Here is a 1,153,433-nt window from a genome sequence, read left to right on the forward strand (position 1 = left end):
AGAAATTTTATTTGCAAATGTGTTTGTAAGTGCTTTCTTATTCACTTTTTATCAATAATTATATTTTAATTATTGTTTATAATCTAAAGCATTTGGAGATTAAAACTATGTTAAACTCATAATTAATAGCTATTGTGAATTTAATTTTAGTTCTATTTTAGTCTCACTCTATTATTTTTCCTTTGTCGTCATTAATTCTCTCTGAATTATTTTTCCTGAAATCAATTCATTTCCACAGTTTTCTTTTTCAAAGAATTTTACTTAGTCCAGAAATGGTCTTTAATGCCTCTTGGCACATACTGTCTGTGTACTTCTTAAAGAATATTCTCAAAGAATCCCTTAAGCTTTAATTTTCAGAATTAAAAATTATAACTTGCTGGCTGGTCTAAATTACATACTACCTGAAGAACACAGATGATTTCTTTACACAATAAGAAAATGATTATGAAAGACAAATTGTGAATAGAGAACCTATAACCTACTATTTCAAACATCATGTTTCTAAATGTAAACAATAAGTTGTTTATATATTACTTATGCTTACTTTCCAAAATGATTTTTTAAACATTTTATTTTCTGTCTTTATTGTAACCTCTTTACGAACATAAAATGATTCTTACATATGGCCCATCAGAATTTGGTCCCTGTTGTGTGGAATGGCAGTAACAATGAAGTAACAATGAAGGAGCAAGTTTTTTAACAAGATAGCCATCTTCACTGCAAAACTGCTCTTAGTTGGTCCTTCCCAAAATCATTGTATCCATCAGCTACCAGAGTGAAAATGGTGCAGAAGTAGTTCTGCTTTGAGAAAGAAGAGGGAACAGTCACCTCTGATAGATGTCCTCCACTCCTAGCAGTTCACTGAACGTTTTAACCAGCCGAGGCAGGAGTGGCAGTATATAGATTTGCCGGGTTGTTTCTATATTACAGAGATTGAAATGCTCCACTGCACCGTTTTCAGGGTCCAGTGGATTAGACTCTTTCATCCTGTGATGATGAATTCTCTAGAGACATTTAATATTAACAAGAAATCATTTTAGAGATATTTCTTCTAATAGTTGTTATTTCTATAGCATCTTAAAGCCTTGTCCTTTATTCTTTCTTTCAATCTTGTTCCTGAGGCCAAGACCACACTGTCTGGTTGACCCCAGCTCCTTTCAGTCAGTTCTCTCATTGCAGGGCTCACACTGGAAACCCATATGATGGGGGCTTCAGGCCAGCTTATCCTTCATAACCTTCATTCTGAGCTTGTTTCTCAAAGCTGACTCTGTCCTTTGACCCCCGCCTTCCTGGCTATATTAAGCTGGGTTCCCTGGGCGCAGACCGTAAGGAGAGATTTGTGTGCAAGTAATTTATTAAGGACATGTTCCCAGAAGAAGCCAGTAGAGAGTAGGGGAAGCAGGGAAATGGAAGAGACCAATCAGGCAAAGCCCCAAGGAGGGCAGGGGAACGTTAGGGAAGCCTCTAGGCAAGGGATCTGTCTCATGTACATCAGCCACATCAGCCGTTGGCCAAAGGCTCTCCCAGGTCTTCTGGCTCTCCGTGTGTAGGAGGCAAAGAAACCAGAAGCCCAAGGGCAGCTCAAGACGCAAAAGCACACTGAAAGGGGAGTAGAGAAAACAGCACAGGCTGCACAGAAATGATGAAAGCGACAGATCTGGCAGAACGCTTCACTACACTGTCTTACTGGGCCACTGTCAGTCATTCCGTCCTCTAGATCAAACCATCCCTGAGACCCTCTTACCCCAGGCTCCACTGTTGGAGCAGTGCTCTCCCACCAGGCATATGCCAGCGCAGTGGTTCTCAATTAGGAGCGACTTTTCCCCTGCTCCCATCCACCCTGCCCTGGGACATTGGGCAATGTCTGGAGACATTTTAGATTGTCACAACTTGAGGAGGGGATACTAATTGCATCTGGTGGGTAGAGGCCAGAGCTGATGCCAAACATTTTACAATGCCCAGGGCAGCCCCCCCTAACAAAGAGTTATCCAGTCCAAAATGTCAGTGGTGCCAAGGTTGAGAAACCTTGCATCTAGCATCAGTTTCGGAAGTTAGATCACTGCTTTGTTCTCCAGTGTTTGAAAACCTGGCTTGTGACCTGCCTGGTACCCCGATTCTCTAGAATGATTCTCATGAATCCCCAGACTCCTTCTCAAACTGAGAGTCAGTCCCTGAGCCCCAGCCTCATGTCATGTCCACCTGCCTGCATGTCAGAATATTGCCTGCTTCTAGGTCCCTGTATCTAGGAGCTTTGTCTGACCACACGGGTGAACAAGCAGTTCCTCTAGCTGGAACTTCTTGAAGTCAGTTATCCTCCCTGAATATTAATATCATCTGTGTTTGTTAATCTGTTCTTGGGTATCAAATGCCACCTCCCTGTCTAGACTTCTTCCTATGGCCTCAGTTTCATTTATTCTCCTCTGGCCGATTCTTCCCACTTTTCACCGTACTGCTCTTTCATCAAATGGGCACACACAGTTTCACACTCCCATCCTTCCTGGTTAGCCCAGCCTCACTGTAGTTAATACATCTGTGTCCAGCTGCTTGACTAGACGCCCCAAAATGTATTTTAGAGTTAGAAGATGTGTCCCATAGAGAGCTAGGAGATCGCATTGGTTTAGCTTAATATTTCCTAACTGGGAAAATCAGGAAAGAGGTGTCCATGCAAAGCAGCATCTAGGCTAGGTTTGTCTTGTAAGTCCTCCTCTAAGTCTGAAGAGAGAACAGTTCCCACTTCTAGAGCAACTGTGTGGGAATCTCTATAATAAATGCATTTACTTTTAGACCCACTAATTTTTTTTGCTTAGTTTAATATCAAATTAAAAAAAATCCCTCTTGAAATTTTTAAAGGACTCAGCAGCAATAAATTGGCTGTGTGGTCTAACACACTGCATGATATGCATATCCTGCCCCCAAAACAACAAAATAAATGGAAACAATGAAATTAATTTATGTTTTATGATGTGAATATAAACTGACGAGAGAATTAAATCTCTCAGGTCAGTAATAATAAGTCTAACTTGCAAAAAAACATAAATGTATTTACTATCTCATTTAATTTAACATTTGCAAAAGAATCCTGTGAATTAAGAATTACTGTTTCTATTTTACAGATGAGGAAGCTCAGACTCAAAGAGATTAATTCACTTACTAAAAGTCCTCTAAATAGAAAGTTGTGAGTCAGGATTCCCAGTCAGGGATTTTTTGTTTGTTTTTTGTGGGTTTTTTGCCACACTCCACGGCGTGTGGGATCTTAGTTCCCCAACCAGGGATCGAACCCGCGCCCCCTGCATTAGAAGGGCAGAGTCTTAACCTCTGGACCACCAGGGAAGTCCCTCAACTCAGGTTTTTTGACTATAAAATTTGCGCTCCTACTTCAGCTGTATTTCAGAAATGACATGTTGTCCCATGAAAATCTGGTAAAGCTTGAGGCGTTTCCCCCCTTAATCTATTTCCTGAAGATTTTGTTGATTATTCCTTTCAGATTGATTATTTGTTTAAAAAGAAAAAACTTTAGGTTTGTCATAACACTCAGTACATTTCCCTGTGGAGAATAACATACGTTCCATTTAACTATAAGCTTATTTTCCTGTCTCCCCGCTATACTACAAGTTCTTCAATGGAAAGGCCCTTGTATTATTCATTGCTATACGCCTGGCAACTGGCAAATATATACCTGGCTTCAATAAACATTCATTTTGGTTACGTGGATTCTTTTCCTCTATCAAATAGGAACAAAGATACTGAGAAAGTTATCAAGACAAGAATTCAAGCAAAGGACAACAAAATAAGGGATAGGGTATACACACTAGGCAATCTGATCCCACAGAGAGAACTGGGATAAATTTTGGAAGTGAGGGCCGCCATGTACCTGCCACTCTGCGTCTTTTCCCACATAGCTGTTTCCTTCCCTTAAGAAACATCGATACTCGTTGCATTAGTGAGTGAATGAGTGATTGACTGAACAGATGAATGCTGCTCCTAGGATGAGATTTCTTTCTTCAAATTTTAAGACCTGAACTGTAAAAAATATCTGGTCATTGTGGAAACAACTGTATGTGGCATATGGTGTGTGCCAGACATAAATGTTTCAAATCTTTGAAATAAAACTTGAGTAACAACCAAGATTTCTTCTTGAGATCAGTGAAAACAATGTAGATTCTTGATCGAGGTTTGGTTACTCTGCAGGCAGTCAAAGATGACTTTCAAGACTCTGGTAATATATCTGACATTTGATAAATCTTTTCTTTTATAAATTACTGTGTTACAGGATTAGTGACTTTACATTTTTAAAATCAGTTTTACAAGAATTAAAATCACACCATAGCAGGAATACAAAAACAAACCAGTCCACTCACATTCCCACCATCTGATTAAATTTTTTGGTCTTCATTTTTCTTGTTTCTTTATAGTTCCTGTCTACGTTTATGCCTAATTTTTACACATTGCCTGTCAGAGTGCCAGATAGGTGAACAGAGGAACACTTTGTATACTTTTCTTTTTAAATATTTATTTATTCATTTGCCTGCACTGGGTCTTAGTTGTGGCACACGGAATCTTTGTTGTGGCATGTGAACTCTTAGTTGCGGCATGTGGGCTCTAGTTCCCTGACCAGGGATCGAACCGGGGGCCCCTGCATTGGGAGCATGGAGTCTTAGCCACTGGACCACCAGGGAAGTCCCCACTTTGTGTCCTTTTGATAATAAACATTATCTGTTTGCTGAGAAAGTCACTTGTTCCCTAGACTAGGATCTGAAGTTCATGTTGTTTGGTCCTAGAGTTATTAAATCACTCTAGTTTCAGTTTTGTAGCTTTTTATTCATTTTTCTCACTTGTCTCTTTTCATTTAATTTCAGACTACAAAAAAAGGGAAGAGATGGGGTAATTCAACAGCTCTTGAATCCATAAATACATTTAAGAAGCTCTTTGTCTCAGTCTACCACCTGCACTTTCCCCTGGCAGTTCTAACTCCCTTCTCTTTCCATCTTCTCCCAGTTTTCCCATCTCCAGCCCTCAATACCCCAGAGCATGTTATCTTTTCTGCAGCCAAAAAGACGAGCAACAGGAAAAAAAAAGACAAGATTTTAAAAACAGGAAGTTATTTATTTTTTTGTTCCCTTCCCCCAACCATCCTGTTTCCTGGTTACCTGCTCTTTGCCTGACTCTACCATTAGCCAGACCGACATCTAGAAGCCCCATCTTCAGTCATCAGTATTACATCAGGTACAGCACTGCATTTATTTCTCAGCAACTGATCTTTTCTTTTTTCTAACCTGTTTCCATTTCAACAGTAAGTATACTCTGGTTCTTTTCAAAATACAAAGCAAGATCTTTTTAGAGTCATACAGGATTAGAGCTAGAAAGGACATTAGAGATCATCTAACCCTCTTGTTTTACAGAGGCCGCAGATGACCCAAGCTAGTCAGTGATGATTTAATAAATATAAGATTTCTAGCACTGCACTTGCAGCATGACCGGTACTCAAAAAGTATGCGCTCCATGTCCTCTTAATACAAAACCTAGAATAGTCAGCGAATGTATTTTCCTCACTACTTTTATGCACTGAATAGTATATATTTTCATTGTAAGGCATTTAGGGGCCATTGGCTTTATTTTTTAAAAATTCTTGGTGAGGCCAGATGTCAGTCAAAATGGTAGAGTAGGTAGCCTGAAGGACCTGTCCTTTCATAGAAACACCAAAAAAATGAACAAAAACTGCCAGAATCAACTTTGTCAGAACTCTGGAATGTGGTCAAAGATTTATAGCAACCAAGAGAACACTGAATCAAGAAAAAAGTGTCTAAAGTGTTTTAACTTAGCCTTGCCCCACCCCCTCCCCACAGAGCAGCGGGTCTTCTGGCCGGCAGCTCACGTTCCTGGTGTGGATACCTGGTTCTGGAGGGAAGGAGCGGGGGCCTTGTTCCCAGGGAATTGTGTTTGTCTGCTATCATCTGTCTGCGGGTTCTCTGAAGGACTGACACAACACACTGCCTTTTGTTCGCCTGACTCAGAGCTCTCTCAGGGCAAAAGCGCAGCTAAAGGAAGGTAGTTTTTGAAAACATGGAAAGGCAAATGAACAAACTTAGGAATCTCTCTCTTGAACATATAACTATAGTCTAAATATCTATAATCTATTTATATACACATATATGCAAATATATGTGTATATAAATTATATACATACTATATATACATATATATAACTATGTAAATGCAATTTACATATATATTTAGCCTATATATTCATATATGTATGAATACGTATATTTAGACCATGGACTGCCAGATATCTTTACAGAATGGACGAACAAACCTAATTTGTCACCAGCAGCACACGAGGGTTCCTGTATCTCCACCTTCCCACTAACATTTCACATTAATAGACTATTTACTTTTTGCTAATCTGACGGATAGAAAGTCTTATCTCACTGATTTAATTTGTATTTATGTACTTACTAATGGCTTTGTATATCTTTTCATGTGCATGTCAGACACTTGGGGTTCCTTGTCTGAGAGTCTGCCCGTTTCCATTGGGCTTCCTTGTCAATGTTGACTTGGAGGCATTTCTCATATATTCTACATACCAATACCTCATCGGTATTAGACAATACTAATGCTTTCTCCTAATTTTTTGGATGTTTATGAACTTTGTTCACAATGTCCTTCATCGAAAAGAAATCCTTAATTTTGATAAAGTCAAACGTTTTATCCAGGTCCTAGAGCAAGAGTCTTCATCATTTTTTTCTCATCATTTCTTCATCTTCAGGATTGTGCTTTTTGTAGTCCTGTCCAACCTCCAATTTTCTTCAGGTTGTTTAAGTTGAAGAGTCAGGAGCTTGCATTTTGTGGATTTAATTTTATCAGCCTATGCATGGATTTTGGAGAGAGGAGCATTCTACCAATTAATATGTTTCTGAACAGCCTAAGTTCTGCACAGAGCCCGTTAACAAACCGGTATCTAAAGCACATACCGTGTGGTCATCAGGGTTAGGCCTGAATAATCCTTCCAGATGTTTCCTAATAATATAATTAGATATGCCTATAATTAGAGACTCATTTGCCTCTTTAGTATCTATACCCTTGAATCTTTGACCAGTCGATTCTGTAGGGATGAAATCTGAGTTATTCTCCACTCTCCTTAGCCCTATGATTGACCTAGGTTATATTTTGATTTAATTATGAGTCTTTGGCTTTTTCAGACTATAAGTGGATCCTGGCATCTCCAGGACCCACAAGAAGTTTGGCTAATTGATAAAGGTCTGGAAGCCCTGGAGAATATGCCTCTAAAACTAATCCGAATTATGTAGAAATTTTCTGCTTTTTCATGGTTCAGGAAAGTCCTTTCTTATCTCATTTAAGGCAGATTGAGACCAATGCTTAAAAATAACTTGTCGGGAATCCCTTGGCGGTCCAGTTGTTAGGACTCTGCGCTTCCACTGCTGGGGCCCCAGGTTCCATCTCTGGTCGGGGAACTAAGATCCTACCATGCAGTGGGGCCAAAAAAAAAGACTTCTTGAGAAGGGGCAATTGAAGTCCTTCAACTTTCCTTTCTTGAAGTCCAAGTACCAGAAAAGTAGGGCCAAAGTCGTGAGTAACTATAGGGTAGTGGGGAGACAGCAAAGTGGACCAGGTCTGGCAGGGGGGTGGGGTGGGTAGATACAAGGAAGGTCAGGACGTGGTGGAGAGAGAGAAAAGAAGGAGTCTGAAGGAGCAGATGGATAAGGAGAGGAAAAGGAGGCAGGTATGAGTGTCTTTAAGGTTGGAATAGATGAAGGAGGAATGGGTGAGGAATAACACGGGAAGAGGATAGTTTTCTTATACTGTAATATACTAGTCCTGAGGATTAGATAGGGAGAGGGTGATTTTGCAGCCTAATTTTGTAAAAGATGCCAAGCATGGCCACATTCCTTCAGCTCATTCTCAGCACCATCAGCGCTATGGCTGACAGCTGCTATAATGAAAATTTGGCTGGAGTATCCTTGGAAAATAGCTTGTTTCATGTAATGTCACAGAAACAGCAAAATCTCTCAGCCTGCAAATATCTGATATGTAAGGTTTCAGGCACCTACTTCGTATCCTGAATCCTATTTGTACATCCCAGCAACTATTTTGCCAACTCTCTTTGAAGTCATCACTCAAATGTTACTTCCTCACTGAAGCTCTCACTGAGCATCCAATTTAAAATTGCGCATCTTCCAACTCCCCCATCTTTCTTCCCTGCCTTTATTTTTCCTTCGTAGCATCTAACATACGGTATGGATTTTATTTATGTATTCTGCTCATCGTCTATCTCCCCCAACTGCATAGAGGCCCACAAGCGCAGTGGTGTTTGTTTTCTTCACTGCTGTATCACCAGTACCTGGCACATAACATATGCTCAATAATTATTTATTGAATAAATGAATTCCAAGGTGTTAAACAGACATCTCCCCGTCACAGGGGTTGCTGCATTCCTTTAAATCAGAAAACTAACTTTTATTATTCAGAAGCACCCCTCAATACCCCAAGCCACCCCTGAACTGCTCAGGCTTATAAGGAATTCCCATGGTGGAGGATCTATTCCTTAGTTTGAGTGATGTATGAGTCAGGAGACAAGCAAGAGACAGATGGCACTCTTAAGAGGAGTATTTGAGGATTGCTTAATAAATTGGCTATTTACAGAGGTTTGGGCAGGCTTAAAAGAATCCTTAAAAGGGAAGGTGAAACACCCTGGACTAAAATCCATTAGGAGCTCTTATCCACCCCCAAACCTGTCCCCTGCTTCCCCCTTGAAGAGACAAGGAGAAGGCCAATCATTGGAAGCTGATGACAGTAGTTGTAATTGTAGGAGTTGTGGCCTGTGTATAGACAGCTAACCCGCAGTGAGCCTGCAGGCAGGGAGCTGAGGAATAATGCCTGGCCATGACCCTCTTCCCTCCTTCTGCCCTCCTGCCAGTGCCTCTCAAGCCCAGCAGGAAGCCTGAGAGTATGGAATCTTATTGATGCAGTCTATTAAATTCAATTTCCAAGATTACTGAGAAGGGAGGAAACAGTGGAGAGGGGACTTAGAAGACAAAAAGGAAAATATCCAGTACAAGCGGTAATAATATACTGGTCAGTTATGCAATCTGTAACTCTTTTTTCTAGAAAACTCTTTTCTGCCATTGCCCAAGCCCCAAACTGATAAATTCCTGAGAGCCAACTGTATGTGACCCTGATTATTGTCATCAGGGTGTCTACTACCCATCAGCATCTCTACCTGGAACCCCTACACTTTAGCACACTCAGTACCTCTGTCTACAATCTATGGGATCCACCTGTTCTCAGCAGTAGTTGTAGGTAGCATGATGCCCCCCTTAATTAAGAACGTGTTTTAACCACAATCCACCCATTTACTGACTGCACACGTACCTAATGTACTTTTCCCCTTCAGCCCCTATGTCAGCAGACACTGGTAGCCAGTGACAGAATTAATAGTATTCTTTATTCTTTACTTAGGATAGTAAGGGCCTTTAACATCTGAACCAAACATAACTGAACCAAAGCATCATCTTTCTAACATCAAACTTGACTGCTACAGTATCGTTGGGAAAGCTTATGGAAAGTAGGCATTCCCCAGGACTAAGTAATCAATGTATTTCCCTCACCTACCTGCCGCTGCAGGTTGTCATTGTATCAGATGGTTCCAATTGCTACAGAGGGTGATCTGTCCATCTTCGGTTCTGTCTAGGTTTCTGGTCACAGACTAGGAGTATTCATATTAATAAGTCTCACTCTTGCCTGGATCATTCCAATACAGTTCCTTTGATCGGATCGCAAATTCAAACCCCTGCTCTGCCAAAGCATCAGATTAAAATAGGCAATTCTCCTCAGCTTTGCATCCCTGTCTCTTGTAGTCATTCCCCACAGATCAAAGTATGATAGAAACTTAGTTCACAAATCTCACACAGTAAGTAGGGCCATATTGGTATCCTGGTACCTCCCAACTACATGACCACCCTAGGATGTAACCAACATTCCTAGAATTTCACAGGTGTATGTGGTAAACAGAAAAATGTTCCCCCAAAGATGTCCATAGCCTAACCCCTGCTAACTCCCTCCACAGCAAAAGGAATGTTGTAGATGTGATTGAGTTACTTAAGGATCTTCAGCTGGGAAGAGTAGCCTGGATTATCCAGGTGGTCCCAATATAATCACAAGGGTTTTAAGGGAGACGTAGGAGGGTCAGAGTCACAGAAGGAGATGTGGCAACAGAAGTATAGGTATGTGACTGCAAGGGAGAGAGAAAAATTTGAAGATGTTGTGTTGCTGGCCCTACAGATGGAGAAAGGGACCATAAGCCAAGGAATGTAGATGATTTTAGAAGCTGAAAAAGACAAGGAAACAAATTCTCCCCTAGAATCTCCAGAAGGAATATAGCTCTGCTAAAATCTTGACTTCAGCCCATAAGACCCATTTCTGACTTTGTATTTCCAGAATTTTAAAATCATAAATTTCTCTTATTTTAAGCAATTACATTTGTTGTAATTGTGTTACAGCAGCAATAGGAAATTAATACTGGTGCCACCCTATCACTGGGTGATAAATAATGGAATGAAGTGGTTCCAGGACAGCAAAATGAATAACACGTGAGTACAGGTCTTGTAGTCACTCTTTCGCTCTTTTAACTAAACTTTGTACCAGCACACCTCAAACATATTGCAAGTTCGGTTCTAGACCACCACAGTAAAGCAAACATCGCAAGGTCAGTCATATGAACTTTTTGGTTTCCCAATGCATAAAAAAGTTATGTTTACACTATATGTTATGTTCCCAATGCATACAAAAGTTATGTTTACACTATACTGTAGTCTATTAAGTGTGTGATAGCATTATGTCTAAAAAACAATGTACACATACCTTAATTTAAAAATGCTTTACTAACACAGCATTGCAAAGCACCTATACTCCAATAAAAATTAATTTAAAAAATTAAAAAAAGCTTTATTGCTAAAACATGCTAACCATCATCTGAGCCTTCAACAAGTCATAATATTCTTGCTGGTGGAGGGTCTTGCCTGGATGTTGATGGCTGCTGACCGATCATGGTGGCGGTTTCTGAAGGCTGGGGTGACTGGTAATTTCTTACAATAAGACAACAATGAAGTCGGCCACATCAATTGACTCTTTTTTCACAAATGATTTATCTGTAGCATGCAATGCCGTTTGATAGCATTTTACCCAGAGTAGAACTTCTTTGAAAGTTGGAATCAGTCCTCTCAAAACTTGCCACTGCTTTATCAACCACGTTTACATAATATTCTAAATCCTTTGTTGTCATTTAAACAATTTTCATAGCATCTTCACCAGGAGTAGATTCCATTTCAAGAAACTGCTTTTTTTAACTTATCCATAAGAAGCAACTCCTCCTCTATGAAAGTTTTATCAGAGCTTATAACAATTCAGTCACATCTTCAGTCTCTACTTCTAATTGTATTTTTCTTGCTATTTCTACCACATCTGTAGTTACTTCCTCCACTAAAATCTTGAACCCCTCAAAGTCATCCATGAGGGTTGGAATCAACTTCTTCCAAATTCCTGTTCATGTTGATATTTTTACTCCTTTCCATGAATTGTGAATGTTCTTAATGGCATCTAGAAGGATGAATCCTTTTCAGAAGTTTTTCAATTGACTTTGCCCAGATCCATCAGAGGAATCACTATCTATGGCAGCTATAGCCTTATGAAATGTATTTCTTAAATAATAAGATTTGAACGTTGAAATTGCTCCTTGATCCACAGGCTGCAGAATGGGTGTTGTATTATCAGGCATGGAAACAATGTGAATCTCATTGTACATCTCCATCAGAGCCCCTGGGTGACCAGGTGTGGTCAATGGGCAGTACTATTTGAAAGGAATCTTCTTTTCTGAGTAGTAGTAGGTGTCAACAGTGGGCCTAAAATACTCAGTAACCCATGTTGTAAACAGATGTACTATCATCCAGGCTTTGTTGGGTCACTTACAGAGCACAGGTGGACTAGATTTAGCACAGTTCCTAAAGGCCCTAGGATTTTCAGAATGGTAAATGATCGTTGACTTCAACTCGAAGTCACCAGCTGCTTTAGCCCCTAACAGGAGCGTCAGCCTGTCCTTTGAAGCTTTGAGGCCAGGCCTTGCCTTCTCCTCTTTAACAATGAAAGTCCTAGATTGCATCTTCTTCCAATATAAGGCTGTTTTGTCTACATTGAAAATCCGTTGTTTGGTGTAGCCACCAGCATTCATTATCTTAGCTAAATATTCTGGATAACTCGCTGCAGCTTCTACCTCAGCACTTGTGGCTTCACCTTGCACTTTTATGTTATGGAGATGGCTTCTTTCCTTTAACCTCAAAAACCAACCTCTACTAGCTTCAGACTATTCTCCTGCAGCTTCCTTGCCTCTCTCAGCCTACATAGAATTGAAGAGAGTTAGGATATTGTTCAGGATTAGGCTTAAGGAAATGTTGTGGCCGGTTTGATATTCTGTTCAGACCACTACAACTTTCTCCATATCAGCAATTAGGGTGTTTTGCTTTCTTATCAGTCCTGTGTTCACTGGAGTAACACTTTTAATTTCCTTCAAGACCTTTTCCTTTGCATTCACAACTTGGCTAATTGGCACAAGAAGCCTAGTTTTGACCCATCTCATCTTTTAACATGCTTTCCTCACTAAGCTTAGTCATTTCTAACTTTTGATTTAAAGTGAGAGACGGGCAACTCTTACCTGAACACTTGGAGGCCATCGTAGGGTTATTAATTGGCCCAATTTCAATATTGTTGTGCTTCAGGGAATAGGGAGGCCTGAGGAGAGGGAGAGAGACGGGGGAATGGTTAATTGGTGGAGCAGTCAGAACACACACAACATTTACCGATTAAGCTCACTGTCTTAAATGGGTGCAGTTTCTGGTGCCCCAAAACAATTATAATAGTAACATCAGAAATCACTGATCATAGATCACCGCAACAAATATAATGATAATGAAAAAGTCTGAAATATTTCAAGAATTACCAAAATGTGACACAGAAACATGTAGTGAGCAAATGCTATTGGAAAAATGTCGCCTATAGACTCGCTCAACGCAGCGTTGCCACAAAACCTTGTTTGTAAAAAACAAAACAAAACAAAACAAAACCCAGCAATACCTGCCAAGCACAACAAAACATGGTATGCCTGCCTGTATTTGAAATAATTTTAGCTCTACAGAAAAATTGTAAAGATAATTTCAGAATATGCTCCCATGCCCTCCCATGCAGTGGTGCCGGGGGCCAAGGGCAAGAGGAGAGAATTGTCTAAAAAAGGGCATGGGGAAAGTTTCTGGGGTGAGATGTTACATTATGATTGTGGTGATGGTTATGGAACTGTATACCTTTGTCAAAGGAAATTGAATTGAACGCCTGAAATTTGTTAATTTTATATGTAAATTATATTTCAATAAAATTAATTTTAAAATATTTAAAGGTGGCCAAAAAATACAAGATTTTATGTTTGTATTTAATTTAATTTTGGCCACACTACGTGGTTTGTAAGATCTCAGTTTGCAGACCAGGGATTGAACCTGGGCCCCAGCAGTGAAAGAGCCGAGTCCTAACCACTAGACCATCAGGGAATTCCCTGTATTTACTGAATTAATTCCTGCTAAGTATACTGTTTTCATAATTATGATATTATTTCGTTTTTATGCTCACCTTGTTAAGTAAAAAGAAACTGTATAGTGAACAATAATTTATGAGAAAAATAGAAAATCAAGTGGAGAAATCTCTCAGGAAGTGGAACAAAAAGGACAACATAGTACAAAAGAAGATGCATATTTATCACATGGATGAAACTTGAGGGCATTATGCTAAATGAAAGAAGCCAGTCACAAACAGACAAACACTGTGTGATTCCACTTACGACATATCTAAACTAGTCAAATTTACAGAAAGAGAAGATCCCAATAGTGGTTGCCAGAGGCTGGAGGGAGGGGGAAATGCAGCGTTGTTGTTTAATTGGCATAGGCTTTCAGCTCTGCGAGATGAACAACTTCTGGAGAGCTGTTTTACAACACTGTGAATATATTTAATATTACTTAACTGTATACTTTACAATGGTTAAGGTGGTATGTTTTATCTAATGTTTATTTTTATATAACAGTTAAAAATAATTTTTTTAAATCAAGAAAACAGGAATATCCTTGACTCCAAAAATTCCATTTGTAAAACTTTATCCTACAAAATCCCAGAGGCAAACAAAATCCCAGAGGCTAACAAAATCCCAGAGGCATATATGTAAATGTATATAAATGTTTATATACACATTTGTGCATAAGTATATATAACTCAACAAGGAAACAACCTAAATGTCCATCAAGAGAAGAATGGCTAATTAAATAATGACATAGACAGCAAAATATCAAAATGTGGTGAAAATGAATTAATTACAGTCATACAGACAAACATGGGTAAACCAGACATACAATTTTTTTTTTTTTTTTTTGCGGTACGCGGGCCTGTCACTGTTGTGGCCTCTCCCGTTGCGGAGCATAGGCTCCGGACGCGCAGGCTCAGCAGCCATGGCTCACGGGCCCAGCCGCTCCGCGGCATCTGGGATCTTCCCGGACCGGGGCACAAACCCACGTCCCCTGCATCGGCAGGCAGACTCTCAACCACTGAGCCACCAGGGAAGCCCCAGACATATAATATTGAGTAGAGGGACTTCCCTGGATGTGCAGTGGTTAAGAACCCACGTGCCAATGCAGGGGACACGGGTTCAATCCCTGGTCCGGGAAATCCCACATGCCGTGGAGCAACTAAGCCCGTGCCTGCAACTACTGAAGCTCGTGCGCCTAGAGCCCATGCTCTGCAACAGGAGAAGCCACGGCAAGGAGAAGCCCGCGCACCCCAACGAAGAGAAGCTCCTGCTCGCCGCAACTAAAGCCTGCATGCAGCAACGAAGACCCAACACAGCAAAAAATTAATTAAATAAATAAATTAATTTAAAAAATGTGTAAAAAAAATTGGGTAGATAAAGCAAGACATAGATGTACATATAGAGGAGGATACCATTTTCATAAAACTCAGAAGCCACAAAGCTAAACAATATATGGTATGAGAATATATACACTCAATTCAATTTTGATTCAACAAATGTGTTTTGAGTACCTACTATATTCCAAGCAGAGTTCTAGACACCAAAGATAGAGGCAGCAGTAAACACAAAAGACAAAAAACCTGCCCTCATGGTGCTTACTTTCAAGTGATGGAACAGGCAACAAACAAGATAAGTAAATTAAACATGTAACAAAGTAGAAAGTGAATCTTAAAGGAAGGGGCTAGGAAGTGGTAGGGAGATTAATTAGATAGGGTGGCCAGGGAAGGCCTCTCTGAGAAGATATATTTGAGGAAAGACTTGAATGAAGCGAGGAGTTAGCTGTGCACAGATTTGGGGAGAGAGCCTTCCAGACAGGAGACACAGCAAATACAAAAGCCCCAAGGTCTGAGTGTGTTCAGAGAAGCAAGGTTGAGAGAGAGGGGTGGGACCAACCATGTGATATTGTAGGGTTTTTCTCTGAGATAGAGAGCTATTATGCAAAGATCTGACTTCATGCACCATCTGACTTAGGTTTAAACAGAATTACTCGGGCTGCTGTATTGAAAGTGGACTGGAAGGGGGCATGGATGGAAACAGGGAACCAAGTTAGGGGGCTACATTGGTAATGCAGGTGAGAGATGGTGGCTTGAAATAGAATGTTGCTGTGGTGGTGAATTCTGGATATGTTTTTAAAGGCAGAGCCAGCAGGATTTGCTGACAGATTGGATGGGAGGGGTAAGACTAATAAGAATTCAAGAGTGACTCCAATACTTTTGGCTTCAGGAACTGAGTGATATATATGTGGTAAGACAAATAACAACAAAAAAGGGAGAGATGACAGCAACAAACTTGAGTGCAGTATTTTTCTCTGGAGGTTAGTAGGGGTTAAGACTAGGGAGGATCCCACATACAACTTCAAATATTGATAGTGGTTGAGTTCTGAGATTGGATAAAGGGTTCCATGGTGTTTATTTTCTTCTTCTTCTTTAAACTTACGTAGTCATTATATAAATATTCTTTTATAAGTATCAAACACTACATACTTTTTTCTAAAAATAACAATAAAATCCCAACAGTAGATAAAAGTGAGAATATAAAAACTAATCACATGTAGGACTATTTCCTAAAATAATTAGCAATGTGCACAAGGGTTTATATACAAGGAGATTCCCTCTTCCTCATTAGAAATAAGAGTAATACATTGGGGGAAATAGAGGAATGGTTAAACTATGACACAATAGAATATTATGCAGCCATTAAAACCCATATTTTCAAAGCTATTTACATGGGCACTGCTCCCCTATTTTAAGCAATAAAAATATGTGGTAGGATGATACTTATTGTACTATATATATATATATATATATATATATATATATAAAGAAAAGAGACTGGATATTTGAATGTAGTTATAGAACTACATATAGATCTAGCATACTAGTTTGAATGAATTGTGGCTGTGAGTTACAAAAATACACAAAAAAAGTGACTTTAACAAGATTGAGGTTTACTTTGCCCTCATGTAAACAGAATTCCAGCTTGGGATGGTTGTTCCAGGGTAATCAGAGACACAGGCTCCTTGCATGTGATTGTTCTGTAACCTTCAGCACGGGGCTTCTTGCAGTCTAAGCTGGCTACTCCAGCTCTAATCATTATGTTTGCATTCTAACTACGGGAAAGGAAGAGAAGGAGATGGAAGGGTATGTCCCCGCTTCACAAAAATCTGCTAGAACTTTTCATCATTGCACTTGTAGCCCATTGGCTAGAACTTAATTTGTATGGCCACACCAGGCTGCAAGTTGAGGTCATATGCTGAGCTAAAAGCTTGAGATCTTACTATATAGAAAGAAAAGGAGAACAAATCCTGGGAGACAACTCTTAGTCTCTGTCACATCCAGTGTGATTCCACTTTTCTTAAAGACAGAGACAGCCAGACCAGAAAGTTGTAGAGCAAAATATGAGTGCTGGTTATCACTGGTTGGTAGAATGTTGGACAATTTTTGCTTTCAATCTTGTATTTTTCAAATTTTTAATATATAACATGTACTATTGTTAAATATTAAAAATAAAATACTTAGAATTAAGAAGAAACTGTATAACAAAAACAAGGAAATTGAAGAGTATTCTTCTCTGTACCAAATCTGTTTGTTTTAAGGAATGTTTAGAAAGCACCAATAAAGACTATAGAAAGCACCTTGAGGGCTAGAGGATAATTTCCATGTTGAATAGAAACTCAAAACATATCTTTTGTAAAACAAGTATCAAACAAAGGGATAAAAGGTAAGTTCCTTGGAAACATTCAAGAACCCCAACTTTTTAACACAGTTGAGGTGGGTCTGACTTTTGGGAAGGCCCCTGTTGTGACAGCTGTGAGTGCAGAAAGCCAAGAGATTAGAAAGCAAGGTCATACCCTTGGCTTAGCCGTTCACTGTCAACTGGACATGTCTTCCTAATGTCCACAGTCCCTGAAGAGTGTGGTTCCCTGGGCAGTCCAATATAGCCTTCACCCTGGTCTTTGCAAACTTCTTCAGTAAAAACTCAGGGAATTTAAATGAGAAGCCCAAGGTTGCTGGTGAGGCCTGATGTCTTGGGAGTGTAAATTTTTCCATCCATCCCTGTCTCCAGTTGAAATTATCTGCTGAATATAAAAAGGCAGAAAATTTTGTTATTTGGATGTTTAAGGAGAGGCTAAATCCTTGTGTGAAAACAAAATCAACATTCATGATCAGTAGAAACTTATTCCAATTTGCCAAATTGGAATTGTTTTAACATGACAATACCAATAGTCATTTTTGCTATGTAACAATTATACAGCTTAAAAATTGAAAGAATTCCACAGAACAAATTAAAAGAACTTTTTTTTTTTAAACTAACTTATGGTTACCAGGGGGTAAGGGGAGGAGGGATAAACTGGGATATTTGGATTGACATATACACACTATTATGTATAAAGTAGATAACTAATAAGGACCTACTGTAGAGCACAGGGAAGTCTACTCAATAGTCTATAATGGCCTATATGGGAAAAGGATCTAAAAAAGAGTGGATATACGTATATGTATAACTGATTCACTTTGCTGTACACCTGAAACTAACACAACATTGTAAATCAACTATACTCTAATAAAAAGTTTTTTTAAAAAGCACTTTTTAAAAGTAGGTCTTAGAAACATTTGAGTAACTGCACTGATTTATACAGCTGGTCACTCCTGCCCCCTGCTGGCTAGAATTGGCTACAACCAGACTATCCCAGGTTAACTGTACTCATACAGTAAGTTCTTCCTGTACTTTGGGAAAGCTCTTAATTTCCTTCAAGAGGCATACACAGAGACAGAGGAAGAGAGGGACAGAGTCAGACAGAAAAAGAGAGACAGAAACACAAAGAATAGATAGACACAGAATACCTTGTGTTCCTGCCTTCCCCTCCCTCTTTCTACCTTATTGCACTGCAATAGCCTGCTCAAGTACTGATTTGTTTCATTATATTGTAAAAAGGGAGGGAAAATGCTTTTCTGATTCAAAATATAATCATCAGCCTAAAATAGTGCCTGGTACGCAGAAGGTGCTCAGTAGATATTTGTTGAGAGAATGAGAGGGAGCCAGAGAAAAAGTTGCAGAGGGATTGAGAGAGAGGAGGAAGAGAGACAAGAACTATTCTTTCAAGGACTCCTCCCACCTCTATTTGAGAGACAAATTTATATCAGAAATACTAACATCACAGTACATTGCAGACATAGGAAATAGGAACTCAATTAAGTTGGCACACACAGGCATTGACCTAAGCCTTTTACTATTATTCTTATATTTTCCTTATAATAATCCTATAAAATAAACACTATTATATCCACTTTAGAGATGAGAAGCCTCAGGCAGGAAGAGGTTAAGTTAAATTTCCCGAGGCTACTAAGTGGTGGGGCTGGGATTTCAACCCAGGAAGTTTGACTCCACAGTTCACGCTTTTAACCAGCAGCAAGGTGCCTCTTCAAAGGATGTGAAGAAGAGGGCAGAGCAGAGATAGAGGAAAAATCTATCGTTGGGAGTATTGTACCAATCCTTCCATGTAAGTCATCTGCCTGCTGGAGAATAATTTTATCAGAGATGACATAACTATAGCAGAGAACCAACTTCTCCAATCCAGTGCTTCTTACACTTGATCACTAAAGGAGAACTAATAGCAGAGGTGGATCAGAGTGGTTTAAAGGACCCGAAACAGTCTCAGGGGAGAAATTTCTTGTTAGTTTTCTACTATAGCCTAAAAATTCATTAAATCTTTCAACTTTCAACAACAGATAGTTTATCCAGACAGAAAATCAATAAGGAAATGTTGGACTTAAACTACATTTTAGGTCAGTTGGACCTAACAGACATTTACAGGAAATTCCATTCAACTGCAGCAGAATCTTCTTCTCAAGCACATGTGGAACATTCTTTAGGATAGATCACATGTTAGACCACAAAACAAGTCTTAATAAGTTTAAGAAGATTGAAATCATATCAAGTATGTTTTCTGACCATGATGGTATGAAACTAGAAATTAATTATAAGTGGAAAACTGGGAAAATCACAAATATGTGGAGATTAAACAACAAGCTCCTAAAACCAATGGGTCAAAGAAGAAATCAAAGGGAAAACCAAAAAATATCTTGAGACAGATGAAAATGGAAACAACATACTAAAACTTAAGGAATGTAGCAAAAGCAGTTCTAAGAGGGAAGTTTATAGTGGTAAATGCCTTCATTAAGAAAAATGAAAGCTCTCAAATAAACAGCCTAACTTTATACCTCAAGGAACTAAAAAAAAGAACAAACTAAGCCCAAAGTTAGAAGGAAGGAAATAAGGATCAGAATGGAAATAACTGAAACAGAGACTAAAAAGACAATAGAAAAGATCGGTGAAACTAAGAGCTGGTTCTCTGAAAAGATAAAGAAAATTGACAAACTTTAACTAGATTCACCAAGAAAAAAAGAGAGTACTGAAATAAATAAATCAGAAATGAAAGAGACCTTACAAGTGATAGCACAGAAATACTAAAGATTGTAAGGAACTACTATGAACAATTATATGCCAACAAATTAAAAACCTTGAAGAAATGGATAAATTCCTAGAAACATACATCCTACCAAGCTTGAATCATGAAGAAACAAACAATCTGAACAGACTGATTACTAGTGAGGAGATTGAATTAGTATATAGCATAATGACAGAAGTAAGTCCTTCCTTATCAGTAATAATTTTAAATGTAAATGGATTACTCTCCAATGAAAAGGACAGAGATTGCCAGGATGGTATTATGCCAGATGGATAAATACACATGATCCAACTATATGCTGTCCGTGAGAGATTCACTTGAGATCCAAAGATACAAACAGGTTTCAAGTGAAAGGATGGAGAAAGATATTCCATGCAAATAGTAACCAAAAGAACCACTCCTGTTATGCTAATACCAGACAAAATGGACTTAAATCAAAAAAGGCTACAAGAGACAAGAAAAGACATCATGCATTAATAAAAGTTTAATACAGCAAGAAGTTATAACAATTTTAAATATTTACACATTTTATGAGAGACCATCAAAATATGTGAAGTGTATTGTTCTGTAACAGATCTCTAGGAAATTTTTCATTTTAGAAAACAGAAATTCCATATACACTGAGCAACAACTCATTGATTTTTTAAATAACCTTGCATTTCTGGGATAAACCCTACTTGGTTATGATGTACAATTATTTTTGTAAATTGCTGGAGTCCTATGCTAACTTAGTGTGTGTGTGTGTGTGTGTGTGTGTGTGTGTGTGTGTGTATTTCTGCATTTATGTTTATTGGGTTTGACAGGTTTTAGTATCAAGTGGCCTTATAAAATGAATTGGAGGGTGTTCCCTTTATTTTCTGGAAGAGTTTGTGTAAGATTAGTGTTATTTCTTCCTTAAGTGTGTAATAGATAGAATTCAAAAGTGAAACTTCAAGCCTTTTGTTTGTTTGTTTGTTTTTCTGGTCAGTTAAAAATTTTTTTTTATAGTTAGGTATAATTTATATACAGTAAAAGTAACTTTTTGTGTGTATACAACTATGAATTCTATGAACCTATTAATTAAATTAGTTTTCATTTCTCTCAAGTAAATACTTGGAAATGGGATTGTTGGGTTGTATGGTTAACTTATAAGAAACTGTCAGACTGTTTTCCAAAATGGCTATACCATTTTTTCTGCTCTGTTCAATTTATTCTTTTTTAAAACAATTTTATTGAAGTATAGTTGATTTACAATGTTGTGCTGGTTTCTTCTGTACTGACTAGGTTATACATGTATATTCTTTTTCATATTCTTTTCCATTACGGTTTGTCACAGGATATTGAATACAGTTCCCTGTGCTATACAGTAGGACCTTGTTATTTATCCATCCTATATGTAATAGTTTGCCTCTACTAATCCCAAACTTCCAATCCTTCCCTCCCGCTTGGCAACCACAAGTCTGTTCTCTATGTCTGTGAGTCTGTTTCTGTTTTGTAGGTATGTTCATTTGTGTCATATTTTAGATTCCACATATAAGTGATATCATATGGTGTGTTTCTCTTCCTGACTTACTTTTTAGTATGATAATCTCTAGGTCCATCCATGTTGCTGAAAATGGCATTATTTCATTCTTTTTGATGACTGAGTAATATTCCACTGTATATATGTACCGTATCTTCTTTATCCATTTATCTGTTGATGGACATTTACGTTGATTCCATGTCTTGGCTATGGTAAATAGTGCTGCTATGAACATAGGGGTGCATGGATCTTTTCAAATTATAGTTTTGTCTGGGTATGTGCCCAGGAGTGGGACTGCTGGATCATATAGCAACTCTATTTTTAGTTTTTTGAGGAAACTCCATACTGTTTTCCATAGTGGCTGTACGAATTTCATTCCCACCAGCAGTATAAGAGGGTTCCTTTGTCTCCACTCCCTCTCCAGCATTTGTTATTTGTAGACTTTTTAGTGATGGCCATTCTGACTGGTGTGAGGTGATACCTCATTGTAGTTTTGATTTGCATTTCTCTAATAATTAGCAATGTTGAGCATCTTTTCATGTGCCTATTGGCCATCTGTATATCTTCTTTGGAGAAATGTCTATTTAGGTCTTCTGCCCATTTTTCGATTGGGTTGTTTTTTTGTTGTTGAGTTGTATGAGCTGTTACTATATTTTGGAAATTAAGCCCTTGTTGCTTGCATCGTTTGCCAATATTTTCTCCCATTCTGTAGATTGTCTTTTCATTCTGTTTATGGTTTCCTTTGCTGTGCAAAAGCTTGTAAGTTTGATTAGGTCCCATTTGTTGATTTTTGTTTTTATTTCTATTGCCATGGGAGACTGACCTAAGAAAACATTGGTACAATTTATGTCAGAGAATGTTTTGCCTATGATCTCTTCTAGGAGTTTTATGGTGTCATATATTATGTTTAAGTCTTTAAGCCATTTTGAGTTTATTTTTGTGCATGGTGTAAAGATGTGTTCTAACTTCATTGATTTACATGCAGCTGTCCAACCTTCCCAGCACCACTTGCTGAGGAGACCTTTTCCCATTTTATATTCTTGCCTCTTTTGTCAAAGATTAATTGACCGTAGGCATGTGGGTTTTTTCTGGGCTCTTTATTCTGTTCCATTGATCTGTATGTCTGTTTCTGTGCCAGTACCACATTGTTTTGATTACTGTATAAAACGGCTATACCATTTTGCATTCCCACTAGTAGTGGTGTGTTCCACCTGCTCCACATCCTCACTAACACTTGGTATTTACTTTAGCCGTTCTAATAGGTCTATAGTAGTATCACACTGTGGTTTAATTTGCATTTCTCTAATGATTTATATTGAGCATCTTTTCATCTGTTTATAGGCCATCAATATATCTTCTTTAGTGGAATAGCTATTCAAATCTCTTGCCCTTTTTAAAAAAATTGAGTTGTTTCCTTCCTTACTGTTGAGTTTTGAGAGTTCTTTTTTATATTTTGGGTACAAGTTTTTTTTTTTTACCAGATATATCAGTTGCAAAGATTTTCCTCCCAGTCTGTGGACTGCCTTTTCATTCTTTAACAGTGTCTTCTGCAGAACAGAAGTTTTACAATTTTTGTAAAGTCTAATTTATCAAATTTTTTCATTTCATATTATGCATTAGCTGTCATAACTATGATATCTTTGCCTGACCCATAGTCAAAAAGATTTTCTCTTCATTTTTCCCCAAAGTTTATAGTTTTAGATTTTTACCTTTTGATCTGTGATCCATTTTGAGTTAATTTTAGCATAAGGTATAAGTTATGGGGTGGGGTTTGCTATTTTGCATAGGAATGTTCCATTGTTCCAGCACTGTTTGTTAAAATGACTATCTGTTCTCCATTGAATTGCTATTAAACTTATGTAAAAAATCAATTGATCAATCAATTGATCTATTTCTGGACTCTATTCTGTTCCATTGATCTTTGTGTCCATCTTTTACCAATACTGCACTGTCTGATTATGGGGTTTTTTTTTGTTGTTTTTTTTTTTTTTTTGCTGTACGCGGGTCTCTCACTGTTGTGGCCTCTCCCGTTGCAGAGCACAGGCTCCGGACGCGCAGGCCCAGCGGCCATGGCTCACGGGCCCAGCCGCTCTGTGGCATGTGGGATCTTCCCGGACCAGGGCATGAACCCGTGTCCCCTGCATCGGCAGGCAGACTCTCAACCACTGCGCCACCAGGGAAACCCTTAGTTTTATAGTAAGTTTTACAATCAGGTTGTGTGAGCCCTCCAACTTTGTTCTTTTTCTTTTTTTCTTTTTGGCCTCGTTGGGTCTTTGTTGCTGTGTGTGGGCTTTCTCTAGTTGCGGCGAGCAGTAGCTAGTCTTCATTGCGGTGTAGGGGCTTCTCATTGCAGTGGCTTCCCTTGTTGTAGAGCATGGGCTCTAGGTGCACAGGCTTCAGCAGTTGCAGCACGCAGGCTCAGTAGTTGTGGCACGTAGGTCCTAGAGCATGTGGGCTTCAGTAGTTGCAGCATGTAGGCTCAGCAGTTGTGGTGCATGGATTCTAGGGTGTGCAAGCTTCAGTAGTTGTGGCACGGAGGCTCAGTAGTTGTGGCTCATGGGCTCTAGAGCACAGGCTCCGTAGTTGTGGTGCAAGGGCTTAGCTGCTCTGTGGAATGTGGGATCTTCCTGGACCAGGGATCGAATCCGTGTCCCCTGCATTGGCAGACAGATTCTTAACTACTGTGCCACCAGGGAAGTCCCCTCCAACTTCGTTCTTATTCAAAATTCTTAGGCTATTTCTTTTGATTTTCTATATAAATTTTATAATGATCTTGTCAATTTCTATAAAAAGTTTTGCTGGGATTTTGATTGAGATTGTGTAGATTCTATAGATCTCTTAGGATAAAATTGACAGCTTAACAATATTAACATATCCATAAATATGATATATTCTTTTATTTAATTGGGTCACAGATCATCAGTGTTTTATAGTTTTCACCATACAGTTTCAGCACATTTCTCTGAGATTTACTCTTGAATTTATACTTGATACTTTTACAAATGGTACTTTTAAAAATGATTTCCAATTTTCATTCCTTATATAGAGAAATACAACTGATGTTTTATACTGAATCTTGCAATCTTGTTAAACTATGTATAGTACTAGTTTTTGATATTCTTTGGGATTTTATATGTAAACAATTATGCTCTCTTTGAATACAGTGTTATTTCTTCTTTTCCAATCTATGTGTCTTTTATTTCTTTTTCATGATTTATTACACTGGCTAGACCCTCCAACATGTGGGCACATTGAGAGGAGACATCCTTGATGTCAGGCAGAACACTGAACACTGGTTACCAATGTCAGGGGAGGTCTCCAACAACATGGAGGATAGCAAAGATCATTACTATGAAAATCACCAGGAATAGAAGCCCAAATACTTCCACTCACTTTCACTCCACTATACTTGGTAATGGAGTTGCCAAGGAAAACATAACACAGTCAAACACTAGGTGGAACAACAATTTTACTTACATGGAGAAGAGACAGAGAAAGATCAGCTCCAATTGTGTGCATTGGTTCCCTGTGGCCAGTGGGTCCCACCAGGCAGCCAACACAGGGCAATTAGCCTGCATGCACCCCTCTTGTGCTGTAGCAGAAGGACACCTCTTCCTCCTTCGTGGAGTCTGAAATAAATGAAGGCTGGAGAGTGCCTGAGAGTCATTGACGCATTGAGTATAAATACTTAAGCAGAACAAAGGAATACACATTGAGTCTGAAAAAGAAGATATTCCCATACAAGGTGATAAATCTGGCACTGACTATATGGGTTCCTTATCTCTTGGTAAAGAAGTATTCCAGGCCCAAGCCCTGTTCTTCTGAAACTAGATGGAGGGGGGTCAACAGGCAGTGCACATTAGACTGCCTTTCCCAACATTTGCCTTGTTAGTCCTAGGGGGAAACCGTGGAATCTTTGATCGTTAAGTGTCCCTGCATCGGCAGGCGGACTCCCAACCACTGCGCCACCAGGGAAGCCCTGTGTCTTTATATTTAATGCAAGTTTCTCATAGGCAGCATATATTTAGGACTTGAATTTATCATCTATGAGTTTATCGTTTATGGGTTGAATTGTGTGTCCCCCAGATTCACATGTTGACATCCTAACTAGTACCTCAGAATGTGACCTTATTTGGAAATAAGGTCTTTGTGGATATAATTAGTTAAGATGAGACCACGCTGGTGTAGGGTTAAGCACCTAATCCAGTATGGCTGGTGTCGTTATAAAGTAGGTTGATGGAGAAAGACACACATACAGGGACAATGTCATGTGAATATGGAGGCAGATTGGGGTGATGCAGACAAGCCAAGGAACACCAAAGATTGCCAGCTAACCACTAGGAGCTAGAAGGGGAGCAGATTCTTCCTCACAGCCCTCAGGAGGCTCAACCCTGCTCACACCTTGATCTCAGACTTTTAACCTCCAAAACTGTAAGAAAATTTCTGTTTGAGCCACTCAGGTGGTGGTACTATTTTAACAGCAGCCCCAGAAAACTAAAACACCATCTAATCTAACAATCTCTATCTTTTAATTGGTATGTTTAGATCATTTATATTAATGTAATTATTGATATAGTTGGTTTAAGTCTTCTACTTTGTTTACTGGCTGTCTCCTCTGTATTTTGATCTTCTTTCTTACCTCCATTTCTATTATTTGAATACTTTCATATTCCATTTTAATTTATTGGCTCTTTGGCAATCTTTTGGGTTCTTTGTCTTAATGGTTTCTCTATAGATTAAATTACACATACTCAACCTTTCCCACTATATCCAGGTTAATATTTTACCACCTCAAGTGAAATGTAGAAGCCTTACAACCATGTAGGTTGCTTTACCCTGCCCTCTTTATGTTATAGTTGTCATATATATCTACATATATTGATATTCCTACCAGGCAGTGCTACAGTTTTGAGAGGGGATTTATTTTAATCGACTTTCAAGCTATTAAGTTAGCATGCTACCATTTCATGGATACTGAACACACTAGAATCCTAGGTAAGGTACACTAGACTGTGTACAGTAGACATGCACACTAGACTCTGAAACTTACGGTGACAGCAGAGGCAAGAGTATTTTTATGCTGATTACCTGAGCCACAAGACCCACAAGGCAATGCAGAAGGCCTGATGAAGCCTGCAAAATTAGTGGATTTTTGGGCCACAGGAAAGGAGCTTTAAGGGGTCTACCACTTTTATGGCAATCAGTAAGCAGATCAGCTTTTTATGTGATGGAAGATATTACCTCACCTTTCATACTTTCCAGCTGCAAAAACAATCCTGAGAAATGACCTGGATAAAAGAGTTGTCAGGGTCTTGGCAATCCTTTACACGCTTAGCAACATGTGTCAGAGTTAGAGAGACCCATTGACTATGTCCCAATCATTTTTTGCTTTCATCAGTTATGCATATTTTAAAGAATCTAATAGGAGAAAAATAGACTGTTAAATTTACTCAGATCTTTACCATTTGTGTTGCTTTTCCTTCATTTTTCAACGTCTAAGTTTCTCTTTGGTATTCCTCTTTAGCCTGAATCATTTCCTTTAAGTATTCTTCTCGAATCAATTTGCTGCTGATGAATTCTCATAATTTTCTTTCATCTCAGAATATCTTTATTTATTCTGATGGATATTTTTGCTGGACATAGAATCCTGTGTTGACCACTCTTCTCTTTGAGCACTTTAAAGATGTTCTTCCATTGTCTGGGTTTCATGGCTTCTGATGAGAAATCCAAGAGCATCCCAATCATTGTTGCCCCATATGTAATGTTTCATTTTTCTCTAGTTCTGTTAAGATTTTTAAAAATCTTTTTACAAAAGTCTTCAGTAGTTTCATTAAAATGTGTCTAAGTATTATTTTCTTTATCTTGTTTGGGGTGCATCAAACTTTTTGCCTCTGTAAATGTATGTCTCATTAAATTTGTGATGTTTGGGGCATTATTTCTTCAAATAATTTTTGTGGCCCCAATCTCTTTATCCTCTCTTTCTGAAACTCCAGGGGCAAGTATGTTAGATTTTTAAAATATTATTCCATAGACCCGTGATGCTATGCTCTTTCTTTTCTCTTTCTTTCTTTTAAAAATCTTTCCCTGCTTCTGTCCTTCAGATTCTATAACTTCTGTTTATCACTCTTCAGGTTCATTGAGTGATTATATCTTTAATTTTTGAGAATGTTTTAATTTGAAATAATTATAGAATAAAAAGTTTCAAAGGTAATACAGAAAGGCATTATGCATCTTTCATCCTGTTTACCTCAATGGTTACATCTTATACAATTATAGTACAATATCAAATGACATTGTCAGGAAATGACATTAATATGGTGTGTATATATAGTTTAATATCATTTAATCACATGTATAGATTTGTGTAATGACTACTGCAGTCAAGATACCAAACTATTCCATCACCACAAAAACCTCTCTGGTGCTATTGTTTTATAATTACACCCCTACCTTCACCAACCACTAATCTTTCCATTTCTGTAATTTTTTCATTTTGAGAACCATATATATATATATGGAATTATACAGTATGAGTTTTTGGAATTGGATTTTTTTTTTCACACAGTACAATGCCCTTGAGATTCAGTGAAGTTGTTATATGAAGAGAGAGTTTTTTCCTTTTTACTGCTGAGTGGAATTCCATAGTCTGCATATATCAGTTTAACTATTCACCTACTGAGAGATATTTTGGTTGTTTCAATTTTGGGCTATTACAAATAGAGCTATGAACAATCATGTTCAGGTTTTAATGAAGACTTATGTATTCATTTCTCTAGAATAAATATCAACAGTGATTGCTGGGTTGTATGATAAATGTCTTTAAAGAAAATGCAAAATTATTTACCAGAGTGGCTGTACTATTCTATATTCCCATCAGCAATGTACAAGACTGTTTTTCTGTATCTTCATCAGCATTTGGAATTGTCACCATGCTTTTTTCTCGTGTTATCTTCTTTTAGCTTTATAGTTTTATACTTTGCTTGTAAATCTATGATTCACTTTGAGTTAATTTTTGTATAAGGTGTGAGTTTTAGGTCTAGGCTTATTCTTTTGCTTATGGATATTTAATTACTCCACACCATTGTTGAAAAGAGTGTCCTCTCTCCATCAAAATGCTTTTGCAACTTTGTCAAATATCAGTTGGCCATACTTGTGTGATGATGCTATTTTGGAGCTCTCCCTTCTGTTCCATTGATCTGTGTGTTTATTCCTCTGCCAATACCACCATCTTGATTACTACAGCTGTATGTCTTGAAATCTGTTGGTTGCCTTTGCCTGGTTAATTAGTCACTTTACTCATACTTTATATGCTAATTAACTTTGAATTATATCCTGGAAATTGTGACTGCAATACTGTGTAGACTGTGGGTTCTCTTATCATCTTATGGAGGATGTTAATTTTTTTTAGCCAGTCTATCAACTCAGTTTAGACTCAGACCAAAAGTTCTGTCTTGCCATACAACCATCACCCAGGATTAGTCTGAGATTTGGGCCCTGGTTTAAATCATAATTCAGGTCATAAAGCATTTGCCATACTGTTTTGGGTCCGACCTGCACATGTGCTTTTCAGGGGTTAGTATGAGTCTTGAGCAATGGTCAAAATGTTAAGTGTTATGATGTTTTAGATTTGTCCTGTCCATGCACAACCCAGGGGTGAGCCTGTTACAACAGATTAGGTAATCCCCTTCCCCAAATCAAGAATTCTTGTTACACTTTCTGACCTGCAAGTTTCCCTTTTTGTGGTTCCTTTGGACAGGAAAACAAGGTTCTATTGGAGGCTAGCCATCTACATGATCACACATTTCTACAACTGAGCCTGCCCTTGGGGGCATAGCTATAAAACAGAAACTCAGAAAATTTACTCCTTTATGGATTGCTTTTCCAACTGCTGACTTCCTTCCACAATTTTTTGTTTACTTTTCAGAATGCTCAGGTAGTTGCTTATGAATATTCTCAAGAGATTTTAGTTGTAATTCAAAAAGAGATAAGCTGTAGTGGACTTCAGTGTCCCAATGGAACCAAAATCTTCCTTTTATCCCTCTGGGAAGGTTTTTAGATACAAATTCAGCGTGTTTAAGATGTAGAGCTTTTCAGAGTTTCTATGTCTCCTGTGTCAATTGTGATAAGTGGTATTTTTGTTAAGTTGTTCTCTTTAAGGAAACTGTCCATTTAATTGAATTTATTGTCAGTTGTTCATAATCTTTTATTATCCTTTTAATCTTTGTAAAATCTACAGTCATGTCCTTGCTTTCATTCCTGATATTGATAATTTATTCTATCAGTGTTATGGGCTGAATTGTGTTCCCCTCAAGTTGAAGGCTTACCCCTCAGTACCTCAAAATTGACTGTATTTGGACTGTATTTTGAAGAGGTAATTAAGTTAAAATGAGAGCATTAGAGAGGGCCCTAATCCAATTATGACTGGTGTCCTTATAAGGCTAGAACACACAGAGAGACACCAAGGGTACACTGCATGATGACCATGTGAAGAAAAGGCAAGAAAGTGGCCATCTGCAAGCCAAGGAGAGAGGCCTCAGAGGAAACCAACTCTGCCAGCACCTTGATCTTGTACTTCCAGTCTCCAGGACCATAAGAAAATAAATTTCTGTTGTTTAAGCCACTTACTCTGTGCTATTTTGTTATGGAAGCCCTAGCAAACTAATGCAATCGATCTTGCTAATTTACTGCAGGCATACCACATTTTATTGCACTTTGCAGATATTCCTTTTTTTACAAATTGAAGGTTTGTGATAATCATTCATTGAGCAAGTTTACTGGCACCACTTCTCCAACAGCATTTGCTCACTTCGTGTCTGTGTCAACATTTTGGTAATTCTCACAATATTTCAAACTTTTTACATTATTATTGTATTCGTTATGGTGATCTGTGATCAGTGATCTTTGAATGTTACTATTGCAAAAAGATTAGGACTTGCTGAAGGCTCAGATGATGGTTAACATTTTTTAGCAATATAAGTATTTTTAAATTAAGGTATACACATTGCTTTTTTTTAGACATAATGCTAAATAGCACACTTAATAGACTACAGAATAGTGTAAACATAATTTTTATAAGATGTGTTAGCTTCACCCCACAAATTTTCATGCAGTTTTCTTCTCTGACCCATGTTAATTTTCTAGATATCTTGTATCTGCTGGGGATTGGTTTCAGGACACGCCCCCACATACACAGAAATCAAAATCCATGGATGCTCAAGTCCCTTATTATAAAATGGTATAGTATTTGCATACAGCCTTTGCACATCCTCCTGTATACTTTAAATCATCTCTAGATTACTTATAATACCTAATCCAATGTAAATGCTATATAAATACTTGCTGGTATGCAGCAAATTCAAGTTTTGCTTTTTGGAACTTTCTAGAAATATTTTTCAAATATTTTGGATCCTAGGCTGGCTGAATCCACCAACGTGGAACCCGCAGATACCGAGGGGGCTGACTGTATTTCTAATTTAATTATTTGGTCATGCGAGAGCATATTCTATAGGACATCAATCCTTTGCAATATACTGAAACTTAATTATGGACCAGCATTTTGTCTTAGAGACTATTCCAAGTGCATTTGTTGTGCGTAGTGTTCTATAAGTGTCAATCACCTTATATTAATATGGCCACACTAAATTCCCTATGCTAGGTGTATCATTTTCCATTTTTTACTTATAACTTGTTTGGTCTTTATAAAGTGTCTCTTGGAAAAAGCATATGGTTGGATCTTTCTTTCTCCTGCCTTATTCAGAGTTTAGTCCATTACATTTAATTAATAATATGGTTGGATTGAAATCTACCATCAACCTTTGTTTACCATTTGTTCTTTTGTTCCTTTTCCCTCCTTTTCTACCTTTACTTTTTTGTGTGTGGGGGAGGGGGTGACATGAGTATTATTTATTATTACATTTTATCTGTTTTACTGGCTTTTAGTTATGCCTCTTGTTCTTTTTCTTTTTTTTGTGTGGTTGCTCTAGGGTTTATAGTATACTTTTTTTTTCTTTAAGATTTTTTTGATGTGGACCATTTTTAAAGTTTTTATTGAATTTTTTACAATATTGCTTGTTTTATGTTTTGGTTTTTTGGCCACAAGGCATGTGGCATCTTAGCTCCCTGACCAGAGATTGAACCCACACCCCCTGCGTTGGAAGGAGAAGCCTTAACCACTGGACCACCAGGGAAGTCCCTATAGTATACATTCTTAATATATCATGATCTTTTGCAATCATATTATATTAATTCACATATAAGAACTTTATAACAGTATAATTTCACATAAACCACTCTCCTTTGTCTGATGTCATATATTTTATTCACACGTTACAAATCCCACAGTACATTTTCATTCATTTTGTTTTGAACAACCATTTGATTTTTATCTAAGAAAGAAAAAATTTTCTATTTATCTACATACTCTACTCACCATTTCCATAGGTTTTATTCCTTCCTGTAGATCTGAAATTTCCATCTGGAAATTCTTTGAGCATTTCCATAAACACTTCTGTATTATGGGTTACTGATGGACAAATTATTTTTAATCTGAAAATGTTTAATTTGCCTTCATTTTAGAAGGATATTTTCTTGTGTATTAATTCTAAATTTGACAGGTTTCCCTCCCCCTTCCCCCACCTTAGCACCTCAGAGACGCCATTCCATTTTCTCCTGGCCTTTGTTGTTTCTAATGAAATGTCAGCTGTCACATTATTTGCTAGTAATGTGACTTTTTTCCCCCATGGCTGCTTTTGAGAATTAATTTTTATCTTGGATTTTTATTGACTATTTAAGGGTATGGATGTGGTCTTCTTTTCTTCTTATCCTGCTTGGGGTATGCTGGCTTAAGTTGATATTTTCAGTCAAATTCGGGAAAACTTCAGCCATCTGTTTTCAATTATTTTTTTCTACTTCATTCTTCTCCTGTTTGGTTCTCTCTCACAAGTCTTTGTGTTCCTGTTAATTTAGGGGAAAAAAAATCTCTATGCCTTATTTTGGATAATTTCTAGACTTATTTTTAAGTTGTGTTCTGCATTAATCCCATCCAATTAATAGATTTTTGATTTCAGTTATATTTAGTTTTAATATTTACATTTGGTTATTTCTTATAGTTTTCACATGTATTTCCTGAAATTCCCTATTTCTTACGCATTCCATCTTTTCCTGTGGATTCTTTAATGTATTTATTATAGTCATTTTAAAGTCCTTGTTTACCAGTTCTAACATCTGGGTTATCTTTGGATCTGTTTCCATTTACCATGGGTTTACATTTCCTGTTTCTTTATATTTCTAGGAATTGTGAATGATACATGTTATTTTCTATTTTACGACATATGGAGGCAATGTACGATATCAATGCCTCATCAAGGCAACTGAAATGAACATTTTAATGAATATCCTTGGAATGTATTTCTCATTTTTTTAATGATATACTAATTTTCATTGAATTATTTGGACCCTGACCTTTTTTTCTCCAAGAACTTGGTTTTACTATATTTGAAATTACATGAAGAAAACAACAACAACGTGACAGTTGTGGAAATACATCCACAAAATATTTACTATAGAATAACATCCCTGATCCTTGAAGTTAACAGTCTAGTTACAGGGCGTGTAGTCTATTACAGTTTTCCTATGGGTTTCCTATGGGCAGATTTACAGAGTCCAAGAAAATATACCTTAGGCAAAGACAGAGAAGACAAAAAACAGTAACCTTGATTTTTGGGGTGAATCCCAACATTACATTTTGAAAAACCAAACCAGAACTGCGGAATACGAGCAAACATCAGAGTCTGAACAGATAAGCCATGCCCTTGGAAATCCAATGTAGCTGTGGAAACAGACAACAGTAACAGAAGGATGACTAGGTAAAAATTCAAGTTTACCAGCTAAATACCAGCTAAATGTAAGGGTAGAAACAAATAGGCCTTAAAAACTTGAAGTAAATAGAAGTGTCCCAGAATCTGGAAAGAGTATGTGTGGGTCCAGTGACAGGAGAGGGAGATATAGCTAGCATCTAAGACAAGGAGCTGTCTTCTCTCTGCCCTGGTTTTAGGTTGTCTCACACTTTGAGGGCAGGCTGTTAGGACTCACTGAACTCTGAAGCTAAATTCTGTATTTGCTAATAACTGTAGTATGAAAGTGGTTTCCAGAGTTACACCAATTTCGCTAGCACCAAAGAAAACACCTGGTCTTAGCACCACTCATTGTGAGCCTCACATGTATTAAAATTACACAAATAGGGCTTCCCTGGTGGCGCAGTTGTTGAGAGTCCGCCTGCCGATGCAGGGGACATGGGTTCGTGCCCCGGTTCTGGGAAGATCCCACATGCCGCGGAGCGGCTGGGCCCGTGAGCCATAGCCGCTGAGCCTGCGTGTCCGGAGCCTGTGCTCCGCAACGGCAGAGGCCACAGCAGTGAGAGGCCCGCGGATAGCAAAAAAAAAATAAAAATAAAATTACACAAATACTTCTGTACTATACTACTTATTTCTAGAGTATGTATCAATTAGATGGTTTGCCATCTGTTTCAAAAAGCAGATTTTGAACAAGCTAAGCAATTTAATTTTCCTTCTGGGTCTATCAGTGGGGGTTTAAAAATCTTGTTAATGGATTGTGTACAAGTAATTCCGGTTGGGCTATTTTATTTTTACACAATCACAATTGGTGTCATTATATAGTTCATCTTTTGTGTGCCGTTTTTAAGAAAAGTGGGAAGATCCAGGATGTTCCCAGTCTACCTGGTTGTTTAAAGGGAATTTTGAGGAATCTGTCCAAGAAAATATTTTCTCTAGAGCTTAAACCACCCACGAAAGAAAAAAAACACAGAAAATCTCTCCTTTCCAATCAAACTTGACTATCTTCTCTTTCCTTAACATTTGGCTCCTTTTGTTTTCAAAATTAATTTACCCTGTTGGGAAACTGAGTCTTACCCTTGGCCATCAACAAGACTCTTTTTTTGCCTCAAAAGTGAGGTTTTTTTTCCCCCCCCCATTACTTCTTGTTTAACTTTTATTTCTTATCGGAGTAAAACTGAAAAATGATGTCTTTTTAAAATGGGAATTCAAGTCTGAAAACTATGGACTGTTTCACTTCCCAAATTAGTAATTTGTACACCTATCTTTGTATATTCCAACCAAATATTATATAGTATTTTTACTATTTCAATGTGCTTGAGGGTGATTTAGGGACTTCTATTTTGGGACAGCAGTAACAACTCATCCAGGCTTATTAATACTATACAAATTGTGGGCTCTCATGGGGATGGGGTCTCAAGGCAGTATTTGTTTAAAAATAGTATCACTATACAGGTTGCTTGGAAGCAATCAGTAGGTAAACTCTCGTAAGTATTTAATAACTCTGAGACCCTTCTCAGAAGATGCATGAAGACAAACTTGGTGACTACATTGTTGGTCAATGCAGAGGCATAAAGGATCTAGATCTAACTTTTTTTTTTTTTTTTTTTTTTTTTGCGGTACGCGGGCCTCTCACTGTTGTGGCCTCTCCCATTGCGGAGCACAGGCTCCGGACGCGCAGGCTCAGCGGCCATGGCTCACGGGCCCAGCCGCTCCGCGGCATGTGGGATCTTCCCGGACCGGGGCACAAACCCGTGTCTCCTGCATCGGCAGGCGGACTCTCAACCACTGCGCCACCAGGGAAGCCCTAGACCTAACTTTTGATAGTTGTTAATTCTCCTGGAAAACCTTGGACTCAAGAAAAATGGACAATATTAAGGGAAGGTAGACTTCAGAATGTTGTATATGTGATACTAGATAAGGAGGCTATGAGCCTAGTCACAGAATGGTTACTTTGCCATGGAAACCAGACAAAAACTGGGTTGGAAGACAGATTTCTTTGCAATAAAAATGTCTTTAGAAAATATAAATGAAATGTTGCTATTCTTTACATTTAATCTTGAATATTCTAAATTCCATAAATAATACTGAATTTATTATCCTTAATAATACTGAATTTAGAATGTTACTGTATTTTAAACATATCTATTTTTAATGCACATTCATAAGGTAAATTTACTTTGAAAGCTTTAAAAATACTCAGTAATACATCAGGGATAAAACAAAATCACAGTAATACAGTGATGCTTCAGATATTGAGGCAAATCCTTCATTTAATAATTATCACATTAGGAACACATACTATACCCAACACCATCTTAGCATCTATGAACAAGACTCTTCCATCAGATTAATTCAGTCTAATGGGGGATGAGAGATATGCATAGCCCAAGGTGACAACTGATGTGTCAGGAAGAGCAAGCCAGTGTATGTTGGGATTGGTCCTGAAGAATGTGTGTAGGAGTCTGCCTGGTAGGAGATAAGGCAGACCATTAAACAGAATAGTATGTGGGAAAGGCCAGAGTTGTCAAATTGTATATGTTTGAGGGAAGGTGAGGAGTTCGATAAGGGCTAGTTCTCAATCTTTTCCCTCAAGCACCAGTTGAACAGGCAATCTGGGTGGAATAATTGTTACCCTATTCTTTGTTCTCTTGCTGAAGAAAGCTTATTGGAACTTGAGTGTGAATGATATTGAATAATGATAATTAGTCTCATTTGTAAAGAGAGAACAATCATTCCCACAATTGGGTGTACTTGTTAGTAATAATACCTGCTGCGTTCTTCATAATGATCAGGACACAATTTATACCTCACAATTATTCTAAAAGGTAGGGTAATAGTGCCAGGAGTGGATGGCTTAGGTAGATGGGGAGTTTGGTTTCCTCACAAATATCTATTAATAGCCCTCTACAACAAGTAAACTGTACATTTCAAGAAAAACCATGTGCTTGCTGAGCAAACATGCAGTTTTAAGAGTCTCACACTTCTTTCTACTCGGACTGTTCACCCCAAGCCCTCCTAGATGGAAATTCTGGAGCTGCTCTAGTTTGCAAATTGGGAATCAGAGAGGTAACAAGACTTACAGAAAAGTGGTAGGCCCAGAACTCAGGTGGTTAAAGTTCTAAGCCTATGTTCTGAACCACTCTTTTATTCATGGAGGGTCTGGAGGAGGACTTTAAGCTAAAGAGAGGAATAGAATCTGACTTTTACTAATTCTATCCCAACAATAAAAGTCGTAACCTCTGAAGTTTGGATTTTACTTTACTCAAATGATTTTAGATACTGATAAATAAAATTGGAGGAAAAAGACAACATAATCCATGATTGCTGAAGGCAGAGAAAAGGGTTTTAAGTGTAAAATGTTTAGTTATGCTCATAAATAGCTTTAAAAAAACAAATCTGTTAGTATGGAACTGGATTCTAGTATCCGTGATGAAATTTTAATTTTCAAGCTTACCATCACATTAAGACTTCTGCTCCAAGTCTTTTAGAGGAGCTAGGAGAACATCTTAAAAAAAAAAAATGAAAAAGCAAATATTAATTTGATCCACCCTACTGGTTATTCTTCTGCTAAAAATATATACTTAACAATAACTTTAAAAGCTGAATTTGAGCCTTCAATTGAAGAAGTCTTTCATCAGCAATGATAGAGCACTCTAGTTTTCCATAATAGGAAATATGCCTTATTTTGCAAAACCTCGAAGTTTATACCTCTATATCCATTAACTCTTAATCCTCACAAGAAACTGGTATTTTATGGTTGAGAAAACTAAAATTCAGAAGCCAATGACTTAAGAGCTAGCTGTGGTAAAATGGTTTTAAATACAGGATGTTTCCTACCCTATCTCACTGTCTCCCAACAAACATCTTACCCAAGTATTTGTGATTATTGATGTTTACTGTTTGAATTTGCAATATTACAACTCACACAATAGATACATGGCACAAAATTGAAACTGTTTTATAAATCGAGTTTTATCTTACTAAAGTCACTCAGTATGAGTCCTACAGGAATAAAAAGATGTACTATCAATAATTTCTCCATATTTAGTTTATTTTTTGGTTTTAAGTAAGGGCAATTCTAAAATAATTCATATATGCTTGGAGGTTGCTCTGTCTTAAGTAGTTTTCAGGACACTGATAATTCACTACAGGAGTTAGGGAGCTCAGGGGATGAACAATGATCTGGACGTCTGGAACTTCTTTGGGAAATGACTTAAAAAGTCATGATGTGATTAATTCTGACGAACTCAAGAGAATTTTAAAATTGCCCACTTCATATAATCAAAAGATTGTTTTCAGTATAGAGAAAGTGAAATACTTTCACTACTTATAGGGATAACTCAAGGTCAGAAGAAAAGCAGGCCAGATGAAAGAGTGAAGGCACACATGTAAGGCCAGACTAAGAAGAACACTTTAATACGTGAGTCTAAACTATTCAAAACCTACCATACCTAAGAATCAATGAATAGAGGAGGAATAAGGAGTTACAATGCCTGTTAACCTACAATATTCTTCATAAAGTTTAAAAGAAAAACAAAATAAGTGTTAATGAGAAAACCTGGTTTGAGATATTACAAAGTTTAAGAATCCTGAAAGATTTTAACTAAGAATTAAAAAGCAAGGTAATACTTAAGGTTTAAAACAGCTTGGCAAATGTAAAGAATTTGTCATTACTAAGAAAAATGTAAGAATACACATTATGGGAAAAGACTTGGGATGTTTCCATATTTATTGTTTTACTTGTATGTATGTAGATTTAACTCCTAGCAACGGATTTGAAGGTCACAGCAAATAAAACTATTTTTTTTGTTTCATCAAACTATATAGAACAAACTACAAGTTCCTGATATGAGGGAAAACTTTGAGCAAGATGAGCACCAACTTCAACCACGGTTTTCTACAGTAGAACACAGTTAATTACCAAAACAATTTAAACATTTAAAATATTTGATTTTGTGCATACTGAAAATGTGCAGTCTTATTTTTACAGCATTTCCATTTAAAAGAACGATTTCCAAAGAGATAGCTGTATTTTTAGCTGCTTTGTATAAGATTTAATAGGCATTTCTAGAAAAAAAATGACATCAAAACCCATTTGACTGATTTTTCTCTCTGTCCTTTGAGACTCTAGTCCACAATATTATGTCAACCCTTGATTTTCCCTGAATGGTTTATCCACTTTCTGGATTCTCTTAATAACCCAGAGTCTCTTCCCTTTCACTATCCTGGCAATTTCCAGGCTTCCAAAGATAGAGCTGATTATAATTAGACCATGGTATGATGTAGTGTATGTTTCCCAATGCATATATTTGCCAAAAATAATTTTTGTACTGTCTGTTTTATATTATCCATTTAAAAATTCTTTACCCCATCATTAGTGCAAATAAGGCTTGATCAATATTTGAATTTTTACTATGTACATTTTACATGTATATTTTATCTTCCTGATTCTGATATTTAAAAACCTATTCTATGCTGATTAAAAATTTGAATATACCTAATCCAGTTTTAAATGAAAGTGTTATCTGAGCTATTTTGAAATTCTTTTGCTTTAATATATGGTAAATATGAATTAAACACATGAAAAATTATATAGAATTGAAATGCCCAAGCTAGAATAATGCTTATAAGAAAAATTATACATGTTTCTCATTAAAAAACTCTGATAATGAAACAATAGACTATATAGCTCTACAACTTAATATATGTCAGCAAGAATATAAATACACTCTCCTTCCCCCTTTCTCTAACCTCTGGCACTTAAAAAAAAGTATTTGTGAGTTATCAACATAGTTACCTTTTCAAGAGAAGCTGTTTCAAATAAAAATTTAAAAAATTACTTTATTGTAGAGCAAACAATATGACCAAAGATTTCCACTATTCTTCTTTGGCTTCAGAAATAAAATTTATTTTCCTTTCCTTCTCACTCCTCTGAGATTTTAAAGACTTTTGGTTCCTTCCTCTGTATACAAGAATTCTCCACATTTCTACCTTACAAACTAAACTGGAGAGAATGTGCTCATCTATACTGCACAAGCAAAGATCAGAACCATAGCTACAAGTAGGGAGGATGGGAAGCAGGCAGTAATGAAATGTATTGTCTGTAAAGTACTTAAAGATAATAAAACAGACTAAAAGTTGGCTTACTTTTTGTTATCACCATGTACCAGTGATAGTGTCAGAGACAGTACATTCTTCTCTGGGGTGAAAGGTTCCTACTGGCATGCTCCCCACCCCCACAAACCACGCCCCCTCCCCCCAACTCCCTTTCATAAGCCACTGAAGGAGACTCTACTCATTTTATCTCATAGTCTCCTGGCTTATTTCTCATAAGATGTCCTCACCTCAATGAAATTAGTTGATGAACAAGCACTGTCTTTATACTGTAGCAATGGCTTTGACACTTAACTAATTTTCTTCATACCCAAACCACTGTTTTGTGTGGCTTTATATCTAGCTGCCAGAAAAGCAAGGACAAATATAGGACTAAAAGAATACAGATTACAAGAGAAAGCAGGATATTTAAATAAAACATTAGGCTGCAGCTTTTTCATATAGATTAATTAAAACTAAATCATAGGTGAAGAAAAAAAGTCCTGAAAATCAGGGTTGCATTTGGGGAAATGTAAAGAAGGGCACAGTTGAGTTAGATGAACAAGGAAAAAAATGCCACATTTAAAATTTAATTAAAATTGTAATAAATGTATGCAAGTTGAATGAAGTTAGTTTTAAAAGGGAATGGTTAGTCAATGTTCCAGCTGGTATTTTTCTTATTCAGTACTCAGATATTCACCTGAAGTTACTTTTGGGAGCAAAGTTATTAGACTTCAAGATGACTTTGTATTCAGACTGAAAAAGTCAGTAATGAGTATACCACATAGCTTACAAAGCACCTTGCCATAAAATGCATTATCTTGTTTGAGCTCCAAACAATCCTGTGAGTCAGACACTATAACTAGTGGGAAGTAGCACATGTACCTGAGGATAGAATATTGGCCACCACATAGCAATTGTGTGAACTTGGGAATATTGGCTGCTTTGTACCTTGGTTTCTCCGTATGAGAAATGGGGATGATGAATGTTCCTACCTCGTAGCTATTGTGGAATTATATGAGGTAATACATGTAACACTTTAATATAGTACCTGGTCCATGAAAATTCTCAATAAATGCTCCTATTATTATTATTATTTTACCGGCCAGGAAACAGACCAGGAGAGATTAAATTCAAAGTCATGTGATTACTGAGTAGCAAAGCTAGAAGGAGAATTCTAGACTGGATATATTCCTGCTACCCTGTACTATCTATGAACATCTACTTTTAATTAGAGTATGGATTAGCCTTTGCACTATTTTTACAGTTTTCTTTTTTGCAGCTGAAAATGCCATTTGAGTTTGACAAATTCAATGGTATTATTAACATCATTTTCTTTTCTTTCAGTGGGAATATAAGTTAATCACAGGAAAAAGGAATGGTCCCTATGGACAACTAGGGTAGAGACTACAATCTAGAGCTAGAAAAAATTTTGTCTTTTCTTTAAACCTCAGAAAAATGGAAATAAAGTTTGCTAGTTGGTAGGTAGCAGAAAGACTGCAAACTCTGTGAGCACAGGGATATTTGGTTACTGCTAAATCTCAAGACTCTAGATTAGTAGGTATACAAACAAACATTTGCTCAATGACTAAATATTTAAACTGAAAACGTCAACTTTAAAACATGTCCTTAACAGTAGGATTTACTTAGCTATGACATGCTTTTCTTTCTATTTTTAACGGTATAACTAAAAAGTCTATGGTCACCTACCATAAAATAGAGGATTTTTATTAAAAGATTCAGAGTAAGAAATAAAAGACTAAATAAGGCCTTGAATAGCTTTATTGAAATCTGTATAAATAAACATGCACATTTCAAATGTAAACGCAAGTGAACTCAAGTGCAGACAAAATTTTAACCTCTGTCATGCAGGAGGTTAGTTTACATTAAAAAAAAAAAAAAAAGAAAGAAAAAAAGAAAAGAAAAGAAAAGAAGAGAAAAAAGGAAAAACCCAAAGCAGCTTTAAAAATACCAGGATGAAAAACCAGCTTTAATATCACGGTATAAAGCAAAGCCATGATCAACATACCTCATTTATCCTGGTCAAATGCATTTCTCTTTCACTTTTAAATGCTAACATAAATAAATAATTTACCAAAATGTGCACTCACAGAGTGAACTTTTATTTACAATACACAATTTATAATCTATTGTATTTGATTAGTTCAAGTGAAGAACATTATACTTTTTGCTTTAATAACAGTGGGACACAAAGCGATTTCTCAGGTAGTCGATATGTGAAATGTGCCCCAGCATTTATTTTCTATTAAAGGCAGTATTGTATGCCAACTGACAATACATTCTTTCAACTAGATCAAAGGGAAAAAGCAGCAAATGAAAAATGTTTCAAATGTTCACACATATTTTTGGCATCCTGGATCCTTGAATGTGGTGAACTAAAATAAAATTCAAGGTTTGTATACTTTATATACTGTACAGGTTCTGACTCTGGAACATGCAAATGCCAATTCTCTTGTAACAAGTTACCTTCTGAGAAAAGCTGTAAGGCTATGGTGAATTCCATCAGGAACACACAAAGAAAGTTAACAGACCTACCTGTAAAGCCAATTGTCCATTAGTGATTTAAAGGCCAGTATATGAAAAAAAATTCTCATCTAAGCTTGATGTAATTATTACTATGGATACAGAATACTATTAAGTTTGTCCTTATATTACAATACTTGGGAGAGCTGAAAGTTGCCAAATTACCAAAAAATGGGGTAGAGAAAAACAGACAGCCAAAATTTTAATTTTGGACCAACACCAGATTAAAGATATGCATTTTAAAGCAAGTCAAAAAGAATTTGAATATCTAGGGATAGATCCCAATAGCAGTAAAAAATACTTACATTTAACTGAAAAGTGACTTTCGATGAAGTGTGAAATCTAGAACCTGTTTCCACAGTAGTAATAAGATGAACATAACATTCTGGATTTTTTATGATACTACAAAAGGAAATAACTTTTTCAAGATTATTTCTTGTATCATGATTTGGTTTTATAACAGGCCCACATTGACTACCAGGTAAAGATTTGAAAATTTGGTTTTCCAAGAATACTACTGCAGTATTTATGCCACATGGATACCGCAGCTAAATATCATAGTAGTATATGTGGCAGCTTAATGCACATGAATTAATTATCCAAAAACTAAGTTCAGCCAGTTTTCTTGCAGTATTATTTGAGCAAAATAAATGACCAACATCCACAAATTTAACGTTTGTCATCAATTAACTCACATCCAAAAAATTAAAGAAAACATAATTCATCAAAACAGCAGCAAACTTAAAAGGGATTTATTTGTGATTTCCTATATATATTTAGCTTGTAAATACAAGACTGTAAATGTATTAAGAGACAATTTCTGTTAAAGTTTTCATTGTGTTTCACTTCAAGTACTGCACAAGTTAAAATCTGATAAAGGATTTACATTCAGTTATCTGAAACTCCCCATCTCAGACTTTTGTTTAATGTGGTGGGTAACTTCATCATTTTGATACCACCAGCAGGAAAGTCTCTCTTTTATGGCTTCTAGGACTTTCATTAGTTAGTGTGCATACAGTTTTCGTTTTCTATATCATTGTCATTATCATTGCTATCTTCATCACTTTCTAATGGGATGCCTGTGGCAGCTGAAGCACCTTTAGTTTCTCGGTCAAGAGGAAAAAAGCCAGTTCCACTGAAGGTGTCTTGCCTCTGGTAGAAGAGTACATATGCTGCTTTGGACTGTTAAAACAAACAAAAAAAAGAATGTTAAAATGGTTATGATTCTTAAAGGTAACATTAAATACAGTATGAATTTTTAGCTGGTAACCAATTTTGGTGACAGGACATAAATCAAGAAAACCACACATGGTCAAATGGGGGTTACTAAAACTGAGTAACTATAAGATGACTTCTATATATAAAGGAACAATGGTCACTGGATTTAACATTTTTTATTCTCTTCTAAGTTAGCTGGATAGATAAATAAATCCAACTGTATCACAGATTAACCTAGTTACTCTAAAATGAAATAGAATTCTATGCTTTCTTCCCTCCTGTCTCTAAGAAAAAGGTAAGCTTCTTTCTAATAGTAATAACTTCATTCTGTATTTGCTCTAGATTCTAACTTTTCTTACCATCTTAAGGATATTGCTCCATCAATCATCACTGTGTATCTTTAATGAGTCCTTATCTACTGGACTTTTGGGCATAAAAAATACTTAAGTCTTTTCCCATCATAAATCCCTCTCCATTCTACCTCTTCTTCTAGCTGCCATATACCTCTTCCTCTTCCTCACAGCCAGGCTGGAGACAGAAAATCTAATATTCATCATTCACTCTCACGTACACTCCTCAATTCAATGTGACTGCCGCAACCATTCTAATGAAATGGCTTTCACTAGGCTCAAAAACCTCCTATTAACAAATTAAATGGATGCCTTTTTTAGCTAATCTTTCTGTAGCATTTAATGCTTTATTACTCCTCTTTCCTGCATTAAAGCATTTTTGGCTTCTGTTACACCACTTTTCCTTAGATCTTCCATCTCTACAGTTTCTTCTACTTTTCTGTGGGCTCTTTAAATGCTGACCTTCAAAAAAAATCATGTTCTGTCCACAGCCTACTGCTCTTTCTCAATCTGTATCTTCCCATAGGTGACTCATTCGAAACTATGGTTTTAACTGCTACCTAAGACAGACAATTCAGATTTATAACTGAAGCCAGATCTCACCCTTGAGTTAACTCACCCTAGTTCTATTAGTTCCATTTCCAAATGGAAATTTCCACATAGCTATTATACATGTATCTCAAACTTCACAGCAAATTTTCTTCCTACGTTTACTACCTTAGTGAATGTTGACGAGTCATCTTCATCTTCTCCCTCTCTACATCTTTATATCTAATCTTAATCAAGTTCTATTATTTCTATCCATTAAGTAGCTCACAAATCCATTCTCCCTTTGTCTATATACTTACTACCACTACTTTAAATTTAGAAGCTCTTGTTGCTTAACTTACATGACAGCCTCCTTTCCTCTGGAGACAATAATGACCTTTCTGCTTCTTTACTCAGTGCCCTCCAACCTGTCTTCTAAAGTGTTTGTAAGACATGTTAAGATGCAAATTTAATAATGTTCTTCTATTACTTAACAACCATCCAATACTTCTTACAAACTTTAAGAAAAGGTCTAGGGCTTCCCCAGTGGTGCAGTGGTTGAGAGTCCGCCTGCCGATGCAGGGGACACGGGTTCGTGTCCCGGTCCGGGAAGATCCCACATGCCGCGGAGCGGCTGGGCCCGTGACCCATGGCCGCTGAGCCTGTGCGTCCGGAGCCTGTGCTCCACAACGGGAGAGGCCACAACAGTGAGAGGCCCGCGTACCGCAAAAAAAAAAAAAAAAAAAAAAGGTCTAAACAACGAAAAATGTCATCTTTCTTGATCTGAGTGCTAGGTTTAGCCCCAGCCTAATTTCTGCTCCATATCCCCAACAAGAGTCTTTCCTTTCAGTAACACCAAATTATTTGCTGTTCCCCTAAATGCTATATTCTGTCATGCCTCCTTGCTTTTGTAGGTACTGTTCTTTTTGCCTAGAATACCTTTGCATCTTTTGTCTCATTTACCACTATTTGTATCTGTAACTCAGGTCAAACACCACTTTCTCTATGCAAACTTCCCTGCACTGGCCCTGTCTCCTTAAACCCCAAATCAGTTGAGACAGATGCCTCCAACCTATACAGCCAAGATACTTAATAGTAATTATCATATACAATTGTCAATTCATTTCTCATCACCTTTAGATTGTAAGCCTCTTGAAATCAGAGATAGCTGTCTTTTAACCTTGTTTAGAATAAAGCGCTATATATAGAAGGTACTCAAGTACCTGTTGACTAAATGAAGAATTGTCATTGTTAAAATGTAAGGTAACATCAAATTCACTTACTGTATATAAACAAGATATATTATTTATTTGAAAGCAAGATTAGGGCAGTGTTGTCAAATAGACTTTGAAGGACAATGTAGGCAACTTCAGGATGTTTTGTGTTGGTAGATTAAAAAGGAGAACAGAATTGAAAAGTGAGGGATATGATATGAAATTAGAAGTCTAAATATAAACTGAAAATGTAGTTAACTTAGGCATATACACATTTTAAAAAATATTAAAATATTAAGAGTTCAAAAGTCTTTGTTCTTTGTTACAGCTGTAGGGAGATAAGCAACGGTACATAATTTAATATATAAATATATATAAATTATATACACATATATAGATAAAAATATGAAACATCTACAGAGAAACAATTCAAAATAATTTCGTATCTGTTCATCCAATGACCAATTAAAACTATGCCAGTAATTGGGCTCAGAAATTTATTAATTTATTAAATTGAACAATTTTAGTTGAAGACCTTTAAAGCATTATAAACTAAAAAAGTAAAAAACTAGTCTCTGCCCTCAAGGAATATATAATTTGAATCATGAAATAAAGTAAAGCAGTCAGTGCTCCCCCAACATCACCAGAAAACCTCTGTATAGGAAATATCATCACATAAGCAAATACCTTAATTCTCATACTTTATAATACTGTCATCAATAAGTAAAATATACAGAAAGGCAAAATTTATAGAATAATAAATTCTTATCAAGCAATTCTTAGTTTTCTTCTTAGAACATACCAGTCGTCTGTTCATCAATCCATATCTGATAATAAAAATGTGCTCTGATGGGAAACAAAACAAATGCCAATATTTTGGCTCCAGCTGTGGCTGATAAACTGATGCACGTGTGACTAGATGTTAACTTCCTAATTTTTCTACTATTCAGAAAACATCAAAGTAACAAATACACAGCATTAATTTTTTTAAAATCTGTAATTTGTTTTATATAACTATATCATTTTGAGTTTGAATATGTAATTGTCAGAAAGGATAAGACTTTAAAAATCTGAGGTATGGTAAGGCCCTTAAAGATTTGTTTTTTTTTTCTACTTTAGCATTCTGACTTTAAGCAGTCAACGTCTAGAATGTCCGAGCCTATTTTTCAGGGGAAAATGTAATATTTTCATTAGAACTCTCCAGTTTTCATGTTGAAAACCAGAAAAATTTTCATGTTTCAACTTATGCTTCTGTTAGTGGGCAAATTTAGTAGACAGATTTCCACTTAGAGGACAATTTTACATTTCTTTAAAGCAGAGCAAGTCTCTCACCTATTAGAATTGCTAGAATATAGACTATAGTGTTCCATGGGCCCCTTTTAAAACAGTAGATTCCTTGATTTTCAGGAATAAAAGACACACTTACCACAATCTGGTCTTCAGATGCAGTTGAGACACTACTGTCATCAAAGTAGTACCATTTTCCATCATCTTTATTTTTTGCGAAAGCAGTATCTAATGAAAAAATATAATCGCTTCTGTGACTTAAATGAGCTGTGGTTTCCTGGGAGGGAACCCTCAAAACTTTAAAACCATCTAATATAGGGAATACCTATTAAAATTACATGATAATCATCTATATAAGACCTGTCTATCATGTATTTAACTGATTCCAATGATTAAAGGTTTTTAGAATAATTTCCTACAAACTAGAAGCCTACGATACTTTCATATAAGTTGAAATATGTGACTTTTTTCATCCCAGGGACAAACAGGACAGATTTATTATTTTTTAATTCACAGAATAACAATACTAATGACAATAACTTGTGATTAACATTTATGTAGTGCTTCTGGTGTATCAGGCACAGTGCTATGCACTTTACATGTATTATCTCAAAAGAAGGTACTATGATTACTATTCTTCTGATTTTAGAGATGGGGAAAGGGAGGCATCAAGAGAAGTTTAATTTGTCCAACAGTATAGCGGTTAGGTAGCAGAGTCAGGATTTAAACTCAGGCCTGTTTCTGATTCCAAAGTTTGAATTTTCAACCAAAATTTAAATTTTCTATGACTAATATTTTTCCAACAATATTATCTCATTGATTTGTAGAGGTTTTTACACCAGAATCTTTTCCAGTCTTTAACAAAAGTACAGAGCAAAGGAAAGGTAAAAAACGATCAATTGATCTGCACAAATTTTAAAGATCTACTTTATCTTTAAGTTAAAAAAAAAAATGCCCACTGCTCCCATCCATACTTTGTATAAACTATCCAGTAACTGAGGAAACAAAGTTGCAAAATGTACTCAAAACAATTATTTGCTGTCATAGTTTCTAAAAAGTGACTTTATAGGCTTTGTCTTCTAAATAGTTCTACCCCTCTTAAACAAAATTATTGTTCTTTTGGGTGGAGCCCAATATGGATTATAAATTTGTCAATCTGAAATCAAGACCACCACACTCCCAAATTTAAAGAAACATATTTTCAGACCAATAAGTCTGAAAATAAAAAGATAAGATTTAACAATAATATAGATTTATAAGAGACAAATCTAACAAAAAGGCACACAGAGTTTGCAAACGAAATCATGGTATCAAAAGAAAGCTAAATTAATATTTGTAATTCTGAGAAAAAGACAAAACGAAAAATGAATATCAAATTCTGGTAAAAGGAACAATAGAGAAAGAAGAGCTACCCATTTTAAACATAAATGCAACTAACAATGCAAAAGAATTAATAAAACTGTTAGAAGAAACAGATAAATCAACACTTCAGTAGGAGTCCTGACAAATTCCTCTCAGAAAAAGAATGAACATCAAAAATAACCAGAGATAGTAATGATTTGCATACAACTGATCAGATTAACTGTAACGGAAATATAGAACTCTATGCTTAAATGGGGAATACGTATGCTTTTCAAGTACACAAACATTTAAGGAACAGACCATATATTAAGCCCCATGGAAGCCCTAATAAACTCCTAGGATTAATATAATATAGATAATGCCCCTAAATGCTATGAAATAAAATTAAAATTAAGAAACAAAGGACAGCTTTATAAAACCATATATTTGAAAAAGCATATGATGAGATAATCTTGGGATAATCAGAAAATTATAAAGGAAACTAAAGACATATATAGAATTGAAAGACAATGAATACTACATTTCAATATTTATGGAATAGTGATAAAGGAATATTTAAAGGGAAATCTACAGCTTTATTTATAGCCTTCAATAGAGGAGAACAAAAGGAAAACAAAAAGTTAATAAGCATTCAACACAAGAAGCTGGAAAAAGAGAAACAGAGCAAACCCAAATTAACAAGAAGAAAAATATATCAAAGGGAAGAGAAGAAATCAATGAGATAGAATACATACATGTATAACAATAAGAAAAATGTAATAAAATAGAAAGCTAATTCTTTGACAAGACAGAAAAGAACAAAAAAGGGACAAAAATACAGCACAAGGGCTTCCCTGGTGGCACAGTGGTTGAGAGTCTGCCTGCCGATGCAGGGGACACAGGTTCGTGCCCCGGTCCGGGAAGATCCCACATGCCGTGGAGCGGCTGGGCCCGTGACCCATGGCCCTGAGCCTGTGCGTCCGGAGCCTGTGCTCCGCAACGGGAGAGGCCACAATAGTGAAAGGCCCGTGTAACGCAAAAAAAAAAAAAAAAAAAAAAAAAAAAATACAGCACAAGAGTATTACAAACAACTACTCTCAAATATATTGGAAAACATATATTTTTAGAAAAATGGAGAATGCCAAAATGTACACATTTTGGAAAAAGAAAACTGAATATACTTCAGTAAGCATGACATAAATAGAAAAATTTATGACTGTAAAGCCCAGATAGTTTTACAGGTGAATTCTACTAGACTTTCATGAATAGTTAATTCCTATATTATACTAGCTGCCCCAGGAAATAGAAAAAGTGTAAAGTATCCCAGCCTGTTGCATTAGGCTAGACTGTAATCTTGATTCCAAAGTAAGAACAATATAAAAAAATTGCAGTATCATTTCATTTATGAATTAAATTTTAACAATCCTAAATAAAATCAGCTAACCAAATCCAACTGGGTATACTAAAAAATACTTCAAGACTAGGATTTATCCCAGAATGCAATGCTGGTTCAACAGAAAAACCTATCAGTTGGAGAGCACAGACTGGTATAACCGTCCTGGAGAGCCATCTCACAGTACTTTACTCTATAACCCAGCAATCTTACATCTGGGTATGTAGCTCAATGAAATTCTCACGTAGGAGACCATAATGATGTTTATTGCTCTTGTGGTGGTAGAAAGTTAAAGGTAATTTGGATGTCCACCATGAAGCGAATAGAGAAATAAAATATGGTGGATATATAAATCATGAGTGGTTAGAAGCAATGAATTAAATTGACACAAAGTAATATGGAGAAGTCTTAAGTGTCAAGAGAGAAAAGTAAGATCCACAGCAGAGTAACAATCATGTAAATTAACAATGATGCACGATTCAGGAGAGCTCATACATCAAACAAGTTAGAAACGGAAGGGGAAGGAGAATGGGGAAGGACAGGAGCTCTGAATGGACCAGTGTTTTCCTGTGCTTTGAACTATGGAGTATGATTAACTCAATCCTCTACTCTTGATGTTAAAAAAAAAAAAGGTTCAAAAGCTGATTCATTCATTAATCAATATCTATTGAATGACTACTATATGTAAGACACATCTCACATTTTCCCTTTAAGAAGTAATAAATACCTTAAGGAAAAAAGTCTGGAGTTATCAAACACCATGATTTTAGTGAAACGGTAAACTATCAACTTACAGTGTCCTCCTCCCATCCCTCCATAGTGGTTGGAAACAGCAATCAAATTATAGCGGCAAGGACCTGCATTTGGGTTAATTAGGAATTCCGACATATCCAAATCACTGTTTAAAAAAGAGATCAAGTTAGTTTTATGTTTTTCCCTAAATGTAATGAATTCTACTCTCCTTTGTCAGTGTTGTTTGACTCTCATTTAAGTGTATTCCCATCTATCTATCTCACTAAAGAAATTACTAAGAGCCAAATAACTTTATAAAACAAATTATATAAATACCCTTGAGATTTGAATGTTTTGGCAAAAGTTTTCTTAGGGATTGAGAATTTAAAAATTCTCCAATGATTGTTGTTATTCAGATTAATGTTTTCATGCTAATACATTTCTCTCTTAGTATATGAGGAAATACAGACATCACCATTTACCATTTGGGTTCTTTTATTTTTTAAAGTCATTTTCAGAAATGATTTATTTAAGGAAGAATAAAGGGACAGTGAAAAACAACTTTTTTTAGAAATTTTATCATAATTTAAATATAAGTATATATTTAAATATAACCCCAATATCTATTCTATATTTTTCAGGTTTTGATGACCTCTGTAACCTAAACGGGTAACATTCTCTGCAATACAACCCACTGTTTATATAATCTAGCATGCAAGAAACTGGAATATGACCATTTTATAGCTTATCATTATTTCTGGTTATTCTTCTTGTATTTACATAATTAAAAAGCAATTATGATTCTAAATTTCAAATACAGCTCTAAAAGGTCCTAGCTTATCATTACTTTTGTTTCATCTTGTACTCACATTTTCAAAATGCTGTATTCTTGAAAACTTTGATGGCTCATAATTTTGTTTTGTTAAAGAGAAAATTAGCATTTTTTGTTCTATAATTGCAAAACGTTTTCAATTTTAAATTTATAAACACCAATTAGAATAAGCAATCCAAAGAATGTTTTCAATATTACATCACCTATTTCCTTCTAATCACCTCTGCATGCACACACACCTGCCTTCAGTATTTGTTTACTTACTAACTGTATTAAGTAAATTTGGTGCACAAATATCATGAAATATGAAAGAATACTACCAATTTTTTTTTAGCGAATTGGGAGAGTAGCATGTTCTTGTCACAAGATAGCGTGTGATAAAGTCCTGGACTCCATGAATGAAGATACACTATTCCCTTTTTGTCCTTCTGAATTCTCAATTATGTTTAGTGAAAGCTTAAAAGAAAAACAAAAAAGGCTACCAAGATGCTGTCTCCAGACTTCTTTACACATTTTTACAAATAGGATGTCATACTCTGGATGCTGCAATAAGAATACTGAAGGATGACAATAGGGATGACTTACTACACTACTGCATCATCCTCCTTCTAAGCAATTCCATTATTCTGTTTTCACATTAGTCTTTTTAAAAAAGCATTTAGAAATAATTGAGGATTAATGATGAAATAAGTCCTGGGAAAAAGAAAATCACTAAGATCCCATGAAGTATCTTAGATTTATAAACAGGGCCAGTGAACTCATAAGATAATGTAACATAGAAAGAGTCTTACTCTGTTTTTTTAAAAAATATATTTTCTCTTTGATCTTTGAAAGATCTCTTAAGAAGGAATAAAAATTGTTACCGATCCACACAAATTGTCAGAAGTACCCAAAAATACACTCAAAAACTGAGATTGGACGCTAAAAAAACAAATGAGCAAATATAACAAAACAGAAACAGACTCACAGATACAGAGAACAAACTGGTGGTTGCCAGAGGGAAGAAGGTGGGGGGATGGGTGAAAAAGGTGAAGGAGATTAAGAGGTACAAACTACCAGTTATAAAATAAGTCAAAGAGACTTAGTATATAGCACAGAAAATATAGTCAGTAGTAGTATAATAATTTTGTATGCTGTGTAAGGTATAAAAACATCAAATCACTACGCTGTACACATGAAACCAATATAATATTTAAAGTCAACTATATGTAAAAGTAAATAGACAAAAAAAAAACAACCCCCTAAAATTTGTGTGCAAAGTTACCTAATGTCTAAAAAAAAGCTAGAGGTGCCCAATGTTTATGAAGCACAATCAGAACTTACTTGATAGGAAAATCAACTAAGGTATCCAACTTGTCTCTCATGTATCGACTGTAAGAAAATCGCTTGAGATGTACCACAAGTACTGGAGGCAGGGACCATAAATCTAATTTCTTTGTGGCTTGCTGATGTTCTTTACAATTTGGACAATACCTAAAAATAAAGAGAAATATTTAAAGCTTGTTAGAGATAATGTTAGAGGTAATATTAGGTAATGCCTAATATATAACAGATAGGAACTTCTATTTTTATCATCAATAGATTTTCCAAATAGATTTAACTATTAAAAATGAATATGTAAATAAGTATTCAAAGAAATAATGAGGGCTAGATTATTTACATTACAGTATGCTAAAAAGACATGGATGTATTATAAAACTGTGCTGAGATACAGGCATTAGAAAAATCTCAAAACTTCTGGACTCTAATGGAATTAGTAATACCACAAAACATATTGTGATTTTCCTAAAAAAGCTTCTCCTGAAATAGCTGCACAGCTAAAAGTTCTTGGGAAAATGTAACTAAAATTAATTATTCACAGTAAAATGGCTATTATGGAAAATATAGTAACAAAATTAAAGCTTAACATTATAATAATACTTTTGAAGACATTTTCATCCCTCTTAATACATTAGCAGATAAAGAAATGCTTATTGTTAAAAATATCAAAGGGAATTTAATTATCACTTTTTCAATTTGATGTACCACATACCTCAGTATAAATCCTTAAAAAATAATTAGAAACAATTATTTAATATTGTCTCTTACCAGGGATCTTCAGCACCCAGCTTTTCTTTTGTTGTAAAAAGCTCAATGCAATCTTTTAATTTCACAAAGGGTTTTTTAGGAGGTTTGTATTCCACACTTTCATGTTTTTCAAAATCCTAAAGAGAAGTATTTCTTGAGTTAAGAAAACAAATGAAACAAAACTCATTTTAGTGATACCATATTACTATGAATAGTAATGAAAAACTCCTAAATGTTCTCAAAAAAATCAAAGCATATTTCAGCTGAGATTTACACTACACTTCTAATAATTCCTGTATACACACCTATATGGACAACCAGGAAGTTTAAACAGAAAGCAGTTTCAAAACCAACAAGCCTTTTCTCTTTTAGCACATAACCAATTTTTTACTGCAAAATAAACAGCTGGTAGAAGCAAAAGAGTGTAACAAAACAGTGTGATCAACAGGGAAAGATAAAGAAGGAATGATTGATGACTTACCTCAGCAGCATTTTCATCAAAATATCTTTTTTTCAAATCAGGATCCCAATCCAAAGCAAGAAAAGATCTTTCTAAGGTGGAAAACATATTTTTTCTTTAAGATTTAATGCCTTAATGTTAAAAACGAATATATTTTAATGTTAAGATATATACCAGAATAAACAAATAGCAGTCTCTTCTACTTGCACTAGGTGATCAGGGTAAATAGCTGTTTCCAAGCCATTAAGATACTTTAGAGCTAAAAAAAACTTAAGCATAAGTCCAACCTTCATTTAATAAACACCGACATGTGTTTTAGTATACTTAGAAATGAAGGCTTTTCATTTAAAAATGTAGATACATAAATGTTATTTTTCATGATAGTGTTGAATTTCATGGTTTCACCTAAAAAAAGTAACACGCGCTCAAGTTTAGTGTTTAAGCCATTTTCCACAAATACTTACCATCTAGCCTAAGCTGCCTATCATCAAATCTTATATGCCTGGTATCATCTTTGATGTAGTTGATATCAGTATTGCCTAAGTTGTTGAACTGGAATGTAAACAATCGTTTTTTGTGTCCCATGAGTTGACCTTTGCAAGTTTCCTCAGTACATAATCCATTTTCAGAATCATTATCTCCTCCAACTGAATCTTCAGACTGACTGTTTTCATTCTCAGAGGGAAGTTCTTGATCCTGGCTGGATTCATCATCTGGCTCATCTGTTTCCATTTCACCTAAAATTAGATATTAGAAATCTTTAAATAAACCCAATGTTACATTTGAAACTTATTAATACTAACACTATTTTTCCCAGGCTTGCAAATATTGTTTAGTTCCTTAATCCCCATCCTCTTAATTTTTCTCTGCAGCAATAACCCAAGTGAAAAGTTTTTACAATTTAATAGGGAAGTCTTACTTGGTGAGCCTTCTTCATGTATGCCATTTGGGCCATTCCCATTAATATTTTGGTCCTTACAGCAGTGTAGGGATCCTTCGGTTTCTTCGGAGTCAGTAGATATTTTGACATATCGGCTTAAATAAAATCAGAAATCAAACAAGTTCAGTCCTATAAAGGCAAAAACTTAAAAAAAATTTTTCATTCTTTTAATAAAACAAAATCTCTAAATACAATTAACAGTGGTCATTAGTGGATTCAATGATAAATTCAAACTCAAGATATGATACTGTAATCATTTGTGTTTGGCTGTCTTTATAAAAATAAGTTAATTTGTTACTTCTAGGGTTTTAACATCTTTCTTTTATATGTTAAAAGTTTGTGGCAAATAATTTCTTGACATAAAATTATTTTATAAAGATCCTCATTTAGATGATATATATATATTATTGCTAAGACCACTTATAGTTTATAATGTCATCTTTATGTATGGTTTATGGGACTACAATATTAAAATAGGTATGCAAGAAAGAAAACTAAATATGTTAGCTATAAAGGATAAAAGAAAGGGAGCAAATGGCATTCTTGATTACGTTATAATTCAAATCAAGGTTTTAGGAAAACAAAAAGGTGTTGCCTTGCAAAAGGATCAACCATGAAAGTTTATCCTTTTAAATAAAAATATTTATTAGTATGAGTTCTTGTTATCAGTATGAGCACGGTGTATAAAGAAATGAAGCACATGACATTTGTTATGATTTCAGAATGCAAACATGATAAATTCCTATTTTCTTCCAACTGTAAACTTTTGGTGTAAAACAACTAAAAGAATTTATGCTTCCTGGGTTTAAAATTACCTCAGTAATGTGGTTTACATGATCAAGAAACTGGATTAGACTATAATGTGATTTCTTACGTTGCTACCCATCTAAACAAAACTGAAATAATACAGACAACTAATTATATTCTGATAGTACCTTGCATGTTTACCTTTATTAGCTATTTAGTATTTTATTTTGTTAATGTAGACTTGTTTGGCACTTACCACATTCTCACAAGCAGAAGATTATAGAGTTTATCTTCAGTGTTGTTTCGTGGTACAGCCATAAGAAAAGGCTGACCAAAAAGTGAGGAACCAGTATGGTGGGTGTAACTTGAGTGTCTAAATTTTTCTCTCAGGCAAACAGGAATAATCACATGCTCTGTATCTTCTGTTCTATTGATGTTAATCTCAAACCTACAAGGATAAAATTGACTATAAACTCTGAAAATTTTATGATATTTCTTTTCAATTTTTTCTCAAGTAATATTTGCACAATAGATTTCATACTTACACATAAATATCATCCCGTTCCATAATACTACTAAGGTTTTCATCCATTGCAAATATTCTGTGAAATCTATGATTGTATATATCAGTAACTATCATCTAAAAGGAAATAAATTTCTATTAAGCTGGTTTTACAACAGTGAAAAACTAAATTCCAACTTACATACTTTAAACCCAGAAACATCCTACCTTATCTGCAGGTACTCCTGACAAAGCAGACAACGCTGTACAAAGATCAAGTATGTTTCCAATTTTGGGGACAACCACTTTGTACTAAAAAACAAAAAAAAATAATACATTTATTACTTTGGAAAATATTCACTAGGTGAGATGGACCTTTTGGTTGCTTCCTCACATTCACGGTGGCATCTGGCTCACTGTGTCTTGTCTCCAATCTTGGCATCATCCTGGGTGACAAAGTCCACATGGATGGTTTATCTTATTGTTCCCTGACTCCTCAATTCAAAGACCTACACTTGCTTCAACTGCAGTTCACTTCTTGGACCTTGCCATCTCCTGCACCACTTCTGACATCTTAGACTCTTAACTGTTTAATCACTATTTACTTTTCCTGGAAACTCATTCTTTCCTATTCTTGGCTTGCACTGAGATATCTAGTCGTTCTAATTCTCAATTTTCTCCTAGTTTATCAGCTCCCTACTATGTCCATGTCCTTCCACCCCCATGATTCATCCCTTTAACCACTCATTGCAAAAACTTTAATTACTTTGTTATTCAGTTTTATTCCTGCTATACTTTCTCAGAGTTGTTCAGATTGCTGGAGTAAACTGCTCAACTTCAGAGACTGGTGTACTACAGACTCACAGTGCTCAATCTCAGCTGATCCTTCAACACCAGCCAGAAATTCTTCTGTGTAGCCTTTATTCGCTTATTCTCTTATTTTTCTCAATAACTATTTAAAATCTTCACCATTTCTTAGGCTTTTAATTTTACCACTTCTCCCCTCACTATCAGCAGAATACCTATTTCACTGAGAAAAATATAGGCTACTGGATAGGAAAATCTCCAACTTACTGTTCCCCTTACAAACTTGAGTCTAAAAGGTCCTTTTCTCTGTCTCTTTTGACACAAGGAAAGAGAATCAGGTGTTACTCTTCCCCATTCAAGGCTAACACTGGCATCTATCCTTTTCTGCCTCCTCTAGAACAGGGGTCCCCAACCCCCGGGCCGCAGACCAGTACTGTTCCGCAGCCTGTTAGGAACCAGGCTGCACAGCAGGAGATGAGCGAGCGAAGCTTCCTCTGCCGCTCCCCATCGCTCCCCATCACTCCCCATCGCTCACATTACTGCCTGAGCCATCCCCCACCCCATCCCACCCTTGCCTCCGTTCCGTGGAAAACCTGTCTTCCATGAAACCAGTCCCTGGTGCTAAAAAGGCTGGGGACCGCTGCTCTAGAACATAAGCCCAGCAATTATCCTTTATTTCATTTTATCTTGACTTATAAAAGCACTGAACTGTATACAAGTCTCAAAAAACAAAACAGTCTCTCACTGTTTTCTAATAATTTTCCACTAATTATCTCCCTTTCTCCTCTGCTTTATAAATAACCTTGTAAAGTAATGTCTACACTGACTATCGTAACTTCTTTATCTCTCATTCACTTATTTATCCACTCCTGGCTTTTGCCTTCACCTCTTTATTTAACCTGTTACCAAGGCTGTCAATACTATCATTTAACCAAATCTTTACCAGTCCTTACTTCATTGAACTCTCTGCAGCATTACTGCTGACCACTGCCTCCTTCAAAATTTTCCTCTCCCTCTGACACTACACTTCTTATTCTTTAATGTCCTGGTCACACCTTCTTCTGAGTAAAGAACTATCCTCTAGCATTATCCTTCAGAGTTTTATCCTCAGCCTTCTTGATTCTACATGCTTTCCTTAGACTAGGTGACAATATATCCCAGTTTGCTTTGGCGAGTCCTAGCTTAGCCTGATGTCCTGGTATAATTATTAATATGGCCCTTTTTTTTTAAAACAGTTCTGATTTAGATGATCATTTGGGTGATCTCATCCTTCTAAGACATTCACTACCATCTTCATAGAGCTCACCACCCAATTTATATCTCAAGCACAGACCTCTCTCCTCTAGTCTACATACATAAAGTCAAGGCTTATTGATATCTCTCCTAAATTTTCCTCATGAATCTCAACTTGTCCAATACTAAACACAGATTTAGGTCATGTTAGGCCAACATATCCAATACTAAAATAGGTTTCTTCTTAAACCTTTCTTCCTGTAACTCCCATTAAAACAAATAGTACCATTCTCTCTCAGTTTTCCAATTCAATAAACTTGAATACTCTTAATACATTTTCAACTCCTATATTCAACTGGTTCTTCTATCTGACTGCCATCCTGACACTTAGCTTAAGAGTTCAAGCCCTTGTCCTCTGTCATCTCCTCACTGCAAAAACCTCCTACCTGCTCTTAGTACATCTGATCTAAGCCCGTCCAATCCAATCTCTGCACTAGCCAGAATGTTCTTTCTGAAATACAAATCTGACCACACAATCTCTATATACTTAATACACTTTAATGGCTCCTTTAGTCTTTTAGGATGAAGTCCAAACTTCCTATGAAAGGCATCAACGTTCTTTGTGATCTAGCTTCTGCTTACCATATTATCTGCTTGTAGTTTCCAGAAGTGGGCCACATTCTCTTTTGCCTTCAGCCCTTTGTACGTGTCACTCTCTTGTTCTATATAATACTTTATTCCCAACTTTCATGTGATTAATTTTAAAACCTAATCACCCTTCAGGATTCAGCAAAGGCATCATCACCACTTTGGGTAGGTTATTCCTTCTGTATATCCCTACAGCACCCTGTCAGAGCACTTTTCACACTGTATGAAAAGCTTCTTGAGAACAATGACTAGGAACACCCTTGTACTTCCAGCATCTTGCACAGTATGTGAGTCCAATACATAACACATGTTCAACACAATTACAAATAAACTTCCATGACTCAAATCACCTTCAGTGATGGGAAAACTCATCAAGTGGGCTAACCTAGCTAATTCCCTTTTCCTCTAGAGCTGGTTAGAGCACAGTGTTAATGAGGTGATCATTTTGTATTTGAGTTGTTACTGTCTCCAAGAGGAAAAAAAAAATCGCAATTCCTCTGTGCTGATCACGGCTCTAACCTCCACAAATTTATGTTTCTGGTCACCAAGTGAGAAAAGAGGTAAATTAGTGAAATTCACATTGCTGGAAAAATAATTTATAACCCAAATTACAGAAGACCATTCAACACATACTTTCCAGGTTAATCTGTAATTTGATTTCAATTTGCTTCTACATAATAGATGTTATATTATTGGCATGGGAAAGTACTATCTTTAACAAATGAGTATAGAGAAATAGAGTACATTTATTTTATGTTGCAATAAATTTTTACTCATTTTTTATACTCCTCTCTTATTCCATTATACTCACTGGCATATATTTGTAAAGTTACAAACTAGAGAAGTTAAGGATGTAGTTTAGTATTGCTATACCTTCTCTCCATTGAAAAGAATGTTAAAAATCCTATACTTCTAAACAAGTGAATAAGTGAGTATCTAAAGGATGTGATTTTAGACATGTGAACATATATGCCCCTGGTCAAAAATAAAAGCAGGTATTTATTAACCTTGCTCATGGATAAGGGCAAGTGCCATGTCTCTCTTGTTCTCTAAAATATTCTCAGCACTGCTGGATGAAATACTGACATGAAGATACCAGGTTCAATGAGTTCATGAAGCAAATAGATAAATAGCAAAAGAAATGGGTGAAATTTACATAACTGAGTACATGACTAGTCTCTACCAACTTTAATTATTTTGGATGAAAGTACTATATTTTTATGAATACTTCATATTCTGTGCCCTGTTGACAGTAAACCCAAACACTTCCACTAAATGAATGGCACGATGACAATTTTGTTCAAAGCATACTTTTCATAAAGATTTCATGAACACTGCTATGGACTGAATTCTGTCATCTCAAAATTCCTATGTGAAGCCGTGACAACCAATGTGATGGTATTTGGAGATGGAACCTTTGAGAGATTTAGATAAGATCATGAAGGTGGGGGCCTCATGATGTGATTAGCATCCTTGTAAGAAGAGACACCAGAAAGCTTGTGCTCCCAGTCTCTCTCCCTGCCCTGTGAGGACACAGCAGAGGAGGCGGCCATCTGTAAGTGAGGAAGAGTCTGCACTAGAAACCACCAGGCTGGCTCTCTTGTCTTAGACTTCTAGCCTCCAGAACTGTGGGGAAATAAATTTCTGTTGCTTAAGTCCTTCAGTCTATGGTATTTTGTTATGACAGCCCGAGCAGACTAATACGACTAACAGGCTCTAACAAACTGCACTTCTGGCTGGAACCCTAAACTAAGATCTTTAGTAAAGAATCTTCTAAAGTTGGAACTATGTCTGTTTTGTTTACCAGAGCTTTACAGTCAGTAGGTGCCCATTTGAATGAATAAAATTTTTGAACACTTCTAAGTCATGAGGGTTGGGAATACAAAGATATACAAAGTCCTTTTCTTCAAAGAATTCATGGTCTGGGGACAAAAGTTAAAGTAAACCAAAGGTCATAATAAAATTTGGTAAGTGCTATAATAGAAATTAGGGTAACAGGAGGAAGAAAAGGAACGAAATACTTTTATTAGGGAGGGTCAAGCATCAGAAAACGATTAACTGATTAATAAAGGGAGAAAATATAGTGTTTTGCTCCATAAAATATAAAATAATCCAATTATAACACTAGGCAATGGAATCAGGCAGACAACTGATATTAAGGTCTAGCACAGGGCTCTTGCATAGACTAAGTGTTATTTGATAACCTAAACTGTTAAAAGATTAGAACATTATTGAAACAAGTATTTTTAGCCTAACTAAATTTCCACTTCTTTTCCAGGTTCTTAAGATGCCTAAAAATTACAGGTATTTGAATATACCATTATCGAAACCATTTCCTCTAAGATCAGGAACAAGGCAAGGTTGCCCACTCTCGCCACTATTATTCAACATAGTTTGGAAGTTTTAGCCACAGCAAGCAAACAAAGACAAAGAAATAAAAGGAATCCAAATTGGAAAAGAAGAAGTAAAACTGTCACTATTTGAAGATGACATGAGACTATACATAGAGTCCTAAAGATGCTACCAGAAAACTACTAGAGCTAATCAATGAATTTGGTAAAGTAGCAGGATACAAAATTAATGCACAGAAATCTCTTGCATTCCTATACACTAATAATGAAAAATCTGAAAGAGAAATTAAGGAAACACTCCCATTTATCACTGCAACAAAAAGAATAAAATACCTAGGAATAAACCTGTCTAAGGAGGCAAAAGACCTATATGCAAAAGACTATAAGACACTGATGAAAAGAAATTAAAGATGATACAAACAGATGGAGAGATATACCATGTTCTTGGATGGGAAGAATCAACATGGTGAAAATGACTCTACTATCTAAAGCAATCTACAGATTCAGTGCAATCCCTAACAAACTACCAAGGGCATTTTTCACAAACTAGAACCAAAAATTTCACAATTTGTATGGAAACACAAAAGACCCTGAATAGCCAAAAGCAATCTTGAGAAAGAAAAACGGAGCTGGAGGAATCAGGCTCCCTGACTTCAGACTATATTATTAAGCTACAGTAATCAAGACAGTATGGTTCTGGCACAAAAACAGCAATACAGATCAATGGAACAGGATAGAAAGCCCAGAGATAAACCCACCCACATATGGTCACCTTATCTTTGATAAAGGAGGCAAGAGTATACAATGGAGAAAAGACAGCCTCTTCAATAAGTGGTGCTGGGAAAACTGGACAGCTACATGTAAAAGAATGAAGTTAGAACACTCCCTACTACCATACCCAAAAATAAACTCAAAATGGATTAAAGACCTAAATATAAGCTCAGACACTATCAAACTCTTGGAGGAAAACAGGCAGAACACTCTATGACATAAATCACAGCAAGATCCTTTTGACCCTCCTCCTAGAGAAATGGAAATAAAAACAAAAATAAACAAATGGGACCTAATGAAACTTTAAAGCTTTTGCATAGCAAAGGAAATCATAAACAAGACAAAAAGACAATCCTCAGAACGGGAGAAAATATTTGCAAATGAAGCAACTGACAAAGGATTAATCTCCAAAATATACAAGCAGCTCAGGCAGCTCAATACAAAAAAACAAACAACCCAATCCAAAAATGGACAGAAGATCTAAATAGACATTTCTCCAAAGAAGATATACAGATTGCCAACAAACACATGAAAGGATGCTCAACATCACTAATCATTAGAGAAATGCAAATCAAAACTACAATGAGGTATCACCTCACACTGGTCAGAATGGCCATCATCAAAAAATCTACAAACAATAAATGCCTCAGAGGGTGTGGAGAAAAGGGAACTCTCTTGCACTCTTGGTGGGAATGTAAATTGATATAGCCACTATGGAGGTTCCTTAAAAAACTAAAAATAGAACTACAGTACAACCCAGCAATCCCACTACTGGGCATATACCCTGAGAAAACCATAATTCATAAAGAGTCATGTACCACAATATTCACTGCAGCACTATTTACAATAGCCAGGACATGGAAGCAACCTAAGTGTCCATCGACAGGTGAATGGATAAAGAAGATGTGGTACATATATACAATGGAATATTACTCAGCCATAAAAAGAAATGAAATTGAGTTATTTGTAGTGAGGTGGATGGTCCTAGAGTCTGTCATACAGAGCGAAGTAAGTCAGAAAGAGAAAAACAAATTCTGTATGCTAACACATATATATGGAATCAAAAAAAAAAAAAAAAAGGCAGGGGCAGGACAGGAATAAAGATGCAGATGTACAGAATGGACCTGAGGACACAGGGAGGGCAAAGGGTAAGCTGGGATGAAGTGAGAGAGTAGCACTGACATATATACACTACCAAATGTAAAATAGATAGCTAGTGGGAAGCAGCTGCATCGCACAGGGAGATCAGCTTCGTGCTTTGTGACCACCTAGAGGGGTGGGATAGGCAGGGTGGGAATGAGATGCAAGACGGAGGGGATATGGGGATATATGTATACATATAACTGATTCACTTTGTTATACAGCAGAAACTAACACAACATTGTGAAGCAATTATACTCCAATAAAGATGTTAAAAAAATAAATATACCATTATCTTATCATTATATGAATCAAAATGTATAGCAAGTATTAGTTTCTCTTCCAACAGCCAGTAGGAAAAATATTACAATGAACATTAAAGAAAGTTCAAGTTGGAAAACTGGGAAATTACTATGTTATTAATCTTTGTAAGCTAATATTCATACCAATATTGTAAAATCAAACCACCTCTCATTTTTCTGATAAGAAAAAGTCTTTGAGAATTTTGTTTTTACATGACAAATAATGGTACTTTACACATCCCTCACCCTTTCAAGGTTCTGAAAAGTTGTACTAATTAGTGTATAAAAATCTCTTATGCAAAACAGCTTATTATCGAATTGTACTTGAGGCATAAGGACTCAACACTAATCTTTTATAAAAATAACAAATGCAAAGAAATTAATCACTTCCTACCTGCATAGGTTTCGTAAGTGGATCCATTCTAACTAAATAAACTTCCAAGGTACGTTCCTTTTTCATGGGCAATGGAAGTGTCAAGTAACAAAAAGGATCAAATGTTACTGAAATCTTAGCACATTCAGGACAAACTAAAGTTGATTTAAAAAGGCCATGAAATATATCTACTATGATAGAATCATTTCTTTTTAAATGGTTTTCCCAGGCTTCTTCAGCAACTACCTGTAAGGAAAACAGACATATATTACAAAGAGATACCACATTATTATAACAATGGTGACAATAATATGGTTAAATTTACCTTATCTGGTCTTCCATCAGCATCTTTTAACTGTATATATGGTTTTTTCCTAATTCTATTCAAATCCTCATGTAGTCCATCTAATAGGAAAGCTAATAGTTCTTGACAGTCTTGTTGCTGGTATCCAGAGAACTGAGGTGCAAAACGTCCTACCTGTGTCTGTAAGAGAAGCAAAACTATAAAATCAGTTCTAGGGACAAGATTGATTTAAAAAATATATAGTCAATTTTCATTATTCACAGATTCCATATTTGTGAATTCACCTACTTCCTAAAATTTATGTGTAACACTCAAATCAACTTGTGGCACTTTTGCAGTCATATGCAGATATGATAATTACATATGGATAAATACATGTAAAGAATTACATATCTAAAAATATTTTAATAATGATAACTAATCTGTAAAATAGAAAAGAAATGCTGACCTAAGGAGAGAACATTGAGAAAATATGGTATAGTTTTGTACGAAGGATTGGGAAACACTAAACACTTAAAATTCAGTAACATTTCTGGGTCACTTGAAAAAAGTACAATGCAAAAAAAAAAAAAAAAGTACAATGCTCTCATTTAATTTCTGTGTGTAAAGAGAGGATAAATCTCATAGAGATAAAAAGAATATTCATGTTCATATATAATTTTCCTAGTCTTTGCAGTGCTAAGTATTTTTTTGATGAGACTGAAAAGAAATGCAAAAGAAAAAAGTCAGATATCAAGGACCTATTTACACATAATTGAGAACATCTTGTAAAATGAAACTAATTGGAATCACGGATAAGGGTTGAGAAATGACTTGTCTGAACTAGTTTGTCCTAAGTTTGGAAAGTTAAGGAAGATAAATGCAGGACTTCTTTTGATTTGTCTTTTATTTTTTAAGAACTAGTACATAGTTAATAAAACGTGGCCCAGTCCATGTTCTATATGAACATCATTTAAGTTGTATAAAAAATGGTTGAGGGCTTCCCTGGTGGCGCAGTGGTTGAGAGTCCGCCTGCCGATGCAGGGGACACGGGTTCGTGCCCCGGTTCGGGAAGATCCCACATGCCGCGGAGCGGCTGGGCCCGTGAGCCATGGCCACTGAGCCTGCGCGTCTGGAGCCTGTGCTCCGCAACGAGAGAGGACACAACAGTGAGAGGCCCGCGTGCCACAAAAAAAAAAAAAAAAAAAAACGGTTGAAAACTGCTTATTTTCTTCAAACGCTTAAAATTTCTCATAAATCTCACCCATATAATTAATTAGGAAAACTTCAACAATATAAAGCTAAATTTCAGTTCAATTCTTATTTGAATGACAAACTAAATTACTTGAGATTTTGATTCTAAGAATTAACTACCTCACAAATAAGAAAAAACACAGAAGTTTAAGAATTATATTGAAAATATATTTAATTAATATTTAGTGCTCACTTTGCAGACCAGTTTCATTTCAATAATTTTTCAAACCAATAATGACTCGCAAAATAGAGTTCTTAGAGTTTAATGACATGCCCAAATTTAGTCTTTACATTTGTATAAAATATTTATATAGGTTTCTTAGAGATGTGCTGTATTCTAAAACAATCTGCAAATGCTCACTGCTGTCTGTAGTCATTTTGAACCATACCAGTGTTTCTCAAACTTTATTTCATTATTTCCTTTACCAACCTCCAGAACTCTTTTTCGACAGCTTAAATTAATCATCTCTTATGTGCCCCACCCTGAAAATTTAATACCATATATGCTGTGTATGTATTTATGTGCTGAGTCCCTTTGGAGGGCCACAAACCATTGTAATAGCTATGATTTTTTACCCCTTTCCCAAAGATTTTTGTCCTCTTGCATGTGATATAGGCCTTGTTGAAAATGTATTTACCATACTAACCTTAAAGGCTCTTGGTGTGACGTAGCTAAATTTTCCAGACCACATTTGCTTGATCAATTCAGCATAAGATTTAGCTATTTCACCTCTCATTCCTAAGGGATTGTCAAAATTCAGTTCTTCTTGATACTTATCATTCAGGAAATATTCAGTAAGTGGAGGTGTATTGCTCAAACACTGCAAAGAATAAAATATATTTTCAAGTAAAGGAAACCACACGTTAAACATGTTAAAATGTAGAGAGAAATAAAGTGATAATATACAGCAAAAAATTTACATGATGGCCTCTTGCACTAATAAGTAACTGATCAAATAAGCACTCAAATGATGTACTCAACTATTCATTTCCCAAATTTCAAGTCAATTACTTATAGTAAATGAAAACACTAATATTTGTTGCTGTAAAATCTGCATTAATTTTAACCACAGCAAACTACTGGTTAACTGGGAGAGAAGCTCAGAATTTTCTTTCCTTCTTTTACTTGACTGGTAGAAATTATGGATTGTCTAATCGTCCCAGGCATCTGCAAATTAGCCTGAGTAGGTAAAAACTGAGACAGAGGGCAAGCAAGAAATGAACTTTAAAGAGGTATTTACTGCTTCCATTGTCAGTTCCTTATCATGAAAGTGCAGCCTTCTAAACTTTCCTTTTGGATCAACCATTTTTAGAAGGGAGAGGACAGATCAGCTGAACCTCAGAAAACAAACTTTTATGTGAACTCTGGCTATGTTCTTACTTCTTCTAGCTCTTCTTTAATAACACAACAATCCAACTTTCCTTTATGGCAAGATTAAAATTATGAATAAATTAATTCTCCAGCTCTGTTCCATTTTGAATTAAATAATTTAGGATTTAAAATAAAATAGACGGCGGAGGTAGTTTTTCCACAATATTTTATCTCAAGATGAAATAATTTTTTAAGTTGATAATACCATAAAATGTGACTTCATTTTGAACCGAATATTACTTTATCAAGTAGATGTCTAGAGCCATTAATTAGAACATGTAATGACTGACACAGACATACGGTCATATAGGTTAACTTTTTTTTGGCTGCAGGAAGATATTTGTCTTGGAGTAAAGTGACAAAGTGCCTTAAGTGAAGCTAGTTGCTTGCACATAGAGTAGTAGAAACCTGTTCTTATGATAGTTCAGACTTATATTAATGGAAATAAAAGTTTTTCAAAGCTTGCTTACCACTCATATGGAATAAGTTAAATAGTTTTGGTAACTATGAAAGGTTCAGCCTGCTGAGTTCATGCTGATAACTTGGATGCTGTAAACTATGACTATATGTCATATACTGTTTGGCTAAAACTCCAAAATTAAGCATATTCAATCCTTAAAAATAGATTACGGCGTTATATTTTGTGGTTTCAATTATAAATCAATTTATGTGTACTCATGTAACTATGATATCTATTTTGGAATTTTCTAATAAAAATAATACTGTCCAAACTGGTAGTCTGGCCCCTACCTCAAGGTAAAAGGGAGAACCCTTTATAATATCATGGAACTTGTTATTGTATTATTCTTAGGCAATAAAAATATTATCAACAGTTAAAAAATGTTTGAGGTGGGCTATACAGCCTGTAAAGTTATTTACATGTCTTTTTCAACAGTAAAATATTTTATGTGAACAAGAGGTAAGCTACAGTGTAGGAAGTAATTAGGGAAGGGACTTTTTTTCTACCTTTCCTCTTAATTCCTTTTATATCTCAAACTTTCATAATCTTACAGGCCTTCTGAGTTTCATTTTCTCTTTTCTTTTTGTAATATATGTCATTTTAATTATAAACCCAGCACTGGAGGTAGGGCCAGGCAACCTAGAATACACCATGACTACATAGGGCATAAATGTCATCACTTAGCAGTATCATCTCATTTAGTACAAAAAGGACCAACACTAAATAGTCGATGAGGCAAACTGGAGGTCAGACAGCATTTACAACAATTATTAATTAGTTTTCAAATCCTTATATTTGATCAGCTCAGGGTTATACTAAGAATATAATATTCTACTACTGCGTGTAACAATTATATAAAGAACCTAATGCTTTACCGTTTAAACACTTCAAAAAACCAAGTTGTGCAAACATGAATAATTCTTGAGCTTTGTTTTTACCTAATTATTCATGTTTATCCTTATCTTGCAAAGAGCTTCCAACTATAATTGAAAATCTTTTTAGCTTTCCATAGCATCCAGAGTGATCTTTCTAAAATTTGTCACTAAAATTTATGACTTAATTATGTCACTTCCTTGCTACAAATCCTTTAATAGCAATTTCAGATTAAAATTTCAAATCTTTAGAAGGGTCTGTCTTTTGCCCATCTATTTAGCCTCATCCCTTGTCAATAAAATACCTTTAAAAAAACAAAAAACAAAAAAACTTCCATCCCAGCCTTATTTGATTACTTGTGGTTCTTTGACCTCCATGCATTCTCTCACTTTTTAAGTTCTCATTACTCTACCTATATGAAATATACCTTCTTTGCCTTACTAACTTCTACTAAACCATTCAGGTATCCTGTCTGGGAAGGATTCCCAGGTTCCCTTATAGCGTTTCCTCCTGTATGTTTTCTTACTGCTTAGTGCTTACTTTTATTACAGCATTTATTTTATAATATAGTGTAACTTTAATTTTTAGGTTGTCTGTCTTGCCAAATAGACTGAGACTTCCACGAGAGCAGGAATCATGATATCCTTTAAATTCATGTCTCTAGCACTGAGCACAATGTCCCTTGGCATTTAGCATGTATACAATAAATGCATGCTTGGTTAAAATGTTTTTTGCCTATATTTACTAATGTATTTATCCTCCATTTCTTCTTCTTCTTTTTTTTAACTCTTTTCTTTCAATGTTTGGCACAGAGTACTCAAATTTTGTTGAATGATATATCACAAAGTAAGGCAAAAATATTTTTGCTTGTAATGAATAATTTCAAAAGTTTCTTCAAGCACTTCTACCTGAATACTAAATCCAAAAAGACAGCACCTATTAAAAACTCCCTGGTCCCCTTTTGTTTGACTTTCATTTAATCTACCATCTGCTTTGTAGTGGGCCTCTACTTGGATTTTTAAAAAGTCAATGACACAGAGACCAGTGCTTATTTTCATAGTGACTCATGCCAGTTTGAAGATGATTATAATTCACTGATAACAAACTAAACAACAAAGCACAAATAGTCTTAGTAACTGCCTGTATTTCCTGTCAAGATATCATAACCAATATATTTTGAGATAAACTTTATATTTAAATGTAAACTATTAAATCCTAAATGGTCCCCCAAAGCATCTTATTTGCTGAACATAATGTTTTAAGGAACTCACAACCTTAATTTTTCTAAAAATTTTCTGAAACACAAATACAGAAATTCAATAGCCAGTTTAACTGTTCTACTACATAGATCATAATAGTTTAAAAACTAAACTGATGTTAGACTTTTTTTCCTCATCTTGAAAATACCATAATTTTCTCCTTCACCTTGAATATAATGTTATTATAGGAGTCACTATATTCTTGAAATAATATGAAAACCAGTTAAACATTAAAAGTTCTCTTTTGGTATAAATTTCAAGGAACTATTGTAATAGAGCTCAAACAACTAAAATATTTCCTCCAGGTGACATCAGTATTCAATGCCATCATTCTGGTAGAAGAAAGAAGCCCATTTCTTAAATTTGGTCATAATACAGCTTGATTTTTAATTTATGCAACTCATTATTCAATCTTTTAACATGAGGCTATCTTAGAAACATGAACATCTTTGACAATTACAAGAAAATTGGATACCTGGACTGGCTACCATTAAATACAATGTTTTAAAGAATAAAGATAACTTTCATTAATTAGTTCAATAATAAAAACTATAACCAGAGTTCTGAAGCATTTCTCTCAAAGGTTCTTCTATTATAAAAACATCACTTTCCTATCTGATTGGGACTGTTCCAGAACAATTCCTTTCTTAAGGCATATATATATATATTAGAAGTCCTACATATGTAGACATAGGAAATGTCCTTTTTAACTCATGATATTTTACTCCAGTAATGTAATATGGACTAAAAATCATACAACATATGTTGTGCCTATGTGGATATATCTCTTATTCTCAATGTTTCCTGAACTGCAAAATAAAAAAAAAAAAACCCTCATCCTTAACATACATGGTTTTCTTAGCAAAAACTGAGAATAAACCCCCCCCCACAAAACCTGATAATATATATGAATGTATGATAAAAACAAAAAGGATTATATAAACCATGTTAGTATGTTATTTTTATAGCTACTTATGAGTTTTGTGACATTCTAATAGTCACAGGCTATTTTGAGCTTCACCTGTTAATTCATTTGATTTCAACTGCCTGACACTGACAAATGCCAACACTTTCATAGTTTAAGAACTACCTCTTACAAGTCATCACCAAAAAAATGAGGTCCATATATGAAGTAATGTGACTGATCATAAAACACGTATCTCAAGCCACATTTTGTTTGTATTATAATTGTGTCTAGAGTTGGTCCCAATATCGGGTAGAATTCTGTCAAATACCATGTTAAAAATAAAGCAATAATCAGACTGAAGAAAAAGATTCTGTACTAGTAGTTTCAATTCTTGATGCAAGAGAGAAAAAGTAAAAAAGCTACATTAATCAACAGGCAAATGCACTTGTTAACTAGGCAAATTATTTATTTAAATGTTTTTTATGATCCCTAGGCAAGTTAATAGTGTGCAAAACTGACAAGAGCATTTGAAGATCTAAGGATTAAAAAACTAAATTTCACATTTAGTATATAGTAATATGAAATACTAAAATTTCATATTTAGTGTATGGTAGACTTTTGGCATTCATTAATTTAGCCTTTGTGATACAGCATCTTCACAGCTGGCTAACTGGAAGGTTGAGGATATAAGCTAGCATGAAAAGATGTCGATCCATGAGGAATGATGAGAATGGTGTATTATGTGCAAGCCAATCGTTTTGTGAGCAAATGTATCTGTTCCTCAAAATGGCTTTGTAGTTCTCTACTTGTGCTCACATATGCATTTAAAATGGAAATTGCAAGTAAGAGTATTCTTGAATGTGAATTTGAATAAGGGGTCTTAAGATATATTCCTTAGTTTAACCTATTAAGACTGAGCCTTAGCATGTACTCCTCCCCTTCTTAGAACATTCTTCCCCTGTAAGAAATTCCTATTTATTCTTTAAAACTCATCTTAACATCTCAGCACCTCAAGGAAGAACTAACATTCCTTCTTCTGGACTAATGCTGTACCTTGAACTCACTTAGACTGTCCTTATCTTGAGAGCAGAGTCCATGTCTTATTCACCTTTGTAACTTAGCATCTAGCACAATGCCTGGCACATACCGTAATAAAGGTGTGATAAATGAATAAAAACTTATACAGTAAATCAGTCCTTAGAGACTGAGAACACTGGGAAAACACTTGACTAAGATCTGAATTGCACCCTGTTATATAACTATAACCTGTTTAAAGTTCTACAAATTCAAAAATAAAGTCCAAATAATGCCTAAAGAGGCTTTCCTAATGAAGGAAAAATAACTACTGTGAATACTCCAAAAAATAACTGTCAAGATAAATCCATATAAGTAAAAGATATGTGAAAGAAAAATATTTGGTAATATATTTTCATGAAGACTCTTTTTCCCAAATCAACCTGGAACTAGACACCACAATTCTTAAAAAAATTCTTCTAAATAATCAAGTATCTCATCCAGTGGACATTCTATATGGCTCAATGTATAAAGACCTTTAATCACTGTCACCATGAAGAATTTTTTAAAAAGAATGCATATACCATTGGACTATTTTATAAAGTATTAATTATCTATGAAAAACTCTCTGGTTATAAATTTCTGCCCTTAACCCAACATCCTAAAATTGGAGTATTATGTGAAGTATGATTCTCTCTCATTCCAGGAAAGACTACAATGTTTTGTACATAACTTTTCCTTACATACACATGCAAAAATCCTATTCCTCTTACATTACTTTCAAAAAGTTCTTCCATTAAATATGTTCTGATCAGTAAGACTGATGTTTCTCGAGTTCTTTGAAAGAGTGACTCATGTAAGAGTCTCAATTTTGTATTTCACTATAAACTTCTATATATTTTTAAAAAATTGATGAATTGAAATAAAGTTCTACTATATAACCAAATCTCAAGTCTATAATCAACATATTTTAGGAAATGAATAATTAATAGCCATCCCAATAACTTGTAATGAATCTGGAATTTCCCCAGTACCTGGAAAATAGTCAAAGTAATCCCCTTCAAAAAGAGAAAGTTGTCTTTTGTAATGCTGAATATGAACCACTCCCTTTCTGTTCAGGTGCTCCAGAAGCCCAATTTTCAAGTGATCATGTATGCTCACTATTTTAGTAAACCGGTAACTAGAACAGGAAAGAAAACAAACTTAATTTTTGATTACCTAAAGCCTTTGAGTTGTGTAACTCATTCTGTAACTGATCAAAATGTAACGCCACTCACAACTCTTAAAGTAGCTACACTTTCAAACTGACCAATACTAAAAACCCAATCTAAAATGAGGAAACCATTTTATTTTCTTATGATTTAAAAAATAAAACCTAAAGTAATCCATGGTTAAAGTAATCTTAGAATTCCCCCAAATATCTTATTTTGGATTTTAAGATTAGATGGATAAAGAATTTTCGAATTTGTCATGTCATTTTTCAATTCGTCATGACAAGAGTATAAACGTTCTAAAAAGGTACTGTATAACTCCAAAGCATTTTATTAAAACTGGGATACTGGCTCAAATTCTGTAAAAAAGTAGTGGATAAGACAGAAAACTATGACGTAGACTTTTACAATGAAGAACTACAAATATAAGCCTGGCCCCTCACCACGGAGGTTTGGAAAATGAGATATTTTTAAGACACTTCATGTTTTATTTTTTTTTTCCTAGGAAAGGCAAATCTCATTATATTTGAGATCAATTCTGAAGTTTCTCCATATATTTTAGGAAAACAAATACAACTATAGCTCTATTTTGCTTTACATTTCCATTCTCTCTTCAAGCTTTCTTTAAAGAACAAATTTGTGTAAGTAAAATATAAGTGGATATAACTTTCTTTTTATTTATTTAGTTTTAAAAACTTTATGTTTTCTTCCCTCTCCCACCTAGTTAGTGAAGAGAGAACTGCCATACACTTGACTTAAAATACTGAAATTTTACATAAAGTAGTTCTAAAGGCAGTATTTTTGAATTGGACAAAGATGTTGTAACATTTTCATGTTTATCATTAATCTGGTCACTATGCTTTGCACATGAATAAAATTAAACTTCATTTAAAGTCCCTGCTGTCACCCCTTCTTCAAATTCTATTTAATCTCTCTTCACATGCTACTTGAATTTAATTAAGAATTATTATGAAAGCTTGGGAAGTATGAGAACTAATGGGAAACCTTTTGGCTAGCAAAGAAATGTCAATGCCTATCCCCTCCTCATCTATGGGATTGAGGAAGGAAAATTTTGTCAAAAGGACTACCCTGTTACTTGCAGTGAGTAAGTCCTATAACTAGAGATGTCACGCTTAAAAAAACATGATTATATAAAGACCAGTGATTTTTTCATATTAAAAGCTAAAAGTAGAAACTGGATAGAAGATCCACTTGCAATAGAGAGAAATTTGAAAGTTTCTGGGATAATGATTTGATCAACAATTGATGCTAAGGTAAGCTTAGGTAGTTGTATGATGCTTTAAAACTACTAGATTGTAACAGCAATTGTTTAATTTTTTTTTTTAAGTAACAGGCTATTTATTGAATGATTTTTATGTTTAGATATTCAGTTTATGGGAAGCATGCTTAAGCTAAATGGTTCTAATAACATTAATAAATATTAGCATGTTATATTTATTTTAAAGAACTAAAGCTTATTAGTTCAATTTTAATGTTTAGTAGCTTATTAATTACCTATTAATTACCCTATTAATAATTTAAAACTGGCTCACAATGAAATGAATGCCAATATTTTAAGCAAGCAAGATAGTGAAAGGTTTTAAGAAAAAACAAGTGTTTTAAAGTTTTGTTCAGTCCCCTGAACATAATATTCAGTAAAGAAACATTTTTGAATAAATTAGTATTAAGAATTATGTGATTTGTTCATCTTTTAGTTATCCTGCTAAGGCATAAAGAAAGGGACAGCAGAATTTTTTTAGAAAGCTTAACTGACTTACTACATTCTTTGAAAGAACTACCAAGTCATATACTTCTCTGTATCATTTCATTACACTAGGCCCATAATTGACAAGGCTGAGTTGAAACAGAAATTTAAGGACTATGTGATAACATAACTATGAAGGTTTCTAATTATTTTCATAATAAAAGAGAACTTTAAATTTATTTGATTAATCACTCAACAAATATTAAGAACAGATGACCATTATGTTAAGAGACTAGAAATACAGAAATACTGTTCCAAAATGTTTTCATGCCATTCACTGTGAAATCGTTCAAGAAACAATTTGCAGAGTAGTAGGGTATGTTCTGCCAAGCTGTGATTAACATGGCAGCCCAATTCAAGTACTATCAGACTGGCTACATCGGCAGAACATAAGCTGTAGTGTTTATTAGACTTTATATAAATTGGTAGGTCTTTGCAAGAAGTAAATATATATATTAAAAGCTATAATTCTTTTAAAAATTATTGTGCTCTTTGACATTTAGACAGCTCCAGAAATATCATTAATCTGGTACAGGTCAAGTACTGAATGTTTCAGGTAAATTTTCCTAATGCAGTGCTTCTCAAATCATCTATATGGAAGGACTAGTATCTTTTTAAATTTTCAAACTGTCACAGACTGATACTTCTATAAAGTTTTTTAGAAAATAAAAATGAACCACTAGAAAAATGAAGAAATAACATACAGAAAAGAAAGACCCATTTTAAAATTATTAGATTTAATAGATATGAAACTAACCTAACTGCTATAAAAGTTCTGGATCACTCACTTATGCTTAATTTCTATAGTTATTTTATTGTTGACCAGCACTGTCTCATCCAAACACTGTGAGAAACACTGTTCTAATGTAGTTACTATTATGTGGCATTATACCAAACATTGGGGATATAAAAGAAAACCAACGATAGCCTCTAATTTCATGATTCTTACTGTGTAGTAGGTATTTGTCCAGAAGAGATAGAGGAAAAGGGGTATGTGTGTGTTTGTATGTGTGTGTGCATGCATGCATGTGTGTGTGTGAAAGGCAACTAGGGAAGAGGTAACATTATATATAAAGAGATTTGAAACTTAATGAATTCCAAGAACTTTTAGTTTTGGTTAAAGAGCTAGGTAGGGTCTGGTTTGGATTTCATCTTTTAGGTGATAGGAAATGAGGTTTTTTTAAAAAAATTAATTAATTAATTTTTGTCTGCGTTGGGTCTTCGTTGCTGTGTGGGCTTTCCCCAGTGGGGGTGAGGGGGCTCCAGGCGAGCAGGCTTCAGTAGTTGTGGCACGCAGGCTCTAGAGTGCAGGCTCAGTAGTTGTGGTGCATGGGCTTAGCTGCTCTGTGGCATGTGGGATCTTCCTGGACCAGGGCTCGAACCCGTGTCCCCTGTATTGGCAGGCGGATTCTTAACCACTGTACCACCAAGGAAGTCCTGGAAATGAGTTTTAAGCAAGGAGGTATTTGCTTTTAAAAACTGACTCTGGGAGGAGTGTACTAAATGGATTAGAAGAGGATAAATGATGGAACAAAGAGATGAGTTAGATGAATTTTTCAAAAGTTCACTTAAAAGATGCTCAAGTGTTAAAATACTGTACTGACAGGAAAGGAAAAGATAGATACAAGTGACACTTAAGAGGTAGTAGAATGAATAGAACTTGTGGTAAGTCTCAGGTTTTGACTTGGGTTAATTAATGGTTGCATCTATAAGGGAGTATAATAAATAAAAGCATCGGGTTTCTAGGAAATACGTTTAGTCATACACATGCTGAGTTTGAGTTATCTTTAATATTGTTTAGGCAGAAATGTCCATCTAATAGTTATATTTTGGAGGAAAACTCAGGAGGGAGAAGTATGGTGGAGACAGATCTGGGATTTGTCACTTTTAAGCAGATGTCAACTTCTCAAAGGTAAAGGGGCTACAAAGAGCCTAGGAAACGGAGTCAAGAACGACCTTACCAAAAACAATTTCTGTGGGGTGGTATGATGGTCACAGTGATGATATAACAGCAGTTGATACTTGCACATTGTTTGTTATGTGCCAAGTACTTAAGCATGTTATCTCCATTTAACAGATAAACTAAAAAGTTTCTTATCCAAGGTCACACAACTTACAAGTAACAGAACTAGGATTTGAATCCAAGCAGTCAAGTTGCAAAATCTAAGCTTTAACTACTGTGCTAAGCTGCAGACATGAGGGCTACTGAATGGGACATGAGAAAGTAGGGAGGACAGACCACCCTCTTCAAGGTCAAGGGTACTCCTCACTCCATCTCCCTCCCACCCCATTAAAAAAAAAAAGAGTTGACCATGCATATACGAGGAAAGGAAGACAGTGAAGAGGTGAGGTTAAAGATATAGAACAAAGAAGAGACAATTAATGGAACAAGTCTCAGGGAAGGTAAGAGAGGTCTCAGGAAGATGGTGGCGTAATTATGATGATATAGATACTTTTGGTATGGTATTCAATAAATGTAAGAGGAATCATAAAGTACATTATATCTTGGTATTAAGAATTTCCTTATGAACAGTTAGTAATATTTTGGTCAAGAACTTGTTTTTAATTTCTTTTAAAAACAGTTACTGAAAGCTTTCTCTTGGGCAAGGTACATAAGGCTTAGAAAAGCCCTGGGCAATTACTGAAGAATTACACAAAATACCTTAATCATATACCAAAACTATTTAAAAATATATGTATTCATTCATATATGCATAATAAATATGTACGTGTGTATGTATATTGGCGTGTGTGTGTCAGTCAATGATCGAGTTTATATTCAAAACAAAACCTCTCTAAATAGGACTTCCCTGGTGGCACAGTGGTTAAGAATCTGCCTGCCAATGCAGGGGACATGGGTTCGAGCCCTAATCTGGGGAGATCCACATGCTGTGGAGCAACTAAGCCCGTGCGCCACAACTACTGAGTCCCTGTGCTGCAACTACAGAAGCCTAAGCACCTACAGACCACACTCTGCAACAACAGAAGCCACGGCAATGAGAAGCCCGCACATCGCAACGAAGAGTAGCCCCCACCTTGCCACAACTAGAGAAGGCCTGCACATAGCAATGAAGACCTAAAGCAGCCAAAAATAAATAAATTTATGTATTAAAAAATCTAAATGAAGACATATTTTTAACTATGCATGGGACGATTATAAAGCAAAGAGTGATTTTTCCAGTAAACACTTCAAATTCATATGAACATCATTTTTGACTTAATTACTTTAGGAGACTATATGTTTGTTTCATTGATATTGTCACTGCTCAGAATATTTAGGTTCTTCTCTTTTTAGAGTTGGCAGACGTATGAAAAAGCATTGCTGTCTAGCACCCAGGAGGTGTCAGTATGTGTTTATTGAGTGTATGAACAATGTGGTTTTTACTATGGTAAAATATGATTTTTTAAAAATATTTTTATTGGAGTATAATTGCTTTACAATGGTGTGTTAGTTTTTGCTCTATAACAAAGTGAATCAGCAACACACATATACATATCTCCATATCTCTTCCCTCTTGTCTCCCTCCCTCCCACCCTCCCAATCCCACCCCTGTACGTGAGCACTGAGCTGATCTCCCTGTGCTGTGCGGCTGCTTCCCACTAGCTATCGGTTTTACATTTGGTAGCGTATATAGGACCAACCACCTCACTACAAACAACTCAATTTCGTTTCTTTTTATGGCTGCGAAATATTCCATTGTATACATGTGCCACATCTTCTTTATCCATTCATCTATTGATGGACACTTAGGTTGCTTCCATGTCCTGGTTATAGTAAATAGAGCTGCAATGAAAACTGTGGTACATGACTCTTTATGAATTATGGTTTTCTCAGGGTATATGCCCAGCAATGGGATTGCTGGGTCATACGGTAGTTCTAGTTTTAGTTTTTTAAGAAACCTTCATACTGTTCTCCATAGTGGCTGTATTAATTTACATTCCCAACAGTGCAAGAGGGTTCCCTTTTCTCCACACCCTCTCCAGCACTTATTGTTTGTAGATTCTGTGATGATGGCCATTCTGACTGGTGTGAGGTGATAACTCACTGTAGTTTTGATTTGCATTTCTCTAATGATTAATAATGTTGAGCATCCTTTCATGTGTTTGTTGCCAATCTGTATATCTTCTTTGGAGAAATGTCTATTTAGGTCTTCTGCCCATTTTTGGATTGGGTGGTTTGTTTTTTTGATATTGAGCTGCATGAGATTCATCCTTTGTCAGTTGCTTCATTTGCAAATATTTTCTCCCATTCTGAGGGTTGTCTTTTCGTCTTGTTTATGGTTTCCTTTGCTGTGCAAAAACTTTTAAGTTTCATTAGGTCCTATTTGTTTATTTTTGTTTTTATTTCCATTTCTCTAGGAGGTGGGTCAAAAAGGATCTTGCTGTGATTTATGTCAGAGTGTTCTGCCTATGTTTTCCTCTAAGAGTTTGATAGTGTCTGACCTTACATTTAGGTCTTTAATCCATTTTGAGTTTATTTTTGGGTATGGTGTTAGGGAGTGTTCTAATTTCATTCTTTTACATGTAGCTGTCCCATTTCCCAGCACCACTTATTGAAGAGACTGCCTTTTCTCCACTGTATATTCTTGCCTCCTTCATCAAAAATAAGGTGACCATATGTGCGTGGGTTTATCTCTGGGCTTTCTATCCTGTTCCATTGATCTATATTTCTGTTTTTGTGCCAGAACCATACTGTCTTGATTACTGTAGCTTTGTAGTATAGTCTTATGCCAGGGAGCCTGATTCCTCCAGCTCTGGTTTTCTTTCTCAAAATTGCTTTGGCTATTCGAGGTCTTTTGTGTTTCCATACAAATTGTGAAATTTTTTGTTCTAGTTCTGTGAAAAATGCCCTTGGCAGTTTGATAGGGATTGCACTGAATCTGTGGATTGCTTTGGGTAGTATAGTCATTTTCACAACACTGAGTCTTCCAATCCAAGAACATGGTATATCTCTCCATCTGTTTGTATCATCTTTAATTTCTTTCATCAGTGTCTTATAATTTTCTGCATACAGGTCTTTTGTCTCCTTAGGTAGGTTTATTCCTAGGTATTTTATTCTTTTTGTTGCAGTGGTAAATGGGAGTGTTTCCTTAATTTCACTTTCAGATTTTTCATCACTAGTGTATAGGAATGCAAGAGATTTCTGTGCATTAATTTTGTATCCTGCTACTTTACCAAATTCATTGATTAGCTCTAGTAGTTTTCTGGTAGCATCTTTAGGATTCTCTATGTATAGTATCATGTCATCTGCCAACAGTGACAGCTTTACTTCTTTTCCGATTTGGATTCCTTTTCTTTCTTTTTCTTCTCTGATGGCTGTGGCTAAAACTTCCAAAACAATGTTGATTCATAGTGGTGAGAGTGGGAAACCTTGTCTTCTTCCTGATCTTAGTGGAAATGGTTTCAGTTTTTCACCATTGAGGGCGATGTTGGCTGTGGGTTTGTCATATGTTGAGGTAAGTTCCCTCCATGCCTATTTTCTGGAGGGTTTTTATCATAAATGGGTATTTAATTTTGTCGAAAGCTTTCTGTGCATCTATTGAGATGGTCATATGGTTTTTCTCCTTCAGTTTGTTAATATGGTGTATCACATTGATTGAAGAATCAATTACTGAAGAATCCTTGCATTCCTGGGATAAACCCCATTTGATCATGGTGTATCATCCTTTTAATGTGCTGTTGGATTCTGCTTGCTAGTATTTTGTTGAGGATTTTTGCATCTATGTTCATAGTGATATTGGCCTGTAGTTTTCTTTCTTTGTAACATCTTTGTCTGGTTTTGGTATCAGGGTGATGGTGGCTTCGTAGAATGAGTTTGGGAGTGTTCCTCCCTCTGATGTAGGGATTTTTGTGGTGGAAAAATGTGGTAACAAGCATGAGCTATAATGTTATAGTTGTACCTCTGGTAAGTCACTGCTATTTTTATGACCAGATGAACCAAACATAAGTCATAATGAACAATATACTCAATCAAACGAAATCAAGACCCAACTCAAGTGTCACCTCCTTGGTGAAGCCTGACTTATTTCCCAATGGCTCTCTTTTCTTTGCTTTCAAAACATTTGGCTGATCATGCTTTCTGTCATGTCACATATTACATCTCATTTATTTATATGGCTATCTCATTCACCACAGCACGACATTCAAGAGGATAGGCACAGTCTTGTTCAACTCTGTACCACCAGTGTCTAGAACAACGCTTGGCACGGAGCAGGTCTCAGTGGATGTTTACTGGATTAGCTAAATAAGAAAATTCGTCTAGTTGCTCTTAATTCCTTTGATTTCTCTCTACAGCCCTAGATGAACCCAATCATTTTCATGTATGAACCCATCTATTTTATGCACCATGTAGCTAAACATTAAGATCTCAAACAATGAGATCTCAACATTGCTGAGCAATCTTATTCTTTCATTCTTAGATTATGATCTGGTCTCGTACTTTTAAGATAATGGAAGTCATTACAAAATCTAGAAACTACTTGCATCCATAATCCATTTCTTTTTTTCCTGTTGCAACAGTAGTGTCTTTCCTCCTTTCAAATGTTAGATTCAAATGTTATATTCAAATGTTATATTCAAATGTTATACTGTAAGGCTTAGTCCTGGGATGTCTTTTTCACAGATGGCCTCACTTCACAGATGCAATCATTTCCCTGATTTTAAATACCATCTACAGTCATATTTTTATTTCTAACCTAGGCCTCTGGTCTATATTCCATACTAGAATATCCAACTGCCTATGGTATATCCACTTGGATGTTTCATTGGTATGACAAACTGAACATGACTAAAATTAACTCATAATCTTCTCCTTACCCCAAACCTACTTCTCCTGTGTCTCTCCTCCCACTGTTACCATTATGTTCTCATTATGACGTACAAGCCAAAAACCAGACACACACTTGTGATTTCCTTCACTTTTCATTAATTTGAATGCCTTCTACAATACACGCCAGACACTGTTTGAGGTAATGGGGCTATAGCAGTGACTAAAACAAAACTCCTGTGCTCATGGAGCATGAGTTGGGAGTAGAGGGAGGCAAACAGATAAACAAAAAACTCAAATATATATATACAGCATATATCAGGTGGTCATGGAATGGGAGAGGGCAGTTACCATCGTATACAGTGAGTGGGGAAGGATCTGACTGATTAATAGAGACCTAAAGGAAGTGAGAAAGAAAGGATATAAACATTTGGAGAAAGAACATTCCAAGTATAGGAAATTATAAGTTCAGAGACCCCAAGGCAGGAACATTCGTGCAATATGTGAGGGGGGCCACTGAGGATGGAGCAGAGTGAGCATGGAGGAAAGTGGTAGAAAATAAGACAGAAGCCAGATCATACACGGCCTTATATGCCTTATATTCTCTTTTAAGAACTCTAGCTTCTGTTGAGTGAAATAAGAAGGCATTTAGTGATATGGACAAAGGGTGACAGGTGCCTTAAGTTTAAAAACATCGCTCTGGCTGTTCTTGTGAGGATAGACCATAGGAGTTAAGGGTATAAGCAGAGAAATCAGCTAGAAGATAAATGCAATAAACCAGATGAGATGATAGCAGCCTGGAACCTTCAATGCCTTTTAATACATTACAATCCATATTCCCCCACATGATCTGGCTTTTGCCTATTTCTCTGAACTCATTTTATCCCACCCCCATTTAAATATTATCTCACAGGTTACTCATCTTTGGTTCCTCAAACTTGCCCACCTTAGGGGCTCTGCACATGCTGTTGCTCCATCTGACTTCAACTCTCACCTGCCCAACTAACACCTATTCTTTGGTCATAGCTCAAAGGTTACTTCTGGGGAACATGGTATCCAATATAAATTAGGTGCTCTCCCAGCTCTTGTTATACTCAGAGCACTCTCCATGATTTTTTCTTTTCATGATGCTTAAAATATTCACAATTTATTTAACGTTTATCTCCCCTACTAGACTACGATCCATGGAAATAGTTCTGGTTTTGTTCACCATGGTATAGTTATTGCCTATCAGAATGAAAGGCACTTAGTGGGCCCTTGATGAATATTTGCTGAGTAAATGAATGGATGACTGCACAAGTATATTTATTATTTGAAAAAAATTATCTAGCTTGATCACCTATAATATTCTGCAGATAATGCTCTGAATAACATCAGGTTTTTGAAAAATCAACTTTGTCATCAAAGGAAGAGAAATATCCATCAGTGAAATTCAGAAGAATGAAAGCAATTCCAAAAGGAGTTCTTAAAATATTTCGAACACACCATCAAATGAGTAAGTGTGTAAATAACCTCCCAGGGAAACTGTTTGAATCATGCAAACAGTTATGGGAACACCTTATGGGAACATCTTGTATTAGGGGGGCCATATATTTGGCATAAACATAAAAACATTTTTAATGGTTGCACAACAATGTGAATATACTTAATACCACTGAAGTTAAAAATAGTTAAAATGGTAAATGTTATGTTATGTATATGTGACAATAAAATGAAACATTTTAAAAGCATTTCTTACAAGCTGACTAGTATAATTATGAAAGATACATTATCTCAGGATATCTGAATAACAGCCCAGTTTTAACTCATTTATTAACTTGTCTTAGTGAATGACAAGTCACTTAAACTTTCCTTGCCTCAATTTCCTCATCAGTGAAATAAGGATAACAGATGCCCTAACCCAGGGGTCTCTGTGAAGAGGAAATTAAGAAAGTGACAATGATAGGAAAAACAACCTTTACTATGCAAAGAAGGATACTGTTACTATCAGATACTGCAAGTTCATTACTGGGCTATTAATATTTTAACATGAATTTATGAGAATTAGTAATTTATTTTAAATATTATTATTAATTAAGCAATGGTTTTCAGTAACCAACTCACTGACACTCTCCCAGTATAGTATAGTATAGTTTACAAATTACTGTAAAGAGGTGATTGGTAACACTTAGCAATTGGTTTCCATATATACACTACTAAAAAAAAAATACTGAACTAAGCATCCATTATTGGCAAAGTGAAAACACTAATGAAGTTGATCATTGGTAACATGCATCACCACAAACTATTTTTACTCACAAACTAATATAGAAAGATGATCTTAAGTGTGATATTAGAAGCAAAAAATCTAACAGATGAGGGTCTTTCAGTAATTAAAACAGCATAGCCGCAACTGACCAGAATTTAAATGTATACGTTAGAACAAATAGGCAAAAGACAACAAACAAGGCTTTAAGAGAAATTTAGCATGTCTTTCTCCTTTGAAAGGCTCTATCAGTCCAATCTCTTATATTTTCTAGTGACACTATTCAATAATACCAATTTATAAAATTTAGAACATAACCCTGATATACTTAAGAATATTCCAATCATAATGTGTTGAATGATATGCATAACTTTATTAAAGGAAGAAAATGTATTTTAGAAAAGATTTTGACGTCAAGAAAATGAACTGTGTTTGATTTTTAGGTAACAGAAGTAAATCTGGAACCGCTTTTTCTTTTCTTTTCTTTTGTTAGAGGGGTCAAATTTGTAGTTACCATTATATATTAAAGATTAACATTTCTTATGTTTTCAATTACAGATACTTTGAGTAGTTATTAAAATCAATACAAGATACTTCAGTGTGATTATATTAAAAACTGCTGCCATAAATGTTAGCACTGCAAGTAATTCTACCTAGTGAATATAATGTAAAACAATTCTGTATTAAAATCAGATATAATTATTTACAACTCCTTGAAATAAGCCTTTCCCCTGTAACCTGTACTCTTGTCATTTCCTATTATAGAATTAGGGACTGACAAAACATTAGAAAGTTTTTATTAACAGAAATAGAAGCATTAATCCTAGAGAAATTTGTATATTAATTTGGAAGAATGTGAAGAATAGACAAGTTAAGACTGTTGGTTAAGAAAGGCATATATTTTCATGACTAGAAATCATTTTAGCCAAGTTACACAGGTACAAGACATTCTTTCAGAGATACCGTTTCTACTCCAGTTATGAAAACTAAATACTTACACAACTTTGCTATATATACTCTTTCCACAAATAAGCTGCCTGAGAATTCAGGTTCTCTTTTCCCAGCCCCTTTTCTTTTTCTAAAGGGAAGGGATACTTCTCCCTTTCCCTGCAAACAAGGGAGAAGTAGAAACATTGGTATCTGTGATGGGAAAGTGAATGGTTCTAATACAAGTAAGGCTGTTTCCATTTCTTTACCTTTATCAAATTGGAAAGATCTGATTGAGTTGTCATTTGATAATTAAACATATTTTTGATGCTAGTTTGCCATGTAATTTTTGGCACATGGTATGGAAGAAACTCAAATAATTGAGTTTAATTGCTTGGATAGATAAAAATCTGCCCTAGGAATATTATTTGAACTTTTAATCAGCCACATTCTCAGTTTATCAGAAGTTATTTTCTTTAAAATCCTAAACTGTTTTTTAAAATTCTTATGTCTCAGGGGTTAGGTGTTTCTTTTTGTGATTGAAACTATGTTCATTTATTCAGCTGTAAGTTTGGTTAATTTGAACAAAATTACAAAGCTTCATGTTAAAGTGTGTTTCCAAGAATTTGTTCCAATAAATGCAAAATGAGTCTCAGGTAAGTGTAGAAAAGCATTACACTTAGTCACATTCAAAGCTATGAAGTACTAGAACACAGAAATAATAGCTTTAGTAACGACTTTTTTACTGTTTTACATTATAATGAGAATCTAGTTTCCTAAAAGAATATTATTTCTGTGTAGTATCACTCATTCTCTTTAATTAAGTCTTATAAAAAAACTTTCAATATTCTTCTGAATTTACAGAAAGATTTTTTCCCTAACCCAACAGATCACAGGAAGAAGCCGACCTTAAAAATGCCTGGAATTTCAACTGACTTTGCATTGTGTGACAGGGATAATGAACAGGTCCTTGATTACTATCAGTTTTTTCAGTGAATTCCTAGAGTCTATTTAAGAAGACCTATTACTTCCAAGTAAAGAGTTTGAAAACAACTATCTCATGCCATGCAGCTTTCCAGTGAAAAGGACCATATATCACTCCCCTGCTTCAAATCCATCTGAAGAGTTGCTTCTTTCAGGAGGCCAATCATGAGCCTCCTAGGCCTTGACAATGAAAAAGACAAGGGTTGGAGTGCTCCTGAAATCTACTCAACTAATGCTAATTAAAATTACCTCCAATAATGCAAATTTCAAAAACTAGACATTCTCTCAATGGAATAATACATTTAGGGCCCTAGAAAACTACTTTGTTAACTTATTTGTACCACTGGGACACGGTGGTATATGCCTGTAATCATAACTACTCAGGAGGCTGAGGCCTGAGATAACCTGAACTCAAGAATCTTAAATTTCCTGCAGATTGCTTATTCATGAACAGTTCTATGTTGTTATATCCCTTGCCTATCAGTATGCCTAGGAGAGCTAAATTAACACAGCTCAGAAATGGATAAATACCATTATTGTAATACTACTAAGCCAAAAAAAATTAGAAGTACATTCAAGTCTTTCTTCATTCAGTAGGTCCTGACAAAGTGGAATAAGACTTGTAGGAAAGAAGAACAAAGAAATACAGGAACTATGGATGGTAGAATTTTCCCGAAGTCATTCTGCTTGACTCCTTCAATTTAAAAAGATAAAATAATATCACAATCTAATACCTATTCGTTTACAATGTGCCAGTCACTATCCTAAGCGCTTTATATTCATCAACTCACTTAATCCCCACAAAACTCCTAAGATATGGGTACTATTATTTTCCTTACCTGAGGAGAAAAATGAGTTATAGAAACAACTTATACAGGGCAGCACAGGTGATCAGTATCAATCCAGATAGTGTAACTCCATAGTCTGTGCTTCTAACTTTTATTGCTAATTTTTAATGTGTTGTTTTCTTTTCTCTAGCCAGAATATGGTTTTTAAACTGTTCCTCAGAGCCCTGGGATCCCATGAGAATGCTTCTGGGGCCACTAAGTAGAAGAAAGCAGATGGGACTCCGGGCACTTCACCCAACCAAAGCAACTTCACTACATCTGTTTAAATATTGAGGATACAATTAAACTTTTCAAAGTAATAATTAAAAAAAAATTTTCATGCTAAAAGTAAAACGTGAAAAATCACAATATCAAGACTATACTCTTCATAAGTCAGGATCTATGTCTAAAAGTATCTCACATGTTTGCCATTCAGTAAATATTAACTTGATAAATTGAAACTGTATGGCAGTACTGTGCTCATCAGAAAAACTTAATACTCAGTTGTACCATTAAATCAGAGAAAATCTTGAATATCAATATAATTAAATTGAATAATAACAACGATATTAAATCACACTCAGATTGGTGCTTCTTAAGTTTTTAATCACAAGCTATCAAACAATTTCATCATCTTAAGGCTACTGATGGGTTAAGCATAACCCATTCTCACAAAGAAAAAATAGGTATGTTTTCATATCCATATTGTTAACAATATATCAATAATTACACTGCCTGATGTACTAAAGACCACTCATATTTTTAGAATTATTGAATTAATAAAAGGAATTATATTAAAATACAAATTATCAGATTTTTTTAAATAATATTTTCTGAAGTTCATGAATTATCTTCAGTTTCACAGAAGTCACAGAAGTCACTCGAAAAAACAGCATAACTGAGGAAACAGTATCTAAAAACATTATTTTAAAAAATCTACTCTATTAACTATCTTTTACACTTTTCATCTGTGGACCTAAGAACTTACATGGTGTTCATGAAACAGAATAACATAGGCTACTGCCACCATTTTATATTCCCTCCTATGGTGAATTTTCAACTTGAGAGCTGACATCTAAAGCAATTAAAAATCACAGATGCTTTCAGAAAATAAAACTGAAGTACTAGCTTTTCTAATTCTGGATTTGGATTAAAAGTCAAAAGCAGCAAAAATTGAAACTAATTTTTTCTCTTCTCCAACTTGATTGGAGAGTTTTATTTTAGAAAAAGTACAGTTTCCAACAAGATACAGACATAAAATAATATCCACTGCTTAAAATATTTTGCTAAAATTTTCATGAAAGTTTTTTCTTACTTTATGATATTATCAGAAAATTACAAACTATCACCCTAACAAACCTCACCCTCATGGCTATATCTCAGTTGAAATGAAACATGTAAAGATGAAATATATTAAGAGAGAAGGTCAGCATTAGACATACCTATTGTAATAAAATTGCTTTGAACAGAAGCAAAAACTAATAAATGAAGTTTCTTACACCTTAAACATACACAAAAAAGTTCAACAAATGCCAAATCTAGCTCAACATAGCTGATTAGAAGATTTCATTTTAATACTTGTTTTTGAGAAATTGAGTTAATCATAAGGAGACAACACTAAATAGACTATAACAAAGGCACAGGAAACGAGAATGTAATATTGCCCTAGAAGGAATTTAGTTTGAATGTAAGCTAGAGACTACCATGAATGATTAGCAAGAACACTAACTCTTGTTCTAATAGACTCAAATTTTTTATGCTTATGCTATTAAAACTTTTTGAAAATCCTAGTCTTAATCCTTATGAAAAAGCACCAAGACTGGTTTTCCATACTACAATGTTAAAAAAAAAAACAAAACCCAAAAGACCTCAAGAATATCAAGCCTCCAGAACCAAAGTAATTTTGGTAGTGCAAGGATAAGTAGTTGTATAACAATTAATATGATTGGTGATATGAGAAAGGGTTTTCTGATACTGATGTAACCACCGATTATATAAAACATTTTTCAGAGGTGGTGCTGAAGATGATTTTTCAGTGATTAGGCAGGGTAGTCCAACAGATATACAAACAAAATTACAATATGTCTGCCCTGTTCCTACTCTGAAAGCTCAGCACCCATGCACTTTACTTTGTTATCTAAATAACTGCCAGGATAACAGTATGTTTTGGCTTGCTCTTCTCAGATGAGTTCCCTTTCTCCTCTTCCGGAAAATAAAGACAAAATATTTTAAAATTTAATTGTCTAACTAGTGCTAGGATCCTAGAAAAAAATTTTGGATAAAGTAATTCACATTAAAGTATAAGCAATATTACTCATCAAAGAAAGTTTATAAAGGAATAGTTTATTAACCTATACAGTATCTGCTTCAGCAGATAGGCTATTTCCTGAGTGGCTCAACTCTAAACCAAGACATCAGGAATTAATCAATTATACATCCCAGTGCATGTCTAAGAAAAGTTGCCAACTCCTGGTCAAGAGTTATGACAGTTAAATTTCTAGTTTTTCAAGAATGCTATAAAGACAATGGTTCATTTAGGAAACAACTGGATTAATGACTATGTACAAAGGATTTATTTTGAATTTTGGATGATAAAGAGTCCTATACTTTTCTCAGATAGTCAAGATTTGCAATAGTGTCCTTATCAATCCATATCTGTATTTAATTTATATCTTTGGAGGGTGCCTCCTGGGCACAGGAGATTCAATATTAAAATATAGAGAACAGAATACTGCAGATTTAAAAATAGAAATTCAGAATTGCACACACACACAAAAAAAAAGGAAAGAAAGAAAAAAAAGACTTCCAAAAGAAGGTTAAAATTCAAATATCAAAATAGTATACCATTATTTTGGGCTTTTTGAAATACAGAATTTTATTTGTAAAAGGAGAATAAAATAACCAGCTCTAATTTTATGCACAGTAACAGTGATATTAAAGTATACATGGATCTTGTTACTTCACAATCAATCAAAGACATAAATATTTCACAAGTAAAACTGGAAGAAGGTACAGACAGAGCAGGAAGAAAAGGGAAGCTCTATGGAGAGACAAAGGGAAAAAAAGGGCAGTGATCTGTTATATCCCCAAACTGAAAGAGTCTTAAGGGAAAGTGATCTGTTAAAAATATGTATACAAAAGGTTCATAAAATTTTCTAATTTTTACAAATCTTAATTTCACATTAAGGTAAAAAAAAGATTTAAAATTAATTTTATTTAGAGTTAGAACACTGGTGACCATAAAATAATCATTCTCTGAAACTCCCACCAATGCCTAAAGAAAGCAAGAGACTTCATATAAAGGAGAGATCTTACTAGCTTTATTTTCTTCTCAGAGAGCCTAGGTTTTCTGTTTGGAATTATATTTTTTGTATGAACTTATATTTAATCTTCTACTTTATGATAATCAATCACATGCCACCTAACCGAGAATCATGATAAGATATTCTTAGAATGAATGATTCAAATGTGTATGCTTAAATCTTCCATGAAAACACAAACTCTCCAAACACATATAATACTCATATTCTGACAAGTAAAACCCAACTCTATTCCTCTTGTATTATTGATTACCATAAAACATATGAGTTTCACTTTGTTTGGAAAGACCTACCTGAATAGCTGAGTTCATGAAACACGTATTTCCCAAGTTACTTAGGCCACAGAGGCCGGGCTGTTCATTGTTTCTTCCAGGTTCTGAATAATCATAGTTCTTATAAGCAGTATATGATGGGAGACAATAATTTGAGTTTTTCACACTGGAAGAAAACAAAAAATCTTTTTCATAATTCAGCCAATTATCATCATATAGTTATAACGAACAGAGTACTTTAAACCTATTTGAGATACGTGGTCAGTCATAAAGCACTTAACTCAGGTACTTTTAACATGAACCTAAATCAAAATAACCCCCTTAATTAATATACTCCTCATTCAATCAAGAAAATCACGGCATCATATACCACACCAACCAATACAAACCACATTATGTCTTTCTACCCTTGATTAACTGGAGCAGCTTCACAGCTTGCTCCATTCTTCATTGCTCCATCAAATGTAAAACATTCAGATTTTAAACACCACCCGCAGCAATAAATCATCTCACTGATGTCCCTTTTACATCCTGCTACTGTAATAGAGTGAGAACAGTAGAAGCAGGAAGAGTTGTGCTTTAGTTACAGGTGAGAGCAGAGATTTCCAGGGCCTTTGTGACATCACTGTTCTGATGCATTGAAGATTCTATTTATAGTATTCTACGCTAGACCAGCAAAATCTGGTATTCAAATGCAGAAAACAGCCTGGGGTGATCAGCAATGCAAAAATGAAATGATTCGAAGCGAGTACACACTTCAGTATTATTATTATTATGGAAAGAATCTTCTAGTTTGTCAGATTAATGCAGTTTATTTAACTAGGTAAATACAACCTCAGGGTAATTTGTACTACGAGTATAATAAATATTAATCTTAAAAAAAACCCTACATAATATTCAACCTTAGAGAATCAGGGTAATTTTACAAAGAACTAAGAGAAGTCAATAAGTTAGATCCCTCTTTCTTTTTACATGTAACTAAAAAAAATTTTGTGGAAAAGGATAGATTCTTCCTTAATTTTTAATAGGTTATCTTATAAGATATTTATGATGGATGCTTTGGATATAATTCAAAAGCATACTTTCAATCATAATTTTTTTTATTCACTAGAACAAACCTGAACAAGAATCAAGGTTATTTGCTAAAAGCAAATAATGATGTAAATAAATGAATACAGTGTTACAAATAAACATGGTAAATCAGTTAACTCTGACAGTCTCAATTGGCTATAATTTATCCCTGGTATTATTTTTTTTTAAGTTTTTACTTATAATTTCAAATACTTCCTATTGTAGCTTCTATACTCTCACTTTATAACAGTTAAAATGAACTGTACTACTGCTTGTTCTAACAAAGCCTTTAGTAAACATACACACCCTAACAAACCAACAGGTAAAACACACGAAACCATATCAACCAAAATTTACGCACACAATGCTATCCCACTAATATTTTTGTATTTTTAAGAAAACACCCCCCTTCATCACAAATAAAAGATCAACTCTCAGACTGAAAAACCAAGCTATCGCAAAGTTAAACAAAAAGAGCAGGCTCCAAAGAAGTGCAACCTTGAGCAATTCATAGACTTGTAGCTATTTACTTGTTTTAAACTTAAAGAAAAAAAAAAAGGGTTCAAGCATCTTTTGGATTTTGCAGATCACTAGCCTTATAACTCATATTTTATTTTAGATTAGCAGTAACAAAGTTCAAGGCACCTATCAGCAATTCCATATATAGTCACTCAGTGACTGGATTCTTGAATCTAACTTTGAGGACATGTAACAAGAAACTGAATCCTGGTTTTCCTTTTACCCCTTTAAGAAATGCTTAGGGGGCTTCCCTGGTGGCGCAGTGGTTGAGAGTCTGCCTGCCAATGCAGGGACACGGGTTCGAGCCCTGGTCTGGGAGGATCCCACATGCCGCGGAGCAACTGGGCCCGTGAGCCACAACTACTGAGCCTGGGCGTCTGGAGCCTGTGCTCCGCAACAATAGAGGCCGCGATAGAGAGAGGCCCGCGCGTCGCGATGAAGAGTGGCCCCCGCTTGCCGTAACTAGAGAAAGCCCTCGCACAGAAACGAAGACCCAACACAGCCAAAAATAAATGAATAATAATTAAAAAAAAAAAGTTAAAAAAAAAGAAGTGCTTAAAATCAAGGTCTGCTATATATTACAAAAATGCAAGGCCTACACATTTTCAACATGTTAAAAAAAACCCATATGTATCAGCTGTAAAATTATAATAAAACTTAAGTCAGAGTACAGAGGGAAAGTATGCCCAAATATATGCTCATGCATACACCCACACCCACACCAACACCCATGCAAGTGATCCGAATCCTTAAAGGATATCTATATTTTAGTTTAAGTGACAGGATAAGTATAAACCTTGGCCAAAGAGTAAGATGGCAGTCTACATGCTCAATGATAATAAAGAAAACTAACAAATTAAAAATATTTTAATACTATCTTCATTGGTCACTTATAATCCACATCTTATGTGTTCTTTAAATCAAATAAAGTCTGTCGTGGAAAATATCAAAACCAACGGCTCTTTAAACACTTCGACAAAGTACATGTAAACCTAAACCCAAAAGACAGCCTCTGTATCTTTCATTACTACTGCTGCTATTTTTTCTTCTAAAGGTTGTAAGCTAGTCCTTATCCCATAAGGTTATGTTACTTTGCAAAAACAAATAAATTTGCCAGTAATCTTAATGGGAATTTTAATGCTATGCTAGATTAATTCATATTAAATGAATATACGTTTAAAAATATAACATTTTATAGCAAAATCGAGCCCTTATCTTTCTATAAATATTTGAAACTGACTTTTTAAAATTTAATTTTATGTATTTTTATACAGCACGTTATTAGTTATCTATTTTATACATATTACTGTATATATGTCAATCCCAATCTCCCAATTCATCCCACACTCCTCTCCACTTTCCCCCCTTGTTGTCCATACATTTGTTCTCTACTTCTGTGTCTCTATTTCTGCCTTGCAAACTGGTTCACCTGTACCCTTTTTCTAGATTCCACACATATGCGTTAATATACGATACTTGTTTTTCTCTTTCTGACTTACTTCGCTCTGTATGACAGTCTCTAGGTCCATCCACATCTCTACAAATGACCCAATTTTGTTCCTTTTTATGACTGAGTATGACTTTTTATGACTCCATTGTATAGATGTACCACATCTTCTTTATCCACTCATCTGTCGATGGGCATTTAGGTTGCTTTCATGACCTGGCTGTTGTAAATAGTGCTGCAATGAACATTGGGGTGCACGTGTCTTTTTGAATTATGGTTTTCTCAGGGTATATGGCCAGTAGTGGGATTGCTGGGTCATATGGTAATTCTATTTTTAGTTTTTTAAGGAACCTCCATACTGTTCTCCATAGTGGCTGTATCAATTTACATTCCCAACAGTGCAACAGGGTTCCCTTTTCCCCACACCCTCTCCAGCACTTACTGTTTGTAGATTTTCTGATGATGACCATTCTAACTGGTGTGAGGTGATACCTCATTGTAGTTTTGATTTGCATTTCTCTAATAATTAGTGATGTTGAGCAGCTTTTCATGTGCCTCTTGGCCATGTGAATGCCTTCTTTGGAGAGATGTCTATTTAGGTCTTCTGCCCATTTCTTTGATTGGGTTGTTTGTTTTTTGATATTGAGTTGCATGAACTGTTGTATATTTTGGAGCTTAATCCGTTGTTCTTTGATTTGCTTGCAAATATTTTCTCCCATCCTGAGGGTTGTCTTTTCATCTTGCTTATAGTTCCCTTTGCTGTGCAAAAAGCTTTTAAGTTTCATTAGGTCCCATTTGTTTATTTTTGTTTTTATTTCCATTACTCTAGGAGGTGGCTCAAAAAAGATCTTGCTGTGATTTATGTCAAAGAGTGTTCTTCCTATGTTTTCCTCTAAGAGTTTTATAGTGTCCAGTCTTACATTTAGGTCTTTGATCCATTTTGAGTTTATTTTTGTGTATGGTATTAGGGAGGTTCTAAATTCAATCTTTTACATGTAGCTGTCCAGTTTTCCCAGCACCACTTATTGAAGAGGCTGTCTTTTCTCCATTGTATATTCTTGCCTCCTTTATCAAAGATAAGGTGACCATATGTGCGTGGGTTTATCTCTGGGCTTTCTATCCTGTTCCACTGATCAATATTTCTGTTTCTGTGCCAGTACCATATTGTCTTGATTATTGTAGATTTGTAGTATAGTCTGAAGTCAGGAACTCTGATTCCTCCAGCTCTGTTTTTTTCCCTCAGGACTGCTTTGGCTATTCAAGGTCTTTTGTGTCTCCATACAAATTTTAAGATCTTTTGTTCTAGTTCTGTAAAAAATGCCATTGGTAGTTTGATAGGGATTGCAATGAATCTGTAGATTGCTGTGGGTAGTATAGTGATTTTCACAACACTGAGTCTTCTAAGCCAAGAACATGGTATATCTCTCCATATGTTTGTGTCATCTTTGATTTCTTTCAGCAGTGTCTTATAGTTTTCTGAGTACAGGTCTTTTACCTCCATAGGTAGGTTTATTCCTAGGTATTTTATTCTTTTTGTTGCAATCGTGAATGGGAGTGTTTCCTTCATTTTTCTTTCTGATCTTTCGTTGTTAGTGTATACAAATGCAAGATTTCTGTGCATTAATTCTGTATCCTGCAACTTTACCAAATTCACTGATTAACTCTAGTAGTTTTCTACAGTAGTTTTCTAGTTTTCTGGTGGCATGTTTAGGATTCTCTATGTATAGTATCATGTCATCTGCAAACAGTGACAGTTTTACCTCTTCTTTTCCAATATGGATTCCTTTTATTTCTTTTTATTCTCTGATTGCCATGGCTAGGACTTTCAAAACTATGTTGAATAACAGTGGCGAGAGTGGACATCCTTGTCTTCTTCCTGACCTTAGAGGAAATGCTTTTAGTTTTTCACCATTGAGAATGATGTTTGCTGTGGGTTTGTCATATATAGCCTTTATTTTGTTGAGGCAGGTTCCCTCTATGCCCACTTTCTGGAGAGTTTTTATCATAAATGGGTGTTGAATTTTGTCAAAAGCTTTTTCTGCATCTATTGACATGAACATATGGTTTTTATTCTTCAATTTGTTAATATGGTGTATCACATTGATTTATGTATATTGAAGAATCCTTGCATCCCTGGGATAAATCCCACTTGATCTTGGTGTATGATACTTTTAATGTGTTGTTGGATTGTTTGCTAGTATTTTATTGAGGATTTTTGCATCTATATTCATCAGTAATACTGGTCTGTAATTTTCTTTTTTTGTAGCATCTCTGTCTGGTTTTGGTATCAGGGTGATGGTGGCTGAAACTGACTTTTCAATTAGCATTTATATTTAACATTATAAACACTATAAATAATATATTATTAATATTATTATTATATTATTAATTATATTATATATAATATATATTATATAATATATATATAATATATATAATATATATATTATATAATATATATAATATATATAATTATATATTAATTATAATTAATTATATATTATTAATAATATATTATTAATATTTAATATAATATTAAATATAATTTAATCCTCATAACTGTAATTATGCTCACTTTGCAGTTAATGAAATGATACTTTCAGCAACTAACTTGTCAAAAGCCAGATGGCTAGTCTCTGGCAGTCTCCAAAATCCAGTTCCTTTTCATCGCTTAATCTCTTACAGGGAGTCATTTCCATTTCAAATAAAAGAGCTTTAAATGAATTAACAGAAAAATAGAATGTGCCCCGATGTGGAATGCCAAGAGTTGAGACAATAAATACATTAAAGAGACTTTTTCAGAGGAAGTATTATAGTAAAGCAAATGCAGCAAGACAGAAGAAAAATGCGGAGAGTGGAAAGATTTTGGTACATATTAAAAATGTACTTAAATTATAATTGAGGCAAGAATTAATACTGTACGGATTAACAAGTAAAACTACTACACAGGGTGAATGAACAATATTCTGGCATCTGATTCTTCATAATATTAGTCTTTAATAAAAACTTAAACTTTATTAAACTTCAGTGAAATAATTCCAAGTACACTTTGTTATTACTTTTATAACAAATATTCTTATTTCTGGAAATGAAAACTTTATATCTTAATAATGCATAAGTTTAAGTCTTGAATTTGTAAATAAATGCCATATAAACGTTGTGTCACAACTACTGATTTTAATATGCAGTTTACACTTGGAGTATTATCTCCACATATATGAAGTTTCATAAACGTATTTAGTCTTAAAAGGTCATTACCCATTTTACATACTTTTAAAGAAACTATGCTATTTCCATCTGAAGTCTTAAGCAGCTACTTATTTCCAGAAGTCGAAAAGAAAGTCAAGAAATAAATTTTATGTGAAATAATTGTTATAATTCAAGTTTTTTAAAGTAAAAAGAAACTCTCCATTTTGTAAATGTTTAAATTTTGTTCCTTACCAAGAAAGGTTAAGTTTTACTTTTAAGTAAGGTGGTACCAGTAGCTGTTTGCTATTAAAATTTCCTAATATGAAAGGACTATTTTAGTGTCTAAAATAGACAAATATAAATAGCTAACAATATAACCTAGTCATAGGAGTAGAATCATTAATTAATCATGTTCTAAACTTTTAAGACAACACTCCAATTCCTCTCTTAATATCTTCTGCAGTCAGAGGTTTTGAGATCAAATTGTACTGTCATATTTTTACTGTGAGAGGGAAATAAGACAAAAACAGAAGCACCAGATCACATATACTAATATGGCAACTCTGGTCAAAATACAGCCTATGGTCAATACAGTCTATATACAATGCTAAAAAATCTCTCCAAAGAATAACTAACTATAAATACATGTTATACCTGGAACCAAATTCTTTTATAGTAAATGTGGGAGCCATCTGCAATTAGTAGAAACACATATTTTATCTCATATGAGAAAATGACTTTTGATGAATTACATTAAAAGATACCACGTAAAATACAAACCAGATTACAGGAGGATATTTCCCTTTACTCTTTTGCCTGTGGATATACATTTTTAAATAGAAGAGAACACACTACACTGCAATTTTGGATATCCAGTGTCTTCAATATTTCACCATTATACTACAGTGCACGTATCTTGTTACTACTGAAGTAAGGAATTAGTGTTTTAAATCTTCCTGATATATATAGCAAACTCTTTTCTACGAAAGTTGGACTAATACTCCAACCACTCAAACAGAATCCTTACAATAACAGATACCATCACTTAACTTTTCCCAATGAGACTGAGGTGGGGGAAAGTGGATGGAGTTGTTTATGTTTTTAATTTACATATCTCTAGTTAATAGTGAACTTGAACATTTAAAATGTTTGTTTTAATTCTCTTATTTTCATTGCCCAGCTGCATCATTTAACTACTTTTCAAGTTGTCTTAAAAAATTTCTCACTGATTTTTATGAGCTTGATATACTAAGAATATCTGCCCTTCCTTTGTCATTTGTAGCAAGAATATTTTCCATTTATTTGCTGTTTAATTTTTAATATGCCTGACAATTAAAATTTTAATTTAAAGTTTTAAAGAGAAATAGCAATCCAATTTTTCCAATAGCATTTCCTGGATAATCTGCTCATTCTCCATTAGTCTAGGATACTTTCTGATCACATTACATTCTTTTATATATAAAGGTCTGTTTCTGGGCTCTCTTTTCTATTCCACTGATCTGGAGGTATATTCTTGGGTCAGTACTATGCTGTTTGAATTCTTATATCTTTATAACAGGTTGTGATATTTAGTAGGATTAATCCTTTCTCATTGTTTTTCCTTTCCAAAGTTATTTTGGCTATTATATATTTATAATCCAAATGTATGTTAAAATTAGAATCATTTTGTCAAGCCCTACCTCTCCATATGAATTTTAAGGGAACACTAATTAAACCTATAAATTCAATTAATGGTGCTTTTTAAAAGATTATTTCACGAATAGTTTCAGTCCTTTTGAATTTACCCTTTGGAATAATCAGATGCCATTTATGAACTGGACAAGTAGTGTAAATATTTAACTACATAAATCCTGTAAACCTAATACATAAACTACAATGTATATCTCCAAGAAGTAAAAGGACAATAATCATCTGGATTAAAATTCTTCCCATAATTGAATGGACTAATTACAAATAAGAGTTTTCTTTTTATCCTTTTATATAAAACCATGCCAATTTTCAAGGTAATACATCCATGTCAGACGTTGTAGTGAATCCCAAGTGACTTTGAATCCTTTTTCTTATAGCAATATGGCACACATTTTCATGTAATTTTTGTAAATCCTAAGAATCTGAATACTATTCCTGATGGAGCAAGGGAATTGTTTCTCCAAACTTCTTCAGAAAAAGTAATTGCCTTTTTGATAAACATAAAAATTTGTATGTCTTCCAGTTGAGAATCACTGATAAACACTTTTAAAAAACACTATGTATTGTCTGTGATTACATGTCTAGTTCTAAAATGACATCTGAAATTTATACTGTTCCTAAAAATTTGAATTCTAACAGACTTGTATATATATTTCTATAATTAGTGTTTAGAATATGAAATTCTGAAAGTGCTTTATTTCTTTTAGTAAATTATTGTAGTATATATATTAAATCAAGAAGTTTATACCTCTGCTTGCTTTCTTGTGAAGTTACTCCTTGAAGAACTGACCAGTGATTTAAAAGAAAATCAATTTTAATGCATTAAGACTTTTATCCTAAATTTTAGATACAAGAGATTTTTTGCAACCACAATAGGGCGATCAATTAAACAAAGAGTTTTTAAGATTCAGTGCTTACTTTCTGTTGTTGATGTTGTTATAATTATTTGATAGAGATGAAGGAGAGATCTTTGGTAAAGTTGAAAAATTGGATGCACCTGGGGACCTTTAAAAATATGAAAATGTTAAATTAGATAAAAAATGCTGAATTTTGAAATTAATTATGAAATAAAGAAAAGAACTACAGATGACAATGTATGTAGTAAATGAATGCTGGAAAACAGATTTATGAGCAAAATCACCATATACCCTTTGGTTTTCAATTTCCAATGTATTTGTTCATATAAAAAGTAATAGTATATAAGGGAACTATTTTCAAAGGAAATTTATCAAATTAAATATAAAACTTGATATTATTCTTAAAAATCTACTAATGCAATACACCCAGTTCTGAGTTCAGGTAACCATTATTAATATTTTACAATCAATAATTTCCTTAAATCAATGGAAGTAAAATATTAATTTTTAAAGGAAGCATGTAAAAGAAATCCACTCTGTGTCTCAGTAGGTACTATGGCATTCCAATTATATACAACACAGACACAGATATCATAGATTTTACCAATTTTTAAAACTGTAAGGCAAGAGGGATGAAATAGCAAAGAGAATTCCAAACATAATCCTGAGAAGTAATTTTTGGCCAAGGTTATCCCTGAAAAAACTGAACAGATATAAATCTCACTATCTATTACACACCTCACTAATTCAGAATGTTTTTGGAGAAATCTAAATTACTAATGGCTTTTAATCAACAAATATGCTTTATAGGTATGATTTATAGTAAACAAATCCATTACATAGGAATGATTATTTTAAAGTAGTACTTAAAAGTCTCTAGAAGATTTAATTTCCCTTGTAATTTTGTATACAATTTTAATTTACTAGGCAACATCTAGGTCACGGGCTGTAAGAGGCTAATACTTTCAGTCCAGTATCTCAGTCATCATAAATTCTAAATTAGTGAGGCCCAAAGTGATTACTGTTTAAAAATTATTTTATTTCCTCTACTAAGGTGCTAATGAACAGCAAAATGGTCATTGGGCAGGAAAGTGTAACCTACAAAATTTGCTTTTAGGTAATTTGGATTTTGCTAAATTAAGTGGTGGGTAATAAAATTTCTTACATATAAAATTTTATTTAACTTTTGAAGTTTTATATATTATGAAATATTGGTAAAATTTTTTCCTTCATTTTAAAGGAGAGTTTTTTTGTTATTGTTGATGCAAGTTATATACAGGTAGATTACATTAAGTGGGACTTCTATTTAGCTGCCTTTCTGATGGAAGACCCTTACAAGATTTTATTTAACTGCACCACCCTCAAATCCAAAAATACAAGCAACCAAGTTTTAATATAAAACAATGTCGAAAACAAATTTAAAAGGTAATTTTAATATCCTAATATTTTAAGGTACTAATTTTAAGATATTAATAGAATTAATATTAATATAGAAGTATTCTGGCATTTTCTGCCTTCACATTAAGAATGCTAACTTAGGAAAACAATCTAAAAACACTGAGGCTGACTTATAATCAATGAAGGAGGTTAATTTTTCAAAATGTATCCATCTGACTACTATTTAATTCAATTCACTACAACTTTTCAGGTATACAGATAGAAACTGAAATATTCCCTTGAATTTTACTTATAGTAAAAATTATGAAAATAAAGATTATTTTATTTATAATATTATATTTATTACATATTATATACGGCTGAGGCATATATATATATATCTTTTTCCCTTTTTCTGCCCATCTGTGGCCTTTTTACTATTCATTAGCAACTCTATCCCAGAACAGTATTAGAATTTTCTATGAAATTCATTAAAACACTCAAACATTTATTAAATGATTACATTATGCCTTGCCCTTGTTAAGTACTAGGAGTACAAAGAGAGAGACAGTTCCTGATCTCAAATAGCTCCTACTCTAATAGGGGAAAATGATACAAGCAAAGTAACTATAAAACAGTATAAGTCCTAAAACAAATTTTAAAATTATAACAAAAAGGGCTTCCCTGGTGGTGCAGTGGTTGAGAGTCTGCCTGCCGATGCAGGGGACACGGGTTCGTGCCCGGGTCCTGGAAGATACCACATGCCGCCGAGCGGCTGGCCCGTGAGCCATGGCCGCTAAGCCTGCGCATCCAGAGCCTGTGCTCCGCAACGGGAGAGGCCACAACAGTGAGAGGCCCACGTACCGCACACACACACACACACACACAAAAAATCAAATTTTGTGGGTAGTAACATGAAGTGATTTTAAAACGATGTGCACAGTTGGAGGGGTAGTTGGAAACTGGAAAGTTAGAGTACTCCAGGTGGAAAGAATAGCATGTGAAAATGTGTGGGACTATAGAAAGCATGATGTGTTTAGGGAATTACCAATGAATTGGCTGAAAGAGTAGGGTGTAGTGATAGGCACAGAGGTTAGTAAGGTAAGTATGATAATGAAGAACCTTTTTATGTTCTCTGAAGGAATTTGGATTTTATCCAATTGTGCTGTGGCATGTTGAAAGATTTTAAGAGTATCAACATAATCAGATTTGTATTCTAAAAAGGTAACTTTTGAGGAAGAGAAAGAGACTGAAGATTGGAAGAGCATTTAGGAGACTATAAAAACAACAAAGGTGAGAAGTAATAAAGGCTGGGACTAGGACAGTGGAGTGGGCAAGGGCAACATGTCTTGGAGGTTTAGGAAGCAGTTCTCAAAGTACAGTCCATGGACACTGAGGGGGATACAAGATCCTTTCAGGGTAGCTGTCCATGATCAAAACTATTTTCATAAAAACACAGACGTGTTATTTATTATCTGACCTCCTTCACTATACAAAAACAATGGCAGGTAAAACTGCATAGTGCCAAGGAGGTAGCCGTGAAAAATTGTGGTATCATGGATTCAAAATAAGAGAATTTCTTTAGGAGATAGTTATCAAAAAGAAGTATTAATGGGGAAAAAAAAAAAGAAGTATTAAAGAGAGGTCAAATAAACTAGGTTTAAAAAAAGTTAAATAAGGACTTCGTTAAATTCTGAATATTTGGTAAGGAATGGTAAGCACTGCCTTTTTAAAGAAGTTGGCTATTAGAAGAAAAACTAAGTGGTATTCAGAAGAAGCTGATGGTCTTGTTTTAAAAGATGGGAGAGATCTGTTTATATCTATAGGTTAGCAAGGAAGATGATACTGGAAAAGAAACAAAAGCATGAACTAATGTTAACTGAGTGTCTACTATACATGTGGCAGTATGCTAGGCATTTATATGTATAGGAGAGAGGAGATAACGAAGGAAAAACGAGGTCTAGGAAACATTGAGATAAATACTATTGGTAGAGAGATTGTTCTTAAAGAGCATGGAGATCAGAGAGAGCAGGATGGATGTGGTGATCCACAGCTAAATAAAAGTATGATAACACTTTTTACCTCCTGTTACAGACATTATGGTTAATAGTTAGATCACTTATCTATTGTGATTCCAACTTCTGACCGAGATTACACACAGCCCAACCTAGCTAACATTTGTGGAGTTAGTGCAGGGGTTGACTAGTCAATCTGTGGATTATAACCTGAGTTCTTTAACTCTCTTTCTTTGATATAACTTGGAAATTACACTGTTTATTAGCAACTTCGCACTAGTAGCTTTCTGAAGAGACGAGTGAAGAAAATGCTTAGAATATTATACATAAACTAGATATTAAGCCATTTATCTAGTGTTAAAGTAATTTTGGCTAGTTTGGGCTAAGTGTAATATAAGGCAGTGAATCGTCTCTTAACAAGACAGAAGGTAAAACATGAGTTTAGCTGAAATGATTTCATGAAGAGAGAAAATTAAACTTCATCCCTGACAACTGAATGCAGTATTTTAATTTCCCTATTCCCAATGTTTAAACTAAAAGCCTGCAATTCAAGGCTAAGCTGAACTTCTTACTTGAACAGAAAAATACAGCTTGTTCTTTGTAAGTTACCTACATAGTCAACATACATGGAAATCTAATACCATACTGAGCAATCAAAATATAGAGAAATTAAGTCTGAAGGCTGACATAGCAAAAACAGTTATTTAAAACTTTTTATAGTTATTTTCAAACCTGATATAAAACAACCCGAATTTGTAAATTTTGACATTATAAAACAAAAACTATCTTATTAAGAAAAACAAGACCAACCTTAAACTTTCCCCATTTCTAACAATCATCCTAGGGTAAGTTCTTAGAGAAAAAGAGAAATTTAAATCTCTTGAAAAATTAAGCACTTTTACTCTTGTGAGATACAGATTAGTTCAGTTCAACAAGCATTTGCTATGTGTCTCCTCTGTGTCAGGCAGGGTGTTAAATACTTAAACAAAAGACAATTTAAGGAAATTTATATAGAAAGTGTTTCTCATAACCTGATTTTTGTTCCTCGTTTTGACTGCTCTATATGGTATTTGACAAAACATTCCACTTAAAAAAAATAAAATTACAGTTACTCTTCTTTAGCCATTATCAATCTCAACACCAAAACTGCAATCCATTTTTATTTTTGCTGTTATTACAGATATCTCCAAACATACACAAGTCCTCATGTACCCAATATCAGTCATTCAGCTTCAAAAATTATTAACATTCTACCACTCTTGGTTTATTTATAATCTCCTTGGCCTCCACATTCCTTCATGTTTTTGCTGGACAATTTTAAAGCAAATCCCAGACACTTATAATTTCACCTGTAAACACTACAGTATGCATCCCCAGCAGGTAAGAAATCTTTTTTTGATACTATTGTCCGTCCCAATCTAATAGTCAGTTCATGTTCACATTTTTTCCCCAGTTGTCTCAAAAACTGGGTAGTTTGAATCAGGATCCAAAATAAGTTCATACATATGCAGATTAATTTTAGTAACTTCAAAAGCCCTTACTGCTCCCTACCAGCTAACTTCTCCGGTTTCATCTTACTATGACAATTGTTTATTTTCCATTTGTCCTGACTTTTGTATCTATTCATATAGTTAACTTTGACTTACATGTGTTACTGTAAATTGCTCAAATCTTTTTTAGAACAAACCAGGGGAGAAAGGAAGAAATAAAATAACCAATAATTATTTGTGAGTACCTCTGAATCAAGCATCTATATGAGAACTGAATACTTAAGTTACATTCATTTATGCATGAAATATACTATGTAAATGTCTTAATTTCAATTAAATTTGGATATGGCTTTTAAATATTGAAGCTAACACTAACTAAGAAGCTTGACTGTGACCATGCTATCTTTGGTAAAACTTGGAGACACAGTACTAGGTTATACATTATCTTATCACAACAGAAAGTAGGTAACAGTGTTTACATGAAGGAAAGATTTATTTAATCAATGTGCATTTTCAGCATTTCAAAGGAAAATCTGCATACACACTCAAGATCTTAATGAATATTAAATTGAGGAACCTCAAAGTACAGAGTTACGTGAAGTGTGTGTTTATGTACAAGCACAAGCTTTTCCAAAGATTTGGAGTTTGGACCACCAAAATAAAATAACCAGAAAAAACTAGTTTATCGGTAAATACAGTACACAAGAACTTCATTCTACCATTATGCTGCCTTCATCGTTAGGTGACAAACACCCAGGAAAGGATGTGTATATATAAATAACAAACAGATTTACATACAGTTTCTTTTTCTCTCCAGGAATCCTGCCTTTCCAACCAACTACACCTTAGTTATCTTTCTTCTTTCAGTACGTTACATGATGAATGATCTATACCAGGTGTTCCATTTTCTGACTAGGTATTCATCCCCTCTTTTCCTACTATTTGTCATTCTCATCATGCTGACATCATTTGTCAAATACACCGAATCTCTTCTGTCTCCCCCCAATTTCTGCATCGTTTAGCACTGCTTACCATTCCCTTTCTTCTAGAAGTTCTTTTTTCCTTTGGCCTCTATGACAAAACAGAATCCAAGTTTTCCTTAATCTACACGATTACCTATTTGATCTTTGTTTCATATCATTACTTAGGGATACCCTTTAAGGTTTAGTGTGCAGTTCTTTACATTTTTAATTAGATAATTCACATACACCTTATATTTCTCACTTCTAGGAATATAACTCCATACCTGCAGTTCTCATTACTCTCCAAGCTTTGGCTCCCTATATTTAACTTCATCCTAGGCAGTTCTGTTTGGCTGTTCCATTACCTCAAACTTTATAGAGTCTCAGAAAAAGTCATTCTATGTCTTTTTCTTTAAAAAAATTTTTTTTGGAGTATAGTTGATTTACAATGTCGTGTTCTATGTCTTTTTCTTAATGAGACCAATAATAAGAATAAGATAAAATGAGATGAAGCATGAAAGAAAATTTATAAAGACTCAAAATGTCTTTAAAAATGACAAGAAATTGCAGGTTTTAGAATGTTACCCTAGATTTATGGCTCACAGGCTGCATTTCAAATTGAAGACGTTATTAACTTAAAATATATGAATATGCATGAAGGACAAGAAATGAAAAACTGGCTCTTGAGCCATCCTCTCGACCGCTACATCCAAAATCACTCAATCCCCCATTTCCAGTATTTGAACAAGGTTAAAATTGGTAACAAATTTGTATGCTTTCATAGAAACTTTAAGAATGCACTTTCTGTGAACTATAATAACCTGTTCTTTTAGTACCAAAATAAAACTGTCATAACCAAATCTAATCTTTCAAGTAAGCAGAGACTATCATGCTTATAAATACTTAAAAAGTCTCTGTACAGTTTATTGTTAAAATGAAAACACTTTATCTGACAAGAGTTTCCTAATATGAATTTTCAATCTAATAGGTCTATCCACCATTTCTGAATCCATTTATACAGTTAACTGTGCAATTACTATATATGCAAATTGGGCTTAATAACTCTTTAAAAAATTCTAAAGTATATGCTAAGTTTTTCTACCTGTATTTAAACAGGTACAATAGCATAACAGCTGGTGTAAAAAAAATAAAAACAATACTGCAGAGTCACCTAGATGTTTATTATTTATCCTAACTGAAAAATAGTATGCAATGGTTTTATTTATAAAGTGCTTCCTCTCTCCAAGAAGAGCACTCAGGGACAGAGTGCTGTAAAAATACTAATATGCCACTAGATTAAGTTTACACTTAGTGCTTCAGTCACTAATTTGGAATTCTGTTAATCAGAACACCACAGACGGCAGGGGGACAACATATGAGTTAAGAACTACTGGCTTAGTTTTCTATTTGATTTTTTTTTAGCCTCTCATGCCTTACCTTGTTGATTTTGGATTCTTCTCTGAATATTTTCTAGCCCATGAAAACTGCCTCTTCAGCTAACAATGACGCTTATCTTCCTCCACCAGATTTTTACTCACATGTTTTGTCAATATTTTTGAGCAATTAATGAAAACGTCTGAATTAAATCAACTTCTCATGTTACCCTCACAAGAATTTTTACTTATTTCAGGAAAACAGCAAAATTTGGACCTTTTTATTTCCATAATGTTAGTAATCTCAAAGGCATTCTTTGAGATAGTTATACCTAAATGAAACCATACAAAAAAAAATTAATAGTACAATTAAGTCAATTAATGAAGTTGTACTGCTTCTAACTGAGGAATAAGGTCTTAACATTAAAAAAATTTTCTGGAAAGTAAGGGATAATCTATTGATTAGGTTTCTCCTCTCTTCAGGAACACCCAGGATTCTACAATTATTCTATTTAAAATAATTAAAAAAAAAATACAGGATGTGGGCTTCCCTGGTGGCACAGTGGTTAAGAGTCCTCCTGCCGATGCAGGGGACACGGGTTCGTGCCCCGGTCCGGGAAGATCCCATATGCCGCGGAGCGGCTGCGCCCGTGAGCCATGGCCGCTGAGCCTGTGCGTCCGGAGCCTGTGCTCCGCAACAGGAGAGACCACAACAGTGAGAGGTCCGCGTAACGCAAAAAAAACCAAACACACACACAAAAACAAGATGTAACTAGCCACACATCTCCAACTGAATAATCAGACTATCCACCCAATGCCAACATCTTTGGAAAATAGTCAAATTTAACAGAATAGAAAAAAAGTTAGAGTGGTTTAAGCTTTTCTAAGGTATCATTAGAAAATACCACGTTTTTGAGAGGTTTTAAGAAATGAGATGCTTAAGAACTAGATTAGAAATGCACGTTCTTGGTTTTCCCTGGTGGCGCAGTGGTTGAGAGTCCACCTGCCGATGCAGGGGAGACGGGTTCGTGCCCCGGTCCGGGAAGATCCCACATGCTGTGGAGCGGCTGGGCCCGTGAGCCATGGCCGCTGAGCCTGCGCGTCCGGAGCCTGTGCTCCGCAACGGGAGAGGCCACAACAGTGAGAGGCCCACGTACCGCAAAAAAAAAAAAAGAAATGTACGTTCTGATTAACAGAATAGAAAAATAGAGTGGTTTAAGCTTTTCTAAGGTATCATTAGAAAATATCACGTTTTTGAGAGGTTTTAAGAAATCAGATGCTTAAGAACTAGATTAGAAATGCACGTTCTGAAAAAAACTAAGCATTTTAATATTTTAAAAATACAGCATGAATATAAAGATGAAAAATTCAAATTATAAATTGATATCTAGCAGAAAAATCCAGATGGAAAACTTTTGAAAATTTTTTAGGTAGGTTCTTAGGTTTCTAATATAGATTTTGGATTGTCTTAGGGTATATACATTTTTATAAATAGGACTACATGTTTTGTTTTGTTTTTGCGGTGTTGTGGAGCACAGGCTCCGGACGCGCAGGCTCAGCGGCCATGGCTCACGGGCCCAGCTGCTCCACGGCATGTGGGATCTTCCCGGACCGGGGCACGAACCCGTGTCCCCTGCATCGGCAGGTGGACTCTCAACCACTGTGCCACCTGTGAGCTTAGCATCACCTGTGAGCTTAGTAGCAATGCAAATTCATGAGCCCTACCCAGATCTACTGAAACAGAAATTCAGGGGATGGGGCTGAGGAAACAGTGTTTTAACAAACTGAACAGGTGAGTCTTCGTTCTATCACCATATTATAGCTTTTAATGATTTTTCCTTGGCTTTTGACACTCTAGGTAGGAAATGGTTATGTGCTAAGCAGTATGAGCACTGGACAGACCCCAGGTTAGTGATGTTTATTAGAACTAGCATCTTCATACCATGTTGAGGACGAGGGGTTGTCTCCTGACGGATATGATGACAATTATAAGCATATAAAACAGGCTGTTCTGTATCTTAATAACTTGAAGTTTCTTTCTTGAGGAACTTAAAATTACATGCCTTCTGCTGGAGTTGAATTTGTCTAAGTTACATCTGCTTGTAATGTAACTTCAATGAACACACACAGAATTCTACTTTTCTTTTAAAGTTGCCATTTACCCAAAAAAAGAATTTGCATCCTTACTTCAATTATATACATATAAATAAATGTTAATTCCTCACTTTTTTTATCTATACTATTTTCCTCCACTACAGGTGTTTTCTCAATGTTCTTGAATATTATAATTTTACACAGTATGTTCTAAGTTTACCTAAATGGTACTGAGTGAAATCTCATTTTGTTTTTATTTTTTCTCTCAACTCTATGTTTTAAAGTTTATCCAGTTTCAAAGATCTCACCACTGTTACTTCTATCTGCTGCACTGGCATTCCACAGTATATCACCATCATTTTTCTTATTCACTCTACCAGAGACAGACACTTAGCTAGGCTGTCTTCAAATCCCCACTACCACAAACAACGCAGCTACAAAGATTGTATATTCAGGGACCTGTGTGAAAAATTCCACTGAGTGATGGGTCAGAGGGATTAAGCATTCCTGATTTAATTTAACACTGATATATCGCATGGTAGTAGTTTGTACTCCCACCATCAGTACTAAGACTTCTCCTACAATACTCCAAACACTTTTTATTAGCATCCTTTTAAGTTTTTGTCATTCTGATGGCTATTAGATTGTATCTCATGCTTTAATTTTTCTGATTACTAGTGAGTTTGTGTATCTCCTCAGCTACCTGTCAGCACTTGGGCTTCCCCTTCTTTAAACTATTTATATCTTTTATTTTTTAAAAGCTTGTTTGCTTTGTTTCTGTTAATTCACAGCAGTTCTTTGTACACTGTGGGTATTATTCTCTTGTAGGTTTTAGATTTTCTAAAACCGACATTTGACTTTTAACTTTGTATATGGTTCCTTTAACAGAAATACTTAATTTAATGCAAACATTAATTTTCGCACTACGTTCTGTGATCCCTAAGTCACAGATATTTTCCAAAATATCTTACTAGCTTTAAAGCTTTACATTTCTTATTTGAGTCTTTAGTCCTTCTGGAGTCTTTGTATGTAATGTGTAAGGCAGTGATTCTGCTTTCTTTTCTCCAAATAGTACTCCTAATAAAATCTAAGCACCTATCTGCTTTAAGCAACCTGTTTTTCACTGCTGAGCAGTGCCACTTACCATACATACAGGAGTTTTTCTTAGCTCACTAGTTTATTCCAGTCTATTTGCCTTTCTTTTGCTAGTGTCATAGTGTTTTTATTACCATAGCTTTGCAGTAATCCTTACTATCTAGTAGGTAAACACTTCCCTTCCTCCTCTTTGTCAAAACTGACTTAGCTAATCCTGGATCTTTACTGGAATATGTTAATTTTAGAATGAGTTTCTGAAGTTTCTCACACACACAAACAGAGGGGAAAAAAAGGTCAGGATAGAATTTTGTTTCTGTGTTTTAAAATTTATTTTATTTCCTTTTGGCTGCTATGGGTCTTCGTTGCTGCGTGCAGGCTTTCTGTAGTTGTGGCGAGCGGGGGCTACTCTTCATTGCGGTGCGCAAGCTTCTCACTGCAGTGGCTTCTCTTGTTGCGGAGCACAGGCTCTAGGCATGAGGGCTTCAGTAGTTGTGGCACATGGGCTCAGTAGCTGTGGCTCACGGGCTCTAGAGCGCAGATTCAGTAGTTGTGGTGCACAGGCTTAGCTGCTCCGCGGCATGTGGAATCTTCCTGGATGAGGGCTCGAACCTGTCCCCTGCCTACTGCTATATCAGTAGTTATAGTTGAGTCAGAGACCCTATGGCCCAGAAAGCTAAAAACACTTATCTGGTTCTTCATAAAAAAGAACGCTGACCTATGGGTATGGAAAACACCTATTAATTTTTACAAATTAATCTTGTATTAGATAATCTTGCTGAATTCTCTTAGTTCTAGAAGTCTGCTGATTGGTTTTGGATTTTATGTAGATTGCATCATATGTAAATAGTGAATTTTATTTCTTTGTAAAATTCTAATCTTATTTGGTTTGTGTTCAAAATTTCTCAATTAAATGTTTGCTACAGATTTTGGGTTTATAGGCTTTAACAAGTTAGGAGAATTCCCTTTTATTCTTAGTTTTTTGAGAGTCTTTTCATACACTAGATACTGATTAAAAATTTTTTTTGTATTCTAATGAACTATCACTTGGCAATTTAGTTTATTAGCTAGGTTAGCAATTACTAAATTATTTATTTATTTAAGAATCATTATTTTAAGGTTTCAAAACACAAATTCACAACCTCTTATCAGAAAATCTGAAATTCCAAAGTTTCTGAAAACTTAAAAAATTTTTCATAATTCACTTCAGGGCAATCTAACTTGAACTGAAATGATGCTATTTACACTCCTTCTTTATCTTACTTAGTGTGGATACTTACTGAATATTAATGTGCTTAACTATAAGAGTCCCCCTGGACTCTACAAAAATAGTAAAATAATAGGTGGCACACGTACCATATTACTTCTCAGAGGTTTAGAAAGTCCAAATATTGAAATACAACTAGCCCTAAGTGTTTCTGATAATCCTAAAACCCTTAAAAATATTTCCTCCCATTCGGCATGTTGCCTTTTCACTCTGTTGATTGCTTCCTTTACTGTGTGGAAACTTTTTAGTCTGATGTAGTCCCTTTTGTCTATAATTGCTTTTGTTGCTTGTGCTTTTGGTGTCATATTCATGAAATCACTGCCTAGACCAATGTCATGAAGCTTTTCCCCTAAGATTTCTTCTAGATGTACAGATACAGGTTTTTTTTTTTTAACATCTTTATTGGAGTATAATTGCTTTACAGTGGTGTGTTAGTTTCTGCTTTATAACAGGGTGAATCAGTTATACGTATACATATGTCCACATTATCTCTTTCCTCTTGCATCTCCCTCGCTCCCACCCTCCCTATCCCACCCCCCCCATCCCACCCCTCTAGGTGGTCACAAAGCACCGAGTTGATCTCCCTGTGCTATGCGGCTGCTTCCCACTAGCTATCTGTTTTACATTTGGTAGTGTATATATGTCCATGCTACTCTCTCACTTCGTCCCAGCTTACCCTTCCCCCTCCCCGTATCAGGTCTTATTTTTAAATCTTTAAACCACATATCTGGTAAGGGGTTAATATCCAAATATATAAGAAACTCATTACAATTCAACAGCAAAACCCCCAAATAACCAGATTAAAAAATGGGCCTGAGACTTCTTTGAATAGACACTTCTCTAAAGAAGGCATACAGACAGGTAATATGTATATTAAAAAGATGTTCAACATCAGAAATCATTGGGGAAATGCAAATCAAACCACAATGAGATACCACCTCACACCTGTTAGGATGTCTATTATCAAAAGAACAAAAGATAATAAGTACTAGCAAGAATGTGGGGAAATTGGAACCCTTGCATACTGTCGGTGGAAATGTAAGATGGTGCAGCTGCTATGAAAAACAGTATGGAAATTCCTCAAAAAATTAGAAATAGAACTAGCATATGATTCAGAAATCTCATTTCTGGGTATATATTCAAAGGAAATGAAATCAGTATCTTGAAGAGACATCTGCACTCTCAAGTTCACTGCAGTATAATTTACAATAGCCCAGATAATGAAAACAACCTAAATGTCTATTGACAGATAAACGGATAAAGAAAATATGGTATATACATACAACGGAATTTTATTCAGCCTTAAAAAAGCAAGGAAATCATGTCACATGTGATAACACTGATGAACCTAAGGGACAGTATGCTTGGTAAAGTAAGCCAATCACAGACAAATACTGTATGATTCCACTTATATGAGGCTATGTAAACTAGTCAAACTCATAGAAACAGAGAGTAGAACGGTGGTTCCCAGGGGCTGGGGGAAGGGAGAAGTGAGGAATTACTCTTCAACAGGAATAAAGTTTGTTATACAAGATGAATAAATTCTAGAGATTTGCCGTACAACAATGTGCCTACAGTTAACAATACTGTAAGTGCACACATTTAAAACTTTGTTAACAGGGCAGATATCAGTTATGTTTTCTTACCACAATTAAAAAAAAAGTTAAAAAGGTTTCTAATCACTCATTTACCATCAAAAGCAATTCTTATACTCCTTTATCTCTACTTGTGCTGTTATATTCTAAAACACCTATCTAAATAAATAAAATATTGCTTTCACGATTAGATTTAAAATATGTTGCTTTCACATCAGATTCATTTTCATAAAGAGCATTCTTTTAACAGACACTTTTAAAAATACCACAAAATGCTTGAAAAATATTAAATAAAATGTTTAATAGTGATTTGATTGTATTAGACAATGCACCATTACATTTATAACGTATTTATACTGTACCTTATTCTAAAAGAGATTAGAATTGGAAGGCTTTTAAATTACAGCATATTCATTTAAGTGCAAACTTAAATAACTTCTATACGAGAATAAAATATTAAAATATAAAGAAGTTATATATATTTACAATTGCAATACACAATTAGGTTCTTCTATCATTCTGGATTTTATTATCTGAAATCAAAGCTTCAACATCATGCACTGAGTCATAAAAAGTGGGAGCACTTACTTAGGAGTAGAAGGACCCCTTGGCCATGTTCCGTCTTCATTCTTCTGTTCTATCACTAACACCTGCAAATAAGACACAATAAAAGAGTGTTTTTCCTTAACCCTGAAGTTAAAATAGCTTTAGAAGATTAGCTGTATATGCTAAGAAACTAAAGTAACTCTGCGATGACTTAAAGGACACAGTAGACAAGGTGAAGAGGTATTTGCATTTTGATTCCAAAGCTGGCCAAGGGAGATAAAGAGACCTTAAATATAAGAAGTCAGCAATGACGGTCAGAAAGAAAGAAGGTAAAACACTACAAGGAAAATCATTGGTTCTATGACTTTAAGTATAAAAAACTAGATGCAATATAAGTTCCTTGAGTTTAGGGCACACTTTCTATTTCTTTTCTATTTGTAGCTTGTAAAAGTACTGTGCAAAAAACAGATGCTGAATACATGGTTATAGTTGTTGTTAAACATACTGATGTATGATCTCAGTCAGCTATTATTATGCAAATACTGAGGAACAGTGGCAAAGATAATCCCAAATTACAGAGTATACATAATTACACATAATTTGTTTGGGGCTTTGAAATTTGTCTTTATTTACATTATAAAATTATAAAATCTTTTAACATAGAAACGATAGAGCCATGTGTGTGAGAATCAGACTAAGTTCCCTACTGCAGCATGGTCAGGGTAGACCAAAAACACCTCTAATAAATGAAAAGTACAGGCTAAGGTGAGCTATACTTTATTTTAAAACATCCCAGAATCTTTTTTCATATGTTTCAGTCTAAAAAAGAAGGCTTTCTTCTAGTTTTTACTAGGGGCAAGTCTGTGCAAAGAAGAAAAACTAACCAAAATAATTAAGTTAACAAAAGAAATATGTGATCATCTCAACAAGTTAATATCTAAATTTCCACAGGAAAACTATAATATAGAAAACATGCCTTGAAGTAAATTCAAGGCATTAAAAATTTGTATATATTCTACATATTCAGTTTCATTAACTCTTGTTTCTTAAAATTGCAATTTTGTAACCTGTTCTGTATACTCTTAGTAATATACTTTTAAGTATATGTTTCAGGCAATTTATAAGCTGCCATTTGGATCTTAACCATGTAAAATGTAAGCCTGATTCAGAACACATATACCAATGAAATAGCGATTTAAAAAATTCATGGAATCTTGCTGTTGAAAGAGTATGCTAATTAAAATACTAAAGTTGTCTTTTAAAAGAAAAAGTTATTTCCTACATTCAAAAAACACACATGAGGGACGTCCCTGGTGGTCCAGTGGTTAAGACTCTGCACCCCCAGTGCAGGGGGCACGGGTTCAATCCCTGGTCAGGGAACTAAGATTTCTGCATGCCACATGGTGTGGCCAAAAAAACAAACAAAAAAACACACACACACGAAGTATATGTAACATATAATGAATAAGTGCACTGTATACCTGCCATCCTGATCCCTCCCTGATCATATTTCTCTCCTTACCTACCACAGACAATTAACCATTATGCTCAACTGGCATCATTCTGATATGTATTTACATATTTTTACATATTTATAAAATTGAATTTAGTGAGTAGTTTTTAACTTCTGAAGAAAGGTTTTCCTTTGCTACAACTTATAACTCTACAGACATCTACATAGAAATTATATTATATAAAAAAAGATATATACATACATACAAACTTTGTCTCTAGGAGGACTTAAACCAGTTATAAAACAAAAGATTTTACCTACAGAAAATTTCAAAGTTATGCATTTAATATAATTATTTATGGTTTGTTTTTTAAAGGAAGGTCTTAAAGCTGAAGAATCAAGTAAATATTTAAAGTTCAACTGTAACCTTTAATTCCTAGCAGTATTTGTACTTTAAATTTTTTGTCTTTTTTATCTTCCCGGACCGGGGCACGGACCCATGTCCCCTGCATCGGCAGGCGGACTCTCAACCACTGCGCCACCAGGGAAGCCCCAAATTCTTTTTGTCTTTACAGTCACAGATATTAATGTTGAATGCCACCAGAAGTGTTAAAACTCACTCGTTTATTCAAATGTATCATTTTCTGAATAAAATTTTGCTCATGGTTAAAACTTTAACTCAAAATGAAATTATTTTTTAAAAGATTTTAAGATTTAATTAAATTGAACACACACATACAAGGGAGAGAGATAAAGACCACCCATTTTGGGAGATAAACTCTTCAATAATGTATCTTCGTTTCACTTTCTAATGAGGATACTTTTATTTCAGTAAAAAAACAAAACAAAAAAACCCAAACTTCTTTTAAGTCTAAGATAGTGTTTAGTTCATTTATCATCAGTCAGAAAATAACTGGTACAAAACCTAGAAAATTTAATCCATGTTCTTTGAACCATTCCTATTTCAAAAGATCAAATGTCCCTAAAGATATTTTATAAGAATAATATATTTAATAAGATAGTTAATCTTCTTATTAAAATAATTTATTGTCATCTTCATTCTGATAAATGCATTCCTATCAAGAATAACAAATTAAATTCTCTAAGCCTTGGTTTTCTAATGTACATGATGAGTACAATAATAGCCATTACTCAGAATCAATTACTGAAAAGATTTAAAGAAATAATCCTATATATTTTAAATTGTACTCCTGGAGCTACCTCAAGGCCTGATGGATGGTAACCAAGGAGAGAAGTGTATGTCTATTTGGAAGACAGAAAGAGGAAGTTGGCTGGCTAAGGAGGGGAGTGTTGACTAACCAGTAGAGTTCCAAATGTCTCACACACTCAGCTTCAACTGGGTAACTCTTTTTTTTTTTTTTTTTTTTTGCGGTACGCAGGCCTCTCACTGTTGTGGCCTCTCCCGTTGCGGAGCACAGGCTCCGGACGCACAGGCTTAGCGGCCACGGCTCACGGGCCTAGCCGCTCCGCGGCATGTGGGATCTTCCCGGACTGGGGCACGAACCCCAGGCGGCAGGCGGACTCTCAACCACTGTGCCACCAGGAAAGCCCTGGGTAACTCCTTTTAATTGTAATACATATTATTAGATTTCATAAGATTTCACGTAAGAATATAATGGCTAAAATAAGTCTGAAAATCACTGTTTTACAGCCGAGTACAATACTTGATATATAGTAGGCATTTGCTAAAAAATTAATTTCCTTCTGTTCCTCTGAGTTTAATAACTTACATCATGTATCAGTATCAATTTTAAATAAAACAGAACAAAACAAAACAAAAAACTTCCATATACTAGAGTGGCAGGCTCTGGGTTAGGTACTAAAATAAAAATAAATAGGACACAAAGTCCAACTAAAAACAGGACCTCACAGTCTAGTTGGGGAGCTTAATATATAAATAACTTAATGAATGATACAAGACACATATGTAAATCACTATGGAAGTTAAGGGAGAAATTTCTTCTCCAAAGTAAAACAAATCCTATACCTCAACTAGATACTGAGATAAATACATCAGGAAAGGCTCAAGAAATGATGTGACAAATTTTGAATTGGAATTTGAAGGATGAATAATCTGATCTGGTTAGATTATATGAAAGGATGGGATGCTTAATTTCAATATTTGGATGTTTAAAAGGACTTTTTCTGGATGAATGCAGGGACTGGGGCAACAGGCAGATGGAACAACATATATGAAAGCACAGGAGTATGGAAAAGCATAGCAGGCTTAGGGAACTATAAGTAGTTCAGTTTGGTATTATTAGAGTGTAGATCTAAAGGCAAGGATAATCGAAAGATGCTGGAAGACTAGGCAAAAGGATAAACCATGACTTGCATGCTGCATTAAGGTGCCTGGACTTTATTCTACAATTGTTAAGGAGCCAGGAAAGGTTTATGAAAAGGAAATAATAAGGTTTACATTTTAGGAAGAGTATTCTGACAGAAATACGGAAGACTGAGAACGAACATGCAAAAGACTGGAAGCAGAGGGATTTGTTAAGAGATTATGGAAAGATAAGGGGTGAGAATGGGATACAAAGATTAATTAAAGAGATATTTAGAAGGTGGAAGCAGTAGAACTTGCTGATTGTGTCTAAAAGTCTTCATTTCTCAACACATTCATTTCTTTAGATTCTGTCATAAAGAAAGACCAAATTGGGGGTTGATACCTTCTAGCGGGGGTTGGCAAACTAAGTTCACTTAGCTCACTGACTGCTTTTGTAAATAAAGTTTGTTGGAACATAGCCATATCCATTTTTTACATATTGTTTATGGCTACTTTCTTGCTACTACAATGGCAAAGTTGTAGTCGTGACAGAGACCTTACAGACCACTGATCCAAAAATATTTATTTGATCCTTTACAAAAAGTTTGCTGACCCCTTATTAGCTATTTTTCAATGGAAAATAATTTCTTTTTAAAAAGTAGGTTATTCTCAAGCTCAAGGAGAGAAGCAGAAGTTATAATTAGTGACCAGCAGGGATAGAGAAGAGTTAGAAAGAGGAAACCAGAAACAGTAGAATCCATTATAGATTGTCAGGATAGCCATAAAGTTTGTGACTCCCAAAAACTTCATGTATAATATGCTTAAAATAAACAGTATTGCTAAAAAATACCTGTCCTTGGTATAAACCAGCATCCTGAATGGTGCTGTCTGGTTTATTCAGTGGTTCAAATGTATTACTCATGTATTTGTTCCACAATCTGGTCTCCTTTTCATCTGGAATATTGAAGATTTTTCTTATTTCCTTTTCAATTGTATCTAGATTTAAGGAGGAAAGATACGTAAATATAATATTTAAAAATATACCACAGAGAGTTAAGTGCTCACTAACATAAAAATCCTAAATTTAAATTACTGATATAATAGCAAGAATAGATGAACAAATATGTAGGAAATACATAAAAACAATAAAGAAAAATTTTAAGACCAGGTATACTTTTTAGGAACAAAATGGTAATTATAACTCAGATGATTACTTTGGGAAATTAAGACCTCAAAAGGTAGGAGTTCAATCATATAACACTAAAATATAATTTATGTTATACAGGATGAACTTTAACTTTTTACACATTATAAAATCAATATATTTTCTAATGATATGTTGGAGTTAGAAATTAAAGTATGACTCAGAGATGCCACAGATAAAAAATATTTTAAGTTATAACCAATTTAAGAATAATTTATATTAAGTTGAATACAATTTACAGTTTAAATAGCTAACTAAAATTAAATAGAATATAGGGACACAAAGAAAAGTGCCTTCTTTGAAGAGAGGTCTGAATTGGTCAAAATTTCTTGTTTCCAAGGTAAAGCCATATATTTTCTTTATTTCTAAGCCAATTATCTGAACGGAAGAAGTCTTTCTTTTAAAAAACTGGAGCAGTTTAATCTGCTGTAAAATAAGATATAGGAGTGTCTACATGTTTGAGAATAATTAAGTTTCGGTACCATATTTAGATGAATCTTTTAAAGTACATAAACATTAGAAAGAGATATTAGAAAATATTACTATATCTATCAAATTATGGTCAATAACTTACCTAACTTAGACTCAAGAAAATTACACTTAATATATTTTATGGCATATAAAGAAATATGAAATACTTCTAAATTTTAGAATACTTGATTAATTTTGGAAAAACCATTATTTGTAAAATACTAAACCTAAAAATACATGTTCTCTTAAAAAATATAAAAACCCACATCTATCCTACATAATTAAACTTAGTCCAATAACACTGTTTATGTTCTACTTAGCAGCTAATGTTCTTTAATAGTCTTATAGTCAATGACAGTTTGATTAAGGCATTAAATAAGTAGTAAATACTATAGTGTATTTCAAAACCTAATGCAAACTAGCCAGAACATTTAAAAAATTACATTAAAGAAATATAAATATACTGTAAGTACTGCTTTCTATTTTGGCGGCATTAATTTTTTTTATTGAACTGTAAATGTATACAGAAAAATGCACAAATCGTCAGTATATAATGATAAATTTCCATAGTGGATACACCCGTGTAAGCAGTACCCAGATCAAGAAACAGAAAATAACGTAGGAAGGACGACAGAGGAAGAAGCCAAGGAAGGGAGGTCATTTTAGTCTTTCTATAAAAATGAATACTTCTTTCCTGATTGAAGAAATAAATCTTGCTCATTGCAAAAATTCAGAAAATACAAGTACAAATAAAATGTCCACCTAGAAATAACCACTGTTAACATTTTGATACTTCTTCCAGGCATTTTTTCTATTAATACATACATATTTATATACATAATATCATATATACCAACACATATGGAAATGCCCCCTTTATTGAGTTTTGAAAAGGGTAATGCAAAGACCCTGAGATGGGAATGTATTTGGCATGTTTTAGAAGAGAACGGTGCACCAATGTGGCTAAAGTGGAATGAGCAAGGTGGAAATAAGACCATAAAGGTACACATGTAGGATCATACAGAATTGAGGCAGTTATGAAAGTATTCTATTTTATCTGATTAAGAAGAGAAGTCATTTAGGAGTTTTGAGCAGAGAAGTGGTATGATCCAATTGACACTTCAAATGTTCACTTTTGCTGCTAGTGAAAACAAACTGCAGGATGTCAAGGGTGAGAGACTAGGCTACTACAGAAATCCAAACCAAGGTGGTAACTGTGGAAGCAATGTTAAGTGGTCAGACTGGGAATAGATTCTGAAGGCACTGCTTAGAAGATACATTGCTAAATTATATGCAGGGTGAGAAATAGAAGAGAATCAGAATGATACCAAGGGTTTTGGCCTAAGCAATTAGAAGAGTGCAAGTGATGATTACTCAGATGAGGAAAAATGACAGAGTAGTAGCTTTTAGGGGGAAGGGAGAGAGTTTAGTTTCATATATGTTATCTTTAGATTCTCATCAGACACATGTGAAGATATGGAATGGTTGTAACTGGAATTAAGGGAGAGTCTGGGTAGGAGATATAAGACATCAATATACAGAAAAGTATTTAAAGCCAGGGGACTAGAGGAAGTCATCAAGGAAAAGAAAGAAGATCCAAGGACTGAGCATATCACACTGATGTTCTGAGGTCAGAAATATGAAGAGGATCTTACAAAGGACTCTGAGAAGATGCAGCCAGTGAGAACTTGTACCCTGGCAGCCATGTGAAGAGAAAATATTTCTAGATGGAAAAGTCAGTAAGTATGTTAATTTTTGCTGGCACATTAAGAAATGGAAGACTTCGACCATTGGATGTATCAATGTAGAATTAGAGACCATCACAGAAGCAGAACCAAGGAAGTGGTTGGTCTGATTTAGTGGGTTCAAGGGAGAACGGGAGCAGAGGAAGTGGTAGCCAGAAAGCAGTTTGCTTAAACTGAAATTTGGCAAGTGCAGTTGTAGATAATGACAGCCTAGGGTATATCTATGGGAACTGGTGGTTGAGGCTGGATGCAGATCAAGATCACTGGAGTTGAGAATGTCAAGGTATTGAGAACATGTGCATATTTTTCTGTATATTAATCCGACTCTATTAGGCAGTTAATGAAAAGCATAAAGAGATAAAAATATATTAACACAGATAACAGAAATAAAATTATTGTGACAAACATTTCTAGTAGGAACATTTAATAAGAAAGTTAAGCAGTTCTATTAATAAATTTTATAAACATATTTTTCAAATTTTATAATAAAATTATTTTTCAGTGGTATCTTTAAAGAAAAAATAAGAACAAGTTTTATCTTCCTTATTGACACATGTTCAATACCCAAATATATCAATTTAGGGAGAAAAATATTAAAAAGGCAAAGTATTTTGGCTCTGAACATGGTAAATTATTTAGATCCTACCTATGGCTACTATCATTTTTATTATAAATCAATGTAGGCATTACTAGCTGAAAATGGAACATTTTATTATTTGGTAAAAACAGAAAACAGGTGCTTATATTTCTTAATTCCATTTACAAAATTTGTATACTGTATTTCATGTACATAGCTATTTTGATCCTTTTTAATCAAGATTGAAAAAACACACAGGGAAAAATATACATCTTGTATTTCCTTTCTTATCAAATTCTTTGTTTCAAAACTCACTTCCTAAAGAAACACAAAATCAACCCAATTAACATTTGCACAGATTGTATAAGGCAGCAAATTAAGAAGTGAGACTCTGGTATAAGAGGCTGGCTTAAGGAGTTAAAATACTGGCTCTATCATTTGGTACCAGGGTGAACCTATGTAGGTTACTTAACCCTTCTTAGCCTAGGCTTTATCACCTTTAAGATGAGGGTACAGTAATGTTGAGGTTTAAATAAGAAATTTCCTGTAAAGTGCCTAAAGCATAGTAAGTATTCAATAACTGCTAACTATTATAACCATAACAATGAAGTTTCTAAAATTCCTGGCTTGATTAATTTTTGCAAAACTTTTTGCTTAAAAAGCAAACTTGCTCTAATAGAGATTTTCAAACTTTTAAAACTACAGTAAGGAATTGTGTCCCACTATACACATATATGTTGATATTTTCTATTCTGATATTTTCCATTCCATTCTCTTTACTCCACAAACTGCTTAATGACCACAAAAGTACAGACAACACAGTTTGAAAAAACTGTTCTAGTAAGAAATGTTAGCTATATGAAAAAATTTATTCATATACAATTTTAAGGCATATAGCCAATGTATGTAGCATTTTAAAGTATTAGTAAATTTAAGCTATGCTAATTAACATCTATGTAAATCATAAACTTTTTGAAGCAGAGATTCTTTACAAATCATCTCCTTGATAATTCTTACCTAGTACTTAATGTAAAAACTCCAAAATGCTTGTTTTGAGTTCAGAAATTAAACCTTAGATCTTCATATAATGAGTTTTAAAATATTTTTCAGTGAACTAATGTTCTAAAATAAGTTTCTTATTGTCTCATATAACTTTTATATATATATATATATATATATATATAATTTTCCTATAGAAATGAGGTAAGAAACAAAGAAACTTTAATACCAAAAGTTTAATACCAAACTTTAACTAGAAAATACCAAACTTTAAAATAACTAGAAAACATTACCTACATCAAGCATTTAAGAGGTAGCTTATTTATATTCCAATTGGCTGAACATTTCAGAAGTTAGTCTCTGAATTAATTTTAATAGGTCATCTTTGTTGGACAGACTTACAGATTCTTAAAGATTCTTATTGTGTACATTTTAATATCATGATTAATGTAATTTTATACATTTAAAACTTTCAGTTCTTAGGATATAGAAATGTTTTACTTTCCTGAATATGTTCCAAAAATCTAGAACTGAAAAAGTTAAGTACTTTATCCATAATAATACTTTATACATAATAATGTAATGAAATGACATTTATATGGAGTTCCTAACATTTTAAGCATTCATTTTAGAAAGATGACTGTGTGAGTTTATTGAAATTGCATCTCAACTTACAAATGCTCTAGGTAAATAAAGAGAGGGAAAATAAAAAATCCATACATAATGTCTGGCAAAAACATTAGAATAAACCAAGCATTAGAAATTGAAGAATGGTACTATTTCATGAAAATTATGAGTTAAAAGCATTTTCCTGCAGTGAAATGGCTATGTGGTGAAGGTCAAATGTACTTAAGAAATTCAGAAATATTTTTATTTACTTTTAATAAAGTGTACTTAATGACTGGTTCCAACAAGAAAAGCTATATGGTGCTATAATTCATAAATTTTCTAATCTTTCTAAGTTCTACATTAAGTGTTATGTCCTTCTCCAGTGTCCATTTGCACTTTCCAACAAGATCAATGTTATTGCCATTAATCTTCTGTTCCAAAAACTTTATTTGAAAATAACAACCTTTTATAATTTTTATTTTGAGTTGTGTCTTATCAAAAAGTACTGCAATTCTGTTATTAAATGCATAATCATTTATTTAAAAAACATTTTATTCAATATATTCTTTTTTTAAATTGAAGTATAATTGACATACAACATTGTATTAGTTTTAGGTGTATGACAGAATGGTTCAACATTTGTATACATCACTAAGTGATCACCACAATAAGTGACCATCTGTCACCATACAAAGTTAGAAAAACTTTTTCCTTGTGATGAGAACTTTTAAGATTTACTTTCTTAGCAACTTTCAAATTTGCAATTCAATATTATTGACCATAGTCACCATGCTGTACATTATATCCTTATGACTTACTGGAAGTTTATACCTCTTAATCCCCTTCACCCTATTTCACCCAACCTTCAAGCCCCTCCCATCTGGCAGCCACCAATCTGTTCTCTGAATCTATGAGTTTTATTTTGTTATTCAATACATTCTTGATCTTAAATTAACATGTGGCTTTTAAACAGAATTATAAATTTACATGTATTTAAATATACATTTATATGTGTAGATAGGTAAACATATAAAGATATATAAATACATAGAAGGAGTTAGGCACACTTATATTTGATATATAATTCTGTAACCTACTCATTATTAAAAAAAAAATCAGTGAGTCATATTAATGCTAAGCCCGCTGCTATAAGTAGCTACTTAATTTTGTATTTATAGAGTCCAAAGAATAAACTGTGAGAAAAAAAGAAAATAAATGGTCATTTTTCATGCTAAGAATGGTAAATTATCATTATTATTATTGATATATATATTACATTACCCGACAAAGTTTTACCTAAGCAAGTTTTTATTTAAAGTTCTACTTCAATTTATAGTCATGTTACAAACATGATACGTATTTTCAAATATTAAATTAAAACAATTATTTGATTTTTTTTTAAAAAGTAAAATGGCACAAATATTAAACTCATTTAATAATGTAAAGTAGACCTAGAAATGATAAATAACTCAACTCTAAGCTAAGACATATTGAATGATGCTTGGAAACCTGTAATGTCTAAGGATAAACCCTTAAAATGGTTACCATCTTCGTAGCATATAACTAATAGAATTTTAAATAAATTTCTAATAGCAATGGTTTAACAAAGAAACAGGATCTTGCATTACCTATTGTGTCAGCTTTGCTAAATCTTCGAGTTACAACATTGTTCATGTTTCCATTTTCACAGAGCTTCAATTCTGTGAGATATACTTCTACTTTGCAGTGCTTTACAAACATACCCTGTTCAACCACCTAAAAAACAAAACAAATTGGTTTCAGCTATAGCTTGATATATTTCACTGTTTTGAATAACAATACATTTCTCTAAAGAGGCTTTAGAAAAAACCTACAGATCTCCAGTGAGAAACTAGTAACTATTAAAACCCATCAGTAAAAAATAATAGATATTGGATAGCTGAAAAAGAAAGGAACATTTTTGGAAATTTTAATATTTAACAGAATGTGAATAATCATGACACAAACATTAACAGACAGTTTAGAAAGGCATTCTACTACTCTATGAAGATACTTTGGTATACTATAAATAATGAATACATTTAGTATTTATGATGAGAAAGTGAATGCAAAGTGTAAATACAGCTCTGATTAAAGATACAGACATACTTTCAGCTTTTAGTACTTGATCTCAAGCAGAAAACCTTTAAAAATTGTAAGTTTTATACAATTTCAGTTAGCAACAGCTATAATATCATTCTATACGTTAAAATAAATCTTTTAAAATAATAACTACAAATTACTGTTGCCAAAATATCCAGCTATGCCCTGTAACTGATGTTAGTTTTCCATCCTAAGATGACTTTGTTTGACCTTTAAATACATACTCAGTAATTCTATGCAACAAATGAAAAAAAAAAAAAGCTGCTAAACATGCAAGCAATAAGGCAGAAAAAGAGAAAATATGTATACATTAGGTTCACCTTATTAATAAGTATATTTCCTTTTGATCTTCTAAAGGTTAACTGTAGGATTTCAGCCATGAACACTGTTTCTGAAAATAGTAATCGGCCTGATATGTGATACATTAGACAAATATGGCAAAAGGGAGGCTCCAAATGACTGTTGTACTCACACGCTTTGCATCAGTTCAATAAGGGACTCATAAATTTGTCTTTCACTTGCAGGGAATCGTTTTAGCTCAAAAAGTTCAAATGTAGTTTGTCTAGTATTTAAAATATCCAATCCAATGCTAATTTTTATGATACTTTGTCACACATATTCTCCTAATTATACCTGTTACATTCACATTTCTAAAACAACCAACAGCATGCACTTCCCATGTTAACTTAACCCATTTTACAAACTAATATACAACTGTTTAACCTTGAACTAAATTTGTTTTATACTTTATTTGAAGGATTTTGCTTTATGCTTATTTGAAGTTACAAAGGAAGCAAAGGATATTACATCATTTCTAAGATTACTTGAAGCTGTAAAGCTAGGAATCAAATATTCTTATTAATCAGAAATTTCTGCTCTGGGAGTCAATATGTGAGTAAGAATCCTAAAATAATATATCAAGTTAGTTACTAATCATCGGTAGGTTGCCAAAACTGAGGTACCTACAGGTCTCATTTTATTGGCTGGGGGGCGGGTGGGGGGGGGAATGACTAACAATACAGCAGGTAATGGGATAAAGAAACAGGATAAAATAACAAAAAATAAGAAAATCCCTCATTATGATTTATATTGAGGTATATATTTTCTAAGTAAGCATAGTTTTTTAAAAAATGAGAATCTTCATAAAACTAATAGATATTTTCCTGGAAAGAATCTGGTGATTTAACTGTCAGAAACTCACTGTCAACAATGAAAACAAAACATCAGTTCACTATTTCACTATTGTATGTAAGACAGATAACCAACAAGGACCTAAAACAAGGGCACTCTACTCAATATTCTGTGATAACCTATACAATAAAAGAATCTAAAAAAGAATGGATATATGTATAGGTATAACTGAATCACTTTAATGTACACCCGAAACTAACACAACACTGTAAATCAACTATACTCCAATAAAATTTTTAAAAAATCAAGATTATTTCAAAACCCATTCTTTATTGGGATTCAGAATATTTCTCATTTTTCTTCTTTTCTCCAACAGTATCTTACATTGCTAAAACCCTCATTAACATTACTCAGAATACTACTACTGTATTTATAAGATATTTTACTGTTTCCAAAAGTAGTGTATTAAAAAGCAGTTCTTTTAAGGAAGATATGAGTTTGTTCTCAAACAATTTTTATTTGAAAGAACCAGACTGTATGAATGATTAAAGCTTGAATACAACAGCATCACAGCAGAGAAAAATAATTAGCATATTTATGTATGTGTCATAATCATATGTATATTACTTGTTCATATATAGCAACTCCTTTATATTTGTTTATATAAAGTATCCCACCTTCATTAAAAATGTTTGTGTTGAAAATAATCATTTAAAATGATGGCTATTAAGACTGTAACAGGAAGAAATAGGCTTAGAAAAAACAGGATACAAAGTTTTACCTAGTTATTATAACTATTAAGATATACATTTGAAATAAGACAGGAAGGTGAATATTCAGAAATAACAGTTATGTTTCAGAATTAGAGGTGACAGCTAAAGTGTTTTTTTCCTAAGTGAATATAATGTTGTTGAAATCTGTGCTTGGATTCTATTAATTCATGGCCACAATGAAGGTCAAGTTTTTTTACTAAGTTAGTTAGGGAAATATGTTTATGCTAAATTAAAATAAATATAATTTCCATTTGTTCATTTTGCTGTGAATATTAGAGAGCATTTTGACTAAAGCTATGAAATATACCTGATAAAGCTAACGTAGTCTACTCTTTATATTGGCACATGACTGCTCCCCCCTTGGAAACAGAAAGTAATTTCTAAAGAAATCTAGTACTTTAAAACAATTTGATAACACTGGGCCTAAAAGACACATTTACTATTTCTGAGGAGTTAGCTACATTCACTTTGGCAGCACTTACTGAGCATCTATGCTTAGCGCTAGAAATACACAGGTGAATTAGACCCAGTCCCTGGAATCAGGGTGAGAACACCCAGTGGTAAAGACAGAGAGACTAGTAGAGAAAATATAACACAACTATGAAATCACAGGTGTTAACGTATAACAAACAAATCCTACTTGTGATATTTTATACAAATATTTCAAGATATATTTCTTCAGAAACAAGGACTCAAATATAACCATAAAAACATTATCACACCTAAAATATTAAAACTAATCCCTTAATATCGAATATTCATTACATTTAAATTAATTAAAATCATTTTTAATATAGATCCAAATAAAACCCATACACTGCAAATGACTGATAAGTCTCGTGTCTTTTTCTTTCAAGTGTCTTTTAACTGAAAAGTTCACCATCAATCTTTTTATTCTTGCAATTTTTAGTAAGACTAGTTCATAGGGATTGTGAGATATATTCTAAACAAGATGCAAATAATATCTAGCTGCCCCTCTTTTTATGATGTTGGTAGACATTAATTAACCAGCACCTAGACCAGGAGTGGGCTAACTATGATCCACAGGCTAAATCTCGCTCATCATCTATTTTTGTAAATAACATTTTACTGGAACACAGTTATTCCCATTCATTTATGTGTCACCTACGGCTGTTTTTGCACCCAAAACAGCAGAGATTGAGTAGTTCCACAGTGACCATTTTGGCCCACAAAGCTGAAAATATTTGCTATCTGGCTTTTTACAGAAAAAGTTTGGTGACCCCCTAACCATCAACTCATTAGGTCTTCTTTAATTTTGCTCAGTAATGTTTCATAATTTTCATTGTAGAGAAGTAATTTTGTAAGGTTTATTTCTATGTACTTTGATCTGTTGTAAACATTATTTTAAAATTCAACTTTTTTTGTTGCTGATAAATAACTGGTTTTTCTCTATTTACCTTATATCCAACCACCTTGTGAAACTTAATTATTGATTTTAATGGTTTGTTAGTACAACTTTTGGAATTTTCAACATATAAAATCATGTCTTCTAGAACATTACAATTTTCTTTATTTTCAATCCTTATTCTTTGAGTTATTTTCCCTGCATTACCACACTGGCTAAGACCTCTAATATAGTTATCCTTGTCTTGTCCCTGATCGGAGAGGAAGAGCTTTGAATATTTTACCAATAAGTATGTCTGAAATAGGTTTCTATTTCTAGCTTTTCTTAAAAAAGTCATACATAGATATTGAGTTTTATCAAATGCTTTTTCTGCATCTACTGAGATGGTTTTTCTACTTTACTCAGATAATACAAAAATTATAATAAGTGATTTTCAAAGTAAAACCAAAATTGCATTTGAAAAAATCCAGCCTGGCCATTTTTTAACTCCTTTTTTGCATACTGCTGGGTTTGGCTTGCTAATATTGTATAAATTATTTGGTATTGTGTTACTAAATATTTGGTTGAATATTTACTGGTGATGCCTTCTGGAGCTACAGTTTTCTTTGTGAAAAGATTTTTATTTAATGATTTAATTTCTTTATTCAGACAGGGCAATTGAGATTTTCTATTTATTTCAACACTTGTATTTTTCTAGAAATCTGTCCACTTCACCTAAATTTTTAAATTACATAAAATTATTCAAAATTAATCTTTTAAAAAAGTCTTTAGACTCTGCTATGATGTCCCCTTTTTCATTCCTAATATAGGTGATTTGGGCCTACTTTCCTTTTATTCCTGATCAATCTTGCCAGGACTCATCTTTATTTTACTGATCTAATTCGAACATTCTTTATGATGAGCCAACTTTGTTCATTTAATGTAAAAAATTTTTTTCTATTTTATTAATGTCTACTTCATATTATTCTTTCTTTTTGTGTGTGTGTGTGGTATGCGGGCCTCTCACTGCTGTGGCCTCTCCCGTTGCAGAGCACAGGCTCCGGACGTGCAGGCTCAGCGGCCATGGCTCACGGGCCCAGCCGCTCCATGGCATGCGGGATCCTCCCGGACCAGGTCATGAACCTGTGTCCCCTGCATCGGCAGGCCAACTCTCAACCACTGCGCCGCCAGGGAAGCCCTATTATTTCTTGATTAGGCTTAATTTCCTTTTCTTCTCTTCTTGAGAACAGTCTTTCTTCTTTTTCCAGTATTTACATTTAAGCTATAAAGTTCCTTCTAAGAATGGCTTTAGTCATTCTTTTATGATGCATCATTATTACTCAGTTCAAAATATGTCTAACTTTACTTTTTATATCTTCTTTGACCTAAGGATCACTTAGAAGTATATTGTTCCATTTCTAGGTAGCTGAGAGACCATCTAGTTGTCTTTCTGTTACAGACTTGTAAATTCCCCTGAGGACAGAAAATACACTGAATAATTTCTATCATTAGAAATATATTGGAATTTGCTTGATGGCCCAGCATGTGGTTAATTTTGGTAAAACTTCCAGTTACAAAATTTTTGTATTCTGCATTGACTAAGTGCAACGCATGTCAATTAGGTCATGGTGGTTAATCATGTTGTTCAAATCTGCTTCCAAATTCATTCGTGTGTTGTTGGCAGGCCTCCGTTCCTCTCCAGCTGTTGGCAGAGACTTTTAGTTCCTCATCATGTAAGTCTTTCCATAGGCTGCCTGCATGGCATATGGCTTCACTCAGAGTGACTGATCCAAGAGAGAGCCAGAGAGCACTCCAGTATCTTTTACGAACTCAGAAACAACATACTATCACTTCTGCCATATTTTACTGGTCACACAGACCGACTCTGGTATGATGTAGATTACATAAGAGTGTGAATAACAGGAGGTGGCGATAACTTGGAAGCATCTGTGAGGTTGTCTACCACAGTAAAACCTCTGGTACCCAATAAGTCACAGACCCTCCCACCAACATGCAAAATACACTCCACCCCCCACAAAAGCCCCCACTAGTCTCATCCTATTACAGCATCAACTCAAAGTTCAGAAACTTGTCATTTATATCTGACTAAGGTACAGATGAGGATCCTTGGGCATAGTTCCTTAAGCATCTCGGGTATAGTTCCTCTTGATCTACAGGCCTGTGAAATAAAAGATAAATACTGAAAGTTCCTTAGTTAGGGCTCACTTTTGCCTTGACATGAAAATGACTCTTCATAACATTTGCTTCTGTTTTCTGAGTCATCCTTTTTTTCATGTAAGTTAGCACATGTTTGCAGTTGAGTAAATTCTTAGTCTGATTCCTGCTTGTAGCAGTCTGCAAGGGCAAAGGCCTCTTTAATTTTATACTGTCTCTGCAGTCCAAGATGGCAGTGGGTCTTGAAAACACTGTGCGTCTCCAGTGGATCCCACTGGAGTTCAACCTAGTAGGCAAAAGTCACAACCACAAATGTCCTCTAGCTAAGTCCTTTCTACCTTGGGTTTATACTGAGAAGGCTCAGGGACATTGCCCTAAAGCTTCTTAGAAGCCCTACTGTTCCTAGAAGCCACATATTGAAAGATGGTATAAAGTACACCCTGAAATCCTTTAAAGGGCCCTTTTTTCTGAAGAGTATTGTGAGGCACCACCTTCAACTTTTCTGAGGTCTTAACAAAGAAATTTTACAGTCACAACCTTGGCTTCAACTTTAGAACTGCTTTCTTGAGAGTGCCTTGAGTTTGATCTTTGCTTGGAAATATTTCTTAGTTTTAGTGTTGTTTGTCATCTGGAGAGGCTAATTTTCAAAACTAGCAAGTCTTGGCTCTTTTTTATTTAACAGTCCTTTCTTTAGCTTCTCTTTTCTCGTATCTGACTAAAGGCAGCACAAGAAGAAACCCAGCAGTACTTTCAACATTTTGGCAGATCGTTTAGTTCATAAATATATTTTTTATCTATCAGTTTACTGCAGATTGACACGTTGTTAAACTTTCTGCCACCTTATAACAAAAATCACTGGGTTCCAATAAGATTTTCCTCACTTTCCTTTAAGATCTCACTGGCAGCCTCCTCAAAGTCTAAAATTCTACTACCAATTTATTCAAGGCACGTTAGGCTTTCATTAATACTCTTAAAATTCTTACAGCTTCTATCCACTGCCCAGCTCCAAAGCCACCACCACATCTCAAGTTTTTGTTATGGTTGCATGCAACTTCCAGGAACCAAAATCAGTATCAGCTACCTACTACTGCATAATAAATTACCCCAAGTTGATCAGCTTAACAAAGCAAACATTATCTCACATAGTTTCTGAGGGTCAAGAATCTGGAGCAGCTTAGCTGGACTGTTCCGGCGTGGGGTCTCTCACGAGGTTGTTGTCAAGCTGTGGACTGGGACTTCAATTATCTGGAAGCTCAAATGAGACTGTAGGATTCACTTCCAAGCTCTCTCACATCGTTGTTAGCAGGCCTCCATTCCTCTCTATTGGCCAGAGATCTCAATTCCTTAACATGTGAGCCCCTCCATAGTCTGCCTGAATGTGCAGCTGAATTTCCCAGACTGAGAAATGAGAGAGAGCAAGAGGGCGTGTGCACCCAAGATGTAAGCCAAGGTGTCTTTTATAATCTAATCTTTTCTTTTTTAATAAGGTACAACTGACATATAACATTACATTAGTTTCAGGTGTATAACACAACTATTCAATATTTGTATATATGGTGAAATGATCACCACAGTAAGTCTAGTTAACATCCATCACCCTACATAGTTACACTTTTTTTTCCTGTGATGAGAACTTTTAAGATCTTCTAGAACGCTTAGCAATTTTCAAATATACAATATAATATTTTAACTATAGTCACCATGCTGTACAAATACATCCCCATAACTTACTTTATAACTGTTAAGTTTATCCTTTTGACCTAAAACTTAATCTTGAAAGTGATATACTTTACCATTACTCCTGCTATATGTCACTGGGCACAAAGACCAGTACAATACCAAGATGCTGGTACAAAGTGGATGGGGACTATCCAAGGCTGTGGACATGAGGAGGTGGAGATAATGGGGGTTGTCTTGGGGACAACTATCTTAACGTATATTCTAATATTCTTATACACTTTAATTTTATACATATTTTCACCCTCATAAGGAATTATTACTATTTTAAACAGCACGCCTTAACATCTATTCACAGTATGTGCTTTTGTCAGTCAACATTTTTTCCTGTGTCTCCAAGATTCCATACGGAGTAATTTTTCATTCTGAAGACTGTTTCGTATTTCCTTTAGTGCAAGTCTGCTGGTAACAAATCCTATCAATTTGTTTATCTGAAAACAGCTTTTGTCACCATTATTCTGAAGGATCTTTTCCTTGGTCATAGAATTCAAGGTTAGCAGTTATTTTCTTTCAGCATGTTGAAGATACACTATTATTTTCCTGGCATTCATTTCTCTTGAGAAATCACTTCTTTGTCTTACCCTTACTTTGAAGGTAATATATCTTTTCTTCTGGCTACTATCAGGAATATCTTTGTTTCTCAACAGTTTTACTGTGTATAGTTTTGTTTGCATTTTTTTCAGTTTGGGATTCACAGCATTTCTTTAATGTGTAGCATGATACCTTTCACCATTTTTGGAAAATTCTCAGCTATTACTTCCAGTATTACCTCTACCCCATTTTGTCTTTCCTTTTCTTTGAGGAGTCCACTTGTATGCTAATCTTATTCACTGTATTCCATGTGCCCGTCTGCTTTTTTCTTTATTTTCCATTCTTCAGTGTCTTTAAGCTTTGGTCAATATATTTTCTATTGATGTTGTCATTTAGTTTACACATTCTCTCCTTATTTTTAGCCTAGTATTTCACTCAAATAGTATGTCCTTAATACTTAATATTTTCATATTATTGTTCAGTTTTAAAATTATATTTGATTCTTCTTTTCAACTTTTATTTTTTTGAACATAACAAGCACAGGGTTTTAAGGTTTCTGTCTGATAATTCCATTATCTGGATTCCTCACGTGTCTGTTTCTATTACCTATAGTTTCTCTTGGATTTTGGTCCCATTGTACTTCCTCCTCATTTACCTGTTTTGTTTCTGTTTTAAATTGAATGCCTGACATTTTAGGTGAGACAGTTTAGTGATGATTTTAGGTCCAGGAAGATGGTTAACTTTGTTTCTACATGACAGTAGGAGCACTACCAATTCCAGATTCCTCAATGCAATCAGAGATTAGTAAAATTCAAAGCTGGGGCTTCCCTGGTGGCGCAGTGGTTGACAGTCCGCCTGCCGATGCAGGGGACATGGGTTCATGCCCCGGTCCAGGGAGATCCCACATGCCGAGGAGCGGCTGCGCCCGTGAGCCATGGCCGCTGAGTCTGCGTGTCCGGAGCCTGTGCTCCGCAATGGGTGAGACTGCAACAGAGGAAAGCCCGTGTACTGCAAAAAAAACAAAAAAAAACAAAGCTGGGCTTCAGACTCTAAAAACCAGTCTATTCTTTTAAGTAAGTTCCACTGGCATAAGAGTCTGTTCTTTGAGTTCACTGGCATCAGAAATATATCAAACATGGAAATTCCCAGACTTACTGATTTAATTTTGGAGGAAGACACTTTTTAATAAGTACTCTAGGTAATTTTATACACACTAAAGTTTTTTTCCTTTTTACATCTTTATTGGCATATAATTGCTTTACAATGGTGTGTTAGTTTCTGCTTTATAACAAAGTGAATCAGTTATACATATACATATGTTACTATATCTCTTACCTCTTGCATCTCTCTCGTTCCCACCCTCCCAATCCCACCCCTCTAGGTGGTCACAAAGCACTGAGCTGATCTCCCTGTGCTATGTGGCTGCTTCCCACTAGCTATCTATTTTATGTTTGGTAGTGTATATATGTCCATGCCACTCTCTCACTTTGTCACAGCTTACCCTTCCCCCTCCCCATATCCTCAAGTCCATTCTCTAGTAGGTCTGTGTCTTTATTCCTGTCTTGCCCCTAGGTTCTTCTTGACATTTTTTTTTTTTTAGATTCCATATATATGTGTTAGCATATGGTATTTGTCTTTCTCTTTCTGCCTTACTTCTCTCTGTATGACAGACTCTAGGTCCATCCACCTCATTACAAATAGCTCAATTTCGTTTCTTTTTATGGCTGAGTAATATTCCATTGTATATATGTGCCACATCTTCTTTATCCATTCATCCAATGATGGACACTTAGGTGGCTTCCATCTCCTGGCTATAGTAAATAGAGCTGCAGTGAACATTTTGGTACATGAATCTTTCTGAATTATGGTTTTCTCAGGGTATATTCCCAGTAGTGGGATTGCTGGGTCATGTGGTAGTTCTATTTGTAGTTTTTTAAGGAACCTCCATACTGTTCTCCATAGTGGCTGTACCAATTCACATTCCCACCAGCAGTGCAAGAGTGTTCCCCTTTCTCCACACCCTCTCCAGCATTTATTGTTTCTAGATTTTTTGATGATGGCCATTCTGACTGGTGTGAGATGATATCTCACTGTAGTTTTGATTTGTATTTCTCTAATGATTAATGATGTTGAGCATTCTTTCATGTGTTTGTTGGCAGTCTGTATATCTACTTTGGAGAAATGTCTATTTAGGTCTTCTGCCCATTTTTGGATTGGGTTTTTTTTTGTTACTGAGCTGCATGAGCTGCTTGTAAATTTTGGAGATTAATCCTTGGTCAGCTGCTGCATTTGCAAATATTTTCTCCCATTCTGAGGGTTGCCTTTTGGTCTTGTTTATGGTTTCCTTTGCTGTGCAAAAGCTTTGAAGTTTCATTAGGTCCCATTTATTTTTGTTTTTATTTCCATTTCTCTAGGAGGTGGGTCAGAAAGGATCTTGCTGTGATTTATGTCATAGAGTGTTCTGCCTATGCTTTCCTCTAAGAGTTTGATAGTTTCTGGCCTTACATTTAGGTCTTTAATCCATTTTGAGCTTATTTTTGTGTATGGTGTAGGGAGTGATCTAATCTCATACTTTTACATGTAGGTGTCCAGTTTTCCCAGCACCACTTATTGAAGACGCTGTCCTTTCTCCACTGTACATTCCGGCCTCCTTTATCAAAGATAAGGTGACCATATGTGTGTGGGTTTATCTCTGGGCTTTCTATCCTGTTCCATTCATCTATCTTTCTGTTTTTGTGCCAGTACCATACTGTCTTGATTACTGTAGCTTTGTAGTATAGTCTGAAGTCAGGGAGCCTGAATCCTTCAGCTCCGTTTTTCGTTCTCAAGATTGCTTTGGCTATTAGGAGTCTTTTGTGTTTCCATACAAATTGTGAAATGTTTTGTTCTAGATCTGTGAAAAATGCCAATGGTAGTTTGATAGGGATTGCATTGGATCTGTAGATTGCTTTGGGTAGTAGATTCATTTTCACAATGTTGATTCTTCCAATCCAAGAACATGGTATATCTCTCCATCTATTTGTATCACCTTTAATTTCTTTCAGCAGTGTCTTATACTTTTCTGCATACAGGTCTTTTGTCTCCTTAGGTAGGTTTATTCCTAGATATTTTATTCTTTTTGTTGCAATGGTAAATGGGAGTGCTTTCTTGATTTCACTTTCAGATTTTTCATCATTAGTGTATAGGAATGCAAGAGATTTCTGTGCATTTATTTTGTATCCTGCTACTTTACCAAATTCATTGATTAGTTCTAGTAGTTTTCTGGTAGCATCTTTAGGATTCTCTATGTACAGTATCATGTCATCTGTAAACAGTGACAACTTTACTTCTTCCTTTCCGATTTGGATTCCTTTTATTTCCTTTTCTTCTCTGATTGCTGTGGCCAAAACTTCCAAAACTATGTTGAATAAGAGTGGTGAGAGTGGGCAACTTTGTCTTCTTCCTGATCTTAGTGGAAATGCTTTCAGTTTTTCACCATTGAGGATGATGTTGGCTGTGGGTTTGTCATATATGGCCTTTATTATGTTGAGGAAAGTTCCCTCTATGCCTACTTTCTGCAGGGTTTTTATCACAAATGGGTGTTGAATTTTGTCAAAAGCTTTCTCTGCATCTACTGAGATGACCATATGGTTTTTCTCCTTCAATTTGTTAATATGGTGTATCACATTGATTGATTTGCATATGTTGAAGAAACCTTGCATTCCTGGAATAAACTCCACTTGATCATGGTGTATGATCCTTTTAATGTGCTGTTGGATTCTGTTGGCTAGTATTTTGTTGAGGATTTTTGCATCTATGTTCATCAGTGATATTGGCCTGTAGTTTTCTTTCCTTGTGACATCCTTGTCTGGTTTTGGTATCAGGGTGATGGTGGCCTCATAGAATGAGTTTGGGAGTGTTTCTTCCTCTGCTATATTTTGGAAGAGCTTGAGAATGATAGGTGTTAGCTCTTCTGTGAATGTTTGATAGAATTTGCCTGTGAAGCCATATGGTCCTGAGCTTTTGTTTGTTGGAAGATTTTTAATCACAGTTTCAATTTCAGTGCTTGTGATTGGTCTTTTCATATTATCTATTTCTTCCTGATTTAGTCTTGGCAGGTTGTACATTTCTAAGAATTTGTCCATTTATTCCAGGTTGCCCATTTTATTGGCATAGAGTTGCTTGTAGTAATCTCTCATGGTCTTTCTTATTTCTGCAGTGTCAGTTGTTACTTCTTTTTTACTTCTTATTCTATTGATCTGAGTCTTCTCCCTTTTTTTCTTGATGAGTCTGGCTAATGGTTTATCAATTTTGTTTATCTTCTCATAAGAACCAGCTTTTAGTTTTATTGATCTTTGCTACTGTTTCCTTCATTTCTTTTTCTTTTTATTTCTGATCTTTATCATTTCTTTCCTTCTGCTAACTTTGAGGTTTTTTGTTCTTCTTTCTGTATTTGGTTTAGGTGCAAGATTAGGTTGTTTATTCGAGATGTTTCCTGTTTATTAAGGTAGGATTGTATTGCTATAAACTTCCCTCTTAGAACTGCCTTTGCTGCATCCCATAGGTTTTGGGTCGTCATGTCTGCATTGTCATTTGTTTCTAGGTATTTTTTTATTTCCTCTTTGATTTCTTTAGTGATTACTTCGTTATTAAGTGGTGTGTTGTTTACCTTCCATGTGTTTGTATTTTTTACAAATCTTTTCCTGTAATTGATATCTAGTCTCATAGCGTTGTGGTCAGAAAAGATACTTGATACAATTTCAATTTTCTTAAATTTACCAAGGCTTGATTTGTGACCCAAGATATGATCTATCCTGGAGAATGTTCCATGAGCACTTGAGAAAATGTGTATTCTGTTGTTTTTGATGGAATGTCCTATAAATATCAATTAAGTCCATCTTGTTTAATGTATCATTTAAAGCTTGTGTTTCCTTATTTATTTTCATTTTGGATGATCTGTGCATTGGCGAAAGTGGGGTGTTAAAGTCCCCTACTGTGAATGTGTTACTGTTGATTTCCCCTTTTATGGCTGTTAGTATTTGCCTCATGGTTTGAGGTGCTCCTATGTTGGGTGCATAAATATTTACAATTGTTATATCTTCTTGGATCAATCCCTGGATCATTATGTAGTGTCCTTCTTTGTCTCTTCTAATAGTCTTTGTTTTAAAGTCTATTTTGTCTGATATGAGAATTGCTACTCCAGCTTTCTTTTGGTTTCCATTTGCATGGAATATCTTTTTCCATCCCCTCACTTTCAGTCTGTATGTGTCTCTAGGTCTGAAGTGGGTCTCTTGTAGACAGCATATGTATGGGTCTTGTTTTTGTATCCATTCAGCCACTCTGTGTCTTTTGGTGGGAGCATTTAATCCATTTACATTTAAGGTAATTGTCAATATGTATGTTCCTATTCCCATTTTCTTAACTGTTTTTGGTTTGTTATTGTAGGTCTTTTCCTTCTCTTGTGTTTCTTGCTTAGAGAAGATCTTTTACATTTGTTTTAAAGCTGGGTTGGTGGTGCAGAACTCTCTCAGCTTTTGCTTGTCTGTAAAGGTTTTAATTTCTCCATCAAATCTGAATGACATTCTTGCTGGGTAGAGTAATCTTGGTTGTATGTTTTTCTCCTTCATCACTTTAAATATGGCCTGCCAGTCCCTTCTGGCTTGGAGTTTCTGCTGAAAGATCAGCTGTTAACCTTATGGGGATTCCCTTGTGTGTTATTTGTTGTTTTTCGCTTGCTGCTTTTAATATGTTTTCTTTGTATTTAATTTTTGACAGTTTGATTAATATGTGTCTTGGTGTGTTTCTCCTTGGGTTCATCCTGTATAGGACTCTCTGTGCTTCCTGGACTTGATTAACTATTTCCTTTCCCATATTAGGGAAGTTTTCAACTATAATCTCTTCAAATATTTTCTCAGTCCCTTTCTTTTTCTCTTCTTCTTCTGGAACCCCTATAATTCGAATGTTGGTGCGTTTGATGTTGTCCCAGAGGTCTCTGAGACTGTCCTCAGTTCTTTTCATTCTTTTTTCTTTATTCTGCTCTGCAGTAGTTATTTCCACTATTTTATCTTCCAGGTCACTTATTCGTTCTTCTGCCTCAGTTATTCTGCTACTGATCCCTTCTAGAGTATTTTTAATTTCATTTATTGTGTTGTTCATTGTTGCTTGTTTCATCTTTAGTTCTTCTAGGTCCTTGTTAAACGTTTCTTGCATTTTGTCTATTGTATTTCCAAGATTTTGGATCATCTTTACTATCATTATTCTGAATTCTTTTTCAGGTAGACTGTCTATTTCTTTGTTAGGTCTGGTGTGTTTTTATCTTGCTCCTTCATCTGCTGTGTGATTTCCTGTCTTCTCACTTTGCTTCTCTTACTGTGTTTGGGGTCTCCTTTTAGCAGGCTGCAGGTTCGTAGTTCCCGTTGTTTTTGGTGTCTGTCCCCAGTGGCTAAAGTTGGTTCAGTGGGTTGTGTTGGCTTCCTGGTGGAGGGGACTAGTGCCTGTGTTCTGGTGGATAAGACTGGATCTTGTCTTTCTGGTGGGCAGGTCCACATCTGGTGGTGTGTTTTGGGGTGTCTGTGGCCTTATTATGATTTTAGGCAGCCTCTCTGCTAATGGGTGGGGTTGTGTTCCTGCCTTGCTAATTGTTTGCTATAGGGTGTCCAGCACTGTAGCTTGCTGGTCATTGAGTGAAGCTGGGTGTTGGTGTTGAGATGGAGATCTCTGGGAGATTTTCGCCGTTTGATATTATGTGGAGCTGGGAGGTCTCTTGTGGACCAGTGTCCTGAAGTTGGCTCTCCCACCTCAGAGGCACAGCACTGACTCCTGGCTGCAGCACCAAAAGCCTTTCATCCACACGGGTCAGAATAAAAGGGAGAAAAAGTAGAAAGTAAGAAAGAAAGAAAGAGGATAAAATAAAATAAAGTAAGGTAAAATAATATAAAGTTATTAAAATAAAAAATTATTAAGAAAAAATGTTTTTTAAAAAGTAAAAAAAACAAAACACTGATGGATAGAACCCTAGGACAAATGGTGAAAGCAAAGCTATACAGACAAAATCTCACACAGAAGCATACACATACACACTCACAAAAAGAGGAAAAGCGGAAAAAAAATCATAAATCTTGCTCTCAACGTCCACCTCCTCAATTTGGGATGATTCGTTGTCTGTTCATGCATTCCACAGACGCAGGGTACATCAAGTTGATTGTGGATATTTAACCCTCTGCCCCTGAGGCTGCTGGGAGAGATTTCCCTTTCTCTTCTTTGCTCGCACAGCTCCCGGGGCTCAGCTTTGGATTTGGCCCTGCCTCTGCGTGTAAGTCACCTGAGGGCGTCTGTTCTTCGCTCAGACAGGACGGGGTTAAAGGAGCCGCTGATTCGGGGGCTCCGGCTCACTCAGGCCGGGGGGAGGGAGGGGTATGGAGTGTGGGGCAAGCCTGCGGCGGCAGAGGACAGTGTGACGTTGCACCAGCCTGAGGCGCGCCGTGTATTCTCCCGGGGAAGTTGTGGCAGTGGCGGGCTGCACAGGCTCCCCGGAAGGGAGGTGGGGATAGTGACCTGTGCTCACACATAGGCTTCTTGGTGGCGGCAGCAGCAGCCTTAGCGTCTCATGCCCGTCTCTGGGGTCCGCGCTGTTAGCCGCGGCTTGCGCCCGTCTCTGGAGCTCCTTTAAGCAGCGCTCTTAATCCCCTCTCCTCGCGCACCAGGAAACAAAGAGGGAAGAAACCACACTAAAGTTTGCAAATTATTTTACAAGTTGAGTCAATTCTAACTATCTTATTAAAAATAAATATATAGTCTCCTAACAGACTTCTTAAACTTTTTTTTTCTCCCTGTATGAATTCTTCATGATTCTTTATCTTCTTTAACTTGCTTATCAGACACAGATTTCAAGAAATGCCAGTAAGCCCTCTTTCAAGAAGAAATGCAAATGGAGTCCACAGTTGACCTGTTTACTGTACTATATGATATGCTACACTTATTAAGAAAAAAAAAAGTATGTCATTCAGGTTGAATTAATACAGTTTAACACATTTGAAGATACTCCAGACATATTACAGATTTTCCTTTATCCCAGGAATGAAGGTCTTCTTCTACATAGTTTTACAGCTGAGTAGTTTATCCTTCAAATAGTCAAAACACTCAATTCTCCAGCAATTATAGATAGAAATGATAGGCCATTACATATATATATAAATATATATAATTTATGGCTAGCATTCTTAGAAAATATGAATCTTAACTTTGAAATGGCTATAAGGAAAGACTGAGTGAAGTTAAGGAACAGAATTAAACTACACTAAACTAAATCAAAGGCACATTCACATTCTATTTAGAAAACGAAATTCAATTCTATACCTAAACCATAGATACACAAATATAAACTGTTAATATATTAACTTTGTAGGATCAGTTGCAAATAAATCCAAATATGGTTTGGACTATCAGAGGTTTATACCCTTGTGTTACATAATTCGGGTTTTTAATCGTTTTTATGTAGAAATAAAAAATCAGATAAATAATTCTGCTCCACCCAAATACACTATCAAATACTTGTGTAAGGCTGACAGATCTACTTTAAGCAGTTGGTATTATTCTACTATGGTGATACTGATACTTTCATAAATGAATTTTTAGTTAGTCAAAAAATTTAAAAAGTGGGTCATTTTTAATTTTTCTAGACTGTAAGTGTAAAACTTAAAATAGGGATAAGAAAAATATCTGCATTTTCAAGTTTTAAGAAAATTGTATGCTGTACAATATTTCTTCTACTTTTAGTTTCTTCATTATTTAAAAAAAGTTTTTCTTTTTAATCAGAAAAAAAAGTCAGAGTCAGGCTACTTAAGTACGTAAACTCATGTGGCTTTCTGAAAGACCCTGCACCTCTCTACCTCTGTCCTCATTTCCTCATCTATAAAATGGGGATAATACTTACCTCAGAATTTTTTATGAGGATTAAACTAGTTAATGATGTATATGATGTGCTTATAACAGTGGCTAGCATATAGTAAACCCTCTATGTGTGTTAGTGTACAGTAACATTCTGATGGTCTTTTTCTCCAAGATAATTGAGGAGGCTTCATTAGTCACTGAAATTAACAAGAAAATGTGAACTAAGAAAAATATTTTTATTCAGTTATTCTTAATATGTACCTTCCGTGCTATTGGTTCCTGACCTTCCATCAATGTGTACCAGCTGACAAGTTTATTCCAGCCCTCAGTTGGCAACAGTATGTAATCCAATTCATCAATAAGATGCTCCTTAAGTGACTGGGCATCACCATCTACAAAAGGAAAAATAAACTCAATACATAAAAAGAAACAATACTACATAACTCTAAATACTTTGGTTGTACACATTAAAAATTACTTAAATTCATGGAGACTAACTCAGGTATTTAAATAATGAGTTTTGAAGAAAGCTCTGAAGAGGTTCACATCTAAGTCTACATATTCCAAAATAAACTGTTGCTTTACAAAGTTTCAATGTGTACCAGGCAACCAACAGTGTTAAAAAAAATAATTTTTCTTTTATTGGGCTCTTAAAAAAAATACTAAAGTGTAACTGTTAGCCAAAGGATCTGAATGAAGACTGTTTCCCAAATATTTTAAGTATCAGAGATTCCTCACATGGTAATAGTGATCGTTCTAGCATTAGCTGATGAAGAAAATTCAGAAGCAAATCAATAACCTTTAACAATGATGCCAAAGCACATGGGCTGGGAACCATGACGGAAATTACAAAAGGGCATCTCATTACTCCAGAGGGCCCATGATCTAGATTCCTCCACAGATCTAAAGTAGAGGTAGTTGTTCAGATATGGTTCTAATTCTATGATCCATTTTCAAAATTCCAGTTGAACTAGAAATGTAGTATAGGACAGGCCAGAGATAGATATCTATTTTAGATCAAAAAATATATTCAAGGAAATTGAGTAACTTGCCCCAAATCATTCAGAAAATTGCAGGTACTATGAAAGGTATTATTATGGAAAACCCTTTTATCTCAGTTGATTTTCAGAACAATATTATGAAGTAGATAGCTACATTTTACTTAGTAAATAGATTCAGATATTGATTAACTTGCCCAAGTTCACATATAGAAAACTGTAGAGACTGGACTCAAACATGTATCTGTTTATGCTAATATCCATTTTCTTTCCACTGTAACAGACTACTTTGAAGTAAGTTTAGGAAAAGAAAAAAAGTTTAAAAATTAAGATTTCTATGCTATTCTCCACAATAATTCAAGATTTTGAGTAAATGATTTTATTATGTAACAAAATCCAAATAGTAATTTATATCTAGTGGATAAAATAAAATGATCAATTTTTGGATCATTTTTTTAGGAGGAGAACACCCCTAAACACAGAACCCCTAATTTTTGTTACTTCTGTGCTTATTGATATAAAATTGATATACAACAAACTGTTGCAGATTTAAGGTGTAAAATTTGATAAGTTCTGACATATCACTACAAGTGTGTAACCATCATCACCAAAACGATGAAGAGATCTATCAGTATCCCCCCCACACCAAAGGTTTCCCTGTAGCGCTTTTTTGTAATCTCTTCTTGTCCGTCCAGGTCTACTGTCCTGTCCCCTGAAAACCACTTATCTGTACTTTGCAAGTGTAGACTAATTTGCATTTTCTACAATACTATATAAAAAATAGTATGTACTGCTTTGTTTGGCTTTATTTATGCTGCATCATTATCTTGAAATCCGTCCATGTTTTTATGTATCAATAGTTCATTCCTTTTAATTGCTGAGTAGGATTTCATTATATGGGTATTCTATAATTTGTTTATCCATTCAGCTGTTGATGGGCATTTTGGATTGTTTCTAATTTTCTCTACTACAAATAACAGTGATGTGATCACTCATGTACAAGTTTTCATATGTAGAATGGTTGGTTCCTATGGTAAATGTATGTGTAGCTTTTTAAGAAATTATAAGGCTACTTCATTCCCAAAAACAGCGTATGAAAGTTCTACTTGCTCCACATCCTTGTCAATACTTGGTATGGGCTCATCTTTTAAATTTTAATCATTTTAACACATGTATAGTAGGACCTCATTGTGGTTTTAATCTTCATTTTTCTAATGACAATTGACGTTGAGTATATTTACACGTGCTTTTTTTCCTTTAAATTTTTATTTATTTTTGGCTGTGCGTGGGCTTTCTCTAGTTGTGGCGAGCCGGGGCTACTCTTCATTGTGGTGTGTGGCTTCTCATTGCGGTGGCTTCTCTTGTTGTGGAGCACGGGCTCTAGGTGTGCAGGCTTCAGTAGTTGTGGCACACAGGCTCAGCAGTTGCAGCTTGCGGGCTCTAGAGTGCAAGCTCAGTAGTTGTGGCACACGGGTTTAGTTGCTCCATGGCATGTGGGATCTTCCTGGACCAGGAATCGAACCTGTGTCACCTGCATTGGCAGGCAGATTCTTATCCACTGCGCCACCAGGGAAGTCCCACATGTGCTTTTTGAAAACACTATCTTCTTCGGTGAGGCATCTGTTCAAACCTTTTGTCTACTTTTTCCACTGGGCTTTATGGAATTGCTTATTCTGCATATAAATATTTTATCAGCGAGGTGATTTGCAAATATTTTCTCCCACATTGTGCTTTATTGTTTCATTCTCTGAACAGTGTCATTTGAAGCGTTTGTTAATGATGAAATACAAGCCAACAATTTTTTTCTTTTATCAACTGTGCTTTTTAAATTCATATTTAAGAAAACTTTGCCTAACACAGTGTCACAAAATTTTTCTCCTATTTTTTTTATAGTTTTGGTTTTTACATATAGCTCTACGGTCTGTTTTGAGTTAATTTTGTATATGGTGCCAGGTATAGATCAAAGTTCACCTGTTTCTGGCAAATAGATAATGCTCAAGCAGCATTTGTTTAAAAGACTATCTTCACTCCATTTGTTTAAAAGACTATCTTCTCTCCTTACAACTTTCTGTAAAATCAATTGGCCATATATATGTGTGGATCTACTTCTGGATTCTCTAATCTGTTCAACTGATTCTTACCTCACACCATATACAAATATTAACTTAAAATTGATCAAAGACATAAATATAACAGCCCAAACTATAAAACTCTTAGAAAAAAACATAAGTTTTTTCTGATCTTGGATTAGGTGATGCTTTCTGACACCCAAATCACAAGCAACCAAATGAAAAAAACAGATAAATTGGACTTCATCAAAATTAATTTGCGCTTTAGAGGCACCATCAAGAAAGTAAAAGACAATCCACAGGTTAGGAGACAATTTTTGGAAATCATATGTCTGATAAGGGACTAGTATTCAGAATACATAAACAACTCTTAGAACATAATAAGTAGACAAATAACCCAATTAAAAAATGGGCACAGGATCTGAATAGACATTTCTCCAAAAAAGATATAAGCAGCACAGACAAGATACTTAACATCATTAATCACTAGGGAAATACAAATCAAAATAACAATAGATACCACTTCATATGCATTAGGATGGCTACAATAAACGAACAATGACAAGCGTTGGCATGATGTGGAGAAACTGGTACCCTACTTCTTGCTGGTGGGAATGTAAAATGGTGCAACTATTTTGGAAAAGTCTAGCAATTCTTCAAATAGTTAAACACAGAGTTACTATATGACCTAGTAATCCCATGCTTAGGTATAGATCCATGAGAAATTAAAATATAAATCTACACAAATATTTGTATGTGAATGCTCAGAGCAACATAATTCGTAATAGCCAGAAAGTGAAAACAACCCAAATGTCCATCAATTGATGAATGGATAAATTAAATGTGGCTTATCTCCATACAATGGAAAATTACTCATCCATAAAAAGAAATGAAGTACTGATTCATGCTACATGAAGACACTTTAAAATTCTGTGCTAAGGGAAAGAGGTCAAACGGTAAGGCCACATATTGTATGATTCCATTTAGATGAAATGTCCCTAAAAGGCGAATCCATAGAGACAGAAGTATACTAGTGATTGCCTATGGCTGGGTCTTGAGTGGGGATGGAGAGTGTCTGCTCATGGATACGAAGTTTCTTTCTGGGGTTACGAAAATTTTGTGGAATTAGACGGTGGTGATGGTTGTAAAACTTTGTGAATATACTAAAAAACAGTGAATCACAGAATTTAAAAGGATGAATTCTATGGTATGTAAATTGTGTCTCATTTTTAAATGAGAGAAAAAAACCTACTAGGAATGTGATTTGGAATTGTGTTGAATCTGTAGATTGAGTGGGGGAATTTAACAATATTGAGTTTTCTGATCCACTAACATAATTTCTGTCTTTATTTAGGTTTTATTTATCTCAGCAATGTCTTATAGTTTTTAGTTTACATGTCTTGCACATGTTATCAGATTTATCTGTATTTTATATTTTTGGTGCCACTATAAAATGTACTTTTAAAATTTCAATTCATGTTAGTTCATTTTTAGTGTACAAAAATACAATTGGTTTTTGAATAATGATCTTGTATTCTAAAGGCTAATCTCATTTATTAGTTCTAGAAGTTTTCTTTTTATAGATTCCATTAAATTTTCTACATAGACATAGGTGTATGTGAATAAAGGAAGATTTATTACTTCTTCTGATACAAGCTGTATGCCTTTTAACTCTTCTTCTTGCCTTATTACACTGCCTAGGCCCTCTAGTACAATCTTGGCTTGAAGAGCTGAGAGTAGACATCCTTGCTTTTTCCTGATTTTAGAGGGAGAGGACTCAGTCTTTCACTGTTGAGTATGTCTTCTGTAGGTTTTCCACAGATGTCCATTATGAGGTTGAGGGAGTTTCCTTGTATTTTACTCTTTTGTTTTATATGATATATTATCTTTGTAATATTTATTTCTCTATTTATACTTAATGTTTATTTCTCTATATATCCTCTTTATTGTTGGACTTGATTTACTAAAATATTGTTAATAATTGATTTATCTATGCTCATGAGGGATAATGGTCTAGAATTTTTTCTCTTGAAATGTCTCTGCCAGATTTTGGTATCAAGGTAATGACGGTTTCATAGCATGTATTGGGATGTATTCTCTCCCAATTTTCTAGAAGAGCTTTTGTTATTCAGGGCTATTCAGAGAATCCATTCCTTTGGAATGAGCTTTGGTAGTTTTCATCTTTCAAGAAATTTGTCTTTTTCATCTCATTTGTTGAATTTAATGGCATAAAGTTCATAATATTCTTTTATTCTCCTTTTGCTGTTTGTAGATTTCTGTATTGATGTTACCTCTCTTGTTCCTGATATTGGTAGTTGTGTCTTTTCCCTTTTTCTGGTGATCAAACTAGGTATTTATAAATTTTATTATCTTCACAAAGAACCAGTTTTTGGTTTCATTGATTTTCTCTATTTTTCTATTTTCTCTTTATTTCTGTTCAGAACTTATTAGTAGTTCCTTTCTTCTGCTTGATTTAGGTTTAATTTGTTCTTACTTTTAGTTTGAGTCAGAAACCAAGGTGAAAGATTTCAGACCTTTCTTTTCTTTATAGATGTTAAGGGCTATAAATTACCCCCCCACATACTATTTAGCTACCTTCCACAAATTTTGATATGTTATGTTTTCACTTTCATTTAGGTAAAAATACTTGCTAATTTCCCCTTTGAGTTCTTTTTGACCCATGGCTTATGCAGAAGTATGTTAGTCTCCAAACATCTGAAGATGTTCCAACTGTCTGTTATTAACTTCTTATTTATTCCACTGTAGTAAGAAAACATATTTCATATGATTTAAATCCTTGTAACTTTATTTATTTATTTTAAATTTATTTATTTATTTTTGGCTGCGTTGGGTCTTCGTTGCTGCACGTGGGCTTTCTCTAGTTGCGGTGAGCTGGGGCTACTCTTCGTTGCAGTGCACGGGCTTCTCATTGTGGTGGCTTCTCCTGTTGTGGAGCATGGGCTCTAGGCGCGTGGGCTTCAGTAGTTGTGGCACACAGGCTTCAGTAGTTGTGGCTCACAGGCTCTAGACCACAGGCTCAGTAGTTGTGGTGCATGGGCTTAGTTGCTCCGTGGCATGTGGGATCTTCCTGGACCAGGGCTCAAACCCGTGTCCCCTGCATTGGCAGGCGGATTCCTAACCACTGCACCACCAGGGAAGCCCCCTTCTACATTATTGAGACAGGTTTTATGGCCCAGAATATAGTCTATCTAAATGCTTCATGTGTACACCTAAAAAGAATTTTCATTGTGCTGTTATTCAGTGGAATATTCTATAAATGTCAATTAGGACAGGTACGTTGATTTATTTCATTACTACTTTTCTGTCTACACATTTTCTATCACTTATGGAGAGAAGAATATTGAAATATCCATTATATAATTGTGGATATTTTTCTATTTCTCCTTGCAGTTCTATCAGTTTTTGCTTCATATATTTTCAAGTTATGCCATTAGCTGGGTATATATTTAGGATTATTATGTTTTCTTAACAAATTGTCCTGGCCCATTTATGATCATGAAATGAACTTTTATCCCTGGTAATGTTCTCCATTCTAAAACTTAACGTCTAACATTAATATGGCCATTCCAGCTTTCTTTTGATTAGTGTTAGTATGTGTATTAGTTTTCTATTGCTACATAACAAATAACCATAGTAGTTTAAAACAACACCCATTTATTATCTCACAGTTTTATGGGTCAGAAGTTCAGATGGGCTCAACTGGGTTTTCTACTTAGGGTCTTACAAGGAAGAAATCAAGATGTCACCAGGCTGGTCTCCTATCTGAAGGCTCTGGGGAAGAACCTACTTCCAAGTCCATTCAGACTGTTGGCAGAATTCAGTTCCTCATGGCTACAGTTATGAGGTCCCTGTTTCCTTGCTAGCTGTGGGCCCAATGACTCTCTTTGTTCCTAGAGGATGCCTGTCTTCCTTCTCACGTAGTCCCCTCCATTTTCAAACCAGCAATGAGTCCTTCTCATGCTTTGAATCCTCACTTCTACAGCTACCAGCCAGAGAAAACTCTGCTTTTAAAGGGCATGCACGATTAGATAAAGCTCACTGGGATAATCTCCCTTTTGTCATATAATATAAATAATCACAGGAATGATATCCTATTCTCAGGTTCCACTCACACTCAAAAAGGAGATGATTATGTAAGAGGAGGGTCACTGGAGGTCAGTCTTACAATTTTTCAATCTCTTAATCTATTTGTATCTTTATATTTAAGGTGGGTTTCTAGTAGTATACAGTTGGGTCTTTTTTTTTAATGCAATCTTACAGTCTCTACTTCAAATTGGGATATTTACATTAAATACGACTGTTCATAGAGCTGGGTTTAAATCTACCATCTTACTATTCGTTTTGTATCTGTTTCATCTGTTCTTCGTTCTTTTCTGCTTAAAAAATATTTTTTTAAACATTGCTATTTCTCCTTAGTATGCATTGTATTTTTCTGTTTCTTTGCATTCCAGGTAATATTTGGTTGTATCCAAGAAATTACAAATTTTATCTTGTTGGATGCTGGATATTTTTTGTATTCCTACAAATACTCTTGTGTTCTGTTCTGAGATGCAGTTAAGTTACTTGGAAATAGTTTGATACTTTCAACTTAGAAGGATAAATTTTGCCCTTCTATAGAGGCAAACCCATTCTCTGCAGTCTACCCCGTGATTTATAAGGTTCTCCACTCTGGCTACTGTGAACACATTATTCCTGGACCTTTATGAGTGAAACGGAGGATACTCATCAGTTAGATCCATTAAACTATAACTGTAACCTGCCTTTACTGATCAAGCACACTTTAATTGTTTTTATAAAAACTTGCATGTCCTCCAAGCTTCGCATAACCTAAACAATAAGATAGTTGCCTGAGTTGTTTTTCAGGAACTTGAAATCAGCTGTGTTCAGTTCTAGGTGGAGCTAAGACTGGTTAAGACCACCGACTGTCCAACTGGGCTTGTGTGAGTGTCCGCTTGGTGACCTTTTGACATGAAAGGGCCAAAAACTCCACCCTCAGCACCTGCTAATGCCTCCATTTTCTGAACATGCATCCCACAGAGAAGCAAGTAGCTTAGTTGCACCTGCACAGAACGACTATTACCTCACTCTTTCCTTATCACCAATTACCTTTTCCCACGCTCCCCACACCTCAGACCACCCTGCTTCTTTGTTCCCATAAATACCCTGAGCCTCTTGCCATCAGGGAGGCAGATTTGAGATTTGTTCTCCCGACTCCTCACTTGGTTGCCTTATGAATAAACCCTTTCTCTGCTGCAAACCTTGGTATCTCAGAATTTGGCTTGCTGTGCATCTGGCAAATGAACCTGATTTGGTAACATGAACCTAAACGATTGTTCCTTCTAATGCTTTTTGTGTGTGTGTGTGTGTGTTATGTGGGCCTCTCACTGTTGTGGCCTCTCCCGTTGCGGAGCACAGGCTCTGGACGAGCAGGCTCAGCGGCCATGGCTCACGGGCCCAGCCGCTCCGTGGCATGTGGGATCTTCCCGGACCGGGGCACGAACCCGTGTCCCCTGCATCAGCAGGCAGACTCTCAACCACTGCGCCACCAGGGAAGCCCCCTTCTAATTCTTTTGGATGGTTCTTTCCTTGGCCTTGGGTAGCTTCCTCACATACATGCACTGGTCAACAGTCAGCTCTAGACTTATAAGAGAGCTTCTATAGATCTCTAGGACTCTCTCTCTCCTTGTGTGCTGCTCATTCCTCTCTGGTCCTCTGCCCTGAGAACTCTGGCTGCCTTGGTCTCCGTGGACTCCAAACTCTTTCCTCAACTAAGGGGGGTTGCCAGGCTTTGCGTGAGTTTCTCCTTCTGTGCCGTGTCTTGGAAACTCAGTGCAGTAAGCTGAGGAAATCATAGGGTTCACTTCATTTGTTTCATACCTCCAGGGATCACTGTTCTTTGTTGCCTGATGTCCAATGTTTTGAGAACCACTGTTTCATGTTTTTTGTCAGGGTTTTAGTTCATTCAAGTGGAAGGATAAGTCTAGTCCCTGTTATTCCATCCTGGCCAGAAATGGAAGTTCTGGTACTTATGTTTTATTTTCTTTAAATGTTATGCGAGTTTTAGAAGAGCTGGCAAGTAGTAAAGGTTGTAGAAGATTAATGAAAAAATCCAAGAATGTAACCATATACCACTGATCCCCAACTTAAAGAGAAAAGTCATGTGCCCATTAGCAAAATAATACACAGTACAGCATTTCCCCCAAACAATAAGATAGTGCTTTCTAATTTACATTCTAGGTTTAAACAATAATAAACCCTTACTAATCAGAAATGACAAACAGGATTTGTCATGATACAGAATATAACTAATTATAACAAAATAATCTGAATTCATTAGGTCAAATCTATAATACAGTCGGCCCTCTGTATCCATGGGTCCTGAATCTGCAGATTCAACCAACCCTGGACAGAAAATATTTGAGGGAAAAAAAAATTTCAGAAAGTTCCAAAAAGAAAAACTTGAATTTTCCGTGTACCAGCAACTATTTGCATAGCATTTATATTTTATTAGGTATTACAGATAACCTACAAATAATTTAAACTATATGGGAGGATACACAGATCATATGCAAATATTATGCCATTTTATATAAGGGGCTTGACCATCCATAGATTTTGGTATCTGAAAGGGGTCTTGGAATCAATCCCCGCATGGACACTGGGGGATGACTACACAAAGAAATTTCTAATTTACCAATTTATTTACATTAACATTTTCCATATTACTACAACATACTGAAACGAACACATTTACAACCTGACTGAAAGAAGGAAATAATACCTTTAAGAAGCCCAGAGTTATCAATGGGTCCAGGATATACATTTTGATCTCCCATCTGGTATTTGTCCCAACTGTCAAAGCCAACATATTTTTTCCACTGTTTGAACCAGCGACTATCGACTAGATACCTAAAAAAGAAGAGAAATCGGTAAAGGAAAATACCAGGAACTATAGGAATAGCAGAAAATCTGCCTATTTTTTATATTTTATTTTATATCAAAGTACATGTCTACTTCCAAGGATTACTGAGAATAACTATAATGTCACAGTAGTAGAAGAAAAATATTTCACTTGTATAAAGTATTATTTCTATTGTTCTGTAAAGTATCTGCTAAAGACAACTATTAACATATACAGGGCTTCCCTGGTGGCGCAGTGGTTGGGGGTCCGCCTGCCGATGCAGGGGGCGTGGGTTCGTGTCCCGGTCCGAGAGGATCCCACGTGCCGCGGAGCGGCTGGGACCGTGGGCCATGGCCACTGGGCCTGCGTGTCCAGAGCCTGTGCTCCGCGGCGGGAGAGTCCGCGCCAGTGAGAGGCCCACGTACCGCAAAAAAAACAAAAAACATATACATTAAAAAAAATCCTTAACAGCATTTAAAAAAAAATGAAATAGCTATTCAACAGAATATTTACCAACTGAACAAAAATTCAAATGGTAATTGTAAGAATCAGTCAAAATAAAATTTTAAATGCAACATGGTAAAATATAAATATGGAAAATGGTTCTTTTGTAAAAAGTATGTTAATTTTATATATTTAACTGTATCTTTTATGGGGTAAGGAAAGCAATTATTAAAGATTTCCAAGATTGATTTTAGTAATTATAATCAAAGCTTAAAAGAAACTTTAAAAATAATTAGCTTCTTTACCAACAAAAGTTAATAACAACAATACTGTCTCCAATTGTTTCTCATGCATTAGTAAAATCTGCTGGGGCAAGAAGGACTGGTTTTTAATTGATTTCAAAAGTGTGATACCAAGCACTATAATAAGCATTACTGAAACTATATTCATCTTACTTTCAAATACCTAAATTAGTTTCTCATCAGATGACCAGTGACAGAAAAAATAAAATAATGGTTCTCTAGCAAAGAAAGCATAAAAAATTATAAATCTGAAAAACTTTACGAATTGATTTATATTATACCTACTATGCTTTGCCACTGGTTCATAATTATTTTAAATTTTTTTCCAGAAATACCTTCCCCACACTTAACCAGGTTCAATCACAAACAAAAGCAAAAGTAGAGATTAACAAGATGTTTAAAGCCCACATGTATAACCAAGTTTTTTAGAAGAACATCATTCTAATATTTCTGTGCTTATAGCACTATACATATAGCACTATAGGAATGAAACACTACAGTTATGTTTGAAGCAAAGGCACCAACATAGCAAAACTCCACAATTCTTAAACAATATTCATCAGCAGTTTAATTCCCTAAAAGTGGGTAAGGCAGAATTATCTATACATGAGTATTCCAAACCCACTATCAGGGTTACACAATGGAAAGCCTCCAAATTGTAGATTTTGATATTTATGAGAAAATAAGAGTTGAAAAACTAAGTTTTAAGAAAACTCTGTTTCTAAGATAAATAAAATAGATTAGACTAGCAATGAATTTATATGTTAAATTGATAATAAAGAAAATTATACTTAATTGTATATCACCCACTAAAATTTTTTTAGACTCTTTCTCCCTTGCAATTTAAACAAGATATTCAGACATTCCATTTGCTTTCTTTGCAAATAAATGTCATACTAAGCGATCTTTCCCCTACTCCATTCATCTATTTTTCTATCATTGTGCCAATTTAATTGTCTTAATTACTTTTATATTGATATTATTTAGGGCACGTTCCCCCAGCTTCTTCTTGTTGCAAACTGTCTTAACTATCTTTGGCCATTTGCTATTCCCTATGAATTTTAGAATCAGTTAATCAAGTTCCACAAAAATCCCTATTAAGATTTTGATTAGAATTGTGCTGAACTTATAGATTAACAATAATACTATAATTTAAAATGTCATTTATAAAACTTACATTAAAAACTATTTGTGGAATACTGTCCAAGTTCTATTTATATTTACTTAAAAGATATTTCTAAAAGATGACGTTTTACCTCCCAAAGTATTTAATAAATTCTTTAGTTTTAGTGCAGGGTTGCATTGGGCAGAATTCATCTGCTGCCATAACATTTCTAGTTCAACTTTCTTTTTTAGATCTTGAACTGAGTGCTTTCTGTATAATGAAACCATTATGAGAGGAAACTCTCCCAATTGATGAAAATTCAGCTGTTTTTAACACTACCTTCAATTGAAAATGGTCACCATATTTCTATTACAGGCACCTATAACTTACTTGTAGAATGTTGTCATGAAACATGAGGGAAGTAGAAAAAACAGGAGCGTCTATTACTGAAATAATGTGTAGTTATAGATGCACCCTTGAAATTAGATGAACTGGACAAATAAATGAAAAAAATTATTTCAAGACATTTACACGGATTTGTTGTACTGTAAAAACTCTAATCGTAATCTATTAAGAATCTGCCCAAAACACAAGATTCCTTAATTTTAACTCATAAAAGACTCGAACAAAATCAATAATAGCTCACTAAGTGAATAATAGCTCACTAAGTGAACAAGGACTTGAATTTATTTTACATTCTCAACAGCACTCTTAATCCTTGATATGCTATTAGGGTCCAGATGCACCCAACTTTAGCTTCTGAGTTTCTCTTTTGAATAGTTATAACTATTTGTAAAGATTAATACTTCGTGGCTTTTATTCTTGAAATATCAGTCTTTACAAATAGTTATAACTGATTTTAACATGAAGTCTAAAATGCTTAACATTGCCTAATAGGTCTTGCATGATCTGATCTGCTCCTACTTACCTCTCCAGTCTTAACTGGTACCATTTTTCTTTGTGCTGAGATCTAGTTCCTGGACACACTTTTTTCTGCCTCATGGCTCCTTCTGCCTCAAATATTCTCCTACTGCTCTCAACACCTAGTTAACTCTTATCATCTTTCAGATAGTTTAACCATCACTTTCTCAGGGAATCCTTCCAAAAGCTTCTCCCCATTTCCTCTTAGTTTGGAAAAGGAAAAACAAGATGGCAATCTCAGTCTACTAGATCTCAAGACTCTTTATTAACTAACAGGGATTACTTTTAATAATAACAAAATAACTAACATTTGAGCTTTACTCTTGGGCCAGGCACATACTTCTAAGCACTTTAATATATTGGCTCATTTACTCCTTTAACTACCCAATGAGGTAGGCACTATTATAATTTCATAGGCACACAGAAATTAACTTGCCCAAGGTTACAAAGTTAGTGCCAGACCTGTGATTAAGCAAATGTGTTATTAGCATAGGGAGAAGTGGAAAGACCAATGAAAATAGCACAAAGAAACAAGAACCAGGCTCAAATATATGTGGAACTATGCTGCATGCTAAAATCATTACAAACCAGTGTAGAAAGATCTGGCTATATATACGGGAAAAATTAATTAAGAGCTCTATACCTCACATATGTAGTCAGTTCTATTCAAAAAAGCTTCTTACGAAAGCCTGAATGTGTTCAACATGATTGATATACAAGGGAACAGTAACACAGATTCAGTGCATGCTTAAGCACTACTTCACCCATAAGCAGTGCGAGGACTAGGGTGAGGCAAGTGAGATCCTAGGGACCCTAACAGGGAGTGCTTCCTTAAATTTTACACCCTAGGTGCCTTGCTTGTCTCACCCTCATCCTAACTGAAACAAACACTAGATATATGTGGAAAATTTCCCAGCTACACTGAGCGGCACAGGTATGCACAAAACATACATTTTAAACATCTACTTACATTCACCATGTGTGTTATGAACCACACTCTCCACATCTGGTGTTACAACTCCTTGGCAGATTTCGGATAACCCTCCTACCATTTTACAATCCCACTTCAAGCAAGTCTCATCTTTTTCAAAATAAAAATACCATATTTACTGCAGTATTAATGTATTTATTAACCATTTAAAATGTGTAAAACCATGCTACCATTTTATTATCTTTTTTTAAAAAAAAAAAGGGTCCCTGAAAAACTTTTTAAAGCTCTGTGCCCCAACCCTATTTTTCCCGTATGCCCTGTGGTTTTTATTGCATGATTTTGCATATAGCACAGTGATTCTTAGGTACACATGCTGCATTACAGCAGAAACTTACAAAAGTACATTGTAGTTGGATTAAAAACATAAATGTGAAAGCAAAAATATAATTTTTTAAAAGATACAGAAGAAAATCCTTATTACTTCAGAATACAGGAAGAGTTAAGACAAAAAACAAAAAATCTTAAAGGTAAAAGCTGATAAAATTGCGAGGTTAAAATGATAAGTTTCTGTTCAACAAAGGCACCAAGTAAAGAAAGATACAGATTGGGAGAGATACTTATACTGCCTATAATCAACAAAGGATTAGAACATGAAAAACTCCTTTAAATTAATTTTTTAAAAAGAGAATGCAAAAAAAGGGCAAATCACAGAACATCAGAATGGCCTCTACACATATGAGATGTTCAATCTCATTAGCAGTATGAAAAATACCAATTAACACCATACCACATCATTCTCATGAAATTGGTGAAAACACAAGCACATGCACATGTGTCAATAATATTAAGTGTGGAGAAGATGTGTAGTAACTGCAACTCATAAACTACCAACTGGGGTATAAACTAGAATCCTCATTTTGGAGAATTTGGCAATATTTATTAAAGATGAAGATGTGCATACCATAGAATCATGTATTGCCGTTGCTAAGTTTTACCCTACAGAAACTCTTGCACATATTTACAAGAATACAACTGAAGAATACATAACGCAGCATAATTTGCAAATGGAAAATTGGAAAAAAAACCCAAACCAATATTCATCATTCCTACCAAGAAATACTACCCAAAAACTAAAATGAAAAATACTACATGTACTAACATGGATAAATCTCAAAACTGCAATGTTGAATTAAAAAATACAAGCTGCAAAAGGCTACATGTAATATAACACAAACATATTAAGATAACATAGATATGCACACACAGTACAACTATATAAAAATTTTAAACATGCCACAAATAATATTATTCATAAATCCATGCATATATTAAAAATATAAGCAAAGAGAATAATAAAAATCAATTTCTGGATGGTGGCTCCCTCTGGCAAGGGAGGGAACGGGTTAGGATTAGGGAAACATGTACAGGGAGATTCAACTGTATCTGTAATGTTTTATTTTTTTAAACTAAGAAAGGAGTACACAGGTGTTTTGTTATATTTTTCTTTGTATTCTGAAATATTTACTATGACTAATATGTTTTCCATTTAATATAGAATAATAGTTTATATATATCTTCATATATATACACAAAATGAAATGGAGTCAAATGTACAGACTATGAATAATGCTGCAGTCAACAAAGCTGATAGATTCAGCAAATGAAAATTTCAAGCATAAAAATAGGATAAAAAATAGGTACAGCAAAATGTATAAAATGCATAGCTTTAGTTTTATTTTTTAAAGAAATTTATAATTTTCTATTACCTCATATTTATCTTTTACATTTTATATTACCTCTTCCAAATCCAACAGATGAATTTGCATTAGATTTGAACAAAAAGCTTACATAAACTCTGAAGAATTTTCTTTAGAAAGACATGATTTATTTATTTCCAAATTGATCAAATTATGATTCTGATATATAGTAATGTATTCATTTTCAAGAAATATTTCCTTTTGGTAACTAACGCCTAGTAAGTAAGCCAGAAAAGTAAAAAATGACTGGCTGACATCTCATAAGAAAAGAAAAGCACAAAGTACAGAAAGTAGAGATTATTACCCTTGATATCTGGGAAGATAATATAAGCAAATCAATAAAAAAAAATCCTAAAACGGACAGAAATACTGATTTTGAGCTGATCAAGCTTTAGTATTAAATATTACATTAAACTATAGACTTGCAACCATCTAAAATTCAAGTAAATACTAATGTGCAAACATCTTGATAGCCCAAAGTACAGAGTAGTTATTAATCGCTTTACGATAAACAGACTAAGTTTCTTACACAAAGGAGTCTATACCTTATAGATGAAACTAAAGGTGAAATATTTCTGAATAATATTGAGCCACTTGACTGTTCCCATATAAAAAGCTATGAAGCAAATGTACCAAAATATGCTCAAGATCATTTTACTTTCGACTGAGGCCTCTGGCTGTGGCTTAATCACTGTCATTCCCCTGTTTCAGTGGATTACAAGGGATTTTATGACGATGCCTCATACTAGGTCACAACTGATGATTCTCAAACACTAGTACATCGATATGAAAATATTTTGATCATGTTATTATCTGAGTTCAAAAATTACTAAAGAAAATTTCATGGAGATTAAAGATCTATGGTCTTCAATCAATATCTCAAGTCCTTTAAAGATGACCTACAATCCTCCAGCATGTCTCCATTTAGCCTTCTCTATTTCCAATAATTTGCCAGTTTCATTAAGTCTCTAGCCCATTAGGCTGAATAGGCAGCCTTGCTGCTTACTTTTCAAGGAAGTAAAAGTCCCAACTTTCTTACTGTTTTGTTCCACACCTTTATCATACCTGATTCCCTTATATATCGTGGAGGATATAACCCTCCTTAAATCCAAGGCTAATAATTTTTGTTCCTAGTCTTTGGATCTAATTTCCTTCTGCCTCCTTGGAGACTTACGTCATTAACAGCCCCTATTCTCCTTGTTTCTCCCTCTATCTTTTCTCTCTCTTTTTAACTTAGCATATAAGAGGGGCCAACTCTTTTCCCCACTCCCCCCACATAACCTCCCAACTCACATATTCATTTCCTCTTCTATCTACCCCCATTTTTCTGACTTGTCCCCGCAGCCAAGCTCTCCTCAACCCTCACCTGCTCTTCAACCTAGCACAACAGATCTTCCTACCTCAATGGGCTCTCAAAAAGGTTCTCACTAAGTTACCAATGGCCACCCTAACAAATCCAAAGGATCCATAATTTTATTACTATATCAATGCTTTTAAAAATAATCTGTGATTCTACCTTTCTGGGTGGGAGGAATATATATATATTATATCTAATAATAGTATAATATAATTAATATTGTATTAATATGATAACAGTAAATATATATTACATATAATTATATATATGTAATTTAACAGCATTCTCTTCCTCTGCTTAAATGTTAGTATTCCACAGAGCTGCTCTCAAATTTCTTCTTCTCTCACTGTTAATACTCTCAGTGATATTGTAACTCATACCAATGATTCCAAAATTTGCATCCCGAGGCCAGTCCTCAAGTTCTTTTTCACTCATGAACAAAATAAGTATTTTCAAAGTGGGGGCACCTTTTGGTAAATGTTAGATCTTTGCCTATCAGGAACTTAGCAGAAAAGCACACCCAATAGCAATTTGTTTTCATGATTATTCTTGCTTATAAATTTTCTTACCTCGTGAAATGAGACTTAAGTAGATGTGAATTCTAAATTTACTGTAGAAAAAGTACTAGACCAAAGTTCTCTTCCTGACATTACTTGCTGTGAGGTCTTAGAGAAGTTACTCAATGCTAAACCTTTAGATTGTTCATCTTAGAAATTGAAATACATTCATTCAAAAAATATTTATTGGAGGTCTACTACATATATGCTATTCCGTATGCATTAGTTGTTAGCAAAATAGCCAAGAGCCCTATGTTCATGGAATTCAGAGTCTAGTGAAGGAAAGTGACAGTAAATAATTAAGACGTAGTAAAATACTGTAGTAAGTGCTGTGACGCATAGGGAGCTATAAAAGCATAATAAAGGGGTCCCTATTTAGAATAAAGGAAAGCCTTTTTGAAAAAATAATATTTTAGCATATGGACAGGAGTTATTTCACGAAGAATAAGATAAAAAGCTATCTAGACTGAAGGAAAAGCATGTGCTAGGGCCAGAACAACTTTGGGAGTTAGGTATGCTGGAGGAACTGACTAAATGCAGTTGGAGTTTATGACAAAGGGAGAAGAGATGCTAGGTAAGGTAGGCTGGGGCCAGACTACATAGAGCCTTTAAGGTAACTAAAGATTTTATCCTAAATGCAATGAAAGCCAATGAAAAATATTTAGAAGAGATATGATCTGATTTACATTTCATGATGACCACTGGCAGTATCTCACAGGATTGGTGGGAGGTTCAAATACTCATGAAATGTTTAATAAATCAAAAACTTACATAAAGTTATGGGTACTTCAGTTGTATGGTGCTAAATATTCTAATGGCATCAAGAAAGACAATTTGTACTGTGGTCTGGAGAGAATAATCTTCAATGGCTCCAAAGAAGCAGGGTCAATTTTAGGACCCAAAATAAATCTGAGTCAATTTTAAGACAGTCCTCAAATGCAGAAAAGCTCCTGCATTTTAGTAAGAACTAAAAAAGCCAGGTTGTAGGTTTTTTGTTGTTGTTGGGTTGTTTTGGGGGGATGATAGTGGGGAAAGATAAGAGAGTCTCAAAAGTTGTTTAGTGTTTTTATACACACTAGAAGCAAATTTAAGAAAGATATAAAGGGACCAATAAATGACTTAGAAATAGTCCTAAATACAAAGACATTTAAAAGCAGTACAGGGAAATGCGGAAATCCCAAAAGCTGGATTTAGAAAACCACAGAGCTGGTGAATGTATAGTTGTGTGTTGTTTTTTTTTTTTTTGATTAGTACATGTTTATGCTGACAACTTTCAGATAAGCAGTTCCTTCTTAATTGCCTAATACTGACATAAATATGACGTTTATTTTTTCAAAAAAATCCTACCTTTTTCTCCTCAAAGTAGACATAATACAGTCACTCTTTTACAACTAAGAAGATACATAAAAATTTCAGCCTCATCCAATGTAGTACACTTAATCTGAGAACAACAGGCGTAACTATTGTGCGTAGAATTAACAGCATAAACAATTTTGGATATTCACTCTATAACTAATCCTCTCATTTAATAAAATACTGTTTAAATTACATGAGTTGCAATAGCATAAACCATTTTTAATACTAAAAGAGATATTAATAGTATCTAGTATTTTATTTATTTTTTTGATGTGGACCATTTTTTTTTTTTCGGTACGCGGGCCTCTCACTGTTGTGGCCTCTCCCGTTGAGGAGCACAGGCTCCGGACGCACAGGCTCAGCGGCCATGGCTCACGGGCCCAGCCGCTCCGCAGCATGTGGGATCTTCCCGGACCGGGGCACGAACCCGTGTTCCCTGCATCGGCAGGCGGACTCTCAACCACTGAGCCACCAGGGAAGCCCAGATGTGGACCATTTTTAAAAGTGCTATTGAATTTGTTACAATATTGCTTCTGTTTTATGTTTTGGTTTTTTGGCCACAAGGCATGTGGGATCTTAGCTCCCTGACCAGGGAATGAACCCACATCCCCTGCATTGGAAGGCAAAGTCTTAACCACTGGACCGGCAGGGAAGTCCCGTATGTAGTATTTTAAATCGTTATAAACTAGATATTTCACTGAATTTTTTTAAGTACCACAAACTAAAACTCATCAGTAAAACATAGCCAAAGAAAGCTATGAAGTTCTTTCAAATAAACCATCAAATAAACCAAACAATCATCCCTTTATATCTTAATTTTTAGATCTGAAGCGTTTCCAACCTATTTTCTGCTCTGCACATTAAATTCATCAGTTGGCAAGAACTAATTTTTATGACCTCTTTTTACATCTAAACTAAGAGACAAATAAAGAACTCAGGAAGGAGGCCAAGTAAGATTGTGAAAGTGAAAAGAAAACCCACAGAATCAGAGAAAATTCTGCAAATCATCTATCTGATAAAGAATTTGTATCCAGAATAAAGAACTCTTAAAATTCAATAATAAAGAACCAAATAACCAAATTGGAAAATAGGCAAAGGATCTAGACAGACATTTTCCCAAAGATATACAAAGGGTCAATAAGCATATATGAAAAGATGTGCAACATCATTAGCCACTATGAAAACTGAAATCAAAACCCCAATGAGATACCACTTCATATCCACCAAGATGGCTATAATCAAAAAGACAGGCAACAACAAGCACTTCAAGGATGTGGAGAAACTGGAGCCCTCATACACTGCTGGTGGAAATGGAAAATGGTGCAACTAGTTTGGAAAAGAGTCTATCAGTTCTTAAAAAGCAAACATAGAGACTCGGCATTTCCATTCCTAGGTATACACCCAAGAGAAATGAAAACTTGTGTCTAGACAAAAACTTGCACACAAATGTTCATAGCAGGATTATTTGTAACAGTCAAAAATTGTGAACAACCCAAATGTCCATCAACCGATGAAGGAATAATTCAATGTGGTATATCTATACAATGGAACATTTTTTGGAAATAAAAAGAAATGAAGTACTGATACACACAACAAAACGGATGAACCTAAAAAACATGTTAAGTGAATGAAGCCAGGCACAAAAATCACACATATTATATGATTCTATTTACATGAAATATCCAGAAGGCAAAATTATAGAACAAGAAAGATTTGGTAGCTGCCAAAAACAGGGAGATTTGGGTAGAAAAGGGGGCAGGGGAGACTGCTAATAGGTATGAGGTTTCTTTTTGGGATGATAAAAATATTCCAAAATTGATTGTGATGATGGTTGCACAACTTTGTGGACATACCCAAATCCAGTGAACTGCACACATCAAGTGGGCAAATTGTATGATATGGGAATTATATCACTATAAAGCTCTTGTATTTAAAAAAAAATAAAGAAGAGAGTGAAAGGGCCATAGATCTGGATGGAATTATTACGGATGATTTTACAGAGATTGGTTTTGAAGAAACGGAAAGTCAGGGCTTAGTAAAATATACTGGAAATAATATGAATGATGTGTAAAGTCCTATAAGGTAGGAGCATGTAAAGACTTTGCAGGAAACGGGAAGCACCATCTGTATCAAAGAGCTATATTAGTTAGAAATAAGACTGCTACGACTAGAAGGCTAAACCAGAAAGACCTAGAAAATTCTAGAGGTTCCTCACATGGATAACTAGATCAATATGGTGTTTTACTAATATGACGAAGCTGTCACTTCTTGATTCTAATACTTTCAAGTATTCATCCCTCAAAAAAATGCTTCCATAAATGGCTATGGCTTATCACTCATAGGCAGGCAGTACAGTTTAAAATGCAGGCGTTAGAGTTGACTGCCTAAGTCAGAATCTCTGCTCTACCACTGACTGAGTATATTACCACGTGCACTTAACTCTGTACCTCAGTTTCTGAATCTGTAAAATGACAACACTATCACTTATTTCATACATGCAAAAAGCTCTTAACCTTATAAAAGAGTGGTAATATTTGTAATCATAGCCACAACTACACAGTACATACACTTAGCTACATCTCTCCTGAGAATCAAGTTTCTTCTGCTTGATATCCAAAGTTACGAAAATACATTTTCCATCTATATCAAAGAAAAATTTCTTGATTAAACTGTTAAAATTTGTCAAGCTGTTATATTGCTAAAAAATATAAAGCAACCCAAATTATCAGGTCTCTTTAACCATGATCATTTAACGCTTATCATTCTTTTTTTCTTTCCTCCAGTTTTACTGAGATATAATTGACATACAGCACTATATGAGTTTAAGGTGTACAGCATAATGATTTCACTTATATGCACTATGAAATGATTACCACAATAAGTTTAGTGAACATCCATTATCTCATATAATACAAAATTAAACAGAAAAAAACTTTTTTCCTTATGATGAGAACTCTAAGGATTTACTCTAACAACTTTCATATATAACATACAGCATTGTTAATTATATTACAATGGAATACTACTCAGCCTTAAAGAATGAAATTTTGCCATTTGCAACAACATGAATGGATGTAGAGAGTATTATGCTAAATGAAATAACTCAGACAGGACAAATACGTATGATTTCACATATATGTGGAATCTAAAAAATGAACAAACATAACAAAACAGAAGAGTCACAGATACAGAGAACAAACACGTGGTTGCTGGAGGAAAGGAAGGTGGGAGGAGGAGAGAAATAGGTGAATGAGATTAAGAGGTACAAACTTCAAGCTGCAAAATAAATGAGTCACCGGTATGAAATGTACAGTGCCGGAAATACAGTCAATAATTATGTAATATCTTTGCATGGTGATAGATCATAACTAGACTTATTTTGGTGATCATTTTGAAATGTACAGAAATATCGAATCGCTACGTTCTGCAACAGGAAGTAACATAGTGATACAGGATAATTATACTACAAAAACAACCAACCAAACAAACTCATATAAAAAGAGTATGGTTACCAGAGGCAGGAGTGGGGGGAAGAAGAATTGGATGAAGGCAGTCAAAAGGTACAAACTTAACAGTTAGAAAATACATACATACTAGAGACGTAATGTACAACATGATAAATATAATTATCACCCTACCATTCTTAATCTTTTTGTTTTTTTACTACAGGAACTTGATGCTCTTTTTAATTTTGTCTCTAATGCTCCCAGGTTTTAACTGGCTCTCTATACTAAGTGAAGTCGGTAAGACAAAGAAAGGCAAATATCAGATGATATCACTTACATGTGGAATCTAAAAACACGGATACAAATGAACCTATTTACAAAACAGAAACAGACTCACAGACATAGAAAACAAACTTATGGTTACCAAAGGGGAAAGTGTGTGAGTATGTATGTGTGTTTTTGGGGGTGGGGTGGGGGGGTAAATTAGGAGAGTTTGTGATTAAAATATACAAAACACTATATATAAAACAGATAACCAACAAGGACCTACTGTATAGCACAGGGAACCATATTCAATATCTTGTAATATCTATAATGGAAAAGAATCTAAAAAAGAATGGATATATGTATAGGTATAACTGAATCACTCTGCTGTACACCTGAAACTAACACAACATTGTAAATCAACTATATTTCAATTTAAAAAAATAACAAAAACTGCCTCTCTGAAACTCAGAATAGCCTGGTCTCAGAGCCACATTGGACTTAACTTGTGAGAGCCTTTAACTTCTTTCACAGAGGAAGTCTTTTCTATGGCTACTTCTGCTAAACCATTTTCCTGAACCACAAGGAATTATCACACTAATATGTGGGTCTTCTCAAAACTAAAAGGAGAGTGGAAGGGACCGTATTCTTAATTCTCCTCCTCATGAAGAGGAAAAAGTAGTCATTACCCTCCTTTTCTTTTTGGAGAGCTATAAAGAAGCCATGCAGAATCTTACCGACAGAAGCAGTATTCTAGGCATAACCAAATATAGGTTAATCCTACAGAGGTTTTCTGCCTTATATTAGAATCCGAGCTGCTTCTTTTTGAGGAGCTATTCTTGATTGTTCCCTCAGATACATCATTTTAATCTGTATCCAAAACTGAGGTCACTTACTACCAATCAGTCTTATTCTAGGTTTCTTTAGTAGTGGCTTCTATGTAAACTGGATGATAAAGTTGAAAGGAACTACATTCCCTTTGTTTTAAAGAATAGATGGTGAAAGAATCTGGAAAAAACGACTTCAAAGGAATAAATATAAGATACAGAGTGTGAATTACAGTAGTAACTAAGGAAATGAAAATAAGAGGCACAAACCAGGCTGACATTACGCAGGGAAGGAAAAACTAGTAATCGCTGAAAAATTCTATATGGAGACTAAGAAGAAATAGTTTACTGCCTTATGAAATACTGTTTGAATTACATGTAAGTAGTGACAGCACAAAACATTTTTAATACTAAGGAGATACTGGTAGGATTTAGTATTTTAAATCATTATAAGCCAGGTATTTAAAAAACCAGCTCTGAAATCATCACACACCCGTAAAATGAGGTAAATAAGAGTACTTGCTCTTATTATATGCTGCACATGTATAAAGCATTTAGAATAGTGGCTGGAACAGAGTAAGCACTCAATAAAGGTTCACTAGTGGTGGTATTATCACCTGTGAACCACATGCAAACCAAATGATTCCTCTGAGTTCAGACTTCTCATCTACAAGAAAGGAATATAAATACATACTTTGATCCTTATTTTGAAAATCCAACCAGATAATGCATGCAAACACCTCCACCAGTAGTTCTCAACCTTCCCTTTATCTCCCTGCCAATATATCTGATGGTGTTTCAATTCACTTTTATAATAATTATGCTTTTTTTGTAAAGTGATTCTCAAAGTGAGGAAAAGAAAAATCACTCTAAACTCATGTAATAAAACAAATATATCTAATGACTAACATGGCAAAATTGATTTTATTAGCAGTGATGTTACATGGACTGTCAGTTTTCAGGAAGATGTTAAAGAGGTATCAATATGGTTATGTACCTTCCACTGTCTTAATTCAAATGTGCTTTGACTTTGAAAATTCACAAAAAGTTGGTAAACATAGAACATAAAATATCGAACTTTCACATTTGCATTTTCTGTGTTGGGCTGTTCCTATGGATTCTTAGTTGAAAAAAAGTCTTATGTATTTGTGGTTTATTGTAAACCAAACACTTTTAAAAATATGGGCAAAGTACTAAAACAAAATATCCTACAAGTTCTTCCTATCTGCTTGATATGCTGTTTCTGTAAAACTATATGAAAAGGGGCCATATGGCCTCTAACAAATCACTTATGATTACTGATAAACAATTAAAACCCCAAATCTAAATAATACACGATCCCAGTTTCTTTTGTTTAAATGTACTTTTGCATCAAAGTAATATTTATTCTACATATTCAGTAAATAACCTATTAATCTTTAAACATATTTTAATTTCCAAAAGCAAGATGTTAAGATTTTCTACCATATCTAAACTGAACAGTCACAAGAAACAAGTGTGGGATAAAATGGAAGAATTCTGCTGCTAAATATAAAATAGACTCCATTTAAAGAGAAAAGAAAGTCCATTTTTTAAAAAAGTGGAACACTTTAAAATGCATCTTTAAAACAAAAGGCAGCGTAGAACAGTAATTTTAAAGCCTGAATTAAAGCCCCAGACTGCTTGGGTTCGAATCTCAGATATATCAATGTGTGAACACCTCTTTGAGCCTATCCGGGTGAATTCCTATTCTGGCAAATGTGAGTTAGAGCACATTCACATTCTAGTACCCTAGAATTGTGGTGATGAGTAAATAAGTTAACATATATAAGCACTTCAACAATACCTAGCACAGTGTTTTTAAATGTAATATGATCGGTCATAGCCTGACAATTTTTTTCTTATTATACTTTCATGCAAGCAAGATTAGTAACTGTCACAAAACTATTTTCTAAAAAGAACATCTAGTTAATACCTTGTATGTGCTAATAAAAAAAATGGTATGATTTAGGAAAAAATAAAGCCTGAATGTCACTAAGTAGATAAATGAAAACACTGACTAAAGCTCTGGATCTTCTTGGCCAATTAGGGTACATTAATCTTGGCTTCACTAACCACTTACAAGTGATTTTAAAACTTATGAAAACAATTAAATTAGGAAAAATTGCTTTTCTCGATTTTAAGCAACTAAAATGTGAAAAATACACTTTAATGTCCCTATTTCTGTCCTTATTTTCATCAATTTACCAACACTAAAAAACAGTTTTGCTTTCTGGTTTCATTTCCTGCAAATGATGTAATACATACCCTATTTCAGTGGTAAACACTTTGGTACAACTAAAGTTAACAGTAACAGTAATGTAAAAACTTCTCAACAAGTACACACTAAACAATCTGGAGTTCATATTGATTAATAGTGTCCATTTACATTATTAACTGATTTTTTGACTTAAGATTATTTTCTGTTAGTGTAAATCTAAGTCGCAAAAACATAAGGGACCATATAAAATAAAGCCTCAAAGACTTCTAGGTAAAAGAGTAGGAATGGAAGGAAAGCTCTGAAATTGAAATTAGTGTCTCTCCTATCTAAAAACCTGACTGATGTGATTCCTTGGCAGTTTATTGAGACAAAAACATCATACATATTTTAAATGACTCTAAATGCAAATTAAAGCTACTCTCCAAAGTTACCTTAAACCTACTAGAGTTATTTTATTAGGGTTTATATAAAAATGACATGCAAAATTTAACTTATAAAGTTAGCTTTGAACATACTTGAACATAAAAATTAGTGAAAATGATTGGTAGATGAATAACATTTAATAAAATGGGGAAATAAAGCAGTGATTTTGGTGATTTGTAGTCATCTGTTTATTTACTCATAATAAATCTATTTTAAAAGAAATCTCTAAAGAGAGTATTCCATAACCCACAACATGCTTTTGTACATTTATTCATTTAACTATTATCCCCTTCAATAGGTTCCTCCATCCCTAATATACTTACATGGAATGAACTTTAAACAAATTTTCCTTTTATCTTATCAGGAGAAACTACCATGTATCTGAAAATTAAATTATCTTTCATTCATCCTAAGCTAAACAGTTCTAGTTCCTTTATTCTTCCTCTATAGTTTCTAAATTCTAACAGTCTTGTTCCTGGTTTTCTGAATCTCTCCTTGGAGCTAAACACAGATCAAGAAACAGCATACAAGACCACTGCTTTACTCCATCGAATGCAGATCTGTGTTACTTTTATACCCAACCTTTTTAAGAGGTACAACTCTCTTGCATCAATTTTGACATTACTGTCACTATGAAGTCTAATACCAAACATATCATAAGGTTTGTTTCTCCTCATCTCAGACATGGGTAACTTATTTTCATTTCTAGAAGGTTAGCTTCCAGATAAAAATCATTCACCATTTACAAATAAACAGAAATTCATGTAGAAGCAAATTTTTATCCTTGCCCAGGTGTTAGCATTAATTACCAGCCTACTAAGAGGCAGTCCTTATCTGCAAAGTGCTCACAACCTAATTAATGAACTTTATTCATCTGCACACATTTCACTGTAACATCAAACATTAGTATTAAAATTTCAAGAATAAACTCATGGTAAACCTACCATTTTTTCTCAATAGTCCTTATCAGTCTTTCCAAGATAGTTATATACATATACCAAGACAATGTTCCATTTGCATATGGCCCATTTCAGCTATAAAATAACAAACAGGATTTGCCCAAATACCCATAAATGACTAATCCAACGATTTTTTAAGACCTTAAAAAGAGAGATAACTTTTTAACAAGTTTTAATGAGTTCCAAAAACATGAGCCCAAGTTACAACTAAATTATTAAATATCTTTACTAATTCTGTACTCATGAATACATTATCAAATTTGTACTTTCGAAATTATTCTCCTTAAAACTCTGAATCAAACTTTTGTTAATTCCTTTTTTGACAGGTTTCACCTGCTAATTCCAAGAAAACTGGCTCGCATATAAACCAAACTATATAGTTTCTGCAGTATCCCAGTACCATCTTTTTCCTGCATTTTTTTCTTTAAATAAGAGGGGAAATCAATTGTGAAGATAAAAATTTGCACATTCTGCTGTTACCTAAATATCTGGGCCTCAGTTTCCTTTTCTTTAAAATGGAAGCACTGAAATGACTCATTTATAGACTTCCTGTATTTACTCTTTTAAATAGATCTTTTAAAATGATTTACAGTAACTCTGTCAAAAAATAAAAATGCTAAACTTTAACATTTAGTGCTCACAATACTCATATTGCTCACATCATCCTGTAGTATCAACACCACCAATTATTACTCAGTATATCAAAACCACAACAACATTAAAGAGAACACCCATATAAATAATATCTATATATTAAATTATAGATTTCTATTTTGTGGAAATCCACATTTATCTTTTTATGAGGTGGTAATAGGCAAGGTAAATTAAGAATTTTAAAGTGTTCTTTAACAAACAATAAGAATCAAGGATTCATTTCATCTTTAACAATCCACAGGCCAAGGTAAACGTAAATGTCCTAGGAAATGTCTAATTTCCCCACAGTAATAAACATCTTAGGAACACTGCCATATGAACAATAATTATTAAATATTTTTTGCTGTAATGCAACAAGTATATGTTTACATCCTCAGGGGTTTTTATCACATAAACATAGTATGCAGCCTAACAAAGTAGGAAAAAAGTACCAAGACTTAGATCAAAGTACTTAAATTCAAGTCCCAAGTCTGCCATCTACTAGTTTACTTGAAAATGATTCTAATACCACAGCATTGTATCAGAAATGGCGGTGATAAGAAGGTAACTAAAATTTAATGTTATCTCATAAATAATCTTTTAGAATATTTCATTGACTCAGGATAAACCCCTATAATGAAATTATTCTGTCCATTTCATAGATGAAGGTACTGAGGTGCAATGATTTAAAGTAACTTTTCTCAAAGTCATACTGCAAACTAAGTGGTGAAAAGGTCTAATTTGGGTCTAAATCTTACGTTCCTTCCACTAAGCCATATCGAGTAAATGAAAAAACACTCTAAATTATATACCACTGTATGGTGATGATAAGAAATGAAAATAACTTTTATTATAATAAAGAAGCGCATTATACTTCCTAATAAAACAGAGCACTTTATGTTACATATTCACATACTGAAGTTATTCTGAATACCACTTGATATGGCCCACAAATATTAAAATCTCCAAATACTTCCTTCAGTATTTTAAGTATATCCTTTCGTATTTTATAAGTTTGAACTTTAACAAGTGACTTAAGCCTCAAGTGGACTTATCTACTTTTTGCAGGCCTGCGTTATCCTTCAAACAGGAGGGAAGAGCTGCACTTCTAAGAGAAACGCTACCGGCGTCTATCAAGCCTCCAAGGCACAAGACCACGTGGTACCACTCAGAAGCCTAAGGTTCCGTACTCCCCTCCCTCCTTTTGACAAGGAACTAGGAACTAAGGTTCCTTTCTCTTAAGTGGCGCCCTGACACATGCCACCTGTGTAGTACGAACCGCAAACATCCTGCAGCCGGCCTCCCGGAAGAATATGAGAATCAGAATAGGGAACTTGGAGGCCGACAATGCCGGGAAAAGAAATGACTAAAGAAGTAGAGGGTGAGATCCTGATCAGCTGCGGGACCAGGACCTGTCAAACATTAAGAGACTCACACCAACGAGTGTAACCTATCGTTCGGGAAGGCCTGGGGTGGGAGCGGCACTACCAGAGGAAGAAGGACGAAGAGAACTGCACGAGCCGCCGGCGCCGCCGCCGCTCCCCGCAAGCCTCTTAGCATGCCCCGACGAGCCACGAACCCTGTCCCTCATTTCGGGTCCAATCTTTGCTCCAACCTTTCGGGAGCGGCCAAAATCCTGCTGCCCGAGGCGGCCGCCGCCGGACCTGCCCGCACCTGTCACCACCGAGACACCAGACCGCAGTTCCCGCCCAGTTCTCCACCACCCTCGGGCAACCACAGCCACCTCAACCCCTTTCCCTCACCAGGTGTCCCCTTTCCGGAGCGGGGTTTTGAGCAGCGTCGCGATGTCAGACCGCTGGATGTCCAAATCCGCCGCTCCGCCTTCCGCCATCTTCTTCCACTAGCGGTAGCGGAGGCGGCAGCGACGGACGGCGGCACGCCCCAGAGCATTGTGGGAATGGCGTCCCGCGGCCCCTCCCAGTCGGCAGGTCGAAACCAAAAGAGACGTAAGGTTGGGGGGGTGCGCCTCCGGAGAAGCGTTGGGCCCGGGCGGAGTGAGTGCGCCGCGGTGGTCTGCTGCCCCCCATAGGCTCCCGCCCGTCCAGCAGCTCGCCTCGGCCTCCTCCGGCCCGCGACCGCCTGGTTTTAACTCTTGTCTGTGGGGCCTCGGTCCTCTCGCGCTTCAGTGGTGCCACCACCCCGTCCGTCCTTGACTTCTGCCTTCCCCTCCCTCTTTCCCACAGACGCCTGAAAACCCTTATTTGCGCATTCACTCACGCTTGAGGGTGGGGCGGGGGGCGTGGGGACGCCTAAAATATGGCAGAAAATTTTTAACAGGTCCGTGACTCGAGTCTTTTCGTTGCGAGTCGCGGAACCTAAACTCCGTGAATATTGGGCCAAACAGAGAACAATACGAAACCGAACGCTTAGCCGCAGTGATCTGCCTGGGCTCTTTCTTGCGCTTCTATTCCTGCTGTAGGTGGAGACCTTTTACAGGTTCTTTGTGACGCCTCCCCAGGCACACCCAGATAGCTAAGCTGCAGTGAAAAACATGTTCCAGTTCCTCGGTGAACAGTGTAAAATATGTATCGAATAATGCCAGGTACTAAAGGGGAAAAAACGGGCAAGAAACCCATTCTTCTAGATGTTAGGAAGTAACATTTTCTTAGGCGCACCTTCGCATGGTGTGTGCACCTGAAAGTAGATAATACCAGCTATTATTTGAAGCTAGTTGTGTTATAAATGGGAAAATCGAGTTTCTCAAAAGTTAAATGCCAACGTCACACAGTAAGTGGAGAGGCAATCCAGCTTCCAAAGCCCACTGGCTATCTATACACTATAGTACACTAATTACCACTCCGTATGAAAGCCTAAATTAAAATGTAAACTGAGCTGCACTAGAGTCATAAAACAACCCCCCCCAAAACCTTTGTGCAACTAGCGGCTAGCACAATGCTGCCTAACATATAAGAACCACCCAAATATGTGTTTCATAAATGAATTGTGGCAAAACTGCTTAAGTAATTCCAAGCATGAAGATGTCTGGAGATTTGACTTTAAGATAACACGTGATGTGAAAAGACTAAACGATGGAGAAGAATTCCTGCATGATCTCTCTTGTTTACTCATTTTCAACCTCTACCCTAACTCATTTGGTGAGAATGCAGTAACTGGGTGTAATATGCTACTAAGAAGTGCTAAATCCTTCCAAGGGTAGTGTATATTGGCATTGTAATTTGTGTGTATCAGCATTATTACTGCTTATTTTCTTTGAAATAATACTATTTTGTATTATCGTATCATCCTTGATTTGAAATTCTGGAAACAGCTTCCAATTACTGCTATTTCTTATACATTTGACTCTTGACAAGTTAAAAATTAGAGTTTGTTTAACTATGAATACCATCAAAGGGTTACGTTTCCCTCCTTTCCCACCCAACCTCTGAAAGAGAACTAAGTAGTTTTCCAGAGAAAGGCAGCATGATATGGGAAAAATAGTGGAGTCATATGAACATGAGTTCAAACCTCATCTCAACCTCTAGCTGCAAAGGGTTTAACTTATAGTTTAGTCATTAAATTGGGAATAACAGTACCTATGTTAAAGAATTTTTATAAAGATTAAATGAAACAATATGTTTATTACTGGGACATAGTAGCCAATCAATAAACACTAATGTTGTTCACTATTGACAGGATGAATTGTAATAATGTGTAAATTATATCTCAATAAAGCTGTTGGAAAAAAGTTACGGACTTTGAAGGCAAACATACTCTCCATCATTTTATAAACATAACATAATTGAGAAGTGATGCCTCATGCACACTCTGCTGTCCAATTTCCTTTCAAAGAAAGTGCATTTTTGATATGTTGAAGTCTGTAGCTATGCAAAAAATGAAATAACCTTTTCTTCATTTGCACCATGTTCAAGGCAATGAGTTAATTGGATATAGATGTGTAAGTTCAATGTCAATTTGAATTATATGTCAGATTTATGAGGTCATTTTGTAGACCTAACTAGTTGCCTTCGGAGTCAAGAAAGAAATAATAGTCATAGTATTTTATTTAACAAGCACTTATAAAGCACCAAACCAGGTTCTAAACACTTTGATGGAAGTATTATCTTGATCCTCATAATAACTGCATGAGGCAGGTATTATTATTATTACCGTTCTGTAGATGAGGTATTGAGGCAAGTGGCAGAACCCAAATTTGAAACCAAACAGTCTAGCTCCAGAATCTAGAAGTTTTGAGTAAGCTTTTATTTTTCTACTGACCTTCATGATCTTGATTACAGCAATCAACTTTCTAGTGACTTTAGTTTACTAATTTATGGAAATTCTGCTTATTTTACTTATGCTTATTCTACTCTCAATTATGAAGAGAAATAAGATATTGTTTATAAATACTAAATTGATTAAGGTCCACTACTGAATATTTTCTCTACTGAATAGCTAAGTAGATAATTGATGAGAAATGTTACTTTCCCATGAATCACACAGATAATTGAATATAAGCCAGGGGTTACATCAGCTTGTTTGGAATAAGCATCTTCATTGATGCTTCCCTTAGTTAATTTTATAAAAATGTAGTATTTACTTGGTGATTGCCATTGCCTTCTCAGACTCTGCACCTTTCTTGTCCATTAAAAATTTAACCTAGGGCTTTGAATAGGGAAAGGGGGTATGCTGGGTACTTTAGAAATTAGGCTTGATATGAATAAAGTGCACCTTACGTAAAGGCAGGATTCCTTCATCTTCAAATAATTTCCTCTCTGCTCACCGATGTTTAAATGATCCCTTTCAGAAAGGTTCTTGTATCCTGCAATTAAAAGATAGGACTTCAAATGTCAACAGTCCAGGAGAGAGTAAGTCTTAAAACTAAGGTGTTAAATGAGAGCTGGTTTTCAGCCTGAGATGGATCAGAGAAAGAAGAAAAAGCACTGCATTTTTAAAAAAAAATAGAGCTGAATGCAAGAAAGTACAAAGAATTCCAAGAGGAGCTTTGCATACTTCACAATTTTGTTTGGTGCTGGCTACATGAGCCTAAGGAAAAATCAGCTAGAATCAGCACATCCCCTAAAGGAACAATGATTGATGACCTAGCTGTCTTTATTTCTCAACACTTCCTATCTCAGGTCTTCAGGAACCACTGTTTCATTTTTTCCTTCTTCCTTGTCCTTCCTCTACAGTTATTCCCTCCGATAACGCCCCACTCCCCCCATGCCTGCTCAACTATCTAAACCCTTCATTCTTTTCTCTTTTGTAATTTTATAACTCTCTTTTCGCTTTACTAGCTCTCTGGACAGCTAAAAGGCAGTGGAAAGGCGGGGGAGTAGTGCAAACACCAAAACAGCATGTAGTAATGTGCTTAATCTGTTAATGATATTTTTAAACTTGAGATAGGAATAAAAATTGTAAGTGCCACGATGCAGTTTTTAAAACTTAAAAAAAACAAAACCCACAGAGGCTTCTTATTTCAGATAAGTGTTAGGTGCTGATAAAGAGAAAGAAAAAGTAGTGAAATGAATACAGTGCCTTAGAGAAAAGGCCAGTATACTTGGATTTTGACTCTGGCTCAGTGCCACTAACTAGCTGGGTCACCTTGGCCAAGTTATTTAATCTCTGTGAACATTTGTTTTCTAATTAAAAATAAGGTGATTAGACTCTTCTGGGGCTGAAACTCAAATGCTTGCAAGGGTTCAATATAGCTAATGTAAATGGGCGAAGAAAAACTGTTAAGACAGCAAGGAGTTGCGGGAACTCTAATGAATGATCTGCCCTAACTAAAGTTACTTAAATTAAAAAAATTAGAACAAACAAAATTATACCTTCTACCCTAAAGGATGTAGAAAGTTTAATTTTAACATGGGCATGAAGTCTGCTAATGAATTAATCTGAGCTGCTACTTTTTATTCTCTATTTTGGAAGATACGCAAAATGCTGTGAAAGCTGACACTACTCTGAAGGCTGATGTCAATCTATAGTAGATACTAAATGATCAGAGAACTAAATTGAATTGAATCAATAAACAAGTCGAATAGTCTTATACGTCTAGAATTATAGCAAAAAAATTCTTAAGACATAGTATAGTCTGTGGGTCCTAGATATTTCAAAATGAAATGTACCTGTATGGTGGGAAACTTTTCCAAGAAAAGACTCTGGTTATCCTATCCAATCAAGAGTAATATAGATTAAATCAAGGTTGATAGGAGGGAAATCTGCCTGTTTTATTTTTTCTTTATTTGTTGCTTATATGTATTGACAGGTTAAAGGTTGACTATGTTATTATATTTATATATAGACTTCAAGGTTGCTAAAGAACCACTTCATGAAAAAATAGAAATGCTAAGTAGCTTCTGGGTCCTTTTCCCAAGCTTCATAATAGTAGATGGACTTTAGAAATCTAAATCATTTCAAACATGCTGATCTTTTGTTTTAAAGGACAGGTTAAATTAAACAAAATATTGATCTTAACATTATATACTTGATCATACTTACATAAGTTTTGTGCACGAGTTTAAAAATGTTTTCTTTTATGCCCATGGGTCTTCAAAATCTACACATCCAAAGTGAGGTAGAGACTTGTGTAATGATCCAGTGATTCTTCAACTATATAGAATCCAGAGAGATTAACTTTGTTTCCTTCCAAGAGAGGACTGAATTATTCAGATTTTCTGTTTGAACAATCCTTCTCTTCATTTTGGCTTAGATAGTGAAAGGATTTAAACTGCTTACACAGAGTTTTAGAACAATATAATAGCAGTTCTTAAAGAATACATCTGTGTTCTGGGAGTGATATAAACATTGTATGACGAATTTTTCATGATGTTGTCTTCCAGGTATCTCTAAGCAATAGGGGCACTACAGACCACATGGACAGTTTAGTCAAGTTAGAAGACATCAGCAATGAAGGTAAAACAAGTCTAGTGATTTTATAAAAATATTTACTATCACTTTTTGTTGCTAGCCAGTATGCTTCTGTCTAGGCCCTTTGAACTATGTCAGTTGTGCATTTCTAAAATTATTTGTGGCCCAAGACCACTATGTAATACATTGGATGTGATTTGTTTAGCATGAGGAATTCATGATATGTGCAGGAAATAACAATATACCTCCACACATAACTTGATTTACTTAATGTTTATGGAAATTTAACACAATATAGTGGAAAATTATATATCTTAGAAAGACCTATATTTGAATGCCCCACTCTGCTACTTACTAGTTCTGTGATACTAGAAACTTTAGTTTCCTCATCTGTGAAATGGGAATAATAGACTTCTTTTATAGCATTCAGTCAAAAAGAGAATGAAGTAATGAATGTGAAACTCATAATAGAGCTCAATATATAGTAGCAATTATTACTTATGAAATATCTGTCCCTCTTAGACTGGGGCAGATACTAAATTTGAATGTTTAAACAAATTCATTAAGATCACAAAGCTGTATGCAGTAATATAAACAATTCTGTTAAAATTAGTAGTATCCTATGTCAAAGACACCCAATCATTAAAGTGGCCGAGAAGGATGATACTAAAAGTCCAGCTTTACTCACAGTCTTTTCTGTGAAGGTGTTCTTAAGGGTAAAACAATGTACTTGGAAGCCAATAGTGGAATATGATACAAAAATATTTTCATATGATTATGAATGTCCTCTAATTATAAATATAGATACATAATAGATCAAATACATGTGTTATAGTCATCTTACCTGTGGACTGAGACTGACAGCACAGAAGGCAGAGTAGTGGCTCCCCAAAGATGTCCAAGTCCTAATCCTGGAACCTGTGAATACGTTACCTTATGTGGCAACATGGCAAAAGGGACTTTGTTGATTTGATTAAGGTTGAGGACCCTGAGATGGGGAGATTATCTTGCATTATCCAGTTGGGTCCAATCTAGTCACATGAATCTACCGCTGACCACAGCCAGAAAGTTTCCTGGCTGTGGTCAGAGATAGATATGACAACGGAGGAGCAGCTTTGAAGATGGAATAAAGGAACCATGAGCCAAGGAATGTAGATGGCTTCTAGAAGCTGGAAAAGGCAAGGAAATGAAGTCTCCAGAAAGGAAGGCTGCCTTGATTTTAGCTCAGTGAAATCTGTATTCCACTTCTAACCAATAGAAATGTAAGATAAAACATGTGTGTTGTTTCAAGCCACTAAGTTTGTGGTTACTTGTTACAGTAGCAATAGAAAGCTAATGCAGATAGGTAGTAGAACAGCCTATCTTGAGGAAATTAAGACAAGGCAAAATATTTTCAGATCTAAAATTGACCACTGTATCCACCTACTGTAGCACTACACAGATATGTTATGTCGTGGATAACAAGAAATTGGGCTCAATAAGATATATTCTCTGGACTGCTGGTTCACAAAAGTATGGAAGATATTTTTAGCAATGAACTGTAAAACTGACACAATATAGAAAGTAATAGCTATACTAAAGTCTTCAGTGATTATGAGATACTTTTTAACTTTTTAGGCAATGTTGCCTAATTCTTAACATCAAATTTTAACAAATATTCATCAAGAATGATGACATGGAGTTTGTAAATTATGCTGATTACATTTCCACTGGGTCAGGTATAAGCCATGGATAGATGACTGTAGATACAAACAGCTTCTGGACCAGTTGTAGTAGAATAATTATTGGCATACTATGCAGAGAAATGCTATAAAGACTCACTAATAGAGACTCTGAAACAGTTCAGGGAAGCAAGAGCAGCAGTTAAGCCAACCTCATGTACTACAATCAGAGGAAACTGAGTCAAGATGACTTATGAGGAGTAGAGCTGTAAATACATATGAGCTGGATAATACATATAACTGCTAGCCAAAATAGATTACAAATCCGTACACGTGGTCAAAACTTTGTTTCCTTCCTTCTGCCCTCCTTCTCGCCCTCCTTCCCTTCTTCCCTGTCTTCCTTCTGATCTCCCAAGGTATTTGACACAGGTCTATGTGGACAATGGTTCTTTGATAAGTATATACTTACTGAATGAAATGGCTTTGCAGGCAAGTTAAAACTAAGGATAAAACCCATGTCTACTGACTACTTAAAGTGGTTAATGGAAAACAGAAGTAGATCAAGGTAAGGAGGAAAGTACCCTGTCTTTAATAGGCAAGAGCTGAGTGGTTTTAAGTAATGCCCTTTAGACTCCATATTGCTCTAACCACTTTTGAATATTTCGGGTAAATGGTGCTATACAGCAAGTTTCTTTTAGCCCTTTCAGGGAAAAATGAATTTCAATTTTGTTTCTCTTGAAGTGGAAGTAAAAGAAACTAGGAAATTAAAAGACTGTTCAGAACTGTCAGACTTCCAAAATAGAGGAATTTTTCTCCAAATTCTTCTACTGTTAACATGGTTTGCATTTGTAAGCTTTCTATTTTCATATTGCATAAATTAATTCAGAAAACAAATAATAACAATTTATAAAGATGTGAATACGTTTTTGTCTGAAAGAACTTTAAAACTATGTTAAAGAGAGTAAATACGTTTTTTTAAAATATAGAAAGACTCATCTAAGGGAAATGGTAATTCACTGGGAAGGAAATTTTTACTGACAATGATTTTTTTAAAAATTAAATTAATTAATTTATTTATTTTTGCCTGCATTGGATCTTTGTTGCTGTGCGCAGACTTTCCCTAGTTGCAGTGAGCGGGGGCTACTCTTCGTTGTCGTGTGCAGGCTTCTCACTGCGGTGGCTTCTCTTGTTTTGGAGCACGGGCTCTAGGTGTGCAGGATTCAGTAGTTGTGGTTCGCGGGCTCCAGAGCGCAGGCTCAGTAGTTGTGGCTCATGGGCTTAGTTGCTCCGCGGCATGTGGGATCTTCCCAGACCAGGGCTCGAACCCGTGTCCCCTGAATTGGCAGGCGGATTCTTAACCACTGTGCTACCAGGGAAGTCCCTACTGACAATGATTTTATTACATGTTTGCTATCATGATATGGAAGAACATTTGTGATGAAATCAACTCAGGAATTAGGTGTTTCTTTAAAAGCTATAGAAATAATATTTGCTGATTAAGAATAGACTTGGGTACCTCAAATTAAATTCTAGGGCTTCCCCCTCTAAAAAGGAACTCTTAAATTAGGTAACAAGGAATCTAAGAAGAGAATGCAGTCCTTCATATGAACTTCAGAAAGGGATGATAGAACTCATTTGGAATTTATTCTTCCTTTTCACCACTGAAGGTATATTACTTATCCAACGGACTGTTAACGGCTGGAGGGTTAAAAAGGAAAATGGGTGTTTCTAAACTAACTCAGGCAGCGTTTCTAAAAGTCTGGTCTGTAAATTAGCTGTATCACAAACACTTAAGGTGCATTTTAAAATGTGGATTATTACGCCGAACTCCAGACACAGTGAATCAGAATCTTTAGGGGATAAGGTTTAGAATGCTGCATATTAACAATCTCACAGGTGGTTATTATGCTCTCCAAAGTTTGGGAAGCATTAGTGTAAAGAGATAGGTTAGCTTCTTGAATTAATTTTGCCGAAATTCAGGCAATGACCTTGTGATAAGATTGCAGTTATATTGTAGCTGTAAGGCTGGATTGTCAGTTCTTGATAGAAAAATTTCTATCCCCAGCCCTCTAAGAATATTTAGTTTCAGTAAATTAAATGAACAAACTCTAGTATAACTCTCATATACTGTAACTGGCATCACTTCATCTAAGATTCTTTTCCTTCCTAAAAATTATGGCAATTTCTTTAATAAAAATGCTGGGTTGTATCAGTGGATTGATTTTATATTCAATCATTTCTTCTTTTTGATATCTCTATATTAACCATTTATATTCCATTTGGCTTCATTTTTTTAGTAGATAAATCACATTTTAGTTAAAGCACAATAAACTAAGAATTGTGTATCTAATTGATGATAACTATCTTTAGTAAGCAATGTAAAAGTAATTTATTTTTATGTTAAAAAAGTTGTACTGGGCTTCCCTGGTGGCGCAGTGGTTGAGACTGCGCCTGCCGATGCAGGGGACACTGGTTCGTGCCCTGGTCTGGGAAGATCCCACATGCCATGGAGTGGCTGGGCCCGTGAGCCATGGCCGCTGAGCTTGCGTGTCCGGAGCCTGTGCTCCGCAGCAGGAGAGGCCACAACAGTGAGAGGCCCGCGTACCGCAAAAAAAAAAATTAAAAAAAAATAAAAATAATTTAAAAAAAGAAAAAAAAATCAAAAAATAAAGTCAGGGTTTTAGATTTGTTACCCTGGTCTAATTTAGCCCTAAGTCTATAATAAATATTAGGGAGAAAAGCTCTCATTCACTTTCAGTGCCTCAAATAGTAAAATACAAACTCTTGAATGGAGAATCAAAGATGAACTATTTGAGAATGAGAAGTAAATATTATTTGAACAATATTTACAGTAGTCGTTATACATGAGGGGGGCTCCTGGGAACACTGTAAGCAAGTGCTTGACTCTTGAAATGACAAATAGGGAGGAAACAGTCTGAAAATATCCATTTGTAGAGTTGAAATCAAATGTCCTTAGAACTCAATGGACGTAGCAATCATCTCATTTAATCCTTACCTTTTGGATGAGCAGTTTAATACTTAGAAACATTGCAACTTACCAAGGTCATAAAGCTAGTAAAAGGGTAGGGTCAGGACTAGCATCCAAATAACCTTACTCTTACTTCGTTGCTCTTGCTATAATGTCACATTAATTCAGTAAGTCACTATATTAATGATATTGGGCATTCTTAATGTAACATGATTTGCTACTAAATTGGAAACTGTACTAATAGTGCCAAAGGTCAGAGTACTCCCTATGGCAGAGACTGCTTACTGTCTCTAAATGTATACTCTCCTTTTCTTCCATAGCAATAGAAGTTCCAGCTGAACACATGGCTACACAACCAAACACTCTGGATGTTTTTTTCTTTTTTAAAACCACTTTGAGATATAATTCACATACCGTACATTTGACTCCGTTAAAGTGTGCAATCTAATGTCCTTTAGTACATTCACAGAATTGTGCATCCATCGCCCCAATATTAGAATATCGTCATTACCTTCCCCAAACCCCATATCCCGTAGCTGTCACCCCAATCCCTTCAGCCCTTCAGCCCCAAGCAACCATGAATCTATTTTCTGTCTCTATAGATTTGCCTATTTCGACATTTCATTTAAGTAGAATCATACAATATATGCTCCCTTGTGACTGGCCTCTTTGATTTTGCATAATGTTTTCAAGGTTCATCTATGTAGCATGTATCAGTATGTCATTTCTTTTTATTGAATAATAATAATTCCATTGTATGGATATACCACAATTAATTTAATCCACTCATAGTTGATGGACATTTGATAGGTTTCCATTTTTGGACTACTATGAATAATGTTGCTGTGAACATCACGTACAATTGTTTGTGTGGATATTTCCACTTCTCTTGGGTATGTACCTAGGAGTGGGATTGCTGGGTCAAATGGTCACTCTATGTCTAATCATTTGAAGAACTATCAGACTGTTTTCCAAAGTGGCTGCAGCATTTTACATTGCCACCAGCAGTCTATGAGGGTCCCAATTTCTGCACATCCTCAGCAATCCTTGTTATTATCTGTCTTTTTGACTATAGGCATCCTAGTGTGTGTAAAGTGATATCTCATTGTGGTTTTGATTTGCGCTTTCCTGATGGCTAATGATATTGAGCATCTTTTCGTTTGCTTATTGGCCCTTTGTATATCTTCTTTGGATAAATGTCTACCCACATTCTTTGCCCATTTCATAATTGGATTTTTAAATTACTGAGTTATGTGTTCTGTAAATATTTTAGATCCTAGACCTTTATCAGATAGATGATGTCCAAAAATTTTCTCCCATTGTGTGGGTTATCTTTTCACTTTTTTGTTGGTGTCCTTTGAAGCAAAAGGTTTTAAATTTCATGTCCAATTTTATCTGTTTGTTCTTTTTTTGCTTGTTCTTTTGGTGTTCTAAGACATTGCTTAATCTGAGGTCCTAAAGATTTATACCTATATTTTCTTCTCAGAGTCTTATAGCTTTGGATCTTACATTTAGTCTTTGATCCATTTTGAGTTAATTTTTGTATGTGGTGTGAGGTAAGGGTCCAATTTATTTCTTTTGTATGTGGAAATTCCAGCACTATTAGTTAAAAATACTATTCCTTCCCCCATTTAATTGTCTTGGCACCCTCTTTGAAAATTAACTAATGATAACTAGGAAGACTCTCCATTTTATTCATCTCTGTATTTATCCTTATGGCAGTATCACAATGCATTGATTAATCTAGCTTTGCAATATGCTGTGAAATCGAGAAGTGTGAGCTCACCAACCTTGTTCTTCTCTCTCAGGATTGTTTTGGCTATTCTGAGATTCTTGAAATGCCTTAATAATATTAGAATTAGCTTCTCAATTTTTGTAAAGAAGTCAGCTGGGATTTTGATAAAGATTGCTTGGGATCTGTAGATCAGTTTGGGAAGTAATGTCATCTTAACAATATTGTCTCTCAATTTATGAACATGGTGTCACACCATGGTCTATTAATCTCCCTTGCTAATACCTGTGGTCATGTTCTAGGTTGTGGTCAATAGAATGTGAGCAGAAGTGATATGTGAAACTTCTTATTCATGCTCTTAAAAGGAAGGATCATGTTTATCACTCCCCCGTTTGTGTTCTTCCTTTCTGGTGGCTGAAAATTGGAGATGTTAGTGGGAGTTAGAGTTACCACCTTTTCCATAAATTGGAGTAGATGTCCTGTCTCCTCTTTTTATAAGGGCTTTAATCCCTACATGAGGCCCCACCTTTATGACCTAATCTAACTTTAATCACTTCCTAAAGGTCCTACTTTCAAATACCATCACACTGGGGATTGGAGCTTCAATATGTGAATTTGGGGGCCAGTGGTACACAAAAACATTTCAGTCCATAGTATTCTGCCACTGGCTTTCCCAAATTTATATCCTTCTCACAGGCAAAATACATTCACTCTACCTGAATAACGCCAAAACTCTTGACTCTTTCCAGCATCAATTCTAAAGTCCATCTAAATTACATATGGGTGAGACTCGAGCTATGATTCATCTTGAGGCAAAAATTCCTCTCCAGCTGTGAGTGAACATGTGAAACCAAGCAGTTCTGCACTTCCGAAATTCAATGTGAGACAGGCATAGGATAGACATTTCCATTCTAAATGGGAGAAATGGGAGAGAAGGAATGGATGCTGGGTCCCAAGCAAGTTAAACTCTAGCAAGGCAAATCCCAATGGATTTTTTTTTTAGTGTAAAAATTAATTAAGCGTTTATTTAAGTTTTAGTTTAATTAAGTTTTTTTAAAATTAATTTTTATTGGAGTTCATTGGATCTTAAGGTGAGAGAATAGTCCTGGTTGGATGCTCTGCCCTCCAAATCTCCTGGAGTGGCCAATACCATCCCCATGGCTCAGTGGGAACACGCAGTCTATACCACAGTTCTTCCAGTGGGCCTCATGCCCCCACAGCTCCAGGCAGTCCCACCCCATAGCTTCCCTCCGTGGCTGTCTGGCCTGTTGAAAGTGAGGTGGTGGCCCTGAAGATCTCTGAATCACCCTCAGGGCCATTCTTTTTTTTTTTTTTTTTTTTTTTTTACATCTTTATTGGAGTATAATTGCTTTACAATGGTGTGTTAGTTTCTGCTTTATAACAAAGTGAGTCAGTTATACATATACATATGTCCCCATATCTCTTCCCTCTTGCATCTCCCTCCCTCCCTCCCTCCCTATCCCACCCCTCTAGGTGGTCACAAAGCACTGAGCTGATCTTCCGCTAAGGGCCATTCTTCCCTTATCATGAAGAATGACACATGTTCACAGCCTAATAGCACTATGGTTGAGGTCCTGTAGGGTCTAAGAAGTCTGACACCCTTCCTTCATTTTGTCCCCTCTCCATTACATTCAGTTCAAACCGGCAGTGCTGCTGCTGGGATGGTTGATTAGATCTGTGATTCACACCCATGTTAAACTCCTAATTGAATGGTCAGTCAGCCATACCCTTAACATTCTCTTCTGAACACACTTTATCATTTTTTTTATGGACAGGCTGAGAATTTTCCAAATATTTAAGTTCTAGTTCCTTTTTGCTCAGTAATTCTGTATTCAATTCAAATCTCTTTTCTTATATTTCACTATATGCAGTCAGAAGGAACCAAGCTACTCCTTCACATTTTTTTTGGAAATCTCCTCAGCTGAATACCCAGTTTTATCATTTGCAAGTTCTACCTTCCACAACACACTAGAATGCAAACACAAGTTAGCCAAATTCTCTGCCACTGTATAATGAGGATAGCCTTTCCTCCAGTTTCCAATAATCTGTTCCTCATTTCCATCTGAGACCTCATCAGAATGGCCTTTTACCATCCATACTTCTACCAGCATTCTGTTCATGATTATTTATGTATGCTCTAAGAAGGTGGAGGCTTTCTCTCTAGTTTTCCTCTTTTCTTTCTGAGCTCTCACCAGCATCACCTTTAGCAGTCTCTTCCTGACAGTATGAGGTTTTTCTACCATGCATTTCAAAATTCTTCCATCCTCTACCCATTACCCAATTCCAAAGGTACTTCCACATTTTTAGAAATTTGTTACAGCATCATCCTACTTCTTTTTTTTTTTTTTGCAGTATGCAGGCCTCTCACTGTTGTGGCCTCTCCCATTGCGGAGCACAGGCTCCAGACGCGCAGGCTCAGCGGCCATGTCTCACGGGCCCAGCCGCTCCACAGCATGTGGCATCTTCCCGGACCAGGGCACAAACCCGTGTCCCCTGCATCAGCAGGCGGACTCTCAACCACTGCACCACCAGGGAAGCCCCTCATCCTACTTCTTAATACCAATTTCTTTATTAATTAGGATTCTTCAGAGAAACAGAACCAATAGGATACACACACATATATAAGATATACATATACATATATATAGGATATACATATACATAAATTTATTTATTTCTTTATTGGCTTATGCAGTTATAGAAGTTGAGAAGTCCTATAATCTGTCATCTGGAAGCTGGAGGGCTAGGAATGCCAGTGATATAAATTCCAGTCTGAGTCTGAAGACCCAAGAACCTGCAGAAGGTGCAGATGGTGCAAGTCCCAGTCCAAAGACAGGTGAAGACTGATGATTCAATTCAAGCAGTTAATCAGGGAGAGAGAGCCATCTCATGTTTCCTCCTCTTTTTATAAGGGCACTAATCCAATCATGAGGACCCCACCCTCATAACCTCATGTAATCCTAATTGCCCTCCAAAGGACCTACCTCCAAATTCCATGGTGCTGGGGGTTAGGGCTTCAAAATATGACTTTGGCTTGGGCACCACATTCTGGTCATAGCAAAAGGTTAAATTACAACTAAGATGCAAATGAAGAAACAATTCATAAATTGAATCCTTTTAAAATTTATTTTATTTTTTATTGAAGTATAGTTGATTTATGATATGATATTAGTTTCAGGTGTACAACATATTGATTCACTATTTTTATAGGTTATGCTCCATTAAAGTTATTACAAAATAATGGCTATATGTCCCTATGCTGTACAATATATCCTTATTGCTTATTTATTTTATACATAGTAGTTTGTATCTCTTAATCCCCTACCCCTACATAGTTTTTTTTTCCCTACATAAATTAAATTCTTGACCTGAGAAAATCTCCCTATACTACTTGGCTTTTGCTGTGCAACCAACTACCCATATACTTGGTAGCATGCAGGGAATATAAGCTTTCATTTATTTCTTACACCTATTGTTACTAAGGCTTGACAAATCTAGTTTAGACTCAGCTGACCTTGGCTCTAAGCTGCAAGTTGGGTCCAAGTATGCCCTACATTTCTGTTATCATAAAGATCAGTGTACCTGAGGCATATCCTTCTGATGTGAAAAGCTGGAATGCAAGAGAGAAAGCTCAGTCGTATAAGCACATTGCAAGTCTCTGGTCCTGTCAGGTCCATTAACATTCAATTGGCCAAAGGACATTAAATGGCCAAGCCCAAAATTAAATAGGGGCAAAATATACTCCTCTCCAGAGAAGGAAGGAAAAGAATGACTATTTGTTGAACAATGTTTTAAATCTAATCTACTACAGTCTACTTTTTCAGTCACAAATTTTTATTCACCAACCCTATGTAAAATACACTCACTTCCATTTCAAGACACCCCAAAAGTCTCATTCAGTCATGACATCAGATTTAAAGTTTAGGATCACATGATTTATATAAGTTTTAGAGTATCTCTTTGTGATTCAAAGACCTAGAAACTTAAAGGATACGGTACCTGCTCTCATACATTCAACATATGATGGTGGAACAAGGACAGGATAACTATAATAGACACTTACATTTGAAAAGGAGAAGAATGAGATACAGATAGGAGTCACTGGCTCATATCAATTTTGAAATCTTGCTAGACAAGTATTTCCAAGTACCTCCACCTTCGGGGCCTGGGATGTTCCTTGATGAAGTCCTAGTTCTGTCTCTTGGAACTAGAGTTCTGTCTCTGGTCCTAGTCCCATCTGTGCTTCTTCATGGCTCTTTGCTCTGTCCTCTTGTGGTGAGGAAGGATCTTTATTTTTTTTTATCATCCTCCTTAGCCACTTCTGAAGAGGGCTTTTCTTTGTAGCTAAGATGATGTCATGGTCTGGTCCCTACCTATAGAAATTTGGGGCCCAAAGTTCTTTTTACATTTGAAAAGTCTCAGTTTCTTTTAGCTCAGGCCTGTGTTGCTTTGGCTAGAATAGCTTTCAAAAACAGTCATGGATTTTCTATGTATTGATTCCAGTCAATGCTACATACTAAAATGCTCCACAATTCTCTTTGAGGTATGGTCATCCTACTTTATAGACTTAATTACAGATATTTTGGGTACCGTCAAGGTTTTCTGGGACCATATCCTTTATTTCTTTAGATCCCTTTTATCCAGGTGAAAAGATTTAGTAGATAACATCTGTAGTAGACACTGTCTACTTAAGCTCATCTCTGTGGCTGCATGATTGATACCTAATGGTTAGTTGATGATAAAAGGAAAAAGTTGAGGTTTATTTATGAATGACTTAGCTCAGTATGTGGGTCAAAGCCAAGAAAAGGATCACGTCTGCACTACAGATCCTTTCTTGGGTGGTCTTAAAAGAAAGCAGAGAAATTCTCCCAATAATCAGAACTTTGGGTGGTACACCTGGTCATCGACTTTGCATGGAAAGACAAGTTTGTTCAGGGGCCTGCAAAGAGAACTATTGTTAGACTGAGGGCCAGGAAGCCTGAGGAAAAGTTATATGGATGGACCTAAGGAGATGGGCAAAACTGTCAAGAGTTTTGTATTACATGTGAGCACCAACCATAAAGCATACACCACAGAGGAAGTATTGAACAAATTGACTGAATGATTACCACAGTTGGCGTCAAATAGCCTCTATCCCCAGAGGTGGAACAATGAGCACATGAATGTCATAGCCACAGGGGCAGGGATGGTGGCTATACAAGGGGCCCACAGCACAGTTCCTATTTACCAAGACTGAGCTAGCTGTTACTGCTGCCAAATGTCCAACTTGCTGGGAACAGAGACCAATGCTGAGCCTGTAATATGGAATCATCCCTAGAGGAGAAACAACTGGTGGCAAGTTAAGTACCTTGGACCCTGATTCTGGAAAAGGCAATGACTCATCTTGATTACAATTGATATTACATGCATGAATTTTCGTTTCCTGCCAGCAGTATCTCCACCATCTCCACCATCAAAGGGCTTACAGAGGGTTTGATCTCATGGCATAGGATCTTTTATAATATATCAAACAACGGGCCACCATGCCTAGGAGATGCTCCATTCTAGGGGGCATCTAGTGTGTAATGACTAGTTGATATGGGGTTATAAAGGTGTGACCTCAATGCCTCTGTTTGGAACAACTCACAGGAGCCATTTAGTTTCAGTGGATTGAAGTCTTTTTGTAAATGCATTATAGCCCAATTTCTTTCTCTGCTCAATCTTGCTTGCTTCCTTTCTTCCACAGGTTTTGATCCTGAGAGCACTTCTTGGCAGGCTAATCTCCATGTCAGAGCTGACTTTCATGGCAGTTTGACCTGCAATACCACCTTTATCTTTTCTGAGGTTTTAACAAAGCGTGTTGCAGTTACACCCTTGATTTTGTCTTTACCCTGAGGTCAAGTATTACTGGTAGTAGCCTAGACTTGCTTTTTCTCTGAAGTTGGAATTTGGTGATAAACAGTTTCATTTCTAACCCTGCAAGTTTCAGAATTTCTGGACTGTATATTTTTTTCTCAACTATAATTCAGGCAGGTCTTTTTGAGTTCATCTCTTTATTATGCCTTTTCAAGTACAGCTAGCAGCAACCCACTTTTTAACATTCTGCTTTGAAATCATCTCACCTAACTTCACAAGTTTATTAAGTACATGTTCTGCCTTCCATGTTATTGCAGGTGACAATTTTCCCAAACGTTTTTCCACTACATAACACTGCTGCCATTTTTCCACTCTCCTATGACAAGTACATCATTGCCTGCTGCCCATTCCCAAGACCAGTGCTGCACAACTTAGGTTTTTGTTACAGCAGCACTTTAAATACCAAATTCTGTATCAGTCAAATTTTTCTGCCTTTCAAAACACTCCAAATCCTAGTATCACACAATAATCTACATATATTTCTTATACATTTGTGGGTTGGATGGAGTTTGGCTGATCTTGGCAGGACTCAACTGGTCTCTAAGCTGCAAGTTGGGTCTAAGTCTGCTTCACACATATCTCATCTTCCTCAAGCCAGAAGCTAGCCCTGTTCTCATGCAAAAAGCAAGAGACCAAGAAACAAGCCCAACTATGCAACCCCACATCAGTAGTAGAGAAGTGTATTCCTCCTGTGGGGCAAGTGAAAGGGAGTGATCATTTGCTGAAAAATCTTCTATCTACTCTATTACCAGAATGCAGAGTAGAGAGATAAAGTATGGAAAGCATGAAAGAACAATAATTTAATGGAGAATGGATAAAACACAACATATGTCTAATAGGAGTTCCAGAATAAAAAATAAGCAATATTCAAACAGAAAATGCCTATGATTTTTTTCCAGAATAAAAAACAAAGTCTTCAGATTCAAAAATTAAAATGAACTTGATGCAAGTAAAACTAAACAAAAACAACTCTCTCTTTCTCTATACACACACACACACACACATACACACACACACTCTTTCTCTCTATAAAGATACACAAACTCATACCTATATGTACAGAAATTAAAATGTTTGATAAGAAAAAGAAATCCATACATATACATTCATACCTATAAATACCTAGACCCATTTACATGAGCATAAAAATATGAATCTCAGAGAAAATCTTAAATACTAAGAGAAAAGACAGTTCCCTATTAAAGAAATGCCATTTAGGTAGAAAACTTCTCATCAGCTACAGTGTATGCAAGAAGACATTGGGAAAATATCTTCAAAGTGCTGAGGGGAAAATTACTATCAGCTTAAAATCCTGTATGCAGTTAAATTATTCAAGATGAAGGGAAAGAGATTTTTAGGAAAAGATTGAGTTTACAGCATACTGACCTTCTCACAGCTTCTCACACAATGTACTTCAGGAAGATGAAAATTGAATTTAGAAATGAATGTAAGAAGCCATTATGAATGAGAAAATAAATACACATAACCACTGATTAGACTGATTTTGAAGTAGGGGTGTTTTAAAAAGTAGTTGTGTGGACTTCCCTGGTGGTACAGTGGATAAGAATCCTTCTGCCAATCCAGGGGACACAGGTTTGGTCTCTGGTCCGGGAAGATCCCACATGCCGCGGAGCAACTAAGCCCATGCACCACAACTACTGAGACTGTGCTCTAGAGCCCATGAGACACAATTACTGAGCCCACATGCCACAACTACTGAAGCTGGTGCCCCTAGAGCCTGTGATCTGCAACAAGAGAAGCCACCACAAGGAGAAGCTTGTGCACCACAACGAAGAGTAGTCCCTGCTCGCCGCAACTAGAGAAAGCCCGCGCGCCTCAACGAAGACCCAATGCAGCCAAAAGTAAAATTAAATTAAATATTAAAAAAAAAAGTTGTTGTATGAATGACTTTTTTTTTTTTTTTGCGGTACGTGGGCCTCTCACTGTTGTGGCCTCTCCCGTTGAGGAGCACAGGCTCCAGACATGCAGGCTCAGCGACCATGGCTCACGGGCCCAGCCGCTCCGTGGCATATGGGATCTTCCCAGACCGGGGCATGAACCCGTGTCCCCTGCATTGGTAGGCGGACTCTCAACCATTGCGCCACCAGGGAATCCCTGTATGAATGACTTTTGAGGACATCATGCTGAGTGAAATAAGCCAGTCACAAAAAATAAATACTATAGTATTCCATTTACACAAGGTCCCTGGAGTAGTCAAATTCATGGAGACAGAAAATGTAACGGTGGTTATAAAGGGCTGGGGAAAGAGAGGAATGGGGGGGGGGGGCTGTTGTTTAACGGGTATAAAATTTCAGTTTTGCAAGGTGAAAAGAGTTCTGGAGATTGGGTGCATAGCAATGTGAATATAATTAACACTACTGAACTGTACACTTAAAAATGGTTGTGACAGTAATTTTGTTTTGCATATTTTATAATTAAAAATTAAAACAAAGAAAGTTGAAAGGAAATAATTTTAACAAATACAATAAATGGTCTAAGTGTAGCAGTATCAATTAACTTTAGACCGTTTTAAGAAAGTATGTTAAAAATTTAAGGGTAACTGTTACAAAAAGGAAAAAAAATATAAGACAGTAAATTAAGCCAATCCACTAGAAGGGAAACAGCAATGACAGCAACAACAATAGCAAATAGGGAGAAACTAAAAGAAGCAGCAATGGAAGGCATAGCATATAGAAAGCATAGCATATTTTTGATAGTAGAAATAAGGCCAAATATAATCACAGTAAATATGAGTGATTGGATTTGTTAAAAACCAGAGGTTTTATACCTATTTAAAAAATAAAACAGCCTTAAGCAATTTATGAGGTACCAAAAACATGAAGACATACAGAAATGGTGAACATGAAATGATCGAAAATAATATGCCAGGAGAACACCAAAGAAAGTTGGTTTTGCTGGTAGATCAAAACCTATTCTGAGTTGTCTTACCATCTATTATCAATCAAATTTCTATCAATATAGACTATGAGGCAAAAAAGAAAATAACTTATTAGAAAAAAGTCACTATTTAATGATAAAAATAACAGTTTATAAGGAAAATGTAGCATCTTGAATCTTTTTGTATCTAGAGGCATGACCTCAAAACATATAAAGCAGAAAGTCTAAAGAATTGTAAGTAGGAAAAAAAAAAAGAATTGTAAGTAGAAATTGAGAAACTCTTTTAAAAGATCCCAAATGCTGCAACTAAGACCCAGCACAGTCAAAATAAATATTTTTAAAAAAGCTGATGGATCAAGCAAAAATCAATAAAGATAGAGAATATTAGGACAACATAAGCAATACGCTTGATCTAATAATCATATATAGACTCTTCTGGCCAACATTTAGATTATTTCAAACATGGGTAAAACGTTTACAAAAATCAAGCAGTACAAAGCCATAAAGAAGATTTCAAAAAATATCAAACAATCCATGTCATAAAGAGCTCCTTTTCTGAACAAAATCAGAAATCTGAAGAAAAAGATGGCCCCAAATACTATGTGTTTGAAAACTAAATGGTTCATGGCTAAAATAAATCAAATTGGAAATTATATAACATTTATAAAGGAATAACAGTGAGAATAGTCTGGTGGTAAAACAGAACCAAGAGTGACATGTAAGGTCTAAATGCATAAATAAGAAAAAAATGAAAACTAGTGAGCTAAAATTTCATTTTAAAATATTGAAAAAGTACAACAGAATAAGTCACAGAAATTAACAAAACAGAAAATACAAACAAAAAGAAGGATCAAAAAAAGCCAAAATCTGGTCCTTTGAAAAGACAGGGATATTTTATAAAATGAGAAGAATGATGCCAGTGTGCAATGAATGTTAACTAACAGCTGTAATCATTAAGAGAAGATTGCTACTGAGCCATCATCTTAGTTTTCTGGGTTTATACCATGTAGTTAGTTTTTGCTGGTTCAAGTCCCTGGCATTTAACCACACAATAAAACAAAAAATCAGCCCATAAGTGATAACCTTTACAAATAATCATGAATATATATTGTTGCTTGGTTTAATCGACTGCATAATGTTTTATAAAAATTACTTCATTTACTTGATAAACTGAAAGGGCTATGGGGCTCGATTCCAGCCTAAAGGCACATGATATGCACCTATAAATATATAATTAGGCAGTTCTTAAAACCAAATTTGCTAGTGCTACATTGCAGGTCCAGCATCATAAGTACTAAAGCATTTTCCTGCCAGGCTTCCTTTATCAGCGTTATTACTAAGTGGAGAAGCTTGGCATTCAAATGTAGTCTCTATATGAGAATACGTAATGGAAAATTGATAACCTGGATATATCCTATATAATATCCTCTTACTATGTAAATCTTTCATAACTAAGGGTGTTTTCATTTTCTTAATATCTTGAGTATCTTAATATTTAAAAATCTTAATAACAGCTTAAAATCAATAATTTTGCCTGTAGTTTTCAACACAATTTTATGTAAAACATATTTATTATCTACTTTTCAGGTCAGTGACTCATTTAAAAAGACTTTTAAGTGAGTCTAGCTTTGGGGAAGAAATGTGCTTATTTTTAAATAATAGGTTTTTGATTAGAGTTTTACAAGGTGGTTGGTTATTACAGATTACGTTCACATAAGGTATGTGAATTTCAATCTATGTGAACTTTACTCCAATCAAAGTACTGTGTTTCCTTGGACTAAGAAGACTTTGCTTTTTAATCTTATACATGTAGTAGGCTAGGTGCGTGTGATGTTAAATTTTAAAATTTGTGCAATTAAATTTTAAAATTTGAAATATTTTAAAAATATAGGAAATTACACAAAGTAATAAAACATACAGTAGAAAATGACCATAAAGAATCCTCAATAGTTAACATTTTGTCATAATTGCTTTACCTTTTTATAATATAGTGACTAAAACATTAAGGATAAGTTGGAGTCTTTGTCCCCCCAATCTAGTCCCATTTCCTTCCCCTTTCCCTATAAATTCAATGTGTCTTTTCTTTCTTTCTTGTTTTAAATGTCTCTCTATATTTATTTCTCTGTATCTTAGACTGGAACACAAAGCTTTAATTTTAGTTTGAAGATAGGTGAAAATCACAACTTGGACTTGGTTCAAGGCTTTTATATTGGTGTACCGCAAAAGCAGTTAATAAGCAGTGCTAAGGATATAAATGAGGTAAGGATGCAGGTAGGTGAATTCATCTGCCCACTTCCTGCTTGTTTGTATATCACAAAAAATTTGGTGGCTTCAACAGCTCTAGCAACTTAGCCAGGCTAATCTTTTCTGTATTGTTCCAACTTTAATATATGTGCTGCTGAAGCAAGCGCTCGATGTGTCTTTTCATTCAAATTTTATGCCTTTACACACGTAAAAATATATTCAGATAAAATTTAGAATATTGTTTTATGTTTTAGACTTTACTTAAATGAATTCATCCTGTATAAATTATACTGCAACTGCTTTTTTTTCTGACAGCATTGTTTTTTATAATCCACTAATTATGTATATATGTGTGTGTATATATATATATATAAAATTTGTGGGTTGCTTTTACTTGCTGTATGATATTCTATCATTTAAACATACCATATTTTAGTTATTTTCCTTCCGATAGACATTTCAGTTTTGGTCAATATTTTGCATATGTACCCTCTTATAAATGTGTGAGAGTTTCTCTAGAGTATGTATCTAGAAGTAGGAATGTTGAGTTTTACAGTATGTTCATGTTAACCTCCATGTCCTTTATTTACTTTTTGCCAAAGTATTATACCTAAATAGTTAAAAATTCAGAGTATAGCATAAAAATTGTAGAGTATAGCATAAAAGTATAGCATAAAAAATTGTAGTCCCCTTTTCTACCTTCTCTCATTCTTCTCCCTGGAAGCCACCACTTCCAACTGTTTTAAAAGTTTATTCTGATATTTACCTCCATTTATATACAATATGCACGTAGAGCCATCGCTTGATTATTAATCGTAAACATCTGTTGTCTTCTTGCTTTGGAACATAAAGACTTTAGCTCATTCATAGCTTCTTATTCCTTCCTTCTATTTTTCTATATAATTTTGTATCTCAGTTTTTGCTTATTAAATCTCTAATTGTGTCAGCATCTTTTGACTACATAAATATTGATCACTGTTGGGCCAAGCATTAGACTATACTTTTATTTCCTATCTTTTTTTCTGAAGTTGATAAGTGCTTGATTTTTTATCTTCATTCATTATTTTTCTTTGAAAATTTGAATAAAGTTTTCCCATAGTTCCAAAACTGCCATAAAATATATCTCAATATAATTTTCATCAGGCCTAAACTTCAGGACAACTTATTTGTTCTATTTCCCCCCTGGAAACATCAACATTGGACATATCTGATGTCCTGACAATCTGAATTGGTTGCATTCTCAGCTTTGATGTTCACTGTTATCTTGGAACTTTCTTTCGTCACCATTTTTGGAATTTTGTTTGCTTTCCTTCTATCTTCTTTCTGGAGCCAAAAGGAGGAAAGAGGAGAAGGGTCCTACTGCTCAGTATGAACTCTTTTCACCACCTCTTCATCTATGCCTGGTCATCTTCCAACTGGGACCTCTCTGTATTTCCAGAGAACAAATACTTGTTTCCCTGCAGGGATTGGGGAAGTTGCCTGGCTTCTTTGAGGATGAGAACTTGGGAGTTTCATTACAAGCTGTACAGTCTTACAAGCAATCTGTGTGTTTTCAGCCCCTTCTCTGCATCACTGCCTCCAACTCTTGAGCCATTCTAGGGTTCTGAGGGCTAAGGCAGCTTGCTTATCTTTGCTTCTCCCAGTATAGGCAAAAATGTTGTATTTCTGTTTCTTTTTCTTGTTGTTTGAGATAATTTCCAAATGGGGAATCAGTCAGAAACGTCTTCTGTTCCTTCTACTATGATATATTGCTTCCTCCGAGGACACAGAAGTTAGACTTCCACATTCCCAGTAACTGTTGTGGCAGCAGTTGCTGGAACCAAGTTAGGAACGCCACTGAGAGATTGGGAAATTAGGCTGAAATTAACTGAAAGAGCTAGATAAAGCTTATCTATCAGCCAGGATAAGGACTTAATGTTAGAGAATTAAATTGAGTGTAAAAAAAGAAAGGAAAGGGTAGCCCCTTTTCAAGGTGGCAAAGATACTTCTGAGTCCTCCTTTGGAAAATTCCTTCAAAACAAAGAGAAGAGAAAAATGAAACTCTGACTTTATCTCTGATGAAAATAGGAGACATTTGTATCTCTGAACCATCTTAAGTGCTTACAGGAGAAGTACCGATGTGAGGCAGGTTTGCTGCATGATCTGACCCCAATCTAACCTTACAAGATTATCTTTTATCACTTTCTTACATGTACCTCATGTTTAAACAAAAATGGGTCCTTCAGTTTCCCAGAATATATCTACCTTTCATATCTTCTTGTTATGCAGGACACATGCTATTCTCTCCTCATAAAATAATGGTGCTTAACGTTGGCTTGTGTGTGTGTCAGGAGAGTTGTTGAGAATTAAATAACCTCCTGGTGAGCTAGTATGCAGTTAAGATTAAAAACCACTGGTCTGGAATGTCCTCACCACCCCTTTTCTCTTCTGCCCTCAGGCTTTTCTGTAGCCAAACTCTACTTATTGTTTCTGGTCATCTCAAGGTCCACCTCAAACTCTTCTTGACCCTCCTCACCCTCCATTCCCCTATCCAGATATTAGTTCTTCCTCCAGTGATCCTCTGTAGCTCTTTATTTGTACACTTCTTCTGGCACATATTATATTCTTGAACATGGAGGAATGACACTTGTTATTTGTTTTTGTCATCTCTGGACTGTAAATCTCTGGAACGATTGAGCCTCTTCATTTTTACATCTTTCAAAGCATCTAGCACAGGGGCTTTCATATAAGTGGCTACTCAATAAACATTTGTAACATTGAATAATTCACCTTTGATGAGGTGCATTTTTTTTAACTGAGATTAGAAGTCTGTGAAAATAAGGGCATATTCAGTGACAGGTCAGGATTAATGAGTATTTCTTCCATGTTTGAGTGTATGGTTTAAAGGACTAAAAGTCTGGCTAGCTATAATGTTTCTAACACAGAGATAAGTAATATACACATCTTCAAAGTTCTACCTAAGTTTACAATTTCTAATTTTCTGTCAGAAAACAACTCTGAAAAGAGAGCCACCTTAATTATTGTATATTTCTAGACCCAATAATTAGAGAGCCAATTAAGTAGTATTTGCTGACTAAAAAATTACACAACATAGGAAACAGGAAATTATAGTGCAATATATCAAAGCAACAGTACTTATAAATTCAAATTGCTTGAGTCTGTCAGCCTTTACCTGGTGCGTTTTAGATATTCATTGTTTGAAGGACTTAAATAATACAAGGTGAATTGATGTAAAAGTCTGAAGATGGGGGTCAATGCTAACGATTTGGGGGAGGGGGCAGTAATATACTGATGGTAGCTAAGGCCCAGAGAATAGATGGGATTGCTTCAGAAGAGTATGTCAAGAGAAAGATGTGGACCGAGAATGGCATTCTAAAACTCAGTAACATTTAAGGGATGTCATAGGAAGAAGAATTTATGAAGGTGAATGAGGAGGATAGGTCAGACAGGAAAAGGAAAAGCAGGAGGGAGTCAAATTTCAGAAGCCAAGGGATTAGAGAATTCAAGGACCCAGGAGGACTTCTGGTTTGAAGATGGTGTCATATGTAGTTGGCATTTTCCTTTTCTCTTACTAAAAATCATCTGAAAGCAGCAAGGAGAATGAGAAAATAAAAGAACACAAACCAGGAGACAGCTAAAACCCCAATCCACCAGATAGGTGGAAATGATGATGAAAGCTTTAAAAATTAAGCAAAAATTAAGCACACCATTATCTTAGAATATCTTAGAGCCAGCAAAGTAAACTTCTCAAAGGCAATAAGCATAGCCTAGGGAACAAAATCTAAATATGTTGTTTGGGAATAGGGTGTATGTCGGTTGGATGAGACTGCCTGTAGGATCAGTTGTTAGAAGTGGGATTGCTGGGTCAAAATGCAGGAACCTTGGAATTTTTGTTACATATTGCCAACTTGTCTTCTACAGATTTTAAACTCATTTACACACCAACCAGTAATGTATAAAAATGCCCGCTTCTCTATGCTCTTGTCAAGAGTGTGATATTAAACTTTTGAATCTTTGCCAAAGTTATAGGGGAAAATTGATATTTCAGTGTATCTTTTTATATGTTTCTCTTCCTGTGAGAAAGTTGGAACATCTTTTCATATGACCAAGAACCCATGAAGTGTCTCTAGATTTTTCCACAATTTCCATATTTTTCTCTATAATGCTGATTTGGAGACACTCTTACTATATAAGGGAAATTAATCATTTGTCAATGAATAAATTGCAGGTTATTTCCAGCTTTGCTCTTTTTAAAAAACTTTAGTGGGTTTTCCATGTAATTTTTTTTTTTTTTTCGGTACGTGGGCCTCTCACTGTTGCGGCCTCTCCCGTTGCGGAGCACAGGCTCCGGAGCGCAGGCCAAGCGGCCATGGCTCACGGGCCATGTGGGATCTTCCCGGACCGGGGCACGAACCCGTGTCCCCTGCATCGGCAGGCGGACTCTCAACCACAGCGCCACCAGGGAAGCCCCATGTAATTTTTATAAAAATTAATTGTAGTCAAATTAGTTTTTTCATTTATGGCTTTTCATTTGGAAGCATACTTAGAAAGAATTTCCTTATTTCAAGATCGTAAATTTTTTTTCACATGGTTTCTTCTAGCTCTTTTATAATCTATTACTATTTGAGTCTTTGATCAATCTGGAATTTTTCTTATTTTAAAATGGGAAATATGAATCAAATTTTGTTATTTTCCATAAGGCTACTCCAATAGCCTTTATTAAGTAATCATCTTTCTCTTAATGACTCAAAACATCTACCTTTTTTTTCTTTGTCCACTCTGTGTGGCTTGTGGGGATCTCAGTTCCCTGACCAGGGACTGAACCTGGGCCACGGCAGTGAAAGAGCCGAATCCTAACCACTGGACCACCAGGGGACTCCCCTTCATGACTCAAAACGTTTAAATTCTCATTTTATTTTATCTGTTTCTGGACACTCTAGTCTATTTCTTCTATCTGTTGGTTTATTATTATGCTATACCACACTGCTTTAATTAACTAGTTGGTTACTTTTTTAAATACTCTTTTTCAGAAATGTATTGGCTATTACTTATTTTTTAAACTTAAATTTTTGCTTAAAAATTGTGGTAAAATGTACATAACATAAAAATCACTATTCTGACCATTTTTGAGTGTATAATATAGTGAAGCTAAGCACATTTCCATTGTTGTGCAAACATCAACACCATCCACCCCCAGGAATCTTCCCAAACTGAAACTTTGTACTCATTAAACAATAACTCTCCATTCCTCCCTTCTCTCAGTTGCTGGCAACCATGATTCTACTTTCTGTCTCTATAATTTGACTACTCTAAGTATCACATGTAGGTGGAATCATATAATATGTGACTTTTTGTTTCTGGCTTATTTCACTTAGCATAATGCCCTTAAGATTCAAACATTTTGTAGCATGTGTCAGAATTTCCTTCCTTTTTAAAGGCTGAGTAATATATAATGATACATTATTATTGTCATATATTATCCTTCTGTTCCATTCATCTGTTGACGGACACTTGGGTTGCTTTTACCTTTTGGCTATTGTGAATAATGCTGCATGAGCATGGGTGTACAAATACCTGTCTGAGTCCCCGCTTTCATCTCTGTTGGGTATATACCCAGTAGTGGAATTACTAAATCGTATGTTAACTCTATTTCATCTTTTTGAGGAACAACTATACTGTTTTTTGATGAAAAACTATACTGTTTTTGACAGTGGCTGCATCATCTTGCATTCCCTTTTCACTCTGTTGATAGTGTCCTTTACTCCACAAATTTTACAGTTTTGATGAAGTCCACTTTATCTTTTTGTTTTCTTTTGTCACCTGTGTTTTTGGTGTCATATCCAAGAAATCATTGTCAAATCCAACGTCATGAAGGTTTCCCCCTGTTTTCTTCTAAAGATTCTATAGTTTTAGCTCTTAATCCATTTTGAGTTAGTTTTTGTATGTGGTGTAGGGTGAGAGTCCAACTTTTTGTGTGTGGATATCCAGTTCTTCCAATACCACTTGTTGAAAAGATTGTCTTTTCCTGATTATGGTCTTGGTACCCTTGTCAAAAAGCATTTGATCACATATTATTTGTTTATGTTTTATATATAAAATTTAGAATCAGCTTGCTAATGGAAGAATCCTGTTAGTATTTTTTTAAATTGAGGTATAATTGACATACAACATATTTTAATTTCAGATGTACAACATAATTGTTTGATATTTGTATATATTACAAAATGATCAGCACAATAATTCTAGTCAACATTTGTCAACCATATGTAGTTACAGAATTTTTTTCCTTGTAGTGAGAACTTTTAAGATTAACTCTCTCAGCAACTTTCAAATTGCAATACAATATTATTAACTGTAGTCACCATGTTGTACAGTACATCCCGTGACTTAATTGATTTTATAATTGAAAGTTTGTATCTTTGACTCCCTTCACTCATTTTGCCCACTCCCCATCCCCCACCTCTGTCAGCTCTCTTTTCTGTATAGCTGTCCTGTTAATATTCTTACTGGGATTGCACTGAATTTATACATTAATTTAAGGAGAATTTATATCTTAATAATGTTGAGTCTTTCTAACGAAGAATATGGTATGCTTCTTCATTTGTTTAAGTCTTCTTTTGTGTCCTTTAATATTATTTTAAAAGTCTTTATATAAATGTCACATACTTTTTACTTAATAAAATCTTAGCTGTTTTATCCTTTTTTATTGTTATTATAAGTGAGATTCTTTCTTAATATTTTTAAACCAATCACAGTATGTATATATGAATTCTTCTGTTTTCAGTTCATGGAGAAAATATGAATATATATATTAATTTCATGGTGAAATGCATGGGTCACAATTTTTACTTATCCTTCAGCAATATTTTCTGGAGAATGTTCTTCATAAGCTTTCCGTATTTATTTACTCTGGTAGAATCTTTGTACAGATCTTGTGCTGGTTCTTTATTGATTACTCATTTTGAAGGAGTTAAGTTTTTGCTGGACGAGGTACGTGTGGGTGGCTCATGTTGGGAAGGAGCCAGGGCCGTGTTGAGGCTAGCTGGAATTTCCTTATGATCTAGAATTTGTGTGTGTGTGTGTGTGTGTGTGTGTGTGTGTGCACGCGTGTGTGTGTTTTAAAGCATTTACTTCTCCCCAGTCAATGGAGATAGGCATGTATATCCAATGGAATAGAGGTTTTCACAATGCAATGTCTCTCTTCACCCTTCTGTCACAGACACAGACCACTTCCTAATATGTCTTGCTTGTTTTAACCCTTATTTAGCCCCACTGCATCTTTTTATTGGACTTAAACTCTTTGTTTAACATGGTTTAGGAATCTTTACTCTGGAAGTTTCCAACTTAGGGATTTGTAAGAGTCTTTATATATTTTGGATAATAGCTCTTTGTTGCTTATATGTGTTGAAAATATATTCTTTCCTCTTGCTATACTATTAAAAATATTTTCAGTAATTTCCAAATCTTTTTAAAGATAGCATAGGTAACTTCTGGTTATAATATATAATAGCAATACATGTATATCATAGAAAATTGGAAAATACAGAGAAGTATAATAAAGAAAATAAAAATGACCTATATTTTAACTACTCAGAGATGATTACTTTTTAAAATATTTTGTTTCATTTCTTCCAGGCATCTCTCTTTCTCTTTCTTTTTAAAAAATAGACTTTAGTTTTTAGAGTAGTGTTAGGTTTACAGCAAGATTGAATGGAAGGTACAGAGATTTCCCATGTACTCCCTACCCCTACACATACATAGCTTCCCCCACTATCAACATTCCTTACCAGAGTGGTACATTGTTACAACCTTCATTGACACATCATTATCATCCAAAGTTCATAGTTCAAATTAAGATCCACTCTTGGTTTTGCATATTCTATGGGTTTTGACAAATGTATAATGACATGTATTCACCATTATAGTATCATAGAGACTAGTAGCACTGGCCTAAAAATCCTTTGTGCTGGGGCTTCCCTGGTGGTGCAGTGGTTGAGAGTCCGCCTGCCGATGCAGGAGACACGGGTTCGTGCCCTGGTCCGGGAGGATCCCGCGTGTCACGGAGCAGCTGGGCCCGTGAGCCATGGCCGCTGAACCTGCGCGTCTAGAGCCTGTGCTCCACAGGGGGAGAGGCCACAACGTGAGAGGCCCGCATACCACAAAAAAAAAAAAAAAAAAAATCCTTTGTGCTTTGTCTATTCATCCCTCCCCCCAAGAATCCTTGGCAACCGTGGATCTTTGTACAGTCTATATAGTTTTGCCTTTTCCAGAATATCATATAGTTGGAATCGTATAGTATTTGGCTTTTTCAGATTGGCTTCTTTCACTTAATAATATGCATTTAAGCATTTAATATGCTTCTTCCATGCATTTTCACAGCTTGGTAACTCATTTCCTTTTAGCACTGAATAATATTCCATTATCTGGATGGACAACAGTTTATCCTTTCACCTACAGAAGAATATCTTCATTTCTCCCAAATTTTGGCAGTTATGAATAAAGCTACTATAAACATCTGCAGGTTTTTGTGTGGACATAGGTTTTCAACTCGTTTGAGTAAATATCAAGGAGCATGATTGCTGGATCACATGCTAAGAGAATATTTAGTTTTATAAGAAATGGCCAGACTGTCTTCCAAAGTGGTTGTACCATTTCATATTCCCACCAGCAATGAATGAGAGTTCCTGTTGCTTCACATCCTCATTGGCATTTGGTGGTGTCAGTATTTTGGACCTGTCATTCTACTAAGTGTGTAGCAGTATCTCATTGCTGTTTTAATCAGATATTTTTCAAAATCTTTTGGTTCTTATGTTTAGTTTCTCAACTTGTTAAATTGTATTTTCTTCCTTTTCACTAATTGGCTTAATTTTGTAATTTCTTTTCAAAATAATTATTAGTGTTTTTCTTTATTGTATTTATATTTTTCCTCGTAGTTTATCTGCACTGCTTACTTTCACATGACTTATACTTTGTTTTGTTTTTGTTTTTGTTTTTGTTTTTGTTTCTTGCAGTATGCGGGCCTCTCACTGTTGTGGCCTCTCCCGTTGTGGAGCACAGGCTCCGGACGCACAGGCTCAGCGGCCATGGCTCACAGGCCCAGCCGCTCCGCGGCAGGTGGGATCTTCCCGGACCGGGGCGCGAACCCGTGTCCCCTGCGTCGGCAGGCGGACTTTCAACCACTGCGCCACCAGGGAAGCCCATGACTTATACTTTGTTCTAGTACTTTTTTTTTCGTTCCGGTAGTTTGTTTCTGTCTCTCATTAGGTTCTGCCTTTAGTAAAGGCATTCTCAACAGTTTTTTAAAATGACACTTCAGTAATTTAGCTGTTTAATAATACTCCATAATTTTGTTTTAGATTTTTTCACTTTCTGAAACTTAACAAGTATTTTCTGTTTCCATCTCATATTCTCTTTGATCGCTAGGTTAAAAAAAAATTCCCAAATCCATAGGTTAGCTTGTTGAGTAAACCCTGTGACAGAATGAGATTTTGTGTTGTGTTTTAAAGTTAATATGTTAGAATAATTTAATTTAGCAAGTTATTCAAGGAGGAAGACTCGCTGATACAGTTCTAATTTAATAGAAGAAGGCACAGTTTTATGTACAGGGTAGGTGGGTCATTTATAATAAGAGCAGTAAGGTTATATTTAGTGATTTAATTGTCGCAAGTTTAGTGAACAAATTCAACCCCTTATGACAAATATTGCTTACAACTTTAAGTGAAAAAAATTTTTGTTAGCAAATAAATCTCTTATAAAAAATATATGTCTTTTCAAAGTTTCAAGTCAACAGTCCTAAAAATTTTACAATTAGAACTAACTTCTGAATATTTTAGAACAACTCTGTCCTTGGTATACAGAAATTCAGGTTTATATTGATTTAGACTAAGTGTAGATTTAGTTTATTTTGTGGTTACTGTTTGTAGATATTCTCTAATCCTCTCTTGTATCTACCAATGCTCTGCATTTGCCAAAGCACTTGTGTTAGCAACGTCTTCAAGTTTTCTATTAAATACAAGTAAAATTGTGACCTGAGGTTTCACTTAAATTTTAACTAAACCTAATTTCTTCATTTCACACTTCAAATAACCAAATTAATTTCTTTTAGGTCTATATTTGAACTCCTATAAATCAACCAAGTTTTTGTTTTTAGAGCTGGAGCGTATTTTTATTCACTGATTTACAGAGGTATAATATTAATAAGAGGGACTTTTAAATTGGGTCTTTTCAAAAATATTTTCCATAAAAATGTTTTCTTTTGCTATACTCACCTTGACATATTCATTAATAAAATATTATTTTGTCCTCATCTTTTCTCATGTAGTCCAAATCACAGTTTTCATATACTGACATTTTAATCTCATCATTTCAAATCCCAAATGCCAAAATGTCTAGCTACTTTGCAAGTATGATATTATTGAATGTCCTATGTAAATGTGTAACTGCTTGAAAAAAAAATGTCCTTCAGGATATCTTTGGTAAATAGATGTTATCTAGTCTGATTATTATTGCTTTATTGACTTTGTGACTTATAATGAGGTATCAACAAAATGTAAAAGAGAAGGAAAATAAGTGGCTAGGAATAACATTATATCTAATAATACTTGAAATATCTATTTGGCTTATAGATTTAAGAGTGTACATAAAGATAATACTACTATATTTTAGAAATAGATCAGTGCTTGACATATTATAGGTGCTAAATAAATATTTATTAAGTGAATGAGTAAAATTCAGAATTTTCACAGGAGGTAAAAACAAGTACAGTTTGGGTTAAAATGTTTGGTTTCTTTGCTGAATAGCAAATGGTAGTGTTTTTCTGGGATAATATCCTCCACTTTAGTAACTGGTAAGTGAAAGGCTACACAACTGACTACATAGCTTTTCAAGGAATGGGGAAGATGTGTTTATCAAACATGAGGAGGGGAGTCACTTTTACCTTTCCTTTACCTCCCTCTCTTCCTTTCTCCCACTCTTTTTCTTTATAAATTAGAAATCAATTCAATTCAGATTTATTTAGAAAAATCCGGAAGTAAAGCTTCTTTATTCCCCTTCCTCACTTTCACCTAACTGAGTAGAGTTTTGGTACGTGTATCTTAGGTAAGTTTTCCTGGGGAAAAAGATTCTTAGATGCACATTTGTTTGCCAGAAATTTATTGAAGAATGTCCTTGAGATTGATATCCATGGGGGATCAAAGGAAGTAAGAATGGCAAGAGGGAGGAGTTGAGCTGTGATTCAGTTGTGACAATGGCCTCAGCCATCCCAAGGGGAACTCTGGAACTAGTATGGCCCTTCAGAGGTGTTCTACTTTGAAGGAAGTGCTGAGCTTTTATACCCTTGTATCTGGATTAGACATTGGAGGTAGGTGGAACCCAGGAAAGCGGTTCGATCTTGGCCAGATAGCTCTCTTGACCTGACTTAGGAGAGGTCTGGCAGAACCCACCTATAATGAGCAGTTCTGGCCCAGTGATCACTTGATCTCCCATGGTCAGGCCTCTGTCTCTACCAAGATCCAGTAGCATTCCAGAGACCTTTTATAATTTTTTAAAATGCTGTATAACTCACTACTACAGATGGCATAGTTTGATCAGAACCCTAAGGATGTACATTTGGGAGCTTGTCATAAACTCCACATGATATCTTTTCCCATCTCTGATACCTTGAATACTGAAGGATCTGCCAAATCATATGGTCCAAGCACTCAACCTGGACCTGCTGCAAGTCTCTTTCCCGCTTTGAGTCTCACTCACACTTTCATGGCACCTGTAAAGTGCATCAGAGCAGTATTTACTAATGTGTAATATGTTACTTCCAGAACCAAAAGACAAATACAGGGCATTATGCTTCCTTCTTTGTGCAGGGAGAGACAAGATGCAATAATTTCTTCCTTAGTTTAGAAAGAATGTCATGACTTGTCCCAGAGCACCGGACTCCTACATATTACTTATATGGAATTTTCCTGAATTTTCATATAGTTTAACTCGCACTTTTAAAAAAAATTTATTTATTTTTTAACATCTTTATTGGAGTATAATAACTCCCACTTTGTGGAACGCATATGTTATACCAAGGCCTATTATATGTGTGCAACATTTTTTTTTTTGTATGCAACTTCTTGCTCATCCAGTCTGATTAGCAAGGTATCATCAATAAAGTGAACCAGTGCCATGTCTTGCCAAATAACCAGTTCAGATCTTTATGACTATATTATGTCAGAGGGCAAAAGAATTAATCTAGTTCTGGTTAAGACTGTAAATAAATACACACATTTGCTTCAATTGAATTCAAACGATTTCTCATCTTTCCAGTAGGGATGGGAAATGACATGTTCATCAGATCAATGATAGTATACCATGCACCCAAGGCCATGGTAATCTGTTCTAGCAAAGAGGTCACATCTGGCATAGCAACTGCAATTGGGGTTGCTTTCTAATTGAGATTGCCTTACTTTCCTGTCATTCTCCAAGATACATCTTTCTTTTTTTTTTTTTTTGTTGGTTAATGAAATGGGTATTTGATGAGAACCAGCAACCATGCATCCTGAAGGTCTTTAATGGTGGCACTAGTCTTTGCTACTCCCCTCAACTCCCAACCAGGGATAAAATACTTAAAAAAACTATAATCTTGATGAAGGTGGTTTGAAGCTGCATAGGTCTTATCCCACAGTCCAAGGAACCAATATGGAGGTTCTGCTAATTACCAAATATGTTCATAATAATTATACCCTTAGGAACAGGAGAGGGGACAAATAGGCACTGGAGCGCTCTGTGGACCCACTGTTAGCAGAGGAATTTGACAAGACTGGATTTTTTACTTCACCCCCATATTCTGGTACTCTAACAGGGGGAACATAATGATGTTTCTATGTCAACTCAAACCCTGTGTCTAAAAGCCCTTGAAATGTTTGGGTATTTTCTTTGTTGACTAAATGGTCTTAGGTCAGGTCCCTTTGGGGAAGAATGGTTGAGAAAATTGTTAACCTATTCACTTGCCATGGTGATACAGGTCCTTGGGACTTGCTCTTTCAGTGGGTGAAACTTGCCAGTCTTCATAATTATATAAGTTTATTTAAGGCTCACCACAATCCCTGTAATTAAAATAGCTGATATTATATAGGTGCCCTGTCTCAACAGATAAGTTTCAGGGAATTTAGATCTCACAAACAGTAAGTTGCAAAACCTATGTTTGTACCAATATCTTTTTTGTTTGTGAAAGTGTTCTTTTTCTTAAGCCAAATACCATCCTGGAGAGGCTGTGGCTACAATAAATTTACCCAGAGCAAGATTATATTCAGATAATTCTTTGTATCTGAAAAGCAAAGCTGAAAGGCAAAAGAATAGGTGAAAATGTCAGTACTTCCCTAGGCTGTGGTATGTGTTTGTAAATTTGTCATTCTTGTATCCTATGAAATGAAATGAAAAAATCCTAACCTTTTTCCACTTCAGGATATTCCCACTGTTAGGGCAACTACTGAGAAGTGAAAACTTGAATGACCTAGGTATGGTATAACAGTGATTGTTTTGGTGACTGAATATCAGCATGCTATTAATAAATACTTTATGAAAAAAAGGCATCAATACTTAGAAAGTTTCAGTGTCCTATGCGAATATACAAAGGTATCTTATGCAGAAATGATTTAGCTTTTTAGTAACCTCTCTTAGATGTGTTCCACAACTTCCTTCCTTTTCTAGACATGCCCCCTTTTTGCCTTGAATCAGGAGAGTGAGTCTCAGCATTGCTGAAGGGGTATGAGTGAACATTCTTGTCTTGTTCCTGATCTTAAAGGCTTTTAACTTTTCACCATTGAGTATGATGCTGTCTGTGGGCTTGTCACATATGGTCTTTATTATGTTGAGGTACATTCCATTTATACCTAATTTTTTGAGTTTTTATCATGAAAGAATGCTGACTTTTGTCAAATGCTTTTTCTGCTTCTATTGAGATGATCTTATAATTTTTATCCTGTACTCTGTTAATGCGATGCATCATATTCATTGATATGCTTATGTTGTGCCATCCTTGCATCTCAGGGATAAATCCACCTTGATTATGGTCTATGATCCTTTTAATATGCTGTTGAATTTGGTTTGCTTGTTTTTTTTTTGTTGTTGGGGACTTTTGCATCTATATTTATCAGGGATATTGACCTGTAATTTCTTTTCTTGTAGTGTCTTTTTCCGGCTTTGGTATCAGGGTAATGCTGGCCTCTTATGAATTTAAAGTGTTCCCTCCTCTTCAATTTTTTGGGAAGATTTTGAGAAGAATTGGTATTAATTCTTCTTTAATGTTTGGTAGAATTCACTAGTGAAGCCATCTTTTCTTTGTTCTTAGCTGCCCCCAGGTGTTCTAACTATGGTAGTTGCTTCAGCACACTGAATGAATGAAGTGAGACAGAAGTAAATCTCTTGGGCAGTTCCCTGGAAGGCTGCAGATGCTGGATGGGCATGTCACTCATTCTTTCCCCTGAGGAAGAAATTGCAGGCTGAGTGATCTCAGCCCTGAAGTGGGTGGCTTGAGGGAGGGGCTGACATGAATAAAGTGAAACCACTTTATTTTCTTGATTTTGTGTTCTTTTGGGGTGTTGCAAATCCTTAATTGGATTCTGAAAGCCTTATGAAGGTATTTTGGCCCAAGTATTGTTTTATCGATGTCTCTGTCAGGGGGACAAGAGGTGAGACTTTCTTTCCACCACCTTGTTGATGTCACTCATATGTCTAAGTCAGCCCTTCTTAACCGGGGGCTCCTGGGTGGTTCAGGGGATCACCAGACTCCTTGAAACAGTTCATTAAATTTTAGAAGTATGTTCTTTCATCAGGTTCTTATTCATTCCCCTAAGTGTTAAGAGTCCAAAGGGTGTTCACATTCTGGTAGTGGTATCAATTGGGAACTTGATTCAGCATCTCTTTGTTTAATGTTTTTTTTTCCTGAACTTTTTATTTTGGTACACAGGTCTGGGAACCTAATTTCCATTTTAATCATTGTTTCCATGGGATGGGGACATTCTGAATTTCAAATAACATATAAAGTCTTGAAAGACATCCCATTGTAAGTTGAAGCTACCTAGAGTTGAGGTAAAGAATAACTGATTTTAAAGGATTTCAGAGACTTATAGCATTTTTATTCTCTGGCTTGGATTATAAATTCTAAAAGACCAGACGATGTATATTTAAAAAGCCCTGTACTACACAAAGGAGTACCTAATAGCAACTTTTACTTTTAATAATTATTAAACAAATTGAACTTACATTGTTCAAGTATTCATACTGAAAACTATGCAGATTGTTTATAAACAGATTACAACCAGGGATTTCTCCCCTGAATTCTAAGTATGACTTAGAACTCTTTTATTCTTTCTCTTGTTGGGAAGGGGGAAATATCGCCCTCTACCTCTCTTGAGTTCTTGTGGCTGGACTAATAATAAAATGAACACAAGACAGATTAACAGGAGAAAAAGAAACACATTTTAATTCGTGTGTATGGAGGTCTCATAAAAATGGGACCTAAGAAGTGGACAAAGCAGGAAGCTTTTACACTTTTTAGACAAAGAAACAATACATTTGTAAAGAACAGGACAGGACAAAGAAATGTAGCCTTTGGGTACTTAATTAGTGAAGATTCTAAACCGAGTTTGGGCTTGGGGTAGTAAGTTAAAGAAGTAACAAGGTTTGTTTACACAGGCTTCTTGGTCCTGAATTCCCTTCTCTGGTGATAAGAGTGTCCTTCTACTTCCAGATGCAGGGAGTGCACGTTTCACATGAGAGATTTATTTTCTGCTTGGGGAGACAGAGAGGAGGGTTAAATCGTCCCTCTTGTATCAGCTCTTTCTTAAGTAACTTTAATTCAAAATAATTAATATGCCATTGAGGCACATTTTGGGGCAGTCTTCTCTGGGCTCCAAGAGTTCCCTGCTCCGAAACTTCCCTGGAAGTTTCACATATTAAAAGTTGAGCTGGTATATTTTTCCATCTCATTGAACCAGTCTCTTAGTCTTGACAATAAGCCAGTTCACTTAGACTCATTTGAGTAGGTGGGTTCCAAAAGTTAAACCTATGGTTCAAGCAATCGTGTATTTAACAAGTATGTCAATGGAAACAAAAGAAAAACAGAGATTAATGATTGGAGCAGATTATAAACCAGTTTCTGAGCCCAGAGTCCAGTCAGTCAAAAAGATTTCTAGATATTAGGGTTGAAGCATCTTTTACAGTTTGAAATGTCTCTGATGATGTCATCAATAAACTTTCTGAATGGCTCCTGCAGCAATAGGCATGAAGATTGTGACAATTTCTCCGAAGTTGTCACCTAGCTTCAGTTTGCAGGCCTTCAGGGAAAAGGGCAGTTTTAATTCTCAATGATTTCAAATGAAAAAAGGTTAGGAGAAATTTGGAAATGTTAGTTTGGAGAGTCATAGTCAGATGTTAGAGGAAACTAGAATAATTCGGGATCCAGTTCAGTTTACAGGTAAATAACAAAAACCTCAAAGACAGTAGTTAACAGAACTAGAATCTGGTATCTATAGTATATATTACAATTTCTGCTGAAACATATTTTTTTCTCTCTACAATTACCCCCATTTTTACCAAAGATAGCCAAATTAAGATTAATTTATTTGCAAAATAACTCTAGTTTCAATAAACTTGGCCTAGTTATTCATATAATTACAGCAAGAATAGTGATTGGACCATATAGGCTTTTTTTTTTTTTTTTTTTTTTTTGCGGTAGGCAGGCCTCTCACCGCTGTGGCCTCTCCCGTCGCGGAGCACAGGCTCCAGACGCGCAGGCTCAGCGGCCATGGCTCACGCGCCCAGCCACTTCGCGGCACATGGGATCCTCCTGGACCGGGGCACGAACCCGCATCCCCTGCAATGGCAGGCGGACTCCCAACCACTGCGCCACCAGGGATGCCCCACATAGGCTTTTAAAAATCTGCTTTGTCAGAACTTTAGAAGGAATCTCAGATTGAACTTTTAATAGCCTCTCAAAACTAAGAAGCCAAGCCAAATATCAATATTTGCCATCAGACGTTGTTTGCAACATGTATAGATTTGGGTTAATTTCTCTCTTCTCAAGGTCCCCCAAATGTTTTGAGGATTCTGTACCTGTCAGGAAGTGAAATTTCTTACTCACCTGGAAAGACTGCTGGGAACCCTGTAAACAAAGCACCAGGCTGTTTTTCCAAGGGGCTTTATTGGCTCCATAAAATCAACCTTAGTTCCTTAAAGCTGTCTGGTCATATCTGAGTCTAGGCATGTATCTCTCAAATATGACATTCCAGTCAAAGCTTTGGTAATATAGTCAATGGTTCCAGTTGTGTCCTGTTATAAGGACAACAGATTCTTATTGAACATATGCAAATAACTATATTGTCAAGAAAATAAGAATACTCACTGAGAGTTTCTGAATTCTGGAGGAATCAAATAGAGAAAAACAGATAAATGTTTTGATTTTTGATTTTTTTTAAAAGGTATAATTTACAAAATTGCTCCTCCAATCTGGAGAAGTAAAACATTTAAAAAATCAGTGATGTCGCAAAAAAATCATAAAAAATTATAATCATCTTCCTCAGTTCATTTAGTCCTATGTAATTGATTCTTGTTCTCCTTAATCTTTTGTTAGCAATTTTATGAAGGCATCAGTTTCTCCATTAGGGCTCTGTAAATTCTTACCCAGTTCATTGGTTTTATTTGAAAGACATCAGAAACTTGTATTCTAGAGTACTTGTTAGATTCCTTTCCATGCAGTTCTTTGAAGATAAAACATATTTGCAGGAAACTTTTGTAAAAATATGAGTAAGACAATAACTGTCTGTAAACGATAAAAAACTTAAAAATAGCTATTATTAAAGATCTGATTCATTATAATGGAATTGAGAGGAAATTTAGTTATCTCTGTGACACACATTTTAAGATAATAACTAGAATTATGACTGGTAACATTATACTAGGGCATATCCAAATTTTAGAAATTTCATATATTTTCTAGAACATTTATATTAATAACATTTATTCATACAATATAACCTAAGAAGGCTTATCATCATCTATTTGACAATGCTTCCTATGTAATTTAATAAATATGAAATTTTACAAATAAGCCTAATTAATTTAATATCTCCCTTTTATAAGAAAAGAAAATAAATCTTTTGAGGCATTCTAGGGACCTTTAGAAAACCCCAAAGTTACTTCCAGGTCATTTAAGTCTTCATTTAGAATTTTATTTCTGGAAAATTTATTTTTGGGAAATTTGTCAAAAATATCAAAAGTTTTAAAAACACTTGGTTAAGTAGGATCAGAGGTCACTATGAAGCAATACTTAGTTATACTTTTAATCAAAGTGACAAAGACTTCACAGGCAAATAGAGAAGTTAAATAGTTATAAAAAGCCCTAGCTCTTTTTTTTTTTTTTTTTTTTTGCCGTACGCGGGCCTCTCACTGTTGTGGCCTCTCCCATTGCGGAGCACAGGCTCAGTGGCCATGGCTCACGGGCCCAGCCACTCCGCAGCATGTGGGATCTTCCCAGACCGGGGCACGAACCCGTGTCCCCTGCATCGGCAGGCGGACTCTCAACCACTGTGCCACCAGGGAAGACCCCTAGCTCTTTTAATATTGAAAAAATTCAGTTTCTTTCCTTTTCTTCTAAATAATCAAAGACCTGTTAAAGACAAAATATAGAATTTTTGTTTTTCTAGACAGATTATATTAAAGGTAAAGAAAACCTTCGTCTACAATTTTTTATTAAAACCAGACTAATAATCTAAGAAAACGTCCTTTTCACAGACAGAAAAATCAAATTTTAATTTTGTACCAGCTTACTTTCAATATTAAGATTTATTTATTTAAATTCATTTCAGTCTTAGCCAGTCCTTACCACAGATAAAATTGCTTTAGAAAGATTCCTTTTTTTCCCACACACCTTTTACAATTTTCCATGTCCATTTTATTTATCACTTGTTTTCTTTCCCATTCAGAAATAAGCAGCTTTAGGACAAAATCACTTTCTTTTTCCTTAACAAAAACATCTCCATACCTTATAGCTTTTCTTACCCCAAAACACATCTTACCTCACTTATTGTTTCTGGTAGCTTTAGCCACATGTGTTAATTAGAATTCTTAATCCTTTGAAATCTTAATTTTTTTAGTGAAAATAAAGAAGTAAACAATTGTGAACTGTATTAACATTTTGTGGCTTGGCAAACTTATAAATATATTTTATAATTTCTAGAAACATATGCTATTTCATAGTACAGTCTTTCAATAAAGCATAAGATATATTTACTAATAAACCCAAACTTATTTAGTCTCTGTAATAGAGGTCAAAAGTAGGTAAACTTAGACTTGTTTAGCAATAAATGTTTCATATTTTATCTTATTTGGAAATGATGTAGACATTCAGTGAATCCCCATCATTTAATTTAACTTTGCAAAACTCTAAGGGTATAAATTACCAAAGAGATTTAGGAAACAATTTAAATAGACATATCATAAAATAATTATTGTTAAAAATTTTATCTAAAACTCTTATCTCATTTACGTCTATTTAAGTCATTTGTTTTTAATGGTCATACTTAGATTACTCATGACAATTTTATGAGACACTGAAGCAATTAGTCATTACCTTAAGTTTTTTTGTTGTTGTTGTTGACAAACTGCAACAGAGACTACATGACACCATTTGACTAGTATACCCAGGTAGAACAAAAGTTGTTTATCTGCATTGTATTTAATGTTGATAACTCTGAAGACATACCTGTATTAATTAAGCCAACAAGGTTAAAGTTAGCTTTTATTCACCAAAGATTATTCTAGATCACGTGAACTCGAAAAATATTTGTGTTAGTCTTTATTATACTTTTGAGAATTTTAATAAAAGCACTTGTTTGTTTAGGTCAAAGAAATAGAGCTCTTTTACAAATTAATCTTGTCAAATCATCTGATGGTAGAAAAATACCATATCTACAATGTACACATACAGACATGTAGACAGGCACAACCAGAGATCTCATAGTTTTCATTTTAAAACTTTAGCCATGAATCAGGTACAATACAAAACTCACTATTTTATAAATAACAGTTGGAATAAATGAAGTTCACTTACTCAGATGGCTTAGTTCTTTTATTATTTGTGGAGAATACTTTTATTTTAATTTATTTTTTATTGAAGTATAGTTGAATTACAATGTTGTGTTAATTACTGTTATACAGCAAAGTGACTCAGCTATACATATATATACATTCTTTTTCATATTTGTTTCCATTATGGTTTATCACAGAATGTTTAATATAGTTCCCTGTGCTATACAGTAGAACCTTGTTGTTTATCCATTCTATATATATATACCAGTTTGCATCTGCTAATCCCAAACTCCCACTCCTAGCCTCTCCCACCCCCCACCCCCTTGGAAACCATCAGTCTATTCTCTATGTCTCTGATTTTGTTTCTGTTTCATACGTAGGTTCATTTGTGTCATATTTTAGATTCCACATATAAGTGATATTATGTGGTATTTGTTTTTCTCTTTCTGACTTACTTCCCTTAATATGATAATCTCTAGTTGTATCCATGTTGCTGCAAATGGCATTATTTCATTCTTTTTTATGGCTGAGTAGTATTCCATTGGATATATGTACCACATCTTCTTTATCCATTCATCTGTCAACTATAGGTTGTTTCCATGTCTTGGCTATTGTGAATAGTGCTGCTATGAAGATAGGGGTGCATGTATCTTTTTGAATTATAGTTTTATCTGGATATATGCCCGGGAGTGGGATTGCTGGATCATATGGTAATTCTCTTTTTAGTTTTTCTGAGGCACCTCCATACTGTTTTCCACAGTGGCTGCACCAACTTACATTCCCACCAACAGGGTAGGAGGGTTCCCTTTGTGGAGAATACTTTTAAGATATATATTTGCCCTTGACAAGCAATTATAAGGAGGTTGTGATTTGTTAGAGTTTGAGCAAGAGAATCCTTTTAACAGTTTGTATTTAAAAAGTCCTCTTTCCTTTTGTTTTGTTTTGTTTGTTTCAGGTTCTACCAATTGAGCTAATCTGGCTCAGTCTCAGGCAATGTGGACTGTGTTTACATTTCAAAGATGTGATAAGATTTATGACTTTAAGGGACAGAGAAAGAAAATACAAGCTTTCTCCTAGGAGTTTTGGAATATATTTGTCTATTATAAGCTTAGGGTAGTTATTATTATAAAAAATTTTTTAAAGTATGGGACAGTTTTGCTCCAATATCCTGATCTTTTATAATATCAACAAGCATTTTGAGAGGAATAGGTGAAGTTTTGGGATTGGTAAAGATAAGTGGGCCTTGACTTGTTTCTAGAGTTGCATTTCTGATTTTGTAGAGATTTGTAAGACAAAGACAGTTGTTTCTAATAGCCCTTGAATATTGGCTTCCAGATAATCTATTTCTTTTCTTTTCTTTTTTAAGAAGAGGAATTTATGTTGGATCTTTAAATCTAATTTTTGTTTTTTTCAGAATAAGGGATTCCCGAAGGCTAGCCATTATACTTTTTTTCCCTTTCAATTTGATCCTCCTGAAAGTACTAATATGACAGCTGTATATAATATGCAGCTCAATATCAAAAAAAAACCCCAACCCAACCAAAAAATGGGCAGAAGATCGAAATAGACATTTCTCCAAAGAAGACATACAGGTGGCCAAAAAGCACATGAAAAGATGCTCATAATTATTAGAGAAGTGCTAATCCAAACTACAATGAGGTATCACCTCACACCAGTTAGAATGGACATCGTCAGAAAATGTACAAACAGCAAATGCTGGAAAGGGTGTGGAGAAAAGGCAACCCTCCTACACTGTTTGTGGGAATGTAAACTGGTATAGCCACTATGGAGAACAGTATGGAAGTTCCTTAAAAAACTAAAATGGAGCTACCATATGATCCAGCAATCCCACTCCTGGGCATATATCTGGAGAAAACCATAATTCAAAAACTTACATGCATCCCAGTGTTCACTGCAACACTGTTTACAATAGCCAGGACATTGAAGCAATGTAAATGTCCATCAACAGAGGAATAGATAAAAAAGATGTGGTGCATATATACAATGGTATATTACTCAGCCATAAAAAAGAATGAAATAATGCCATTTGTAGCAACATGGGTGAACCTAGAGATTATCATACTGAGTGAAGTCAGACAGAGAAAGACAAATATCATATGATATCACTTATATGTAGTACCTAAACAAAGATGCAGATGAACTTATTTACAAAACAGAAACAGATTTACAGACTTAGAAAACAAGTTTATGGTTACCAAAGGGGAAAGGGCTGGGGAAGAGGGATAAATTAGGAGCTTGGGATTAACAGGTACACACTACTATATATGAAATAGATAAACAATAAGGTCCTAATGTATAGCATAGGGAACTATATTCAGTATCTTATAATAGAAAAGAATCTGAAAAAAATATATATAACAATCACTTTGCTGTACACCTGAAACTAACATGACATTGTAAATAAACTATACTTCAATTAAAACAAAAGAAAATCAGAGACCGTATCTGGGAGGAAAAGGATCCCCAGGAGTCACTAAGTCCAACCAACTAGCTCTACAAATATTTTCTCCTGCTCATCTAAAATTAGAGAGAGAGAGAAAAGGGACTCTCACCACTTTGCTTCCACCAGACCTTGCAGGCATTCCGTAAGAAATCTTACCTTTTACCACTTTTGTCAGACGTCTCATGTTCTCTCAGCTGCAGAAGTCTCAGGGTGGGAAGTGGGGAGTCCACCTAGCCTCCTGATGGCTTACTTACTGTCCAGGAGGGAAAAATTTGCCCCTCTACCCCTCATGAGTTCTTGTGGTCAGACTAATAATAAAATGGACACAAGACAGGTTAACAGGAGAAAAAGAAACACATTTTAATTTATGTGTTTGGAGGTCTCATAGATATAGGACCTAAGAAGTGGCCAAAGCAGGAAGCTTTTATACTTTTTAGACAAAGAAACAATACATTTGTGAAGAGTGGACAGGACAAAGAAACGTAGCCTTTGGGTGCTTAATCAGTGAAGAATCTAAACAGAGTTTGGGCTTAGGGTAGTAAATTAAAGAAGTAACAAGGTTTGTTTAAGCAGGCTTCTTGGCCCCAAATTCCCTATCTCTGGTGATAAGAGTGTCCTACTTCCAGATGCGGGGAGTGCACCTGTCATTTGAGAGGTTTATTTCCTGCTTTAGGGAGACAGAAAGGAGAGTCAAACTGTCCCTCTTGCATTGGCTCTTAAGTAACTTTAATTCAATATAATCAATATGCCATTGAGGCACATTTGAGGGCAGCCTATCCTGGGCTCTAACACACTCCACTACTTCTCCAACTGTGCTCCTTATCCTAGTGAGGAGGGATTGAGGGATGTGTTGTATACTAGCAGTTGCCTGGTGTAAATCTAGAAGAGAAGACAGATATTTATAGTGGATTCTGGGTATAAATTGATTCAGAGACAGGGGCTAAAATAAAATTTGTGGCCTCAAAACTTCCTAGGTTGCCAGTATAAATTATACTTATACAGTTATTTCACAGCCTTTAATATAATTATTTCCACCAAAGAGAACAAAATATGTTACTTGAGGCTTCCCTTTTATATAATTTCATAGTTGCATTTTTTTTTAGAACTAGAATATAAGGCAAAAACTTCACGTTTCAATCATTTGTTTGGGCTTATTTTCAGGCATCTTCAGGAGCTCTGATATTAAAGTTTTAATCATTTGTACATATTTTTTTTTACCTTGGAATTTACATCTCTTGGACTCAGTTGGTTAAGTGTGTTTTTTATTCTCCTTAAAGTAACACAATAGTTGAGAAACCTAGTGCGTCAGCACAGGTGCAATTTATTTTCTTCTCTTGAGAACTGGATTACAACTTTGATAATTTAGAATGCCAAATGAATAAGGAAGAAAGATTGTTCAAATATTTCATTTTTATTAGAAATTTTTTTGGTGGTAGAGCATATTACAATCTCAATTATTCTAACAGATGTTTTAAAGGAAAGCAGTTCTATCTGCCAAGGAGAAAAGAATCAACGTTTAGAGAATGGTTATTAAGCAGAGAGGAGTAGAGTGACTTTTCCTCCATGTATGTCAGCGAACTTGGATAGGCTCAGCTTTGACACCTTGTCAACTTGCAAAACATCTAATGGTGGCTTGAGCCACAGGGGTTAATTGAATTATGGTCGTTAACAATATTTATTGCTTGACTACTGGCTTCATACAATTTGGTGATTTTTTGCGAAGTTAGTCATTAATAATAAAGTGACTTAATAAAGCACAAAGCTTTGGGAAGTATTTACTTTGCAGTGTAAACTGGAAAAGTTATCCCTATGATTGTCCTTTATAATTGCCCTGTTTACTCACTTGTATTAGCTATGCTTTGTCAGTGGGAGAGAAAGGACTTACAGTAAAGAAGCCAAGAATTTTGAATAGTCCTGATACATTTATAAGAATGCTTTCTATCCCACACATGGAAACTAATTAAAATGTTGAGAGCTACTGGTCTGATCTACAACATTGTATATTTGTGCACTGTGTTGGGGCCAACACCCTAGTAGAGCTAGGATTTCACAGCCGAGGTTGACCCAGAGAGCCCAAGCAGAAAACCTGAATAATTATGAAATAAGACATATTACCATAAACAATTCTTTCCTTTTCTTACTCAGAGTTCTATGGCTATTTTTCTAGTTTTAAAATTTAAACTATATGCCATCTCTAAAATTCACTCCTCTTTGCCATTCATGTAATTGGATTAATGAGCTACTAGCTTCATTTGTAGTGATGTTATCATTTTGCTCTTTTAGACTTTCTTGAAAGGGCAGGTGCTATCTACGTACAATTAAGTGTGTAGTAAATCCACTTAGATGATGATGATGTTCTAACATTAGTCTTCATAGATCTCTTGCTGCATGTTGTTTCCTTGTGTTTGTCATTAAGACTCGAGGGAACTTGATTTCTATGTTTCCCATCGGTTGTCAGGCTAGAGATTTCGTTGAATACCTCCAATATTGGCAAGTCCACTAATTCTTTTTGTAGCTCATTACACTGTCTAATTAACCTGTACATTAAAGTATGTTAAAAATGTGTTAAAAACAATTTACCTTCTCTTATTTTTGACTGCTTCTTTACATATGATTAAATTTTATTATCTCATTTCCTTTTATTCCATTTTTTCTAGGATTTTCGAACAGGCATATCTTCACTTACGCTATTTAAATTCTTCATTTAAAAAATATTGGCTTCTCATTTTCATGTGCTTCTTTCTGTTGTGGGAGTATCTTCTAAATGTACAATCTTTACCATTGAAAGACTTCAGAACCTCTGTCATGATTTATTTTTGCTGTGGTAAAGCAGACAGTATGTACTATCACGCCTGTCTGTAGAAACATCAGCACCTGCCTGCAGTTGCTCTGTTTTGACACTGGATGGCTGAAATACATAGTGAAGTTTCTTGAAACACTTAAACCTTTGCAGGCAATATTTTGATCATGTTGGGTGACAGAAGTCATTTTATATTATACTAAAAATAGGAGAAAATTTTGTACAGAAATCCAAAGAGAGTTTGAATGGAGGAATTTCAGGGTTTGCGCTTGAGCTTTGTGGAAATAATTGAATCAGAACAATATGTAAAGTGAAAAGAACAATGGACTAATAACTAGGAGACAAGTTCTTATTAATGCTCTTGGGTCAGATCTAATTGTAATTCTGGCTGCTCTCACTTTTTAACTGAATTTTTGGGCAATTTACTTAATCTCTGAGCCTTAGTGTATAAGTCATAAAATGAGATAATATCTGTTTTATAGAACTATTATGAGAAGAAAGAAATGTGTTAGTTTCTTTTCTTTCCCATTTCTGAGTAAAAACTTGTAAACCTTATCCTCTACTTAGCTTCAGTGAAAAATAACCTTTGATGCATGGGCAATTTGTTCAGTGGATTTTGCTCTCCTTCCCCCTATTCTTAGCTACATTCTGTGGATGAAAACTATGGATTATTAATATCTAGTTGGCAAGTAATACAGGGAAATGGGACTTTGAGCTAAAGACTAGGAAGACCAGGCTCTTAAGCATGGTACTAAAACTGACTTTCATCTTGGTTTGTACCTTCAGAATGTACCTTGTTGTGTGGAATCTTTGGTTCCCTGATAAAGTGAGAGTCTGTCTGCTTCCACAACCTTGCAATGGGCAAGTGGGGGAGGAAAGAGGGCAAAAAGGGAATGAGACGCCAAAAGCAATCTAGTTAATCCAATAAACCAGGCAGGAAGAATGAGGATTAGAAGAAACATTGATTACCCATGATTACTACAAGCGTGATAAAATCAAGAGAGAAAATCTGGAGCTGGTAGTATTGTCATGAGGCTGTGTATCACACCTCAGGTAGAGACTGAAGTACAACTAGGTCTTGGTAACTTATGAAAATCTTATGAATGAAGACAGCCAATGACTTAAATGAGGTAAAGTTGTTAAAGACCCCGGACTTCCTACCCCAAACCACTGGAAATTTTAATTTCTGATGGAGGAAGGGAGCAGTTTAGTAAGACCACATTCTTTTTTCTTTTTTCTTTTTTTTTTTTGCGGTACGCGGACCTCTCACTGCTGTGGCCTCTCCCGTTGCGGAGCACAGGCTCTGGACGCGCAGGCTCAGCGGCCATGGCTCACGGGCCCAGCCGCTCCGTGGCATGTGGGATCTTCCCGGACCGGGGCACGAACCTGCGTCCCCTGCATTGGCAGGCGGACTCTCAACCACTGCATCACCAGGGAAGCCCAAGACCACATTCTTAATCCTGATGATCCTGCCCTCTAACCTATACTGCTGAGACTGGTATATTCATTACATGGATCATTAATTTCTCAGAGATCTGGAGTGTGTCAGTCTCTGCCTAACCCTAACCCCATGCTAGCTGTTCATAATGATTTTATAGCTACTTACTTGCTTCCTATTTAGTTCTAGAAATCATTAGGTCTCAGCCTACCACGATATTAATAGCTTCTTTCTACTAACAGGTAGTATCTATAAATAGTTTCTTACTACCTTATGCTACAGAACTAACATGCCCCGAAAGCCAATATTCATAGAACCCATGTTAGTCCATAAATAAACAGAATGGGTACAAATTAAGTGCAATCAATAAATAGTTTTATTTTTCTTCCATTGCTTTGATGACTCAGGCCACTACCTTGTGTGATACCCACTTGGTCCATGGAACTAGTATGTCTTTGGCCCATGAAATGGTAGATTTGCCTCTTCACTATCAGATGACCCTCTTTTTTGGACTGCTGTCCTTGGTCACTTCAGCTAGCCTCCTACCTTTAGATTTTTCACACAAGGAGCAGGCACTTTTCTCTAATTTCACATTTTCCCCCAAACTATTGGGAAAAAAATGTTAGATTCTCCTAAGGGCTCTTTTTCACCCTGGTCTCTGCAACTCAGCAAGCATCTGGCCAAGGAGTGAGACCAAGATTACCCAACTCACCTCATCCCTCCCTATGGTCGACGTCAGGTTCACAAGGAATGAGGATGTCTAGACACTAGAGACCTGGGCTCAACACCAGTATCTAAGTTGTCACAGGGAAGGGCTTATACTGGATGCAGCACGAAGCTGATACCAGCTCTCTTTCTTACCTAGCTACTCTGGCAGTGTGGACACATCTTGGGGAAAATGTCTATGTGCTTTTAACTTAAGTTGCTCACCAAGAGATGGGTCTTCTACAGTCTAGGGCTATTTTTCTTTGGTCTTGGACTGAGTATAACATTGTGGAGAAGTGAAACTTTCCCTGTACTCAAGGAATCACTGCAGTTCAGCTGTTGGAGCAAATTGAACTTCAGTTACTATTCTGAAGTGGGGCTTAGTGCGAAAATGTGCATAGAAGCAGCTGAATGTAAGAAATAGAAACAGGCAGGTGGAGCTCTGGAGGTCAGCAGGACAAGATAGACCTTAAGGAGTGCATCTGAGCTCCTGTCTCTGGTGTGTGTGCAGGTGCAGTAATGAAGAAGGCTAATTTTATAAACCATGTCAGCATTCTTCAAGAGTGCCCGTAGCCACTTGGGACTCTAGTGTCTAGATGCATGTAATGCTTGTGATCAGCAAGATGGAGGCCTAAAGTCATTATTGGATAATAAAATAAATGTGACCATACATTGCTCCACAGTCTTGTGAATCGAGATATATTAGTTGCTCATCCATTCATGTCTGTAGCTTTCGTAGATGAAACAAGGATGAACATGACTGTGGACCTTCAAGAGGGATATAGTCTAATGTAGGATAATCTATTTAAAATGGCTCAGTTACAACACAATGTGTTAAGTGTTAAGATAGAGGGATCTCAGGTGTTTGGGAGCACAGAGGAGAAATGGTTAATATAGTGGATTAAGGGAATTATGGATGATTTTTTAGAGAAGGTAACCCTTGTCCTGAGTCTTAATGAATGAGTTGGAGTTAACCAAGTAGAGATTGTTTGCAGATGTGGTGAGGTGGTGCCCAGGGTTTCAATCAAGTCCATTCGGGAAGCCATTATAGTAGGTTTTACTCATCTCAATTCTTTGGAGTATGATAAAAAAATCAGGAAGTAAACAAAGTCTCTAAATAACCAAAATAGATGCTATCAGGTCTGTGTACGAAAGATGACATAATCACGGTCACGTAAAAGTGGCTAGTGATTTCTAGCTTAACAAGTCGAACTTTTATAATACTGTTGATAAATCTGAATTGTAAATTAAAGCCCTGAGATTAATGCAATGGCTAATGTGGAAAGTATGTTAAATGTTGGAACATTTGTGCTTTCTAGTGAAACAGAGAATTACAGAAACATGTTGCATTGTATTGGTGAAAGGTGTTGGATGGACTATTTCTTTTAAATTGATAATGGGAACAGTCCAGGGACTCAATAATCTGAACAAAGAACTTGTTCTTACCCAAGACAGGTGTCCTTTAATCTATAATGGGAATACTCTGCTGTGCACAGGTCAGTCCATAAAACGCTTGGTGGGTTAAGATACTGTGCAAGATGCTAGCTTTGTGGGATAGCTATCATGCTAGATTGCAAAAATGAAAGCAAATTCTTTTTCCCCCATACCAGGTTCTTTAATGTACCAGGTTTTTGTAGCTCTACTGATTAAGAAATGGAGTCTTTCTTCACTCCTTGAATCTGGGCTGGTCTGATGAACTGCTTAGCCAAGGAGACTGTAGCAAACATCATGTGAGCAGAGACTTGGAAAGTGCTTGGGTATTGAGGCTTCCCCTATTGCTACTCTTGGAAGCCTGTGATTGCCACCATGTAAACAGCTAGTGTACCCTGTTAGATGATAAGGGACTAGCAGCTTAGTTACTCTCAAATACTCCAGCTTACAGTCAGTTTATAGTGAGGCACTATAGTGCCAGTTGACCACAGGTACACAAGTAAGCTCAGCTGAGTTCAGAGGAACTGCCCAGCTGACTAGCTGAGCTCAACCCGTAATTGCCAATCCCACAGAAATGTGAACTAAATCAATGCTTGTTCTTTAAACCACTAAGTTTTGGAGTGATTTGTTCCATTTGCCTCACTACTCCATATAGGGCAGTTTTCCTACCTCAGGTACTTTCTCCTATGGCTCTGTGGAGTAATTCTCTTGGTTTATCATCATGGTTTCAGTCTGCTCACTTGACCAATTTGGTTTCCTGATTACTGACCATAATGTATTTATAGAGTATTTATTGTGTATTAGGTACTATGCTAGGTGATGAGGATTCTAAAAGTTAATAACATACACATGCCACCTTAGGTTATGTGAAAGGGATTCTGTGCTTCCTTCTGTTTACCTAATTACATGAAAACAAAAGTGAGTGAGGGAGACATTACTGAAAAAGATATCAGTAGAATGAGGTGGTTAGGACCAAATAAACAAAACAAGAGGAGACAAGGAAGAATGAACGGCACTCCTCTTCACTTACACACTAGGAATCAGAATTTTTTTGTTCATTTGTTTTAATATCCTAGACCCTGGCTGAGTGCTGAGGGGAGCTGGTGCTAATTTTTCTTCTCTCTTTCGCATGAATAACTTCTTTCTATTCTTATTAATGGACCCACATTCTTTAGCTAAGTTTTCTCTATATCCAGGTCCAAAGGATTTTTATTTCCCGGTAATACAGAAGATAGCCTATTTTAGTGGTGGTTCTGGGGAGGGTAGAAAAAAATATCAAAGCCAAAACCAAACCAAAAACTGGTGTTGGATTCAGGTAGAGCCATCTGGCTTGATTCTCAGCTCTTCCACTTAATCACGGTGAAATTGTCTCAATGTTTTTCATGTGTAAAATTTTTTCATGTGTAAAATAGGGTTATATCAGGTACTTTATGGCATGTTGTGAGGACTTGAGATAAGAATTTGAGATAATATAGAAAGCCTCCAGCAAGCTTATAGTGCCCCAAAGTGATGTTTCAGTGAGCTCTCAGAACATGAAGAGCTATGCTCCGGGTTACTGTCAGTGAAGTTCTGCATTCCAAGTAATTATTTTTTACTGTTTATATGGGAGGAGGCAGGCGGTTTAAATAAACAGAAGATAAGAAGTATCATCTCAAGATTTCTATTAAACTAGGGAGGTATTTGCCATTTTGTTTTGGAAGGAAAACAAAATATTTGATTTAAAAGTCTAGGAGGTGCTGGAAATAGGAATACCTTGATCTAAAAATCATTAGAAATTATCTGGATCTGTACAAAAAGTACAAAGGTTATTACAGAATTTAAGTATCATATGACTTTGGATAAGAAATTCTATTATATTTTGTAATTAATTTACACATTTATTCTCTTTACGAACTTTTTTTCTTTACATTTTTGTAAAAACATGATGGGTTTAATTAGGAAAATAAGGATGAAATGTCATATATTTTAACAATAAAAATTTAACAATATGATAAAATGATAGATTTTCCTATAGTCACAGAGAGCTACTTGAATTAGAAGCCAGAAGGGTTATAAAGTATACTTTATATTTCTTATAAGAAAGGAAAGCCAATATTCTAAAGTAATTTTGTAAATGGCTATTCCTCCCAGCACAGAGCCCAGATTTCCAGTCATTCCTGCTTGGATTCCATCCTACTACTTAACATAGCAGACTGAGAATTACTGTAAGATTGGCAATGAAAGAGCGCCAGGTGTTTTAAAATGTCAACTTTGCTCCCTGGGGAAATAAGTTGCTAGGTAATGAAACGGAGCAGGACCCCATGGTCCTTCGCACCCCCCACCATGCCCTCTGCCTGCCTTTTGCCTGTGCAAAAACTTTAGCCAAAGAATAAGTTTAATCAGAGAAGTGAGAAAATGCAGAAACAAAGGAAAACAGTAAAAGGAGTCCAAATAATAATAGTTTTGTCATTAAGTATAGTCAAGGACCTTTGGTTCCTCCCCAAGGGCTATAGATAATATTCTGAGCCACATCCTGTGAGCTGCCTTGCAGATACTGAAACCGCCACCAGGTGGAAGAAGTTAACCACATGCTGACCAGACTGTAGCCATGACATAAGCTGCCACAATTCCAAGAACTGGCCTCAAGAAAATGGGAACAAATTGACCCTGGAACTGAAGATTAATTGTACTTAAAACAATCAAGATAACTTTGGTCAGACCACCACATGACCAATTTCAAGATGACTGTCAGAGCTGACTGTGCTGTTTCTACATGTAGCCCCCTCCCTCTGTCCATAAGAGCTCTTGCCCACTGATTGTCAGTGGTTGGGTCAAGTTGGCCTTTAGACAGGAGTCCGCTCTCCCCCCGTTGTTGCTGACATCCGAAATAAAGCAAACTTTCCTTTCCACCAACGTTGCCTCTTTTTTGGCTTTTGAGTGGTGAGCAGCCAGACCCCACTTTCATTAACAGTAAGAGGAATGAAATAAAAATCTTTGACCATATGACATGAATCTTTTGAAAGAGACCAGGTGAGGGTACCTCACTGCCATGTGCTCGACTGATTCAAATCTACTATAGTACAATTAGCCAAATAATGAAACTACATGACTTAGTTTTGGCTCCTTGTTTGAAATGACTTCAATCAGTCTAAGCTATTTCTTATAAATTCTTTTCTTTCTTTAAGCCTGTACTAAATTAGATTATCAAGTTAAAATATGACTACTTCAAAAATTCAGAGTGAATGGGAATGGGAAGGAGTTTAATAAAAACTTGAATACACTTTTTATAATTTTTAAACATACAGAATTTTTTGTTTTATTATTTTTATTGTTTATTTTTAAAATTTTTGTACAATTTTTAAAGGTTACTCTTCGTTTACAGTTATTACAAAATATTGGCTGTATTCCCAGTGTTATACAATACATCCTTGAGCCTATCTTATACCCAGTAGTTTGTACCTCTCTTTCCCCCAGCCCTGCATTGCTCCTCCACTGCCACTGATAACCATTAGTTTATCCTCTATATCTGAGTCTGCTTCTTTTTTGTTATATTCACTAGTTTGTTGTTTCATATAGAAATATTTTGAATGAAAACTTTCAAATAGTTAGTTCACAAAATCTAAATATTAAAGTTATGGATGGAACCTAGCTTGGACTTGACTGAAGTAACAAAACATTATAACATCTGTGACACTATTGTTACCGAACGAAACTTGGGTCCACTTGCCCTGGTGCCGTAAAGCCAATCCACTGACACCAGGTTTTGGTGAAAGAAAGTGCAATGTTTATTGTAGGCACCAGACAAGGAACGCCAGCAGCTGATGCTCAAAAAACCTGAACTCCTTGTCTGGTTAGTTTAGTTGACAATGATTAGGTTAGTTAAATAAGAGGTATGAATATTGGCTCCAAAGCAAGATCCTTGAGATATCCCTAGATGTAAGGGGCTTGTAAGACTTCCTGGATCAGCATGCTATTTCTTTGCTTTAGATTTTCTTTTCTTTTTCTAAATTCATCATTACTACTTATTCATTTTTGCATAATCCTCTAATCACTAGATTAAGGTATTGTTCATCGCCAGACTTGATCAAAGTGAGTCTAAGAAGATTCTTCACTTGAGTTCGTATGCATACTGCTTAAACCAACACCCAAATTGACCAAACCTGTAAGGACATGACCTTCCAGCGTCTTGCTATTAAATTTCTGTAAATATGGAGAGGTTCCTTTAGCAAGGACTCTGCTTACATAAGCCTGCAGTGCAAATCCTCTCTCTAAATCCATTAGAGGTTGGAATTTGTAAAACTACAAAATTCCCTGGAACCGATATTGTTTTCTTTTTCTTTGTGGAGAGAGAGATCGGAGTCGTAGTCAGTAAAGCTTTCTAACCCGAGCCTCCCTCTAGAGGGAGACATAGTCCAGCTTTTATACCAATTGCCGCCCTCTCATCTTTTACTGCCTCTTTCTTTTTCTGCGAGACCGCAGTTTCCTCTCAGAAGCAGCTGCGGCTGCTAACAGAGGTGGCTGTTGGGAGAGAGACAGAGGGAGGCAACGCCGCCTGGTCCCGCCCTCGCATTTTCCTGCTTAACTCAACCTGGAGTGTTGGCACCTGTTTCCTCCCTGCGTTCTCCTTGTACTATACAGGGAAGTCAGTCACTCCGGACTCTCTGGACGTCCAGGCTGGGTGGAATAAGGGGTCTGGGTGGAACAGGGGGCTCTGCCCTCTACGGTGACTTTCTAAAAGGTACCACTAATGTTTTTTGACAGTGCAGCGCCCTAGGGTGGGCGGCGGAGAGGAGGCTTCGGTTACTAAACCGCTTAATTCTTTTTGTTCTGGTGATCGGATTTGTTTCCCCGGCCTCCTCCCCTGCCCCATCTCCCTCCCCTCCTTTAGCGAGCTGACACAGGCAGCCCCTGCTCGCTTGTGTTCGATGTTGGAACACGCACCTTCTCGGCGGTGACTGTGCCCAGCGTACTGGGGACAAGGGGACAGCGGCGGTTTCCCTTCCTCCCAGCCGACGATGCCCAGAGGGGCAGCAGTTGAGCTGCGTGGGGCTCGGCCCGCAGCACTTCGAGGCGGGATTGAGGGTCTGCAGCTGGTTGGGAGTTGCTGTTAATTGGACTTGGCGCCAAGTCTCCGAGAGGGCATCAGCTGGGACCTATCTGCTAAAAGCGGGAACAGGGGCGCCTGACGGAGGAACTCCAGCGTCTCGCGGGCGGAAGACTGCCGAGCTCAGAGCCTCTCCTCCTTCCTGCCCCGAAGCTCCCCAGCAACTCGCGCACAACGGAGACCCGGGACCTACGAGAGGCAGGAAACTGGAGAAGTACGTGGCGGAGGCTGCTTTTCTGAAGGTGAACTGTTCCGTCCAATTGCCTTTCCCCAGAGAGCAAAAAGGGAGGGAGGGGGAAAAGGAACCGAGTATGCGTGAGTGTGTGTATGTGTGAGAGGCAGAGACGACGTGTGGCAGGAGGAAAAGTCTCTACTCGGCGTTCAAAGCAAACAAATCAGAGATGGAGTAAGAGCGGTAACTGCTGCAAGACCGCCTTGATTCTCGCATTGTGAGGAGCTGAGCGCACCGCGCGCATCCGGCGAGGACCGCTGGCGACCGTGGGCGCTGGCGAGGGCTGCGGGACTTCGGCGTTTCCCCAGTAAACAAATCTTTTGATTACTTTGACTTGTGAAAAACGAGAGGAGGAAAGAAACGAGGCTCCCGCACGCCACCTTCCACCCACTTTAAGGGGATTCCAGTTTGGATGTCTAGAGATTCCTGAACCCTCTTTGCTCTCGGAGGAGGAAACACACGCGCGCGCGCACACACACGCACGCTTGGGGCCACACTCACACGCCCTCCACGAGCACACACCACCAGACTTCGGTTCCCTATGCCCCAGAACGGTGACAGCGGATTGGCATCTTGGAAGCGATGCAAGAGCGATAAGGCTGGCGCGGGCCCGCGGAAGCTGCAGGAGCATCGCTAGGTGTTGCCGCCACCAGGAAGCCGGGCTGCAGGTAGGTGCCAGCCGCGCCTGCCGCCGGCGCTGGGGACTCGGGCGGCAGCTGGAGGACCCGGGGCCCGGAAGCCCTCCCTTCTCCGGGGGTCGGGGGCTGTAGGGAGCTCGCCCGGGGAAGGCGAGAGGTGATAGCGGATGCTGGTTGGGCGTCCAGAGTATGGGCGGGGGTAGAGGAACGCCGAGAGGGGATCTGAGCAAGTGAAAGACGGTTCCGAGAGCCTTGCCCTCCCTCCCTTCTGTGCCCCATTTCTCTTAACACAACGGGCGACCCGGCCGAGGTTGAAGTGGGTTTTAATTCGATCTCTCAACCAAACCAATCTCGGTTCGTAACCATTTTGGACTCCTAAAAAGAAGTTGGGGGTCGCGTTCAAGGGAGGATCAATGGGATGTCAGGTCGCCTTTCTGAAATCTCCACTTTCTGTCCACTTCTGATTAGTTAATTCTCGGGCCTGTCTGTAGAGGGTGGCTATCGATTTCTCCACCTCTAACCATTTTCATAAAGAATCTTCTTGATAAGTTCTGGAGCCTCATCTGTGTAAAGGTTTATTTAGATTTGGTACCGGACGCTTTACTACTGAATGAGATAAAGCTTCAGTAAAGGATACTACAGGAGAGCTTTAGGACAAGGGTCATTTTAGGAACAGCGTTCAGAAAAAGAACAGCTTCGAGAAACTAACGGTTTTTCATTTATTTCCGCATAGATGGCTCTAGAATCTTGCTAATAGTACACGGTTTTTCTGCCCCACTGCTTTCCTGTCCCTTCCCCCTTCTATTCCAAAAGGCCAGGTTCCACCGAGGTGTTTTCTTTAAGCCACTGATCTTCACTTGTCAGTGGGGAACGTGTTATTTCCAGAAACTGCCTTTGTAAAGGAAAGTTTGAGATCCATTGCTCTATTTCTCCTAGAACTGCAGGCTGAGCTATCTAGTCCCCACTTGAAAAGGAGGAACTGTAGGTACTTGCAGAGCCCCGTGGTAGACGTGATGCTTTCTAGTTAGTATTCCACCTCCTGAGCAAGTGTTAAACGATTGCTTGAATTGTGTGGAATCACAGGTGTAGTCACTACAGTGGATAGCTAGCCTGTTTTCACCTGGTGCTGGGTGAGTTTGGCTTGTGGCAATAAGACAGAAAAGAAAATATCTTCTTTTTGTGAGTGTTAAATACCCTCTTGAATTTTGTAAGCATCATTCTTGAAAAAAACAAAACCAAACAAACCTGTATGCAACCTTTGCTCTGAAAAGTACCCGCAAAGCAGTCGGTGTATAAGGGTCTTTTACTCATGACAGGATGAATTTTAATGACCATTGACTGCATGATAATTATCTGGTTCCTGTCTTCCCCAACTAGATTGTTTGAGACATCAACATTCAGACTATTATCAATTAACACTTTAAAACTGCTCTGTTAGGCAATGTAAGTTAAGACAAATGAGTAATTAAGATTTCTGGGTAAAGTCCTAAATGGCAATAACTAGCAAAGGATTCTGAAGACACTTCTAAAGCCTTTAAAAACCAGGGCATTAAGATTATTTGTATTGATTCCAGCCTTCCCATGTTTGCACATGTACTCGCAGACTGGTCAATCTTTTACAGTTTCAAATTTGGCACCTGAGATCCTTAAAAATGATCAGACACATTTAATCTTCCCTTTTTCCTACTTTGTTCTGGATCTCTTCCCGGGTCAGTTAGTTGTTTGCATACTGACCTTTTTAGAGTCCTAATTTTTAAAACCATCTGAGCCATTGAAAGGCCATTACGAACCACACTGGAGCTCATTTTATTTGCATTTTCTTAATTTTCAATGAAAATAATTAGATTGCATTATTTATAGACATAATACTATGAAAGCAGTGTCACACTGCCAACTGCTTAGACACAGTACTTTTAAGAGGCAGAACACAGTTTTAGTGTGTTGCTTTATTCAAATCAGGCATTTTTTGAGACTGAAATCTTGATTCTTGCCTTTAATACAGTTTTGTAATTTAGGATGCTTGAATTTACATATTTATACATAGTGCTATGATATATGTCTCTTACGGAAGAACTAAAAAACCTCGACGTGAAAGCAAACACCTGTAAGGCTACAAGTTGTGCTAAAAAGGAACCTAAGCTTTCTGAGTATGTGTGATTTTGAATCTGAAAACTATTAGCTATTTTAAGTGACAAACCGGAGAGTGAAGATTCACTGAGATCCCATGGATCTATGTCAAAAAAGGTACATATTGCTTGGAGACTGCATTACAGTATTTACTAACCACCGAGTTATAAAAATGTGATGACAACAGCTGTAAAAAGATCTGTTTTTAGACACGGCCACTTTTCCTTTTTAAAAATTTATGAAGTGATGAAATTCAGGGGGTGATAGAAGATTTTATGGAAGTTATTTTTTATAATATCAGAAAGGTTTAGTCATCCTGGATTCGGTATCTTTAGTATTTTAATGATGATCCTTTATAATGTGTTTTTGAATATGTAAATGTTGAAAGTGCATTTTAAGTTTGATTTGTCACTAATTGCAGGTTATGGATTATCCTATACAAGTAGGGTAAGATGTGCCTCTCCAGCATTTTCCAGACTTTTTTTTTTTTTTTTTTATCATGGGCCCTAATAAAAGGTACTGTCAGATTCTAAGTTCAGCTGTGGCAGCAAACTAATGGGCATTTGCCTCTTTAATGCATGTCCCAAACTAGGAATGTTCCCAAGTGTCATCAGTTATTTCTAATATATTTGAGAAGATGAAACAACCAGAAACAGTTCAGTGCCCCTGCTTTTACTTCTCCAGTATTTTATTAGGAATGCCTCATTAAATCGCATTATTCTGCAGCTGTTTTGTTCATTGAAGAGTCAAGTAAAAATAAGGAACTTTACTGTGCAATGCAGTTTTGTTTTCTAGGTGAAAAACCATAAGTTGAAGTAAAATAAGCATCTAACATAGCCCCCTTTGATCTATAACTGATATTTACAAATGCAGTTCATCAACTTGTTATTAGTAGGGCTCCACCAAAACAAAGAGAAGAAACGCATTAACACAGATTGCTGCTAGATATGAAGGCCAAGCCAGCCGAATCAACCTCATGTCTGGTCCACATACCTGCACAGCATTTCACATCCTGTATCTTGCTTATGAATCATTGATTTTAGTGCCGTGTAATATGGTGACTTTGCTATTTTGTTGGAAAATTCTTTGGTTTAGTTTGAATTACTTAGAGCACATGGAACTGTATCACTGGAAGAGGAGGAATAGTCTCACAATGAGTTACTGTAAGTCTTTTTAGAGAACAGTTTTACTTTGGGTTTGGAGTGCAGTCTGAAACAGGGGAGGTGGAAACGTGGGCCTAGCAAACAGAGACCTAGAAATTAGTTTTGGTTTTTAGTTGTCATTGACCACTGATTTACTGGGTAATTTTTAGAAAATCTGATTCTATTCATTTGGCACAGTGATTCAGTGCCCTGTCAGTGAAATATAGCTAACAATTCTTATCTTCTGCTTATTCTTAACAGAAATTTTAAGAGGAATGGTTAGACTTCATTGGAATGTGAAGAAAAGTGGTATTTAAATACTTTTCTCTGCAATATGAATCTAATCTCTCCTTCTATACATATATATGCACATGCATACATACATACATATGCTTTTAATGGGATCCATGTAAAATACTGGTTTAGTATTGAAGGGGGAGGGAATGACTTTTTAAAAAATGTCTACATTTTTAAGGTACCTAGTTTTTCACTATTTTACATGATCTGACCTACACTGCAACTGGGTAACCATGGTTTAACAACATCATTTATAATTGAGTTTTACTCTTTGAGCCACTGTTGCAGGCAGTATTTTTTCTCTTCAGTTTTTCGGAGATATTTTTATTCATTAGGCTACAAATGCAAAAAAAAAAAAAAAAATCAGTTCTGTGTAGGGGTGCTTTGGGATGTGTTTATTGACACTATGACTAGAAATCTCAACACATTTTAAACAGTGAATAGATCTGTATTCTGTCTTTATTAAATATGTGCCTCCACAGTCAAAACAGAAACCGTGTGTTACATTAGAGCATACTATTCTGGTTTCAAATGGTATCTACAAAATTTCCAGAAACATATTGATATTATACTCCAAATTTGTTAAATTTCCTAAATGCACCCACTTCCAATATGTATACCACATCTTTGTTGGACTTCATCCTGTGCTGTAACTAGGCCACCTAGTCACTGGAATCAGTGAAAATCTAGCATATTTAGGCAATTGATTATTATTACCATTGAAAAATATAAGACTTTCAGGTAACTTGGGATTCAGATGAGACATGACTCTATAAGCTATAAGGAGAGTATTCCATTTTATTCACAATTATCCCTATAGGGTATGAAATATAGCTAGGGAATCATAGTTTATATTTTTATGTTAGATAAAGTCCTTTTAGTCACTTCCTTCAGTCTCCTAAATTACTCCATAGTACCTGTAATTATTTTATGATTTCCCCTGAATGGCCAGTTAGCAAAGGTACATCTCCCTTTCCCCTAGCAACAGCACAAACATACTTATCAATTAAATTTATATTTATAATGCTCCTTCTACACGGTAGATTTTGGAAACTCTTTACAGAGGGATTGGATAATGTGATAATGTTGCCTTCTTAGCAATTCTGGTGGTAGGCTAAATTTAGTACTTTGACAAAATGGGGACAATCTGCCAAACAGGTCTTCTTTGCTCTTTTATCCTTGTGCTACGTAAAGCTAACTCTTCACCTAAAGCCCGGGGAGTGCAAAGGTTTGTTTTACTAAATATTTTTATGAGTTTTTTTTTTTTTTTTTTTTTTTGCTGCTATGAACTAGTCACTGTATAATTGCATGCATGTGCATGCAAAGATTCTAAACCTTACAGTTTGCAGTGTTAATTGCCTGTGGCCTCCTGTCACTGCATATAGAGCTTTCTGTTGAGTTTAATAATACAGAACAGATCATGGCAGATTATGCCCCTCTTTATAAGTGAATTCATGAAGGTATCCACAGCAGGCACTATGACAGAAGATTTTTGGAAAAGTGTATATGTGCTTTGGAATGAAAGTTTTCAAGCAGAATGGCCTGGGCTATGAAGATACAAATGGATTATTTCTGGTGCAAAAAAACTGACCACTGAAAATTATTATTTATATGTAAAAACTGTGCCATGGTTTTATTTGGTTCTGGCTGAGTTGTTCTCCCTTTTTTTTTTTTGACATCCTTCTTGGAGATTCCAGTGAGAATTGTACTTAAATATTGGAGGAAGTAAATATGCTTTCTCTCTCCTGCTCTATTATGAAAAAGACCATCCATATAAGAAACGCAAGGTGTGTTATTTGTCCTAGTCTGCATTTTTCTGGCTTCATATTTTTTGTCTTGATGGATTGGAGTAAGCAAAGGCAGACAACTAAAAATGGGTTATGTGGTCATAGGAATCTTAATAACAAAACCTCAACCTATTAATAGAGCACTGAGACTTTGTTAGAATGGGTTCTTCAAGAGAGCAGGCCTTTGACAGCCCTAAAACTTGGGTCTACTCAAATAATAGAGCTTTATGGACCGATGTAGCAAATTTGTGATTGTTCAGATCAGAAGAATTCAGAAGTGGTCAATTCAGATCATTTGAGGAAAACAACATATGTACTTATATTTTTAATTTATATTAGTTTACGACAGTTCCAAATTCATTTAAGGTGGAAAAACCTAGCTATTGTTACCATTTCTTTCTCAGTTTAGTTTTCCTTGTTGTAGGTGTATGATGGATGGCATACTCAAATTTGTTGGTGCTGAAGAGTTCAGGAAATTCCTCCTTAGAATGGCCATCAGACATATCAGTAGCAGTGACGTGGTCCTGCTTTTGTTTGTATTTTCTTCAGAAAGTTGAGTTGAATTGAGCGAAACAGCTCTAACTTTAGCTCTCTTTTATGGTATAAAAGGAGAAAGGAGATAGATGATCCACCTTTAAGTCAGGCAATCCAAAGCCCAAGGGGAGAGTGAAAGGACATTGAAATCTCATACTCCAGAAACCAGAGGCCCCATTTGGGGCAGCTTTAAGTTCGAGGAAAATTCTAACCTAATTTTTTTTTTTCAGGCTTAGTTCTTGAAATGTTGTATCATAGTAGTTTCTTGCTAAGATACATATTTAGCATTATTGCAAACTCCTTTTAGATTGATTGTTGTGTGTTTATAAATACACCAGAACTGGGTCAAAATTTAGACTTTGCTGTTTGAAGATATATTTGCTCATCACATCATTTGTTGAGTGGTTAAAATTCATTGGCTTGCATTTTGTTTAGCAGATAAATTTTGAAAATGACTATTATAAAACCAATGTGGTGTAGTGGTGAGAGCTCTGTAGATGCTTTTCTAACTCTACCAATAAATAAACATGTAACCACAAGAAAATCAATTTATTTCTCTGTGCCTCAGTTTCTCAGCAGTATATTTTCTTCAGTCAAAGTTTCAAGATAATTAAAAATGTAATTTTTTCCTGTATTCTGACCTACTAAACATCGTGGTATGGGAAGTGTAACAGTATTCCAGGACATACCTTTATTCAGAAAGTCAAGGGACATCTAGCACAAAAAGTTCCTGGAGCACCAGTAAAAGTTCCATAAATGCTTTTCAGTAAGCAATTTGTAAAAGTTAAGCTTTATTTGATTGGGATGATGATGTTAATGATGATTATGGTGATGACTAAAGACTATAGATGTAGGGATATAAAATTGAATCAGACTAACTCTTATTCTGTTTATCCATTTTGCCTAGTTTGCATGATGCTGTTTTGTTGCAAAACAAGTTGCGATAGGCCATGAGTCTTAGGCTTGTTGAGGTTACATGTCTCTTCTCTACTGCTGGTTTTCATAGTCACTGAGATAAAATGGTTTGGTTGATTAACCCAAACAGAACTAGTTAGCAAATGAATAATCTTCATATACCTGTTGATAATTAAACACATTCATTCAAAATCTACATATGAACTTTAGAGAATTTATAATCCTTGGGAAAGTTCATTCATTTATTCAATAAATATTTATTGAACACTCTCTAGGTGCTTGGAGTATTTCAGTAAACAAAAAAGACAAAGATACAGAATTCACTGTTTTAGTATAATACTTGAGGTTTTGAAATGAATCTGGAGGAATGGTTCAACAGTGTATTTGTGTTATATCTGCTCTTACTATTAATTCTTATTTATAACAGTGAAGTATAGTTCTGAAAAGAGTTAAAATAGTTAAAATGTCTGAGTTGGAATGAGTTGTGAAGAAAAATATCACAGTGTGTATTTAAGGTGAGGTAATAATGTAGTTCAGTGGATTGATTCCAGCTCACAAGATCAATGATCAAACTAAGGGTGACACAAACAATAGCTCCTTTTCCTGAGTTAGTACCTGAAAGAAAGAAATTCAGATAGGCTGAATGACTTGAGATCATGATGCTTCCTAGAGCCTCTTAAAGGGGTTGCAAATTCAAATGCCTATAGGAGTCAGGCTGGGAATGTGAATGAATGAAGCAGACCAAATGGAAGATGACAAATGGCCACTGACACATAGCCTCAGCTACAGTGTTGGGGAGACTGTAGGGAAGAGTGGAGAGTCTGGTATTCTGAGTGGGATAGCCGAACCTTGGCTCCACTTGTTGCCATGCCGGAATGTGGGTCTGGTGTTGCCATGATTTGTAGAAGAGAACTTAGATGTGCAGATTTTTTAATGTGAAAGTTTCAGATTTATAAATGATGGTATTAAATTCAAAATTGAAATACTGTGTGGGCCAACAGACATATCTGTGGGCCATATGCAGGCTAAGGGCCTGCAACATGACTGTGTCACTGTTGACAGAGGGATGTGTGAAGACAGCTAGCTAGGGAGATATGTGTATGCCTGCCCTTCTGTCCTCTGTAGGCACAATCCTCCAACCCCAGTTGCATCTGGAGCCAGGGTAGTTGACAGTAAAAGGCTCAGCTGGAGATGCTGAATGATAATAATGAGTGGTTCAATCTCACCGCTGTTTTTATTTTTCTTCTGATTGACTCATTGTTGCTGAACTCACCTTGAAGCTGGTGGTACCTTGGAGGGTTTAGGAGATGTGCTGGGAATACAGAAGTTTAAGTTTATGCCAGATAGTTGGAATGGCTCTATAGTTAAGTAAAACCTATCCCTTTAGATCGGTGCTTCTTAAACATTGACACGCACACTAATCATCTGGGGGAATTTTGCTAAAATGCAGGTTCTGCAGTGGGCCTGGAGATTCTGCATGTCTAACAAGCTCCTGGGTGAAGCTAATGCGGCTGGTACTTGAGTCGCAAGGCTTTAGAGAGCTTCTTTACCACTGAGTTTCATTTCACGCACACAGAAAGGTTGGAAGCCTCCAATTCTTACTTCTCAGACAGGTTTCTCCTTGTAGTAAGCAGCATAAACCTGGCCACTGGCTCTAAACACTTTTCTCAAAGGCTCTTTAATCTGAGCACAGAATTCATAAGTGTTCAATTTAGTATTGAAAACATAATAGCTTATCATTTAGGGAGTTTAACTTCTTCATATTTTATTAATAGTATTTTCACTAAACCAGTTTTACCAATGCCAGAAGTGTCGTAGCTCAGATGTGTGACTCTAATCTATTGAGAAAAGACCTGGGTCTCATGTCACGAGCTCAGTTCAAAAAATTTTGTTGCCAGTTTTATCAATGCCCTGGAAATTCTTACATGTTTTCTTATTCTGGTATATTAATTATAAACTGAGATTAGATTTAGACATGTCAGTCTGAGAGAGTGAAGCAATTTGTTTTCTTGCAAGTTGTATGATTAATATAGTTTGTAATAGTAATGCTATTAAATCTTACTCAGTTTCTTTTAAGTGCTTTTAATAGACGTTTCTGTTATATTGAATAGCTTTGCTTATAGCTGAGTAATGATATGAATTGATTTTACTGAGTCCATTAGACTGTAAGCTCTGTGAGGCAGAACCATGTTTAACATGTTTCTATTGATTCCTGGTGCTTCGCACAGTGTCTGGCACATAACAGCACCTAATAAATTTAATGGGAAAATGATCAATAGTTCATATTGATAGAATGTCTTTTTGTTTGTTTCTTCAGTGTGTGAGGAAGTGTTCTATGAAGAACTGTCATTTATTCTAATTGTGTGTTTGTTGTGTGTGTGTGTGTGAGAGAGAGAGCATTTATTTTGACCCGCACTTTCCATCTCTAACCTGAAAGGTATATTAGCATTAAAAAATAAATACATTCTAGGCAAAACAGCAAGGACAAAAACAAAATGAGCATGCTGACCGATATTCCCATTCTTTCTACAATTTATTGTAACCTGGAGGTTTAGAGACTACATATGCTTGTGATTCTACTGTTGTTTGAATTAAATAATATTTGTCAATGTCAGATTTAAGTGTTGTTAATCACATATGGAATATATTTTGATTACTCTTGTCAGTGACTTGACTTATCATTCATTAGGGAATTTAAAGCCATTTATTCTTATCTACATAATTACCATTTTCATAATTTATCATGAACCAGATTTACTTATTTCACCTTCAGGAACACTACTGACTGTGATATCATTGTTCTTGGCTTCAATGATGTTGAAAATTACTGGTGTTATAATTTTAAATGCTATTTAGTACAGATAGTATGTATTCAAGTATTGATTTTATTTTAGTCCTTCGGGGTTAAGCAAAGCTTTTAAATGCTTGCACCATAGATAATTTCACAAAATTAAAATTCTTTGACTGTATTTGAATATGAAGCAAACTCATGTGTATTATAAAACCAAAAAAAGTCAACTCATTATATCATTAAAAACTTAAAGTTGAATTATTACATTGTCTTTATTTTAAAAGATTGCATTAAACTAGTATATTAGCATTCCTATATACTTAAAAAGCTGCTCAAAACCCTTAAATATAATGTCTTCACTCTTTAAAATATAAAGTATATTTTTGGAATTTTTTAATGAGTCAAAGGACAGAGTTTAAATTGAAGGGATATGATTTTTCTCTGTATTGTCCAAAAACACTCATACTTTTATAATTAAGATCTAAGGCTATTGAGCTACGGACACTGTGGAACTTATTGAAAAAGACAGATCTATACTTCTTTCCCAGCCCAATCTCAAATATGAGATTAATGAAAAATTTAGGTACTGTATAGTACTGAAAGATTTTCAAAATCCATAAGTAGAATTAAAATCAAGCTTATTGTATATTGGTGAAACTTTACCTTGGAGCAAAGTTTCTGTTATATTTCTGGGAAGACTGTGTGAGCTATGGTCTTCCTTGACTAGAATCTTTTCCGAGCCGCTGATTACCTCTAGTCTTTAAAATGGGCCTCAGGGTTTGTGGCTAATATTTCATTTTGTATTTTGTGAAATCTGCTTCAAGTTCACTGGGTAGATGGTATGGCAGACCGGAGTGAAAGGAAAGCAAAACGCAGACTGAATAACTGGCAATCAGGGATTATAAAGGTGGCAGGGTTAGCATTTTGTAGGATATGATGGGGAAAAGGTATTAGATAGGAGGTCAGATGGAGTGAAAGGGAAGAAAAAGGGTCAGAAGGGAGGTTCGTTCTAGCTAGAATTTTTTTTTTTTTTTTTTTTTTTTTGCGGTACGCGGGCCTCTCGCCGTTGTGGCCTCTCCCGCCACAGAGCACAGGCTCCGGACGTGCAGGCTCAGCGGCCATGGCTCACGCGCCCAGCCGCTCCGCGGCATGTGGGATCCTCCCGGACCGGGGCACGAATCCGTGTCCCCTGCATCGGCAGGCGGACTCTCAACCACTGCGCCACCAGGGAAGCCCTAGCTAGAATTTTTATACAACAAAAAGAGGAAATAATTGACCTTTGAGAGAAGGAAAAAGACAAAGAGTACATCCATTGTAATCCTTGGGGAACAAAGAGGTAAAGTGGCAACAAGCTAAAGTAAAGTTACAGAGGAGGGAAAGATGTATGGTGCCAAACCAATTTTTCCCTCTTGATCTTGTCAAAACTCTGTCCAGGAATAAGAAACTTCTGTCAGGTTTTTTTTGTTTTTTGTTTTTTTTGTTTTTTTAAACCAACTAAAAGTCAGAAAGAATGGATCCTAGTTCTGACCTCACCTGCATGTAGTCAACCCTGAAAAAAGTTACTGAACATTTTTGTCATCAGTTTTTCTCAGGGGTAAATAAGATGATTGGATTTAATGATTACTTAGATCTCTCTAAGCTCTATAAGTCAGTGATGACCATAGGTCATCCTTCTGTGCTTCTATTCTGTCCCCTGAACATATCTTAGACACTGCCCTGTCTGCTTCCTTCCTAGACTGTGAAATTTTTGATCTAGAAATGTGTTTTATTCTTCAACTTGTACTACCTAAGCCTACTCTAGAACATTCAGGCGGTTACTAAGTGTGTTATTAATTGATCTTTAATTTTGTTATACTGTATTTTTTATCTTCATAATAAACAATGGTGTGTCCTAGAGGCATAAATAATAACATTTGTATGCTGCTGTATTGTTTATAAAACAGTTTAATGCATGTGATTTCATTTGATGTTTAAAATGGCTGTGAGTTAGGGATAAGTGCTATCCTCAATTTCAGGTGAGGAAACTGATAGAGACTGGTAAAAATCATACAACTAGTGAGTGCCAAGAGGTTGGCTTGAATTCAAAGCCTATCTGTTGGGAGAAAATTCTCCCTGGGTCTCTCAAGACACTACGTACCCTTTTGTTCCATAATATCTTTTTAAGGATGTTTAGAAAGTGATCAGTCTTGGATGATAATGTCTTCCTCTGAATCACAGGGCAGATTTGCTTGCTGTCCAGCATAATAAAATAATGTCTCCCTCCAAGGCAAAGGGCATGTCTGCTTGTAGCCCATCATAAAAGATTTCCTAATCTCAAGGTTCCACAAACCAAGGCATGTGCAACATACATATGGGCTGCTTTGTATCACACCTGTGGGACTTGCGGACAAAGGGAACTGACTCGAAAGTGATGTTCATGCTTCTTGCTATGTAACAAGCCCTCTGATGCAGGAGTCTTGTGTCTTTTGCCAGCATCCATAAAATATGGCAGGCTTCCAAGTAGCATGAAAAATCTCAGACCCTTTGTAGTTCTTAACAGTACATCTTTATGTTACATTAAAGAAAGTCTCTTTTTCTTTATGTAGTTTATGTCCACTTTCATAGCCTCTCTAAGAAGAATTGTAACAAAATTCATGACCTATTATACACACTGCCAGGCTTTTAGTTCTGAGGACCCTCTTCAGACCCATCCTCCTCTGATATTTAGAAAGATCCTTTGGTGGCACTATAGAGGGGAGGTTCCATGGCGTCCAGAATAGGAAGCCAGGGAGACCAGCTAGAGAGCTAGTGAGAATTGGCAAGAGTTTGACAAAAAATGTTGGAAGAAGGGAGGAAGAAAAGGCACAATTTAGAGGTAGGAGATGGAACCAATTGATCCTGGAGATGGAATGTGCCGAAGAGGGAAAGGGTCAAGAATAGGTCCTGGCTTGGGCGACTGGTGCTGTTTATACAGTGAGATCCCCAAAGCTACTCTAGTCTATTTAGATGAAGATGGTTGGTTTAATTTTAAGTATTCTGAGTTTGAGGTGCCCTTGGGATACTCGAGAGGAAATCTAAATAAGTAGTGGTAAATTTGGGTTGGGTGTTCAGGACAGAATTACACATAGAGATTTGGGAGTCATCAGTGTACATGTTGCTGTTGAAACCTAACTAGATGAGATCTCCAGGAAGAGTGTTGTATAAACACCAAGGAGAGAGCCCTGGGGAGCAATAACATATATAAAAGAATCTCAGCTCTTTCTAATATCAGAAAGAAGACTCACCTTTCTCTCTGTTGTTCTCTCTTCGGGCTTTTGTTCAGCTTGCTGCAACTTGGCCTCATAAACCATGAGGTCCACCTTTCCTGTAATGATCTGCTGTGTAGAGAAGCTGATGATAGCAGGAAGAGAGAGCAATGGAGGAAAGTGGGGAGGATGCCTGGCATTTCTTATTTGTATTTTCCCCTCTGCTAACCCTGGAGATCATTGTATTAAGGCTGTGCCCCTGCAGAGCTGTCATGGACAAGCACACTGTGAGGGGATAGAGACTTTCCCCTGTGGTCTTTACTCTTTGTGGAGATCTGTAGACATTTGAAAAATTAAAAAGTTGAGCATTCACGATGTTCCAGGCACTGTGCCAAACACTTTACATGAATCCTCTCATCTAGTATACACAGTAATTCCAGAAGAAGGTGCTACTGTTATCCCTATTTTATAAATAAGTGACTTGACCAAGGCTGTATAGCTTTTAAGAATCAGACAAGTCTTGAATCATACACCCTAGCTTCAGAGCTGAGTTTTTAACCATATAGTACTGCATCTCAGTCATACTTGTTAGAATAGTAGACTCATTCTGCTTAACAGACTGCTGGTTAAAGAATTGTCTTGTTTCAAATTATTTCTATCTAGACGACCTAAGTAGGTCCTACCTCTCTAGGTTTAGAATAGTATCATTAAAATTACACTGTAACGTCCATAGCATTCTTTGAATATCTCTCAGATTTCCCATATGTAGCCTTCTATGATTCTCTAATTCCATTTGATAAGAAATTTTATTAAGTAATGAGATAAAGATCTAGCATTCAAGAAAATTTGAAAAATTCATTCACATACTCCTATATTTGTACCTTTGAATTGACAAAAACTCTAACTTCTAAACAAATGTGAGCTAAAGTGTGTCTTTTTCTGGAATTTAAATTCAGGCTGGAACATTCTATTATATTTATCTTAGAAAAATCTCTCTTCGCTCTTTGCTATGTAAGAAAATGTGTTTCTTAAGGGTAGGGTGGGAACAGCCTATGCAGCAGTCCCGGATGTAGAGCTCAGTTGCCTCTGTAGAACAGCAGTATGAGACTAATTAGATGTTAAATGCTTGGTGAGTATTGAACAATGCATTCTTCTAAATTTCTGATTAATGACAAAGCTTCATGAAAACATTAATTGTATTGGAAGACTTCAGATAATCCCTTTTTGAGTAAAACAGAAAATATATCTGTAAATGGAGTTTTTTCCTAATAATATGATAATACAGGCAGCAGACATTCTATGGTCATATGAATAGTAGGTTCCTATTCTTGAAGGTTACGGATGTGTTTAATATGATGACCAAATCAAAGGAGGAGTACTGTATTATGCAATAGCTACATTATATTTTCTTTTGAATCTGTCTTTAAAACTCAGTGTTGGAAAGGGATGGGAACATATTGAATCTTTTTTATTTTTTAAATGAGAGGTATCATGCAAAGTAAGCATATATATGTATATATATATTCACTATATATATATAATGTTTTATATGCTCTTTGTTTACTTCAGTTTCTTAGTCTGAATTATTGATATAATTATTGCTTCTAGAATGGATTAGTAGTCGGTGATAATTTATCTTAATTATCAATAATTTAAGTATCATTATAGATTGCACTCTAAAACTATAAAAAGCCCCAGCTAGAAAGTTTTGTTATACTAAGAGAAAGGCCTCTTGTGAAAGATAAGATTTAAAATCATAACAAACAACAACATACTTTCATTTGAAGAGCCACTTTGTTGAAGATGACAGGACAGTTTTATTTCAAATGACTGGGGATATGGCAAAGTGAAAATGTGGTATAAAAGGAGTTTATTGTAGATACACAATAACTTTAGAAAGGAAGAAAAATGTGAAGTTTAAAGAAATGATATAATCAGAGCAATGAGTAGGCATTTCAAGTATTTTTCTATTTTTATATATTTTCTCATTTTATTACAACATTTACACCTGATTCAACCCCTCCCCCTACCATAATCTTATAGTTTTAAATCAGGAAAAAACCTTGGAGTATATATAGTAGAATCCAAAAGCCTCACTTTATATAAATGAGTTCTCAAGGACCAGAGAAGCAGCTAGATTTGCTGAAGAGCACAGAAATAGTGGCAGACCCAGGTCTGGAACCTCTTTTTTCTGATTTCCCAATGCTATGTTTCCACTACAGATAATCTTTGTCAGCTTTTATAGAATCAAAGTTCTGAAAGGGCATTTCAGAGGGCACCTAATCTGTCTCTCTTACACTGATTTAGAAAGTTATGTGAACATTGATCACATAACCTTGATCCAATTAAGGAAAAAAAATCTAAAGAGAGAAGAATGCTAAAATTTCATTCAGTAATTTATTCTAGAGTTTAATACACTATTTGTCAATATATGTATTCATTTAATCATTGTTTATGTGATTAAACTGCTATGTGTCAGGCACTATGCTATGTGCTGCAGATACTTAGTAAAGCAGAGAGTTTCCTTACTTCTTGGAGTTTATAATCTAGTAGGAGAGATAGCCAATACACAAACATGTTACGTATATATATACATATACACACAAATATATTTGCCATTCAGGGTAAGGCTGTATCTTCAAATATTTAGAAAATAGTGTTGTATCAGTGGAAAGACATATAAGGAGGAAGATTTTGATTCAAAAGAAGAAAAAATTTGTAATATTTAGAGCTGTCTAAAAATTAAGAGATTTAGAAAGTGGTAAATTTCTAACATTGGGGTGTTCATGAAAGTGCAACTGGACAGATTCCAGGAGAGCATTATTTTGGAGGCATTCAAATGGTAGATGGACCTTTTATTAAGTTAGTTTTCTTTGAACTTCTTTATGGGAAAATTCAATTTTTGACCCAGTGGATTTTATTGAGGATTCATTTTATTTGATTTCTCTGACATTTGATTTAGATGACCATTACCTTCTTTTCCAACTCAACTTCCCACCCACCACAGGCTGATTGAACAATATTTGTGGCTCTCTTCCTACTTCTATGATCATTCTTTTTTTTTTTTAACATCTTTATTGGAGTATAATTGCTTTACAATGGTGTGTTATTTTCTGCTGTATAACGAACTGAATCAGCTATGCATATACATATATCCCCATATCTCCTCCCTCTTGTGTCTGCCTCCCACCCTCCCTATCCCACCCCTCTAGGTGATCACAAAGCACCGAGCCGATCTCCCTGTGCTATGCGGCTGCTTCCCACTAGCTATCTATTTTACATTTGGTAGTATATATAAGGTCATTGCAACTCTCTCACTTCGCCCCAGCTTACCCTTCCCCCTCCCCGTGTCCTCAAGTCCATTCTCTACTTTTGCATTTTTATTCCTGTCCTGCGCCTAGGTTCTTCAGAACCAATTTTTTTGTTTTCTTTTTTAGATTCCATATATATGTGTTAGCATATGGTATTTGTTTTTATCTGACTTACTTCACTCGGTATGACAGACCCTAGGTCCATCCACATCACTACAGATAGCTCAATTTTGTTTCTTTTTATGGCTGAGTAATATTCCATTGTATATATGTGTCACATCTTCTTTATCCATTCATCTGTTGATGGACACTTAGGTTGTTTCCAAGTCCTGGCTATTGTAAATAGAGCTGCAATGAACATTGTGGTACATGACTCTTTTTGAATTATGGTTTTCTCAGGGTATATGCCCAGTAGTGGGATTGCTGGGTTGTATGGTAGTTCCATTTTTAGTTTTTTAAGGAACCCCCATACTGTTCTCCATAGTGGCTGTATCAATTGACATTCCCACCAACAGTGTAAGAGGGTTCCCTTTTCTCCACACCCTCTCCAGCATTTATTGTTTGTGGATTTTTTGATGATGGCCATTCTGAGTGGTGTGAGGTGATACCGCATTGTAGTTTTGATTTGCATTTCTCTAATGATTAGTGATGTTGAGCATCCTTTCATGTGTTTATTGGCAATCTGTATATCTTCTTTGGAGGAATGTCTATTTAGGTCTTCTGCCCATTTTTGGATTGGGTTGTTTGTTTTTTAGATATTGAGCTGCATGAGCTGCTTGTAAATTTTGGAGATTAATCCTTTGTCAGTTGCTTCATTTGCAAATATTTTCTCCCATTCTGAGGGTTGTCTTTTCATCTTGTTTATGTTTTCTTTTGCTGTGCAAAAGCTTTTAAGTTTCATTAGGTCCCATTTGTTTATTTTTGTTTTTATTTCCATTTCTCTAGGAGGTGGTCAAAAAGGATCTTGCTGTGATTTATGTCATAGAGTGTTCTGCCTATGTTTTCCTCTAAGAGTTTTATACTGTCTGGACTTACATTTAGGTCTGTAATCCATTTTGAGTTTATTTTTGTGTATGGTTTTAGGGAGTGTTATAATTTCATTCTTTTACATGTAGCTGTCCAGTTTTCTCAGCACCACTTATTGAAGAGGCTATCTTTTCTCCATTGTATATTCTTGTGTCCTTTATCAAAAATAAGGTGACCATATGTGCGTGGGTTTATCTCTTGGCTTTCCATCCTGTTGCATTGACCTATACTTCTGTTTTTGTGCCAGTACCATACTGTCTTGATGACTGTAGCTTTGTAGTACAGTAGGAAGTCTGGGGGCCTGATTTCTCCAGCTCTGTTTTTTTTCCTCAAGACTGCTTTGACTATTTGGGGTCTTTTGTGTCTCCATACAAATTTTAAGATTTTTTGTTCTATTTCTGTAAAACATGCCATTGGTAATTTGATAGGGATTGCAGTGAATGTGTAGTCTGCCTTGGGTAGTATAGCCATTTTCACAATGTTGATTCTTCCAATCCAAGAACATGGTATATCTCTCCATCTGTTTGTATCATCTCTAATTTCTTTCATCAGTGTCTTATAGTTTTCTGCATACAAGTCTTCTGTTGCCTTAGGTAGGTTTATTCCTAGGTATTTTATTCTTTTTGTTGCAGTGGTAAATGGGAGTGTTTCCTTAATTTCTCTTTCAGATTTTTCATCATTAGTGTATAGGAATGCAAGAGATTTCTGTGCATTAATTTTGTATCCTGCAACTTTGCCACATTCACTGATTAGCTCTAGTAGTTTTCTGATAGCATCTTTAGGCTTCTCTATGTATAGCCTCATGTCATCTGCAAACAGTGACAGCTCTACTTCTTTTCCGATTTGGATTCGTTTTCTTTCTTTTTCTTCTCTGATTGCTGTGGCTAAAACTTCCAAAACTATGTTGAATAATAGTGGTGAGAGTGGAAATCCTTGTCTTGTTCCTGATCTTAGATGAAATGCTTTCAGTTTTTCACCATTGAGAATGATGTTTGCTGTGGGTTTGTCATATATGGCCTTTATTATGTTGATGCAAGTTCCATCTATGCCTACTTTCTGGAGGGTTTTTATCATAACTGGGTGTTGAATTTTGTCAAAAGCTTTCTCTGCATCTATTAAGATGATCATATGGTTTTTCTCCTTCAATTTGTTAATATGGTGTGTCGCATTGATCAGTTGGCATATATTGAAGAATCCTTGCATTCCTGGAATAAACTCCACTTGATCAAGGTGTATGATCCTTTTAATGTGCTGTTGGATTCTGTTTGCTAGTATTTTGCTGAGTATTTTTGCATCTATGTTCATCAGTGATATTGACCTGTTGTTTTCTTTCTTTGTGACACCTTTGTCTGGTTTTGGTATCAGGGTGGTGGCCTTGTAGAATGAGTTTGGGAGTGTTCCTTTCTTCTGGCTTACAGAGTTTCTGCTGAAAGATCAGCTGTTAAGCTTATGGGGATTTTCTTGTGTGTTATTTGTTGTTTTTCCCTTGCTGCTTTTAATATTTTTTCTTTGTACTTAATTTTTGACAGTTTGATTAATATGTGTCTTGGCGTGTTTCTCCTTGGATTTATCCTGTATGGGACTCTCTGTGCTTCCTGCACTTGATTAACTATTTCCTTTCCCATATTAGGGAAGTTTTCAACCATAATCTCTTCAAATATTTTCTCAGTCCTTTTCTTTTTCTCTTCTTCTGGGACCCCTATAATTCAAATATTGGTGCATTTAATGTTGTCCCAGAGGTCTCTGAGACTGTCCTCAATTCTTTTCATTCTTTTTTCTTTATTCTGGTCTGTGGTAGTTATTTCCACTATTTTATCTTCCAGGTCACTTATCCATTCTTCTGCCTTAGTTATTGTGCTATTGATTCCTTCTAGAGAAGTTTTAATTTCATTTATTGTGTTGTTCATCATTGTTTGTTTGATCTTTAGTTCTTCTATATCCTTGTTAAACGTTTCTTGTATTTTCTCCATTCTGTTTACAAGATTTTGGATCATCTTTACTCTCATTACTCTGAATTCTTTTCCAGGTAGACTGCCTATTTCCTCTTCATTTGTTTGGTCTGGTGGGTTTTTTCCCTTGCTCCTTCATCTGCTGTGTGTTTCTCTGTCTTCTCATTTTGCTTAACTTACTGTATTTGGGGTCTCCTTTTTGCTGGCTGCAGGTTCATAGTTCCCATTGTTTTTGGTGTCTGCCCCCGGTGGGTAAGGTAGGTTCAGTGGGTTGTGTAGGCTTCCTGGTGGAGGGGACTGGTAGCTGTGTTCTGGTGGATGAGGCTGGATCTTGTCTTTCTGGTGGGCAGAACTGTGTCTGGTGGTGTGTTTTGAGGTGTCTGTGACCTTATTATGATTTTTGGCAGCCTCTCTGCTAATGGGTGGGGTTTGTTCCTGTCTTGCTAGTTGTTTGGCTTAGGGTGTCCAGCTCTGTAGCTTGCTGGTTGTTGAGTGGAGCTGGGTCTTAGTGCTGAGGTGGAGATCTGTGGGAGAGCTTTTGCTGTCTGCTATTTCATGGAGCTGGGAGGTCTCTCATGGACCAATGTCCTGAACTTGGCTCTCCCACCTCAGAGGCACAGGTCCAACACCCAGCCGGAGCACCAAGACCTTGTCAGCCACACGGCTCAGAAGGAAAGGGAGAAAAAAAGGAAGAAAGGAGAAAGAAAGAAAAAATAAAATAAAATATAATAATATAAAGTTATTAAAATAAAAGGTAATTATTAAAGGTAAAAAAATAAAAAGCAATAAAAAAAGAAGAAAAAAGTTAGAAAGAAGAGAGCAACCAAACTAAAAAACAAATCCACCAATGATAAGAAGTGCTAAAAACTATACTAAAAAGAAACACAAAAAATGGACAGACAGAACCCTGTCTGTCCCTAGGACAAATGGTAAAAGCAAAGCTATACAGGCAAATCACACCAAGAAGCGTACACATACACACTCACAAAAAGAGAAAAAGGAAAAAAAAATACATCGTTGTTCCCAGTGTCACGGGCTCAATTTGGAATGGTCCATTGTCTTTTCAGGTATTCTGCAGGTGCAGCGTTCATCAAGTTGATTGTGGAGATTTAATCTGCTGCTCCTGAGGCTGCTGGGAGGAATTTCCCTGTCTCTTTGTTCGCACAGCTCCTGGGGTTCAGCTTTGGATTTGGCCCCACCTCTGCGTGTAGGTTGCCTTAGGGTGTCTGTTCTTACCTCAGACGGGACGGGGTTAAAGAAGCAGCTGATTAGGGGGCTCTGGCTCACTCAGGCCGGGGGAGGGAGGGGTACAGAGTGCGGGGCGAGCCTGCGGTGGCAGAGGCCGGCGTGACATTGCACCGGCCCGAGGCGCGCCGTGCGTTCTCCCGGGGAGGTTGTCTCTGGATCATGGGACCCTGGCAGTGGCGGGCTGCACAGGCTCCCGGGAGGGGAGGTGGGGATAGTGACCTGTGCTTGCACACAGCTTTCTTGGTGGCGGCAGCAGCAGCCTTAGCATCTCATGCCCGTCTCTGGGGTCTGCGCTGATAGCCGTGGCTCGTGCCCATCTCTGGAGCTCGTTTAGGCGGTGCCCTGAATCCTCTCTCCTCGCACACCCCAAAACAATGGTCTCTTGCCTCTTCGGCAGCTCCAGACCTTTTCCCGGACTCCTCCCGGCTAGCTGTGGCGCACTAGCCCCCGGGGGTTCAGGCTGTGTTCACACCGCCAGCCCTCTCCCTGCTATCCGACGGAAGCCCGAGCCTCAGCTCCCAGCCCCGCCCGCCCCAGTGGGTGAGCAGACAAGCCTCTCGGGCTGGTGAGTGCTGGTCGGCACTGATCCTCTGTGCACCCCTGTGGCTGCGCTCTCCTCCGTGGCTCCAAAGCTTCCCCCTGTTACCCCCACCCCCGTCTCCACCTGCGAAGGGGCTTCCTAGTGTGTGGAAACCTTTCCTCCTTCACAGCTCCCTCCCACTGGTGCAGGTCCCATCCCTATCCTTTTGTCTCTGTTTTTCCTTTTTTCTTTTGCCCCACCCAGGTATGTGGGGGGTTTCTTGCCTTTTGGGAAGTCTGAGGTCTTCTGCCAGCGTTCAGTGGATGTTCTGTAGGAGTTGTTCCTCATGTAGATGTATTTCTGATGTGTTTGTGGGGAGGAAGGTGATCTCCACGTCTTACTCTTCCGCCATCCTGAAGGTCGTAGTCCCATGATCATTCTTTAGAACCTCTTTTGCTGGCTCCTCTTCCTCAGTATTTCCTTGAAATATGATGTTCCCTAGTATTCTGTCCTTGGCACATCTATGTATTTACATTTCCGTGGTGATCTTATTTACTCTGATCACTTAACTAGTGCCAATGTGTTCATGATTTCCAAATCTGAGGTTCATAGCAAGAATTTTTCAGTCTGAAAATCCAGTGTATACTAGGCCTCTCCATCTGGATGTCTCCGATTGAACTCATTCTATACTCTCTCAAAACTCTTCTATGTTTTCCTTTGTCACCAAATATTTAAATCTGAGTAAAGACTTAAAGTTGTCTCAGAAAGTGGTGAATTTCCAATAGTGGAGGTTATGGACACTTATCATTCACCAGGTTATCTAGATCAGAAACTCAGACACAGGTTTAGAAAATACTGGTCTGGAACGAAGTCCATTGCGTGTGGTAGGTACTTAATAATAGTCAAATAAATGAATGGATGAAGTTTATGCTTGATACTGAGACCAGTTTCTTCTGCTCCTAAAGGAGATTAAACCATTTGATAAGGACGGTTGTGGAATCACCTTTTTCACTAAGTTCAGAATGTCTTAAAGGGAAATTGAGGAAGAGACCCTTTAAGGTCTTTTCTAGTTAGGAAACCTCACTTTTTCCATGTATGTAGCGAAGACATGAGACTAACATTTATTGGCCACTAAGCTTATTAGGTGACTGAACTCAAATTTGGACCCAGATTATTTGAATTCAAAGGCAAAGCCTTGCTCTAGCCTTTATTTGTTTTCTGTTGATTATTTTCAATTAACCAAGGTCACTGACATTTTAATTTCATCTTTATATATGAAAACACTGTGCATGTTCATCTAGCTTTGAGTGTGAAATTAATATGTATTAAGCACCTACTCTGTGTTTTTTCTGAGTATTATATGCAGTAAAAGAGGGAGAAGTCAGCCCTTGCCTTGAAAGAGCTTTTGACATAGCTGCTCACAGTGTTATGAAGCATGCTGTCTGGGCCATTATGGAGGCTGTGGAAAACCATTTAAACCACTCTGGATCCAAGATTAATTCCTGTAATGCTTCATTTTTCTTGCTGAATTCTTGTAGTTACATGATCTTGGAAATACTTTTTGGTATACTGATGAATATATCACTGAAGTCATGTCAAGAGAGTCTTCTATTTAGATGGAACTATTGGGGCCCTCTTTTAAGCACTCACAACTTTGATTTCCATCCCTTAATGCCTCCACCTTATTTTGATGAAATTATTTGTTTGCCTTAAACACTAGATTATGTGATTCTTGAAGGCAGGGGCTGTCCTTTGCTTATTTCCTGGCATTTTGTTGTCCCTTAATAAATGTTTGCTGGAGAAGGAAGGGAGAGAGGGAGGAAGGAAGGAAAGCATCCTTGTTTTTTATCTCCTAAACTTATAATTTTGTTAAATAAAAATGTTAAATTTGTCTGAAATGTTTTCTTTCTTTTCTTTTTTTTTTTTGGCCATACCATGTGGCATGCAGGATCCTATGTCCCTAACGAGGGATTGAACCCATGCCCCTGCAGTGGAAGCACGGAGTCTTAACCATTGGACAGACAGGGAAACCCTGAAATGTTTTCTTTTTTAAAGAATGGCCTTACTACATGATCTATGCTGTTTTTCTTTTTGATAAAGATTTTATGATGATTTGCTCTGATAGGTTTCCAATAACGTTTAAAAAATATATATATATGAGAGACAATATAGTTATACTCTATCCTCCTAATCCTCCATGAATTTTTAAAAATAATAGGTGTGGATCTGTAGCCAGTTTCTTAATATAATAATAGATTAAATATATTTATTCTTAAAAATAAATTTTATTTATTTTTGGCTGCATTGGGTCTTGGTTGCTGTGCACGGGCTTTCTCTAGTTGGGGCGAGCGGGGGCTACTCTTCATTGTGGTTTGCAGTCTTCTCATTGCGGAGGCTTCTCTTCTTGCAGAGCACGGGCTGTAGGCACGCGGGCTTTAGTAGTTGTGGCACATGGGCTCAGTAGTTGTGGTTCACGGACTCTAGAGTGCAGGCTCAGTAGTTGTGGTGCACGGGCTTAGTTGCTCCGTGGCATGTGGGATTTTCCTGGATCAGGGCTTGAACCCATGTCCCCTGCATTGGCAGGCAGATTCTTAACCACTGTGCCACCAGGGAAGCCCCGAAATGTATTTATTCTTACTTTCTCAGTATTATCAGTATGCAGCACACCAAAAGGGAATAAAAGAGGTCCTTTGAAGCCTCTGGTGAAATTCTTGTTTTGGGGAGTGTCTGTTCCCAATGATTCATTATAAACGGAATGTCATGCAGCAGAAGTTTCTTCTTATCATTCAAACTTTGTTCTAGTCACAGCTGTAGTTTTCTTTCAATACCATCAAAGTTCAGGGACTATATTTCAGAATCTGGAATTGTTCTGTAATGTAAAATTTTAGCAAAGCAGAGCTGAAGAATTGTGTATTAAGGATTTGCTTACTTATGTTCTCTTTTCAAATACTGTATAGCTCATCTGCACAAATCAGTTATCAGTAACAAGGTGATGGTTAATAATAAAGCAATAATAACAGTAATTAATACTAAAATAATCATAACAGCAATAATACAGTGTGTAATCAGAGAGATCATGTGATACCTTAAGTGTGATGGGTCATAGCGAAGTGAATAATATAATGTTGCTAGGATGCAAACTACTTATTGTTTTCAAAATAGAGGTCAATCAAGAATCAATCTATAGCAGCCTGAATATAAAAGTAAGAATAAACATACTTTTAAAAATTGTGGATACAAAATGTTGATGGGTAGGGCTGTAACAATAGGCCAATAGCCAAACTAGTCTGCTATCTGATAAAGCCCATATTGCAGTTGGGGTTTATAGCTCTTGGTGGTCCCTATTGAGTAAATACTACAGAAGTAATAAACAAGTACATTATTCTGGTAGAGCAAATGTGGAAATTGAAGAACATAAAAGCAGAGTTATCTATCTCAGGAACCTGGCTGACTTGATGTACAAGTTGGACAAATTTCAAAACTAGTATTTCTTTCATGTTTTGGCAACATTTCAAGAGAAGGTGCATCTTTGTACTCGCTATATCACTAGGAGATTTCTTTCCTCAAAGAGATTTGTCTAAAGTACTCACCCAGTGTGATGCTGTGACCTATTATCTGATTTACTTGGCTTTAAAAGTACCTTTACTTACTATTATGATGATGATAACACTGTTCTTTGACATATAGTTTCCTTTGTTTGGCATTTAAAAAAAGGGTATCAATTATTTTAGGCTCAAGGGTGCTATTAAGTCTTGCCTTAGGGTCCTTGGGACTGCAATATTCTCTTCTACCTTTCATAAATCACTGGCACAAAAAGACAAACAAGACAGTTATGCTGCTTGTAAAGAACTTGGAAGCTATACAATAAGGGAATTCTCTTAGAATCTTAATTGAATTTTTAGATTTATGCTTATACTGTAAACTCGTTTCTGTTATGCATCTCAGACTCATTTCTATTATTTAGGTGCTATCAGTTATGAATAGAATATATTAACAAAAACACTAATTAAAAAGACCTGTTACTTAGTTTAAAACATCTGTTGTGCTTTTTTTCTAAGTCTAATTTACCACTCTTCTAGTTGGCCTCACTTTTTGTTATAATAGGTACACACTTATAAAACTCTCACTAAATGCATAATTAAGTCATGGAGAACCCTGAAAAGCTAGGTAATGTAGGTAGTCATCAATTTACAAATGGTCATGTGCAGGCATCTGTGTGGTGCATTTGAGAGAATCTCAGTGACCAGATAGATCACAGACTTTGGCATCATACAACTAAGATAAGAGTTATGTTGCTTACTAGGTGTATGATATTGGCCAAATCACCCAGCTTCCACAAAAACCAATTTATGGCTGTTTTTGTTCGTCTATACCTCCATTCATTCCTCTACCCTGGATTAGAATGTCCAAGATAGCTATCATTTCTTCTGAAAATATTTCAGTATTTCTCTAAAAGATAATGAATTAAAAATTTTTTTATATATTTTGAATATTAACCCTTTATCAGATATATGATTTGCAAATATTTTCTCCTGTTCCATGGGTTGCCTTTTTATTTTTTCAAAAAACTAAGCAGAAGCTTTTTAATTTAATGTAGTGCCACTAGTTTATTTTTGCTTTAATTGTCAAACCCAAAGATTCATTGTCGAGACTGAAGTCAGTAAGCTTACCCACTGTGTTTTCTTCTAGAAGTTTTATGGCTTCAGGTCCTATGTTCAGGTCTTTAATTCATTTTGAGTTGATTTTGTGTCTGGTGTAAGATAGTGGTCCAGTTTCATTCTTTTGTATATGGCTGTCCAGTTTTCCCAACACCATTTATTTCCTCACTGCATATTCTTGGCTCTTTTGTCATAAATTAATTGACTGTATATGTATGGATATATTTCTGGGCTTTCTATTCTATTCTATTGATCTATGTGTCTGTTTTTATGCCAATACCAAACTGTTTTGATTACTGTAGCTTTGTAATATAGTTTGAAATCAAGACACATGATGACTCCATCTTTGTTCTTCTTTCTCCAGGTTGCTTTGGTTCTTCGGGTCTTTTGTGGTTCCATACAAATTTTAGCATTGTGTGTTCTATTTCTGTGAAAAACGCCATTGGAATTTTGATAGGGATTGCATTAAATCTGTAGACTTCTTTGGATAGTATGGACATTTAAACAATATTAATTCTTCCGATCCATGAGCATAGAGTGTCTTTCCATTTATTTGTGTCTTCCTTAATGTTTCATCATTGTATTATAGTATGCAAGACGTTCTATACTGTATATAAGACATTATATGCTGTATATAAATGTATATATGTAATATGTGTATATACACATATAAATGTATGTAGTTAAATATATAAATATGTATGCATACATATACATATATGTGTATGTGTATAAATAACTCCTACAATTCAATAGTAAAAAACCGAACAATCCAATTAAATAATGGGTGAAGAACTGGATAGACATTTTTCCAAAGAAGACATACAAGTGGTCAACAGGTACAGGAAAAGGTCCTCAACATCACTAATTATTAGAGAAATGCAGTCAAAACCTCAATGAGATACTACCTCATATTGTCAGATTGGGTATCATTAAAAAGAGAAGAAATAAGTGTTGGTAAGGATGTGGAGAAAAGGGAACCTTTGTACACTATTGGTGGGAATGTAAATTGGTACAGCCACTATGAAAACCATATGGAGGTTTCTCAAAAAAATAAGAATAGAGCTACCATATGATCCAGCAATTCCATTTCTGGATATATATCCAAAAAAACCGAAATCACTATCTCAAAGAGATATCTGCACCCCATGCTCATTGCATCATTATTTGTAATAGCCATGGCAACAACCTAAGGGTCTATTGATGGATAAATGGATAAAGAAAATGTGGTATATTTATACAATGGAATATTCCTTAGCCATAAAAAAAGAATGAAATTTTGCCATTGGTGACAACATGGATGGACCTCAAGGGCATTATGCTAAATGAAATAAGTCAGACAGAGAAAGACAGACGCAGTATGATTTCACTTGTATTTGAAAAAAAACAAAAACAAATGTATAGAAACAGAGAACAGATTGGTGGTTGCCAGAGGGAGGGAGTGGGGGAAATGGGTGAAGGGAGTCAAAAGGTATAAACTTCTAGTTATAAGGTAAGTAAGTTCTGGGAATGTGATGTATAGCATGCTGACTGCATTGTATATTGAAAGCTGCTAAGAGAGTAAATCTTAAGTGCTCTCATCACAAGAAAAAAGAATATGTAACTATGTGAGATGATGGATATTATCTTATTGTGGTGATCATTTCACAATATATACATATATCAAATCACTGTGATATACACATTAACTAATAGTGTTATATGTCCAAAAATTAATCACAATGATATCATCACACCTAAAAATTTAACATTAATTCCTAAATATTACCAAATATCCAGCAGTCAGTGTTGGAATTTCTTGCGATGGGAACTTCTAAGATCAGGATCTTAAAAGAATATAAACAGATATCTTGGATCAGGATATACATAGAGTTTGTTTGAATTGGGATCCAAAGCAATCCATCCATTCATGATTGATGCCTCTCAAATATTTTTAAACCTGCATTCCCTCTCCATCTCTTTTATTCTTCTTCCTTGTAGTTTATCAGTGGAAGAAATCAGGTCATTTGTCCAGTATATTTCCTATAGTCTGGATTTGCCAGTTGAATCCTTGCTATGTTTTTAACCCATTTATTTGTTCCCTATATTTTTGGTAAGTTGGTAATTCAAACTAGAAGCATGGTCATATTCAATTTATATTTTTTGGGCAAGAATACTTCACACATGGTGTTGTACACCTACATAATATCTGGTTGTCGCTCTTTCTTGATGTTAATATCACTGATGCTCAGTGCCTAGATCTATTAATTTATGAAGGGTTACAAAGTAGTGATTTACTAATTTAATTATTCCTTTTAAATTTATTGGCTATACTACTTCTATAAAGAGAAATTTCTCCTCAACTATTTGCTCACACAGAGGTATATGTAGAAAAGGCAGGATAAAAGTGTGATTTTTTTTAATTTACAAATTTTCAAATAATTGTTTTATTTTTAGCATCTTTCAAAGGTGACTTGAGCTTTTTAAAAATTATAATTATGAACTTATATTTAATATGTTTCATTCTATTGCAGATATTATACTTATTAATGCTCAAATTGCCCTATCTTTGGTCAGTAAGAACCTTTTCAAGTTTTCTCATGAGGTTTTTGAACAACCCTATTTTTAGTGTGACAAGATGTCTCAACCTTATCTTATACTTTTCCTTCTCCAAACCTGGAATAAACTATTTTCTCAAGAAGCCCTGCTTCTTTTTGTTAGGAAATGGCACTTAGAACTACGATCTGGGAACTAGGCTTGCCCATTGCTATTGGGTTGAATGTTGTTTCAAAGCCTTTCTGGTGTACAGACTAGGAAATATTAACTTTTATGATGTTTTATTATAAATTCATAATACCTCCAATTAAAGTTTAGGACTATAGAGTTTTCACTTAATTTCTTTGATTTTATGTCTTATCCCATGGTGGAAAGCCTTTTTACCAATGACAACAATATAATTGTTCATTTGTTTCATCAGACAGCATACACACAGCAGTCTCAGGAGGACAATACCAACTCTATCATCAATGAATGAGTACTGAAAACATCTAATGTTAGTTAATAGTTTCTCTCTGTGCTTATGCTACATAGATTCACTGGTTTCATATTGCTTTTAGCTTTCAGAGCTTGCTTTTTAAAATTTAAAAGTAAAATATTTGTATCTAACACACAAGGCATATTCAGAGAAGTCTAGTTTCTATCCCTGTCCCCTTCAACCACTTCCCTCCCTCCCTCTATATAAGTAACTGTTAAAAAATGTTTGGTTCTTATGTATTTTTAAAAATAATTAAATGCATGTGTATATTTATATACTAAACCCTTAGGTAAATGGCAGCATATTGTACTCCACTGATTTTTTTTTTCACTTAGTATTTCTGGAAATCATTCCATTGTAGTATATAAAGATTCCTAAGCCCTTCTTACACTTGCATAGTGTTCATTTGGTGGATGTAATATAGTTTATTTGGTCAGTTCCTAAAGATGGACATTGGGGTTTGTCAAAGAAAATAATAGCTAAAATGATTCAGGTAGAGATTATGAGCTTTAGTTAGTTGATGTTCACTGGGAAGTACCTGAAACCCAAATAATTTCTCGAGTGGTATTGGGCCTGGAATTTCACAGTGTGAGAAGTGAGGAGTACATGTCTTGGTGGTTTGGCCATTTTGCTTCTTCACCTTAACTGTTGGGGAACTTGTGGTTGGGACAGTTGGAGGTTGTTTTGGTTCTTCATGACTCATGTTTGGGATCATGGATGTAAATCTCCTCCTGGCAATTGTCAGAGCAGTTCTTAAGGAGGTATTTTGGAATCCTTGTAGTTTGTTAAGGTCCAGGGGTGAAGGTGAAGGGGAGGTAGCAAACAAAGGGGAAAGGGAAGAAGAGAAGAGGAAAAAAAGAAGGAAGCAAAGGTTGAAAAAGAGAAAATAGAGTCTGTTTAATTCATTTATAAGTTATTTCCATTCCTTTGCTATTATTAAATAGTGCTACAAAAATGGGCTTTTGTGTGTTGCCAGTATTACTTTGGGATAGATTCTTAGAAGTGAAATTGATGGCTTATAGGCTAAAATCACATGTAATTTTGCCAAATTTCCCTCCTTAGGGTTTTACCATTTTCTGTTACCACAGCATTGTATAAAGTGCACATTGTTCTACCAAATTGCCAAAAGAACATGTTGTCAAATTTTTTGATTTGTGTCAATTTGATATTTAAGAAGTGGTGTTTCAGTGTAGCTTCAGTTTGCCTTAGATAATTTTTTTTAAAGAACGAGGGATACATAAAAGAAAAAGAAACAAAATATGAGAAAAATCAAAGAATTGTTATTGTAGGTGTATTTCTTTGCAGAGGGATTTAGCTAATAGCCTTCCCAAAAGAGCATTCATGATACTAGTCCTTGAACATCCTGAGAAGTCAGAATGCAGATAATGTTTGTTAATAATATGGAAGAAAGAGAGAGACTGACTGTAGTAAGCTTAAGTAACCACCAATTAAAGAAAAAACAGCCCAGCTGGCAAAATGTTAAATTCTGGGTTCCCTAAGCGGTAAGTTTTGGACAGACTTCCTTAACATTTTGTTGGAGAAAAATGAAACAGACTTCCTGCTTTTGTTTAGTACTATTACTGAGACTGTATTTTAGCCTGAATTGCCTGTGGAAGACAATGATAATAAAACCTTTCTAGAAGGTAAACTTCTTCATTTGGAAAATGTTAATAGTGAGTGATGTCAATTCTAAAAACGTATTAGGTTGTTTAAATTTAATTTTTGTTCATAAGAAAGAAAAACCATCACATTAATTCTGAGCACTGTACACCTTTTCTCATTGCCTGAGTAATGTCAAAGAGAAACATTAAACGTACAAACTTGGTATGTAACTTTGTATTTTGCTGAGAAATTGAATGAACATAGTGGATAACAGGGCAAGATGGTAGAGAGTTCTGATTGCAAAGCCAAAGCGTTTAGATCCTATCTTGTAGGTGCAGTGAAGTGGTTGGACAGGTTTGATCTGAGGAATAATATGATAGAATGTGACTCAGGAAGATAAATTACCCTCAGGGAGTTTGTAAGATGGTGAGGAGTAAAGGCGGAGCCATCAGTTAATAGGCTCTCAGAGTAGTTCTGGCGTTGCTGGTGAGGAACTAAACTAATGTGATATTAGTGGGAAAGGAAAGGAAGGAAAAAAGAAAAGATATAATAGAATTTGTGATCGATCATGTCCGAAGGGTTAGGAGACTCAATGATGTCTTCATGATTTCAAGACTGGAAGAATTATGGAACTGTTAACAAACTTTGAAAATGGAGATTTTGAGCTTCTTTAAGGGGGAAGATGATAATTTTGATTCCAGACATAGTAATTTTGAGATAATATTGGAACATTTAGGTAGTAACATCCAGTAGGAAACTGGAAATTTGCTGCTAGATTTCAAGAAAGACATGGGGGCTGAAGACGTTTTAGAGTTAGCTGCATAGAGAGAGTCCTTGGGAATACATGTGATCTCTGAAGGAGAAAGAACAGATTCAAGGGTTCAGCTCTAGAGATTCCCATGCTTTGGGTACATGAGGAAGGAGGGAGAAAGTAAACCCAGAAGGAGTAAATAGAGAGATAGGAGTTGGTTTACTGTGGTGTTGGCTCAGGCTAAAGGACAGTGTAGTGATGGTGTGAAAAATAGCAGAGGTTAAAAGAAGGTGAGGACTGAGAAAAATCCCATCACATTCTGAAATTACAAGTTAATCAGGATAGAAACTGAGAAGGCTTGCCACCGGAAGATAGAAATGAAGTTTAGTCTTTCTCTCTAAGGATCTTTTATATGACAAAAGAGCTCATTATAATTGAAAAAATTATTCCCCCCAAGGTATTGGGGAAACAATATTAGACTTGTAAAGGGGCCTGCATTCCAATTTCAGCTCTGCCACTAGCCAGCTTTGTAACCTTGGGCAAATGATTTAATTTTTCTGGGCCTCATCTGTAAAATGAACTGCTCGGTGAGGAGAGGGTAGATGACTACTGCTATTGCTACCACTACTGCCCTACTGAATTGCTAGCTGTTGTTTATTGAGCCCTTTGTGCCAGGCTTTGTACTAATTACTTTATCCCTATTCTTTCATTTATGTGATATTTAATGTACCTTTTATGAAAAATATCATGATTTAATCTGAAATGTATGGGAAGCTCTAACATTTGGAAACTACTCTGAAATAACCAAGATTATGTCTGAATTTTTCCAGTTGATTAATTTTTCCAGTTGATTAATTGCTGGGTGGATTTGTAAAACTATTTTTTTAAATCTTGAGTGAATCTTGTATGAATGAATGTCTAAGACCTGAACCTTAGCTAGATTTAAAACTTAGACATTCCCATGGGAAGTAACACTTGTATTTTTAGGCCTATTTCTTTCACTAAAGACAGACATACTCATTAAGAAACTAAATGAAATATTTCTTTAAAAAGAACTCAGTGTCTCAATAAGGCTGCCTGGCTTTTGTCTGCAAATCACAATGATGTCCGGAGTATAAAAATGTATCTTAAGTTCTCCAGGAACAAGATAGATGTTCTCAATTTCTCAACAACTCTCTCAAACCTAAGTGAAACTTTGGCTGCCCTTCAAAAACCTCAAGTTTACCAAATTGCAGATCAATGAACTCAGCTCTTACTAAAACTTCTAAGGGAGAGTCCTATACAGAAGGATTTGAGGCATAAGCACAGATGTTCTTTGAACCATGCTTGTGAAAAACAAATCAAATACTAGATTTCTTGTTCCACTCTCTTTGATTGCCTGAAATAAGACTATTCATAACAGTTTCATTTTCTCTGTTTTCCAAAAATAAATTAGATCTCCGCTCTGATTATAGAAACATCTGTTGAAGTGAAAATTCTTTTTATGAAGTCACAGGAAAGAGTTAATATGAAACTTTCCCCCACTTCTCCATACCCTTAATCTTTGTGTTTTTAATATACTTATCGAAAGAAATATGACATGTTAATACAAATGGTTATTGCTGACATCCATTTCTTCCTTTGCCTGGCGTTTTGAAGATCCATTGCAATTATGATAGGCCAGTGAGAGATTTATATTACTTGGAAAACAAACAGATGTATTTGCTTTACTTAAATAACAGCCTCTCTTTAAAAGCCTCTGTCTTTGAATGCAGATTTTACAAATGAAAGAGGACGTTCTGTGGGTTCTTACATTTCTGTGACTGCTCATTTGGTTTCAGCAAATCATCTTTAAATAGGTAAGACACTTCCCTGAAAATGAGAAGGAAGGTCAAATAAAAACTGGAACCACTGGCCTTAGCCACTGTGAGTGACAGCATAAGAAAAGTGAGAGCAATGGTTGCTCTGGCCCAGAAGATAAGGAGTTGAAAACAAAGAAATAGTTCTTCTAAACAGCCATGCCATCTTAATAACAACACCCCAAAACTGCTGTTAGCTGTCATGGAGATAAAGCTGATAACTGTGGTCAGATAAGAGACCAGCTCCTAAGAGCAATGAAAAGTTGAGATTTATCTTTTCTTCTAGTGTTTGAAGATTTAGTCTGGAATTAAGGATAATTTTTATAGAATTGTAAAGAGAGTGTAGCATTACCCCAATGTTCACAGCAGCACTATTTACAGTAGCCAAGACACAGAAGCAACCTAAATGTCTGTTGACCTACGAGTGGATAAAGAATATGTGAGATATATATATATATACACAATGGAATATTACTCAACCATAAAAAGGAATGAACTATTGCCATTTGTAGCTACATGGATGGACCTAGAGATTATCATACTAAGTGAAGTAAGTCAGAGAAAGATAAATATCATATGGTACCACTTATATGTAGAATCTAAAAAAATGATACAAATGAACTTATTTACAAAACAGAAATAGACTCACAGACACAGAAAACAAACTTATGGTTACCAAAGAGGAAAGGTGGGGGATGATAATTTGGGAATTTAGGATTAACAGATACACACTACTACGTATGAAATAGATAAACAATAAGGACCTACACCTATTGTATAGCACAGGGAACTACATTCAATATCTTGTAATAACCTATAATGGAAAATAATCTGGAAAAGAATATATATAAATGTATATGTATATATGTGTATGTATATGTGTGTGTATATATATATATCTGATTCACTTTTCTGTACGTGTGAAACATTGTTAATCAACTATACTTCAATAACAAAATAAAAACATTAAAAAAATAAAAAGGGAGTGTAGCACTGAACATACATTTTTGTATTATCATGGAAGATCCTTGCTAAATCATATGTTGCTCCCTTCAGAGACAACCTGGGTTACTTTTTTTAAATTTAATTTAATTTTTACTTTATTTTATTTTATTTTTAACATCTTTATTGGGGTATAATTGCTTTACAGTGATGTGTTAGTTTCTGTTGTATAACAAAGTGAATCAGCTATACATATACACATATCATGATATCTCCTCCCTCTTGTGTCTCTGTCCCATCCTCCTTATACCACTCCTCTAGGTGGTCACAAAGCACTGAGCTGATCTCACTGTGCTATGCAGCTGCTTCCCACTAGCTATCTATTTTACATTTGGTAATGTATATATGTCCATCCCACTCTCTCACTTTGTCCCAGCTTACACTTCCCCTCCCTGTGTCCTCAAGTCCATTCTCTATGTCTGAATCTTTATTCCTGTCTTGCCCCTATGTTCTTCAGAACCATTTTCTTTTCTTTTCTTTTTTAGATTCCATATATATGTGTTAGCATACAGTATTTTTCTCTTTCTGACTTACTTCACTCTGTATGACAGACTCTAGGTCCATCCACCTCACTACAAATAACTCAATTTCATTTCTTTTTATGGCTCAGTAATATTCCATTGTATATATGTGCCACATCTTCTTTATCCATTCATCTGTTGATGGACACTTAGGTTGCTTCCATGTCCTGGCTTTTGTAAATAGAGCTGCAATGAACATTGTGGTACATGATTCTTTTTGAATCATGGTTATCTCAAGATATATGCCCAGTAGTGGGATTGCTGGGTCGTATAGTAGTTCTATTTTTAGTTTTTAAAGGAACCTCCATGCTGTTCTCCATAGTGGCTGTATCAATTTACATTCCCACCAACAGTGCAAGAGGGTTCCCTTTCCTCCACACCCTCTCCAGCATTTATTGTTTGTAGATTTTTTGATGATGGGCATTCTGACTGGTGTGAGGTGCTACCTCATTGTAGTTTTGATTTGCATTTCTCTAATGATTAGTGATGTTGAGCATACTCTCATGTGTTTGTTGGCAATCTGTATATCTTCTTTGGAGAAATGTCTGTTTAGGTCTTCTGCCCATTTTTTGAATTGGGTTGTCTGTTTTTTTTTGATATTGAGCTGTGTGAGCTGCTTGTAAATTTTGGAGATTAATCCTTTGTCAGTTGCTTCATTTGAAAATATGTTCTCCCATTCTGAGGGTTGTCTTTTTGTCTTGTTTATGGTTTCCTTTGCTGTGCAAAAGCTTTTAAGTTTCATTAGGTCCCATTTGTTTTTGTTTTTATTTCCATTTCTCTAGGAGGTGGGTCAAAACGGATCTTGCTGTGATTTATGTCATAGAGTGTTCTGCCTATGTTTTCCTCTAAGAGTTTGATGGTGTCTGGCCTTACATTTAGAGCTTTAATCCATTTTGAGCTTATTTTTGTCTGTGCTGTTAGGGAGTGTTATAATTTCATTCTCTTACATGTAGCTGTCCAGTTTTCCCAGCACCAGTTATTGAAGAGGCTGTCTTTTGTCCATTGTATATTCTTGCCTCCTTTATCAAAGATAAGGTGACCATATGTGCATGAGGTTATCTCTGGGTTTTCTATCCTGTTCCATTGATCTATATTTCTGTTTTTGTGCCTGTACCATACTGTCTTGATGATTGTAGCTCTGTAGTATAGTCTGAAGTTTGAGAGCCTGATTCTTCCAGCTCTCTTTTTCTTTCTTAAGATTGCTTTGACTATTCAGGGTCTTTTGTGTTTCCATACAAATTTTTCTTTCTCAAGATTGCTTTGGCTATTCAGGGTCTCTTCTGTTCCCATACAAATTGTGAAAATTTTGTTATAGTTCTGTGAAAAATGCCCTTGGTAGTTTGATAAGGATTGCATTGAATCTGTAGATTGCTTTGAGTAGTATAGTCATTTTCACAATGTTGATTCTTCCAATCCAAGAACATGGTATATCTCTCTATCTGTTTGTATTGTCTTTAATTTCTTTCATCAGTGTCTTATAGTTTTCTGCATACAGGTCTTTTATCTCCTTAGGTAGGTTTATTCCTACATATTCTATTCTTTTTGTTGCAATGGTAAATGGGAGTGTTTCCTTAATTTCTCTTTCAGATTTTTCATCATAAGTGTATAGGAATGCAAGAGATTTTTTTGCATTAATTTTGTATCCTGCTACTTCACCAAATTCATTGATTAGCTCTAGTAGTTTTCTGGTAGCATCTTTAGGATTCTCTATGTATAGTATCATGTCATCTGCAAACAGTGACAGCTTTACTTCTTCTTTTCTGATTTGGCTTCGTTTTATTTCTTTTTCTTCTCTGATTGCCATTGTAAAACTTCCAAAACTATGTTGAATAATAACGGTGAGATTGGACAACCTTGTCTTTTTCCTGGTCTTAGTGCTAATGGTTTCAGTTTTTCACCATTGAGAATGATGTTCGATGTGGGTTTGTCATATATGGCCTTTATTATGTTGAGGAAAGTTCCCTCTATGCCTACTTTCTGGAGGGTTTTTATCATAACTAGGTGTTGAATTTTGTCAAATGTTTTTTATGCATCTATTGAGATGATCATATGGTTTTTCTCCTTCAATTTGTTAATATGATTTATCACATTGACTGATTTGTGTATTTGAAGAATCTTTGCATTCGTGGGATAAACCCCACTTGATCATGGTGGATGATCCTTTTAATGTTCTGTTAGATTCTGTTTGCTAGTATTTTTTGGAGGATTTTTGCATCTATGTTCATCAGTGATATTGGCCTGTGGTTTTTTTTCTTTGTGACATCTTTGTCTGGTTTTGGTATCAGGGTGGTGGTGGGCTCGTAGAATGAGTTTTGGAGTGTTTCTCCCTCTGCTGTATTTTGGAAGAGTTTGAGGAGGATAGGTGTTAGGTCTTCTCTAAATGTTTGATAGAATTCGCCTGTGAAGCCATCTGTTCCTGGGCTTTCGTTTGTTGGAAGATTTTTAATCACAGTCTCCATTTCAGTGCTTGTGATTGGTCTGTTTATAATTTCTATTCTTGTTCATTCTCTGAAGGTTTTCAAAGAATTTGTCCATTTCTTCGAGGCTGTCCATTTTATTGGCATAGATTTGCTTGTAGTAATCTCTGGTGATCCTTTGTATTTCTGCAGTGCCAGTTGTTAGTTCTCCATTTTCATTTCTAATTTTATTGATTTGAGTATTCTCCCTTTTTTCCTTGATGAGTCTGGCTAATGGTTTATCAATTTTGTTTATCCTCTCAAAGAACCAGCTTTTAGTTTTATTGATCTTTGCTATTGTTTCCTTCATTTCTTTTTCATTTATTTCTGCTCTTTATGATTTCTTTCCTTCTGCTAACTTTGCGGGTTTTTTGTTCTTCTTTCTCTAATTGCCATTGGTGTAAGGTTAGGTTGTTTATTTGAGATGTTTCTTGTTTCTTGAGGTAGGATTGTATTGCTATAAACTTCCCTCTTAGAACTGCTTTTACTGCATCCTATAGGTTTTGGGTTGTTGTGTTTTCATTGTCATTTGTTTCTAGGTGTTTTTTGATTTCCTCTTTGATTTCTTCAGTGATCTCTTGGTTATTTAGTAGTATATTGTTTAGCCTCCTTGTGTTTGTATTTTTTACAGATTTTTTCCTGTAATTTATATCTAGTCTCATAGCATTGTGGTCGGAAAAGTTACTTGGTACTTTGGGTTTGTTATTGTAGGTCTTTTCCTTCTCTTGTGTTTCCTGCCTAGAGAAGTTCCTTTAGCATTTCTTGTAAAGCTGGTTTGGTAGTGCTGAAGTCTCTTAGCTTTTGCTTGTCCGTAAATGTTTTAATTTCTCTGTCGAATCTGAATGAGATCCTTGCTGGTAGAGTAATCTTGGTTGTAGGTTTTTCCCTTTCATCACTTTAAATATGTCCTACCACTCCCTTCTGCCTTGCAGAGTTTCTACTGAAAGATCAACTGTTAACCTTTTGAGGTTTCCCTTGTATATTATTTGTTGCTTTTCCCTTGCTGCTTTTAATAATTTTTCTCTGTGTTTAATTTTTGATAATTTTATTAATGTGTGTCTTGGCGTGTTCCTCCTTGGATTTATCCTGTATGGGACTCTCTGTGCTTCCTGCACTTGATTGACTATTTCCTTTCCCATATTAGGGAAGTTTTCAACTATAATCTCTTCAAATATTTTCTCAGTCCCTTTCTTTTTCTCTTTTTCTTCTGGGACCCCTATTACTAGAATGTTGGTCCATTTAATGTTGTCCCAGAGGTCTCTGAGACTGTCCTTAATTCTTTTCATTCTTTTTTCTGTTCTGTGGTTGTTATTTCCACTATATTCTTCCAGGTCACTTTTCTGTTCTTCTGCCTCAGTTATTCTGCTATTGATTCCTTCTAGGGAATTTTTAATTTCATTTATTGTGTTGTTCATCATTGTTTGTATGCTCTTTAGTTCTAGATGCTTCTTAAACGTTTCTTGTATTTTCTCCATTCTATTTCCAAGATTTTGGATCATCTTTACTATCACTACTCTGAATTCTTTTCCAGGCAGACTGCCTATTTCCTCTTCATTTGTTTGGTCTGGTGGGTTTTTACCTTGCTCCTTCATCTGCTGTGTGTTTCTCTGTCTACTCATTTTGCTTAACTTACTGTGTTTGGGGTCTCCTCTTCTCAGGCTGCAGGTTTGTAGTTCCCGTTGTTTTTGGTGTCTGCCCCCCATGGCTAAAGTTAGTTCAATGGGTTGTGTAGGCTTCCTGGTGGAGGGGACTGGTGCCTGTGTTCTGGTGGATGAGACTGGATCTTGTCTTTCTGGTGGGCAGGACTGTGTCCGGTGGTGTGTTTTGGGGTGTCTGTGACCTTATTATGATTTTAGGCAGCGTCTCTGCTAATGGGTGGGGTTGTGTTCCTGTCTTGCTAGTTGTTTGGCATAGGGTGTCCAGCACTGTAGCTTGCTGGTTGTTGAGTGGAGCTGGGTCTTAGCGTTGAGATGGAGATCTCTGGGAGATTTTCACCGTTTGATATTATGTGGAGCTGGGAGGTCTCTGGTGGACCAGTGTCCTGAACTCAGCTTTCCCACCTCAGATGCACAGCCCTGACACCTGGCCGGCGCACCAAGACCCTGTCAGCCACATGGCTCAGAAGAAAAGGGAGAAGAAAAAGAAAGAAAGAAAAAATAAAATAAAGTTATTAAAATAAAAAAAATTTAAAAATTAAAAAAAAAAGGACAGACAGAACCCTAGGACAAATTGTAAAAGCAAAGCTATGCAGACAAAATCACACAAAGGAGCATACACATACACACTCACAAAAAGAGAAAAAGGAAAAAAAAATTTTTATATATAAAAAAAAGGGAGAGAGCAACCAAATCAATAAAGAAATCTACCAATGATAATAAACTCTAAATATTAAACTAAGATACCAGAAACAAATTTGATGCATAAAGCAAACCCCAAATCTATAATTGCTCCCAAAGTCCACCTCCTCAATTTGGGATGATTTGTTGTCTACTCAGGTATTCCACAGATGCAGGGTACATCAAGTTGATTGTGGAGATTTAATCCGCTGCTCCTGAGGCTGCTGGGAGAGATTTCCCTTTCTCCTTTGTTCGCACAGCTTCCGGGGGGAAAAGCTTTGGATTTGGCCTCGCCTCTGCATGTAGGTCGCCTGAGGGCGTCTGTTCTTCGCTCAGACGGGGCGGGGTTAAAGGAGCCGCTGATTAGGGGGCTCTGGCTCACTCATGCCGGGGGGAGGGAAGGGTACGGATGCGTGGCGAGCCTGCGGCGGCAGAGGCCGGCATGACGTTGCACCAGCCTGAGGCGCTCTTTGTGTTCTCCCGGGGAAGTTGTCCCTGGATCACGGTACCCTGGCTGTGGCGGGCTGCCCAAGCTCCCGGGTGGGGAGGTATGGGTAGTGACCTGTGCTTGCACACAGGCTTCTTGGTGGCGGCAGCAGCAGCCATGGCATCTCATGCCCGTCTCTGGGGTCCACGCTGAAAGCCGTGGCTCGCGCCCGTCTCTGGAGCTCGTTTAGGCAGTGCTCCTAATCCCCTCTCCTGGTGCACCCTCAAACAGTGGTCTCTTGCCTCCTAGTCAGCTCCAGAGTTTTTCCCGGACTCCCTCCCGGCTAGCTGTGGCACTAGCCCCTTCAGGCTGTGTTCATGCCACCAGTTCTCTGCCTAGGATCTGACCTCTGAAGCCTGAGCCTCAGCTCGCAGCCCTGCCCGTCCCAGAGGGTGAGCGGACAAGCCTCTCGGGCTGGTGAGTGCTGGTCGGCACCAGTCCTCTGTGCGGGAATCTCTCCGCTTTGCCCTCTGCACCCCTGTTGCTGTGCTCTCCCCCGCGGCTCCGAAGCTTTCCCCTCTCCGCCACCCGCAGTCTCTGCCCGCGAAGGGGCTTCCTAGTGTGTGGAAACGTTTCCTCTCTCACAGCTGCCTCCCAGAGGTGCAGGTTCCGTCCCTATTCTTTTGTCTCTGTTTTTTCTTTTTTCTTTTGCCCTACCCAGGTACATGTGGGAGTTTCTTGCCTTTTGGGAAGTCTGAGGTCTTCTGCCAGCATTCAGTAGGTGTTCTGCAGGAGTTGTTCCACATGTAGATGTATTTCTGATGTGTTTGTCGGGAGGAAGGTGATCTGCACATCTTACTCCTCCGCCATCTTGAAGGTCTCCGCCTGGGTTACATTTTGATCATCAAGTGGAAACTCTTCCTCCTGGCATGTAGATCTCTGCACTATTGTCCTAACTTACATTACTGGTTCTGTCTTCCAAGGTCCTACATGCATTCAACTTTTCAATGTGATCAAGCTTCTTAGTGTTCTCCATTTTCCTCCTTTGTACTTTGTTCACGCTGCATCTTCTACTTGCGGTGCCATCTTCCTTCATTTCTGTCTTTGAATAAGTCTTCCCTTTCCTTAGATCTTAAAAGATCTAAACCTTAAAAAAAAAAAAAAGCTGGACTTTTTTGTTTTTTGTAGAATGCCACATAGGGACATTCACATAATAGATACCAAATTCTTAGTTGACATCTAAATTCCTTCTAAATGGTAAGATTTTATTACTTTATGACTTCAGAATCCAAAGAGGAACCCCAATCAAATAAACAAGGCAGATTTGCTGGTGACTAGAGAAAGGCTGCAATGCACTGGGCATTTCAGTGTTCATGCTGGATACTGTTGGGGAAATAAAATTAAAAACAACATATCCTTCCAACTTAGGAAACCTCTCTACAAAGGTAGAGAGAATGACAACACTCTTATTACTGAATAAGTATTAAACCAGAATGTCATGTGTATCACAGGTGATCTGTTAAGAGATTATAAAGATGGAAACAGGGCTTCCCTGGTGGCGCAGTGGTTGAGAGTCCCCCTGCCAATGCAGGGGACACGGGTTTGTGCCCCGGTCCGGGAAGATCCCACATGCCATGGAGCAGCTGGGCCCGTGAGCCATGGCCGCTTAGTCAGCACGTCCGGAGCCTGTGCTCTGCAACGGGAGAGGCCACAACAGTAAGAGGCCCGTGTACCGCAAAAAAAAAAAAAAAAAAAAAAAAAAAGGAAACAATCTCAGCCTTTTGTATAGCTAAGCAGATACAAATCATTATGTGTCCTCCACATAAATAGTATAACTAGTCCTCAAGTTAGGAGACTAGACAGTACCACTTGTCAAGCATAGTTTATCATATATTCACCTGGTAATTGAGGTGACCATCTATGTTAGCTAACTAACTTTATCCAGAGGATATACGCTCTTCTCATGACAAGAGGTAGTTCTTGCAATTTGGTACGAATTTCCCACTGAAATTAGGCTCCTGCCCTCCCAACAGACATAGGAAGATGGGGTGCTATCTTCCTAGATAATTACATTTCAGAGAGTTGGTTCCCAGGTCTTTGAGGAAGAGATTCCTGGGTTTTAAAGTCAGCAAGAGATTGACTTACCTTTTAAAGAGATTTACATGTATTTCGAAGAGAGAAAGAACTTAAAATTACAAATCTTCGAAAGTAAATAAGGAAAGGGATAGTGAGTGGGGGTTGGGGAGGATGTGTCTTCTCTTATATTCTTCTTTTTAAAAAAATTCCAAAAATTTCAACTTTCTTTAATATACAGAAGAGCAGTCCTCTCATTCACTGTGCTTTTGTTGTAGATATACATTCAGACATTCTTCACTCTCTGAAGTATTTTTCTTTTCTGGTAGTATTTTATACATCAGATTATTTTTTATTGTGGTAGAATGCACATAATATAAAACTTTCTATCTTAATCTTTTTAAGTGTACAGTTTGGTGGTATTAGGTACCTTCTTATTGCTGTGCAACTGTCACCACCATCCATCTCCAGAATTATTTTCATTCCATAAAACTGAAAACTGTACTCAGTAAATAATAACTCCCAATACCCTCTTGCCCTACCTCTTGGCAACCACTATTCTACTTTTTTTTCCTTCTTCGTTTGAAAAAACCTCTCCCTTTTCCCCTGTGCCTCAGGCTCTGGTAACTGCTATTATACTCTCCGTTACTATGAGTTTGCTTTAAAAGTACACACACACACACGTATTCCACATATATGTGACGTCATGCAATATTTGTCTTTCTGTGTCTGGCTCATTTTATTCAGCACGATGTCCTCAAGTTTCATCCATATTATCAGAAATGGCAGAATCTCCTTCTTTTTAAAGGCTGAATAAAATTCCATTGTTTATGTACACCACATTTTCTTTATTCATCTGTTGCTGAACATTTAGGTTGTTTTCCCATCTTAGCTATTGCGAATGGTGCTTCAGTGACCTTGGGAGTGCAGATATCTCTTTGAGATAGTGATTAAGTCTTATATTTTAAATGTGTATTTGCCCTTGAAATACCACCCTGAGAGCAATAAGACCTAATTTCAGACCCCTCTCACAGGTAAGGATGCAGAGCTGCTCAGGGACATACCTATAGGAGACACACCTGCCTTCACACTCATGCACACTTGCAGCTGATCATACTGAAGTCAGAAACTGGCAGTAAGTGTTTGTAACTTTCTCTTATGACACGTTACTCTCTGTCATATATCAGAGTTATCTATATGCGTGCCTCATCTCCTTTGCATGACTTGGAGCCCCTGGATGGCAGTGAAAAACAATTTCTCATTGTTTTCTAACCCATATTTAGCAACATTTATTCAGTATTTTCTGTGACAGGTACTCTGCTAAGGTAAGGGCACAGAGATGAATATGAAGAGATGATACTTTATTAGGAGACACCAAATAATTGCAACTGGCCAAGGCCTTTAAGAGAAGTGTGAACAGAATGTAAGAGTGAGAAGCTACCTGAAGGATTTTGGGAAGATTTTCTTAGGAGGTGTGATGGTTAATTAATTATATATGTCAATTTGAGTGGGCAGTGGGATGCCCAGATTAAGCATTGTTTCTGGGCGTGTCTGTGAGGGTGTTTCTGGGTGACATTAACATTAGAATCGATGGATTCAGACAAATAGATTGCCCTCCCCAATGTGAGTGGGCATCATCCAGTCTTTGGGGGCTTGACCAGAACAAAAGTGAGAGGAAGGAGGAATTTGCCCCTTTTTTCTGCCTCACTGCTTGAGCTGGAACATCTCATTTCATCTTCCTTTGCCCTTGGACTGGGATTTCCCTTGTTGGTTCCTCTGGTTCTCAGGCCTTAGGACTTGACCTGAATTATACCACTGGCTTTCCTCAGTGTTCAGCTTGTAGACAGAAGATTGTGGGACTTCTTAGCCTCCATGGTTGCGGGAGCTTCCAGTTCCTCATATTACTATGAGGAACTCTCCTTGTATAATCCATTGGTTCTGTTTCTCTGGAGAACCCTGACTAATACAGGAAGTGACATTGAACCTTGGTAGAAATCTCTTTTATCAGCTGGCTACATGCCTGCTCATAGACATATTGACTTTTTCTTGTACTTAATTATCATCTGGGATCATAGAGCTGTTAGGGAAAGAAAAAAGGCCAAGAGAGATATTCCTGGTGGGGGGAAAGGGCAGTTGCATGGCCAGGTTCCCAGGATATTTTCAGAAAGGACTTCAGATATATCCTTAACACCAACCACCTTGCCCTCTTAGCTCTAAAAACATGGGATCTGGTTGGGACCTGGCACACAGAGGATGTCATATTGCTTGAGTTGAATGGGTTGGGTAAAGGTACAGAGGTGAGAGGAGATACTTGAAGATACAGAGTTCCGGGGCAGTGCATCCAAGAATGTAGGAATAGGAATATCATGGGGCAATCTAAGAGCATCAAACATTGTCTTCCTCTACTACTTTACTTTGTTTGCACTGAGCTTAGTTAGAAAGCTGAGACTTGATAGAGAATTCAAGCCTATTATTCAGATTCTGCCATAAAAAATATTTATTGTTGCCTTCTATTAAAACAACCTGGAGTTCTGACACTCAAAGGAACAGGCTGTTCCTTTTAGAATATTTCTTCCTGAGTTGTAATCCCTAAATGGGGAAATGCATCCTACAAGATACTTAAGAATTTTATGATGCTCAGTAATTCACCATAGTCTCCTCAGTTTATGGTGGCAGTTCTGCTCGTAAAGATAGCATGACTATTTTTATTAATGGCCATTACCTCAAATGTTAGTTTCTTCAGGATTATTAAAATCCATTGTTTAGTTTCTGTTTTATTCTCCCCTGAACCCATCTTTTGGCAAGTGATTGACTACAACACTGCATAAGCCAATACTTTAAGGAAACAACTTGAGTGCTAAAAAAATGTCTTTTAGCCACATCTGATGCATGTACAGAAACAGAAGAATTCTTCAGTGCTATGCCAACTTATACCATGGGACAGGAAGAAATTATGGTTCTTCTATAATGAGTTTTTGACAACCTGAACTCTAATAATTTTTTTAGAACTCCGTATTAGATTAAGAATTCAGTTGTCATACCTGTATAATATGTGAAGTTATTACCTTTTAGTTCTAAAGTGGAGTATTTCAGTGAAAGATGAACACTTCCTCTTTCTTGCTTTAACTGAGTTGAGGAAGGAGTCGAATGCTTCCTATCTTCCAGTGCCTTTTCCTTTTCATTTGTACTGGAAGTACATGAACCTTAAGTGTTGGAGATAATTAAGGAGGTTAACATTCTGTTTTGCTTTTAATTACATATATTACCTTTACCATCCTGTCTTGGAAACTAAAGGTGAGAAAAAGAAGAAACGTCCAAAATAAGACCAGGTATAGTTTCACAACTATGTCTTTATAACTGGGTTGGGTAGGGGAGAAATGAATCTGAAGAACAGAGATCTAGGTCTAAGATACAAGACGCAGATTTAAGGGGACTTAGCAATTTGAGAGTCCTTTGTCTAAGGAATTTAGCTTATAGATCTGAGAAGACTTTACTCTGTTCCCATGGAGAGCTGACAGTGCCTGGAAAAATATGTTCTTATATGCTAATAAATTTTGAAGAACTCACCAGGGGAATGTCTGGGTCAGCTCTTCAATTTTCCTTAGGTACTTAAAATCCTTCCCTCAGTAGAAATGTGCCAATAGAATATGTTTTAATGAACTATTATATGAAAATTACATTTATGATTTGAACTACTGCCTACTGTGTACACCTATATGCAGCAACTTAGTCCTTTCCAAATATCTAGAGTGGTTTATAAACTTTTGGTTTATAGAATGCACATCTATCTTTTTTCCCACTCAACAAATATTTATGGAGCACTTACTTTGTGATGAACCCTGTTTTAGGTACTAGAGGTAGAGCTATAAACAAGACAGACAGTGCCCCTGCTTTTGTGGAGTTTATATTCTAGACTAGTGGGGAGGCATAGGATAAACCAAATAAAATATGTCAAGAATTGTAAATGCAATGAAGAAATAAAAGTGAGATGATGGTGAGTGACTCTTTCGGGGTGGGAAAGGCTGGAGGAGGTCAGCTCTTTAGTCAGGATGTTCCCAGAAGGCATCTCTATGGAGGTGACATTTGAATCAGCACTGGGATGATGAGAAGGAAACAGCCATGTGGAAAAATGAGGAGGAGACAGCAAGTGCAAAAACCCCGAGGTAATAAGTGAACTGATGAGACTCAGGGAGGCAGACTTGACTGCAGAGGTATTGCTGCCATGGTTAGGTGTAGGTGTGGGCAAGGTGATTTCTGAGGCCTTCTAAATGTCTACTTCTTAATATCACTTGCCACTTTAACATCATGCACATTCAAACTGCATTTTAATATCTATGCTCTGATAGTCAATAAAAATCAAGTAACTGTGCCAACTGCTTCTTCATAGGGCACTATAATTAGTTGTCACCATGACAGAATATTTTGCTAATTTCTTCTTTCCTGCATTGATTTTTTTATTAAAAAAAATGATCTTTTTCCCAAACCATTTTCTAGGATATGAAAAAATGGACTTCTTGAAAGAAAAAATACATTGTCTATTATATATTTTTGGATACTGAAGTTAAATTATTTAAAATTTTGTGCTTAAAATATTTTATAGTTGTATTTTTATTTTTTGAGGGAGAGGATAGTGTTTCAAGGCATTTTAATTTACAAACTGCATAATTACTATTCAGTTTTATAACATGTAAATGAAGTCAAGGCATATATACTCCATTTTTAGGCAAAAACCTGAGTCATCAAAGATAAATAATGTATTTACATAAAAAATTAAGCAAAACTTAAAAAACTCCTATACTTTGCATTAATGTTATAGACCATAACTGAATCACATATGGTTTTAATTTACATTATTATCTCAGTACATAAGGAAAAGAAATTAATTCCTCCCATTTGCTTCAGGTGTGTGTGTGTGACCTAATATACTATATATTAGTTAATATGCTTATATGTTAGTTAAAATATAGTATATATTTTATCTTAAGGTCATTTTCCAAGATACTGTATGTACATGAAAATAGTATAATATTTATTGCACTTAAAAAGAGTTCAACTTTTGGAATACTGCTCAGCCATAAAAAAGAATGAAATTCTGCCATTTGCAACAACATTGATGGACTTGGAAGGTATTATCCTAATTGAAATAAGTCAGACAGAGGGAGACAAATACTGTATGATATCACTTAGATGTGGAATCAAAAAAGTAAACTAGTGAATATAACAAGAAAGAAACAGACTCACAGATATAGAAAACAAACTTGTGGTTACCAGTGTGGAGAGGGAAGGGACGAGGGGCAAGATAGGGGTAGCGGATTAGGAGACACAAACTACTATGTGTAAAATAAATAGGCTGCAAGGGTATATTGTACAACACAGGGAATATAGCTAATATTTTATAACTATATTTGGAATATAACCTTTAAAAAACGTGAATGACTATGTTGTACACCTGAAACTTAAGTAATATTGTACATGAACTACACCTCAATTAAAAACCAATTTTGTTTAGCTTTATGGTTAACAGAACGTTTTCAAATATGTTATCTCATATAATCCTTAACACCAAGTCTCTAAAGAATATTGAGGCAGACACTGCTAGTTACCTATTCATTCCAATCTCCCTTCTTTACTAGCATAACCTCAATTGTGACTGGACTGGAAATGTGTCCAGCTTAAAAACACCCTACATTTCCTACCCTCCTTCGCTACTGGTGGTATGTGACACAGTTGTAGCCAATGAACTATAAACGGAAGTCTTACTTGGGTCTCAAGAGCTTTTTCTCTTCCAATGAAACTTCTGTCCCCTTCTGTCCCCCTTCCTCCTCTCATAACAGACATAACTGTTAGAGCTAGAGCTATCACAGATTTCTTAGGACCAGAGGGAAAGGCCAAGAGAACTCCAGTAACCATGACCCTGGCATCCTTAAATCACCAAACCAACTCCCACAACTCCATACTCCTGGACTTCCTATGTGAAAACAGCACTCACAGTTGTTCACCTGCAGGCAATCCATTACTAATAAAAATATATTACTAGTTAGAGTTTCAGTGATTTGACTAAGAGCACATAGCACATAAATGGCAGTCCTTGGGACCTGAACATGTCTTTATACTCTGTATCTTACATTCTTTTTCACTATAATACATTGCTTTGTTTGTATCACACAATTGCTTTAGTGTTTTGATTTTATATCCCTGTTATTGTTCTTCTCAGAAATCTTGTCTAATTAGGTTGCAGTATTTTCCAGAGTAGATACTCACGTTCCTCTTCACCTGATAGAATAACGTAATGTGATAGGTCGGGGGTCAGTGTGCCAATCATATACCAGAGGTAGCAGATAAATCCAGTTTTGTTGTAGTCACCACCCTGCTTTGGACAGCCTTCACCAGCCACCTCTCGGAAGAACCACAGCTGGTCCTTCTACCTTCAGATCCCAAATTTCCAATTTAAATTGTAGAAATTAGAAGTTATATTCATTCATTACAAACAAAATTATTGAATGCCAGGCACCAGGCGAGGTGGTGCTACTAGAATTATTAATGTAGTCTTACTATAGAATATGCAGCTAGCGTCCCTCCTCTATTTGTCAGGCTAGACATCAACATATCACAACATTTTGGCTTTTTTTTTTGCCCTAGAGCAAGGGTTCAACACATTCTTGGAGCTTGATTAAAATTAAAACATGAATATTTTCTAGAGAACTGGCTCTATTTTTGTAATATAATTTGACACTTCAGTGGCTTTCAAATCTATGTCTTTAGAGCCACAATTATGCTGGTGATTTGGGCAAAAGCAATTATCCATGCAAGTAGCTGCAGCTGTGTACAAATAGCCTAAAATTATACACTGCCCCCATCACAGCTCTATGTCTCACTTCTATGGGAGAGTGACCCTGAATTTCAGAATAGCATAACACAGATCTTTAAACAGGAGATGAATTACTATGCAGAGGAAGACATTGTCAGAATGTTCATATCTATCCTTCAGATCTGGATTAGACAAGTTTGGGTTCCATGTTTACAGAGAACTTGAGACCTCTTTGTGCTACAGGCAATCAACAAATAAGTAAAATCTCTAAACAGTGAATGTTTGTCACATTTTAGTGCTATCTTTTGGGTCAAGAGTGAATTCCTGAGTTTAAGGGGCGTCAGGGTGCTTCATCGTCTTGGAGGTCTTCTTCTTCCTCAGCTGCTTTATCCTGTGTAAGGAATTGACATAAGTTCACATTTTTCTCAGTAGTTTGCAGCAAATCATATCCACTTTAAGGTTTTTTTTTCTCTCCGTTGTTCACTGTGCATACAAATAAGTAATCTGAGAATGTGAATATAATTAAAAAATGCTCTCTAATGAGCATGGCAGGAAAAACCTTCCAGCCATCATCTTTTTTTTCCCCTCTAGATATAGTTGATTGCAGTGTAAGGTGTTTGTACATTTTCTAAAGCAACATCACTATGCTGTATATTTTACGAATGGCTTGCTGTTACAGAGGAATGTACTAAATCAGAAATGTCTGCTTTATTGAAAATATTTTGCAGTACAGTCTTGCATTGTGTTTCCTATTTGTCCCTAGAACCATAAACATCTAAAGGCTAACATCATTTTTTTTCTGTAGTTCACTGGGTAACTGTATCTGATAACTAAATTAAATGTAAATGAAGAATTTATTTCTCGAGTCTTGTTAGTATTCCTAACTCCATAAATATACTTTTCTAAATAATAGAGTCTATTCTAATGTATGACATAGAAGTCCTACACACCCTTGGGCTCAAGGGTGTGTAGAAATAGAGATTTCTATTCTATGTACTAGATACACAAATCTGGAGGAGAAAGAAATTAGCTTCCTAACACATTTTCTGGCTAGAAAAGTGGAAGAATTACAGTGGAAATCAGAGTAAACTGGCTAAAGGATTTTCTTCTTAATGATAACATATAATTGGGTTATGAAATTGCTGCTAAAATCTTATCATAAGGTATCAGGTCTTTTCTATATGACACTAAATAACTATAGACACATCAGATACTGCAAATGGGCCATATATATTGTCATTCTGGGCAATCTTGTGCATTTAAAATAAAGAAAACCTTCCTTTATATAGAGAAGACATCTTAGACTTTTCTGAAAATAACAAGATCTAGGAACACCATCTTTCTCTGTGGAAACTTTCAATTAAGGACTATCTGCAAGAGAATTGCACTGATGGGTGGTGGACAGTCACCATGGACTGCTTTCCTGTAGTGGCTCATGGGTTGGCATTCTTCTTCATAGAGGTACCATGGGAGGAAGCTGAAACCAACAATATAGGTGCTGATTGGCTGGGTGACCTTGAACTTTGGTTTGCTAAAGTTGTTGAATTTATAAAGGGTAAAAAGAATGCCTTTCCTGACTAAAGGAAAGAAACCAGTCTGCATCTCAAGGGACCTCTTAGAGCCCCTCTGTTTCCAGGAGTCAGATTTTCAGGCACGTTTGAAACTAAATTCGAAACTGCAAAATCATTCCTCCCTTCCCCCTTTGGTGGTAGTGGTGATGATATGAATGTGGGCAAAACTGGGAAATAAAGTGAATAAGCTACATGGTGGTTATAAGATCCCAAATGGATAAAAAGTTGAATTTTAGGCGAAAGTACACATGTATCTATTGTAATCTTTTTTTTTTTTTTTTTAATGACAAGGCCTTAGGCAGTTGAATGTGCCTATTTTAGTCTAGGAATGGGTTACCCATTCCCATCCACTCATAAGTACATATGAGGGATGAAACATTTAGGCAGGTTCCATATTCTTAAGACTACCTCTGACTTGCTACTGTTTTTTGTTGATTTTATTTTGAGGACAAGTGTGTGGTGTGGCAGTTAATACTTTTGAATAGATGAGTGATGTGATCAGAAAAGGCCTGTTAGGAAAATTAATCTGATTGTAGGATGGATTGGAAGAGAGGTTCAGTCTGTGAGATGATTCAGGAGGCTAAGAGAAAACAATATAACTTACCTACCCCTGTAGGCAAATTTAAATCAATGCCTTCTCTTACCAGGTCATGCTAATTCATTTATTTGCCTGTGATACCATATCTGTTTTTGAAAACAGATATGAGATAGGTTACAAATTAAAGTAGATGTATACACAAAGATCATGAAGATAGAAGAACAACAGCCATTTAACCAAGATCTCTTTCAGGGAAAGCATCGTGTTAATCTTTGTGCCCTTGGTGCCTACCACAGTACTTGGCACCTAAGTACTAAATTAATGCTGGCTGAATTAATGAAGAGCCGGGTGGTAATCGATAATTGGGTCAGAAAACACAGCATCCTGAATATAGGTCCTCCCTTCTGACCCCGTGCCCAGATTTAACTTGCAGTTTTTTGGCAGCTAAAGGCAAATCTAAATGACAAATTCTTTGGTATCTTAAAAAAAGGAACATAGAAGATTTTTCTAGCCCCAACTCTAAGGGGAGTTCATGACATGTATCTTTATGTAAGGGACATGGACAAAGTCTTCAGCAGCACCTTCACAAACAAGGAAGAAATGTTGTCGTATTGAGGTTCCTTATATTGACCCCGATAAAGGCCAAGGCATAATATTATAGTTCTGTAAAGGCATTTCTGTGGCCAAGTAAGAGCTGAAGGAAGTTATTTGGTACAGCTGAATACTGAAGAGTGAATTGCCAAAATGATGACTGCTTTTTGGCATAGTCAACACTTTTTTACGATAGTTGATTGGTAAATAAGTTCAGTTGCTCCTTCAGGCAGCTTTTATTCTTATTTGATAAGGCAAGAGAATATTTATTTGGTTCATCTAAAGAAATTCACATAGAAAATGTTTATGCTGGGGTAGCAAAACCATTTTTCCCTCATACAAAACATTAAGCCTCATCTACAAAGCTGATGAAATCTGATTGAAAATGTGTAATTGAGAGAGAGAGAGTGGGAAGAGCCACGACCATGAAGGCTCTTGTGATACCTCTGTGAAACGCTAGGGCTTTGTAGAACCCAGTTTTAAAACATCTTTCTAAAAGCTTTAGAAAGTTGCCTAAAGATCTATGTCTTATCCCTTGTTCTCCATCATTTATAGGATCTGAATTTTAAGTCTCAAGAGCTAATTCCTATCCATGCTGATTCTTAAGAAATTATGATAAAGAACCTGAGGGAATATTACCGGGATTTGTATCCAGAACACATAGTAGGTTGTGAATGTTTTTGTCTTGGAATCAAAAGCAAATGATACATTAACAACCACTGTAAGTCTGTGCTAAGGCATAGCTCAGGGTCAGGCTGAGGGTGTACCCACTCCAGCTGAAGTGTACCAGTGAGGCACGGTCTAGAAAAGAATTCCAAGTCATCCTAAGATTATAATGTCAGGTAAAGGGATCATAGATGATAAAAATTTTGCAAGACTGTCAGGTTGGGATGTCTGAAAAATCCTTGAACACCTCAACAAGAAGAGCCCAGCATATACATTAAGACATATTTGCAGAAACTAACACACCACTGTAAAGCAATTATACTCCAATAAAGATGTTAAAAAAAACAGTTTAATATAAAAAAAGACACATTTGATCTTCTTTTATTGGGGAGGAGTTCATATTGGCATTAGAAGGAATGACTTCTAATTGGTTATATCAGGTAACTAAGAAAAGTCCTTCTTAATGTTACCAGGATCAGTGACATCAAGCCCCCTTGTCTCTACATTGCCCAGTGATCATATTTTAATAAAGGACTCAAACTTTAGCAAGAGGCAGTCACTGTCTAGATCTCTGGCTCTGTATAAACAAGGTTTTAAAACCCCCAAATGAAGATTATCAGGTCAGAGTCTGTATTTGACTTTATCTTGTCACATCCTAGAGATTTTTAGTCCTTACCAGATATATTCCAGAGATCATGGAAAAAGCAGCCCTTTGCCTCCTCAAACCTTGGACCATGTTTGTATATGTAACAGGATGTTCAGTGGCATTTTTTGCCTGGGACATAGAGACTAGATCTCAAAGCTAGGTTAAACCTCTATTCTATATATATATATATTTTTTTTTTTTTGGTTGGGGGGAGCATGCTGTTCGGCATGCGGGATCTTAGTTCCCCAACCAGGGATTGAACCTGTGCCCTCAGCAGTGAAAGCGTGGAGTCCTAACCATTGGACCACCAGGGAGTTCTCTAAACCTCTGTTCTTAAGAGAGCCATCATAATAGAGAGCCCCCACCTCACTCAGGGCTAAAGGGCAGAAGCCTTGCTACCTCCAGTCATTACCCCAGCCTTCTGGTCCCCAATTCCAGTCTATGAGAGATGGGATGAGGGAAGGGGGAGCTTTGCAGGCACACACAGCATAGTCCTGAGGAGTGCGGTGCTGTGATAGTTGGGGCAGGGGATGGGAAGAATAAGCTAAGCAGAAGAAAGGTGCTTCGGCTTCTCAGGGTGAAATGGGGGGACCTGGGAAAACTCCTCTGAGACACTTGAGGTGCCTGCAAGAAGGGGAAACTGTCACTCAAGGATAGAAGTTAGATTTGTCAAGGACTTGGTGTATCCCTGTGCTTATCTCAGCAGGGAAAAGGAGAACTGATGTGAAATAGCAGGGCTGAGAGGAGGCAGGGCGGGGAGGGGGGGAGTAGCCTACCTTCCCAGCATTCCGCATGGCAAGGAAGGACGCGTGAATTTCTCACTGGTCACAGAGGTACCAAGGAGTAGCTGGGCTTAAGCTGTCTTCTCTGGACCCCACAGCATATGAGGGGCAACCCTACAAAAAGGGCTTTAGGGTATACCACTCTGTTGAGAGTGGGCCAGCAAAGAGGTCAGGCTGGAACCACATTTCCTCAGGTCCAGGGACTGTACATGGAGGACACCTTGCAGAGTCAGCTGAAAGATTCACACGTGTGTCTCACATGTGAGGGTTTGGACGTTTTCTGCAGATTGCACATCCGTGGCCAGTGGTACCCAGTAATGCCATTCAAGTAAGAGATGCTTGTCCCTTTCATCTGAAGGGGGAGAGACCCAGTGGAGGAGGGAATGTCCTAGAGGGAGATCGCTGATGTTCACTCTAAGGTAAAGGAGGAAGATAAGTTAAATAATATATTTTCCTCTACTTCCTTCACATGCATCCTACCACAGACTGAGCAATAATGAGTGGGGAGAGCTTTAAATATGATATGAGATTGGAAATCAGATTGAACAAACTATTGAAAACAAAAGGTGATTAAGAGGTTATGGAGCCTTCCCAGGACACTATTAAATGCTCTGCTACACTGGAGAAGAGGGGAGCCACTTAGGAGGCTTTGGAGAGAAAGAAAATAACTTGTTATGTTTATACCCCACCGAGGAGGGGCTTTTAAATAAACTGGTTCATGTAGGTGATGATTTACTAACACTTCCAGGTTGCACATCAAGGCCAGATCCATCTGGCTGAGTCATAACCACCAGATCAATTTCTTATGAGATGAGAATATAGACCTCCTTGACCAGTCCATCTTGAGAGGTCAGTCGCTTAATGAAAAAACTGCCGGCCGTGGGGCGATGCAGTGACATTCTATGGCCTTGGATGTAGGTGTTCTACTAAAGAGTCTGGGATATTGCTTTAAATGATGCCAAATATTAGGAGTATCTCCATTTGGGTTAATTTTAACATATATTTGAAATTAAGAAAAAGAAGCAAATCTAGTTACCTACAGATGTAAATCAGCAAAAGATTATTCTTCTGATTCTTTGTTCTGTATCTAAAAAAGGATAACACAGCATTTATATATTACCACATTGGATCAGCTCTCTTTCTGGGTTCTTTTTCTTAATTTTTTCTACAAATGTCGAGCCATATTTGGCCCCTTCCTTTTTATTGATGGAGGTGAGGGATAGGGTCATTCCTTTGTAGGGTTTTGGCAATTTTACCCTTTTGTTGAGCTCTTCTGAACAGAAGTGATCGGCAGGAATGATATCCAATCATAATTGCATGCCTCCATAGAGGTGCTTCCAGAGGCAGGCCACTTTCTGCTTTTTAGTAGCAATATTAAATAGGAAGCTGGTATAATTTTTTTTAATTTTAAGAGTTTATTTTTTTAAAATTAATTTTTATTGTGTTGTGTTTACAATGTTGTGTTAGTTTCTGCTGTGCAGTGAAGTAAATCAGCTCTATGTATACATATATCCCCTCTTTTTTGGATTTCCTTCCCATTTAGGTCACCACAGAGCACTGAGTAGAGTTCCCTATGCTATACAGTCGGTTCTTATTAGTTGTCTATTTTATACATATTATCAATAGTGTATATATGTCAATCCTAGTCTCCCAATTTATCCTGCCCATACATTTGTTCTCTACGTCTGTGTCTCTATTTCTGCTTTGCAAATAAGATCATTTATACCATTTTTCTAGATTCCACATATATGCATTAATATACGATATTTGTTTTTCTCTTTCTGACTTATTTCACTCTGTATGATGGTCTCTAGGTCCATCCACGTCTCTGCAAATGACCCAGTTTCATTCCTTTTTATGGCTGAGTAATATTCCATCGTATATATGTCCCACATCTTCTTTATCCATTCCTCTGTTGATGGACATTTGGGTTGCTTCCATGTCCAGGCTATTGTAAATAGCCTAAGGGGGCTATTTAACCCTAAGGGGGCTGCAATGAACATTGGGGTGCATGTGTCTTTTTCAATTATGGTTTTCTCTGGGTATATGCCCATAGTATAATTTTGGACAAAGATATTTCTTACAGGTACTTGGCTAACATTTCATTCTTTCTATATTGAACTGTATCTTCTAGAGAAGGACATACACATCTTAAGAACAATAGATAGCAGTCATCATTTTCTAGTTCCATTTGTTTTCCACAGGAAAGAAAAAAAACTATCAATTATATGGTAAACATAAGGGAGCTTTAGAACTTTTTGTTTTTTGGCCATGCCACACAGCATGTGGGATCTTAGTTCCCCGTGCCCCCTGCAGTGGAAGTGTGGAGTCCTAACCACTGGACTGCCAGGGAATTCCCAAGAATTTTAAAGGACAATTTGACTAATGGTCTCCAAGAACTGGGTACCATCAAGAGGAGACTAGGTGAGTAGGACTGTGGGGCAGGCAGAGAAAATTGCTATGAGATTGCCGTTAGATGAGTTTGGGTTGTTGTTCACAACTGCTCAGGGTGAGTACTGCACCGATCCAGGCAGCTCCCTTCATGTGGATCACGTGAATGACACGTGCTGGAGTAGTGCAGTGTGGTGACTCTAGGAATGTTATCATGGGTAGGTTGTACAGATGGAAAAACAAGTTTCTAGTCAGGTAGCCTTTGGGCTGGTCAGATTCTTTGAGAAGTTCAGCTGGTGAAAACATTCCTGTAGATGATTAGTTCTAAGGTCTAAGCTCTGCACACTGATCACTTGGCTTTATAGAAAGTCAGGCGTGCCTTAACAGTACCTGGTTCTTTCCTAAGTAAGTCTGCAAATGCAATTAGAGGCTCTCTTCAGATGACAGTCATGTATGGGAGGTTCTTCTGCCAAAGGGGCTTAGTATTTTCAAGGAGGTAAAGAGGGCTGTTAGTCTTGGAAGGCTACGGAGTTATGTCACCGGTGGATGGGAGGTAACCTAGCATGGTGTAGTCATCTCCTTATTGAAAAAAACTCATTAGGCACAATTTTAAACTTAGCCATTTCTTAAGTTTCTTTAAAGCAAAGGAGTCTGGAAAGGCAGATACAGAGGGACTGTATAGCATAGTGGTCTCTGGCACTGGAATGCCTGGGTTTAAATCTCTGCTAAAGCCTTATTCACAGTGTAGCTTTGAGCATGTTCCTAGACCTCTGTGTGCTTCAGTCTTCTGCACTGGAAAATGAGGACACTAGTATTACTTAAACAGTAGAGTTGTCATCAGGATTAAAGATGTTAATCCACATGGAGTGGTTAAAACCTTGCCTTGAAAATAGTACAATTCAATAACTATTAACCGTATAAAAAATCATCTCAGATATTCTGCCTTGACAAAAGGTGGATCTATTTAATTTGATTTTTTTTGAGAATCCACCTAGATTTAAAGGGGATTCTACTAATTACAGACTGTTAATCCTTCTAGAAAATGTCATAGGGAACTTTGCTGGAAGCATTGCTGAGAAATTTCATTGAAAGGTCTGACTTGCGTAGAACTTTTCTCCTATTTTCTTCTCACCTTCTCTGATCAATATTGGGTGGTCATGCTTGGGAGACACTATGAATTTTTGCTATTGTATGTCTTTAGTCTCAAAATTATTCTGGAAACATAAGAATGCCATGATCTTAAACATGGTACAAGATAGTGAAAAGAATTGAGGTATTTGGAGACTGAGAGACAAAGCTGGAATTCCTGGCCTGCTACTTACCAGTGTGTAACTCCGGATGACAATGATTGATCCACCATTTGCCACAGAATGTTCTAGTCCATTTTCATGCAGTGTTTCTAATTCTCATCACCTTTAGACCTTGTGAATTTCATTTATTCTAGAAATGCTAATTGAGGGCCTAGCGTGAGCCAGGCAGAGGACTAGGGCTGTGGGTACTCTACAGGCTCTAGTAGTTATCATTTTTCCCATTTTATACTTGACAGAACAGGCTTGGATAGGTTAAATAGCTTTGCTAAGATCACAAGCTCATAAAGTGACAAGTTACTTAACCTTTATGAGCCCCTATTTCTTTTATAAAAAGGGGAAAATAATACCTACCAGTAGCTAGCACACAGATGAAAATGCCTCCTTCGCTGAGTGATGAGGATAAAATGTAAAGTCTGGCATTTGTAGGCAATCAATAAGTGGCTGATAATAACAACAGAAAAGATGATAATTTAGTGTGAAGTCCAGTTTCAATGCACTTCCATAGGAAAATTTAGTTTATTATTCTCCTAAATTACCGGGACCAGTGATGAGTGTGGCTCTGTCAGTCTTAATTGACTGAGTTTAATGTTTATTGAGGCTTGCCTAGGAGTCCCCCTTAGGGCTATAGGAAAAGCCTGTGTAGAACTAACTATAGAAAATAAGCACTTGGTTTCCCCTGTTTGGGGTACGGCTCTCCTCTCAATTGCTTTGCTTATATCATCTCATTATTTACCGTTTAAAACATTTAAAAAGCAGGTAATATTATAAAACCAAATCAAAAGATTATTCACTAAAAAATGTAAAACTGTTAAGCTGCAACATACAGCAAAGTTTAAGCCTCGAAATAACAAAGGGCCAAGCAGAGTTCTTTGAATGCTGTGAGTACCAGGTCTGAGGTTAATCCTCAAAGCAGGGAGCAGAGGTAGAAGACTTCAGGTAAAGCTTCTGAAGGTTGAGGCTTAGATGAGAGCCCATCCAACAGCAGCAGGAGCTGGAACTTTCCAGGCTGGTGCCAACAACCTTGAACCACTTCAGACAAAGGCATACCCATTAGCCAAGGTTGAGCCCTCACACCTGTAATGTTCCTGTCAGGCTACAGGGAACACGCAGGCCCCAGAAGCCCGTCATCATTCTGAATTTTCCATCTCCAAAAATGCTTCAGGGCTTTAAACCTACCTTCTGTGTACGGAATGAAGAACTTTGTTTATTGTTAAAGGAATTTCAGGCATCTATGACCATGTTGGTGACCTTGAAGAATTTATGTAGCCTCTCCCCCATTTCCAAAACTGTAAATCAGGGATGATAAAACCTACCTCAGAGCAGAGGGTGGTTGTGAGGACTTGAAGGGGCAGCATGTGTAAAGCACCCAGCACAGTGTTGGGCCAGGAAAGCTGATCATGATAAAATGTGAACAGAGGGTCCTTCCCTGGTATCCACTTCACCAGGGACTCATCTGTCCTCTCTGTAGTCTAGGCTGTTTTCACTCAGCTCACGTGCTGACCTTTTGATCTGATGTGAGCAATGCCTATAGTCTTTGATCGTTCTCTCAAATTTCCCTGCTCCTATAGGAAATAACCCACTTCTGACAGTACCAGTGCACAATCAGCACCTGGGAAGTTGGTGAGAGTATGAACTGGGTACCACCCTGGGCTGGCTGAAACCTTGTGGTTAGGGTGTCTGCCTGAGAAACAAAGTAAACATTTGTGGTAATTTGGACTGAGTTGGAGCAGATGTTGGGGCAGAGCTTGGGGTGCAAGATATTTACTGGGCATCAACACCTGTGAAGGTTTCAGAAAGCAGAATTGGGTGGAGGGAGAAGTCGAACTGTGATGTAGGTCCGACAAAGCCTTGCTCCCCCTGGGAGTGAGCTCTGGAGCAAATATCGTGCCTCAGAATTGTCCTGCATTGGCCCAACTGTTTATCCTACCACCTTGCTTGGACACCAGATTTGGGTGGTACCAGAGGGCTCGTGCTCTGGCGAGACAGTTTTCTGCAGCTGATGGGAAGCTGGAGGAGCTGATAGCTGTTCTTTCTTCTTGGGCGGGAGAAAGTCCTTCTTCGAATGTCTACCAAAACATTCTTGAATGAAGAATGCTGTCATTCTTGTTTCAGGCACTCCCTCACAAAACTGCTTCTAATCTGCAGACATAGGTTTGGGGAGGCTGGGATAATTTCATCCCACAGCAAATAATGGGAAACTGCTAAAATATTTACAGTAAAATCTGCCGAGTTCCCAGGACAAATCTCTTCATAAAACACACTCACCCAAGAGCCCATGTGCTCTGGGGAAATGAAATACACACTGCCACTCTGGTATAGTCTTTTTAAAGACTTTATATTAAAAAAATACAAATAAACCATAATAAATGACAGTGTCTTTTCTCTGTCTTTCCTCCTGCTACTTAAAGGGAAACCAGAATGTCTTAAGTACTCACAATATAGTAAAAAGATGATTGATTGGGGGTTAGGAGACTTTATCTTAGTCCTGGCTCAGTCACTGTGTAAACTGCATTAGTCACTTCTCAAATCTAAACCTCAACTATCTTGTCTGTATAATGGGGAAATTGGGCTGGATCCTTTCCAGCTCTGACGTGTCATGACTTTAGAATAACAAGAAAGCTTCTCTCCAAAGTGTTGCTCCTTAGTCTTTTTATCACATGCTATGGTTTCAAGCAGTGCTTGTTGTTGAGACGTATCATTGGTCGCACAGCCTGCTCACTGGAGAAAATGTTTCTCTGGTGCAGATTCTGGCTAACATATCCTTCCTCTCCCCAGTTATGAATTCCTTGATTTGCTGTTTAATTTTATATTAAATCAATGAGTAAACTATAAAATAGTAGGTGTAAACTTCATATTCTCTCATAAAATTTTTTATTTTGCTTTTCCAGTAGAAACAACTTGTAGTGCTGATTCTCTGGGGTAGAATGTTTCAGTTTATCCTACTTCTTTGTAAATTACAATCCCTAAATAGGGGAAATGAATCCTACAAAACACTTAAAAATTTTATGACACTCAGTAATTCCTTTTACAGGGCTGGATGCATTGGTTGTGACAGTACCAAGTAATTATAATAATGACTATCTTGCTGGCTCTTGCTTTCTTCAGGAGTGTTAAAACACATTGCCTTACTTATTTGTATTTATTCTATATTTTCCCCAAACTCACCTTCTAACAAGTGATTGACAAGACCTCTGCCTAGGTTGGTATTAAAGGTATTAAAGCTTTGGAAGAAGTCCCCCCTTCCATGTTCCCACAATTTAAACACATCTAACAATTTCATAAAATCTTAGGGTTTCTTTTATTTGTCTAGTTACTCCATGGGCAAGGACAGCAATTACTTTTTTCACCCTATTGCTGGTCTTTGGGGGGCATGAAATCTGTTAATTCTGTGGTACTCATTATTGAATTAAGGATTCGGTTGGCAAGCCTGTTTAAAATGGAAAGCTCACACCTCTTCTGAAAAAGGTTGTTTTAAATTAAAATGAACGTTTCTATCTCCACTGTTTTAGATGTCTTAAGTGGTGCACTGAACTGAAAAGAGACGTGAAGCCGACATTTGGTTGTACCAGGGGAAGCCAAAGTTTGGTGAGCGCCGCGTACACACTCAAAGGCTGCATTTAATTGGTGTGCAGTGGAGTGTAGCAAGGCAACCCTCCCATTACAGCAGCCATCATCCATGTAGGTTCTAGAAGACTGCACAATTCAATGCCTTCTGTTGGTCTTTCAACTGGGACTTGAAGTACCAGTGACCATTTGTTTATTCATTCTTTCATCAAATGTTGATTGTGCATCTACTATGTGCCTGGCATTGTTCTGGCAACTGGAGCTATAGGGATAAACAGGCAAGAATTCCTATTCTTGTGAAACTTACATTCTAAAGGGGGCAGAAAACAGAACATAAGCAAACAAGCAATATTAATGGTAAGTCAAATGATAATAAGTGATATAGGGAAAAATAAAGACGGGTAGAGGGATAAGGAATGTTGAGGTAGAAGTTTGTATGCAATTTCAAATAGTGTGGTCAGGAAAGACCTTACAGAGGAGGTGGCCTTTGACACAAGGTGTTAAAAGATGTGTGGGAGTTTGTGATAGGGAACCTGGGGGAAGAACATTCCTGGCAGAGAGAATAAGTAGGTACTGAAATCAAGAGGTACATCAAGGAGGCCATTCTACCTAGATTGGAGTGATCTGCAGGAAGAGATTTCAAAGATCCAAGGTGAGATCAGAGAGGCAAGGGTTGGGCCCGATGGAGTTGGACTTTGTAGGCTTTTGTAAGGCATATGGTTTTTATTCAGAGTATGCTGGGGAGACACTGCAGGCTTTGAGCAGAGGAGTGATGCTATAATCTAATTTATGCTTTAAAAGGACCACTTTGGCTGCTGTGTTGAAAACAGAATGTATGGGGGCAAGAATAGGAGCTGGGAGACTAGTGACAGGAGGCTATTACAATAACCCAGGACTTCCCTGGTGGCACAGTGGTTAGGAATCCGCCTGCCAATGCAGGGGACACGGGTTTGAGCCCTGGTCCGGGAAGATCCCGTATGCCACGGAGCAACTAAGCCCATGCGCCACAACTACCGAGCCTGCGCTCTACAGCCCACAAGCCACAACTACTGAAGCCCATGTGCTGTAGAGCCCATGCTCCGCAACGAGAGAGGCCACGACAATGAGAAGCCCACGCACCGCAATGAAGAGTAGCCCCCGCTCGCGGCAACTAGAGAAAAGCCTGCACGCAGCAACCAAGACCCAGTGCAGCCAAAAATAAATAAATAACTAAATAAATTTATTTAAAAAACCCCCAAACATACAATAACCCATATGGAGTTGCTGATGGCTTATACCAGGGTGTTTGCAGTAGAGGTGGTGAGAAAGGGTTGGGAGACTTTTGACTAGATTAGGTGTGTGCTCCAAGAAAGAGGCCCTGGACTCTGTATTCCAAGCACTGTGGATGACCATGCCATAAACTTAGCTGTGGGGTAATAGAACATAAGAGAGAGCATGTGGGCTTTGGAATTAGAGAAATCTGAGTTAGAATCCAATTTCCATCACATATCAGGAGTGTGACCTTGGGCAGGTTACTAACCTTATGGAACCACTGTCTTTGAATGGGAATGCTGTGGTCTGAATGTTTGTCTTCTCCCAAAATCCATATGTTGAAGTTTAACCTCCAAGATGATGGTGTTAGGAGGTAGAGATGATTAGGTCATGAGGGTAGAGCCCTCATAGGTGGGATTAGTGCCCTTATAAAAGAGGTTCCAGAAAGATCCCTCACCCCTTCCACCACAAGAAGAAGTGCTGGCTGGGAACCAGGAAGAGAGTCCTCACCAGAACACATCCACAGTTAATGTCTTGACGTGACATGTGAAAATTTGACATGTCTCCACTTGAGAGTCTTACAGTTCTGGTGCCTTGATCTTGGACTTCCAACCTCCACAACTGTGAGAAATAAATTTGTTGTGTATAAACTACCCAATCTGTTGTATATTGTTATAGCAGCTTGAACTGACCAAGATAGGGAATAATAACCAACTCCAGGGTTCTTATGAAGATTTAATATCATGGTAGGGTGACAACAACTTGTAGATGGGTTAGCCTACCAAAGTGCTTCATAAGTATTAGTTTTCTTCCATTCTTCATTAGCTTAGGTATTGTCACTTATAATGTAAACTCAGTAGATCATGGTTTATTTGCCCATAAACTATTGATACGTTACTTTGATTCTGGGCAGAATCTATGCAGGGCGTTTCCCAGTACACTTGTCCTTGAGGTGGCAGGGGTGAGAAAAAGAGGTTTTCTGGCCAAATAGCTGCAACTGTATTGAGGACAAATTCCTAATACAATGCTTTTTTCTTTAAGTTTCAGTCTCATGTTAAAGGTGAGGGTCCTCTCCAAAGCAGAGGTTTCTCTTGGGGAACGGGGAATGGTTTCCAAGGATAGACTTAAGGGGCTCAGGGAATCTCCTCAAATTTTATGAAAATTTTGTGCATATGCATATTTTTTTCTGGGAATAAGAAATTGAAGATTATAAGAAAAAGAGGCCCATGAACCCCAAAATGTTACCAACCACTGTTCTATGAAGTTTTACTTAGCCAATGGCTGTGTTCTAAATACCGCCTCCCCATCCCCCATCCCCCCACGTAAGAGAAATTGTTGCCTACTCTTGCTGATTCTCTTAACAAATATTTCACCACAAAACACTTTGTGGTTAGGAGATGTTATCCTGGCTTCTTACATTTCCCAGTCTGTCAATATCTTCTGTCTTTGACTCCCTGAGCACTGCTAATTATAAACTTCTCTGCATATATACTGTATACGAAAAAAGCTTAGGAGATCTTTATACTTTATACTTACTGTTGTGAATTACAAGGATAGCTTATTTTTTCTGTGCAGTGTTCTCCCAGAACCTGGGTGGGGGGAATCATATTCTGAAAGGTTTGTCCTTTGCTATTTGTAATTGTTGAATATTGGAATGATACAGTTTCCTAGAAGGCTAAAACAGATATCTTTGAAAATTATCAGAGTTGACGGAAGAATCACAGAAGAGATGAAAACTGCCACATTCTGATTCTGGATTTGTATCTCTCTAACCCATCTGTATCCATACTTACATTATATGATTCATAATAATTGTGGATCACTGTATTAAATAAAATAACTTTTAAGTTTCTTGGGTCTTCTAAATTGATGAAAGGAAATATACTTTTTCTCCTAATAGAAATCTCTATAATTTAAAAACAAAAACCTGTCCACTTGTAAACTAGGACTCATACACCAGATACTGCTGTGTGTGCAAGCCAATGAATTGACAAAGTTGAAAAACTTCATGCAAAATAAGTGTCGAGGCAGTGATAAGTCAAATAGTGTCTCATCGGCATTCATCACGATGATGCCTCTGGCATGAGAAAGAGTGTTCTCCTGAGACACAGAAAGAACAGAAAAGAGAAAAGTCAATCAGGGTGAAGGAGCCAGGCATTCCTTCTATACATATATGACTTCTCCTGAGATTTACATTGTTTATCAGATAGTTCATATCGCAATAAGTTCTCATTCTTTAGCTACTGACCGGTCAAAAGATATGCTTTTCTAATAGCACTTCATATGATCTTTCACTTGATTGGATAATGCAAGCTTTGTTACTAACTTAATTGAGCTGATGATATCCGTAAGTGGTCTAATTCAGAGGTGGTAAATCAGCCTCTAAATTTGCTTTCTAAACGGAAAGCTTGTTTTCTTACTTAACTTGGTTGTTTCACCATGATATATAAAATCTATTTTCATGACATGTTTTTCTTTCTAATGTTTATTTTCATTTTCAAACAACCCTTTGCTTTATAGCTATGATGAATTTTCCAAATCTTTCTCACCTTGTAGTAGTAACACCCTGCTGGCTCTATAACCTTCTGAAAGAAGAGATTTTTCCTTTTGTTGAGTAGCTGAGTTTCCAAATCATAAATCTGATGGCAATCTTGTGATACCTGTCACTGGATTGCTAAGCAATTTATTTAACTATCCAGTCCTTCACAACTGGCATTTTGCCTGATATGAAGCTAGAGGAGTCAGATTTTGCTAAGAATGTGGCTTTGCTTGGGTCATTTGGGGAAACCCCCCCCCCCAACAACTGGCTCTTTTTTGTAACTGTCTCTTGAGCACAACCTCATATCGAGTACCAGACTTACTGAGAGAGGGAAGGGAACTGTTTTTGTCAAGCACCTACGATGTGACTGAAGCTGTGGCCAAGATATAGTCCTTATTTCCATAGGGCTTACAGGTTACCAGGGAAAAGAGATAATTAAGTAATTGTTATAGTACATGTGATTAGTATTGTGATTTGGCATTACTGCAGTGGGCAGTAGTGGGGGCTTTACTTAGTATTTTGGGCCAGAGAAGGCCTTCTGGAGAAGAATGATGTTAGGATAAGACCCTATAGAACAGTAGAAATTAGACAAGCGATGGGAGATGGGATCAGGAAGTGAGGTAGTAATGCAACACTGGGATGGAAGATGACTTTTGGTAGGTGGTGTGACATGTGCAAAAGCTTGTTTGAGGAATTTAAGTCCAGATAGCTACAGAATATAGAGTTTGAGTGGTATGAGGTGGGCTGGAGAATTAAGGACCATTCATTTCACAGTTACGTATTGACAGTTATGTGCTAGGTGCTGGTGATAGATGAACTAGATAGACATACTTCCTGCCCTCATCAAGTTTACCTTCTAGTGAAAGAGACACTAGATAAATAAGGAAACAAATCAAAACCAAAATTAATGTAGATTGTGATACGTGCAATGGAAAAAATTAATGGAATGTGATAGAAATGTGGGCGTGGCTGCAGGGTTGTCAGGATGACTTGGTAGAGGAAGTGACCCTCCATTGAAACATGAAGAAGCAGGGAAAGTCAACCCTAAGAAGGGGAAGAGAAAGAGCGTTCCAAGAGGAGATAACCTTTGTAAAGGCCATGACTCCGGAAAGAGAGTAGACTGTTTTGCAAGGAGTTCAATGTGGCTAACCATAATAATCTAGGGGTAAAATATTATGAGATGAAAACGGAGAGGTGAGCAGATAGAACTCTGTTCTCAGTTTTACAGATAAGGAATATGGGAGGCTATTTGCCCAGGGTTATCCTAGGTAGTAAATGGCGAAGCTGTGAAGATAGTGCAAGCCTTTATACTCCACGTTTGTTTGTCCAAGGCTATGTTTGTGTGTTTATTCATTCAACTAATTAATATTTGTTGGCAGCTGGGCATCAAGCTATGCTTCAGGAACACAATATTATATCAGATATTCAAAATCCTTGCCTTCATGAGGCTATGTCTTGCTCTTTTCCCTGAGTCATGTTGCATCCTTGGAGGGCAAGGGGAAGACTTCCATCTGCAGGTAATGGAAAAACAAAGATTAATATGGCTTATGAATTAAAGGGGAATTGTTTGCTTATGTAATTGAAATGAGGCTTCTAGGATGATTGAGTCAATCTCCATCTCTATTTTTTTCCTGTCCTTCTCTTAGTTCTTTTCTCTTCTGTGATTCAGTTTTGCCCAGTTCCAGATTTTGTATCCACATACCACACTGTACAAAAAGAAAAAAGATTCCGGAATTTCCACCATAAGTCCTGAGCTTTGTTCTAATTGGGTTGACCTTTATAGAACCAGGATAACATTCATGCAGACTGGCTTAGGCCTGGGCTCCATATTTATTCCTGAAATAATAGCTGTAGTGAGACTATTCCCAGAGATTCTTAATGGGGAGTGATACTAACTGTTGCATGTGTGTGCACAAAAACTTATCAGGAGTGCTGTGTTGTCACAATGAAGGGAGGGGGTTCAAAACTGACATTTAGTGGATGAAGACCAGGGATGCTAAAGGTCCTTCAGTGCATAGGACAGGCCTGCACCACAAAGAATTGTCCCATATTCTGCATACCTTTTGGATGTGCTTCTGGAAAATATATAGGTGAAAAATTTTATATAATCATCTGAATGTAGAGCTTAACTGTGCCACATTTAAACACCAAGCGGAGTTTGGGGGGCAATATTTTAATATATACTGAATTTCCCAGAAACATAGCTATTGGGTATGTTGTGAGAATATTGTAGTTTGTTCAGAAGTTTTCCAAGATTTGTTCATCCATTTGAAAAAATCACATCATGGTTGTTATGATGCCCTGGTTTTTGAGATGTCTGTGCAATACACCTTATCACTTGCGTATGTAGGTGTCTCATTTCATGGTGGCTCCGTGTAAAGGTATAGGCGTTTAACTACGTTATCATGTCTAAATATTTACATATTGAAATATATTTGTTTTATGAATTCCTTTTGTTTCTACTTTGCCTTTTATTTTGAGCATCATACTAATTTTTGAAATTATATTTATTTATGAATTAGAAATAGAAAGAGATATTACAAAATTATTATTACATAAAGAGGCCAGTGGATATGATAGGGTTGAAGTCACTGGTTTAGACCTATCAGAGCCCACCCTGGAGTTGGGGTTGGGGTGAATACATGCACAACCTGGTTAATATGCACTAGGGAGAAGATGGGATGGATATTGGGGAGATACCCACAATGTCCACTGGATCCTCATTTTATTGTTAAAAATTGGCTTTTCTGAAGACAGAAGTGATTAGAGTTTAATATTTTTGTGTGTGTGTTTTATTATTTAATCTCATAAGTGACATACCATCGCTTTTGCCATATTCCATCGATTACACAGACCAACCTTGATACAGTGTGGGACTACACAGGGATGTGAGTACCAGGTATGAATACCAAGAAGTGATAGGCTACAATACCCTCTGACACCTGAAGTGCCGTTCTAAAGTCTAGTATAAAACTAAGGTTTCTTTTTTTAAATTGAAGTATAGCTGATTTACAATGTTGTTAGTTTCAGATGTACAGCAAAATGATTCAGTTATGCGTATGTACATATATATACACACATATATATTCTTTCTCAGATTCTTTTCCATTAGTTTATTATGGTATTAAATATAGTTCCTTGTTCTATACAGTAGGTCCTTGTTGTCTATTTTATATATAGTAGTGTATATCTATTAATCCCAAACTCCTAGTTTATGCCCCTGCCCCTCCCCACCTTTCCCCTTTGTTAACCATAAGTTTGTTTTCTGTGTCTGTGGGTCTATTTCTGTTTTGTGTATAAGTGCATTTGTGTCTTTTTTTTTTTTAGATTCCACATGTAAGTGATATCATATGATATTTGTCTTTCTCTGTCTGGCTTACTTCATTTAGTATGATAATCTCTAGGTCCATCCATGTTGCTGCAAATGGCATTATTTAGTTTTAATCTTAAATGCACACTCAGGGAAAATCCAGATTAAGGTCACTTCTTGTTGTGAATACTATCCCAAAGTGTTTGTTTTAAAAAGCAAGTTCACCTGGGATGAAATGTGACACAAATTTTATTTCATGTTGAAAATTTTGTCAGTGTAGATTTCATTCTTGCTTTTGACAATTCAGTTTTGTGTAGGCATCTCTCATTTGTTGCTTTAACACACCATTTTCCATTTTAATGTTGTGAACTAAATGCACGCTTCCAGCATCTAGAAGGGTTCTCAAACATTAAACCTGACCTGGCCATGAAGTTGTGAAAGAGGAATGACTGAAATACTAATTGCTAGTAAAAGAACCATCATAGAAACAATGGAAGGATAGAAATGGAAGGCAGCAAGCACAAAAATGGAGAATAGTGGCTTGATTTGTTTAACAGGCGAAGCAGTTGAGATAGTAACTCAGATTAGAATTAAACAAACATATCTGGTTCCCTGAAAGCTAGGTTTAAAAAAGATAGAACATTTGAAAATGGCCACTTTAGATAGTGGGTATAGACTTTTTTTCTGCTGCTACAAAATTCACACCTAAGTGAACCTCTCTTATCTGTTCCCTTGAATTAAATGAAAAACCAAAAAGGTGTTTCTATTGCTTTGGTCATAATGTAACTGGTACAGTGCACACACAGCCACTGGGCTCTTCCAGGAGCACAACTGAGAGCCATTTGAATTTTGCAGAGGGATTTGTGGAGAGTTATTAGAGAACATGCCCAAAGCTCTTCACTTCAAGAACTTTCTAAATCTCTATAAAATAATTAATTTATATACCAAACTTCCTCTAACTATGTAGGAGTTAACTACTTGCTGTTGGATAAGCTTGAGTGCATAGAGAAAGTGCAGATGTTACTTCTTTTTTCTTTCTCCCTTGTGGGATGCCAACCAAAGACTCTTTACAATTTCAGGGGTGGTAGGTGACCTCTTAATTATAATTACTTAGCAGGGAACCGGTGCTGACATTTTGCGTTTGTGCCCTACATTTCTAGCTCATCTAGTGAACTGTAGTACTGTATTGCTTCACATGTGACATTCTTTCCACAAAAGCCAATGAGCTCTACGGCATTGTCCCTTTTCATTAGTAAGGTTTTTCTGTTTTAACATGTTATTTTATGTCAGCTGGCTTTTTTGATTTTGCATCAACACTGTAACGGTAGCTACCTTTTTGTTAAGCAATTTGCTGTTGCTTACCCCTTGTCAGGTTTTCAGTTTGTTAACCACTGACACGATTTTCACTTTCTTGTTCAGAAGAAGATTTTTACAGTTTAATAAAATGTTCCCAAACAGACCATTTTCTCTCCCCTCTCTTTTCCCTTTCTTGACACTTGCTTGTAAATAGGTATGTCCCTCTCAAAGAAAACATACTGTGTTTGGAAAATATGAACAACTAAAACATACCTAATGTGAGTCAGTGGATTGCAAGCACCAGCTAGAGAAGACCGCTGTGTGGAGCACGTCATACATCTGTGTGTGGCAATGCTCTCAACCTCTGTGACTGGCTCTAGCGCACTGCCTGCCACTTAGTGAGTGCTCAGGAAGCGCTAAATGAAACAAACTGAGGAATACACCAAATATTTTATTTTCTAAGTTTAAATAATAAGGAACTCTCATTTTCATTCATTTTCCTACCACAGTATATCGTGGCGATTGAGTTGGCCAGTAAAGATGTCATTAATATTAATTAATAATTAATATTAATTTATTTATTCATTTATTCCTTACCCCTTGAATCATATATTTTACTTTTGCCACTTTAATTTTGAGCTAAAATGTAATGCTTTTCCTCCTTCACGTGGGTTTCAGCAATAGCAGGAGAAATTTTGTAGGCTTCCTGATAGCAGTTGAAAAGATAATGAGTTACCTTGTTTCCCGAGAGAAAAAGAACAAGCTAAGGGGGACCTTTATGTATGAGGCTACAACTATGGTCGTAAAGTCCCTCAAGCCCCCAGTTACTTGTGACAACGGAGGCAATTTACCCGAAGAACTACCTTGTCTTCTAATTTATTGTTAAAAATAGCTGAATAAACACTGAAAATTCTTGAGCATACTCAAGGTATTAGAATACCTTGTCTTCTAATTTATTGCTAAAAATAGCTGCTAAAATGTAAGAAGGTTAAGTTCATGAATAGATACTTTGGATTTATGTTTCTCATCTGTCGTAACAAGGAGATGGGATTTCTGGGTTAGTCTAATATGCTGGTTAATGGAGTGTTACCAAAGCATAACATACAGACTTCTTGTTTATCCAGGATGATTGGGAAATGGAATATTATGGTATTTTTGATCTTCAGCAGTTGCCACGCATTATGCCTACTATAACGGTGGCTCTCAACTGAGGGCAATTTTGCCCCCTAGTGGACATTTGGCAGTGCGTGGAGACATTTTTGATAGGGTGATGGGAGGAAGAGGTGCTACTACTGTTGAGTGGGTAAAGCCCAGGGAGGCTGCTAAGCATCCCACAACGCACGGGACAGTCCCCACAACAAAACATTATCTGGCCAAAATGTCTATAGAAACTCTGCTGTGCAGGCTAGCACTTCTTATCAAATTATAATTCAGCAATATTCAGTTAAACTACAAGATGACAGCGAATACTTTTGGTGGTTTAGATGATAATTTAGCATCTTACAGTGCTTCAGTGTCTTTATCAACATCAATTTCCACTGTATTGGTGAAGTGTAGAAGTGTCGTTCTATGAGGATTCCTGGTTGCTAGATGGATAAAGGTGTTATGCTGTGGTACAATTATCTGAAGAGGCTCAATTAATTCTTGCGTCATAACAGTTATTTGAGTTAGAATTGCTGCTTCTTTCTTATAGGGCAGATTATTTACTTTTCACATTACAAGAAAATTGAAATATAACCTGATCTCTGTTAAGGTGTTTTAAATACACTTTAAAAATAATAGGTGACATGGTCTTGGAATAATACTTCTGTCAACACAGCTGTTGTTACAATACCCTATGCTTTTATTTCAAGCCTACTAAGGAAACATAAGAAAGAAGGAAAGTTTTTCTTCTATCATTTGGATAAGGTTTATTTGTGGGCACAATCCAACAAAATGGGAAAGAAAAATACCCACTTCTGGGTAGGAAAAAGAAAGGAATCTATTAGTCAATGAATTAACTATTTATGGAGGACCGTCTCGTTCACAGTCTGGGGCTAGCACAGCAAATCAGGTAGAACTTTTTATGATGTTGTTTATTGAACTATTTGGAAAATAATAAAAGTTTCAAGCATGAGACTAAAATTAATTCTATGTGTCTGTAGTAACTTCTTGTACACATGGATTCAGATGTGATATATGGGATTTACAAGTACAGAGACTTAAATAATAGAAAACACCTATTGTGTGACCCTAGTCTTATCCTCTGAACCACTCTTTGAGTTATGAGACGATTAAGTAGCTTATCATTAGTAAGTGGGTTTATGCAATCAATGATTCCTTTTTTACTAACCAACATTAAACACCTAATATGTGCTATGCTATTCTGCAAAGAAGAGACTTAAACATAAATCAGCAATAGTCCCTGCCCTTCTGTGCAGTTGCTGGAGGAGGTGCTGGGGCCAAGGGAGGAAGAGTGGGACAGGGGAGTATTGAGATTGTGGGGAGGAGCAGCGGGGAGTCATGTGAATTATGTGTTATAAGTGGTAGGAGGATAAACAAAGCATGAAAGGAACAAAATCTGTCACTTATACCTGTTTTGACCTCTTGTGTTTTGTTTTTAACCTGGATTTGTTTTTTAACTCTTTCTGTTAGATACATTTTTTTTAAAGGGAATTTTATTATTATTTTATTTATTTATTTCTTTATTTGCGGTACGCGGGCCTCTCACTGTTGTGGCCTCTCCCGTTGCGGAGCACAGGCTCCGGACGCGCAGGCTCAGCGGCCATGGCTCACGGGTCCAGCCGCTCCGCGGCATGTGGGATCTTCCCAGACCGGGGCACGAAGCCGTGCCCCCTGCATCGGCAGGGGGACTCTCAACCACTGCGCCACCAGCGAAGCCCTATTATTATTTATTTATTTATTTTTTTGGTCGTGTTGGGTCTTCCTTGGTACGCGGGCTTTCTCTAGTTGCTGCGAGTGGGGGCTACTCTTCATTGCGGTGCGTGGGCTTTTCATTGTGGTGTCTTCTCTTGTTGCAGAGCATGGGCTCTAGGTGCACGGGCTTCAGTAGTTGTGGCACGTGGGCTCAGTAGTTTTGGCTCACGGGCTCTAGAGCACAGACTCAGTAGCTGTGGCACACGGGCTCTACAGCGCAGGCTCAGTAGTTGTGGTATGGGCTTCGTTGCTCCGCAGCATGTGGGATCTTCCTGGACCAGGGCTCGAACCCGTGTCGCCTGCATTGGCAGGCAGATTCTTAACCACTGTGCCACCAGGAAGCCCTCTTTCTGTTATAACGAGCCTTGGCAAGGGCAGGGTAAACATAAGCTTAATATATGTTTCACAACCTCTCAGTTTCCTAAGAAATGAATTCTCTGAGTGCAAACTCAGTGCATTGACTTTGTCACACCTAACAATAAGCACGTGGCTCCCAGGGCCACGCTCTAAATAGATTAACATTGAATAAACATTGAAAATTCTTGAGCGCATATATTCTGCAGTTTCTGTTTCAAAGTGTAATCCTAATTCAGCTTTTACATATTTCTGTTTTGTCCTAGAACAGAGTGATAAAATTGACTGGAACAAACTACTGAGATAGAAGGGGAAAAAAAATGTAATTCAGGGAACTTAATCTCAACATGTCCAAAATAGAATGCATTGTTTTCCAACATACTCTTGCTTCCTATTCCCTACCCGTTTTTTCTTGCCTTGATTGTGCCTCCGGTGGATTTCTTTCTTTCCAGTCTTGATACCTTCAAATCTGTTCTCCACATTTGATGTCAGAGTGATGTACAGAAGCCACAAATATGAAGGGAATAATACTAGCAGGTAACATTTAACTGAGTACCTACGATGTACTTGGTATTCTTCTAAGTGCTCAACGTACAGTAAATCTCCATTTTCACAATAATATGATATCAGAACTATTATTACCTTTAATGCACAGACAAGAAAACTAATGCACAAGAAGAAACTTGGGCTAGGTGACATATGTAATATGTAGTAGAGCCAGGTTTTAACCTTGTATTAAGACTTGGGAGCACTGGATCCTGACTCCTGTGTTATACTCTTCTGTTTAAGACATTCATTGTCTCCTCAGAGCCTACCACAATATTCAAAGTTCACTTAACTCTCATTTAATGACTTGAATTCATTTTCAGAAAAACCTATTGTTAACTGAAAAACTCAAAGTAAAAGAAATCCATTAGCTTTTCTTTTTAACATCTTTATTGTAGTATAATTGCTTTACAATGGTGTGTTTAGTTTCTGCTGTATAACAAAGTGAATCAGCTATGCATATACATATATCCCCATATCTCCTCCCTCGTGCATCTCCCTCCCACCCTCCCTATCCCACCCCTCTAGGTGGGCACAAAGCACCGAGCTGATCTACCTGTGCTATGCAGCTTCTCCCCACTAGCTATCTATTTTACATTTGGTAGTGTATATATGTCCATCCCACTCTCTCACGTCGTCCCAGCTTACCCTTCCCCCTCCTCATGTCCTCAAGTCCATTCTCTGCATCTGCGTCTTTATTCCTGTCCTGTCCCTAGGTTCTTCAGAATCTTTTTTTTTTTTTTAAATTTCATATATATGTGCTAGCATACGGTATTTGTTTTTCTCTTTGTGACTTACTTCACTCTGTATGACAGTCTCTAGGTCCATCCACCTCACTACAAACAACTCAATTTCATTTCCTTTTATGGATGAGTAATATTCATTGTATATATGTGCCACATCTTCTTTATACATTCATCTGTCGATGGACACTTAGGATGCTTCCATGTCCTGGCTATTGTAAATAGAGCTGCGATGAACATTGTGGTACATGACTCTTTTAGAATCATGGTTTTCTCAGGATATATGCCTAGTAGTGGGATTGCTGGGTCGTATGGTAGTTCTATTTAAAGTTTTTTAAGGAACCCCCGTACTGTTCTCCATAGTGGCTGTATCAATTGACATTTCCACCAACGGTGCAAGAGGGTTCTCTTATCTCCACACCCTCTCCAGCATTTATTGTTTGTAGATATTTTGATGATGGCCATTCTGACCGGTGTGAGGTGCTACCTCACTGTAGTTTTTATTTGCATTTCTCTAATGATTAGTGATGTTGAGCATCCTTTCATGTGTCTGTTGGCAATCTGTATATCTTCTTTGGAGAAATGTCCATTTAGGTCTTCTGCCCATTTTTGGATTGGGTTGTTTGTTTTTTTGATATTGAGCTGCATGAGCTGCTTGTAAATTTTGGAGATTAATCCTTTGTCAGTTGCTTCATTTGCAAATATTTTCTCCCATTCTGAGGGTTGTCTTTTCATCTTGTTTATGGTTTCCTTTGCTGTGCAAAAGCTTTTAAGTTTCATTAGGTCCCATTTGTTTATTTTTGTTTTTACTTCCATTTCTCTAGGAGATGGGTCAAAAAGAATCTTGCTGTGATTTATGTCATAGAGTGTTCTGCCTATGTTTTCCTCTAAAAATTTATAGTGTCTGGCCTTACACTTAGGTCTTTAATACATTTGGAGTTTATTTTTGGGTATGATGTTAAGGAGTGTTCTAATTTCATTCTTTTACATGTAGCTGTCCAGTTTTCCCAGCACCACTTGTTGAAGGGGCTGTCTTTTCTCTATTGCATATTCTTGTCTCCTTTATCAAAGATAAGGTGACCATATGTGCATGGGTTTATCTCTGGGCTTTGTATCCTGTTGCATTGATCGGTATTTCTGTTTTTGTGCCAGTACCGTACCGTCTTGAGGACTGTAGCTTTGTAGTATAGTGTGAAGTCTGGGAGCCTGATTCCTCCAGCTCCGTTTCTCTTTCTCAAGATTGCTTTGGCTATTTGGGGTCTTTTGTGTTTCCATACAAATTGTGAAGTTTTTTGTTCTAGTTCTGTGAAAAATGCCATTGGTAGTTTGATAGGGATTGCATTGAATCTGTAGATTGCTTTGGGTAGTAGAGTCATTTTCACAATATTGATTCTTCCAATCCAAGAACATGGTATATCTCTCCTTCTGTTTGTATCATCTTTAATTTCTTTCATCAGTGTCTTATAGTTTTCTGCATACAGGTCTTTTGTCTCCTTAAGTAGGTTTATAGCTAGGTATTTTATTCTTTTTGTTGCAGTGGTAAATGGGAGTATTTCCTTAATTTCTCTTTCAGATTTTTCATCATTAGTGTATAGGAATGCAAGAGATTTCTGTGCATTAATTTTGTATCCTGCTACTTCACCAAATTCATTGATTAGCTATAGTAGTTTTCTGCTGGCATGTTTAGGATTCTCTATGTATAGTCTCATGTCATCTGCAAACAGTGACAGCTTTACTTCTTCTTTTCTGATTTGTATTCTTTTTATTTCTTTTTCTTCTCTGATGGCTGTGGCTAAAACTTCCAAAACTATGTTAAATAACAGTGCTGAGAGTGGGCAACCTTCTCTTGTTCCTGATCTTAGAGGAAGCGTTTTCAGTTTTTCACCATTGAGTAGTATGTTGGCTGTGGATTTGTCATATGTGGCCTTTATTATGTTGAGGTATATTCCCTCTATGCCTGCTTTCTGGAGGGTTTTTATCATAACTGGGTGTTGAATTTTGTCAAAATTTTTTTCTGCATCTATTGAGATGATCATATGGTTTTTCTCCTTCAATTTGTTAATATGATTTATTACATTGATTGATTTGTGTATATTGAAGAATCCTTGCCTTTCTGGGATAAACCTCATTTGATCATGGTGTATGATCCTTTTAATGTGCATTGGATTCTGTTTGCTAGTATTTTGTTAAGGGTATTTGCATCTATGTTCATCAGTGATATTGGCCTGTATTTTTCTTTTTTTTGTGACATCTTTGTCTGGTTTTGGTATCACGGTGATGGTGGCCTCGTAGAATGAGTTTGGGAGTGTTCCTCCCTCTCCTACATTTTGGAAGAGTTTGAGAAGGATTGGTGTTAGCTCCTCTCTAAATGTTTGATGGAATTCGCCTGTGAAGCCATCTGGTCCTGAGATTTATTTTGTTGGGAGATTTTAAATCACAGTTTCAATTTCAGTGTTTGCGATTGGTCTGTTTATATTTTCTGTTTCTTCCTGGTTCTTCTTGGAAGGTAGTGCTTTTCTAAATATTTGTCCATTCCTTCCAGGTTGTCCATTTTGTTGGCATAGATTTGCTTGTAGTAATCTCTCATGATCCTTTGTATTTCTGCAATGTCAGTTGTTACTTGTCCTTTTTCATTTCTAATTCTATTGATTTGAATCTTCTCCCTTTTTTTCTTGATGAGTCTGGCTAGTGGTTTATCAATTTTGATTATCTTCTCAAAGAACCAGCTTTTAGTTTTATTGATCTTAGCTATTGTTTTCTTTGTTTCCATTTCATTTATTTGTGCTCTGATCTTTATGATTTGTTTCCTTCTACTAACTTTGGGTATTGTTTGTTTCTCTAGTTTCTCTAGGTGTAACGTTAGGTTGTTTATTTGAGAATTTTCTTGTTTCTTGAGGTAGGATTGTGTTGCTCTAAACTTCCCTCTTAAAACTGCTTTTGCTGCGTCCCATAGGTTTTGGGTCATCGTGTTTTCATTGTCATGTGTTTCTAGGTATTTTTTGATTTCCTCTTTGATTTCTTCAGTGGTCTCTTGGTTATTTAGTAGTGTATTGTTTAGCCTCCATGTGTTTTTATTTTTTACAGATTTTTTCCTGTAATTGATATCTAGTCTCATAGCATTGTGGTTGGAAAAGGTACCTGATATGATTTCAGTTTTCTTAAATTTACCAAGGCTTGATTTGTGACTGAAGATATGATCTATCATGGAGAATACTTCATGACCACTTGAGAAGAAAGTGTATTCTGTTGTTTTTGGATGGAATGTCATATTAATATCAATTAAGTCCATCTTGTTCAATGTATCATTTAAAGCTTGTGTTTCCTTATTTATTTTCATTTTGGGTGATCCGTCCGTTGGTGAAAGTGGCGTGTTAAAATCTCCTACTATCGTTGTGTTACTGTCAATTTCTGCTTTTATGGCTGTTAGCATTTGCCTTATGTATTGAGGTGCTCCTATGTTGGGTGCATAAATATTTACAATTGTTATATCTTCTTCTTGGATTGAGCCCTTGATCATTATGTAGTGTCCTTCTTTGTCTCTTGTGATAGTTTTTATTTTAAAGTCTACTTTGTCTTATATGAGAATTGCTACTCCAGCTTTCTTTTGATTTCCATTTGCATGGAATATCTTTTTCTATCCCCTCACTTTCAATCCGTATGTGTCCCTAGGTCTGAAGCGTGTCTCTTGTAGACAGCATAAATATGGGTCTTTTTTTTTTTTTGTGGTACGCGGACCTCTCACTGTTGTGGCCTCTCTCGTTGCGGAGCACAAACTCCAGATGCGCAGGCTCAGCATCCATGGCTCACAGGCCTAGCCACTCCACGGCATGTGGGATCTTTCCAGACCAGGGCACGAACCCGTGTCCCCTGCCTCGGCAGGCAGACTCTCAACCACTGCGCCACCAGGGAAGCCCCTGGGTCTTGTTTTTGTATCCCTTCAGCCAATCTGTGTCTTTTGGTTGGAGCATTTAATCCATTTAAATTTAAGGTGGTTATCGATATGTATGTTCCTATTACCATTTTCTCAATTGTTTTGAGTTTGTTATTGTAGGTCTTTTCCTTTTCTTGTGTTCCCTGCCTAGAGAAGTTCCTTTAGCATTTGTTGTAAAGCTGGTTTGGTGGTGCTGAATTCTCTTAGGTTTTGCTTGTCTGCAAAGGTTTTGATTTCTCAATCGAATCTGCATGAGATCCTTGCTGGGTAGAGTAATCTTGGTTGTAGGTTTTTCCCTTTCATCACTTTAAATATGTCCTGCCACTCCCTTCTGGCTTGCAGAGTTTCTGCTGAAAGATTAGCTGTTAACCTTATGGGGATTCCCTTGTATGTTATTTGTTGCTTTTCCCTTGATGCTTTTAATATTTTTTCTTTGTATTTAATTTTTGAAAGTTTGATTAATATGTGTCTTGGTGTGTTTCTCCTTGGATTTATCCTGTATGGGACTCTCTGCACTTCCTGGGCTTGATCGACTATTTCCTTTCCCATATTATGGAAGTTTTCCACTATAATCTCTTCAATTATTTCTCAGTCCCTTTCTTTTTGTCTTCGTCTTCCTATAATTTGAATGTTTGTGCATTTAATGTTGTCCCAGAGGTCTCTGAGACTGTCCTCAATTTTTTCTTTTTTCTTTATTCTGCTCTGCGGTAGTCATTTCCACTGTTTTGTCTTCCAGGTTACTTCTCTGTTCTTCTGCCTCAGTTATTCTGCTATTGATTCCTTCTAGAGAATTTTTAATTTCATTTTTTGTATTGTTCATTATTGTTGTTTGCTGTTTAGTTCTTCTAGGACCTTGTTAAACGTTTTTTGTATTTTCTCCATTTTATTCCCAAGATCTTGGATCATCTTTACTATCATTCCTCTGAATTCTTTTTTCAGGTAGACTGCCTATTTCCTCTTCATTTGTTTGGTCTGGTGGGTTTTTACCTTGCTCCATCATTGGCTCTGTGTTTCTCTGTCTTCTCCATTTGCTTAACTTTCTGTGTTTGGGGTCTCCTTTTCACAGGCTGCAGGTTCATAGTTCCCATTGTTTTTGGTGTCTGCCCCCAGTGGGCAAGGTTGGTTCAGTGAGTGTGTTCTGGTGGATGAGGCTGGATCTTGTCTTTCTGGTGGGTAGGACCAGGTCCTCTGGTGTTTTTGAGGTGTCTGTGCACTTATTATGATTTTATGCAGCCTTTCTGCTATGGGTGGGGTTATGTTCCTGTCTTGCTAGTTGTTTGGCCTAGGGTGTCCAGCACTGTAGCTTGCTTGTTGTTGAGTGGAGCTGGGTTTAGTGTTGAGATGGAGATCTTTGGGAGAACTTTTGCCATTTGATATTACGTGGGGCCGGGAGGTCTCTGGTGGACCAATGTCCTGAACTTGGCTCTCCCACCTCAGAGGCTTAGTCCTCACACCTGGCTGGTGCACTAAGACCTTGTCAGCCACACGGCTCAGAAGAAAAGGGAGAAAAAAGAAGAAAGAAAGGAAGAAAAATAAAAAGAAATTATTAAAAATGAAAACGTGATAAAATAAAAAGAAAGAAAGAAGAGAGCAACCAAACCAAAAAATAAATCCACCAGTGATAAGTGCTAAGCACTGTACCAAAAAAAAAAAAAAAAAAAGGACAGACAGAACCCTAGGAGAAATGGTAAAAGCAAAGCTATACTGACAAGATCACACAAAGAAGCATACACATACACACTCACAAATAGAGAAATAGGAAAAAATATATATGTATAATATATATAAATATAAAAGGAAAGGAAGAGAGCAATGAAATCAATGAACAAATCTACCAATGATAATAAGCTCTAAATACTAAACTAATAGAAACATAAAATTTGAAAGAAATAGATGCAGAAAGCAAACCCCAAGTGTACATTTGCTCCCAAAGTCCACCACCTCAATTTGGGGATGATTCATTGTCTGTTCAGGTATTCCACAGATGCAGGGTGCATCAAGTTGATTGTGGAGATTTAATCTGCTGTTCCTGAGGCTTCTGGGAGAAATTTCCCTTTCTCTTCTTTGTTCGCAGAGCTCCTGGGTTTCAGCTTTGGGTTTGGCCCTGCCTCTGTGTGCAGGTTGCCTGAGGGCATCTGTTCCTGCCCAGACAGGATGGGGTTAAAGGAGCAGCAAATTAGGGGACTTTGGCTCACTCAAGCCAGGGGTACTGAATGCAGGGTGAGCCTGCTGAGGCAGAGGCCGGCGTGAAGTTGCACCAGCCTGAGGCGTGCCATGTGTTCTCCCGGGGAAGTCGTCCCTGGATCATGGGACCCTGGCAGTGCGGGCTGCACAGGCTCCTGTGTGGAGAGGTATGGATAGTGACCTGTGCTTGCACACAGGCTTCTTGGTGGCTGCAGCAGCAGCCTTAGTGTCTCATGACTGTCTCTGGTGTCTGTGCTGATAGCCGCAGCTCGCATCCATCTCTGTAGCTCGTTTAGGTGGTACTCTGAATCCCCTTTCCTCGTGCACCCTGAAACAATGGTCTCTTGTCTCTTAGGCAGTTCCAGACTTTTTCCCACACTACCTCCCGGCTAACTGTGGCACTAGCCCTCTTCAGGCTGTGTTCACACAGCCAACCCCAGTCCTCTCCCTGGGATCAGACCTCTGAAGCCCGAGCCTCAGCTCCCAGCCCTCGCCTGCCCCGGCGGGTGAGCAGACAAGCTTCTCGGGCTGGTGAGTGCTGGTCGCCACCGATCCTCTGTGCGGGAATCTCTCCACTTTGCCCTCTACACCCCTGTTGCTGCGCTTTCCTCCACGGCTCCGAAGCTTTCCCCCTCTGCCACCCGCAGTCTCCGCCCGCGAAGGGTCTTCGTAGTGTGTGGAAACCTTTCCCCCTTCACAGCTCCCTCCCCGTGGTGCAGGTCCTGTCCCTATTCTTTTGTCTCCGTTTTTTCTTTTTTCTTTTTCCCTACCCAGGTACGTGGGGAGTTTCTTTCCTTTTGGGAAGTCTGAGGTCTTCTGCCAGTGTTCAGTAGGTGTTCTGTAGGAGGTGTTCCACATGTATTTTTAGTGTATTTGTGGGGAGGAAGGTGATCTCCACGTCTTACTACTCCGCCATGTTGAAGCTATCCCCAAATCCATTAGTTTTAATGAGAAAAATTATAGTGAGTTCAATCCCAACTTAAGATACCCAAACAGCTTTCACAGTTAGAAAAAGATAACAATTCAAACATGAGGACAGTTTTATATAAATAATAAACAACAAGTTGAAAGTTAATAAATCCAATTTCTACATAAAATGAAGGCTTATTATACTTGCTGAAGGAAGAAGACAAGACTTGGGAGAGAGGGTAGTGAACGATAGAGTTGATCATTCTTTGGAGGGTGCAACCTTCTTTCTGACTCATTTCCTGTACCAGTTCTTCAGTGTTTTTGGATTTATAATTATCTTGTACTCAAGCTTCACTTTCTAAAGAGAACACAGGAAAATATGTTGAGCGCCAAATAAAGGCTAAACCCAGGACTACATCTACTACATGAACCCATGATGAAACTACAGCATATATGTACCCATACATACGCTCTCAAAATTTTTTTTATTGGTTTATCCAAATGTGTTACTTGATTTAAATGTATTCCATAAGATACTGACTAAAAACTGGTAAGTCAAGTATATTGGTGTCTCCCTAAAACAGTAACATCAGTATATCACATCTTATAGAGTATTTATTTAGTGGATTTGGGGGAAAATGTTGCTCTATAGAAAAAAAAAAAAAGATTTGCTCAAAAAATGGCACGACTTTTCAAGGGCTATAATGCTGAAAATTTTTTAGCTAAACAGTTATTATGAAATAGTTTATGCTTGGCATGTAAAGCCCCTCAAGGTTCTGCCTTTGTGTGGTTCTCTAGACTCATCTTTGCCCACTTCCTATCTCCGACCTTACTTGTTGGCATTATTGCATCCTTTGTACTTAAGCATCTATACAGTGCTGTTTCATACGTGGCTTCCCTCTGAATGGAATATCTATTTTCCCCTTCTATACACACACAGCAGGTTTGTGGCACAACTGAGAAATTCTGAACTTTGGAAACCTCAGCCTTTTAAAGGGGGCTGCTAGCAAACCTGCTCACACTTTGCCCTGGAAGAACACATTATCTTTATTATTCTGGTCAAAACACAAATCTGTCATCTCCCGTGGAGAGAGAGTCACTATATCTTGGAAGGCTATTTGGTATACAAACATTCCTGAACAGCTAGTCTACAATAAAATAGCTTTTCATGCCTTTGCTCAGAAAGTGCCAAAAAAGGAGAGATCCTTGGAGAATTGTCTTCCAATAGTCGTTGCACTTGGCACATTGTATTAAAATTATTCATTTAAGTTTCTGGTTGTTGAGCTCATTTAGAGCAGAAATTTAATCTTGTCAATCTTTCATTCCTCATATCTAGCATAGTGCTTATCCCAGAATAGAGAATTAATATATATTTATGAAATAAATGAATAAACAAAGGCATTTAAAAATCTGGAGAACATGGGGGCTACACCAAAAGTTATTTCATATAAGATAAACCATTAAACCACACCAAACACAACTGTTTTAAATGCCAGGTGGCTCATTGGTAACCAGCTGGTTTTCCATGATCCAGATTGTGAAACATTTGAAAAAATTTCTTATTGTATAATGATAATACCAAATTCATCAATAATTATGGACCCAGAACTTAAACTCCTTGTAGATAATGCCTCAATATATCTTGGTAAGCAACTCTATGAAGTGGTACCATTATCATTTGCTGTTGGAAACAGAGATTCAGAAAGGTTATGTAACCTGTTCATAGTCACACAGGTGGTCAGTGGTGGAGATGAGATTTGAACACAGGTGATTTGACTTTGGAGGTTGTGTTTTTAGCCACTTAAATGGTACAGCCCCTCACAGGAAAGGAAACAAAAAAGTCAGCATGAGTTGTCTTAGGCAGGTGTCTCAACAGATGCTCTGTCTCCAAAAGCAAACTTGGATAGACAGAACAAAAAACAGATTCTGGTATGCATTTGGTGAACTAAGCAAAAACTTGTTTTAGTAAAGATGTCTTTCTTGCAAAGGAAATTCTTTGAGGATAGTAAGACAAAGGTAGCATCTTTGGGTATTAAGGACCCATGAAGACATTTTTATGGCTAACCTCCTAGGTTAGTTGCTAACTTCCAACTAACTAGGCTAGAGCTGGGCCAGTGTCATGGGCCTGTGACTTATATAGTCACATGGGGCCTTGCATTTAGAAGGGCCGTGCTTTGAAGGGTTTACTTGGTTGGTTTCCTGCTCTGCTATCCCTCTCTTGAAACCCTTAAATCGATACATTTTGCATAAGGAGTCCTGCATTTTCATCTTGTACTGGGCATGTCAAGTTTGTAGCTAGTCGTGGGCTGGAGTCTCAACTCTTTATAGCAGCTAATTATTTGACAGTGGGGAAGGCAGGAGGCCTGGCAACACCAGAAGAGCTACCAGTAAAGGCCTCAGGTTCTGCCAGTATTCATACTGGACTCTGGAGAGAAAAGCTCAGGCCTTGAATTTCTAGGGTCTGGAATATCCAATTCCCTGAGTATTTGATGATTCTGCAAGATCACCCTGGGATTGATTTAAGATATTTATTGCAGAATACCAGGCTGTCTTAAGGGAAAAAAATATTACAGACAATATTATTCTGGAGTTTTAAGCGTCTTAGGTCTATTTTCATTCTTTTTCCTGGTCTGATGGTTTGTTCAGGTCAATTTAACCATTCTCTTTTATAGTAAGCACCAAATCAATTAAATGAGAAATAACATTTCTTTGTAACAGGAATCAATAGGCACCATTTCCATGTTGATATGTAAGTTACATTTCTATTATCTTTAATAAATGTGAATGTATTTTGTGACTTCAGGGTTTTTTGTTTTGTTTCTTGGTGTGTGTGTGTGACTGTGTTGGCTCAATATATTTCACACCATCAGGTTTGCTAGTATATTTCAGTGATGTTATCAAAGCTTCTATCTGTGATACCTCAGTAATTCTACCTAGCTGCTGTTGCTTTTTCTTTACTTCCTCAGGAACCTTGTTTAGAGGCTTTATATGACCTTGGATCATATCCATCTGCATTTGCTTCTGACAAACACACATGTAATCTAGATCTTATTTCTTGGGATTATTTTCTTCTGCACAGGTTTACATCATTATCTCTGCCATCTTTGAGATCCCCTGCTGAATTCCACCATTCTATACCTGAAAATAAGCAGGGGCAAAAACACTGATCCGTGTTGCAATTTCTTAAACAACCACTTGTCTTGATTTATTGTTACTAATTTATCCAAGTCCTAAATCTCTTCTGTTTTCAAATGATTATATTCTGTTGGATATTGAGTGTAGTTTCAGATAAAACAGGAGAAATTCTGTGGGGAATGAGTTCCAAAACCTCCGCTTCTGCAGAGCTGTATGTTTTACTGCTGCAGGCCCAGCAGAGGGAGCCCAAGTTAGTGAACGAAATTTTCTCTGGCACTATTTTGATGACTCAAAACTAGTAACTCATGGTCAAAAAGAGATTTTTTGAGGGGCAGGGGAAGAAGTCAGGATATATGGGGTGTATGTGTATGTGTGATTGAAAGAGAGTAGAAGGAAGAAGTAAAACAGAAGGTGCAAGCCATGTGGATTTTAAAATGTACTTGAAACGTGGGAGATATATGACATCTTCTGAAGAAAAATGACAGAATTGATGGAGAGAAGCATTTGATTTTCAGATCCTGAGAAGGTAGCTTAATGCTAAAGGTATAATACTACTTTCTTTTTCTTACTTTTCAGGTTAGCCATTTCTCCCTTTAAAACTTTTTAGATTGAATCCTTATACATTTCCATTTCTTGTGATTTTTATATTTAGGGTAATTTCCCAGTGAAAGCTTTTTTAAAAAAAATTCCCTTTCTTAGTCTGTTACCTCACTGGCTCACACATTGCGTGTGCATCCGTGTCTGAGTGTAGAAAATGTTGGAGGCTATTTAAGTTTAGGTGAATATTTATTCAATAGATTAATCAATTAGCCCACCAACTATGCAAACAGTAATTATTGAACTTTTAGTACTATGTGAGGTGCAGAATGTGTGTGTATCTGTGTATATGGGGGAGTGGTGTAGTCAGAAGTGAGAATCAAAACCATTTTCTGTGCTCAGTGAACTCACATGTAGTTGAGTAGATAAGTGTGTTTGGTAAAACACAAAACATTATGTGTGTAATCAAATGTTAAGCAGTGGTTCCAAGTGCCCGCAAAGTAAACGGAACATAAAGTAGGTGTTCACAAGACAGACCTGCTGATCCTTGAGGTAGCTGGAAAGGCTTCAAGGAGGATTTGAATGGGCCTGATTAATGAGTGGTTTTGTGCATGGTGAGAGCAGAAGAGAGGAGGGGCGGGGCGTCTTTTTTGGAGAAGCAACATGAGCAACGCTGTGAGATAAGAAGTATGGGTTACGATGGAGATACAGGGCCACTGTGAGTGGCTATGCCGTTTGCGTACTGCATACCCCTAGGGAGTGCTGTTCACGCCAGCCCATGAGATTGGTGCTTCTGGAGGCACCCAGTACCTTAGAATGAGTGCGGAAGTGACTGTGGTTCTGTTGAACAGTGGTTCCTCATTCTCTGTATGTTATATTAATATAGCCATCAATCACTCTATTGAGAGGAGTCTATAAAGAGGCAGTAGAACACAGTGGGTGCAGATGGACTGTATAGTCAGACAGCCTGGATCTGAATCTTGGGCACATCAAACAATAGATGTGTGACCTAGGATAAGTTTCTCAACCTCTCTATGCCTTATTTCCCTCCTCCAAAAAAATGGCAAGATAATAATGGTGTCTATTGCATGTAGTTATAATGGTTCAATGAGACAGAATATCATCTGCTTAAAAGCATGCCTAGAGCCCAGTGAGCCCTCAGCTTTAGCTGTTATTATAAGAGAGCTAACATGTGACTCAAACAGAAAGCAAATATCCTACTTTTTCAGGTATAGAAATGTTCCATTAGGCTTTCTGTTATGAAAATCCATTAGACTTTCTGTTATGAAAAAACAAAGACTACTTTGTTTTTTGCTGGTTAGGAATGATGAAGCGGATTATATCGTTTAAGATTCTGCTGGTTTCACAGGCTGATTTATGGAAATAAGCATGGCCTCCCTTGTTTCAGTAAGAAAAGAAAGATGCTCATTTCAGTAAGATTGGTGCTCACCTGGGAATTCGGTGGTCCTGTCTGTGTTTGCAGTGTCTCCGTATTTTCCAACTGTTTTTAAACCATGGACGGAATATAAGCTCCATAAGGGCAGGAACCGTGTCTACCTCGGTTACTCTTGTATATTCTTGTACCTGGCATTCACTTTTTATTTTGGGCCAATGACTGAATGAAGGCATGATTTTGGAAATTACCCTTGCCTCTTACAAATTTGTGGACAGTCCCATTCCTAGCATAGGTGAAGTAGGCATTACTACAGAATGTCTTGGGGGATGTCTAATTAAATACCTTTCCTGGTGGTGTATCATTGCCGTAAAAGGAAAATCACTTATATTTTAGATCACTTAATAGTTTACACATACTCTTATACTTCCTGTAATTTTCTACAGCACTCATGTGAATTTGCTAATATTCCTTCCATTTAATAATAGATTGAGTAACTGGATCTCAGTAGCGTTAAATGGCTCAATCTCACACATTAATTATTGTGGAATTTAGATTTGATCTGAGGTGTTTTGACTGCAAGTGCAAAGAATTTTCTTTAAAAGTTTTGCAGCACCATACGTTTTTTCTACCTGAATTAAAAGCCTCATGATTATATTCACTCTCCTGGGAAGGATGGGGCCTCTCTAAATTTCTCATATTGGAATACATTATTTGTGAGATTAGGTTGGGATTACCTTGGAAGACACCCAAAACTCTTAGGGGATGTGATACTGGGTAGAGCCTTGAGGTGGGAGGAGTAGTGGGCAGAGTTAGAATCTACCTTGGGTAGTTCATAGAAATCATGATGTGTCCTTTGGAACTGGAAGGTCTGGGTGGGATGCTCCGCTAGAGGTTCTGAATAAAGGCAGTGGCAGTGTGGGAAACAGATAAGACAGGGAAGTAGAGGGGCTAGCGCAGGCATTAAAAATCTTCATAATTTTATGTAGAGCTGGTTCTTCTCTTGGGTCAGGTAGAAACCTAAAGCCAAGAAACTGAGTAGGCTGGAACTGTCTGACAATGTATACTACAGGTCGGGAGAGTTTGGAAAGACCCTGTTCTTCAGTTCTTTTTTGAGTTTGGAGAAAAGCCTTCATCAAGTATACTGGCAACAGTCATCATCTGCTATGCTACTGTTTACATTACGCTGTGAGGCATGCCTGGAAATGGATTTTGCCTACTGTTGGCTGTTTTTATTCTAAATTCCCAACATCATGAAATTACTAAATGGACTCTGTAAAAAGAGATTAAAAAATGCCTATTTAGTGAGACCACTGAAAAGTACAATGCTGTATCCTCTTATGTGTGTGCTTAGTAATTACAAACATGATTGAACCCAATGAACATTTGTGACTACTTCCATTATATTGGATTGGCCAAAAAGTTCCTTCAGTTTTAAAGCAGAAGATACATATTTCATTTTAACTAAGAACTTTTTTCAATTTTATTTATTTTTTATACAGCAGGTTCTTATTAGTTAGCTATTTTATACATATTAGTATATATATGTCAGTCACAATCTCCCTCACCAAGAACTTTATCGAACAAAGTATTCACTGTTTTGTTCCACTACCTTCTGCCATTTTTCAGGCAACTTCATAATTCCATCTTCCCAAAACTTTTAATCTTTCTAAGCAAAGAACTGTTACAGGTGCCTTTTACAGTCTTCCACAGGGAATTGAAATTTTTTCCATTAAGAGAATTTTGTAAAGATCGAAATAAATGGAAATCCGAAGATGCAACGTCTGGTGAATACGGCGGATGAACCAGAACTTCCCAGCCAAGCTGTAACAGTTTTTGCCTGGTCACCAAAGAAACATGCGGTCTTGCATTATCCTGATGGAAGATTATGCGTTTTCTGTTGATTAATTCCAGACACTTTTCGTCATGTGCTGCCTTCAGTTAGTCTAATTGGGAGCAGTACTTGTTGGAATTAAATGTTTGGTTTTCCGGAAAGAGCTCATAATAGAGGACTCCCTTCCAATCCCACCACATGCACAACATCACCTTCTTTAGATGAAGACCGGCCTTTGGTGTGGTTGGTGGTGGTTCATTTCACTTGCCCCACGATCTCTTCCATTCCACATTATTGTACAGTATCCACTTTTCATTGCCCATCACAATTTGTTTTAAAAACGGAATGTTTCATTATGTTTAAGTAGAGAATTCATGTGGAAAGACGGTCAAGAAGGTTTTTTTCGCTTAACTTATGTGGAACCCAAACATCAAAGTGATTAAGATAACCAAGCTGGTGCAAATGACATTCAACACTTGATTTGGATATTTTGAGTCTGTCGGCTATCTCCCACATGGTATAATGTTGACTGTTGTCAGTTAATGTCTTGATTTGATTGCTGTCAACTTCAACTGGTCTACCTGACCGTGGAGCATGTTCAGGGAGAAATCTCCGCGAAACTTCACAAACCAATTTTGGCATGTTCAGTCAGTCACAGCACCTTCTCCATACACTTCACAAATCTTTCTTTTTTTGTGTTTCAGTTTTGTTTTTACCTTTCTTGAAATAATAAAGCATAATATGCCGAAAATGTTGCTTTTTCCTTCCATCTTCAATATTAAAATGGCTACACAGAAATTCACCAATTTTGATGTTTTCTTTTAAATGCACACTGATATGACAGCTGTCACAATACTGTAACAAAATTGTTTCGAATGAAGTTAAAGACAACAAAGTGCTACTAGAACCATCTTATGGAAAAAAATGAACGAATCTTTTGGCTAACCCAATATAACTTATCATAGTTGGTCCCATTTTAAATTTATTTATGTCTCCTTGATTATATTATGGAACAACTTTGTATTCCATACAAAGGACAACAAGTTTGTCCTTTATATTATCTAGTTCAGTGCTTTGCCCATAGTGGATTTTTTTTTTAATTTTATTATATTTTTGGCAGCATTAGGTCTTAGTTGTGGCACGCAGGCTTCTCTCTAGTTGTGGTGTGTGGGTTTTTTCTCTTCTCTAGTTGTGGCGCTCAGACTCCAGGGCGCGTGGGCTCTGTCGTTGTGGCGCACAGGTTCCAGAGTGCATGGGCTCTGTAGTTTGCGGCACTCCGGCTCTCTAGTTGAGGCGTGCGAGCTCAGTAGTTGTGGTGTGTGGGCTTAGCTGCCCCGTGGCATGTGGGATCTTAGTTCCCTGACCAGAGATGGAACCTGAGTCCTCTGCATTGGAAGGCAGATTCTTTACCACTGGACCACCAGGGAAGTCCCTAGATGTTTAACAGATGTTTGTTAAATGGATTGGAAGTTAAACCCTTTCACTTTGATAGAGTAAAATGGTGGAGAAACAGAGAAGCAAGAGCTCCTCTGAGATAGTGGATATTTGGCAATTAATTTACTGTTTGGTCTGCCGTTTCTTTGTGAACCGATTTTTTATATAAGGTAGAGGTTAATTTTATTTTAGAGTAGAATACAAAATAACCAATATACAAAATGACTGTAAAACAAATCCTAGTAGGAATGCAAAAATGGGTATGGAAGTTGATATGTGTGTGGAGCAATGATAATGCTTGCCTCTTCCACACTGCTGTTGCTTTCTGTGTACGTTGTGTATATGTGTGAGTTTGTGTGTTCCAATTAGTTAAAATAGATTTTTAAATATGCCTTGATGAAGGGATTGGGCATGCTTAGTTGTCAGGAAAATCACCTTCATGTTTCTCTCCTTTTTATAATCATTCTTTTTGTATATGATGGAATTAGCAACTTCAATTACTACTGTGTAAGATTTTCTTTCATTTAGGAAGGTATTGTATAAGTAAGTAGTATCAGAATTTGGGGATAGTTGATTTTAGAATCCTGTAATTGCAATTTCCTATAACTAGAGATCAATGCTTGAAGAATAAATAGTTCATTAAATATCAAGAAAATTAGGAAATTTGATCCTTACCTTACAGTATATAAAAAAATCAGCTCTAGATGCATTAAGGATTTAAATGTTAAAAGCAAATATTTAAACAGTAGAAAATATAGGTGAATGTATTTTAAACCTAGAAGTAGGAAAATATTCCTTAAAAAGGCATAAAACATGTCGACTATAAAAGAAAAGATATATTTTACTATATTAAAATAAGAACTTTAGTTCATCAAGAGACCACTTAAAGAAAATGCAAAGTCCTATCACAAACCAGGAGAAGATATTCATGACATACACAATTGACAAAGGATTGGTGTCAAGAGCACAGAAACATCTACAAATCCGTAAGGAAAATAGGAAAAAATCCTTAATAGATATTTCATAGAAGGGAAACTCTTATGATCAGCACACATATGAAAAGATGGTCATTACATCATATCATACCCGTTAGTGATCATGGAAATGCAAATAAAAACAATAGTACAATATCATTTTATGCTCTTCTTTTGGCAAAAAAAATGAAAAGCCTGATAATATCAATTTTTGGAGAGGATAGATCCACTAGATGTTCACTGCTGGTTAGAGTGTAAATTGGTGCAATCGTTTTAGAAAACATTGAACATTTTGGAAGAAATTGCACATTCATATATCCTGTGATCCAGAAATTCGACTACTAAATATTCAGTAAATCTCATTTGCATGGGGAATGGAAAAAATGTACAAGGATGTTCATATCAGTGCTACTTAAAGAATAACCTGGAAACAATCCAAATGCATATCAGTAGGAGCATGGATGAATAAACTGTGATATATTCACAGTAAAATATGACACAGTAGTCAAATAAAGTACAGCATTTACAAATACGAAGGAGTCTTAGCCATGTAATACTAAGTAAAAAAAATCAAATTCTAAAATAATATATATAATATACCATTTTTATAAAGTTAAAATAACTAAAATATCTCTTGAAATACCGATAGCTGTAATAAGTATGTTAAACAAGGACATCAAGGGAATGATGAATATGGAAATTAATGTGGTTATTGCCTCAGGTCTTGAAATCGAAATGGTTGTCATGTGAGGTGACCATGTAGCTGAACGTGGGTTCCAATCAAAATCCTCTTACTTCTTATGGGTGGGGAAATTCATAGTTCCTTATTACATTATTAAAAATGGCTAAATAAATGAAAGTGGGTCATACAGTTACCAATGATGTGAGTATGGTATGAGCCAAGGATTATGATTAATCCAACTTTGTACACCTGTGGTACAAAGAGAAAAAGATGAACTAGTTCCCCAAATATATGACTATTAAGGAAATACAGTATTTAACCATATTTTCAGAGTTGACAGGGGAGACTATATTGTTACTGTTTTTATAGTATTTATCTAAGCATTTTTAGATTATATGTTATATGAAAAACACTTTTTGAGCTTATTCCCAGATTATGAGTCTATCACATAAAAAAACATAAAAGTCATTCTCCATTTCTTGGTGCACATTTTAATTATATTTCATCTGTTTTTTAAAGAAAAAAATTAAGGCAGTATCTGAAACCAATTTTTGCTGCAGAAGTTATTTAAACCTCATAAAGATTAGATAACTGAAACATTTGAAGTGCTAAGCATTTAAATAATCAGCCTAAACATACCTGTTTAAAAGATGTGGGGTCTTGGGCTGAATACCCTCGGTCAGTGTGTGGAATTTCAGATCTAAAACATCTTATTTCCTAAAATACAGTTTGTTATATTTAGAAAACAAAATTGGAAGCATGTTAGAATAGCAAAATTAAATCTGTTGTGAATTACTGTAACTATAATATAATACAAATATAAAGTGGAATATACATGATCCAAAAATGAGAGAACTAATCAATAAAAGGGGTAGGAATTTCAGCTGACAAAAACAAATGGCAGTTTTAAAATTTTGGAAATACTATTTTGTAATGAATCCTAGATATTTATTCACATCTGCATTAGTTTGCTAGGGCTACCATAACAAAATCACAGACAGAGTGGCTTAAACAACAGAAATTCATTTTTTCACCGTTCTGGAGGCTAGAAGTCCAAGATCATAGTGTTGACGGGTTTGGTTTCTTTTGAGGCCTCTCTCCTTGGCTTGCAGATGGCTACCTTCTCGCTGTGTCCTCTCAAGGTCTTTCTTCTGTGCCTACACATCCCTGTTGACTCTTCCTCTTCTTATAAGGACACTAGTCAAATTGGATTAACTCCTCCTCACCTCCCTACCCAGCACTGGCCACATTTTAACTTAATCACCACTTCAAAGAATTTATCTCCAAATATGGTTACTTTCTGAGGTACTAGAGCTTGGAATTTCAACATATGAATTTTGGGGGAACACAACTGAGCCCATAACAAGATCCTGTTCTGTGACTGTGATTCTTGCTGTGAGTGCCTGCTGTTTCCCAGGCCCCCTTCTAGGTGTTGGAGCACAACAGTAAAGCTTATTATCTGGGTCTCACAATGGATGTAAGAAAGCAGCAAGGCCCCCAAATTAGAGGAAAACTCTGACAGTATTAAATTTGCAAATGCCGTTATTCCCAAATCCCTGTCATTTTTACTAAGGACTAGAGGCTCCCTCCCCACTTAATTGTTTGGAAGAATTAATTACTGGCAAATAAAGAAATCCTGGTTGCTACTCACTGCAGAGTCTAGAGCATGTTGTATGGAGTTGAGCACATGAGAGCAGCTTAATTGCAAAAGAACACCCATACTTAGCATCTTTCACATTGTGACAGTTGGTTGTGGGCTCATATTTGGAACCACTGTGTTTTCTCTGCTGACAAGGTCTTGCTTCATGCGTGAGGTGTGTCTCCTCTAAATGTGGTCATGTGGGCTTCTTGCCTCTTGGAGTTAGCTGCTGTAGAAGATGGCTACCTCTCTCTCTTGAAGTACGTCGCAGTCCTTCAGAGGGAAACTTGTGTAAGCCTCACAGCACACATTTGAAGTCAAGGACCCAAGCATACCCTTCACATTTTCCTTCTCTTTTAAAGACTAATTTTGTAACATTGTGTCACATTCCTAAAACTAATACCTTACTGTGCTTGTTAGACAACACAGGGCATTTTTTTTAACATCTTTATTGGAGTATAATTGCTTTACAAAGGTGTGTTAGTTTCTGCTGTATAACAAAGTAAATCAGTTATACATATACATATATCCCCATATCTCCTCCCTCTTGCATCTCCCTCCCACCCTCCCTATCCCACCCCTCTAGGTGGTCACAAAGCACCGAGCTGATCTCCCTGTGCTATGTGGCTTCTTCCCACTAGCTATATATTTTACATTTGGTAGTGTATATATGTCCATCTCACTCTCTCACTTTGTCCCAGCTTACCCTTCCCCCTCCCTGTGTCTTCAGGTCCATTCTCTAATGTCTTTATTCCTGTCCTGCCCCTAGGTTCTTCAGAACCTTTTTTTTTTTTGCTTTTTTTTTTAGATTCCATATATATGTGTTAGCATATGGTATTTGTTTTTTTCTTTCTGACTTACTTCACTCTGTATGACAGACTCTAGGTCCATCCACCTCACTACAAATAACTCAATTTCGTTTCTTTTTATGGCTTAATAATATTCCATTGTATATATGTGCCACATCTTCTTTATACATTCATCTGTCGATGGACACTTAGGATGCTTCCATGTCCTGGCTATTGTAAATAGAGCTGCGATGAACATTGTGGTACATGACTCTTTTAGAATTATGGTTTTCTCAGGGTATATGCCCAGTAATGGGACTACTGGGTCATATGGTAGTTCTATTTTTAGTTTTTTAAGGAACCTCCATACTGTTCTCCATAGTGGCTGTATCAATTGACATTCCCACCAACAGTGCAAGAGGGTTCCCTTTTCTCCACACCCCCTCCAGCATTTATTGTTCATAGATATTTTGATGATGGCCATTCTCACTGGTGTGAGGTGCTACCTCATTGTAGTTTTTATTTGCATTTCTCTAATGATTAGTGATGTTGAGCATCCTTTCATGTGTCTGTTGGCAATCTGTATATCTTCTTTGGAGAAATGTCTATTTAGGTCTTCTGCCCATTTTTGGATTGGGTTGTTTGTTTTTTTGTTATTGAGCTGCTTTTAAATTTTGGAAATGAATCCTTTGTCAGTTGCTTCATTTGCAAATATTTTCTCCCATTCTGAGGGTTGTCTTTCATCTTGTTTATGGTTATGATTTCCTTTGCTGAGCAAAAGCTTTTAAGTCTCAATAGATCCTATTTGTATATTTTTGTTTTTATTTCCATTTCTCTAGGAGGTGGGTCAAAAAGGATCTGCCTATGTTTTCCTTTAAGAGTTTTATAGTGTCTGGCCTTACATTTAGGTCTTCAATCCATTTTGAGTTTATTTTTGTGTATGGTGTTAAGGAGTATTCTAATTTCATTCTTTTACATGTAGCTGTCCCATTTTCCCAGCACCGCTTATTGAAGAGGCTGTCTTTTCTCCACTTGCCTCCTTTATCAAAGATAAGGTGACCATATGTGCGTGGGTTTATCTCTGGCTTTCTATCCTGTTCCATTGATCTATATTTCTATTTTTGTGCCAGTACCATACTGTCTTGAGGACTGTAGCTTTGTAGTATAGTGTGAAGTCTGGGAGCCTGATTCCTCCAGCTCCATTTTTCTTTCTCAAGATTGCTTTGGCTATTCGGGGTCTTTTGTGTTTCCATACAAATTGTGAAGTTTTTTGTTCTAGTTCTGTGAAAAATGCCCTTGGTAGTTTGATAGGGATTGCATTGAATCTGTGGATTGCTTTGGGTAGTATAGTCATTTTCACAATGTTGATTCTTCCCATCCAAGAACATGGTATATCTCTCCATCTGTTTGTATCATCTTTAATTTCTTTCATCAGTGTCTTACAGTTTTCTGCATACAGCTCTTTTGTCTCCTTAGGTAGGTTTATTCCTGTGTATTTTATTCTTTTTGTTGCAATGGTAAATGGGAGTGTTTCCTTAATTTCTCTTTCAGATTTTTCATCATTAGTGTATAGGAATGCAAGAGATTTCTGTGCATTAATTTTGTATCCTACTACTTCACCAAATTCACTGATTAGCTCTAGTAGTTCTCTGGTGGCATCTTGAGGATTCTCTATGTATAGTATCATGTCATCTGCAAACAGTGACTACTTTACTTCTTCTTTTATGATTTGGATTCATTTTATTTCTTTTTCTCTTTAGTTGCTGTGGCTAAAACTTCCAAAACTATGTTGAATAATAGTGGTGAGAGTGGGCAACCTTCTCTTGTTCCTGATCTTATAGGAAATGTTTTCAGTTTTTTACCATTGAGAATAATGTTGTCTGTGGGTTTGTCATATATGGCCTTTATTATGTTGAGGTAGGTTCCCTCTATGCCCACTTTCTGGAGATTTTTTTTTTTTATCATAACTGGGTGTTGAATTTTGTCAAAAGCTTTCTCTGCATCTATTGAGATGGCCATATGGTTTTTCTCCTTCAATTTGTTAATATGGTGTATCACATTGATTGATTTGCTTGATCATGGTGTATGATCCTTTTAATGTGCTGTTGGATTCTGTTTGCAAGTATTTTGTTGAGGATATTTGCATCTATGTTCATCAGGGATATTAGCCTGTGGTTTTCTTTCATTGTGACATCTTTGTCTGGTTTTGGTATCAGGGTGATGGTGGTCTCATAGAATGAGTTTGGGAGTGTTCCTCCCTTTGTTATATTTTGGAAGAATTTGAGAAGGATAGGTGTTGGTGAATTCTATCAGACATTTACAGAAGAGCTAACACAGGACACTTTAAGGCAGGAAATAGATGTTGTCACAGAAATGGAGACAAGTGACTTAGACAATATACAAGTTTTCCTAACACCTAGTAGTCCAGTACAAGCAGTCTGGGGCTGGCAAGGTGGCTCCTCAGTGGAAGGGCACTGAGGGCTGTCTTCTCTACCCAAACTCCCAAGAGAATAGTTTTTAGCATCATGGAAACCTGAGTATAAATCCCATCTCTGGTCAATGCTGTCAGTAGGGCTTGCTTTTAGCTATAAGGGCTTTATTAAAATAGCCCTAGCAGTTCAGCAAAGCATTTAATTGCTTCACTTTGCCAAGAGTAGGCAGAGATGGTGTGGCATCTCTGTGAGTTCATGAAGAATCCCGGCTCTTTCCTCCTGTCTGTTGTGCCTTCTTCATCTTCTCACCTTTTGGTCCTTGAGCTTGTCACTTTGTGTTCGAAAAATGGCCCCAGACATCATAGCTCCACACCAGTGCCCCAGACAGGTAGGGAGGTAAGGGAGTGCCCCTTACCTCCTGCCTCTGGCAACCACCAATCTGTTCTCTGTAGCTGTGAGCTTGGTTTGTTTATTTGTTTGTTTATTAGATTCCACCTGTAAGATAGAGCATTTGGTATGTCTTTCTCTTCCTCTCTCTGACTTATTTCATTTAGCATAATCCCCTTGAGGTCCATGCATGTTGTTACAAATGGCAAGATTTCATACTTTTTTATGGCTGAATAATATTCCATGGTGTGTGTGTGTGTGTGTGTGTGTGTGTGTGTGTGTGTGTGTGTGTGTGTGTGTACATACATACAGTTTCTTTATCCATTCATCCATTAATGGGCATTTAGTTGTTTACATCTCTTGGCAATTGTAAATAATACAGCAGTGAACATGGGAGTACACATATCTTTTCAAATTAGTGTTTTTATTTTCTTTGGATAAATACCTGAAAGTTAAGTTGCTAAATCATATGGTAGTTCTATTTTTAATTTTTTTGAGAAACCTCAATACTGTTTTCCATAGTGGTTGCACAATTTACATTCCCAGCAATAGTGCATGTGGGTTCCATTTTCTCTACATTCTCGCCAACACTTGTTATTTGTTGTCTTTTTGATAACAGTCCATCTGACAGGTGTAAGGTGATATCTCACTGAAGTTTTGATTTGCATTTCCCTGGTGATAAATGATATCGAGTATCTCTTCCTGTACCTGTCAGCCATCTATATGTCTTCTTTGGAAAAACATTTATTCAGGTCTTCTGCCCATTTTTTAATTGGATTTTTTTTTTTTTGGCTGTTGAATTGTGTGAGTTCTTTATACATTTTGGATATTAGCCCCTTATCAGATATATGATTTCCAAATATTTTTCTCCCATTCACTGGGTTGCCTTTTCATTTTGTTGATGGTTTCCTTTGCTGTGCAGAAGCTTTTTAGTTTTATGTAGTCTTACTTGTTTATTTTTGCTTTTGTTACTTTTGCTTTTGGTGTCAGATTAAAAAAAATCATTGCTAAGACCTACATCAATGTGCTTACCACTTACAATTTCTTCTAGAAATTTTATGGTTTCAGGTCTTACATTCAAGTCTTTAATCCACTTTAAGTTAATTTTTGTGAAAGGTGTAAGATAGTGGTCCAGTTTTGTTCTTTTGCATATGGCTGTCCAGTTTTCTCAAATTGAAGAGACTGTCCTTTCCCTATTATATATTCTTGGATCCTTTGTCATTTATTAATTGACCATATGAGTGTGGGTTTATTTCTGCGTTCTTTATGCTCTGGTTTTGCGTAAGTACCATACTGTCTTAATTACTGTAGCTTTGTAATATAGTTTGAAATCATGGAGTATGACGACTCCAGCTTTGTTGTTTTTCTTAAGATTGCTTTGGCTCTTCTGGGTCTTTTATGTTTCCACAAAAATTTTAGGATTGTTTATTCTATTTATGTGAAAAATGCCATTGGAATACCCTCTACATATTGAAGGCCAATCAATTATTTTCATGTTTTCAGACACACAAAAGAACTAATATTGTATTTAAAAATGTGGTTAGATTTTTTTTTTAGATTATGTAATGCACCTTTCCTCCTTCCATACTATTTTAAATATATATATATTTCATCTGGATCCTCCTTTTATTTTATTTATTTGTGGCTTCATTGGGTCTTCATTGCTGCGTGTGGGCTTTCTCTAGTTGTGGTGAGTGGGGGCTACCCTTGGTTGTGGTGAGTGCGCTTCTCATTGTGGTGGCTTCTCTTGTTGCGGACCCTCGGGCTCAGTAGTTGTGGTGTATGGGCTTAGTTGCTCCATGGCATGTGGGATCTTCCCGGACCAGGGCTCCAATCTGTGTGCCCTGCATTGGCTGGCGGATTCTTAATCCCTGCGCCACCAGGGAAGCCCCCTACATATTATTTTCTGTTATTCCCTTGACTCTCCTTCACTTGGGAGACTAGACCACAGAAGGATGCAGAGAATAACAGAGTCAAATGACTTTACTGAAGTTGAGGCATCTAGACGTGATGGGGCTATTGTGGATGAGTATGAAAGTACACCTGGCAGTAATTTCCTTGGGTCAATGGCCAAGGATATAAAAAGAAACTGGGGGTCTGAGTAGGTACCATTGCATGTAAATGGCATCAGATTCACTCCGAAGTCTCTGGGTTGTGGTACAATTATGCTCCCTCCACGGGGTAGAAATCAGACCTAACCTTGGGAAACCAGGACTGTGAGGAGGGCAGGTGAGGGTAGATGTGAAGATGTATCTTTAAATTTACTGAGATGACATTTCCATTCCACAGTTATAGAAACTTCAATATAAAAAAAGTGATATTTCTTGCCCACCTGAGTTTATGGTCTGCAATTTGAACCTGGCACTGTACATTCTATATATTTTGGTTTAGTTACAATGGCCTCTGTTAACAAGGACTGAAAAAGATTGAGCAGCAGCATGGCTTGATGCAAGGCTAGAGAATCATGAACTGTAAAAAGCTTACCTTAGCTCTTGTAATATGCTGTCATAAATTGAAAAAAAAATCAGTACAGTGTGAAACACTGGCCTTCTGCAATAGCATGAAGATGATCTGATATATAAACTTGGAAAATGGGGGCCTAGGAGGGGGGCATATACAATCTTGGTACAAATGGGGAGGTAACTCTTGTTAGTTTTCAGTTTGGTGATATTCTGATCAGGACGAATTTATTAGTTTCTCTTCAAGACTTGAGATTAACATAAAAATGGAAAAGAGCCACATTACGGGGGAGGAATTACCCAGAAGAGGTCACTATTTCAAGAAACTGTTTTAAAAAAAGGTGCTGTGTTAGTTTTAGAAATTAGCCTTGGCTTAAGTGACCAAAATCACATTGCATTTCAAATAATCCATAATTAGGTCAGCCCATGTTCAATTAAATGATACCCTTGAATTAGAAATGTTCCATATAAGAACTCTGACAAAAATTATTAATAAAAATAAAGTCCTTGGAGTAATCTTTGGGGACTCTTAGAGTCATGAATCATACTAAGGAAAACACTCTGTATAATTACAATAGTGTGACAATTGATAACAAATATGCCTGGTAATATAAGTGGTGGTTAAAATCCTGGGCTTTGGATTCAAGTAGATTCTGATTCAAAGGCTGTCTGTACCATTTAGTATCTGTGTCAGCCTGGGTAATATACTTTGCCTTTCTGTAAAATGGGAATACAAGCACAACTCCACAGTATTGCTGTAGGTATTAAATCTGATCATGTATTTAATGTGCCTAACAATGGTAATAATCTATATTATTAAAAGTTTTACTAATTGGAGGCTTTTAGCAACCTGACCCATGATATAAAATGTTCTTTACTGGTTTTACAAAATAAATTTAATTATTGAGACATTATGATTTCTTGGATTTCCTAAACAATCTAATTTTATTGCATGTTAGAAGTCACTGATACACAGGTAAAAGCTTTCATATGGCTTTTCATAAAGTGTGGCAAAACAAAGCCATGAAAAGATAAATGAAAGAATAAATTCTTGAGACAATACTGTTTATGGCTTCTCAAGCAAAATAGAGAAAAGAGAAGATAATTTTAATGGCCTCTGGCAGATACTAACAATAATATTAATGTAATAAATACTACAGTAATTTATGTTCTATTCAGTAGTATTCTTATTTCAGTCATCCGGGAGATTTTAACAAAATGAAACAGCTTTTATATGCTACATGTGGAAAGAAGAGGTTATAGTTATGAACTTGCATTGAAGAAAATAGAAATGCAGAAGAGTTCAGAAGTCCAGTGAATATCCTACTGAAATAACTTTTCTTTCAGGCTTTCTATTTCAGTTTCCTCTGAATGCAAGCCCTACTTAAGGAAATAATTTTAGTTCATTAAGTCAGAATCCTGAAAATGTTGACACCCCTACAATTAAGAAAACATGGCTTTAAAAAATTCCTCAGAATTCACCGCTTTATTTTCATTTTTGAGACAGAATTTTGTTTATTTGGAAAAATAAAGTGCGAGTCAAACTTAGGGCTCTGGCTGCTTTTACTTGATGTTCCCTTTGGTAATCTTCATATTTTTGCCTTTTGCCATTTCAAGAAATGATGTCTATCTTCTTTCTAGTAGCTTTATTAACTCTGATTGGTCTCCTTTCTCAACTTTTTTTTTTTTTTTTGAAAATACCAGAGCTATTTTAAACTTTTGCCTGAACTACAGAGTGGCCTAAATTTTGCTTTGCTTTTAACTTTTTATTAATTACTTTCATTATATGTAATGGATAGAGGGTGAATCTTAACAGTATAAGTATATGAAAGCAAAAATCTATGCATGAAGAGGATTAAGAAATCTTTCTTGTTAGGGATTTTGTCTTGATCTTTGTCAAGGAGCAGTGGAGAGGCTAGTAGTAATGGAAGGGTATCCTTTCTTGGGAGGTTCTTTGCTGGAGTCAAAAGGTAACAGTAATCCATTGGAAACAGAACACTCAGCAGCAGTAAAAGGAAGCTCTTTTGCAAGTCTCTCCACTGTGGCTGCTGCTCCTGACAGTGAAGCTATTGCAACTTTTAATTTGCTGAAAGGCACATGAGGCAGCTGTCTTCACAGTAGGAAGTTAAGGGTGAGTGTTGAAGACACCGTTCTCTTTTCATGTAAATTAAAGGAGAACATGGTAAAGGAAAGTTTACTGTTACTCTACAGTCTCTCAGCAAGCAGGCCAGAGGGTCATCCTTTGTGATTCTCTTACGCTTTCTTTTAATTTGCCGAACACATCAGATCTGAGTGCAGATTTTAGATTTGACAGCATTGAAGCACCCCTTCCCCTTTGCCTCTTCCTCGACCTTCCCAAACACCAAAACCCAGGAAACTTTTTGGATAATGTTTGAATTTAAAACTCTACTTAATGTTTTCATTAAGCCTTTATTCTTTTCTTTATAATATTCCTTCTTATTGAAGCATTTTCCTAGAGGAATTGAAGCACATGAGGCAAGAACTAAGATTGCAGCATTTTTCATTAAATAGGAGCTGTGTTAGCAACTTCCTCAAGGTTGCATGTGGTATACTAATGGCAAGAGCCTCTGGATGATTCCTTTTGATGTTGCCCTCTAAAGGTCTCATCAGAAAGCATTACTCTCGAGAGAGGGGGAAGTTGGTGGAAGAGTAAGGCGGGGAAATCAACTTCCTCCCCACAGATACATCAGAAATACATCTACACGTGGAACAGCTCCTACAGAACACCTACCGAACGCTGGCAGAAGACCTCAGACCTCCCAAAAGAGAGGGGCATTAAGAGCGCTGCGTAAAGGAGCTCCAGAGACGATTGCGAGCCGCGGCTAACAGCGCGGACCCCAGAGACGGGCATGAGACGCTAAGGCTGCTGCTGCCGCCACTAAGAAGCCTGTGTGCGAGCACCGGTCACTCTCCACACCTCCCTTCCGGGGAGTCTGTGCAGCCCGCCACTGCCAGGGTCCCGGGATCCAGGGACAACTTCCCTGGGAGAACACACGGCGCGCCTCAGGCTTGTGCAACGTCACGCCGCCCTCTGCCACTGCAGGCTCGCCCTGCATCTGTACCCCTCCCTCCCACCGGCATGAGTGAGCCAGAGCCCCCGAATCAGTGGCTCCTTTAACCTCGTCCTGTCTGAGTGAAGAACAGATGCCCTCCGGCGACCTACACGCAGAGGCGGGGCCAAATCCAAAGCTGAACCCCGTGAGCTGTGTGAACAAAGAAGAGAAGGGGAAATCTCTCCCAGCAGCATCAGGAGCAGCAGATTAAATCTCCACAATCAACTTGATGTACCCTGCATCTGTGGAATACCTGAATAGACAACGAATCATCCCAAATTGAGGAGGTAGATTTTGAGAGCAAGATTTATTATTTTTTCCCCTTTTCCTCTTTTTGTGAGTGTGTATGTGTATGCTTCTGTGTGAGACTTTGTCTGTATAGCTTTGCTTTCACCATTTGTCCTAGGGTTCTATCCATACTTTTTTTTTTTTTTTACTTAAAAATTATTTTTTCTTAATCTTTTTTATTTTAATAACTTTATTTTATTTTAACTTACTTTATTTTATTCTTTTATCCTTTCTTTCTTTCCTTCCTTCCTTCCTTCCTTCCTTCCTCCTTCCTTCCTTCTTTCCTTCTTTCTTCATTTCTTCCTTCCTTCCTTCCTCCCTCCCTCCCTCCCTCCCTCCATTCCTTTCTTTTTCTTTTTTTCTTTCTTTCTGTCTGTCTGTCTTTCTTTCTTTTCTTCTTTTTCTCCCTTTTATTCTGAGCCGTGTGGATGAAAGGCTTTTGGTGCTGAAGCCAGGAGTCAGTGCTGTGCCTTTGAGGTGGGAGAGCCAACTTCAGGACACTGGTCCACAAGAGACCTCCCAGCTCCACGTAATATCAAATGGTGAAAATCTCCCAGAGATCTCCATCTCAACACCAACACCTGGCTTCACTCAATGACCAGCAAGCTACAGTGCTGGACACCCTATGGCAAACAACTAGCAAGGCAGGAACATAACCGCACCCATTAGCAGAGAGGCTGCCTAAAATCATAATAAGTCCACAGACACCCCATAACACACCACCACATGTGGACCTGCCGACCAGAAAGACAAGATCCAGCCTCATCCACCAGAACACAGGCACTAGTCCCCTCCACCAGGAAGCCTACACAACCCACTGACCCAACCCACCAGAAACACAAGATCCAGCCTCATCCACCAGAACACAGGAACTAGTCCCCTCCACCAGGAAGCCTACATGACCCACTGAACCAAATTTAGCCACTGGGGACAGACACCAAAAACAACGGGAACTACAAACCTGCAGCCTGCAAAAAGGAGACCCCAAACACTGTAGGATAAGCAAAATGAGAAGACAGAAAAACACTCAGCAGATGAAAGAGCAAGATAAAAACCCACCAGACCTAACAAATGAAGAGGAAATAGGCAGTCAACCTGAAAAAGAATTCAGAATAATGATAGTAAAGATGATCCAAAATCTTGGAAATAGAATAGAGAAAATGCAAGAAACATTTAACAAGGACATAGGAGAACTAAAGATGAAACAAGCAATGATGAACAACACAATAAATAAAATTAAAAATACTCTAGAAGGGATCAATAGCAGAATAACTGAGGCAGAAGAACGGATAAGTGACCTGGAAGATAAAATAGTGGAAATAAGTACTGCAGAGCAGAATAAAGAAAAAAGAATGAAAAGAACTGAAGACAGCCTCAGAGACCTATGGGACAACATTAAATGCACCAACGTTCGAATTATCGGGGTTCCAGAAGAAGAAGAGAAAAAGAAAGGGACTGAGAAAATATTTGAAGAGCTGATAGTTGAAAACTTCCCTAATATGGGAAAGGAAATAGTTAATCAAGTACAGGAAGCACAGAGAGTCCCATACAGGATAAATCCAAGAAGAAACACACCAAGACACATATTAATCAAACTATCAAAAATTAAATACAAAGAAAGCATATTAAGAGCAGCAAGGGAAAAACAACAAATAACACACAAGGGAATCCCCATAAGGTTAACAGGTGATCTTTCAGCAGAAACTCTGCAATCCAGAAGGGACTGGCAGGCCATATTTAAAGTGATGAAGGAGAAAAACCTACAACCAAGGTTACTCTATCCAGCAAGGATCTCATTCAGATTTGATGGAGAAATTAAAACCTTTACAGAAAAGCAAATGCTGAGAGAGTTCAGCACCACCAAACCAGCTTTACAACACCTGCTAAAGGATCTTCTCTAGGCAAAAACACAAGAGAAGGAAAAGACCTATAATAACAAACCCCAAACAATTTAGAAAATGGGAATAGGGACATACATATCGATAATTACCTTAAATGTAAATGGATTAAATGCTCCCAGCAAAAGACACAGACTGGCGGTAGGGATACAAAAACAAGACCCATATATATGCTGTCTACAAGAGACCCACTTCAGACCTAGAGACACAAGCAGACTGAAAGTGATGGGATGGAAAAAGATTCCATGCATAATGGAAACCAAAAGAAAGCTGGAGTAGCAATTCTCATATCAGACAAAATAGACTTTAAAATAAAGACTATTAGAAGAGACAAAGAAGGACACTACACAATGATCAAGCGATTGATCCAAGAAGAAGATATAACAATTGTAAATATTTATGCACCCAAAATAGGAGCACCTCAATACGTAAGGCAAATACTAACAGCCATAAAAGGGGAAATCAACAGTAACACATTCATAGTAGGGGACTTTAACACCCCACTTTCACCAATGGACAGATCATCCTAAATGAAAATAACTAAGGAAACACAAGCTTTAAATGATACATTAAACAAGATGGACTTAATTGATATTTACATGACATTCCATCCAAAAACAACAGAATACACATTTTTCTCAAGTGCTCATGGGACATCCTCCAGGATACATCATACCTTGGGTCACAAATCAAGCCTTGGTAAATTTCAGAAAATTGAAATCGTATCAAGTATCTTTTCCGACCACAACGCTATGAGACTAGATATCAATTACAGGAAAAGATCCGTAAAAAATACAAACCCATGGAGGCTAAACAATACACTACTTAATAACGAAGTGATCACTGAAGAAATCAAAGAGGAAATCAAAAAATACCTAGAAACAAATGACAATGGAGACACGACGACCCAAAACCTATGGGATGCAGCAAAAGCAGTTCTAAGAGGGAAGTTTATAGTAATACAATCCTACCTTAACAAACAGGACACATCTCGAATAAACAACCTAACCTGGTACCTAAAGCAATTAGAGAAAGAAGAACAAAAATACCCCAAAATTAGCAGAAGGAAAGAAATCATAAAGATCCGATCAGAAATAAATGAAAACGAAATGAAGGAAACAATAGCAAAGATCAATAAAACTAAAAGCTGGTTCTTTGAGAAGATAAACAAAATTAATAAACCATTAGCCAGACTCATCAAGAAAAAAAGGGAGAAGGCTCAAATCAATAGAATTAGAAATGAAAAAGGAGAAGTAACAACTGACACTGCAGAAATAAAAAAGATCATGAGAGATTACTACAAGCAACTCTATGCCAATAAAATGGACAACGGGGAAGAAATGGACTTCTTAGAAATGCACAACCTGCCAAGACTGAATCAGGAAGAAATAGAAAATATGAACAGATCAGTCACAAGCACTGAAATTGAAACTCTGATTAAAAATCTTCCAACAAAGAGAAGCCCAGGATCTGATGACTTCACAGGCCAATTCTCTGAAACATTTAGAGAAGAGCTAACACCTATCCTTCTCAAACTCTTCCAAAATACAGCAGAGGGAGGCACACTCCCAAACTCATTCTATGAGGCCACCATCACCCTGATACCAAAACCAGACAATGATGTCACAGAGAAAGAAAATTACAGGCCAATATCACTGATGAACATAGATGCAAAAAATGCTCAACAAAATACTAACAAACAATCCAACAGCACATTAAAAGGATCATACAACATGGTCAAGTGGGGTTTATTCCAGGAATGCAAGGATTCTTCAATATACACAAATCAATCAATGTGATACACCATTTTAACAAATTGAAGGAGAAAAACCATATGGTCATCTCAATAGATGCAGAGAAAGCTTTCGACAAAATTCAACACCCATTTATGATAAAAACCCTGCAGAGTGTAGGCATAGAGGGAACTTTCCTCAACATAATAAAGGCCATATATGACAAACCCACAGCCAGCATCGTCCTCAATGGTGAAAAACTGAAAGCATTTCCACTAAGGTCAGGAACAAGACAAGGTTGCCCACTCTCAGCACTCTTATTCAACATAGTTTTGGAAGTTTTAGCCACAGCAATCAGAGAAGAAAAGGAAATAAAAGGAATCCAAATCGGAAAAGAGGAAGTTAAGCTGTCACTGTTTGCAGATGACATGATACTATACATAGAGAATCCTAAAGATGCTACCAGAAAACTACTAGAGCTAATCAATGAATTTGGTAAAGTAGCAGGATACAAAATGAATGCACAGAAATCTCTTGCATTCCTATACACTAATGATGAAAACTCTGAAAGTGAAATCAAGAAAACACTCCCATTTACCATTGTAACAAAAAGACTAAAATATTGAGGAATAAACCTACCTAAGTAGACAAAAGACCAGTATGCAGGAAATTATAAGACACTGATGAAAGAAATTAAAGATGATACAAATAGATGGAGAGATATACCATGTTCTTGGATTGGAAGAATCAACATTGTGAAAATGACTCTACTACCCAAAGCAATCTACAGATTCAATGCAATCCCAATCAAACTACCACTGGCGTTTTTCACAGAACTAGAACAAAAAATTTCACAATATTTATGGGAACACAAAAGACCCTGAATAGCCAAAGCAATCTTGAGAACAAAAAGCGGAGCTGGAGGAATCAAGTTCCCTGACTTCAGACTATACTACAAAGCTACAGTAATCAAGACAGTATGGTACTGGCACAAAACCAGAAATATAGATCAATGGAACACGATAGAAAGCCCAGAGATAAACCCACACACATATGGTCACCTTATCTTTGATAAAGGAGGCAGGACTATACAGTGGAGAAAGGACAGCCTCTTCAATAAGTGGTGCTGGCAAAACTGGACAGGTACATGTAAAAGTATGAGATTAGATCACTCCCTAACACCATACACAAAAATAAGCTCAAAATGGATTAAAGACCTAAATGTCAGGCCAGAAAGTATCAAACTCTTAGAGGAAAACATAGGCAGAACACTCTATGAGATAAGTCACAGCAAGATCCTTTTCACGTCCCTCCTAGAGAAATGGAAATAAAAACAAAAATAAACAAATAGGATCTAATGAGACTTAAAAGCTTTTGCTCAGCAAAGGAAACCATAAAGAAGACCAAAAGACAACCCTCAGAATGGGAGAAAATATTTGCAAATGGAGCAACTGACAAAGGATTAATCTCCAAAATTTACAAGCAGCTCATGCAGCTCAATAACAAAAAAACAAACAACCCAATCCAAAAATGGGCAGAAGACCTAAATAGACATTTCTCCAAAGAAGATATACAGACTGCCAACAAACACATGAAAGAATGCTCAACATCTTTAATCATTAGAGAAATGTAAATCAAACTACAAAGAGATATCATCTCACACCAGTCAGAATAGCCATCATCAAAAAATCTAGAAACAATAGATTTGTTTGGAGAGGGTGTGGAGAAAAGGGAACACTCTTGCACTGCTGGTGTGAATGTGAATTGGTTCAGCCACTATGGAGAACAGTATGGAGGTTCCTTAAAAAACTACAAATAGAACTACCACATGACCCAGCAATCCCACTACTGGGCATATACCCTGAGAAAACCATAATTCTAAAAGAGTCATTTACTAAAATGTTCATTGCAGCTCTGTTTACAATAGCCAGGAGATGGAAACAACCTAAGTGTCCATCATCAGCTGAATGGATTAAGAAGATGTGGCACATATATACAACGGAATATTACTCAGCCATAAAAAGAAATGAAATTGAGCTATTTGTAATGAGGTGTATGGATGTAGAGTCTGTCATACAGAGTGAAGTAAGTCAGAAAGAGAAAGACAAATACCATATGCTAACACATATATATGGAATTTAAGGAAAAAAATGTCATGAAGTACCTAGGGGTAAGACAGGAATAAAGACACAGACCTACTAGAGAATGGACTTTAGGATATGGGGAGGGGGAAGGGTAAGCTGTGACAAAGTGAGAGAGTGTCATGGACATATATACACTACCAAACTTAAAATAGATAGCTAGTTGGAAGCAGCCACATAGCACAGGAGATCAGCTCGATGCTTTGTGACCACCTAGAGGGGTGGGATAGGGAGGGTGGGAGGGAGGGAGACGCAAGAGGGAAGAGATATGGGAACATATGTTTATGGATAACTGATTCACTTTGTTATAAAGCAGAAGCTAACACACCATTGTAAAGCAATTATATTCCAATAAAGACTTAAAAAAAAGAAAAAGAAAGCATTACTCTCTGCATTATCCCCTTCTGATTCCTGGTGGTTTAGTTTTATTTGGGTATTGATTGGTATTGCACATCCCTCTTAATGCTAACATTAGATGATGCTTTATAAGAGCACTTACTGGAAAATAGTTGTGTGTAGGTAGAAAGTTCATTAAATAGTTTGAACTATGTGCCTGGGATGCATTATCAGCCAGATATATGTTCTAACTATAGGACTGATTGGGAATTTTGGTAAATTGACTCATTTAACTTATCTCTGCTGTACGGTTAGTCTTCTGTAGGGTAACCTGCATTATTTAGATGAATGCAAAACTCCCCTTTGTTATCAACATAATACATTTTTAATGGCTAACGATTGTATAGATAATCTCACTTGGGGAGCAAAACGTTTCCCTTTGGTTATCATTATAAATTTACTTCCGAACAAATTAAAAATGAAATCATCATCCGTGTCAGAAATGGGCAAGAAAACAAAGGCCTATTAACGATTCGCTTTTCCCTTGGTGAAATATATTATCAGTAATCATGGTAGTTCATAATGCATGTGGTTTGGCATGATATATTAATTTGTGTGGTTTTATGGTATAGAAACCATTTCACATTTTCTTGTCTTGGGACTTGCAGTAGGCACATATCTTCTTTAACTGAGTTTGGATTATGGTAAGCACACTGAACCTGGTTGGTATAAGGACAAATAAAATTAAGAGGCTTAATTGTCACTGTTGAAAATGAGGGAAGAGCCATCCCCCCCTTTTTTTACTTTAGATACTTGTAACTGTAGGTACTTTCTCCTCCTTGTGAAAAGTATATATATGCTTCTGGAAACTGGATGTGCCTTTCCTCAGCTTTAGGACCCTGGAATATCTTCCTTGAGGACCTGGGTTCCATTCCTTTGAAATATAAACAGTATCAGTTCTTCTTTTTACCTTTAGACCTTTTTAGGAGATGGTCTGACGATTGAGTGTCAGCCTTGGCACTGAGTGTGTCAAGTTCATTGTTCAAGTATGTATTGGCTCTTGTGGACCTTGGGTGAGAATAGGCTGTTGGTTAAGGAACCTAGTCTGTGGAGTGCTCGCTTCTCAAGCTGCTCTTATGTTTGAGGGATCGCTTGGAATCTTGAGGACTTTCCTGGGTCTTTGTTTATTCTGGACTGCTCTTGAAAAACAGTTGTTGTTGAATAATCTGCTACTACCCTAGGCCATTTCTGCATTGTGAGTGTTTGTGCATGCGTATCTGACTGTCTGTGTGAGTGGGTATTGTCTTAGTTTGGGTTCCCATAACAAAATACCACAGATTGGGTAGCTTCAACAACAGATATTTATTTCTCACAGTCCTGGAACCTGGAAGTCTGAGATCAGGTTGTCAGCAGGTCTGGTTCTTGGTAAGGACCCTCCTTCTAGTTCGGTCTTCTGGTGGCCACCGTACATGGCAGAGAGAGAGCAAGCTCTTGTGTTTCTTCTTGTAAGGGCACTAACCCCATTCATGAAGGCTCCACCTTCATGGCCTAATTACTTCCTAAAAGCCCCACCTCCTAATACCATCATTTTTGGGCTAGGTTTTCAACATATGAATTGGGGGCAGGGGAGCGGCACAAATAGTCAGCCCTTAACATGTATGTCCTAAAGTGTAACAATTAAACAATATTCTATAGGAAACTATAGGATGTCTCTTATAGTGATTAAGACCTATTTTTCTGATGTAGCTCTATCATTTACATAACTTTCCAAGCCTCATTTTCCTCAGTTTCTGTGAAGAACAAAATAGTACCTACCTTTAGGCTACTGCATGAGTTGGGCTTTGCCTATTCCCAAGGAGTGCAGTTCATACTGTAGTCTAAGTGACTGGCCCCCCAAAGTTTGAAGAGCACAATGTGTGCAGCCACTCGTGAAAGACCTGTGTCGTTATGAGAATTAATGAGTCCCTGTACATTGAATGCTCAGCACAGCACTTTGGACATGCACAAAATTGACGACCTCCATTGTTATAGGAAGGGTTACACTGTTCTTTTAGGAAGACCGGATAGAATAAGGGGTATGATATAGGCTATAACCAATAATATTTTAGAGTGATGCTAAAAGGTGTGTAAAGGATTGAAAATACAGTCTATTCCATCAATTATTACTAGAGTTTATGTTTAGAAGTCAGCTTGTTTGCTAAAAATCTCAGACCAAACTGCATAATTGTATAATGAGAGCCACATTTCATGTATTTGGAGGTGATTTTCTATCTCCAATCCTGCTTTCTGAAATGTCAGTCCTTTAGGATGTAACTTTTACTAGAAGTAAGAAAATAAACTGTGGAGGCTTCTGAAACACTGGTTCAAAGATGTTACTATAAAGACGTGGAACTGACTTTCTGGGCTCTTCCAGAATTTTATGATTCTTAATAAACCTATAGTTCTTAAACAACGTGATCATCTTGTTTCCCCACCCATAGCAGACTGGAAGAGCAAACTTGAAGGTGTGTGTGTGTACACACACGTGTGTGGAAAGCTACTATTAGGAATACACAATACACAGTGACAGCAAGTAGAATAATCAAAAGCTTGGCCTGGAGGGGTTAAAAACAAACAAACAAAAAAACCCCTCCATGTTGATGATTATACCTGACACATTAAGAAAATATGTTCAATATTTTCTATTTTAAAAGGAAATTCATATCTAAAATTCATTCCCATTTTATGACCACTTTTTAACTAAACATGGTCTAAATGAAAAAAAAATTTGGTAGCTAAAAGAAGGCAGCATGATATGGTGATAGGACTTGGCGTTGTACTGGGCTTACATTCCAGATTCACCTCTTATGCTTAAGTGATGTGGGCAGGTTTCTTAATGCTTGAGCTTCCATTTCCTTATCTATCTTCCATAAAGCAGAGGTGATAACTTCCCACCACGCAGGGGTGCTGTAAGACTGGGATGACATCATATATGTAAAGTGCAGCCAGCAAGGACCTTGTACATCGCTACCTCTCATTCTGTTATTTGCTTCCTTATCTGTTTGGTGAAATTTATGTATCTAAAACACCCCATTGTCAATGAGGTTTCACTGCATTGCTATTCCTTTGACTGAAATTTTATAATTCACATCTCAGACAACTGGTCATTGAACTTGGTAATTATACACTTTGAATGATCTAGATACTGCTGAAAGCCTGCAGGTGTGAGACTGTAGCCAAGTGCTAGGGTGATCTAAGTCTCAAAACTATTTATAGTTTTGTGAGGTTTCTAGAATGTTGTGACTCTCTAGTATGAAGGAGAAAAGATAAATTTTATTTATTACCTGTGTTACTGAAGTTAAGAAGACTGATCACATTCTTGGGTTAAATGCACTTTTAATATAGTTTGGATATTGGTTCTGGGCTGTGTTACAATTCACTTTTTTTGTTTTTTTTTCATTTACTCTTAGGTGCTTCTTGTCATTATTATATATCTTATTGATTTGGAGGATGTTCTAGAGACATACACTATTGATTGGGCAGTGTTTCTATATTTTGTGAGTTACCAGTTTTTGCTCCTTATATCATTATTACCACTAGAATAAAATGAAAAGACTCACAGATCCTTTTTCATGGAATTTTTAGAGTATTTTATGACATGTAATGGATTAAAAATTTTATGGTAGCTGCCTAATTCCTTTAAATTTATCTAAAATATGCCATCTGCTTTGTAACCTCAAGTGATCTTATGGTTTATTAGATTTATTAAGCAAACATTTAATGCGTAAATATAATTTAATAAGCTTTCCACAGGTGCTAATTGGGTTTTAATTTCTGCCACTAGAATTAAATCCAATAAAATTAAATCTCTAAGTCATAGTAATGTCTCTGAATGTTAGCTGGTCACATATGAATTTGTATTTTGGTTCAATTTCAATTTTAATATCTGCAAGTCTCTGTTGGATTCTGCTATCAGATCACTACATTAAAGAGATAATTCTTAAGCTTTGGAAGGTTATTTATAATCCAGAACTAATTCTGTTGCAAGTGACAGAGAACTCCAACTCAGACTAGCTTAACCAAAAGAACTGAACAGCTCAAATTGTTTGGAAGAATACTGGGATAGATCTCAGAATTGGAAGAAGAGATGCAAGAACTAGACCTTAATGAGTGGAACCAGGGACACAGTGATGGCAAAAATCTATCTGCCTAATTTTTTTTACCCATGTTTCTATTTCTTTACACATTTGTTCTATTTTGGATGGATTTTTTCCGTTTGGCAGGGGACATGGCCATTGCAGCCCAAGCTTAGCAACTCCAGTGGAACAAATTTCTTTCTCTTCATATGTCAGTATCAGGGAAGCCTCTGTTTGGCCAGACCTTGGTCATGTGCTCATGGGTGATGGGAAGGCTTGCTAGGCACAGGTACATTAACCTCAGTCACTCACTCTTGAACCCTACTGAAAATCTGATGAGTGTTATAGACCTCTGCAGGAAAATCTCTCTAAGCACAAACGCATCTGAGTGTTTGTGTATTCCTTCAGGGAGCTAGTTCATAGCCTCTCCTTAGAGGTTTATGGGCTTTAAGTTAAGAACCCCTGTGATAAAATGTTAAGGCAGTGTCATTCATCATTGAAATTAAATTTTGGCAAATGTTTTTATACTTCCAAAAGAGTAAATTCGGTTAAAAAAAAGTGTGTGTGTGTATGTAATATATATGTATACAATATCTAATAGAATTTTAGGAGCTATCTTCTTGCGATACAAGGGAATGTAAACACTTTGTTATCTGGCAATCAACTTCACAATCTTAAAACATCCTTAGACTTTAATGATAAAACAGCTTCCAAGAATAGTGAATACAGCTGAGAAGAGTCAGAACTTTCCTTACACTGATTATTTGATTTGCCACATAGAAGAAAAGAGGGATCCCGGTATCTCTAATAAGTTAAGCTTTTCCATAAAAAATCAGAGTGGGGTTATAAGTGACTGGAGGAGAGAAGAAACTCACTGAAAAAAAATGGAGTCCACCTGCACGACTGCAGTGCCTCTGTAATTGGCCTCCTATGTTCCACTCTTGCCTTCTTGGTTCTTTCCCAGGGAACAGACAGAGCAATCATTTAAAATATATTCAAGCAGATAATGTCAAGATTGGCCAGTCCTTGTGCTGAAAGTATTTACCATGATCTGGCATGATCGGGCCTCTCACTGTCGTGGCCTCTCCCGTTGCAGAGCATAGGCTCCGGACGCGCAGGCTCAGCGGCCATGGCTCACGGGCCCAGCCGCTCTGCGGCATGTGGGATCTTCCCGGACCGCGGCACGAACCCGTGCCCCCTGCATCGGCAGGCGGACTCTCAACCACTGTGCCACCAGCGAAGCCCGTGCCAACTGTCTTTGATCTTAGGCCTTTAACCATGTTGCACCTTATTTGAATGTCTTCTGTCCACTGTTTTCCTGGCTCTCTCCTACTTATTCTTTAGGCCTTGGTTTAATTATTACTTCCTCAGAAAAGCCTTCTGGAACCTGAGTCACAGTGAACTCCTTTCTGTTCCTCCCCTTGTTAGTACTGTATTACTGCAAGTTGTAAGAACAGATTTATTTGTTTGTTTAATCTCTTTCTCTATTTTGCGTTGTAAGCGCTATGCGATCAGGTGCCATGTTTGTTTCGTTCAGTTGGTGCCTAACACTGTCCTTGGGACACAATTCTTACTCAATAAATTCTTTTTGAATAATTGCTGAAAAAATGGAAAGAGAATAGTGGAGATTAGAAACAGCTGAAACAGCTGACTACGAAGCTTAGAAATAGCATGGGGGTGTAACAACAGTACACATTCTGATGGCGGAGTCAGAGAGAGAGATATATACAAAGCCCGAGTACACCATTGCAGCGAGGGGCGCGGGGCTGTGTGATTTCAGGCATGTGCCCCATGAGGACATGCACAGACACACGCGCCTTCTGCTCAACAGCCCCTGCGCGAATCGGGGTGACATTTGGGAGACCTGGCAATCAGCACTGCTTAGCAGCCTCGGGAACGGTTTGCACACTGCCTGTGAGTGACAAGCTAAGCCATGTGTGCCTATGTGTCAACACTAGCTCTCCTGGAAGATTTGGCTTCATTTGTAACACTGAGTTGTTATTATTGAAATATTGGAAATCACATTGTACACTTTGGAAGTATTTTCATTAAAAATAATTGAAAGGCAAGATTTGATTGTTTACCTTCTGGGAATACATAGTTATAAAAGTGGAGACTCACTCAGTTGGTATAATCCTGGATACCTAATTTAATAAACCTCTTTTAAATAACCTTTATTCCCCTGCTTTTTCAGCTAATATTTTATATTTCCTTGCCTATAAACAGGATCACATTGTGACAAGCCCCCTCTCCTTTTACATTTCTTAGCTTTTTTTTTTTTAAGAGTTTCTTTTTGATTCAGATAGAGTTGGAGCAGAGCTCCTTCAGCTCTCCCTTGTTTTCTCTATAGTACTTAGGTGATTTTAGTGTTTGTATTAACAGTGATATGTGGATGCTTGACTTTAGAAAGAGCACACCTCAATCTAAGCAATATCTTTGGCATCAAGATAGGAGTCCCCAGGTCCATCTGGGGACTTAGGCTGTGCTTAAAGATATTAAGAGCCCACCAGCAGATAAGATCCCCAAATAAGAGAACCAAAGTCACCCTTCTTTTGATAATGGCTTCCACATCTTCTCATGGATGCTGGTTTCATGGTAGAGGGAAGTGGTAAGGTAAAAAGATATTAAGAGATATGGCAATATAGAGAGACATTTTCCTAATATTGGTCTTTGCAAAAGTTTAATCTCTGAGCCAGATCTGTAATGCCCTTTCTCTTGGAGCTTTGCGTAATTGTCTCCTCATCTTTCAGATTTCAGTTTAAGTATCGCATCCTCAGAGAGGCTTTTTCTGAGGTAGGTCAGTTCACAAAGACTGCTTCATACTTGAGGGCTGGCAAAAATGGATTCTCATCTTTGAGCAAGCTCTTAGTTTTCTTTTGTGTTACTGTGAGTGAGACAATAAGCAGTGCAGGATACACATGTATCTAACAATACAATGGTGAGGATGGATGCAGATTCTTGGAACCTCCTGTATTTTTCAGAGGCTCACCCAAAGTATAGTAGAATGAGGTATGAAGGACCCTTAAGGTAAGAGGAATTTTTACCTTTTAACGCTTTTTAGACTAGTGTGAGAGTTGGACATATCAACTCATGGGGGTCTACCTTATTAAAAAAATGTCACTTCAGCTATGCCACTCAGATATGGATAATGGTTTCATAATTTCTTGCTGTAGCACTTCTACATCTTATTCACTGCTCTGCCATCTGGCCTTACAGGGTTTCAGTGTGTTGGGCCTGTGATTCTCTAGACATTTCCATCATCCCCTTTATGCTCTTAACCACAGTACTGTGTTTATTTCCATCCTAATTCAAACAACACTCATTTATTTACTTGTGTCTTGACTGTCTACCTCTTAACTCCTGCAGGGTGGTGATTACATCCCTTCTCTCAGGTGCAGTCTCAGCACCTAGCACAATTCCTGACACTTTAAGGACCTTGCATTTCCTACCCCTATAGTATCATGCTTATGATGCTCTTGTGGTTGTATGTGTCATGAGATAGGAAAGTTTTGTAAGAGAATGCAAGGCAGACACTTTGACTATATTTATGAAGTCTGGAGCCTGGGATCTGGGGGCAGGTAAGCAGGTATAATGATATTATTACAAACATCTTTAACATTTGGAGGACCAGGTGGTTAAGAAGAACTTGCTGATGGCTGATATTTCTTTGTTATATCTCCTCATTCCTGCAAATTTTATCACCTTTGAAACATACATTTTCCTAACTTGTCATGATAATATAGGCAGTATTCTAAGCAACATAGCATTGTATTTCAGAAAACAGGCTCTGAATTGAATTGCCTTTGTTCCTGTCCTAACTCTACCTCTTTTGAGTTATGTGATTTTTGGTGGTTTCTTAATCTCTCTGATTTCAGTTTCTCCATTTTTAAAATAAAGCTGATAATAGAATGTATTTTATAAGGTTCTTGTAAAGATGAATTTAACATGTTCAATGTGTTTAGAATAGGATCTGGAAGAGAGTAAGCATTCAATATTAGCACATTATAAATAAACAAATATACTAGATAATTTGGGGATAAAATTCAGGTTTTCATTTGTTCTATTTTTCCCTATGTTATGTATCTGTTTGAAATTTTAAGAGGTAACCTAATTTCTTAAATTCTTTCTTAATACAGCTACTTTAGTCAATGACACAGATCTTTTTAATGTTGGGAGACATAACCCTGAGAAGGATGGGGAAGGTTGGCTCTTAGGTATCTAAATTTGTAAACATCCACAGGAAAGAAATTTTAAAACACAAAAGTTTCTGAATGTATAATCAAAGTGATTGATATCTTTCAAAGTATTCACTCCCGGAGGCTGCAGACATTTCAACCCTGCTGTAATTGCTCAATACACGTTAAAATCCCTTCCTTTTTCAGACTCGCCTTCAGAGCAAATCTGACAATCTTTACAAGGACATCTGCCTTTTTATTTTGTAGCTAAATCTTTTAGATTCAAGATAGTATTACTCAGTGTTATTCACCTGATTGATTGGCCCTGACACCAAATAATTTTCGTTCTTTTAAAAAAAAAAAAATCCACCCTCAAAGTATGAACATGTTGCCCTCTGAGGATAATCAAAAGAGTGTGGTTGTGACCTCTGGCGATGCTTTCAAAGGTGGAGTTCCGAAAAGATTCTGAGCCTATGGTACCATCACTGGAAGATCGTGCAGACTTGCAAGGTATCACTTTGAGGAGAACAACACCTAGTCACATGTATTATTTCTAGCAGTTATTACCTTTGTAGCTAAAAATTTAGGCTCCCCAGGGGGTCTGGTTAATTCTTTTAAGAAACATAACAACTTTGAAGTCAAAATTTATTTGAATGTGTGAATTCTATTAGTTTAAAAAAATCTCTAGTAATGCCAATACACGATCTATTCTTGTCATTGCATCTTACCATTAAACATTTATAATTTGAATTACTATTATCTGAGATCTTCATTTCCATCATTAATATCATTTTGATGAACCCACAGCATGAATACAAGAGGGGCTTATGTTAAAATATATATAAATGCATTCAGTCATTTCTTTTCATCTCAACACATTCCCGAAAACGATTCTATAAAGCAGATAATATTTTCCCAAAGGATTGATATTGTTGGAGGTTATGCTCCTAACCAATGACAGAGAATCAAATAAATCAGAGATGTAGCAATAATGCATTTTAAATGCAAAATTATAACAGCCAAGTCCTTTATAATATTCTAAAATAATAAAGTTGTATGCTAAATGCTATGAAATGTCCATAAATATAGTGGACATATTGATTATAAAAAGGATATGAATGGGCTATAAAGTTTTCATATTGCAAACAAAACCTCTATTGAAGTATAAATTTGACTGGAAACTAATGTCTGATCAATGATAAATGGTAAATATTCATTTAATTATAATAGTTTAAAAATTAAATGGGATTTGGAGGGAGACGATTTGCAAGGCCCATGTCTCTGAAATGGTCTAAGGAAATTTAAACATTATGCCTTTTCTGTCTCAATATAGTATTCCCATAACAGGCAGAGATATAAAAAAAAAAATCATACCATTGACCTCAGATCCATCTCCCAAGCTACTTTAGCAGGTTTTCAATACATTTGTTAATGAAATTGATTGATTTATTAATTCATTCAAGAGATGTATATTAGACATCTACCATGTTCCAGGCCCTATTCTAGGCATCAAGTTATTAGAAGTTGGGGAGTTGAGCAGGAAACCTTAAAGGAGGCTGAGAAGGAGTGGAAAGGAAAACCAGTGGGGTTCTGGAAGTGAATTGAAGAAGATATTTGAAGGAAACTGGGCTGATTAGTCCTCATACTACTTGACACAAAAGCTGACCATGGAATTTATGGAGGTGGAAGGTAATTTGTGACCTTGATAGGAGTGGTGTTGGAGGGAGTGAAAGCCCCATTGGAAAGAATGGGAGGCTAGACATTGGAGATGGGAGTTTAAACAACTTTTTAAAAGAGGTTTGCAATAAAGGATTAGAGAGAAATGAGGTGATAAGAGATGAAGGTACAGGGGAATGAGGTCAAGAATTTTTTTTTTTTAATAAAATGGGAGAATTCACAGCATGTTTGTGTGTCTGTGGTAATGATCTATGTGAGGGACAATCTGCTCATGTAAGAGCAAGGAGAGATGAGCTGGATCAGTGTTCCTGAGTAAGTGTGGGGGGATGGGATCTAGTGCACAAACAGAGGGTTGAGCTTAACTAGGAGCACAGATGGTTCCATGCTATCAAGAAAGAAGGTAGAGTGTGTGGGTACAGATGCCAATAGGTGGATATTATTTATCCTTTTAAAAAATTCACTGTTGTTGCCCAGTATCACACCTGATAATGATCAGCTGAAAAGAATGTGTCACTCAACTTGGTACTCTGTTGATCGCCATTAGAATGTTTTACTCTTCATTGGAAACATTTAAAAACACTTAATAACAGCTCTTCAAAAGGTGCTTCAAAATCTCTTTCCTAGAGCAGGTATGAGCCAATTATGGAACAGTCTTGTGATTGAACTTATACTTTGACTTCAGTCCGACAAATCATTGAATGAATATATAGAGACTGGGATCACTTAAGTGTGGCTGTTAATTTAAGTGTGGCTTCGAATGATTGCGCTGGAGATATGAGAAATGAGAAAAGATGGCAAATAGTTATATGAGATACGAATTACCTGGTCAGGCTATCAATTGATTGATCAGTTCTTCATGGGTAGTTTGGTGATCCCATTCTTCTCCACCCCCTACCGATAGGAATGTTGTAAAACACCGGGCATAAAAATGTAAGACTTGTATCTGGAGAAATGTTACATAAGGGGTTTCCATGTGTTTATGTAAGTATATATGTTATGTTAAAGAGGGAAGCACGTGTTTAATATTCTTTTACTGTATGCTAAGCACGTGCCAAGGTCTGTAATGCTATTTAATGTCAAATAGACATTTACTGCCTTGAATTAAATTGAGAAATATAGCTATAAATGCTACAGTTGCTTAGGAAAAGAGAAAGAATCACTGTGGACTGAAATAGTTGCAGGAAAGTCGGATGAGAAATGTAGAATTTGCACTGGGACTTCAAGCCAACTCTTTGCCTTGGCACCTGAGATAAGAAAAGCCTGTGTCTGTACCTAGCAAAATGTTTGGTGCATATTAAGTACTTAAAAATATCTGTTTGATTAGTTTTGCTGCATTATGTGTGTGAATATTCAAATCTTTGGTTCAAATTTCCTAAAAGTGGGGAAACAATGGAGACTAGGCATGAATATCTATATGATGTGGTAAAGAATCCAGATTTGCCAGCGTTATTCAGTCTTAGTTATTAGAAATCAAATTTAGGCCCATGCTGGCTATGCTCTGAAGGATTTATGAGATGTTTTAACAAAAGGGGCAGATTTCTGGAAAGGACTAAAGAACCAAAGAAGAGATAACTTTGGCCGTTTATCTTGATCGAACTGGGAATATTTAACCTGGAAAATGAAGGTTGCAACTGGGATTCTATCTATTCTTTAGAAAAAATAATTGTCATGTTCAAAAAAGAAAAAAAGGAGGTAATTAAACGATTGTAGAAAAGAAACAGAGAACAGATTAGTTTTTCAGTTGACCTTGAGGCTTTAGCACTAGAATTGATAGTGACTCTATTTCAGCCTCCAATTATCCCTCAGTCGCCAAAGGAAAATGTCTTATTCACACAGTCTTGAGGCAAGCTCTTTCTCTTTCTAAATCAACAGATTGTTCAAAGTGATGCCAACTGTTGTGTTTAGAAACCTCACTATTCTTTAAACTGTAAAAGTATGCTTCTATTTTCCAAAGTAGAAACATATTTTCTGTTTTCTTTGATTTTGCAGTATAATTTTGATAACTTTGTGGTAGTTTAAAAATTTTTTATTGGATTATGGACGTATAAATGACTGCCAGGAGATTTTAGTCAGAGTCCAATTTCCTATAGCTCATCACTTATTTGTAGAAAAAGCTTTCAATTCAGTTCACCAATTGAAATTTTTGAATAAATACCCCAAGAGTTTACTGGACTAGAGGTTAGAGATGATTTTGAAATCATGTTAAAATTTTATCCACTAAAAAAGCCAAGATCTGAATGTGAACTGAAACCAAGGGAGACTCTAATGTTTTTTAATTTTTTTTTTTTTTTCTGGGCTGCGTTGGGTCTTCGTTGCTGCGCACAGGCTTTCTCTAGTTACCGCGAGCAGAGGCTACTCTTCATTGCAGTGCAGAGGCTTCTCATTTGCAGTGGCTTCTCTTGCTGTGGAGCACGGCCTCTAGGCGCACGGGCTTCAGTAGCTGTGGCATGTGGGCTCAATAGTTATGCCTTGTGGGCTCTAGAGTGCAGGCTCAGTAGTTGTGGCGCATGGACTTAGTTGCTCCGTGGCATGTGGGATCTTCCCGGACCAGGTATCAAAACCATGTCCCCTGCATTGGCAGACGGATTTTTTAAAAAAATAAATTAATTTTATTTATTTTTGGCTGTGTTGGGTCTTCGGTGCTGTACGTGGGCTTTCTCTAGTTGCAGGAAGCCAGTGCTACTCTTTGTTGCAGTGTGCGGGCTTCTTGTTGCAGTGGCTTCTCTTGCTGCGGAGCACAGGCTCTAGGCGCACGGGCTTCAGTAGTTGTGACACGTAGGCTCAGTAGATGTGGCTTACAGGCTCTAGAGCGAGGCTCAGTAGTTGTGGCGTCCGGGCTTAGTTGCTCTGTGGCATGTGGGGTCTTCCTGGACCAGGGCTCGAACCCGTGTTCCCTGCACTGGCAGGTGAATTCCCAACCACTGTGCCACCAGGGAAGCCCATGGCAGGTGGATTGTTAACCACTGTGCCACCAGGGAAGTCCCGAGACTCTAATGTTAAGTGAAATGAGCAGACACGGCAAGGGCCTGAAGGTAACTATGTGTGGAACATCACATGCAGGCAACCTTGTGAGAAGCGATAATATTTAGGTAGCGCATAAGTCATAAAGGACAACGTCACGATGATATCCCTCTTGATATTGACTACAGGATAGAATGATGAGCGAGGTTTGATTGATCTCTGGAAATATCTGTGATTAAAGAACTCTGTTAAGAAAGTAAAGTAAATGAGGGTGGCAAGATGAATGATATTTGTATAGGCAAAAGCCTCATCAAATATGTTACCCACAGTTGATGATCTTGGAAACCAGAAAAAATAGTGGACTTCACCTAACCTTCAATTCTACTGACTCTTTAGCAATTACTTGTTTTAACTCTGTGGTTTTTAAAAGTTCATTCTGTGAACCATATATTTTTAAAAGATTGGACCAGGTTAACAGGAATATAGAATAGATTCAATTGGCCTAAAAGGATTCTTATTCTCTCCTGGCCACACCCTGACCCCCTACCTTGGGCTCCCCCCATCACCATCGGGATGTTACAGCTGAATTGAGACTCTAGTTCAGTCCTGCTGCTCTTCATATCCTGTTTGTCTCATCCTAAAGCTATCAATTGACAGAATCAGTTACTGAAATTAAAGAATCAGTATTGAGTCCTTGGGCACTGCTAGTGTTCTTTCGTTTAAGATAATACTGGAAATCATAGTATGTAGATGGTTCACAAAACCGAGGCTTAAAATAGGCTAGAAATTATGGGTAGCAGGGGAAGTACCGCAATTCCCTTTGAAACACAACTAATCTTTCTGTTTGCTTCTTTACCCAGATCACATTCACTGACAGTCCCTAGTCAATTATCAATCACTTTAAAGAGTATGTTGGTTCATTTTGTAGTAGGAGGGTTTAATCGTAACTAACTGGCCTTCAAATATCAATAAAGGAGAGTAGTTGTAGTACAAAGCTTTGGTGTTCATTTGGTTAACAGTTGTCTCAGGTTTGGTTTGAAATCCTATTTTGGCCTTGAGGAAATCTGTTGAACTTTAGAATTAAGAAGAACACTTTAGAGTATTTTTTCATTGCTACTGCTTCTCCTTTGGATAAAGGAAAAGAAAAAGCAACACTATATCCTTAGAATTTTTGTTTTGTTTTGTGTGTGTGTGTGTGTGTGTGTGTGTGTGTGTGTGTGTGTGTGTGTGTTTTGTGAGAAGAATAGATAACAGGTCAGCCTGGTTTTTTCCTCAGAATGCAAAATAATAAGTCTGACCCTCACTGAGAGTATTTCAGGAAATGACAACGTCCAGATATTCAAACCTATTTCTTGACTTCCAAATTTTCCATAGGACTAACTCCATCACTTCTAATTGTTTAGATGCAAGGTGTTCTTGTGCCACTAACGTCCTTCTAAGGAAGAATTCTTATGTAGCCTTATTTCCCCACTTCTGATGTGTTTTCTAACTCAATGCCAGTGCCATGTGCTGTGGAGCAAGCAGTCTCTCTTTAGGGCTTTTTCCCCTGAGGCTTCCCCTCCGTCTTTCCTTCTATTCACTTTGTGGTATAAACCCATTGCAGGCTCCAGGTTCCAGGATACAGCTCATTCTACCAGCCTGGCCAGACCAGCGATCCTCTTCCATGATCTTTGTCTCTGCATGAACAGAAGGACTGGGGGCACCATGAGAGCCCCTCCTGTACATGCTCCTCCTCCTGGAAATTGCTCTTTTTTTCATTACTTTCTGGCCAGTTATTTGAGCTATCATTTAGTCGGCTGACTCAGTTGGCCTTATTTTATTTTATTTTTCTACCGAAGTTTTGAGATGCGTACATACCTACTGAATTGAGAAGAAATGAGGAACAGGGGCAGAAAGAACTCATGGATAAAACAAATGGAATTCAGAGTTCTAACTATATTCTTTCTTCTCAATGATACTGTTAACAGACTGTCTTTGAAACATGAAAACCACAAACTTCTAGTTGCTGAAGCTGAAGAGTCATCCTTGATTCTTCTTTCTTTCTTTAGTCCCCATGGCTCGGGCAACTATATGATTTACTGTCCAAACTGGGATAATGTTGAGAATAAAAGAGGTACTAACTCTACAGGGCACTGGGACAACAGAAATCAGCTTTGTCCCAGGCAAACCGGGAATATACAGCTACCCTACCCATAAGTAAATCAGCAAGATTTTTCGGCTTTACCTTCAAAACATACGTTGAATGTATTAATTTATCTCCATCTCCATGCCTGTCATCTATTCTAAGCCATCATCATGTCTACTCTGTACTGTCGTAACAACTCCTAATTGATCTGCTTTGATTCTTGCCCTCTTATGATTCATTTTCTACACAGCAGCCCAAGTGACGTTTCACAGACAAACTAGATCACATAATTCCCTTGCTGCAGAATCTCCCAAGGTTTCACAGTGTCCTTAGAAGAAGATTTGCACAGCTTCCGTGGCCAACAATGCCTTACATGTCTCTTGTAGGTCATCCCGTATCAGTGTTCCTGGACCTCACTATTGCGCCCCCTTTCTAGTCCTGGGAATACAAAGCTCATGCCTGCTTCAGGGACTTTGCATTTGTTCTTCTCTTTGCAGGTAATGCTTGCCCCTCAGGTCTTACCTTTTTGACTCTTATCATTCAGATCTCAGAAAGACGTCACTTCCTCTGAGTACTCTAGCTCATTCTAATGCTGTCTTTACCCTTTCTCCCGTCACTCCATCATATTATGTTTCTTTATACACTTCTCAGTATCTGAAATTATCCTCTTTTTAAAAATTGTGGTAAAATACGCATGGCAGGGCTTCCCTGGTGGCACAGTGGTTGAGAGTCCGCCTGCCGATGCAGGGGACACGGGTTCGTGCCCTGGTCCGGGAGGATCCTGCATGCCGCGGAGCGGCTGGGCCCGTGAGCCATGGCCGCTGGGCCTGCGCGTCCGGAGCCTGTGTTCTGCAGCAGGAGGGGCCGCGGTGGTGAGAGGCCCGCCTACCGCAAAAAACAAAACAAAACCAAAAAAAAACAAATAAAAAAACACATGGCATAACATTTATGATTTTTACATGCAAAATTCAGTGGCTTTTAGGACATTCACACTGTTGTGCAAACATCACCACCGTCCATCTCCACAACTTTTTTTCATATTCCTAAAGTGAAACGCCATACCCGTTTTTAAAATTTTACTGAAGTATAGTTGATTTACAATGTTGTGTTAATTTCTTCTGCACAGCAAAATGACTCAGTTATACATATGTATTTCTTTTTCGTATTCTTTTTCATTATGATCTGTCACAGGGTATTGAATACAGTCTCCTGTGCTATACAGTAGGACCTTGTTGTTTATCCATCCTATATATAATAGTTTGCATCTGCTATTCCCAAATTCCCGTTCCTTCCCTCCCCTCCCCTCCCTCCCCCTTGGCAACCACAACTCTGTTCTCTATATCTGTGTCTGTTTTTGTTTCATAGATATGTTGATCTGTATCGTATTTTAGATTCCACATGTAAGTGATATCATATGATATTTGTCTCATTCTTTCTGACTTTGCTTAGTATGATAATCTCTAGGACCACCCATGTTGCTGCAAATGGCATTATTTCATTCTTTTTGATGTCTGAGTAATATTCCATTGTGTATATATACCCCATCTTCTTTATCCATTCATCTGTTCATGGATATTTGTTTCCATGTCTTGGCTATTGTAACTAGTGCTGCTATGAACATAGAAGTGCATGTATCTTTTTTAATTATAGTTTTGTCTGGGTAAATGCCTAGGAGTGGGAGTGGGAAACTCCATACCCATTAAACCATAACTTCCTATACCTCCCTTGCCCCGGTCCCTGGCACCCACCATTTTATATTGAGTCTCAATGAGTTTGACTACTCGAAGTATCGATACCTCATATAAATGAAATCATACAGTAGTTGTCCTGTTGTGATTGCTTATTTCACTTAGCATATGTTCTCAAGGTTCATCTGTATTGTAGCATATGTCAGAATTTATTTCCTTTTTAAGTCTGAATAATATTCAGACTGTATAAACCACATTTTGTTTATCCATTTGTTCATGGATGGACACTTAGTTTGCCTTCACCTTTTGGCTATTGTGAGTAATGCTGCTCTGCGTACAGATATCTGTTTGAGTCCCTGCTTTCAAATCTTTTGGGTATATACTCAAATGGAATTGCTGGATCATATGATAATTCCATGTTTAAGTTTTTTAGGAACCACCATACAGTTTTCCATAGCGACTGCACTACTTTACATTCCCACCAGCAGTGAACAGGGTTTTAATTTCTCCACATCCTCACCAACACTTATTTTCTGTGTGGGTTTTGTTTGTTTATTGTTTATTTGTTTTTTTTGATATTAGTCATCCTAATGGATATAAAGTGGTATCTTATTGTAGTTTTGACTTACATTTCCCTAATGGTGAGTGATGTTGAGCATCTTTTTCATGTGCTTATTGCCCATTTGTTTATCTTTTTTACAGAAATGCTTATTTAAGTCTTTTGCCATTTTTGGCGGTACACGGGCCTCTCACTGTTGTGGCCTCTCCCGTTGTGGAGCACAGGCTCCGGACGTGCAGGCCCAGCGGCCATGGCTCACGGGCCCAGCCGCTCCGGGGCATGTGGGATCCTCCCGGACCGGGGCACGAACCTGTGTCCCCTGCATCGGCAGGCGGACTCTCAACCATTGCGCCACCAGGGAAGCCCTGCCATTTTTAAATCAGTTTTTATTGTTGAGTTACAAGAGTTCTTTATATATTCTGAATATATTCTTATCAGATAGAGGGTTTGCAAATATTTCTCCCATTCTGTGAGTTGCCTTTTTACTCTGTTGATAGTGTCCTTCAATGTAGAAAAGTTTTTAATTTTGAGGAAGTCCAAATTATCTATTTTTTCTTTTTGCTTGTGCTTTTGATATTATATACAAGAAATAATTGCCAAATCCAGTGTCATGAAGTTTTCCCCTATGTTTTCTTCTAAAACTTGGATAGTTTTACCTCCTACATTTTAAATCTTTGATCCATTTACAATTAATTTTTGTGTATGGTATATAGTACCTGTTCTATTTTTTGATTTCTATCACTCCCATAAAATATAAGCTCAGTGAGATTATAGATCATGCCTGGCTTGCTCTCCATTGTATCCCCAGTCCTTCCATCAGAGCTTGGCACATATTAAAATGTGAAATGAATGAACAAAAGAAGACATTCACATGAAGTTTCTAAGGCAAATAAATGTTTACTTATTAGAATCATAGAATCTTGTGCTAGCGTGAGAGTTTATTTAATTTGTATTGGTCACCTTCCAGGTCAACTTTCTTCTCCTGCTCTTATTTCTTTTGTGGCCATATAGCCTAGAAGTTATACTCTTGGAAGCATGGTTAATCAGACTTAATTTACCTCACTCCGCTAAGACTGGGTTAAAACATAACATAGGCAGTGTAACAAACATTGAAAATTCTTCTTTTGTCCAAAGAAGAAATGGGGGCAATGAGCTTCAGAATAGATTTTCTTTTTGATTCTTTATGTTTCATATAAGATACCTTTTCACTTTAACTTCGGCTAGTTTATTTAACTGGGGTAATCCAGTCCTATTTATGGTTCATAACATATTATGAACCATGACCCACAGTGGAGGAAACGGGCCTGAAAACTTTGGCATTCCTCTCCTTAATAATTGATTGGAGGGTAGAGAAGACTCTTCTTTCTATAATCCCTCCTCTTACCTCAAGAAAATCTGCTTATACTATTTGTGAAAGAATCTGCTGATGGAGATAAGGAGATCTGATAAAAAGACAAATCACAGTTTCCTTGACGATAGAGATTGGAGGGACTGAAGGTTGGATCTAGGGTTGCATAGCCTGGGACAGTGACAAACAGCCTCGTCTCAGTCTGGGGGGAGGTACTCACTCTGCTTGGCTGTGGAATGGGGGATGGGAACTTGCACAGATAGCAAAGAAGCATTTATCTTGAAGAAGCCTGGCAAGGGAGGGGTCTGACAAGACCAGCAACATTTGGATTTTTTAGTTCTTAGTGAAAGCAGCAACTGAGGAATTCCTCATGGATCCTAAAGCTTGAGGTCATGTGTGATGAATGCAGTGGCTTCTAGGCCCCTTAAATGTGTTCTCTTTCTCTTTTTGAGGAAAGAAAGAGACTTGGATGATATTTTAAAAGCTCAAATCACAAATAGACCTGAATTTTGCATACACACTCTGGCTCTTGAGTCATAGGGGAACAACTACTGTACCAGGAAAGCCTTAGTAAATGTTTTAATTGATGCCAACATGTCTTGCTTAGAATTTTCCTCTCTCACCAGTTTTTTTTGAAGTATGAGATTTATTTTTCAATGCTACAGATTATGGTAAAAGAAAACAAAATAAATTCTCTGGGTGGGTTTTAGAGTATTTCTTAAAGCTTCTATCACTCAGATATCTGTCTGCTGTCTCTACTATTTCTTTGTCCAGTCTTTACCTCTAGGCATGAGTCTGAGGCCTACTAATTAGGAAGGAAAAAGTCAACAGAAGTAAATGAACCACTGGAGGAAGAACTTCCTTTGACTATTCTCTTTTCCCCCTTTAGGGGGAGCAGAATTTCTCTTCTCATAAGAATTATTGCAGACTCATGTCCAAACATTGCTCTCAGGTCTTGGCAAACATTTTCAACTGTGCATAGCTAAAGATGCCAGTAGACTTTTCCCACTTCATGTGAATCTGACTTTGCACTTCTTCCATTAGCATCATTTGTATTACATCTCTACCTTTTGTACTGTATTATTATAATTAGAGAAGAGCAAATGGAAAAATGCTAATGACTGTCATAATTGGGTTCATTATTTAAACAAGTATTAGATAAGCTGTTTAAGTATCAAGGCTATAATTGGGAAGTGGTTTTGTGCTCTCAAAAAGCTTTCCTGTAAACTTGGATTTGAAAATTGTGAAAGGAAAAGGAATATAAAAATGTGAGAGGGAATACTAGAAAAATGTACTGTGGTTGCCAGATGATTTTGTCTCCCTTTGCATACCTAGTACAGGTTTCGATGAAAGGTTAGCTTTTTTTTTTTTTTTTTTTTTTGGAAAATGTACTATGTACTCATACTTAAGCCATAAATCTTTTGAATTTGCAGTTCAGTTTAAAAACATGCCGGGAATACTGATGAATCCCTTCTTGAATGTATCTTTTGAAACATACACACACAAGCACACATATACAATAAGAATAAAGCATTATCCAAATAGCAGTCAGCAGTGTGGGAAGAATTCAAATTAGATGATAACATTTTTTTTAAATCACATAAAGGCTAAGGCTACTAACATAATTTAAAAGTTCTAGATTTTTTTTTTTTTTTTTTTTTTTTTTTACCGGTATGTGGGCCTCTCACTGTTGTGTCCTCTCCCGTTGTGGAGCACAGGCTCCGGACACGCAGGCTCAGTGGCCGTGGCTCACGGGCCTAGCCGCTCCGCGGCATCTCGGATCTTCCCTAACCGGGGCACAAACCTGTGTCCCCTGCATCGGCAGGCGGACTCTCAACCACTGCACCACCAGGGAAGCCCTGTTCTAGATATTTTAATGACAGAGATAATCTGTTGAGACTCCAGTATGCTTAAGATACTCCTATACTGGTTTCTTTGCCATCTATCTGGCCATTGTTACATAAAAATAATGTTTAAAACAAATAAGGCATTTTTTCTGTCTTATGCTGAAACTCTTGGAGACAAACCAAAGTTCTAACAGCAGAATAAAATTTTATTTGTAAATGATGATTTGGGTTTGCAGCTGTAAAAATATTGTTCAGATTCAGATTAACTAAAGCTCACTGTTATTAGAGCTAACACCTATCCCTCTCAAACTCTTCCAAAAAACTGCAGAGGGAGGAACACTCCCAAACTTGTTCTATGAGGCCACCATCACCCTGATACCAAAATCAGACAAAGATATCACACAAAAAAATTATAGACTAATATCACTGGTGACCATAGACAAAAAAACCCTCAACAAAATACTAGCAAACAGAATCCAACAACACATTAAAAGGATCATACACCATGATCAAATGGGATTTATCCCAGGGATGCAAGGATTCTTCAATATATGCAAATTAATGTGATACATCATATTAACAAACTAAAGAATAAAAACCATATGATCATCTTAATACATGCAGAAAAAGCTTCTGACAAAATTCAACACCCATTTATGATAAAAAAAAAAATCTCCAGAAAGAGGGTATAGAGGGAACCTACCTCAACATAATAAAGGCCATATACAACAAACCCACAGCAAATATTATTCTCAGTGGTGAAAAACTGAAAGCATTTCCTCTAAGATCAGGAAGAAGACAAGGATGTCCACTCTCACCACTGTTATTCAAAATAGTTTTGGAAGTCCTAGCCACAGCAATCAGAGAAGAAAAAGATATAAAAGGAATACAAATTGGAAAAGAAGAAGTAAAACTGTCACTGTTTGCAGATGACATGATACTATACATAGAGAATCCTAAAGATGCCACCAGAAAACTACTAGACCTAATCAATGAATTTGGTAAAGTTGCAGGATACAGAATTCAAGCAAAGAAATCTCTTGAATTCCTATACGCTAACAACAAAAGATCAGAAAGAGAAATTAAGGAAACAATCCAATTTACCGCTGCAACAAAAAGAATAAAACACCTAGGAATAAACCTACCTAAGGAGGCAAAAGACCTGTATGCAGAAAGCTATAAAACACTGATGAAAGAAATCAAAGATGACACAAACAGGTGGAGAGATATACCATGTTCTTGGAGTGGAAGAATCAATATTGTGAAAATGACCATACTGCCCAAAGCAATCTACAGATTCAAAGCTATCCCTATCAAATTATCAGTGGCATTTTTCACAGAAATAGAACAAAAAATTTTACAACTTGTATGAAAACACAAAAGATGCCGAATAGCCAAAGCAATCTTGAGAAAGAAAAACGGAGCTGAAGGAATCAGGCTCTCTAACTTCAGACTATACTACAAAGTTACAGTAATCAAGACAGTAGGGTACTGGCACAAAAACAGAAATATAGATCAATGGAACAGGTTATTATCTTTGATAAAGGAGGCAAGAATATACAATGGAGAAAAGACAGCCTCTTCAATAAGTGGTGCTGGGAAAACTGGACAACTACATGTAAAAGAATGAAATTAGAATACTCCCTAACACCATACACAAAAATAAACTCCAAATGGATTAAAGACCTAAATGTAAGACTAGACACTATAAAACTCTTACAGGAAAACATGGGAAGAACACTCTTTGACATAAATAATAGCAAGATCTTTTTTGACCCACCTCCTAGAGTAATGGAAATAAAAGCAAAAATATACAAATGGGACCTAATGAAACTTCAGAACTTTTGCACAGCAAGGGAAACCATAAACAAGATGAAAAGACAACCCTCAGAATGGGAGAAAGTATTTGCCATTGAATCAACAGACAAAGGATTAATCTCCAAAATACATAAACAGCTCATGCAGCTCAACATCAAAAAACAAAAACCCAATCAAAAATTGGGCCGAAGACCTAAATAGACATTTCTCCAAAGATGACATGCAGATGGCCATGAGGCACATGAAAAGATGCTCAACATCATTAATTATTAGAGAAATGCAAATCAAAACTACAATGAGGTATCACCTCACACGGGTCAGAATGGCCATCATCAAAAAATCTACAAGCAATAAATGCTTGAGAGGGTGTGGAGAAAAGGGAACCTTCCTGCACTGTTGGTGGGAATGTAAATTGATACAGCCACTATGGAAAACAGTATGGAGGTTCCTTAAAAAACTTAAAATGAAAATCCCATTACTGGGCATATACCCAGAGAAAACCATAATTCAAAAAGACACATGTACCCCAATGTTCATTGCAATACTATTTACAATAGCCAGGTCATAGAAACAACCTAAATGCCCATTCACAGATGAATGGATAAAGAAGATGTAGTACATTTATACAATGGAATATTACTCAGCTATGAAAGGAATGAAATTGGGCCACTTTTAGAGATGTGGATGGACCTAGAGTCTGTCATACAGAGTGAAGTAAGTCGGAAAGAGAAAAAAAAAAACATGTTAATGCATATATATGGAATCTAGGAAAATAGTACAGATGAACTTATTTCCAGGGCAGGAATAGAGATAAAGATGTAGAGAACAGACGTGTGGACACAGGGGAGGAAGGGGAGGGGTGGTATGAATTGAGAGATTACGTTTGACATAAATACACTACCATGTGTAAAATAGATAGCTGGTGGGAACCTGTAGTGTAGCACAGGGAGCCCAGCTCAGTGCTTTGTGATGACCTAGATGGGCAGGATAGGGTGGGGGATGAGAGGGAGGTCCAAGAGGGAGAGGATATATGTATACATATAGCTGATTCACTTCATTGTACAGAAGAAACTAACAGCATTGTAAAGCAATTATACTCCAATAAAAAAAAATTATTGGAAGGAAGTAAACCAAAATGGTAACAGTAAAACAAAACAAAACTCACTGTTATTTAATTTTGGTTTTGTTTTGATGGTGAGGAGAGAGAGAATGTTAAAATACAGATGTATCTCCAAAGATAAAACCTGCATTTGACATGTACCTCAGAGAAATGTTTAATCATACTTTGGGGGGTGTCCAGTAAGCATTTTTCTACGTTCTGTAACTCTTTACAAATGAAAACTCTCTTCTGATAACAGAAAGGTTAGAAGAAAACAGTGGTCTCTACCATTGTGAAAGTTATAGAAATTGTAGCAGTGCATTTTCTACCCAAAGTGATGATTCAGATTAGATCATGTCATAGTTATATCAGATATAACAGGTTCATATCAGATCAGATTGCTGCTTCAGTTTATAATCTCCATTACTTAAAAAAAAAAAAACTTACAAAATAAATTCCCAGTGCCTTGAGTTTAGAAGACACTCAGCAAAATGTCTACTGAGGCAACAGCGTCTACTGGTAAGAGCCTCCATTCTGGAACCAGACTGTGAAAGTTTAAGTTTCAGCTCTACCACTTACTGTGTGTGATTTTGAGCAAGTATCTTTTTTTTTGCTTTAGTTTCCTCATCTGTAAAATGAGGATAATAATAGTGCTCACTCTCAAAGTGTTGTTGCAAGGATTAAATGGAAAAATACAAAACAAAACTGTAGAACATGATGGACCCATAGTTACTGTAATGTATTAACTGTTCAGTGAGTGAGTGACTGAATGACACAAATTATTCTTAGGAGACTGTATTTTTAAATTATAATGGATATTCTTCAGAATTCAATTGAAATGTTCCATTGTTATTGAATGAAACTGGTTATTATTTCGATAACATGATGTAATTACTGTCTTTTCTTGACTTCAGAGCCCACATCAAAAGACTCTGTGAGCTCATGAGCTCAATGAAAATTGGAATCTGCTTTTGGTTCTGTTCCTAACTTGCCTAGGAAAAATTATTTAACATTTTCAGACTCAGGTTTTTTTTTCCATTTGTAAAATGAGAAAAGTAATACATGCTTTGTCTATTTTACATAGACTTATTTAAATTATAAAATTAATGTGACAATAATTGTGAAGGTAACTTGAAATGTTAAAATGATTCAATAATTGCAAAGGTAGTTTAATTCTATAAGTAGAAGTAATACTTAGGGGAAGGTTTTAATGCTAAGAGAAAATAGACCATTTGTGAAAATTTTTTTCATGAATAGTTGTATAGACTATTCTTCATAGACATTAATATAAAGTGAAGTTGAGGCCATTTTTTTCTTTTTGGTCACCTTGTAAATTTTATAAGCATGTTATGTATGAATGTATAGTCTTACAAAGTAAGAATCATTGTTTTATAAATAATGAAATTGAAGGCCAGAGAAATTCAGAGATTTACTAGATCCACATTGAATAATGTATAGATTTTAGAATTTTGTAAAGTTCACATATGTGGAAATCAAAGAAGCCATAACAGTAGCATACATTCTTCTCCCCATGTCTATTGTTCTTTTGCTATTTATCCCTCCTGTCCTTGCCCAGGAGGTAATTCAATATAGCACAAGATTATGTGGTAGGAAAGAACTATTATAAGTAGGAAGGTTAGTGGGGGAGGCAGAGTGTTAAGATGGCCCACAAGATTTCTACCTTCTGCTGTATGTCTTTATATAATTCCCTCTCTTCAAATGTGAGGCTGAATTAGGCATCTGATGAAGCTTTAAAAAGGGGAATGAAAGATCATAAAGAGAAATTAAGAAAACACTCCCATTCACCATTGCAACAAAAAGAATGAAATACCTAGGAATAAACCTACCTAAGGAGACAAAAGACCTGTATGCAGAAAACTATAAGACACTGATGAAAGAAATTAAAAATGACACAAACAGATGGAGAGATATTCCATGTTCTTGGATGGGAAGAATCAACACTGTGAAAATGACTATACTACCCGAAGCAATCTACAGATTCAATGCAATCCCTATCAAACTACCAAGGGCATTTTTCACAGAACTAGAACAAAAAAATTCACAATTTATATGGAAACACAAAGACCCTGAATGGTCAAAGCAATCTTGAGAAAGAAAAACGGAGCTGGAGGAATCATGCTCCCAGACTTCAGACTATACTATAAAGCTACACTAATCAAGACAGTATGGTACTGGAACAAAAACATAAATATAGATCAATGAACAGGATAGAAAGACCAGAGATAAACCCACAGGCATATGGTCACCTTATCTTTGAGAAAAGAGGCAAGAATATACAATGGAGAAAAGACAGCCTCTTCAATAACTGGTGCTGGGAAAACTGGACAGCTACATGTAAAAGAATGAAATTAGAACCCTCCCTAACACCATACACAAAAATAAACTCAAAATGGATTAAAGACCTAAATGTAAGGCCAGACACTATCAAACTCTTAGAGGAAAACATAGGCAGAACACTCTATGACATTAATCACAGCAAGATTCTTTTGACCCACCTGCTAGAAAAATAGAAATAAAAACAAAAATAAGCAAATGGGACCTAATGAAACTTAAAAACTTTTGCACAGCAAAGGAAACCATAAATAAGATGAAAGACAACCCTCAGAATGGGAGAAAATATTTGCAAAGGAAGCAACTGACAAAGGATTAATCTCCAAAATTTACAAGCATGCAGCTCAATACCAAAAAAAATAAATAAATAAAAAACCCAATCCAAAAATGGGCAGAAGATCTAAATACACATTTCTCCAAAGAAGATATACAGATTGCCTTCTCCAAAGAAGATATACAGATTGCCAACAAACACATGAAAGGATGCTCAACATCACTAACCATTAGAGAAATGCAAATCAAAACTACAATGAGGTATCACCTCACACCAGTCAGAATGGCCATCATCAAAAAGTCTACAAACAATAAATGCTGGAGAGGGTGTGGAGAAAAGGGAACCCTCTTGCACTGTTGGTGGGAATGTAAATTGATATAGCCACTATGGAGAACAGTATGGTGGTTCCTTAAAGAACTAAAAATAGAACTACCATACGACCCAGCAATCCCACTACTGGGCATTTACCCTGAGAAAACCATAATTCAAAAAGAGTCATGTACCACAATGTTCATTGCAGCTCTATTTACAACAGCCAGGACATGGAAGCAACCTAAGTGTCCACCGACAGATGAATGGATAAAGAAGATGTGACACATATATACAGTGGAATATTACTCAACCATAAAAAGAAATGAAATTGAGTTATTTGTAGTGAGGTGGATGGACCTAGAGACTGTCATACAGAGTGAAGTAAGTCAGAAAGAGAAAAACAAATACTGTGTGCTAACACATATATATGGAATCTAAAAAAAAAAAAAAAAGATTCTGAAGAACCTAGGGGCAGGACAGGAATAAAGACGCAGATGTAGAGAATGGACTTGAGGACATGGGGAGGGGCAAGGGTAAGCTGGGACGAAATGAGAGAGTGGCATGGACATATACACACTACGAAATGTAAAATAGATAGCTAGTGGGAAGCAGCCGCATAGCACAGGGAGCTCAGCTCACCTAGAGGGGTGGGATAGGGAGGGTGGGAGGGAGATGCAAGAGGGAGGAGATATGGAGATATATGTATATGTATAGCTGATTCATTTTGTTATAAAGCAGAAACTAACAAACCATTGTAAAGCAATTATACTTGAATAAAGATGTTAAAAAAAAAGGGGGGGAGATTTTTCCTTGGTGAGCCTGACCTCATCAGATCAGTCTTTAAAAGTGACCACACTCTTCCTGTAGAATGAGATTCACAGAGAGTGGGCATTTTTGACACAAGGGAAAATCTCTGTTGCTTGCTTTGAAGATGGAGAGGATCACATGGCAAGGAATGAGGCTGGCCTCTGAGATCTGAGAACAACCTCCAGCTGACAGCCCATAAAGAATTGGGGACTACAGTCCTGTGACTGCAAGGAATTGAATTATGCCTCAACTTCATATCTTGTAGGCGGAGCTGCGTTCCAGATGACAATACAGCCTGACCAACACCTTGATTTTAGCCTGTGAGGCTGAGCAGTGTAACCAGTGTCTTTATGCTTGGACTTCTGACCTAGATAATTATGAACTAATATAGTACTGTTTTAACCTGCTAAATTTTGCTGATTTGTGATGCAGAGGAAGAAAATTAATGTGGAGAGATTAAGGATTGGCTTTGCCATTACTGTGCTACTTGATTTGTTTTCTGTGAGCAGCTTCTGAGAAAAATGAATAGTTTGGCCCGGATTAACCAGTATTCCAGATAGAAATACTGATTTTCAATAATGGTTTCAGTAACAACATGCTGTTAAAACTTTATCAAGCGACACTGTTGACTCCAATCCTGTAGACCCATCAGAAACATTGAATAATTTGAAAATAATTGACAAAATACATTTTTAACTTCATTTTAAATTTATGCTCTTTTTTTTTTATGTCAGTTTACTATCTGCCCCTGTGACAGGGATGAAGGTGAATGTTAGGAGATGAGAAATGCAGACATTGAGTTTGCAGATTTGGAAGGAAGTGTGTGTGTGTGTGTGTGTGAGAGAGAGAGAGAGAGAGAGAGACAGACAGACAGACAGACAGACAGACAGAGTTGAGATTAAATAGAGATTCAAATGTTTCTGGGTCTGTGAGACCAGCAATTTTTATAGGCTTCTGTGTGCATGGCTAGCCTGTTTTGGAGGAAAGAAGCTTGCAAAAAGAATGTTAGTGTGTCATTCCTGGAGAGCTGAGTTTGGAGAGAAGGGTAGTTGCAGATGACAACATGACATTGGGAATAATACAGTCTGACTCTGTGGACTACATATGACCTTATAGAGAGAAAGCCTATAGTTGCAACTTAAGGAATTGTTTTCAAGAAAAATTTGTGAAGTATGCACATAAGCTGGGCTGCATGGATCTCTAGGGCCAAAGTAAACAAGAGTGGAGGATTTTAGGTTTCTCCCCTCTTCTTGGGAAGCATGGCATTGCTCTTGTGATATGAAGGCCCTAGATACTCATGGGTGTACCCAGAGTAACGCAGACAAAGCACTGCAGGAGAAGACTGAAACCATTCATTGAGAGAGGGAACACAGGAGGGCTAACAGTTGATTTGGATGTGGGTTAGGGAGTAGAGAGAGTAAATCTGGAGCATGTTGATTTTGAAGTCCTGGGATATAGAAGAAGAGGTTTCAAAATATGGATTGGGAACTTAGCATGGGGTTTGTGTTGAAGATGTGGATTTTGACAGCATATTGGTGCTAGTTGAATTCACGGGTGTGGATGAAATCATCCCCGGGGAGTATATGGGATAACAAGAAAAAGCTCTGGAGACAGACAGGCAATACTGGAAAATACTGATAAGTTGTCAGAATTTGGAAGAGAATTGGAACAAAGTGGTATCCTGGCAGCTAAGGGAGAAAGAGGTTTTATATCTTTATAAAATTTCTTCCGTGCTTTATAATACCTGTTGCATAGCCTTAGGGGGATTTAATGATCCAGTCATTAAAATAAATTTCTTCACAGAAATCAGCCACAGTGCATGCTAATCCTCATTTCTTCACCAACAATATTACTTTCCTTTTACCAGTTGAGAAAGAAGTTACCAAGCATTTCCTCTTTTGTAATTAAACAATCATTACTTGCTAATTTAAGAAGGAATTTTAATTTACTGTTATGTAAAAGACAGCTTATGCAGTGACTTTGAACCAAAATATCAGTGAATATTTCTTTGTCAATTAATGAAAACAGAACACAGAATAAAAGCATCTCATTAAACCGTGTTCTTATGTTTTATAGCTTCTGAAATCACTAGTGTCAAATTAATTGACGTTTCTTTAAACTGTTGGTTTTAAAGAGAGACCTAATCAAGTCAGCCAACAATTCTCTAGGTTAGTAATTAATGAATTTAATAATTTATCTAGTGTTGAATAATTCCTTTTATGGTTGATGGATCCATAAATAATTAGGATGAGAAGAATATGCAATATTTTCATTTATATTAAATATCTCAGAAAGTTAATCACCTAAATCTGGACTAACGTACTGGAGGAATCTAAAATTCATTGAGGCTTCATTTCTATTAGAATTCCACTTCTGAGCTTTCTCCTTTTTAGAGGTTCCAGTTTCAGATTATTTTTTCCCAGAGACTTTGATGTGGCCCTGAGCAGCTATCTGTATCTTCAGGGTCTTCAGAAAAACTATCTTACCTAAGTAATGTCCTCACTAGCCCATGAGGATACTTATGGGGATGAGAAGTTATATTTTTATTCCTTCTGCTTTGTATGTTGTATAACAGTAAAACTGCTGGTTAATGCTGTGGAAAAAAGAATTGGCAGAAGTTGTTGTCGAAAGAGCACAGATTTTGGTTTAGTGCCTCCTCTGCTAGTTGAGGGCTGTGTACTATTGGGCAGGTCACCAACTGCTCTGAATACGTTTGGTTAAGTACAAAGTAAAAGCAACGTAATGCGGATCAAGAGAGAATGTTTTTGGAAATGTTTTGTAAACTATAACATTTAAATTCAAAACTGTGCAATTGAAATGTTATTAGCAGTAATAATCAGAAGACAATAGTTTCATTTATAGCTCGTGTGGGTGATCTTGGCGATTTGGTCTGTACTTACTCTTAAGGAAGTTAATGGATTAATGATCCTGCAAAAGTAAAAACAAAAGCCCCTATTGTTTATTGACTGTAAAATTCACGCATATGTATAGCTGCATGTATGTATATACATATGTGTGTGTGTGATCTATTAATTAGAGTAGCTAAGCCGCTGCAACAAGTAGACATCAAAATAGTGGTTCCATAAACAGTCTTAAGCATTATCATCTGACTGGCAGCTCTGCTGCTAACAGTCAAACAGGAACAGAGCTGAAATGACCATCGTAGCTATGAGAAGGGGGAGAGTGTCTAATCCAGTCGCACTGATTTCCACTCAAGCAAGTGAGGTGACATGTGCATGCATTGCTTCCACCCACACTCCATTGATAAGAGCTTGGACATGTGGCCACATTAGCTGCAAGGGAGCCTGGGGACACATTCAATACAGTGTCTAGCTTGGCATCCATATCCCACCTAGAACTTTATTACTATCCGAAGAACAGCTAGCGTGTCCACCATAATGGGCACTGCTTTTTCCTTATTTCTCTTTTAATGGAATACCTAGTACACTGAATGATTTACATATTAAATAAGATACTATGTAAATAGTACATTTGTGTCTGACATATGGTAAGTACTCAAGTGATAGCTGCTATTATTACACAAATGTTTCATTTAATAACAGTGAACAAGAGAGTCTTCTTGGTACAATGCTTGGTATCTGAAAATATGTCCATCTTACCTCTATGACAAGTTTCCTATAGTCATTAAAAGTTTAGAAATCAGGTAGATAAAAGGACTCTGGTTATATTAGATGTAAATATTGCATATATGAGCTCGCTTAATGCTATCTGTCATGAAAATAATTAATGATCAAAGGATGTGGCTTCAGAAGAAAGAGGGAAATGGAATTTATTTTCAAAGTGTTCTATATCTATGGATTTGTTATGAAAAAAACGTTGACATGTATTATTCTTACTAGAGTCATAGGGAAATCTTCAGGCAGGAATGTTTAGAATATGGTATTTGTAGTATTTTTTTTTTCAGATTCCAATCTCTCTCCCTCTCTCTTTTGCTTACTTCTGGCCACTATTCTGCATTGCTTGTTTTTGTTTTCTGTAATACTATCAATGGAATGTGATACTTCCTGGTATCTAAAGCAGTATCTTGAGTTAGTTTGTTTTAGCCCTTGCCCTGTCCTCTATGCCATTCTGATGGGAGGATTTTAAAGGTCTCTGTGGCTTCAGATAAGGGCAAGAATGTCCAAGAACTATATTTTCAAACTGATTTCTCTTTCAGACTAAACAGTCTCACTGTACAAGAATGACCTGCTCTCGGATAAAAGTTTGTCTTATCAGCTGATCAGGGTATTTGTTCTCTTTTTGGCTTTGCTCCATCATTTTGTCATTCAGTGTCTTAAGCTGTGGAGTGGGTTATTTTTAACGTTGAGGGTGCAAGATATTGTTGCCCAAGGATGTTGGTCCTCATGCCCATTTTACATTTCAGCATACCCATCTTTCTTCAGAGATGCAACTTTTTCTAAGGCAGGATACTTGGAGAATGAGTGTGACAAAATAGTAATATAAAGAGGTTTAGTTTCTCTGCCTATCATGATATTATTAATTTTTATAAACATTAGGGTGGTGAAGTATATTGCTTGATAAAACACCAAGACCTGGTGTGCCTAGACATCTGAAACAGAACAAGGCCACAACAAAACCGTACATCCTCCACCCCTTCAAGTCTTCCCCATTTCAGTACTGGCACTGTCATCTGCGCAGTACTTGTTCAATCCAGATATCTAGGAGTTGGCCTTGTCTCTACCAGCCAGTTTTGATTAACCCTATATTCAAAACATATCTCAAACCTGTCTTTTCTCTTTCTCCTAACATTCTAGTTCAAGTCAGCATGGTGTCTCCTTGGTATCCTTTCTTGGATTGTCGCTTCCCGAAAATTCATCCTCTGTGTGTTGCTCTCCTGCTTAAGAACACTTTAAAGCTCCCCATTCCCACTGAGGAAATCCACTCTCCTTATTCTGGCTTGCGAAGTCCGACATGACCTGCCTACTTCTCTGAGCTTCTTTTGTGATCCTGTTCTCGCCTAGCTCTCTCTGCTTCAGCCACGTGCCAAACTTATTTGCACTTAAATCCTGTGCGCTGAGTGTTCCCTCTGCCTGGAGAGTCCTTCCTCCTTATCTTCGTAAGATTGTTTCCTCCTTGACATTTCAATTTTAGCCTAAATGGTACCTTCTCAGAGAGGGTTTTGCTGTTGCTTTCCTTCACATGGTTACTTTTAGTATCTCCATAGCATTTACCAGCCTCTGACCCCTGTGGCTCTAAGCCCTTTCCTCACTGTATTCACAGAACCTGCCACAGTGCCTGTCCACAATCGATTTAATACATAATTATTGAAAGACTATTTTTTTTGCTTTTTATTTGAGTAGGACTCTGCAGTTTGTATATTAAACAAGGTTTAACTTCACATTAATTATAGGAGGGCACTAATTAGTGGTGGGTTATGTCACTTTATTTCACATATTTGGATTTGATTACTTAGTTTGAAATTTGATATAGCCGAAACCTTCATGTTTTATAACTGAGATGGACGATGAGACTATAAAAACTATACACTGACCCCTGCAAACATAGACATGAAAAACAAGAAAGGGGAAAAAAGAGCACACTGATACCTCATGATGCACTAAAATGATATTAATAATTATTTAACCCTTAGGTGAGGTGCTCAGAGTACAAGGTAACTAAGGGATTTTTCTTTGGGTAGCTGGGATGCTATATCTTTTGAACTAGAAATAATTTCTGAATTGTTATCAGGTCACCCTCAACTCACTGGTTGCTACAGGTGTAGCCCTAACTACTGCAAATGGGTGTAGCCCTAACTACTAGCAGAGGCAGGGCAGTGGAGATATGCCACTTTCTCCATCTGTAAGGGAACCCTTAACATAGATGCCCTAGCCAAAGAGCTACCATCAAAATCCTTTTGGTTTCAATGAAGTCAAGTGAAAGATCAGATTGTTGACTGTATTTGCTTTTATGGTTATTGCTCCTAGCTTATATATTCTGAAGCCTATTTTTCAATATATGTTTGGTGAGTTTTGTAGCATGTTCTCTCTCTTTCTTTCTTGCCCTCCTCTTTTCCCTCCTTCTTCCTCCCTCCCTCCACCCCTGCCCCATGCATACACACACACTTTCTTGTCCTTGTGGAAAGAGTTATGTCCCTTGAGGTTTGCTTAAACAATGTTACCAGTGGTGTCAGTGTTAGAAAGAGATTAAGAAAGTCTCTGCAGTCCATTGCTGTTGTTATACCTCATTCAATACACCTTTTAAAATTCCCCAGTAATGTTCTAAACATAAAGCAGCACAAGCAATAAATATCGTAAAAAGGAAGCTAACTTCTCTATCTCTGGAATTTCCTCTAGTTCCTTGCTGAGAGCTGGTCTCAGATGGCTCATGAAAGAATGAATAAATGGATGGATTAATATTACTCTCAGACTAGCAAGGAAGTGTATAAATGTCTTTGGGAAGTAAGGCTACCTTGCAACATTATAAATAGTAGAAAGAACTCAACACATGTGCATTGGCCATAACAAGCATGATACCTAATCCAAATAAAATTGTTTTTCTTTTAAAACGTGGTAGCAGATCTTTGCACTGTTAACGAAGAGTGCAGTGGCCATGCACATTGAACCTGAAGCAACGTGCATGGTCACTATTGTTTTGTTCTTACCACATGGAAGAAGCAAAATTCAAAGATCCAAGGGTAGCATTTGAGTCCCGATTAGTGATATTTGATTTGCTTTTTTTTCAGGTGTAGGAAAGAAGCACTTGGACTCAGCATACATCTGTAAGGAACCTATTTATACATTTATCTGGCACTTAGGAACTGCTCAACACACATTAGCTAGTGTCATTATATGGTTTAAATATCTGTTGTTCCTATTCTCCTGGAGGTTGTTTGTGCTATTAAAATACAATTTGGGGGCCTCCCGGGAGCGTGGCTTCTGAAGGTGGCTATCTATCCAAGAGGCACTGTGAGCCTGGGAAGCTACAGTTCAGCGTTCTCTTAGTTTTGGTAATGTCCTAGGTGTGTATAGAATAAAGATTAAATGCTGTCCCTGTCCCCTTGGACTCATAAGAAGAGCACCAGATCAGTGATTGCCAGAAAATAAACAACACCCACCTTTAAAGAAATTTGTTTTGATTCTTTCCCTGCCCCTGTGCCGTTAGGGATTTTCTGTTATGGCCAGAGATAAACAAAAAAGGGTAATGGGCTGTTAGGAAGCAATGAGAAAGGACCCAGCCTGGAGGGCAGGAGACCAGTGTGGAACCCAGAAGCCATCTATTGGTGGCTTCCAGAGGTTGCACAAGCTAATCCCATCTGTGGAAACTGTGATTCAAACTCACTCTGCTTCTTTTGTGATTGAGGTTTGCAGGCTGGCTTTGTTCATTTTTAGAGAGTACATGCTTTGTGATAGCCCTACGTCAGAAACTTCTTCTAAGACCAAGAGGAAATCGGTGACCTTCAGGCTCATGGTTTCTGAGTAGCATTGTTCCATTGGTCTGGGCACTGGTGTTGGTAACACTAATGTGTTCCATCAGTAGGAATTCATCGTTTCTACTTTTGAATGATTGCCTATGAGCATCAGTATTTCTGATGGATACAATCACGCAGAGTGCAGGTTCACATTTCCCGGTGATTCCTAACAAGGGCCGAGTAGTACAAAACATCTGAAATTCTCTGTGTAAAGTCAAAGGTAACATTTGGTTTGGTGAAGGAGAAATGCTCTAAATGGAATTTTTTGAATAATATTTGGAGTCTATGAATTTTTCCATTTCCAAATTCTAGCGGAAAGTGAGCTCATCTGATCATTTGACTGGCGTGATATATGAGTCCCTTGCTTAACTATTGTAAGACCTATTCCAAGGAGGCAGGTGGAAGATGAGATAATTGCTCTTAGGATGCCAGCGGGAAAAATAGCTTAGCTTCGATATTTTTCAGCTTTTCAAAACACAGCAGAGGTGAGGTTATAAAAAGAGAATCCCATCTCATCTGTTTCTCCCAAAGCTCCCACAGCTTTGTCAGTGCCACGTTTTCTATGTGACAGATTTGCACAGGTAACTGAGGATGTGCCATTGGAACTGAAGAGAGGCCACAGGTCAGCCCATGTCGGGGTATTTGTCATTTAAAATTCCTTGAAGGTTAACTTCGTAGTTCTAGCTTCCTCCTTTCAATTGTATTTATAAGGACTTTCATCACAATGTTTCCTGCATTAAAAAGTTAGAAAAATATAGAGAGCTCTTCTGAGTTGCTTTAGTGTTTATATTTGCAAAGTGAAGCAGCTAAATAAGCCTTATTATTTCTATTTTTGTAAAAGCCAAGGGAAAAGGAATTATAGTCCAGTGTCTTTAGAATTGAGCTACTGTGGAATTGGGGGATGGAGTTTGTAGAATCGGACACCTGATACTAATAGTCTTCCTTTTTATTCAGAAGAGCCTAAACAAATCGGAAAGCAAAACCAAAAATTATTAAAAAGGAAAGAAAAGGAAAGTAGTAAGGAGGTACACAGTCAAGTTGAAATAAGTCATTTAAATAATGTCATAATAATGCAAATCTAAATGTGAAATCTGATCTTTTATTTGCTTTGTTTGTGATACATGGGTATTTAGAAGACACCTGAATATTCCTTGAAATTTCCTTTTGATATTCTAAGGAGAGTAAAATTTTGTCTGATGCTTTATCATTGAAAAATAAATTAGGCGGTTTCAGGAAAAGAGAAAGGGTTAGTAGGCTTTTATTTATATGGGGAATTCTCCTGTTTTTACTTTCCAGTTACTAATTTGCAGTATCCTTCCTCTGCGAAAAATTACTATTCCTTATCACACAGAAATGACAGGGTTTACCTCAAGTCCTACATGCATTGGCACTCTCTAGATTACACTGACATTAAACATGGGTGTGGCTCTGGAGGCTGTTGGTGTGTTTATAACTGACATGCCAGAAAAAAACTTGTTTTTCTTTTATCATTTTGTGGATGATAAGGCTGAGCACAGGTGTAAATATTTTGAGGTGAAATATCATATGAGCAGAGATCAGAGTTCTAGTTCTACCCCTACTAATCATTAAAACACACACACACACACACACACACACACACACACACACACACACACTGTCAGATGTTTTATCAGTATACATAATACTGTTTGGTTAGTCAAACTGTATGATATTAAATGTTGACCGAACATGATGATCCTTTGTATGATCCAGAGGCAAACTGTATAATAAAGAATAAATAGAAAAAAGTAAGAGTAAATAGAGAAAAGTTCATAATATATTAGGCTCTGGACCTGTACCCAGATACACACATTTCTCAGTCTGAATACTGGTTTTGCAGGTCTGGTTATCATTTGGAGTTCTCAACTGCACATTTTTTCAATATCGTTATGGTATTTTTGTTGGTAAGACTACACAGGAAAACAAGAGCCTCTTACATTATGATCACTGATTGTTTCTTTGGCCTGCAACATGTTGCTGAGTATTTGATTTTTGCAATTAGAAATTCCTATTCCTGCTTACTCCCCCTACAAATATTATTGACATTTTGACTGCTCTATGGTTTTTCCTGGAAGTGAGGTATATCATCTTAATGAGCACTTTCTTAGTAAAATACTTATGTGTGTTGGATGTTCTGATTTCATGCAAAGCTTATACTCATTATGAAAATAACTTGCACAAAATGCTTGCATCATGACTGGTTTGGGGAGCCAAATTCCTTGGAGGAAAAACAAAGCTATATGATTTGCTAATCCTGAAGGAGTGCTTTTAGGCATAGGCATAGCGCTAAAATATAGCAAAACAGCTTTCTAAAGTAATATTGTACATAGCATTCCATTATGTATGCACAAGACCTTATACTATTAGTTAAAATAGTAAAATTAATATTGATGACCCAGAGACATCTGGACAAACAGAAACTGGACTTCAAGTTCAAAAGATAGAGCAAATTCAATAGAAGAATTATGGCCATGATTGTCAGTGATATTTCTGTAGTGATAGTTTTGGAGGTTTTGTGAATTACATGGAAACTATGTGCACTTGAATGTTGCCAACCACAGTTTGTTTCAGGGGAAATGAATGGAAAACTTAATGATTATATTGAACAGAAACATACTTTTACTTGGATAATTATTTTAAGATTTTGCATCATCTCTGTTGAGCCCCTTGAAGGCAGATTTGAAAACCAAAGTCCAACAGATTCGGTGATGTATATTTTTCCTTTTATCCTCCTTTTATTGTTTCTGGCTTGCAAGCTAGCCCTGGGCTCCCTCTTAATGTTGTACCAGCAGTACGTTAATAAGAAAGCATAGGTAAGCTGTTTATTGTCTGACAACTAGTATTTTAGACTAATACATAAATTATTTTTTGTCAGTGTGTATATACGACACGGCAAAATGTGTGACAAAAGCCCACACAATAAAAGTGTCTTTTCCCCCAGTAGTTAAAAAATAATAGTGTTAATAACTCTTAGCTAAAGGTTTTAGTAAATTTTAGAAAGATCATGAACTTTGAACTCAGGTTCAAAAATCCCAATTCCGGGGCTTCCCTGGTGGCGCAGTGGTTGAGAGTCCACCTGCCGATGCAGGGGATGCGTGTTCGTGCCCCGGTCCGGAAAGATCCCACATGCCGCAGAGTAGCTAGGCCCGTGAGCCATGGCCGCTGAGCCTGCGCGTCCGGAGCCTGTGCTGTGCAACGGGAGAGGCCACAACAGTGAGAGGCCCGCGTACCACAAAAAACAAAAACAAAAACAAAAAAAACCCCAACTCTGACGCTTATTAGCTATTTGATCTTAAGCAAATTTTAAAACTTGCTCTTGAGCCTCAATTTGCTCTAAAATGGTCATGCCACATAAACTACACGACTGTTGTTAGGAATGTATTAATGTATATTAAGCACTTAGCACTCACTATCTCAGGAACAAAGAAAGTGAAGAGTAAATGGTAGCCCTAATTATTGTTTTTCTATAGAGCTGCTTTTCTCTTCTTGCCCTTAAACATTAGGATCATCTGGTCTACTTTCTGTGCATGGCCAGCCACCTTTCCTAGGTGTGACAACAGAAACTGTTGGCTTTCTTTGTATTTAGATTCATTTCTGGGACATCCTTAATGATGATTAAGTTTTGTTCTTAAAGGGTTTTGATTACAAGAAATCTACATGTGACATATTTCTATTAATCATAATATTTGATATATCAAAACACTTTATTGCCATTTGGATAATGAAGAATATGCTATGTGAATAGCATTCATTGGGCAAACACACAGAAAAATATGATTAGGTTAAGCATTAAGATGAACACTTCATTGCCTCTGTATCTGCCTTTTGATCAGAGGTGCCTTTTCTAGGGCTGCATACTGAGTGGATTTCATTGCTATAGAAAGATCCCAAGGGTGCTGACTAAAGGTTAACTCAAACTATTTATGGAATACATATTTCTGTTTCCTCAGATAAACTTGAGGAGGTAAGTGAATAAGAATGTTATGGTATGAAATGTAAAATAGATAGCTAGTGGGAGGTAGCCGCATAGCACAGGGAGATCAGCTCTGTGCTTTGTGACCACCTAGAGGAGTGGGATAGGGAGGGTGGGAGGGAGAGACACGCAAGAGGGAAGAGATATGGGGACATATGTATACGTATAACTGATTCATTTTGTTATAAAGCAGAAACTAACACACCATTGTAAAACAATTATACTCCAATAAAGATGTTTAAAAAGAAAAAAGAAGAATGTTATGGTATGATAAGGCTTCTGGATTTATTCATAACACAAAGTAGATACATAAATAGCCCAATTATTATAACTATTGGCTTAGGTTAGCACTAGAAATTACAGGACTATGTCAAGTTAAGATTTGGGGAAAACTTTAGGAATAAGGGATTATAAACAACTTTACCTTCTACAAGCACCTATCACTTATAAGAAGACTAAAAAAAAAAAAAAGAAGACTAAAGTGGCTAAGTAATACTCAAAAAGAAACTTATCTTCTAATGGAATAAGTAAATGTATTCTGAAATCGCAAAAAACACTTTTAAATTTGCCATTTCAGGTTGAATTAATGGAAAATGCTTGCATCGCAAAAAAGATAATTATCCTAAAGTGATAAAGTACCACAAACATAAACCTAGAGAAAGAAAAACAATGAATGTGTTGTCATTATTAAAATTTTTATGGAAACAAATAATATTTCCCTGTTGTGACATGGTTTGGCATTAAAGACTTGGATTATTATTGTTTCATAAAGCATCTTAATGATATATAATAGGAACTTAATAGAACATAGCTTGAAAAGTTATTGTTAGTTCTGCATCACAAAATAAGTACACCCCAATAAAAAATTCTATTCTAATTACTTAGGAAGTTTATCTCCTCTTTTGAAGCTGTCTAAAATCACATTTATATAATAGTAATTTCATTATTGCAATTATTTGAAGCCTCCCATTTTTTGCTGTGCATGACCTAAAGAGGTCATTAACAAAACGCTTTCCTTCTTCCCAACACAGCCTCTGTCTGTAGCCAGCACAACTTTTCTGCATAAGGAGCATCATGGAGCCAAGCCACTAGGTCTGTGTGGAAGCAGAATAATGGGTCCCCAAAGATGTCTGTGTCCTGAGATTCAAAACCTGTCAATATGTTACCTTACATGGCTGTCTTAGTCAGTACAGGATGCTATAACAGAATATCATAGGCTAGAGGGGCTTATAAACAACAGAAATTTATTTCTCACCGTTCTGGAGGCTGGAACAGAGGTTCTAGTGAGGAACTGGTGAGGACCCTATTCTGGGTTGCAGATGGCCGTTTTCTCATTTTATCTATTCTATCGCACATCTCGTGAGGAGATTTTCCTTTGGTGGCTTTGAAGAAGGATGCTGCTGTGTCGTGAGATGTCCTATGGAGAAGACCTCAAGGTAAGAAGCTGAGGGCAGCCTCCAGCCAACAGCCAGCAGAAAAGTGAAACTCCTCAGTCTGGAAGATTGCAAGGAACTGAATGCTGCCAACAACCGTGGGAGCTTGGAAGCGGATCTTTCCCTAACTGAGTCTGCAGCCCTGGCTAGCACCTTGACTGAAGCTCTGTGAGACCCTGAGCAAAGGATCCAGTTAAGCCTTGGCCAGACTCCTGACCCACTGAAACTGTGAGATACTAAATGTGTGTTGTTTTAGGTTACTAAGCTTGTGGTACGACTGTTATGTAACATTAAGTAACTAATCCTCAAAGACTTCAGATATTAGAATGATCAGACACAAATATAATGAGTATGTTTAATACAGTTTGAAGAAGTAAAGGATGGGATGAAAATATGAGCAAGGAACAAGAGACTATGAAACTGATCAAACAGATTTGAAAAGCAAATAGAACTTCTAAATGAAAAATATAAAAACTGATATTAAAAACTCAATGGGCAGCCTAAACAGGAAATGTAGCTGAAAATGGAATTAGTGGCCTGTAAGGAAGAGCTGAAGAAATCATTCACAGTGAACTTACCTTGACACTTGCTGTTTATTCTGACTGTCACATGGCTTGCTCCTTCACTCCTTTTAGGTTTCTGCTCAAATGATACCTTATTTGGAAGGTCTTCCCTAACCATCCATGATAGAAGAGCAACCTGCACTCATTCCTGCATGTCTGATATCTATTACCATGCTTTCTCTTTCTTCAGAGTATTTATTATCCAGTGACATACTGTTTATTATGTATTTGTTTATGGCTGGTGTTCCCATATCCCACCCAATAGACTGTCCTTCATGGTTAGAGCAGCAGGCCTGGGGCCTAAAATAATGCCTCTCCCATAGTAGATGCACAATTATTACTTCTTGAATGAATGAATGAAAGGGGCACAGAGAGAAAAAGAGATGAAAACACATGAAAGGGATGGTGGGAACTGAAACAGCCCTATCAGACATACTACAACTGTGCTTATTTCCCTGCTGTCTGCCTTGCCTCATTAGAATGTTAGGACTCTGAGGGTAGCGTTTGACTGTGTTACTCACTGCTGTATTCCCAGTGCCTAAATCAGTCTGGAACTTAGTACTATATACATATTGCTGAATAAAATAATACATGAAATGTCTAATATCTACCTAATTAGAGTTTTGGGAGGAGAGGAGAGAGAATGAAGGAGAGCTGAATTTTGAAGAGCTAATGGCTGGGAATTTTTCAAAATTGATGAAAGATATTAATTCTTAAGTTTAAGAAATCCCAAAGAATCCCAAGGAAACAAAAGGGTATCTATATCTAGGACCCATAGTAGTGATAGTGCAAGGAACTTATAAGCCGCTGAAAGGACAGATTCCCTGCAAAGGAATGACAAGGTATAGTGGACTTTTCAATGGCAAGAATGGGAGCTAGAGGATAGTGGAATAATATCTTTAATTATTAAAACAATTGTCTATAATTTTATGTTCAGCAAATCAGTCTTTCAAAGTATGGGCAAAACAAAGATATTTTCATAAAATTAAAGAAAGGGATTCACTAAAAGAAATTCTAAGGATATACTTATGAATGATTCTTTAAGGGAGATCTGAATGTAAGAAGGAATGGTGATCAAAGAAAATCAGAAATGTGTGGTTACAGCTAAACTGATACCCACTACATGGATCAGTAACAGCAGTGTCTAATTTGTGTGGTTGAGATAGAATTAAAATATTTGGCAATAGCATATAATTGAGAGTGGAGTATGACAAAATATGACAAGACAAAGTATTCTGAATTCTGTACATTTTTTGAAAGGAGGGAAATAATATTGATTAATTTTAGGCTTTACTTTTTAAAGTATGCATAATAAATTTTTTTAATTTTATTTATTTTATTTATTTAATTTTATTTTCTAAATTTATTTTAATTTTGGCTGCATTGGGTCTCCGTTGCTGCATGCAGGCTTTCTCTAGTTGCGGTGTGCGGAGGCTACTCTTAGTTGTGGAGCACAGGCTCCAGGCACGCAGGCTTCAGTAGTTGTGGCTCGTGGGCTCAGTAGTTGTGGCACACGGACTTAGTTGCTCCACGGCATGTGGGATCTTCCTGGACCAGGCATCAACCCATGTCCCCTGTTTTGCCAGGAAGATTCTTAACCACTGTGCCACCAGGGAAGTCCTGCATAATAAAATTTTAAGGGTAAGACTTAAAAGGGACAGAGTACATAATTTCCAAATTAGTAAAGTAAAAAAATGGATTGAGGAAGAAAATAATTTAGAAAAGGCAAGAAAAGAAGGAAAAGGGCCTAGAAAGTAAGAGAAAAAAAGGAAACACAGTATCAAATAGTAGGAATAAGCTCCAAAATAATCACAATTTAGAAAGAAAACAGTTTTAAGAGATAGCACCAACAAAGTCAGAATTTGTTTCTTTGAAAAGACTAACATAATTAGCAAATATCTAGCAAGATGGATTATGAGAAAAAGAGAAAAAGCAGAAAAAATTGTTAAGAATAAAAATGGGGGGGGGCACAGTTGAGAAATTAACAAGATCAGAAAGGTAATGTGAAAAACTTAAGGGTAGTAAATTTGAAAACTAAGACAAAAATGGAGAAAATTTTTAAAAAATCACTTTCTACCAAAACTCAAAAAGAGATAGAAAACCTGAAAAAAATTCTATAAGCACTGAAGAAATTAAATGAATTAATAAATATCTTCCCACAAATAAAACACCAGGCTTCAGTGGTATTGTAGGTAGTTCTTCCTAACATTCAAGGAAAAAGTAATTACAATATTCCACCGCAAACTTTTCCAGAGAATAGCAATGGCTGTATAGCACAATCTTGACACCAAAATCAGAAAAGGACAGTATGAGAAAAGAAAATTGCAGGACTTTTTCTCTCAGGAATGTAGATAGAAAAGCCCTAAACAGAATAAATACTAGCTAATCTTGTCTTGACAGAGGATTAGAAACCACCCCCTTAATGCTTTTAAGAAAAGACTAACCTTTTTGGGGGGATTGTATCAGAGGCAGGCAGCACCTGTTTAGCCTGCTAGAGAATGCAGGATTCAGTGTCTCTGAGGTAGTTCTTGATTTTCAGTTTCCCTGATTTTTGGCTGCATTGGGTCTCCATTGCTGCATGCAGGCTTTCTCTAGTTGCGGTGTGTGGAGGCTACTCTTAGCTGTGGAGCACAGGCTCCAGGCACGCAGGCTTCAGTAGTTGTGGCTCGTGGGCTCAGTAGTTGTGGCACATGGACTTAGTTGCTCCATGGCATGTTGGATCAGTGTTTATGACTTCAGTGTTTTGGGGAGATCCTGGCTAAGGGGTTTGTTCAGCCTCAGGTATTAAGATCTACATCACAGCAGACAAAAGTGTCCAGTGGTTGCCTTAAATCAGCCCCAGAAAGTTGCAGATTGCTGAGAGGAACACCTCCAGGAGAGTGACAGTGTTGTGAGAGAGGTGAGTTTGGTAGGGGAACTCATAGACCACAAACTCCCAGGTCCCAAAAAGTTCTAGAGCAATTCCTTTCTGCTAATACACTATCAGTGACTGGTTACACCACATACTACTAGTACTACTTATTACTTACTACTTATCATTACTCATTACTATATGCCACACTGATGGTTATATACATTAGGTTAACTTTTCTAAGTTATGTTCAAACATTCTGGTTAGTTACTTTTATAGCATGATATTCTATACACATTTTTAAAATTAGAGGGCATATTGGTTACAATTGCATATTGAAGAAGACAATGGTTTAAACTTCTAGGAAGCTAGCAAGCTAACTAATGTGTGGCTTGCCCTGTGCTACCCAACTTTAGATATCCACCTTCCCAAACAAAAAGAGTTAGAAAAGGTGGATGTAGCAAAGAGAAAAGTTTTATTTCCAGTTTTAAAAAATGTAGTTCATAACATCAGGAATGAAAATTTGAGCTTTAATGTAAAGAATCATTTTTCTATATTTGCTACCACATTAGATATTGCAGAAGTATATTAAATTCTTGGTTTTGTGTGGGCAGTGAACTACAGAGAAAAATTGTAAGCAAGAGTCAAGAGTTTTACATTTTAGTTTTATACTTAAATTTATGCATAATAGTTCTCTGTTGACTTTCAAATGTTTCTGACAGTTACCTATAATAAGAAACAGATTTTAATTACAACCCAGTATGAACACAAATACATAACTGAAAAAGACATTTTATGAGAAGATACTCTTATTACATATGGTATACTTTAATATTTCTATTCTATTTTATTTTATTATTTAAAAAATGCACATTGTGAACCACTAAATTGATTTTGGGACACATTAATAGGTTACAACCTGCAGTTTGAAAACTACTATGTAAAACATAATTAGGTTGATAATATGTCTTTAGATAACTATTGATATCTTCTACTGAATATTATTTAGGTACAGCACTTGAAATCTTCTTTTTTTCCAGTCCTGGTGTTACTGAACTCAGGTTTGGCTGCTTGTCACTCAAGGATCCAATACTGAGAGACAAGTGTTGAGTAAAAGGAAAGAACTTTATTGAGGAAGCTAGCAATCCTGAGGAGAAGGTGGACTCATGTCCCAAAGAACCAACTCCCAAATCCCCAGGTTTTGCTCAGAAATTATATAGGGAAAAGAGGAAGGAACTATGTGCTGATAAGGGGATAAACTTCTATTTTCAGAGATGATTGTCTCAATCAGGCAGTTCCAAGTAGCCGTCAGGTATCACCTACAGTTGGAACATTATCTGAGCCATAAATCTTTGGTTAGCTATTCCTGGAGAATAAGGAACAAGGGTGAAGCCTATAGAACAACTAATCTTCATTCTCGATATACATCAACAGCTTTCTCCATCAGCAGCAAGCTAAGCTAAGTTAATGGTGAACTAGCGTAGAAGTCAGGCATAGTGAGCATACGATCACAAGCCACATCATAACTAAGAAATAGAGTTGGAATAATGCTGAGGAGCTGAGAGTCCCTAGGTACCGTCTCACTGCCTCACTTACAATCCCCACTGTCAGATTTTCCTTCCATTGCTGTGGAAAAGGGGCAAAGGTCCGTCTTTTGTAACTTCTTCAAGCTGAGCCTGGGTGACAAATGATTCTTAGAGTGGAAGGGTATGACATGGTGTAAGAAATACTCTTTGGCTCCCTTACATGCTGGTTGAGATTCCAAAAGAGGCATCTCATTACTAACTTTTTAGTAATTCTTTTGCAAAGAGTCATTATGCCAATTATGACCTCCTTTACTAGAAGATAAAAACCCCACAATAATTAGTAAAAGAGTTAGTCCCAACTTAAGAATTCCTTCAAGCATTGACCTAATTCCAGAGGGAATCCAAGAAAATAGGTTAATAAACCAATCCCACGCCTCTGAAACAGGGGAGTATGGTGGTCTAAGGTCTGTTGGAGCCAGGTGGCCTGTTGTCTAATCTTTTTAATACCAGTCTCAACCTGTGAGGAGGTATTTATGTAAGAGCAGCAAGTGGGGGCTTTGTGCAAAACAGCACAGATAGCTCCGACAATCATCTTGAAGCTGATCGTGCGGTGGTTTGGTCAGCGTCATCTTGATTGTTTTAAGTGCAGTTAATCTTCAACTCCAGGGTCAGTTTGTTTCCATTCTCTTGAGGCCAGTTCCTGGAATTGTGCAAGCCATAGATTCAGTACTGCTCAAGATGCAGGAGCTTAGTTGAATCCATGTTACTGTGAATGGCATTATTTCATTCTTTTTTATGGCTGAGTAGTATTCCATTGTGTATATGTACCACATCTTCTTTATCCAGTCATCTGTTGATGGACATTTAGGTTGTTTCTGTGTCTTGGCTCTTGTGAACAGTGCTGCTAGGAACAGAGGGGTGCATGTAACTTTTTGAATTATAGTTTTGTCTGGGTATATTCCCAGGAGTGGGACTGCTGAATCATACGGATGCAATTAGAGGTTATCATACTAAGTGGAGTAAGTCAGAAAGAGAAAGACAAATACCACATGATATCACTTATATGTGGAATCTAAAATGTGGCACAAATGACCCTATCTACAAAACAGGAACAGACTCATAGACATAGAGAACAGACTTGTCGTTGCTGAGGGGGAAGGAGAGGGATGAACTGGGAGTTTAGGGTTAGTAGATGCAAACTATTACATTTAGAATGGATAAACAACAAGGTCCTAATGTATAGCACAGGGAGCTATATTCAGTATCCTGTGATAAACCACAATGGAAAAGAATATAAAAAAGAATGTATATGTGTGTATAACTGCGTCACTTTTTTGTACAGCAGGGATTGGCACAACATTGTAAATCAAATATACTTCAATAAAAAAATTAAAAAGAGAAAAATGATGCAGCAGCTTATGTCATGGCTGCAGTTTGGTCATCATGCAGTTAGCTTTTTCCCTCTGGTGGTTGTTAGCGTATCTGCAAAGCAACTCAGGAATGTGCCTCAGACACTGTTATCTATATCCTTCAGGGAGGAACTAAAGATTTTGTGACTCTATTGTCCTATCATTAACTGCTTAAACCTGCTCTTTTGTGACTCAGGGGAGGCCTGGGAGTCTACAGCTTTTCTACAAACAGGAGACAAGGGACATGGAGGGGCTTTTGTACCTGGGAGGGGCCCGCAGCATCCTGCTAGGTTTCACTTGTAGTTTGTCCTTCAAATGGTGGCAGCATGGTAATTGTGACCTTCATAACACATAATCAGCTTTGGTAAGTTTAATTCTGCTGCTGAAGGTTGAAATGAATGCCAGTGGTAACTGAATGTGGAAATATCTGTACTTATCAGTGTAATAAGTTGACTAAATGGCATGTGGAAAATCAGATGGAAAGGCTTTTCTCTTTTTTTCCAGCCTTATTTAGATATAATTGACATGCAGCACTGTATAGGTTTAAGGTCTACAGCATAATGATTTGATTTACATACTTCATGAAATGATTTCCACAGTAGTTGAGTGAACATCCATCATCTCATACAGATACAAAAAAAGAGAAAAAAATTTTTTCCCTTGTAATGAGAACTCTTAGAATTTACTCTCTCATCTTTCATATGTAACATACATCAGTGTTGATTATATTAATCATGTTGCACATTACATCCCTAGTATTTATCTTAAAACTGCAAGTTGTATCTTTTGACCACCCTCATCCAATTCCCCCTTGAGAGGCTCTTTCCTACTGCAGACTTTTTTTTTTTTTATCTTTCTGGACTATATGGGTTAAATATTAACTGTTATAGTGATCCAGGAAAACCTGTTTTATGTATGAGAATAACTTTCCCTCTTTAATTATATTTAGAAGATAAAAATACTATTTTAAAAATAATGTTCTGTGTTGAAATCACAATGTTCCCATACTTTAAATTGGGACACTTTTATAATTCTTTAGTTTTGACGTCACCAGTAAATGCAGGTCCAGAAAACAATGCAATTTAAAATGCCATGAGATGTACCCTAGTGTTATATATTTAGAACACAGCTTTACAGATTAGAATGTTGTTTTATGTAAAGTAGCAGCTTTCGCACTTCAAGTATCTGGAAGAGTTTTATAAAACACAGTGTTAAGTGTGAACTGCTCCTTTTTTATTCAAAGTTGATGGGATTCCAGAAGTACCATATATTGCCTTTACTTCAAAGTGCAGTTCACAGTAAAATACACCTTCCCGTTCTTTTTAAATAAGTTTCAGTGGGCTAAAACTTAAAGTGTCTTGTAACTTGTATCCATTTCCTTCAGGCTGAAGACACTGAGGTGAATTCAGATGTTTGCCTAGTCTGAGAATTAGATTTAAGTGTTCTGGAACTTTATTTTTGAAATGTTGCTTTGTTGGCAGCATAATGGGCAAGTGTTTATATTAAATCTAAGGCACTAATGATGAAGAGGGCTGAAAACGCAAAGTATAAACCTTTCAATATCATGCCCACATTTGAGTTTGTCCACATGCAGACGTGCTTTCCATATTTGGGTTAGAGTTGTTAACCATCTAATCTGTTGCTGTATACACTTTGGCTTTTTGTTTTTTTGGTCTGCTTGATGTTGCTGGCTGAAAACATTGCTTGAATATCCTGCCTGCTGTGTACCAGACTGACCTGACAGCCATTACTAGTCACTAGAAGTTCATAGCTATGTCTTTTGTATTGAGTTGTCCTGTATGTGTTTCTCCTGTCCAAACTATGTGACCCCAATTATCCTTTCTATGCAGCTATAGTCTCTTGTTTGTATAGTTTGAGGTCAACTTGTAGTAAATAAAATGACATAGAACTAAGAAAAATGAACATGTTATAATGGCTAACATTTATTCAACATTTTCTATGTATTAAGCTCTGTTTATAGTAGATTATAAGTATTATCTCACATAAATCTCACATCAACTTGACAAAATAGGTTTTAATATTACTTCCATTTTATAGGGGAGCAAATTGAGACCCAGAGAGAGATTAAGTAACTTGTCCAAAGTCACTCAGTTACTAAGCAATAGAGGCAGAATTCGCATTAGTAGAATTTAATTCTACTGTGTGGGGGAGCTTCTCAACTTGCAAAGGAGCGAAAAAGGATAGAGTTCCCCTCAACATTTTTCTAATAAATTGAATTATTGAAACTTATTTTGTTGGCATTGTGAATGCTTTGCTTTATTTTATGTTAAAATTATTTTTTTAGTAAAAATAAATATTTCAGATAGGATCATAGTAAATAGGTTAAGTTACAAAAATTTTAGCCTATTTATTAATTTTATTTCAAAGTTAGTAAATTATCCATTTATTAGAGTCATATAACAGTCTTACATACTCTGCATGTTAGTTTCTCTACACGGGGTCTTTTCATTTTCCATATGTGTAAAGATATTCTTTCAAACTCACAACAAAAAATAAGTAAGAATATTTTGAAACATACACCAGAAGATTAAATATATATATTTAGAGCAGCATCTTATACTGACCAAACAAGTAAAAATCAACTACTCAGAGAATATTAAGCTGAGTCGTAGTGATATACATGAAACTTGGAGGAAGGAATAATTATTGCTTAGGGAAAATGTACTGTTTGCTTTTTACATGTTTTCATGATTTTAATTTGGATGAAAATTAATTAAATTAACTTTGATTTTAGAAATCTTATGGGACCATGAGTAATTGATCCCAGGAGATTAAATTTTGGATTTTTTTGCACTGTTTTAGCTTATTGCTCAATTCAGAAATTTCTGTGTAATAAAAAGAAACACTAAGCTTTCAACCTTTTCTCCCCATAATCTTTCACTTCTTAAATGAGCCAATGTTAGTTTACTTAATTTCTGAAGAAAGTCAGAATGAATGGTAAACTTTCTCAGTAAACTTTCAAATAATACCCAAATAACAAACTTTAAAGAAATTATCAGTTTAAAACCTGTACTGCCTATTTGGCAAACAATAAATATCAGAGCTTGGATACAATCTCCATTTGCAACTAATATCTTCACAAAATCCGCAGGTTCTCTTAAATTCTACTTTTATGTTCTGGGTCAGACCCTGAAGTTCTAGAGCAATTAGAATTTAGGCAGAGCAGCTTTCATCATTTTAATGAGACTGGTGGAACCAACTGCCTATACTGAGCGCCTATGTTCACCTCCAGGTGTTAGGAGGACTGATAGAGGGTGCACAGGTAGAGGAGGACTGTTTAAAATAAAACGTTATGACAAATTCTTAGAAATGCACAACCTTCTGAGACTGAACCACGAAAAAATGGAAAATATGAACAGACCAATCACAGGCACTGAAATTGAAACTGTGATTAAAAATCTTCCAACAAACAAAAGCCCAGGACCAGATGACTTCACAGGCAAATTCTATCAAACATTGAGAGAAGAGCTAACACCTATCCTTCTCAAACTCTTCCAAAATATAGCAGAGGGAGAAACACTCCCAAACTCATTCTACGAGGCTACCATCACCCTGATACCAAAGCCAGACAAAGATGTCACAAAGAAAGAAAACTAGAAACCAATATCGCTGATGAACATAGATGCAAAAATCCTCAACAAAATACTAGCACACAGAATCCAACAGCACATTAAAAGGATCATACACCATGATCAAGTGGGGTTTATCCCACGAATGCAAGAATTCCTCAATATACGCAAATCAAACAATGTGATACACCATATTAACAAACTGAAGAAGAAAAACCATATGATCATTTCAATAGATACAGAGAAAGCTTTCGACAAAATTCAACACCCATTTATGAAAAAAACCCTGCAGAAAGTAGTCATAGAGGGAACTTTCCTCAACATAATAAAGGCCATATATGACAAACCCACAGCCAACATCGTCCTCAATGGTGAAAAACAAGCCATTTCCACTAAGATCAGGAACAAGACAAGGTTGCCCATTCTCACCACTATGATTCAACATAGTTTTGGAAGTTTTAGCCACAGCAGTCAGAGAAGAAAAAGAAATAAAAGGAATCCAAATCAGAAAAGTAGTAAAGCTGTCACTGTTTGCAGATGACATGATACTATACATAGAGAATCCTAAAGATACCACCAGAAAACTGCTAGAGCTAATCAATGAATTTGGTAAAGTAGCAGGATACAAATCAGTGCACAGAAATCTCTTGCATTCCTATACACTAATGATGAAAAATGTGAAAGAGAAATTAAGGAAACACTCCCATTTACCATTGCAACAAAAAGAATAAAATATCGAAGAATAAACCTACCTAAGGAGACAAAAGACCTGTATGCAGAAAATTATAAGACACTGATGAAAGAAATTAAAGATGACACAAACAGATAGAGAGATATACCATGTTCTTGGATGGGAAGAATCAACACTGTGAAAATGACTATATTACCCAAAGCAATCTACAGATTCAGTGCAATCCCTATCAAACTACCACTGGCATTTTTCACAGAACTAGAACAAAAAAGTTCACAATTTGTATGGAAACACAAAAGATCCTGAATAGCCAAAGCAATCTTGAGAAAGAAAAACGGAGCTGGAGGAATCAGGCTCCCTGACTTCACACTATACTACAAAGCTACAGTCATCAAGACAGTATGGTACTGGCACAAAGCAAATATAGATCAATGGAACAGGATAGAAAGCTCAGAGATAAACCCACGCACATATGGTCACCTTATCTTTGATAAAAGAGGCAGGAATATACAATGGAGAAAGGACAGCCTCTTCAATAAGTGATGCTGGGAAAACTGGACAGCTACATGTAAAAGAATGAAATTAGAACACTCCCTAACACCATACACAAAAATAAACTCCAAATAGATTAAAGACCTAAATGTAAGGCCAGAAACTATCAAACTCTTAAAGGAAAACATAGGCAGAACACTCTTTGACATAAATCACAGCAAGATCCTTTTTGACCCACCTCCTAGAGAAATGGAAATAAAAACAAAAATAAACAAATGGGACCTAATGAAACTTAAAAACTTTGCACAGCAAAGGAAACCATAAACAGATGAAAAGACAACCTTCAGAATGGGAGAAAATATTTGCAAATGAAGCAAGTGACCAAGAATTAATCTCCAAAATATACAAACTGCACATGGAGCTCAATATCAAAAAAAAAACAACCCAATCCAAAAATGGGCAGAAGACCTAAATAGACATTTCTCCAAAGAAGATATACAGATTGTCAGCAAACACATGAAAGAATGCTCAACATCGTTAATCATTAGAGAAATGCAAATCAAAACTACAATGTGATATCATCTCACACTGGTCAGAATGGCCATCATCAAAAAATCTACAAACAATAAATGCTGGAGGGGGTGTGGAGAAAAGGGAGCCCTCTTGAACTCTTGGTGGGAATGTAAATTGATACAGCTACTATGGAGAACAGTATGGAGGTTCCTTAAAAAACTAAAGATAGAACTACCATATGACCCAGCAATCCCACTACTGGGCATATACCCTGAGAAAACCATAATTCAAAAAGTGTCATGTACCAAAGTGTTCATTGCAGCTCTATTTACAATAGCCAGGACATGGAAGCATCCTAAGTGTCCATCGACAGATGAATGTATAAAGAAGATGTGGCACATACATACAATGGAATATTACTCAGCCATAAAAAAGCAAAATTGAGTTATTTGTAGTGAGGTGGATGGACCTAGAGTCTGTCATACAGAGTGAAGTAAGTCAGAAAGAGAAAAATACCGTATGCTAACACATATATATATGGAATCAAAGAAAAAATAAAAGGTCATGAAGAACCTAGGGGCAAGATGGGAATAAAGACGCAGAGCTACTAGAGAACAGACTTGAGGGTATGGGTAGGGAGAAGGGTAAGCTGGGACAAAGTGAGAGAGTGGCATGGACATATATACACTACCAAACGTATAATAGATACCTGGTGGGAAGCAGCCGCATAGCTCAGGGAGATTAGCTCGGTGCTTTGTGACCACCTAGAGGAGTGGGATAGGGAGGGTGGGAGGGAGGTAGACACCAGAGGGAAGAGATATGGGGACATATGTATATGTATAACTGATTCACTTTGTTATAAAGCAGAAACTAACACACCATTGTAAAGCAGTTATACTCCAGTAAAGATGTTAAAAAAATAAATTACACAATAGTTTAGTGCATAAAAAAATAAAAAATAAATAAAATGTTATGTAAAGCTATCTAATCACCAGTTGCTTAGAGCACACATGTTAGTACAGTCTTCTCAGAACGAAGAGAAGGTAAAACAAGGAGGTGATAGTGGTAAGTATTAGAGGCACCTATGAAGATGTTTGAATCAGCTCAATTTTTAAAACTGAAATTGTGATTGGCATACTATGGCTCGTAGGCCACTTCCGCCCACTGCCTGTTTTTGTAAATAAAGTTTTATTGCCACTTGGCATGCTCCTTAGTTTATGTATTTTCTATGGATGCTTTCATACTACAAAGGCAGAGTTAGTCCTTACAGCAAAGACCATATGGACTATAAAGCCTAAAATATTTACGATCTGGTGCTTTTTAGAACATATTTGCTGACTCCTGGCGTAAATTTAATACGAAAATTATTTTCAAGTTCTCTTTAAGATATTGCTTGTATACATATAAATTGGTGTAATATCATGCAGCTTGAGTATTGTGATCTTTTAAGAATACCACACTGAATAATTATTAAATTATTTAATACTATGAAGAGATATATCCAGGAACTATCTTTGGAAAAATGCTGTTTTTTTTATAATTTCTGTAATTCAGCTGTTTTAGGAACAGTTTGTTGTGTATTCCTTTGGATGAGATAAACTTTTGTATAGAGATTTAATGCTTAGCAATTGGACATTTTGATCATGTCTTAATGAAATTGTTATATTTGTTATTCCAGTTTGTTAATACGGAATAAACTGTTTGGTTTCTATTTTGCTTATTGCATTCGATATTTTGTTAATGGGAGTTAGTATATATTAATTTTCTCATTTACAGAAGATTTTAGTTGATTATAAATTACAGGATATCAATTGAATATTGCTTTGACTTGGTAGCAATCTATGATGTTAATGTGTGATGTACATAAGTTTCATGTTATATGACAACCATTAATATTATAAAATGCAGTTAGTGGTTGAGAGAGAAGTGTTCTATTTGTATTACTGGTTCTTTCTTTGAAGGGGGCAGAGAATTATTTTTGAAAGGATGCCAGCTTGTGTATATTTTGGTTTTATTTAATTCATTTAAATATTTTTTCTGACCATACAGGATATGGTTTTGAGGGCTAGAGTATACCTTACTGCTGAGTGGCATCCTACATGCAGCTAATACTATAGTATAACTTCACTGATGGCATGTCTGCTTCTCTCACTGTTTCTATATCTTTATGGTCAGGGGAGAGGTATGCACAGTGCCTGGTTCACTGTGGTGACTAAGTAAATGAATTGAATTGAATTGAAGTATCCATGTAACGGGAAATTTATATTTTCAAAATTCTCCCAGAATTCCAAAATATTCTTGCTGTTTCTACTCTTAAAATACATGAGGAAGCAGTTGTTTAGATGTCTGTTTGCCAGCTTGATCTTACAACCCTCCATAAGGAGGGACTTCGCTTGATTCATCTTTTTATTGTCAGCACCTGACACAGAGCAAGGAGCACATACTTGTGAAGCAAGGTTATGAGTAATATGATTGCCATTCCTTATCACAAAAATGGGCATTTGTTTCTGGATCTGGATGAAGTCTTTTTGCATGAAGCAGGCAAGAGGAGGGAGGAATAAGGAGTAACTGTGTGTGCCTCACTGGGTTAAAGGTCTGAATAGTCAAGGATTGCTGAATGGGTGAATGGAAGAGTGGTAGACTCCTAGCTGTCAGGAAGCATGGAACTGAAATATTAGAGCAATACCAAAAGCTGATTTAGCAAAAAAGTCTTTTTTCCTCTGGTATAATTTAGCAACACTAAGGAGGCTGTTAAGCTGTGTTCCCTTGGAAAGAGTGAATTTTCAGACTTGAAAATGTTGGTGTTGTGGAAATCCTGGAGAACTCTTCCAGACTGAGAGATAGTAAGGGATCCAAGTCGGCTTTTTTATAGACCTGATGCAAGGATGCTTAGAGTCATGGTAGGCCGGTAAAGTTTTAACAACCTCTCTCTAGATAGAAGGGACAGAACTCTGATTTGCAGTGTTTTCCAGTTTCTGTGGTATAAATACTCCCACCATGACTGTTAAGCTATTGATGTGACCTCACTGAACATGGAGTTGAGCAGAAGTACACAAAACTCACTCTCGGGAGCCAGCGCTGGCACAGAACAGGTTTGAAATCACTTTAGCTCTTGGTTGTAGGGATTTACTGCCAGGTTACTAGGAATTATGTGGAGATGTTTCATGTTATTAACTGATAGGTATGGATGTGACCATTTGTTTTACATACATGAGTGGATGTGGAATTGTAATGAAATTTTTATTCTTTTTACCTTTGTGACATCTTGGCAAGAAAGGCAAGGGTAACTTTCAAAATTTGTGTCTCTGGAAAACTAGAGGGCATGATCTCAAGCGTTTTCGTTGCCCTTCAGAAGTGGTAATAGTGGAGGTATTTTGTAATTCTCTTTCCAAAAGAATGGGCTATCTCAAAGGTACAAGGAATCTGGGAATTTTTGCTCTTCACCCAAACGAGCCGGCCTTGTGCCATTGTTCTAGTCAAAATTGGTCTGGTTTTATACTTGTGAATCTGCACGTTGTCTAAAGGTGATTCACGCTTAGCTGAATTATTCATTTTTGATATTCAGGTGGCAGCTTGGAAGTTTTCTGAAGCTACTCTCTTACAGGCAACCGCTAACAGTGCTCCCCTGTAGCACCATGTCAGTACTGTTTGTGTGTGAGGTACAGAGGGTTTGTCTTCATTCGAAATTTCTTCGTAAGATTCTGATTTGCTCTTTCTTTATGTTGCTAATAGGTCACTCAGTAAACTTAATAGCATGTTACATAATATATATAAATTGACCTCACCTGGCAACCTGGTTTTCTTATCCTTCTATTTTTCCTATATACGTTGACTTTCTCCTAATGCTATTAAAACATTTAAGGTGATTGAAAACACCCCTTCATAGCCGGTCTTCGTGGAAAAGGGGTTTATAGTCAGCTCTTTTTCAGTCTCCCACTTCTTCCTGAACTCAGTGTTGTTTAGCTTCTTTGCCCATTATTCAACTGAAAATGTTTTAGTTAAGGACACTCTGCTCTCCTCTGTTTGCTTGTTCCCCGTACAACCTCCTCCAAACTCATGCCTGGGTTCAGCTGCATCACTGAGTTACGTGACAGACGCTTCGTGCCTGGGTGAATGGGATTGTCTGCTAGTATCTCTCTGTGACTGTGTGTCTCCCCTCCCGTCCACAGTGCTGCCACAGTGTACCATCTATAATGAAAATCTGATCATATTAGGTGACATCGGGCTGCCCTGGGAGAGCAATAATTTTGTGCCCCTTCTGCAAAATTCTCTTTATTTCTTTATTCAACATTTATTTGGAGGAGTGCTGGTGGGGAGGGTATGATAGGTACAGGAGAGCTTCTGGAGGCTCACTCAGTGAAGGCCCACCTGCCTCCCTAGAAGACACATCACCAGAGCTGCTTGGACATATACCCCAGGAGGAAGTACTCCTCCTCATGAGACTGACTCTTTCATACAGCCTCTCCCTCAGAGAACTTTGTGTCAGTACAATTTTCTCCATCTGGTTACATATCTAGTGATAGTTTCTTGGTAACATGAGCAACTGCATGCTAGTCAGCTTTTTGTTTTTAATTGGAGTATAGTTGCTTTATAATATTGTGTTAGTCTCTGCTATACAGCAGCGTGAATCAGGTGTATGTATACATATAGCCCCTCTTTTTTGGATTTCCTTCTCATTTAGGTCACTGCAGAGCACTGAGTTCCCTGGGCTCTACAGTAGGTTCTCATTAGTTATCTCTTTTATACATAGTAGTGTATATATGTCAATCCCTATCTCCCAATTCATCCCACCCTCCCTTGCCCCCTGGGTATCCATAAATTTGTTCTCTACGTCTTTGTCTCTATTTCTACTTAGTAAATAAGATCGTCTGTACCAATTTTTTCAGATTTCACATGTATGGGTTAATATATGATATTTGTTTTTCTCTTTCTGCTAGTCAGCTTCTTAATGTGGCTCTGCTTACAGATATTTTGTTTACATTATCAAAGCTTTGGTGATACATTCCTCTCCTTTGGTCTATGTTCATTATGTATGTGGTCTCCAGCTGAAATATTTACACGTTGCTAGTGGGTCCTGTCCTCTACTATGAAATAACTCAATTATGATAACAAGGTTTGGGCCTTGGATTACGCAAAATCATTTAGTTCTCCGTTTTATTAATTCTATTATTTGGACAATTTGCATATTGAGTTTACTATGGCTTCTTTATAATAATGAAATGAAGCTAATGGGGGCATAAGCAATAATGAATTTGATATAACAACATTATGATAAAATGTTGAGCAGTAAATAAAGGGGTAACTGCTGACAAATGAAGATTCAGAAATTTGGGAAATGTAACTGGGAAAACATGTATTGATAAGTGAGGATTTAATTTCTGGTATCTCAAGGGTGTTGTTACTGTCTTATATTTGCTTTTCCCAAAACGATTCAATGCAGATATTTGAGAGATAATTTCCCTGATTGGAAGCAATCTCTAGTTATCTTAAGGTGATCACCAAAAAAAAAAAAAAGAATTATTTGAAAAAATATGCTACAGAGATCACTTTATCATAACACATTGTTTTCTTTTAAGTAGGAATGTATGTAGTTGTGTGTTTTTTTTTTCCCCTGTGGTATTTTAAAGGCCTGCATATCAAGGACTTGTGAAGAGTTTCTATTTAGAAACTTTCCAACTGAGAAAGTAGTTGCCCATTTTCCATTTTAACCTCTATTTACACACATCCTAGTATTCCAGGAAATTCAGAACTAGATCATTCTTGAAGGCCAGTAGACTAAAGTGAAGCTAAAAGATTATTATTATTATTTGCGGTATGCGGGCCTCTCACTGTTGTGGCCTCTCCAGTCGCGGAGCACAGGCTCCGCACGCGCAGGCTCCGGACACGCAGGCTCCGGACGCGCAGGCTCAGTGGCCATGGCTCACGGACCCAGCCGCTCCGCGGCATGTGGGATCTTCCCAGATCGGGGCACGAACCTGTGTCCCCTGCATCGGCAGGCGGACTCTCAACCACTGCACCACGAGGGAAGCCCTATTAACTTTTAAAAAATCTCACTGAAGTAGTAAAATGACAGTTGCTTTACACATTTGTGACTATGTGTACTTCAAGGAAAGAAGATAATTTATTAATTACCTGGTTAACTAAGTTTTTACATTTAACAAGTATTTATGAAAAAATGCCAAACTAACACTTTGGATAAATAAGTTTGAAAATCTACATTGAGAATTGAATTAATGAAACTTACCAGTACTCTGTGATCAAATAAACCCAGCATTTAATCTAATTTATTCTTCATTATTTCTTATTGTTTCCTCTGTTGAGCTGAATATTGGTAGTAGTAATAAATTTATATTATATTGGCTTTATCATTTATAAAATAATGTCACCTACACCATCTAATTTAATCATCACAGTGCTCCTGGGACATAAGTTGAGCTTATATATTACGGAAAAATTGTGGTTTAGAGAGGTTATGACTTGTCAAATATCATACAGCTTATCAGTGGAAGATCTAAAATCCAGGCATCCAGACGCCTGACCTTACTTCATTTCTCCCTCCCTCCCTCCATCCTAAACTTATTTCTGTCTTAAAGATCTTGCTATCGCTGAGATGCTGAATTGACATCAGAATTGATTGAAATTTCTTGCCAAGAATATGTTTATCACACATTAATAAATCACATTTGTTGATGCTTCAGTTCCTGATGTAATTATTATAATTACTATTTTACTTTACTAATTTTAAGATGATCTCAGTCTTCTTACATGCATTTTCTATGTGTGTTAGCCTAAGGAATAAAAAGTAAAACTAAAAATTCTTGGGATTTTGCAAATAATATGTTGAAGTATTAACCCTATGTAATGAACAGAGCAGTAATCTGTTAAATAACCATTAGACCAAGACAAATCCCTCAATCCACATGGTTTTAGTTATTCATGTACTGATCCTGGCCAGTGTTTTTTCTGATTAAGTAAGGCGTAGGCAGTTAGAACGAAGGGGCCAAATAACAATTACAGTACCAGTATTTACTCAAATCCTTACAGTATTCTATACTTGTATACATATTTTTAATTTACATAAGTATCTTTTATATTGGATATGTTTGCTCTGTCAAAATAAGTGTATTTTTAGTTTCATTTAAAAATATTTTTATCAATTAGGTAACAGTATACCAAAATTCAGAAGAAACATGTTTAAATGTTAACATCTGTTTTTTTCCTTTAACACTTGCAGTGATTTATAACCCATATTAAATTAGGTTCTGCATATCTTTTTGTGTAGTCAGTTGAGATAGAAGATTGTACAAGTTTTAGCCTTTATAGTACCTTTTTCCTTTAATCTTTGTTTCTGGTCAGTGAGCCGGGAGCTCCCTAATTGGATAGCAGTAAATCATAGGAACTGACATATCTTGACTCATTTTTCTAGCTCTACAACAAACTTTAGAGCAGGTTGAATTTTGGGGTCAAATAGTATCAGAAACACACTTTAATCTTTTGGATCCAGTCTTAGTTTTTAAAAAGCAAATTCTAGAAGTATTGCCTTCGGGATCCATCATTGTAGCCCTGGGCTACTTTGACTTTTGTATCCCTAACTGGGGCCCCTTATTTCTCTAGCTGGTTTTCCTCTTTTCCAGTTTCACCTTTCATCTGGTTTTCCCTCTCTTTGGATCACAGTTCTTTCCCTTAAGTTCTCTGTTGATGCTCAGTTCCCTTGCTCTGGTCTTTCTTACTACAGGCAGTTTGTATTCTTTCCTGTCTTTTGTTGACTCTGCCGACAATAGTGGTTTGGGAAGCCTCCTTACAGTTTGCTATCTGTGTGTTGAGAACAATGGTTTCTCTCATACCATTCTGATAGCCATTGTAATTTGATTGATTTGGGGAAGGGGAAAATGTCATGCTAGATTCTCTCACATGTAGTATTTCTCAACTTTTTATAAACATTACAAATAGCCCCAGGTTAATATCTGGCACCGTGATATAGGTTCGTGTTTTTTAATAGAAGACATGGCCAAAGTTTGTAGAGCGTAAGTTGAAAGCATGACATCTTTACCTGTAAGTAGTTTGTTGTTTTTGAATATTTTAGTTTTGGCTGAAATTTTCAGAATCCGCATTCCTTTGCTTTGAAAGAAAGGGATAAGCATCTTTGTTTTTAAGGCTAACATCTCTCTGGGGAGTACATCATGTGCATTGTATGATGAAATCTAGATTTGTCTCTTATAAGTTATTTCTAGGAGAGCATGAAACTTTTTTTATTACTTGGTCAGATTCCAGCCAAAAGCATATAGTATTTGATGAATAACTAACACAGATAATTAACAGATTAAGAGAATGCGTGAGACCAAGCATGAACAGAGAAGTTGGGAAGGAGGTTATCAGCATAAAATACTTTGGAAATGAACAGGGCAACTAGAGCATGAATGTAATCAATTTAATTTGTGGGAACTATATTTCCTTAGAATTATATTCTTATTTCTTACTCTGTATGACTTCGACTATATCCACATTAAGTAAAGGATATCTGTGTCTCAGCTGTTTGCCAGATGGGCTAGTTAAGTTTCTCCATAAAGGAACCCACTGCTGTGTTGGATGGGTGGTTCAGTCTGTTTTTCCCTCTAAAAGGAATGTCATCTCTAGTGTTCAGGGCCTTAATATCAGGCACAGTGATTTTCAAAGGGCCCAAGGAACACAGATGGAGACCCTTTTATGCCAAACGAGAGGAGAAGCAGAAATCAGCCCAGCTATCCTAGGTCTTGCTCTCTTCTCACATAGTTTGGAAGCTTGAAGGAGATGGATTGCCTGCTTTCCCTTTCCATACCTGGGAGAGATTTTAAGCGCAGCTGTTCAACTAGCATTTGGAGAGTGGTACCTCAAAAGAATGAAAGATGAAAGACTCTAGTTGTCATGGACTTTTCCAAAAGCAGTTGGCCCACAAGATGTTTGGCACAAGGAATAATGTCTGCTACAGACTATTGATATACCAGTGTATAAGAAGCAGACAGTGGAGCCAGATAAAAGGAGGATGGATCTGAACTGAAAATCATCTCCACCTCCATGTTTATTAATGCTTCGTCCGTTGGCTGTGCCATGATGATGCCTGCCGGGTGTAAGCCAGACACAGACTGTTCAGACTTTCTCCACTCATGGGAAATGCGCACGACTGGCCTAGTTTTATCCCCAGAATATGTGGCGCTTTGCTACCTTTTGGTGGCCCCTTTCCCAGGTACAGACTCTGGTATTCTCATGATCCATAACTCTCACCACTTTATCTGTAGATATAAAGCTTTTGTTACTCTAAGTTATATAAACATGATAGCAGCTTTAAAGTGTTAAAATTCCCAGATTATTGCCAGTTGTACTAATATTAAGAATGTAAACTGAAAAGATTTGGTCAACTCAAACAATAGGAAACATATGAGAGGGGAGTTAATTTTTGCAATCTGAGGTTTCCTGGTGCTTAAAAAAACAAACAGAAAACAACCCATAGCTCCTTAATACCCACTGTAGCCACTGCCTGCTCTCCTTCATAAAGGGAACGTAATGTTACTTTAGGATCATAATGTTAGTGGATTCTCAAGTACCTCTGTATCTGAAAATATGCATTTCAAAGATGAAAAAGCTTTGGAAATTGTGTGGAACAGTTATAAGTCTCATGAGTAATTAATAGAAGATTTTTGAATTGAAGAAGATTATATTTGCTTTAGAATGTTAGAACAAGTGCCACTTATTACTTTTTAGTGCTTCCCTTTGTGCTATTTTTTCCAAAGTGATTACCATAATTGTTAATGCAGCAGTCAATCTGATGGTAGCAAACATTTTATTCTTTTTAAACATCTTTATTGGAGTATAATTGCTTTACAGTGTTGTGTTAGTTTCTGCTGTATAACAAAGTGAATCAGCTATATGTATACATATATCCCCATATCCCCTCCCTCTTGCGTCTCCCTCCCACCCTTCCTATCACACCCCTCTAGGTGGTCACAAAGCACTGAGCTGATCTCCCTGTGCTATGTAGTTGCTTCCCACTAGCTATCTATTTTACATTTAGTAGTGTATATATGTCCATGTCACTCTCTCACTTAGTCCCAGCTTCTCCTTCCCTCTCCCCATGTCCTCAAGTCCATTCTATACGACTGAGTCTTTATTCCTGTCCTGCCCCCAGGCTCTTCAGAACTTTTTTTTTTTTAGATTCCATATATATGTATTAGCATATGGTATTTGTTTTTCTCTTTCTGACTTACTTCACTCTGTATGACAGACTCTAGGTCCATCCACCTCACTACAAATAACTCAATTTCATTTCTTTTAATGGCTGAGTAATATTCCATTGTATATATTGCCACATCTTCTTTATCCATTCATCTGTTGATGGACACTTAGGTTGCTTCCATGTCCTGGCTATTGTAAATAGTGCTGCAATGAACATTGTGGTACATGACTCCTTTTGAATTACGGTTTTCTCAGGGTATATGACCAGTAGTTAGATTGCTGGGTTATATGGGAGTTCTATTTTTAGTTTTTAAAGAAACCTCCATACTGTTCTCCATAGTGGCTATATCAATTTACATTCCCACCAAGAGTGCAAGAGGGTTCCCTTTTCTCCACACCCCCTCCAGCATTTATTGTTTGTAGATTTTTTGATGATGGCCATTCGGACCAGTGTGAGATGATACCTCATTGTAGTTTTGATTTGCATTTCTCTAATGGTTAGTGATGTTGAGCATCCTTTCATGTGTTTGTTGGCAATCTGTATATCTTCTTTGGAGAAATGTCTACTTAGATCTCCTGCCCAATTTTGGATTAGGTTGTTCGTTTCTTTGATATTGAGCTGCATGAGCTACTTGTATATTTTGGAGATGAATCCTTTGTCAGTTGCTTCATTTGTAAATATTTTCTCCCATTCTGAGGGTTTTCTTTTCATCTTGTTTATGGTTTCCTTTGCTGTGCAAAAGCTTTTAAGTTTCATTGGCCCCATTTGTTTATTTTTGTTTTTATTTCCATTTCTCTAGGAGGTGGGTCAAAGAGGATCTTGCTGTCATTTATGTCATAGAGTTTTCTGCCTATGTTTTCCTCTAAGGATTTTATAGTGTCTGGCCTTACATTTAGGTCTTGAATCCATTTTGAGTTTATTTTTGTGTATGGTGTTAGGGAGGGTTGTAATTTCATTCTTTTACATGTAGCTGTCCAGTTTTCCCAGCACCATTTATTGAAGATGCTGTCTTTTCTGCATTTTACATTCTTGCCTCCTTTCTCAAAGATAAGGTGACCATATGTGTGTGGGTTTATCTCTGGACTTTCTACCCTGTTCCATTGATCTATATTTATGTTTTTGTGCCAGTACCATACTGTCTTGATTAGTGTAGCTTTATAGTATAGTCTGAACTCCGGAAGCATGATTCCTCCAACTCCGTTTTTCTTTCTCAAGATTGCTTTGGCCATTCAGGGTCTTTGTGTTTCCATATAAATTGTGAAATTTTTTGTTCTACTTCTGTGAAAAATGCCATTGGTAGTTTGATAGGGATTGCATTGAATCTATAGATTGCTTTGGGTAATATAGTCATTTTCACAATGTTGATTCTTCCAATCCATGAACATTTTATATCTCTCCATCTGTTTGTATCATGTTTAATTTCTTTCATCAGTGTCTTATAGTTTTCTGCATACAGGTCTTTTGTCTCCTTAGGTAAGTTATTTATTTATTTATTTACATCTTATTGGAGTATAATTGCTTTGCAATGGTGTGTTAGTTTCTGCTTCATAACAAAGTGAATCAGTTATACATATACATATGTTCCCATCTCTCTTCCCTTAGGTAGGTTTATTCCTAGGTATTTTATTCTTTTTGTTGTAGTGGTAAATGGGAGTGTTTCCTTTATTTCTCTTTTAGATTTTTCATCATTAGTGAATAGCAATGGAAGAGATTTCTGTGCATTAATTTGTATCCTGCTACTTTACCAAAATTGATTAGCTCTAGTTGTTTTCTGGTAGCATCTTTAGGATTCTCTATGAATAATATCATGTCATCTGCAAACAGTGACAGTTTTACTTCTTCTTTTATGATTTGTATTCCTTTTATTTCTTATTCTTCTCTGATTGCTGTGGGTAAAACTTCCAAAACTATGTTGAATCATAGTGGTGAGAGTGGGCAACTTTGTCGTTTTCCTGATCTTAAAGAAAATAGTTTCAGTTTTTCAGCATTGAGAATGATGTTGGCTGTAGGTATGTCATATATGGTGGCCTTTATTATGTTGGGGTAGGTTCCCTCTATGCCTACTCTGGGGAGCTTTTATCAAAAAATGGCATTAAGTTTTGCCAGAACCTTTTTCTGCATCTATATGGTTTTATCCTTCAATTTGTCAATATGGTGAATCACATTGATTGATTTGCATATATTGAAGAATCCTTACCTTCCTGGGATAAATCCCACTTGATTACAGTGTATGATCCTTTTATGTGTTGTTGGATTCTGTTTGCTAGTATCTTGTTGAGAATTTTTGTGTCTATGTTCGTTAGTGACCTTGGCCTGTTATTTTCTTTTTCTGTGACATCAGTGTCTGGTTTTGGTATCAGTGTAATGAATGGTGGCCTCGTAGAATGAGTTTGGGAGTGTTCTTCCCTTTGCTATATTTTGGAAGAGTTTGAGAAGGATAGGTGTTAGCTCTTCTCTAAATATTTGATAGAATTCCCCTGTGAAGCCATCTGGTCCTTGGCTCTTGTTTGTTGGAAGACTTGTAATCACAGTTTCAATTTCATTACTTGTGATTGGTCTGTTTATATTTTCTGTTTCTTCCTGATTCAGTCTCAGAAGGTTGTGCTTTTCTAAGAATTTGTCCATTTCTTCAGGTTGTCCATTTTATTGGCACAGAGTTGCTTGTAGTAATCTCTCATGATCCTTTGTATTTCTGCAGTGTCAGTTGTTCCTTCCTTTTTCATTTCTAATTCTATTGATTTGAGTGGTCTCTCTTTTTTTCTTGATGAGTTTGGCTAATGGTTTAACAATTTTGTTTATCTTCTCAAAGAACCAGCTTTTAGTTTTATTGATCTTTGCTATTGTTTCCTTTATTTCTTTTTCATTTTTTTCTGATCTAATCTTTATGATTTCTTTCCTACTAACTTTAGGGTTTTTTTTTTCTTTCTTTCTCTAATTGCTTTAGGTGTAAGCCTAGGTTGTTTATTTGACATGTTTCTTGTTTCTTGAGGTAGGATTTTATTGCTACAGACCTCCCTCTTAGAACTGCTTTCACTACATCCCATAGGTTTTGGATCGTCGTGTTTTCATTGTCATTTGTTTCTAGGTATTTTTTTTATTTCTTCAATGACCTTTTGATTATTTAGTAGCATATTATTAAGCCTCCCTGTGTTAGTGTTTTTTACCATTTTTTCCCATAATTGATATCTAGTCTCATAGCATGTGGTCAGAAAAGATACTTGATACGATTTCAGTTTTCTTAAATTTACCGAGGCTTGATTTGTGACCCAAGATATGATTTATCCTGGCGAATATTCCATGACCACTTGTGAAGAAAGTGTATTCTGTTGTCTTTGGATGGAAAGTCCTATAAATATCAATTAAGTCCATCTTGTCTAATGTGTCATTTTTAGCTTGTGTTTCCTTATTTATTTTTATTTTGGGTGATCCGTCCGTTGGTGAAAGTGGCGTGTTAAAATCTCCTACTATCATTGTGTTACTGTCAATTTCTGCTTTTATGGCTGTTAGCATTTGCCTTATGTATTGAGGTGCTCCTATGTTGGGTGCATAAATATTTACAATTGTTATATCTTATTGTTCGATTAATCCCTTGATCACTATGTAGTGCCCTTCTTTGTCTCATGTAATAGTCTTTATTTATTTATTTATTATTATTTTTTTTTGTGGTACGTGGGCCTATCACTGTTGTGGCCTCTACTGTTGCGGAGCACAGGCTACGGATGCGCAGGCTCAGCGGCCATGGCTCATGGGCCTAGCCACTCCGCGGCATGTGGGATCTTCCCAGACTGGGGCACGAACCCGTGTCCGCTGCATTGGCAGGCTGACTCTCAACCACTGCGCCACCAGCAAAGCCCCAATAGTCTTTTTTTTAAAGTCTGTTTTGTCAGATATGAGTATTGTACTCCAACTTTCTTTTGATTTCCTTTTGCATGGAATATCTTTTTCCATCCCCTCACTTTCAGTCTGTATGTGTCCCTAGGTATGAAGTGGGTCTCTTTTAGACAGCATAAGTATGTGTCTTGTTTTTGTAACCATTCAGCCAGTCTATGTCTTATGGTTGGAGCATTTAATCCATTTTCATTTCAGGTAATTATCGTTACGTATGTTCCTATTACTGTTTTCTCAATTGTTTTGGGTTTGTTATTGTAAGTCTTTTCCTTCTCTTGTGTTTCCTGCCTAGAGAAGTTCCTTTAGCATTTGTTGTAAAGCTGGATTGGTGGTGCTGAATTCTTTTAACTTTTGCTTGTCTGTAAAGGTTTTGATTTCTCCATCGAATCTCAATGAGATCCTTGCTGGGTAGAGAAATCTTGGTTGTAGGTTTTTCCCTTTCATCACTTTAAATATGTCCTGCCAGTCCCTTCTGGCTTGCAGAGTTTCTACTTAAAGATCAGCTGTTATCCTTTTGAGGATTCTCTTGTATATTATTTGTTGCTTTTCCCTTGCTGCCTTTAATATTATTTCTTTGTATTTAATTTTTGGTAGTTTGATCAATATGTGTCTTGGTATGTTTCTCCTTGGATTTATCCTGTATGGGACTCTCTGTGCTTCCTGGACTTGATTGACTATTTCCTTTCCCATGTTAGGGAAGTTTTCAACTATAATCTCTTCAAATATTTTCTCAGTCCCTTTCTTTTTCTCTTCTTCTTCTGGGACCCCTATATGGTGCATTTAATGTTGTCCCAGAGGTCTCTGAGACTGTTCTCAATTCTTTTCATTCTTTTTTCTTTATTCTGCTCTGCAGTAATTATTTCCACTATTTTATCTTCCATGTTAGTCATCTGTTCTCCTGCCACAGTTATTCTGCTATTGATTCCTTCTGGAGAATTTTTAATTTCACTTATTGTGTTGTTCATTGTTTGTATGCTCTTCAGTTCTTCAAGGTCCTTGTTAAAAGTTTCTTGTATTTTCTCCATTCTATTTCCAAGATTTTGGATCATCTTTACTGTCATTACTCTGAAGTCTTTTTCAGGTAAACTGCTTATTTCCTCTTCATTTGTTTGGCCTGGTGGGTTTTTACCTTGCATCTTCATCTGCTGCATATATCACTGTCTTCTTTTTTTGTTTAAGTTACTGTGTTTGGGCTCTGCTTTCTGCAGGCTATGTTCATAATTCCTGTTGGTTTTGGTGTCTGCCCCCAGTGGGTGAGGTTGGTTCAGTGACTTGTGTAGGCTTCCTCATGGAGGGGACTGGTGCCTGTGTTCTGGTGGGTGAGGCTGGATCTTGTCATTCTGGTAGGCATGGCCACATCCGGTGGTGTGTTTTGGGGTGTCTGTGAACCTAGTATGATTGTAGACAGCCTGTCTGCTAATGGGAGGGGTAGCATTCCTGTCTAATGAGTTGTTTGACATGGGGTGTCCAGCCCTGGTGCTTGCTGGCCATTGGGTGGAGCTTAAGACTCTTAGCTCTGAGTCGGAGATCTCTTGCTGATTGATATTACCTGGGGCCAAGAGGTCTCTGGTGGTCCACTGTTCTGAACTTGGCCCTGCCACCTTAGAGGCTCAGGCCTGATACCAGGCTGGAGCACCAAGACTGTGTCAGGCACACGACTCAGAGGAAAAGGGAGAAAAAAGAAAGAAGAATATAATAATAAATAAAAAAATAAAAGAAATTATTAACATAGAAATATAATGATAATTTAAAAAAATAAAGAGAGCGACCGGTTTCATTTCTAAGTTAGACGCAGTTCGACTCCGACTGGTTTCCAGACAGAGTCTGGAGAAAGAAATGTTCAGATGAAGTCTAAAAGCTCCTGAGACAAAAGCCGTCGAGACTCCAAGAGGGATGGACCCAGCACCTCCTGAGGCTGAAGAGGCAGCGAGCTCAGGGCTCAGCAGGTTAGCACTGACTGAGGGAGGAATTTGCATGAGATTGGAACATGGAAGTATAGCAGAAGCCATTGATCTCAGAAAGTTGATGTACAGATGCCTGGCAGTCTCCAGGTTCCAGATCATCCTCCCCACTACTAGTCTAGTTAAACAACAGTGGCCTCAAGCACTAGCGTACACTTTCAATATAAATGACAGCTTCCAAAGACCTCTCCATGAGCTCTCCTTTTGTGGGTCCACTTCAGCAGCCAAAAGAGTATGGCTGGAGGAATTTTCCTGCAAGCTCCGAGTTGCCCAATCAAGTCAGTGTAGAGGCTGTGATGGTTTGCAAATTTTGAAAGGAAAGAGAAGAAGGAGAAAAAAAAGAAGAATCCTTCTGACTTGCCGGGTGGATGAAAGGCTCTTGGTGCTGCATCCAGGAGTCAGTGCTGTGCCTCTGAGGTGTGAGAGCCAACTTCAGGACACTGGTCCACAAGAGGCCTCCCAGCTCCACATAATATCAACCGGCGAAAATCTCCCAGAGATCTCCATCTCAACACCAACACCCAGCTTCACTCAACGACCAGAGAGCTACAGTGCTGGACACCCTATGCCAAACAACTAGCAAGACAGGAACACAACCCCATCCATTAGCAGAGAGGCTTCCTAAATTCATAGTAAGTCCACAGACACCCCAAAACACACCACCAGACGTGGACCTGCCCACCAGAAAGACAAGATCCAGCCTCATCCACCAAAATACAGGTACTAGTCCCCTCCACTAGGAAGCCTACACAACCCACTGAACCAACTTTAGCCACTGGGGACAGACACCAAAAACAACAGGAACTACGAACCTGCAGCATGCAAATAGGAGACCCCAAACACAGTTAAGATAAGCAAAATGAGAAGACAGAAAAACAATCAGCAGATGAAGGAGCAAGATAAAAACCCACCAGACCTAACAAATGAAGAGGAAATAGGCAGTCTACCTGAAAAAGAATTCAGAATAATGATAGTAAAGATGATCCAAAATCTTGGAAATAGAATACAGAAAATGCAAGAAACATTTAACAAGAACCTAGAAGAACTAAGATGAAACAAGCAACGATGAACAACACAATAAATGAAATGAAAAATACTCTAGATGGGATCAATAGCAGAATAACTGAGGCAGAAGAACAGATAAGTGACCTGGAAGATACAATAGTGGAAATAACTACTGCAGAGCAGAATAAAGTAAAAAGAATGAAAAGAACTGAGGACACTCTCAGAGACCACTGGGGCAACATTAAATGCACCAACATTTGAATTATAGGGGATCCAGAAGAAGAAGAGAAAAAGAAAGGGACTGAGAAAATATTTGAAGAGATTATAGTTCAAAACTTCCCTAATATGAGAAAGGAAGTAGTTAATCAAGTCCAAGAAGCACAGAGAGTCCCATACAGGATAAATCCAAGGAGAAACATGCCAAGACACATATTAATCAAACAGTCAAACATTAAATACAAAGAAAACATATTAAAAGCTGCAAGGGAAAAACAACAAATAACACACAAGGGAATCCCCATAAGGTTAACAGCTGATGTTTCAGCAGAAACTCTGCAATCCAGATGGGACTGGCAGGACATATTTAAAGTGATGAAGGAGGAAAAACTACAACCAAGATTACTCTACCCAGCAAGGATCTCATTCAGATTTGATGGAGAAATTAAAACCTTACAGACAAGCAAGTGCTAAGAGAATTCAGCACCACCAAACCAGCTTCACAACAAATGCTAAAGGAACTTCTCTAGGCAGGAAACACAAGAGAAGGAAAAGACCTACAGTAAAAAACCCAAAACAATTAAGAAAATGGGAATAGAAACATGCATATTGATAATTACCTTAAATGTAAATGGATTAAATGCTCCCATGAAAAGACACAGACTGGCTGAATGGATACAAAAACAAGACCCATATATATGCTGTGTACAAGAGACCCACTTCAGACCTAGAGACACATACAGACTGAAAGTAAGGTGATGGAAAAAGATATTCCATGCAAATGGAAACCAAAAGAAAGCTGGAGTAGCAATTCTCATATCAGACAAAAGAGGCTTTAAAATAAAGACTATTAGAAGAGACAAAGAAGGACACTACATAATGATCCAGGGATCGACCCAAGAAGAAGATATAAGAATTGTAAATATTTATGTATGCAAAATAGGAGCACCTCAATACATAAGGCAAATACAGCCATAAAAGGGGAAATGGACAGTAACACATTCATAGTAGGGGACTTTAACACCCCACTTTCACTAATGCACAGATCATCCAAAATGAAAATAAATAAGAAACAAAAGCTTTAAATGATATATTAAACAAGATGGACTTAATTGATATTTATAGGACATTCCATCCAAAAACAGCAGAATACACATTATTCTCAAGTGCTCATGGAACATTCTCCAGGATAGATCATATCTTGGGTCACAAATCAAGGCTTGGTAAATTTAAGAAAATTGAAATTGTATCAATTATCTTTTCTGACCACAATGCTATAAGACTAGATACCAATTACAGGAAAAGATCTGTAAAAAATACAAACAAATGGAGGCTAAACAATACACTACTTAGTAACGAAGTGATCACTGAAGAAATCAAAGAGGAAATCAGAAATACCTGGAAACAAATGACAGTGGAGACACAACGACCCAAAACCTATGGGATGCAGCAAAAGCAGTTCTAAGAGGGAAGTTTACAGAAATACAATCCTACGTTAAGAAACAGGAAACATCTCGAATAAACAACCTAACCTTTCACCTAAAGCATTTAGAGAAAGAAGAACAATAAAATCCTGAAGTTATCAGAAGGAAAGAAGTCATAAAGGTCAGATAAGAAATAAATGAAAACGAAATGAAGGAAACCATAGCAAAGATCAATAAAACTAAAAGCTGGTTCTTTAAGAAGATAAACAAAATTGATAAACCATTAGCCAGACTCATCAAGAAAAACAGGGAGAAGACTCAAATCAATAGAATTAGAAATGAAAAATGAGAAGTAACAACTGACAATACAGAAATACAAAAGATCATGAGAGATTACTACAAGCAACTCTATGCCAATAAAATGGACAACCTGGAATAAATGGACAAAGTCTTAGAAATGCACAACCTGCCAAGACTGAATCAGGAAGAAATAGAAAATATGAACAGACCAATGACAAGCACTGAAATTGAAATTGTGATTAAAAATCTTCCAACAAACAAAAGCCCAGGACCAGATGGCTTCACAGGCGAATTCTATCAAACATTCACAGAAGAGCTAACAGCTATCCTTCTCAAACTCTTCCAAAATATAGCAGAGGAGGGAATACTCCCAAACTCATTCGACAAGGCCAGCATCACCCTGATACCAAAACCAGACAAGGATGTCACAAAGAAAGAAAACTAAAGGCCAATATCACTGATGAACATAGATGCAAAAATCCTCAACAAAATACTAGCAAACAGAATCACAGCACATTAAAAGGATCATACACCATGCTCAAGTGGGGTTTATTCCAGGAATGCAAGGATCTTCAATATACACCAATCAATCAACATGATACACCATATTAACAAATTGAAGGAGAAAAACCATATGATCATCTCAATAGATGAAGAGAAAGCTTTCAACAAAATTCAACACTGATTTATGATAAAAACCCTGCAGAAAGTAGGCATCGAGGGAACTTTCCTCAACATAATAAAGGCCATATATGGCAAAGCAACAGCCAACATCATCCTCAATGGTGAAAAACTGAAGGCATTTCCACTAAGATCAGGAACAAGACAAGGTTGCCCATTCTCACTACTCTTATTCAACCTAGTTTTGGAAGTTTTAGCCACAGCAATCAGAGAAGAAAAGGAAATAAAAGGAATCCAAATAGGAAAAGAAGTAGTAAAGCTGTCACTGTTTGTAGATGACATGATACTATACATAGAGAATCCTAAAGATGCTACCAGAAAACTACTAGAGCTAATCAATGAATTTGGTAAAGTAGCAGGATACAAAATTAATGCACAGAAATCTCTTGCATTCGTATACACTAATGATGAAAATTCTGAAAGTGAAATCAAGAAAACACTCCCATTTACCATTGCCACAAAAAGAATAAAATATCTAGGAATAAACCTACCCAAGGAGATAAAAGACGTGTATGTAGAAAATTATAAGACACTGATGAAAGAAATTAAAGATGATAGAAATAGATGGAGAGATATACCATGTTCTTGGATGGGAAGAATCAACATTTTGAAAATGACTCTACTACCCAAAGCAATCTGCAGACTCAGTGCAATCCCTATCAAACTACCACTGGCATTTTTCACAGAACTAGAACAAAAAAGTTCACAATTTGTATGGAAACACAAAAGACCCCGAAGAGCCAAAGCAATCTTGAGAATGAAAAACGGAGCTGGAGGAATCAGGCTCCCTGACTTCAGACTATAGTACAAAGGCTACAGTAATCAAGACAGTATGGTACTGGCACAAAAATAGAAATATAGATCAATGGAACAGGATAGAAAGCCCAGAGATAAACCCACGCACATATGGTCACCTTATCTTTGATAAAGGAGGCAGGAATGTACAGTGGAGAAAGGACAGCCTCTTCAATAAGTGGTGCTGGGACAACTGGACAGGTACATGTAAAAGTATGAGATTAGAACACTCCCCAACACCATACACAAAAGTAAGCTCAAAATAGATTAAAGACCTAAGTGTCAGTACAGAAACTATCAAACTCTTAGAGGAAAACATAGGCAGAACACTCTATGACATATATCACAGCAAGATCCTTTTTGACCCACCTCCTAGAGAAATGGAAATAAAAACAAAAATAAACAAATGGGACCAATGAAACTTAAAAGCTTTTGCACAGCAAAGGAAACCATAAAGAAGACGAAAAGACAACCCTCAGAATGGGAGAATATATTTGCAAATGAAGCAACTGACAAAGGATTAATCTCCAAAATTTATAAGCAGCTTATGCAGCTCAATAACCAAAAAAACAAACAACCCAATCCAAAAATGGGCAGAAGACCTAAATAGACATTTCTCCAAAGAAGATATACAGATTGCCAACAAACAGAAGAAAGAATGCTCAACATCATTAATCATTAGAGAAATGCAAATCAAAACTACAATGAGATATCATCTCACACCAGTCAGAATGGCCATCATCAAAAAATCTAGGAGCAATAAATGCTGGAGAGGGTGTGGAGAAAAGGGAACACTCCTGCATTGCTGGTGGGAATGTGAATTGGTACAGCCACTATGGAGAACAGTATGGAGGTTCCTTAAAAAACTACAAATAGAACTACCACATGACCCAGCAATCCCACTACTGGGCATATACCCTGAGAAAACCATAATTCAAAAAGAGTCATGTACCCAAGTGTTCATTGCAGCTCTATTTACAATAGCCAGGCGATGGAAACAACCAAAGTGTCCATCATCGGATGAATGGATAAAGAAGATGTAGCACGTATATACAATGGAATATTACTCAGGCATAAAAAGAAACGAAATTGAGTTATTTGTAGTGAGGTGAATGGCCCAGAGTCTGTCATACAGAGTGAAGTAAGTCAGAAAGAGAAAAACAAATACCGTATGCTAACACATATACATGGAATCTAAGAAAAAAAAATGTCATGAAGAACCTAGGGTAAGACGGGAATAAAGACACAGACCTACTAGGGAATGGACTTGAGGATATGGGGAGGGGGAAGGGTAAGCTGTGACAAAGTGAGAGAGTGGCATAGACATATATAACACTACCAAACGTAAAATAGATAGCTAGTGGGAAGCAGCCGCATAGCACAGTGAGATCAGCTTTGTGCTTTGTGACCACCTGGATGGGTGGGATGGGGAGGGTGGGAGTGAGGGAGATGTGGGATGGAGGAAATATGGGAACAGATGTATATGTATAACTGATTCACTTTGTTATAAAACAGAAACTAAGACACCATTGTAAAGCAATTATACCCCCATAAAGATGTAAAAAAAGAAAAAAAAAAAAAAGCAACAAAACCAGTAAATAAATCCACCAATGAGAACAAGCGCTAAAAACTAAACTAGGATAAACAAAAAATCAGAAGCAATTCATTCGCAGACAGCAAACCCCAAGTCTACAGGTGCTCCCAAATTCCGCTGCCTCAATTTTGGGATGATTCGTTGTCTGTTCAGGTATTCAACAGATGCAGGTACATCAATTTGATTGTGGGGATTTAATCCACTGCTTCTGAGGCTGCTGGGAGAGATTTCCCTTTCTCTTCTTTGTTCGCACAGCTCCTGGGCTTCAGCTTTGGTTTTCGCCCCACCTCTGCGTATAGGTTACCGTCAGGCATCTTTTCCCCTCCCAGACAATAGGGGGTTAAAGCAGCAGCTGATTAGGGGGCTCTGGCTCACTCAGGCCAGAGGGAGGGAGGGGTATGGTTGTCATAGTTGGAATGCAGGGCGAGCCTGTGGTGGCAGAGGCCGATGTGATGTTGCTGCAGCCTGAGGTGCACCGTGTCTTCTCCCAGGGAAGTTGTCCATGGATCATGGGACCCTGGCAGTGGCGGGCTGCAGTCTCCCAGTCGGGCAGCGTCGTGTGTCGATAGTGAGCTGCGCTTGCACACAGGATTCTTAGTGGCAGCGGCAGCAGCCTTAGCATTTCATGCCTGACTCTGGCGTCCGAGCTGATAGCCGCAGCTTGTGCCTGTCTCTGGAGCTCGTTTAGGCGGTGCTCTGCCTTCTGTGGGCAGACGGGAAAGAACCCCGAAACAATGGTCTCTTGCCTCTTAGGCAGTTCCAGACTTTTCCCCGGACTCCCTCCCGGCTAGCTGTGGTGCACTAGCCCCCTTCAGGCTGTGTTCATGCAGCCAACCCCAGTCTTATCCCTGGGATCTGACCTCTGAAGCCCGAACCTCAGCTCCCAGCCCCCACCTGCCCTGGAGGGTGAGCAGACAAGCCTCGGGCTGGTGAGTGCTCGTTGGCACCGATCCTCTGTGCGGGAATCTCTCCACTTTGCCCTCTGAACCCCTGTTGCTGCGCTCTCCTCCGTGGCTCCAGAGCTTCCCCACCACCACCCCCAGGCAAGTCTCCGTCTCTACCAGTGAAGGGGCTTCCTAGTGTGTGGAAATTTTTCCTCCTTCACAGCTGCCTCCCAGAGGTGCAGGTCCTGTCCCTATTCTTTTGTCTGTTTTTTCTTTTGCCCTACCCAGGTACGTGGGGATTTTCTTGCCTTTTGGGAAGTCTGAGGTCTTCTGCCAGCGTTCAGTAGGTGTTCTGTAGGAGTTGTTCCACTTGTAGATTTATTTTTGATGTATTTGTGGGGAGGAAGGTGATCTCCACGTCTTACTCCTCCACCATCTTGAAGGTCCCTCTCACAACAATCAGCAAAGCTTTTATAAATCTTAATAAAATGCCCCAGCATGTGGTTTCAACCAATGTGTAGGTATTTATGGGTTTAATATTGGATGGAATTATCAGATATTATATGTAAGGCAATGTAGGCCTTTCCTTTGAAGAATAGACTTCTTGCAAAGGTACTTAGAACGTGACATATTTCCAAAATTATTTGGGGCAAAACAAAACACCAACAAGTAAAATTTAAAGATTATTGTACTGAATTCTGGAGATTCAATTGCCATATAATTTTCATTAAATGCAAATATTATTTATCCTTCTGAAAAAGAGGCAGGATTTAAGACATACACTGAAATATTAATTAAAATGGCATCTTTTCAATTTTTATTTTAGGAATGAGAGGCATACTACTTATAAATATTTGTTACTTCTTTGTCATTTTGGCTGATATCGCTAGCTCCTTTATTTTTTTGAGGATCTAATTTTGTATTTTATCAACGATTGAGGTTGGTAGAAATTATGAAGTTTTGATGATGAAGACCCTAAAGGAGGGAAGGAAAGACAAGGTGCTGACAATTCTGCATTTAGGTGGATCCAAGAAGTGATCCCTAAAATAGGTTGTGTTCAGGACTGGGCTGATTTCGCACAGTTAACCTTGGCAGGATGGAGTATACTGAAAGGCCACTTCATTGGAATGGAACAGATGAGAAAATGAGATATGTGGTTTAATACAGTTGATGAGATGCAGAGCCCATTATTAAAAAGTATATAATGAACAAAATAAAGGCTCATCATGGAGTTATAAGTGTTTTGATAGGTAAGATAAAGTAATATAATGCAAGTGCTTGGGAGTCCAGGCAGACCTTTAGGCTGGTAGGACCAGAGAAACCATTCCACGAATTGCAAGTTCTCAGCCACTAGACTGGAATTTAGGGCAAGACTGTTCCAGCAGGGAGACTGGCCAGATGAAGCCAAAGTCTCAACTCTGGAGGAATACATGCACTATGCATGTTACTGAAAGAAAGACTTTGGTGCAGAAACTAGAACTAAATACAGCTAGTTAGAATTTGGTTTCAAGCACCTGCATTGGTCTAGCAGTCAAGGAGACTTAGCTGATTCTGTTTGACCCTAAGTTTTGGGCTATGGTTGTTCATAATATTTCTCCATAAGATCAGAATCCTAAACACTGGGGCACAGTTGAGGCTTCAAGTAATTTTGATTGTGGGAAGAAGAGAGCCTGGGGACAGGTAGGATATCCCACGAAGGACTCATTATTATTTATTTATGATCATTATTTAAAATACATTTCTATAAGGTATTAAGACTACATGGATAAATTAAATGCCTCTTGGACAACCCTTATTACTCTGTGAGTCCAAAAAGAATGCTATATCTTTTGCTATATCTTTTGATCCTCTGGATTCTTGGATTTTAAGCAGTATTGAAATCTTCTTTTAGAACTTAAAGATGCATGAAAATTACCTTAAAATGAAGTAGACTAGTCTTTGAAAAAAAACCTTTTAGGTCCTGTGAGAAATCTTTATTAAACCATAAAGCTTTATTTAATCTTCAGTGTGTTAAGAAAACACAATGTTATTAAAATACTTAAATTTTACATTGCAATGTGCCATATGGTTTGTGTCCTAAGCTGACTTCCACCCTTTATCAAGGAGAAGAATAAGTAAGTATACACATAATTCTGATTGTGACCTCCAAATTCTGCTTTGAGATTTCCTAACCACATAGCCAGTTAAAGTTGTTCACCTGACCAGAAGGTCCATTTTACTAATACACATTGATGGGAAATGTATTTTATTTTGGCAGCAATAAACTCTAATTACTTCTAAGTGAGTTTTCTTTAGCTACTCTGTGCATAAAGTTCTCTCAGATAGGAGAAATATCTTTTAACTATTTCTGTGAAGTTAAGAAGATATAGTTTCATAAATCCACTTTCAGTACCTATCTCATTGTAATAATTATTGGGAAAACTGGATAGCCACATGCAAAAGAATGAAACTGGACCACTATCTTACATCATACAAAAAAATTAACTCCAAATGGAATAAGGGCTTAAACTTAACACCTGAAACCATAAAACTCCTAGAAGAAAACAGAGGTGGTAAGCTCCTTGACAATGTCTTGGCAATAATTTTTTGACTCTCAGACCCAAAGTAAAAGCAACAAAAGCAAAAAAAATCAAGCGGACTGTATCAAGGTAAAAAGCCTCTGCACAGCAAAGGAAATCATCAACAAAATAAAAATGCAACCTACTGAATGGGGGAAAATATTTGAAAATCATATATCCGATAAAGGGTTAACATCAAAAATATGTAAATAACTCATACAACTCAACAAAAACCAAATAACCTGATTAAAAAGTGGGCAGAGTATCCTCAAATAACCTAAACTACAATTTAAAGAAATTAGAAAAAGAAGACCAAACAAAGCCCAAAGTCAGCAGAAGGAAGGGAATGATAAAGATCAGAGAGGAAATAAGTACAGTAGAGACCAGAAAAAAAAAAAAAAAAACAATAGGAAAGATCAGTGAAACCAAGAGCAGTTATATTTTTGGGTATTTTTCCAAGGAAAACAAAAACACTAATTGGAAAAGATATTGTACCCCCTTGTTCATTGTAGTAGCCAAGATAAGGAAACAACCTAAATATCCATTGATGGATGAATGGGTAAAGAAATTGTGGTATGTATATGAAATGGGATATTATGTAGCCATGAAAATGAATGAAATCTTGCCATCTGCAACAACTTGGATGGACCTCAAGGGGATTATGCTAAGTGAAATATAAGTCAGAGAGAGGAAGACAAATATTGTATGATGTCTCTTACACATGGACTCTTAAAAAGGCAAATAAAAAAAACTAAGCTGGGCTTCCCTGGTGGCGCAGTGGTTGAGAGTCCACCTGCCGTTGCAGGGGACATGGGTTCGTGCCCCAGTCCAGGAAGATCCTACATGCCGTGGAGCGGCTGGGCCCATGAGCCCAGAGCCTGTGTCCGGAGCCTGTGCTCTGCAACGAGAGAGGCAACAACAGTGAGAGGCCCACGTACCACAAAAAAAACCCAAAAAAAACCCCTCAAAAAACTAAGCTGATAGAGTTAAAGAATAGACTGGTGGTTGCCAGAGGCAGGGGGTGGGAGGTGGGAGAAATGGGCAAAGGGGAGTCAGAAGGAAAAAAAAAATAGTTCCATTTTCAGTACCTGTCTCATTTTAGTAATTATTTCATGGAGTTCAGCAGTCCCCATGGAGGCCTGTTACCATGTAGTGGAAAGAACATGAGTTTTGGAGGCAACAGATATGAGTTTGAATGCCTTTTTTAAAAATCACTTACCAGTTGTCTGATCCTGGACAATTTACCTAAGATTTCTATATTTCTGTTGTGAAAGGTGAATGATATCTCCCTCAGAAGATTATTGTAGATATTAAATAAGGAAATAGTTAACCTAATGCTTGTACATTTTATAATTTCACTTAGTTTTTTTCTCAGCTCTTATTTAAACAATGGAGTCAATGTCTACCTTATCAGATTGTTCTGAGAATCAATGATAAAAACATTTTGAGTAGTAAGGTCCTATGGACATGTAAGGATTTGTTATAGTTCTTCCCTGCTAACAACTGATGTCTCAAAAATGTTTTGAGATTTCCTCATCACACGACCAGTTAAAGCTCTTCACTTGACCAGAAATGTCATGTTAAAGGGAAGACAATTGTTTAGGTAATTTCTGTGAAATTCTTACATGTTCCTCTTTAATCCAAATTCAATTCAGCCTGTTTCCCCTTTGGTCCTATGATATAGCACTTCTCTCCATCCAACCATGGCCTCTTAGCCTCCCTTGCGGGCACTTCCTTCTGTTCCTGTAAATATTGGCGTGTTAGTTTTCTAGGGCTGCTGTGAGAAAGTACCCAAAACTGGGTGTCTTAAAACAACAGAAATCTATTGTCACATAATGCTAGTCACTAGAAGTCTGAAATCAAGGTGTCTTCAGAGCTGTGCTCTCTCTGAGGCTCTATGGGAGAATCCTTCCTTGCCTTCTCTAGCTTCCAGTAATCCTTGGTGTTCCTTGCCTTGCTGAGGCATCGTTACAGTCACATGGCCATCTTCTTCCCGTGTGTCTTTACATCATTTTCCCTTTGTGCAAGTCTGTCTCTCTGTTCAAATTTACCTTTTTTTATAGGAACACCATTCACATTGAATGAGGGCCCATCCTAATTATCTTATTTTACCTTGATCACCTTTGTAAAGACTCTGTTTCCAAATAAAGTCCATTCTGATTTACTGGGGGGTGGGGTTAGGACTGCAACATATCTTTTTTGGGGGGCACAACTCAACCCGTAACAGTTGGTATTCCCAAAGGTTCTGACTGCAGCTACTTTTGGGTCCTCTCTCTGTAAATCATTCCATCTCCTTATGACTTTAATGATAGTTGTGGTGTAATGGAATGAACATGGTCTTTGGAGTCAGACTGTCTTACAGTGGATCCTGGCCAATTTACTTTCTAGTGAGTTTACCAATCTAAACATCATACTTACAGGGGACTGTTGAGTGGCCTTCTCCTATTCAGGGTCCTTCATAGGGAAATGCTTAGAATGATACAATACAGGCCAAATCCCCCAGTGGGTTTGCCTTCAGCATTCTTAGTTTACCAAGTTAACATGAACACCCAGAAACAATGCTGAAGTATAAAAGGAATCAGAAAAAAACCACTTGGAGGAACGTCACTCAAAGTGTGGTCCACAGACCAATAGCATCTGTATCACCTGGCAGACTTCAGGAAATGCCAATATTTGGACCCCACCTCGACCTACTGAATCAGAATCTCTAGGGGTGGGTTCAGGCATTTGTTTTAAGAAGTGCTCCAGGTGGTTCTTATGTATTTTTCAGGCTAGGAAGTATTGAATTCAAGGGGGTACGGATAAGACATGGTGGACGTCAGCTATGGTGATAGTGGTGGGGTTTATAGGTGGACTGCACAAGTGTGTATGCATCTCAGGACTTTCTAAGTAACAGGTGGTGGAGCCACCCCTCCCCTCTAAGTTCCCCTTTCTCGAGTACTTAGCAGCAATCCTAGCCATACTAATGGCGAAGATGGCATTGATACTGAGGCAATGTAACATTAATTTTTATCTGAGTTACTTTAAAAAGCCCTATTCTAAGCTCCATTTGGCAACTGATCTCTCTCGACATTGCTTAATGCCCTGCTCTCAACCATCAAATTTCTGCTTTACAACTGCATGTCTGGAGTAAGATTCCAGTGAAAAGCATTTCTTTCTTATTCTTCTTTTTGAGGAAATATGTTATGCACATCAGCCTCTTATTAGGGGCTCACATCAGCCCCTCTCCAAGGGGATGTGTGCAACATAAATTACAGTGATTTATTAGGAATGAACCAATTAGAGTGCCCTTACTCAGCAATTTTTGCGGAGTGCTCTGTAAGTGGGGGAATATTTGTCACTGTTGGACGGATTCAGAATAAGTAGAGAACTAGCATAAGGTGTATAGAGTTTAACACATCGGATGAATTTGTATATCATTACAATCCATTGCACCCATTGCATTTTGTACCTGCATGTTAGGAATTCTGGTTCTGCATTTCCTCGGCATTTGAGCTACTGATATCTCAAATCAAATGTGGGATCTGGAATATCCGTTGTGGGCCACTTTGTGCAAGGACAGAAGCTGCTATGTTTTTGAAAAGATGCAGGCATCTTCTGAGGCAGATGTTGCAAAAGAGTAACGCAGTCATGAGCAGTCAGGTCAGCGAATGGGTGTATGGGGGATGGCCGGGTGAGGGATTTGGGAGTAATCTAATTTCTTCCTGGGAACTTTATGACTATCATATACAAATGGCTTATTTTAATTGCTCTTAATAATTGAGGCTTAAAATGCATTCATGGTGGAAAAGATGGGTGAGAGGAATATGCATTTCCTTTCTGGGAACCTGATACGTTGTATTTTCTTGTATAGTACCTCTAAGTGATAAAATGAAGATCCTGGCATTTCATTTTTTTCCTCTTTGTGTACATCTAGAAGTTTTTCTTATGTACAAATGAAATAAGAAAACTGATTAAAGTTGATATTCATGTATGTAGATTTGTATTTATTTTTCTAAACTTTATTGAGCATCTGCTATATGACTGGGTATGGGGTACAAATGTGATTATGAGATTTTATCAGTATTTCCTCCAAAGAGATTTGAGTCTAGTAGAGGACACTGTCAAATCACCTGGGGTAAAATAATTTATGTTGTCAATTATATTTATCTCTGACCAATTAATAATTGTTTGACCATCACTAATTATTGCTCTAGTCTATAACGTAGTTACTCTTAAATTTTGGTGCACATCAGAATTTGCTGTGCTGATTCTCTCGAGGATTTTTTTAAAAGCACAGATGGTCTGCTTCTATCTCTGGTTAATCGTATTCCATAAGTCTGTAGTGGGGCCTGGACATATGTATTTGTAAAAGGCAGTGCAGAGAATTCTGATACCAACCAAAGCTCATGAACCCGTGCTGCAAGTGCTTAGAAGCAGACATGATATACATTATTTACTTGTGGCATGAATGGTTTCAGAATCATGGTTTTGCAAAAGTCAGACATTTGCCTGGAACTTTGAGCCAGAATTCCAGTGAGAGCAGTTTAATGACAGCATCAGCCATTGGAGACTTCAACTGGCTTATGGGTCAGAGAGATTCCATTGGCAGTGTTTTTCCATTCCAGTTGTATGCTTAAGGACACTGGTTCCTGCTTCTTGGTTATTGGTTTGAATGAAACTCATCCTAAGCAGATGGGCCATGGTTTGTGAGCACAGATGGAGAAGGAACAGTAAGTTCACTGGCAGAGCCCACACATGGGAAACAGCAAGAGAGAAAAAGACAAAGTCTGAAGGTAGAGGCACTAAACAAGTTAACTTTCACCTGGTCAGTGTTACGAGAGAAAACGTTCTCTTATGGTTCCTAATGAGGGTGTACATAGCAAGTCTTTTAGAAACTCATCCAGATTTATTTATTGCCTCTAAATTACATGATAAGTACCCTCTAAGCACTCACTAATATAAAAATAACTGACAATGCAGCAGAATTGAAGTAAAGAGAAACCTCAGTGTCAAATTATATGTCTGTCCTAAAAGCAGAAGGAACTGAGTTAATAAGGATGGAAATGGTTGACTGACGTTCTGTTCTAACCAATAAAGGTTTCAAGTTAGTACAACCATGAGATTTCTTAAAAAAAAAAAAGCAAAGATTACTGCCTCTGGTGGCACAATGTCTTCATTTTCAGTATTTGATATTTGCTTTGGTTCTGGAATTTGATACTTTTTGTGGTAAAAATATACATATGAGGATATACTCAAAGGAGCATAAAATATAATCATTGCTACATATTCTATATTTTTATAATGTTCATTTACAATTTATTCCCCATACTAATTTTAGCTAAGTCCCACCCCCCAGCATTACTACTAGGCTGTATGGTGAACACAGATGCAAAAAAGGCCCCTGAAGTCTAAATGATCCAGATAAGTGAATGAACAATGAGGAAACATGTAACCAGTGGCCCTGTTTCTACTGCCAACAAGGCAGCTTACCTAATTCAGAACATCTCGGGCTTGGTTGATCAACAGATCCCCCTTCTCTTCTGTAGGCTGGAGAGCTATTAGTTCTCTGGCAGCTGTAGAATTTCGCTTTTAATTAATTTCTTCTTTCCCTACCCAGATTGTTTGAAAAATCACTCATTTGCTAAAAGTATTCAGTATCATGTCATTGCTTTTAGGATAAAGGCCAAACTCATTAACATCACCTACAAGGCCTATGGCAGTGGTTCTTAATTGGGGACGGTTTTGTCCCCAAGGATATATTCGGCAAAATCTGGAGACATTTTTGGTTCTCCTGGGAAGTGGGGCTGGGGCGTAGTGCTACTGGCATCTAGTGTGTAGAGGCCAGAGATACTGTTAAACATCCTACAATGTGCAGGGTAGGTACTCACAATAAAGAATTATTGACCCCAAATGCCAGTAGCACTAAGGTTCAGAAACCTTGCCCTATGGTACCTGACCCCTGCCTATTTCACCAGCCACATCTCTGGCTACCCTCTCATTGCACCCTCTACTCCAAGGCACACTGGTTTCCTTTCAGTTCTCTGAATAACCTCTGTTGCTTTCTATTTTTAAGGCTTTTTTATTTGCAGCTCTCCATACATGGACCCCCGCTTCCTACTTTTTTCATTTGTCTAGTAGGAATTCACTTTGAATCCTTCACAGCTCAGTTAACAGCACTCCTCAAACATATCTTCCGTATCTCCCCCACTAGGTTAGATTGCCTTACGCTCTTAGGGCACCATGTATTCTTGTGCCTTTGACCTTAATAATACTCTAAGTAATGTACTGTGTAATTGGTTGTTCACATCTTACCTCCTTCATTAGAATATAATCTTCAGGAGGGCAGGGCCAATTCAATGTTGTATCCCCAGTGGCTGTCTGGGGATAGGGCTTTATACTTTGTAGTCACTCAATAAATCTCTCTCGAATGAACGAATCATCAAATAAGATATTTATAAAGAATTAGACCTATTGCTATTTTTGACACATTAGCTGGGAATGACCTCTCTCCTCTAAATCTATAGGGCATATTTTAATTTAAACCATACCTGGTATTTAATCACATATTGTTTTGTATAGTAGTTATAGGCAAAGTAGGATATATTGGTCGTGGCTTTTTGGATGTGGTTGTTTTGATACAAGAAGTGCAAAGTCACTCACTTTTTTTAATCACCGTTCCTTGTTCTCCTTATTCTACCCTTCTGACTCCAATTACAGCTGACTCTCATTTTCTACTTTATTTTTGCATTGTTTGATTTTTTAAAAATTAATGAATATTACTTTATATTCAGAAAGATGATTAAAATTTTAAAATTCTATTGGAACTGGACTGGTTTCTAAGATTGTATCATCCAATTCCCCAAACTATAATTTTATAGGAATTTAATAACAATAATATTGGCTATGGGGAAATTTGTGAGAAATTTAATTGAAGATTAACTATGCAATTTAGAGTTGAGAATAAGGGGTCATATTGTGATCCAAACATCCTGCTTGGCTCTCTGTCTAATATATACTCAGTCAAATAGAGTTAACATAATTAGGCGGCCTACATAAAGCAGAGGTGTTCACCCTCTAGATTTTTCAAATAGAAAACTGACTGAATATCCTTATTAAATTGATTAATCTATTTATTATCTGGAACAAATTTGAATGAACATTACAGCTAAAGAGAATAATGAGAAAATTTGAATTATAGACCATTATATATGTATAAACTCGTGGAGAATGAACTGACTCTGGCCTTTCCTGTCGAAGGCAAGTCTAGTAAACATTTGACTTGCGTTCATGTGGTTTGTCTGCCAAGTGATGCCTAACCTTCCTCCTGTCCCTACGCAGGGTGTGGGGTTGGCAAAGGGAGTTGGGTTCAGAGAGAGGTGAAGATGTCTACTGCTTACATTGCTTGGTAATGAAGAAATGTGCGGTGTTTTTAGCTGCCCTTGAGTCAAAATGCATCAAATTCCTGCTCATAATGTCATGTACCTGTTACACACATTTGTGTGTTAACTGGATGTGATGGTCTGTAAAATACAAGTACTTTGACTTGCATGTCTTTGTTCCCAGCCTCTTTCTATCTCAGGCTCTTCAGTTAGTTTTTCTTGAATGAATGTATCAGGTTTAATCATATGAAGTTGTTGATATTCAGCTGTTTTTGGCCTTCAGAAACAACATTTTCATATGATTCAGTTTAATATAAACAAGTGGATGGATGAACTATTTTTTTGGACGCGCAGGCTCAGCGGCCATGGCCCACGGGCCCAGCTGCTCCGCGGCATGCGGGATCCTCCCAGACCGGGGCACGAACCTGTGTCCCCTGCATCGGCAGGCAGACTATCAACCACTGTGCCACCAGGGAAGCCCGGATGGATGAACTTTGAATTTGTTTTTTCCATAGAAAAAATGTTCTGAGTAATAGTGAAACAAATTTGCAATAGTCCTATTTGCTTAGATACATAATAGTTCAAATAGATTTTCATATGATAGCCAGGAAACTAACCATTATTTAAGCCATTGATTCTGTAAGAAAATGCATGTCAACTACAAAACTCAACTTACATATGATCATTTGATACACAATGTATTCATAAACTGGTGACATAAATCGTGACACCTGTAAGAATATTTTTCATATTCTAACAGGATCATTGATAGAAATTCCTTTGCTAATTTTTTGGTTTAGGACTAGTGATTAGGAATGGGTAGAGAATTTAGGTGATAAAGTCAGTGTTGTTGGAGTCTGTCTTGTCTTTTCTGGGTATTTATCTGAAGAATACAAAAACACAAACTTGGAAAGATATCCACCCCTATGTTCACTGCAGCATTTTTCACAATAGACAAGATACAGAAACAACCTAAGTACCCATCGGATAAATGGATAATGAAGATGTGAGATATATATAAATATATATATGTGTGTGTGTGTGTGTATACATGCATACAAATATATATGTGTGTGTGTGTATATATGTATATATATACACATACATCTATCTATCTATCTATATACACAATGCGCCCTTTTCTTGAGTCACTAACTCATTAATAGAAACCTTTGTCACTAGGGAACTGGGTCTTTGAAATCTAAAGAAATGTACAAAAATGTGCAGAATTATAAAAAGCAAGCCTTTTTCCTAGGGGCTGATACATTCTGTATCAGTGATCTGCAATGACTGAGGTCATTTTTAGTCATTATCTATTTCCTGATTTTAGGGTTTGGGGTTTTCTTTGCTCATGGACTTTGAGCTCCCTAGACACACAGGAATATATGAATTTCATGAAACACCTCATGATGAGAGTAGGCATATGGTGGTGTTTCATAAGGAGACACAGGAAGGGTGATATTTCTGCCAAAAGGTGATGTAACCCACCATAATTTCAGCCTTGGAAAAGCAAGGGTAATGGCTTAGCTCACTCCTCTGCACAGAGAGGCTGAACTAACTTTCCAGGTGCCAGTGTGACGTGGCTGTAGAAGTGGGCTGGCCGTCTATGCATGTGTTTTCTTGCAGGGCAGACAGAGCCTTAGTTGGGGAAGAGGAAGAGATAGATGTTTGGATCGTAAATTTTTATTTACTCTTTAAATCCCTTGATGATATAACAACAACAACAACAATGATAAAAACCCATGAAGAATGGGAATCATTGCTGAGGGGGAGGATATTTTTAGGTGAGAATGCTGCTTCCTTTTCTGGTTTTATTTTTTAGATAAATAGAGGAATATGGAACTTACACATACTTTTCTGTTTCTGTTTGTCTGATTAATATTGAGCAGGAAATACTAACAACACTCTTGATGCTCATAAATATAGGTAGCTTTAAGTGGGTTTGTTTTTGTCTTGTTAAAAGAGACCTGGAGATATTTATTTAATGCATCAAGAACTCTTTTTTGAGCTTGCCTGGTGGCGCAGTGGTTGAGAATCCGCCTGCCAATGCAGGGGACACGGGCTCGAGCCCTGGTCTGGGAAGATCCCACATGCCGCGGAGCAACTAGGCCCGTGAGCCGCAGCTACTGAGCCTGCGCGTCTGGAGCCTGTGCTCCGCAACAAGAGAGGCCGCGACAGTGAGAGGCCCGGGCACGGCGATGAAGAGTGGCCCCCGCTCGCCGCTACTAGAGAAAGCCCTCGCACAGAAATGAAGACCCAACACAGCCAAATAAATAAATAAATAAATAAATTTATTATTAAAAAAAAAAGAAATCTTTTTTTTTAACATCTTTATCGGCGTATAATTGCTTTACAAGGTTGTGTAAGAAGTCTTATAGGAGAAAGTTTTGAAGGAAAAACAAAACAAAGCAAAACCCATTATTACTGTGGAACTTAATTAAAAAATCAGATAATGAATGATATGATTGCCAATGCTTATCATGCCAGGGGTTCTTAAGGCTGTAAACACTACATATTGGTGAGACTAGAAATAATACTACAGTTATTATTATTACAAGTACAATTATAAATATAATGCTCTTTATACCCTATAACGCTTTCACATACATGTGTTTTGCAAAACAGTTCTCAGAACTATTGTCATAGGTATTGGCAACGTTTGATTAAATCTTAACGTGCATGTTCTATCAATGTCAGTGTGTATTACTGGATTCCATCAGAGAACTTTTGGGTTGAATGAAATTGAGAAAGGCCATATTGCTGAATGAAGTTCTGTCTGTCCCCTCTGTCAGGTGTGTTTTTCCCTCATCACAGTTATCTCCTGCTTTGTATGTTCAACATTATTCTCTTTGTTATTCTGTTAGCAGCAGGGATGTTTGTAGTTCATCACTCACCACTGATCTCTTGGACTAACACTTGCTTTGCATTTCCAGGTTGGTATTATGCCATCAATAACTGCTTTTTAGTACACTTTCCAGCCAACTTTTCAATGTTATTTACATTATGGACCATATTTCCCCAACCTGATAATAAAAAGCAAGCAGAGCCTAATTAAAATCTTTGCTAATATTAAGAATAATTCACTTTTTGTTTTCTCATAATCTTCCTTATACCATATCAGCTATATTTTTTCTTATCAGATAAACTGGCCTGGAAAATTCATTCCAAAAATATTAGAATGCACTCAAAACTAAATAAGATTGGTAATAAAGCAGGCCATCATAAATATTTGAATTATGCTCCAAATGCTACAAAATATATGTCACCAGAAGTGACACCATTCTGGAACATGGAGATATTTGTGCTTTTGTTGAAAGAGAAATGTATAGCCTAGATGACCATTAAACTTGTGTTCCCCAAGTTCTCAAGATGTATATGCACAGGCAATGTGTATTCTTTATGATTTTCTGTGGATTTGTCTAGCCTCAAGGACCTTTGTGGTAGTCAAGAAGGGCTTGGCTCTTCACACTGGACCCACCCCTTGATCTTCATACTCTATAACCTCTCTCTCTCTCTCTGCAGATCCAGATCCCTTCTCCCTAAAGCAGACATGATCCAGCTCTTGCAGTCCTTGGTCCTAGAGTTTAAGTACATAGTAAAGTTCACTCTATTTCTCATAAGTAAAATGGGAATCATCATAGTACCTACTCCAGAGAGCTGTGCACTGAGACTAAGCCCACACTTCCCCTATGCCTTTCACCTGACCACTGAGGGTGAAGAGGCAGCCCCTGAAACCCATCCCTCCCACCTCCAGCACTCAGCCTCCCCTTCACCATTTGCTTTGAATCGATTGAGACAAATCTTATGTTCTTAATCTTGTGTAAGTCAATCACAATAAGAACTTTCAGTCTTCCAGGTCACACCCCACCGTGTCCCATGCCTCACTATTTCAACCTCTGTCCATTCTCTATCTTGTCCGTTTATAACATGCCTCCCTGACTCCTAAACACCCCTCCTGTGCTTTCTAGAGCCATGAACTGTTATCAGAAAAATCTGTGCTAGTTTCAGAATTTTCTCTGAATATTCCTTTCACTTTCTTTTTCTGACAACTGGCTTTCCCTGAGGTTACTGTTTTCATGGAAGGCCTGGCAAGAGCTGTTTTCCTCCTGTATCTCTGCTTTGTACCCCCAGGCCTGGGGTGGGGTCCATGTCTTCCTTGCTCCTCCTTGCTGTTTTCAGACCGTGCTCCTGCCCTCCTCCTAAACTCCTTTAAAGTACTCTTATTCATTTCTTTGGCTTCCAACCCTTGGGTCTTCTCTCATCATTTCTCAGCAGTTTCCCTCATGGCTGTCTCTCACCTTCTCCCCATCTTAATTCTTGGTCGTTGAAATGTACACTTAAGTGATCCTTCCCATATCCTTGCCTCTGAGTTCCTAGAGGCAAGTTCCTCTGAGTTTCCTTCTCCATGATCTTCTAACCTCAGCCAGCCACTTTCTCACTCATACCCAGGACCTTGTCTTCGCCAGTAATTGCAACCTCTCCTTCGTCTCGGTTTCAGGCATCCTACTTGCCACCATCTTTGGGTTTCTAAGAATTCTGGTGTACCTTTGACCCTATCTGAGCTTCTCCTCCTCAACAGTGGAATGATGAAAATGAATGAGTGGTAGGAATGGTCATTGTGAATTCTTCCTGTAGGATAAATTTTGTGCTTTTATGTTGCTAAAATATACCCCCCGGGTGACACCCTGGGAGAATTGTAGTGATTACTCTTTACTTACATGAGGCGGCCAGATGAGACCTCGATGGGAAGCAAAGGTAGCTCTTTAGGGAAAGCAGTGCCCTGTGTGAATTCTGAGGTCATTTTTTCATACACTGCTCTGATGCTGTTGCTGTGTTCACCCTGATTCTCTAGAAACTTCTCTAGAGTCCTACATGGTGTGTGTGTGTGTGTATGTGTGTGTGTGTGTGTGTGTGTGTGTGTGTGTGTGTGTGTGTGTGTATGGGGGTGGGGTGGGAGATTCCTAGCCTATGAAAGTTCATCTATGTGGCCATGATCACGAGGGCTGGGGTCAACTTTCCTCACCTGGGTTTATTATTCTGGTTATTTGAGAGAGACTTTGTTTTAACTAATGAAGTGATACAGAAGTATAGGGTGATTGCACTTTCTCTTGCCTTAATAGTCCACATTTATTTATTTTTTTTGCAGGGGTGGGTTAAGGGGAAGAACAGTTTGTCTTGTCAGCTGAGGATGTTCTGCTATATTGTTTGATACTTAGCCACCCTCTCATGTGAATTTAAATTCTTCAGGCATGGGACATAGAAACTATAATGCATAGTTTACTGGAGTTGGTAGATATGCAAGCAGAAGACATGCTAATTATTACCTGTATGACCTTAGATGAGTCACAAATCTCTCAGAGATATCATTTTGTTATCTGTAAAATGACCATGATAATACCTCCCTCACAAGTATAATATTAGTGTTAAAAAGGCACCATACAGGTGAACCTGTCTAGCACATCAGACACATGCTAGGTCTTCCATAATTTGATGGTTTTCTTCCTTCCTGTCATCTCAACCAACCACAACAGTGCTGCCACTGGGTGTTTCCCTTATAGATTATATATCCTAACTGAATGGTTTGAGATAGCTGGCCTGTTTTCACTTGGAATAAAAATATAAAAGTTGTTTAAAACCAATTAGTCAAAGTTAAAATGTTACCTAATTTTTAATTTAAAAATTAAATACATTGACATTTTCCATTTTCAATATTTACCACATTATCAGTCTTTAAAAATATCCATCTTTATAAATTTTCTAATGCATATCTGTTAATTACACATTAAATACACGTTTTCACCCATGTTTCAAAAGTGAAAATAATTATGCATTTGTGGCATGTTATTATTATCACAGTACAGATAATAGATGGCAGAGGCCCCTCTTAGATGTGTATTAGATGTGAAGGAAGGGTTGATGGAAGCAAGCAGGAACTGGGAAGTAGTCTGGTCTAGATTGTCCTTTGGGGTGGTTGTACTGACTGTTATGACAGATGTCCCTTTTCCTGCTTAATAAGCAAAGCTAATTTTACTCACATTTGTTCTTGGTTCCTACCTTGCAACAGGTGGCCTGTCAGCCTGTTGTTGACTTTGCAACTGCTGGCTGTCAGAAGCTTTGAGAACCTTCTGTTACGATTAAAGCAATAGTTTAGGGGAAACTTAGGAAAGCTAACTGGGTTTACACAATTTGTTTAAACTTCCTTGTAATCTAAGATGGATTCTAGGTACTCACGTGATGCTTTTCTTTTATGCTGTGTTGACATATTTGGCCATCGAGGCCTCTAGCATTGACCACGTAGTGAGTACTGAGTAGCTGGCAGCTAAGAATTATTTCATAAATGTCTCTGCTTTGAGCCTTAGGTAGAAGACATCTTTTTCCAAGACCTACTGGCTTTCTTACCTTGCAGACAGAGAAGTCAGGTTCAGACGTTAAAGATGGGGGGAGAGAGGGGAGACTCACTGTGGAGCAGTGAATGAACATTGGCCTTCTTTTCCCTCCCTGGTCTAGCTCTTGGTAGACAGACTAGGTCCTCAAGCCCAGCCCAGCCTGCCACAGTGGAAGGCCAGACTAACTCGTAGAAAACAAGTATGAACATTTGCCTTAGCATACATTCCTTGAGAACTTGATATGGTGCTAGATTAGTAGAAAATTTTGGGAATTTTCTCTTACAAAAATGAAAACACAAGGGACATTGTTTTCTTCCATCCATGACATGGCGTCCTGGAATTTGAACTTAACCAGTCAGACAAGAGTCTGACTCTATAGCTCTGATGAGTTAGGAAGTAAACTTCCAGACCGAAAGGTCAAAATCTTTCCACACAGAAAAAGAATGACTGATTTGGATAACGTAGAGACAGGAGATTTTTAGCCCACTATACCTCAGAGCTTCTGAGATCTTCTCTTAGTTCTCCAAATGAGTTTGGTGGTTGAAAAGCATTAGAGCATGATGATTAAGCCCATGAATACTATAGACAGACACCTGGATTAGAATCTCTGCTTTACCATTTTCTACCTTTGACAGATGGGCAAATTAAATTAATTAACCCTTATGTTTTTCAATTTCTTCATCTCTAAAATGGGAGTAACTGCAGAGAGCATTTAGAATACAAAAATAGCCTTCAGACCGGGGCTGGCATATGGCAAGCTGCCACATATGAAGGTCTTTTTTTTTTTTTTTTCCTTAGGCAGGGATATGGGGTAAAATTTACTTTCCATAAGTAGGATCATGTTGATGTACTATGCAAGAAAAAAATCATTAGACTGTTTTGGGATTCTTACATGAAAAGTGTTACACAAATATAAATATTATCAATCATCAACACTAGCAAAAAGAAACTGAATCTTTTCTTTTTTTTTCTTTTTTTTTTTTTTTTTGCGGTACGTGGGCCCCTCACTGTTGTGGCCTTTCCTGTTGCGGAGCACAGGCTCCGGATGCGCAGGCCCAGCGGCCATGGCTCACGGGCCCAGCCGCTCCGCGGCACGTGGGATCCTCCCGGACCGGGGCACGAACCCGCGTCCCCTGCATCGGCAGGTGGACTGTCAACCACTGCGCCACCAGGGAAACCCCTGAATCTTTTCTTGCTTGGCTTATTGCAATGAATTTCATTTTCTTAGAAATTTAAAATTTAGATTACTTCTCTTAAGGATAATATAATTTTCTCTAGTAGCTTTTTTTTTATTCCTACTCTATTGCCCCATGAACAACATACTAGTTTATTAATTTATTTGAGTGTAAACATTATCCTGTTAGTCCGTACCCTGTGCCTAGGGCCATACTGAAAGGCTGCATGTGGCATGTTACTTCTTTGTCTTGCAATCACATAAAATGCAATTCAAAATAATAATTTACAAGTCACTTTCTTGGTCCAGCCTAGAAAATTTTCATTTACATATTTTAAATTAGTCTGCTTTTAGTTCAGTGATTTTGTCTAATTTCATAGTTATAAATATGTGGCAGATGTTGTTTAGCTAAATTTAAAAACTAGGAATAATTATTGTAGAAACAGTGCTTTTATATATGTCATTCTGTGAACCATGGGAGAGCTATTATTCAAAAAGAGAAGAAAACTCCGTGGAAAAAATGTAAGGCTTTGAGCTATTGGTTTTTAAAGGAAAGACCCTAAAATTATTATGAAATTGGATAAGTTAGGACTATAATTTCAAGCTGTGTTCTGATGTATCTCAAGCTGTGTGATATTGCCACATAAGTGATGCCAGTGTGGTCAAGCATTTAAATGCAAATTTATAATTCTAACTGCTCGTCTTTGTTGAAGGCATTTTGTTGAAGCTTGAAATCCCCAAAAGATTTATCGTGATTTTTATTTCTTTCTGAAATAGAAACCTTTGATAAAAATTGAAGATGCAGGGCTTCCCTGGTGGCGCAGTGGTTGAGAGTCCGCCTGCCGACACAGGGGACATGGGTTCGTGCTCTGGTTCGGGAACATCCCACATGCTGCGGAGCGGCTGGGCCCGTGAGCCATGGCCGCTGGGCCTGCACATCCGGAGCCTGTGCTCCGCAACGGGAGAGGCCGCAGCAGTAACGGGAGAGGCTGCAGCAGTGAGAGGCCCACATACCGCAAAAAAAAAAAAAAAGTCTTTATAAAGGCATTGCAACTGGAAAGTAAGAAGCAAGAGACAAAGAGGGAAAGTAGATTTGGGAAGTGTATAGTGTCAGCTCATATAGGGGCCTTCTATGATATAGTAGGGTGATTGATTTTATTTTATATACAGTTGAAGCCCACCAAAAGTTTATAAAAAAATATATGAAGGGCTTCCCTGGTGGTGCAGTGGTTGAGAGTCTGCCTGCCGATGCAGGGGACACGGGTTCGTGCCCTGTTCTGGGAGGATCCCACATGCCGCGGAGCGGCTGGGCCCGTGAGCCATGGCCGCTGAGCCTGCGCGTCCGGAGCCTGTGCTCCGCAACGGGAGAGGCCACAACAGTGAGAGGCCCACATACCGCAAAAAAAAAAAAAAAAAGAAAAAAAAAATTGAAGATGCAGAGAATAGCATTATTCAGTAAATTCAAAACAGACCATCTCCCAGGCTCTGCAGATGAAAACAAAGTTGGACAAAATGACCCCTGTTTGCCAGCTGATGGAGCAATCAGAGCTGTTTGTGAGACAAACGATGGAGTTTGCAGCGCAAAAGGTCAAGTTGAGCTAGAGCTGGAAAGAGAAAAGCAGATCAATAAGCAGATCAACGTGTTCTAGTGACAAGGGATGTTTCCATGCTTTGCCAAGAGACTGGAAATTCACATTAGCAAGAAGAAAGCAAATCTATCATGGGTTTACCCCGGTGAAAACTGTGGGGAGGCCTGGCGGCGGGGTGGGGCCGCTTACATGTTCCTCTCTCTCTCTTCTTGTGTGACTTAGTGCACTGGCTAAATCCATCTATGCAAGGAAACCTTCCTGACACAACTGAGCAATGGAAATCACACATATGGAACACCTAAGCAACCTTCCCATTTTATCAGTGTTTTGTCAGAGGGTTACAGAATGGCAATTGACTAATTTTAATTCATCTTTTTCTTGGTTAGTCTTCTTTTCTTGGCTGCATTGGGTCTTCGTTGCTGTGCACGGGTCTTTGTTGCTGTGTGCGGGTTTTCTCTAGTCGCGGCGAGTGGAGGCTACTTTTAGCTGCAGTGCATAGGCTTCTCATTGCGGTGGCTTCTCTTGTTGCGGAGCACGGGCTCTAGGCACGCGGGCTTCAGTAGTTGTGGCTCACGGACTCTAGAGTGCAGGCTCAGTAGTTGTGGCACACGGGCTTAGTTGCTCCGTGGCATGTGGGATCTTCCCGGACCAGGGCTCAAACCCGTGTCCCCTGAATTGGCAGGCAGATTCTTAACCACTGCCCCACCAGGGAAACCCCGGTTAGTCTTTTTTTATTTAGAAAGAATGATGTACATATCCCTTCTAATTATTATATTATTAGTAGGGTTTTTTTTAATCCCTTGAAATATAAGTTATTAGTGGTCCTTATTGATCGGGTTCCTGCATGTGCTGAAATATATATGGTATAAAAAAATGAAGCAGGGTTGATTGTTTGTCATATTAATATGTATTACTAGGTTAATTGAGAGTCTTGACTACTTATTTATCTTGCCTTTCTCTACAGTACATGTAATAGGTGCTGAATACTTTTTTTTTGGTTTGTTTCCATAGCACTTTAGTTATTTATTTATTTTTATCGGGGTATAGTTGCTTTACAGTACTGTGTTAGTTTCTACTGTACAGCAAAGTGAATTAGCTATATGTATACATATATCCCCTCTTTTTTGGATTTCCTTGCCGTTTAGGTCACCACAGAGCATTAAAGGGTTCCTGTGCTATACAGCAGGTTCTCATTAGTTATCTGTTTTGTACATATTAGTGTATATATGTCAATCCTAATCTCCCAATTTATCCCACCCCCGCCTTCACCCCCTTGGTTTCATGTTTGTTCTCTACCTCTGTGTCTCTATTTCTGCCTTGTAAACAGGTTCATCTGCTCAACACTTTTTTATTAGACTTTTTCTTTAGGTTAAAAAACTCTACTTTGCATTGCAGTTAAGATGGAACAGAGAGTTCCCTGGTGGCCTAGTGGTTAGGATTCTGGGCTTTCACTGCCGTGGGCCGGGTTCAATCCCTGGTGGGGGAACTGAGATCCTGCAAGCCATGCAGCATGGCTAAAAAAAGAAAAGAAAAGAAAAGAAAAAAAAGATGGAACAATCAATTTTTAAAACTCAGAGCTAGAAAATAAAATTTGATTTAGGTTACAATCTTTCTCATAAAACATGTTTTTCATTACAGGCGTACCTCATTTTCTTCTGTATTTCTTTATTGTGCTTCACAGATATTGTGTCTTTTACAAATTTAAGTTTTGTGGCAATCCTTCATTGAGCAAGTCCATTGGTGCCATTTTTCTAAAAGCATTTGCTCACTCTGTGTTACATTTTGATAATTCTCACAATATTTCAAGCTTTTGCATTATCATTATATTTGTGATTAGTGATCTTTAATGTTAGGTTTTTTGGTTTTATTTTAATTTGGCCGCATTGAGTGGCATGCAGGATCTTTGTTCCCTGACCAAGGATCGAATCCACGCTCCGCTCCCCCTGCGGTGGAACCGTGGAGTCTTAACCGCTGGACCACCAGGGAAGTCCGTAACGTTATTAGTTTTGGGCTGCCACAAATCTCACCCATATAAGACAGCAAACTTAACTGATAAATGTGTGTGTCCTGACCAGCTGTTCCCCCATCTCTCTCTCTCTCTCTCCTTGGTCCTCCTTATTCCCTGAGACACAACAGTATTGAAATCAGGCCAATTAATAACTCTACAATGGCCTTTAAATGAAAGGAAGAATCTTAGGTCTTTCACTTTAAATCAAAAGCTAGACATGATTAAGATTAATGAGGAAGGTGTATTGGAAGTCGAGATAGGCTGAAAGCTAGGCCTTTTGTGCCAGTTAGCCAAGTTGTGAATGCAAAGGAAGAATTCTTGAAGAAAATTAAAGCTGCTATTCCAGTGAACACACGAATGAGAAAGAAAGTGAAACAACGTTATTGCTGATACGGAGAAAGTCTGAGTGGTCTGGATAGAATATCCAGCCAACCACAAAATTCCCTTAAGCCAAAACCTAATCCAGAGCAAGGCCCTAACTCTCTTTAATTATATGAAGCTGAGAGAAGTGAAGAAGCTGCAGGAGAGAAGTTTGAAGCTAACAGAGGTTGGTTCACGAGGTTGAAGGAAAGAAGACATCTCCATAACATAAAACGGCAATGTGAAGCAGGAAGTGCTGATGTAGAAGCTGCAGCAAGTTATCCAGAAGATCTAGCTAAGATCGTTAATGAAGGTGGCTACACTAAACAACAGATTTTCAATGCAGATGAAACAGCCTTCTATTGGAAGAAGGTGCCATGTAGGACTTTCAGAGCTAGAGAGGAGAACTCAAGGCCTGGCTTCAAAGAACAGGCTGAATCTCTTGTTATGGGTTAATGCAGCTCGTGACTTGAATTTGAAACCAGTGCTCATTTACCATTCTGAAAATCCTAGGGCCCTTAAGAATTATGCTAAATCTCTGCCTGTGCTCTGTAAATGGAAAAACAAAGCCTGGACGGCAGCACATCTATTTACAACATGGTTTACTGAATATTTTAAGCGCACTGTTGAAACTTACTGCTCAGAAAAAAAGATTCCTTTCAAAATAGTACTGCTCATTGTTAATGCACTTGGTCACCCAAGAGCTCTGATGGAGATGTACAATGAGATTAATATTGTTTTCACGACTACTAACACAACATCCATTTTGCAGTCCATGGATCAAGGGATAGTTTCAACTTTCAAGTCTTATGATTTAAGAAATACATTTCATGAGGTTATAGCTGATAGAGATAGTGATTCCTCTGATGGATCTAGGCAAATTAGAGTTGACCCTGGAATAATACAGTCTGAACTTTGTGGGTCCTCTTGTATGCGGATTGTTTTCACTAGTAAATACTACAGTACTACATGATTCGTGGTTAGTTGAATCTGTAGATGCTGAAGGCCAACTATAAGTTATATGCAGTTTTGAACTGTGTGGAGGGGTGGCATCTCAAAACCTCTCATTGTTCAAGGGTCAACTGAAAATTGAAAACCTTCTGGAAAGGATTCACTATTCTAGATGCCATTAAGAACATTTGTGATTCATGGGAAGAAGTCAAAATATCAACATTAATAGGAGTTTGGAAGAAGCTGATTCCAATTCTCATGGATGACTTTGAGAGACTCAAGACTTCAGTGGAGGAAGTAACTGCAGATGTGGTGGAAATAGCAAGAGAACTAGAATTAGAAGAGGAGCCTGAAGATGTGTCTGAATTGCTGCAATCTCATGATAAAACTTGAGTGGATGAAGAGTTGCTTGTTACAGATGAGCAAAGAAAGTGGTTTCTTGAGATGGAATCTACTCCTGGTGAAGATGCTGTGAAGATTGTTGAAATGACAACAAAGATTTAGAATATTACATTCATTTAGTTGATAAAGCAGCATCAGGGTTTGAGAGGACTGACTCCAATCTTGAAAGAAGTTCTGCAGTGGGTAAAATGCTATCAACCAGCATTGCATGCCACAAAGAACTTTTTGGTGAAAGGAAGACTCAATCAACACAGCAAACTTCATTGCTGTCTCTTTTTTTTTGATTGCCATGGCCAGCCTAACCTTCGGCAACCACCACCCTGATCAGTCAGCAGCCATCAATATCAAAGCAAGACCCTTCCAGCAGCAAAAAACTTACGACTAGCTGAAAGCTCAGATGATGGTTGGCATGTTTTAGCAATAAAGTATTTTTTAATAAAGGTATGTACATTATTTTTTTAGACATAATGCTATTGCACACTTAATGGACTACAAGGTAGTATAAACATAACTTTTATATGTACTGGGAAAACAAAAAATTCATGAGACTCATGATACTTGCTATATTGCAGTGGTCTGGAACTGAACCTGCAATATCTCTGAGTCATGCCTGTATTAAACACCTGTAAAATGCAATGCTTATTATGCTTTACTAAGCGTGATACGAAGCAAGTTAAAGCAGATTTTTTTTTACACTGATATTAGCAAAACAACAGCAATAAAATGGTCTCACTAATTTTTACCTGCTCTGTTCAATATAGATCCATCTTATGTATGAACTCTTTCCTGTAAGTAAAAACAGTCCACAGTAATATTTTTTGGATCTGCGTCTTACTGACAGAAAGCTGTCAAATAATAGATTGTCATTATGTAGAAATCAGAATGATTTCTCAGGTGGGATATGAATTTCTTCTAGCTGCCAAGTAGAAACAGCCTGCAGAGGTTGTGTTCTAGTCAGGCAGTAGGCACCTTGAACGCTATCACAGAATCATTGTGGAAGAAGCTAAGCATGGTGAGAGTCGTATCTGTTTCTAGACAACTATTTATCAAACTCTCCATGACTATTCAATCAACATAACACAGTCAGGTTACTTAGGCTGTGGGTTTTAGAAAGTTGTATTTTCAGTAGTATATACCAAGTCTGTACAGAGAGCTAAGGAGAATGAATACTGAGATCATGGAGCTGTTCTTTGACTTTCCTAGTGTAGTCAAGGATGGTTGTACCAAATTATGGTGTGGTGAGATGGGGAAAGAGGGGTCCACATGATGCAGACCATGTCTCTACATCTGAGACAGGTAAGAAGAGTGGGAACAGAGTCTCTTCAAGCAGTAAAGGGAAGAGGTTGAGCCTGATATTGGAAAACTTTTAATTAAGTCAGACACAAAAAGGCGCTTTAGAACGAATCCACATTTCTGACAGTCTTAACAAATGTCTATTTAACTCTTCTGTAAACCTTCTAATAAGATAACTGAGGTTAGTTACCTTCTGATAATAAAGATGATAATTTGCAGTAAAGAAAAACAATTGAGTGAGAGGTAAATGTTAGCGGGAAGTTTTGGGAAAAGACCTGTGGTTTTCCCTACCTGAGTTTTTTCTCTTTGCCTTTTTAAATCCCATTTGTCAGCAGGTCAAGTTTAGAATATAAAGTGTGGATGTAGTGGTAAAGCTATCCATCTCAGGTGAATTGAAAAAGTACGAAATGCTGTCTTCCCTCTTGGCATTGTTTTCTAGTGAGTCTCGAAGGTATGCTACTACTGTAAGAAGTCTGGAGGGAATTCCAGACACACTTTAGTATGTTTCTAATTACAAAGTCATGGTTTCTACTCATGGTCTAGTCTTGGTTTGTAAATCTTGTACTGTGTGGGCAGTGCTCCAATAAAATGGTAACTTTTTTGTTTGTCATCTGATTTTATCTAATTTTCCAATAAAGTGATTAAGCCTGTAAACCTGTGAAATACACCATAGGATACAGGTATCCTAGATGTGCACATAATTACTAAATTTGGATCTGAACTCGAAAGCAAATTGATTTAATATAAGCAAAATACTTAGAGGTATGAAACATTTTCTGCACCTTTCATAGTATAAATGAAGGCGAATGTGAAGTATCACTGAGGAAGGTCCCCTCCCCTCCCCTATGCCCTTTTCCCTCTGTTTCTAAACTAGTCACGCCAAGTAACAATCCCTTGTTATATTTCATTAGTTTTGTTTTCGGGAAGCAGGCCAGAAATACCATGTATGAAGCATTGATTTCTGTCTTGTCTTCATTCTCATCACCGACGCTTGTTAATTTTCTTTCTGTCTCCCTCTCTCTCTTCTGGAACATGCTGGAACATGTATCCACAAAACTACTTAGAAGGTGGATTCTTTAAGAAAAAGGATTTCAAGGATTAGGTGTATCCAACAGTGTAATCCTGGGTTGATGGAATGAATAGTGACTGGGTTTCAGGTCTGAGATTGGTGGTGTGTTTACTTTTCGCATTCAGCTGTTGGAACCCCTGGGAATGGAAACCGCTTGCAGTTGTATACCCCTGCCTCCCCAGTTTGGTTCCTCATGCATGATCGACACTTAGTACCTGATTGTAGTGGATGAATGAGTGATGACTCAGCGACCTGTCTTGCTTGACACAGGAGTTAAAGTTATGCTACAAGTGTTTAACATATTCAGGTAGGAGTGGAAAAAAAATATGTGGTTTGAACACTAGAAATATTTTCATCCAGAAAAGCGTTAAGTCTCATGTTATCTTATGTCTCCAGCTCAATAAGAATTACTTGCACAGGTCATGTGTGAGGATTGAATGAGTCAATACATCTAAAACACTTAGCAAATGCCTGGTACACAGTAATGCTCGATAAGTACTATGTATCATTGTTGTTGTCATTATTTTATTAAAAGAGAGAACGTGAATAAGAAAGATGGTCGCCTGATAAGCATGCTCTTGGCTCTCCCTAGTCCTTATGTCCCAGTGTTTTTTCTTCCTTTGCCACAAAAAGGTAGTAAGTACACTTAGGTACATTGTGATCGGGATCGTTGTTTTGAAATACAAGACAGATCATATCATAGGCCTTCTTAACACCCTGCAAAGGCATGCCATTGCTTTCAAAATGAAATTTGAAGTCTTTAGCATGACAGGTAAAGATCATGATTTGATCTTAGTTTAATCTAATCTGGTTTCATAAACCTTTCCTTATTCACAGTCCCTTGGCACAATTTGGGCTACGTGTCCCGACTGTGTGCTCCTGTAACATTCCGAGATTAGGTCTGCTTCCTTGTTCATCTCCACAATTAGACATTGTTTTCTTTTGCCATTGTCTAGCATGTGGATCAGCAAATTTTTCTAGTTTTGTAAATGCTTTAGGCTTTATGGGCTGTACTGTCACTGTCGCGACTACTCAGTTCTGCCAGCATAGCACAAAAGCAGCCATGGACCATATGCAAAGGAATGAATGTGACTGTGTTCCAATAAAACTTTATTTATAGACACTAAAATTGGAATTTCATATAATTTTCATGTATCATGAAATGTTATTCTTTTGATTTTTTTCATCCACTTAAAAATGTAAGAATTTTTCTTAGTTTGCAGGCCATACAAAATCAGGCAGCAGGAAAAATTTGGCCTGTGTGATATTTGTTGCTCCCCAGTCTAGCAAAATGCCTGGCGTGGAAATGGTGCTCAGCTAGTACACTTGCGTGTGTGCTGCAACTCACTGACACAAGGAATTGACATCCTCTGAAAACACCATGCCTATTTCTACCTATAGGCCATGTGTCTTGCATCTTTTGTTACTGAAAATGTCCTCTCCAGTTTTTGTTTGTTTGTTTTAATTTTCTGCTTAGTGAGCTATTATTTGTTCTTCAAGATAGAAGATCAGCTCTTCAAAATAGAAGTCAGCTCTTCTCCAGGTAGAAAAGAAGAGAGGGGACTTTGGTGAGGGCACATCCCTCTGTGTTTCTATTGGAGCTTTGTATATATCATGAGTGTAGCACTTTTTATACAGTATTTTAATTATCTTGGTGTGTGTTGCTCTTTTCCGTCGTGTTCTGAAGTTTTACTGTACAATGACAGTATAGAACGTGGCATTGGTAGTCATTTAGTAACAGCGAAATATTTTTATATAAATTCCTAATATCCTATTGAGACTGTTTGACATCAGTTTAATTTACAATGATGAGACTATCTTTCACTATTGAGAGTGAGGTAACCTCGGTGTCTAACAATGAGACGAATACAACTAAAATTGAACAAAAGTGTTAAATAGTATTAAAAATTGAAAATAATTAAATCAGGAATTCAGGAAGTAGCAGCGTTTTGTGTGGTCTAAAATATCCGTTTTCTAATTTAATTTCAGACTTAGTTGAGTTGAAATCTGTAGATGTATTTTAAAAATACTGTCTCTACGCCTTTGCTTGGTTTTGTGTGGATACATGGCAATACTAGAACCATAGGCGTGTATTGCTATTCTTTCCTGGAAAGATGAAGGACACTGGTAGTACTAGAGATTTCGTGGTGAAATATAAAGGATTTTGACTAATGATTATGTTATTTCAGCAAGTCAACTGCTTTCAAAAGTTTACTTTGGGGCTTCCCTGGTGGCGCAGTGGTTGAGAGTCCGCCTGCCGATGCAGGGGACACGCGTTCATGCCCCGGTCCGGGAAGATCCCACATGCCGCAGAGCGGCTGGGCCCGTGAGCCATGGCCGCCCTGCGTGTCCGGAGCCTGTGCTCCGCAACGGGAGAGGCCACAACAGTGAGATGCCCGCGTACTGCAAAAAAAAAGTTTACTTTGTTGGGGTTTGCCTAGAAGAGATAGGAGGTATTTTATAACATATATTAGTTATTGTGTCAGATATTCTGTTATTATAAATTCTCTCAGATACTTTATACATGCTCAATATTTATTTACCGTGGAAATATGCAGTGCCTTATATCATATATCTCCCTGTTTCCCTGAGGAAATTTCCTACATTCTCCCAAACTATAAGATTTCCAATTGAGATCAGTGTTCTGGGTAGATGTCACCATAAATGTCTTAGGAAATCTCACTAGAAATCAAAAGTATATTGCCATGTGAGGTGAATAAGCTTTTCCATTATTGATCATTTATTTTCACTCATTCTAATTACAGAAGATAGTAGTGAGTGTGATAGTTTAGGTTGTCATTATAAACAGAATGTCTGAATGCAGGCTGCTTGCCTTTTATTGAGAGAATTGCATACCAGTGATTGGAAATCAGCATGTGTTCAACTGGTACAGATGTTTATAAAATATATGCCACATTAATATGAAAAAAAAGAGCAACCATGCTTGGGTGAAGTTACCTGATATTTAACTTGTAGAAAGTCATATTTTGTAGAGGAAAAGAAAAAGTCAAATTGCATTTATGGGACAAAACGGTGATGGCAAGTGTAACAGAATATACGGAATAGGGACATTTCACACCAAGCCCCAACCCTTGGTCCATCGGTCATTTGCCTTATTTTTAAGATAGAATATATTTTCTTTTAAATTCACTGGATTAAACATCTTAATGATAGAAATTGTGTCATATATCTTTGTGTACATTGCAGTGTCTGGTACAGTGTCTTCTATATAACGAGAACACATACATTTCCTGAATTAAATTATATTTATAAACACTTCAGCGTGTATAAAAAGTAGTGCTCTCTAAAATGCTCCCCTAGAATAACCTTTCCAAATATGTGCTATTTCTATAAATATATAAAAATTAAATCATGGTATCAGCATTCATTCATTGAGAGCCTATAGTATCTTAGTTATTTTTTTACACATTAACTCATTTAACTTGCAAAACAATGGTATGAGGTTGGTGTTAATCCCTCCCCCCTCAAAAGAAACTGAGGCTCAGCAATTAAATAACATGAGTTTACGTGTAAAATAATAGTAGTATTTACTTTATAGGGTTTGTGAGGGTTACCTGAGGCGGATTATAGACCAGACTTCCTGGTGCATGCTAAGCCTTCAGTAATTTAGCTGTTATTATAAGGACATGCAGCTAAAAAGTTGTTGAGTTGGGATTACATCACTGTCAGTCTCACTCCAGAGCCCATGTTCGTTTCATCATTGCATTCCAATTCCCTGCCTCAAATATAGAGTACAAATCATCATCCTTCCTGTTATGAGCTCCTAAAAGGTAAAGGATGAGAGTTTCTTTTGTATTATCTACTAGTACCCTGTATACTCGATAATAAATGTTGTTGACAGCTTGGCTGGCTTGGCAGTGACAGTGTTTCTGGTTTTGTTTTCCGTATGAATGATTAGTAGGATGCTTGGTTCTGGGAAGGACTCAGAGGAATGTTGTTACAGTAGGCCTTACATGTTATATTTAAAAAAGGTTTTAAATAATATGCCACCTGCATCTTGATTCTAAATGTTTCCCTTATTGCTTGTGTAAAGAAGGGACTGAGAACAGTCACAGAATTCAGGTGTTGATAACATTTTCCAATGAGCTTTGTCAGTACATCTCAGTTTCATTCTGAAGTCATTTCTGGTGGTCGTGTCCTGGGACTTTTCAGAGTTAGGCTTTTTCACTTGAGAGGTAAAAAATTTCTTTGTGTTTTGGAGGACAGAGAATTAAAACAAGAAAACAAAGCAAAACATTGAGTCTCATAGCCCTGGAGAGTTTTCCTCAGAGGGAATTTGAGTAAAAAATGAGCTGTCAAGTGTCCTTGAGGTTCCTTGCTAGTCACATAATGATGCATCATTTGTCAAATGTAGTTGTCTTTCTTTATTTGAGGATCCTGCTGCTGGTGGTGTTTCTCCATCCTTGTGCATGTGGAACTCAAAAACAAACTCAGGACCTGCCCTTCTGTACTTGGAGGTGCTGAATGACTATTGTACTGTCAGGAGGTATAACCAATTTGTGTGACTCAGTTTTTTTTCTGTCGTTTTTTTTTGTTTTTTTGTTTTTTTTACATTTTTATTGGGGCATAATTACTTTACAATGGTGTGTTACTTTCTGCTTCATAACAAAGTGAATCAGCTATACATATACATATATCCCCGTATCTACTCCCTCTTGCATCTCCCTCCCACCCTCCCTATCCCACCACTCTAGGTGGTCACAAAGCACTGAGCTGATCTCCCTGTGCTATGCAGCTGCTTCCCACTAGCTATCTATTTTACATTTGGTAATGTATATATGTCCATGCCACTCTCTCACTTAGTCCCAGCTTCCCCTTCCCCCTCCCCGTGTCCTCAAGTCCATTCTCTACGTCTGCGTCATTATTCCTGTCCTGCCCCTAGGTTCTTCAGAATTTTTTTTGTCTGTTTTAGATTCCATATATATGTGTTAGCATACGGTATTTGTTTTTCTCTTTCTGACTTACTTCACCCTGTATGACAGACTCTAGGTCCATCCACCTCACTACAAATAGCTCAATTTCGTTTCTTTTTATGGCTGAGTCATATTCCATTGTATATATATGCCATATCTTCTTTATCCATTCATCTGTCGATGGGCACTTAGGTTGCTTCCATGTCCTGGCTATTGTAAATAGAGCTGCAATGAACATTGTGGTACGTGACTCTTTTTGAATTATGGTTTTCTCAGGGTATATGCCCAGTAGTGGGATTGCTGGGTTGTATGACAATTCTTTTTTAAGTTTTTTAAGGAAACTCCGTACTGTTCTCCACAGTAGCTGTATCAATTGACATTCCCACCAACAGTGCAAGAGTGTTCCCTTTTCTCCACACTCTCTCCGCCATTTAGTGTTTGTGGATTTTGTGATGATGGCCATTCTGATTGGTGTGAGATGATACCTCATTGTAGTTTTGATTTGCATTTCTTTAATGATTAGTGATGTTGAGCATCCTTTCATGTGTTTGCTGGCAATCTGTATATCTTCTTTGGAGAAATGTGTGTTTAGGTCTTCTGCCCATTTTTGGATTGGGTTATTTGTTTTTTTGTTATTGAGCTGCATGAGCTGCTTGTAAATTTTGGAGATGAATCCTTTGTCAGTTGCTTCATTTGCAAATATTTTCCCCCATTCTGAGGGTTGTCTTTTCGTCTTCTTTATGGTTTCCTTGGCTATGCAAAAGCTTTTAAGTTTCATTAGGTCCCATTTGTTTATTTTTGTTTTCATTGTCATTTGTTTCTAGGTATTTTTTAATTTTTTCTTTGATTTCTTCAGTGATCTCTTGGTTATTTAGTAGTGTATTGTTTAGCCTCCATGTGTTTTTTTTTTAACAGATATTTTCCTGTAATTGATATCTAGTCTATAGCGTTGTGGTCAGAAAAGATACTTGATACGATTTCAATTTTCTTAAATTTACCAAGGCTTAATTTGTGATCCAAGATATTGTCTGTCCTAGAGAATGTTCCATGAGCACTTGAGAAGAAAGTGTATTCTTTTGTTTTTGGATGGAATGTCCTATAAATATCAATTAAGTCCATCTTGTTTAATGTATCATTTAAAGCTTGTGTTTCCTTATTTATTTTCATTTTGGTTGATCTGTCCTTTGGTGAAAGTGGGTTGTTAAAGTCCCCCACTATGTTTGTGTTACTGTTGATTTCCCCTGTTATGGCTGTTAGCATTTGCCTTATGTATTGAGGTGCTCCTATGTTGGGTGCATAAATATTTACAATTGTTTTATCTCCTTCTTGGATGGATTGCTTAATCATTATGTAGTGTCCTTCTTTCTCTCTTGTAATAGTCTTTATTTTAAAGTCTATTTTGTCTGATATGAGAATTGCTAATTCAACTTTCTTTTGATTCCCACTTGCATGGAATATCTTTTTCCATTCCTTCACTTTCAGTTTTATGTGTCCCTAGGTCTGAAGTGAGTCTCTTGTAGACAGCATATATATGGGTCTTGTTTTTGTATCCATTCAGCCAGTCTGTGTCTTTTGATTGGAGCATTTCATCCATTTACAGTTAAGGTAGTTATTGATATGTATGGTTCCTCTTACCATTTTCTTAATTGTTTTTGGTTTGTTATTGTAGGTCTTTTACTTCTCTTGTGTTTCCTGCCTAGAGAAGTTCCTTTAGCATTTGTTGTAAAGCTGGTTTGGTGGTGCTGAATTCTGTTAGGTTTTGCTTGTCTGCAAAGGTTTTGATTTCTCTGTTGAATCTGAATGAGATCTTTGCTGGGTAGAGTAGTCTTGGTTGTAGGTTTTTCCATTTCATCACTTTAAATATTTCATGCCACTCCCTTCTGGCTTGCAGAGTTTCTGCTGAAAGATCATCTGTTAACCTTATGGGGATTCCCTTGTATGTTATTGTTTTTCCCTTGCTGCTTTTAATATTTTTTCATTGTATTTAATTTTTGATAGTTTGATTAATATGTATTGGTGTGTTTCTACTTGAATTTATCCTGTATGGGAATCTCTGCACTTCCTGGACTTGACTGACTATTTCCGTTCCCATATTAGGGAAGTTTTCAACTATAATCTCTTCAAATATTTTCTCAATCCCTTTCTTTTTCTCTTCTTCTTCTGGGACCCCTATAAGTTGAATGTTGGTGCATTTAATGTTGTCCCAGAGGTCTCTGAGACTGTCCTCAATTCTTTTCATTCTTTTTTCTTTATTCTGCTCTGTGGTAGTTATTTCCAGTATTTTATCTTCCAGGTCACATATCCGTTCTTCTGCCTCAGATATTCTGCTATTGATTCCTTCTAGAGAACTGTTAATTTCATTTATTGTGTTGTTCATCATTGTTTGTTTGCTCTTTATTTCTTCTAGTTCCTTGTTAAACTTTTCTTGTATTTTCTCTATTCTATCTCCTAGATTTTGGATCATCTTTACTATCAGTACTCTGAATTCTTTTTCAGGTAGACTGCCTATTTCCTCTTCATTTATTTGGTCTGGTGGGTTTTTACCTTGCTCCTTCATCTGCTGTGTTATTTTCTGTCTTCTCATTTTGTGTAACCTACTGTGTTTGGGGTCTCCTTTTTTCAGGCTGCAGGTTTGTAGTTTCTGTTGTTTTTGGTTTCTGCCCCCAGTGGGTAAGGTTGGGTCAGTGAGTTGTGTAAGCCTCCTGATGGAGGGTACTGGTGCCTGTATTCTGGTGGATGAGGCTGAATTTTATCATTCAGGTGGGCAGGACCACGTCCGGTGTTGTTTTTGGGGTGTCTGTGGCTTTACTATTATTGTAGGCAGGCTCTCTGCTAATGGGTGGGTTTGTCTTCCTCTCTTGCTAGTTGTTTGGCCGAGAGTGTCCAGCACTGTAGTTTGCTGGTTGTTGAGTGGAGCTGGGTCTTAGCGTTGAGATGGAGATCTCTGGGAGAGCTTTCGCTGTTTGGTATTTTATGGAGCTGGCAGGTCTCTGGTGGACCAATATCCTGAACTTGTCTCTCCCACCTCAGAGGCACAGGCTTGACACCCGGCCGGAGCACCAAGACCCCGTCAGCCACATGGCTCAGAAGAAAAGGGAGGAAAAAATAAATAAATAAATAAAATAAAAACTTATTAAAATACAAAATAAAAAAATTATTAAAAATAAAAAAAATTTTATGCAATTAAAAAAGAAAGAAAGAAGAAAGCAATGAAACCAAAAAATAAATTCACCAATGATAACAAGTGCTAAAAAACTATACTAAAAAACCCCCCAAGGGGCTTCCCTGGTGGCGCAGTGGTTGAGAGTCCGCCTGCCGATGCAGGGGACACGGGTTCGTGCTCCGGTCCTGGAAGATCCCATGTGCCGCGGAGCGGCTGGGCCCGTGAGCCATGGCCGCTGAGCCTCCGCGTCCGGAGCCTGTGCTCCGCAACGGGAGAGGCCACAACAGTGAGAGGCCTGCGTACCGCAAAAAACAAACACAAAAAACCCAAAACCAAAAAAACAGACAGACCCCTAGGACAAATGGTAAAAACAAAGGTATACAGACAAAATCACACAAAGGCTACTGCCTCAATTTTGGGGTTATTCATTGTCTATTCAGGTATTCCACAGATGCAGGGTATATCAAGTCGACTGTGGAGATTTAATCTGCTGCTCCTGAGGCTGCTGGGAGAGATTTCCCTTTCTCTTGTTTGTTCCCACAGCTCCTGGGGTTCATTTTTGGATTTGGCCCCGCCTCTGCCTTTAGGTCACCTGAGGGCATCAGTTCTTCGCTCAGACAGGATGGGGTTAAAGGAGCAGGTGCTTTGGGGGCTCTGGGTCACTCAGGCCGGGGGCAGGGAGGGGTACGGATGCACGGCGAGCCTGCGGCGGCAGAGGCCGGCGTGACGTTGCACCAGCCCGAGGGGCTCTGTGCGTTCTCCCGGGGATGTTGTCCCTGGATCACGGGACCCTGGCAGTGGTGGGTTGCAGAATCTCCCGCCAGGGGAGGTGTGGGTAGTGACCTGTGCTCGCACACAGGCTTCTTGGTGGCGGTAGCAGCAGCCTTAGTGTCTCATGCCCATTCTGGGATCCGCACTGATAGCCGCGGCTCGCTCCCATCTCTGGAGTTTGTTTAGGTGGTGCTCTGAATCCCCGCTCCTCGCGCACTCCAAAACAGTGGTCTCTTGCCTCTTTGGCAGCTCCCGGACTCCCGCCCGGCCAGCTGTGGCGCACTAGCCCTCTTCAGGCTGTGTTCTCGCTGGAATCAGACCTCCAAAGCCCGAGCCTCAGCTCCCAGCCCCCGCCTGCCCCAGCGGGTGAGCAGACAAGCTTCTCGGGCTGGTGAGCGCTGGTCGGCACCGATCCTCTGTGCGGGAATCTCTTCGCTTTGCTCTCCGCACCCCTGTTGCTGTGCTCTCCCCCGCGGCTCCGAAGCTTCCACCCTCCGCCACCTGCAGTCTCCGCCCGCGAAGGGGCTTCCTAGTGTGTGGAAACCTTTCTTCCTTCACAGCTCCCTCCCACTGGTGCAGGTCCTGTCCCTATTCTTTTGTCTCTGTTTTTGCTTTTTTTCTTTTGCCCTACCCAGGTACGTGGGGATTTTCTTGCCTTTTGGGAGGTCTGAGGTCTTCTGCCAGCGTTCAGTAGGTGTTCTTCAGGGGTTGTTCCACGTGTAGGTGTATTTCTGATGTATCTGTGGGGAGGAAGGTGATCTCCACTCCTCCACCGTCTTGAAGGTCTCCCCTGTAGTTTTTTTTTTTATTGTGGTAAAATATACGTAACAAAATTTATCATTTTCACTATTTTTTAAGTGTACAGTTCAGTGGCACTAAGTACATTCAAATTTTCATGCAACCATCATCACCGTCTCTACAGGTTTCTTCATCCTCCCAAACTAAAATTCTGTGCCCATGAAACACTAACTCGCCATTCTCCTCTCTCCTCAGCCCTTGGTGACCGCCATTCTGCTTTCTGTCTCTGAATTTGACTGCTTGTTTTAGTTTATAACTCCGTGATTTATTGGTTTAAACTGAGGTCTACATTCTTTGTTTTTCTTTATTATTGGTTATTATCCAATTATTGGAATTGATGTTCCACTGCTACATCTATGCAAGGATGTGAACTTAAGGCAGTAAATATTCTACTTTGCTTCTTTATATAGTAACTTCTTAAATGTTGTTATCACATCCTGAGGGCAAGACCTGTATCTATTCTGTTCACCACTATATTACCAGTGTCTGATACATTGTTGTACATTGTGGAAAAACAGTAAATATATAGAGAATAAACAGATGCTGCTGATCTTCATCATTGGAAAATTTACTTACTTAAGAAATAATTTAGGGCTTCCCTGGTGGCACAGTGGTTGAGAGTCCGCCTGCCGATGCAGGGGACACGGGTTCGTGACCCGGTCCGGGAAGATCCCACATGCCGCGGAGCGGCTGGGCTCGTGAGCCGTGGCCGCTGGGCCTGAGCGTCCGGAGCCTGTGCTCAGCAACGGGAGAGGCCACAGCAGTGAGAGGCCTGCGTACCGAAAAAAAAAAAAAAAAGATGGGATGCTACCAAAAAGATCTATGATGCGCAGACAACTTTAAAATGAAGGAAGTGGAGAAATGATAACTGTTTTCACGTTTGTGACGAGCTGTGCTCTCATGTAATACAGCAAGAGGGCTTGTTTGAAAGACTCAATGAGGTCGTAGGATAAACATTCTTAGAACACAGATTTTGGCTAATAGAGCTCTTCAAAGATAAAATGCATGGCCTTTGCCAGGTTGTTTTTCCTATTACTGGAGCTAGTTAAGCATGGCTTTATGGAGATATTGTATTCAAACACTGGCAGGTTGGTTTCCAAACCTGGTTAGATGTCAGAATCATCAATTTATGTGGAAAAGTCCAGCCCATTGCTTGGTATTTAATAGTTCTGCTTAGTAAGTGCTACTTGAATCTGACTTTGAGTTGCTTTTTGGTATATATAGTGATGGCAGCCAAGATGAGAAGTACCTGAAAACTGAAAATAGCTTTAAATTATTTCCAAGTTGCAAACACAAAATTAATTACTCAGCAGCATTTGTTAATATACTGTCTGATTAGGTCTGCATATTGGTATCTTGTGCCAAATTTGACTCACTAATATTCTAAATGTACACAGTAACCTTGAGGATGTAGCTTCCTAATTATTTGCCTTTTGGTGCCTAAAATAGAATCAAGATTTGTGATGCCAGTTTGGTCTTTCTGTTATAGAACCCAGTGGAGTAACGTGTATTTAAAAAATTTGGTGAATTTGTTTCACAGTTGCTCAGAAAGATATCAGTCAGTAATCAGCTATCAAGTATTTCAGGAGCATCTCCTGTGTCCTAGGCACTATTCATGAAAAGTGGATCTAAGGTTGGTAATTTTCACTTTGCCTGTATCGATGAGACCAATTGGGTAGGCTTTGTGACGTAGAACTTGTTGCTGTTATATCAATTATTGTAAAAGTGTAATGGTGTTTTGCCTCTTGATTATGCTCTGTTTGAAGTAACCTTACATTATGGCTTAACTTACAACTAATTTATCATATGTCCATACTGAATCTCCTGTATTGCCTAACTATAACTGGTCAAGATTTAAAGACGTTAAGTAGTTGAGTGAATAAGATAGGTTATTCAATGGAATGACCTGCCTTCAACACATTCTACTGAAAAGCACTTTCATATTATTTCAATTCATTAAGTAATCCTATACATCTTACAATGCAGTTTGTTACTCACACTGTGGTATTGGGCTAGTAATAAGGTGCTTTTTTATAATCAAGTCCAGCAGAGCTACCATGCTGTGTGATGGTAAATATATAGGTGTATCGCTTGCCTGAAAAATTGGATATTGGAATGTTAGACTTACTATGAATTTAAGTCTCAAATGGTACCCAGTAGCAACAGGAAGTCTTCTTTCCTTTTTCTTGTTATATTTATTAATAAATACTTTCAAAATACGTTAACTGGGAAAATCGTGTTCTACTTAATCCTATTGTAGTTCAAGCCTGTTAACATGCTATGATTAGAGATTTGTAGGTAGGTAGTGGCAGGCATTGATTTCTATTGTGCTGCCCTAACTGTAAATACCACAAATTTATAAGCTGCAAAACTTGAATTTATCTCACTGAATTCCATGTAGTAAAATTCTACCTCATTTATAGTCTGATAACCTAATCCTTCTTACATAGCCTATCCCACTGAATTTACTGATCCTTTGTCCATAAACTGCAAATGCTCAATAATAGGCTAAATTCACATGACAGTATCTGCAGATAATCTAAATGTTCCCCTTGTGAACCTGTATGATTTTAAATATGGGACCATGAATGCCTCTTGGGCAAGGAATTAATTTCCAGCATTTTAGTAAGAAGGGTGTGTAAGAGTGTGTTGAGGCCCTGAACTCTTCTTGTTAACTGGGTGAATTTCAGAGCAATGTTTGTCTGCAGCATGAGTCCACTTACATTATTTTCTGCAAACTATGTTTTCCTCCAGTATTTAGATTTAAGTAATTTTTTTTTCTAACCTTGCAATAATTGGGAAAGGAGGATTTTATTTTTTCTCTTCTATGAGTGCATTTTATTGTGGAGTATTTAACAGTATTATAATATCAAAAACATACTGAGTCTCTATTGTTATTGGTGAGATTAAATTTCAAATACTATGTTTTAGATTGGATTAGTTCCCACTAAATTTCCAAATATTTGTTTCTGTAGTATAATTTTAGGAATAAGACAAAGTCTGAGATGAAATAATTCGGATACAATTTCACTCTTGTAGAGATTTTTCTACTTTCGTGCTTAGACAAAATTTAATAAGAGTGTAAGCAATGGAAGTTTGAAGGTACTAAGAAAAATGGGAGATATTTTTTTTCTGACTATAGGCACCTTTGTGCCTTCACAAAACATCTACAGAAGTTAAAATAACAACACTATTATAAACCAGCAGTTTGTTTAATCGGAAATGCTGAGATATGAGGAAGATGGTATGTGTGCCTTTCATTAGTTTCAATGTGATACATTAACCTACAGGAAAATAAAAGTAATAAAAATAAGAGTTTTATTACAGATGAAATATTCTGTTATTTTTATATTTACCTTAGGAGAAATACAGACATCAACTTTTAATAATGTGACAATCAGATAATTAATAGTTATTGATAATTCTCCAGGCACTAGATGTATATCAGGTGGTATAGTTCTTACTGTCACTGCTAAATCACTTTTATTCAGTGTCTACTGGATATGACTAAAAAATTAGCCCTTAGAAATTCTAGATTTCTACAGATTCTATCTGTAATGTTGTGCATTCATTACAAAATGACTTAAGAACACTTAAAAATTATATACAAATGTATGATTTATTTAGCATTCATGTGCTGAGAGCTCAACCAAGCATTTTACAAATGTGGTCGGTACTAGCTCTGTTTTACAGTTGAAGCAAACTGAGGTTTCTAGAAGAGCTTAGTGGAGTTGCTGAGATGCTAACTCTGGTCTACTTAATGCAAACCCTGGAGCTCATTGGCTATCTTATACTACAGTTCCAAATTAATGTTTTTATATGGATGTTTTGAATGCTGGAAAAATATAGTAAGAAGATATAAAAATTGGTGGAGAACAGTATATTTCTTAACCACATCTAAGTATGATAATGAGGTTACCTCAATGGGCCGCCTTCCTTTATGCTTTTGTGGTAATTGGAAAAGTTGTTTGGGGGCACTTTTCAAAGTACATTGAATTATTTTAACATACAGTACTTTGCACTAAGGCATTCCCATCAGCATTTGAAGAGGCAAACAGAAGGAAGAGTTTATTTTATATGGTAAGATAAATTGCTGTAAAAGGAAAAACCATAGACTAGATGGTAGCAGAACAGAGTTCAGATCTAAGATCTCATTTTTTTTACCTTGTACATGTCATAAAGTTTTCAGAATATTGGTTTCCTCATGTGCAAAACAAGGAATGTAATTCTCTTATTACTTTCTAGGGGTGATAAATGGATGAAATGACAAAATGTATTGCTTGTGATGGCTTAGTCATTTGAAAGATTATAATACATGAATTTTTTATATCTGGAATGGACAAATGAATGTGTATAAATTGCTCCATATCTAATGCTTAGTTTCTGTTTGACTTTTCTTTGAGAGCTTTTCATGGTGGTAATGTTATCTGCCAAATCAGAAGTCACGCCTGCTATGTCAGGACTAAGGGGGTTGGAACTATATATAATCTTCATATTCTCAGCAGATGTTAAGTCCTGACGCATACTAGGCACACAAGAAGTGCTTATTAAATGAATGAATAGTCTCAGGAGCTTGAGCCTTCTCACTTGCTTTTTGATAATCTCTGTAAGATAATCTCTCCTCTGTAAGAAGGATGGGTACTAGGGAACATGATGATTTCATATTGTATCACCTTTTGGTCTTAAGATATTCCCAAAATTCACTTACCAATTTTAAGTAATTTATTACTTTGCAAAATGTTATGAAGATCTGAAATTATGCATTCAATATGATGATCCTACAAATGACTAGATACCGAAGTTCTCATGGCTTTGCCTTTCTTTTTCAAAAAGCTGTTTGTATGTGCTACAGGATTTCCCTTCTTGTCATGTATACTTGGATGGAGATTTTCATTGAGAAGCATAATTAAATAACAAAATTTACTGGTTTAGAAAAGTTGGTCATTTGAGAAGAAGATCCAAGTATGGTTGCAACAACTGTCCTTTCTGTCAGTTTCAGTCGTTTGATTTTTCTCTATTTGACCCCACAATTTTCTCTCAAAGGTCATTTCTCTCATCATGTACAATATGGGCCTAAAATGTTGGCAATAAAATGGATGGTGTCAGGTATTTTTCTAAACACCAAATGACTGCAATCATTTTTCTTCTGTGCAATTCTGGTGCATCTAAATAGATGGAAATACCAGAAAGCCAGATAGGAATATTTGGACATGTTAACAATTCCATCATTTTGTTTATTCCTTAGTGATAACAGATATACTTAAAGTATGTCCATTATAAAGTTGGGTTTTTATAGTAGCAGTATTTTTAGTACAGTATAATATTTCTTTGAGATGAATTCTAGGCATATCATCTTTGGATCAGACCCAAAAGATGTTGTAGAGTGTGATAGTGTGTTAAAATACTTCTATTTTAACAAGTTTTGGCAGTGTCATAATGAAAAAAAACAGTAGGTACTAGCATGTATTCACACATTTAAAATTTATATTTTTTCTCTATTACCACTTTTCCTTTTTCATTCTTGAGAAGCATTATTATCTTATAAACTTAATTTTAAAAAGAATAATAACTATGTGAAATATTTAACATTTAACCACTTAACCATTTCCAGGAGTATGATATTTTTATAGCTATTTTTGGTTGCTGTATTTTATTTGTTTTAAAATGCTTGATCAAAAGAAGACAGTACAGGGCTTCCCTGGTGGCACAGTGGTTGAGAGTCCGCCTGCCGATGCAGGGGACATAGGTTCGTGCCCCGGTCCGGGAAGATCCCACATGCCGCGGAGCAGCTAGGCCCGTGAGCCATGGCTGCTGAGCCTGCATGTCCGGAGCCTGTGCTCCGCAACGGGAGAGGCCACAACAGTGAGAGGCCCGCGTACCACCAAAAAAAAAAAAAAAAAAAGACAGTACAGTCGTCCCCCCTCATCCTTGAGGAATACATTCCAAAACCCCCCAGTGGATACCTGAAACCTCAGATAGTACTGAACCCTATATGTACTATGTTTTTTCTTATACATGCATACTTATAATAAAGTTTAATTTATAACTTAGGCCCAGTAAGAGATTAACAACAATACCTAAAAATATAAAATTAAAACAATATAATTTAATAAAAGTTATGTGAATGTGGTATCTCTCTCTCAAAATATCTTACTGTACTGTACTCAGCCTTCTTCTTGTGATGATGTTAGATGATATAATGCCTGCGTGATGAGATGAAGTGAGGTGAATGATGTAGGCATTGTGACGTAGCGTTAGGCTATTATTGACCTTCGGATAATATGTTAGGAGGATCATCTGCTTCAGGTGATCCTGAATCATCGAACTGTGATGATGTCGATGGTTGGATGTCAGGGGCAGACGACATGAAGGGTTGGGGATCCTGGAATCGAGTGGGATGGCGCCAGAGTGCATCATGCTACTCAGAATGGCATGAAATTTAAAACTTGTGCATTGTTTATTTGCGGAATTTTCCATTTAATATTTTCAAGCCACACTTGACTGCAAGTAACTGAAACAGTAGAAAGTGAAACTGAGGATAACAGGAGACTACTGTAATCCAGAAGAAAAAATATTTTATGTGGTAGTGCACTCAATTATTTAAACATCTGATCAATCTTTTTTCATGGTGCTGTCAAAACTCATTTCATTAACTTGTTTATAATTTATTCCTTTGCAAAAAAGGAATAAGAAAGGACTTATTATAAATAAGTCCTGTTTATGAGGACTTCTGAAAGTACTTTTAGTAATCAGTGTGAAGAGGATGGGGGTGTCTTTATTCAAGGTGATCTTTCTTTATAAAATCATAGCATGGGGCTCTAGAAGTCATTAGTTTACTCCCCCATTTAAAGCAGAAATTATCTCTGTAGTATGCCTGATAAGTCCATTTATTCATTAATTCAACAAATATTAATTGATTACCTACTATGAACAAGGTACTCTTCCACTCATTGTGAAAAAGCAGTGAACCAAATAAGTAAACTCCCTGCCTCACAGAGTTTGCTTCCTAGTGGGAAGATATGGACTAGAAAACAAAATCACTGTAATAACAGGAAGTGATAAATGCTAGGAAGAAAGTGAGGGTGAAGGGATATGATTTTACGTAGAAAGATCAGTGAAGATCCTTTTGATATGGTGCAGAGCCCTAAATGAACTGGGAACAAGCTGTGAGGCTCTATGTATAAAGAACATTAGCATCATAAGGGTCAGCATGTGCAAAGGCCCAGGGGCATGGTGTGCTTAGCAAGGAGTCAGTATGGCTGGAGCAGAGGGAAAATGGTAGGAGAGCTGGCCAGGGGACAGATCACATAGCACATATCGACATCATAGCATGCCTGTCATGCTTCATGGGCAAGATCTGTTTCTCAAAACTCAAAATATTTTGTCCCTTTAGTCCACAAACAACCTTATGAGATAAGAAATATTATCCTAAGTTTATAGTTGACAGTTTAAGTAACTTCCTCATGTCCAGAGCACACACTTGTAATGAACATTTGTGGTGAGCTAGGGATCTCTCTCTCTTTTTTGTCTTGTAAGCAGATATTTAAAAGGTTGATGGGAATTACTGAAGAGCAGTGATAGAAATGGGTGGGGAGAAGATGTGTTAGTCACAGAATTTGGTGACTTCCATTTAAGTGACAGTGTCAGTGCTTGCAATTGCTATTTACAATTGATAAGCAATTGACAATTCACTTGGCAAAATATGGTGAAAAATTGCAGTGGCTCCATCAACCTGAGGAGGATTGCACTTTCTTTTCCTAGCTGTAGGCTCTGTTGACTTCAGCTAGTAGTAAAACAAATATAAATGCTGAAATAAATATAAACTCTATATTCAGTTTCAGTTTCTATGCCTTGTAAATCTATTTTCTTTCCAGCTTTAAGTGCCTATACTATAATATGATGGTTATCTTAAAAATCAATCATTTGTGGCCTCGTATATTTCAGATCTTTAGATGATACCAGATATTAACATAACTCATAGATCTCTTTGGTTTAAAGTATGACAATTTTCTAGAACTAGAACAAAACATTTCACAATTTCTATGGAAACACAAAAGACCCTGAATAGCCAAAGCAATCTTGAGAAAGAAAAATGGAGCTGGAGGAATCAGGCTCCCTGACTTAAGACTATACTACAAAGCTACAGTAATTAAGAGAGTATGATACTGGCACAAAAACAGAAATATAGATCAATGGAACAGGATAGAAAACCCAGAGATAAACCCTTGCACATATAGTCACCTTATCTTTGATAAAGGAGGCAAGAATATACAATGGAGAAAAGACAGCCTCTTCAGTAAGTGGTGCTGGGAAAACTGGACAGTTACATGTAAAAGAATGAAATTAGAGCACTCCCTAACACCATACACAAAAATAAACTCAAAATGGATTCAAGACCTAAATGTAAGGTCAGACACTATAAAACTCTTAGAGGAAAACATAGGCAGAAAACTCTATGACATAAATGACAGCAAGATCCTTTTTGACCCACCTCCTAGAGAAATGGAAATAAAAACAAAAATAAACACATGGGACCTATGAAACTTAAAAACTTTTACACAGCCAAGGAAACCATAAAGAAGACGAAAAGACAAACCTCAGAATGGGAGAAAATATTTGCAAATGAAGCAACTGACAAAGGATTAATCTCCAAAATTTACAAGCAGCTCTTGCAGCTCAATACCAAAAAAACAAACAACCGAATCCAAAAATGGGCAGAAGACCTAAATAGACATTTCTCCAAAGAAGACATACAGATTGCCAGCAAACACATGAAAGGATGCTCAACATCACTAATCATTAGAGAAATGCAAATCAGAACTACAATGAGGTATCACCTCACACCAGTCAGAATGGCCATCATCAAAAAATCTACAAACAATAAAGGCTGGAGAGGGTGTGGAGAAAAGAGAACCCTCTTGCACTGTTGGTGGGAATGTAAATTGATACAGCCACTATGGAGAACAGTATGGAGGTTCCTTAAAAAACTAAAAATAGAACTACCAAACCACCCAGCAATCCCACTACTGGGCATATGCCCTGAGAAAACCATAATTCAAAAAGAGTCATGTACCACAGTGTTCATTGCAGCACTATTTACAATAACCAGGACATGGAAGCAACCTAAGTGTCCATTGACAGATGAATGGATAAAGAAGATGTGGCACATATATGCAGTGAAATATTATTCAGCCATAAAAAAGAATGAAATTGAGTTATTTGTAGTGAGGTGGATGGACCTAGAGTCTGTCATACAGAGTGAAGTAAGCAAAAGAAAAACAAATACAGTATGCTAACACATATATATGGAATCTAAAAAAAAAAAAGATTCTGAAGAACCTAGGGGCAGGATAGGAATAAAGACACAGATGTAGAGAATGGACTTAAGGACATGGGTAAGAGGAAGGGTAACCTGGGACAAAGTGAGAGAGTGGCATGGACATATATACACTACCAAATGTAAAATAGCTAGCTAGTGGGAAGCAGCCATATAGCACAGGGGAGATCAGCTCAGTGCTTTGTGACCACCTTTAGGGGTAGGATAGGGAGGGTGGGAGGGAGGTGCAAGAGGGAGGGGATATATGTATACATATAGCTGATTCACTTTGTTATACAGCAGAAAGTAACACAACACTGTAAAGCAATTATATTCCAATAAAGATGTTAAAAAAAAAAAAGTATGACAATTTTCTTCTTTTTACCAGCAGAGGGCCCACTTCACAACCCTGTTTCCTTTTGTCGGTAAAAAGCACAGATGAGTTAGAAAGGAAAGTTAAAAAAAAAAATGTCTAAAGCAATGAACTTTCAAATTATCTGTATGTAGTTTACAAAACAAAAAGTATCCAATGGAAGGGAATTTAGAATCTAGTCAATACTCTTATTATCAGGACAGATTTTTTACTGTTCCAAGTCATCCAAGATGAAAATTTGTTTTGAGAGAAGAAAAAAATACAATAATAAATCCTTGCTATGAGCATTAATGGTATTAAGAAAGAGAAAACAGGCTTATTTTGTTGAACAGAGCTTGATAATGAAAAGCAAATTTCAATAAATAGATGATTTGGGGGTAGATTATCCAAGGTTTACTTGCTTTGCAGTTGTTTCTTCTCCAGATGTGACTTTCCATTGGCAGGTACACATATCAGAAAGAGCATCAAATTTGAGTCGGGTGCTTACCGTTTGTGCAGCTTAGGGCATCTGACCTGTCTCCACCTCACTTTCCTTATTTGTAAAATGCATGTAGTAAGCCCTGCCTGATTTATTTGTGTGGGTAGCTGGAAAGAAACCAGGAGGTACATAGAGAGAACCTGCATTCTAGTCCAGCTCTGTGACCCTAGACAAGTCATTGAGCATCAGTGGATTTCATTTTCCTGCTTCCAGAATGAACTATTTGGACTAGATTAACTGTGATGTAGGTGGTATGTGGTCCCTGAAAGCACTTCTGTGCTAAAATCTTGCCTTAAAATGGCTAGTAAAATGGAAAGTGCTATAGAAATATAGCTGAATAATTAACATGTATTTCCCCCATATTTTAAATTAAATTATGTTGTATGTGAATTTGCAGGAGCATATCTGTATTCTGAAGCCACAATGGATCTGTCTTTAAGATCTGATAGGAAAGAGAGAAAGAAGCAAGGCTAAAGGCAATATGAGTAAAGGTAGAACCCTTAAAAGGTAGCCAGAATGACTGGTCATCAGGATTTGACACTTCTTCCCAGGCTTCTTCCTTCCCACAGTGAAAGCAACCCTCGAGTTATAAACACACAACTTATGAATTCATTCACTTATTCATTGATTCACTAATTGAGCAGTTATCTTGCTCATTTTCCTTGTCTTAAAGGCATTACACACTGTCACATTTCCCACTGGACTTGGAGATGCTGTTTTTTCTTCCTCTCGACTCATGTCTGAGCAGAGACAAGATGCTTCTTTCTCTTTTACAATACAGCTATTTTTAGCTCAAGTAAGTTTTCTTCTTTTTAACACCTTTTTGCCCTCCCCCCCCCACCTTCTAGCTGTTGGTTAGTAATCTCAGAGACACCTGTTCTCCTTCACCCTTTCCAGCTCTCTTCTTAGTTCATTTAGATGAGCTGAAAAGAACCTGTATGTGGACTAGAAGTTTAAGAGCAGTGCTGGTCATCTACTCCTTACAGCGATAAGGGAAACCAGACTTTGAAGTGAAAAATAGATGTAACAAAGGCTCCATTTCTAGTAACCTTGAAAGGGCCTTGAAGTACCCTTCAGAATTGACATAAAAGTTTCCATCTTTTTTCTCACTTTCTTTAATTAAACATAGCTGCTCTTAAGTGTTGGTATTCATGATAAAAGGATACTTTTTATTAGTTATTTGTTTTGTTTTTTAATAAAAAGCTTTACTGAGGAAAAATTGATATGCAAAACACTGCACATGTTTAATGTATACAATTTGATGAGTTTGGACATACGCATATACCCGTGATACCATCACCACGATCAAGGTAACAGACATATCCATCACCTCCAAAAGTTTCCTTGTGTTTTTCATTAGTTAATTGATATTGAGATGGTTTAACTCACCGTTATCCATTTATAATATATGGCATTTTAGATAAATGTAAATTAAATATGCTTTTATAGACTTATCTGTGGATCTATAATTAGGACATTTGTTACTTATGGCGGAAAATACAGAAATCAACTTTTAGACTTTTATGCGTCAATAGGAACTTTCTAATCTTTCTGAGCCCGCTTCTTATCGAAAGATTGCACATGAGGAATCTGAAAGGTTTTACTGCAATCTGCTTTTTGTTCTTTTGAAATCCAGCAAGTCACACATAGAAACATATTTATGTTTAATTTCTTTAAGCATATTTATTGTGCATCTACTATATACTAGGCATTGCTTTAGGTACTTGGGATGTATAAGTGAACAAGACAGATCGAAACCTTTGTCACTCATGGAGTCTAAATTCTAACAGTTGAGGAGCAAGGGGAAAGCAGTTAACATAATAAATAAACAAATTTTATAGTATAGTAGTTGCTTAAAAGTGCAGTAGTAAAAAGAAAAATAAAGCAGATGTGGAGGGTCGGGAGTGCTAGTCTGGGGTGAGTGGGTTACAATTTTAAACAGGATTTCAAGGTAAGCCTCATTTAGCAGCTGAGATTGGGCAAAACTTGAAGACAAAGGAGAAAATCACGGAGACATACCTAAGATAAGAGCATTCCAGGCAGAGGAGACAGTCAGTGCAAAGACCTTGATGTGTGGCATGTCTCGTGGGTTTGAGGCTCATTGAAGGGATCAGTTACTGGCCTACAGTGAGTGAACAGAAGGGTAGGAGGAGGAGAGGAAGTCAGAGAAAAGGGGCACCGGTCATGGCTGGGCTCATAAGCTAGTGCTTGGACTTTGGATTTTACTCTGAGATGGAAGCCAACTGAGGGTATTGAGTAGAAAAATTACATGATCTGCTTTAAGTTTTTAAAGGATCCTTCTGGCTGCTGTGTTGCAAATAGGTTGTTGGTAGATAAAAATAGAAGCCAGAGGATCTGTTAGAAGACTAATGCGAGATGATGATGGTGAGAGAGGAAAGGATTCAAGAATATATATAAGGAAGTGATTATAATAATTTTACATGGAATTTTAATCTATTTAGGAGGGTGGAGAGAGATCAGAAGGGTGAAGGACAGTGAAAATGAGTAGAATTAATGCTCTGCAAGTTCCTAAGAGGTTTAAGCATTGTCAGAGTGATCTGAGGAACTAGGAGGAATGTACTTAAAGACAGGAAATGATCAGGAGATGGGATGCATGAATTTTAGATTTTGGAGGATTTGTAGGTAATAAGGTGAGGAATGTGACTTGAGATTCAGTGCTTAGGATAGGGTGTAGGGCGTGATTATTGGAGGAAAGAAATTTGGGGAGAGGCCAGGGTGGTGGAAGGCCTATTTATGTATGAACTGAAATAGCCAAAAATTAAGATAGGATTTTAGAGAGTCATAGTAAATTAGGAGCTAAAATAGTCAAACGATAAGAGAAATGACTAGGTATTAGTAGATGATGTCAACATTGTGGACTTGGGGTGATTATATCTGATGAGATTCCAAGCTAGGGAATTTTATGGAGGAGAGAAGGAGACTGTAATGAGAAGAATGTATTGCAATATGAGAATGTAACTGGAGAGGGACGCTGCAGTGAGAAGCAAGGAGGACGCCTAATTCACTTCCAGACCCGATTGTAGGAGAGAAAGCCAACTCTTGAGACGCAAGGGAAGCAGGCTGCTCAGGGAGGAGCCAGGGTTTCTCTTAGTTCCTTTAAGGAGGGTGAAGATGACAAGATCGCTACATTCCCACTAAAAGGAGAAACCAAGAAATGTCTTTTTTGACTGAAGTGTATGCCTCACAGAACACTTCTTCTTTTTTATCCCAAGGAATCAAATCTACCAATATTTACTGAATACCTGTAATATATAGAGTACTATAGGCTATGGTCTATGCAAACACAATGAAGCAGAAGCCACTGCAAGAGTTAATTGCTGTGACCTGCCCTCTTATGTCATTGCCAGTCCCTGAAGATTTTTTCCATTGGCTGGACAAAGGGACACATGATATGGTTCACACAACCGAGACAGGTTGGAGGAATGAGGGTCCTCTGGGCTGGTGTTAAAACCATCTGGCTCTTATTTTTCTGGTAATGCTGTTCTGTTCATGCTACTATGGGATCTCTTGTTTCCAAGTTTTATTTGTATTAAAACCGTTTGACAGCATCATCACTTAAGAGCAGTTAATAGTAGCTTCTCATAGTTTCTTCTGATGTTTAAATAGTTCTTAAACAGTTGTAATCATAGCGTATTTTTGTTTTACTTTTTATGTACAAGTGAATCACTATATATTATGTCACCTAGGGGATAAAAGATGTCAGTTCAATACATTTATTTTCCAGATGAGGGAGCACAGAGAGAAGTTTAGCAACTTAACTGACTTGCAGAGCTGATATTTCAAGGAAGCAATAGAACCTCAAAGAAGGTCGTATGGACCAATGTTCTTGCTCTGATGTTCTTTCCCCTGCCTTTTAGGATTCCTATAGAATATTCATAAATTACAGTGATACCATCAGGCAGGGGGAAGGTAGCAGTGGAGTATAATGCTGATCGTGAAGCTTTTTATTTACAGCAGTATGTTTTATTCCTCGTACTACATGAGTCCCTCTTACGTCCCTCTCCCAAAGGCAGTCAATCACTGTTCAGGTTTCTGTCTTTATAGGTTCATTCTACCTGTTTTTGACCTTATGTAAATTGAATCATGGAGTATGAACCTCTTTGGGTCTGGTTTCTTTTGCTTAACATCATGTTTGTGAGAGTCACCATTATTGATATGAGAGGGAAGGGTTTGTTTTCTTTGCTACCCAGTATTCTATGAGTATGTCATAAGTCACTTATTTTTTCTATCTTGGAAAAACATTTAGATTGTTTCAGTTTGGGGATATTCCATGTAATACTGCTTTGATCATCTTTGACAATTTTTGGGGTGCACATATTTATGTGTATCTGCTAAACATATACCAGTTGTGAAATTGCTGGGTCATACATAGGGTATGTATCGGTTCAGTTTTCGTAAATACTGTCAAATATTTTTCCAAAGTGTTTGTACCAATTCTGACCTCCCTCTTGTCATGTGTGAGAGTTCCATGTGCACCATGTCCTGGCCACAAGCTAATATGGAGTCTAGTTCACAACTACCATGATATCAAGGTACTGACCATCTATTATGTACTGGAAGTTATAGTAAGTGTTGCAGGGAATAAAAAGAAAGTATATGATGTGGTTGTCTTGAGCTTCTCCTAATGTACTTTGAATAGCTAAGATATATGAAGAAACTAAAGAATGACACAGGGAGTATATAATAAAATGCTAAATCATAGGACTAGGCTAAAAGCCACATTTATTATTTTTTATGATTTAATTTTGGTTGCTATATTTGTTTTTTGTTTTTAAATGTGTAAGCAATAGGAAATGGCAGTAATCGTAATGGAAAAATAAATGAGTTGGTTAATCCAAACATTTGATCAGTTTATTTTGTTGTGTCTCTGAAACTCCTTTAATTTTTTGTTTGTTTGTAAGATTTTTCTCTGTAAATATATGACTTTCTGAGAAAGTGCTCCTATGTCAGCAAATGGGGTAAAAAGAACTTATATTAGCCAAGAACTTATATTAGCCAACTTATATCACCTCTTCCCATAGTCTCACAGGTTTGGGAAAGACTTTATCCATCATTTCTGACATATGTCATCCAGGACACCTTTCTACCCTTCTGATGAGAGAAGCTCAGTTATTATTAGCTTTAATTACAAGTTTTTTCTTTAAGTTTATTAAAAACCTTTGTGCCAGGCACTGTGCTAAATGCTAACATACATTACCTCATTTAATCTTCAAAATAATTCTGGGATATAGGTACTAGTATTAGCTTCATTATATAGATAAGGAAGCAGGTCTGGGTGGTTAAGGAACTTGCTTGGGAGTTTCGAATGATTTTCTATGAAACTCTGTTGATTAGCATGAAACTGGGCACAGGCTAATCAGTCAGCCAGCTAAATGATCGACCTACCATCAGTGGATGATTGAGTGGTCTGGTCTTCACTTTTATGAAGCCGTATCCACATAGCTTCTCCATATTTTATCAAGTTATATGATCCTATGGAAGACATTTAAGCTCTCTGTGTCTTAACTTCTATACTCAGCAAATGCAGATACTGATATCTAAGGCTCTTCTAGGTTGGATTTTTATGAGGCTAAATTTAAGTACTATAAAATGAAAGCCTAATCGTATTTATGTGTTGAGGCTACTGCATGAATTGTTTGGGAATGTCTGGGAAGATTTCCTGAGAGAGCGTCTTAAGACCAATTTTGAAGAAGGAGGCATGCTTTGGTTGAATGGTATTTTGAAATTTGTCATTCAGTTAAGTTGGAAGACAAAAACCCCTGGAATTAAATAGAATTGTTTCCTCTCATATTAAGATCCTCTTAATGGCAAGGGTATTTTTAAATGAAATTTTAAATGAAATCTCTAGATAAGAAGTAAGGAAGTCTAGTATTTGAAACTAGGTCTTGTTCACCCCACTGAGTAAAAACCCAGCTTTTCTGGCATGATGCCCTGGTATTATTACAGAAGAGGTTAGCACTTGACTGCTACGACTGGACGAAAATCCTCAGGATATGAGAAGCTGCCTACAATGTGGAAGGTGAATCTCTCACACTTCTGGGTGAGATGTTTGGCAGGATTAGAAAATGTCACTTGCATCTTCCCTGGTGTTGGTGGAATTAGCTATTGAGGAGAGATGAGTATTCCCAGCCCCTCCCTTGTTTTCCTTCAATTACATCCTCCAGATGCTGCTGCTAGATTTTTCCTCCTAAACCAGGCTACCGGCTACACAGCACAATAGGAGATGGTATGTATAGTGGTTAAGAACACAGAGCCAGACTGCCTGGATTTGAATTCTGGCTTCCAGTTGTGAGACTTTAGTCAAAATATTTAACTTTTTAGGTCCTCAGTTTCCTCATCTGTAAAATGGAACAAATTATAACACATGCCTAATACAGTTGGGAGGATTAAATGCTTTTATATATGCAACGTACATAGGACAGTGTTTAGCATATAGTAACTACTAAGTAAGTGTTGGCCATTAATATATAGAGTGTTTGTTAAAGAGTGAAAAAGATACCTACCTGTGTCATAAAAAAGTATTATTTGCATGTTTACATCTAGGTTCAATCTTCATGCGAGTATCATTTTTTAAAAAGGTGTGAGGAGAGGAGATGCAATAAATGAAGAAGCAAATGGTATTTTAAAAATAGTTTTCTGGAAATATTTTAAAAATTATGCTATATTACATTTATGTAAAAAAAATCTGTAGATCTGAAATCTTATCATTTCAGTAAAACCTCAGATTTCCCCTCATACCGATGTTCTGAATGACAGGAATTGGCAATCGTACTTTTAAGGAATATTTCCACTCTCCTTTACCTGTGCTGGTTTATTCCCTAAATTTCTCCATTAAATGTATTCATTAAATTCCTTTTAATTTTCTAATCTTTCTACTAGTGAGCCTAGGATTTTCTTTTCCCTCCTGGCTTGTGTAATTTACATCTGGCTTTTGATTTCCTGTAGATAATGACTGAGGAAGCTGATCTAAGTTCTCTCCTTAACGTAAGTGCTTAAAAATAAGACTTTGTTCTTCTTTGTCAACAGTCTGAACTGTTGTTTATACTTTCTTATTTAAAAATTCATTTAAAAAATTCATTTTCTTTGTTTAATGTGAGTTTAGCTTTTGGTCAAACGTTCATTTGCAAGAAAAACAATACTTGAGCAGGGTTAACATGTTCACTTTTCTTTTAGATGCTTAAGTCATTTGAATGCTTTCTCCCTCCCTGCATCTTTATCTACTGTTCTCTCCCTCCTGGACCACTGTTAAAGCTTTTTCACCGGTCTCTGGGCTTCCACCTCTGCCCTCCTAAAGTGACTTCACCACACAACAGCCAGAAAGATCCTATAGAATTGTAAATTCAGTCACATTTCAAAACTCCCCCATGGCTTCCTCTTATTTCCTCTAACTTCTGTCTCTTGGCCTTCAAGAGCTATGGTGCCTCTTTCCTGCTGTTCTCCTCCGAGCTCCTTCAACTCCAGCTCTCCAGTAAGACCCGTACATACGAATGAGTTCTGTTCTGAGAGTGAATTCATAAGTCCAATTTGTTTGTAAGTCCAACAAATTTAGCCTAGGTACCCAACTAACACAATTGGCTATATAGTGTGGTGCTGTAATGGGTTTATAATACTTTTCACACAAACATTACATTAAAACAAACAAACACAAAAAATAAAACGTTTTTAATCATACAGTGCAGTACCTCGAAAAGTACAGTAGTGCAGTACAACAGCTGGCATACAGAGACTGGCTTCGAGTGAACCGACAAGAAGAGTTACTGACTGGAGGAGGGAGAGGAGGTGGGAGATGGTAGAGCTGAAGGATCGTCAGCAACAGGAGACGGAGGGCAAGCTGCAGTTTCACTCACGCCTGACGTTGATGGTACAGGTTCTGGTTCCTTGCTGGATTCAGTTCTATCTACCCTCTTGAAAAAATGATCTGGTGATGTCTGGGTAGTAGCTCCTTTTTTCTCATCATAGATGACATGGTAGCACTGGATTGTATTCTGAACGGCTGCTGTAACCTTCGTGTACTGTTCTACATTCGGGTCCTGTGCCTCAAAAACTAGCAGTGCCACCTCAAATAAAGAAAATCCCCTTGCCGTTTCCTGCTTCGTGAACCTCTTCGGTTCTTTGAAAGTTTGCAACTTGAAGGTTCCTCCGTAGGGGACTTACTACCTTCTTGCTCTTTCTTGAACAGACCAAGTTCATTCCTAACTGCAGGCCTTTGCCCTTGCTATGCTATTTGCCTGGAACGATTTCCTCCAGGTAGTTTCAGGTTCACTTCTCGCTTCATTCAGATTTCTGCTCAAATACCACTCTTTCAGAAATTCCTTCTCTTGTCACTACGTCTCCCCAGCACTTGTTATCACTTTACTTTTTTTTTTTTAATTTCACCACTTATGACTAGCTGGCGTATTATATATTTACGTATTTATTGTTTGTTTCTTTCCACTAGAATATAACCTCCAGAGAGTGTAGATATATTTTTATTGAGGTATAGTTGATGTGCAATATTGTATAAGCTTCAGGCATATAGCATAGTGATTCACAATTTTTAGTTTGTATTCCATTTATAGTTATTATCAAATATTGGTTATATCCCCTGTGTTGTATTATATATGTATAGCTATTTTATTTTATTCCAATTTATTTTTTTGAGATTCTCATGTTTATTTTATTTTTTTATTATTACATGTTTTTAATTAATTTTTATTGACGTATAGTTACTTTACAATGTTAGTTTCTACTGTACAGCAAATATGAATCAGTTATACATATACATATATCCCCTCTTTTTTGGATTTCCTTCCCATTTAGGTCACCACAGAGCATTGAATTGAGCCTATATATTTTGTATGTAGTAGTTTGTACTTCTTAATCCTCTCCTCCTGAGGTTGTAGATTTTGTTGTGTCCATTGCTGTATTTCCAGGACTTGAAAGAGAACCTGGTTTATAGTGGGCAATCAATATTTGATGAAGGAATGAATGAATTGAAATGAAATTAATTGTTGAGCAAAGTAGCTTGGCAAGTGTGTAGACCTAAGCAGAATTTTTCACTATCTTATCTGATTGACGTGATGCCATGATTTGAATTCAGATTATTTGGTTCCTCTTGCTAAGGTGATAAGAACAGAGAAATAGACTTTGAAGGTTGCTTGAAACTGAGACTCCTCCTTCCCAAAGCAGAACTCAAGACAAGGGCTTTCACACAAGTAGTTGATTTGGGGAAGTGATCTGAGGATGCAGAAGTGGAACACTTGCAAAAGAGGAAGAGGGAGGCAATAATAACCTATCCAAGGTGAATTTTTGAGCTGTTTGCTGCTGTGGGCAACTTTGACTCAATCCCACTGGGCAAACTTTTGAGAAATAGTGGACATTACACCTGATAATTGTGCATCTGAGACACAGAAGAGTGGAGTATTTATGTATAAGCTCCCAGGGTTGTACCAGTGGTTAACTCCCACCTACTCTAGGTTTGCACATATGTTGGAATTGCCAAGCATTTTTGCAATGTCACTGTGGCTGCACTGGAGGCCCCTGGTAGAAAGGTGAGGTGAGGGGTTGTTAGGTTACACTTGCACACAGCTGGTTGCTGAAATACCAGTTGGAGTAAAAAGGGATGGAGGAGGATGGGAGATGGGTAATAAGAGGTTTCTGATATAGTGATCTTCGTTGTTTCCCTCTTATCTTAACCTGGATTAAATTGATTCTTCATATTCTTTAAGGGCAGGTTTGAGGCATTTTTCTTTTTGGTTTCCTTCAATATCTCACATGGTATGTAGTAGGAGTTGGATAAATACTTCTTTACTATTTGACTGCCTTGTTAGCATTATCCCATATTCATTTACTTTTTTTTTTTTTTTTTTTTTTTTTTGCGGTACACGGGGCTCTCACTGTTGTGGCCACTCCTGTTGCGGAGCACAGGCTCCGGCCGCGTAGGCTCAGCGGCCATGGCTCACGGACCCAGCCGCTCCACGGCATGTGGGATCTTCCCGGACGGGGGCACGAACCCGTGTCCCCTGCATCGGCAGGCGGACTCTCAACCACTGCGCCACCAGGGAAGCTCTCATTTACTTTTGATAGTACCCTTAAGTACTATAAAACAAATAAAATGTAGGTTAGTGTACATCTTTTGTCAATGAAATGTAAACAAACAACCCAATCAACCCACGAATTAATTAAATGTTGTCTTTGGTGGGAGAGGGAACAGCATTATAGTGACATGATTTACATGCTATACAGTTCACCCATTTAAAGTGTACAATTTAGTGATTTCTGTGTATTTGAAGAGTTGGGCAACCATTACCACAGTCCATTTTAGAACATATTTATTGTTCCAGAAAGAAACCCCGTACTCTTTAGCAGTCTTTCTTTTCAGCTACCCCAAGCCCTAGGCACTGGCTCATCTTTCTGTTTCTATTGATGTGCCTATTCTGGATATGTTATATAAATGGAATCATGAAATATTAGCAGGTATACTCTTAAATCTTGCACATATTCATTGATTCATTCAATCTGTATTTCCTAAGTACCCACTATGAGCTAGAAACTATGCTAGGCGTGGGGGAACACAATGTGGAAAAAAGCAGACCTGGTCCCAGGCTATATTCTAATAGAGGAGGCAGAAACAACTAAACAACAACAAAAATCTAAACAAATACATAAAACAGTTAGATACGTGCTATGATGAAGACACAGTCCCCAAACAGAGAAAACTGAGGGTGGGAAAGACATTTTGATTGAATTTTGAGGTCATGCGAAAACCCTTTCTAAGCAGGTGACATTTATGCTAAACTTGAAGGAAGCGATCATATGAAGATGGAAGAGGGGTGTTCTGAGAAGAGGGAACGGCATGTGTAAAGGCTGTGACATGGGAAAGAACTTAGCTTATTTGAGAAACTGAAAGTAGACCATTGTGGCTGAAGCACAGTGAGCTAAATGTGACGGGTACAAGATTGACTACTCAAGTCCTATTGAGGCAGGGTAGAAGAGTGGGGGGAGCAGATGATGCAGGGCCTTGGAGATCAATATAAGAGGCTGAATTTTATCCTCTGTGTATAAGAAGCCACTGAGGGTGTTACGCAGGAGAGTGAAGTGAACTGATCTGTGTTTAATAGGATCATTCTTGTTGAATGGCAAATGGAAGAGATACAAGACCGGGGAACCAGTGAGGAGGCAGTTTCAGTGGACTAGGCTAGCAAGGATGATGGCCTGGGAAGGGACAATTTCAATGGAGATGCAGAGAAGTGAATATGTTCAAGATATATTGTAGAGCATAAAAAAGAAGACAGCCCAGGCCCAAGTTTAGAACAAACATTTAGAGTTGAGTTAAGGGAAAAGGAGAAAGAGAGACTGAGAGAAGTCTCCAGGCAAGCAGGAAGAAAGCTGGGAGTTTAAAGAAGTAGAAACCAAGAATGATGGAGTGGGCAACTATGCCAAAGCCTATGTCAAAAAAGATAAGGACAAAGGAGAGTCCATTACATTTGGCAAAATAGAGGTCACTGGCAACTTTGACCAGGATGATATTGGTAGAAATATTGGTAGAAAGATGGGTAGAAATGTGGTTAGAATGGACCAAAATGGGAATGCACATGGAGACTATTAGGGAGAGTAGAAAAGCACCTGGGGGTTAAGTGAGCTGGGTGAGGTGTTTTCTCCTCCCTCCAGCTGGGATGTGTTGAAACATATTTGAATGCTGGTGAGAATTACTCAGGAGAGGGTAAGAGATGGAGAGACAAGTTTCAGGGGAGAGGTCTTGAGAAGACAGTAAGGTAGGGGATTCTGAGTATGGCTGGACGCATTTGTCTTTCATAACAATAGTGACATTTTCCCCATTGTAATCTGAGGGAAGAAGACGAAACAGGCACAAACAGGTTTGTTTGTTTGAGGTTGTGGTGATGACAGGGTTCTGCTTTGGTGGCTTCCTTTTTCTCAGTGGAGATGTCTGGACTCTGAAGAAGGGAGGCATGTCGATCCTAAAGTGAGGGTGGAAAAGGTGCACTGTGCAGGTGAACTTACCTGGGCAAGGGACAAAGGATAGAGTAAATGTATTATGTGCATATGATATCTCATTGAATTACTTAAAATGAGCAAGCTTATTGGCCTGGACTGTTAACAAAGTCATGGGCCAGTTTGTAGAGAGTGGGCTCTAGAGGTGAGGAGTTTTTGGTGTGAGTCAGAGAAGTCTAGAATTCATTCTATAGTAGTAAAGAGCTGGGCAGAGTTTCATAAGACAGCAAGCAATGTTAGGGATGTGGTATTTAAGAAACATGAATTTTTCAACTGCTTTCAGTCTAAATTGGAGGGGAATGAAATGCAAGCACTTGAGGCAAATAAACATCTCCTTAACACACACTTTAGTCTCAGTGTTAGAAAATGATTAAGCATCTATTTCAGTATCTATACCTAACAGTGACCATTTGTGGAGTGTCCTCAATTTACAAATGTGATAACTGAGGGCTAGCAGGATTAGAAAGGAAAATCATGATGTATGAGACTTTGATTAATCTAAGCAAATGGACCTCTACTCTCTGAGCTTTTATGTCCAATGGTAAGAGTTTTTTGTTGGTGGTGGTGGTGGTTTTTTTGTGGTACGCGGGCCTCTCACTGTTGTGGCCTCTCCCGTTGCGGAGCACAGGCTCCGGATGCGCAGGCTCAGCGGCCATGGCTCACGGGCCCGGCCGCTCTGTGGCATGTGGGATCTTCCCGGACCGGGGCATGAACCCGCGTCCCCTGCATCGACAGGCGGACTCTCAACCACTGCACCACCAGGGAAGCCTGATAAGAGTATTTGAATGGCGACAGTGAGGTGTGTATCTTCTGACATCCAGGTACGTTGTATTCTTATACATATTTGTGTATCTTCTGGTCAACCCGTCGTTTAACACCTATTAGGAACATGATGACCAAGATATGAGGCAGAAAGACATTTTAATAAAATAGGTTCCAAAATAAGGCCCTGAATTGTATTTGTTTGGCAGATAAGATTGACACACATACAGATGAGAAAACTATGGAAAACATGTATACTCGAGAGGACTGTGGTACTTCACAAACTTTAACTGCTTTAATCCTGAGAATGGAGACACTGATATGAATTGGAATGATTCACATGGATGAGTGGGATGTTGAAAAAGGAAATTACTAGGAGACGTGTTGATTTGTAGTAGCAATCTGAGATTTAGGGTTGGAGGAGGGCATTCCGGATATGGTAAGAACACCAGGTGAAGGGATAGAAGTGATTGTGGAATATTTAATGAGCAGAGAGACCTAGCGAAAAGATCAGAGACTTTAGTTAAAATCTCAGTGCTGCCACTTTCTAGCTGTGTGATCTGGGACATGAAATATAACCTTCCAGGGATTCAGCTTCCTCATCTGCATCCTAGGGGTAATAACGGTTGCCTTCAGAGTTTTCATGAAGGTTTGACATAGGGTAGGCATTGGGGTTGACACTCAGTGTGTAGGAGCTATTATTTATGGAACAATAGAGAGAAAGTGTCATCATTCAGTCTGTTCTTTCAGTGGGAATATGAATGTGCTAGGCACTGTTCTTGGTTCAGGGGATGCAGCAGTTTATAAAATGCCCACGTTTCCACTCTCATGGAGCTTATAATCTTGTGGAGGAATGTGTGTTGGAAGAAAAGGAAGAGCAGTGTAGGTGAAGCAGAAAAAGGTGGATGGTGGAGCTGGTGAGGAGTGATGGATGAGGTCAGAGAGGAAACAGAGGCCAGATCATATAGGGCCTTAGTGAAGGCACCAGAGAGGGCTGTGGTGGAGATACTGGGTTCGACGGATTGAAATGGGAAACCATTTAGATATTTGAGGGGAGTGGTGATGCACTTATGTTAAACACTTACTCTGGCTGCTGTGCAGGAACAGGCTGTAGGGAGACTAGGGCAAAAGCACAGAGAGAGGCTCTTGGAGAAAGTCCATCTGAGGGCTTCCCTGGTGGCGCAGTGGTTGGGAGTCCGCCTGCTGATGCAGGGGACACGGGTTTGTGCCTCCGTCTGGGAAGATCCCACATGCCGTGGAGTGGCTGGGCCCGTGAGTCATGGCCACTGAGCCTGCGTGTCCGGAGACTGTGCTCCGCAACGGGAGAGGCCACAACAGTGAGAGGCCCGCGTACCGCAAAAAAAAAAAAAGTCCATCTGAAGGACAAAGGGGCCTTTGGACAGTGGTGGAAACTATGAGATCTGATTAGATGTTGAATATATTTTCAACAAGGAGTTGGCAGGATTTGCTGATGGATTGAATGTAGAGTGTGAGAGAAAGAGGCTGATCAAGAAAGACTTCATCTGAATGGAGTCTCCATTTACCGAATTTAGGGAGATGGAGTAGTAGCAGCCATGGGTGGAATGATCAAGAGTTCTGTAGGACATACAAACTTTAAGACTTTTTTAGCTTTCTGGATGGAACCAACGAATAGAATTTGGAAGTTTGTCTGGATTTCAGGAGAGAGGAAGAACCTAAAATATAAATTTGAGAGAAATTTGCACTTAGTTTTTAAAGCCGTATTACGGGATAAGTTGAGCTAGGGGGTTAGTGTAGGAAGACAAGAGGTCTGAGGATTGAGTCCTGAGTTAGATCAATGCTTAGAGGACAGGAAGATAAGAAGGAACCACCAGCAAAGAAGACTGAGAAATAATGTAAGAGAAGAATTGAAAGAGTAGTGTTTTAGAAGCCAAAATGAAGGAAGTGTTTCAAAAGGCAGGAAGTGATCAGTAAAGTCAGTTTTTACTTAATAGATGAGTAAGAGGATCCCTGAGCAATGGCAATTGGGTTTGACGATGTTCAGATTACTGACCTTGACAAGGGCTGTTTTTGGGAAACTAGCAGGGAATAAAACCCAGTTAGAATAGGTTCAAGAGAGAATGCACCAGGAAATTCAGACAGCAAGTATAGATAATTCTTTTAGGAAGTTCTGCTATAAAAGGAAGCAAAGAAATGAAATAAGGAAGATCTACAGAATTTTCTTTCAAGAGGGGAGATATACCATTAATTTATGCTAATGGAAAGGAGCCAATAGTGGGGGCAGTTAATGTAATTGAACTATAGAATTCATGTTAGAAAATGTGAGAAATGTTTGGATAGTGGCTGATGACATAAGGCTTTAAAAACCATTGAACAACTTGAGACCGTACCTGGTAGGCCACCTGAAGTCTTTATAGATACTTGAATAGAGAAGTGACATAAAAACCTATACGTGCCTGTAGTAATATTCACCAAAGTGATTTATAAGCATCGTTATCTCTGATAGCCCCCCCTAAATATACAAGATGGAAAAGTCTCTGCATTAGAAACAGCGCATCGTTAGGGAAACTTAAAATGGGCTGTATAACATGAACTCTAATATGCTAGTCCCTTGAGTCCGCCCAACAAATCCATAGGTGGCTACTATAATTGATCACTTTTCTTAGGCAACAGCTGGAAGTGGTAGAGCCAATAACTGCACCTACACTACCTGGTTCCAGAATACAACATAAAGCAGCATGTTCTGTTGCTTCTCTCCATGGATTGTCTTATAAATTGTAAATTTCATTTGGCCCCTTTTTTAGTTATTTCATGGGTATCTAAGACCATTCACTGTTTTCTTCACTTAGATATCCTGCCTTGCCATTTCTATTGATTCCACAAATGACATTTTGTTCGGTATAGCTCACGTATATTGTACCACACACAGCATTGTGCACGATTCACATGTCATGTACACACAAATTCTGTTTATATACATATACACCCCTTGATGTGGTGGTCATCTGCAGAGTCAAACAGATTAGAATGTTTTTAATAGTAGCCACTTCATAATTGCACAGTGCTTTATTGTTGACTAGGAACTACCACATAAACAATTTTAATACTCATAGCAAGCCAGTGTGTTTGTCAGAATAGATACAAATATTGCCCTTTAAACAAATGAAGAATCAGAGAAACTGACACAGTGCTTAGCTCAGAGTAGACACTTAGTAAATAGTTGAATAAAAGAATAAGTGAACTAGTAAATAGTTGAATAAAAGAATAAACGAACAAATGGTACATAGACATAGAGTTTGGAAGAACAGTGCAGTAATAGAAAGCTGAGACTCCTGACTGCTAATCCAGGGCTTTTCCCATTATACTGCAGTTGTCTTGAATTTTTTTTAATCCTTATTTTTAAATAAAATTCTTTGGCTTCCAAGTACTAGCAGTTAAAATATAATCAAAGCAGTGAGATGGAATTCTTTACATGCTGTGAAATCTAGAGCTGGTTTTCGGTTGGAGAATTGCAGTGATGCTACAGGTAGCAGACATTTCTTTGGGTCAATATTCAATTAATGTCTCAGCAGATTGCTAATAGAGACTGAATTGTAGGGAGGGCTGTTTTGGAGGTGAAACGGATGAAGAAAAGATGATTCTCAATTACTGAAATCATTCAAATATTGAGGGTGATTATTTACACATTTAGGGTACATTAGTTGTTCTGACTTGGGCACACTCCAGCCAGGGTAATCAACGTCCTCTGCATATTCCTCTCTCCATTTATTTTAACAGGCTGTGAGGGCAGTAGGCTTTTGGGCATCCTATTTTGGAGTACTTCTATACATTTGCTTCAGATGATGAGATCTGCCAGATGCCACTCTTGAAATATGTCTATTCTGGGGGTGGGTAAAGAAATGCACGTTCTCACACCCATCTTCTAACACAAGCTATGAGTCGGCTCTAGCTTCTCCCCTCTGAGAAGGTGGGCAGTGACACTTTTTCTGGATGAGGTGGGCAGTTGCAGTGGTAGTGCTGAGGGGTTTGGTAAGCAGTTAGAGAGTGGGGAGCACATTTTTTTTTTAATACTCTTGGTTAGCCAGGAGTGATTTCACGTAGCCAAGAAACTATTGGCATGTGATGGGCATTTGTCCAAGTCATGTACAATTGTCAAAGTTTTCTCTGTAAGGGAACATTAATGGGACAATCCAGCTTTTCAGTATGTCTTCGGCATGAGCCTTTTTGAGGGAAGGAGGGATAACAGTTTTTTTTGTTTTTGGTTTTTTTGGGGGTTTTTTTGGTATGAGGTAGATGTTATTATTATCCTTGTCCTCTACGGATTGCCAGTCATTCTTCCACATCTTGAGGAGAGGATACAGGCAACTCCATTTTAGAGCTCCATGCTGCTACCCAAAAGTAGTGAGCAAAGTACCCTCTTCCAGCTAACTCTTCTTGGTGGGGAGCATCATGTTTCAGTGCTACTTTAAATGTCATCTTAAAGAGGTCTAATCAATACAGCATGCTATCAACAAATATCTGCCTTAAAATTCTTTTCCTTGTCAGAGGCATTTCTATCATGTAAGAAGCATTTGAGGAGCTAAAAAAAAAAATCTTTAATTTTGAGAAAAAATTTGTTCCTATTCACAGACACTGCTGTATCTGTCTTTATATTGTGATGGGACTGTTTCCTGAAACAAGGATAAAAGTTGTATTCCTAAGTGTCAAAATAGGATGTCTACTCTGCTTCTCTGGCATCAATTAAAAATGTAGACTCCCACATCCTGCATCACTTAGCAAAGAGCCCAAGCTTGCAATATACAGCCTCCTGCTGAAACATGTTTGAAACTGCATTTTGTGAAACAGTTCAAGCGACACATTATTCAATGAGAACCGAATAGTCTCTAAACTCTGTCGCTGGGACAAGATTACATCTCCGGAATACCAAAAGGTCTTAGCTAAAACCTTCGTTTTCTAGCAGAATGTATTGGTTGAGTAATCTTTTTGTTTGAATTTTTGTTTTGAGTTTATTTGACTTGTTGAGTGTAATTAAACGTTACATCCTTGGCTTTGGGCAAAGGGCAAGTTCAGAAACAGCTATTTGAAGAATATTTTCTAAGCAAAATTGCAGTGCACACAGCAATTTTTGCCAGTGAACAGAGTTGAATTAATGAATGAATTGGAGACATTTGTACTCTGCTTCTTAAGGTCTCCCACCAGAAGTATCATGTGGAAAACTCCTCCATGAGTTTATTACCAGCAGAGTTTGTCTTTCCATATGGATTCACATACTTCTTTTGATTTCATTACTTCCCAAATGACTTCTGATCCATTTTAATTTTTAACTCAGCTGTTTTATGTATTTTAATATTATAAAAAATTCTCTAGACTCTAAATCTGGGAGCATTTTAGAATACATTTAGTTTATTTCACTCTCTGCTGCTTGAAATGCTTCAAGTCCTATTGGGGAATGAGGTGGCCATATAAGACATATGAAAAAGAAACCAACGACAGAATAGTTTCCCCCAAAGAGCTTCCTCAGGAGAAAGGGATACTTCCATCGAGACTCGTAAAGGAGGGAGCTTAGCTCAGTCTGGAATTCACGCTTGGACTATGGTGGCACCCCAGAAACAATCCCCCAAAGCTTGGGCACTGCCAGGGCAACCCTCCAACATGGTCACACCCCACTGTATCCATCAAAACACCAGTTCATCGACTATGGAAGAATACTAATTGAGAGAAGGATTTCACTGTGGTGATGATTTATAATTTTTTACTTCTTTTATATGATTTAAACCTTAGGGAAATTTATTGATTTTAATTTGCTTCAGCAAACATTTGTTGAGAGCCTTGATTTAAGTTAAACCATTAGATTTCCCCCTGAGCTTTCTGAGCACACTCTGTTTTGGGGCAACGTTTCTGTGTCTATTCGCTTCTTTCTACCAAGGAGAGCTTTCGTGAGATGTTACAGTATTGTTTTATTTGCAGATTTTGATAATGTACTTTAGGTGGAGAAGCAGCCTGAATAACTTGAATGCTTTTAGATTAGCCTATTTGGGGTTTAGACATTATTTTTTATTCTCAGAAGTACAGCTTTCAACAGATCAACTGTCATTTGGGAAGGGTGTAGACTGTCTTGGACTCTCTTTAGTTTGGCAGCTTGCAGGGGGATACTATTTCCTGTCAGTTTCTATCAAAGGCAATCTGTATTTTGAACAAGGCAGAACACAAATTAGCCACGATACTCAGGCTGTGCAGTAATGGCCCCAGATCCAGAGAGAAGTACATGTGTACATTTGCTCAGTGATGAGTTGACCAGGACCCTGTATTCCTTTGTCCTGGACCTTGATGGATTACTGGCTTGAAAAGCAGGCAGAGATCTATAGATACAGCTCTCATTCTAACAGAAACCAGCAGTACTATTGCCCACCAGCCCTTATTGGTTTTTCAATTCAACCACATGTAAAGAGGATGCTTCAAGGATGCGTGTTATGATGTATGAGTTGTGGAGCCTGCTGCACTGAGATTCTTAAAACCCTACTGCAAGCCTGTTCCTTGAATTTTAAAAAGAACAAAAAGGTATTTTTATCCTCCTCACTGATAAAACTGGATGCTTAAAAATGATAGCAAAATTATGATTTTAATGACTTTGTTTATATTTGGAGGAGGGAACTCAGCTACCTAAGATGAGATTCTCAAAGGAAATAATTTGTATGTTCCCCAAGATGTGGATCTACTGGAATAGATCTACTGGATCTATCTACTGGATCTACTGGAATAAATAATTCCCCAAGATGTGGATCTACTGGAGTTCATTTTCTTGACCAAGAGAATTACTTTGTAGCAGATGGTGGCTTTAGTACTGAAGAACGTGAGCCTCTGATCTAGAGGATTTGCTTGTCTTCTCCTCGGTTTGGCTTCTGTCAAGGCCTGTTTATATAATGTCATATTTTTATGTAATTCTTCAAAATGTGAATGATTTTTGTTTTCAAACATAAGAGATTGGTATGCTTTTGACTCTTATACATTTATAAATATATTTCTTGGAATTAAAAATATTTTTTTAAATCTTTCTTGTACATACCTTGATCCTAGACGTCTGAGAGACACAGCCATGAAGAGGAAGAAGGTGAAAATTACCAATACACGTGTGTTGTTTCACCAAAGAGCCTTATTTTTGTAAGGACTGTATTTTATTTCTGCTTGAATGAATACCACATACTGAAGATTGAATTAGATTTGTGATTTCATTGCTATTGACCAACTACACAGGCACACACACTTTTGTTTCATACTATATAATAACACCTTTTATTTTTATTTGATGCAATTAAAAGATATAAAATATCTTATTAATAATTTTCATATTGATTACACGTTGAAATGATATTATTTTGGTTATATTAGCTTAAAATATTAATTACAATTTAAAAAATAAATAAAAGTAGCCCATAAAAACCATACAGAATTTTCATAACAATTCAATGTATTTCATGATGATAGTGCAAGATAAAGCAATTTGTTTTCCTCCCCTGGAGAGTTTAGGATCAGAAGACTGCTGCTTAATACTTCATCCCTGATGATTCCCAGAAGCTGAAGTATATACAGGACAAAATAAACTTCTAGAGAAAATTATTTGCAAAATATTTCTGTGTTCTTTTGTTCACCCATATTTAGGACATATTATACAAGTCAAAATAAGCCCAGTATCCCTCCCCAGTTTTGATGTGTGAGTCCCTAAGCTCTCAGTGCAGGAGCTAGTCTGTTTGATTGGATTTCTCTGGTGTCAGACAGCATTGTCCCAGTAGGAATGAACTGTGGCTTCTAGAGGGTAAATCGTATAATCAGCCCAACTTCACATTCATAGCAACTTTCACCTTCTCCCTCTCTCTCAGTTAGATTCTAAGAGAGTGTTTAAAACTTCCGTTCCTTGTTTAAAACTTCAGTTCCTTTCACTTTCCTCAAGTTTAGTCAAGGAGAGTCTGGCTTAAAATACAAAATAGGATGTTTATCCTTACTCCAGTGCATGTGGACAGAAGCTTTATGTTCTAACTCGCTCACTGGTAGAACACTAGCACAATTCTAATAAGACTTGGTAGATATTGCTTTCATTCTGTTTGAAAATAAACATCATGACTTAACGGGGACAAGTTATATAATCACTGAAACACTTCCAAATCGTCAGTTCTTGTACCCCTTGTTAAACTATACGTGCGGTTATGTATATGTGTAAATGTATGCACATCGATTAAATTACTACTGTAATGATTTATTTACAGCTTAAATGCTATCCCAGGTATGAGAAACATAACTGAAAATGCTCTTTAGAATAACAGCAGTCTGTGAAGAGTCCTCACAGCTACTTCTTCTTTTGTTGCTTCTAAGATGAATGGGTCTCTGGAAAACCATAAAAGCTTTAAAGGTACATGATGGAAAAAGGCAACTAACTTGGCTTTTACAGCCTTTTCTTCTCATATTTGATACTGTCTTCCCTTAGCTGTCGGTAATAATCCAACCTCACCTTTTGTACCTTGTTCAGCATGGCAGAGTGGGAAGGGCTGCCTGAGTCAGAAGACCTGAGTTCTACTGCAAAGCTCATAAGCCTGCTTCCCTTAGGAGAGTGTAAGCTCCATGAGGGCAGGGACTTGGCTGTCTCCTTCATGATGAGATCTTCAGCAGTCTCTCATAATCTAAATTGATTTGTTCCACAAATATGTGAGTACCTTCTTTGGGCCTGACACTGTTCTAGATGCTGGTGATAGCCCAGGGAAAGAAACAGACAAAATCCTTGCTTTCACGGTGTTTACGCTTTAGTGGGGACACGTATGTGATAAGTTCATCGAAAGATGGTATAGCAGAGTGTGAGGCACCGAACCATGAAGGGTGGTTGTGGAGGGCTCTTTGCTAAATAGACACTTGAGCAAAGCCAGGAGTGAGCCATGTGGCTAGATGGGGATAGTTTAGGGCAGAGTAAATAGCAGGAGACCCTGGGATGCTTGATGTGTTTGCAGAATAGCAATAATAATACATGTGAACAAAAAGGAGGAGGCCTGAGATCATAGAGGTGTTAGTATTAGGACTTGAGGCCATTAGCTTTAGCTGTTTAATAGGGACTGTTAAGCTTGTTAGTCAGTCTCTGAGCAGGATACTGCACTGACTTCCCTGATTCTTAAAACGCGGGGGCTTCAGATTGATTTCTAGACTGCTAATTAATAATCCCAGGGACCTAAGGCCCTAGAATTCCACCCCTACCCAGTTTTTACTACTTCGTGATAATAGCAGAAAGTATCCAGGGTGAAAGTCAGTCGCAATCTGAATGGGAGCTTTTGCTTGTTTTTTGCCCCAAGGGTGTCATTTTGGATCTCACTGGGTATAAACGGGAGAATGGATTTATGGGACATGTAGTACTGATATATTGTAAAGAACAAAATAAATAGGGTGTTCTATAGAAAATATACCATATTCCAGCATTATGTAGCTTTTTAGCTTCCCAATTCTCGTCCCAATACATTGCTGAGCCTTTTAAAACTATATTTTATCTCCTACTCGACCCAGATTACGTGTCAGCTGTTGGCCTTGTGCTTTCAGAAAAAAGCCTTTCTTTCTTCTTCCTGTTTTTAAACTAAACTTGAATGGAGTGTGGATCCACAGAGTGGGGAAGAGAATTTAAAAACTTTTAAACATATGAAAAGTACCTAGGACAGAATTTTTTAAAAATACACTTTTTTTTTTCCCTCAGTTGCTGGTGGGAATACAGGCATAGTTCAGAGATACTGGGCTTGGTTCCAGACCACCATGGTAAAGTGATAAGCAATAAAGCAAGTCACACGAAGTTCTGTTTCCCGGTGCATGTAAGAGTTATGTTGATACTATACTGTAGTCTATTAAGTGCGCAATAGCATTACGTCTAAAAGAATAATGTACATACCTTAATTAAAAAATACTTTATTGTTAAAACATGCTAACCATCATCTGAGCCTTCAGCAAGCCGTCATCTTTTTGCTGGTGGAAGGTCTTGCCTCCGTGCTGATGGCGGCTGACTGACCGCTGATGGCTGCTGAAGGGTGGGGTGGCCGTGGCACCTTCTTAACATAAGACAACCATGATGTTTGCCCCATCACTTGACTCTTTCTGTCACTTGAACACTTAGAGGCTGTTGTAGGGTTCCTAACTGGCCTAATTTCAGTATTACTGTGTCTCAGGGAATAGGAAGGCCAGAAGAGAGGGAGAGAGACAGGGACGACTAGTTGGTGGAGCATTCAGAACCCACCCAACAGTTACTGGTTTAGTTCGCTATTTTATATGGGTGTGGTTTGTGGGACCCCAAAACATTTACAATAGCAACATCACAGATCACCAGAACAAGGATAAGAGTGATGAAAACGTTTAAACTATTGCAAGAATTACCAGAATGTGACACAGAGACGTGAAGTGAAAAAATGCTGTTGGAAAAATGACGTCAGTAGACTTTCTTGGTGCGGGGTTGCCACGAACCTTCAGTGTGTTAAAAAAAAAAAACAACACACAATGTCTGCAAAGTGCAATAAAACAAGGGTGTGCCTGGATAGTCATTCTGGAAAGCCATCCGGTAGCAGTTAGTGAAATTAAGTTAGCACGTGCTCTGTGGCTACTCACTCAGGCCTACGTACACCCTATAGAAAATTCTAACAAACGTAAAGGAATATATCTGAGGATTATCTTTCTCTCTCATCTGTTTTGATGGTGTTGGGAGTGGTACTCAAGAGTTAGAGGGGTAGGGGTGGAAAATTTTCCCCTTCTTCCCTTCTCAATTCTTTGGCTGGTCTAATAATTAAATGGACATAAGACATATGGACAGGAGAAAAACAAATTTAATTTCGTATGTACGGGACATCATCCAAGTATAAGACTCAAGTAAGTGACCAAAGCAGGCAACATGTTATACCTTTTAGACAGTTTTAGACAATACACTTGTGAAGAATTGACAAGGCAAAGGGGTTTGGGCTTGGGGTAGTAGATTAGTGAAGAGGTTTGTTTATACAGCCTTCTTGGCCCTAAATTCCGTTTCTGGTGATAAGGATGCCTTTTACCCTTCTGGTACAGGGAGGGTACTTTTTCACATGGGAGATTTGTTTCCTGCTTTCTGGGTGACAAAGGAGGTTCAGAGTACCTTTTTTTATTGGCTCTTCCTTAAGTAACTTCAATTCAAAATAATCAGTATGCCAGAGTGGCGTATTTCGGGGGGGCATATTCTCTTCTTCAGAGGCCTTGAAAAGATCTATAACTAGAACTGAGAAAGTGAAATGTGGAATATGTATGCTGAACAAGTGCACTTCAAAGCAGCAAACTAGATATAGATAGAGCAACATGGGTAGATATTAAAAACTTAGATACTAAGAACATGGTACAAGTTAAGAAAAAAAGAAACAACTTAAAAAAATTGAGATGCATAGCCTACTATTTACTTTTGTAAATGAAACACATGAACTTGCTATTTTCATAAATATATGGGCATATTTCAGGACATGTAGCAAGCAGTTTAGGAAAGGGGGGTTATGGAGCAAGGGAGGATTAAGAATACATTGGAAATTAAACAAAAGAGAGAGGCTTTACAACGATGATAATGTGCTATTTCTTTGCACCTGAGGTTCAAAAGACAAAGGAAAGTCATGCTCTATTATTTGAAAATCAAATAATCTTTTTTGATTCTCTTATATTGTGATCCCAGGGACATATTCCTATGGGAGAAAGAGTATTTGGAAGTAATTCTGAACAATTCATGAGCATGAAATACACTTCAAAGATAACTTATGCAAAAGAAAATAAATTGTTTTCTAAACAAACATTCACAGTAATGCCTCTAGGCAGTGTGGCATTTAAAGTATTCTTTCGTAGAACACAGGCTTGGTAAGGCTTGCCTATGGGATGTGGGGTGGGGAATGAAGATAGAGGGCTGACCGTTGATTTTTCTTTTTATTTATCTCCATGATGATACCTTTGTGAGACTTCTCTTCCAGTCAGGTTCCCCATTTCTGCATCTTTCACTAAGTGGCTTCCTTCTGGGTGCCTTTATTGTAGTGAGGAGCTGCCCGGGGTGGGGACTATGCTGTGTACTTACATTGTGTCAATGGTGCTTTTCTCTTTGAGATTAATTTTTTTTTTTTCACTCTTTCCTCTTATTTTCTCTGCTATTTTCTGAACTTCCTCCTTATGAACTCTCCTTCCTTTTCAAATTCGAATGACATTTTATCCAATTCAGGACATTTTATGTGCAGTACTTCAGTGCCAGAACATACATTACCTCCCTCCTTTCACACTCTGCCTATGCCCTGGCTATATAGATCCACTTGGATTTCAGCATTTTTAAAGTAGAAAGGGTGAACTTATGCAGCCAGTTTTAAGTTCTGAAATGATACTACAGAAAATGAATCACCATTTTACTCAATTTTCTCTGTTTGATTTTGTTCCTTTTTTATTCCAGGTGATATAATCTAAAACCCATGACATTTGAGATATTTTTAGTGGATTAATTTTTAGACCTTCATTAAAGATCTCTTTCCTTTGTTTATCCAGTAAGGCAGTGATTCCTTTTCCCATACACAAATTCCACTTAGTTATTGGTTCCTCAAAGGATAATCACTCTTTATCTAATAATGTGGTAAGTGCCCTGCAGTGGCAGGGTAAGAAAACAATGTGCTGCACAAATTACAAAGTAACTGTGCTGTTTGGGGGAGTTTGACCAGAATTCATCTTGATGGTAATTCATTTGATACCGAAAGGGAATAACATCAAGTTACTTGTGTCATTTAGTTTCACATTATAACTTATTATAGTTTAGCACTGAACAAGTGCAGTATATTCTCCCATGGAAATGATTTTCACACACTTTCTTGGTTACTGGAGAGCTAGACTTTTGGTTTTTCTGATTGGGAGGCAGTTGCAAGGGTTAATTTAGGAAATATTGACCATCTCCATGCGTGCTTAGTTTGAAAAGCAATGCAAATGTAGGCAAGAGTAGGCAGCAGTCAGTAAGCATAGTTACTGCTCACATGAGACTTCAGTTCTACCAGTTTCTTAGAGTATGGTACATGGACTACTGCATCGTAGTCACTGGTGGAGACTTTTAACCTCAGGTGGCCTTGGCCTACAGTGGCTTGAAGCAGGATTTAGGCTCCCAGCCAAAGACTGAGGTCGAGCAGTGGCAGTTAGAGCGCTGAATCCTAGCCACCAGACCACTATGGACCAGTGGCCAGTGACAAGGCCCTGGCCCGTCAGCTGTGTAGAAATGGATTTCCCCATAGAGATGGAAAGTAGTGAAGCAAGTAAAGTGTTTATTAGGAGGAAAAACAGTACAGGACATGTGGATAGACACATGGGCGGGATCAGAGAGAGTCGCACCGTTGTGGTAGTTTGAATCACTTTTATGGGGCATTTCTTCCGGGTTTCCTTTGACCAATCATCTTGCTTTGCCTGGTTCTGAGTCTATATTTGGTATATCTCAGGGTCCTCCCCTGGGTGCTTGTGCATCTCTTAGCCAAGATGGATTCTAGCGAAGAGGCCTATGGGTAGTTGACATCACTTACTATGGGGTGGTGCCCCCTTCCTTTTTGACCTCCAAGGAGCCTTTCTGTGCATGTGTTGTTGGGAAGGTCTCCTTGAGTTTGAGAATGAGGAATATGTGGTCTTTTATCTCTTATCTGGGCAGGGCCCAGCCTCCTCCCTTGATTGTCCTGCTATTTTCATCTTGGAGTATCGGTCCACAGAGAATAACTCCAACTGTTTGCCCTAGAACCCATCTATCTCCTGCTTCACTTTGAGCCTAGGTGGGGGCTCTTGCCCCCCCCCAACTACTGAGGTTCTAGTTCAGTAGTTTAGGTGGAGACCCCAAAATCTGCATTTTTATCCCCACAGAATTAATTCTCCCCAGATGAGTCCAAGGCATCTTCAACTTTGACAGCCACTAAGCACCACACAGGCACCCAGGTCTAATGTGTGTGGGGATGTGTATGACCTGTGGGTTGTTTGTTCTTTATCCCTCCCAGTACTTCTCTCTGACAGAGATGTATGCCAATCCTTCTATCTTTCTCATATAGGAATATTTTTCCTTTCTTTTTAATTTCAAAATACATTTTCATTTTGGAAATTACTGAGTCCCCCAATTAGAGTATTTGTCACAAAATATTGTGACATCAGTAGGTGTGTATCTTGGAATGTGGGGTAGGATGTGTATGATAGATGCAGATAAGGATGCTGAGTTCGACAACTTTATTTTAGAAGCCATTTATAGAGGGTACTAGGCCTTTTGGAGATCATTAAATTCTGCTTTCAAAGTAAGGGTTAATTTAATTTGGCAATTACTCAGATGGGTGGGGTATTTTATGAACATTATCCCTTTTAATCTAATAACCTCCTCTAGAGAGAAGTAATATTATTACATTCATTTTCACATGGGAAAATGTGGTACAGAGAAGCTAAGGAACTTGCCCAAAGTCACACAGATCAATAAAAATTCATTGCTGAACAAAATCTGGGTAATGCTGCTGTGGGGAAGGAAGAATACTTTTTTCTCTACCCTTCTAGGTTCTGGGCCGAGACGTCCCCCACCCGCTGTGATAAATAACAGATTAACAGGAGAAAAACAAACAGAAGATGACATGGTTACCTCTTATATACAAGGGAGATATCCAGGAAAACTAAGAAACTCCCCCAAATGGCCCAAGCCACCACCGTAAACAACCTTCTTCAGTGAAAGACTAAAGAAGATGTTGGGAGAGGGGGAGGTCAGTTATGGGAGGTTACCAGGCAAAGCACAGCAGTCAAGGGTATGGTTGTTATACAGATTTAAATCCATGGCTTCTCCATTGATAAGACTTTCTAGAGATTTAAACATCCTCCTCTTCCAGGTACAGAGAGGGAGACCTGGTTACAAATGGAGATTTCCCTTGTAAATGTTTCTTACAAAAGGGTAACTTCTATTGGTTTTCAAGAGCTTCTCCTATGTGTGCTGTTTCCTAAAAATAATCACCCTAAAATAATCCTTATGCCAAAGAGACATATTTGGGGGACAAATTCTGCTCCCCTTCACTTCTTCTGAGTACCCTCACCATAGACAATGTCATAGGGCTGTTTTTATGATTCTTATAAAATGAATTCTTAATCAAAAAGAAGGCAAATTCTTAATCTCCTGAAATCTACATTATGATCCTTCCTTTCCTCTTTATATCTCCCATTCCCCCCAAAACAATCAAAGGGTGTCTGAGAACTGATGAGAAGAATGAAGACACCACTACATTTGCATTATAGGAGCCTGGCTGAAAGAAAGACTGATGTTCACAAAAGTGGCTGCTTTGCATTGATTTATCTTATGGTGAGAGAGACAAAAGCAAAGAGTGGCCACATGCTCTAGGAAATGACAAAGACCTGTAGAATTAAACAAAGGCAACCAAGAGAAAACTAGGCTTTTAAAAAGAGTTTTACTTCCTTGGTCTACCAAGTAGAAGACGTACAAATACAGTTTTCTTCTTTTTAGAGGCCAGGTACAGGGTTACTGAATGAGTTTCACAAAAGAAGAGGTTTCAGTCGGAAATGGCTTGCTGACAGCAGCACGTTCACTGTCTGGGCATAGCAGTGGAAGACAGGACATTCAGTGCCTCCTTGGTGAACAATGCCAAATAGGAAAATCAAACAATAAGACATTTTTGTTTCATAATTTGCTAGAGCTTTTATAATACTTCTAGTATTTCTAGTGTGAATGCAAAAAGACTAGACCATCTTTTAGGGAAGGAGATAATTAAAATTAAAAATGCTTTTTTAATATTAGCAATTTAGAACCATTTTAAAATTCGTTGATTTTGCTAAGAGGAGAATTGAAATGCTGATCACAACCATTTAATGAAGCTTGGGCAGAAAAGTTTGAGTCTTTCATTTGAACTAAAGTATATGTAGTTTATAAAGCAAATTCATATGAAAAGTTGTAAAATGTTTTGTGCTTAGAAAGAATGGTTTTTAAATTATCTTATTTTTTTTATAATGTTTGAATCATAATAAATGTTGCAGACCAGACTCAAAACTGATTTAGATGATACCTGTGTGTTTCTTTAACGGCTAGGAGGGTCCATTTTAAAATTGTTTTTATGATTTTCATAGTTATGTATGTTGCAAGATAAACTAAAGCATATTAAAAAGTTTAAGAGTCTAATTGAGAGAAATCGATTCCAGTTTGGCAGCACTAAAGTGGAAGTGGTTAGGGACACTACCTACAGGAGCCCGGGGAAAGACTTACAGAGGAAAGGTGTGGAAACAGAGAAAGGAAACTATTTGATTGGCTGTGGTTTAATGCTTAGTTGGCTCCTTGTGATTGGTTGTCCTTAAGCTTAGCTTTTGCAGCTCTGAGGCATTTACAGGCTTAGGTTTTGGTTTGGTTACATAGGCCCCCATGACATTTGAGCCACCTCGGTTTAACGGCCTCCTTGTTTCATTGACAATAACAACTCAGGTTGTTGAGAAAAACATTGCCTTTTGATTGGGTAGTAGTGGCTCAGTGCAGAGGTTGAAAGGTCAGATCATATCATCTTTGACTTTTTCAGCTGTGAAAGATTCTTCCAAGCGGATGAAGAGGGAAAGTGATTATTAAAGGTTTAAGACTACCAATATCTAGAATTGCGCCTACCGCTGCATTAGAAACTGCGGATAATTTAGAAATCTCTTGGCTCATCTGGCTTCAGCCCAGGGATTTGCATTTATAACAACTGCTAAATCCTCCCCAAATGGCTGGCTGTGTGGGGCAGGGCGAAATTTGCTCCCCTTTCCGTTCTTGAGTTCTTTTGGCTGGTCTAATAATTAAATTGACACAAGACAGATTCACATGTGAACAAACAATTTAATTGGTATGTACAGAAGTCTCATAGAAATGAGACACCCAGAGTGACCAAAGCAGGCTGTTTGTATATCATTATTAGACAAAGAAATAGTTATTTGTGGAGATTTAACGAAACAGTGGGGCTGGTACTTGGACTAGCACACTAATGAAGAAGTAACCGTTTGTTTATGCAGGTTTCTTAGCTTTGAATTGTTTAACTCTGGTGATAAAGATGCTTTCTGTCCTCTGGGTATAAGGAGGATACCTTCATATGAGTTTATTCCTGCATTCAGGGGGAAAGCAGAGGGTCAAAAAAAAAATTTTTTTAATAAATTTTTTTCCTACTGGCTGTTTATCAAGTAACTTTAATTCAAAATAATAAATATGCCATTGAGGCATAAGGGGCAGCCTGCCCTGGGCCCCAGCAGCTGTATAGATGTTTGCACATAACTTTGTCTTAAGCATATACTGTTAACTTGTGGTGCATGCCTAGCTGTTACATAGATGAACTGATGATAACTGAGACTTTCTTTCTTCTTCTTTTTTTTTTTAACCAGGCAGTCAGTTTGCAAAAGGTAAAAAAACTTTCTCCCATTTATGTAGCACACGGGTTTTTTTTCCCCAAAGGAAACTGCATTGATTAATAATTTAAATGCTAGTATCCTTGCAAGTCTATACTCACGTGTGCTGTGGAGACTGGATTACATTCTGCTGTGAGCATTGTGCAAAAGATCAGCTGTTCCGGGTGGCGCGGCTGCTGTAACCGTGTGAATTGCACTTTTAATTTGTCTTCCCATCTGACAGCACATCTAATTATACTTTATAAAATCTGTTTTAAATGATACTTAAACCTTCCATTGAAAGATATTTACATAAAAGCGAAGATTAAACAAACATTTAGAAGTTCTATCATCAAATCATCTTAATTCAACCACCCTTTCTGTTCCATTTGAAATGTAATATACATTTTGTTCTTACTGAGCTAATTTTCAACAAAACCAGAGTGGCCAGGAACTACTGATTAGCATGGGAGTCAGAGATGAGAGATGACCTTTACTTGCTTTGAAGTTATTCAGTCACTCAATTTACATATCTGAGTGTTTGGAAACCTTTTTCTACAACTAAAATTCTTTCTCTTTAAGTTTTCTTAGACTTACACATTTGGCAAGAGTAGTGAATAGGACAGGGGCATATTTTAATTATGTAGAGACTGAGAGATTCAATCAGACCTATTTAAATGCAGTGGTTACATTTCTTTTTCTCCTTTTGTCTTGCTTAGTCTTTTTTAGATGCTGTCTTAATATTTAATACTGTTAACGTAATAGCTGTTCTGCTTACTAGAGCATCATTATTTTTACATAATACACATTCTTGTTCTTTTCCTCCTTTTTTTTTTTTGGAGAGTTTTAATAAGAATTATTAAATTTAAAAATAAAGTTCTTGTTCCAGTCATCTAATGATTGTGTATTACAAGTCACATTGATTCTTAAACTTGGCTGTACGTTTGAAGCTTTAAAAAACAACTGGTGACTGGCTCTCATCTCCCAAAGTTTATAATTTAATTAGTCTGGGGTGCAGCTAGGGTCTAGGGATTTTAGAACTTCCCAGATGATCCTGGTGTGCAGCAAAGTCTGAGAGCTGCTGCTCACAAGGGCTAATCAGGTTTCCGTTAAGGAGTTCTGTATTAATGCAGTGATTTCCAACCTGTCTGCACATTGGAATCACCTGGGGAACTTCAAAAAATAATGATGCCTGTGCCTCAAACCCAGAGGTTGTGCTTTAATTGCTCTAGATGGTAGACTTGGATTTGGAATTTTTAAAAATCCCCGTGTGATTCTAGAATGAAGACAAGTTTAGGAAACACTGGGTTAACCTGTAACTAAAAAATAATAATCTAAATGATATTTTCTAAGGAGATCAAACTTATCTACGTTTGCACCATGTATTCATCCTTGGAGGATACTTGATTAAAATGAGATATGAAACATTCTTTCCCCTTGATTGTTAACGTTATGTAAGGGAGAAGGTTAGAGGCACTTGGAACTCATAACATTTTTGTAGTGTACTTTTAATTTGCATTCCTATGTATGCTCCTAAGTAGAAGAAATGAACCCAAATGACTTTTACTAACAGTATCTATAATCTATCTTTGATAGCTGTATTAAAAACATGCATTTATTTTAATGGGTATTATATGTTTGAAAGGGAAAAAACTTCTCTTATACAGTTCACATGAATATTTTTATCTTGGGATGATAATAGAGAAAGTGTTCTGCTTTCTGGTACTAGTATTTGAATGGAGCATTGGGGTAGGTGGGAAAATCATTTCTAAAGCATGAGTTGCTTCATTTGGGTCACTTGATTTTTGTGTAAGATACATTCTCTACTTCCTATCTTGCATTTGAACTATCTGTAATCCAGTTGATCCCGGTTTAATGGTTACCCCCTGACTTTCTCTCAGATATTTCTTGTATGCTTCTTTCTTTTGGTAGCTCATCCCCTGACGCCCAGCTGTTCCTCCAGATGACTTACTGCTGCCAATAATATTTATTCCCAAGTACCAGTTTGTTCTTGGGTATAAGTCATTTGCTCTTTTAGAAAAGCCATTCTACTTGTTCTCTTTCCATTACAGATTCTTCATTCTGTCTTATTTTTTACTGCTTAGTTCTTTCCCCATTTCTAGCTTCCCTGAGTTATCTAGACCTGATACCGTTATACCTTGCCCATCAGTCATGGTTTGGCCAAGAAAACAGAATCCAAGCTGTGAATCCTAACTGCAGAGGTTTTAATACAGGGACTTAGGATCCATAGAACTTTGGGAGGTCTGGGAGAGTAAATTATTACCACGTGGGTGCATCTTCTAACTAAGCCAATTTAAGGTCCTCCCTTCTCAACTTGTCCTTTTCTATAGACAATGCTGATGCCTTAGCCCAGCTGCTTGATTTTTTATTGAACATAACTTCTATTCCTCTATTAATTTATCTTCTCATGAGCTTAATAACAAGACTGAGTATATTCAAGAGTATTATATAATTTACCATTTTCTGATTCCTACCCATCTTTCAAGACCCAGGTAACCATTTTTTTTTTTAAGGAAGTCTCTCATCACCTTTTCTCATATGATTTTTGAATGAATATTCTATATCCATTGTCTTTGATTTCCACTTTGTTTTTTTCTTTTTTCCTAATTTTGTCACTCCTTATTTTGCCCTGCTTTCTATATCCTCCCATTTTCTTTTCATGTCTTTTTTTAAGTTCACTAATGACATGTTTTGCTATATCCAGTGACTTTTTTTCAGTCTTGATTCATGTAGAGCTAATGGGTCACTAGATGTTGTGGGTTACCCTCTCCTTTTTGAAATTCCTAGGGTTAAAAGCAGATGTGCCAGAAGATGTATTCTTTAGCTTGCTAGCTTTTTCTTTGTGTTACCTGTGTAGAGTGAATCACTAAGGACCATTTTTTTCATCTCCTAAAATGCTTTTTGGATTTTTCTTTTCTGTTCGTAATGTAGCCATTCTAGTCTAGGTGTTCATGAAGATTTTTGCAGAAACTTGCTAATTGGGGACTCCTGTTTCTGTAACCACTTCTCAACAACTCCTCTCTCTTGGTCCAGTAGGCACTTCATGCAGGTTTGTTAACTAATTATCTAAAACAAAATGTGCTTCCATTATGTCATTTTCTTGCAGAAGACCTTAGTTTTTGTTATCACCATACTCCTTTGACTGTTGTAAGGTCCTTTAGGCTCTGGGCTTGATCTGCCATTTCATTCTTAACACCATAACTTCCGAAGAAAAACAATTCTTTTGGCTAAATTGGTTTATTTCTTATATTCCATATGTGTCATCCCTCCTTTGTTTATTTAAATCTTGCCCATCCTTTATAGCCCACTTTGTTCTTATCATATTTAACAAATTACAGCTTCTGACATTATATTTTTTCTTTTATGGCCATTATTTTTAAAAAGTCCAATATTTTGGAAACAAAAAAATAGTTAGATATAAATTTTATTAAGAAAATTTGATTCTTCCATCAATTTTTAGTTGCTAACAAGTTTTATCATGAATAATTTAACCATTATCAGTTCTATTCTGATTTGATGAGATCTACCAGTAATCTCCATTATCAAATGGATAATTGATTTATTTTTTATTTATTTTTTATTCTTAGTGCCAAGAAAAAAGGAGGATATACATATACATATATATATATATATATATATATGAACAAAGACACAGGAGTTTGGTGTACAACTGTGTTAAAATAGCAGAGTAAAAATATTCTTCTCTGGGTTGAAATAGTAAAGCCCAAACTTCTGCTTTGAGTCCATGATTCTTAACATGGCTGTCAAGGTCTTGTCAACTGGAAAACAAACAAAAACCAAAATGCACAGTTTAAGAGCTGTGAGTTGAGTCTCTTCAGTGTCTTACTGAGGGACTATAGCCCAGGAGACAGCCTCTTAGATAGCTCTGAAAGAATGTTCCGTAGAGGTGGGGGGGGGGGGCTGGGAGTTCAGTATGTATGTGATTTTGGCAGAGGGTACAAGTGATCACACACACATCTCGGTAGAAGGTTGCTGCTAGTCACAAGAAACAGATCATAGTTAATGCTTTTCTAAGTATGGGAAGATGCAAGAATTTGGGTTCATAGAATTTTTTCCTGAAAATATCTACTCTCTGAAGGACTGTTCTGCCAGTTTTCCCAGAACACAGTACCTCATTCCTAATCTCTTCCCTGAATTCCCTTCTGGGTATGTTGAAGGTCAGTGACTGCAGTGGCTAATGACTTAATTCTTGTGGAACAGGTGGGAGTGACATTCCTCAGTTGGCAGTCTCTAACAGTTTGACTGTATCTTCCTTTCCCATCCTATCTCTGATGACACATCTTTATTTGCCGTTTGCTTTAGCCATATTGGATTTCTTGACATCCTCTGAACATATTGCAATGTAATTTTTTCATGCATCTGCACCTTTGTTCTCACAATTTTCTCTGTATGGAATATTCCTTTGTCTCCTTCTTTGCCTGTGAACTTGTACTCTTTTACAAGGCCAAGTTCAAATGTGTATTGAGTTCTCTGGTCCTTCAAGCTTAGTGAATATCTCCTTCCTTTGTGCCATTATATTATTATTTTTGTACCTTTTAAAAAGTATTTACCACATTATGTCATACATGTTTTCTCTATTAGACTGTGAGGTCATTGGTGATCAGGTATATGTCTTCATTTATTTTTCACTCAGTACCTAGTAGATCTTTCACTTGAGATGCTTATGGATACATGCCTCTTTTGTACTGCTGTCTTACACAATGTGTAAAATAAGATTTGGGCAAGCAGACCAGGTCCTATATTTTTAAAGTAGTCTAATAGCCACAAGCTAGGTAAGCCTTCTCCTCTTTAGTCATTGAATGTCTCCAGATAGTCTATGTTAAATTGTAGGTTTTCATATCCTTTGTATAGTCTCACTGATGGATAATAGACTCTGAAGTTAGGAATAAAAGAAGTTTAAAGTATATTTTTTGAAAGAGATCTTTTTTTAACCTTAAAATTGCTTAGTATATGAATATATCTTTTTCCTTAACAATAAATGTATATTGTTCAGTCATAAAGCACTTATGGATTACCTATGGTAACATTGTTATGCTAGAAACACTAGGGCACACCAACATCATAAAGATGTTTCTTGACTTGAAGAGTTTCTAATTTATTGAGAAAGAAAAGGGAAAAAGAAATATGATTAGCTAAATGTTTCCTATATGGTAATCACTTTTTTGTGTATCTTATGTACATAATTCCTGTTAGCACCTAAAATCACATTATTTTATTGCTGAAGAAATGTGGCTCAAAGTGGTTCATGAACTCGCCCAGGGTAACCTAGATATCATCTCTAGTAGATGTGGGAGTTCATAGGGATATGAATTCTAGGGCAAATTCCTTAACTTCTTTTTCTATCAGTTTTTTAATATAGTTAATTGAAATATTTATCCTCATATGAACTCGACTGAATATCATCGTTTCAGTGATTAACTAAGAAAATACGTGTGAAATGCTTAGCACAGTGACTGGAGCAGAGTAAGCTCTCAAAAACTGGAAGTTATTATAATTATTATGATGATTAACTCATACAACCTCTAAAAAAATAAACAAGCAAAGCAGACATAATCTCCAAACAAACACAAGAAGCTCAAAATGCTGAATGTAGGATTTTAAGCAATGACACTGAGATTGAGGCCCATGTTGTGTGTCTCATATTTTTGTACAGTGGTTTAAAATGAACAAGGAGCTTTAACGTGCATTGTTGAGGCATGTAAAATGTAGGGGGCTGAAGCACAAGCTTATTATACTATAATATGTGTGTAGAGTACTCTAGGAGCTCAAAGAAAGTGATGTTTGGCTTGGAGAATGGAGTGAGTTAGGGAAAGTTAATAATACTGACAGGGTTGTCATAGAAGTGCTGGTAGAGGGGTTATAGAAGATAAACTGGGTAGGTAAAATAGCAAGAGGAAAGGCCCAAAAATCAGAATAAGAAGTTGTATGTGGAAGAAGAAAATTAACACTGCCCAGCAGAAATGAAGGTTTTTAAAAATTTCATTTTCTAAATATCTAGCCATCTGTACAGCTACCTCAAAGAGCAGCTAGTGTTGGAAAGAGATAGGGAACATGTTTTCAGCACGTTTCAGTTGATAATATGTCTGTTAAGTGAGGAATACCCACCGGACCAACAAGAAGACCTTAGTAAACAGTGGTTGCCCACCATGACATTACTGGGCCAGGACCAAGATTGCAGAAATATGGGCCTGCAGACCTGTTTATGGGGTTTGTTGCTTGTGTGGATATCATATGGGGACTATTATCTTCTTCATTGGAGAATGGGTGACACTGGTGAATAGATTGTTTTCTCTTCATTCATATAATACTATACTCCATAAATCCTGACTGTAAGTGCATGTTAGTTTTCTTCTGATATTTTTTCACTCCTCCTGCTACTATTTGTGATTACTTTTCTAGTTCTGAACTGAATGTTTGATATTCCAAAGGGGGACACTTCTATGAACACTATTTTGAATGGTTCAAGGAGTTTGTTAAGCTTTCACTTCAATTTCCAGCACCTTGCATTATTATAGATTGAAAAAACAGTACCAGTCTGCCAGTGTTTCTTGTGTATGTGGGCTGCTGGACATGTTTCATTCAAAATGATAGAACAATGGGGGCATAATATTTGATTTTTGATTCTTTAGAATCAAAAGAGTCTTTAGATTTGATTCTTTTTTTTTAAACAAATGTCCTTTACTTGAGAGCAAATAAACTTCATTTTTAAAAATTTATTTATTTAATTTTATTTATTTATTGCTGCACTGGGTCTTCGTCACTGCACGCAGGCCCTCTCCAGCTGCGGCGAGCAGGGGCCACTCTGTTGTGGTGCGGTGCGCGGGCCTATTGCTGTGGCCTCTCTTGTTGCGGAGCACGGGCTCCAGGCGCACGTGCCTCAGCAGTTGTGGCATGCGGGCTCAGTAGTTGGGGCGCACGGGCTCAGCCGCTCTGCGGTATGCGGGATCCTCCCGGACCAGGGCCCGAACCCACGACCCCTGCATTGGCAGGCGGACTCCCAACCACTGCGCCACCACGGAAGCCCCTCTTTAAAAAAAAAAAAAAAAAAAAAATTATTTATTTAGTTTTAGCTGCGTTGGGTCTTTGTTTCTGCGCGGGCTTTCTCTAGTTCCGGCGAGCGGGGGCTACTCTTTGTTGCGGTGTGCGGGCTTCTCATTCCGGTGGCTTCTCTTGTTGCGGAGCACAGGCTCTAGGCATTCGGGCTTCAGTAGTTATGTGCAGGCTCAGTAGTTGTGGCTCGTGGGCTCTAGAGCACAGGCTCAGTAGTTGTGGCGCACAGGCTTAGTTGCTCCTTGGCATGTGGGATCTTCCCGGACCAGGGATGGAGGCTGTGTCCCCTGCATTGGCAGGCAGATTCTTAACCACTGCGCTACCAGGGAAGTCTCCTAGATTTGATTCTTGAATCAAATCATTTCACTAAATACATAATAGATGGCTATTAGATTCTCTGTAACTTATCCTTTACATTTAAGTTACTGCATTTGAAAACTTTAAACTTCCTCTGGTATAGGACTTCTATGGGGCATGGTTATTCCCAGTTAATATGTTATTTCTTGGGAGCAAGTTAAGTCCTTGAGTTCTTCTTTGTAACCCCATTGAGCCTAGCACAGTCTTTATTTTTAGCAGGAGATTAACTAGTGTATCTTGATTGAATTAATTATTGTCTAGTTACCGAAGAGTACACATGCTGTTCTGAAAACTTAACACAATAGAATATACACATAGAGAAAGATACACTCAAATATCACCTCCTCACTGAAGCCTGACCCACAAGAAATGATTAGGACCCTCTGTGATATAGTCCCTCAGCACTTCTCACATTTAATTTGGAGCAACTTAAAATTTTGTTTGTAATAATAGATGCATTTTTGTACCCAGGACAACTTGGGTAGTATTCTCCCATACATCTACTGCTCATTTGTAAACTTAACACAATAGAACGTACACATAGAAAAAGATAGATATAGAGAAGCGTCTACTTTATTGACTGGCAAAACATAAAGAATTTCATATTTGTTCTTGAAATCTCCCACTTTAGTGTTGTAAATGTGTCCACATAGTTTAAAACAAATGAGAAAGTAGAAAGTTAAAAGTTGTGTTAGCATAGCTGCAAATGAGAGCAAAACGGGCTCTCCTCCAAGCTCCCTTGAGACAGAATTATACCATGTAATGTGCATCTGCTCTCCTTGGATGCTACTGAGCTGAGCTCTTTGCCAATTTAATTCCATACGTATTTATTGAACATTTATTATATTCTCAGGCATAACCTTGATGATGTGGATGATTTAAAAGATGATTAATACTAACTCACACCCCTTAGATTAAAAAAATGACAAAAAAGTGTTGACTAGGATGAGGAGAAATTGGGACACTTATGCACTGTTGGTATGAGTGTAAAATGGTACAGCTGCTATGGAAAACAGTATGGTGGTTTCTCAAAAAGCTGAAAATAGAATTACCATATGATCCAGCAATTACACTTCTTGGCATATATCCAGAAGAACTTGAAAGCAGGGTCTTGAAATTTTGTACACCCATATTCGTAGCAACATTATTCATCATAGCCAAAAGGTGGAAACCCATGGATGAATAGATAAAATGTGGCATATACATATAATGGAATATGATTCAACCTTCAAAAGGAAGGAAATTCTGACATGTGCTACAACACGGATGAACCTGGAGGACCTTATACTAAGTGAAATGAGCCAGTCACAAGAAGACATCTACTGTGATTCCACTTAAATGAGGTACCTAGAACTGTCAAATTTATGGAGACAGAAAGTAGAAAGATAGTTTCCAGTGGTTGGGGGCAGAAGGGAATGGGAAGTTATTGTTTAATGGGTATGGAGTTTCAGTTTCGCAAGATAAAATGTACAACAATGTGAATGTACTTAACACTACTGTACACTTTCAAATGATGAAGGTAAAAATCGTTTTGTATATTTTACAACCTCCCCTACACACACACCCCCACCCCAGTTAAGACACAGCTCCTTCCTTTAAATGCTTTAGTCTCTTAGTGGTGATGAAGTGAATGAGGTTATACTTACTTGAGTGGAAAACTAAAGGATAAGGAGCTAGCTAGATATAGAGAAGAGAAGGAAAAATGGTAGAAGGCTCTGGGAGAGGCACGTAGAGAAACTAGATGCTAGGATGGCTGAAGCTCAGAGGATGTGCTAGGTAGACAGTGATATCAGATGAGCCTGGAGAGGGAGGCAGGGTCCATATTTTTCAGAAATTTCTAGGTCATGTTACAGAATTTAGCCTTTAACCCAAAGGCTGACGTTGGCTGAATGCAACTGAATGTATCCCTGATTAGGTGTTTTAGGTGTTGTGCAATTCCGTGTAGTTCTTAGCTTCCCAGACTTGGGGGCCACTGATCTGCTTGCGACCTCAGTCTCGTCCCCACTTCACAGTGCCATTTATGACTGGCTAAGGAGTAATAAGTAATTCCGTGATGGTGTCCAAGTACTCTTAGAACTAGTCAATCCCTGGTAATTGGACTTCTTACTTGTTGCTCCTGAGATTCAGTCTCCTCCTGGACTCCAGTGTTCATTTTTTTCCCCCAGTTTTATTGAGGCATAAATGACAAATAAAATGGTAAGATATTTAAAGTGTACAATGTGATGTTTTGATATACATTGTGAAAGGATTCCCTCTATTTACCTTTTCTTTTTTTGGTGAGAACATTTCAGTTCCGTTCTTTTAACAGACTTCATTTGTACAATACAGTGTTATCAACTGCAGTCACCATGTTATATGGTGGATCCTCAGGCCTTATTCATCTTCTAACTGAAAGTTTGTGCACATGTAAGTGATACCAGGTAGTAGTTGTCTCTCTCTCTGTCTGACTTAATTCACTTAGCATAATGTCCTCTGGGTTTATCCATTTTTTACCAAATGACAGCATTTCTTTCTCTTTGAAGGCTGAATAATATTCCATTGTATGTTTATATACCACGTTTTCTTTATCTATTGATTCATTAGCAGACACTTGTTATCATACATTGGCTATTGTGAATAATGCTGCTATGAACATGAGAGTACTGATATCTCACTCAGATCTTGATTTCAATTCTTTTGGATATATATGTGGAAGTGGGGTAACTCTCTCATATGGTAGTTCTACTTTAAATTTCTCAATTAAAAGTATTTCTCCCATACTTTTTACCATAGTGGCTGCACCAATTTACATTCCCACCAACAGTGTACAAATGTTTTCTTTTCTCTGCATCCTCATACACATTTGTTCTTTCTTTCTTTTGGATAATAGCCATTCTAATAGGTATGAGGTTATATCTCATTGTGGTTTTGCTTTGCCTTTCCTTGATGGTTAGTGATGTTGAACACCTTTTCATGTACCTGTTGGCCATTTGCTTGTTGTCTTTGGGGAAATGTTTATTCAAGTCCTTCGTCCATTTTCAAATTAGATTATTTGATTTTTTTACTATTGAGTTGTGTGAATTTCTTCTTTATTTTGGATATTAACCCCTTATTGGATATGCGGTTTGCAAATATTTTCTCCCATTCTGTACGTTGCCTTTTTACTTTGTTGATGGTTTCGTTTGCTGTGCAGAAGACTTTTAGTTTGATATAGTCTTGCTTGGACTCTAGTGTTTAAAATCAACTTTTGCCTTGCTCCCTGATTGAGTCTTTGCCTGGTTACCTGCCTAGGACATCACTTTTTTCCTAGGAGAGGGACCATTCTTGCCAGTTACCCTCTCCCGAGTGATTGCTTGTTCGTATGGATTCTTAAGTATGACTTTCCCTCAAATATTCTGTTACTGTGCTCTGCTAACATTGTTAATTAACCTTTGAACCTCTATTCTAACTTCTTGATGGGAACCTAAATATATATAAAGCATTTTATTTTTCTAGAGGTACTATAATCTAGTGGAGAGGGTACAGATAACTTTCTAATTCAAATCAAATTGCACTGAGTGTTGTGAGAGTAGTGTAAATTAATAATTCTTTGGGCATATAAGGAAACCATTCTTATGGGGGAGGATGGGGAGAAATTAGAGAAGGTTTCATATAGGAAGTGCAAATGTCATTTGGGTCCTGAAGGATGAATAGAATTTTGACATTAGGAGAAGAGAAGTGAGTAGAGAAAGAAAAATCTGGCAAAAAGAACAAAATGAGTGGTACCTAGCATTGTTCTGATACATAATTAGGGAGTCAAATATTTGTTTAGTGAATGGATGAGTGAATGAAGAAGAGTGTGGGATGAGGAAGGGGGAGTAATCAGAGATGACTCATTATTGCTAACTTGGTAACGCCAAGACTCAGTGGAGAAGTGGCAGATTGGGGGGAGGGGGATGGTAGAGGAAGAGGGTTATTTAGCATGTGGTAAATTTGAGGTGTCAGGGCATCTCTGAGATGTTAAAGCATTCTGAGAGCTCAGCTTTAGCATAAATGAGCAGCTCATAGAAGGGAGAAAAAAGACAGTGAGGGGGAGTTTTACAAAAATTTAGGTTAAAATGACAGTCTAAATTATGGTATTGGGAATATATAGTAAGGAAGGAATGATAAGATTTTCTAATAAAGGATTTTTATGAGGATGTTATCTGAAGAAAAGAAATCTGAATATAGACTACATATAATGATTAAAAAAATTTTTTTAAAACCAAATAAGCTAGAAGAAAAATCTTAAGACTCAGGTCTCCATCCACTCAGGACTGCATTTTTCAGAATTACAAGCATTTAATTATCTACTTTTCAGCTCCTCAGTGACAAAATAGAACACTGTTTAAGGAAAAGATAACCAGATCAACCTTATATGTATAAAATAAGAACTATTTCAGGGAGATAACTTACTCTACTTGAGTTATGTTTTGAAATAAGCTGTGAACCAGATACTTAAATTACTTTTCAGGAGTTTGGGTTAAAATATGAAGCTAAGCAGGAATTACTGGAAGTTCTATATTAAATGTAAAACACATGATCTTTAACAGTAACCAATGAATGAATGTAGCATTTGGTGGGTTTTAATGTAAATCAGTAAAAGTAGTGAAAGTATTGTTGTAATCAGCAAAGTTCAAATTACTGAATTCTAGTGAAAGAAAAAACCAGTAAGTAGCTAAGCTTTTTGTCATTAGAGGGTTTAAGTATTCTGAAATTAAAATGGAGTTGAATACTGTCTTCTGTTTGTTTGTGGAGAAAACACTGGACCTACTTACTTCAAGTAGATAACAAGATAAAACCAAATAAATTTGGGACATCTTTCTAATCAAAGCATTTTATGCTATAGAAGAGATTGAGACAAACATAGAAGGTGACCAGGACTTTATTTTTAAAACAAACAAAATAACCAGTCACATGGAGAACCTGAAATATACTGAATTACGTGGCTGGAGAAGTAAAAAGAACAGCTCCGTAAGCTTGGTGTCATAGGACCTGCTGTGTATCTCTACACTGCCATTCATTGCTTTTGTGACCTAATAAGTATGAGGTCCTTATCCTCTTTAGAACATAATTTCTTAACCTGTAAGATGAGGGGGAGGAGGGTTTGCCCCACTGACATTAAAGTTATGTAAAAGCACTATGGAATATAAAGTGTTATGTCAAGCTAACAGCTCCCAGAAAGCAAAAGTGAAGGTTTAACTCTAGAGTAAAATTTTGATTAGAAACCATATTATCTCATCAGCCAAGATGATCACGGTTTCATAGCATTAATATTGGACAGAGAATATATATCCAAGTAAAAATTATAGGCCCAAGTTGATAGCAAATACAGAAAGGAGCAAAGAAGAGTTCTGTGTTTTTTGTTTTCATCAGGTTGTACATGCTTATGAGATGTTGTAAATGTTTAGCAAGGCAAGTTTGAGATTGGAAGGTTTTTTTGGTTAAACAGGACTAAGTGGCTCTAATTTTAAAAAAGCGCAAGGATAATTTTTAAAATATCTGGAAATGTAGTATAATTGAATCATACAATTGATAATATAGGTAAACACTGATTTCTGTAATTGGAGGATGCACTACTTCCCGTCTTGTGGGTAACAGCAATGAGCATATGGGAGGGGGAACTAGAAGACCAGATTCCAGTCCTTGTACAATCACTCTCTGAGCTGTTCAGTCTATTTCATCATCTGAGAAATGAGATTAATAATAAAGCATTTCTCACAGGGTAGTTGTGAAGATAAAATGAATCAATATAAATTTAGTGAACCATAAAACTCTATTCAGCAGACATATTTAGCACCAAAAATATGCCCAGCAGTGTGTTAGTTATTGGAGATACAATGATAATTGGATGTAGCTTGTGTCCTCAAAGAATTCACAATATAATGTCTGGGCACCTTATTATGCTGTCTTGTTGCCATTTAGAGATGTGTGCAGAGTGATTTTGCAGCACAGAGGAAGGAGCATTGAACCCAGAGATATTTTCTAGAGAAAGATATTGAAGACAGAATCATAGTATAAAACAACACACAGATTTTAGTTATTAAGATTTACACCCATAAAGTGGTGAATGATAAAGAAATTACCAAGTTATTTAAATACGAAATTTAAAATGTGAAATTAAAAATAAAAATATGAAATTAAAAATTAAATAAAACAAATCCAGCACACAAACCAGCCATGTTATTATTGGATAAAAGGTAATGCACTGAAACTTTTGATAAACTGTAAATTTATGAGATAATTCAAGGCTTTAAAGAAAAAGCAGAAATGCCTACTTCTGACTGAAGAAGAAATACATGGATACCAAGTAATAATACATGAAATTTGTTTACTCAGTCCATATATTTATTAGATATCTCAGGATAGACATTCTGTTCTTCCACCTCTACACAAAGGCATAATGGTTGATGATAATATGATGGACATAATCCTAGGGTCAATTTCAGGGCCCATATTGTTGTTCTACTTTATTCCTACTAATAAATCATATATATGAGATGTATATTTATATTGAATAAAAGCAACTCATAGAATTAATAATAGAATTTGGTAAGTTAGCCAAATATACTTCACATAAACAAAAGTAATCAATTTATTTTCTTCATTCTAATAAGAGATACCTAGAAACACAACTTTTATAATAGTGACAAAATTGTAAAATACTTAGAAGTAAGTTTATCCAGAGGAGTAGCAGACCTGTGCAAAAAAAATAATGACATATAATTAAAACCATAAAGCAAACTTTGAATAAAGGAATAGACATATCATATTCTTAGATGGGAGAGGCATATAATGAAAATGTCAACCTTCCCCAAATTAACATATATATTTAATACAATTTCATCGGGAATCCCAGCAGATTAATTTTTTTAACTGGATAAAATGATTTTACAGTTCATATGGAAGAATAAATGGTTGAGAACAGTCCATAAAAATGTGAAAAAGAAGACTATGGAGGCATTTTTCATATCAGATAAAAGAGCTCGCTATAAGCCCTCTGTAGTCAAATCATTATAAGAATAGATGAATGGATTAGTAAAAAAGAAGAGAATAGTGAAAATGGTAAATATAAGGAATTAATATTCACAAACATGGTGGCTTCAGTTTCTTCTGCAAGAGAATAAAAATGGATCCCCTTCTTATGCCATATACAAAAATAAATTTCACACAGATTAAAATGTAAAAAGTTAAATGTATAAATGACTCCAAAAAAATAGGGGTTAGGGAAACCTCCTTAAGCAAGATGAATAACCTACTCATTATGTACAAAGAAAAAAGAAAAGTTTTATTTAATCACTTGGAAATTGAAAACCTACGTATGGGAAACAAAAAAAAATTGATAAACACACAGTAGACCTGGAAAATATATGTAGTCATGGTGATTAATATTTATATAGTTAAGAAAATTTGCAAGACGAAGGTAAACAGCCCAAGAAAAATGGGAAAATGTTATGAATATATGATTCACAGAAGAGCAAATACAAATGGGCAACAAACATATGAAAGGATGCTCAAATCTAAATGTAGAGAAATGGAAATGAAAGTAAAAATGAGATATAACTTCATTAATATTAGAATAGCAAAATTTGAAAGAGACTAGTAATACAAATTATTGGTAGGGATATAGAAAAAATGTTATTCATATATTGCTGATGGAAATAGCCACTTCAGAGGTCGTTTGAAAAAAATTAGAATTGTAGTGTTGGGAATTTATACCACAGAAATAAAAGCACCTAAAAGCACCTACTTATAAGTAAATATTTATTAAAGCATTTTTGTCCTGTTGAAAATCAGAAAATAAAGTACCCATCAGTAGCATATATATATATTTATATATATGTATGTATATGTATGTATATATATGTATATATGTATGTGTGTATAGTTTGGAATAATATGCAGCCATTAAAAAGAAAATATTAGTGTCATAACTTGGAGAGATTTCCATGAGATATTATTATGTTAAGAAAAGAGAAGTTTAATAGTATGGCTCATTTTTGGTAAAACAATGAAAAGCAAATTGTATATATGTATCTGTACATATATTTGTGTGTACGTGTAAGTCTGTATAGGATTATATGAGAAAATAAGAAAGAATACACACCTAGGTCGGCTGAGGATGAAGGGTGGGATGCTGTTGTAGATGGAGGCTGGAGGAGATGGGTGAAGGATAAGGGGATGTGGGAAGCTGAGTAAAAAGGGAAATGATAAAAAGAAGACTGCCCTTCCCAAAAGTGTGAGCCACATTTATGCATTTATATGTGTGTATGTATGCATAATTAAAAGTGTTAGCAAACTAAAGAAGAAATTATCAAAATGTGCGAGAAATGGTACTCAGGTAACTATGAATTTGCCTACATTTGCAAAAGAAGTCATTTATAAATTTTAATGTTTTATTTTTGTAACGAATTATTTGTGATCCATCTCAAAACTGAAGCCACAGTTAAGACTCACTATTCTGAAGCAGGGGTTTCCCATATTTTTCATCTCATAGCACATGTAGGAAATGATATTTGCTTGGAGCACTGGGGCGTTGGAGGAGGCTGTTTGTAGCTCAGACCAGATGTGCCGAGGGTCTCTGCACTCCTGGAAGCCACGTGCTCTGCTGTCCAGGGGGAGAGATTCTCTTTCAGAGAACCACAGAGTTAAGGTGTCTTTGTGGCTATTCAGAATGCTGTGATTTCTATTTTAATAATCGATTACTTTCTATTTTACTTAACCAGGAATCCCATTGTTACATATGGATTATACTAGCTCATGCTAAGTTTTTAAAAACCGGGTTACAAATCTTTATATCCCATAGCCCAGATTTCTCCCCTGGGTAACATATTCTCAAAACAAGCATTGCATGAATGCTGAAGAAAGAGATGTCTATGGTTCATTCATTCTTAATATTTAATTTTTCAAGAATTAACTTCTGAATTTTATCTTTCCAACTGAACTTAGAATTTTGCCAGGAACACTCTAATATAATAAGGGAATCATGCTTACCAAATGTCTCAGCCAAGATTGCTTTCTACTTTATTTTTTTTAATAAATTTATTTATTTATTTTTGGCTGTGTTGGGGCTTCATTGCTACGCGCAGGTTTTCTCTTGGTGAGGCGAGCAGGGGCTACTCTGCGTCGCAGTACGTGGGCTTCTCATTGCGGTGGCTTCTCTTGTTGCCGAGCGCGGGCTCTAGGCGCTTGGGCTTCAGTAGTTGTGGCACGTGGGCTCAGTAGTTGTGGCTCACGGGCTCTAGAGCACAGGCTCAGTAGTTGTGCACAGGCTCAGTTGCTCCACGGTGCTTTCCACTGTTAATTACAGAAAACCTGACTATACTGGTTTAATATTTCTCACATAACAGGAAGTCTGGAGGAAGCAGCCCAGAGTTGCCTCAAGAGTTACATGTTTTCAACAATATCCTGGGCTCTTTCTTTCTGTTCCACCATCTTTAGCATGTGGCTTTCATCCCCATGGTCACAATTAGGATTCATTGTGTTCAGAAAGAAGTGGGAGAGGGAGGCAGTGCCTAAATTTGAAAAGTAAAAACAGTCCCAAAACTTTCCAGCGGACTTTCCTTTATATGTTGTTGTTCAGAACCCTGTAACATGTCATACCCAGCAACAAGGGAGATTTAAACTTTTAGCTGAATACATGGTAACAAAGACTCTTTGACCAAACTTTAGTTAGGCTCCTCTGAGCCCTCTTCTTGACTAGTCCTCGACTTTGGCCCCCATCCTGTTTTTGGCCTGCCCAGTCCAGTGTTAGCAATAAATCCTGTTAAGTCATTTTAGTGAGAATTCCCCCACCCTTGATATTTGATCACATTCCTCATCTCCCATCTTTGATGTACAAATCCTTGACTTGTCTTTAGCCAGAATCCTATTAGGTTAGTTTAGCAAGAATCCTCTTATCTTTGATGTTTCCTCTCTATAATTTTTTATCCACTGGCCCCCTCAACTCTGTTCTTTGCCTATAAATCCCCAGCTGTCTTTGCTGTATTTGGAATTGAGTCCGATCTCTGTCCCCTATTGCAATATCTCTATTACTATTGTCTTGGATAACCTCTTCCTTGTTATTTGAACAAATGTCAGAATAATTTTTTCTTTAACAATGGCCACTCTGAACAGAAGAAGGATTCTGTTAGCTAAGAAGAGAAGAATGGATATGGAAAAGCAACTAACAGTGCCTGCGATACCAAATGTCTTATTCTAAACACTAGTCATTTATATTTGAGGAGCAAATGTGACATGAAGTGTAAATCCTTGTGAGTTTGGGACTTACATTTAACTTCCATCTCTGTCAGTGATACACCTGGGAATCCAGTAACATAAAGCTTATAAAACTTTCTACCTACATATTTTGCAGGAGTATTGTGCAGTTTAATTAGCTAATGGTTATAAAATGATTTGAAGAAAGTTACTGAAAGTACATAATGCTTTGTTAGATAATGTGCGAGTAATTTCAGAGAATCTGGATAACTGTCAAGTAATTAAAGGCAAATGCACTGTAGATGCTGTTATGTGATTTCCATTAGTGCTCATCAGAGGTTGTCACACCCATTGAGGAAAGCAGATCTCATACCGTTCTGAAATGTTTTTTGAAAAATCCTCACTCCTCTTTTAAAGTGACTTTCACCATCTGCTGGTAAAAGAATTGAGATGACTACCTGTGAACTTAGCAATTAAATATGCTAATACAGTAGCTGGAGAAAATGTCACACCTGTTTTTAAAAAACAACAACAACAGACAAAACAAAATTCCACTACCACCCCCAAACCAAAACCACACCATCTGGTTTTCTGTGAAAACAAAACTTCAGATTCTTAAAAAAAAAAAAAACCCAACTACATTTTCAGGTATCATTATGTATACTGAAAATGTGGTCATTTTATCCCTCTTAATTTCTCAAAAAATTGGCATTTCAAGGCAAAGAGTCAGCAAACCAATATTACTGTGTGTTTTCCTTCCCCCTTTTGGAATTCAAGAAGATGGAGGAAGGGAAGAAACATTATTGTGAAAGAATTGTTTAATTTTACTTTGTCAGTGAAATCTTTAATCCACCTCCAAAAGACACGTATTTGTCTCTATTGAAGACATATTAGTTGTTGAAAATGAGCATGTATAAATCCAATAAAGGGGTACATTGCTAAAGAATTCTTTACTTTATAAAAGAATCTACTGAGACAGAATGCAATAAAATGGAGTCCTTTGATCCTGACAGGGGTTCCTGAAAATCTTTAGCAAATACAGGACAAAAACAATTTTAAAAAAATCTAACTAGCTACCCTTCATAAATTAGTAGGCTACTAGAACCTAGCTTTCTGATCACTGTTATTCATGAGTTAATGTCTGCCACTAAATCTCATGTTCTCAACTTAACAGAGAAATTGTGATTGAGACTAAATTAAAATATTTGTATATATTATTGAGCTATTTAAATTTTAAAATCACTAAAATTATATCATTAACTTTGGGACATTATGAGGGCTTCCTGGCACCAGGAAAACTGATATAAATAAAATCACCATATGTGCTTGCTTGATTCATGGTTCAGTCACCATATCTACTACTCCAATGTCCAGTGTGAGAACCATGCAACGTTGTAAATTAAGCAGTTTGTGAAATCAATGGATTTCCAATTTTGTAGTCCCTTCCAGAAAAACTCAACCCTCCTCTTCACTATATATTAAATTTAAAGTTAATTTGATACACATTTTGATTAAATTTAATCTGTCTAGAAACATCTATTGTATGAAGGTAAATATAGGGTAATATTGTACTTTGTTTTTTTGTCTAAATAATATAGTTAACATGTGTGCACAACCCATCTATGTTAATACTTTCTCCAAATTAAGCAATAAATATCAGCTAGTAAGGTCATAATCCAGATTTTTTTTTCAGATATTTTATTACTCTAATAATATGTGGAATTTAAGACACTATTTTTAGTAAAACCAATATTATTTCCAGGTACTGTAGTCTACTACATCGAGACCCTCAATATAACTTTTACTGGGATGATGATGTGTGTGTATTCAGGGAAGGTTATATTACCCTGGTACTTGTGAGCTTCTTAGCGCTATAAAATAAATGAAGACTTCAAGTTAATAAATGTTTTCTGTGGTTTAATGATTTCATGTAGGTCAACGAACCCTGAAATAGGGCTTGCTACAGAAAAAATATTCAAGTGGAAATATCTGTGTGGTAATGTAATAGCTAGAGATTTTTTTTTTGTCCTAGTTTCTAATACTAAAAGTTGCCTAGCATCGTTTATGTACACGCGTTTCCCTTTTTGCACCAAATTGAAATTACATTTAACACTGTAGTAAGTAGCTAACCCAAGAGAATTAAGCACCATTTGGACAAAGTTTTAGAAAGGATGCTGATTATCTTCTCTGTCCACTTTCCTCACCAAAATCATATTGTCTTTTCAGCTCAATGCACCCCACCTATATATCTCCAAGCAGTAATACCAAAGGTATTTCTCCAAGCAGTATTACCAAAGGTATATATCTCCAAGCAGTATTACCGAAGGTATTTTGTGTATAGAGTTCCCCCACCAAAGGGGAACACATGCTAATAGATGAGCTGAGTCTGAAGGAGAGACCAATGCCCCGAGGCTGCTCTTCAGGGGTAAGGCTGGAGGAACAGGCAGCCATGGTCTCCTTGGTTTAGACACCTCACAGATGCTGGGAGGAACAGCTGGCCATGAGGATGTGCAATGGAATGGTGCATTCAGGCTGCTGTGGCCTTGGACCTTGGCAGACGTAGCTTTGGGGCCCCAGGGTTCTGGGCCAGAAGCCCTTGTGGCTACTCTGGGGCTCTTCTGGCTCCTGGAAGGCTGTAGATTTTCAGCCTACGCATGCGCAGTTCACCCCCACTTCTGGCCTTGGGCACTTCTTCTCTGGCTAAGCCTTCAGATCACAGCCCTTTCACACACCTGGCCTGTCCTCTGGGGCGAGGCCCCTCCGCACTGACTTTGATGTGGGGGTGAGGAGTGTTGAAGGGGGCGCATGGAGAAGGATTGGTGTGTGCATGAAAGGTGGTATGAGCCAGACGCTTTCCAGATGATTCTGTGAAGAGGGGCCTCTGGCCCCACCCACACACCCAGGTGTTTCTCTCTGATGACTCCCCTGCTGGGCCCCTGTAATTTTCCAAGATCCTGTGAGATTGGGCTTCCTTTGGGAAGATTGATCACGGCTGCGATGCTTCCACCTGATTAAGCGGTTTTCTGAGTTGTTTTTGATCCTCTGGGCATCCCAGCCTATCCTCTCCCTGTCCTTTCATCAGGACCCAAAAAGGAAAAAGAAAAAAAAAATTTATAGGGTTAAAGTAGGATACACATAGGAAAAATATTGATTGACCGTGGTCTAACCTATACTATAAATGAGATGCCTCTTGTTTTCTAAGCAATTAACTTGAATTCAGATATATGTATTACAAACTCCAAATGCTACCTAAGTGGTATTCCACTCTCCCTTTCTACCTCACCAAAAAAAAAAGTAAAATAAATGTTCTCTCTAGAATCTTGGGTGGACTTTTCAAAAACACTTATTAGTTCCCATCAGTAGGTCTGCAGTTGCTTTAAATTCATACTTTAACGTCAGCGTCTTTGTTAAACTAATTTCTAAACCTTTACTTCTAAGTAAGTTCAGGTAATGGTAGATCTGAGGAAGTAGGACCTTTTTAATATGCTTTTCAAAAATGCGCATGTAGTGACTTGTCAGTGAAATACCTATTTCTGTGACTGATCTTGTCACACTTTGTCTTCCCTGTGTCTCTGTGACATATGACTTTCTGTGGTATTGAAACCACACAACTCAGACTGGGACTTGAGCCCATTGTCTTTTAATTGAAATCACACACCTTCGCTCAGGACTTAATGAAGCTCAAGCTCTTTATGTCTCATTGCAGAAAGAATCCAATGAGAGACAAAATGATCGGTAAGAAGTGCTCTATTTAGAGAGATACACATTCCATAGACAGAATGCAGTCTGTCTCAAAAGGCTAGAATGGCTCTAGGGTGTGGGGTTGTCTGGGAAAGTGAGAGCTGACCCGTAATATGGGGTGGTTAGTTTTTATGGGCTGGGTGATTTCATAGGCTAATAAGTGGGATGAGTATTCTAATTATGTCAGGGAAGGGGCAGGGATTTCCAGGATTTGGGCCACAGCCCATTTTTTGTCCTCTTATGGTCGGCCTTGGAACTGTCATGGCACCTGTGGGTGTGTCATTTAGCATATGCTAGTGAATTACAATTAGCATATAATGAGGCTCAAGGTCTACTGGAAGTCAAATCTTCTGCCATCTTGGACCTAGTTGGTTCTAACCAGTTTATGTCATATCCTCAATGACTATGTCATTCTTTTAAAGGTTGTGTCCTGCTCCTTTCCCTCCTGTTTCAGTACTACATTTGTCCAACCATGCCCTCATGTTTTGCTGAGGAAGACACTGATGCAGGCTCCCCCAGTATTACAGAAGTCATGAAGCTGTTATATACTGTGTGTTACTAACAAATAACTTACTAGCTGAAGTCACTGCTTATTAATCATACACATGTGTGTGTAGGCTAAAATCCCACAGAAATGTAGCAAATAAATAATGATGGAAGCTGTAAGAAATGTGAATTTCTCAGTGAGTGATGGGCAGTAGTTATCAGTCTCAGGGAAATGCTGAACATAGCTGCATTTCATTTGTTCTTATCCTACAGTGTAACTTCGTTGAAATTACACCTTTTCTGAGTTACTGGTACTCAACTATTTTCCTGACTTGAAAGCCAGTGCTAACTTGTACCTGTTTTCCAATGGATTAGCATCTTCTGCATTTAACTTCTTGTTACAAAGACCTATAATTCAACTGAAATAACCACCTGAAAAATACAGACTAGGTGGCTGGTGGTAATACAAAGTTACAGGACTTTTTTTGTAAAATGCAAACATACAATGCCTTTGCATAGTGCTTTCAGGTGGGGGCAGTGGGTTCTCAGGACACTGGAGTAGCTAAATCTTTATTTAGTGTTTCTCTAATCTCCAGAAGAGCCTTATTGCTTCATGGAGAAATGATAAACATGAACAGGAGATGGGATGAAGAGACACTGTATAGTTTTGCTTTGGGTAAGTGTTTGTGCTTTATTACTGACTACTAAATTAAGTACAAATCTAGCTAGACTTGTCTTGTCTTATACTAGTCTCCTGGTACTCTGTGTTCTAGCTAAACTTCTTCCCCCCAGCCCCTTCAGTATGCTCAATTCTTCCAATACATGTAACTCTTCTTTGCCTTAGTTATACTGTGTCTTTAGCATAGAACTTTCCTCGTACTATTTCCACTTGTCATAATTCTTTTTATCTTTCAAGGTCCATTTAAAATATCACCTCCTGTGTGAATACCTTTCTTATCTCCTTCATCAGATATGTTCTTTATCTCTCATTTGGACTCCTAAAATAATTTGTTTGTATACTTCTCACAGAGGTTTATAGTCTACCTTATCTACTCTTTATTTTTGTTCCTATCTCATTCCTTCCCATGGAATACTGTAAAATAATGAAAACAGAAGCTATTTATTAAATTTATTTAAGTACCCAACCAACAAGAATTTAAGGCCACTTAATTAAGCAGAAATTGTGTATAGATCCATACGTAAAATAGCTCCAGAAGATTCATGTCATATTAAACATTTTCTCAAAATTCACATTTACTTAAGTAGAATTACTTGTGAAAGACATAACCTTGCACCAGTCAGAATAAAATGACATATTTAAAAATTGGTCTTGGTTCTCTGGGCTATTTTAACAGATCGTATTTTTCTATTTTCACAAAATATAAAGGAGGAGAAATGATCTAAAAAAGTTCATCTTGGGTGCAAAACCAAAACCACTTGGCTTTTTTATGGCTACATAAATAATCAAATATATATAGAAACTTCCTTAGGGAGTATGCCTGATTCTGGGACATGTAAATGATTTCTCTTAAACTATCATATATCTCAAAAATTCTCTGTAGCTTTAGATATACAGTTTGTAAGGCAATGAAAAGAATACTAAAGATTAACAAATTGGAAAACTGTTACTGAACCAAACTTGGGTCTGCTTGCTCACGAGCACTAAAGCCAATCTACTGATTGTGGTGAAGGCAAGTGCAGCCTTTATTATAAGGTGCTCTACAAAGAGTCTGGCACAGATATGATCAAAAAGCTCAAACTCCCCATTGGGTTTCAGGAAAGCATTTTTAAAGGCCAGGTGAGGGAGGGAAGTCTCAGGGTATGTGGATCAGCTCGTACACAATTCTCCAGTTGGTTGTTGGTGAGGTAACAGGGCCCTGTCACAGGGGTTAACATCCTCAGTCCTGCGGCTCCAGTAGGCCTGGGGGCCTATATGCTCATGGTCATTAAGTAGTTAAATTTGGTGGAGATTTTGGCATCTGTAAAACAAACTCAGGAAATGTGCATCAGATACTATTATCTAGGTACTTCTAAAGCAGAGGATATGGAGGAGGGGGTCTGTCCCAGGACGGCCCCACAGGGTCTTGTTCCATTACAAAATCCTGGTGTAGATAAGTGAATATGTGAATGAAAAAACGTTGCCTGCCATATCAGTGAACAAAGGATGTTGCAGCCATCAAGCCACTGCAGCTGCCTCCCCTCACCCCCCACAGTGAACCCTGAGGGAACTCAGGATGGGAAAGAACAGGATGCAGGCTCTAGACAACTAAGGTATATATCAAAGGAATGATGTCAGTGAGCCTGACTCTTCCATCTTTCCAAACATAGAAAAGTCTCATTAACTTGAGAGAGCTCATTAACTTGAGATGTCTGCTTTTCTTTAATTAAGGGTAATCTTTTGATGTTCCAACTACCTGGTCTTTGTTGCAAAAAGCCCTGTATATCCTGGCTCCTCCCTGACCTCTTCAGACAAGTCCCTCAGGGCTATTCTGAGAGGCTGCCTCCCAGGCTTGAAATCCTCAGAAAGTCTGACAAATAAAACATAATTTTCAACTTTTAGGTTGCGCTTTTTTTTTTTAATTGACAAATATATGTATGTAGAAATATTCTGTAAACAGCAGAGTGTAAGTATTGTGTTTCTGAAAGCCTTTCTGTTTCCAGTGGGCTTGTCTTTGTCAGTTCTTGGAGTTTTTGGTTTGATCCCAGGAAGATAAGGATTTAGCAACTGGAAATCTAGGGAAGAATAAATTAATTTGAGTCAATTAAAAAAAAAAAGAAACTTGACCAAAAGAACAAGGAATAAAAATATAAAACTTCAGAGAGGGACATGCAAAGCAAACTGAAGGTGGAAAAAATTGATATAAACCTTTAGTATTTTATATATATTTTTTTTTCTTTTTTTTTTTTTTTTTTGCGGTACGCGGGCCTCTCACTGTTGTGGCCTCTCCCGTTGCGGAGCACAGGCTCCGGACGCGCAGGCTCAGCGGCCATGGCTCACGGGCCCAGCCTCTCCGCAGCACGTGGGATCTCCCCGGACCGGGACACGAACCCTTGTCCCCTGCATCGGCAGGCGGACTCTCAACCACTGCGCCACGAGGGAAGCCCGGTATTTAATATTTTTTATAGTCCCTTTTTTTTCCCCCACTGAATGTCTTCTTCATTATTACCTAATAGAGAAAAATGATTATCTAATGAAAGCACTGAAATATAGATTGACAGCTTGGGCAATGTTGCCTTAGAGAGTCTGTGGTGGAAAATGGGCAGCACACATATCTGTCATGGCTCCATCTGTCTGCCTTCCTGTCACTCATCACCTAGATAGTTGGTAGCATTTGCAGAGACTTGAGACTAGTCATGTGTGTACAAAGAAAGAAGCGGGAAAACATGTGGCAGGAGAGATGAGAAACCTTTTCTTTGTCAATCCATTTTCCTCACCACGTAGCCACCAGTAACACCAGGAAGAAGTCAAATTGCTACTCTGGGTTTGGCCTTCTTGGGTTATTACATTACTTAAAATCCTTTGCATTTTTTCTCCAGTGTGTATTAGTTAAGCTATATTTAACTTATTTTTCCTTCTTATGAGGTAAATATTGCAGCTTACAGAAATCTGACTGAAGCCTTAAACGTTAAGACCAACTAATTGCTGTAATAGGTGCAAATAGTGATTAGTTTGGCAGAGGAGTTAACCATGAATTCAAGAATGGAGACCTGGTTCAGGGGGGGCGGGGGAAGCACTTATTTGGGGTTTGTTAGGGCTGTAGCCCAGGAGACACAGATCCAAGGAGTACTTGAATCCTGTGCTGCCAGACCGCAAGATGGAGGGAACTTATAAAGGCAAAAAACCTGCAAGTTTACGTAAACTGTTTGTCAAGAATTAGGATTGGAGCTGGCAAAAAGTAAGCGGTGCTTGCTAAGAAAGAATTGGTTGGGATTTGAAAAGGTTACATAATTGTGAAGATTTGAGGTGGGGAGGGCTTTGAAACTACAGGGTTGCAGCTAGCAGCTGCTAGTAAATATTGTTTTGAAAATGGCTGATAGTATCCTTGAGTTTGATACAGTTCAAAAAATTCAAGTTCTCAGCGATGCAGAAACATGTCTGAAACCATTTCCACAATGGCCACCTGGCTCCAGTTTGGATGCCTGAACCTTCAGGAACCTCACTTCATTTTGATTTTTAAATGATCTTAAATATGTCACCAGAGGTATGCCTCATTGGATAATTCCAGCATTTGAAACTGGGTTGGTGATTATATAGTCAGGATCCTAGGGTTGTGGCTTATTTTGAAGTAGGAGAATTGTTGAAGGACTGTTGAGAGGTAGTGATGGATGACAAAATTGGGACAGCAGTGACATGGCAAGGTGATAATAAGAAAGTGGTCTGGGCATAACTCTGGTTATGTGGCCTGGAGTAAGTAGCTTCAGTTCTCTTGGGTCTCAGCTTTTTCCCTTTGTAACACAAGGGAGGTATAAATGTTTGCTGGGACCCCTTTTATTTCTAACATTCTGTGAGTTAGGGGCCTGAGAGTTCCGACTACAGCAGTAGGATCAATTTATGGAGGCAGACAGTGGAAAATACTTGGCTGTCAGGATCCCTTTATCTTCAGGCTGCACAAGTGGTGGTAATCCCAGCGTGCTGTTTAAGGCAGATTTCCTTATTTCCTTTAGACAGTTTTGCACCACATACAGAGCCTAGCTTTTACTAGACATTACGAATACCAGGGGTTTATTTTAGCTGCTACAGTTGTAGCTTTAGCTAAAGTTTGCTTGACCATCTGAAAAACAGTATTACAATCTCTTTCTTATGTTCAGTGTATTTTTAGAGTCTTAGATTTTCAAAATGTAAAGCCAGGCAGGTAGCACCTGATGTAACGCTATAGTTTGTGACGTGACTTATCTCCCCATTGCTTCTTAGCCTTCCAGGTACCTAAACAACCCAGTAGCAAAATTATAAATCAGGTATTACAACAGACACTTAGCCCAGAGACTCCTCTACTTATTTCTAAGATAAGAAAAGCCAAACTCTAAAAATATATTTCAGTTGGAATATGTTGGCAACAAAATATTTTTTTCTATTGTAAAACCATAAAGTTACTCACAGGGAAACAGTAAAAATTAAGTAGCATTTTGTCAGGACTTTGCTGCCCGTTTTCAAATAGATATGTATTTTAAATAATAGGCATTATTCTGAGAAAAGTGAAATATAATGTGTATATAATATATATACACATTGCATATTTTATTTTTTTATTTAACACGTACTTTTCATATGCCAAGCACTTTTCCAAGCATCAGAAAAGTTAGCTTATTTCATGTTCATTTCAGATGTGGAACCCTGTACCAATGCACTTGTACATGAATTTACCAACTAATTTATTCCATGAAATATTTTTATTTTTAACTTATATTCCCTTTCTAGCTTTCCTGAGTATATCCTAATATATAGTACAGATATACAATATAAATTATAAGTATACATTTTCTGAATAGGTATTTTATTAAGAGGAAAGGAGGCACTATAAATGTCGACACAAATTACATAATACTCTCAAGATTCCCTGTAGCACCAAATTCTATTCAGTGGGTGTCCTCCCCTCATATAAGCCTAAAGGGGTGGGTGTATCATTGTGGATCATCTTTCAAAGGATGCCAGAGGCAGCATTACTGACACTCCTTCCAGAGCTCAGGAATGAAACTGTGGCACAATTTCAGCTGTGTGTATTGGTTTCCTGACTTATTTTGAAATTCATGGTATATACCTGTGTCATGTGGAGAAGGAAAAAAGGATAAACTACATTTCCTTTGTGACACATCTTTACTTTTCTCTTCCTTTCAGTGCCCTTCATCCTGTTTCCCTCTTTAGTTTTGTTTTCTAGACAAAGTTCTCAAGGCTTTCCCCTGTGATTCCGACCTTTTTCCTCCTCTCTCCAATGGTTTGTTTAATTTTCATCTCACAACAGATGGTCAGTGGTCTAGTTGGAGGCACCATATTTATGCACACCTATGCACATTTATTGCAGACGTGCCCATTCACTCTTTGTTTATTTGTAATTTTCAGTCTATAAGGTGTTCTGGGTGGGAATAGTCCATGTTGCTGATATTTTTTCTTTTTAAAATATTAGACTTCTTTTATTTTAACCATTTTGTTTGAAAAACCTTTCTAAAACATATATTTGCCTGTAATAAAAACCCTGCATAATTTAACCTCTTCTTTGGTAAGGTCATTTTTCTAAGCATCAGTCTTCCTCCTGTGCTCCTTGGAGCCCTTGGGGAAAATCCACATGTTTGAGGCTGCTTCCTCCTGCATGTAACCTATTCAGTTTGCTTATTGAGTCGATTCTTCTGACTTCTTCTTGTTTGGTCTCATTTCACCAAGTCTTCTTCTCTAGCAGCGTCCTTATCTTAACCTTTTGCTATCAGCATCTAATTTTCAGTCCTAATCATTTAGGGCTAATCTCTAGGAAAAGCCAGGTGAACAAGTTTACAAAATTGTACAGCCAATAAGAAGTCAGTAGGCTTCAATCCAAGGAAGATCCCACCTTTCCTATAGAGTAAGAGTTAATGGGAGAGAGCTGGCTTAAAGCCTGTGTCTACTCTCCTAGCTATATGGTATGTATCTATTCTTTGTTTTTCAATCCCTCATTGGCTGGCTGCCTACCATGTACTTACTGGTCATTGTAATAGGTTCTGGGTTTATAGCAGAGAAGAAATAGACAGTACTTCTTGGAGCTCCCAACTTAGTAGGAGAAAAACATCTAGAAACAACAAAGTCATTATTCTCAAAACAAAAACAAAAAAAGCATGTATTTGTTAAAGGATTAATGTCCAGAATATATAAAAGCACCCTATAATTCAACAATGAAAAATCAAATAACCTGATTAAAAAATGGGTAGAGGACATGAATAGATATTTTTACAAAGATGATATACAGATGGCTAACAAGCATATGAAAAGATGTATAACATTACTAATCATCAGAGAAATGAAGGTCAAAACCACAGTGAGATATGGTCTCACACTTATTAGCATCATCATTAGGCTACTATCAAAAAAACAGAAAATAGGGCTTCCCTGGTGGTGCAGTGGTTGAGAGTCCACCTGCCGATGCAGGGGACACGGGTTCGTGCCCCAGTCCAGGAAGATCCCACATGCCGCGGAGCAGCTGGGCCCGTGAGCCATGGCCGCTGAGCCTGCGCGTCTGGAGCCTGTGTTCCGCAACGGGAGAGGCCACAGCAGTGAGAGGCCCGCGTACCACATTAAAAAAAAAAAAAAAACAAAACCTAGAAAATAGTAAGTGCTGGTGAGGATGTGGAGAAATTGGAACCACTGTGTACTTTTAGTGGGATTGTAAAACAGTGCAGCTGCTTGGAAAACATTATAGACATTCCTCAAAAAAGGAACTACCATATGATCCAGCAATGTCACTTCTGGGTGTGTATCCAAAATAATTGAATGCAGGGTCTCCAAGAGATAATTGCACATGCATGTTCATAGCAGCACTATTCACAATAACCAAGAGGTAGAAGTAACCCAAATGCCCATTAACAGATGAATGGGTAGACAAAATGTGATATATACACACAATGGGGTATTATTCAGACTTAAAAAGGAAGGAAATCATGTCACATGCTGCAACATGAATGAACCTCAAGGACATTATGGTAAATGAAATAAATCAGTTACGAAAGACAAATACTGTATGATTCATCTTCTATGAGGTATCTAAAGTAGTAAAATTCATAGGAATAGAAAGAATGGTGGGTGTAGTTACCAGGGGCTGGGTGAAGGCAGAAAAGGGCACTTATTATTTAATGGATATAAAGGTGAAAGCGTTCTCAAGATCTGTTTCACAACAATGCGAACTTAACTCTACTGAAGTGTGCACTTAAAAGTGGAGATGCAGGAGAGCCAATGGTGTAGGTCCAGTCTGAGTCTGAAGGCCTGGGAACCATGAGGGCTGATGGCATATATTCCAGTGAAAGCTGGCAGGTTGGAGACCCAAGAAGAGCTAATCTTTCAGTTCAAGTCTGAAGGCAGGAAAAGACCAGTATCCTAGCTCAAGCAGTCAGGCAGAAGGAGGTTCCCTTTGTCTTGTGGGAGGTTCAGACTTTTTATTTTAATCAGGCCTTCAACTGATTGGATGAGGGCAACCCACGTTAGGGAGGGCAATCTGCTTTACTCAGTCCTACTGATTCAAATGTTAGTCTCAATCAAAACACCCTCACAGACACACTCCGAATAATGTTTGAACAAATATCTAGGCACCCTGTGGCCCAGTCAAATTGATGTAAAATTAACCATCACAAGTGCTAAGCAGTAAATGATAGTAAAACACAGAGAGGAGCTACTTAAATAGGAGAATTAGAGGGCTTGGGTGGAGAGATGATGCTTAAGGTGAGATAGAGTGTTAAGCAGGACTCAGCAATGGGGAGAGGCAGTTACTAACCTCTGCCTCTCTCTTCCTGTGGGTGTAATAGAGTGTGGGTTCTAGAGCTAAGATGCTAAGGTGTCACTGCTGTTGTATTTACATAAAAAATATGTATAATTTAACTAAGAGTTACAATGCAAACATCCCAAAACTACCACCCACATCAATAAGTAGATCATTTACAACACTCTTGAAGCTCCCCATGATTCCAGTAAATTCTCTTCCCAAGGGAAAACCAGCATCCTATCACTTGTGAAAATCATTTGCTTGCTTTTTATATCTTTACAAGTTACAGATACATCATGAAACAATATAACTTGTTCTGCCAAGTTTTGTGCTTTATATGAACTGAACCATTCTGAATATATTAGTCTTTAAAGTGAACTTCCATGTCTCTGATTGTCTTATTTGCCTTATTTCCAAGGTCTTCTGGGGTGTCTCACTATTGCCTCCCCATATGCTTCTATGGACAACACTTACTTCTAGTTGATTTCTTTGACTTCCAGATTTGTAAATGTTTGTATTACAAGTCCTTTGCATTAAGATTGTGCTTCCTTCTGATCTTAAATATAAGGGACTGCCTGAATTTTAATCTTGGCTTTGATGCTTATTAACTGTGTAATCTTGTACAAGTATCCTCTGCTCTGTGGAATGGGGATAATAATAGAACCCATTCTATGGAGCTGTGAAGATGGAAAAAGTTAATATATGTAAGGTGTTTACCACTGTGTCTGCCAAGTAAGACTCAATAACGGTTAAAGGTTACTATAACAATGAAGGGTTTTGTGCAGATTAAATTTTTAAAAATGTGCCAACTGACACATAATAGGTACTCAGTCATTCTTGGCATCATCTCTCTATTTTTTCTTTCAGATTATGTGGCTACTTTCCAAATGTTTGTGATTTCTATAAGTCATGTAAAGTATAGTGCACTAATGCTATCACCTCTACACCAAGGAGCCTAGGAGAACCTTGACTTAACAGGGATCAGAAAATTCATCCTCTCAGAACATATATTGCTGGGGCAGATTTTTGAAGCATAGGCAGAAATTGGCTCAGTGAACTGAGGTGGGGCTTTCCATGAACAGAATGGAAAAATTACATGCAAATTTCTAGAAAGGGAGCATCACATGGTCCCTTGTACATTATTGTTTTTCCGTTGCTGTAGAGAAGCTTGTGATGAAACAGGTGTTCAAGTTCTTAATTTTGGCAAGACCTAATTTTGTCCACAACATGAATCCTTTAGACCAGTGCTGTCCAATAAATAATAATGTGAGCCAATACGTAATTAAAATTTTCTAGTAACCACATTAAAAAAGTAAAATAAACAGTTGAAATTAATTTTAATAATATTTTATTTATATACTATGTCTAAAATATTATTTTAACATATCAATATAAAAATTATTAATAATATATTTTGAGGTTTTTTGGTAGTAAGTCTTCAAAATTTGGTTGCAGTTTACAATTACAGCATATCCAGTTTTCATGGAAAATACTTAATCTGTATTTCAGTTTTATAAAATTACAGTTAAAAATAGATTCACGTACACAAGCTGTTCAAAACATACATAAATGTTTTTGAATAACTGAATCATATATGCTTTCAAACTAAAATTTAAGTTTATTACATTTAATTAAAATTAAAAATTTAGTTCTTAATTCACACGAGTCATATTTTAAGGATTCAGTAGTCATGTATGGCTAGTGGCTCCTATCTGGAACAACCTGGCGTTAAACTATATTCACCTTAAATAAATGAATACAGTTTCCCCTAATGTAGCTAAATGATAAACTCATAACTATAGTATTCTAACAGCTTCATGAAGTAGTTTATAGATTTGACCTGTTTTTCTACTTTTCTTCTTCTGAAGTTTCCATCATAGCCACCATTTATTGAGGTGGATCAATTTGTCTATATTGAAGGATCAATTCTCAGTCCTCTTACTTGACCTCAGAGCAGTATGTGATGCAGTGATCTTCTCCTTCTCCTGGACATATTTTCCTGGGACTCATGCCATCCCAGCCTCCTAGTTTTGCTTTAACCTCACTGGCTGGTCCTTCTCAATTTCCTTTGCTGCTTCCTCTTTATTTCACTCTAAATGTTGAAGAGCTTTGAGTCTCAGTCTTGGACCTTTTTCATCATTATTCTTTGATGATCTTGTCCAATCTCATAACCTTAAATATCATCGACATATTGATGACTCCCAAATTTGAATCTTTAGCCCACACTTTCCCCTGAATTCCAAACCCATATATCTACTCTACTGCCTAGTTTGATGTCTAATACACATCTCCAATATATAGTTGACCGTTGAACAACACGGGTGTGACCTGTACAGGTCCACTTATATGCAGATTTTTTTTTCACTAAATACATACTACAGTAGTACACAATCTGAGATTGATCGACTCCATGGATGTAGAACCATAGATACAGAAGACCTATTTTTTTGAGTGGGTAGAGGGTCAGCACTTCTAACCCACATTGTTCAAGGGTCATGTGTAAGTTATCTAAAACTGATTCCTGATTTTCCACCAAACAAGTCCTGCCAGTGTTTCCCATCTTGGTTAATGGTAACTATCCTTCGAGTTCCTCTGGGCAAAACCCTTAGAGTCATCCTTGCCTCCTCTCTTTCTCTTACCTCCTCTAACAAACCCATCAGAAAGTCCTGTTGGCTTTACTTTCAAAAATACATTCAAAATCTAACCTCTTCCTCTTCTCATCACTTTTTTTCTGCTACTATCCTGGTCTAAGCCACCATCATTCTCATCTGGATAATCACAACAACCTCCTAAATGCACTCCCTATATTTCCACTCTTAACCAGTTGGGTCTATTCTCAGCCCAGAATCCATAGCATGATACTTTGTGCAAAGCATCAATGGCTTCCCATATCTGAATGAAAGCCAAAGTCCTGATAATGGCCTCACACTGCCACTTGCCTCTTTGACCTGATCTCCTCCCCTGGCCCCAATTCTGGGCCTTTTGAATTCTGGGCCTTTTGAACTCTGGGCTCATGCAGGAATACGAGCCAGGCTCTTGTCTCAAGGAGTTTGCACTTACTGTTCTCTTGGCCTCATTCCCGCTTCCTCCATTCTGTACAACTCATTTGCTCACCTCTTGGGACATTTACTCAAGTATCCCCCTTTCAGGGAGGCCTTATCAGTAGGCCCATTGCTATCTTAATGTCAGTGTCAATAGCAGTATGGCCTGGAGGGGTAGTTCTGTGGTTTACAGGGGGACAAGCAGATGGGCTGCTGGGCTACTGAATTGAAAGATACCTGTGGCACATGGTAATCTCTGTGATCGTCCTCTCTGGTACAAGCTATCTAGAGAGCTGCATGGAGTCAGTTTTGTGCAAAGAAAAAAACCTTCTACCTCTAGGTGGTTTTCAGCTCCATTAGCCTTCTCAGCTGGGCACCCTTGTGTAGTGCTCAGAATGTACAGTTTCACATTGAGGCCCTGCTGACTGCCCCTCCTACCTCTCACCACATGTCTCCCTATCCCCCGCCACTTTACTTTTTCCATAGCATCTCCTGCCATCCAGGAAATGCGAATGTGGAGCCACTTGTTCAAAAGTATTAACAATTTCAAGGTGACACCAGCACAGCATTAGACCGAACACAGGTCCTTCTGATCTCAGGGCCTTGTGTATTTCCACAGATCATGTGCTCATGAAGCTGGCACTGCTGTCATCTGAGAGACTACATATTTCACTCATGTGTTCAGTTTATTGTTTGTTCTTCTCATACTTAAATATAAACTCAACTGGGGCCTGGGATTTTTCTGTTCTGTTTCTCTGTTATATGTGCATCAGCTAGAAGAGATTCTTTGCTGAATAAACAGATGTGCTAAGCATGAGGTATAGCCTTTAAATATATTGCCTCTAAAGCTAATTTTACAAATGAGAAAGCTGAGGAGGATTGAACACTGTTCAATGTATTGTCATACGTGTGTGAAGCTGGGGGCTGGGAAGCTGTTCCTCTTAGAAAGGAAGAGATACTGAGGCTCAGTGAAATTTAGGAACTTCTCCAAGAGTGAACATTTCAGTGCCAGAGTGTTGCTCTTTTTCTCTGGGTCCTCCTTCAGCAAATAACTTATTTTTGGTTCTTCTGCTACGAGTGGGTGAAGAGAACAGTCCCACCAGGAGAGGCAGCCAACTACTGTGTTTCACAGTTTCTCTCCTTTCACTTGAAAATGCCCTTGATAATAACATTACATACTTTTATGTAGCTCATAAATTATACCATTTGCTCCACAAAAAAGTCTCTGAAATAGACAGAAATTGCACTTTTCCCTACTTTATAAAAGTGAAGTTTGAAATCCAAGTTGGCTAAGATTATGCAACTTAGTGAGGAGTGGGGCTGCCTGAGCCCAGGTTTTTTAAGTCTCGGTTTCTCTCTGGGTTTGTTCAAAAGTTGATCATTTCAAAAATGATTTTTTAAATTTATTGCAGATTTCTTTGATAAATGTTTACAGTTTTTCTATTTCTACGTAATGACTATACTGAAGAATGTCATATTCTTTTTCTTAGAGCTGTGATGTTTGTGAAGCCTGTGTAAATCCCATGATGAAACTATGTATATATCAAGAATTCGTTTCTGATATATTGCATGGAGTTTAAAATTGGTGTGGTGTAGCACAAGTACTTGATAAGGTGTTTATAAATTTATGAATAGCTAGATGAATTATTTCATTGAATCGGGCATTAAATGGCAATTCGGTCTGGTGGTTTTTGATGAATTAGAGCATGATGAAGTTTTCTGGAGGACTATGATATAGACAGTTGCTTATGATGAGTTTCTATCAATTGAGAAACACATTGTATTTCTGGGAAAGGTAGCTTGAGATATTTCTTATCATGTTGGTACTTGGGTTTCTTGGCATTCATTATTGAATAATTATTTCTGGATAATGTTGTCAGAAACCAGACGTTGTAAAATTAAAACACACTCTCATAGAATTAACATTTTTTTCAGGGTAACGAATATTAGTAAAACTTAGCACTTTGCATATGGTGCTTTGCAGTTCTGTTTCTCATCCTGATTCAAGTGATGGTATTATATAGTCAGTAATTAGTTATTTCATATATGTTTTCACAGAAGGCTTAGTTGATGTTTATGAATTCAGCCAAGTGGACTCATTTTTCATAAATCTTACCTGATCTGAGACAAATAAGTGTTCTTCATTTTATAAATATATTTCCCCACAAGTGGAAGTATGTAAACAGAGTCACACATTAAATGTGGTAACAAAGTGGTTATTTAAAGAAATCCTTTCAAGAAGTGGAGAATCTTTGCAAAATCAATATATTTTATTTATTTAGATTTTGGGCTCGGTCCTTCTTTCTTTCCCGAGTTAGCCATTGAATTCACTATGTGCTAAATGTTAGGAGTGACCGTGTAGAAAGTTCTCTGCAGAGAAACTCTCACTCAACTCCAATATTTGAAACACAGCTCCTGAGATACAGAGAAGTATCTCTGTCAAGTGTCACAAACAGAATGAAGAAATGTCTGGAGAAGTTGAGGACTATTTCTCTCTGCTTCAAGACAGGGTTTTCCCAAGCAAATGAGCATCTACTTGGTATATATTTGATGGTCCCAGGGGTTATTTTATATCACATCTGAGTTCAGTTGAGCGTGATAGAGAGGTACAGGAAAGGGCCTCATCATCACCATATAGTAATTCTGTTCCCTTCTGAGGTGCTAAATGTGATTTTAGTTGGTGTTTGGACTCAACATTGATTCCTAATGAGATGGTTGCTTTCCTCCTGTACTTACTTTATGTTATCAGTGGTGGTGAGGTTTAGGCTTTATTCCTCAATTCTGAGTCTCTGAGCCCTTGTGAAGGGGGGTTTTGTGACCTTGTGTCCCTCTCAGCCCACCTGTTGAGGACTTCATTGTCAGACGGAGATTCTGGCCTTCTCTCTCTGATGCTATAATATTAATAGTATAACATAATCCTATTAGTATCATCGTATTACTCCATGGGTTTCTGGTTTAAGGAGTTCTGGGGAACAGTATTTATCTGACTGTCTTGGGCTATGCAGCAGTGGGATTTATGGTAGTGAGTATGTATGGATTAACTTGGGCCCCAAGGATCTCTTTTACTTTTAGGTTTTGAGATATGTTGCATAAGCTAGGAAAAACTATTGAATTTAGAATACATAAAGAAAATGAGGGGACTTCCCTGGTGGTTCAGTAACACTCTGAGCTTCCACTGCAGGGGGCATGGGTTCCATCCCTGGTTGGGAAACTAAGATCCTGCATACCACATGGTGCTGCCAAAAAAGTAAAATGAAAAAGAAAAGAAAATGAAAATGAGCATTGGGAACTTTTCTCAGCTGTGTGACCTTGGAGACGTTAATTAATCTTCCTCAAGTCAAATTAGATGCCAATTTGTCTGGCGGAACCCTGACTCCAGTCAAGGGATGGAATCTTCTCTACCTGACCAGTTTTCTCCTTGCTGTTTGTACAACTCAACAGAGATAATTTTCTGTTAAATAACATCCATGTTGTAGGATATTTATGAGATTTAGAAATACTCTGTGCATATGTTTAGCACAGTGCCTAGCCTATCAAGTGTTCAGTAAAAGGTCATTTTTATTGTTCTTACTATATCTGCTACTATTACAACAGCTGCTACTGTTAAATTATTTTGAACTGTTTTAGGCCAATAAATAGGTGACATATTTTTAAACCCCTGGGTTAAAGTTCTGCACCAGAAACTTTTTTTTTTTTTTTTTTTTTGCGGTACACGGGCCTCTCACTGTTGTGGCCTCTCCCGTTGCGGAGCACAGGCTCTGGACGCGCAGGCTCAGCGGCCATGGCTCACGGGAGCAGCCGCTCCGCGGCATGTGGGATCTTCCTGGATCGGAGCACGAACCCGTGTCCCCTGCATCGGCAGGGGGACCCCCAACCACTGTGCCACCAGGGAAGCCCACCAGAAACTTTATATGTATTATCTTATTTAATCCTCATGACAAACTAATGAGGTAGTTATCACCTACCCGTTATGTAAGTGTAGAAACTATAGCTCAGAGCTCTTAAGAATATTTTTGTTAAAAATCTTAACGAGATTGAACTGGGATTTGAGCTTAGTCCGTTTGATCCCAAATTCTATGTTCCTTCCTTGATACCATGAAGCATCAGAGATAAATTTAGAAATGAAACAAATGTGGGTTAGCATACAAAGATTCCTTCCTGCATCAGCACAAGCACCTCCTTTACCTTGACCTCCACAGGTCTTTTTCACTATGTAGAAGTAGTTCGGGGAACTTGATTTTAAGCTCAGCTAGGCACACCTAATTTCTATCACTTCCATGGCTGCCTTGAACCCTGCTTAGCTTTCATAGTTCCTTAGACCCAGGAAACAGCAGCTTGTAGCCTAGGGAAACCTACATCTAACATTTGACTTGATGGCTCTGTGATGCAGCAAAAAGTGTACCACACAGACTAATTTCCAATGGACTCTTAATAAAATATTAAGGAATCAGCTCTCTGCCGGGGAGAGGAAGGATATGGCAAGGCTGATGGAGCCACTTGGATGCAGAAAATCTAGAGTCTTATAGAAAAAAGTGTTTGAGGGGCTATTCTGGGGCATTAAAAGACTGAGGGTGTGTGTGCTATCTTTCGTCTCCTTGCTGGACCATCATCTGATATTTCACTTTTCACCTCTCTAGCTACTTCATTTTCCAGCCTCGGAAAGCATTATTACCACTCTCACCACCTTACAGTTTCTTTTCAAAACTTGAACACAAGTAGAAAAGGAAATAATATTGCATCACGTATATCTCAGCTCCTTGTCTTTTTCTGTAAAGGACCCCATCACTGATGGAATTGGTCATGTTGGCTGTGCTGCACAGCTTGTGGGATCTGAGTTCCTGACCAGGAATTGCACCCAGGCCCATGGCAGTGAAACTGCTGAGCCCTAACCACTGGACCGCCAGGGAATTTCCCCCAAATGTCTCTTTGGCATGCAGATTACTTTGAGCTGAAAAACAATCAAGGCCCAAAAAGACTCAGGAAGAAACTTCGACCTTCCCCCTAACTGCCTAAAAGAATTTAGATAGAGGACCTGTTCCTGGAATAGAGCTGTCACCAGGGATATCTGCAAAGAGTAAGGGCTAGACGTGTGTGTGTGTGTGTGTGTGTGTGTGTGTGTGTGTGTGTGTGTGTGTGTGTGTGTGTGTGTGTGTGACTCTTAGAGATCAGAGTCCACCCTGTGTCCCATTTTCTCTGCAAGGCCCAGCAAACGTGTTTAACAAACATTTGTTTTTCCATCTCCATGTGAATTGCCTTCCTTCCCTTTGAAGTCCCAAACCCTTCTGTCTTTAGTTGAAGATGGTATTTAAGGTGAGGGTTTTGCCCGTTTTGATGAGTTACTCAGTTTTCCTGGGTCTCTCCCATGTATACATGTTATTAACCTTATGTTTTATTTTCTCCTGTTGATCTCTCATGTCAATTTACTTCTTAGAGCAGCCGGAAGAACCTAGAAGGGTAGAGGAAAATTCCTCCCTCCCTGGCAATGGACTACATTTTTAGTGGCCCTTCAGAGACCCTTTTCCCAAAATAGGAAACTCTACAAACCGTTTTTCTCCCTTAAAAATACCATATGGGTGCTTTTTGTTTATGTACATTAATAATATACATTCTTTTACTACTTTGGATAAGGAAATTAATTTGCTGGTACAAAATTTAATTTGAAATGAGTCAGTGATTTATAATGTTATTTGAAGTAGCTGAGGTGAAAACACTTATGAGGTGAAGCAGGAAATTTATGCTTTGGTATAATATTTGCAAGGAATGAAAACATTGGTGAAGCAGAATTATCTTCAGATACATTTCTGTAGGCAAGCAGGAGCCCTATATACAGAATTTTGATTATAGAAATTTCCTGGTGCAAACCTGATAGAAAAATTGGTTTGCTGTATATTATTTTTTGTGTTCTAGAAGAACACAAAGAAGGTAATTACCCAAAGAAGGTAATTCCTCTGATAAAGTTGCTATATAAGCCCACTGTGCATTTTAAAAGGAAAGCCCCTGTAACATTACAAAATGACAGTGACCAACAGGGACACATACAGCTAGAGTTAAACCGCACCTTCCATACTAGAGATTAAAATATATTTCTCTTTAGTTTTTGAAACTACTGGGAGAGGCAGAGCAGATCCAAGATTTTTATGTGTTGTGCAGAGTTTCACAAAAGACTACAGGTAAGCTGCAACAATAATTACATGGTAGGGATGTAGATTCCTCAGTCGTGGCTTTCATATAATATGCTTATTACAGAAAGGCATTAAAAGGTATCCAATTTCATAGCAGCTGGACAGTGCTAAGTGCTTTCCAGCAGAAGATCAGGCATTGTGCCCTCCTTGTTACATTGATTTGAATTGGAGCACTGCAATACTTGCATCTGAAATTAAAGTGTTTTTATGTATTAGATGAACCAAGGTATCTGATATTTTCAATCTAATATAGGTGTACAGCGTGAGGATTAATTTGGGTGTGCTCGTAGCAGGGATTAATTATGAGTGTTGAAGGGTAACACGTGGAATGCATCAGAGTTTCCAGTAATCCTAAAATTGAAAACAAATGATAATACACTTAATCAAAGAACGCCTTGTGAAAAACTATAGCTATTTGTGATCATGATTAAACGGATGGTGACATGGGCAGCAAGAACATGTTGAACAGCCTAATTTCTTTAGCTATTTTGACGTGTAGTAAAAGGAAATAAATGACCTCTCATCTGCCTAGTCTTGTATTTTGTCAAACCAACTAACTATCACCAGGCTTAAGAAGAAGACAGGTTCTCACTGTATTCATTAAGATGTTGGCCCCAAGTTGCTTCTGCTATGGAATCCTCTTAGGACTTAACATCAAGGCTATCAAAGGAAGTGCTGCTCCCAGGTGGACCATTGTGCCTCATGGCACCTGACAAGTTGGATTACAGACATTGCTATTCAAGGGCATTAGTTACTCCCTACCTCATGCGGAGTGCTGTAAGGAGAAACTGAAAATTCTGAAAATATGTTCCAAGGTCTTGAGGAACTTAACTCCAGTGGGGAAATAAGTTTTTTGGAGATATCCACTGCATGTAATGTCCTAAAGTAAAATAAGGTCCTAAAATAGTGACTATATAAATGGCTTGTTCTACTAGGTGTAAAACAGTACAGTATAGAGCATGAGGGTTAGGATCAGGTGCTTTGTATCCAGCAGCTTGAATCCTGGTTTTGCCCCTGAGTAGGTATGAGGTTTCAGATTTCTTGTCTGCAAAATAGAGCAAATGATAGTGTTTACTCATAGGGTTGCTGTGAAGAGGAATGTGATAATCCATGTAAACTGCTTAGCATGAAGTCTACCACATGCTAAGTGCTCGATGCATGTTTCCTACTCTTGTTGAAGCTGCTTCTTAGCATCCAGGGGTACAGAGGTGTAAGTTTCTGTGTGTTCCTTTATCTGAACTTAGTTTAGCTCTCAAGGCTTCATTTTGACTTGTCTATTTAAGGTTATACAGTCACTTCTGGTTTAAAACTTAAGTCTATTTTTGGTGAATAGTCAGATTCAAGGTTCTGTTCTCCTTTTCTTCCCCTTCTTCCCAAGGCTGATCCTAAGGGGCTTTTGGATAGTTTTGGCACCAAGGACGTATCACACGGTCTGTGTTGCTTTTCATTTGCCATCTGCTGCTGTTATGTTGATATGTCACCTGTTCTCTCTATGTGGAAATTGCATGGTGATTGATCTGGGGAGATCGGTGGACTTCCTGTGATGACTTGACCCCACCTTGGCTCTCGATACTGAATTGCTCATCCAGTTCTATTGGCCCCATAGCCTTTGCAAACTGTGCTTAATGAGATTATGTTTATCATTATGATTATTAGTGTTTCTAACTCTTTCAGAAGAGTATTCCAGAGATTAGGATAACACAAACTGAATACCCGTGCTAAGGGACAGCTTGTGTGACTGTAAATTTCTTTAGGGTCATGATGGCCAATGGGCAGCTGGTCATGAAATCTGTAAAAACAATTACAGTTGACCCTTGAATCACACAGGTTTGAATTGTGCAGGTCCATCCACTAGTACATGGATTTTCTTCAGTAGTAAATATTGCAGTACTGTACCATCTGATCTGTAGTTGGCTGAATCTGTGGACGTGGAACTGTAAACATGGAGGAACCATGTTTATGGAGGGCTGACTATACCTTATATGTAGAGTTTCAAATGAATGGAGGGTCATTGCCTAGAAGGTCAACTGTAGTTTGATTTACCAATTTCTGTAGCTGAAATTTAACCTCAAGTGTTCCGTTTCCAAATCTCATGTTCTTTTCACTGATGCTGTCACCACCTCAATTTTTTTAAAAGGTCTATTTTTCTTATGAAATTTTACTTTATATTTTAAAGGGAGAGCCTACATTCCACCAGCAGGAGGGCTAAGAATGCTCCGTGGCTCTGGACCTCCTTGATTCCACCTAAAAGATTAAGAGAGAACCTTAGAATTTTTTCCATTTTTCCCAAACATTCTCAGCCTCACTATTACATCTTTGCCTTGAGCCTGTTAGGACTACCTTCACATGCCCTTTATTCCTTTAAAGTTATTCTCCACAAGAAACTCCAAACTTCTCCCACGTGCTAATTCCCATTAGGGTTGTTAATTCCCATTAGGGTTGCCCATCTCCTCTTCTGTCTCCTCCTCTTACACTCCCCATCTTCCAGTACTTTTCACATTGGGCCATCATAAACAGAACCTCCATATTCTCAATTTTCTCTGAACAGTTCCTTCACCTTCTTGTACTAATAATAACCTGGCTCTTCAGAGGATCTTGCTTCCCATGCAGGTTTCTCAAGTGGTTGCTTTTTTCCTCCAGAAGCCCTCCTACTATTAAAACTGGAAGTGGGGAAGGTTTCCTAGTTACTCATTGCTACTTTTAGCTCATTCCCCCTTTGTCCTCCCTCAAACACCCCAGTGTTGAAATTCATGTCAACAGACTATATGATCTGCTAGCTCTCAGTGTTCTTATGCACTGATTCTTGAATTATTCTTCTACATTTCTTGATGATTTTACCTTCTGCCACTGTTAATTCATGGAAAGTTTAATATAAATGTGCATAATCCTTCCAACACCTTGGCAGCTCAGTTTCTTGAACTCCCTTTCTCTAATAGTCTTGTCTTGCTTCCTACTTCAGCCATTTAATCCCTGGTCATTCTCTGGCTTTGACACTACCAATAACTATAACCCACACATAATTTCAATTTCAGCTGTGCTGCTCTCTGACTACCATCTATGATCTTTTCATTTAATTCCTTTTACTATCCTGAAATCCTTCTAATATCCTCCATTAATCCTTCAACCTCTCCAGGATCTTCAATCCATTAATCCTACCATCTTTTTACTATCCTCCAGCCTCTTTATTCTCTCAACCTTCTTTACCTAATTTTAATCCCATGGTCAGTCATTATACTCACTGCCTTATGTATATTCTTAACTCCCTTGCCCTTCTTTTGCTTCTTTATACTTCCTTGGAGAAGCACAACCTTCTTTAAATCTAACTTCTCTTTTTCTGCGCTTGTGCAGCTGATTGAGACTAGAGTAAAACAAGTTGACTGGTATCTCTTTAAATCTGTAACCATATACCTAAAGTGGGTCTTGAATGCTTCTTGGCAATCATGCTGCCCTTCACTAGTTTCCTTACTCTTCCACTCTCTGCATGCCTATTTCACCATTTTTCCTCTCTCCTCAAAGCCCAGTACCCCTTCCTCATCCTCACTCTTCCCTGATGACCTTGCCTCCTGATTTATTGAGAAAACTGAAGGATCAGCAGAGAACTTCCACTAGCACATCTACCCACCCATCAGCATCTGCCTTTCTGCCTTCTACCATAGACCAGTGCTCTCAACTCTGTGGGCACACCAAAATCACTTGGGAGTTTTATAAAACTACTGATGCCTCAGCTCCTGAACTAGACCAGTTAAATCAGAGCCTGTTAGTTGGGGTCTGGGCATTGTATTTTTAAAAGACTCCCCAGGGGATGTTTCTATCCTGCCAGCATTGCCGTAGATGATCTATCCCTCTTCCTACCTAAAGCCAATCCCTCCACTTGCTCATTGGAACAATGAACCCCACCTCCCACCTCCCAAGGACATAACTACTGATTCTCCCATCTCTTTCCATCATCATTTATTCACCTCTTAAGTGGATCATTTTCACCAGCATACAAACATTCTGTTATTTCCCCAATTTTTATTTTATGTTATTTTATTTATTTATTTATTTTTGGCTGCGTTGGGTCTTTGTTGCTGCACACGGGCTTTCTCTAGTTGCGGCGAGCGGGGACTACTCTTTGTTTTGGTTCGCGGGCTTCTCATTGTGGTGGTTTCTCTTGTTGCAGAGCATGGGCTCTAGGCATGTGGGCTTCAGTAGTTGTGGCTCATAGGCTCTAGAGCGCAGGCTCAGTAGTTGTGGCACATAGGCTTAGTTGCTCCGCAGCATGTGGAATCTTCCCAGACCAGGGCTTGAACCCGTGTCCCCTGCATTGGCCAATTCCAAACCACTGTGCCACCAGGGAAGTCCTCCCCAATATTTTTTAAAAAGGTATTTTCATCGCACTTCTCCACCAGTTCTATCATTTTACATCCCTTTGCAGAAATTTTGCTCTTCTTCCATTCTCTCTTACAACAAATCTAATCTGGTCTTTGTGTCACCTCTCCTCTAAATCTGCTCCAGTTATGATAACCAAAGACTTCCACATGGCTAAAGCCAATGTTCAGTTCTTAGTCTTCATCTTCCTTGATGGATTGACAGCATTTGACATAGCTGATCACACACTTCTCCTTGATAAACTTCCTTTATTTCACTTACAGGATACCACACTCTTGATTTCTCTCCTGCCTAATTTTCTCTCAGTCTCCTTTACTGGTTTCTTCTTCTTTCCCTAAGTTCTCAATGTTTGTGAGGCCTTGGGCTCAGTCTTTAATCCTCTTCTCTTCTGTATATACTCACCCATAGTCACACCATCCAATTCTGTCTTCAAATAACATCGTTATGCTAAATGGCTCCCAAACTAGCTATATCCAGATCTTTATGCTTAACTCTTCACTTATATATCAAGTTGCTTAATCCAACAGTTCCACATGGAGAGCTGATAGGCTTTTCCGTCTGAAATAGTGGTAGTTCTCTTCTTCCATTGCTAGACCCCAAAACCTTGGAGTCAACCTTGAGTCCTCTTTTTCTAATACTCGCATTCAATCTAATGGTAAGACTTCATACTCTGCCTTCAATCACATTCAATCTATCAGTAAGACTTCTAACTCTACCTTCAAATTATGTCCAGCATCTGGCCACTTCTCACCACCTCCACTGTTATTGCTCTGGCCTCAGTCATCATCATTCTGACCTGGATTAGTATATAACCTCCTTGCTGGCTCCCCTGCTCTCTTCCCTACTCCACAATATATCTCAATCAAGCAGCCAGAGTGATTAACACCTAAGTCAAATCTTGTCATTCCCCTGCTCAAACACTCCTGTAGTTCTCTTTGCCACTCAGAGTAAAAGCCAATTCCTCATAAAGGCCCATAAGTCCCATTATGACTTGATCCACCGCTTTCTTTTGAATGTTGGCTCCTACTACTTTCCTTTTTTCCTGTTCTGCTCCAGCTGCACTGGCCTCTAAACCCACCAGTCACACTCCTGCCTCTTGACCTTTTCACTGGCATTTCCAGAGGGAATTTTTGCCCCAAATATTCGCTTGGCTACTCTATCATTTTCTTTAAGTCTCTATCTTCTCAGTGAAGCCTTCTCTGGCAACTTTCCACTTGTCCATTTTTTTCATAGCATCTTAATATTGCTGTCTAATATTCTATATAGCTTACTTATTATACTATTAGAAAATTATACTATTCTATATAGTATCCTTAATGATTTATTCAATTGTCACTGGAAAAAGTGAATGTTATTTCACAATTCATTGTCTCATTTAGTGTCTAAATTAGTGCTGATTTGTTATATCAGTTATATATTATACCAACACTATAAATATTTTAACTTCAGTGCTTCATGGTGCTTCAAGTACTTCAAAAATTGCCTTCATGGTTATTACTTTATTTTTAGACTTTGCATATGATAATTTCACATTGATAATGAACTAATGAGACGGAGAAATTTTAGCATGAGTCAGCATCAAGAAAGCAAAGTGGAAAATTGAGGATATAATACTGATAAGCTAGGCCAAAAATGTATTTTCTTGAATTAAGCAATTTGAAACAGACTTTATTGTTTTGGATTGAGCAATTAACTACCATCCATTGCCCCATTGCCCAACTTCCTACTCTTACTGCAGATTTAGACTCAATGATCACATGTACTAGATCAAGAAATTGACCATTATACAATTACAATTGGAATACAAAATACAATGATCAGAAGGATTGCCTTGGGGAGGTGATGGTTGATCTGAGTGTTTCACAGATGGAAACTATTTATTCAGAAAGGCAGTTAGAAGAGCTTTCTAGGCAAAACGTACAACATGCCAGAGGGCTTGGTACAAGAGAAATGGCAGTAGGAATCAGAGGGTAGTGTCTGGGAGAGGAAAAGTTGAAAGAGGGAAAGGCTGGCTATGAAAGGTATAGTGAATATCAAAATAACAGGTTTTCTGGTTGATTCCTCTATGCCCTATTTCCAAAGACACCTTCCGAATTTCACTCAGAGCATCAGAAAAAGGAAGCCAAAAGGGAAAGTAGTCTTGATAGTTTAAGTAATTCCTTGAGGGAAAATTGAAATCAATACATTGTAATAATGAAAAGTAAAACTAATAATGGCTACCAATTACTTAATGGGCTACTATATAGGCAGTGTGCTATATACTTTACATTTTCTTATTTAATTCTTTTAATACCTCGCAGACATTAGAACTGTGATTATCATCTCCATTTTACTAAAGAAGAAATATGGTTGGTACTGGCAAACCCAGTTATTAACTCACATCTCTCTGACTCCAGAGCTGTTAACCATGGCAGCAGTATTTCCCAAAGAGCCTGCCCTTGCTAAATATGAAGTCTCCCGGGCCCTGCCCTAGAGATACTGAATTAGAATCTCTAAGGATGGAACCCAACAGTCTGCATTTTAAACAAGCATGGTTTTTATACCTAGTATAATTGAGAACCCCTGAACTACCTAATACTGCCTCTCTAGAACTGCATTTATTCATAAATTTCAGGAAGCTTCTGAACAGTGTTGTCCTTTTGTTTCCAAAACATAGTTACTGACTCTCTTTTGTGGAGCTAGGCTCTGCCTGCTGTTGGCCAAGGTTTTTTTTTTTTTAAACTACGTGACTTCTTGGGCCTTCAGATCCATACCTGATGTAGGAGTTATATGACTTTGATAGACATGTACCCAGTAACAGACAAACATTCTCATCCTGTTTTTTTCAGGCCCCTAGTAGGGCTTGTCCCCTACTAGAAACAAGTGGGCTGACCTATTTTAACAGGCAACAGAAAAGATGCTCTGTGTCCAAATACCTACCAGCTCCTTCCCCTCAGTTTCCCATCTGTTGAGCTTCCTTATGTGTTGCTCTAGAGAGCACAGGTCAATTATAAAGCGGAGCTAAGGAGGGCATAGAGTTTGATCTAATAAAAGGAAAAATGTCTAACCTACAGACAGCTCATCATTGGAATACTATGTCGTATGAGGTAGTGAGCCTCTCACCAGTGGACATAATGAAGCAGAGCCTGGATGCCTTATTGTCAAGAATGACATATGAAGAACTGGATATAACTCTGACTTTATTATTAAAGACAACTAAATGTTTAATTTATGACAGGTGAAAGTTATGAAAAAAATTGTGCATTTTTTTCAAAATGCTGTCTAGACTTGGATTCATAGGGGCAATTTCATGCTTTTTCTCACTATTTCATTATCTCATGAAAGATAAGAGAGAAGTTTCCTCATCAAGAGAAAGTTTCCAAGTCCAATGACTTTTGATCTAAGCTATTAACATAATCCTGCCAGGTTCTCCTGACAGTTACCCCTGTTGATCTTGAACCCTCATCTTCATTTCCCTCTCCTACCTTTGTACATTCAAACGGCAGGACTAGGGGCTGGGATATCCACATGACTCATTCTCCTTGCTGTGTGTAAGTTCTTACTACTCCCAGTTGGGCATTTAGGTTAATTAGACATGAATGACAATGATGTGAGTGAACTTATCATAGTTAATGTAGTTATTAAGAATACATTTCCAGGCAACATCTGTACATAATTTCGATAAGGAAGCATTAAACCTGAAGTATATCCTTTTAAAATTATTTTTCAAGTAAAATTGGAGAGCATCTTAGATTAATTTTGAATTTCACTGTGATTCTATTAATTGGGAATAAGAGATCTTTTTGAACCCGTACTACAGATTCACTGTGACATGTGGCTCAGACGTTCCCACTCAGAAATTTCTTCTAAATAAAAGTGGGATGAAAGCAAAAGCCAGAGGTAGATGAGTTACCAAGCCAAGAGACCAGAGAATAAAAAAACAAAAGCATAGCGTTGCAAGCAAAGGTGAAGAATGGAAAGAGACAATAGAGAGTCTTCAAGTAAATTTTAACATCTTCAAAGATGAATTAACAGTCATGCATTACTTTGGGCTAGTCAGATTACATCTGGAAAGTAAAAATAATAACACTGTAAAAACAACTACCGTTAATTAAACCTTTGCTATTTGTCAGATACCATGCTGAGTATTATACAGACTACGTCACATTCAGTCCTTGCAATCAACCTTTGAGGAATATAATGAAACATTCTGATTGATAGTACACAGAAGTTAACAAACAAACTCAGAGTTATAGCCACTATGGAGAACAGTATGGAGGTTCCTTAAAAAACTGAAAATAGAATTACCATATGACCCACCAATCCCACTACTGGGCATATACCCAGAAAAAAACATAATTCAAAAAGACACATGCACCCCAATGTTCATTACAGCACTATTTACAATAGCCAGGTCACGGAAGCAACCTAAATGACCATGGACAGATGAATGGATAATGAAGATGTGGTACATATATACAATGGAATATTACTCAGCCATAAAAAGGAATGAAATTAGGTCATTTGTAGAGACGTGGATGGATCTAAAGACTGTCATGCAGAGTGAAGTAAGTCAGAAAGAGAAAAACAAATATCGTATATTAATGCATATATGTGGAACCTAGAAAAGTGGTACAGATGAACCAGTTTGCAGGGCAGAAATAGAAACACAGATGTAGAGAACAAACGTACGGACACCAAGGGGGGAAAGTGGCACGGGGGTTGGTGGTGTGATGAATTGGGAGATTGGGATTGACATATATACACTAATATGTATGAAATGGATAACTAATAAGAACCTGCTGTATAAAAAATAAATAAAATAAAATTCAAAAATTCAAGAAAATAAAAACAAGAAACAGACTCAGGGAGGTTAATTAACTTGCCGAAGGTCAAACAGTTGGCAGTTTTTAGATCTGTTCTAACACAGATCTATCAGATCCCAAAGTGTCTTTTTAAAAATACTTTATTATATTTAGTTCTGGATCTCATCTTTCAGTAGGGACATAGAAAAACTGGAGCCTGTTCAGAAGAGAGTAACCTCAGTGACAAAGACTTTCATGCTATTTCATGTGAGGAAGGGCTGAAAGCCCTGGGGATGACTTAGATCAGTCAGGGAAAAAGTGAGAGCTGTCCTCAAATATTTAAAAATGGATGTATGGATGGGGACTCTGACTTGATTTACATGGCTTAGGACCAGGTTCTACTGGGAAAATGAATCTGTCCTAATTGGTGGGAGTGAGTTCCTTTACTTGGGGTGATTTCTAGAATATATAGGATAGCCACTTGGTGAGGATCTTGCAGAGAGGATTGGGGGGGATGTTTGGACTACATATGTTTGTGGTCCCTTCCAAGTCTTAAACTATATTAATCTGGGAAATAGAGTTGTAGAACAAGTTGCCGGTTAGGTCCAGGGTATGACACATCATTTTCTTATACTACATATATAAAATAACTTTTTTGTAGCCTGTCTTTCCACCTGGAAAACAGCTGTTGATAGACTAAAATTCCTGGATGTCTAATTCTTTGTCAATTCTAGATCTCTCGCCTGGCACAACAGCACACACTGAAATGTATGTTGAATGAATCAATGAATGGTAAACGATAATTTTAGAGTGCAATCTTGAGAACATAATCGCAGGTCCTACAGTCTAGCCATGAGAACAGTTTTTAGAAATCTCTTTTGAAGAAAAGTCTCCCATGTCTAATATTTTCTGTTAGGTAGTCTTTGCTTATTGATGGACCAAGAGAGTCTTGAACTGGAATAGCACTAATCATTTTCATGGGGCTTAGAGTGACTCATAGTTTCAAATAACTAGACTTTCTAAATAATAGATTCCAAACTGATGGACGCTCAAGGCAATTGCCCAAACTCCCGCACTTTTGGATGGCTGTGAAAATTTTGGGGAGCAGTGTGATGAACGTGATATTCATATTTTGGGTCTTCCTCTTCTCATGTGAGGCAAACTTTAGACCACTTACAGAAATTTAATACTAGATCCTAAGACATGCCATTTCCCCATGGCAAAATTAAGAAGTAAATGAAGTTTGATTTTAATGCCTTCCAGCTGAACATTTAACACTGTTATCCATTTATGCTGACTGAAATTCTAGCCATGGATCTTCATCCTTAAAATTAAGGTGTCAGGGACAAGTGTGGGGTGAGAGAGTGGGGATTGGGGTAGATTTCCTTGTGTCCCCAAATCTCATCACTCTTTTTACCTGTAGTAAAGACTGGTCTCATTCTTACGTGGCATTATTATAATCGTTTAGAATAGATGTAGGGAACACGTCTCTCCATCACAGAATCCTGGAATGTTGGAGGTGTTAGGGGATGGGGTGACTACCTGACCTAACTCCAGCGGGTTAAGTGTCTGGGTCTTTCTCTCTCAGTCCTGTGCTTGTAATTACTGTACCACACAGTCACTCCAAACGTTCTTATTGAAATAGATTTCTTTTTCTGTCACCTCTATTCTGAATACAAGGAAAACATAGCCCTCAGGACTCAGATGTTGGGCTGTGTTAAAGTGTTATGAAAATACTGCATCTAGCTTCTCCTGTCATCTGACTGTCCTGAAATCTTCTTTCAGGCTGGGCGTAGTTACCTTTGAGGCATATGTTTTCTGACCAGATTGTAGCTTTCTTGAACGAAGGACTTTTGGTTTGTTATTGCTGACCCCATTCATTTGCTTAAGAATTAAATTACTGAGAAAGTGAAGTCACACGACAAATATTAATAAGGAATGTTACAGATACTTGGAAGTCGGGATCGTGATCCCTCTCCACTTGCTCCCTGTGGTCCACATCCTCCTGACTTCTATCCTGTAAAACAGAGAGGGATATGAGCCACAGACTGAGGACAGAAAAGGAGCCAGGCTTTCAAAGTGTCAACAAAAGCTATTGCATTAAAGTTATCTCCAGGGATTAGTGTATATAATAATTAACACATATCCATAAAATCTTTTGAGAAATGTTAGAAGTTTTATATGATAAATGTCAATTGATGATGCTGATTTCTTGGGTTCTATAAGGATGGGCACTTTGTCTAGTAATCAGGACCATCTTAAGCTCAGTTTCCTTTTTTAGCATCTTCTTTGCCCACCTATTTTCTTTCCTGGTTCTTTCTTTCTTAACTTGGCCTTCATTCTAGTGCACTAAAGCCTACATCCCCAAAACTGGGAGAGAAGATTGTTCATGGTTACCTCCATAGAAATTATTGCAGAGTGTTTTTAAAAATTTGAAATTTGATGCTTTGAAGACAGACATCCATCACCTAATTACTAAACACACAACCACTCCTTATTGTACACAGCCAGAACTTTTCCTCTCATCTGTATAACCAGTATAGAGTTCTGTAAGTTTTTAAGTCTGTGAACCCAGGCCTACATGGCCGCTTCCTTACTGAGATAGGATGAGGCTTCCAAGCTCTTATACAAGTTAACTAAGGTTAGAATTGAAACCTCTGATTTGTTATCCAGTCTACTTTACTGTTCCTTGAATCTTCTGTGATTCACTTCTGTTTCATTATGGTCATTCAAAATTTCTTTTTAAAAAGGCAAAAATTTCTTAGCTATACTAAGAGGAAGTAAAAGAAAAGTTTGTGGAGAGGACCTTCAAGATAGTGGAGGAGTAAGACATGGAAATCACCTTCCTCCCCACAAATACATCAAAAATACATCTACATGTGGAACAACTCCTACAGAACACCTGTTGAATGCTGGCAGAAGACCTCAGACTTCCCAAAAGGCAAGAAACTTCCCACGTACCTGGGTAGGGCAAAAGAAAAAAGAAAAAACAGAGACAAAAGAATAAGGACAGGACCTGCCCCTCTGGGAGGGAGCTGTGAAGGAGGAAAAGTTTCCATGCACTAAGAAGCCCCCTTCACTGGTAGAGACGAGAGGTGGGCGGGGAGAAAGCTTTGGAGCCACAGAGGAGAGTGCAGCAACAGGGGTGCAGAGGGCAAAGTGGAGAGTTTCCCGCACAGAGGATCGGTTCTGACCAGCACTCAGCAGTCCGAGAGGCTTGTCTGCTCACCCGCCAGGGCAGGTGGTGGCTGGGAGCTGAGGCTTGGGCTTTGGAGGTCAGAACCCAGGGAAAGGACTGGGGTTGGCTGTGTGAACACAGCCTGAAGGGGGCTAGTGCACCACAGCTAAACCGGAGGGAGTCCAGGAAGAAGTCTGCACCTGCCTAAGAGGCAAGAGACCATTGTTTTGGGGTGCGTGAGGAGAAGGGATTCAGAGCACCACCTAAGGGAGCTCCAGAGATGGGCACGAGCTGCGGCTATCAGCACGGACACCAGAGATGGGCATGAGACGCTAAGGCTGCTGCCGCCGCCACCAAGAAGCCTGTGTGCGAGCACAGCTCACTGTCCACACCTCCCCTCCTGGGAGCCTGTGCAGCCCGCCACTGCCAGTGTCCCGTGATCCAGGGACCACTTCCCCAGGAGAACACAAGGCACGCCTCAGGCTGGTGCAATGTTATGTTGGTCTCTGCCGCCGCAGGCTCACCCCATATTCCATACCCCACCATTCCCCCGGCCTGAGTGCGCCAGAGCCGCCTAATAGCTGCTCCTTTAACCCCCTCCTGTCTGGATGGGGAACAGATGCCCTTAGGCGACCTACATGCAGAGGTGGGGCCAAATCCAAAGCTAAACCACAGGAGCTGTGCGAACAAAGAAGAGAAAGGGAAATCTCTCCATGCAGCCTCAGGAGCAGAGGATTAAATCTCCACAAACAACTTGATGTACCCTGCATCTGTGGAATACCTGAACAGACAACGAAGCATCCTAAAACTGAGGCAGTGGGGCTTCCCTGGTGGCGCAGTGGTTGAGAGTCCACCTACCGATGCAGGGGACATGGGTTCATGCCACGGTCTGGGAAGATCCCATATGCCGCGGAGCGGCTGGGCCCGTGAGCCATGGCTGCTGAGCCTGCGCATCCGGAGCCTGTGCTCTGCAACGGGAGCGGCCACAACAGTGAGAGGCCCACGTACCGCAAAAAAAAAAAAAAAAAAACTGAGGTGGTGGACTTTGGGACCAACTGTAGACTTAGGGTTTGCTTTCTGCATCTAATTTGTTTCTAGTTTTATGTTTATCTTAGTTTAGTATTTAGAGCTTATTATCATTGGTAATTGGTAGATTTGTTTATCTATTTGGTTGCTCTCTTCCTTTATATATATATATTTCTTTTCCTTTTTCTCTTTTGGTGAGTATGTATGTGTATGCTTCTTTGTGTGATTTTCTCTGTATAGGTTTGCTTTTACAATTTGACCTAGGGTTCTCTCTGTCCATTTTTCTTTTTAGCATAGTTTTTAGCACTTTTTATAATTGGTGGATTTGTTTACTGGTTTGGTTGCTCTCTTCTTTTTTTTTTAAATTACTTTTTAATTTTAATAATTTTATTTTTTATGTTGATAACTTTATTTTTTTTTTTCTTTCTTTCATTTTCTTCTTTTCTCCCTTTTATTCAGAGCCATGTGGCTGAAACGGGCTTGGTGCTCCAGCTGGGTGTCAGGCTTGAGCCCCAGAGGTGGGAGAGCTGAGTTCAGGACATTGGTCCACCAGAGACCTCCCAGACCCTCATAATATCAATCGGCAAGAGCACTCCCAGAGATCTCCATCTCAGTGCTAAGATACAGCTCCACTCAATGACCAGTAATCTCCAGTGCTGGACACCCCATGCCAAAAGCTAGCAAGACAGGAACACAACCCGACCCATTAGCAGAGAGGCTGCCTAAAATCATAAGTTCACAAAAACCCCAAAACACACCACTGGGCACGGTCCTTCACACCAGAAAGACAAGATCCAGCCTTATCTACCAGAACACAGGCACCAGTCCCCTCCAGCAGGAAGCCTACACAACCCACTGAACCAACCTCAACCACTGGGGACAGACAACAACAAAAAAAAGGGAACTATGAACCTGCAGCCTGTGAAAAGGAGACCCCAAACACGGTAAGTTAAGCAAAATGAGAAGGCAGAGAAATACACAGCAGATAAAGGAGCAAGGTAAAAACCCACCAGACCAAACAAATGAAGAGAAAATAGGCAGTCTACCTGAGAAAGAATTCAGAGTAATGACAGTAAACATGATCCAAAATCCTGGAAACACAATGGAGAAAATACAAGAAATGTTTAACAAGGACCTAGAAGAACTAAAGAGCAAACAAACAATGATGAACGACATGATGAATGCAATGTAAAATTCTCTATAAGGAATCAATAGCAGAATAACAGAGGCAGAACCGATAACTGCCTTGGAAGATAAAATAGTGGAAATAACTACCACAAGACAGAATAAACAAAAAAGAATGAAAAGAATTGAGGACAGTCTCAGAGACCTCTGGGACAACATTAAACATATCAACATTCAAATTTTAGAGCTGCCAGAAGAAGAAGAGAAAAAGCAAGGGACTGAGAAAATATTTGAAGAGCTGATAGTTGAAAACTTCCCCAATGTGGAAAAGGAAATAGTCAAACAAGTCCAGGAGCATAGAGAGTCTCATACAGGATAAATCCAAGGAGAAACACACCAAAACACATATTAATCAAACTATCAAAAATTAAATACAAAGAAAAAATATTAAAAGCAGCAAGGAAAAACAACAAATAACACACAAGGGAATCCCCATAAGGTTAACAGCTGATCTTTCAGCAGAAACTCTGCAAGCCAGAAGGGAGTGGCAGAACATATTTAAAGTGATGAAAGGGAAGAAGCTACAATGAACATTACTCTACCCAGCAAGGATCTCATTCACATTCGATGGGGAAATTAAAAGCTTTACAGACAAGAAAAAGCTAAGAGAATTCAGCACCACCAAACCAGCTTTACAACAAAGCTAAAGGAAGGTCTCTAGGCAGGAAATACAAGAGAAGGAAAAGACCTACCATAACAAACCCAAAACAGTTAAGAAAATGGTAACAATGGGAACATACATATCGATAATTACCTTAAATGTAAATGGATTAAATGCTGCAACCAAAATACACAGACTGCCTGAATGGATATAAAAACATGACCTTTATATATGCTGTATACAAGAGACCCACTTCAGACCTAGGGACACATACAGACTGAAAGTGAGGGGATGGAAAAAGATATTCCATGCAAATGGAAATCACAAGAAACTGGAGTAGCAATTCTCATATCAGAAAAAATAGACTTTAAAATAAAGACTATTACAGGAGACAAAGAAGGGCAGTACATAATGATCAAGGGATCATTCCAAGAAGAAGATATAACACTTGTAAATACTTATGCACCCAACATAGGAGCACCTCAATACATAAGGCAAATGCTAACAGCCATAAAAGCGGAAATCGACAGGAACACAATCATAGTAGGGGACTTTAACACCCCACTTTCACCAATGGACAGATCATCCAAAATGAAAATAAATAAGGAAACATAAGCTTAAATGATACATTAAACAAGATGGACTTAATTGATAATTATAGGACATTTCATCAAAAAAAAACAGAACACACTTTCTTCTCCAGTGCTCATGGAACATTTTCCAGGTTAGATCATATCTTGGGTCACAAATCAAGCCTTGGTAAATTTCAGAAAATTGAAATCGTATCAAGTATCTTTTCTGACCACAACGCTATAGACTAGATATCAATTACAGGAAAAAATCTGTAAGAAATATAAACACATGGAGGCTAAACAGTGCACTACTGAATAATCAAGAGATCACTGAAGAAATCAAAGAGGAAATCAAAAAATACCTAGAAACAAGTGACAATGAAAACATGACAACCCCAAACCTATGGGATGCAGCAAAAGCAGTTCTAAGAGGGAAGTTTAGAGCAATACAATCCTACCTTGAGAAACAAGAAAAATCTCAAACAACGTAACCTTACACGTAAAGCAGTTAGAGAAAAAACAATAAACCCCAAAGTTAGCAGAAGGAAAGAAATCATAAAGATCAGATCAGAAATAAATGAAAAGAAATGAAGGAAACAATAGCAAAGATCAATAAAACTAAAAGCTGTTTCTTTGAGAAGATAAAATTGATAAACCATTAGCCAGACTCATCAAGAAAAAAAGGGAAAGGACTCAAATCAATAGAATTAGAAATGAAAAGGCAGAAGTAAAAACTGACACTTCAGAAATACAAAGGATCATGAGCGATTACTACAAGCAACTCTATGCCAATAAAGTGGACAACCTGGAAGAAATGGACAAATTCTTAGAAATGCACAACCTTCCAAGACTGAAACAGGAAGAAATAGAAAATATAAACAGACTAATCGCAAGCACTGAAATGAAACTGATTAAAAATCTTCCAACGAAAAAAACCCAGGACTAGATGCCTTCACTGGCAAATTCTATCAAACATTTAGAGAAGAGCTAGCACTTATCCTTCTCAAACTCTTCCAAAATATAGCAGAGGGAGGAACACTTCCAAACTCATTCTACGAGGCCATCATCACCCTGATACCAAAACCAGACAAGGATGTCTCAAAGAATGAAAACTACAGGCCAATATCACTGGTGAACATAGATTCAAAAATCCTCAACAAAATACTTGCAAACAGAATCCAACAGCACGTTAAAGGGATCATACACAATGATCAATTGGGGTTCATCCCAGGAATGCAAGGATTCTTCAATATACGCAAGTCAATCAATGTGATAAACCATATTAACAAACTGAAGGATTAAAACCATATGATATGATCATCTCAATAGATGCAGAAAAAACTTCCTCCAAAATTCAACATCTAATTATGACAAAAACCCTCCAGAAAGAAGGCATAGAGGGAACTTACAGCAACACAATAAAGGCCATGTATGACAAACCCACAGCCAACATTGTTCTCAATGGTGAAAAACTGAAACCATTTCCTCTAAGATCAGGAACAAGGCAAGGTTTTCCAGTCTCACCACTATTATTCAACATTGTTTTGGAAGTTTTAGCCACGGCAATCAGAGAAGAAAAAGAAATAAAAGGAATCCAAATCAGAAAAGAAGAAGTAAAACTGTCACTGTTTGCAGATGACATGATACTATACATAGAGAATCCTAAAGATGCTACCAGAAAACTACTAGAGCTAATCAATGAATTAGGTAAAGTAGCAGGATACAAAATTAATGCACAGAAATCTCTGGCATTCCTATACACTAATGATGAAAAATCTGAAACTGAAGTTAAGGAAACACTCCCATTTACCATTGCAACAAAAGAATAAAATACAACCCAGCAATCCCACTACTGGGCTTATGCCCTGAGAAAACCGTAATTCATACAGAGTCATGTACAACAATGTTCATTGCAGCATTATTTACAATAGCCAGGACATGGAAGCAACCTAAGTGTCCATTGACAGATGAATGGATAAAGAAGATGCGGCACATATATACAATGGAATATTACTCAGCCATAAAATGAAAAGAAATTGAGTTATTTGTAGTGAGGTGGATGTACGTAGAATCTGTCATACAGAGTGAAGTAAGTCAGAAAGAGAAAAACAAATACCGAATGCTAACACATACATATGGAATCTAAAAGAAAAAAGTAAATGGTTCTGAAGAACCTAGCAGCAGGACAGGAATAAAGATGCAGATGTAGAGAATGGACTTGAGGACATGGGGAGGGGGAAGTGTAAGCTGGGACGAAGCAAGAGAGTGGCTTGGACATATATACAGTAATAAATGTAAAATAGATAGCTAGTGGGAAGCAGCCACGTAGCACAGGGAGATCAGCTCAGTGCTTTGTGACCACGTAGGGGATTGGGATAGGGAGGGTGGGAAGGAGTTGCAAGAGGGAAGGGATATGGGTATATATGTATATGTATAACTGATTCACTTTGTTATATTGCAGAAACTAACACACCATTGTAAAGCAATTATACTCCAATAAAGATGTTTAAAAAAAATAAAAGTTTGTTCCCACACTTAGATGCTGGTATGATGGTGGCAACAGTAAGCAGAGTGATTACAGCAAGGAAGGTAAAATCAGGAGAAAATTTAGGGCATATTTTTGGCTTTTTACCCCTCTGGATATTGTTTACAGCTAAAACTTTCGAGATTCTATGTTTTGTTTTATTTTTAATTTGTAATTATTTTATTTATTTATTTAAATATGCAATTTTATAAATTTATTTATTTTTGGCTGCATTGGGTCTCTGCTGCTGTTCATGGGCTTTCTCTAGTTGTGGCAAGCAGGGTCTACTCTTCGTTGTGGTGCTTCGGCTTCTCATTGGAGTGGCTTCTCTTGTTGCAGAGCATGGGCTTTAGGCACACAGGCTTCATTAGTTGTGGCACACGGGCTTAGTAATTGTGGCTTGTGGGCTGTAGAGCGCAGGCTCAGTAGTTGTGGCGCATGGGCTTAGTTGCTCTGTGGCATGTGGGATCTTCCCAGACCAGGGCTCGAACCCGTGTCCCCTGCATTGGCAGGCAGATTCTTAACCACTGTGCCACCAGGGAAGTCCCTATTTATTATTTTTTAAATTTATTTTATTTATTTTTGGCTGCGTTGGGTTTTCATTGCTGCGCGCGTGCTTTCTCAAGTTGCGGTGAGTGGGGGCCACTGTTTGTTGTGGTGCGCAGGCTTCTCGTTGTGGTGGCTTCTCTTGCTGTGGGACACGGCCTCTAGGTACACGGGCTTCAGTAGTTGTGACATGTGGGCTCAGTAGTTGTGGCTCGCTGGCTCTAGAGTGCAGGCTCAGTAGTTGTGGCACACGGGCTTAGTTGTTCCACAGCATATGGGATCTTCCTGGACCAGGGATCGATCCCATGTCTCCTCCATTTGCAGGCGGATTCTTAACCACTGTGCCACCAGAAAAGTCCCCTATGTTTTGTTTTAAAAAGGACTTGGGAAAGACTGAATTTATACTCTAAGATAGGGCTGATCAATAGAAACATGAGATATAGATTACATATCATATATTAAATATTAAATATATATTTTTTACTTTTGTAGTAGTCACATTAAAAAAATTAAAATGGTGAAATTAATTTTCACAGTGTATTTTCTTTAAATCAATATATCCAAAATATCATCATTTCAACATGTGACACGAGGCACAATTCAAGGGTTCTATAACCACATGTGGCTAATGGTGACTGTATTGGACAGCACAGTTCTGGAATGAGAATTACATGCATTCTACTGGTACAAACTTCAGCTTAAATAGCATATTATGGGGATATGAGCATTTTGAATCCCAGCTCTGGCTCTTACTATTTAGATGACCCTATGAAGTTACTTAACCTTTCTGCATCTTAGAATTCTCATGTGTAAAACGGAGAATTAATTAATGCCTAGAGAGTTGTTTTGAGACTTAAGTGAGATAATGTACATAAGATGCTAGGCATACGGGCACTTGATAAGTCAGTAACTATCAGTATCATTAGGTTCCTCTAATGATAGTGTTTGGATAAAATTTTCAAGTTCTTCCTCAACAAGGGCTGGATGAGAACTGTTTGCAAATAGGGATGAGGCGTTACCTTCTGTTTGGCTTTGGTTGGGTTCTTTTTCTTTGAGATTGCCTACTTCCTTTCTGGTGTTCTGTGCTGTTTGTATTTCGGTTGCTTGTTTTCCTCATCGGAAACTTGCTTGTTGTTTCTTGGCTGCTGTTTTGATGTTTCACCTCCTCAAGTTCTTGACGTCTCTCATCCAGAACCCCTGTAATCAATCCTGTTTTTATGCCTAGTTCTATTTGTGACTCACTGTCTAGGCCTGATGCTTGCTTTCCGCTTCCCTAGCACCAACTCTGGTTTTGTTCCTGTCCTGCCCAGAAAACAAACTAGGACAGATAATGCATGCTCGCTGAATGCATGACAGGTGTGGGCTTTCTAAAGATTTGGTGTGATCTTCAGTACCTGTACCTAAGCCTGACAATGAATTCCTTATGGGATTTCATTTGGTACCCCAAGGGAAATTAATTTAAAGTGCTGTATGAGTGGAAGATATCATGATATAACTCAGACATGCAAAGAGTTAAACAGACCTTAGCTTGACTTGAAAATCATGAGTGTAGAAGAAATGGTAGGGTTGTTGATGGCTTAGGCGTTTTGGAGGATTGGGCCAATCTCAGTGCCTCTTTGCTTGAAATGTTGCCCAGGGTCTGGGTGAAGGTGGGAGTATAGAGTAGAGAATTAGGGTAAGGAACTTCCTGCTGCTGAGTGATTCTAAGAGTACTAATTATGGTAAATTACTATGGTGTTTTGGTTTGGTTTTTGTTTTCAAATGCAAAACTCTAAACTCAAAGAAGTTTTCCAATTCAATCTTAAATGAATGGCCCAGAAAATAAAACATAAACATGGCTATTTTCTTTTGAAAATTGTGAGGGCAGAATATGATTCAGTTCAGTCTTTGTGAACATCTGTACATGCTATAACTCCTCAGCCATGCGGGGAACTTGGAGGCAAATTACTTGTCTTATTTTTTCAAGTCCTAAAGACAAAGCAACAATCAAGTATCTGATCTTTGAAATAAATGCCTCCTAAAATAGAGTTGTTCAAATCATTGGTAGTGTTAGGGCTGCTGGTTACCCGCATTGAAGAAACGCAGATGGTTCAGATCTGCACAGGGTGAGTTTATCAGGAGTGATGGCATGGCAAAGGGGGCACTAATTATGACGGGACTGAATGTTTTTTGCTGTGCTGCATGAGATCTTGACCTTTACCTAGTTTTAAGAGCTAGTGCAATTCCTGCCTCTTTCACAGCTTTCCCTTAAATGTATTCTTTTTTCTTTAAATACATTTCAGTCTACAGCATGAATTTGGTAAGAATTCTGCTTAACCCTGGGCTAGCTCTGTAGTTGTCTTGACCAGCCTGCAAAATGTTATTTAAGATTTCTCATGGGTATGTTTTATTTTCCAACTAAATTGGGAACTCCTTGAGGACAGGGGCTATTATTTATACCATTTTAACCCCCAGCCCTGCCCAACGGGTGTTTGTTGATTATGTTTATCTCAGAGTCAACCTCTGGGGAGAGTGTTGTCCACTGAGTTGAGAGACAGGCGGATAGTCACAGCCTTTAATCCCCCTGCCCCCTGCGTCTCCCTTTGGCTGTCCTCAGCTCACTGTACTCTGTGGAAGTCAGGAGGGTGTGACACTTTCCAGCCTTCTCTAGTTAGCCACAGGAGTTATGTTCCTAACACTCAAATTGTAATATCAATGAATAAAAATAGGAGAACATTTCTTTCCATGCTGTGGGTTGTACCCCTAAATTTCATGAATCATCTAATTAGTGTATGCCTTATGTCCTGAGGGACTGAAAGAGAAGAGTGTGGATGGATCCGTTGAATCAGCAGCTCCAAACACACACACACACACACACACACACACACACACACACACACACACACACACACACACACGGATGCTCGTGACTGTTTGGGGGCTTGGTTTGCATTGTATTTTGGCAATTATTTTCACACTTGAATTTTTGACATCTGAGATTTTTCTTATGTATCCTCTTCTTTTTCCATAACCACTTTTAAGAATTTTTTGTTGAATAAATGCACTAGCTTTACACATTTAAATGGCAATATGTATATCATCTGATCCCTTCAGTGGCCGAGAAAAGTTTTCCTTAAGTAGATTCCTCTCAGTGACTATTCCCAACTTTCACCACTGTCTTCAAGACCCTACTCAACTTTTCCACTTTGATTTTCCACAGCTTACTGTGCCTTTTCATTTATGGAAAACTAGAAGCCTTTAGCTGTGACCACTCTCAATTCTTCCTTTCTCCCATTCTATAAATATTTAGTGAGTGGTTTCCCATCTCTTTATTATTCTTTGCTGCATTGGCCACTGCTATTTAATTCCTTCCCACGTGACTCTCTGTTCTCCATTGGCTGCCTAACTCTTGCTCCCTTTTGGCACTTCTCATGCCTCTGTGTCTTTAGTGTAGGCATCTTTTCCTTTGCTTCTCCTTAAATATTGTCAGTTTTCTAGGGATTGACCTTCTACAGCTCTGCTAATGCCAAACTCTTTGCTGTTTGATCATATCATGCCTCTCAGTCCTAACCTCCACCCCACACACATCCATATGCGCTGACTCTCAAATGTGTATTTCTAATCTAGAAGCTCAAAATCTCATGAAAAATGTCCTGCTGCTCAGCTTTACCTGTACGGCGGGTGTGTGCCTTACCCTTGCATCTCCAGGCTCTATTAGGATGCACTAAAATTGCATGATTTTTCTTATACTTTGGTAACTCACCTCCATTTTTACAGACAAGTAAATAGAACCTTGAAAATGTTGTGACTTCAAGGTCAAAATGCTCGGTACAGTTTATAGATCTGTGACTGACTTCTTGTCCTGTGTAGGGCTTTGGATGCCTTTCTCTCCAGATTTCCTGATATGTGAATATCCTTCATTGTGTCCACGGGATTACAAACCGTCATCCCTGGTAACTCTCCGACAGTGAAATGTAGGCTCCTTCACGCTTGCTGAAATTGCACTGTTGGATCACTCTAGGATTAAAAATTACACTTCAGGCCAGGGAATAAACTGACTTTGGGGGAAAGTTAGTATCAGTTTGGCTTATATCTGTAAAGAATGCAACATTCTGATCATACAATGAAATATAGGGATGGGAAAGACCATGAGATACCATCTAGTTCATTCCTTCATTCTCAGATATAGGCAAAACTATGTCTGCGCTGCTCTGTAAAGAGATTTCCCCAAGTTTACATGAAATAAGTTCATGTTCTTTAATGATATTATATTCAGTGGATCATCTTTTAGTGTTTGATTTTGGGAGTGTGGGGTGATGGTTCTTGACAGACAGAAGTTCTGGGACATTCTAGCAGCACGTGTCACTGGGTTTGACACTTTCAGAATTTATATTCTGCGTATTTTCCAGAGCCCCCCTGGAATCCATGTCCTTGTCATAGGATTTGTGACCTATAACCTGCAGACAGTGATACTTGGGACTCTTCCATATTTCCAAGTTAGCATTCAATGTTTAGAATAGTTACGCTTTTTCTTGACAACCCATCAAGGACCAAATTCGTGTCTCTGCAGTTACTCTGAATCAGGTAGTATACTTTCTTTATTAAAAGAGAGATTTAAAGTAGTAAAGATGTATGTTAACAACGTGATTACTGAACTTAGGCTTTTTCCACGTGTACTCAGATGAATTGATAAAGCATTGAAAAAGAGCTTTGTGGCCTCTATGTGAGAGTGTGTCTGTGTGCCTCATAGCAATAGACAGATGTCAAAGGCATTTCTTTCAGGGACTTAATAAAATAAGTGTTTGCCTTTTGGTAATTTTCGAAAAGCTATTATCCTCTGTGTCTGAGAAAGGAATTCTGCATTATGCTTTGCTTTCATAACTGAGGAGGACAAGAGCCTTTTTTTCTAATTAAAATCTCATTTCATACTAATTTGATATGAAGAAATTTTTCTTGGAGACTTCCGCAGTCTTTAATATATGTAACAGTGATCTGTTTGCTGATACTGAGACTCTGGTGATACGAATTCTGTGCGCTTATTTAGCACTCTTCTAGTTTACATATTCATTTATGTACAGTAGCGAACTTGATCCTCAATGTTAATGAAATAATATCAAGACTGTCTTACCTTTTGGGAGGTTAAGCTAATGATTTATTTTCCTTAATTTGGATCATCATTATTATAGCTATTTATAACTCTCAAAATTAGTATCTTGATGTTAAGGTAATAGTAACGTTGGGTTACTGAACTATAGTTTCAAAAGAACTGACAATTTATTGCTCTTTCATTCATGGTACTTCTTATGTCATTTCAAGTAATTAGCACACTTATTAAAAGGCCTGGTACTGGCTTAGGCTTTTGAACAATAATATAATCTCTCACTCTAGGAGAAGATAAGAGACTACATTTTTCAGACAGTCATAAAATAGTCCTCTTACACTGTAGGAATCTCAGGTACTGCTGAATTAGGTACAGTAATTCTCTGTGAAACAGAATAATACTTGTTGGCTATATTCCTAGATTTAACCAATTAATTGTTTTGAAATGGAGAACCAGAAGATGAAAAAAACAAAACTCTTAACTTTCCATTGGGTACTGAATGTACACTTTCTTCTGACTTCTTTTTAGCATCTAATTTTTAATGGCAACCTGCTGAAGATATTACATTAAAAAATACATTGGTTGTTAAATAAAATCAACATGGTAGAGTTTCATACATTTTCATTGACTCAGAGAATTGAGGCCAATGAAACATTTATTTAATAAACCTTTCAGCATACTGAAATTTTGTAAGTACAACTGCTGTTTTAGTCTCATTCATTTTATGCTCAGGCCAATACTTATAGTGTGCTTTTTGCCAATGGAACAGAAATCATTCCATGGTTACTGTAACCTGGTTGAAAATTGTAAAAATAAGAAGTTATTCATTGAAGTGTTTTCTTTTGTGCTATGTATGTCGCCCACTTTATCTTGGTTGATCATCAACGGGGTTAGTATTATTCCCATTTTATCTAGGAGAAAACTAAGGCTCTAAACTAAGTCCCTAAACTACTACAGGGCTTATTTTATAGCCCTAGCACCTAGTACAGCCTCTAGGACAGAATATTTGATGAGGAAAGATATGTAAAATGCTCAAGTACAAACTAGTCAGAGGCCAATTTTAAGCAAATATAAAAACTCTCTTTACTCCACTTTTCTACTCTGCCTCTTAAATACCCAAGTTTCAGGGGGAGTTTGTCCCACCAGGAAAAAAAAAAATAAGGCATTTTTCATCCAAATGTCCAAAGTTTTATATTGAAGATCGTTTACCTTCAACCTGGTACTGTGACTGCAAAGCCGGGGGGGGGGGGGGGGGGGGGCTTTGTGTGTATTATGTCTTTAGAACATCACCATTAATTGCCACAGTGTATCAGTGCAGACCAAATTTGTACTTTTTTCCACCTTATTAGTAATGTAGTTGATATAGAAGGATGCTTTGAGGTTTCTACTTCTAACTTCTATGACATGTCAGTTTATTAGTGTCTCCAAAGCATGGCTTTAAAGTTGCAGAAATCTTTAGTAATTTGTGGTGATGGATATTGAAAAGTACAGCAGGACTTTCCAAAAGCCAGGCATTTGTCTCAAATCACTTAGACTTTTATTGTTCCATTGTCTGAAAGGCAGCTAATTTAATGAATGTAAATTACGATTGACTTTGTAGAGAAGAGCCTTTGCTCTTGAACTTCCTCAGAAGTAAAAATAAATGTGAAATTTTCAACTTCATGAGTGCCATTGCATTTTTGACTCATGTAATGGTTGATGTACAGAGAAACTGTAGAGATTTAAAATCACTGCTTTTTAAAATTTGAGAGCAGCCCACAAATCAAGCAATTTCTCCAAGACTGTTAAATTTGACATTAAAATAAAAAAGAATTCAGGGGCTTTTTTGAGAATGGCTATTGGGTATCAGAAGGAGAGGCTTTACAAAATGTTTGTCTTTCATAAATATTTACTGAGTGCCTACTATGTGCCAGCCACTGTTCTCGACGCAGCATCATGGACCCCAGTGGTGAATAAGGCAGAAAAAGTTCTTCACATGGAACTTAGATGCTGGTGGTAGGAATCAGAAAATATGCAAACAAATGCACAAATACATTATTATTGATAGTGCTGTTCATTGGATGGAAATCAACTGGGTGGTAAGCTATACGTGATAGTCAGGAAACCCTCTAGGAAAAGATTAAATTTGAACAGAAAGCTGAAGAAGGAGGGAATGAGGGGTACTTCCAGGTAGAGGAACAAGGCAGTGTAGAGGACTTGAGGACTTGAGTTTGGCATTTTTAGAAAGGAGGTGAGTGGGAGGGAGAAGGATCAGTGATCAAATGGCAGAGGTAGAAGAGGCCAGTTCACAGATAGCCTATGAGGGCATGGTCAGGAATTGGGATTTTATTCTGAGTAATAACAGTACATTGGTAGTGCAATGGAAAATTTTAAGTGGTAACATTTGCATATAAAAAAGAAATGGTGGCTCTGTAGGTTATTAGGAGAAAAAAATTCTATGGTGAAAGAGTGGAAGCAGAGAAGTCAGATAGGACACCATTGTAGTAGTGAAGGCCAGACTTGGACAAGAATGTGGGTGGAAAAAAGTGGGTGGATTTAACGTATATTTAAGATGTTGAGCATAGGATGTGCTGAAAGTTTGGAAATGGGAGAGAGAGAAAGGGAGGTATCACAGGTGACTTCTGAATATTTCACTTGACCAGATGGTGGTACAATGAATGATAGGAGAGAAGTAGTGGGTGGGAGAGAAGGATGGAAATGCATAACTCCACTTATTAGGTTTGAGATATCTATTAGCCATCTATTTGGAGATGCTGCAGTTTTTTTTTCTTTTCTTCTTTTGGCTGTGCCGTGCGGCTTGCCGGATCTTAGTTCCCCCACCAGGGATTGAACCCGGGCCCTTGGCAGTGAAAGTGCTACGTCCTAACCACTGGACCGCCAGGGAATTCCCTAAATTTTCAATTGAATATGAAAGTATAGCTCAGGTTAAGATGTCAGGGTTGGAGGAAAGTTTTCTGAATGAACAGTGAGGAGATCATCTTAAAGTCATGGGACTGGATGAGGTCATTTGGGGATACCTTGCAGACAAAGAAGAAGACTCCAGCAGAGCCTTGAGGCAGTGTGATAACCATTCAGAGGTCAGCCAGAAGAGCAAATATCAGCCAAGCAACCCTGAGAATGAGAGGCCAGTAAGGTAGTAGGAGAACCAAGAGTGCAAGGGCGTTCGATGCCTCACTCCCAGAAAGGGAAAAGTGTTTCAAAATAAAGGGTAGGCTCAGTTGTGTTTATGCCACAAAGAGATCAATGAGGACAGCGAAGTTAACTCTAGCACAGGAAGTGGTTTCTGTGCTATTTTTTCAACTGAGCATCGAATGTATGCCATCTCCAGCTTTGAGTAGGATAGACATATAGAAAGTAGTCATGGTATTGATATCTTACTTTAAAGGTAGTGACAATTAGTCATTTTTAAAATGTAAAGCTGTTAACTGAGGTGATATATTTTTCCCTGATTCCATAGTTTGGCTAGAATTCTTAGACTGTATTATTTTGTAGATAGCATGGATTTAATAGGTTACCAAGAGGCTAGATTCCTATAGTACCACACCAGAAAAATATAGGATCTGTAATGTTAATGCCCATGGCTAAACCAGTAGGTTGCAATGAAAGAGTTTAAGTGGCAGAGATGTAGATCTGGAAGCCATATCCATAGTCATAGGTGCTGTAAAAGTCATTAAAACTGTGTTTGCTAGAAGTTGTGCTGCTCTCTTAGTTGTGTGCATTGAAGAGGTAAAATTTGATGCCTATGCATAAAAATATTCAAAGAAACAGACCCCATTCTCAGAAATGTATCATGGCAGATCTGTGGGAGGATGTATAGCTGTGTAATTAACATCATTAACTGACATGGTTTAACAATCTAAAATTGTCTTTTGGTGCTGTGGGAGATATAATGTAGCAAAGCTATATGAATCCAAAGTGTTTTATTGGTATGGTACCTTTAATTCAACTTTAAATCCTGTTGTATTTCTTCTAATCTTATCTGAGAAAAATAATTTTTATTGGCCAAGTACATCTGCTTTCTTCAAATGACCTCTTGAAAAATATCATGGCGTTTGCATTATACTTACATTGTTTATATGTCCTTTTCTGCTATACAAATACCACATATTTATTTTGCCACAGTTAGCAAGTGATAATAAAATTTAGAGAATGTTTTTCAACCAAAAAAGTGGAAAATAGAATTTTAAATTATTTTAGAAAGTGAAATTGAACAGTTGAAACTTAAAAAACAAATCAAGTTTGGCAACATTAGAATAATTCTACTTAGAAAATAGACAATGCTATTGGGAAAATATTCTCAGTCCAATGGACATATGTAGGAATATATTTTAGAAAGATCATTGAAAAGTGACCAGTAGCTTCTTAAAAGAAAATCTAACATGCTTCTTATAAAGTAGATCAGAGGGCTTCCCTGGTGGTGCAGTGGTTGAGAGTCCGCCTGCCGATGCAGGGGACACGGGTTAGTGCCCTGGTGTGGGAGGATCCCACATGCTGCGGAGCAGCTGGGCCTGTGAGCCATGGCCACTGAGCCTGTGCATCCGGAGCCTGTGCTCCACAATGGGAGAGGCCACAGCAGTGAGAGGCCCCCGTACCGCAAAAAAAGTAGATCAGAAACTGGTAATCACATCTACAACTTAAAATTCAATACCGGCTGGCTAATTTAATGAAAAAACTTGATGTGATCTTGGTGCCTCAGTGATGGAAACAAAGGAATAATCCTGAATGCTTACTTTAAAACCTATTACCTGTTCAGAAATTAATGAATATCAGTGAAAATCATGACATTAAAAAAAATAAGCATCATATAAAAAGATATCAGCTGGGGTCTTCCCTGGTGGTGCAGTGGTTGGGAATCTGCCTGCCAGTGCAGGGGACACCAGTTTGAGCCCTGGTCCAGGAAGATCCCACATGCCGTGGAGCAGCTAAGCCTGTGTGCCATGACTACCGAACCTGTGCTATAGAGTCCGTGAGCCACATATACTGAGCCTGCATGCCACAACTACTGAAGTCCGCATGCCTAGAGCCTGTGCTCTGCAACAAGAGAAGCCACCGCAGTGAGAAGCCTGTGCACCGCAACGAAGAGTAGCCCCCCCTCACCGCAACTAGAGAAAGCCCGCATGCAGCAGCGGGCCAAAATAAATAAATTTATTAAAAAACAGATATCAGTGAGTGTAATGTTATATGCTAACTATATCTCAATAAAAAATAATTGGTCTTAAGTAACAATCAGGGAAATGCAAGTTAAGACCAAAATGGGTACCATTTTATACCACTAGAATGCAAAAAAATATAGAAGCTTTTCTATATCAAATGTTGGCAAGTGTGTGGAGTAATAGAAACTCAAACAGTGCTGCTAATGGGGATGTAAATTAGGATAGCTACTTTTGAAAACAATTTAGTGTCATCTTGTGAAGTAATCACATGCATTCCCTATGACCAACACTTCTTTACTTATGTATAAATCCTAGAGAAACTTTTAACACATGTGAACCAAGAGACATGTATAAGAATATTTCTAGTTGTATTATGTACAATGGCAAAAATACAGCAACAGAAATCCCTAGGAACAGCCTAAATTTCCATTGACAAGAAATGGATGAGTATATTTTGCTAAAATCACACAAGGGATTATTTAACTGTGAAAGTGAATGAATTACAGTTGGATGCAACAACATAAACACATCTTTGAAACGTAATGCTGAGTGAAAAAAAGCAAGTTTCAGGAGATTACACACAGTTTGATACCATATTTATAAAGCTCAAACCAAGCAAACTGAATTAACACATTGGTTAGGAATACATATATATCTGCTAAAGTTATTTTTTAGAAAGGAAGTTAGTGATTACTTTTGGATGAAGAGAAGCAGGAGGGGAACTGGGAAAATAGATAGCTTTAAGAGCAGTGGTAATTTTTTTGTTCTTAAATTGATGATGGGTTTAGTAGGTGGTGGTTCACGTTTATTCTTCCTGACTCCACATACATTACCTGTTTTTCTATGTGTCAAATAGTATAGAAAAGTAATATCTTATGAAATCAGGTATTATTGGAATCATCTTGACTGACAACAGAGATAAAGTACTACCTAGGGTACCATGTTCTCAGGTAACTATATCCTCCATTTGCTGTTTATATCACAAATAACTTGATGGCAAGCAAAAGAAGAGAACATAGATAATACAGTTATATCTCCCTTTGAAAGCTTAGCTCAGGTACTGGGGTCTTTCAGAAATCAGTGTATATATTTAGCATTTCCAGTGACAATGAGACATGTTGTTCAAAGCCTGCTGAGCCCTCTCTCCTTCTTCCTTCATTCAATTTTCGAAGTACTGGCAAGATAAGAATAAAGAAGATCAAATAAATTATCTGCCAAAAGGCTCACCTGTAAGGTATAGGCAAATAGTGTAGGAGTACTGATTAGAACGAGCAGACTGCAGTGCTGAAAACTGAAACCTCTCTAAGCACAGAGATTGACAAAGCAAGAGATTCCAGTATTTGAAGTGGCTCCATAATATCAGGAACAATGATGTGAATGTGAATCCAAGCACTGTTGAGTGCTGTGTATTTAACTGAAGAGATAATTGTATGCAAGTCTATGGAATCCCTGGGCAGATAAAAAACATGGAGTTTGGTCAACTATTAAATATTTCATAATGTTTTTTACATTCATGAGAGTATAATATAATTAGATCTTGGCTTAGTTTGTGCTTTTGACTGCCATTGTTAGTTTTTTTCATTCCAGAATTTTATTAACTCATAATCCCAGAGTTATTACTTTCCTTGTACATTTCATACCTAGCTTCAGCTAAGTTTAAGGCTGTAATTGCTAAAGAAAGAAATGAAAAAATAGAATAAAGAACTGGCTCCCTGTTGACTCATCTATGAGCATAGATTTTTAGGTACCATCCTCTTGATCCACCAACATTTAGTAGTTGTATTCCTTCCCTCCCTAACCTTTGTATCATCCCCTTCCTTCCTTTCTCCCTCCCTTCTTTCTCACACTCTCCTCTATCTTCTCTCCCTTCAGTTGCTGTTTGGATTTGTAGTCTTATGTCTTATGAAATCCTTATTCACAAGACAATAGTTTTGGCAGGAAGGAGTAACTTCTCAATAAAATTAAACACTTGAGGAATTTGCATAATCTGTTCTCTAATACCTTAGATTAGAACATTAGATTACCAGATTGCCTAGTAATGCCTTCCTTCACTCTTTCATTCACTCATTCATCTAATAAACACATCTATTGAGTACCTAGTATGTGGCAGTGCTGTTGTGGACTTCTGGGATACAACTATGCGGAATAGCATAGGTCCAGACTCTGAGAATTTTCTTTATGAAGAGTTTGCCCCGATTTATAATTTAGAGGGATAGGCTGTCAAATATCTGAACTGTCAATGTTATTTAAAATAAGCATGGGTGTTATTCTAGGGAATATTGACCTTTGTGAACCCCTCTCTGACTCTCTACTCCATTGTATTTGTGTTGACTTTGAAACCCTTGAGTAAATCCCAGGTATCAAGTCTTAAATTGATTGCAGCATTATTTACAGTGACCAAGACGTAGAAACAATCTCAGTGTCTGTCAGTGGATGAACGGATAAAGAAAACGTGGTATATATATAGCGCAGAATATTATTCAGCCATAAAAAGAAGGAAATCCTGCTGTTTGTGACAACATGGATGAACCTTGACGGCATTACGTTAAATGAAATGCCAGACAAAGAAAAACAAATACTGTATGATTTCACTTATATGTGAAATCCAAAGAAGCTAAAATAATAGAAATTGAGAGTAGGTTAGTGGCTGTCAGGGGGTACGGGGCGGGGGAAATGAAGAGATGTTAGTCAAAGAGTACAGACTTCCAGTTACATGATAAATAAGTGTGTATCTAATGTACAGCATGGTGGCTGTAGTTAACAATCCTGTATTATATATTTGAAAGTTTCTAGGAGAGTGTAGCTTAAATGTTCTCATCACACACACAAAACTGGTAATTAGGTGAGAGGATGGAGGTGCTAACTAACCTTGTTGTGGTTAATTGCTTTTCAATATATACTATATCAAATCATCATGTTGTATATCTTAACTGATATATAACATTGTGTAAGTTTATATCTCAATAAAGCTGAGGAAAATCTAGCCACAAGAGCCTGGAGTGTCACTGGGTTAATTTTTGACATCCGTTTTGCTTTTCAAGTGTGTGAATGGGTAGATCAGGGCAGAATGAGTGTGTCCTTTGTGGAGGGTGGAAAGATGTAGGAGGACTGGATTTTTTAAATGGAATCAAAATATTTGTCGTTAACCTGTGGCATTATGGATGGTGGCAAGTCATTGAGAATCTTTTATATGCCTTATTTTTCTCACCTGATAAGAAAACTTATTTTTTTATTGAAGTGTAATTGACTTACAATTTTGTGTTAGGTGTGCAGCAAAGTGATTCAGTTATATATATGTATGTGTGTATATATATATATATATATATATATATATATATATATATACACACATACATATATGTGAGATTATTTTCCATTATAGGTTATTGTAAAATATTGAATATAGTTCCCTCTGTTCTATAGTAAGTCCTTTTTGCTTGTCTATTTTATGTATAGTGATTTGTATCTGTTAATCCCATACCCCTAATTTATCCCTTCTCCCCATCCCCCCAATTCCTTTTCTCTTTGGTAACCATAAATTTGTTTTCTTTGTTTGTGAGTCTGTTTCTGGTTTGTATATAGATTCATTTGTATTATTTTTTAGATTCCACATATAAGTGATATCATTTAATGTTTGTCTCTCTCTGTCTGACGTACTTTACTTAGTATGATATTCTGTAGGTCCATCCATGTTGCTGCAAATGGCAATATTTCACTCTTTTCTGTGGCTGAGTAATACTGCATTATATGTATATACCATATCTTCTTAAGCCAGTTGTCTGTTGATGGGCACTTGAGTTGTTTCCATGTCTTGGCTAATGTAAATAGTGCTGCTATGAACACTGGGGTGCATGTATGTTTTTGAATTAGCATTTTTGTCTTTTCTGGATATATACCCAGAAGTAGGATAGCTGGACGAAACTAGCTCTAGTTTTAGTTTTTTTAAGGAACCTCCATAGTGTTTTCCATAGTGGTAGCACCAATTTACATTCCCACCAACGGTGTAGGAAGGTTCCTTTTTCTCCACACCCTCTCCAGCATTTATTGTTTGTAGACATTTTGATGATAGCCATTCTGAGTGGTTTAAGGTGATACCTCATTGTGGTTTTGATTTGCATTTCTCTAATAATAAACAATGTTGAGCATCTTTTCATGCACCTGTTAGCCACTTGTATGTTTTATTTCCAAAGAAAACATACTGTTTGGGTCTTCTGGCCATCTTTTGATTAGGTTGTTTGTTTTTTTGATATTGAGTTCTGTGAGCTGTTTGTACATTTTGGATATTAACCCCTTGTCAGTCACATCATTTGCAAATATTTCCTTCCACCCTGTAGGTTGTCTTTTTGTTTTGTTGATGGTTTCCTTTGCTGTGAAAAAGCTTTTAAATTTGATTAAGTCCCATTTGTTTATTTTTTGCTTTCATTTCTTTTGCCTTGGGAGACTGATCTAAGAAAATATTGCTACTATTTATGTCCAAGAATCTTTTGCTTGTGCTCTTTTCTAGGAGGTTTATGGTGTCATGTTTTATATTTAGGTCTTTAAACCATTCTGAGTTTATTTTTTTATATGATTTGTGGGAGTGTTCCAATTCCATTGATTTACATGTAGATTTCCAGCTTTATCAACACCACTAGCTGAAGAGACTGTTTTTTCTCCATTGTATATTCTTGCCTCCTTTGTTGTAGATTAATTGACTACGGTGTTTGGGTTTATTTTTGGGCTCTCTATTCTGTTCCTTTCATCTATTGTCTGTTTTGTGCCAATACCATGCTATTTTGATTACTGTAGCTTTGTAGTATTGTCTAAAGTCTGGGAGGGTTAGTCCCTTCTTTGTTCTTTTCCCTCAGGATTGCTTTGTTCTAGTTCTGTGAAAAATGTCATGGGTATTTTGATAGGGATCACATGAAATCTGTAGATTGCTTCAGGTAATATGGCCATTTTAACAATATGAATTCTTCCAATCCAAAAGCATGGGATATCTTTCTATTTCTTTGAATGATCCTCAATTTCCTTTACTGGTGTTTTATAGTTTTCAGTGTATAGGTCTTTCACCTCCTTGGTTAAGTTTATTCCTAGGTATTTTATTTTTTTTGAAGTGAATTAAGATGGGATTGTTTTTTACTTTCTCTTTCTGATATTTCAATGATGGTGTAAAGAAATGCAACAGATTTTTATATGTTAATCATGTGTCCTGCTACCTGATGAATTCGTTTATTAGTTCTAATAGTTTTTGTTTGGAATCTTTAGGGTTCTCTATGTAGAGTATCTTGTCATCTGCAAATAGTGACAATTTAACCTCTTCCCTTCCAATTTGGATGCCTTTTATTTCTTTTTCTTGTCTGATTGCTGTGGCTAGGACTTCCCATACTATGTCAAATAGAAGTGGTGAGAGTGGAAGAAAGTATTTATGATCTCTTTTTACCATCTGACTAAATTTCATAGCATCCTCTCTACATAGTCCTTTTGGCCTGCCATCCATCCACCCGTCCATCATTCATTAACTGTCTGTTGGGTACCAGACACTCTACAAGGTATATAAGGCCTCTGCTTTTATGGAGCTTAGATTTTGTTCCATTTATGTTTCTTGCATTCATATAGAGTATCTAAGATAAATACTGTCGAAACACAGGGAAGGTGAAAATTTTAAATTGTAGCAATCATGAGAAAGAGTCCTGTTTAATCTGGATAGTGTTATCTGTAGATAACAACATGTTAGTTGGTTTAATAATAAGACTTTTTTTCTGTACCCATATTTTATCAGTTCTAAAGGCAGTATCAGTTTTCCTTCAGATGCAGGTTGAATAGGAGACACATTCCTTTAAATATTTGAAAGAATACAAGATTGTTTTAGCTGTGAGCTTTGTGCTAAAAATAACAGGAACCATGCAGACAATCCTTACTCTGCAACTTTAATAAACCAGGGAATTTTTGTTTGCCAGACTATCACTCTTTTGTTAATAAGAACATGATGTACCATGGGGCGAACCGTTGTGTTCATTTACAAGTATTATCAGGACCTCAGGTAACTGACAAATGACTGCATGATACTTAGAGAAATGTTCTAAAGGTGTTATACTGTTTTTAAAATGTCTTTACTATTTCTTTTTGTGTTCCCCAAATACAGCTCTGTCTTCTTTGCTGCTGAGCTGCTTTTATAGCTGTATTAATGAATACCTTATTTTTATTTTAGAGCAGATCTAATGCAAATATCCATATCAAGCAACACACACAAAGGTCAGGAGGTCCAAAGCATGGTTCCCACAGCAACTGACCTTTGTTTCTCTCGAGCTTGGCAGTATTTGCTTTCACTTTCTATTAGTAAAACTTATCTACTTAATGATGTATGGTATGGTGCAATTGTTATGGGAAATGTTATTTAAGAATATCTGATTTCCATTTAGAAAAACTTCAGTTTTGATGTTACAAAAGTTTAGAGGCTATTTTATAATTCCAGTATTCATGAAAAATAAAGGCAACCATGGGAAGGTAAAAGTGAACACTTTTTTCCCCCCTAAACTACTATCTAACTAATTCATTTTGTTATTAAAACATCTTGAAACAAGCAACTAATTTTGAATATATCTACATTTGTTTATATGAGTATATAATAGCTGAGTTATTTTGAACAAACTAAAATGTAGGAAAATATTCGATTATAAATGGACTGTTTTTGTGTACATATTTCTATGGGTTCATTTATAAAATTTGAAACCAGTGGAAACCATGCTCACATTCCCTATCTTCTTTCTTTCAAAATGGAAGAATTGTTTCCACTACTGTAAGTCAACCCGTCTGTCGTGGTTTGGATCTCATTTCCTCTCAAGGGCTTTGATCCTGCGATATTTCCCTCTCAGTGCTGAATTGACCACTTTTCCTTCTCCACTGAATTGTTCCCATCAACATACACAAATCCTCCTGTATTTCCTGATCCTATGTCTCCCCATGCTACTGCCCTGTTTCTATATTCACTGTCTCCACTTCTTCATCTCTTTATCCCACTCCAAAGGGTCTTCTGTTTCTTCCATTTCACTGTTGCTGCTGTTTTCAAGGTCACCAAGGCTTGCTTCCATGATGTCCACTGTCATGGTTACTTGTAGAACTCATTTTATTCAACCCCTGGGCAACAGTCAAAACTTTGGTCTCAGTTGAGTATCACTTTCTTTTTGGGATGCCCTTTTTCTTTTGGTGCCAGTGACAGCACACTCTCCTGACTGGCTCCTCCTTCCGAGGCTCCTTACAAACATTTTATAAACTCTTCTTTGTCTGTTCCACTTCTAAAGTTTGGAGTGCACTAGGTCTTGGTCTTTTCCATTTAAAATCTTACTTTGAATTAGGGTTGCCAGATAAAGCAATTAAAAATACAGGATGGGGGCTTCCCTGGTGGCGCAGTGGTTGAGAGTCCGCCTGCCGATGCAGGGGACATGGGTTCGTGTCCCGGTCCGGGAAGATCCCACATGCCACGAAGTGGCTGGGCCCGTGAGCCATGGCCGCTGAGCCTGCGCATCCGGAGCCTGTGCTCTGCAACGAGAGATGCCACAACAGTGAGAGGCCGGCGTACTGCCAAAAAAAAAAAAACAAAAACATACAGGATACCCAGTTAAATTTGAATTTCATGTAACATTTTTTTGTGTAAGTATGTCCCATGTAATGTATACACACACACATCTGTCTCTATCACATAAACTATGGGGACATACTTTTGTATAAGTATGTTTCATGCAACGTTTGGGACATACTTTTTTATTGAGATATCATTGACATGTAATATTATATAAGTTTAAGGTATACAACATGTTGTTTTGACACATTTATATACTGCAGTATGATTGCCATTGTAGCATTAGCTAACACCTCTATCACATCACATTATTACTGTTTCTTTTTTGTGGTGGGAATAATTAAGATGTAGTCTCATGGCAAATTTGATGTTTATAATACAGTGTTGTCTATAATCATTATACTGTGTATTAGAGCTCCAGGACTTTTTATCTACTAAATTGGCTGTTTTATAATTCCCATACTCATGAAAAATAAAGGCAACCATGGGAAAGAAAAAGTGAAAACTTTTTTCTGCCTAAACAACTATCTTTGTAAGTTTGTACCCTTAAACAACATCTCCCTTATTTGGGGTCATACCCATACCAAAGATTATTCATTATATCTGAAATTCATATTTAGCTACTGTCCTGTATTTCATCTGGCAACCCTACCCTGCGTGAGCTTATTTGGATACTTGATGTTAAACAGCATCCTTTTGCCCCAGAATTTACCTTTCCCTAAGCTACAGGTGTGTGTTCCCAAATTTCTAAGTAACATCTTGCACATCTGTCTTCTCAAACTTAATATATCCAAAAGAGAAGTATTCATTTCCACCTCCCCTCTTTCTTATTAATGACACCAATGTTTTCTTTACTATCCTCTCATCAAATCTTTGGACGAGTCCTGAGGTGTATATACCCAAAATGTATCACAAGCATGTGTACTTTTCTTTATCTCTGCCGATACCTTACTGAGTCAAGTCATCATCATAACACCTATGATGGCCCCAGCTCCCTTGCTGTTCCTTTGATTCTACTACATCTACCCCCTACAACTCTTTATCCATACTAAAACACTTTATAAGCTGACCTTTAAAAAATGTCAATGAGATCATGTCATTTGCCCTATTGTTTCAAAGCTCCCTCCACTTCTACTTTCCAATGGCTTTTCACTGCCCTTTGAATAATCCCAAATTCTTGACCATAGCCAACAAGGCCTCCATGATCTGACTTTTGCCAGTACCACTTTTCTGACTCATACTTACCTACTCCAGACACATGGCCTTCTATTTCACTATCTCTCTCTCTCTCCCCCACCTTTGTTGGTTTTAATTTTTGCCCAGAATATGCTTTCCCCTCTTTTTTTCTCATGGCTAGTTCCTTTGTCTAATATCTTCCTTGCCATCCCATCTAATGTTGCTTTGAAACCTCCACCCCCTCTATCACTGTCTATCACATGGCTCTGTTTTATTTTTTTCACAGCCCTGATCAATACTTAAAACTGTCACTTCAGTTTATTTAGATGTTCATTTACTTTCGCTTTCCTGGAACATAAATTCCATGAGGAGAAGGACATTGTTTCTTTTGTTAATTATTTTATCTACAGCTCACACAATAGAATGTAGTAAGTATTCAATAAATATTTGTTGATATTTGAATTAGTGGTTTTCTAAAATACATTTCAAAAATACAATATACCATGAAAATTCCAGCGTATTACCCTTCCTTGGATTTGAAGATAGGTATAGAATGAAAATATTTCTACTTCTTTTTCCCACTGGCCCTTGTGTTATGATGTTGAGTTGGACACGTTGATGAAAAATCAGCAATCAGTACCAATGAAAACACTGAGAATGATTTCATCTGCTGGTATGCGCTGGCTCTGTCCCTGGGGGGGAAGCTTGACATATTGTAGCCAGTCAGGATCCTGCAATGGATTGTCTTTCAAAGTCAAATTTCAGCCTGTCAAGAGGTGGAGAAAATGATTTGTGACCTGAAGAGATGGTAGATTAATATTTCTGAAGAAGTGTTCACTAAACTTCCTGTAGCTACTTTGTTCCACTATTAAGACTTCCCTCCCTCTGGCATAGGAAATGCTTTGCACAAAACAGCGTCTTTGCTTTGTGTATAGACATTTCCCCTGCCCCAAGATGGGGTTTCCCAGTGAGGTATAACATTCATTAACCCCTTTGGATAATGCAGTTGCTGAAACAGACTTATGTCTTATTCTCACAGCTTCATTTCAGAGTCAGAATGCACTTGGTGTCTGGGGTAGCTGTGATGTATGAAGCAGAAAGAAGATTGATTTTCCACAAGGTACCTTGTACCTGGAGTAATGAAAGTGGCGAATTACTGGCTCACTGAGCAAACATGACAGGAATGTCATAGAGCAGCGAATTTGTATTTATGCAAACACTGTTGTCACACGGCGAAGAATTCCAGAAAGTGACCTTATCTCTCCCTCAAAATCACCACCTTGTTCTGGGAAGGCTATACTCAGCGAAAGCTGTTAGAAAACAAATGCTTCTAATGAATAATGTAATGCTCGTGGTACAGTAAGAAATGAGATAAATTGTGGTACCATTTTAAAATGAGAGTCTTCAACTCACAGGCTATTTCTGGTGTTCATCTTGGATTTTGTGGCAGCGGAACATAAAATATCTCCTTTAATAGAGTAAAAGAAATGGAGTGATTTATCCTAGTCACTGTGGGCCTTTAGAACCTCTCATTTGGTAATGGAAAAAACCATCAGTGGTTGATGGGGAAGCAGATAATTTTTCGATGTTTAGGCAGTCTAATGCATAGAGAACATACACGCTTTTCAGAACATCTGGGGCAGAAAAAAAAAATTTAAGTCTTTAAGTGACAGAAGGAAACGGTGGTAATATTCCATTAAAATGTTTTAAGATCTCCAACATGACGGTTTACACAATTCTCTTTTAAAAGCACTGCTAACGCTTTTAGCTGTAAACTCTAACATTAAAATGATAATTTCATTTTGTTAGTGAGTTTAAAAGTCTGCTGATTTGAGCAAGTAGTCCTGGATTTACAATAGTTATTCCTTGTTTGATGTTCATGTGTTGATCATTCGCCATTTGTTTTTTTGAAACCTTGCTTTGTGCCTGACATTATGTTAAATGTAAGGTACACAGAGATCAAAGGAACCATCCAAGTCCTCAGGCAGCTCATTCCTGGTAACTCAGATTGTAATGTAAAATAAGGCTAGAGAAAATGAGCTTGTTAGGCCTAGTTGTGGGAACTGAGCCCTGAGGAGCAGGGCAGAATACACCATTCTGAGAGGTGTCATTTATCTGCTTTGGCCCCCTCTGGTCCCCCGAACATTGATTGGAATACTCAGTGGGGTCCAGTTAGTCTAGATGCTCATCAACAACAAATGTGATGTCCTTTAACTTGGTACCCAATGGGATAAACAGAATATGTATATATATATATATATATATATATATATATATATATATATATATATTTTATTTTTCTATGTGTCATGTGCCATCCTGTTTCATTTGGGTTAGCTAATTTGATAAGCACACTCCTCCTATTTGGTAGATTCCAACATTAACTCCACTTTGTAGACAAGGAGATGAATAGAGAGTGAGAGGAAATAACTTTCCCAAGGTCACGCAGGCAGTTGGCAGTCAAGGCTGATCTGCTGTAGGTACCTCTGCTCTACAGCCACTGCCACCTCCAGGGGAGTTTGACCTCTACTGGGCAGGGGGAGGATCAGAAGGGCTTTGTTTGAAAATAACTGACTATGCATTTTGGAATAAGAAATATACTCTAAAATTTACTTTGTGATTGACTAAGACATGTTTATGTACAACTACAAATGGTACAGAGTGAAACTCGTGTATTCATTTCTAGGACCCATTCACTAAGAGTTTGGTAATACCCACAATGAAATTTTCTTCCTTTAGGTTCTTTTGATCCTGCTTGGTTTCCAGACTATTCTTGCCTTGTCCCAGTGTGTGTTGGATTATTGCATTCCTTTTTTTTTTTTTTTTTTTTGCCGTGCGCGGGCCTCTCACTGCCGTGGCCTCTCCCGCCGCAGAGCACGGGCTCCAGACGCGCAGGCTCGGCGGCCATGGCTCACGGGCCCAGCCGCTCCACGGCATGTGGGATCCTCCCGGACCGGGGCACGAACCCACGTCCCCTGCATCGGCAGGCGGACTCTCAACCACTGTGCCACCAGGGAAGCCCGGATTATTGCATTGTTGCTTGGGGCCCCTCATTTTTATTCTAAGTCTTTTTATCCACTTGATCTTTTAAAGTGTAGCTTCTCACTGAATTTCTAAGAAAGATTGCATACTTTAAAAGTTTTGCAGAATATGAGTTGTTACATGTACCTATAATGCTCACTTTGCCCGCTTCTCTGTTTGTAGGAGGATGTGGCTATGATGGCTTCCTTATGATCTGAATGGCTTTTCCATGTGGTGTGTTCTTTTGGCTGCAATTAAGATTTGCATTCGATTTTGGTGGGAAGAGTTCTGATTGGGGCCAGAGTAATGATAAACTGCTTGTTTGTCAGGAACATGGATACCTCCTGGCTCTAACCACTTAGGGACATTCTGATTTCATCATTTCCTCTCCCTGATTATTTTGTGGGCTACACTAGTAATAGAAGTTAGCTAACATGGAAGTGGTTTCTAAGTGCTTTATCTGTCTTAACTAATTTAATAATAAAGCGAATTCTATCAGGTAGGAAGCATTGTTTTCTACATTTAACAGAGAAGGGACTTTCACACAGGTAGTAAGCTGTCTAGGCAGACCTAGTGCTCCAAACCTCCCTGCTAAATAGTTACTGATACGTTGGAGGCAAATTTAGCTTGTCCTAGGGAGGGTCAGAGGGGTCTCCTTGGAAGAGTTAATAGCTGATTTCAGTATGGCACTTATTCTTCTATCTGATCTTCTTTGTGACTCTTCTAATTATTTGTAAGATACGGCAGCCCACCCAGATAATACGTATCTGCTTGTTGAGCATTTATTATGAGTGACACCTACCTTAAGCAGTGTAAATGTATTAATACATTTAATCTTCACAACTCTTTGAGAAGGGCATTATTTTCCCTATTTCATAGTTGAAGCAATTGATGTGCTTGTTAATTTTGTCCAAGAGCCCAAAGTTTGTAAATATCAAAAATAGGGTTTGAATCCAGAAAGTCTGGTTCCTGAGTTATATACCCACTAGTCACCATTACCATTACACTGTCAATGTCAGATTGAGTTGTCCTAATTATAGCTGAATAATGCCTAATAGCCTACCAATTCATGAACCACACTATTTATTCTTTGATATCTTAAATGTCTGTAAGAGCTGACAAATAAACCAGTCTTTTTTTTAAATGTATATCTCTTTCAATTAGATTATAAGCCCCCAGAGAACAATACCATCAAGTGGACACAGATGGGGACCATTTGGACTCAGAACTAGACCTTGTCACTGTCAGGGTCTGATGGCAGGATCAGGCTCATCTTGGGTCCTTGAGGGAAAGTCCATCCTGGTAGGTGAAGCATGGTACCTAGGCCATAAAACAAAAGCAGCATAGCCCAGAGAATTCTTGTGGAGAGCAGGAGAGGTATAAGCAGACAATCAATGTCAAGGAAGACTGTTGGGAGGTAGCGAAGACTAGGGCTGAGTTTCAGGACCAGAAAGAACTCCAGGGAGATGGCAAGAGCAAAGAGAAATCCTTTATCGGTGCTGTAGAAAGAAGTCAAGCCTGGGAAAACAGTAGAAGCTCAATTTTCAGAACTGGGGTACCCTGTGAGAGCCAGACTGACAAATGTGAGATGAGTCCCATGGTTTTGGGCCAGATCTACTTAAATTTCTCATTCTAACTGCTAGAGCTGATCCTAAGTACTGGAAGGTGGTCTGAGTCAAAATGAGGGGAGAGATGGATTCCAGCTTCGGAAAAATGCTCTCTCCTTTATCAAAGGGAGGACTTACCCATATCCTCTCTCAAGTAACAACCAATTATTTTTCATAACTAGGGGAGTTATTTCTAGATTTAGGTGCAGTCTATTGGTTGTACTTACTGGGTTCCTTTCTGATTGGTTCTTGAGATGGAGTGAAGACAGTATTCCTAGACAAATTATCTGCCTTACACAGAAACAAAAATTCTGAAAGGAGAGAAGAATAATTTATATCAGTCGTGTTATCCTTTGTCAGTAGGTGGGAATTAAGCCTACTTAGGCATGACATAACATCAATGGTCAAGTCACTAGAGTGGATGGAGAAGAGTGATACCTATAAGCCCAAATAGAAGAGAGTCCAAAATTATTGCTATTTACCACTGGGGACCATTGTGTCACTCTCCAGCATACAATTACCTTCTTAAATACATTTTAATACAGTGGCCAGTTTTTTTCGTTACACCTTAAGGTAGAAAGAGTTAATCCAGAATCAGGTGAACAGCTAAGGTGAACTGAGGTGGAAATAAGTTCCTCAGATAATTCACAAATTGGATTGTATTCCCAAGTAGACTAAAACTTAATTGTATTATCATCTAAGTTTGATGTTTGTACAGTGTGGTGTCAGCAGATGGTGTCAGGGCTTCTGTGAACTGCATATTTTTATACAATTCTCAGAATGAATTGAGCACAGAAGAGGAATAAGAAAGAACCAAAGCTTCCCTGCACCCTGGCATTATGTCATCCTTCTCCCTTGGTGCAAAATGCCAGCTAATATGAAAGCCAGGAACTCTTTCTCTACTCTTCATCTGGTGCATAATATGCCCACTACTATTGCTGTACAGTGATTTGACAGAAGGAACAAGGAATTTGTGATCAGAGGACCTGGATATGGGTCCTAAAGCTGCCACTTATGGGGTGTGTCCCTATCAGGCAAATCACTTCATTTCCTTGAGCCTGTTTCCTTATTTTTTATTTTATTTTATTTTTTTGCCATACACGGGTCTCTCACCGTTGTGGCCTCTCCCATTGCGGAGCAGAGGCTCCAGACGCGCAGGCTCAGCATCCACGGCTCACGGGCCCAGCTGCTCCGTGGCATGTGGGATCTTCCCGGACCGGGGCACGAACCCGTGTCCCCTGCATCGGCAGGCGGACTCTCAACCACTGCGCCACCAGCGAAGCCCTGTTTCCTTATTTTTGTAATGCATTATTCCAGACTTAACTCTTTATTACTCCAGTCCATGGCCTCCAGGGTGAAGTCAAGTGAGACTGCTTGCCATTCCTAATCCTTTCATGTTCCCAGTTCCATGTCTCTCCCCAGATGGAGTTGGCTTTAGCATTTTCTCAGTGCTTGTACGTTTGGTGGTAGGACTTCTGAATCTTTGCTGTTTGCCTAAACTTGTCCAAACATACATAATCCAGAATGAAGACTTAAGTCATAATATTTCCATTTCTTTAATTAAGATGAAGTGAGCATTTCTGGGAAGGTTGAAGTATGTGAAATTTGTATTAAATTAAACTTTAAATATCAAAAAAATGCCTTGATATGGCATGCTTTCTTATCATCTGTGCTTATTAAAATCTTACCTGTACTTTAAGGTTTAGTTCAGTTATTTCCTACTTCAGATACAGGTTTAACACTTATTGAGGATGTTCTTAGTGTCAGAAGCAGTTGAGGGTGCTTTCCATCTGTTACCTAATGCAACTACCAAAATAGTGGAGTAAATGATATTCATATATATCTGTTTATTCTATCCTGCTTTTTTTTAACATCTTTATTGGAGTATAATTGCTTTACAATGGTGTGTTAGTTTCTGCTTTATAACGAAGTGAATCATTTATACATAGACATATGTTCCCATATCTCTTCCCTCTTGCATCTCCCTCCCTCCCACCCTCCCTATCCCACCCCTCTAGGTGGTCACAAAGCACCGAGCTGATCTCCTTGTGCTATGTGGCTGCTTCCCACTAGCTATCTATTTTACGTTCGGTAGTGTATATATGTCCATGCCACTCTCTCACTTTGTCCCAGCTTACCCTTCCCCCTTCCCATATGCTCAAGTCCATTCTCTAGTAGGTCTGTGTCTTTATTCCTGTATAAACCTAGGGGTTTATACCCCTAGGTTTTTCATGACATTTTTTTTTCTTAAATTCCATATATATGTGTTAGCATACGGTATTTGTCTTTCTCTATCTGACTTACCTCACTCTGTATGACAGACTCAAGGTCAATCCACCTCATTACAAATAGCTCAGTTTCGTTTCTTTTTATGGCTGAGTAATATTCCATTGTATATATGTGCCACATCTTCTTTATCCATTCATCTGATGATGGACATTGAGGTTGTTTCCATCTCCTGGCTATTGTAAATAGAGCTGCAGTGAACATTTTGGTACATGACTCTTTTTGAATTATGGTTTTCTCAGGGTATATGCCCAGTAGTGGGATTGCTGGGTCATATGGTAGTTCTATTTGTAGTTTTTTAAGGAACCTCCATACTGTTCTCCATAGTGGCTGTATCAATTTACATTCCCACCAACAGTGCAAGAGGGTGCCCTTCTCTCCACACCCTCTCCAGCATTTATTGTTTGTAGATTTTTTGATGATGGCCATTCTGACCGGTGTGAGATAATATCTCATTGTAGTTTTCATTTGCATTTCTCTAATGATTAATGATGTTGAGCATTCTTTCAAGTGTTTGTTGACAACCTGTATATCTTCTTTGGAGAAATGTCTATTTAGGTCTTCTAACCATTGTTGGATTGCGTCGTTTGTTTTTTTTGTTTGTTTGTTTGTTTTGCGGTACACAGGCCTCTCACTGTTGTGGCCTCTCCCGTTGCGGAGCACAGGCTCAGTGGCCATGGCTCACGGGCCCAGCCGCTCTGTGGCATGTGGGATCTTCCCGGACTGGGGCACGAACCCGTGTCCCCTGCATCGGCAGGTGGACTCTCAACCACTGCGCCACCAGGGAAGCCCGCGTTGTTTGTTCTTTTGATACTGAACTGCATGAACTGCTTGTAAATTTTGGAGATCAATCCTTTGTCAGTTGCTTAATTTGCAAATATTTTCCCCCATTCTGAGGGTTGCCTTTGGGTCTTGTTTATGGATTCCTTTGCAGTGCAAAAGCATTGAAGTTTCATTTGGTCCCATTTGTTTATTTTTGTTTTTATTTCCATTTCTCTAGGAGGTGGATCAAAAAGGATCTTGCTGTGATTTATGTCGTAGAGTGTTCTGCCTATGTTTTCCTTTAAGAGTTTGATAGTGTCTGGCTTTACATTTAGGTCTTTAATCCATTTTGAGGTTATTTTTGGGTATGGTAGTAGGGAGTGTTCTAATTTCATTCTTTTAAATGTAGCTGTCCAGTTTTCCCAACACCACTTATTGAAGAGGCTATCTTTTCTCCACTGTATATTCTTGCCTCTTTTAACAACGATATGGTGACCATATGGGTGTGGGTTTATCTCTGGGCTTTCTATCCTGTTCCATTGATCTACATTTCTGTTTTTGTGCCAGTACCATACTATCTTGATTATTGTAGCTTTGTAGTATAGTCTAAAGACAGGGACACTGATTCCTCCAGCTCCGTTTTTTTTCTCAAGGTTGCTTTGGTATTCGGGGTCTTTTGTGTTTCCATACAAATTGTGAAATATTTTGTTCTAGTTCTGTGAAAAATGCCCTTGGTAATTTGATAGGGATTGCATTAAATCTCTAGATTGCTTTGGGTAATAGCATCATTTTCACAATGTTGATTCTTCCAATCCAAGAACATGGTATATCTCTCCATCTATTTGCATTATCTTTAATTTCTTTCATCAGTGTCTTATAATTTTCTGCATACAGGTCTTTTGTCTCCATAGGTAGTTTAATTCCTAGATATTTTATTCTTTTTGTTGCAATGGTAAATGGGAGTGCTTTCTTAATTTCACTTTCAGATTTTTCATCATGAGTGTATAGGAATGCTAGAGATTTCTGTGTGTTAATTTTGTATCCTGCTACTTTCCCGAAGTCATTGATTAGCTCTAGTGGTTTTCTGGTAGCATCCTTAGGAGTCTCTATAGTATCACGTGAATGCAAACAGTGACTGCTTTACTTCTTCTTTTACGATTTGGATTCCTTTTATTTCTTTTTCTTCTCTGATTGCTGTGGCTAAAGCTTCCAAAACTATGTTGAATAAGAGTGGTGACAGTGGGCAACCTTGTCTTGTTCCTGATCTTAGTGGAAATGCTTTCAGTTTTTCACCATTGAGGATGATGTTTGCTGTGGGTTTGTCGTATATGGCCTTTATTACGTTGAGGAAAGTTCCCTCTATGCCTACTTTCTGGAGGGTTTTTATCATAAATGGGTGTTGAATTTAGTCGAAAGCTTTCTCTGCATCTATTGAGATGACCATATGGTTTTTCTTCTTCAATTTGTTAATATAGTGTGTCACATTGATTGATTTGCGTATATTGAAGAATCCTTGCTTTCCTGGGATAAACCCCACTTGATCATGGTGTATGATCCTTTTAATGTGCTGTTGGATTTTGTTTGATAGTATTTTGTTGAGGATTTTTGCATCTATGTTCATCAGTGATATTGGCCTATAGTTTTCTTTCTTTGTTACATCTTTGTCTGGTTTTGATATCAGGGTCATGGTGGCCTCATAGAATGAGTTTGGGAGTGTTCCTCCGTCTGATATATTTTAGAAGAATTTGAGAAGGATTGGTGTTAGCTCTTCTCTAAACGTTTGATAGAATTCGCCTGTGAAGCTATCTCGTCCTGGGCTTTTGTTTGTTGGAAGATTTTTAAGCACGGTTTAAATTTCTGTGCTTGTGATTGGTCTGTTCATATTTTCTATTTCTTCCTGATTCAGTCTTGGAAGGTTGTACTTTTCCAAGAATATGTCCATTTCTTCCAGGTTGTCCATTTTATTGAGTTGCTTCCAGTAATTTCTCATGATCTTTTGTATTTCTGCAGTGTCAGTTGTTACTTCTCCTTTTTCATTTCTAATTCTATTGATTTGAGTCTTCTCCCCTTTTTTCCTGTTGAGTCTGGCTAATGGTTTATCAGTTTTGTTTATCTTCTCAAAGAACAAGCTTTTAGTTTTATTGATCTTTGCTATTTTTTCCTTCATTTCTTTTTCATCTACTTCTGATCTTTATGATTTGTTTTCTTCTGCTAACTTTGAGGGGTTTTTTGTTCTTTCTCTAATTACTTTAGGTGTAGGGTTAGGTTGTGTATTTGAGATGTTTCTTGTGTCTTAAGGATGGATTGTATTGCTATAAACTTCCCTCTTAGAACTGCTTTTGCTGCATCTGATAGGTTTTGGGTCATTGTGGTATCATTGTCATTTGTTTGTAGGTATTTTTTGTTTTGCTCTTTGATTTCTTCAGTGATCTCTTGGTTATTAAGTAGTGTACTGTTTGGCCTCCATGTGTTTGTATTTTTTACAGATCTTTTCCTGTAATTGATATCTAGTCTCATAGCATTGTGGTCAGAACAGATACTTGATATTATTTCAATTTTCTTCAATTTACCTTGATTTACAAATCAAGGCTTGATTTGTGACCCATGATATTTTCTATCATGGAGAATGTTCCATGAGCACTTGAGAAAAATGTGTATTCTGTTGTTTGTGGATGGAATGTTGTATAAATATCAATTAAGTCCATCTTGTTTAATGTATCATTTAAAGCTTGTGTCTCCTTATTTATTTTCATTTTGGATGATCTGTCCATTGGTGAAAACGGGGTGTTAAAGTCTCCTACTATGATTGTGTTCCTGTCGATTTCCCCTTTTATGGCTGTTAGTATTTGCCTTATGTATTGAGGTGCTCCTATGTTGGGTGCATAAATATTTACAATTGTTTTATCTTCCTCTTGGAACGATTCCTTGATCATTATGTAGTGTCCTTCTTTGTCTCTTCTAATCTTTATTTTAAACTCTATTTTGTCTGATATGAGAATTGCTATTCCAGCTTTGTTTTGATTTCCATTTGCATGGAATATCTTTTTCCATCCTGTCACTTTCAGTCTGTATGTGTCCCTAGGTCTGAAGTGAGTCTCTTGTAGACAGCATATATATGGGTCTTGTTTTTCTATCCATTCAGCCAGTCTATGTCTTTTGGTTGGAGTATTTAATCCATTCACATTTAAGGTAATTATCAATATGTATGTTCCTATTACCATTTTCTTAATTGTTTTGGGTTTGTTATTGTAGGTCTTTTCCTTCTCTTGTCTTTCCTGCCTAGAGAAGTTCCTTTAGCATTTGTTGTAAAGCTGCTTTGGTGGTGCTGAATTCTCTTAGCGCTTGCTTGTCTGTAAAGGTTTTAATTTCCCCATCGAATCTGAATGAGATTCTTGCTGGGTTGAGTAATCTTGGTTGCAGGTTTTTCTCCTTCATCACTTTAAATATGTCCTGCCAGTCCATTCTGGCTTGCAGAGTTTCTGCTGAGAGATCAGCTGTTAACCTTATGGGGATTCCCTTGTGTGTTATTTGTTGTTTTTCCCTTGCTGCTTTTAATATTTTTTCTTTGTAATTAATTTTTGACAGTTTGATTAATATGTGTCTTGGCATGTTTCTCCTTGGATTTATCCTGTATGGGACTCTCTGTGCTTCCTGGACTTGATTAACTATTTCCTTTCCCACATTAGGGAAGTTTTTAACTATAATCACTTCAAATGTTTTCTCAGTCCCTTTCTTTTTCTCTTCTTCTTCTGGGACCCCTATAATTTGAATGTTTGTGCTTCTAATGGTGTCCCAGAGGTCTCTGAGACTGTCCTCAGTTCTTTTCATTCTTTTTTCTTTATTGTGCTCTGCAGTAGTTATTTCCACTATTTTATCTTCCAGTCACTTATCCATTCTTCTCCCTCAGTTATTCTGCTATTGATCCCTTCTAGAGAATTTTATATTTCATTCATCATGTCATCATCATTGTTTGTTTGCTCTTTAGTTCTTCTAGGTCCTTGTTAAATTTTTCTTGTATTTTCTCTGTTCTATTTCCAAGATTTTGGATCATCTTTACTATCATTTTTCTGAATTCTTTTTCAGGTAGACTACCTATTTCCTCTTCACTTGTTTGGTCTGGTGGGTTTTTGCCTTGCTCCTTCATCTGCTGTGTGTTTTTCTGTCTTCTCATTTTGCTTAACTTACTGTGTTTGGGGTCTCCTTTTTGCAGGCTGCAGGTTCATAGTTCCCGTTGTATTTGGTGTCTGTCTCCAGTGGCTAAGGATGGTTTAATGGGTTGTGTAGGCTTAGTGGCGGAGGGGACTAGTGCCTGTGTTCTGGTAGATGAGGCTGGATCTTGTCTTTGTGGTGGGCAGGTCCACGTCTGGTGGTGTGTTTTGGGGTGTCCGTGGCCTTATTATGATTTTAGGCATCCTCCCTACTCATGGGTGGGGTTGTGTTCCTGTCTTGCTAGTTGTTTGGTATAGGGTGTCCAGCACTGTAGCTTGCTGGTCATTGAGTGAAGCTGGGTGTTGGTGTTGAGATGGAGATCTCTTGGAGATTTTCAATGTTTGGTATTACGTGGAGCTGGGAGGCCTCTTGTGGACCACTATCCTGAAGTTGGCTCTCCCACCTCAGAGGCACAGCCCTGACTCCTGGCTGTAGCACCAAGAGCCTTTCATCCACATGGCTCAAAATAAAAAGGAGAAAAAATAGAAAGAAACAGGAGAAAAGATAAAATAAAATAAAGTTATTAAAGTAAAAAATAATTATTAAGAGAAAAAATTTTTTAAAGTAAAACAAAAACAAAACAAAACAAAGTACCAGACAGAAGCCTAGGACAAATGGTAAAAGCAAAGTTGTACAGACAAAATCACACAGAGAAGCATACCCATACACAGTCACAAAAAGAGAAAAAGGGAAAAACAATATATATATATCTTTGCTCTCAAAGTCCACCTCCTCAATTTGAGATGATTCGTTGTCTATTCAGGTATTCCACAGATGCAGGGTACATCGCATTGACTGTGGAGATTTAATCCTCTGCTCCTGAAACTGCCGGGAGAGATTTCCTTCTCTTCTTTGTTCACACAGCTCCCAGAGTTCAGCTTTGGATGTGGACTCGCCTGTGCATGTAGGTCGCCTGAGGGCCTCTGTTCTTCGCTCAGACAGGGCGGGGTTAAAGGAGCCGCTGATTCGGGGGCTCGGGCTCACTCAGGCCGGGGGGAGGGAGTGGTACGGATGCGGGGCGAGCCTGCAGCGGCAGAGTCTGGCATGAAGTTGCACCAGCCTGAGGCGCGCCGTGCGTTCTTCCAGGGAAGTTGTCCCTGGATCCTTGGAACCTGGCAGTGGCGGGGTGCACAGGCTCCCCGGAAGGGGGGGTGTGGATAGTGACCTGTGCTCGCACACAGGCTTCTTGGTGGCTGCAGCCGCAGCCTTAGCGTCTCATGCCTGTCTCTGGGGTCCGCACTTTTAGCCATGGCTCACACCCGTTTCTGGAGCTCCTTTAAGCAGCGCTCTTAATCCTCTCTCCTCGTGCACCAGGAATCAAAGAGGGAAGAAAAAGCCTCTTGCCTCTTCGGCAGGTCTAGACTTTTTCCTGAACTCCCTCCCGGCTAGCCGTGGTGCACTAACACTCTTCAGGCTGTGATCATGCAGCCAACTCCAGTCAACTTCCTGGGATCCGACCGAAGACCAAGCCTCAACTCCCAGCCCCCGCTCGCCCCAGAGGGTGAGCATACAAGCCTCTGTGTCTGGTGGGTGCTGGTCACACCGATCCTCTGTGCGGGAATCTCTCCGCTTTGCCCTCTGCACCCCTGTGGCTGCGCTTTCCTCCGTGGCTCCAAAGCTTCCCCCTCCCCGTCACTCCCACCCCCGTCTCCACCCGCAAAGGGGCTTCCTAGTGTGTGGAAACCTTTCCTCCTTCACGGCTCCCTCCCACTGGTGCAGGTCCTGTCCCTATTCTTTTGTCTCTGTTTATTCTTTTTTCTTTTGCCCTACCGAGGTACGTGGGGACTTTCTTGCCTTTTGGGAGGTCTGAGGTCTTCTGCCAGCATTCAGTAGGTGTTCTGTAGGAGTTGTTCCACGTGTAGATGTATTTCTGATGTATTTGTGGGGAGGAAGGTGATCTCTGCATCTTACTCCTCCGCCATCTTGAAGCTCCTCTCTGTCCTGTTTATTTTTTTAAAAGGGGTTTGAGAAAGCCAGAAAGTTAGTAATGTTTTAGTTTTTATTTTATAGATAGGAAAACTGGGTTGAAATCATTTGCTTTAGTTCATGTAACTGGATTTGGGTGAAGACATGATTAGATTGTAACTAAGAATTTTGGTTACTAGTCTGGTGTTTTGTCAGCATTTCATGAAGGTATTTTGACAGGGGTGTTTGTTGAGGTTTAGAGACACAGACCAATCTTTTATTTAATATTCCATGCATTATTCTCCTACTTACATGATCTTACAAATCTTACGTCTGTTCCTCTATTATGCGTCCTTTTATGGAAGGAAGGAACTCGGGTTTGCTGATTTTGGTATCACTTACAATGCCCACCAGAATGCTTTGCATAAAATAATCACTCAATAATAACTGTTTTGTATATTTCCCCAAGCCACACTTTGAGTAAACAGCTGCATTTGCCTTAAGTTTGCCTGATTGCAAATGTTGTCTCTGATGTTTAATAATTACTACATACCAATGATGTGTGTATAGTAAACAATACTTTGACTGTGATTTCAGGCTAAGTATCTTTCTGAATTTAATTAAGATATGCCATTATATTCCTTTTTTATGGAAATTAATAGAAAACAAACAATCCATTATCAAAAACTTATATAATCCTTTTATTAGCTGAAAGATGAATTATTTTGTTTATTGTATTATTGTCAAAACTTAAATTAAGAATTTACAACTTTAATCAAACTGTAGGCCCCATGTGTGCAGGGATCCTGCCTGTCATTTTTACAGCTATATTATAGCCAGTATTTAGAATAACAGGAGATGTTTAATAATATTTGTTGCATGATTGGTGAGGCTGTGATTTCACTGAATGATGCACCTTTGTCTCTTTAGATAATATGATTTTTAGGGTTAAAACTTGTAAGGGACTTTCATATAGGTTAGCTCATTTGAGGTAGGTTGCTACCTCACAGCAACCCTGTGAGGTAGTTAAGGCAAGTATTATACCTTCGTTTTACTAGAAAATCAACTGAGGCTCAAAGAGATGAAATGACTCCAGAAATCACCTCCCTAAGCAGTAGCAGGTGACCAAGACTTGAATCCAAGTGTTCTTACTCCAAATCGTGTGTTCATTCTGCCTTTTCATGTAGTCAGTAGAGGATTTAAACACAGAATAGAATGTTGGCCAAGGCATTCATGTTAGAGACTTTTTTAAGGTGATTTCTGGCAAGTTTTGTGTAATCAATTGAAGTGAATTTGGTTATGTGAAGATGGCTGCATCAGGGAAATCATATTCCTGAATGTGGTGAAAGAATTAATTTGAAGCACTTCTAGATTGTCCTTTGAGCCTTATACTAGGAGAAAACTAAGTACAAACGTTTTATTCTCCATTTACTTCCTTTGCCTCTATTTTCCAGCTTGTCTGAACCATGAGCTATTTAAGACTTCAGATTTTTACCAAAGTCTTCTGAATATCCTTTTGTACTCTGTAGTTTTTTTTCCTCCCAGCTGAAAAGAACCAGCTGACTTATTTTGGTATTTTTATACCTTCTGCTTTATTGTTTTCCTCCAGTGTTTTCTACCCGACGCCAAAGTGCAGATGCTGTGATTGCTTCTTCTAGCTCAAGACATCTGCTTTTCAGTGGGTCCTTTTCTTTCTTTCATCCTCATTTATAATCTTTATGTGCACTGCTAATGTATCGAGTCAGATCTTGTCCTTGCAAGAACGAATACTCTGTTTTTAGCCTCTGGATTCTCCCATGGAAGGCACACTCAGTTTTATGTTGCATTTATGTTCTAAACATCTTTAAATCTATGGATTTAAAAATACTCCTAGAAGTACAGTTCTTTGATATAAAGGCATGCATTTGAAGGCCGTAAGTCTAGGCACAGTTTTCAGTGGGGTTAAATAAGAAGCACGGGGAAAATAGCCAATTTGTATAAGGTCATTTTGGTCTTTATATGCTCTCTCCCTACTTGTTTTTTCTGATTCAAATCAAACAGAGTTTATATAGCCTATGAATAGAAAGTGCTGTCTGTTCTAAAACCTACCAAGAAAAATGATGGCTTAGATCAGAGGCCACACACTGGCTGCCCACAGGCAGTATTTGGCATGCAGAGTGTTCTTTAAAATTGAATTAATTGAGAACATTTAAAAATTGAGAGATTTCAGATACGATTCTGGATTTCTGGTTCTTAATGCAAAATGGGAGGTATGGCAGAACAAAACTCACATTTCCGTGTACATTTCTTTCTCTCTCCTTTTCTCCCTCCCTCTCCCTCCCTCCCTCCCTCTCTCCATCCCTCTCTCTCTCTCTCTCCCTTCCTTCCTCTTTCCCTCTAGTATTAAAACAATAAATAGTTAAATTTAGTTCCAGACATATATGATTTGCATCTTTTTGAGCATTTTAAAAGAACCATGGTTAAGGTATCTTTTTTTGTTTTGTTTTGTTTTTTTGGTATAAATCCTCCCCCCACCCCAAATTTAGTAGGAATTTTTTTGAAGTACATATTCTATTTGAAAATATGCAAAATAGGACATTACCATCATTGTTTTCATTACCAAACTTTTACTGGAAAGAATTTTGGACCTGGAGCTAGAAGACCTGGTTTTGAGTTCTGGCTCTGCCACTCAGTAACTTTGAAAAACTCACTTAATTTCTGAGCCTGTGTCCTCATCTATGCAAGGGGGATGATTATATCTGCCAGCCTTATGGTCATGCGTATCAAATGTGAACATGGATGTGAAAATTCTTAGTACACCACATGGCACTCTGCAAGGTAAGATACTTTGTGGGGGAAGCAGAGCTATAGCATATGGTTTCTCAAGGAGCTTAGGATATGGTTACAGGCTTACATATAAGATAAATAACAGTTGAAATTATCCTACTGCCTACAAGAGATGGAGGCATTAAATATTATCAGACATAAGGAAAAGTACATGACCTTGCAGTATAACCAAACTCAAAATTAATAGGACATATATAGTATTTCTTCCATTTGTTAATTCATTTAGTCTACAAAAATTTATTCTGCACCTACTCTGTGACAAGAAGAATTGCAAGTGCTGGGGATAAAGTAGTGAAATAGAAAGTCTAGTACCTGCTTTTATGGAATCTGTGTTTTAGTAGGGGGAGAAAGGGATAGTACACAAGTAAACACATAGATCATCATTATAATTTCAAATACTGTTAAGTGCCATGAAGAAAATAAATGTAGGTTATATGATAGGGCTGATGAGCAGAGCTATTCCATTTATGACTCTTGCCATATTACCATTTATTCTTTATTTTTATTGTGATAAAATAAACAAAACATCATAAAATTTACCATTTAACCATTTAAAGTGTACAGTTCAGTGGAATTAAGTACATTCACAGTGTAGTGTAACCATGACCACTATCCATTTCCAGAACTTTTTCATCATCAGAAACAGAAATTCTATACCTATTAAACAAAGCTCCCCATTTCTCCCTGCCCGCAGCTCCTGGTAATCTCTATGCTACTTTCTGTCTTTTATGAATTTGCCTCTTCTAGATACGTCATATAAGTGGAACAATATAATAATTATACTTCTGGGTCTGGCTTATTCCACTTAGCATGTTTTCAGGGTTCATCCATGTTGTAGCATGTATCATAATTTCATTCCTTTCTAAAGCTGCATAATGTTCAACCAAATATATATAGCATGATTTTATCCTTTCAAAATGTTACCTATTTTAACATGATTTTGTAATAAGTCTAATTTGTAAAATACTTTACAAAGTAATTGTACATGGTGGGAAGAGTGTTAACTCAGGGATTATTGGTTAAATTTTTGTAAAACTGTAGTGGTATCTGGCACAGTTGTTTTGTATCGTATTCTATGTAATGTGTCTTGTATTATTATTCCCAACAAAGAAGTAAGAGGATATAAATTGGGAGGAAATAAGGTCAGTAGGTTTTCAACAAATGTGAAATGACAGTGGCTGCAGTTCGGACCAATCCTACCTTCTCCCCTGCTCCCCTCCCCCCCCACCACCAATGTAGGACTTTCCTCTACTCAGGGTGTTTTGGGAGCATTTTTCTAAAATAGATTCAGGTAATAGCCTTCTACCACTACCTTGGGATATAATTTCACAATCTAATAAATCTAATCATTGGGAAAATTTCTCAAGATTGCACACTTAGATGCTTGACTGCTGCTTTGCAGTGTGATTTGCATACTGCTGGAACATACCTGCTGTACAACTGAGGAAACCAAGTTCATCATAAGGAAAATATTAGGGATGGAAAGAAACAACTGGTGGCAAAGAGAAGATAGAACTATTGTATATTATGTGATTTTATTCAGAAAAGGAAGTTCCACATATTGGAAAGGGTAAAAAAGTCAGATTTAAAAAGGAGCTGAAATCATGTTGCAAAAGAAAGAAGACAGAAAGCAATATAATATATAAATATAAACATATATATATATATATATATATTACACAGCTTACTGCAGACTGAGGTTTAAAGCACATAGTGGTTACTGCTTTGATTCTTAATCAGCCGACTTCTCAATTGCTTAAGCTATTAACTGAAAGGTAAGTACAGTACTCTGCTATATTAAAATCTGATGGTGTGCCACTCTTCTCTCAAAAGGAACTCATTAAGATTTATGAAGTTATGCACAAATATTGAACACATACAGGGAGTGTGTACAATGAAGTAATAAAAATGTGTATGTCTCAGAACTGCAGTCCCTTTCATTGTGCGTTGTGACATTGCTGTGCTTGGAGTTTAATGCTGGTACACATGGATGTCCAAACATTTTGCTCAAACTATTACTCTTAGAGCAGAGTGTGGACTCTGGTGAACTGGATTAAATGCCTCTTTTTGGACAGCTTTCCACTGGTTTCTTTTGAGGCTACAGAATGCCATGCCTTCCAACACATAGCTGTCAATGGCTTTTTGAGGTTTGATTGCTTTTACACTTTTTGAAGATAAGGTTGAGATGCGTTAGTGTTGGTGCCTTTGGGAGATGGTTATATGAGGAGAGGCCTTCACAAATACAACTTTAACCTTTTAGTGCACTTACTGCTGAGAAGGTTTTGTGTTGAAGGGAGGGACTGCAGTGGTTTATTGGTAAAGGCGTGTTTCTCTCCTGAATGTATACTGTTAGTAGCCAGTGTGTGATGACGTATGGACCACATTGGATGCCTGAATTCACAGAGAGAAGAATCCCTCATACCTGTAGCTGCAGCCACAGTGAGAATGTGTCCTTCTTGAGCTACCAAAGTTATCCTAACAAAGAACCCTTGAAGGTGAATTTTGTTCATCATTGCACTCACTCTTTTGCTTCTTTGTTAGCATGAAGGAGAAGTTGCTGGGGTGCAGTGAATTTCCTCTGTGGCCTCATTTCCCAAGAGAACAAGCACAACTAGAGCAAAAGGAATAAAAGTACTTGGCTAGTCCTGATGGTAATTGTGTGGACAAATATTTAGAACTGATTTAATGACTCCAAATTATTTCTTTTTTTTTTTTTTACATCTTTATTGGAGTATAATTGCTTTACAATGGTGTGTTAGTTTCTGCTTTATAACAAAGTGAATCAGTTATACATATACATATGTTCCCATATTTCCTCCATCCCGCATCTCCCTCACTCCCACCCTCCACATCCCACCCATCCAGGTGGTCACAAAGCACAGAGCTCATCTCACTGTGCTATGCGGCTGCTTCCCACTAGCTATCTATTTTACATTTAGTAGTATATATATGTCCATGCCACTCTCTCACTTTGTCACAGCTTACCCTTCCCCCTCCCCATATCCTCAAGTCCATTCTCTAGTAGATCTGCGTCTTTATTCCTGTCTTACCCCTAGGTTCCTCATGACATTTTTTTTTCTTAAATTTCATATATATATGTGTTAGCATACGGTATTTGTCTTTCTCTTTCTGACTTACCTCACTCTGTATGACAGACTCTAGATCCATCCACCTCATAACAAATAGCTCAATTTCATTTCTTTCTATGGCTGAGTAATATTCCATTGTATATATGTGCCACATCTTTAACTGTTCATCTGATGATGGACACTTAGGTTATTTCCACCTCCTGGCTATTGTAAATAGAGCTGCAATGAACATTTTGGTATATGAGTGTTTTTGAATTATGGTTTTCTCAGGGTTTATGCCCAGTAGTGGAATTGATGGGTCATATGGTAGTTATATTTGTAGTTTTTTAAGGAACCTCCATACTGTTCTCCATAGTGGCTGTACCAATTCACATTCCCACCAGAAGTGCAAGAGTGTTCCCTTTTCTCCACACCCTCTCCAGCGTTTATGGTTTCTAGATTTTTTGATGATGGCCATTCTGACCGGTGTGAGATGATATCTCATTGTAGTTTTGATTTGCATTTCTCTAATGATTAATGATGTTGAGCATTCTTTCATGTGTTTGTTGGCAGTCTGTATATCTTCTTTGGAGAAATGTCTATTTAAGTCTTCTGCCCATTTTTGGATTCGGTTGTTTGGTTTTTTGGTATTGAGCTGCATGAGCTGCTTGTGAATTTTGGAGATTAATCCTTTGTCAGTTGCTTCATTTGCAAATATTTTCTCCCATTCAGAGGGTTGTGTTTTGGTCTTCTTTATGGCTTCCTTTGCTGTGCAAAAGCTTTGAAGTTTCATTAGGTCCCATTTGTTTATTTTTGTTTTTATTTCCATTTCTCAAGGAGGTGGGTCAAAAAGGATCTTGATGTGATTTATGTCAAAGAGTGTTCTGCCTATGTTTTCCTTTAAGAGTTTGATAGTTTCTGGCCTTCCATTTAGGTCTTTAAACCATTTTGAGCTTATTTTTGTGTATGGTGTTAGGGAGTGATCTAATCTCATACTTTTACATGTACCTGTCCAGTTTTCCCAGCACCACTTATTGAAGAGGCTGTCCTTGCTCCACTGTACATTCCTGACTCCATTATCAAAGATAAGGTGAACATATGTGCGTGGGTTTATCTCTGGGCTTTCTATCCTGTTCCATTGATCTATATTTCTGTTTTTGTGCCAGTACCATACTGTCTTGATTACTTTGGCTTTGTAGTATAGTCTGAAGTCAGGGAACCTGATTCCTCCGGCTCCATTTTTCGTTCTCAAGATTGCTTTGGCTATTCGGAGTCTTTTGTGTTTCCATACAAATTGTGAAATTTTTGGTTCTAGTTCTGTGAAAAATGCCAGTGGTAGTTTGATGGGGATTGCATTGAATCTGTAGATTGCTTTGGGTAGTATAGTCATTTTCACAATGTTGATTCTTCCAATCCAAGAACATGTTATATCTCTCCATCTATTTGTATCATCTTTAATTTCTTTCATCAGTGTCTTATAGTTTTCTGCATACAGGCCTTTTGTTTCCTTAGGTAGGTTTATTCCTAGATATTTTATTCTTTTTGTTGCAATGGTAAATGGGAGTGTTTTCTTGTTTTCACTTTCAGAATTTTCATCATTAGTGTATAGGAATGCAAGAGATTTCTGTGCATTAATTTTGTATACTGCTACTTTACCAAATTCATTAATTAGCTCTAGTAGTTTTCTGGTAGCATCTTTAGGATTCTCTATGTATAGTATCATGTCGTCTTCAAACAGTGACAGCTTTACTTCTTCTTTTCCGATTTGGATTCCTTTTATTTCCTTTTCTTCTCTGATTGCTGTGGCTAAAGCTTCCAAAACTATGTTGAATAAGAGTGGTGAGAGTGGGCAACCTTGTCTTGTTCCTGATCTTAGTGGAAATGCTTTCAGTTTTTAACCATTGAGGACAATGTTGGCTGTGGGTTTGTCCTATATGACCTTTATTATGTTGAGGAAAGTTCCCTCTGTGTCTACTTTCTGCAGGGTTTTTATCATAAATGGGTGTGGAATTTTGTCGAAAGCTTTCTCTGCATCTATTGAGATGACCATATGGTTTTTCTCCTTCAATTTGTTAATATGGTGTATCACATTGATTGATTTGCGTATATTGAAGAATCCTTGTGTTCCAGGAATAAACCCCACTTGATCATGGTTTATGATCCTTTTAATGTGCTGTTGGATTCTGTTTGCTAGTATTTTGTTGAGGATTTTTGCATCTATGTTCATCAGTGATATTGGCCTGTAGTTTTCTTTCTTTGTGACATCCTTGTCTGGTTTTGGTATCAGGGTGATGGTGGCCCCGTAGAATGAGTTGGGGAGTGTTCCTCCCTCTGCTATATTTTGGAAGAGTTTGAGAAGGATAGGTGTTAGCTCTTCTCTAAATGTTTGAAGGAATTCATCTGTGAAGCCATCTGGTCCTGAGCTTTTGTTTGTTGGAAGATTTTTAATCACAATTTCAATTTCAGTAGTTGTGATTGGTCTGTTCATATTTTCTATTTCATCCTGGTTCAGTCTTGGCAGGTTGTACATTTCTAAGAATTTGTCCATTTCTTCCAGGTTGTCCATTTTATTGGCGTAGAGTTGTTTTTAGTAATCTCTCATGATCTTTTGTATTTCTGCAGTGTCAGTTGTTACTTCTCCTTTTCATTGCTATTTCTATTGATTTGAGTCTTCTCCCTTTTTTTCTTGATGAGTCTGGCTAATGGTTTATCTATTTTGTTTACCTTCTCAAAGAACCAGCTTTTAGTTTTATTGATCTTTGCTATCATTTCCTTCATTTCTTTTTCATTTATTTCTGCTCGGATCTTTATGATTTCTTTCCTTTGCTAACTTTGGGGTTTTTTTTGTTCTTCTTTGTCTAATTTTTTTAGGTGCAAGGTTAGGTTGTTTATTCGAGATGTTTCCTGTTTCTTAAGGTAGGACTGTATTGCTATAAACTTCCCTCTTAGAACTGTGTTTGCTGGATCCCATAGGTTTTGGGTCATTGTGTCTCCATTGTCATTTGTTTCTAGGTATTTTTTAAATTTCCTCTTTGATTTCTTCAGTGATCACTTCGTTATTAAGTAGTGTATTGTTTAGCCTCCATGTGTTTGTATTTTTTACAGATCTTTTCCGTAACTGATATCTAGTCTCATAGCATTGTGGTTGGAAAACATACTTGATACAATTTCAATTTTCTGAAATTTACCAAGGCTTGATTTGTGACCCAAGATATAATCTATCCTGGAGAATGTTCCATGAGCACTTGAGAAAAATGTGTATTCTGTTATTTTTGGGTGGAATGTCCTTAAATATCAATTAAGTCCATCTTGTTTAATGTATCATTTAAAGCTTGTGTTTCCTTATTTATTTTCATTTTGGATGATCTGTCCATTGGTGAAAGTGGGGTTTTAAAGTCCCCTACTATGAATGTGTTACTGTCGATTTCCCCTTTTATGGCTGTTAGTATTTGCCTTATGTATTGAGCTGCTCTTATGTTGGGTGAATAAATATTTACAATTGTTATATCTTCTTCTTGGATCGATCCCTTGATCAGTATGTAGTGTCCTTCTTTGTCTCTTCTAATAGTCTTTATTTTAAAGTCTATTTTGTCTGATATGAGAATTGCAACTCCAGCTTTCTTTTGATTTCCATTTGCTTGGAATATCTTTTTCCGTCCCCTCACTTTCAGTCTGTATGTGTCCCTAGGTTTGAAGTGGGTCTCTTGTAGACAGCATATATATGGGTCTTGTTTTTGTATCTATTCGGCCAATCTGTGTCTTTTGGTGGGATCATTCAACCCATTTACATTTCAGGTAATTATCGATATGTATGTTCCTATTACCATTTTCTTAATTGTTTTGGGTTTGTTATTGTAGGTCTTTCCTTCTCTTGTGTTTCTTGCCTAGAGAAGATCCTTTAACATTTGTTGTAAAGCTGGTTTGGTCGTGCTGAACTCTCTCAGCTTTTGCTTGTCTGTAAAGGTTTTAATTTTCCATCAAATCTCTATGAGATCCTTGCTGGGTAGAATAATCTTGGTTGTAGGTTTTTCACCTTCATCACTTTAAATATGTCTTGCCACTCCCTTCTGGCTTGCAGAGTTTCTGCTGAAAGATCAGCTTTATCCCCTTATGGGATTCCCTTGTGTGTTATTTGTTGTTTTTCCCTTGCTGCTTTTAATATGCTTTCTTTGTATTTAATTGTTGACAGTTTGACTAATATGTGTCTTGGTGTATTTCTCCTTGGATTTATCCTGTATGGGACTCTCTGTGCTTCTTGAACTTGATTAACTATTTCCTTTCCCATATTAGGGAAGTTTTGAACTATAATCTCTTCAAATATTTTCTCAGTCCCTTTCTTTTTCTCTTCTTCTTCTGGAACCCGATAACTCAAATGTTGGTGCGTTTAATGTTGTCCCAGAGGTCTCTGAGACTGTCCTCACTTCTTTTCATTCTTTTTTCTTTATTCTGCTCTGCAGTTCTTATTTCCACTATTTTATCTTCCAGGTCATTTATCCATTCTTATTCCTCAGTTATTCTGCTATTGATCCCTTCTAGAGTATTTTTCATTTCATTTATTGTGTTGTTCATCATTGCTTGTTTCATCTTTACTTCCTCTAGGTCCTTTTTAAATGTTTATTGCATTTTCTCTATTCTATTTCCAAGATTTTGGATCATCTTTGCTATTATTATTCTGAATTCTTTTTCAGGTAGACTGCCTATTTCCTCTTTATTTGTTAGGTCTGGTGGGTTTTTATCTTGCTTCTTCATCTGCTGTGTGTTTTTCTGTCTTCTCATTTTGCTTATCTAACTGTGTTTGGGGTCTCCTTTTTGCAGGCTGCATGTTTGTAGTTCCCATTGTTTTTGGTGTCTGTCCCCAGTGGCTAAGGTTGGTTCAGTGGGTTGTGTAGGCTTCCTGGTGGAGGGGACTAGTTCCTGTGTTCTGGTGGATGAGGCTGGATCTTGTCTGTGTGATGGGCAGGTCCACGTCTTGTCGTATGTTTTGGGGTGTCTGTGGACTTATTATCATTTTAGGCAACCTCTCTGCTAATGGGTGGGGTTGTGTTCCTGTCTTGCTAGTTGTTTGGCATAGTGTGTCCAGCACTTAGCTTGCTGGTCGTTGAGTGAAGCTGGGTGTTGGTGTTGAGATGGAGATCTCTGGGAGATTGTCACCGTTTGATATTACATGGAGCTGGGAGGTCTCTTGTGGACCAGTGTCCTGACGTTGGCTCTCCCACCTCAGAGGCACAGCACTGACTCTTGCCTGTAGCACCAAGAGCCTTTCATCCACACGGCTCAGAATAAAAGGGCGGAAAAGTAGAAAGAAAGAAAGAGGATAAAAGAAAATAAAATAAAGTTATTAAAATAAAAAAATAATTATTAAGACAAATTTTTTTTTAAAAGTTAAAAAACGGACGTATAGAACCCTAGGACAAATGGTGAAAGCAAAGCTATACAGACAAAATGTCACACAGAAGCATACACATACACACTCACAAAAAGAGGAAAAGGGGAAAAAATCATAAATCTTCCTCTCAAAGTCCACCTCCTCAATTTGGGATGATTCGTTGTCTATTCAGGTATTCCACAGATGCAGGGTACATCAAGTTGATCATGGAGATTTAATCCGCTGCTCCTGTGGCTGCTGGGAGAGATTTCCCTTTCTCTTCTTTGTTCTCACAGCTCCCGGAACTCAGCTTTGGATTTGGCCCCGCCTCTGCATGTAGGTCGCCGGAGGGCGTCTGTTCTTCACTCAGACAGGACGGGGTTAAAGGAGCCACTGATTCGGGGGTTCTGGCTCACTCAGGCCAAGGGGAGGGAGGGGTACGGAGTGCGAGGCGAGTCTGCAGCGACAGAGGCCGGTGTGACGTTGAACCAGCCTGAGGCGCGCCATGCGTTTTCCCGGGGAAGTTGTCCCTGGATCCCGGGAACCTGGCAGTGGTGGGCTGCACAGACTCCCCGGAAGGGAGGTGTGGAGAGTGACCTGAGCTTGTACTCGGGCTTCTTGGTGGCAGCAGCAGCAGCCTTAGCTTCTCATTCCCGTTTCTGGGGTCCGCACTGTTAGCCGTGGCTCACACCCGTCTCTGGAGCTCCTTTAAGCAGCGCTCTTAATCCCCTTTCCTCGCGCACTGGGAATCAAAGAAGGAAGAAAAAGTCTCTTGCCTCTTCAGCAGGTCCCGACTTTTCCCTGGACTCCCTCCCGACTAGTCGTGGCGCACTAACCCCTTCAGGCTGTGTTCACGCTGCCAGTCCTCTCCCTGTGCTCTGACCGAAGCCCGAACCTCAGTTCCCAGCCCCGCCCGCCCCGGTGGGTGAGCACACAAGCCTCTCGGGCTGGTGAGTGCTGGTCGGCACCGATCCTCTTTGCCGGAATCGCCCCGCTTTGCGCCCCGTAACCCTGTTGCTGCGCTCTCCTCCACGGCTCCGAAGCTCCCCACCTCCACCACCCGCAGTCTCCGCCAGTGAAGGTGCTTCTAGTGTGTGGAAACCTTTCCTTCTTCACGGCTCCCTCCCACTGGTGCAGGTCCCGTCCCTATTCTTTTGTCTCTGTTTATTCTTTTTTCTTTTGCCTTACCGAGGTACGTGGGGAGTTTCTTGCCTTTTGGAGGTCTGAGGTCTTCTGCCAGCATTCAGTAGGTGTCCTGTAGGAGTTGTTCCACATGTAGATGTATTTCTGATGTATCTGTGGGGAGGAAGGTTATCTCCGCGTCTTACTCTTCCACCATCTTAATAAATCTCCTCCAAATTATTTCCTTTAATAATCATAAAAGTTTTACTTAAAAAGGAAAGAAAGTATTTTGTTATGAAACTTGTATGTAGAATTTAGATGTTAAATGCAGAGCTGGTTATGTTTTTGCCATGCATAATCACAACACTAAATGTTAGGTTTGTGATTTGGCCACCTGTAAAAGGGTGCATATGATTGGAAGTTTTCTTTCTTATTCTATTTAGTGATTCTTCACCCAACAGCTGTGAAATGTCGCCATCTTTGTCATTCAGAAGTGGATGCTTTGCGGGTTGTCAAGCACTGTGCCACCAGGGAAGCCCGATCTACAACTACTTTGAAAGGAGTGAAATACCCCAATAGGGAGCTTCCCTGGTGGTGCAGTGGTTGAGAGTCCGCCTGCTGATGCAGAGGACACGGGTTTGTGCCCTGGTCCAGGAAGATCCCACATGCTGCGGAGCTGCTGGGCCCATGAGCCATGGCCGCTGGGCCTGCGCCTCCAGAGCCTGTGCTCTGCAATGGCAGAGGCCACAACAGTGAGAGGCCAGTTTACCGAAAAATAATAATAATCATAAAGCAAAATACCCCAACAGGGCATGTAAGAAATATGTGTTTAGTGTTGTCTTCTTGGTGCCTTGTGGAACAGATATTGAGATCAGTCACCTGTTTTTTCCTTATTGAAAAAGGAAGATAATCACAGAAGAATTTTAAATGATGACTGTATCACAGCTAGCATTTATCGATTGATTACTATGTGTCAGGATCTGTGCTTATAACTTTATATAAATTAGCTCATTAACAATTCCAATAGGTATTGTTATTATCTACATACTATGGAAGGAGAAACTGAGGCTTTGTGAAATTAAATAGCATGTCTCTAGCAGCTAGTACGAAGTGAAGTCTCAGCACCCACCACTTATTGAGGAGACTGTCTTTTCTCCATCGTATATTCTTGTCTCCTTTGTTGTAGATTAATTGGCCATAGGTGCCAGTTCATTTAAACCTATAAACATACATAGTAACATTAATAACTTCAGTTAGCATGCTATGTTCCAGCTATCTCTACAGGCGTTTGAGGAGTATTTGTCCTTGTATCTAATGATCCTAGAATTCTGTACATTTATAAATTTGATGTCCATTCTCTGATATCCCAGTATCAATATTCATTTTGCAGAGCCATCAGAAGACTCTGTTAACCAGTCTTGCTTCCTTTTTTCTAGCCTGTTTCATATTATCTTTAATTCTACAGACTTAGGATAAATTCCTAAAAGTAGATTCATTTTCACCTATGATTATAACACATAAGTTCTTTTATTTGTTGCTCAAATACTTTATTTCCCACTAATTCCTATCCAGGTGGCTATGTTCCAGATATTATTAATAATGTATGATAATCACTGCAAATTGAGTGTCTCCTTTATTCTGGCTTTGTGTTAGATGCTTTATATTCATTGTATTTATTCCTTACAACAGTCCTACCAGTATGTAATAGTATTTATGCATTCCATAGGTGGGCATTGAGGCTCACAGTTGTTAAGTAAACTTGACAAATGCATTTACGTATTATGTGTTGGAGCTAGGATCATATTCGAGTAGGTAGTTCTGACTTGCAAGCCCATGCTCTGAAAGAAGGATCTTTGAATAAATAGTAATACTGCTGATTTATCACATATCTTTCTTTTAAGTTCAAACTGTCACATGATTTCTTGTTAGATATAATGACATTCCTGTTTGAGAAAATAGATGGCATTCCCATTTTATAGATAGAAAAGGAAGGTAAGTGATTCAGTTGTAATAACAGATGCACAGCAATGTGGTTTAGCTTAGCCCTCGTCATTTCAGGTGTCTTTCATAAAGGATTGCTTTACTTTGCCTATAGTGTTTTCGTCTGTTTTGGGTATTAGTGCTCGTAGCCTTAGAATATTGTATGTTTCAGGAAAAATCATTTAAATGATAATACATTTCTATTTCCTATCGTTATGGTCTGTAGGTGGCAAAGGCATTTATGTAAAATCAGCACTTTGGCTGTACATTACTAGGCATAAAGGAAAAGCACTCCTAGGTTTCTATACCCACCTGTATTGTAGGAAAATGAATGGAAGTATAAATTTTGGGTGAAGGAAGGAGGCAATAGTGGTTCTTAAATAAGGCTTATATTTGCTGCCAGGCAATCCTTAGAAACCAGTGGAGCTTTCTTGGCTAAATCTCCAGGGTTGACTTCTTAACTGAATGGAATCTAAAAGGTGCATTCATCATGAAACACTGATGTATCAAAAGAAAAAGAGAAAGAAAATTTTATAACTATGGTTTCCATTTAGAAAGAGTTGAGAACCAGATTTATATTCCAAAGTTTTGCTTTGAAGTTACCTAAAAAGTATGAGCTAATTGGACTAATCATATGACTGGCATACAAAAATGCAACTCTATAAACTTTTGATGATAATTTATAAAATGGGAAATCCAGATTCTATTTATTCAATGGGGAGATTCTAATTCAAATAATGTACATAGTAAGTGTGGTGTGAAATACTATAATGTGATGGTATTGGATATTGGTGTAAAATGAATCCAAATAAATAGCAATAATAAAAATGACTAGAATTGACCACCTCAGCTTCTGGATGATATAACACACACTGTAGGATTATTGGTAGGGTTACATGATTGCCTCTTAAATTTGTTACTATATATTCTTGTATGTACAAAATATATACATACATGAATCTGTTATACTTTAATATGCATCTATATCTATTTAATCTTTATCTATCTACCTACCTATCTATCTAATCTCAATATGGATATCAGTATCTACCTCAAAGATAATTGCTATTTCAGTAAGTAACTTGGATCTCATAGAGTCATAAATGCTAGTCAGCTTGGACATTATTGTTGGATAAAACCAGCAATACAGTGAAATTTGTGGCTCAAGATGTCCTATTTAGTAGGGTTATTATAATAACCTATCAGCAAACAAAGGATAATTTATTTTTGGCAGATACATTTGTCTCTATATAAAATAGGGAAGGACTTGCCAGCAGTATTGAGAGCCATCACTCTAGGCAGCCATTTTCAGACTGTGATCCCAGGATATGGAGCAGAGCAGCACCAGGGCACATGTGAGAAATGCAAAGTCTTGGGTTCCACTCCAGACCTCCTGAGTCAGAAGCCCTGGGACTGGGGTCCAAGCCTTCCAGGTGATCAAATGATGCATGCTCAAGTTTGAAAACCACAGTTTAAAGAAATGAACCTTTCACTGAGGGTTCCTGAACCAAGATGGCGGAGTAGAAGGACGTACTCTCACTCCCTCTTGTGAGAACACCAGAATCACAGCTAACTGCTGGGCAGTCATCGACAGGAAGACACTGGAACTCACCAAAAAAGATACCCCACATCCAAAGACAAAGCAGAAGTCACAATGAGATGGTAGGAAGGGTGCAATCACAGTAAAATCAAATCCCATAACTGCGGTGGGTGACTCACAAACTGGAGAACACATACCACAGAAGTCCAACTACTGGAGTGAAGTTTCTGAGCCCCACATCAGGCTTCTCAACCTGGGGGTACAGCAATGGGAGGAGGACTTCCTAGAGAATCAGACTTTGAAGGTTAGTGGGATTTGATTGCAGGACTTTGACAGGACTGGGGGAAACAGAGGCTCCACTCTTGGAGGGCACACACAAAGTAGTGTGCACATCAGGACACAGGGGAAGGAGCAGTGACACCAGGGGAGACTGAACCAGACCTACCTGCTAGTGTTGGAGGGTCTCCTGTAGAGGTGGGGGATGGCTGTGGCTCACCATGGGGACAAGGACACTGGCAGCAGAAGTTCTGGGAAGTACTCCTTGGCATGAGCCCTCACAGAGTCTGCCATTAGCCCCACCAAAGAGCCCAGGTAGTCTCCAGAGTTGGGTTGCCTCAGGCCAAACCACCAACAGGGAGGGAACCTAGCCCCACCCACCAGCAGTCAAGTGGATTAAAGTTTTACTGAGCTCTGCCCATCAGAGCAAAGCCAGCTCTACCCACCACCAGTCCATCCCATCAGGAAACTTGCACAAGCCTCTTAGCCTCATCCACTAGAAGGCAGACAGCAGAAGCAAGAAGAACTGCAATCCTGCAGCCTGTGGAACAAAAACCACATTCACAGAAAGATAGACAAGATGAAAAGGCAGAGGGCTATGTACCAGATGAAGGAACAAGATAAAACCCCAGAAAAACAACTAAATGAAATGGAGATAGGCAACATTCCAGAAAAGCAATTCAGAATAATGATAGTGAAGATGATCCAGGACCTCAGAAAAAGAATGGAGGCAAAGATTGAGAAGATGCAAGAAATGTTTAACAAAGACCTAGAAGAATTAAAGAACAAACAGAGATGCACAATACAATAACTGAAATGAAAAATACACTAGAAGGAATCAATAGCAGAATAACTGAGGCAGAAGAACGGATAAGTGACCTGGAAGACCGAATGGTGGAATTCACTGCTGCAGAACAGAATAAAGAAAAAAGAATGAAAAGAAATGAAGACAGCCTAAGAGACCTCTGGGACAACATTAAATGCAACAACATTCGTGTTATAGGGGTCCCAGAAGGAGAAGAGAGAGAGAAAGGAACAGAGAAAATATTTGAAGAGATTATAGTAAAAAACTTCCCTAACATGGGAAAGGAAATAGCCACCCAAGTCCAGGAAGTGCAGTGAGTCCCATACAGGATAAACACAAGGAGAAACATGCTGAGACACATAGTAATCAAATTGGCAAAAATTAAAGAAAAATTATTGACAGCAGCAAGTGAAAAATGACAAATAACATACCAGGGAACTCCCATAAGGTTAACAGCTGATTTCTCAGCAGAAACTCTACAAGCCAGAAGGGAGTGGCATCATATACTTAAAGTGATGAAAGGGAAGAATCTACAAACAAGATTACTGTACCCAGCAAGGATCTCATTCAGATACATGGAGAAATCAAAAGCTTTACAGACAAGCAAAAGCTAAGAGAATTCAGCACCACCAAACCAGCTCTACAACAAATGCTAAAGGAACTTCTCTAAGTGGGAAACACAAGAGAAGAAAAGGACCTACAGAAACAAACCCAAAACAATTAAGAAAATGGTAATAAGAACATACATATCGATAATTACCTTAAACGTGAATGGTTAAATGCTCCAACCACATGACACAGGCTTGCTGAATGGATACAAAAACAAGACCCATATATATGCTGTCTATAACAGACCCACTTCAGAGCTAGGGACACATACAGACTGAAAGAGAGGGGATGGAAAAAGACATTCCATTCAAATGGAAATCAAAAGGTAGCTGGAGTAGCAATACTCATATCAGACAAAATAGACTTTAAAATAATGTTACAAGAGACAAGGAAGGACACTACGTAATGATCAAGGGGTCAATCCAAGAAGAAGATATAACAATTATAGATATATATGCACCAACACAGGAGCACCTCAGTACATCAGGCAACTGCTAACAGCTATAAAAGTAGAAATCGACAGTAACACAATAATAGTGGGGGACTTTAACACCTCACTTACACCAATGGACAGATCATCCAAAATGAAAATAAATAAGGAGACACAAGCTTTAGATGACACAATAGACCAGATAGATTTAATTGATATTTTTAGGACCTTCCATCCAAAAACGGCAAATTACACTTTCTTCTCAATTGGGCATGGAGCATTCTCCAGGATAGATCACATCTTGGTTCACCATTCAAGCCTCAGTAAATTTAAGAAAATTGAACTCATATTAAGCATCTTTTCTAACCACAATGCTATGAGACTAGATATCAATTACAGAAAAAATCTGTAAAAAGTACAAACACATGGAGGCTAAACAATACATTGCTAAATAACTAAGAGGTCACTGAAGAAATCAAAGAGGAAATCAAAAAATACCTACAAATGACAAAACACGATGATCCAAAACCTATGGGATGCAGCAAAAGCAGTTCTAAGATGGAAGTTTATAGATATACAAGCCTACCTCAAGAAACAAGAAAAATCTCAAATAAACAATCTAATCTTACACCTAAAGGAGCTAGAGAAAGAAGAACAAAGCCCAAACTTAGCAGAAGGAAAGAAATCATAAAGATCAGAGCAGAAATAAATGAAATAGAAACAAAGAAAGCAATAGCAAAGATCAATAAAACTAAAATCTGGTTCTTTGAGAAGATAAACAAAATTGATAAACCATTAGCCAGACTCATCAAGAAAAAGAGGGAGAGGACTCAAATCAATAAAATTAGAAATGAAAAAGAAGTTACAACAGGCACTGCAGAAATACAAAGCATCCTAAGAGAGAACTACAAGCAACTCTATGCCTATAAAATGGACAACCTAGAAGAAATGGACACATTTTTAGAATGGTATACCTTCCAAGACTGAACCAGGAAGAAATAGAAAATATAAACAGACCAATCACAAGTAATGAAATTGAAACTGTGATTAAAAATCTTCCAACAAACAAAAGTCTAGGACCAGATGGCTTCACAGGTGAATTTTGTCAAACATTTAGAGAAGAGCTAACACCCATCCTTCTCAAACTCTTCCAAAAAAGCAGAAGAAGCAACACTCCCAAACTAATTCTATGAGGCCACCATCACCCTGATACCAAAACCAGACAAAGATACTACAAAAAAAAGAAAACTACAGACCAATATCACTGATGAACATAGATGCAAAAATCCTCAACAAAATACTAGCAAACAGATCCAACAACACATTAAAAGGATCATAAACTATGATCAAGTGGGATTTATCCCAGGGATGCAAGGATTCTTCAATATACGCAGATCAATCTATGTGATACACCATATTAACAAACTGAAGAAGAAAAAACCATATGATCATCTCAATAGATGCAGAAAAAGCTCTCGACAAAATTCAACACCCATTTATCATAAAAACTCTCCAGAAAGTGGACATTGAGGGAACCTATCTCAACATAATAAAGGCCATATGCGACAAACCCACAACAAACATCATTCTCAACGGTGAAAAACTGAAAGCATTTCCTCTAAAATCAGGAACAAGACAAGGATATCCACTCTCACCACTCTTACTCAACATAGTTTTGGAAGTCTTAGCCATGGCAATTAGAGGAGAAAAAGAAATAAAAGGAATACAAATTGGAAAAGAAGAAGTAAAAGTGTCACTGTTTGCAGATGACATGATACTATACATAGAGAATCCTAAAGACACCACCAGAAAACTACTAGAGCTCATCAATGATTTTGGTTAAGTAGCAGGATACAAAATTAATGCACAGAAATCTCTGGCATTCCTATACACTAATGATGAAAAATCTGAAAGAGAAATTAAGGGAACACTCCCATTTACCATTGCAACAAAAAGAATAAAATACCTAGGAATAAACCTACCTAGGGAGAAAGAGACCTGTATGCAGAAAACTATAAGACACTGATGAAAGAAATTAAAGATGACACCCACAGATTGAGAGATATACCATATTCTTGGATTGGAAGAATCAATATTGTGAAAATGACTGCACTACCCAAAGCAATCTACAGAGTCAATACAATCCCTATCAAATTACCAATGACATTTTTTACGGAACTAGAACAAAAAATCTTAAAATTTGTATGGAGACACAAAAGACCCCGAATAGCCAAAGCAGTCTTGAGGGAAAAAAACGGAGCTGGAGGAATCAGAATTCCTGACTTCAGACTATACTACAAAGCTATAGTAATCAAGACAATATGGTACTGGCACAAAAACAGAAATATAGATCAATGGAACAAGATAGAAAGCCCAGAGATAGACCCACGCACCTATGGTCAACTAATCTATGGCAAAGGAGGCAAGGATATACAATGGAGAGGGGACAGTCTTTTCAATAAATGGTGTTGGGAAAACTGGACAGCTACATGGAAAAGAATGAAATTAGAACACTCCCTAACACCATACATAAAAATAAACTGAAAATGGATTAGGGACCTAAATGTAAGACCAGACACTATAAAACTCTTAGAGGAAAACATAGGAAGAACACCCTTTGACATAAATCACAGCAAGATCTTTTTTGATCCACCTGCTAGAGTAATGGAAATAAAACCAAAAATAAACAAATGGTACTTGGTGAAACTTCAAAGCTTTTGCACAGCGAAGGAAACCATAAACAATACAAAAAGACAGCCTTCAGAATGGGAGAAAATATTTGCAAATGAATCAACGGACAATCAATTAATCTCCAAAATATATAAACAGCTCATGCAGCTCAATATTGGAAAAGCAAACAACCCAATCCAAAAATAGGCAGAAGACCTAAATAGGCATTTCTCCAAAGAAGACATACAGATGGCCAAGAAGCACATGAAAAGCTGCTCAACATCACTAATTATTAGAGAAATGCAAATCAAAATGACAATGAGGTATCACCTCACACCAGTTAGAATGGGCATCATCAGAAAATCTACAAACAACCAATGCTGGAGAGGGTGTGGAGAAAAGGGAACCCTCTTGCACTGTTGGTGGGAATGTAAATCGATACAGCCACTATGGAGAACAGTATGGAGGTTCCTTAAAAAACTGAAAGTAGAATTACCATATGATCCAGCAATCCCACTACTGGGCATATACCCAGAGAAAACCATAATTCAAAAAGACACATGCACCCCAATGTTCATTGCAGCACTGTTTACAATAGCCAGGTCATGGAAACAATCTAAATGCCCATCGACAGACGGATGGATAGAGAAGATGTAGTACATATATACAACGGAATATGACTCAGCCATAAAAAGGATCGAAACTGGGTCATTTGTTGAGACATGGATGGATCTAGAGACTGTTATATAGAGTGAAGTAAGTCAGAAAGAGAAAAACACATATCATATATTAAAGCATTCGATAAAAATGGAAATCTAGAAAAATAGTACAGATGAACCAGTTTGCAGGGCAGAAATTGAGACACAGATGTAGAGAACAAACGTATGGACACCAAGGCTGGAAAGCAGCAGGGGGGTGGTGGTGGTGGTGTGATGAATTGGGCGATTGGGTTTGACATGTATACACTGATGTGTATAAAATTGATGACTAATAAGAACCTGCTGTATAAAAAAGTAAATAAAATTCAAAAACTCAAAAATAAAATAAAATAGTGAAATTAAAAGTAATAATAACAATAACTTATGGTAATAATAACAATATTGTAATAATAACATATTTGTAGAGCATAGAAGTTTACAAAAACTTTTAGTCTTCTTAGTCTACCCTGACATTGGTATTTTTGACTTATCTCTTCCTTCTAGCTCTTTCCCATCACCTGTTCAAGTCTGTCTCTTTTGCTACCATTTTATCTTTACTTCCCTTCTCAGCATGTCTCTTGAAAGATTAGTAATTTAGTCTGCTTTCATTTGTTTTCATCTCCCACTCTCCTCACTTCATTTTGTATCACTCCACCAGTATGTACACTGTTCTTTCCATTGGCATTCTTAGCTTCTTAGTGTAGCTGACATTTAGCTGTTTAAAATAGAAGAAGTAATAAAAACTTCTTCATTAAAAAGGATTCATTTGTTCTGATTCTAAAATCAATGCACTCATTCCTTCATCAAACATACATTGATGTTCTGTGATGTAGGTATTGTTCTGTGTGCTGGAGCAGTGACTAATAGAGAGGATCTTAGACTTCCCTGGTGGTCCAGTGGTTAAGATTCCATGCTTCCAATGCAGGGGGCACAGGTTCGATCCCTGGTTGGGGAAGTTCTGCATGGTGTGGCAAAAAAAAAAAAAAAAAGAGAGGATCTTGCTTCAGAGAAATAACATTTTAATGGGAGAAAAAGAAAATAAATGCCTCAAATATATAAATAAGTGAATAAGATAATTTCAGATATAATAAATGAAGAAAATACAGATGGTTCCCAATTTACAATGGTTTAACTTACCATAGTGGGAAAGTTATATACATTCGGTAGAACCTATACTTTGAATTTTGATCTTTAACCAGGCTAGCAGTATATGGTACAATACTTGCTCCTGATACTGGGCAACATGGGCAAACTGCAGCTTCCTTCAGCCACGTGATCCCAAGGGTAAACAACTTCTGCACTTAGAACCATTCTGCACCCATACAACCATTCTGTTTTTCATTTTCAGTACAGTATTCAATGAATTAATGAGATATTCAACACTTCATTATAAAATAGGCTTTACGTTAGATGGTTTTGCCCAACTGTAGGCTAATGTAAGCATTCTGAGCATGTTTAAGGTAGACTAGGCTGAGCTATGATGTTTTGTAGGTTAGGTGTATCAAAGCATTTTCAACTTACAATGGGTTTATCTGGATGTAACTCCATTGTAAGTTGAGGAAGATCTGCACTACAGAATATTGGGAGCAAGAGAGACTGGGGTGGGTGTCTCTGGACTCTGAAGGGCAAGATGCTCAGGAGGTGCTCTCTGTGGAGGTGGTCATGAACTGAAATTGACCGTGCAGAGACTAGAGGGAGAGCCTTCAAGGCAGAGCTAACATTTAATGTGAGGTCTAGAACAAGCTTGGCACAGGGACATTGGTTTGCACCCTTGGAGCTTCCAGGGTGAAATATGAAACCGGCTCCAATATTTGGAGGGCAAGGAGAGACCCAAGAAAGAGAGACCACCGCAGATTGCTAGGTGGCACATTTAACAAGCAAGAGAACTTACAAGCTTGTCTTGGGTGCTAGATGATGAGTAGATCTCCACACCTGCCCAGCAGATCTTAAGAGGTTTTACTGGGGTTCAGTCACGTATTCAGTCCAGATGGTCTCGGCAACACATTACTCTCAAGGCTACATCCTTGGAACAGCTCCCACTATGGGCACGGTGGGCAGAATGTACATTCCAAGGACAGGGGAGGGAGTGAGGAGCCTCAGACTGCCTGGGTACAGCTTGAGGGTCAACTGGTGGTCATGTCCTCTGACAGAGGGACAGAGGGAAGGCCAGTGTGGCTGAAGTGTAGGGAAAGAGGGGAACAGGGCTGTGAAGTGAGGTCAGAGAGGTTGAGGGGGGAGATGCTGAGCTTTCTCTCCAATGAGAAATTTAGATTTTTAATCTCATTTTAATAGGTAGGTAAATTCTGAGGTTTTCATCAAGGAGTGGGGTGCAGTATTATCTGATTTACATTCTTTAAGTCTCATTCTGGTCCCTATCAGGAGAGAAGGAACTTGACTTACCAGTTGGGGCATGCTACCTCAAGGTTAAATTCCTGTACTAGATTTGGCAATTAAAGTTCATGTCATTGTAATTAGTTAATACTAGGTGGGTATGAATGTTAGACCAACGTAGAGAAATGTCCTAAAAAAGACTTTTGTTATGTATTGCCACAGAAGTGCCTTAAGCTCTAGGTGAGGCCAGGTGGTTGGATTCTGGGCCGCAGCTTTTATCTCCTTTGTATATAAGCCTTTCCCACCTTGTTTCCCCTTCCATCTTCTCTTCTCTAGATCAGTTAAACTTACCTTCGTTTTTTACAGGAAAGTGATTTTTCTAGCAGCATAACAGTTTTTCAGCTCTTGCTTATTTATAATTAAGTGCACTTTTAATATCAGTGGGGAGGCAAAGGGTTTTAACACCATTCAAACACCTACATCTCAGTGAATAAAACTGAAACATGTAATACAGAAGAGAAGAGCAGAAGAAAGTCTGGAGATTTAATTGTCAGTCCTCTACTTTGACAACTTTTCACTTCAACATCTTTCACTGTCAAGGTTACCATTTCTGAATTATCCTGTTTCCCTTGTCTTGCCAGCTGCTGCTGCTTGGGGAGCAATTTCAAAGTTTCATCCTCTCTGAATTTATTCTTCAGTTTCCAGTTTCTTCTTCCGTCAGCTTTTGCTGTTATAAAATTCACTTAAATTTTGCTTTTTTTTTTTAAACAGATAAATGTGACAATTCTGAAAGTGCTTTCGGCCCTTGACTGTGGTGGAAGTTTTTAAACTGATACCTGGTGTTCAGCACATTGAATGAGAAGTGAATGCCCCCTCCTTCTGTGCTCTTGTACAAAGTCCAGAAAAAGTGTATCATTCAGCTTTTTTTCTTTTGGGTTTTCTTCTTTGGTGATGCCCCTTTGTCCAAATTCCTTCATTGCCCTATTATACTTCAGTTTGCTCAAACTTGGTTGTTATTTAAAAATCAGTTAGAATAAATCACATTACAGATTGGATTTCTCCCTTCTCTTTTTCTTCTTGTCCACGGTGCCCTTTCTTTTCTTCCTCCCTCCTACCCCTTTCCCACTTTCTTCTTCCTGTGTGTCCCTTCCTAGTTTTATCCTAAAATAGTGACACATACTTGCTTGTTGTTGACAAGTACACAGTATATTTGGGTCTACCACATGCCATGACCAGCGTTCAGCAAATACTCATTTGCTAGTTATTGAGCTGAAACTTGGGCCATGCCCTAGGTATTTCCAAATGTGTGGCACACAGTCCCTATCTTTAGGAATCTTATATGACAGTGAAGGATGGAGATAAGTAAATAGAAAATTATATTACGTGTGGCAAGTGCCTAGTATGTAAAAGTAGGGCACTTAACGAGGTCTTGCCCAAATCCTATAGGAGGAATTCTAACCTGCACCCTGACCAATGAATAGAAGTTAGAATTTTGAAGAGTGGATGGGGTGAGGGGTGGGTGGCTAATATGTTTCAGGTGACAAGGAGGTGTGATTTAGCTGGAAGCCCTGGAAGAAATTTCGTAGAGTTAAAATGCTGACTATGAGTGTATGTGGAGAGAGAGATGGAGAAGAATGGAGTAAAATAAGATTGGAGGTGTAAAGAGAAAGGTTTTTTTGTTTTTTTCCCTGATACCAACACAAGTTTTGTGTAACCCTGCTAAGGATTATGGCCTTCTTCTTTTTTTTTTTTTTTAAATAGAAGGGAATCATGTGAAGGTTATAATCATATGAAGGGTGTCTCATGATCATAGTTACATGTTTGACTACAGCATAGAAAAATGCATTACACTCAGTCAACAGTATTTATCAGGCACTTACTAAGTACTACATATGGCAAATAGAGTCATGGAAAAAGCAGACACAGACCCTGCCTTCAATTCCAGAGGATGGCAATATTGGCAGCAGGAAGTCCAGTTAGGAAGCTGTGTGTTGCCCATGAGAAATTTTGGTGGTCCGAATTGCAGTATTGCAGTAGATATGGAAATAAGTGTAAGATTAACAGATATTCAGGAAATAGTATTGACAGAACATGGTAATTGACTGGACTGGCGTGGGGGTGGTATGAGAGGGAAGACAGGGGTCTTTACAGACTTCCAAATGTTGACCGGCATTCTCCTTCCTTTTTTAGTTTGACAGCCTGGTGACTTTGTGGTGTTTCTGTTTCCATATGTCTAGTTACCAGTTTGACCAGCTGTCAGTTCTGTCATCCCATTTGGTGGGTGGACAATGGTATGGAAAATACAATGGGTCATTGACCTTGTAGCAGAGGCCGTTTGCTATGGGAAACCTATTATCAAGAATTATGCTAAGCAGCTCTTCTTGTCAGATGAATTTTGCTAAACTGTTCATTCTGTTATAGGATATGCAGTCCAATATAGTCACAGGGATTGGATGTAGAAGAGCAGGCAGGATAGCTGCAAAAATGTGAGAAAAGTAGGAGCTCATAACAAAGCTATTAGTAAGAGTGCCCCCTCTGCAAAACAAACACAAAGGCAATAGAATGGAAGATTTTAAATGGGCATTTGGTTTACTGAGAGTGAATAATAAACCAGATTATTTCTTTAAGACACTTCCTGAGGACATAAGTATCCTGTATTACACTGTGAAGAAAGGTTTCTGGAAAATGCTGCACACTCAGATATGCCTCTGGTTAAAAAAAAGAAAACATCTGGTTAAGTTTGTTGAACCCAGAATTTTGCAAATCTATTTGCCCCCTTTGTTTTTCACTAATACCGTATTAACATTCTGTGAAAGTGATGCCTCACAGAACACACAGATTAGGAAAATGCTGGTCTAATCAAGTAGTGACCATAGTAATGGTTAATACTTATTGAGCATTTATTATCTTCTATGCATAGTGTTAAATTTTTTTCATGAACTATCTCATTTAGTTTTCATACAAACAATACTATGAGGTAGATATTGTTGTTATTCTCTCTTTTTTTTTTTTTTTGGTTGCAGAATTTATTTTTTCTAAATTCTTTTTTTTTTAACATCTTTATTGGGGTATAATTGCTTTACAATGTTGTGTTAGTTTCTGCTTTATAACAGGGTTAATCAGTTATACATATACATATATACCCATATCTCCTCCCCCTTGCATCTCCCTCCCACCCTCCCTACCACCCCTCTAGGTGGTCACAAAGCACCAAGCTGATCTCCCTGTGCTATGCAGCTGCTTCCCACTAGCTATCTATTTTACATTTGGTAGTATATATATGTCCATGCCACTCTCTCACTTCATCCAGCTTACCCTTCTCCCTCCCCATGTCCTCAGGTCCATTCTCTGTCTACGTCTTTATTTCTGCCCTGCCCCTAGGTTCTTCAGAAACTTTTTTTTTTTAAGATACCATATATATGTGTTAGCATACGGCATTTGTTTTTCTCTTTCTGACTTACTTCACTCTGTATGACAGACTCTAGGTCCATCCATCTCACTAAAATAACTCAATTTCGTTTCTTTTTATGGCTGAGTAATATTCCATTGTATATATGTGCCACACCTTCTTTATCCATTCATCTGTCGATGGACACTTAGGTTGCTTCCATGTCCTGGCTATTGTAAATAGAGCTGCAATGAACATTGTGGTACATAACGCTTTTTGAATTATGGTTTTCTCAGGGTATATGCCCAGTAGTGGGTGCTGGGTCATATGGAAGTTCTATTTTTAGATTTTTTAGGAACCTCCATACTGTTCTCCATAGTGGCTGTATCAATTTACATTCCACCAACAGGACAGGAGGGTTCCCTTTTCTCCACACCCTCTCCAGCATTTATTGTTTGTAGATTTTTTGTTGACGGCCATTCTGACTGGTGTGAGGTGATACCTCATTGTCATTTTGATTTGCATTTCTCTAATGATTAGTGATGTTGAGCATCCTTTCATGTGTTTGTTGGCAATCTGTATATCTTCTTTGGAGAAATGTCTATTTAGGTCTTCTGCCCATTTTTGGATTGGGTTTTTTGATTTTTTGATATTGAGCTGCATGAACTGCTTGTAAATTTTGGAGATTAATCCCTTGTCAGTTGCTTCATTTGCAAATATTTTCTCCCATTCTGAGGTTGTCTTTTCATCTTGTTTATGTTTTCCTTTGTTGTACAAAAGCTTTGGAGTTTCATTAGGTTTATTTGTTTATTTTTGTTTTTATTTCCCTTTCTCTAGGAGGTGAGTCAAAAAGGATCTTGCTGTGATTTATGTCATAGAGTGTTCTGCCTATGTTTTCCTCTAAGAGTTTTAGAGTGTCTGGCCTTACCTTTAGGTCTTTAATCCATTTTGAGTTTATTTTTGTGTATGGTGTTAGGGAGTGTTCTAATTTCATTCTTTTACATGTAGCTTCTTTTACATGTAGCTTCTTGGATCGATCCCTTGATCATTATGTAGTGTCCTTCTTTGTCTCTTGTAATAGTCTTTAAAGTCTATTTTGTCTGATATGAGAATTGCTACTCTTGCTTTCTTGTGATCTCCATTTGTATGGAATATCTTTTTCCACCCCCTAACTTTCAGTCTGTATGTGTCCCTAGGTCTGAAGTGGGTCTCTTGTAGACAGCATATATATGGGTCTTGTTTCTGTGTCCATCCAGCCAGTCTATGTCTTTTGGTTGGATCATTTAATCCATTTCCATTTAAAGTAATTATCAATATGTATGTTCCTATTACCATTTTCTCAATTGTTGTGGGTTTTATTTTTGTAGGTCTTTTCCTACTCTTATGTTTCCTGCCTAGAGAAGTTCCTTTAGCATTTGTTGTAAAGCTGTTTTGTGGTGCTGAATTCTCTAAGATTTTTCTTGTTTTGTAAAGGTTTTGATTTCCTTGTCGAATCTGAATGAGATCCTTGCTGGGCAGAGTAATCTTGGTTGTAGTTTTTTCCCTTTCATCTCTTTAAATATGTCCTGCCACTCCCTTCTGGCTTGCAGAGTTTCTGCTGAAAGATCAGCTGTTAACCTTATGGGGACTCCCATGTCTGTTATTTGTTGCTTTTCCCTTGCTGCTTTTAATATTTTTTCCTTGTATTTAATTTTTGACTGTTTGATTAATATGTGTCTTGACGTGTTTCTCCTTGGATTTATCATCTATGGGATTCTCTGAGCTTTCTAGACTTGATTATTTCCTTTCCCATATTAGGGAAATTTTCAACTATAATCTCTTCAAATATTTCTCAGTCCCTTTCTTTTTCTCTTCTTCTTCTGGGACCCCTATAATTCGAATGTTGGTGCATTTAATGTTGTCCCAGAGGTCTCTGAGACTGTTGTCAATTCTTCTCATTCTTTTTTCTTTTTTCTGGTCTGAGGTAGTTATTTCCACTATTTTATCTTCCAGGTCACTTATCCATTCTTCTGCCTCTGTTATTCTGCTATTGATTCCTTCTAGAGAATTTTAAATTTCATTCATTGTGTTGTTCATCATTGTTTGTTTGCTCCTTAGTTCTTCTGGGTCCTTGTTAAATGTTTCTTGTATTTTCTATTTCCAAGATTTTATATCATGTTTACTATCATTACTCTGAATTTTTTTTCAGGTAGGCTGCCTATTTCCTCTTCATTTTTTGGTGTGGTGTGTTTTTACTTTGCTCCTTCATCTGCTGTGTGTTTCTATGTCTTGTCATTTTGCCTCACTTACTGTGTTTGGGGTCTCCTTTTCACAGGCTGCAGGTTCATATTTCCTGTTGTTTTTGGTGTCTACCCCCAGTGGGTAATGTTTGTTCAGTGGGTTGTGTAGGGTTCCTGGTGGAGGGGACTAGTGCCTGTGTTCTGGTGGATAAGGCTGGATCTTGTCTTTCTGGTGGGCAGGACCGTGTCCAGTGGTGTGTTTTGTGGTGTCAGTGACATTATTATGATTTTAGGCAGCCTCTCTGCTAATGGGTGGGGTTGTGGTCCTGCCTTGCTAGTTGTTTGGTGTAGGGTGTCCGGCACTCTGGCTGCTGGTTTTGAGTGGAGCTGGGTCTTACCGTTGAGATGGAGATCTCTGGGAGAGCTTTTGCCGTTTAATATTCCATCGAGCCGGGTGGTCTCTGGTGGACTAGTGTCCTGAACTCAGCTCTGCCACCTCAGAATCACATGCCTGACACCCAGCTGGGCTCACCAAGACCCTGTCAACCACACAGCTCAGAAGAAAAAGGAGAAGGAAAGAAAGAAAGAAAGAAAGAGAGAAAGAGAGAGAGAGAGAGAGAGAGAGAGAGAGAGAGAGAGACAGAGGAAGGAAGGAAGGAAGGAAGGAAGGAAGGAAGGAAGGAAGGAAGGAAGGAAGGAAGAAAAGAAAGTTATTAAAATAAAAAATAAAAATTATTAAAAAGTAAAAAAAAAAGAAAGAAAGGAGCAACCAAACCAAAAAACAATCCACCAATGATAAGAAGAGCTTAAAAACTATACTAAAAAAACACAAAAAACAAAAAAACGGATAGACAGAACCGTAGGACAAATGCTAAAAGCAAAGCTCTACAGACAAAATCACACAAAGGCCACCGCCTCAATTTTGGGATGATTCATTGTCTATTCAGGTATTACAGAGATGCAGGGTACATCACGTTGATTGTGGAGATTTATTCTCTTGCTCCTTGTGACTGCTGAGAGAGGTTTCCCTTTCTCTTCTTTGTTCTCACAGATTCTGGGGTTCAGCTTTGGATTGGCCCTTCCTCTGCGTGTAGGTCGCCTTAGGGCATCTGTTCTTCGCTGAGACAGGATGGGGTTAAAGTAGCAGCTGATTAGGGGGCTCTGCCTCACTCAGGCCGGAGGGAGGGAGGGCATGGAATGTGCGGCAAGCCTGCAGCGGCAGAGGCCGGCATGACGTTGCAACAGCCTTAGGCGCCCCGTGTGTTCTCCTGGGGAAGTGGTCCCTGGATCATGGGACCCTGGCAGTGGCGGGCTGCACAGGCTCCCAGGAGAGAGGTGTGGATAGTGACCTGTGCTTGCACACAGGCTTCTTGGTGGCTGCAGCAGCAGCCTTAGCGTTTCATGCCCGTCTCTGGTGTCCCCACTGATAGGCGCAGCTCATGTCCGTCTCTGGAGCTCGTTTAGGCAGTGCTCTGAATCCCCTCCGCTTGGGCACCCCAAAACTATGGTCTCTTGCCTCTTAGGCAGTTCCAGACTTTGTCCCAGAGTCCCTGATTTCTAGCTGTGGCATAGTAGCCCCCTTCAGCCTGTGTTCACGCAGCCAGCCCCAGTCCTCTCTCTGGGATCTGACCTCCGAAGCTGGAGCCTCAGCTCCCAGCCCCCACCCATCCCAGCAGATGAGCAGACAAGCCTGTCAGGCTGGTGAGTGCTGGTCGGCACCGATCCTCTTGCGGGAATCTCTCCGCTTTGCCGTCTGCACCCCTGCACCCCTCCGAAGCTTCCGCCACCGGCAGTCTCCGCCCACGAAGGGGCTTCCTAGTGTGTGGAAACTTTTCCTTCACACCTCCCTCCCAGAGGGGCAGGTCCTGTCCCTATTCTTTTGTCTCTGTTTTTTCTTTTTTCTTTTGCCCTACCCAGGTACGTGGGGAGTTTCTTTCCTTTTGGGAAGTCTGAGGTCTTCTGCCAGCGTTCAGTAGGTGTTCTGTAGGAGTTGTTCCACATATAGATGTATTTCTGATGTATTTGTGGGGAGGAAGGTGATCTCCACATCTTACTCCTCTACCATCTTGAAGGTCTCCCCTTCTCATTTTAAATACAATAAAAATACTCTTAGTTAAGTAATTTATCCAAAGTCATATAGAAAGTAGGCAGGAAGCCAGATTTTAAACCAAGCAATCTAATCTGAAAGATCAAACACCTATTCCTTTGTACATTATCTAGACATGTCACAAGACCAAGGTCCGTGGAGGACTTGCAGCTATTGGGGCCACTGAAATTCTCTCCAGTCATCTCCCTCCACAGGCCTCTCATGCACTCAAGGAACAAAACATCCAAATGACTGAACACTTTCCGGTCTCATTCTTTTTGAGCCCTTATACATGCCAGCCATTGGGCCAGGCTTTTCACATACATATCCCACATTAGAGAAGAAGAAACTGAGGCAGGAGATCCAGAAACTCACATAAGATGACAGAATTAAAAACCAGGAGGGCCTGGACTCAAATCCAAACAATCTGACTTGGGCGTAAGTCTGTGTTCTTAGTCATACTGTGCTGTCTCCTCAACATCTGAATCGGCGCGCACAACTTCCCCAGGCCAAGAAGTGTTCATGTATACCCATATTAAATATAAGTAATATAGCAATTTATTTTTTCATCCACTTATCGGTGTGAATGACTTCTCCTCAAAATTATACAACCATCATTGCCACCACTGAGTCATACTTTTGGGTATAGTATATTTGGGAAGTGAAGGTGTAAGGAAAAAGATAACTTAGAGAACTCGAGGAAGGGGAGTCAATCTAGGTCAGGAAGTGACCTCACAAACTTGCAGTAGAGTGAAGGCAAGAATGTAGGTCAAACAAGATTAGAGTTCAAAATAGGATCCGAACCTGAGAAGGCACAGGGTGATGGATGTATATTTTATCTGCCTCATAAATAAATGCAGATGGATTTTATCTTATATATTTCACTTACCCCTTAGCAATATAGTAGTTAATATAAAGATTTTAGATTTAGACTATTTGAGATTTGACTTTTTACTCTATCATTAAACATGACCTCAGCAAATTTCCAAATTTCATCATCTACAAATGGGGTTAGACATACCAACATCCCCAATTCGTCCTGAAAAACAATTGGAATAATATTGTATTAGGTGCTACAGAAAGTAGTTGCTCAATTTTTATTATGGGTAGCTATTATTTTATTATAACTTTGCTTCGCTTTCCTGAGTTTTGTAGTCTCAACTTGAAAATGTTAACCTGATATTTTTCATTTTGCTTTTCCATTTTTCTTCTACCTCTCATAAAGTACAGCATGGTAGATTCCAGTAATATTAAAACATCTGTGTATCTCTAGTAGTAGTGTTGTACAGTAAGGTGACTTTTTTTTTTTTTTGCGGTACACGGGCCTCTCACTGTTTTGGCCTCTCCCATTGCGGAGCACAGGCTCCGGACGCGCAGACCCAGCGGCCATGGCTCACAGGCCCAGCCGCACCACGGCATACGGGATCTTCCCAGACCGGGGCACGAACCCGTGTCCCCTGCATCGGCAGGTGGACTCTCAACCACTGTGCCACCAGGGAAGCCTGTAAGGTGACTTTTTAAAAACACATTAGGAATAATAGATTTGAAGTGACTTTATTCTATGCAGGGATTCATCACACACATTTTATCTAAACTGTTTACCCTGACCATTTGACCTGGCCTTGAAGAAGGTTTTGTTTTGTTTGTTTTTCTTAAAGTAGAATAAGTCGCTTATATAAAGATTATTCAAACAACTGTGCCTTGGATTTTTTGAATAAGTTGAATCTATATTTATATGGAAAGAAAAATGGTAATGTTTCCCAGTTGATTTAGGCTGTTAAGTGAAATAAGATTGACTGAGGTAGGGCCTCTCTTACCTCTTGCATTGTATCAAGGTACTTTATTTGGAAAACTTTAATATTTTTTCTGTTCATAGTTTATATAGAGTGAATAGCATTTTAATATAAGGAATGCAAATTGAGGTGTTAAGGTGTCATGGGAAGCTTTAAATGTAGCACAGTTATAATGGAAAAGCAATGGTTTCACATACTTAGGATTTTTATTATTATTTTTTTTATTTGCAGGATGAGTAAGAGATACTTACAGAAAGCAACAAAAGGAAAACTGCTAATAATAATATTTATTGTAACCTTGTGGGGGAAAGTTGTGTCCAGTGCAAACCATCATAAAGGTAAGCTGTTCTGTTTTCTTCCTCAGCTCTCTGAGGAAGGGGACTCCCTTTAACACAAACTATTATGTTCTGCTTTTACTGGTCAGTTAATTTTACTAAATGTGGGTCTGCCCATGGCAATTCTCTTTAAGTAAAAATGCAGAAAGAGTTATTCTTAATATGGCTTTGATAGGTAATGAATGATTATTTAAATGTTTCCAGGATTACTGACACTTCTGCAAATAATGTTCAGAGAGTATGGAATCGTGACTTTGTTTTCTTCTTAGCATTTCCATTTTTAAGATAATGATGTTAAAATGTTGAGTTGACACGTAATAAAGATGAGTTTCAAATTGCAGTCATCCTATAATGAAACCATCTTTAATGATATGTGTCTTAATAATACGTATACATGTAAATTTCCTTTCCGTGCTTTTTGTAGGTCATATTTCTTCATGCCAGAGTACATCTTTGGCCACTCTTTTGATTCTACCCCAGTATGATATTAAGAAGGCTCAATTCTGCCATAGAACAGGGTGACGATATTTGTTTTATATGTGTGTGTTAAGCTTGACAGCTCAAAATTATGCCCTTTCTGTTCTCTTTTCTGAGCATAAGACTCAGTATAGTGAATACTTTTTCCAAATGAATTAAAATTCCATTTACTTTTATTTTAGTCTATTTCTGGACTGTCCCTACCATGATCAAGTATTCATAACCTGAAAAGTCAATTTAGATTTTTCTGTGAAATATGATTTTACAATTCTGTTCTCTTTCCTCTGTAAAGTCCGCAGACTAGCAACTTAGTTTCTTGTTTTATTTTTGATTGAAGAGAAAGTTAAGACTGCCTTGAATTTTGTAACACTTAAAATAGTTACACATGTGCATTTAATTAGCATTTAATTACGGAACAAGTACACCAGGGAATGGAAAGATGTGGTGTGAGGGAGGGATGCTTATAAGACAAAATCTTTTCCCCCTGTGTTTAAAACCAAAAAGAGTCATCTTTCAAAATATGAATTTTATAAAGAGGTCCTTCATATTTCACAATCCTGTTTTTGCCCCACTGTGTGTGTGTGTGTGTGTGTGTGTGTGCGTGCATTTCTTCTTTTCTTTAGTACAGCACTTGGATCCACAGATAAAACTTTAAATTCTCTTGAATAAGGGTTACTGGTATAAAATTAAGAAGTTGTTAAGGAAGATGTTATCCACGTGTCTCCAAATTGGCTACAGTGAACCAAACTGAAGGACAAAGCAGCCTTAAATACTTACCTTGTAAAAAGGGGCAAACCACTGGGTCCAGGCCCCATGCCTTGGGCTTAACAGGGGAAGACACATCGTCCATACATGGTCACCCCAGTGCACCTTCCCAGCCTATAAAAGTAGAATTGAGAGCTTTGGGGGAGATTCATAGTAATTGTGGGTGTCATCCCAGCAAAGCAAGGGTTCATGATAAGGATGCTTTCTCATCTCCAAAGCCAAGTGATGGGATCTCTAAGAGAATCATTCATGAGGACTGCTCCGCAGTGAATATTGCATACAATTTTTAAAGCTGTTTTTAAGAATTTTTAAGTTGTGTTATGTTCTATGCTAACTCCAAAACTAAGATCTTTTCTTACTTTTTGCCGAAAAATATATTTCTTGAACATAAGAGATTATACCTTGACTCAGAAAACTCAAAGTGCCAAACTCAAAGTTCTAAAACATTATAGAAGATAAACTTTTGTGTTGTTTTGCTGATCCATTTCCACCCTACCAAGAATATTTTGGAGGAAGAATTTAGGAAAGATTTCTCTGCCTCTCCCTCTTTCCCCTTTTCCTTTCTTTCTTCCCTTTACATTTTCCATGCAAAATGCCCCCTTTGTTTAAACTGTTTTACATTTAATAAGTGTAATGTACATATATGTTTTAGGACCTATTCATAAAATGAACACAAGTGTGCTCACCCCCGAGTTGAGACATGTAACATATCTAATTCTCTTGAACCTGATTGTGTCTGCCACTCTAATTTCATTCCTTTGCCTCCTTACCCAAGATAATCACTATTCTAAATTTTGTGATCATAATTCCCTTACTTTTATTTATAATTTCACCATGTATTTATACCTATCCAAATGGCATGCTGCTTAATTCTGTTGTTATTGAATTTACATAATAGTATTATACTGTGTTTTTCTGTAATTTGCTAATTTGCCCAACAATATATTTGTGACATTCATTATACTTGATGGTAACTATAGTTAATACTAATTTTTTTTTTTTTACCGTTGCCCCATATTTTGTTGTATGAAGTCACCACAATTTATGTATTTATTCTCTTGTACCTGAACAGTTGGTGTTCTATTTTCTTGTCATTATGAACTATGCTTCTATGAATATTCTACCTCTTTCCTGGTGCACATGTGCAAGGGTTTCTCAAGGGCACATTCCAAGGAGCAAAATTCTGGGTCACAGGGCATTGCATATCTTCAGTCTTACCAGATTATGTGAAATGCTTTTTTCCAAAGTGGTAGTACTAAGAAAGTTGTCCAAGTTATTTCTTTTTACTGATGTATAGTAGATTTACAATATTATATTAATTTCAGGTATACAACATAGTAATTCAAAATTTGTATAGATTATATTCCATTTAAAGATTTTATAAAATATTGGCTATATTCCCTGTACTGTACAATATACCATTGTAGCTTATTTTATACATAATAGTTTGTAACTCTTAATCCTCTATCCCTATGCTTCCCCTCCCTCCTTTCCTCTCCCCACTGTTAATCACTAGTTTGTTCTCTATATCTGTGAGACTGTTTCTGTTTTGTTATATTCATTTGTTTATTTTAGTAACATACAGTATTTGTCTTTGTCTGACTTATTTCACTAAGCACAATACCCTCCAGATCCATCCATGTTGTTGCAAATGGCAAATTTTCATTCCTTTTTATGGCTGAGTAGTATTCCTGTGTGTGTGTGTGTGTGTGTGTGTGTGTGTGTACTGCATCTTCTTTATCCATTCATCTTTTGATGGACATTTAGGTTGCTTCCGTAGCTTGGCTATTGTAAATAAGACTCCTTTGAGCACTGAGCGTATGAAAATTTCGAATTAGAGTTTGCGTGTGAATTTTTTTTTAAATTGAAGTATAGTTGATTTACAATGTTGTGTTAGTTTCAAGTGTACAGCACAGTGATTCAGTTATACACATATATGTCTGTGTGTGTGTGTATGTGTATACAGATTCTTTTCTCAGATTCTTTTCCCTTATAGGTTATCACAAATATTGAGTATAATTCCCTGTGCTATACAGTAGGTTGTTGTTGGTTATCTATTTTATATATAGTAGTGTGTATATGTTAATCCCAACCTCCTAATTTATCCCTCTCCCACCTCTTTCCCACTTGGTAACCAAAAGCTTGTTTTCTATGTCTGTGAATCTATTTCTGTTTTGTAAACAAGTTCATTTGTATCTTTTTTTTTTGATTCCACATATAAGCAATATCATATGATATTTGTCTTTTTCTGTCTGACTTACTTCACTTAGTATGATAATCTTTAGGTCCATCTGTGTTGCTGCAAATGGCATTATTTTATTATTTTTTATGGCTGAGTAGTATTCCATTGTATATATGTACCACATCTTCTTTATCCCTTCGTTTGTCGATGGACATTTAGGTTGCTTCTATGTCTTGTCTATTGTAAATAGTGCTGCAATGAACATTGGGGTGCATGTATCTTTTCAAATTATAGTTTTCTCCAGATATATTGGATATATACCCAGGAGTGGAGTTGTTGAATCATATGGTAGATCTATTTTTTTTGTTTTGTTTTTGGAGGCAACTTCATCCTGTTTTCCATAGTGGCTGCACCAATTTACATTCCCACCAGTAGTGTACAAGAGTTGCCTTTTCTTCACATCCTTGCCAGCATTTATTATTTGTGATCCTTTTTATGATAGCCATTTTGACAGGTGTGAGGTGATATCTCATTGTGGTTTTGATTTGCTTATGCCTGATTATTAACGATGTTGAGCACCTTTTCATGTGCCTCTTGGCCATCTGTGTGTCTCCTTTGGAAAATTGCCTATTCAGTTATGCCCATTTTTTAATCAAGTTGTATGTTTTTTTGATTTTGAGTTGTATGAGTTGTTTATGTATATGGTATATTAATCCCTTATCCATCATATCATTTGCAAATATTTTCACCCGTTTAGTAGGTTGTCTTTTGTTTTGTTGATGGCTTCCTTTGCTGTGCAAAAGCTTTTAAGTTTAATTAGGTCCCATTTGTTTATTTTTGCTTTTGTTTCCATTACTTTAAGAGACAGATCCGAAAATATATTGCTATGATTTATGTCAAAGAGTGTTCTGCCTATGTTTTCTTCCAGGAATTTTATGATTCCAGGTCTTACATTTAAGTCTTTAATCCATTTTGAGCTTATTCTTGTATACGGTTTGAGAAAATGTTCTAATTCCATTCTTTAACATGTAGCTGTCCAGTTTTCCCATGGCTTACTGAAGAGATTATTTTTTTTTTCCCCATTGTATATACTTGCCTCCTCTGTCATTGATTAATTGACCATAAGTTCATGGCTTTATTTCTGGGCTCTCTGTTCCATTGATGTATTTCTATTTTCATGCCAATACCATCCTAATTTGATGGCTGTAGCTTTTAAGTCAGGGAGTGTGACACCGCCAGTTCTGTTCTTCTTGCTCAAGTTTGCTTTGTCTATTCAGGGCCTTTTGTGTTTCCCTACAAATTTTAGAATTATTCATTCTAGTTCTGTAAAAAAAAAAAAAAAAAAAAGTGCCCAGCAGCACACTCCCCTCTTGTCATCCAAACGATATGCTCTCAGAATTACCCCTGAGAGGGCTGCCTAGGTCCTTCTGTTGTGGCAGGCTGACTATGTAGGCTGACTGGTGGGCTTTGTTGGCCCCTAGCCCAGCTGATTACCAGACCCTGCCTTGTGTGGATGTTGCTAGCTACTGACTAGTGGGGCCTGGTCATGAGGCAGCTGACTGCAGAACCCCAAGGGGCCCTGGGGCTAATGTTGGCTCACTGGCGGTAGGAGTGAGGGTCCAGAAGACTCTGGAGCTGTTGCTCCACCTACTGGCAGGCAGAGCTGGGTCCTGGAGTCTGGCTGCAGGGCCCAGGGATCCCAGAGCTGGTATCAGATCACTGGTGGGCAGGGGTCTGGTTCCTGACACAGTTGGGTATGTGGTCCATGGTGTCCTGAAGCTTGTGTTGGCCTGCTAGTTGCAGGGCCAGGGCCCAGGGCCCAGATCCCAGGCCCCAGGCTCCACTGGTCCCAGGGTAGGGTCTAGCTTGCCGTAGGTGGACTATGTCTTCAGGCTGAGGGACTGTGATTTTCTTGCATCTGGTGGCTGCCCCCTAGTGGGTTAGGCTGGTCTAGAGGCTGGTGCAGGCTTCCTGGATGGCAGGGCTGGTGTCTGCCTACTGGTGGGTGGAGCTGTGTCTTGGCCCTCTGGTCGGTAAGGCTGTGTCTAGAGGTGGCCGTGGGTTCAGGAAGTCATTAGGCAGCCTGTCTACTGATGGGTGGGGATGTGTCCTCACCCAGTTAGTTGTTTGGCCTGAGGCTCCCTAGCACTGATGCCTACAGGTTGTTGGGTGGGACCAGGTCTTGGCACTATTGAGCCAGAGGGAGGATCCCATGATGCCAGCTGCCCGCAGCAGTGTCCATGTGGTAGAAAGCTCCCTAATATGGCTAACTGACAGTATCTATGTCCCGAGAATGAGCTACAGCCACCCCCCGCCTCTCCAGGTGACTCTCCAAGACCAGCAGTTAGATCTAGCCCAGGCTCCTGTCAAATTACTGCTTTTGCCCTGGGTACCAGTGCATATGGGATTTTGTGTGGGCCTTTAAGGGTAAAGTCTCTGTTTCCCTCAGTCCTGGCACTCCCCAAATTAAGCTCCACTGGCCTTCAAAGCCAAATGCTCTGGGGACTTGTCTTCTCAGTGCAGGACCCCAGGGCTGCAGTTCGCCCACCCAGGGGTATGGGAATTCATTATACTGTGAGCCCACCTTTCCTATCCTACCTGTCCCATTGTGGTTCCTTCTTTAGGTTTTTAGTTGTGAAAAATCTTTTCCTGTAGGTTCTCGTCTTTTTCATAGATTGTTGTTCTGCAGATAGTTGTAATTTTGGTGTGCTCATGATAAGAGATGAGCTCAGGGTCTTTCTATTCCACCATCTTGGCCAATGCACCTATTCTCTCTTTATTTTTTTCCATTTAAATTACAGTGTGTCTTGTTTTGTTCCTCTTTGGGTTGATCCTCTTTGGGACTCTGTGCTTCCTGGACCTGGATTTCTGTTTCTTTTCCCAGGTTAGTGAAGTTTTCAGGTATTATGTCTTCAAATATATTCTCTGTTCCTTTTTCTCTCTCTCCTCCTTCTAGGACCCCTATAATGTGAATGTTAGTATGGTTGGTGTTGTCCAAGAAGTCTCTTAAACATCCTCATTTCTTTTTTTTTTTCTTTTCTGTTCAGCTTCAGTGATTTTCACTACTGTGCCTTCCAGTTCACTGATCCAGCCCTCTGTATCATATAATCTACTGTTGATTCCTTCTAACTTATTTTTTATTTCACTTATTGTATTCTTCATATCTGTTTGATTCTTCTTTATATTTTCTAAATCTTTCTTAAAAACTTCTAACTTCTCATTCTATTCATCCATTCTTCTCCTGAGTTCTTTGATCATCTTTATAATAATTTCCTTGAACTCTTTATCAGATAAATTGCCTATCTCCATTTAGTTCTTCTAGAGTTGTATCTTGTTCCTTTTTTTGGAACATGTTCCTCCATTTGGAACATATTCCTCTGCCACCTCATTTACCACTTTTAATATCTATGTATCTGGTAGTTTAGTTGTTTTTCCCAACCTTGGAGAAGTAGCCTTTTGTAGGAGATGTCCTCTGCGTCCCAACAGCACACTCCTCTCTGATCACCAGAGCTACACGCTCTAGTGGTGCCCCCTATTTAGACTGTGTGGGTCCTTCTGTTGTGGTGGGCTGACTACTGTGGGCAGTCTGGTAGATGTGGCTGGCCCAGGGTCTGGTTGGTTGCCAGGATCTGCCTTGTATGGAGGCTGGCTATGGAAGCCTTTGGGGTTCTGGAGCTAGTGTTGACTCACTGATGGGCAGAGCTGGGTCCTGGGGTCGCAGGCCAGGGTTCCTGGATCTAGTGTTGGCCTGCTGGTAGGTGGGGCTGGTTCCTCACATGGCTGGCTACAGGCTCCATGGTGACCAAAAGCTGATGTTGGCCCACTCGTAAATGGGACTGTATCCCAGGGCAGCTTGTTGAGAAGCCCAAGGTAACTCAAGCTGGTGTTGTCCTGATGGTGGGTGTGGCCAGGGTCTGGGGGTTCCTAGGGCTGGCTATCATCCTGCTGGTGAGTGGGGCCAGAGCCCAGGGTCTCCTGGAGCTACTGCCAGCTCACTGGTGGGCTGAGCTGGGTCCTGGGATCTCTGGCTGCAGGGACCTGGGGGTCCTGGAGCTGCTTTTAGCCTGTTGGTGGGCAGGGACTGTTCCTGACTCAGCTGACTATGTGGTCCAGGGTGTCCCAAAGCTTTTGCTGGCCCACTGGTGGGTGAAATCAAATCCTGGGGCAGCCGGCTGAGGGTCCCAAGGTATTTTAGAGCTTGTGTTTGGCCTGTGGGTGTTCTGCAGGGCTGTTGTGGTTCTGGGGATGGTATCGGCCCACTGGTGGACAAAGCTGTGCCCTGGGGTCTCTGGTTGCAGGGCCCTGGGGGTCCCAGGGCTAATGCCTGCACACTGGTGTTTGATGCAGGGTCCTGGTCAGTCTGGTAGACAGGGCCGTGTCCTGGGGTAGCTGTGGCGTTGTAAGGCAGCCTGCCTGCTGGTGGGTGGGACTGTCACTCTGCCTGGCTAGTTGCTTGGCCTGAGGCATCCGAGTACTGGAGCTGATAGGCTAGTGGGTGGGACTGGGTCCTAGTGCCAATAAGCTAGAAGGTGGATTCCAAAATTGCACTTGCCAGCACCTGTGTCCACATGGTAGAACAAGGTCCCCCCAAATTGGCTGCCACTAGTGTCTATGTCCCCAGTGTGAGCTCCAGTTGCCTCCTGCCTCTCTGAGAGACTCTCCAAGATCAGCAGGTGGATCTGACCCAGGCTTCTTTCAAATTACCACTTCTGCCCTGGGTGACAGAGTGTGTGAGAGTTTGTATCTGCCCTGTAAGAGTGGAGTCTCTATCTCCCACAGTCCACATGGCTTTCATCATGCGTAAGGCTTAGAGCAAGGAAGACCTATTCGCTTATTTCTATTTTTTATTGTGAGATAATTAATAAGAAATCTGTGTCTGATTGAGAGCACTTCGTGTGAGCATTCAAGATAAAAGTAATACAGTTGAAAATTAAAAATCCAACAGCTCTATTCTAAGAGCTTTGTAGATAATAACTCATTTAATCCTTATGACAATCTATAAGGTAGGTACTATTATTCATCCTATTTTATAGATCAGAAACTGTGGCAAAGAAAGGTTAAATAATTTGGCCCAAGTTGCTTAGTTAGTAACCATTGAGAGCAGGATTCAAATCTAGGAAGTCTTGTTCCATGTAACATGATAAATATCTAGCAGTGAATTCTTTTTATTTATACTATTTGGGATTTAGTTGACTTCCTGAATCTGTGGATTGATGTCTTTCATAAACTTTGAAAGAATTTCAGGCATTATGTCTTGAAATATTGCTTCTATACCATTGTTACTGAACTAGAACTCTGGTTAGGTATATGTCAGCTTTCCCTCTCTATTCTCCACATATTTCAACCTCTATTTTATATTTTACACCTTCAAGTCTTTCTGTGCTATATTCTGGAATATTTATTCAGATCTGTTTATTTCTACCACACTATTTCTATGTTCTCTTGGGTCTAATCTGCTCTTTAATGCAGATATTGAGTTTTAATTTCATCTAGTACATGCTACTAAAAATTCTTTTTTTCTTACAAATTGTCTTGGCTTTTGATATATTTTGTTCTTTATTTATTTAGTTTATATTTCTTTTTATACATTTTATATCAAATCTCACATATATATAAAATTCGATGCTTCTGTTTTATGAAATTTTTGTGATTTCTTCCTGTTGACTCTCACTCATAGTACTTTATTTATTTTAGGGTTTTGTGATTTTTAAAAATTTTGTGAGCTAATGTTCACTGGAATCATATTTGCGAGAGTTTTTAAGGCCTATATTTAGAATGCATTCTTCCAGAGATGATTTGCATACACCATGTGTCTTAGGTTTCTCTAAAAGCAGAGCCAAGTCAGGAATTCTTGTTTATGTGATTTATAGAAAGAGTGCTCTCAGGAGACAGAGAGTAAGGACAGCAGGATAGACTTGGAGACAAAAGATGAGCACAAATGGAGTCTCAGCTGGAGAACAGCCTGGTCAGGTCCTTTGGGGAGGATCAGAAACATAAATTGCTCCACAGAGTAGAGCTCCTTGAGGTGAGATAAATAGCCTCTTGTACACTTGTGTCCATTTGTCATTGGCCATTGATCTGTTACCCATGGTAGGGAATAGCCTTCCTGGGGAAGTAGCTTCTCTTTAGCAGAGGGTGGATTTCTGAACAAGGGAGGGGCTGTGAATTGTAATCCCCTACCATTCACAGCAAGTGGAGGAAAGGTGCACTGCTGATAGAAAGGATGTTGGCAGTGAACCAACAGCTACACATCACTGCAGTCAACTGCTCATACCCCTCAGCTCTGCTTGATTCTTACTTTAAATTTACTCTGTTTAGGCAAAGCTTATCAAAGATTCTGCTTGGTTTAATTTCCAAGAAAACCTACGTGAGGAGGAATAGTGGGGCTGCTACTAATGCAGTTGGTACCAAGGCCTTTATTGATACTCATTATCGGCCCACTTCTCTAGCCATTTTAGATTCCTCTCTCCTTCCTGTTCACCTAGAAGGCTTACCTGATGTTTTACAGGTAAAACATGTACCTGCATGTTTTACAGATGCAGACCTCGTACCTGAGGGTTCTGAGCTCTGGATTATCATGTTCTGAATTCTGGGGTTGTTGTACTTATAAATTTATAGTTGTAACTGGGCATTGGGATGCCAAGAAATACCTCAATGGGTCATCTGAGATCCTAACATATTCTCCCCTGCCCTGGTTCATAGCAGCTACCCATAGCAGTGATCACTGGGGTCATTAAACTCATCAGTATTTAAGTCCTTTTTTTCTTGCTCGTCTATGGGGCTGACTATGCAGCAATTGGAGCTATATGTTTAGCAGGACTCTTACCGTTGCCCCTGGTAAAAGCATTCCCTTTCTGGGAATCAGGACTTCTAGATTCATAGAGTCCATTGGTAGTTTTCACAGGAATATTTTAGATTGGATAATTCTGATGGAAAATTTGTTTTACTCAATAATTTTCGAGTACCCACAGTAAGGACTGAGAATATAGCAGTACATACAAGAGGCAAAAATTTTCTTTATGGAGTTTTTGTCCTAGAGGTGGGAAGATAGATACTAAAAAGGAAAAGTAAAACAGTTTTATAGTATAAATGCTATTTATAGGAAAAAATAAAGAAAGAAAGAGGTATAAGAAGTGTTCAAGAGGGACTGTAATTTTAAATAAGGCCTTTGGGTAAGACCTAAATTTTCCAATGGAGCCAGCCATGAAAATATCTGGGGGAAGGATGTTGCAGGCAGAGCAGTAAATAAGTATGAATGCTTTCAAGTAGGAGCATGCCTGGAGACATGAGAAGTAGCAAGGCTGCTGTGTATAGAGCAGAGTATGTAAGAAAGAGAGTGGTAAGAGACTGGGTCATTACAGAACAGGTAAGTATAGGAGATGAAACAACAGAATAAGTAGCTCTTCCAAATACCAGTGCAATAGCACTGTGTTCTCAAGAGCAACCAACTGGAGAATTGTCTTACTCTGTTTCTTGAACATAATGTAGAAACACTGTAGAAATCTAGAGCATTTGTATTTGAAAAATGAGATATGTAAAAATCAGAGAATGTTGTCACCTGCTTAATAAAATCTTCTGAGCTTTGGGAACTAAAAGTCCCTCACACACAGACAAACCTCCACAGAGATTCTGTCCTGAATTCTTACAATTGTCTTCAGCTGGGCATTTTGGGAGCAGGGTGGGTGGGGGGTGGGGGGGTAGTGGTTAACTCAGAGCATCGTGACAGCCAATCAGCAAGTATAAGCAGTATTTCCCACTTGGAAGCAATTACATTAGGTACAGCTTCAGATAGTGGGGATTAGAGAGGAAATATTTCAGTTTAGAACTCCAAGTTCCCAACAGAAAAGCATAGTCATTAATCTTAGAAGGCCAATATGTTTTCTTGCCTTTTCTTCCTTTACCCATCACATCCAAACTAAATCTAAAGAGAATGAGTCATCATTGAATGTTTGGGTTGGAAAAGTATTTAGTGTGAAAGAGATTATAAACAGATGAGAGTTATACGTAACAGAAACAAATTTTTTTAAATGTTCATTTGATTAGCTAATATTGCGTGTTATTCCCATTATTATACTAGGTGTTTACTAATCTGAATTGTAACTTTTGATTGAATGAAAAATTTTCAAAGAAAAACAAATTTAAAATAAAAGTGATTTTCAGCCCAAAGCCTAGATGAGAGAGCAGCCATTTAATTTGTTTTGGTAGCTCTTTGTTTGTTGGTTCATTTGATAGTTTATTCATTTCTCTAACCAACAACCCAGAAAACAAAATATATATATATTTTTTCATTAAAACAAAATTTGTTTTAATTCTAAAACAATAAATACTTACTATTGACATTTTTAAAAATATAGATAAGCAAAGGAGGGAGAAATAAAAATCACTCATAATCCTACCTTCCAAAATAACCACTGTTACCCTTTCAAAAACAGAATACAATTTTGTGACCTCCTTTTCTCACTTTGAAATATTCAAAATACTTATTGAGTATCTGTCAAGTGTTGGGCTTTAGGTCAAGCTCTGGAGGTTAATAAGTGACCCACACAGGCATGATCCATGCCCTATGGAACTTACAGAAAAGTAGGCATGAAAAACATTAATCTGATAATCAGACAAATAAATACTTAGCTATAAATTATTAAAGTGTTTAGAGATAAGATTTCAGGATAAGAGTATGTAAACTGTAAAATGGGTAGAGGGAAATCTGGGAGGTCTTTTCTAGGGAAGAGACATTTGAGCTGAGATCTGAATGGGGAGTGGGAGCTGGGCATCCAGATAGGATCAGTAGCCTGTGCAAAGGTGCTGAGACATGAAGGAATAGAATGCTTTGGAGCAAAAACAAGATCACTGTGTCTGAAGGACAAAAAGCAAGGAGGATGGTAGGCACAATTAGGCAGGGGAGGTGGTGGGGCAGATCCTTTGGGGCCATATTCAGAATGTTGGTTTTCTTATAGTTAAAATTGTTTGAACCAATTTCGCTAGGATATTACTAGGTTCTCTTGGGCTGGTTTGCAGTTGACTATGATGTACACCAAAGTTTAAGAACCCTGATTATAATGCATAGTGTTCCAAGGACCTTGTTTATGAGAACAATTGGATTAATGTCCTAAGAGAAAGAAAAATGGCCATAACATAAACTGACTCTACTTTGGACTTTTAACAATATATTTTATTTTTCATTTTATTGAATTTTCAGAGTAATACATGTTCATTGAGAAACTTTGGTAAGAATAAAATATATCAAAAAAATCAAATTACCCATAATTCTTGCACATAGAAATTATTAGATGCCATGTGGGCATATTTTCATCTGGTTTAATTTATGAATGTATTAAACATATTTGAGAGCATGATGTTCATTCATTTATTTAATTATACATTTATTGATATGGACTAGGTGAGAGACTATGCTGCTCTGAGCTGGTGATTCTGCTTTAAATGATGAGATAAAGTTGCTGTTTTCTCTTTTTATTTTAAGTTATCTCATTTATACAGAATAAAACCCATATGTACACTCAAAATAACAATCATAAGGCAAGTGGCTGTGCAAATACCAACCAGGACAATAAAATATTAGCCCCCCAAACCTCCTTATGCCTCTGCCCTAATTACAACCACTCCTCCCACCGAGGTACCCCTTTCCTGACTTCTTATGCCTAAACAATAGAGTATTATTTTGTCTGGTTTTTAATTTTGTAAAATTGGGATCCTATTTTAGGCATTTTTTTTTTTTTAGTGTGATTTGCTTCTTCCCTCAACATTTTTTCTTGAGATTCGTCCATGTTGTGACATAGGAGTCCATTGTGTGAATAGAATGTGATGCATTTATCTTTTACTGTTGATGGGCATTTGGGTTTTTCCAGTTGTTGGCTGTTATTGCCAATGCTGCTGGGGACATTATTTGTACATGTACTTTGGTTCACAGGTGCAGAATTTCCCCCAGGTATATTTTTAAGAATAAAACTCTATGGGCCGTATGATAAGTACATATTCAACATTACTTTTTTTCCCCCCACTTAGTAGTATAATTAGCAATAAATGATATGTATTTACTTATATATCTAAAACTATCCATAAAAACATATTTTAATTGGGGCATGAAAAAACATTGTAATAATGTGCCCTAAATTACTTAAGAAGACTCTTTGTTGTTAGATTTCTTTGAGACTTTTTTGTTTGTTAATACTAATCTAAAAACATTTGTGTGAGAATTTTTGTTTACATTTAATATTAATTAGCTATCAATTAATTAAATTTATTAATACATTTTGTTCATTTTTAAATTTCTTTACATAGTTAACACAGATGAGAACTTTTGAGGTCAAAGAGAATGGAATTATTAGGTTTGTATCATTCAACGTTCACTCAGGAAAAAGAAAATCACACTAAGGGGCTTAAAATAAGGAACTGGTTACAACAGTGTTGAAAGAGCTGGAGAAGGTAACAGGGAATGGTGATACTACTACCCAGACATTGGTTAACTGCAGAAAGCTATTACTGCCCCTAGAGGTGGGAGAGCAAAAAGAAAAGCAGAATTACCCAGAGCTCCGGACTGTAGTATTTGCTGTTGAAGTTGCTGAAGCACTGCTGCTGCTTTGGGAATCACTTCCACTGCCACTGAGCAGGAAGCCTGGAACCAATTCCCTCATGATATTGCAAGAGCCCAGGAGGCTGAATGCTGCTAGCGCTGCTACACTCTCTACTAATGCTGCTGAAGTCCACAGGCATTCATGTGATCTCCCTTAGCATTTCTGAAGCCAGAAGCAGGGGAAAAAAAAAAAAAAGGTGGCCTCTCTCTTTCTTATGAGTGCCTTCCTCTAAGAAGCAGACTGTAGGACAGAATTCAATATGCAAGAAGTTTATTGGGGGAAACACTTTTGAAATATAAAGAGGGAGGGAGGAGGAGTACATGGGGAGAGGCTTCAAACCAGGAGGAAGGGTTGACACCTGTGAAAGAAGAGAAGGAAGGAAGGAGGCTTGAGTAGGAAGAACCCCAAACTTCAGCACAGTTTTGAAAAAGTCTTGGCCAGGCCAATTTGGGGTCCTGGAGCAAAGGCTGCCCATTGCAAAGACTCCCATAATGGACAAAAAGGCCAGGCTGTTGTGTTCCTGCCATGCTCAGTCACTGACTGGTAGCAGCCCAGACAAAGTGTGCCCTGTGTAACTCCACAGGTGGGGTTACTGGAGGCCATCAGTCAACTGTGTTCTTCGCAGTGGGTTCTTTTGAGGGAGAACTAAGCAGACATCTTTGTAGTTGCTACACTTCCATGGGCAGAATCTAACCAGAAGCCAGCTGGCAAGAAAGTCTGAGGAATTTAGTATTTAAGCTTCGAACCCATTTCAACATACAGAGGAATATAGAAAGATAAATGTTGGAAGAAAATGACAAGTATCTGCCACAGGAACGTTTATACGTGTTGTTAAATTACTTTTGATTCCCTCTCAGAGGTATATAAAACTTCCCTTCTCACCAGTCTGAAAATATTGGCTACAAATAAATATCATTGTTAATTTAGAAGGTCCTGACATAGTCTCTTATTCATATCTTAATTTATATTTTTGAGTTAATGAATGGATAGTTAATTTTTGAATTATTTTCATTTTCCATTATTTGAATTATTCATTGATTCCTTTGCCAATTTAATATTTGTCATTGATATGTTTGAAAACCTTGGATAACTTTTAAAGCTTGGTCACATTCATTGTAAATTTTCATGCTTTTCAAATTTAATGTTGTTTTAAAATCGTGTTTTCAGAACATGAAGTATCCTACACTGTTGTTAGAAAAAATTTGAAAATATATAAAAATATAAAGTAGAAACTTTAAAACACCTGAAATCCTATGCACATGTCACTATTAACTCTCAAATATTATTCATATAATATTAGGAATATACTGTATCCATAGATTTTTCTCCTTTCTTATTATATTTTGAGCATTTCTTCATCTTTCCTGTGAAAATTATTTAAACATACTATATAATTGGATATTAGAGCTGTTTATTTTTCCTCTAGTAAAAATAATGCTGCAGTGAACATTTATATTTGCAATTGCTTTTCCCCATATCTGCTTATTAGGCTAGGTTTGCAGTGATGGAATTACTAGTTCAAATGACTTAAATTTTAACATATTATTATGTTTTGAAAATGGTATTTTTAACTATAAAATAATTTGTGTTCATTTTAGAACATTTGGAAAGTATAAAAGAAGCACTAACAAAATTAAAATGTAATATATTCATATATGAATTCATTTGAATTCATATAATTCAAATAAACATTCATATGTTTATTTGTTAATATTATGCATGTTAAAAGGTATGCATTTTGATATATATTGTCAAGTTGCAAACATTCCTATTCATATTCCCATCAGCAGGGAATTTACACACCTTTGTCAACACTTGGCCAGATGAATTTGGAGTCCTTGAGATTTATCATTCTATTTAATCTTTGTCAATTTCATCCTGTTTTAATTTGCAGTTTTAAATTATTAAAGATGATAAAACTGTTATTTTTTATTGACCATTAATATTTTTATTAATTACCTTTTCATGTATATTATCCATTGTTTTTATTAGGTGACCCTATTTTTCTTTATGTTTTTATGAGAGCTCTTTATAAAGGATTAACACTTTGTGTTGTTACCAGTAGTTTACATTTTGCCTAATCAGCGCGTTAGCATACGGTGTGCATGAGCACAGCTTCAGAACTCCAGACAGTCTGTGTTTTCATCCAGGCTTGTCCTTTTACTAGCTGTAGGTAATTTTTCTTTTTTTTTTTCTTTTTTTTTTGGTTGTGGTAGGGTGATGGTGGGAGTGGAGTATCTGAATCCTTTTAACGTAGTTTCTTTAACCTTAAATTTAAAAAAAGATATTGCCAGTATATATCTAGGTTTTGTCTCTTAATTATTGAGTGACTCTTTTCAAGCTTAAAGTTTTCAAAGAAAACCTTACTTTCATTTTTTATTTAACTAATGCTCTTATCTTTTTGTCCCATTTTATTTTTTTCCTCCTCTGTCAATTTTGGATCTCCTATCGTTTGGCTGTTTGACCTCCCGAATTTGTTTTGTAATAGTTTTCTTTTGTCTCTCTGTTCTTTTGCTCTGTTTGTTTGGAGGAGGGGGGTTGGGAGATTTTGTCACCTTTATTGTAGAAATTTGTGCAAAATTTTATGTCTTTTACAGTTTTAATTTCTGTGTGCTCTCTACTTTTGTTTTCTGAGTGTTCCCCTGCCACCCCCCACCCCATTTATAAGTATTTCTTCTTGCAAAGTCTCTTTTTCTTCCTAGATTTTGTCCCTACTTTATTTTAGTTTCTACTTTTCATGCTAGAAGCTTTCCTCAGATAGCTGATAATCCCAAACTGTCTGTTCTGAAAGCTCTCAGCCTGTTAGTGGGGCTTGTAGAATTTGAGATTCAATGTAAAATGATGTGGCAGGGCTTTTATTGGAGAACTCCAGGTGTTAGTATGTTTACCTTTTCTCTTTTGGATCATCCGGATTCCTTCGAGAGGAATCCTTTAATCTCTTGTCTGAGGTCGTCAAGAATTGAGAGGTGAAAGCAGCTGAGGTGAGGAGGTATGCCCACGTCAACATTCTGTAGTTCATTCAGTACAGTGCCTACAACCTCTGCTGTGTCTTGTGGTCCCCGGTCCAGAGACCACCTCTGTTTCCCCACCCGACCCCGCCACCACAATAAATCTTCAAGCTTTTGCCAGGTTGGCAGGTAAGACGGCTGCCCAGTGACATGGAATGATAGAGAGTAACTAGAGATTTAATTACTTCTCAGACAGCTTTCACCAATGCTTCTAATTATAGCCCTCAACCCCTTGTCCCTTCCAGAGCTACCTGATAAACTCTCAGTCCCTCGCTCTTTTGATGATTCTCTACTGCCAGCCTAGAGATTCTCTTTCTTGAGTCCCATAAGTCAGTTCTAAAATTTTGTTGCTGTTGTCTCCTACTGAAATGCATTTTTTTCAACCCACCATCTTAAATCAGAACACTAATAATGTTTCTAATTTTGCTATTTTCTTTTAATTTTCTTATCCTCTTCCTTCTCTTCTTGGGCTCTCTTTTATTTCCACATGTCTCTTTCCCGGTTTCAAAATTTTCCTCCACATCCTGTTGTTGTAGCTCATTCTTCATCTTTGCTTTGATCAACTTCCGTCTTTCTTGAATTATATGGATGTACAAAGCAGGAGCTCTATAAATTTTATTTTTAGTTCTTGTAGTATATTTTTAAATTATGCTGTCACATTGCTTGTATTAGAATACTATGGTCTTTGTCTTCTCTGAACTGTTGCAATTCCCTCCTCATCCAAAGTTTCCTGACTCCAGTCAGTTCTCCCCACAGCAGGTGAAATGAATTTCTAAAAATAAATATTTGATAGTTTTACTTCTCTACCTAGAACCCTTAAGATAAAGTTAAAAACTTATACATGACAAATCCCTGTGTGATTTGTCTCTTCTTCAGATACTTTTGCTCTTACTCAATGTGATCCAGACACATTCTCTTTTGCAGTTTCTTGAAGGCCCTGTGCCCTTTTATGCCACATTTCCCTCTGTGTGCTTTTCACATTTTTGTTGCTTTATTTGTCTAGCTAACTGCAGGCCATCATTGATGTCTAGTATCTCCCCCATAAAGCTTTTCTTATCCTTCTAGGTTAGTTTCTCTGTGATATGATCACATAGCACCTTGCTTCCTTTACATCTCTCGTCACAATTGTACTGAATGAATTATTCATATAATTATTTGTTTATGCTTACTTTTCCACTTATCTGTAAGCTCTATGAAGATGGATTCAAGTATTCAGACATCACCTATTCAGACATCACCTGTTCCTAACAGTATCTAACATAAATGAAATTATGATATGGTCTCTTCTTTTAAAGATTTCATATTTCAAAACATTGAACAGAATCTATAAAAGGGTTTGAGAAATTAATGGTGGTAGCAGGTATTCTTAGTGTTTTCTTCCTATTTTAATGGTGGTGCGTCTAGTGTTCCAAGATTAATTATTGACTTTTAGAAAACAGTTTAAAAAATTACATTTAAGCAATCTTTTTCTCTATATTTCCTCTATTTTAAGACATTGGATTTTGCTTTCAGTTTAGAATGTACTTGGAGGTATACAATTAGGGAAATTCTGAGCATTTAAAGTTAAAACAAATGAAGTAATCCTACGTATTATTTCTAGTATGCTTTCATATTCATTATTTATTTGGGCTATGAAAGGAATATTCTTTTACCGTAGTTTCTTTTCATGCATTCAATAATTTTTTTTTTTGGTAATAAAACAGACCTGCTAAGAGGAGAGTGAATCTTACTATTTCAGAAGAGAGAGTATAGTTTTCTGGTGTTGGTGGGTTTAATACTCACTGAATGAAGTTATATCATTATTGCATAGCTGTGTGCTTAAAAAAAAAAGAGATGAAAATCATGAAGCATTTGTTCTCTTTTGACTGTGAACAATTCGTTAATTGAAAAATGTTTAGTCATTTCCAGGCATATATACTGGACACTGCGCAGTTATCAACAAGCATTCCATAACATATTTTGGGAAATTTTTTAAATGTATTCCTATGACTGATCCTCATCACCTAGCAACAATTATAGGAAGTCAAAGGAGTCTCGAATTTTCTTAACTTGGCGTAGAACTTGCTAATAGTTGTTTACTGTGTATCTGTTTATGTGCTGTATGTGTATCTGTGATTTATAGACAAAGTAAGATTTTTCCATGATTATTTTCATGGTTCCCATGAAACAATGTTCACCCCCTTGGGGGATGATATTACCCTCGTTGCAAGTACATGACCCAGAGTTAATCAGTTTTCTTTACTATGATACCTTTTTCATCTTGCTATTCTTTATCTCATTAATCATTTTTATAAAAATTCATAATAGCATATCAATATAACAGACCTTAGGGACTTGGAGGAGTTGGTATAACCTACTAGATCAATAATCTACACATTTGTGAGTTCATATGACAAAATATTTGAGGAAAAAAGTTCTTTTCTATATCTTATAATTTGTTTTCTTTGTATTTTTTTCCACAGTGTCATAATAAAAAGTTGATGGCCTGCTGAAGTACTTAAATTTTTTTTCACTCACACCAGGCTTCTAGTCTTGGTCCTGTGAACACCTTTCTTATCAAGTCACCAAACTGTACTGTTCTATAATTTTTATAATAACACAAGTTATCAGGCCACTGGTAAATATGTTTAATATCTTCTCTAGTCTCTACTTTTTCATACTGTGAGTTCCATTTGTGTATCCCTAAGTACTGGATGTCTATATAATAGGAAGTCATTTACTTACTAATTCAAGTCTGGTCATGATATTTGGATGTTAATAAAATAAAATCAACAGGACACAAGACTAGATATTAAATTACCAAACAAAATGACTGCTTAGCTGATCAGTCATGATGAACATGTCTACTTCCCCAAATAAATTATTTATAAGTTCACAATGAGTATGAGAGAAGACTGCATTTATAGGATAAACAGATTGAAAAACTAATTTGAAATGGTGCCTAAGCTACTTATCAGGGTGGTGAAAAAAAGAAAATTTGGAGTCAGGAGAATTTAGGGTTTGAGCTGAATGCCCTGGGGTGAAATATATTACCACTGAAATTTTAGTTTACCTGTAAAATAGAAGTAAAAGGTGCTCATTTTCCTACACTGGATTGGTGAAGAGATAAAAAATGATAATGCATATGGAATTTCTTTTAAATTGCCGTAAGTTATTATAGTTTCTATTACACACAAAATTTTAAATTTTACCGATAATACTTTTATAAATATTGATGGTTTTGAAAGGCATTTCTTGGGAAATAAAATTAAAGTATGAGTCTTAGAGGGAACATTTTCTTGCTTTTTTGAAATATGATATATATAATAATCAGTCCCTTAATTCTTTGCCCATACATGAAATTAATATGCTTTTGAAAATGTATATCTACAAGGGTATTTTGAGAAAGCTGTTACCAGTTAGAGAAAAATCTATCTGCTTTATAATATATTTTCAAGTTATAACTATTATAGTTCACTGGGAGGTTAATGCTGAGAAAATCAATCAATTGATCAATTTTTTTTCCTAATTTGAAACATTGGAGTTATAAAGAGAAGTGAAAATCAACTATAGATAAAAGTGACAGCCCCACTAATAGAGGACTCAGGGAGAAAACATCTATTTAAACATGCTATTTAAACATCTATAAAAAGCATGCTATTTTAATAAGTTATTCAGTTATTTGTGTAGTAGGTACAGCCTATGTGTTATTTCCTAACTCTGCAAATGTCTTATCTCAAAATAGATGTTACTTAAGTAAAATCACCCTTAACATTGTTCTTGTTTCCTAACAAAGATATGCTACTCTAACATTATTATGAAACACTGTAGCAAATACTCCCCGAGAATGCTCATGCCCTGGAGATATTTGGGTCAAAGATAGATAAAGCACTTTTTTTCTTTGCAATTTATATATTCCTAAAATTTATGTTAAATAAAATTTGTAAATGAATTCATTTAAAAAATGAAGAAATTTTACTCTTTTTAGGTCAATCATGTGGACGTAGGAATACATATATCCTAACATATTTCTCTTAAACATTTTACATATTATAGTTTTTTCAAAGTATTTATACATATCAGATATTGAAGATAATTAACTTTCAGAAATAATATCGAATTCTCATTGGTTTTTTTTCTTTCCAAACATTTAGTTCCCTAATAATTTATGTATCATTCATTCATTCAACAAATATGTGTTGCATATTTATTATATGCCAGGTATTACTTAGGTACCAAGAGACTATCAAGATGAATTAGATCATTGTGCTTTTGAGGAACTCATCAACTAAAAGAAAAACACATTTGTGTAATGGAAGTCTGAACACAACAAGTATTTAATAAAATCTTACCTATTCACAGACAGATAAGGACAAAGCATGTGCACATGAGTATAAACAGCAGAAGAAATGGTAAAGTCCACCTTAGTGTTGAAAAAAAAGTAAAATTACTAGACACTGAATAAATATATGTCAGCCTGAGAGGGTCAGTGAAAGTAGGATATGGCCGATATGTAATGGATGAGTGAAAGACTTGTAACGGGAGGCAATGTGTAGGTGGTTGGAAGGTGGCTCAGAGAAAGATGAGAAACGTGTGTGAGAAGTAAGAAGGAAGGGATGACTGCAAGCTATGATAACAACATGACTTATTTGATGAAATACTCTGGGAGATGAACTTGAGTCTTTAGTTTTCCTAGAGTAACAGCTTGGATTTTGAAATTGCAGAACTTTGACCACTGTAACTTAACAGTCATTGAAACTGTATTTGTATGGAGGAAATGAAATATCTCTATCAAATATGACTGTCATTCTCAGAGCTGCCATTGACCAGGTGGTTGTTTTAGGTTACAAATCTCATTTAATCACAAATCAAGTTTTTATTTTAATTGAAATAATATTCAAGTTACATAAACAAAGACAGTAACTCTAATCAAGTCAAACTTGATATCACGGAAACATTTAAAAAGTTATCCTTTACAGATTTCTTACTTGAATTTGTTTTGGGGTTGTGATCTTATTTTATCAGAGTACAGAATTCTCACATAAGTTGTAAACTTTTAAGAAATTGTGTCATTAATGAAAATTCGATATTACCTTGGTAGAAGTACTAGAATGAGGCCCACTCATCTTTCAGAAGTATTTTTGAACTTGAATCTAAGCATTTAGAGAATGCTATTGAAAGTGAAGATGTATATTTGTTTGAATAGAAGAAACATTGAACCCAATTTCTTAAAAACTTGGAAAAAATATGCTATGGGATATCAGATGTCAAGCCACAATAATATTTACACTACGTTAATAAGCATAGGGAAAAAGTCTATCCATCTGGTATATCAGACATGCAATGACAGCACCTATGAAGATACTCCAGGATATTACTATTGACCAGTACTGGAATTGCCACTTTTCAAGACTGACTTTTTTGTTCCTCCACTAAAGTTTCAGTTTTCAAAAAGGGTCTGGACTTCTAATGTGGACTCTAAATATATTTATTTCAAAATGTAAGTTAATATTACTTTTAATATCATCAAGCAAAGTGGAACAAAAGCTTATTTTATACAATGAATTCTGTGGTTAGTTCAACACAAACATTCTACTGTAGTGTTAGTGAAGGAATTATGATCTTATAAAATGGGATTAGGCAACCATTTATCTATTCTATTAATAGGAACATCCTGGACTCTTTCCATACGGTATGTTGGATGTTTTGTATTTTATAGAACCTTATTTTGTGGACTGTTTATATGAATGCTAGTGGCAAAGTGCTTTAGACTTTAGAGTTATCAAATGATTGCTTATGCCTCTGGACACACTGGGGAACTTCAGTAATAAGTTGTATTTCCAAGGGCTGAGATACTCTGTTTGGAAAATGGGTAGTCTTCCCCAGAGGATGCAAACTTATCTCATCCCTTGAGGGGATGTTAAAAAATTGAAGTACAGTTGATTTACAATACTGTGTTAGTTTCAGATGTACAGCAAAGTGATTCAGTTTCATTCATATATATATATATGTGTGTGTGTGTGTGTGTGTGTGTGTGTGTGTGTGTGTGTGTCTGTGTGTATATATATGCTTTTTCAGATTCTATTCCATTATGGGTTATTACAAGATACTGAATATAGTTCCCTATGCTATACAGTAGGTCCTTGTTGTTGAGGGGATTTTTTTTTTTAATGTTTCTAATATGCCTTCTCTCAAAGCCCTGATACCAACTCCTCACAGGGACGATTTCTGTGCTAAAGATCCTATTCTTGTTAATAAATCAAAGGTTGATCGTAGAGCCACAATGTTTCATGATGTGATATTTCAAGGTCTCTATGGCAGTTGTCCTGACCCTATAAGGCAATGAGAAACTTGAGTCTTGGGATATTGGGAGCCAGAATCTGGGGGTGACTAAGCTCTTGGGCATATCTGGAGTCTCCATATGCTTTTTTTTCCCAAAGAGATAGTGTCTCTGAGTAAAGAAGGGAACCTAAGTAAAAAGTATTAAGAATAATATAAATTTAAATATATTTACATTTTAGTAAGTCTCACTGAATGGCTGGTGTCACAATAAAGAAGCTCCTATATTTTTGTCACTGCTACAACTGCTAGCAGTGTAGCAATCGCGTCCTAATCGCGGACACGATTAGGCTGCAGCTGTCTTAGACACCTGAGATTTACAATAATAACTGAACTACTTGCCTTGGAAACTTCTCAGTTTATCATCTGACTTTCTTCTAATTATGAAACTTCTGTTTATTCTCTGCTGTTTTCCCAGGAACCAACAGCTACCACATCAAGGAGACTATTTCATCATTCTTAATTCCTTTTGACTTACACTCATTTCTGTAGCTGGTCCTGAGCTCAACATGATAGTAGCTTTCTTTGAATTTTAGATAGTCTATTTGTATTATATTAAGATATAAATATACACTGTGTATATACTTCTAAGTTTTGTAATACTGCCAGATAAGGTTGCTTTGTGGAGTGTTTTTAAGGCAGGCAACAATATACCATCTAGGGATGAGGAAACAGCCAGTTACCCCTCATAGACAAAGCTGATTTTCTATGAACTAATAATGGATTCTCACATGGCTGATAATTGTTCACGAGTTGTGCTTTTTAGCCAGTTTGTTAGTTCTCTGTAACTGTGTTTTGTGATATTTTGTTGAAGCACAGTGACTTCTTATTTTAGCAGAATAAAATTACTGTTTGTTTACTTTCATTTCAAATTAGATCATAATGGAAATCTTTGGGTGTAATGAGCTTTAAAACCTAGTTTCTGTAAAAATGATTCATTTTAACCTAAATAATAAAGACTTTAGTCTAGGTAATATAATAATATAAATTTCGGTATCTCAAAGGAATAATAACCAGTTGAAAATATGTAGAAAACGCTGCTTTCTTTTCTACTATTGTAACAATAAAGCAAACTTTTCCTTCTATTTTGAGAAACAAATGACTCCATATATGATTCATTTCTGAATACTGCAACATTGAAACACTGCTTGACCAGATTTCAGTCTTGCTGCAAATGCCTTGAAATATTTCTCAGAAAACCACGTAGGTAAGAGTCTTTTTCAAACAGGAGATGCCTGCCACTCCATGTCAGTCTGAAGCTCAAGGCTGAAGTGTTTCTCTACTGGCTGAAATGTAGAAATAATTTAAAGTGGAATTCTTATGAAGTCTCATTTGGCTTTTTTAGGGAAGGAATTATTCAATGAATAATGAGAAAGTACCAGTTTATAAAAAGTCTCATCTTTAAAGCACCCCCTGCCCCAATAATCTACATAAATTAAACACTTTTAGAACCACCTCTTCGAAGCCAAGTATGTATTATTTTTCCAGTATTATTATTAATACTGAACATTTTCTCTTCCCAAGCTAACCAATTAACTCAAAATGTCAGAACTGTAAAATCTTGGAGGTCATATACCATAACCACTAATAAGTGCGTGACTCTCCTCTATGATACTCCTGACCGGTCTTCAGGTTTTTCTATGTATGGCCACAATTTGCTACAAGTTCATAAACTTCATTTTTTGAAATATCAAAGTGTTTGAACTTATTCGAAAGCTTTTTTCTCCTGTCTTTATATATTTATACATTTGTTTACTTGTTTATGTGTGTATGTATGCAACTACTTCCAAAATTAGAAGTCATTAACGTCTGCTGCACAACTGCAGCCAACTGAAAATAGATAACAAGGCATCGCGTGACTATTCCTTCTGTGTAATGATCCTTTAAATATTTTCAGGCACCTGTCTTCTATTAGTCCTCCTTTCTTTAGAATTAATATCCCCCAGCTTCCTCAATTCATCTTCAAAAACGGGCTCTGACCTTTATGATGCTTCAAAGACTTACTTCTCTGTATTATAGGTTACTCTAATTCTGGACTATTCAAAGCAGAATAAAATGAGAAATACAATGTTCTGAGTTTTTTCTGTTGCTTTTTCTACAATTGTTTGGGTCAACCTCACTTTTCTGGATTTTCCTAAATAACAATTTCCCCAATATCTAGAATCCCACTGCTTCATAAACAGGATTCTAGCCCCCTCTAATCCATGGGGGATGTGTTCTAAGACCCCCCCAGTGGATGCCTGAAAACATGGGTAGTACCAAACCCTGTATATACTATGTCTTTTCCTATGCATACATGCCTATGATGAAGTTCAATTTATAACTGAGGTACAGTAAGAGATTAACATTAATAACTAATAATAAAATAGAACAATTATAACAATATACTGTGATGAAAATTATGTGAATCTAGTCTCACTCTAAAAGTATCTTACTATACAAATTTAACGCCTTTTCCATCTTAACTAAGCACTTATTATGTGCTGTGGCTTTAACTTTTGCAGTTTGAGGTGCGACAGCAAAGCTAGCATGAATTTTGTTTTCCTTCTTCACAATTTCACAAGTAGAAGATTCATTCTTGTCTTAGATCTTGACAACCTAGGCACACGATATTTTTTCTTATTAAGTCAAGAACTTTCACCTTTTCATTTAAAGAAAGCACTCTGCAGCTTCTCTTTGGTATCTCTGAATTGCTAGCGTTTTGTGTTTTGGGACCGTTATTAAGTAAAACAACAGTGACTTGAACACAGGCACTATAATCCCCCCACAGCTGATCTGATAACGTCAGTCACTCCTAAGTGACTAACAAGCGGGATACACTGAACAAAGGATGCTTCACATCCAGGCGGATCTGAGCAGGACATTCTGAGATTTCATTATGCTACTCAGAATGGGGTGCAATTTAAAACTTATGAATTGTTCATGTCTGGAATATTCCATTTAATATTTTCAGACCACATCGCCCTTGGGTAACTGAAACCACAGAAACTGAAACCGTGGGTAAGGGGGAACTACTGTATCCCAACTTTGTTTTAAGAACAGAGTGCCGTAGAGTAATTCAGCAAACAAATAATTTATCTGACTCAGGGATCTCAGACTTGTATTTACAGACAGAGAAGACTTTTCTGAAATAAGCTTTCATGATTGCTGTCTTCTTCCTCACGTGCTTTTAGTGAGATAAGTTTCTTCGGAAGTTTGTCCCTGTTCTCCTGCAAGACCTAATGAACATACTCTGATACAAAGGCAGCCCGTCCCTTAGTCTCCCTCTCCATGTGGTGATCAATCTCAACTCTTCTCTGCATGTCTGGTTCCATCTTCCCTCTGTTGACCTGCTCCGCTTCTCTGTGCATGTGGCCACTCATCTCCTCTCCAGCTGAAGCAACATCAGTTGTTGCCACACGCTGAATCTGAGGCTAGTGTATTTCAACATCAAGTGAAAATTCCTCAGAGAGACATCTTATGTAACTGTGGCTTAATTTTAAATCTGACTTGCATAGGGCTTTGCGGAGAAGGAATGTCTTCTTCAGTGTTGAACAGTTCTTCGGTTTGCCCCAATGTTTCAGTCTGTGGCTATTATTTTGTATTTTTGATGAAATTAAAACATCGAATATTTAGGGCTCCTCATGCTTTGAGGTTTTTGAAAAATTGAGTCTCATCATATGTGTTTTAGTTTAATTTATTGAAAGTATTGCACTGAGTCCATTGGGCCTTGACATGAGAATCCTTTAAATGGCCTCATTATAAAAATCTCACAAATCTGAATAAACTCAGGTTCTTAACTTGGCCTCTTATTCTTCATACACATTTATGCTACCCATTGTTTGGAAACTGAAGATGTCAGACATTTCAGAGGATTTGTACCTGACGTTTTCAAGACCAACAGAGTTCAGCTTTTAAAAAAAATCAAGAACACACTGTGATAAAATAGCCTCTGCCTTTAGAATATAGACGCTTAAGTTGCACTTGATATTGACCATTTGACACCCCCCCAAAGTAAAGAGCAAGTTCCCCAATGTGGGAGAAGCTCTTTGATTGAACAAACCAAATGGTATTCTTTTCTCTCCTATCTTTTTTCCCTATGTGCTTTTGTAGGTGGCTGAGGAGATTCATAATCTAGTGTTAAGTGTAATTGTTTTCTATACACCTTGGCATCACGAGCAAAAAACAAAAACAAAACTTACCTATGGAGACTGTGCCGTTAAAACCCCCGGTCCTTTTCTTAAGACTTGAGCTTTATCTGGCAGTGACCAGTCTTTAATTTGAGGGTAATACACTGAAAACATGGCTTGGTTTATCTGGGCTCTATTTGTCCATTTACCTCCCTTGACCCATTTGGATACCCTATGATCAGTTGGTCTTTTAACTTTCTACCTTTCTGCTCTTTGAATTAGCCTCATCCTTAAGAAGTATGCTGGATTGAGAAAGATTTTTCCAAAATACCTTTCTTTGGGGAAGAAAAGAAGTCCTATGTCGACTATTTAAATTTTGAATAAAGGGAGAGAGCTTTTGGGATAATATAATGAAGCTCTTTTGCCAGAGTCTATTCTTGCCATGGTTGTACACTATCCATGGCAGATACAGCGCTAGGGACCACGTTTATACTGGGACTCACCTACTGGTACACGCAGACTGTGGCCTGACCTCTCGCTAGGGCTGACCCTTGCTCCAGCAGGAGACATGGACATGCATAGTACCTTGAGGGTTAGGCACTCCATCAGTCTTTGCTGAATTAAACTGAAGAGGCTTTGTGCCTGTATAAGAACTTTTTTGTAACCGGGATCTTGACTGTCTCATGCTGATGGTTGACCTTGCTTAGCCTTTATTTCTGGCATCTCTATAATTTTTGGCTTCTGACTGCTGGCCTTGACCTTGCTTTCATTCTAAATTTCCTTCATGCTGCCTGTTCCTTGTCTTTTAAGTATTTGTGTATCACCATCCTTGCTTTCCCACTGTCTTGGTAAAACAATCTCAGAAGAGAAACTGAATTAAAAGAAACATTATTGTTTTCCTTTGCTCCTTTACTAGAAAGCTGGTCATGAAAATAGTAAAATTTTTGTTTAACTGGAGATCTTGAATAATTCAAAGAGAAAAAGACCTTTAAGAAAAGAAAAAAGCCTGAAAATTTTCCATAGTATTATAGATACTGAAGACAGCAAGCTGTGGTGGGAGTTACCTTAGAAACAGATAATTCCCGGCAAACTGGTATCAAATTGTTTTGCTCTCTACCTGAGATTTTTCATTTGGCTTATTTGTTCTGTCATCTCTCAACCAGTGTCTTTAGTAAGGCTTCTAGTCCCAGAATCTGCACTGCTTATTGTCTTTTCTCTGGTTGAAGGGTATCTATTGCAGATTAACATGTATATAAAATTAAAGGAAGGTTTGTCAAGGAACAATGGAGGTGGATGTTTCATATATCCAGCCTTATAACCAAAGTAAATTTAAGAAGTTTTAAAATATGCGAGGTTGATTCCTTATGTCAGTCAAACTGACTGGTTGCGAAACATGCCAAATAACATTATCACTGATTTATCACACTCTTGATATAAATATCCAGGCACAGTGAAATACAGAACTCAGGCATTTCAGGCACATGTATAAAAATAGACTTGAAGCATATTAAGTCAGAATTAACCTAAAAATGCCACTGCTTCCCGCTTCACAATACACCAGGTCACAACTCTGTGCTTTGTTAACTCGATTGCTGCTTTCAGTTTGAGTTCCTGCCTCTCTGAGGACAGCAAGGACTTTCCCCTCCAGCATTCTCTCCGCTAGCCTTGACCCTCCTGGGCTCTCTGCTTCAAATGTCCTGAGGACCTGAGCCCCATGGACATTCCATACACTCTTACAGCTCCAGATCTTTGCATTTCAGCCTTCTTCTATGTGCAGTTTTCACCCTATGTCTGCTCCAAACTTGCTTGACTAATTCCTTCTCATTCTTCTGATACTGATTCTGATCCTTCTCTTACCTCCTTAGGCAGCAACTAAGACATCTCTCCCCAAAAAGTGTTCCTTGATCCCCTAGACGGAGTTGGATAGTCACTTCACTGTTCTACAGGATCACATGCTCACTGGTATCTTAGGATTGATAGTGTTGCTGTCTATTCATCTTCACATTTTTCTGGCCTATGGTCCCCCATTAGTAAGTTTCTAGAATGCAGAAGATGGCCTGCTTCAGTGCCTCAGAGGCTTAGGCAAGTTTTAACATCTGGTAGAACAAGGCTGAATGAAATCTCTACTCTGGCTCCTTCATGTCTAATAGATAGTCTTACTATCGCCTTGCTTCATCTAAGGCAGGGTTTCTCAACCTTGACACGACTGATACTCAGGGGTGGATAATTCTTTGTTGTGGAGGGCCTGTCCTATGCACTGCAGGACTTTAGCAGCATCCCTAATCTCAACCTATTAGAGGCAAGCAGCCCCTCACTTCAGTCCTAATAGCCCAAAATATATTCAGACATTGCTGAACGTGTCTGGGGGTGGCAGGGTGGGAGGTGGGGTTTTTCCCAGTTGAGAATCTCTGCTCTTAGGTTATTCATAACAATCTTTACAAATGTTACATTTCTTCAAAATTATTGAAAAATGTACCTTTAAAATTTTTTTAATTTATTTTTTTAACTATTTAAAAAAATTGAAGTATAGTTAATTACGGTGTTGCGTTAGCTTCACATGTACAGCAAAGTGATTCAGTTATACATATATATATATATACGAACAATGTACCTTTTAAATAATGTTTTCTGGGAAATCAAATACTTATCCCTCCCCCTGCTGCCCCAGCCCCTGCTACACTTTTGCAGCACCTGACATATAATAGGTGCTCAAAAATGTTTGCTGAAAATATTTTTTAAATGCCTGGGAGGAACATATTTTTCAGTCAATGAATTGCTTTTTTTGTTTGTTTGTTTCCTTCCCTTTCTGCTTTAGTACGAATGGTGTGAACACTTCTCATAGGCTATATCCCCAATTCTGTATATGGCCCATAAGGCACCCCAAGATTCCAGCTCTTCCTACCTGACTAGTCTCATCTCAGATGATTTTTCTTTCCATCTTAAAGGATTCTTTCAAAGTCTCAGTCTTTCGTCTGCTTTGAGCCTTGGTGTATGTTGTCTCTCTGTCTGCAGTTCACTTCCCCCCATTTAACATGCTTTTGTGACTTAGCTTGCTTTGGATTGAAAGTTACAGAAATTAATATTCAGCAAGCTTTGGAAAAACAGGGATTTATTGGAAGCACACTGCAGCATCTCACATAACTGCATGAAGGGCCTTGGGGACAACTGGCACAAGAAACTTAAATGCTGCCTGGATCCCCATTTGTCTCTGCCCCTCATGTCCATTCCTTTCTGATACAAACTTCATTTTCTTCTACAGTTTCCTTCCTCCTCATGCAGAGAACAGCGACAGCAATGTGCTGGCTTTCCCTCCTGTGTTGACTCTTTTCTGACCGGAGTGGCATTGATTCTCCTCTCTTAGGTTTAGTCCCCAGAATTAGCTCACCTTGGATCAAATGTCCATGCCTACTTTAATCAGCTCGGGCTGTGGGCCAAGCTCGCATAAAACAGTTGTGGTAGCACAGAGTTATTCTGAATTTTGTGAGCCACTCAGCCAACTCCAATGGTGTCTAGTCTACTGGCTAATTATTTCCAGTCCTTCAGTGCTAATCTCTGAGAGCATTTCCTCAAAGAACCCTAATTACGAGCTCTTGTAGCGCTCTGCACTTCTTCATAACACGTATTAAAGTTATAATTCCTTTTTATTGGTATAATTTGTTTGCCATCTCTCTTCCCCACTAGAATGCAAGTTTCAGCAATGCAGCAACCACATCTGTTTTTTCTGTGTTATTTTCAGCCATTAGCACAGAATCTTGCTAGGAGTACGTATCTGATTAGTAGTTATTGACTGTAGGAATGAATTCCTGGACTCAGTCACAAAATTTCTAAACAAACATATCAGAAATAAAAGTGATGGATATTGGGAAGTGTTCAAAGGTTCCAAATTAGTTTCATTTAAGAGAACATTAGTGGATTTCATATAATATTTTCACCCTGTCTAAACCGGAATATGACTCATATTTACATACTACTGCTAAATGGTTATATACCAAAGTGCTTTGCAATTTATGTAACTGTCAGGTAGCACCAATGGGTTAAGGGTTATGATGTGAAGAAAGAACAATGTTCAGTTTTATCCTTGTGAGGAGAGATGTTAAAGAATGGAGAAGAAACCACACAGGGGAATAACAAGGTGTGTCAGATAATCTTTGATTGTTAAAACTCAAAGAAATAGTAATAAAAGAAAAAGAAAATGAAAATAAAGTAAAATGGCTCTGAGATAGAACATTGACTGTAATCCCTATCAAATCTGTTGATTGTTATATCATTTACAAGATAGAGATAAGTTTAGAGATGAAAGTTACGGAATGATGAATTTGACTATATGAAATGAATTAAAACTTTGGTCAGTTAACTAACAGACTTCAAAAAATATTTATGACAGATAACGAGGTAACAGCTGAAATGCCTTAAGAATGTTTTACAAATCATTAAGGGAAAACCCCACAAACACTCTTACAGGGTAGCAGAAAATTCACAAAGGAAGAAATACAAATTCCCAATAAACATATAAACATAAAAATATTTGTTCCATTTTACTATTAATTTGCTAAAAGCATAACAGTGAGATATATATATATATAATTAACAAAGATTCTGAATACTAAGTGGTAGCTAATTTATGGTAAATAGACATGAATTAGTTTTGAGGAATAGAATTAGACTAACTTTCAACAAAGCAGTTTGAAACTATTTTATAAGAGCTTTGCTTTTGTTAAGGAATAGTTTATCTTTTATTCATTGTCATTGAGACCAGGAGTGATTAGTTAGTCCAACAGCTGACTTAAGGAGGACACTGTAAAATTTAAAACTGGCAAAAAGATACATCAGTTCATTCAACTTTTATGGAGGGCTAAGGCCTTTACTTTGAGACTGGTCCTCTGAATAGAGTTTTGCCTTATCTTTCCTGTATAAACAACATTCATAATGTATCATCTCAATTTCCAGGTTGGAATTCAAGAATCTGAGACACTTGCTGAATAATCTGTGTGCAACATCTTTCCAGATCTCATTTTCTCTAATCTTTTACACTTTTTCACTCACACCTAACTCTTCAGAAATACATTTTTAGTTACTCCTCTTTCTTGAATCTTACCAAAGCTTTCACATTCAAATAGCATCCGTTTTTATAATAGTTAATTGAATTATGTAAGTGCAGTAACAAGTACAATGGATATAGACATGTTTGGGGACACGCACAACTGAGTGTTGGTAAGTACACAATTCCACTGGGAAAAGTAGCCATTAACCAAGAGTATGCTACTCTTGGTGTTGGGGAATCCACTAATCAAAGGCTAGGAATGAAGAACATCAAATAATCCAGAGTTGTTTAAATGGAAGTTAGTTAAGGGAACATCTACTGTACTTAGTATTATTTCAGTACTGAAGATGCTTAGTTCAATTGTACAATTACTGTATCTCCGGCTGAACTGTTGGCCTCTTAAGGATGGGTGCTGCAACTTGTCCATAGCTGTATTTCTAGAGCCTAGGATAGGGTCTGGCACCAAATAGGTGTTAACAACCTATCTTTTAGGTTGAATGAAGGAAGGAACAGAATTTTTGTGCTCTTTCATTCAGTAATATTTCCCTCCTATAAATCTATCTTGGGAAAAATTCAGACCTATGTCAGAGATCTATGTTTAAGGATAAAAGTTCTTTTTGACAGTTTAAAAGTAGCTATAGGGTTGCTCATAACATTGTTTGTAATAGAAGTAGAAGATGGAAAGTATCCTAAACATTCAACAGTATGAAAATAATTAATCATAGTAGTGTCTGGTAAAGTATTATAGTCATTAAAAATAATTTGCTTTTTAAATATTAAGTCTCCTTTCCCAAAGAACATGGAAAGTGCACAAAATCTGATATATATAATTTAATTATAGTAAAAACTATGTATAACATTATCCTAATTGTTAAAATATAGTTATTCATATATAGATATATCAAAGCCTGGAAGGAAAAACACATTACTGTTAGTAGTGGCTTAGTTTGGGTTGTAGGTAGTGTTTATTTTCTTCTTGATACCTGTTTGCAGGTTTTATGTATTTTATAGTCAGAAGAGAGTAAAGTTTGGTGTTGAGCTGAAATTTCTCTCAGGCAATGAGAAGAAATGGATTAGCATTTAGTTAGAAGTGTAGAAAATAGTCAAGACAGAGCAGCTGAGACAACAAAAGCAATTATAGAGGCTCATAGTCACAGAGGAAGAAAACTTCAGAAAATGACAGAAAAAAAGAAATACTGTGTTTCAAGAATTAAGTTTGGAGTGACCAGAACCATGGAAGAAATAAATTACATGATTTGATGGAAAAAAAAGTTGCTGTGGCTTCAGTAAGTTGTATAGTATTATTGATTTTATTGCATAGGGAGTGATAATAAAGAGAAATAGCTGTCACTTAAGCCAGAAAAAATAAGAATCCAGTTAAATGATAAAATCTACTATTGGTAGGATTTTAAAGCTGGAAATTTCTTGCAGTTTTTCCCACTTATTTTTACCTGCAGGGTTTGTTCACTGTTTGAAGTTATCTAATTAGGATAGTCCCCCATGAGTTGATGTTTTCCCCAAGAAGAGACTTGGGAAAACATGTACTGACCTCATAGCAAAACAATGTACCAAGCTCCGTACACCAGGTCAGTACACAACTGTATTGAGATACAACCTGAGGGTGTGCTCTATTGCAAATGGAGCTGCAGACTGGCCTGAAGGTGCGTCAGTTCACCAGATTTCCCTCTGCAGAAGCCAAAGTCACTGGGTCAGGCTAAGTTCAACACTGTGAATCACAGGAGTTATTCATAGCAGAAATAAGAGCTGATGTTCAGGTAAGGCATTCAGCAGCAAGTCTCAACATCAGGCAGCCTGATGCTATTGATTTTACTGACTTCCTGCTCATTCTGCCACATTCTTATTTCTCTTGAGTGAGAAGAAGCAGGAGATTTCTATAAGCTGAACACTTGTCTATGCTAGGCCCAGGAGCAAAATGATGAGAGTAAGAAGGAACTATATCTAAGCTATGTTGATTCTCGGTGCTTGTGAGGATTAAGTGAGATAATATGTATGAAAGCATTTAGATCAGTGCCTGGCATATAGAAAAAATAAACATAGTGTAAATGAGAAAGGGAGTAATGAATTTCAGCAAGAAGAGTAAATGATAAAGAGATATTCCCTGGATCTTGAAGTATGAGAAGAATTTTAATGGGTTCATTTGGTACAGTGGTTTTCATCTTTGGTTTAGGGATCAATTTTGGCTCTGTAAGAATCATATGAGAATAGTGAGACTCTCTAGGCGCTACTCCAAATCTTGCAATGGGGCTATTTCATGTGTATTTTAGACCTCCCCTAATTATTCTGATGCACAGCCAGGTTTGAAGTCATTAAAATTTTGGAGCTGTGAAGTAGTAAAATAGTATAATGAAACACAGGGAGTTGTGAAGGTTTGTGGAATGTTTGGAGTGTTGACTCAGCCCAGTTTATCTGGGCAAGAGAGTTCTGGAACATTATAGATGGAGATACATTCAAAAAGGTAGTTTGGGGCTATTATATAAGGTCTTTTGGGTGCTATGCCACAGATATTTGACTTTACTGTCTAGGCAGTAGAGACTCATTGAAGAATGAATAGGGACTAAGAGTGAGGTCCTTGGTCCCAAGAATCAGGAATATAAATTTTACCATTTCTGGACACAACTAACTGCAGAACAATCATCAACAGAAAGACACTGGAACTCACCAAAAAAGATACCCCACATCCAAAGACAAGGGAGAAACCACAGTGAGACGGTAGGAGGGGCGCAATCACAATAAAATCAAATCCCATAACTACTGGGTGGGTCACTCACGAATTTGAGAACAATTATACCACAGAAGTCCATCCACTGGAGTGAAGGTTCTGAGCCCCATTTCAGGATTCCCAACCTGGGGGGTCCAGCAACAGGAGGAGGAATTCCCAGAGTATCAGACATTGAAGGCTAATGGGATTTGATTGCAGAACTTTGACAGAAGACTGGGAGAAACAGAGACTCCACTCTTAGAGGGCACACACAAAGTAGTGTGTGCATCAGGACCCAAGGGGAAGGAGCAGTGACCTCATAGGAGACTGAACCAGACCTACCTGCTAGTGTCGGAGGGTCTCCTGCAGAGGTGGGGGGTGGCTGTGGCTCACCGCAGGGACAAGGACACTGGCAGCAGAAGTTCTGGGAAGTACTCCTTGGCATGAGACATTCTGGAGTCTGCCATTAGACCCACCAAAGAGCCTGTAGTCGCCTTAGTGCTGGGTCGCCTCAGGACAAACAACCAACAGGGAGAAAACTGAGCCCCACCCATCAGCAGACCAGCAGATTAAAGTTTTACTGAGCTCTGCCCACCAGACCAACACCCAGCTCTACCCACCACCAGTGCCTCCCATCAGGAAGCTTGCACAAGCCTCTTAGATAGCCTCATCCACCAGAGGGCAGAGAGCAAAAGCAAGAAGAACTACAGTCCTGCAGCCTGTGGAACGAAACCCACATTCACAGAAAGACAAAATAAAAAGGCAGAGGACTATGTACCAGATGATGGAACAAGATAAAACCCCAGAAAAACAACTAAATGAAATGGAGATAGGCAACCTTCCAGAAAAGCAATTCAGAATAATGATAGTGAAGATGATCCAGGACCTCAGAAAAAGAATGGAGGCAAAGATTGAGAAGATGCAAGAAATGTTTAACAAAGACCTAGAAGAATTAAAGAACAAACAGAGAATTCAGCACCACCAAACCAGTTCTACAACAAATGCTACAGGAACTTCTCTAAGTGGGAAACACAAGAGAAGAAAAGGACCTACAAAAACAAACCCAAAACAATTAAAATGATAATGAGAACATACATATCAATAATTACCTTAAATATAAATGCATTATATGCTCCAACCACAAGACACAGGTTTGCTGAATGGGTACAGAAACAATGGATATGCTGTGTACACAGACCCACTTCGGACCTAGGACACATACAGACTGAAAGTGAGGGGATGGAAAAAGATATTCTATGCAAATGGAAATCAAAAGAAAGCTGGAGTAGCAATACTCATATCAGATAAAATAGACTTTAAAATAAAGAATGTTACAAGAGACAAGGAAGGACACTACATAATGTTCAAGGGATCAATCCAAGAAGAAGGTGTAAGAAATATAAATATATATGCACCCACCATAGGAGCACCTCAATACATAAGGAAAATGCTAACAGCTATAAAGAGGAAATCGACAGTAACACAATAATAGTGGGAGACTTTAACACCTCACTTACACCAATGGACAGATCATCCAGACAGAAAATTAATAAGAAAACACAAGCTTTAAATGACACAATAGACCAGATAGATTTAATTGATATTTATAGGACATTCCGTCCAAAAACAGCAGATTACACTTTCTTCTCAAGTGCACACAGAACATTTTCTAGGATAGATCACATCTTGGTTCACAAATCAAGCCTCAATAAATTTAAGAAAATTGAAATCATATCAAGAATCTTTTCTGACCACAATGCTATGAGACTAGATATCAATTACAGGAAAAAATCTGTAAAAAGTACAAACACATGGAGGCTAAACAATATGTTACTAAATAACCAAGAGATCCCTGAAGAAATCAAAGAGGGAATCAAAAAAAAAATACCTAGAGATAAATGACAAGGAAAATATGATGATCCAAAACCTATGGAATGCAGCAAAAGCAGTTCTAAGAGGGAAGTTTATAGCAATAGAATCCTACCTCAAGAAATAAGAACATCTCAAATAAACAATCTAACCTTACACCTAAAGGAACTGGAGAAAGAAGAACAAACAAAACCCAAAGTTAGCAGAATGAAAGAAATCGTAAAGATCGGAACATAAATAAATGAAATAGAAACAAAGAAATCAGTAGCAAAGATCAAGAAATCAGTAGCAAAGATCAATGAAACTAAAAGCTGGTTATTTGAGAAGGTAAACAAAATTGATAAACCTTTATTTAGCCAGACTCATCAAGAAAAAGAGGGAGAGGACTCAAATCTATAAAATTAGAAATGAAAAAGGAGAAGTTACAATGGACACCGCAGAAATACAAAGCATCCTAAGAGACTACTACAAGCAACTCTATGCCAATAAAATGGACAACCTGGAAGAAATGGACAAATTCTTAGAAAGGTATAACCTTCCAAAACTGAACCAGGAAGAAATAGAAAATATGAACAGACCAATCACAAGTAATGAAATTGAAACTGTGATTTAAAATCTTCCAACAAACAAAAGTCCAGGACCAGATGGCTTCACAGGTGAATTCTATGAAACATTTAGAGAAGAGCTAACACCCATCCTTCTCAAACTCTTCCAAAAAATTGCAGAGGAAGGAACACTCCCAAACTCATTCTACGAGGCCACCATCAACCTGATACCCAAACCAGACTAAGATACTACAAAAAAAATTACCAGCCAATATCACTGATGAATATACATGCAAAAATCCTCAACAAAGTACTAGCAAACAGAATCCAACAACACATTAAAAGGATCATAACCATGATCAAGTAGGATTTATCCTGGGGATGCAAGGATTCTTCATTATACACAAATCAATCAATGTGATACACCATATTAACAAAGTGAAGAATAAAATCCATATGATCATCTCAGCAGATACAGAAAAAGCTTTTGACAAAGTTCAATACCCATTTATGATTAAAACTCTTCAGAATGTGGGCATAGAGAGAAACTACCTCAACATAATAAAGACCATATACAACAAACCCACAGCAATCATCATTCTCAATGGTGAAAAACTGAAACCATTTCCTCTAAGATCAGGAACAAGATGAGAATGTCCACGCTCACCACTATTATTCAACATAGTTTTCGAAGTCCTAGCCATGGCAATCAGAGAAGAAAAAGAAATAAAAGGAATACAAATTGGAAAAGAAGAAGTAAAACTGTTACTGTTTGCAGATGACATGATACTATACATAGAGAATCCTAAATATGCCACCACAAAACTACTAGCGCTGATCAATAAATTTGGTAAAGCTGTAGGTTACAAAATTAATGCACAGAAATCTCTTGCATTCCTATACACTAACAACAAAAGATCAGAAAGAGAAATTAGGGAACAATCCCATTCACCATTGCAACAAAAAGAATAAAATACCTAGGAATAAACCTACCTAAGGTGACAAAAGACCTGCACTCAGAAAACTATAAGACACTAATGGAAGAAATCAGAGATGACACAAACAGCTGGAGAGATATGCCGTGTTTTGTATTGGAAGAACCAATATTGTGAAAATGAGTATACTTCCCAAAGCAATCTACAGATTCAGTGCAATCCCTATCAAATTACCAATGGCATTTTTTACAGAACTAGAACAAAAAATCTTAAAATTTTTATGGAGATACCAAAGACCCCAAATAGCCAAAGCAATCTTGAGGGAAAAAACTGGAGCTGGAGGAATCAGACTTCCTGACTTCAGACAATACTACAAAGCTATAGTAATCAAGCCAATATGGTACTGGCACAAAAACAGAAATATAGATCAATGGAATAGGATGAAAAGCCCAGAGATAAACCCACACACCTTTGGTCAATTCATCTATGACAAAGAAGGCAAGGATATACAATGGAGAAAAGACAGCCTCTTCAGTAAGTGGTGCTGGGAAAACTGGACAGCTACATGTAAAAGAATGAAATTAGAACACTCCCTAACAACATACACAAAAATAAACTCAAAATGGATCAAAGACCTAAATGTAAGACTGGACACTATAAAACTCTTAGAGGAAAACATAGGAAGAACACTCTTTGACATAAATCACAGCAAGATCTTTTTTGACCCACCTCCTAGAGTAATGGAAATAAAAAGAAAAATAAACAAATGGGACCTAATGAAACTTAAAAGCTTTTGCACAGCAACAGAAACTATAAACAAGATGAAAAGACAACCGTCAGAATGAGAGAAATTATTTGCAAACGAATCAACAGACAAAGGATTAATCTCCAAAATATATAAACAGCTCATGCAGCTCAATATTAAAAAAACAAATAACCCAATCAAAAAGTGGGCAGAAGACCTAAATAGACGTTTGTCCAAAGAAGACATACAGATGGCCAAGAGGCACATGAAACATGCTCAACATCACTAATTATTAGAGAAATGCAAATCAAAACTACAATGAGGTGTCAGCTCACACCAGTTAGAATGGGCATCATCAGAAAATCTACAAACAACAAATGTTGGAGAGGGTGTGGATAAAAAGGAACCCCCTCCTACACTGTTGGTGGGAATGTAAATTGATACAGGCACTATGGAGAACAGTATGGAGGTTCCTTGAAAAACTAAAAATAGAATTGCCATATGACCCAGCAATCCCACTACTGGGCATATACCCAGAGAAAACCATAATTCAAAAAGACACATGCACCCCAATGTTCATTGCAGCAGTATCTACAATAGCCAGGTCATGGAAGCAACCTAAATGCCAATCGATAGATGAATGGATAAAGAAGATGTAGTACATATATACAATGGAATATTACTCAGCCATAAAAAGGAGTGAATTTGGGTCATTTGTAGAGACATGGGTGGACCTAGAGATTGTCATACAGAGTGAAGTAAGTCAGAAAGAGAAAAACAAATATCGCTTATTAATGCAAATATGTGCAATCTAGAAAAATGGTACAGATGAACCGGTGCGCAAGGCAGAAATAGAGACACAGATGTAGAGAACATATGTATGGACACCAAGGTGGGAAAGTGGGGGTGGTGGTGTGATGAATTGGGAGATTGGGATTGACATATATACACTAATATGTATAAAATAGATAACTAATAAGAACCTGTTGTATAAAAATAAAATAAAATTCAAAAAAAAATATTGCACTCACTCAAAAAAAAAAATTACCATTTCTGGAGGGGTTTGGAAAGAACCAAGTTGCCTTATCTAACTTAAATTCATGGTTATCAAATTAATTGAGACTTAGTTACAATTAATAATTTCATTGGTAGCTCTTAAACAATAACTGTGCCTTGGTCAGAGTCCCTGAAAATCTGATTTAATTGTTCTGGGATATTGTGGGCATTGATTGCAAGTAAGGTTTCCCCATGTGAATCCAATATGCAGCCCAGATTGAGATCCTCCACCCTCATCAATTCACCTATAAACTGGCAAAACTGTTTCACAATTTCTTTCTCTCTGTGTGCCCTTAATCTTCTTACCTCATGACTTTCAGTTGTTGACTTTGTTCTTTTTTTTTTTTTGAGAAAATAAAAACAATCAGATGAGAACTTTGACATTCTCATACAACCAAACCTGTAAACCCACGTCTTACTCAATCCTCTCCCTTTTCTTCTGTTAGAGAAGATGAACTTTCCGTGCCTCTGTTCATGGCAAATCCTCTACATATACACTAAATAAACCCTGCCTTAACAGTGCAAGGACTTCACTTCTTTAGCTGTTCCTTTTTCTGCCCTGCATCATTTCCTCTCTATTAGATCATTCTTATTAACATAAAAATATACTTGTATCTCATAGCTTAAAAAATTTCTCCTGACCTCACATTTACTTCCTGCTTTATTTATTCACTCCGAATTAGAGCAAAATTCCCTGAAGGAGTTGTCTGAATGTGCTGTCTGTACTTTTTGTCTTTACATTTTCTCTCTTAACCACCTCAGTCAGGCTTTTGTTCTCATCACTCTTCTGAAATTGTTCTTGTCAAGGTCAGCAATGATCTCCATGTTGCCAAGACGCATGGTATATTCCCAGCAGTCACTTTACTTGACATCACAGCAGATACTGACACAGGGCATACTTTCTCTTAAGATATTTCTTCACTTACTTTTCTTGGAGACTCTTTCTGTCCTGGTTCTCTTTTAACTTTATTTGCCATCGTTTTTCAGTCTCCTCAAAGGATCCTTCTCATCTTTCTGGCTCAGTCCTTGGACCTCTTCTTTTCTCTATCTAGACTCCCATGATTTTGAATACTATCTATATATTCATGACTTCTAATTTTTTTTATCTCCCATCCCAACTTTTCCCCTTATTTATGTAGCCACATACCCAACTCCTTAAGTGACATTTCTCCTTTATATCTAATATGCATTTCAAACCTAACTTTTCTTTTTTTTTTTTTTTTTTTTTTTTTGCGGTACGCGGGGCCTCTCACGGTTGTGGCTTCTCCCGTTGCGGAGCACAGGCTCCAGACACGCAGGCTCAGCGGCTATGGCTCACGGGCCCAGCCGCTCCGCGGCATGTGGGATCCTCCCAGACCCGGGCACGAACCCATGTCCCCTGTATCGGCAGGCAGACTCTCAACCACTGTGCCACCAGGGAAGCCCCCCTAACTTTTCTAATATCATATTTTGATTCCTTACCTCCTGCCCCGAATCTACTTTTTCTTAGTCTTCCCCATCTCCATTCTTCTCCTGCTAAGATACAAGCTTGAAATCATCCTTGACACCTCTCTTTCTTTCACTTTCAACATTCAGTCCATCAGCATATCGTATTAATATCTTTTAAATGGATTTATATATGCTTGTTTAACTTTTCACCATCATTCTCTTTTACTCTCAAAGGTATCCTAATTTGGATAATACTCATCCTAGTTACCACCTTAATCTGTTTCACTATCATCTCTCTCCTGGGCTATTCCTATTGACTCTCACTCATCTCCCTGATTTTATTCTTTTTCCCTACAGTCTATTTTCCACAAAATAGCCATATGAACTTTTCAAAATATAAGTCATCAAGTCACTTTTCCGTTCAAACCCTGCAGTACCTTCCATTCTTAGTCAAAGTCGGCTAGATTATACTGTAGAAATACATCCCATTGGTAAACCCCCGGAAAGGCTCTCACTTGTACAGCCTTGTATGTCTCTTTGGGGAAAGGAATGGTGATCTCTGTTCCCCATAGTCCCTCAGGTTCCAGGCTAATAGAGACTCTACATGATTGTAGCTCAACCACGGGGAACACGTAGCCTTATTGGTGGCTCAGGCAGGTAACATGTCCCTCCCACTCATATTTCATTGGCCACATCTAGTCAAAAGGTCTTGCCCAGTTGAGGAGTATATTTTTCTGTGGCCCAAAAGGAAAGGAGAACTAGAGATTCATTAACATATATGATGTTTCCACCTCATCTTACTCAATAAAATCCAAAGCCTCTGTGATAGTCAAAAGATCCCGTCTGCTTCCTGAATAAATCTCTGGCTACATCTTCTATAACTGTCCTGCTTTGTCACTCCCTCCAGCTATTCCTGCCTTCTTGTCATTTTTGAACACTCTGATCGCATACCTCTTCCTGGAATGATGTCTCTATATATGTAGGACTAGATCCCTCATTTTATATAGGTCTCTGATCAAATACATCTTATTAAAAACATCTTCCATTATAACTCTGTATAAAAGAGTACCCCTCTGTTCTTTTCACCCTGTTTTATATTTCTTCATAGCACTGATTTCTACTTGGGATATTATATTATTATATGCTAATTTATTTTCTGTATATCCTTACTAGAATGTGTGCACTGTCAGAGGAAGGATGCTGTCTGTTTGGGGCATAGTAATATATATCCAGTCCCTAGAACAGTGTCTGACACACATTGTAGGTGCTCAGTAAATATTTATTGCATGAATTAATGAATAACTGAATTTATAATTTAAATCCTAGCAGTGGATGAGCTAGTCAAGAGAAGAGAGCAGGGAAGAGGGCTGGAGGAAGGACCTCTGGGAATGCTTTCTTTTGAGAGTTCGCTAGAGGAAATGAATCCACTGAAAGAGATTGAGGTAGTGAGAGAATCAGAATGTGCTCTGTCATGAATGTAAGGGTAAGAGGAATATTTAATTCAAGGTTAGAGAGGATGAAAAATGAGTAGAAAACACTGGATTTAGTTAAATAATAAAGCTATGAAATTTCTAGTTATCTGTTGCTGCAAAATAGATATCAGCTATCCCAAACTTAGTGGCAGATAGATGACCATTTTGTTATGCTCAGGAATTCTGTAAATCAGAAATTTGGACAAGGCATATTAGTGATGGCTTATTTGGGGTCTCAGCTGACAACACTTGATTGGCTTGTAGTGACTTGTAGACTGGAGCTGGAATCTCCTGGAGACTTTGTTCGCATTTCTGGTGCCTTGTCTGGCATAACTTGCCTGTGGGGTTCAGCTGGAACTGTTGACCAGAACACCTGTAGGTGACATCTCCTCTAGCTTGGGCATGTCATAACATGGTGCCAGGGTTGTTTCTAAGAGGAACTGTCTAAGGGAAGCAGATGTAAGTTCCATGGCCTTTTCTGATCTAGCTTGGGAAATCACATGGTATCTTGCTGCTGTTACATGGTGTTGGGCGCGAGCAAGACACGAAGTCCAGCTCAGATGAAAGGAGGAAAATCAGACTCAAGGGGAGGGGAATTAGACTTCAACTCTTGATGGCTACTGGTAATATCACACTGCAAAAGAACATGTGCAAAGGGGGATTTCATTGCAACCATCTTTGAAAATACAATTTGCCAGAGTTGGTAAATTTTGATAAAGCTATTTAATGTACATACATTTCTTTTCAAGAAGTTTGGTGGTAAAGGAAAGAAAAGAGATGGAAACAGATTAGTCTTAAAATGGAATACTTCAAACTCCTTGTTATCAAATTTAAAAAAAAACAAAGAGATTAACAAAAGAGGTGAAGTGACCTGCATAAGGGCATACAATTTGGGGTAAAGACAGTTTCCAGAAAGTAGAACTCATAACTCCTCATGCTTTCTGCTTTCCATTCCTTTACAGTATCCTGAAACTCTTTAGGAGTGGGGCGATCAAGAATCCACTGTGCTCAGCGTAAAAGGAAGGGAACACAGGTGGATTCACGGCCCTCCATCTCTGCTTCAACCAGAACAACTCTGAGTTGATCAGTTTTATATTGGGGTTCCATGTGGAATTTTATTTTGAGAAAGGAGTTTACTACTAAAAATATTGAAAACAATAAAGTAGATGTTCTAAAAGTTCCCTTCCATTTCCAAATTTCTATGTTTCTTTCTTTCTAATTTCCTTCGTGGTCCATAAACTGACAATGACAGCAGTTCCAAGCATGAACGACATAGGCAAGCGGAAGAAGAAAGTGAAAAGCACCAATCATTGAGGATCTTTACATACCAAGCACTGAGTTGAGGTCCTTACACATGTGATCCCATTAAATGCATTCATTACTGCAAAGTAGGTGTTATTATCCATGACTTGTAAGAAACCAATATTCAAAGAAGGAAAATCACTTATCTAGGGTCACCCAGTGGTTCAAAATTAAATTGGTTAGTCTCCAAGACAGTGTTCTAACAAAAATGGAGTTCATAAACTTTTAAAAGCAAAATTTGGAAAAAAAAAAATTGTATTTATTGGAATTGATTGAATAAAATATTTGTTTAGATGTAAATTTTCCTATATTTTTGGTAGAAGTGCACTGAATACATATATGGCCCACTGAAGCCAAGGCCAAAGCTGAATATCACAATCATAGAATTAAGTTCTGAAGTTGATAATAAATCTAAAGTTTTATAAATTTTAAAATTCTTAAATTTTATTATCAAAATATCAAGTACTCAAAGTTTAAATGTTTAACATTATTGTGCAGGCACAGTAACTTCTCTGCACTCTCATCTTTTAGAATGCTTCTGCAGACACTCTATTGCATTATTTGTGATATAAAATAGATGCTTACTGTCCACCAAAGTAGGTGGGGGAGCAAGATATTTTGAGATACTACATTTTTCTCTCAAACCTTCTTCGTCCTCGTACTTTGTGTTCTTTATACTTGGGCTGAAGATGGTTTGAAATAACTATTTTTTAATGTTATCAGTGCTTATAAACTAAATAATTCTGGAAAGATTAGCATTATAATCTTTACTATTCTACCTTACTATTTACATAAATTATTATTATTTACATTTCATAAAAATTTTTGGATCGAGAAGATATATGTTTTTCCTAAAATTACCTAGCTAATTTGTGTATTTTTAAATTTATTAAATATATGTCTGTCCCTATTTAAAGCTTTGGATGTTTTAAATTATTTTTGACATAAAATTAGCAGATTTCAATATTAAATATAAATTATTGCATCATTTTACTCTTAGAAAAAATAAATTTGCATTAGTGACTGAAATAATTGTTTAATATATAAAGCTCATAGGGATGTTTCCTCCAAGTTACATGTTCTCATATTAACAATGGATCCAAACGACTTGCTGTCTTTATTTATGTTGCTATTGTGATTAGAAATTAGGGTTATCTAGCCATTCATTACATGAGCATTGATCATACACAAGTTCAGTGAGGCCAGAAATAACACTGAAGTAGGTGTTTGACTATTTGACCTTCTCAAAGCCATGTCTGAAACCAAGCCTAATAGCAGATTTGGGCTTAATACCAAGGCTGAAGCCAAACTTTAGTCCAGCCCATATTAAATGCCCACTCTTTGTAAAAACATGTGTCCAACAAACAGCTCAAGAACCAAATGTATCCTGAGACTTTTTTAGTTTTAAATAGAATTAATACCCACAAATACCTTACCAATGTGATAAGACATTTGAATAAGCTTAATTTGAAATTGTAATTAGGAAAAGAAACAAGAACATTATTAATTTATTCAAGAATATATTTGTATTCAGAACCAAACTGTCCATGTAGAATCATTAGATGGCTATTCAAATGTTTATATATTATCAGAGCTCAGTAGAATCACTATTAATTCTCTTTAATTAAACTACTGACATTTAATGTTGAGAGCTACAGTTAGTCATGTCCAAGAGATTTGACTGAAATCAATTTGATTAGTTAAACTTATTGAATGCAGCTTAAAAAAATTCCTGAGAACTATATATTTGGTCAATTTATTAAAGGGTAGCAAATAATCAGCTTGAAAGCAGCTCGATCACAAACAAATTGGCCAAGACAATAATTCTTTTAAAAAGTTGATCAAAACAAATCATTTAGAAACTCTTTTCTCAAATATTGGTTATGTTGGTAAAACAATTTTTAAGTTCATGGTTAAACAGTTACTATTACCATACACATTACCATATCCATTTATATAAAGTTAGTTATGTCATAAATTTTATTATTTTGGTTGATTAGCATTATTTTAAAATTGCTAATAGACTGTGCTTTATTATCATGACTAATGAAAGATTAATGTGGCCCATGCACATATGGATTTATGACTATGTATCATGGCAATAATTATTGATTAGGAGAATGGATGTAGAAGACTAAATGAGCACTTTAGTTATATAATTCATTGGCTTTGCAACTCTCAAGATCCTAGTCAAATGGCAAGTAATTAAACTGGTCATACTGAAGATAATTGGCTTTCTTTGAATATTATTTGCTAGGTTATCAGATGATTGAGTGAAAATAAGATTTACTCAATTTACTTCTTCCTCTCTAACATGTAGAATGCTTGTGAAACTGAAATGAATTGATCAAACATTGCTGAAGAGAAACTCAATCTACTAGGTAGATTGAGTATGTGAGTTGTTTCAAATGAGTTCATTGAACTTTCAGATGCCATCATTAAAATGGTAAATGATCCTTAATATACATTGTGGCAAATGAGACGGAGGTCAAAAAGGTGGATGTGGGTACATTTAATAAAACTAATTAATATCCTTCTTAATATCTTTATTTTCAAAAGTGAGAAGTGGGTGAAATGGACCATCTTTTGACGTAGCGAATTTTCTGTTATTGGATGGTATCTAAGTAAGAACTGAAGGACCATCTGTTAAACATGTAGTAGGGACTTATACATTATCTAGTGATTCAAAATTCTCCAAAGAATGTTCCACAGAACAGTATTTATAAAGTATGTTAATGTATATTGTGTTTAAATGTTTCTATATTCCATTGCTAGGGGAAAAAAGTTAAACATGTTCATTTATTTCAGGAATACTCTTATTTTTGATATGCTAATACGCCTTGTGAATCTTAAAAAGAGGAATTAATTTTAAGAGTTTTCCAAACTTTTTTGACTTTGATGTCCTTTATTTATATTTTACGAGATTACTGCTTGAATTGAATGCACATCAGGAAATACCAGATCATGTGTTACATAACGCTTCTTACAGCTCTGAGATTATTTGAATATAATCCCTTTTTCAAAGTGGAACAACAAGTTTGAAAGGAAAATAGAACAAGCATGATTTCTAAGAACAAATAACAGCAGAGAACCTATTTCCTCGATAATATACATGAGCCTTTTGGAATCATGAAGATATAAATTCAAAAACATGACAAGATTCAGAGTAGTACTGCTTAAGCAAGATAGAAGGTTATTTCTCTCTCATAAAATTCTGAAATGATATTGGAGCTCTGTGACAAGAATTCATCAAGTTGGAGGATTCTTCTCCTTTTGTGCTTCAGCTTCCTAGTGTGACCCCCTCATCTTCATGGTCCATGATGGTGGAAAAGGGAAAGAAGAGGACAGGCTACTTTCTTTCATGGGCACAACTTATCAGTTGCACATAATACTTCTACTGGCATCCCTTTGGCCAAAACAAAATCAAAAGGCTACCTGCAACTGCAAGGGACTGGGCTTGGTTCATTCTGAATAGTTATATGCCCAGCTAAAGATTGGGAAGTTCTCTTACTATAAGAGAAAGAGAGCATGGATATTGGAGAACAATCTTCAGTCTCTGCAGTGTGGGCCATATTGTCAGTACAGTTCCTTTTGACAACATAATATTTGTAAGAAAACATGGCCTCTACAAATTGACTCTGTTTGTTTATTGACATTCTGTCATTCCCTTAAGTATATACCATAAGACCGAAGAAAATCTAGCAAAGTATAAAATGTTAATAATAGAGCTGAGAGAGAGAGAGGAATTATGAATGAATGAGGAGGTGAGCGCAGTCTAGACCATGCATAATGCATCTTGCTGTGAGTCAAAGCTGAGGGTAATATTTTGCATTTAAGGTGAGATTCCCTGGCCACTGGGAAATTAATATGTACTGTGTCAAGACCCACATGGACTGTCTGACTCATAGCCACTCAAATATTCATAAATTATTTGCTTTATATTGGTGTTAATACTTCATATTTTTATATAATATAGCTTCTGTTTCCTAAGCTTACTGTTTCCCAGTTTTCGTTTTTAATCTCAAAACTTGTCGTTCACTATTTCTAAGTTGCGTGTTTCTTTTAAGTATTTAATGAGCAGGCAGTTTACCAGCTATTTTACATCTGTTTTCTCATTTACAACACAATTTCAAATTTACAGATATGTGTGTGTGTATAATTATAGATCAATTGATAAGCATAAGCACTTTTTCTGCATAGGACTATGTTAAGTGCTATGTGTTAAGATGTGAAAAAGAGTGGCACAACATCAAGTTGTGTGCTACACATATTCCAAAATTAGAAGCCATGGAAAACAAAAAAATCTTATAAAACAAAATGCAAATTATAGGACTAGTGGGCATGGTGTTATTTGCTTGTCTGGACCTAACATTCTTAGTCAAGAAATAACTTGCTTTCCATAGCTAAAAGCAAAGTTGTTATAATCCTGCATCTAGCCATCATTGCTTCAACACAGGGGGTTGTATTAAGAATTGGAAAGCATGTCAGAAAATTGCCCAAAGAAGATATATAAAATAACTTCGGATTTCCCTGAACTTTCATCAGTCTTTCCACACTCAATGCAGCTATGCATATATTCCATTTTTATAGATCCATGGCTTATTAATACTATATTCAAAATAGAGACGGAAGGTTTTTTTCCCTTTAATTTTCCCTAATAGAAAAGGGACTTGCTATGTTCCAAAATAACCATTATAGTTGAAATTTGTGCTTTAATTATTTCTATGGAGTCTTTTAGTAAACATTTCTTTTCATATTTTGAAAAGACTCAAACCAGAGCTCTCCTTTTGAGTTTTTGTTGTAAGACATACCCTGAAAAGCATTAAGTAACTCCAATCTCCTCCTAGTTTTCTCGATGTTCTTATTCAAGAGCCTTGTTGCTGGGCCACCTTGAAAAGGTGTCATATGTGTCGCTATGTCCATTTTTCTCTACCACCTTTGTGACTCATCGTAAACCCAATAGTCAGCTGAAACTACTGCTTTGTTTCCTCATTCCTTCTCCTTCCCCTCACCTACTTCTCAACCCTCCCTTCTCACTAGTCCTTTATATACAGCAGGTACCACATCCAACTGTTTCTTCTTCACAAGCCAGTACTGCCTCTTAGCTTTCCTCATTCTCTTAATGATGCTTCTATTCCCTCTCATGTAGGCTTGGAACATCAGAATCATTTTCAACTCATCTCTAGCATCTGTCTCCTGCAACCAGCTGTCCTGCTTCTTCTAGGATCCACGTCCATGATTTCTTTCTTGTCTGCTGGATCCTCTGTTCCATCCCAGCCTGGTTCAGGCCCTCATTATTTTTTAATTGATGCTCTATCCTGTTCTCTTGATCTTTCCAGTAAACCATAATGACTTTCAAGACAAAATCCTTTGTTCTCAGAACATGCCCCTCATTCTTACCTCTGTGTGCCTTTATTCACTGTTTTCTCCTATAGAATGTTCTCTTCCATGTATCCAGTTATTGAAGTATTACATGTCTGTAAGACTCATGATTATTTACCCACAATCAACATTTTTTAAGAAAGATTTTGTAGATGTGTTCATGCAAGCAATTTTACTTTGCTATAATGCATTTATTTTCCTCTGTTCTGAAACTATGATCCTTTAAGACATACAGTATTATAAACAACTTAAACTCTTTTGCACGGTCAACACATTCTCAAAACTTAGTGTAGTAAAGTTGTAATTTCTCTTAGCACACTAGCCATGTCTTATTCATATCTGGATTCCCCAAAGTACTTTTCACAGTTTCCACAAAATGGAAGTTCATTAAATATGTGATGAATAAGTGAATAAATTTAAGATGTTATTATCAGTATTAGTGGACCCTAACTGTAAAGAATGACCAAAGATCTCATCAGTTACTTTGAGAATAAGTTCTGCATTCATTTTCTAAGGTGCTTTATTTCAATTTTCTGAGAGAATAAAGTGTTACCTTTTTTTGGAAGTTAAATAGCTATATCTGTTGTTTGGCCAGAGAGGAGAAAATGAATCGGAATGCTTTTTACTACATAAGTGTATGGCACTGATGAACACCCAACACAAAATGCAAGCATGAAAAGACCAAGATTACCTTCATTATCTATTGATGCATTACAAATTACCACCAACTTAGCTGTTTAAAACAACACATGTTTATTATTTCATGGTTTCTGTGGGTCAGGAGTTCAGACACATTACACTGGGTTCAGTGCTTCAGGATCTCACCAGGCTGCAGTCCAGGTTTTGGCTGGGTCTGTGGTCTCATCAGAGGCTCAGCTGGGTAAGAATTTATTTCCAAGCTCGCTCAGGTTATTGGCAAGTTCATTTCCTTGCAGCCTAGGGCTGAGGCCGCCCTCAGCTCCCAGAGACTAGCATTTCCCTGTAGTGTGAGTTGTCACTTCCTGGCAGCTTACTTCTTCACAGCTGGCAAGGAAGAGAGACTCAAGAGCCACTTGACTAGCAAGACAGAGTCTTATATAACATAATCATGAAGTGGCATACCATTACTTTTGCCATCTTCTGCTGGTTAGAAGCTAATCACAGGTCACACCCATACTCAAAAGGAGGGGAACCTACAAGGGTGTGGACAGGAGTAGCTGGGTATCTTAGAGGCCAGTTTAAAATCTTTCACCATGATGATGGCTTTGTGTATATGGTTCCCATTTGTTCACACCTAAGTCTTGCCTCATGTTCTGTTGTAAGTATTATTCTAGGAATCATCCCCCCACCTCTTTTTAAAAAAACTTTCATGCCAGATCCCCACTGATAGGATATAAACACTGAAGGACCTGATGGATTTGGAGAGGGAAGGAAGGCTGTCTTTATTTGCTGTTTGTTGCAAGGACTGAAACAACTACAGAGTTTGTACTAAGATTCCTGAAGAGGAGTTATACCAGTACAGAGTGCTATGAGCAGGACAGAACCTGCGAAGTTATCTCGTACAACTACTCATTTTACTGACTTGCTAACAAAAGTGCTCAGAGGTTGAGTGATTTGTCCGGGATTGAAGCTGAATTTGTGACCTACCTGGAGAACCTGAGCTCTTAGATAGCAAAGTTAATGAGTACCTGTACTGAAATTACTTCAGTTAAACATAGTTTAGGAAGGTTGGCTCTGATCCAAAGAAGCAGGTTTTCCAATATTTTTTACAAACATTTTAAAATTGGTAAAACAGAGTGAAAAGTACACAGATATTATGCTTATTTTGGTACACAAAAAGAAAATTAAAACATTCTTTTACACTTTTTTTTTTTTTTTGTGGTACGCGGGCCTCTCACTGTTGTGGCCTCTCCCGCCGTGGAGCACAGGCTCCGGACGCACAGGCTCAGCGGCCATGGCTCACGGGCCCAGCCGCTCTGCGGCATGTGGGATCTTCCCGGACTGGGGCACGAACCCGCGTCCCCTGGATCGGCAGGCGGACTCTCAACCACTGCGCCACCAGGGAAGCCCCCTTTCACACAATTTTTAAAATGAGATTTTTTTGATGCATATGCTAGCTGTTAGCTTATAGAATAAAAAATAACTATCATGGTATTTCCTCAGAGTTAGATATAACTGTATGGAGAGCAAACATGGAATGACTGAATAGTCAAAATGATCGATTATGAATACGTGAAACACTTTGATCCGAACCTTGGCTGTATTCCTGGCTCTTTTTCTGATCCTGGTTAGGCTCTACTCCTTGGAGAATATATTTGTGCTTCCCTCAATGTAAATCATTTATTCTTAATTACATATTGATGCACTTTAGTATATACTGCATACTAGACATTACACTGGCCCTAGGAATACAAAGGTCAAGACTTGGTTCTTACTTTTAAGTGTTTCATAGTCTATTGGGGAAGAAGGAAGCATAAACAAAATTATCATACGATATGCTAAAAATGTGGTGATATAAACTGACCCTGGAGCAAATCTACAGGATGGAACAGTTCCTGTATCTGAAGAGTTGGAGAGATTTTCAGAGAAGTGACAATTAACACCAGGAAGATGCACAGTGAGCAAATACCTTGCACTCCCTACTGGTTTCTTAGTTAGCAATTTACCTTATCTGCATTTTGACTCTTCATGGTTGCATTTTTATTCTGATTTAGGATATTTAGGTGGCTTTGAAATTCAAATAGATTGGAGTTAGGGGCACAGATGAAAGCAGTGTGATTCATTTCCTTTACTACTCGATACTGCTCCCAATTTAATGCTATTCAGGGCCTCATGGCAAATGGGTACATGCATTGATAAGTGTCTAATAAATAGGTGATTTATTTTAGATCTGCAGTGCTCAAAATACAAGATTTGCGAAGTGAAAGAACCATTTCTCGATGTTTTGAATTCATGTTTTCTCATCATCAGCAAAGAATAAGATGAACACCTTTACCTATTAGTAGCCACAGATTGAATTAGTACACACATTAATTTTATCTTTTAGCGCAAATGATTCCTTTGGAATGAATGAGAAATTATCACTTGCAAAATATATTCAGAAGAGAGATTTTCCATAAAATCTATCATTAAATTTCTTGCATTTATTGCTTTATAATTGATTTTCAGTTCTAGCAAATTTTTTAAATAATTCATTTAATCACATATAACTGTGATTATCTGTAAAATGGGGCTAACAATTCCAATTTACCCTATAGGTAGATTAGAAACTCAAAGACAATAATGACTAGGAAAATTCCCTATAAATTAAGAGCTCTACAGAAATGAAAATCATTCAATATTGGGAATACTAAGTTCAGAATTTTCATTTCTTAAGTTTTGGAAACAAGTTTTGAGGCATGGCTGAACACAAGTTAATTTAAAAAAAATTTTTCTCTGAATTTAAATCCCATAAAGTCAGTTACACATTGTTATAATTAACATTCTCTTGCAGAAGTGCTGGTGGATTTTTAAGGATGGAGGGTAAATATGTTCTTATTAGAGTTCTTACTTGCAAATTTATGTTAGTATGAGTCACATTCCAGTAACATACAGAATTTCCTAGAACAGCTCTGAAGCAACATTGTTTCTAAGGGTCTCTCTCTCTTCTCCTCTCTCATTCTCCCTACCTCCCTCCCTTCTTCCCTTGTTTTCTTCTTCCCTTTCTTCCTTGCAATCTACTTTATTAAAAGATAATGCTCACGAGGCTATCTGAAAACTCCAATTTAGGTTCTGGAAGAGAACTTTTATTTAACTGTGGGTATATTTTGGTTTTCTTTTTATTTCCTAAACACTTCCTAGATTAGCTATTAAAAAGAATCATAAAAACAGATTCCATTTAATAAAAAATTGAGAATTTTCAAGCCATTTACCCGTATAATAAATTCTTAATCATCATTACGAATATATCAACATTTTACCCTATAGCTAGAAAAAGTAAGTTAAGAGATGTATTTATCTTACATACAGCAGTTAGTTCAGATTGCAATGAGATGTTTCATTGCATGGGGTGTGTGTGTGTGTGTGTGTGTGTGTGTGTGTGTGTGTGTGTGGCGTAAGCCTTATCAAATGAAGTGTCAACACTATAAGTAGTCTTCAGAAAAGAAGAGGAGCTAATCATTGAATGAATGCCTATTATGTGCAAGGCAATAAAAAATACTACCTCTCTCACTAACAAATTAGAGAAGGTACAGACATCTTCTCAAAGTTTAGTATATAGATACATACATTGAATAATATTTCAAAGCAAAGGACATGAATCTTTCTTCCTTTCTCTCTCTCTGTATGTGTGTGTGTGTATATCCCTTTGTAAAAAAAAATGAAATAAAATAAAAACTCATAGAATGTTACTGCTAGAATTACCAGTCACCTAGTCCCAGTCCTTTGTTTTATATGTGAGATCCAGAGAGGTCAGGTGTTTTCAGATATTCCATCGAGGGACAAGAGCTTGGATTTGAATCCATCTCCTTTCCCAAGTAGAGTTACTTTCACTTTGTTTTCACATTCATTTATTCAGAGTCATCAGATACTCAGTGAGTGCCTTGTTCAGTAGGGCTGAAACAAAAGGTAGTATAATTAAGCTTATCTTTTTCCTCTCCTCTCCTTTCCTTTTCTCTTTCTCTCCACCCCCTCCCTCTCTCCCTTCCTTCCTCCTTCTCCTTCTCCTCCTTTTTGTATTACTTACTCTGACAGGCATTATTCTGGATATTGGGAGCTCCTAAAGCTCACAATTAGGTAGAGTGAGAGAATCAGATAGCTAGGAAGAAAGAGATAATACTATTACTGCTTATTACAGGTAAGTGAAAATCAGTGAGGGGATGCATGTAGATGTTATAGTTAACCTAAACTTATATTTCCCACATTATTTGCATATGTCAAGACAGACTTAAGGTTGAAACACAATACAATATTATTATCTATTGGTGTCCAGTTATTTGAACAATTCATGCCCACACCATCATTTTATAAACATATCATGTTGAAGTGAATAAATTAGATGCACTGTCTATCATTATGTCATCATTGATCCACAGCATAATGGAATCCTTGACACAGTGAGGGGTGTTGGCAAATATTGGGGCAGGAGAAACTGATATAAATGTAGTTTCTTTAAGAATTCAACAGTGATTATTAAGACTTGTGCAAAAAAAAATTTTCCCCATATTATCTGGATAGGGTAGAGTGGCTCTTTTCAAGATCAGCTACACTTTTAACAAAATTTGGAGACCAATGAAGTTTCATGATTATTCCAGAAGTTTGTCCATAGATTTTGAAAAGAAAAATGTACAGTGATTTTGAAACTTAAAACTTTGGAGGAGAAAGTTTTTACCTCCCAGATGTTGGTGCACTTATGAAATTTAATAAAATTTCATGGAAATGCACACTGAAAAATGCCTTCCAGGACATTTGTCAGATTCTCAGTATCAATTCATGAAATGGAAACCAGAAACTGTTCTGAGCTGTAGCCATTAGGTAACAGATAGTAAACATGTGTTTTCGACAAATGAGTAGTTGGCAAATTAGGCATCTGGATGAAGTGGAATTTTGGATTCTATATTGCATAAATCACCCCTGAATATCTGCCAGAGGAAAAAGAGCAAAGATAGCAAAGATATTCTAAGGACATGGAATTCAGTTGATTATCTGAGAAGAAATCTGCTTATCTTTACATTCTACTGTTGGAAAGATTTGACAAGTGCTAGAAATCCAGTGTATGCCCTGAACTTGATGGTGTTTGGATGGATTAAGAGGATTTAAAAATATATTCTTTGAAGTAACATTTTCAGGTAACCACAGTTTCCCTAGTACATTTAAAAATCTTAGGTTTGGAAAGTTTTAACTATTTATAAATATATCAATGTTGTCATCTCTATGTCTCTCTTTAGGTCAAAACTATTATTTCTTACCACTGTACGTAAACCTACACCTTCTTATTGTTCTACTTTTCACTAGGATAAGTAAATACAAACGTATTCCATGGGTCGTATATTCTGAACATTTTTACTATACAATATGTCAGAGAATGTAATTAACCAGTGATGATGGCTGGATGAAGGCTAGGTTAGGAAAAGGTGATCTGGTTTAGAGGTAATGTACAATAATAGAAGAAACAAGAGTTTGAATCCCATCCTAGCCTCTAACAAATATATAAATTTAACCAAGTTATAATCTCTGAGTCTCTGTCTTTTCATTTGTAAAAGTTAGTATGATAGCATTATTGGGGGAACTTGAATGAGATACTGCTTATGGGGTAATTCAGTAAAACAAAAATTGGTACTCAACAATATTATAGTTTCCTTGCTGATCAATCTTTCTTTCCTCATTGAACAGAATCTTTTGATATTGGAGCTAGAGAGGGACTTACTGATCACTTAGTTCAAAGGCTATCATATACCCTTGGAATCTTGAGACTTGGAAATACCTCAGGAGTCATCATTAGAAAGGATGACGAGGAACCAGGGGGACAGGGCTCTGGAATCCTATTTCAACCTGCATCAGATGGTGCTCCTTTCGGGGCAGTTTGTTTTGTACATTGGTATACAATAGCATTTGAAGAAAGAATCTCACTATTTCATAAAAGTTTGAAATCCACTAATTTTAGTTCACCCCACCCCAATTTTACCGATGAGAATATTCTATTCTATTTGGCAAAGAAAGAAAGAGACGTGACAGTATAGACCAGAGACAATGAGTTGAAGATTTAATGATGGGTAAGCAGGATAGAGAGAAAGTTGGGGCTTCAGAAAAATGATCGGCGTCAATGGGCTGAAAGTCCCAGTGGAGGAAGATGTAGAGTCCATTCTTGTTGTGAGGATGGCAGGCATCCTGCTGCTGAATTGTGAGGGAGAATGGTACAGCTGATGTTGGATGCTTGGAACAGCCTATTTTGGAGAGTTGGCAGCCTTGGGTGTTGCTGAAGGATGACGGAAGCAAGAAGTGAAGGTTAACTGAATAACAGATGCTTCTCAGAGCCATCATTGTGATATAAAGTTTCTGAGAATGAAATTTGAAGCAGTTGGGGGAAAAAAATGCCTGGAGAGAAGTAGAGGTTGGTTGAACAGACCACAGAATTGTGTCAATATGTCATTTTGAAGTGGCTGATTGATATTTATTTTGGTGATTTTTATATATCACTGGTATTGCTTTTTGCTAAAATTCACTCATTGTGGCTTTTTTATGGCTGCTCTTAGCTACATTAATCTGCATCAAAACTGGAAAGAGTTACAGCATCGGTTTTTAAAGACCTAGGGCATACCTAGTCACCACTTAACACAGAAAACATCTTTAAAGCTCTAACTTTAAGATGACCTTTGGGGTAGGAAAATATAAAAATCTCACTCTTGGGGGAAAAGATTCTTGTCTAGGAATTGATTGTGTATGTTTAAGATTTCCAGTAAGTCAAAACCTTACAATATAAATTCTTCATCATATATTCTCTATCTCCAGAGCATCTTTTGGCACTTTAGTTTCTTAATAATGTTATCCTACTAATAATTAGGATATATTATCCTAATATGTATTTTTACTATCATAATAATTATTATTTTCCCTTTCCAACCGACTTAGCCCTGTCATATGCAGGTAGGACAGGAAGATCTGTTTATTCCCATTTGCAGATTAGGAAATTAAGTCTCAGAAGTTACTTACTAAGGTTCCCAATCCTATTATGTGTAAAGTCTGGTTTAAAAATCTTGTCTTCATATAAACCCACTTTTAGTTCACTTTATCAGGATGTCATCGTGTAGCATATAATGTAGTAGTGTACAATATGCTGCTTTTTTTTTTTTTTTTTTGCGGAACGCGGGCCTCTCACCGTTGTGGCCTCCCGCATTGCGGAGCACAGGCTCCGGACGCGCAGGCCCAGCGGCCATGGCTCACGGGCCCAGCCGCTCCGCGGCACGTGGGATCCTCCCGGACCGGGGAACGAACCCGCGTCCCCTGCATCGGCAGGCGGACCCCCAACCACTGCGCCACCAGAGAAGCCCCAATATGCTTCTTGATATATTGCCATCTCAGTCACTGTGTTTCTATATATAGTCTCTTCAAATAAATCATGAGCTACTGGAAAGAGCAACAGAATCTTTTTCTTTTGGCCTTTCAAATCTAGTACATAATATATAGTTATTATTTGCTCATAATTTTTCAAAGGCATATATAATAATATATATCATCATAATAGCTATCTCAGGGCTTCCCTGGTGGCGCAGTGGTTGACAGTCCGCCTGCCGATGCAGGGGACACGGGTTCATGCCCCGGTCCGGGAAGATCCCACATGCTGCGGAGCTGCTGGGCCTGTGGGCCATGGCCGCTGAGCCTGCGCATCCGGAGCCTATGCTCCGCAACGGGATAGGCCACAACAGTGACAGGCCTGCATACCACAAAAAAAAAAAAAAAAATTGTTCATGTCATGGTTCATGTCCTTTACATATTCTTATTTCCCACAGTCCTTGAATATCATCATGCCCTGTACATAAACACTTTCTAATTGAATGAACAGTGAACTTACAAATTTGCATTATTCATATTGGTTTGCATTTCTTAATGTTCTCTTTATTCACTAGCTGTATGATTATCTTCCAGTTGATAGGTATTTTAAATCCCTTCTCTACCAACTAATATCAGTATAATCTTGGGCCAGTCACTTAGCCTCTCTGTGCTTTATATACATAATTTTCTTTTAAAGAAAACATTTTTAATCTTACGGTACAGTACCTTGAAAAGTACAGTAGCACAGTACAACAGTTGGCATACAGGGACACATTGGCATCTTTGAAAGTTTGCAACTTGAACGTTTGTGTGTAGGGACTTACTGTACTCCAAAGAACGTTGGTTTTTCACACAGGTTCCCTCATAGACATCTGAGTAATAGGGTCAGAAAGATGCTATGGTATGAAGAGAAAATGAGGAAGACAACTGATCCTGGTCCTATAAGCAAGTTTAGCCAATTTAGACAAGTTTAAGCCTGGTATGGCCAGGTCAGTGAGGGCACAGACGGAGGAACAAGAGTCCATGTCCCCTGGCACAGCCATGAACTTGGTCAGGTTTGTTTGCGTTATGAGTGTACTTCCTCTCTAATTCTAGGTACCCCATTAGGGAAACTTGTCCTCCTCTCCTCCCACTCAGTCCCATGACTCTCTTACAAAATCTCTTCTCAAAGGTCTCCAGTTTGAAGCCAAATGATCTTATCAAGGGAGTTCCACAGCACGTTATTAAACAAAAAGCAACTGTTTTAAAAGTTTATATGCTTTATATTTTTTAATGGTAGGGTTTTCAGAATTAATTGTGATAATGTATGTAGAATTGTACATCATAAGCAACTGATAAATGTTAGGTAAATTGTAAAATGAAGTTCTATTTTGTATTATTATTAATAATAATTGTTACTCTCTTGACATTACCATTTAGAAATCTCTCTTTGAGAGAAATTTTTATTTTTACTTATATGTAAGTTATATAGTGTTAATGTAGTTTCCCTTTACTGTGTAGTAATTGGACTGGATGGACTAGTTAAGATTACTCTAGCTGCTGTAAAAAATAAACCACCAAATCTCAATAGGTTAATACAGTACAAGTTTATTCCCTGACAGTGTCAGGAATAGTGGTGGGTTGGTCTTAGTTCTCACCCAGTCTTTCAGAAACCCAGGCTGACTAAAATGTGCTTTCTTCAACACCTGGCTTACAAGGTCACCTTAAGTAAATATTTCCAACTGGCTGATGCGAGAAGAACAAAAGATCATTGAGGATTGTATAGGAGATTCTTATGCCCCAGGACTGGAAGTGGGTAATCTCACTTCTACCTTGATCCCTTTGACTACAGCTTGGCTTCACCAAGGTAAAAGGGAAGCTGGGAAATGTAGTCTCTAGCCAGGCAGCTACTTTCCAGCAACAGCTCTGAAATAAGCAAAGGAGTACAAGGGGGGGATAGCTGTCTTGTTAGATAACAAGCTATTTCTGCCATATTATTTAAAGTTTATTAATACTTAAATGTTATTACAGCAGTCACCTTAACGTAATAGGAATCATATCTTGTGAAACAATAATTCGAATCTGTTCTTGGTTGCCAGCACTGCCCTCCCAATCATTTAAACTTTATCTGAGGCTACATTTAATCTCCTAAAATGTACTTAAGTGTAAGTGGAAATATCTACATTTAAAGACACAGGAGTCATGATATTAAGTTACATACATATGCTTTTTAAAAAAGGAACTCAAAGTAATGACTCCTTTAAAACACTTTTTCCCCCCCATTAGAGAAAGAGTAGAACTATTTTAGGAAGTAAGGTTTAAGTTTAATACACTGAAAATCAGAGGCAGAATTTCTTAAAATGTTGGGTGGGGCTTATTTTGAGGAAAAATGTTATGGTGTTCATTTTTACCAATATTTGGGGTAAACTTTAAGTGATGAGAGGATAGGAAGAGGAAATCTGTGTTTATATTTTACACAGAAAGAAGTCTTTGATCAGATGGCAAAGGTGATGGGAGAAGCAATGTATTGGGTTGGCCAAAAATTTCATTTGGGTTTTTCAGTAAGGTGTTATGGAAAAACCCGAACGAACCTTTTGGCCAACCCAGTAGTTCCCAGGAGGACTCTAACATGTGGAGGGGTGGCCTGTTATGTCTGCAGAAAGCACTGTGGGATTGGGAAGTTGTATGGAAATTACCACCTGCAAATGCTGGCACTTATCAAATTTAAGTCACCTATGCTTATAGGTATTGCCATCCAACTTTCCCTTGCAAAGGTAGCTATTAAAGTTGAGAAGGGCTTGGGACTTTGTGTTGATGACAATAGGGTAAAGTAGGTTCACAAGCTTACCGCCCCCCACCCCAAAAGGCTCTTCTGTACTTAACCTTAGGTAAAATTTAGATTTCCCTTAGTACAAAAAATTAATATATAAAACTAGGAAGAAAATCCAGTAATGCTGTTGGTTGAAAACTGTTGTAGGAATAATGCTTTTTTTAATTGAAAAATGTTCACATGTTCTAATCATGACTCTTGTTAGTATCATGAGTTAGACAATAATCAGTTCCTGTGTTGTTCTTTTTATAAGGAGCTATATACAGCCTAATTTTATTATGACAAATGCCCCGAGACTCAGTCAAGTATACCTGACACACATCTGAAAGAACAATCTCCACATGAATGTAACTCTGTGGAAAAGAAAATAACCTCAAGAACAGCACCTAACATTTACTGATGCTTACTACATGTAAGACAGTTTGCTAAGTGCTCTACTTTTATCTCAACTCGTAAGTATTATTCTAATGCCATTTTAAAGATAAGTAAGTACTATCACTATCAGTTTTTTAAATATGAGAAAACTGAGGCTCACGTGGTAAAATAACTTGCCCAAGTTTAGCTAACAAACATTAAGTCTGTGATATGATCAAGGCAGCCTGACCTTTGCGGTTGCTCACTGAACCCTGTGCTCTCCGCCTCTCCTTAGGTGTGGGCTTGCACACAGAGCACCTTCAAACTGTGTGCTTTCACATAGCTCCAAACTTGGGTGTCATCTGTGATTCATCGATTTCCCATAACCACCGTTTCTAAATGCCTTTACCAGCCTCACTTTCCGTTTCGATCTCATAGTTCATTCGTTGATGCCTCGTTCGGTAAAACATTTACTCATTGCATATTGTGCTGCAGGCACTGTGTAAGGATGTGAGGCTACTGTGAACAACGTTGAATCATTGATTCCAATCTTTCCCTCCTATAACTCAGCCTGCATTACTCCTTCCAGACCAATAGCCCTTCAATGTTGCTTTTATCCTGGAAACCTAAGCTCTTCTGCTTAAACTTAAAGGCTTTTAAAACACCCATCTCATCTTAATGTCCTGCTAAACAGCATGTCCTATCCTCTCATTTCTACCTCTATGCTTTCACAGTTGCTTTGCTTCTCAGCTTATCTAAATTCTAATCATCCTTTAAGGTTAGTTTTCCCATGAGGTTATTATTCCCCATGAGATAGGGAAGGCACACACATATACATACATACAATTACATACCATTTTTTTCTAGTTGGTATACATTTACACAGAAAGGATAAAATACAAAAATAAAAATCATACATTTTCCTTGCAAAATTACAACACAGTGTTGGGGAACCAGCCATCCTCTGCCCTCTTCATCCCTCACATCAAAGTAATCAATGTTAATAGTTGTCACTTTCCTTCTTTTCTCTAGATATTTTGATTATAGAGACTATATCTTAAGTATGTTTGTGGTTAGTGTTGTATATTGCTGAGTACATAATAATAAAGAATTTAATATTTTAATTTGTTAATTCTATTGAAATGAAACCATCGGAAATTTAGGGTCAATCCCACCCCAGCTCTGGAGTCTATGAATAGATTATAGTCATATTAAAAACATATTAATGAGTTCTTCTTAGTGGTATCTCTGTACTTTCAAAAGGTAAAATTAAATAAGTTGCCATTTGCACATTCTAGTGAATACAATTCCTTATTTCTGTAGGAGGTATGTATTCATTCTGGAAATTATAAAGCATCGCCTAAGGCATCTTGATGGACTTATCCTGCACAAAGGAATTACCTATCATAGTCATGAAGTTGCCATGATCATCTCCACCACAATATTAAATATTAAACAATATTTAACATTTGGGTTATAAACATAGAATCTTTTAAAAATATTTATTTGGCAAAAATTCAAAATGTACTTTGTCTATTTTTGTTTAAAATAATAAATATATTATTCTAAATTTAGTAAATATAATCATAAAATTCATTGACGTTTGAGCTTTTGAATTAAAATTGAATGTTTCCACATAGTCATGAATGAGGTGAAGTATAGAAATCTCACTGGTATGTGTTCTGGGTCTCAGCTGCCCATTTCTTAGAACTGCTAATGTGTTTTGACAAATAATTTTTTAAAATTTAGCAGCTACATATTGTGGCCAATTGTTGTACATTAGAAAGAATTGTGCCTTCATTCTACCCATTTTATTTCCTCAGGCACTATTTATTTTAAATTAAATGAGTAAATAATCATTAAAATAAAATTTTGATCATAATATATATTGTCTTTATCATGCATTAATACAAGATATGTACCCCATTATGGATAGATAAAAATAGAATTGTTAACTTTGTGCAAGGAATAATCTTAGCATTCATGCTATCTACTAATTATGCTTTTAAGCTTAATTGGTCACATGTGAATGTGTGTAGTAAGGCTTGTCCTGCTGTCTGGTTTACAATGTCAAATCATTTTTATGTAGAAATAGGAATGTTATAGGTGCAGTATAGGTAACTTTCCAAAGACCATTTGAATTTGGAAGTTTTGTTAATTTTGTTTTTGATTCTCCCAGTTATGAGCTGTATGATCTTAGGTAGTTACTTAATTTCTATGGACCTCAATTTTCTCATTTGAAAAATGCGAATAACAAGAGATATAAAGGATTAATGTAAAATTTAAATGAGATAATGTGCATAAAGCACTTGGGGCCTAGAAAGTGCTTCAAGGTGTTCGAATTTATTAATAAATTTAATAATTTATTAATTTATTAAAATTTATTAATTTTAAAAGACTTTCAGGCGTTAACGATTCCACAGCATACTTATCGTAGGTGCTTGTTTCATAGAAGCTTAACTTGGCTCAACAACCTTGACCCAAAGATATTATATGAATGGCACCTAGAATCGTTGTAATACAAAATGCTGTTCCTGACTCAATTCTCTGCTCCAGACTTGACCTAATCTATTTCCTGGACAACATTAGCATAAGTTTATAAGTAGGAACTAGTTGAAGTACCCTTCTGTCTTTTTCTCCTGGTGAAGATCAAAGAGAGTGTGCCTGCTGAGCTAATTCAAGTCTCCCTGAATTTGAAGTTGTGGGAGGAGGGTAGCATAAACCATATGGCTTTGTTTATAGCAAGTTCCTGACAGATATGCTTATGAATGCTTATAATTAGTGACAAATGTATTTGAAGATGGACATAATATATATTAGCCACATTAGTAGTGAATTGGACACTTGTGTCAACTGCCTGTTAAATATTGAAAATTTACAAAAGAGAAATATGGCTCATAAGTTTTTTAATTTAAGTATGAAAGCCATTATATTCTAGTTTTGACTTGGTTGGGAAACTGTGGACCAGTACTTCCGGTCTCAAAGAATTCATATTGTCATTTGAAGATGTTGAGTATTTTGAGTGGGAAACTTTGAACAAATGCCCTGAGTTCAGTCCTACCTTTCTTCCTTAATTTGCTGAGTGAATAACATTGTGTTTAGTAATAATACTTTTCTGTGGGCTTATTATGAGTATTAAAAATGTAATATATGTAATATGTGTATAATTACACTTGGCACATAGGGAGTGATATGTAAATCTTAACTATTCTTATTGTTCTTATTATTCTGGAATATGTACTATATTTTTGTTATTTCAGTGGTTTATAATAGCAAATCTCTTGAGATCTCATTTAGCTAGTCATGAAGGAAGAAGTTATGCTTCAGATTTTAAAAATTAACAAAACTATTTAATAAATCAACAAACTATAATTACGTATTGGAAAGTTGAGTGAAATCTTAGGAAAAAAAATTGTGTTTATGTTCAATTCATGTATTTATGCCAGTATAGGGTTGACTGATACAACACATGCCTAAGGGGATTTAGGCTAATTTTGTTATCCATAAGATGCACAATTACTGACATAGGTTCTTGCTTTTAATCATAGAAAATTCTTATTTAGTGTAAGTAGAGGGAACAGAACATTGATACTTAAAGTTGGGAGCAAAGTGGGTTGCAGAATCTGAATGAAATCCACCCTAGATGAAATCAGACATTGTTTTTGTTACTTGAGAGTGAATTTTTATACCTTTGCCATCAGTGATTCCTCTTTTACACTTTCTACTCTGTTGCATGATAGACTTTCAACTCCAAGGTAACGTCTCCCTGGTCAGAGACTTTGAGCTAACAGAACTTTGGACTTTAGTCCTGAGAACAGAGCCATGCTCCCTAGTCAGTCTTCCCAGTCATGGAACATATCATTGATTCTTATCAAGTGGTTTGTCTTGCTCAGCATTTGTACTGCAGGGATAAAATTATTGATTAGGTCTATATTTCACAGGAAGAAAATATTAAATAGTTATATCTGCTATCCATTCTTAAAAAATGGAACATATTGTTTCTCAAAGTTCAAAAACAGCTTTTAAAGGATGCTAGAAGTTTCAAGTTATAATGCTTGCAGTGTAGAACAATGCACACATGGAGCTCTCTGACACTGAAAATACCTAGCCCAGTGGATTCCTTTGAAGCAGTCTTCATAACTGACATGCACTACAGTGATCCTTGCTGGCTTTACAGTGTCTTACACTGAGGATGATAAATGGCATCTCATTAACTTTTATCTCTTTTGTTCCATGTGGAGTCTATTTCTGACCCTGTGATTTGTAAGTGTTCTTTTGAAGGTCAGCAAAGGACTTTTCTCCCTAAGGGTCCTCCTTAGCCATTCTGAAGCATTTTGACACAGCTGCGTACAACCTCTTTCTTAAAGACGTTCCATTTCTATCTCTAGTTGGCCTTATCCTGTTTCTCTGTATCTCTGACTATTCCTTCTCTTTGGTGCTCATTCTTCTCCCTTTCTACACTTCTGCCTTCTGAGTCCTTATCATCGCTTGTGCCCGCTGCACTCTTAAAACTTCATAGATTTTACCATTGTAGCAAATTACTTCTCAGCTCATTTCTCAGGCCAATCAAGTTGCCACATTTCCAACAAAGTGCCTGATGAATTTCTCCCTCTATATTGGGCTGTTACCAGTATTCAACATGTCCAAATAAAGTCCTCTCATGTTTTCCTGATTTCAGTTATTGAATCAAGGTTTGTCACTTGCAGCTTCCTCCTAATAAATATAAATTTCATAAAGCTGTCAAATTTTTTTTCTGAAAGCAAGGGTCCAATGGTGCAAATTTTTTCTCCAGCAAGTTTTAAACTTGAATTCAGAGTTCCCAGACAAGAGTACTACCAATTTCTTAGGGTTGTATTGAAGATTAAAAGAGACATCGTAGATAAAGGTGATCAACATTATATGTGCCACATAGAAATATAGTCAATGTATTATTCGTGACTATGACTAATTATATTATCTTCTGATCACTAATTTTATTACTTCAAATACGTTCTTTTTAAGTGCTATTTAAATTAATTCTATGATATCATCTCAGTTATCATTTATATAAAAATATCTATTACTTACCATTACAAATGATAGTATTTATTTGTGAGCAATATAATTTACTTGATTTTATGCAATCTTAAACTAGAAGGAATAGAAAGATTAATACTTCCCCGAGAAAAAGAGAACTGTACTAGAAACCCAAAACCATATCTCTTTGGATTCTACCACTTGGGTAAATTATTTTATCCTCTGTATCTTTGTTTTTTTAATCTCTAAATTGGAGATATGAATATATTTTCTGACTGTTTCCCTTATAGGTTTATGATGAGCCTTGGATAGTGGTTCTAACCCATTAGGGCTTGGGTTCCCTTGCCCTCTTGGAAGGGCTGTACCCTTTGCCTCAGTTTTCACACAGGCCCCACTTATACCCATCAAAACCTGATCCCAAGACAGGAAAAACATCCTTAATGACAAAGTCTAAATTATTGATAACACTTATTGTGTGACTTCTTCCCAAAGGTTAAAATAATAATAATAATGACAATAATATACTGCCAAGCAGTGAACAACATATTATTATTTTTTTAACAAGAAGAAAAAGGGGAACAACCACATGCTGTGAGGATCACAGATGGACTCTGTAATACTGTTCCCTATCCACAAAGTATTATGGTCTGTCTGAGAACTTAAAAGTGAAAAGTGTATTTAACTCAAACATTTGGTAATAAAGCTTACGTGCAAATTTGGTACAAGTCATACAGAGACCCAGTGGAGCTGAGAATGAAGGAAGCTGTGTTTTCTATCTGCCTTTGTTTCTTGGCTGAAAGCTATTCTAGGATATGCTGCTTCTTGCTGGGTTCAAACTGTTGGCCCTTGGCCCTATGAAGGAAAAATGGAGAACAAAATTTGTTGATGCTGAGTGTTTCCTCTTAAAGATCATATAATCCATTATTTTAGATAACATTCTACAGAACATTTTAAATATCTCATGTATCTAGTAGATCTCTGTATCACTGATCTTTAGTATCTTTTTGTAAGACATTTAACAATATAACATGTAAGTATGAGAGAACTTTGCATTTGATGGTGGTACTATTATATGCTCATTCCTATTCTGTAGAAACACTGTGAAACACAGGTACCTAGAGTAGTCAAATTCATAGAGACTGAAAGTAGAAGGGTGGTTGCCAGGGGTTATGGGGGGAGAGGGGAATGGGGAGTTAGTGTTTAATGGGTACAGAGTTTCGGTTTGGGAAGATGAAAAGTTCTCGAGTTGGATGGTGGTGATGGTCGTACAACAATGTGAAGGCACTTAATACCACTGAACTCTACACTTAAAAATGGTTAAAATCGTAAATTTTACATTATGTATATTTTTCCATAATAAAAAAGTTAATCACATTGTCAAAGGCAGTGTTTTTCAAACTGCAAACCATGATGCATTAGTTGATCATGAAAGCAATTAATAGGTCATGATCAGCATTTAAACAAATGAAAGAAAGAGAATAGAACAGAATAAAACATACAAATGCATTGCTCATAGTAAGGGTAAGAAGTATGGTTCAAACTTGTGTTTCATGATAATTTAGCCAGTTGGTATTGGTATGGTGGTAATGTGGTGTACTGATGCCTTAGTCTCTTTGGTTAATGCCCTATTCTGAAAGATGGATGCCTGTAACACACTGGTTGTTAAATATTTGGAAAATCACCTCTGTGTGTATAGTGTACTGGATCATGATATAAAATATATTTCTTATTGTGGTGGATAGTCAAAAAATTGAAAGACAAAACTTTCAGATGGGAGAAAGTCTTACTGACAGGCAGCAAACTCTTGCATCAGCAAGCCCAGCGAACTGGTGTCCAGCACATGCCTACAGCTGTAATTGAAGCATTGGCAATAAAGCTTTATCTGTCTCTCTGGCCATGGAGGGGTCTTGATTTTGTGGAAGATGAGATCATCTATTCAGGGAAACGTGCTTTCACCAGTGCTAAAGCACTGATTGAATAAAATAAGTCCCTGTACACCCAGGAGGCTGAAGTCAGATGGAGGAAATCTGGCCAGGTCTTAAGAGTTTTTACATGAAGTACTCCATCTGTGGTTTTCTGGGGTTTTTTTGTTGTTGTTGTAGGTTTTTTTAATAACAGATTTTTGCGCCCAGCTGAGTCTAGGCCAATTTGCCGTGTAATTCATATAAAATTTTTCCTGACTCAGCAGCTGTAAATCCATTCAGCTGTCCTTTGCAGCTCATGGGCAGTGTCCCAGTACTATTTGAGACTTAATTTCACTGGGTCATTAGTGCATAACTCTCTAGAGAATGCTTCCATTTTAGTTTTCCTTGATTTTTTTCCAAAGAGGAAAAGTCTTGCTTGACAGACGGCTGTTACTGGTGGCTGGCAAGCAAGCTGATGGAGGAGGATTTTTTTCCTCTGGAATGTGCAGTGGAGCATGCTCAGCAGTGTCGCTGTGGCAAACTGTTCATTAGCCTTGCTTTGGGAGGCTACTAGAGATGCTGTTGGCGCATGATGCTGTGTGAACTCTGCTCACAGACTGGACTAAATCGGTTAATTGCTCAGTGGAATCAGCTCTTCCGTGTTAGCTGGCCTAACATCCGGGTGGTAAACATCAAGAATTACTCGTGTGAATTCACAACTGCTGTCTCTGGTCTGATTGAGAGTTTTGTAACAGCTGTTTGAAACATGTATGATGAAGCATGTCTGCTTTACCTGTACTACTTGCTAGTTGTTAGGTATGTTTCTGCATTTACTTTTATGTAAAACTGTGCAGTCAGTAAATTTCAGATTGAGAAAGACTCCCTGTCATTTCTCGTAATCTGGGACCAAGAAGATGCTTCACAATATTGTTCAGAGCTAAAGAATTAGACAAGTTTAAATATAAGTTAATTTTGTCATCTATTCATCACAAGGACAGTAGCTGGACTCAAAACTGCCAGACACTCATGAGTTTTCTAGTCAAACCACAATTTTAATAATACCTTTCAAATCTCATTTCTTGATTCTTATTTTCCTTTTGAGTAAGAAATTTCTTTCTTAGAATAGGAAAATAATGTAATTTTTCTTTGTTTTCTTCTTTTCTAAAATCTTGCCTTCCTGCTTTTTCCTACCTCACCTTAGCTTCCAACTCCCAGGCTGCCATGAATCTGCTTTCTGTCATTATAAATGAGTTTGAATTTTTCTAGACTTTTATATAAATGAAATGATAATCCTTAAGTCTGGCTTCTTTCATTCAGCATAATTATTTGAGAAGCATCCACGTGTTGCTTGTATGAATAGTTCACTGCTTTTTAATACTTAGTAGTATTATGTTGCATGATTAGATCACAATTTGTTTATCCATTCACCTGTTGATGGCTATTTGAGTCATTTGAAGTGTTCTATGGGTGTGCCTCAGTGTGTGTGTGTGTGTGTGTTTGTGTGTGTGTGTCTGCTATAAACATTTATTTACAAGTCTTTATGTTGACATGTGCTTTTATTTCTTTTGGGAACATACTAGGAGTAGAATGACTAGGTCAAATGGTATATTTAGCACTTTAAGAAATTGTCAAACAATTTTTCAAAGTTGTTGTTCCATTTTTACATTTGCACTAAGTGTATGTGAGACTTCTAGTTTTTCCATTTCCTTCACATCATCACCAACGCTTGGTTTAGTTAGTCTTTTCAATTTTAGCAATTCTGATAGGTGTGTAAGAATGTATCATTCTGGTTTTGTTTGAATTTTCCTAATGACTACTGATGTTGAACATCCTTTCACATGCATACGTGCTGCCTGTTTTATTTTTTTATTGTGGAGGTGTTCCTTTTGCATGTTTAGACAATATTCCCAGCACCATTTGTTGAAAGGTTGTCTTTTCTCCTCTAAATTGCCCTTGCATTTTTGTTGAAAGTCAATTGTCCATATAGGTGTGGGTCTATTTCTGGACTCTTTATTATGTTCCACTCATCTATTTTTCTATCTTTATGTCAGTACTATATAGTCTTGATTATTCTAGCTTAATAATAAATCTTAATATAAGGAGGTATTAGTTCTCTTTGTTTTTCTTTTTCAAAGTTATCTTGGGTATTCTAGGTCCTTTTCATTTCTGTAGTAATTTTAGTTGCTGTTTATAAAATTCTACAAAAACCTCCTGCTAGGCTTTTGGTATCCATTAAGATTGCAATAAATCTGAAGATCAATTTGGGGAGAATTGACGTCTTAACAGTGTTAAATATTTTGACTCTCGAACAGGATATATCTCTCCATTAACTTGGATTTTTCTTAGTTTCTTTCAACAGTATTTTGTAATTCTCAGTGTATACAGCTTGCACATCTTTTCTCACTTTTATTCCTAAAGGATTTCATAATTTGTGATGCTATTTACAAATTTTTTCAATTTCTAATTGTTGCTCATATACAGAAATACTATTTATTTTTGTATATTAATGTTGTGTCCTGAAACCTTGCTAAACTCAGTTCCAGTATCTTCTCTGTAGATTCTATAGGGTTTTGTACATAGGTGATCATGTTGTCAACAAATACAGTTTTACATCTTCCTTTCCAATCTGGATGCTTTTTATATCTTTATCTTGCCTGATTGAACTATCCAGAACTTCCATTAAACAGTTAATAGAGGTTGTAAGAGTGGACATCTTTGTCTTGCTTCTGATTTTAGGGAGAAAATATCAATCACTCACAATTCTGTAGGAGAGTTGTAGGTTCTCCATAGATATCCTTTATCAAGTTTAGCAGGTTGTCTTCTATTCCTAATTTGCTGAGAGTTTTTTTTATCATGAATGCATGTTAGATTTAGTCAATTGCTTGTTCTCTATTTATCAAAATCATTTTTTCAGCTTATTAATATGGCAGATTACATTGATTTTCAGATGTCAAACTCTGCATTCCTAAGATAAACACCACTTGGTCAATCTGTTATCATTTTTATATATTATTATATTTGTTTTGCTAAAATTTTGTTTAAAATTCTTAAACCTATGTTCATCAGGGAATTTTTCTATAGTTTTCTTTTCTTATAATGTGTTTGTTGGTTTTGTTATCAGGGTAATGAGGGCCTCAGAGAATGAGTGGGGAAATAATATCCCCTCTTCAATTTTCAGAAAGTCTTGATAGAAATGGTATTATGTCTTCCTTAAAGACATTTATAGAATTAACAAGTGAAGCCAGCTAGGCCTAGATTTCTCACTGTGGGAAAGTTGTAAACTAAAAATTCAATTTCTTCAATAGATATGGGCTATTTATTTGGGTTATACTGTTCTTCTTGAGTAAGGTTTGGTAGCTTATGTTTTTCAAGGAATTTGTCCATTTCATCTAAATCATTAAAATTATTGGCCCAAAGTTATTTTTTTCCCCTTTTAATATCTATAAAATTTGTAGTGATGTCACATCTCTCATTCTTGTTATGGGTAATTATTTTTCTTCTCACATTTGTTCCTGATAACCCAGGCTAGAGGTTTGTGAATTTTATTGAATGTCTCAAAGAATCAGCTTCTGGTTTTATTAATATTCTCTATTTTTCTAGTTGACTGGTTTTTAACTCTAATATTTATTATTTCCTCTCTTTTGCTTACTTTGCATTTAATTTCCCCTTCTTTTTCTATAATTTCTTAAGATGGAAGCTGAGGTCATTGATTTAAGATTCTTATTCCTTTATAATTTAGTTGCTTAGTCCTGTAAGTTTCCCAGCATCCCATAAATTTTGACAGATTATATTTCATTTTCATTAAAAATTTCAGTTAAGAACAACTTTTAACTTCCCTTTTCATGTCTCCTTTGATCTATGCCTTATTTAGAAGTGTATTATTTTGTTTCCAAATATTTGGGCAATTTCTAGATCTCTCCCTATTGTTGACTTCTAATTTAATTCCATTGTGGCCTTTGTATAACTTGATTGTTATATCCTCTTGATGAACTGATTCTTTATCCCTATTTGTATTCGTTTTTGCTCCTGTTAATATTCTTTGCACTGGAATCAACTTTGTCTGAAATTAATACTCACACCAGCTGTTTTGATTAGTGTTTGCATGGTGTGGCTTTTTCCATCCTTTTATTTTAACATATTTGTGTCCTTATATTTACAGATGATTTCCTGTAGCCAGAAGATAGTTGTGTCTAGAAGTTTCATCTAATTTACTTATCTCTGCCATTTAATCAGAATATTCAGATAATTTTGTTTAATTTGATTATATGGTTAAGTTTATTTATTTACTTTTTTAACCTTAAAAAATCTGTGTATTTTATTTTATTTTATTTTAACACCTTTATTGGAGTATACAATGTTGTGTTAGTTTCTGCTGTATAACAAAGTGAATCAGCTATACATATACATATATCCCCATATCCCCTCCCTCTTTTGTCACCCTAATACCCTCCCTATCCCATCCCACTAGGTGGTCACAAAGCACCAAGCTGATCTCCCTGTGCTATGCAGCTGCTTCCCACTAGCTATCTATTTTACATTTGGTAGTGTATATATGTCACTGCCACTCTCTCACTTCATCCCAGCTTACCCTTCCCCCTCCCTGTGTCCTCAAGTCCATTCTCTACATCTGCGTCTTTATTCCTCTCCTGCAAATAGGTTCATCTGTTTGATAGGTTTTTTTTATTTTTAGATTAGGTTTTTTTTTTTTTTTTAGATTTCATATATATGTGTTAGCATATGGTATTTGTTTTTCTCTTTCTGACTTACTTCACTCTGTATGACAGACTCTAGGTCCATCCACCTCACTACAAATAACTCAATTTTGTTTCTTTTTATGGCCGAGTAATATTCCCTTGTATATATGTGCCACATCTTCTTTATCCGTTCATCTGTTGATGGACAATTAGGTTGCTTCCATGACCTGGCTATTGTGAACAGTGTTGCAATGAACATTGTGGTACGTGACTCTTTTTGAATTATGGTTTTCTCAGGGTATATGCCCAGTAGTGGGATTGCTGGGTCGTTTGGTAGTTCTATTTTTTGTTTTGTTTTGTTTGTTTTGTTTTGTTGCAGTATGCGGGCCTCTCACTGTTGTGGCCTCTCCTGTCGTGGAGCACAGGCTCCAGACGCGCAGGCTCAGCGGCCATGGCTCACGGGCCCAGCCACTCCCCGGCATGTGGGATCTTCCCGGACCGGGGCACGAACCCGTGTCTCCTGCATCAGCAGGCGGACTCTCAACCACTGTGCCACCAGGGAAGCCCTATTTTTAGTTTTTTAAGGAGCCTCCATACTGTTCTCCGTAGTGGCTGTATCAATTTACATTCCCACCAACAGTGCAAGAGGGTGCCCTTTTCTCCACACCCTCTCCAACATTTATTGTTTGTAGATTTTTCAATGATGGCAATTCTGACCAGTGTGAGGTACTACTTCATTGTGGTTTTGATTTACATTTCTCTAATGATTAGTGGTGTTGGTAGCTTTGTAGTATAGTCTGAAGCCAAGGAGCCTGATTCCTCCAGCTCTGTTTTTCTTTCTTAAGATTGTTTTGGCTATTCAGGGTCATTTGTGTTTCCATCAAAATTGTAAATTTTTTTTTTCTAGTTCTGTGAAAAATGCCATTGGTAGTTTGATAGGGATTGCATTGAATCTGTAGATTGTTTTGGGTAGTATAGTCATTTTCACAATGTTGATTTTTCCAGTCCAAGAATGTGGTATGCCTTTCCATCTGTTTGTATCTTCTTTAATTTCTTTCATCAGTTTCTTATAGTTTTCTGCATACAGGTCTTTTGTCTCCTTAGGTAGGTTTATTCTGAAGTATTTTAGTGGTAAATGGGAGTGTTTCTTTAATTTCTCTGTTTGTTGCAGTGGTAAATGGGAGTGTTTCCTTAAATTCTCTTTCAGATTTTTCATCATTAGTGTGTAGGAATGCAAGAGATTTCTGTGCATTAATTTTGTATCCTGCTACTTTACCAGATTTATTGATTAGCTCTAGTAGTTTTCTGATAGCATCGTTAGCATTCTCTATGTATAGTATCATGTCGTCTGCAAACAGTGACAGTTTTACTTCTTCTTTTCTGATTTAGATTCCTTTCACTTCTTATTTTTCTCTGATTGCTGTGGCTAAAACTTCCAAAACTATGTTGAATAATAGCAGTGAGATGGGCAACCTCTTCTTGCTCCTCATCTTAGTGGAAACAGTTTCAGTGTTTTACCATTGAGAACGATGTTGGCTGTGGGTTTGTTATATATGGCCTTTACTTGCTTGAGGTAAGTTCTCTCTATGCCTACTTTCTGGAGGGTTTTTATCATAAATGGGTGTTCAGTTTTGTCAAAAGCTTTTTCTGCATCTATTGAGATTATCATATGGTTTTTATCCTTCAATTTGTTAATATGGTTTATTGCATTGATTGATTTGCATATATTTAAGAATCTTTGCAGTCATCGGATAAACCCCACTTGTCCTGGTGTATGATCCTTTTAATGTGCTGTTGGAATCTGTTTGCTAGTATTTTGTTGAGGATTTTTGCATCTACGTCCATCAGTGATATTGGCCTGTAGTTTTCTTTTTTTTGTGACATCTTTGTCTGGTTTTTGTATAAGGGTGTTGGTGGCCTCATAGAATGAGTTTGGGAGTGTTCCTCCGTCTGCTATATTTTGGAAGAGTTTGAGAAGGATCGGTGTTAGCTCTTCTCTAAATGTTTGATAGAATTCGCTGGTGAAGCCATCTCATCCTGGGCTTTTTTTGTTGGAAGATTTTTAATCACAGCTTCAATTTCAGTGCTTGTGATTGGTCTGTTTATATTTCCTATTTCTTCCTGGTTCAGTCCTGGAAGGTTGTGCTTTTCTAAAAATTTGTCCATTTCTTCGAGGTTGTCCATTTTAGTCGCAGGTAGCTGCTTCTAGTAATCTCTCATGATCCTCTGTATTTCTGCAGTGTCAGTTGTTACTTCTCCTTTTTCATTTTTAATTCTGTTGATTTGAGTCTTCACCCTTTTTTTCTTGATGAGTCTGGCTAATGGTTTATCAATTTTGTTTATCTTCTCAAAGAACCAGCTTTTAGTTTTATTGATCTTTGCTATTGTTTCCTTCATTTCTTTTTCATTTATTTCTGATCTGATCTTTATGATTTCTTTCCTTCTGCTAACTTTGGGGTTCTTTTGTTCTTTCTCTAATTGCTTTAGGTGTATGCTTTGGTTGTTTATTTGAGATTTTTCTCATTTCTTGAGGTAGTATTGTATTGCTATAAACTTCCCTCTTAGAACTGCTTTTGCTGCATCCCATAGGTTTTGGGTCTTGATGTTTTCATTGTCATTTGCTTCTAGGTATATTTTGATTTCCTCTTTGATTTCCTCTGTGCTCTCTTGGTTATATAGTAGCATACTGTTTAGCCTACATGAGTTTGGGTTTTTTTTTTACAGTTTTTCTCCTTAATTTATATCTAGTCTCATTGCATTGTGGTCAGAAAAGATCTTTGATATGATTTCAATTTTCTTAAATTTACCAAGGCTTGATTTGTGACACAAGACATGATCTATCCTGGAGAATGTTCCATGAGCACTTGAGAAGAAAGTATATTTTGTTGTTTTTGGATGAATGTCCTATATATATCAATTAAGTCCATCTTGTTTAATATGTCATTTAAAGCTTGTGTTTCCTTATTAATTTTCATTTTGGAGGTCTGTCCATTGGTGAAAGTGAGGTGTTAAAGTTCCCTACCCTGATCGTTTTATTGTCAATTTCCCCTTTTATGGATGTTAGCATTTGCCTTGTGTATTGAGGTGCTCCTATGTTGGGTGCATAAATATTTCCAATTGTTATATCTTCTTCTTGGATCGATTCCTCGATCATTATGTAGTATCCTTCTTTGTCTCTTGTAATAGTCTTTATTTTAAAGTCTATTTTGTCTGATATGTGAATTGCTACTCCAGCTTTCTTTTGATTTCCATTCTCATGGAATATCTTTTTCCATCCGTTCACTTTCTGTATGTGTCCCTAGGTCTGAAGTGGGTCTCTTTTAGACAGCATATATACGGGTCTTGTTTCTGTGTCCATCCAGCCAGTCTATGTCTTTTGGTTGGAGCATTTAATTCATTTACATTTAAGGTAATTATCAATATGTATGTTCCTATTACCAGTTTCTCAATTGTTTTGGGTTTGTTATTTTAGGTCTTTTTCTTCTCTTGTGTTTCCTGCCTAGAGAAGTTCCTTTAGTATTTGTTGTAAAGCTGGTTTGGTGGTGCTGAATTCTCTTAGCTTTTGCTTGTCTGTAAAGGTTTTAATTTCTCCATGGAATCTGAATGAGATCCTTGCTGGGTAGTCATCTTGGTTGTAGGCTTTTCTCTTTCATCACTTTAAATATGTCCTGCCACTCCCTTCTGGCTTGCAGAGTTTCTGCTGAGAAATCAGCTGTTAACCTTATGGGGATTCCCTTGTATGTTATTTGTTGCTTTTCCCTTGCTGCTTTTAATATTTTTTCTTTGTATTAATTTTTGATAGTTCGATTAATATGTGTCTTGTCATTTTTCTCCTTGGATTTACCTTGTATGGGACTGTTTGTGCTTCCTGGACTTGATTGACTATTTCCTTTCCCATATGAGGGAAATTTTCAACTATAATCTCTTCAAATATTTTCTCTTTATTTTTCTCTTCTTCTTATGGGACCCTTGTAATTTGAATGGTGGTGTATGTAATATTGTCCCAGATGTGTCTGAGACTGGCCTCAATTCTTTTCATTCTTTTTTCTTTATTCTTCTCTGTGGTAATTATTTCCAATATTTTATCTTCCAGGTCACTTATCCATTCTTATCCCTCAGTTAGTCTGCTCTTGATTTTTTTCTAGAGAATTTTTAATTTCATTCATTGTGTTGTTCATCTTTCTTTGTTTGCTCTTTAGTTCTTCTAGGTCCTTGTTAAACATTTCTTGTATATTCTCCATTCTGTTTCCAAGATTTTGGATCATCTTTACTATCATTACTCTGAATTCTTTTTCAGGTAGTCTGCCTATTTCCTCTTCATTCGTTTGGTCTGGTGGGTTTTTACTTTGCTCCTTCATCTTCTGTGTATTTCTCTGTCTTCTAATTTTGCTTATAGTTACCGTTGTTTTTGGTGTCTTCCCCCAGTGGGAGAGGTTGGTTCAGTGGGTTGTGTAGGCTTCCTGGTGGAGGGGACTAGTGCCTGTGTTCTGGTGTATGAGGCTGGATCTTGTCTTTTTGGTGGGCAGGACTGTGTCCGGTGGTATGTTTTGGGGTGTCTATGAACTTAATATGATTTTAAGCACCCTCTCTGCTAATGGGTGGGGTTGTGTTCCTGTGTTGCTAGTTGTTTGGCATGGGGTGTCCAGCACTGGAGCTTGCTGGTCATTGAATGGTGCTGGGTCTTAGCATTGAGACAGAGATTTCTGAGAGATCTCTTGCCCATTGATATTACATGGGGCCAGGAGGTCTCTGGTGGTCCATTGTCCTGAACTCAGCTCTCCCACCTCAGAGGCCTGACACCCGACCGGAGCACCAAGATCCTGTCAGCCACATAGCTCAGAAGAAAAGGGAGAAAAAAATAGAGAAAGGGAAGAAATAATATAAAGAAAGTTATTAAAATTAAAATAATGTATTATTAAATAATTTAAAAAGTAATTTAAAAATAGAGAGCAACCAAACCAATAAGCAAATCCACCAATGATAACAAGCACTAAAAACTGTACTAAGTAAACATAAAAATCAGAAACTAGTCAGTTGCATACAGCATACCCCAAGTCCACAGTTGCTCCCAAACTCCATTGCCTAAATTTCGCGATGATTCGATGTCTATTAATGTATTCCACAGATGCAGGGTACACTGAGTTTATTGTGGATATTTAATCCACTGCTCCTGCGGCTGCTGGGAGAAATTTCCCTTTGTTTTCACAGCTCCTGGGTTCAGCTTTGGATTTGACCCCACCTCTGCATTTAGGTCGCCCTCTGGCGTCTCTTCTTTGCACAGACAGAAGGGGTTAAAGGAGTGGCTTATTAGGGGGCTCTGGCTCACTCAGGCCGGTGGGGGAGGGGTACGGAACGTGGGGCAAGACTGTGGTGGCAGAGGCCGGCGTGATGCTGCAACAGCCTGAGACGTATCGTGTATTCTCCTGGGGAAGTGGTCCCTGGATCACGGGACCCTGGCAGTGGCGGGCTACACAGGCTCCCAGGAGGGGAGGTGTGGATGGTAACCTGTGCTTGCACACAGGCTTCTTGGTGGCTGCAACAGCAGCCTTCGCATTTCATGCCCGTCTCTGGTGTCCGCACTGATAGCCGTGGCTCACACCCATCTCTGGAGCTTGTTTAGGCGGTGCTCTGAATCCCCTCTCCTTGCACATCCGAAACAGTGGTCTCTTGCCTCTTAGGCAGGTCCAGACTTTTTCCCGGACTCCCTCCTGGCTAGCCATGGCGCACTAGCCCCCTTCAGGCCGTGTTCACACAGCCAACCCCAGTTCCCTCCCTTGGATCTGACCTCCGAAGCCCGAGCCTCAGCTCCCAGCCCCCACCTGCCCCAGCGGGTGAGCAGGCAAGCCTCTCAGGCTGGTGAATGCTGGTCGGCACCGATCCTCTGTGTTGAAATTTCTCCACTTTGCCCTCTGCACCTCTGTTGCTGTGCTCTCCTCCGTGGCTCCGAAGCTTCTCCCTGCCCACACTGCCGTCTCTGCCAGTGAGGGAGCTTCCTAGTGTGTGGAAACTTTTCCTGCTTCACAGCTCCCTCCAGAGGTGCAGGTCCCATCCCTATACTTTTGTCTCTGTTTTTTCTTTTTTCTTTTGCCCTACCCAGGTACGTCGGGAGTTTCTTTCCTTTTGAGAAGTCTGAGGTCTTCTGCCAGCATTCAGTAGGTGTTCTGTAGGAGTTGTTCCACATGTAGATGTATTTTTGATATATTTTTGGGGAGGAAGGTGATCTACATGTCTTACTCCTCCGCTGTCTTCAAGGTCCTCCCCTTTGGTTAAGTTTAAATCGCTCATCTGCCTATTTTTTTCTGTTTGTCCTATATATTCTATATTCGTTTTTTAATTCTTTGTTCTTTTCCTGAGTTCTCTTGGATTGAGTAATTTTTATGATTCTGTTGTATCTGTTGTATCTTATGATTCTGTTGTATCAAAAGTCTTGCTAGCTATAACTTATTTTGGTTTTGCATTGGATGCTTTAGAGTATATAGTACATATCTTTAACTCAAGGAAACAGTCTACCTTTCAGTGATATTATGATGCTTCACGTATAGTGTAAAAATCTTACAATAGTGTACTTCACCTTCTCCTTCCCGCACTCTTTGCTGTTGCTAGCTTACATTTCACCTTTACAGTTGTTAGAAACCTCAGACTACACTGTTATTGGTTGTTAGAAGACATTGTCTTTTAAATAATTAAATTATCAGAAAAATCTTATATATTTTTTCACATAATACTACATCCTGTACCCTTCATTCCTTTGTATATATTCATATTTCCATTTGGTACTCTTTCCTTATGTCTAAAGGACTTCCTTTAACATTTCTTGTAGTGCAGCTCTGCTCCTGATGAATTATTTCCGCTATTGTATGTCTAAAGATGTCTTTATTTTGCTTTCAGTTTTAAAAGATATTTTTTGCTGGATATAAAATTATTGGTTACAGTTTTTATCTTTCAACCTCGAAAAGATATTGCATTACCTCTCACTTGCATTGTTTCCAGTGAGAAATCTGCTGTCACCCTCATCTTTGTTCTTTTGGGCCTAACAGGTCTCTTTTCTCTGGCAGCTTTTATGATTTTCTGTTTATCAGAGTAATATGATTATAATGTTCCTTGAAGCAGTTTTCTTCATGTTTCTTTCTGTACGTAGGGTTTGGTGAACTTTTTGGATCTGTGGGTTTAATTTTTAATCAAATTTGGGGGATTTTTACCCATCAGTTCTTCAAATATTTTTTCTATCCCCCAACCTCTCTCCCTTCCTTCAGAAACTCAAACCAGATGAAAAAAAATAAATGTAGTTGAAAAATACACAATCTAAAAAAAGAAAATCCAATTACACATATTTTAGGCCCATAGCTCACTGACCCTCTGCTTATGTTTTATTTTTTTAGTTTTTGTTTTTCTCTGTGTTTTATTTTGGATAATTGCAGTTACTATGTCTTTATGTTTACTAATGTTTAATCCTATCCTGTGTATTGTTTCATCTCAGACATTGTAGCGTTCATATTCAGAGTTCCATTTGAATTGTTTTTATATTTTCCTTTTCTCTAAATATTTTCAATCATTTTTTCTCTAACCTCTTGAACATGTGGAACACAAATACAGTAACTGACTTGATGTTTGTCTGCTAATTCTTATTTTTTTTTAGATTTTTTTTTTGATGTAGACCATTTTTAAAGTCTTTATTGAATTTGTTACAACATTGCATGTGGGATCTTAGCTCCCCAACCAGGAATCAAACCTGCACCTCCTGCATTGGAAGGCGAAGTCTTAACCACTGGACCACCAGGGAAGTCCCATTGTCTGCTAATTCTAACATCTGTGTCAATTATAGATCAGTTTCAATTGCTTTATTATTTTATTTTCTTTATTATAGGTCATGCTTTCCTGCCTCTTTGCATGTCTGGTAATTTTTGACTGGTTGAAAGTCTTTGTGAATTTTACCTTTTTGGCTGCTGGATTTTTTTAAAATTAGAAATACTGTTAAACTTCATTTTGGTACACTGTTAAGTTACTTGGAAATAGTGTTATCTTCTCTGGGTCTTGCTTTTTAAGATTAGTAAGGCAGGACCAGAGCAGCATTTATTCTAGAACTAATTATCCTCTACTACTGAGGCCAGGCCCTTCTGAGTATTCTATTCAATGCCTCATGAATTATAAGATTTTCCAGTCTGGCTGTTGAAACCAGACACCATTCCCAGTCCTGTGTGATCTCTGGCTACTGTTACTTTTAATCCTTTTGGGTGTTTCTTTTCCCTGCCTCAAATAGTTTCTTCATAAGCATGTGCTGATCAGTACTTTGCTGAATACTCGCGTTCTCTCTCTGTACAGTGTCTCCTCTCTGGTAAACCGTTTTGTAAACTCTAGCTGCTGTTTTCCCCCCAGACTCACAACTCTGTCTCCTCAGTTCAGAGTCAGCCAGGTTCCATCTGGGATCTTCCTCCCTATTTTTTTTTTTAAGTTTAATACCTCATTTTGTATGTGATTCTTATAGAGATTAAACTATTCCCATATTGGGAATTAGTTTCCTTTGGAGAAAACATGAAACTTTAATTCTTTAGTCACCGAAATTTTTTTAAAGTAACTTCCAATATACCACAGTTAGTTTAAGGCTTATAACAAGTATCTGGCCATTTGGTGATTAAAGCCATTTCAACTGCATAAAACTAGAATTTGGAAACTGAAGAGCTGAGTTTCAGTCCTGGCTCTATCACTTATTAACGATGTGGCCTTAAGCAAGTTGCTAAACCTCTCTGAGCCTGTTTCTAAAAGTGTGAATTTTCCATGCCTACCTGTTACGAAGTTACAAAGTTTATATGAGATAATAGATGTAAGAGAACAGATTCAGTATGCTATTCTGGGCTGTTCTTAAAGGTAATATTTGGTTTTTTTTTTTTTTTTTTTTTTTTTTGGATACCAGTTGCGGAAAAAGATCTGGTTTAGATGGTAATATAAAGACATACTGAATCATTACAAATTGAGTATGAGCTACTGATACAGAGGTTTATGGATAGAAGTTACCTTTATGCATGCTTTTTATTTCATTGTTAGAACAGCAAGTTTTGATAATATGGCATATTTATCTTATAATTTAGAAAGTACTTTTAAGAGTAAAATCCTCATAAACAATATATTTTGCTAAAGCACTTTTTGTGTTTTGTGCTCAATTTTTAATTTCTCACATTTCTAATATCTCCTATTTTTATTGATAATTATTTTATTTTTCCAACATTTCTTACATAGGATTTTGAGAGGAGCCATGTGTATATATAAATCATTCATTTTTTTTCTGCCTGTATCAGAGTCAATATTTTGGCATCAGTAAACAATTATAATACAAATTTCTTCATATAGTCACAGTGCAGAGGTATTATACTCCACATCCTTACAGAAAGTTCAAGGCATGATTGGCACTTCATGGGCTGCAGAAAGGCAGGATGTGCACCTGGCTTCCAGAACTGTGAGAAATCAATGTTTGTTGTTTAAGCCACCCAGCCTATTGTATTGGTGTTATAGAAGCTGGAACTGACTAAGTCGCCTAGGTCTCCTACTCGCCATCCTTCCTTTCCCCTCTTCACTTTCCTTTGTTTCTGTTAAGGAGGACTTATTTCCAAACTCTTCAAAAGAATTAGATTATGACCTTTCCTTCTCTCCTATTTTCCTTCCCTTTTCCAGAAAAGGCCTGTCTCACAAGAGAAAGCATGACCACCCAAATAAACCTTGGGATGACAAAAGTATACTGCTTTCATAAAGTGGCCGTGCTGCTTTTATGTCTCTGACTTCCAGTTACTCTTCTGCTTATGCATGATCTAAAGTTTGTCTTAGGTTACTTAAGTAAAAACACCACTAGAGTCATCTCCTCTGACTAAATGAACTACTAGTAAATGCCTTGAAATGAAACATTCAGCTACATCAATATTGAAAGGACATACTTCTATTCCTTCTTAATGACATTGAATTTGCTTTAAAATTGTAAATATAGGGTGCTGAATTCTTGGGTTTTTAGTGGGGTCTTGTTGATGATTTTGTCTTGGGACCTAAGAATCCGAATGAATTAAATTTGAAATAATTTAGTACAGCAGAAACCAACACAATGTTATACAGCAACTATACTCCAATAAAAATTCATAAAAAAGGAAAGTAAAATAATTTAAAATACTAATCACCTACTGCTTTACTAGTTTAAAAAGTAGATCCCCTTGTCCACTTCCCTTTCTGAAGTAATCTTCTATTAATGTAGTAAGTAATGTCAGGTCTGGGATAGGAAGTGAAGAATACTTTGTTAGCTTCTGGTCTGACATAGCCTTAGTGTTCATTAATTTCAATTCAATAAATGTTTATTGAATACTTACTCTGTGCCAAACTCAAGAAATCCCTGTCTTAGGTGAGGAAGCCAATTCTTACAATAGAGTATGATAACTAAGTACACTGGTGGGGCAAGAGAGGAGCTGTAACAAGCTCTTCAGTTTATTACCAGAAATAAGACTTGATTCTGTCATGTGTGATTAGACATATGAAATCAAAGCCTATTCACATGAACCTGTCTTAACCAAAATAGGGAGGCGTTATGCAACAATTCCATGTAAAATGAATATTAATTTCTGTATTCATTACAATATCCCTTAATAGCTTTGTTTTCATATTTCTGATTGATCTTCTATGGGCTCCAAACACTGCAGACTTCCTTGCCTGGGGCTGTCTGTCAGGTAGTTAATGATCTGTAAGCAATGTTTTATGTAAGTAGTTTTCAAACAACTTATCGACCCTTTGATGTACAGTATGTTGAGAACTAAATATGTAAAGTATTTTAGCATAAATTCTCCACAATTAAATATTTTCCTCAAGCTTTAAGATTAAATTCTAGAACCTCCTGGAGAAAAATTATAAATGTCAGCTGTGCTTTTCATTATCAGGAAATAAAAGAGATCTTTCAAATGTTCCTAGGGGAAATAGGTTTCAAATCTTTGCTAAATACCTTAAACAAACAGGCAATAAATATATTTGCTTCACCTAAGCTCATAAACACTGCATTACGTATGATGTCAACTTTAGTTAAAACCTCTTCAAATAGTCCCTGAATTAAGAGGAGCTTGAAACCTGATTAAATAACGAAAGGATAGGGAAAATCTTTGCAAGTTTAATTTTTTAGGCCTAGAATTGAACCTTGTACCTTTGGGCTCAAATATTTCCATGGGAATATAGACTTTTTTAGTAGTCATTTATACCACCGTATATAACACACGATTCCTCCTGGCCCCAACCCCACTGTTTCCTAAGGGAGATCCCCCAGTTCAGGAGGTAAAAGAACAAAATTCAAACATGTAGAAAAGTTTTGTGAGCTTTATTGGTTGGTGAGTGACATGAAATCTCATAGACTTCCATTTTCACTTCTTTTATTGGCAACTATCCCTACGCGAAAGTAAAATTGCTGCTCTTCTTGATTTTTAATTGTAGTTATTATTATTTTAGCTCAATTATTTTGTTGGTGAGAGGTTTTTAGTAAAATTTTTTGTAGTAATATATAATTGTGTTACACTATTTTTTCTGTAAGATTCATTAATGACTTTAAGATATATATATTTATGGCTTGTTTCTAACGTTTTTACACTGAGGGCTTTTTTTTTCCAACATAGCATTGTCTGTCATGGAGGGGGATTGGTCATTTTTGCTTTGCCTGAGGCTGTGGTGTGCGTACACACACACACACACACACACACACACACACACACACACACACACACAAATTTGATTCATGCCATAGAAAGAAGAGTAGTAAAACCATGTCAGATTTCAAGTACAGTGATATTCTAAAATCTAAGCTACTTTATAAGTCAGAAGTGTTTAAGGAAACAAACCCTGAACATCTTCATTAATCAAGCCCGGTGTGGCTGCCTGTGTTTGCAGCAGCATGACAAAAATACCTCAGCCCCCAACTTCTTTTTATCCAAGCCCAGTTGGAAGTAGATGAGGCAGATTCTAGGCTAAGCCGTAGATCTTGTGAAATTTGTCTTTCCCCTCCTTTTCCTGACTTTCCCCTCCTGCACATTCCCCCTCTTTGTCCTTCTATTCCTCTCACGCTTCCTGCACCCATTTATACCTATTGATTGACTGCTTACACCACTCCTGAAATGCCTTCACACTGAAGCGATACCTCAACCAGACTTTTATCTCTGATTGTAGGAGAGGCTTATTCCTTGTTAGGAAAACCTTATTTCCTCTGCAAGCTGGTGAAGAGATTGTTTTTGGAGAGTGAGGTAGGAGGAGGCCCTTGGGAGCTTCTGAAATCACAGTTGTCCTAGTCACGCACATTTGATTTAGACCTTATGATGTTTTCAGTATCCAAGCAGATGCTGTACGGTAAGCCCCTGTAAAAGAAAAAAATTGTGTGGACCCTTGTTAAAAATGGCAAGGAAAACTTCATTCAAGACTATTGCCAAGGGAAGAGAGATGGAACTCCACTGAAATAAAAGGCAGGAGGATTTTTAAACACTGCAGGCGGCGGGGGAGGAGGGTGAGTTGGAGGACAAGTACTGGAGGACCTTGAGGGGAGACTGGTCAGTGCGATTATCTGTGTTCATCCGCATCTGCTAATTGGTGCAAATCAGAGTTAGGCTCCCACTCTCCCACAGAGACTGGGACACAGGCTCTATCTCCCTTGATGATTGTATTTCAAAGGGATGGCTTCTTTGAGGTCCTTGAGAAAAACATCCCTGGGTTGTAAAACTGGCAGGAGACTGGAAGAAGATTCACACCTGAAAGGGGCAGAAGAATTTTCAATTGCAAATTTGCTACAGTAAATGCTATAAGAAAAGGAAAGTCAGGGGACTATAGTGTGGGGAGAAAAACCCCCCAAAAACCTGTCTCAAGTTTAGTCAAGCTGAGAAACTGACCCCTTCTTGTCATCCACTTTCCACATTCTTTCCCTTTCTAACCCCACCTCTAAGCTCTCCAGTTGTTAAAAAACATTATCAAGGTTTCTGGTTCTCACTGAAATTGATTGAAGTTGATCTCATGTCCCGGCATTATTGGTTTCTTCCATTTGCGACCCTTGTCCTGCCCTAACACAGGTATACCTGTTGGCATTTATCCTCTCTCTCAGTAGGTTGCCTACCCTCTCTTTTGATTTTAATCTGAGTTCTGCCGTTTCTTCTATATGCCCTGTCCCTGAATCACCTACACTATGTTCTGGGATGTTTGACATTGTTTTCAGAATGGGCATTTAATGATTTTCATGTTGTAACTGTCCTTATTTGGAGAGATATCCTCAGACACACCAGGAACACAGAATTATTTACACCTCTGGTTGTAAAGTCTTGCCTAAAATCAATATCGTTTGGGCTGCATTCTCTCCATTAATAGAGATGTTCTCATACTGAGTATTAATATTTATAGTAACACAACAAAGGAAAAGAGCAGATTGGATAGAAAGACACCATGGAAGCAGCAGCTTTGCTTTCTGACAGTGAGAGGAAACCACGTGATTGCACCTGGGCAAACCTCCAGCCCAGCACAGGCTTTTCAAAGAAAACATGGCTGATGCTTTGGAGTGAAAAATCTCCATCCTCATGTAGGAAAGCATGTTTCCTACCAATTGATTTTAGTCTCCTCTAGAATTTTAGTTTCCCATAATCCCCACCATGAGAGTTCATAGGACATAATGATCCAAAGCAGCACATTTTCAAAAGCCTGGGTAGTTAGCCCAGAATAAGACCATTGTTAGCAAGGGCAGGCTTTAGCAGAACAGTTCAGGGTGAGCATTGGCTGTGATTATATGCTCCAGTTTGCACCCAGACAGCTCCATTTAATACCTATTATTCCAGCATAATCATTAATAGCAAACCCCTTTACTCTCAAATGGGTCCTGATTTGGATAATAAATTATATGGTCACTTGAACTTTGTCACTCCAAGTACTGATTCCTTCTGAGGGTCCTCTACACCTGTACCCGTGTGTAGTCAGAGTACTCCTCATTCTACTTGCTTTCAGATGTGCAATTATTGGATTAAATTTTCTCATATTCACTCTTTCTCTTTCACACACACACACACATACACATGTACAGACATGCATACCACTACCTCCAAAGAAAAAAATGTACTTCTTAGGCTGACTACCTTTTAAGCATAATTTAAGAAGAAAAATGTTTTCTTAAATACAACATAATATGCAAAGATACTTGCCCATAGTGAACGCAGAGCTTTGTATTATTGATATGACGCTAAGCACAGTTCCTTCTCCAACTGGGCTCATTGCTTTGTGTCTTCAAAAAGCAGAGATGTGGTGGTGACCTTTTATCTACAGAAAGATTTGAAAATTATTTTAAAGCAAGTTTGAAGCCAAAGGTTGGAAAATTCTTTTAAAGCAAGTTTCCTCTTCCTTCTGTCTTTGTAAGCAAAGGGTAACTGGTAAAATGATTTATTTTCTTTGGTCTTAAGCAAATTCCCAGAAGCAAGTAAGGGGGTGGTTACTCATGGAGGAGGGTTAGTCATCTAGTTACAAGTGGACATTGGTATTCACATTTCTCAAAAGCTGAAATTGAATCTCAGAGCAATTACATAATTCATTGAAGACATTGCTAATAAGCAAGAGGGCCAGGGCTGATCTGATTTCATAGCCTGTATCCTGAATCAGTCCCCTGTGCTGCCTTCCAACTATGTCATAATTTGCTGAAAGTGTGGCTTCTCCACCAAGGCAGAGACTTTGGCCTCCCTGTGTTTAGCATACGACGGGCATTGGGTAAATATTAAATGAACAAATTATTGAAGTCATGCATGAGAGGCAGAGGGAATAAGAATGACAGCCAGAGTGGGTGGGGGGCACAGGGTTGGACCTAAAAGGTCAAGGATGGTGGCAAGTGTCTGTCAGTAAATGTTCACAAGACGTCATGAGGACTCTCACTAAGAGTCCCAGGTGAGAAGCAAATTTAGCATGGGGTGGTGGGGGTCAAATGATATAATGAAGAATAAGGTTCAAGAGTGAGGGTTTGGTGGCAGAACAGTGTGACAGTTTCTCTGAGCAGCTTTCTTGCCCCTTAGGCTAGGAGACAATTCAGGATTAAGGCGTGGGCTTTGAATTCACTGAAGCCTCAGGTTGAGCCCTTTAAAAAAAGCCAAAAGTATAGAGGTAACTGCTTTACATTCAGTATCCCATTTCATTCTCACAATGGTTTTTTGAGGTAGATAGTTTGATTCCTATTTTATGACCAAGCCCCCCGAGACTTTGGAGTGAAGTCACTTGAACGAGGTCATGCACAATAGGTCAGCTTTCCAATCCAGGTGTGTCTGACCCTAGAGAATGGGTTCTCAGCTGTCCTTCTCCTCAGAAGGGCTTCATGAGAATGCTGATGCCACTGAGGTAAGAACAAACCACCAACCGCATCTCACTCCCCATCAGTTACACTACCTCCTACCTCACCAGAGGTGTTAAGCAAATTGTCATTTCTATCAATAGCAAACATTTACAGAATATGTACCGTGGCCAGAATCTGTTGCAAATACTTTCTATGTACTAATTAATTAAGTCCTTAAGACAGTGCTATGAGGCACATACTATGATTTTCTTCATTTTAACGATGAGGAAACTGAGCTGTAGAGACGTTAAGTAACTTGTCAAAGGTTATGTAGCTAGTAAAGAGCAGAACTGGAATTTGAATCCGAGTAGTCTGGCTCTAGAATTTGTGTCCTCAACTACAGTTGACCCTTGAACAGTGTGGTGGTGAGGGACATCCACCCCTGGAGCAGCCAACCATCCCCATAAAACTTACAGTCCACCCTCCGTGTACGTGGCTCCCACGCATCCAGGATTCTGCTTCTGCAAATGCAGCCGAGCACGGATGGTGCAGTACCGTGGTATTTACTACTGAAAAAAATCTGTGTGTAAATGAATCTGCATAGTCCAAACCCGTGTTGTTCAAGGGTCAACTGTGCTATGCGATTATTTACATTATCTACTGACTCTTCGATGAGAGGGTAACTTGCTGAGGACTATATCCATAAATTAGTTTCATTTAAAACCACTGCCATCGTCCTATCTTTCATCCTGAAGAGTGTTCTCGCAAGGATAATAGGAGCCCTGGATTTGTAATAGTGATGATAATAATAATAGCTAATAACCACTGAACATTGTCTATGTGGTAGACACAGTGCTAAGAGCTTTATTTCCCTTTTGTAATTTAATCTTCCCAACAACATTGTGAAGTAGGCTTATTATTCTTGTTTTGCAGATGAGGAAACTGCAGCTTGAGTGTAAGAAACTTGCTCAAAGTTACACAGCAAGTCACAGCTGTGTAAAAGCCAGCATCTGTCTGCTTTCCTTGAAACCACCAGATGCTCTGCTGCCTCCCAGCCTAAGGCTGCTTGAGCCTTTGATTCATTAATTAGTTTTGCTGGATGGTGTCCATTTTACACTGCCCATGAGGGCCTGTTACTGTACATGCTCACTTCGCTTTCAGGAGAAAAAAGGCAAATTACCAAAAGAACGAATTAACACCAGGGAACTTTTCCACAAAATAACATTCCTGGGATGCCACTTGGTTAGTATTCACTCACTGCTACATTTCACACTGTGTCATGTGTTTTTTTGCATCCGTTAAAGCTATACTTCCAACACACCAGAGGACTGGATGCCTATAATCAAGGCAAAGATTAAACTGAAAAGTTAAATGAGGCTTAGGATATAAATGTTTAAAGAAGCAAGATAACTGTTTTAGAAAGTTTTATGTTATAAATATTTCAATATAAGGTTTTGGATAGTATACGTACTGTGGTTAAATATATACGTGTGTAAACAAAACAGAAATAAATACCTTTCTATATTGTTATTAAAGATGTCAGTGAAATTATAGAAATTTAAAACTGGAGGAAGCTTAGAGATCATTTAGTCTAGACCAGGAAACTAAGCAGGACCAATATTGCTGACTTGACTTGGCAAGCTTCCAAGAATCTTGCAAAATTCAGATTAAACATCATCTTCTTTACAAATTGTTTCCTATCTCCCTTCTCACACCTGCCCCTTCCTGGCTGCAATTCATTTTTTAAATTATCTTAGTACATTCTGTGTACTATGTGGCTATGTGGGTCATGGCCTCTTTATCACTTTATTTTACATGGCTCTCCCCCTCTTCTGCCTTCTAAGCTCCTTGAAAGCAGGGACTGTTTTCCCTTCAGTTTTATATTCTCAGGAGACAGCGCAATGCCTGGAACTTCATCAGTGTTAGATGAATCTTCTAACGTGTGTGAATGAGTTTGCAGAGATCTCAGGGTTAGTTAGTAGTGGAGTGCAAATGAGGGCACCGATTTTTCTGACTCACCGACCAATGATCCTTCTACTACACTTTGCTGCTTCTCTATTCTAATTTGAATTTCCCATCATAACTGAATTCTAAACACATTTTTTAAAAAGGACATTATCAGAAGCTATCAACAACCAAAAAAGTTAAATTGATATGTCGGTGTAAAATTCTTACCCAGTGACTAGGGAGTACAGAATATAATTTCTCAAAGAGCTACTAGCATCTGAAAACTTTTTTAAAAGGCTTATGTAGTTTTCCTTAAAAATTCGACTTAGGATTTATATCCTTTTGATCTAGAGTGACACTCAGAACCTGGATGTTCCATATTGAAATTACTGAAGTGTTGAGGAAAGATAACCTAAATTTGCTTTCTTGTCAATCACTGGGAACAAAGCAAACCTTCCATGTGTGAGAGAAGATTTGGTTGGAAGGCAAAGATTTTGTTCATTCTTGAATAATACCAATTTCTTCTGTTTATAGTTATCTTGCTGGCTTCAAAAAATACTTCAGATGTAGAAAACCTCTTAGTATATTGAAGGGTATGGGATTATGAATCTGCAAAATTAGATACAGGAAATAGAAGTTCATCCTTCTCTCAGTAGATAATCATTTTTTAAAATTAAATTACTTAATGCCTCTATCTATCTAGATTTGTATGTGGCTTATAATATATTTTCAGAGTGGAAAAGAAACTTAGAGATCCTTCTAATTTTGTAGTTGAGGAAACTGAAGTCCAAATAAGTAAAGTGATTTTTCAAAGAGTTGTCCTGACCAATTTGGGACCAAAGTCAAGGTCTCCAGGGTCAGAGTACAGTATCCCACTGCTTCTCTGATGAACAGGTTTTCACTGATTATGTTGGAAGTTTCTTCTATTATGTACAAATGCTACTGGTTGAAATGCTTTTAGCTGACATTACATTTTTTTCTTTAATACATGGTATTAAATGTTCTATCATATATGGCCAACTTCCTTATTTTATGGATGATAAATTGTGATTTAGAGAGATAGTTAACTGAATTACCCAAAATTAAATAGTCAATTTGTGGTAGTTCTGGAAATAGAATTTAGGGCTTCTGACCTCCCAATCCAGGGCTCTCTTCTTGAAACTCTACTTGGTTCTCCAACAGAGCAAATTAAACACATATCCACAAAATAGCAAGGTCAAATGTTTTTACAATTCTAATAAGTTCATCTAAGCCTAGACTTGAAAAAATGATTAAATTTACTGTTTTTTCTCTCTTGAGAACTCTTGTAGTAAACCATTTATGTATTCATTTATTCATCAAGCATATTGATTTTTCTATTATGGATCTCAAACTGTGCCTCAAGCTGGGGATTCGGAGATGAATAATCATGAGTTTGGGCCTCACAATTTAGTAGAGGGAAAGAGAGATATAAAAAGTAAATATAGAAAACTGTCACAAGTGTGGCAAAATAAGTAAGAAAATGTTAGAGGACAGAGCAGTCCAGTCTACCTGAAGGGTTGATTAAATCTTCATTGAGTAGGTGTTACAGTGTTCTGAACTTTAAAGATGGGTTAGGTGTTCCCGTGGAGTAAAAAGTGGGGCCAGCACTCAAGAAAGAGTGAAAGGTGCTGAGCAATGATATAATAAAATTATAAAAATAGTTTATATAACTTCCGCATAGGTTGCAGCAGGAGTGCCCAGGAAAGTGAGGCTGGAGAAATCAGAGTTGGCCTGATGTAAGGATACGTGTGCTATGCCCAAGAGTTTTGAATTTATCCTATGAAAAACAACGAGCCAAGGATACTTTTATAGCCTAGGCTTTATTTTAGAAAGACCTACTATGGCAGAATGTGTGTGTTTATGTGTGTAAGGGAACGATCTAGCAAATAGGGACCCTCGTGATTCTTCAAGGAAAAGATGCTAAGGTTGCCTAGGCTAGGACAGTAGAAGTGAGGTCGTAGAGGAGGGAGAGGAATTAAGGTGTAAAAGAGGCAAAAGGAGAGGAATTTGGTGAGCAAAGAGATGTGGGGAGTTGGTAATGGAAGTGACATTGAACTAAAATTAAGAGAGCTGAGTACTAATCTATGATCTTGAATTAGGATTATGTTTTCTAACCATCAATTTCTTTTTTGTCAAATGGCCAAGTAGGACTTTATTAGACTTCAAGTCTCTAAAAATCAATTGATTCTCTTTTAGATATTCACATTGTATATAAATAGGTTTAAGGATTTAAGGCCTCCATAATAATTATAGCTAACATTTACCCTTTATCATATATCGTTATGAATGTTGACTCAGTTGATCCTCATTATAACCCTTTATGGTAGATGATAATGCAATTCCCATTTTACAGATGACGAGCTGAGGCTTAATGTTTTCAAATCACATCTTTTATCTTCTGCATGTCTTAGTCCACGTGGGCTGCTATAACAAAATACCAAAGAGTGGGTGGCCTAAAAACAACAGAAATTTATTTCTCACAGTCCCGGAGGGTGGAAGTCTGAGATCAGGGTGCCAGCACGGTAGAGTGAGGGCCCCCTTCCGGGTTTCAGACTTCATGTTGTATCCTCACATTGCAGAAAGGGTAAATTCGCTCTCAGGGCTCTCTTTTATAAGAGCATCAAATCTAATCACCTTCCAAAGGTCCCAAAGTTCCTACCTCTTAATACTATCACCTTGGGTATTAGGTTTTCAACATATGAATTCTGGGAGGACACAAACATTCAGACTATAGCACCACTCTTTTTATTCTCTGCGTAATTTTTCTCATGAAGCACTTGGATTGTACCCAACTCCTTCCTAGGTCCATTACTAGGAATATTATTGCATATTAATTAATACTGGCTATTGTAACAGGTATAACACTCAATCTTATTGGTTTACCATAGCCTAAGTTTATTCCTTGTGCATGTGAATCCAGTTAGTATCAGGAGGTAGATCTCTCCTCTACACAGTCATTCAGGGGCCCAGGCTGATGGTGACTCTTCAGGATCACCTTTGGCACTGACGTCTATCTGAAAGGGGAAGAGAGAGAGTGGCTGATAGAGCGGGAGGTTTTTTGTAGGCCTGGTCTTGAAGTATAACTCATTTCTGCCCCTCTTCCATGTGTTACGTGCAAGGGAGACTGGAAAATGTAGTCTAGTTGTGTGCCCAGGAGGAAAGAAAAAGGAGGCTTGGTGAATAGGTAGATACTCTCTTTTAAAGGTGGGACTTGAACCTGGACCATCTGACTTCAGTCTCCTCACCCAAACCACCATGTTATATATTACCTTTTGGACTTGATTGCTCTCATGGAATCAACAGTAATCAAACTATTTTGTACATAAAGCAACGTGAGGATACAGGTTGACTTTATAGTGAATATTACACTGTGTAGTTAAGATTTGTGGCTTCATACAGGTAAGAAATAAATCCAAAATATAAATTTCATAAACTCTCTTCTCAGTTTCTCATTAAGTTCAGTGACTTAGTGAGGTTAATTTGTCAGTTTGAAGCAATTAAAAAAATACATTTTACTTTGACTTTCATTTTCTGATAGGTCTCATATATTGTACCCATTGTAATGAAACTTAATCATTTCATAAACTCATAACACTTTAGAAATGGAAGGAACCTTTAAATTATCTCTCAAACTAGTCTGATTTCCTCATTTTGCAGATGAGGATAGAGACTCAGGGACTTACTCAACATTTCACTCTTCAGGGACAACATCCCGTCTTTCTTTTCACTGCTCTCACTGCTCACTCTATCATTTCCCTGAAGAAGCTCTTGGGCTGCCTGCTCTCCTTCCTAGGAGCAATTACAGGAATATTATTAGTCATAAAAGAACAGTGTGACTCTCATAGTGTTTAGGAATTGGGGATGTTCTGATTCTTCACATTTTGGGGGTACAATTTGGGATTAAGCAGGAAATCTACTTTTAAACGTTTGCCTTTAGAAACATTTAAAAGAATATTATGGACCATTTTCCCCTCGTAGTAATTGGAGTTGGTTATCTTTTGAAATGTCTACTTTCACTATGAGGTAAATATGGGAAGTGAGACTGTTGAATGGTGAATTTCCTGGATCCTACTTTGAAGGTGGAAACTTGTCTTTTGTTCTTAAAAGTGGGAGTAGAAAATACTTCTTTTTTTTTAAATTGAAGTCTAGTTGATTTACAGTGTTGTGTTAGTTTCTGGCATACAGCAAAGTGACTCAGATGTGTGTGTGTGTGTGTGTGTGTGTGTGTGTATACACATACACACACTCACACACAGATATATGTTCTTTTTCATATTCTTTTCCATTATGGTATATTCCAAGATATTGAATATAGTTCCCTGTGCTGTACAATAGTTCTGATTGATAATTAGCTTTTGTTAATTTTAACTTTATCTAAAAAAAGGAAATATCCTAGTCAGTATATTATTTTTGGTTCAAAGAACAGAGACATCATCAAATTACGTCAGGAAAAAAGGGGCTCACTGAAACCTATTCTATAAAATATTTCAGGAATTGAGGAAAAAGTTCAGGAAGACCTCAGGAGAGGCAGACACCAAGGCAGGTGGTGGAACTACCTACTTCTTTATCTCTTACCTTTGCACCTGTGCTTTTTTCCCACTCCTATGTGTCCCCATGTCTCAACACAGTGAGGCTCTCACAAAGCTCTCCACAGGTTACCTGACTCCTGATGCCAAATGACCTTTGGACTCAAGTGCCCATTTCCATGGGACAATTCTGTGACTTTTAGTTCAAATTTCTAGAGAAATGGATTTGATTGGTCCAGTTCCTCTTTTTCAGAGCAGACCTTACCAGCAGAAGTTGTTGGACAGTTTATAAAGAGACCAATATTCTTTGAGGTTTGCCTTTCTCAACATCACTTCTCATTTAAAACATGGATATAGAAGATGTTCATGATTGAGCTGAGGGGCAGTGAATCTAAAACTCCCCCAAGAATGAATCTTCTTCTGTTCTGCCTCTTTCTCTTAAAATAGACTGTGGTACATCCTCTGGTTGAGAGTTTGCTTCTGTTAACGGAGACCGTACTGTTATTAGGATTATTATCCTTTGTGGCAATCTGTTTTTCCCCAATAATTTTATTTTTTCCATATGAAACTAGAGCAGTTTTAGAAAACAAGCTCTGTAAAAATGTCATTGACATTTGGTTATTTCCTCCCCAATCATCCTGACTTCATAAATTATGTGAACTTTTGAAATTTCATTGAACTTTTTAAATGGCCATTTCTTTTAATTAGATTGCTTCATCATGAAAGTCTAAAAATGTGCCCTATTTTTTCAGTCTAATGAATTAAAGTGAGAAATTGGCTGTCTCAGCAAGTTTTTGTTTCAGCACATTTTTTCCATTCAAAGTGATTTACAGCAACCTGAATCCACTAACTAGCTTGCACTTCAGATGCCTATTGGTGCACGTAGGTGATGCTTGATTTCTGCTTAGAAGGTGTAATGCATACTCTGGGGAGCTAGTCAAGCTGGGTAAAACTATTAAATAGGAGTGTATGGAGACAAACAAAATTTCAGAGTCAATGAGACAAATCAGAATACAAATAAGAACTGAAATCTAATGGAGAGGAAACCAAGTAGGAACAAATTCACAACTTGACGCTGAATTTACTCTCTTCTGTAGCTTGTGTCAGATTAATTTTTTTTACATGCATCTCATGTCAACACAATTATGTGTGTATACATATATATATATACACATAGATTTTTTAAAATATTAAATTAGAACTTTTATAGAATATAGATCTTTCTCTAACAACTATATCTTTTAAATTTATATGTTGTATCATTTTGGTATTCATTAATTACATTACTAGTTAAAATTAAAATAACATTTAAGTAATGCGATACAATTTAAAAGCAGTTTCACATACATTATCTCATTTGGTCTTTATAAGGACTCGATGGAGCTATCTTAGAGATGAACAAACCAGTTCTTTGAAAGGTGAATGGGCTTAAGTATTTACTCAAGTATAGTATAGGTTAGGGTAGACTTGCACTGAGATATTTCAGTTCCAGAGCCCATGTCCTTTCTAGGCTACCAAGCATCACATATAGGAACAGTGACACTCTTCTTGCTTTCCTTCACATCACCTGGAACTATAGTCTACTGCATGTGCGTGGAGCTCTGTAGAAAAGGCGTCATATGATAGTGTTGAAGATCATGGTTTCTGAAAGCAAACTGTCTGAATTCTCACCTCTGTTTTTCTCTATTACTGTTTTACTTTGGGCAAGTTACTTACCATTTCTCTGGCTCAGTTTCTTCATCTGTAAATTGGGGATAATTATAGTTTCCTCTTTAATGGTTGTTGTGATGATAAAATGGAATAATGCATAGCATACAGTGAATATTCTATGGATGTTACTTAGCAAATACCACTATTCCTTAAATTGTTTCTAGAGTGAATGGATTTTCTTACATTTAGAATGTGATATGCATAGCTTTGTGCTCTTATTGACCAAAGGCCAGCAACCACTACTCAAGGTAAATGATTTGCATAAATACTATTCTGTGAACCCATTTTTCATATTTATGTATACAGTTGGTTCACAGGTAATGGCTAAAATGTGACCATATTAACATATATGTGTATATAATTATATACAATTAAATGTGTCTATATAGGTATGTGTATATATATATATATATATAATTTTAAAAAATTTATGCACACATATAAACCAAATGCTATTCAGAATTTTTTTTCTTATGGAGAAGGTAAAAAATAGTTAGAAACAAAGATTTTGCTAAAATGCCTTATAAGACTTCATTCCAGAGTATTCCAGTCATAATAGCTTGGCAAAAACATTTAGGAATCTTAAGATATGATTTAAGAGGCAGTCTCTTAAGGCCATGTTTCTGGGGAACCAGTAGGGCAGTATCCTATTGTTGAAATGTTATATGAAGGTAATAACCTTGAAAGGCAGCAATTAGAGCTGGGCAAGACTTGGTAATCCTGTTTTCATAAGAATTAAAACCTATGTGTTCTCTAGTGTCATTTCACAAAAATGTAGGAGGCAACATTTTGTATTAATGCATCACATTCAGGGAGGAGAAACTAGCGGAAAGGTGTGGGGCTTTTTGTTTTATCTTTTGTGACTTGGGGATTGTCACATGAAGAAAATTGTTCGTTCTTTTTTCATTTAAATCTTCTCCGGGGGGTCTTGCATCATTTTAGTATGACGCTGATTGTCTGTGAAGTCTATTTTGTTCATTTGGAAAGCCCTAATATTTGATTAGATTAGTTTATCATGAGCTCTGTCTGACTCCGTGTAGAGAATTCTAGTAACTGCTTGAATTTTTTACAGTCTCATTAACCTTTTAAAGGAAAACCACAGGAATTAGTTTTACCTTCTTAAACTGCTTGTTTACCATTTATTAAACACATGCCACATACTAGCAGTTTACATGAAAACTTAGCCTTTGTCTACAAGAATTTGACATGAGAAGTTAAGATATATAGCAGACAAATAAGAAAACTGTGTGTGTGAATATGTATGCCATGCTTAGGTGAACTAAATTTTGCTAGAAGATTCACGTCCCCATTTTGAGATATCTCATTTTACTTACCATATATACTGGCATATATGAAAATATTGAACAGTCAATATCCTCCCTACCCATGCCTTAAGACTCTTTGAGTGCAGGATTATCCATCCTTCCATCCATCCATCCACCCACATCCACCTACCTACCTACCTATCATCTATTCTATTTTAACAAGGTTAATCATCCCCTTCTCATCCCCCCACAGAAAGCTTTACAACTTCAATTTTAATAAGAAGGACAAAGTCTGATAGAGATTTTTCACAAAATCCTATTTCTCACAAGGAAACTCAACCTGTGTGTCTGTGCATTTTATTCACAGGCAATGAAGAGAAAGGTCAGAGCAGAAAGGCCTTGGGTCTGTGAGGCTTGCTCTTCTGCGTCACCTTTGTTATTAATTCCTTAACATTTAGTCCCATATTCTCTGAAGGGGGAGGACATGCCTCTCTTCTTCCCAGTGCAGCTCCTACCTTATCCTTCTCTTCATTACACCATATGGGCATCATTTTCCCTCCTTTCTTCTCAAAGAAGAAATAAGCACACTTTCTTCACCAGAGCTCTGACATACTGAACTTAGCCAACATAATTATCCAATTGTAAAATGACTCTTTACAACCCTTTGAATTATATAAATATCTGAACAACATTTTCTTGTTTCTGTTTGTTCTGCATTGACTCAATAAGCTAGAATGATCCAGGTTTTTGAGATATCATGTTTCACTGACTTATCCTTCAACGAACACATTTGACAATATATATCCTACTGCACAACCTAGGAAGCAATGGAAAGTACTACTGTGTAGTCAGGGTAGGCTAAGTTTTGTGACAGTAGCAAAAAACCACCAAATTTTAGAGGCTTATTAACACTTTAAGGTTTCTCACTCATATGTCCATATGGTTGGCGGGGACTCTGTTTCATGTCTCTTGGGGACTCAGGCTGATATAGTCTCTACTATCAAGAATGTAATTAGTTGCTCTTGCTGGTGGGAGAAATCTGGTGAATGACACTAGCTATTAAAATGTCCACACAGACTGATATCCTTTGCTTTTGCTCGTAAGTTTAGCTTTCATTTCATTGGCCAAAGCAAGTCGCATCACCACATCTAGATTTAATTAATGGGGTGGAGAAGTACAGTTTTCCTTGTCAGGAAAAGTAGAAATGAATTTTGACATTGGCATTGGGAAGGGAAAACCAGGTGCAAATTTTTCACCTGTCAATTCTTTTCCAACATACGATAAAAATTTCCTTGTAACAAAGATGATAAAATGGCCCTGGTGGATGATGCTGAAATGGTGCCTGCCTCTTTTCTCAGGATAGAGACTAGTGGAACCCCGCTGTGTGCTCCTGGCCGCTGCAGTTCTGTGGAAAAGAGAGCCCAGCCACTATCCAGCTCTTCCTGAAGCTGTCTCAGCTCGGTCCTCTGCCTACTAGCATCACTCTCTGAAGAAACCCTAATAATCTCTTGTTCTCTAAACTGGCTTCCATTCAAAGACTTGCAGGACACATCTCATCATGACTTACATCTCTGTTTCCCTAAATTGCTATCAGAGCTCCAAGCACCCCAAATTATCTATCATCACACAGACGTTTATTTCCATTTTGTTCTGTAATCCCACCCCTTCATTCATTCCACTGTGTCCTCTACAGTTTACTGGGTGTATCGGCCAACTCCCTGCCGGGCAGTCCTACTACTCTTTCCCAGTAAATTTATTCTTCCTCTTTGAAATATATATTTCATATTCTTTTTTTCTTCTCAAACATCTCTCATATTTCATAGCAAAATGAGATAAAATCAGATATGAAACTTCATCTTCTCACCAACTAATCCGCTCACACCTACCTGACTCTGTATTCACATATCTCACCTTCACTCTTAGGATTAAATGTCCCCACATGAATCTAATGCCAACCCCCTAGGTGCCCTCAATCTCAATTCCTTATTTCCCTTTAAGGACATTCTTTTTTTAATTAGCCACTTTCTCTCCTATATTGTCATTTTCTTTTTCTCAGATTTCTCCAGCAAGCAAGCATGCTTTTATGGCATCCATTGAAAAAATTTCCTTGAACCTTTGCTTCATTCCAACTATTACTTCATCTCCTTCTTCCCTTCACAGAAAAACTCCTTGAAAGAAATTTTTATAATTATCTGCAGTTTTGCATCTCATTCTCTAATAAACTTACTATAATCATGCTTTTCTCTTCATCATGCCATTAAAATGATTTTTATCTAGATCAAGTGCTAATAATAGCTAACACAGGGTACCTGCTACGAGGCCGGGAGTGTTCTAAATACTTTATACATATTAACTCATTTAATCCCCAAATCAACCATATGAAGACGGTGCTATTAATATCCCTCTTTTAGATATGAAAAAATACTAATCAGAGATATTTGATGATGTGCCCAAGGTTACAATGCTGTTTGAAGAAGCTTAGATTTGAACCTAGCTACTGTGGTTTTGGAGGCTCTGTTTTAACTGCTGCATCATATTATTTTTTTAGGAGACAATTATTTCGCTTCATTTATTAAACCTTTCAGCAACGTTTGACATAACTGACCAATCCCTCTTTCCTGAAACATTTTATTCTTTGGTTTTCCATGCCTTTATCTCATGTTCTTTTTCTCTTACCTCATGTTCTGCTCCGTATCAGTTTTTTCTACTGTCTCCCTTCTTCCAGGTTTAGGTTCTGGACTATTCCTTCCCTACTTCTCTATCGGCAGCGGTAGCCTTTCCATGGTAATTTAGTCCAGTCTATGGCTTTAAATATCACCTATCAACCTAGATCTCTTAAGTGTGTATCTGCAGTCTAGATCTCTTCCCTAAGCTCCATTTTATAAATGTTGCTGCCTGATTTACATCTCTACTCCTGTGTCTTATAAGAATCTCAGACTTAACACAGACAAAACAGAACTACAGTAATTTCGACCCAACCCAACTTTTGCCGAACTCCCCTTTCCCAGGCCTCCTCTATCTTCCAGAACCACCAAATTCTAATTCCTCAGGACAAGCTTAGGAGTAATCCTTAATTCCTCTTCCCCTCACAGCTCATACTCAATCCATTAACAAGTCAAACCAACTCTACTCTGAAATATGCCGCATCTGGTACTTCTTCCCAACCCTTAGTCTAGTCTGTGTCCCATCCTTCACCTCCTGAACTCCTGCAACCCCTTCACGACTGGTCTCCCTGCTTTCACTCTTGCTTTCTTCAGTCCATTCTCTAAAGAGCAGCTTGAGCAAACTTCTAAAGCATTAATGAGATGACAGCATTTCCACCCAAAGGCTTTCCCTTGCAACGAGAATAAAATCCAATCTCTTTACCATGGCACCCGCCCCTACACCATCTTCCTACGTTTCTGACATAATGTCCTCAGCCTCTCAGCTGTTCAGCCACAGTACATCCACACTGGCCATCTTGCTGTCCTGGGAACACACCACATGTTTCCCCATTTCAGAACCTTGTCACTTTCTGCTCCTTCTCTTTGGAAAGTTCCTCCTTTCTTAGCTTTTCATCATGGAGGCTTTCTTCTCATCATTCAGGCCATTATTCAGGTTACCTCCTCAGAAAGGTTTTCCCTGAGACTCACAAAAATCTGCCTTCCCTCCATGTTTGATTACTCTCAATCACATTACCCTACTGCATTTCTTTCAAGGAGCTAGAAAATCTAATATTGTCTTACTTAATCGTTAGTACCTAATTATTATTTGTTTTCTCCACAGGAATATGAGCTCTTTAGGGGCAGGTCTATGTCCATCTTACACATTGTTGCATCCCCATTACTCAGAACCATGCCTGATATGTGGTATTGACTCAAAATGTGACTAAGTGAGGTTCAGTGTAGAAAGCAGTATTTTGACTCGTATAATATTACATAAAGCATTCAATAAATTAAAACAAACTGAATCATCCTTAGCTAAGAAAATATTTTCTAGAGCGCAAGGAACAGAAATCCGGCTTTCAAGTTTTTAGCTTTGGTTTGATAGCCTTGTGTTTGAATCACATGGAGAAATCCCCATTTGTATCTACCATGACAGAAAAATCTTTGTGACATTGCAAATGGTATCTGCTTCTTTTGAGGATTATGTGTCAAAGCTGTATGTTACACCTGAGTTTCTCAGTTTCACATGGGGAATGACGTGGACAATCCATGCGATTTGGTCTCTCTTAGAAGAAAAATCCAAGCAATCTAACCTGAGTTACTGCCTAGTGGTTCCTCATCTCTGACGGGAAGATTGATATGAATGCATGATGTACTCATCTCATTTACAAAATGATCTCAGTATACTTTATAACATTAAACAACTTCCTATGTCCTACTTTTCTATTTAAATCTGTTTTTATATCAGTCACGTTCTTACATTTCTGAAAGCATAACATTTCAACAGATGTTTGATTTTAAGCTGGTTTTATCTTTAGCAGATGGAAATTTTGCTTGATCATTTCACAGGAGGGTTAATACTTTGAAGAAGAGATGCTGGGTAGAAAACACAATGAAGGCAAACTCGAACCCTATCCTAATGTGATAAGTGAGGTCCAAAAATTTCAATCACCCAAACAGTTCAGTAGCCTCACTGTGAGGTTAAGAAAATGGGTGATGGGTTCTTCCAGGCTAGATATAAATCCATCCACGTTCTGGCTGTGGTGGTTGTCATTCGGTGGCAGCTGTTCCCTCAGGCAAAATGGAAAGGAATGATTTTTTTTTTTTTTCCCTCCTGAACAGGCATTTAATAGTCTTATTTCAGTTGGAAGCAGTCGTTGGAGAATAAGTTACAGGAACAGACAAACAAACAAACAAAAAAAAACCCCACGTAACTTAAAGTGCTTCAGACTGCAAATGTAAACATGAGGGCAAGGGGAGGCCACCGAGCTCTCTCCTCTGACCTGAGACAGGAGGGTCATGTCATTGTCGGGTCCCTTTACCATCACTACCCTCTGATCTCAGCCGTGCAGGTGGGAGGGAGGGAGGGAATGTCAGAGGCAGGGAAGAGGACTTAAAGGAACGAGGAAAACACTTTGTAAACTTAGAACCAGGGTGCGAGGTGGGGGGGCAAGGGAGCTCCTGGAGCCCTTGCCCTGGCTGAGGGGTGGGGCCAGCCCCCCCAGGAGGTGCGGGAAATACTGTTGGCTTCATGCCGCAGCCATCCCCGAGACTGGATGGAACGTTCAGGAAAATGGCAGCAATTTCAAAAATCACCCAATTAGTTCATTTCCAGGGAAATTGAGCAGAAGAATCCTGAGGAAGTGGGTTCCCACCCTCTGCCTCCCTGATTTCTGAAAAGAATTTCCCTTCCTGGCCCTTACACTCACCCCTAGATGAAGAATATAACCTTTATCAACCCACCTACTTTGAGAATAAGGTTTGTCTCAGCCCTACTACAGGGCACCTTGTCCGGGGGTTCCCTTACTTTGATCAACATGTTGAACAAAAAGGTGTAAAAAAAGTCATATGCAAATAAATATGTTTTTGATGATACCACACATTGCCTCTATATTGCAGACTGCTCTAACAGCTCATTCTAATCTAGTCACTAATTGTTCCTGCTTCACCAAGCATTTACTGACAGAAATGGTCCTACCACATTTAACAAAGAGATCAAATCTGCATTATGGAGTCAGCATCATTGTATTTCTAGTTTCATGCATGGTGGATCCTTTATAGAGCTATATTTAATGTGCTTCTAATTAAAAAGAGTAGGGAGTATCCAAGCTTTCTCAATGTTATCTCAACTTTTGTTTTTGTTTGTGCAGCTCACCATGTTAAAACGGGCACTTGCGAGGTGGTGGCACTCCACAGATGTTGTAATAAGAACAAGATAGAAGAACGGTCACAAACAGTCAAGTGCTCCTGCTTCCCTGGGCAGGTGGCAGGTACCACACGAGCTGCTCCCTCTTGTGTGGATGGTGAGGCTTCTTCCATTGCTCTTTGGGATAGGGTAGACTGAGGACTGCTTAGAACTGGAATCCCACTGTGATGCTGATGACTGGGGTTAATCCTGGGGGACCGCACCATCAACCACGTGGTTGGTACAAGGTCACTTGAAGAGCGTTTTGAAATCTAAAATCTATTGGAAGATGGTCTAAGATCTTATGCGGTTTTGTAGCAAAAGGCATTATAATGAGGTTCCAATAAGTCCATGTGCCTCTTACTTTGATGCCATGAAATATTGATTTGCCAGTGGAGGGCGAGTGTGTGTGTGTGTGTGTGTGTGTGTGTGTGTGTGTGTGTGTGTGTGTGTGTATAAATTATTTGGCAAAGGAAAAATGAAATAGATGATTAAATAGTGTGGGTACCTAAACACATGGCTGGTTCTTAACAATGAAAAAATAAACACTGCACAGATGAGTGAACGTTTAGCTGTGGATAGAATTCACATGAAATATTTTTATAGAGATTTATCAAAATATTAATTTCTTTCTTGGAGGATTCACCTAATTACAAAGGATATAAACATTTATGTGGGTCTATATAATTGATGTTATCATAAATAATAATGTGTTAAGTGCTCATATTTTCATGGTGCACTCCTTGTGATGATAGTTACTGCCCACAGTAAAAAAAAAATTGTGTTCATTTGAATGCCTTCCTGATTTTAGCCTACTTGTGGGAAATACTACATTGATTCTAAAATATTGACTCTGGTCATGGACTCACTTTCTTATATGTTTATGTAAATCAGCACATGCATGTATCCACATAGTTTCTTTCCAATATGTTATTGTCCAATTCATATATGTCCATAACATATTCATGGACAATATGTTATTGTCCAAATTCTTTCCAATATGTTATTGTCCATGCATATGTTATTGTTGCATGAAATATCCTTTAAAAATGTGGCTATCATTAACAATACTGTATTATACACTTAACATGAGATCTACCATCTTAAAATTTTAAGTATTCTTACCACAGTAAAATAAAAATTAAAAAAATATTTTTAGTCAAAAAATCTAGAAAGATTTATTCCCTTTGGACAAAAAAAAAAAAAAAAAAAAGCATCCTTCAAAATCTAATCATCCCAGTGGTGGGAAAAATATGTGGCTGTTGTTCTTCTTTAAATGTGCACCCAAAGAATTAACAAGCCCAAACAGAAAATATTAAATTGCTTTTTCTATCTCCTGTAGCTTCAATAGTGGAACAGAAATGGTGGTGCCATATGCAACCATGTCTTGAGGGAGAAGAATGTAAAGTTCTTCCAGATCGGAAAGGATGGAGCTGTTCCTCCGGGAATAAAGTGAAAACAACTAGGGTAAGTGGACAGCCAGCCTGTGAAAGCAAAAAGTCTCTCAATTAATAGAGCACGGAGCACGTGCAGTGACATCTTTAAGTGGTGGTTGTAGGATGAGAGGTAATAGTTTTCCATAGTACATTTTTCTCCCATTTTCTCCCTGCTTCATTTTTTCATAACACATTTTTATTTCATCCAGAATAACATCTTCTGTAGATTGCCATCAACTGTCATATTACCTAATAATTAAATACTCTTTGTTCCTTCATGAGATACTGACAAAAATGTGAACACCCCCGTCCCAAGGATGCGTGTTAAATGCTGGGAAGGTGACCCCAATCCCTCATTCTTCTGATGGATAGTGATCTGAATAAATTCTGAAAAAAAGAGAATTTATATATGACTCAACAAACATTTCCCAGTTAATATTCTTTCATTTTTATGAGAGTAATTATTTTGACCTCCCTGATTTCTGGATCAATAAATAGTTTTCTGATGGTTAAGTTTGTAATCATTGTAATGAGTTATCAAGAGGAGTTTTCAAATCTCAGGGTCAATATAAAAGGAATGCTCTTCAGACAGTGAGGTATTTCAGCTTGCAATGACTGATTTCTGGGGGGTAGGAGAGGAGTGAAAAATAGCTTTATTCTTTCATTTTCTAATTACCTCCATGGATATTCTGGACTGGCAGAATTTAAATTCTTTGTGGAATCAGCAAATGAAAGTTTTGTCTTATTTTGCTTTTTGCACTAAGGGGAAAGCTGACTACTGTTTAGAACTGGATAACTGGGGGCTAGAACAGAATAATGTTTTATAAAAAGGGGATATTTTATTTAATAAAATGTAACATAAAACTAGAGACTGTAATTTACGGTATTGATTAACAATAGCAGTTTTTTTTTTTAAACCTTGTGTGGACATATTCAAGAGGATTATTTTAAAATCCCATCAGATATATAATGTTGAGTAATATCTTTAGTGCATTGACTATTCAGACATACAGAGAAGTAACCAAGTTTCTAATAAATAATAACTTTATATTTTGTCAAATGATTTCATGACTCTAGACTCATCAGTTAAAGGCTGACACTCTTCCAGAATCTGTGGAGTGCCTGACCAGTTAATTAGAATAATTGTATTATTCAGTTAGCACATGATATAATCCATATTGATTTGTTAAAACCATTCTGGCAATGTAAAATTTCCTTATAAGCTATTTATAGCATGAAAATTTTTTTCCTAACACTATTAATCCTTAGTCTAAAATAACACTCATGTAAATGCCTGGAGATTTAAGATTCTGAAACAATTTTTTTTTTTAAATAGTGAGTTCTCTACATCTAAATTCTATGTTTCTATTACATCAGTGGGTATGAGGAAGCTAACACTTATTAGATACTTAAAACATATGCCATATACTGAACAATGTGCTTCATGTGAATTAGCTCATTTAATCTTCTTAATAGCCCAGTGAAACAGGTAATATTATTATCTCCTTTTACAGCTGAGTAAACCAAAGCTTTAAAATGTTAAGTGACTTCCCAAGGTCATATAGCTAATTAATGGGAAGTTACGGATCAAACTGTATATTTTCATTCCAGAACCTAATCTCTTAACCTGTAGTTTATACTAGATCATTTAACTTATTCTTAAGTAATAGTGATGAAAGTTTCCTATAATTCTGTTCATATAAAGTAGACCTTTAAAAATATTTTTAGCTTTTTGGATCATTGAAATGAAAAGGTCAGAAGCATGTGATCTAAATTCTCATAATAAATTATTTTAGAAGTGTTGCTTCACTCCCTGTTGGGCCATATTCTCAATAGTTCAAACGTAAAATTGAGTCTCTGCTTCACAAATTCTTCATAATGTAATTAAACAAGATAGATGAAAGACTGAGAACTTGTGAGTAGGGAAGACCACATCTAGATCCTCTAGTTTGTTTTATTTATAAATTCATATAACTTATAGTGGATTGCCCTTTCTATTTTTCCTTCATCTCCTTTGCCCTGGAGAACAGCTGTTAATGGAAGACCTCATTGAAGATACTGTAGAGAGGATTCATGCAATAGTGGGTGTTTGTATTAAATTATCTTAAAAATTCCTTCCAACCCTGAGAGTCTATGATTCTCATTTAAAAAGGAAAAATCATTATATATAAGAGAAGATAAGAGGGCTTGAGAGAAGGAGCTTCTTCAGTACAATGAAAGTAAATTATTGTTACTTTTTCCTTCACGAGTAAAAAGATTGCTGGTGAAAATGAAGCTACTTGGACATTTTCAACTAAAGGAACGTCATGGCATTTCAAATGCCTGGGCAAAATGTTCAATTACGAATATTAGTTTGGCTCACAAAACAATTAGGTGAATTTCCCTGAGGCCCCAAAGAAGCAAAGTTGTCAAGGTCATCATGTTATTAGTGTTCTGCCGTCTCCTTTGAAATAGTCCAAAAAGTATTGGAGATGAGATAAATTCTTGAAATAGTTCTGGCACGACATTACTTTGCCCACAGTGGAAGTGTTGGGTAGAGGTAGGTTCTGCCCTACATAAACAGCAGCAATATTATTGAAAAGAAATCTGATCATTATTTTAATCACTGGTGTTATTATCCACTTGCTGGTCTTGAATAAGGTAGCCATGGCTGTGGTGAGCCAAGAAGCCACTGAAGCCCTGATTTGGCAGGTCCTAGCCACAAATGGGAAAGTCTAGAAGTTAAGCAGGAATAGGCTATAAAAGTAACTGAAGAGCTGCTCTCAGCAAAAAGTCATTTGGGTTCCTTACGCAAGATATGTTGGTCTTATGGGATTATCACTGTAAGCAAAATGGCTCGAGAAATGATTAAAATTTGCAGTAATGTACATCCTCCTTCATAACTGCCTGTATCCAATCTGGAGTGCTCTGGTAAATTTAATGTTAGAAAAAAAGCAATCAGCCAAAAACATCAATGAGGCTTGCTTGGCCTCAGCAGAGATGCATGGTACTTTCCAGAACTGACTACAGATCAGGGGCTGGGTGAATTTCTCATTTAAGACTAATTTGGAACTTACATTGTACTTCCCATAAATGCTAATTATATCCTCCTTCTGTCTTTGTACTAAATTCAGGAAGCTTATTGTCATAACCCATTTTCTAATTGTCCTAACAAGGGGAAAAGGCAAAGAATAGACAGCCTTTGTTAGAACAGCAATATTTGCATACATGCTCTTCAAAACCCCAAACATTTAGTCTGCAGAGAAAGGAGGGTGCAACATTGTTTCCCGAGCCCTACTTCTCACCTTAAAGCTGGAAACTAATGACTGCGTATGACATCTGTAACCATCTACTGTATTACTTTAAAGAACTCCTAAGTTAAAAGGAAAAAAAGGAAAAGCCATGAAAGCCTTTTGATTTCAAACTCACTTTCAAAGATAAATAATAAAGAACTTTTCAAAGAGTCATTAATAAAAGAATAGTCTTTCCAGTGTGAAAAAGCACATAATTATATGCTGATTATATAATAGAAAAGTAGAAGGAGGGAAAGGTGCTGTAGAGCTTGTAAGAATTGAGAAAAAAAAACTTTGATAACATTGTTAGAATCCTCAGAGAAAACAGACTGTGATTCATTTCTTTTAATGTTTTGATACTCTTTCTCTGTGGAATATCTCCTAAAAGAAGTCACTTTCTGATTTTAGGACTTACAGCCCTTGGCCATTGGTATGGACTCCACATTCCTATGGTCATGCAGCTCAGATGTCTGGTTCTTACCTAAGGAAAAATGAACTTAACTTGATATAAGATTTTTATATTTTCATTAGAAATATTATCTTTATGAATCATGAATCCTCATATGCTTAAGAAGACATTTTCTGAGTAACTTTTAACTAATTGGAATTCTTTCATCTTTACTCATTTACTTAAAGTGCCTTAAGCAGATAAGAACTCCATAGTTTTTTAATGTCCCTTCAAACATAAATGGATTTTAAGGGCATAAAATATGATTTTATTTTGTTGTATAATGCAATGAAAATCAACAAATGTTAAAAAATTTCCTGTGCATAAATATTCTATAATAAGAATGCTCATATTATAATCAAAGCAACAAAATCAAATATGAAAGCATTCACTTAGCTCTTAAAGTGTGCTGGGCACTCTGCTAAGTGCATCGCAGGTATTATCTTATTTAATTTCCCCAACCACAGTAGTTACTAACTAGAGCACAAAGATATACATAGCATGATGCCTGCCCACCGGGAGTATGCCCTTGAGTGGGGGAATGAATAGTAGACAACTGCATTATTCTTTTGTTATCCATATGCAGCCCACTAACAATAAACATTGGAATCACTGGTAAATATAAATCGAGTAACATTATTATAATAATGGGGATAACATAAGTCTCTAGTTCAGCTTCCTCATCTGCAAAAAAAATGAGGATGTTGAGCTATATTCAATTTCAAGTTCCTCTAAACAACATTTATTCTTTGATTCCTTGTGCCAAGGACATTTCTAACTTCCTTTCCAACTAAATTTATATGACACTAATAACTAGCTAATCTCAGAACAGAGGTAAGTGTTAGGTTTTTCATCCTCTCCCTCTAAGGGAGAAAAGAAATAGCACCTTAGGGTGCTTTGTTGATTGAAGCCTCAAGTCATCCCCTTCCAGATGCTGCCTGATTTTACACCAAGACTCGGTGACTCTGAGTTGGTGGGTCTGAATGGTGTCCAGGGGTGCTACTCCAGGTCCAAGGCAAAGGAAGAACACAAGAGGAGAAAAGTTCATTTTCTCACCTTAAGGGGGTGCAATTTGTGAACTATTCAATCACAAACTCTCTTCTTGTCTTGTAAATTTAACATAGACTTAGGGTAGTGTGGTCCTTTTTTGATCAGCCCTTTCTAACAGACACATTCCCCATTCTTTTGTTTTCATCTCACCTCTGACCAGGCCCTGAATTGCACCCTGGTCCACAGGACAGAGCATGACAACTTTTAGGGCTGTGGTTTTCAAATTATCTTGATGGTACCTAAGTAAGAAATACATCTTACGTTGTGATCCAACATATACACAACACTCCCACACACATACACATACACTCATATACCCCACACTAAAATTAAAGTTCTGATTTTTTGGTTTTATTTCCTTCCTTCATTCCTCCCTCTCTTCCTCCCTTCCTCAGCCCCATAAATTGATTTTATAACCCATCAATATGTTACAACATGCAGTTTGAAAACCACGGCTTTAGAAGCGGTATTTGACTGCTTCTCGTGTTGGCTCCATGGAAGTGGTAGCCACTGCTAACTGGCAAAGATGCAAACTACTGAATAGACAGTTTTCAAATCAATTCATCTTTTACATTTTAAATATTTTTAGTCAATATTTTGGGGTAAAAATTTCATAAGATCTTGTAAAATATAGACTTCATGGGAAAAATGTGTATACTGGATACATTCTTCCATTCAACGAGTGTTTACTGTCTTTTATTGTTGGGTGCTATTCTGGGTTCTGGAGCACAGCACAGGGGAAAAAAAGAGAGGATCCCTGCCCTCATAAGGCCTAGATTCTAATAGGGTGTATTGGTTTTCTATCGCTGCCTTAGCAAATTTAGTGACGTGATACAACATCCATTAATTATTTGTAGGTCAGACTTCAGGCACAGCGTAGCTCGGCTATTTGTCTGCTCTGGGTTTCACAAGGCTGAACTCAATGGGTATGCTTCATCTTTTCACAACAGGGCTGTGTTTCTTTTCTGGAGGCTTTAAGGGAGAATCTGCTTCCAAGCCCATTCAGGTTATTGACAGAATTCGGTTCCTTCTAAATGTAGGAATGAGGTTTCTACCCCTCCAGTAGCTGTCATCTGAGAGCCTCTCTCACCTCCATCAGAATATCTGCTTTCTCCATCACATTGCCTCCTTCATCTTCAAACCAGTCAGGGCACACTGAGTCTTTCTCACACACCGAATCTCTCTGACGTCCCCCTTCTGCCATTTCTCCTCCGCTTTACTCTTCTGCTTTTAAAAGCTCAAAGGATTACATTGGTCCCACCCAGATAGTCCAGGATGATTACCCTATTTTAAGGTTAGCTGATTAGCAACTTTAATGACATTGTCCCTTCACAGCTGTGCTAAGATTAGTGTTTATTTGAATACCTAGGGGACAGGAATCTTGAGGGTATATCTTTAGAATTCTACCTATCAGACAGGGGGAGACAAAAATTAAAATATATGAGTAAAGTATATGTTAGATGGTGGTAGGTGCCATGGGAAAAAGTAAAGCAGGGAGGGGAAATGGAGAGTGCTGAGCCAAGGGTGTTTGCATACTGAAGTCTCCAAGGAGATGAGGGGATAAGCCACGTGACTATCTAGAGGACACGCTTTCCAGGTAGGGGGGGAAACAAGCATAGTACCCGCCATGGAAGCTACCCTGGGAATACCATATTCAAGAGACAGCAGTGATGCTAGTGTGGCTAGGGGGAGTGAGCAAGGTAAGTGATCATATTTTGGATTAGAAAGGTATTATGAGGCATGTCACTATAGACCTAAATTTTTGTCCTGAGCAAACAGAATGAGGAAGTTGACATGAAGGGGGTTGGAGAAAACCGTGGGGAGAACAGGTTTTATGTTATACATTAATATTCATTAAATCTAGGTTATTTAACTTAATAGAAATTTAAATATGGTATAACATCTTGAAGTTGATATTTATTAAGATAGGTGAAAATTTTTTACTATAGGAAGAAAAATGTAGACATTGAAATTCATATCAGAAAAGATTTAAAATCTCAAATGATATGGACATTTGAAAAAAGCACTTAAGGAACTATATAATTACTATAATGACATTAAGTTTTTGTTTTTTTTTAACATCTTTATTGGGGTATAATTGCTTTACAATGGTGTGTTAGCTTCTGCCCCATAACAAATTGAATCAGTTATACATATACACATGTTCCCATATCTCTTCCCTCTTGCATCTCCCTCCCTCCCACCCTCCCTATCCCACCCCTCCAGGCAGTCACAAAGCACCGAGCCGATATCCCTGTGCCATGCGGCTGCTTCCCACTAGCTATCTACCTTACGTTTCTTAGTGTGTATATGTCCATGACTCTCTCTCGCCCTGTCACAGCTCACCCTTCCCCCTCCCCATATCCTCAAGTCCGTTCTCCAGTAGGTCTGTGTCTTTATTTCTGTCTTACCCCTAGGTTCTTCATGACATTTTTTTTCTTCTTAAATTCCATATATATGTGTTAGCATACGGTATTTGTCTTTTTCTTTCTGACTTACTTCACTCTGTATGACAGATTCTAGGTCTATCCACCTCATTACAAATAGCTCAATTTCGTTTCTTTTTATGGCTGAGTAATATTCCATTGTATATATGTCCCACATCTTCTTTATCCATTCATCCGATGATGGGCACTTAGGTTGTTTCCATCTCCGGGCTATTGTAAATAGAGCTGAGATGAACATTTTGGTACATGACTCTTTTTGAATTTTGGTTTTCTCAGGGTATATGCCCAGTAGTGGGATTGCTGGGTCATATGGTAGTTCTATTTGTAGTTTTTGAAGGAACCTCCATACTGTTCTCCATAGTGGCTGAACCAATTCACATTCCAACCAGCAGTGCAAGAGTGTTCCCTTTTCTCCACACCCTCTCCAGCATTTATTGTTTCTAGATTTTTTGATGATGGCCATTCTGACTGGTGTGAGATGATATCTCATTGTAGTTTTGATTTGCACTTCTCTAATGATTAATGATGTTGAGCATTCTTTAATGTGTTTGTTGGCAGTCTGTATATCTTCTTTGGAGAAATGTCTATTTAGGTCTTCTGCCCATTTTTGGATTGGGTTGTTTGGTTTTTTGTTATTGAGCTGCATGAGCTGCTTGTAAATTTTGGAGATTAATCCTTTGTCAGTTGTTTCATTTGCAAATATTTTCTCCTATTCTGAGGGTTGTCTTTTGGTCTTGTTTATGGTTTCCTTTGCTGTGCAAAAGCTTGGAAGTTTCATTAGGTCCCATTTGTTTATTTTTGTTTTTATTTCCATTACTCTAGGAGGTGGGTCAGAAAGGATCTTGCTGTGATTTATGTCATAGAGTGTTCTGCTTATGTTTTCCTCTAAGGGTTTGATAGTTTCTGGCCTTACATTTAGGTCTTTAATGCATTTTGAGCTTATTTTTGTGTACGGTGTTAGGGACAGATCTAATCTCATACTTTTACATGTATCTGTCCAGTTATCCCAGCACCACTTATTGAAGAGGCTGTCCTTTCTCCACTGTACATTCCTGCCACCTTTATCAAAGATAAGGTGTCCATATGTGCGTGGGTTTATCTCTGGGCTTTCTATCCTGTTCCATTGATCTATCTTTCTGTTTTTGTGCCAGTACCATACTGTCTTGATTACTGTAGCTTTGTATTATAGTCTGAAGTCAGGAAGCCTGATTCCTCCAGCTCCTTTTTTCGTTCTCAAGATTGCTTTGGCTATGCGGGGTCTTTTGTGTTTCCATACAAATTGCGAAATTTTTTGTTCTAGTTCTGTGAAAAATGCCAGTGGTAGTTTGATAGGGATTGCATTGAATCTATAGATTGCTTTGGGTAGTAGAGTCATTTTCACAGTGTTGATTCTTCCAATCCAAGAACATGGTATATCTCTCCATCTATTTGTATCATCTTTAATTTCTTTCATCAGTGTCTTATAATTTTCTGCATACAGGTCTTTTGTCTCCTTAGGTAGGTTTATTCCTAGATATTTTATTCTTTTTGTTGCAATGGTAAATGGGAGTGTTTTCTTGATTTCACTTTCAGATTTTTCATCATTAGTGTATAGGAATGCCAGAGATTTCTGTGCATTAATTTTGTATCCTGCTACTTTACCAAATTCATTGATTAGCTCTAGTAGTTTTCTGGTAGCATCTTTAGGATTCTCTATGTATGGTATCATGTCATCTGCAAACAGTGACAGCTTTACTTCTTCTTTTCCGATTTGGATTCCTTTTATTTCCTTTTCTTCTCTGATTGCTGTGGCTAAAACTTCCAAAACTATGTTGAATAAGAGTGGTGAGAGTGGGCAACCTTGTCTTGTTCCTGATCTTAGTGGAAATGCTTTCAGTTTTTCACCATTGAGGATGATGTTGGCTGTGGGCTTGTCATATATGGCCTTTATTATGTTGAGAAAAGTTCCCTCTATGCCTACTTTCTGCAGGGTTTTTATCATAAATGGGTGTTGAATTTTGTCAAAAGCATTCTCTGCATCTATTGAGATGACCATATGGTTTTTCTCCTTCAATTTGTTAATATGGTGTATCACATTGATAGATTTGCGTATATTGAAGAATCCTTGCATTCCTAGGATAAACCCCACTTGATCATGGTGTATGATCCTTTTAATGTGCTGTTGGATTGTTTGTTAGTATTTTGTTGAGGATTTTTGCATCTATGTTCATCAGTGATATTGGCCTGTAGTTTTCTTTCTTTGTGACATCCTTGTCTGGTTTTGGTATCAAGGTGATGGTGGCCTCATAGAAGGAATTTGGGAGTGTTCCTCCCTCTGTTATATTTTGGAAGAGTTTGAGAAGGATAGGTGTTAGCTCTTCTCTAAATGTTTGATAGAATTCGCCTGTGAAGCCATCTGGTCCTGCGCTTTTGTTTGTTGGAACATTTTTAATCACAGTTTCAATTTCAGTGGTTGTGATTGGCCTGTTCATATTTTCTATTTCTTCCTGATTCAGTCTTGGCAGGTTGTGCATTTCTAAGAATTTGTCCATTTCTTCCAGATTGTCCATTTTATTGGCAAAGAGTTGCTTGTAGTAATCTCTCATGATCTTTTTTATTTCTGCAGTGTCAGTTCTTACTTCTCCTTTTTCATTTCTAATTCTATTGATTTGAGTCTTCTCCCTTATTTTCTTGATGAGTCTGGCTAATGATTTATCTATTTTGTTTATCTTCTCAAAGAACCAGCTTTTAATTTTATTGATCTTTGCTATTGTTTCCTTCATTTCTTTTTCATTTATTTCTGATCCGATTTTATGATTTCTTTCCTTCTGCTAGCTTTGGGGTTTTTTTGTTCTTCTTTCTCTAATTGCTTGAGGTGCAAGGTTAGGTTGTTTATTTGAGATGTTTCCTGCTTCTTAAGGTGGGCTTGTATTGCTATACACTTCCCCCTTAGAACTGCTTTTGCTGCATCCCATAGGTTTTGGGTCGTTGTGTCTCCATTGTCATTTGTTTCTAGGTATTTTTTTATTTCCTCTTTGATTTCTTCAGTGATAACTTCATTATTATGTAGTGTATTGTTTAGCCTCCATGTGGTTTTTTTTTTACAGATCTTTTCCTGTAATTGATATCTAGGCTCATGGCATTGTGGTCGGAAAAGATACTTGATATAATTTAAATTTTCTTAAATTTTCCAGGGCTTGATTTGTGACCCAAGATATGATCTATCCTGGAGAATGTTCCATGAACACTTGAGAAAAATGTGTATTCTGTTGTTTTTGGATGGAGTGTCCTATAAATATCAATTAAGTCCATCCTGTTAATGTATCATTTAAAGTTTGCATTTCCTTATTTATTTTCATTTTGGATGATCTGTCCATTGGTGAAAGTGGGGTGTTAAAGTCCCCTACTACAAATGTGTTACTGTCGATTTCCCCTTTTATGGCTGTTAGTATTTGCCTTATGTATTGAGGTGCTCCTATGTTGGATGCATAAATATTTACAATTGTTATATCTTCTTCTTGGATTGATGCCTTCATCATTATGTAGTGTACTTATTTGTCTCTTCTAATAGTCTTTATTTTAAAGTCTATTTTGTCTGAAATGAGAATTGCTACTCAAGCTTTCTTTTGGTTTCCATTTGCATGGAATATCTTTTTCCATCCCCTTACTTTCAGTCTGTATGTGTCTCTAGGTCTGAAGTGGGTCTCTTGTAGACAGCATATATAAGGACCCTGTTTTTGTATCCATTCAGCCAATCTGTGTCTTTTGGTGGGAGCATTTAGTCCATTTACATTTAAGGTAATTATCAATATGTATGTTCCTATTCCCATTTTCTAAATTGTTTTGGGTTCATTATTATAGGTCTTTTCCTTCTCTTGTGTTTCTTGTCTAGAGAAGTTCCTTTAGCATTTGTTGTAAAGCTGGTTTGGTGGTGCTGAACTCTCTCAGCTTTTGCTTTTCTGTAAAGGTTTTAATTTCTCCATCGAATCTGAATGAGATCCTTGCTGGGTAGAGTAATCTTGGTTGCAGGTTTTTCTCCTTCATCACTTTCAGTATGTCCTGCCACTCTCTTCTGGCTAGCAGGGTTTCTGCTGAGAGATCAGCTGTTAACCTTATGGGGATTCCCTTGTGTGTTATTTACTGTTTTTCCCTTGCTGCTTTTAATATGCTTTGTTTGTATTTAATTTTTGACAGTTTGATTAATATGTGTCTTGGCATATTTCTCCTTGGATTTATCCTGTATGGGACTCTCTGTGCTTCCTGGACTTGATTAACTATTTCCTTTCCCATATTAGGGAAGTTTTCAACTATCATCTCTTCAAATATTTTCTCAGTCCCTTTCTTTTTCTCTTCTTCTTCTGGAACCCCTATAATTCGAATGTTGGTGCGTTTAATGTTGTCCCAGAGGTCTCTGAGACTGTCCTCAGTTCATTTCATTCTTTTTTCTTTATTCTGCTCTGCAGTAGTTATTTCCACTATTTTACCTTCCAGGTCACTTATCCGTTCTTCTGCCTCAGTTATTCTGCTATTGATCCCATCTAGAGTACTTTTAATTTCATTTATTGTGTTGTTCATGGTTGTTTGTTTCATTTTTATTTCTTCTAGGTCCTTGTTAACTGTTTCTTGCATTTTGTCCATTCTATTTCCAAGATTTCGGATCATCCTTACTATCATTATTCTGAATTCTTTTTCAGGTAGACTGCCTATTTCCTCTTCATTTGTTAGGTCTGGTGCATTTTTATCTTGCTCCTTTATCTGCTGTGTGTTTTTATGTCTTCTCATTTTGCTTATCTTACTGTGTTTGGGGTCTCCTTTTTGCAGGCTGCAGGTTCGTAGTTCCCGCTGTTTTTGATGTCTGTCTCCAGTGGCTAAGGTTGGTTCAGTGGGTTGTGTAGGCTTCCTGGTGGAGGGGACTAGTGCCTGTGTTGTGGTGGATGAGGATGGATCTTGTCTCTCTAGTGGGCAGGTTCACGTCTGGAGGTGTGTTTTGGGGTGTCTGTGGCCTTATTATGATTTTAGGCAGCCTGTCTGCTAATGGGTGGGGTTGTGTTCCTGCCTTGCTAGTTGTTTGGCATAGGTTGTCCAGCACTGTAGCTTGCTGGTCGTTGAGTGAATCTGGGTGCTGGTGTTAAGATGGAGGTCTCTGGGAGATTTTCGCTGTTTGATATTATGTGGAGCTGGGAGGTCTCTTGTTGACCAGTGTCCTGAAGTTGGCTCTCCTACCTCAGAGGCAGAGCCATGACTCCTGGCTGGAGCACCAAGAGCCTTTCATCCACAGGGCTCAGAATAAAAGGGAGAAAAAGTAGACAGAATTAGTAGAAGTATGAAGAAAGAAAGAAGGAAAGGAGGGAAGGAAGGAAGGAAGGAAGAAAGAAGCAAAGAAGGAAAGAAGGCAAGAAGGAAAGAAAGGAGGGAGGGAGGGAGGAAGGAAGGAAGAAGGGAAAGAAGGAAAAAAGACAGTAAGAAAGAAGATACAGTAAAATAAATTAAAGTTATTGAATTAAAAAATACTTATTTAGAAAAAAAAGAGACAGATAGAACCTTAGGACAAATGTTGGAAGCAAAGCTATACAGACAAAATCTTACACAGAAGCATACACATACACCCTCACAAAAAGAGGTAAAGGGGAAAAAATAATAAATCTTGCTCTCAGAGACCACCTCCTCAATTTGGGATGATTCATTGTCTAAAGGAGGGAAGGAAGGAAGGAAGAAAAGAAAGAAAGAAAGAAAGAAAGAAAGAAAGAAAGAAAGAAAGAAAGAAAGAAAGAAAGAAAGAAAAGTACAATAAAGTTATTAAAATTAAAATTAATCATTAAGAAAAAAAATTTTTAAAAAAACCATGGACGGATAGAACCCTAGGACAAATGGTGGAAGAAAAACTATACAGGCAAGATCTCACACAGAAGCATACACATACACATTCACAAAAAGAGGAAAAGGGGAAAAAATCATAGATCTTGCTCTCGAAGCCCACTTCCTCAATTTGGGATGACTCGTTGTCTATTCATGTATTCCACAGATGCAGGGCACATCAAGTTGATTGTGGAGCTTTAATCCGCTGCTTCTGAGGCTGCTGGGAGAGATTTCCCTTTCTCTTCTTTGTTCTCACAGCTCATGAGGACTTAGCTTTGGATTTGGCCCTGCCTCTGCGTGTAGGTCGCTGGAGGGCGTCTGTTTTTTGCTCAGACGGGACGGGGTTAAAGGATCCGCTGATTCGGGGGCTGTGGTGCAATCAGGTCGGGGAGGGAGGGGCTCTGGGGGAGAGGGAGGGGCTTTGCGTGCAGGGCGGGCCTGCGGTGGCAGAGGCCGGCGTGACGTTGCAGCAGCGTGAGGCGCGCCGTGCGTTCTCCCGGAGGAGTTGACCCTGCATCCCGTGACCCTGGCAGTGGCGGGCTGCACAGGCTCCCCGGAAGGGGGTGTGGATAGTGACCTGTGCTCGCACACAGGCTTCTTGGGGGCGGCAGCAGCAGCCTTAGCGTCTCCTGCCCGTCTCTGGGGTCCGCGCTTTTAGCCGCGGCTCGCGCCCGTCTCTGGAGCTCCTTTAAGCAGCGCTTTTAATCTCCTCTCCTCGCGCACCTGGAAACAGAGGTAAGAAAAAGTCTCTTGCCTCTTCGGCAGGTCCAGACTTTTCCCCGGACTCCCTCCCGGCTAGCCGTGGCGCACTAACCCCTTGCAGGCTGTGTTCATGCCGCCAACCCCAGTCCTCTCCCGGAGCTCCGACCGAAGCCCGAGCCTCAACTCCCAGCCCCACCCGCCCTGGCGGGTGAGCAGACAAGCCTCTCGGGCTGGTGAGTGCTGGTCGGCCCTGATCCTCTGTGCGGGAATCTCTCCGCTTTGCCCTCCGTAGCCCTGTGGCTGCGCTCTCCTCCGCGGCTCCAAAGCTCGCCCCCTCCGCCACCTGCAGTCTCAACCGGGAAGGGCCTTCCTAGCGTGAGGAAAGCTTTCCTCCTTCACGGCTCCCTCCCACTGGTGCGGGTCCCGTCCCTATTCTTTTTTCTCTGTTGTTTCTTTTTTCTTTTGCCCTACCCAGGTACGTGTGTGTGTGTCGGGGGGGGGGGGGGTTGTTGCCTTTTGGGAGGTCTGAGGTCTTCTGCCAGTGTTCAGTAGGTGTTCTGTAGGAGTTGTTCCACGTGTAGATGTATTTCTGGTGTATCTGTGGGGAGGAAGGTGATCTCCGTGTCTTACTCTTCCGCCATCTTCCAGGTCTCCCCCTCAAAATAAATTTTAAAAGATACTCTAAAGAGAAACTTCTCCGGAGAGATCGAATCGGCGCATGTCCCCGGCGCCAGCTGCCCCGGGCCGCAGTGCCGCCGCGCCGGGTCTGTGCGTGGTCAGATCGGCCGGCCCCCACCACACCTGCAAGCTGCAGCAGCTGCTTCCCGACATTAAGTTTTAAAAAGAAATGTGGACAGAAACAAAATTTTTTTCTCAATTAGATTTGGGTCCAAGGGTAGAAGGGATACCAAGCTAGGTGTCCAGGAAGTAGCACTACTAAAAGTGACATTTTAAACCTAGTATTTTAAACTTAAGAGCTGCTTATTTAATTAATAATAATTTAATAGATCCAGGAGTGTCTCCCTTGTTATTTCTTTAGAAAGTTACTGGAAATTATTGCAAAGACTTTTAAAAATATATCATAAGGAAATATATTCCAAACCTTGGCCTATATTTTTACAATTAAAATGAGAAATGGGCAACATATGAGTGCTTTGATGTTCCTGTAAGATTGAAATGCTTCTACAGTACTTGAGCCAGGTATTTATTTGTAGGTATTACTCTGAATATTATGCTATTTATTTGTAGGTGTTACTCTGAATATTACTCTGAATATTATGCTCATAATCTTATAATTAATTGTGAATGTTTGTACATTGAAATGGAATCTAGTTTGGGCATAATAAAATTTCATTAGCACTGTGAAGTACATCTTTAGGCTACTGCCTAAACAATATCCTGTCTGTAACCTGAGGGCTAAAATTCTATCAGGGATTTATGTTTAATATTGAGGAGCTTGCTGTTTGTTCAGAGGTAAATATTCCTGGGAGAGGCAACACTCATCTGTTTTTGTTTATCTGGAGAGCCCTAATCAAAGAAAAATAGTATCTCATAAGCCCTGGGAGAATAGAACAGGAAGTTCAGGTATCCCTAGCTAGCAGGGATTCTATGCCTTTTACTTTTTCTGGGGTGGGTAAAAGCTATTCTATTAAAAAATATAATCTTCCCTGAATACATTCTCCTGTCGCTCTTTCCCTTCTCCTCACACATTTTCTATGGATTTGAAATCCCTTAAACAATGATTTCAGATCCAGTTTTATGCTCTTTGGAGAGTGGGGTAAATTTTCCCTCCAGCTCAGAATTCCAAATGTTTTGTGCTGAGACAGCTATGGTCTAATTCCCAACTCTCTCTAAGATGAGAATGAATCCCAGCTCCCTGCTGGGCAGTCTACCTCTGAATAATGGCTAGCTGGTTGTGAAGTGTGCTTAATACAAGGGCAGAGTTGAGCTTAACTCTATAATGGTTAGACTTCACTGTGGTACCCAATAAAGTTCTGGACACCAACTTTCAGTGGGTGCGAAAAAAAGAAGCTTACACGAAAGGCTTTGTAGATATTTACCTCAGAGAATAGAAGCACTAGGAGTAACAGGTTTTAAATTATTTGAAGATATATCATGTGAAAGAAAAACATTAGACTTGTTCTGTGTGACTACAAAGAATACAATTAAAGACAAGGAATAACTCTTGGTGTCAGCTCAAGATGATGTTGAATGGGATAACTTGGGAAATAGTAAGTTCCTCATTTCTGGAAATCATCAATTTGTGACTTAAAGGATGAGCAGAAAATCAGAGTTAACTAGTTCAATTTACCACAACAAACACAAAACAACTTATGCAAAGGCATTGAGGTATAAAAGATCATGTCTTACTCCTGGAATTGAAATCAGTTTATGGGGTGACTTCATGTGTGTGAGGGGAGTGGGGTGATGGGGAACCCCTGGGTGGGGAATCATGATGGCCTTTCACTGCCATGCTAAAAGATTTGCATGTTATTCTCTAAGCAATGGGGAACCATTGAAGAACCTTAAACAGGAGAGGAGAAGCGTCTGATTTACACTTTACAAAGTCTGTTTGGCTGCAGTGTGTCAATTGTAGGGAGTTAAGGAAAGTATGAGATAACAGGCTTGAACTAAGATAGGAAAGTGATACAGTGAGGGTGTCGAGGGGTGGGAAGGAGAATCAATAGGGCTTGGTAACTAATTGAATATGAGGGTTAGTGAAAGAAAATTCTAGAAATACTTGTATTTCTGGAGTAATCAATTTGGTGATATTAATTGATAAAGACGCAATGAGGTGGAAATATCAAGTGGATAGTTTGATATATAGCCCTAGAATTCAAGACAGAAGTCTGAGAATAGTCATCCCCTAGATGGTGTTGGAATAATTAATTTAAAAGGCTCCCCCAGAAGGAATGTGTTGAAAGGGAAGAGCATCAAAGACATTTTTAGCAGGTAATGTAGAAAAAGGTACTTGCTAAGGAACATGAAGTGTGGACAGAGAGATAGGAAAACCAAGAGACCAGAGTCTGGGAGAACACAGAATTCCAGAGAGCCAGGACTGTCAGTTGATACAACAAGGATATAGAACCTACAGACAGATTATGTGGCCTTTAAGTTTCTTTCTGGATGTGATATTTGCAAGAAATACTGGAAATTCATGATCTGTTAGCTGAATATTATTTACTGTCATAATCTTAATACTTGCCTCCTAGTTGGATGGTGTCATTGGTAACACATTGTAAACTGCAGAATATGCATCTATTTAAAATAGAATGGAGTGTTAGAAACATTTTAAAAATAAGAATATGAATCCCTTTAAAATAAAAATATGAATCCCTTTAGCAGAGTTAACAAATTCCATTCAAGGGATGCCCATCCATTCATTTGTTCATTCACTCTGTAACGATCAATTGTAGGTCTGCTATGTGGCACTGTGCCTGATATTGTGGTAGGCTTTGGAATTCAAGTTTTTTAAAAAAAAAATCATGACTCTTTGCTGTGCAAGGATTCACAGTCAATTGGAGAGAAAGTCAATAAATCACTGTCATGTGCAGAAGTGGTAGGACAGAGGTTTGTACAGGTGCCACTGGAGTCTATTGGCAGTTTAACATTGCATGGCCTATAATCCTCCTAAAACAAATGGATAACAGATTTTGAGGCCATTCAAAGGCAACTTATTCAATAATTTGTCTCCTTAGTATATAGTGACTAAGTACAATGAAAATATTATGTTCTGCGATGTCAAGATTCAATTAAATTGTTTTCCACCTTTGCGTCTGGCATTGTACTACCGTAAGAAAATGAAAATCCATTAAGATGCTTTCTCAACTAGACTACTTTCTTCTTGATGAACTATTCATAGAGACAACACTGAATGAGTACTTTTTGGATTAGACTTTTAAATCACTTTACATTTTTCTATTAGTTATAAAATATGAGAGAGGGGAAGGAGAAGGATTTTGTGTATGGGACCATAGTAATAACTCTAATTAAACTGAAAATAATTTAAAATTGCCACCCGCAAATAAGAATATTGGAACCTTACAACATGGTACCTATTTATTAATGCTTTAAGCTTATAGAACACTTTAAAAATCTTTAAGTAAGATATATTACTTACAGCAAAATCAGCCATTCAGTTGAAATGTCATCTAATAATAAAACTCAAATTGCCACATTAAAGCCAAGAAGCCAAAATCTTTATAGTTTATACTAAGCCAGGGAGTTCCACTTATATAATGTTTAATATCGAACTTGTTACAGACAAGAGCTAGTTAGCTGTTGAATGTACCTTTAGCTGCTGTGGTTCAGTATTATTGTGTTTAGCTCCTATTACATTGCAATGTTGGACTTCCCTGGTGGCGCAGTGGTTAGGAATCCACCTGCCAATGCAGGTGACAGCGGTTCGAGCCCTGGTCTGGGAAGATCCCACATGCCGCAGAGCAACTAAGCCCATGTGCCACAACTACTGAGCCTATGCTCTAGAGACCGCGAGCCACAAATACTGAAGCTCGTGCGCTCTAGGGCCCGTGCTCTGCAACAAAGAGAAGCCACTGCAATGAGAAGCCCGTGCACGGCAACAAAGATTAGCCCCCGCTCACCACAACTAGAGAAAGCCCACATGCAGCAAGGAAGACTCAATGCAGCCAAAAATAAATAAATTAATTAATTTTTAAAAAATTGCAATGTTGGCTTCCCATGATTTATGGTCGGATTAGCCCAAAGTCAATAAAGGGCTGTTCTGCTGAGGTTCTGCTTACTGTTGGCTATTTTACCTTTAACTTTTATTGCTTATTCTCTTCTGGTGGCAAATATATTTTACCTTTACTTTGCATCTCCTATTCTCTTTCTAGTCCTGTTAAAGGAAAACTAGGAGTGAGAGAGAGGGAGAGAGAGAGACAGAATAGGTAATACCGGGCAGTGTAAATTCATTTTCAAAGGATGTTTGCAAATAATCAAATGCAATCGCTGTGTTGCAACTTTAAAATACCCTATTCTTGAAAGGGCTGTTTGAGTAATTGTGGGGAGAGTTGATTTGTTCAGCCTGTTTCTAGGATTCATAACTGAGATGCTTTTATTCTATCTTGAAATAAAATTGAATATTCTCAACAGACACTTTGGCTGACAAATAAATTTAAATCAGGTATCATGATTAGAAATTTCAGCCTCCAACTTCAGTTACAACATGTGATCGATTTGTGAAATTACGGAAGGAAAATGTCTGCCAGACAGCCAACCATTGTTTGAGATTAAATTTCAGAAATGAAATCAACTTGTTGAGAGTACCCCTGCATATATAATACAGATGTGAACTCTCTGCCTCCACGTTATGACTTTGAAGATTCCTTATATGAGCTGTACGGGAATTCCCTTATGAATAAAGCTTATGATAAAAGCTGTTAACCGTGACTTTTAGACAAATTCACGTTTTACCTATGTAATGGTCTAAGGAGACCCTATTCAGTGAAACTGTATCTCATCACTATATATAATACCAAAGGTATCATAAGATGAAAGAAAAGTGTTCATATCAGTGGATTAAAAAAATCTAGGGTAGAAGTTCAGTTGACCCTTGAACGACAGGGGTTTGTACTGCACAGGTCCACTTATATGTAGATTGTTTTCAATAATACTACATGATCCGTGGTGGGTTGAATCTGTGGATGTGGAACTGTCTGTGCAGATTTTCGACTGCACAGGGGTGGGCACCACAACCCCCTCATTGTTCGAGGGTCAACTGTATTTTCAGTAGTATTGTAGTCTCTCACTATGGGTAGAAGTATTTTTGGTAACAGTAACGGTAACCTCTCACTAAGGATTTAGCCTTCTGGAAGTTACAGAAAGATGGAGACATTGTCTGGATGGATCAGGTATTTTTTAACTCTCCATTTCACCCAGCATGGCCCCTTGTAGTTCCTGTGCAGTCAGTGTTAAGTCTACCCAGCTTGTCAAGGTTTCACAAGGCCTTATAAACTTAACAGCCTTCTCCCATGTCTTCCATTCTTGATTCTCTTGGCCTTACTCCCACATGTGTACACCAACTCCATCTCATGATGCATGCTTACATAGTGTGCTCAGCTCCTCCAGAGTCCTCCTCGGTCGAATTTGCTAAGAGGAGGATGAGATATTAGTGACACCATCCTATGCTTGTGCATAATTAAGTGGGGTGTCACTCCCGTTGAGTCTCGCTGATAATTTATGGACAGTTTCCTTTTTCTTCACCCTTCTATGAGTTCACATATCTTTTGCTTTGGAATAGGCATACCTGATTCTCCAGGGTGTTTCCCTTTTTTTCTCTTTTTATCTAGCACACAGTGAGAACTCTATAAACCAACCATGAAGGTAGACTAATCCCTGTTCAAAAGGCAGATGTCAGCTACCTCTTTATAGGCTTTACGAGAGGAATGGTCACATTGAGAGAGCGTCTCTTTCAAGTTCCACTAGAAAGAATTTCAAGACGTGTTGTAACTCTTGCTTAGCCATCAGATGATCTTGTTTATAACAGGGTAGTAAAGTATAGGAATTGTGTGTTTAGAAAGTCAGAAAGCCAAGAGCAAGGTGTGATGATTAATCTTATGTGTACACTTATCTGGGCCACAGTGCCCAGATATTTGGTCAAACATTTTTTGGGATGTTTCTAGGAGGGTGTTCTTAGATGAGATTTACATTTGAATTGGTGGACTTGAGTAAAGCAGATTACCCTCCATAATGTGGGTGGGCCTCATCCAATTAGTTGAAGTCCTGAATTGAACAAAAGTCTGACCTCTATCCTATCAGTTCTGTATTTCTAGAGAACCTTGACTAATACACTTGAGTATTTTAATATTTACAACAGTATTCAAAAATGGATGAAAGATACAAAATAGCAGTAATAATAATATGGGTAATAACAATACCTTTCTTTTGCTGAGTGACAACTTTTGCCAGGTACTGTGCTATATTATTTAGATAAAATATGTCTCATAATTACCATAACTGACATTGTCAGTCTTATTCTTTAGTACAGATGAGGAAAAAAAGGCTCAAATAGATTAAGTAACTTTCCTAAAACTACATAATTATTAAGTGACAAAGATCAAACACAGATCTGTCTGATTTGAAAGTTTATACTGTTTCTAATTAAATATATTGTTTCCTAAGTGTAAAAATTCTAGATGCCATATAATCATCATGATGTGAATATATCTTCTACAATATTTTCTCAGAAAGTTTTGACTAATATTGACATGACTATCATGTGTTTCTTCAAATATTATGACTACATAGTTGATACTCTTAGAAGAAATGCTGTCAATATTCATATTCAAAACAGTGTGTGTGTGTGTGTGTGTGTGTTTGTATGTGAGTATAATTTTCCATACACAATTACAAGGGTCAAAGAACTAGATCGACCAATACGAATCAAGGCATTTCTACACTTAGAAGCCAGATAAAAGGCTGGTAGTACTTTTCACAAAGTATTCTGTGAGGAATTGGCAGCTTTCATGGGGGAAACAAACCATCCCTCAAGATCCATCCATTATACCCATCCACAGGGGAGAATTTTTTGAACTAAGATGAAAACAAGGGAAAAAGTCTTATGTATTTGATGAAGCAAGGAGCTCTTGAACCAGCTATCGGCATGCAGAATTATAATGATTCCACCAATATTAAAATGAGAATCTCTGGAGACTAGAGTTTCATTATAAATAACTTAAGTAACATTCCCTAGGACTTTCAATTGCCAACAGTTTCCATTGTTTTTGCTTAGTAGAAAGTTGTACAAAGTTTATCTATAGTTGTAATTTAGTGACTTTTAGGCATTCATTTTAGGCACCCATATAATATCCCCTTTTGATTAAGTTTTTAAGTTAAACATTTTGACTTGGAATTCTGGAATTTTCCAATGCTGTTTGTAGACTCTCTTTCCTAAGATTTTAGGTATTGTACTTCATTTTGATGCTGTTATGATATAGCTTCACCAGGTATTTTTTCCAGTTATTAAAATATTATTGAATATCTACCATATGTCAGGCTCTATGCAAACTCTGGCAATACATAAATGAAAAAGACATAGTCTTTGCCCAGGAGAAATTTCCTGGGCAAAGAAAAGTAGGATGGACTCTGTATTAATAGAGGACTATTATATAATAGGATGGACTCTGTGTTAATCAGACTAGGCTAAACAGGAAAAATATAAAAACAAGCTTAATGTCAGTAGTTTAAAACCACAAAGGTTTATCTCTTACTCAGGCTATATCTCCATCATAGGTGGCCTGTGGTGCCAATTTTCAGTCCTTTTCATTCCAGAACCAAGGATGAAGTGCTGACATAACCTGGTGTATTGTTGGTCATCATGCTAGAGGGAAAGATAATTCTGGAGGGTTTTGCACTATCAATTATATGATCATCCCTGAGGCAACAAATATGATGACAATCCTTGGTCAAAACTGTAATACACTCAACTGCAGGGGATTCAAGAAGTTGAATCTCTGTTTAGGTTACAGTTTTAGATGGTGACATATGAAGATCCTGAACTCACCTCCTCCCATGAACACACTGAGTCTATAGTTACATATGAAGCAATTTCTTCTGAACCAACTCTAAAGGCTGGCTGAGCAACTCCTACACATTGGGCAAATTAGAAAAAAAAAAAAAAAACATATCAAAGTAAGTAGAAGAGGCTGGGACACAGTCTCACCATAAACCCTACCTCCAGCACAGCAACTCACAATGGGAGGGAACTCAAACCTTGGAGCTTCTCTCTGAAGCTCCATAAGACCCACAAGGCTGTAGAGAACTGAGGAATGGCTCTTAAAAGGCTTGCACACTTGGACTTACCTGCTCTAAGGTCCAGTGCAGAGGCTGAAGATTGCACCCAGACGTTAAGTGAAGGAGGCTCATTTGCTCATATTAAAGTGTCTGCCTGAGGGGCAAGCATCTAATTTAACACACACATTTAGGTGCCTGCTGGAATATTCATCAGGGATGGAGGATGATAACATCATCTTCATGCTCTCCTTCTGCCTTGCTTCAGCTGTCAGGTGCCATGTTTGTTTCTTTTTTTCCCTTATGGCTGCCATCTTTACACTCCTTCTCTGCCATGCTCCAGAGTGCCAATATCCCCTAGAAGAGAGCTTTTACATGCATCTGATGTCCTGGTTTTGTCTGGTGCCCTGGTTTTTGCTGCTGCCACCCAGGGGACATGCCTTGATCACCTGGCACTGGAGGCTAGGGGACTTACATTTCCTGGTCCCATAAGATTGTAACAATCAGAGTAACAGTTCTTGACAAGCTTTTACCCCCAGGGCACTGCACAGGTAGCAGACTAAAACACAGCCCCAGTCTCTCAATTTTTGTGACAGCCACCCAGGGGACACTTCCAGGTCACCTGGGTCTGGTGGCCAACAGAGCTTACACTTGTGGTCCACAGAACTGTACATATTTGCATACTTTAAAAACTGATGCCTGAGAGTCTGGCTTACATTCAGCCTGAATCTTGGTACTTCCTAAGAACCCCACTTTGGGACACTGGCCAGTAGTAGTACACCATTAAGTACTGGGAGCTAATACAAATAAAATAGACTGCTTGGACAATCAGAAAGGTTTGAGAGACAACCAAGAGCTAGGACAGGGTTGAGAGATAAGGCTTATCTCTTAAATGAGGCCACTCCTTCAAGACTGGGAGAGTTGGTTGTTTCATTTGATGTGTAGAAACCAACACAGAGTCAAAAAAATGAGGAATCAGAGGAATATGTTCCAAATGAAAGAACAAGATAAAACTTCAGAAAAAAATACCTTAGTGGAGGGCTTCCCTGGTGGCACAGTTGTTGGGAGTCCACCTGCTAATGCAGGGCACACGGGTTCGTGCCCCAGTCCAGGAGGATCCCACATGCCGTGGAGTGGCTGGGCCTGTAAGCCATGGCCACTGAGCCTGTGCATCCGGAGCCTGTGCTCTGCAACAGGAGAGGCCACAGCAGTGAGAGGCCCGCATACCGCAAAAAAAAAAAAACACAAAAAACAAAGCCTTAGTGGAATGGAGATAAGTAACTTATCTGGTAAAGAATTCAAAGTAATAGTATTAAAGATGGTCACTGAACTTGGGAGAGGAATAAATAAACATGGAGAGAATCTCAACAAAGACATAGAAAATATAAAAAGTACCAAATAGAAGTCACAGGACTAAGGCCTATAATAACTGATCTGAAAGATACACTACAGGGGTTCAACAGCAGACTAGAGGAAGCAAAAAAGGGCCAGTGAACTTGAGAACAGAGCAGTGGGGCACACCCAATCAGAGCAGCAAAAAGAAAAAAAAAGAATGAAAAAAATGTCAAGATAGCTTAAGGAACTTATGGGACAATATCAAGCAGACTAACACTGGCATTATGGGATCCTAGAAGGAAAAAAAAGGGGGAAGAAAGCTTATTTGAAAAAATAATGGCTGAAAACCTCCCTAACCTGGAGAAGGAAACAGACACATTCAGGAAGCCCGGAGAGTTCCTAATTAGATGAAAACCAAATAACCCAATCTATACACATTATAATTAAAATGTCAAAAGTTAAAGACAAGGAGAGAATCTTAAAAGCAGCAAGAGAAAAACAACCTGTTATGTAAAGGAACCCCCACAAAACTATCTGCAGTTTTCTCAGCAGAAAGGAAGTGGCATGAAATTTTCCAAGTGCTGTGCTGAAAGAAAAAAAAAAACTACCATCCAAGAACACTCTACTTGGCAAAGTTATCATCAGAACTTCATTAGCAAGAACTAATGAAGTTCATTATTAAACTGGCCTTACAAAAATGTTAAAGGGACTTCTTGAAAGTGAAAAGAAGGAGCACTAATTAGTAACAAGGAAACATATAAAAGTATAAATCTCACTGGTAAAAGGTAGATATATATAAAGGGTAGTGAATTAATTACTCATAAAGTTATTACTTAGAATAAAAGATAAAAGTAGTAAAAATAACTGTAACTACAACAACTAGTTAAGGGATACACAAGATAAAAGGATGTATAATGTGACATCAAAAACACAAAATGTGGGGTGGGAGAATAAAAATGTAGAGCTTTAGCTGTATTTGTTCTTAAGTTGTTATCAACTTAAAATAGAGAATTATAAATGTAAGTTGGTATATGTAAGCCTCAAGGTAACTGCAAAGCAAAAACCTACAGACAAAGAGAAAGGGATCTGAGGACATCACTAAAGAAAGTCATCAGATTACAAAGGAAGAGGGCAACAGAAGAAGAAATTAACAGAGAGGAACTACAAAATAGCCAGAGAAAAATAACAAAATAACAGTAAGTCCATACCTACCAATAATTAAATATAAATGAATTAAATTTTCCAACCAAAAGATATAGAGTGGCTGAATGGATTAAAAAAAAGAAAAAAAGAGGACCCGTCTATATGTTTACTACAGGACTCACTCCAGATGTAAGGACACGCACAGACTGAAAGTGAAGGGATGAAAAAAATTCCATGCAAATGGAAACCAAAAGAGAGTTGGGGTAGCTATATTTTTATCAGACAAAATAGACTTTAAGCCAAAGACTGTAACTGGAGACAAAGAAGATCATATATACTAATAAAAGGGTCAATGTAACAAGAGGATATAATATTTGTAGATATTTATGTACCCAACATAGGAGCACCTAAATATATAAAGTCAATATTAACAGACCTAAAGAGAGAAATAAACAGCAATGAGATAAAAATAGGGCTCTTCAATACCCCATTTTCATCAATAGATAGATCATCCAGATAGAAAATCTATAAGAAAACATTGAATTTAATCTGCCCATTAGACCAGTTGGACTTAATAGACATTTATAGAACATTCCATCCAAAAACAGCAGAATACACATTCTTCTTAAGTGCACATGGACTATTCTCCAAGATAGATCATATGTTAAACAAGTCTGAATACATTTAAAAAGATTGAAATCATACCAAGCACCTTTTCTGACCGCAATGGTATGAATAAAGAAATCACCTACAAGAAGAAAACTAGAAATTCACAAATATGTGGAGATTAAACAATATGCCAATGAACAACCGATAAGTCAAAGAAATCAAAATAGAAATTAAAAAATATGTTGAGACAAACAGAAATGGAAATATAACCAACCAAAACTTATGAGATGCAGCAAAAGCAATTCTATGAGGGAAGTTCACAGCAATTAACATCTACATTAAGAAACAAGAAAAATCTCAAAAAACCTAACGTTACTCCTCAAGGACCTAGGTAAAAAAGAACAAACTAAGCCCAAAGTTAGTAGAAGGAAGGAACTAACAAGATGCAGAAATAAATGAAAAAGAGACTAAAAGACAATAGAAAAGATCAATGAGCTAAGAGAGATTGAGAGAACAATATCAGTTATAATTTTATCAAAAAGAATAAAATACCTAAAATAAATTTAACCAAAGAAGTGGAAGACCTGTACACTGAAAACTCTAAGATATTGATAAAAAGAAATTGAAGAAGATGCAAATAAATGGAAAGATATACCATGCTCATGTGTTGGAAGAATATTGTTCAAGTGTCCATATTACCCAAAGCAATCTATAGGTTTAATGCAATCCCTATTAAAATTCTAATGGCATTTTTCACAGAAATAGAACAAACAATTCTAAAGGTTGTCTGGAATCAAAACAAAAGACCCCAAACCAAATAAAGCAATCTTGAGAAAGTAGAACAAAGCTGGAGGCATCATGCTTCCTGATTTCAAACTGTATTACAAAATTATAGTAATCAAAACAATACGGTGTGGCCATAAAAACAGACACATAGATAACTGGAACAGAATAGAGAGCCCAAAAATAAACTCATGCATATATGCCCAGTTAATTTACAACAAAGGAGCCAAAAATATACAATGGGAAAAGGATGATCTCTTCAATAAATTGTGATAGGAAAATTGGACAGCAACACGCAAAAGAATACATACATAGATAAAAATTAACTCAGAATGGATTAAAGACCTCAATGTTAGACCTAAAACCATAAAACTTCTAGAAGAAAACATAGACAGTAAGCTCCTTGACAATAGCCAAGATTTGGAAACAACCTAATTGTCCATCATTGGATGAATGGATAAAGAAAATGTACATACATGTGTATGTACATAGATACACACAAACACTTATATACATATATATATATATACATATATACACACATACAAACATATATACAGATACAATCATACAATGGAATATTCAGTCATAAAAAGAAGGAAATCTTGCCATTTGGGATAACATGGATGAACCTTGACAGCATTATGATAAGTGAAATAAGTTAGACAGGTAGTGACAAATACCATATGATCTCTCTTATATGTGGTATCTGAAAAAACCCCAACAACCGAGCTCATAGATACAGATACAGACAACAGATTGGTGGTTGCCAGAGATGGGGATTGGGAGTGGGCGGAATGGGTAAAGGATCAAAAAGTACAAACTTCCAGTTATAAACAAGTCATGGAGATGTGATGTACATCATGGTGACTACAGTTAATAATACTGTAGTGCTTATTTGAAAGTTGCTAAGAAAGTAAATCTTAAAAGTTCCCATAATAAGAAAAAAAATTGTAACTGTGTATGTGATGGATGTTAACTAAACTTATAGTGGTGATCAGTTCCCAATGTATACAAATATTGAATCATTATGTTGTGTACCTGAAACTAATATAATGTTATATGCTATATATCAATTATACCTAAAAAAAATATTTAAAAACATTTTTTAAAGAAGTAATATCTTTCTATATGTCTAGAGGATGTTTTTCATGTGTGCAGTTTGGTACTCTCTATGTAAATTTGGGGGATTTTTTACTCTATGTGTAGTACCTATCAGTAGACATGGTATAACAAAATCATATCTAAATTATTAATTTCTTAATCATTTATTGAACATATAGTCAGTGCCTGTCATTGTGTCAGGAACTAGATATCCAAAGATAAATATAGGCACAATACTTCTGCTGAATGGAGGTGCCTCTTCTAATTACATATTGTCTTGTCCTATGTACAGTAGAAGTTTTGACATTTTTTTCTGGCTACTTTCTCTTCAGGCTACATTCCCCTTATATCTATCAGATAAAAGATTACTTTGGAAAGGGCAATCTTCTGAGAAGATATGTAAGGCAAGCAAGTAGTTTAAAAAGTTGTCATCTTAAATCATCTATGCCTAAAAGATGTGATTTTAATAAGAAAGGAAAACTGTTACAACACCAAAGAAAATAATCTCATTCTTTAGTCACAGCACATACAACAGAGCTAAGAAGTATAGTTATAAAAACACTGTGGAGCTCTATGCCTAGATGCTTAGCCTAATATGTAAGCAAAGAGGATTTGTTCCTTGGGAGGGGAGTGAGCAATGATCTATGTTTAATTTAGTAGGACTTTTGCATGAAAAAAACCCGGCACTAATTGCTGAAGACTCTAAGAAGGCTTCAAGAGTTCTATTAGCTTTGCCTTAACCACTCTCAGTGGATACATTGTCAGGAGCTACTGTCTGTCTGTCTGTTTTTACAACGGGTCCCCTTTGCTTCAGTGAGAAACTGCTGCTGTGTTCTGTTGAGAACATCTTTAAGGATGGTGTAATGATTAAGAAACCAACTCTCTAGAGTTAGGTTACTTGAGTTCACATCTGATTCAGAGTAGCTAGTGGCTTTGAGCAAGTTGCTTTACATCTGTGTTCCTCAATTTGCACATCTGTGGAATTGGGGCAACAATATACTCACCACATAGGTTCCTTACTTAGATTAAATGAGTTAATATTTGTAAAGCACTTAAAACAGTTCTTGGCCAAGTGTAAGGGCTATATGTACTTGTTAAGTAAAATATATAAATCAAGCAAGAATAGGCTCATATATTGGGCCAGTTTTCTCATAACTCAAACATGAATATTATTATTCCACAGGTGTCAGTCTTGTTAAATAATTACTGTTGTAGAGGCTTCTCAAGACTTCCTTTACCACCTCCATTCACATTTAAACAAGGGCTTTAAAGAGTAAACACAGGTTCCTTGAGGTTGGACTGTCTGTATCCATTCCCTTTTGGATTAGCTACAAAAATTCATCCTAAACCATGGAGATGGAATAGGTGGATTCCAGTGCCTGTAATGGCCACAGGATCTGGGCCATACCAGTTACCTATCATAGATGGGCCTGGTGGGAACTTTTGTAGTAATCACTTGTAAAGGTACCTTTCCCAGGTTTATGCTGCAGGAACAGAAACAGTTTCTCCTTTCATGGATTTTCAGCAACTTCTTTTGAGGACTTATTGAAGCTACAAAGTGAAGGAGGCAATTTTTTTTTCTGACCATTGCAATCATTGACATATACTTCACTGGTATTTTTATATCCACTGGTACAGTTCAAAGACGGACCCACAGAAAGTATCCCTTTATGGTTAAAATGTTAACTTGAGAGGGAGGATGTTATGTTGGGGTATACGTGCTGGGTTGTTGGGGGCGGGGGGCGTTCATTTAAATTTTTTGTAGTTGTTTGCCTGTAGCAATTTAAGGTGGGGTTAGCTAGGAGTAGTTGGTGCAGCAGTAAAGGACAGTTTTATTGAAGGCTGAGCTACCCTTGCCCATTTTGCTATTGCTAATACAACATTAATGCTCTTACTAAATCACAAAAACACCACGTAGAAACTGATACTGAAAGTGTTTACAGATATTCAGCAATTAGCAGAGGCCGCTAATTCCTATTTATGGAATAACAAATAAAACCTAATTGATTTTTTTTAACCCCAGTACATTTCAGACAAAATGTGTTATACGTAAGTTTTTGGTCTCAGGAAATAAAAAATTGTGTTAGATCTTATGTACATAATGTACTTTCTTTATAATTTATACTTGCTGTAATATAACCTTTGAAAATAAAGCAGATGTGGCACAGGAAATGCATAGCATTGGAAAAGACAATCATAACATCAAAGAGCCAGAAATATGTTCACACTTAATGCCTTATTATATAGTTAGAGTTCATATTTTATGAGTGGAATAATGAGAATAATCTTGAGTAGCTAAACTTTTGTTTTTTAAAATATTTATTTCAAGTACTGCTTGAAAGTGTTTGTTAGGATTTATTGTATTCTCACTACAGGCATTATTGCATTTAACCTTCGCAGTAGTGTGAAGAGATAGATAGGGATTATCTGCATGTGTAGGGAAGAAAACTGAGGTTTTTTGGTAGTGAAATAACAGGGCCACACAGCTGACGAATAGCTAACTCAAGATAAGCCCATGCCTTGCTGATGTTCTTAACGACATGCTCTTAACCATTGCTTATAATACTGCCTGCCTGATTCTCTGAAAATCCTAAATTCATCATTTTCTTCATCAGCAGCAGCAGCAGATGAACATTCAGTATGAGTCAAACATATTACCTCTTAGACAACTTTTAATTATTCATGGTAAAGAAAATATTTTTTAAATTAGGGGAAATTGAAATTCATAGACAAGTTTAGGCAAAATTGGGGGAATTTCCATTATAATAGAATTTTCAATCATAAACTAATAGAAATAACCAAAAAATTCAGTAAATGAACCCTATGAACTTAAGAGAGTATTAGTAATTAGTTTTGAAATAGATCTAAATTTTGTTAGAAGCCTCTTTGCCTTCTTATTATAACAAGTCTTTTATCTCAAAGGTAATAGTCTATGCCATGGTTTTAATTGATTCTCAGAGTTCATGATCTTGGATTACAATACTAACTGATAATATTATAGTCAGTTTTTCACATTACAACCTCTGGGTCTCATCTTTATGATGGAGAAGTTGAAGAAGTTAGTACAGAGCTATATCTAGGAACCTTCTTCAATGCCAGCCTTAAAAATTTATTAGCAACTTGATGTGATTTAATGGGTTTCAGAAACGTTTTATGCTTCAAGGTATGTTCCTTTTTTTGCCTGAATTCCAGTGGCTCATATTCTTATATCAAGAGAGTCACTCATTCATAGCTTGAAGATTTCAACATTCAGGAGTTATTTACCAAAATTCAAATTTCTACAATAAGGGTAATTACTCTATGTAGGTGATAATATAATTTATTGTCCATATTAGGACTTATTTGCAGGATAGACCCAACAGGAAGTCAGGACAACAGGTGTAAAATAGGAGTATCCAAGGCATACTGGAAAATATAGTCACCCCAAGTGTAAGTAACTATTAATTAATTTCTTTTTTAGCATTAGATGAAAGTAAGTTTGGAGAGAAGACTCAATCTAAACATGATTATAATGCAGAGGTACTATGTGGGTAAATACCAAAGATAAATTTCAAATGTTACATGATTTGTTGCATGACTAATCAACACCAAGTTCATTGTTAAAACAACCCACGTAACTTGACTTTCACTTTTAGTAATGGGTATTTTGTAATATAGTTAAAGTATGCCTTCTTCTCCCCTTCCCCCAAAAGGAGATTGAAGAGCTTAACAAAATATAAGGTAGTATACTTGGAGGCTTTGAAAAGCCAACAAGAAAGTGAAGAGCTTCTTGTCCAGAATATAGGGGAGGATGAAGACCAAGAGAAATTAGTCCATTACTAAACCCATGGAGGTTATTGTCAGTGTTAGAGAGAGTACAAAAGAAAGAAGTCAGAAGAGGAGAGGAAAAAGGAATCTAGAACAAGTGGAATAAATAGCAAGTACTTGGTAGTTAGTAACCCAAATTTATCAGTGATTATATCAAATACAAGTGGCCTAAATGATCCAGTTATAAGACAAATCCAAGGATTGTCAATCTGGATCAAAAATTCAAAACAAATATATGCTATTTAACAGGGGCTCCTCTGAAATATAAAAATAAAGGAAAACTGAAAATTTTTTAAAATGGAAAAATACACTATGCAAACACTAACCTAAAGAAAGCCAATGTAATAATACTAGTACTAAAGAAGAATTTGTGACAGAAGTTATTGCTAAGGAGGGACATTTCCCAATGATAAAAGGTTTAATTCCTCATGATACCAAGAAACTACATGATAAGTGACTTTGCATACATTAGGGATTGCACGCTACTTCCATTTTTACTAGAATAAGTAAAAATAACATTAAGTTCTCACTATCATCAAGTGATATCATCAAGTGATACTATAAGCACTTAATACATATTAGTTCACTTAATCTTCACAGCCACCTCATGAGATAGGCTTGATTCTTATCTTCATTTTACAAATGAGGAGATTGAGAAATGAAGAAGTTGCCCAAAGTTCCAAAGCTAATAAGCAATGGAGCTGGAATGAACCCAGGTAGTCTAGCCCCTAAGTTATGAGAATAAATATTTGAGTAGGAAAAGCATAAATGGATCAAATAATTTTTGGCTTTTCCTCTGGTACACATTTCAAATGAGTTTGCCATGGATGGAGTAACACCTACGATATTCTTTTCCCTGTGCTTCAGATTTAGTTTAGATTCTTCTCCATCTCTGCCTTTCAGAATCCTCTAGAAACAGAGATATGGCATTTTTTCTCATGACCAAACTCACATTTCTCCTTAACTTCAATATCTCAAGAACAGCTGAATAGTAGGGGGGAAGGGACATCCCTTCAAAGCTTTTCTCATAGACAAGAAAAGCTAAATTCTACAATGGAGGGATGAGTGACCTTCCTCTTCTAGATTGGTTTTCTATACTAGGGGATGTCTCAATTTAGCTGGAGTATAAGTGAATGTAATTCATGTATTCAGAATTCTTTGCCACCAGTCTGTGGAAAACATTTGCCAAGAAAAGCCGCTGCTTCCCCTGTGCGTGCACACACACTCACTCACTACCCACTCCTCCCTTAAAACTTTGCAAGACTTCACTGTATAAACAGAAAGAACAGTAGCTACCAGGGCTTATGAAAAGAAGTCATCGTGGTCTCTTTCAGATATCCATTTAGGTTCTATCCAGTTCCAACTTCCAGGAATGAAGCTTCTGAAGGGAGGAGGATTTGAAGCCATGTGTGTTCTTGGTCACCTCCGTGTGGTTCCTTTTTGTGCGCCCATGAGAACAAGGACCATATCTGTGTTTGCCCACTTTTATCTTAGAAACATGGGAGCAACAACAACTTGCTGAATAAACAAAGAAATAGATGAACGAATGAATGTACATCTCTGACCTCATCTACTACCACTCTCCTCCCTGCTTACTCCAGTGCCACACCTTGGCCCTTTTACTTTTCTTGTCTCAGCTCATTTGCACATGCTGTTCATTCTGCCTGAAATGCTCTCCCCCTAGCTGTCAGCTTGATGGCTCTCTTATCTATGTAGGTTTTTACTGAAGTATCACTTTTGCAGCAAGTCTTCCCCATCTATGCTAACTGAACTTGCACATCCCTGCTTCAAAAATCCCTCTTTCTCTTGACTTTACTTTTCTCTTGGCATGGCCTAACATACCTTATTATTTTCTTTCCTTTTTTAAAATTTTATTTTTTATACAGCAGGTTCTTATTAGTCACCCATTTTATACATATCAGTGTATACCTGTCAATCCCAATCTCCCAATTAATCACACCACCACCACCACCTCCCGCCACTTTCCCTCTTTGGTGTCCATACGTTTGTTCTCTACATCAGTGTCTCAATTTCTGCCCTGCAAACCAGTTCATCTGTACCATTTTCCTAGGTTCCACATATATGTGTTAATATACAATATTTGTTTTTCTCTTTCCAACATACTTCACCCTGTATGACAGTCTCTAGATCCATCCACATCTCTACAAATGACCCAATTTTGTTCCTTCTTATGGCTGAGTAATATTCCATTGTATATATGTACCACATCTTCTTTATGCACTCATCTGTCAATGGGCATTTAGGTTGCTTCCATGACCTGGCTATTGTAAAGAGTGCTGCAATGAATATTGGGGTCCCTGTCTTTTTGAATTATGGTTTTCTCTGGGTATATGCCCAGTAGTGGGATTGCTGGGTCATATGGTAACTCTATTTTTAGTTCTTTAAGGAAACTCCGTACTGTTCTCCATAGTGGCTGTATCGATTTACATTCCCACCAACAGTGCAAGAGGGTTCCCTTTTCTCCACACCCTCTCCAGCATTTGTTGTTTGTAGATTTTCTGATTATGCCCATTCTAATTGGTGTGAGGTGATACCTCATTGTAGTTTTGATTTACATTTCTCTAATAATTAGTGATGTTGAGCAGCTTTTCATGTGCTTCTTGGCCATCTGTATGTCATCTTTGGAGAAATGTCTATTTAGGTCTTCTGCCCATTTTTGGATTGGGTTGTTTGTTTTTCCAATATTGAGCTGCATAAGCTGTTTATATATTTTGGAGATTAATCCTTTGTCTGTTGATTCGTTTGCAAATATTTTCTCCCATTTTGAGGGTTGTCTTTTCATCTTGTTTATGGTTTCCTTTGCTGTGCAAAAGCTTTTAAGTTTCATTAGGTCCCATTTGTTTGTTTTTATTTCCATTATTCTAGGAGGTGGATCAAAAAAGACCTTGCTGTGATTTATGTCAAAGAGTGTTCTTCCTATGTTTTCTTCTAAGAGTTTTATAGTGTCTGGTCTTACATTTAGGTCTCTAATCCATTTTGAGTTTATTTTTGTGTATGGTGTTAAGGAGTGTCCTAATTTCATTCTTTTCCATGTAGCTGTCCAGTTTTCCCAGCACCACTTATTGAAGAGACTGTCTTTTCACTATTGTATGTCCTTGCCTCCTTTGTCATAGAATAGTTGACCATAGGTGCATAGGTTTATCTCTGGGCTTTCTATCTTGTTCCATTGATCTATATTTCTATTTTTGTGCCATATTGTCTTGATTACTGTAGCTTTGTAGTATAGTCTGAAGTCAGGGAGTCTGATTCCTCCAGCTCCATCTTTTCCCTTCAAGACTGCTTTGGCTATTCGGGGTCTTTTGTGTCTCCATATGAATTTTAAGATTTTTTGTTCTAGTTCCATAAAATATGCCATTGGTAATTTGATAGGGGTTGCACTGAATCTGTAGATTGCTTTGGGTAGTACAGTCATTTTCACAATATTGATTCTTCTAATCCAAGAACATAGTATATCTCTCCATCTGTTGGTGTAATCTTTAATTTCTTTCATCAGTGTCTTATAGTTTTCTGCATGCAAGTATTTTGTCTCCCTAGGTAGGTTTATTCCTAGGCATTTTATTCTTTTTGTTGCAATGGAAAATGGGAGTGTCTCCTTATTTTCTCTTTCAGATTTTTCATCATTAGTGTATAGGAATGCAAGAGATTTCTGTGCCTTAATTTTGTGTCCTGCAACTTTACCAAATTTATTGATTAGCTCTAGTAGTTTTTTGGTGGCATCTTTAGGATTCTCTATGTATAGTATCATGTCATCTTCAGTGATAGGTTTACTTCTTCTTTTCCAATTTGTATTCCTTTTATTTCTTTTTCTTCTCTGATTCCTGTGGCTAGGACTTCCGAAAACTATGTTGAATAATAGTGGCAAGAGTGGACATCTTTATCTTTTTCCTGATCTTAGATGAAATGCTCTCAGTTATTCACCATTGAGAATGATGTTTGCTGTGGGTTTGTCATATATGGCCTTTATTACATTGAGGTAGGTTCCCTCTATGCCCACTTTCTGCAGAGTTTTTATCATAAATGGGTGTTGAATTTTGTCAAAAGCTTTTTCTGCATCTATTGAGATGATCATATGGTTTTTATTCTTCAATTTGTTAATATGGGGTATCACATTGATTGATTTGCATATATTGAAGAATCCTTGCATCCCTGGGATAAGTCCCACTTGGTCATGGTGTATGATCCTTTTAATGTGTTGTTGGATTCTGTTTGCTAGTATTTTGTTGAGGATTTTTGCATCTATATTCATAAGTGATATTGGTCTGTAATTTTCTTATTTTGTAATATCTTTGTCTGGTTTTGCTGTCAGGGTGATGGTGGCCTCGTAGAATGAGTTTGGGAGTGTTCCTTCCTGTGCAATTTTTTGGAAGAGTTTGAGAAGGATAGGTGTTAGATCTTCTCTAAATGTTTGATAGAATTCACCTGTGAAGCCATCTGGTCCTAGACTTTTGTTTGTTGGAAGATGTTTAATCACAGTTTCAATTTCACTACTTGTGATTAATCTGTTCATATTTTCTGTTTCTTCCTGGTTCAGTCTTGGAAGGTTATACCTTTCTAAGAATTTGTCCATTTCTTCCAGGTTGTCCATTTTATTGGCATAGAGTTGCTTGTAGTAGTCTCTTAGGATGCTTTGTATTTCTGCGGTGTCTGTTGTAACTTCTCCTTTTTCATTTCTAATTTTATTGATTTGAGTCCTCTCCCTCTTTTTCTTGATGAGACTGGCTAATGTTTATTCAATTTTGTTTATCTTCTCAGAGAACCAACTTTTAGTTTTATTGATCTTTGCTATTGTTTTCTTTGTTTCTATTTCATTTATTTCTGCTCTGAGCTTGTTGATTTCTTTCCTTCTGCTAACTTTGGGTTTTGTTTGTTCTTCCTTCTCTAGTTTCTTTAGGTATAAGGTTAGATTGTTTATTTGAGATTTTTCTTGTTTCTTGAGGTAGGCTTGTATAGCTATAAACTTCCCCATTAGAAATGCTTTTGCTGCATCCCATAGGTTTTGGATCATTGTGTTTTCATTGTCATTTGTCTCTAGGTATTTTTTGATTTCTTCTTTGATTTCTTCAGTGATCTCTTGGTTATTTAGTAACGTATTGTTTAGCCTCCATGTGTTTGTGTTTTTTATGTTTTTTCCCCTGTAATTGATTTCTAATCTCACAGCGTTGTGGTCAGAAAAGATGCTTGATATGATTTCAATTTTCTTAAATTTACTGAGGCTTGATTTGTGACCCAAAATTGGTCTATCCTGGAGACTGTTCCTTGTGCACTTGAGAAGAACGTGTAATCTGCTGTTTTTGGATGGAATGTCCTATAAATATCAATTAAACCTATCTGATCTATTGTGTCATTTAATGCTTGTGTTTCCTTATTAATTTTGTTTGGATGATCTGTCCATTGATGTAAGTGAGGTGTTAAAGTCCCCCACTATTATTGTGTTACTGTCAATTTCCTCTTTTATAGCTGTTAGCAGCTGCCTTGTGTACTGAGCTGCTCCTATGTTGGGTGCATATATATCTATAATTGTTATATCTTCTTCTTGGGTTCATCCCTTGATCATTATGTAGTGTCCTTCCTTGTCTCTTGTAATTCTTTATTTTAAAGTCTATTTAATCTGATATGAGGATTGCTACTCTAGTTTTCTTTTGTTTTCCATTTGCAAGGAATATGTTTTTCCAACCCCTCACTTTCAGTCTGTATGTGCCCCTAGGTCTGAAGTGGGTCTCTTGTAGACACCATATATACGGGTATTGTTTTTGTATCCATTCAGCAAGCCTGTGTCTTTTGGTTGGAGCATTTAATCCATTCACGTTTAAGGTAATTATCAATATGTATGTTCCTATTACCATTTTCTTAATTGTTTTGTTTTGTTTTGTTTTGTAGGTCCTTTTCTTCTCTTGTGTTTCCCACTTAGAGAAGTTCCTTTAGCATTCGTTGTAGAGCTTGTTTGGTGGTGCTGAATTCTCTTAGCTTTTGCTTGTCTGTAAAGCTTTTGATTTCTCCATTGAATCTGAATGAGATCCTTGCTGGGTAGAGTAATCTTGGTTGTAGATTCTTCCCTTTCATCACTTTAGGGATATTATGCCACTCCCTTCTGGCTTGTAGAGTTTCTGCTGAGAAATCAGCTGTTAACCTTATGGGAGTTCCCTTGTATGTTATTTGTCGTTTTTCCCTTGCTGCTTTCAATAATTTTTCTTTGTCTTTAATTTTTGCCAATTTGATTACTGTGTGTCTTGGCGTGTTTCTCCTTGGGTTTATCCTATATGGGACTCTCTGTGCTTCCTGGACTTGGGTGGCTATTTCCTTTCCTATGTTAGGGAAGTTTTCGACTCTAATCTCTTCAAATATTTTCTTGGGTCCTTTCTCTCTCTTCTCCTTCTGGGACCCCTATAACGCGAATGTTGGTGCGTTTAATGTTGTCCCAGAGGTCTCTTAGTCTGTCTTCATTTCTTTTCATTCTTTTTTTAAAATTCTGTTCTGTAGCAGTGAATTCCACCATTCTGTTTTCCAGGTCACTTATCCGTTTTTCCGCCTCAGTTATTCTGCTACTGATTCCTTCTAGTGTATTTTTCATTTCAGTTATTGTATTGTTCATCTCTGTTTGTTTGTTCTTTAATTCTTCTTGATCTTTGTTAAACATTTCTTGCATCTTATCCATCTTTGCCTCCATTCTTTTTCTGAGGTCCTGGATCATCTTCACTATCATTATTCTGAATTCTTTTTCTGGAAGGTTGCCTATCTGCACTTCATTTAGTTGTTTTTCTGGGGGTTTATCTTGTTCCCTCATCTGGTACATAGCCCTGTGCCTTTTCATCTTGTCTACCTTTCTGTGTGGCCTAACATACTGTAAAATTTTACTTATGATGTCTGTCGTTTGTCTGGCTCTCTATATTGTCAGTTTCACAGGGGCAGTGATTTTTTTCACACCTAGGACCATGCCTATCACTTAGTATGCGCTCAGTAAATATTAGTCAAACAAATCAATGGAAGAACCAGATATGCAGGACCTGTTTCAGTAGGTTTGAAGCCCCCAAATGGAGATCTCAGCCCCCAGACTATCACTCACTGTTTACATGCATCTTTAAGAAGTTTCACACTTAAGTTATCTGAGCCTCAGTTTGTTCAAGTGTAAACTGGGGATAATAGTAATTAGTAACAAGGACTAATAACAGTAAATAGTAAAAGGGGGGAAAATGTCACAGAATAATCATGAGGATTACAAGAGAAAATGGATGTGCACATTGTCTACTGATGCCAGCAATTATGACCTGAGAGATGGAAGCAAAGGAAGGGTGAAGAGGATTCCAGGTTGTCCTGAGGAGCAAAGTGATCAGCTGTCCTTGGCATTAGAATCCAATGGAAGAAAAGTGGTGGTTGGAGGGATCAGGCATCTTGAACTTAAATATAGAGGCTGTATAATATAGTATGTATATAGCACGTATGAGAAGGAGAGTGGGATGGAGAGAGAGAGAGAGGGATTGCGTGCACAACATTATTTTGGGGGTGAATCACTCATCGTGGTATCTGTTTACTTTGTTCCATTATAGGAAATTTGATGATATTTCATTTGCACCACCACACCTGATGTCAAGTGAACATGTAAACCTAGGTGTAGGGTAATTGTCACCACAGAATATTTCATACAAAAATTTTCCTGACAGTGTTAAGCAGCAGTATGGAAATTACTGAAAAGAGAGAAGTATTTTTTTTTTTTTGTAAATTAGGATAATTTTTAACTGTAATGAATCTGTGAGACTCAACCTTGATGTATCTATTTGGACATTTTCCACATCCCAAGTGGTTAGTCTAATACAAATTAAAGCACCACAGATTGCTATTATCTTCTTGCATTATTCTTTTCCTGAATTAATTTCATTTTAAAAATCAGACCTTCTCCAAATAAGAATAAATTTAAATATCCGAGGTACAAATGTGAAGCTGATGTCAGGACCCATGCATATCTATAATTTCCACAGAATCATGGGAATAATCCTAAAAAATTTTTCAATGGAGGAACTGACCTTTTGGGTCACTTAATCATTCCCCTTGCTATTCCTGGAGAATCCAAAGAGTACCTCTAGTTTTCCTTCTTCTGAAATTACATATCACTTTCCCTTTATATTCATAATTAATTTGTTAATTTATCCATCCACCCACCCATCCATCATTGCAATCTTTCATTTAATAAATATTAGGCATCATTTATGTACCTGGAATGCTGCTTGGCACTGAGGAAACAAAATATGCTAATATTTTATTTCAATACATCATAGTTAAGTGGGAGAAACAGATTAATAAATAATCATAATGTGTTATGTCTTATAATAGAAGTATGAACAAAGTGCTGAATGGATGAATCACAAAGGTTTATGAAGTGGTAACATTTGTTCTGAGGTTTGAAAGGAGAGTATTTCAGGCAGAGGTAAAATGTACACAAAGATAAGGAGATACGAATGGGCATCAAGTCCTAGGAGGATTAAATAGTTGGCTGTGACTGGAGTTGAGCCTATGCATCTCTGAAGGGGTTGGGAAGGTGGGAGATGAAGTTGGGTGGGTTGAGGTCTTATCATAAAGGACCTTCTGTATTACCAGCAAGAATTTAGATTTCCTTCTATGACAGGACATCTTTATAGACTTTTCGGGAATGATGATAGCAAAGAGGAGGAGCAGACACTGCGAAGGACAAGACAAATCAGGGAGACAAATTGGGAGGTTATTCCAATTCTACAAACCAGATGGAATAAAGACCTCAATTAAAGTAATGACAGTGAGACAGAGAGTGGGGAACTAAATAAAAAGATGACTAGGATCTAGAAACTGATGAAAGAGAAAACATCTGGAGAAAATTGGTATCATTGTTCAAAATATTCAGTGGGGAGAAGTGAAATTAACATTCCTGAGAGGCTTTCCATGTTTCTGAACAATGTGAAGAAAATGGAGGCCTGGATATATTAAGTGGTATATTTATCCATCTGTTCCTTGCTTTTTCTAAAAAATATGAAGCTCCTCTAAATTTTCTCCAGCTTCATCTTTTATCTTCAGTCACATGTGACCATGGCAAGTCATGACACTGATCCACTTCATGACTATGTTGGCCCTGATATATTTGGATAAAGTCAAGTAAATGTGACCAGAACCCAAAAGTTCTGTTGTTCCTCAATCATTTTAGTCTTACATTTTCTGCTTAGGTAGAGAGAGGCCAAGATTAACAATAATGGGGAAGAGGAATCTGTTCTTATTGCTCAAAGACTCAAGCTTTTTTCAAAATTGGAAAATATCTTTTTATATTATGACATGATTAGTCTATTTTCTGCTATTAATTTTAACCATCCTGAGCTCTCAAACTTATGTAGGAAATGTTTTACTTTACTTTTGATTCATCTTACCAAAACCTTCTGTTATCTGATCCTAATTACTAGCCATTCCCTCATATGATTTATTTTTCATGTTGTACTCTCCAATATTAAATTATTCAAATATTTGAAAATCAAATAGTACATGTTTTATACCTTTGGAGTACTTTGGGAAAGACAGATTATAAAGAAAACTTTTGAAAGTCTATCTACAGAATGTCACAAATTACAACTGAAAAATACCATGAATCCCATTCAGACTGTTACTGAGGATTACACAGTTGATGAGTAGAGAACAAAGCTGGCTTTAGAAGTGAGTGCCCATGGGTGGCTAGACCCACACATTGGTTAAATGACTTGGCCTCATTTATCAGCATTAAAATATGTATGATTCAGGGTCATGCTTCAGCAGATTACAAACTACGATATACATAGGTGTTCAGGCAAACTATGAATGGTTAAGCTTGCAAATATTAAGTCTGAATTCTAATTGAATATTACTACATAATGTTTCTACAATTCTTTTACCCTTTTATGTTAAAGTGGTTGTCTGTTGATTTCTATATACTTTCTTCCTTGATTTTAAATGAATTCTTTGCTTACATTTGTGCAGAATGCTTCCCAAAATAGTCATGAGAAATGTTTACTATCCTTATATCAATTTCTCTTAAAAGCTGTTTATTTTAGGTACCATTTATGGGTATGTGTTTCTCTGAAATAAAAAAAAAATGTTCTAAGAGTTTATAATCCTCTAGGAGAGGTGCAAAACTGTCCCCATTGTGGGCTTTTATGGAAGTAAAGGAAGTTATTGTCTTGCTGTCCCTTTCTGCTTGTTGAAATATTCCCTTTTGCCCAGGTTTGTTTCCTGTAATAATCTTTTGAACAGTGGAGTACCTGACATGTGTTGTTCCTTAAGCAAACGTGTAAAACTCTTCAAGTTTGAATGGAGAAGTAGAAAGAGAAGGTTTCTACTGTGCCTGATGACAGTTTTTGATTTTTCCACACTAATATTCTGGCTCCATGTTGGAGCACTAGTATGGCGAATCCTAGCGTTGGTGGCATTCTAAGGAAGGGACAGAAGTTTCGTTGAGGAGTAAAGATTCAAAACAACTCCAGAAATAAGCTCTCGTCTCGGTTTATTTCTCACAGAGCAGCAGGTGTGTACATCGTGTTGCAGGATTAACTGTAACCTATTCTTTCTTATAATTACCATTAGCATTCCAGGTACCCCTGATTTCAGAGAAAAGATGAACTTGATACAGCTTTAGGGATCAAAGGTAAAGAACTGCTTCAGTGGTCAGTAAAGAAGACACTGAGTTATCTTTCATAAGAAAGGGGTAGGGAAGCATCATTCTTTGATATGAGGCCAAGAAACTGGCCACAAATAGCCAATATGTCATTATTGGTGAACCTAATATTGTCACCTAAAATGACCCTGCAGCTAACATATTGTTTTCCCAAGAACATGAAATGGGTAAAACAAAATCTTGGGTATAAGTGGACCTCTGTCAGTGTTCGACCTATTAGTTTGGAAATTAGCATGAAAAGCACTGAGCCATCAAACTTTCACCAAATCTCCATAAACCAAATGAAGATTGTGGTCTTACCTAATGGTTCATTCTTTCTATATTTAAATTGCCCCTTAATTGAATAAGCTATGTCATAACAGCATCTAAGTAATTAGAATTGGCTAGATTTAAAGATTCATATTTTGATCAACTTTGGGAATTTGAGACTAATGGATTATGACGATTTTTATTATTTTTTTATTATTACTATTTTTTAACATCTTTATTGGGGCATAATTACTTTACAATGGTGTGTCAGTTTCCGCTCCACAGCAAAGTGAATCAGTTATATATGCACACGCTCCCATATCTCTTCCCTCTTGCGTCTCCCTCCCTCCCACCCTCCCCATCCCACACCTCCAGGCGGTCACAAAGCACCAAGCCGATATCCCTGTGCCATGTGGCCGCTTCCCACCAGCTATCTACCCCACGTTTGTTAGTGTAAATATGTCCATGCCTCCCTCCCGCCCTGTCACAGCTCACCCTTCCCCCTCCCCATATCCTCAAGTCTGTTCTCCAGTAGGTCTGTGTCTTTATTCCTGTCTTACCCCTAGGTTCTTCGTGACATTTTTTTTTCTTAAATTCCATATATATGTGCTAGCATATGGTATTTGTCTTTCTCTTTCTGACTTACTTCACTCTGTATGACAGACTCTAGGTCTATCCACCTCATTACAAATAGCTCAATTTCGTTTCTTTTTATGGCTAATATTCCATTGTATATATGTGCCACAACTTTTTTCTCCAGTCATTTGATGATGGGCACTTAGGTTGTTTCCATCTCTGGGCTATTGTAAATAGAGCTGCAGTGAACATTTTGGTACATGACTCTTTTTGAATTTTGGTTTTCTCAGGGTATATGCCCAGTAGTGGGATTGATGGGTCATATGGTAGTTCTATTTGTAGTTTTTGAAGGAAACTCCATACTGTTCTCCATAGTGGCTGAACCAATTCACATTCCAACCAGCAGTGCAAGAGTGTTCCCTTTTCTCCACACCCTCTCCAGCATTTATTGTTTCTAGATTTTTTGATGATGGCTATTCTGACTGGTGTGAGATGATATCTCATTGTGGTTTGATTTGCATTTCTCTAATGATTAATGATGTTGAGCATTCTTTCATGTGTTTCTTGGCAGTCTGTATATCTTCTTTGGAGAAATGTCTATTTAGGTCTTCTGCCCATTTTTAGATTGGGTTGTTTGTTTTTTTGTTATTGAGCTACATGAGCTGCTTGTAAATTTTGGAGATTAATCCTTGGTCAGCTGCTGCATTTGCAAATATTTTCTTCCATTCTGAGGGTTGTCTTTTGGTCTTGTTTATGGTTTCCTTTTCTGTGCAAAAGCTTTGAAGTTTCATTGGGTCCCATTTGTTTATTTTTGTTTTTATTTCCATTTCTCTAGGAGGTGGATCAGAAAGGATCTTGCTGTGATTTATGTGATAGAGTGTTCTATGTTTTCCTCTAAGAGTTTGATAGTTTCTGGCCTTACATTTAGGTCTTTAATGCATCTTGAGCTTATTTTTGTGTATGGTGTTAGGGAGTGATCTAATCTCATACTTTCACATGTACCTGTCCAGTTTTGCCAGCACCACTTATTGAAGAGGCTGTCCTTTCTCCACTGTACATTCCTGCCACCTTTATAAAAGATAAGGTGACCATATGTGCGTGGGTTTATCTCTGGGCTTTCTATCCTGTTCCATTGATCTATCTTTCTGTTTTTGTGCCAGTACCATACTGTCTTGATGACTGTAGCTTTGTAGTATAGTTTGAAGTCAGGGAGCCTGATTCCTCCAGCTCTGTTTTTCGTTATCAAGATTGCTTTGGCTATTCGGGGTCTTTTGTGTTTCCATACAAATTGTGAAATTTTTTGTTCTAGTTCTGTGAAAAATGCCAGTGGTAGTTTGATACGGATTGCATTGAATCTATAGATTGCTTTGGGTAGTAGAGTCATTTTCACAATGTTGATTCTTCCAATCTAAGAACATGGTATATCTCTCCATCTATTTGTATCATCTTTAATTTCTTTCATCAGTGTCATATAATTTTCTGCATACAGGTCTTTTGTCTCCTTAGGTAGGTTTATTCCTAGATATTTTATTCTTTTTGTTGCAGTGGTAAATGGGAGTGTTTTCTTGATTTCACTTTCAGAGTTTTCATCATTAGTGTATAGGAATGCCAGAGATTTCTGTGCATTAATTTTGTATCCTGTTACTTTACCAAATTCATTGATTAGCTCTAGTAGTTTTCTGGTAGCATCTTTAGGATTCTCTATGTATAGTATCATGTCATCTGCAAACAGTGACAGCTTTACTTCTTCTTTTCCGATTTGGATTCCTTTTATTTCCTTTTCTTCTCTGATTGCTGTCGCTAAAACTTCCAAAACTATGTTGAATAAGAGTGCTGAGAGTGGGCAACCTTGTCTTGTTCCTGATCTTAGTGGAAATGCTTTCAGTTTTTAACCATTGAGGATGATGTTGGCTGTGGGCTTGTCATATATGGGCTTTATTATGTTGATGAAAGTTCCCTCTATGCCTACTTTCTGCAGGGTTTTTATCATAAATGGATGTTGAATTTTGTCAAAAGCTTTCTCTGCATTTATTTAGATGATCATATGGTTTTTCTCCTTCAATTTGTTAATATGGTGTATCACATTGATAGATTTGCGTATATTGAAGAATCCTTGCATTCCTGGAATAAATTCCACTTGATCATGGTGTATGATCCTTTTAATGTGCTGTTGGATTCTGTTTGTTAGTATTTTGTTGAGGATTTTTGCATCTATGTTCATCAGTGATATTGGTCTGTAGTTTTCTTTCTTTGTGACATCCTTGTCTGGTTTTGGTATCAAGGTGATGGTGGCCTCGTAGAAGGAATTTGGGAGTGTTCCTCCCTCTGTTATATTTTGGAAGAGTTTGAGAAGGATAGGTGTTAGCTCTTCTCTAAATGTTTGATAGAATTCGCCTGTGAAGCCATCTGGTCCTGGGCTTTTGTTTGTTGGAACATTTTTAATCACAGTTTCAATTTCAGTGCTTGTGATTGGTCTGTTCATATTTCTTCCTGATTCAGTCTTGGCAGGTTGTGCATTTCTAAGAATTTGTCCATTTCTTCCAGATTGTCCATTTTATTGGCATAGAGTTGCTTGTAATAAGCTCTCATGATCTTTTTTATTTCTGCAGTGTCAGTTCTTACTTCTCCTTTTTCATTTCTAATTCTATTGATTTGAGTCTTCTCCCTTATTTTCTTGATGAGTCTGGCTAATGGTTTATCTATTTTGTTTATCTTCTCAAAGAACCAGCTTTTAGTTTTATTGATCTTTGCTATTGTTTCCTTCCTTTCCTTTTCATTTATTTCTGATCTGATTTTTATGATTTCTTTCCTTCTGCTAGCTTTGGGTTTTTTTTTGTTCTTCTTTCTCTAATTGCTTGAGGTGCAAGTTTAGGTTGTTTATTTGAGATGTTTCCTGCTTCTTAAGGTGGGCTTGTATTGCTATACACTTCCCCCTTAGAACTGCTTTTGCTGCATCCCATAGGTTTCGGGTCATTGTGTCTCCATTGTCATTTGTTTCTAGGTATTTTTTGATTTCCTCTTTGATTTCTTCAGTGATCACTTCGTTATTAAGTAGTGTATTGTTTAGCCTCCATGTGTTTGTATTTTTTACAGATCTTTTCCTTTAACTGATATCTAGTCTCATGGCATTGTGGTCAGAAAAGATACTTGATACAATTTCAATTTTCTTAACTTTACCAAGGCTTGATTTGTGACCCAAGATATGATCTATCCTGGAGAACGTTCCATGAGCACTTGAGAAAAATGTGTATTCTGTTGTTTTTGGATGGAGTGTCCTATAAATATCAATTAAGTCCATCTTGTTTAACGTATCATTTAAAGCTTGTGTTTCCTTGTTTATTTTCATTTTGGATGATCTGTCCATTGGTGAAAGTGGGGTGTTAAAGTCCCCTACTATGAATGTGTTACTGTCGATTTCCCCTTTTATGGCTGTTAGTATTTGCCTTATGTATTGAGGTGCTCCTATGTTGGGTGCATAAATATTTACAATTGTTGTATCTTCTTCTTGGATTGATCCCTTGATCATTATGTAGTGTCCTTCTTCGTCTCTTCTAATAGTCTTTATTTTAGAGTCTATTTTGTCTGAAATGAGAATTGCTACTCCAGCTTTCTTTTGGTTTCCATTTGCATGGAATACCTTTTTCCATCGCCTTACTTTCAGTCTGTATGTGTCTCTAGGTCTGAAGTGGGTCCCTTGTAGACAGCATATATAAGGGTCTTGTTTTCGTATCCATTCAGCCAATCTGTGTCTTTTGGTGGGAGCATTTAGTCTATTTACATTTATGGTAATTATCGATATGTATGCTCCTATTCCCATTTTCTAAATTGTTTTGGGTTCATTATTATAGGTCTTTTCCTTCTCTTGTGTTTCTTGTCTAGAGAAGTTCCTTTAGCATTTGTTGTAAAGCTGGCTTGGTGGTGCTGAACTCTCTCAGCTTTTGCTTTTCTGTAAAGGTTTTAATTTCTCCATCGAATCTGAATGAGATCCTTGCTGGGTAGAGTAATCTTGGTTGCAGGTTTTTCTCCTTCATCACTTTCAGTATGTCCTGCCACTCCCTTCTGGCTAGCAGGGTTTCTGCTGAGAGATCATCTGTTAACCTTATGAGGATTCCCTTGTGTGTTATTTACTGTTTTTCCCTTGCTGCTTTTAATATGCTTTGTATTTAATTTTTGACAGTTTGATTAATATGTGTCTTGTTGTGTTTCTCCTTGGATTTATCATGTATGGGACTCTCTGTGCTTCCTGGACTTGATTAACTATTTCCTTTCCCATATTAGGGAAGTTTTCAACTATCATCTCTTCAAATATTTTCTCAGTCCCTTTCTTTTTCTCTTCTTCTTCTGGAACCCCTATAATTCGAATGTTGGTGCGTTTAATGTTGTCCCAGAGGTCTCTGAGACTGTCCTCAGTTCGTTTCATTCTTTTTTCTTTATTCTGCTCTGCAGTAGTTATTTCCACTATTTTATCTTCCAGGTCACTTATCCATTCTTCTGCCTCAGTTATTCTGCTATTGATCCCATCTAGAGTACTTTTAATTTCATTTATTGTGTTGTTCATGGTTGCTTGTTTCATCTTTATTTCTTCTAGGTCCTTGTTAACTGTTTCTTGCATTTTGTCCATTCTATTTCCAAGATTTTGGATCATCCTTACTATCATTATTCTGAATTCTTTTTCAGGTAGACTGCCTATTTCCTCTTCATTTGTTAGGTCTGGTGCATTTTTATCTTGCTCCTTCATCTGTGGTGTTTTTCTGTCTTCTCATTTTGCTTATCTTACTGTGTTTGGGGGTCTCCTTTTTGCAGGCTGCAGGTTCATAGTTCCCATTGTTTTTGATGTCTGTCTCCAGTGGGTAAGGTTGGTTCAGTGGGTTGTGTAGGCTTCCTGGTTGAGGGGACTTGTGCCTGTGTTGTGGTGGATGAGGCTGGATCTTGTCTCTCTAGTGGGCAGGTCCACGTCTGGTGGTGTGTTTTGGGGTGTCTGTGGACTTATTATGATTTTAGGCAGCCTCTCTGCTAATGGGTGGGGTTGTGTTCCTGTCTTGCTAGTTGCTTGGCATAGGTTGTCCAGCACTGTAGCTTGCTGGTCGTTGAGTGAAGCTGGGTGCTGGTGTTAAGATGGAAGTCTCTGGGAGATTTTTGCCATTTGATATTATGTGGAGCTGGGAGGTCTCTTGTTGTCCAGTGTCCTGAAGTTGGCTCTCCCACCTCAGAGGCAGAGCCCTGACTCCTGGCTGGAGAACCAAGAGCCTTTCATCCACATGGCTCAGAATAAAAGGGAGAAAAAGTAGAGAGAATTAGTGGAAGTATGAAGAAAGAAAGAAAGAGAGAAAGAAAGAAAGGAAGAAAGAAAGGAGGGAAGGAAGGAAGAAGAAAAGGAAAGAAGGCAAAAAGTAAAGGAGGGAGGAAGGAAGGAAGGAGAGAAGGAAGGAAAAAAGACAAAGAAAGGAGATACAGTAAAATAAAGTATAATAAAGTTATTGAATTAAAAAATAATTATTTAGAAAACAAAAAGGGACGGATAGAACCTTAGGATAAATGTTGGAAGCAAAGCTATACAGAGAAAATCTTACACAGAATCATACACATACACCCTTACAAAAAGAGGTAAAGGGGAAAAAATCATAAATCTTGCTCTCAAAGTCCACCTCCTCAATTTGGGATGATTCGTTGTCTATTCATGTATTCCACAGATGCAGGGCACATCAAGTTGATTGTGGAGCTTTAATCCGCTGCTCCTGAGGGTGCTGGGAGAGATTTCCCTTTCTCTTCTTTGTTTGCACAGCTCCCGGGATTCAGCTTGGATTTGGCCCCACCTCTGCGTGTAGGTCGCAGGAGGGCATCTGTTTTTGGCTCAGACAGGACGGGGTTAAAGGAGTCGCTGACTCGGGGGCTCTGGCTCACTCAGGCCGGGGGGAGGGAGGGGCACGGAGTGCGGAGCGAGCCTGTGGGCAAAGGCCGGCGTGACGTTGCACCAGCCTGAGGCGCGCCGTGCGTTCTCCCGGGAAAGTTGTCCCTGGATCCCGGGAACCTGGCAGCAGGGGGCTGCACAGGCTCCCGGGAAGAGGGGTGGGGATAGTGACCTGTGCTCACACAGGCCCCTTGGTGGTGGCAGCAGCAGCCTTAGCGTCTCATGCCCGTCTCTGGGGTTTGCGCTTTTAGCCGCGGCTCGCGCCCGTCTCGGGCTCCTTTAAGCAGCGCTCTTAAACCCCTCTCCTCGCGTACCAGGAAACAGAGGGAAGAAAAAGTCTCTTGCCTCTTCGGCAGGTCCAGACTTTTCCCCGGACTCCCTCCTGGCTAGCCGTGGTGCACTAACCCCTTCAGGCTATGTTCAAGCCGCCAACCCCAGTCCTCTCCCTGCGCTCCCACCGAAACCCGAGCCTCAGCTCGCAGCCCCGCCCGCCCCAGCGGGTGAGCAGATCTCGGGCTGGTGAGTGCCGGTCGGCACCGATCCTCTGTGCGGGAATCTCCCCGCTTTGCCCTCCGCACCCCTGTTGCTGTGCTCTCCTCCGCGGCTCCGAAGCTCCCCCCTCCTCCTCCCACAGTCTCCGCCCGTGAAGGGGCTTCCTAGTGTGTGGAAACTTTTCCTCCTTCACAGCTCCCTCCCACTGGTGCAGGTACCGTCCCTATTCTTTTGTTTCTGTTTTTTCTTTATTTTCTTTTGCCCTACCCAGGTACGTGGGGGGGTTTCTTGCCTTTTGGGAGGTCTGAGGTCTTCTGACGGCATTCAGTAGGTGTTCTGTAGGAGTTGTTCCACGTGTAGATGTATTTCTGGTGTATCTGTGGGGAGGAAGGTGATCTCCGCGTCTTACTCTTCCACCATATTCCCAGCACCCCTCATGACTATTTTTTTTAAAGGGAGAAATATATCTGGGAAATAGGAGAAAAAAAAAAAATCAAACACCCCCAACATAGTAAACATCACTGCCTATGCTGCCCTATCCTTCACAAAATGGAGTCTAGTTTTTATAACTTAGAGAAACATTTTTTCCCAAAAATGTACCACATATAGATTGGTCATCTCTAAACTTAATTTTATGGCAGAAGATAGGGATGGAAAGGAGAGTGTGTGTGTGTGTGTGCTACTTAAGGCACAGTACTAGCCTCGTTCTTCCACAAGTTACACCAAGTTCTTTTCAAAATGAAAGCAACATATTCTTTATGCAGACAGGTGTCTCAAGGAAAAGTTGTATTTATAACTCAAACCAACCAGGAAGCTAAGAGAAAATGTTTCTCTCTTAGTAATTCCTAGGCTACTAAGACAGATTCCTTCCAAGTTTCAATCCTTCCTCCCAAATTCCACTTATCTTAAATTCACCTTATAAACACAATTTTTATTGCTTACTTCTGTTAGCCCTTATATGCAGTGAGGCTGAAATTCTTGACTGTGATACTTGACCAGATGTAAACTTTTAAAGTAAGTCTTTACAACAGAAATTGGATTAAAAACTATCAATTCAAATTACTTCTTTACATATGTGAGGTGAGTCTAAAGAAATGAACCTACTATCAAATTTAGCAGGAAAAGTGCCTTCCAACTGAGTTCAAAGTTTCAACCGTCTCTAAAAATGTGTGAACTCACTGGTATATGGAATAATATCTGTAAAAATCTATTCAGCTTTCCTCAAAGCATTCAAACTAATTGTTTTCCCAGTTTAAGGACTTTATGATGTTTCTTTAAACAGTGTAATACCATTATACTGTTGTCTTTCAAAATTATCTAAATTTTTGTTGTTTTGCCACCTGGATTAAATGGAATGTATATATGGTAGAAAGCCAGGAGACGTAGGAAAGTCTTAAATTTTCTTAATGTCCCAAAGGAACTTATTAACTACCCAAAGAGAAGTCAGGGAATGCTAACAGTTAATGTCATCCAGAGAGAGTCAGTTGATCTGCCTCCGAGTGGATGAATGTGCATAAATGGAAGTGCAAACAGTCATCTGCTTTCATGAGTCACATAGAAGAGTTCATGGCAGGCACACTGTACAGCTTTCAAAGTTCCAAGAAATGGTGCAAGTCCATCTGTTCCAAAGACTCATTTCTAGTTGAGATAGTCATTTGCACAGCACAGGAAGCTGAAAGCCACTGACAGATGTATTTGTGGCAAAAGCTCACTAGTCCTGCATTCTAATACAGGTTTTTTAGTAAAATGAAGTCTATATAGTGGTTATACCACCAATGAATTTAGGTAATAAATAAGGTAATCAGGTAATCAAGTAAATAATAAAGTAATCGGGATAAAATTTTATACCATTTTGAATTAGTCCTCATTATCCTTGGGGATAGAAGGGAATTAGAAACTCACTAAGTCTAGCCAGCTTGTTTGACAGGTATGAACGAACCAGGGAGGTTGAGAGATTTTTAAGTGACTTGTCCAAAGTTCTAAAACCAGAAGCTTGTAACACTTATAAACTCTTATCAAAACAAGCCCACCTCTTCTCAGTCAGTCTGGTGCTCTGTTTTCTTTTCCAGAAGTCTAGGAAGACTCTATGACATTTTCCGCTTCCAAACCGGGACCCACACTGAGGTACACCTAAATACTGGGTTGGCAAAAAGGTTTGGGTTTTTCCTTAAGATGTTACAGAATAGAATCAGGTAGCTACAGAAATGCTCTGTTGTTTGAAATGACTATTCCCAATCACCCAAGGCTGTTAAATTTTTTGAGATAAATTTTTTGAGAATTCATAGAACGGATAACAAGGTCAGTTAGTGGCAATATTGACCCCAGCCGAAGTATGAAACAGATTGGCTTTGGTGCCGCAAATGTTAAATGTGGAGGCCAAGCCACAGCACCAGCCATTCTTAGGAAGGAAAATGAAACTGCGGTATGAAAATGCAGTAGTTTTCAGGGCTTATAGGAATCACTTTCACCAGCATGAAGGTAAAATAGAGGCTTAACTTTTTACATAGGTGTGTATGTTTATGAAGGTGATTCATATGTCATTGCCTTAAACTGCCTCATCTATACTTAAAAGCTGTCTGGTCAGCTTGCTCTTAAATGATTATTTCAGACCAATAGGAGTCTTCCATTTCATAATACCTCATTGCATAAGGTGCTCTAAGAAAGCACAAGTGCGTTCATGTACAGTTACGACCAACTCAATGGCAGCTTTTCTCCAGCTTAAATGAGAAAACCTGCTGCTGCAGAGTCAGAGTCATGATGTTTTAATTGCACATTTAGTACACAAAAAGTGAAGCAAGAAGTCATGTACTTGTAAAAGCTACATTAAAAAAATACATTTGCAGTGAAGCAGCAATTATTTTCCAAGCAAGGAATAGTTCATTCAAATCAGCATTTAGTGGTTAAAAAAAATGGGATTGCTTTAAGAATCCATTTACTGACTCAGAAAGATTTTAAATGGTAGAGTGCCTTATGTTATATACCTGAAACTAATACAATGTATGTCAATTATACATTAATAAAGAAATTAATTAATTAAAAGATCGGCATTTAGCATGAGGGTATTCTAGTCTTCCTTTTTACCTATATCGAATAAGTTAGATTATTGGAATATTAGTTTGAAATGATGCCTATCTATGATGTTAAGCGGCTGTATTATAAAAATCTGACATGCACTGCATTTTAATCTGCTGCCTCCTTTCAGAAATACTGCCACCTATTCCTTGCCTTCCAATTATTTAAAGAATGTCCATCAGTCTAAAGATAAATGTTTGTTTCTCTAATAACCTGGGTATTTTAGTGAAAATTTTTTTTAAAAATGAAATTGACTTACGTTCATAATGCATTGTCTCTTCTATTCTTGTATGTGACTCATTTTATATTCAAAGGAACATAAATATTGTTCAATAGTTCCTCATAAAAAGATTTTAATGACCACACTGGAGAAAATAAGAATATTTTGTAAGTTAAGCTAATATGATAGGATTTACACGGACACTGTGGCGATTTCGCAGTGATTTCACAAATTTATGTAGACTGGCAGAGTGAACAACTGAAATTTAAAAAAAAATCTGGGATATGGGCTGGAACCCAAATACATCAAAGGAGCCATCAATAATGAATAAGGAAACTTACAAATCTGCATTTTGTTTGGCATAATTATACCACATTTATTTCTACGCCTAGGTGGTTAAAGTGTAGTACTAGTTTCCTAAATATTTTTCCTGCATGTAGAGTCTGATGGCAGCTGGTCCACTAGAAAAACAAATAATGCAATTGCCTGTAAAAACTAGTAACTTATGCTCAGAAATAATCGAGGGCAAACGTAGGAATTCAATGCGTTTAGGTGCGTAGAAATGTACCCATATCTGAATAATGTTACCACTTACATAATGCTTATTATGTGCCTTAGAATATTAGTTCTAAGCATTTGACCAATTAACTTATTTTCTCCTCAGCTCATACAACTCTATGATTTAGGTACTAATATTATAGCTGTTTTACTCAAGGTCACATGCTGAGTTATCAGCAGAAATAAACACTGAACCTAGACAGCCTGGCTTCAAAGTATAACCTTTTTAACCATTACATACTCTCTATCACCTTGTCTGAAAAGACAGTCTCTCTCCCAAAGCCAGCTAAAACAATAGTGCTTCCATCTTGATATATGACTTTGATTAACAGCATACGAAATGAATAATTACAAATTTAGTTACTATAAGACACAGCAAATTTACTAATTAAATCAATGTTTATAGAGAAACAAGAAGTAATAATGCCCCCTCCCATAGGCATCCTATGCATCACCTTTTGTGTCTTATTTGGGAATTAGTACTGCTACCACCTGTTAATATTTAAAAAGCATTTGCCTGGACAGACACTTGGCAGGGATTATCTGATTTAATCACAATAGCAAACATATGAGGGCTGATAATACCATTTTTATATTTCACATGGGAGACTAAGGCTCGGGGGTTTAAATAATTTATCAACCTCACAGTGTTAGAAAGTGATAAGGCAGAGATTTGAACCCAGGCAGCCTGTCTGCACAGCCCACACTATTTGTCATTATGCCTCTTACCATAGCGTGTTGTTTCCCATTGGCAACCTAGTCAGCATGATTTGAACAGGGAAAAAGAACTATAGGCTCCATGAATATAATGATTTTAAGAACTTTATAAAAGCATCTTTTGCACTTGGGGACAGAATGGATTCTGTAATTTTTTACCTTTTTTAGCCTTTCTAATTTATCTTACCTTGAAGATGGGCAGAGCATATAACATAATGGTCAAAATGAAGACAGGCAGTATTAAAATAGTTGACTTCACTTCATTTTAAATATAGCATCTTATATGCCATTTACCTGGTTTTAGTTTCGCCATTTAAATCGGTGAACAGATGTAAAAAGACATGATTTTAGCATAAATTATTGAGAAATCTAATCAGAGCCCTGTAGTAGATTTGTTGAACTGGAAGAAATAAATGGATGCTCTCATCTTAAAGAATCAGTGCTTTTTATTTAATGTTACCAGATTAGCTTCTTCAACCTGGTGGCTCATTACCAAGATAGCTTTGTGCTTCATGAAATAATATTGATAATAATAGTAATAATAATTTATTATTGCATGTGTTCAGCAGCCAAGTAGTTTCACTTACCGAATTGGCTGGTGTACAGCACACACAAAATTTGCATGAAAAAGAACAGCTGTGTAAAATACTGCCTTTGGAAAGGCAAATTTACTGAGATAGTAATTACAGTGTATGAAGCTCAAGGCATAACCGTAATGATTGTAGGACCATTTCTCTCCCTCATGCAGTATTTTACATCTATTGCCCTCAGAACCAGAAGACAGCGAATTCATGGTAGCAAATGCTATTTCCTACCCGGTAAAAGTGATTCTATTGCAACCTCCTGCTTTTAGTCACTGAAAACTTGCTGAAAAGCCTCCTTTGAAGGTAAAACTTTTACTAGTTGGCCTCTTCCAAAAGATGGGCTTGAGTGAAAAGAGAGTAATATTTAAGTTCTAAAAAATAAGGCAGTGCTTAATTTGATGTACTAAAAGCTTACTTTTGAATGACAGCAAAATTTTTAAATGTTGGATTGTATAAGTATTGTTTAAGCAACTCTTTCATATCAGGAAGTTCCAGTTTATCATCTATAAAGGGTAAAATGGCAATCCTTTTTCCTCCATTAGCATGTCATAATTTAAACATGATTCACTTGGACTTAATGTGCACATAAATCATAAAAGCGTTTTTTTGTACTGAATTTTAGACAATAATTTTAAAGTGTTATTTGGACCTTTCATATTAGGTGATGAAAATTGGTGACAATGTACCTGTATTCAGAATCATCTACATGTTTTTAAATCTTTGGCTTTGCCATTTCATTTGGTACAAATCTGGAAGTTGTCAGGGAGAGCGCTGATATATTCATACTTCGTTGAAAAGGGCAAATTATGACTTAGCCTTTGTTTGAATTCCTTAAGTGTAGTCCTCTAACTTGAGAGTGAATGTCTGTCTGTTAGTGGGATCCTCTCATTCTACTTTTAGTGGTTTTCTTGTTAAATATTTATGCATTGAAAAAAACTGATCCCAACTCTAAAACGTTCATTTTTATAGTACTTCATAGTTGACAAAGCTAGGTTTTCATAAGTATAATAATTCGATCCTCATAGCAACGCTGTGAGGCTAACAAGATTATCCCCATTTTACACATGGGAAGCTGTAGGGCCCAGAGGTTGTATGACACAGCCAGTGTGATTAGTATTCTTGCCACACTGACCTAAATCCAGAGCTCTATGTGCCGAACCACAACAGTCCTCTGATCAAGATCAAATGATTTACAAAAATCATACTGAAAACAAGTTGTCTGTTACCCTTCATCTCATAAAATGTGGATTTTTTAGGATTAATAAACTAGGAAACTAGGAAATAGTGCATGAAATTGGAGAATAAGGAAAAGCTTTCATTATGTTTCAATCCATGCTTATTTTAGACGATCACTTCTTTAAATCATGTTTAAAGTTTGGTTTTGTAGCAATTATTTTAGCTGATAGAAACACAGCATGATAGAAATGTGTATTTATGACATTCTGGGGCATGTGGATTGTATAGTTATGTGTTTGTGTATACTTATATGTTTCCTCTACTGACATGGAAGAAAAATGTATTACAGATATATAAACCTTTGGTATTATACTGTCAATTTGATGTCTATTTTTAAAATTATGTGAAAATAAAGCTTTAAATATATCAATGGTTGAGAGAATCACTCCTCGGCTTTATATAAACCAGCAGGATGAAATACTTACCTTGGAATGAAGATGTAAGAATGCGTCCGCCACACCCACCAAGAGATTACTTGGAACCTGGGCTTGCGGTGGCTCAAGAGGACGTGTCACTTGCTTTCCTGGAGTCATTGCACTGTGCCCCTCCAGTTGCCCGTGTTGAACCTCCCCTGAGGCTAAACCAGTTGTTCTCTTCCTCTTTTTTTCCTGTCATTTCAAGCACTGGTTCCCATATTATGTTTCATAATGATGCCTACTAAGAGAGTTTTCAGAAAAGGCAGGTGAATTTTCTCAGCCAGTGGAAATCAGATTGTATTAAATCAATGTTTGTCAATAAAGTGTATCACAAAAATAACATTTCTGTGTTTCTCACAGTGATCAGCCATCTGCATCAGCAACCTGTAACATCATGTCCATAGCACTCTTCACATTTCCTCCCCACCTTCTTCTTACACTGACTCCCAGGCTGGGAGCCATTCTCACAACTTGTATAAAATGACCATTGAATGGCAGACAAATTGATAATGAAATTGCTTCCCTATCGAAGATATCCCCTGCTCCCAGAATCTCTAGAGGCCAGCAGACCCTTCACATCTGTATCTTCCCACCCACAGTTCCATTCCTTCCATAGTTTCTCTGTGCACGGGCATAAGCAGCTACAGATACACAGACAGAAGCTCCTTCTTTGGGAGGGGTAGCTGACCAACGAGACACAGATATGAAGGCTCCCTCCATGCAGAACCTACCTGTTTGAATTTTACACCTTCCTGTGGAGACCAGCTATGGCAGAGCAAAGTCTAGAGCTGCCTTCCTTGTTTTGTTTAATGTTCCTATTTTTCATAGTTGACCGAACAACAATAAACAACCCAAACAAAACCCAGTCTTTTGGCAAATATTTCATGAAAAGACAAGTAACTATGTCATTTAATGAAATAAAACCAAAGTGTCCACAATAATTTTTAAAAACTCACTTTTTGTTACTCACCATTGCTGCAAAAGAACTGTTAGGCAACTCTAAGTACTGTGATATTAAGAGCATAACTAGAAATTCATTGACACAGCAGAAATCTCTCTCTATATCATCTTCCTTCCATATGCATATAGAGATATCTGTGTATGTATCAGGTATTCTAGCTAGCTAGCTATTATTCCTTTTTCCTGCATACAAACATTCTCTGGACTTGAGTAGGTGTAAAAATCCAGTGTGAATCTGCCTCAGTAATGTATAATAGCATTAATAATACCGCTGTAATCAATTTCATGAGAAATTTGGGCACCTTTAAAATTTGGTAAAGGATTGTACTATCATTAATTGTTTTTCTCTCAAAATAATAGGGTTTATTTTGCCTTATGAATGGCTAATTTTCTGAAATACAGTTGAGTCAATAAGCACTCAACTTTTAAACTACTTCAAGAACGGATTTTATGCAACCAGATCTCAAGGGCTTTCTTGAAGATGGGGTCTGATTGTATTCCTGAGGCCAAAGGCTTTTCTTCACTGACTCCTGGCATGATGTGTATGATCTCTGGGTTATTATGTCCACCAAGCCTGTGCAAAGAACAGGGATTCCAGAATCATTCTTCAGATCTGAAAGGGCAAAGATCACCAGTTAAGATCTTCCTGGTCACCGTTGGAGTCATTTGGATAATAGTTCAAGGGGCTCTAAAAATATTATGAAATAATAGAGAAAATAATTCTTTTAATAAGCTATAAATACCTAAATATGGTAGTCCTTTAAAATTCACCAATTTATTTGATACAGCATTTTGAGTTACATATTCATTTCTAATACTTAATTGTGTAGAGTTTTAAGATGCTGGCTGTTATGAAATGATTCTATTTTCTTCTTCTTTTGCAGGTAACCCATTAACAAAGGATAAATCAAGTGATCCTCAAGGCTGATTACATTGAACATCAGCACAGAAACATAACTCATGAGGTGATCTTGAAGGAAAATTTTTATACAGCTCACAAGAGGCACTCTGGAGTCTGCTATTTCCAGGGGATTTCATGGCTTGTAATCAGCTTCTTCTTGGAATCAAGACTTTTTAAAAGTCCGACATGAACTTCTATATCATGAAGATTTCATCAGATTTGAACTGTGTTCAACTTGTATAATTGCACTTGCAAAAAGGATTTGAAGTTACTGTCTGAAGAGTTGGCGTTGCCGGATGGTGTCAGAGACACTTACCTTTTGGGGTCTTGGCTCCAAATGTGACTGCTTTTCTTGTTTCTGAGTCTCCCAAGTGCACTGGCCTTCTGTCATGGACCTGTTCCCGAGTCCTGTGTTCAGTGGCTAGGACTGCACATGGCTTCAGTGACTTTTCCTTTGCGAACTTCTCCTCTGGCATGGTGTAGACTGAGACAATTTATTTGTATCCTAATCTTGAAGCTCTGAAAGCCTACATGTTTTAACATCTTAAAGTTGCTTTTGTTAAAGGAATGGAAATATATATCCATTGATAATAATTATTGTTGGCAAGTAAAGTTATTTGAATACATCAATCATATAAGAATGTATAGACAAGCTGACATGTTTCCCCAAGGCTAACACACTGCTGCAGCTCTCTGTCAGTAAAATAGGTAGTAGTTAGAACTGAATTACCATTTTCATTATATACTCCTGTTTGGTACCTCTAGAGTACTCTCCCTTTCAGTTTTTTTTTTTTTTTTTTTTTTTGCGGTACGCGGGCCTCTCACTGTTGTGGCCTCTCCCGCTGGGGAGCACAGGCTCCAGACGCGCAGGCTCAGCGGCCATGGCTCACGGGCCCAGCCGCTCCACGGCATGTGGGATCCTCCCGGACCGGGGCACGAACCCGTGTCCCCTGCATCGGCAGGCGGACTCTCAACCACTGCGCCACCAGGGAAGCCCTGTTTTTTTTTTTTAAAGTGGGCTTTTTCTTTCATTTTTATCTTTACTTTTTCCCTTCACAGAAATTAGCAGTGAGCAGTCAAGTATTTAGGTAACCTTCAGTTTCAAAAAATTGCCAAGGATGCACGTGGGTTTTGATTTCTTAGCTTGAAAGTTATTCACTTAGATTTCTTCTAGTATTTTTTTAAACTGTCCTTTCTATCTCATTCTAAAAAGGCTGTCTCTTGCTCTATCCCAATGACTGTTTGAATGCCTATCTATTTGTTTATTCAGTCTGTTGGTAGAATAAATTGTTCTTTTCCTTGGTCTAAATTTTATAAATATTTGCTTACAGTTGTCCCGTTCAAACAATTTCTTTAGTCAGTCTTTGTCCACGTTTTCGTAGTACTTTTAACATTTGTGGTCTTCAGTTCTACAGGAAAATCTTATAAATATTTCAAGGCCTTAAACATGTATGTACTTGTTTTTCTAAGTTACTCGCAGAATGTATAATTTTATACTACATCTGCTTTGTTTCATTTGTGATGCGGAGGGAGAGAAGAATGGAAATTGCATAGCCATTCTGGATATTGTATAAAGGTATAGTTTGAAAGAATGTAAAGGGGGAGGAGCTTCTATGTTTTACTCATCTTAGACTAATAGGAAGATACTTCAGAAATTGTCCTATTAGAAGTTCCATTATGTTAGAGAAGGTGTGGACATCTTTTGTTTTTTAAAACTCACTGACATGGCCAATTAGGTATATGTTGACTTCCATGATGGAGGCTGACATACAGACCAAAGCTCTCCAGGCTAAATTGGTAACAACTTTCAAAGACCAAGACATTACCCAGAATCTTTTCTCGGCAGAATAACTAAAAGTGTAAAATTTGTTAAACAATAAATTTTAAAGTATGCTTTTGATATTGAACTAAAGTAAACTATACTGCCCCGTAAGTCCATGGAATGGAATGACTTTCTCCTTGCATTTTAATTATGCATATACAACTAGATGGCTCTGAGTGAATTTTGCAATGGTTCAAGACTGTCTCAACTCATAAAGAAAGGAGTAACAGTTGTGCTGGAGTTTCTGCATCAGTAATAATATCATTAATTTCTTTGGAACAAAGTGGAAAACTATATTATTTTGGAAATTATGAATTTGTCCTAGGTTTGAAATTATAGATCATGCCTCTCATTTTTTAAACTATGTCCCTTAAAACAACACTGGAAATTCTGTATTATATTCAAGTGTAATACATGCATATCAATAGAAAAAAATAAATGGAATTTCAAATATATTAACTAGATTATCCCCAGTAGATTAATGTTGTGACTCTTCAGAAAAGGCGAATAAAATTGGAATATAAAATGGACTCTTTTTCATGAGTTACATTCAGAGAATCTGTTTTCCAGTGTTTTATTTTAAAAGCACTTCAGTTACTATCTAGGAAAACCTCTGAGTTTATGGGGAAGCTGACATAAATTCTTCAATCTTCTTTTTATAAAAATCCATGGCAAATCTTGCCATTTACACAAGGTTCCAATATTTGACTTGCTTCTTTGCTGAGAAACAATTGAAATAGATATATCTACACTTGTGCCACTTGCTCACATCTTGACTGTGAGCAAAACTGGCAAAATTTTGCTAGCAATATACAAAAATCATTTTATTATAAAAATTGTTGAAAATAATGACTGTTTATCCTTTGAAATTCATTATACAGTTGGCCCTTGAACAACATAGGTTTGAACTGCACAGGTCTACTTATACATGGAGTTTTTTCAACATTAAGTACTACAGTACTACACAATCTGAGGTTGGTTCCAGGGATGCAGAACCTTGGGTATGGAGGAACCGCATAGAGGGAAGATGGACTGTAAATTATACGCAGATTTTCGACTGCATGTAGCGTTAGCTCCCCTGACCCCAGCGTTGTTCAAAGATCAACCATATATGGAAATGTTAATTAAAACATAAAATATGGCTATGATTTAGCCTTTAAAAATTACTTTAACTAGCTTTTATTTTGAAGTAATTTAAGATTTCCAATGTTATGAAAATAGCTCAGAGGACTTCTGTGTATCCTTTTCCCCATTATCACCCAGTGATAACATCTTACCAAACCAAGAAATTGACATTGGTACAACACTATCCACTCAAATACAGACCTTATTCAGATTTCACTGGTTTCACATGCACTTTGGGTGTGTTTTTGTGTGTGTGTATACGATCTTATTCTTTTTAATTAATTTGGTAAACACCTACTTCAGTATGTCATAACATAGAATAGATCATGAGAGTCTATGGGTCAATGAGTGGCTGATTTGTGATGACTTTTTTGAAGTTCTCTATTTATGGAATAACATCCTATAGCTTTATTTTATTTTTATACATTCTTGTTGCCTTAACACAATGGAAACTTCCAGTTTTAACATCAGACAGTACCATATAAGATTTCAAATTTGGAATTGGCCTTAATGGGTAGGAAGAGGTCTGAGAATCTGCATCTATGGTTGAAATAAAAAGGGAGTTTGGTCCTGTTCTTTATTTCAATCAGCAAGGGAATGCTATACAAGTAGGTTGTGACTTTTGATAATACACAATGGCTAATAGCACAATGATTAAGTGGGACATGATCTTTTAAAAATGTTGATCATTTTCTCAATTCATGATCATATATCCATCTGAAAGAGCAACATATGCAAAAATATCAAGTAGTATTTTTCATCATGGAGCCCTTTCTCATATTGACCCATTTAAGTGGAGAGAATTAGAATGATGGAAGACACAGAGAAGCTGAAAAGTTGGGGAGACACATATTGGGTGTCTGTTCCCTCCTGTTCCCCTTACCCACATAGAGAACTCATAGTAGAGCATTACTATTTTTTTAAGGTAAGGGTTTGTCTCTGCCTTTCTGCCTTCATACCTGCCTTCCTCTCCTTTCTTGTTTTCTTCTTTTCTTCCTTACCCTCATTTCCTTCCATCTTTCCCTTCCTTCCTTGCCTTCTCTTTCGTTTTATATACAGAATACTTTGAAAAAAGAGTAGAGGTAGCAGATTTATTCATTGCACTGCGTGATACTAAAAAGTAGTGTAGACCTCACAATTATCTGGCATGTAATTGACTTATTCCTACTAGGCACATGCATATTTGGTGAGATCAAACGTTAGCTGAAGTTTAGCCTTTAAAATGGCCTTTAAAATCTATTCAATGGATTTTTTTTAATGCCCTACATTTGCAGGGCATTCTGCTAACCAATGAAAAGTAGGTACACAGGAGGCATAAGTGTTTCATATTTGTTTTGATTTTTTTAAATCTTCATTATATTTCAAATTAATAAATGTTATACACTATGTCAGACATTTTTCTGGAAGGTTTTATCTGTTATACAAAGTGATTGAACTTTAGAAGGTATGTGAGCAGGGCACTACAAAGTTTTGTTTCACAGGTTTCAGCAAAAATGTGATGGAAAGTCTTAAAGAAGAGAGACTGTGCACTTGAAGAGAAGTTAGAGGGGACTAACATAATCCAGGGAAAGTTAATGAGGGCCTCAGCTTGGACTGTCACACTGAGGAGAATGTGAAAAAAATAGATATCAATCCTGGTTGTCATTTAAATTACTTGAAGATCTAAAAATTACCCACACCCAACTCTACTCTCTGAGATTCTCTTTATTGGTTTAGGATTAGAGTCTGGGAACAAGTATTTTTTAAAAATCTCCTTGGGTGATTTAATGTGCATTCTGGGTTAAGAACCACTAATGAAGGGTTTTGCCAAGGTAGAAATGAGAAGTTGGGTGGCATGATTGGATGAGTATAAGGGAGATGTGGAAGAGAACTCAAAGCCCTGAGCCTACTAAAATGGGATAATTGAGATTTAGTTAAATATTAGAAAACTCTGAAGGAAAAGCAAGTTGAGTGGCAGGTGGAGACAATGAGTTCATTTTTTAAGCCTAATGAGTTTACAGTGCCAAGGTAACATTCAGAAAGGTCATGTTAGATAAGAACTGAACAGGCTTTATTGGATTTGTAATTAGAGAATGTTGGTCTTGGAAAGAGCAGTTTTAGTGAAATGCTTATTGTAGAGCTGAGATTTCAGTGGGTTGGAGAGTGAATGAGAGATGTGAAAGTGGAAAATAGTACACGTAGACTTCTATTTCACAGGGGAATAAAAAGGAAAAGTAGGGTAGTGGTTATGCAGGGGAGGCAGAATTGAAAGAGTGTACTTTTCTTAATATGGAAGAAATTAGAGTATGTTCATCTATACCATAAGGGAGGGAGGAGAGGATGAGAAGTATGTTAAGAACCCAGGAGTGAAAATATAAAGGAAAGTTGAAAGTAGGGGTGTTTCTATCTAGATGGAAAGAAAGATAAAATGTATGAGGAATAAGCAGGATCAAATCCCATAGAAATTCTAAGGGGATGTGAACAGTGAAGAGGCAAGTGGTGTTTAGCTCTTTGGTAACCTTCAACAGAGCAGTGTCAGCAGTTAGCCCATGAGTTGGAAAGCAATCATTGAAATTGATTAGTACATGGGTGAGTGTCAGCTTGTCCCTGGGCTACTTAGACTTAGGAAGTTAATAACTCCAAGATCATAAATAGATAAATGAGAGAGAAATTAACTAAGTCTCAGTATCCTTATTCATGAAATAAAGATATCTACCTCACAGGATTTGTTGTCAAGATTCAATGAGTGAATACATGTAAAGTGCTCAGCACATTATCTTGTACGTAGTATTTACTCAATGGTGGTTCTTTCATTGTGAAAGATGTCCAAGTTCCATTTGTTCTGCAGTGGTGTAAAATCAGGTTGGTAGAAGATAATAAAATTATATATGATGTGAAAGGGTTTGGGGCTGGCTGGTACAAATGATAAAAAGAAGAGGAAGATGTAGTGACATTACATTTAAATCATTTTTTTTCCTGGAATTAAGTGGCCGTAAGGAAGGTAAAAGAGTAACCTTAGTGGAAGATTAAGTGAAAATATTTTTTCTTATGGGAGAAGCCAGAAAGATTTATAGGCCAGAAAGGTTTATAGGTTTATACTGCAAGGAGGCAGTAGGGAAGGAGAAACTGATAAAGGGAGGGATGGATTAATATCCTGGAGGAAGGAGAAACAGGAGGAGTTGGGAATGTTAAGCAGAAGGGTTAGTGTGATAGGAATAATGTTTCTTTTGTCAGATAACTAAAAAAAAAAAAAAAAAAAAAGATGGATGAAGCTGGAGACAAATTTAGATGTGAGGCCCAGGAAAATAATGCTCAGAACCTCTAGGCTGAAGGAATGGCATATACAGGTGTTAAGTAGATAGGGTTCATGTGCTGAGTGTACAAGGGACAAAATTCAGTTTGGAATCTCCAAGGAGAGTAGAAAATATTTCAAGTAAACCTTGGTGTTTCTAGATGCTGAGAGCTCAAAAGACAATAAAGTCACAATACAGGACATTTAATTCGTAGAGACGTGACTTTTCCATCAGTGCAGTCTGGACAAAGGAAGGGTGAAAATGAATAGTTGGGATCAACTTTGGATGAAGATAAGCAACGTAAAAAAAAATGGCTAGCATCTCTGAACTTACTCTGTACCAAGAGGTCTTTCTAAGCAATTTAAGTGTATTATTTAACCTTATCTGAGATCTATATTATTGATATCACCATTCTCTAATAAGAAAAGTGGGGCATGGAGTGTTTAAGCAGCAGTGTCACATAATAGTAAATGGTAAAGCCAGGATTTTAACCTCTGTAGTAGTAACTAGTAGGGAGTTAGTTTATATGCCATTGAAAAAGTGTATCATGGGGCTATAGGAAAATTCATAGGGCAAGTAAAATAAAAAGGAATGATGTTTGTAAATCTAGGGAGGGTCAGAGAGACTTGAAATAAATTTGAAAGTGGAGAACGGTGTTATTAGGGATGAGTAATAATTAGGACAAATATTTTTACATTCCTACTATGTGCCAAGAACTATGTTAGATGCAGTGAATAAAATGTAAGTGTCACCTTCTATCACTCCTTCTGGGAGTGATAATAAACTGAATTTTTAGTAACTGAGTTAAGAATCTTCAGATAAATTCCTCAAAACACTGTGTTTGCATACAGCAGCACTTGAGAGAGAGAGAAGTGTCTCCAAGTAAAATGTAGAAATACAGAGCAGGGAAAATACAGTGCTCCAAAAAGAAGCCTATCATTTTGATGAAGGTAGTCTATATTAATGATGAGGAACCTCAGTAATGCCTGAGTATGTTTCAGAAGAAAGAATTCTACACATAGTTTGCGTTCTACGTTAAGGGTTTATATTTGACCTTCAGTTGGAAGTGAAGTTCCCTGTTACTGTGTCTCCTTGTAAGGCATCAAGGGAAGATTTGTTAGAGTGATGTATCAATTACCCACTGCTGTGTAATACATAACTTCCAAACACAGCAGCATAAAAGGGTAACCCTCAATTATCCCTCTCGAGTCTAGAGGTCAGCTGGAAAGTTCTGCTGGTCTTGGCTGGACTCACACTTGTATCTGTGGGGATCTGTGTTTGGGCAGGCAGTGCTGAGTCTGTCTGGACTTCCTCCCATGTGTTGGGGGTATCTGGCCATAAGATGGTCTAAGATGATCTTAGCTAAAACAACCGGGCTACTTCCAAGTGGTAGTTTGGCTTGTTCTCATGGCAGAGGAGGCAAGGTTCTGTGACAGTGAAGATAGGCTTATACTCAGAACTGGTCCGAGTTCACTCTGACTACATTGTTATGGCTAAAGCCAGTTACAAAGCTAATCTGGTGGTGGAGAAAGAGACTCCACTTCTTAATGAAAGTTGCTGTAAAGTCACGTTGTAAGGTTAGATACAGGAAAGGACGAAGAATTGGGGCCATGTTTTCAGTCACCTCTAGTGGCTTCATGCTAGTTTTACTCCCTCCAAGACAAACTTTGCTTCCTTATATGCATCACCTTTTCAATCCTAATGTGATTTTTTTTTTTTTTTTTTTTTTTTGCGGTACTCGGGCCTCTCTGCTGTGGCCTCTCCCATTGCGGAGCACAGGCTCCGGACGCGCAAGCCCAGCGGCCATGGCTCACGGGCCTAGCCGCTCCGCGGCATGTGGGATCCTCCCGGACCGGGGCACGAACCCGTGTCCCCTGCGTCGGCAGGTGGACTCTCAACCACTGCGCCACCAGGGAAGCCCCCTAATGTGATTTTGATACACATCAACTTTAAATTCTTCAATGGCTCCCCACTGTCCTGATATGAAGCCTATACTCTGTATCAGACATCAATGGCATTCCACTTTCTTGCCTCTGCCTACTTCTTTCTGCCCCCTATGCCTGTACTGCTAATCCTGTTACACCCAAGTCCTTGTATGTAGTTCTTACAACAACCTCTGCTCATCCTAACACCTCTTTGAAGGTCTCTGAAGCTAGACTCTCCCTTTGTCTTCCCCCAGCCTTTCCCAGTCAGCTCTTTCTCATCTGTAAGTTTAAATTATCAAATTCTGTTGATTAACATTTCCACCATAAAATTAAGTGGACGAAAATTGAGATATCATAAGAGTACTATTGGTAAAATAATTTTTTAACAAAGTCTTCCTACAACGAAACTCTCAAGAAGGACTTAATTCAGGGTAGGTGGTATTAAATAGTTAATCTCAGTTATACATTTTTTCAGTTGATATCTTGTAGTTTGAACTGAAAACATTTTACATAGACCTTTTTAAAATTGATTGTGAGGTAATTATCTGTAATCCATTCTCAAGGCCTCTATTTTTTTGTAAAATGATGAAAGACGGGAAAAAAAGTAAGTACTTTCCTTCACAGTGGGTGCCTCGGCCAAGTCCCCCCTGATTCCCCACAAGCCAGCATAGATACCTGTTCTCCACACTCCCACTGCTTTCCTTCTTAATGCTTACTTGTTTGCTGTCTAACTTCTGCAATCCTAGTCCTTTCCTCTTAGAATTCGAATTGTGCAACAATGTCTGGGATGCAGCAGGCAGCCAAAACATTGCTTATTAAATGAATCATTGCATAATTTAATATACCCTACCTAGGCACACTTAGCAGTAACTGAGTTCGCTTCTTGTTGATTGACTAACTTGTTCCTAAACTCAGAAATGCTGAGTATCAGCTGTTAAGAAAGATTCTGGCAAATGGAGCATGATTGCGATTTGCAGTGCAAATGTCATGTTAATCTTTGTTTGTTTTCTGGCTGATAGTTAAATCTCTTGTACTATGCATCAAAAATGTCACAGCTAAACAATCTGAGGGATTAAATGGCTCCTCATAATTTCCATGCTGCTAACTGGCAGAAAAATAATCACTGTTGTCAGTCTTGGCTGGTGAGTTCTCATGGAAAATATTTCTTTTTTAATTTGAAGGCATTAGGAAACGCACTCAAGTTATAATTTAAACATTGTTTATTCTGGAGTACATGAACAATCTATTGCTATTTCATTGTCAGTCATTCCAAATATATTACTAAAAAGTCACCAGGATTGGTCATATTTTCACCTTCAATGCTTTTTATTAATTTATTCTATGCTAATTTTTACAAAGATGATTTTAGATATTTTTGAATCCTGTGGTATTTCATTATGACAACTAATGATGCATGTTGCCAACATCTCTAAACACTAACAGAAGCTTAAATATTTTGTTGGCTTAATTGCTTCTGGTAGCATTGTAATGACATAGTGTGAAACTCATTTCACCCTCCTCATTTCATCTCTAGCCAAACATTAGGCCACTTCTGTCTTGTGATTATTTAGTTTTAAAAAGTTAAAATGGCCCATTTTCTCTTCTAAAGGACTCATTATTGGAACCAGTTTCAAAGAGAACCATGTGGCAGTTGTGAAAGGGAAGGTATGAGATATCTCAGCGTCCCTTACAGGTTTACTAAGAAAGAATACTTGAGAATGTATTACAGATAATTACTTCACAAGGAGCTTTTAAAAATCCAATTACCAGATTTCTAATTTAAATGAAAAAAATGGGAAAAAAAAGGTTCCAGAATCACTTAAATGCAATGTGCTATTTTGCAGAATATCAAGTCCATCTTGGGAGTTTAACTGTGGGAGCACTTTGTAATAGCACTGTCTCCCTATAACAGGACTCCACAGATAGCATTATGATGAATCTCCTGTATGTATTCATTTAATTTCAGGGGTTGCTGTGGTAAACAATATACCAAATTTGAGAGCTTGAATCCGGATGTATCTTGTCACTTTCTCTCCCCGTCAGTTCAATCAAATGTCATTCTATTCAACTGAATATGGACAGGGTGAATTTCAAGTAAAAGAAAATTCAACCAGAGTGACAGATTTTCTCTTAAAGTTACTTTTGTTTGATTTCATCTTCTTTTCTTTGCTGTGAAACCACAAAATGAAATGGAAATCAGGATGTCAATTCTTCTGCTCCTTGCTGTTTCTAACTTGTGCTTTTGGATCAGTAAAGCTAGTTGCTTCATACCTGCCTCATGTGGTCATACAGATTGGGCACTGCACAAATCCAAGGAGCACCCACTGACCTACACCACTATGTGAATGTCAGTCCCTTGAGTTGTGCAGTGTCCATCATGCACAACTGTAAGCAGAAGCTTTACTGGATTCTAATATTTTTGGTTGCAATAATGCACATACAAGATTCTACTAAGATATATAATTTAATTTAGGTAATTAGTAATTCCTTACAATAAAATATATTAAGATATTTAATCACAGATGCATGCCCAGAATAAATAATTAAACAGAATTAGAGATTTACTAAGTTAGATTGATAGTTAACCCAACTTGATCACTTTCAGGTTATCTACATCTGTGAATATTTCAGGAGACTTAATTTCTTAATCTAAGACAATGATGAAAGATTTTATCTTCTCTATTTAGATTTTCTCCCTAAGAAATATTATTCATGCTGATGACTCCTCAAATTAGTAACTTCAGCCCTAATCTTGCCCTTGAATGCCAGGATCCTTACCCCAACAACCTACTTGACATCTCCACTCAGATGTCCAATTGGTGTTTCAAACAGAACATGGGCAAGGCAGAACTTTTGATCCCTCTACCTCAACCTTCAAACCTTCTTCCTCAGTTTCCTCTAATTTTGTAAATACAATTACAGTACACCCAGTTTCTCACGTTAAAAACTTACTCATCTCTGATTTCTCTTTCTTTGCCACTGCCGCATCTAATCCATCAGCAAGTGCTATTCACTCTACAGCTCCAAACACCCTGAATCTGTTTTGCCTTATTTTCTCTGCTGTCACCCTGATACAATTCACCATCATCCATTACCTAGACAAATGAAACAACAAATTTTTAACTGGTCACCCTATTTCTATCCCATTAGCATAATCCATCCTCCACACAACAGCCAAAATAAACTTTCCAAAGTATAAAGCTACCTTTCAACAAATTGTGCTGAGATAATTGTACATTCATAGGCAAACAATAAAACAGATAAACTAACAAAGCCAAAACTGAAAAAACCTTAACCTAAACTTCACACCTTATACAAAAATTAACTCAAAAAAGATTGTGGACTTAAATGTAAAATGCAGAACTATAAAGCTCTTAGAAAAAAAAAGGTGGGAGAAAATATTCGGGATCTACAGTTAGGCAAAAAGTTCTTAGACTTGATACTAAAATATAAGAGAAAAAAAATTAAAACTTGGACCTCATCAAAATGTAAACACCTGCTTTGTGAAAAATCATGGAAAGACTGAAAAAACCGATGACAGACTTGGAGAAAATATTTTCAAACCACATATTCAATAAATGACTAGTGTCTAGAATATATAAACCACTCCCAACACTCAACAGTAAGAGTTTCACTTCATGGTGACACAGGAAGCTCCTGAACTTACCTCCTCCTATGGACCCACTAAATCTACAGCTACATATGGAACAGTCTTTTCTCTGAAAGAAATCCATAAACCAGCAGAGTGACTTGTACACATTTGGTGAAAGAGAAAAAAATGGGTAGGAGAGGATGAGAAACAATCTTGTCATAAACCCCATTCTTGATGACACATAATTGGGTCACACAAACATCAACACACAATGGGAAGGAACTCACAATCCCCAGCTTCACTCTGAGAAGGGTTTAAGCCCCACATGCCCCAACATTTAAGATTTCTACCTGAGAGAGAGCTCCCCAAAACATCTACCTCTGAAAGCCAACAGGGCTTGTGTCCATGAGACCCACAAAGCCATAATGAACTAAGAAAGAGTTCTTAATGGGTTCACATGGACTCACCACAGTATCTTCCCCAGGCAGGGCCCACTGCAGAGGCAGCAGACTGAAATACCCAGTCTTTCCACGGAAGAGACCTATTGGCTTATTCAGAGCTGCCACCAGCGGGCAAGTCTTCTATTTAACACACATCTAGGGGCTGACTGCAATACTCTCCAGATACTGGAGGGGCAGGCAGTCACCATCTTCATGTTCTCCCTCTTTCTCACTTCAGTTTGCCAGCATCTCCCCAAAGCAGCTTGTGCACACATCTGATACCCAAGCTTATGTGCCTGCTGCCCAGAGGGTACATCCTTTGATAAGCCTGGCTCTGAGGACCAGCAGGGATTGTATTCACTGGCTCAACAGGATAACAAACAGTTCTTAATGGGCTATCCACCTAGGGCTTGACCAGAGGGAGCAGGCAAAAATACCCATCTCCCAGTCTCCCCTAAAAGAGGTATATTTACACATTTTAAAAGCTGCTGCCTGAGGGTTCAGTTTCTAGTAAGCCTGCATCTAGGTGCCGACTGAGATTCTCCTCTTTGTGACACTGCCAGGTCTTAGAACAACGTCAACTACTGGGAACCACTATGAACAGAGCAGACTGTTTGGACAATCACAAAAATTTGAGAGACAAGCAAAAGCTAGGACAAAGTTAAACAATAAGTTTCATTTCCTACCTGTCGCCACTCCTTCAAGACTGGGAGAGGTGGTTTTTTCACCTAATGCATAGAATCCTAACACAGAGTCAAGGAAAATGAAGAAACAGAGGAACACATTCCAAATGAAAGAACATGATAAAAATCCCAGAAAAAGATTTTAATGAAATGGAGATAAGTGATTACCTGATAAAGTGTTCAAAGTAAGTGTGATAAAGATGCTCACTGAGATCAGGAAAACAATGCCTAAATCAAGTGCATTTCGCCAAAGAGCTAGAAAATGTAAGAAAGTGCCAAACAAAATACAGAACTGAAGAATATGATAACTGAAGTAAAAAACTCAATCAGGGGTTCAGTAGCAGACTAGATGAAGCAGAGAAGGCATCAGTGATCTTGAAGACAAGGCAGTGGTACTCATAAAATTGGAGGAGAGAAACAAAAAAAGAAATGGTGGAAAAAGAGTGAAGACAGCCTAAGGGACTTATGTGATGCCATCAATAGGACCAATATTAGTCCTATAAGGTTCCCAGAATGAGAAGAGAGAGAAAGGTGAAGAAAACTTGTTTGATAAAATAATATCTGAAAACTTTCTTAACCTAGAGAAACAAACAAACATCCCACATTCGGGAAGCCCAGAAAGTTCTAAGTGAGAAGAATCCAGAGACCCACACCTAGGTAATAATTAAATTGTAAAAGTTAAAGGCAAGGACAGAATCTTAAGAGCAGCAAAAGAAAACACCCTGTTAATTACAAGTGAATCCCCAAAAGATTACCAACATTTTTCAGCAGAAATTTTGCAGGCCAGAAGGGAGTGGCAAAATACACTCCTGTAAGTCCTGAAAGAGATTATGCTAATCAAAAATACACTCCCCAGCAAAGCTGTCCTCCAGAATTAAAGGAGAGATGAAGAGTTTTCCAGACATGCAAAAGCTGAAAAATTTCATCACCATTAGACAAACCTTATAAGAAATGTTAGTGACTTTAGCTGAAATGAAAGGGTGCTAATTTGTAACAAGAAAACATATGAAAGTATAAATCTCACTGGTAAAGGTAAATACATTTTAAAAAGGTAGTGGATGAATCACTTATAAAGCTAGTATGAAGGGTAAAAGAAAAAATAATAACTACAATTATTAGTTAAGGGATAGGCAAGATAAAAAGAAGTAAAATGTGACAAAAAAACCCATAAAACATGGGGTGGGAGAGTGAAAATATAAGTAGAACTTTAGATGTATTTGTACTTAAATTGTTATCAAATTAAAATAGACTGTTATAAATGTAAGTATATATATATACACACCTCCTGGTAACCACAAAGAAAAAACCTATAGTAGATATACAAAACAAAGAGAAAGAAATCTAAGCATACCACTAAAGAATGTCATCAAATTACAAAGGAAGGGCTTCCCTGGTGGCGCAGTGGTTGAGAATCTGCCTGCTAATGCAGGGGACACGGGTTCGAGCCCTGGTCTGGGAAGATTCCACATGCCATGGAGCAACTAGGCCCGTGAGCCACAACTACTGAGCCTGTGTGTCTGGAGCCTGTGCTCCACAACAAGGGAGGCCGCGATAGTGAGAGGCCCGCGCACCGTGATGAAGAGTGGCCCCCGCATGCCACTAGAGAAAGCCCTCGCACAGAAACAAAGACCCAACACAGCCAAAAATAAATAAATAAATAAATTTTAAAAAAATTACAAAGGAAGAGAACAAGAGAAGAAAGGAATTAAAAACATGCAGAAAACAATTAACAAAATGGAAATAAGTACATACCTACTAATAATCACTTTAAATGTAAATGGACTAAAATTTCCAATCAAAAGACAGTAGCTGTATAGAAAAAAATTAAGATCCAACTACTATGCTGCCTACAAGAGACTCATGTCAGCTTTAAGATATATACACAGACTGAAAGTAAAGGGATGGAAAAAGATATTCCATAAAAATGAAAATCAAAAGAGAGCTGGGGTAGCTGTACTTATATCAGAAAATTTAGACTTTAAGATAAAGATTGTAATAGACAAAGATCATATATAATAATAAAGGGGTCAATGCAATAAAAGGATATAATATTTGTAAATATTTAGCACCCAAAATTGGAGCACCTAAATATATAAAGCAAATATTTAAACACCAAAAGTGAGAAATAAACAGCAATACAGTAAGAGTAGGGGACTTAATACCCCATTTTCATCTATAGATAGATCATCCAGATGGAAAATCATTAAGGAAAAGTTGGACTTAACCTACATGTTAGACCAGAAAGACTTAACAGACATTTACAGTACATTCCATCCAAGCAGCAGAATACACATTCTTCTCAAGTATACATGAAACATTCTCTGGGATAGATCACATATTAGGCCACAAAATTTGTTAATAAATTTTAAAAGATTGAAAGCATATCAAGCCCCATTTCCAACCATGGTGGTCTGAACCAAGAAATTAATTATAAGAAGAAAACTGGAATTTCACAAATACGTGGGGATTAAACAACATGCTAGTGAACAAACAATAGATCAAAGAAAAACTCAAAATAGAAACTTAAAAAGAAATGTTGAGACAAATAGAAATGGAAATACAACATATCAAAATATATAGGATGTAGCAAAAGCAGTTCTAAGAAGGAAGTTCAGAACAATTAACACCTCATTAAGAAACAAGAAAGTTCTCAAATTGCTACAAAGCTACAGTAATCAAAACAGTATAGTACTGGCACAAAACAGACACATAGATCAATGGAACAGGATAGAAAGCCCAGAAATAAATCCACACACTTATGGTCAATTAATCTATGACAAAGAATACAAGAATATATGATGGAGAAAAGACAGTCTCTTCAATAAGTGGTCCTGGGACAACTGGACAGCTATATGCAGAAGAATGAAAATAGAACATTTTCTAACACCATATACAAAAATAAGCTCAAAATGGATTAAAGACCCAAATGTAAGATTGGATACTATAAGACTCCTTGCGGAAAATATAGGCAGGACACTCTTTGACATAAATCATAGCAATATTTTTTAATCCTTCTAAAGGAAATAAAAGCAAAAATAAACAAATGGGACCTAATTAAACTTAAAAGCTTTTGCACAGCAAAGGAAACTATCAACAAAACTGAATGGGAAAAAATATTTGCAAATGGTATGACTAATAAGGTATTCATATCCAACATATATAAATAGTAAATACAACTCAACATCAAAAAAACAACCCACTAAAAAAATGGGCAAAAGAACTGAATAGCTATTTTTCCAAAGAGGAAATGCAGATTGCAAACAGGCAAATGAAAAGATGGTCAACATCACTAATCATCAGGGAAATGCCAATCAAAACCATAATAAGATATTACCTCACACCTGTCAGAATGGATATCATCAAAAAGAATACAAATAACAAATGTAGGCAAGGATGTAGAGTAAAGCAACACTTGTACACTGTGGCAGGAATGTAAAATGGTGCAGCCACTGTGGAAAACAGTATAGAGGTTTCTCAATAAAAGTAAAAATAGGACTACCATATGACAGCAATTCCACTCCTGGGTATACATACAAAAAAAAAAAAAAAATAACCCAAAACACTAATTTGAAAAGCTACATGCACTGCAATGTTATTAGCAGCATTATTTAGGTGTCCCCATTTGACTCAAATGTAAACCCAGGAAGTTAGGATCTTGTTTATCTTAAGCAGTATTTCCCCAGATCCTAAAACAATGTCTAGCAAGTAGCAGACACTTACATTCCTGTTTGTTTAAATGATGAAATAAAAGAGAGAAGAAAGAGAAAGAGAGTGAGGGAAAGAAAAACTGGAATACCCACTTGCTTGAATAGTTGAATCACAATATAGGTGTGAGGGAAGACTGTTAATTCTGTTAATGTCAAAAGACAAAACTGGGGAGTGGCATATAATCAGTAAAGTAAATGTCTGTACTAGTACACAGGACTGGACACACAGAAGTGTGACAGAAGGCAGTGCTAGCTGCTCAATCCAGGAATGCGTTCATTATTTGTGAGTAAGTAGAGGAGTAAATGAATATCTGTGTAACTGGAATGTGGGAGAAATGAGTTGCACAACCACTGTCTTTAAGGCAGGGGTCCCCAATCCCTGGGCTGTGGACCAATACCGGTCCGCAGCCTGTTAGGAACTGGGCCGCACAGAAGGAGGTGAGTGGTGGGCTAGCAGGCGAAGCTTCATCTGCCGTGTCCCATCACTCTCCATCACTAGCGTTACTGCCTGAACCATCCCCCCACCATAGAAAAATTGTCTTCCGTGAAACTGGTCCCTGGTGCCAAAAAGGTTGGGGACCACTGCTTTAAGGAAGTGGAAGGATAAAGGGGGTGGAGAGTCACTTCTCACTACATTACAGCTCTCTACCATGTTGTCTCAAAGGTGTTAATGTCTTCTCCATTTGAATTGGGGAAAAGCAGAGCCTTAGATTGGGAAATATCTTTACTGAAATATAACCTGTCAGTCTGGCAAATCTTCACCAGTATTTGGAGGATCATAAACTGCTGAGAAACACAGGAGGGCTACATAAATGAAGTAAAACTAAATGCACCAAATGCAAAAGTCCTGATTCCTTTCATAGAGCCATGGAATTGATCTTCTGGCAGAAGGATGTCACTGTGGGATGGACAAGTGTGTACTCAAATTCTGACAGAATTTTTGCCTTGTTTCCCATTATCACCCTTAGCACAAAGTTTGACAGGATAGCCTGAGATTTGCAGCAGAGAGCATAGTGGAACTTACAAGCAGGGGATGACAATTGTTCTACGTCTACCAACAGGTAATCTTGCTGCTGTGCTTAGAAATCATGGCAAAGGGACTTGAAAACAATGTCTCCATATGCCATAGTTGCTGGAATTATCCCTCAGACAGATTCCCTTGTCATTTTTTTATATGTGGGAACTCATTAGACAACTACAGGAAGAAAATATGGAGGGACACATAGTGCTATTAGTAGCAAATGCTATATAATAGTGTATTTATATTCTAAAAGATCTTACTGCAAACAGCTTACCAGAAATAGTCATGGCTGGTCTTTCATACCATAGGTAGTGACATAGTTCTCACCGTCTTAAACACAAGCCCCAAGATTGTCAATTGAGATATTTACTAGCCTTCTGGCCAGAGGGGTTGTCTACTCTAATTTTCTCTTCCAATATTGAAATTCTAGTTAGTGAAATTCAGAACTCTTTATTCTTCTGGAAGAGAGAATGCTGAATGTCCTGTAGCTATAATCTCTTTCAATGGTAGACTACTTCCATTAAAAGGACAGAGGTGGTCTGGCTTAGTGGTTCCGAGCTTGGTGTCTCCAGTCAGGAAGACCTGGGTCCCAGTTCCATTTCCACAGCTTGGCACAACTTATTTATGGTCTCTAAGGCCTAATTTTCTCACGTGTAAAATAAGGGCAACAGAATCTAACTCTGCAGCTGTGAGAATTTTGTGAAATAATTAATGTCAAGAAGGTTCTAGCAGGTAAGTTTTTATCACCATCATAATTATTACTGAGTAGTTTCCCAACTAATACATTTATTTTAAAAATACTTTTATCCTACTAGGATAAAGGGTAAAATAGGACATTCAGATAATAGAAACTTTCTTTATTTCTTTTATTTTATTTTTTACCAGAGTGACAATTGCCAGTGTGAACAAATATATACCCAGGTTCAAATTGTTCAGACTGTTTTGAAATAGAATTGTTTTTTTTTTCTACTGAGACTTGACTCTAATCTTTGTAGATAAGATTTGTTGCACATTATCATCACCTAGCTATATAGTATGAATCATGATTTCTATCAATAATTCTATCAGAAAACATTTCTGTTTTGGTAACTTGCTATTTTGGTAGGCAAGTTCTTTGCAGTGGCACAACTGGTAAAGAAAGCCTACTGTAAAATATAACACAAGATCTCATCTGACTTTTGCTGTTCATGAGTTCTTTAATTAAAACCCTTGGCCCTCCTTCTGTCACTGATGCCAATGGAAAGTTTTTATGAAAACGATAATCTCAGTTGAGACATGGGTGACAGGAAAAATCTAGATTTGAAAACCAAGCATTCAAGTAACATTTTATAACAAATGCCAAGTTCTAAGAATACTATCTTCTTTGACTTACACTGGGCTTCTTCCAGGGTCCCAGAAAATTGGATAGTAAGTTTTGTTTCCTTTTTAAGAATCATTTTGAGGAAGCTGAGAAAAGTAGAAATCTGGGAATTGTGTATTCAGTATGATAAATTTAAGCTTGGATACGGAATGTGAAAAGTAGGTTATCCTTCATGACTCTATGCTTTGATCAGATTATATAAGCATTTACCACATTTCCACTTTTTCAAAGCTTGGTAGGGATAGGCTAGAAGCAAATATGCCAGGAGACAAAATTCACTCAATTTTCTTCCCTGTTGAACAGATTGAAAGAATAATTGTTTCTAGTGACTCACTATATAGTTGAGTCTTGATAAGTCAAGGAAACCAAATTTTTCAATTTGTCAGTCTAGTCTCTGGGAAAGATACATACCACCATAGACTTTAATATTAACCTGGGATTTTAAGTGAATACAACAATGGACTTATAATTACTGGAGAGTTGACCCTTGAACAATGCAGGGGTTAGGGGCGCCAACCCTCTGTGCAGTGGAAAATCCACCTATAACATATAGCTGGCCCTCCTTATACATAGTTTGGTTCCTCTGTATCCATGGTTCCACATCTGCAGATTCAACTAACTATGAGTCATGTAGTACTGTAGTTTTTACTATTTTTAAAAATTGGGTTCAAGTGGACCTGTGCAGTTCAAACCCATGTTGTTCAAGGGTCAACTGTATTTGTCACATAGAGACAAAACAATTAGAAGAAACACTGGGGCTACTGCATCAGGAATCAGGAATCCAAAAAAAGGATGTCATGTAAAGGGAGATGGTTAAATAGCCATCAGTGACTTATTTACATATGCCAAGTGAAATATAGAATTAACTTAATTATACATATAGGTTAAGGTAAGAATAGCTTTATTTTATCTTTTGCTTTTCATGTATAAATCAGCCTGACAAAGGCAAGGCAATGATTGTGTAGAATATCAAAAACACTGAGCACTGCTTGCCTGAGAATGAAGGGATTTATAATTTGGTAATATTCAGGTCAAACAATGCTGAAGGCTGATTTTTATGTTAAATACCTTTTTCTATAAAAGGGTAGTTGTACCGAAAATTTAGGGCATTGCTTATGGAAGCAAAAAGGATAATGCCTAAGAAAAAAATGTCAGGATAACCATCGGCTCCATCATATTACAGCAGCATATAGCTATTTTATAGATTTATTGTAATAGTTTTAAAAGGTCATTTAAATAGGAAGACAATTGTCAGGCTTGGCCCTTTAAGAATTTGCTTTCAGCAAAATACATTAAGATACGTTAATGGAATTTCCAGGACCAAGCCTATAGTTAGAGTCAGACCCATTCAATATTTTACCCTTTTACTCTGATCTCTGGGATGGAAAGGGGTGACTCCAGTTTGGTCTGAGACGAGTCCAGCCAATATCCCACACAGATGGGCAGCCTCCTCATGGAACATAATTGTAAGGCCAACTGGCCCGAGGCAGGGGAACACAATCAGATTCACAGGTTGCATCAGACCGAAACTCTCCCGACCACCCAGTTCAGGAACTGACCTGGGGACTTTCCACCCGGCCCAGCCTTCCTGCCTTTCGAGGGGCGGGACTACGGTCCCCCAGAATACCCGAAAAGACCACCAAAAAAGGAATACCCTGTGTCCTCCGGATTCTCCACACCCCTTTCCCTTCTTCCCCTACAAATTCTGCCCAAACCCTCGCCCGGGTGCGACTTCTCTGGCCCCTTTCTCTCGGACCAGTGAACCTGGCCCGGGAGCGCTCCCTAATAAAGCTCACTTGAAGCTTTCCTCTGTTTCGCGGTGCCGTTTGTTAAGATCCGACCTTACAATAATAAAGGCCCAAGAAACAATATACCACATTTTGTAAAAGAAATTCTGATTTTTAAAATCCTCTTCTATTTTCTTCAGAAGTATACTTGTATATGTCATCCTATGAAGCATTATTTTCAGTTTTGATAACAAAATCACCACTGATATATACTCATAAATAAACACTCAAAGTTCAGAAACCAGGAAAATATATAGAAAAACAAACCTCAAAATTTCATGTCAGTGTTTCAGCAGGTGGTTCTGGATTTTCTTGGCTCTACCAAGAGTCTCATGGTATTAATTTTCGTTTTCACTGTGCATTACATAAAGGAAAATAACAATAGTAATTCTAAATAAAAGGATATTTAAAAAAAGAAAAATATACCAATAACACAACATGTGAGCACGTGTGTGTGTGTGTGTGTGTGTGTGTGTGTGTGTGTGTATGCTTACACACTGTAAGGCATAAACAATACATAGGCAATAAACACTATTGGGAAAGAATTACGTTGGACAGGGATTCCTGGTTGAAAGACAGGTGGATCTGGAAAGTCCAATGGGACATGAGCAGTCACTTCCAGGTCACCTGGAACAGCTGGGACAAACCTTGCTTTGTTTTCGTGTAGAGTCAGTGTGCAGGATTTCACACATTCCCAATTGCAACAGGGTCTGAATTAACTAAGAGGGTCTCTAGTTGCTTCCATGAAAACAAGTTATTCTGTAACTATTTCAGGAAGAACTTAGCTTGCCTAGTGGGGCACTACAAGGCATATTCCTGATTAATTCGGCATCTTTCCCTATATTTCTATCACTTCCAGAAAAATGTCATGCGGCAACTGAGCAGCTCTTGAACTTAGACTTGGAGGCCTGCTCACATTTAATTTAATTTTAAGCAATGATCAACATGCATTGAAAGTGTGATGGGAAATGTTAATGCATCAAAGCAGGAACACATTACATTTTATTAAATTTGGAAAATCTGTTGATAGGCGATAAACATTAAGGCTAAGGGTTCTAATTTTTATTTTTTAAGAAAAGCTCTAATTTTCATTGTTGGGTCATACAGTATTTCCTACATAAAATTTAAATGTCAATAATACTGAGCTAACAGTTTAATTTCTGTTCAGATCATTAAAGTAGAGTCTTTGCCCAAACTATAAGTATAAAAGATTCTACATATTTGTGACTCAAAGCAGTCTTCTAACTTTTATTATATAAAGTGAAGTGCTGCCATTTCCTGGATTGTGTTGAAAACAGTAATGACAATGTTCAAAAGAGGTTTACTTTAGTGATGCCAAATGGCAATTTGGTGCAATTATGTGTTTAATTCGGGGGAAAAACAGATCCTACCCAGTGAGTTGTATATTAAAGTAGCACACTTATTTTTCTAAATTCTTTGTAGCCTATTTTTTCCTAATATTTACTTGGCTAATACAACTCCAAATTGATGAATGTAACTGATTTTCTAACACCTATTGTGGGATATTAAACAATAACAAAATGCAAACCTTTAAAGAGTCCTAGAATTCATATGAAGGGTCAAGAGCAAGCACAAATTTTTTTTTTATTTTAATGACATTCTTTCTGTAAAAGACCCCAAAGTGACATCAGTAATTTTCATAATGCCTAGAGAACCTATAATTTCATTTTCCAAAGTGTGTATATTTTCTTATAACTGAACAGAGAAGTAAAAACTCCAAGAAGAATTTCCTTGGACTTCCCTGGTGGCGCAGTGGTTAAGAATCCGCCTGCCAACACAGGGCACATGGGTTTGAGTCCTGGTCTGGGAAGATCCCACATGCTGTGGAGCAACTAAGCCCGTGCACCACAACTACTGAGCCTGCACTCTAGAGCCTGTGAGCCACAACTACTGAGCCCACATGCCACAACTATTGAAGCCTGCGCGCCTAGAGCCCGTGCTCTGAAACGAGAAGCCACCGCAATGAGAAGCCCACGCACCGCAACGAAGAGGAGCCCCTGCTTGCCGCAACTAGAGAAAGCCCATGCACAGCAACGAAGACCCAATGCAGCCAAAAATATAAATAAATAAATAAATAAATTTATAAAAAAAAGAATTTCCTTGATTTGTCTCAAAGCTGGAATATTATTTAAACATATTTTGTTTGGTGGATAGATATAAACTCACTCAACTCATTTGCAGTAAAAAGCTCTGGTGCCTTAAGCTGCTTCCCAGTTACAGGCCTGTCAAGGTGACTTCCTTCTGTTTCAATTACTCAGCTTTGCCACTGTTTAACTATTAGAGTTATAGAAGGCTTGCACTACTCTTATTTATGGAGGGTGGCATTTCATGAGAGAGAAATCTCCCCTACTGAGTGTGGAAGGAAATATTACATTAATGGATACCAAAAAAAAGATGTCAATGAAATAATGAAATGAGCAGATTCTATTCTGAAAGAAAATTTGGAAATCAGAAAACATTGATTATTTCCTTATTAGTGAGGAATCATTACCAGCAACTATTTTGTGCATAGCTTGCTTTCCACCATTTTGTCAGACATTATAGAGACCCTTATGTTTGCAAACTGGTGACATTTTCCCCATGCCCTTGAAAATAAGCAAGTAATAGAGCCCTTTAGATCTGTTTTTGCATGGCGTTTGACTTGAAATACAATAGAGTTGGAGATGACATTTGGAATGGGCTAATACATTTTGTTAAATGGCACTTTCAATAAGCTCTATAAGCTTCATTACCACTTTCCCAAGCGTAGTGAGTCTCAGATATTTTGACCATCAGTCACCACTGAAACATATAGGAAAACATTATCTTGAAGTGCTGTGGAAATGTACATATTAACCATCAATTTAAATACTAATGAAAGATACTGGATTGCAGATCTGGATAGAGACAACAGCAGGATTCTGCCATAATTTGTAAAAATGGTCAATATTATTCTTAAACCCAAAGTCCATCAAAGAATAAACAATAGTAGGTAAGTGTGACACGGTTAGTGACTGCTTACCATGTGCCAAGCTCTGTCCTAAGTGCTTTTCACATATTGTTTCACTTCATCCTCAGACTGTGCCATGAAATAAACATGATAGCCCTTTTACAGATTAGGAAACTGAGCCCTAGGTTGTTTAAATAATTTGGCCTGATTCAAAGCTAGCAAGCAATGGGTGCATATCTACTGGTCTGCCTGAAAAACCTCTATGTCTAATCAGGAATGTAAGACTACCTCCTTCATTTTCCTTAATGTGTTCTTCTGCTTCATATAAGAAATACTGGTGTGCAAATAAAAACCGTGCTGGAAGACATTTTTATAGGGATGAAGCCATTTCTTGTCAGTGAAATGAGCTTAATACCCTAAGAATTACTGATAGAAGCTTGGTGTAAACCTGTTTCTATGCAACTTTCTGCAGATGCTGCCACTGCTCACAGCTCAGCAGAATTGTAGAAACCTTCTGTTTTTGAGAATAAGAGAATAAATATTCTATTTGGATGTTGTTGAGATCAACGTAATGGGAAACTAAAAGGGTGGTACTTGGACTCTGTGACTGCCAAATGATCTAGTTCAAAAAAGTCAGGTTAAATACACCCTTTAAACTCTCCTTGATAGACTGCCATAATGGTATGCTCCCTCCACTTCTCAGATCAAGAAATCCCCAAACAGTTGTCATAAACCCCGCTCCCACATTTCCATTATCATATTAGTAAGGAAACAGTGAAAGTGAATGAGTCAGACACAAAAGCAGTTGAGAGACTGGCCTTTAAGTACATGTACAACCCTAAACATGCATCTTCATAACCACTTGAACTGCTTTGCTTTGAGGGAAGAGAGGAGTTTGATGGAAAAAATGGTTGGAGGGCCTTGAAAAACCTTCCTCTTTCCAATAATACGAGGAGTCAGTTGGTCCCCAGGCCAGTATACAGCACATTTTAAAATATACTTTTTGGGAGACCTTCAAGATGTCAGAGGAGGGCTTCCCTGGTGGCGCAGTGGTTGAGAGTCCGCCTGCCAATGCAGGGGACATGGGTTTGTGCCCCAGTCCGGGAACATCCCACATGCCGCGGAGCGGCTGGGCCCGTGAGCCATGGCCGCTGAGCCTGCGCGTCCGGAGCCTGTGCTCTGCAACGCGAGAGGTCACAACAGTGAGAGGCCCACGTACCACAAAAAAAAAAAAAAAAAAATGTCAGAGGAGTAAGATGTGGAGATCACCTTCCTCCCCACAAATACAACAGAAATCATCTACGTGTGGAACAGCTCCTACAGAACACCTACTGAATGCTGGCAGAAGACCTCAGACCTCCCAAAAGGCAAGAAGCTCCCCACATACTTGGGTGGGGCAAAACAAAAAAGAAAAAACAGAGACAAAAGAATAGGGATGGGACCTGCACCACTGGGAGGGAGCTGTGAAGGAGGAAAGGTTTCCACACACTAGGAAGCCCCTTCAAAGGCAGAGATAGTGGGTGGTGGTGGGGAAGCTTCAGAGCCACAGAGGAGAGTGCAGCAACAGGGGTGCGGAGGGCCAAGCGGAGAGATTCCCACACAGAGGATCAGTGCTGACCAGCACTCACCAGCCTGAAAGACTTGTCTGCTCACCCGCTAGGGCGGTTGGGGGCTGAGAGCTGAGGCTCAGGTTTCAGAGGTCAGATCCCAGGGAGAGGACTGGAGTTGGCTGCATGAACACAGCCTGAAGGGGGCTACTGTGCCACAGCTAGCCGGGAGGGAGGGAGTCTGGGAAAAAGTCTAGATCTACCTAAGAAGCAAGGGACCATTGTTTTGGGGTACGCAAGGAGAGGGAATTCAGAGCACCGCCTAAACAAGCTCCAGAGGCTGGCGCGAGCCGTGGTTATCAGCACAGACACCAGAGACGGGCATGAAAAGCTAAGGCTGCTACTGCAGCCACCAAGATGCCTGTGTGCAAGCACAGGTCACCATCCACACCTCCCCTCCTGGGAGGCTGTGCAGCCTGCCACTGCCAGGGTCCCGTGATCCAGGGACCAATTTCCCAGGAGAACACACGGCGCACTTCAGGCTGTTGCAACATCACACTGGCCTCTGCCACCACAGGCTTACCCCACATTCTGTACCCCTCCCTGCCCCTGGCCTAAGTGAGCCAGAGCCCCCTAATCACCTGTTCCTTTAACCCTGTCCTGTCTGGGCAGGAACAGATGGCCTCAGGTGATCTACATGCAGAGGCGGGGCCAAATTCAATGCTGAACCCCAGGAGCTATGCAAACAAAGAGGAGAAATGAAAATCTCTCCCACCAGCCTCAGGAGCAGCAGATTAAATCTCCACAATCAATTTGATGTACGCTGCATTTCTGGAATACCTGAATAGACAGTGAATCATCCAAAAATTGAGGCAGTGAACTTTGGGAGCAAATGCAGACTTGGGGTTTGATTTCTGCATCTAATTCGTTTCTGGTTTTAAGTTTATCTTAGTTTAGTTTAGTATTTAGACTTTATTATCATTGGTAGATTTGTTTATTGATTTGGTTGCTCTCTTCCTTTTCTTAAATATATAGATATATTTTTTTTTTCCTTTTTCCCTTTTTGTGAATGTGTGTGTGTGTGTGTGTGTGTATGCTTCTTTCTGTGAGTTTTTCTGGATAGTTTTCCTTTTAACATTTGTCTTAGGGTTCTGTCTGTCCCTTTTTTGTTTTTTTTTTTTAAGGATAGTTTTTAGTACTTGTTATCATTGGTGGATTTGTTTTTTGGTTTGGATGCTCTCTTCATTCATTTTTTAATCAATTTTAATTTTTTTATTTTTAACAATTTTTTATTTTAATAAATTTATTTTCTTTCTTTTTTTCTCCCTTTTCTTCTGAGCCGTGTGGCTGAAAGGATCTTGGTGCTCTGGCCAGGTGTCAGGCCTGTGCCTCAGAGGTGAGAGAGCCAAGTTCAGGACACTGGTCCACCAGAGACCTCCCAGCTCCACATAATATCAAATGGTGAAAAGTCTCCCAGAGATCTCCATCTCAATGCTAAGACCCAGCACCGCTCAACGACCAGGAAGCTACAGTGCTGGACACCCTATGCCAAACAACTACCAACAAAGGAACACAACCTTACCCAAGAACAGAAAGGCTGCCTAAAATTATATAAGGTCACAGACACCACAAAACATACCACTGGACACGGACCTGCCTACCAGAAAGACAAGATCCAGCTTCATCCACCAGAACACCAGTCCACTCCACTAGGAAGCCTACACAACCCACTGAACCAACCTTAGCCACTGGGGACAGACACCAAAAACAATGGGAACTACGAACATGCAGCCTGCAAAAAGGAAACCCAAACACAGTTAAGTTAAGAAAAATAAGAAGACACAGAAACACACAGCAGATGAAGGAGCAAGGCAAAAACCCAGCAGACCAAACAAATGAAGAGAAAATAGGCAGTCTACCTGAAAAAGAATTCAGAGAAATTATAGTAAAGATGATCCAAAATCTTAGAAATATAATGGAGAAAATACAAGAAAAGTACAACAAGGACCTAGAAGAACTAAAGACCAAACACACAATGATGAACAACACAATAAATGAAATTAAAAATTCTCTAGAAGGAATCAATAGCAGAATAACTGAAGCAGAAGAACAGATAAGTGACCTGGAAGATAAAATAGTGGAAATAACTACTGCAGAGAAGAATAAAGAAAAAAGAATGAAAAGAACTGAGGACAGTCTCAGAGACTTCTGGGACAACACTAAATGCACCAACATTCGAATTATAAGGGTCCCAGAAGAAGAATAGAAAAAGAAAGGGATTGAGAAAATATTTGAAGAGATTATAGTTGAAAAGTTCCCTAACATGGGAAAGGAAGAGTCAATGAAGCCCAGGAAGAGCTGAGAGTCCCATATAGGATAAATCCAAGGAGAAACACACCAAGACACATATTAATCAAACTATCAAAAATTAAATACAAAGAAAAATATTAAAAGCAGCAAGGGAAAAGCTACAAATAACATAAAAGGAATCCCCATAAGGTTAACAGCTGATCTTTCAGCAGAAACTCTGCAAGCCAGAAGGGAGTGGCATGACTTATTTAAAGTGATGAAAGGGAAACCAAGATTACTGTACTCAGCAAGGATCTCATTCAGATTTGATGGAGAAATTAAAACCTTTACAGACAAGCAAAAGCTAAGAGAATTCAGCACCACCAAACCAGCTTTACAACAAATACTAAAGGACCTTCCCTAGGCAGGAAACACAAAAGAAGGAAAAGACATACAATAACAAACTCAAAACAATTAAGAAAATGGTAATGGGAACCATACATATCAATAACTACCTTAAATGTAAATGGATTAAATACTGCAACCAAAAGACATGGACTGGCTGAATGGATACAAAAACAAGACCTATACATATGCTGTCTACAAGAGACCCACTTCAGACCTAGGAATACATACACACTGAAAGTAAGGGGATAGAAAAAGACATTCCAGGCAAATGGAAATCAAAAGAAAGCTGGAGTAGCAATTCTCATATCAGACAAAATGGAATTTAAAATAAAGACTATTACAAGAGACAAAGAAGGACACTACATAATGATCAAGGGATCAATCCAAGAGGAAGATATAACAATTGTAAATATTTATGCACCCAACATAAGAACACCTCAATACATAAGGCAAATGCTAACAGCCATAAAAGGGGAATTACAGTAACACAATCATATTAGGGGACTTTAACACCCCACTTGCACCAATGGACAGATCCTCCAAAATGCAAATTAATAAGGAAACACAAGCTTTAAATGATACATTAAACAAGATGGATGTAATTGATAGTTATAGGACACTCCATCCAAAAACTACAGAATACACTTTCTTCTCAAGTGGCCTTGGAACATTCTGCAGGATAGATCATATCTTGGGTCACAAATCAAGCCTTGGTAAATTTAAGAAAATTGAAATCATATCAAGTATCTTTTCTGACCACAACGCTATGACACTAGATATCAATTACAGGAAAAAATCTGTAAAAAATACAAACACACAGAGGCTAAACAGTACACTACCAGATAACCAAGAGATCACTGAGGAAATCAAAAAAATACCTAAAAATAAATGACAATGAAAACACAACAGCCAAAAACCTATGGGATGCAGCAAAAGCAGTTCTAAGAGGGAAGTTTATAGCAATACACTCCTACCTCAAGAAAGAAGAAAAATCTCAAATAACCTAAACTTACACGTAAAACAATTACAGAAAGAAAAACAAACAAGAAAAAAACCAAAATTAGCAGAAGGAAAGAAATCATAAAGATTAGATAAGAAATAAAAGAAAAAGAAATGAAGGAAACAATAGCAAAGATCAATAAAACTAAAAGCTGGTTCTTTGAGAAGATAAACAAAATTGATAAACCATTAGCCAGATTCATAAAGAAAAAAAGAGAAGAATCAAACCAACAGAATTAGAAATGAAAAAGGAGAAGTAAAAACTGACACTGCAGAAATACTAAGGGTCATGAGAGATTACTACAAGCAACTCTACACCAATAAAATGGACAACCTGGAAGAAATGGACAAATTCTTAGAATGCAGAACATCGAGACTGAACCAGGAAGAAACAGAAAATATGAACAGACCAATCACAAGCACTGAAATTGAAACTGTGATTAAACATCTTCCAACAAACAAAAGCCCAGGACAAGATGGCTTCACAGGAGAATTCTATCAAACATTTAGAGAAGAGCTAATACCTATCCTTCTCAAACTCTTCCAAAATATAGCAGAGTGAGGAACACTCCTAAACTCATTCTACAAGGCCACCATCACCCTGATACCAAAACCAGACAAAGATGTAACAAAGAAAGAAAACTACAGGCCAATATCACTGATGAACATAGACGCAAAAATCCTCAACAAAATACTAGCAAACAGAATCCAACAGCACATTAAAAGGATCATACACCATGATCAAGTGGGGTGTATTCCAGGAATGCAAGGATTCTTCAATATACGCAAATCAATCAATGTGATACACCATATTAACAAATTGAAGGAGAAAAACCATATGATCATCTCAATAGATGCACAGAAAGCTTTCGACAAAATTCAACACCCATTTATGATGAAAACCCTGCAGAAAGTAGGCATAGAGGGAACTTTCCTCAACTTAATAAAGGCCATATATGACAAACCCACAGCCAACATCGTCCTTAGTGGTGAAAAACTGAAACCATTTCCACTAAGATCAGGAAAAAGACACTCTCACCACTATTATTCAACATAGTTTTGGAAGTTTTAGCCACAGCAATTACAGACGAAAAAGAAATCCAAATCAGAAAAGAAGATGTAAAACTGTCACTGTTTGCAGATGACATGATACTATACATAGAGAATCCTAATATCCTACCAGAAAACTACTAGAGCTAATCAATGAATTTGGTAAAGTTGCAGGATACAAAATTAATGCACAGAAATCTCTTGCATTCCTATAACATAATGATGAAAAATCTGAAGGAGAAATTAAGGAAACACTCCCATTTACCACTGCAACAAAAAGAATAAAATACCTAGGAATAAACCTACGTAAGGAGACAAATGACCTGTATGCAAAAATTATAAGATACTGGTGAAAGAAATTAAAGATGATACAAACAGATGGAGAGATATACCATGTCCTTGGATTGGAAGAATCAAGATTGTGAAAATGACTTTACTACCCAAAGCAATCTAGAAATTCAATGCAATCCCTATGAAACTACCAATGGCATTTTTCACATAAGTAGAACAAAAAACTTCACAGTTTGTATACAAACACAAAGGACCCCGAATAGCTAAAGCAATCTTGAGAAAGAAAAATGGAGATGGAGGAATCAGGCTCCTGGACTTCAGACTATACTACAAAGCTACAATAATCAAGATATTATGGTACTGGCTCAAAAACAGAAATATAAGTCAATGGAACAGGATAGAAATCCAAGAGATAAAGCCATGCACATATGGTCACCTTCTTTTTGATAAAGGAGGCAAGAATATAGAATGGAGGAAAGACAGCCTCTTCAATAAGTGGTGTTGGGAAAACTGGACAGCTACATGTAAAAGAATGATATTAGAACACTCCCTAATACCATACACATAAATAAACTCCAAATGGATTAAAGACCTAAATGTAAGGCCAGACACTATAAACCTCTTAGAGGAAAACAGGCAGAACACTCTATGACATAAATCACAGCAAGATCCTTTTTGACCCACCTCCTAGAGAAATGGAAACAAACCCAAAAATAAACAAATCGGACCTAATGAAACCTAAAAGCTTTTGCATAGCAAAGGAAACCATAAACAAGACGAAAAGACAACCCTCAGAATGGAAGAAAATATGTGCAAATGAAGCAACTGACAAAGGATTAACCTCCAAACTTTTCAAGCAGCTCATTCAGCTCAATATCAAAAAAAACAAACAACCCAATCCAAAAATGGGCAGAAGACCTAAACAGACATTTCTCCAAAGAAGATATACAGATTGCCATCAAACACATGAAAGGATGTTCAACATCACTAATCATTTGAGAAATGCAAATCAAAACTACAATGAGGTATCACCTCACACTGGTCAGAACGGTCATCATCAAAAAATCTACAAACAGTAAATGCTGGAGAGGGTGTGGAGAAAAGGGAACCCTCTTGCACTTTTGATGGGAATGTATATTGATACAGCCTCTATCGAGAACAGTATGGAGGCTCCTTTAAAAACTAAAAATAGAACTACCATATGACCCAGCAATCCCACTACTGGGCATATACCCTGAGAAAACCATAATTCAAAAAGAGTCACGTACCACAATGTTCATTGCAGCTCTATTTACAATAGCCACGACATGGAAGCAACCTAAGTGTCCATCAACAGTGAATAGATAAAGAAGATGTGGCACGTATATACAATGGAATATTACTCAGCCATAGAAAGAAAGAAAACTGAGTTATTTGTAGTGAGGTGGATGGAACTGGAGACTGTCATACAGAGTGAAGTAAGTCAGAAAGAGAAAAACAAATACCGTATGCTAACACATGTATGTGGAATCTAAAAAAATAAAGAAAATGGTTCTGAAGAACCTAGGGGCAGGCAGGCATAAAGACACAGACATAGAGAATGGACCTGAGGACACAGGGAGGGGAAACAGTAAGCTGGGACGAATTGAGAGAGTGGCATGGACATATATACACTACCAAATGTAAAATTGATAGCTAGTGGGAAGAAGCCACATAGCACAGGGAGATCAGCTCGGTGCTTTGTGACCACCTAGAGGGGTGGGATAGGGAGGGTGGGAGGGAGGTGCAAGAGGGAGGAAATATGGGGATATATGTATATGTATGGCTGATTCACTTTGTTATAAAGCAGAAACTAACACACCATTGTAGAGCAATTATACTCCAATAAAGATGTTAAAAATAATAAATAAAATATATATTTTAATATAAATAGTACATATAAGGTATACAACATGATTTGATATACATATATCAAATGGATATATGTATATCAAATCATGTTGTAAAGTGAAATAATTACTAAAGTCAAGCTAATTAACACATCTCCTCACATAGTTACCATTTATTTTTATAAAGCACCTGAAATCTACTCTTAGCATATTTCCAGTATTCAGTACAGTATTATTAACTCTAGCCATCATGCTGTGTATGAGATCTCCAGACTTAATCATCCTACAAACCACAACTTTGTACCCTTTAACAAATTCTCCCCATTTCCCCCACCCAACTAGCCCCAGTAACTAATTACCTTTCTACTCTCTACTTCTATAAGTTTAAATTTTCTTTTTTGTACATTCCACATATAAGTGATTCCACATACAGTATTTGTCTTTCTATGTCTGGCTTATCTCACTTAGCATAATATTATCCAGGTTCATCCATGTTGTCGCAAACGGCAGGACTTCCTTCTTTCTCAAGGCTGAATAATATTGCATCGTGTGTGTATGTGTATATATATATCACAGATGGCAGGACTTCTTTCTCAAGGCTGAATAATATTGCATTGTGTGTGTATATGTATATATACACATACACACACCACACCATATATATATAAACCACATCTTCTTTAATCGTCCATTGATAGACCCTTGGGTTATTTCTATATCTTGGCTATTATGAATAATGCTGCAGTGAACATGGTGGTGCAGACATTTCTGAGTTCCTGATTTCCTTTGGACATATACCCAGAAGTGAGATTGCTAATTTTAAGTTTTAAGTTTAACTCTTTGAGGAAAACCGTATCATTTCCTACAGTAGCTGTACAAATTTACACTCCCACCAACAGTACACAAGGGTTTCCTTTTCTTCACAACCTCACAGCACATTTTATTACTGGCTTGTGCTGCATATTTCTCAATGATGTGTTACATATGTACGTTGTACCTATCTGTAATTGCTCACTATGTAGAAAAGTAGCAAACATCGATGCGTCAATAAAGAAAATTGAGGATAAGGGAAAATGGATGTAAATCCTTGGTAACAGAAAAGGGAAGGTCTAGAGATATCCTTATTTAGACATCATTAGTGATGTTGCTGCTTATCTACTCTCCTTATTCTCAACACTTTAATCTCTGCAATTTGAGTCCGTTCAGATCCATGAATTTTTTTTGCAAACAACGTAAGTAATCCTTAAACTCAGGACAATGAATTTATAACATAAAAAGGGTTAGTTAAGAGTCATTACACCAACTAGATCATATACATTGTATTTAGAAAACCATTAATAGTTGGCAATCATCAATCCAACCATTCATCCAACCACACATTTCTCTTAAACCAAAAACAAAACGTGCAGCCCTACAGTTAAGTCAAATCCTGCTAGCTTTCCACCAAGTTTTGCTCTTTAATTTTTCTAGGGGAATGTGAGCAGAAGTGAAATGTATCACCTTTGGACTGGGGGATAGTCCAAACTCACTTCTACTATGCAGATGACGACAACACCCACAGGATGGTAGAGCTGCCCTGCTAGTCTGAACCATAGATAGCTAGATGGAGTGGAGCCCACCTGCCAGTCTTGCACTGTTACAGTGCAAACTTCTGTCTTATTTGAACCATTGAAATTTGGGTCCCTCTGCAATATCAAGTTGGCTTTCGCACCAACCAATATATCTTGAAAACTGGAGCTATATCGAGTTTAGACTGCATGTGTTAGATGCCTCAACCCTTAGCCTTGCACGTATATTATGGAATTTGGTAGTTTTCTAATCCCCTTTTCTATTTCAAAGGAGTTGGCTCACCACACTGTGATCACTTCTTTGTGTCATCCTTGATATTCAAGGTGCAGACAATTCTTATGCTCTGTCTATAAGTTTATATAATTCAGATTTTAAGGTGTGGAGTCTTTATCAACCATATTTATGTAGCACTAGCTATATTTTCCTGTTTGCTGCTGCAAAGATCCTTGTGATACTGGAACTAAGGTAGCTGCATTCTCCTCTTCATTCACTGTCCTGCAGCTAAAGGTCACATTTCATTTCTCTCTGGATCTTGGTGGAGATTGACACATGAGAATAGGGTTTTCTGAGTTATTGGCTACTCTGGTTTGGGCATGGGTGGGCCAATTATAACTCTGAGTTCTGCGAAGACCTCTGCCCTGTCACTACTCATAATTCATATTATTTTAACTTCCTTTGCTATACTATTACATTTCCTATTTAATAGGGTAGTGGTATATATTTGTAGATATTTTGTTTCTCTTTTTCTTTTAAACCTTTCCCCAAAGCTGTAAGTTATCCATACCTTAGGATAACAAAAGCCAATATGGTACTGAAGAAAAATTGATGAGGTTTTATATGCTTTTAATTAGTATATGAATATTTTGCCAAAATAATGAAAAATCAGGAAAACTTTTATAAAATTTCTAATTATAAACATGGAAAAAATAGATTCAAATATCCAAACAGCAGATTATCAGAATTGCTTTATTTTAAAATAATCTTTTTCACTGTTCTAAATTCATGTACCTTTAAAACTGGGAAGAGAAAATCCACTGACCATCATGCAATTAGGGGGAGTGTCATGGTGCAAAGGGTCAACAGATGAGTTGAAGGTAGCTAAAAGCTTGAAGTGACTGCTCTACAAGATGGTCAAGGGACATGACATCTGAATGAAGGGAAGGGGAAGAGAAAAAGACGGTGCATAAAAACAAGGAGATGAGAATTTCTTAGACATGTTGAGACTGCCCAATGTGTGAATCGTGGCTTTGGCACCAGCTGAAAGAGACAGGAGAGGCATCTACCAAGGGAAGAACGTAAGTATCCCTTGGTGATCAGTATTCAGCAGGAGGGATGTGTGCCTCAGCTGCAGGAAGCTTGGCCAGGAAAATTCTGATGTAATAAGCCATATTAAACTAGCTCACAGACACTGTGCAGGAAAACTGGTTCAAGTGAAAAATGACACTTCAAGCTTTATACGTGTACCACTGAACTGACATATTGATTTACTGTAATTCTTAATGATTCTATATTATCATTAGTTTTATTTGCTTGTTTTTATCCCAGATAATCCCTAAAGTTCTTGCAGGGTGATTGTGGAGAGGAAAAGTTTAGGTACATCACTTGGACAACTTAGTAAATTAAAGTCATATTTACATTTTGCTCTGGGTCTGAATGCTCTAACACTCCACATATTAACTAGCAAAATACCAGTCTTTTACTTGGTTAATTCCATAGATGTTTTCTCCAAACCCCAAAGATGCTCATTAACCTAGGAATGTGCTTCTCCTATAGGTGACCCTGGAAGTCAGTGATCTAAGACCTCACTATGGCTTTGTTATGACTAGGTAGAGAAGAATATCTGGAAAGGAATACAATACATTTGCACATTAATTAAGAATGCCACAGGACACAATTTAGAATCATGGGCAATTTTACAATCTTGCACATGAATTAGCATTACCACAGTGTATCTCAAAAAGTTATAGCTAAGGTAAGGTTGCTCTTCCCAGGGAAATCTAGATATATGTGCTTAGGACAGGAAACAGAAAATAGAGTTTACGGCTTCAAAGCAAAAAAGTGAGTTTAGGCAATTGTCAATGATGTTTTTAGCGAGATTGGGGACACAGCTGTTATTTCTGTGGTTCACGCAGGTGCAGTGAAATGTTATGCGTTGACATTTCAGAAGTTTTGAAACTATACTGAGACTGCTCATTTCCATATTAAAGAGCTAATGGTTACAGTCTGCTCTGAAAGATGTACTGTTTTACCAAGGTCCGCTGACAGGTGGCCTCCTCTACAGTTCTCTGCTCCTTCAAGATGGCAGTGTCATTACAGAGATTTCTGGTAGCCAGAATGTTGTTTTCCACTTTTATAAAGTGAGTTTCAGGAACTATAACACATTAGAATTCTGCATTGTTCATCACAGAATCTTTGGGGAAAACACACCAAATAATGTAAGATAAAGGAGGCTTTTTTCCTAACAGTGATTAAAGAAAAATGGTAATTTCTATGTGGTGTTTATAGTTAACTTGAGTGAATTAGTGAGTGGCAAGTAACATGGTGAAGAAAATGAACTCTTAAAAAAAGTCTTTCACATCATACTTAAACTGAGCAAAATATTTTGTCCAATAATATATTCTTCATAGCTTTTAAATCAAAAAGAAAACAACAAAAAGTTCAAGCTAGGTCTAACTTAGTTGAACTGTGCTGTTTGTGGGTGAAATTTTTCTTGGGTGTTTGATCCTACCAATGCCTTCTTTCTTGGAGGTCTAATGCTCTTTACTCATAATCAGTTATTCACTTCTGTCCTTCCAAAATAGTGTTTCATGCTCTGGTTCTCCCTTTTGTCTCTGCCCTCCTTCTCCAACCCCCTATTCAAATCTGCTCTACCTAGCTGTCAGAATGGAAATGACTGGCATAAATCTGTTACACATCTGGGCCTACTAACATAACAGCTTTATATATTCTTTCTTTAGAAGCATTTGTATAAGCTACAGAAATAATCTCTAATGGTGGAGAAAACATCTACAGAGATTTTCATCAGGATGATTGTCACATTCAACTCACAAACTGGCTGTGCTGAGAATATGTGGGAATAGGGTAACCAATGTTTACATAGTATTTTTTCTTTTCATTTACAAAGACTTTTTTTTTTTAATGTGCAAAGCCTTGATCTTCACAATAGACCTTTGTATTAAATATTATTTTGCCTATGATGACACTAAGAATCAGTGAGGTTAAGAGGTTTATTTATAAGCAGCAGGGGTTGGATTTAAAGCCAGGTATTTCAACTCTATGTTCTTTGCACTACAGCACTGTCTTAATACTACTCCTGAAATTATTACTTTAAAAAAAAAAACCAATTTTGACAACCACACCTATTTTTATTACTAGTGGCTTCTAATTATTCAGTAGCTGGCATAGCCCTGGCATTTTCCCAAGCATTTTGCACATTTGCAGATTTGACCCGCACAACTCCATGTTATTATCCCAACTGTTTGGTGAGCCAGCTGATGCCAGAGACCTGTGGGAAATCTGTTTGCCCACGGTCACACAGTAATGCTGATAAGATGTCTTCCCACATCTATGTACAACCTTTCTGACTCCCCTTCTCTGTCCCCCTAACTTCTTTATTCCTCAGCCCCCAATTCAGAACATATTACTATAGGCCTTAGCACAGTTTATAGAGGATTGCAGAAATCTTTAGAATTGTTCTTCTGCTCACCATCAATTTCTAAATCCCTGAGGAGTTGAACTGCGGTGGGGGTGGGGGTGGGGGACTATGAATACACAGAAAAAGAAAACAAAATACCAAATACCATGAGAAGGCTAATGCCTTGTGTCAGTCTTCTTGAGTTTTTTCCTCATGTCTTATTCTTTCCCCTTACATATTTTTGAGCTACAGTATTCTTGGATAATAGTTGTTAGAGATATTTGCTTATTTATGCTAATTTGACTTTTAAGGCAATGCAAAGCAAATAGGAAAGGCTTCAACTTAATTTTTACCACCAAAGTTCAATCACTATCTGGACATTTCTGTTGTTAAACTGACTCTTGAATAACCTCCAATCACTTGGACAATACAGTACTTTGCACTGAATGGTACAAGAACATGTAATTAGTAACTATTAATACAACTGACATTTGCAAGAGACATCTGGATCCATTTTGGTAAAATTGTTCAATTTGTACTTTCCAGCCTGTTTCCTTGCTATAATTATGCTATAATTGTAGCCATCCATATATTACTTGGGCATGCCTGCACAAGAGTTGTATATAATTACAGGTAATAGAGAAGTGAGCAATAGTGGTGTAGTGGGGATATCTCTGTTATTTTGTTATTGTTGTTAGAAGTCAGGTTTGAGTCCCAGGTTAGCCAGTTATTAACATTATAAATTATAAGCTTTGGAAAATGACTTAATGCTCTAACCTCCTTTTACATATCTATAAAGAAGGAAAAAAGGTTGCTGTGAAAAAATCAAATGCTTTAAATTATATTAGGGTTTTTGAAAACTAACTATAAAATTATATATATATATATATATACACACACACATATATAAAAAATATATGGGCTTCCCTGGTGGCGCAGTGGTTGAGAGTCTGCCTGCCGACGCAGGGGACACGGGTTCATGCCCTGGTCCAGGAAGATCCCACATGCCGCGGAGCGGCTAGGCCTGTGAGCCATGGCCACTGAGCCTGCGCGTCCAGAGCCTGCGCTCCGCAACGGGAGAGACCACAACAGTGAGAGGCCTGTGTACCGCAAAAAAAAAAAATACACACACACACACACACATATATTTTTTTCACACACATATATTTTTTAAAATCTTGTCTTGAGTTGGTAAATATGTGTCACTCATGCTAGCACTATTCTACTAGTTCAAAGCAAATATTACTAATTAATTACAGTAGTCTTTTCAAGGACTGTGTGTATGTGTATTTACATGCTGATTTATTTACATACTTATATTTATATTCAGAGTCCTTCTCAACCTAGCTCCCAGATGGTCACTATGAATCATACAAAGATGTACACTAGATCAACTTCCTTCCTCATTCTGGTTTAATTTAGCAAATTTCATTTGTATTTGGAGAAATTATGATTCACTCATTGAGTCAGCAAACATTTATTAAGCCCCAGAGAAAGTACTAGATGCTAATGGTTAAAATATAAATGGAGTATATTTCTGACCTCCTGGGAGCTCTCAGTCTGGTAGAAGAGGTGGTGGAAGAGTTAGACATGATTAGAGTAGGGTGGTCAGTATTACAGTGGAGGAGGCAGAGAAGGACATGCTTATTTAACCCCCTGGAGATTACAGATTTGATTAAAGCATCCCTGGGGGCTGGGTGTGGGATTTTCAGGGGGTGTCATTATCTTCACCCTTAGATGGGCAGTAATAAGGAAAGTGTCCCATGACATGAGGTAACTGTACTAAGAATGAGAAAGCAATATCCTTCAATTCCAAGGTTTTTTGAAACCTATACTGTGGAACATGTAAATTTTGAAAGAATATTTATGTGAAAAGGCATTAGGATAGCGACAAAAAGGTTATTAGAAGAACAGAGATTCAAAGCCAAACCAAACAAACAAACAAAACCACTATAATGAAAAAGCCAAATTTCAAAAGCAGATTCAGATGACTGTAGGTTCTGGGGAGCGCAATTAATCTTTCCAACAAATGGACTGAGAAATAAGGTCATTAAAGACAAGCTTTGTGTAAGAAGACCTTTTCTTTTACACAAGAGCTGGACCTATTTTAAAATTAATTTGTATTAGAAGCCTAGAAGTTGGCAAAAGTTTGTCAGCTCTTAGTTTCAAAAAGAACGTACTAATCCCAAAGTTAGCAGAAGGAAATAATAAAGATCACAGTGCAAATAAATGAAAAGGGAGATCAGAAACACATTAGAAAAGAGAAAAATAAGAACTGTTTTTTTTTAAAAAAGATACACTTAACAATCCTTTAGCTAGAATAATTAAGAAAGAAGACTTAAATGAATAAAATTAGAAATGATGAAGAGACATTACAAGTAAAACCACAATAATATATAGGATCATATGAGACTACTATGAATAATTACAAGCCAAGAAACTGAATAACTTAAAAGAAATGGATGAATTCCTAGAACATACAGCCTACCAAGACAGAATCATGAAGAAATAGAAAATCTGAAGAGACCAATAACAAGTGAGATTAAATAAGTAGTCAAAAAACTTCCAACACAGAAAAACCCAGGATCAGATAGTTTCACTGGTCATTTCTACCAAATATTTAAAGAAGAATTAATACCAATCCTTCTCAAACTCTTCCAAAAAATCAAAGAGCAGGGAACACACCCAAATTCATTTTACCAGGTAGCATTACCCTGATTCCCAAGTCAGATAAGTACACTACAAGAAAAGAAAACTATAGGTCAATATACATGATGAATATTGATGCAAAACTTCTCAATAAAATATTAACAACTGAAATCAACAACACATAAAATAGATCATAGGATGGTTCAACATATATAAATCAATAAATGTGATACACCACATTAATAGAAAGATAAAACCCATATGATAATCTCAATAGATACAGAAAAACCATTTGACACAATACAACATCCTTTCATGATAAAAACCCTCAACAAATTGGGTATAGAAGAAACATACTGCAACATAAAACAGGACATTACAGTCAACCCACAGCCACCATTATACTTAATGGTGAAAAATTGAAAGCTTTTCCTCAGATATTAGGAACAATACAAGGTGCGTCCACTTTCACCACTCTTATTCAATGTAGTACTGCAAGTCCTAGCCAAAGCAATCAGACAAGAGAAAGAAATAAAAGGCATCCAGATTAGAAAAGTAAAATTGTTTGTTTACAGATGATATAATCTTATACATAAAAAAATCACAAAGACTCAACCCAAAATCTTTTGGAACTAATTAATCAATTTAGTAAAGGTGTAGGATATAAAATCAATATACAGAAGTCAATTGTGTTTCTATATAATAACAATGAAATATCTGAAAAAGAGCTAAAATAATACCATCCCATTCACAGTAGCATCAAAACCAATAAAATACTTAGGAATAAATTTAATCAAGAAGTAAAAACCTGTACAATGAAAACTATAATTCTCATAAAAAAGTTGAAAACATGAATGGAAAAGTATCCCTTATTTATGGATTAGAAGAATTCATACTGTAAAATATCCATAATTTTCAAAGCCTTCTAAAGATTCAATGTAATCCTTATCAAAATTATAATGGCATTTTTCACAGAAATAGTAAAAACAATCCTAAAATTTGTAGGAAGTGCAAAAGACTTTGAATAGCCAAAGCAATTTAGAGAAAGAACGAAGCTAGAGGCATCATGTTTCCTGACTTCAAACTACACTACAAATCTGTAGTAATCAAAACAGTATGTACTGGCATAAAACCAGACACATAGATCAATGGGACACACTAGAGCACCAAGAATAAACCCACAAATATATGGTCAATTCATTTATGATAAAGGAGCCAGCAATGCATAATGGGAAATGGATAGTTTCTTCAATAAATGGTGTTGGGAGAACTGGACAACCACATGCAAAAGAAGAAACTGGATTCCTATCTTACACCATACACAAAAATCTACTCAAAATGAACTAAAGACTTGACTGTAAGACCTCAAACCATAAAAAATCTAGAGGAGGACATACAGGGCAAACTCCTTTACATCAGTTCTGGCAATGATTTTTTTGGATATGACACCAAAAACTAAGCCAAAAATAATAATAATAAAGCAAAAAACAATAAGTGGTATTGCATCAAACTAAAAGCTTCTGCACAATGAAGGAAACAATCAACAAAATGAAAAGACAACCTACAGAATGGAAGAAAATATTTGTAAAACATATATCTGATAAGGGGTTAATATCCAAAATATATAAGGAACTCATACAACTCAATTGTGAGAAACTAAACAATTCTATTTAAAATGTGCAGAGGAACAGAATAGACATTTTCCCAAAGAAGACATATAAATGACAAAACATACATGAAAAGATGCTCAACATCACTAATCATCAGGGAAATGCAAATCAAAACCACAATGAGATAGCACCTCACACCTGTTCAAATGGCTATTATGAAAAAGAAAAGAGATAAGTTTTGACAAGGATCCTGAGAAAAGGAAAACCAAAGAGATAAGTTTTGGCAAGGATGCTGAGAAAAGGGAAACCTTGCACCCTGCTGGTGGTAACATAAATTGGTACAGTTACTAAGGGAAATGTTATGGAGGCTCTTAAAAGGATTAAAAATAGAACTACCACATGATCCAGCAATTTCACTTCTGGGTATATACATAAAGGAAATGAAAACAGGATATCAAAAGGATATCTGCACTTCCATGTTTATTTCAGTGTTATTCACAATAGCCAAGAATTGGAAACATCCTAAGTGTCCATCAGTGGATGAATGGATAAAGATGTGGTATTTATATATAATAAAATGCTATTGAGCCATGTAAAAGAAAGAACAATATGGATGGATCTTAAGGGAATTATGCTTAACGAGAAAAGCCAGACACAGAAAAACAAATACTGTATGATATCACTTATTTAATGGAAGTTTAAAAAGTCAAACTAGTAGAAACAGAGTAGAATAGTGGTTACTGGGGGTTGGGAGGAGGGGTATTGGGGAAATGTTATTAAAAGGTACAAACTTGCAACTAGTAGATAAACAAGTTCTGGAGATCTAATGCACAGCATATTAATTATAATCAATAATACTGTATTATATACTTCAAAATTGCTAACAGACTAGATCTTAAATGTTCTCATACCACAAAAGAAATAATTACGTGATGTGATAGCAGCGTTATCTCAAGCTATGGTGGTAATTATATTGCAATATGTAAATGTTTCAAATCAACATATTAGACAACTTTAAACTTACACAATGTCATGTCAATTATATATCAGCAGTTTGGGGAGGGAATGTATTATAAATATCAATTAAATCTCTCTGATCTATTGTGTCATTTAAAGCTTGTGTTTCCTTATTAATTTTCTGTCTGGATGATCTGTCCATAGCTGTAAGTGAGGTGTTAAAGTCCCCCACTATTATTGTGTTACTCTCGATTTCCTCTTTTATAGCTGTTAGCATTTGCCTTATGTACTGAGCTGCTCCTATACATAAGGCAAATGTATGGGTGCATACATTTGGGTGCATATATAATTGTTATATCTTCTTCTTGGATTGATCCCTTGATCATTATGCAGTGTCCTTGTCTCTTGTAACATTCTTTATTTTAAAGTCTATTTAACCTGATAAGAGAATTGCTACTCTAGCTTTCTCTTGTTTTCCATTTGCAAGGAATATCTTTTTCCAACCCCTCACTTTCAGTCTGTATGTACCCCTAGGTCTGAAGTGGGTCTCTTGTAGACACCATATATATGGGTCTTATTTTTGTATCCCTTCAGCAAGCCTGTGTCCTTTGGCTGGAGCATTTAATCCATTCACATTTAAGGTAATTATCAATATGTATATTCCTATTACCATTTTCTTAATTGTTTTGGGTTTGTTTTTGTAGGTCCTTTTCTTCTCTTTTTTTTTTCCCCACTTAGAGAAGTTCCCTAAGCACTTGTTATAAAGCTAGTTTGGTAGTGCTGAATTGTCTTAGCTTTTGCTTATCTGTAAAGCTTTTGATTTCTCCGGCGAATCTGAATGAGATCCTTGCCAGGTAGAGTAATCTTGGTTGTAGGTTCTTCCCTTTCATCACTTTAAATATATTGTGCCACTCCCTCTGGCTTGTAGAGTTTCTTCTGAGAAATCAGCTGTTAACCTTATGGGAGTTCCCTTGTATGTTATTTGTCATTTTTCCCTTGTTGCTTTTAATAACTTTTCTTCATCTTTAATTTTTGTCAATTTGATTACTATGTGTCTTGGCGTGGTTCTCCTTGGGTTTATCCTGCCTGGGACTCTCTGTGCTTCCTGGACTTGGGTGGCTATTTCCTTTCCCATGTTAGGGAAGTTTTCAACTATAATCTCTTCAAATATTTTCTCGGGTCCTTTCTCTCTCTCTTCTCTTTCTGGGACCCCTATAATTTGAATGGTGTTGTATTTAATGTTGTCCCAGATGTCTCTTAGGCTGTCTTCATTTCTTTTCATTCTTTTTTCTTTCGTCTGTTCCACAGCAGTGAATTCCACCATTCTGCCTTCTAGGTCATTTATCCGTCTTCTGCCTTATTCTGCTATTGATTCCTTCTAGTGTAGTTTTCATTTCAGTTATTGTACTGTTCGTCTGTTTGGTTGTTCTTTAATTCTTCTAGGTCTTTGTTAAACATTTCTTGTATCTTCTCGATCTTTGCCTCCGTTCTTTTTCCAAGGTCCTGGATCATCTTCACTATCATTATTCTGAATTCTTTTTCTGGAAGGTTGCCTATCTCCACTTCATTTAATTGTTTTTCTGGTATTTTATCTCATTCTTTCATCTGGTACATAGTCCTCTGCCTTTTTATTTTGTCTGTCTTTCTGTGAATGTCGTTTTTGTTGCACAGGTTGTAGGATATTAGTTCTTCTTGCTTCTGCAGTCTGCTCTCTGGTGGATGAAGCTATCTAAGAGGCTCCAGAAAGCTTGCTGGTGGGAGGGACTGGTGGTGCGTAGAGCTGAGTGTTGCTCTGGTGGGCAGAGCTCAGTAAAACTTTAGTCCACTTGTCTGCTGATGGGTGGGGCTGAGTTCCCTCCCTGTTGGTTCTGTGGCTTGAGGTGACCCAGCACTGGAGGCTACAGGCTCTTTGGTGGGGCTAATGGCAGATTCTGGCAGATTCATGCCAAGGAGTACTTCCCAGAACTTCTGCTGCCAGTGTCCTTGTCCCCACACTGAGCCAGAGCCACCTCCCACCTCTGCAGGAGACCCTCCAAACACTAGCAGGTAGGTGTGGTCCAGTATCCCATGGGGTCACTGCTCCTTCCCCCTGGGACCTGATTCACACACCACTTTGTGTGTGTCCTCCAAGAGTGGAGTCTCTGTTTCCCCCAGTCCTGTAGAAGTTCTGCAATCAAATCCCAATAGCCTTCAAAGTCTGATTCTCTGGTAAGTCCTCCTCCCATTGCCAGACCCACAGATTGGGAAGCCTGACCTGGAGCTCAGAACCTTCACTCCAGTGGGTGGACTTGTGTGGTATAATTGTTCTCCAGTTTGTGAGTCACCCACCCAGCGGTTATGGGATTTTACTTTATTGTGATTGTACCCCTCCTACCATCTCATTGCAGCTTTTCCTTTGTCTTTGGATGTGGGATGTCTTTTTGGTGAGTTCCAGTGTCTTCCTGTCAATGATTGTTCAACAGTTAGCTGTGATATTGGTGCTCTCGCAAGAGGGAGTGAGTGCATGTCCTTCTACTCTGCCATCTTGAAACAATTTCCCTCAATTATATATCAACTCAAAAAAGAAACAGTATTACATTGTAGTAAATGCTAGACAGCAAGGATAGAAACATGAGTCACACAATCCCTTTGATGTCAGTGTGTTTATAGAAAAGAGATCATTCAAATCAGTAATTGATGTTAACTTTTATAATTCATCATAATAGACACTGACTGAGAATTTTCCACTGTGATACTTTCATGTCCTTGCATCTCCCTTCTTTCTCACAGCTGTTTTTTCCCCAATATCTTTTGCACAAGATATTGGTCTAACACATAAGATATTGGTGTAATAAACCCTCCTCCTCATTCTCTCTCAATAAAATCCAAATTGCTCAATTGTCACTAATCTACAAGAAAAATTTCTTCTTTTTGGGAGAAACTTCTTTTGACCAACTGTTGCCGTAGAAATAATTAAAAACAAAATCTCCTCCCAATGTAGAAAACCTCACCACAAGGTTAATAGAGAAAGAAGAGTTTTACTACTGAATGAGCATTAACCGTGGACGTGATAGGTATTATAGGCAATTTATGAAGAGATCACAAAGACAAGAAGAAACCCCATCCTTTTATATAGGCAAGCAGATACAACCCATTGCATACATGTCTTGAAGATTAATAACTAGTCAAGTCAGAGTACTTGACAGCACCATTTGTCACACATAGTTCATCCTAAATTCACCTAGTAATTGGGATGACTGTATTAGTTAATTGCTTTTACACCAAAGGACAATAAACTTCTCATATCTTTATGACAAGAGATAGTTTTGCTACTTGGAGCTAGGCATTTGCTGAAGGTAGGCTCCTGCCCTGCCAAGAGACACTGGGCAGGTAGGGGTACTATCTTCCTTGATATTTGCATTTCAAAGAGATGGCTTCCAGGTCCTTGAGAAAGATATTCTTGGGTCATAAAGCTGGCAAGAGGCTTAATAACTTCTGAAAAGATTTACATGCATTTCAAAGAGACAGAGAAAGAACTTATATGTTTTTTAAAATAAATTTTCTAAGGAAAGGAGAGGAAAGAAGTCTCTATTTTCAAAAATGAAAATTAAGCATTTTGTTTTTAATTTATATTTGCCCTTGCACTGTTTTTAAAATTAGCTGAAAATTAGGTTAACCCTCTTGCTAAAGTTCTATAAAATCATTACCGGTATTTCTCAAATTAGAAAGATCCTTTGGTGCCTTCTCTTGCTAAGCATTTTTTCAAAGAAAGTCTTATGTTAATGGTGCCATGATCGATTTTCTTCCAAACCAGCTATCAGGTGGAGTCACACTGTCCTTAAAGTATAGCTCAGATGGATTTAATTGGCTTTCCATAGATTGTTGTCAATGCCTAGAAAAACATACCTGCAAATATCAGGTGTTCTTATGGTCTCATGGATATACCTGATTCCAGCTGCCACTTCCAAGATTAGCTCATTTTAGGGATCCTTTTACAACACCACTCAGTAGGTACTGCTAGGTACATAGCAGTATCCCTGCTATGTACCTAGACATCCCAGAGATAGAATTCTGTCCCTTGTTGCAGATCATGTATTTGATATTTAGAATGGACAGGTCTGTATGACATCAATGAAATCAGCTTAATATTAGGATAATCCCGTTCCTAAGTTTCTCTGCAATATTCAAAATTGTAGCTGAAGTCTTCTATTGTCCTCTTTTCTCCCCCTTCTCTCCTCTTTCCTCTCATGTCCCACCAACAAATTCCTCTTCATTGTCAGTGCAGAGCAGTTTCAGGATAGCGTTTACAGTCTTGAAGTCTGCCAGCACATGCCCGTAGGGGGTTACCTTTTCACTGTGGTTTTAAAATGTGCTTCCTAATAAAGACAATTTTCTCTAAAAGAATTTTGATGCCAGCTTTTATATCAATACAACTATTTACTTATTTTAAAATGTAGTCATGTAAGACTTCAAGGTCAAAACAAGTTAAGTGAAAGAACAAGGTTACAAGGGTAAATAAGTTTAGGTTGAAACAAGTGTAAGTTTACTGTACAAAATTCACATTCTAAGGTCCGGTATGTTTCTTGTAGGAGGATCAAACATTTTTGTTCTGTGGAAGTATTTCATGCTTTAATGAAGGGAGAGGTGTGCACAACGTAGCATAAGAAGACCAAGTGGCAAACTAGGGCTACAGGCACAGGGTAAGTCAGGAATGCTGATTACTCTCAGTGGGAAAAAATATTTGAGCTCATCAGGTATAGAAGCCTGGGAAAGGCATTGCTAGGCAAAGGCATAAAATAACAATACTTCTGGTGCGTATGTTCAAGGAACATCAGATAGACTAAACCTGGATCAGAGGCATGGTGAAGAGGGGTGAGCCATGAGGCTGGAAAGACTGAAGAGCCTTGGGTCCCTAATAAAGTACTTAGTATTTATCCTGAAGCAGTGAGGGGATTACTGAAGACTCTGAGCAGGACAGAGATCTAAACAGATTTATATTTGAAAAAGTTTTTTCTTACTATTATACCAATTATGAGTCACCGTCTATGAATTATTTTTCAATTAATTTTTTCTCATTTCATAAACAATTCTCTACTTGGTAGAAAAGAGAAGGAACTTGTGTGTTCGTGTGTGTGTGTGTGTGTGTGTGTGTGTGTGTATGTGTGTGTAACTAAACAGAAATAGCAGTTATAAACATTGTATTTATAAAAAAGAGACAAATTTTCACAGACCTAAGATTTTTGTTTATTAATAGATATATGAATCACAATTTGTTTTTCAGTTCAATTCATACGTCAAAACCCAAAATATAGGGTACAAATATCAGACATTTGCTTTGAAAACACAGGTGCATGAGCTTATAATATTTGAATTGTTGAGGTTAGATTTTGGACAATTAATTCACAGATGACTGGCATCGTATTTTCTGGAATTCCACAAGGACATGCCTTCTCTTCACTAGGAGATTAAATTACTGATTTACTAAGAATTGTTAACATAGCCGGTTGAAAGCTTGTAGCCATAAAAAAAGCTACTAAATATCCTCTAAGACAAGATACCATATCTGAAAATTCTATAATCTCTCCCAATCACAATTCAATTTTACTAAAAACCTACCAGATAAACTAGATTATTTAATATACTATTTCTAAAAATTATTAGTATTTCAGCACCTTTGATGAAGCAAATCAATGTGATCTTACCCATGGTAATAGAAAATACTGTAAGAAGTTGTTAACAATTATCACATTCAAGTAAGAAATTGGATGCATATGATTATTTGATCTGTTCACATTTCACAGAAACTCTAGATTAGCTAGAGAAAAAGGTTAGCCAGGAGGAAACTGTGAAATTATTTAATTTAAAAGGGCTTAAAACTTACTTATAATGGTGTGATGGGAGTTGGGAAGTGTTGTTTGAAGAGACCAAAATCCAACGGGGGGAAAGATATGCTCAAAAGTGACACAGTCACAGAAGGAAATTCACTCATACTGACATGTTATTATGTCTGAGATTCTTATTTCTACTTCCTGACGTACTACACTAAATTTGAGCTAATATATCAAGAATGTTGTTTTTGTTGGGTAAAGTGAATTATAATAGCATGTAAAGGTAAAGATTAATGGTACACTAGAAAAGCACATAATTATATCATAATTCACTTTTTCTTACTGGTTTCTGTTAATGATGAGAAAAAAACATTGAGAGAAATATCCTAGCCATTTATGTTCTCATAAGAGACACCTATTTCTTTACTCTATCCCCAGTAATAATTTGGATAATGTTTGAATGAGGCTTTCTATAATGTTTAAAATATTAGGAAACATGAAGGTGTTATGTTTATGGAGACAGGACATCTGATGTGGGCACTGATCATTGTGATTTTGATCATGAATTTGTGCTTGTATTGACATAATGTTAGTAGCATTGCTTACTACATTTCAGTGAGCAATGGAGTCAACGAGAAGTCTTGTAAAGCCTATATGTGAGGCTAAACAGATACTCTCAACCAGTGTCTACAACACACTGGTGTGGGTTACTGGTGTGTTCAGCTCTTGTGGCCTGGGAGGGTTTGGGACAGCCAAAGCCCCAGGATAATGAGCAAATAACACCTCTCTTTGCCTAAAATGACTAAGCAAATATTACCACTTTGTTCAAAAGTTTGGGAAGCACTGCAAGAACACTTGTGGTGAACATGAGAAGAGCTAAGGTGAGACTGGCTTTTCTAGTAAAGGTTAATGGAAAGAATCATAAAGATCTAGTGGTGAAACCTAAAACACAGTTTTCTGATCTGTTTTGAGGATGAGATAATGTATGAAAAAAATACTTTCTACAGTGGCACAGAGCTACATACATGTGAACACATGCCGCCTGATCCTTTCCGGGTCCAATCACCCCTCAGAACAAAATAGCAGTCCAGTAAGTGTTCACTAGTGGCTCACAGATGAATGAATACGCACTTCTGTTATTAGAACTAGAGTTGTATCATGGAAAGTTGAAGGGTTTGCAGTAGGACTTGGATTTAGATCTTGGCTCTGAGAGATTTTGGGCAAAATAACTCAGTTGAAATGTCATAATATTTTCTGAATGCCAAAAAACCCCGGTAATTAAAATACACTTTGTAGGGTTACTTATAATTTTTCTGTGTATCTACAGATCTACGTATCTATCTCTGTGTCTACCTATGTGTGTACATACATACGTAATGCCTTCCTCATGTGAAAAATGAAGATTGGAGATGATAATACCAACGTGACAGGCTTACTGTGATAGTGAAAATTAGAAATAGCTGTAATAATGTAAGTACCTATGTCACCTGCTCTTGGCTTCCCACCCACCTCCCACCCCATGGCCTTCATCCTGGTCATTACAGTACAAAGTTTTTCAATCTTAGCACACTGATATTTTGGAATGGGTAATTCTTTGTTGTGGAGGACTGTCCTGTATATTGTAGCATGTAAAATGACTCTCCACATCACCAAATGTCCTCTTATAGCAAAATTGCCTTCTGCTGAGAACTACTACTCTAGGCTTTTCCAGAAGAATCCATTACCAAATGGGAGATTTAACAGGTACTTTGTACCAGCCTTCATGAGTTACAAAGGATCAAGATCTCAAAAGAAGATCCAAAGATGACTCAGAGAGATGCAATCCCCTGCCGGAAAAAGGCAAAGAGCACATGCTATGGACAAGCAGAGTTTTTTATTCTTTTTCCTATTAGTCAAAAATTTACCCTGGCATCATTACCAAATACTGTCCTTATACTTCACCTATTCCTATCAGTGCTTTTCCTTAAGGTAGAAAATTGTAGGGAATACTTAAACTCTCTCTAGTGGCATTGTATAACTGATACTGGACTCTACCACTATTGTTGTTATATTATTATCATCATTTTAGTTACATTGGGTAAATTGAATTAATGTTTTGATTAACCGATTAATTGATATCTGAAATTAACTTTATTTAAGAGTACCATATGTATGACACCGAGAATAAATTACAATAACCTTAGATCATATGGAGCTGAAGTAAGATACAACATTGTGACACATTTTGCCATTTTGAAATAGAACTGTGTCTAGCATGAAGTGAGTTCAGTTCTCCTTGCTATTTACTTCCTGCATTTTGATGCAGATTGTACAGCAACAAGAAAATTGGCAATCAATCCCCTGCTGTTCAGTGTTGGTTTCTAAAGCAGAATCAAGCCCATCCCCTCCCTAGGTCCGATTAGTACATTCTTACATCCTTTGGGGCTTATATCTACTAGGAAACAGTAGAGCAGGAAGTTGAAGGTGGTACACAGTAGGATACAGGATTCTGATATGATTTTCTTACACCAAAAACTGTAGATGAGAGGGAAGAAAGAAAGATGTGTGTATAGTACATGCTTGAAGATGTGGTCTCTCATGTACTAAACCTATATAAAGAAGAAATGCATACTGTTGCACTGAAACAGTTTCTGTTTCTGATAAAGAATCGAGGAGTGTGGGCATCAATTTACTTTATTCAGCAAAGTCATACCAGATGAATTCCTACGGATCAACACAAGTGAACTATGAATTTCTTTCTGTATCTGTTTACTTTAAACCTGACAGCAGTAGTTTTATAACAGCCTAATAACTGAGGAGCAGAAGGAAGGGTAATCTGTATTCTCTTTCTACTGACAATCTGAAGCCAGGTTACTTTTTCCTTATTAAAAGAAACAAAGTGATGTCATTAAGATGGCAGAATAGGTGCTTCCTGACTTCATTCCCACTGACAAGATCAACTAGCAATTATCCATAGAAAAGACCTTTGTGAAGATTCCAGAACACACGGGTTAGGCAGAAGCATTCCCTTGGACCATAGAGACTGAGAAGGACCACATTAGAAGAGGTCAAAGGAGATTTCACTTTGACTGCATGGCTCCTCCCACAGGCTGGCAAGGCACCACACCGATAAGAGCCCCCACTGGCCTCCAGTTTCTCTAGTGGGCAAAAGAGAGCCCAAGGTAGACATCCTGCTTCACACCACTGTCATACTTCCCAGAAGGGCTCCTTGGATCTTGCCTCACGGGCATCACTGGCTGTGCCTGGACTATGAGGGATCAGACAGAGATGCAGAAGGTCACAGCTTACAGCAGCCAGTGCATGAATACTGTAAGAACACGTTTCTGCTGGTGGTGGTGCCCAAGCAGGGATCCAAGCTATGGCTCCATCTGGCCAGAGAACTCAGTGAGCCGTTCTGCCTTGTTTGGGTCCCCAGCCAACAGCCATATAAACTGTGGAGCCCATTCTACAGCCCTACCCAGACAGGACAGCAAGTCATCATCCCTGTCCAACTGCTGAGCATGGCTCCTGTCCTGCCCCACCAGGAAGCCTGGCCATAGATGACAGGCAGCTGCAGAGCACATTCAATGGCATGCCTGAGTAGGGAAGCAATTCAGCAGATGTGCCCAGCTGCTGAGAAAACTCTCCTGCCCAATCTGACTAGAAAGCCAAAACAGTGATTCCAGCTGGCCTCAGAGCCCATCCTGTGGAACTGCCCAGCCTCAGAGCCCAGTTTACAGCCCTGCCCAACTATAGAGTACAACTTATGGCCCTGCCTGATTGTTGAGTACAGTCCCTGGCACCACCTGACCAGGAAGCCTGGATAGCAACCCTGCCCAACCAAGGAGCACAGCAGCCTCCAGCAATACCTAACTGCAGGGTTCAGTTGGGGGCCCCACCTGACCAGGGAACTTGGCCACTGACCTTGCCCAACAGCAGAGCACAACCAACACCTGCCCAATGGTGGAATCCAGTGTGTGGCCTGATCTAACTTCAGGCCACAGACTATGGCTCTGCTGATTGTGGAGCACAGCCTATCCCCTGTCTGATCATGAAGCTCTGTTTGAAGCCCTGCCTGAATGCAGAATCCAGACTGCTCCACTTGGGAAGCACAGCCTAAAGCCTCACTCTGGCCAGGAAAAATTGAGGAGCCCAGCTTACAGCACTAATCATAGACTCCAACTGTAGGCACAACCCTGCTAGGTGGTAATCCCACCCAACCAGAGGTGACTGTGCAGCCCAGCCAGTGGTCCAGCTTAAAATAGGATGCTTAACTATAAAATATTTTATGTAGCCTCATGGTAAGCACAAAGGGAAAACCTGTAGTACAAAAGAGTAAGACAAAGGAATGAAAGCAAATTGCCACAGAAAGTCATCATATAACAAAGCAAGACAAGAGAGGGGCAAAGAATAAAAGGAGCTACAAAACAGTCAGAAAACAATGAACAAAATGGCAATAGTAAGTCTATACCCATCAGTAGTTACTTTAAACATTATGGATTAAGTTTTCCAATCAAAATACAAGAGTGGCTGAGTGGATATATAAACAAGATACAATGATATGATGCCTACAAGAGACTCATTTTAGCCATAATGATATGCATAGACTGAAAGTGAAGGGATGGAAAAAGCTATTCCAAGCAAATGTTAACTAAAAGAGACCAAGGGGGGCTTCCCTGGTGGCGCAGTGGTTGGGAATCCACCTGCCGATGCAGGGGACGCGGGTTCGTGCCCCGGTCCGGGAGGATCCCACATGCTGCGGAGCGGCTGGGCCCGTGGGCCATGGCCGCTGGGCCTGCGCGTCCGGAGCCTATGCTCTGCGGCGGGAGAGGCCACAGCTGCGAGAGGCCTGCGTACCGCAAAAAAGCAAAAAAAAAAAAGGAAACCAAGGGTTGTCTGGTACTTAGACAAAATAAAACTTAAGCTAAAAATGTCACAAGAGACAAAGACGGTTATTATGTAATGATAAAGAGGTTAATTCATCAAGAAAACATAGCAGTTGTAAATATTTAAGCATCCAACATCAGATTACTTAACTATATAAAGAAAGTACAAATGGAACTAAAAGGAGAAATAAACAGCAACATAATAATAGTATCAGACTTTAATACCCCACTATGAACAATGGATAGATCACCCAGAGAGAAAATTAATACGGAAATAAGATTTCAACAACACTGGATTTCAAAGACAAATACAAAAATAGGTAAAACATCTTATTTTTTGTTAATTTTGTTATAATGATATTTTAGAAATAATGGGTTAAATAAAATATGCTATTAAATTCATTTTTGTGTTTTAATGTGATTATTAGAACACTTAAAATTACACAAGATGTGTAGTATATTTCTATTAGACAGTGCTGGCCTAAAGCCACACTTCTGAAGCTACTTGTTAAGGGAATGTTGCTGTAAGAATGGCAAGTTAAATGTGAGAAAAAGACTTGCCTAGAATAAATAATTTGGTTAGCTGTTACACAAGGTTTTTCTTCAACATGTTCAAAAATATTGTAACTACGAGAAAGTTTTGTCAATCTTTAAAAGATGACCTCTACCAATTCCTTCCCTCCTTGTTTGAAAATACTGTTTTTCCAACAAAAGGTGGAACTTATTTTCCCTCCTCTTGATTCTGGGTTGGCCTTAACTTTTTCTGAGCAATTTAATGCATCAGAAGTTCTTTCCTAGGACTTGTGAGGCTAGATAAAGTCATCTTACAGGTATTGCTTGGTATTCCTTTTTTTTTTTTTTTTTTTTTTGGCGGTACGCAGGCCTCTCACTGTTGTGGCCTCTCCTGTTGCAGAGCACAGGCTCCGGACGCACAGGCTCAGTGGCCATGGCTCACGGGCCCAGCCGCTCCTCGGCATGCAGGATCCTCCTGGACCGGGACATGAACCCGTGTCCCCTGCATCAGCAGGTGGACTCTCAACCACTGCACCACCAGGGAAGCCCCATGCTTGGTATTCTTAGATCACTTTTTTCTTGGGATTTTCTGTTTCAGAACCCAGTCACCACCATGTTGCAAGAAGAAAAAGTCACATGTTAAAACTGTGTGTGGACACACTAGTTGGTAAGCCAGCCCAGTCTCAGCAACAGCCAGGATAAGCTACCAGCTATCACAGTGAGTCCCCCTGGGCATCCACCACAATTGTGGGTTCTAATGACTGGAACCCTGTCCAACCTGACAAACTCAGGGACCCTGAGCTGAACCCACTCACCCTAGAGAACTGAGAGAAAATGCTAACCTGCTGTTATAAGCTGTTAAGATTTTACAGGGGGTTGTTACATCCCAAGCTTTTCTGATCATTAGGACTACCTATTAATATCTCCTAAGCTAGTTCTTCTCAGAATGATTTTATAAAATAGCAACATAGAGAATTACAGAGTTTGTGAATTTTTGGAAAATTTTGAGGTAACCACTGTAGAATCCAATACAGCATATATACTTTTATAACAGGACAAGGAAGAGCAAATAAACACCATACAGTAAAAGACAGAAATCTAAAGGTAGGAAACAGCAGTCAGTGTGAAGATACAAACACTTAAAAATAACAAACATTTTAGTTACAATAAAATTAAGTAAAATAAAAAATAGGTTTTAAATAGAGGCACCTATTTTTTAATCAGAAAGATAAAAAATAAAAAAGTGAGCAAAGATACATAAAGTAAAAACCACTAAAACAAAAACAGTTGGTTAATATTAAAAGCAGAAGAACGAGTAAGGGGAAAAAATTGAAAAAAAAGTATTTCCATATACATGAAAGTTAAATACCATAAAGAAATTATAACAGCCAGAACATTTATGTGAATTTATGTGAATAAAAATATGGAAATAAATTTTAGGAATTCAAGGAGAGATGAACAGGAGCTTAATTACAACTGGGAAAGTTAACATCACTATCAGTTTTTATCATAAGTAGTAGTCAAAAATTAAGTGATGACATCTCAGTTTTGAGTAGAATTAATGAAGTTAATTAACTATATTAAGCATTGTAATCAGAGCAGAAAATATATTTTCTTTTTAAATGCCTCTAAGATGTACAAAATATGGTTGTAATACTCTACAAAAAATTGTTTGTACAAAGCAGAAATAGCAGAGGTTTTATTTTCAGTTTAGTATAAACAGAATTAGTAGGTAAACATAATAACTATGACCATAACTACCATCTTATAAATTAACAATCACAACAAAATAACAACCCCTCTGTGGAAACCAAAATATTTAAATAATTAATTACTGTGTCAACATCTAACAGACCCAAGCCTCTGGGGTGGGATCACAGAGTCCAGGACGCTGAGCCACCAGAGAATTCCTGGATCCAAGGAATCTTAATTGGCATGCACACTCCTGGAAGTACCCATATCAACACCAAGACCCAGCCCCATATAACTGCCTAGACAGGCTCCAGCACTAGATACCTCATGCCAAACAACCAGCAAGACAGGAATACAGCCCCACCCATCAGTAGACAGGTTGCCTAAAGTCGTACTAAGCCCACAAACACCCCAAAACACACCACCTGATGAGGCCCTGCCCTACAGAGGGAAAAGACTCAATCCATCCACCAGAGCACAGGCACAAGACCCTCCCACCAGAAAGCCTGCACAAGCCCCTGGACTGGACTCACTCACCAGGGGGCAGACACCAGAAGCTAGAGGGACTACAACCCTGTAGCCTGTGGAAAGAAGATCATAAACACAGTAGGTTAGACAAAATAAGACAATCGAGAAATATGTTGCAGACAAAGTAGCAAGGTAAAATCCCACAAGACCAAATAAATGAAGAGAAAATAGGCAGTCTACCTGAAAAAGAATTCAGGGTAATAATAATAAAGATGATCCAAGATCTCAGAAATAGAATGGATGCACGGATCGAGAAGATTCAAGAAATGTTTAACAGGGACATAGGAGAACTAAAGAACAATCAGTGATGAACAACACAATAACTAAAATGAAAAATACACTAGAAGGAATCAACAGCAGAATAACTGAGGCAGAAGAATAAATAAGTGAGCTGGAAGATAGAATGGTGGAAATAACGGCCAAGGATCAGAATAAAGAAAAAAAGAATGAAAAGAAATGAGGACAGTCTCAGAGACCTCGGAGACAACATTAAATGCACCAACATTCAAATTATAGGGGTCCCAGAAGAAGAAGAGAAAGGGAAAGGGCCTGAAAAATTATTTGAAGAGATTAGAGTCGAAAACTTCCCTAACATGGGAAAGGAAACAGCCACCCAAGTCCAGGAAGCACAGAGAGTTCCAAACAGGATAAACCCAAGGAGAAACACACCAGGACACATATTAATCAAACAAACAAAAATTAAATACAAAGAAAAAATATTAAAAGCAGCAAGGGAAAAGCAACAAATAACCTACAACAGAATCCCCATAAGGTTATCAGGTGATTTTTCAGCGAAACTCTGCTGGCTAGAAGGGAGTGGCAGTACATAATTAAAGTGATGAAAGGGAAAAACCCACAACCAAGATTACTCTACCCAGCAAGAATCTCATTCAAATTTGATGGAGAAATCAAAAGCTTTTCAAACAAGCAAAAGCTAAGAGAATTCAGCACAACCAAATGAGCCTTATGACAAATGCTAAAGGAATTTCTCTAGGTGAGAAATGCAAGAACAGAAAAAGACCTACAAGAACAAACCCAAAACAATCAAGAAAATGGTAATAGGAACATACACATCTATAATTACCTTAAATGTAAATGGATTAAATGCTCCAACCAACAGACACAGACTAGCTGAATGGATACAAAAACAAGACCCATATATATGCTGTCTACAAGAGACCCACTTCAGACCTAGGGACACATACAGACTGAAAGTGACCGGATGGAAAAAGATATTCCATGCAAATGGAATCAAAAGAAAGCTGGAGGGCTTTCCTGGTGGCGCAGTGGTTGAGAGTCCGCCTGCCGATGCAGGGGACACGGGTTCGTGCCCCGGTCCGGGAAGATCCTACATGCCGCGGAGTGGCTATGCCCGTGAGCCATGGCAACTGAGCCTGCGCGTCCGGAGCCTGTGCTCCGCAATGGCAGAGGCCACAACAGTGAGAGGCCCACGTACTGCAAAAAAAAAAAAAAAAGAAAAGAAAAAAAGCTGGAGTAGCAATACTCATATCAGAAAAGATAGACTTTAACATAAAGAATGTTACAAGAGACAAGGAAGGCCACTACATTATGATCAATGAATCAATCCAAGAAGAAGATATAACACTTGTAAATATCTATGCACCCAACATAGGAGCACCTTAATACATAAGGCAAATACTAACAGCCATAAAAGGGGAAATTGACTGTAATACAAAAATAGTGGAGGACGTTAACACCCCACTACACCAATGGACAAATCATCCAGACAGAAAATGAATAAGGAAACACAAGCTTTAAATAACACAATAGACCAGAAAGACTTAATTGATATTTATAGGACATTCTACCCAAAAGCGGCAGAATACACTTTCTTCTCGAGTGCTCATGGAACATTCTCCAGGATAGATCACATCTTGGGTCACAAATCAAGCCTTGGTAAATTTAAGAAAATTGAAATTGTATCAAGCATCTTTTCTGACCACAATGTTATGAGATTAAAATCAATTACAGGAAAAGAAAACTGTAAAAATTACAAACACATGGAGGCTAAACAATACACTACTAAATAACCAAGAGATCACTGAAGTAATCAAGAAGGAAATCAAAAAATACCTAGAAACAAATGACAACGAAAACAGGACAACCCAAAACCTATGGGATGCAGCAAAAGCAGTTCTAAGAGGGAAGTTTATAGGAATACAACACTACCTCAAGAAACAGGAAACATCTCACATAAACATTCTAGCCTTACACCTAAAACAATTAGAGAAAGAAGAACAAAAAAACTCCAAAGTTAGCTGAAGGAAAGAAAGCATAAACATCAGATCAGAAATAAATGAAAAAGAAATGAAGGAAATGATAGCAAAGGTCAATAAAACTAAAAGCTGGCTCTTTGAAGAGATAAAAAAAATTGATAAACCTTTAGCCAGACTCATCAAGAAACAAAAGGGAGAAGACTCAAATCAATAAAATTAGAGAGGGAAGATGGCGGAAGAGTAAGATGCAGAGATCACCTTCCTCCCCACAGATACATCAGAAATACACCTATACGTGGAACAACTCCTACAGAACACCTACTGAACGCTGGCAGAAGACCTCAGACTTCCCAAAAGGCAAGAAACTCCCCACGTACCTGGGTTGGGCAAAAGAAAAAAGAATAAACAGAGACAAAAGAATAGGGATGGAACCTGCACCAGTGGGAGGGAGCCGTGAAGGTGGAAAGGTTTCCACACAAAAGGAAGCCCTTTCGTGGGTGGCGACTGTGGGTGGTGAAGGGGGTAAGCTTCAGAGCCGCAGAGGAGAGCACAGCAACAGGGGTGCGAGGGGAAAGCGGAGAGATTCCTGCACAGAGGATCGGTGCTGACCGGCACTCACCAGCCCAAGAGGCTTGTCTGCTCACCCGCTGGGGCGGGCGAGGCTTGGCGCTGAGGCTCAGGAATCGGTCGGATCGCAGGGAGAGGACTGAGGTTGGCTGAATGAACACAGCCTTAAGGGTTTAGTGAACCACAGCTAGCCCGGAGGGAGTCTGGGGAAAAGTCTGGACCTATCGAAGAGCCAAGAGACTTTCTCTTCCCTCTTTGTTTCCTGGTGTGCGAGGAGAGGGGATTAAGAGCACTGCTTAAAGGAGCTCCAGAGATGGGCATGAGGCATGGCTAACAGCGTGGACCCCAGAGACGGGCATGAGGCTCTAAGGCTGCTGCTGCCGCCAACAACAAGCCTGTGTGCAAGCACAGGTCACTATCCACACCTCCCCTCCCGGGAGCCCGTGCAGCCCGCCACTGCCAGGGTCCCATGATCCAGGGACAGCATTCCCGGGAGAACGCACGGCACGCCTCAGGCTGCTGCAACGTCATGCCAGCCTCTGCCGCCGCAGGCTCGGCGCGCATCCATATCCCTTCCTCCCCCCCAGCTTGAGTGAGCCAGAGCCCCCGAATCAGCGGCTCCTTTAACCCCGTCCTGTCTGAGCGAAGAACAGATGCCCTCTGGCGACCTACACGCAGAGGCGGGGCCAAATCCAAAGCTGAACCCCGGGAGCTGTGCAAACAAAGTAGAGAAAGGGAAATCTCTCCCAGCAGCCTCAGGAGCAGTGGATTAAATCTCCACAATCAACTTGATGTACCCTGCATCTGTGGAATACCTGAATAGACACAAATCATCCCAAATTGAGGAGGAGGACTTTGAGAGCAAGATTTATTTATTTTTTCCCTTTTCCTCTTTTTGTGAGTGTGTATGTGTATGGTTCTGTGCAAGATTTTGTCTGTATAGCTTTGCTTTCACCATTATTCCTAGGGTTCCATCTGTCTGTATTTTTTTTTACTTTAAAAAAATTTTTTTTTCTATTTTAATAACTTTATTTTATCTTACTTTATTTTATTCTTTCTTTCTCTCCTTCCTTCTTTCTTTCTTCCTTACTTCCTTTCTTTCTACTTTTTCTTCCTTTTATTCTGAGTTGTGTGGATGAAAGGCTCTTGGTGCTACAGCCAAGAGTCAGTGCTGTGCCTCTGAGGTGGGAGAGCCAACTTCAGGACACTGGTCCACAAGAGATCTCGCAGCTCCACATAATATCAAACGGCGAAAATCTCCCAGAGCTCTCCATCTCAACACCAACACCCAGCTTCACACAATGACCAACAAGCTACAGTGCTGGACACCATATGCCAAACAACAAGCGAGACAGGAACACAACCCCACCCATTAGAAGAGAGGCTGCCTAAAATCATAATAAGGCCACAGACACCCCAAAACCCACCATCAGATGTGGACCTGCCCAGTAGAAAGACAAGATCCAGCCTCATCCACCAGAACACAGGCACTAGTCCCCTCCACCAGGAAGCTTACACAACCCACTGAACCAACTTTAGCCACTGGGGACAGACGCCAAAAACAACGGGAACTACGAACCTGCAGCCTGCAAAAAGGAGAACACAAACACAGTAAGATAAGCAAAATGAGAAGACAGAAAAACACACAGCAGATGAAGGAGCAAGATAAAAGCCCACCAGACCTAACAAATGAAGAGGAAATAGGCAGTCTACCTGAAAGAGAATTCAGAATAATGATAGTAGAGATGATCCAAAATCTTGGGAATCGAATAGAGAAAATGCAAGAAACATTTAACAAGGACCTAGAAGAACTAAAGATGAAACAAGCAATGATGAACAACACAATAAATGAAATTAAAAGTACTGTAGAAGAGATCAATAGCAGAATAACTGAGGCAGAAGAACGGATAAGTGACCTGGAAGATAACATAATGGAAATAACTACTGCAGAGCAGAATAAAGAAAAAAGAATGTAAAGAACTGAGGACAGTCTCAGAGACCTCTGGGACAACATCAAACACACCAACATTCGAATTATAGGGGTTCCAGAAGAAGAAGAGAAAAAGAAAGGGACTGAGAAAATATTTGAAGAGATTATAGTTGAAAACTTCCCTAATATGGGAAAGGAAATAATTAATCAATTCCAGGAATCACAGAGAGTCCCATACAGGATAAAACCAAGGAGAAACACGCCAAGACACATATTAATCAAACTGTCAAAAATTAAATACAAAGAAAGCATATTAAAAGCAGCAAGGGAAAAGCAACAGATAACATACAAGGGAATCCCCATAAGGTTAACAGCTGATCTCTCAGCAGAAACTCTGCAAGCCAGAAGGGACTGGCAGGACATATTTAAAGTGATGGAGAAAAACCTACAACCAAGATTACTCTACCCAGCAAGGATCTCATTCAGATTTCCTGGATGGAAATTCAGAAACCTTCACAGACAAGCAAAAGCTGAGAGAGTTTAGCACCACCAAATCAGCTTTACAACAACTGCTAAAGGAACTTCACTAGGCAAGAAACACAAGAGAAAGAAAAGATGTATAACAACAAACCCAAAACTATTAAGAAAATGGGAATAGGAACATACATATCGATAATTACCTTAAATGTAAATGGATTAAATGCTCCCAGCAAAAGACACAGATTGGCTGAATGGATAGAAAAACAAGACCCATATATATGCTGTGTACAAGAGACCCACTTCAGACCTAGGGACACATACAGACTGAAAGTGAGGGGATGGAAAAAGATATTCCATGCAAATGGAAAACAAAAGAAAGCTGGAGTAGCAATTCTCATATCACACAAAATAGACTTTAAAATAAAGACTATTAGAAGAGACAAAGAAGGACACTACATAATTATCAAGGGATCGATCCAAGAATATATAACAATTGTAAATATTTATGCACCCAACATAGGAGCACCTCAATACATAAGGCAAATACTAACAGCCATAAAAGGGGAAATCAACAGTAACACATTTATAGTAGGGGACGTTAACACCCCACTTTCACCAATGGACAGATCATCCAAAATGAAAATAAATAAGGAAACACAAGCTTTAAGTGACACATTAAACAAGATGGACTTAATTGATATTTATAGGAACATTCCATCCAAAAACAACAGAATACACATTTTTCTCAAGTGCTCATGAAACATTCTCCAGGAAAGATCATATCCTGGGTCACAAATCAAGCCTCAGTAAATTTAAGAAAATTGAAATTGTATCAAGTATCTTTTCCAACCACAACGCTATGAGACTAGATATCAATTACAAGAAAAAATCTGTAAAAAATACAAACACATGGAGGTTAAAAATACACTACTTAATAATGAAGTGATCACTGAAGAGATCAAAGAGGAAATCAAAAAATACCAAGAAACAAATGACAATGAAGAGAGGACGACCCAAAACCTATGGGACGCAGCAAAAGCATTTCTAAGATGGAAGTTTATAGCAATACAATCTGACATTAAGAAACAAGAAACATCTCGAATAAACAATCTCACCTTGCACCTAAGGCAATTAAAGAACCAAAATCCCCAAAGGTAGCAGAAGGAAATAAATCATAAATATCAGATCAGAAATAAATGAAAAAGAAATGAGGGAAACAATAGCAAAGATCAATAAAACTAAAAGCTGGTTCTTTGAGAAGATAAACAAAGTTGATAAACCATTAGCCAGACTGATCAGTACAAAAAGGGAGAAGACTCAAATCAATAGAATTAGAAAGGAAAAAGGAGAAGTAACAACTGACACTGCAGAAATACAAAGACCATGAGAGAGTACTACAGGGAACTCTATGCCAATAAAATGCACCACCTGGCAGAAATGGACAAATTCTTAGAAATGCACAATCTCCCAAGACTGAATCAGGAAGAAATAGAAAATATTAACAGACCAATAACAAGCACTGAAATTGAAACTGTGATTTAAAATCTTCCAACAAACAAAAGCCCAGGACCAGATGACTTCACAGGAGAATTCTATCAAACATTTAGAGAAGAGCTAACACCTATCCTTCTCAAACTCTTTCAAAATATAGCAGAGTGAGGAACACTTCCAAACTCATTCTACGAGGCCACCATCACCCTGATACCAAAACCAGACAAGGATGTCACAAAGAAAGAAAACTGCAGGCCAGTATCACTGATGAACATAGACGCAAAAATCCTCAACAAAATACTAGCAAACAGAATCCAACAGCACATTAAAAGGATCATACACCATGATCAAGTGGGGTTTATTCCAGGAATGCAAGGATTCTTCAATATACGCAAATCAATCAACATGATATACCATATTAACAAACTGAAGGAGAAAAACCATATGATCATCTCAATAGATGCAGAAAAAGCTTTTGACAAAATTTAACATCCATTAATGATAAAAACTCTCCCAAATGTAGGCATAGAGGGACCCTACCTTAACATAATAAAGGTCATATATGAAAAACCCACAGTAAACATTATTCTCAATGGTGAAAACCTGAAAGCATTTCCTCTAAGATCAGGAAGAAGACAAGGGTGTCCACTCTTGCCACTATTATTCAACATAGTTTTGAAACATCCTAGCCACAGCAGTCAGAGAAGAAAAAGAAATAAAAGGAATCCAAATAGGCAAAGAAGTAAAACTGTCACGGTTTGCAGATGACATGATATGATGCATAGAGAATCCTAAAGATGCCATCAGAAAGCTACTAGAGCTAATCAATGAATTTGGTAAAGAAACAGTATACAAAATTAAAACACATAAATCTCTTGCATTCCTATACACTAACAACGAAAGATCAGAAAGAGAAATTAAGGAAATAATCGCATTTACCATTACAACAAAAAGAATAAAATATCTAGGAATAAAGCTACCTAAGGAGGCAAAAGATCGGTACACAGAAAACTATAAAACACTGTTGAAAGAAATAAAAGATGACACAAACAGATGGAGAGGTATACTATGTCCTTGGATTGGAAGAATCAATATTGTGAAAATGACTATACTACCCAAAGCAATCTACAGATTCAATGCAATCCCTATCAAATTATCAATGCTATTTTTCACAATATTAGAACAAAAAATCTTACCATTTGTGTGGAAACACAAAAGACCCCGAATAGCCAAAGAAATTTTGAGAAAGAAAAATGGAGCTCGAGGAATCAGGTTCCTTGAATTCAGATTATATTACAAGCTACAGTCATCAAGAAAGTATGGTACTGGCACAAAAAGAGAAAGACAGATCAATGGTACTGGATAGAAAGCCCAGAGACAAACCCACGCACCGATGGTCACCTAATCTGTGACAAAGGAGCCCAGAATATACAATGGAGCAAAGACAGCCTCTTCAATAAGTGGTGCTGGGAAAACTGGACAGCTACATGTAAAAGAATGAAATTAGAACACTCCCTATCACCATACACAAAAATAAACTCCAAATGGATTAAAGACCTAAATGTAAGACAAGACACTATAAAACTCTTAGAGAAAAACATAGGAAGAACACTCTCTGACATAAATCGCAGCAAGTTCTTTTTTGACCCACCTCCTAGAGTAATGAAAACAAAAAAAAAGTAAACAAATGGGACCTAATGAAACTTCAAAGCTTTTGCACAGCAAAGGAATCCATAAACAAGACCAAAAGACAACCTTCAGAATGGGAGAAAATATTTGCCAACGAAGCCACTGACAAAGTATTGATCTCCAAAATATACAAGCAGCTTATGCAGCTCAATATCAAAAAAGCAAACAACCTAAACAAAAAATGGGCAAAAGACCTACATAGACATTTTTCCAAAGACATACATATTGCCAACAAACACATGAATATATGCCAACATCACTAATTAGAGAAATGCAAATTAAAACTACAGTGAGGTATCACCTCACACTGGTCAGAATGGCCATCATCAAAAAATCTAGAAACAATAAATGCGGGGGGGGGGGGAGAAAAGGGAACCCTCATACACTGTTAGTGGGAATGTAAATTGATACAGCCACTATGGAGAAGAGTATGGAGCTTCCTTAGAAAACTAAAAATGGAACTACCATACAACCCAGCAATCCCACTACTGGGCATATACCCTGAGAAAACCACAATTCAAAAAGAGTCATGTACCACAATGTTCATTGCAGCACTGTTTATAATAGCCAGGACATGGAAGCAACCTAAATGTCCATCTACAGATGAATGGATAAAGATGTGGCACATATATACAATGGAATATTACTCAACCATAAAAAGAAATGAAATTGAGTTATTTGTAGTGAGGTGGATGGACCTAGAGGCTGTCATACAGAGTGAAATAAGTCAGAAAGAGAAAAACAAATACCATATGCTAACACGTATATATGGAATATTAAAAAAATGGTTCTAATGAACCTAGGGGCAGGACAGGAATAAAGACGCAGACATAGAGAATGGACTTGAGGACACAGGGATGGGGAAGAGGAAGTTGGGAGGATGTGAAAGAATGGTAATGACATATATACACTACCAAATGTAAAATACATAGCTAGTGGGAAGCAGCTGCATCACACAGGGAGATCAGCTCAGTGATTTGTGACCACCTAGAGGGGTGGGATAGGGAGGGTAGGAGGGAGACGCACCAGGGAGGGGATATGGGGATATATGTATACATATAGCTGATGCACTTTGTTATACAGCATAAACTAACATACCATTGTAAAGCAATTATACTCCAATAAAGATGTTAAAAAATGTGTTTTTTGATAAAAATTACCTTAAACAAAAAACAGGTATTAGAAAGGAAAGGAGAACTGTTGCATGTAAGAGATGTTACAATTTCAGAATGATAAAATACTATGTACAGCTCTCTGTTGAAATATTAAAAGTTATAATCAATTGATTTTCTGTAAACACATAATAAATTGACATTTATTTCATTTTATATTTTAAAGAATACATAAGGAAATGGGGACACAAGTCTATGTATGGAAATTTTCATTCGTCGTTGTCTTATATAGTAGAATCCTGAAAACATCTAAATGTCTGATCAGCTAGGAAAAATACTGGCTATAGCAAAGATCCAGGTAGGCATTACACAAGGTTTTTTAGTAAGCACATTTACTGTATATGTAACAACGGTATTAGGGTTAATCTCGCAGCTCAACAATATGAGGAAGATTCCAGGTTCACTTTACCTTTCTGTTCATCCATCCATAGTTTATCAGCATTTTTTATTGGAGTAAAATTGCTTTATAATGTTGAGTTAGCTGTACAATGAAGTGAATCAGCTATATGTATACCTATATCCCCTCCCTCTTGGACCTCCCTCTCACCCCAAACCCCGTCCCACCCATCTAGGTCATCACAGAGCAGCAAGCTGAGCTCCCTGTGCTACACAGCAGGTTCCCACTAGCTATCTTTTTACACATGATAGTGTATTTATGTCAAACCTAATCTCCCAATTCGTCCCACCCTCCCCTTCCCCCTCTGTGTCTATATGTCTGTTCTCTACGTCTACATCTCTATTCCTGCATTTCATCTTTACTGTTGTCACTACAAAGTTGCAAGAAAGCTGTCTGGCTTGAAACATCAAGTTCATGAAGGAAGGAGAAACAAGAGGCAGAAAGAGCTCTCTTTTCTCATCTATTATTCTTATCAGAAAAGCAGATGCCTTAAGAGTAATTCTTCTAGAAGTCTCCTTCATGACCAGAGGTTGGTCACCTGGCTACCCTAACTAGATAGGACCCTGGGAAACTGAGTGAAAGTTTTATTAAGCTTTTATAATGAGATGTGACCAAAGAAGAGGGAGAAAGGGAATGGTCTCTGGTACCATCAAAAGTCTCTGCTACAATGTTCACATATTAAAAAAAAAGAAAAGAAAAAGAAGTGTTAGCTAGACTTACCAAGAAAGAGAAGGCTCAAATAAATAAAATTATAAATGAAATAGGAAACATTACAAATAATGCCACAGAAACACAAAGGATCATAAGGTTACTATGAACAATTATACACGAACAAATTGGAGAGCCTAGAAAAAGATGGATAAATTCTTAGAAACATACAACCTATCAAGACTTAATCATGAAGAAACAGAAAATCCAAGTAGATCAATAGCTAGTAAGTATATTAAATCAGGAATCAAAATCTTCCCATCAAAAAAATAAAATGACTTCACTAGTGAATTCTACCAAACATTTAAAGAAGAATTAATATCGATCCTTCTCAAACTCTTCCAAAAAGAGAAGAGGAGGGAACACTTCTCAACTCATTTTACAAGGCCAGCATTACCTTGATACCAAAATCAGATAAAGACACTAGAAGAAAATTACAGACCAATATCCCTGATGAACATAGTTGCAAAGACCCTCAATAAAATAATAGCAGACGAAATTTAACCATACATTAAAAGTGTCATACACTATGATCAAGTGGGATTTATCCTAGTGAGGAAAGAATGGTTCAACATACACATATCAATGTGATCTGCATTAACAAAATGAAGGATTAAAAAATCATAATCAAGACACACAGAAAGAGAATTTGACAAAATTCAACATCCCTTCATAATAAAAACTCTCAACAAAGTGTGTATAGAGGAAATGTACCTCAATGTAATAAAGACTGTATATGATAAGTCCTTAGCTAACATCATACTCAATGGTGAAAAAGCTGAAAGTTTTTTTTAACATCTTTATTGGGGTACAATTGCTTTACAATGGTGTGTTAGTTTCTGCTGTATAACAAAGTGAATCAGTTATACATATACATATGTTCCCATATCTCTTCCCTCTTGCATCTCCCTCCCTCCCACCCTCCCTATCCCACCCCTCCAGGCGGTCACAAAGCACCAAGCTGATATCCCTGTGCTATGCAGCTGCTTCCCACTAGCTATCTACCTTATGTTTGGTAGTGTATGTATGTCCATGCCTCTCTCTCGCTTTGTCACAGCTCACCCTTCCCCCTCCCCATATCCTCAAGTCCGTTCTCCAGTAGGTCTGTGTCTTTATTCCTGTCTTACCCCTAGGTTCTTCATGACATTTTTTTTCCTTAAATTCCATATATATGTGTTAGCATACGGTATTTGTCTTTTTCTTTCTGACTTACTTAACTCTGTATGACAGACTCTAGGTGCATCCACCTCACTACAGATAACTCAATTTCGTTTCTTTTTATGGCTGAGTAATATTCCATTGTATATATGTGCCACATCTTCTTTATCCATTCATCCGATGATGGGCACTTAGGTTGTTTCCATCTCTGGGCTATTGTAAATAGAGCTGCAATGAACATTTTGGTACATGACTCTTTTTGAATTATGGTTTTCTCCTCTAAGATCAGGAACAAGACAAAGATGCTCACTCTCACTACTTTCATTCAACATAGTACTGAAAGTCCTAGCCAGAGCAATTTGTCAAGAAAAGAGAAGGCAAGAAAGAAGGCACCCAAATTGGAAAGAAAAAAGTAAAACTATCTCTATTTGAAGATGACATAACATCATACATAGAAAACCCTAAAGATACCAAAACCCATTAGGACAAATACATTTAGGAAAGTTACAGGATACAAAATCAATATGCAAAAATCAGTTGCATTTCTATACACTAAGAATAAACTTTCAGAAAGAGAAATTAGAAAAAAAATTCTATTTGCAATAGTATCCCCAAAATAATTAGGAATAAAGGTGGTGAAAATTCTGTACACTGAAAGCTATAAGATGTCAATGAAAGAAACTGAAGAAGATAAATAAATAGAAGGAATTTCCATGTTTTTGGATTGGAAGAATTCATGTTGCTAAAATGTGCATAGTGCCCAAAGCCATTTTTAGATTCAATTCAATCCCTATTAAAATTCCAATGGAATTTTTTTCACAGAAATAGAAGGAAATAATCCTAAAATTCATATGGAACCACAAAAGACCCTAAATAGCTAAAGCAATCTTGAGAAAGAACAAAGCTGGAGGCATTACATTTCCTGAATTTCAAGCTATATTACAAAGCTTTAGTAATCAAAACACTACAGTACTGACATAAAAACAAACACATAGATCAATAAATAGAACAGAATGGAGAGCCATAAATAAACTTACAGATAGTCAACTTATGACAAAGGAGTCAAGAATACACAATGGGGATATGATAGTCTCTTCAATAATGGTGTTGAGAAAACATGGCAGCCACATGTGAAATAATGAAACTGGATCCCTATGTTATACCATACACAAAAATCTACTCAACAGGGATTAAAGACTTGAAAGTAAGACCTGAAACCATAAAATATCTGGAAGAAAACATAATAGGGGGTAAGCTCCTTTCATTAGTCCTGGCAATGATTTTTTGGATATGACACCAAAAGAAAAGGCAACAAAAACAAAAATAAGTTATAAGTTAAGTGGGACTATGTGAAATTAAAAAAAAAAAAAAGCTTTTGTGAAGCAAAGGAAACCTCCAACCAGGATCAAAAGGCAACCTAAATAATGGGAGAAAATATATATAAACCATATATCCAATAAGGGGTTAATATCCAAGAATAGTGGATTGGCCAAAAAGTTCATTTGGGTTTTTCCGTAACATCTTATGGAAAAACCCAAATGAACTTTTTGGACAACCCAATATATAAAGAATTCATACAACTCAATACAAAAATAAATAAGTAACCATCTAATTAAAAATGGGCAGAGGAACTGAATACACATTTTTCCAAAGAAGACAAATGGACAAAAGATAATGAAAAGATCCTCAACATCACTAATCATCAGGGAAACGAAAATCAAAATCACAATGAAATATCACTTGTTAGAATGGCTGCCATCAAATTAAATGGCTGTTATCAAAAAGACAATAAACAAGTGTTAGTGTGGATGTGGAGAAAAGGAAACCCTTGTACATGTTGGTAGGGATGTGTAAATTGGTACAGTCACTATGGAAAACATTATGAAGGTTCCACAAAAGTTAAATATAGAACTACCATATGACCCAGCAATGCCAATTCTGAGTCTATATCAAAAGGAAATAATTTTATTATTATTATTATTAAAAAATATTTTTTGGCCATAACACACAGCTTGCAGGATCTTAGTTCCCTGACCAGGGATTGAACCTGGGCCACCACACTGAAATTCCCGAAGTCTCTATCTTAAAAAGATACCTGCACCTCCATGTTTGTTGCAGCATTAGTCACAATAGCCAATAATACATGTAAACATTCTAAATGGATGAACGAATAAAGGAAATGTTGTTTACAATGGAATATTATTCACAGCCATAAAAAAAGAAGAAAATTGTGCCATTTGCAACAACATAGATGAACCTTGGGGGCATCTTGGTAAGTGAATTTAGTCAGATGCAGGAACAAATACTATATGATCTCACTTATATGTGGAATCTAAAAGAAACAAACTTAGAGAAGCAGAGAACGTATTGATGGCTGCCAGAGACAGGATTTGGAGGTGTGGGGATAAATGTAGTCAAAAGGTACCAACTTATAATAAATAAGTCATGGGATGTAATGTACAGCATGGTGACCATATTTAATACTGTATTGTATATTTGAAAGTTGCTGAAAGAGTAAATCTTAAAAGGTCTCATCATAAGAAAAAAACTTAACTATGTGAGGTAATGTATGTTAACTAAACTTATTGTGGTAATTATCTTGGAATTTACACATATACCAAATCTTTGTGTTGTACACCTTAACTGTGAAATATTATGTTAAATATTTCTCAAAAAACTTAGGAAAAAAAGGAATGCAGTATAATGTCATCATCTTTAAATATTATGTAGCCATTAAAATAATTTCCATGAAAGTGTTTTAAATTATACAACACATATAAGTAAAAATGTAGTCTGTATAAAAAATATTATGTCACATACAGATGAACACACTCATGAATTCATTGGAAAATGTGAAACATATTCTAAAATATTAGTGATGGTTTTCTCCAAGTGATGACATAATGGCAATTTCTATTAATTTTTTTTTGCTATCTTATGAGTTTACCATATTTTTTTAAAAAACATATGATATTTAAAATCATAATTTTTTTAGAGGAAATTAATGCCTCTTTTCTATTATAAGTTGAGTGGAATTTTCCCTTTGCTTTGTATATGATTTGTGATACTAGAAAAACCATGGCCACATTTTCATTTCTTTGGTGTAACATAATTTTAGGGAAGCATCAAAAGTAGAAGCCCATCCAGAGCAGCTGAGTGCCTGTTCTTGGCCTAGTATGATAACACTCGCTTTGAATGTGTTTGTGTTGTATTGCCAATCTGAGGACTGTAAACACTAAGCGCCCACTTTGGTAATCTTGGCTTAAAACAAAGGGCTGTAAACAGAAAAGCTGTACACAGGGAGGGAAAAAGTAAATAAAAACACCCTTCTTACACTGTGGACTGAAATTAATCCATAATGTGGGAAGGGGTACTTATGATGACCATTTATTATTGCTATGTCACTCTCTTTAAACACTAAAAATGATTGTGGTGATAGAAAGGATGATCAAAGACAAATACAATAGAGTTTTGGTAACTATTTCTACATGGATTCCCTAAACTTTTCCCAGTAGGACCGTTTACAATGGATATATGAACCCGTATGTTCACTGTACTGTGACTCAGATTTGGGTTTTATTCTAACACTCTAAATTTTGTAGTCAGATTTGGACTGGAATTCAATAGTACCAAAGCTGTATTTTCTTCATTTTTGAACTTTTGTTCATTTGAATGCTAAGAGCTATCTCAACTCAGGGGATAGATAATGTGTGGGTGGCAGGATGCTGCCTCAGGAAAAAGCAAATTGAATTTCTTCTCAGGATCAACTGAAGGTTCTATTCATCACCTCTTATAAGATAACCCTGAAGTTTGAGGGTGAAGTGAGAAATTTTTTGTAGAAGCATATGCTCAGACTTACATTTTCAGGCATCTGAACTATGGGACAGGAGTTAGATTATGAATGGCTTGCAGAATGTCCTCACTTTATTATTGACCCAGTCCGTGCAATTGTTCTAACACTGCTGCCTTGGAGAATCAATCCCATTTTAATTGAGAGGTTGATTCCTAAGGGGATTTCAGCTCTCATCTTATAGTCTTTTTTGGTTGATACATGTACACATAGAAACACACACACATATATATATACATATATACATTTATATATGTGTGTGTGTATATATATATGTATGGGAAATACGGCCTTTCTTCTCTTACTCATCTCATTTTTATGGGAAATTTTAATTTTGGTTGTTCATTAATCATGTCTTTCTTGATAAAAACTTGAAATGTCTGAGATATTAACATATTATTATTCTTTACTCTAGTATTTCTCAATGTGTTTCAGTTTTGAATACTATACCACCTCCCCTTTTAAATGGAATAAATCATTTCATTCTTTGAACAATCTTATAAATACCACAATATGATCAAATAGCTAATAGAAGGATTGCCTTGTATTTTAATATTTATAGGAAGCCATGTAGTGTAGTACAGTGAATCTTGATTTGATTTTAGTTAATCTTTAACTATGACAACATCAACTGACTTGATGGTATTACCTATTCCTATTCCAAAAAGTTTGCAAAAGTTAGAAAAACAAAATAATCTGATTAATTTTTGAATCTCACTGAAGTTGGTTGTTTTTTAATTACCAATGAAAATTTAGGAATATACAGGTCTTATTATGTTTGCTTTGTTATAAGCTGATAATAGTAAAAGTTTTAAGGGGCATAAAGGAAAGCTCCTTTTCTTCTGATATGACTGTCACCTAAAACACTTATAATTTTACAGGCTAGCAAAAACATTAGTTACCTCCAATTATACCAGAAAGTAATATATGTTTGTAACCTTCCAATATATATGTACTTTTTAAGTATTTGATGGTAATATAGAAATAAATTCTCCTCATGGAGCCACAAAATAAAGATCTAAATCAAATCAAACTCTTCTTTCACAAAATGCATGTTTTCTGAAGAATTTGTACATAAGTAGTTTATGATACCTAATGATTAAGTTTTAATTAAGCATTTGTAAAGAGTTGCTGTCAATATACAAATGAATAGGTCAGTTCCAAAGACTTTTCTGATAGCTATACTCAGTATTCTTTTTAAAATGTGATATTTTAAACATGTCCAGTAATATTTTCATGTAGTATTATCTGGAGTAAGGAAATTCTGTCCTTGGAATTATTCTGATTTTCAAGATTCTGCCAGCTGTCTCCTGCACACTCACTCATCTTATTATTGATTTCCCAAAGATTTTACTTCTCTCATTACTTTCTGGAGAGTGATTGATGAACGTACCTCACAGTCTCTTCTCTTGAAATAAAGGCAAGAGTATAAACTTGCCCTCCTGTTTTTTCCGACTCTGAGTAGAAGGGTATATCCAGACATAATTTCTATGAGTTAAAAATGTGATGGAGATGTTGGCAATAGTGTGAGAGGGAGATTTGAGTCTGAACTGAAAACAGGTTTAATGAAGAGATTTCTCTAGGATTGACTGAGCTCTTTTCACAGTCAGTGGGGCACATTTCCATGATTTTCATATGAATAGTAAGAGGTAACAGGAGAGGGTAGCCAGTTTTTCAGGCCAGCAAAAACGGTACTCAGGCATTCTGGTCAGAGAACTATTTGCAGAAATCAATTATTTATTGAGTGTTTACCAGGTGCCAGGTAGTGTGCTTGTCAATGAAAAGGATATAAAAATATGGTTCCTGTGCTGAACAATGTACACACTTGCTAGAAAAAAAATGTAGGTAAACACATCATAAGAGTTATTGTGACCTACAGGGCATGGAATGTATTTCAAATATCACGGCCCTTAGGTCCTTCAAACTGCTAATGATGTTAAAAAGGAAGGTGTTTTCAGTTCAGATAACCATCAGAAAAGTGTAATTTCTGGCAAAAAGAATAGAACATACCTTCCCTATTTCTCCCTTCTAGCATATTTGACCAGACTTAAAGCTCCAACAAGGGCAGGGGCTGAGCCTGCTTTGTTCACAGCTAGAGCCAAGCACAGAGGCTTGCACACAGCAGGTGCTTAATAGTTGTAGAGTAGTATTACTGAGGAAAAGAGGCTTGGGGTCTAATTCCCGGTTAAAATCGCTTCTCCTTTACTACTTAAAACATTTTGTAAGGACTCTATTTCTGGGTCAGGAGGGCTGTGACAGTATGGCATATGAAAATGGGTACTTGTAGGAGGAGATGGAGTAAGAGTTACTTATCCTTGACCAAATATATAAGCAAATTTGTATAAACTTCCTAACATAAAAAAGGGTATTAGTAAAACATATAAAGTCTGTCTTAAATTCTATGTACTGAGACAGGGCTGAGTGGAAATATACCTACCATGAGCCAAGGCAGGGACCCCAGAACACAGAGAAGGTAAGTGCATCTCTCCATAGGCAGATGGAGGGGATAAACACCTACATGGTATGGGGTCCAACAGCTAAGACAGGTTTCTAGATACCACTTCCCATGTCATGACTTTTCCCAACTGGGTGGAAATATTCATGTGAGCTGCTTACTCTAAGATGCAGCAGCTTCCCAGACCACCTCCCAACTTGGAATTTGGTTTTGAGAGTCTACTTTGTTGCTTATCTGCCTACACATCCAGAGAGACTTTGGACCAGTCTTACCACCTCTAAATTCTTCACTGAGGAAGTATAACCTTGGTTGGGAAGTTGTGTTTTCTCTTTCCTGTTTTCTGTCTCCTTTACACAACAGAAATAGGAGTAGGAAGAGAATAGATGCATAAATAATCTGTTCTTGAATTTTAACTAGACTTAAGGTAAAATTGTTTACTACTGAGAAAGAAATGTTAGAGCTTTGAAATTCAAACCCAAGACATAAATGGACAAAACTTAGCCAATGAGTGGCCATGCACAAAATACCCAACTCATTAAGACAACGAGCAGAAATGTATCACTTCAGCCATTTCCAGGCCTAAATAGTACCTTATTAACTAAGATATTACTAGCTGCTATAATAGATAAAATCTCATTAAAATGGATTATCACAAGTCTATTTATTTCTCCCATAATGTCCAAACGGGTATTCCTGATTGGTGAGTGGCTCTTCTCTCAATGGCATAAAACCTAGACTCCTTTCTTCCTGTGACTATACAAGTTTCAACCTATGGTTCACAAAGTGGCCCTCAGGGTCAGCTCCCTTCCAGCTGGTCAAGAAGAGAAACAAAGCATGTTGAACCACTTGTGGAGGGTTTTTATGGGTGTGGCTCCCTATCCACATTCCACTGGTCAGAGCTTAGTCTCACAGCCACACCTCATCGTAAAGAAATATAATCTACTCCTGTGCTCAGGAAAAGGAGGACATGGGTTTGGTAAACAACCATCTTGTCTCTGCCCCAGACTAGGTACTTAGAGTAAAACTTCAGCAATTTTAAATGGTAAAATTGAGGATAAAGATCCAGTAATAAGAAAGTAGTATCTCTGAACAGCCTCTTAGGAGACAAAAACTGTGTGGAGTCCACAGAAAAAGATCAGCATAGTTTTGACAACACAAGACCAGGAATCCCAGTAGAACTGGTGCCGTATTAGGCTAAAGGTTGTCACCATTCCTTAATGAGAATAAACAGGATTAGTATCGTAGCTCTACTACATATATAGCTTTTAAAAATATAATGTTTTCATATAATGGTTCTAAATAATATGTATATAATTCTTATTCCATAGTGGGGATGTTACTCTCAACTAAATATTTTGCTGTCTTTATAAGGCTAAGAATAAAACAAGTTTAGTTGCTCAGTTATTCTCTTAGGTTGATATCTAGATAGGTGAGATCCATAGACTTTTATTTAAGATTATGGTATCTAGAATAGAAAAATTTAGGTAAGGAACCCCTTTATAATTTATGCTTTTTTGAAGTTTCCACAGAGGCAGATTGATTGACTCTTCAAAGAAACAAAAGGAAAGATTGTAGACAACAAATTGTTCCAGAGCTTGGTAAAGAAAAAAGTTGACATTTATCATGTGAACAAAGATTGAATTAGTAGGTGAAAGGCTTTGGTATGGGCATTGCAAACCAGGTGGCAGATGAAAGAACACAAGAAACATCATTGAGTTGCAAAACTGCATGCCCAGCAAATTCACAGAAGAAATTGTGAAAAGTGTATCTCACACGTAGGGCACTACATACTTACTTGAACTTCATTAAGAAGTCTCCCATTTGGGACTCAGTAATATCTGTATAAGTTGTTATATAAATATACCTTGCTTTTTAAATATCTTGGACAGACCCAGCCACAACTCATGCTAGAGCTCTAGCAAGCCTATGGGAAGAAAAGGCATTAGAAACAAGATTTGATTTGAGGGTGAGTAACAGAGTTGGCTACAGGTCTTAATCCTATTAGGGCATTGCAGGAAGTTCAATGTAGAGTGTTAGAAGGGTTAGGCTTGACTTAGGCAAGTAAATGTAGGTATGGAGAGCCAACCTGAAATATCTTAGGCTGAAATAAAAACTCAGTAATTGTTTATTGAAGGGAAGAATGACTGAGTCTGAGGAACAGATTATAGAAAGAGCAGTCCAGTTGAAAAGATACACTTGCAGTGTATTCATAGCCAGGTTAGGATATGCACAAAATTTATCCCCAAGGGAAAGGATCCAACCTGACCTAGGTTGGCCATCAATATAGCAAAGTGAAGAGCAGGAGGAGAAAGGTAAGGTTAGATTTAAGTTTAGTGGGGTTCTAAGTTTCTGAGACTCATACCAGACATTGGACCTTCAAAGACACATGAGTTTTCTCCTTGTTAATATCATGCCTGCTTTGGTGAGGAATAATGCAAGAATCAGACACAACTGGGTCTAAAATTAATAGCTCTAATTTCCAGTAACTGGGAAGGACTGTGAACCTTTCTTAGTTTCTAGACTGTAAACACCATGTGAACATGGAATAATCTTTGCTTCTCTATTTTTGCATTTCATCACATTTATAATAGTGTTAAGTACCCAATAGATTATATTAATTTACTTAGATTTTGAAAATAGAAGTTGATTCAGTCTATGTAAGGGATTTAAAAAAAAAAAAAAAAAAGGCTGGAACATCAGGAAGATACAGTTCTGAGAGTAAAAAGTGCCAGATCTAATACCATCTGTAAACGACAGGTGTACTTCCTCAGAGCACTATCTCTTAAAACAACAAAGGATCCCCCAACCTCACCCTGCCTCATCCAGAAAGTTGAGGGTTGGATCAATATTTCAGGATAATAGGCTATCTAGGTCCTCCTAAATCAATGTGGCTACACTACAACAGTTTGTTTATATCCCAAATTGTAGATTATGACCACTGCTTTCTAAATTCACATCCAACATAAAATAGTACATTGGTTTACCTTTTCATTTGTTCCATCTACTACTGGGCCCACCATTCATTTTCTTTGTCTCTGCTTTATTAATCTTCAGCCTTTTCCATCACCCTATCCTTATTTGTTCAAGTTCTACTCAGTATTCCATTAAGATGTCTCACAGTTTTCTCCCTTTTCATCTGCATTCTATGTGCCATTGTTCTAGTTGGGCTTCAATCAGCCCTTGCTTAAATTTCTGTGGCTATCTCCTAGCTTAGTCTCCTTGACTCTGGTCTCAATCACCAGGGCATGCTGAGTGCTTTTTGTGTGTGTTTTTAAATTTATTTCAAAGTTTAAAACAATTTGCCAAGCCCACAGCTAACATCATACTCAATGGTAAAAGATTTTCCACTACTATCAAGGACAAGACAGGGTTCCCACTGTCACCACTTTTATTTAACATAATAGTGGAAGTCCTAAGCAGAGCAATGAGGCAAGAAAAGAAATAAAAGGCATTAGAATTGGAAAGGAAGTTAAATTATTTTTATTTGCAGATGACTTGATATTATATATAGAAAATCCTAAAGACGCCAACAACAAAAAAACCCTGTTAGGTTTAATAAATGAATTCAGTAAAGATGCAGGGTACGAAATGAACACACAAAAGTCAGTAGTGTTTCCACACACTAACAAAGAAATACCTGAAAAAGAAAGCTCATTTACAATAGCACCAAAAATAATAAAACACTTAGGAATAAATTTAACAAAGGAGGTGAAAGACCTGTGCACTGAAAATTATAGACACAGATGAAAGAAATTGAAAACACATAAATAGAAATATATCCAGTGTTCATAGATTAGAATAATATTGTTAAAGCAGCCATACTACCCAAAGCCATCTATAGATTCAATGCAATCCCTATCAAGATCCCAATGGCTTTTTTTTTTTTTACAGAAATAGAAAAAATAATTCTAAAATTTGTATGGGACTGCAAAAGAACTTGAATAGCCAAAGCAGTCCTAAGAAAGAAGAACAAAGCTAAAGGTATCTGATCACTTTCTGATTTCAAACTTTATTCAAAGCTATAGTAATTAAAACAATATATACTGGCATAAAACCAGAAACATAGATCAATAGAACAGCATAGAGAGCCTAGAAATCAACACATACATATACGGTCAATTGATTTATAGCAAAGGAGCCAAGAATATACAATGGGGAAAGGATAGTCTCTTCAATAAATAGTGTTAGGAAAAATAGGGGGTAATTTCATTTCATTAGTCCTGGCAACTGACTTTTCTGGATATGACACCAAAAGTAAATGCAACAAAGCAAAAATTAACAAGTGGGACAATATCAAACTAAAAAGCTTCTGCACAGCAAAGGGAACAATCAACAAAATGTCAGCATGATGACTATGGCTAATATTGTATTATATATTTGAAAGTCGCTAGAGTAGTAGATCTTAAAAAATCTCATCACAAGGGAAAAAAATTTTTAACTATGTGAGGTGATAGATGTTATCCAAAATTATTGTAGTAATCATTTTGCAATAAACACAGACATCAAACCATTATTTTGTACACCTTAAAGTTATGCAATCTTATATGCCAATTATGTCTCAATAAAACTTGGGGGAAAAAACTACTCCAAAAAATATTTCTCCCAAACACAACATACTATACAGGAATTCTGACTTCTAAGAATTGCAGATCATTTCAAAACTTATTTTTTATTAAAGTTTATCTGAGAGTAAAAAGGATCCTGGTAGGACTTATGATTGACTAATTACAAATACTGAATCTCAGGTACAACCCAGACCCATTGCCTCAAAACGTGCATATTGACAATATCCCCAGGTGGAACTTATGCATATTAAAGTATGATAACCACTACAAATAGTCTTATTCTCCATTTGGTTCACATTAGAATCAGCTGGTGTGTTTTTAAAAAATGATGATGCCTGGCACCTTCCCCCAAACATACAAATTTACTGCATCCCCTTCCCCCCTAGATTTATTGAGATGTAATTGACATAACATTGTATAAGCTTAAGTTATACAAGAGGATGATTTGATATATATATTACAAAATGATTACCACAGTAAGGTTAGTTAACATCTCTAAACATCTCCCATAATTACCATTTTTTGGTGGTGAGAACATTCAAGATCTCCTCTCTTGGCAGCTTTCAAGTATACAATACAGTGTTGTTCACTATAGGCACCATGCTGTACATTAGACCCCCAAAATTCATTCATCTTGTAACTGGAAGTTTGTACCCTTCGACCAACATGTCATTTCCCCCAGCCCCTGGAAAACACCATTGTACTTTCTATTTCTAGGAGTTCAGCTCTTTCAGATGCTACATATAGGTGAGAATACACAGTATTCGTCTTTCTCTGGCAGACTTATTTCACTTTTGAATACTTTGTATTTATATACCTTAAAGATACTTTTATAAGGTCATTCTCCACATTAAAGATAGATGCACATGTTCTACTTTCTACTTCATCAAATCCAAGCTGCTCTGTTTGACTTTGAGAGTTTTCAACACGACCTTGCCCTTCCCAACCATCATCATTTCCTTCTATTCCTGAAGCCACATCCTCTTTGTTTAAAAACATATTTGTGTAGCACCTTAAAGTTTAAAGGAAGTTTCAGAAATCTTCTCACAATAAAGTGGGTATGATTGTCCATTTTATAGAGATCCTAAAAGTCAATGCAATTTTGCCAAGGTCACTTGAAATAGCCAATGGCAGAGCTCATTCCACTACATTACAGTAGAGCTCCTGATATTTGTTTTTCATCGATAATGGTTGTTTCTTCTCTAGTTTTTAAAATGTTCCTTCTTTCCTATGCTGATATCCATAACTATTTTAGCCCACAGTTTTCATTTTGCTAAGTTAGTTGAACTAGGTGAAATTCACATATTTTATTTTTAAGGCCAGAATTTTTATAAGCGAGGATTATGGGGTTTTTTTTAATCATTAAGATACCTTTTATAATATTGAGCCATATTTTGTGATCAATAATGTTGGTTAAGTTACTTTGAATCAAACACCTCCCATTTACATGGCTGCATGCTGAACTTAGCAACTGGAAAAGGTGGTCCTTGCCTGTCCTCGAGAAAATTTTAGCCTACTGTGTGTTTGGGGAAATAAAAGAAGTAACTCTAAATTAAAGGGAGTAAGAAAGGTTCTGAAACAGAAGTACGTTTAAAGTGCTATGGGTACTTAAAGGAGGAGGAGGTCATAGCTGTCAGAAGAATTACCAAAGGCTTCATGGTTGAAGTTACATTTGAAATGGTCTTTGGAAGATGATTTGTGAAATAAAGACATTTGAAATTTGAAATATCTGCAAACATAAAACAGTGTTGATATTAAACATATAAGTTAGAAATGAAGAGCTCAGGTCATTTTAAAAAAATGGAAATGTTCAGTATTCAATTAATTTATTGACTCATTCATTCATTTATTTGACAAATATTTGTTAAAAGCAAAACATGCTCCCTATCTTCCTTCAGTGGACCCAAGACTGCTGGGGAAAAACATTCATTCAAAGACATAAATATGACACATGGAAGAAAAGGTTAGAATGGCAGTGTGTACATTGTATTACAGGTGCACTGTGGTGAGAGCCACTATAACCGTGTTCCAGTCACTGAAAACTACTGCTGTGGTGAAAACTAGATGGAATTGGTAGTGTAGCCATGTTAGTTCATTTGCATTTCAACTCTCCAGATTGGTGGTTTAAGTTAATTTATTTTGAGCAAGTTGAGTTCTCTAGGCAGACAGGTTTATGTATTGCATTTCATTATTTTGCTAGCATCCCATGTTCTCCCTCAAAGTAGAGTAGGAATTGAATTCATAGCTCGGCAGAGCTGTTATCTTAGGCTTGTTAACTTCTTGGATGTAGCCCATGAACATTTATGTTCGTGTGAGAGAGGTTATGAAAATATCTGTAAGTGAATTAAGTCAGGGCGGGTTCACTCTGAGTGAAGACTTCGGAAGCAGGCATTCACTAAAAGGGTCTCCTGTGAGAAACACTGTTTTTAAGAGCTGACTGATTTTATTTGAAAGCATAAGCAGTGGGTATAATAAAAGAATACAATTATTGAACAGTTTTTGTCATTTTGTGTTAATTTAACTGGGGTAATGGAATTAAAATTAAACTCTGTGCTGATTTTTTTTCTGGCAGGTATGCAATATTTGTTTATATAAATATACAGTAAACTCAGCAAGAGGCACTACTAAATTCTTACTGGTTCTACTATTTACTGGCTTCTATTTTGTTACGGAACATATAAATAATTTCAGGCCTATTTCACCTTTATCTGTAAGCAATTTATTAAACAGTCTGGACTAGCGTCAACCCTTTTCATTCCAACTTAACCCCCAAATAATCCAATGTAATCACAAGGACAACCGGGAATAGAAAAATCCTGTGTTTTATAGTTAGCAACTGCGTTAGCAACAACTAACCCTTAAGGATTCCTGCAGACTCACACCGTCCCAGATGCTATTTTGCTAAGTGACAGCAACTTGTTGTCATTTTATGTGTTGTTAGAAGCGGCGCGGGGCTGGAACCAGTAATGTTAGCTGTGCCTCAACACAAGTTTCATCGTGCAGTGTGAGCTTGGAGTGCTCCTCATTCAGCCCGCTGACTGCACCCATGAGACTTGGAAACGACACGAGACAGGAAGGAGAAGATTAAAGCAACATCCGAAAGAAAACTTGAGAAATACCACCCCCAAATTAATTACCCCTTGTAGGAGCCGTTCTGTGGAATATTCCCTCCACACACCCTACCCTCCTGGTATTAGGGAGGTGGTTCGGCAAGATCATTACAAGAAAAAGAGCTTAGACTTTGGTTTCACACGGCTGGCTTGTTAAAAGAAATGGCCTTAGCCTCTGTGCTTTCACAGTGTTTAATGAGCTGGTATGTCTACAATCGGTGATGAGAAAGGGACAAAATGTACCTGTAAAGTTATATTAGCAAGTTATGAGCCATCTGAAGTGACTGAAAGGAATGCACTGAGGTAAGATCAATGGGATGACACAATAAGTGCAAGGCTTTTATATGAAAAACAATTCTGAAACACAATTGCTAATGAAAAATCTATTAATACTGTAAAATACACAGTTTCATTCTAAGGAGTAGGAAGTAGGTGATAATTAGGAAATTGGAGGTTTAAATGCTATGAGGAACCTAGCAATGTCCCCTGCCTGCACTGTAGCATGCCCCATGTTACATGTGCTTGGTGATACATTTCAAGGCAAAAATATATTTTAAAGGAAATTTAAATCAATTTTTTTCAAATGTACCATACAGAGTATAATTTCAGAACCTCTATTCTGGTCACCAGCAAAGCAAAATACCAGAGACAGATAGATGAGGAGGGGATATAAGGGTGTGTGTGGGGGGGGTGTGTGTGTCTACATGTAGGGGTGAATTGTGCACTCATAGAGTGTGGGTGCACCTGGGTTAAAGCAAGGGGGGTCTTTGCAGCAGCATGATTTCTTTCGCACCTCACACTGCTTGCTTTTAGATTGTTTTTTGTATCAGGTTTCTTTGAAAACACTGTAGGAGACTTCTCAGTTTGCCTCATCGCTTGACAAGCCTAGTACAGAATCAGGATTCTAGGGACATGATTTTAACAGGCTCACAACTTCTTAACAGGTTCCACCTTTTTATGTCTCTCATCTTCTACCCTACCGAGTAAATCTCTGGCTAAAAAAAGAAAGAGAAAAGAAACAAAGAAAAAACAAAGCAATGGGAAAACCTAAGGCAAATCACATTGCAAAATGACTAATTATGCTAACTTTAAACACTTGAGGGTTTAATGCAAACATTAAATTAAAATCATCTGCTAATTGGCAACAAAAGATGCCCGTTTAAACATCTCCTCCCATGACTTCTTTCTTTTCTTTGAAGTCTCAGACCTGTCAATTTCTTCTCTAGTCTCTGTCCCTGGAATGTATCTTGTATTTCCACAGCCAAAGATCTGAAAATTAAGTAAATTCTCCTCAGTACTGTCTCATATACCTGTTGTAGTTACCTTCACTCCCAACTCACATCTAACATAAGGATGATTGAATATATTTATTCTTGAAACATAATGACTATTTTTTCTCCAGAGATTATCAGGAGCACTGAAAATACAAATAACAATATCTATGTATGTGTGATTCTTTATACAAGTAATGTCATTTAATCTACATAACCGTGGAATGTATATACCACTTGCACTTTTCAGATAAGAAAGCCTCAGAAAGTTTCGGTAACTTGCTCAAGGTTGCCTAGAGCCAGTAAGCAGCGGACTCAGGGTTTCAACTTGGGTGTTATTATTTAACTTCCTGATTCCATTTGTAGGCATACCTCAGCTATACTGCAGGTTTGCTTCCAGACAACCACAATAAAGCAACTATGCAATAAAGAAAGTCACACGAATTTTTTGGGTTCCCCTTGCATATAAAAGTTATGTTTACGCTATACTGTAGCCCATTAAGTGTGCCCTAGCATTGTCTAAAACAACTATGGACATACCTTAATTAAAAAATACTGTATTGGGCTTCCCTGGTGGCGCAGTGGTTGAGAGTCCGCCTGCCGATGCAGGGGACGCGGGTTCGTGTCTTGGTCCGGGAGGATCCCACATGCCGCGAAGCGGCTGGGCCCGTGAGCCATGGCCGCTGGGCCTGCGCGTCCGGAGCCTGTGCTCTGTGGCGAGAGGGGCCACAGCTGTGAGAGGCCCGTACCGCAAAAAAAAAAAAAAAAAAAAAAAAAAAAAAAAAAAAAAAAAAAAATACTGTATTGAGGAAAAAATGCTAACCATCATTTGAACCATCGGCAAATGGGAATCTTTTTGCTGGTGGAGGGTTTGGAATATTGCAAGAATTACCAGAACGTGACACAGAGACATGAAGTGGGCAGATACTGTTGGAAAATGGTACCAATAGATGTGCTCGAAGCAGAGTTGCCAGAAAGCTTCCATGTGTTAAAAAAAAAAGGCAATATCTGAAGCCCAGTAAAGTGAAGCACAATAAAACAAGGTATGCCTGCATTCGCTTTCATTAGACAAGTTACTTCTCATTGCCTTGTTTCCTTCTCTGTTAAAAGTATTGGTGATAATATAACTCACTTGACTGTACTGGACACATTGTGCTGAATCGTCATGATTATTATTCAGACTCCGGAGCTTGCTCTCTCCATGCCAGGGCTTCTCAAACTTTAGTGAGCCCTGGAATCACCTGGGATCCTCATCACACTGCAGTTTGGATCCAGTAGGTCTAGATAACATCTGAGATTTGGTGTCTCTGAAAGCTCCCAGGTGATGCCAATGCTGCTAGTCTGCAGGGTTACCTACCCGTGCTGTCTCACGTAAGAAGAGTTACACTTGAATTGTTCATAGAACAGTGGTGGTCAAATTCTCATTTCTCCTTTGGGAGGATGACTTGGTCATGCTATTTTAACAGGATACTTTGTTGAGATATCAGTTTTTGATTTTGTTTCCTGTGCCTATTTTGTTCTCAACCTCTTTCCCCTTCAAGAAGGCAGCCTGGCCCTTTAGCTTTCCTTACCTCAGTGGCCTTTTCACTGTAGAAAGCAGAACCATGTTGGAAATTTCCTTCATATTAGAAGGAAATTGATTTTATTTTATTTCCTCTGAAAGCCTGAACTCATTAAAGAGATGATGTGTCCTTCAGGAAAAGCGAATAACTGTCACTAAAGAAAGAGGGAGAAAGGGAGAGGAAAGGAGAAAAATGGGAAGGAGAAGAGAAAGGGGGCAGGAGAAGGCAGGAAGGAGAAAGAAAGAAAAAGATGGTGTCTCCAACCAGAAGTGTATGGAACTTGATGAATACCCATATGAAGGGGTCTTCTTCTGTCCCATTCCTCGACAGAAATGGAGCAGATGGCAGACCTACAAAGGCCTATAAAACTGTCAAGGAAGGATCAGGGACAGTAGGACTCTAAGCGTAAACTATTTCTTTCTTGGTGTAAGAGCAGTAGGGTGTTAAAAAAATGTTCACTGGATAAGATGGACAAATATAAATTGATTTTAGTCTGATACTACTGCCAGAGATAGGTGGATGGGGGGAGCACACCAGGTCTGGATACCTAACTAGAAGGAAAAGAAGGGCAGGAGAGTTTTTAAGAGCAAGTGTGCGTGCGTGTGTGTGTTGGTGTGTTCGGGGGGGAGGGAATCTTAGGCCACCTGTGTTTGATAGTTCGTCTTACCCAAAAGAACAGTAAAATTTTTGACAGAAGGTGGTTTTACAACTTGGAGCAAGGCGCCCACAGGAGACAGGCTCTTAGTCCTCTACAGAGACTGGGAGATAAGGGGCTCTATCTTTCTTGATAATTTCAAAAGGATGGCTCCCAGGTCCTTGAGAAAGATATTCCTGGGTTGTGAAACTGGTAAGAGGCTTTTAAAAAGACTTACATCTTAAAGATGTAGAAAATGAATTTACAATTAGAAGTAGTCTAAAGTAAATGCTCTAAGAAAAGGGAGCCTATAGTCAGGACAAAACCAGTCTAAAGTTTAGTCAAGTCAAGGGAAGGAACATTAAGACTGTCTTGATCAAATATTGTTGGACTTGATGAGATCCCTTTATTTCCTGTCTGAAGTTACAACCTAAGACTCCACCACCTCTGTTCTCCCTCAAAGTCCTGGTATAAGAATCTCTAAGTCTCCTATGTTCCTTCATGAACACCACAAGTGGAAGTACATAGTCCATTTACATAATGATTCAGATAAAACAGTTTTGGTCAGCAGGATATGATTCTAGTAGTAGTAGTAATAATAGTAGCTTTGTATTTTAAGGGAAAGGTGATTTCTTTTCAAAAATAAATTTGGAGCTAATAAAGAACATCTTCCCAAATATCAGATAATATATAAATTCGTATCTTAAAGCTCTAATCACTGGCTCTTTCAATGGTGAGGATTTCCAGGAATCAGGGGTGATGGCCAGCAGGGCCTCTGCCTACCTTCTCTCCAGTTCTGCTCAGATATGTAGTCACCATCTCCTTAGCAAGCCCCACCCCAAGACCCAACTACTTAAATTTAGAAATTTTCAAAGGCAGAAATGATATATCTTCCTAGATGTGGTGTTATTAGAATTAACTTGTTAATCTAGCCCACATTTATTCCACTCATACTTTGTTCTAGGTAACGTTGGGTGTCAGCTATTAACATTTCTATTCAACATAGAGAGGACTAAGACGATAAAACAGCATCGGTACAAAGAGAACCAAAATCCCAGTCTCATGGAAAGAGCCCTGCACAGCAGAGGGGCCAGCCAAGATGGTCCAGAGATTAGCATGAACAAAGAGGATAACAAAATGATTTGAGGAATCTTTGCTCTGCAGGGTGGAGTTACTTAGTGATCTCTGAACTATCCTCCATTTCAAAACTTTTTACTTGGGGGTAAATGTGAAATAGCCCAATAAGGTCAGCTAGATTTAAATGTACTCAAACTCAGCTAGCTGATGAGGGGGGTGATTTGGGGTAAACAACAATAGAAAGGGCTTAAGCAACAGTTTTGTGGACGGGTAAACTTCATAAATCATAGGGATTGCCTAAGCTTGCAATTCTTCGAAATTTGCTTTTGTGTTAAGTCACATAATGACTCAGCTGCTAGCTCTGTGGAGATTACCCAGTGGTGCTTCCAGGCCTCTTATCATGTTCTGAGCTAGAACATGTTGGAAAGCAGGTAGATTTGGTTTTAGCCCTACTGTTATCCAGAATTCCACATACACCTTTTGCTTTTCCCCCAAATGTAAGGCTAAGATCATTACGGCTCTCTTTAAACTGTCACTAGCCTCTGTAGGGTGTCAATAAAAGATCAAACCTCACACCTAATTATGCTGTTTCTATCCAAATAGGGGGTGGTGCTACTGGAAAGCAAAAATCTGAGCCGCTGTAATATTGTGAATTTGGGTTAAGGGCTGATGTGCACATGGTGGTCTTTCTGTGTTTCCTTTTAAGACCAACTCTGACACTATTTATGTTATAGCTATAAAAACTGCAGTTGGAAATTAATGTGATCAATGTCTGTGACTTACAAATTGTTTTGCAACCAAACTCCAGCAATCAAAGCCCTGTATTATATTAGACAGGATAGCTTTCTTCCCATTTTCCCTTGAGCTTGAAAATAGGGAATGTGAAACCTTAAAAGGCACTGAGAGATAATGGCTCTGAGCTGGAGAATTTTAAATAGGCTTCTAATTTATCAAAGCTGACTTTTCCCATTCCTAATAGATAAGCAGCTTTGTGACACAGAATGAAGCGGAAATGCTTGTCATAAGAATTCACTAAAGAAACCTATGCCCACGAAAGGCTTTCTTTCCTCTTAGGGAAATTCAAAACTTCTGAGTAATAAATTGCATTAGGAGGATACGTCAGTAGCATGTAACAGCATGCTGGCTGTTTGCCCACCCCATGGAAGATCATTATCTTCTAGGGCTGCCATCACCTTCCATGTGAGAAAGACACTTAGATTACTGCACCTTCTCTTTCAGGCTCGACAATAAGACACGAATGCACAGACCTACTGTGTTTTACCTGTCTGAGGCTTCAAGCAAAGGACATATTCATATACTATTAAAGCAATTGTCTGGGGGAGTATACTATAACAATAACATAATGTCTATTCAATGTAAAGTCTGCCAGTGATGTGAAGATATTTCCTGGTCTGTGACAACAGAACTATTCAATTACAAAGTCAAGTAATCGCACTTTTTAAAAAGTTTTTTAAAGTTTTAATTTCTATTAAATACAATCGCTGCATTTAAATTCCCATTTAAGACTTCTGCCTTCACCTTTATTCTCTTCCTTGCTTTCACATTCTATTTTTGCACTAAGAACATCTCTCCTATATTTTCTTCAATTCTCCATCTCATTTTGTTTGTTTGTTTCCCATCGAATCTACTCTTCTCTTAATAGTGCCCAGTTTGATAAATGACATGACCACAGACCCACTTGCATATACCCCAAATTTTGGGGTCATCGTGAACTCTGTTTATTTTCTCCTTTCACCAATCATATCCATTAACAATTCTGTCAGTCCTTTTTCAAATTATATTCTGAATCTAGCCACTTTTGACCACCTTCACCACTTGCATATACCCAAGTCACCAAATCTCTTACCTAGATTACTACTAATTGCCTTTTAACTACTTTCCCTGTTTCTATCAGCACATCCTATAGTTTCTTCCCCAAACAGGAGTGACATCCTTTCAAGACACAAATCAGGCTGCGTCATTTTCTGCTCAAAACCGTCCAGTTGGTTTCCATGATATTTAGAATAAAATTCAATTGTTTTACTATGGCCTACAAAGCCCTACATGATTACCTCTCTGTCCTTCTTTCCTCCCACTTCTGTCTTTGGTCACAGCCCTATTGTCCTCCCTGTCATTTCTCAAACATGTCAAGTTCCCACCTCAGTAAATTTCCAGTCACTGTTCCATCTTCCTGGAAGCCCTCCTTTGCCCTCCCACACCCAGATCCTCACATGGCTCATTCCTCTTTCCCTTCAGGTCTTTGGTCAAATGTCACCTCCTCTGACATTCCTATCTGCTCGCTGTATCCAAAATATCTCTGCTGCCCACTTACCACCTTCATCTCTTTTTACACCTGTTCTACTTTCTTGCACACGTCTCCTGTCATTGTATCATATAATAATTCGTTTATTCTCTTTTTATGTGTCTCTCCCACTTTAATGAAAACTCTGTGAAGGTGGAGACATTTTCTTCTTGGTTTCTCATGTTATACCTGAGATACAGAAGCAGTACCTAGTACATAGTAGATATCAAAAAAAGTAATGAATGAATGAATGTTACTTTTTCTACAATGCTTTTATGTTTTCAGAATTTATCAACTAATACATCTTTCAAATTTCTCCTCCAAAACACATTTATGAAAAAAAGAAAAGCACGACATCTACATTTTGAAGTACTACATTCGAAATGCCCAAAACCAAAACAAAAAACGATCACAGTGGAATGCAATGTAATGCAGTAATGTTAATACATGGATTTCTGGTTTGGGAAAACTCTTTGAGAACTTACATCTGTTTATAGTTTGAGGCAGATCATACTCTAGACTATTTCTAAAATTCAACTTTCCATTTTATTCAAAGACTTTAATCCTGTTATTCTAGCCCTATCTGTTCCCTTCCTCATCACCTCTCCATCATCTTATCTCACTGCCTTCTAATTATAGCTTCCATTAGGTCAAGCCCATTTTCACATCACTTCTGTCAGAGGGCTTGCTAATTTAAGCTTTGTGCCCTGTCTTGAATCCTGGAATTTTTTCTTCCCTATTTCCAACCAGTCTGAAGCTCTGTGATGGTCTATACAAGGTCAGCCTTGCTCACCCTTATATTCCCTGTGACTACTGCAGTCCCTGGCACATACGAGGTGTTCACTGAATGAATTAGCATAATGGTATTTACTAATGCATTTTTCCGTTGTGGACTGTATGTCTCTTCTCTACCTGTCTCCTTTCTACAGTAAATATTGAAGGTCTATGTATTTTTTCTGAAGTTACAGGGAGTAGGATGAAAGAACATGCATAAGAATATGGTCCATCTCTCTCGACTAAGAAAATGATCTGGAAAACTGATGGAATATTAATCCCTATGCCATTCTAATACTGATGGTTTAGCTTAGTTACAACTGACACAGTGAAATCTTTTAAGTATTAAATGCTAGTAGACAGTTTCAGAGTAAATTGAAATGTTAAAAAAGGGGCCGATTAGCTCACGATGGTGGAGTAGAAGGACATGCACTCACCCCTTCTTAAGAGAACACTGGAATCACAACTAACTGCTGGACAACCATCGACAAAGAAATTGCTGGAACCTACCAAAAAAGATACCCTACATCCAAGGACAAAGGGGAAGCCACGGCAAGATGGTAGGAGGGGTGCAATCACAATAGAATCAAGTCCCATACCTGCCAGGTGGGCGACCCACAGACTGGAGAACAATTGTGCCACAGAAGTTCTCCCACTGGAGTGAAAGTGCTGAGCCCCACGTCAGGCTTTCCAGCCTGGGGGTCTGGCAATAGGAGGAGGAGTCCCCAGAGAGTGTGGCTTTGAGGGTCAGTGGGATTTGACAGCAAGGCTTCCACTGGCCGGGGGTGGGGGAGGGGGACAGAAACTCCACTCTTAGAGGGCACACACAGGGTCTTGTGTGCATCAGGGCCTGAGGAACAGAGCAGTGACCCCATAGGAGACTAGGCCAGACGTTCCTGCTGGAGTGGGTCTCCTGCAGAGGTGGGGGGCAGCTGTGACTCACTGTGGGGACAAAGACACTGGCAACAGCAGTTCTGGGAAGTACTCATTGGTGTGAGTCCCCCCAGAGGCCATCATTAGCCCCACCAAACAGCCTGTAGGCTCCAGTGCTGGGTCGCCTCAGGCCAAACAACTAAGAGGGAGGGAACACAGCCCCACACATCAGCAGACAAATGGATTGAAGTTTTACTGAGCATGGCCCTGCCCACCAGAGGGACAAGACCCAGCCCTACCCACCACCAGCCCCTCCCATCAGGAAGCTTGAACAAGCCTCTTAGATAGCCTCATCCACCAGAGGGCAGACAGCAGAAGCAAGAAGAACTACAATCCTGCAGCCTGCAGAACGAAAACCACAATCACAGAAAGTTAGACGAAATGAAAAGGCAGAGGATTATGTCCCAGGTGAAGGAACAATACAAAATCCCAGAAAAACAACTAATTGAAGTGAAGATAGGCAACCTTCTGGAAAAAGAATTCAGAATAATGATAATGAAGATGATCCAGGATCTTGGAAAAAGAACAGAGGCAAGGATCGAGAAGATGCAAGAAATGTTCAACGAAGACCTAGAAGAACTAAAAAACAAACAAACAGATGAACAATACAATCACTGAAATGAAAAATACACTAGAAGGAATCAATAGCAGAATAACTGAGGGAGAAGAATGGATAAGTGACCTGGAAGACAGAATGGTGGAAATTACTGCTGTGGAACAGAATAAAGAAAAAGAGAATGAAAAGAAATGAAGACAGTCTAAGAGACTTCTGGGACAACATTAAATGCACAAACATTTGCATTATTGGGGTCCCAGAAGGAGAAGAGAGAGAGAAAGGACCTGAGAAAATATTTGAGGAGATAATAGCTGAAAACTTCCCTAACATGGGAAAGGAAACAGTCACCCAAGTCCAGGAGGTGCGCAGAGTCACAGCCAGGATAAACCGAAGGAGGAACACACTGAGACACATATGAATCAAACTAACAAAAATTAACGACAAAGAAAAATTGTTAAAAGCAATAAGGAAAAAATGACAAAAAACATACAAGGGAACTCCCATAAGGTTATCAGCTGATCTCTCAGCAGAAACTCTTCAGGCCAGAAGGGAGTGGCATGATATTTTTCAAGTGATGAAAGGGAAGAAGCTACAAGCAAGAATACTCTACCTAGAAAGGCTCTCAGTCAGATTTGATGGAGAAATCAAAAGGTTTACAGACAAGAAAAAGCTGAGAGAATTCAGCACCACCAGGCCAGCTTTGCAAAAAAATGCTAAAAGAGCTCCACTAGGCGAGAAAGGACCAGCAACTTAAAACAACCTTGTAAATATATAGACTGCTATATCAAAACCTCATGGGAACAGCAAACCCAAAAACTACAATACATACACACACAAAAAAGAAAGCAACACAAACACAACAGTAAAGATGGTCATCAATCCACAGGAGAAGAGAACATAAGAGGAAGGGAAGAAAAAAGACCTACAAAACCAAACCCAAAACAATTAAGAAAATGGCAATAGAAATGTACACATCTTAATAAAAACTAAATAAAAACGCACCTGGGGCAGGACTTCCCTTGTGGCTCAGTGGTAAAGAATCCCCCTTCCAATGCAGGGGATGAGGGTTCCATCCCTGGTCAGGGAACTAAGATCCCACATGCCGCGGGGCAACTAAGCCCATGTGCCACAACTGCTGAGCTCGCATGACTCAACTGGACAGCCTGCGTGCCACAAACTACAGAGCTCACATGCTCTGGAACCCATGCGCCACACCTATAGAGCCTATGTGCCCTGGAGCCTGCACGCCACAACTAGAGAAAACCTGCACACCACGACTAGAGAGAAGGCCACGCACCGAAGCAAAGAGCCCTCGTGCAGCAAAGAAAGATCCCACATGCCTCAACGAAGATCCTGCGTGCCACAACTAAGACCCAATGCAGCCCAAAATAAATAAATACATAATGAATCAATCTTTAAAACACACACACACACCTGCGGTTCATCTTGGGGAAACTCACTATCACCTTGAAGCTTCAGGGTTCTGACACTTTGTTTCAACCTGAGAACACTTCCATAGCTCTCTCATGCTTCCTTTTCGTTAAGACTTGTTTTTACAAGAATTATTATTCCTCTTGTCAAAGATATAAATGAAGAATAGTTGGAGAAAACAGAATTTGGGTGGTTACTCACCACACTGTATATTATAAGGGGTGTGACAGCCATTATACCCAATTATATTTAAGGTGAGGGCCAATTAATTTAGCATTTGTCTTTATATTGCCTTGCATTTTTGCTTTTGTTGCATGATTTCTCATTTTATTATCTCTACTGATATTCATCATTCCTCAGGACAACATACAAAGTGTGAAAAACAGTTCTTGGCATACTCTCTAAAATACAGCACAATGTTGAAAACAGTAAGGGGTGATACTCATAATTAGCTTAATGAATAAATGAGAAGGAGGTATATGAGAAGATATAAGCATCATTTTTAGTAGCCCATAAGGAAGATCACTGTCCAGAACTTTGATTAGGAATTTTCCTTTCCCATCTTTTTTTTTTTTTTTTTTTTTTTAACTCTGGCCAATAGCATAGATAGAACTTTCTTACTGGACGTTTTATTTGCATAGGGTATCAGTCAGGGCCTGGCCTTGTAATTGCAGCTCATGATGCTTAAGTTTATTTAGTAATTAATAAAATAACATTAGCATGCAACTAGGTATAGTTTCTAGTGTTAGCTCCATAAGGCATATAGTCCAGGTTTCTGTTCCCTGTTTTCTGAGCTTGTCCATGAACGCTTATAGAAGTTAGTCAGTGTAATGTTGTCTCATTCCAGTTGCTAAGAGAATGATCTAAACTTTGATTGATTTAAAGATGTAAATTTTAGGTCCAGGAATAATTTACCTTTATTTTTCCATTCGTTCTTTCACTTATTCATTCATTCATAGAAAAGTAGTCATGGACAAATCACTATCACCACACTAGGCTGGACTCCTTTCACCACAATGAATATGATACTACACCTCTTCCATGGCAGTGAAAGCGCAGAGTCCTAACCACTGGACCATCAGGGATCTCCCAGGAGTTTGCTGTCTTTTGGGGAAAAACAAAACTCACAACAGATGATGATCCCTAAAATTTGATGGTATGGGTTCTTTAGATGAAGACTTCAGGGGAAAGAGCCTCAGCTTTGGAAAGAATAAACCAGGTTTGGAAACTGATTGAAACAATTATTAGTTTGTGGGATTGAGCAAGTTATATAATCTCTCTGGACTCCTGTGTCCTAAATGGTGAAGGATGGTGTGAGGATTAACTGAGATTAAGTATGTAAATCACCAGGCACACAGAAGGCAGCTAACTATTTTAGCCTTGTCGAGCCCTCATCTACTCCTCCCTCGGCTAGGGAGTACATTGAAAGTAGAGGGTTAAAAAAGGAAAGAAAAGGAAAAAGATGTGTCTTTCCTTTGAAACACATACTATGCCCACCAATTTTACCTCCTCTTTTTGTGGTTAAATAGATACCTAATCAAAGTCAATACTTCCATGGATCTGGGGATAAAATCTTGGGGGTTCAAGAGTTACTATTGAGGATTTTCACAAAATTACAGTGCCAACATTTACATTTGTGTTTAAGATGTTTGCCCCAGATAAAGGCTGAAGGCCCTGTAAGGTACTGTATAAAAGAGGGTATTGATGTAGCTCAGAGAACATCAGTGGGAAATTCAGTGGTCACCAGACTCCAAATAGTATAGGCCCATCAAGAGTAAAGAACCAGTGCTGAAATTGCACTGTCTATAAACATTGTGACCAGAGGTGTTATAGTAAATCTAATCTGTATAAACCATTTATAGTATTTCAGTAGCGGTGACTATGGTAATAAATATGAGATGATTAGTGTTTATTTTCCCAATTCTATCAACTACTGGATTTTCATTCAGTTTAATGCTAATTTGAATCAAAGTTTTGAGTTACCAACTGACTTTTAAAACTGGCATTTGAGAATATGCTTGATAGCCATGATTTTTAAGTGGTAGTCATCTGAGTTTTCTGAAATAGCAAACAGAAAGGGAACTATTCATGTATTCTTACCCATCATATTTTTGCAAAAATCCATTTTCTGAATTAAAAGTTAAAATTGAGGAATTTATTACACGTGGAACTAGTCCTGAGGCTCCATCTTTTAACTATTAAACCCCAACTTTGGCAATTTAATTCCAGTGACACAACATTACCCATCACAATAAATAAAATTGTAACTATTGTGTATTTTAGTGTTTAATATTTAAATTAATTTCAGGTTTATGGTAGTTAAGATATATACATGAAAGTATTTTACATCTGGTTTTATGCTTGTATACATTTTAAGTCATTTTACAGAAAATTTATTTGAATACCAATAGTCTTACAGACATTTTGTTTTCTGAAAGTGGTTTGTACATTGTAAGTTTTAGAAACATTCACAAAATCAATAATAACCAATAGCTAAAAGAATGCCATAACTTCCTTACCTTATAAAAATAGAAAGAGGAAGACGGTTTCTAAGGCTACCTACATTGCTTTATTTGAAGATCTCCAAAAGAAACAGCAAATGCGACTCAGACTATCAGAACTCCTTCAAAGTAATCACCCATGGAAGAAGAGACAGAAATAAAAACCCCTGTTGAAATCTGCAAATGTAGTTGAATCAGAGACACAAGGATTAACTTCTTAGCACAAGAATCCAGTCCTTTTAAATATAAGCCCTAGAATCTTGGCTTAATCAAATGTCACTTCAACAGCAGCAATGATAATCTTGTTGCCAGATGCCTTACCCAAGCTTCATCTGAGAGAGGAGGAATTATAGATGATCAATGGAATGAAGTGTTGAAAGAAGAAATTCTCTTGTCTTTCTAATTCCTGAGCATCTTCAATTCTATTAATGAATTTCTTTTGGAGAATATGGACTGTGGGAATTTAAACACTATCATTCAGGAAGATCAATATCTTTGCCTCAGATATATGATGCCTTAGGTTTTTCTAAATTAAGCTAGACACACTAGCTGAGACTTATCTTAAAACCACCAGCAAATGACCAGGAGATATTGACAGCAAATTTGAAACCATCTTTATATAGTACAGGGTAGACCATTGTTTTAAAATCATGTCCTTTGAATCACCTATGATGTTATAGAGATTAATGAGTCATGTTACAGCTGCTTTCATTTACAAAATGAATCTTCCTATTTAGACAACTAGGGGCAGCAGCATAGTTTCGTGTGTGAGATTAAAAGTCATTTAATGAATATGAAAATTAGAGATTACTCACATAGGGTAGAGAACCCAATTACATTTCTCATGCTCTTAAGTATAGGTAAGCAGTAAATTTACATTATTAAGGTATTAAGCAATTAATCAAAATGTGACCATTTTTGATGTAACCAAGTCCTAACTTGTCTATTGATATATTTCTTTCAAGTAGCCAATAGAAAACATGTATTCTGCATAGCTGCATAGCTATAGTTATTTTAATTATTTCCTAATCTGCTTTATAAAAATCATTATTTGAAAGTTAATTTCCTTTTATTTTTTTTCAGTTTTGAAACTTTAAATAATGCTTTCAAGTTTTAAGTTTTAAAATCCCTCTATTTGAAGAGGACAAAGATTTTATGCTATGAAATTTGAGGCCGTTAGCTAGACACAACTGTTTTTCATTATCTAGCCTTCCTTCTGTAGATTCAATCTACATAACAATTATTTGTTTACCCGTACCGGGTATGGTTCTAGGCTTTGGAGATATAGAAGGAAAAGATTCCTGTTCTTATGGATTTATTTTCCAGTGTGGAGAGACCAAAAACCAAAACAAAACAAATGAAGAAAATGTCATGCAGTGAGTGATGTTATAAAGTAACAGAGGTTCCTGAGAGTGATAGGGGTGAAAGGCTTACTTTACACAGGTTAGTCAGGTGATATTTGAGATGTGTCGCTAAATAGGGAGTCAATCATACAAAAACGTCCTCTGGGGCCAGGACCCTTTCTTTGGTTGGCAGAGAGCAGGACTGTGGGTAAGTTCTCCACAATTCTATAGATCCCAAGGAGAAGGGAGGGGCTGAGCTATCTCTGCCCAGTTCTCTTCCCAATTTATTGATGCAGTAATTAAAGATAACTTCATTGTGAGGATTTTTTTTTTTTTTTTTTTTTTTTTTTTGCGGTACGCGGGTCTCTCACTGTTGTGGCCTCTCCCGTTGTGGAGCACAGGCTCTGGACGCGCAGGCTCAGCGGCCATGGCTCACGGGCCCAGCCGCTCCGCGGCATGTGGAATCCTCCCAGACCGGGGCACGAACCCATGTCCCCTGCATTGGCAGGCGGACTCTCAACCACTGCGCCACCAGGGAAGCCCAGGATTTTTTTTTTTAAATGAAGCAAAAGCCTAAAAGTACCTTTCATGAAACCAGAGGAGAACAAACATAGTCATGCTCCCCTCAAAAAAAAAAAAAAAAAAGTCTGGATTTTATTCTAAGGACAATGGGAAGCAACTACAAGAATTTAACCAAAAGCATGATTCTGATTTGCATGTTTAAGGGACCATTCTGGCTGTAGCCTGAAGATGACATTGTAGGAAGGTAAAGAGTGGTAGCAGGCAGACTAGTTGGGAAGCTGTTGGAATGACCCAGGTGAAAAATATGTTGGTCTTCTAAGGAAGTCATGGTGGAGGGAGTGAGAAGTGGTTGAATTCTATGCTAGTGATTTCACTAGTGTTATGACCTTGCTCAAGCCAGAGAGGCTCAATTCTGAGCCTCTGAAATGAAAATCTTAAAATGTCTTCTATTTATCAACCTTAAGTAGGGTAGAGATGGGGAGAAGTGGACAGATTCTGCTTTGGAAGTTGAACTGAGTATGCTTACTAATGCATATGCTATGGGGTGACGGAAGGAGAGTTAAGGGCTCCACATACACACTATGAAATGGCCACCTGCTAAACAATGCATCGTCTCAAATTACGCTCTGCCTTCTCATACTTCCATGGCTTGTGCATGTTGTTTCTGCTACTTAGATAAACTATTCTCTAACTTTCTGCCTGGTTAATACCCACTGATCCTTCAAGTTGTAATTAAAATGTCACTTGCTCTCTAACACCTCCCTATCTAAATTAGACACTCCTCTTTGACCTTCAAAAGACTCAGTGCTTGTACTCCTAGGAAAGCAATTACCATACTGAATCACAATTGTTGATTTACATTCCAGACTCCCCTCTGGAGTGTGGGAGAGATAGTCCACAGGGAGCTGACTTTCCTCTCCCTACCTCTATTTCCTTACATTTTACCTCGCATATGGTATAAACCTAACATGTTTGCTGTGAAACTTAATAAACAAATCAGTTCATTGGTGCCTTCTTCCAATCCAGAAGGCTCACGATTTTGTTGTGGTGGTGGTTATAAGTACTCCTTGGAAAATTGCCTCCTTTCATTACCTCTCTTTAATGGTGAACATGTTAGAGGACACGCGTGCATTCATGTAGTAGGTTACATAATTGAATGTCTATGTCAAAGGAAAAATTGCCCTGGATAAAGTTAAACAGGAAAGGAAGTTTTTCAAGATTATTGCAATAGGGGAGCGAGACCAGCACACAGTCTGAGCTCAATTCGGCTGAAACAAAGGACTGGGGAGTTTTTAAGAGCTGAGGTGGGAAGAGTCCTAGGCCACCAGTGTTTACTAGTTGGCCTTACCGAAAACAAGAGTAAACTTTCTTCTGTTGTCCTAACAGGAGGTCGTTTTACAATTTGGAGCAAGGCACCCACAGGAGTTAGGCACTCCCACTCCCACAGAGACTGGGAGGTAGGTCCAGAGCTTCAGCCTGGAGGCGGACAGCATCTTACAGTCCACTGGAGCAGGTGGGTCAGTTTTAGTAATTTTATATCATCCAAGGAATAAGAATGTATAATATGTGCATACAGTTTGCTCTCAGTTGGAGCTACAGGAGGCAGCCTGGCATCCCTATCTTTATTTCTTCCCCCACTTTCAGGTATTCCTAGAGCTCTCCAAGAAGCAGGAGCTAAATGACTGATGAAGAACTTCACCCCTCGGGGAAGTGGAAGCTCCTCCCACAGAAGGAGCCTTGAGGCCACAAATACCCTAGGTTTCTGCTCAAGCCTATGGTGGTTTCCTTGATTTTATTTCAAAGGGCTGGCACCCAGGTCCTTCAGACAGATATTTTTAGGCTGTAAAACTGGTAAGAGGCTTTTAATAAGATTTACATATCAAAGGGGCAGAGAAAGAAGTCACAATTGCAAGTTTTCTAATGTAAATTGTATAAGAAAATGGGGTTGAGGGCCTAGGGTCAAGTCCATTTAACTTAGTCAAGCAAATCTAGTCAAGGGAGATATTAGACCGTTTTGGTCATTGACCACATTTAAGATTATATTTACTCTGTTACGCTATCGACACAAAGACTGTCAGATTACCACTTTAAGATGGTGATTGCTAGTGCACATGCTTCAATATCCATTTATCAGAGATCAGGAGCTACAACAGCCTTTCACTGTTTCCGTGGGTGTTTCAGACTTCCAGATGCCTGGGAGAAGGGTACGATGATGACTTTATTTTCTATGAACTGGGCAGCCAGTCTGATTTACAATTCTCAAAACTACGTGTGTTTGGTAGATTTGTTCAACTCTATTTCTAAAGCCGTGTTGGCACAAAATTAATTGAGACTGGAGACTGCCATGACTCCTAAGCAGTCTTAGAGGCTAACTCTTATTTGAATTTCATGCATCTCAAAATGTCTAGAAAAAAACCGTAACTACTGGATTCAAAGATTTCTTCTCTTGACAGGGCCTTTAATGAAGACTCTGTTTGAAAAAAATTTCAGGCTCAGTCTTACTAAATTTTCAGAACGTAAAACCTCCCTCAGAAATTCAAAGCATACCTTCCTGTGATGTTAATAAACAGACTTGTTATTATGGTGGGGTGTTTCTTTTTCTTACAGGATTTGTATAACGGAGTGATTTGTGAAATGCTGTATGTTTGTTTTGAACGTAAAAACTGTGGCATAGAGTGAAATAGTTGATGAATTCCCTTCTCTCTCATTCTCATATTTATCTGTTGGAGACTCAGCATTTTGCAGGCTCATTCGAAAAACATTTTCCTCTCATTACCAAAGCACTGCTGTATCATCATTTTGACATTGGAAGGCCAGATTGTGTGACCGATGGGGGGTTAAGGCCTGAAGCACCCAGGCTGTGAAGCATGGTTTCTCATTGCATTTCACAAAGAAGAGTGTTTGAATGAAGGATTCAGACTGCATGCTTGGTCTTCTAGTGCATTTTGATAAACTCTTTGACTTTTTCTACCCAGAGGGTCTAGAAGGAAAACCTAGGGAGAAATCCTCGACACCAAAGAATGCAGACTGGGGGCAAGGAGGACATGAAAAACCATGTTCATTTCTTTGGCTGAACTCATGCCTCCCTGGCATCCCTCTCCCCCTAATAAAAAGGAAAATTGATATTTTTAATTATAAAATTGTTGAAGATGGAAATTTAAATGCTTGCTGGAAGGTATCCACTGTAGCCTTGCTGCTCAAAATGTGGGCCTCAGACCTGTAGCACTGACACCACCTGGGAGCTAGTTAGAACTATAGTCTCGGACCTCACCCCACACCTACTAAATCAGAAACCCAGGGGGTTTATAGGCACGTTGAAGTTTGAGAAGCACTGCACTACCCAATAGCTTTCTCTGCCTCATTAGTACAATAGCTCATTATAAACAACAATAATGGTGCATCAAGATTTCACTTAGCTCTAAGCAACAGAAGAGCTGGCAAACAGATGTTTCAACACATATGTGGTTGTGGAAACAAAGACCACCCAAATGGGAAAAAACAGAACTTTCTACAGCAAGGGAGGCAGACATCATCATCTGCATTTGGAGGAGACTCAAAGGCAATTAGAGGAGTGGGAAAATTCTATACTAAAAAAAAAAAAGACAACGTGTCACATGTGCTCCGACTGGAGGTTATTGGCTTGGGGAAGCTGGAGGCAGGCTAACTATGAACAGGGCATCTTACATGATTGGTTTGGAAGGAAATATTGGCTTTTGCGGTTGGTCCTGAGTTTGAAGGAGAGCAAGCAAAAACAGTTGTCAGTAACCCTTGAAAAAGTTGACCATTCTAGACTCATTGCTGCAGACTATGGTTTGGCTTCCTGGGCTTTGTATGTGGACCAGAGTTCTATGGTTGTATGTAGTCTGGCCATTGTTCATATACTCAGCCCCTTAGGGTCAATGTTTCTCACATAACAAGAAGCCCAGTGTGGGCATCCAGGGCTAATACAGTCATACAAGTCATCAAGGCACCTGGCTCTTTCCACTCTCTGCCTCTACCATTCTTAAGTGTTTGGATCTCATGGGGATACAAAAGTCTGTCAGACCTCTAGGCATCACTTATGAATTCTGGACACAGAGATTCAGCAAAGGGTTAGGTAACCACCACCTAAGCCTTCTCCTGTAAGGATCTGTCTTTTGATTTGTCAAGAAAAGTCCTCGCAGGGATTTCTGTACCCTTGTTATTGGTCAAAATTTGATCTCCCAGGCATTTCTGGCTGACAGAAAGCTTAGAATTCTAATATTCTGTACCCAAGCCCATATTTTGAGTAAGACAAGGGTAAATATAGGAACTGGCTATGTGAGCTGCCCTATGTTATCTTCCACACATGTATATGGAGCTTTTCTAAAGAAATATACTTTAACCGAATATGCATTAGTGCCTCAAATCATCTGCAATAATAAGTTCCAGCTTTCATAATACCCAAAGTTCTAGCTGTGTCACTCGCAGAAAAGACAAATCTTTCTGCCCACCTATGATTATTTCATAGCTGAACGATGTGTCACATATATCAGATGTATCCATTCACATGTCTCTACGTTTAGACTTATTCATATCCTTGATCCATATTCCCACAACCACCTCATCAGGTATATACTATATTCATCCTATTTTACACATGAGGAAGCTGAGGATAGTCAAGCAATTTGTCCAAGGTCAGAAAGCTAGGTTATAAGACAGGATTTAAACCCGGTTGAACTGGTTCCAGAGTCTGCGTTCATCACTCTGCCATGTTGCTTTTCATGAGGTACATGGTTTCAGAGATGAATTCAATTTAATAGAAATAAGTGCTATGATGGAAAAAAGTAGAGAGTAAAAAGTGAGAGCATATAATAGAGGGCATAGACTAATTTTTGATAGGTTGGGGAAAGCTTCTCTCAGGAAGCTGTGCTTAGCTGACAGCTGAAGAATGAGTTGGAACAACGTAGATGAAGAATTGGAAGAATTCCAGACAGAGGGAAAGACATGAGAATGAAAGTGCCGGAAGTTAAAAGATGTGCATAGTAGCCAGGGCTTGGGCTGCACAGACTGAACTGCATGGCTCCAAGAGGGACTGTTTTTCGAGACTATGATGGGACATACTTTGTGGTCCTGGCTTGGGCACAATGGTGAGGGCATGATGTGAAGCTAAGATCTTAAAGATTTTGGATACAAACCTCATTACCCAAGGAAATCAGAGTTAGGGAAATTCAAGAACTGGGATCTGAGGCTCTCCAACATTTAGAGTTTGGTGGGGGAGGTGGGGAGGGAAAGAAAACCGTAATGACGCAAAAGGGGACCAAACAGTGAGGTAAAAATAAAACCAAGCTAGTGCAGGGAGGCAGAGACAGCTGGTTCCTCTAGATCAGTTTAACCTTCTCTGTCACAACAACAGAACCTTCACTTTTCACCTAATCTACAGCAGCCCAGAATAAATGCTATACTTCTCAGCTCCCCTGGTAGGAGTGTGTTGTGGGTTGAACAGTGTCCCCTCCAAAATTCACATCCACCTGAAACCTCAGAATATGATCTTATTTGGAAATAGGGTCTTTGCAGATGTAACTGGGCATCTTGAGATGAAGTCATCCTGGGTTGGGATGTATGGCCTCAATCCAGTGACTGGTGTTCTTACAGAAGGGGATTTGGAAAAACACATGCACAGAAAAGAGAGCAACTTAAAGACAGAGGCAGAGATTGGAGTTATTTTCTCACAAACCAGGAAACACCTGGGACTGAGGAAGGAGACAGATGGACCCCCAGGGTAAACAGTTTGAGTTCGTTCCTTGTGGACCGATACTCTGAGATGGGAATAACAGGACAATTGATACAGGAGGCCTGGGCCCTGTCTAGATAGAAGATAAGAGACCACATATTCCTCATTCTTGAAGTCAGGAGACCTCCCAACTACACATGTGTAGAAAGGCTCCTTGTAGGTCAAAAGGAGAGTGATGCCAACTAATGCTCACTTACCCATAGGCCTCTTCAGTAGAATCCATCTTGGCTAAGAGATGTGCGCACATGCATGGGAAAATCCTGAGCTATACCAAATACGGACTTTGAACCAGTCAAATCAAAATGACTGGTCAAAGGAAACACGGAAGAAATGTCCCATATAAGTGATTTAAACTGCCACGAGGGCACAACTCTCTCTCTGAGCCCGCCCGTGTGTCCATCCACAGGTACTATTTTTTCTTTTAATAAATACTTAACTTGTTTCACTACTTTCCATCTTTGTGGGAATTCTTTTTCCTCAAAGACGTAGGACCAGGCTTCCCTGGTGGCGCAGTGGTTGAGAGTCCGCCTGCCGATGCAGGGGACACGGGTTTGTGCCCCTGTCCGGGAAGATCCCACATGCCGCGGAGCGGCTGGGCCCGTGAGCCATGGCCGCTGAGCCTGCGCGTCCGGAGCCTGTGCTCCGCAACGCGAGAGGCCACAACAGTGAGAGGCCCGTGTACCGCAAAAACAACAACAAAAAAGACATAGGGCCAGGGCCTTGTCACTGACCACTAGTCTGGTGGCTAGGATTCGGTGCTCTCACTGCTGCGACCCGACCTCAATCACTGGCCGGGAACTGAAACCCTGCTTCGAGCCGCTGCAGGCCAAGGCCACCAGCGATCACGAGCACTAGAAGCTAGAAGAAATGTGGAAGGATTCTTCTCTCAGGTCTTCAGTGGGAGCATAACCCTTCTGGCACCTTGACTTCCAACTTCCAGCCTCCAGAACTGACAATAAAGTTCTTGAATCTTTCCTTTCTACTAGATTCACTCATTAAGTGATCTCTTCCAGTCATACATATGTATTTTAATTTATTTTTGGTTAGGTAATATATCCAGAAAGCATAACATGCACAAAGTACAAAAAAATATATATCAAAATGTTCTCTCCAGTAATTGTTCCAAGCCACATAGTTCACCTCCCAGGAGGGGACTGCTGTCAGTTACTTTTCCTGATAATCTTTGCATATACAAACATACACATGCCTATGTGTATGTGATATGTGCACACATGCTTATATACATACTTGTATTTTTAATAGATACCAGTTCTGGCCTATACTCACTGTTCTGCATGTAATGTTTTTCCTTAACTTGTCTATAAAATTATTTAATAGTTTTGCCTCATTATTTTTCATGATTGCATAGCATTCCATTTTATAAGCCTGCCCAAATTCATTTAATCAATCCCAACTCATGGACATTTAGACCATTACCAAATTCTTATTAAAAATGTAATTGAAATATTGTTTGCTAGTTTTTGATCTGTAAGAATGTCCATAGGCTAAATTCTTAAGGAGAATTGATTCAAAGTGTATATGGATTAACTTTGATAATCATTACCAAGTGGTCTACAGATTCAATGCAATCCCTATCAAATTATCAATGGCATTTTTCACAGAACTAGAACAAAAATTTTTAAAATTTATATGGAGACACAAGACCCCAAATAGCCAAAGCAATCTTGAGAAAGAAAAATGGAGCTGGAGGAATCAGACTCGCTGACTTCAGACTATACTACAAATCTACAGTAATCAAGACAATATGGTACTGGCACAAAAACAGAAATATAGATCAATGGAACAGGACAGAAAGTCCAGAAATAAATCCACACACCTATGGTCAATTGATCTACAACAAAGGAGGCAAGACTATACAATGGAGAAAAGACAGTCTCTTCAATAAATGGTGCTGGGTTAACAGGACAACTACATGTTAAAAAAAAATGAAATTAGAACTTCCCTCGTGGTGCATTGGTTAAGAATCTGCTTGCCAATGCAGGGGACACTGGTTTGAGCCCTGGTCCAGGAAGATCCCACATGCCATGGAGCAACTAAGCCTGTGTATCACAACTACTGAGCCTGCACTCTAGAGCCCACGAGCCACAACAACTGAAGCCCGCGTGCCTAGAGCCCATGCTCCACAACAAGAGAAGCCACTGCAGTAAGTCCGTGCACCGCAACGAAGAGTAGCCCCACTCGCCACAGCTAAAGAAAGTCCACGTGCAGCAACAAAGACCCAAAGTAGCTAAAAATAAAATTAATTTTAAAAAATGAAATCAGAACATAATTTAACACCATACACAAAAATAAACTCAAAATGGATTGAAGACCTAAATGTAAGACTGGATACTGTAAAACTCTTAGAGGAAAACAGGCAGAACCCTCTTTGACATCAATCACAACAATATCTTTCTATCCATCTCCTAAAGTAATGGAAACAAAAGCAAACAAATGGGACCTAATTAAACTCAAAAGCTTCTGCACATCAAAGGAAACCATAAACAAAAGAAAAAGACAACCCACAGAATTGAGAAAGTATTTGCAAATGATGCAACCAACAAGGGATTAGTCTCCAAAATTTACAAACAGCACATGTGGCTTAATATCATCAAAACAAACAACCCAGTCAAAAAATGGGCAGAAGACCTAAGTAGACATTTCTCCAAAGAAGGCATACAGATGGCCAAGAGGCACATGAAAAGATGCTCAACATCACTAATTATTAGAGAAATGCAAATCAAAATGACAACGAGGTATCACCTCACACCAGTCAAAATGGCTGTCTTCAAAAAATCCACAAACAAGAAATACTGGAGAGGGTGTGGATAAAAGGGAATCCTCCTACCCTGTTGGTGGGAATTTAAATTCGTACGGCCACTATGTAGAAAAGTATGGAGGTTCCTTAAAAAACTAAAACTAGAGCTACCATGTGATCAGCAATTCCACTGCTGGGCATATATCTGGAGAAAACCATGGTTTGAAAGGATACATGCACCCCAATGTCCACTGCAGCACTATTTACAATAGTCAAGACATGGAAGCAACCTAAATGTCCATCGACAGATAAATGGGTAGAGAAGATGTGGTACAAATATATAATGGAATATTACTCAGCCATTAAAAAGTATGAAATAATGCCATTTGTAGCAATGTGGGATGGACGTGGAATTATCATAGTAAGTGAAGTAAGTCAAACGGAGAAAGACAAATATCATATGATATCGCTTATATGCAGAATCTAAAAAAATGATAATGAACTTATTTACAAAACAGAAACTAACTCACACTTCGAGAACAAACTTATGGTTACTGGGGGGAAGGGTGGGGCAGAGGGATATATTGGGAATTTGAAACTGACATATACACACTGTTGTATTTAAAATAGATAACCAACAAGGACCTACTGTATAGCACAGGGAAATCTGTTCAATATTCTGTAATAACCTGAATGGGAAAAGAATAGATACATGCATATGTATAACTAAATCACTTTGCTGTACACCTGAAACTAGCACAACATTGTTAATCAACTATGCTCCAATATAAAAGAAAAATTAAAAGAAAAAAAATAAAGAATCCATACCCAGTTCCAACATAAAAAAAAATCATTACCAAGTAGCCTTCAATAAAGGTTGTACAAATTTTGACTTTTAGCTACACCACATGAGAACACCTGTTTCTCCCATTTCAAACACACTGCATTTTATCATTATTGTATATATTATACACTGATAAAAGTTGTACATTGATACACCTCTGATCTTTAGTGATTGAAAAGGTAAGATAAATGTTGAGCATATTATATTTAGAAGTCATTTGCATTTCTCTATACTGATAGTCGTTTTTCTCATTTTTCTACAGAAATATTGGTATTTTTCTTACTGATTTACAGATGTTTTTCTTTTATGGAAATTAGCCATTATCTATAGTATGAGTAATGAAAGAAAAAACTAGAAGAAATATTTAACTTCATCATAATTTTATGATGCATCCATTTTTAAAACCTGTAGCTCATTTAATCTTCTATTACTTCTGAGTTTATCTTCTTAGAATTCCCATATTCCTATTACACCTATTCCTTATTCTGAAAATTGGCAAGGGGAAGAAATAAACACTTTTATTGACTAGTCAGTAGAAATTTAGACAGAATAATAAATAAAGAATAGATCCTTTCATCAATAAATAGTTGATGAAAGAAAGGAGAGGAAGGTTGGTTTACAGTTATCACCTGCGAATTGCTCTGCCCAAATATAAAACCTGATTCTAATTAAGACTTTAGTTCTAACATTTTACAGAAAATGTAAGGGAGAGAAACAAATTAAATCATGAGAAACAATTCGATAAGTCCAGGAACAATCTAAGATATTCTATTAGGACAGCTTGACCTGATTTAAAAAAATCAATGTCATAAAAAAAAATGTGCTTTTACAGATAAGATCTAAGAGCCATAACCAAATGCAATCTGTGATATTCGATTGGATCCTCTTCCAAATTAAAGTATTTATAGCTTGTTGGCAAAATCATAAGCAAATTCAAAAGCCTGTTATGCTCAAATTGTTCCTAATGTATTAATTGTATTGGAACAAATTCTTTCATAATAAACATTATAGCAGAACTGATTGTATTTTCAATTTTGTAAACTGTGATAATGATACTGTGGTTATTATGTAGGAGAGTCATTTTGGGGGGATACATGATCAAGAATTCAGGGTGAAGTCAGATCTTCTATAACTCACTTTGAGGTGACTGAGCAAAATACAACGTAAGTAATATGACAACGTTTAGGATTGTTGAATTTAGGCAGTGGGCAAAGATGTTTACTGCATTTAATTTTTTAAAATATGAAACAATTTAACATTGCTTCTGTAGTTTTCTATTGCTTCTGTAGTTTGTTAACTCACAGTATATAGGTCAGAAGACCAGATACAGAGTAGTTCAACTGTGACCTCCAGTTCCAGTATCATAAAATCATATTCAGTTAGTCAGCAGGACTGATTTCCTTTCTCAAGGTTTGGGGAATGAATTTGCTTCCAAGGGCATTCAGGTTGTTGGCCAAGTTAATTCCTTTCCTTTATAGGACTGAGCTCCCTGTTTCCTTGCTGGCTGTCAGCTAGGCCCAGTGTCTCCTCCTGGAGGAGAGGAGAGGCTTCCATATTCCAGCTCATGCTTTCCACATGGTCTCCCTTCAGCAAAGGTGGATCAAATCTCTCACACTTTTAACCTCTCAAACTTCTTCTGCCACATAACTGTGACTCCAGCCAGAGAGTTCTGCTTTTAATTACACTCATGTGATTAGATTGGGTTCACCTGGATAATCCAGGGTACTCTCCTTAAAATTCATTGCCGCAGTTATATTTGCCAAGTCCCTTTAGCCCTGTAAAGTAATGTAATCACAGGATCCAGGGATTAGGGTGTAGTTGTCTTTGGGGGACCATTCTGCCTACCATACTATATATTTGAAAATTTTATAATGGAAATGTAAAAAACATAGATATGCTTCTCTACTACAAAATAATAACCACCACAGCATTCTATGTTGTTCCTTTTAGAGTTTTTATGATTGTTTTTATATGCAAGTCTTTGATCCATTTATTGTTTATTTCTCTCCTTCTTACATGGGGTACATAGGGAGGGTGACACATGCTGTCAGCATCACCCATTTCTTTGGGGGGGTGACTGCCACAGCTCTGGCCACTCAGTATAATTCATATTCTTGCAGGGTCTTGTGCTTGAGTTTCAACTTCAGTTAAAACTAAAAAAAGGTCCATCCCATGAAGAAATCCCTTCTGCTTATGCTTAGTTCAATTAAAAAAAAGTGAATATTTAAAAATTTCTTCCCTGTATCTGCATCAGTTGCCTTAAACTATTTTTTTAATCCAAATCTGACTGCTTTTTGTAAACTGAATTCTTGGGCCATATTGTAAGAGGTAACTGGGCTAGAGGCCTCCTTTGGGTCCTGGCTTGCTATGACTTCCTTAATTAGAGCCTACTGGGAGTTTAGAACGCAGGAGGGAAAACTCGTTGATAAGGAAGGTCTGTAGATTATCCATTATGCTCTGACATAACAACTGGGACAGCTGGAGCACTGGCTGAGTAGTATGGAGGAGAAATAAAGCATGAAAGGTGGATAGGGTATTAACAGAGAAGGAAGGCTTAGGCAGACCAAGATCCCTCTGGATCAGTGTGTCAGCAGAAATAAGGTACTTTTATAAACATGGCAGCAGGCATTCACTTATTTCTGGTAAATCAGCGTGTTCAACTGGAAAAAAAATCCAGGGAAAAAGGCAGCTTTCCCAAAAGACAACGCACATGGGGTTGATGGCATATTTAGCTAGATCAGAGCTGAGGTCAATTACCAAGACTCCTTGCTCTTACCACATGGGGTTGATGGCATATTTAGCTAGATCAGAGCTGAGGTCAATTACCAAGACTCCTTGCTCTTACTAAGCTGGAGGGTTATATTACCTACATATTTTCTAGTACATCTTCATGCTAACTAGTACATGTTTTAACTGCCACATTTTCTAAATCTGATCTTTGGCTTTAAAATACGGAAACTCAAACCTCCCACATGCCCTCCAAATTACCCCAGCCTGAGGTTTACAAACAATTTAGGGGTTTAGGGTTTCCAACCTACGGGGCAGAGTGTAGCCTCTAGCAAGAGAAAACTCTTCCCTCAAAGACATACTTACCCCTGTTTACAGTTTGCTTTTGGTTGGCCTTGGAGAAGAGTCAAGGGAATTCGGCTGGGTTATTGGGCTTTAAAAAGTATTGATTTGGAATGCAGGATTTGGGAAACGTATAGCATTTAGCAGATGCAGGGATTTTATTATGGAAATAAAGAAGTCAAAATGTGTGGAGACAATAGATGCAAAGTGTTTTTGACTGAAAGTGGAACAGTGACTATGAGCCAGATTTAGAACAGAATCAAAGTTACTGGTGCATGTGTGCTTCACAGGGCATAAAACACTGGCATACTCAGAAAAAAGTTCTACAGTTGTGGCTATTAGGCCACTTCATGACATTCTTTTTTTAACTTGTCAGGCCTTTGTGTTTGTTTGTAATAAGAAAGCATTAAAATCCTTTATCAGGCTATTTCCCCAATATACGTAAGCAAAAGTCTCCCGTTTTTCTCTCATATTTTTGTTTTCTTCTTATTCCCTTTCTACTTCCTGCATTCTTTTCTTTCTTATCTTTATACTTACGCTTTAGTTTGTGACGAAAGTGAAAAACAATTTTACATTTGCTTTAGAACCGTAGCATAAGAGCAATACTCTCACCATTGAATTTAAACAACCATCAAAGACTAAAGAAAACGTTTTCCCTTTTGAGCAATAGGTCACACTACTCCACTCAAATGTCACTGAATTTTGCGTTTTAGTATTTCTGAACGCTTAACAGGAATTTGAAGTGTGGTTCTCAGACCACCCATGTATTAGTTTTCTATCGTTGCTGTAACACATTATCACAAACTTAATGGCTTAAAACAACATAAATTGATTACCTTATACTTCTGTGGGTTAGAAGTCCAACACAGATGTCATTTGCTAAAATCAAGGTGTCAGCAGTGCTGCTTTCCTTTCTGGAGGCTCTGGGGAAAAAAAAAAAAATCCATTTCCTTGCCTTTTATAGCTTCTGGAGGCAACCCACATTTCTTGTTCCACGGCCCCCTTCCTCCATCTTTAAAGCCAGCAACACTGCATTTCTCTGACCCTTCCTCTGCAGTCATGGCTCCCTCTGACCGCAGCTAGGAAGGGTTCTCTACTTTTAAGGATTTGTGTGATTAGATGGGGCCCACCTGGATAATCTAGGCTCTTGTTCCCCATCTCAAGGTCCTTTGCCATAAGCACATTTGCAAAGTTCCTTTTTCTGTGTAAGGTAAATAGTCACAGGTTCCAGGGATTATGAAGGGGGAGGGGGAGATTCGGCCTGCCACAACCTCTATCAGAATCACCTGATTTTCTTATAATTAAAAAAAGGGAGATTTTTGCACTCTATCTGCTCTCTATGCCGAAACAAGATTGAACCCCAGGGCTTTGCATGAATTTGCCCTTTTAAGAGTTTCCCAGATATTTTTATGCACATCTCTTCCTCACTTTATGTACCATTCTTTATCTTTGACCAAGTCAGAATTGAGTTGCCTGGGGACCCAGAACAAATGCTCTCTGAGGAATTTGCATATTGGTGGACTAGGTGGTCATGGAACGGTGTCCCAGTTATTTCCAACTCCTCAGCATAACTGTGATGTCTTTAAAAGATTCCTAAAATTTTCCAGCATTTTAATTTAGGATAAAAATGTACCGTGTTTAAGTGAACTAACACCTACCAGATGCTTCAGCCCAATTTTAAGCAGTCTACATTGTTTTAAACAGAAGTTTAAAGATATGGAGAGCTGTCATGCTCCTTGCTATTTAATTTAGAATCTGGAATTCACCCAGTAGACTATAGTGGCTATAAAGTGAGCCAAGTGAAGGATAAGTGACTCACAATGTGGAATCAAAAGTGATCCCTGTACTCTAATAGCTAGACACACACAGTGAGGCATATGAAGGGCTGAATTTCTTCCATAATTTGGAATGTCTTGTAGTAATAGATGTCACTTATTTCTTTATGGTTGCTTTAATTAACATAGCTATTATTTATTAAAATTTAATATTATTAATTGCATATGAGTACATTAGTGTCCATAAATTAGTGTCTACCAAGAGTTTGATAGTTATATTTTTGGTGATTTTGTAACCTGAAGTTTTCAATGATGTCAAGCCATAATCTTCATTTAGATTTAGAAGATCAAATTTAATTAGAGCATTAAAATAACAATAAAGCTCTGCTTTATACCATGTAGTTCTGTAACATTTAATAAGAATATAGGAAGAAGAAAACCATGATTCAGCAGAAGGATAGAGCCAAGAACTGCTGGAGCAAAAACAAGAAAGAATGTGCTGCAAGGTTGGTCCTATTGCTAGATGAACTAGTTGGTGCTTAGCAGTATCATTTGAGCTGCTCAGGGAAGAGTGCCTCCTAAAACCGTTCTTTCCCCTTTATTCAGTAAGACTTTATTTAATGAGACATTTATTTCATTTCTAGGCTTCAGTTTTGACCTCTTGAGATTTTCTTTGAAAATGCAAACATTCTTTGGAAAGATACCACACTGAGTATCTAATAGATTAAAACTGAGGAGTTTGTCTAGTTTCCACCAGGTTAAGAGAGATTGCAAGGAAAGAAGTAATTGTTACAAGAATGAGAGTGACAGAAAATGGAAGCTAGGTGCTCCTAAAAGCTACTTCACAGTTTTTCTTCTGAGTCTAGCACAAGATTCTGCACATAGGCCAGAAGTCCAGTGGGAGATATCATCCCCCCAAATCCATTCTCCTTTTCCTTCAAAGTAATAGAAACTCTCCCAAATGTTAGTGGTAATAAGTTTCCCAGAAAAACACTGGCCTCCTTTGTATCTTTGGCCATGTGACTATGTTCTTTGCATGTAAGAATAAGTTTTGTGTCCTCAAAGAAAGACAAGGTTTTTTTTCTTTCTTTTTATTCTCTTAGTTCTGACATGCAGTTATGCTAGAGCTGATCAGCCCTCCTGGCTGCAGGGTAGAACCTTTTCAAACTGAGAGCAAAGAACAGAGGAAGCCTGCATTACTGATGGTCATGAAGCTACACCACCAGCTCTGAACTGCCTAATTTACATGAGTGAGGGATAATCATTTTTCTCAATTAAGCCATTATTATTTTAGATTTTTTTTATGCTGGTTGCTGAGCTAAACACTAATTAAAACAGGTACTTTAATACATAACAATTCCTTTCACTACTGGTTTAGAAACAAACAGTACCTGAAAGAAGAATAAGTAGCAGGTGAGTAAGAAGCAGTGGGCAAGCATACTAAATAAATGTAAATATTTCATTTGTCTTGTACGTTTTTTCTCCTTTTCAGTCACCATTTATCCCTGCTTCTCTCTTCTATTTTCTTGCATTCCACTGACTTACAAATCTCTTCATACACCTGCGAGATTTCACATAGGCATTAATTTTCTTATTCACCATTTATTAAACACCTATTGAGTTTCACAGCCCTGGGTAATATGAAAGGAATACAGATAGGTTTCACAACGAGACATGAATGCTATCTGCAGCCTTTGCATTTCTTCAGATTGTAGGACTGAAATTGATCTTAGGAATCAAGAGGTCCAATGCCCTCGTTTCACAGGTGAGGAAACCAAGACTCAGAGGTATGGTGTTGCACAGTAGGTAGTGGTAGGAGTTCTGAAACCTGAGGCTCTCACATGTGCGACCAGTGTTTTTTCCATTGTACTTGTTTCATTTCAGGGTTTCCCATGCAATGGGGGCTTCCTCTACCTTTGAGGGGACATTTAATTTTGTAATTTAATTGAGGATAAAGCAGTATGCTCCAAAATTTTGCCTTTAGCCGAATAAATTTGAGTTCCCCATAAACCCTGCCTCCACTAATTATATGCTGCTTCCTAATAATGTGCGGGGGTGCGTGTGGTGATGACAACTTTGGAACCCTGGATTTTAATTGATTTTGAGAAATCTAGCAATACTTTATTTTACCTAAATAGTGGTGATTTTAATTGGATTTGTGCAGTGGTATGGAAGACTTAACCATGTCAGTGTAGATTGGTTAAAAATTGAATTGCCAAATTGGAAATTAGCTCCAAATCTTCCTGCCCATAGCACCTGTAGAGCTGAGAGAAATACCTCTAAGTGGCAGAAATGCCCTGGATTAATTGGGAGGTCTGAATACAGAAATCAGAGCAGAAACAGCTATTTTTCATATCCTATGGCTGTGCTTCTCCTGTTCACCTTCCCCTTGCTGTAAAGTTTTAATGAATTGCTATAAAGGGTGAGGTAGTTTGAATCTCAGGAAAGATAAAATCATTGGGTTCCAAGAAAAACAAAACAGATGGCATGCCTTAAAATTTTTGCTTTCAAATTTCAATTATTCAAAAACACCTTCTGTAAAGCTGGTGTCTATTTTGTAAAGGGCGCTTACACAGTAAGGAAGTTACTAAATGAGTTGAGGAAAGCAGGTTAGATTGCTTAAGGCATTTTATTTTTATTACAACAGAAAGATATTTTAATTAGTTATTTACAGTGTTTCTGACTTGGAACTGGCTCCTTATGTGGCAGAAAACACCCATTCTCTGTTAGTAAATATGGGCTGATTTCTATCCTGTTTTGCTATTTTGAATTCTATTTTAAACATTTAATTAAAGTTTAGCTTTCTATCAGATTTTTAGAGTAACAAACTTTATTCACAATCTGTAATATAATTTATACTCTACTAAATGCCAATATCTGGTCCACCAGCAATTATGAGCATCTCCACATTTTGTGCAATGCTCTGTGCTAAGTTCTGTGAGCAAAGGTTTCATAATCTCAGGAAACTTAGAGTCTAGTGGGGGAGACATGGATTACTGGAAGAGGAAGGAGAAGGGACCAACTCTTCCTGGAGGAACAGAAAAGTCTTCATAAAAGAGGCACTACTTGGGACAAGAGCTGAAGGATGACTGAAGATTTGCAAGGCAGACAAGGTGGGGTTGGGGAGAATAGTCTAGAAAGAGAAAAAGCAAGAATAAAATCATGAAACCCGAGCAAGTACATGGCATATTTGGGTTATATTAAGTATTTTAAGGTGGTTGGAGAACTGAATATTTGAGGGAAAGTGGCAGGAAATAAATCAAATAGTTTTCCAGTGGAAGACTTCTTTTCTCCATGGAAACTATTTCATGTCTTTACCATGCTCCTCAATCTCTTGGGCTTCCATCCCATCATTCACTGGAGTTTCAGCTGATAACTTTGTTTCACATTATGATGACAAGAAGTCATAAAATGGGCACTTCATCTTTCCATCACCAACTCTGCAAATATACCTCAACCAATCTCCATGGGTTCCTTTTATGACAGTGATTCAGCAGATAAAATGTGAGAGGCTAGTTTCTTCCCATGTGTTTTGGATTCCATCCCCTTTTCCCTTCTCATGAAATTTTGTCTTCTGAGACTTTCCTTCTCTTCTGATTCTACCTCACTCTTTCTCTCTTTCCCAGACTATTCTCATCAGGTAACAAATGGGTTCTAATATCTCCCATCTTAAAAACAAACAAAACAAACCAATCAATAAATAAAAATATTCCTTGACCCCCACCTGCTGCTTCAATTTTAGTGGTTAAGTAGTATGTGTGCACCAACTATTTCAAGTGCTCTCTTAAAATTTCTAACTTTCCTGGGCCATAAGACTGGTTCTGGCTCATGGAATGTGAGTGAAAGTGATATGTAGCACTAAGAGCTGATATCCCTTTTCCATAGATCCTGCCACAGTGAACTTAGAGGCCATGTGTTCCAGATGGCATAATTATGAGATGGGGGGCAGGAGCGGTCATCACTGAATACCGTGTGAGACATAACCACTGACTGTGTAAAGTCCTTGGGTTTGTCTATTAGAGGCAGCTAGCATAAATTATCCTGATACACAGAGCTACCACTCTGTTCTTCCACCTTTTCCCACAGTCAAACCCCTGTAAAGACATTTTGCAAACACTTTTTCATTTTCTTCACACGTATGCCCCTTCTATTTCACTCTTCTTCTGCTCAGCTTACCAATGACTCCCATAATATGGAAGGGGATGAAATTTTTGTAGATATCTTACTAGACTTAGCAGAAGATAATATTGTTGATCACTTCTCTTTTAAACAGCCTTTTCTCTTGTCTTCTAGTGTTTTTTCTACTCTTTGACTCTTTTTCTCCAACTCCTTTGGTGACTTCAACTCCTTTCCTGATTTCTCAATAGCAGAGTTTCAAAGGAATTGGCCTAAGATCATCTTAAATTCTCTTTCTGTGGTCTTTTCCTAGGTTACTTAAGACATGGCTTACAATGCAATCTCTGTGGTGGTAACGCCAAGATTTCTCCAACTCAGACATCTATTCTGAGTTCCATACTCCTCACTCCTGTAGGCAAATATTTGTCATTTTCACTAGCATTTCCTACAGACACCTCAAACTTAATATGCACACATACACTTTTGATATACCTTGCTTCCATTTCCCAAACTGCTCTTCTTACCATTACCCACAAGAAAGTTCTACCACCATTGACATAATTTCTGAAGTCAAGAATATGGGTCATTCTTGACAAGTATCACCACATCTTCCTGTTTATTCACAGTTCCTTATCTGTTCAATTCAAATAAATATGAAATCTACTCCACTTGCCCTATCTCTGTCCCTGCCTTAGTTGTTATTATGATCTTCTGGCTGCTTCTCTTCCTATCTCATCTCCTAATTCATTTTCCATTCAACAGCTAGACTAATATTTTAAAGTTTCTGTTTAAGAGAGTTTCATCTATTTGAGAAGAGTATATAAATACAAATAACTGTCATAAGAAGGACATTTTAGACAAACCAATAAAAATGAAGGAAACATACAGAGACTATATGTCTAGGATGGTCAGGAAATGCACATTAAGTCTTTAGGCACAAAATTTGTTTAAAGTGCCACCAATATGCCACATTATCAATAGAAAGACCAAAAAATCATCATTTTCCCTAGACTATTACTTTTTTATTATGAGTAGAATAAATTACATAATATCTCATTCAGTTAAAATTTCCCATTTATGATACCACAAATTATGGCAATAAATAGGTATCATTTGATTTGACAGTGATGTATATATATTTTTTCATGTTCCAGATATGATTCAATGGGAATGGTGAGTGACACAATTTATCCAACAAGAGTTATCCAACAGCACTGAGTGCCAATTGCCATGTTGATAATTTAATAGTGCCCATTAACACTGAACCCAATGAAAACAGAAATTAATACATTTTCTAGATTATGGTCCAATTAGTCTTGGTAGATTTAAACTTTTTAGCACTCAGTTTCCTGAGGGTCACAGTTCTTTGAATATGTTCCCCAGAAAAGTTACAAACACATTTTCTTATCACTCTTGTTGCTATTTTGAAAGATTGCCAGAGTTGCAAATGGTTGGTTTAACACAGGGAGTAGTTTTTTAAAGAGGAAGTGTGTGTATATATGTGTGTGTGTGCTATGTTTGACTATTCTTATGAATGTGCACTATCCCATTTACTGAAATGACATTTGTAACTCTCATTTTTCCTTACTCTTAAGAAATATTTTTTAGTTGTTTTAAGAATTTAAGTCTTTTTAAAAACCATAATAAGATATCGCCTCACACCTGTTTGAATGGCTATTATCAAAAAGACAAGAGATAACAAATGCTGTCCAGGCTGTGGAGGAAGGGAACCCTTGTGCACTATTGGAGATTGTTCAAAAATTTTAAATAGGACTGCCATATGATCCAGTAGTTCCACTTCTGGGTATATAAGGAAACAAAATAGCTATCTCAGAGAGATCTCTGAATCCCCATGTCCATTGCAGCATTATTTATAGTAGCCTAATACAAACAACTTAAGTGTCCTTTGGCAGAGGAACAAATGAAGAAAATATGGTTTATATATACAGTGGGATATTATTGTCATAAAAAAGAAGAAAATCCTGCCATTTGTAACAACATGGATGGACCTTGAAGGCATTATGCTGAGTGAAATAAGTCAGACAGAGAAAGACAAGTACTGTATGATCTTATTTGTGGAATCTAAAAAACCTGAATTCATAGATACAAAGATCAGGTTGGTCATTGCCAGAGGTGGGAGTTGGGAGCGTGGGGTAAATGTGTGAAGCCAGTCAAAAGGTATAAACTTCCAGTTATAAGGAAAATATGTTCCGGGGATGTAATGTGCAGCATGGTGACTATAGTTAACAATACTGTATATTCGAAAGTTGCTTATATAGTAGATCTTAAAAGTACTCATCACAAGAAAAAACACAACCCTGTGAGGAAATGTATGTTAACTAAATGTACTGTGGTAATCATTTTTCAGTATATACATATATGAAACTATTGTGTTGTACATCTTGGACTAATATTAATACAATGTTAAATGTTGATTATATTGCAATAAAACTGGACAAAAATAATTTAAGTCTCTTGCAAAGGAGTAAAGAGAGAGAACTCAAAAGTGTAGAAATTTATATGTGTTTTCAAAGAAGGAAAACATTAATACAGAATGCTGGGATGTGTGTTCTCTCCCAGTCTTGCAGCGCAGGCTACAACTCGTGCAACAGATATTGGAAACTGAATAAAGAATAAAATATAAAAGCTGCTTTTAGAAACTCTCTCAAATACCAGGGACACAAATGCTGTCATCACACTTCCCTTCCCTAGGCCAGACTACATTTCTGAATTTTGGCTTTAGGAATGCAAACATAGTAACAGACTTTCTTCCTGTGGATTGCTCAGGCTGATTAAAGTTGTGAGCAACTTACAGTCAGTGTCATATATTTCTATTGCAACTTTCCGAAAAAGCTTGATGTTGTTGAATTTTTCTACACTGTTTTCCTGGAACTCCAACCTTAAAATGGTCCTGAGAAGGAGTTTTGGAGTAATGGAGCCCATATAAATTAAACTCATCCACCATGATCAAGAGACAGCTGGGTGGTCATGATAGAGGCACTGAACTTGTCAGGATACCTAGATATAAATTATGGTTTGTGTCATTTATAATCAGTGAGAGCTTATTTTTCTACAGTCTCTGAGATTCTGTTGTTTTTAATATGTGAAATAGGAACAATAATATCTACTCCATAGGATTGTTGGGAGGAAAAAATGTCTAATATTTGGAAAAATATTTAGTACGGTACCCTTTATTCAGTGCGTTCTCAAGACACGTTTTGCTAAATCTGGATCAAAATTCACATGATCGATACTAATAACCATTAAAGTTTGTATTTTGGAGTTAGAAGAGACCTTACATAATTTTTACCAACTCATTCCCTTTGTAGGAAATCAAAGCCAGTTGAATTGAGTTGCTTGGGAATACACAGCTAAGGGCAGTCCTAGGGCTGAAACCTTGGTTTCCTGTGAACAGTCCTGTGGGCTTTTTACCAGTGGACACTGCTGGAAGAAAAGTGACATGGGTCACTGTGTATAACCAGACATCACGTGTTGCAGAATGTGCTTCTGTTAAGAGAAGTAGAACATTTAGCAATTTTATAGCTGTGGTGTATGGGGGATTGGGTTCAAAAAGGGCTCTTCTGTTAGCTAACAATGATTTCTGGTAAGTCACTTCTTAACTTTGAGTAACAGTCTTTATCATAACCCTCTCTCATAATTGTTGCCTCAGTTAGATTATGAAAAGTTATGTGACTGCACCTAGCATCATATTTTGAACATAGAGTGTTCAATAAATATTTGCAAAATTTGGACTCATGTTGTGAATTCATTTAATATATTCTGCCAGTCTAGCTAATTTAGACAAAGAAAATATTTGCCTCAAATGGTCTCTTCCCCAATTGTCTAAGCAATTCTTTTCTAACTCTTTGATTCTTAATGCCTATGGAAGTTTAGACATGATGAGCTATAATAGTAGTTAACTTCCTAAGGTCACACTTCAGCAACAGAAATTGAATTGCAGCATCCAAGTAGCTGTCCCAAGTTTCTTTAGATAATCTGTTTGTGATCATGGAATTTAATTTTATTTCTTCCATCCTAGTTACTCATTCCACGTCCAGCCATGGAAGAAGGCTAGAGAAGTTTTGTTTTGTTTCATTTTTTCCTTCCCCCCAAACGTTAACCAAAGATAAGCAGATCTGCCTGCCTGTCTTGCTTTTATGCAAAAGTGACATCCAAAAGGGGATTGCTTTTAATTGGATCTATTTATATTGTTTTTCATTTGGCTGGGGCACTGACCTATGCCAGGAGCACTTGTGCCCAGTGGCCTGCCCCAAATTGATACAGTACTTGACCTGTTACACTCCATTTCCTGAGCTACAGTCCTGATAGAGTCTATTTCCATAACCCTCAGAACCCTGACATCACTGGCATGACAGACTTTTCCTTTAACAATGGCCTGCCCCCAAACCAGCTTTCAATACACTACTCCATTATTAGAAATATATATTTCGTTAGCTATAAAATCATTTTATACTCCACAGTTATGTGATTGTGGAGTTTCTCCTATGGAAGTCCTTTGAATTCAAGCTGTCGCTTCACCCTTAGACCTGGGCAGTGGTGAGTGACTCCAGCTGGAGTTTTTCCCTCCTTCCTCAGCTGATAGGCATTAAACTCATTTATTTTTCCCGTGCTCCTTGGTAACTTTTCATTAATAGAAATTTAGTGAAATATTGAGAAAGACTCAGCTTATATAATGGACATACAATTTTCTGAATGGCTGCTAGTTTAAAAGCAGATTTCTATGCTCTCAAACAGATTGTGGAAGATCAGTATGATATGGAAAGATGTCCAATGCATATTGATATGTTGTTAAATTTTAAAAATTGTAGAATAACATGCTCAGCATAAACCCGTGTTTGACCCACATGTGCATCTATATATATATATATATATATATATATATATACACATACATACACACACATGTATATGTAAAAATATAAATGAAGAGAGACTGAGAAAAAGACCTGGAAAAAAATGCACATACTGTTAACAGTAGTTATTTTTGTGAGGTGCAATTAAGGAGGATGTTCCCTTTATATTTTATATCTTTCATAATAGTCTGAATATTTGCAATGAATTACTCTTTTAGTAACTTTTTGAAATCAGAATAAAATGAGTTTTTAAACATCAAGAATTAATAAAGGAAACTGGAAAAGGTTTGAGCACTCACATACTGTTCCAAGAAGATGTCTGGCTCTTCTGAGTGACACTGTGGGGAAGAAGGGACACTGTTGACATTCCTTATGAGTGTTCTGAACATTTAAATTTTATTTTTAAACTAAGTTAACCTGTTAAGGGCCCCTTCATCCTTCTATATAAAATTACCATTTTTGACCACATGTTTATGCAATTTAAAATATTTACAATTTATTTACAAAGTCAATTTCAAAAGCACATACAGGTTTAAAATCAACTTGATGAAAGGAATTTAAGTCAGAAAGCATACACGGTAAAGCTGAAGTATTCTTTTGTGTTCAGCTTTACTTCAGCAGTTACTTTCACTATGTATATATAAAAATAGTTGTATATTTTGACACTCCAACTTCTTTTTGGATTGGTATATTACAGCTCATTTCTACACAATTACAAATTAGGTGTTCATCACCATCAATTTTAAGTACATTTCTATGTTTTAGATTTTTCTTAATTAATAAGGACCTGGTTTTGGTTCACAATGTGCTCCACCCAAAATTGTACCCACACTGTCACCTCAAAAAAAAAAATCGTTTTCTATTTCGAGCATTAATTGAGTTTATATTAGCATTAAAAATAATGTCATGTATCACCTTTGAACTAATGAATACCCTAACATTTTTCTTAGATTACATGAATTGGATGAAACAATATCACATTTATCAAAATTAATTTTTGACATTCTATTTGAAGTATCTTATGACATAAAATTTACATTTTGAGTTTATGAAATTCTTCTGTTACTGGAACTAGCATAACAGCTATTGCTTCACTTTCCATATGTGCACAAGAAAACTTGGAATTGAAAGCAAGCACTTTGATCTAAATGCAAAATCAATCTTCACAAAATAAATTGTAAACATAAAAACAAACAAAATTTACAATTTAGTTGTGTGTGTTAAAATGTGATTTTTTTTTAGTCTTCTCCAACATTAAGTGATTTATCTACTTATGTGGGGGGAAATAGTTGTTAAATATATGTTATAGCTAAATACACAGCATATAAATTTATGTACGATAGACTTCTCTTCTTCTTTGAATGGTTTGTGATATTTATGTAGTTCCACAGTGTAGTATTGTTGCATTGTGTTCTGCTCAAAGTAAATATTTTAGATACAATCACTTTATCTTTTTTTATGGATAGGTGTAAGCAGAACCTTTCTGCAAGTTGGAGTCTATAAAAGAAATGTTTGTACTTGTTAAAATGGCAAGACAGATTTTATTTAAGCTACTGCAGTAGGGGAGAGATTCTTCAGTATATAACAGAGTTTAATTCCAAACACAGCAAAGATAGCTGTGGGGACTTGTAGCCAATAAGCAAAGTAAGGGGATCCATGGATGGAAAATTACAAAGAGGAACTTGATTAGATATCAAGTGTAGGGGGATTTTGCTAAACTGGATTCACAGGATTCTTGCTAAAGGCAGGTCAAAATAATCAGATATACAGGGTGGGAGGATTCTTGATGAACTGATTTAGCAGGATTCTTTGCTGAAACAACTGGGAGTTGATGGCAGGTTGAGAAGAGGGCACAGAGGAACCTGATTAAAGATTGGTCAAGGAGGGAGTCTTTGTCTGGTCTTATAACTGGTATTTGAGGAGCACCATGGTAGGTTTAGGGGATCCAGTGTTTACTAACCAAGACTGCTAGAGTTTCCTGCACAATTTAGTGCATTTCTACATCACTGCACCTGCTTACAGGAGGAAAGTGACATGTGAGCTTGCTTGGCCCATGAGAAAAGTGCAGAAAATTGATTCATTCAACAGCTCAAGCAAGGCCAAACTTTTCTGTGTGCAACAGAGCATATTTCAGAGTGCTGACTGCAATCAGGCTGCCTGGACTCACAAGGATCTCAGCTTTAACCCCTTGATAGCTCTATGACCTTGGGCAAGGTACCTCTAGGGCTCTGTTATTTTGTTGGTAAATAGGAATGATAATGGTAACTGTCTCATTATTGTGAGTATTAAATGAGTTTAACTGTGTAAAGACCCTATGGCCATAATAAATCATCACAAGAATTAGATTTATTTATACAAATAAGTGGTATTAATATTATCTTGCTTATAATAAGTGTTTCCTCTTGAGTTTGTAATACTAATTTTATTCCTAGTGAGTTTTCCTTAGGATCTATTTTGCCTTCTCCAAACCCTTCACTAGAACTTTCTCTAATTCTTGGTTTTTTCCACATCATTGTCACTACTAGATTTTAGCATTAAAAAAAATCACCAATCTAACAGGGGCAAAAGCCCATCATAGTCTTGTGTTTGGTTCATTAATAAGCTTAAGCACTGTTTCAAAATTCTCTTCAACATTCATATTTTTCTTTTTATTAACTCCTCATGTCACTTGTTCATTTTTAATATGTTGCTTAACTTTTTACTATTGATTTGAATGGCATTTATAAAGAAAATTATCCTTTGTTCATCATTTAAAAAAGAACTTTCTCTAAACTCTCTTTAACAAGTCTGAGATTACTCTATCATTTTTAGAAGTAGATCTTACTTATTTTCTGTTTGCAGGTATCTAGAGAGTTTTTACAGTATTTAAACTGTTTCATTATCCTGAGCAAAGGATGTGGGAGAATAGGGTTTCTATTTAATGATGGGGATATTGAGTTCCCATAACACATATAATTGATGATTTCAATTTATTATTTATATAAATATATGTTCACAAATTAAATCATAACATTCCCCTATTTAAAAACCTGTGATGTAGTTTATTCTTCTTCCTAAAGATTAAACTTAAACTTTTTACCATACCCTCTAAAATCCTGCACATTAAACCCTTTAAACATCTGTCACATGAGGGCTTTTTACAATTCATTAAATTTGCAAATGTCATTTGGTCTTGGAGCCTTTGCATGTGTTGTTCTCACTGCCAGGGATGCAACTCTTTCCGTTCTTTGTATGGAAAACTCCTTTTCAGTATTTTTGTCTTAGTTAAAATATTACCTTCTCAGAGAGACTGACCCTAACCACATCTGTCATTCTCTGTATCAGTCTTTTTTTTTTTTTGTATCCTGAAAGACACTTATAGGTTTAAATTACTTTATTGGTTTGCTTGTTTGTTCTTTGTATATGTCACTAGAATGCAACTTACATAGTTTAAATTATACATTTGTAAATTATTATTGATAAATTTTCTCATTTTACCATTTTTTCAAAAGTTATAGTGAAAAGTATAACTTTTAGTTTAGTTTTGCAAGTGAATTTCATACACTTTAATGTTGGTGGGAAAGCTATCATTAAATTAATTTTAAAACCCATGGAAATTGTTTTCATTGAATCAACAAATTCTCTGCCTTGTTGTGAACCCATGAAAAATCTATGCTGCGATCAAGAAGCGAAACTGACTGCTTAGAAAATTACAATGAACCTGTCTATTTTCATCTTCTGGTTGGAGATAAAAGGGGGAAGAGTGTCAAATCAAAGTAAACAGAATGTTTACTCTGCTTTCAGTTTTAATAATTAAGTGTATTATTCACAATTAAGGAGTTTTACTGACACACACCTACCTTCCCTGTTTTTCCATGATGCCACATATAGTTTTCCTTTTATTTTTCCCAAACCTCCTTATATCTCTCTCACCTACTTTAAATAAACAAATCTATGTAAATTTCTTTGCACATTGAATGCAACGAAGGTCTTATACTTTGTTGATGGATATCTGGACTAATTCATAATTTGTATTTGGGTCCTGATTATAATATTTATATTTGAGAATAAATTCACCATTTTGTGGTGTCATATAGTTATATTTGCTTAAAATTTCAACAACAATTTTACAAATATTTTCTGAGCATCTATTATAGCCAAAGCACTGTGCTAGGTACAGCATATATGCTGGTGAATTTAAAAGATTCAAATTTTAGACAGATTCAAACTGGCCTTCTTCTAACTTAAAGTCACTAATCACCACTTATAGGCCATGTGTAACTTATATAGAATCTTTCAGGTGCTACAAAGGGTAATTTACTTTATGTTTCTGACCACAGGGCATACAAGAGCTGTCACTACGGCTTTTTTCACAGGGTAATGAATATCGGTACTTTCACCTGCCCAGCCCTTCCTTTTTCTGGTATTAGAGAACCCATTATTTTTCTTTTTTAGTCCATGTGATTTGAGTGGGACTGATGCTGCCTCCTGGAATGGCCACATGAGTTGGACCTGGCCAAAGGGAATAGAATAACCCAAAGACCCAGCCTTTTGACTAAAAGTAGACATGTGAGCAAGCCAGGAAGTCAACATCAATCCGAGAATTTTGCCAGAAGAACTGGAAAATGAGTGCTCTCTTTCGACAGTTTTGTTATGCTGGAGGAATGTGAGAGAGAGCTGCTGCCAGAGAATTAAGCCAATACAGAGTCAAGTGCAAATTACACATCCCAGACTTTGTTCCTAGCAGCCTTGAATCCAATCAGGCCTGAAGAAAGATTTTTCCTTCAACTTTTCACTTATTTGAGCCAATAGATTCTCTTTTTAAGTGAATTTTCTTTTTAAATGTTGTAATCAAAATAGCTTAGAAAAATATACATACTAACTGCTGAGTTTGTATCGTGCCATTAACTCTAGAACACAATGAACTGGGAACATGCTCAGAGAAGTTACAACTATTTCCTACGACGGTTGCTTGTAGGACCCAAATGGGTCAGCCTAGGAAGGAAGATGGAGAGAGAGCTGACAAGACAATTGGAGTAAACATCCATGCATGGCCTGGAGAACATTGTAATAACAGTTACTCATTCCTGCAGAGACGCAGAATTAGAAAGACAGCCTTAGTTACACTGACCGTTGGGAAGCAAAACTCAATTGTAACATAACAGTTATTCTGCTTTTAATAGTTAATAAAGAGATATTTTAAAAAATGCAAAATACTGTTCAATGGGCTAGTTATACTGAAGAGAAAACAGACTTGCTCTATATGCCTCAAATAGAACAATGTGAACCCCAAGAAAGTGACTGCAGTTCCAGATGAGGAAAAATTTTCTGAACAAGTTTTCTGAAGAGTAAATGGACTTTTTTTTTTTTTAAATCTTTATTGGAGTATAATTGCTTTACAATGGTGTGTTAGTTTCTGCTTTATAACAAAGTGAATCAGTTATACATACACATATGTTCCTATATCTCTTCCCTCTTGCGTCTCCCTCTCTCCCACCCTCCCTATCCCACCCCTCCAGGCGGTCACAAAGCACCTAGCTGATCTCCCTGTGCTATGCAGCTGCTTCCCACTAGCTATCTACCTTACGTTTGGTAGTGTATATATGTCCATGCCTCTCTCTCGCTTTGTCACAGCTCACCCTTCCCCCTTCCCATATCCTCAAGTCCATTCTCTAGTACGTCTGTGTCTTTATTCCTGTCTTTCACCTAGGTTCTTCATGACATTTTTTTTTCTTACATTCCATATATATGTGTTAGCATACGGTATTTGTCTTTCTCTTTCTGACTTACTTCACTCTGTATGACAGACTCTAGCTCTATCCACCTCATTACAAATAGCTCAATTTCGTTTCTTTTTATGGCTGAGTAATATTCCATTGTATATATGTGCCACATCTTCTTTATCCATTCATCCGATGATGGACACTTAGGTTGTTTCCATCTCCTGGCTATTGTAAATAGAGCTGAGATGAACATTTTGGTACATGACTCTTTTTGAATTATGGTTTGCTCAGGGTATATGCCCAGTAGTGGGATTGCTGGGTCATGTGGTGGTTCTATTTGTAGTTTTTTAAGGAACCTCCATACTGTTCTCCACAGTGGCTGTATCAATTTACATTCCCACCAAAAGTGCAAGAGGGTTCCCTTTCCTCCACACCCTCTTCAGCATTTATTGTTTCTAGATTTTATGATGATGGCCATTCTGACTGGTGTGAGATGATATCTCATTGTAGTTTTGATTTGCATTTCTCTAATGATTAATGATGTTGAGCATTCTTTCATGTGTTTGTTGGCAGTCTGTATATCTTCTTTGGAGAAATGTCTATTTAGGTCTTCTGCCCATTTTTGGATTGGGTTGTTTGGTTTTTTGTTACTGAGCTGCATGAGCTGCTTATATATTTTGGAGATTAATCCTTTGTCAGTTGCTTCATTTGCAAATATTTTCTCCCATTCTGAGGGTTGTCTTTTCGTCTTCTTTATGGTTTCCTTTGCTGTGCAAAAGCTCTGAAGTTTCATTAAGTCCCATTTGTTTATTTTTGTTTTTATTTCCATTTCTTTAGGAGGTGGATCAAAAAGGATCTTGCTGTGATTTATGTCATAGACTGTTCTGCCTATGTTTTCCTCTAAGAGTTTGATAGTTTCTGGCCTTACATTTAGGTCTTTAATCCATTTTGAGCTTATTTTTGTGTATGGTGCTAGGGAATGATCTAATCTCATACTTTTACACGTACCTGTCCAGTTTTCCCAGCACCACTTATTGAAGAGGCTGTCCTTTCTCCACTGTACATTCCTACCTCCTTTATCAAAGATAAGGTGACCATATGTGCGTGGATTTCTCTCTGGGCTTTCTACCCTGTTCCATTGATCTATCTTTCTGTTTTCTGCCAGTACCATACTGTCTTGATTACTGTAGCTTTGTAGTATAGTCTGAAGTCAGGGAGCCTGATTCCTCCAGCTCTGTTTTTCGTTCTCAAGATTGCTTTGGCTATTCAGGGTCTTTTGCGTTTCCATACAGATTGTGAAAGTTTTTGTTCTAGTTCTGTGAAAAATGCCAGTGGTAGTTTGATAGGGATTGCATTGAATCTGTAGATTGCTTCAGGTGTGCTGAATTCTGTTAGCTTTTGCTTGTCTGCAAAGGCTTTGATTTCTCTGTTGAATCTGAGTGAAATCCTTGCTGGGTAGAGTAATCTTGGTTGCAGGTTTTTCTCCTTCATCACTTTAAATATGTCCTGCCACTCCCTTCTGGCTTGCAGAGTTTCTGCTGAAAGATCAGCTGTTAACCTTATGGGGATTCCCTTGTGTGTTATTTGTTGTTTTTCCCTTGCTGCTAATATGTTTTCTTTGTATTTAATTTTTGACAGTTTGATTAATATGTGCCTTGGCGTGTTTCTCCTTGGATTTCTCCTTTATGGGACTGTCTGTGCTTCCTGAAATTGATTAAATATTTCCTTTCCCATATTAGGGAAGTTTTCAACTATAATCTCTTCAAATATTTTCTCAGTCCCTTTCTTTTTCTCTTCTTCTTCTGGAACCCCGATAATTCGAATGTTGGTGCATTTGATGTTGTCCCAGAGGTCTCTGAGACTGTCCTCAGTTTTTCCATTCTTTTTTCTTTATTCTGCTCTGCAGTAGTTATTTCCACTATTTTATCTTCCAGGTCACTTATCCGTTCTTCTGCCTCAGTTATTCTGCTATTGACCCCTTCTAGAGTATTTTTAATTTCATTTATTGTGTTGTTCATTGTTGCTTGTTTCATCTTTAGTTCTTCTAAGTCCTTGTTAAATGTTTCTTGCATTTTTTCTATTCTATTTCCAAGATTTTGGATCATCTATACTATCATTATTCTGAATTCTTTTTCAGGTAGACTGCCTATTTCCTCTTCATTTGTTAGGTGTGGTGGGTTTTTATCTTGCTCCTTCATCTGCAGTGTGTTTTTCTGTCTTCTCATTTTGCTTATCTACTGTGTTTGGGGTCTCCTTTTTGCAGGCTGCAGTTTCGTAGTTCCCGTTGTTTTTGGTGTCTGTCCCCAGTGGCTAAGGTTGGTTCAGTGGGTTGTGTAGGCTTCCTGGTAGAGGGAACTAGTCCCTGTGTTCTGGTGGATGAGGCTGGATCTTGTCTTTCTGGTGGGCAGGTCCATGGCTGGTGGTGTGTTTTGGGGTGTCTGTGGACTTATTATGATTTTAGGCAGCCTGTCTGCTAATGGGTGGGGTTGTGTTCCTGTCTTGCTAGTTGTTTGGCCTAGGATGTCCAACACTGTAGCCTGCTCGTCGTTGAGTGAAGCTGGGTGCTGGCGTTGAGATGGAGATCTCTGGGAGATTTTCGCCATTTGTTTTTATGTGGAGCTGGGAGGTCTCTTGTGGACCAGTGTCCTGAAGTTGGCTCTCCCTCCTCAGAGGCACAGCACTGACTCCTGGCTGGAGCACCAAGAGCCTTTCATCCACACGTCTCAGAACAAATGGGAAAAAAAGTAGAAAGAAAGAATTAGTAGAAGTAGAAAGAGAGAAAGAAAGAAAGAAAGGAAGGAAGGAAGGAAGGAGGGAGGGAGGGAGGGAGGAAGGAAGGAAGGAAGGAGGGGAGGAAGGAAAAAAGGAAAGGAGATAAAGTAAAATAAAATAAAGTAAGATAAAATATAATAAAGTTATTGAAATAAAAAAATAATTATTAAGAGAAAAAAATTTAAAAAACCGACGGATAGAACCCTAGGACAAATGGTGGAAGCAAAGCTATATAGACAAAATCTCACACAGAAGCATACACATACACACTCACAAAAAGAGCAAAAGGGGAAAAAATCATAAATCTTCCTCTCAAAGTCCACCTCCTCAATTTGGGATGATTCGTGTCTATTCAGGTATTCCACAGATGCAGGGTACATCAAGTTGATTGTGGAGCTTTAATCCGCTGCTCCTGAGGCTGCTGGGAGAGATTTCCCTTTCTCTTCTTTGTTCTCACAGCTCCCAAGGGCTCAGCTTTGGATGCGGCCCCGCGTCTGCGTGTAGGTCCCCGGAGGGCGTCTGTTCTTCGTTCAGACAGGACGGGGTTAAAGGAGCCGCTGATTCGGGGGCTCTGGCTCACTCAGGCCGGGGGTGGGGGGTGGGGGAGGGAGGGGCACGGAGCGCGCGGCGAGCCTGCGGCGGCAGAGGCCTGCGTGACGTTGCACCGGCCTGAGGCGCGCCGTGCGTTCTCCCGGGGAAGTTGTCCCTGGATCCCGGGACCCTGGCAGTGGCGGGCTGCACAGGCTCCCCGGAACTGGGGTGTGGATAGTGACCTGTGCTCGCACACAGGCTTCTTGGCGGCGGCAGCAGCAGCCTTAGCGTCTCATGCCCGTCTCTGTGGTCCGCGCTTTTAGCAGCGGCTCGCGCCCGTCTCTGGGGCTCCTTTAAGCAGCGCTCTTAATCCCCTCTCCTCGCGCAGCAGGAAACAAAGAGGTAAGAAAAAGTCTCTTGCCTCTTTGGCAGGTCCAGACTTTTCCCCAGACTCCCTCCCGGCTAGCCGTGGCGCACTAACCCCCTACAGGCCGGAGCCCGAGCCTCAACTCCCAGCCCCGCCCCCCCCGCGGTGAGCAGACAAGCCTCTCGGGCTGGTGAGTGCCGGTGGGCCCTGATCCTCTGTGCGGGAATCTCCCCGCTTTGCCCTCGGCACTCCTGTTGCTGTGCTCTCCTCCGAAGCTCGGAAACTTTCCCCCTCGGCCACCCTCAGTCTCCGCCCGCGAAGGGGCTTCCTAGTGTGTGGAAAGCTTTCCTCCTTCACGGCTCCCTCCCACTGGTGCGGGTCCCGTCCCTATCCCTTTGTCTCTGTTGTTTCTTTTTTTCTTTTGCCCTACCCAGGTACGTGGGGGGGGGTTTCTTGCCTTTTGGGAGGTCTGAGGTCTTCTGCCGGCGTTCAGTAGGTGTTCTGTAGGAGTTGTTCCACGTGTAGATGTATTTCTGGTGTATCTGGGGAGGAAGGTGATCTCCACGTCTTACTCTTCCGCCATGTTCCCGGAAGCCTCCTGCAGGGTTTTTTTGAAAAAGAGAAAGAGCGTAAATGGACTTTTCTGAGAAGTATCTCATCACTAGAGCTTTTCCTTTACGTGCCCGATAACCACCAGGTGTCAATGTTGACAGGCAACTTAAGCACATAAAAGTAGGCTGGACATAAATCCCTTTCTTATCCTGTCCAGTCCTGAGATGAGATGGTTCAGTGAAAGTGGTAATCCCGCTTGATTTGGCAGTTATTCTACCTAGATCATTGAAACACTCCATTCTTCCAGGAAGGAGACATTCAATTAACTCTATTTTGCATCTAGCTCTCTATTGAAATATGCTAAGGTTGACATAGAAATAGAGTCATAATAATTATTTTCTATATTGAAATGACCAGTGAAAAACAAAACAAAGACATGAAAAACTTTCTACCTGGAGTTTAAAAGGGAGTGGGAATTCAGCAATCTTCCAATTATTTTGGTCAATAGAGACTGCTAAGCTATAAGATTTAAGTAATTAAGTGATTTGGATTTTTAGATCAATAAAATTAATTATGCATTTAACAAATCCTCATACTCCGTCATGTGGATCATTGTTTTTCAATTGTTATGTAGCTTTTAATGTGTGAGACTATTTTATAATTAAAATTCTATATTTAGTTATTAAAAATAATAAGGACATGCTCTTTTAAGTGTATAATAGAATAAATGTAGGATTCTTGACTAAAATACATGCTTCTACCTTGTGGAGAGAGCACAAGGAGGTGATCCAGAGAATAGATTTAGGAGGAAGACAGCCATGGGTTCAAATCTTTTAATAGTAGCTTTATAGATAAGTGACCCTGGACAGGTTATTAATTTTCCTCAGCCACAGTTTCTTCATCTGTAAAATGGAGATAGTCTGCTCACCAAATCTATCTTTACTCTAGTTTCCTAATCGCAATTCATTTTAACACACTAGATCTCATAGTTTTATTACTGTATCTACTCTTAATTTATCTGTTATCTCTCCTTTAAGTCCTATTCATCTTTTAGGGCTTAGCCTAAAGATTTCGTGACCCCTAATTTTGGTCCCTGTTATATCCATCAGACCACCTGAACCGTTCATTTATAGTAATTATTTTAATTGTAATTTTACTGTTTTTTTTTCTTATGCTATTATGGCTTTAATCTCCCCCTCTCTTTTCTGTCTTAACCCTTTCTGGAACATCATTTCCTCATACCATGCCTGTCACATAGTGGTCAATAAATATTTGCAAAAGAATAAACGAAAGACTCCTACACAAATTCAATGAGCGAATGCACACAGAACACCTAGAAAACACTGTTTTATTATTGTAAGAAACTGCTATTAATTAAAGCTTTGCACTATCCTCTCCTTTACCTACCAGAGTCTTGTCATAGCAACCTTCCAAATAGAAATGACACTATAAATTCATTTAAATATTTATAAAATTCCTTCACAGAACCTACCAAAATCATAATTATAGAGCTACTTATGTTTTACTATTTTACTGTCTCTAGATGTTCAACTCCTTGAAGGCAGGGCCTATGCCTGGCTTATTCCTTGCTGTAGAACCAGTTCATCTCACAGTGTCATATCACGGAATTTGAGATTTCTCCTAAGGGCAATGAAATCCTTGAAGCATTTCCAGCAGGGGAGCATTTCAAGCATTTCAGCTATCAGACTTGATAGCTTAGAAGATCACTTTAGCAACTGGATGGAGACTAGGTTCATGTGGGTCAAGGTGTATGTGGACAGAGCAGCTCTGAGGCCGTTGCAGTTTTCTGTGCAAGAAATTGGAATGGCTCAAACTAGGGTGGATGATAGCAGAGATACAGAGACATAGACTCAAAGTATGTTCTGGAAGTAGAATCAACAGAAATTGATGGCTTATTATGTGATAGTAAGTAAAGACGGGAGATAAATCTGTTATTATTACCATTATTACTAACAAAAAGTACAAGTACTTTCATTTAGTTAGATGGTTGGTAGCCTATGTGTGCTGGGAAGGAGTGGGTTATCAAAATAAAAGTGATAAAGTGATAAAATACTTCTCTGTAGAAATTAAAAACATGAATAGAATCAGCAGCTAGTTTGTAAGTTAGATTTTTAGCAATTTTTACCCCGTCTAACAATAGTGGGTGGGGAAAACCTTCAAACTTGAAGAGCAGGGCATGCATTGAAGGAGAAGTTACTTTGTTCCCCATCCCCTTCCACCGTTATAGAGGTATAACTGACAACTAAAACTGTCAGATGTTTTAAGTGTACAATGTGATGATGTGATATATGTACACACTGTGAAAGGATTCCCCTCAATTAATACATCCATCACCTCACATATTTACCTTTTACTTATTAATTATTTGGTGAGAACATTGAAGTTCTACTCTCTTAGCAAGTTTCAATTACACAATACAGTGTTATCAAATACAGTCATCATGTTATATGATTGCGCCTCAGACCTTATTCATCTCATAACTGAAAGCCTGTACTTTGTTTTCTGTGGAGCAGGGAGGGGGTCGTGGAATTGGTTAATAAGGGGTTGTTTCCAGTCTAAACCACTGGGGTATCTCCCTATTTCTTTCGCTGTGTGTGGACAGATGAGACTAGGGGTCAGATATTGCAGATGTACCTGTGTCCTACACAGTTAGAATGACTGGCATGACCAGAGTGCAAAAAGCAGACCAGTGAGGTAATTGACATTTCTGAGACAAGTAGCACTTGTACAAAGAAAATACAACTTGGAACAAAAGAAATGGTAAAGAGAAAGGAATAAAGAAGCCTAATTCAGTGAGCACAGCATAAGAGAGTTTGGTCAAAGTGCTATGAACACAATCTGAAGAGATGCAAGAGGTCAGCTTAGGGGAAAAGGGATAATGGCCACCATGTATGGAGCCCCATTCTGTGATGGTGCCGGAGCAAGGCATTGTCATATGCTGTCATGTTTAGTCCTCCTTATAACCCTTGGGGGTGACTTTCATTTCTATTTTCATTTCTCAGAGAATGAAACAGATTTAGCAGAGTTTTATCACTTGCTTATGTTCACACATTAGTCAGTGGCAGAGACTGGACTACTTCCCAGGTTTGTCTAACTCCAAAGCTTTTTTTCTTTTTTTTTAAAACACATTATGCCATAGTTCCCAACTCAAAATCTTTCAGGGGCAAGGTAGGTAATAGAAATGAGCAAAACTGGCTAGGGTGTGAGGCATCAGGGGTGGAGGACACATTGGCAAACTAGAGAGAGTGTGGTATGCTTCCTTTAAAGCGGGCAGTGCCCATTTAGCTTCAGGAAGATACTGCCTGGTGGGAATGTGGGCTTGATGTTGTCAGATCTTCAAACTTCATAAGACAAACTGAGAATTTATATTTTTATGTGAAATCTCTTAATTTGTAGATGCTGCTAATTAATTCAGTATTTTAGAAAGCTGTTGACTGATCAAACATAACTCTTCTAAAAGCTGAATCCAGCCCAGTGACTGCAGGGTGGTGACCTTTCTGTTACACCCTGCTGCTTGAGGCTCACTTGACAGCACATTCAAACCCTTTGTGACATAATGACTGGAGACTGTGTGAATACATGGGCCGTTAAAAGGCTCTAGTCACACAGAACCAAAACAGGTAATAAATGGAAAAGCAAGTACTAGACAAAGATAACACTCTGCCCCTGTCACTGGAGGGATTCTGGTTAGAACAGGAATGAAGGTGGATAATACACCTATACTCATGGTCTTTGGGGCTGGCTCATGCCAGCTTATAAAAACCAAAATGTCAAATATACAAGAATTGTGTCAGTTGGTATTAAAGAATAGTTAGCTTGTGGGAGAAGTTATATCAAAGAAATCTGCAAACAGTAAAAATCAGAGATTTTTTTCCCCCCAGAGAGTTGGTTTACCAGCACTTCAGTGCCTGTAACCTTTGAAAATGTTTATTTACTAAACAAAACCACTTAAATTTATTTATCTTTTTTAATAATACAATTTGGTTAACCCCTAACAATCCATCTGCCTCTAAAGTACTAATTTAATAAATATATTAAGGAGTTTATGTTCAGGTGAGCTCAGCTTATCATTTCATTTCCATGTTGGTGACGCTGCAAGGATAATTTTAAGACTGACATCTGAGAAGCAGCTATTGCAAAAACTGCATCCTGAGCAGGGAATAATTTATTACATAATTAGTTTTAAATAATATCAGTGAACATTTAGAGAACACTTCTACTTTCCAAGGTATTCTTCTAAGAGATAAACTCAATTTAATCTTCACAGCAAACCTATGTGGTGGAAGTTTTAATGCTATTATTTTATTGATTAGGAAATTGAGGTCCAGAGAGGTCATATAAACAGTAAATGATACAGTTGTGATTTGAATCAGGCACTCTCACTCTAGAGTCTGCTATACTACTGTGAACTGTATTTACTGTACACTGCACTACTGAAAATATTAATGGCCTCAAAGTGAATATTTTTGATTGGATCAACCTGTACATGTTTATCAACACGGTAGTACAGGAGATAATAAGGGTTAAGTAACAAGCACAGTTCCTGGATCATAGTGGGTGATAAATACATGCAATTTCTTTCCCTTCCCCTCCTGAAGGCTATAGATATTTCACAAAATCATTACTGAAAGGAATTGCCCAGCTTTGTCTCCACAAACTTGGTATATCTTAATAGGAAATAAAAGCAATGAAAATTGTCCAAACTTACATAATAACAAACATTCAGGTATTGAGAAACAATAGGGGGACTGAGTTAAGTTCCCCTTTTTAAATAAAATATTTTTCTGTAAATGTTATGCTTTGAAAGGCCCAGCTACATACCCTTAAAATAATTTTTCCTGTGCTTTCCACCTGCTCTTTGAAAGAGAAAGTCAAGTATGTAAGTTGCCTCTCTACGTAAATTAGCATAGTGGGCTGTACGGTATCAGGTATTTTAAGTCCCACATAATTTTATGCTTTTACTAATGCAGTTATGTGTTAGACACTGAGGTTATAACACATATTCAATCGTTATAGGAAATCTGAAAGGTATAGTTTTGTTTACTTGCACATGCGTGTTGTAGACATTTACTTGTAATGCTTTCTGTCACATTGCTGTAGATACATTTTAAAATTTCTCAGTGTCCCTGAATATAAACTTCTTTAATACTGATCATAAAAATATTGCTATAAATTTATAGTGTTTACATTAATTTTGCACTTCTCAAAATTATTTTGGGCCTGAGGAAAGAAAATTCCTTTCCCTAATCTGTCAAGTAGCCAAAGGACTAATTTTCTCTTTCTAAAAATTTGTATTCCATACTAAATAAGTTGTGAAGAATTATTTTAATATCATCTTTGTACTCAAGGTTCCCAGATTTAGTCAAATTTAGGAAATTAATCCGTTTCTCATGAGATGGTATGACACTTGACAAAGTTTATGGTTACAATGCAAATGATCCATATCTACTTAATGCTATAAAAGGGAAACATTGGAATGCCCTATATCTTTCAGGGGGCTTGGGAGATGAAATGGGAAAAATAAGTGAAAGGCAGCATGGGAAAGGATTTATAAATGCTGAATCTTGTGGAGGATACAAATCAAGGATTTGGGCAGGTAAGAGAAGGATAACTTCAGGTCAGGTGCCAGGCATAGCTTTGGCCCCAGTCCTTGGATGAAAGGGTAAGTCAGGTCCAGACTTGTTGGGGAAGCTTTATGGAGGAAGTGGGATTTCAACGGGATCTTGCAAGATAGGTAAGTGTTAAATACACAGAGCAGAGGAGGAAAGGCCCTCTAGATTGAATGTATCAGGGTAAGGATTAGCATTTAATGTATGCAGGTCAGTGGTGAGCCAATCTGGCTGGAAAGGAGGACTCCTACTTGGGACATAAAGCTCTAACCACTTGGACAGACCAAGTTAGCTATGTTTTCTTTTTCCAGATATGAATGATTCTAGAATTATAATGACATAAACCATCTGAGAAGGATTATTTATCTGTTCTTAAAGTTGTATTCTTAGAAGAAAAATGACAAATCCAGAACTGAAATATAATGATTGATTCACTCAACAACTTATAATGAGCACATTAGATGTGCCAGGCATCCTTCGATATACTGAGACATAAAACCGAGCAAACCATATTCTTTGTCCTTAAGGAGTTAACCATCAAGTGAAAAAAATGATACAGATAAACAAAATTAGAATAACTTTGATATATGTACTACAATATGTGTTTTGTTCAAATGGCCATGGGGGAATGGAGGGAGGATGGACTCATTTTGAACAAGATGGACTGGATGTCTTCAAAAAGGAATTGATATTTGAGCTTGACAAAGAGTATTACACAGAAGAGAGCGCAAAAGGATATGAGTTCAAAGGCCGGAAGACTTCTGTTGTTAGGAGCAACCACTGAGCCTGGGTCAGACAGAGGCATAAGATAATTCACAGCTCCTCTGAGTGTGTGTGTGCACGCGCGTGCGCACATGCTCCCGTGCATTTGGGTTGAACTAACTGCAGAGGAGGGGGTGTAGAGAGAGTCTTGCGATGGCGTTATGCTGTCTTACAATAACCTGCTTGGCCCTGGAGGCTAGGGTTAGTTGAGAGCTGAACTCATTATTGAAAGTGAATTGGAGATTGGACACTTCTGTTACATGTCTCTAATCATAAAAGCAATTTATTTGTCTCATATTGGAAAGTGATGCTGTCAGTGGTGTTATTTCCTTCATTGAACTGAAGATCGACTTTATGCTCTTCAGTTACAAGGACCATAATCTCTCCTGTGACCTTGTGCTCTAGTTACATGCAAACCTACTTGGCTACAGTCTGGATATTATTGACAATACATAATGCATTGCTAAGTCATTGAAAATGTGCCAAAGGCTTTGCTCCGAAGAAGTGTATTACATTGCTTTATAGATGACCTTTCATTGCTCAGACTCCATTAGAAGGCTTGAGCAGCCCAATTCTTCCCCTATACTCCAAGGGATAGTGTTTCTGAGACCCTGTGGAATATCTTTAATGGCCCTTTGAGAAAGCAAATAAATATTTAGGATTTTTACTGTAGACCTTCATGCTATCACATGTGGTATCACCCACATGTGACACCAACCTACTCATTCATTTATTTTTCTCAATAAGCATTTATTGAAAGCTCATGGCACTTTGCTTAGCATTAAGAAGTCAATGTTGAATAAGCTACAAAGCCTGCCCTCAGAACTTTAGTGTCAAATGGGAATATATATATATATACACACATATATATAAAATATAGTGAGGCATTTGCCATAATGTATCTGCACAAAATGTTCATGGAGATAGAAGTGGAAGCACTTAACTAAGTCAGCCTTGGGGAGTCAGGGAAGACTTCCAAGAGGAGGTGATGTTTGAGTTGATACAGAGGGGCCAGGTGAGTGGGGGGACCTGCTGCATGGGGAGATACTGGGCTTGAGACTGGGGGGAATAGAGTATCAGATTATGAAGAGATTTATACGGTCAAGAGGCTGAATTTCACATTTAAGACAACCATAACCTAGAAGGCTTTAAATAGGAAGAAAGAGAGTCTAATTTGAATTTTCAGGAAGATCATTCCAGCAACAGTGCAGAGGCTGGGATAGAGAGAGTGGGGTACTCGGGCTGTAGTAATCTAGGCAGGACTGGAGAGACCTAAGAAGGCCCATACAAGTGGTCAAGAAAAGGGTGAGAATAGACTCAATAGAAATGAGAACTATTTAAGTGTTACAATTAACATGATATGACTAATTAGATATGAAGAACAACGGGGAGAGGGAGACACTTTAGATACTTATATAACTCTTTTAGGTATTAATTTCTGAATTGATTCTCATCAGCCTTGAATGGTCAGGCTTAATTCATGTAGCCATTCCTAATGGGTAAATTAGACCAAAAGGTTTTGTTTGACCCTGAGACTTTCCTCTTTGGCTTTTATGAATGCAATGTTGGCAACAGGTGAAAAGTCATGCTCAGTGTTGAATGGATAATAAAGAAAGTGTGAGAGAGAGGAGAAGAGAAGGGGAAGTAGGAAAGGGGGAGAGAAAGGGAGAAAGAGAAAGGGAGAGAGAGATTTTTCTAGTGCTGGGTCTTCCATGGTTGGTAAAATCACTTATTTAGAAGTGACAAGTTAACAAGTTTTGGTACGGGAGAGATGGGAATGGTGAATGATTAGTTTTGGAGTGAAGTTAATTTAGGGTACTGAGGCTCAGAGCACAGGTTGTCTTGTGGGCATTTAGTGTGATGGTCAGAAGGTAAACAGGTAAAAGAAATAAGAAGGTGACCGTTGAAACCATAGGATGTACAAGGGATAAATGAGGTCTTTTTTTAAATCATGAAGAATATGAGAAAAATAAAAGACAAAAACCTAGAGATTGCTAATTCTTAAAATGTTGAGTTAGAAAAATAGGAAATTGTGGTTAGCAAATGGGAGTCAAAAGGGAATATGGATCCCGTTTAGAGAGTTGTGAAAGTTACAAACAAAGCAGTTCCATGATTCCTAGCTTTGAGGAATACACACTTTAGAAAATCTATATTATGATTGGTAATGGATAAGAAAAGTAACGTTGGTCTCCCAGATTGTGCAAATAATGCTTGTTCTATAAAAATAGGCATAGAGCTACTTTATTATAGCCTCTGTAAGAGGACTCATTTGTTGCCAGTGAAAGAAAACCTGGCTCAAATAGGTTTATGGAAACGGAATTTTATTAGTTCACATAAGCAAAAATGTTCTGAGTTAGTCCAAACTATAGGTGCTGGTTTAGGTTAGTTTTCCCTAGAAAAAAACCTAGATGCAGACCTGGAAGTAGAAATTTGAGTGCTTGTGGTCTGTGACATGATCTCTGGAGCACCATCAGTGGAGTGGGGAATTGGGTAGACCAAAAAAGAAGCCCATGTAGGATGAATGTTATCATGTAGGAGCATGTTATCATTGTGGGTAACCTAGACTCCCTCTGGGAGTGTAGACTATGACTAAGATTGTTCTGCCAAAGAGGAGAAGAAGCTAGGATATGCAATGATGGAAGCTCTTCTATCATTGATTGAGGGCTCATAGGCACTTCTGCCTGCCACAAGTATAGGCTGAATACGTTTTTATGGCCAGAGAGAGGCCATGGACAGGGTTACAGGCTCTTGCAGTTGGAAGCTCTAAGCATGCACAGTGATGTCGATTGCAAAAGGTATATGGGAATGGGGGATCACTGAGCCTCACCTACAGTCCACTCTTGCATGACTTAGACCTACTCTTTCCTTATGTTAACATGTTCACTCCGTTTTATCATTGGTTCCTCAAGTTGACAGCTGGCTACAATTTATGAAAAAAAAAAAAGGCATCAGGGGCTTCCCTGGTGGCACTGTGGTTGAGAATCTGCCTGCTAATTCAGGGGACACGGGTTCGAGCCCTGGTCTGGGAGGATCCCACATGCCGCGGAGCAGCTAGGCCCGTGAGCCACAACTACTGAGCCTGCGTGTCTGGAGCCTGTGCTCCGCAACAAGAGAGGCCGCGATAGTGAGAGGCCTACGCACTGCAATGAAGAGTGGCCCCCACTTGCCACAACTAGAGAAAGCCCTTGCACAGAAACGAAGACCCAACACAGCCATAAATAAATAAATTAATTAATAAACTCCTACCCCCAACATCTTAAAAAACAAAAAAAGGGCATCAGGAAGTTAATGAAACTAGCAGCAGTCACCTAGTTAAAGCAATATTCCCAAATGTGTATAGGCTATCTCCAAAAGACCTAACAAACATGGAGATATGGAACCTCTTTCTTAATGATAGGAATTGGGAGGTACAGGGTGCAATAATTTCCTTTAACTTGGGGGCCCTAAAATGTCCCAAAACTCTGTATCCCTAAAAACTTACTTAGTAGTCCCCTTGATCTTTGTAGAGTTTATCACCTACCTTCTGTTTCACATGTATCTTCCCAGAGCATCCAGAGTACTTGCAGTTTCCTATTTAGCTGCTTGATTGACTTAGTATGATTACTAAAGTAGATCAGCATGTTGATTTTTAGAAGATCAAGATAGTTGATGTCTAAGATGATCAAGGTCTCTTTGGACTATGCTGTGACGGACAGCAGGAGAGTTAACGTAGCCCTGGAGTAAGTCTATGAATATTTGCATTCCAAGTGAATGAGTTCTTGTTGGGTTTGAAAAATTTCAACTGCCAGATGGGGTTTTGGCAGGAGCCATGGTAGTGCATTATGGGATAAAATGCGGGAAGCCTCACCATCATTTAGGTCTTTGTATCAATCTAGGATGCTGTGTTGCTTTTGAATTTCTATCTTGTTGGGATGTGGAACAGTTTTAGGGGCTTCCCCTTGGTCTTTACTACCATAATTGATCTGATTCCATAGGTCCTGAACCTGGTGAGCATTCTACCAGGTGCTAAGTATATCTATCTTGCTTCAGGATCTAAGAAAATGACCATAGAGTAGGCATGTGGGCACAGTGGACTCTACATTCTGTAAGATAAACTTAGACCAAGACTCCATTAATCAATTGGCTTCTATATGCACCACCCCCACCCCATATGAGGGCCATGATGGCAATTTGGTGTTGATGACAGCTACTACCCATTATCCAACATCTCTCAAAGATTTAGGTATTCATCTGTCCTTGGAGGCAGTTTTCGATGAATATTTTTAGGTCATGTTGGGAAAGTTTGGGAGGAATCACTATTGCATATACTTCCTATAAATTTCAGGGTCCTTCTTCAAGGGGGACTGGCCTGCTCTTCAATTAAATGTTCTGTGTTTAAGAACTGGCTCATGTCTAGAAACTGGATGAGGGCTGAGATTTTTCCTTTGTGTCAGCTAACATCAAAATTCTGCTTGCGTGATATCAATCTTTTTTTGGTTGTATCAGTCAAGTAATACCCTAACTGGCTGAACATCTAACTGCCTTGCCCCTAGGAACACCATGGTCTAATTGTCATCACTACAGATGCCTTTGTGTCAAGGTCATTGGCTGTCACTTAGATCTTACTGACCTATAATGATAGTTGCATTCACCTTGCTTGCCCCAGATGGTTAATTACAATCTCCTGGCCTTTGATATTCCGGAATCCTACCATCTCCATTGACATTAGGGAGCCCACTTCTAGAGCAGTATCTCCTGTCATCCTCCCCTGCCTATGGAGGGCAGCCTCCACTGAGATCATCATTGATTACGGTGCTCCCTCCCTAGCGTATTACTAAAGAAGTGAAGGAACATCCTTTAGGCCCTCCTGGGGAAAAAGTTGTAGATTAGATGGATTAAATGGACTTTTAAAAATCCATTCTAGGGCTTCTCTGGTGGTGCAGTGGTTGAGAGTCCGCCTGCCGATGCAGGGGACGCGGGTTCGTGCCCCGGTCCGGGAGGATCCCACATGCCGTGGAGCAGTTGGGCTCGTGAGCCATGGCCGCTGGGCCTGTGTGTCGGAGCCTGTGCTCCGCAATGGGAGAGGCCACAATAGTGAGAGGCCTGCGTACAGCAAAAAAAAAAAAAAATCCATTCTAGAATGACCACTTCCTTGCCCACTTTTTATTGTGGTAAGACACTTAACATGAGGCCCATCATCTTAAATTTTGAAGTGCACAATATTGTACTGTTCACTATAGGTACTATGTTGTACAGCAGATCCCTAAAACTTATTCATCGTGCATAAATAAAACTATATACCTATTGAACGACAACTACCCATTTCCCCTTCCCCAGCCCCTTGCAACCACCATTCTATTCTGTTTCTGTGAATCTGACTGTTTTAGATACCTCATTTAAATGGAATCATGCAGCATTTGTTCTTCTGACTGGCTTCCTTCACTTAGCATTATGTCCTCAAGATTCATCTATGTTGTAACTTATTGCAGGGCTTCCTACTTTTTAAGGCTGTATAATATTACATTGTATGTATATACCACATTTTCTCAAGCCATTCATCTATCAGTGGACGTTTAGATTGTTTCCATATCTTAGTTATTATGCAAACTAAAAACTTCGTCATAGCCAAGGAAACAATTAACAGAATGAAACGGCAACCTACAGAATGGGAGAAAATATTTGCAAACTACTTATCTGATAAGTGGTTAATATCCAAAATATATAAGAAACTCCTATAACTTAACAGCAGAAGAACAAATAACACAAATAAAAAAATAGGCACAGGACCTGAATACACATTTCTTCAAAGGAGACATAAAAATGGCCAGCCGTGTATGAAAAGGTGCTCAACATCACTAATCATCAGGAAAATGCAAATCAAGACCACAATGAGATATCACCTCACACCTGTTAGGATAGCCACTGTATTTTTTAAATAGGTAATGTGTGTTGGTGAGGGTGTGGACAAGTTGGAACCCTTATACACCGTTGGTAGGAGTGTAAAATGGTGCAGCTACTTTTGAAAACAATATGGAGGTTACTAAAAAATTAAAAATAGAACTATCACATTATCCAGCAATCCCACTTCCAGGTGTATGTCCAAAATAATTGAAATCAGGATTTTGAAGAGGTATCTGTACTCATGTGTTCACTGCAGCATTCCCTGCACCTTCTGATCCCTTTTTTCTCAGTCTTCCACCAAGGTAGTTGCAATCTCCCCACCTTCTTTACTGAAGATCACCATTGTTTCCAAGCTCCAAGGAACTGTTTTCAGCAATAAATTAGGATCAGCTATAGGCATCCTTTGCAGGAGTTAAAACTTCAGTCATAGGCATATGCTCTCACATAAGTAAACTTTTCTTTATACAGGTTTATATTACATCCTCCCTAGTCAAGTGTATTTGTTTCCTATTAATGCTCTAACAAATTACCACAAATTTAATGACTTAAAGCAACATGAACTTATCTTACAGTTTGGGAGGTCAGGAGTCTAAAATGTATCCTCAGGGCTGCATTCCTTTTGGAGGGTCTAGGGGCGAATTCATTCCCTTGTCTTTATCTAGCTTATGGAGAACACCTATATTCTCATCTTGTGGCCCCTTCCTCCAGCATCTTCTCTCCTCCCTCTGACTTCTGTTTCCACCCTTACATCTTCTCTCTTCAACTGAGCCTCCTGCTTCTCTTTCATAAGGACCCTGTGATTACATTGGGCCCACTTGGATAATCCAGGACAATCTCCTCATTTTTAAATCATTAACTTAATCACACCTGCAATTTAAGGTAACATTCAGAGGTTCTGGGGATTAGTTCATGGATATATTTGTGTGAGGGGGGTGGGGGGGTATATTATTCATCCTACCACAGCCAGTATCCTCAAGAACCACTCCCAGATATCTTCCCCAATTTCTGCTGAGACATATGTATTAGTCTGGTCCTGCAGCTCTTTCTATAAATGAATAATCCTTGTCATCCCAGGGTACAGATAGTATTTTCCTGCTTGTCCTTATTAGTAATTTTGTCCCTTCCTTCCCTCTACCTCCCCCACCTCAGGTCATTTGGCAAAGTCTGGAAATGTTTTTGGGTGTCACCATTGGGCTACTACTGGCATCTAGTGGGTAGAGGCCAGGATGCTGCTAAACCGTGCTCAGGACAGCCCTCAAAACAACGAGTTCTTCTCTTCAAAATGGCCCTGTTGAGAGACCGTGGTGTAAAATAGTGGCACAACGGGGTTATATCTGAAAAGGAAGAACATAATTTGTGAAATGCCTGCGCAGCTGAGGCCTTTTAGGAATCTCCACGCAGGGTGGCTGTTATCCTCTAATGAGGAGAAAGGAGCCACTTCTCTTGGCCAGAAGGTTCAGGGTCATCTGTACTTCAGTTCTTTCAAGCCCATCTCCTGCCACTGCCCCATCCTAAGCCTTAGGGCCTCATTCCTTCCCTGTCAAGTTTCTGACTTTAGAGTAGGAAAGTTGCCAGGGCTGTAAGCGTCTTGTAACACAATCCTTATAATCAAATCGTGGTCCTGATTTTCAGCACAGTCATCCCTCTGCCTGCAGCTAATGATAATCTCTTTTAATAGTTGACTTATTTTCTTCCTTCAGGGATTTTTTGCTCAAAACAACAGGCTACCAACTATAGAACAGCTGTAATTACCAACACTCCCATGTCTTTCAAAGCTTTATTTCATAAGCTTCTGCATCGCCTTCCATTTCTACCCCATCCCAATCTACCACAGGGGAGTTTCTTAATAATCTTGATCCTATCTCAAGTCAGGGACTCCACTGCACAAACCAGCAGTGGTGGCCTTGCTGTCAGTTGGCCAGTGAGGGAACCAATTCAAGCATTCCACCTTGAGGGCCAGCTTCCTGGGGCTACTCAGGTGTCAAATGTCTTAGGTTGGATTCTCCTGGAAGCAGACTCCAAAAGAAGGCTTTGTGCACTTTTGTACTTATTTTGGAAGTAATCCCAAGGAAGAATTGGTAGGGGATTTGGAAAGCAAGAGAGGAAAGGAAGGAAGCCAAGTGAGGACGTGCTAACAGGTTACCTCTGTGGAAAAGTGGGGCTCACCTGGGATGTTACAAAACAGTCTCAGAGTTATTCCAACTCCAAGGAGTGAGGAAGTTGGGTTGTTTTTCCCCTAATTCTTATTTCTCATTCACTTTTGACTATTCCAAGGGGCGAGACCTTCCAAGCATTTCCAACCTCCTCTTCTTTTAGGTAGAGCATGCTCCTGCAGCCAGAGACAGACTTCAGGTAGAGACTTGCAGGTGCTGGCCGTAGGAAGCCAAGCATGGGAACCTTAGCTGTTAAAAAGATAAGGGGGCTTCCCTGGTGGCGCAGTGGTTGAGAGTCCGCCTGCCGATGCAGGGGACACGGGGTCGTGCCCCGGTCCGGGAGGATCCCACATGCCGCAGAGCGGCTGGGCCCGTGAGCCATGGCCGCTGAGCCTGCTCGTCCGGAGCCTGTGCTCTGCAACGGGAGAGGCCACGGCAAGTGAGAGGCCCGTGTACCAAAAACAAAAACAAAAACAAACAAACAAAAAGATAAGGGCAGGGCACCAACAATATCTGTCACACAGACTTTTAAATTAGGGGATTATATTATAACACAAGAAAACATATTTTGTTCTGCTTTCTTTGGAATGGTTTAGTTCCTAGGCTCTACATGGGGGCCACGCACTGCTTCAAGCTTACATTTTTAGCACAGTCAGTATAGCAGAAGAGCTACTTGAGGGTTTAAAACTGGTCTTGTTGGCTCTGACTGGTCAGACTCAGGACAAGTATCATCTCAGAGACATCCAGTGTGAGCATGTGGGTGGAATGCATTGCCTGATCTAGCCCAGGCCATATGCTCCATACCGTAGCCCAGAGAAGGCACTCACTTCACCCTAAAGGCACAGCATGAGAGCAAGACAGGGTAGGTTCCCGTAAAGCAAACTTTCTAACCGAAGAGGGCATGGGAGCTGGGCAGCAAAGACAACAACTGTTCACTACAACCCTGTTTAATCATCATCTCATAACAGCATTTATATAGTATGTTTATTCTGATCTGGGCTTACCTAGGTAAAGTTGTCAATCAGCTACTTATGTCTTATCTGCTTCAAAATTTCTCTTCTATGATGCATTTTAGATGCCATATTAGTATCAATTTTGTCACTTATTTTGGCATAGAACATTTTTCAGTAAGAATGTTTTCTATTATCAGTGAAGGCTAACATACTTAACATTCGGTGATCAGATGAACTAGTCAGAGGAAGAGCCCCATGGTTTGGGTGTCTGGGGAAATTGAAAGGAAATTAACATTTATCATATACCTGCGATTTTCCAGACTCTGTGCTAAGAATTTTACATACGTCATTTCTTTAATCCTCTCAACATCATATGGGAAGGGTGCGATGATAGCCATTTGCAGATGAGAAAACAAAGGCTCATGGGAGGCTGAGTAACATTGTAAAGCTCCTTCAACTAGTGTAAGACACTGATTGCAACCCTGTGGTCTCCCTATGCTAGGCGTGTTGTGACGTGGACAGGAGGTTAGCAATTGTCTGACCTAGCCCATAAAGCATAAATACAGTAGGTATGTAGCTAGTAATACTTCTTTAAGTAGGCAGGAGGTGTCTTTAGGGGAATCTCTAATGTAACCATCTTCATGGGAGTGATCCAATAACTTCCAAAATTAAGGAGAGGGGTTTTTGGAGTTATTTCCATTTTTTGACTGCTATGAGAATGTGTATTTAGTGCCCTCCAGTCCCAAGTTAGGAAAAAGTTCAATATTTTCTTTTAAGGAAGGAAGTTGTAAACTTTTCTTCCAGTACCTTCTGTTGATTTAAGAAATGCCTTCTCAAAATACTCTTAGCACGTACACATTCATGCACCTTGAAGCATGTAATTCTTATTCTCTGATAACAACACCTGAATCATTATTTGCAGCACTGGCCTCCATGCTACTTTGGAAGATAATGTGGGAGGATATGGAACATATTTTAACAGTTTTGCTGCATCCTTCATATTTTCAGTGCACATTTGATGAAAACTTATTAGTTCTTATGTCAGAGTGCCTTCTTATATCTATTTATTTATTTATTTTTGCTGCTATAATTTATTCTCTATCATCTTCTCACCAACAGTATTTTTGGATGAGTAAGAAGATCACTGAGATGTGACATCGGAAGAACTGGGTTCTCATTCTGGCTAATACTAATGGTAATAGTACAGTGACAAGAGAACAATAGCAATAATAACCGTACCAAATATTTATTAAGCTCTACTATGGAAAAGAGTTTTCACTGTTAATTCAAATATTTCAAATATTTATTGAGCACCCACTAGGTATCCAGGCAGTTTTCTATTTGCTGGGGATATAGCCGAAAACAAAACAGAAACAAGTCCCTGTTGTTGTGGTTTACAATGTGTGTGTGTGTGTGTGTGTGTGTGTGTGCGTGTTTAGGATACAGACAATAAACAAAATAACTAAAACATGGAATATATTAGATAGTGAAAAATATTATGGAGGAAAATTAGATAGGGGGGAAGTTGGGGAGTTCAGGGAGTCATGGGAGGGTTACAGTTTAAAATCAGGTGGCTAGGCAAGCTGCAAAGGTGGTGCTTGAGCAGAGACCTCAAGGAGATAAAGAATCCGGCCATGCAAGTACCTGGGATGGTGCGGGGAGGGGGTGTCTAGGCAGATAAGAACAGGGCACAGACCGTGAGGTGGCTGCACGCTCGGTGCACGCTATGGCAGCAGGAGGCCAATGTGGCAGGGACAGAAAATGGCAGGGAAAGTCATTTCAGATCAAGTAAGAGACATGATAGAGAGCCAGGTCAAACGGAGCTCTATAGGGCATTGTCAGGACTTTGGTTTTGACTCTGAGACGGGAAACCATTAGAGAATTTGAGCTGTGGAATGACATAATCAAATTTGTGTCTTAAAAATATCATGGGGGCGGGATAGGGAGGATGGGAGGGAGACGCAAGAGGGAGGAGATGTGGGGATATATGTATATGTATAGCTGACTCACTTTGTTATAAAGCAGAAACGAACACACCGTTGTAAAGCAATTATACTCCAATGAAGATGTTAAAAAAATAAAAATATCATGAGCTGTTGTGTGAGAATGAATAACAAACAGTGGGAGGATCAATGAAGAGCCTATTGGAATAATCTGGATGAGAGATTGTCATGATTTGGCCAGGTGGTGTGGTATGGAAGTAGTGAGAAGTGTAATTGTCTGCTAAACATTTTATAGACAGTATCTTATTTAACTAGCTTTATAATTTCCTGAAATAACCAGTCTAAATGTCAGTGCTGTCATCTTTAAGATGGGAATATGAAATGGGTTCTATTTCTCAATATTAGCTTAAAGATGGATAGTTAGAGCTCCAAAGAGGCACATACTCAAGTTGCTGCTGACTAAACTATGAGAATAAGGCAACACGGATGGCAGAGGGGAAAGATCAGTTCCTTGGAAAAAGGCAGGGCTGAAAGTTAGAGTTTTGTGAGAGCCTGTTTTGCCCTGTGAAACTGAATGTCCATGTCAAATAAAGAGAGACAATCTCGAAAACCGGTTCTAAGGTGAGACACAGTGGGGAAAAAAAAAACAAAACTGAAGAATAACCAGAATGACAAAGTGCAGAACGATGTAATCTGACTGGTCATTGGAGGAAGGAATCCAGAAGATGTGGTCGCCAATGGATGCACACGGTTGCCTGGAAGCAGGCAACTGGAGGCTCCCCACCCCCTCCCCTGTCCTTGGAGTGTGCATTCAGCTTGCCTTCCCCACTCCCAGAAGCTGCTCCAAGGATACCTCACTGAAATAGAAATGTGGTGATGAGGCCATTGGGACTGAGTACATGGCTGATCCCTGGTAAACTTTTAAGACCGTAAACTTTTAAGATCCTGGCAGGCATATGCTGAGATCTACTTGTCTTACAGCTGACCAAGACAAGCATCCTACCTAAGTTCCCTTGCTTATTAAACCTACCACCTACCAATTTGGAGTAATCTACCTTTTTCTTGGTCTCCCCCTGCCAAGGACGGGGGACCAGTTTCAGATTACACCTGAGAAGCTCCTGAGGAGGTTGCAAAGCGACACTGGTTGCCCTGGAGAAGCATATTTGTACCATTTTGGGATCAGAGCTATGGGAGAAAGAAAACAAAAGGCTTCATTTCACAACAACAGCACAGGTGGGAAAGTAATGTTGGCACCAGACACTCGTATTGAAACTGACCAGGACCCTGCAGGACCTTCCTGAGGACAGACAGCCCTGTGTCCCTTCCTCTTATCTGTAACAAAGCTTTAGCTTTTAGGCCTTCCCTGAGTTCCAAAGAGCAAATTTAATCAGCGAAATGAGGAAATGCAGAAACAAAGGAAAACAGTCAAGCAAGAAAAAATAATAATAGCCATAAAACAAAGTCCAGGAACTTTAGTTCCTCCCCAAGGGCTATAGATAATATCCTGAACCCAATCCTTGACTTGTCTGGCAGATACTAAAACCCTCACCAGGTGGAAGAAGTTAATTGCATGCTGACCACCAGCATGTAGACCCCAGACCAGTTGGAACCAGAAGATTGATGACTGAGATTCCCCAAATACCACCTGGTTACCTTACCACCAACCAATCAGAAGCATATGCACAAGCTGATCAGGCACCCTGCAACCACCTCCCTCATCCTGACTTTAAAAACCCTTCCCCAAAAGACACTGAGGGGTTCGGGTCTTTTGAGCATGAGTGGCCCATTCTCCTTGCTTGGCCCATGTTGAGCACCTTGCAATAAATGCTGTACTTTCCTCCACCACAACCTGGTGTCACTAGATTGGCTTTGCCTAGCATCAGTCAAGCAGATTCAAGTTTGGTTCGTTAACAATATTTTTCTGGAAAGTTTGCACTATCTCTCTGGTGAGGAAAACTAAGAATCCCTAAGAGGAAGAAGAAACAGTTCCTCAGGCATCAGAGAGGTCACGCCTTCCACTGACCTTCCTCTCCATCTTCATCCCTCACACGGAGGACGGGGCTTTCTTTCATTAGCTGTGGGGATCTGGCTGGTGGGGCTGAACTAAGGAATAAAAGGTATATAGTCAAACTGAGTCTTGTCTGTGCCCCTATGTGGCTGTAGCTTGAGAGATGGTTGACAACACTGAAGGAAGCATTTGAAAATATAAATGTTTTATACATGAATAGCATACTAATAATTAAATCTGTAATCAGGATGAACATCAGGACAGATTGTGAGGACAGAAAAAGGCTCATGTCTGGCTCCTTCATCCCATGTGCCATCACTTGACCTCCCAGCTGCCCAAAGACCCTCACTAAATGCCTCTGCACTAGCAAAACCACAGTTTTGCTGAACCTCTCATTCTTCCTTCAAAATTTATCTCACCTAATACCTATTTTTTCCAAGTGTTCATTCTTACCAGGTCTTAACAATACCTTGATTTATAAATCCATCGTTCTAGTGCTCTATTCTGTTTTCCGTGAGGAAACAGGCACTACTAATTCCTCTACAATTCTGGTTATTACTATGACATTTCCTTTACACACTCCTGCTTTTCTGTGTCTCGTATCGTGGGCTTGGTATATTACCCTTTTTTATATATAAATTTATTTATTTTATTTATTTATTTTTGGCTGCATTGGGTCTTCGTTGCTGTGCATGGGCTTTCTCTAGTTGCGGTGAGCGGGGGCTACTCTTCGTTGTGGTGCGCGGGCTTCTCATTACGGTGGCTTCTCTTGTTGCGGAGCACGGGCTCTAGGCACGCAGGCTTCAGTAGTTGTGGCACATGGGTTCAGTAGTTGTGGCTCACGGTTCTAGAGTGCAGGCTCAGCAGTTGTGGTGCGTGGGCTTAGTTGCTCCACGGCACGTGGGATCTTCCCTGACTAGGGCTTGAACCTGTGTCACCTGCATTGGCAGGAATATTCTTAACCACTGCACCACCAGGGCAGTCCCTATTACCTTTTCTAAACTTAAATATTTAGTTTGAAATGCCTATAAGAAATCTGCAAGGAGATGTCAAATAGGTGGTAGAATATATGGGTCAGTGGGTCCCAGACTCAGTCTGAGCTGGAGTAGTACATCTAAGAATCACAATAAGTGGAGCCATGGGAGTAGCATGAACCATCATGCAGAGAGCAGCCTGGGAGAGAAATGTACCTCACAGAAACACCTGGGGAAGCCCAACATTTAAACTTCAGGTTGACAAGACTCAGCTAACAAAGAACGCTGAAAATGCATAGCCTTGAAGGTAGAAGGCAAGTTATGAGGATAAAGTGTCATGAGAGGCAGAGAGAGAGAATGTGACAAGAAGTAGGGGATGTCCATCTAACCAGTGCTGATCAGAAGTCAACTGAATGACATCGAAATCTTAGGGGACATTATATGGGTACTTTTAATGGAGCTGGGGAAGGGGCAGAAGCTTAGATGAGATGTGTGAGGTTGGAGGGAGAGGTAATGAAATAGAGATAAAGAGTATAAATAATTCAAAGTTTGTGGAGGAGGCTGACAGAACAGTAGTTAAGGGGAAATGTGGAATTAAAAGAGGTACAAATTTAGGAACCTATTTAAAGGCTTATTGAGTTTTGTTGAGAGAAGATAAATTGTTCACACATGCTTACCTCCACACTCCTAGAAAACCAGTTAAAATGAGGATAAAAGGATTAAGAAAGATATGTATCCACAGCGGTGACAGTGAGTATGCCACGTGCTTTTGAAAACCACAAAACAGAGAAATGATCAGTCATTTATGAAGCATAGAAATTTAGAAATTAGGTTATTGCAGAAGGAGATAAGAATATTGCTGAATTTTCAGTACCTCTAAATGACTCAAAACTCTTCATAGAGTTTCAGGTCTTAGAGAAACCATTTACCACAGAAGGTAAATAGCAGGCATAGGAAGAAAAGAGGGGGATCTTGAAGATCTGCGTACGGAGCGCCTGAGTTGTTGATCCACTGCCCCAGTCATCAAAGTCAGAAGAACCCCCCGCCCCCCCCCCCATAGCTATCCAGAAGACTTTTTCTCTGAAGAAATTAAATCAAAAAGTTTCAGGACACCGGACACAACAGGATGAAGTGTGTGTGTGTGTGTGTGTGTGTGTGTGTGTGTGTGTGTGTGTTTGGGTGTGTAGGTGGTGAATTGCAGGACTACAAACAGAGGAATTGAAAGTTTACATACTGAAAAGTGGGCATCCCAGTTGGTATTTATCACCGTGCTCCTTAAATGGCAGAAGCAAGAAACAAACTCTCCTACAGCGCAATTAGAGGTGTTTGCTAGGGCTTCCATAACTAAGTACCAAAAACTGGGTGGCTTAAACAACATAATTTTATGGTCTCACAGTTTGGAGAATAGATCTCTGAGATCAAGGTGTCATCAGGGTTGGTTCCTTCTGAGGTCTGTGAGAAAAAAATCTGTTCCATGCCTCTCTCCTAGCTTTTGGTGGCTTGCCTGCAATCTTTGGAATTCCTTCAATTCTATTGCATGACCCCAATCTCTGCCTTAATCTTCACATAATGCTCTGTGTGTGTGTGTGTGTGTCTCTGTGTCCAAATTTCCCTTTCATAAGGACATCAGTCATATTGGATTAGGGGCCCAACCTACTCCAGTATGACCTTATCCTAATTACATCTGCAGCAACCCTATTTCCAATTAAGTTCATATTCTGAAGTACTGGGGGTTAGGACTCCAGCATATGAATTTGGGAGGACTGCAGTTCAGCCCATAACAGATGTCAAACTTGAACCAACCCAGATATATTTTGGAGTCCCCAAGCAGAATGTTTAGATCTTTCTGCACAGAAGTTAATATTGGAAAGCTCTTCCTCCAAACACAGTGATTCTATTAGGTCATCAGTGCTTTAAGAATGAATCTATAGCCAAAGAAGAAACAGCATCCTTTCAAAACCTCAATCATGAAAGACAGGTCAAAATAAACAAAGAGGTGAAAGAATCATGGATGACACAAAGACAATGGAGAAAACAAAGTAAACTTCAAAATACTATAATTAATGTCCTTTGAGAGATAAGAAAAGTTTTGTGTGCCTTAAACAAGAAAAAGGTTAAACTAAGAAAGAAATATCAGGACCAAGAAGTATCTCTTGGTTGTTAAAAATATAATAGCAAAATGAATAACAGAATGTTTGGAATATAAAAAATAGAAATTAGACTGTTAGGGTTTAGAAACAGAAGAGAGAGAGTATAATAACCAGAGTAAGATTTCAGAGAAGATGGGGTATAGGGAATAGAAATCCAGACATAAAGAGAGGGAGTATTCTAATAGGAGGGATGGAGGAAAAGAAAGAATGGGGGTGCATACCTACATTTCAACTTCTTGGTGGTACAGAGAAAGAATTTCTATAAAGTGGTGTTTATATATATTTTTATATTTTTATGTGAAGAAGGATGAAATAAGAACACATTTTATAGAGCCAGACTTGCCTGGAGTTGAATTCTGGCTCTGCCTGTTACTAGTTGTGTGACCTTGGGAAGTGACTTCTCCTTTTGTGCCTCAGTTTATTTATCTGTAAAATACAAATAATATTACTTACCTCATATATTACATGAGTTTTTGTAAGCAAACACTTGAAACAGTGCTTGGCTTAGAAATATATATATATATATATACACACACACACACACACACACACACACACACACACACACACATATATGTATACATATATATGTATACATATATATGTATACATATATATGTATACATATATAATGTATATGTATATTAGCTGTCCAAGTACAGGTATAGAAAAAGCATGATAATTGGATTCATCCAAGTTGGTTGCTATGGTTGGTGTGAGGATGTTTGGGTTTTAGATGATCCTAGAGAAGGTCAAAGTGGCAAGGAAATGAAGTCTATTGACAGGTGGTAGTAGTGAAAGACCATGACATTTAAACTGAATAGGAAGGGAGATGAACACACAATCGGATGCTTTTGGAAAGGAAGAAGGTTGAGGCCCCAGTGGGCTAGAGAATTAGATAGGGTTGATGAACAGGTAGAGAAATTAGCTGACAAAGCAAGTTGGAAAACCTAAATTTTTAGTCAGAAGGGGGATATTGGCCTTAATGATGTTGGAAGTCATGTAACCGAGCCGGACCCTATGGGGCCTTCCAGGGACAGACTCCTCCCACCATGTCCTCACCCTGTCTGTCGTTTGTAGAAAACCTGTAGTCTCCCAGGCCTCCCCTGAGTCACAAAAGCCTGGCTTAAGAATTAGTGATTGAAAGGACGTGAACATGTAGTGACAAAAGTAGCAGTTGGGCCAGGAGAACTGGTAAGAATTGAAACAGTAAATCAGGCATATGGCAGCCACAGAATCTTTAGTTCCTCCTTGAACTATCTAGATAACAGTGCCTGATGCATATTTTCTAAGTTGTTTTACAGATGCTAAAACCCCCACCTAATGGAAGAAGTTAACTACATGATGGCCATGAGCACAAAGCCTCTGGATGTACTGGAGCCTGAGGATTGATAATATTAACCCCTGTGACACCACCCTGTTACCTCACCATCAACCAAGCAGAGAACTGTGCATAAGCTCAACTCCCCTCCCTCATCTTGCCTTGAAAAATGCTTTCCTAAAACCCACTGGGGAGTTTGGGTGTTTTTTGAGCATTAGTTGGCCCGGACTCCTTGTCTGGCACCTTATAATAAATGCTGAACTTTCCTTTACCACACCCAGTGTCAGTAGATGGGCTTTACTACACACAGGCGTGCAGACCCAAGTTTGGTTCTGTAACAATAAAGCTATTTGGTGTGCATCCAAGGTCCATGTGACTAAAGAAAAGTGATGGAGAAGGTACCTGGACATGAAGAAGTATCTTAGTTAAAACTCTCCAAGTAACTCAAGCAAAACAATAAATAAAATTTGTGAGATATTATATGTACACGGATAGTTCATGGAACAAACCCAAGGGTGTCCTGGAACTAAGCCAGGCTGTAAAAGTAGGTATAAAATATTAATAATTCAAGTGATGTTCTGTATCCTTTTTGCTTCTGCTTTATGTATCTGCTTCAATATTCTCTCTCTACACTAGATTTCACTGCTTGACATGTACATGAACAAATGAGGCCACTTCCCAGTTCCAGAGTTTGTTTTCTCTGTTCAGTTGACCAGTCCAGTTCTATATTCTTGGGAGAGAGAATCTGATTGGCACAATTCTGGTCTAATATCTTTCCTAATCTAATCAACTGTGTCCAAGAAATGTGTTACATACTCTTAACCTGACTTCCTGGGGTCGTCCCTGCAGACTAGGGTCAGTTCTCATGGTAAGGGGATCAAGATAATAGTAGAGGTCTGTGGAAATATCTGTTGGAGGCTTCAGGAAAGTGAGATGCCAGCATGTCGGATGGGGTATCCAGTTTCCCCAGGATGATGGCAGGTTTTGAAGGAGAGAGAGATTGTGAGCTAGGTGCCCAGTTTGTCACTGAATAAGTTCTCCAGGATAGTACTTTGGAGGTTAACATAACATGAATGTAGTCCAATTGTAAATTCTTGGGAGAGAGAATCTGATTGGCACAGCTGTGGTCAAGTACCTTTCCTAATCTAATCAACTGTGTATAATCAACAGTGTCATTCACTCATTCTTATCAGTAAGTATCTATTCAGCACTTAAGAAGGGCTGAGCATTGCTACTGTCATTAAAGATAGAAGACTAGTAATGGAAACTGGCAAAGACTGAAAGCTTTGGAGGTTCCAATCTTTGCTCCACTGTTTTGTAGTTGTTTAGCCTTGAGCAAATCATTTTTTTCCCCAGAGACTGCTTTCCCTTTTGAGGAATGGAGAAAACAATTTTATCTGTGACTTTTAAGAATTAAACGCTTCACCAGAGGTCTGGGTACTTAGCATGGAAGCAGATGTAGAAAGAACTCCTAAAATGGCAACATGCTAATAAATCAATGAGTCAAATTGTTTGTGGGTGACAGACTAATAAATGAACAGTGGGGGCTTCCCTGGTGGCGCAGTGGTTGGGAGTCCCCCTGCCGATGCAGGGGACGCAGGTTCATGCCCCGGTCCGGGAGGATCCTGCGTGCCGCGGAGTGGCTGGGCCCGTGAGCCATGGCCGCTGAGCCTGCGCGTCCGGAGCCTGTGCTCCGCAACGGGGAGAGGCCACAGCAGCGAGAGGCCCGCGTACTGCTAAAAAAAAAGAAAAAAAATGAACAGTGAAGAGGTTACTATAGACTTGTGCACAGCAGAGCTTGGGGTCACAGAGGTGAGAGAGATTTGGGAAGGAGGGACCTGGGAAAGCTTCCAGGAGATTCTATGCCTGAGTAGAGTTTTGAGGGATATGCTGGAGTTAGCCCTATGAAAAGAGAGAAAAATTTTCAAAGGTACAGAGATATGGAACCATATGCCTCATTTGCACGACTCTAATTGGTAGAATAGGACTGTAGCAACAGGCTTATACATTTTTTTTTCTTGGAGCGGCAGGAGAAGAGGCTGGGCAAGAGGGATGGGTGTTACAGGTTGTGAGTAGCCTTGTGGCTTAAGCTGGTATTTAATGTTATTGTGAAAATTTAGGACCACGCATGGTCTTTGGCACAGGGACAGTAGAAGCTATATTATTACACACTGGATGGACAGAGTGAGGTGGGCCTATACTTAGCTGGCCTTGTTACCATATCTAGTTCACAAGATCACAGCGAAATAAGTAGCAAAGTACTGGAGAGTTCAGCGTGTGAGAACACAAAATATAGACACATTATATATTCTTCTAGGACTGGTGATGCAATATACCCACAGTGTGGGCCAAGTGACCCGATAATCCTCGTGGTGGGGGAAATCAGAATATAGGTGAACCTTACTTTAGGCAATAAATGTGACTGGGGAAACATGTATAGCAATATATTTGAGCACAGAGTGTACTGTATAAGAAAGAATTATTTACAGGAAGTGAAATTTTTCATTGATAGTTTTCCTAAAACAAACTGTTCCTTAATTAATTTGCCTTTCTTGCAGCTACAAAGACTGTAGATACGGAAAAATATATGTGTCTTAAAATCTTGTGAGAGATAGATTGATGATTTTGTCTCTCCCGTTTTCTGCGGTCCTCCTTTTCCCCTGTACCTCTGAAATTTGGTTTCAACTCAGAATCAGGTCTTTTATGTTCTCTACCTGATTGCATTCAGTCGAGTCACATACTACGTACGCCTTTGAAGAGAAGAAAGTTCCCTTTTCTGATTGTCTGGGGGCACTTAGAATTTAAGCTTGAAAGTGCTGATTACTAGTTCCTTGATTTCTCTCTGGGGCTCTAAAAAGACCTAAATATAGAGAGATGTTTGGAGTTTTTCGGGGTTTTTTTTTGAGCATTTCAAAGTAATGATTAGCAACTTTTAAACTATTTTTCTCCTAAGTCTTAAATTCTTATTTACAAAGCCCAGTTTAGTTTTGTTCCCAAAGTATTGTGATTTGGGGGAAATCTTTTCTCATTCTCTCATATACCAAAGCTATTTTAAAAGAAGGAGCCTAAACTGTTCCTTTGTTTTTCATTTTTGATTCATGCTGCCTGATATCTTCTTCCTCTCCTCCTTTTCTCCCTTTTTTATGGTCTCTGGCTCCCCCCCCAAATCATATCTGGAACAAGATTATTATCTTGAGTGATCTCCTTTCATGAGATTTTCTTATCGGTGGCTTCAGTGGAAGTTAGGCGTGCAGAGCTGTGATATACCACCGCCCAGGACCAAGTGATTTAATACATTCACACATCTTGAAGAGCAAGGCTATTAGATGAATGGAAAGGTACCTGGGAATGAGAATAGTTGGGTCACTCACTAACCACTGCTGGAGGGGGAAGTTGGCTGCCGAGTTAAATGAATGGAGCTTGCCTAGGGAGATGAACAGTTTTTGGAAATCAGGTAGCATGTCATTGTACTTGCTGCTGTGTTTGCACACATTATAAAATACTACATCCTGTACGGAGAGGATTGACTGACTCATCGTTCTTAATGTGAGAGCTCTGTGTACAGCACCGAGCAAAGGAAATGTTAAGTGAGGGGGTAATAAGAGGAAACTGACTTTGCTCCTTAGGGATTCTGAGATAGCAAAGCAGGGGGAAAAAACACAGAAAATTATGAATTGGCATAGGAAAATATATATCCTAATACTAAAATATTTGATTCATTTTTTCCTAAAAACTCATTCACTGAGCTTAAATAAGTGAACTCACTGAGCTCACTGAGCTTAACCTTTTTTTTAAAGGTTTTTTTTGATGTGGACCAATTTTTTAAAGTCTTTATTGAATTTGTTACAATATTATTGCTTCTGTTTTATGTTTTATCTTTTTCTTGGCCGCAAGCCATGTGGTATCTTAGCTCCCTGACCAGGGATGGAACCCACACCTCCTGCATTAGAAGGCGAAATCTTAATCATTGGACTGTCAGGGAAGCCCTGAGAGTTAACCTTTTAAAGTTGAACATCCTCGGTCTTAGGACAATCACTTATGGTTTTGTCTTAAATTTGAGGTTACTTTGCAGAATGATCTTCAATGTCAGTGACATTTGTCTCTGAGGAATATCCTGCATTTGGCCCCAGGTAAGGAACACCTTCTTTCCTATGGAGATTTGGGGCCACTCAAAGAAACTTGAGTCCTTTTTTGTAGTGTATTTTTATCGGTGCTTTTCTCGTAGTGGTTCCAGGATTGCCGCTTTGTGTCCCTGAATAACTGTCTCAGCTTTCTTATAACACTCTCTCAACATGTAGTCAGTTGAGGTATCAACTGTGTCAGTCACTGGTGTACTTCGGAATATACATTTCTGAGTACTACTCTAGACCTATGAGTTAGAATTACTGGCAAGTGGAGACTAGGGACCTACAGTATTACAAGCACCCTGGGGGCTTCTTATGTACACTAAAGTCTTGAAGCATTCGTCGAAAAATGAGGGGAAAAACACACATTTATGAGCACCTATATGTGACAAGTGTGTCACTTTTCCATGTGCTTTCTGTTTATTGGCTCTTTAGTCTTTATATGTGGTATAAATGTCATTATTATTTCACAGGTGAAAATGTGATTCAGCTCTCTTTCCCAAGCTCGCAAAGCAAGGAATTGCAGTACTTTAGGGCAAAAGCAGGTTTATAATAGTCCAGCTTCTAAAGCCTATGTTCTTTCCCTTAAAGCACTGATCCCTTCATCATCAAGGGTGAGCTATGTCCCTGGAACTTTCCCAGGCTGCACTGCCATCCAGCTCTCTGCGATAAAGATAAATACACACTCATCTTGGCATTATCTGCTCCTGAGTCAAAGCGCCTACTTTAGGGGCATTGCCAGGTGTCTCCTCTAGCTCTTTCATAGATAGTTCAAACTAAAAACGCACACAGGATGATGTTACAACAGTGATTCACGTGAACGTTGCTCCGCCAGTCCATCCGTGTGATTGCTTAGTGCCATTATAGCGAATAGCGAGACACTACATTGACCTGTTGACTCCCTATGTGTTTCAGTTCATAAGATTTGATTCTCTGGTTTCAGGTTTCAGATGTTAAACCCTGTGATGACTAGCGTTACTCTAGAGGTTCAATCCGGTTTACAGACTCAGACACAGCCTCTTGATAAAATGGTTTTCATTCATCCAGGGTACTCACACACCAAGCTACAGTTAATTAAATATGACATTTGAGGTCTGGCTTTTAAATCATTGCATATCAACCTCTTGGTCAGAACATAATTCCCTTTCATAAAAATATTTGGGAAATTATACTTGGATGATATTATTTGACTTACAGTGTTGCTCTGAGAACTACCGCAACTCTGAAATTTTATTAGCAAAAAGGTGGAAGGATTGAAGGAAGACACACATTAAGCTGCTGAATGGTTAAGTGTATTAAGTATCTCAGCTAAGCCGTGTTGCAAGTCATGAACCTCTGACCTAGCCTTTCAAATCCTTATCTGTATCCTTCCCTTACTGATGATGTCACCGACTGCTGGGGGACCATCAAACAGGTGATTAAAAAAGGGATTCTAATTTCTAAGTATTGCTTAAATCCATTCCCTCCTCTCCAGCCCCTCAATCTTAGTGCATATCTTCATATTTTCTTCTTGTCCTTTTGTCATAATCTTTAAACTGACCTTACGTTGGACTTGCCATCTTTAATTTATCATACATATTTCTAAAGTGACAGCCTTACCTTCTTGATTCACTGTTTACAATCCTTTGAGGATTTCCAGTGCCTATGCCTCACCATCCCCCTCTCTCACTCTACCATCATTGTCTTCAATGGTTTTCATAGTCTTTTAACTGGTCAGTATCAGCTCTGGCCTCATTCCAGACCTTACATCATACTGAAGCTAGTGTGATATTTTGAAATCTGATCATGTCAGTGCTTGCTTAAAACGTATTAATGCTCATAAGAGCAACACAAAGCTCCTTCTATGGACTCCAGGTCACACATGATCTGGCACTGCCCCAGTATCTACCCTCGTTTCATGCCACGTAGCCTCTTGCTCTCCCAGAATGGCTACCTTCTTCCAATGATTCTTTCCCACCACACTCCATTTTATCACACGATCTTTGCTCATGCTGTTTTCTCTTCTTACTAGTCAAGTTAATTTTTACTCCTCCTGAAAAATCTTTTATCATTCCTAGCTGACCAGAAATTCCTCTGGCTGGGAAATTAGCTCCAAGTGGCCGTCGGAATTTCTCAGTAGTCTTTCAGTAGCCGAGTTAGTCCTGTGTTAGCAGTTTCATGAGCTCAAGGCTTCCCTGAATTTTCTGGCTTTTGACCCAGTCTTTAGGTCCTGAGCTGAGTCAAGAAGCTCACACTCAGTGACCCATTTATATCTGCTCTTTAGATCCTGAGGGGTGTTCATCATTTTATCATTCATTCTTATTCTTTTTGGAGAGAGGCTAAGTAAATATGTGAATTGACACTAAAGCTATATATTATATATGTATAATTATATAATTGTGAAATAGTGAATATATATGCATATATACTGAAATAGTTGTGAAACAGTGAGCACACACACACACACAATTCCATTATTTCCATAAGGCTGAGGACTTGTCCCTCTGCACCTACTAAACAGCCACATTAAAAGAAAACACAGAGGCTTCCCTGGTGGCGCAGTGACTGGGAGTCCGCCTGCCGATGCAGGGGACACGGGTTCATGTCCTGGTCTGGGAAGATCCCACATGCTGCGGAGCGGCTGGGCCCGTGAGCCATGGCCGCTGAGCCTGTGCGTCTGGAGCCTGTGCTCCGCAGCGGGAGAGGCCACAACAGTGAGAGGCCTGTGTACTGCAAAAAAAATAAAAAATAAATTTAAAAAAAAGAAAACACATTAATTCGTCACTAATTCCCCTCCTGCTCCTTCTTCTAATTATCTCTTATTTGCCAAACACAGTGATAAATGTTTCGCATACATTGCCTTATATAACAACATTCTGATAAGCCCTGCTTTACAGACAACTTTGAGCAGGCAGAGGGTTAAATAATGCACCTAAGATCACAAGGTAGTCAAATTGCAACGCAGATACAAACTCACGTTATTTAACTCAAGAGCCACTCAAATACCAGGTTCTTGCTCTTCGAAGTTGGTTACCTAGACCAGCAGCAGCAGTATCAACCAGGAGTTTGCTAAATACGCAGAATCTCTGTCCTACTCCAGCCCTACTGGAATGGAATCTCAAATGTAAGAAGATCCTACAGTAAGTCACATGAACTTTAAAGTCTGCAATGTACCATGACATGCTGTATAACTTTTTAATTTTACAGGGAAATCAACTTCCTATTTTCACATTTGTCTCTGAAGAATATTATCTTGATTTGATATTCAAATATTTGTTTCCTTTCATTCACTGTTTTAAAATTTAGGGAAAATAGGGCTATTAAGTTCTCTTTGGACAGTTTGACGGTTGTATTTTTAGTTATTGCTTATATTATTTTAAATGCCTGAGAGATCATAATTCAATGTATCTGAAATAACTTAATCTGCTAATACAGAACTTCTTGGGAGATAAATATTTGGGATATGTTTTGGGAGTGGGAATTTGGGGAAATCAATGATTGTAAATTGTTTTTCAACTAAGATGTTTGACATGAAAACAAGATTAAGCTATAAGAATCCTGTTCTGGCCTGAAGTGGTGTTTTAATGAAATAAAAATTTATTTTTGTTTGACATTATGTTTGGGTCTGGAGGGCATTTTCTTAAAGAGAAAGCAAATAGGAGGCTGGAGGCATGGGGTTGTTGAGTGTGAGGGAAGTAGAAGCACTGGGATCCTCTGCAAAGTCATGTAATATCTTCCAGCAAGGAGATGCTTGGCAGCCTGACATCATGAGGGTGGCTTTAAAAGGGAAGAACATTCTTTATAGTTTGGGGTGCTTTCTGGGTAGTTAAACCTTGACTTTGTTTTTCCCTTTGGAGCTGAAGCTGTAGCATCCAGGGCCTTTACTTGACTTTCCTTGTGTTTGCATATACTCGAAGTCAGGGGCTTCTGTAATTCACTTGGAGACTAAATGAGGATCATCTGTACTGTGGTTTGGGGCCATAACCTCATCTTTAAGCCTAGGGCTTGGATTTTGGTTCTGCCATGTACTGCTGTGTCACCTTGGGCTATTTAGTTAACCTCTATGAACCTCAATTTCTACATAGTAAAATAAGAATAACAGTGACTGTCAGTCAACGTTGTTATGAAGATACATGAGGATATATAGGCAGTGCTTAGCATGCTGTCTGTCAAGTGGTTAATACTCCAAAGTCAAAATACTTTACCAAAAGAACTTTGTTTCTTATTTTGCTGGCCATGCATGGAAAAAAGTTGTAACTTATTTCATTTTTTATATATATATAATGTATGTGTGTACATACAGGAAGCTAAATTGGGCTCCCCTGGCCACAGGGCCTTTGCACAGGATGATACTGGGCCTTGCAGGCTCACAAGAAGGCCAGCTTCTTCAAATCCCTGCTTTTCTTCAAAGCCTACTTTGCCTTTCCCCTTTGCTCTCCCTCATCTTCACCCTTTCCCTTAGCATTTCTTTAACTTGCCACTGTTCAAAATCAAATTTGTATTTCATTTTAAACATAATAGACACCATTTTAGCTGATATTTAATATAATTGTCCGGCCTTCCTAATGAAATATCACAAAGTATCTGTATATTGAAATTTTATATTTATTGCCATTCGTTAAGTCATTATTATGTGTCAGGCACTACATATTTTACATGTCTTTTCTCACTTAACTCAGTGAAGTAGGTATCATTCATCATCCTCATTTTAGTTGAGGAATTTGAAGTAAAGAGAGATTAAAAAATTTCCTAGGCAAATGGGATCCAATGATGAAAAGGCAAATTTAGTTTGATTGTTGCCTTGGTAAATAATTTAATGGGAGAAAAAGGCAACTCAACAATAATGTTCAATATGGCATGATTGGGGTTTTTCTTTGTTAGAGAAGCACCTACAAAGAATAGGCATCTAAGCAAGACTTGGGAGAGGTTGAGTGGATGCTTTCCCAAGTAAGTTTAAGCTGCAACCTGTAATCAATAGATGTTAGCCAGCAAGGGCAAAGGGTGGATTAGAGCAGAGGTTAAAGAGAGTATTGCTTTGAAGCAAGTGAAAGAAATTCAATATGATAAGCCTATGAGTTTCAAGGGGGAAATGAATATGAAGGGTCCTATGAGCCTTTGATAAACTGAATTATATACCAAGGATAATGAGGACGCATTGCAGGGCTTAAACCATGGAGAATGGTATGATTAAATTGTCTTTCAGAAGGATGAGTCTGATAGTTCTGAAAAGAATAATAGAGGGAGAAGATTGCAGATAAGAAAACTAGTTAGGAGGCTGCTTCAGGAGCAGAAGTGAGAGAGGATGGTGGCTGAACTTAAGTAATATTAATGGTGGAGAGAAATGGAGGGACTTAAGAGATATTTTAAAAATAGAAATGCATGACTGGAGCCCTAATCTGAAGAAGAGCATAGACTATTTATAAAGAGTGTGTGACCTGCGGACATATTTTTGGGGATCAAAGTCCACCTCCACCCCTTGAGAGCTTTGTGGCCTTGGTTGAATCACCAAATGTTCTAAACCTCAGTTTCCTCATTTGTAAAATGTGTTGTGGTAAGGTTCCCCAAGGCTAGCCCATGTAAAGCTCCTAGAATAGTACAGAACAATAGTCATCCCTTAAAATACATTATCTAGCACTTTTTGTCCTATAGTCTAGCCCTCTGATGTAAAAGTTAACTCATTCACCAAGCTTATAATCAGTGCCGACTGTGTCCCAGGTGTTCATTCACTCTTTGGACTTGAATTTTCTCATCTATAAAATGATTGCCTTGGAGAAGTTCTCTAGGGTTGCTTTCGGCTGAAATCTGGTTGGACTAATGTTCATTAGCACTGAGATGACCATGCTAATTAAGCTGCAATTAAGGGAAAAGTGACTCGTTTCAGTAACCGGGCCTCTTGTGTGTGCTTTGTCAATCCTTTTCCGTAGAGGGAAGCAGGGAGCGGGAATGTAATTGGTTCCACAACTCTGAGTGACCCCCTATTAAACTGCAGAGCTGGAGGATTTACTCTAGAGCATTTAATGGCTTAGCAAGAATGTGCCGCAGGATAACAAAGTTTACCTGTGCTAGCACAAATTTACTTTCTGAGATGTTATTACAGTACTCTGAACAAAGGGGTGCAAGTGGAAGACAGAACGTGAGAAACATAACCAGTCTTTGCGTTGGTGCCAGAGCCTCATAGGAGGAATAAAAGGCAGGTCTCCGAGCGCTGGGGATCATTAGTGCAAGCAGACAGGCAGGGCTGGGAAATTTTTGAGTGTTTAAAGTGTTTAAGTGGATTTGCTGCTGAGTTGGATAATGCCAGCTGTAGCTTTAATGTATTAAACATGGTGTCTCTTGCTCTCCAGAGGCTGGGAAAAAGATGATTAAAAGGTAAAAACTTTGCAAGATGTACTATTGGCTCTCATGTGATGAGCACTTACTATATACCACATTTTGGTGCTTCATATTTATGATGACTCACAGTCCTTATATCAACCCTTCAAGGGAAAAGTAGTATAACCTGATTTTCAGGTGAGTAAACTGAGGTTCAGAGAGCTTATGTAATTTACCAAGCGCATGTGGCTAGTTTGTGGTGGAACACAAGATCCATGCTCCAGAAGATATTCTTCCAATGCACTCGGTCTTTCCACTACTATGCATTTTGTTTAAATCACTGATATTATCTTAATTAACTATTTTGGTTTTACTGATAATGAGAGTAATATATAATTATTTTGGGAGGCAAACACAAATATATCTGTGAAAAACAAATCACTTGATCATCCCAATACTCTATTTAATTACTGATAATATTTTGATGCATTACTTTCTAGGTCACATGCTTTCTTTTTAAAATAAAAAAAATTTATTGAGGTATGTCTGACTTGTAGAAATCTGTACATATTTAAGGTATGTAGCTCTATGAGTTTGGGGATAAGTATATACATGTGAAACCAGCACTGCTATCAATGTCATAAACATATTCATCACCTCCCATTTATTTCCACTCCCTTTATTATTATCCTATTTATTTATTTAGTGGTAAGAGCACTTACCATAGACCTACCCTCTTAGCAAATTTTAAGTATATAATACAATTAGCTATAGGCATTATGCTATATAGTGGATATCCAGAACTATTTATCTTGTGTAACTGAAACTTTGTATCCTTTGACCATCACTTCTCTGTTTGCCCAACCCCCTCCAACCCCAAGCCCAGTCCCTGGCAACCACCATTCAACTGTCTACTCTGTGAGTTTAAATATTTTATATTCCATATATAGGTGAGATAATACAGTATTTGTCTTTCTGTTTCTGGCTTATTTCACTTAGCATAATGTCTCCAGATCCATCCAAGTTGTAGCAATTTTTTATGTAGAGATATTTTAAGTGTTTTATTTTTTTCTTTCACTTCTTCCATTATACTGAAGAATAGAAATCCTCTTATAAAAAAATAATAAGTACACCCATTTTCTGCTAGATTTTCTTCTAGCTATATCCTGAATTACTCTTTTTAAAAAGGGGGTGAATTAGAATAGATCAGAATGAATTGGAAGGGTGATATTTTTCTTAGCAGAATGGTGCTCAGAAGTTATTTCTTTCTGCCTCAAACAATGGAGAACATGAGAGTCTAGAAACTGGCAGGAATCTAAGTATCAAGGGTGATGGGGAAGATGTGATGGTGAAGATGAAGTAGTAATGGTAGAGGAAGTTGTGACCACCTGCAGAGCCCAGGAGAAGAAGACAGGAGCAGTGAGCTTACTGGTCCAGGACCAGGGCAGAATTCCCCTTGTCTCAGGAGTGTGACCTGGCACATCACGAACAGCCCTGAGAGGCCCAGCAAATCTGAGATTGCACCCAGAGAAAACTCAGGCCTGGGAAACAGCACAAAAAGCACACAAGGGTTGGATACTAGAGAAGAGAAATAGTGAACCTTTTGCAAATGAATTCAGGATGACAAAAACTAAGACTTGTTTTCCTGAGTAGACACAGAGAAGTGCCTTTCTCTTTTTGTTACATTAATACACATATATGCTGATGCAAAGAGCCCAAAATAGGGAGAAGTTAGAAGTAACAGTGATAGGATGCTAACAGGGCTGTAAGGAGACATCTTCATCCGTTAAAACCAAGGACTTATGAGGACTACCATTATCAGCATAATTTTTGAGATTATTTTTATTAGCCTCAAAGACGGTCAGTCCAAACTAGACAGTTGGGCTTTAAGATCAGGGCACTACTAAAAAGGAGTAGGATCAAAAATGTAACTTGATTGCTGGTAAGAATGTAAAATGGTGCAGCTGCTATGGGAAATAGCATGCAATTACTCAAAAAATTAAATATAGAATTACCATACGATCTAGCAATTTCACTTGTGGATATATACCTCAAAGAAATTAAAGCTGGGATTCAAACAGATATGTGTACACTTGTGTACATAGAAGTGTTATTCACAAGAGCCAAAAGGTGGAAACAATACAAGTGTCCATCTGCAGATGAATGGATAAGTAAAATGTAATACATACATACAATAGAATAGTATTCGGCCTTAAAATGGAAGAAAATTCTGACACATGATACTACATAGATGAATTGTGTGGACATTTTGCTGAGTGAAATAAGCCAGTCACAAAAGGACAAATACTTATATGATTCCACTTATATACGGTACGTAGAGTAGTAAAACTCTTAAGAGTCGGAAAGTAGAATTGTGGTTGCCAGGGGCTGAGGGGAAGATAAGATGGGGAGTTGGTATTTAATGGATAGAGAGTTTCAGTTTGGGAATATGAAAAAGTTCTGGAGATGGATGGTGGTGATGATTGCACAAAAATGTGAACATACTTAATATCACAGAACAGTACGCTTGGGCTTCCCTGGTGGCGCAGTGGTTGAGAGTCCGCCTGCCAATGCAGGGGACACGGGTTCGTTCCCCGGTCCGGGAAGATCCCACATGCCGTGGAGCGGCTGGGCCTGTGAGCCATGGCTGCTGAGCCTTTGTGTCCGGAGCCTGTGCTCCGCAACGGGAGAGGCCACGACAGTGAGAGGCCCGTGTACCGCAAAAAAAAAAAAAAAAATTATGTTATGTGTATTTTCCCACAATAAAAAAGTAGGTATACGTATTTTAGAACCTTCATCATAACAATATGTATCATATATACACTGAAAATAATTGTTCAATTTTAGTAAAATAACACAACCTATTAAACTATTGATGCAAAATTTGATATTGTTTGATAGTTTTATAATTCTTTTGTCTAAAGATTTTATAAATTTAGAATAGCTATTCCTATATCAAGTCTATAACTAACTATAGCTGTGTATTGTAATAAAATAATTAAAGTAAAAAATGTAATGGCATTTGTAGCTAGAAAAATTAAGATTGGAGTCTAAGAATTGTTAAACTAGAATCATTATTTTATTGTTGCTATACCTATGATACTTGGTTGTTAACTATTTTAGACACATTTTTTACAAAAATTTCAAGTTTAAAACATAAGAGGATCTTTGTTAACTATTTACTGTTTTATAAATTTATATGTAGTTCATCAATTGTGATGTTTTGAGTATTAACTAGACCTTTGACATAAATGATATTCAGGGATTTAAGTTGAAACACCTTATAGTTTGGATACAACAGTCCTCTGATTATGATATATTTGGGAAGGTACTATCCTTACCTGAATCTGCCAGGTCCCCAGTGATGCTGACTGCACGCTAGTTACCCTAATGGTTTTTCATCAGTTGTCCCACCTGTGGTGAACCCATCTTGCATAAGCAATCCTGCGTATGGCTTGTGACTGATTTGGCTACAGAAAATTGGTTGTTATAAAAGTCTCCTGCGGATTGCACCTAGAATTCTGATTGAGGTAAAGTATATTTGCTCCCCTAATTCTTTTCACTCTTGCAAGTGGACCACAAAGGATAAGAAGGTAAACTTGTCCAAATGTGTGGGCCACTGTGAGCACTAAAATGTTTTAGAAAATCCCCGCTGCTTGCCAAGCAGAAGAAGTGATTGAAGCAGCTATTTAGAAGTGATTTTTTTTAGAAAGTTAGTGAAAATGTTGTACTTTCCTTTCATGGCCTTATTTTTACTGATGACATTGGATTGGAGTCTAATAATTGTTAAACTAGAATCATTATTTTATTATTGCTATACCTGCAGTCCAGGAATTACTCAAAAAATGTAGTCAAGGAATTACTCAAAAATGTAGTCAAAAATGTAAGTCTAGACACTTACTTGCTACTGATTTTCAATCAAGACGGTGCAGGTGACAAATGAAGTGCAATAGGAAAACTAAGTATTTGCTCTTAATTAAGTTAAGAGATAATATCAAAAATTCACATGTGTGCTATTCTTCACCATAATACTTATCCACTGGTCTGGGTTCAAGTCGACTTGTATTTGGTTATGCTGTGATCAATAGCTATAGCCACTTCGTTTCAAAACCAAATAAATATTGACCCTTTGCTTTTTAAGGGTTGAAATATCAAATTAGGTTTCTCATGAGTCCATTTAGGTGATCAGTAAGTTTAACATTGCCAATTCAAAATAAAATAGGTTTAGATCCTTAGTGTATCTTTGAATTAGTATTTGAAATAGGTTTAGATCCTTAGTATATCTTTGAATTAGTATTTGAAATCAAATACTAATTTCTTCTAGTTACATCTGTAGCTATTTATAACTAGACCTCTGTACTTTGTTTCTTCAGCACAGTGTGTGTTTTTCAATACTGTGTGGGAGGTTATAGATCATACAAAATAGACATATTCCAGTGTGTTTTTAAAATATGAGATGTCTTGAGAGTATCCTGTCCCTGCACATATTAGTGGTTTATCCCTGTTAGGTTGGTAATATCTCAGCTGAAGACCTAGGAAATGGCATTAGGCACATACTGGTCCATTGTAAAGAAGGGAGACAGCAATTCATTGTCCTCAGAATTGAGTTCTCTCAGCTATGGAGTGAGTAAAAATGGTTCATTTTAAATATCTGTTTTCACCAATTCTAGTGAAAATGACTATTAATAAGAAAGGGTATTATCTACCAGTAGGAGAGGAGTAAAGGAAAACAGGAACTTTTCCATGGCATGAGTCACTCAGCAGGAGTAAAAGTGTGTTAATGCTTTACCTATGATGAGCTTATCTTAATAAACCACAAAACCCAGAGTGATAATGGATGATCCATTTTCAGTTTAATGCATTCCCTCCCTCCCTCTCTCCTTTCTTGCCTACTTTCTCTTCCTTTTTTTTTTTTTAAGAGCAGATTTATCTTTTTAAACTACATTGTTGCTTTGACTGAGACACCAGTACTCTGAGGTAACCCCACATGTTGTTGTATAAATTGGGACCTACAACAGTTCATGGCAGGTAACCTCCAATAATATGAAAAGCGTCAGCTTAGCAGTTAGAGGAGGTGACCATCTACCATTATACATCCACAAGACCTTGATAATGTCACCTAGTCTCTCTGAGCCTAAATTTTATCATCTATAAAATAGTAATATTTGTCAGTATTAATAGAAGCACCTGTAAGACTTTCAAAAGTTTTAGTAAATAGCAACAATTTAACAAGGGCTTACCATGTGCCCTGCATTTTCTGGGTACTTTGCATACATTACTAACTCATTTAACCTTTAGAACACTCCACTTAAGTCTCTTGAAAGGATTAAAGCAGAGGTTTTTCTAAGATCCCGTCTGTCTCTAAAATGATATATCGTCAAGGTTGCCAGATAAAATATGGGGATACCTAGTTACATTTCAATTTCAGATAAACAATAAATATTTTTAGTATGGTTATGTCCCAAATATTGCATGCAACATACTTATACTAAAAAATTATCCTGAAATATATTCATTGTTTATCTGAAATTCAAATTTAACTGAGTGTCCTGTATTTTTATTTGCTGAATCAGGCAACCCCCTGTATGGTGATTAAACATTTTTCAGTCAGTCTGGTTTGGAGGAAGGACATTTAGTCTCAAACCCTATTTCAGTTTAATAAGATGAGATTGAGGTTAGAAGTCTAGTCATGAGAGAGAGCATATACAGTAGTGAGCAGGGGAATATCACCAAGAGGAAATGGGATCAAGAATAGTGTAAAGGCACCATCCAAAGCCCTTTCATTTTGAATCAGCATCTCAGTCTTTTGAGGTATTTTGCCTGTTTTACAGTTGAATAAAGCAAAACAAAAGATAAGTTGTTATAGATCATATAGCTAATAAGTGAAAAAAGCTTGGAATTTAATCCAGGTCTCTCTGACACTTAAACTTGTTTTTTTTAATTGATATGAGGTTTTCCTTCTTTCAAAGGTAGGTGGAAAGGAAGAGTAATGCTTTTTCTCTGATAGAAGGATAAGGGATGTTGTGGTGTTGAGATGTTGAGAAAATTTGAGGTGAAGGGGTACATGATGAGATAGCTCATCAGAACTCATTTTCATCAAATGATAAAGTAGTATCATTACAGAAAATGAAGATGGTAGGGTTGGGAATGGGGGTAAAAGAAAATAGAAAATGTTTGGAAATAGAAGTGTGTATATTATGTAGAAGTCAACTGAGATATTTCATGATAATTGGTTTTAACAAACAGCTAGTTGGGGGCTTCCCTGGTGGCGCAGTGGTTGGGAGTCTGCCTGCCAATGCAGGGGACACGGGTTCGAGCCCTGGTCTGGGAAGATCCCACATGCCGCAGAGCAACTGGGCCTGTGAGCCACGATTACTGAGCCTGCGCGTCTGGAGCCTGTGCTCCACAACAGAAGAGGCCATGATAGTGAGAGGCCCGCATACCGCGATGAAGAGTGGCCCCCACTTGCTGCAAATGGAGAAAGCCCTCACGCAGAAACGAAGACCCAACACAGCCAGAAAGAAAGAAAGAAAAGAAAGAAAGGAAAGAAAGAATGAAAGAAAGAACGAACGAAAGAAAAAAGAAAGAAACAGCTAGGTGGAAGGTAATTTGTTAACTTATTAACTTTCCAGTCAGGGTGATGACTGTGACTTGTGATTTGGGGTGTTGACTACTTGTGATTATGTTATGATGGTAGAAAGCTCAGAAGTTGTGGTTTATAGGAGGAGAGAAATGAGATGGTTTTTAGACATGTGGCCATAAGGGCATCCTTAGGCAGATGTCCAGTAGGCAGTCTTAGAATTAGATAAGAAAGAGGCAGGTTAGAGAAAGACAACTATAAAAGGATGAAAGGAGAAACATAGGAAGCAAAATAATAAAGACATAATTTATTGTCTATACTATGTGCAGATATTTTCTAGATGTTGTCTCTGATCATCCAACGACCATATAAGCAGGTATTATCTTCATTTGGGAAATGCAATCATGCTAAACATTCTGACCAATATTTGACTGTCAGACACAAGCCTAAAATCTCGGTGTCTCCATGTGCCAAGCCAGTGATCTTTGGAGAAAGTGTATAGAGGAGAAGCAGATCATAGGCTGGAGGATAAGATGTTTATGTTTAAGGGATCAGTCGAAGAGGAAATAACAAAATAAACCAGCAATAGAGAATTAAAAGAGCCCACTCACCTGGATATGTTAATTAACATGAATGTGCTGATTATTTTTTATAATGTATATATATATCACATCATCAAATTATACACTTTAAATATATATAATTCTTAATTGTCAAATATACCTCAATATAAAAAATAGAGCGAGAGAGGACACTAACGCAAAGATGTGGAAGAGAGACTTTTCAAGAAGGAGTATTGGTCAATGGAATCTACTGATGGGTCTGTATTTCCAAGGAGATGTGGAGACATGACTTGTCCACTAAGAAGTCATCTGATGGCCTTTTAGAGATCAGTCAGAGGGCTGGTGTGAGAAGTCACGCTGCAGAAAGTTATACTTTAAATATAAGTGGGGAGGGTGGAGTTTTAATTTTAAATTACTCTCTCAAGATAATGGAAAATTGTGTATGTTGGAACATGGCATGTATAAGTCTGCTGCTTAAAGAAGTAAGGTTACAATAGGCAGACTGTGAATTAGTTTCCAACTGCTGCTGTAAAAAAGTACCACAAACTTGGTGGCTCAAAACAGTACATCTATTATATTACAGTTCTGGAGGTTGGGGATCTAAATGTAGCTTGCTAGGCTAAAATTAAAGTGTCAGCATGGCTGTGTTCTTCTGGAGCTTCAGAGAGAATTTTCCCTTGCCTTTTCCGCCTTCTGAAGGCAGGCTGTATTTCTTTGCTTATGGCTCCTTTTTAGATCTTCAAAACCAGAGGTGTAGCATCTTCATATCTCTCTCTGATTCTGAACCTCCTGTCCCCTTCTTTCTTTTATAAGGACCCTGTGATTATATTGGGCGTACACAGGTAATCCATTATAATCTCCCCATTTCAAGAACCTTAACTTAATCACATCTGCAAAGTCCCTTTTACCATACAAGGTAATATATTCATAGGTTCCGGGCATTAGGATGATAAAAACATGGACATCTTTGGGGGCTATTGCTCTACTTACCAACGTGTGATTTGTTTGTCTTGTGACAACTCCTGCAGGAATAGCTCTCCTTCCTCTGGAAATAGCTCTCTCTTCACCCACTCATATGGACACTAAGGGAACTCTTATATTCTTACGTGAACTTGCTCCCCTGATTATGGTTCATTGATATATATTGGGCACTCTTTCCAAATTGAGACACTCTTGGAATCTAGAAAGAAAGTCCAATGAATCTTTCAATGCTGAATCACTCAAACATAAACTTGAGAGTTATTATTTTTGCCATGCATGCTGTTTGTAAGTTTGTAATGAGAAAGTGGTGAGCAGAAGGTAGATGATTAGGTGGTTAGGACTCTGCTCTTTCACTGCCAAGGTCCCGGGTTCGATCCCTGGTTGGGGAACTAAGATCCCACAAGCCGCGTGGTATGGCCAAAAATAAGAAGGAAGCTGAGCTGAGGCCTGGAGGTCATCCTGTGGGTGCTTGCACTCTTGCTTCTCTGGTTTCTGAGATCCAGCCTCATTACTGCCTTACCACACAAGCTCATTTATTAAGTTTGTTTGGTTGTTCAACTCTTTCATGAAGACCTGGATTTTCTAGCCAATCAAATCCTCCTTTCTGTTTAACTTATTTTGAGTTGAGTTTCTTTGTAATCAACATATTCTTTATTAACTCAAGAACGTGAATAAGTGAGGTCTTTTAGAAGGTGGGAGGCGGGCTTGTTTTTAAGATGATGATTAAGAGTCATCGTGGGTGAAGAGATTCCTTTTCAGTCAAATAAATCAGGTATCTGTGTACACATTTTTTTTAAAAAATTTTTTATTGGAGTATGGTTGCTTTACAATATTGTGTTAGCCTTCAGTGAACAACAAAATGAGTCAGCTGTACACATACAGATATCCCCTCCCTGTTGGACTTCCCTCCTATTTAGGTTACCACAGTGCATTAGGCAGAGTTCCCTGTGCTATATACAGTATGTTCCCATCAGTTGTCTATTTTATACATTGTATCAATAATATATACGTGTCAATCCCCGTCTCCCAATTCCTCCCTCCCCACCGCTTTCCCCCTGGGTATCCATACATTTGTTCTCTATGTCTATGTTTCTATATCTGCAAATAAAATCATCTATACCATTTTTCTAGATTCCACATATATGTGTTATTATACGATAGTTGCTTTTCTCTTTCTGACTTACTTCACTCTGTATGAGACTCCCTAGGTCCATCCACATCTCTACAAATGACCCAATTTCATTCCTTTTTGCGGCTGAGTAATATTCCATTGTATATATGTACCACATCTTCTTTATCGATTCCTCTGTTCATGGACATTTAGTTTGCTTCCATGTCCTGGCTATTGTAAATAGTGCTGCTATGAACATTGGGATGCATGTGTTCTTTTGATTTATGGGTTTCTCTGGATATATGCCCAGTAGTGGGATTATTGGGTCATACAGTAATTCTATTTTTAGATTTTAAGGAACCTCCATACTGTTTTCCATACTGGCTGTATCAATTTACATTCCCACCAACAGTGTATGAGGGTTTCCTTTTCTCCACACCCTTTCCAGCATTTATTGTTGGTAGATTTTTTGATGATGGCCATTCTGACTGGTATGAGGTGATACCTCATTGTAGTTTTGATTTGCATTTCTCTAATAATTAGTGATGTTGAGCATCTTTTCATGTTTTTGTTGGCCATCTGTATGTCTTCTTTGGAGAAATGTCTGTTTAGACCTTTCACCCATTTTTTGATTGGGTTGTTTTTTTTTTTTATATTGAGCTGCATAAGCTGCTTGTATATTTCAGAGATTAATCCTTTGTCAGTAGCATCTTTTGCAAATATTTTCTCCCATTCTGAGGGTTGTCTTTTCATCTTGTTTATGGTTTCCTTTGCTGTGCAAAAGATTTTAAGTTTCATTAGGTCCCATTTGTTTATCTTTGTTTTAATTTTCATTACCCTAGGAGGTGGGTCAAAAAAGATGTTGTTGTGATTTATGTCAAAGAGTGTTTTTCCTATGTTTTCCTCTAAGAGTTTTATAGTGTCTGGTCTTACATTTAGATCTTTAATCCATTTTGAGTTTACTTTGTGTGTGTGGTGTTAGGGAGTATTCTAATTTCATTCTTTTACATGTAGCTGTCCAGTTTTCCCAGCACCACTTATTGAAGAGGATGTCTTTTCTCCATTGTATATTCTTGCCTGCTTTGTCACAGATTAGGTGACCATAGGTGTGTGTGTGTGTGTTCATCTCTGGGTGTACACATTTCTAATTTGCTTTTGCTGAGGGTAAAAATAAGAATTTTTCCTTGCAACCTATCTTTATGACATCTAGACCTTTCCTTCTGTCTCTCCAGTACAAATGTAGGACAAAGTTCCCTTAAATGCTTCATGAAGGTCAATTTTTCTTTCCTTTTATGAGTAAAATTTGATGGTATAATACTTATATACACATTAATAAGCTTTGTGTCTTTTAGGATCTAGTCATGGATTTACCTCTTCTCTTTTTCCCCCGAATCTCTTCAGAAGTAAAATAGGTTCCCTTTCCCAATTCTCTCTTCTTAACGATTTCTGAGGCTTGGAGATTATATAAGTTCTTTTATAATAAGAAAGAAGAAAATTGCTCTATCCTGAGTAAAAGGAGACTTAGATTCTTTGAGAATTCTTTTTAAAATGTTATATATTTAATTATTTACCTTAAACTAACAACAGCCTACATGCTCTGGACCCCATACAGTCTTTATTAAGCCCAGTGAAATATATTAGGAATCATCAGAAGGTCCTAAGTTTTCAGTAAATGCTTGTATGGATATGAGAGTTAATGACAGAATTTTATTAAATATCCCTCCCCCTGTTTGCATAAACAGAAAGATTGATCGTTATCTGGACAAATATTGTTGTCTCCATTTCCTCACTCAGATCAGCTCTTTTTAAACTCTCCTCATCGCATTAGCTCATCTATTAATTTTTAAAGTATTTGGTAAGGACATACTATGTGCTGAATCCTGGGGGTTATAGTATGAGTGAGTGATGGTGGCTCTCACTGTGGAATTTATGATTGAGCTGGGCAGGCAAACAAGGAAACAGGTGCTAGAGAGAATTAAATACAGGTTCTTACCAAGATCTGAAAACGATACAGAGCTTTAGAAGCAGTAAGGGAGGCAATGCTTTGTTGTCATTGAGCTGAGGGCTGAGGATCCAAGGGAGACTGGGAAAAGCAGATGCAACTAATGCAAAACTTCATCTTGCCTCTGTAGCGAGCAAATGTTCCGGTAGTTACTTGCATGAAGGCCAGGTGGGATCACTCCCACAGACCCAGCACCTGAGGATTCCTCTGGTTCTTGGATTTGTGTTTAGTTTTCTACTTTATCTTACTGTGTTATCATCTGGAATGATTAGTATTTCTATATGTGTGTGGGGTGGGGTTATAGTCAGACAAGCTGTGGCAAGTTTTTTAAACAATTTTCCATCAACAATAGGGTGAGTTCTATAGGGAAATATTACTTGCTGTGGGATTTTTGGAAATCTACTAAATGTTTCTGTTCTCATTCCCCTCACTTGCATATGAGAGAATTAGGTGCATCTGTTTATATTCAAGGACACTTATCGCTCCAAGAGGACCTATCTTTCGATTTCTGGAAGCTATTTCCTGCACAAAACCCATCTCAAAATCTGGCCCTAAAAGAGAGGGATGGAACTGCACAAGCAGGAAGTATATGTCTCTTTCTCTCACTCCATTTCATTCTGGAGAATTGCAAAAAGTACTGTAATAAAAACAAAGTTCGTTTCGCATCACCTAACCTGGTGTTTCCCAAATATATTTGGCCAATGAGTCTTTTTCTTTTCCATTTAGAGTAACTCTTGTTAAAACTGTAAGGAATTGGCTTTCTTCAGATCTCAGTTTGGGATCTCTCCAGTGAGAGGAGGCAGTGATAGGAAAGAACATAAGTTCAAAGACATAAGTTGAACACCTATTATGTGGCAGCACTCTCATAGGAGCTGGGAACATTAAAATGAAAGTCATGACTGTTGCCCTCATCAAATTTACAATTACCAGGGGAAGACTGACATCATAAATTACAAAAACACACTTTGAAGTACAGTTGTGATAAAATTCCAATGCAATGAGCTTGCTCTTACCATGTATGTGAGGAAACATGTATAGGTACGTTGGAAATCAGTATGTGTGTATGTATTTATGTATAATCTGATCAATCTGATTTAATCCTCATAGTATCATTAGAAGGTAGATTTTATTATCCTTCCACATTGTTCAAGGGGGGAGGTCTTCTTAGGCTCAATTAAATATTCAGATTTACAAGACTATCATAGGCCATATTTGACACTAGATGCTCAGAAGGATATATAGGACAGGAACACAGAATGCCAGCAGGGAAGCATCATACATTTTTCTCCTACGGGAGACCATCCAGCAGACAGCTCAGGTATTAGGAGATGAGATTCATCAGAGGGATTTAAAGTGGGTCTGACTTAGAGTCCTCATACTCCCCTGAAGCCAATAGGTCTTGAACAACTCCACAAGCATAATTTCCAGGGTCCTTGCAAGGAAGTTGCTAGTTGCAAGAGACTTTACATTTAGGGAAGTCAATACCTATGGCTTTCCCGTAAGGTATTCATAGTATGTTTCTAGTTCCTCCCTGTCTAAATGCAATTTACCATGCAGGAGTCATTTGGCTAAAGTTAACCAATGGCCAAATTTTCATGCAATAGGGAAAAAGATTTTGCAAACTCTTTACCTACAGGTGCAAGGTGATTGAGTAATTTCCCTAAGGTCACACCTCTGGGAATTAGGAAACATTGAGTTATCAAGGTCTGAACTGAGGTCTATTTATTCCTGAAAGTCAATCTCTTTCAACTTTTAAAGTGTCCTCTACTAGCAAAGTTTTTCTCTGTAAAAGGCAGCAACAAATGAAAGCAGAATAGACATAGACACATTAGTCATGAAAAAGACTAGGGTAGGACTTCCCTGGTGGCGCAGTGTTTGGGAGTCCGCCTGCCGGTGCAGGGGACACGGGTTTATGCCCCAGTCCGCGAGGATCCCACATGCCGCGGAGAGGCGGGACCCGTGGGCCGTGGCCTCTGGGCCAGTGCGTCCCGAGCATGTGCTCCGCGGCGGGAGAGGCCGCAGCGGTGAGAGGCCCCCGTACCGCAAAAAAAAAAAAAAAAAAAGACTAGGGTAATTCCTCCTCTGAAACAGGAGGGAAGGAGGAGAAGAGAGATTATTTTTTAGATAATTAAGAATTGACAATGTTATTTTCAAGATTTATGACTTTTAGCGTGACAGGTATCAAAACATCCTAGGATCAGTTTTATTGACAGGTAGAATAATCTCTCAACGTAATGCATTTATTCGTAATTAACTTTAGTGAAAGTTAGTTTCCGCAACAGAGGAATAATTGGCACTAACTTAAAATTAGAGTTATAGACCTCATTATATAAACAGTAGTTCAACAGTTCCAATTTTCTAGTTTCATTCCTATGTGAATGAACACCGCATCCCTTCATGTTACCCTTGAAAATATTTGGTAATAAACTACCTCACAATAGAGATTCTTTAGATGTTCAACATGATTTATAACGTCACTGGACAAAATAAAACGCAGTTCATTTGGTTTAGAGTCAAGGAGAAAGGAAGCATATGTAAATAAAATTTTCCCTTAAAAAGTGGCAATATGATGTAGTCATCTTTGAGCTAGTGTAGTGAAGTCTGTCCATTTAGGAGAGTAAGAGTCTATTTTGTCAGATTTGGTACTTTCTGGGCACTGAGATGGAACATACTACACGCGTACAATTACTGCTGTCAGTGGATTGCCCAAAGTGCTCATGCTTTTTTCTGTATATAGTTATCTCAGTGGAGTTTCTACTGAGGAAATTAAATGTCTGTAGTGGCTTAATGGGAAACAGAGGTGTTTAAAAATGCTGAAATGGGTGTATTCAAACATGGTTTGGTTTAAAATGAAACTGCAGCAGTTTTCAAAATGGGATTCTTACTCTATTAAAATACAAATAAACAATGTCTTTTTTTCTGTCTTCCTCCCAGACATTCCAGCCTAGTTATAAAATATCTTTGAAATACATTGTCTTGTCATTATGGAGACATGAATTTTTTGTGCTAAATTTATTAACAAATTATTGGGAATTCCTTGGCGGTCCAATGGTTAGACACCACGCTCTCACTGCTGAGGGCCTGGGTTCAATCTCTGGTCAGGGAACTAAAAATTCCACAGGCCACGTGGTGTGGCAAAAAAAAAAAAAATTATTGACAAATTATTAAAATATCACCTTCCTTTTCTTATTTGTAGCAGGAAACTGGTCAGATAAAACTTAAAAACTGTTTTTTTTTATTACAAATAAATAGATGAGATTCCTAGAATAAATATAAACTTCTAAGTGAGAAAGAAGTGAAGCCTTCAAAATCTAAGATAGTTGCTTCCTCTGAGAATTGATAGTACTCAGGCTGCTGAATTAGGCTTTCAGGTGATTCCTTTCTCTATTTTACTCTATTTCAACTCCCCCAAATTAAGTGGAGAAGTGAAACTTCTCTTTGCTGATTGTACAACTGCACTGATATAAGCAACAAAAATTATTTCCATTCCTATACTGTTTTTTTAAACTCAGGATATCCTGTTTGTATTTAGATGGCCCAGTTCAGTTCATTGTGGGTGTTTCCAGACTGCTAGAAGCACTGAACTAGATGTTAGAAAACTGCAATTGAGAGTGTGTAACTTCTCTGAATCTAGTTTTCACTCACCTTCCCTCTATTCCTCCCGCTGCTCTCTGAGTCCTAAGTTGATGCAGGGATGCTACACCTACTGCCAGTTTTGGCTACTCTGTTTCCTTGTGAGATTCCCCACCCATGTCAACAGTCTGATTGTACTCTTCTGTTACGTTTGCTAACTGACTTTAAACCTAAGACTTAGTGGAATCATCTCCAAAACTGTTTTTCAACAGTGTACTAGATGAACCTTCCAAAATATAACTCCTACTGCTGCCATAATCATTATCAGAAAGAATTATAAATGTATGAGTCTAGAGCATGGTGCGAAAATTTTCTGGGTTTATCTGATGGTGCATACAACATCCACCTCAGATGGGTGTTCTCTCTCTCTCTCCCCCTTCCCTTATATGTTTCTCTTTGCATTTTCTACCACTATGCCCTCATTCAAAGATCCAGACTACATTCTTTAATGGATAGGCAAGGTTCTTCAGTTTCTCTTTGTTATTGAAACTGAAGAGGCAACAGATCATTTCAGTCCTTACACTCTCCGAGTGTGATGGGGAAATCTAGATCCTTCACATTTTCCAGAGGGAAATAGCTACAAAAACAATCTAAAAGCGACAAAACTTTATCTTGCTACTTCTGACGGCCTCTTAGCTACTTTGTATCCATTATAATGCGAAATGGGTTCACCCTCCCCCACTCTTTGTTTCTTATCCTACAAAAGCCTTGCTCCTAGGAAGAAATGGAGAATAAAACCTTGTCCTGAAATGTATTCATTTATCCATTGTATCTGGTATTATTATTGTGTTATTATGAATAGCTATGTGTTTTTGCAAACTGTGTTCCTAATACATCCTCTGTGAAGATATGGCTTACATCAGGTGTGGGAAAATCTCTCTGCTCACTTTTTTAGACTGAACAGTGATTGATTTTGTGCCTATTGTAACTAACAGTGATTTAGTAATTTGATGATTATAAAGAAGAAGGAAGAATGGCAAACAATGTAGTGTTATCTTTTATTGTTTACACCAAACTTTTGAACTAATTAGGTAAAAGGAAAAAATATATGTTCATGAACTTTGGAAATAACATGGCATTTCCTATTATTCCCATGGAGAGTTGTATTTAGTAAAGCAGCAAGAGGAAATTTTAATTAGAATATACCACATAAATATCATGAATCATGGAATATCACTGATATATAAAGTGACTAAATTTTTCAAAATAAAAACCAGGACATGTGTGCTGACAATGAAATATAATATTTAACACTGGAATTGAGCTGGAAAATTTGGGTTGTATGGTCCACGTAGCTATGGAGAAGAAACATCACATAATTGTTTAAATATATCTTTAGGCATAATTCATGCTAAGCTGAATTTAATATGCAGCTATATTGATCCTAAGCATAGCTAGTGATTAATAGTAATACTTAACCATATTCAGCAGCTTTTTTAATGAAAGTTCAAAATTATTCTAGCACAATGCTATTCGTTTCTATTATTTTGGGAGTACATGGCAAGAATGATCACACTTGACTATAGAAGGTAGATGTACAGAGATGTGCTGTACATTTCTTTAACCATAAATGATAAATTTGGAGCAAAAACATCTGCTAAGGTTTTGTTTGTTTCTTTTTTAGTTCAAGTCTAAAATCTTGTGCTTCCTTTTAAAATACTAGTCCAGCAAATATTTTTACTCTTTTATTACATCATTTCAAGGAGAAGAGAATAGTTCTACCCTAGTGTATTCTCAACTTTTCAGGATCCTATTTGTGAGCAGAAATAATGCAACTCAATCCTGTTTTTCTATCATCAATAGATATAAAGAATTACTGTATTTTTATGTTCTTATATATTGAAAAATATTTATGAAACTTAAGTAGGACATAATAGAATTATTCAACGTATTTTCCTGTGAACAGTCCATTGTTTCTAGCTAGATGTTTCTTGGACCAGCTGACCAGATTGACAATTGGATTGATAGTTAAGTTGGCCGTTCACCCTGTGCTGGATCACAGTCCATTTATTTGGCCATATATGGACATGGAGTAGTACTGATTGGCACTTTTCACAGAGTTGCAGATTTCTTGCTTAGGCTCGAATTATCAAGCGTAGCTCAAAATTAAGTAGTGGTTTAAGAAAAAGAAGAAAATGCTTAAAACACTCTACGATAAGTAGGGTGATTGTTCCTGTATTCTGTTCACTTCCAAGATTTGTGAGTTACAGAACAACATGCACTCCATGAGGTATTCTCAGGAGGGCTGAAGTGTGGTGATTAGGGACCTACCCATCACTTTATGTGTCAAGACTTAGAGGATAACAAAGGATGAAGTTGTTGCACATAGAGCAGTTAAATGTTTTCTTGAATTAGGATTCAGAATTGTTTTTGCATAACCCTGGGGAGAGGCTGTGTGTAGATCTCTTCTCTTTCACAGTGCTAAAAACTTAATGGAAGCTGGTATGTGTGTGTGTGGTTTGAGGATGTAAATTGTCATATATGGGGAGTACAACACCTAGTTAAAGGGAAGAGAAGGTAAATTCAATAAGAAAACCAAGCATTTTCTTAAGATTTAAAAATTATTTTAATATTTGATATATTGTAAAATGGTCCTAGGTACAAGTGTTTTATAGAAGCAAATTATATTATAAACTTATATAAAATACATAAATTCATATAAAATATATGAATGAATCATATATTACTTGAAAATTTAATATTACATAGATTAAGGACATACAGATTATAGATGTATTTATTTTTCAATTATAGCTTTGAGCCTGAATTAATTGACTGATTCGGGCTGATGTGTTTTAATTATATTTACTCCTAACCCTTTGGTACCTACTCCTGTTGTAAGATCAATCCCATTTAAAATGTTAAAATAAACTAGGCGGTTTTTTTCTAATAATAGTTTTTGCATGAGCATGTGCTGCTGGTAATGGTAGCATGTGATTTTGATATTTCTATAAGAAAAAGAAACAAGATATGAAAGGAGTAATCTGAAAATATAAATCAGTTACAAGAAAAGATGTTTATTAAGCAGCCATGCTGAGGACCTAGAACAAGGATATTTGATGAATTGACACCATCTCTTTTTATATCTTTAATCAATACTCTATTAACTAGTGCTACCTTTTACATATTAAATTTAAGTCAATCAACTTTATTTTGCATTTCATTTTCACCTTCACTAGCCAGAAAATAATACTATTTGCTTTTTGTAGATAAGTTTTTTATGTACAGTCTACATAAAATCCTCATTAATCACAAATTCGTTTCATGTTATAAAAACTCATCAAGGTAATAAATGGAATAATTGGAGCCTTTCAATTCTCCCTTTCAATTCAGCAGAATGGGCCAAAGAGCCCAGAGCACTGTGCTCTGCATTTTTCATCTGCATCAAGTAATAACCTCTACAGAAGAACTTCACAGTTTGTCTTTCCATTAACATTCTCTACAATTTCAGTCTTTATCAGGGAGTGCGTGTCTGAATTGGCAGCGAGTGACACACGCTGTCATCACTCAGCTAGGCAACCAGGGCACGCTTCTATCTCACAGCTTGTGTATGATTTAAGAAAAGAAAATAACAGGGAATCAGTGATTTAAGTTTCTGATATTTTATAATGAATATTGTTGCCTATCTACGATAATTTAAATTCACTTTTCCACATGATGTCAAAATCTTATTCTCCATTCCTCTCCAAATCAAAGCCTAATATACAGTCAGAGGCATGGAGTATTTTGTATGATGGAGAGATATGCTTTTGTGGGGTTGGTAAATTTACATGGGAAGTCTCAGGGGATTATTTATTTTGCTCAAAAATATATTCATATATAAAATATAGTTATATAGAACATATATATTTGTATTTATAAATATAGCTGATTAATTTTTAAAAAGAAAATAATGAGTGATCAGTGATCTAATTTTAATGTGTGCTGAGCAAAACGGATTTTCAGAGTACAATAGAAATCATTTTACATGTCAACAAAATTTTTTTTTCAGTATGACTATCTTGAATTTGGGTGCATAACGGAACAACCTGAGGATACTTAAGTTTAACAACTGAATATAGTTTCTTAAAATTTAGTAAGATAAATAATAATTTAATAATTCTGTTTGGTCTGAAGGAATCTGCAGAGCAGGTGTTCTGTAACAGCTATTGATAATTTCAGGAACTAACTTTATAGAAAAGATTTCTTTCACTCAGTGTTCCTTATATGCTTAAATCATTCACTGTGCTCCTTTGATATTAATACTGGTCAAAACATTTGGATCAGGTATAACATGTGATAGACGGAGACAGAGACAGTGTTTCAAAAGAGGATAAGCTCAGTTGACTCAGGGTTGACATGTTATGTTCCAGATGCTGTTATCACATTATATCTTTAGTAGGTTTGATGGCTCAGTACTGACATGGCTCCAGATTTCCACTATATTACTCGTCTGCAGTAGGGATTTTGCTGCCATCATAGCACCACTGGAGTAGTGTTTTAGTGATAATCTTTGCTTTTAAACCCTATAGTGCTAATCAAGGAGACAGGTAATAAAATGTCTTTCCATTAACTTATAATTTTATTTAATTAAAAAATAGAATAGATGAATAGCTAACCTTGGCAATATTAATTAGCATTGCTGAAACCCTGTTTTACAAAAGAAATACACCTACTCCCAATTTAATGCCTTTAATTTGTTTTCCCCAAAACGGAGTGTAAGGCAAAAAAGACATGTCCTGAAATAACTCTTACCATAAAGCACATTCTGTTTAAAAGTACAGCGCTGCTTATAGCAAATTCAAACCTGAAAAGTAAGGCTTCTTTCACCATACAAGACACAAAGAAAGTGGATATTCTGGCCATCGCTCTTTCTCACTTTCTCACTCTCTTTTGCTGAGCTTTTCTGAATCAATTCGAAAGACGATGTTTCTCTGAGCTCTATCCTAAGCTCTTGAGCCTTTTAAACATCTCTTTTTGGAACCATTTTCATGGAAGATGGCAAAAACAATGTGAGACATAGCGCCTCATAGACAGACAACCTCATGTATGTTTACATGCTTAAGCACAAAGTGAAGAAGGCAATGTGTGGCGATTGATGCTGAACACCAGCACTACTGGGAATTTCTCTGTAGAGGGACTGATGCTGGCTGAGCAGAGGAGTGAATATCATGGTTGGAGTCAGAACTAAGGTTTTATTTCTGCTTTGTTATTGAGAGAAAATTTTAATTTAATTTTAATTTTTAAAATAAATTTGTTTATTTTTGGCTGCTTTGGGTCTTCATTGCTGCGCACGGGCTTTCTCTAATTGTGGCGAGAGGGGACTACTTTTCCTTGTGGTGCACAGGCTTCTCACTGCGGCGGCTTCTGTTGTTGCAGAGCACGGGCTCTAGAGCGCAGGCTCAGTAGTTGTGGCGCACGGGCTTAGTTGCTTCTCAGCATGTGGGATCTTCCCAGAGCAGGGATCAAACCCCTGTCCCCTGCATTGGCAGGTTGATTCTTAACCACTGCGCCACCAGGGAAGCCCCAAGAGAAAACTTTTAAATGAGTACAGGGAGCAATTATTCAGTAGTGCTATTCCCAAAATATCAATGCTTGTGAAGAAAAAGAAATTTATGGAGATAAATGCCTAGGTACAACTAGACAATTTTTTTTTTCCACTAATAATTTCCTTTCATTGTCTTAAATAGGCATTTCAACATCTTGGTAGAGATAGTAAATTGAACATTCACTTTCACCTTTATTCTCTGTAAAATCCCTTAAAAAATATCAAAAGTTTATAACAAGATATAAAACCACTTCTGTTGAGAGCACTAGAATCTGGAAAGTTGTGGTTAAGTGGTTACTAACTGACCAGCCCAGAGAATATGATTTGCAAGCCAGTGACAATGAAATCTGAGAAATGACCTCTGAAGAAATTTGTTTTAAGAGGAAATTAGGGCTTACCTCGTGGCACAGTGGTTAAGAATCCACCTGCCAATGCAGGGGACACGGGTTCGAGCCCTGGTCCGGGAAATCCTACATGCTGCGGAGCAACTAAGCCCATGCACCACACTACTGAGCCTGCGCTCTAGGGCCCGTGAGCCACAACTACTGAAGCCGGCACACCTAGAGCCCATGCTCTGCAACAAGAGAAACCACAGCAATGAGAAGTCCCTGCACCGCAACGAAGAGTAGCCCCGGCTCACCGCAAGTAGAGAAAGCCTGTGCACAGCAATGAAGACCCAATGCAGCCATAAATAAATAAATAAATTTAGTTAAAAAAAAAAAAAAAAGAGGAAATTAGTTACCCAGATCTTCTCCCTAATTTAGCGCATCCCTTACAGACTGAACACTGGAGTTTATTCCTCAGAAACCATAAACCAGAGTGATGGGTAGAAATACCTTAAGGAAAAGCTTAAGTAATCATTTACACTGAAGGTTGGAAAGCCCAGCCATCTTCTCTTACCTGACAGATAGGTGTGTACTCTTCAGGCAAGGGATCTGACAAGCCCAAGATATGAACATACTGATTTCCAGGGCTCCCCATCTAAATGGCCTACAGTGAAGACTGCAAGTGGAAAGATCCTTGGCAAGCATAGAGTTTTCAGTCATCTCCTCAGTACTCTAGAAATAGATCTGAGCATACATTTGGATATCACAAGATATTTAAAGAAACGAATGAATGAATGGCAAAGTCCAAAACTAACAAATGGGGGAAAAATTATCAGCTTCTCATTTAACACAACAAATATAGGGCTTACTTTATGCCAAGCATTGTTGTGAGTACTTTATATGTATTAGTCATTTAATATTCAGAACAACTCTATCATTTATAATTTTTATAGATAAAGCAACTGAGATATTGAAGGGTTAACTAACTTTTGCAAGGTCACATAACTAATAAGTAGTGGGGTCTGGACTTGAATGGAGGTGCTCAGTTACTGGAGTCCACGCTACTAACCGCTATAATATATGGCCTCTCAATTTAGAATAAGTATGGACTTTTAAGGCAGAAGAAAATATTTAAAATATCATTGATATTTTTAGAACAATAAGAAAATGTACTGTATCAATTAAATAAGAAAAATATGCCATAGAAAGGAACATTTAGATGTAAAAGTGAGCTCTTGGTTATTGAAATATTATAGAAATATATATAATATATTTATATAAAATAAAATAAAAAAGATCAGGAAAACCTCCAGAAAATCCCTATTTTCTCGAGATTTGTCAGAGATAAAGATATGTAAAGCAAGAGAGAAAAGATAACATGATTAATGAACCAATCCAGGTAGTCCAGCATCACAACAGTATGATTGCCAGAATTAGAGAAGGTAGAAAGCACAAAATAGAAAATCATCAAAGAAACAACTCAAGAAAAATACGTAGAAATGAATATCACTTCCAAGATTGAAAGTCCCTCCTCAAGGTGTACAGCACACTGGATGAAAAAGACACACTGGGATGCCCATCATTCTGAAATTTCTAGATGGTACAAACAAGATGATCTGCTATTTCCACAATCAGAATGGCATTAGGTAATCTTAACAGACACATGGCAATTGGAAGGTAATAGAGCAATGGCTTAATAATTTTGATGGAAAAATATTTCCTATCTAGAATTTTTATTTACAGATATAGGAAAATATGGAATGAAAAAAACGAAGTCTCCAAAGGGAGAAAAGCAAAAGAAATGCCAAGATATCAGTGAGAGAGGTTCCCAAGAAAACGACAATGCATCAGATTCAGAGGACAAACAGGCTAATGGAGGGGAAATGGTTCTGGAAAAGATTTCTTTAAGAAAAATGAAAGTAATGCAATAACTAATTCTTTCAGTGTATTGAGGAGAGGATTACACATCTCGTTAGGTTTAGGGGGTTAAATCAATGGTGAGTATGTAGATAGCTAAGCAAATGAGTGGAAAAAATTAACTACAGGGAAAACAAAATATTATCTAGGAAAGAAAAAATAATCATGGTAACAAACATAGTTCAGCAGTGACAACCATGCATCTAGTAAAGAAAAACAGAATATTTATCTTAATCAAATTCAGAGGTTAGTGGGTTGAGAAATATGAATGTGTTTGTGGTGGGCACTGGGAAACATTATCTACTTACTTAATAGTGCCTAAAAATGGAAATAAAATTTACAGGTATCATTATGAGTAACTATTAGGAATAAGGAAGTAAACATGAAAAGCTTTAGCTAAAAATGAATCCTTTGGAGAGAGGAAATGGGGCACAAAAAGATCGCTGTTTTCTAAAAAAAAAAAATGAAAGAAAGAAAAAAAAATCCTTGTAGAATTACTTGATGCCTGAAATTTTGAGTATATTTATCTTTGATAAAAATAAAAGCTGAATTAATAAAAACTGTACACTCCTGTTGTGATGCCTAAAAGATGAGAAATGTTTGAGTATTTTCATCATCAGTTCATAACAATAAGAAATCCCTAGGCATATCTGCTATTCAGTGACTTGTCTATTTTTCTTGGAATTAATATAGCTATTTCTTCCAATTTATTGTCAAAATCTTTCTCAGAGTTTAAAGATGTCTCTGGAGATTAAAGTCAGTGAAACATCAGAAGTTTTTGCGGTTTTTTTTGTAGCTTGACCCACAGGTACTTTAAGTTGGAGAATAGCTTATGACTGTTTTCTTTGACATGAGAATGCACTAATAATTTCACACACATTCCAGCTCTCATCTTTGACTTTATTTTTCCTTTCATATAGTTAAGCTACCAGAGTATGCAGTATTTTATGGTGCTGATGACAGTTTGGGTTTCCCTTAAATGTGAAGAAAATTCACTTTCTTTTCTGTTTCTTTCCCTCTCTATGGATCAAACTTTAACAGGGTTTAGAGTTAACTAAAATTTGAATTAATTTATTTCCATAGCAAATGAAACTCTTAAAATTTTCTTATGACAGTGCTGAGAATGACAAATGACTTACCTTACAGAAATAAATCTTTGAAAGAACAAAGTAGCTTCTTTTTCTGGTAAATCTTAAGAGCAATATACAATTATTAAAATGTTAGAAAAATAGACTGCTTCTAATCCCAGCCTCTTAACATGATTTTTAGTTTTCCAGATTAACTGCCAGTCTTTTGAAGTGTATGTGTTCTATAAGTACAGTCATAGTATAAATTCCTCTATTTTTATTCTTTTTCCATTTACACCATAAACTTTGTGTTTCTACACGATCTTCAAAATTATGATTCTAATGTATGGCATAATATTTCTTACAGAATCTATGCTATGTGTTACTCAGAGAATGTAGGGAGCATACCTGTGTGTGTTTGTATGTGTAGTTAGCATTTGACAACCCTGTGATGAGCTTCTTTTTATCTATTGATTTTTTTCTTCCATTCAGTTGTCTTTATGATAAATTTCCAGAGGTGACATTCCTGGGACAAAATGAACACTTTTTTGTTCTTGGTATATATTGTTACATTGTTTGCCTTTAGGATTTTTCTAACTCGGTATTCAGCAAGCATTGTATAAGCATATCTATTTATCTCCTATATAAATAGCTCTGAGTGGAACTCCCTTCCCTGCAACTTAGTAGGGTTAAAATGGTATTTTAATTGATTTTATATACATTTCTAAGTTTAGCAGTGATGATGAACTATTTTCATCTTTACAGTATTTGCTTTTCCTTGGTTACTAATGATCTATTCATAATTCTTGCCTACATATCTCTTGGGGGTCTTGATATTTTTCTTATAAACCCAAAGGCGATCTATGCATAGTATGAACATTAATTCTTTGTCATACATGAACACTTACATAGACCAGGAGGATACTTTCCTATATGACTCAGTTTTGCTGATTTTCATTGTAAAGATGCTTCTGAAATTTTAAAACTGCTAATCTTTCCTTTATGGCTTTTTATATTTTTCTAAAGCTGAGAAAATTATCACTAGTCTCCAGACTAGTGAAAAATATATTACTGTATTTTTCTACCAACTTTTCTATAATTTTGTATTTCAAAATTTTTGTATATTGGTGACCACTTTGGGCATATAACCAGTAAGAAACTGGGACACTAGATCCCCTATTGTCTGCAAGTGGAAAAGAGAGCTAATTTTGGGTGTAAGATATTTGTTGTCTCAGCTGCAGGTGAGGAGAATGTTATAATATGCATCAATTGAAGCAAATGTTTGTTCAGGTGTAGGGAACACTTCTCAAACTACTTTCAGTAAAAATATCTAACCCACCCAATCATTAGGGGAATGGCTTTGGCCCAAGTGAGAGACCAGGGCAAAAACTGGACTCTGTTTGGGACCAGGGCAAGCCACCCCAAAATATGCCTCAATGGCATATTGATTATTTTGAATTAAAACTACTTAAGCAGCCAAATAAGTGGGACACTTTGACTCTCCTCTCTGTCTCCCCAAAAGTAGGAAATAAGTCTCTCATGTGAAAGATGTGCTCCCTGCATCTGGAAGTAGAAGGACACTCTTATCACCAGGGATAGGGAATTTGGGGCCAAGAAGCCTGTGTAAACAAATCTTGTTACTTCTTTAATTAACTACCCCAAGCCCAAACTCTGTTTAGATTCTTTACTAATTAAGCATCCAAACATAAGTTTCTTTGTCTTACCAATTCCTCAAATTTATTGTTTCTTTGTCTAAAAAGGATAAAAGCTTCCTGCTTTGGTCACTTCTTAGGTCTCATTTCTATGAGACCTCCATGCACATGAATTAAAATTTGTTTCTTTTTCTTCTGTTAATCTGTCTTGCGTCAATTTGATTATTAGTCCAGCCACAAGATCTCAAGAGGGGTAGAGGGGGAAATATCCCCCTCCCCAACAGCTCTCATGTCCCATGGAAGTGCTGGAACAGATATATCCAACTTGCATCCCTGGGATAATCTCACTTGATCATTGTGTGTGATTCTTTTAAGGTATTGTTGAATTCAGTATGCTAATATTTTGTTGAGGATTTTTGCATATATTTTCTTCAGTGATATTAGCCTATAATTTTCTTTTTGTGTGTGTGGTTTTTGTCTGGTTTTGGTGTGAGGGTGATGCTGAGAATGTATTCAGTAGTGTTCTTTTCTCTTCAAATTTTTGGAATAGTTTGAGAAGAATAGGTGTCAACTCTTCTTTAAATGTTTGGTAGAATTTAACTGTGAAGTGATCTACTCCTGGAGTTTTGTTTGTTGGGAGTTTTTTGATTACTGATTCAATCTCTTTACTGGTAATAAAATAGATTTTATTATTGTTCAGATTTATTATTGTTCAGATTTTCTATACACTCCTGATTCAGTCTTGGGAGATTTCTTGGTTTTTAGGAATTTATTCATTTTCTTCCCTGTTGTCCAATTTATTGGTGTATAATTGTTCATGGTTATCTCTTATGATCTTACTTATTTCTGTGGTGTCAGTTGTAACTTCTCCTCTTCCACTTCTGACTTTATTTATTTGGGTTCTCTCTCTTACTTTCTTGATGAGTCTGGCTAAATGTTAATCACTTTTTCATCATTTCAAAGAACTAGCTCTTAGTTTCATTGATTTTTGCTATTTTTTTTTAATCTCTATTTCATTTATTGCTGCTCTGATCTTTATTCTTTCCTTCTACTAACTTTGGGTTTTGTTTTTTCTTCTCCTTCTAGTTTCTTTAGATGTAAGTTTAGATTTTTTTTGAGATTTTTCTAATTTCCTGAGGTAGGCTTGTATTGCTATAAAATTCCCTCTTAGAACTGCTTTTGCTGCATCACATAGATTTTGGATTGTTTTGTTTTCATTTTCATTTGTCTCCAGGTATTTTTTGATTTCCTCTTTGATTTCTTCAGTAACCCATTGTTTTTTTAGTAGCATCCTATATAGCCTCCACGTGTTTGGGTTTTTTTGTTTGTTTTTTTTTTGCGGTACGTGGGCCTCTCACTGCTGTGGCCTCTCCCGTTGCAGAGCACAAGCTCCGGACGCGCAGGCTCAGCAGCCATGGCTCACGGGCCTAGCCGCTCTGCAGCATGTGGGATCTTCCCGGACCGGGGTATGAACCCGCGTCCCCTGCATCGGCAGGCGGACTCTCAACCACTGAACCACCAGGGAAGCCCAGCCTCCACGTGTTTGTGTTTTGTGCAGTGTTTTTTTTTCTTGTAGTTGATTTTTAGCCTTATAGTGCTGTGGATAGAAAATATGCTTGATATAACTTCAGTCCTCTTAAATTTATTGAAACTTACTTTGTGGCCTAGCACATGATCTATCCTGAAGAATGTCTTATGTATATTCTGTTGCTTTGGGCAGAATACCTATATATATATTCTGCCAAATATTTGGCAGAAACCATATATTTATATATATGGTTTTATGTTAATCTTATATAATGTGTTATTTAAGGCCAGTGCTTTTTTTCTTGACACTTTTAAGCCTTTCTCTTTAATTTTTGCCATATTTTTAACACCTTTATTGGAGTATAATTGCTTTACAATGGTGTGTTAGTTTCTGCTTTATAACAAAGTGAATCAGTTATACATATACATATGTTCCCATATCTCTTCCCTCTTAATTTTTGCCATTTTAATTATAATGTGTCTTGGAGTAGGCCTTTTTAGGTTCATCTTGTTTGGCACTCTCTGTGCTTCCTGGACCTAGATGTCTGTTTCCTCTCCCAGGCTAGAGAAGTTTTCAGCTATTACGTCTTCAAATAAGTTATTTGCCTCTTACTCTTTCTCTTCTCCTTCTGGGACCCCTATAATTCCAATGTTAGTATGCTTGATGTCATCCTAGAGGTCTCATAGATTGTCCTCATTTTTCTGTTCAGTTTGGGTGATTTCCACTACTTTGTCTTCCAGTTCACTGATCCATTCCTCTGTATCATCTATTCTACTGTTGATTCCTTCTAGTGTATTTTTTATTTTGGTTATCCTATTCTTCAGCCCTGTTTGGTCCATCTTTTCTTTTGCAGTACGTGGGCCTCTAACTGTTGTGGCCTCTCCCCTTGCGGAGCACAGGCTCTGGACGCACAGGCTCAGCAGCCATGGCTCATGGGCCTAGCCACTCCATGGCATGTGGGATCTTCCCGGACCGGGGCACGAACCCGTGTCCCCTGCATTGGCAGGTGGACTCTCGACCACCGCGCCACCAGGGAAGCCCAGTCCATCTTTATTTTACATTAGCAAATATAAATAGATAAATATATATATGCTAGAAAACTCTTTGTTAAATTTCTCACTGTGTTCAACCATTCTTCTCCCAAGTTAGAGCATCTTTATGATCATTACCTTGAACACTTTATTGGGTACATTGCTTATCTCCACTTTGCTTAGTTCTCCTGGGATTTTGACTTATTCATTAGTTTGAGACATTCTTCTGTCTCCTCATTTTGCCTAATTCTCTGTGTGTAATTTCTGCTTATTAGGTAGGTCAATTACATTTCCCAATCTTGTAGAAGTAGACTTATGTCTACTTCATAGGTGATGTCCTATGGAGTCCAGCAGCACAATCCCCTCTGATCGTCAGCGCTATATGCTCTAGGAGTAGCCCTGATGTAGGCTTTGTGGACTCTTCTATTGTAATGGGGCCAACTGCTGTGAGTATGCTATTAGGTGGGGCTGCCCCCTGGTCCAGGTGGGTGCCAGGTCCTGTCTCATGTGGTGGCTGCTGACCCACTGGTGGGCAGGGCCAGGTCCCATGGTGGCTGGCTGCGGGGCTTGGGGGTCCTGGGGCTGGTGCCAGCCTTCTGGTGGGTAGGACTATATCCTGGGTTTCTGGCTGAAGGGCTCATTGGGTCCTGGGGCTGGTGCTGGACTACTGGTAGGTGAGGGTATGTCCTGGGGTGGCTGGCTACTGGGAGCCTGGGCCTGGTGCCAGCCTACTGGTATGTGGGGCTAGGTTCCTATAAAGTTGGCTGTTTGGCCCATGGGTCCCGGGACAGGTGCTGGTCTGCTAGTGGGCAGGTAAGCCCATGCCACTAATAGGCTAGAGGGAAGACTCCAAAATGGCGCTTGCCAGCATATGCCCTCAGGGGGAGTCCCAGTTTCCTGGAGGGAGGTTTTCCAATATCAGCAAGTGGGTTTGACCCAATCTGCTTTCAAATTATGGCCTCTGCACTGGGACTCAGAGCTTGTGAGAGGTTGCACATGCCCTTTAAGATTGGAATCTCTGTTTCCTACAGTCCTCTGGCTCTCCCATATGCAAGCTCCACTGGCCTTCAAAGCCAGATGTTCTGGGGTCCTGTCTTCCCAGTGCAAGGCCCCTGGGCTGGAGAGCCCAATGTGGGGCTCAGAGCCCTTGCTCCTTGGAGAGAACCTCTGCAGTTGTGATTATCCTTCCATGTGTGGATCGCCTACCTGGGAGTGTTGGTCTTGACTATACTGTGTCTCTGCCCCTCCTACCTATCCTATGGTTCCTTCTTTGTATATTTATTTGTGGAGAATCTTTTCTGCTAGTCCTCAGGTCTTTCTCATAGATAGTTGCTCTGTAAATTGTTGTCATTTTGGTATGCCCATGTGAGGAGGTAAGCTAAGGACCTTCCTATTCTACCATCTCTGCCACCAGATCTTTCCCATAAAACTCACCTCTTTTGCAATAGATTCCTAGAATAGTGTACAAGACCACCAGGGTTTGCTCCTAATTTTAATGTTTTGGGTTTCCATAGACTCTTCTGTGAACCAGATCTTGGACATTTAAAAGATCCTGTTTGTTGTTGGCAAAGCAAAGGGGAACATAATCTTTTGCTCATAGGCATCTTAATTGTGAACGGCTTCCAAAGATCTTCAAGAATCACAGCTAGGACAGGAAACCTAAAATTCTGTGATTGAAAATTTTTTTCTCTTTTTTATGGAGTATCCCTTCTCTGTTGTGGTGAACATTGTGAGTTGTATATGATCATTAGTTCTTTAGTATACAAACCATGCCCCTAAAATTAATGATTTAAATATTTTTCCTTTTTTTCCCACTGGATGGTAATACATGGTGATACCTTTCCTCTTTACTATTTTGATAAAATGTCAAAGAAAATTTGAATTGATCAAATATTTTTGAGCTTCAAGGTGCCACAAGCACACTAGAAGAAATGCCTTTGAAATCTTTACAGTTTAAATGACAGATTAATCAATCAACTGTGGTCCTTGTTAAAAATCAAAATTCAACCTAGTTTATCTGTACAGCTGATTTGTTTTATTCAGTGATTCATGAAACAGGCAGCAACCCATCTAGCAAACAGGGGGGCACTCTGAGAGGCCATACAAAATGGAGTTTTTATAGGAAGAAGAGTGGGGCAAGGGAGCTATTAGCAAACTAAAAAAAGAATTATTTTTAGGCCAGCACACCTATTTGGGGGTGGGGGGCTTTGGAATTATGCAGATTGCCTCTTCTTCCTCTTCGGGGGGATGGAGAGGTCCCATTTGACAGATTACCTCATTGATTCTGAGCAGAAAATTCCAAACTGATTAAGATTACATTTCTGAGGAAGGTTGAAACTGCAGTTAGGTTAGGTATTAAATCTAGGTTTGGTATCATGGGCTGTAGCACAAGTGACACCCTTTGGGGCCTGTGGCTTTTCTCTTTAATATCCTTCAGGTAGAGGAATCATTGACAAAGGTCTGTAGAAGTCAGTCTTTCCAATGGAAACAATCAGGGTAAGCAGATGTAATGTCTGGAAGACTTTTAGTCATTCTTCTGCTAAATTGGCCCACACCTTGTTTTCTCAGCATCTTTTCCTGTTTTATAGTTTACGCTTCCTCATTTACTTCTGTGTTCTTTTTACCATTTCTCGTAGGTTTGTTTATTTTATGCCTTCCTCATTTTCTGTTCAGAATTTTGCAAGTTGCTGCAGTGGTTTTATTCCTTTTATACTGCATTTTGCATTTAAACACCATCCCATGTGCATACATAAAAGAGTCTGTCCCAGGGAGAGAAAAATTCGTTATTAATAATACATGTAGGAAATAGATATTTAGGACAGTTTTGTAAGTGTAGAGAACTGGCTCTGCTTCAGATGCCAGCATCATGGTCCTAGACCTAAGAACATTAAACCAGTTTGCCATTTAATAAACAGAAGGAATGTAAGTACTTTAAAATACTTGAAGTACTTGAAATATAAAACTGAAATAAACTGCAATGAAAATTTAATGATCAGGTCCATTTATGAAGTGACACACTTTCTCTCATTTTTTTCTCTCTTCTCCTGACGTTCTCCTTCCATTTTGCTACTCCCTTTCCTCTCACTTTGTTTCCATGTATATGTTGTGAATACTAATATATGAGAAAGATAAAACAACTGTAGAAAGTCATTAATTGGTGTCAGTGTGCGTATCTTCAGAAAGCTGATGTTTCCTTTGAATTACAGTTATTACTGATTATTAGTGAAAAAAAGAATATAAGCTTTACCTTGTCTCCTGTTTCTTAGCTGAGGTCTACCTTATTACCAGCTGCATAGAATGACAGTATTAGAGAGACATGGAATCAGAATAAACATTGATTCACATTTTTAGAGCTAATGCATGAATACTCTTTTGATGTTGGATTTAACACAGGACCGTACCCAGTCTAAACTTCATTTAATAGTATTTTGGTTATACACTTTGGGAGATATGAGTGATTAATGCATAATTCACCTTGATTTTAATGATTTACTTTCATTAATTTTTTCCTTTTTTCTTTATTTTCTATTTTGGTTCCTTTGACCCATTATTCTGTGTTTTGGGCTCTTATTATCTTTTCCCCTTCTCACATGAGAGTCTACTCGCTCTCCCACATTTCTCTGTCCTTGGTCCTACACTCTTTCCCCCAGGATTTTCCAGTGGATGAGCATGCATCATGGTCTTGTAATGTTTAATTACAAATTTAAGCGTGTCTGTCTCTGAGGTATGAGCCAAAATATAGAAATCCAGACAGACTTGCCCATGTGGGATTGGTCTCAATGTAGTATTTCCATATCAGATCTCTTTTAATTAAAGGAATCAATAGCCCCTGATTTTGGTGTGGTGAATAGAGATGTTGTGATGGGAATTCTGATTTTAATCAGATCTCCTTCATCTCTACTTTAGATGATAGACATTCTTCGTTTGACTTCAAGGTCATTTTCTCTTTGACTGAAAGAATTGTGAGACTACTTTGCCTTTTTTTAATGTTTCTAGGCCAGGTTCAAAACAAAAAAAAAAGAAAGAGAGGGAAAAAATAAGATAAGCTACAACTGATTTCCTCTCTGATATGTAATGTGAGAAGATTACAGGGTTAATTTTCTTACTATATTAGGAAATTATACATATTCTGAAAATAAGAGGAATAAAAGTTTTTTCTGTTCTCTCTTATAGGCTTACTTTTAGTTTTATTTCATATTGATTTAGAAGGGGAGAATATTACTGTTATTCATTCCACACCTCCTTTTTTGAAGATAAGTGTTGGCAGTTAACAGACTATGAGTGTCCTGAAAGTCTTGAAGCTCAGCATGGGATGTAGGTTCTATGATTTTCATAAGGCAACCTGAGACATAAGAGTGTAGTCTGGACAAATGTGAACAAACTTATTCCTCATTTCCATGCTTGCATTCTTATCAGCACTTGCCAGCTCTGTTGTCTCATTGTTCCTCTGGGTCTCACAATAACCCCTTCTCAGGCTTGCTGTTGTGTATGAGATTTCAGTGAGTCTAGGCCATAGATTTTACCCTAATCCCTAGACTTGATCATGCCAGCTCCATTTACTCCAGTGTCTGAGATATGTCAGACTGTTTTTGGCTCTACTACTTCAGTGTGGGCTCAGAAAATTGTGAGGAAGCCCAATCAAAGACCTGGTACAGAACAGGAAGGGACTTGTTCGATACAGATCATCATCTTCCTTCTGTATAAACCTATGGGAAACATGGTTCATGTAAAGCTGCTCTGCTGTCCAAATATTATACATTTTTAATAATATAGTTCTTAATAAAAACACTATAGTTTTTCCATTCTAGCATCTTCTTTCATGTAGTAAATATTTAATAAGTTTCTAGTAAATGTCAGGCACTGTGCAAAGTGATACATACACAGTGGTGAACTAAACAGGTAAATTTTTCACTTCATTAGTGCTTTCTTTTCCTTTTCATGAGCTCTTTCTTCTAACCTAATTGATGACAGCTGGAGAATTACTGGATATATAGAGCTTTGCTCTTCGCAACACTGGCCACAATTGTAATTAAATAATTCATTGTATATTTAGTAGTTTCACATCTCTGTCTCATGGTAAAAGGTTAAGTTTATGTAGATAAGACTACATCGGTCTTTATTTCCCTTGAATCCCCACATATTAGCCCATGGCCTTGAAGAACGTAGTATTCAACACATTTGTGCTGAATGGCTAGACGAATCCCTCAGCCTGTCGTTAATGAGGCTTAAATTCATGATCAGCATAAAATCTGCTAAAGCAATGCTGCTATCCAGTCCACAGTACAGACATGGCACTTGAATTTTCTCAATAGCAATGTCTAGTCAGGATCAGCTTTAATTTATGATCAAACGAAAAATCTTGACGAATACTCTATCTTTAAAATTGTTAAAATTGACTTCCAAAGAGAAAGCTGAAAACAGCTTCTTTTGCTTTTAATCCAGTGGGGCTTATCACACACAAGACAGAGTCAAGAGCTGTACCTCCTGAGAACGGCAGAATCCCTGCCTCAAGGGAAAGTAAAGGTTTTCAGTATTCACCATGAGCGGTAATTCATGGTGCTGTATTTTCTAAGGGCAGAGAGGGTATCCAGTCTTATTTCCACTCTCTGTAGGACCCTGAAAAGCTGGTTCTGTCTTGTCTGATCAGAGGAGGGCAGATATTTTGTCAGCACCATGCTAGAGACAGTAAACGTCTTCCAAAGATATCCATGTTCTAACCCCCAGATTTTAAAATGTTAGGTTACATGGCAAAGGGGACTTAAGGGAGCAGATGGAATTGTTTGCTCATCAGCTGACTCTGAGATGAGGAGATTAGCCTGGATCATCCAGGTGGGCTCAGTGTAATCACAACGGAAGAGTAGAAGAGGGAGGCAGGAGAGAACTAGAGAGTTGGCAGTGTGAGAAGGACTCAGTTCAACGTTGCTGCTTTGAAGATAGAGGAATGGGGCCATGAAGCCAAAGAATGTGGGGAGTCTCTAGAAGCTGGAAAAGGTAAGGAAACAAATCTCTCCTAAAACCACCAGAAGAAACTCAGGCCTACTGACATTTGCTTTTTAGCCCATTAAGGCCCATTTTTGACTCTGACTTCTCAAACTGAAAGACAATAAATTTGTGTTGTTTCAAGCCACTAAGTTTGAGGTAATTTGTTATAGCAGCAATAGGAAACGGATATAACCACATTCCAGGAGGCGCAAGAAACATGTTATACTGTGTGGAGTATCCTGTTATCTCAGGTTGTCTCCACAAAGAACTACAAATCTCTCTTTTTTAATGGTGAAACTGGTCTAGCAGTCAGATATTCAGCATTGAGGCGCCATATGCACATGTAGCCAACTGACATTTTCAAGTTAACATGCTAAAATTGGCTACACACTTATTTTTCAAAATTGGAATCTGTGTTCATTTTCAAACTACTGCATGTTAATCAATTTGAATCATCTTGCAGGTTTCACTAATTTAGAGGAAATGTAGGGGAATTCTAGACAAAGAATTGGATGTGGGAAAGGGGTAATAGGCTCTGAGAACAATAGTCAAAATTATTAAGAAGAGGGGAAATACATATGGAATGAATGGGAACTTGAGTAATTTACAAATATTACTTCTCTTTAGATACACATAGTCCTTAGTGTCATTTTTTAATAAGTTTTCAAGTTTTGGAACAGTTCTAGATTTACAGAAAAATTACAAAGACAGTTTTTTTTCATGAAAATATATGCAAACATTCTACTCAGTAGATCACTAGATGGTCAGTGTTATAGTGTCTGCTGTGAGCTAGGAGGCAAACAATAATTATATAAAAGTATACATGAAACAACTAAATAAAAATAGAATATAACTAAATGAAATACCCTCGCCTCTGTTCTCTTGATGGCATTTCCTGAATACGTTTAACAAAGTGCTTTCCATTGTAATTTTTTCTATGTCTGTCTCCCTGATTAGTCTCTATGCAATGTGAGAGAAGGCATCAAGCTTTATTATTGCGTCCCTGGCACCTAGCACAGTGTAGGCAACTGCTCAATTACCATTTGAAGAATGATGCCAAATGCATGGTATTGATAATATTGGTGCTTCAGAGAATGCGAAGATTGTTATGGGCTCGAATGCTAACAGAAAGCTTCATGAAGAAGAAGAGCTTGAGGCAGCTCTTGAAGGAAGTGGGTCAGCACTTCAACACCTGAACCCATATACATAAAGGAAAGGAGGCAGCATGAGCCTGGCTATTTGCAGGGAGGACATAGAGGACAAAAGTATTATGGGAATAGATAGTTTATGTTGAAAATGTAAGGGTTTGCTACAGAGAACACAAATGTACTTAATATTATTGATATTATTTGAATTACTTAGTATTTCTTGTGCCAAAAAGACTATTTTGTTTGCCCTTTCTGACCCTTTTGAAGTCTTGACTTTTTACTTTTCTGCAAGCTCTGCATATTAAATATTTTAGTACATGCTCAAATTATAAGTGTATCAATTCTATTTCAGCTTGACTCATTTGGAAGAAAATATTCTTCACTGAAACCTAATTTAGTTATTCAATAGAGGTCATGTCCATTCATTGTTTTTAGGTGAATTCTTAAAAACTTGAGTAAAATATAATACTGCTTCAGTATCTTTAAATGCTTTAAGGATAAAAAAGACCAAATAGAGTAAATTATAAAGCAAAGATGTTTCAAGGTTCATATAATAGAAGTTAAAACTTTTGGTATGTTAAGAATCTATAACTACAGTTACATCTGTTCTGTGAACGGGTGTTTCATTAGTGGGTACTGAAGTCCAACTTCTTTTTAGCATTTGCAAGTATTATGTGTGCAGTGTAGGGCTTTCTTTACTATTTCATGTGTTAAAAAGTGTAACAAAACACAGCAAAGTCAAATATACATTTTTCTTGGTCTAGCACTTACAGATGTCTGAACCTACCATACTCACACTGAGGTATCTACGCAGAACTCTTCTTTTTTTCTCCCTCTCGGGCACACTAACTCCTATGCCTCCTTAGTTCTCAACTTAAACATCACTTCCCAGAAGCCTTCCCTAAAACACCACATTCCCCATCTCACCAAAAGCTTGAAGAGCCGAGGAGCCTGTCATGTGCTCTGGGCTTATGACTAAAGTAGTAAATATTATATCTTGTGTTGTAATTGCTGGTTTACTTTATGTACGCTCCACTGATACTCATTTTTATATCCTCAGAATCTAGTACATTTCCGGGCACACATTAAGTATTCAAAACTGTTGTTGAATAAATGATGGAATAAGTGTTTGTTGAGTAAATTTTGCTACACAGTAAAAAAAAAAAAAAAAAAAGGAAAGAAAAAAGAAAATTCATACTAATTTATTGGTTTGTGATATAGTACCATGCTGGTTATAACACACTTGCATTCTTTGCTTTTAGATTTAAAAATATTTTTACATCATAGATACTTATCTTGGATCTCAAATATAGACAGACATTTCAAAATGCTTATTATATGTAACACTATAACTCAATAAGCTATAAATTGAGAAATGTACTATATTCTATTTAGAAATTTTCCAAAAGACTTAAAAAAATTGTGATTGACTTCAGTTCCATGTTCTTTTCCCTGATATATATTGAAAAATTATTAGCATGAGGCAAGTTAGAATAAAAAATAAGACTAAAAAAAACAAAGAACTTAGAACAAAGCATTATTTATAAATTGTAAGGACATGGACTACATTGTGGATTAAGAACTACCTCCAACCACTGAATCATGTTTATAGCCATTAAAGTATGTTTGGTAGGTTCCTGAACTATTTTGGCTCAAACTTAAATAGTGTGCTTAGTTTTTTCAACTAAGGCTGCATCAGATAGCTTATTTCGTACTTGCATAACACATTCACAAATAAAAAATGTGCAGAACTGATAGGAAGAAAACAAATTTTTCTGATGTTCTGAAAGAATACTTGAATAAATAAAAAAATATATTTTGGGAGGAAAGAAATACTGAATATAGTGAAATATTAATTTTCCCTAAACAAAACTGTAAATTAAACAAAATCCTAATCTAAGGTCAATTTTTTGGAATTTGACAAAATGATAAACAACTTTATGTGGTAAAATTCACGTGTGATAGTACCTAACAAAATTATAATAAAGAGTAATGATCGAGTTTTAAAATTATATTGTAGACTGTTTTATAAAGCTACAGGAATTAACACAGTATAATAGTAGTACAGAATGAGATGAATCAATATGGGGATTTCGTATAAGATAAAGATAATATTTCAGATGCGTGGGTGAAAAGTTAATGGTGCTCAGACGACTAAATAATCTTTGAGAAAATAACTTGAAGTTTGATTCCAACCTCATTCCTTACACTAAAGTAAATGCCAAGTAGAGAAATGCTATGTTTTTCTATTAAATATTTATATTTACTTTATTAAATTCTTTTCTCAAGTTGCAGATGGGTTTTATATTCAAACTCTCATCCCTGTCTGCAGAATTACCAGTTTTAGTGGCCTGATCCATACACTATTTTTCTCATGCTTACGTAAATATACACAAATATCTAAACCCATATAAATGGTGCTCTTATTTTTGCAATTGTTTCTTTTTATTAAAACTAGATCATTTAGTACACATTATATTGCAACCTCTTTTTCTTCTTAACAGTATATCCTGGGTACCCTTCCATTTAAATAGTTACTGATTAGGCACATACTTTTTAATAACTGCTGAATATCCCATTGAATGAAAGCAACACCATTTGATTCAATCATTCACCTACTGTTGTCTATTTTGGTTGCTTTCTGTATTCATTTTTCCTGTGGATAATGCTACAATACATATCTGTGTGTGTGTATGTATATTCTTATATACCAATTCTTTTATTTCCTTGGAAATGCTTCCCAAACTGTGAAAGTTCAAAATGTCCATTTATTAATATTAATTTTAATAGATATTCCCAGGCTAATTTCCAAAATGTTTGCAGCAATTTACACTTCGACTAGTAGTAAATTAGGATATACATTTATCCATGTTCTTGCTAGCACTGGATGGTGTACCTTAAATTTCTGCCAATATCTGATAGTTTAAAAATAGCACCTTTTGGATCTTTTATTTGTATTTCCTAGGCTATGAATAAACTTGGGAATGCATAGATTCATTTACTATTTGGATTTCTACTTCTATGAAACTCTTACTCATATCATTTGTTGATTTTTCTTTAGGTTGTTTGCCTTTTCTTCTCAATGTATAGGCATTTGGTGGTGGTTGGATTATTGACTCTTTATCTGCCCCACATTTTGCCAATATTTTTCTCAATCTATCACATGCCTTTGGACTTTGTTCATAATATATTTATCGTACCCTTTTTATTCCTTTGTATATAGTCAAATATGTCTATATTTTGTCTTTATACATTTTGGGTTTATTGTCTTTGTAGGAAGATTTTCTTCATTCCAAATTTACACTGATAATCTCCTACTTCTTCTAACATAGAGGACCTCAGCAAAACAAATGATTGCCTCAGCATTTAAATAACTTTCTCACTCCTTCAATTAAAGCAACATCAACAACAAACTAACCAGTCCATTCATTAAATCCAATTCATCTTAAGTTTATTTTAATATATTTGTATACTGTAAAACACCTTTATTAATGATATTGTATATTTGATTCCTGATAAATGTTCATAAGGATCCCCTAAAACAAAATAGCATCTTATTCTTTAAGCCTACCAAAAAAATGTTTTCAATAACATTCAGACTTTCTACCATTTTATTAATTATTAAGTTGACCAATTCTCTGATACTAATACAGAAACATCGCAATTAATTTATAGGGAGATAAACAGAGAAGTGCAAAGAAATGTATTCTGGAAGAGCTTGTGGTAATTTGTTTAGGAGACCAAGCTTTGAATTCCTATCACCTACTGCTGTGTATATAAAAGAAAGTTCTTTAATTTTATGTGAAAATTTAAATATAGTTTCTCTGAGATCTGCCATTCAGAACTTTCACAGGGTTCATTTTAAATTGAGAGCACCGCTGCTATAGCTCTTCTAGATCTAGGCCACAGCTGTTCGCTCAGCTACAATTTGGCACTCTTCCTTTACTTTTCAAGTTGTGCTTCTCGTGATTCTTGAAACATTATCTGCTTTAAGCTGACATAGTCGATGCTCAGCATAAAGTACTTAACTAAAAGCTTCTACCTCTAAGACTATGGAGAATATTATTTTCTGCATAGTTAAAAAAATTAGTATATCTGAGGATGTTCAGAGCTCACTAAAAGGTGGGTGGTTGATACAGCAGAGAATTAGTGGCAGTGGGTTCTGTTTACATTGATAAGATGCTCACATTTGGTTGGCTGAGGCAGAAACTAGGGTTTCAGGGTGTGGTAATGAATTGAGAGCTAAAGGTTTAGAACCAAGTAAAGAGTGCTGAGTGAATGTATTTCCAGGTCTTGAAGTACAGTGAGGTTCAGAGTTACAACAGAGAAGTCAACCAGCACTAGAGCATCCACAAGAAGGTTGAGAAAACATTAGGTTGTAAATTCCCCAAAGACTGGCAGAGCTTAAAATATAAGTACTTAAAGTTAGAGTAGAAATTCAATCAAATTAGTAGATTGCTTAAAACAAAACTGACTAAAACAATAATAACAACAACCCTCAGTTCAGATACAGTACCGTTGACAGAGATCATAAATATGTCCACCAGGCAGGATGAAAGGCAAATATTTAGAATGATAATTGTTCAAAGGTAGATAAATGCTCTACTGTGTTTACAGAGTGGTTGGGGGAGAATGAACCAATAGCAAAATACCTTCCTTAATGGTAACCAACCTGTTTGCTTCAACTTAGGGGACTGCAATGGGGATTTGATGTCATTCCTGGTGGGGCAGAGTCCACCAGTCACATTTAAAATGTGACTTCCCTGGAGCCAGAGGCAAGGAAGAAGCAATAACTCAATGGAGGGAGGAATAAATAGGTGGAGAACAGCTTGCTGTTCATCAATTAGTTCTGATAGCAGTTCCCCAGAAAATTTTTTTACCTATAGTAAAAATACATTCAATGGTTCCTGCTTTAATAGAAACACTTTCAGGGAATATCTGATTTAACGATGATGGGGTAAGGATGATGATGGCATTTTGTTTCCTTCCTGAGGATTACCCAAAAGCAACAAGAAATACCAAACACAAAATTAACAAATAAATTTTGTGAAACTAGGAGACGGCTAAACCCACAAAATAAAAACTAGATAAAAGGGGTGACAAAGCCTGAGAGGACTGAATAGCAGGGCATGTGAGAGGAAGAGGAGAAAGAATGCTGCCTCTGCTAGTCTTCAAAAGAACTAGTACATGTGGTTCTGGAAGCTAGGGACACTCCCTGTGTTGCAAAACCAAGATCCTTTGTTTACCACAGCGTGAGCAAGATGCTTGCTTGCTCTTGCAGTTGAAATTCCCCCTGAACCAAGTTAAATCTCTCAAAGCAGGTGAAAGGGGGCTTCTTGAGAAATCACACAAGCCACATCTGTGGGATTCTGTCTGTTTGACAACAGGGGAGAAGAAAGTCTTGGTATTGTGCACAGATCCATAGCAGAGGCTACATGAAGATACACGATATCCTGGGTCATGAGAAAAAATCTAGCTAGCTGGGAACATACCCTTAGCTTATGTCCAGATATTTAGTTGTGGCTTATGTGCTTTATATTAAGAAAGAACCCAAAATAAGAGTTCCCAGTATTCTGTCGGCTCAGTCATGATTTCAAATGGGTCAAATGCCAAATGATTAAAATTATTTTAATTATAACTTCTGATCTGTTTTTTTTAACATACAAATATGGCATCAGGTCAAAATGTTTCATTATCATCAAGTGAATGTAACTATTCACACAATTTTATTGAATTTGGATTTTAACCATAATAAAGAACACACGTACATGCACACTCTTGGAAAATACCTATATAGTTAGTAATTGAAGGAAATGACTCCTTACCAAGTATCTGTTATTATTTGTGGAATACAAACACAAATTTAATCGGAGAAAAAGGAAAAATGCTTCCCTTTGTGGCTCAGGTCTCAATGATCATGTCCCTGTTCATTCATACATATAGAATCAGTGCCTATTCTTCATAAGTTTGAGGAAAGAGAAGAATACAATATTATCCTTGGCTTCAAGTAGCTCAGAACTTGAGAAATTAAAGTCCTTGCACACATACATATGATTAAAAGCATGCTATTTAAATGCTAGTAGAAGACCTCTCACGCACTGGTATAAGAAAAAGGATCAAGATGTACTCATATACTTAACCTCCATGCTCTTCACTCCAGGCTGCTTAGTGTACTTATTGTCCTTTAAAAAATGCTATTTTAGTAAAGGGAATTAGAATGGCCATGTTTCATCAAAGCTAACAAGCCATTTGTTTGCTGTAAGAGGTACCACAATGTCAGAGATGGTAAAGCATGAAAAAATGTGCGTCTTAGAAATACAGCATTAAGGCTCTTAAACACCTGGCACATTCCCCAGTGTTGGTGTGGTGCCCAGCGCATAGTGGGTCCTCAGAGCATTTGTTAACTGAGTGAGATTATCTGCTTTCTAATCTGATCCTATCCACACTTAACTACACTGCCTTCAAATGTGCCAGGTGTTGCTGTCACAATTTTATGTTAGTCACTCAACCTGTATGAGATGGAGGACAGACTGAAACTTCTCGACACAATGCTTAGATAAGAAAAGAGATCATTTTTGAATAAGAAATATCATGTTATACACAATCTCTCCTTTAAGTAGACACATGTACTTGCTGAATGTCTTTTAAAGAGATGAATAATAACAAAACAGCCAAGCTCTCATTTCATAAGTAAATTTTTGATAGTGCATGCAATTTTTGTGGCTTCCCATTGTCTTGAAGTATCATATAATTTAACACTTTCTATCAAGTATGTGGTTCAGGAAGATATAAATAATATATACTACAAGAAACTAGTGTAAAAGGGAGAAAAATTTGTAAGGCTTATCTTTAAAACGTCAAAACAAATGGGAAAAATCATACTAGTTCTAAAACATTTTGTAGTTGGATTTATTTAAAAACCCTAGTAGATGAATTTCCATTTATTTTACTTGAAGATCAAATTGTTCAATTGTACTACATATTTACTTAAACTGACAGCCTGGTAATAACCTTCCTGTAACACCTTAAAACTCTGGATAACTAATAATGTATTATAATCAAGTTTCTTTCTATAACTTGTATATGCAGCTCATTATAAAAAAATATTTTTTAAAATGAAGTGGGTCTAATGTTGATATTAAAGACAGTTTCCACATATGATTTTTTCTAACATATTTATTGGAGGATAATTGCTTTACAATTGTTGTGATAGTTGTTGCTGTATCACAAAGTGAATCAGCTATACATATACATATATCCCCATAACCCCTCCCTCTTGTGTCTCCCTCCCGCCCTCCCTATCCCACACCTCTAGGTGGTCACAAAGCACGAGCTGATCTCCCTGCGCTATGCCGCTGCTTCCCACGAGCTATCTATGTTACATTTGGTAGTGTATGTATGTCGATGCTACACTCTCACTTCGTCTCACCTTACCCTTGCCCCTCCCCGTGTCCTCAAGTCCATCCTCTACATCTGAGTCTTTATTACTGTCCTGCCCCTAGGTTCTTCAGAACCTTTTTTTTTTTTTTTTAGATTCCATATATATGTGTTAGCATACGGTATTTGTTTTTCTCTTTCTGACTTACTTCACTCTATATGACAGACTCTAAGTCCATGCACCTCATCACAAATAACTCATTTTCGTGCCACACCTCCTTTATCTATTCATCTGTCAATGGACATGTAGGTTGCTTCCATGTCCTAGCTATTGTAAATAGTGCTGCAGTGAACAATGTGGTACATGTCTCTTTTTGAATTATGGTTTTCTGAGGGTATGTGCCCAGTAGTGGGATTGCTGGGTCATATGGTAGTTCTATTTTTAGTTTATTAAGGAACCACCATACTGTCCTCCATAGTGGCTGAATAAATTTACATTCCCATCAGTGCAGGAAGGTTCCATTTTCACCACACCGTATCTAGCATTTATTGTTTGTAGATTTTTTGATGATGGCCATTCTGACCAGTGTGAGGTGATACCTTATTGTAGTTTTGATTTGCATTTCTTTAATTATTAGTGATGTTGAGCATCTTTTCATGAGCCTCTTGGCCATCTGTATGTCTTCCTTGGTGAAATGTCTATTTAGGTCTTCCACCCATTTTTAAATTGGGTTGTTTGTCTTTTAGATATTGAGCTCCATGTGCTGTTCGTATATTTTGGAGATTAATCCTTTGTCAGTTGCTTCATTTGCAAATATTTTCTCCCATTCTGAGGGTTGTCTTTTCATCTTGTTTAGGGTTTCCTTTGCTGTGCAAAAGCTTTTAAGTTTAATTTGGTCCCATCTGTTTACTTTTGCTTTTATTTTCATTACTCTAGAAAGTGGGTCAAAAAAGATCTTGCTGCGGTTTATATCAAAGAGTGTTTTTCCTATGTTTTCCTCTAAGAGTTTTATAGTGTCTGCCCTTACATTTAGGTGTTGAATCCATTTTGAGTTTATTTTTGTGTATGGTGTTAGGAAGTGTTCTAATTTCATTCTTTTACATGTAGCTGTCCAGTTTTCTGAGCACCACTTACTGAAGAGTCTGTCTTTTCTCCATTGTATATTCTTGCCTCCTTTATCAAAGATAAGGTGACCATACGTTCATGGGTTTATCTCTGGGTTTTCTATCCTGTTCCTTTGATCTATATTTCTGTTTCTGTGCCAGTACCATACTGTCTTGATTACTGTAGCTTTGTAGTACAGTTCAAAGTCAGGGAGCCTGACTCCTCCAGCTCCGTTTTTCTTTCTCAAGATTGCTTTGGCTATTCGGGGTCTTTTGTGTTTCCATACAAGTTGTGCAATTTTTTTGTTCTAGTTCTGTGCAAAATGCCAGTGGTAGTTTGGTAGGGATTGCATTGAATCTGTAGATTGCTTTGGGTAGTATAGTCATTTTCACAATGTTGATTCTTCCAATCCAAGAACATGGTATATCTCTCCATCTATTTGTGTCATCTTTAATTTCTTTCATCAGTGTCTTATAGTTTTCTGCATACAGGTCTTTTGTCTCCTTAGGTAGGTTTATTCCTAGGTATTTTATTCTTTTTGTTGCAATGGTAAATGGGAGTGTTTCCTTAATTTCTCTTTCAGATTTTTCATCATTAGTATATAGGAATGCAAGAGGTTTCTGTGCATTAATTTTGTAGCCTGTTACTTTACCAGATTCATTGATGAGCTCTGGTAGTTTTCTGGTAGCATCTTTAGGATTCTCTATGTATAGTATCATGTCATCTGCAGTGAGAGTTTTACTTCTTCTTTTCCGTTTTGGATTCCTTTTATTTCCTTTTCTTCTCTGATTGCTGTGGCTAAAATTTCCAAAAGTGAATAATAGTGGTGAATAATAGTGGTGAGATATAGTTGAATAATAGTTGAATAATAGTGGTGAGAGTGGGCAACCTTGTCTTCTTCCTGATCTTAGTGGAAATGATTTCAGTTTTTCAACATTGAGAACGGTGTTGGCTGTGGATTTGTCATATATGGCCTTTATTATGTTGAGGTAAGCTGCCTCTATTTCTGGAAAGTTTTTATCATAAATGGGTGTTGAATTTTGTTGAAAGCTTTTTCTGCATCTGTTGAGATGATCATATGGTTTTTCTCCTTCAGTTTGTTAATATGGTGTATCACATTGATTAATTTGCATATATTGAAGAATCCTTGCATTACTGGGGTAAACCCCACTTGATCATGGTGTATGATACTTTTAATGTGCTTCTCATTCTGTTTTGCTAGTATTTTGTTGAGGATTTTTGCATCTATGTTCATCAGTGATATTGGCCTGTAGTTTTCTTGTGACATCTTTGACTTGTTTTGGTATTAGGGTGATGGTGGCCTCGTAGAATGAGTTTGGGAGTGTTCCTCCCTCTGCTATATTTTGGAAGAGTTTGAGAAGGATAGGTGTTAGCTCTTCTCTAAATGTTTGATAGAATTCGCCTGTGAATCCATCTGATCCTGGACTTTTGTTTGTTGGAAGATTTTTAATCACATTCTCAATTTCAGTGCTTGTGATTGGTTTGTTTTTATTTTCTCTTTCTTCCTGGTTCAATCTCAGAAGGTTGTGCTTTTCTAAGGAATTGTCCATTTCTTCCAGGTCGTCCAATTTATTGGCATAGATTTGCTTGTAGTAATCTCTCATGACCCTTTGTATTTCTGCAGTGTCTGTTGTTACTTCTCCTATTTCATTTCTAATTCTGTTGATTTGAGTCTTCTCTCTTTTTTCCTGATGAGTCTGGCTAATGGTTTATCAGTTTTGTGTATCTTCTCAAAGAACCAGCTTTTAGTTTTATTGATCTTTGTAATCATTTCCTTCATTTATTTCTGATCTGATCTTTATGATTTCTTTCCTTCTGCTAACTTTGGGGTTTTTTTGTTTTTCTGTCTGTAATTGCTTTAGGTGTAAGTTTAGGTTGTTTTTTGAGATTTTTTGTTTCTTGAGGTAATTGTAATGCTATAAACTTCCCTCTTAGAACTGCTTTTGCTGCATCCCATAGTTTTTGGGCCGTTGTGTTTTCATTGTCACTTGTTTCTAGGTATTTTTTGATTTCCTCTTTAATTTCTTCGGTGATCTCTTGGTTATTTAGTAACGTATTGTTTAGCCTCCATGTGTTTGTATTTTGTACAGTTTTTTTCCTGTAATTGATATCTAGTCTCAATGCAGTGTGGTCAGAAAAGATACTTGATAGGATTTCAATTTTCTTAAATTTACCAAGCCTTGATTTCTGACCCAGGTATGATCTATCCTCGAGAATGTTCCATGAGCACTTGAGAAGAAACCGTATTCTGTTTTGTTTGGATGGAATGTCCTATAAATATCTATTAAATCCATCTTGTTTAATGTATCATTTAATGTTTGTGTTTCTTTGTTTATTTTCACTTTGGTTGATCTGTCCATTGGTGAAAGTGGGGTATTTAGCCTCCATATGTATTTTTTACAGTTTTTTCCCTGTAATTAATATCTAGTCTCATAACACTGTGGTCAGAAAAGATACTTGACATGATTTCAATTTTCGTAAATTTACCAAGGCTTGATTTGTGACCCAAGATATGATCTATCCTTGAGAATGTTCATGAGCACTTGAGAAAAATGTGTATTCTGTTGTTTTTGGATGGAATGTCCTATAAATATCAATTAAGTCCATCTTGTTTAATGTATCATTTAAAGCTTGTGTTTACTCAGTTATTTTCATTTTGGAGGATCTGTCCATTGGTGCAAGTGGGGTGTCAAAGTCCCCTACTATGATTGTGTTACTGTTGATTTCCCCTTTTAAGGCTGTTAGCATTTGCCTTATGTATTGAGGTGCTCCTATGTTGGGTGCATAAATATTTGCAATTGTATATCTTCTTCTTGGATTGATCCCTTAATCATTATGTAGTTTCCTTGTTTGTCTCTTGTAATAGATTTTATTTTAAAGTCTATTTTGTCTGATATGAGAATTGCTACTCCACCTTTCTTTTGATTTCCATTTGCATGGAATATCTTTTTCCATCCCCTCACTTTCAGTCTGTATGTGTCCCTAGGTCTGAAGTGGGTCTCTTGTTTTTGTATCCATTCAGCCAGTCTATGTCTTTTTGTTGGAGCATTTCATCCATTTACAATGAAGGTAATTATCGATATGTATGTTCCTATTAACATTTTCTTAACTGTTTAGGGTTTGTTATTGTAGGTCTTTTCCTTCTCTTGTGTTTCCTGCCTAAAGAAGTTCCTTTAGCATCTGTTGTAAAGCTGGGTTGGTGGTGCTGAATTCTCTTCGCTTTTGCTTGTCTGTAAATGTTTTAATTTCTCCATCTAATCTAAATGAGATCCTTGCTGGGTAGAGTAATCTTGGTTGTAGGTATTTCCCTTCCATCACTTTAAATATGCGATGAAAGGGAAAAATCTTGTTTGTCCCTTCTGGTGCAGAGTTTCTGCTGCAAGATCAGCTGTTAACCTTATGGGGATTCTCTTCTGGCTTGCAGAGTTTTTGCTGAAAGATCAGCTGTTAACCTTATGGGGATTCCCTTGTGTGTTATTTGTTGCTTTTCCCTTGCTGCTTTTAATATTTTTTCTTTGTATTTAATTTTTGATAGCTTGATTAATATGTCTCTTGGCATGTTTCCCCTTGGATTTATCCTGTATGGGACTCTGTGCTTCCTGGACTTGATTAACTATTTCTTTTCCCATATTAGGGATGTTTTCAACTATAATCTCTTCAAATATTTTCTCAGTCCCTTTTTTTTCTCTTCTTCTTCTGGGATCCCTATAATTCGAATGTTGGTGCATTTAATGTCCCAGAGGTCTCTGAGACTGTCCTCAATTCTTTTCATTCTTTTTTCTTTATTCTGCTCTGCGGTAGTTATTTCCACTATTTTATCTTCCAGGTCACTTATCCGTTCTTCTGCCTCAGTTATTCTGCTATTGATTCCTTCTAGAGAATTTTTAATTTCATTAATTGTGTTGTTCATCATAGTTTGTTTGCTCTTTAGTTCTTCTAGGTCCTTGTTAATCATTTCTTGTATTTTCTCCATTCTGTTTCAAAGATTTTGGATCATCTTTACTATCATTATTCTGAGTTCCTTTTCAGGTAGACTGCCTATTTCCTCTTCATTTGTTTGGTCTGGTAGGTTTTTACCTTCCTCCTTCCTCTGCTGCGTATTTCTCTGTCTTCTCATTTTGCTTAACGTACTGTGTTTGGGGTCTTTTTTGCAGGCTGCAGCTTCATAGTTCTTGTTGTTTTTGGTGTCTGCCCCAAGTGGGTAAGGTTGGCTCAGTGGGTTGTGTAAGCTTCCTGGTGAAGTGACTGGTTTCTGTGTTCTGTTGGGTGAGGCTGCACCTTGTCTTTCTGGTGGACAGGACTGAGTCCTGTGGTGTGTTTTGGGGTGTCTGTGATCTTATTATGATTTTAGGCAGCCTCTCTGCTAATGGATGGGTTTGTGTTCCTGTTTTGCTAGTTGTTTGGCATAGCGTATCCAGCACTGTGTCTTGGTGGTTGTTGAGTGGAGCTGAGTCTTAGCATTGAGATGGAGATATCTGGGAGGGCTTTCACCCTTTGATATTATGTGGGGATGGAGATCTCTGGTGGACCATTGTCGTGAACTTGGCTCTCCCACCTCAGAGGTTCAGGCCTGACGCCCAGCTGGAGTACCAAGACCCTGTGAGCCACACAACTCAGAAAAAAAGGGAGGAAAAAGAAAGAAAGAAAGAAAGAAAGAAAAAAGTAAAATAAAATAAAGTTATTAAAATAAAAACTTAAAAAATTATTATTCAAAATAAAAAGATAAAGTAATAAAAAAAAAAGAAATAAAGAAGAGAGCAACCAAACCAGAAAACGAATCCACCAATGATAACAAGCACATAAAACTATGCTAAAAAACAAGCAAACAAACAAACTAAATGGACAGACAGAACCCTAGGACAGATGGTAAAAGCAAAGCTATATGGACAAAATCACATAAAGAAGCATATACATACACACTGAGAAAAAGAGAAAAAGGAAATAAACATATATATATATATATATATATATATATATATATATATATAAAGGAAGAGAGAAACCAAAACAATAAACATATCTACCAATGTTAATAAGCTCTAAATACTAAACTAAGATAAACAAACCCACAGCAAGCCTCCAACTCAATGGTAAAAAACTGAAAGCATTTCCAACGAGATCAGGAACAACACAAGGATATCCACTCTCGCCACTCTTATTCAACATAGTTTTGGAAGTCCTCGCCAAGGAAATCAGAGAAGAAAAGGAAATAAAAGGAATACAAATTGGAAAAGAAGTAGTAAAACTGTCACTGTTTGCAGATGACATGAAACTTTACATAGAAAATCCTAAAGATGCCAACAGAAAACTACTAGAACTAATCAATGAATTTGGTAAGTTTGCAGGATACAAAATTAATGCATAGAAATCTCTGGCATTCCTATACACTAACAACGAAGAATCAGAATGAGAAATTAAGGAAACAATCACATTTAGCATTCCAACAAAAAGAATAAAATACCTAGGAATAAACCTACCTAAGGAGGTGAAAGATTTGTACTCAGAAAACTATAAAACACTGATGAAAGAAATCAAAGATGACGTAAACAGATGGAGAAATATACCGTGTTCTTGGATTGCAAGAATCAATATTGTGAAAATGACTATACTACCCAAGGCAATCTACAGATTCAATGCAATCCCTACCAAACTACCAATGGCATTCTTCACAGAATTACAATAAAAAAATTTACAATTTGAATGGAAACACAAAAACCCCGAATAGCCAAAGCAATCTTGACAGAGAAAAATGGAGCTGGAGGAATCAGGCTCCCTAACTTCAAACTATACTACAAAGCTACAGTAATCAAGACAGTATGGTACTGGCAGAAAAACAGAAATATAGATCAATGGTACAGGATAGAAAGCCCACAGATAAACTAACACACATTTGGTCACCCAATTTATGACAGAGGAGGCAAGAACATACAATGCAGAAAAGATAGCCTCTTCAATAAGTGGTGCTGGGAAAACTGGACAGCTACATGTTAAAGAATGATATTAGAACACTCCCTAACACCATACCCAAAAATAAACTCAAAATGGATTAAAGACCTAAATGTAAGGCCAGACACTATCAAACTCTTAGAGGAAAACATAGGCAGAACAGTCTATGACATAAATCACAGCAAGATCCTTTTTGATCCACCTCCTAAAGAAATGGAAATAAAAACAAAAATAAACAAATGGGACCTAATTAAACTTCAGAGCTTTTGCACAGCAAAGGAAACCATAAACAAGACCAAAAGGCAACCCTCAGAATGGGAGAAAATATTTGCAAATGAAGCAACTGACAAAGGATTAATTTCCAAAATTTACAAGCAGCTCATGCAGTTCAATATCAAAAAAACAAACAACACAATCCAAAAATGGTCAGAAGACCTAAATAGACATTTCTCCAAAGAAGATATACAGATTGCCAACAAACACTTGAAAGAATGCTCAACATCATTAATCATTAGGGAAATGCAAATCAAAACTACAATGAGGTATCACCTCACACTGGTCAGAATGGCCATTATCAAAACTCTAGAAAAAATAAATGCTAGAGGGGGTGTGGTGAAAAGGGAACCCTCTTGCACTGTTGATGGGAATGTAAATTTATTCAGTCACTATGGAGGACAGTATGGTGGTTCCTTAATAAACTAAAAATAGAACTACCATATGACCCAGCAATCCCACTACGGGGCACATACCCTCAGAAAACCATAATTCAAAAAGAGACATGTACCACATTGTTCACTGCAGCACTATTTACAATAGCCAGGACATGGAAGCAACCTACATGTCCATTGACAGATGAATAGATAAAGGAGGTGTGGCATATATATACAATGGAATATTACTCCGCCCTAAAAGAAACAAAAATGAGTTATTTGTGGTGAGGTGGATGGACCTAGAGTCTGTCATACAGAGTGAAGTAAGTCAGAAAGAGAAAAACAAATGCCGTATGCTAACACATATATATGGAATCTAAAAAAAAAATAAAAAAGCGTTCTGAAGAACCTAGGGACAGGACAGGAATAAAGAAGCAGATGTAGAGAATGGACTTGATGACACGGGGGGGAAGGGTAAGCTGAGACGAAGTGAGAGACTGGCATTGACATATATACACTACCAAATATAGAATAGATAGCTAGTGCGAAGCAGCAGCATAGCATAGGGAGATAAACTCAGTGATTTGCGATGACCTAGAGGGGTGAGATAAGAGAGGGTGGGAGGGAGGTTCAAGAGGGAAGGGGTATGGGGATATATGTATTCATATGCCTCTTTCACTTTGTTGTAAACAGAAACTAACACAGCATTGTGAATCTATTATAGTCCAACAAAGATGTGTAAAAAAAATAGAGTGCCTGGAATACTTCAGTTATCCACGTAACTTTATCCCTCACCTCTGGGATCTTTATTTAACAGTCACCTTTCAAGTTAAGGTCTTACCTGTCATCCTCTCTAACATTGTAACCTTACTTTCTTCTATTTCCATGTTTTTTCTCCTTAGCATTTACCACCACTTAACACACTATTTCACTAATTTATCTTGCTCAGTATAATTCTCCTACTTAACTGAAATTCCATGAGGGTGGAAAGTTTTACCTGTTTTATTCAGTGCTATGTTCTAAGAGCCTAGAACAGTGCCTGCCCTATAAAAACTGCTCAGTGTATGTCAGCTGAGAAACATTTTAATGGAGAGCTGTTAAAGTTGTATTAGTACTAGAGTGCATGGGGAAAGAATGAGATGAAAGCTGCAAAATAATTGGGTGTTCTAACTTACTATATTTGAAGAAAGGCATTACTGATCTCCCAATGTCATGCAGAAAATTCTTAATGTCATGTGGCACATCTTGTAGTCGAGTAACTCTCCCAAATCCCCAACCTACTCACTAAACCTTCACCACGTAGCTGACTTTAGTGTCATTGGTGATAGTCTCAGTTTTTTTTCCCTAAGAAAATAATAACTTATAACATGAATTGAACATTTACTGTGTAATACATTAATCACTTGATACATATTTTCTCGATTAATTCTATGTCACCCTATTTTTCCAAACAGGGAAGCAGGCTCGAAAGAACCTAAGCGACTTTCCCAAGTGATATGACTGGGATTTGGGCCCAAATTGTCTTTCTTCAGAGCCTCAGCTTATAACAATGATATTATTTTGCCTCCTAAAAGAGGCCATTTGGCATGAACTCTAAGTGTTTCTTGATAACCTTTCCTGATATCTTAGCAGAAATGTTATTCCTTCTGTTCCAGGCTAATACACCACTCATATTTTAGAAGCCCACTCTTCTTCTAATTATTTATGTTATCATGAACCTTCAATCCCTCTCTGTACACTGATGCCTTTTAAGCAAAATACAGACCGACATGTCTCCCATCTAAAAACAAAACAAGAGAAAATAGACATAAACAGTAACTTTTGTTTCATCCTGTATCTACACACTCAGCTTCTCCCTGCAGTTATTCTCTCTTTTATATCAAGCATGAACTATATGTCTGGATCGTGTCTGAGCTATATATCTCCCCTTGTCTTTGGCATTTCCTTATCAATTCACTCTTATTTAGCCAGCCTGACTTAGATTTTGTGCCCAACTTTCTGCTGAAACTATTTGTACTTCCTAATTATAAATTATATGTCATTCTTTTACATATTTTTGCTTCACCATTTGCTACTGCTTAAAGCTCTTTCTTTTGAGATCTTATCCTGTTTTTTATCTTATGATCTCAGTCTCGCCTAATCCCTTTTCTCCCTTTTTTGACAGTTTATTCTTCACTATTCCAGGGCTACTCTTCCATCACTTGCCCCATTCACATAGGGGTAACCAAGGTTCAGTACTCAGCTTGAAACCGCTCTCATCCTATCTAACCCTCTTTGGCATTCTCTTTGCCACCCCCATAGCTTTAAGTTCAAATTTTATGACTCCTATTTATGACTTCAAATTTTATGACTCAAATTTATATCTCCAGTGTCCCTCACTCAGACCTTTCCCCTCAGGCCCACATCTATATTTCTCTTTGCCTATTGGACATCATAAACTAGATGGCAACAGACATCTCAAAATGAACAAGTCTAACAGTAAATCTAGCCTGTCACCCTTCCTCCCATCAAAAAATATACTCTTCCCCTGTTTTTCCTGAATCTGAGAATGTCCACCTTTCCCATTCAGTTGTACAACTCAGAAATAAAAGATTCACCAGAGAGACTCCTTATTCATACCCACATTAAGTTGATTCTAAAATACAATCCTGCCTCTCAAATATTTCTGTATACTCTAATTTCTGTTTTTCTCCAATTTTTTTTATTGTGGTAAATACACATAACATGAAATTTACTGTCTTAACCATTGTAAGTGTACACTTCAGTAGTATTAAATACATTCACATTGTTGTGCAACTCAGCATCATTCATCCCCATGACTCTTTTCATCTTGTTTTCATTTCCTCTTAATGCTATTGGCAATGCTTAATTGAAGCACAGGTTATCTCAATTGACTTATGACAATATCCAAGACCTCCTTTCTGGTCTGCTTAATTTCATTCAGATCCCTTCCCAATTTATCTGTCCTTCATTGATGTGTCAGAGTAAATTTTCTGGAAATTAACACTGTTCCTCCATCCTTACTCTTGATTGTTCTCTATCTGATCTCTAGGATAAGGTCCAAATACCCTAATTGGCCATCTCAGGCCAGTTTATTAGGTGACTTCCCTACTTACCCCTGTACCTTTTTTTTTCATTACCTTGCTACCTCCATCCAATGTACATAGCACAAAACCCAGACAAGAACATGTGTGCACACACATGTACACGTTTTATATTCCTGCCATACTTAAATGAAACACAGTTATCTGATGCATCAGACTCTCTTTCTTTGTTGCATATATTTCTATTAGGCCTGCAACATTTCCATTAGGCCTGTTTCAAATCCTGAACACACAGATATATACGCACAAGCCAGAGATAGAAATTTGCTATTATAAATTCCTAGGTTGCTGTACAACTCTGCTGTTTGCCCTAGAAAGAGTGAGTATTTATATTCATGCTAGCCTGATTTTCAGTCCAACTGGATGTTGGCGATATGCCTTAGCAAATAATAATGGAACTGTTTCTATAATCCCTTGTTCTCTCATAATCTTAACATGTGCTTTTTTTTTCCCCCTATCCTTTAGAATGTCAACTAATTTTGCAATGGATACTCCAATTCCAGACCTTTCCTGCTATCATAAATCCTGTTGGTAACTGATTCACCACCCTATTCTTGCTTGTCCGTAATGGGAGGAGAGAACTTATTATTGAGTAAGTGAAGCAAGGACATTTTGAGTGATTGTCCTTTACTTCTGTAGAAACCATGATACTAATTCAAACAAATAAACAGTAGGAAACACCAGGATCAGAAACAATAGATGACTCATATGTTATCTCACCACAAATTCATCAACCTTTGATTTCTCTTTCTTGTCTAAGCTTCAGAAGGGCCAGATAGACCTTAAATATCCTGCAGCAGTGTCAAGGAGAGCAAGACCTGACAGACTGCTAAGCTTTCCAAGCCAGGAACATTTTTTAAAAATATTTATGTATTTATTTATTTATTTGGTTGCACTGGTCCTTAGTTGCAGCAGGCAGGCTCCTTAGTTGCGCCATGTGGGCTGCTTATTTGTGGCACATGGGCTCCTTAGTTGCAACACACGGGCTCCTTAGTTGTGGCATGCAGACTCTTAGTTGTGGCATGCATGTGGGATCTAGTTCCCTGACCAGGGATCAAACCCCAGCCCCCTGCATTGGGAGTGTGGAGTCTTAACCACTGTGTAACCATGCATAGTGTTCTCTTGCAACAAGTATCTTACTACTTAAATGTAGCATTAGTTAAATATAAATGTAAGTTCTCAACTAAGAGACAGACAATAGAAGTTGCATTTGCTTCCAGTAAATGCAAAAGAGGAAAATTTAATTCACTTGATGGTTAGAGGTTGGAATAAGTCAAAATATGATTCCTTGCCATGGGCCATGGACAGATGTACCCTCTCTCTCCAGATCTACTTGAATAGACTTCTTTCCAAAAAGTTCAGGTTTTGTATCATTATGGTTTCCAGACATCCTTCTCTGACTCTATCATCTGAGTTAGAAGACATCTTTTTGTGATTCCTTTGTACATATCTATCATAACATTTAATACACTGAGCTATAAATTTTCATCAACTTTTCTCCCTACTCCACCAGAATATGAAAAGGGGAATGGGTTTTATTTAACTTGTGCTACTAGGGACAAGCAGTGTATAATTGTACACTGAGCACAGTGTATAACTGTTAGTAAAATTAAAAAGAGAGAATGATGCAGGAAAGTGGGGAGGAAAAGAAGCAGGGAGGACAGGAAAAAAAAGTGAGAGGGTAGGAAGTTCAGAATATGGGCTTCAATCATTGACGGTACAGTAACTCTCAAACTTAAGTTTCTAAGACATCTTGACAGGTAAATTCATTCCTATTGTGATATCCTGATGTTACAATGTTGAAAATTACTCCACTGAGCAAGGGTGAGTTTTAATTCTGCTCTTCCGTTGACAATTGGTAGTAGTGATTACTTACCTTTCTGTGATAGTACAATGAAGCAATAATTGTAATTCCATAAAGCCTTTAAGTAGATACTAGATGTCATATCATAACTCCACCAAAGCAACTGTTATGGTCAATTAGGTGAATAATCATTGCTTTAAAAAGTCATTAAATAGTTTTTAGTTCTTTTGTTTTTTTGCGGTACACGGGCCTCTCACGGTTGTGGCCTCTCCCGTTGTGGAGTGCGGGCTCAGCGGCCATGGCTCACGGGCCCAGCCGCTCCGCGGCATGTGGGATCTTCCCGGACCAGGGCACGAACCCGCATCCCCTGCATCGGCAGGCGGACTCCCAACCACTGCGCCACCAGAGAAGCCCTGACAGTTTTTAAAATATGAATTATTGATCCAACTAAGCTCCAAAGGAGCTATTCATGTCCATCATTAAAACTATTTAATGGGGGCTTCCCATTAAATAGTTACAAATGCTGCCAAGTTTGTAATTGCTCCAGTGGCTGGAATAAAAGGTGGGGCTGAGAGGATCTGAAGCAGTACACAAGAAACCAACACCAAAAATTAAACTGAAGTCCTATCATGCAAATGCCTTTCTGAAAAACTATAACTTTTGCCATTATTAACCTAACTTAAAATTAACTACTGCCATGGCTAGTCTAGTTTGCTGAGAACAAGTCTCTATTAATGAAATCTAGAGAAGGTACTTGGTGAGAAAAGGAAAGCAGCGTGTGGATGAAAAGGGCATATGCTAGGGAGAAAACAAGTAATGGCCTTCATCAATATTAAGATCATTTTGCCAGGTTTATCTGTCACTGATTGTGGCCACCCTTTTTTATGCTTTATGTGTTGTTTGTGTGGCTGAGGTTGGAATGGGGATTTGATGATAAAATAAATACAAAAATCTTTGAAAAAGTTCTAACTGCAATTAAAGTTTTTATCCTGGGAGCATTTTTTTCTAAGGTAGTGATGGAAGAGAAATGGGTGAGGCCTCCAAGAATTAGCTGATTCATAAACTAACCCTTAAATAGCCAAGAGTGGCTTGCATTTCCACCTTATTCAGATAGTCGTATCATCGATGTGAGAATGTCAGGGTTTTCAGAAAGTTTGAGGTGATTGGTCTTGACAACGACTTCCAGACTTGCCACATTGTAAATGGGATCACGTAAGTGAAATGACAGTTTTCACTGAGTTTGGAGAGAATTTTCCATCATTTTGCTCTGCCTTGGGATGTCATAATTCCCATATCATTTAGGTCACACTGCTTCACAGAAATTCAGTTAATTAATTGTGATTGGTTGGGATTTGAGCATTCACTAGAATTTGCATTTTTTTGGCATTTAGAAGACAGTATCAGTACTGGTTCCTTGCGCTTTGTAAAGAGAGAAGAAAGACCTCAGAGGGACTCAGAATTTCAGTTGATGTTCACCTAAACTGGTCCTACATATATGTCCCTTTACCAAGCAAACTTTCCAGTTGAAGTACTGTCAGAGATTTTTTATGGTGTGTTTGAAAGAAAATAGTTCTCCATGATGATGGTAACAAATGTTTCTCTGAGACAAGCACATGTGCATCAGTGGTCCCTTAAGGGAGCTGGACAGATTCAGGTTTTTTTTTTTTTTTTTTTTTGCGGTATGCGGGCCTCTCACTGTTGTGGCCTCTCCTGTTGCGGAGCACAGGCTCCGGACATGCAGGCTCAGCGGCCATGGCTCACGGGCCCAGCCGCTCCGTGGCATGTGGGATCCGCCCGGACCGGGGCACGAACCCGTGTCCCCTGCATTGGCAGGCGGACTCTCAACCACTGCGCCACCAGGGAAGCCCAGATTCAGGGTTTTGATGCCATTTCCTCTTTGTATAAACAGCTTACAGAAATTTGGCACACCATGGAAAGAAAATGTGACTGGCCTGACCTCTATGAAGTGACCTTTATTAGCCGTCTAGCTTTACACTACGCAACATTATTGGTGCTGCACTGAGCCAGTTCACAGGCCCCAGCTGTGTTTCCTTGTGAAGGCTGGTGTTAGATGCAGTCCCTTCATGGGGGCTCCAAGCAGTGGTGATCTCTCCTTTCTCCTGCTTGTTTGCTGTCTTAGATTTTATACCATTAGTGGAAACCTAGATCCTGTGGTTATTCAATTTATAATATAAATGAGATAGTCTATTGGAATGCACTTTGCATTTTGTGAGGGAATACACTATAAATATCCAAGGTTTTATTTGCTGTAGATTCAAGCCCTCATTGTTTTATTCTACTCTTCTGTACATGTACCATGTAGAGCCTAACAATGTGAAAGAATAGTGAGCAGTTATATTAAGTGCAAATAACCTTCATGTTTTACAGTACATTTATATACATGTTTATGTTGAAAATTTTCCAGAAACAAGGTAGAGTACAGTACTTTGGGCCATTATAGAGTCCATTACCTCTCAAATACTGAGCATGGAAATAATTTTCTTTTATCAAGTGGGCCAGCTATGAAACAAATGATGTCATTAGGCTCATTTGTTTAGATGCATTTGATGAGTAATAAGAAGGTGTTATTTGTAGAGTTTTTGATGATGGCCATTCTGACCGGTGTGAGATGATATCTCATTGTAGTTTTGATTTGCACTTCTCTAATGATTACTGATGTTGAACATTCTTTCATGTGTTTGTTGGCAATCTGTATATCTTCTTTGGAGAAATGTCTATTTAGGTCTTCTGCCCATTTTTGGATTGGGTTGTTTGTTTTTTTGTTAGTGAGCTGCATGAGCTGCTTGTAAATTTTGGAGATTAATCCTTTGTTAGTTGCTTCATTTGCAAATATTTTCTCCCATTCTGAGGGTTGTCTTTTGGTCTTGTTTATGGTTTCCTTTGCTGTGCAAAAGCTTTGAAGTTTCATTAGGTCCCATTTGTTTATTTTTGTTTTTATTTCCATTTCTTTAGGAGGTGGGTCAAAAAGGATCTTGCTGTGATTTATGTCAAAAAAATCTACAAACAATAAATGCTGGAGAGGGTGTGGAAAAAAGGGAACCCTCTTGCACTGTTGGTGGGAGGTAAATTGATACAGCCACTATGGAGAACAGTATGGAGGTTCCTTAAAAAACTAAAAATAGAACTACCATACGACCCAGCAATCCCACTACTGGGCATATACCCTGAGAAAACCATAATTCAAAAATAGTCATGTACCAAAATGTTCATTGCAGCTCTATTTACAATAGCTAGGACATGGAAGCAAGGCCTAAGTGTCCATCAACAGATGAATGGATAAAGAAGATGTGGCACATAGATACAATGGAATATTACTCAGCCATAAAAAGAAATAAAATTGAGTTATTTGTAGTGAGGTAGATGGACCTAGAGTCTGTCATACAGAGTGAAGTAAGTCAGAAAGAGAAAAACAAATACCGTATGCTAACACATATATATGGAATCTAAGAAGAAAAAAAAAGGTCATGAAGAACCTAGGGGCAAGATGGGAATAAAGACACAGACCTACTAGAGAATAGACTTGAGGATATGGGGAGGGTGAAGGGTAAGCTGTGACAAAGTGAGAGAGAGGCATGGACATATATACACTACCAAATGTAAAGTAGATACCTAGTGGGAAGCAGCCGCATAGCACAGGGAGATCAGCTATGTGGTTTGTGATCACCTACAGGGGTGGGATAGGGAGGGTGGGAGGGAGCGAGATGCAAGAGGGAAGAGGTATGGGAACATATGTATATGTATAACTGATTCACTTTGTTATAAAACAGAAACTAACCATTGTAAAGTAATTATACTCCAATAAAGATGTTAAAAAACAAAATTAAAAAAAAATTTTTTTAAAAAGAAGTTGTTAAATTGAGTCCAGTGGGAAGATTACTAGGGACGTTGACTCTTGTGACGTAGAGGTTGTTTGCTTTTAGTCATCTTGCTCTGGCAGAGTTGCAGTAAAGGCCTATATTTCTGTAGAGCTAAATATTCATACTTAAGTAGTGCCAGAGACTTCTAGAAAGACATTTCTCTTGTCAGTCATTTAATACTCCAAATAAACAGCATTTGCAACCAAAACTTTATAAGAATAAAGAAAATTTAGAAAAGCAGCTGAATTTTTCCTCTAAATATTACTTTATCCAATGATATTTTAAAAAGAGCATTAAATTCATCTACTGCTTTAAGTATATTTCTCCAAATAGTTTGGGCTGGGAAAAAAGATGATTTTAAACAAGAGTTATGTATTTTTAAATTCACATGGGGATTATTAAAAATGAAAATGAATTAGTTTCATTCAACTTAGTTATATATTAGAAGTAGCTTTGAGAGATGAGAAAAATGTATTAGTGTTATTAATTTTACTTCTTAATAATGCACTGATTGATACTCATGTAATAATGGAAGTACTAAGTATATACTAAATCTTTTCCTCAAAGTATCCAGGCAAAATTAACCATCAACAGGTCATTGCTACTGATTTTCATGAATAGGTCATTGCTCCTGATGTTTTTGGAAGGCTGCTCCTGATGTTTTTAAATTTATTAGAAACTGATCTTGAAGGAGAAGTTACTAGATATAGATCATTTTGTAACAAACATGTTAAAATTAGTCACGAAAGACTTTATGACATTGTAATCATTTATTCAAAAATAGAGCTCCAAACTATTGGTAGGTTGATGTGAAGAGTACCAGAAATTTGGTGAGGCGGGGTGGTGTGCCAGTTGTCAATGTATTGTCTCTCAGCTCTAAATTTACCTTCATTGCCCTGCTTGTGGTACTGATATTTCTCTCTGGCCAGCTGGCCCAGTGTTAAGCTTTTCCAGTTGAGGGGACAGGAAGGACACAGCAGGAGGAAGGGAGTTCTCTTACACTTCCTGCTGTGATCCTCTTCCTACTGGCTCCTGTGGCACCAGACTGGCATGCAGAGCACCCAGTGGAAGAAGCGTATCTGGGGAAGCCTTCCTGCAGGTTCCTAAGGCCCTGCATCTGTTTTCCTGGTCACCATCCCACATGGGCATTTTTCATGGGTTCCTCAGGACCCCCTCACTCACCTTCCACCCCAAGGTGATTTCTAAGAGTTCCATGGGTGCCCCACATGGCTTTTGGATAAGTTCAGCATGTTCTCCCTCCCTCCCACCCTTGCAGCAACTTTTAGCGAATTCTGTGGGAGTCCAGCCAGTTCCCAGTGAGTTTAACCAGTGAACTTCATTAATATCATTGGGAAATTCTCCACCTACCGGCCTCAGATCACTGACTATGGACTAGCTCTGGCTCTGGGGAATGCCATGAATTTTTCCAACCTCCAGTGTGCTTCAATCACAGTCTCTGAAACAACAACCAAACTCCAGCCTTGGGAAGAGGCCCCCATCTCCAAGTTTGTTTTATTCTCGGTACTCTTTCTCAGCCATAGTGTATTCTTTAGAGTTGTTTTTTTTTTAATTCCCTTGAGTAGCTAATTACCTATAAGTAGTTTATATTTGTTTATATTAAACTTTCCCTGTTCAAATTACTGTGTGATTTCTGTCTCTTGATTAAACCCTGACTGATAAGGGGTTTAAAGAGAACTTAGTGGTAATTATAGTAGTTCACTGAAAGCTCCGCTAAGGAAATGATTTAATCATTTTGTTTGAAGAATTTTTCTATTAGTGTAAAGGCACTATTTGGAAATATGACTACATTTTTTTTTTTTTTTTTTTTTTTCCTGTACGCGGGCTTCTCACTGCTGTGGCCTCTCCCGTTGCGGAGCACAGGCTGCTGACGCTCAGGCTCAGTGGCCATGGCTCACGGGCCCAGCCGCTCGGCGGCATGCGGGATCCTCCCGGACCGGGGCACGAACTCGGGTCCCCTGCATCGGCAGGCGGACTCCCAACCCCTGCGCCACCAGGGAAGCCCCATGACTACATTTTTAAATGCTTTCAAAAACTGGGGGGAGCTAGAGGTATTTAACTAGTAAATTTGGTTATTTTACCATGATTGAAATCTTATTTTCAAATCTTATTTTCACACTGTCCATTACTGTATCTTCCTGTTTTCCCCTTCTAACATTTGATGTAGATCTTGTTTATATTTTATGATTACTTTGTATATTTAAGTATCACTTGCCTTTAAATGTAACAAATGCATTTCCAATAAATGCACTTTTTCCCCTGCTAGGAAAACATATTCCCATTTCCAAAAGTATATTCTTGGTACTGTAAAAAAAAAACTATCCCCTAATAGATATAATTTGAAAACTTAGGGTTTTTTTCTATGCAACTATATTAAAAAGTTATTTCTAACTTGCAGTCACTTGCCCACTTAATATTAAAATTATTTTGATATAACACAAATGTGAGTAGTTTTCTTAGTTCATTTTAGTAATACTTATTTTTTTTAATGTTCAATGATCTAGACAGATTCTAAATAATAAAAACTAGAGCAAAGACAGGCTGAATAGTCTGCTTACTGAAATAAAAATTAACTCCAAACATATGTGCACTATGTAGACAAATTAATTAAATGACGATTGTTTTGTTTAGTTTTTCTCCTTTCACGGCTGTATTTTATTTTCAAAGCTGTCTAAACCAGATGAGTAGAATATAGCTGCAATCATAGTAGGTCATGTCTGTACTCACAGAAAGCTGCAGACGTGACATTGCCCACATCACAGCATTCAAGTTATATCTAGCTCCAGTTTTTCATGTTCTTTTTCAAACCCATGTGCTTGATCTTATTGGCTGTCCCCTCACTATCTTATCTTCCCACTTTAAGCCTGGTTTTGACTCCTCATCCCAGCCTCGGATTGAAATTTGTTTTCAAATATTTGATTGCTTCTTGACCAAGAGGTTACCTCAGCAACATTCTTGCACACTCTGCAACCTGCAGTCTAGACCTGATATCACCCCTGTAGTTGGCACTTGCTCTTAGAGTTCCAGTTGAAAAAGAAAGGGCTGTTGGCCAGGATGCTATGTCTTACAATACTTAAAAAAATCATGAAACCATGGAAACCAAACAAACGTCATGGTACTTGGATAAATTAATAAATTATCCAACTGTGTCTCTTTGAACATATCCAAAAGTATGTTTCAAATACTTAACGGCACACACACACACACACACACACACACACACACACACTCTTTCTTTCTTTCTCCCTCTTTCCCTCCCTGCCCCTCAAAGACATGCATGCTCACAGACGTACACTCCCATACTTGCACATACACACACTGACAGAAATTCACAGACATTTGCTGCTGGTATAAATGCCTAGAGTCATAGCTTTTCTCTGCTCCTTGCTTGGGAGAGTTGAGCTTTGAAGCCAGGAAAGTGGCCACGGTTTTTGGTCTGTGGGTATATTGAAGAGATGCCTCAGCAAAAGTCAAAGAGCAAGAATTGTTCTTCTGTATCTGTGGTTCTCATCCCTGACTGCACATTAATATCACTTGGAGAGCTTTAAAAAAATTAATGTCTGGATCCAACTCTAGACCAATTAAATTAGATTCTTCAGTGGCAGGGCCTGGGTATTAGCAGTGTTTTACTTAAGAGCTCTCCAGGTACTAATAATTTGCAGCCAGTGTTGAAGACCACTGCTCTACTCTCCTGTAATTTTAATTCCATTGCCTCCAGTTTTAACTTCAGCCAGGCCTGCAGCAGCAGCAACCACCTTCTGTGCTGACTATTGTGTAGCTAATTTTTCCACTGCATTCTTGCTTGCTAACAATTGGTCAGCAAATATTATTGAGCACATACAGGGAGCACTTGCCTGTTTGTGGTTTTGAGGACATAGAGGTGAACGAAAGAGCAAAAACTCTGTCTCGTTCAGTAGTGGGAGAAGGCAGACAACAAATACATAAACAAATACACACAGAATGTGCAGGTAGTAATAACTGCTGTGAAGAAAAATCAAGCAAGATAAGGAACTAGAATGATGGGAACAAAAAGTAGGTACACGATGTTACACAGGATGTCATGGATGGTGTCTTTCATAAGATGACATTCAACAGAGAACTCAAAGAAGTGTCTGTGTGGATCTTGTTATTTTGGGAAAGAGCACTGCAGACAAAGAGAAACAGAAAGTTAGAAGATCCTGACTGTACACACTACTATATTTAAAATGGATAACCAACAAGGACCTACTGTATAGTTCCCTGTGCTACTGCACAATCTAAATGGGAAAGGACTTTGAAAAAGAATAGATACATGTATATGTATAACTGAATCACTTTGCTGTACACCTGCAACTAACACAACATTGTTAATCAACTATACTCCAATATAAAATAAAAGGTTAAAAAGAAAAGGTCTTGAGAGAACAGATTATTTTTAAGGGGTGCTCAGTGAAAAATGTTTAAATGTTAAGTCCACTAAGAACATAGGTTGTCTTTGTAAAAAATTTTGCCAATTGCATTTTCTTCTTTTTGTCAACTTTACTGAGGTTTAATTTACATGAATAAAATAAACACATATTAAGTGCATATTTTGCTAAATTTTGACAAATGTGTATACCCACTTAATCATTACCAAAATAAAGATATAGAAATTCTCTTTATCCCTTTTCACTCAAATTACCCATCCCTACCCCTAGGCCACCACTGATCTCAGTTCTATCACTACAGATTCCTTTTATTTGTCTTACAGCTTCACTGAAATGAAATCATACCATATATATACTTTTGTGTCTCTGATTTCTTTCAGTAAGCATATATGTTTAAAATTTATCCATGTTAATGTTCTTTTCATTGCTGAGAGGATTCCATTGCCTAAGTATACCACAATTTGTTTATCCATTCACATGTTGATGGACGTTTGAGCTCTTTTTTTGCTCTTGGCAATTATGAATAAAGCTGCTATAGACCTTTGTGAATAAGTTGTTTTGTGGACATAAGTCTTCATTTCTCTTTGGTAAATTTGTAGCAATAAAATTGCTGTGTCATATGACATTTAATTTGAAAAATAAATGTCAAACTTCTGTTCAGAATGGTTGTAGTAAATTACATTCCCACCAGCAATGTATGAATACTCCAGTTGCTCCTTATCTTTGTCAACAATTTGTAGTCTCAGTGTTCTTAATTTTAACCATTGTAATGGATATGAAGTTGTATATTACTGCCAAGTTTTCTAGACTCCTAGGAACCTTAGTTGGCATCAAGCCTATACTGGTGGCAGAAACAGGTCCCTCACCAATTCCATAGTACTGTGGTGGCCTCAGTTACATTGATTGCTTTAAGAATGATGTTATTTCTGATTGCAATTGTTACAAGAGTAGAGTACAGTCAGAATGAGAATGAGAGTAACAGTCATAGCACTTCTTAGAGTTCAAGAAGAGATGAGGTCACATTCAGTCTCTGCTACTGACTGGTTGTTAAGTTTTTGGTAAGTCATAACATTTTTGAGCTTCATTTTTCTAACCTCTGAAATTGATTTAACAAACAGCAGCTTGAAGGTGTTTTTTGTTCACGTTGCTTGCAATATATATGGCTCATACATACTGAACACTTTCTATGTACCAGGCATTGTACAAAACATTTAAAATGCATTATCTCGTGCCATTCTGAAAACAGCTCTTTATAGTATGGTGTATGATTATTTTTGTTTTCAGGTGGTAAGGCTGATGAACCAAGAGATGGCCTGATTAAAGTTATTTAGAGTACAAGTGGTAGAATAAGTCAGAGTTGGAACCAAGGAGTTTAACTCCATAACTTGAGTACTTGACCACTGTATTTATTATCTCAACATCTGACACATTCATTTTACTTTGGGAAGCAGCAACTGCCTTTATTTAGAAAAGTAAAGTCTAGAGACCCTGCATAAAGGCTGAAAAGCAAAATGTGCAAAGAAAAGGTCTGAGTCATCATACAAAAAGAATTTAGGAGAGGATTGTTGTTTTTATTGTTCCACAGAGGTAAATGAGAAGAGAGGAGTCAGAAGAAGGGAAAGGAGATGGCTAGAAGCATGAAGTGATTAAATGAGGACCTTTCTGGGACCAGGTGGGTGAAGGGTCAATGGGCCAGTGAAACACCACTGGATAGATGGCTGAAAAACATGTTGAAAGCAATGCTGCCTATTTTTCCATATGGAGTTAATTGTGATGTTAATACACATGCACGCATATCCGCACTAACTTCATGCCATTCACATGTAAGGGCTAGGTAATATTCAGAGGAAAGCGTCATTGTTAATAATAGCTTACATAACTTTTGCTGCTAGCCAAGAGGGTGAACAGTGACCAGATTTACTCTTCCACCTGAAAAGAGCTAAAAAATTTGAAACCAATATATAAAACATCTATTTTCAGATATTGGCAGTCTTCCTGAGTTGAGGAGATTGAGTTGAGAGTCCAGTAAGGTCAAGGTAGTTAGAATTCATATAGCAGAATACAGTGTTTCATAGAGAATGATAGAAAAGAGAACAAATTTTAGAGATCTTCAGAGAGCCTCCCTAGAGTCTCCAGCTGAGCACTGATTACACGCCAGGAAACAACCCAAAGGCCAGGAAAAGGACCACCTGAAAGGAACAGAGGGCACAGTCCCTATAAACTCACATAAGGCCAGAAATAGTTGGTGTTCCCACTTGCCAGAGTATAAAATCTTGAAATCAAGGTGTATATTATGTAGAGTACTCAGAATGCTAACACCTCAGTAGTGAAATAAAATCATCCCTAGACTAAAGACTGCTCTGGTTCTACCTAATACAACTCAAAAACTGTTTCTATGTAGCACAGCTACAGAATATACAGCTTAAGAATGTATAGAAATACAAAATTTCCAGACCCAACAAGTTAAAATTCAATTAAATATTACCAGGCATGAAAAGAAGCATTAAAATACAACCCATAATGAGGATAAAACTCAATCAATGGAAACAGACCCAGAAGTGACACTGATTATAGCATTAACACACATGGGTATTAACACAGTTCTATACTATGTTCCATATGTTCAAAAAGGCAGAGGAAAGATGAATTTCATTAAGTAGAAACATGAAAGATATACAAAAAAGACCAATGCTGAACCTCTAGAGATGAAAATTGCAATGTCTGGAATGGAAAATACACTGGAAGAGATTAGTAGCCTATTAGACATTGCAGAAGAAAAGACAGGTACATTTGGAAAATTAGTAATGGAAACTATCCAAAATGAAATAAGAATTGAAAAAAAAGGCATTTTACACATATTAACTCATCTAATCTTAATAAAATACTAGGAAGGCACTATAATTTCCCTCATTTTACACATATACACACTGCAGAGAGAAATTAGTTAATTCATCATACAAATTCATATGGTAAGTAAATGCCTGAGCCAGTGTCAGAACCCACATAGTTGGTGGCAGAATGTGTGACCTCACAACATAAAGGCAGAATCAGTCAGGGAAGAGTTTTAAAGTACAAATTGGAGTTCTGGATGCTTCATTTAAATTCCAAAGTCAGTGGGCAATATCTAAACTCAGTGCAGGATGGTATTGTGGGTTTGGTGTGGGTTTTACAAAGAGCAACTTTCAGAACTGTGCTCTGGGTGAATTCCTCCATTGTATATTCCCATTCACTAATTCTCTTGACTGTGTAAGTATAATTTTCCTAATTACTTTTAAACCAGTAGCTTTATTTTTATTTCTATGATTTTTATGGATTCTTTGTCATTACTACTTACTATTGGTTTGTATTGTTATGACTTTGTGTCTCATTTTTATGAGTCTTATTTTTTTATGATTATCAGTGCTTCTTTATCCCTATTACTTTTTCAAATTAAATGCCTTCAAAAGAATAATTATAAGATATGTAAGAAATAACAACAACAATGATAACACCTAAATACTCACCTCTCACTAACATTCCATTGGATATCCTTCACTTTTGGAAGGCAAGTACATATATTAGGCATAGGATTGTTACACTAAGGATATGTACATGCTTATATATGTCCTGCTATGCACACTCATGAGCTTATTTAGGGTATATGCCTAAAAGTGGAATTGCTTGGCATATGGTATGTGTATCTTCAGCTTTAACAGACAACGTTAGAATGTCTTCCAAAGTTGATCAAGTTATATTCCCCCAACGTGTGTAACAATTCCTGTTAATCCACAACCTCCACAAAGCTTACCATTTTTATACTCTTCATTTTTTTCCATTTCTTGAGTATGAAATGGTGTCTGATTATTGGTTTTGTTTGCAAGTTGTCTCTTCTTACCTTTATATTCCCAGAGGCTAGAACAGTTCTACCAGTTGGTAGTCATCGGGTATATATTTGTTGAATAGGCAAATGAAGTTCAAGATTCAGTCTGATTGATTAAAAGAATGGTAATGCTGTTAACAGAAATAAAAGGAAAGGGGAGAAAAATGATGAGATTGTTTCTCTGAAGGTCAGGTAAGATTTTAAAAATGAAATAAACTGAAAACTAGATTGTCAGTTGGAAGACAGTGGCCACATCAATTGAAAAATGTCATATATTACTGCAATTTCCTCTTTGTATTAGTGACTCCCAAAATTCAGTCCAGTAAGGATAAAATTATTTGCTATGACTTATTTTTTTAAGACTAATTGTTTTCTTCATAGTAGATGAAGAAAATCATCTTGTCTTACTTAAATATTTTAAAATTTGGCAAGAAAGCGTAAGTAAATTATGCATGTATATATCTTTTTATCCATCACTGATCTTGTCATTGAATTTTTTTTATGATTAAGACTGCATGCTGAGATAAATGAGTCATCTGTAAGAAACTTGTCCTGATGACGAATCACCCATTATTTCAAAGAGAAGATGTAAGCATTGTTAATGCTTCAATTTAAGAACTGTTTCACTATTAAAAAAGAAAGTGTCCTTAGAAGTAAAAAAACAAAACCAAAAAACCTGAGGCTATAATAAGCTGACCTAGTCATTATGGCTTATAAGCAAAGTCAAGTTTTATGATTACCAGTGGATTAATAAATGCCTGTGTAACTGGAAGTTTTAATCCACTTAATATATTTAAACTGGCTATGTAATGAACTCTGTGTTCAGTGAACATTTTCTCAGACTTTCACTTTAATTTGGTTATGCCTGCCTGAGCCTATCAGCATTTCAGCATGTAATTTAGATTGTCATTTTCACACAGTTACCTGTTTTATTATTATGGAAATAATGGTTTAAGAGTAATTTGATATTGTACTTTTCAATGTTGGGAAGGATTCTCCAAACATACTGTGTTTGTGTTTATTTTTGTAAAATCTTGAACTAAAATTGTAATCTCTTAATATTTAGGCAAGAACTAAAGTCCTATATAGACTGAAGTTTGTGTTTGGCATAAAAAATGACAGGCATTTATTCCACTGCAAGATATAATTAAATTTGAGAAATAAAGAACATAGTTTGTAAGTTTCTTAAATAGTTGTATCTGTCCATTTGTGTATTTGCACAGTTGGCTTATTATATTCATTAGTGTTGGAAAAGTGAATCTGAATTTCAGAGGATAAACCATAGGGTTGGCAAAATAATGGAGAAAGAAAGTAGGAAAAGGAAAAAACTGGTAGCATTCATACTTTCATTCACTTAGTCACATATTTTCTCATTCACTTTTTAATATCTCTCTTATGAATTTACTAAGTTTCTATTGTATTCAAAGTTTTCTGTTAGGCATTGTTATGGGTTGAATTGTGTCCACCCCAAATTCATATGTTGAAGTCTTAACCTCCAGTAGTTCAGAATGTGACCTTATTTGGAAATAGGTCAATGCAGATGTAATTCGTTAACTTAAGATGAAGTCATACTGTAGTAGTGTGGGCCCGTATTCAATATGACTGGTGTCTTTATAAAATGAGAGAAATTTGGACACAGACATATACACAGGGAGAATGCCCTGTGAAGACTGGAGTTATGCTACCATGAGCCAATGAACAGCCAGAAGCTAGGAGAGAGGCCTGGAACAGATCCTTCCCTAGCACCTTTAGATGCAGCATAACCCTGCTGACACCTTGATTTCAGACTTCTGGCCTCCAGAACCATGAGACAGTAAGTTTCTGTTTTTTTAAGCCATCCAATTTATTGTACTTTGTTACGGCAGCCTTACCAGACTAATACAGGTAGCTTTCTGACATAGAAGTAAGGTCAACCAATGCCAGTAGATCCAAGTTTACACACAAGATGCAACTTTGTTTTCATCTGTGCTGAGATGCATGTGGGAAGGGCAGAATATGGAGAATCTATAGGTTTAGATTAAGGAGAAATCAATTTACTACTAAATGCTCGCAGTGTTAATTAATGAGAAAAAAACAGTTAAATTGTAGAATTAAAAATATTCATGAATGTCCTGAACATTTTAACTTCAAACATATAAACGTACATTTATCAATTTTTTGATGCCTAGCCAAGACTTTTCTTTTTCACTGATTGAAATTCAACATCATTTTTTGGCATAAACCACACCCATAAGGCATTATCTAAGATTTCCAGTTTGAACATATTTAAAATAGAACAAGGCTGTATGCATATATAATCATATTGAGTGAATAATTCTGGGTATTTATGACTTTTTTTCCCTCAGTCTTTTAAAGTTGACAGCCAATAGCAATGATTTTAAATATAAATTCCATTGGGATTTCCCTGATGGTCCAGTGCCTAAGACTCCATGCTTCCAATGCTGGGGGCCCAGGTTTGATCCCTTGTCAGGGAACTAGATCCCACATGCTGCAACTAAGAGTTCGCATGCTGCAACTAAAGATCCCACACGCTGCAATGAAGATCCCACATGCAGCCACGAAGATCCTGCATAGCCAAATAAATAAATAAATATTTTTAAAATAAATATAAATCCAATTTATCAAGTCTTTCCATATTATTCAAATTAGTTTACACAGAAACAACAGTTTTTCCCTTTTACACTCATATCAACTTACATAATAATAAATTACTTTCTGTAATGACACTGACAAGTCCAACTGATAGAAACATATTGGAAACCAATGTTACTGATTTACTGGTAGAAGAAATAAATAAGACCGCTAGGAAGTAGTCTAACAGCTGTGAGATTTTAGTGTTCTCTGGACATCAGACTTTACAGAGGGAACGAATGGCACTGGTTAATCTGGAAAGTTGAGTTAGTAGAGATTAATTAAAAGAGTTTCCTCTAGTATTTAAAAAGGGCAGAGGTGTAAGAGAAGAGGAAACTGGTGAGAAGAAGTGCTGAACAAAATCTGTACTCAACTGACAAGTATGAATTAAGTGCTTACTATGTTCTATGCATTGAAGTTACATGAGGGAAGGAAATAAAGTTCCTATTCTCAAGGAGCTTATTTTCTTAATAAACATATTATTATATAATTAATTGAGGTGTGATGAAGGCTGAGATGAAAAATAAACCAGAGTAGGGAAAGAAAAAAATGAGTGTTTTTTAGATGTTCGTTAATGAGGACCTCTCTGATAAGGTGAGATTTAAGTAGAGACATTAATAAAGTAGTGGGGTTATCCATGAGGATATCTGGAGGATAGCCTTTCCAGGCAGAGACAGGAATTACTTGGCATTAATCACAGACAAGTAAGGACACCACTGGGGCAGAGGAAAGTGAGTAAGGTGGGGAGTGAGAGGAAATTGAAGCAGTAATCGCAGAAGCTGCGGATGAGGGTAGAGGGTGAAGATCATGAGATTCCTTTCAGGAAGATGGGAATTCATTGGAGGGATTTTAGTGGACAGCAAATGTTCTACTTGTATTTCAAAAGGATCATTATGTTGGCTGCGTGGAAAATAAACCAGAGATGACAGCTAGCAATAGTGGTATTGGTATTTACAAACTAGACTCAAACCCAGATCGTGCCAGTTTGTTCCCCATTCAGCTCACAGCCATCTTTAATAAGCTTCTCTGCATCTTGCCTAGAATCCTCCAAACCTGCTTTAATTCCAATGAATCCTATGTCACTACATGGCCTTCTCAATCCCCTCAGTTGTTGATAAAATCAACCTAAAATTCATTCCTGACTTATCCCCCATCTCTCATTGCCCACATCCAATCAGCCACTAAGTCTCTTCTGTCCATTTCCACTGTTAGGAACTGGTCTAAACTAACCAAACCTCAGACTCCTAACCCAGGTCCCAACATCTATGCTTGCCTCACTCTAATATGTTTTCACCTCAGCTGCCGAAGTGAAACTTCAAAAATATAAATCAAAGACTTTTCTAAAATTCATTTCATTCTCTTGCTTAAAACTTTTCACTGGCTTCACATTTCCTGAAATATAAAGACCAAAATCTTTAAATGAGCCACACTTGTGCCTGCCTACTCACCTGTCTCTGAAGTCTCATAGCCAACTACTCTTCTCTTCTTGTTCAGTAGGTAGCTATTTGATCTTCTTTTGTTAAACTGTCTAAGATCTTCCCCGAGTTATATGATTCTACTCTAGCACAAAATCATTCACTTCCCTAATCTCCCCTTCTTTTTAACTCTTACTTATTCCATTTTTTAATCTCGGTTTTGTTGTTGCAAGACTCCACTGACTTCTTATGCGGACCTGGATTACAACTGTGTTTCCATCCTAGCGTGTATATTGACATTTATGCACTGTAGGCGCCACGAAGACAAGGGCTATTTTCTCTTCTGCCCCCAGAATCTGTCAATGTGATAGAGCGATATATACATGAATGAATGAATGAATGTGTTTCCCTTTCATACTAAATCAACAATGTTTATTAATAATCTTCTCTCTCCTCTATGATTATGTCTATGATACTGTTTTGTAGCAATAATTTCTTTCCTCCATGAAGAGATCAGACTTCACCTCGCCTTATTCTTTTTTTTTTTTTTTTTTTTTTTTTGCGGTTCGCAAGCCTCTCTCTGTCGCGGCCTCTCCCGTCGCGGAGCACAGGTTCTGGACGCGCAGGCCCAGCGGCCATGGCCCACGGGCCTAGCCGCCCTGCGGTATGTGGGATCTTCCCGGACTGGGGCACGAACCCACGTCCCCTGCATCGGCAGGCGGACTCCCAACCACTGCGCCACCAGGGAAGCCCCACCTTGCCTTATTCTTTGTGGAAGTTGTCAGTACAAAATTCAATCCTGAATTCAAGATTAGAGTAGACTGGGGGAAGTAATACAAGTATGATCATTATTATCATGCAATGGGTTTCCCTCCTCATTAGCAGAACCCTGGAGGAGGAAGGGAAGAACGTAGTCTCTATTCCTTCAACTCTTTGCTAAAATGGCACCTTCTAGTGAATCTTTCCCTACCATGTTCTTTAAAATTGCCAGCTCCCACGTATCATCATATTATAGCCAGCTCTATACCTTTACCTGATAGTCCTTTCCTTCATTTAAGTGGAATTCCTAGGGTATTCTGGGCTTTACCTGACACTGCCTGTATCTTCTGTGTACTTCTAAACCCTGTTCTCCTACTTTCCTTGATCAGCTCTCTTTTCAGACCCCAGAACCAAGCCTGGAGTTTACCTCTATATGTCGAATTCTTTTTCACACATGACGATAGATCAGGAAGAGTATAGTGACTCTGCCCCACATACTTGTGTTTTTCCTCACTTCCAGCTAACTCTTGTCTCCTAGTCCTAATGCTCACAAACTACTCACTGCATGGTCAGCACATTGATGCTGGTGGTCTTTGCACTAGATGCCCAGTCAGGGCTAAATCCTTACAAATATTGATGTGCTTACTCTATGGTACCTTTTTTAGCCATTCTTGTCGTACCTGCAGGTTCAAGCCTGAATCTAGCATTGGGTTTATTGTGTAGTCCAAAATGTATTGTGTAATCCAAAATGTATTGTGTGATCCAAAATAGCATTGAGGAAGGTTAGTTGGAGCTGATTGTGGAATGTTCCCTGGGATATATTATGAAGCAACTGTGGAGATGCCTGTCTGTGGAAGGTGAGCATCTGGTAGTTGATCAGAAGCAAATGAGGTACCTGAAACAAGGAAACAGGCAAAAGTTACGGGGGCATCCTACTGGGAGGAATCAAATCTTTAGCTTTGAGTAGCTTTTAATGAGTCAGATATCCACCTTCATATAATATCTTAATTAATCAGTCATTCCAGCTTAGAGTGGTCTCTTCCTCTTCTAAGCAGTCTACTGTTGGTTGAGTTACTTTACTAGTTAATTTTTATTTTAAAAGTTTTATGGACTTATATCTTGCCTCTTCAATTGTAATTTTTTTGAAGGTAGGCACACCTCTAGCAATAGAGTATATTTCATCTTATAATGATCAATAAGCACACACTAAATTGATTCAATTGATTCAACTCTTCTGTGACAACGACTACAGAAAAACTTTAGGGCATGGAGTTGGGGGTAGCATGTAAAAAATAAGTCAAAATTCACACTGAATACTATTACAGTTCACATAATTTTATTCTCACATTTGTATATATTTGTGCCTGCCTGCTAAGAAAGGCTATTCAGGAAATGCCACAAGGTCATTTAAAACACAATTCAGGGCTGATTGGGAGATAAAATGACTTAATCATTTTAAAGAGACAACTTAATGAGTTCAGTGGTTTCCTTAAGCACAATTTATTTTATGATTTTTGTAAACTTTGCAAGCAGAAAGTGATAAAAGCAGTAGTTTCATTTTATTGCCGTGTCTCTTATCATTTCAGCAGAAAAAAAAAATCTAGGCCAAATCTAAATTTAAGATAATACGTAAGCGATTCTAACTTGTCCCACAGTAAATTTCTGACCTCTGTGTCAGGCAAGCTAAGAAATGTAGAACACAGGCTGTTCCAGTTCAAATTAAAGAAGTCCTGTCTCATTGAAAGGCTGTAAAAAGGCATTCTGTTCAGTGTACAGGTTTTTAAATGAGAGTTTACCACTCATCCTTCTTGCTTTTTTCCTCATTGATTTTTTTAATATCAGAAATGCTTTCCAACTTCTGCCAGAAAATGAGTTTCTCTAAAGGACCACAGAGCTCCTTTGAGTAGCATATAAAAGATTTTCGACCAAGATTGTATCAGTGGCCACAGAAACATGTTTTTAATTGGATCTACATGAGTTAGCTTTTTACCATTCTTGCCTATTTTAGTTTTCTGTGCTTCCAAGTACATTTCTTAAAAAATAAAATAATGCCAAAAGAAATTTCATTGCAAAGTGAGCTACTGCCTTACAGGACCCTTGAATTCTTAACCTAGAAAGTGGCCACTAGTTGATGCAAACCTGGTTAACTTCCATTTCAGAAAACACCTTGATGTCTCTTATATTTGTTTATATTCCCCCACCTCCTTGGGGAGTAGCTTTAATCATTGGCCTCCTGCTCTTTTCTCTGTGTATACTCCTTCCCTTAGATACCTCTTTTACTTCCAAAGCTTTGATCTCACTTCTATACATATGGCCCCAAAAGCCTGCATCAACATCAACTCTCTTCAGTACTCCAGAAAAATAGCTATATATATCTAGTGGACATTTCTTATTACAAACCAACTCTTTCCCTCAATCTCAAATGTCAAGACCCAAAGTCAATATTGTATCTACCAATCTGCACTCCTCTTAAAATTTCCTAATTACTGTTGATCATAATATTGAGGTATACTGTGGATCAGGATGGTGGTAATGAGAGAGAAGGTATTCTGGAAACAGCCCAGTGTAACCAATCTGGAGTGCAATGAACACTGGAAGTTCTAGAAGGTGCTCAGCCTAGACACTGATCTGTGTCAGGAACATAACCATTCTCCACATGTGACCAAGGAGTTAGTAATACACTTTCCAAATGACATCACCTCTATTCCTCTCTCCCTTTATCTCAATTCACATGTTACTTGTGGTTTCAACCATCACTTCTTATATCTTCTAGAAGATGACATTTTCAGTAAGAAAGGTCAAGAACTGACCAGATAATGTTTTTAGCTGAAAAACACCAAACAAACTTCTAAGTGTCTGAAAAGTTAAAAGTTCTCCATAACTCCTATATAATGCCTTAGAACCCTGAGTACACTGTTCTTGGGGTTTGTTTTTTTCATTTAGGTAGAAATATACCTAGAATTTTCTCATGGAACTAGACATTTTAATAGAGAATATTCTTCTAGAGACATTCCAATTTCATCCCTTCAAGATCACTGATGGAAAAGGAAGGATATTCACCATATTTTACTATGATTTCAAATTCAAATAATGATAATTAATTTTCTATGAATTTGTTTGTATCTACTAGGCACCAGCAAGATGTAGTGGAAAAAGTATGGTTGTTGTACTCAGCGGATCTGGCTTCAAAACCTAAATCCACCAGAAATCCTAGGTCCACAACTTACTTGAATAATTACCTCAGACAAGTCATTTAACTCTGTGAATAGAAGGTTTATTTATTTTTGTAATGAAGATAATAATGCCTATCTTATAAGTTTGTTTTAAGGGTTAGAGGCAATTTGTGTAAAGTGGCCTAAATACAAAAGATATTCAAATAGGAGTGACTATGATTTTCTGAGGTCTTTCGTAGTGGTTCCAACCATCTTCCCAATTTATTTTTGGTAAATCATTCTTAGTATTCCTTCCATTACGAATTTTCCTCCTATAGCATACAAGGTGGTTATCCATTTTTCATTCACTTATTTGTTGAATCAACATTTACTAGGCAGAGGTGAGTGCCAGGAGTGATGCTAGGCAATGGATAAAAAAGATGCAAATTCTTTTTATGAAAGAGCTCCAAATTTAAGTGGGGACACAAATAAGTAAAATAAACATTTAGAAAAAATATGATAAATATTTTAATTGAGGTATCCACAAGGTTACTACACCATTTACAATAACAGATTACCCGGAGCTATTTGACTTTTTTTCTCCTTATAATGAGTCAGGTCTCCTATCAGAGTCTTTATTCCCAGGCTTCAAGAGATGCTTTCCTTGTAAGACATAATCCTTTTCTCCTGAGTTCTTAAGAAATGGCTGAGAAATGTCAATTGTGCTTTTTATTAGTGAGGACCATGACTCACACAAAAACAAGATGGAGGACATCCATCATCCAGCAAACTGTTGGAGGCTATGTTGAAACTGAAAGACTTACCTGATTTTTTTTAAAGCAACTTTATTGAAGTATAACTGACACACAATAAACTGTGCATATTTTTTTTAAACTAATTGTCTCTCTTTTTTTAAAAAAATAAATTTTATTTAGTTACTTATTTATTTTTGGCTGCGTTGGGTCTTCATTGCCGCACTCGGGCTTTCTCTAATGGTGGCGAGCGGGGGCCACTCTTCATCGCGGTGCACGGGCCTCTCACTGTCGTGGCCTCTCTTGTTGCGGAGCACAGGCTCCAGACGCGCAGGCTCAGTAGTTGTGGCTCACGGGCCCAGTTGCCCTGCGGCATGTGGGATCTTCCCAGACCAGGGCTCGAACCCATGTCCCCTGCATTGGCAGGCAGATTCTCAACCACTGCGCCACCAGGGAAACCCCAAACTGTGTATATTTAAAGTATACAATTTGATAATTTTGAAATATGTATGTATCCATGAAACGCTTACCACAGTCACAGTAATGAACATATTCAACATCCTTTAAGCTTCCTTCTGGTCCTTTGTGATTCTTCCCACCTGCCTCTCCCTGTCCTGTCCATCTCTTCTCATACCCAAGCAATCACTGATTTGCTTTCTGTTACTTATATATTAATTTGCTTTTTCTAGGATATTATATAAATGGAATTAATAGCATGTACTCTTTTGGTCTGGCTTTTTCACACAGCATGATTATTTTGAGATTCATCCATGTATTTTCATGTATCTGTAGCTCATTTCTTTTGGTTAATAATATTCCAGTGTGTGGATATACTGCAATTTATTTATCCATTCTGGGTTGTTTCCAGTTTTAGATGATTGTAAATAAAGCTGCTATAAATATTCATATATATACCTTTGTCTTTTATTTCTTTTGGATAAATACCTATGGAGTACAATACATAGGTCATATAGTAGATATACGTTTAATTTTGTAAGTTGCTACCAAACAATTTTTCATAGTGGTTGTACCATTTTACATTTCTACCAGTGGTTTATGAGTGTTCCAGTTGGTCTACAACCTCAACAATAGTTGACATAGTCAGTTTTTATCATTTTAGCTATTCTAATAGAAATGTATTGGTAGCTCATGTAGTTTTCCTGTGCTTTTTAATATATATATAGTTTTTTATTGAAATATAGTTGATTTACAATGTTGTGTTAGTTTCAGGAGTACAGCAAAGTGATTCAGTTTATATATACACATATATATGTTCTTTTTTTACATTCTTTTCCATTATAGGTTATTACAAGATATAGAGTATAGTTTCCTGTGCTATAAAGTGGGTCCTTGTTGGTCTCATGTAGTTTTAATTTGCTTTTTTCCTAATGGTTAATGATGTTGAGCATCTTTTCAAGTGATTATTTGCCAGGTGTTTCCTTTGTAAAGTAACTTTTAAAATCTTTTGCCCATTTTTAATGTCCTTATGTATTCTGGATACAAGTACTTTATTAGATATGTGATTTGTAATTATTTTCTCCTCATCTGTGGCTTGAATGTGTGATTTTTTTTAAAAAAAGCCTTAATTTCGATTAAGGCCAACTTATCAGGGTTTTTTTTTTGTTGTTGTTGTTGTCTTCTTTTTTGCTTCAGGTGTTGTATATAAGAAACTATTGCCTACCACAAGGTCACAGAGATTTTCTCCTATATTTTCTTCTAGATGTTTTATAAGTTTAAAAATTTACATTTAAGTCTATGGTCTGTGTTGATTTAATTTTTGTATGTGATGTGTGATATAATAGCCAGAATTCGTAATACTGTTTTTTTTGGCCCTTGAAACACAGTGCTTTGAATGGCACGGGTCCACTTGTACACAGATTTTTTTCAGTAAAGATATACTACTGCATGGTCTGCAGTCTGCCTGGTTGGTTGAATCTGTGGATGCGGAGCCATGGATACAGAGGGCCCACTGTAAAGTTATACACAGATTTTCGACTGTGCAGAGGGTTGTAGCCCCTAGCCCCCACATTGTTTCAGGGTCAACTGTACTGTAATTCTAGTCACTAGGCTTTATGTCATAATATAATAAGCAAATATAGTGAGCATGGGAAAATGGGAAGGTAAGAAAAATATGTAATATAATCATGATAGAAAAAAATTGTAATATGCTTGACTAATGACTTATAGGCTGGAGCCAATGAATTAAGTGCTCAAATTCAGGTTGAGTAAAACATAGCTTGATAGCAGAAACAAGTATGGATAAAATAAATTTGTAATTTTAGTGATCTTAAGAGCGATAATAACAAGCCATTTCATAAACACATACGTTATTTTGCTATGGTATTAGTGCAGTACACAGAGTCATTCACAGTCTTTTCTCATCTTCTTTGCAATTTTGTTTTCCAACCTTATTCTTCATGAACTCTAAATTACATTTATCCCTCATGGGTTCACAGCTTTACTTTAGCATGCTGTACTTTTTCTTCAAATTCCATACATTGAAAGCTGTGGACTGATGTCATTCTCTTCCAACTCAGACATCCTAATCATCCAAGTTCAAATATTACCCCATGTGAATATTTCTGTCTTCACAGAAGTCACTGCTCTGTAGGCAGAGTGAGTTGATACTTCTCTGTTTCTAGCACCTTGAGCACGCCTCTGTTATAGCACCGTGCATACTGAAGTGTTTAGCTTCCCCGTACCACTCTACATTGTGAACACTCTGCAAGTAGAAGGCCATATGTTGAGCTCCACTCTTTAAAAGGGGACACAACAGAGCAGCGCTCATGAAGAAGAACAAGGATAGTGAGAAGATTAAAAAACTCAGCCTTGTTCTTTTTTTATTAATGAATGGATAAAGAAGATGTGGTGTATATATACAATGGAATACTATTCATTCATAAAAAAGAAAGAAATGTTTTCATTTCTGACAACATGGATGGACCTTGAAGGTATTATGCAAAGTGAAACAAGTCAGATGAAGAAAGAGAATTACCATATGATTTCACTCATAGGTGGAATATAAAAAAGAAACAAACCAAATAAATGAACAAACAAAAACAAACATGTAGGCACAGAGAACAGAGTAGTGGTTACCAGAGGGGAAAGGTGGGGGGACGGTGAAATGAGTGAAGGAGGTCAACTGTGTGGTGATGGATGGAAACTGAATTTTTGGTGGTGAGAGCCTTGTTAGTGTACACAAAAGTAGAATTATAATGTTGTACACATGAAAGTTATATAATGTTATAAATCAATGTTACCTCAATAAAAAATAAATTAAAAAAATTCAGCTTGCAAACAATTGAATGGGCTGAGGGACTTTATTTGTAGAAAATTTAGCAGGGGCTACGTTATCTGAAAGACTCTGTGTGTGGAAATAGGATCAGACTACATAGATTCAGACACTAGTATTAGGGGCACAAGATAGATATGAGCTATTTTGGAGTTTTGCTTTTATACAGTTTAAAGTTGCCTGAAAAAAAATGATCTATTTTAAGAAGCCTATTCTGTTCAGCAGTTTGTTCAATATATGTTCTATAAATACTTGGCAGGCATGTTACAAATGATATTAAAACATTTGGTGAGTCTAGATGAAAGTCCATCTATTAACATTTGTGATTATTTAAATTTGGAACCTTGAACTCTTTATTCAGACCTTGTGCAAGGCTGGCAGATGTTTCACAAATGTATTTCCTTTCCTTGATTTTTTTCCACCTTGCTTTCCATTATATTCCATTTCACTGCCTTTACCAGGCCCTAAGGGAAAGAATTCCAGCAATTAATGCAGTTTAGCTTCTTAATGGGCATTTCTACATCCAATTCATGCATTTTCTATTTATTGTTTACAAAAGAGAGACGTCTTGAAGACTTCTGAAACATTATCCCCTTCTACCTATAGGATCAGATCAATGATTAGAAGTTATTGAGCATGTACTAACTGCTTCTACCATCCATTGTCTCATTCATCTCATTTAATCTTCACAACAAGCCTGTGAGGTATTGGTAATATCCTTATTTTATACCCAATGAAATTTGCCCAAGGTCATATAACTAGTAAGTGATGAAGATGGGAATATTCCTGGTCTGATTCCAAAATTGAACTGTTAAACATTCTTTATATTCTCTCCAAACACCTTATTCTGTCTCTCAATAACTGTATTTTGTTCAAACTGTTTACCCACCCCTATTTTCCACTGGTTATTGTCGTATATTAAATTATTTCAGATGTGTCGATCAGTTCATTATCCCCTGAATGTTTCTCATGTATTTTTCATATAATACGATAACATTCTTAGTTTTTCTGAACTTTAGTTTCCTCTTCTGTAAAAGAAGTACAGTAAGACTACGTACTTCATAAGGCTTTTGTGAGGGTTAGCTGAAAAACCTTGCATAAAGTATAGACCAGGCACGTAGTAAGCTTTCAATAAATGTTAGCTGTTATCATCCTTATAATTATTATTGTTATACATTCTAGTAATGATTCCTGAATGGGGTATGTAAGTAAATATATATTAGAAATGTGTAATAAAAAAGCACCATGCAAATTCACATTTGAACCTGGTAGGTGTTCATAATACACTGTAATCCCACTGTGAAGAGGATCCGTGAATGTAGATCCACTGAGTTATTGCTAGTCTATCTTGCACAGGTGCCTTCTACAAAAATTCCTTTGAGTGGCATTTATTTAAGTTAGCCTATATTAAAAGACTGTCCTATCACGTGTATTGCTTAAAGTAGTATTAGCTTAACTTGTAGTAGATTCAAATATTGTATACTGAATTTTAAAAACTAAATTTTGAGATAATTTGGCACTTCTTCCACTTGGTTTTAAGGCACATTAAGACAAAATTGATGAATCTTAATATTATAAAAATAAATGACAAAGGTATCTAGAAAAATTAGAAAAATGTTTAGTAAACATATATTCTGAATTAAAGAATATAAAGGACTTATTTTAAACATTGTTTTCTTTAAAGAAACCTAGCCTCTGGGGTAAAATGAAAGAGAAAGGTAGCAACTTAGTAGAAGTTTATATTCTTATATTTTCTCCATTATGAGGCTTAAAACATGAAGCATTCACCTACGAATAACAGGAAACACAAAGATCTATCAAGTAGTTACAAAATGCAATGGAGCAAGATGTTGAGTCAAAATTGGCTGGGGACTGAAGTGGGAAGGATCAAAAGCAGAAAGATTCAGGCCTTGGTACAATCAGAAGACTGTCAAATTTCACTGATATCTCAGTGCAGGTTGTAGATTGATGGATGCTACTAATGATATATTCAATGGAAAAACTGGATATGTTTTTATCAGTGTAAAAGAAGATGTCTGTAAAGATTGATATAAATATTTTGCAGTCTTCTCTCATTGTTCATAAGTGCTTTTGATCATCAACTACAGGGCCTATGCCTTATTCCCTTTGTGACTTTCATTTGGAAATGGTATATGAACATGGTTTACCTGCTTTTTCTCCATTTGTCATGCCTCATTGTTTCAGGTTATATTACACATGGTGTGTGAGTGTGTGCACGTGAATGTGTGTGTTTATGCACATGTATGTGATACATATATATATATGCATACATGTGCATTTTTTTCCTGTTCTTATTGGAGTCATTGCCTGCAATTTTTGGTTTACTGAGCCTGTGCTTTAGAGCCCGTGAGCCACAACTACTGAGACTGTGTGCCACAACTACTGAAGCCCACACGCCTAGAGCCCGTGCTCTGCAACAAGGGAAGCCACCATAATGAGAAGCCTGTGCACCACAATGAAGAGTAGCCCCAGTTCACTGCAACTAAGGAAAGCCCATGTGCAGCAACGAAGACCCAACGCAGCCCAAACTAAAATATAAATTTATTAAAAAAAATAAAGTCATACTCATAAAAAATAATTTTCTGAACAGGAGGAAATCTTTATTTAAATCAACATTGAATATTGTCAAAATCTTGCAGCAATCTGAATATATATGCATGGGATTTTCTGAATTTATAAATCTACCTTTGGTGGACAGACTCAATTCTAAGAAACATTTATCATGTTAAGCTATTTCCATTTGGACTGACAGTAAATTCTTCCTGTGAGAACTATGTGAATGGATGTAATGAGCTCTTTTTTACTCTTTATATTTAAGTGATGTGCATGTGACACGACATATTTTAGATAAAAAATGTTCTTGAATTTGGCGAATAAAAATATAGAAGTAGATTTCTATTCAACCTGATTTTCTAATAAAACACAGGATGTTTTCCTTCTTGAAAAGGGCTGTGTAGCTCTGTTGCAGATAAATTTTCCTATACATATTTATTATTAGGTGAAAAATATTTCATTTAAAATAAATACTGGTTGAAAGAATGAATAAATATTTTAGTATATTCAGTAAACTGGCTCACATGTTACAGCAAAAGTTAAAAATAACAGAGAATAAATTACATTTAAAAATACTTGAAATTTGCTCAATTAATCTACAAAGTTTTAATTAATCCTCTTGTGGGTTGATTAAGGTGCAATACATAATTCTGAAGATATTCTTCAAGTAAAATTAAAATTAGTATAAATCACACATCAGTTTATTCCACCAAACAACTGCTTTTATTCTAGATTTACTGAAGTAAAGACATCAAATGTGAAAAAAATATAGGCAGAATACAGTAAAACTCTTCTAAATAATGCATGGAAATAATGCATAAAAGACTGAAACTGGACTGCATTTTAAAGTCAAGTTCTTTAATATATTTTTTTAAATGAGTCAGAAACAGAACTTAATTTACAAAATGTGAGGGATATTAACTAATTTTTTAACCACAGCTATTTAGTCTAGGCTGTGTTTATAACTGTGATTACTAAGTCCATACTATGATTACTAATGCCCATTAGCTGAGAGGCATATTTGGAAATCCATTTAGGGAGTTTCAGTAAAAAGCACTAGTCACGCATATAAAGGCAGTGACACCATGTCAAAACTCCACCTACTCAAAGTAAGCAGAAGAAATACAATGTAACACCCAAAATGTAGTGTGTATGTATATCCTTTCCTTTCTAACTAAAACCTAAACCTTGGTTTTTGTGATTCAGTTTTGCTGGTGATGTACTTACTCAGCTTTTACTTTTCTAAAAAATGTTATGATTTTGCCTGAATTTGTGGAGAATATTTTTACTGGACAAAAATTCTGGGTTTGCAGTTTTCTTTCTTTCAGTACATTAATATTATCCCAATGATTTGGGCTTGGCTGTTTCTCATGAGATGTTTGTGATCATTATCTTTGATCCACTGTACATACACAATGAGAACTTTTCTCTGGCTGCTTTCCAATTTTTATTTTAGTTTTTAGCAATTTTATTATGATATTTTTAGTATGGATGTTTGTGATTTTGGGATCTACATTTTTATTCTTTTCATTAAAGTAGGAAAGTTTTCAGAAAGTATTTCTCCACATTTTTTTTTTCTGAATCCCTCCTTACCTCCCAAGTATGAAACTACATGAGTTAGAATGCTTGATATTGTCACTTGAATCATTGAAACTTTTCATTTTTTTAAAGTCTTTCTCCCCTTTGTGCTTCATTTTGGATAGTTTCTATTACTGTTATGTTCATGTTCACTGAGCTTTATCTTCTGCAGTATCTAGTTGGCTGGTAACACCTTGCAGAGAAATGTTCGTTTCAGACGTGAAATCTCTCACCTCTAAAAGTTGCACTTAGTTGATTTTTATGTTTATTTCTCTTTTCGTTATGTCCACATTTTTCTTTGTATAAATCCACACATTTGTAATAACTATTTTAAAGCTCTTGTCTGGACATCAGCAAAATGGTGGCATAGGAATTTCTACCACTCAGCACCCCCCCTCCCCAAGTATATGCTCAGAAAATAAATTCACAAGAGCCAAAAGCTCCAGGTGAAGGATTTGAGGGATTACAGAACCTGAGAGAAGCACAGAAAAAAAAAAAAAAAAAGGACCCTTTGAGGAGAATAGGAAAGACAGATTCTCATTACCGCCAGTACCCCTCCCCCAAGCTCCAGCCGCCCGGAGACCCGTGCGCATGCGCAAGCAGAAACACCTGCCCCAGGAAGGAGAAGGAAGCGAGCCGCCGGCTTCACTGCTGACGTGAACGCAGAGCCCAGCTACTGCAGCACCAGGCTGACTCCCACAGCCCTAGGTGGCTCCCAAGAACCCAGCCTCTCCCTAGCTCCATGACTCGTGCTGCTTCCACAGTACGGCTCCCTGCGAGCTCCTGGAAAACTAGGCCCCGTCTCACCCGGGGCCTGCTGGCTCCAGCAGCCCCAGGAGCCTCCTTGGCACCAGGCTCTCCGCAGGCCCCAGCGAATCAAGGCCTCCAGCTTATTCTAGAGCGGGCCGGCTCCAGCGACCCTAGGTCGCTCCACGGCACCAATCCCGGTGGACGCCAGCCCGTCAGCTCACCCCGACACCTCGCAGACTGTGTGGCCCCGTGCGTCTCGCGTGGACTAGGTGGCGACCACAACCCTAGGCTTCGGCAGCTTCCCGCGACCCCGAGGCCCGCCTCACACCTGCGCCTGCGGCTCCAGCCCCCCAGCAGCTCCGGACGCCGTGCCAGGCAGTCCCCATGTAAGTTAAAGTTTCATGTTTTCAGTGTCATAATGGAGAAAGTAGAAAAGGCCCAAGAATATAAAGCTCCAGTAAGTTACTGTTTTTCTCTTTCATTTTACTCCAAGGCTAAGTTTTACTCCAAGGCTTCCCGGAAGCCTTCTAAAGAAAACAGTATTTAAAATAAAGAAGATAAGTCCTTCATATTCTTTAATTCACAATGTGTTTACTAAACATTTTTCCTAGTTTTTCTAGATACTTTTGCCGTTTATTTTCATAATATGAAGTCACCAATTTTAATGTGCATGAATATGTTTTAATATACTTTAAAACTAAATGCGAGAAGTGCCAAATTATCTCCAAGTTTAGTTTTTAGTTAAACGTGATAGGACAGTCGTTTAATGTAGGCTAATTTAAATAAATGCCGCTGAAGGGAATTTTATAGACGGCACCTGTGCAAGATAGCGTAGCAGTGACTCAGTGGAGCTACATTCATGGATCCTCTTCACAGAGGCATTACAAGGTATTTATGAACGCCTGCCAGGTTCAAATGTGAATTTGCATGGTGCTTTTTTTATTATATATTTTAACATATATTTACTTACATACCCCATTTGTGAATTGTTACTGGGATGTGCAACAATGATAGCTGTAAGTATAGTTGATTTGCAATGTTGTGTTAATTTCTGCTGTACAGCAAAGTGATTCAGTTATACATATATGCATTTTTCTTATATTCTTTTCCATTATGCTTTATCACAGTGTTTTGAATATAGTTCTGTCTGAGTATGCTTTTTATTGATAACGGGTACAAATCTATGTCTTATTGGAGTACGCAGAAAATACAAATAATTGATTTTCTGGTTATGGTAAATTTACCACACAAAATTTTATAGCATACATGTGTAGAACAGCGTATCTTCTAGTTATTTATTCCCTTGGACTCTTTAGGCTGCAGTTACTGCATTCGTAAAATGTAATTTTTTCCAAGGTTGAGAGCAGCCTTAAGTTTCGTACATTGCCATCAATGGGAGGATGGGTGAAGGGTCTGTGGGTGGACTGTTAATAGCAGCGTCACTTGCTCAGAGAATAACTGTTCTTCATCTGGGATGGCAGAAGGCCAACCCAGAAAGACACAACATCACCATATAGACTGGAGTCAAGAGAGGGTATAAGCAATGGTTTGAAAATTCTTGGAGGTTAGGGGTATGATCACCCCTAGAGGGCTCTCTGACACATGATCCTGTAGATGTGATGAAGCGACTGCCTTGGGAGCCAGAGGTGATGGTAGAATGATTAGGGTCAGGAATACCTAATTCCACCTCATTACGTTCAGGTGCTGAAGACCGGAGGTAGTGGCACCTGGTTGGAAGAGCTGACCCACTGCCTCACAGGGCTTCTCAAGCTGCTGGTGGAATTTCATCAGCCTAGAGCCTAATGAACTCACCCTGTGTTCAACATGAGTGAGAATCACAACAAAGCGACATATAGTTACCATTTTGGTGACCCAGTCTCACACAGTCTTGTGAAAGAAATACTATGCCAGGCATCAGAAGCAATAAGTGTGCCTAGCCCTCCTTTGTGGAATCATGCAGCCCTTAGACAATTCCATAAACATGAGTGTCAGAGCTCCTTGGTGCATTTAGTGGATCTCATGCATGGGAAGGTTCTGGGAACTCTGAAGGGAGAAATGGGGACTGAGACCCATGCAATTTCTGGGCAGGGCTCAAGGGAACTCCACTATTACATTACTGATAGTCTCGGCTGTTCCCAGGCAGTGGAGGAAACCTGCTTTTGAAAAAGCAAGACATGGGAACCCCCTGAGGCATGGGGCCAGGGTCAGGGCTGCTGCCTATGTCTAAGGACAGTACCTCTTTTACTCTTGTACAGAGTTTCTAACCTATTGACTTTTTAGCTTGATAATTCTTTGCCATCGGGGATTGTCCCATGCATTGTAGGTTGTTTATCAGCATCCCTGACCTCTACTCACTAGATAGAAGAAGTACCCCTTCTTCCCCAAATGTGACAACCAAACATGTTTCCAGAGATTACTGAAGGTCTTCTGGGGAAGTAAAATCATCCCTGATTGAGAACCACTGTTTCAGAGTTTGTTTAGTTCTACTAATAAAGTATAACCCTTCTAGTGTTTCTACTGAATCATTTGGGTATTGGAAGAATTCTCTCCTTTTTTTTGGCCAGAAATTTACTGTCTTCCAGTACTGTATTAGTTCTGGAAGTTGCTTTTCTTAAAGTGCCCTGGAAATTTTTTTCGGTTAATCTCCTGGAGTTTCCTGCTATGCATTTGTGGCTTAATATTCAGCAGCAGATTGAAGGAAGGCCCTATGCAGATTTCTTGAACTCTTCCCTTGTGTACCTTTCCTCTCTCTCTGTTATTTTGTCCTGCAAATTTCACCACCATCTGTTGCTGAATGCTCATCTTTATCTCATTTCTGCCAGAATCCCATGAATGTCTTAGGATAGCTGTTCTTGCCAAGGCATCTCTAGGTAGAAAAGGAAGGTAAATACAGGTGTACGTCATTCTCTCCTGGATGACAGTGCCACCTTGCCTGCTCACCAATATCTGAGAATAGTTGTTCCATATGCTTGGTCTGGTGTTCTGTGTCAGGAGAGTAAATTCAGTTCCAATTACTTCATAGTAGGTGGAAGAGGAGTCCCTACCCTCCCCCCATCTTAAGATAAACTTCTTGACCAGGTTTTTAATGTATTCGGTGTTTATTTCCTCACTTCTCACTCTCACCTCAACCTACTCTAATCTGTTCTTCACTTTTGTCACTCTGCTGAATGGTTTTTGCTTAAGATTATTAAATGACTTCTGTATCCCCAAAGCCACTTTGCATTTTTTCACTTCTTAATTTATCTGATCTCTCAGCAGGGTTTGACGTTTTTTATTGCAGTCTCCCTCCTTTGGAAAAAACAAAAACAAAAAGGAACAAAAACAAACTTTCCTTCCCTTGTTTCCATGACACTTGGTGTCCTGGGCTTCTTGCTACTTTGCTGACCACATCATTGCCATTTTATTCTTATCCATCCAGGTATTAGAAACCTCACAGCATGGACCTAGACCCTTCCACTGGGCTCTAGAACAGAATACTCATTGGCTAACTTGGCATTGCCACCAAAAAGTCTCAAGGGAATAGCAAATGTGATATCTCAAAGACGAAGCGCTTTAGTTCACTTGTTCCAAAGCATGATGTTCTTCCTGTCCCAGTAAATGATACCATCATTCATCTAGCTGTGCCAAAAAAAGATATCCTTGACAACTTCCTCACCTTCACTTCCATGCCATCCATCACTAAGTTCTGTCAGTCAGTTGAACCTCCTAAATATCCTATAAATTCATCAGCTTCTCCCCCTTCCAACACTTGATTAAATCAGCTTCATATCTTCTGGTCTTTTGCAGTACCTTACTAAGGGATCTTTCTTTATTTGTGCTGGCTTCTATATAGCCTCTTCTCCACCCTGTAGCCGGAGTGATCTCAAATACAATCTGGGTATGACACCTCTTGCTTAATTGGGTTGCTTGGTAGCCAATTGCTTTTAGCATAAAGACTAAAATATTTAATATGGCATACAGAAAACTGCTGTATCTCCCTGCCTATTTCTACACTCTAGCAATACTGGAATGTTTTCAGTTCCTTGAGTGGAGTATTTGAAATATGCCTTTCTCGCTTACATTCACAGGTGTTTGCATCCAGTGTCTTGCATACATAACTGCTTATGACAAACCTTCCCCTCCAACCCCTCACAAACATACACAAACGCATTTTTTGCTTTCTCATCTGCAGTTCTCAGGCCAAGTGCTATTTTCTAAGAAATGTTTCCCTTGACTGGTCAACTTCTTTTGTTTTAAGCTGTCATGGAAACGTCATATATTCTGTCTCTGTTTGTGATCATTTAGTTTGTGTTTATCTCTGTAACTATGCAATAAACTCTATGCCAACAGCATCTGTATCCTATTTGAGAATGTTTTCTGGCGTAGTGCTTTGAATATAGTACATACTCATTCTATTGGATGAATGAATGAATGAATGATGGCGTCATCTTAACTGACGATAGTGGAAATTAGAACTATGCAGAAGCACGTGATTACCCAGATAGTGTATTTAAAAGAAGTAAATCTGTAATTATATTTTAAAAATGATCTTTAATGCATTCTGTAGGAAGAATTGATCTGAGTTTCCCCTGCACACTATTTGTGTGCTTCTGATCCATGGTTTGATCTGATATCTGGTTTCTATTAAAAACAGGAAGAAAACATGTTTTAAAAATCTGTTACTCAATACCCTGAATGCAGAGACTTCCAGCTTCAACTCCTTAGCATCATCTAGCTTAACTTTAAAGAGCTATTCTGATTTTTCCTTTGACTTCTCCCATTTCTTTACCACTGCCGACTCAGTTTCCTGCCTGATTTTGTTGTCCCTCTACTCTTCTGCCTTTCTCAGTCCATCACTTTGTTCACCATCTTTGGTTCAATACCTATCCATGATTAGGGCACTTTCATGATGAAATTGCTGTAAACATTTAAGTCACTTTACGACAGAATATCCACCATTTATGCTTTGTGAAGACATTTTGTTGTTGTTTCCTCTATCCCTCCCATCTCCTTGGCAGGTAAATACAGCTAGAAGTCACAAAATCATGACACACACGTTTGTTGTATTATGTCTTCACTATATTTGAATAATCCACATATTTACCTTGCGTTATTTATGACCAACATGAAGAATTAATTGTACTCCCTGTGACAGCTTTTCCAAGCTTATTCTGTATACTTAAGCCGATACATACTCCAATCTCAAGCTATTATTTTAAGAAGTAGGTTCACTTTTATTCCACTGTACCTTCTCTTACAAAAATATTAAATTTGTCTTACTTTTACTCCTGTTTTCCTAAAATATCTCTTTCTATTCTCTCAATCTTTTATTTTTGAAGGCTTATCCCTCCTACTTGAAATTGTTTCTTTGTCTTTTATTAATCTTTATTGTTCATGGCTTCCCCTCATTTATACAACATCGTACGTGCTCTGTGTGTGTATGTATATGTATAACCATAAATTTGCCATAATCTTTTCTCAGACTTCACTCTTTTGAAATTTCTAGTGGCATTGGTAGTGATAGGCAGGCTCTCCTTCATGGGAAGAGTGGAAAAGTCTGCCTTTATTTCTGTAACTGGTACTCAGCTAGCATCACAGTCAACCTTAATTCTTACCCATAAGATTTTATTCCTCTCTATTGGATCTTATTCCGTGAGGATATCTTTGACTTCTCTGGTCTCCCCTATAGGCTACCAGTAAGTCCTATTGATTTGACTTGCATAATGTCATTTATATCTGCCACCCACATTCCCATATGCTTAGGCTCTCATTATCTCATGTAGACTGATTTTTTTTTGATGGATATATATATATATATATATATATATATATATATTTTAAACATCTTTATTGGAGTATAATTGCTTTATAATGGTGTGTTAGTTTCTGCTTTATAACAAAGTGAATCAGCAATACATATACATATATCCCCATATTACCTCCCTCTTGTGTCTCCCTCCCACCCTCCCTATCCCACCCCTCTAGGTGGTCACAAAGCACTGAGCTGATCTCCCTGTGCTATGAGGCTGCTTCCCATTAGCTATCTATTTCACATTTGGTAGTATATATAAGTCCATGTCACTCTCTCACTTCATCCCAGCTTACCCTTCCCCCTCCCCATATCCTCAAGTCCATTCTCCTGGACATATACATGTCCAAGAGACATATACATCTTTATTCCTGTCCTGCCCCTAGGTTCACTAGAACCTTTTTTTTTATATATATTCCATATATATGTGTTAGCATACGGTAATGTTTTTCTCTTTCTGACTTACTTCACTCTGTATGACAGACTCTAGGTGCATCCACCTCACTACAGATAACTCAATTTCGTTTCTTTTTATGGCTGAGTAATATTCCATTGTATATGTGTGCCACATCTTCTTTATCCATTCAGCTGATGATGGACACTCAGGTTGTTTCCATCTCCTGGCTATTGTAAATAGTGCTGCAGTGAACATTTTGGTACATGACTCTTTTTGAATTATGGTTTTCTCAGGGTATATGATGCCCAGTAGTGGGATTGCTGGGTCATATGGTAGTTCAATTTGTAGTTTTTTAAGGAACCTCCATACTGTTCTCCATAGTGGCTGTACTAATTCACATTCCCACCAGCAGTGCAGGAGTGTTCCCTTTTCTCCACACCCTCTGCAGCATTTCTTGTTCCTAGATTTTTTGATGGTGGCCATTCTGACTGGTGTGAGATGATATCTCATTGTAGTTTTGATTTGCATTTCTCTAATGATTAATGATGTTGAGCATCCTTTCATGTGTTTATTGGCAGTCTGTATATCTTCTTTGGAGAAATGTCTATTTAGGTCTTCTGCCCATTTTTGGATTGGGTTGTTTGTTTTTTTGTTATTGAGTAGACTGATATTTTTATACAAGAGCTGTGTAATTGATTCTGTTCTTTTATTGTTGAAAAAATTTTTAATCCGTCCTTATTTATAAGTCAAATACATCTTTCTAAAGCGTAACTTTAATATGCCATTTCCACTGCACAACAAAGAAAAAAAGCATATTAACAATTCTCTCTTATCACTGAAGAAAATGTAGACTCTTCATCCTGGTGATAAAGCTTCAGTCGAATGCTTCTTCCTTATTTACCCTCATCTCATCATACATGCTCTTTGCTTCCAATTACACTCCTCCCAGGCCTATGGACACACTCTGCCTCATATACCATCCTCATCAATCTCAGACTTTAAAGTCCATCTTAAGAAGTGTCAGTAAATCCATTTTATTACAGAACTGCAAAACCTACATGGAAAAAACTAAAAACTTCCACATTTACTATTCCGGGCCCTTTCTTTGTAGCAATACTTATAATACTATAATGAGTATTAATATATAATTATGTACCTTTCTAAATCAACTGTAAAGTTTTGAAGGCCAAAACTAATATTGACTCATTTTGCATTTCAGTTATTATCTAGCTCAATAACTGCCACAAGAAAAGCATTTTATAAATATTTTAGAAATTGATTTAGTTAGTTAAAACTATTGGGTACAGTCTTTACTTCTAGTCTCTCATGCTTATAATTAACTAAGAACAAGAATTGATACCTTTTGCTGGTTCATACCTAAAAAGATATTGCTGAAATATTTGATGAGGATTCTACCTACAGATTATTTTAAAAATAATTATTATACTAAGGTTTTTAAAGCCCTTACTCTTCTGAGAGCTTGAAACATATTCACTCGTTTACTCTTAACAGTAACCTGATGAAAAAAGCATTATTATCTCTCTGGTAAATTAGGAAACTGGGGTATAGAGACATTATAGAGCTTACACTTGATCAGAGTTAATAAGAAATGAACTTAGGATGCAACCCATTTTAATATTAATGCATTTACTTTCAATCTATGTAGTCTCTCCTCATTAACATACTTAAAATGAATAACATTTTTCACTTGTAAAATAAAGCCACCCAGAGAACTGTTTTCTTACCATTGAAATGTTGATATTAGATTAATTTCTGAACATATTTGACCAGAACGTTTGGGTCATTTGCTCCAGTGGAGTCCTTGTTTGCTTAATTAAATCATAAAATGAAGGCTACATAAATTAACACGTATTTTATGAGCACCAATTTTATAGTAACGTAGTACTCCTGTATTTTGGTGATTTAACACTTGTTATTCAATGTTTTCACTATAAAGTGCACTTTTCCTATTGATATTTAGATTATTTGCACAAAGCTTAATTTACCAACATTCATTTTGTTTGTTTTAAATAGTCTTGCATATTTGTGTTGAGAATAGACTAAGTTATTGCTTATTCTGTTGTATTCTATTCTCCATTAGTTCGGTAAGTGTTTTCCCTTGATTCATTTGCAAACCAACAAGACAGTAAAATCAGTATTAATTTAAAATGAGTAATGGCATAAATGTCACCTTAATAATATATTTAAATATAAAAGGAGCAATGAATAATCTATATGCTGTTTGAATTACACCCTTTGAAAACATACATAGCCACAGTAATGTTATACTTCATAGTTTAGACCTTATGCTGGTTCATGAAGGTGGATCAGTGACTACTTAGAACAATCTTTTGTGGGAATTGCATATCATCTTGAGCCTTCTGACTTTGGTGGATAGTCATAGAAGCTTGCTGTACTTAGTTTATAGTCTTGTCCTTAAATTTTTGGTGATAGAGTACTGGCACTTAAAATACTTTATTCTGGTTCTTCACATCTGTGATGTTCTCGTTTGTCACACTAAGCTAAGCTGTGTAATTTGAGATATGTTTCCAGGTCTTAACTCTTCACTTTGAAAACCCAAATAATTGATATGAATTACAGGCAGGTCTCATTCTGCAAAATTCCATGATAACTGAGATCAGTGTGAAGATATGGTTCCTACATACATGAGTTTAGCGGGTTGAATGGTATCTCCCAAAAAAGTATGTCTATGTCCTAACCCCTGGAATTTGTGATTGTTATTTTATTTGAAAAAAGGAACTTTGCCATTGTAAATGATGACAAATGCCTTTAATAAGACAAAGGCAGAGGTTACATTTGAGACAGAAGAGAAGACAGAAGAGGGGGCAGTGTGATTATGGAGGCAGAGATTGGGATTACGTGCCTGTAAGTCAAGGAATGCTGCTGACAGCCACCAGAAAGTGGAGAAGGGCAAAAAGTGGATTTTCCCCTAGAGCCAGAGGGAGTGTGGTTCTGCTTACAGCTTGATTATGGACTTTTGGCCTTCAGAACTATGAGAAAATAGTTTCTATTATTTTAGCCACCAAGTTGATAGTAATTTCTTGTGGCAGCCACTGGAAACTAAGGCACACAGCTTCATTTACAAGATACCATGCAAAATTGAGGACTGCCTGTATTTGTTATGTAATTTTTTTGCTCTTTTAATCTAGACCTCTATTTTATGTCCATATACTTATATTTCATATAAATTGAATTTGTATTACTTGTCTAAATCATCTTAGTCTATGTGAAAGAAATTCCACAACTCACTAAATGGACATTTTGGTATTAGGAAGATTCTTTAAAATTTCTTTTGAGGCAAACATTTTACATTTTGTTTGCTTGTCTGTTTAGATGGAAGACAGGAGGAGAACTCATCACAACATCTGAGCACTAAGTCATGCCTCACTGCCAGCTTATCGCCTCTAGGCCAAATGCTCCCAATTACTTTAGGCTGTTCTAATTGGCATCATTTTCCAAATATTTACTCATTATTCTGCTCTTTTACCAATTGACTGGCTCTTTAAAGAGAGCACTCTCCAATCTATATTCATGGAAAGACAAGCATTTCAGCACCTATTCTAATTGCTATCTTTGGTATGCCCTCAGCTAATCTTAGTTTTTATATACTGTATAAATATACCATATGTCATCTAAAATATGTTGTTTACTGGTTATGTGGATTGACCACATATGCTTCTCTCTTAGTTTACCCAGTACTCACTAAATATATAACCATGGAAGAGATGAAAATCCACAAAGATAAAGTGGGAGCTAGATCTTCATAGACTTTTGTACAAATAAATGCAGCTAGAGGGAGGGGGAAGGTATAGAATAGAGGATTCGCACACTGATGTGAATGAGAAGAAAGTTGATTAGACTCACTGAATCCAAGGGATGTTCCCATCTCAAAGATGTTGCTTGAAACAGAGGGCAGGGACAAGATAAATGACTTAACATGAGGATTGGTTGGAAGGTGGTATTTGGAAGAACCAGTGTTTTCTCTCCTTTTACCCTACTCACTGAGTGAGTGGACACAAATGACTGTATCCCCACTTGATGAAAATAAAAAGCCAGTCAAGGGATCAGAGATGCCAAGTAGAGACCAAAGGCAGAATTTGGCATGTGGAGGTGAAAATAGAAAATGAAGTGAAAGTATCTATACCAAATAGTTAACTTCTGAGATCTACACCCTCAGCCCTCAAACAGAATACCAGAAGCCTGGTATCTACTCTTCCCAGAGCTTCTGGAAGAACTGACATCTGAACAGTTCCTCAGTGAAAAAGAAAACTTTTCCCAAACAAAATTTATATAGACCTTTTGTTTCTTCGCCAGAACTTCTGATCAGTTTTTTTTGGCTATGATGGCTAAAATGAAAAAAAAAAAATGCCAAAAGAAAGATTAGGTAAAATCAGAGAAATCTAAATCTCTTAGAAAATAGGTTAGAAAGATAGCAACTATGAGAGGAAAAATAAAACCTGAGAAGGTGAGATTCTGTGAGGTTCAATATCAGGAGGATGGAACAGAGAAAATGGAACAATGGTAATTAGCAAATATGATAGAAAAATTTTCAGAGGTGGAGCATGTCAGTCATTTGAATGAATGGAGCCATTGAGAGCTCCGTGAAATGAATGAAATACTCTAACCATTAAGCACATCCTGTAAAATTTCAAGGCAAATAAAAATCCTAGGAGGAAAAGCTGCATAAAAATGAAGTATAAGCATATATCTTTTATTTTGCTCATGATAATTTAAAGGCTGATTAATAATTTCAATAAGATAAATGATATAAACATACTAGAAAGATAGGGAGGGATATGGGATTGAATGTGAGCCAAATCATCATCTATATTCATGGAAAATTAATAATGTCTAATATTTATGAATCAAGAAATATCAGAAGTATATTTTGTAGAAATATAGAGGAAAGCAGCAGAAAAATAAGCAAAATAGAGTAAAAAGGGATTTCCTTAGAGTACCTGCTCAGGGAATTGCCACCTTTGCGTTATATAAGTATTTCTGTGCTATTCTATTTATCTAATATGTATATTATTCTAATTTCAAATTTAAATAATATGGATGGAGGGAGGAATAGGAACAAAATAAAGAGAAATGGTTTATTTGGAGAAAATATAACATTCAAGGTTGTAACTACTGTCTGAGTGACCATAGATTTTTAGGTTTCTTACTGCAACATTGCTTCCTCTAGTTTCTCACTTGCTCAGGTACAAAACTTGATGTTGAGTCACATAGTAGTACATTCAGCAGCAAATACCAGAAAAGCAGTCAAGTGACTTACATCAAATAGTGACTTATTTTTTCTCATATAACAAGAATTCTGGAAGAAGGTAATGCAGGTATGATGATTCTCTTAGAGATCCAAGCCTTTTCTTCCATTTCATTTCATCATCTTCAGCATATTAGCATGTTGTCTGGTGATTGAAAGATGACTCTTTATCCCTAGATGTCACATCCATGTTTCAGACAGGAAGAAGAAGGGAAGGGGAGAGGTATAGGCAGACTTCTACATATATTTCATTAGCCAGAACTGTGTCAGATGGCCACTCCTAGTTGCATGAGAAGTTAGACAATTGAATTTTTCCCTCTTATAGCCTCTAACAAAAAGTCAGACATAAAGGAAGGGGTTTGGAGGAGGTTGGATGAGGTAATTTATGTCTTTATAGATTTCATGGTTGAAATATTTTATACTGGAGGATGAAGATGATAATAAATTTTAAAAGGCATTATGGGGCTTCCCTGGTGGCGCAGTGGTTGAGAGTCCGCCTGCCGATGCAGGGGACACGGGCTTGTGCCCTGATCTGGGAGGATCCCGCCTGCCGCGGGGCGGCTGGGCCCGTGAGCCATGGCCGCTGAGCCTGCGCGTCCAGAGCCTGTGCTCTGCGACGGGAGAGGCCATGGCAGTGAAAGACCCGCTTACCGAAAAAAAAAAAAAAAAAAAGAAACATGACATAGTGGTACTTGTAACTTTTTGTGGATAATTGACAGGATTTCTCTATAAATCTTTCTCCTTATATTGGAAAACACTACTTTTTTTGAGATGTTACAGAAAAAATTTTTTGCTACATTAGAAAAAATTACCTGTTTCCCATTTCTGGATGTTCTTGTTTTCTCTATTCCAAAATATTTGCTGGTTTTTATGAAGAAAATAGGATCTTAGTCAGAAACTCTAGGAATGGTAATGGAAGAGAGAAATGTCTTTTGATAATGGTTAGATTGTAGTTATTTTTCCACCTTTTTCTTCTTGCATTTGAATGCCTAAACAGTAAACCCCAGTGAATGTGTCAACATATTTCTTGGAACACTTGAAACTGCTGTTATTGTTTATCCCTGAATTAAATATTTTTCTGTTTGTAATATAAAACATTTTAATTACAATACAAATTACATGATACCACCATGTAGCAATAAACAAAGAACTAATTTATGTTCTTTCTGTACTTATCATTTGTTGACTAATTAGTTTCTCTATGAGAAGCCAAGTGACTCATAAATGCAAACCTCCTGAGGATATAAAGGTTAATTTTGAAGTGATTACAAATATTCCAGTAACATTATAATTAATAATTACATTTGTGATGCAGAAATCTTCTAAAGCACCAGTGAGTAACCTCTGTAAATTAGGACACATAGTTGGCATCATTTAGGACGTCTTTGCATTATTCCTTTCATTCAGTCTAGTTTCAGGGTGAAGTGGGATCACATATTAAAACCATCATTAGTCTAAATCCATGACCCTATGTGTTTGTGTGTATGTGTGTGCCTGTGTGAGAGGTACACACACACACACCCATCTCTGTGCATACTATCAGTTCATATTCTTAGGCCGAACTTGAGCTATGACTGGAAATGTTATGGAATGATTCACTAAGTTATGGAGAAGTCGTCCATTTATATGAGGGTCACAGATGACTCTTGGGAGAGAATTTAACCTATGGAATGAGAGGGTCACAGAACCTTTTTTCACAAAACATTAATGGAAGGATGATTCTGAGAACAAATGGGCATCTACTGTTCAGCTATGATTCTGACACCAGCTTATATGCATTTATAAATGGTCTTAGGAAGCAAAAGGGTTTATGATGTTAAACTGAAGTTGTTTTTCTTCCCCCACTAAAATTTCTGAAAGTCCGTGCAATTCTAAAGTGCCACTGATTGGATTTCATCTTGTCTTTTCAGTTCTTAACTGCTGGTAATTGTTAAAGATGTCAAATGGAGTATATATGTATTTTTTAATAATAGGTAAAGTACTGAAGTTTAGTACTGATTTAAGTCTTAAGTATTGAAAATTACTTTTACAGTCATCTAACATTACATATCAATAACCTCTCTTTTGAGTGGGAAAGAAAGGAGTAAGTCAACAATGGTCATCAGAAATTTGGTTAATCTGTAGGCTATCTTATCACTACCATAGCACATATTGATGTGTCATTAATAGAGGCAATGATTACATTGCTGGACTTTCCAGTTGTGATTCTAGGGTAACTTCTCTTCTAAGTTTTATCAATGGATAATTATAAATAAGAGAGAGTAAAAAAGATAGATTAGAATTAGATTAGATTTAAATTAAATCTCTCCTGGCCTGTTCAATTTGACATCTTAAACCTAATGAATCCAACTGAGTTTCTGATAATTTCCACCAAACCTGCTTCTCCTGTAATCTTCTCCATCTTAGTTTTTGGCAGCCCTATCCTTCTAGATGTTCAGGTCAAAGACCTGAGACAAATTGGGTTCTTTCTTTATTTCAACACATTCTTCTAATATGTCAGGTAATGCTCTCCCCTCTAACTTACAAATATGTCTAAGAATCCAACCACGACTGCACTCCTTGATCAAGCTTCCATCACTCTTACCTAGATTATGGCAGTCACCTCCTAATGGTGCTCAGTGTTCGTACCTTTGCCCTCCTCCAGCCTGTACTCAGTCCAGCAGCGAGAGTGACCTTTTAAAATATAAGTTTGATTATATTTCTTCTTTACTCCAAATCCTTTGCGTTTTTAAAATTCATTTAAACGTAAAAGCCAAAACCCTTTACTTTGACCTGTAAGGCCCTATATAGTCTTTCCTCTCATTACTTCTTTGAACTCTTCTACTTGTCTCTTTTGTCTGCTCCCAGTGTTCTAGTCTCCTTGCTCTTTTAAAAACCACCCATGCATGCTCCTGTCTAAAGTTACTTTTATCAACTGGCCACCCTATTTAAAATTGCATCCTGCTTCTATTTCAACCTAATAATTCATATTCACCTTTTAAGCTTTAATTATTTTCCCTTGGCACTTATCCCCAATAAGCTGTAAATTTTATTTATCTTGTTTTCTTCTGTATCTTCCCATAAAACATAAGATCTATGAGGGTAAAGACTTGTGTGTGTGTTCTTTCCCTGTGAACAGTGCTTAGGACAGAGTAAATGTTAAATTTTTTAAATGAAAAAGAGGGTCTATCTTACACAAGTAAAAATGCTGTTAAAATGATTTTCTTAAATAAAGCAACAGTAGTTACATTGGCTAAATCAAAGCTATCATGCATGATACAGGTGAAAGCAGCAATGATGTTTGTTATGGTTTAAAAATCAATGAAATCTATATATTATAATTTTGGATAAATAATGTGTTTTTTAATGTTTATTCTTCAGTTGTCCATACCTAGTCACTTTATTGGTATTATATGTGGAGTCTTGAAAACATTAAAACTTATTAAAATAAATTTGAATACTATGTAAGTGAGATTAGCCACACTTATTTATTTTTATTCACAGAATACCAATTTTTGATCTCTCTAGATCTTTGATTTAATTTTTTTCATGCTTATAAAATTAATTTTATAAGTAACGGCCACATAGGTATTATTTTTGCTTACTTTCCCACCAAAGGGTGTTTTCTTGTTTGATCAAAATGTGGATATGTCCTTGAGAGTATGTCATTATTTGAATATGATCTGCCATTTTTAACCTGTGGTAAAGTATTACACAGAGCATTCTCTGCCCACCACCATAATTTGAAAACAGGAAATTATGCTTCTGTCACTGTCTTAAACTATATAAGTTCAAGCTGTATAGCATAATGACTTCACAAGCATCATGAAATTATTGTCACAATAAGGTTAGTAGACATCTATCATCTCATACAGTTAAAAAATAAAAGAAAAAAAATTTGTGTGATGAGAACTCTTAAGATTTACTCTCTTAATTTAATTAGTTCTCTTTTCTCTTTTGAGTAGCCGGAAATAAATATTAGGCTATGCCATATATGGAAATATAATGAAATGTCACTATATTATGTGAAAGCAACTTGCTTTCCTTGGTTTTACCTTTCTTATATGTAAAATGGAGTCCTACTTTCTTTTTATTATTCCCTTTTATTATTAGACTGGACACAGTTGTAGTGAGGCTTAAGTAACATATTTATAGCACTTTGAAAATTATAAAATCATGCACGAATGCAGTGGGTCATTTTGGATTAATTGGGTCTTTAGTGTTTCTTCCAAGCAAGGCAACTGTGCGGAATGCAATTTTTGAATTAGGAAAAAGATTCTTAATATATTTTACATAATTTAAATGCTTATTCCAAAGTATACTCTCTCCCCCCACCCCCCAAATGCAATACCAGTTTGTCAGAATCCCCTTTGATTCTGATGGTCTGCGTAAGGGAAAGGATTATCTAGTGCTTGTTTAGCTTTAGAATTCCATCTCAAAAAAATCAGTCAGCAGAGATATCCATAGTTTGCAGCTCTTTTTTTAAACAGCAGTCATGTATGCTTTTTGTTGTTAACTTCAGTATTTGATTCTGCTTGTAAAAGTGCTCTGTTTATTGCTTGATGTCATCATTTTGCTAACAAAGCAACTCCCATTTCAGATACTTGAGGTGAATGGGTTTTCTGAAGAATATTCCCAGTTGTAAGGGAGGAGAATGTTGAAAGGAGAAATAGAAACGTTTTATTTTATGAGAGTAGATTAGAGTTATACTTTCTCTTACTGCTTACAGGTCAGTTGGAAGTAGTGATGATCTCCCTTATGTTACATAATAACTCAGGGGTGAAGGTAATCCTAAATACAAGAGGGCATGAGGCAGTTTAACACAAAATCCTGGTGAGCTGAAGGTGAAATAACACTTTTCCTCAAATTGGCTGCCAGGGGTACATTTACTAGTAGGACACAAACAACTATGTAGTACAACAATTTTTTTGTAATACAGGAACAGTTTTCTTCTAGTTCTCAGACTTCAAATTGTTTTCTTTTATTTAAAACTATTTAAAACACAGAGAATCTTACAAAATTCCATGGGTTGCAGTATCTCAGAGAAGTAGGCTTTTGTAGAGCATGTGTACCCCAGAGGAGAGCAAACCTCCAGCATTTCATTACTGTCCAGTGTTGACTGTTTGCTTTTGTGTGTTTGTTTTGGTGACTAATTAGAGCAGATATCACTAAAGCCATAGAATTCATATTAATGCAATCTATAATTTAATGCCTAAAAATTGAGCCACTATAAATAACTAGCTTATATGTAAATCAGAAGTCAAATCTATGTAAATACATTTTGATATTTCACAGCCATTACAATTATAACTTCCCAAACTCAGATGACTTCCTCCTCAACCCCTAATAAAATCTCTTTGGAACATTGTAGATTCTCTATACAATACTTTACAAGTATGTACTTGGAATTTGGTTCAGTCAGGTTATTCACTCCTGGCCATCTCTGTGGAGAACCTCATGATGGCACTGTGGCTGGTTGCCACAAAGGGATTTCTGTTTGTCTTTGTGTCATGTCAGTGATGTGGCCCTGCTTCAGACTGTTTCTCCTCTTGGGGTCACCCTGAGCCCTCAGTATCCCTTACCTTCCCAGATACCTCTGTGAGATTTGATAGAAGATGGTTCTCTCCCAGCCTGTGTTTCTCTTTGTCTCGTAGACCCCAAAGTGATACTGGGTGTGAAAACAGCTCCCATAGCTTCTTCTCTAACTGGACTTATGTTTGGCAGAATTCTATGATGACTCCAAAGATTCCTCCCCTTGGTGAACATGCTATATTATAATCCCCTCCCTTTGAAGGTGGAACCTGTGAATAGGATTCAGTAGTCATTCTCATGACTAGGTTATGTTATATGGCAAAGGTGAGGAGATTTTTTGCAGAGGCAATGGAAGTCCCAAATCGGTTAATTTTGAGTTAATCGTGAGGGTGATTACTCTGAGTGGGCCTAACCTAATCAGATAAGACATTTAAGAAAGATCCTAGAAGTCAGTGATTTTCCTGTTGGCCTACAGTCCTCCATGAGTTCCATGGCTGCAAGGATCTGAATTATAGAAACGAATTACGTGGTCTTAGAAGACCCCAAGTCTCAGATGAGACCCCAAACTTGGCCAACACCTTGATCTCAATGTAAGGGACCCTAGGCAGATAACTCACTTAAACTATGTCGAACTTTTCACCTACAGAAACTGAGATAATTAATGGATGTTGTTTAATCTTCTAAATATGTGGTAACCTGTTATGCATCAATAGAAAACAAATATATCCCTCTTTATTTATAGCACCTTAAAACCAATCAAAGGGGTCCTGCCTTCTTAATTTCCCACTTCTCTCAATACTCCTTTTCAGGTACCTTCACAAAAAATATGTTCCTTCTTTTGTTGCCCTCAGTTTTAAGGTGGCCTCAAGCTGTCTCACTTTGCACTTACAGAAATGGAAACTGAGACTGGTTCAATCCAAGTAGGTAACAAGCTTATGTGCAGAGATGTCAACTGGTATGAAAGAAAGTGGTTGTCATAGATCCAGTACAGAAATGAGGACCTTATTTAAAACCAAGAGAGAAAGAGAGATCACTAGTTATTCTGAACAAGATTCGTCCACAGTGCTAAATGCATGTCACTTATGCTGCCACTTACCATTCTTACACTCATGTCAGACATTGGTCATTTCTGCACCTTGTTTCCCCCAGTAAGCCTCAATACAGACTCAGAATCTTTCTTAGAATATCAGTCCAATTATCTTCCAATTAGGAAAGCAAGAGGAATAAAATTTATATTAAAGATTTCACATGTCTATTAGTAAAGGAAGAGTAGTCATTAATGTCATGCATTTGTTTTCTCTCCTCCCCAAACATCTGTTGAACACCTAGTACCTAGTATGTGATAATGACATATTAGGCACTGACAGTACCACAATGAATAAGATATCCTGGATAATTCTGTCCTGAAGGATGCATGGTATTTTATTTGGCTCAAATATGAATTACTTAGTACTCAGATATGTCTTATTTTACAGAGTGTGAAAAATTTCCAACTAACATTTTTTTTTTTTCTGCTTAGAATGTGAATTAATAGGAGTTCTTGAGGAATTACGCCCGGATTCCGTAGAGTAACTATACATTATCCCTAGTAAATCATTTGAAAGGGAAACTTAAGCTGCTTGAAATCAGATGGGGTTTCAAATTCAGTGCTCTGAGAGGTTATATCACGGATCAAACTTAGAGGGCATATATCTTTAGGATAGGTCTCTGGTGTTGTCTGTAAAAATACATGGAACCTATTGAAATACCACTAAGTAACATTTGATTTTAAATTGACAAATTTAATCAAAAAGAGGTGAGGTAATCTTGCTGATTTCAAACAGCCTTGTCAGAAATGGAACTGGGATATCTCTGTGTTCTAGGCTCTGTAGAAGAGAGAAAATTAAATAGGGCATCTCATTTGATAAATTTAAATTTAGCAACTTTTAAAAAAGGCCTCAACAGTAGTAATCAAAGCTCAAGATCATATTGACAAGCCTGAAGTACAAACAAGCAAGAGAAGAAATGGCACAGCTAAAGGAAAGTCTTCGGCATGGGAGAAAGAAGTGATGCAAGTTGATGGAAAGAGTGCAGGGACACACAACAGTAGAGACTGTGGTTCAGAATGTCATGTCCTCTGCGCTTTTGGCATTTTGGGCCCCATCATTCTTAGTTGTGGGGAGCTGCCTGTACATTGAGGATGTTTAGCAGCATCCCTACCCTCTACCCACCAGATAGCAATGTCATCCCCCACTCCAAGCTGGGACAGCTATAAATATATCCAGACATTCCCAAATGTCCCCTGGGGGCAAAATGACTACTGTTGAGAACCAGTGCTCTAGTTGTATGATGTAGTTAACTAAGGTGGAAGTCAGTGTTGCAGGAGACAGCACTTTTGAGTAAGACATTTTATGATTAATTATTTTGGGAAATATTCATTCCTTCATCCACTGAATATCTGTTAAATGCATACTGTGTGCCAGGAGCTGTTTTAAGTGATTGGGACTCATCAGTCAGCAAAAGAGACAAAAATCCCTGCTTTCAATGGAACTAATATTAAATCTCACAGAGAGGTGAGAGGTGCTAAGGGGGGGAAAAAAAAAGCAGGGTGAGGAGGATTAGGGGTATTAGAGCAGTGGGGGAGGAAGTTTTCAGTTTTAAATATGGAAATGGTTGGAATATAAGGCTGTTAGATTAAAAAAAAAAACTTGAGGGAAAGAACTTATCATTTTTCTTCATTTTTTACCCACAGAGCTAATAGAGTGGACAATACATGGTACTTATACATGTTTACTTATTCATTAAGCAGTTATTTATTGAATAGCTGTTGATTTTCTAGGCACTGAGCTGAGGAGTTGATGATGAGCAAAGTAGACATGGTTTCTCCCCTCCTTGCCCATATATGAGAGAGAGATCTCAGTGAAAACAGTCACAAAATAAAATATAAAACTGCAGCTTGGATATTTCTATGAAGAAAAGGCACATGGAGTTACGAGATATAAATCAGATGGACTTGACCTGGGGTATGTGTAAGTAAAAATTTCCATGAAGAAATGATATTTTAGGTGAGTTAAGTGTGCACTGGGGAAAGAGATGGAGACAAAATCTGTAAGCAGAAAGAAAAGCATATGCAAATAATCGGTGGTAATTGTAGCTCAGAGAGTAAGTGGAGGAAATCATGAAGTAATATGAGAAATGAGAGGTAAACTTCAGCTACATCGTGGAGAGCATATTGTAAATGTACCTCTCTATGTTAAGAGCGGTGAAAAGCCAATGATGTGGTTTAAGTGGGGATGAGGAGGTCACGTGATTAGATTTGCATATTGAACAAAGAAAATCTAGCTGCAGGGAAATAACTAGTTTGAGGGGGATGAGATGGGATGGAGTGTGAATAAAAAAGGCATTTAGGCAGCATGAAGGGTGAGAACTGTTTGGTTAGCGAGTTGGCAGTTGGGCTTGGGAGAAATAGATGGATTCTAAAGATGTTTAGAAGGCAAAGTCAATAGGCCTTGGTGATCAACTGGATATGATGCTAAGGGGAGCAAGAATAACTCTTAGTCAAAAACTACGAGTATTGATATTTTGGTGATTCTATTGTACCAGATTTGGAGAAGTAGTTGGTGAGTTGCGTTTCAGACCCATTCACCTTAAGGTGCTTTTGAGACATCTAGAAGAAATGGTTAGAAAGGGCTATATAGTATGTATGAGACTGAAACTCAAAGATAGGTGTTTTTTTAATTGAATTCACAAATTGATAAAATAAGTGATAAAAATAGTAATATTAGTTCCAGTAGTCTCATTTAAGAAGTGGTTAAACAGTCCTATTAGGAGGATGGCCAAAGGATTTATCTCACTTCACCTGGGGTGATGTTTATCTCAGACACAAACTAGACCACTGGTCTTATGGCAGTGTTAGTACCAACAGCATTACAGTTCGCTTACATGTGGTCTGCAGTAGCTTTTGTTAAGGCCAGTGGTAGAAGAGAACCCAGAAGCTGCAGCCTAAACCCACAGTCAGCCTTTGTTGTAGGCACTAAGACCATGAAGGCAGAACCAGTCTTTTCTTCCTCAAGCCACAAATAAATTAATTAACTGACACTTATCATATTTTTAATATCAGTTGAAAACCAAATATATAAATGTTTTTATATATTTAGTGTTTAGTTTTGAACATTTCCTAGAATTCTGTGTAGTACGTATTCCATGAGGGTTAATAATATTCATTACACTGTAGGTAGCGTATACATACTGTACTGTTTCATTGTTTTTATTTTTTATTACACTGTTAAATATCTATTTAGTCCTGTCCCTTGATCAGAATGTGAAAGATTGTTGGAATTTGATAGGCTTCCCAAAATAATGGAAATCATACCAAGGTTCATAGGGAAATGGTTTCACATGTGGAGAAAGGAAGGAAGGAAACCATTTTTAAAAAAAAATCTTTTTATTTTAAATATTTTTTTTGATGTGGACCATTTTTAAAGTCTTTATTGAGTTTATTACAGTACTGATTCTGTTTTATGTTTCTGGGTTTTTTTGGCTGCGAGGCATGTGGGATCTTAGCTCCCTGACCAGGGATCGAACCCACACCCCCTGCATTGGAAGGCGAAGTCTTCACCACTGGAAGGCCAGGGAAGTCCCAGGAAGGAAAGCATTTTAAAATATTTCCCAGGAGGTGGTGAGAGAGGAAAAATTTTATGAAGATACATGTGATTATCCTCCCCCCCCACACACAACTAGGAATAACAACACGGAGTTACTTACATGACTTTTAAAACAATACTTATAAAGGCATGACAACCTCATGATGATTTGAATGAGGAAAAACCAAGTTTGAAATAAGATGTCAGAGCCTAATGTGTCAGAGAGTACTGAAACATCCATACTTCCTTACAGTGAAGTGTGTGAATTAAGGAAAACTCTGAGTCAGGAAACAAGTTGAATTGTTATGTCACTGACAACTTTGACCTCTATACCTGTCTACATAAGCAATAACTTTCTTTTTTACATTTTTAATTGTAGTCATTCTTTTGAAATTCAGTCTATATGCTGTGTCAACTGTAGCCTTATAATCTAATTTAGCTACTCTGTAATTACAAAAGGTATTCAATAGGATGCAAAAGGTTGTACCATGACAGGCATACTTTAACATTTAATGCTTAACTTTTCCTTGCTCAGTTTTTAATGATTTGTAAAAATAATTTATGTAGCTCTTTTTTTTTACAATTTTTAAAAAGAGCTTATGTGTATATGGCATAGTTTTTTTCTTGAAGGCTTAAGTTAGAAAATACATTTTCCTTAATTCTATGATTTCAAACCAACCCTAAACCAATTTCCAGTGGATGTTAAATGAATCTTACAAATTTGATTCAAATATCCTCTAGACACAATGAAGTTGAAAAGGAAAAAGAGTGAGAAGAGCTTTGCCTTGCCATGAAACCAACTGTTATTTAAAGTTGGTTTCCATGTTAAATTCTCTCTTACTGTATCTTTACACACATAATTTTACAGATATTTGACAGATAATGTGAGAATTGAAAAATGGAGTAAGTCAGTGGTATGGAAGAGAACGCTAAGAATGGCTTAGGTATAAATGGGGAGTTGGAATATGAAAATGTTGCCATTTATAAATCCTTAGGGAAATAATGGACTATTCTAGAGATAAATGAAGATGAGATAATTGGCTATTTGGAAAAAAATGCAGTTCTGCCTTAAACTCAACAGAATAAATTAGAAGTTGATTAGAAATCTAAACTTAATACTATAAAAGGAGACAATTATCTCTGGAAGTACACTACACAGAACTGATACATGTGTTTCCCTCTAGGGAAGGGAACTGCAAGACTGTGGGTCAGGCTGTCAGGGAACTTAATTGACATTTATAGCTTTTTGTATGGTTTAAATTACCATTATTTGTATGTTAAAACAATAAACACACTCTCAGCAGTGCCACTTTGGGAAATTAATCCTGTAGAAATAAGAGGAACATAAACAACATGATCCTACACAAATACTAGAAGAAATTTTATACCTGTGGAAATGGATAGGATTTCCTAAGCATGCTGTTAATCTCAGAAACGATAAAATCAGTCATATTTGACTTAATTAAAAAATTAGAGTTTTTTCTTCTTTTTTTTAAAGTTGAAAAACATCATGAGCAAAGTTAAAAGAAAAGCACCTCACTGGGAGAAGATCTTTCCAACTAAAGTAGAGTTCCTTTGCCTTATTACTTATTAGCGAACATTGAAGAATTTAGGGAGTTGCTTGACACCCATACTCTGGAAAGGCCATGTAATCAGGACATCACACACATAGCATCAGGGGTTTGTGGCATTCTTTCTGAGGCGTTAGTAGCAATGGGGCTTGTCCCTAGCTGTTTCTGGGCTCCATATTTCTTCACTCCGAAGTCAGTCTCCTATGAGAGAGAATGGGATTGGCTCAGCTTAAAATTGTATCTCCCTCTATCAATGCTGCCCAAGAAAACTTTCTGTGAGGATCCAATATGCTAATCATTAACCTTACCTGAATACTGAGCACATGGAATATGGCAAGTATAACTGAAAAGAAGAATTTTAAATTTTATGTAACTGCATTAATTTAAGTAGCCATATGTGACTATTGGCATAGTGAATGCTGACTCTATAAGCAGGAAGGTACTGGTGTAGGGTTTTGTCCAAAATCTACACCACTATCCTCCTGCTTACAGATACAGGATAGATAAGGCCATTCAGGAAATTCTAAAAAATGGGAAGTTGCTGTGAGCTTGGTCTGTGTATAAATTTATTTGTACTGTTATGGAGTGATAAAAATAATTACTGCTTAGTGATCAATACCCTGTGCCAAGCACTCAAATAAATTTTATGTGGATTAATTAATCCTGAAAACAACTAGGAGGTAAGAAGTATTATAATTTTATTATAAAACTGAGTCTTTGAGAACCTTAATGACTGACTCAAGTTAATATAGCTACTAAGAGATAGTCATTATTTCTTTTTTTTCTTTTAACATCTTATTGGAGTATAATTGCTTTACAATGGTGTGTTAGTTTCTGCTTTATAAAAAAGTGAATCAGTTATACACATACATATGTTCCCATATCTCTTCCCTCTTGCATCTCCCTCCCTCCCACATTCCCTATCTCACCCCTCTAGGTGGTCACAAACCACATAGCTGATCTCCCTGTGCTATGTGGCTGCTTCCCACTAGCTATCTGTTTTACATTTGGTAGTGTATATATGTCCATGCCACTCTCTCACTTTGTCACAGCTTACCCTTCCCCATCCCCGTGTCCTCAAGTCCATGTTCTATTAGGTCTGTGTCTTTATTCCCGTCTTACCCCTAGGTCCTTCATGACCTTTTTTTTCTTTTTTCCATAGATTCCATATATATGTGTTAGCATACAGTATTTGTTTTTCTCTTTCTGATGTACTTCACTCTGTATGACAGACTCTAGCTACATCCACCTCACTACAAATAACTCAATTTCGTTTCTTTTTATGGCTGAGTAATATTCCATTGTATATATGTGCCACATCTTCTTTATCCATTCATCTGTTGATGGACACTTAGGTTACTTCTATATCCTGGCTATTGTAAATAGAGCTGCAATGAACATTTTGGTACATGAATATTTTTGAATTATGGTTTTCTCAGGGTATATGCCCAGTGGTGGGATTGCTGGGTCATATGGTAGTTCTATTTGTAGCTTTTTAAGGAACCTCCATACTGTTCTCCATAGTGGCTGTATCAATTTACAATCTCACCAACAGTGCAAGAGGGTTCCCTTTTCTCCACACCCTATCCAGCATTTATTGATTCTAGATTTTTTGATGATGGCCATTCTGACTGGTGTGAGATGATATCTCATTGTAGTTTTGATTTGCATTTCTCTAATGATTAATGATGTTGAGCATTCTTTCATGTGTTTGTCGGCAATCTGTATATCTTCTTTGGAGAAATGTCTATTTAGGCCTTCTGCCCATTTTTGGATTGGGTTGTTTGTTTTTTTGTTAGTGAGCTGCATGAACTGCTTGAAAAGTTTGGAGATTAATCCTTTGTCAGTTGCTTCATTTGCAAATATTTTCTCCCATTCTGAGGGTTGTCTTTTCGTCTTCTTTATGGTTTCCTTTGCTGTGCAAAAGCTTTGAAGTTCCATTAGGTCTCATTTGTTTATTTTTGTTTTTACTTCCATTTCTCTAGGAGGTGGGTCAAAAAGGATCTTGCTGTGATTTATGTCATAGAGTGTTCTGCCTATGTTTTCCTCTAAGAGTTTTAGAGTGTCTGGCCTTACCTTTAGGTCTTTAATCCATTTTGAGTTTATTTTTGTGTATGGTGTTAGGGAGTGTTCTAATTTCATTCTTTTACATGTAGCTGTCCAGTTTTCCCAGCACCACTTATTGAAGAGGCTGTCTTTTCTCCACTGTATATGCTTGCCTCCTTTATCAAAGATAAGGTGACCATATGTGCGTGGGTTTATCTCTGGGCTTTCTATCCTATTCCATTGATCTATATTTCTGTTTTTGTGACAGTACCATACTGTCTTGATTACTGTAGCTTTGCAGTATAGTCTGAAGTCAGGGAGCCTGATTCCTCCAACTACATTTTTCTTTCTCAAGATTGCTTTGGCTATTCAGGGTCCTTTATGTTTCCATACAAATTGTGAAATTTTTTGTTCTAGTTCTGTGAAAAATGCCATTGGTAGTTTGATAAGGATTGCACTGAATCTGTAGATTGCTTTGGGTAGTAGAGTCATTTTCACAATGTTGATTCTTCCAATCCAAGAACATGGTATATCTCTCCATCTATTTCTTATCATCTTTAATTTCTTTCATCAGTGTCTTATAATTTTCTGCATACAGATCTTTTGTCACCTTAGGTAGGTTTATTCCTAGATCTTTTATTCTTTTCGTTGCAGTGATAAATGGGAGTGTTCTCTTAATTTCATTTTCAGATTTTTCATCACTAGTATATAAGAATGCCATAGATTTCTGTGCATTAATTTTGTATCCTGCTACTTTACCAAATTTATTGAGTAGCTCTAGTAGTTTTCTGGTAGCATCTTTAGGATTCTCTATGTATAGTATCATGTCATCTGCAGTGAGAGTTTTACTTCTTCTTTTTTGATTTGGATTCCTTTTATTTCTTTTTCTTCTCTGAATGCTGTTGCGAAAACATCCAAAACTATGTTGAATAAGAGTGGTGAGAGTGAGCAACCTTGTCTTGTTCCTGACCTTAGTGAGAATGGTTTCAGTTTTTCACCATTGAAGACGATGTTGGCTATGGGTTTGTCATATATGGCCTTTATTATTTTGAGGAAAGTTTTCTCTACGCCTACTTTCTGGAGGGTTTTTATCATAAATGGGTGTTGAATTTTGTCAAAAGCTTTGGCTGCATCTATTGAGATGATCATATGGTTTTTCTCCTTCAATTTGTAAATATGGTGTATCACATTGATTGATTTGCATATATTGAAGAATCCTTGCATTCCTGGAATAAACCCCACTTGATCATGGTGTATGATCCTTTAAATGTGCTGTTGGATTCTGCTTGCTAGTATTTTGTTGAGGATTTTTGCATCTATATTCATCAGTGATATTGGCCTGTAGTTTTCTTTCTTTGTGACATCTTTGTCTGGTTTTGGTATCAGGGTGACAGTGGCCTCGTAGAATGAGTTTGGGAGTGTTCCTCCCTCTGCTATATTTTGGAAGAGTTTGAGTAGGATAGGTGTTAGCTCTTCTCTAAATGTTTGATAGAATTCGCCTGTGAAGCCATCTGGTCCTGGGCTTTTGTTTGTTGGAAGAGTTTTAAACACAGTTTCAATTTCAGTGCTTGTGATTGGTCTGTTCATATTTTCTATTTCTTCCTGGTTCAGTCTCGGCAGGTTGTGCATTTCTAAGAATTTGTCCATTTCTTCCAGGTTGTCCATTTTATTGGAAAGGAGTTGCTTGTAGTAATCTCTCATGATCCTTTGTATTTCTGCAGTGTCAGTTACTTCTCCTTTTTCCTTTCTAATTCTATTGCTTTGAGTATTCTCCCTTTTTTTCTTGATGCATCTGGCTAATGGTTTATCAATTTTGTTTATCTTCTCAAAGAACCAGCTTTTAGTTTTATTGATCTTTGCTATTGTTTCCTTCATTTCTTTTTCACTTATTTCTGATCTGATCTTTATGATTTCTTTCCTTCTGCTAACTTTGGGGGTTTTTTTCTTCTTCTTTCTCTAATTGCTTTAGATGCGAGGTTAGGTTGTTTATTCGAGATGTTTCCTGTTTCTTAAGGTAGGATTGTATTGCTATAAACTTCCGTCTTAAAACTGCTTTTGCTGCATCCCATAGGTTTTGGGTCGTTGTGTCTCCATTGTCATTTGTTTCTAGGTTTTTTTGATTTCCTCTTTGATCTCTTCAGTGATCACTTCATTATTAAGTAGTGTATTTTTTAGCCTCCATGTGTTTGTAATTTTTAAAGATCTTTTCCTGTAATTGCTATCTAGTCTCATAGCATTTTGGTTGGAGAAGATACTTAATATGATTTCAATTTTCTTTAATTTACCAAGGCTAGATTTGTGACCCAAGATATGATCTATCCTGAAGAATGTTCCGTGAGCAGAATACACATGAAAAATGTGTATTCTGTTGTTTTTGGATGGAATGTCGTGTAAATATCAATTAAGTCCATCTTGTTTAATGTATCATTTAAAGCTTGTGTTTCCTTATTTATTTTCATTTTGGATGATCTGTGCATTGGTGAAAGTGGGGTGTTAAAGTCCCCTACTATGAATGTGTTACTGTCGATTTCCCCTTTTATGGCTGTTAGTATTTGCCTTATGTATTGAGGTGCTCCTATGTTGGGTGCATAAGTATTTACAGTTGTTATATCTTCTTGGATCGATCCAATGATCATTATGTAGTCTCCTTCTTTGTCTCTTGTAATAATCTCTATTTTAAAGTCTATTTTGTCTGATATGAGATTTGCTACTCCAGCTTTCTTCTGATTTCCATTTGCATGGAATATTTTTTCCATCCCTTCATTTTCAGTCTGTATGTGTTCCTAGGTCTGACGTGGGTCTCTTGCAGACAGCATATATATGGGTCCTGTTTTTCTATCCATTCAGCCAGTCTTTGTCTTTTCAAGGGAGCACTTAATCCATTTACATTTAAGGTAATTATTGATATGTATGTTCCTATCACCGTTTTCTTAATTGTTTTGGGTTTGTTATTGTAGGTCTTTTCCTTCACTTGTGTTTCTTGCGTAGAGAAGTTCCTTTAGCATTTGTTGTAAAGCTGGTTTGGTGGTGCTGAACTCTCTCAGCTTTTGCTTGTTTGTAAAGGTTTTAATTTCTCCATGAAATCTGAATGAGATCCTTGCTGGGTAGAGTAATTTTTGTTGTAGGTTTTTCTCCTTCATCACTTTAAATATGTCCTGCCAGTCCCTTCTGGCTTGCAGAGTTTCTGCTGAAAGATCCGCTGTTAAGCTCATGGGGATTCCCTTGTGTGTTATTTTTTGTTTTTCCCTTGCTGCTTTTAATATGTTTTCTTTGTCTTTAAGTTTTTTTTTTTTTTTGGCGGTACGCGGGCCTCTCACTGTTGTGGCCTCTCCCGTTGCAGAGCACAGTCTCTGGACGCACAGGCTCAGCAGCCATGGCTCACAGGCCTAGCCGCTCCGTGGCATGTGGGATCTTCCTGGACTGGGGCACGAACCCATGTCCCCTGCATTGGCAGGGGGACTCTCAACCACTGCGCCACCAGGGAAGCCCTTTGTATTTAATTTTTGATAGTTTGATTAATATGTGTCTTGGCATGTTTCTCCTTGGATATATCCTGTATGGGACTCTGTGCTTTCTGGACTTGATTAACTATTTCCTTTCCCATATTAGGGAAGTTTTCAGCTATAATCTCTTCAAATATTTTCTCAGTCCCTTTCTTTTTCTCTTCTTCTCCTGGTACCCCTATAATTCGCATGTTGGTGCATTTAATATTGTCCCGGAGGTCTCTGAGACTGTCCTCAGTTCTTTCCATTCTTTTTTCTTTATTCTGCTCTGCAGTACTTATTTCCAGTATTTTATCTTCCAGGTCACTTATCCGTTCTTCTGCCTCAGTTATTCTGCTATTGATCCCTTCTAGAGTATTTTTTTTTTCTTTTTTTTTTTTTTTTGGCGGTATGCGGGCCTTTCACTGTTGTGGCCTCTCCCGTTGCGGAGCATAGGCTCCGGACGCGCAGGCTCAGCGGCCATGACTCACGGGCCCAGCCGCTCCGCGGCATGTGGGATCCTCCCAGACCGGGGCACGAACCCGTGTCCCCTGCATCGGCAGGCGGACTCTCAACCACTGCGCCACCAGGGAAGCCCCCTTCTAGAGTATTTTTAATTTCATTTATTGTGTTGTTCATCATTGCTTGTTTCCTCTTTAGTTGTTCTAGGTCCTTGTCTAATGTTTCTTGCATTTTCTCTATTCTACTTCTAAGATTTTGGATCATCTTTACTATCATTATTCTGAATTCTTCTTCAGGTAGACTGCCTATTTCCTCTTCATGTGTTAGGTCTGGTGGGTTTTTACCGTGCTCCTTCATCTGCTGTAAGTTTTTCTGTCTTTTCATTTTGCTTATCTTACTGTGTTTGGGGTCTCCTTTTTGCAGGCTGAAGGTTCATAGTTCCTATTGTTTTTGGTGTCTGTCCCCAGTGGCTAAGGTTGGTTCAGTGGGTTGTGTAGGCTTCCTGGTGGAGTGGACTAGTGCCTGTGTTCTGGTGGATGAGGCTGGATCTTGTCTTTCTGGTGGGCAGGTCCACGTCTGGTGGTGTGTTTTGGGGTGTCTGAGGCCTTATTATGATTTTAGGCAGCCTCTCTGCTAATTGATAGGACTGTGTTCCTGTCTTGCTAGTTGTTTGGCATAGGGTGTCCAGCACTGTAGCTTGCTCGTCGTTGTGTGAAGCTGGGTGTTGGTGTTGAGGTAGAGATCTCTGGGAGATTTTCGCCATTTGATATTACATGGAGCTGGGAGGTCTCTTTTCGACCAGTGTCCTGAAGTTAGCTCTCCCACCTCAGTGGCACAACCCTGACCCCTGGCTGGAGGACCAAGAGACTGTCCTCCACACGGCTCAGAATTAAAGGAGAAAAAATAGAAAGAAAGAAAGAGGATAAAATAAAATAAAGTAAGATAAAATAAAATAATTAAAATAAAAAATAATTATTAAGAAAAAATCTTTTTAAAAGTAAAAAAAAAAAAAATGGACAGACGGAACCCTAGGACAAATGGTGAAAGCAAAGCTATACAGACAAAATCTCACACAGAAGCATACACATACACACTCACAAAAAGAGGAAAAGGGGAAATAATCTATCTTGCTCCCAAAGTCCACCTCCTTAATTTGGGATGATTCGTGTCTATTCATGTTTTCCACAGATGCAGGGCACACCAAGTTGATTGTTGAGCTTTAATCCGCTGCCTCTGAGGCTGCTGGGAGAAATTTCTCTTTCTCTTCTTTGTTCGCACAGCTCCCGGGGTTCAGCTTTGGATTTGGCTCCGGTTGCCTAAGGGCGTCTGTTCTTCGCTCAGACAGGACAGGGTTAAAGGAGCCACTGATTCGGGGGCTCTGGCTCACTCAGGCCGGGGGGAGGGAGGGGTACGGATGCGGGGCGAGCCTACGGCGGCAGAGGCCGGCGTGATGTTGCACCAGCCTGAGGCGCGTCGTGCGTTCTCCTGGGGAAGTTGTCTCTGGATCCCGGGACCCTGGCAGTGGCGGGCTGCACAGGCTCCCCAGAAGGGGGGTGTGGATAGTGACCTGTGCTTGCACACAGGCTTCTTGGCGGCGGCAGCAGCAGCCTGTGCGTCTCATGCCCATCTCTGGTGTCTGTGCTGTTAGCCACCACTCGCATCTGTCTCTGGAGCTCCTTTAAGCAGAGCTCTTAATCCCTTCTGCTCGCTCACCAGGAAACAAAGAGGCAAGCAAAAGTCTCTTGTCTCCTCAGCAGCTCCAGACTTTTCCTCAACTCCCTCCCCGCTAGCCGTGGCACACTAAACCCTTCAGGCTGTGTTCACACCATCAACCCCAGTCCTCTCCCTGGGATCTAAGCTTCGAAGCCTGAGCCTCAGCTCCCAACCCCGGCCCATCCCGGTGGGTGAGCAGACAAGCCTCTTGGCCTGGTGAGTGCTGGTCGGCACCGATACTCTGTGCGGGAATGTCTCTGCTTTGCCCTCTGCACCCCTGTTGCTGCGCTCTCCTCCGTGGCTCTGAAGCTTCCCCCCTCCGCCATCCACTTTCTCCACCCGCGAAGGGGCTTCTAGTGTGTAGAAACGTTTCCTCCTTCACAGCTCCCTCCCACTGGTGCAGGTCCAGTCCCTATCCTTTTGTCTCTGTTGTTTCTTTTTTCTTTTGCCCTACCCCGGTACGTGGGGAGTTTCTTGCCTTTTGGGAGGTCTGAGGTCTTCTGCCAGCATTCAGTAGGTGTTCTGTAGGAGCACTTCCACGTTTAGATGTATTTCTGATGTATCTGTGGGGAGGAAGGTGATCTCTGCGTCCTACTCTTCCGCCATCTTCTCCTGTCTGTCTTTTTTTATATAGTAAGATTTCTGTTCCGGTGTGATTTTGGTTCATCTTTGCCTGTGTCTTTTTTTGCATCTTTTAATTTTCAGTCCTATTTTTTTTTAATATGTGTCTCTTGAAACCACATACAATTCAGTTTTCTTTTTTTCTTAGTTCAGTATTATTTTTTATTCTCTCTAGGAGCCTCGAGATTTCAATGGGCGAGTTTAATCAGTAGACACAGATAGTAATTACTCTTATTTTACAACTTATTTTTGTCCTATTTTGCAAATTTTCTACTTACTGAGCTTTCTGTGTTATTGTTTCTATTTCTACTTACCATTGAATAGATGAAACTTTATTCTGTTAGCTTAAAATTATATACTCTTGAATTTTATGGTAACTGTCCTTTAATTAAAAATCAGTGCTTAGGGGCTTCCCTGGTGGCGTAGTGGTGGAGAGTCCACCTGCTGATGCAGGGGACACGGGTTCGTGCCCCAGTCTGGGAAGATCCCACATGCCGCGGAGTGGCTGGGCCCTTGAGCCATGGTCATTGAGCCTGTGCTCCACAACAGGAGAGGCCACAACAGTGAGAGGCCCACGTACCGCAAAAAAAATAAAAATAAAAAATCAGTCTTATTGTTTACTATTATGTACCTTTTCTTTCCCAACATCTTCTGGATTTGTTTTCCTTATCTGTGAACTTCATCCAAAAGTTTCTTCTATGTAGGTCTTATAATACTAATCCTCTGAAACCATGAATGCATGGAAATAGTTTTATTATTCCCTGACTTTCAAATAATAATTCAGCTGGACATAAAGCTTTAGGTTCAAAGTTCTTTTCCTTTTATTCTTTAAAAATTATGTTCCATGATCATATTGCATTGTAAATTGCTATTGAGAAACATATTGTCAAGCATTATAATTACCTGTCCTTTCCAGTGTATCTTTTTAACTTCACTGGAATTTAAAATTGCCCTATTTTTCATTTTTTATTCTCTATCTAGTAATAATTTGTTCACACCTCTTTGTCAGAGATGTAAAACTCCTCTCTGTATGGACTAAATATATCAGTCAATCCAATATGTCCATTTTTTCTCTCACAAACATCTTTCCTAGAATCCTGAATCCTTTTATCTTCCTATCTGCACTGGTGCATCACTAGGCCTTGTGAACAATTCTTGTCTTTGTTTCTCCTTACGTGTATCCTGATGATTTTGTTAGAGTCATATCTATGTTGAATTTCTGTATACCAGGTGTTATATCTTTTTGCTTTATTCAGTCATTCTGAGGAGCACATTCTCCTCATAATAGTTTTTGTTTTCATATAACTGTTTTCTACAATACTGAGAAACATGGTTCTGCTTATGCATTACGTTTGTACTTATTTGCTCAAACCTAGAAGATGCATAAAATAGCTTCAGAATTGCTAACCCATACTCTATAATAAAAAAATCTACCAACTAGAGTACAATATTTGTGTATAGTTCTTTGCTGTGCTTTAGCCTTAGAGAGCATATTCAAAATATTGTTTTCCAAGGTTATTTACATTGATTTTCCCCGCCCCTTCAATGAGTTATATTATTAATTCACAGTACAGCTAGGTTAATTTTTTTTTTGTTCCAAGTTGGCCTCCAAACTCCATCCCTATTGATTTTATTTACTTACTTATTTGAATCTGTAAAACATTAACATAGTTATGTCAAAAATATATAAAAAATTTATTCAGAATAGTGTCAATATGCCTCCTGTGATTCCATCTAATCTGTTTTATTCTCCCCTTCTTCCCACCCAGTTTCTATGCAAAAATCTGTAGATCCTTATGAACCCCTTGCCGTATAACTTTCATTTCATTAGTTTTATTTATTGCTCCCATGTTTCTATTTGCACAAATGAACAGATGCATGTACATTTTATTATTTCCCCTTATTTCTTGCATTAAGATATTTTCCCTTTGCTTTCTTAAACCTGAAATCACTCCCTATGAGTTCAGAGATTATCTTCTTTTCTTTTTTTTTTGCAACTGCTTTTTTGCAACTGCACATTTCTTCATAATATATAGTTACTATATTCAACCACTCGCCTATGTATGGAAATTGTGCTTGTGCCCAATATATTATGGTTATATACAATGCTGTCAAATCTCTGAACACCTGCTTTATATTTAATGGGACCCGGATGACTACAGAATGTCTTTAAAGTCAGGTTAGAAAAATTAATAGACAGCAATGAAGGTGATTTTTTAAAATTCAGATATTCGTATTTTTTTCCTTTTAAACCTTCCAATTATACTTTTGAGGATCTGTGATTTGAATTTTTAAAAATAACGTAATGTAACTGTATGAATTTTTATATACTATGTTTTAAACATAAATAACTTATAGTAAACGCTATGATTGAAAATATTAATTGAACCTATAAAATATTAATAAATAGGTATGTTGATATTTTGCAGTGACTTCAGGCACATAGCACAAATTAATTCACATAGCAGAAATTAATTTTTGTAAAAACTATAAAATTTTCTCTTATGCATTCTATAGAAATTTTGGGACTCAGATAATTTTCTTAGGTATTTATGAAATGATTTTGATAATAGTGGATAAGTGTAGGGTGGAAGGCAATAGGAAATACATTTTTGCAAATCAAAGAAACGAATAAGTCAAGGTCATTACTTTGTATGTCATTCATTGCAGATGAGGGTTAAATACTACATAGGTCTCCTCTAGACCATTAATTATGAAGAGACTTTTTGCAGATGACTATGTATTTTCAACTAATGAAAGAGAAAGAATTCTTTTCTTTTTAAAATTTTTTTATTGAAATCTAGTTGATTTTCAGTGTTGTGTTAGGTGTACAGCAAAGTGATTTATATATGTATGTATATATATATATAAAATATATATAATTTTCCAGATTCTTTTCCATTATAGGTTATTGCAATATATTAAATATAATTCCCTGTGCTAGACATTGGCTCTTTGTTGTTTATCTTTTTTTTTTTTTTGCGGTACGTGGGCCTCTCACTGTTGTGGCTGCTCCTGTTGAGGAGCACAGGCTCCGGACACACAGGCTCAGCGGCCATGGCCCACAGGCCCAGCCGCTCCGCGGCATGTGGGGTCCTCCCGGACTGGGGCACAAACCCGTGTCCCCTGCATTGGCAGGCGGACTCTCAACCACTGCGCCACCAGGGAAGCCCAAGGCATATCTTTTAATAAGACCCTTCAGCCAATCCAAGATGGACCTATTGATGCATCATAGATGCTGTTGGGATCGAAATGTAATGGTCTATTTAGTACTTCCTGGCAATCAACTTTAGCCATGATGCACTCACTGGTGGTCAAGAATAAAAAGTGTGTTTCAGTTAATATATTGAGCAATTTGTCTAGAAAGTATGTCTCTGGTCAAACCACTCTAGTGTTTAATATCAGATTTTTTAAAAAGAAACTAAGATTCAGGATGAAATATTCACTGAGGAATCTAGGTAAATATCAAGGAATTTACAAGCCTCTATTTTTCTGTTTTTTATCTCCATTTGTCAGCAGCAATTTAGTGTAATTTAAGAATGAAAAAAGAATTAAAATAGCCTTTCACTTATATTCTTGGATTCTGCTTCAGTATCAGCAGGTCTTTGGCTAGGACATTTGAGGGTTACTTTTAGCTTTGGTTTGTGCCCTCCTAAGATAAATCTCATGTAGAGGAGTTCTTGTTTTTGTTATTGTTAATTATAGTTTTACAGGAATGGCAAAATGAAACAGGTCATTTAACGATAGAATAGACTGTTTTGGATCATATTTTATTGTAATTGAAATAAAAGGGTATTGAGTATATTATTAAAAATATTTATTCTTAAGGTACAGAATTGATTTTTTAGTGTTGACGGGCAAATTAACTCTCAATTATGTATAATGGCAGGGAATAGCTTAGTTAGACCAGAGAACCAAATCAAGTGCCTGGGTTTTATAGCATCGTTAACAGCTACCGCTTCTTTGAAAACATGGTTAACATTCCAGAAAATGCAACTCTTATGTCTATTAAGAAAACTAAAAATCAGAGTTTCTCCAGTGGTGGACTATTATCATCAGTTTAAAAACAAAGGTCTTGGTTATTTATAGCCAGAAATGCAGAAATTTTGATCTACTCTGTTCCCTTAGAACTTTTTAAGTAAAAAAACATAACATGGACAAGTTTGATTTGGTTGCCGACTAATTTTCCTTTCCTAAGCTATCCTCTGGAGGAAATTCTAAGTAAACAAAGGAAAGGCCAATAAATAAGAACAAGAACAGTGAGAAAAAAGGAGCATCAAGGGGCCTAGATCATTTATGGGATGTACAGCCTGGCAAACCCTAGGTGATAGAGTATTGAAGATTTTATGTTTCAAGCAGGGTAAAGGAGCAAAATACTTTTAGTTAAGAGCAAAACATTTACAATGAAGGGAGTCTAGAAAACTTTGATGAAACAGAGAGCTTGGTCATCGTGGGAAAAAGTTTAAGAAAAGGTTTATAGCATAGAATATAAAATTATAGATGAAAACATTTTATATTTAGTACATATAGTATAAATTTCATATATATATAAAATACATATTTGTATATTTTAAATAAAAATATTTGACAATTAGAATAAAGAAAAAATGAACTTGGCTTCACTTCATGGGAGCACAAATACCAGACATGACTTTGAAGAAGTGCCAGGTTAAATTGTTGATTCAAAAGAATCAGTGACATCAGGATAGTTGTTCTTTAAAAGAAATATGATTTGATAAGTCTCTTTCTTAAGTCATATTTGTTAAAAAAACTTAGATATTTTTTAATATTTTTATGGGAATATAGTTGATATACAATATTATATTTGTTTCAGATGTAGACCATAGTGATTCAGCATTTATATACATTACAAATTGATCACCACATTAAATCTAGTAACCGTCTGTCAGCATAAGAAACTATACAATATTATTGACTGTATCACTTATGCTGTGCATTACAATTCTGTACTTATTTTATAATTAGAATTTCGTACTCTTTAATCCCCTTTACCCACTTTTCCTACATCCCATCCCCTCCCCTCTGACAACCTTTGTTCTCTGTATCTATGGGTCTGTTTATGCTTTGTTTTGTTTATTCATTTGTTTTTTAGATTCCACATGAAAGTGAGGTTATATGGTTTTTGTCTTTCTCTGACATTACACTTAGCATAATACCCTCTAGGTCCATGCATATTGTTGCATAATAGCAAGATTTCATTCTTTCGTATGGCTGAGTAATATTCCATTGTCTTTATAACATGTCTTCTTTATCCAGTCATCTATCAGTGGGCATCTACCTCACAGTGACTTAATGAAGCATAAAATACTCTTTATTTGGTCTAAATTGTAAGTTTCCCAAGTTCAGATATCTCATCATGTTTTTACAACATAGGAGCAAAGAAAAAATTGTATTTACACATTAAAATCATCTCTGGAAATTCAGCAGACTATCCAGTGCTCCATCTCTGCCCCATCAATGAAATCAGAAACTTTGGGAGTAGGAACAAGGTGTGGATATTTTCCTCCTTTATATTATAAGGTAAAACACAGATACTGAAAACCTCACCAAAAATGTGTGTTATTCTAAAGATTATTATACTTGTATAACCACCACACAGGCCAAAAAATAGAACTTTGTCATTCTCACCCCAGAAACTCTTTCCTTATGTCCCATCCTAATCACAACCTTTTTTTATCCCTCCAAAGTAGTCACTATTTGTCTTGTGTACTAAATCACTTCTTTATGTTTCTTTATAATTTTATCACCCAAGACTGCATTTTGGGTACTATAATTCGGTCTTTTTAAAAGCATTGTTACTTCTTTTATGCCTTCATCCTTTCTTTTTGTTATAATTTATCTGTTGAAGAACCTGAGTTAGTAGACATTGAAAAATGGAGATATTCAAATTCAATACTTTATCTATTATTAGGTTATCTAGTAATAAAGCTTATATAGGAAAGGCAAAATAATGCTTGATTCTTTTCCTTTATTTACCAGTTTTCAAGATAAAGAATTATTTTCCTTTCATTCTCCATCGTCAAGTTAATGTTATATACTCATAGATTCATGTATATTTGGAAGGTTTAGAAGGCTTAATTGCATTTCCTATAAGAAGGAAGTTCAAATTTTACCATCTTTGGGTAGGAGGAGATTCTTTAGATTGACTCTAGAGGCTTTTTGACCTTACATGAGCCTTGATAACTTCTTTGCAGTTTGATTATGATAAGATGTTTCAGGCTCACCTTGTGCATTCCCTGACCTAGACCTAGAAGGAGATGTGTTTCTAAGAAGGCCTTGTTTCGTTGATTGTGTAATAGTATTTTTAAGACCAGAATCTGTGCACTAGGGATGCCCAGCGTTAACCTGGCTGGTCATTGCTTTTCGACCTCTTTGGTGGACAGAGCTAGAACATAGGTATAGATATAGATATATCGTATATGTATAATATATGATAAAATACCTCATGATCTCATACTGATTCTTTCAATCAAATTCATTAATACTTAACCTTATCTAGTATCTTTTTTCTTCCAAACCAGGAACCAGCATTCTCAAGATCATAGGAAATGCAATTTAGAATAACTGCTCTTTTCTTTTATCATACCACGTAATCACAGTAGTCTCAGAATATCAATGTTGTTAGTATCACTGCCAACATAATCTGTCCTGTGTGCATATTAGCCTTGACACACTGTGCTTTCTCCTTTCTAATCTCTTCTAATTGTAGTTCTACAAGTAACTGTATGTTTAATGCTCATCACAAGTCTTTATGCCAATGTCTGTCTAGTTATTTGACTGCCTGAAGCTAACCCTAGTAGATTCCTCAGGAGGTTCTCATGGGAACAATATTCTCTGAGCTCTTCCATGTTGATAACCAGTTATGTGTACCTTTTATAAACTCTTTGCTCACATTTGTTTCTTTGAGTATTTTGCATATCTGACTCAATTTTCTTTTGGCAAAAAGCACCGTGGTTGAAAAGTCTGATGATAATCTAACATGTTGAAGTGAAGAACTTTAAATGTGGAGAGGTCAGCAGACAGCAAGAGCTTTATTCTTTGTGCAAGGCTATTCATATATGGATAGGACCTACCTACTAATTTGAATACCTTCAGTGAACTGCGTGCTTTATGTACAATATATTAATGTTTCCATACTTTCAAGCTCTCTGTACTACGTCAATTCGATAAAAGAGGACTCTGAGGCCCATGTAAACATTTTACTCTAAAACTGAGGAATTGGAGTTAAAATACAAGTTTACCTAAGACAAAGGCCAAGATCAGTCTACCAGGTTATGTTGTCCTTTAGACAGGGTGACCTCATGTTCTGTTTTTCCTGGGAGAGTCCCAGTTTATGCCTGTCATCCCATAAAAATTACTAATAGGAGCCCACTTTCCCCTAAAATTTTATGTTTTGGAAGATAAATTATATATGTTGTCACATTATTTCTTGACCATCCAGTAATGGATTCTACTTCAAGCTCTTCAGTAAAAACATGAGAGCATATATTGAAATCATGAACATCTATATTTTCAGTGCCTGTTCTTCATCTCTTTCTGTGTTCACAAATTGTGTTACATTGCCATCCTTTTAGTATTTGCTGTATACATTGCTACTGAAACTTCTTATGAATGTAAATCTTCTAGAAAATTAAGGCGAAGAAAAACAAAGTAAAAACTTTACTTTTTTATGTGGTCCAAGTCCTAGCCTTCTGACTTTCCCTTGTTGGAGGAAATTACTACTTTTAGTACAGAAATCATGAGGTTTGGCTTTGTAAAAGGGTGGGGAGGGTACCATTTTGCTAGAATAGTTAATGCTTCATCATTTGTATTATTTTTAGGGGCACTAAATTCTACTGAAATTAATGGGGAAACATGGTATAGGTTGAGTCTGATGACATGTGGTCAATCAATTTAAGTTCCTAAGAAAGAGACAGTAGGTCTGTAATGGTCCTCCAGGGAAGCTAGCTACTGCATTAGTGCACAGAACCAGGAGGCAAAGAAAGAAAATGACACCTGAGCTCCCACCCTCTGGAAGCTAACAGCAGTTTCAGAAACTTATACTGTGCTGTGGTTTTGTGAAATTGCCACACAAAGTAACAAGAAGAAAAGCCCCAAGGAGCTATTTGTAAGACTGATAACACTAGAGATTGCTTGCCAGGAGAGATTCTGTCACAAATCTAATGGGACTAAAATAGACACTGGCTACTAGACTCCATTTCCTGAATTTAAGCGCTCTGCTGGGGATGGGCACCTTGGATCTGGATCTTACTTGCAGGTGAGGATGCCACTATGTTTATTTTCGGCAGTGTGTGCTGATCATTATATATATTACTTTAGTATTTATAGAAGAAGGTAAGAGGTTTATATACTATCACCGTTAAATTATTTTTAATGTTAAAGGGATACACACCCATTGAAATAAATTCAAAATAGAAAGGTGCATTTTAAAAAGTTAAACTGTCCCAAATCCATCTTCCCTCAGCATGCCAACCAATTATATGGACATAACATTGTTAATGTTTTAAAGTGTATCCTTCCAGAGATTTTCTAAGCATATTTAATATATTAACTCTTATCAATAACATAAAATTTAAAAATATATACTTTTCAGCATTTGCTGGGTCTTTTTTTTTTTTTTTTCCAGTCGAAATTATATCAAGGACAATTTTTACAGGTTAGTGTAGACAACCTACTTTGGAATTTTTTTAACAGCTGCATATTATTCCATTGTTTGGATACACTAGCATGTATGTAATCAGAACCCTTTCCTTTGGGATTTAGGTAATTTCCAGTTTTTTTCCTTTTTTTTTTTTTAAGATGTTGGGGGTAGGAGTTTAGTAATTTATTTATTTATTTTTGCTGTGTTGGGTCTTCGTTTCTGTGCGAGGACTTTCTCTAGTTGTGGCAAGCGGGGGCCACTCGCTATCGCGGCCTCTCTTGCTGCGGAGCACAGGCTCGAAATGCGCAGGCTCAGTAGTTGTGGCGCACGGGCCTAGTTGCTCCGCGGCACGTGGGATCCTCCCAGACCAGGGCTCGAACCCCTGTCCCCTGCATTAGCAGGCAGATTCTCAACCACTGCGCCACCAGGGAAGCCCCCAGTTTTTTCCTTTTATGAACAGTTCTTTTTTTCTTTTTTTTTACATATTTATTGGCGTGTAATTGCTTTACAATGGTGTGTTAGTTTCTGCTTTAAAACAAAGTGAATCAGCTATACATATACATATATCCCCATATCTCTTCCCTCTTGCATCTTCCTCCCTCCCACACTCCCTATCTCACCCCTCTAGGTGGTCACAAAGCACCAAGCTGATCTCCCTGTGCTATGTGGCTGCTTCCCACTAGCTAGCTATTTTACATTTGGTAGTGTATGTATGCCCATGCCACTCTCTCACTTTGTCCCAGCTTACCCTTCCCCCTCCCCGTGTCCTCAAGTCCATTCTCTAGTAGGTCTGTGTATGAACAGTCTGTCTTGAACTTCCTGGTATATGTCTCTTTGTACACATATAAGAGTGCATTGGATAGATTTTGCCAAATTTCCCTTCAGTTTACACTCCCAGTCACAGTTACAGTGTACCTGTTTATCAGCCTTTGCATTTCTGTTAGTGTGAGTTGAAATGTGGTACCCATTTTTATTTAATTTACATTTTTCATTATGAATAAGGTGGACCACCTTTTCTTGTATTTATTGTTCTTAGAACAGTGTTGAATAATGGTTAAATATTCAGGCTTTGGAGCTAGATTGTCTGAATCTCAACTCCACCATAAAATAGCAATGTTACCATATCCTAGTAACTTCCCTGTGCCTCACTTTTATCCTATGTAAAATGAAATGAGAGCAATATTATTTACCTCTTGTGTGAGGATTAAATATGTAAATCATTTACAATAGTTTTTAAGATAGAATAAACGTTTGCCATTATTAAACATGGTTTTTAAGGGAATCACATAGTTATGTTTTTTGCTTAGTTTTTTCTGTTCAGTTATCTTTTTATTGACATGTAAAAGCTCATTTGAAATGAGTCCTGTCTCCTTTAAAATTTTAATTTCCTTAATTAAGGATTATATCTCTCTGGATTTTAAATAACCAGCATATTTAAGTATTTTAGACAACTTTCAATTCATTAATTCAAAATTTATTGATCTAAAAATTTATTTTCAAATAATTGGATAGCATTGATAATACAGAAGTAAAAAATTAAAACTAGGTGATCTTTGCTTTCCTGAAGGTGTAGGGTGGAGATGGAGTCAAGTCGTTGCTATTTTTTTTTTTTTTTTTTTTTTTTGCGGTACGCGGGCCTCTCACTGTTGTGGAGCACAGGCTCCGGACGTGCAGGCCTAGTGGCCATGACTCACTGGCCCAGCCGCTCTGCGGCATGTGGGATCTTCCCGGACTGGGGCACGAACCCGTGTCCCCTGCATCGGCAGGCGGACTCTCAACCACTGCGCCACCAGGGAAGCCCAAGTCTTTGCTATTTTGAAACAATGCAGTGAAAGCTGTAATAGAACTAACAGAAGTTAACAAAATATTTGGGTGGGCTAAAAAAGAGCCTCTTAGGAAATCAGGACATGGGTGACATTCCAGCAAGATGGTAGAGTGTTTGTTGGAGATATGAAATTATTCTCTGATGATGATGACAGAAAGACTCATTTTGGCCCTCTGGAATAAAATGTTGCCATAGGACTCAATTCAGGGTTATTTCTATGTTCAAGGTCCCATGGGCTCAAATTCTCTGAAGCAAAAAAAAACTCTGACATCATTACTTGATGAGACATAGAGAAACTAAAACTCCCTTAGGAAAAATGAGGAAGAAGTAGTAACTAACTCCATGAGAACTTGTCACTACGAGCTGTACAACCTCTACCTGTCATCCTTTCATGTGTGGAGTTGATGGGGTGTTTGTATGAACATTTGAGTTGTCTTAGTTTTTGGCAGCATTAATTTATTGATGATTTTTCATGGTCTGTCATCCCATATCATTACTACCATAATTTCCAACAGTGTTAAGTTTTCTGAAAAGAAAAATAACATATCCAAATTGGCCTATGCAGTTTATTTAAATCACTAAACACTTAAAATTTTGTACTATATCAGTGTTGAAATAAACTTTCTTTCCTCAGTCTTAAAAAGTTTTTCTTAGGCGTATAGTTTCTGTAAGCAGGAGAACTCTACGTGGGGTCAGAAATATATCTACATTTTCTACCATTGTCTGAAAACTGTCTAACATAGTTCTTGGTATATGTGCATCCAGAGCCTGTGCGTCTGGAGCCTGTGCTCCGTAACGGGAGAGGCCACAACAGTGAGAGGCCCGCGTACTGCAAAAAAAAAAAAAAAGGGTCAATATAGAAGGATGGATAGCTGGATATACGTGCTAAGTATGTGTAGTAAAATTATAATTACAGAATCTAGGTGGAGGACATATGCGTATTTCCCATAAGCTTCTTTCAGTTTTTCTGTGTGCTTGCAGCTTTTCATAATACAGTGTTGCAAAAAGCAAAGGGAACAGTCTAAGTGAATTTCAAATTTTGCTTTTCTGTGATCTTTTATCAATTAAATCTTTTGCAGAACCATGATATATAAACATTTAAAGCCTAGCTTTTTTGATCACAGATAGGAGATAGTTAAAAATAATTCCTGTTCCTCTATCATTTCTTTCCGTGTACTGACATGCACTCATCTCTGGGACTTCCTAAGATGCTGCAAAATATCATTTTAAAACAGTTTTAATGATTATTGTCATTTCAGTGCCTCATTTTCTCCAAAATATGCTCTTATATTTTCATCCATATGAAGGAGACTTTTGAAAACATCTGAGGCTTTATATTTCTACTTTATGTATCTCTGAACACGTAAATTTTCATGTTCAGTAAAAATAAAACTGCTTGGTGTGTGTATGTGTGTTTGTGTGTATATGTATGTACATATATACACACATTTGTACATTTCTCATGGATATTGGGAAAAACTTGAAATCTGAAATAGTGACATATTACGCACAAAGGATTTTCTTAGGCACAGATATCATTACTCTCTTCTTTGACCTTCTCTTCAGGGATTGCAGTCCTGGGAGTTTGGGAACAAAATCAGAGAATCTTTGCATTACATATTTTTTAAAACATAAAATATTTTGGCATCATAAGTATTGTGTGCTTTGGGCTTTTATGGTAGGTCTTCATTGGGGAATACTGTACACAACTGAATGCTTATGGGAAGGTCAACAAATTTTCTACTTCAGTATCTTGGATATTCGTTGTTCAGTTGAGAAAATAGTTCTGTACTCTTCCTTGTGCAATTGTCTTATTCTTTTTCTATCATGCCCTTGACAGAAACAAATCAAGAAACAATAACAACCTTAATTAACTATGTTTTTTACATAATCATAAAAACTAGAGAGCACTTTTGAAGGTTTTCTTTCCTTTGACTTTCTCCAAGCATGCAACAAACAAGCAACTCTAAGAAATGAATCTTATGACTCAGTAATAGGAATCATTTTCAAATTTAAAATGTAGAACCACACTATATACAGTATTTTACATAACCACCTCTGCAGTTAAAAAATCTCCATTGTTAAAGATCTCACTCTTAAAATTGTATATGTCATCCAAGTCTTCGTTACCTCATGGTGTATGGTTTATGCAAGTTGTTGCCTCCCACATATTGTTAAAATACTAAGATTACTGCCCCAAACAATTTTCCTGTTTTTCTTAAGCTTCCTGATTTCTGACTGACTTTTTTGTATCCTGATCTCCACTGCTGATATTTTCCTGCATTTCTTCTCTGACTTTCTCTCTTTTCCCAAAGTGAAAGCCTTAGTATTTTCAGCTCTATGCTCTTCCTCTCCCCCAATTAAAAACATCAAAATCTCACTCTACCAACAGAAGCCCTCATGTGGCTCTCTTCTTCCCTGGTTTTGAAACAATAGAGAAACCTGTTTCTTTCTGACTCTTTTCCATTTAACTCTCACATTTTCCCTCTATTCACACATTCAAACTATATAAACGTATACATACACTATTGGCAGTCATGTTTCTTTTATCTCTTTTTAATAGTTATCCTTTCAGTTCTGTGCCTGTTCCTCAGAATCTAAGTTGAAAATGCTGTTCGATGAAAATATAAAGAATAAAACGTCCTCCCACTTGGCTCTCATTTACTGATGCTTTCCTTTTGCTGAAGTGGATAGAATCTTGGGATGTCCAGTTGGAGGACCTTTCAAATATTACGTTATTCTGCCAACTTATCTTCTAAAACAGGAATTCAAGCACAGGGCAGCTAGGCAAGTTGCTCTAGACTCTAGAATTCCAGTTTCCTGACCCACAGATTCGAAATCCTCCTAATTTCCAAAAGGAGGAGGACCAAATGTATCTCACCTAAATTATAATAACTAGAACCTGACAGAAAAAAGGGTTTCTGGTACAGCTGGAAGACCTCTTGTTTCTGCCACTGATTCGGTGGGTAACGTTAGAAAACATAGTTTACTTCTCGAAGTTTTAGTTTCTCTATCTCTAAAACAGAGATAATACCTCACCGAAGGTAATAAATATTACATGATGCAGTGAAAGTGAAAATTCCTCATATGTAAGTTTTCCATAATTCATCCATCAATGGCATAACTGAAAACAGAGGACTTCTGAATAATTATAAGTAAAATTTATTGTCACCTTATTAGTTTAATCCTGAAATAATATGTATATGTATTTGACTTGAAAGTACTTGAAAATAGCTAGATTATTAGTGTTCTGCTCTCAGGCAGAAAGCACATGTATTCAAGAGCTAGAAATTGAGTTTTAGGGAAAAGAAATTTAGGTTTGTTTGCACTATTGTTTGTTTAATAGCTGCATTATGAGGACAGTGTGAAATATACACCTATTACATGTGGCTTGTGTCTAAAATTCTAAGAATGGACATGAGGTGTGTATCTACACCAGGTTCAGACTAGACCAGAATTAAAATATCATGTTATCTTGAGGCAATAGCTATTACCCTGTGAAAAAGTGTTGTGCACAGATAAGATGAAGTCTTAGAAATCATTGTTGATTTTGAAAATAACTCTGGACAATTATAAGAGTGAATTTGAAAGGGTAGATACAGGGCAATAAGCTGAAGGTAGGGATATTGAGCAAATGTTAGAATAGCTGAGGTGATTCATCTCAAACTCTGCCTCAAATAACTGAACACTTTCTCTGAGAACTAAGGACAAATCGAGCACAGGTCACCTGAGACATGACAGAACAGACTGATGTATTGGCAGAGACCTGACTCCACAGCCAGGCTAGAAAGAACACTGCTTACCCTGGAAAGGATTAAAGTAACTGCTGCAGGGAGTGGAAGCTTCCTTCTTTCAGTTTTGTTTGTAGTGAAACCAAGAATTTAATTGTAAAGAAATTCCTGCAAGTAATGTGGAAATTCTGGTAAGCTAGGGAAAACTTAGGAAGCAGAAAGGGGCCAAAGAGCCTTTTGTAGTCTCAGAAGAGCCCGGGTACTACTGCCGTTTCCAAACATAAGCTGAGCTGGGGAGGAGAAGCAAATGGCAGGAGATTTCAGCCAGGGTGCCAGTTGATGAAAGCTTTGGTTTAAGGAAAGACATTTGCTTATATGTCATCACTCAGATTCTACAAAGTTCTTTCCACAGGATGGAAGGATGGAGGCTTGACCCTTGGGGTAGGTATGCAAGTAAGGAGGACCCTTCTTGCAGTTAGCTACACAGTAACATATGCTTATTTTCCATCCTGAAAAAAATAATTTACAGGAGATAACTGCGTCTAGAAATCCCACAGAAGAACATGTACCCTTGCGTAGGCCAAAATATTGTCATCATTAGAATTGTAGAGGAATAATATTTTGAAATTTTAACAATGAATTTTTTTTTATTTTGCAAAATAATTTATTAGGGGAAGAAGAAATCTAAATGAAAAAGAATAAGGTATCACATGCATTTTTTACAAAACAACATAAAAGGGAGCTTTAAGGATGCCTTCCAGGATGTAGTAATAAGAATCAGTAATATAATGCAGGGATTGGGCCTGATGGGTGGAAGCAGGAAAATAAGTAAACAGTCACACATTAGAATAGAATTTTATTTTCAGTCTTTCTTTTAGTGTGTAACACTGTGCCAAGTCAGTAGTCTTTTTTTAGAGATAATGTTTAATTACCACAGGGTAGGGAAGAAACTATAGAAACGAAGGAAAACAAAAATATTTAAATTATAGCAGATGAACTAGTGCTGAAGGTCTAGTAAAAACTTCACACAATGAATAATAAATCTGAAGGAATGGCAAAATGTGTAAAGGATGGTTTTCTTAAGAAAGATAAAGTCTACCAGCTGGAAGGAGGAAAATGAATAGGAAAAGAAGGGCAATAGAGTTAACCGCATAATGTGCTCCCCTTTGCCGGATTCATTCCAGTGAGATGGTGACAGGAATTCCTATATTTTGGGGGATCTTAGAACAGCAGAGGAGTCTGTACCTAGCTTCTTGGAGTGTAGCTCAGGAGTTTGTGTTACAGTAGAGAAGCCTCATATTCAGCAAAGCATCTGAGTAGTAGGATAGCAATGCTTGGATGAAAAGTTCAGGGGAATGTTCCTGAAGGATGTCTCACTTAAAGGATAGCAGCTAAATATCTATGAACCCTCATTTTAGTATGAAAATGGCTGAGAGAGTACTGCTGTGCCTCCAAGGGCTTGGAGCCAGGACAAGAAAAGAAATCAGAATGATAGACGTGTCACTACCTAGAGACTATGTCAATATTTAGGCTACTTCAGCATATGCTAGCAGGGATGAATGACAGTGATTATGTCATAGAGGCCAAAGCAAACTGTTAGAAGGAAAATTATACATCATCACACAGCAGAATGAGAGCTACACCCATCCCAACTTGCACTCTGCCCAGCAGGTGCCCAAATGTATGAAACTCAAATATATTCTGAGTGAAGCTGCATTTGCTGAGGTTTGATTTGAAATTGATCTATCTTAAATATAATTGAAATGTTGAATAACTGCTAATTGCACTGTTTAAGTAAAAATACATATTTTTAAATTAATAATTTTTTATCATAATGGGTTGTTGAAATCTATAGTTTCAGTTGAGTTATAGAAAAAAAATACCTTTATTGTATACTTGATTTTTTTGTGTGTGTGTGTTTTGGCTGAAGTGCCTGGGAAACGTATGGGGAGCAACTGAAGCAATGATTGGCTGGACTATAAAATGGTACAACAATTTTGGAAAACAGTTCGGCTTGCTTAAAATGTTAAATGTGCATCTACCATACAACACAGCTATTCCACTTCTAGATGTTTACTAAAGATAAATGAAAACCTGCATCTTCACAAAGCTTTTTAAACAAATATGTACAGAAGCTTTACTCATAATTGTCAAAACTGGAAACAGTCTAAATATACATAAACAGGTGAATGCATAAACGTATTCTGGTCCTTTCATACATTAGAATAGTACTAAGCAGTAAAAATAAACAAATGATTGATTCAGCCACTAGCCGAATCTCAAAATTATTAGGTTAAGTGAAAGAAGAAAGAAAAAATAGTAAATATTATATGATTCCATTTCTTAAAATTCTCAACACTGTAGTGACAGAAAACAGATCAGTAGCTGCATAAGGATTGGTATTTTACGAGGAGGGGTAATAGGGAGAGAAACAAGGAAACCTTTGGGAATGACAGATTTCTTCATTGTCTTTAGTATGGTTATGATTTCAAGTTAGTATAAGTATCTCAAAACTGATCAGATTGTTCACTTTAAATATATATGCTATATTGTATATCAGTCATACCACAATAAAACTATCAAAAATACTGGTACAAAAAACAGCAAAAGTGAAATGGAGGCTTTTTAAAGCATACAAAATATTATGAAGCGCCTTACAGATTGTTTTGAGCAGTTTTGGGTTTTATCCTTGGGATAGTGGTGGAAACATTTAATTTGAGAAAACTGTTTTAGTTGTCTGATTGAGAGATAATGTTGGCCTCTATTAGGGTAGTGACAGTGAAAATGAAGTAAAGCAGATGTATTCAAGATATTGCTTTCTATATAATTTTATCTTACCTTTATTTTTTAGAATATATCTTCTAAAATGACTTGGTCTTCACTTCCTAAGGCACAGATAATTTGTAAGATTATGTGTTAAATTGTACTGGTTGTTAAATTGCAAGTCAGTGTATTATTATTATTTTTTGGTTGGGAGCTGGTACAAAAATTATCTTAAGAGTCAGCTGAATTATTTATATTGCTATCTTGACATGCTTCTTCATTATTAATATCTCTTGATCTCAATGTCAATATTGATTTAGCTTTATTCTAGAGTACTATCATGTTTATGAGTGTCTTCTCAGTTATGCTATTTTCATAACAACATACACTAACATTCATTCAGTAAATCTTACCCCATAAAGTAATGAATCATGGAATTCCACTGTTCAGAACACTATATTTCACTATATTGTTATTCATACATATGTACACATATATGTATATATAATTTCCATGATACAAAAGTTTTCAGCAGGGATTTTCCTAAGTACTTTATTGTGCCGATATTCACGTGAAGCAATGAATTTTTAATATTATAAATATTCTTCTCCCTTTATGCATACTCTGATTGACTAGTATGCTCAGTAAATGCATGTTTTCCTACATTTTCATACCTAACAAATTGGGGAAATGGAAAACCTGCCAAGATATTACAGACACATCAAGTCTTATCAGGAAGAAATGTGTCAAGCATCTCTATAAATGAGAAAGTGCTTTCTTAGAGACAGCTATGCCATTATACAATACAATGCAAGTGAAAAGAACTTGAAGCCCTTGGAATTATGAATATGTAAACTTTTTGTTTCCATGAGAGATTAAAATTTGTGTTTTCCTGAACTTCATTTTCAAATGGAACACCCAGAATTAAAAGATTAATTTATAGTTTAGATCATCTTAATCTCTTACATGGTTGTTATACAACTCTGCTCCTTTCTTCTTGCCTTCTAGTTCCTATTCTCTACTCTGTAACCAGAGAATTTTTTCTAAACTATACTGAGACTGTGTCCTTCCTGTGTAAATTCAATTCTTCTTTATTTTCTCAGAAAAAAGTTCAAATTCAGCATAACTGGATTCATTGTCTATTCAGTCTCTTTTTCTGATTCCTTGTTACTCCTCTCCTCCCAGTTTTCACCATTCGTAGTAGACGCTATAGCTGTGCTTTGAGGTGCCTAAGTGCTTCATGCTTTCTTTCCCACCTCTTCAAGGCTTTATCCAGGTTGTTCCCTCTGCATTTCTGCATGGACTAGTCTCCATTTCTTTAAATTCAATTCTGTTATTTTCCTCTACTTAAAATACACTGCCTTTAGGAAACTTCTTTGACCTTTCCTACAAGACTGAGTTGGGTACCAAGCTATGCTCCCCCAAGGTCCTATAGGATACTTATACTGCCCTTAAATTGCCTGTCAACATGTGGGTCTCTTTCATAGACTATCAGTTCCTTGAACACTGAAATCTGTCTCAATAATCTGGTAACCATTTTTAATGCTTATTGGAACACACGGCATGTATAATCTAAGTTCTCTCTATTCACTATTTTTTTTTCTTATGGTTCCTCATTATTCTCATTAATGCTGCTTTTCTTAAATTCCATGACATTATTTGGATAACAATTTTAAATTGCATTTGTTGCTGACAAGTTTAAGTGGGCCGGTGCGACCAGTTATTTTTGCACTGTCACTTTTTAATACAACCAAGCGTTAGGGTTAGAGTAATATTAAATGGTTCTTAGCTCTGTACTTAATGATGCTTTAAAAAGCCTAAAGCAGATGATGTGATTAGATTTTGTGTAGATGCTATAAAAAGTGACCGTATATTTCCATTGCTTAGACAGAGAACAAAAGGAAAGCTACAGCATATTTGGACTGACACATTTTACTACATGTGATTTGATCAAACTATTTAGGTTTTATACTGTTAGTAGTTTGAATTTATTTGCTCTTTAATGGATAATTTTATTTATTATAGAAGAACTAGAAAACTCATGCGTAGAACCATTTTCTCCAGGTTTTATGTTCTTTTTTTCTCGAAAGTGCTATAAACACATATAGAATCTTGTAAACAACTCATCGTTTGACAAGTCATATAGTGTGTCTTACCTAAGCTGTTTTATTATATTAATATGTCAGTTATTTAATTTTGAATAAAGAATAAGGAATCACGTTTGGGAGCAGCATGTGGTACAGTAAAAAGATTATTGAAGCTTAGAAATACAAAATACAGACTCAGGCCGGGGAGCCTGCTGAGCTCCCAGTCTAATCCCCTGCCCTCCAAAGCCCTCTCCAGGTCTTGTGGGTCCTTGGGGGCATAGGAAGGGGGCCAGGGAGATCAGGAGAGGCAGGCGGGAGGAGCCATCCAGGAGGAGCAGGAGAGGAGAGTAGGGTGTTTGCCCTGCCCACTCGAGCCCAGGAAGCCTGCTGGGCTCACAGGTGATGTCCCCTGCCCTCTGAGACCAGAAGTGGGGGGCACGCCTGGGACCCTTCTGTTCTTTGAGCCTAAACCCCACCCCCCACAGAACCCAGGGCCTTTAACAGCCCTGTGGGTCCTGAGCATTGGCCCCGCCCTCCACAGCCAAGGCCTTCCCCCCCCCTTTTTTTTTTTTTTTTTGTGGTACGCGGGCCTCTTACTGTTGTGCCCTCTCCCGTTGTGGAGCGCAGTCTCAGCGGCCATGGCTCACGGGCCCAGCCGCTCTGCGGCATGTGGGATCCTCCCGGACTGGGGCACGAACCCGTGTCCCCTGCATCGGCAGGCAGACTCTCAACCACTGCGCCACCAGGGAAGCCCCCTCCACCCCTTTTTCTTTTTTTTTTAACATCTTTATTGGAGTATAATTGCTTTACAATGGTGTGTTAGTTTCTGCTTTATAACAAAGTGAATCAGCTATATGTATACATATATCCCCATATCTCCTCCTTCTTGCGTATCCCTCCCACCCTCCCTATCCCACCCTTCTAGGTGGTCACAAAGCACTGAGCTGATCTCCCTGTGCTATGCAGCTGCTTCCCACTAGCTATTTTACATATGGTGGTGTATATATGTCCATGTCACTCTCTCACTTTGTCTCAGCTTACCCTTCCCCCTCCCTGTGTCCTCAAGTCCATTCTCTATGTCTGCGTCTTTATTCCTGTCCTGTCCCTAGTTCTTCAGAACCATTTTTTTTTTAGATATGTGTTAGCGTACCATATTTATTTTTCTCTTTCTGACTTCACTCTGTATGACAGTCCCTAGGTCCATCCAGCTCACTACAAATAACTCAATTTCGTTTCCTTTTATGGCTGAGTAATATTCCATTGTATATGTGTGCTGCATCTTCTTTATCCATTCATCTGTTGATGGACACTTAGGTTGCTTCCATGTCCTGGCCATTGTAAATAGTGCTGCAATGAACATTGTGGTACATGTCTCTTTTTGAATTATGGTTTTCTCAGGGTATATGCCCAGTAGGGGGATTGCTGAGTCATACGGTAGTTCTATTCTTAGTTTGTTGAGGGACCTACATACTGTTCTCCATAGTGGCTGTATCAATTTGCATTCCCACCAACAGTGCAAGAGGGTTCCTTTTTTTCCACACCCTCTCCAGCATTTATTGTTTGTAGATTTTTTAATGATGGCCACTCTGACCAGTGTGAGGTGACACCTCATTGTGGTTTTGATTTTCATTTCTCTAATGATTGGTGATGTTGAGCATCCTTTCATGTGTTTGTTGGCAATCTGTATATCTTCTTTGGAGAAATGTCTATTTAGTTCTTCTGCCCATTTTTGGATTGGGTTGTTTGTTTTCTTGATATTGAGCTGCATGAGCTGCTTGTATAGTTTGGAGATTAATCCTTTGTCAGTTGCTTCATTTGTAAATTTTTTCTCTCATTCTGAGGGTTGTCTTTTGGTCTTGTTTATGGTTTCCTTTGCTGTACAAAAGCTTTGAAGTTTCATTGGGTCCCAGTTTATTTTTGTTTTTATTTCCATTTCTCTAGGAGGTGGTCAAAAAGGATCTTGCTGTGATTTATGTCATTGAGTGTTCTGCCTATGTTTTCCTCTAAGAGTTTACAGTTGGGCCTTACATTTAGGTCTTTAATCCATTTTGAGTTTATTTTATGTATGGTATTAGGAATTTTTCTAATTTCATTCTTTTACATGTAGCTGTCCAGTTTTCCCAGCACCACTTACTCAACAGGTTGTCTTTTTTCCATTGTATATTCTTGGCTCCTTTGTCAAAGATAAGGTTACCATATGTGTGTGGGTTTACCTCTGGGCTTTCTATCCTGTTCCATTGATCTATATTTCTGTTTTTGTGCCAGTACCATATTGTCTTGATTATCCTCTTCTTCTTTTTTACTATTGTGGTACTGTTGTACCTTCTGGTTGTAGACTCATCTATATTTTTATTTTTATATTCTTCCTAACATATCTGTTAGTTTCCTAGTCTACTTTTATTTTTTACTTTGTTATTATTTTTTGCCACCCCAGGTGCCTTGTGGGATCTTGGTTCATGTGCTGGGGGTTGGGCCGAAGCTCCTGCAGTGGGAGCTCTGAGTCCAGTTATTCCACTGGACTAACAGAGAACCTCAGACCCCAGGGAATATTCATTGGAGTGAGGTCTCATGGAGTTTCTCATCTCAGCACCAAGACCGAGCTCTACCAGTAGCCTACAAACCCCAATGTTGGAAGCCTCAGGCCAAACAACCAGTAAGACAAGAGCATAATCTCACTCATAGAAAAAAAAAAAAAACGAGAAGGCAAAAAAATATGTCACAGATGAAGGAGCAAAGTAAATACCTACAAGACCAAATAAATGAAGAGGAAATAGGCAATCTACTGGAAAAAGAATTCAGAGTGATGATAGTAAAGATTATCCAGACTCTCAGAAATAGAATGGAGGTACTGATTGAGAAAATACAAGAAATGTTTAACAGAGATTTAGAAGAACTAAAGAACAAACAAACAGAGGAACAACGTAATAGCTGAAATGAAAAACACACTAGAAGGAATCAGTAACAGAATAACTGATGCAGAAGAACGAATAAGTGACCTGGAAGGCAAAATGGTGGAAATAACTGAGGAGTAGCAGAATAAAGAGAAAGGAATGAAAAGAATTGAAGACAATCTCAGAGACCTCTGGGACAACACTAAACACACCAACATTCGAATTATGGGAGTCCAAGAAGAAGAGAAAAAGAAAGGGTCTGAGAAAATATTTGAAGAGATTATAGTTGAAAACTTCTGTAACATGGGAAAGGAAATAGTCACCCAAGTCCAGGAAGCACAGTGAGTCCCATACAAGATAAACTCTACGAAAAACACACCGAGATACCTATTAATCAAACTAACAAAAATTAAATTCAAAGAAAAAATATTAAAAGCATCAAGGGAAAAACAAAAAATAACATACAAAGGGATCCCCATAAGGTTATCAGCTGATTTTTTCAGTGGAAACTCTGCAGGCCAGAAGGGAGTGGCAGGGTATACTTAAAGTGATGAACGAGAAAAACCTACAACCAAGATTACTCTACCCAGCAAGGATCTCATTCAGATTTCATGGAGAAGTCAAAAGCTTTTCACACAAGCAAAAGCTAAGAGAATCCAGCACCACCAAACCAGCTTTACAAGAAATGCTAAAGAAACTTCTCTAAGCAGGAAACACAAGAGAAGAAGAAGACCCACAAAAACATGCAAAACAATTCAGAAAATGATAATAGGAACATACATATCAATAATATCCTTGAATGTAAATGGATTAAATGCCCCAAACAAAAGACACAGACTGGCTGAATGATTACAAAAACAAGACCCATATATATGCTGTCTACAAGAGACACACTTCAGACCTAGGGATACATCCAGACTGAAAGTGAGGGGATGGGAAAAGATATTACATGCAAATGGAAATCAAAAGAAAGTGGGAGTAGCAATACTCGTATCAGATAAAATAGACTTAAAATAAAGACTGTTGCAAGAGACAAGGAGGGACACTACATAATGATCAAAGGATCAATGCAAGGAGAAGATATAACAATTATAAATGTTTATGCACCCAGCATTGGAGCACCTCAGTACATCAGGCAAATGCTAACAACCATGAAAGGAGAAATCAACAGTAACACAATAACAGTAGGGGACTTTAACACCCCACTTACACCAATGGACAGATCACCCGAACAGAAAATAAATAAGGAAACACAAGCTTTAAATGACACAATAGACCAGATGTATCTAATTGATATTTATGGAATATTCTGCCCAAAAGTGGCAGAATACACTTTCTTCTCAAGTGCACGCGGAACATTCTCCAGGATAGATCACATCTTGGGTCACAGATCAAGCCTCGGAAAATTGAAGATAACTGAAATTGTATCATGCATGTTTTCTGACCACTGTGCCATGAGTTTGGAAAGCAATTCCAGGAAAAGAAGTGTAAAAAACCCACAAATATATGGAGGCTAAATAGTGTGCTTCTGAATAGCCAAGAGATCACTGAAGAAATCAAAGAAGAAATAAAAAAATACATAGAAACAAATGATAACAAAAACACGATGACCCCAAACCTATGAGATGCAGCAAAAGTAGTTCTAAGAGGGAAGTTTATAGCAATTCTATCTCACCTCAAGAAAGAAGAAAAATCTCAAGTAAGCAGTCTAAGCCTACACCTAAAGCAACTAGAGAAAGAACAAAGTCAGTAGAAGGACAGAAATCATAAAGATCAGAGTAGAAATAAATGAAATAGAAATGAAGAAGACAGTAGCAAAGATCAATAAAATGAAAATAAAGATCAATAAAACGAAAAGCTGGTTCTTTGAGAAGATAAACAAAATTGATAAACCGTTAGCCAGACTCATCAAGAAAAAAAGGGAGAGGATGCAAATCAATAAAATTAGAAATGAAAAAGGAGAAAACACAACTGACACTGCAGAAATATGAAGGATTATAAGAGACTACTACAAGCAACTATAGGCCAAAAAAATGGACAACCACAAAGAAATGGACAAATTCTTGGAAACGTACAATTTTCCAAGACTGAATTAGGAAGAATTAGAAAATATAAACAGACCTATCACAAGTAATGAAATTGAAACAGTGATTACAAGTCTTCCAACAAACAGAAGTCCAGGACCAGATGGCTTCACAGGTGAATTCTGTCAAACCTGTAGAGAAGAGCTAACACTGATCCTTCTCAAATTCTTCCAAAAAATAGTAGAGGGAGAAATGCTCCCAAATTCATTCTTCAAAGCCACCATCACTCTGATACCAAAACCAGAAAAAGATATCACAAAAAAAGAAAATTATAGACCAATATAACTGATGAATACAGATGCAAAAATCTTGAACAAAATACTAGCAAACAGAAACAAACAGCACATTAAAAAGATCATGCACCATGATCAAGTGGGAATTATTCCAGGGATGCAAGGATTCTTCAGTATACACAAATCAATCAATGTGATACACCACATTAACAAATTAAGGAATAAAAACCATATGATCATCTCAATAGATGCAGAAAAATCTTTTGACAAAATTCAACACCCGTTTATGATAAAAGCTCTCCAGAAAATGGGCATAGAGGGAACCTACCTCAACATAATAAAGGCCGTATATGACAGACCCACAGCAAGCATCATGTTCAATGGTGAAAAACTGAAAGCATTTCCTCTAAGATGAGGAACAAGACAAGGATGTCCACTCTCACCATTCTTACTCAATGTAGTTTTGGAAGTCCTAGTCACAGCAGTCAGAGAAGAAAAAGAAATAAAAGGAATACAAATTGGAAAAGAAGAAGTAAAACTGTCACTGTTTGCAGATATGTGATACTGTACATAGAAAATCCTAAAGATGCCACTAGAAAAGTACTAGAACTAATCAGTGAATTTGGTAAGGTTGCAAGGTACAAAATTAATGCACAGAAATCTCTGGCATTCCTATACACCAACAACAAAAAATCAGAAAGAGGAATTGAGGAAACACTCCCATTTACTATTGCAACAAAAAGAATAAAATACCTAGGAATAAACCTGCCTAAGGAGGTGAAAGACTTGTACTCAGAAAACTATAAAACACTGATGAAAGAAATCAAAGATGACATAAGCAGATGGAGAAATATCCCATGTTCTTGGATTGGAAGACTCAATATTGTGAAAATGACTGTACTACCCAAATCAATCAACAGATTCAGTGCAACCCCTGTCAAACTACGAATGGCATTCCTTACAGAATTAGAACAAAAAATTTCACAGTTTGTATAGAAACACAAAAGACCCCAAACAGCAAAAGCAATCTTGAGAAAGAAAAACGGAGTTGGAGGAATCAGGCTCCCCAACTTCAGGCTATACTACAGAGCTACAGTACATCATCAAAACATACATCAAAACAGTATGGTACTGGCACAAAAACAGAAATATAGATCAATGGTACAAGATAGAATGCCCAAAGATAAACCCATGCACATATGGGCACTTAATTTATGACAAAGGAGGCAAGAATATAGAATAGAGAAATGACAGCCTCCTCAATATATAGGAAAACTGGACAGTTACATGTAAAAGAATGAAATCAGAACACTACCTAATACCATACACAAAAATAAATTCCAAATGGATTAAAGACTTAAATGTAGGACCAGGCAGTAGAAAACTCTTGGAGGAAAACTTGGGAAAAACATTCTGACATAAACCCCAGCAGCATCTTTTTTCACCTACCTCCTAGAGTAATGGAAATAAAAACAAAAATAAGCAAATGACACTTAATTAAACTTAAAAGCTTTGCACAGCAAATGAAGCCATAAACAAGACAAAAAAGACAACCTTCAGAATGGGAGAAAATATTTGTAAATTAAACAACAGACAAAGGATTAATCTCCAAAATATACAGACAGCTCATGGAGCTCGATATCAAAAAAACAAACAATCCAGTTAAAAAGTGGGTGGGAGACCTAAATAGACATTTCACCAAAGAAGACATACAGACGGCCAAGAGGCACATGAAAACATGCTCAACATCACTAATCATTAGAGAAATTCAAATCAAAACTACAATGAGGTATCACCTCATGCTGGTTGCAATGGCCATTATCAAAAAATCTACAAACAATAAATGATGGAGAGGGTGTGGAGAAAAGGGAACCCTCCTGCACTGTTGTTGGGAATATAAATTGATACAACCACTGCGGAAAACAGTATGGAGGTTCCTTAAAAATCTAAAAATAAAACTACCATATGACCCAGCAATCCCACTACTGTGCATATACACTGAGAAAACCATAATTCAAAAAGAGGCATGTGCCACAATGTTTATTGCAGCTCTATTTACAGTAGCCAGGACATGGAAACAACCTAAGTGTCTGTTGACAGATGAATGGATAAAGAAGGTGGGGCACATATATGCAATGGAATATTACTCAGCCATGAAACGAAATGAAGTTGAGTTGTTTGTAGTGAGGTGGATGGACCTAGAGTCATACAGAGTGAAGTAAGTCTCCAAAAAGAAAGCAAATACCATATGCTAACACATATATATGGAATCTAAAAAAAAAAAAAAAGGTTCTGATGACCCTAGTTTCAGGGCACAAATAAAGAGATAGACATAGAAAATGTACTTGAGGACATAGGGTGGGAGGGCAAAGCTGGGGCGAAGTGAGGGTAGCATCGACATACATACACTACTGACACTTAATTAAAATTAAAACCACTTAAGTAAAATGGTTGGTGGGAAGCAGCAGTATAGCACAGGGGGATTGGCTTGGGGTGCTTTGCGATGACCTAGAGGGGTGGGATAGGGCGGGTGGGAGGGAGGCTTAAGAGGGAGGGGTTATGGGGACATGTGTATGCATATGGCTGATTAGCTTTGTTGTATAACAGAAACTAACACAGTATTGTGAAGTTATTATACTCCAATAAAGATATATTAAAAAAAAAAAAGGAAATACAAAATACATTGACCAAGGTTAAAAAAATAGTCTTTGCCAGAGCTGGGACATGAATCGAAATCTTCCTGACTCCATGTGCTTAACTTCTATCACACTCTATGGCTTCATAAGCATTATATGTATACATGGTTGTCTCTTCAACTATATTGCAGAATTTCTTTAAAGTCATGGCTGGGTTTTATTAATCTATTCATCTTCTCTCTATGTACACAGGATTCACATAGCACCCTACTTATACAAACTTGGTTCTTTTGCTCTTTTTTCATTTGTGTTTGTGTCTTTACTGACAACCCGAAACAACAACTACTACTACTGTTGCTCAGTGAACTTATATGATAAAACGTCCTGGGGCTGAAATCAGTGCAATTGCAGAGGTACAAAGAAGAAAATTTCTATGATATTCTTCTGTCTAAATACCTGTTGTTGAATAGCCTCCTCTTCACTACTTTGCCACTGCCAGCTTGTTTTCTCACTGGCAGTGAAAATTGATAGTCCTGATATGAGTAAAGCTTAATAATTATAATTCAGGTTTATACAACATATTATAATTTATAAACTGAATCGAAACACCTTATCTATTCTATCCTCAACATCTAAAGAGTATGTAGAACTATTAATTTTATTCTCATTTTACAAATATGCAAATCCAGTTTCAAGCAAGATTAAAAACTTATCAAAGGTTATGTGACTGGAGAATGGCAGATCCTGGATTGAAATCTTTTGGCACCCATGTCAGAACTCTTTAATTTCTTTAATTCTTCAGAGGAAATTAAAGTTAGTGAGTTTTGATATGTTATCAATATGGGATATTATATTATAAACATTGTGAGTTGCCCTGGGTGAAGACATATTACTTTTTTTTTTTTCTTTTTTTGCGGTACGCGGGCCTCTCACTGCTGTGGCCTCTCCCGTTGCGGAGCACAGGCTCTGGACGCGCAGGCTCAGTGGCCATGGCTCACGGGCCCAGCCGCTCTGTGGCACGTGGGATCCTCCCAGACCGGGGCACGAACCTGCGTCCCCTGCATGGGCAGGCGGACTCTCAACCACTGCACCACCAGGGAAGCCCCATATTACTTTTTATTTAAATATTTTATTCTTTTTTAGTAGATACTCAGTTGGGATGAAATTGACTCTACTCCCTCATCAGGGCTAAATCCTAATCTTGAATTAGCTTTTTGAATTGAATTTAAAGGTGGCCTGTGATAAAAGTTTGGTTAATAATTCATGAGAAAACTGTATGGCAGGTGGGAGGTATTTTATGTGTACTTCACTCACATCTATAATCAGACATACAAAATGCAACACCTTCTTCAGAATAATGTTTTGTCCAGATTTGATGCTCATAAATTCTGCATATTGTGATGATGAAAGGCAATCTGACCAAAACTTAGGTTTTCAACAGTGTCTTTGAGTCTTCCAATTAACCAGTCCTGTACTAACTTTACCTTAGATTCTGTATTATGTGAGATAAGAAACAGCCCTTACCGTTTAAATCTGTTTGTGTCATAATTTCTCTCTAGAACACCTAATAAGTTGTCTATTGGAAAAATAAAAGAAAAAGATAAATGAGCCCTATGCACCTGGAATAGTTTCTAAAAGTAAAGTTTCATTTATTTTAGAGAATATCTACATATGTTCAATAATATGAATTATTGTTATTTATTGACTGAATCTTCAATGCTATTACCTTGGAATAAGTTGCCGTAAATATCTATATCTTCCCAGGTTGGTCATAAAATTACTCTGTTTCGTTTGAGTTTGGTCTCTTAAAGTGCAAAACTTAGTGGGATCCAGGAATGAGATACTACGGATTTTTTAAAGTATTTATTATTTGTGTGACCAAAATATCCATATGTAGCAAATATTAGACTGACAATTATTTTCCTTAAAATATAGTTAATTATGAAAACCTGAGAATCTTCCAAAGGAAAAAAGGAAGTGCATTTGAAGGATTACATTTGTTTCAACTCCCCAGAATTTTTATCTTAATTTACAGTTTGGCTGGTTCAAACTTGAAAGAATTGTTCATAGTGAAGTCTTCCGATGACAAGTTGTTTTTTTCCCTGACATTTGGACTGAATTAGTTCATTTAGATTGCTAGTTAAAATATTTTTCCGTTGATTTTTAACGTGTGGGAATGTATGTGGAAGCTAAACCTCTATTAAAAGAACTGACAGGTGAAGGGGAGTAGGTGGGAAGATAAAAGGGGTTTTTCACTGTATGGTGATGTTTGCATCACTGTGATTAGAGGGTGTGGCTTTTAGTTTCACATACAGTCTAGTACTCAGTAATGTTGCTGAAGATATGTACCCTATTTCCCTATGAAGCTTTACATATTTTAACCCTAACCTACTTTTTTTGTGCCCCTTGGATAAGTAATAGTTTCATTATTTAATAACAAACTAATAACAGATTATTTTCAAAGTTTGTGGTATTGTTTGGTGTTATCCTAAGTTATGGTCATCTCCTCATTTCATGACATTACATCAAATTGTTCTGTCTCTGTCTTTCCTTATATTCATTATGATCATTTTGCTAAAGTCTCTATCTAGATCTTATCCATCTTTTGGATTTTTAATTAAATTATCTAGTTGGTTGTTCCTTTTGCTGTACAGAAGCTTTTTAGTTTGATGTAGTCCCACTTGTCTATTTTTGCTTGTTGGAGGAGGTCATCCAGAGGATGTGACAGGTGGCTGACCTGCAAGCTGGACCCGTGCAGTCGGAGACTCCTTACCTCCTCCCCTGTCCTTGGAATGTATGTTCCAGCCACCATTCCTACACTAGGAGCTGTTTCAAGGACATAGCCTTAAAAGAATAAGGTGTGGTTGAGCCCGTCTGGACTGAATACATGATTGAACCCAGTTAAGTCTTCTCTATAAACTTTAAAGATTATGGTGAACAGGTCTACTCATCTTGTGGCCATCCAAGACAAGCCTTCTCTGTAAGTGCCCTTGCTCATTAAAACTGCCACCTACCAATCTGGAGGGGTCTGTCCTTTCCTTCAGTTTCTTTTTGCTCTCCAAGTACAGGGGCCAGTTTGCAAATCAACCTTGCTTTTGCTTTTGGTGTCATACCCCAAAAACCTTTTCAAGACCAGTGTCAAAGAGATTTTTCCTATGTTTTCATCTAGGGGTTTTAGATTTCACGTCTTATGTTTAAGTCTTTAACATATTCTGCGTTAAGTTTTGTGAGTGGTGTGAGATAGGGGTCCAGTTTCAGTCTTCTGCGTGTGATTACTAGTTTACCCAACATCATTTATTGAAGAGAGTATTCTTTCCTCACTCAGTGTTTCTGGCTCCCTTATCAAATATTAGTTGACCATATGTGTGAGGCAACTTATGGAGTGGGAGAAAATATTTGCAAACCATCTATCTGATAAAGAGTTACTATCCAAAATATATTAACTCAGACACTCAATAGCAAAAAGCAAATGATTTGATTAAAAAAATGGACAGAGGACCTAAATAGGCATTTTTCCAAAGAAGACATACAGATAGCCAACAGGAACAAGAAAAGATGTTCAACATCACTAATCATGAGGGAAATGCAGATCAAACCTACAATGAGATATCACTTTATACATGTTCGAATGGCTATCATCAAAAAGACAAGAGATGAAAAGTGTTGGAGAGCGGGTGGGGAAAAGGGAACGTTTCTGCATTCTTGGTGGGGATCTAAATTGGTGCATCCACTACAGAAAATAGTATGGAGGGGGAGATTCCTCAAGAGATTACGAATAGCATCACCGTATGATCAGCAGTCCCTTGTCTGGATGTATACTGGAAGAAAGTTAAATCAGTATCTTAGAGATATTTGCATTCCTATGTTCATTGAAGCTTTCTTCACAGTGGCCACAATATGGAACCAGACTATGTGTCTGTGTACAGAGGAATGTATTTTATACACACACACACACACACACACACACATACACACACACACAATTGATATAGAATTTCTGAATGTACCTATACAATGTAGTATATTTTCAGCCATGAGAAAGGAGGAAATCTTACCATTTGTGACAACACAGGTGGACCTGGAGGGCATTATGCACAGTGAAATATGTCAGACAAAGAAACACAAATACTGTATGATCTCATTTATATGTGGAGTCTAAAAAAAACAAATTCATAGAAATAGAGAATTGAATGGTGGTTGCCAGAGGCTGGGGGATGTGGGGAATAGGAAGTTGTTAGTCAAAAGGTACAAAGTTCCAGTTATAAGATGAATAAGTTCTGGGAATCTAATGTACAGCATTGTGACTATAGTGAATAAAGGGAATAAGTCGTAAATAAAAGGTAATTATGTGAGGAGACGGTAGTGTTAACTAATCCTATTTTAGTAATAATCTCAATAAAGGTGGAAAAGTATCTAGTTGCTTATTATTTATTTATACAAAAGTTCTATGTTTTGGTATTTTATCCTGTGATCTTATTGAATTCTCTTATTATTTGTAATCGTTTTTCAGTTGAGTCAGATTGACAATTTTGTCATCTGCCAATAATGATAGATCCACTTTATCTCCACTATTAAAACTACTGTTAAAGTTTCTTGTCTAATATTACTGGACATCAATTCCAATATTCTTGTCCATGGAGACCTGTACTCCCTTTATTAATTACATCTTTCGAGCAACTGCATCCCTGCTACTCCCTCTCTCACTGTCCTTGGTCCTCTGACTAGAGTAGCTAATTCTGTCAGATAGAACCTAGTTGGTGGCAGGTTAAGATTAACCAAACTGATTTAAGCATATGAGAGTTTGTTTTTTGGCAATTACTATGCTCTTACAACCAATATCACCCTCAGATTATATTACTTTTCAAAGCCTAATACTTTAGGCTTTAAATGGAACTCACAGACCAATCCTGCCTCTAGTCCATGCTCACCACAACATAAAGTATGTTAGTTGGTTTAAGATCCTCAGAAGTAAATTCTAACAAAAAGAATGTAACCCAAGGGTTTCAGGCTTAATCTAGTCTTCTCTACCTTCTATCTAGCGAAACTTTATTGAAGTGATATTATTTTGATATCTCTGTCAATTTCCATAGCTAGTGAAGAGTTTCTCCTATTTTAAAATTTAGGGCTTCCCTGGTGGCGCAGTGGTTGAGAGTCCGCCTGCCGATGCAGGGACACGGGTTCATGCCCCGGTGTGGGAAGATCCCACGTGCCGCGGAGCGGCTGGGCCCGTGAGCCATGGCTGCTGAGCCTGCGCGTTCGGAGCCTGCGCTCCGCAATGGGAGAGGCCACAACAGTGAGAGGCCCACGTACCGCAAAAAAAAAAAAAAAAAAAAAGTTTAGTAGGTAATTTCCTTTAAAGGGTGATATTGGGGTGGGAATGGAGTGGAGAATCAAATATATATGTGTGTACTTAGGTTACTACTTTTCCCTAGAAATCTTTCTGTGCTTTTTGGAAAATAAAAACACTTTTTAGCCATAAGATGTTTTCTCATATTTTGATTGGTTTATTAAAATATGGTTTCCCATCTGCTATTAAGCCATTTCATTTATCCTTCCTTTCTCCCTTTCTGTTGAAAATATAGAGGTTTTTAAAAAAAGTTTATACTATTTTTTGCTAGTGGTATAAGCTTAAATTCCGTATTCTCAGAGAAATATTTGAAAAGCACTTGCTTTCAGGTGTTATTTTTAGAAATTCTCTCACTCAACCTTTTGAAATATTCTCTCAATGCAGAGGCCTCTAAACTCTGAAAAGTCTTTTGGGGCATCATTATATCTATAGAGTATTGACTTTTTTGTTTGAATTCATAAAAAATATTATATTTAATAACAAAAGCAAACTTTACTACAACCAATTCAATAAAACAATCATATTTTAGCTCCTCACATTCATTTCCAGCATCTGGTTTACAAAACTATAGTTTTCATCTGATTTAATATATTGAAAAACGATTTTTACAATTTATAATAATTTCAGTAGAATTGTTATTTTGGCTTTTGTAATAGATCCATCATGATCATAATAAAATATTATGCATGATGCTAATAATCATAAAAGAAGCAGTCACTGCCTACTGCAAAGTTCTGAGGCATAATAGAAAAAAATTTGCAAGGTAATCCATGACTGTGACAAGAAATGGTTTGCATGTCTGAATATGCTTATGAGAAGTAAAAACAATTACAGTATCATTTTTTTTCTTGCATCTTGAATTAGAAAAATGTGGAGTGGATAACATTTGAGGCATTACTTACATGCAGTTTATCTGGCTATCAGGGCAGTAAGTATTCCATTCTGTTCTCCCCTTCTTGTTTTTCTGAATTAAGGAAAACAAATCACAGATTCTGCCTACAAGGATTTACAGTATCATAGGGAATATAAAGCACCAACACATTCATGTAGATAAGTAAATTTTGTAATGAAGGTATTAATACAGAATCATATTATTTGAAGATTTGGAGGTGGGAGAAGGACATCCACCTGAAGAGAGACGATGCGCTAAAGTGCAAAGGGAGGGACATGAGAAATATATTTTAAGCCATCAAATAATTTGGTTTAATTGAACAATAAAGAGAATCAAGTGGTGATGTTTGAAAGAGGGTTGAAAGGATAGATCCTGGCCAAAGTGTGAAAGGCTTTAGAAAACTTACAACCTCCCTTTATTTTATTTTATTTTACTTTTCCCCTTGCTTTCAGTTTTACTTTAGCATCATGGACATTAGTCATTCCAATGGTAGTATTTAAACGTAAATACATGCTGGTTCCGATCCATGGTGATATTACCTAGATTTGTCTTTTTTACTCTAAGAATTTATGGGGGAATAAAGTGGAATGAATAAGTAATAATACTTGTATGTAAATTTTTTAAAGTTATAGGGTTGCACATACAAAAATAAGAAGCTTGCTAAGGAGGTTGCTGCTCTGAATTCCAGGGCTTAATACATGAGCTAGATACTTTCCTGTTTATTTCTCTGTTAAATTTAGATGTTCAGAAGTTTCCTTTAGTGCCAAGCCAAGGTGGTAGTTTTTCATAAATGGGGGAAGAATTTGAAGAAGACAAATCGGTCTATTTCTGAGTTCCTAAGGCAGAAAATCTTGCTATTTCTAGCAGCTGTGCTCTGGCTCTGAAGTCTGGTCTGCTTTGGTGTTTGCCTTTGTTCTTCCTAAGCCTGTTGAGAAGCTGTCCTTTTTCATTAAGCATGTAAGTCTTTAGGAAGTGTTCCCATGAGTCTTTTTGTTTGTATTTATCGTTTTATTCAATTTTTTTTTGGTTTAGCAACATAGTTTATCTCAGTTCAAATAAGCTCTGTAGTGTGATTAATAATAATTAAAAAAAGTAAAGTTTAAAGACATTGGTAAGAGAAATTGGAATTAATGAATCTGTCTTAAAGTAGCTTCCTGTTGATCAAATATATAAATAAAGCCATTGGTTAGGGGAAATTCTGTGTTCAGTGTGCAGGACCTTAACTGTTATTTTATAAGGCCCACACCAGGGCTTTTAGCTCATGAAAGTATGAGAGGTGCTATAATAGAACTTTCTTCTATAAGCTTTGGGTTATAAATATCAAGGGACATACTCTTGCTCATAGTAAAAATTGTTGAGGGAAATAATTAAAAGCAAAATCTTCCACTCCAGAAATCTTCTCCACAATTATAGTAAAGAGAACACTTTTATTATTGAATATGTATTAAAGCAGAATGTGATGTACATCCCAGGCAGTCTAGTAAGAGATTACGAAGACAGAAGGAAACCTCACACATTTTTATAGCCAAGGAGACATAACCCATTACATACATGCTCTCAAGATAAACATTAACTAATCCTCAAATAAGAGGAGTTGACAGCACCATTTGTCACACATACTTCATCCTAAATTTACCTGGTAATTGGGGTGACCATCTGTGTTAGCTAATTGGCTTAATTCAGAGCAGAAATAAACTTGTTATATCTTTATGACAGGAGGTAGTTTTGTAACTTGGAGAAAGGTACCCAACAAAGTTCAGCTCCTACCCTCCCACAGACAGGGAGAAATAGGGGTTCTATCTTCCTCAGTGTTTACATTTCAAAGGGATGTTGCCCAGGTCCTTGAGGAAGTCATTCCTAGGCTGTAAGCTACAAAAGGCCAGGTGACAAAAGTCCTGTCTAGTTTTCAGAAGGATTTACATACATTTCAAAGAAATGAGGAAGTACTTAAAATTACAAGTTTTCTAAGGTAAAAGCTCTGAGAAAATAGAGGGGAGGGAAATCTCTCATTTTCGCAGGGAGAATAAAGCCTTATTTTTAATTTACGTATGTCCTTAAAAATATTCATTCATCCATTCATCCATTTTTTATATAGTCTAATAAATAAAAATAATATTGATTTAAAAATAATTTTAAGTAAATTTAAAAAATGAAATATATTTTAAAATTATGACCCTACTATAGTCTAGGCATTCTTTCAGGTACAGAAAATAAATTGTGAATTTGTTTTACATAAAGTTAGAAGAGCAGCAAAGATTAAATGAAAACAAAGACTTTAACCTAATAGTGGCATTTCTGACTGCTTATTATGATCTTCAGTTTGCCTTTGAGTGACTCAATCAGGCTTGACCAAAACAATATATGAAACTGATATGAGATGAGGCCTTTGTTCTTCCTAAAGTTAAAAAAAAAAAAATAAAAGGAATATAAATATACCAGGCAACAGTGGTTTGTAATACTGGAACTGTATAGGCACTGTTAGAAGGAAATTAAAAGCTAAGTGAGGAAAGAAAAATTTATCAAGTTCAGAAGTAGCAATTTCTGTAGCTCTATGAAGCAAAGCTGGCAGTGACATGTAGAACATGACTGTCTAACACTACATCAGCAGGTGCAATTCTTTATGCAATTACATTTTGCTTACCATACTAAACCTTACTACTGAGACTTCTCTGTGTAGATCAAATTGTTTTGGAATCTATTACCATATTGTATGTGTAGTGCCATTGTTGAACATATTTCAATAACCAAAAAATTAGACTTCATAAGTTAAAAGATATTTTCTCAGCATAGAATTCAGCATAACATTGATAAAGCATTAGAGTCCAAAATATATTGCAAGCATTTATAATATCTGTCTATATCATGTGTGTCTTCAGCACTGAACAGTTACCATTTGTTACTAACTTGTTCAAAATTTATTTACCACTAATATCAAAACATAATAATAGGCAAGTCTTTTGAAATATTTCTTTAAGAGACTGAGTTTATGCTATTGGTACAAGTTTAAAAACATAGTGAAAAGAGTTTGGAAATGCAAAAGCCTTTTCATGGTGAAAATCATTCATAAATTAAGTTCCCTGATGGCCAGGATAATACCTGTTTATTTCACTGTGATATCCCAGCACCAAGTATGTGCCTTGACTCTCAATAAATATTGTTAATAAGTCAAAAATGTATAAAATACTGAAGTGTGGAATAGATCATTATAAGGATATCTATGAAATGTTTAGATTTATTAAAGAAAACTTGAAGACAATTTTATCTATCACTGGATTAAACTTAGTTCCTGTGCTAAAGTAGGCAAAGTATAAATTTGAAAAATAAAACAGTAATCTGAGAACAATATTAATTTTTAATCTAAAGCTTCAACAGTATTTTGTGTATTTCAAAACTTACATCATTTTCCAATATAATTTCTTCAATGTTAGTCTAATTCTTTTACTTTTGACTCATAACAAAATGCATTATTTTCCAAAGGCTAATTATGGCCTTGAATTTTCGAGCTAAAAGAATAGATGATGTTATAAGAAATTCTTTGGATCTAGGGTTGTGGCCTCAAATGTTTGAACTCCTTGATCAATGGATGAACTTCAGTAAATTTGTGAAATGTGTAAAATTATTTGTAATATTTTCAGTGTGTATACATTTTTTGAGGGTAGGGAATGTCAATAGCACTTCTAATTTTTTTAAGAAATGTTCTCTCACCTTCAAAAGTTTAAGATTTATTTATTCACTTCTGTGGTCTTCAAAGTGTGGTCCCCAGACCAACAGCTTACGCACGCCTGGGAACATGTTAGATATGTGACTTCTTGGGCTCCACCTCAGACTTAATGAATAAAACATCTTGAAGAGTAGAGCCCACCTTCCAGGTGACTCATGCTAATGTTCGAACACCACTGGTTGGTCTCTAGCCCAATAATTAATAATCCTGGATCCAAATTTCAATCACCCAAAGAGTTAAACCAGAAATACCAAATCTCAGAACATATCTTGAACTGATAAAATCAGAATTCAGAGAGGTGAGGAAGGTAAGGCCCAGACATCGGTATTTTTTTTTTAAACTCCCTAGTGGATTTAACATGCAGTAAATGTTGAGAACCACTGGCCTAGTTAAATGTCTTTTTTGTTTTAACAGCTAACATTTAAATATTGTTCCCAAATTAGCAAAATGATTTCAACCAACAACACCCCATCTGCCCACTCAACATTGGCAGTCTTAGGTTAAGACTGTAAATATTCAAAATGTCTAAATATCTAAAAATTATAGATCATCTTATACTAATTGTTAAAATATATTCTTTTTCTTTTTTGACAAATACCTTGTAGTTTGGACAAGTCATGTTTAGTCACTCAGGGCAGTAGTACACACCTTCTTCTAGAGGAGATAGTCATTCATACCATGTGGTCCATTGAAAGGTGTTATCTTATTTAAAAATCCCATCACCTGACCACTGGAACTGGCTGGAGAAGGGGGATGCAGGGAACCTGATCACATTAGACTAGTTACAGGTTTTTGCAGAGATTGTTGAACTTGAGATCAGAAAAGGGCGCTCTCAGCTTCCTGCTGCTGGCTGACACCATGGGATGTAATCAAAGGAGCTGCATAATGAAAGAAAGAAAGAAACAAATGGTCAGTAGCAGAGAATCAAGCAGATACATAAAATTGTGAAAGTTGAAGGACTGCAAGCCTGTGTTCTTGAATTCCTTTAGGCAAGCCTTCTAATGAATTCCTCATTTGGGCTAACCTTATTCCACATGGGTTGCTGTTTTTGCCTCCATTCCCCAAAATCCTATGTATTAAACATTGGTAGTTTCTATCTTAATTTTACCATTTATATTTCGCAGTGAAAAGTAGTGGAGCTGAGACTTAAATCAAAGCCCAAGAGAGACAAACCATAAAATCTGTTTTTAGCCATACAGCTTCTTAATTTTCTAACATGGTTTTCAATACATTTGATTGAAAATAATTTTGGGTTTGAAACCTGATGCTGTCCCTAAGCACCTTGGTATCTATGCCATTTTATAGTTTTAAGTTAATCATTTAGAGTCAAAATTTCATCTTTTCACCTTTTTTTACCTTATAAGATATAGGATATTTGAAAGGATTGAGATGTATCCTTAACAGTTACATTTCCATAACAAATAATTGGTGTTTTTTATTAATATCATCATCAGTATCATCATCAACTTTATTATTGTTGCTATTCTGAGTGATACAACTAATTATTTGGAGAAAATTATTAAAATATTTAACCCTGTAATCAGGGTTATGTTGTTTTTAAAAGGATGCTTTACTTTATTTTTCTGGTATACTCTTCCTAATCAGATCTCAATGATATGTAGCTAAGGCAGACAAGCAATCATTTACTAAGGAAAGTGAAACATCAAAGAAAAAAATCTGTTAAAAGGGGGATGAAAACATTTACTATCACAAAGCACACTTGCCCAAACATTTTTTTGTTGTTGAAGTATAGTTGATTTACAATATTAGTTTTAGATATACGACATAGTGATTTAATATTGTTATAGAGTATCTGCCGTTTAAAATTATTATAAAATATTGGCTATATTCCCATTGCTGTACAACATATCCTTGTATCTTATTTATTTTAGACCTACTAGTTTGCATCTCTAATCCCCTTCCCCTATCTTGCCCCTCCTCTTACCCTTCATCCTTCGTAACCACTAGTTTGTTTTCTGTATCTGTTAGTCTGTTTCTGTTTTGTTGTATTCATTTGCTTATCTTATTTTTTATATTCTACATATAAGAGAAAATATACAGTATTTATCTTTCTCTGTCTGAATTACTTCGCTTAGCATAACACTCTCTAGGTCCAGCCACGTTGTTACCAAAGGCAGAATTTCATTTTTTATGGCTAATACTCCATTGTATATATATGCCACATCTTTTTTATCTATTCATCTGTTGATGGACACTTAGGCTGCTTCCGTATCTTGGCAATTATAAATAATGCTGCTATGAACACTGGCGTGCATGTATCTTTTTGAATTAGTGTTTTTGTTTTCTTCAGATATATACCGAGGAATGGAATTGCTGGATCATATGGTAGTTCTATTTTTAGTTTTTGAGGAATTTCCATACTGTTTCCACAGTGGCTGCACCAATTTACATTCCCACCAACAGTGCATGAGGCGTACCCTCTTCCCACATCCTTGCCAACATTTGTTATTTGTTGCCTTTTTGAAGACAACAGCTCTTACAGGTGTGACGTGGTATCTCACTGACGTTTTGTTTGGCATATCCCTGATGATTAATGATGTGGAGCATCTTTTCATGTGCCTGTTGGACATTGGCAAAATGTCTCTTCAGGTGTTCTGCCCATTTTTAAATCAGATTGTTTGTTTTTTGATATTGAGTTGTATGAGCCCCTTACATATTTTGGATATTAATCCCTTCTTAGATATTATCATTTGAAAGTATCTTCTCCCATTCAGTAGGTTGTAGGGGTTTTTTGTTGATGGTTTCCTTCCCTGTGCAGAAGCTTTTCAGCTTAGTTAGGTCTCATTTGTTTATTTTTGCTTTTGTTTCCCTAGCTTGAGGAGACAGATCCAAATAAATATTGCTAAGACTCATGTCAAAGAGTGTACTGCCAATGTTTTCTTCTAGCAGTTTTACGGTTTCTGGTCTTACATGTAGGTCTTTAATCCATTTTGAGTTTATTTTTGCGTACAGCGTGAGAAAATGGTCTAATTTCATTTTTTTACATGTGGCTGCCCAGTATTCTCAATACCCGTTATTAAAGAGTCTGTGTTTTCCTTATTGTATATTTTTGCCTCTTTTGTTGTAGATTAATGACCATTTGTGCATGGGTTTATTTCTGGGCTCTCTGTTCTGTTCCGTTGATCTATGTGTCTGTTTTGTGCCAGTACTGTTTTGATTACTGTAACTTCGTAGTACAGTGTGAAGTCATTAGTATAAACTGAAGTCTGTAGTATAGTCTGAGGGGAGTATGATACCTCTAGCTTTGTTTCTCAAGATTGCCTGTGCTATTCAGGGTCTTCTGTAGTTCCATACAAATTTTAGGATTATTCTATTTCTATGAAAAATGTCATGAAGTCCTAGCCACAGCAGATAGGTGAGAAAAAGCAATAAGAGGCATCCAAATTGGAAAAGAAGTAAAACTGTCACTATTTGCAGATGACATGATACTACATATAGAAAACCCTAAAGTCTCCACCAAAAAAATTATTAGAACTAATAAATGAATTCAGTAAAGTTGTAGGATACAAGACTACTATACAGAAATCGGTTGCTTTTCTATACACTAATAATGAACTATCAGAAAGAGAAAGTAAAAAAACAATCTCATTTACAATTGCATCAAAAAGAATAAAATATCTAGGAATAAATTTAACCAAGGAGGTGAAAGGCCAACACTCTGAAAAGTGTAAGACATTGATGAAGGAAATTCAAAATGATACCAATAAATGGAAAGATATCCTGTGTTCATGGATTGGAAAAATTAATATTGTTAAAATGGCCAGATGACCCAAATCAACCTACAGATTTAATGCAGTCCATATCAGAATGCCTAAAGATTTTGATTAAAGGAAAACAATGAACAGGGTTTGCTTTCCTTTTGAATAGTTACAAAACAAAGCATATAAAGCCAACAAGAGAGTGTCATGATGGGCATATTAGATAGGATTCTATTGGAAAAAATAGGCAGTTTTCTTTTAGTGTAAGGTCAGAGGGAAAGTTCACCATATAGAGTTTTAAATTGATGTAACGGTATAAACAATTGTATTTTGACTTTTTAACAGTAAAGTTGTATTTTTAAAATTGATAAAAGTTATGATGAAGACACTGAATAATTTTGGCATTATTTAGTTATTTGACTCTATAAAGCAGGCATTATGGCAAAATCAACTAAAGGTTAATAATAAATTACTAACACTGATTGAGCACTTACTACATGCCAGGTGAGTCTTGAACCTTTGTAACTCTTGATTCCCACAGCAACCCCATGGCATTGTTTCTATTATTATTCCTGTTCTACAGATCAAGAAACTGATACAAAGAGAGTGTAGAAACTTGATAGTAAGTGATAGAGCTGAGATATAACTCTGTCTAGGAGGAAGAAATTTTCCTCTACCCTTCTAGGTTCGTGTAACTGATCAAAGAATTAAATCGACATGAGTCAGATTAACAGGAAAAAAATCAAACAAAAGTTTAGTAACATACATACATGAGAGAGATCCAGAAAAACTGAGTAACTCACCAAAATGGGCTTAAGCCTTCACTTTAAACACCATCTTCAGCTAAAGGCAAAAGAGGATGTTTTGCTAAAGGCAAAAGAGGAAGTATTGGTTTGGGACTTCAAAGAGGAGGAAAGCAATTGACATGGAGATGAAAAAGCAAATGTTTGGTAAACAAATATGTGCTGGGTTATGAAGAGACAATGGGACACAAAATGCATTCTTATCTCTACCCCCTACACCTAGTCCCTATTCTTTGCAGATATCTCTAGTGATAGCTTTGTTCTGGGAACAGGCCCTTTATCTAAATTTTTTAGGCAGCTAAGGGGGAGGTAAAAAGAAAGACTTCCTGAGTCTTCTGTTTTTAGAAAATAATCACCCTAAATTAATACTCTTGCCAAAGAGACACATTTTGGGGTGGCAAGCCTTGCTCCCCTACATAATCTATTGATATATAATCCACTGGGTCTAGCTCAAAATCGATTGTTCTTAGCCACTATGCTGTATTATATAACATTATTTAAGAAGTAAAAATTTAAGTTCAGCTTAAATCATGATTCGATGGTTTGCCGTGACCATACCATGCTGTAGTCTGAAAAGGATGATGGTACTGTCAATTATTCAGATAAATCATTCAAATAAATCAGAATATGCACCAGTGGGAAAAAAATGTATCTAATTTCATATTCCAAAAATCAGTGTAAAAATACTGTTTCATCTACATCACAATCTTTTTAATTCTATATATAAAGGGCATGAATAAAAGACAAGGTGTGTAACGGAGGAAGTTATTAATGCCAAGGAAACTATTAACCCAATTCTCAACAGAATTTGTTCTTCATATTCATTCAGGACTTAGAGACAACTGAAGTAGTCTTTGAGTTTTTTTTTTTTTTTAACCAGATATTCATTTTAAATTATTATTTATTTATTTATTTGGCTGCGTTGGGTCTTTGTTTCTGTGCGAGGGCTTTCTCCAGTTGCGGCAAGCGAGGGCCACTCTTTATCGCGGTGCACGGGCCTCTCACTATTGCGGCCTCTCTTGTTGCGGAGCACAGGCTCCAGACGTGCAGGCTCAGTAGTTGTGGCTCACGGGCCCAGTTGCTCCACGGCATGTGGGATCTTCCCGGACCAGGGCTCGAACCCTCAACCACTGCACCACCAGGGAAGCCCAGTCTTTGAGTTTTTAAGTCACATAATGCTTTCAGTTTCAGAACAGTTCAGAAAATCTTACCCAGTTGTGTTTGATATTGTTGACTAAAGAAAATGCACAACTTAAAAGTTGAAAATGATGTTTGTTTTATTCAGGCCATTACTGAGGACTATAGCCTGGGATACAGTTTCTCAGGTAGATCCGAGGAATTATTCCAAAGAGGTAAGGGAGTGGCTAGCATGTATAGGAGTATTTTCTGAAAAACAAAAAAAAACAAAAACATGAAGTCAAGCCTCAAAAGATTACTGCTAATCACAGAAAACAGACATCTCAAGTTAATGATTTTAGTGCTTTTTTATGTATGAGAAATTGCAAGAGTCTGGGCTCCATGCAATTATTCCTTTGATATGAATCTTAACTATCTAGGGCCAGTATCCTGTAACCCTCAGGGCACACCATAGGGGGTAGCTGCAATGGCTCATGGCTGGATGGCTGCAACATTCTTTGTTTACTTGAAATGGCAGAGAACGTTTTTTTTTTTGGTCCACAATATTCTTATATTTAAAATGTTTACTAAAGCTGAATTTGTCCTTTTTAGAGAGTACAGCTGACACTTGAACAAGACGGGTTTGGACTGCTCTGGTTGTAACTGAGCAATGATCTCTTATCCCTGCTATGCAGAAAGCCAGACTCTGACCCTGGGTGTTTGCCGCAAAGTAAGGGTTTATTGTAGGACTCCAAGCAAGGGAGTGGGAGACAAACCTCAGATCCATTCCAACTTGGTCTTTGAGTTCCGGATTTTTAAAGGGGAAGAAAAAAGAAGCCGGAGTTAATCGTCATCTTGTGATGCTTCTTAATCATAGTTCCAAGAGTCAGGGTGTCTGTGCTTTAGGAGTCTCTGGTCTGGTGGTCCATGACAGACCTTGACCAGGACAGGGGGGCGGGAGTCTGTTAGCTCATCTTGCCCTGGGGGAACAACCTGGGTCTGTTGTACATTAAGAATGTTATCAACAACAGCAGTTTTAGTCATCTGACTGGTTGATTAGAGTTTATTTAACACAGGATTGAGGTCAGAGGGGACAAGAAAGGGAATATAGTTTTGGGTAGAGAGGTTAATCATAAATTTGGCAGGAGAACTCAGTTTCAGGGCGAATTGGGTTTAGGGTCTACAGTACTATAAAATCCATGGTTGGTTGAATCTGCTGTGTGGAACCTTGGATATGGAGGGCTGACTGTCAAGTTATACGTGGAATTTCAGCTGTGTGGAGGGTCAGTGCCCCTAACCTCCACTTGGTTCAAAGGTCATCTGTATATGATATGTAAAAGAATATTAGGCGTGTGCTTAAAGTGTCACATCACCATCGTTTCTGAAGACATACAGTCTCCTCTTTGCTCCACTTTCTTTCTCTAGTTCACAGCTGCCTGTGCTTGTAAGCTGCCCTATTTAATTTATGGTTCGAATTGTAGTTTTCTGGCCCCTGCTGTCATTTCTATAGTAGAATCTTATTCTGTTTCTCTGTTTGCTTTACCAGCTGTAGCTTCTTGAGGTCATCACACAACAGATTTCCATATTCCAGAAACCAAATGGTAGTGCTGTAATCAAAATTATTCTTTGTAAAATCGACCTTTTCAGATTTTAGCACAGTAGGACATGCAACTATCACAATAAAATAGTTACCAGTAGGGAAAAAAAACCTATCTAATATATATCTATAGATATAAATATACTTACCTACAGACAAATAAAAACCTATAACACATTTGGTAATTTTTTTATGCTTTGTAAATTATTTTTCTCTACACTGTTATTAATGGCATTGCTGAATCTCTTGATGTTGTGAGGGTTTATTAGATTCTTCTTTCAGCTTTTGATGGCTTTTTTGTTATAGAGCCCCTGGAGCGTTAATCAAGGATGTCTTAACACATGTAATGGATTTTGCATGGGCAGGCAATTGCTAGGAAATGAAACATATCCGTAAAATACCCTTTTAGAATTAAACTTTTCTTTGAGGTATGATCATTTCCCCTCAGCACAGGGGGTAATATTCTTTTAGGAAGTTTAAACTGCATTACCTAGCTAAGTCAAAGTAAGTGTAACTATGTCTTTAGTACAATATATTTAAGGGAATTTATACTAGAGTGTTATCTTAATAGCTGGCATACTTTTGAACTTTCTCATAATTACGGGGATTTGGTAATCCTTGTTAGTTTGTTACTAAAATCCAGATCAAGATATTTTGTTTTGGGGTAGGATAGATAGGAATTGCCAACAAATGCTACATTAATTTCTTCATGAAGAGAACGAACTCATCCTGAACACCTCTTACGAGCTAGGCATGGTGCTAAAAATATTTTTAGCATTACCAAAACTACTTCTCAACAAATTTATGAGGCACATTTTCCAGATCAGAAACCTGGGCCTCTAATTCCATAGCTGATAAGTAATAGCAAGAAATAGAATGTTTGCCTCCATAGGCCAAGCTTTTTCTACTCCAGATCCACAAATTTAGCTATCTTTATCACCCCATCATTTTTCTTGGATAGTTTCTATTACCTCTTCCATGTCTTCTGGAACTTCTGATCTCTTCTAATAAGCTTGTTCTCTCTCTCTCTTCCGCCCTTTTCTCTGAAAGTATTTGATTAAATTTTTTTCTCCTTTTTTTCTTTCTACGCTTCTTTGGAGTTATTTATATACTTCCCCATTCTTTTCGTTTAACTACTCTATTTACTTAAAATTTCCTCTTTACTGTAAGAAATATCTTTTTCTTTACTTCAGTAGCTCTATAGCTTTCATTAACATATCATTCCTTTCCTGTTACTTTTCTATCAAAATAATTGGTTATTCTAGAATAGATGAGCATTTTATATTATTCCAACAACAAAAAATAATATCTGAATATAATATCAATGAAAATCATGACACATGAGAACTCAAAATAATTATTCAGGGCCTGTGTGGGCGATGATTTTTGTAGACCCTTAAATTTGTGGGAAGATAACATTTTTAACCTAGGAGAGAATTTTCAGATGTAAATGATCCTGAAAGGATACTGCTGATAAAAGTAGGAGTAGCGTTGCATTGGTCACCTTTACTACCATTTAAAGTATCTCTCTCTCTCTCTCTCTCTCTCTCTGCCTATCTATCTTATTGTTTATTGTTCTACCAATCTAACATTCTATTATTAATATAGCTCAATGAATTTCAATATGCCCATACTACTGCCTATAAAATACTTTGAAAATGTGCTGATACTTGTTTTTCACGTGACTAAGATTCACAACTGATATTTAGTAAGCAAGGTCCAAGAATGCCAGAGTATTTAACTTATATTGTAAAATGTCAGATACCAAAAAATGTTAACATTTTTTGTTAATATTTAAAATATAATTTTTAGTTTTTCCCACTAAAACTGTTTTATCATTGTTATAATCATAATGTTTTAAAAATAGGACATAAATATTAAATAAATATAAAGAGTTATACTGGAAAAGCAGGAAACGGTTTACCATATTTTGAAAATTTAAGCAAACTATTGAAACCCAGAATTCGTCACCAAGGTGCTCATAAAACCTCATGTAAAAAATACGTGTTATTATTTCTTACGGAAAGTACACATTCCGGCACAGTGTTATAATCTACGCAGTATTGGGAAAAAAAATCTTGCCAAGATTATTAAAACTGTTCTAGCATCATTATTTAAAAAAATATCAAGTGGAAGTTAATGAAAGATGACAACAATCACTGAATGGTTTTCAATAGACGCTATTAATAAAATTAAGTATAATCCCTTGAATAATAAATTATTTCTTAAGGTACATAGTGGCAATGGAGACTGGCTAAATATCGCATCTCACAATAAGAGGAGTTTCTGGAAGCATTGCTTAAAAAGATTTTGTTTGCTATCCAGTATTTAGTGACAAATTTAAAATTAAATCAATGAAATGTAAATATCAAGATTGAAATATTGCATAAATTTATCTCTCTCAGGTAAATACATTTGAAAATTTGAATGCTGTTAAGAAACATACAAAAAGATAAGCCTCATTAAATTAAAGGAATTGTGGGATTAGTAAACATATTTACATATTAAAAAAATACTTTCTTGCTGAGAATGTTATTTTCCAATATTGAAAGAGTTTGTTAAAAATAGTCTTGAAATGTATTTCCAAATGACTTGGAAAAATACATTGCCCCTAATTAGCTCTTATTAAAAAGATGTGAGGAATAATTCTAAAATGCTTATAATTAAAAAAATAAAGTTACAACATGTATGATTTTTTCATTTGAAATGAATGTGAAACATGGTTGTTTATATTTCTATAATGAACTGAAAAGAAAAAAACCTCTGATGTCAAAATAAAATTTAATCAAATTATCCAGACTTTTTGGGTTCAATTAAAACTTTTATTCCCATTTTTTTTAATACCCATTGAATTACTTGTATCCAACTACATAGATGAAAAGGATTTCAGTGCAATAGTACAGGTACTGTAAGCATAACAATACTTCAGGTGTTTATTAGGGATTTGATATTCCTTTTAACAGACTAAGAAATATTATTATTATTTTACTTACTGATCTCATTGTATTAAAAAAATGCCAATTACATTAGCAACAAAAAAGTAGGTTTTTTTTTAACATCTTTATTGGAGGATAATTGCTTTACAGTGGTGTGTTAGTTTCTGCTTTATAACAAAGTGAATCAACTATATATATACATATATCCTCATATCTCCTTCCTCTGGTGTCCCCCTTCCACCCTCTCTGTCCCACCCCTCTAGGTGGTCACAAAGCCCTGAGTTGATCTCCTTGTATTATGCGGCTGCTTCCCACTAGCTATTTACTTCATATTTGGTAGTATATGTAAGTCCATGCCACTCTCTGACTTCGTCCCAGCTTACCCTGCCCCCTCCCTGTGTCCTCAAGTCCATTCTCTACATCTGTGTCTTTATTCCAGTCCTGCCCCAGGTTCTTCAGAACCATTTTTTTTTTTTTTTACATTCCATATATATGTGTTAGCATATGGTATTTATTTTTCACTTTCTGACTTACTACACTCTGTGTGACAGACTCCAGGTTCATCCACCTCACTACAAATAACTCAACTTCGTTTCTTTTTATGGCTGAGTAATATTCCATTGTATATATGTGCCACATCTTCTTTATCCATCATCTGTCAGTGGACACTTAGGTTGCTTCCATGGCCTGGCTGTTGTAAATAGTGCTGCAGTGAACATTGTGGTACATGACTCGTTTTGAATTATGGTTTTCTCAGAGTATATGCCCAGTAGTGGGACTGCTGAGTCATATGGTATTTCTATTTTTAGTTTTTTAAGGAACCTCGATACTGTTCTCCATAGTGGCTGTATCAATTTACATTCCCACCAATAGTACAAAAGGGTTCCCATTTCTCCACAGCCTCTCCAGCATTTATTGTTTGTAGATTTTTTGATGATGGCCATTCTGACTGGTGTGTGGTGATACCTCATTGTAGTTTTGATTTGCATTTCTCTAATGGTTAGTGATGTTGAGCGTTCTCTCATGTGTTTGTTGGCAATCTGTATATCTTCTTTGGAGAAATGTCTGTTTAGGTATTCTGTGCATTTTTGGATTGGGTTGTTTGTGTTTTTGATATTGAGCTGCTTGTAAATTTTGGAGATTAATCCTTTGTCAGTTGTTTCATTTGAAAATATTTTCTCCCATTCTGAGGGTTGTCTTTTCATCTTGTTTATGGTTTTTGTTGCTATGCAAAAGCTCTTAAGTTTCATTAGGTCCCATTTGTTTATTTTTGTTTTCATTTCCATTTCTCTAAGAGGTGTCTCAAAAAGGATCTTGCTGTGATTTATGTCATAGAGTGTTCTGCCAATGTTTTCCTCTAAGAGTTTTATAGTGTCTGGCCTTACATTTAAGTTTAGTCCATTTTGAGTTTATTTTTGTGTATGGTGTTAGGGAGTGTTCTAGTTGCATTCTTTTACATGTAGCTGGCCAGTTTTCCAGCGCCAGTTATTGAAGAGGCCGTCTTTTGTCCATTGTATATTCTTGCCTTCTTTATCAAAATAAGGAGACCATATGTGCGTGAGTTTATCGCTGGGCTTTCTGTCCTGTTCCATTGACCTACATTTCTGTTTTTGTGCCAATACCATAGTGTCTTGATTACTGTAGCTTTGTAGTGTAGTCTGAAGGCAGGGAGCCTGATTCCTCCAGCTTCATTTTTCTTTCTCAAGATTGCTTTGGCTATTTGGGGTCTTTTGTGTTTCCATACAAATTGTGAAATTTTTTCTTCTGTGAAAATTGCCATTGGTAGTTTGATAGGGATTGCATTGAACCTGTAAATTGCTTTGGGTAGTATGGTCATTTTCACAATGTGGATTCTTCCAATCCAGGACACGGTGTATCTCTGCATCTGTTTGTATCATCTTTAATTTCTTTCATCAGTGCCTTATAGTTTTCTGCATACAGGTCTTTTGTCTCCTTAGGTAGGTTTATTCCTAGGTATTTTATTCATTTTGTTGCAGTGGTAAATGGGAATGTTTCCTCTTTCAGATTTTTCATTATTAGTGTATAGGAATGCAAGAGATTTCTGTGCATTAATTTTGTATCCTGCTACTTTTCCAAATTCATTGATTAGCTCTAGTAGTTTTCTGGTAGAGTCTTTAGGATTCTCTATATATAGTATCGTGTCATCTGCAAACAGTGACAGCTCTACTTCTTCTCTTCCAATTTGGATTCTCTTTTTTCTTTTCCTTCTCTGGTTGCTGTGGCTAAAACTTCCAAAACTATGTGGAATAATAGTGGTGAGAGTGGGCAACCTTGTCTTGTTCCTGATCTTAGAGGAAATGCTTTCAGTTTTTCACCATTGAGAATGATGTTGGCTGTGGGTTTGTCATATATGGCCTTTATTATGTTGAGGTAAATTCCTTCTGTGCCTAGTTTCTGGAGCGTTTTTATCGTAAATGAATGTTGAATTTTGTCAAAAGCTTTTTCTGCATCTGTTGAGATGATCATGTGGTTTTTATCCTCAGTTTGTTTATATGGTGTATCACATTGATTGATTTGCATATACTGATGAATTCTTGCATTCCTGGGTTAAACCCCATATAATCATGGTGTATGATCCTTTTAATGTGTTGTTGGATTCTGTGTGCCTTATTTTGTTGAGGATTTTTACATCCGTGTTCATCAGTGATATTGGCCTATAGTTTTCTTTCTTTGTGACACCTTTGCTGGGTTTTGGTATCAGGGTGATGGTAGCCTCATAGAATGAGTTTAGGAGTGTTCCTCCTTCTGCTATATTTTGGAAGACTTTGAGAAGGATAGGCATTAGCGCTTCCCTAAATGTTTGATAGAATTCACCTGTGAAGCCATCTGGTCCTGGGCTTTCCTTTGTTGGAAGTTTTTAATCACAGTTACAATTTCAGTACCTGTGATTGGTCTGTTCCTATTTTCTACTTCTTCGTGGTTCGGTCTTGGAAGGTTGTGCATTTCTAAGAATTTGTCCGTTTCTTCCAGGTTGTCCATTTTATTGGCATAGAGTTGCTCGTAGTAGTCTCTCATGATCCGTTGTATTTCTGCAGTGTCAGATTTTACTTCTCCTTTTTCATTTCTAATTCTGTTGATTTGAGTTCTCCCTTTTTCTCTTGATGAGTCTGGGTAATGGTTTATCAATTTTGTTTATCTTCTCAAAGAACCAGCTTTTAGTTTCTTTGATCTTTGCTGTTGTTTCCTTCATTTCTTTTTCATTTATTTCTGATCTGATCATTATGATTTCTTTCACTCTGCTAACTTTGGGGTTTTTTTGGCTCTTCTTTCTCTAATTGTTTCAGATGTAAGGTTAGGTTGTTTGTTTGAGAAGTTTCTTGTGTCTTCAGGTAGGATTGTATTGCTATAAACTTCCTCTTAGAACTGCTTGTGCTGCATCCCATAGGTAGTAGGTCATCATGTTTTCATTGCCATTTGTTTCTGCATATTATTTGATTTCCTCCATAATCTGTTGGTTATTAAGTAGTGTATTGTTTAGCCTCCATGTGTTTGTATTTTTTACAGACTCCTTCCTGTAATTGATATCTAGTCTCATATCATTGTGGTTGGAGAAGATACTTGATACGATTTCAGTTTTCTTAAATTTACGAAGGCTTGATTTGTGACCCAAGATATGATCTATTGTGGAGAATGTTCCATGAGCACTTGAGAAGGAAGTGTATTCTGTTGTTTTTGGATGGGATGTCCTATAAATATCGGTTAAGTCCATCTTGTTTAATGTATCATTTAAAGCTGGTGTTTCTTTATTCATTTTCATTTTGGATGATCTGTCCATTGGTGAAAATGGGGTGTTAAAGTCCCCTAAAATTATTGTGTTACTGTCAATTTCCCCTTTTATTGCTGTTAGCATTTGCCTTATGTATTGAGGTGCTCCTATGTCAGGTGCATAAATATTTACAACTGTTACATCTTCTTGGATTGATTCCTTGATCATTATGTAGTGTCCTTCTTTGTCTTTTGTAATAGTCTTTATTTTAAAGTTTATTTTGTCTGATATGAGAATTGCTACTCCAGCTTTTTGTTGTTTTCCATTTGCGTGTAATATCTTTTTCCATCCCCTCACTTTCAATCTGTGTGTCTCCCTAGGTCTGAAGTGGGTCTCTTGTAGAGAGCATATATACGGGTCTTGCTTTTGTATACATTCAGCCAGTCTGTGTCTTTTGGTTGGAGCATTTAATCCCTTTACAATTAAGGTAATTATCAATATGTATGTTCCTATTACCATTTTCTTAACTGTTTAGGGTTTGTTTTTGTAGGTCTTTTCCTTCTCTTGTGTTTCCTGCCTAGAGAAGTTCATTTAGCATTTGTTGTAAAGCTGGGTTGGTGATGCTGAATTCTCTTAGCTTTTGGTTGTCTGTAAAGGTTTTAATTTCTCTGTCTAATCTGAATGAGATCCTTGCTGGGTACAGTCATCTTGGTTGTAGGTTTTTCCCTTTCATCACTTTAAATATGTCCTGCCCCTCCCTTTTGGCTTGCAGAGTTTCTGCTGAAAGATCAGCTGTTAACCTTATGGGGGTTCCCTTGTGTGTTATTTGTTGTTTTTCCCTTGCTGCTTTTAATATTTTTTCTTTGTATTTAATTTTTGTTAATTTGATTAATATGTGTCTTAGCATGTTTCTCCTTGGATTTTTCCTGTATGGGACTCTGTGCTTCCTGCAGTTGATTGACTATTTCCTTTCCCATATTAGGGAAGTTTTCAACTATAATCTCTTCAAATATATTCTCAGTCCCTTTCTTTTTCTCTTCTTCTTCTGGGACCCCTGTAATTCGAATGTTGGTGCATTTAATGTTGTCCCAGAGGTCTCTCTGACGTTGTCCTAAAGTCTTTTCATTCTTTTTTCTTTATTCTGCTTTGCCGCAGTTATTTCCACTATTTTATCTTCCAGGTTACTTATCCGTTCTTCTGCCTCAGTTATTCTGCTATTGATTCCTTCTAGAGAAGTTTTACTTTCATTTATTTTGTTGTTCATCATTGTTTGTTTGCTCTTTAGTTCTTCTAGTCCTTGTTAATCATTTCTTATATTTTCTCCATTCTGTTTCCAAGATTTTGGATCATCTTTACTATCAATACTCTGAATTCTTTTTCAGGTAGACTGCCTATTTCCTCTTCATTTGTTTGGTCTGGTGGGTTTTTATCTTGTTCCTTCATCTGCTTTTGTTTCTCTGTCTTCTCATTTTGCATAACTTACTGTGTTTGGGGTCTCCTTTTCGCAGGCTGCAGGTTCGTAGTTCCCATTGTTTTTAATGTCTGCCGCCAGTGGGTAAGGTTGGTTCAGTGGGTTGTGTAGGCTTCCTGGTGGAGGGGACTGGTGCCTGTGTTCTGGTGGATGAGGCTGGAAGTTGTCTTTGTGCTGGGCTGGACCACATCTGGTGGTGTTTTTTTGGGTGTCTGTGACATTGTTATGATTTTAGGCAGCCTCTCTGTTAATGGGTGTTGTTGTGTTCCTGTTGTTTGGCATAGGGTGTCCAGGACTGTAGTTTGCTGGTCGTTTAGTGGAACTGGGTCTTAGCGTTGAGATGGAGATCTCTGGGAGTGCTTTCACCATTGGATGTGATGTGGAGCCAGGAGGTCTCTGGTGGACCAGTGTCTTGAACTTGGTCTCCCACCTCAGAGGCACAGGCCTGAGACCTGGCGGAACAGCAAGACCCTGTCATCCACATGGCTCAGAAGAAAAGGGAGAAGAAAAGAAAGAAATAAAAAATAAATAAATAAATACAATAAAGTTATTAAAATATAAAATAAAAAGTAATTAATGAAACAAATTAAAAAGTAATAAATAAAGAAAAAAAAGAAGGAAAGAAAGAAGAGAGCAACCAAACCAAAAAACAAATCCACCAATGATAATAAGTGCTAAAAACTATACTAAAAAAAGAAAAAAAAAAGACAGACAGAACCCTAGGACAAGTGATAAAAGCAAAGCTATTCAGACAGAGTCACACAAAGAAGCATACAAATACATACTCAGAAGAAGAGAAATAGGAAAAAAAATATTGCTGTTCCCAAAGTTCACCGCCTCAATTTTGGGATATTTCGTTTTCTATTCACATATTCCGAAGATGCAGGAGTTGGCAAGTTGATTGTGGAGATCTAATCCGTTGCTCCCGAGGGTGCTGGGAGAGATTTCCCTTTGTCTTCTTTGTTCGCACAGCTCTTGGGGTTCAGCTTTGGATTTGGATCCTCCTCTGCGTGTAGGTCGCCTGAGGATGTCTGTTCTTCACTCAGACAGGATGGAGTTAAAGTAATAGCTGATTGGGGGTTCTGGCTCACTCAGGCTGGAGGGAAGGAGGGGTACAGAATGCAGGGCGAGCCTGCAGTGGCAGAGGTCATCATGATGTTGCACCAGCCTGATGTGCGCCTTGTGTTCTCCCGGGGAAGTTGTCCCTGGATCACAGGACCCTGGCAGTGGCAGGAGCACAGGCTCCCCGGAAGGGAGGTGTGGATAGTGACCTGTGCTTGCACACAGGCTTCTTGGTGACTCCAGTAGCGGCCTTAGCACTTCATGCCCATCTCTGGGGTCTGCACTGATAGCCACATCGTTTCTGGAGTTTGTTTAGGCGGTGCTCTGAATCCCCTCTACTCGAGCACCCCGAAACAATGGTCTCTTGCCTCTTAGGCGTTTTCTAGGACTCCCTCCTGGCTAGCTGTGGTGCACGAGCCCTCTTCAGGCTGTGTTCATGCAGCCAACCCCAGTCCTCTCCCTGGGATCTGACCTCCAAAGCCCGAGCCTCAGCTCCCAGTCCCCGCCCGCCCCAGCGGGTGAGCAGACAAGCCTCTTGGGCTGGTGAGTGCTGGTCGGCACTGATCCTCTGTGCGAGAGTCTCTCCACTTTGCCCTCTGCACCCCTGTTGCTGTGCTCTCCTCTGTGGCTCCGAAGCTTTCCCCCTGCCACCCCCAGTCTCCGCCAATGAAGAGGCTTCCTAGTGTGTGGAAACTTTTCATCTTTCACAGCTCCCTCCCAGTGGTGAAGGTCCAGTCTCTACTTCTTTGTCTCTGTTTTTTTCTGTTTTATTTTGCCCTACCTAGGTACATGGGGAGTTTCTTGCCTTTGGGGAAGTCTGAGGTCTTCTGCCAGCATTCAGTAGGTGTTCTGTAGGAGTTGTTCCACATGTAGATGTATTTCTGATGTAGTTGTGGGGAGGAAGGTGAGCTCTACGTCTTACTCTTCTGTCATCTTAAAGGTCTCTTCATAAGTTGTTTTCTGAGTTCAAGTTATAGGCAATTACTCCAAAGTATAAAGTAAAACAGTGTATAACAATCAGTATTAAAATGTTTAATTTTATATTGTCTTTACCACCTTTAATCTTCTGAATAATTTCATTGATCAACATAAGATAAAAGGTTACATGTTTATAAGAAATATTAAATGAATAGAGATACATAAAACTGGAGGGTTTCACTGATTTTCATTAGTAAAAGTTGTTTTAAAAATATTTCATCACAACACAAACCATATATTTTTAAAATGTTGATCAGTATATGTTATAAAAATTACATGCTGAAACTATTTTTAAAATATTTTGTTACTCTAAATATTTAAAAAAATGGATTAAAATGATGATGTTATGAACATTGTTAAAAATATTTTGGGGTTGCCTGATGTTCTGTATCTTATCCTAAAGTCTCCTGAAAAACTTCTTTCACTGACATACTGTTTGCATTTTTAAAAATTCATTGTGTATTCCAGTTGATGAATATTATGGTTGTAAAGTCTTTTAAGTACTGGAGACTTAATGCATGATTAGATTTCAAGGCAGTAGATATGATGGAAGAGATGATATCTAGGATCTTTTGTTATCCCACATTATAACATAGGAAATTATTTTCTCATTAGGCATGTAAATAAGATTCAACTAATTTGTGAAAATACTTTACTTTCTCATTTTTTCCACTTGTGATTGGTATGTTTTCCTTGGCTAATGTAATCTATTTCACTCACATTCAAATATTTTATTATTTATTATTAATACTTATTCTAGTGTCTACCCTTACCTCTTTCATTTTCTCACACTTATTTCAAGATAGGTTACTGATCTTAATTTTTTTGTAGCCACGCTTGTTAAATATAAGTAAGTGCAGGCACTTGACTACTATATAGTCTGGTAGTCATATTTAAATATTGATACATTGGAAGACATACCTACTTTATTATAAATTATTCCTATTTTTTTCCTTTGTATTAGATTTAGGATTTGTACTGATTTTTTAAAAAGTTGTGTAGGTATTACAGATAAATTTCAGGTAGTAAAAGGGATATTACAAAATATTTGTTTTAAAAAGAAGGTGCCTTTGGTATGACCAAGAAGCACTGATCTCTTATCTGTCTATTTTAGTACTACTTAGCCCTAGAATCTAGTCGTAGTCTATCTACACAATGCCCCCTACTGTATGTTTAAACTCTATCCTTTGGAGCTAATGTTGGAAGGTGGCCTTCCTGACAAGCTTTCTCTAGGATTGTCTTGTTTTATGAGTGAAAAATTCACACAAAGTGCTATCTATAAGGAGTAGAAGTCATAGGAAAATTTATAGGGTGTATTTAAAGGCACCTAAGAATCTGTTGATTTAAAGGAAGTGCAGTATGCCTCAAGGAAGAAAATGTCGTGAAATGGTTTAAAATGTAACCATTTCTTTAACTTACCTTTTAGCATCAGGTGCATCATAATATTGGAGTTATACTTGATTATGTTAAAGGGAGACATAGAGCCTTGTGCTCACAGAATGTGGCTTGGGGAACAGAGCATTTAATTCCAGTCACCTGGCTACAATAACTCTTTAGGTGTAAGAAATGAAATGGCATCTTTCCTGCTCCCATTTATCTTTACCAGCTGAAGCAGTTTTGGCTGAGATGTCAGCACTACTTCTGTTTGCAAATGATGATAATATGATGGGGGTTACTTGGGGAATACAAGAGCCCATTTGATGAACTTTCTGCCCACTTTTTCGTTAAAATACATCTCAGAGCAAATGAAATGAAGAATAACTTTTCACGTGCACTAATCAGCTGCACAGAAGAGGCAAAAGGAAACTTTGTTTCCTCTCACAGTCCTACCCCTTTCACAGTTCTGTGAAATAGTTTTTAGATCATCTTACATGCCAAGGGGTTTTGTGTTGTTCCTTTTTGTCCTTTGTGACCCTCAAATAAAATGGAAACTTTCTATGTTCCTGACTTTCCTTTCATGTTGAGCTCATGGAGACAGGGGGTCATGCTACCAATATATTTTTAAGCTTCACACAATTACCCTCAATCCTGGTAAAGCATAGAGCAGCAGGACAGTATTTATAACTTGTCCCATTGAAAACCACTGTCTCAGGCAGCCCTACGGGAGACCAAACATTATGCAGTGCTTATAAAAAATATGAAGGGACAGCGCAGGGCTAACATATTTAAACATCCCATTACTGCACCTTTGAATATCAGTTCTTCCAGCCTGGATTTTCTGCTCTGAAGTTAAGCTGCGTGGTACCTCTGCAGGTTGCTGAAGTGGAAATTATTTCTCTGTTTGTCTACCATCTGTTATTTTCCAAACACAATTATCATCCTGTGTTATATAAAATTGAGGAGGGGTGGTTATTAACTAGAACTGCACAGATCCAAGGGTACTTCACAGTATATTGCCACTTTGTTCCACTAAGCCATGCCATCTGACTAGTTCTGAAGTAAACACAATCACATGTTAATGCACAGCTTTGAAAGGAAATTTTTAGTTTTCAAACTTCTTCTCTTTATTTTATTACAATAAAACTTCAATCTTTTTGATTTTTCAAAAAAACGAAACAAAAATGTTTATTAACTGGTACATAATATTAAAAAATGTTTGAATTACAATTCTTGAAAATCTGTTTCTGGAAAAATTATTTCTCCAGGGTATTATACCAACTGTGGTCTTGGGCAAGAAAAATAATAATGTGAATAATGTGAATAATGTGAATTGTACTTTCTACTCTCCCATTTGTCAGATGTGTTTTCTCAGCTCAGCTGTTACAGTAACCTTGTACCTTTCACAGGTGCACTTGGCTAGTATCTGTCCAGTCTGTCAGTATGGGTATCATCAAGTTTTATAATAAATAACAAGCCCAATGTGATGCATAAGACAGCATTTTAGTCTCTGAAGCTTGGAGCTCACCTTGGAGTCTCCTGTGAAGCTAACTATTCTCTCTAGACTCTAAGGTGACACTGGATATCTTAATGTTACTATCTCTGCTGGCTTACTCTTCTGGATCAGTGTCACCTGAGGCTGTTATTAATTATGCATATGAAGCATCTTGTCAGGAGGACTTTCTCCATTCCCCCTCAGTACTTGTGCATGTATATTCCTCACAATTAGAGTAATCCAAACACCTGATATCAGTAGGTCAGCATTCAGGCTCTGGAGTACAGAATTTATGAAAATAAATACAACTTAGTAGATGCATGGCAATCCATATTTGGAGCCTCAGTTACTCTCCAACATTTTACTGTGTTATCAGGATAAAAATAGGTCTTTATATAATTGTATCACTTTTAAAAATCACTCTTTTAATAAGAATATACTATATTCTGTGGAATGGACCTGAATTCTATTGTGTGATCGCTTTAACAGAGATGGAAATTCTTGATTTTCAGTGTTACGTGGATTGAGGAATAAATGTAGAATATGAATGATTTCTGTGGAACTGACAGAAGGATTTTGAATGAAAAAAAAAATATATATATACATGCCCTAGAAAATATTATTCAGAACGCATAACAGTATTTTCCTTTAACTTTGAGATGTGATATGAGCTTGTTTGGCCATTAATAGATAACTCAGTATTTTACAGTAAATAAAAGAATACATTATGGCAAAGCTAAAGATTTTGTCTTCAAATGACTTCTGTGCTGTGGGAACAATGAAACAAAACCAATGAAAATACACATTCAGACATACACTATTTTTCTTTATCTTTTTAAAAATACTTTGGAACCATATTTAAAACAAGAAACATCCTTACATAGAGGAATATCATCATTTGAAAATTGAAATTTAACCTAATTACAAAATAATATTCTAAAAACTTCTGAAAATACGTAATAAGCACATATAAAAAATTGTCACCCATAATGTCAAACCCAGTATATCCACTACTGGTATCTTGATGTATTTATGCCCAATTTCCTATTCAAGTGCATTCATATGAACAGTTTTTAGAAAAAGGGGATCATACTTTGCAAACTGATCAAAACTTCAGTTTTTCATGCTTATTGTAAGTACATTTTTGGCTAAATGTAGAAGTAGAATGGCTAAATTGAGAGCTTTGTCTTCCGGAAAGATTGTGCCAGTGATGAATGAACTTATTTCTTCATCATCACAAGAAATGCCTCATGTGTGTGCCACATGCGTGTGCATATGTGTGTGTGCACCTTCAGGGGCAAAGACTATATATATGTGTATTTGCGAGTTGCAGAGGAGAAAAATATTTACCTTTGTGTTTCAGTGCACGTTTCCTTGATTGAACTTTTGATCACTTATGAGATTTCTCATTTCTTTCTATGTTTAATGATCATTTATAGTTATTTTGTGATTGTCTTTTGACAACTTTCTTCATTTTTCTTTTGGGGCTGCCCACTTTTAAAAATTGACTTGTAAGAGCACATTATTTATGAAGGGCATCAGCCTTTCACCTATCATGGTTTAATTATTTGACACATTTTCTTTTTGTTTTGCCTTTATACTTGTTTTAAAGATAAAGATTTTAATTATTATATACTAATGTTACCTTTTTATTTATGAATTCTTCTTTTACAGATATATCCTGAAAAATTTTCTGCCGGCTGATAGAACGTAAGTATTCAGAAATTTTGGACTCAGCATTTTCTTGTTGTTGTTATTGTTGTTACATTTAGAGAGATTTCTAGGATAGGTGACATTGTGAGTTCATGATTTAAATTCCTCTTTGTCCCCAAATATTGATACCTACCTTTGGCAAAGACTAAATCAATTAAAATATGGTTTACATTTAACTATTACTATGAGCATGTAATCTAGTGTGTTGCATTGTGTTATTTCTCCCAGTGGTCAGTAGAGTTATAGAATAATCTGTCTATTCCCCACTGATTTTAAAATGCCATTTTTATCACATATATTGGCTCTGGTTTTGAACATTTGCGAATGTTCAAGTTTATGTTATAACATGGTTTTGATTACTAAACCTTTAGGGGATTATTATTTTGTAATGCATGTGCCTTTGCACATTTTTATATGAGTGGATGGAAGAAAAACATAATTCAGACAGTAAGTTGGAAAAAATTCAAAGAGAATGATTCTTGTGATATTTCAATGTGTATAATTATTAGCAGTTGGTTTTAGAAAATTGATTTAATTGGCCCAAGGAAAAGTTTGCAAAGATGTCAATACAGTACTACATATAGATATTCATAAACTTTAGAAGAATTTAATGGCTTAACATTTATTAATGTCTTAGATTGCTAAGAAGTCTGTGGAACTCATCTGTTAAGAAGGCATTCTTTTTATTTTTTAATATTCATAATTCCAGTTTTGGATTTTCATTGGGCTACATGATCCAGTTATTTGATAAAATAATACAACAGAAAATCACGTAAAATTTGTTTGACTAGTTAGTTGGTATATTCTTGTCTTGGTAGTGAATTGAGTTCCACATTATTCTATGAATGTGTTAGGGTCTTCTGAGTATAAATTTAGAGGACCGAAGAAATAATTCTTATATTAATTATGGCAGTCTCCCCACCGATTGGATTTTCTGTGCAATGTCTGATTTGAAATATTCTGACCAGAAATCGACTTGAATCATAAAAAATCTCACATATTATAATATGTCTACTTGCACATTCCTTCTCTATGTTTTCTATATCTGTAAGTGGCACAGGATACTTTCTCCAAGAACATATCTTCATCGTATATATAAAAACTGTGAACATCAAAAACAAGTATTGAAAACTTCTCCTTCCAAATAAGGAACCATTTGTGCTTAGTGCAGCACTTGAAAGTCATTCAGAGTAGAAGATAACTTGATGTGTTATGGTTTTTCAGTGAGGTTGATGTGATAAAAACTACTGAAGTTCCAAAGTCTCAACTTGTGTACTAGTCTAAAATAGGTGAAAGTAACAAATGGAAATTACAGTTACAGCATGAATTAAATTAATTTTCTAAAAAACAATTGGAAATTTTAGGCTAGTAATTGCTGCGAAGTTTTGTGATGTTTGTATAGTTGGTTTGGCTAAGGTACTTAAATGTTGTTATCCTTGACTTAAGGGGCCACAGCTGGCCTATTTGATGTCAATCTTCTAGTCCTAATGATCACTCTGGGCAGTTTAACAATTGTGTGTGTGTTCTAAAATCAGAGGTGGAGAGTGGAGTGCTATGATACTGAGGCACAAAACAGCTGTGTTATTTAAATGTAAAACGTCCTACCAATCAATGCCTAAAGGAGTGTACACTTGTAATAAATGTACCTTTCTGCATTTATTTGTTACCTTTCTTTAAGGATAAGAGTACAACTTAGAGGGCCATTTTAAGAGCATTTTTATTCTAATGGCAACGCAGAACTATTAATTTATAGGCATGTGGAAATAAGTGGAAATAACTTTCTGATAATGGAGCATTTTTCTTCTTTTAAAATTTACCGTACATGTGAACTTTCCAGGTATTTTAATTCCAGCAATTTCTTATGCACTGTATATCAGAGCACTTATAATGCCACTGTTCTAAAAATTGATAATGGAAAGAATAGTGGCAATACTACTTCAGGTTAAGGTAAAGGGAATATGAGAACAAAAAGTGGCTTTTTGGAGGCTATCTACTTGATATTTTGCTACAGAGAATTAGGATTAAATAAAATAATAGTAAAAAGCCTAATATCTAAAAATACAAACTTTTACATCATAAGCATTATACTTATTAGGGCTGTAACCTTTCACTTGTTAGATTACATGTAAAAACATACAGGTCTTGTTACTCATTTTTATAGAAATGAAGCCGTATTTATGGTTATGGGTTGCAGCATTTTCAAGTCCAAATCAATGTACTGTATTTCATTTTCATACTTTCATTCTGTCAGGAGATACTGACTAAGCAGAATTATTGAAACAACAATCTCATGATTGACTGGTAGTATATCAGAGGAGGAGACAGCCTGTCTTGTTTTACGGTTGATTTTTAACTTTGTGAAGATAAACAGTGGAGGGACTAAAATTACATGTCTTCGTTTGTGTGTGTGTGTGTGTGTGTGTGTGTGTGTGTGTGTAGGCAGCTCAGGCATAGAGTGTTGTTGTTTTTTTTAATTCTCATAACATTTTATTTTAATTTTTTTTACAATGGCTGTATTGGTTTTTTTAAACCGTTTTAAAATTGAGTTATAGTTAATTGACAATGTTGTGAGGCATGAAGTTTTTAAATTATGTGATAGCCTAATTTATGTTCAAAACAAAAAAGTGTTGTTGATAAATATATAATTAGTTTCATAAGAAGTTATTTTGGAATAGAAAATTGAAGCATATTCTTTCTTTATTCTCTCTGAAGGGATTGAATAGTTAGAGAAAATTTTGGAAATACTTTATTTTTTGACTTGGGTTGGTTCCTCTCCTGAACTACATTACTTTACCCTCACTGCCTACGTTTTTCACCTGTTTATACAATGCTTTGTATGTCTCCCACAGAAGGTGAGAAAACAAAACAAATTATGATACAAAAACAATTATAAGATTGATAAAAATATGAGTACACACTACCAGCAGATATGTAAGTACACTTTATCCCGGGATATGGATAGATTTAGTAATAAATCTGTTGAGTTTGATAGAATGGTAGAAGATTTTAAATTGTCTAGCTTTCAAATAATGCTAAAATCAGTGGATAGGTACTATACCTAAAACTTGCTAGATTGTAATTTCCTTGAAAATAGCAGTAGGCAAAATAAACAATATTTTGCATTGGAAAGATTGATGCTGGATAAGAACAAAACAGAGGAGAAATCAAAAGTTGGAAAGAGAAAAAGAGGAAAATCAAGCACTAATAAAAGTACAATAATAGCTTATATAAAGCTTGCAGGGGAAAGGTAAGAGCAACAAAAATTGATTAATGTTAGAATCATAGTAAGAAAATGAAGACCTTTACTGAGAAAAATTTATAGGGCATTATAGAATAATCTAGTAAAAAAATCTACTTTTTAAATAATAAATGATAATTATTTTTGTAATATGTGCTATTTCCTTTATTTGTCGATTTAAAAGAAAAAAAACACTTACTGCCTAAAGGATTTTTAAAAGGTGGATATAATTAAGACTAAGATTATTGGAGAGGAGTTAGTATGTTTTATTTTTATTTTTTAACAAATAACAAGTTTATCTGGCAAAAATGGATTATATTTAACTGAATATTAGATAACAGTTTTCTTAACAGAAATAGATATATTTTAATTATCACAAGCAATAAAATCAAAAGGTAAAAATGGTAAGGGCAGATAAGAAGACATAAAAGTAGTATATGTAAGTTTTGAGATTCCATTAAGTCCTTCTGAATAACTGGGCACCAGAACTATATTTGGTAAAGGAAAATTTGGAGGTGCAAAAGATCTATTTTGGGTGAGCCCATAATGATTTGCAGAAAACTACATAGGATTTATAGATGTTTAATGTATAGTTTTCACTAAGACAAATAAGCTTCAGGGTTCAGATCAACATCCCTGTCCTTTTAACTGAATATCTCACTACAGCTCATCCCAATTTCTTTTGTCTTCCTTTTAACAGCTTTATTGAGATATGACTCACATATCATATAATTCACCCATTTAAAGTGTAAAATTCAGTTTTTTTTTAGTATATTCACAGACTTATAAGTCATTGCGATAATATAATTTAGAACATTCCCTTCCCTCTAAAAGAAACCCTGTACCTATTAACCAGTCATTCTTTATTTCCCTCCAATATCCGTGCAACCAGTGTCAACCACTGATGTACATTCTATCCTTGTAAATGGGCCTATTCTGGACATTTTATATAGATGGAATAACACAACATATTTATTTGGGGGGGGTGTGATTGGCTTCTTTCACTTACGTTAATCTTCAAAATATTACTCTATGTCGTAGCATGTATGAACCTATTTTGTTTATTTTTATTGCCAAATACTAAGTAATTTTACATACATACCACCTTTTGCTTATCTATTTATCAGTTGATGGACATTTGGATTGTTTCTACTTTTTGAATATGATGAATAATGCTGCTTTGAACTTTTGTGTACAACATTGTATACAACATTTGTGTACATTTATTTTTTAAATTTCTCGTGGGCGTATACTCAGGGGTGAAGTTAGTTGGTCATGTGGTAAATCTATATTTAACATTTTGAGGAACAGCCAAACTTTTTTCCAAAGTTGATTCACCATTTAATATTCCCCGCAGCTGTACCTGAGGGTTCCAATTTCTCTTTGTTTTTGTCAACTCTTGTTATCATCTGCCTATTTGATTACAGCCACCTCAATGGGTATGAGTGGTATTTTATTGTGGCTTTGCATTTTGCTGTTATTAATGATGTTGAACATCTTTCATGTGCTAATTGGTCATACAGATCTCTATTGTGGAGAAATTTCTGTTCAAATACTTTACCATTTTAAAAATATGTTATTTCTGTTTTAGTTTTGAATTGTGTAAGTTCTTTATATATTCTGGATACAAGTCTCTTATTAGATAATATAATTTGTTAATATATTTATCCCATTTTGTGGATTATCCTTTCACTTTCATGATGGTATCATTTGTGGCGTAAAAGTGTTTAATTTTGATATTGTTTAATTTATAATTTTCTTTTCTGCCTTGTGCTTTTGGTGTCACGTCTAAGAAACTAATGAATGCTCCCAGGCCACCAAGACTTACTCCTCTGGTTTTCTAAGCATTTTATAGTTTTAGTTTATTAAATAGGTCTTGGATCCATTCTTAAAAAACGCTTTTTGTGTACAATTTTTAAAGGTTACTTTCCATTTACAGTTATTAGAAAATGTTAGCTATATTCTCTGTGTTGTACAGTACATCCTTGAGCCCATCTTACACCCAGTAGTTTGTACCCCCTACCACCCCTACCTTTGTTTTGCCCTCCCCCTCTCCCACTGGTAACCACTAGTTTGTTCTCTATATCTGAGAATCTGTTTCTTTTTTGTTATATTTACTAGTTTGTTATATTTTTTATGTCCACATATAAATGATATAATACAGTATTTGTCTTTCTCTGACTTCTTTCACTTAGCATATTCCCTCCAAGTCCATCCATGACACTGCAAAAGGCAAAATTTTGTTCTTTGTAATGGCTGAGTAGTATTCAATTGTATATATATACTGCATCTTCCTTACGCATTTGTCTGTTGACGAACACTTAGGTTGCTTCCATATCTTGGCAATTGTAAATGATGCTGCTGTGAACATTGAGGCGCATGCATCTTTTCAAATTAGTGGGTTTTTTTTTTTTTGATATATACCCAAGAGTGGGATTTCTGGGTGATATGGTAGTTCTATTTTTAGTTTTTTGAGAAAATTCCATACTGTTTTCCACGGTGGCTGCACCAACTTACGTTCCCACCAACAGTGCACTGAGGTTCCCCTTTCACCACAGCCTCGCCAACATTTGTTATTTGTGTTCTTTTTGATGATGGCCATTCTGACAGGTGTGGGGTGATATCTCATTGTGGTTTTGATTTGCATTTCCCCGATAATTAGTGATGTTGAGTATCTTTTCATGTGCCTGTTGGTCATCTGCATTTCCTCTTCGGAAAAATGTCTATTCAGTTCTTCTACTCAATTTTTATTTGGGTTGTTTTTTGATATTGAGTTGTATAAACTGTTTATATATATACTGGATATTTTTGAGTTAATGTTTGTAAATATTGTTAATAGAGATCATGCTTTGTTTTTTATTTTTTATTTTTTGCGGTACGCAGGCCTCTCACTGTTGTGGCCTCTCCTGTTGCGGAGCACAGGCTCCGGACGCACAGGCTCAGAGGCCATGGCTCATGGGCCTAGCCGCTGCGCAGCATGTGGGATCTTCCCGGACCGGGGCATGAACCCGTGTCCCCTTCATCAGCAGGTGGACTCTCAACCACTGCGCCACCAGGGAAGCCCCACGCTTTGTTTTTTGATTTGTTGATATCTAGTTGTTCCAGGACCATTTATTGAAATGATAATTCTATCCCTATTGAATTGTCTTGGAAACCTTGTTGAAAATATTGATAATTGAACTTAAGGGTAGATTTCTGGACTGTCAGTTCCATTCCATTTATCTATATGTCTCTCACTATGCTAGTACCATACAATCTTGATTACCATAGCTGTATAGTAAGCTTTGAAAATGGAAAGTGTGAGTATTACATCTTTGTGCTTCTTTTAAAAGATTGTTCTGGCTACTTTGGGTTCCTTGCATTTCCATGTGAATTTTAGAATTAGCTTGTCAATTTCTTTTTCCTTTTTAATTGAGGTATAATTGACATATATTAGTTTCAGGTGTACAATAAAACACATTCAATATTTGTATATATTGTTACATAATCACCACAATAAATCTAGTGAATGTCCATCACCATACATAGTTACAGAATTTTTAAGTCAACCCTCTTAGGAAATTTCAAATATGCAATACAGTGTTATTATTGTTGCCATGCTGTGCATTACATCCTCATGACTTACTGATTTTATAGCTAGAAGTTTGTACTTTTTTACTCCCTTTACTCACTTCACTCACCTTTAACCCCTGCCTCTGGCAACCACCAGTTTCTTCTTTATATCTATGAACTTGTGTGTGCATGTGCATGTGCGTGTGCGTGTGTGCGTGTGTGGTTTTATTTTTTTTGGTTTGTTTGCTTTAAGATTCCACATACAGGTGAGATCATAATGGTATTTGTCTTTCTCTGACTGACTTATTTTCCTTAGCAGAATGCTCTCAAGATCCATCTATGTTGTCACAAATGGCAAGATTTCATTCTTTTTCATGGCTGAATAATATTCCATTGTACATATACCACAATTTCTTTATCTGTTTTTCTGTTGATGGACACTTAGGTTGTTTCCATATCTTGGCTATTGTAAATAATGCTGCAGTGAAAATGTGTATGCTTGTATCTTTTAAAATTAGTATTTTTGTTTCCTTTGGATAAATACCCAGAAGTGGAGTTGCTGGATCAGATAGTAGCTCTATTTTTAAACTTTTGAGAAACCTTCATACTCTTTTCCATAATGGGTACACCAATTTACATTCCCGTCCACAGTGAACAAGGGTTAAAAATAATAATAATTTTAAAAGCCAGCTAAGACTTGAATAAAAACTGTACTTAACCTGTGAGTCAATTTGGGTAGTATTGCCATCCTATCTATATTAAATTTTTTAATCCATGAATGTGCAGTGCCTTTTTATTTATATAGATCTTTCACTGTTTTCAGTAATGCTTTATAATTTTTATTGTACAATCCTTGTACTTGTTAAATTTATAGCTAAGTATTTAATTTTTTAAGTGATATTATAAATGAAATTACTTTCTTAATTTCAATTTTGGAATATTCATTGCTATTGTGTAGGAATAAAATTTATTTTTCTATACTGACCTTGTATCTTGCCAACTTCCTGAACTTGTTTATTAGTTCTAGGTTTTTTAGTGAAGTCTTTAGATTTTCTGTATAAAAGATGATCTCATCTGTGAATAGAGATAGCTTTAGTTTTTTCTTTCCAATCTGTTTGCCTTTTATTTATATTTCTTGCCTGATTGCCCTGGCTAGTGCCTTTAGTACCATGTGGAATAGAAGTAGTGAGAGAGAACATCCATGTCTTGTTCTTGATCTTAAGGTGAAATTTTTCAGGCTTTCACCATCCAGTATGATGTTACCTGTGGGAGTTAGATGACCTTTATCATATTGAGAAAGTTACATTCTACTGTCGATTTGTTGAGTGCTTTTATCATAAAAGGATGTAGGATTTTGTCAAATGCTTTATCTGCCTTTATTGATATGATCATGTTTTTTTTGTTTGTTTTGTTTTTTGCGGTACGCGGGCCTCTCACTGCTGTGGCCTCTCCTGTCGCAGAGCACAGGCTCCGGATGTGCAGGCTTAGCGCCGATGGCTCACGGGCCTAGCTGCTCCACGGCATGTGGGATCCCCCTGGACCGGGGCACGAACCCACGTCCCCTGCATCGTCAGGTGGACTCTCAACCACTGTGCCACCAGGGAAGCCCAATATGATCATGTTTTTTTCTTTTATTCTATTAATATAGTGTAAATATTGATTGATTTTTGTATGGGAAACTAACCTTGCATGCATTTCTGGGATAAACCCCACTTGGTAATGGTATATAATTCTTTTATATGTTGCTGGATTTGTTTGCTGGTATTTTTTGAAGATTTCACATCTATATTCATTGGAGATTTTAGCTCACAGTTTTGTTTCCTTGTGATGTTTTAACTGGCTTTGGCATCAAGGCAATACTGGCTGTATAGAACAAGTTGGGAAGGATTTTCTCCTCTTCTGTTGTTATTTTTTTTTTAAGTTTGTAATGGATTTATATTAATTTCTCTTTAAATTTTTGGTAGACTTCACCACTGAAGTTAGCTGGGCTTAAATTTTTCTTTTTGGATAGTTTTTAAATTACTAGTTCAGTCTCTACTTGTTATCAGTCTGTTCACATTTTCTATTTTATCTTGGATAAGTTTTAGTACTTTGTGTCTTTGCAGGAATTTGTCCATTTCATCTTAATTATCTAATTCATTGGCATATAGTTATTAATTGTATTCTCTTATAAAGATTTTTATTTCTGTAATGTCAGTAATGATATCCCTGATTAATTAATGATCATTGTAATTTGAATCGCCTCTTTTTCTCTTGTTTAGATGAGCTAAAGTTTTGTCAATTTTGTTCATCTTTTTAAAGGACCAACTTTTGGTTTTGTTGGCTTTCTTTAGTGTTCTTTTATTATCTATTTATTTTTATATCCTGTCTATTCTTTATTATGTCTGCCCTTTTCCTTGCTTTTTTAAATTTGGGTTATTGTGTTCTTCTATTTTATATTTTCTTAAGTTGGAAGTTTAGCTTGTTGAGTTGATATACCTTTTTATTTTTATTAATATACACAAATACTGCTATAAATTTCCCTCTGAGCACTGCTTTCACTGTATCCAATATGGTTTGATATGTTGCATATTTGTTTTCATTCATCTCAAATAATTTCCTAGTTTTGCTTGAAATTTCTCCTTTCTCCCATTGGTTAATTAGAGTATGTTCTTTAAGTTCTGTGTATCTGTCAGTTTCCCAATTTTCCATCTGTCATTGATTTCTAATTTAATTTCTTTGTGGCCCTGAAACATTTTTTATATGATTTCCATCCTTTTACATGTATTGAGACTTATTTTGTGGCTTAGTATCTAGTCTACGCTGGAGAATGTTCAATGTATATTTGAAAAAACAGTGTTCATGCAGATTTTTCTGTATAAAGTGCTGTAAAAATCTCTGTTAGTACTATTTTCTTCATATTTTTCACATCTTCCATTTACTTTTGATTTTTTACTTAGTTGTTCTGTCTTTTACTGAAAGTGGAATAGTAACGTCTTTAATCATTACCGTTGAATTATCTATTTCTCCTTCCAATTCTGTGAGTTTTTGCTACACGTAGTTTGGTCTTTGCTGTTAGGGGCATATGAATTTTTCAATACAGCCATTTTGAGATATAATTGATATACAAAAATGCATATACTTAATGTATAAAACTTTATGAGTTTGAGCATGTGCACATACTCGTGAAACAATCACCACAATATCAAGTCAATAGACATATCTATCAACAAAAGTTTCCTTGTGTCCCTTTGTGTTTTTTGTTCATTTATTTGTTTTTTGTGGGGCAGCGGGTAGGTTAATGACATTTAACATGTTATCTACCCTCTTAAAGTTTCAAGCACAAAATACAACAGTATAACTGTTGACTATAGGCACTATGCTGTGTAGCATTTCTCTAGAACTAATTCATATCACATAACTGAAATTTATACCAAACAACTCCCCACTTCCTGCTTCCCCTGGCTGCTGGTGACTACTGTTCTATTCTCTATGAATTAGACTATTTAAGTAATTCATATAAGTGGAATCATGCAGTATTAGTCCTTCTGTGACTGCCTTGTTTCACTTAGCATAATGTCCTCCAGGTTCACCCATGTTGCTGCAAATGGTAGGATTCCTTCCTTTTTTAAGGCTGAATAATATTCCATTGCAGGAATATACCATGTTTTCTGTATCCATTGATCTGCTGATAGACATTTGGTTTGTTTCCACCCTTTGTTGACTGATGTGTGTACAGATAGGAGAATGTTTCAAGTCTGCCTGTATCCTGCTCTGATCACCTCCTGAGGTTAAGCATGTGCACAGTCTTCCCAGTCTGTAGATTTGACTATAATCCCAGGAGGACTCTTCTTGGACATACCTTTCCTGGTTCTCTCTATTAAACTTGAAGCTGCTTGATATTTGCCTGTATCCTGTAACTGTATCACATCCTTTTACTTGCTTTCAGTGAGGCCCTTAACCAAGCTTTTCTCCACTCTGTTCCAAATAAAGTCAATCCCCTTAAGCAGAGATGTGGAGCTCTTTGTTTAAATGGCTTGCCTTCTCCTTTGGGAAGAATCCCTGCACCCCTGTGCCAGAACTAGAGTTGGTGACTCACTTTCCCTGAAGTGAAATTCCGTTTCTATGAGTGGTCATGGGAGGGAATGGCAAGCCGTGGTCCTCTGGTTTGTCTCTCCTAGAGGGAACTTCTCTCTGAGCATGCTGGGGCAGGGGCAATTGGAGTTCTTTTATCCTCAGCCTTCCATATCTGAGGAGGGATCCCTGGCCTTCTTGGCTGTACCTGCCTGGGATGAAGTTTCTAGGACACAGAACTGGAGAAATAAGAAACAATGGTGTCTGCTCTTCCTAGAGTAAAATATTAGCTCTGGCCTTGGATCTTGGGGGATAGGGAACCCTATTTTCTTGTCTGCACTTGCATAGAGTAGAATGCCGAGTAGTTTACATACGATGGCGCTGTGTTGGGTGGGGAGGAGGGAGCGAGTTGTGGCACAGATGCCACAGATCTTCCTTCTTCCTGCTGAGATTTAGCAGATTTTCTTCAATGACTGTTTCTACAGTTCTTCTTTCCTCATAGGACAATTTCCAGAGACTTAAATTATTATTATTTTTTAAATAATATTAATCTGTTAAATTGTTGTTTTGCTGGGGAGAGTGCCAATCTTTTTACTCTGACATTCTGGAAGTTCTGTCCTCATTCTAATTTTTAATTCAAATATACACTTTCCTCCCTTCAATAATGAAATTTTCATTCTTCCTTCATTGTTATTCAAATAAAGCCAGTACACAGTTAATGCCCCAAATGTGTTAGCTGGGTCATTGATGGTGGAGATTCAAAATTGAATGAGATTATTTTTACTTCCTGTTTTGGAAAGTTTAGAACCATTTGGGAGACAGGCATGCATGCATACTATATAAATGCTAATACCACAGATCTTCAACATTTCAATGACTGAAATAGGGTAAATACAGACCAAAAACTTTCATAAACCCTAGAGCCAAACATGACATACTTTCAAGTTAGAGTGAGGTACTCCCTAAACATTACAAAACAAGAAATTAAAATTTCCCTTCATGATTTAAATTGAAAACAAGAAGCATATATTGCAAACAGACAGGGTTATGCAAAGGTACCTTAAACACAAAGTGGATATCCAAACAGAAAACTAGTATTTCAGCATAATTTATTAATGTGTCTATAAAATGCATATGCAGTAATTTTAAAAAAGACCATAGGAACATAGGAAAAGTAACTCTTGGTGATAATGATTATTGATAAGTAGATCCCGTGTATATTGAAAATGTCATTTCTGGTGTTAACATGAAATATGGATTAAGAAAGTTTTAGTCATTAGTTTTTAGTATTTTCATTTTATTGACATGAACATATATATTGTGAGATGGACAGTGTGTCTTTCTCAGCCTAATTCCTTTAAATATTTGATTCAGTTAAATATCTCCTTGTGTTTGGTTTACCTGTTCATTAAGGGATTTATGATTATGATCTAGATCCCTGTGTAGTTCTGTCTACCAGGTGTGAGCAAAATTTTCTTGTACACAGATACTTTATTAATACATGCTAATTTTATTTCTGTTTTATAATTATAGATTTATATTCAGGTTTTGTGTATCACTCATACAATCGTGGATGATGTGGGCATGCCTCTGAGAGATGAAGGTATATTCACTATGATGATAAAATTAGGTTTCTGTTCACATAGAGGCATATTCGATACTGGGTTATGATGGATGAATCGAGGTAAATGAAAGGCATTCTGCAGCATCTCTGGGGAGAAAGTGAACTGCTAGAATTCCCCAAGAAAACACACTTCTTCACTTGCCACAAGGGGAGTGTTCAATACACCTTTCTTAAAATTTCTACACAAATGAAATTGATAAATTAGATGATGATGATGATGATGATGACTGTTATTTTGAATGCTAGGGTGTCCCAGGTTCTCTGATTACAGTTTTACGTATATCTCATTTAAACCCTATAAACTGGCAAGATAATGAGTTGTGGATTAATTTCAGTTATTGCAAAAATGTAGGATTTTGTTGATTTCTCTGTATGTTTCTGAGGTTTTGACATTAGCGGATTTAGTTTCCATTGAGCTTTCTGTTTCTGTTTTAAAGCTTTCCTTATTCTGAGCTGCTCTGGTTTGGTTCCTTAGTGGATAAGCAGTGTGAGCATTTTGTGAAGTCTTATGGGAAGTTAATATAAGTTAGGTTTGAAAACTTCACGTTCAAGTCAGGGATCAGGCCATGGAGGATGCTTCCTGATATTTACCCTTGTACAACCCACAAATAAAACCACATGCAGATATGGATCCCACCTGCAAGTGGAAATACACATACATGTATGACACCTTCAGACTCACATAGAGCCATGAACATATATGTACAAACAAATATAAACTCAGACATGCACATGTACATTAGATACACACAACCATAGATATACATATGGACACACACAGACACAGAAACACATATACATGCATATACTCACAAACGTGAATACACCCCAGACATGTAATCCCATACAAACACAAATACATACTCAGGCACACAAATATGCATAGACATATGCATGTATACACTTAAAATTCACCATAAACGTAATGGATACTTTCTAGATTAATTAAAAAATAATTTAAATAATTTTGAAATACATAATAGCGTTTACATACTTAAATATACTTCAGTAGTTCACATCTTCTCTGAGATTATCATTTTAATAGTCAGTTAGAGGCCTCAGCCTCTTACAGAGATATTTAGGTACTACAAGATGATACTCTCATCTCAGGAACTAAGTCCAGTCATTCCAAACTCAAGCCAAAATCACAAGAGTCAGAAAACAAAGTTATTTCCTTTTGTGGGAGGTGATAAGATAGGTCTATTCAAGCATTATCTTGTATATACCCAGCAACAAAAAGTGATTAAATGGCAAAATGAACAGTAAAGTTCTGACTTAAGAATATGGATTATACTTTATGACTACAGTATGTATAGCTGTATGTACTTTTATGTCATATGTGAAAAGTTTTACTTATATCAGAAGTGAGTGAAAAAAGCAGTTAGAAATCAACATAAAAGGAAAAAGAAGATTCTGTCTTTGAGTCAGGAGGTCTGAAATTGGTTCCTGATTGCAACAAACCAGCCTATGATGCTTTGTGAAGACACATGCTCATTCCGCATGGTCCTTTTCTCTTAATTAGGGTGCTGCATTAGAATAATTTAAAAAGTCTCACATCTTTGCCCACTTTAATGGGGAGTATCTGAAACCAGCCATGGACCCCAAGTAAAGAATCACTAGGTTAACAGAGTGCTGGAAACCTGTTTTTCTCCTGTCTGCAATGTTAAAATTGAAGCATCAACAAAGAGTATCAACAGTGATGAAGAGAGTGGAAAATTAGTTAGAAGATATTTTGTGTAATATCAGGAGTTAACATATTTGGGTAAGTATATTCTATCTACAGTATACTTTTTCCTCTAATGATGAAATGACTAATCTTATTTATCTTAGAAAATTCTTCAGTGAATATGATCCAATGAACAGGAGAGTTAAGTGCTCTATTCTAGGCTTAAAATAACTGTGACACTGCTGGGTAACTCACTGTTCTATGGAGTAATTATTCTTAGTCAATGCATTTTCAGAGTATAATTTTTGAAGAGTATTTGTGTAAAATAAGGCACAGTGAAATTATATTGTAATACCCATCTAAATGAGACTGTCATTAATATAAGAAATCAGCAGTTATCCAGAAGAGAAGTAAACAGTAGTTTTGAGTCAATGTAGGTCTACATGGAAATAACATTTAGTATAACTAACATGCTACCTTTTATATGAAGCTCTTCTGTATTTAGTCTACCTTCCATGACAACAAAAACAATACAAAACACAACAAAAACAACCTAATAAGTGTCCAGATAGAACATTCATCTGTGATTCTGTGTTTATGCTAGTGTTGTGCTGCCTCTGAAAACGACTGCAGATGCTAGTTTTATGTTACCTTGGTTCAAAATATGGATTCATTAATAAGTATATTTCCAGCTTAATTAAGGCACAAATAGTAGTTTTATTCTGTACTTTCCCAATTTTTTTTTTGATAACTAATCTTTCTAATTAATTTTAGCATTGAAATGATTTTAATCTGTTAGATACATGTTTGTATGGTTACTTCAATGGAGTTTCCCTAAAAATTTAGAAACATAGGTTTTCCTGATCATTACAGAGTAACTACTTTTGCTGAATGCCATTCGTCATTTAGCTGCCAAACTCAAGTAGGCTTTTTAGTCCTTACTGAGTATTTATGTTCTATTTTGATACTTCTGTGCACTCTCAGCTCCTTAAAATCCATCTGCTTTTCTTGCTACTGCATCTTTCTAGTATTCCTGTCCTTACAGGATTCTTTATCCCCATTATTTGTGTCATTTTCTGACCTTCCTTTGAATATTGGTGTTTCACAAGGCTCAATTCTTAGTCTGTTGGTGTCTTATATACTCTCCCTGGCTAATGTTATTCATTCCATTCTCCTTTCCTTAACTGTATTTTATGGTAACGATTTCCCTAATTTTCAGTCTGAAAATGTATACCTAAATTGTTTATTTAAAAGCTTCCGCACAAGCTCCATCAAATTGTTTACCTCACTTGGAAATTCTATAATCAGCTCAGAGTTAATGTGTTAATTATTTACTACATCATATTTTTATAGACTATGGAAGTCTGCCTGCAAGTCTTCTGTGAGGAGATACTAGTGAATGGGGCTTTCACTATGAGGAGCAAATGGGTTAAAAGAACCAGTGAATATAGAGAAACTCCATTCCTTCTGGTGATCCTTGTGACCAGAATGGTGATGAGGCTGGATACTCCTTTTTGACAAGACTCTCTTTCTCTTTCTTTTTCCTCTTGTATTTAACATGGTGGGGGGTGGGGGGGGGGGAAGAAACAGGCTCCACCCTGCCGCCTAGTTGCTCTAGAATCCCTAAACTACTCAGGAGGAATTGGAGGTGGAAGATCTGAAGTAAATGGAGAGAGAAGAATCACAAATTAGTGGTAAACAGTGTGGCAAAACTCGTTGAGAATCCCTCCAAATATAGTGGCTTAAGTGAAGTAAAGGTTTATTTTCCTCATATAAAATACTCTAGAGCTGGGAGATCCAGGGCTAGTGGGGAAATTCTGTCATCTCCAAGGTCATTCTCCTCACCTTCATTTGTTTCCCAGCCATTGGGAAGCAAGGAAGATAGAATTACCCTTAAGGAGATGATACACAAGTTGTACACATTGCTGTCAATTATATCTCGTTTGTCCTGAATAGAGCCACATGAATATAACTAGCTGCAAGGAAATCTGTGGATTATATTTTGTACATAGGTGGTCATGTGTCCAGTCCAAACCCAGGAGTTTCTATTACTAAGAGTGCATGTGAAGGTAGGTTAGCCATCTACATCTGAGCAAAGAAACACAGGGGAATATACCAGGTCAATATCCAGTCAGGAAAATATAAATCACAGGTATTTCAAATAGAGAGGGAGTTAAAAAGGGGAAATTATACAAAATTTTTGAAAAATCTGGAGGACCCATTGGGAAAAAATGTATCTTACCTTGAGTCTAGGAAGCTCTGTCGGACCTGGGATGTAGTGCAAGAGGGGAAGGTTATGTTCAACATCGATGAAGAAATTACTGTTGTCTTGAGCTGAAGATGCAAAATGGGAATAGAATGCTACCCTGAGAAGAGAACGCTGCTGTTGTCCCTGGGTTGGAAACAACAAGCCCACACTCACTAAAGAAGTTGCTGGCAAGTGGCACCAATGCACCACAGTTGTCATTGCTGGAGCTCCATCCCCTGTTGCTAATACTCTGGATCTTCTGTCACCAGCACTGCGGAAATCACAATGCTGTGGGCTGTTGGAATCTGCCGCTTATGAGCATTGGCCCCTGGTATTACTGAGGCTACTGCTGTCACTGGAAGCACCAGCAAAAGCAGAGTGCCCCACCTTCTAATGGGGCACAAGCTGTCTCTCAGTGGAAGAAACAGCCAAGAAACTGGCTAGCAGTGGACTGAGAAACATGGTTTGGAGACATCCAGCTTTGGCCACATAGAGGTATAGAGGAAGACATGGAAGCCTGAGAGCAAGGGTGAGAGCTAACAGTTAACTCTGGTACAGGGCAGTAGAGCTCTTATGTTCAGTGACCAAGAAAAGCATCTGTGATGAAATGACATTTGAGCAGAGACCTGAAAGAAATTAAGGCCAGAATCATGTGGATAACTAGAGAAGAAAAAGAGTAATTGAAAGAATGTGGAGTGGAAATGTGCGTGGCATGGAGGACAATGTGGCTGAACCACAGTGAATAAGGTATTAAAGTCAGAAAGGCATTTGAGGGCACAACCTTATAGGGCATTATGGTTCATGGCAAAGACTTTGGATTTATTCTGAGTAAAATGGAAAGCCATTGGAGGGAGTTAAGGGCACTTAAAAAAAAATTTTTTTTTAATTAATGTAAGGAGGTGAGTCCTCATGGGATCTTAACTTAGGTATTCAAATGTGTTACAAAGATTCAATGAATAATAACTGTGTCCATGTTATAGAATATCAACATGTAAATGGGATAGAACAAAAAATATGAAATAAATACTAGAATACATAGGAACTTAATAGATGACAGATAAAAAGAGTGTAGTATAGTAATATGAGATGGCTGAAAAGTGGGACATTATCTCAGTATAGATACTATATAAATTTATATCCTCCTAGTGGTTAACTTAACAACTTGACTAGACTTCGGTGTCCAGTTATTTGGCCAAACGCTAGTCTAGATGTTGCTGTGAAAGCATTTGTAGATGTGATTAACATTTACAATCAGTTGGCTTTAAGTAAGTAGATTACCCTCTATAATGTGGGTGGGACTCATCCAATCAGTTGAAAGCTTTAAGGTAAAAGACCGAGGTTTTCTGAAGAAGTAATTCTGCCTCAAGACTACAACATCACCACTTACCTGAAGAAATATCGAGACTGCCGGGCCAGCCATATCAGTTTCAGGTTGGCTGGCCCCCACAGCTGTGTGAGCCAGTCCTTGGAGTAACTTCTCTGTCTCACTCTTTTCTCTTTCTCTTGATCTCTCTCCTCTCTCTCTCTCTCTCTCTCTGTCTGTCTCTGTCTCTGTCTCTGTCTCTGTCTCTGTCTCTCTCTCTCTCTACTCTCTCTCTCTCTCTGTATATATCCTATTGGTTCTGTATCTCTGGAGAACCGTAATTAATACAATTCTTCTTTTATACACAAACCAAAAAGAAATTCCAGATGGATTAAATAGATGTAAAAATATAAAATTGCAAAACAATTAGTCACATGTATTGGTTCAAATACAAGAAGCCTCAATGCGGTTTGAACGAATAAAAGAAATCACAAGTAAAAAGATTAATACACTTGGCTAAATTTTAAAAAGAAAAATACTATGTATATAATTAATCTTTTTAAGCATAAAGCTAACACCAAACTACAAAAAAGACCAAAAATTATTAATATTTTTAATATATTAAGAACTACTAAAAGTTACAATATACTAATATAGAAGAGTTACAGTATACAAATAGAAAGGCTTAAAGAGATAAAATAATCTCTAAAAGTATAAAGATAAATTAATAGTAAAGGTATGATAAAAATGGACTGTCATGTAAGCAATTATATGAATTGTAATATTCTTAACATACACTATTGGTCACGTTTTAAATGGATGCCAGTTTTTTTTTTTTTTTTCTTTTTTTTTTTCGGTATGTGGGCCTCTCACTGTTATGGCCTCTCACGTTGCGGAGCACAGGCTCTGGACGCGCAGGCTCAGCGGCCATGGCTCTCGGGCCCAGCTGCTCCGTGGCATGTGGGATCTTCCCGGACCGGGGCACGAACCCGTGTCCCCTGCATCGGCAGGCAGACTTTCAACCACTGCGCCACCAGGGAAGCCCTGGATGCCAGTTTTTTAAAACCCATTTGGTAATATGTATTAAGGGCCATTGACACAATAAGTCTGCTTTTAGAAATGTGTCCTAAGGAAATAAACAGAGATGTAGACAAAGACTTATCTACAATAATATTCATGATAGAATTATTTATAATAGTACAAAATTGGAAGCAACTTGAAATAACCAGCAATGTGGAGAGTGTTAAATAAATCATTGTACTTTCAAGTAAGGGAATATTATAAAGACATTAAAAATCATGCCTTGAGGAATATGTAATGCCATGGGAAATGCACAAAATAAAACGGTAATTGAATTTCCTTCTTAAAAAATGAATCTGAAATCGTCTGGATCAAGATTGAGATTTATGCTAATGTATTTAATTGCCCTTCACCCAAATTCAGATTGAAATGGACGAAGAATAAAAAGGGGTAATAACTTATTCCGGTACTGGAAAACTGCAAAGAGAGCAAGAAACTGAACGTTTTGTAGCAGGACATAAACATTTAGCATGTGAAACTGTAGTTCTTTTTCTTCAGCTTTGCTGTATTTTTAGTTTAGATTTTGTACTGGCATGGTAGATGGGATTGGAAGTCCCATCCTTTTACTAGGATAGAATGTAAACGTATCCCCAGGATTAAAAAATGTTGTTTCTGAAGTGAGTGCTTTCTCTGGACTTAAGGAAGACCCAGTTTTTTTCATTATTACATATTTGGGTACAAGTTAATGTGTGATTTTCCTCTTCCTGAATATCCGCTGTGAGTTACTGTGAAAGAAAGAAGACGAGAATGAAACCTGAGAGGGAGGGGATAAGAGTGTGTAGGACACAGCCACCTTTAAATGCCTTTGTACCAATGTGGACTGAAGTTCCTCCAAACCCCTTTTAACTAGTCTGTGTATGTACAGTGGTCATTCAAGTCACCTAAAATCTTCCAGTTTCTTTGGCTCCCTGCTGGGGTCCTAAAGGTGTGGATCTCTATGGGTGGATCTAAACCCAATATAGAAACCCAGTGAGCTAGGCTATTTGGTGGAAAACTTTAAAAAATTAGTTGTTGCTTAGAGCCTAGACCCAAATAAAGACAAAAATGTTATCTTAGTTTTTACCTCCACTCCTTCTCTCCCCAGTTCCAGCCCCATATTTAGGCAATAAACTAAAAACAGCCCAGAGCACATCAGTAAGCAAATGTGGCAATATAAACAGTCATATCATATGCCATAATGCCTAAGGCCTTTCCATGGGCCCTTCCATGACAGGGCAGCAGGCCTTGAAACTGACTTCCCTTTCCGAGTTGCTTAGAAGGGATTTTATCCTAAGAGGGGTCTATCGTTCCCTTATTCGATCATTCAATATTTATTATTACTGCTATGTGCCAGACACTGCCAAATAATAGTGAATAAAACAGATATAAACCCTGCTCTCCCAGGGCCTATAGCCTAGTATGAGAAGTAGAGTAGGTGATAATAATAGTGTGATACAATTTTGGAGACATTCAAAAGACCTATAGGAAATGTGAAATCATTTGTATTTTCTTTTAAATGCAATAGGAAGGTATTGCCTTGATGGAGTTTATTCAGTAGAGTATGAAGAGATTTTCATGATTGAAAGATCCCTTAGGCTTCCATGTGGAGAATAGATTAGAGTGTGGCAAAATGGACACAAGGAGGAAACTGTAGTAATCCAGCTGAGAGGTGGTGATGGCTTGGTATAGGAAAGTGGCAGTCAAAATGGAGAGAAATAGAAGCTTTGATACATTTGTAATCAAAATAGAGGCATCAGGACTTGGTAATAAGTTTAGTGTGGGAAGAAGAAGGTTTCTGATTTATATCCCTACGTGAAATGTAGTGATTTTGATGAAAAGGAAAAAGGTAGGTGGAGGAACAGGATATTAGAGACAGATTAACATTAATACTTTATGGGAGCCATGTAAAAATGAGATGCTTTTGAAATAGCTAAGTGGATTTGTATATAAGGTCTAAAGCTCAGAAAAGAGGTTGGAGTTGGAAATAAAAGGGTGAGACTGTTGTCACATAGTTAGTGTTTAAAGCCATCAGAATAGATGAGGTCATCTAAGTGAGAGACTAGACCAGGAGGGTTTATGTTATCCCTCTATCCTTCCCCAAAATGTTAGAGAAATCAGATATCTCTAATTTAACAAAACACTAACAATACTCTAATTCTTCATGAGGATGTGAACACGGTTAAGAGTAACAGAAGAGAATTCAATCATCTTTCCTTAGGGTACATTTATTAATTCTGTTTTTCAGATTCTCTCTGAACTTATTTATTTCATTTATATGATTGCTTCAGAATTGGTAGGAGTTATTTTACAATCTTCTACTACTGCAAGGTTTCTGTTAATTTTCTTGGTACTTCCAAAAATTTTGATTTTAAATATTCTGAGATTATGTTATCTAGCCCTTAAGTCATCATAGCTGTTTCGTCATACCTCCTATCAAATGACAATCCTTATATCTATGCCTTGGATACTCACCTCCTCTTTATATTTTTTCAGGGGACTTCGATCTAACATCTCTCTTCTTTTCTTCAGCTTCAGCTTCCTCTCTCTACTTCAGCATTTAAACATGTTCAAGTTTTTCTTGTCCTCAAAAACGAGCAAGTTAATGGGAAATTCCTTCCACCGATCCCATATTCCATTCCTGCTGCTGAATGAGCTCTTTTCCTTCACAGCCATAATTCTTCAGTCTAACACCTTTTCTGTCTTTTGCTCCTACCGCTTTACTAAACTGTGTTTGCAGTGTCACTCTGGATATTGCTGTTACTGAATCCAGTGGGTATCTTACTTGACATTTGTGAACCAATTCATAACTCCACTTCTTTGGCTTCAGTTCCATTAAACTGGCAACTTTGTTTTTCCTGCTCAATCTCTCCTGAGTTTCAAACCCATATATTTAGGGAAAATGGACAACTTTCCCATAATTTCCATAAAGTTTCAAAGGGTCGTCATTGGAGCCCTGTATTTACAGTGTCATCTTTCCTGAAAGTCAACAAAGTCAGTAAGAAAATTAAAAAATCGTATGCAGATAGCATTAAGCAGATATAGGTATTGGCTTATTTTGAAAATTATTTTATTATAGATGCTACATAAAATTATAAGTCAGTGTTTATTCATGAGGACGAGTTCTGTAACAGGCTTGAAATAATACGTGCTTGTGAGGTAGTTCTGGGTTATGACAGCAACTAATGTTCATTTTTGTTATCTTGATAGAGACATTTATGTAAAGTTAAATTTTACTTGGATTAATGGTCTAGAGGTAGCTGGTTATTGTTATGCTTCATGGTTTAGTGTACATTATTTGAAGATGATGACATCAGAGTATTATGGAATTCAGTAATTGCTCCCTGCAGAGTGATTGCTAGTTTCTCATTTGAAGTAGCTTTTCTTAGAAGTGTATCATGCAGAATGCATGATCATTTCCTTTTGTTTTACTCATGAGTTTTAAATACATGCAGTAAACTTAAAAATTGTGTTTTTATTCCAAAGCAAAGTGAAATGTTTTTTAAAAATATAGGAATTCCAGTTATCACTGTTTGAAACAAGGCCTGATTTTCCTTCTGAAATCATGAATCTTTGATATAAAATATACAAATAATTATAGTTGTATATAACTACATGTCAGTTTTTCATAACTGTTTGCTTTTGATAGTTCATATTTTCTCTACTCTCTAGTTTTCTGTGATTTACTCCTCATACTTTAAAAAAAATTTTATTTATTTTATTTTTGGCTGTGTTTGTTGGGTCGTCGTTGCTTCATGCAGGCTTTCTGTAGTTGTGAGCAGGGGCTACTCTTTGTTGCGGTGCACTACTCCTCATACTTTTAATTATTAATACATGCTCAGATTTAGCCTCAACATTTTAATATAAACATTTTACTTTATTTTTTCATAGTCTGAACTATGATTTTTATGAATATTGAAATAATTTTTTGTTTATACAATTTTAAATGATGTAACTACAGAAGACCCAGATTATCTCCATCCTGTCAGGATCTACCACATTCAAACCATAAATATTGGGGGGGGGGGAAGGACAATATATCCACTAAAATCGTATTTGGAAGCAACACAGTTTAGAGTAGAAATTATTACTCACTATGTATTAAAACCACTTGTGAAGATGGAACATTTAAATAAACTACTACATCCAGTTCTCATACCATTGAGTCAGAGTCTTTGATCGGCAGTATCTAGACATTAGTATTAGAACAAAATCCCATAGATAGTTTTAATGTGCAGTACTTTTGAGACATGCACAGCTTTACTTTAATAATAGAACACTTAAGTATTAAACTCAGGGTCTAGGGCACACCTGTAATTTAATAAATGGTAAGTGTTATTGTCAGTCCTGGCATTGTCATAATCATCATCACCATATCATTTTTCACTTGTAAATTATAAAAATGAAATTAAATATTAACTGTGCCAAAGATATAATATGTGAAATTGTTATAAAAATCAGAATTATATGTGTACTTATTTATATATGTGAAAATAACAGTACACTCAATAGAAAAAATCTGGAGTAAACATACACCCATTAGGTGTATACTTTTTTTCAGTATTTTTTGATTATTCTCCATGTGCATATTCTAAGATCTGATAGCATCAGAATTTTATTTCTCTCTTAAGTTTGCAGATCTTATCTGTATTAAGTGTGGTATAAGATACCAAGTTATACATTTGTGGTTTTTCATTGGTGAACGTAATGACACATCCTATAATCCACTGTTGTCACGTTAGACTTTCCTTTGGGGTGGAGCAGATATTAAAACATTTATATTTGAGGATGCAAAGCCAAGAAATGTATAATGGCTGACTAAAATAAACAGATTTCTTTTAGGAAATTCTCTTATGCATGGGAGGAAGACAATTCTTTCTGTCCTTAATCCATCATGTACACAAATGACAAGGAAGATTCGATGAACACACCTCCACTGGGTAGACATTAAAATCTAGAGAAGGAATGGTGTCATAGTAGTCTCTAACCAGAATGAAGCCTTATTTTCAGAAATGAATATTGATGTTTATGTTTACTGGCATAGTGATGAAATCTTCAAAACACATAAACTGAAGAATTCAGCTCAATTGTTGAATATTATGTTTTTCAAGAAATGCATTAGTGTTCTCCAGCTTTATCAGTTACTGGTAAGGAATCAAAATCAAATACCTTATGACAGATATCAAGACATAAGTTAAAATGAGGATGATACTTAAGAATCATTGTAAAATCTCTTTAATTTGCAACTAAAGGGTGATAGTACATTTAGGCTTGAAATGGAAGAATTTGAATAGATTTTCACTAAAAATCAGTGTCATTAAGAAAACACAATTATTTAAAAGATACTTCCCCTCCCATTATTATATTTAAAGGAATTAAAAATATACAGTGCCTATCAGAGTCTTGCACCCTCTATACTGTCAAATTATTAATATAGTAAATATCGAATCACTAAATTTTTAAGTAAAATGTTTTAATGTAGTAATATGGTTTGAAATCCTGGCTACTTATGAATTCACTACATTTCCTTCCCTAATTCATGAGACTGGTTTTTCTTAGTTGTAAAAAAGGGTTGAGAATAACTACCTCATATGATTTTTCAGATGATTAAATAAAGGAAAAAAGGAAAAAAAATAGGGTTTAATTCTAAATTCTGTTTTCTTCTATGAGGGTGTTATACAGTCAACAGTTATGCTGCCACCCATAATTGAATAACTGTCAGAATATATGACATAACTGTTTGCAGTATTGGACATCAGAAAGTGCAGAACTGTGATCCCAAAGAGAAGAGAATCAAATGAGGCAAGCCCTGTGATTGTCCCTACCTTTTGTCTGGAGCATTTTTTGGAACGATGTCTAGAGAACAGGAATCAAAACATCTCAATGACCTTGCAGAGTCTGGGAGAGAGAGATCCAAGTTAGGGAAGGTAGCTAGAGGGGAGAACGCTAGAGTCAAAGAAAGATAACTCCAGAGACCTTCAGAGGGGTCTTCAAATGACTACTGATATGAGCAGGCCTGGAGTGATAGTTGATTACGCCGAGGCAATGAGGGAAGGTATTTGCAGAGCGGCCAGCCTCAGTCATTGATTATGAGGTGGAAGTGTGTGTGTGTGTGTGTGTGTGTGTGTGTGTGTGTGTGTGTGTGTGTGTGTGTGTGTGTGTGTGTGTGTGTGTGTGTGTGTGTGTGTGGTGTGCCTGTGGGTGTAAATAGTTTAGGTGGGGTGGAGAAGTCATTAAATGGACTGCGAATTCATAACATTGCATGAGGAGTAGGTGTGGAGATGCACGCTGAGAGCCAAGTGCAAGTACGTGAGTTAATGAAGGCTAGAAAAACAGTGAGACGTATTAATTAGACAGCGATAGAAACAGGTAGTAAAAGCCTCTAACAAACAGGGGTATTCACCAAAAGGTGATGAAGTAAAGATTTAAAAGTGGCATTGAGGATGCTGACTGAAAGCATGATTTCAACTAGATGGGTCTGAGAAAGCAAACGCATTGTGCTTAAGAACTCTATAGGGGAATGAGAGTTTACACTTAAAGAGATGAAGGGATGCTCATAGAAAATGGTTATGGTCTGTTGGGCAGATCACGTATTCCTCACTCATGTTCCCATAGAGAGGGCCATCTTTTAAAATAATAGTTCTGGTCTTTCTCTCCATCTTACTTACTCTAAGTAGCAGGCTGACTTCAGTGACTGGTGAACTTGGGAGAATGAGCTGGACATGTGTGGGTTGAGCATCCCTCCAGACCTCTTGTTTTGGGGAACATCCTGGGCACACAGTATGTACCATGGCTACCTTTGTTCTTCTGTATAGTAAGTTTCACAAGGTAGGCCCTTGGAGAGAAGCGTACGGTTGTTCAATTCAATGTATGACTAGGATGTGTAAAGTTAATTCTGGGTTGAAATATTAGCAGACTCACTTGCCTGAAGGTCTAAGCACCATATTCTCTAAACTTGCTCTAATATTTGGATCTCCAGCTATGTTACTCATATGTTCGTCTCACAATATTTCACAAATACAAGTATGAGGAAAGGGTTATTTATTACTGTTCTCAAATTCTAAGAAGGACAAGGACTAAGGAAAAATACCTGCAGACAAATCAGTCAATAAGCACCTTATGAAAGGTGGGAGAAGCGTGAGTTTGGGTTCTGGAAAATGCCAAAAGAATATTGTCAGGGTGAGCTTATGGGAGATAAAAGGAGACTGAAGGAGAGAATATTTCATGTCCTAGAAAAGAATGGCCTCTTGGGCCTCAACAGAATTCAGTAGAGACTTGGGAAAATTTGTCAGCTATTTGGCTGAAGAGTCAGGTCTGCCTTTCTTTTTTCCTTTGGTCTGCAGTGGTGGTGGCACTTGGCAGTGAACCGTGCCAGGGGGCCTTGGTAGACTAAAAGTGAGAGCAGGCAGGAGGAGCAACTGAGCATGAACCCTGCGGTTCTCTACAAGCAGGGAGCCAGGTGAAAGTGATCCCCAGCTTCGGAAGCTTTGGTATCTGTTAATATTCCATGTCCAGTCAGTGTTCTGAGTTAAGTCAGTGTTTCTTGGGGACCAGGATGGCCTCTTTCGAATGAAGTCCAAACCCTTTAATATATGAAAACCTATGAAACCCTCTGTACCTTGGCTTCAGTTTTTCTTCTTCCTCTCTGCTACCTATCCATAAAGCTAACCTAACCAATTGTGTTGTCCTTTATCAAAACTCATATGGAAGTTTTGATAATTTATACCTGCCAGAAACTTCCCCATTAGTTACTGCACAGATAGAATACCTTCAGGTTAGTTCATTCATTATAAGTGTGTAACTTACTTCTCTGGCACTAAATTTTTACAGACTTGCATTTTGGGGGTGAGGAGAAGAGAAATCTTTTTTTAAAAGGTTTCTCAGCAAACATTGAGATTCCAGGCATTAATTTTCTTGTTTTAATGGTACCTCTACCTAGAAACCAGTTATTTATCTTATCAGCCAGATTCCTCTCATTTATTTATTCAACAGCTGTTTATTAAGCACCTATTATGAGCCAACCCTCCTGAAAGATACTGAAGATGTAACAGTAAATACACATGTATTCCAGTAAAAACACCTACATAAGAATCACCCAGGTGGTTCGAAGTTGCACATTCCTGAGCTCTAGCCTAGACCCATAAAATCAAAATATCTTGAGATGCAGTTAAAAAAAAAAAACTGCACTTAAGCTTTCTAGGTGATTCCTCTTACGCCAAAGTGTAATAATTACTGAGCCAATGTGAAAGACAAACTGACAATTAAAATTCAGTGGCATGGATCAAGGTAAGGATGCATTTTCGAATGCCAAGGTAGTTGCTATCTCATTCAGTGAGATGAAATGAGATCTAAATTGTTATATCAAGGATGGTTCAACCAGTTGAAGAGGCTTGGAGAAAAGAGAAAATGTCCTAAGCAAAATTAAATGGGTATGCAAAAACTTAGTGATAAGAAAAAAGCATGGGCACCTATTAGAGGATCTGAAAATAGTTCAGCATGGACAAGGTACGGATTTGTGGGGATGTGGGGAAGACAAGGCCAGGAATAGCAAGAGATAAAACTGGAGAAGTAAGCATGTAGCCAGCTCATAAAGGGCCTCACAAAGCATCTTAAGGACTTTGTATGTCACCCTAAGGGAAAAAAGAAGACATAGAAGTGTTTTAATTGGGAGAGGATATGAACATGCTTACATTTTAGAAAGATCATTGTACAAGGAGGATATGACCCAAAGCTGTTTAACCAGGCAGGTGACTGTTGTAAGACTGTGGTTCCCAAATTGTGGCACATGCTTTCCAGGAGATAAACAAGATACATGCCACCTGTGCAGGAAAAGAGTATTTGAACTATTTATTTATTTATTTATTTATTTATTGTGGTATGCGGGCCCCTGACTGTTGTGGCCTCTCCCATTGCGGAGCACAGGCTCCGGACGCGCAGGCCCAGTGGCCATGGCTCACGGGCCCAGCCGCTCCGTGGCATGTGGGATCCTCCCAGACCGGAACACGAACCTGCATCCCCTGCATCGGCAGGCGGACTCTCAACCGCTGTGCCACCAGGGAAGCCCTGAACTATTTATTTTTAACTTATCCTTGTGTACTTTCTCTTTTATGCTTTCTAATATTCAAAGATTGAATAATGTAAAGTTATCTGCATGATTTATAAACAAAATAAGTAGATACATTTTAGAAGTACTTGCTTAATGTTTCCACTCATGTAAACTCATGATCAATGAAGACTTGGTAAGCACTGCTCCAGACAAGAGGTGATGTCAAACAAAACTAGAATGAAAGCAAAAGGAGAGATATACAGGTGAATTCGAGAGGTGTTTACAAAGTACGATTGGCAGGATATAGTAATTTATTGCAAGGTTGAATTAAGAAAGGAGGAGTAAATGATAAATCTAGGTATTTGGCTTACACAGCTGAGTGAGTAGTGAGCGGTGGTCTTTTTGGATATGGGGAAACTACAAACTGAAAGTAGAAAAAATGTTCCAGATATATGTGTCTACAGGAAAATGTGAGAAAATTAAGTTGTAAGAGTTACTGGAATAAAATGGTGACTCTCACTGAGCTTTGTTTTGTGATATTTTAATGTATTCAGCATTAAAAATTTCAGATGCCTTTGTAAGAAAATCAGTTTGGAGATTTGTTCCAATCTAATTAGTAAGAAGCCCTATTATACTTCGAATGATGGTTAGAGTCTTACTGGAATAGAATAGCAGCAATTCACCACCCCCACCAACTCAGCATTTTCCTTGAATGTAATGAAACTAAGCTTTCATATAAAGTGAGAGATGTCAATTGCTTGTAAATGTGTATGTGAAAACTGGGACCAAAGCTGTTACACATAATTATAGTTACTTATAAAAACATATAGTGAACAACAATAAAATCACAATAAGGGCATATGGATATATTTGTATAATATGCATATACATATTAAAATAACTTCTTAACCTACCTGTTTTTCTTTACTTCAATTAATAGTGACTATACATCTAATATATGAGAAAATTATTTTCTCCAGACCAACACATTATAGAGTTGTGGATCATCTTTCAATTTTCTTTACCTGCCCACAGCGTGATTTCTTTTAGGCTCTGAGCTGTGCTAATTTGCATGCTGAATTAAACCACTTTATCACTTTGACTTCCTGTCTATAGGAGCATAGCTGGAGAGGAGTGAAAAAAGTGGACAGTGCAGCTAGGAGCTGGAGGCATGTCCTACTGCTTGCATTGAGTTACGATAGTCTCTAGTGAATCGTGAAATTATAGAATGTTAGAGTTAGGGACAACCTTAGAGATCACAAAGGCCAACTTCTTCCTTTACAGGAAATTAACCTGCATTCAGAAGGGATAAGTGACTTGTTCACGCTCATATAATCTCCAGTAGCTGACCTTTTTTCTTTGAAACAGACCTATTTCACAGATCTTCTGTTTTGTGTTATGATCTATGTTTTGAGCAACTTAATAAGTATATTAAATATACTTATTAAATATACTTATGAAATATATTTATTTCACAAACATGTTGATATCAGGAATTACAGTGTATTTGGTGAGTGATTGTGGTATATAATGCACTGTATTGTCATTGCATAGCTTGCTTTTCAGTAGGAGAGGCAAGATACAAACAAATAACTACTCAAAAGCATGTGTGAAATGTGCTGTAAGAAAATTCAAGGTGCTGAAGGGGTTTAGAGAATATCGTGATTATGTCAGGCTTGGAAAATCATAGAGGGCATCCTTGAAAGGGTGACATTTGGGTGAGTGTGATATGGTGATATAGTAAGAACTGTATATTTGGTCTTCATCCCTGGTTCCTGGACTAAAGCTTCTAAAACCCTTGGGATTTTTTGAGTGATAGGGATGATAGGAGAGCATCTTTTGTTATAATATTTGGCCTTAGTCCCTCGTTCTTGACACAAAAGCTTCTGAGACCTTTGGAATTTCTGGCATGGTAAGAGTGTCCTTTTGTATGTTAATGAGATGGCTGGAGGCCTTAGGTAGCTTCAGGATGAGACTGATCACCAAAAAGATGCAGGCATGAATAGAAGATTGGAACTTTCAGTCCTACCCTCTAACCTCTAGGGAGTGGAGGAGAAGGGCTGGAGATTGAATTAATCAACAGTGGTCAATGATTTAATCAATTATGCCTACATAATGAAACCTCCCCAAGTCCCCTAAACTATTGGTTTCAGAAAATTTTTGAGTTGGTGAACTTATGCACGTCCTGGGAAAGTGGCGCATCTCAACTCCATGGAGACAGTAGCTTCTGCTCTTGTGATCCTTCTGGACCTTGCCATCTTCATCTTCATTGTACCTCTTCATCTGACTGTTCATTTGTATCCTTTATAGTATCCTTCATAATAAACTGATAAATGTAAGTACAGCATTTCCCTGAGTTCTGTGTCAGCAAATTATCAAAACTGAAAAGAGGATTGTGGGAAACCCACGGCTGTAATTTAGAGCTGGTTGGTCAGATGTACAGGTGACAGTGTGGGACTTGAGACTGGCATCTGAAGTGTAAGTAGCCTTGTGAGACTAATCCCTGAACCTGTGGGGTCTGGACTAACTCTGGATTAGTGTCAGAATTAAATTTAATTGTAGGGCACCCAGCTGGTGTCTACAGAGAATTAGAGAATTGCTTGGTGTGGAAAACTCACACTTTTAGTGTCAGAAATGTTAGTAGTAAAAACAAATCATACTCTCAAAGAATGGATAGGATATCAGTTGGAATGCCAAGAGAAAAATAAGCGTTATGAATAAAGATGAAGAGATGGGGAAGGAAATGACATGTTTGAAAAATATAGTTGGAACATTTTCTGGATCCTGTGGGAGTAATGGAGTAAGCCTGGAAAGGATAGATTAGGGAAGTTGGGGAAAGCTTGACTATATCAGGTTGAGAGAGGAATGTTGTGAGAAAGAGTATTGTATGTGAAAGTGAGATTGATCTCTTAATTTCAAAAGTAGTGAGATATGGGACAGGGATGACAGTAGGCAGACTATGGAAAAGGCAGAATTTGAGAAAAATGGCTCCTGATTCCGGATGGTGACAAGAGAGGCCAAATGAGACAGAAAAGAAGAACATGATGGATATCTAGTTGACAAGAATTGAGGGTTTATTCTGTGTAAGCAAGGAAGTGGAAAGAACAGTGTTACTCCAAGGCTTTGATCTGGAGACTGGAGAAATATGTTTGACAGAGGAGGAGGAAAGTGTTTAAAGAAGGAAATGATTGAATTAAGGTCTAGACAGGTTGAGTTTAAGAAGTAAATGAGAAATTAATGTGTTTGTGCCCAACAGGCAGCTAAAAATACAAGACTTGTATTTGAGAAAGTTTGGAATTATAGATGGAATTTGAAGTCCTTTGCAGAGAGGTGTTGCCTAAAGTTATGCTAAGAGTGGAAAAAGAAGACAGTGTACAGAAGCAATGGATGCATTCAGACTTGGTGGAAGATAGGAGAGAGAACAACAAGGGAGATCAAGATGGAAAATACCCTGAAAGAGAGCTGGCTTAATAGCGACAAATGAAGATGTGGATAATTACAAAGGGTGTTGAGATTTGAAAGCAATTTTTGACCTACAAGTGAGCCTTTTCACTTCTTTGATTGAGACAGAACTCATATATATTTTTATACAATGTGCTGTAAATGTATTTATAATCACAGTTACCAACCAAGGGTCAGGGAAAAGGTTTAGTAATCTTATACTGCTAAAGCTAGCTGCAAACTACCACTTTAAAGTGTCTCTGTCTCTAATAAGCACTTAGCCAATTTAAAAAATATATTGAGCACATACTATGAGTGTTCTAAATGCTAGGGATACAGCACTGTACAAGACACTCAACTCCTACACTTTTCTTTGTTGAGGTGATGCAAAAGATAATAAACAAAACTTGTAATTTAATGCGAGCTGGTGAGAAGTCTTAGGGGGAGGGAAGATATTTTCACATTGCATTTCTATATATATATATATATATATATATATGATTATTTCAGTAGATTCTGGATAACTTAAAATTCTTCAGAAATCAGCAAGTCAATCAGTAATAATAGAGATTCAGATAGTTTTATCTAACTGACAAACGTTGTAAGGCCAAGACCTTTCTTGCATCCCTTTAATCAAACATTAATTTTACTCTTCATTTGCAAATTTCTTCATAGTTTGCACAACTGAGTATTGTAAATTCAAGTATTTTGAATCCCACACTGAAATATACATCATAAATGCATTCATGACCTTTCTCTATAAGCAGTGAAGTCAAGGAGTTCCAGGAAGTGATTTATTTTGGTAACATCATCAATGCTGTATGTAGTGCCTCCAATGTATAATTTATTGTAACTTTTTTTTTCCTAATTACTCATTGAAGCTCTTTATAAAAAAAGGAATAATTTTCCTTTCTCAATATAAGTACACATCTAAATAGCATAATGTACATCATATTTGACCTAGGAAATAAATGATTTAATGATTATTTGTCATTGGTAATGAATGGCTTATTATTTCCTATAGGTAATGTATGATTTAATGAAGATTGTTTTTATTATTATTGACAATACAATCACAGTGCTGTCATTTTTATTATGAAACATTCATTATAAACACAATCATTCCTATACGCCAACAGTGTATATATGTATATATATTTTAGTACTAATGTGTTTTTATTACATATTAGATGTGAGGCCTCTAATGTAGTTGCTTGGAAAATACAGGCATTTGATTGAAAAACAAGTTATTTATAATTTAGGGGATTTGCCTCTGGTTATTAGTTTTCATCTGTGTGAAGCATGTCTATATAAGGATTGAATCTAATATTTTATTTTCTCATTAGCAAAAGAGTCTAATGATCCAAACTGATTTATGTACAAAAGCCTACTCATAACCATGCCATGAAGATTTGGTCCATCCTGATTGCTACTTAAGTTACCTGTTGGTTACTTTGCAATATTCTGTATTAGGATCAGGAGGACTTTCCACTGTTGATCTGTGATCTGTTGGTTGTGTGTGTGTGTGTGTGTGTGTGTGTGTGTGTGTGTGTGTGTATTCTTGGAATAATCTTTGAGTGGCCATATAAAATAATTTGCAAAATTTATTGACCTGTTCTTGGACTTTGTGTCATGGATAGGAAAATGTATACTGCAGAATAGTATAAGGGTTATATAAATTAATGATGCTAGTTTGTTAATATTGATACAGACCATTATTATATGATCTTGCATTTTATCATAGGTATATTTGGAAAGTCTTTTTTCACATACATTTGTTAAAATATGAAAACTCCTAAGAAAAGATACCTTGGGTCTCATGACTGGTAAAATAGTGCACCTCCTATGCAACTAGTTTTTTTTTTTTTATGGACACTTTGGACCACGTGTTGTTATTTTTATCAAAGTAGAGTATGTGGTAATATAGCAAGAGATGGGCAAAATCCACAGAAAATGTGATGGAAATTTTAGTTTGTTTTCCCCATGGGTAATAATTTGAAATGTAAAATGTTGAAACTGTGTATATTATGAAGGAGAAAACAAAATTTTTAGGTATCTTCAAGATAGACATCAGACTTGAGATAATTTTTTTCTTCTACCTCTTAGCATCACTGAAGGTTTTTTTGTTTTGTTTTAATTGTTATTTATTTATTTATTTATTGGCTACATTGGGTCTTCATTGCTGCGTGCAGGCTTTCTCTAGTTTCGGAGAGTAGGGGCTACTCTTCATTGCAGTGCACGGGCTTCTCATTGCTGTGGCTTCTTTTGTTGTGGAGCACGGGCTCTAGGCACATGGGCTGCAGTAGTTGTGGCACATGGGCTTTGGTAGTTGTGGCTCGCAGGCTCTAGAGCGCAGGCTCAGTAGTTGTAGCGCACGGGCTTAGTTGCTCTGCGGCATGTGGGATCTTCCTGGACCAGGGCTTGAACCCGTGTCCCCTGCATTGGCAGGTCGATTCTCAACCACTGCACCACCAGGGAAGCCCTCACTGAAGTTTTATGAACACTCTTCAGTGGAGAATATTACAAAAATGTGATTAAACTGTTCTGTTTTCTTCTTTTACTTGACTTAAAAAATAGCCCAGAAGTTCAGTCTATGAAAATTATACACAGCATGAATTTTGACTACCAGTTCTTAAACTTAACTTTGTCTTATATCTCCCTTTTCGTTTTTCAAATTTTCACTTCCATTTTATCTTGTACTAACATACATCTTAAAAACCACTTCAAATACATATTTTAAAATATAAGATGTAAAGAAGAAAACAAAATATTTAGTTCATTAAGAATGTATAGGCAAAAAATAAATAAATAAATAACATGCAAAGTCAGAATGAGTTAAAGGATTGGTTCCTTACTATTTTAGCTGATGTTCTCAGTGTAGGAAAAAGGTGATGATGGAGTGGGCAATACGCTTTCACTAATACAGTTACTGTAGTTCTTTAATGTAATGCCACGCTCTGGGGATTGCAGCTGCCTGGGTGTTGGTGAAAAGAATGCAGTTACCCTTTCACCCTCAGATTGTTAAACTCAATAAAATGAAATTAAAGTTGAGGGAGTATAACAGGATTATTGTAGCGTCATCACTTTTTGCAGCCCATCTTTTACAAATTCAGCCTTTGCTATACTTCATTATTCCAGAATTGATGGATCATGTTCATAGAACAAAATGATTTTGAATATCTGAGTGCTACACTATTGCTTAAACAAACAACTACGTATGTTAATTTTTTAAAAATATGTTCTTCCTTTTTTGCCAGAGTCTTATGAAATTTTGTCCTTGGTATTAATTTCCACTCTCTGCAGTTGGGAAATCTTTCTAGAATGGATTTAAGTGAATAAATTCTAGGCTTTTAACCTACTTATGTAGGAATTTACAGTGGAGTTTTAGAATCACATTGGAATAAAGTCTCGTGAATGATAATAATGGGAGTTATTAATGTACCTCATTCTAAATGGGTACATTAAAACACCACCACAACCCAAACAAGTAAATTTTTACTTTGCCTTTCTTATTTCTTAAGTTCCGTGGAAAAAACATACTTTATAAGGAAATGTTTTATCGTACATTCTATAAAAGCTCAATCTATGTATTGTTCAGGGAAAAGATAACTGTTAATATGGTCAAGTAAATTTGGATTTTAGTTTTAATTTCCCGGGTATAATATATATATACCCTTATTTGAGTCATTCTCCTCCCTTTTTGATGAGTTATATCCAACTTCCTCACAATATTCTCATAAGCCTACATCTTAATTGTTGGCTTCCAAACTTGATGTACCTCATTTGGTCACTTTCAGTTGTAGCAACCTCTCCCTGACTTTCTAGTGTTTGGCAGCCTTGAAATGAATTTGACGTTGCTGTGTTTTGTTTGTAGCATCTATCATTTGTTCAGTTTAATTCTGTGCTCCTCTTGAAGTTCATTCTTGGTTATACCAATACCCATTTCTTCTCTCTGACACTGGTTCCCTCACCCCTACCCCAACCACAAAACATTGGGTAGAGGAGAGCAAAACCTCATTCTCAGATTGAAGTTTAAAGCAAAAGTAAACATGCAAAAAACAACTTCTTAAGTGTCATATGTAATCCAATAATGTCATCACTTTCGGGAGGGATAATACTTTCCAGTAATATACCTTTTCCTCCAACTGCCAAATATGCCCTTATTCTGTAATCTAGGAATGGAAGGTGGGTGTTTTTCAGTTGATGTTTGTTCCATGTCTGTGTCACAGAGTTGAAATCCCTTACCTTGAATAAATATTCTGTTTTTCTTCCTAAACCCTACTTTCACACCCTGCCTAACAGTTGCATTAGAAATAAACAACAACAATAAAACCAGAACAACTCTGTGAATAGGTAAAGTATTCTTACAACTCAAAGATCTTACTGATAAAAACTCAGGAGGCGACCTGAGTCAATAAACTCTTACAGAACCCAGCTTCAGTACAACATGAATCAAAGACATACGGGAAATTAGGGTGAGTCAATACAACTCTTTTAAGGAGGTGCAAACAGAAGGAAAAAAAAATAATAAAATCTCAGAAAAGATCTTGGGGCTTAGAAAGAAGAGAACCACTTTAGGAAATTGAAAAAGTATCCATTTGAACTAAATTTCTTTTTAGATAAAGAATGTATTAGACTTGTGTTCTCAGCAAATTTCAAGAAGATGTTGCATAAGTGAGGCTAAAATATATATCATGAATATGAAATATTTTGAGGTCAAAAAATTTCAAGTAGAGCAAAACAGTGATGTAAGAATTAAAAATCACAATGACAGCATTAGGTAGAAGTTCAAATGGCATAGAAAATCAAATTACAGTAGTAGGAGATATATTAGAAAAATAGTCTAAGAACATAGATGAAAAGGATAAAGTAATGTTCACAATGAGAGAAAAGATGACAACCCTGGAGAAACGACTAGAAACAAATAGAGAAAAAATGATAATTAAAATATAACAGAAGAAAGCATTACTGATTTAAAAAAATGACCATAGCAAGAAAATGTAGAGCCTGAGTCGTTATGTTTCAGGAAACTGTAGTGTACAAATCCATACTAAAAACAAAAAACCAAGCAAACAAACAAAAATCTCAGTGGGGTTTTCCAACTCTAAAGATAAGGAAAAAGACTCCACAATAATCCAAAAAATTACAAGTAATATTATATTGAAAAAGAGCAAAATTGGATTTGCCTTTGACTTCTCACAGGCAACCTTGAAATAGCACTTGTAGGGTATTGAAGAAAAAATTATATTTGGATGTTTAGCTTTCTAATTTTTAAATTAGAAGTAGATATTGTTTTTTTGGGGGAAATTGTAACTGCACGATTTATTTTTATTTTTTTTTATCAAAGTATAGTTGATATAAAATGTGTTCGTTTCAGGTGTAAGGCGAAGTGATTCAGTTTTTTATATATGTATATACATATATATGTATGTTTATATATATATATATATTCTTTTTCAGATTCTTTTCCATTATAGGCTATTACAAGATAAGGAATCTAGTTCCCTGTGTTATACAGTGGGATCTTGTTGTTTATCTGTTTTATGTATAGTAGTGTGTATATGTTAATCCTAACCTCTTAATTTATCCCTCCCTCTCACATTTCCCCTTTGATAACCATAAGATTGTTTTCTCTGTCTGTGAGTCTGTTTCTGTTTTGTAAATAAGTTTGTATCATTTTTTTAGATTCCACAAATAAGTGGTATCATATGATACTTATCTTTGTCTCACATAATAATCTAAGTCCATTCTTGTTGCTACAAATGACATTATTTCATTCTTTTTTATTTATTTATTTATTTTTTTGCGGTATGTGGGCCTCTCACTGTTGTGGCCTCTCCCGTTGCAGAGAACAGGCTCCTGACACACAGGCTCAGCGGCCATGGCTCATGGGCCCAGCCGCTCCGCGGCATGTGGGATCTTCCCGGACCGGGGCACGAACCTGTGTCCCCTGCATTGGCAGGCGGACTCTCAACCACTGCGCCACCAGGGAAGCCCCGATTTCATTCTTTTTTATGGTTGAGTAGTATTCCATTGTATATATATACCATATCTTCTTTATCCATTCATCTGTCAACGGACGCTTAGGTTGCTTCCATGGCTATTGTAAATAGTGCTGCTATGAACATTGGGGTGCATATATCTTTTTGAATTAAAGATTTTTGTCTTTTCTGGATATATGCCGAGGAGCAGGATTGTTGGATGATATAGTAACTCTATTTTTAAGGAACTTCCATACTGTTCTGTATATTGTCTGAAGCCTGGGAGGGTTATGCCTCCAGCTTTGTTCTTTTTACACAGGATTATCTTGTCAATTCTGGGTCTTTTGTGGTTCCATATAAATTTTAGGATTATTTGTTCTAGTTCTGTGAAAAATGTCATGGGTAATTTGATAGGGATTGCATTAAAGCTATAGATTGCTTTGGGTAATATGGCCATTTTAACAATATTAATTCCTCCAATCCAAGAGCATGGGCTATTCTTCCATTCTTTGAATCATCTTCAGTTTCCTTTATCAATGTTTTATAGTTCTCATGATATAAGTTAGAAGTAGATATTAAAAACATTAATTCTTACCAAAGATTGATAACCAAACCCCAAGGATTAAAGTAAAACTACAAGATGTTTTGAACACTAAATGCCATTTTCTGCAGTAAAGAGGAAGGAATTTCTCTTGCTATTTTGCTATTTTTGTTATTATTTGGTTAATATATCATCATGTTTGATGTAATAAAATGTGTTTGAACTTTAGGTCCAGACAGTATAAATACTTCATTACCATTTAATGGGTTTGTACAAATCCTTCACTAAAATTTAGTGGATTTCTCATGTGCGTAAGTCACTTTAATTTTCTCTGACTCAATTTATTTGCTTGTAAAATAGGGGGTGATAATATTTACCTTTCAGTTGCTCTAGGGATTTAAGTATGATAATGAAAGGGAAGAAGAAAATAAGGAAGGAAGAGGGAAAGGAAGGAAAAAACGAAGGAAAGAGAAAAAAAGAAAGAGTGAGCACCTATTTTTTAGTTGGCACTCATGTTCTTTTCTTACCCATTTTACGGGTTTTCTTAAGAACAAAAATAAATACTTATTGAATAACTGTTAAGCAATAAGTATAAGCTGGACATAGTTCTAGGTACTGTTAATAAAAGTAAGAATAAGTGTGTGCTGTGTTTCAATCAGTCTACTCAGCAAAATAGAAAGCACATTAGGTTATTCAACAGAGAGAATTTACTTTAGGGAGCTGGGACATGAGTCTCAGGAAGCTGAAAAAGCAAAATGGGAAACCTGAGGTAACAAAGAACAGTGAGAAGCAGCTATAACTACTGGGGATGAATGAACAAAAGGAAAGGTGAAGCCCTATGGAGCTGAAAGTCAGTCTTCTAAGGAGGGGATGCATCCCAGTTTCTGCTGGTATCCTAAAGAAGTGGTGCCACAGAGCCCAGAGCTGAGACTTCTGAGGAGAGGAGACTCCGCAGCTGCTGATGCCTCTGAGGGGTGCAGTAAGGCTAGCTTTGGTAGTTCCAAAATAAGCTGGTGGCTGAACAAGAGTGAAGGGTCATTTCTAGGGTGACTAGCCACAAAAACAGGAAGTAATCCCTCCTCCTCTCTTTCTACCTTCCAAACTTCCTCTAGTGTTCCCTGCTGGCAGAACCTATCAAGAATGTAGCTGAGAAAAGAGAAATGTAATTTGCAGGGTCACAGTCATGGAGTCACAGAAGTATAGAAAGGTAGATTTAGAGCTGAGAGACAGTAGCCTAGTAATTGACACAGATCCCACTCTCAAAATATTTACCATTTAAAAAATATGTAATTATTATAATCGAGCTGTTTTTTAGGATGTTCACCCCAAACCATAAGAGAAGGCAATTGGGTATTTGACTTGATTAACTTATTCAAGGTGCCAAGTTTTGCTACTCCTAATAAACAGTACACAGTAATTTTAAAAATTTCATATGTAAACAAATACTGTATTTGGTTGTAAAATTTCCTTATACTTCAAATGAAATTGATTGCATTTACCTACCTATCATAATTTCAGCATTCAAAATTTAAAGATTAAAAATGATTTGACTTTTGGTTAAATTTTGATTACATATAAAATTCTGATAATGACTTTTAAAAATTAACTTTAAATCTTCTTTTAAATATTAATCAACCTAAAATCAGTCTCCTTACATTGTTCAAATCATTACTGCCTAATGTTCTTAAAAATTTTGTTGCAAAGAAACTAAAAATCAGAGATGGATATATTTTTGTTACACTAACAATGTGTGATATCTGTCTAAAAGTCTAACTTGTTTCTTGACTTTATGTATGTTGATTCAGCTTTCAAATTACAGTACTTTGACAAATTTCCCTTTAATATTTAAAATACGTTACATTGAGTCTATAGTGAAAATTTTTGAATCTGATTATGCATTATATGAGAAATAAGAGTACCAAGAGTTTACAGCTTTTTTGGTGATTGATTTCTTGTAATATTTCACAGTTTATTCTTTGAGTCGTGAATGCAAAATGTAAATGTTCCAGTGAGAGTATAAAAGAAAGAAGAATTAAGTTTGACAATAAACTATGTAATTAGATTTCTTTGAACACTTACAACCCTTTCAGAAAGCTTGTGGCTCGTCTTCCATCAAACAAAGTCTCCTTCTGTCTCCTGTTGTTGTTACCAACACAGATTGCTGAGTGATTACCACAGTGGCAACTCATATCCAGAAAGAGAAAAATTAGCTGTGAGGACAGTTACAAAAGACTATTGTCATTGATGTTTCAGCTTCTACTTTCCAGATATCTTAGTAACATTATTTAAGTTTCTTTCTACATAAGGATGGAAAGAGTTTTGCAATAATTCAAGCCCCAAGGAAAACCCTTTAAAATCAATTAACTGTTTATTCAAAAAAAAGTTCTTTTAAGACTTAATTTAAATTTTATTTTAAAAGTTTCACCTGGCTATGCTAACACAGTGTACCAAATCAACCTCAATGAAAAGCAATTTAAAGGACTATTCAAAAGTTTAAAACAGAACAGTGGATGAAATTGCTGAGTGATCAATCTGATCTGCTTAAAATGGCTGTTGACCATCTGATTGTTTTGGTTCTCTGAGACAGACTTGTTGGCCAGAAAGGACATTTATTTCTCTGATCAATAGATCACCCTTTGACCTGGAAAATGGTCAAGTCATTTAAGTGCCAAGGTACTGATTTATGATGGCTTAGGTCTCAGCTAATTCCTAAATAGCAAGCTGGAAAATTCTCCCCAGACCAGATTAATTATAGACTAGCCAATCATGGCTGTCTGCTTTGAAAAGCACGTAGTATTAGTTTATTACACACGTTACAGAGAAAATGTGTAATGACCATCATTATTGGTCCAATTATGACATTTACATTGATGTACAGAGTATTTTGATTAGAGATATGTGTGTTTATTTCAAAGTAGGTACAATTTTGCAGAAATAAAAATTAATTCCAAAGTTACATAAACATGTCTGTTATGAGAATTATCTACAACAGTGAAGCAAAGTATAAAGATTTGTTGGAACTACTTTACTTACTCTTTTGGTAGAGTTATTGAGCAAATTTCTCAATTTATAACTAATTTTTGCTTTTTATTTGGTGGTAGAAACCTGATGCCTCTATCAAACATTTGCAAAACTTCATAAATGTTGATATATTTTCACACTAATACTTTTCCATACGTAATGGTTTTATCTGAATCCACCTATAAGATTTTATAAATGCAACTATATGTTAGGATATATATTGTAGGTTTATTGCCTTTCTGTAATTAAATCTAATATAGTTCCACAATTAAAAATTACTTCCTAAATCTGTAGCTACTTGATTTCCATTTTTGTAGACTAAGACAGTGAGGCTCTGGTGTTAGAATACTTGGGTCCAAATTTCAGATCTGCCACTTGTGATATATTTAATCTTAACAAGTTATTTTTAACCCATGTAAACCTCTTATGCAATAAGAGAATCAGAACTACCTCATGGGTTTGCTGTATAGATAAAGTGAGATTAAAGCATGTTAAGTGCTCGGTGTAATGCCATTAATAAGGGCTCAGTAAATGATAAAAACTTCTACTGAAAGTAAAAAATCTCAAATGTTTGATTTTTCTATAATATTTTACACATACCGTGTTTTGTTTAATTTCCTCTTATGTATGTATATATACCTTATATATGAATTATACTTTATAAGATAAATAACCAAACACTTTTGCATCTGTGGTCTTATTTTAACCCTCAAAAAAATCTTGTATAACATGGAACAGATATTGTTGGATCAGTTTCATAAATAAATTACAGTCCTAACAAATCAGAATTAGTCATGGTTACGTTTAGGTTATGGTTACAAGTAAGAAACCAGGAGCTAATAAAATTTTTCTCAAGGTACTTATAGAAAAGCAGATTTGAGAGACACATCAATGTTTTGTAAACACTTAGTAGGTATTATGATTGTGTCTAATTTGGACTTGACTTTTAAAGTGACTCTGTCTTCAGTTTATGTAATCTTCATCCATTTGCAAATCTGTGGAGCCTTGGTGAAGATGAACCCTTCTCTGGTAGCACCTTTTTCTATCATTTGTCCATAAATTTTAAAGACATACTTATTGAAAGTAGATTATACACTATTTAACTACTTCAGTTCTCAATATTGCCTGAAAGCTGACTACACATTATTATACTGAAATTGTTTTTAGTATAATCACCAATATTTCAATATTTACCCTAGTCAATAGAGATGATTCAATTTTTAATAGTATTTGTCTTCTTTGAGACACTTGACATTATTATTGCTTATATGCTCCTTTTGAAACACTCATCTCCTTTGGGTTCCATGATACCTACTCTTCTTTTCTAGTTTCTCTTCTACTCTTGAAGCAATTCTCTTCACTGAGTCTTTTACTCTACTGATTTTAAAATGTCTGTTTTTTATGTTTTATCCTCAGCTTTCTTCTCTTCATCTACAAGTTATTGGTGAGAAAAAAACTTATGCTTTCTCATGGCTTTGTGTCCTGCCTACATTCTGATTATTCCCAGATATTTATTCCCAGTCCAGATCTGTGTCCTAAGCTCGCCTCCATAGAACCAGAGTTTTACTATACTTGTTCCTATCATTAGTATAGAAAATTCCAAATATCTAAATTATAATTCATCATTTCCCATTTTAACTTTGTCATCCTATTATATATTTCATACCAAGGAAAGGCATAACCAACCAAATGAGAAGACATGGAATCATTTTCTGCATCATCTTCCCAAATCAGTTATTCATAGAATTTTGCCATTTTTAAGTCTCTTTTGAGTAACTTTCTTCCTGTTTCCATTGCCTCTATCTTAGTTATGACCCCTATTATCTTGAATTATCTCAAAAGGCTTTTGTTACTGTTTTTTTATGCCTCAAGGATGGATAGCCTCCAACCATCCACCTAGCCTGTGAGATGCTCTCAGAGTAAAAATATTTATAACACAAATATGATAGTATCTTCCCTCAGCTACATATCTTTCTATGTCTTCCATAGTTTACTTAAAAAGTTCTAAATATTTTTATTATGGCATAGAGTTCATTACTTGACTTTTGTTTGGGCATTACTTCTTGCTGCTTATGAAAATTACTATTTAGTTTTGCAATACAAGCTTGGAGTTTATTGCAACATTTGCTTTCTGTGTTCCATAAATATACTCCATATCTTTACATGTGTATTTCTTTTGATTTGAACAGCCCTTAAATTCCATTTCATCTTTATTCACCAAGAAAAGCTTGTATTCATGGCTCAAGAGTCTCCTGATATATCCCTTTCCCTTACTGCCCCAGACTGGTTTGCACTTCCTTCATTTTTATTTCTAAAGTAGCCTGACCCTATCTCCATCATAGTCTTTAGCATTCATCATAATCTGCCTTCTGTGTTAGATTATGAGTCCATGAGTGGTAGGAAGTGTTTATCTCCTTTCCTTAAGCAATTTTCACTTCTGTGCCATTTTTCAGAAAGTCAGTATTTATTGAATTAAAGGTTAAACATAGTCTAACTTTTAAATATGATTATCTTATTGTGGATCTAATATATGGGAAAATATTGTAAATGATTTCAATTATATTGAACATGTGAGCCTATCTTTGGACAGATTTTTATTGCATTTACATTGAAAAACAACATACAAAGCCTCTTTCTATTACAAAAAAAGTTAACAGTAATTGTTTTTCCCATTTTGTATGTCTGACAACCTATGTCATGTAAGAAATGTTTGAGCACAAGGAAGTCTTTTCCTTGACAAAAAGTAACTAAGGGATTGTTTGAGAGCTGTTTCAAGTATTTGAAGAGCTGTCATGGGAAAGAGTGACTGAAATTGTTTAGTGAGTTGATTTTAATCTTCACAAAAAAAGAGCTAGCATTATTGGATGAAAGTAAGCTTTGTTTCAGTAGAGGATGTAACTTTCTGAAAACTAAGACTATGTAACAACGGGATGAGTAGCATAGTGAAGATGATGGAAGTATGAAAATAGAATTAGCAGTATGATATTAGAATTAACTCACTGGCATTAGTTTGCTAATGGAATAATTTCCTCATTCAGCAACACTAGCTGCCTTAGGGTCTGCCCCCTCAGAGGCTTCGCTGGTATCCATTTTCTGGCTCTCACTTTGGAAAGGGGCATTGGAGAAGATTTCCTCACAGCATTGTATGGATTTTGTGTCTATATTTAAACTGTTGGCTCTATTGTAGCTGGGTTTTTAAAAAAATTTCAACATGTTCCTTTCCCTTTTTCTTTTGTAAGTCAGAGTCACTCACTGGTATTCATTTTTACTTTAGTAGATTGTTACATTGATGGAGTGTTCTGCTTTGTATAAGATAAGGCAGAGATGTCGATTAACCGGCTTCTTCTTTAAATTCTCAAAAAAAAGAGAATTTGGCTCAATAAGGGGAATGCATTGAAGAATAATTCCGGCATCTCCTCAATGCTAAGTAC

The 1,153,433-nt window shown here is 37.2% G+C and overlaps 3 protein-coding genes across 9 annotated transcripts; 2 read left to right on the top strand and 1 right to left on the bottom strand.

Annotated features, from left to right (window-relative positions):
* Positions 1-40,950: 40,950 nt before the first annotated feature.
* USP15 (ubiquitin specific peptidase 15) lies at positions 40,951-169,081 on the bottom strand. 6 transcript variants are annotated; one of them, XM_079936335.1, is made up of 22 exons: positions 168,944-169,081; positions 149,540-149,667; positions 139,932-140,062; positions 122,618-122,744; positions 116,235-116,380; positions 111,687-111,748; positions 97,895-97,981; positions 89,083-89,227; positions 65,507-65,680; positions 63,648-63,806; positions 63,344-63,568; positions 55,926-56,009; positions 55,741-55,835; positions 55,452-55,643; positions 54,428-54,543; positions 53,973-54,245; positions 53,530-53,600; positions 53,070-53,185; positions 52,305-52,454; positions 50,212-50,315; positions 46,823-46,911; positions 40,951-43,268 (listed from the first exon to the last, which is right to left on the bottom strand). In XM_079936335.1, the coding sequence occupies exons 1-22, from the start codon at positions 169,030-169,032 to the stop codon at positions 43,086-43,088; spliced, it is 2,946 nt and encodes a 981-aa protein (XP_079792461.1). In that variant the 5' UTR covers positions 169,033-169,081; the 3' UTR covers positions 40,951-43,085. The 6 variants fall into 6 exon arrangements, with proteins under 6 accessions (XP_079792461.1, XP_079792462.1, XP_079792463.1 ...); XM_079936336.1 differs by lacking the exon at positions 97,895-97,981; XM_079936337.1 differs by lacking the exons at positions 139,932-140,062; positions 149,540-149,667; positions 168,944-169,081 and adding an exon at positions 129,677-130,076.
* Positions 169,082-226,003: 56,922 nt separating this feature from the next.
* TAFA2 (TAFA chemokine like family member 2) lies at positions 226,004-713,000 on the top strand (the record flags this gene model as incomplete). 2 transcript variants are annotated; one of them, XM_079937877.1, is made up of 4 exons in its annotated part: positions 226,004-226,336; positions 608,087-608,193; positions 711,454-711,606; positions 712,831-713,000. In XM_079937877.1, exons 2-4 carry the CDS (start codon positions 608,088-608,090, stop codon positions 712,998-713,000), a joined length of 429 nt encoding a protein of 142 aa, XP_079794003.1. In that variant the 5' UTR covers positions 226,004-226,336; position 608,087. The 2 variants fall into 2 exon arrangements, with proteins under 2 accessions (XP_079794003.1, XP_079794002.1); XM_079937876.1 differs by lacking the exon at positions 226,004-226,336 and having other exon boundaries at positions 607,983-608,193.
* Positions 713,001-1,018,466: 305,466 nt separating this feature from the next.
* LOC307193991 (uncharacterized protein) lies at positions 1,018,467-1,109,295 on the top strand. The gene is made up of 2 exons (XM_079936633.1): positions 1,018,467-1,019,252; positions 1,109,194-1,109,295. The coding sequence occupies exons 1-2, from the start codon at positions 1,018,859-1,018,861 to the stop codon at positions 1,109,202-1,109,204; spliced, it is 405 nt and encodes a 134-aa protein (XP_079792759.1). The 5' UTR covers positions 1,018,467-1,018,858; the 3' UTR covers positions 1,109,205-1,109,295.
* The last annotated feature ends 44,138 nt before the right edge of the window (positions 1,109,296-1,153,433 follow it).

The sequence above is a fragment of the Stenella coeruleoalba genome (assembly GCF_951394435.1).
Source record: "Stenella coeruleoalba genome assembly, chromosome: 11".
In the NCBI taxonomy this organism is placed as follows: domain Eukaryota; kingdom Metazoa; phylum Chordata; class Mammalia; order Artiodactyla; family Delphinidae; genus Stenella; species Stenella coeruleoalba.

Bases quoted from the DNA above. Each gene is read 5' to 3' on its own strand.
- LOC307193991 (XM_079936633.1), top strand. From the start codon at position 1,018,859: ATGACTCGTGCTGCTTCCACAGTACGGCTCCCTGCGAGCTCCTGGAAA.
- USP15 (XM_079936335.1), bottom strand. From the start codon at position 169,032: ATGGCGGAAGGCGGAGCGGCGGATTTGGACATCCAGCGGTCTGACATC. The intron at 63,807-65,506 runs GTTAGTATGGTA...CTTCTCTTACAG, and splicing joins TCACACCAAGAGCCTTTAAG to ACACAGGTAGGACGTTTTGC. The intron at 54,246-54,427 runs GTAAGACTTCCC...ATCTAATTTTAG, and splicing joins ACATGAAGAAGGCTCACCAA to GTGAAATGGAAACAGATGAG.